The following is a 1,153,433-nucleotide window of genomic DNA, read 5'->3' on the forward strand; positions in this document are numbered from 1 at the left end:
TAGTAGGTGTACAGCAAGAAAAAGAAAACAAAGCCTTTGACTTGAATTTTGCTCCAAGAATCAGCAGAACTTTGAATTAGAGAAGGAAAAAGATTGCTGCAATGCTCCAACCTTTCATCTTGTTTGTACTCTCCCTTATGCTTTCTCGCACCAACCCTGAAGATAATAATTCTGCATGAGACTACTTCTGGCACATGTAGGTGGCAAAAATGGTTTTGAGAAGCTTTACCAAAGAACCATCTGGAGCATGTGCGAGGGCCAAGAACACTGAGAACTTCCTCCATGAAGAAACTGATGAGCTGGGTGGAGCAGCAAGCAGTAAACTGTGACTGTAATCCTTTTAACTGGCTAGCACATCAGACAGACGGGAAGGATGCCCAAATGCCATTTCCCTGGGAGTTTTAGGCAGCAGGATGTACTTCCCCTCTAGGTTTTGCTAAAGCGATAGGGGAACCATCTGCATTCAAGTTAGATGTGCAGAGTTGTCCAAAATATAAACATGAATCCTTTCCTGATTGCTTAGTAAGTGCATACATTGTATGCTGAAGGTGGAGCTGGTTGACAGAGCTCCTCAGGGATAAGGCTGCTGTAGACAGGTGAAGAAAGATGGATTGGGGAAGACTGGGAGGGGAGAGGCCAAGTTTTAGTGAAGAAAAGCCCCATTCTCTATTCCTCATACTGCAGCTTTTGTGGATGGGCAGGAGGAGAGGTTTCTGCAGTAGGACCTCAGTAGGGAGGACTTCACCAGCTGGGCTCAGGGACAGCATTATGGAAATCGACAGGTTGCAGGGATGAGCCTTGCAGAAATACCAAACCCTGCTGCCTTGCTGTGCAGGCAGGGAGGCATCGCAGGCTGCCACAATGAATGTTTGCTGCTCCATAGGCAGCGTTTGCTGCCCGATGCTGGCTGCTAACCTATACTTGTTCCTAACAAAGAAACAAATATTGATCCTATAAAGTAAGAGTAGATAAATACTTGAAATCTTACTGCCAGTGTCATCATCTCTAACTATAATTAGCAGTATATATGATCATGCATTTTATGTTGAGTTGAATGTACAGTTCATTAGGTTAGCTCCTGACTCTCTTCCAGTTGAACTGTTGGAATAGGAGGTCTTTTCTTGGAAGCAGAGGGTGGTGGAAATTCATTTATGATAGCTGCAAATCAGGTAGTGAGGCAATGCTGTACCACTTGGAGAAATAACAGTCATCAGTATGGGACTTTGCAGTATGCCCTAGTTCTGTAGGAATGCCTTAAAGTTTATGATTAAAAGGTGGAAAAAGAATAAGCTGGTTTGAGATAAGAAGAGCAGAAACTTCAGTTACCTGATGTCTCTTCTGCTGACTATCCAGCCGTGTCAGATACGAAAAGGGTTTTTTTTTGTTGCTTCTTCCTACTTTACCCTTCACTGAAAGGCAAAATTTCCCTTGGTACTACCTGTCTCTGCTTCCTGAATGTTGGGAAATCATTGCCTGCGTATTGGTGCTCGTTCTAAATAAAAGGAAACTATTTTGGAGGAAAGAAATGAAAAGTACTTGTCTTAAAATGTTTGGCAGTTCCCAGTCTCAGACCTCATACTAATTTTGAGCTGAGGGTAAATTTGCATAGATTTGGATTACAGAACCCAAAGTTACACAGACATTGTTTTGGTTTGGTTTTTAAGCTTACAATAATGATTATTCATTACTGTGACAGATCACACACACATAACAATGCTAAAAGCCATTTCTTATTGTATATTACAGATATTGAGTACTCATTTAAAGTATTTGTGCTGTTTCTAATACATTTATAGTCCTAACACCTTCTCCATAGAATCTACTGTTGTGTGGGATCTACTGTGCTCTCTAGAGAAGTTTAGAATCTGTGGAAAAATACTTTTCCAGCATCAAATGAAATAGGGTATTTGACAACATGCATTTGTCCCCGAAATGTGCGGCAGTATCTGATGAAATACTCTTTGTCAATAAAATAAATTGCCAAACAAAATGTAATCCTTCCTCAAAATACATTTAGCCTACACAGTGAAATAAGCTACTTCCACGAAGTACATTTTGTTGCTTGAATTATTTTGATTTGCTGTCTATCAGAATCTGTAGATAAAGTGGTTTTTGTCAGACACTGTATATCAACCTTATTTTATTATATATAGGTAAAATACATTTAATTTGAAGGTAAGTGTTTGATAAGACACCTTAAGCGGGTATTGGTTTAGCTGAAATGATTAACCGCAGACATGCAGTGTTTGTAGTGGGAGAGGCTCACTTCTCTTCCTAACTGCATTTAAAAGAATGCCTCTGCAGTTTGTAATTCAGCTGCTGTTGCTGTGAGTTGGGTGTATTTAGTTTTCCTGTGGCAGATGTTTTCTGTGGATTGCTTACTGTACTAAAGCAAAGTATGGAACTGATGCCAGTTATTGTTTGAATTTCCATGCTTTGACAGTCATATAGTTTTTGTTGCCTGTATCCATGTGAGAGGCACAGGTCTTCAGCCAAGGCTTTCCTGAGTTCCATGGAGCCATACCAGATTCCTATCTTGAGTAGATAAGGGAAAGATGGGAAGGGGGAATGTCTGAGATGGAGAATACCTCTACAATTTCTAAGCAATTAAACTTTTTTCATTATGGTAATGATGTTAAAAGGTACAACAAATGTTTATTCTTCAACAACAATTTCTTATTGATCTAAAATGTTTGAAAGTGTTTTCACTGTGTATATGCAGAGCTACTTTAGCCCTTCTGTATTTGTTAAGAAAGGTATCATTCTTCTTTGGAAAAGGTTGCCAAAAATTTAAATCTCTGTCAAGAAATACAAAGCTCCTGTTGAGTTTTTGGACATTAATATATGTTGAGGTTTGTACTTACAGGGTCTAGGATTCAGGATTACAGAGCTTCCTATTTCACAGTTCCTGTTCAAGTTTAAATTGTATATGAGGACTCTAAATTTTCATGTTAAGCAATAAAAAGTTAAATTACTTTGAGAGTATCTCTGTATTGATTTAAGAAGCACTAGTTGTGGCCATAAGTGAATGTGCAAATTTACTCGTAATTTGGAAATACAGTACTGAAGGTGAAAGGAAAGCACCTGGATTAGAGACTTTTGAAGTACCTCCTGAATTAGAGTGATTGAAGGTTGTCTTTACTCAGGAGAAGTTAATAAGATCTTTCGTGTTGTTGCTTGCTTTCCTGATTGCAAGAGCAGTAAGAGTCTAAAGAGTGTAAAAGCTTTAGTTCAGAAAACACTTAGGTCACTACTCTAAAGTTAATTTTAAGTGAGAATGAAATTACTTACATTCATTTTTAGCAGGCCTCAACTTCTCTTTAAATTTGAATTTGGCTAAATAGAAATTAATGCTAGAACTTTGCATTTTGTGTACATAAAAGTACACAGTGCTACAAGTGCCAAACACATTGCACATCTTGTTCCTTCCCTTGCTGTACAAGTAATTTCCCAGTTTTTGGAAGAATTGCATGCATATAAGTATATTTATTTTTACCCTATGTAACAAAGTAGAAATGACTGTTAAAATCTTACCTCATGTACAATAAATTAGAAGCTCTCTAACTATAAAATGCATGTGTATGTAGAAATGAGCAGGTAGGTAACATTACCTGAACCTTGTACAGTCTTACAGGAATTGCATGGCTCCTTCCTTTCTCCCTCAAACTGGTATGCTTCTGTTGTTAACATTACTTGAATTAAACCGAATGAAATTATTAATGTGATATTTGTTCAGGTATTTTTACCTTTATTTGGAGGATATATTTCTCTTGTGCCTTTAACTGCCATGTTTCCAAGCTAACACAACAATCATACATTATAAAATACACATAAGCTTGGGACATTAGAAAGGTTTGATAGAGAGCTCACTTGACAAGAAGCAGACTAATCTCTGTATGACATATAGGAGCTGTTTTTCTCTGAACAACTTAATCACCAAAATGAGAGATGAGCCCAAGTACCTGAGGATAACTTGGGTACTTGGGTAAATGTCAGAGCTGTTTCATTTCTCTCTATTTTAATGTAAATCAGGATTGCTCCCTCTTTCCTCATGTGATTTAATGCAGTAAATCTTCATAGGAGCTGTCTGAAGATTAATAGCTGTTGTAGAAGAAACTATGTAATAGATCCCTAAATGATGATTTTGAATTATGTATCATTTCATATTTTATTACACAATTATATGTAGCACAACTAATGAAAAATCAATTAAAAATAGTTGATTTTTTTTCTAATAGGTAGCTATTGAAAATCAATCCATTCCTTTTGCTTCAGTTTCTTATTGCATCAGGTGTGGCAGAGCTAAAGTGTAAAAATGGCCTATTTATTATGGTTTCTCTTCGTTGCTTAAATTCTTGGTTGATCCTGTCATTTTGCTACTTTCCTAGAAGGTACTTCCTTAGACATAGGTCAAATAAATATCTATCTCTATTATTGCATGTGTCTGTGTGGACTTTGAAGACAAACTTCTTACAATTGCCCTTATGCAACCTGATGCTGCATTTTCACATGTATGTCTTGCCATGGATCTAAACCCAGCTTATTTATGTAGGGCTTTATGCTTGGGAAAAGGAAGAAAGGATCTTTGGGGGAGTCGGACATAGATATTCTTTCTAGCTCATTTCTGTTTCTGTAGACAAAGGAAGGAAGATGCTTAAGGGCTGAAAATCACGAATGGGATGTTAAAGAATTAGAGCTACTTTAGTAGCAGAACTCAGAGCCTTTTGTGCATATGGGGAAATACTTCTAGAATAGCGAGGACCATCTGGAGGTGCAAATGTGAGGCATAAGAAGGTACTGTAAAAACAAAGAACTAGTGATTAACATGCAGAAAATACTTAGAATGCTAGTTTGGTTGCAGATAGGAATAAGTGAAATGCACAGATAACAGTTAAATCTTTTGAAGTTGCTGGAAAATGTTTTCTGTGCCATAAAAAAAGAATTAAACCTGGGTGAAGCAGTGTGCCCCATCTCTGGCAGTGTTCAAGGCCAGGTTAGATGGGGCTTGGGGCAACCTGTTCTAGTAGAAGGTGTTCCTGCCCATGGGGGCACCACACTATGACTGAATACTAGAAATAGTCCAAGCTTCTGCAGCCCATTGCTCAAGTTTAATGCTAAACCTTCATAATGGCACAAAACCTCAATTCTATGATTAGACTTTGCCTTTGGAATGTTCTCATTAAGGAAAAATTAGGCTCACTCCTGCTCATTAAGCCACTAGAAATATATATGTACAAGTCATAGTTATGCTTTTTATTCTATTGAGTGCACAATTTGCATTCAGTTCTGAAAAAAATGTTAATTTCAGAAAGCCACTTCTCGAGTGATTAGATTACAGTCATACTTCCCACTTAATATATGTTACAGTTTAAATAACCTGATTCACACTCTTCAATGAGAATTTGGAAGATGATGGTGCTAACAGTGATCTGTGAAGTTGCTCTTGAAGTATCTTTTTGCTACTCATAAGCAAGGCTTAGAGATAGTGTTTTCTGCATCTCTGTCAACTTCTTCAACCTAAATTTTGAACCTTTTCCCCATGTCCACTGACTTTGAAGGCCAAAGAATCTGAGAAATAACTAATTTCCTGCAAGGTGACAGACAACTTTGAAATGCTTTCATTATGGGAGCTCTTGGAAGAGAGAACAAGTTTCAGAATGCCTCAGCTGTGGGAAACTGTCCATCAGGGAATGCACCCTGTAAGGCACCATAGTCAATCAACCACACACACAGATATCTTATATGTCTTATCAGCAGCTGAATTTCATAACTTCCACTGCTCACAGAATTAACAGCTTTTGTTGAGAAATCAACAATGGAGGGTTTCATCAGAAGGGGTTTCAAAATGTGTATAGGGTTTGGGGTTTTTTTATAGTTTTACATATCTTATTGCTAGAAAAACTAATAGAAAATGTCTCAAAATGGTTTTGTTGAGTTTTCATGAAAAATGAATAAAAACCATGGAAAAATCAAGTGAAAATGTGTATGGACCTGATAAAATTTGGTGAGGTGGTAATCTAACTCTAGACCATCTCCAGTCTCTGAGGCGGTTTCTCGTAGGCTGTGCCATATATTTGCACTTAGGTGAAGAAAAAAATGTATAATATTCTTTCTTTCCCAATATTCTGAAATCGATTAGAGAAAAACAATATTTGAGGTTAATTAGATTTAAGGAAGCCTAATAATTGGAAGACAAAGATGACTGATATTTCAGTCCCAGTCTTCAGAGTATATAGAAAATGCTAGAATGCCCTGCATCAATTTTTAGAATAGGTTTTTAGATTCTTGAAATAGTGATTATTAAAACAGGTTTAGAAACATGGATGCAGTGATTTTTAGCAGCTGGTTTATGGTGATATAAACCCATTTTTGTGTGTGTGTATGTGTGCCCAATGTCATTCTGTGGCAGTGTGCTGATTCCCTGTTTATTACATTTAAGGTATATTCTTTGAAGGAAAGAAGCCAGCCTATTTCTCAGTGATAATTAGCCTATCCTCTGTTGATCACTAATACCAACTCCATGGATTGTAGTATTAACTGCTGCTCCTAAGCATCATTGCTGATGGCAAGCAGAAAGTGAGGACCAGTTGGTGTTGTTTAGTCTTGGCCTCCTGCATCATGCCATGTGCTCTACTAGTCCATTGCAGCCTGTCCAAAACGTTTTCATGCCATCTCTAGCAAAGAGAGGATAAATTGGCATAAATTCTGGTTGCCAGCTGAACTGGGATCCTGCATTTGTTTATTAGGTATCAAAACCCCTTTTGTTATTTAGGTTCAGTTCAGATGCTCTGTTGCCATTCTCTTTTGTTCTGGTTTTGGCTAGCAGAGTTCATTTTCTTCACAGTTGTTACTATGAGGCTGGTTTGGATTTGTGCTGGAAACAGTGTTGGTCACACAGGGATGTTTTAGTTATTGCTGAGCAGTACTTACATAGAGCTAAGGCCTTTTCTGCTTCTCACTCCACCAGTGAGGAGGCTGGGGGAGGCACAAAGGACTGGGAGAGGACCCAGCCAGGACAGCTGATCCCAACTGACCCAAGGGATATCCCATGCCATGGAACATCATGCTTAGTATATAAAGCTGAGGGAAGAAGGAGGAAGGGGGGAATGTTGGGAGCGATGCAGTTTTCCTTCCCTAGTTCCACATGCTGCAACCCTGCTGTCCTGGGGAAGGCTGAGCACCTGCCTGACCATGGGAAGTGGTGAGTGAATTCCTTGTGTTGTTTTGCTGTGCTTGTGTGTGTGGGTTTTGCTTTCCCTATGGAACTGACTTGATCTCAACCCATGAGTTTTCTCACCTTTACTCCTCCAGTTTTCCTCCCATCCCACTGGAGGGAAGTGAGCAAGTGGCTGGATGGCGCTGGCTGGGGTTAAACCATGACACTGACGGAGCTCAGGTTTTGCATGTCCTTTTGCATTAGTTGTTGGCCTGTCCTCTTAAAAGGCTCCAGGATGTGGTAAACGAATAATGCAGCTGAGATTCAGATGAGCACATTCAGATGAACACTAAAGGGATGGAATTAGATTGGCTTGCATTTCTCTTGTGCACAAACACTGGATTAACTTTGCACAAGTCAATTTAAAGGGTAAAAGTATCCCCTCAATTTCTTTACTCCACCTCGATCTATGAGAATTGTTGGAATTGCGAATTATGCATGTTCATAGATTTCTAATGTGAAATGTTTGCTTATATCTGTCTTTTGCCATTTATTGCACTTACAGAGATTAACTGATGGGAAAAGTGAGATATGAACTTTCCCAGTCACTAACAAAGCACGTAACGGTGCTTTGTGGATAAAACATGGATATCTCTGGTATTTTGTAGAAAAGCCAGGGTTATTGAGCAAACGGAGGTGTTCCTCAGAGCTGCTTCGTACAGTTTAGCAGAAGTTCCTTATTTTCAATTAGAAATTAGTCACTGTATTTATATTGGTAATAATATTTCTACATGACCTTGTATCAAATTTCACACTTAAAGAAGGACTGTCCTCACAGAGTCAGATTGGAACCGATAACTTAAGGTGCTTTCCAACCCTAACCATTCTATTATTCTATGATTGGATCCTGGGAGGATTTTGTCAGTGAAATATACTGTGTACATATTTCTATCAGGTTTTTAGTGCATATTTCATTACCTGAAGTACCAGAGTCACTTCTGTCAGTCAAACAATTGTCAGGTTCAGGATGGGGTAGTGCTTCTCTGTGCTTTAATATACTGCTTCCTCCAAAAGCCTCTAGTCAGCTCCTTCAATCTGAGCTTTTCACTGTGATGGTTTGCAGTGTCTTCAGATGTAAACTGTGCTGCCATGGACAAGCTGCTTTTGTGGCACAAGCCCATATTTGCTCTGCATAGTGAGCAAATAATGGCATAATATGGAAAATGCCTCATACTATAACTTTTTGTGTGAACTTAAAATTTAGTCTTCCCTGTGACTGTGACATTTTTGCTTACAGAAGTTGTCAGGGACCAGTGGTCCTCGAAGTGATGAAGCTTAGTGCTTTGGTTTGCTGCTCTGTCTGAATGGGCTTCCAGTATCCATTGTGGATACAGGAACTGTATGCCATCAAACTGGCATGGTGATAATGCATGCCCTTCCAAATTCTCTTTCTGTACTGTACATGTCATGCTTCAGTTAAAGCCCTGTGCTATGGTGTACTGCCATGGCTGCCTTTTTCAAACAGCCATCTCATCCTTTTCTGTTCTGTGTGACTGTGTGTATGTGCAGGGAAGGGCAGGGAGAACTGTGCCTTGTAACATCACATGTGTGAATTCCCCTGGCTTCTCTTATTCCTCAGCATTAATTGTCAGGGTTTATTTGCAATTAGAGACAGCACATTGGAGACAGATTGACAATAAAACTTCTTTTCTGTCACTCATGGGGCTCTGACTACAATGGGGTAAAATGATATGATAGCATTCTTAATACAAACCCTAGAACGTGTCGTGGTAGCCAGTATGTGAGTGCTGAGATGTAGCCAGTATGTGAGTGCTGATGCTCTGAGGCAATTAGATTTCTTTTTTCCTTTTATATAAATGCCCTTCATGTGAAATGGCTGGTTAAGAGTTGAGAAAATATTTGTGGCAATCAAATGATCCTTGCTGGAGCTGGGAGGGTTCAGTTCTTGGGAAGGGCACCTGCAGTCTTAATCCATATAATAAAAAGAAGAATAACTTGCAACAGAAAGTCATAATAAATGCTCATTTAATTAGTTTTGCAGAAGAACAAACTATAGGGAAAAATAATTGACATAAAAAGTATGATTGTTTAAATTAAGCTCTAAATGAGAATTGCAGTATTGATAAGTTGAACAAAAGCAACTGTCTAAAGAGGATTCAAAAAGCAACGTGTACAATTTATCAGAGTAAAATAGCTTTATGCAAACGTGTTTTGACAAATTATTTGAAGTGAGCATTATGAATGCTTTTTTCAATTGAGCCACATGTAAGCCTTCATTTGGAGTTAACATATAACCTGGAAAAAGGACCCAATTATCTCCATCCAGTTTTCGACAATATGAATATAATTGTAGAAAAGCTGAAACAGAACCTTAAAATTAAGTCTGGGAGATTAGGAGTAAAAATAAACAACCAGACAATAAATGGATTAGCAGAAGGGAAGAACTTAAATACATAGGAGTGTCAGGAATTAATTGAGCTTACATGAGGCTGCTCATTAGTTTTACATTAATATGAGATTTTTATGTACTGTTTAGTACTTTTTTTCTTTTCTTTTTTAAGAAATCTGATCTGAAGGAGCTTCATTGACCTTGTGTCCTGATTTCTTGCCTCTTGCTTTCCTTTAAATGTGAGGATGTATGAGCTGTTAAACTGAGCAAGGCATTTTAGGGGTTCATTTTTGCCCAGGTTGCCCAGAGAAGCTGTGGCTGCCCCATCCCTGGCAGTGCTCAAGGCCAGGTTGGACACAGGGGCTTGGAGCAGCTGCTCCAGTGGAAGGTGTCCCTGCCCGTGGCAGGGGTTGGAGCTGGAGGGGCTTTAAGGTCCCTTCCAACACAAACCAGTCTAGGATCTTTAAAATACAGGAACAAGTTAGCATGCGGTACCAGTTTATTCTTAAGCTGGTGAAACTTTTAATTTATCTGCCTAACCTGCATATTTCAGTGCAGAGTGTACAGCAGAATTCTGTTCTGTGTGCAAGAGTTACTGAAAGTATGCTTAGGATTTAGGATAAATTTAGAGCAAAGTCATGCCTAATTCATGCACATCAATAAGGTCAGATTTTATCCATGATATCAAAATCTCTGTTCTCTGGATCACAAAGGAGAAAATATTTCTTCATCTATATGATGGACTTTAAAGTTCTTGTATAATTGTTCTGTTTCTAAGGATGAGAGCAGGAAGGTAAAAGCTCGTGAGTGGCGCAGTAATTCAATGTGATTATTCAAGAGGCATTTTTCTTGTTGTTACAGAGATGTAATTTTTTATTAATTGTTATTTTTACAAAGCAAGTACAATTTGTATTTTTCAAATGTTGGATTATAATCAGCCTATCAAAACATACCGACATATAACAACACTTGCAGTTCTGGTCCATTTTTAAGATACAAACTTTGTCAATGTTAGGAAGAGTCCAGATGTGTCGCCTACATAGTCCAATGGATGACATGCTCAGGTGAAGCATCTCCATTTCCATCCCTAATATAAAAAGGAATTTTGCCAGCTCAAATAATATGAATAATTAAGCTTGTGGCTGCAGATGACAAATTAAACAACCAAAACAAGGCATTTGTGAACATAATATATCTGAAATACTGCTCTTGTAAAAGGAAGCACCGAAATAACAGCTGCCCTGTGTTAGAGAAGACAAGGTAGCTTGAACTCTTGAAAGCAGGAGATGTGTGAAATAGTTATTGATGTGAATGAGTAATTGATTGATCAGGTAATAACTACCCTAATTTAAACCTGACAAGGAAATTGATAGTTGATATTGTTAAATATCCTCTAATGAGGCTGAAAAGGGGACAAAAGAGATGCCAGAGTTGTGTGAGTATGGTATGAGAGTTGCTTTGATAAACAAATGCAATATGGAATGACTGGGAAACAATAAGAGATGATAAAAGGTACAATTTTCTAGTCGTTTTTCAGACTATAAGCATTATGTCTAGCATGTACAATGGAGGAAAATGAGGGAAATTACTAAAGCTAGGAAAACATGGCATTATCCTTTGTTTGCAGTGAGTTTGCATGTGCCCTAGGTTGTTATTACATCCTAATTATTTTAAATGAGCTCTATAAAAGCATTATGTCATTCCTAAATTTCTTGAGAAGTTTAAGCTTCTGGATTCGGTGGATTTTTTGTTGTGCCTTTGTTCTGTGTTTCTGCTGGTTTGGGGTTTTTTGGGTTTTTTTTAGTTTGTTTTTTTCACATCAGATATTTGGGATTTGCAAATCATGAATAGATTTAACACATTTAACTATGTCAGTATTTAATTCCCACTTGTAGGTAAGTTCTTGCATCGATCCCACTGTGCATGTGGAATATATCATAAAAAACCACCACAACAAATGAAACTCACAGGTTATTTTCTTTCATTTATATTGTTGTTGGTGTAGTTCTAAATTACCTGATTGAAGGCAGGAAAAAGATGGAAGTTACTGCTTTTTTTTGCAGTTGTCTAATATATATGCTTCTAATTTTGTAATCTGCTCTCCTGGGCAATTCAAATGTACTTTATTCCCACAATTCTAAGGGAAAACATCAGGAAAAACCCAGTGAAGGCTCAAACTATCTGGATTCCCTGAGTATGAGGAAATAAATTTATGACTTGTAATAATTGTGATAATCATTGTACTCAAGTAACTAAGGAACTGTTTATTGATCTTGTTAATTATTAACATGCATTCGAGATGCATTCAAAAAATGTTCACAAAATTACTCTATCATCCTAAGTTTCCTTTTTCTGGGCTTCTTAATGAAAGCGATTTAAAGGAATAATTTAAAGGAATAATTTAAAGGAATGTTCAAGTTAAACCCAAATGTAATTTGAGTTACTATAAGGATGAAGTGCTCTCTTGCATAACTTTAGGACTGAAGAGGCTGTGCTGTATCAGAATTGGTGCACAGTTGGCAAAATGCAAAAGAGCTGCAGTGCTCATTAGGATGATTCTTTCTCCTGAGTGGTTAGAATTGGCTGGTTGGTTGGGAGGTTTTTGACCCCCAGTGCAAATTCTGCTTGCTTGAAATGGAAGGTTTGTGTTTTTCCATAGGGAACCAAAGGTGGACTGTGTTTTTCTATGGTAGGATAGTTCCAATGTTATCACAGTGTGACTTCTTCCGAAGTATTGCTTTGGAAAAATGAGGATTCCAAGTGGTTCTTTTAGGAGCACTCCAGTGGGGATTGACATAATTAAGAAACATCACTGTGATACAGATAACAGTCTGTTACAATAGTGGCCATTATGGAGGCAGAATATGCTAAAAACAAAGTAGCTAAGCTCCAACCTTATATTCATAGGAGAAAGAAAATAGCATAGAGGTAGAATGTACACACACTATGTTGAAAAATGATTTGATAATCACAAAAATCTGCTCTGATGGCAAAGTTACTGAAGATTTCTATGTGTGTCACAGAACTGAATGATTTGGATTAAGAAAGTCTTACTATTTTTCTCCACAAGAAGTAGGAGAGGTTACTGATATATTTAGGAGGACTCATTTCAATTCTAACTCTGATCCATAAATCAGTGTTTTTGTTGTGCTGACTTGCATATGTTCTGTGATTAGTGAGAAGTAAATGGGAGTAATCACAGTGTGTCTCTAGAATTCTTTGTAGGATATGAACCCAAAGTGTTTCCTTAGGTCAGTAAAAACACCTGGCAAATAAAGTACCATGAAGATACTGTTGGAGGCTATAAAGAGTGGGCTCGTCATACTTCAGTCTAGATTACTAGGGCTTTTATCCCAGTAGTGATGCTGAGTACCCCTAGGGTCTGTCACTGCTGAGCATGAAGCCAGCTGGTGCCTCTTCAGTCAGCTGCCATTTTCAGAACTGCTGGGCAGAGGAATATCCTTCAACTCTTGTCCCATTTCAGAATAAACAAAGCTTATATAAAAGCTTCAAGATGCCTCTACCAGCTTACAAACAGAAGTGATTGTAAGTGTCCTCTCATACGGTTACACATCACTGTGAGAAATATACGTTTTTCTTAATATTTGATCTAAACCTTCACTGGCACAACTTGAAGCTATTTCCTTTTGTCATCATCAACCCCCACCTTGCAACAACCTCCTTTCAGGCAGCTGCAGAGAGTGATAAGGTCTCGTGCTCTAGACCCTTCACCAGGTAGGCTGCTCTTCCTTGCACTTGCTCCAGCACCTCAATGTCTGTCTTGTTAGGGAGGGGATTAAAACTGAGGGGCACATCACCCACGTCTTTTAAGATAGGATAGTTAGCATGTGATCGTTCACAAAGAACAGGTCCAGCAGATTCCTTCCATAGTTGGCTCTCTCACCAGCTGTGTCAGGAAGTTCTCTTCCACACACCCCAGGAACCCCCAGCCTATTTACTCTCTGCTGTATTGTACTCCCAGCAGATAACTGGGGATTGGAAGTCCCCATGAGAACAAGGGATAGCAATTGTGAGACTTCTGGCTGCTTAGAGAATATTTCATCTGCCTCTTCATTCTAATTGGGTAGTCTATAACAGACTCCCACCATGACATCTGTCTTGTTGTCCTTCCCCCTAATTCTTCCCCATGAACACTCAACCCTGTTGTCACTAGCTTGAGACAGTCCTAACACACAGGGCTCTCCCACTGCCTCTCCTTCCTTCCCTATCCCTCCTGAAGAGTTAATAGTCACCCATCACAGCAATCCAGTTGTGTGACTCATCCCACCACGCTTCTGTGGTGGCAACTGTGTCAGAGCGTTCTTGCTGCACAATGGCAGGAAAGAGTTAGTTTTAATAACTCCTGTGGTTAGAGCAGTGTGGGGCATGGGGTTTGGTATTGCGTCTTTAACTGAGCTACGTAAGTGCAAAAGTGCAAGGGAAGGTTACTATCATAAAATATATTGTGCTTACTTGAGTACTATATATATGTATATGAATTTTAATAGAAATACTCATGGAAGAATAAAAGGGGATGTTCTTTGAAAACTGAAGCAAATCAAGTGATGAAACACGTGCTTAAATATGCACATCATTGGGGATTGCATGAATGAGGAAAAAATTATGGTGATATATCAGTTAATTACGTCAGCTCTGGGTCTGAAACGATTTTCTTTTATCAGTGCATTTTTTCAGAGATAATGACATCTCTTGAACCAATCAGTTCCTATTGCCAGTAGCACTTAGCTCCTGTTAGCACTCTGTGGAACCATCAGATCTGATCAAATGAATTAATCTGTGACATGCACAGTAAAGAACAGCAGCATTTATCATCTCTAAGGTCATTCCTCACAGCAGCAGTCTCAAAGCAGCAGTCTCTTCTCGTAGCAGGACTTTTCACTAAATAAGTGACCTTGATGGTCCATATGTTCCTCCTTTATTTGTTTCAGGCATAGAGCTTTCAGAGCACATAATAATGAGGATTGTACAGAAGTGTTATCAGAAAATATGATGGTAGTGATGGCATAACAGAACAGAATGCTAAGAATAGCTGGGAGGGGGAGGGTTTGGTTAGGGTTTTGACATTGGAATGGAACGACCCATTGGAACATGAAATTTTGAAACTGGAGCTTGGAAAATTCAGGCCATTGATAAAGTGATGGCTTTTCCAGAGCTGCAACAGTAGAACAAATAAAGAACAAACAAAATGGTGTGAATATGGTAGAAAAGGCAGGTTAGCTGCCTTTGAAGGAAGCTGATAAACTAGAATTCCTGAAAGTAATGATAACTAATTACATAGGCAGAATTAGAACTGACTTGAAAAGACCATGAATTTACCATCTAGGAAAGCTGTAGTCCTTTTGCTCAGCCTTGGAGCTGGGGAGCTTTTGACAGCAGAGGGTGAGGGATGTTTGTTTAATTGAGCATGTTTATCCATATGTCTTAACATGATGATGCTGTCAGTCTAGCCCTGTTTTCCTTGCTACTGCCTGTCCCTTCCTGCTCTCACTCACTTTTAAACTTAGACTGACTTCTTCCTGATTTAACAAAAGTGAATGTCCTAATGATAGATAAATTCTGCCATATAGGTCAGGAGATCCTATAAGCTTGAGGCAGTATTTTGCCCATTGGTGGAAAATTGAAGGTTTATTAGAGCTTTACTAGACATTCTCCTTTTTTCTTGCCACAGATTTTATTTGGGTGGATCTTTCAAGGCATCCTTTCTATTGTGGAGGGTTTGAGCATGTGGCAGTGCTGTGTCTGAGGTCATGGTTGCCCAGGGTCTGTATCCTGTAGCCTGCAGGCGTGCACAGCCAATTTGGTGGCTGCACAAACAGACTTGAGGACCAAGAGCAAGTCTAAGGTGTTGGAAGTAAGTGTACCAACAGCTAAAAAAGAAAGAGAATTGAGACTGTGCTGTGCTCTGCACTATATACATGCAGTGTGTGTTTCTTCTGGATGATTTTGCAGCAGAAATGCTTCTTTATCCCTTATCCACAGGAGCCCTGGCATGAAGCCGATTTTCATGGATTACAAGGTCTTGTTGGGTTTTGTTTTATTAATTTATTTGTCCCTTGTTCTTTTTTTCTCCTGTGGTTGGAGCATTTGTAAAGTTTCCCTCTCAAAGGAAATGCCTAGATTGTCTTAACTGGAGTGGAATCGAGTCTAATGTGACTATCATCCAGGAAAATCTGTGATTATAGAAGTGTTCAGTACCATTTGTGCTTAACAGTCTCCTTCCCTGAACCCTTCCCTGTCAGAAAGGAATTATAGAAAGAACAAAAAAGTTGCCTCTATGAGTGTGCAGGAATTTTAAACACAGAAACCATTCTACACTGTAATTTATTTAGATCTCCTACACTGCAGAGGATTCAGTTGTAATACAGCCACAGTACTACAGGTCAGTACTACACATTTGGATAGAAACGTTACCATTTGAAATATAATGTCAGAAGATAAAAGATAAGAAAAACCCTGAGGTAAAGGTACTGTTGCTCTTGAGATCCTTTTTGTGCTTTTGGCTTGTTGCAGCAGGACTTCCGTACAGTGAGAGAGAGCAGTGTTCTCCATCTGTTGTGCCTGTGCTTTTTCCTTTGCAGATCTCATGTACGGTGTCAGTGTCTGTATTTGAATATATTCCTTAGCACACATGCTTTATTTCACTCTGGTGTCTGAAATACATGTTTAGTCTTTGTATTTATTTAGTTCTCCTTACATATTCAGCAGAAGTTTCATTTCTTGTGCAGTTGCTCTTTTTACGTGAAAGATGCAGTCTGCAGCTGTTACAGAGTGCTTGTGTATCTCATTGATTAGTGCACATCTATGAATATGGGCAAGACTCACAGAGCTGATCACTCCCTTGACCAGTAATGATATCTTATAGGATTGTTTTTCTCCGAATACCGACCTGTATAATGATTTAATTATACTTTTGGCCAGGGTCTGTCAGTGAAGTGATTTGCTACTATAATGTCTCAGCAGAACATGAGTGCAGTACCGTCTAAGTAGATAATGTCAAAGTAGCAGACTTGTAATCAAGCTGAATTGAACAAATTATCAAAATCAAAATGTCATTAAGTCACTTTGTCAAGGGACAGTTACAACACGTAAAATCAGTTAAAAACTGACAGAATTAGACTGCACCAGTTTTTATTCTGTGTCCTTTAAACAGTACATTGTATTTGTATATGGTAGGTTTGATTCCCGTGTTTGGGTGTGGTTTGGTATTTTTAAAGACAAACCATCTCTTTGAACATTTATAAGCTTTTTATCAGGGCTCTTGACAGATGATGGGAGTTCAACTATTGTCTTTTCCAGGCTTGTTTTCAATCCAAGTTGCCAAGCGCAGAGGGATGAGCAATAATATAAATAGCTCTTTCATTCGTAATTATCTTTGGCTCTCATAATTCAGTGGTGGATGAAACACTGGCCTATGTTATAGCTGTATCCTGAATTTAGTCAAGTACTGTAGTAGGTGCTTTAAACCTGATGGTGATGCCTGTATTCTGCAAAACCCTGAAACATGGTCCTGATTCTGTTTTAAGCAGGATGTTGCAACAAAGGAAATAATCCTAAAGAATTTATATCTTCTTTAAAGTTAAATATTTTGGAGGTTTGTTTAAGACATGTAATACTTTCTTATTTTTCCTAAGCCTTCTTGTGAGGGCTAAGCAGTCAGAGAATGAACGCTGTAAATATCAGTTCTGTATTCACAGCAGGGTTTGCTGGGTACTAGCATAGGCTTTTATGCCAAACGGCCAATAGCAACTTAAAAGAAGCTATATACATCAAAGGATTTACGTGTGTAGAGGCACTTTTTTTTATAATGTATTTTGGGGTAAAACTTATATTCTGGTTAGGAGTTTGACATTTTAACCATATGATCCATGTCTCGGGGAATGCCAAAATCACTCAGTCAAAGTTGAATAGAAGGAAGGAAGGAGGGAAATAGTGCCTGAAGATGTCTGTGCTCGTCTGTCCACCAAACTCCATGTTGATGGCTAGTTGTTCTTGTGGTTTGGTGTATTTTCCCCCGTATCAAGCTTGCCCAGTCTGCTTCACATTGCTCCTTGCTGAGCCCTGGGCATAGATGCAGTTCATTGTGCTCAGCCTTTTGCAATTAGATGCCACTAAGTATGACATGGCCAACAGCAGTATTCAGTCAGTACTTGCTATTGAATCCAGCCACATAATGAATCTTTCACTTCATTAGTGTAAACAGCTGTGAATTAATGTATTGTTCAATACTGTTGTTTAAATACCATACTGCTGGCATACAGAATAGTTCTTGAGACTTCATAATTCTGGTTGTGATTTTGCTGGCATATGACTATGTTCTGTGTATAGAATTCACCCTTACCCTTCTCAGTAGGCATTTGCACCATTTGCACATGCAAAATTACTGTTTTCATGAATCACGAAACAAAATGACATGAGGTCCTGGATTTAGAGCAGTATTTCTTTTCTTTTTGATGAAAACATCCTTCTACCTTACAGGAAGACATTAGCTTCCCAGTTTCCAAGGCTGGACACACATGGTCATGGGCTACCAGGAACCTGCATGCCAGATGTCTAACTCTGCTCTCTGAAAGCAGAACAGATAATCTGCTCTGCTGTTTTCCAGGAGAAGCATATGCACAGCACAAAACCCAGAACATTATATCACGGCCAGGGAAGTGCAAAGTCTTCATTGACCATATGGCCCTCTGGAGACTTGACTGTTCTTCTTCTGAGTATGTATATTACCGCACTGCTTGTCACTCCATAAATTAACCTACCTTTTCTGAAGCTTCCAACTATATGTGTTCCTAGATTGGAGAAGAATTCAGATAAGGGTACATGTTTTGTAATGCCTGCTTCCTTCCATGATTCTGAGCTTGTTGGCACTTCTTTAAAAGAAGGATCAAGTAGAAGCCCTCAGGCACATCCTGCCAAGCCTTTGATGCTACTGTCTGTCACAATCTGAAGAGCATACTGACATCTCTTTAAAGAGGGCCACGAAGATGATCCTACACCTCCTTTCTGCTGGTGCAAGTCATTCTCATATAGTGACATGCTTCCTCCCTGGCAAAAGTGTCTCTTGCTAGCATTAAAAATTTACCTGGGGCAGTTGTTCTGAATATCTGTGGTTGTTTGAACATGACTTTTGAAGCTTCTTTTACCTCATGACTCAAGAACCAAAGAACATCTCTGTTACCCTGAGAGAAAGCAAAAGGTACTTAGCCTGGTGTTTAGCTTGAGTCTGAAGTCACCCAGTATATAGATTCTTCTGCTGGGTGTTTTCGTTAATGAACCTTTTGTTGCATCTCTTCCCATCTCAAAAGACTGTTGAGAGACTGTCAGGTTGCCAGTTTGCTTGCCTACAAACAGAATATTGTTGGGTAATGAGCTACCTGCTGTAATCTCACTCTCCAGGTGCCACTGCCGTTATTTTTTGTAATAAAACATATACAGTAATAAAACATATACAGTATACCAAAACATATACAATAAACCATATACATATAGTAGGCTGTGACCCAGAGCTACAGCCTGGGAATGTCTGGATGGCAAGAGGGTCAAAGTCATTGAAGTTTACTCAACGATGTGTATCGGTGGCATCCTGTAGTCTGGGTCAGATGATAACTTGTGTCTCAGTTTCTGTACTGAGGTAGGTCTCTCACTTGGATGAAAAAATAAGTCTTTAACATATGATTGTAGATTTCAGAATGGCCTGAATTAATCTGTACTTTTCAATACAAAGGACTACCAAAAACCCAGAATGTTATTGGAAATCCAGTCTCTAAATTTCCAGTCTTCCTTTATGATTCTCTTTCTTTTTTGCTGTTGCCTGAGGCACCACCTGAAACCAGTTTGCCATTCTCACTTCTCACTCTGGGCCATAGGTGTCCCAAGCTTGGACACCCTGCAGTGTGGATGCTGCATCACTTCACCCACTTCCTGGGCTGTGATGGAACAGGATGAGGCTCGCAGTTTGGCTCAGCCCACTGTTCCTGCTCTCCCTGCCCTTCTCCCATGTGCCACGTTTGCTCTAGACAACTGTGTTTTGAAGTCTGCAGCTGTGCACCGCATAGGCTGCTGTGTTTGTCAGAGCTTAGGGAGCAATGTTGCACATCCAGAGAAAAATGAACATTACTGAGCGCTAATAGCTTGGAGATGCCCATTCTCCAAACCACCACTTGCTCAGGAGCATCCTTATCTTTTTTCCTTGAATCAAGCAGTTGTTTTGTTCAAGGTACAATTTCTCTTTCCAGCCTCCCATCCTATCTGTGTGAATTCAAAGACTGAAAGTAGTGTTGATTGCTCCTGCTCTGGAAAAACATGTTGGATTGTAAAGCTAAGGATAGTATTCTTCCCTAAGCTCCCATTTGGATAGACCAACTTACTTTCTCCAAGTACTTTTATGATATGCATTGTGTTTTTATTTTTAATGCACGAAACAGTGAAGGAATAACCTCTTTGGCATGATTAGAAATGCAGTTCTACTTGCTGTTGTGACACTGCAGGAAGTGTAAGTATTGCTTGCCTAATAAGAATTGGCAGCCCTTCTGTTGCTATGTTTTATTTCTATTTTACTTCAAGTCAAACTTAATTCCTAAAAATATCCACAAATATCCAAATTTCCTACAATATGAAGATGGAATTTCAGCTGAGTTTCAGTGGTCTAGACTTTAAATGTTTGGGGTTTTTTCTTTGAAAGGGAGAGTTTGGCCCATTCTTTTTTTCTTTAAGATGAAATAAAAGCCTGCTTTAAAGGATTAGGTTTCGAGGCAAACACCTGATATTCAAATAAACTGATTTTCTAAAGGCCATGAGCTTTTTCATTAAAAGTTAAATTTATTGCCTTTATTTCACCAGTCACCACTCTGTTGTGTCTAAGATTCTCTCTTTTTATTAATGCAATATCTGTGTGTATGGGAAGGTTTGTGTGCGTAGTTCCATTGTATGTGTAGTCACCTAATTTTGTTAGTAATAACTTTACATTGAAATGTTCAAGAGAATTTCCTTTGTTCTTTCTGGAGCGCTACAATCCAATGTGCTCAAGATAATATTTGGATATCACACATTTTCTGATACCTACAAAGATAATTTCTATTCCCTGCCTCCCCCCATCCCAAAACTAATTTCAGGGAACTGAGTTCCCTTGGTAGACAGAATTACCTTAATTTGGAGCCTCCTGAATATGTATATTTAAATATATATATTAGGTATAATTGTGGACACAACAAACTTATTTTCAGTCTTATAAAGAAGTTTCTGTATATGCCGAATGAAGACTGACTAGTAAGGTTGGTGTCTCTTTAAGGTTATTGTGAAGAGTAAGAATGTATGAAAATGATTCACCAGGGCTGCTGCTTGTCTCCAGGTTCCTATAACAGAGAGATGATCTCAATCTGCCTTCATGCTGTTAAAATGATGCATAAGCCTACCAACATTCTCAAATGATAGAGTATTATTGCAGCCCCTTAAAAGTTGGGCGCTGAGATAATTTGGCTGATGTTGGAGAAAGAATGTACCATAACCCCTGTGGCTCAACTTTCATTGAATAAATATGGCATGCTGCTGCTTTTGTTCTCCTGGTGCATGGAAGAACAATTAACATGTCAAAAAAGAAGAATCACAGAATGTTCTGGCTCCTTCCTGTAAAAGTGCAATTCCACACTGAGCTGTGTTTTTGAAGTTATTGAGCAAGATTCAAGGTTTTATCTCCAAAATATCAGAGGTAGTCAGTCTTATGCTTCCTATGGAAAGATATCTTACTGAAGTTGGAAGAACAGATGAATACCATATTATTTTAGCATGTATCATACATTTTAACAATAGGACATACTTTTATTGATGTAAACAAGATCTGCAATATGACTACAGAAGTAGAGTTGTAAAAACAATTGTTTTTGTGTAGAGGTAAAAGATGATCACAGTTTCCTTTTAGTTAAATCAAATAAACATAAGCTTCATCAGTTGTCCACAACAACTCTTCCTGTGAATTTGTCGATGAGCTGGAGATTTCCATTCTTCTCATAGGTACTGGGGGGGATATTAAAGCCTTTATGAGGCTTGATTATGGATTAAATCTTGAAGAAGTAGAAAGTTGTGCTGTCTTTCTGTGTTTTGTTAGCCCCTTATCTCTTGTTGGTGAGGAACTTTGCTTATGCATCCAGCAGTATATATGAGAAGAAAGCCATGATGAAATATAGCTCTTTACAGTATCTAGAGAAGTTTAATCTTTCTAGTTCATAGTTTGATACTTGCATCAGAGAAGCCATGAAGAGCAGATTTGTTAGGTGTTTCTATTGAAAAATGTTAATTTTTGAGTGAGTATTTCTGACTGTGGAAGCGTTCTGCATTTCTGACAATAGGAAAACTTAAATTCAGTGTAAGACAAAAGCAATAGAAACCAACTTTTATCATTTCTAACTCTAAGAATGAACTGTGATTAATTCTTAGGGTTGCTTGGATTTTATCCTGTCTAAACCACATACATCTTATCAATATCAAAATAGTGATTGGAGCTTAAGTGGTAATGGATGAAAAGCAAACATAGATTCATATTGGTGTGCAGTTTTCAGAAGGCGTGTGAATTAACCTGGCTTTTGTGATTAAAGCTTCCTTGAAGCAATTTGCAAATAAAATAGTTGTATAAAGCCCTATTTTGTAAAAAGTAGGAAATTAAAAAACTTAGAATTGGAAAAAAGGCAATAGAAGTTCACAGGCTGCAGTTACTAAGTATTGGTTGCATCTTTAAGTAATCTATGCAAAATGCTGACAACGTCTGATGTAACAGAACTTGTAAAGATGGTATTTCAAGTCGAGGTTCTGCAACAGTAGCATCCTCTTTTCTCTGATAGCCCCTCTCTGTCTTGAAGCATACTTTCTAACTCATTAGAGACAGTTTTCTTCTGGAATGCATTAGAAGATGGTTTTTACCTTTATTTCTACTTGTATTTTTAGCAAGAGAACCCTGAGAATGATAATTTCAATAATCAGGAAACAAGTTTTAATGCTAACATCATCACATCTATCTTGAGAAAGGTTTTACTTCTTAAGGGTTTTCTTGGTGCAAGTGCAGCACACAGGTGATTACAAATTGCCTTTGTTTGAGGCTGTACATTGTATCTTGCTGCTAGTGAAGCTGAAGTGCTTAGTGCAGTGAAAAGAGCAAGAGATAGGCATGCCCTTAGTTTATATTGTGCTGTCACTGGAAAAATACCAAGACAAATATGTGCTTTTGCACTGATAAGAAAGTGTCTATAACATGTAGTCAATCTTTAACTTGACTGCTGTGATGTACCCTACTTATTGGGTCTTACCCTCTCTCTGGCTTGAGTGCAATCTGAAATCCAGGAGTTTTGCTTAAGATGAAGTGGGCAATTCTGAATTCCTGTGGCAGTACCATAACTTCTGTTCCGTGAGGAAATGTTTCCCACTGTACCATGTTTCAGACTGAGGAAGAACAAAAGATGATGTAAACGTGCTGGATTAAATATTACTTGGTCTTATAGTAACATCGCTTTCTGATTCATGTGCATGGTAAAACTCAGGTTCAGGAGTCTTCAAAACACAAAGTGTTTGGAAGTACTGTGATAAAATACTGCAGATTCTCTGCTGCTTCAACTCCTTTGTATCCAGATGGGTATACTTCAAGACACTTTCAGAGTTTCTCAATGTCTTGCTGTACCAATTGTTTCTGCAGTTCTGGGATCAAGTACTTTATCTGCTTGGTGGGTTTTGATAGTCCTGGTAGGTTCATGCCACTTGTCCAAACTGTTGTTCTGAACTCTTACATGAGAACTCCCAACCTCAGAACAAACTCAGTGTTGGTTTGCGAGAGTCCAGGTTTTACCTCTTAATTTCTAGGTAAATGTAGGTTCCCAAGAGCTTCCTCTAAAATCTGAGCACAGATTTCTGCCTCACTGGATGTCTTGACTTGTATTTCCCACCCTTGCTTGGTTGGAGGGCAAATCTTGCAGCTGCTGGCACTGATTTGTTTCTAAATATAGGGAAATCTTCCTGCAGGAAATTCTGAGATGGATCTGATAAAGTAAAAGGTGAGAAACTGCTCTCTATTATCAGACAGTGGTAGCTGAAGGTCAATTTTATGTGGGCTTCTGTAATTTATCTCTCCACTACAACTTGGATGAAAGATTAAATTTACTCTTTTCTGTGTAGATCTCAAGCAATCAGTCTTTGGATGAGGAATTAGGCCAGACTTGTAGAGTTAGTATTTATCTTTTCACCTTTGATTAAGGTGGACTGCTAAGTAGCATTGTATTTCCTCTGTGATTCAGTAAGACTAGTGATGATGCTTTTCCATTTCCCCATAAGATCTTGCTGGGATGCATGTCACCAAACAGTCAGTTTTAGGGCGGAACTCTGTCATCTGTTCCCACTCTGTACAAAGCTTTTATTTATCAATAATATACAACATTTCCTCAGAGTGTTTTTCCCCTCAGTTGAAAGTCACTGTTGTTGCAGCAAATGCCTGTGGGGCAAATAGTGCAGGAACAGTTAGTTGTTACTTAAGTGGGAAACCATTACCCCAGTGTAGTAATTTGTCAATCTGTTGTGGCAGGAGACAGTATTCTGCACTAGCTCCAGTGGCTATATTACCTGATGCGGAACATGCCCTTCATATTGCTGCTGCTTCTCTGTGTGTTTGAGTCTTGCTTTGCAAGTGAGAGACACAGCATTTACTCGCAAAGAATAGATCCAAATTAAATTCAGATGGTTTATATATAGAAAACCATAACAATCAGGAGTTACTTCAGCCATGTCACAGCTTTCAAGCTTGATTACAATTATTCTGTACTTAACCATGAAATGTCATTCCATTGTTTTTCTTGTATGATGGAAACAGAAAAATAAGTACATCAGTAAGTATGCAAGGACAGAAAGATGTTCAAAAATAAGCCTATTGCATGAAGACTAGAACCTGCTCATTCCTGGGCACAGGAACTGTGAAAGCAGTATTTTCTGCTGTTCCCTGCTTTAAGGGCCTTTTGGAACACTTTGTGTTCAAACACAGTGACTTTTGAATTAAGAGCTTTGAAGCAGCTGGCTATTACGGATCAGGGTAAATTAATCACTTTCTAGGAAATATACCATAAAGCTTAGGTGTTAGAATACCTAAAGCTTAGGGTTTAGAATTTGATGTAGTCTAAATTAGTGCTCAGATCAGTTTTGATGTACATGGCCTTACGAAAGGTAGCCTTAATCAGAAGGAGATGTCAACTCTCTGGAAGATGATTAGGATGAGAACTGGGAGATGAGGATTATGGTAAGCACTGAGGAGCTGCTAATGTTACAGAAGCAGAAAACCCAAACACAGGGTTGGGTTTTGGCTTGAATGTTAAAGCCTGAAATTCACTTTAATTGTATTAGAAAGGAGCTATAAAAACTGATACCTATAATCTGTGTGTTGCTACTGAGGTAAAGCTAAGTTTAAAAAACACATTGGAACATTCTATGAGGCTTTTGGAGAATATTTAAATATAGTCCTTTACTAAATGATTTGTTTCCTGGTTTTAAATGTAGTTTTCTTTCTGAAGGATGGAGCAGGATATTTCATATTGTAACTTAAATGCTAAGTCTTGATTATGTTTTTTTTTATCATTACATGCTTTTTAAAAGTATGTGAATACACTTTCAGTCCCTAATGCAGTTTCATTTGTTGGGGGGTAAGGTATATTCTGTCTAAAAAGAAGTGTAGTTCCCTCATAATTGAAGTAATAGTGCAGACTAGAGGAGCAAGACTCATGGAAATTGTGTTATCCAGGATGTTCTCTACAACAAACTTTTTTGTATTTGTCAATTCATATTTTTATTTAGAGCAATAAAAGGCTTCTCATATTTGCAGGGAAAAGGAGGAAAATGATGTATCTATGTATCCATAAATACATATATATGAAAGACTCGGATAAACTAGAGATAAGCATTGTGAATAGACTTCTAAGTAAAGCTTAAAATCAGGCAGTCACAAGTGCTACCATTATTCCCTTCCCATTGCCTTTTATCTTCCTTTTTTCTTCATTCTCTACCAGGAATGTTTGGTACCTAATAGCAACCTTAATGATTTATTATTGGATAAAACTCTTTAATGCCAATAGTGTTTGACAGTTTGTGATGACTGCAAAGGAATGCAACCACCTTTGAGTTAGTCACCATTTTGATCTGCTTCCTTTTCTGTAAGTTTCCCCTAAACCACCAGGCAGTCCTCTCTGTGTATGTTTTCACCCCCAGGAGCAAATGTTTCAGTGTTCCTTTTTCTGTTGTAAAGATCAATGCCAGAAGCCTGATGCTCGTGAGCAATCCTATTATAGCAAGCCGGCATTCACACACACTGCAAGAAAACAGTTTAGTAAAGAAGCAGATTTAAGTTTCAAGCTTGCAAAGGATTACTACAAACAGCATAGAAAAATCAGTTTTGGGGGAAATAATGGCAAGTAACATAAAATTATCCCTTTAATGTGATTTAAACTTGTCTTTGTGTTTCTGTAATAACTATACATTTAATTTCGATGAGCTACTTGCACATAGATTTACGAATGCTAGAAATGAGGATGCTTTTTTCCATCACTGTGTCAATTGCAGGGTAATTGGCTGGTTCTTCAGAGGACTTGTGGGAAAAGCATTGGAGTACTGGCAGCGTTTGACTATGCTTTTTTATTTCCTTACTGTAAAGCACCCATAATTCAGCAGAAGTTGCAAGCTCTAACCACAAAGACTATATTATGCTAAAGAGCCTCTGAAAGCAAGGTCAAAATACTGCTGTGTGGACTAGGTGGAAATGTCAGCTACATCTTGTGTAAAAGCTGAAGAAGAAACTGGAATTAAATGTGTGCTGAATAGATCCTGTTATTTTGTGTAGCATGCTCATGTTGATAGAATGAATACATTAATCAATGAGACAATACATATATAGGAATTGAAATGTGTTTATTTTTACTAGCTGTTGTGCCGTTAGGTGAAAGTGATAGTTATACAGCTAAAAAGAGAAAATTATGCAGCTCATCTTTAAACCCAGATCTACTCCTGGAAGACAAACAGGCAACTACAGACAATAGTGAGGTGTGAGGTGTGGGCATCCATGCAGTACAGCAGGAGTGCTTTGGGTAGAGGTTGGACAGATAATCTTGCTTTAATCTAAGCTGTTGTGTCTGGGGGGGGGGGAGGGTTTATGTTGCATGGCAGTAGAAGACCATAATAAACTGTCAGCGTGAATTTTTGTCCCTGATTTTATCTCTTTAAGACAGACCATTAATGTTATTTTAATGCAGTGTTCTGTGGTTGAATGTCCTGTTACAAATGCAAGTTGAAATGTTCTGTAATACAGTGTACTCTGGAAGAATTTGAAGCGATGGAGAAGCTTGGGTACCCAGAAATCTTTTTTCCATTCTGAGTTTGAGCTGTTAGTTAATTTGGGACAAACTACTGCACTAAATATTTAGTGAATGGAAATGAAGGTGTCTCATGCTGATTGATTTTATTTCCCTCATACATTTTGCCCATCGCTCAAGCTGTGGCATTTTTGATACCGGCTAATTAGGTGCGTACTCTGTAGATGGACAGGCAGAGTGACTCAGCAGGGCAAAGTTAAATTGCTTCCGTCCGTCCTGCTATGCTTGTTAGCAAGTCAGGAATATCCTGGTACTGTTTTCTTATTATTTGGTCTGTTTCAGTATTTTCTTCAGAGAAATAGTGAATTGTTGGCTTAAGCATCAGCCTACAAGACTTGAGTTATGTAAAAGGTGATTATCTTTTTCCTTGGAAATACTCTGATACTTGGCATGGGAGGTTAGTAGGAAAGGAAAGAGAGTCAGCTGAAGTATGACAGCTTTGTGCAAAACCTCTTTGCAAATGTTCGTCGTGTGAAGACCAGTAGTACAACTAATTTGCTTTAGAGTAAGTGCTGTATTTCTGAACTATTTAAAAGGATGTACTGTTGTGGAGATAACACTGGGAAGTCTTTGAAAACTGGAATCTCTCAGAGCCAGGAAAAGGTGCGAAGGCAGAGGATTACACAGGCCGTTCTTGTCTGTGTTAGTGGCTCCAGGAGAAAAGTAAGGTTTATTTGGAACATGGCTTAAAAGATGCATCTCGGGGACAAAACCGGTACAGTGTTTTTGTATTATGCATTAACACAGTTTTCATAGACAAACCAGTCTTACAGACCAAACGGTAAAGCCCATGCTGTGAATTGCTTTTTCATGAGAGGCTTTTATGATTTCCCATTACATTTTTCTTTAGCATGTGCCTAAGTTATTCCCACCATCTTGGGTACTGTTTCATTAGCAGGAGCTGCTCCAAATGAATACCACTCCAAAAATATTAGTTTATAATTTCTTCCTGGATCTTGATAGCCAACTGGTTCTGCTGTTTGCAAAGCAGTCATCTTGATCATCCCCTGTATTACCTTAAGTATCAGCTAGGTAAAGGCATGATGCTGCCTCAGGTATTTTGCTGTCCTGAGATACAAGACTGTGGTCCATGGTAGCAGCAGCAGACTTCTGACTGAATCTCCTGTTCACTTTCAGTAGGCAGAGCTGTGAGTTTAGCTAGTGCTGTATGAGTAAGCACTGGTCCTCAGCACATGGCTCACTGTGGAAATCACATCTGCTAAGGGTTTTTTGTCTTTTAAGTTGAAATTGGTCTGGTTTTCCAAGTAGGACTCAGTAAATTCCCAGAACAGATGCGTGTCATACTCGCCCATATACCCATACAAGCCGATCTGTTAACCAGCATTTGCATTATGTTTATATGGCCAAGGCCTTCTTGATGACCTTTTAAGAAGACGAGGCATTTTATCTTAACTAAATATAAATCCACCTTAAAGTATGAGCATAAAGCATGTAATTAAACTGAACTGTCTGGTATGATAGATTCTGCAGGCATAAAACACATTTGTGCACATACAAGTTTATATTCATGGGTAGAACATTTATTTAAAACTTTAACTTTTAAAATTGTTTCCTTTTAAGTATTTTTTCAGTGAATTTTTTAAAAATGTCATTTTTAAGAATTTCTTTCAGTAAAATATTAACTGTTTCCAGAATCCTGACTTAAAGAAATCCTAACTTACAGAATCCTCACTGAAAGCACGCTCTTAAACATGTCTTCTAGCACATGGCTAGGTGCTGTGGGTTCACATCTGCTTTGGAAACCCAAACAGGCTGGTTTCCTACAAACTGCTCAACTAATGAGTCTAAATATTACTTATCCTGGGATGTTAAACACCTTGCTTACTCAGGAGTTGATCCTTGTCCAGTTTTTAAGAGGAGACTCAGAGGAGCCAGAGATGTGCACATAGATTTGCAATGCATGTAAGGCTTTGGGTAATGTAGTTGAACTGCAGATACAGGGATTGAAATGGCTGCTCTGCTCTGCACATTTCAGTGCTTTGAAAATAGTATCTTTAGTATGTATTGAACAATCTATTTAGGAAATACTAACAGAAAAATAAGGACAATAATTGCATGTTTTGTCAATTTAGTTATCTGAACTATATTGCGAACACCGGGTGTTTGAGTTGGTTTATGTTTGGGTTGGGGTTTCCCCCCTCCCCCAACTTTCTTTGTTCCAACAGGATTGATGAAATCTGAGGAAATATTACTCAGCCCAATTCCAATAGCCTCTGATAATTACTTTGGTTACTAACCACCTGACATGAACTTTCTGTTTCCCAAATGGATTAGATTATTTAAGCTTTAGGTTCCCTGTGGGAGTTGAATTTTTCAGCTGATTTCCATCTTGATTTGAATGCTTCTGTGACAGTGAATAAAGTTGGTTGAGCTGAACATGACTGATATGAACAGAAAGATGTTTGAGCCTTGGAAGGATTTTTTAGTTTTATTTTTTAAGCTGCTTTTTTAACAAAACAAAATAAAAACTTCTTCCTTGGTTATATCAGAAATGTCTGCTAGTTAATGAAGGAAAAATGAAGCTCTCCTGCTTATCATATTAATACAGTTTTGGGTTTCCCAAGAGAGAATTTCTCATTTGTCTCAAGGTGATTTTTTGTGTTTTACTTAAGTTGTCTGAATGATAAATAGTGCCTTACCTAAGTTGCAGGCTGTATATGTAATGAAAAGTAATGTTGCATTTGAAAGTTTTCTGATAAAGTGGAATCCAATTTCACATTGAAAAGCTAAGATGAATTTTAACCACTTTTTTGCTGAAATTTCATCCATCTGGACTTTGAAGGAAATGAGTAATTATTGGTTTAAATCTTTAGTGATTAGGGACTGACAAGATTATTTTACTAGAATCACTTTTTTCAAGTAAAAGTGGACTTGATCTAATTTATTTACATTGCTTTATAACCATCTATATTTATATAAACATGTACTGCATATAAACATACACAGAAGAGTAGATACAGCAATCTATAGTTTTATATATATTTTTGCATTGTTAAGCATAAGAGAACTTCAGTTTAATTCTGATGTCTATTGTTTGCGTGCTAACATCAGTGTGAAATAATTTTAGTCATCCACATGTTTTTAGCTAACTTTGTTATTTCAATTGGTTCCACTATGTAACAAGACACAGTGAATATAGCTTTACTGGTACTTCTGGCTTGGTTGTACCTACAATCACAGTCCATGTACCTACATCACAGTTCTTCACCAAGATCATGACCCTCAATTCCATATGTAAACTCTATCACACCCACTATTTTGCAATAGCACTGCAGAAAGCTGCTCATGCTACCTGCACTGATTTGGATGGGAAGTTTAATAATTGGCTTATAAGCCGAGAGTTCTGCATATCAGTAAATGACAAAATACATTCTCCAGTGACCTGACAGCACATACAAGAAACCAAAGGGCAGGTTATAAAGCACAAAATTGTTTCATGTGTGCAGTATCTAAATGTATTTTCCCCAGCTAAAGCCAGCAAGGGAAGGAATCCAGTAGCTAGTTTTCAACACTTATCAAAAGAGCTTATCTCAAAACTAACTTCTGCCTTCGTTTGCAGTAACTTCCACGTGCTGCTGTGACGTGGTTTCTAACTCTTCTGCTTGTGACTTCACGTCTTCCTCACTCCTACATTTCAATCTTTATTAGATTACACCATTTTAGAGCTTCTCAACTGAAGTTTCTTATCTCAAACTCGAAGTGGTCTGAGCAGGAATCTAAGACACATTATGTGCCACCCTGAAGGACACACTGTACAGGTGGCTCACAGTAAGCTGTTCTACAATGCATGAATTTTAAAGGGCACAAAGATTCCAATAGTTGATTTTGTTTATATGTGTGTATTTATATTTCTAGCACATTTGCTTAAGTACTGTTACACAACTGCCTCTTGGCTCTGGCGTTAGTCTTTGTACCAGTGTTTTTTAATGCTTTGTAATGTGATTCTGTAGCAATCTGTGTGTGTTAATACACAGGTTGCCTTTCTGCTATACAAGCTATATCATCTCCACCTTTGTATTCTCCCCGTCAGACCCTTCATGCCTAACTGAAGTTTAAAACACTTGTCCTAATTTCTGAAACTTCTCTTCTAAACTGTTTTAAAACTTTGTTTTTAACATTTTCCTCTTTTCTCTGCTGACTTTGTTCCAGTCTTCATCTTGCATCTGACCCACTTAAGAGCCTGTGACTTGTTCTATGCTACCACTTACAATTGAAGCTGTTTACTTTGCTTTGTGCCCAAAATACCCCTGTCTCTTCAGATCTTTTTTCAGACAGTAAGAACTCTCTTTAGTTATAAGTCAGAATCTTCCATAGCGAACTTGTCATCAATTCAGCCTGCTGGCCTCACTAAAATCACTCGCACGTGATTTCTAACAGCCCCATTTGGACTGAAACAGAAACCCTTTCACATTCTCTATGCTGTATGCTTCTGTAATACCGAAGGGATTTGCTGTCTGGTAAAATGCACAAAGTAATGTTTTGTTTTTTTATCATGCTGCTAATTATGACCTATTGCATCCCTGCTGTGTGATGAAGCCAGGACCTGTGTTCAGCAGTGCTTGTGAGTACGTTTTTGCCTTAATAAACCTTGTAATTTAACTGCATATATTTTATTGTATGGCTCTTACAGAAAGGGAGCAAGTGCAGGGCAGGAAGAAGAGGGGGATTTTTACACACCTCTTCTGGTCTTGTTCGTCCATTACTATGTTTTAGACCATTCTCCCACTGGGAAAGTGTGAAGCATAAGTGCAGGCAGGAGAGTTAAGCTGGAATGTCCTGCAGAGATTCACTATCACAAAGGGTAATACTGCTTTATCGATCCTTTCCACACCGTCTCCCACAGCTGTGTTAAGCCTGTAGCAAGTACAACCTTTACAAAACAAGATCAAGAGATATGCCTTACCATTTAAGTTGAATACTGGCTTTAAAATAGGATAAAAGAATTCTTCTTAGGCATGACATATTGTTGGCATTTTAGTATATACATGATAAAAAAATCCACAGAATGGAAGTTCACATTTATTGGAATTATTATTTATTTTCAGGTCCTGTGGATGCAAGTGGTAGGAACAACTTCACTTTATATAAAGCATAACGTAAAAAGCAAAGTTATTTTCAACTTTGACCAGACAGCTTTCTTAGAGAATTCAAATCTCCATCCCTTCCTAGATGCTGTGATATATTGCTTAGTCATTATTTCGTGATTCATACTGTAGGAGTGAACAAAGATTGTCTAAGATTTAACAAAGACTCTCAGACATCTTTTCATAAATACATTCTGTATTATTCCCACTTCTGTTACACACAATTCCTTTGCTGCAGCAATTGGAAATGGTGCTTATAAAATTTTTCACTAATGCTGACTTAGATCATTAGTGCCCCAGGCTTTCAGAAGAATGCTGAAGGGCTTTCAGCTTAGTAATGCAGATTCCTGTTTCAGATGTTGGTCTGTACTTACTGAGAAGTACATTAAGATGATAGATCTTAATTTCTACTTTGAAAACCACCAGAAAAGCGTAACATGCTGTAGATCTGACTGGATGCTGATACCTGTTATTCTGTCTTACTGGCCTTTGTGTTATCTTCAGAGGATTAGAGGCAGAGCTGGGTCAGGAAAAACCAAGTAAGGTTGGAAGGCTGTTCTGTTTTGAGTGCTAGCAGTAGTGTTTTGGTGCGTCCTCTCCTCCACAGTCTAAGTGCCTTATCTCTACAACCAAAGGTCATTTGTGCTTGAATGCCATGGATAGGCTTTGCTTTGCAGCTTCTTCCTGTCACTGCTTTGCAGGCCTTTATGTCTATGGAAGGAGCACCTCTACAGCTTTGTCTTAACTGTCAGCCAAGCCTAAGTCCCTTGTGCTAAACTTCATTTTAGCTCAGTTTCAGTGACTGATTTAAGAGAATGTTCTTAAAACAAAACCACCAAATCCAACAACTTAAACAGAAAACAAGACCAAGAAATAAAACCCCAATGCCTCCTTAAAACAACCAGAAAGACCCCCAAACCTCATATCCTAGATACCAACATTTCTCAACTTTCTTTATTACAATAATGTTGCCACTTGTGCCCTCAAACATTGTGTAACTTCTTTTTAAAGAAAGTTACAGATTTCCTGTGTTAATTATGTGGAAACAACAATAAAAAAGCTGCCAGGAAATGGCAGACTTAAAAATAGATTCATACACTCACAAAGTGGTTTGGGTTGAAGGGACCTTAAAGCTCATCCAGTCCCAACCCCTGCCACAGGCAGGGACCCCTTCCACTGGAGCAGCTGCTCCAAGCCCCTGTGTCCAACCTGGCCTTGAGCACTGCCAGGGATGGGGCAGCCACAGCTCCTCTGATTAAGGCTGCTTGCCCCACAGTTGATATGTCCAGATGAGAAATCCAGCAGTGAACTGGGAAGGAGCCAGTACCTGATTTTAGATGGGAGTTACGGGGAGTATCTCTCAGGATCTCAGTATCTCTCAGAATCTCAGTATCTCTCAGGAAACAGTATCTCAGATAATCCCCTCTTTTTCTGCTTTTCAGGGTGGTTCAGGCTTAGACTCTTCTGCCTGTAAGTTGTTATAATGAATAACGTGAATGAACTTTAAAATCCTTGTATTCAATTTTAGATGTAATAAAAATAGTGAAGTACATTGATTGTAGTGCAATGATCCACTGAATATGTTGTTTACATAGATTACTCTTCCCTAGCAAAAGTATGAGGACTGTAAACAGGTAATTGGCTGTCACTGAAGTCAAACTTCAGCCCATAGTCTGATGTTTTTGTTTCATATGGTATATCTGGGGGGGAGACAGAATTGCTGTAGAAATCAATTCTGAGGTCACAAACCAGGCAATTGTGAATTTTTCCATTATTTTGACAGTGAATAGATTAAAAAAAAGCTCTCTGGTATGCACATGCCACATGAATGGCATTCGCAGAGCTTAGCAAATACAATGTATGCCATGTAGTATCTGATAAATAAGAGCAGAATGCTTTATTTCCTCAAGTAATTTTTGCACAGTCTTGAAGCAACAGAGAGAAGTGTTTCATTGTTTTGAAGCTTCTGGTTCTAATGACATAACCATTAAACCCTCTTTCCTGTTAGGGTGTTGAGGCACTGGAATGGGTTGCCCAGGGAGGTTGTGAATGCTCCATCCCTGGCAGTGTTCAAGACCAGGTTGGACGAAGCCTTGGGTGATTTGGTTTAGTGTGAGGTGTCCCTGCCCATGGCAGGGGGTTGGAACTAGATGATCTTGAGGTCCTTTCCAGCCCTAACTATTCTATGATTCTATGATTCTATGAAATCAGTACAGAAGTACATAGCTAATTGTTATTATTGTTGAATAGCATGAAAATAATGTTAAAAATACTTTATTTCTGTGTTAAAGAAAACATGCACTTTCATGAAGCTCTTCTTTATTATGACCTAGACTGCAGGGCTGATCAATTCTGCCATAATTAATTCAGGTCTTGGGATGAACCCAGGCCTACCTATGAAACATAATCAAGAATACTTACAGAGGAGCAGAAAAAGGTGGTAGGATGTTTGGATTGGGAAATTGTGACTGGAACACTTTTCTACTCTTATTTCTAAAAGTTATGGGTAAGGCAGTCAATAGGACTGTGCCTGCAAAGAAAAAACAAACAAATGAAAACCCCACATGTGGTTACTAAACTACATTGAGACTTTGGATAAATACCCATGATATGGTAATTTTAACAAAAATCATTGAATTGGTGCCACTACATTAAAAACAGTCATTCAGTGCAGCAGTCATAGTACAGAACAGTTGCTCAAATATGGGATTTCAGATGTTAGAGAAAAACTTTTACTGTGTAATTACATATGCATTTAGTAATGCACAGTGATGTGCTCTACTTTCTTCTTCTCTTAGAAGCTTTGTACCAAGCCATTAGTTTTTTTATGGTGTTAAAGGACAGCCACACAGAAGAGTCATTTCACTAACCCATGGCTGTAAATTAGTCCAACTTAAAGTACTTGGTGTGTTTACAGGTGCATGTAAAAAATAGTACACATCTTGTGTCCTTCAGATGCAGATGCATTGTGAAAGACAGTAGGTTGGAGCGAGTGGTTGACACCAGGAACTTTATCCACTCTGTTCACTGGTACATTGTTTCCTAGCAGCTCATCGCATCCCCTCACAGATTAGTAAGGGAGATGCTGCAGTGGAAGGTGTCACTTGCAAACAGCAGGTACTGCTGCCAGTCCATTAATCTGTACTTCTGACCTTCTCTGTCCTAAAAAAAACGTTTTCCAAGTGAGAATCACAGGCCGAGATGAATAATTCCAACAGTCTGAAGACAGCACGTGTTCTACAAGTTAAGCACTTCTCTACAATGGTTGTTCCATAGCCACTGACAGTGCCTCAACTGTGTATGTAGGAAGTGGTGTAGTTTACAAGGAGTTATGTTTAGATTTGGGGCTTTATTTTTAATTAATGCTCATAACATTAAAAATTATTAGTGATTATCTGATAAATTGAGAGGTGGTAATCACTGGGTAAATGGTACACTTGTATTTCAGAGAAGTATTCGGAATAATTATTCAGTTCTGATATTCAGGTTAATTCCATTTTTATTTTCTATCTGAATTATTTATAGCTAGCACAAGGCACATGCTATTGAGACATTCCAGTCTGTTTTGTATGTATTGTTCTTTCAGGTATGAAAGGCATAGATATTGTAATAATCCTTTAAATTACTGTAAATAATTAGTCATGATATGTTGAAAGAATATATCACGATAGATATTATACATATATACGTATATATGGTTATATACATACATATTAATCATACATATATATATCAATATATCATACACCATTCTGGTGTGGTGGCTTTCAGAGGGGCATGTGTATGTCTTTGTATGTCAAGGACTGCAGAATACATGTAAGGTAAAAGAAGTGATGCATGCGTACACCTGAAGCTCATCCAAACCCTGAGTCAAGATGCTTTTGTGCTTTGGAGGGGAAGAAAAAGTTCTGTATTATCATTTTTTGCACATCTTTGCTTTTTGGTCCCATTAGGGATTGGAAATGTGGAAATATTATGGAATACTGGCTGTCAATCTGAGCAAAACCTAGTAGTAGTGGAAATCTCATTAGCCTGTCTGTCAGGCGAGATCTAAAACTGAGGTCCTGACCACTTGTGGTCATTAAAGAACTCACTCACTGTTCACAGGAGTAAAGGTGTTAAATGCAGTGTCTTGGATAAATTCCAACTTGCAAATTAGATATGGTCTCAATTTCCTACCAGTTTAATTCTTTGCTTCTTGTTCTTAACTACAATATAATAATGCTTTGAGTTATTAAACAGCTGCTCACTTGTATCCTAAGCATGTCTGATTTTCCTCGATAGGAAAAGTTTTACAACAGTGTATGTTACACATTAATAGTAATACAGAAAAATCTCATAAGCAGTCTGAAGTGGAAACTGCAGCGTTGAAGATTTAGCATACAATAATTTGCTCCTATGTTGCCAAAAATGTATATGCTGTGTTCATTACTGGCTCTTCATTTAAACCCCACAGTTCCTAACACTCTGGTAGGATTGATGCAGAACCTGTCTGTGGCACATAGTGCAATAATACTCTCAAAACACACTCTTCCTGCTCATAGACTGTACAATGATCAGTGCAAATAGATCAGTGTAACTAGATCAGTGTAACTAGAACATAGCCATTTTCTGACCAGGTTCACTTCATATTTTGCACTGCTTTCCAGGTCTGCCAGCAGAACTGAACTACTAGAGCCATGAGCAGCTTGTAACCATCATACCTGCTCAGGGGTGCCTATGTGAATCCTGTTACCTGCAGAGATTTGAGATGTGTTGGTTCATACACATTTTTGTCTCTACATACTAACAGCAGTTTGTTCTGTCAATTTTCTTTCTGTGCGTTCTCATTTAGCATACCATAGGGTTCAGAGACCCAGCAATACCTAACCAAGACACGAGGGTCATGTAGGCATTCTCCCTGTGAAAGGAGCATGATGGCATAGCAGCTGGCTTTGGTGTCTTCCAGCAACCTCATAGATTACAGTGGCACTGACGAATCTTTCCAGCCTTCAGAATAAGGTAGTCATATGTTATCTTTTTCCCTCCATTCAACTCCTTGCCCAACAGCATTTAGCTGTATATGGACGGTGCTAATTCTCAGAGTGCCATCTGCAGTCATTCATTCACCTTTCATCAGTATCTAAGGACTTCCCTGGCTGTTGTTTTGTAAGTCTTCTCATTCACGTATCGATAACACTGTCTTATGTAAGACATGGAGACTTACCCTCCTGTCTGCTAAGGCTCTAGGGGAATAAGAGTACCTTGATTTCAGCTTGTTCTTTTTGCCTGTATCTCGAATAATTTAGATGTATAGGAAATACCATGAGCAGATGATGGTTTACAAGTGGAAGAGCAGAATTATTGCATTCAGGACCGAGGGAGTGGTGTAACTGTGTCTCCTTGTATAAAAAAAACAAAGGAAAGTGCTATCTCATTTCAAGTATGTTCCAACACATGCATTTAAGCATCTCCTTGCATTTCATATCCACAGTTATCATTTCAGGCACAGGCACATTATCTGGTTACTGCAGAGTAAGTCAAGCTGTTTTCACAAGTCATCTGTTCTGCGGTGACTGACTAATCATGTTCTTAGACCACAGCAAATGGTTTTGTCACCTCCGGGAAAACCACCTTATATCTTCATGGAGTACAAGTAGTCGCACAGCCATATCAGACTGTTGATGCAGCATGTTTACAGCAGAATTTACTTGCCTTAGTTTGACGGTCTCTTTCCATTAGTTATATGAGATGTTTGTCTTTACCTTATTTCTTGATATTTCATTTTTAAAAAGCACCATATCCTCATTTTTTATACACTGGCTATTTCCTACATTCATCCAAGTACTCTTTAGTTTAGACTAGTCCTAGCCTCTGAATTATGCATACTCAGCTTGGCATTCAGGGCAGCACGTGCAGCATTTCAGTAGAAATTACATTTCTAAGTCCTTTCCTCAAAGATGTATTTCTGGAACATTGGAGTGTGCTTTGAAATCCAGTGAGAATACACCATAGAACCGGGAAGGAATCACATAGATAAGTAAAACATTATATATGAGCATTTGTTGTTAATAGTAGTCATTTTGCAATACTCATAGGGATCCAAACTGTTGTTTCATGTTTGCAAAATTTCGTGTATTTCCTTTTTAATCTTTCTCCTTCAATCTTAGAAGGTATGCTTTCAAACATACCTTGTAAAGAATATGTAATTTCTTCAATATGTTGTTATTCTCCCCATCTCTTTGTACTTTAATAGCATCGTAAAAATAAGTTCATATTAGGAGAACTCTAAAAGTCCGTTTTTTTCTCTATTTTATGAAGTTTTTAAGTTAATTTGCAGTTATACAAAAACTACAGTAATCAAGTGGAACAAATCTGCCTTGATGGTGTATAGTTTATAAAACTGCACATATTTCAAGTCTTCCATTGGTCAAGGTCGGTACAAGGGCTTTGTATTGTGAATGGTGAGAAGTGCCATTTAAGACGAGCTGTGTGCTGGTAGAGTTTTGACTGTGTTTAAGTGCTGGCAGGGTCAGCACTTATGTATGCTTCTCTCTTGGTCTCACCGGGGCAAGTAACAGAATGACAGCAACTTATTCAACTCTTAAAGGATTTTGAAGCCCTACCAGGAAATGCAAAAAAACCCATCTTTATTTCAGTACTTTTTCTCTTTTGTGGTTTCTCAGCTATTTGCCCAATTTGCGTATGTCTTTTAGCACGTGACTTAGTACTTTGTCTCATGAATGCATTGTTCAGTAATACCTACTTCATGTTGATATACCTCAGCAGAATGGTAACCAGTTTCTTTGAATAGAAAACCAATGGAATAAGAGCTTGTTTCCTTTTCCTGATTTTGAGGATGCTTCACCAGTTTAGGTCAAGCATTGTACAGGTGATGGGAATCAAACAGAAAGGAATCTAGCAAGTGGCTTTTTATTAATATTACAAATGGAGTGAATTCTGTAAAGCGTTTGCATGGGTTTATGTGGATGTCAGCTTTCCTGCCTCGTTCTGCACTGCAGTTTGAGTTATCTTTCAATTTTAATCTTAAATTAATGCTTTAAAAAAGCCAGGGGACAAGGAAGTGGTTGGAGAGATGGGGATGGGAAGAAAAAAGTTCAGTGGATCCTTTTTTCCTTGGCATGTTAAGAAAGGCCCTGAGCTGGCTCACTAGCGAAGGCGAGGAGTAATTACTGTATTTATTATACAACTGCGTGGCTCCTTGGTATCCTCAGAGAAAAGCTGAGGAAACGATCAGCCAGGTCCTCCTAAATGCAGTGTGAATTTTACTCTTCTGAGAGGTGAAATATATGCCTGTGAACATCTGGCCAATAAGGAATTAATCGTGATGGATCTCTGAGAACTGCAGTTGATCATAGGATCAACTCCAACATGATGTCTTTATTTGTTTGGATTTAAATGAAATATTTTCTTAGTCATTCCCTTTCCTATTCAGTAAGCAAAGTAGCAAATACAGTGTAAGGCTTAGGAAGCTGTAGGGTATTGAAATCAATGAGGAGCTGTCTTCCACAGGCACCTGCTCCTTCACAACAGCTACGACTCCTGTGCTGCCTTTCAGTCTGCAGCCCAAAAAGCTTAGAATTCACCAAAGGAGGTTTGGTTCTGTGCTTCCAGGAGCTGCTGTGTTCTTGCTGGTGTAAATTGTGCTGTCCTCAGCCCGGCAGCTATGAGTGCTCACACAGAATTCCTGGTGCTCTGTCAGAAACAAGACTTTTATTTGAAGATATGATTGATTGATAGTTAATAACTGTCTCCTGAGACATGCCTCTTTTTTTTCCCAATTATCTGTTGGAAGAAGGTTTTTTTTCCATTTAAAATTCCAGCCTCTATCCAGGGTTTCTTTGTTTAGCAAGTCAATCTTATTTAAGTTATAATGTGTCTAATCTACCAGCTATAAGTTGAAATCATATTGCCTTCCTTAAATTTATGAATAAAATACTGCTGTAGAGAGATTTTCACATATGAACAGGGAGGCAGGGAGAGATGTTGGATGTTTAATGAAAGCTGGATTTAAAGTGAAAATACCCTTCCTTCCCCTAAAGATCATAATAAAGCCTTCACTATTTTTCCATCATGTGAATGCATGAAGATGATAAATGGCAGTGTTACTATATGGGAATAATATTTCCAGTATTTCCAATACAAACTGATGGAAAGACATTTTAATAAATGTTAATAAATTTAATTTAATGTCCAGTTCAGGAAAGAACTGGCCACATACTTTAAGAATAGTGGATAGTCCTGCTAGCTTAACTGAAGCTGTTAATTGAGTTACACTTCAAGAAACATGTAGATGTTTATGTAATAGCATCCTCAGGAAGAAAGAAAATAGTTTGGCAGTAAACAGTCACTTTAAAATAATGTGAGTATTGAAGAGGGTCATGGTTTAAGCCCAGCTGTAATTCAGAACCACACAGTTTCTCTCTCACTCCCCACCCTCCTCCCCCTGCTCCCAGAGGGATGGGGAGGAGAATCGGAAGAATGTAACTCCCATGGGTTGGAATAAGAACAGACCAGTAACTAAGGTATAACACAAATCACTGCTGCTGCCACCAGTAATAATAGTGATAAGGGAAATAACAAGGGAAGAGAATACAACCGCTCACCACCCACGGACTGATACCCAGCCCGACCTAGCAGTGACCTAGCCTTTCCAGGTAGCTGCCCCCAGTTTATATAGCAGGCATGACGTGCTGTGGTATGGAATACCTCTTTGGTTAGTTTGGGTCAGGTGTTCTGTCTCTGCTTCCTCTCTGCTTCCCCTCCTCCCTGGCAGAGCATGAGACTCACAAAGTCCTTGGTCAGAGTAAACATTCTGACCAGCAACAGAAAACATCGGTGTTATCAGCGCTGTTCCCAGGCTGAAAGTCAAAACCACAGTACTACACCAGCTACTAGGAAGGAGAAAAATGACTGCTACTGCTGAACCCAGAAGAGCTACACAGGTTTGTGAAAACAGAGGAACTAACTCATTAAGAGAAGGAAGGTACAACCAGAGGTAAGCCTTCTGAACAGACTCACCTGAGTGCCTGGCTTGTCCCTTGGTGGGCAAGAAGACAAAATGGACAAGCCTTCCAGGCCTCAGGAAAAATGAGTCCTGTGAAAGGCAGCTGTGAAATTACATTCTCCTGCCTTTAATCCTGGTTTGACTGAGCAGGCGCCAGGTGTTGATGCTTCCTCATTTATCCTTTGGTTTTAAAGCACATCTTACTTATGTGAGATATTATGACACCTTCTCCTTAAGTACATCAAATATTAATGGAAAAATATTAGGAAGTAATTTTGGAGACTTTGTTCTTTAATGTTGTTTTGAGTGAGGAACATAATGGTTGTAAATGGCTTGGAAGAGCTCTTACAAAAGTCTTTAGGGAGGGAATTGACTACTCAGTAAGCTTGAATCTCTGGGCATTTAGCTTCTGTTTTACCTTCCTGTAATCATTCTCTTGTGTCAGTGTGCACATTCCAGCTTCGTATGTCAAATCCAGTTGGTGGTCTGCATTGTGTTCCTCCTTGTACTCTAAAACTGCTTGTGGTTCTGCTGTATAACAAACTCAACATAATTGATATTCAGTGCTTGGGCAGAGCTGTGGTTGAATGCCTAAGAAAAAGGAAGTGTCTGTTGTCTATAAACAGGTAATCTCATTAAAGATATTCTGTGCTAATGATGCTAGTGTTCCTGCAATGCCTGCATTACTTCCAAGTTGCATACTGTGCTGTGAATGTGTGTTCCATGTGAGCAATTTCTGCTTCTAATGTTCTCCTGGTAAAAAAAAGTATCAGACAAACAGTACAGGCAGAGTAATTCTAAACTCAGACCTTTGTTTCTGTTAGTAATTAAATTAGTTAACATTTGTTCTTGTTTGTCCTATATAGGAGGTTGTACAGACTATGCTGCTGAAGCATGGTGTTCAAGATGTTATTTGACTGTGGCACTGAGTCTCCAATCTACTAAATGATGGCATCGTGTATTTGTATCTCATTGAAATAATTCAATAAGAAAAATTCTCAGTGAGGCAGAGATCTCAGAGTTCAAGTAGATAAAGTAACCAGAAAGTTTGGCTAGATCTTCCCCATACCCACCAGTTCTTATGTATGCATACAGTGAATTTCAAGGTGTTACTTTATTTCCCTTTTTAGAAACATTGGAAGCTGAAGGGTAGAGGTTATGTATTGGTGTTGTGGTTTAAACCAAGCTGCACAGATCTTGTGCATTCCCCCCCTCCTTGCTCCCCCAACTCCTGGAGAGTTGGGAAGGAGAATCCAAAGAATGTAGCCCCCACAGGTTGAGATAAGAACAGTTTAATAACTAAGGTATAACACAAATCACTACTGCTACTACTACTACAAATAATAATGATAAAGCCAATAACAAGTGAAGAGAATACAACACCTCACCAGCCACCAATCCATAACTCACCCCACTCTGCCCAACCTGTTCTTCCTTGGTTAGTCACTGAGATTCTTGGACTGATTTTGGAAATATGCCTCAAAGATTGGATTATGTGAAATAGCTTGTCAGGCACATTGAATCCCAAGTCTTTTCATTTCTTGATTGCACGAATTAGACATGGATACAACAGGCCGACAGAATGATTTTAGAGCAGAAGTGGCAATAATGATAGGTTAATTTTAAACATATTAAATAATCATTAAAATCTGGGAATTCCATCATGCTCGTAATCAATGTTTTCTCATTAAAACCTGAAATGGAAATTACATGAGATAGAGTGTTGATGTCCTTGATTGCCAGGCAGTAGGACTGTAGTTAAGTTTGTGGACTGTGAATGGATGACTTTGAATACGATTTAGTTGTAAAACCCCACCTCAAGGACCATGGGTGGCATTAAAGGTTACTGCAGTGCATTAGCATGGAGCTGCAGACCATCCCCCTCTTTCTGCTTCTCCTTCTGGTTATCAAAGGTTTCCTCCTTCCCTGTCTCCTACCTCCTTGCTACCCTTTTCAGAATTCTGCCTGTTTTCTAATAGTATTGACTGGTGGCAGCTGGTGACTGTTCTCCACACCAAGAACTCCACTTTTTTCCCCAAGTCTGTGATGCTTTATTGACCTAAAACATTGGCACTATTGCATTTGATGAGTAATGACTATATGTTGTGTTTGCTTAAAAAGGTATGAGTGGACAGCAGAAGGTATGGCTGTATCTTGTGATTTTCCTGTGTGCTGAACACTAAGAGAGAGGAAAAGACCTTGGAGGAGGGTTTTCCTTTGGCAAAACTGAGCATGCTTGTGTAACAGGAGCTTATAGATCAGAGGGCACAGTTGGTATATATCTCTCTTCTGCATTCCAAAACCAAAGCAACCCTTACCCTGTTACTTGTCATAATATACAGTGTTTCCAGTGTGCTCACAGAAGCTGCACAAAGGTGTATTTCAGAATGCAAGCAGCTTCCATAAGGCTTTTGGGGACTCCGCAGGCAGCACATGTGTTCTAGGGGAAAACAACCACTCAGCACCTCTACTTTCTGCTCATCTGTTGACTTCAGAGCTGCCTGGTTTTAATTTTTTCCTGTTTCTTACGTGCTCAAAGAGTAGTTCACAACCCCTGGGCAATTGAAACAGACACATAAACTGCCTTCTTTGCTGGCACGATGATCAAATAACAGTTGTGATTGGCTTGCAATCACCCCAGGTCTCCATTGCATGCTACTAATGGGTCGTGTGTTCATCCAGGCTTGATGCAGGGGCCTCATTTACCTTCAACCTTACATAGTCACACTTGGAATTAAGAAGAGCTCAGATTTAATGATGACTGATATCCACCTAGAAAGGAGTGTCAGTAATTGTGCAGTCTGAAGGCAGCTGCAGTTCCTTGCCTGTCAGGTTGGTTGGATCTGTTGCTGTCAGGGGTCTTTCTCAAGATATGTAAACCTACCTTTAGATTTCTGTCTGAAATACTTCATGCTTATTATAAAGCTTGTGGAAGGAGACATGCAGACAGAAAGATTCACTTGGGGATTTTCTCTTTTTCTTAAGTTTTCTCTATATTATTCCTTGTGCTATTCTGCCTTATGATGATCTGGACCAAATTGTGGGGTTTCATGATGTGTAATGCAGTTTACACAGCTTTACCTATATCAGATGATGACGGCGATGACAATTTCAGTTAGGATGTAATTCACCCTTCCAGAAAAGCAAACAGAATGATTAATGCTGATTGAGCATTTTGCTCTTTTTTAAACAAACAAAAAAATTCCTTAGATATACAATGTGGATACGCAATATAAATTGTGAAGGTGAGAAATTTACTTTCCCTTCTCATGGGGAGTACATACAAGCAGATCCCGAATATTCGGCATTTAGCCTGATGTTGAAAAAGGCCCCAGATCGTGTCAGAAAGTATTTAACAAATGATTGCTGATGACCAACTGCCAGTCAAATGGATAAAACCCAAACCAAGCAGGCAGGAAAACAGGAGACTCAGTAGTTGGATCTACATCCTCTTGGATTGCATTAGGCCTAACACTAAACAGAAGGAGGAGTGAAACTGAAGACCTAACCATTATTTGTTTGAGGGAGTTCCAAATTTTCCTCTATGTATCTGGGTTGTGCAGCAAAACTAAAATCCTAGTTCAGATCATGTAGTCAGTGTTTGAAAGGTAATAGCTTTGAATTGTTCCAAGAGTGATTCTTGTTTTGATTTCTCCTTCTGCTCCCCAAAATGTAGCATAAGTTATGATGGATTTGTAAGGACTGTATTTGTCTTCAGAAATGTAATATGATAAGACAAAACCCAGGGTCAATAAGCGTAAACTGGACACTGGTCTGTGGACCAACTTGGCCTAATAAATTTGAGGAACCCTTAAATGCTAAATACTTCTGTTAATTTGTAGTCTTCACAACATGGGTAGCATCTGTCAGAATGAACAGAAAAAACAACTTGTTTTTGCCACAGTGGCAATTCAGAAGGAAAAAGGGTAATGTTCCAAACCTCCTGAAGGCTTTGTAAGTGGTACTGTAACTGTGAGTTCCATCAGATGCAGTGTTATGTTCAGCTTATATTTATGAGAGGTTTGGTTGGTTGGTTGGAGGTCTTTGTTTTTTTGGGGGTTTGGAGGGGGGTGTTGTGCATATATGAATGTTGGTCCATCATTTATATATGTCTGTAGTACCTGAGTGGTCTCTGGTTTATCCACCTTTCCTGCTGGTTTCTACTGCCTCCTGTGATTAAATGTTGAGTAAATTTCAAGTATTTGCTAGATCAAGGTTTTTGAGACACATCAGTTATTTTGTCATTAGAAAGTCAGTTATACCTGATGCTTTGCTGGCAGCCCCATGGGGTTTTGTGTCTTGTTTTGTGTCTTATCTCTTTTCATGCTTATGAAATAAAACTATAAGTTCAGAAACTTGTAATTAGGATTTCTCCTCTATATTAAAAGATTGTTGCTATTGCCTTTTAAGGGAGGATGGCAACTGCTCCTTGGAGCGATGTAAACAGTCAGTGGTCAGGAAAACAATGGTCGTCAATGCCAGATGTTGTAGGGAAGATACCTTTGAAACACTGACTGGTGAATTACTCCAAAGAGGCTTCAAAGTGCCAGAAACTGTAAGCTCTGGATATGCTTACAATGAGGTGCATAAAACATAAAGCAATATTACTTTGTATCGTCACTGTTTTGCAAACTACTTTGTCATATCTACCCCGCGCGCCAAGAGAAAGCTTGTGGTCCCAGCTGTCTCATTGATCATCTGCCACTAGTTGTTGCAGCACACACAATTGAATTGCTTTTTCCTAAGGGAAACAATGCCTCCAGGTGTGCTAATAATAAAATTAATAGCTTAGAGAAACTGCTTGCCACAGCAGCCATGGCTCTACAATGAGAGGATCGATTCCAGTGTTTAACTGTCCTAATTCCATAGTGGATACCTGACTCAGCCACTGCTGAGATACGTTCAGCCTCACAGTTAATCAATACATCCCTGATTTAAAACAAAGGACCAAGATTCAGGATTAGAAGTCTTTCTGAATAAAAGGATGTAGGTTAAAACTGTCGACACTCTTCAACGATTGCTTTAATATTAAAGTCAGGAGTGCTTTCACTAGTGCTTCCACAGGAAGTAGACATAATACTACTGAACATATCGTCTGCACATTGTGGAACATTAGCTTGTAAATATTACAATGTAAAATGACATTTAAATAATCTTGAGCTGGCATTTTGTAGAGCTTCATGGATTTTGATTGTAATTGATAATATTACTTTAGTGTGGGTAATGTATGTAGTCATACACAGTAGTTATTACCTTGTCACATGTTGTTGCTGTCAGTAGCCACAGGTTTGACTGCCAGCACTCTGTCTTGAGGGGCACGCATGCTTTTCATATTGGATTTTGAGGAGATCTCAATTCTGAGTGCTTATAAATGTCAAGGCCTGGCCTGTGTATGAAAGAAAATATGCATATGTATAAGTTGATAGTGGGAAGCAAAAGAGTATTGCACACTGCTGTGTGGGAAAGGGGCTGAAATTTCAGTGACAGCTTCTTAGTTGCAAGAAGAATAAGAAGTTTGTTCAAAATCACCACTTGTTTGCTAAAGCTTTTTTTTTAACCTATTATTTGGTCTAATGATAGCCATTATTGTTACTTGTCTTACTTATATCCTTAGATGATTGCAACTTCAGCACAGCTACCTACCACAGCTTAGTGCATCAGTGAGGGAGGCAGCCCAAGAGGTCTGAGACGTTTCTGTCAGCCATTAAGCATGGCAGTTCCCTGCAGAGGGAAAACAAGTTTTCCTTTCCTCTCCCCCAGAGCTCTGTGAAAGGAATCGAAATCAGCTCTCCCCATTGCGTTCAATACCACCAGAGGAGTGTGGCTGCATCTGATTCTGCAGAGTGTAAGAAACCTAAGGCTAAGCATTAGGAGAAGTTAGAAGTGCTGCCCTAATCTGGTTGAGGCTTTTTAGGTAATGGGCAATTGGAGATGGTACCAGACCTGGAAAAATAAAGGAATTAGGGAAGGAAAGGCTTCTGAATAAATGTGAATATTAAAATGCCATTTATAACATGGAGAAAGTTAACGTATGTGATAGAATCCTGTAGAGCTATTGCTGTTACTTTCTTTATGTCACTTGGCAGAGAGGGTAAGGAAAACCTTCTGTAACTCTGTTTATGTAGTATAGCAGAGCTCTGAGCCATATCATGGCATCACCTCCCAAAAGGTCTCAGCACCACTCTCGTGCCTCAGCTGCTGTACTTGGCACAAATGTGACTTCTCAGAGAAAGATGGGAGAAAATCCCTTACAACAGCATGTTTAAAGGAGGACTTCAGCCACCTCCTATTTACACAGGCAAGTAAAGCATTGCTTGCATGGATCAGGTGCATCAGCATTTCTGCAGCACTGATGGGATTTGCAGGCTTTGTCTCAGACCTGCTGTTTTCTGTCTCGAGTCTCAGGCCTGGTTTTGCATTGGTTGTTATGAGAGATGTCGGAGGGGCCTGTGCTTCTATTTTTATCAAGTGTGTTTGAACGACTGCTTCATAATAAATTGCTTTCATTTTTAGTCTCTTAATGAATGAACCAGCATCCAGCGATAACATGTCTCAGAATAAATAGTTTCAAGTGAGTAACTAGGGCCATGACTGGATCATTAATTAGTTGTTTCTTCATTCTCCTGTGTGTCCCAGTGTCACACACTTTGTACACAAAGGTTGAGGGCAAGAGATAAAGATAAATTTGTTAAGCAGCAACAAACTTTTTCCTAAATGGGGAGCATGGCCTAGTTATGAGGGCAAGCAGAGGCTGAGAATAAGGCTATATGGCATATATCAGAAGCAGCTAACTTTAAGTGGTTGCTGGGAGCTATTAGTGGGAGTGAAAACAATCCTTTGTGGTTTCATTGTTTGAATAAATAAATTTGTTAGGAAGAAATCTGCTTTGAGTTACTCAGATACGCTGCTGGACACAGGCTTCCAATGGGGAAGCTCTTAAAGGTGCAAATTGGAGTTTGGTCTGTTGCTTCGATGCATTTGCAAGTAGTGGGGCTGGGAGTCTGAGTAGTGTTAGGAGATCTGTAGGATTGTGTTCTGGAAGAAGTCCAAGAAATGGGTTTTATCTGAAGAACAGATTTCCGATGGGAGATTAAAGAAATCCTGCTTCTCCTACCATATGAGGGTGTTGGTCTAAAGGACAAGTCTGCAATAGAGGAGAAACTTGGAGGTCCCACTCACAGAGACAATTTGTTTGTTCAGTGGGAGTCATTACAGGTTGAGATTTTCCTTGATGTATGAAAAACTTTGGATTACATTTTCAGATCTATCTTAACAGCTGGGAGCAGTCAGCTCGTTATTTATTACAAGCTATAATTTTCAAGAAATGAGTGCATGCTGCAGTAGTATACCTGTATACTACTATTGTAGTAGTATACCTGTATCATCTATTGTTCTGTGTTCTGTCCTGCTGACCACACCGGTACATGATTGTATAGTTATAAGTGTGATGTAAGAAAAACACATCCCTCATGCAGTATCTCAACAGCTGTTCTGCCCTTGGTTATTTCCAGTTCCATCAGTTCTTTTCAGAACACATGTACTGAGTAAAGTGTTCTCTAAAACTGTGCCAGGTAAAGCGCATCCTTCCATAATGCAACTCCAAGTTGCTTGCTCCTTCCTTCAGAATACTGATTTTTATTAAACTATAATATACCTATTAAGCATCCTAGTTATATGAGTGTAGGTTGTCTGTGAAGGCACATAGCCTAGATCCTGTTTGATAGTATTGGCCTAACCATTTTTTGTTGTGCTAGGAAATGCGAGTAAGTTTTTTATTGTATTTTAAAGTATAGTCAGCTTTAAGAGAACTAGTTCCATAAACTGCAGAGGAGCATCAGTAACTGAATAATAGAGTCACCATTTAGTTTTCGTGAATATTACGCTTACTAGATTAAAACAATGAATTTTTATTAAATAGACTTGTATAAGAAGTCATTTCGATTAGGAGGCTGTCTTTTTATATAATGGATGTTGGTTCCATACAGAGTAACAGATGAAAATTAGGAGAGGGAGAAGGAAACAAAGGTTGTTCTTCATGGCTTGCTAGTAGTCACAAACATGATTTAACAATCCTTTGCTTGTAATTTTACAGGATGAACAGTTTTCTTAGGTATATTTAATTGTTAAAACATTCCTTTAGATGTTCTGCTTCATAGCTAGTCATTATTCTTAGGTATTTGAAAATAAACTTTAACTAACCAGAGAGTGTTAATCTTACAGTTTAGTCTTGAAAGATGTTAACAGTATGTTTAAAACCACCACAAAAACCCTAATGAGTTGTATTGGTACCTTAGGACTGAGTATGTCTACCTGTAGATGAAAATCAGAGTTTGGATGTGCTTATGAGGGGGTTTCAAAGAAATTCCAAAAGCATAATGCACTGTGTCATGCACATCTGTAATGAACTCTATCAAAATCCTTATCATAAATTGAAACCCACATTTTCTTTGCAGTTGAGGTGGGCTTGGGCTAGCTGGCATGGAAGAAAGGTGAGCAAGCTGAATGGCAAATGGAGTGCAGATGTCAAGGTCGGGGCTATCCAGATGGGTCTCTCTAGGTCTTGGGTCTCTCTAGGTCTTGGGTCTCTCTAGGTCTTGGCTCCCTCATTGCAGCTCAGAAAGCACTCTGCTCTGTTGTATGGGGTTGGCAGGGGAAGGGCAGTTAGTGCTATGGCTGGTGCAAAGCTCCGAGCTCAGTTCTTATATCTTACATTTAGAGAAGGTGGCAGCTCTGCTGGAAGCTTTTTCCTACTGCGTCTGTGTATCTCTTTGTACCCCCCATGCATTCACAGGGACTCAGTTAGGGTGGCAGAAAGGGGATTCGTCTCGAGAAAGTTCATCCTAAATTGTCATTATTCCTATTGTACTGACATCTTCTGTGTGCAGCCAAGAGAAAGGGGCGGAGAGGGGAAGGAAAATACTGTGTGAAAGCTCTGCTGAAACTAAATAAACTCTGGGAAGGGGAAAAGGCACCGTTGCCTTTAACCCTTAGGCTATCACCTTGATACATTCAAAGGTTCCTTGTGAGAAACAGGGGTGTTAGTACTTCCTAAGTACCTTGTAAAATGGGAAGCTAAGCCTTGAATGAAGATGTTAAGCTTTGTACAAGTCTTCTCATCAATCCCTCCTGTACCATCCCAGTATAACTTCCCAAAATGGAAAGTTTTTATTTGTGATGGCGTTAAGAAGATAGTGCCACACAAGTGCAGGTCCTTGTCTTTGGTTTTATTATTAATAATTAATTTAATGGGAATGCAAATGCCTTTTGTGATGTGCAAGAACAAATGTGCTGTATAAAAAAGGAGCATTTCTTTTCATTTACAGGCTTGGGCTCTAGTAAGAAGAAGGTGTTGTCAGGGATTAGCTGTAATCACATTCAAATTCTCATCTCTTAAAAATTAATTTGACAAATCCAGGACAGACAATATTTTCAGTCATTCCCATAAAAAGTGGCTTTGTGTTACCATTCAAGGTACAAATATAAGCTACAGTTCTAGAACTCAGGCATGCAAAAGAAATATAAATGCATAATAATTGAAAGGCTGTGGTCTTCATTATCCTTTTAATGAATAACAGAATTACACTGCAAGTTTATAAGCCTTCTGTGAATATTTTGCTTTCTTGCACAGTGACTGTTTAGTCTCACTTGACCTCAATGAAATTATATGAGAGGCGAATCTGATTATTAGCTACAATCTGAAACACTCTTTGATCAATTTTTTCAGCTTTATCTTTTCCTGTGGGACAAACAGGAATTTGGGGGTTTTTTTGTGCTACATTTTCCAGTTCTGACTCAGAGACAGAAAGAGAATCTTATTCTGTGATAGCCAAAAGCTACTGCTTGACAGCACATCAGAGCTCTTGTCCATCAGAATTAAAGGATGTGCAATATATAATGTGCTGGAATCCTTACAGGGAAAATGGCATTACAAACATGGATGCTCAACAGGTAGAGAGCCAAGCTGTTGAATGTGGCTGCACTAAGTTACCAGGAAGAGTCTTTTAGACAGTTACAGGAAGAGAAGACTTTAAAAGTAACTTTGAAAGAACAGTAATATTTATTAGATACTTAATGTACATAAGGTTGGCATTTCATTTCAGATACATTCCTAAGGCTGTAAGACATCAGCAACTTAGGAAGGGAAAATAATTTATGTAAGAGCTTTAGGTCATAAATGTGAAATAAACCCTTTCTCTATCATTAATACCAGGTGATGTCAATCACTTGTTTCATGCAAATAATCACTATAAATAGAGCAATTACCACATAAGCAGTCAATTATAAACTGTTGCATTGTGGAATAAAACCCACAGTACATTGGCTCGCTGTCATTTTCAGAAAGGGTTTAGCCTTTCACTAAAAAATAAATACGTGATTAAGATTCACTGGGAAAGATGTAGAAAAGCTGCTAAAAGAGAAGAAGAAAGTGCCATTGCTTTCCCTTGCATGGGAGTTGGAAAGTTCAGTGTTCCTTAGCTGGGTTCTGTTTCCTGTCTCAGATTATTTAGATTGAGATGCTGGATGGAAATGAAGGGCCACAGGGGCCACAATTACCGTTTGACTAGCAAGAGGAAAAGGGAGTTGGAGAAAAATGTTCACAGCTGCATTTCCATTCCTCAAGCACTGGTTCAGCAGGGAGGCAGAGCACGAGGCACTGCAGGCCTGACTCAGCTCTTCAGCAGATGCGGGTGGTTTACAGACTCCTTTATTCCTCAGTAGCTTTCCTCATGTGCCCTAGAAGGATTTCGGCAGGCGTTGAAGCTACTGAGACATGAAGCACGGTTGCAGAAATTGGTGTTCTTATCTGTAAATGTTACTGTGAGACACCAAAATAGAAGCACCTGCTCCATTATTTAACACTTGTGCAGATTATATGGTTGTCACAGATAGGTGGTGTCATCGTGAGTAGTGTCCCAGTGACACAATTAAGTGTCTTCACCTCGTGTTGCAGGATATAGAAACAGCAGATATTTGTATTTGAAACACACAGGCTTTGTGATTGTGGAAGGTTCATTAGATATATTTGGGCACCAGAGTGTCCATGTTCTATTCTAGAAAAACATGAAAATAAACAGAGTTTTCTTGGGTTAATGGTTGGACTTGATGATCTTAAAGTCTTTTCTAGCCTGGTTGACTCTGTAATTCTGATTTTTGAGTAAGCAAATCTGGAGTGATTATCAAAACTGGAAAGAGAAATGTGATGTGAGTACTAGAATATTAAATTAACCTCCTAGAAACAAATGTTATGGTCAGGCAGACAAGGAGACTGTTTATGTGGATGGGCAATGGAAGCAATGATACCAGAGGTGTTTATTAAGTAGACTCAAGAACTTTGGACAAGTTCACTTCTGATAGTGTGGGAGCAGCCACGTGTCCTCTACCTTCATCTCTAAGTCTCAGTGCTGTGATTTTGAAGCCTGTTAATTGACTCCTCTGCTTTTCTCTTGAGTCAGGCTCTGTGCATCTCAGTTCATACTCGAATGAATACAGTAACTGTATGTGCTTCATTAGTAAAATCTAGGAAGAGAGGTTTGATACCTCTTCAGACCTAACCAATGATTCTCAGCTCCTTAACAGTCTGTTTCACAGAAAAACAAGTATGTTGTTCTTGTATTAATATTATAGCAAGAGCTTCTCTGTATCCCCATTTGGATGTGTGTTTGAATGAAGAAATCCTCACTGTATTATTTACCTACGCTGCATATTGTATAAACAGTGCTCACTGTTGAAGATATAACTGACATTGTATGTTATTGTAAGTATTTCAGTCATAACAGTGCTGAAACTTTTCGTAGCAGCTTTTGCCATTGATGCTTTTCAAATAGGCTGCCTTACCTTGCTTGGGAAAGCTTTTTCAAACTGCAATTGACACAAGTATGTGAACTGAACCCGTTTTCCTTCCGGAAATATTGTACGGAGGGAGACACATTCCCAAAATTCTGTATAGGAAAATCATCCATTGTAGCTATGAATAATTGTTATAGTGAACATGTAGCTTGTTAAAAACAGTAGCATTTAAAGGGATCAAATTATTAGAAGTGAGCTTTTCAGTCAAATGTATCTTGAGACTAAAATAGGCTTTAAAAGTACATACCTCAAGCACTGGGTAATTCTGTCCCTGAGATGCAGAGAAAAGCAAGGTTAGAATCTATGCAGAAGTTAGAATTTGTATAGCACAGAAGAACAGGGATGTAACACTGCAGGATAGAAACAAAATCTGGCTCCTATTTCACGAGCTGTTTCATATAATGCTGCTCTGCTAGAACACAGGTTTATGGACAGAAAATGTAATTTTGGGACCTTTTCTGTATAAAGAACATAGTTCTCAGGAGGTAAAACAAAGGGGATAAAAGATCTGTTTGTTGTTTAAATTATCATTCAGAACGTTTGAGTTGGTTGTTTTGAGAAATGCCTGAAGTGAATGAGATGGAGGGAAGGAATCTGGGGTGTTTAATTACACAGTAGTGCCACCTAGCAGCGAGTCCAGCGTTGGTGTGTGTGTTTCTGGGTTTCCGACTGTCTCCCTTCGGGCTTTCACTTAAGAGTTCCTTTTCTGTTGAACCGTGTTATGAGCTTTAACAGTATAAATGTTGATGCTGAAAAAAGACATTTCTTACATGGGAAAGCTCAAATATGAATCTGAAAAGCTTTTTAATTCGGACAAGAGGAAACAGGAGTAGAAAAACCTTTATTTTTTATGTATCTATATTATAGTTAATATTAATGGTTTCCCCGTTTGGTAGATGCCACGTTCATAAATATTGCTACTTTAGCAGATCTAAAAAAAAACCAAATGTTGCATTTTGAATTCCTTCAATGTTCTTCCAACTTTAAGCAGCAAATGGAAAAAGACGGAATCTCCTTGTGTTTTCAGTGCACATACCCCAGTTTTACATGCTCTTAAAAGGAAGAATGGCTGTGGGGTGGTAATAAACAAGGTCACAGTCATAGTCCAGACATGGCTGATTCTGTATGTGCAGGTATTTTATATTTGGAATATTGTGACGTTTGTTGAGATATTTCATGCTGACATAAAAAAGAAATCCCAGCTTCCTTAGTCATATACCCTTGTAGTGTAGCACAGTGTGAAGTCTTCCGTTGTGATACCCTCGAGTGTAGTGTGAAGTTAACACATCCAATCAAAAAGCTACTTTACCTTAATAAGTTTTTAGTGCTTTGTTCTATTTTATTTTACTTTATAATAAATTAAAACACAAATCAAAGGAATACCAAAATATTATGTTTAGATTGATGCTGTATTTAATGAGTCCTTTATTGGATGTAATACCCGGTGTTAATCAATACACATGCCAGAATAACTTCCAATACAACCTTGCCAGGTTTTTGAAATTAATTCTTATTAAAATAATTGATGACTTGTGACTTACTGGGGTTGCAACTGGAGCAATTTTTCATCCTAATGAGGAGGTTAGGTTCCACTGCTCAGACTGCAGATAATAGTGTAATGATTGTCATCTTGAAGCATAGAAATCAATGCAAGATACTATCGGAATCTGCAGACTGTCACAAATTATGGAAATCATTCAGGGTTTTAAAAACACTGCTAAATAGTGTTTCCTTTTATTCTTTATAACATATTCAAGCACAGCTACTCAAGAGAATGTCTATTAACATAAAGCAAATATCAAGTGGTGCTCAGATAGTTAGGGCCACCTCTTAATTTGTGATATAATTTACAAATATTTTAGGAGAGATATGGAATAGTCTTCTTTATAGTATTGAAAATTAAATCTCTGATTGCAGATTATGTAGCTGGACTATATTGTAGTTAACACAGTGCTCTGTTTTCTGGTCAGTTGTATTTGTTGATGACAATGGAATATGACCACATACACCTGGACCTTGCCTTCACTGGTAACATCATGAGAACTGGGAAATTTTAAATCATTTTATAGATATATGTTCCATCTTTTCTTTCAGTGTTTTCACGCTGCTATGTCAAAGGGCAAAAATGAGAGGAAAAGAAAACAACGTTAGTTGTCACTGGGGCTATGCTTCAGTTAGAGGTTATTTATAGTGAGTTTGGTTTTAATATTTGATGTACACAGACCTTTCCATCTCAGTGAGGTGTAAATCTGAAAAACTCCTCTGCTATAATTCCCTTTGGAGGTCTATGGGAGGTTGTAAAGCCTCCCATAGATTCTGAAAATAATCTGGAGAGAGTGTTTTCTATCTACTCAGATTAAAATTCCATCATGTAATAACAAATTTCAAGTGGTTTTGGTTTTTTTAATTAAAACTATCTGGAATATTTGCTTGTAGAAATAAATAAATATCCACATGCATGAAATGTACAGATACAGAAGTGAAAAAGAGACATGCTATTTGATTAGTCCATTATAAATTACTACACAGATTCCGATTTCATCTGCCCTCTCAGCAGAATTTATTCTTCCATCTTCTTATTGACCATATGAAAATAGCATGTTCTGCATTTGCATGTTTGTGAATGTCATGTGTAAGGAGAAATGAGGAGAAGAACCTTTGGATTTGAAAGAAAACTAAGCTAAAGCTTGCATGGGAATATTCATCAAGTTACCTCCATGCTGGTCCTTGTCTCCTTGGAAGTACCTTAAAGCAATTGATTTCAAGTTTTGTAATGAAATACTGCAAGTTCTGGGTCCAAATCTTGCATCTTACTTTGCATTTCCTCTTCCTCATCTGTGTACACAGGGAATTGCTGATGATTCTTCATAATGGCCTTTTAAAAGAACATAGGATTTGAGAGATAAAAACTACAGGATCAATGAATGGTTGAGGTTGAAAGGGATCTCTGGATGTCACCTTGCCCAAACCCCCCTGAATATGTAAGACTTCTCAATTTTCTTCTTTTCTTTTTGAAGACTTTCTACTAAAAATAAGTAAAGTTCATCCCATTTTCAAGCATGTTTAGCACCCGCACGACCAAGTGTGGGTTCCAGCTGAGTCGAAATGAACAAATGGAAGTAGTTCTTTATGCTGGGTGGGATGAACCCGTTGTCAGAAACGCCTCTGTCCTCCTTAGGCATTTCCTGGGAGGAGGCTCCACATGTGAGAACTGCATGTTTTACATCTTGTTAGAATTACCAGCTGCTTTAATCTTAAATTGCCATTTTCTGTGCTCTTGTAGAGAGAGAATATGGCAAACTTGCCATTGCTGCTTGTGGTATTGCAGCATTATTTTGCTGTATATTTGAACTTTAAGAAAGGGAGGGGACTTTTACACATTTGTAGACAAGGATGTGACACGGATCTCTCCTGTCTTATGTAAGACAACATTCCAGAACTCTCCACTTCTTAGGGTTTAAAATTAGTTTGCAAATATGATGTGAATGTGGCATACATGTCCAATGAGAGTAAGATATGATTGTCCAGTGTTGCTCAGAAGTCTAGAATCAGCTGATACCTTCCTGTGATGAGTTGACTGAAATTCAAAATGGTATATTGAAATTTACATTTAAATATACCGTTTATATTTATATTCATATAAACAAACATATTTTTTACATACATATATTTGACATATAAGCAAAGATGCTTTCAACAAAACCAGAACTGTTACTGGTATGTAACTTTGCATTTCCCCTGAAAAAGAGCTTTCAAACAGATGGGGCAGAACCTGCTTGGGGGCAGAACCTTACATAGTTCTTAGGTGATGCAAATCAACATATCTCCATCAACTCAGTGGAGGTGAAGGGATTTATAGGAGCTGCAGTGCTCCTATCATTATCATTATATATCTCCATCATTATCTTTGTGTGAAGAAGATAAAACTGACTCTGAAGATGTACACAGTAGATTATGACATTAATAGCAAAGTGTTTCTTAACCTTGCACTGTTAAACAGAAAGTAACTTCTGGTGTCTGTTATTAGGAAAATGTAAGATTAATAAGACTTGAAAATGAAACAGTAACTTTAGCTTTCTCATTAGCATTACTTATAGCTTAAGCTAGCTGTAGGTATATATGCCCGTGGGTTTGTAGGCTTTTGAAAACATGTGGCAGTATCCCTGTTGGGATTCAAACCTGCACACTGTGAGCATTAACTCATCTGTCAGGAAGTTTTTTAATTGCTTGGATGATGAAACAGAATTTGCTGGGAGAAATGCTCTTCTACCAGCCTTATTCCAAAATTTAGGTCTTATTAAACTCTCTAATATAAAACAAGGAAAATTGTGACTACAATATTTAGAATCACATTTACTAGCACAGGCTGCTTTTCTCTGTTACAGTATTAAATACAATCCTCAGCATGAAAACAAAGCAAAACATAATTTTAGTTAAATGTTTGCTGAATAAAAAGTTAAATATTTTCCTTTGTAGACCCTTTAGAAACAATTGAGCATTAGCTCCGTCAAACATTGAATTATAAGTGAATTCAGTTTAAAGTATGTGAACCATACATTCTTTGACATTTGCCTGAAAAGACTCATTATAAAACTAATGCCATGAAAGAGCGCTCCTTTGCAGCTGGGTACAGCACCTGAATACTCTTTGTAAGTGGCTGCACTGTTTTGAAGGCATTCTAGCAATGCCTGAAAACCTAAAGCACCTTTCAACCAGTAAGTTTCATATTCAGCACATTTGTGTTCCTATAAGACCTACAGTAATCATCACATTGGCTAAATATACATTTTTTTTAAGACTGTTTTTAATGCTTTTATTTATTTGAGGCAGATAAAGTCAATTGGGACCAGAAGAAGTTGAGTCTTGGTAGAAGAGCTTACCTTCCAGGGAGGAAAAGTCTTTAGACTTCACTTTTTAAGGTGCATTCAGCATACTTAAAAGTTCATAATTTTGGTTAGCGTTACTTGTGGGATATAGAATTTGGTCTATTAGTGTACTTTGGATACAGGACAAGGGTTAAAAGTGTTACTGAATGGTACTGCAGATAGGGGATAATGTATTAGTTACTTTTCTTTTATCAATCCATTTCTCCAAGTGATTTTGCTGGCTAGTAATGATTACTTCAAAGAGTTGCATATAAATATACACAGTAGAAACTCATTAATTTTCACTAATTTTGGATATGCACATGAGGAATAGCTGAATTCTGCAGATCTGTGCTGTTTCCCCATGCTAGGTTAATTTATAAAGAGAATTGTAGATTGTTGCAAGTGTGTCTCCACCTGGAATTTGTGGAATCAGGAGAAATGAAGGAGCAGGATTTCCACAAATGCAGATGGATTTGGAGAGCAGACAGAATTATGAAGCTTGTAAACACTGGGAGGCAAAAATGGGTCAGGATCAAGTAGCTGAAACCCAAGGAATGTTAATAAAGCTCTGATTCGGAATGGGAAAAAGAAAACCTTACAGTACTGTCAGTACTCTGCTGTGAGATGTGTGCGCCGAGCTCTGACCTTTACTGGTAATCTTTTAGTTTTACCTGCTGCTCTACAGATTTGGTACCTTGTAAATCCAGTTTGGGTGCTTCCAGTACTCCTTAGTTTGCTTTTTGTCACAGGTTGATCTAGAGCAAAATTCCCTGCTACCTTGAATACTCTTCCCATTGTTGTTATTCTGTCTTCTATTACTGTACAGGGCTCTGACAGGAGCCAAAGAGGTTGGTTTAACAGTGGAGCTTGAACACAGCATTTGTAATCTTATGTGTGTGTGTTTTAGTAAAAAGTATGGGTGATTTTCATGACATGACACCTTGCTTTTCCATAGTCAAGTTCTTACTGGGAATGATAATGAAACAAGCTTTTCCTTCTTCTGATAAACTATGTTACTTAGCAGGGTGAAGATTAGCCTAGCTCTACATAGATGAGTACACTTATCCTTAGATTTATCTGATTTCTGGAATTCTTAGGAAGTATGGACGAGTCCCTCTATATAAAGAAATAACTTTTAAAAGCATTCTTACTCTTCATTTAAAAAAGAATCTAATTAACTGATCATAGAATCATAGAATAGTTAGGGCTGGAAGGGACCTCAAGATCATCCAGTTCCAACCCCCCTGCCATGGGCAGGGACACCTCACACTAAACCATATCACCCAAGGCTTCATCCAACCTGGCCTTGAACACTGCCAGGGATGGAGCATTCACAACCTCCCTGGGCAACCCATTCCAGTACCTCAGCACCCTAACAGTAAAGAATTTCTTCCTTATATCCAGTCTAAACCTCTGCTGTTTAAGTTTCAACCCATTACCCCTTGTCCTGTCACTACAGTCCCTAATTAATAGTCCCTCCCCAGCATCCCTGTAGGCCCCCTTCAGATACTGGAAGGCTGCTATGAGGTCTCCATGCAGCCTTCTCTTCTCCAGCCCCAACTTTCTCAGCCTGTCTTCATACAGGAGGTGCTCCAGTCCCTGATCATCCTCGTGGCCTCCTCTGGACTTGTTCCAACAGTTCCATGTCCTTTTTATGCTGAGGACCCCAGAACTGCACACAATGCTCCAAGTGAGGTGTCACGAGAGCAGAGTAGAGGGGCAGGATCACCTCCTTTGTCCTGCTGGTCACGCTCCTTTTGATGCAGCCCAGGATACGGTTGCTTTCTGGGCTGTAAGCACACACTGCAGCCAGCTCATGTTCATTTTCTCATTGACCAACACACCCAAGTCCTTCTCTGCAGGGCTGCTCTGAATCTCTTCTCTGCCCAACCTGTAGCTGTGCCTGGGATTGCTCTGACCCAGGTGTAGGACCTTGCACTTGGCATGGTTAAACTTCATGAGGTTGGCATCAGCTCACCTCACAAGTGTGTCAAGGACCCTCTGGATGGCATTCCTTCCCTCCAGTGTATCAACCAAACCACACAGGTTGGTGTCATCGGCAAACTTGCTGAGGGCACACTCAATCCCACTGTCCATGTCAGCGACAAAGATATTAAACAAGACCAGTCCCAACACCGATACCTGAGGGACACCACTTGTTACTGGTCTCCAGCCGGACATTGAACCGTTGACCACAACTCTTTGTGTGTGGCCATCCAGCCAGTTCTTTATCCACCGAGTGCTCCACCTATCAAATTGATGTCTCTCCAGTTTAGAGACAAGGATGTCATGTGGGACAGTGTCAAACGCTTTGCACAAGTCCAGGTAGATGACATCAACTGCTCCACCCCTGTCCATCACTTTTGTAGCCCTGTCATAGAAGGCCACCAAATTATTTTATGTTGAATTACAATTTTTAAATCATACCCATTTGAAGCACTGATCTGCCCATCTGTCTGGTGATGCACTTGCACTGTATCACAACTAATATTAGTGCAGCCTAAATGGAGTCATGGAACTACAGCCCAATTTGTATTTCATTCTTATCACTCAAAACTCAATTTCTAAATGGGACATTTCCTAATTCTGTAGTCTGGATTGTTGGAAAGTATTCCTGTAGCCTCATATAAGTTTCTTATACTGAATATAAAACATTTCAGATGGCTAAATGACTTAATGGCAGACATCTAACATGTTTCACCTCTGCAAAACAGAGAAACTTTGCTTGCTCAGGCTAGAACTTCTGAGAACTAATATCAGCTCTGACAATTTAAGCCAGTCCAACTGTAAATCTGAGGATTCCATCAAGATACTCAGTGAGTATATAGATTTTTAAAGGAGCAAATGTTCATGCAAACTGTTTTGTTGTTGACAATGTTTTTATGAGAATGAGGAACTACTCTTACAGTCAAAGTAAATAAACTGCTTGTTTATTTGCAGGAATACCCTAAGCAAAAATTAAAGAAAGGAAACCTCTAAGTTGTGTATGTACATGTATGTACATCACATCTTGACTAAAACCTACTCTTCAGTCAAACTCGTGGAGTTGGGCAGTCTTGTTCAGTTGATGAAGCTTGATTTCCACCAGTTGTGTTGTCAGTTGTTAATTCTTAGTGTGCTCATTCAGCCTGATGGATGTCATTCTTTCAGTTTGCCTCTTAGGAAATGAGAATGAGAAGGGGGTAACTGATTTAAATGGAAATCGTATGGTAGCTGAAATTTTAAAAGAAAAAGAAAACATTAAATTATTATGTTTTTAATATTGTTAGAATTAAAACCAGTTTAGTGGTTTATTCACAGATTCTTGGTTGTTTGGATTTTAGTCTAATTGCATGTGGTTTAACAAATACTTGTTTTCTTTTTCTGGTTTAAGTTCTAGTTACCTGAACTCTTCTAGCACAGAACTCTTGCCCATAGAAAGTTGGCTATATGGTTCAGGGAGCAGCTTTTGCTAGAAGGAAGTCAGTATGAATTACTGCTGAAGGAGGTATCCTTGCTGCCTAACGCACTATATTCAGATGCAGTTGCCTGTGCTGCCTGTTCTCTGTTGCTGGAAAGACAGAACTAGAGCTGTCCTGAGTCCTTCAGTAATTTCTGTCTTCCAAGGAATCTTTATGGCAGTGCTGCAAGTGATGTCAGTGGCTTTGGCTATTCCACTTAGAAAATATTCAAACATACATAGGAGACTGTTTTTGGAGAGGATGAGATGTCTAAGCTTTGTAAGAAGCTCCTTACTTCTTGAGGTGTTTGGAGTTCTTGTCAGTACCCAAGAACCATCTCCTTGCTGGCCACAGACCAAGCTCATGCATCCAGTGCCCCTGGGAGTTGATAGTCATTGTCTCTGCCACTGTTTTTGTGCAGAATTTGCTGTTCAAGAATGATATGTGCTTACCACAGAAAATGCCATCAAGAACGAGATTCCTTTTATCTCCTTTACTTTTTGCCTTTTAGTTTTAATTTTAATAATTCATAAAAGATTTTGTGCATGGTAGAAATTACCGAGGGAATTTGGATAACTGAGGAAATTGGTAATGGTATATGGATCATTTTACCTGTAGGTCATTGTGTGTCTCACTATTGACCTAAATTTACAGTCCGATGGCTCTTAATGTATATGAAAAGCTTTGTCAGATATCTTTCCAATTCTCTTTCCTAGTAAATTAGGCTAAAACTGGTCATAGTTTATTGATTTCAGTTCAGGATAATAAAGCATTTATAGTGTTTGCTTCCAGTTTCCTTCCTGCTCTGAGAGGTACAGAGAGAGGAGGCTGTTTCCCTCTACTTGTAAGGCAGAACGAATTACTGAAGCTAAGGGAGGCTTTAAATAGCAGGGTTGCTCTGTGGCTTTGCTCTTCTCTGCCTCAGTAACTTTATGCATTAAAATACGTGATTGCAGTGCTGTGAAGAGGAGAAATGCTTTAAAGGGTGGAGCAGTAGTAAAATTGTTTGTGAAAGACGTAGAAAGATGTTACTTACATTAGTCTTTGTCCAGGGCATAGAGGCGTATATGTGACTATTAAGCCAGAAGTGTGTGCCTGGGTGATCAGGTTTCATACACATAGAAATACAGAGCTTGAAATTCTGGACATATCAAGATTGATGGCAACTCATCTTAGACATAAGTACCAAAAAGGCATGTTACAAATGACATGGTTAATTGGGACATTTTTTGACTCTGCACATCTCAAGAAATACCAACGCTTGTTCATGGAATGTACCTAAGTGTTCCTATCTTCACAATTTCTGCTGGCAGGAATTGTGCCTAATATTCCACATACAGTTTGCATGTCCTTGAAGAACTTGAAAAATGAAGATGCTGGGAAAAGGTTGAGTTAGTTTGTTTGTTCTTTACACTAAGCAATCACAGCTCTAATGCAGTTGCCATAAGTGATTCCCTCTCCAGAGGTCAGGTCCAATTCTTCTAGGTTTCCTCAGGATTAAGACTATGTGCTATGTAAAACCTGGAAAATAAACCAAACACAGAAACTTTCAGTTGGTTTTCTGGCCTTAACAGAAGACAACAGTTCTTCCTCTGATAATAACTGCAACCTAACTGTGGTTGCAACAGATGAACACTTTCTTGGTGTACCTTCTTGGTACCAAACCTTTCCTATACTGATCCCAGGAACACAGTTGTATGACTGTTCCGTCTGTATATGCAGGCCTAGTAGATTGTGTTCTCCACATGCAGAGGCTGACCCCTGCTCTGAATTAAATACAGCAGAGAGGAGACATTACTCAGCCCTCCCAGTACACTGGCTCAAATTAACAAGCCTTTTGCAGTTTGACAGACGGGATTACACAGGAGGAGAAACCACAACTGTGAGGTCATAGATTCATACCTACTGCCTGTGCTATATTCTGCAGTGAAAATAAAAATGGAAGGATTTGGTAGATAAATCACTATAACTAGTTCAGCTTCTGATATTTTTTTCTGTTTTACACCTATCTATAGATTCTCATCCAGAATAATGTACCACATATCTGAGTATCACACACATAGCTAAAGTTGGCCATTGGCCACATATCTATAGGATAGGCACAGATGAATCCTATGATTGCTGGGCTGCCAACAAAAGAAAAAATCCTCAATGCAAAATGCAAAATAGCTTGATTTATATGACATGGGAACATGGCTGTGACTGATGGAGAGATGGCCTCTCAGGTATTAGAGGTTACAGTTCCTTCTCTCAAGTTGTTTTCTTTAGATTTATAGTAGTGTTATAATGTACAGTGGAGTTGACTTCTTTTAGGTTTATTCTCACATTCTTAAAGGACCATTTCAAAATCAGTACTGTCAAATGGTAAATTTGGAAGTGTATGATCTTACAGCTGTGTCTTGGGAATTATGGTAAGAGTTTGTAGTTGTTACTGTTAAACTGTGCTTTTAGTTCCTGTAAATTTTCTGCTCTCTAGAACTGCATTTGGGGCATTTTTAGTTCTCTCAGATGGTCTGTACTGTGAAAATGAAGCAACAAAGCCCATTCTGCTTTCTCTGGCTTACCATTGTTGTGTGGATTCCTTCTGTTATGCCACAGCATGATGGTGTAACAAGGACCCTGCTGCAGCGATGTTTGCTGCTCCTCTGCACTCTGCACCTGTGTGCAGATGTAATGTGATCTCTGCCTTGTTGTGCTATCGAAGCTTTGAGCTCAGCTTTAAATCTGCAAGATTAGATTAATGTTCTGCTTTAAAAAACTCTGACTTCTTAAGCCTGTGTGCTTAGCTTACAAAGCTTTCATCATGTGTTCACTTTACAGGCTTGTTTCCTAAATATATATATATGCATTATATGTATTTTAATGGCTGTGGAACTTTACCTGAATGAAGAATATCATATCCATTTTCCCCTTCTTGAAAACAGGGGCTATATTTCCTTTATTCCAGTCATTGGGAACTTCACCTGACTGCCATGATTTTTCAAATATGATGGCCAGTGGCTTTGCAACTTCATTTGCCAGCTCCTTCAGGACCTGTGGATGGATTTCATCAGGTCCCATGGACTTGTGTACATTCAGGTTCTTAAGATGACCTCAGACCAGGTCCTCTCCTACAGTGGGGTTAAGGTCTTCATTCTCACAGTCCCTGTGTCTGCCTTCCAAGACTTGGGTGGTGCTGTCAAAGCCTTTTCCAGTGAAGACTGAGGCAAAGAAGTCATTCCCATAGCCTATAGGAAGGCCCTTGTTAGGTCCCACTTAGCCATCTCTTCAGCAGGTTAAATCAGCCCAGTTCCTTCATTTCTCCATGTAAGTGATTTCCCCAGTCTCTTGAGACACTGACATCCTTTCCTGGAATTGTTCCAGTTCATGGACATCTTTCTTGTTTTGTGGGGGGAGAACTCCATGCAATATTGTTGTTGTCTGTAGAGTACTGCTAAAAATAATGGTATTAAGAAATCATTTACCTAGGTATATAATACAGCATTGGAGCAAAAAGAGAATTTAAGGCTTGTTGTGTTTAACTTCTAACAAGTTGGTTATAACTGTAAAGAGCTCTAGTTCTATGATGTCATTTTTATTAAGCTGCATTCCTTATTTTTGTTCTCTGAAGATAGCATCTAAACCTTAATAGAAGAATCAGCTGAGGTTTGGACCTCTACTTTCTTTTCTGTTCTGAAAAACAAAGCCACAAACTTTACCAACTCCAATGTCTTTGGAGCTTAAGCATTTTTAAGAGCATTTTTAGAGTATTTCAATTCCATATTCTGTGGATGTAGAACAGCATGTCCTTATAGCTGTGCAAATACAATAGGTTGAACCAAGTGTCTTCACTGAAGTTACAGATTTTACTTTGCAAGACTTGGTGGTTCAGCTGAATGTGGCAGGTGAAACAACATTTGTTTTACATTTGGTTTAGATCTTTCTGGCCAGATTCCCTTAGGTTTGATTTCTATCCTTGTTATAAAATGCTGATGCTTTTGCTGGAAAGTTTGACCATGGCAGTTGAAGAAAGTAGGCATCTATCCATTCTGGATACATGGCAATCTAGGCAGCAGATGGCAAAATCATGGGGGGTGGCTTTAATGCAGTGAGCTTAGTCCCGAGAAGAAGTTAGACATTGCAGTTTTGTTATTGTACTTTCTGTGAAATGACAATGGAACAAAAGGGCAGAATGGATTTTATAAAGATTCCTTGCAGTTTTGAGGTTTTTTAACTGGTTACTTCCTTGTGACTCTTCTTGCTTTCCAAAGATCAGCCACACATGCTGAATAGGAGATGGTTGTTTGCATTTCTCAGGCAGTAGCTTATCTGAGAATATGTGAGCTCCATGTTCTGTGCAGCTTCAGACTTTGCTGTCTCCAGGTGCCTTTAGGCACCTTCTGCTAGGTGTTGGAGGAAACAAAATCATGGTTCTATCACAAAGTCTGCAGAAGGAACTTGCAGTGCAAGAACGTATATATGTTGTATTCCATGTTGCTGCCCAAATGAGTAGGTAGCTACCATGTCTTGAAGTGTGTGGCCTTTTCTCTAGAATGATTTTCCTCCAGAGTGATGTGGCCTTTCTCTTCGTGGTTTGGTGATGCAACAGAGGCTGTACAATATTATATGAGGTATTTGCTGCTTCTTGTGGCATTGGACCAGTTGATTTCCTAGAAGTGTATTGTTCTTGTTAAAAATATTCCCATCAATCAAGAATATCCTTTCTGTCCTCTTCTGCTATGATAATATGCAAGCAAACATTGCACTGCAGGGTCGGGCGGACCAGCTTTTGGGGTGACAGACCTCAGTTCTGTCCCTGCCAATGCCTTGCTATGTGGAATCTGGAAATTCCGTGGAGGTTTTTGAATTACAGTTGGTCATTTCATGGATCAGTTGTTGTTCATTTTGTCTGTTACTGTGAGGGTTAATTGTTTTTTATAAAGCAATTTATTTGGCTTTATTGAAAGATGGAACAACACTTGAAGTGTAGTTGTTAGCTGGGAATCTTACAGTGCAGCCTTCTTGCTTCATTCTGCAAAGCATCTACTGTCTGAGATGATCTAGAATTTAAAAGGTTTCAGAAAATACTTTTATGGAAGCTGTTGACACATAATGGCATCTATTTTGTGTGCTGTAACAAGATGTTTCATTGTCTTCCATTCATATATCTTTTTTTCCCTTTAACTTTTTCTTAACCTTCCTTGAACCTTTAAAACAAAGAATTGCTTTAGGAAGTTGTTATTTCTGATAAAATCTGTGTGCTTGCAGAGGCAGAGAACTCCCAAGGAATAAAGCTGAGAGTTTACACAAATAAAAAGACTCCCTTTGTTCCTTTTGGTTTTTTCTCTCCGCCCACAGTAGAGGGGAGTATCAGAGCTCAGCTTACCACATTACTTGTGTTATCGGGAATAGCCGTATACATTGAATACTAATAATATACCTAAATACTAATAAATACCTAAATACTAATAGGCATTTTAAAAGATTGTCGCACTTTATTATCATGACAAGCTTATACAGCCTTAAAAATGGTCACTAGCAAAGCCTTCTCCAAAGAATAGGAGGCACTGCTAGCAGGGAGAAAGCATATTATAGCATCTTATTAATGAGCATATGAAAATTATTAGTGTCAAATTGAGGTAGGAGAGGTTCCCTGGAATCTTTAAGGAAAGAAGGGGACTGATGCAAATTTAGAGTCAAAAGCAGGTGGTGTTCTCAACTGAAATGAGAAGTAAAGTACCTGAACTGTTTGCATGATTACTTCATTTGATGAGTTCTGAGAACAGTCTTGTAGAGGTTTGAAAATCACTGAGAAACCTCTTCAGCAACATGATCTTCTTATAGGAGCATCTTCTGATGAGATGTACACAGGAGCTTCATTTGATCTCAGAGTTTAGAAAAGTTCCCCATTAACAGAGTACTCATCTCTTAAGAGTGAAGAAGAAATGAAAGGTGTGTTCCCAATGGTTTTCTTTTGGCTGATCATTTACCCAGCGGCGCAGCTTCTGCTAGTGCCAGCAAGAATGAAGGTGCCCAACAGATGTAGAATTACAGAATGCTTTAGCATAAGGAAGTGGAGAAGGAAGGAAGTAACTCTCTTAAATTTCTTTGCATGGACCTACTTGGTTGCAAGAAAAGTACATGTCCTTTCTCTGGCTTTATAGCACAGTCATATGTTTAAAATCAACCCCCTAGAGTTTGATATGGAAGGACACTGCCCAAGAGTTCTCAGAGATCAGCCTCAGCATAAAGGAAAAAGCATTCAAATCCATAACTGAAGCTATGGGGATAAATAAAGAGCCTGCCAAGAGGACAGAAAAATTGAACGAACTAGTGACTAAGTGTTGGTAAAGCAAAAGAGGGGAACGGATGGAGCACAACTTGTGCTCCAATGAGCCTGATGTCTTGGCTCCATTGCTAGTAATGGAGCTAAGGGTAAAAACTGCTAGGGTAAAAATCCTATTAACTTAATTAAAGACAGCATTCTACCCTAGGATTAGAAAGAAAAAAAAGATCACCAGCGGATGATGATATAAAACATTTTGTCATTCATTGCATGGGCATTTAGAGCTATCTCACTTCTATAAATGTTGATCATTTTGATCAAAGACTTAATCAAAAATTATTTAGACAATTATTTCCTGATTCAAAAGTATTCTCTAGTGATAGGAAACTATTATACAGAATTGTTAAAGCATGCTTAACTGCATGGTGTTAATTATGCAATGATAAATTAGTCTACCTTTCTTCATTAACAGCATTTTAGCAGCAGTTAATAGTATTGTTTGTTCTTTCTAGGCAGTCGAAGAGTAATAATGCTCTTTAGGCAATTATTTTTGTAAACTTAGTCTTTTGAAGTGGCCAGTTTGTATTTGATCTTTAAATCCATTCTGTGAACTTGTTCAGCTATAGTCATTTTAAGTAATTATATTAATTAAGAAGCTGGCTTGTTGTATTGTTCTGTGGTGACTTGATTCTTTTTTATCTGACTGCATAGAATGATGGAAATATGTAGATAATTATTGTGTGCTAGATAATGATTATATTGTGAGCAGGAAACTGAGAACTGTAACTTTGGGCTCCCAGTGTGCAGCAGACTCATTGTACGACCTCATGGGGGCTCTTCCCTTTTGGTGTTTTTTTCTGTAGAATAAAGATAATACAGATTTAGCTCTTATGGCTGTCTTAAAGCCTAATGAATATTTGTAAGCATCTATGAGTTAGGAGTGGAATTATCCCTAGGTCAACCCCCTTTTTCTCAGTATTTCTTACTTGAGCAGTGTTTGGAATGGGGGGGATATTGATGCCTCATTCAGGAAAGAAGGAAAAACACTCCCCAAGAGGCAGAACTTGAAAGCTTCACACAGCTGAGAAACTCCAGGATACACAAAAAAACCCCCACATATTCTGCCACTTTCTTTTCTTCTCCTTCAAACTCTATCATTTTACCTCCATGTATCTAGGAAGAAAAGGAGATGTCATTTCAGCCTTATTTATATGTCATGTTCTGCTTAGCACTAATTTGAGTGCCTTGGTAAGCTCTTCTCTGAAAAAAAAAGAGATAAACTCTTTGCTATTTGGACATTCTGTACTTTCATTGCTTGTGTCTCACGTTTCACAAAACATGACCCTCTTTCCAAGTCAGTGTGACACAGTCTACTCCTAATGACCAGTGCAACACCTAGAGTGGGAATCAGCATGATTGTTGCCACACTCTTGTGATGACCAGCGGTTGAAATATGTAGGATGAAAGTAACATTCTAGTGAGTTTAAAACAAATGTTCAAGGATAATCATGTAAATATACTGTGTGGGCTCACTGAGGCACTTCATTAGGTTTGTGTGATGGAGCATTAAAAGCCGGTAGTTTTCTCCCCACTCTGGAACCTATTACATGAGTTTGAAGCCTGCTATTTCTCATGTTGTTCTCAGGAAAAAGCACACAGTTCATAGCAGATGTTTGTCTAATAGTGAAAGTTTACTGGTGTGTTTCACAAATCCGTGGTGATCCCCAGCTCATGAGGTTCATAAACCAGAAGCCACATTTAATAACATTTAGATATTTGTATCTGAGTTTGTCCACCTGCTTTTTCAACTGACATAAAGTACCTGCTAGAAAGAAATTCCCCATTTATCCTCAGTGTCACTTTCTTTGTGAGACCTCTCAGTACAGAGAAGAGGATGTGCTTATATGTATCAACCCCTGTGCCCCACACTCAGTGGAAAATAAGGAGTTAAGCCTTAACAGCCTGTGCATGATGTGAGACTAAGGCTGCTAGAAAGCTGTCTGTCTAGTAGCTCCTGGGCTTTTCATCAGTTCTTAATGGCATGTTATTTTCTTAATGGGATGTTATTTTCAAAATAGATTTAAACAGTTCTGGGATTTGTAGGAAGTTCCCACAGTACAGAAACCTCAGAAGATAGCCTGGAAATAAAAATATGTATATTTACATAGATAAAAACACATACATGAGATAAAGCTTTGGCACAGTGCTTGATTTTGTTGTGTGTACGATTTTGACTTCCCTTAGTCTGAAAATGATTCCTATAGCTTTTATTTACTGAAAGAAAAAGATGGCAAGAAAAGCAGGTTTTCTTTGCAGTACAGCACAACACAGGATGCCTATAAGCACTGTATGTCTTCTATTACTTAAGCTTGAGTCATTCATCAAAACTGCTCTGAAATAGCTATTTCACATGTCACACTAAATATGCCTAATTTTCAACACAATACATAGAGTAGCTGCACTGAAAGGAAAATTCAGTATATGGAGTGACAAAAAAAAAGAGAATATGAAAAAATCAGAAGGAAGACTTCCCAATGGAAATTGAGGTTACATTATTACACCAAACAGACTGTCCAAATATGCTTTGATTTTTGGCTCAAAACCGGTGTACTTGTCATCAACATTACTTTATGTAACAAAGTGTACAGACTATAGTTGCATTTCATTAAAGAAACCCCACATTTTATTTATTGCCTTTTTTAAAAAGCAGAGGTGATCCATCAGAGATGTACTTTTACACTGATATTAAAATCTGAAAAAATACAGCAGTTAAAGAACCCTTTTACTTATTCCCTGAAAATTTGTACTGTGCCAAAGCTGAATTATTGAATTTTCTCATTTCAAAAATAGTCTTTGCATAAAATAATGAAAAGCATTTGAATCTCTAAATCACAAGCTTATTTCCAATTGTTGATGATGAAAAGGAGTACAGGCTTTTATGAGACCTGGTTTTTAATGAACAGATTGGTACATGGTGTACTACTTTTTTAACAAGAGAGGGGAAAAAAGCCTATTTCTCATACTGCATACACTATTGTAATGTCTTGATCTAGTTGTGCTAGGTTATTTAGGGGCACAAAGTAAATGTGAAGCGCTTTGTTTTCCCTTCAGCTTCCAAGTGATTACTGAATTCTGTCTATTGTGAATGGCAGTTCTAATGGCCATGTACCCTCTAATAGTATAAGGGAAATTAGAAAATACAAGAAACAAGCACATAACTTAAGTAAGATCAGTGTAAGTATCAACTTCAGATTTAAAGAGACTTTTAGCGTAGGCTTTTCTAAGCCATTAGAATTCATTTTGAGTCCTCTCTGCATGCCTCCTATTGATTTGACTTTGCTAACACAAGAAGTGGTCAATTTTATTTTTTAACCCCCTGAAACAAACCTGTTTTCCACTTCTAAGCTCCTCAGCTCTCTCCTCAACACACAGTGGTTTAGGATCCTTGGACTACCCCACAGTTACCACTTACGCTCCTGTGATCACTGCAATGCTCATGTCCAGGTAAATAGTTGCTTCACGTAAACACAAAAGTTGTATAGAGGGTGAATAGTGAGTTCAAAGTTTATTAGACATGTGTAACTTGCAGCACATGAGATAGATGTGAGCAGCAAATAGCACATGTCTCATTTATTGCTTTTGATTTTCTATCTGTGGAAGGTGTAGTTCTAGAGTGAGACTACACACCTTTGAAACTTGACCAATGATTTTGCAAGCCATAAATACCTTACTCGGAAGGTTAGATGGGGGTCCTACTAATGCTTCATAGGCAATTAAGACACTGATACATAAGAAAAACAGCTGAAGTCAGTTAGTGGTAGTATTACTCTGTAGTATAAGTGGGTCAATATGAGCAGACTTAGTGAAATCCTTTGAAACAAAAGAAATTATTAAATCAGTTACTATTTAGGTCAATTACTCAAAATAAACCATTCATAGAGTGCCCCTGAGACAGGCAAGTCAAAAAGTATCAAGGATTTTAAACCCAAATTGAATCTCACCATTATTCTCGCTTACCCAAAGCTATCAAATTTTACCTTTCAGGAATAGATTGCATTAAGGTTTCACATTCTAACAGGGAAGGTATTTAGCATAGAATTGAAACAGTATTTCATCTATTTAAGATAAGTATGTGAAAAATGTGAAACAAGTTTTCTTAAAGTGTGTTACAATTTCATTTAGTCACATTTTAAGCGGTGTATGGTGATACCGTTGTCGGAATTTGAAGAGCAGGTTGTTGCCAATGCTGTTGAACTGTTTTTGCCTGACTGCTTTGGGGATTTCTGTGAACAAAACAGAGAGGAGGATGAGAGGAGAATCTGTGAGAACATTTTGTTGCATTTAGCTATATGTATTTAGTCTCAGATGTTTGGGATCTGTCCTCAAGTAACAGAAAAAATAGGAAAAATTTAAGAAGTACTGTAATAAATATGAGCATGTCATTGAATAACCCCCCAAGAATATTTTCACTTTATCTGTAATATATTTAAGCATCTCTTAAAATTTACTAAAGTTCAAGAATTTTTAATAGTATTATAAAGATCAAGTCATTCACCAAAAATCAGTATCTGATTCTTGTAACGGGACTTTCCATAAGAAAGCTCAAAGTGAAGCTGTTGGAATAGATTTATCATATTTCTACATTTATTTTCTTGTGCTTCTTATGGTGCCAACCATGCAGATGTTGGTGCCTTATATTCAGCACATAAGGTGACTGAGGAATATTCTTGGCATTATCAACATTAGCGCATCGTCTTACCATTTCCTTTTATTTTGTAGTTGTAATTGCACAAAACAAAAGAATATTTATTGAATGAAAAAAATAAGAAGCATCTGTTTCTTTAAAGAAGATGCTTTAATAAGCTGATATCATGGAACGAATCAGGTTTGGCTCAGTCATTGTAAACTCTTTTTTTAAGCTGTAGTAACAAGGAATTAAATGTTCTTCCCAAAACAGCAGAAATCAGGCCAGACAGCTTGAAGTTTAGTAATCATAAAACCAAAAAGCTGTTTGTCCTTGTGATCTGAGACTACATGTGCAGTAATAGGCTTTTGCATAGACCAGTAGCATGAAGACATCCAGAGTGTAACTGGCAGGTTTTGCTCAACATGCTGCTGCATTCACCTGCTTCTGTGTTTTATACTTGTGATCTATTGATACTTGAGTTTGATGATACAGCACTGGACTGGGATCAGAGAGCGAGGCATTGTTAATCTAAATGATCATGTGTCTCCTCAAACTCCAAGGAAGTCTTTGTGCCACCAGTGTTAATATACTTTACAGCTTAATAAATTTTACAGGATTGAAGAATTGAACTTAGTTTGGATATGGAGAAGTCAGCTTAGCCACTGGACAGTCAGAGAGGTGAGAAATGGGAGTACATATTGAGTCTTCTGTTATCTTTAATCTAAGATTCTAAACTAACCCTCCCAGTTTTAAGGGCTGAATGTCTTCTGGTTTTGTTTTGGCTTTTCTGGATGTGTTCTGTGAATTTTGTGGTCTTGTTTTTTCCTTTTCTCCCCCCCTGAAATGTACCATCATGGTTAAAAACAAGAGAGGAAGGAGGAAAAAGTAAGCATGTTTACACTTTGTGTTGCTCCCAGATTGCAGAGTATCTGTGGGTGGCTTCAAGCAGCTGTTTCTCCTGGTTACCTAACATTCTTCTTTGAAATATAGAAAGGAAAAAACACCCCCCAAAAAAACAAAAAACAACCCACAACAAGTCTAAATGTCAGAGTCTAAATGAAGCCAATAAACCTTTTCTCAAGTTCACTAGTTCCTCTGGTCAAGTACATTTGTTCTCTCTTAGGGACAAAATCTATTCCATCCAAAAAGCCATTATTTAGGCAATACTTAAACCAATGTTATGACCTCCTTTCCTATCAGCTCAAACAACTACAACAGTGAGAGACGGGGCTGCCTTCTGGGCTTTTTACCACCTTTCACTGGAGTTTGTTATCTTGGTGGCAGAGGTGTCAGAAGCAGTAGTATTGCCGATTCCGGCCTGAGACTGGGTGCATCTGGTGTGCAGGACCTACTCCCATCTGTGGGGAGTGCTTTTGAGTATCTCCTGGACTGACAGTGGGAAAGAAAATGTCTTCAACTGTCCCAGCTAGATTTGCCAAAGCTGTTTCTTCACCTCCTTAGCCATGAATAGAAAAGCAGAGGTTTAGTTCTGCTTTTATTTGTTAGCAAATGTGGGTATTCTTGTGTGGGCAGATTTCCTTTCCAACAAAAAGCTTTGTCAGGACTAATACAGACCTGGGCATGGGATGCCATGAGAGAAAGACCCACATCCAAATACCAACTCAAAATAATGAGTACCCCAGTGGTTAGGGTGTATCAGTGTATTTCTTGCTTTCAACAGTATCTTTCATTTTGTGGTTTATGCATGCTAACTATGCATATATTAAAGTACATATGCCACAGTAAGGGTGTCCTAATTAAGCAGAATGTAAGAATCTCTGTTTCTGGTCCAGTGAGCAAGAAGATATTTTTTTACACAATTTTCAAGAGCTCCAGCTGCTGAAATGGATAAACTGGTCTTCTTGAGGGACTGTGAAGAAGAGCATCTAGTCATGTTCTGTGGTGCCCAAGAGCAGCCAATTCCCACAGTGTTTTCAGAGAATAATGAAAAGGCAGAAATATCAAGGCTGGAAAGGACCTCTGAGATACCTGGTCCACCTTTTGTTTGGAACAGGGCCTTGGATTACATTATCCAGGGGCAATAAAATCAGCTGCTGCTTCTGAACACATTGTTCAAGGATAGTGTACATCTTTGTGATGCATCAATGCTGGATAGGAATAATTTCCTCTATGCAACTCTCCTGCATGCTTCTTTCTTAATTGCAAGCCCTCCTGCAGGAAGAATGGAAATAATTAAAGCTGGTTTGAGTCTGTTTTACTTTGTACTGTTGCAGGGACAGGAACAAATACGATTCTGTGAGTTGTGTGCTGTTATCAGTGCTCATTCAGAAATCAAAAGATAACAGTGGTTTTGTTTTATCCTGATTTTTAAACTCTTCAACAAGATGATAATTTAGATACAATGCCACTCTCTTGTAGCATTTGATTTTCTTCCCCACCCGTTCAGGGCGTTTGTTTCAGTTTCTAAGGATGCGTCATGTGGGTCTTCTCTTTCTTCTCAATCTGTGTCACCTTGTTCTTCAAGGATAATTCAAGGGAATTAGGATAAAACAAATGCCAGTAACAACATTGCTCACTCTTTTGTTATCCTTTCCTGCCTTAGGTGACAGTGACTGGCCCCAAATATAAGAGTGGCTCTTCTGAAAACATCCTACCTGACTCAGAATAATGGATATCAAAGACAGAAGACACCGTTCTCTGACCAGGGGCCGGTGCGGAAAGGAGTGTCGCTATACAAGTTCTTCACTGGACAGTGAAGACTGCAGAGTACCAACTCAGAAGTCTTACAGCTCAAGTGAGACACTGAAGGCGTATGATCATGACACCAGGATGCACTATGGAAATCGAGTTTCTGACCTGGTTCACAGGGAGTCGGATGAATTTCCAAGACAAGGTTTGTTTAAACTTAGAACTGGTTTCTTTACAGTAATCCTCAGTATACAACCTCTGTTGCTTGTTAAAGTAGCCAGTGTTATAAGGAGGTTTCATGAAAGAACTGTAGGCAAATGGATACTATTTTACCATTTCAACTATTTTGTGTTAAATTACGAACTTCTTTCTCAGAATAAAACACAGCTATGGTAAAATCCCATATGGCCAACTTATATTCACTATTAATCAGGTGCCTTGAAGTCTTTGCCCGTTCCTAACTGCTATGTCATTTAAGTGTGGGAATGGGAGTGTTGTTTCCTCTGCTTTCATTTTGTCACTTCTTACTCTTCCTTCTCACCCTTCACCTCATAAAAACTGGAAGGAGAAAACCTGTTTAATTACCTTTAAGACTGGCTATAATATGTTATTGCAGCATTGAGATCCTAGAATATTTGAAATAACCTGCCTGTGTGAACTTGTAAGTATGGTGAAGCAATCTCTTCTTTTATAAATGCTTCTTACTTTAAATACCTGTTATGTCCAATAACAATCTAAATGTTTTACTCTCATTCAGGTATTCACTTATCTGAATCAATCAGAAGTCAAGTGTGTTGAAGCCATCAGTGGATATTGCTTCATAGGAACAGTATCCAATCATCTGGTTAACTTGACCAAATAGACCTATTAAATTGTCATTCAGCCAACAATTAGATATGGTTTTTAAAATAAATGGCCTGGTTTAGTTTTAGCTGAAGAATCAGATATGCTTTATATCAAGTAAGGTATAGGCAGTTTTGAGATACAAATGTACAGCACTTTGTGCCCCCTCTATGGAAGGTGAATTATCTAGGAAAATTTGAATTGCTGAAACTCTCCTACTTTATGTATGTGCTTGTTAAAGCCATGTGGTAGTTCCCGACTGTGTATTTCTGATATTGTGACTCAGGGAATTCTAAGTTCTTGCTCTTCTCTGTGGAGATCGTTCAATGAAAGCTCATTTTTGTATATATGATATAATGTCACTCAACCTGTTAAAGTGTTCTGCCAGCAGTCAGTGTCTGCTTTCACCTTTAAATCAAAATATCTATTAATTAGCATCTCTAATTAAACCCTTGTCTAATCCCTTGTTTCTCTCACATCTGTGTACAGACATTTGGAGCTGTTTACATTGTGCTTGATCTATCAAACATCCAGTTCTGTTTTCTGAGGTAATCTGTGTTCTTGTAGGGTCTGTCTTTACTTATTGGTATTTAACTAGAGAGAACCCATCAAACTGCAGCTACATCATATCAGCTACCAGAGCCATTTTCACTGTGGTTTGTTCAGCCTTTGTGTACAGGAGTCATCTAAATATTACTTTTTCCTATCTGGATGATTGATGCTTCAGCTCAAGTGCCTCATTTTAGTTTCCAGGTCATTATTTGGCATTTCATGAGGATGTTCTTTTTCTCTTGATTACTGATTTGACAACTGTTCATCCTCCTCCTGCTCTTAATATGTTCTTGTCTGCCCTCTTTATGAAGGGGAGTGCAAATTGTTGCTAACTGAATTGAAACACTCAGATTATATTTTTTCCCCTCTCCATTAGTCTGTAGTGTTGTGTCTGGATGAATAACATTTATTTTAGGAAGCCAAAGTCAGTTTTTGTTAAATAATGTAGAATCACAACATTGTTTAAGCTGGAAAAAATCTGGAAAAGATCATGAAGTCCAACCCTTACCCCAGCACTGTGAAGTCCATCACTAAACCATATCTCTCAGTGCCACATCTACATGTCTGTTGAATATGAGCAGTAAGTCCTTCTTCCTGCTTTTGTTAAGTTTAGAAAGCAAATTTCTTCAGTAAACAAGTCTATATAACAATTAGTTGTATTTGAAAGCTTGGTGTATTTCTGGTTGTACAGTTTTCCTACTGACATGAAATCTGCAATAACGTGGCAAAAACTGTTAAGGCTTAGTACATGTTCTCACTTTCTACTTTAATGTTGTAGGGATAAAACTACGATTCACATAGTAAAAAATCCTGTTCATTACATCTTACACATGCAGTTTCCAGCTGCACACATCTAGGAGTTTATACATGTAAATTTATTCTAAATTTGAGTGGGTGTTTTGATGGGATTAAATTCGGTAGGAAATAAACATGCTTAAAATAAATAGTCTTTAGAGAATTTTTTATTCTTCTATTATAAAAAAGCTTGACATTTTTAAGCAATTGTAGATATCTTCCTCAATATTTTGTCTCTTCTGTTAGTAAAGCTACATGCATTTGACTTGCTGAAAAAATATCTGTTTTAACTGTGGTACTGGAATTGCTCAAAGAAAGTAGTTTTAGCTGCTGCCTGATCATACATTACTCAGTTATGAAAATCTGTGAAGCATAAGACCAAGTTGTACTACTTCCATTTTTGTTTATGATGGCTCAACAGTGAAATGCTGAAATAAAAACTATATTCAGAGCTCAGAAGTCTGAAACAGATATTTTTCTTTGCTTTAGTATTTTATTGTCATTCTGTTCTGACTTGATTGTCTTCATGAAAAAGCAGATCTCCAAAATATAAATCCCTCTGGAAGCTAGTGTGAATAAAGCACTTGATAGGAAAATTAAATGTCTTTGGAAGTTTAGCTCTGAGAATGTAACTTTGAAGCTTGTCATCATTTGCATGTCTTGAAATAAGCTTATTTACTAATTGCTGACCAATGTGCCTACCAAAGTATGTTCCTCTTTGGCGTAGATGCTGCTTTGCTATAAAGGATTGATGGATGACATCCTTAGTCTGGCATAACTCTTACTGTGCTCTTTCTAAGATGTTTACCTGTAATTTTTCTAAGTAATAGAATTCCCCTTTAAAGTTGTTTTAATGTATTGGTAATAATATTTGTACAAAATGATACACGATAAGTTCAGTATTTTTGTGTCAAGCTTTTTTTCCAGTCATCTTCAAAACAGATTTCAGATTCTTGGCTAAAACGACAGGTCCATGCCATTAATTTGTCTTAGATTTTCCCTAATATAGTAAACTATAGATAGAAATGTATTCATAATTCAGCACCTGCACTGGATATTCATTAGTCAATCAATCTCAGAAACGCAGTCCTTCAGTGAATCTGAGAGAACGTTCAAACATCACAAGATTTATTTAAAGTGGAGGAGTCCTTTTCTGAATGCTGTATTTTAAGATGAATAGAATCTTTTATACTTTCTACTAGGATATGTCAAAAGCTTGACAATGTTTCTGCCACCTCTGAATATTTGAATATTTTACAATCTTCTGGTAATATGTGAATTTTCTCTATTCCATGTATTTTTCCAGCAAAGAGAACCAATTATCAAACTTTAACTTTTTTTTTTTACTTTTTTTTATTTCTTTTTAAAGAAGATACCTTCTTTCTTACTTCATCTGCTGACACAGCACAATGAAGACAGATTTCCTTTAAGGCAAAAAAAATGAGGATTTTACAAAACTTCTTTAAAGAGGTTGCTTTGAAAGGCAACTTTTCTACAAGTATTCTTTATAACCAAACTGTACTTAAAAGAACACTGTAATGAGTTGTTAAGAGTTTTAAACTGGGCTTCAAAGAGGTGATTGAAAACTTTGCTTTTCCAGAGTTCCCCACTTGGTATTCATAGCTCATGGATTTTGTTTCTGCCTGAACCAGGCTTCAGCTGATACAAAATTTATTAGCCAATAGTTATAGTGAATGGACTGCTTTCTCATTCTCAGGTCAGATCTAGTTTAGCAGTAAATCTCTGCTGTGAAACGTTAGAGCAAATACAGTATATGATTGAAGTTAGTAAAAAGAAGTCTAAAAAAGACAATCACATTAATCTGGACCTAACAGCCTTCTGACATATTTTGGCTTTTTTACCATGGTTGAATTGCTTTGTGTATGTCACTGCATCTCTTGTTGTATAGTGAGATAATTTCAGTAATGAACAGCAGCCAATTCCTTTCTGTATGTCAGCTCAAATTCCATTGTTATTCTTTTGTATGTACAAACATGCTTTCTAATCTTTTCTAACACTATAGGTATGTTAACGGAAGTTAGAAAGTAGTAGTGACAATGATTTTAATAAGTTTCTTATAACATCCCTTAAGATTGTCCAGTATTTTTATTAACATCAAATAGAAAATTAAGTTATATTGGTAGAATTCTCAGAGAGGGGCACTGGGGAAGTGTAATGCACTCAGTTTTCTTCCACATGCAGTTATGTTACCGTGCCATACAACTCATAATCTCTTGGGTATTTCATACTGTATCTCTTTTCCATATATATTCAATAGGTTTCTTCAAGGAAAAAAAATCAATTAAAAAAACCCAAAACCCCAAATCCAAAGCAACCCAAACCAGTTTGATGAATCTACATTCTATTCTTTACAGCCTACTTTAGGGCAGCTCTGATTGCTGAGAAAAATGAATGTTGTTTTTACTTCTCGTTCTTCTTCACATCATAAATCTTTCACCAGATAATTTACTGGGACACATTCAAAGAAGCACACTGCAGCAGGAACATTTCATGAGAGTGATTAAGCTTGTCCAGATTGAAAGTTATTGTGGTCTGGTATTCTGTGTTCGGCAGTGACTGATATGCTGCTGTATGGTGGGGCTAGCTGCTGTCACAGGTTCTCAGACTAACTAGGCTTTGGCTTGCTGCTTCTATTCCCAGTAACACCAACATTAGATTTTGATTATCTTGTCATCAGACACAAGTCATACTCAACTTTCAGGCTCAAGTCTGCATATCCCAAATCCAACTAAGTTTTACTCATTCTATTGTTAATATTTCTTTCCAGAACCTGTGACCTTTTGCAAATTAGATGCTCAATATGTACATTTGGAATAAAAACCATTACAGAAAACTTTTTATTGTATGCTGGTTAGAGAGGGAGCACATTCTTAGTTTTCCTTTGATTGGGTTTGGATGGCATTCTGCAACACATCCCTTTTCAGTGTATCCATACTCTTAAATAATCAAAGAAAATCGGAGGTAGAGGCAGGTGGCAGAAGCTTGGGTAGGAAGCCCTTAATGTGGAGTCAGATGTAGGGTTGTTTGTATGGTGAAGAAGTCCTCAAGGCAAATTTCCTGTTAGAACTGGTATACACATGTAACTTCCACTGCTGATGAATTGAGATTGATGTTGTTTTAATGGTTACCTAAGTCGTACGTGATCCCAGTGTGAAATATTTATTCAGGTGAGACAACTCTTGAAAGCACGACATTAGTAAGAAATATTTATGTTTTAATATGTATACCTTATTTAATAAAGCAAATACATTGCATGAAAACTCCCTCCCCACCTTCTCCCTTCCCAAATTGTAAAAACTTATATGGTTCTTATTGTTAAGTGATTTAGAAACATGAAAGTACTTTTCATCTGTGCTTTCCTCTGTGCTGATATTGTAAATAATGGAGCTATGCAGCAGCATTATTAAAACAGCAAATAAATCAAAGTACAAAACCTTATAGCATCCTTCTCAAAAATGCATTTAGGAAAGGAAAATGTAAGAAAATCTAATCCAAAATCTAACATGCCTCCTCTCATTTATACTCCAGTGTCAGGTGGTCTTTTGAGCTGCAGGTATTAAGATCTGCTGATAAGCAGGAATTAAACTAAAACTTTATGTATATTAGGTTTGAGTCACAATTAACACAAAATCAAAAGGAAATCTGCTTGGAAGAGGCTTTTCAGTGAAACATCATGGAATAGACTGTCCTCAAGGTTACCTCCAAGTACAGATGCAGGAATCATTTTCTCTTGTTCTTTTGTGGGTTTTGTTTGTTGTTAGAGTATTTTATATGACTGGTTTGGTTTTGGTTTGTGTTTTTTATTTCCTTCTGAGCAGCAAGCTCCCTCATTTGTGCATGGTGGTTTGACTCAGTTGTTGTGGTCATCTCTTACTTTCTGCCTCCATTCCTCTGCTATCCTGCATTCCTGGCTTTTCACCACTCGCTATCTCCATATACTGCAAGTCAATTTGCTGGGTGTGGTTGGTTGCTCAGACCCACCAGCACTAACTAGTGACTAGTTAGCTTGTCTAACACAGGTTTGTTGAAGGTTCAGCTCTTGCTCTCTTACTTATCTGACTAGCTGAGCAGCTTCTAGATCAGCATCTTTGGTACTGCGCCTGGGGAGGAAGAACCTCAAGTACCAGCACAGGCTGGGAGCTGACCTATTAGAGAGCAGTTCAGCTGAGAAGGACCTAGGAGTGTTGGTGGATGATAAGTTGACTGTGAGCTGGCCCTTATGGCCAGGAGGTACAAGAGGGTCCTGAGGTGCATGGGGAGGAGGGTAGCAGCAGGTTGAGGGAGGTGATTCCTCTTTGTCTACTCAGCCATGGTGGGGCCACTGTACACAGTGCTCCTCAGTACAAGAAAGACATGGAGCTGCTGGAGAGGGTCTGGCAGAGGCCACAAGGAGTTTGGAGCACCTCTCTTATGAGGCAATATTGCGGGAGCTGAGCCTGTTCAGTGTGGAGAAGAGCAGACTGAGAGGGGAGTCCATCAGTGCAGATCAGGATCTCAAAGGTGAGTGCCAGGAGGATGGTGCCAGGCTCTTTTCAGTGATGCCCAGTAACAGGATGAGGAGCAATAGCCGTGAACTGAAACACAAGAAATGTCACCTCAACATGAGGAGGTACTTTCTGTTGTGGGTGTCAGAGCTCTGGCACAGGCTGCCCTCTATGGAGACATCCCAAACCCACCTGGACACATTCCTATGTGCCCTGCTCTGGGTGACCTGCCCTGGCAGGGGTTGCACTGGGTGATCTCTATAGGGCCCTTCCAACCCTGATGATTCTGTAAGTCTGTGATGTTGGCCAGTGAGTCCTCCTCTGAGAGAGCAGATACTGAATGTCAGGGGATGTATTGCAGCCTGGCAATTCAGAGGTGGCCGTTGCAATACAGCATGTTGAAGTATTTAAAATGTCATTGCTATGGAAAGAATGTAATCAGCTAGCAAGCTAAATACACAGTGTAATCGATTAAAGTATTACTGGGAATCTTGTTCTAGGTGAAAGTAATAGAGATGGAGTTGAATAACATATTCTCTCCTGAAACTTTATATAGAGGAACTATGGTGCTGACAGAGGATGCCAGTAATAATTAATATGACCAGTGCCGAAAAGCACAGTACTGTTCTAATATTAATATGTATTTGTAGAATAAACAACAACCAGCTAGACATAATATGTGAATTCTGTGTACACACACGGTTCCTCTTGGGGAATGATTTTTTATTCCTGTCAGTTTCTCTCTAGTGATCATTATTAAGAATCAGCATTTGTTTACAGTTTACATTGCAGAATCAGCATGCAGGGATTTCCCAGGCATCTACAGAATCATAGAATCAGCTAGGTTGGAAAAGACCTTTAAGCTCATCCAGTCCAACAGCACTGCCAAAGCCACCACTGACCCATGGCACTGAGGCCTCATCTCCAAGCTGTGTGAACCCTTGCAGGGCCGGTGCCTGCAGCCCTGCCCTGGGCAGCCTGTTCCAATGCTGAGCACCCTCTGGGGCAGGAATTGTTCCTCAGCTCCATCTGAACCTGTCCTGGTGCAGCTTGAGGCTGTTTCCTTTTGTCCTACTGCTTGTTACTTGGGAGAAGAGGCTGACCTCCATCTCACTACAACCTCCTTTCAGGGGGTTGTAGGGAGCGACAAGGTGCCCCTGAGCCTTCTCCAGACTATACTCCATATGTAAGTATATATATATCCCTCATATGTAAGCATATATAGATGTATGCTCCTTTTTTTTCTAGAGAATTATTTAGCTTTTGAAAAGAGCTTCTGGGATTTTTACTGCTGCTGTACTGGACTCCTCATTAGTTCGTGATTAAGTTAAACTCAGTTTTATTTTTTTAACCATTTACAAAGTTACATGAACATTATGCAAACTAGATAGAAAAGGGCATCTTCTAAAACATAGGCATTATCCACTCATGCAGTTAGCACATGCTGTGAATAAAAGAATTTTTTTTGAAACCTTAGGTCTAATCTATAATAGGCTTAGTAGTTACCATTTTAATGCAAATATATTTTCAAAAGCACTTCAAAATTAATAGGAACTGCACTTCCTGTACTTTATAGTTCCAAAATTGTATCCAGGAAAAAGGTCTTGTGCTTCGAAACAACAAAGTGTTTGCTTGCCTTGTAATGCTAGGGCTGAACTGAATGTTGAAGGAAAACTTGCTGTATTTAATAGAAGTCTAAAACTTTGTAAACTGAAAATAGAAATGTTTGAGCCTATAAATCCTTCTTCATTTTCTCATATACACGTGCACACACTCTTCCAAGTTTGTAATATTTGGACACATCCATGTGGATGTTCATTCTCTTATTAAATCCATCATAAAGGGAAATAATGCATGCCAAGGAGAGGAGATAATATCTTTCTTTTTAAAATAAGATATTTTAAATTAAAATACTTATTTCTTGATTAATCCTACTCACACAAATAACTAACTTGTGCAAATTCTGCAGATATTCCATCTGCTCTGGGTTCTTGTCTATACAAAGATCTGCAGTTTAGTATAGGTATTTTTTAGGGTATATTTTCAGCAAGAAGAGTTTGGAAAAGAGGCTGATTACTTGTGAGTGTTCTCAAACTGATGAAGAGATTCAGGTGCTTTTCTAATACACCTATTACCGTGCAAATCTCAGATTTAAAAAGCTTTTATGCTTGATCTGGGTTTGAATTGGGCATTTTTGTCCCTGCATCCTACGCACGTACCAGAAAATTAGTCTTTAGAAGTCACATAGTCCAGAATTTACGTTAGTGAATATTGTTTCTCCTGTGAAGTTGGGACCCCACTAAAACTTGGTTTCTGGCAAGGAGGAGTTAAGCCATTTGCTTTTCCTTCTCATAATACAAGAAAGAGATATTTAAAGAAATGGAAATCTATAAGATTTAAACCAACAAAAGCATTTATTTTGGGTTATACATTGTTGAACCCACTGATATCAGATGTTTTTAAAGTTCACATCTTCAGGAAAAGAAGGAAAGGCTTAATCATTTTATTCTTTTGGACTGCATGGAAGATGGGCTGAGCACCAGACTGTATGCACGGCTCCAGTGCACAAGTGCATTTTCAGTTCAAATGCATTGGGAATAGGCTTTAGGTGTTTATTATGTTTATTCTGGAATCGTCTTTTGCACCTTATATTTTATGCCCATGTTCTTTTAAATATCTTACTATTGTGGAGGACTAAATTCTAGACTTGGTGATCAACCGGTTGGTCTGTGGTGATGATTACTATGTTTATTGTTTGTTTTCTTGTCCCTGTTTGTTCTCCTAATACCTCAAACAGATTAAGGGATTTTTAGGAGCTTTTCAAATATTGTGACTGGACCCAAATGCACTCAGTTTACTTAGAAAAACATAGGAAACTTTTAAGCAAACAAACAAGCAAACAAAAGCACTACCCAAACCTCCTGTTCTTCCTTAGATAACCAGGGATGTTTTGGAGTTGTGTCAAAGTGCTGATAACCAATTCACTTAAAGCCTATAAATGGGAATCAAAATTAATAACAAGAAAACAAGAAGCAAGTATAATTGGGTAAGCAGACCCAGCATTTTTGGTTTAGTCCTTTTTCTTTTATATTGTCTCTGAATTCAGCATTTAAGATCAGAAGACCTACCAGTTATCTTGTTTGGCTTCCTATCTGGTTGCTCATTAACTTTCATCTCTATTTCTACATTGATCCCAGTAATCTGTCCTTGAATGAAACACCTTCTGGAGTCCTGAAAACATCAATAGATGGAAAATCCACCATTTACACTGGTGAGCAGCATCTGTAAGAAGTCAGCCTTCATGTGCAGTGCAGACGCCAGTTTCTCTTTGGATTCTGGAAACTGGCTTCAGTTGTTAGCCATTAGGTCTGGTGATGCCCTTTTCTGTTTTATAGGAACACCCATAATACCCAGTGTTTTTTCTTGATGTATGCAGTTCGATTCTGCAGTTAAGCCAGTTGTCTTTTCTATAAGCTTTATCCATCCATTATCTGTCTGTCCAGGTAGAGCATCTTCTGTCATGAATTCAGATCTGTTGCTTGTTTCTAAACCCTTTCCTATCTTATAGTTTTTCTGTCAAGGAAGTAAAATATACCATAACAATGCTGTATCTGCCTCACTGTGGTGGTTGAAGACTTGTTGAAGAGGCTGAGACTTGTACACAGATAGCCCCTTTACACTACTTTCATGTTTATAAACCCAAACTTCAAATGAACATCTTCTGGGTAGCAGTAGGTTCCTGTTGAGCTGCTGGTCCATGATGCTTCCTAAATTCTTTCAGGATCTGGATAGCTGACTAGGCAGAACAGCATGCAGATATTTTTATATATAGCAATTTTTTATATGAGTGCTTAGCTGGAAGTGTCTTACAGTGAATGCTAAAGTACATATCTGTGAATGTAGACCATATTGGAAACAGAGATTTACTGTCCCAAAGTGTAATGCTTACTCAGCCATCTGATGAGATTTGAGCACTAAACAGTTTGAGAGGGATGCATAAAGCTGTTTTATTACAAGATGCTGTTATGAATTGTAGCAGCTTTCCTTATGTTATACTGCTGTTGCCAAACAAGTCACATGAATGTAAGCAGTTTTATTTGTAATTACTTGCTTACGTTTCCTTAGAATATTTGGGTTATTGCTGCTGGTGGTTCCTACTCCTCTGCTGGTGGCAATCCCTACATCCTGTTTAGCTTAGAATGAGAAGATACGTTTTAAACTCTGGAGAAAAGCCTCTCTGAAGAATGCTGTTTCTGATATGTGATGTGGAATGGGTCTCAGATGTTTGTGTGTGTGAAAGAACCTTGTTAAAATGGATGCAAGAAGTTTATACAGGAAAACTAAAAAACAACCAAACCCTGTTCTCTGTTTTTTCTTAATGCAGTGAGAAGTAAAGTAGACTTCATTTTAGCTGAGTTTTATCAAGTCCAGAAAATGGAGAGAGGAATTAACCCATCTGAAATGATGTTATAAGAAACAGAACTTAATTTTTTCTAAACCTTAGTCAAAAACTGGATGGTGCAAACTAAATTTGACACTTGAAAATGTTGTTGACATAACACTAAAAGCAGTGCCTGTTGTCTTACTTATGATTTGGTTCTCTGAGCTCTGTGTAACTACACTTGTTTTCGATGCTGCTAGTTAGCTCTGTTTTCCTTGTGACAGTCATTGCTTTCACAAAGATACTTGATTGAGCTAGATTACAAGGGAAGAGTTTGATCCCTGGCACTGGAACGCCCCTTCTGTGTAGTTTATCCAATGTAATTTTGAAAGTCAAACCTTGGTTTTCTGTTAATTCCCATGCATGATGGTTCTTCAGCTTAATAAACACTTTCCTTGGAAGATCTTATCAGTATTATAGAATTATAGATAGTTCAGGTTGGAAAGGACCTTAAGATCATCTAGTTCCAGCCCCCATGCCATGGGCAGGGACACCTCAAACTATTCTGTTCCATTCCTTGAATTGCTTCCGTTGCCCAGGTTATCAGCCCAGCTATGCTTACTACGCCTAGCACTGTAAACATCTCTCAGCTGTATGCCCATCACTGTCATGTTTCTTCTTTCCTTATCAGCTTGCTTATCCACTCTTAAGCTCTGAGTCTGAGCAGTTGCTCTCACTGTGTTTCTTCTCTTAGAGCAACTTTTCAGTGTGTTCACATGTGACCTAAAATTCTTGGAAACATTCATGTGTGGTGGGGTTACACAGAGAGCTACAGCTGAGGTTTGTTGGTTTGACAGCTCCACCAGCTCTCATATAATGTAAGGAAACATCTAATGTTAAGAGATTTTAAATAATGTCCAACCAGTAGGGTTTTTTCCACTATTCCATGTGAAAAAAGTAGAATAGCATTTGGTCAGGTTTTACCTAGAAATAGCAAGTTGTGTGCTGACTGCTGGCTAGAAACAGGTTTAACTTTTTCTTGCATGAAATAGTAAGTGTTGAGTTGCAGGATGACTCAGTTCGCTACAGCTTTGTCTTCTCAAATATATTAATTAATATTGTATAAGTATGGAAGTAAAAATTACCAGTGTTTTAGGTTTTGCTACTTAAACCAGAGGCAAAGTAAAGTTTGGTAACTTTCAAAACAAAACAACCCCCAAAAAGAAGAGACAATCGTGTAGAACAAACAGGATGAACTTCATTCCCTGAAGCAAATGCCCTATTCTGTGGGCACAGAATTCTAGCTTTTCTGAGTTATTTTCAATAGGATACTGTGTTTTAAAGATGGCAGTTTAAAATGGCATATTAAATTTATTTTTTAAATAATATTAATATTTCAGATGATGCACTTACAGGACCACAAGTCTTTCTAGGAGTAATATCCCATTTGATTTCATGTTGGTATCCTGTTGTCTCCTAGAGTTTTTCTATCCCTAAGACAGACATTCGAACAATATTAAAGCTAAGCTGAAATAGTGCTTAATCTCTGAGGAAAACTATTTCCTTCACTGCAAATCCTTCACACTATGCTAAAACTTTACAACACAAAAATGGTAGTCAGGGCATAATTTTTGCTTAAGTAATCTTACTGGAGAGCTGGGGATTAGTCACATAGTAGCTTGGTTTGGGGGTTTGCACTTTAGTTTCTAACAAGTCTATTAAATTTGGTGCAATTATATGTTGGCACTAATTTTAAAACAAGAGTGAATACAATTTTGTGTATGGATAGGCAACTAAGTGTGTGTGCTCCTAGTGTTTTCTGAACTCTTATAAACACAGAAATAAAACTCATAAGACATTATTACCAAAATCTGCTGCAAGCACTGAATTTGTAAAGTAGATTGTTAATAATGTAAGGAATGATGTATCACAGCTGTAATACTGTGTCTTCCAGAATTAATGAACAGCTATAATTTTCATAATGAAAAATTAAAGTAAGGTTAAAGTGGTTTGTAAGGCTGCCTACAGACCTAGCAGCACTCTAAATAGAGGAAAGAACATTAAATTTCAGGGACTTGCAAATATATATTATCTAGTATTGATAGAGGGCTAAAATCCTGTACGTTTATTTAGGATTGTTAAATGTGGACAATTCAGTCAGAACACAGCACAGAAAAATGAGATGTTATTTGCTCTCTGAAATTACTGTGTACACAACAGTTTGTGGGTTTAGATGTCTTCAGTACTTCAGTTTCCTGAGTCTCTCTTGTTGACTCAGTGCAACAATCTCTCATCTGTGTTTGCCTGTTTCTTTACCGTTTCTAAAGTAAAATGAACCTTTGTGCTTGCTTTTACTGTTAACAACCTGTAATGAAGTCCTTGTTACTGTGCATTGGCTATTCTGGGGTAGTTGTGCCAAAGCTACACAGATGAGGGCCTGACTTAATGTATTAGGGTAGTTCTGAAAAAGTCTACTACCCACAAAAGTTTGCCTTTGAGAGATGGTATTGCATAGGTAAGGCTTAGCTTGTGTTTTAGAACCTACCCTTGAAGAACATCTAACTCCATGATGACATTCAGCTTCAGATCACAAGAAGCTGCTGTGACATGTGTGCCATGTTCTTGCATTGCCCTGAGTGTCAGTGGCTTGGTGGGATGAGTGTTGCACAGTCAGAGGCTGTAAAATTGCCTTCTGTAACCACAAGTGTTTGCCCAGGCAGGAGGTCGGGCCTCCGGTTCAGGTAGAGAAGCTTTCAGAGGCTGCCATGTAGAGACTGAGATGAGCACTGTAATATTGCACTTCTCTGGACTTCTTTATTTTCACTTTGTGTAATCCAGAATGACTGTAATTGAGAGTATATTTGGAATAAGCAGGCTTTGTGGTTATCAAATGTGTCAGCTTTGCTTTTTATGTTTATATGTCGGCTTTGTAACTCTTATAAGCTGTTATTGCATGACAGACTCCTCCATCTTAAATTCAGACTCTTAAATTCATCTTCTCCCTTCATTTTTTTGACAGCATAACAATGTTATACCTTGATCCATGTATGTCTGTCTCACACAGGGGGTTTTCTGTGTGGCTTTTTGTCTGTAGCCGTCACTGTACTAGGCAGAGCAGTTCTTGTTAATAAAATTGCTGTGAGGTAGTTTTTTAGGGTCTATCTTCAGTATTTCTACAGCTTAAAACATAACGGATAGGATTTATTTGATTTTTACCCAATATCTCTTTTACTGCTCAGGATCTTGGTTTCCAGTTTAAGAAAGTGTGCACCAAATACATTCAGGACTATGGCAACCTATGTTCTTACCAGATGTGGTATTTATGAAGCAGAAACATTGGCATTTTGAAATGTGATGATTCTTTGTAGACCGAGATGAGTTATCTGTGCATAGAAACAGCTTAGAATGAATGACTTGGCAGGTTAAAGAAACCCAAAATTAAGGGGTGATTTTTATAGTTGTAATAAATTGTAAAATATACAAATATCATTTAATAGCACTGATTCAGTTGTTGAAGCCAAAGTATCATTTGCTCAGCTATGGAGTAACAAATTGAGAGAATAATATAATAATTAAACCTATAGTTCTATGGGTTATCCTTTATTCCCTTTTTGATCATGAGGGTAATATTTCCCCTTTTCCAGTCAGAAGGCTTTAGCTTTCCTAACCCTTCTTCACTTGCACTTACACCAGGACACAGTAAACAAATGGCTCATATTGATAGAGATTTACCTTAGATCCTTTTCATGTGACTTAAATAATGTTCTGCAGGACTGAGGATATGGTGTCATATCACAGATTGCTGTTACCAAAATGCACAGTAAATTTCCACAAAACGAATAAATTAAGCCCCCGGACATGTTTATGGTACTGGTTTTCAGAACAGGAATTAGAATCTGTGTCTCTGGAGGTCATGACTATTTAGCAAGGAAACAGACTAGTAGTTATTGGTAGCATCAGTGAATATCAAGTATGTTTTTTAAAGTAAGAATTGTACCCAATATGTTGAAAGCCTATATTAAGTCCAGCAGTATAGTGTACTTAGAGTTGTGTTTATACAATATGCCTGAAAAGATGCCAAATTGTTTGGTTTAAATTAATCTTGTTCATATGTAGTGAGATGTTAAAAATAAGTATTTAATGTATTGTTTGCTCATGTAAGAGAAATTTTCCCCTACAGTCATACCTAAAAGGCCTTTTTCATTTCAGCTTTCAAGACAGAGGGTGAAGTTGAGCTAAATCTCTGCACAAATTTACCTTCCTACAGCCTTTTATTAGAAGATATTTTTCTGTTGTCAGCAGCTCCAAGAAGGCAGCATTGTGGTTAAATTCTGCATATGATCTTTGGCAGTCACAAACCTCCTTCAAAAAACCCAAAGGAAATCTGTTAGCAGATTGAGCAGCCAAATAAGTAGACCCTGTTGCGTAAGAGGGCAAACTGTGTATCCTTATCATTTATCTTCCTCCTGTTCCACTTTAAAATGTCTTTGTACGGCCTATCTTAAATTTCTGATGACTTGAGGTTGTAAATTAACATACAGCGTAATCTGAAATGCAGATGAAGGGAGAGAGGGCACTTGTGGAAAGTGGCTTCTTGTCTTACTGTCAAGGAGACTGTTATGCTTGAAGTTTTATGTTTCTGCTGAAATGTGTAGATATTTTTGGATGCGCAGGTGGCAGAGTGTGTCTGTCAGATTTTCCAGCTCTTTTTGTCTCTCAAGGAATTCTTTGCAAGATTCTTTAGATTCTTGACAATATATTTTAAACACATTTGTTTTCTCCTTCTTTTTCTCTGCATTCAGTAATCAGTTGCATGATTTTCTCACATCGGACATCCTTTCTTGAGTACCCCTAACGTGTGCACGGTTCTAATGGTAAATTAAAGGCTTTTAAATGCCTTGAAAAGGTTTTTTCTAATGAAGCTAAATTAAGTGACAGCATCTTCAGTGTTGAAAAGGCAAGGTAAATTTTGAGATATGAAGATTGATAAGGAAGAGAGTTACCAAGGTAAAGAGAAGATTAATAAGGCCAGTCAGGAGCAATGCTTGAAAGAGGGAGAAAGAGCAAAAGGTATCGGTATGGGCTTTAGGGTGCTAACTCCAGCAAGAAGAGAAAGCATTAGCAGAATTTCTGGAGAGAAGTAGAGATATGGCTTTGCAAAATAACCTCGAAGGTGGTAAAAGGAAAAGCACATGTAAGGTGGTATCAGTTGACATTGCTCTACAGCTTAGGAGCATCATCTGGTGGTAAATGGTGCAGGAATAGGTTCTGCTTCTTGCCTACACAGTAGAATTGCTATGGAGCAACAATAAAATAGATCCGTGGGAAGCCAATAGCATGGCTGTAGATGCAGACGGTACCTTGTAGCTCATCAGTGACATACGTACTTTCGGCAGCACAGGCAAATGCTGCTGTAACCCCACTTACCTTCACACTCCTATTGGATCCTCCTTTTCTGTTATCTGCAGTATGTTTCCATTTTGGGAAGTGGAAGCCAGGAAAACAGGTCATGTATTCTGCAACCTGGGAAGCATTATCTGTCAGGAGAAGGACAGAAGGGGAGGGTGTGTTCCCAGATGTTCGCATGGACCGAGCCCAGAAGAGGTTGTGAGTGATGGTGGCAAGTATAATGGGTGTGCATACTTCTAATTCTTTCTCTGCTCTTGTTGCTCAGTGTGTACAGCACAACTGTTATGTTAAGGATGGCTGAAATGTATGTGGTTGGCTTTATTTACCTGATGGTGATGTGTCTGAGCTGCCATTAGCATTCCTTCCTTTCTTCATCAGCTCATGAGTTTCTAATTTAACAGGAGCTAATGAGCTTTTCCAAATTATCTTACTGTCAGCTCTCTTAAATTGTCATTTGTCTTTTTGTGTTAATTTGGGGAAAGAAAAAAAAATAGTGCAAAATGACTTTCCTAAAACCTTAAGAAATTTTATTCCTAGTAAAAAGCCTTTGTTTAATTCCTGAGTTCAGTAGTGTCCTTTAAGAAGTTTTTAGGCTATAAATATAAATACTACTTAAGCTTCTTAAATTCATATTGCCATATAGTTGTTTAACGTTTCAAAACCACAGACTGGCTGAAGGAAAAATCAGTGGTGTAACTGACTCTCTGTGAAGTGCAGCAATAGTCAAGTCCATATCCATGTAGGTACCTAATGTGCAAGTTATCAAAATAACCCTATGCTAAACATACAATTGTCACAATAAGACATGTTTTTTAACATAGCAGGCTCTGTCTGTAGGTGCAGGAGTGCTCTAACAGATGGTAGCTAGGGAAAGCATTATCTGAGAAAGGAGGATGAAGCACAAGTGAGCAGCTTGCCCAGATCCCCAACCCACGCAGTGGTGTGCAGAGATCAGCCTGCAGGTGCAAATGGCAGGGTACTTTAGCGTGGGCTGTGGACAGGTGAGTGGCTGCTGGCATCTTGGAAAGTAGTTCCTCCTCCTTGAGTTCAGAATTAAAGCTTTCCCTATTAACTGTGAATTAATCAGGTTGTTAAATAGGAGTTTTAGAAGGAATGTTCAACTCAACAGACTCAAATCTTATACTAGTATGAGGTGTTTTTCCAGTTTTTGTCAACGAACAATGCATTAATATTATGGAAAATTGGGGAATTGAAATAGCAAAATATTATAAAGTAGGTATGAGGAGTCCACTTTCCAGGTCGTTGTGTTTATTTTGTAGGACAGATAGAGCTAAGAGTGCTGGGCTCCTAAGTGGCACACTAAAATACCAATACATTAAAATAAGCTTGAATGTACAAGGTGATCTGCTAAAGTTGCCCAGTGAGGGAACATCAATTGGAAGTCAAGTTTCAACACAGCCTGCTGACAAGTGAGGACACTGTGATGTTTGTATTATTTGGAGCTATTTTTTGGGTGGTCTGTTTTCCAGAACAAATCATAATAAGACTTTCAAAAATAAATTAGATCAAAAAGTAAATTGAAGACTGGAAAAGGAAAAATGACATAAATAAAGTGAAAGATCAGAATGCAATAACTACTAAAAATGCTGTGTTTTTTCACATCAATATTTTGTCACTGTGTTTAATCAACCTCAAAGGTTCACTCTCATTCAATACCCTTTATGATCATTGTTCTTCCATAGCATAAGGATTTCTGTGATCACCTGACACCCTTTGCAGAGTTTAGGGGGGTTTATTTGTTGTTTAGATTTCTAAGTGCATTTAACAATGCGGCATGAATTCACATTCCCTCTGGGGGGGTTGAAATTGTTCTTGTGCTATCCTTTGTCCCCATGTAAGCTTCCCTTCCCAATGCATATTTGTCATGTCTGTGGCTGAGCTCAGTGAGACTGCTTCATGAAGTACCACCCTGCTGCAGAGCTCACAGCTAGAATGATGCCGTGTTTGTTTCTCTTTCTTGTTCTTTTCTAATCCTTAAGAATTAACACCCAGGTTACATCTGAGTTCCCTGTAACAAGCAGCTGGTTTAATTTTTACAGTTTTCATGGTGATGTTATTAATGTTCACAATGATTTTGTGACAGTTTGGCCACCACTATTTTCCATGCATTTGAATGTTCTGCTCACTTTTCAGTTCTGCTGTGCTGGGGCCCTGTATAAAGTAACTGTCACTTTACTAATGTGAAGTGAAATTTCATGTCAGCAGGACAATCATATGCTAAACTTGGTTTTATTTGTTCCTGAAGACTGCAATATATTATTCTCTAGGTAGTATACAAACATTTGAGATGTATTAATAATGGAACTTTTCTATACATCTGTAAGATGTAGATGACATTTTTCTCTGAGTTGGGATTGTTACATGCTAAGAATAATTTTTCAACTACAGTTTCCCAAAGTACTGCATTTAGAAACACCAGAATGCACTCATATTGTAGCTTTATATATAGAATTGTGGTTCTTATTTATTATATATAGACATCCTTCTTACCTTCATAAAACAAACATGATGGAACTTTCTGACAACAATCATTTATTTGCTTAGAATGTAAATTTTACTTTCAGAGGTTTTTTATTAGAAAGGAAGAAAAGCAAACTGATTATTCTGAACTATAAAGTTATTCAGTACTGATTTTATTAACCAGTAAACAATTCAGGGCACTTTAGGTGCAATGCTTTTTTCATCTTTGTAACAGTCCGCTAAAGGATAATGGACTTGTCTTGATGTACATGCTAATCTGTGGTGAAAGGTGGTAAATGAGAAGAGTTACCCAAGAGTTAAAGCCTAAGGATAACAAGTAGAAATACATCAGCTTCATCTTTCATGTAGCTGAAAATGATATAAAATGGAAGAAGACAGCAACTCAATCAAATGCTTAAGAGTGAAAAACATACACATTTTAAGTAATTCATAGGGTTTTTTCCTGAAGAGAACAACAGCTAAGATTATATATGTCATCCTGATGTGCTAAATCATATTTAAACAATTATGAGATGTTTAGATTTTGTTACTTTTTGTCTTACTCCACCTCACACATTATGCCATTGGGATGAATTATGTTGGTTTATTCCTATTTTACTGACAAAATGAGTGAAGAAAAAAGATTAAGTGAGTTGCTTGGGGGCAGGAATAAGGTTGTGAGCAGAGAAAGGAGAAAAAGTATCTTTGCACTTACATTAGTAATCCATTTTTATTTATATTAGCTAATATTTTCACTGTCGTTTTTTCCCCCTTTCTATTTATTGTCTATGTAGGATGTTTTTTAAACTAATCACAAATTATTTTGCTTCTAAGCAAACTCCTCTGATTAGTGAAACTTCAAGCCATCCATCACAAGGGAGAATTTCACTTCAGTTAATTCCATGTGTCTTGCCTTCATCTAATTTTCTGGTGTTTCTGGCAAATACATATTGCCTTTATCCATCACAGAAATGTAATAATCATTTAGAAAAGTAAAGCTAAATGTGCTCTATTTGTCGTTACAAAATAGGATTTAAAAATATGAAGGTGAAGTCAAAGACATGCTTTTACTGGGTTTTATTAACATAGGAATTACTCCTGCTCGAGCAGTTTGACGTCTTTATTAATATAATTTATTTAATAAAGAAGTCTGACACTGTTGGATTTGGGAGAACAAAAGGTAGTCAAAGAAATAGGAAAGGCAGGCTTCAAGAGACACAGTAGTGGAGGCTCAGTGAGGGCTCTCACACCTTAGAGATGAATGGCAAAACTAAAGGAAAAGCAAATTAAAGGAAGAAGAGAAGAAAAAAAAGAGCTGAATTTGCCAAAATGTTTAGGAGTCATCCAACTGCCTTACAAGCAGGAATAAGGTCTCAGAAGTCAGGGATAACCATGCCTCTCATTGTGGATCAAGGTTCATTTGCTCACTGTGGTGACTCATCAAAAAACGTTAATCCTGCTTGACTGAGCGTGTTTCAGGAAGTCTTTGCTTTTATGGCTAAACCAGTATTTGCTCTGCAGGATCTTTTCTAGAGATAGGATCTTGTGTTGGTTCTCTGAGTCGTACTCTAAATGAACATTTACTATTGTCTTCATTACATTAATGCTCTTACTTATTAGTGTCCTGTGGTGTCAGGAGAGCTAATTGTAAATCAGCTTTCCATTGGGTCTGTGCATCACAAGGGAATTAAAAAAGACAGCATTTATCATGGCCTGGGTATGTTTCCCTTTCATACTTGGAAGCCATAGCACAAATATTTCAGCCACCCTCTTGGTCAGGATCTAAGGGATTTTCATTATTCTCACAGATGAGTGCTTTTGTGGGTGAAGTGCAGAATAAAACCGTTTCAACTATGCAGTGGTGGTCATTGAATCCTTTGCAGTGCTGGTGTTGACAAATTATATTGTTTGTACCAGTATAGTTTGCAGTCCCATGTGCAACATTTATTGTTTAGCAAGAAAATGAAGTGGCTAAGACTTCCAGACTGGCTTGTTTAGACTATTCCAGCCTTCTAAGCAGTGTAACTCTTTCATTGCATTCATTGAAGACCTGAAACAGATGATTTTCTTTTTTTTTCTGAAATTCAGGGTACATATCACTGTCAAAAAAAAGGATACTCCTTTTAGAGTATAATCTAGGTTTAAAACATACGGTTAAATGCAGGGTTTGGGTTATTGCTGTTGTACCAATGACCCTTCTAAGTGTTCAGGCAAGCACTTGGTTAAAGAGCTCTGCTTTCCTATTTGTAACATTGAGGGCAATTGTATGAGTCTCTTCTCTGTGTGATACGTTAGTGTATTTATTTGCAAAGCATGGTGTAGCTTAAATATAGAAAGTACTAAATATGCGTGTACAGATTATACGTGTGCCTCAGCTGTGCATAGAGAATAGGAGTTTCATTATCCACCCATTTATATTGAGAAAGTAAGAAACTATGAGTTACCCTCAGGTACGTGTAAAATGCAGGATAAAGTCTTTAGAAATCATGGAACTTCAGGAAAAAATAATGCAAAGAGTATTTTAAATTCTATTTAAATGTGCATGATTAAACAAAAACAATCCCATACATACATAATCTGAGTAATTTAAAAATCCATTCATAAAAGTGAAAACATTTTCTATGGAGACAATGCTTGTAATTATCAGTGCCTCCAAGAAAATTAAACCATAGGTGTATCTAAATGAAGACACTGAGAAAAAATAATCATAGGAGTTTAAAATAGTAGCTAAACTGCACTTTGTGGATGCTCTTATTCAGAATTTTAGTGACCTTATTTCAGTTTCATTAGTTGATTTTTGGAAGCTATTACATCAAATTAAAGTTATTACATCAAAGTAAAGCTATTACATTTCTGAAAATCAGAGTTCTTATAGGTATATTTATTCATTTAATCTTCAGATTTTCTCCTTCAGATTTCTGGGTTTGTGTTGTTAAATTCTCGCCCAGACACATTTATATGGATAATTCCGTTTTTATGAAGACTTTGGCTATCCAATGCAGAAGTCCCAACAAAAGTCAAGCTCCTGTTCCCATGTCACAGTCATGGCTGCAAGCGATATTCAGCTGCTTATCAATATAACAGAGTGGGGATGCATGTGTGAATCTTTTGTTAAGGAGCTTCCAAATAATGAGATATGATTCAAGTAAAACTAAATGTTCTATATAAATAGGCACTGTAATGGCACTGTTCTATAATGAATATATGCTCTGACCTGTTTAGGAAACATTAGACAATGATTTTTATTTTCTTTTCAGAGCAGATGTAGCAAAACCAGAAAAAAAAACCCAAAATAAAAAAAGCAAACCAAAATCCTTTGTCCTGCCCTTTACATTGCAATTTTCCATTAGTTTCTATTCCAGCCTGGAAAAAAATAAAGCTTGTTACTATTCCAGTGTGGAGGTGCCATTAACAAATTTAGGTCCAAGGGTCACTGCCTCTTTTCAAATCACATACATGAAGCAGAAGGAATCAAGGCACATCTGATATCACCTCGATCCAGTTCTACATTAGTTTTGACTTGCATTTTAAATTCACAGCAGCCAGCAGCCTATTCATTCCTGGCTGTGAAATTGTGTGCTGGTGAAGATGAGGCTGTGGTAGTGGGTTATGAAAGTTAAGCTTCTGCTTTAATACTGACCTCCCTTCCTTTTCTGCTTCGAACCATCTCCTTCATGTTGTATGTAAGTGACATGCTGTGGATCATTATTCGTGCTTCCTGATGAACTCGACCAATAGACTGGAATTATGCAGCTGCAATTTCCAGTCTTTCTTCTGCTGGAATTTTTCTTCTGCTTACAGTTTTCTGATGGACAGGGCTAGGGCTATCTCAGTCCTAATGATGAATGTGATATAGCTGTTCACAAAACAACTCTTTTCTGCACCCCATTGCTTTTAAAATGCATGCATAGTGTATAGGAAGTTAGGCTAGATGTGACCTTTGGGTAAATGGTTAATCTGAGTAAAAACTAATCTAATAGATTCCTTATTTTTTAATGTCAGGGTTTCTTTTAATTCTAAAGCAGAAGTGAAGGTTTACACAATGCTTAGTAGCATTCCTCCCCCAGGTAAGTGGGAAGAGAGCCAGCTCCTGGCTTCATGTGTTTGCCATTATGACTGGACTGTTCCTGTCAGGACCTATTAACATAGCAGATGCTGTCATACAGAAATGGGATTCAAATTAAATAGAAATAACTTTTAGATTATTTATTTTAATTTTGCATTACTCTAATTCACAAAGCCAAGTCCCTGCATAGAGCATTACTAGCTTTCTTTTTTTTATGATAGGAAAATGATAGGAGATAAAACCATAAGCTGTAATGGCAATGAGGATTTTGTTTCCTAGTTGATTCATGTCCGTTTCCCTTTTTCAGGCTGAGATCTCAGTTAGAGGGAGCTTGAGAATAGGATATGGCTCACTGATAGGGAGGATTTTGTGGAATTTATGAAAGTGTGCTTCAACAAGTGAGGAAACACAAGGGGAGTAAGGCAAGCAGACTGAAGTGTAGTATATATGTCTTTAGTTCGGGCTACCCAACCATTAATAAGTGCAGATTTCAGTCCTTCTGGACTTTAATTAATAGCTCTGTGCTGTGAAAAGCAGACTGGCTACACAAGTGGTTCAAAACTCCAAAGGAAAAAGAGCTAATCTGACAAGTAATATTTCTGTAGGCATACAGAGAAATAAATACTTTGTTGTAAGAAATACACCATGACTAATTCTTGATCTTCCTTGCTAAAGCAACAGTCTAGGGAGGTCACTTTTGCCTCTCAAAATGAGTGCTGTGCCATCATCATTACCGCTTATTGTGCTGCAGTTCATAAGGCCTTCCTAATATAATTTTACTCGTGAAAGAAATGGAATAAGCTATTCTTGAAGTTAGCTATGGGAATAAAGCAGATGTCATGCTCTCGAGTAGTGTTATCAGGGTTTAACTATACTTATCCTAGAAAAAAACAATTAGAGTTCTTAATAATCTTATCCTGATGAAGGCTCTGCCACTGAAGCTTGACTAGTAAACACATGATGTTTTATTTTCTATACCTGAAGATGGAGTTCTGATTGCCTGGCTTTACAGTTGAAGTACAGCGAGACTCGAGGTAAGCTGTACAGACTAAAGCTGATTCATGCAAATAAGATGAGAGAAATTTACCCCCATATGCTCATTCTTTACAATGCCTTTACAATCCTTCTAAGAGGAGTAAAGATTGAATTTATTCTATTAAGAAACTGCATGGTGCATTTTCTCTTTGTGCTTTCTTTTTGCAGAATGTTTTCCCTGTGCTTTGTCATATTTAGAACATGTTTGAGTTCCAAATGGAAGCCTAAAGGTTTTTCTGATGAACTGCTGGGGTCTATTAATTTGTATGGTTCGTTTGTGCTCTCTATAGGAAAGCAGAATTTTCTTGTGCAGGCTTTGGTTGTGTTGGAAATGCAGCTGTATTTGAAAGCAATATCAAGTCCCTGTAATATATTTTTTCTATCAGTGTCAATATGTTTGGAAGACTGAGTCTCTGTGTGGTTGAAAATAGTCACTTTAGGAAATGAAAATGAATTGTATATAAGAAGTTTGAGAGGGGAAGCTTCAGTTGCTGGTGAAGGCTGTTAACAGGAGTACTGAGGGAAGGAGAGGAGCTGTTTAATACCGACTCTTCCTGCAGCCTAACAATTTATTCATGCAGTGGACATTGCAAGCCCAATCCACAGATGCTATTTTCTGCTCCATACTGAATAAAACTCAGTGCTGGGTCCAGAGTGTAAAGATTAATTAGTCAGTGAGTGTTAAAGGTCTGTTAAAGCCATTATGGTGTGTGTCCACTGAGACAAATAGGGGCCATAAAACATTGTGTTCAAAACCTAATTTTACATGTGTATTTTTCATTAATAATAATGATGGTAGTAATAACTATAGTCTTTTCATCCTGAAAGCTCTCAAAGGACTAAATGCATAGTGCAGTGCATACCGTGTAGGAAGGATCATGCTTTCCATCACTGAAATGCAGTCTTTCTGAGGGATCCTTCAAATTACGTCGAGCTCAGGTTATTGTTAGTCACTGCACAGACACTGTGCAGTGCAGGTTGTCCAAGTAAGCCCTCAGTTTATCAGCTTATCATTTATCTTTTATCCATGTGTTGTTGTTTCCTGAGTCGAGGGCACTAGAACCAGTTTTTACTGTTGAAAATGGCAATCAAATTGCATATAGCTACATGTATTTTACTTTTTGTAGTTTGACTTCTAATCCTTCCAGTTGATTGGTAGTTTTCAAACAAGCTCTGGTTACACATTGTTGAATGTTTGACTGTTTATCAGAAAATTTAACTAATTTAATAATTTTTAGTTAATGGCATAAAATGTGAAGAATTTTTGTAAATATATACATACTGCAGGAGTTGCAAATACTCTTGCTCATTTCTCTGGAATAAGCTGCAACTGCTCTGTGAATACTGAAAAGGGATGTCTGTGTTACCACTGCTTTAAACATGAAGTGTTTGTCTTTGCATGTTCTTGCAGGCTCCGGGGGGGTGGAGGGGTGGGGGGTGTGTGACATTCTTGTGTAGTGGTTTGGTTTGGGGTTTTGAAAGCTGGTGGAGCTTAAGGCAGATCAGGGGAGTCGAGGAGCAGGTACAGCCTCTCTCTTACAGTTATAACTGTTCCAGGAGGTAAAACTAGAATTGATCATAACACATGCAGAAATATTCCTTCTTCTCTCCACAGAGTGAGATTTAAGCATCCTGTTAAAGTGCTTCTAGAAGATACTGTGGGTTTGCTTACCCCATTATGTCCAGCTTTGTGGAATTTGTTTGATTATTATAAGCCTTAATTACAAAATTTAAAAGATGAAATCAAAACAGACTATATAGTCTCTATCTGATTACAAATGAAAAAGATTGTGAACATGTTTGGAAGGGAACTTCCTGTTCTGGATCAAATACTTGCATTGTCTAGTATTTTCATCACAGTGCCATATTTGCATTGGAAGGTGCCAAGATATATCTTAAATATGGCATTTTAAAAAAGGCATTTTTAATGTAAAAGCAATAGATTGTCAGGTCAGATTCCAGAGTCCCTGCTGCATGTTGGTATCTTAGGTAATTTTGTATGTTTGTTGGTTCTTTCCAGTAATGGAGGGAAAGGCTGGCATTCAACAGTGTGTTCACAAGAGTTCTATGGTTTCTTCTGCTGTTTTAAATTGTCTAACTTGTGCAGTTTTTAATGGAAGTCTTGTTTCGTTAGCTATTGATTGAGCTGTTGCATTGATGTTGAACCTGGAAAGCGTGGGCAAGAAATGGGACAATGGTGATTTGATGAACAGGCTTCCAGCGCAAAAGATAACTACATCAAAATAGATGGAGATGAAAGCTGATCTAGTGTCTCTGTTAACTGAAGCTGTGGGCAGTAAGGAAAGGCTATTTTTGGACAGAAGATGAAAAGAAAAATAATCTAAAAATGTAGTGGTTCTCACCAGATTTCTAGCTGCAATTCTGTAATTGATAACTAATTATATGAATGTTTTGGAGCCTTTGTGGATAGTTTCACTAAAGGCTTCCAGAATTTAGCACATTCTCTGAAGAAATTGAATTAATCACTCACTTCAGCAATGTATTTATATTAGCTGGTGAATGAATGAAGTCAAAGGGCTAATAGATGTAGTGAGCGAAGCACTTGCCTTTCAGCTGTAGGTCAAGCAGCAACTGCAGATCTCTGAGGAGCACTTATCCTGGAGAAGACTTCTTTTCAGTGTGCTGATGTGACTGACAGAGCCAAGGGTATGACTGACAGCTGTGCTTTTTGGACCTCATCAGAATACCTAATGCTGCTTGAAGCCCCATCAAAACATTTCACATCTTGTAATGAAAGCTCAGTAACAGAAGTATCATTTCTTAAAATAATATTAATTCATGGAAACACACTTTATTTCTAACACAGTTATCATCAAGAAGGATTGTTTGGTTTAGGGTCTAGTTCTTTTTCTGAAATACCTAATTTTACTTATATGTCTAAATTAAATGACATAGAAATTGTGAGTGCTGCAAAAGATCTTGTGAAGGCTGTCAGCAATTCAGAATATTTCAGATGCCTACTTTGCTTCTCAGTGTGGCAATCTATCAACAGGACACTGGAATAATACCTGTGTTGAAATTAATAATTGGGCACCAATGAATATGTGCCAAGATGCATGCCCATAATTCCTTACTTGTGCCTATGATGATGGTTACTTACAAATATTCGAAATAGTTATAAAATGTTGCAATTTGGGCCAAAGATGTTTAATTTACTTAGAAAGGGCAATCCACAATAAAAAATTGCAAAATTGGAGAATTCCTGGTTTTAGTCATAAGGTTTTATTTACTTTTTCGCTTTTTTAGCAGTTCCTCATTTTGCTCAGTATTTGTTTCAACTCATGTATTTTGATGTAAATATATATTGCTTACAAGTGATAAAAAAGCCAGTAAAGATGACTGACTTTCAAGATGTGAGTGATCATAAACAGTGGAGAAGGAAGAGTGCTCACACTATATAGGGCAGGGTCAAAATGTGTTTGCAATTTGCAGAGTAGCAGCAGTAAAAGTGTTTAACAGTAAATGTGTCATTGGGAGAAATAATACCTTGGTAATCTCAGTCACTGAGTACTGAGAAGAGGCAACAATGCTCTTTGTAGATGGATGGCGATACCACATTGTGTCTTTTTCATCATTTTAAGCTTCTAAATCTCCCTTTCAGCCTTTTGCTGCAAAGCTAGGCTTTAATGTTTCATTATTTAAATGTAAGATAATTCAGTTCTTTTGATATCTAGTCTTCTTGCCATTTCATTGTTTCACTGTATTCCATTTTACAGATGTTAGCCTTTTCATTTTTGTTGGCAAAGTACAAATATTTGAGTGCATTTTGAACACCACAAATTAAGATAATTTTTACTGTTGCTTTTTAAATCTTAATGATGTATTTATAACTTATGTGAATGCCTCACGTCTAACATTGAGAATAGCACTGCCATTAGCAAAAAGGAACAAGTTGTGAGTGGTGGATCTTGTATATATGGTTATTTCATAGGGAGCAGAGACTAACAAAAGCCGATAACGATGTAAAATTTAATGCATACAGTATGGCTAGCAAATAAATTGCAAGAAGTTGCATCTCAATTTCAGCAGATATTTGCTGGATTCACTCTAAAAACCTCCACAAATACTGCAAATGCAGGTTGTGAATAGAACATTGTAGGGTAGCAATTTATTACAGCATAATTTTGTCTATGGCGCTACTGATTAGCAGTTTCACTGTGGTGGCTTAAAGCTTTACTTTTTGTGGAATAGCAGTGGCCAACAATTACACATGCCATAGTTTTTGTCCTTTTTGTATGGCTATCATTTTTCAACATCAATATCTAAATTGGCATTTCAGAGCTTTTTCAGGCTAGATGATTTTAACTGCTTCTCCTCACAGGGAAATCTTAATTTTGTTCAAAGAACAGACCTGAGAAGTATAGGAAATATCTATAAGGGGTCTGTGCCTGATAAATATGCCTTCTAATGAGGGTTGTAGCAATGTGGACTTCCTTGAGGTGATAGCATCCCTTTGGCCTCACCTTCTCTCCCCACCTTTCCCCTTCCCTTTCCTCTTTCTTCTCCTTCTCTCCCCTGAGGTACACCCTGTTTATCAGCTAGAGCCTAGCAATGGAGAGGTCTGGGCTGCAAATGTGTGTGATGCAGTTTTGCAGTCCTCCCTGGCTCCAAGAGTCTTCCTTTGTTTGCAGATCCAAGGTCTGCATTGCCAATGTCAGCAATAATGAGATAAAATATACACCTTGGCTTTGGCCTCCTTTGGAAGGGCTAGATGCTGGGGCCTGTTTGTGGCTTTGGAATGAATCTTCGATGTACATCACAGTCGTTAAAGTAGGTATTAATACAAAATAATACATTTGTGTAGTGCTCAACTTTTCTGTAGCTGTCTATCAGAAAGTTCTGAAGTGGATTTCTTTAAAGACTCCCTGTCTCCTGAGGAAAAGGGGATAAGGCAGTGTGTCCCTGGACAGGATCTATGACTCATTATGCCAATCAAACTCCACTTCAGAGGGGAATAAAGAGATTTGTATCTCAAAGCTGTGCATAACGACTTCTTGGCTTTTCATTTCATATTTATGAGCGGTTTACTTTGAAGTGTTTATCAGGCTATACGCAGAAACATGAGAGAGCATTGCCTGAAACCATGTTCAAGTGTCTAATCTGTTAAATGCTTGCTGAGCAGGCTAGTTCATCAGTGCATGCAATGCAAAAAGAGAGGAAAAAATAAACTTTCTGGGGTTTTGAGGTTTTGAAGTAGAATCTTTATATTAACAATATAAAAAGGATTAATAATGCCAAGCATTTTGAAATAAATGTAATATAGAAAACTTACAAAAGTTCGTTATGTTCTGTGTTAAGTAGATAAATAGTTCTGTGCTTGAAAGGAAGCTTGGCAGTACTTAATACCAAAACTATACAGTGCCACATCTGCTCTTAAGACAGGAGTATACAGTGACCACGAAATTCTCACTGTTAATTTTGAAGGCTTGAGGTATTCATAAAAGCAGACTTCTGTAGGGTTCTTTCCCCCCTCCAAAAAGAGCAATTTGCTGATAACAGAAGTGTTAAAAGCTGATAAAAGAAGAGCAGTGATATTAGCCTGCAATGGAGACCAATTTGGGGCAGCATTCCCCATTTGCTGTGTGCTGTGCCTGCAGAGGAACGCTGCAGAGGCAGGTATTGTTAAATAGGTCAAAGATAAAAAGCCAGAATTTTCAGTGAAGTGGAAACAAAATGACAGTGGTTCTCATTTTCATCTAGCTCCAGTGGGTTGGATGGTCATATGCCTGACAATTGTTGTTTCGGTTCACAATGTTCTGCTACCAGCCCTCTAAAGTGAAGCTTTACTAATTCTGGCTGGATGTGACGGATCAAGCCAGTCCTGTGAGATCAAGGAGATAAGAGACTGCAGTGCTAACAGGAGCACTCCAGCTGCAGCCCACAAATCCACACTGGAAAACCCTATGTTCTAAAGTGAACATAGTTGACTTTGAGTGACTTGATTTGTGGGTCACCAGCTTTGGACTTCTTAAAGTTATCTCTAAAAGAACTTAGAGGACCACAGCTGATCAGTATTGGACACTTCTGGTTATCCAGGTAGAGATTTCACTTTTGACTTTCCAGACCAGAAATCTTGGGAAACTTTTGTCTGTTCACTCGTTTGGGTTGAGGGTTATTACTTTTGGCTTTCTCATTGAGGAGTGAAATAGCTTTCTCTGTGATTATGCACCCATACAGATTGTCTGCCGAATTCCCAGGGGTTTGGGGTTTTTTAAAGTATATATATATATAAAAAAAAAGCCATAAAATATATGCTGGGTTTGGTTTCTGTGACAAAACTAAGTTGTAGGACAACTGAAATCAGGGCTAGTTTTCCAATATGTGTGCTGTTCCCTGCTCTGAAGCCATTAAGGAAATGACAAGAAAATAGAGCAACCAGATGCCTTTGAGAACCACAAATCTGAAATTTAAATAGATGTGCTGGCAAGTTTTAATATGCTTAGCTGAATCAGAGGTTCATCAGTCTGAAAGTGATGGATAAATCTGTGAAGTGTCCAGAGCCTGTCATGGTAGCTTAAGCCATCTGAAGCTCCGGACCAGCTCAGCTCATGTGCTCTGTCACACCGGTAATTAGGAAAACCATTTGTTCAGATAAGAATGTGACTGAAAGGCCACAGGCAAGGAATGTACAACAGCACCACACAGCCACAGAACTTCTGCGACTGTTCACATAATGGAAAACAAGACCCGGAACACTCTCATCCAAGGTACCCTGTAAGTAGGAGAGAGGAGTTTCTTTTTCCATCTGTAGTCTTCAGAGCTCTCCTTTTCCTCCTCCATATGCCCTTTCAAAACAAACCTGATTTTAGGTTTCAATCTTCCTGTGACTTCCATATAGCCAAAAAGGAAATATGTGAACTAGCTCAAAATGCTTCCTTGCAAATGGTTGGTAGGTTAAAAAGTGTGAAATAGTGTGAGGATTAATGAATATTCCAATCTAATCTCCTTCTTATTAAACCCAATGAATTCTATAATTGGAGTCTGCAAAATAAATAATAATAATATAATAATACTACTAATAATAAATTAATGGCATCGTATGATACCTAGGTATACTTGACCTTTATCAGTGAGATGTGAATTTATCATTTTACCTGATCTGCAAGGCACTTATGAAGCAAGTAAAGGCACTTACGAATTGAGATGACATGTGTGTTAAAAATAGTCAGATAACACAGCCTACATGGTAACTCTCTTTCAAATGAACTGAGTTTCAGTCTGGCTTTCTTTGTAGTATTTACTGTGTTATCTCCTAATAATAACACCTCATGAAGGGTTTAGACTGAGGATTTTTTAATTCAGAACTAAGCAATGGGAAAGGGTTAGGCAGAAAAATGTGGGGTTTTTATTACAGCTCTTGTTGTGTAGAATATTTGACCTAGGGGGGGAAGCCAGTTTGTAAAATCAGCTTTTAAAAGTCAGGAACAGCATTTTTCCCACACATGAAACATTTGACAAAATCTTAAATTTAATTGAAATATCTTGATATTGCCTCTTCAAAGGATCATGCACTGCTACCTGTTAAACTCAATGCTGAAGTGATGGCTGGGGCTTAATTTACCGCTTGGCACATTGCATCTCTATTCAGTTATTAACCAAGTGAAAGGCAGTGCTAGCAGTCCTTCAAATCTTGGACAAAAATGGAAGGGAAAGGACAGCAGAAGGGCAACAAGTGTTGAAATGGAGTTTTATAAAGCCAGACATAGTTTCTAAAACACTGGAACAGACAAGTAGGGATAAGTTAGAGAAGCAGGTTGCATTGCCCAAGCAGAGCTGTGCTTCTGAAAGGTAGGAAGAGCTTGTTGGAACAGCATGCACCTGCCAGCAGCAGTCCAAGTGCAACAGACTGAACTGAAGATGTTGGACTTGGCTATACAGTGATTGGCAGAAAGAAAATCAGGATAGAGACATGTTTTGTGTATGTGGAAAATGGTACTGTAGGGAAGGGAGGGACGTGCATGGAAGGAGGCATTTCTTCTTTCACAGTTCTGTAGAAGCCTGGTAAGACTAGTTGGTTCCAGCAGTGGATTTGGTGGATCTGCTGTGGTGTTGCCTATAGTTATGGTACATGCCAAAATGGCCATGTTACATTAACTTTCTGCCTTCGTGATTGTATATGCAGTCTACAGATTATAGTCATTGGTAAATAAAAGAAATACTGTATTAAGGGTATGTATTTCATCAGTAGCAAAGTTCAGGACCAATAGTAATCTGAATTGGTGCCAACTATTCCATTTGTAGTACCACAACTTACTGGCCATGAAAATAACTAATTATTTTACTAGGATTAAAAATGAAAATCTGAAGGCAATTTATAATTCAATCAAATAAATAAAGACATCTCCTGATCTCTCTTCATATAATGAACATGAAAGATGGATAAAGAAAATATGGTTGTGTCTGTTTCTTAGTAGCTATACTGTCTCAAAGAGCTTAATCTATTTTCCTTAATACCTGATTATATTATATATCTTTTTCTTTAAAATTATAGTGCTAAAATGATTTTAATTTCATTATTCCTTAAGTTTGGCATAAAGCTTATATGGGTTTGCTCAACACACTCTTTTATTCACACTGTGCTCCATTTAAGTTTGGATTTTTGGGGAAGCTCTTCTTTCCATCTTAGAAGAATTCCTTTATCAGTCTGCAGAGTCATTCATGTTGATCTATTGACTGTCCTCCTAGAAATGCATAGTTAAAGGCTGCATCCCTAGTTTTAGTAAAACCTGGTAGAAACAATGTCATTTAGAATGGCAACATTCTGGACCGAATAATGGTTATAATACACAATAATCCTGTAGAGGATACCATTTCCATTACCATTATCTCTAGGTAACATGTTTACAGTGAAGGAGCACCTTGTGACTAAACAGCTGACAGCTGCTCCCGCTAAGAAATCTTTACGTGTGCCTGGGGACCTTCATAAAATATGGATTATCCATGTTCCTAACTTGTGAAGCAAGGTATGAAAGAAAACAATTAAGGTTTCTCCTGTGATGACAGCTGATTCAGGCCTTTCAAGAGTTCCCAATTAAACAGTTAGAAAAGTATGAAAGCTTATTACCTGTGACCTCTTCTGTTTCTTGAGAGCACAGTTTTAGTATCAAGTCATGAACAGTGACTTTTTACTGCTTTTTTAATCTGGATTTAGCATTATAAGAGTAAGAAAAGGCTTTTCATGAATTCAGCAAAATATCACCAGCTAATTTATCCCCTGGTAGTTTCTACAGGTTTGCATAGAAATCTTTCTTAATAATTGAACTCGGATTTGTGTATCAATGAAGATTAGCAGCTGTACAGTGTTTTAATCCCAAAGTACTCATATCTGTATATTTACCATCAGCTGAGGTGGTTATTTTTGTTTCTTTCTGGAGACCAAGGAGAACTCCCTGTCCTTTTCTGACATAACTAAACCGCACTTAACACAGAAAATCAACAGCTTTGGGAGCTGGACTAGAATGCAAAAACTCATCCCATTTTTTTTAGTGGTGGAAACTGATTCAGTGGGAGTCATGGTCTGATTTTTGCACTACTTCATGCCAAATGTGTCTAACTGTGCATGTGGACAGTCAATACAGTTGCTAAATGCTAACTCTCCTCTATTTGGACAGCACTTCATTCTCTCCTTATATTACCTTTAGAACTGACTACTTTTTGAAGGTTGCCTTTTGCAGAGAGCTGTTGTTGTTATTCCTTCATAGAAAAATACTTTGCTAGTGTGACAGAAGATATTACCAGGTGTTGTGCAGATTGTTTAACCTCAAAAAGTGATTTGAAAGTAATTCTTTATGGCAGCTATCACTTCATGTACATAAATGCAGTATAATCTTAGTATTTTCTGCATGTCTGTGGTTTTATTTAGCAGTTCATGATCTCTAAAAAGGAAACAGGCATATAACAAAATTAGTTCACTGTTTGAGCCATTTTGGACTTAGAGTAGTAGAAAATACAGACTCTAACTCGTTTTTGTAAGATTGCATCCAAAAAAACCCAGCCCCCCCTCCAAAACCCACGATTACATTGGTGGTGTTTGGACTGGAGCTGGGAAGTTTATAGCAAGAATATAATTACTTGCCATGAAGTTTCATGTTCTGTTCTGTCTCTGCTACTTGTAAAGAAGAAGTAATAGGAACTGAATTTTAGTCATTGAAAACCACATTCTTCTTGGAGTCAATCACAGGACATAGCTGTGAATTGGTACAGATTTTATCCCCCAAATGCACCATTTGTCACTGCAGATGTACGTTGGATCATTTGGACAGTTGTCATACCACAATGTGGTTGTCTATGGATGAAAAGAACAGAATTTGTGCTATTTTTTCCCCCTCAGGTTTTGTGTGTTGCTTTCAGTCTTTCTCATGTGTGGAGGTCAGTTCCTGCTAGTCCCCAGTGCTGTGCTGAAGCAGCAGCAGGCTTTGTACCTTTGTGAATGTCTGCAGAAGCATTTCCAGTCTTGTCCACATAGGAAAAAAAGTGTATTGTTGTAGTTTTAAATACAAAACGTTTCTCATGCTTTCTTGGCACTGTAACAGGAAGTGCAGAACATTGGATTAGAGTTGGTTTCGATTACCCATCATACTCATTGCCTCACTAGACACTAAGTAACCCCCAACAGGGCAGAGTTTTTTCCCTTCTGCTGGAGGTTGCCCATCACTGACAAGGGATGTGCTGGTGCAAATAGAGGTATGCACTGCACATGTGCAGCACACAAAACCCTGTTGATTTTTAGTTTTAGTTTGATTGCAAAACAGTCATTGCCTTTTAAATGATAGATGAGGCATTTCATTAGAGATAAGGAGATACATGGGGAGGCCTAAAGTTGCTTTGGGAAAGGAAGATCTTATTTGCATGTTCATGTGTCATGTATACTTGTGTTTAGATAAATTCCTTATAATATCCATTCAAAATGTCAATAGATCAAACTATTAGGTTGAAATTTGCCGTGAATTCTGTCTGCTTCAGGTTGATTTGTCTGGAGACTGGGCAGGGAGTATCTGAGTGACTGATGCTAGAGAAAATAACACTGTTTTGCCTGCAGTGAAAACATCACATGGCCATTGTGTTGATAAAACTCTGAAGTATCTCCATCATCTAAATAAGAGATTCCAAGTTGGGAGAATTACTCCCTGCTATCTGTATTTCAGCAGATATCTCAGATGAAATATGACAGTGTTACTGGTGATTGAGTATGGAACCAGTGAAGTTTGCGTGTGTGCAGAGGAGCTGCTACTGGCCTGCAGGGCTAGGGCTGAGCAGGACTCTCCCATAGCTGTTCCTCATGGACTGCTGCTGAGCACGAGTGCTGGGAATAACAGGAGAGTCTCAGCCCTGACTTCACTTTCTGCTGACACTTAATCAGTGAGGAAGAGGAGAAGTGCACCAGGCAGGATGCAGAAGTGGAAAGCAGTGGAAGAGAGCAGAGCAATTGCTTTCAGCATTGCACAGTTGGGTTTTTTTCATGTTTCCTGCAGGTTTCATGTTTTCCTTCAGGACAGATTTGCAAGAATAGCTCTTCTCTTTGTAATATATGAAGCTGTTCTCCTTTTAGAGTTCCTTAGAGCTCAAAAAAGTTGGACAGTTTTCAATAAAGACTGCCTAAGAAAGTAAAATGTTAGCCTGAAGAAGAACATTTTAACCTGGGTTGTGTTGGGTAGATAATAAATAATAATCATGCTTGCCATATAGCTCCATCCTCTCGTCCTCCCAGATCTAATTTAGTCCTTAATCAAAATGGGCAGTTGAGGAGAAAACAACACATTCATACTTCGTCCTAAACCAGCATAGCATTACAAAGAAGTTCATCACCATAAGGTGATGCCAGAAATACAGTTTTTAGATGGTACTTGTTCTGCCAAAGCCAGTGTGTATTCTGGAAGGAGGCTGTTCTATTCTCCTTTCCCTTATAAAAGCTATAAAATGGGGATGATAAAAGCTCACCTCACAAGGAGGTGAAGATAAATAGTGTTTGAGATATTCTCAGAGGCTACATTAAGTACAACTGTAGAAAATGCAAAGTAATTAAAAATATTGTATTTTCTATTGGTATAGAAAGACTGAATGAGGAACATCTATAAATCATTTCCTGATGCCTTTGTCACAGATATGCTCTATGAAAGTAAGATTTATCATCATTAAGTTGCTAAAGTTCACATTCACTTAGTTATAAAATGTTTAGCTTTCCTCACTACCTGGAATTTAATAATCTTAAATGAAAATATGTCATCTGTGAATCTTCTTACTAGGCAGTGACAGAAACATGTAGGTGGCTCTCGTCTTGTTAACCTCCAGGTCTAGAGTTTTAAACCTAAAACAAGGTATTGCTTGTTCATTATTGTTATTTCCTAATGTTTGAGGAATCCATCTTTGATATTTTTAGTGTTTGATCAGTGAAGAGCTTGTTCCTACAGGAGCTTACACTCCCTTTCCCTGTGTGCTACCAAAGGACTGTTAGGAAAAGCTGGATAGGTGGTGAATAAGAGTGTTGGAGAGTTTAAGTGAATAGTTCAGTTTATGTAATATCATGTGTGAATATTACAAAGGAAGGAAGAGCTAGCCCATAAACCTCTGCAGGGCAGTGGGTCTCATGGCTAGAGCAGCAGTATCACCTCCTCCTTCCCTGACCTCCTGAAGGCACAGATGTTCCTCTGCTTGGATGGATCACAGTGAAAGGAGAGCTCACTTTTTCCTTGTGCTTTTTGAATCTGTGCTTTCTTCAGAAATGGAACACTGCAGTCATTGTAATATCAATGATGTTAAGAGAGAATTTTCCAGGCATGTTTCATGCTAATATTAAATCTGCCACAGAGGCTATTCATTGTGATTACATGGTTAAAATTCCTGTCTGTTGCACAGGAAAGATACTTCTGATTTAAGTATACTTAAACCACCAGCAAGATCCAGTGTATTTTATAATGATGTACCAAGGGGGAGGGGGATGGGCATTGCTAAAAGAAAAGGCTTACATCATTTTTTATTTATTTTTAAGCATAAATGATAGAGTAGAAAAGCTTCAAAAACGCAGGAAGAAGTCATGTATCCCTCAGCTTAGGTTTGGAGCCTCAGATCAGAGTATCTTACAGTGCAGACCTAGAAACATAATTGAGTAAAACATTTTGTAGAACAGAATCATTAACCACGGGAAAAGTGTAGTATAGAATATAGAAACAGGTGAAATACAAAGAAGGATTAAAAAGATGGCAGAGTGCTAATGGATGAAGATGAGAAAAAAGGGTAAATGTTAAAAATTAGTATGGCAAGTAGATAAAAAATGAGATTTTAATCATCTGTTCTCCTTGTCATTAAATGAATGCACAAAGAATTGAGGAAAATGAAGTGTGCATTGGAGTTTGTTAAAAAGAACAACCTCTTCATATACCACAGATTGGAGCTAAACTGTGGTACTTGTGCCAGCAAAAATCATTATAGCTATGAGCATAGCAAAACTCTGAGCAAGAATAAAGTGTCTTCAATGTATTCTTGTTATCTTCTTGTAATTGATTATAGTAGCAAAGAATGTAAGTGATATTTATCCTTTTGATTTTAGACTTAGCCCAGTTTTGAACTGCTGATCTAGTGTTGAAGGCAGATTCCTCCTATCTGTGCACTACTGGTTCAGATATCTTCCTCTGAGGCAGCTTGTAGCGATCACAGCTGGATTAGATTAATCTTCAGAAGGGCAAGTCATGCAATTTGTAATTACCCAAATGAGACCTCTGCCTAGAGGTTAGGTGAAAATAACCTTTGCTTGTATGGTAATGCTTTCTAGTCTTAGCTAATGAGTACAATTGTATATCATTGAATTAAACACACTTTTAGGAAGTATTTATATACTCAATAATGCTCAAAAGAAGTAATGTGCAAATTAAAAGGAAAACATATTTTCTACTCTATTGAGAGACTATTCACAGCATGTAGGCTATGGGCAATGATGATCAAGTACATAACGTTATATTGCATTTGTAAACTAGTATAACTACTGGTTTATTCTTGTAGGAGAGATTACATACACCTTAATGGAGCAGCTGGTATTAACTGCTGCTCTTTAATGAAAACAGGCTAGTGATTTCTGCAGGTGTGGATGAAGGGACTGGGGATTCAGGCAAGTAAGCTTGGTTTGCATATGAAACAGCAAAAAAACTAGTGACTATTTTTGTGTATGTGGTGTGTTCTTTGAGAGAAGGAGGTTTCTGTTCCACCCGTAAGGATCTGATGTTGTCTATTTTCACTTCATGTCACCAGCAATGTCATAGATGCTATGAGAATCTGAAAGAAAACACCGTGAAGTCTGCATGTGAAAGGATGTATTCTGCCTGCACATTTCAGCCCTGCTTTGCAAGGGGAGTTTCAGGAGGATGCAATTATTCCCAACTCCGTGCAAGCCCTAGAGAGGGAGTGTGCTTTACAACAGCGTGAGAAGCCACCCATCTGCCTTGACTGCTACTGCTAGTAGTGCAGTTTAGCTCAGGGACCAGATTTCTGAATACACAGCAGTACAATTTGGATTCCCAGGATATGACAAACAACAGGTACTGCTGCTCTCCTTCCTTCGCTTTTCTTCTAGGAGAGCTTTATTTGCTTGATTTCCTAATCCCTTAAAAAGCTGTGAGGAAGATAGTTCTTGAAAGAGACACTCAGTCTGAACCCCAGCCAGGCTTTGTCTGTGTTTACTCACTCCAGCTCATAGGTGCTGTATAGGTATAGGTACTGGCAGTGACAGCAAGGAAAGGTGCTTTGTTCCTGTGACCTGGGATTCTATATGGAGTATGCTGTCAGTATGAGTGGATATGAAACAAGCTGGATATTTTCTCATTATTTGTGAGACTGTGCTTTATTTGCCAATTAATAGTAGGGTTCTTTATGCTGTGAATTGTTGGATAGGTGATTTCTGTGCATCCAGAACGATATTTATCTTCTGAGTTTACAAGAGTGGCCATTAATACTGTAATACGCAGTAATGGCTGAGCGAATAAGATAATATTATATTTGTGCAAGTTCATATGTTATTCGAGAAGTATGGGCAGTTTCATTTTAGGGAAACAATGCATGTAGGAGAACATGATACAGATCAAGAAATCTATACAATATAATTTTAGTGTTTCTATCTCATTTTCATAGGATAATTTAGGTTGGAAAATACCTGTAAGATTCTAGTTCATTTTCCCCAGATTTTACATCAAATTAAAGGCTATGAAGGTATCAGGAAGTGTAATATACATAGATGCATTTTTATATATTTAGATCTAACATATGAAAAATGCTTTGTGTATATATATATAAAATCTATGTATGTATACAGATGTGAAAAAGTCTCCAAAAGGCATTCTTATGTGGTTATCCATGGGTATTCGAGGACAATTTATTTCACCCTTGCATGCTGCCTTACAGAACACTCTCAAATAATATTTTGCAGAAGCAAATACTGAAAACTAATAAATAAAACTCATTTAGAGTCTACCAGAGAAGAACATGTTTTCAGTAGAGAGGGAAATGGCTGGAATATTTCATGTCTATCATCAGGATGCTTGAGATTTTCAGTGCTAAGACTGTAAGGAGATTTCTGAGAAGCAGCATAGAAAATCCTTTCCCAGAGGCTCGGAGCCTGATTCTAATTATGTTCTTGAGTTGATCTGATCCACCTCTCAATTTTGTTTATTTGGTCAGTTTTCAAATCTTTTTCTCCATGCTTCTGGAAGGTGCCAAGTTGCCAGATAATAAAACCCAATTGGGTGAATGGTTTCTGTGAATACTGTATTTTCCTACCATTTTCCTTTGCCATTTTCCTCAGACAAATAAAGTGAGGCATTCTCTGAAGATTATCTTTTGCACTGGATGTTACAGTCTGATTTTGATGTCAATACAGGATGCTAATCAGAGTTAAATCATTTGGGCTTGTAATGGCTGTTACAATCCACAGAATATCATTAAAATGTTTTACTGTGTATGTAAAACAGCTTAATTAAGCTAATAAAGAGTGCTGGAGCACCTTTCCTATGAAAACAGGGTGAGACAGCTGGGCTTGTTCAGTCTGGAGAAGAGAAGATTCCAGGAAGACCTTCTCTTTAGGCAGATTCCAGTGCCTGAAGGGGCCAACAGGAAACCTGGAGAGGGGCTTTAGGCAGGTGCCTATAGGGACAGGCAAGGGAGAATGGCTTTAGAGTGGTTGATTAAGTTCTTATGCAGAAGTTCTTCCCTGTGAGGGTGCTGAGGCGCTGGCACAGGGTGCCCAGAGAAGCTGTGGCTGCCCCATCCCTGGCAGTGCTCAAGGCCAGGTTGGACAGAGGGGCTTGGAGCAGCTGCTCCAGTGGAAGGGGTCCCTGCCAGTGGCAGGTGTTATAAGTGGGTGATACTTAAGGTCTCTCCAAAACAAACCATTCTAGTATTCTATGAGTAATGTATTTATAATTTGTGTGTATTTGTAGACATCTATGTCCCCATCAAAGAAGGAAACCTGAAAAACTTCACTTTCATGATAACTTTGGTAATTGTAACATGTGTCTAATGTCAGCATGGACTCTACCTGTGTAGGTCAGAAAGAGTGGGGCTATTAGGCTTCAGTTCATTTCATTCTTTAATATAATTTTTATATTGGGTTGATTTTGACCTTTTTTATGAGTCTAGGGTTAGTTTGCCAATATGGCTAAAACAAAACTATAATCATTTGAGCTGCTTTTATTAGAATGTCTTCTGAACTTGCACATTATTAGAGTTCACCTTTTCTGTAACAGTAACTTTGTTTCATCTGTTATGCTAGAGCTGCTGGAGCTTTTTACTCTTTTTTTGTTTGGTTGGGGGTGTAGATCTGTAGACTGAGGAGCACTTGAGAAGCTCATTTTTAGGACTGTTCAGTTCATTGCTTTTGACTAAACCACAAGGTTTCTGATTACTAGAATAAATATCAGTTTGCAGATTAAGATATTCCCCTAGCTAGGAGAGTTTGGGTTAATTAGATGTTGAAAGAGAGCTGACTTTTAATATCAGCCCTTGTATATTCTTTTAAACGTTACCACTACACACTTCATTTCTTTAGAAGCATCCTGTCTGTGATACTTACATACCTAATGTTGTTGGCCACTCTCTTGATACCATATGATCTTTCCTGGCTAATCTGTGAAAGAAGTTGTAATACTTAAAAATACACAAAACAACACGTTAGCATGGTTATTAATTGATGATACTTAGGTGTGTTATTCATTTAGTGCATGAATTTCTTCTGTATACCTTCATTCTGATAGATACATAGCCCAAGGAAGGGGAGAAAAGATAAACTGCTTTTGGACAAAATAAAACTACTGCTTAGGAAACATAGACCACAAATCTAGTTTCCCTGTGAATTAAGAAAATAAATAATTGGCAGTTATACTGAAGCAGCTTCAGCCTGGTTTTGTTCTCCATTTTTAGCCCAGTGTAATGAAGATAAATCCATTTTGCTTTTCGAAACCTTCAAAAGCCTTAGAGACCAGTAAATATTTCTGTGTATTTTTTTTACCATCCTGTTCATTACTGTAGGAAGCAAATACATAAGCCGAAATCAACCAGCAAGTCTGCACTTTCTTAGAGCCCAGGGGGCCTCCGTGTGCTTTAAAAATGCATGAGACTTTTTCCACTGAGTCGTTATTAACTGCTATGGGTCGCATGGTTTGACATTGTTCCTCAAAGTTTTGCCTTTAATCTAAATGACCTCCTGGTTTCGGTATCGATGCCCACTTTCTTGTGGAGTATGGGGAAAAAAGGTAAAAACAATGGCAGTGATGACAAAGTCTGTCTGATTTTGAGAGCAGATATTGAACTACCAATCTCACCAAACATGAAAGTGCAAAACTGGTAAATTCTGTTTGCCCAATAAGTGTTTATGGTTTATGAAATTGGAAACTATATGAAAATTAGAATTAAAAACCCTATCTCTAGACGAGACTTGTATAAGAGAAAATTAGCTTTGTTAGGAAAAATTCTCAGTATTCAAATGCTCTAAAGTTTGTGCTCTGGTCCTACAAATATAGGTACAGCATAAAACAGGTCAAGTCATTAGCACTTGTCACCAGCTTTATGGTAATCGCATACCTAAGTAATTAATTATTTGGGCCCAAAATAATCTGAAATTTAGATATCTTTCCTATTTTGTGTATTTCATCCATTTTAAGCATCTTTTGTATCCATCCACCAGAGATCTCTGTAACTCGTTCCAAAGGCTTGGCATACAGCATAGTTTAGAGAAATCAGAAAGGTCTGTTACTTTCAAACTTAAAATAAACCCCTTAGCTTTTAAATGATTTCATTTAAGTTGGCATTTTTTATTGCTCTTCTAGGAACAAACTTCACCCTTGCAGAGCTAGGAATCTGTGAACCCTCTCCCCATCGAAGCGGCTACTGCTCAGACATAGGAATACTCCATCAAGGCTATTCCTTGAGCACGGGCTCTGATGCTGACTCGGACACAGAGGGAGGAATGTCTCCAGAGCATGCCATCAGGCTGTGGGGAAGAGGGATCAAATCCAGGCGCAGTTCCGGTCTGTCAAGCCGTGAAAACTCAGCTCTCACACTTACCGACTCTGACAATGAAAATAAGTCGGATGAGGAAAACGGTAGGTCTTTTTTCTTCAGTATATATTGAATGCGCGTGTATGAGAATGTGATAATACTTAATAATATATGAGGATTCTTTTAAAGGTCAATTGTTCACTTTTTTCTGGGTTTGACAAAAGCTGCTTTTTAATGTTGGAGGTTTTTCAGCATTGATATCAGGGAACTCTATTACCTCTATCATACAGTATATATTGTGGTTTATCTTGCAGTTTACTTTATATGCAATAATCTTTCACAGATGTATGTGCTCAGAGTACACTAAGTCAAACTTAACAATGAGAAGCAGAAAGGAATTTAAGAGAAATCGTTTCATATGTGATTTTTATGCACAGCTTGAAGTAATTACAATGTTATTAATCTACAATATGCCAGTAGCTGTGACAGTGGTGCTAATTTTGTGTGGTTTTCCATCTGCTGAACTTTTGAGAAAGTAAAATTAACTTGCTGTTTGATTATAGGTAAGTACTGTGGGGCATTTAGAAAGCAAATCTCTGCATCAGACTGAGGCAAAGCACTTCTGTTTCATGTAGTTTAATAAGTTCATAGAAATGAAACCTTAGACAGTGCAGCTCTCACTTGTGTCAGAACACCTAGCATGGGGTTGCTCTCCAAGTGGACTGCATGAAGCCAGCTGTCCTTTCACATGTATGTAACCCACAGCCATGTTCAAATGTCTCAGCTAAATATTCTTACCAGGGAATTTTCTGTGCTCACATATCTTTGAATTAAACTAAACAGGAAAAATTGTACACATGGATTTGCAGGAATTGCACCTCCATCCTATAGGGTGATGAAGGGGCCAACTCGGCTTAGGTAAAATATGAAGTGAAGGGTTTGGTATGTGCCATTCTGAGAAGATGAAGAGGAATCTCCCTAGTGTTATAGCCTCAGAGGAACTATTCCAGCAGCTGATACAAGCTAATGAAAGCAGCTCTCTCTATCCGTATTACTTGTGATAACATTGAATTTGTTACATGCTGGGTGTCTCTCAGAAGAGGAATTTTTTAGATGTTTATTTTAGGCTCCTCCCTGTACTTCCTGATGGTTGTCTTGGTTTCAACAGAAGCAGTGAGCTGGGCACTAGAAACACAAGCAACAGCTTGTCAAAGCAAGCCAGCCAAACTGTAGTACAGGTTTTACATTGATAGAAACAAGTTAGAAAAATACAACTGATTTTGTTTGTAACAGCAGCCTTCTTTTTTGTTGATTTAGATTGAATCTATAAGTAGTATCTCCCCTCCACAGGCATAGCAGGATATGATTCTTCATCAAAACCAAAGTGGAAATATATATTTACTAATAATGATTTGTACAAGGAAGACTGTATTTTAGAAAGAATCAGTTATTGTTTTTTTTGGTTTTTTTAATAAGAATACAATTCACAGAAGATATGACAAGTTCCATTGACTTTCTAGTGTAGTTTTGATAAGGTTACTGTGCATAATTTCAAGTAAAACACCTGACTAAGGAAGTTCTGGCATTATGGAACAAGTGGGATTCATTCTATACCATAGACTTGCTTCTCTGAAGGTGATTGTCTCCATTTCAGTGGAAGCAATGTGCCACACTTTTTGTCTGAGAAAATTTCATCTCAGGACCTACTTTCATACATACTGTTGCAGAGATTGATAGAAGAATGAGTGTGCTTGCTTGCATTTCTTTTTCCTCCTTGTAATAAATGAATTGTTAAGTAATTGAAAATACAGTGCAATGAGTCCAGTTTGAATAGGTAATTTTTCTAACAGTGATGTTAATAAGAGAAAAAATGACATGATCAAACAGCATGCAAGAAACAAACCAGCATCTGGAATTCATTTTTACTTGGAAAAGGTTTCGTGGTAAGGGTTCCTGTATGATTGGTTGGTTAAAAAACACATCATGTAAGTAAGAAGCAACTATAATATACACAGAGTTTTAGTTTTACTCTCTCACAAATCCTGGTTAGCTCAAAAATCAATGTTCTTCACATCACTGATTTTATGAAGTTTGGGGATGCATTATCATATAGATTGACAGTTGCCCCACTGGTTCAGCACCACAGTGTGGACACTTACAAAACCATCATTAATTTCTCACGCTTGTGCCAGCAGTGGTTTCCTACATAATAAACACTGTGTCCTTCAGAAGCAGATCAATAACCTGCTAGGTATTCATCTTGAAGAAGAAGTAACAAGAATCTATACTTCAAGAGAAATTCACTCTCTGATATGGTTTCAGGTTTGCGGGATACTACATAAAACAAGACATTTCTTGGCATAAGATGTTATCTATTTCTGCCTATCAATATTAGAGGGAACTCATGATGCATAGACTACTGAATTTATCTAAAGTACTGTTAAAGTTTTTTTTTCCCTCATAAAGTTACAAAACAGTAGTTCAACTCCAAAAGGTGATTATTCTTTTTTAAATTGAGGTGCTATCACCATTTATATCACTGTAATAAAACCAAACCCAAACCTCTCACTTTTCTTGTAATAGTAAATGTATTCTGTCACTCTTAGTGCATCTCTAAGTAGCACAGAGGAGGCTTAATTCCTAAAAATTGTTCTAACAATGTGATTTGGTTCCCATTCAAATCCATTCTCAAAGCTGACGACCGTTTTCTCACTTCTAGATTTAGTGTGATTTTATTTTATCATAAATTAGAATTCTGTGAACCTTGGAATATTAGCAGGTCTGAAATACTTATAGATAAATTGAAACAATGGAAACTCATTTTAATTCAATGTTTTCCTTGGTATATGAAAATTCTTCCTAACAAGACACCTTCTTGGTGATCCAGTTTGAAAAGCAGCACTTTTATATTCATAATTCTGATTAAGCTCTAAATTCTTATCACATTTTACAGTTTCCACTACTGTCTCATTCTGGCCATCTCTTCTTTAGACACAGCTATGTGAATATGTTACAGCAAGTCTATCATCAAATTGTTATTCAACGTGATGTGTTGTGAGTTTTAAGTAAATACATCTTTTCAGGATACATACACATGTAAAAAGTAAATCAGAAATATAGCTCTTCTCTGATGTCATCTGCCAGCTTTGTAGAGGGAATTACTTACAGGTACCCACAAGTACACAGGATAGGGGATAGACAGGAGTTTATGAATGCTTTTTTCATTTCCTTCTGTTAAATCTTGCAACTGTTTGTCCCAAAACATCATGGAATCCTTTTCAAAAGTAGCATTTGTTGTCAGTTGACCTATGTTCCTTCCTAAGCCTCCAGTATTCCTATTTCCAGAGTAAAGCTTAGGCGCTGATTCTGTTTAGGTAGTGACATACTTACAGAAGCCCTTCCTTTTACCCTTGACATCCCTTTGCACACTCAATTCCAAGTGGGCCTTAGCTTTCCTGACCTGATCCCTAGTTTCCCAATGTCCCTGTATTCTTCCTAGGCCACCTGTCTTCACTTCCACCTTCTATAAGTTTTCTCAGTAGTTCCTTATCCATCCATGGAGGTCTCCTTGCCTTCTTGCTCCATTTCATTCTTGTTATGATGTAACACTCCTGAGCTTGTAGCAGGTGATTCCTGAATATCAACTGATGGTCTTGGGCCCCTGAGCCCTCTAGGGCTATGTCCCATGGAACTTTACTGAGTAAGTTCCTGAAGAGCCCAAATTCTGCTCTCTTGCAGTCCCCAGGGCAGTGATCTTGCTGCACGCTCTTCTCACTGTCCTGAAGATCTCAGACTCGACCATCTCATAATCACTACAGCCAAGGCCGCCTTGGAGCATCACATTTCTACCCAGCCCTTCCCTGTTGGTGAGCACAAGGTCAAGCACAGCACCTCTCCTTGTCGGCTCCTCTATTGCTTGCAGGAGGAAGTTGTCTTCCACACAATCAAGGAACCTCCTGGATTGCTTTTGCTGGGCCGTACCATCACTCCAACAGATATCAGGGTGGTTGAAGTCCATGAGGACAAGCGCCTGCGAGTGTGAAACTGTTCCTATCTACCTGTAGTGAGCTTCATTCACAGAGACCTTCTGACTGGGGGGGCTGTAGCACACCCCTACAGTAATGTCCCCCATTGCAGTTCTCCTTCCTTTGATCCTGACCCTCAAGCTCTCTGTTGGCTCATCACCCATCATCAGGCAGAGTTCCAGACTCTTCAGCCTATCCCTGACATAAATAGCTATGCCCCTTTCCTGTCTGCCCAGCCTGTCTTTCCAAAAGAGCCTATAACTTTCCATTCCATTCCATAGAAGCCATCCCACCATGTTTTCATTACCATCACAACCCTGTAGATGTGCACTCATCTCTAATTCCTAATTTATTGGGCCGAGCTCCAAATGAACCACTGGCACTCACATGGACCACAAGAAGTGGGTAATAGTAAGTAGGACTGACTAGACCAGGCAGCCTGTCAGCAGCATCCCTGATCCAAGCCTCCAGTAGGCAACACACCTCCCTCAAGATTGGGTCAGGTTGACATATTTTACCTTTTGCAAGTGATAGAGGAGCCAAGAAGTTTACATTTGTGTGTCAGAAAAGAGAAAAAGTGTGTTTGGTGTGAGGAGGAGAGATTCCATCATTGAAACCACGTTATTAAATAATGTCAGACCAAAAATAATGATCAAGGAATGCTTTTATCTTACTAGCAACGAATCTGAATTGAACAGCAAGACAAGAATGAATGGGAAGGAACAAGGCAATCTCAGACTTCAGCAAAACAAGGAAAATAGTTCAAGGTCATCCTGTGATAATCTGTGTGTATGTTTTACAGAAATCCACAATAAAATGCTGTGAGTTTGGTTGCTTTCTGTAGATAATACCTGTGAAAAGCGAACAATTTTGCAAGTATGGAAGCATTTTTGTGTTAATAGCACAGCTGTACCTTCTGAGGTGTGGGAAAGTGGTGTATTATTGGGACAAATGTGAGTCCTGACACTGAATCTGGTAGTGCCATGCACTTTTCTTACTTCATCTCCTTTTCTTCCTGGAGAATATATTCCATAGTCCCTTGGAGGCAGCTTGTCTCTAGCATCAGATGTGAGGATTCAGGTCACGTGGAAAGGTGTTGTAGGATGCTTCACAAGTCTTTCAGGTTCAATATACATCAATATTTGCTATCTAGACATATTGCTGATAATGGATTCTGTTATTTTTTCTGCATTACTTTAGTGGTGTTTCTTGTGCTAATAATTGAAAGTTTGAATACCAGGCAATGGCATTTGTGCATATCACTTCTTGGGGGGGGGGGGGGGGGGGAAGTACCACACATAAAGTAAAATGAAGTTGGTAAAACTGTAAGGTAAAGTATGAGAAACAACATTTATCTGTTGTGCTCCTTATTGAATCTTAAGAGAAAATTGGAAATTACATTTTTCTTTCTTTGTTCCCCCACTGAAATTTTCAGTCACAATTTCTCAAATGCATATGTAAAGTAAATCTTAAAAACCCCAAATGAACAGAAGTTACCCCATAATTCAAACTGACCTAATATTTTATAGTTGCTTCCATTTTATGAGCAGGATAACCTGGGCTTTTCCAGGGATGTTGTTGAATAACAGACTTAGGCAGACAATAGAGATGTTACTGCATCAGGAAGTTTACAGAGTCACCAGATGACAGTGAGTTTATTTTCCTATTTTTACTTTAATTTTGACATGTTGTTCTCAATATTTTATTATTCTAATTTTTATTCAGCTTTCTATTTCACACTTCATAATTTGCAGATAAGGTTATAGTGAAACTGTGATGCTACTCTTGAGAAGGATTTGGGTTTGTTGTATGCATGCTAATGTCTCTTAGTGGTAAAACCAGTTTGAAAGGAGAATATTTTAACATTCCCAGTGACAGAATTCTGTCTGGGTTTAAAAAGTGGGATTTTAAGCTTGCTTCCTAACTATTCCTGCTAATATTAACTTTTGCCTGTGGAAAACACTTTCCTTGTTAAAACAGGGTCTTTAAACAGTGGCGATACAGTTTGAGTAGATCTGTGTAGTCTTTAATTTGGGCAGGGAGGGAACTGATATGCCCTTACATTTTGAGATAGTATATCTATGTTTTTAGTACAAGAAGCAGCAGGGAAGTTGTAGACTTACTGTGCATTGCATAGTAGATCACTGATTTCAGTTGTTAGTACAGTCTGGGAAATGTGTACCCATTTCCCTTTCAGACTGAAACAGGTAGCTTGGAAACAGAAGGGGCAGATATAAAGGAGCAAAAATGGAGATCTGCCACAGTTGTGTGATCTGTTTGTAGACAAGAAAGTGCCCAGATTGTCCTAGAGAAATAGTGAGACTGAAATGGAATGTCATATACTCAGAAAATGGAATCGCATCCATCATACCTCCACTAGATTTCTGAAGGAGTGCTAGGGAGGTTAGCTCATGCATGGGCATACTTCATCTCTTCTTTAGGAAGGCTTGTAAAGTACTTTGTAAATGACAATTTTGGAAAGTCATTAAGCACAGTATCAAAGCTTGGTTGCTTAAGTGGATCCAATTTTGATGTGCTCTCAAACCTGAGGGCACTTCTGATCGAAAGTGGTTTCCTAATGAGGGAATTGACTAGCAGGAATGACTTTTAAAGACTTAACTACACATCTGCAATTTTGTCCAGGTAAATGGCTTATGTATTCAGTGCAGGGGGAGGCTAGAAGATGGGGTTAAGGACAAAAAATGCATATGTAGTCCTGGTAAATTGTAAAGCCTTGTGGAAGACAAGAATATGAAATAATAGTATATAAAACTTTAAACATTTGTTACCATTTTAATATAACCCAGTAACACTGCAGTTGGCAGGATGACATGATGGAAGCTGTGCCAAACATAGTTATATTGAAGGAGCTTAATAAATCATCTCTGGAACAGAGTGTTTGGTCATATTCTAGAGATGTAGGATGCAGGTGTGGCAAGAGTGACAGCTCTTATTTAGGTGCCCTACAAAGGTAAAAAAATCCCATGCCATCTTGATATTGAGTTGCTTGTAGCCAGCAGTCAGCAATTTAGCAGCCATTAGGGTTTCCATCCAGTTCAGTGTTGACCAGAGAGATGTGCACCAGTATGTCAGGTTTTATTTTTCCAGAGATATATGTATTTCTAACCCTTATGATTATAGAAGAACTGGATGGAGTATTAAAAACAAACAAAAATACCCCACAAAACCCCAAAACTCCACAAACGCATGGTGTGGTGAGGTCTGATAATCTTCTTGGCCATTCATTTGAGTCAGGGCTTCAGTGTCCATAAAATCTGTAACTAGTTATTTCTCTGAGGAGTCAGTGATCTTAGTACCTCTGCCCCAGTCCATGTCACACTCAGGCTGCTGATCCTTGACCATCTCGCTGCTTCTCCATGTACCCTATGGGAACCTGGCTGAAGCTATGCCCTGTTTTGCAGTGTTTATCTTCAGAGTGACTTTTGGGGATTATGTGAATGAACCAAGGCAAGCAGGAATTGGGACCTAGGAAATAAAATCTGCTATCTAGACAGGAAATGAAGGAAAACAGAAAGAAAAGACAGAGAATTAAGTCTACCTGAAAAATACTGCAGCAGCTGGTTTCATAACCTGCTGAGGCTAGCTGGGATCTTCCTTTCTCCTGAATTCATAGGGAAAGAGCTTCTGCATACAGCTGTCTGTGTCTGTGTGTCAAGGTCACAACATGGAGTGCTTTAAAAACACCTCTCAAAATAACCATGAGATTTTTCAATTAATATTTTAATTATGAGGCTTTCCATCTGCTAGAGAGGAATTATAAAACTGTGTTTAACAAGAACTCCATTACAGCATGTTTTTCAGTTGTCAATTATTAGCTTTAGGAAAGCAAACTTAGATGATATAGGTCACCTAGGTAAGCAAGTGCCAGTGCCTTTATTCAAAGTATAGCTGAGTTGGAATAATGCCTTTTTATACTTTTCTATAACAGAGATGCGTATCTGATAAAGTTAATCCAGCTTGGTAATAAATGCATTGTGAGTGGCTGATGAGTGATAAAACCTTCACAGGGAGGTTTGCCTGTATGTGGTGGATAACAAAACATAATGTGGTGAAACAAAACCCACATGTATTTTGCATTTCCCTTGTGAACTGCAGCACACATTACAGAAACCCATGCACTGAATTTATATTGTCTTCCCTTTCAAAAGACCATGAACTTTTACCAAAAGTCTCCTCTGTATTTGTCAAGTCAGGTACTGGCACCTTTGCTTATGTAGCATATCCCACTATTAATAATCTTCCTAATTGCAAGGACTTGCATATTTCACTGATTAGTGCATAATTAGGTCAAGGTACGTACTAATTTTTCTGGTCAACCCTTCATTCAAGAAGCTTGCTCTGACTCTTGCCAACCAGCCCTGTTTGACAGTACAGCGAATGCCTATTTGTCATACATGTAAGACTACAAACATAGATGGCTGTTTAAGTATTATTATAGTTTCTAAATATTTCATTCAATATGTTTTGTGTTTATACTTTGCATTCTGTGCTTTTCGAGTAGTCTGGAAGCTTAATGAAGACAATGTATTTGAACTGATTGTTAACATCATGTTGAAATGTAACATTCGAGTCAGAGAGAATAGAATTCATCTTCAGTTAGGAAATGGATAGAAAATGACACCTTAGCTCTTTTAGTGACAAAGTTTGAGTACATATACATTAGAATAACCAGAAATTGCTGAAAACTAGCTAGTCCTGTAATTACTGAGTTTCAAGAGAGATTATTATTACTTTTCTTCCTTTTAGTAAAAAACTTTTTTGTAGTCCTTAAACAGTAAATTGTAAAGATGTGCCATAAGTTCCATTCCTTAGGTCAGAGGAGAGTTCATCTAATTCATGAGCCCAAGTTTTATGGTTTTACCCATAAAGTTTTTTTATGATTCAGCTTTTTACAGAAGCTCCTGGCAGTATCGAGCTTCTGTCTGATACCACAGCAGCAATCTGGAAATCAACTGTTTTCTTTTCATTTCATTATATTTCACATGGATTAAAGACAACCTTCTGCTTCATTTAAGCGTTTGTGCATTCTATGACAGTCTTTCCTTGACATTGTTAAGGGAAATAAGTGTAAACTGGAGCATAGGAGGTTCCACGTTAACATCAGGAAGAGCTTCTTTACTGTGAGAGTGACAGAGCACTGGAACAGGTTGCCCAGGGGGGTTGTGGAGTCTCCTATGTTGGAGATATTCAAGGCCTGAATGGACAAGTTCCTGTGTGATGTACTCCAGGTTACCCTGCTCTTTCAGGGGGGTTGGACTAGATGATCTTTTGAGGTCCCTTCCAACCCTTGGGATTCTGGGATTCTTCAACATCTCAAAGCTGTTGGTAGCACTACAGAAACCATGCTGAAATCTGTAACTTCACCTGAACATGAAATATTAGCTACGATTAAAAGAGGAGCATTTATTCAATTTGTAGTTTGTCTACCTGATGGTTAAAGAACAACCAGGTCAGATTAGACTAGAACCCATGAAAGGAAGTTACAATGATACTGAGGAGATGAAAGCAGTTTGAAGAACTTGCCTTTTCAGTACAGTTGCCTGCTATTGAAGGCTAGTTATCATTGTTCTTAAAAACCAACCACATTTTGCAGCTTGCTGGAGGACTGTTTTACATGTGGTAGGTTTACTTGAAGCAGTAGCTTTAAGTGTTTTTTCCAGGCTGAATAATTTATCACATTATAATGCGTTACTATTTGTCACCAGAGGGTGCCATTGCTGTGATCTTCCACATTCCTGTGCTAAGAACCACTGAATTTTGGAAGAGGTACCGCTTCTCAACAGTGCTTCTTACAGTATTTCTTTATGTAGCTGTAAAGCAATGGTGAGGAAAAGTGCCCTTGTTGAGAGTAATTTGTACAACTGGAAGCAGAGCTGTGGTAGGTTCAAGTGCTGATGTCTTCAGGAATCAAGCAGTAGTTGGAACAACCAAGTCCTAGAAAAGGGCTGCTTCCTGGTTCTCCACTTGTTTGTTATGTAAATACATTCAACTACTCCTACTTACCTGTGGTTTTATATGGACTCTGTGTGGTTCATTCCTTACCCAGAAAATCACCTCAAGTGTCTGGATACTGAGTGCTACATAGTGGAATAATGCTGATGTCAGAAGAAGCAGGTTTGTTTGTGAATGAAGTCACAGGAAGAGGTATAGTTACCACACCATAAGCTGCTGACATACCCTTTGCTCTCTCCCCAAGGTCCCTTTCCTAAAGGACCTCTCTTTACCTTAGTCTGTGGTTGCATGGTGGTTATCTGTCTGTAGTCAGGTGGAGGGTCTGAGGCTGGACTATAAGAAACTTAGTTGATTCATGGAATATATCACAAGTACAGCTCATTCACAATATATCAGGCTGTATTTAGATGCAATATGAACTCATCTTTATCCCTTCCATCCTTCGGTATGTTCTCTGTGCACGAAAATACACAACACAGATATGCAGATAAATTAAATAAAAATATGAACTTACCAAGTTTCTTTTCCTATAGGCTGAGATGGAAGAGCAAGTTTTGGTGGGTTTTGTATTTTTCAGTTATTAAGAACCATTGTTGAAGGCCTACAGATAACAGCTCTCTGGGATGGGTTTTACAGCTGGGCAACAATTGGGTGGAAAGAATGCCTTTTGTGATTTTTGAAGTTGTTATAAATACCTTGGAAGTTTCTGACTGTTCAAGTCATTCTCAGGCTTTCCATAAGAAGAGTGTTGATAGAGAGGAGGACTCTTCAGCTGATGGAATTCTATTTGCCAGGAAGTTCAAGACACCTATGAAAACTGATACTTCCTTACCATGTTTGCCCTATTGAAACTGAGATACCATCTTGTAGGAAGGCATAATACCATTCAATTATAGCAACATGCCTGTAGGCAAGGCACAATATGTGAGCATCATTTGTTTGCTTAGAGCCATGACTGTCATTCAGAAATATTGAAAGGTAGCAGTTGGATTTTTTCACACAAATGGTTAAGGGACTTTTCTCAACATCAAATGAGTGAAAATATAGCTTCTGTTTCCTCAGATGCTGAGATGTTAGAATAAGTAATCGTGATTCCTGGGGGAAAAAATGTTTTTATTTTCCAAAAAATGAGTGGTATGAGATAAGAAAAGTGTTTATCGGTTTTTCCATAGAACACTTCTATTTAGTAAATCTGAAATAAGAAGTAACAGTGAAGTTATTCCTCTTTCCAGTTTTCTTTCAGACAAGAGGAGTTATTTTAGGAGTCTTGTGCTATTTATGTATCTCCTGCATAATAGTATAGCTTTAAGCTATATTACACGGTGTGAATAAGGACAAAACAAAGGAATGGATATAACTGCTTAACAGAGCCAAGTTTGTCTTTTGTAGCTCTCTGGTTTTGGTTTTTTTTTTCTTTTTAAACTTCTTTTTGCTATGTAAAACACTCCAACACTTGTGCTGAAAAGTTGTTTCTGAACAGTTTTGTACAATGCAGAGAGAAGGAGTGGGATGGGAAAGATGAGGGAAAGACCAAGACTGTGACCTGCAGTGCAAAGAGCAAGTGGGTGAGAGCAAGCTGTGGGACATGAGGTGTGAAGGAACAAAATGGCCAAGGAGGCTGCAGAGAACTCATCAGATGCTTTGGTTTATGACATTCAGTGAAACAACACACCTCTGCAGGGAAGTAATAAACTGCCATCAGAAATGGTTTTACTGACCATGTGTGTATGCTGCTCAAATACAGCAACAGGGTTTTGATGGTTTACATCTGTATGCAAATGCTGATGTTCACTTTAATAACCTTTTTTACTATATCGACCTTCAAAGCTGTTGGCCTGGAAGGGTTGATGTGTTAGTGAATGCCACAAGATTGGTAGAAGTTGAATACTCATATCTGAGTTATACGTTTATGAAGGAGATACAAGTATTGGATACAAATACAAATATTTATTTTATTTCTCATTTATGCTTTTCATAGTTATTTCTATAGTAAATTATATGTGTAAATAATTTAAGTTTTTACTTTGCAGAGTTCTCTATATTTTCAGTATTAAATAGCAAAATAATAAACCTTATCTGCCCAGTTTTATCAATACATCCCTGGGTAGCTGCTCAAAGGCTCCTTGAGTCTACATTAATTCTAGATCAATTTGCTAGCTTTGATTTCTGGATAATTACTGCATACTTCAAGATGACTTTTATTGTGATCCTTATCCAGTTTTTATTCTTTGAGATACTTTATTTCTTGAGCTACTATTTGACTTCCTTAACAGTATCTGAAGATAGAATCATAAAATCATAGAACAGTTTGGATTGGAAAGGACCTTAAAAGCTCATCCAGTTCCAGCCCCCTGCCATAGACAGGGACATCTTCCACTAGAGCAGGTTGCTGCATGCTTCTGTGTCCAGTCTGGCCTTGAACACTGCCAGTGATGGGGCAGCCACAACTTCTCTGGGCACCCTGTGCCAGCGCCTCAGCATCCTCACAGGGAAAAAATTCCTCCTTATATCCAACCTAAATCTCCTCTGTTTGAACCCATTGCCCTTGTCCTATCACCTGCAGGCCTTGATTTGGTACCCATATTGAGTCCCACAATATTGTTACCCATATTGAATTTCATTCTAAACTTTGGGACTGGATCACACTCCAAGCCTCTGTCTCAATCAGGACTTGTCCTCTTCCCTGTGGACTCTCTATTTGTGGACTTAATGGCCTTACTCAGAAGTAAGAGCATTCTGTACGTAATGGAGCATTCTGTCATCTCTTTTAGGTGACAGAATGCAGCTGATCTTTCCAAATTAACAATTAATTTAAAAGCATTATAATTACCAACATAGTAATTTAAAAGCAGAATTTCTCCTCCATTTTCAGATTTTTGGGTGGTTTGAGTTAATTCACTACATTTTGCTTCCATAGATATCAGGACAGATGAAGGCAGCTTGGTGTGATTACAACTAAGATATTTTATGTGGCACTTTTTTTTGTGTTTTAAGAGAAAAAGATAAATACGAGACCTGTGATAAATGTTAGAAGACAGACCTATAGGCACATCAGGCTGACATTAATAATCATTGTTTTCTATCTTATCCTCAGTCCAGCTGTTTTGCTAAAGATCCTGAGAAAACAGTCAGGGAGCAATCAGCACTGCAGCACTTTCACTTGAAGGCTGGGGTTGTGGGGGGAGGATCTGAACATGCCTCTGAGGACCTGACAGTCAGCATCATTAAGAGAAATACTTGTACACGGTGAAGTGTAAAGGGAGGAGACGTGTAAAGGGAGGTAAACCAGGTAGCTGTTAGCTTTCTATGGCTTGGGTCAATCCTCTGACAATTCATTTTAGTTCTTTTTTTTTAGGTATTTTATTTTTTTGCTGGTATTTTTCACCCTATTTTTTTTCCATCATTCCCATTTTGCTAAAAATATGGTGTTTGCTGTTCTTTGCCTGAAAAACCATTTATTCTCCCTTTCTGCTTTTTTTCTAATATAACATAGTGCATTGAGCTTAAGACTTTAATGTGATTCCAGATAATCTTCTAGTTCTGTTTGACACGTGATGGCTTAAAAGCACTCTTTATAAAGCAGAATATTACAGTATGACTGTGCAAAGTGAGGGTTTTGGTTTTTTTAATGTATGATAAATTCTTTGCGTGGCTTAAAAATGGAGGAGCAGATCATCTTGCAGAAATAATGATTGTCTTAGGAAAACAGTCTGAACAAATCAATACTTTTCCTTTTTCTACTTTTGTCCTTCCTTATTTGAATCTAGCTCACAAATAACTGCGTGTTAGAAAGTCTTCAAATCACTTCTGTGGTGATAATTTTTTACAGTCTTTCAAATATTGTTTTTATGTGTTTCATTTCTGATAGTCTTCTTGTGCCATAGGTACTGCAACAGTAGTTTCATTTTCCTTGACATGAAAGGAAACCCAAAAACTTTTCAAACAATTTTAAGTGTGATTTGAAGCTCCAAGTCTTACTTGAGCTCTGCTGTTATGTCTCAGAGGAGTAGAACATACGTGGCAACTTCTCCAGAAAGATTCTCTCAAAAGAACATATTAAAGATGAAATATAAGGATTTTTAGATCAAAAGGATAATGATTTTTTAAAATCTTTACTATGTGATAAATTAATCAGGAGGTATTATAAAGATGTACAAACTTGCACAAGGAGAAGCAGGCAGTGACTTTGAATTTGGTGTTGACACAGACCTGAAGACGTACTTTCAGAAGTTTATTATAACCAACAGGTAAGCACTGTAGCATTTGCAGTTGTTGGAACCTGCCCTCTGTCAGGGTGTGATGAGGAAAACTATTGATATTGAATCATGGAATGGTTTGGGTTGAAAAGGACCTCAAGATCATCTAGTCCCAACCCCCTGCCCATGTGCAGGGATGCCTTACACTAGACCATGTCACTCAAGGCTCTGTTCAACCTGGCCTTGAACACTGCCAGAGATGGAGCATTCACAACCTCCCTGGGCACCCTTTGCCAGGGCCTCAGCACCCTCACAGGGAAGAACTTCTTCCTTATCTCTAACCTGAACTTCCCCTGTTTAAGTCTGAACCTGTTACTCCTTGTCCTGGATTTATCATTTGATTAATAATTTTTGCATTATAATACAACAAATTTAATGAAACCTGTTCTAACAGAATAGTTGAAACCAAAGCTAGCAGCAGGAAAGGAGGGTTTGTGTTGGAACCAAAGCTAGCAGCAGGAAAGGAGGGTTTGTGTTGGAACCATGCAGATGAGGTTCATAGATAAGCCTTACCCACCCATACCCCCAAAAGAAGACACAATGTCATTAAATTATAGTCTTTATTGAACTTCATCTAATTTTCCAAGACCTATTTTAATTATTTGTGGAAGGCAAGGTCAATTTCATAACTCTGTGAGTTATTATGATATTTGTGTAAGCACAACATGTTGTAGTCAAGCTTAGTAAACCTCAACATTCAAAGGAATTTTGCAAGAATTAGAAACAAAGCTTGGGTCTGAAGTCCATTGGAGTTTAGTTAAATAACAGTTTAAGAAGGATTTTCAAAAACAATCAGAGGGTAACTTCATTATTATGATTTATCAATAATAATGAAGGAAAGTTCTGGGTTGCATTCATACAATTTGTGAATTTGCAGCAATGCAATAAAAATGTCATGATCACAGATAATGGAACCTAGAATAAACATGCCCAGTTCTAGCAGTGCTAAGTGTACTAACATGTAGTCCATGCTCCATTTATTTGTGCACAAAGAAGGATGAATCAGTCCAGGAAATGGTTGTAAACCTAATGAAACCAGTTCTGTATACCAGTGGTTTCAAAATATTCAGCTCATCTTCTAAAGAGTTTTAGACATCTGTGGAATTAAAATGACAGAGGTAACATTTTTTGCAGATTTTTTCTTATGCTGTTGAAACATAAAATTCAGTAAGTAAATTCTGATCATTTTGTACAGGAATTTTGATGAAAGCTCCATCCCATTGGGTAAATTAATTTCAGCTGTTATTACTATAGAGTTAATATAAAGCCTTGCCAAACAGCCTTTGTTTAGCAGTATCAGGATCACCTTGCAGGTTGAACACGTGTGTGAATACTGGTTCATGTTCTAAATCAAATACTTGGAAGAAAAAATGTCTCATGCTGATTGTGTTATGTAAGGATTGTTATCTATCACACAGGCATAGTCTCACATGGACCACAACAGGCAGCAAGTGATCTGCCTTCACACCATGTGCTTGATTCAAACCTAAAGCAATGACCAGTAAGCCTCCAAGCATTCTTGCTTTTCATGCCCCGATTAAGGATGCCCTTTGATGGGGCGATGGTATTGCACAGCCCCTTGGCTGATGCTCTCCCAGTGTTGTGCTGCACTTTGTCTCTTTTTATCTTGTTCTGCTTTAGAAGAGAGGACCTGCACAGTCTGTACTGGTTTGAGCTGAGCTGCCTCCTGTTAGCCTATGGTGACCGTCATCCCTTCCCACTTACAAAGGCAGAACTCACGGTGTGAGCAGCCATCTGTGTCCAAGCTGGATGTCAGCTGCAGTAGGTTTATGTACTGGTTAGGGGGGTGTTTGAAACACTGTCCCCTTGGAAAGCTCCAAACAGACTCTACTAGATTGGTATTCATTAACAGTAAACACTCAGTTCTTGATGATTCAGTGGCTACTTGCAGGGCTGGTGCTCACCCACCTCACACTGAGCCATCCAGAGCTGAGCTGGACGCTGACCTCCATGGCACTTAGTGATGCCCAGGGCTGGCTGCTGGCTGTAGAGGTCATAAAAGTGAGGGGCTGGGACCAAAATGAACAGCTTTATCTTCCCCATTGTACCTCATTCTTCCTCAAGACTTTTATGCTTCTTATCCTTCTCTCACAAAAGCAAGAAATCTCACTTGCTCCTAGCATAGTACATCCTATTTTCAGGACGATATTCCTCTGGACACCTTTCTTGCTTGTTTACAGCCCTTGTTTTCTTACCTTGCAGATTTTACTTCTCACACTTTTCCCAGTTCCCCATTTGTCCAGCTATATCCCAACTCTCCTTTTGCCCCTGTGTGGTTATATATTATTTATGTACTTAATTTAACAGTGTTATAAAATGCTTTTGTGCTGTTACTGATCGTGCTTCTTGCAGTGTTACAATATTAAAACCCATTCATATGCTGTTGCTGGTTGTACAGGTTTTATCCAGAGCCCTTCTGCTTTAGGGGTGCAGCACCCTCTGCTTCACCTGTGTTGTACCAGGACGAAAGAAAATTAAAAGAATAATAGCTTAAAATGCAACTTTTAAAACAGGGGGTATGGGGTGTTGGGGTTGGGTTATAGTGATGAAGTCTTCATATAACCAGTCTCTGTCCATAGGGCACAGAGAAAGGAGCTGTTGCTTCTGCCTGCAGCTGGCTTTCAGTGTCCTACCACATGATGTTACCCAGTGCCCCTTCACCCTTGGACTCCTTAAGTGCCATCAGTTAGGAGTCAAGTTCTGGCTCAGAACCTTCTTTGATTAGTACTTTGGTTAATACAGGTCTTAAACCAGCAGAAAAGTGTTGTAACAATAAATCAGTTCTATAGTATACATTGGACTTAGGTGATGAAACCTGTTTTTTAGGGGTTGCCATTTGTGGGGGTTGCCATTTGTGGTTTTCTGCTATGCCTTTGACTATGTATAGGGTTTATTTTTGTTCAGCTTTGTTGTAAAGTGCTGAACATGATATGCCCTGGAGTCCCAGCTGAAGCTTCATGTGATTTAAATGAACAGTGATATTCACCCTCCTGAGTCAAGACCAGACTGTACAGTGAATCTGTGGTAGCGATGCCTTGTTATCTTATTGGCCCTTTGACTGATAAGGGCCATTAGTCCATTGATCGCTGTTCTTGGCCTTCTCTCCCATTTCATACTGGATCTGAAAGAGATACTTAGTGATTTGAGACATAGACGCATAAACTATACATTTATCAGTGGGAATGGAAAGATCATTTTGGCTCAGACACAGGTGAAGTGCTGCCTTTGCTGGCTCAAAGGCTACTAGTGAAAAAGATTTCCCTAGAAAATAACTAGGCAGGAAAAATGAGTTGGAGTTCTCAGGATTTGAAGTATAAAATATGCAAATTGCAAGAATCTGGCACACAGTCAGGCTCACACTTTCTCCCTTGACATATAGAATTCCTGTGATCTGCACAGTCCAGCATCTTAGGTACGTTTTTACGATGAGATTTGTGAGTAGTTTTCTGTTTTATTTTCTTTTTTTAATGTGAGCATTTTATGACAAAAATTCCAAGTCCAGCTTGGAGTGTTACACTTTGGACATCTGTCTTCTTAAAACTTGAGTGAAAATACAAGATGCCTATTTGAATAACACGGTGTCACCAACAGTGCTTGAACGTGATGCAAGAGGTGATGGCGCTTCCTTATGGCTCTCTTGTCATAGTACATTTGTGCGTGTATGTGGGTAGTTCTTCTAGAAAGGATAATAAACAGGTCCAAGATGTGATGTCAGATCTAGTTAATCAGTGTACTAGAAATAGATTACCCTAAATCTTAGTTAGGAATATAGTAGTCAAAGTCTTGAGTTCTTTTCTTTTGGGGAGACAGATGGCGTATCTGTTTAACGGCAAATATCCAAAAGGGTTTTTTTTAAACCCTATCTTTCAAAACATGGCAATCAGATTCATCTTGGAAAGGAACTATTAAATTTAATAAGCCATATGCTCAGTGAATTTACTTATTTTGTTCTGAGATGTAGACATAAAATTCACCTCTGTGTCCTTTTTGTGTAAATTAACTGCCTTATTCTCCGCTACACAATTAAGGTATTTAACAAAGTTCCAAATGTGCAATGTGTTATTAGCCAAATACAGCAACTAGTTTTCATATTGCTAATATAAATGGATTTTGGTGAGCAGTCTGCAGTTTACCTGAGTTGCCGCAATGGAGTTTAGCGTGTTTGAAGATCAGATTGACTGGCAGCTTCCTTGGTATACATAAAACAGATCTAAAATTATTTCAAATAGAACGTCTCTGAGGATTGTATCATCTTTGCCGTTCTGTTGTACTGACGATGCAGATGTGCCAGACTGTTCTGCGGGATTATGAATGCATTAGTGCAACCCTAATACACTCTCTAACAAATATATGCAGTGCAAGAGGTTTTCTTAGCCATCTTGTACCCACTCATTTTATTTATTTCATGTAATTGGCATGTTGTTCTGCTTTTACAGCTTGTTAAAATGAGATGTAAAAATGGCTGTAGCTAATGGCTGCTGGAAAAGCTTTTCCCATGGCAGGCAAGAAGAACATTGAAAAAATACATTGCAGATTTTAAAGCATAGAGCTCGCCCAGTAAGAAGCAGAGATGAAAAAGATGGATGTAATGCACTGGTATGTATAGTAGGAGCGAGTTTTAATGACCTTGGATATATAAATGAATGTCATATACAAATGCCCAAGCACTGATGGCATTCTCTTCTGCTGGCAAGAACACTGGCATAAGACAGGGCTGCCTTGCACTCTAGTACTCACACTGAGGCACCGCTGTGGTGTGAAGAGCTGGTAGTAGTGGAGGGATTTTTCTCTTTCCTCCTTAAGGAAAATGGGAAGAAAATACCTGGAATGAGGTTTTCACCTGATGATTCCTTAAAAGCTGGGCCTTGCTGCCAGCCCATGGGCAGATGTGCTCCAGGCTGGGAGTGCACGAGTCGTTTCTCTTGACTTCTCTGTGCAGTCTGACCTATGTGTCCTTGCTCCATGAAGAGTCACTGTGGTGATCTGTTCTAGCCCTACCCTTCCCTAGAGAGTTTGCTAAGGGCTAGGTTGTTCAGTCTGTCATTTGGAAAGGGGTTTTTCTGTTGCTGCTGTTTGTTTTGGTTTGGGTTTTTTCCATGCTGCACGGATTTTCTTCTCCTTCAAGGGTTTGCTGCCTTTGTGTTTCCCCTTGGGTTGTTAAAACATAGGCTGTTGGCGCGTTAGTAAAACCTGCCTGGAAACTGTTTTGCTGAAGGAATCCAGGAGAAATGGATCCTCTAGGATAATGTTTTAGTAAAGTCACATTTCCATATTACGGTCTCTTTCTCCTTCCCCTCTGCCTTGCCCTGTCTCTCATTCTGTCTCTCTATGAAATTACTTTTAGCTGGACAGTGACATATCCGTTAAAATACAATGTAGTTTTTCCTCAAAGGAAAGTTACTCATTTCCCGTGATGCTGTTCTGTGGGCTTTAGTCAAACAAGAATCTCCTCAGTTCTCGGGAATCCTTTCCATAAATTACTGTGGCAGTGAACTGCTTCAGCTTACCAGATAGGATGATAAAAACATTTCTCATTTAGAGATAATTACTATGTAACATACTTTGTAGCTCTCTCTCCTTTTCCCTTCTCTTTAACTATAAATATTTCCCACTTCCCACTGTCAAAATATAAATCTATATGTAGTTTGTGCAGAGAAAATCAGGACTCGGGATTATAGCAAAAATTGGAAGATAAGAGGATCTAATTTTGCTTGCCAGCATGTCGTGTTTTAGGGAAAAACACTGTAAAAGAATACAAGTAGCACTGTGCAATGGCTAATTTGACTATGATTATATCTCTTATCAGTCATCTGGTCTTTCTCAACAATTGCTGGGTTTGTTTCTCTGTGTGTACAGTACACTTGTTAGTCTTTGATGTGTTCCAAAAGGAAAAAGGTCAGGCTGGATGGGCTATGAGCAAGCTGCTCTAGTGGAAGGTGTCCCTGCCCGTGGCAGGAGGCTGGAACTAGATGAGCTTTGAGGTCCCTTCTAACCCAGCCCAGTCCATGATTCTATGACCTTTGGCCCTCCAAAACTATAGAGTTGTCTGCACTGATGTATCTGCTAGAATAGGTAGATACTTCCTCCAGGAGAAATTGTTTTTAATTCCTAGCACCAGATGATAGAAGCATGAAAAAGCAAATGCTGTGACATATTCCAACAATGCAGAGCATAAACTGAATTTTAGCTTCAACATAAATTCTGAATAGCCTTGGTAATAAATCTCCTACCATAGGATGTTTGCAGGTCTAGTTGATAGAAGCTGGACTGAAAGAATTCATGGGACCAGGATTTGTGTGTAGTAGTTCTTTTGTTGTATAGGCAAAGACTACATGGGCCAAAGAGGAATAAATCTGCATTATCTTCCTCTAATGAGACCATGTAAAAGTGTCATTCTTAAGTCACCCAAATTAGACCTGTGCAGTCATTCTGTATTTATTAATAAAAGCAACTAATGAAAGTAAGTTAAAAAGTAAAACTAAGTCTGTAAACAGTGGGGCCTGAGAAACCAAGCTTCCTCTCCTATTCAAATCATGCAAAACCAAATGCAGTTGCTTGGCAGTTGCTTTAATACATTTCATGGTTCATTTATGTTTTGGTTTTAATACTGTAGGGGTGGGGATAATTCTGAACTGTAGAGTGAAGCATATCCTGGGATATAGATGTACCATGTAATTCAGAAAATGTAGGGCTTAACTCCAAGAAACTTTGACAGGTAAAGTGTGGGCATAGGGCACCTTCTGCCCAGAGTTGGGAAACACTCCAACCCATTGGGATGACATAAATTAGATCCTTTTTATTCTGCTATATCAATCAGATGTTGAGTTATTAGATAAGAATCCCTGCAAATGCCTAGTGTATACTTTACTCATTTTAAAGAGAAGTTTTCTTGTTTTTCTGCTGGATTACACTGTGGATATGGTCATATTATTTTCTGTTATTTAATTTCTATCAGGAGAAAGACAGAGTCTTCCCTGTGATTCTTATTCATTTACTTTTTAAGTTATAGTGACACTAAAAGAAATAAAAGATTACAGTGCTGCTCACCATGATTTTAAATGGCCTTTTCAGTCCTCAACAGCTTTTGGAAAAGAAAGAGGATTTTAGTTTCAGCATTTCACCTGAGATAGTGGAAGACGTAGAAAGAAATAGAGGAAGTCTGGTGTAACCATAGCATCCTCTGTCACTAACAGCATTACACTGTCTGGCTGCAGGCATGTCATCTCATCTGGAAATGAGTCAAACTGGGGAAGTCTGGTGGGGCTGGTCAGTTTGAGGTTGTACCTGTCTGGGGAATGAGCTGCTTGCTCACTGCCCTGAGGTGGGATGGGGAAACTCAAGGCTGGCAAAGTGAGGAATTCGTGGGTTGAGAAAGTTCAATAGGGAAAGCAAAACCCACAACCACAAGCAGAGCAAAACAAGGAATTCACTCACCACTTCCTATGGTCAGGCAGGTGTTCAACCATCCCTAGGACAGCAGGGCTTCATCTTTGGGAAGACAAACATGATAACATGCTCCCTTCCTCCTTCTTTCCTCAGCTTTATATACTGAGCATGATATCCTATGGCATGGAATATCCCTTGGGTCAGTTGAAGTCAGCTGTCCCAGCTGTGTAGCTTCCTTGTGCCCCATCAACCTCCTTGCTCATGGGGTGAGGAGCAGAAAAGATCTTGGCTCTGTGCAAGCACTGCTCAGCAGTAACTAAAACATCCCTGTGTGATCAACACTGCTTCCAGAATAAATCCAAACCACAGCCCCATAGTAGCAACTGTGAAGAAAAACAGGGATCAAGGGAAAAGCAATTCTCAATATAACTATAGTTGGCAATAGTTTTGAAATATGTTGAATAATCAGTGACATTACCATTGTATTCAAAATATGGTATAAAATGCTGATGAGGAGGCATATTTAATGAAGCTAGCAAAAAAACTTTATATTACCATGTGGTCTAGGAACCTGTGGTTTGTTTCATGGCAAGCAATTAAATTGCAAATTAGAAGAAAAATAACATTTCCTCTTACAAATAGAAGCTCACCTTGTAGAGCACTGCTTTTCTGGCTTCTGTATAAGAGAGAATTTAGTTAGATGCTTCAAAAACTAATGAAGAAAAGTTTTTCCATTATTAAAACATGTGGAGGTGATGGGAAAGGGCTCGGTGTGTGTTCTATATACCAATATCAATATTTTAGAAAGAATATTTGCAGTGTAGCATTTGATTTCTAGACAATAGCATAGCACCTGCTAAATGTGTTACAGAGAATGATCAAGTGGTGTGTGGCTGTTCCAGTGTAAAATATTGGTAAGATGAAGTATATCAAACACATTTATCTGCTGCAAATCAGTTTGTCTCAGAAAGGACTCAGTTAAATTTTATGGAGCCTAATTTTGTTACTGATACACCTCCTGAAATTTATCTGATATACTGTATTTTTCTTTCCTGATAGGTCAAATGAATCATCCTTGTCTTTCTCTTCCAGAATGGACAGTAAAAATAAAGCCACCATATTCCACTGGGGTATAACTGGAATGATTTACTGCATGTCTGAATATAAAATCATAAAACTTACAGGACATGGTTAATACATAACCATCAAAATAACGAGTGCAATTCTAAATTTATGAGGCTGAACGTAACACTGAATATCAAATAAGAACCACATTGATTTCTGTAGTGCATGGCTTAAAAACACATTAGGTGGCATAACTGCAAGACAGTACATTGATTTAAGCGTAAAATGCATAGCACTCAATACTTCACCACCTAACGTTTCCCAGTAATGAACAAAGCTGTTGTATATTGATGAAAGGAAAATTATTTGTTTTGTTAGATTATGGTACTCAAGCAGATGCTTTGCTTTTAGACTAGGTAGGCATAATTTGAGTCGCGCTTAGTAACAAGTGACGTCGGACAGCGTAAAGAGGGAGTACATGGTGATCTTGGCATAATGTGCTTTAAGAAATGTGTATTTAGTCTAGCCTTAATGTAAGTCTGAATTCAGGCACCTTCATTTCAGGGAGACTGCTTTGGCAGATACAGAAGATTAATTGCATTTTGGAGACCTCTAATTGCTTTTAAAATGTTAAACATTTGCCTTCCTGAATCATGGCCAGAGAGTAAGTCTATAAATCTCTATCACCCTGAGTTCTGCCAAAATTAACTCTGTTTACATCAGAAAACACACTTTTGTCTTGTTTTAGGCCCCAATACACAAAATGCCTCAGCAAGTGAGGAGATTCGTTGACTTTAGTCTAAGCTTCCCTAAAGATTAATTGGATTGACTTTGGCAATTCATCCAACTTTAATTCTAAGTAGGAAATTCTGTGTGGGGATTGAAATTGCATCTCTTGCACATGATTTCCTCACAGTAAATCATACCCACAGAGATATCCTTGTCCTTTTTAACACCCTGGTGGTGCAAATGGGACTTGGAGCAGCTCAGTCAGCAGCTCCAGGTGAGTGTGGTCCCTGGTTGCTGCCAGTTCAGTGAAGAGCCAGTAGTGCTGCCCTCCATGCACCATGTGCAAGAGCTCTGCTCCTCACCTTGTGAGAACAGGACAGCAAAAATCTGTTGGTGACAAAGGATGCAGCTGCTTTGAACATACACAGATGTATTAGATACATGGGTCCACACACACACACATGTTTATGCATTTCAGAATTGTTCTATGAAGTATGCTGTTTCCTGGAAAGCTTCATGAGGTGCTACTATGATTGTCAGTGGCTTAGAAGCAAAAGTTGGATGCAGTTGGCATTTCAGTGTTCTCTACGTTTTGGCTTATGGGTTTTTTATCAGACAAAGTTTAAGTGTTAGCCATAGTGCCATGCAAAATGGACTGAGATGTTAGAGAACAATGTTTTTAATCATCATTAACATTTTCAGAGAAGATTAAAATTTAATAAAATTAATTGTCCATTTGAATGGCTCACTTTGCAGTTAATCATACACCTTTAGCTTTATCACAGATATATATTTCTTTCCTACAGTGTTTTTTTACCTTGAAATTTACCTGCAGTAATTATGATAATTGATTAAATAGTTTGTTATAATTTTTTCTTCAAATTAATGCCACGTAATTGTAAATTATGCTTAGTGTGATGTAAATTGCTTTTTTAAGCTTGTTGTAAAAGACCTTTTCTAAACTTCTACAAATATATTTCCTATTCCTTTTAAAGGAAAATCTCCAACTTACTCAAAGAATAAAACTTACTGGGGTTACATTTAATGGCAAGTACAGAATACATTGCTTTCACTGCTGTGCATCTCTAGTAATATAATTTGAAGTGCTAGGGCCCTTTGCATCCATTTCTGAATCTATTATTAGTTGATTAAATTAACTGGCTGGATCAGTACAGTGAGAAGAGACACAGTAATGATATTACAGAATTAGTATGCTATGATGAATTGTCAGGAAAAGTAACTGTGACAGCCCTGTGGCCATATGCACTTAGCCATGCAATTTATAGTCATTTGAAAAGCCAAGGACTTTTCAGGTTTGGTTAGGAAATTCGTTCTTGCTTTTGACAAAAGTTGAAGGATATGTGTGCATCGAACAAGAGGGGGTTTACAGTGCCAACATGAAAAGAAATCAAAGGCTCTCTTCAGCTGCTAGCATTTGGGTGATTTGCAAAGAACAAGCTACAGAAAAGGATGACTTTTATTGTAGCTGTGCCAGTTCCTTTAAATGGATTATGATACGATAGTGCATAGTATATGCTAGTGCGCTTTCTTTACAGTTGTAGAAAATAGTGTTACTTAGGGTGAGATAAATGGGAATGCAATCTTGTATCACAATTTCAGTACTTAGAGAGCACCACAGATTTTGGTACAGCAGCAGGGCCTTTCAAGAGGACAGCAAATACAGCTGGTTTTACTCTTACAACTGATTTGAGGCTATTTTGAATGTCTTATTTTTCCTTTATGCAAATATTTGTAAGTAAAATAAAGACTGTAAGTAAAATAAAGATTGTCAAACACCATCAAAATTGCTGGTGGTTACAGCAGGTAATCAGCATGTAAAAGTTGACTCATGGCCAACACTGTAGTAATTCCCACTCTTTTCAGCTTGCCCTGCTTAGTTGCTGGACCCTTAGAATTTAAATTGAACATCTTTAACATTTACAGTATTGTGGGTTGGCTCTTGCTGTAATATTCTCAATCATTAAAGCCAATTCTACAAATACATTCTCAAAGTAGTAAGACACAGAGCCTGTATATAAAAGCAAGCAGACTACACCAAAACAGATTGTATAGTTCACTCATTCTTTGTGTGAACCTAATAAATGATATGTCAGTAGTACTATGGATATATGATCTCTGCCAGACATCAGACTAAAATTCTTGTTGAGCTTCCTAAAGTGGGGTTTTAAATCATTTTCATTAATGTTGCTTATGTCAGTTAAAACTCTTGTAAAGAAAAGAAAAAGCATGAAATGCACTTATATTTTTAGTAGTTATATGATGAGCTGTGAAATGAATTCTTACTGTTATAGGTAACCACTACATAATTTTTAATCCCCTGGTATAGAGGCACTGGAGATGAGTCTTCAGACTTTTGTTTTGCTACCTAGCACCCAGCAAGCAGAACTGGTTTTGTCTTTGTGTCTGCTTCAGCAGAGGTTTCTTTATGTGTGTTGTTAGGCAGCTGTAAGAACAAATAAAACCACGTTCTAATTTTAACATTAGAGAAACATTTTCATAGCTGTAGTCTGAAGTAGACCTCTGCAGATCACCTAGTGCATAGGCAAGGCGTATCAATTTATATGCATGTGGAAGACCTAAGCACTTGTGGTCTGTTTCTCTCATTTGCTATTGTTGTCATTTCAAAGTTTGTCTTAATGTTTAGTTTGATTCATTTTTACCACGTTGAAACACACTCTTGGTTGTTTGGTTTTAGTGAAGAATGGATTGTTTCTCCTGCTTTAGATTTTCTGTCTTCTGTTAATTATTAGGCTCATTTAAAATCTTGTGTTTGAGTCATATATATTAATTTTTAGAGGTAATACATTAAGCAAAAGATGTAGCATAATGTAATCATAAAAATAATTCCCCACCACAGTTTTCAGTAATATGAGTTGGCAACAGTCTTATTATTTTACTGGTAGAAGCCTTAATATTAGTAAAGTGCTAAATACTGGTGTTACTACTGGTGTTAATTAACAAATCTATTTATACAATTCTTTAGTGTAAGCAAATAGTCCCTTTACTTAAATGTAAAATAACTCAAATATTCATACATTTTAATGTTAGTAGCATACATACGTGTTTTTGTAGACTAAGAAATAGTATTTGTCAAGTAAGAAAATGAATTCTTGGGGCTTTTTGGTTTTTTTTGACTAACCTGTACAGAACCTGTCTTAAAGTTGTGACCTAATAGTAATGATGGTGGTTGCTGGTGGTTTGGTTTGGTTTTGTGTTTGTCATAGATCTATTAAAAAATATAATCTGGTAACCTAGTGTTTCCATAATGATTGCATCTGTTTAGCTCTTCAGATGTCAATCAGTCTGCTTCAGGAAGATTTGTCTTGGTCTCATGTTTTATTCCTGCAGCGTTGTGAACTCAGTATTGCTACCTGCGTGCAGTCTAGGTAATGAACACGGCACTCACACGGTAATTTCCTAATCTTCCTCATCTATGTACTGATAGCAATTAGTATTAAGTTACTCTCATGCTTATTTGCAACCGTAAACTGTGAATATGTTTAAAAAAAGCCTAACCAACCAAACAAGAAAAAAACATCTCACACATAAATTATAGGAGTCAACATACAAAACAAATGTTTTGAGCTGCTCTTATTGCCATATTTACAGCATCAGTATTTAAAAAGACTTTTTTGGGGTATTACAGTAGAAGTTCCTTCTTGAGAATAGGTATGAAAAGCTGCCCTTGTGAAATAAAGCAAACTGCTGGTGATTTCAGTGACTACACAATGAGTGTAGGACTAGATCCAACATTTAAGCTAAGTAAAATTGAAGAGATATATGAGATTAAAGTATCTTATTTTTTATTTGCCTTGCTGGTATGTGAGAGAGTTTTTATGACTTGGGTGTTTGGTTTGGGTCATGTTACACTTGGGTGAACTGGAGCATTTAAACTTTGTCTCTGATCTCTAAGTTACATGAGAAGATAAGCGTATAAGGTCTTGCTTATAAGTGTGTATACAAAAGTGCTTGGTCCGTTTTGTAGTGTGTAGTCAGACTTTGGAATATTTGTGTCTGCCAGTAACTTTTCATAGACAGAGATCACCAGCTAGAACAAGCAAAAGCTTAGTTTGCTTGAAAAGAAAACAAAACTTTGTTAGTAGAAGTTGTTAGGAAGAAGGACAGTGAAAGATGGGAAGCTCAGGTTCTGTAACATGCACCTTTTCCATATCGATGGGTATGATGTGCTTTGTCCGACAGAAGGGCCTCACCTCTAGTGCCTGGACCACTATGCTAAATATTCATCAGAAATAACAGCAAATAAGAACGATATGAAAAGTATTGCCCAGGATATTTTGTCACTGCATTCTGTATTTGGAATCTAAAGAGCACTTAAACCCGAGCAGGATAACGATAGCTGCACTGAAGAGACCACTCTTGCTACCCGTGGAAATGAATGTTTTTGATGTCCATTCACTGCAGAGAAACGCAGTAAGCAGCTAAATGCCTTAATGCATTCTGCCACTGAGCGATCTAAAAGCTTCCATGTGCATCGTGGAGCTTGTGCAGTAAGGTTTTCACTGTCAGCAAAGGAAAATGAATGCCTTTAGCTTTAAAGTTTAAATGCCTTGCTCAGCAGGGAGCCCAGAGAGATTTGTTCAACTGAAATGAGCTTATAATAAGGCTTTCATCCTAAGATAAGTAAGGAAAACATTCAGGAGCTCTGTACTCCCTCACCAGAAAATACAAATAGCTTTCTCTATGTGTTATGATGCTGTTATTGTCTTTCATGTGATATGTTGCAATTTACACTAATAGATATTTTCCATCGTAGATTGTGATAACACCATGTTGTAACTACATTATATTTAGAAATTCAGAAAAATATGAGTTGCAGTTTACATCTTTCTTTCTTTGTTTTTTACCCCCCCCCCAAAAAAAAAAAATGAACATCAGAACAATATCTACACAAAGACTGGCAATATTTTAAACCATTTAATTGTGCTCAAACTTGACAGAGGTTGAAAATACACTTAGAGAGATTCATAGCAGAAGAAAATCCATCAGTGGCTATTAAACATGAAACACCACTCCTGGCTAGGCAGTCCCAGAGCTGCAGATTGCTTGAGGCTGAGAGCGTGTGCAGGAGCTATCACTGTGCTTCCTGCTGTTGGAGACAAGAAACTAGGTTGGATGGGCCATTTGTCTCACCTGGTGTGGCTGTTCCTATATTTTCACTCCTGTACCGGCAGATTTTATATCCCTCCCCAATCATAGTAATTTCTTATGCAGTCAAGATGCAGTTTTTAACCTGCAGGTTTCACTTGGGATTGGTAAAACAGGATTTATGACTAGGGTTTCTGTCCACTCTATTGTTTTGTGTGTGGTGTTTGTAATGGGTTTTCAGAGTCCCTAATAAGCTGTTAACAAGCTGTCAATTATAATGCTCATGCAAATTAGTGAAGCAGACAGTGAGGGACTGATGTGTACAGTATGCTATCTCAGAGGATGCCAACTAAACCCTTCCAATTTTCATCACTGTCCTTGCCGACACCATCTTCTTAATGTCTATAAAGCATTCATCTTGTCTTTTCCTTTATATCATGTTTACAGATTGAATACGGTAGTTAAATATCAATTAGTACAGGTCATATTTTGTGTTAAATACCAAGCACCTAAATATAGAACAATGATATTTAGATAGCAAGGACTTCAATGAATCTATCTTCATGATGGTTTAAATGTGTTATTTACAATTTGCTGGTTTTCTGTAGCTCACTGGAATCATCTTGTTTTCATTTCACCTTCCCCCTTTGTATTTTCTATTCACCTGTTTTCAATATATCTTATTTCTGCTTGGAAATCCATTATTTCTTGGACTCTCTTTTTTATCTCATCCCCAAGGGTTGCCAGCCAGGTATAAGTCTCCATACACTAGTCATCAAAACTTCTGTGGCTGCTTATTTATTTATTTTCTAAGTAATTCTCAGAAATGAAGTCTCATAGCTCATACTTCTTATCTTACTCATGGTTCCCTCAGGAGCATGCTATGAACCTAATCTCTTTCAAATTCTCCATCAAAATACCAACAGACATTTATTTGTGTCCCCCTTGGTGTTCATTAACTCTCGGAATACTCACCCAATGTCATTTCATACCCCATGTTACTAGACTTGGCTGCATAAGCACAGATCATGTTGACCTGACCAGTTCCAGTTAAAATGCAAATGGTGCTTTATTTGTGCATACCACTGCAATATTTTTTCAGCTGTTTTGAGGAGTGGAACAAAAGTAGCACTTGGTTGACTTTGCTGTTTGACTGCTGAAAGTGAAGTTACTGATGGAGTACAAGTATCTAACATCTGACTGTGATGTTTAGCAAGATTGTGAGTTAGTAATGATGTCTGGAAGATTTTGAGCAGTCAGAAAAAAAAGCTACTTTTCTTTAAAGATAAAATGATCAGCAAAAGCCTTTTAACTTCTCAGTTTCTCTTACGTATGTGTGCAGTTTTAACTAAGGAAGGAAAGCAGTAGGTAACCTGTGATACAACTGTGAGCAAAATTAGGTCCATTCCTGATTGTCTGCATCTCTATTGGAAGTGTAAAAATATTGTGCACCGGGGACTTCACAGAGAATTGAGTTTCATGGGGCACTGCATAAGTAAAACAAATCATATTTCAAAATGCACAGTTCTGCTCTAGCTTTGTGAGGATCTCTGGGGCAACCAGGTCCCTTTTGTGGGCTCATACTGGGAGCTATCTAGATATTTTCATTTATTTATAATTGAAGGAGACAATCTGTGTCCTGGGCTTAAGCCTGTGTTAGGGAACCATACAGCATTTTAGGCTGGAAAGAATAGCTGGAGATCATTTAGAGGTCACTGTCTCACTCATTCATCCTGCTGTGTGTTCCCTGGCATTGTACCGACTGTCTGCTGTTGTCAGCATGGTCACTGCAGAGGCAGGTCCTAGACACCTCGGTAAGAAGAAGGATCTGATTTCCTTGACTCAAGCCTGTCAACAGCTGTATGACAGCTGGATCAGAAGGAAGTGATCTTTCACCATGTAATATTGGGCTCTTGAATTTCAAATATTTAAACCCAATTTTAGGAGCGCATGGGCATCTATTTAACTAGAGTTAAATACTCTTAACTGAGTATCCTGCAGAAATTGAGTGGGTTACGTGCCTACCGAATTGATTCGGCAGCGTTAATATCAAGGACTGTTTTTCTTCTGTGAGCTGAATGGAATCAGGATCAAGTGCTAAGTAAAGTTAAACAGGCATTAATATTCATTCAGGAGCAGTACAAAGTATGCATTCAACTTGGTGCCGTAATTTTCGTGTGATATCTGGTAAGCTTATTACTTAACAAGAGCTATTAGATGAAGTTAGGCTCACAATTACAAGGAGACCCAATCAGGCTTTTGCTTCACAGAGCATGTATGACTGTAGGAAGCTGATTAGGATATTTGTAGGATATTAGTGGGAGGCTGAGGAGTTGTCATTCCCTTTTCTGAAAGGATAGATTTATTCCAAAAGCCATCTAATTGGTTAGATAATTGATTATCTGAGAAATTACATTTTCAACAAAAAGCTCTCACCACTCTGGTAAAAAGCTTGTCCTTTACAGATTTTTGGAGTATAAGATATAAGGACAGATGTCTTCCAGTTATAATTTCCCAGCTGGAACTCTGTAAGAAAGAGAAGAGTTGTAAAAGAGCATCATACTGTCAGGATGTGCTCAAATTTTTTCTTTCTAAATAGTCAACAACAACTGGCTGCAGCATCTGGCATTACTGTACATTTTTGGAGCTGTTAACTCCACTGGCGTTGTGAATGTTCAATGACATCTACAGGCAAAGGTTTAGAGGATTTTGGTTTATTGAAAACAATCTCTTTAATCCAACCTGTAAAGACAATGCTTCTGGGTTTCTTTTTCTGTACAACAGAGTGAAGAACAGGCATATATGCTCCAAAGAAAGAAAGAAGTTAAGGTTAATCTTTTATTACCATGTAGGTTAACCACATAAAATTATAGAAATAGCATTACAGAGTAAAACCAATACAGCTTCTCATTGCTTTTCCTTTGTCTTGACAGCTTACTTTATTGGTTCAAATGTGCATTTTGTAGCTAAAGCTGGTTACTGGTTATATGTTTTGGGGCAACTGAATAGAACCAGATATGGTGATAGTGTTGCTCACGTGTAGAAAAAGCAGCAGGAATTGCACATCTGCCTCATGGATGTAGCCCTCCAAGAACTGATGCAGGAAATAAGTGGCAATGCTTTACCGTTATCTCATAGCACTGCAAAACTTGCTCACAATGGGAATGCATTTAATTTTAAGTGGCTTAATGTTCACTCAACATCTCAAAGGCTTTCTTCAATTATTATTAACATGGGGTTTTAGGGGTGGTGGTGTTTGTGTTTTAGGGTGCTGGTTGCAAATATATCTGAGCCTACTAATGATTTAGAACTGTACATAATGGATGACAAACTGGAATTAACTCTATGACAGAGGAGGTCTTGTAGTACTCTGCAAAAAAGAGATCACTTAATACTGGGGGGGGGCACAATAGGGCGTTTCACTTCCCCTTTAAGTAATCCAGTCTCCCAGTCCTGTTTATAATGAGTCTGCGGGATACACGGCTGCGTATTCTTATGTTCTGTATTAGTCTCGTACCTGGCTGCTTCTCATGCATATGCTAATACCTGTGTTCAGATCCAGCCATCAAATATGCATATAGTTGAAAGCGCAAACTGAACGGCTGAATTGGAAAGTTTGACTTATTTTCTTTCTTCCCCTCCCCTGTCCCTCCTACTCCATTAAGCCATTAGAGTTGATTTAAAATGTCACCTGTGGAGTCTAATTACCTTGCTGTAAATCAAAAGTAGCCACATTGAAATGAATGCAGTTGTGAATGGATGCTACACTAAGTAATAGCAAGCATTAAATGCACTAAAGCTAAGTGTTACAAAGCATGCCTCTAATTTTGAGCAGAAGAGGACTGCTCAAAATATAACCCATTTATAAAAAGTAATATGTGAAGTTAACTTGTCTACACTGGGGTTTTTGCATGTTTTAAACTTCATGGAGATGCACTAAATCAGCTGTGCTAAACATACTTATTAGCATTCAATTTCTCAGTCTCTTTGAAGGAACCATGCAAATGTTTGGGCTTCTTATTTTGTTTTCATTTCTTAGTGGAAAATTGCATCCACATAAGCAAGCATGCCCTGAATAATAGTAAATCATTATTTCTCAGATGACCAGCATCAGCAGGAATCTCATATATTTCACTGCTGGAGCCGATTTCTAAATTCATTGAATAATTATTGGTGCTGCTTTTTATATGTGACAAACATTCTTCTCTCTCTGATTCAGTTGACTTTTACAATGATGTTCATAGACACATGCAACCCAACATGCAAGAGTTTTAACTTTCAGGACATGGGAAAAGGAAGGGTAAGAAACCAACAAACATTTTAAAAGAACAATATAGAGTATATCAAGAACTTTGGGCTGTGTAGTTTAACACAAAAAAAATCATCTGATTCAGGTTATTTTAATAATTTTTACATTTTGTTTTTTATCTTGTCAAAGTGCAGATATTTTATTGCAATGTCAATAGTCATATGGTATCATGAACTGTTTCTGTCATGAAGAATAATGTTGTCAGTTTTAAATTATCATAACAACAACGCAGTGGTACAGGATAAAGTGCCTCTGCTGAATAAAAAATCTGGTGAAGCTCCTGAGGTTTTAGTAACAGTTATGCAGATGGTACTGCTCAATGGTTGCACGGCATTCGGTGTTTCGCTGTAGATCCAACAGCAGTTGGATTAGTGCATGTTGTAGAACAGCGCTTGTTTTTGTGATTCCTGGATAAGGAAAGCAATCTGAATCCTGCAGATGTGCTCGACCATCAAGTTGTGCTGTGTGTCACTGGGATTTCTTACGCAAAGCACGCTGATGGAGCAGTGTGGGTCTCTGCAGCTGGTCTTACAGGGTCTGTGGGATATTAATTCACTATAGGGGAAGGTACTGTCACCTCATCAGCACCATTGATTCAATGTCAGGCAGAATGGGGAAAAAATGATTAATTCTGAAAATTAAAAGGAAAGTTTATTTTAAAATACATGTATTATGTAATATATATTATAATATATATGTGTTAGGTGTATTAACTGACACTATGTGCATTAGTTAAGTCCGTAACACCTTTGCCTGTCAGAACAAAACAACAGATTACTGTTTCATTCATACAAGGGTTAATTGAGTTTTTAAATAAAGCACTGCAGACATTCTCTACAGCAGTGAGACATCAATTTGGTAGAAGAGAGTAATCCTTTAATAGCCTGTAACTTAAATAGTTTGCCACCAAAATGAATTTATTGGCTATTGATTGGGTCCCAACTCACTTTTAACACCGTTTGAGTATTACAGCTTCATTCCAACACCCTGCTAGCTTTTCTTTTTTCCTTCTCACCCCCACCCCCTCCCTTTGTTTTCTCACACAGAAAGCCAGGTAATAGAGTTCAATTCATTTTAGAAGTTAAGTTCAGGATAAGTGCTGTGAGAAAAGCTGGTATGTTTGCAATGACTTTCTTGCTTGTGAAATACTGTTCTCTTCCTAGCCCGTGGCTGGTGCCTTCCAACTGGAGATAGCAATTCTGCTAAGAGTTCCTCTTCTAGAAGCAGCTGCACTTAAAATAGCTTCATATTTTTCCATTTATTTACCATATTACCTTTCACTGGAATCAAAGCCAAATCTTTTGAAACCAAAGCAAAGTTTCTCAAGGCTCAAAAATATACATTTTAGGATTTTATTGACTTCCATAAATGGAAATATTCTGGAGTTGGTTTATTATCACTTAATCTACCACACTCCTGAGCGACAGAGTTGAAGCTTTTCAGAGATTCTGGTCCTTGGGTTTTATTGTCCCTCACTCAGCTCTATATCCTCAATTGCTAGCATCACTGGCCTGTATGCAACTAACTGATTAAGAAGTACAGATAGATCTTAGTTTATTTCTCAGATTACTTATTGAATTTCCAAATGCACATTTCTAGTCACTCTTTGGGAACAAAGAGAAAAAAGAGAAGGTATGTACATACATACATATGTAATACATCCACCCAGATGCATACCTGCCAACTTCAGGCAAGTTGTATCAGTTAACAAAATGAAAACTAAGTTTGCCATCATGCCTGCTGGAGCAGTGAAGCCTACAATGCCAGCTGATAAGTAATGAAAGAGTACAGCATCTCAGTATTGAGGGGGATTGATAGTAATAAGAAGTATGATAAACTGGAGTGAGCTGGAATTCTACCAGGTTTGGGGAGGCTGGTTAATGATCCTGGGTGCACAGAGTATGCGTCTTTTCTTCTTTGTGCAAATGCATCCTCATTTGAAATACTGTTTTGGTTATATCATATGGTATTAAAAAACAATGGTTTGTTAAGATGGAACAGAGCTGCTTTTTCTTTTTTTTGCCGTTTTCTTTATTTTTTAATGAACTGTAGAAGGCACGGATGTGTTTATTAAGAAAAGCTGTAATTGTTCAAATGTTAATGGAATCGTACTTCAGAGTATTTGCATTTGATGGTCTGTTAGGTTAATAATGACTCAAAATTAATATCGTCATTTGTTTCTTGAGAATTCAGCATAATGTGAACATATTTTTTTCTTCAGCTTCTCAGACTCCCAGATACACTTCCAGCATTAGAGAGCTGTAAAAGCTTCTGGGATAGGTAAAATAACTCATCAGGCTCCTTATTGTTCTTTCAGAAAAGGGAAAGAAGAGTGATGCGACTTAAAATTTGTTCTTTTTTCACATAAATGGTTGAACCTGCCTCAGTGTTGCTGTCGCTTCAGTAGCTGTCTGCATGGGTAGACGGGTCAGTGGTACAGCATCAGCTCGCTGAACCAGCTAAGAAGCTATATGAAGCAGCTAACGAAGCCAAGAGCTAAACTGTCATGATTGAAAGGGTCAGGTTTACTGCTGTGCTGTGATGAACAGCAGTGGTTTACATCTTTAAGTGCTGTCATTCTGGGTGACTCTCTATTTAACAAACTATTCTTGTATCTGAGTAACATGGGAAAAATTAGTCCTTGTGGTTGGGATCACAAAGAACTTTTTAAACTTGTATTTTGCAGGACAATTATGCAGGAAACTTTTAAATCTTCAGATACATGGCAGTGTGCATCTGCTTCTGCCCACAGTACAGCAGTGACCCCATGCTGTGAGAAACTTGTATCTGCTTAATTTGTGTTAGTTACAATTAAAATAGCCGTGATTCAAATAGCATTACCCTACACAATCTATACATATGCATTTTTTGTTGTTTTTTGCCTATGTTTATGTGACTTTGCATTTCCATTAGACATTTACATTTAGACATCACATCTAAATGCTGCATTGGAAGGAGCTCTGAAATAAAAGGTTCGCATAGCTCCCAGCACCCTGCATGATTCCCTAAAGAGAACCTCCCCAGGCAGGCTCTGTTGCTCCTTCTTCCTTTGGCCTCCCAGTAGCTGCTGAAAAGCTGTGGGATTTATGTTTGTTTAGTTTTTGTGAAAGAGAGAATGAATATTTACACTTTCCTTTATTTCATGCAGGCAGATAAACATATATAGTGGCATTTCTTCTCTCCTTTCCATACAGCCGTACTGCAGACACTCAGAGTTCCTGGGATGTTCAGGTTTGTGATGCTTTTGGAAATACATTTGGCAGCATTTCTCCATATATCTTTTCCAGTAACAGCTGCAGCTTCTTTGCCTGTTGTGTTTTCCTTCTGTGATGGGCTGCAGTCAAGTGTAGTTCAGGGAGATGGCTGCTTCCTCTTGTAAGCATCTAAGCCAAACAAGTTTGGCTAGGTTTTTGCTTCTCTCTCTTCTTTCTCTTCCCTTCTCTTTCTCTTCTCTCGTCTTTTTGGCAGTGTGCTGTGCAGGCAATAGCAATAACAAAGTTACTCTAGGAGGAAAAGGCAGAAGCTGCCATTAGTGAGTATTATATAGTTAATACTGATGTACTCTTTTTAGACAGTGAGTGGGCATTCTCGATGTTAGGTCTGACCTGCAGGTTTAGAAATCGTTGTGGGTTTGAATGGTCGCTCAGGATCTTTTTCCTATTGTCCATTTTCTGTGGGTAGAACTGGATGCCCCACAGTGGAGCTGTCAGCTCAGCATGTTTTGCAGGCTCCTTCCTTCACAAGGGTCCTCATTCCATGGAAGGAGAGGGAGCCTGGAGCGAGTGTGATGGTTCTGCAGGTATAGCCCAGCTCACTGCAGGATGCTGGTGGGGACTGGGGTTTGCTGCACCAGAGAGCTGTGCTGGGTGTCAGAGCTGGAACTGGACAGTGTGACAGCAGTGACCTTCAGATGGGTGCACGGGTTTGATGGCTGTGTGTTGGTGTCTGACATTTAGGGCAATGTCAAGGTTGAAGGAAAACATTGCTGCAGATGGTGATTTGCAGTCTCTGCTAGAAAGGATGCTTAGCTCAAAATTTAATATCTGATGCTTTTAGCTCTGGAGAAGTGTAATTCAGCCATGTGTGTAAACCAGGATGATGACCTTCACAAAACCCTGAGCCATTAGTTAATTCAAACAAACGTAAATGTTTGACCAGTCATAAATACCACAAAGGTTGAATGGGTAAAAAGAAAGGGAAGGAGATTAGAAGCTTTATGTATATATAGGAATAACCAAGTTTAGACTCGTAATGATATTTAAATGATTCATTAACATCCAGATGGACAGATACTTCTTTTTTAGGCATGATTTTGAAGTTATTGTAACATAGCAATTTCTACCTGCAGACACAGGTCTGACAGGCAGCACCATGTTCGTGGTGGTTTTCATTGCTAGAGGTCTGTTTGGTTTGGTTTTGCATTTTTTCATTTAGAATACAAAGAATATATACAGATAAACAACTAGCAGGGTGTTGTCGTGGTTTAAAACCAGCCACACAGCTCGTTCACTCACTCCCCCCCCTTGCTCCCCCAACTCCCAGAGAGTTAGGAAGGAGAATGTAGCCCCCACGGGTTGAGATAAGCACAGTTTAATAACTAAGGTATAACACAAATCACTACTGCCATTACTACTACAAATAATAATGATAAAGCCAATAACAAGTGAAGAGAATACAACACCTCACCAGCCACCGACCCATAACCACCCTGCCCGACCGAGCACCAACTGATACCTCCTCCATCCCCCCACAGCTCCAGCCCTTCTGGGTCTCTCCCAGTTACCTCCTGGGTATGACATGCTATGGTATGGAATACCTCTTTGGCTAGCCTGGGTCAGGTGTCCTGTCTCTCCTTCCTCCCGGCCTCCCCTCCTCCCTGGCAGAGCATGAGCTCAGAAAAGGCCTTGGACAAACCAAACCTTTGAGCAGTAACTCAGAACATACTTGCTATCAGCAACCGTTCCCAGCCTGAAAGTCAAAACACAGACTGCACCAGCTACCAAGGAGGAGAAAAATGACTGCTACTGCTGAACCTAGGACAGGTGTCTTAATAATGCTACCATTTTTAATCCTAGAAATAAGAGACCCAGCTGCATTTTCTTACTTGCATAGTAAGCTACATACGTATGTTTTTAAATGTACTGTACCAGAAGATGTTAAATCAAGATCACCTTCTGGATCAGATTCAGTGGTTTACATCAAAGTAACATTTTCACAAGACTGAAGTGAGCTTTTCACATACCATCAGATGCAGACAGGGACTTCAGACTCCCACTAAAATAGATCTGTTTCTAAAATGAAGATTGCCAAGTCATGTAGGTGCTTCAGAGAATTTTACCTTGTTTCTCCCCATACTTTAACTGCTCATGTGTAAGGGATGCCTGAATAGATCAATTTGTGTGAATTCCCTTTCTTTTTCCAGAAAGATCTCTCATCCAGTACCATTATTACAGAGCAGCTTCCTTCTTCCCTGCAAAGCATAAACAGGGAATATCTCCCTGAAGCCATGTCTCCAAAGCAGTTTGGATATGTGAGCAGCCCTTCTCTGCCCTTTTCCCCAGCTCTCCAACAAGGCAAAGCCAGTGGTCCCCCTTTTGTCCTCCCTGAGCTCATGCACTCAGGTCCCACTCATTCACCAGTGGAGGAGATTGAACTAGAATAGGTTCTGCAGCTGACCCTGTGAAAGGCTCGATGCCCTCACTCCCCAGGAGCCCCTAAAGCATCACAGCCCCTGACTTGCCTCACTGGTGGCATCACCCCTGAACTGGGGATCAGACAGGTTGGATTGCATTTGGTGGAAGAGAAAGAGCTGTTGCATGCAGGCTTTCCCAGCAAACCTGATAGGATAGGAACTCCTTAAGGTAGTTCTGGACTAACAAGTCTTTGCTCATTGCCATTTTAAGGTGGGCAGATATTACAGTGATTAGTGATTCAGAAAAGGCTGCACAGTTACAATGACTGTGATGAAGATCCCTGGAAATTTAAAACAACAGCTGTATTTTACCTGCATTGCTCTGAGAGGTTTTGGCAACGTGGATTATGGAAGATAATAGTTTGTAAAACACCAAAAATAATCATTTCTAGTTTTAGGTTCGTGTTAAAATCTTGTCCCCAATGTCCTCTAACTTCTGTCGTTTGGATGCTGGTAATTCAATTCATTAAATAGATTGTACTTCTTAAAATATAATTTCACATAGTAACAGTTCTCTGCAACTTGATTTTAATACATGTTAAATGTTTTATTACTTTGCAAAACTCAGAGCCTAATGATAAGGGAATACCTTGAAAAGCCTCACAGTCTTTAGGAGCCCTTGCATTTTTAGCAAGCTATTTTCTCTGTAATCGGTAAGCTCCATTCTGCCTTTGATTTACTTTCTCTAACTACATTGATTTCTATAGCCTAATATATATTTAATTTGTAGGGATGTGATTGCAACTAATATTATAGAGCTTTTAAAGGGCAATAAATTCCAGAGTGTGTTTTATAGATTTTTACTACTTTTTCTACTTCAAGTATTTTAAGCACTGAGGAAGGTATAATTTATCTTATTGTTAAGACTTCTGTGCAGGTTTTTGTTGTCGTTGTAATTCAGGTTGCATTGAGATTGAGTGGTATGTTCACATCTTCCAGAACGCATTCCAACACAGTTCTCTATGAACCATTTTCTAATTTATAAACTAATTGGTAAGGGAAAAGGTTGACTTCCTGTGGAATTCAAACTTATACAGTGTTCCTAAAGCTCTGTATAGCTCAGTTGACTTCTGAAAGTTTGGTATGTACAGCTAATGTGGCCCTTGCATGTGGGGAAGGAGAGGAAACCTGCAGACATACTAAAAAATACTTTGTTTATTAGGTAGGGCTTTTTGGATGTCACCTGCAAGGAGTTTATTCCCACATCTAAAGAATGGTGAAAGAAAAGTGGAGGGAAATGGTGAAACTACACCATCCAGGACACCTGTAAGCTGTGTGGATATCCAAAGCCATGCCATAAGGGCACTGGGGAAAGTTACTGCTTTATAGAACCCCACAAGCAGGCATGTGGCCTGTGCTTGTTTAGCACAGACTGCACTATTGCTTCAGAGATGGTGGTGGATAAGGGATTAACCTTTTCCTGCCCACTCCTGCTCTCAGTTGATGAAACACCAGGCATGTACACCCCGGGCAAGCATAGATACCCTTCCCATGCCTCCCTGCTATACAGCTGTCCACAGCTGTCAAGGGGAAGGATGTGGAGAAGGTGAGGCCAGCCTGTTCTTCAAGGTGAACAGCTATGGGACAAGGCACAACAGACACAGGCTGAAACACAAGACATTACAATTGACATAGGATAAATTCTGTTCAACATGGTCCAGTGGTGGAAGAAGGGCCCAGAGAGGAAGGATATGGAGTCTCCATCCTTGGGGATACTGAGAACTCGACTGGGCAGGGTTCTGAGCAGCCAGGTCTTACCGTATCTGCTGGGGGGTTGGACTAGATGACATGTAAAGGTCTCTTCCAATACAAACTATTCTGTAAATCTGGGATAGCTTTTGTACCAATCTACCTGTTTTGTTTAGTTTCAGAATCAGGTTTCTATTACCTTAGTTCTAGCTTGTAACATTAGTCTTCATTTTACTCATGTTGTGGTGGATTTAAAAACTACTGTGAGTATCGCAGGGTATAATTACAGTTTTATAGCATTGCACTGAAATTTACATTTTTTAATTCAGATGTCTTAGCAATAATATAATACATGCTTTGACTGTAAATTCCCATTGTATGTGAGTTTTTATAGTTGTGTTGATAGTGTTGACATAGTCTGAGTCTTCCCCTTTTAAGTCCCAGAGAAAGGATAACCAAAAGAAAGTTAAATACCCCTATGTGATAGCAAGAGAGAGCTCCCAATTGGAGGCGTGAGAAGCAGCTTTGAAAGGAAGAGGTTTGTGATTTAACATGACTAATGTTAATTTGGATTTATGGACGAGAAGAGGAAGTCTACACTGAGCAGAGTGGCTACACATGGCAGCAGTACTGGATCAGTTGTTGCCAAGTATGGTAGAGAAAATGAAGAAAAAGAAAATGTGGCTTAGAAATGTCTTTTCCAGTCTCTGCTTATCAACATGAAACATCTGCTTTAGCTGCACTGGCTCCCATTGACAGGCAACATTACTGAGACGGTGAAATTCCTACTTACATGCAACACAACAGTACGCCTCCCTGAGCTGCATTGTAATACTTTATTATTGTATGCATGTGATGGAGGGTATGTTGCAGGTGAAAATGTAAATGGTTCCAGTGCACTTGGATGAGCATCACATATGGAAATTAGCATTGGCACAATTAATTTTTGTTTGTTATAGTCTTAATGTTGCTAAGCTACAGAAGGGAATGGATCACGCCGAGGAAATCTACAAGTTGCTGACTGTTTGCACAGACTCATTTAAATGTTACACTAATCGCATGCTATAGCTTAGCTTTTATTTAGTGTAAATAAAATGGGTGCCTTTTTTAAAGCCACCATCTTAGTTAAACTATTCCTGTCTTTGCTTGTTAGAAGAATACTTGTGCCTGTAAATAGCAAACCAGCTGTGCTTATATCAGCTTCTTCATTAAAGAAGCTTCTTGGTCAGACATGTACAGACGTGAATATGATCAACTCCTGTATAGTGCAAAAGAACAATGCATTTTTATTTAAGAATTGCATTTACTTCCATGTGTATCTAAGTAAAGTGTTTTCCCAAATGACAGAGCCCAGGTTCACACCCACAAATAAACACAAGCGGACATACCTCATGTTAATAATCTTGCTTCCTAAATTGAAGTGCTCAACTTATTCCCCCCATAAATTCACAGAGCAGTTGTGGATTATCAGAGCTTGAAATATAGAAGAGATATGATTCCATAGTCTGATGAAATGGCTAACGCTGTTCAAAAGGTGAAAGGTGACATCTTAAGCTCAACCTATGGATTGTTCTTTCCCTATAGATCTTCCCACTGCCCCCTCAGAATATCTTGTGGTGCTTTTCTAAAACTAAAAGAGGGGGCTTGATTTTCTATAGATTTTTCTTCTTACCTTCACCATGGTTTCATTTATATTCATAGTAACACAAGCCCATTTCATGTTACAGAGTAAGAATATTTGAGGAAGGGAATAAGGACAGACCTTTGATGAGTTTTCTCTTAATCTTCTTGTTTATGAAAACATTACAAAGTTATACTATAGGTAGCAGGATTTATCCTATGAGAGTAAGGTAAGTTTAAATGCCTGATGTTTAAGAATAGCAGTAAATGCATCATGTGAAATATTTTTATTTACACTTCTGAAAAAGGCAGAATTTGAGTCTGAAAGTTTGCTGCTTGTTCTGAAAACCTGTCACTGTTCTCAGGTCAAAACTTACACCTTTTCTGCACTGCAGAGACCCATATCTTTGTGTTTTTCTGTTGCTTCAGCTTCCTTGGCAGTGCCTTACTGTAGAGGACAGGGAGTATTTTGAACACTAACAGATTTTTCACCTGTATTTCCTGAAGGAAAGTGTAATTCTATAATGGTTCTAAGATAATGAGTAAAGGTTAATGAAATAGGTATGATTGTGTTAAATTCTACAGAAGTAGCATTATCAGACTTTAATTTTATATGTTTTGTGAAGTATATGGGTTTCATTTCAGGGCATATTACTCCAAACATAATTAAAATTATACTTAATATTAAAATCATATATCAATTATTTCTAGGCAAGATGCTTAATTTTAAATGGTTGTATTCTTTTTAGCAGTGGAAAGCTGTTACTCAGCAAATAAGGATTTGCAGTAAACTGAGTATTTATCATATAGCAAAGTATTACAAATCAATTATTTAAACCATTGTTATATTTTAAGTCTATGAATAAATCTTTACAGCTGATTTATTTTACAGATGCTTAGACATGCCATTCAGTATCACAGGGGAGTTGACTCCGAAATCAATTTGTGGCTCTTAAATATTAGATAGTTTTAATTTCCTAGAAGGAATAAAACCCCATATGTGCTATCAAATACATAGGTGAAGAGTTCTTGATGCTAAGGATGCAAAAAATCAGTACATGGTTAGCACATGAGACGACTCAGTTGGAGCCAGTAATGAACCCACTACACACACCGCATGGTTTCAATTACAGCTTTATATGACTAGACGGCATGGTGCCAGAAACAAAAGATTGAAACAATTTAAATGATTCTCTTCTTCATGGTTCAGATACTTGAGCCTCTGGTTTCTGTTCCTTTATTAATGTTCACTTTTATCTGTGCAGAACTCAGACTTAGAAAATAGGAATTCGCTGCTTGAATATGTAGAATGCTGCCTTGTTAAAGGATGCTATAGTATGAGCTGTTAATATATCACTTAGTTAATTATTTGCTATGCAATAGTTGCCTTCAAGGTTTATGTGCTCAAGGTCAAGAACTGTTTCTGGAAATTGTCTAATTTGTCCCAGTCAAAATTAGAGAAGTTCTTCTAATAGACAGTTAGCAAAATAAAGGTCATAGTCTCTTCTTCATATAATTACTTAGCAGTTAAATCATTTACACCTCCAGGGGTGTCATCTCTTCACCACCTCTGCAACCTGGGGGAGGGAGGGAGGCAGACACCTGTGTCACTTTACAGGATGCTACAGTCTCTATTCCTCTTGTTGTAAATGTCTCACTGTCCAGTGCTTCTCTGAGAAACAGAAATACTCATTGTTTCCATTCCTGGACATCTCCTAATCAACCACTTGCTGCAGGATTCCTTGCTGCTCGCCTGTCAAGACTGCCAGCTGACCTAGTGGGTTTAGGTTCCCTCAGCAGGCACTGGCAGCAAGGTGCTGGAGTTGTCTGTTTCAGCTCCTGCAGGTTATTTTGATGATGACTTTCTCAAAAGCCTAGAATTATACCATCTTTGCAGGCTCTTTGCCCTAAACAAGTAGCTTTTTCAGGCTTATACATCACCTACTTTTGTTTGTGTGAAGGGATACTGAGGTTGCATAGCAACCGAGTTTTTGGCATTGCCATACATTTTATGAAAGAGACTGTGTGAAGAGCCATCTGTCCAAGATGCCCAACAAAGAGGGACATCATGACATTCAGGGTATGTAGACCCAGCCTATGGATCTCTTCTATAGGGGTTCATCTCTATTATGGAGCCAGTGGCTGAGGAATGGAGAGAGAATGAATCAGTTTATCAAGCACTATTAAATGTTTTCTAAAGCCTTGGAGCACACTTTTAAAGGAAGCAATTCTTTCCTATAACCTCAGATTTTTTTACTTTTTTTTATACAGGCTGTTTAGGCATAATAGATTTTCATTTGTAAAGCTTATTAAACTGCAAGAATAATACAGCCAGGTTTCCAATTGCAATGCAACTGATTTATTCTTGTAATTATTCAGCAAAGTAGGGATTGTACAGTATTTAGTACTTTTCTTAAAATGAGACCATCTAATGTAATTGAAGGTGTGCAGATGTGAGTGGAAGCCATGCCTGGATGTGTAGGTTGTTAGATTTTGCTTTACCTAAAGCTTATTTTCTTCATGCAATTGGAGCAAATGAAAAAAAAATACCAAAAAGGTAATTCCCTATTTGTCTACCTCTATTAGCATCTTATAGCATTTTGCTTTATAAAATAAGCTGTGCTGATGCTTATTAAAAATAACATGCAGTGATACATATTTGCTTTTAGAAAGTTGTATTAGATTGTATTTCATCAAACTCATTTTGTCGGTCACTTAAAGTTGCCTCTGTTTAATTGCTGCCTTTATACCTGCATAGTATAAGATATTAGACAGGATGGTAAGGATTTTATAGGAATCAGACATGGTTTTGCAGTAGTTCCAAAGCTATTCTCTGCATACATTCTGTTACCACTATTGCACTTATCTTCTTGTCCTGGAAGATTTGTTTGCCATACATAACCTGTCTAACAATAACCATTCAACATTTTTGAGCTAGCCTTTTTTGGCCATATGCTTCTTAACTCTATATAAAATGGTTTTCTTGTTCCCAGCAAGTCTTTGTTCCTGAAAATAATTCTTCCCTCCACCCAAACAGCAGTAAAATATCATAAATGCCTGGACAAATACAGGTTTGGGGATGCAGTCTACTGTACATGTTAATGCTGCCAAAAATAATCTAGCTTTTCAATATCTGATTGCCATTTTATTAACCTTGCAGCAGTATGTTTTCTCTTTAATACAAGACCAGACCATAACCTGATATCTAAATCTTGTAAGTCTTGATTTCTTTCGTTCTTCAGTTATTGTAATGAATTTTTAGTTGCTTGAATTCAATTCATAATAATCAGTTCCTTGAATTTATTCAGCCTGTTTCTTAAATTGACATCTATAATTTTTAGGTACTGTAACTTCAATGTTATATGACTTTCCGTATCTTGAAATGGGGGATCAGAATGAGAACTGTGTTTCATCTTTGCTAATTTAAAGTAGATCCAACTACCTTTTTCTTATTCTGCTATGTTAACATACGTCATTTAACTGTGTGGTTCTTTCCTTTGTGTAAAGTAGTTCTGACTTATGGTTGAGAGTGAAAATATTTGGGGTGAACTGGTTGGTCCTTGGGGAATACAAAGTGCTTTTGGACTGAAGACTTGAACCTTCATATCAAACTTATGTCTAAACTTTCTACAGTAACTTTCCCTTCACAGCATTTATCAGGCAAAAGAGTTCTACATAAAAAACATAATTCTCAGCTTATCTATAACTTTGGGGAAAAACATGACAGTTTAGAAAAACTTTATACAGTAAATCATCAGTTTAAGTTTTACTAGAAATATCAAATTGAGATAAAATGGATTCATCTGTACTTCCTAAAACAAAAGAGAAGAAAATAAAGAGAAACAAGTCTCTTTCTTTGTTCTGAGTGAAAGAGAATATTTAATCACACATCAGCACAGAATTAAATAACATAGCTCTACATGAAAGTATCCTTTTTTTCTTCACTGAGCAAATTAATTGCCAGCAACGGAAAAAACTACAAAGTGCTGTTTAAAAATAAAAAATACATATCTTAAATTTAATAAACAGGAGCTAACACAGCTAAAATAAAGCTCCAAAAATCAACTAGCAAGTGGCAATTGGTTTTGGGCCTCATCAGCTTGAAATACAGATCAAACAACTTTCTTGCAGAAGCAGATTTGAAGGAGTAATTCTACATGCGTGATTTTCTGAGACAGACTCATCACAAAGTTTCTCTATAATATCAAATGGCCACTCTCCAGTTTCATTCATTTCATAGCTGTAATCCAGCCAGATGTGAAGGTCTTAAACCACCTAATGATATTCCTTGTACATGGTCCTCATAATATTGTTCTTATGCTTTTGTAAAATAGGTTGGAATAAACACTGAGTACTCACTAGCATATACTATTTATCTATCACTAGATATGCTGACAAGTGTAGAAGAGGGATAAACGGAAGAAATTATTACCAAGCAGGTGAAAAGGATACAGGATAATTACATCCTTATCCCCTTATACTGACCTACAAGAGAGCAATATGTTGCAGACATATAAGAGATATAAGCTTATCTTCAACCGGAGGTCTCTGAGAAATTGCAGCGTTTATGCTGTGTAATCATACACTTCCTCCTGTTTGGGGGTAGGATGACCTTAAACATGATATTCAAGGAATAATCACTGAAATTCATTCAATGCTGCAGATTTGTTAATTCAAGTCCACTTAAAAATAATAAAATACATTGCTGGTTTTATGTCATAATACCCAAGTGAAAATGAAACAACAAAAATGCTTTCACAGAATGCAGGAGTATGGACAGGGCTGAAAGGTCCTCCAGGACAAAAAGATCTTTCAGAGTCTCTGGGTGAACATATTGCTGGTACCTACTGAATACCTCCCACTTCCAAGAGGAGACGACAGTGAAAGAGGAGGAATAGTGAAGGCATGTCTGGCATCAGAAGCATTGAGTGTGTAATAAACCCGAGGGAGAACCGTTACCAGCCCACACGAGCAGGGAGTTGGTCTGCAATTTATGGAGGGGAAAATTAGAGTTGAGTATTGAAAAACTCTGGTATTTGTCTTTATTTCTGTGTCTTACTGACTACATTGGGAGTAAGTTCTCAGTTACATTTGTCTGCTGGTTTTATTCAAATGTAGAGAACATCTTTAAATCGTAAGTTATCCTCTAATGCTTGAGGGGTACATAAAAAAGAATTTAGGCCACTGCAAATTTTCCCCAAAACACAAGAAATAGAGAAATGCACATTTTATTAACTTTCTCCCTTTTTTGTTGCTTTCTGTGGCTTAAATGCTTATCTCTAACATGGTTCTGGTATTTTTAGCAGCATAGTAAGGGGATTTTTACTCACTGTCATACTACACACAGTTCATGAGACTGTGATAGATTAGATGTAGCTGCATGAGTAAAATTTTGAGCCAAGTTAGCCTGTCTGAGATGGCAGTTTAATTGTCCCCAACCACCTTAATACTTGAAGGTAGTAGTTTATTAAAAGAAAAAAGTATGGCAAAATGGAGCTTTATGTGTTGCTCTCAGGCTGGATGACAGATGGGGATTCACCTTTCTGCCTATTTTAATCTGTTTCTCTTCACTAAGCAGGACCCATCAGCATTCCAAGGTGGGCTTTTGTGGTCTTTTGTCAATATTGTTTATAGCAAAACAAGATTTGATTGTACAGTTTAGTTTCAAGTATTTATTTTAAGCCAGCAGGTGGGATAGTTCTGACTTCCACAAGGCAGGGCTGGTAGCAATTGATGAAAACCAAGATTAAATTACTGCTTAATGATGACGTCTTCAAAAGCCCTGGAGTGACTGAGGAAGATAAGTTCCATGGAAAATCAATGGAACTTAGGCTCCAAAGACAGATAGGTGTGTAGAAAATGTTGCTCTAATGACCTAAATGGTTGTTCTCTCTCATGCTCTCTCAAATGTAATATACAGGAGAGAATGGGTCTGTGTAAAAATATCCAGCATCTCTGAACATTTCTAGGCTGTTACAAATCAAAGTGCTAGATCTTTATCTGATTACGGTCTCTTGTTCTTACCTAACTTAAGCAGCAGTGGGCTAAAGCAGTTTTTATGTAGCGACCGGAGTACGAAAACCACACACACCCCCCAAGCAAAACAAATACCCTTTAAAGGGAGTAGTGGATATTCAGACAGCAAAGAAAACATATCTATTTTAAACCATAAACATTATTAGTTAGTTGCATCCTTCAAGTTCGTAGCTGTATCATCCATAAAAGGTCTTTTTAGTATTGATGCTCATTTCATATATGTATTTGATGTTTGTTGACATCGTACAAAGAGGACATCGTTTTTTCTTACAACTTGCCAGGCATCACAGATTTCCAATTTCTAGGTGGTGGTTTTCAGTGCAATCCTCTTAATCATTTATGTTGTTACTTGCTTGCTATTCTGTGAACCCTTTGGGAAATCCCTTGTTCTCCTTTCTGGCTCCTTACATATAAGGAATATGTGTTTGCTGCTACCAGCCCAATGCACAGCATTCAGGTAACGAGGAGGAGAAGGATGGGAGTGGACCTAGATTTCAGTCCCAGTAATATTTTCAAGAGAGAAATTATCAATCACACATACAGTGCTGGACTGCTGGATATTTATCTGTCTCGTGACTTGTTCCTTGAGCCATACTCCTGTGTTACAGAAGTGAACAAATAATGCCTTAGAGCCTTATTTTCTGCCCTGTTATCAGGTGTTATAGCACAGAAACTGTTCCTAGTCTTCCATGTTCTGCCAATATCTGTCTTTTCCTGGGTTTACAAAGATCGTGTGTTTTTGTACCATGTTGAGTGACTATCATACCTTGTGGTTATTTGAGAATACATCAACCAAAGACTTAGCTGACACATGGCTCTGACAAAACTGACACATGGAGGAGAAAATTAGCATCAGAAATGTGAGAGCAGGAGCCATCTCTTTTGAAGATACATAATCCTTTTTGTTAGCAGGCCTTGTACCAGCTAATGTGCCTCAATGACAGTGACATGTTCAACTGATGTTCTAAGTTTAGTCAGACTGTTTAAGGCAAAAGATGAAGGACAAACTGGAGAAGTCTCACAGATCTGATCACTGTTCATCTAACTGAGATGTGATCTAAAACCAAGGTGGGTCTGCAGACAGTAGCTCCTTTTAGTTCGTGTCTGGAGTACATGATACTAGAAGAGACCACCTGTCTTTGAGCAGCAGATTTGACTACATGACCTCTGAAGTTCTTTTGCAATCTATAGGATTCTATGAATCTTTGTTGTATCCATGTATTTGGGGAAGGTTAAAGTCTAGATTTATTTGTACTAGGCAGTGTGATCTTTTGCTGCTTTGGGTTAGGTTTTTTAAGCTTATATTTGAACTCATACGGCATGATTTTCTTCCATTACAATGACACAGGAGAGCTCAGTGAGCAGATAAAATACACATTCAATGGTTTCTCAGTATGGTTGGAAAAAAAGGAGATGGAGCACTTGCTAAGTAGCTGTGCTTAGGTTTTGCATAAATAACAAATTCATGTATGTTGGGTGATAGTAGTGCCCATACTAGTTAGCCTGTATTTAACATACTAAATAGTAGTTAAATAGCATCAAAATTAATGAATAGTTTTTCTTCCTTTAGTATCTCTTGATGCCATTATTATGAATACTAGCATTACAGACTGGAGGGGTGACAGATACAGGAAGAGATCTGTCCAAGGCTGCATAAAGCTGTCATTGGTGTGGGAAATAAAGCTGTGAGTCTTGAGTTCTAGCTTAGTATACTTGCTGCTCAGCCCATCCTCTCTGTCCTTGGCTCAGAACAGCCCTGTGACAGAAGAAAACAACTGTACTTTCTGATAGTGTTTTATGTATTTTTGTGCTGCATATCCTGAAATGATGCTTCAAACAATAGGGGAAAGTGTGTGCAGCTACACAGATCAAACTAAAGGACTTGATGCATAAAAGTAAATCTTATCTTAATTGCAGCTTACTTGTCAAGGGTGGGTGCTTGAAATAGAATATTCAATGTCTGTTCAGGCAGCATCTCTTTTGTCTAGCTGGGTACATTGACCTTCTTATCCCTTTTGTTATGAATTCAGATTCAACTGGGATATGAATTGTAGTGGAGATTGTGATGGATTTCATGATCAGCAGAAATCATTCTGTGTCATTACCAAGGGATGAAAGTATTATAATTTGTCATTTTAATTTATGTATCGAGTCATCCTGCTACATGAGTATTAACTATGATAAACTTGCTCTTACTGCATTGTTACCCTTCTATAAAGTTTTATATGCAGTTGTGGTAAGGATACATGTGGCTACAAAAATGGGCACAAAATGGAAGAGAATTTGAAGGGGTTTTTTGGGGGGTTTTGTTGGGTTTTTTTTTTGAGAAGAAGTGCTTGAGACTTTTCTGGGTTAAAAAAGATCTTTCTCATTTCAGTTTGAGGGGACACATTTGTTTTGGGGTATCTGCACTCTATTGTTTTAGATAAAAAAGTGACTGGAGAAAGAGTTCTGGTAAAAGCAGGGATTCCTCTCAAGTGAAGAATACGAAAGTTAACATTTGTTGAAATGTAATAATTCATTTGAATGACCAATTTTCTTAATAGGTTTGTGGGCTGGTTTTTTTACTAAGTTCACGAAATGATTAATAGGTTGATCCAAACTGCATTCATATTACATTCTAATTCTCTGTTACATATTCTCCAATGTCACAGAGCTAAAAGTTCAAATTTGACTCATTTTCAAGTTAGGGGTGGGGAACTGTAAATTATTCACCTCCACTGAGGAGCCCAGAATAAGTCTGTTCTAAGGAAAGTGAAGAAAGGTTTCTAATATGTCTTGAAGATACCAATTCTTACCATGAGTTCAGTATGTGGACTTTATGGCCAATTGCTGTTTTCAGACTAAGGCTAGCTCCCCTTTCACCTTTCATGTTCCTTTCACTGAGACTCGTGTCTTCCAAAATAAATTCTCCTAACATGTTTGTAACTCTACTTTTGCTGAAAATGGGAGCAACTAATTGAATTTGCTAAGAGAGGTAGTATGGACAGTCTGTAGTATGTAGTATGTGGTATGGATAGTGTGTGTGAGCAGGTTCTGTGATCCATAACATAAGCCCCTGTTATGCTCTACAGTTCTCATATGTAAATGGTGGTCAGGTACCTTTCTGGAGTTTTATGTAGATATAAAGATATGTGCTGTGAAAGTAGTAAGAGGAGGAGCCTTATTTTGACAGTTTATAAGTCCTTTTAAGAATACCCTATATGAGTGTGGAAGAGGAGAAATTAATTAAACCCAGAGCTTGTATTTGTTGTCCTTCATTTCCCTTGAAGCATTTATTGCATTTTGTCATAATAAAAGCATGAAGTAAATGCTCTCTATTCCCGAAAATCAAGAAAGAGAAGCATGCAGATGTTTTTCACCATGTACTTTTTCTGACCAACTGTCATCAATAAGTTTAAACTGTGCTTCCTGTTGGTTTGGGTTTATATTCATACATAACAGTGAGGTCAGTTGGGCTGAATTCTGAGCTCAGCTTTTCTTAAGACTTTGAAAAATCCTGTTGATTTAATACAGAAAACTCAGAGAAAAATAGGTCAGTTTATCTTAGACCACATGTGGATATTGCAGAATTGTCCAAAGCCATATAGAGAAGATACTCAACAGAATGATAAGCGCTGAAATAAAAACAAACCAAAAGAAATCTCATTTTTTTCTAACAAGGTGAGCAATGAATTTATTCCTATATATTCTGGTAGTTTGAATACCTGCCTATTCAGCTTTATGTGACTCTCTTAACTGTTCTGTTCCAGCTTTGAATATCAATAATGACATGTTTCCTGACATCTGGGTTAAGGTGAAGCTATTGTATCTGTCAGTTAACCTCTTTCTTGTCAGCTTGCCATGCTGATAATTTTGTGTGTATGGTACAGTCATTAAGGTAATCTCTGTCCTCTGGCAGAGTGAAAATTTAGGCTTCACATTCAGTATGAAGACATTTATTATTGTCTGCACAAATATGTGTGCTAAATGCTTCTAATGTATAAACTGCACACCGAGATGTGTGATGGAAGCAATGACAGTATAGAAAGCACACTGCCTTTCTCACAAGTGATTCGGTTTTTGCAAACTTTATAACTAAGTACAGCAATAAGTACTTATTTAGCAGATATCATCATGCAGTATTCATCACAGTGACAATGCTCATGAGAAAAGGATGCCATAAGTACATTGTGATAACGACATAAGTACATAGTGAATTATTTCATGAATATATAAAATACTTGTGTCATTTCAGAGTTGTTTTCAACATATTTCACTTCTTTACAGTTTGAATATTAAATTAGTGACATTTAAAGTGTCTTCTGCTTTGCTTGTGGCATCTTGTAGGTTATTCGGTTTAAAGTAATTATGCTTCATCACACATTTGTGTTCCAATCAGAGACTCAAACACCATTGAGCTCTATGGCACATGAATGACTGCAGGATTTCAAAAGAGGAGAGTTTTTGAAGGTGTCTGTGTGCTAAGCTAAACTTTTTTCATTAAGAGGAACATCAAAGAGACAGCATCTGGGGCAGAGGAGGACCTCAGCACAACTGCTGTTTGAAGCCTTTCTTTCTTGACCTCCAGGACTGTAATAAACTTTCAAATCATTTTCAAGGGCACTTCAGATACTCTGTCAATTAAACTGCCGCACAAGCCCTTTTCCTGTTGGCCTGTAGCCATTACTTAATACAGTCATTAAAATTTAGGTTTAGGAGATATGGCACAGGAAGCTTGTTCATCAAATGGGTTTCCCTACAAAAAAGCAAACATAAAGGAAGGTAGAATATTGTTTTTTTAAGTAAAAATCTCTGATTATTTAGAGGAACATCATGGGAGAATACAGCTCTTGGTTACACCATGCTTTTATCCTCAGCTGCTTAACCTGACTACGCCAGTTGTAATGAAAGTATGTGACGAGCTTAAGAGGATGTGTAGTATGAAACTATGTAGTATGTAGGGAAAAAAAGGTTAAAAATTAACTAATAGTGAAATCTTTAGTCGTTCTGGGAATCCTCAAGTAGAGCACACAATGCTGTCAGGATAGGCTCAGACAAGCCTGCTGAAGACCCAGTTGCTTTGAGATACGTTTTTAATATTACAGACCAGAATGTTATGATGAAACCTGAATTCTCTCTTCTGAAAGCAGAGTTTTTGAAGTGATGTTGCAGTAGTGAGGGGTAGAAGGAAGCATTGTCTCACAGGGTGGTGTGCAAGGAATGATATGGACTGAAGGAGGACTTGAGTGTTCGTCCTTGTTTTGCAACTGTTGTGACAGTCTTTTTATTTCTTTCTTTCCCTTGTCTGAATTGTAGGAGGGCAATAATAGCAGTGATACCTGCTATTACAAGAAGGTTTTGAGCTGTAAGATGTTTGTGTGTAAATCTGTTCAGTGTCCTTCAATGGAGTGTTCTGTGTATCTACACAATGTTCTTGTGATAGCTAAAGGGCTTCAAGCACCATTTGCTTGAAGCTCCATTCATAACCCTGTAGTAGTTCTCTATGATATTGTAACTGAATCTTCAGTTCTTCTTTGTCAGGAGTTAAGATCACTTCATCTTCAGTTCAAACATTGGTGGCACTGTCCAAATAAGCAGGTGGGTCATCCGATCATGTACCAGTAATGTTACCTGTGTTCCTCTTTCAGCAGAAATTAAGTTTTAATATGGTTCCAAGTTGCTTGTCCAGAGAGCTCAATCTAAGCAGAAGCAGAGGTGATATGGCTGTGAAGAAAATGAGTAGTATCATGTGTTTAGTCTTAATTTCTGGCCACAATCCACAGCATGCATGAAAACAAGTGTTACAAGCTTGTTCTCTGCCTTAGGGTCTTGATCCAGGTTTTTACCTCAAGTTAATGTTTGTGATTATAAAGACAGCAGTTTCTAAACTTTAAAATGAAAATCAGCAAAGCTATTTCCATGGTTCTGAAATAGCAACTGTTGATATCCCTTTCATTTGGCAGTGACAACTTTACTTGCTTCACGGCTTTAGCAGAGGTTTGGGAAACTCTGGGACCCTGAACCCAACTGCACTGATATCCTTAGGTAGGCTTCAAAGTTTAGGCCCCCATGTTTCATTCCTTGTACCCTACACTTGAATTCATTGCAACCGATAGCAGAGGATATGCGGTCAGGATACCAAGATTTGTGTCACATCATGCATTGCCTCCCTCACTCTCTCTCCTGTACACAGATACTCAGATACCCAGATCCTACCTTATGGGCTGCATTTAAGCTTCTCTCATTGGCTACACAGCAGAAAATCTGTTTAACACTGGATACTCCAGAATTAATTTGTTTTGCTTTGTTCTCTGCTCAGTCTGTCAATGGGTTGATTTTCAAACAAGTGAGAATATGAAGAAGTGTCTCTTGATCCATATTTATATATTTATTACTGCAGGCATTAATATATTGCTTTGTTTAGTCTAGTTCACAGTAGTCTGTCTCTCCACGAAGTTATCTTCCCTTAAGTGATTAGCTTCTGCAAACTGCTGCTTATTGCATCTTGAAAAGCACGATATAAATTCAAGTCAGGAACATTGTACTCTAGTTAAGGGACTGAGAGGATCGTGAAAGAAAAAAAAGAGAGGTATAGCAAATGTATTTCCAATCTCTGTAGTATATATAATAGAAGGTTTTATTCTACAATTGTCAGAGAGGATCTCATTAGAGTTCAGACTTTCCTGTTCCTGAAAAAGTTCTCATGTTGGGTACTTTAAAGGGAAGAGTTCACAGAGTTAAGATTTAAGGCCATGGGCTCCCTTCTATTACAGGGAACTGTGATCACAATGGACTGAAAAGTTCATAAGGTATTTTGAAGACAGTAGTAATATGTACAATTTGCTTTATTCAGAAGCTCCTTCATGATGCAAGTGTACCTGCAGAGCTGGAAGGGAAAGGAATCTTTCATTCTGTTGTCATCCACTGGCCTCAAAAGGCAGCTGCCTAAAAATAATGGACTGGATCATCTTTAACTGATTTTGGGTTTTTTTAGTAAGAAACCTACCCAGGACAGGCTGAGGAATTCAGGAGCACAAAATGCCTTAGTTCTTAGGAGCAGAAACCCCTCAGTTTGAGGAACCTGTTATAGCCATTGATGAGTGAGGTGTCCAGAGCAGTCCTTCACAAGTGTCAGAACTCATGTCCTGTACGTTAGAGCCCCTCCACTGGGAAATCATCTTTATACTCCCTCCCAGCTTCCAGATAGGCTTGCTAACTTGCACGTATGTAATGTGCGAAAAGCACTAATAAAGAAATTGTTGCATGTTTTAGAAAACCAGGAAAAATCATCAAAAACCCTGAAAATCTGTGTTTGGAGCTCTTGCTCTAAGCTGACAACTGGAATAAGTCAATTGACCCTCAGAATCTGTCTCCCAGCTGTTTCAAAGAGAAACTAGGTGTCCCAAGACAGTACAGGGCTGAGTCCTTAACATAACACAGTTAAATGTAAGTTAATATCTTCATACATAAATCAAGAAAGGGAAATGATGGTGGGAGTTTCTGGATCGAGTTCAAGTAAGTTTCCAACTCTGGAAATTGTGTTCCTCAGTTTTTATCATCATAGTCCACTGTATTTTTACTTTATTTGTCTGTTCCTTGTCTCTCCTATTGACCTCCTGAAAAAGGTTTATTCATTGTATGTTTCCAATTGTTTTTGAAAAGCCCAAAGTTTCATTTCTAAAACCCTTGGATTTTTCACACTTTAGAGGGGGAATGTCCCACTAGTTGTTTTCTTCTTTTCTCCACATTGGTATCAGAGGTGCTGGGCCCAGGGCCTATGGAGAGAGTCACAAAAGGATTAAGACACCTCTTTTCTATTTCCTGCTGTGTTCTAAATTTATCATTTGGAATTGGTTCAGATCATAACGCAGCAAATATTACTGAGCAAGCTGAGGAACTGGGCTTTTTCCTTTAGTCTGGCTCTTCTTCAGAAAAACCTTTAAAGCATCCTCTTTTTCCTTATCATAAACCACCTTTTATCAGTATGGGGTTTATTTTTTGAAACTGAAAATAAAAATAAAACCGTACTTTCCTGAGCTTCACTTGAAATTAAAGTCTCCCATATGAAGACAGGCTGAGAAAGTTGGGGCTGTTCAGCCTGGAGAAGAGAAGGCTGCGTGGAGACCTCATAGCAGCCTTCCAGTATCTGAAGGGGGCCTACAGGGATGCTGGAGAGGGACTGTTCATTAGGGACTGTAGTGACAGGACAAGGGGTAATGGGTTAAAACTTAAACAGCAGAGGTTTAGATTGGATATAAGGAAGGAATTCTTTCCTGTTAGGGTGGTGAGGCACTGGAATGGGTTGCCCAGGGAGGTTGTGAATGCTCCATCCCTGGCAGTGTTCAAGGCCAGGTTGGACAGAGCCTTGGGTGATATGGTTTAGTGTGAGGTGTCCCTGCCCATGGCAGGGGGTTGGAACTGGATGATCTTGAGGTCCTTTCCAACCCTAACTATTCTATGATTCTAAATTCATACTTCAGATTTTACACATATTCCTGTTGAATTTGTTCAACCTTTGTGACAGATTAAAATTAGGGCAAAAAGGAACAAAAAAAACCCTTGAAATTGGTAGCTGTGGAGAGGCCTGGCCACTGGGGAAACTGGTTCAACTGACACAATGAACACTTACCATATGTTTGATAGTTACCTAAATATATTTGTTTTAATTCACAGATGGATATCATATATAGCCAGTGTGAGAACAATCTTTATAAAATCTGTTGCTTTTTAAAATCAAATTCCTGAATTTGAAACATGCTGATAACACATCAGACAGAATCCTGGAAGCTGGTGCTGGTGGATTAGGTCGTCTTATTTTGATATGAAAAATATGGTTTTAATGCATAATCCTGTGTAATTGGGGGTAATTCTTAAATGTTTCTTAGGCTCAAAGTGATATATCTAATTACTTACAATAAGATCTCTTAGGCAGTCCTCCTAACTGCAGGATGGTTACCTATAAAGCCATTATTTCACTGATTTATGAAATTCTATGAGACAATTTTCACTTTATTACCGGTTTGTTTTAATTGCATTTTCACACCATAATACCTTTAAAACCACAACAGAATACTGCCTATTGGAGGAATGAGCTAATCTTAGTGTTTTAGAGTCACAGTTGCTGAGGTTTTCCTGACTATGCAAATAACACGAAAGATGGCAAGCTTAATTTAGGCTACCAAACAAGTAATTGCTTCTACCTTCTAAGTGTCATGAAAACTGGAGATGTGAGCTGGAGCAGTTTTACTGTCCATTTCTAATAAACTTATAACAGACTACTAGGATATGTGGCTCGACTTCATCATGGATGAGACAGATGGTTGTGAAAACTGGGTAGCTCTGCTGAGAGTTTTCCCCATGTGAAATAGATCCATATAAGTCATCTGCATATAAAGACAGCTGATATAAAGATCTTCATTGTTCCACATTTCCCAATACTGTAAATTAGGCTTGAGTAAATGTCCTGGTTTGAGCAGTAGCAGTCATGTTTCTCCTCCTTGGTAGCTGGTGCAGTCTGTGTTCTGACTTTCAGGCTGGGAACGGTTGCTGATAGAAAGTATGTTTTGAGTTACTGCTCAAAAGTTTACTCTGGCCAAGGACTTTCTGAGCTCATGCTCTGCCAGGGAGGAGGGGAGGCCGGGAGGAAGCAGAGACAGGACACCTGACCCAGGCTAGCCAAAGAGGTATTCCATACCATAGCATGTCATACCCAGGATGTAACCGGGATAGACCTGGAAGGGCTGGAGCTCTGGGGGATGGAGGAGGTATCGGTCGGTGCTCGGTCGGGCAGGGTGGGGTGAGTTATGGGTCGGTGGCTGGTGAGGTGTTGTATTCTCTTCACTTGTTATTGGCTTTATCATTATTATTTGTAGTAGTAGTAGCAGTAGTGATTTGTGTTATACCTTAGCTATTAAGCTGTTCTTATCTCAACCCCTGGGGGCTACATTCTTTGGATTCTCCTTCCTAACTCTCCAGAAGTCAGGGGAGCAAAGGGGGGGAGTGAGTTGATGAGCTGTGCAGTTTGGTTTTAAACCACAACAGTAAACATCCCCTTTTAGTTAAGAAATGAAGTCTCAGAATGTTACTGTACACATTGTATTTGGTCAGCAAGTGTCAAACTCATTGCTGTTGGAAATTACTTCTGTTGGTAATTACTAAATGCTGAGAGAAGAGCCTGGACTGGAACCAAGATTGACATTTGGGCTTAATAATATAATGAGGCTTTAATAAGCCAGTAATAGGCAGCCTCACAAAATGAAATGAGCAAAGATTACAAACACATAGATCAGTTCCTTGGATCTTAAATACATAAATTGTATTAATCTGTATGGATAAAAATTAATTGCTTATTTTATATGGTCGAGATGTAATTATAGATCAAGATAACATTTCTTAATAAGGCAACATAGCCTTTCAGATTTCAAACCTTATGAACTACAGAGCCATGACTTCAGGAGACCTGGAGCACAGGTTCTATTTGCTACTGTACTCTGGTTTTTTTCTTTCCTGCCTTCACTCCAGTTATCCCAAACTGTTGCACTGGCTCTGGTGTCATTCAATTTAGGTCTGAGTTTGAAAGTCCCTCTGTACTGCAGGTTTCTGTGATGTAATGACCATATCAGGCCTCCAGAAACTTTTATTTCAAATATAAGTTTAGGAAAGTGAGCTTAGGAACACTCCAACTGACTTTGCTACAACACTTGTATAAATATGTGCAGGTTTATGGTTGGAAATTTGCTCTGTAGACTCAAGTTTACTGCAGACACACCAAAGACACACCAGAATCCTACCATTTAAGACGGGGTCTTAAATAACCAGAAATAAGGAAAATAAGAATGTGAAACATTTTTTATAATGTAGTGATTCTTACCTATTAATTTCTGAAGGTAATCTGCCAGGTTTTAGTGTGAAATACCTCGGAAGGCTCCAGTCTCAGCTTTTAATTGTTATGGTTTTAATAATACTTGATTTCTTTCTAGCTAAGATTCAAGTCTTCCCATTCAGGTCTTGTGTGCGCTGCAGGTTTTGGTTTGCCTGGATGAGCACTGATGGGATTGCAGGTAGGTTTAGTGTGTAAAGCTATGGGAAAACTGAAGAGGTCTTTAAAAAACAAAAAGGTCCAAAATTCAGGTATTCATTTATACCAAACTGGTCTAAGCAAAACAACAAACAGATGCCCTACATGGATTATTGAAGGTCCTTTTTCCTCTCTGCTGCTCCGCTTCAATTTTCTCTGAAGTCACTGTTACACTTCTTTTCTGATTGCCCTAGTATTTGAAGTTTTCTGCCAAAATAGGTGCTAAAGATCTTTTGTGGAACAGAATGTGAACAAAAACAACACTTAGATGTACATTAAAGAAGACAAAAGATCATAGCCAATACTGATGCTTTAGTGGTCTTAAAAATAACCCTTTTTGTGCACAATAGGCTCAATACACTCAGTGTGTGGGTGGTATAGGAGCTGTTATGGTGAAGTGGAGGGGTTTTATAAGGCTCTGTTTGGGATTTTTGACAATATGTATTTTACATATATCACTCAAGTCAGTGTGTTTCCTACGTGTATAAAAGCTATATCTGAAAATGAGGAACGTTGTATGCTGTATAAAATAGAAATTCCCAGATAACTTAATTTGGATTGTGTTATTACAGAAATTAATGTAAGAAGTGCATCTTTGTGGTCACACATTTGATTGGAAGTCCTATGAAGACATCATTCTGAATCAGTAAAGGTGTGTAACAAACTAAAAATAGGGATTTTGAACATGAGCACTATTTTTTTTAAATTTCGGGAATTAATGTACGTGTTTTTTCCTAAATTTTTGTCAGACCTTTGACTTCATCAAATAAATTGAGAGAAATGTGCTGGAGAAAGAAAAGCTTATGGAAAAAGAAGTGACACATGCACTTTACTAGCGAGAGAAGCGCAATTGTAAATCACTGTTTTCACAGAGGCTTTTTGCTGGTTTTTACTCGCCTATATACATAGGTAGTTTTTGTCAGTGTCATAAGCAGTAACCCCTACCATGCTAAAGCTGACCTGGTGGAGGTAAAAACGACAATCAACTAATGGTAAGATGGACATGTTTTAATGATGTTGGGAATATATAAAACCAAATATATTGTTGGCTGCGGTCATAAATGTGTCTCATGTCACTGTTTGCTTTGCTTTGTTTTGGTTTTGTTGAAAACTTTTCATTGTTTCTTCTCATTAACATAAGGTAACTGGAATAAGTTCCGTATCACCATTCCCCATTCCCACTTGACATTTTCGTAGCTCAGATGAGGCTCTAATAACCTTTCTGAGCTCTGCTCACTCTAATGATGTCCATTCAATAAATGAGATTTGAGCACTGCTGCCATGGTAAATAGCATACTTGTACCTAATTACAACCCCCCCCCCAAAAAAAAACCCAAACCCACTAAACCTGAGATAAGAATGAATAATTAGCAAAAAGACAATCAAAAGACAATCAACAGTTCAATTTTTGATAACAAGTGCAATTGCCTTGATAGCAGTTCTTTATTCCTTTGGAACTTGATTGTTGTGCTGTACATCCCTATTTACCCCTTTGTCTTAAAGTTATAGTGATCGAGCAGATTTGCTAATGTGATAACTCAGTTTCCTGTTGAAATTACCTTTGTCTTCCACAGCATAAGAAAATGGTGTCAGGACTTATTTTGAGGTTTAGTCTGGCATAGTTTGTGAACCTAACTGCAGAGCATTGCAGAAAGGATGATGAGACAGGCTTACACGCTGTAAGATTTACCTATGGGTGCTATGCTCATGGCATGTGTCAGCTCTGAAAGCTGGGCAGAGGAAAGGCATTTCCTCCCAGGAAAGTGCTCTCTCAACCGCTGCAGATGGTCCCTGTCCCATAACGTATGTCCTCCTCAGGACCTGCTCCGGCATCCTTGTGCTCATTCCTGCTTCAGATGCCTTTATTAGGGCATCTGAATATAAATAGTATAAATATAAATAATAACAAATAACCTTATTAGTTGCAGTGGGTGATGTGACCAGAGCGGTGTCACATCATGCTCTCTAGCTGCTTTCTGCAGGCATATTACTGGGTTGCTCCTCTCGCCTACTGAAATGACTATTATCTACCTCATTATTCAGTGAGTCTTGTTTTCCTCTAAAAAAAGGAGAAGCAACAAAACAAGGGGCAGGAAAAAGGGGAGGGAAGAAGTGATCTTCATGCCATGAGGAACACAACAACAGCATTGGGATTTGCAGCTGCAAAAGTGCAGAGAATAACAACATAGGACCTGCAGCATGGGAGCAGGAGGAGCCGCTGCCTCACTGCCATGAGTGAGGCACAGGGCAGCTACAGAACTGCACAGTGCTAATACCCTTAGCATTGTGAAGGGTAAAGCCTATTGAGATCAGTGGGAAAAGGGACTAGTGGTTAGAATAGCCATTACAGGCAATGGAGTTTTATTTTATTCGGTTTTAGTAATTTTTACACTTTTGTTTCAATCCTTTCCCCATTTTACTAAATGATGACTCAAGGAAAGACAGCAAAAGATATTTTTCACTGTACAACTAAATGTGGGACAAATCTAAACAGCGAAGTATAATCCTGGAGAGAAAATGAGAGAGTGTTTGCTCCATCTGTGAGGATTTCCTTGTTTGCCACAGCAGTCTCTCAGGCCTTTTTATTTCTGATGTTCTGTGATTGTAAATTGGTAACTTTCTGTAAACTGCTCAGTTGAAGCAAAGAACCCTTGAGCCAATATTTGTTTCCAAACACTGAGAGCTGATGAGACATGTTGGTAACCTTTAATGGAGCCTGGAAAAGCATAAACTGAGTATACTCAGGGTATGGAGAAACAGTGTGAAAGCATGCGCTCCAAGCATCTGAGCTGCAGGACACCTACAGTGATGGCATTTTCTTGTCCCTGTGTTAGTGCTGTAATGAGAGTTGAATGCAGGAAAACTTACTAAGGGGAAGAAGCTCAGTTCTCATACCAGAAATGCCCCCTTGCCCCTCTTGCCCTGTTTGCCAAAGTGATGAAAGAGAGTTCCACATGGCATGAGCACTGCTGTTGCAATACCGGGACATGTGCCTGATCCAGCAGACTGGTCACACTGTCCTCTGGCTTAAGTTTTTCCCTGGTGTAAAGCAGTACCCCCTGTGCCGGCAGTTATGGGAAGATAGGGACTGTAGTGATAGGACAAGGGGTAACGGGTTGAAACTTAAACAGCAGAGGTTTAGACTGGATATAAGGAAGAAATTCTTTACTGTTAGGGTTGTCCAGGGAGGTTGTCCAGGGAGGTTGTCCAGGGAGGTAGTGAATGCTCCATCCCTGGCAGTGTTCAAGACCAGGTTGGATGAAGCCTTGGGTGATATGGTTTAGTGTGAGGTGTCCCTGCCCATGGCAGGGGGGTTGGAACTGGATGATCTTAAGGTCCTTTCCAACCCTAACTATTCTATGATTCTATGTTCTTGTGGTGCTCTTTGAACAAGTGAAGGGTGCATTTACATGGTGGTTTTTATAGCTCTCTTTTCAGCCTCGCAGAACACTAAACTGAGTACACATTGAGGAGATAGAAGTCCTCCTGTCCCTGTAGTTATAAATAATTTCTGCAAACACTGATTTTCTTTAGATTGCAACGTAAAGAGAAGAGTTCTACTCAAAATTAGAAAGAAAAAAACCACCCCAAACACAAAGGATCACATTCCCTTTTCTGACATCCAGCCAGGTAACTGACAACAAATTGATGGTGAAAGCATCTATTTGGGCATAGGACTTCTCCATACATGTGGGTACATGTGGAGATTTTGTCTCAGAATGGTTCGGTTTGCACCCTAGAGGAAGAATTCAGTTGTAGGTATAATGTGTCATGGTTTAAGCCCAACCACGCAGCTCGCTGTCTCACTCCTCACCCTTATTCCCCCCCTGCTCCTGGAGGGATGGGGAGGAGAATTGAGATAAGAACAGTCCAGTAACTAAGGTATAACACAAACCACTGCTGCTACCACCAATAATAATAATGATAAGGTAAATAGCAAGGGAAGAGAACACAACTGCTCACCATCCACCTACCAATACCCAGCCCGACTGAGCAGTGATCTAGCCCTTCCTGGTAACTGCCCCCAGTTCTGCATCATGGGCATGACGTGCTATGGTATGGAATACCTCTTTGGTTAGTTTGGGTCAGGTGTCCTGTCTCTGCTTCCTCCTGGCTTCCCCTCCTCCCTGGCAGAGCATGAGACTCACAAAGTCCTTGGTCAGACTAAACATTAATGAGCAGCATCTAAAAACATTGGTGTTATCAGCGCTGTTCCCAGGCCAAAAGCCAAAAACACAGCAGTGCACCAGCTACTAAGGAGGAGAAAAATGACTGCTACTGCTGAACCCTGGACAAATGATATGAGACAAGGAGCTGGATCTTCTCTCAGCAGAATCAGTGTCAAAAATGGGCTGTTCTAATGGGAATTCTCAGCTTGAAGAAGAACACCAGTGCATGGAGAGCCTGGCATGGAAGCATGCTGGAAATGTTACATTCCGCTTGACACAGAAACTTGTCAGTTTTGGGGGTTGAGGGGTAGGGGGAGCACCTTCAAATCACAAAGTCCATACCTGGAAATAACTGGTGTATGCATCGTGTGGGGCAGATATGGTTCTTCTGCCTACATGATTTTTCTATCTACAATAGCACTCTGTAAGTTCTAGTGTAATTGATTTGGTATAGAATGGCTGTGTTTGGATAGAACTGGGATACAATTTGGCACCTTATTGTTTGAGCTTCACTACAGGTATGGCAATATTAAGACAGACGTAAGCTTGAAATGGTAAGTAGTATTGCTTTGCAAAGAGAAAGACAGGGGTAATTTATGTGTTTGTTTAATAGAAAGAGCAAGGCATTTTTAACAGTCAGTGAATTAGTATCTTGTTTAGAACACAAGTGTCTTGTTTAGAACACAACTGTTTTATACTTCCTCTGGCTGGGCATGGTGGCATCTTCTCCCACCAATATTTATATGTTAATAAAATAGTGAAATAATAAAACAAAGCTAAGAGTGTATTTTTAACTTTTATTGCTCATATTAGGTCCTGCTTACAGACAGTTAATGTTTTTTTCCCTCTCCAGCTATATACATTGAAAAATAGTTACAGCGATAAGAAGCAAGCTTCCTTAAATTTGTTTTCAGTAAGTTATGTTCACCTTTAAAAAAGCTACTGTAGAATTTGTTAATCTATTTTCCCTGCCAAGCCGGTTGTCTTATTCAACAATAAATTGAATACAAAGCTTCCCCCAGGCAGAGAGACAGAATCCCCACCCCTGCAAGTCTGGCAGCTTAATTGACATTTGATGGTAGCCTTAGGCAGAAGTTAATTTCCACCCTGTTTATACACACACATATACTTTTCATAAAGCATGCAAGCAATACCGAAGATAAATTCAGACTAATTCATATTGTAGTTCCCAGGTACACACTTGTTGAAATGACATGAAGCCATTTCATTTTATGAGTGAAGGAGTCCTTCCAATTAACCAAATCTGTCAGCCCTGTAGGAACAGTGTTTCCCAGCAGCTGTATGAGGTTTTCAGTGTTGTTTTTATCCAGTTCCCATTCGGTGAATACAGCAATCTCAAGAAGTAAAACTGAGCCTTTCAGACCTTAATCCCAGATGTCCCACCTACCTGAATGCTACTGTTCATGACCAATAGACACCTGGCAGGCTGGTAGGGCGAGTGTAAACTTTATTTATAACAGGAGGATGATTTATGCCAACCTTGCAGCTTCAAGTAGGCAGCCAAGCCTCCTTAACAACACATTATCCACAGTCACATGGGAATAGAAATACCAGGCCATTAAAAAGTAAACAGAGGATTTATTTAAGTTCTTTGATTTAAATTACAGTTTAAATTGTTATCTCTTTCCTTTGTCTGTGTAAATTGAAGGCAGTGAATGCAGTCCAAGCACCAGCAGTAATACTTCTGACTTTGATCAGTGGAGTTGGTCCATTTCTCTTGCTGTACCAGACCTTCACACATACCGTGATGAAAGTTCTGGCTTTGTAAGGCTAATCCATTAGAGCTACTTGATTATACCTATCATGGCTATAGGCAGAGAAAATATTTGTGAAACTAATGCTCTAAAGTACAGCATTTGCCATAGATGTATACAGTTACAAACCCAGCATCAGTCTCCCTGGTAGGGAAAAGTCTGTACATCAAAGTTCAGGGAGTTTTTTCTGCAGGCAGTGAGACTCTGTATGCTTTTGAGTATGGGAACAATGGGAGGAAAGGAACCAAATACATATTTTCAAGTACTTTAATGTGCATGCCATTGAATATCACTTTCCTAAGTGACAAGCAAGCAACTGCTTTGAATTGCCCTGGTTCTTAAAGTGAACTTAGTTTTCCTTTGATTTCACAATACATATTGTCTTGTTTTGAAAAAGTTCTAAGTGAAAGAACTGGTTTGATGATTCAAATCATTGGCTACAATAAAAACCTTTATTAAAGTCATCATGGGGTTTGGGTGTTTTTGAACCAGTGAGGAATTACAAAAGGCAGATATTACAGGCTCTCCATGGGAGTGTTACGTTTACCCAGATGCAAGTCATGGAGCTGCAGATCTGCTTGGTGATCAGAGACTCAAGCACAGCTGCTGATTTTTAGCAACCTGCTCCTAAGTAGTGTGCTTAAAGCATGTATGGCAACAGTTGGTGTTTGAGGGTCTCCCACTGAAGGCAGTGGGACCAGGTGTCATTCCATATGCCGCATCAGGATCTCAGGTATAGTGTTAACTGCATCTTTACAATAGGTCACTAAAAGTTCTCCTTTGTATAGCACACATACTCTGATCATCATAACATCTGTCAGCATAGCTTTGACCAGTCTTGCTCAAAGGTGCAAAAGAAAACTCTGAGGGTGGTATACAATAAAAAGAGAAGCTGTGCAGTTACCTACAACTGATGTATTAGTCAGCTGCATTACAAGGTCTCACTTTTCTACATAAGAGTATATAGAACAGGGTGGCACAAATGGGTTATTCTTCTGAGCTCATGTTGTCAGTGGATTTTAGTTGCTTGTCACTGATGCTGTTCATCAAGGAAATGAGCCAGCAGTGCGTGTGATAGCATGTTAGATATACAGAGAACTACCCATAGCAAACCACCTGCAGGTAATCTGCAAAACCTTTCCATGCTCTGTTGCTAAAATTAAGTTTATGGATAATTTATCACCTACTTGTCTCTTGAATAAATTACACATACAAATGAAGACAGAAAAACTATAACAAGTGTTGCTTTTGGCTCTGGCAAACAGGTATGTGAGAATCTCTTATCAAATATCTCACAGACTGTTCTATTTAGCAGTTCATGATTGTGAACAACTGATTCATTCTTGTAGCTATTGTTTATGCAGAACAAACATTAAATATTCTTTCAGTTCCATGACAACTTAGGAATTATTTATGATATTTGGCATGTCAAAACAAGCTCTGATTTATTGAAAAATACATCAGATTTTGATTTTGGGGAAACTGGAGCTGTGGTCAAAAACTTCACAGTTATTTTGCTTTCAGCTGTCATTTGCAACATTCCAGTGTATCTTTAATATAACGATCTTACATTATGTGATAAATATAATACTTGTTTCCTAAGGTGGTTTTGTTTTTTAGTTTCCCCAGTTTCTTCTCAAAGAGGCGTTTTCAGAAGGTTTTTGTGGTCTTTTTCTTGTTCACAAATACTACTGTAGGTTTCTTCATCGTAAATAAAAGCAAAGGAACCAAATGGAATGAACTTTGGAAACAGCCACAATAATAAATGTCCCATTGATTTTGTATTAAACTCCACATGTGCATCTTGTGTACTGCATTAATCAATAGGTTTCAAAAATAATCACTTTGATCAAATCTTACTTCTTGTATGTACCTATGTCCTCAGTCCTGCACTAGGTCTCTCATGTCTAAAAAGGCTGTTCAGGGAGCTGAGGCATGTTGAAATCTGAGTGTATTGTATTCTTCTGTAGTGTGAGGTTGAGAAGTACAAAGGGAATGCCCAAGGTTCTAGAGGCAGGTAGAAGATTGGATCCCTTTGCAGAAAACTCTTCTCAAAGTGAAGACTTTAAAGACTGGTTACATGTAAAGTCTATTTCCTTTAATGTGGATCACCTTTGCCCAGCTCAGGTGCTGCAGTTCATTTTCCAAGCCTGCTGTGTTAATGCTGTTACCTCCTGCAGCACAGATCTGCAGCCTTGCTCCTTGCCAGCTGCATGTGCCCTGAGAGGGACTGGTGTTTTAAAGCTCTCAGCAAGTTTGGTACAGCTGCTCACGTGCACGTTAACACTCCCACTCCCTCGTTTCATTGCAAACAGTCAAAAATCATGGGGAGCTTGGAAAAAAACCCTTAAAAATAATGGGCTCAGCTTCTGGCTGTGACAATCACACAAAGCTAATGATTAGTTTCCACTAATAATTATACTGTTAATGGAGCAGGGGAAAAATACACTTATACAAGTGGAGCAAATGACCTTAGTGTTATGAGTGCTGATGTTCCTGAAGAACCTCACACTGTCTTGTGTTTTTCAGTGGGAAAAACCCCACAACACAAACCTCACCAACTGTTAACCAAATTCAGCTATTTGTGATTAATACTTAGATATATAAGTGATCAGTTTTCTTCTTTTCTGCATGTGATTTCTGTTTGTATTTTGCATTTCATTCCCTTTCTGTTTTAAGAAAACATCAGTTTGGGGTTTAATCCTTATCTTTAATTTTCTTGAGCTACCAGCACAATAGTATGTTTGGGTCTGGAGCATAGCAAGGGAATCTGACCTAAGGTGACTCTGTGTAACAGGCAAGTCAATATCTTTCAGCAATCCCAAAGAATTCAAAGACAGAAGCTGTTAATTCTCTACATTAAAACAAGTTGCCTTAAACATAGATTCTGTCTTTTGTTTTACAGAAAAATCCTTTGCACAAGTTTTCTGCTTGACTGATTCTGTCTGTCCAGTGTCACACTGTAAAACTGTTCTGCTGATGGTTATGACCAGCATAGGAGACAGCTTCCCTCTCTATGATCATATTTAGATCATCCCTGCTTTTCACAATTAATCTTTTTATAGCCCTTTATGTAGACTGCAAAGCTAGGTAAAATTAGAACTATTTACATCAGGTTTGATGACTCAGTTTTCTGTTAAATAGACAGAAATAGAAATGTCAGGGTATGAATATTTGTGACAAGTTATTTCATGGAATTTGCTCAAAAGTAAAAGGTGCATTTTATTTTTGGCTTCTCATTTTGATACAGATTTTATGATGTAACTTAATTCACAAGTGCATGAGTTGATAGTACATGATGTATAACCAGGATTACTCAAATGTTCTCCTGAAAAAGGTGTTGCAATATCTTTGAGAGATTCTTTGTTACATTTTAATCTATGCAGAAAACATGAAGTTTTAGCTTTTTATCATGAATCATACTTACAAGGTATCTTTAGCTATTACATCCTTCCATGACTTAAAAGTTTCATGCACTAATTATCTATGGTAAAACACTTCCATCAGTACCAGCCGTATGTTCAAAGTGAAATAATGTCATTACATATTCAATACATCATTCACTTATAACACATTCTCAAATATAGTGAATATTGTAAGATAGACTGAACATAAATGTATACCATTTCTTTTCAGTATTAGTAGAAGTTTTGTACAGATTCGCTAATTTGCTACAGTAAATGTGCTATATAGGATCCTGTGTCCACTGGAATTTGGTAAGAGAAGTTAAAACTATGAAATACTGAAAGGCTTCAGTAATGAAAAGGTTTCTGTGTGCTCTGCTGGGGGTGGGAAGAACGGCAGGTAAAAAATCCAATTTTGTGTCATTTGTGTTATTGCCAATATAAGTGTTATGAGGAGGATTTGAAGCTGAGCCCATGCAGTATGCTACAGTAAAATACAGCTAATAAATTGATGTGAGAAAGGTATTCAGGCAGTTTAAACTGTGCTGATGTTGATAATCATAGTTTCTAATAAAACAGGGTTCAGTGTGATTAGGTTTCCTGAGCAGGAGTTACTATAATATTTAGAAGTAGGGATTTGTTGCTGAGGAGTTTGTGAAGCTTCCTCTACAGTGTAGCTGTACTTCTTAAAATCACAGTAATCCACAAGTGTAGAACCATCCAGGGTTTCAATAAGAAACATAATACCAGGATTAAGTTTGGCTTCATTCTTCAAGCAATGCGTTTTCAAACACACATCAAAAGTAACCACCTGGTACAAATACTGGTCACCGTAACAGCCCATGGCTGTGGGCCTTGAAACTGAATCTTGCTCTGCTGTTTCCTTGTTCTTGATGGTGATTTGAAGGTTATGTAAGCACTTCCATAGCCAGTGTTCTCCTTTCTTCATGGAAGGATGAAGGTTTCTATTTAATGTGGATGTGTTATAAGTCCTTGTCTTAAAATTTCCTTTCCCAGACCTGGATAGAGCTGCTCTGTATTTGTAAAGTGTAGTAAGCACTTTGACTTCCCTTTGAACTTTACAAAATCAGAATGTCTTATACTAAGTGCAAAAACTACCATAAGGCTCGTGCAGTTTTAGGGTCGAGAAATTAAACAGGCCAGGGTGGGATAATTCTAATGATATGTTTAGCCTTTAACAGAGGGACCACACGTATGGCTATCTCCTGTGTACATTATACAATGTGTTTCTCAAGTGTTACGTTTGAGATACATGAAATATGATGTTTCTTCTTTCTTGATGCTACAGTACGTATGAAAACTTTGTAATGTGTCTTAGCTGCAGAGTTTGGTCAAAGGAGGCACAAAGTCAGTAATTTGATTCAGTGTTGGTTTTTTGTTTGGGACTGTATGTTATTTATCATCACAGAGTGGTTTGTGTTGGAAGGGACCTTAAGGCTCCTCCAGCTCCAACCCCTGCCACAGGCAGGGACCCCTTCCACTGGAGCAGCTGCTCCAAGCCCCTGTGTCCAACCTGGCCTTGAGCACTGCCAGGGATGGGGCAGCCACAGCTTCTCTGGGCACCCTGTGCCAGCGCCTCAGCACCCTCCCAGGGAACAGCTTCTGCCTCAGAGCTCAGCTCAGTCTCCCCTCTGTCAGGTTAAAGCCATTCCTCTTGTCCTGTCCCTACAGGCCCTTGTCCCAAGCCCCTCTCCAGGTTTCCTGCAGCCCCTTTAGGCACTGGAGCTGCTCTCAGGTCTCCCCAGAGCACAGCAGAGGGGCAGGATCCTCTCCCTGAGCTGCTGCTCACGCTCTGGGGGTGCAGCCCTGCACATGGGGGGGTTCTGGGCTCAGTACTGGGTCATGATAATAGTTCTAGCGCTTGTTCATAACAGTCACCCTTTCCTTATGTGTTGTAATACATTTGCCTGTCTAACAATTAAAGCTAAAATATAGACAGGCAGGAGTGGTAATTGGAGTAAAGGGAAAGCGAAGAAGATGAGTTGAGAAAGGCAAAGGATTTAGAAGACTGGCAGAGAAAACAGTGGTGTGAACAGGCACAGAGCAGAGATAAGGCAGAAAAGGAATGTGGTTATGAGGCTGCTCAAGGAAGGATTTATCTCACCAAAAGCAATGCTGTTTGTCAGTCTCTGTATTTGCTAAAGCTCATTCAGTATTCATGATGATGTATGGAAATAATAGAGGGAAGAGGAATACTTAGAGTGTGATACTTTTCCTTTCAGCCATTTTTATTTAAATGAATGGGAAACCCTGCCATGTGCTAGACTTCTAAGATGAGCTTCTCATGCATTACTTAGTACTCCATAACTTTGTACTGCTGAAGTAATACTTTCTTTAAAAGCAATTATTTGTATGTATGAAAGTGCCCACAGCTCATGATGTATTATAGGCAAATCTAGTGTACTGCTAGTAACAGTTAGCAAACTATATTAGCTAGACAGAGTGGTATAGAGCTGGTATGACCTATTTCTGCAGCTCTTATGGGAATTAAAACAGAGGAAGAGTTGTAAGAGAAATCTTTGACCCCACCATTGCTTTCATAATCAACTCCCAAACAGTGGGATGCATAAAATACCAGCTCGCAAGCAAAGAGAACAACAAACAAGATTTGTGTGTGTCACCTGTAACTGTAGCTGTCAGGAATATTTGTTCTCAGTTTCATTTCTGCTTCCCATTTTCAAGAGATTAAGTTGTCGTTAATATGTTGACATCTACTGCTTTATTTGTTTTACTCCAGTACTTAAGCTACAAATTTCATTTCTCCTTCATTGTCTGTGTTGTCTGGAGTGAAAACAGTATTTTATGAGACCATTTTGTTATGCAATGTGTTTCTGTATGGATTTCAGGAGACATGACTGAAGAAGGATCAGCTTATCTACTGTAATACAATCTTTCATAGGTGAGAACCAAGGTAACAATGAGTTGCAAGGAAACCAGAATATTGCTGTTGTTTTAGTTCCTAGAGGGTGTTGATGTAAGTTGCAAAACCCTGATGAAGTATGGTACTGTCAGAGGATTACAGCTGTATGAAAACAAATGGGCTGCTGTAAGACCAAGGGGAATCCTGCAGCAGGATTGTGCCTTGGTGTGGCTTTTTCTGTCATTTTGTAAGGATTGTTATTTTCCCCTTTCCCTTTTGCAGGTGTCAGTAGTGAATACCAGAGGTGAGGTCTGTGGGCACAACGTTTGCGTGTGATGGTAGCAGGGAAATGAATTGGGATAGAGCAAATCCTCTGGCATTATTATAGGGTGAAAAGACATTCGAAAAACATTTTAAGCATCTCTTAAATTAATCAAGAACTCAGGAATAGCTGATGAAAATGCCTTCCAATCTCCACATGTGATTAAATAATCCTTAATGAGAAGTAGGTCCTTCGTTAGACACTATGTCTAGCTAATTGGAGAAATAATTTTTAATACACTCCAGAGCACATGAATGAGCAAGCATGGCCTACACATAAAGATGTTTATTACTTATTGGTATTTAAAAGATACTAAATTAATCTTATTTAACTGACTGTGCGCAGCCAAAACAGCGTTAGGGTAATTGTACTGTGTGACTTCAGGGGTTCCTTATACTTCAGTGTAGATCTTGAAACTTCAGTGTACTTCTTGATTTCTCCCCCCTGCAGTTCATTGTTGCTGCAGTTAATTCATCATGGCTACTTAGATATGCAGACTCTAAATACTACACAACATTGATTTTTCCTTTTCTTGTTTTCTGAATATGAAGCTTGTCTTAAAGCTATAGTAAAGCAGGAGAAAACCTTTCTTTAACCTGCCAGTGAGCAGCAGAGACTGAGGGCTCTGGCACAGCACAGGATTGTAGAAACACTGAAGTTAGACAGATCTGGGGAACACCCACACACGGTCTCTGTTTAGAATCAAGATTGCATTTTTCTTCCATTCTCATGCTTTCAATGAGAAAGGATTGCCATTGGGTTTCCTTCCCCCCTTGTTTTTGTTTAACTGAATTCCACTCCTTTATTTCTTCCCACAGCTGCGTATATTGGGAAACTCACGTGTATTGAAGTACAGGGTTGGATGTGGTATGGTCATTTCTATGTTCATATGGTTGTGGTTTCAGCAGTAAACAGAACCCTATGGCTGTGTGGGACAGCAAATCCTAAGCAAGTCCCACAATGGAGAGAAGTTTTTAGCCACAAGTGTGCGCTGTCTGTGCTGGAGTATTTGGCATTTGACTAATAGTTTCCACTGGGAAGAGTCCTTGAACCCCTGATATGAACATGTGAGGTTGAAGAGTGAACAGGAAAAGGCAATCAAGGTTTTCTCACCTCCTGCTTAGCCCAGAGTGGTGGAGAAGGCATGGAGGCAGGGACAGGCTCATACCCACCTGAGTTTGATGGCTGCTTCGAGTGCACTGAACTATCACTGAACTGACAAAGGAGGTACCAGCTGCTGGTTAAAATAACCTCTGCCTGGCCCCGTCTGCTAAGAGCAGCTGAAATTATGATTTAGACAAACCCGGCAACTTCTTAACCCTTCCTTTACCATTGCTTCATTTTCTGCATTTCTGTTGAAGAACATAGCTTGGTTTGGCAAAATGAACAGGGGTGAAGAACCCCTGGGCCAGGAGGCGCATCTGTGCCTCTGGGCTGAATGATGCCACCCATGTCCCACTCATCTCCAGAGGAGAATGTCTCTGGGGTGGGTGAGGAGATGATGGTATCTCAACATGCCTTACTGTCATCTCCCCATTACTTCAGTGAGCTTTGCACAGAGCACCCTTTTCTGACCAGCAGTTAAGCATAAGGAAAATTCCTCACACCAAACTTTTGAGAGCTGGGTTAATCACTAAGGCCACAATCACTAAGACTGTTGCAGATTTTGCATGCAGAATACTTGCACTAATAGTTAGCAATAAACTAAGAGGTATTGGAAAAACTGTAAGAAAGGTAAAGCAAAATTGATGACTACCACAGACAGTCTGGTATCCCATAGAATAGAACAGTTAGGGTTGGAAAGGACCTCAAGATCATCCAGTTCCACCTTCCCTGCCATGGGCAGCGACACCTCACACTAAACCATGGCACCCAAGGCCTTGTCCAACCTGGCCCTGAACACCACCAGGGACGGAGAACCCACAACCTCCCTGGGCAACCCATTCCAGTACCTTATACTAAATCCTTATAGTAAAGAATTTCTTCCTTATATCCAATCTAAACTTCCCCTGTTTCAGTTTAACCCATTACCCCTTGTCCTGTCACTACAGTCCCTAATGAATAGTCCCTCCCCAGCATCCATATATATATATATATATTTCCCTGCTGGGAAAAAAAAAACAAACAACTGTGTAGGTGAGGTTGGGAGTTTAATCTCATACAAGCAGAGGTTAAACTAAGATGCTTATTAAAATAGAATGTGATTAACCTGTTGAAACAATGCTGGTACCTTGCCTTATTGAAAAGCAAAACAGTATAGCACAAAACAATGCAAAAGTGAGAAAAACAAACCCTTGCTCAGCCAGGGAAATGCAGTGGCCATACATGTGCAGCGAAATTGGGTGGCAGAAGCGTTTTACTTTCCTTCATGAATGACTGGTATCAGAGGTCACATTCAAGAGCTGCACTTTTATAGGGGAGAGAAGAGCACTGAGCACCTCATCTGCAAGATACTGCTTTCCCTTGCCTGGAGGGGAATAAACAGGGGGTGTTAATTACCTATTAGTGTGCAAAGATCCTTCCTAGAAGGAAGAACTGCCAGGCCAATGTGACAGCTTCTTGCTCCCATTTCCCATGCAGCATGAGGAAACCCTGCTGTTTGGAGCAGCAGCAAAGACAGCAGCTTTACCATTGGAGATAGCCGAGAGCTGAGATTTTGCTGGGGCTTTTGCTGCCCTGCAACTAATTATCAGGTCCAGCTGGCTCCTTCCCTGCCCTCGTTATCTTGGCTTCCTTCTAGCCTTGCCTTGGCCTATTAATGATGCTACTTTTCAGGCTTTTCTCCTTTGACTTTTTATGGCTATTTACCTCTTAAATAAACTCCTGTCCTCTCTCAGAAAAGGAGGTCAGGGAGGAGCATAGAGACCAATGCTGAGTCCTGCTCCTCCTCCTCTCATGTGCTGGGGTTCTTCCCCGAGGAGCAGCATGACTCTAGAAGTGCAGTGCTGGTCAGTTAGGTGTCCTGGTACAGGAAGGTACCAGCAGTTGCTTGTAATGCTGCTTTCAAGTTTCATTTTCTCTACATACAAGCGTTGGGTGATCTTCTGAAGTGAGCGTCACGGAGCAAAGAAGGGGTAAGAGATGGTTATTTGCTTTTTACTTTAAAGACATCTCTATTCTGTACAGTGAGTGGGTTCTAATGTTACTTGGTTCTAAGAAAATACCCTGATGAACATGAATAGCAATTGAAGCAACTGATATGTGCCAATTATCTGGTATTTTTATCAACACGTAAAGCAGAATAGTGCCTGTGATTCCTCTCCTTCTCACACACTGCCTGCAGATCCCAGGTAGCAGTTTTCTAGCCCAGCTCTCATACACATGACAATATGAAATACATGCAAAACTCTGAGAGTGTGGGACAAGGTTTTCTGTCTGGGATCCCAGAGTAATATGGGCAGTCTTCATTTCCCAGTCCTTATGTGAATGCAGTTTTTTGCAAGTGTTGTATTTTGGAAAGCCATTCCTGATCCCAGGGAAATGAAGCTGGATTCTCTGTCCAGGTACTGCTACTTTTGCTGGTACTGTTTGCTGAAGTCATTTCTGAGTGTGTAAACCTGATAGTTTGCATAGAATCATAGAATAGTTAGGGTTGGAAAGGACCTTAAGATCATCTAGTTCCATGAACTGGGGACTGTAAGGTGTGTGAACCAGCTAGCTGTAGGTCCATAGAAAAGCTGTTTTCTAATCTGAAGTGTTTTGGCAAATACTCATTTAGTTTGTAAAATAAATAAATAAACAAAAATAATCAAGCAGCTGATTTCCTGATATCAGAATTGCTTCATATAACAAGAGTCAAGGATTCCATTGAATGCAAGGGACTTTAACAGCGCCTAGCTTGGTATTAAGATAAGTGTTTCCATCCAAATGCAAAAAGAAGAGTTGCTCTTAAAGCTGCCAGTTTAATGGTTTTGTCTAATTGAATTCTTGTTTAATTCTTAGGAGGAAGCAGCGATTGGCTTAGGTTAATTCAGAAATCGTGCAAAGTGTGACTTTTGAAACCATTTGAAGATTGTATTTTCACAATTCTAATTAGCATTTTGAAAGTTATTCATGCTCTTGATTCTAAATTAAGTAAAACAAGGAATGCCAAGTTAAATTTGTTGAAGTTTGGGCCTCTGCCTATTTAATCATTCAGTCAGAAGATGTATATGGTTTTTATTACATTTAAAATTATTACTTAATTATTAATACTACTAAAATGCTGTTAAAACATAAGCAGTTGTTAGAAGCCCTTTTAGAAGGTATTATTGGGTCTTTAAAAATGAGAGAAGTAGAACAAGTAGGGATGTGTTTATTTCATTTCAGTGTAGTGAAGCCTGATACTGTTTTCAAGTAGGAAAATTGCTACTCATCTCACAAAGTTTTAATACAATAAGAAGATCAGCAGTGATAATGTTCTACTATCTACCATTTCTAGTACAGTACTAAGAACAAGGAGAGGGCAGTAAGATGGTGATTTTCATTACCTGTATTATAAATTAACCTTTCCTAGTGTCTTCTGACTGAAGCTCATTAACTTTATTGTTTGGTTGTGAGTATAAAGTACAACCCAATTAAATTAGAAATGATGGCTTGATAGATGGTCACAATCTGGGACTGTTGGACGGGAAAAAACCCTGTCAAACAGTTCAAGATGATTTTGTTGGCTCTGCTTTTTTGTCTCCAGACCAAACATGTATTGGATTGCATGTTTTCAGCAGGAAAGAATAGTTCTGTGTTCTATAGGATGTGAAGCACTGGAACATTCAAGTCAGCTGTCAACTGTCTCATTTTTCTGTCTGCATGGAACTGTGCTGTGTGCTTTCGTATGAGTCTGGGTATGACCTTCTCGAATTGACACAAATAATGAGTCATTCGGGATGTCTCCAGACTTCATGGTGGTTAGCATCAGGTCTGTCTGTGGCACAGGAGCATGAAGCTCTGACATGTGCCCTAGAATCTGATGTCCAGCAGAACTGGCCAGGTCATTCTGTGTTCTTTTGAATCCAAGTGCTGCAGAGTGCTGCTGGCTTCGGCATCAGTGTGCTCCATACAGCACTACTGCACAGCCTCCCCTGGGTGGCTCCAGGGGAATATTGTACATCTATAAGGATGTACAAGTTTGTAAGTACTCAGGGCATGTGGCTATTAGAAAACCTACAGAGCTCCTTCTGCACAAAGCAATAAAGGAGACTCTCAGTCCTAACAACCCGTGGAAGTATTGTCTGCTGTGCACTTGGAAAGTTGTTCTCTGATTTCAGTCGGCTGAAGAAGTCATCTGTCTGTCACTGTTGCCCAGGCTTCTCTCTGGGTAGTTTTACTTTAAGGACAATGAGGTCAGTTTTTTGTAGTGTGTAGTTTGAGAACTATTATGAGATCCTCGTCTGTGTGTGACTATGGCATGGATGGTTGTTGCCTGCTGTGTATGGAAAATGTACTGGCTTCGTAGATATGATATGGGATTTCACATATTAGTAATTTCTTTGAAGAGTAAGATGTTGGCACAGCCTTGTACCACTGTGACTTGTGTGGGCAGAGAGTGCTCCTCCCATCCTTTCTCTCTTTCTCAAACCTGTGCCTTTGCTGGCATCAAATGTTAAGCTCTCCTTCGCTGGAGACTGGTACCATTCTTGTCATGGCTGTAGAAGCATTTGAACTCCAGATTTCCTTCTTGTTAGAGAAAAGTTGTGATAAGTGGCTATAATCAGTGATTGGTTCATATGGGGTTCCTCTGCAAGCAAGGTCCTCATTAAGATATGATGACCACATTTTAACCTTGATCTTTGTGTCAGCTCAGAATACTGATCAAAGGAAGTTGCTCAAGGCTTCTCTGCTTTTAGGATGCCAACAATAATGAAAAACTGTAATTTGTCACTCTCCTGAATAACTTTGCTATGCCAGGCGCACATTCTGCATATGATTTTTATTTATAGGGCCTTGAATGATGTATTAATTTACTTTTGAAATAAGTACTTCACAAATAATGAACTCCCAATACTTCTATAAATAAAAAGTACTGCTGCAGCACAGACTTACCCACAGCCACAGTCACTTTGAGGTGCAGCTGTCCAGCGTGGCCTTATCCATGGGCCACAATGCCTTCAGAGATGTACCTGCTGCTGCTCAGACATAACCATAGCCACAGAAGCTTTGAGATACACCTGCTCTGCCATGGGTTTCCCCATGGCTACACATGCTTTGGGGTGTCCTCATCCCCAGGTCACAGTCCCTTCAGCTTGAGTTCCTGCTGGAGTTTCATCCTGTTCAGTACAACAGCCCAGGACAGCAGCAGTACCCTGTTATCTGCTAGCCCAGGCACATCATCACTGCCTTTATCAGGATGTTCCCAGCACAGCAGTCAGACATCAGCAGTACAGTGGTACAGCAAGTACCAAAAGCAAAAAGCAGCCACTAACAAGCACTAGTCTCTAATTTACAGTAGGGCAAGCAAGTCCCGTGGCAAGCACAGGAGCCTGCCAATTAATAGCTGAACAGCAATGGCAGCTATAAATTTGATCTAGCACATACCAATCAAATCTGTTGTTATCTCAAACCCTTTGACCCCCATACTGGGTGTCAAAAAGGACTGTTGTGGTTTAACCCCAGCCAGCAACTAAGCACCACCCAGCTGCTCACTCCATCCTCCCACATCAGGATAGCAGCAAGAATCACAAAAGTAAAGGTGAGAAAACTGGATTCAGATATAGGGAAAGCAAAACCCACACACACAAGCAAAGCAAAACACTTCCCATGGTCAGTCAGGTGCTCAGCCATCCAGGACAGCAGGGCATCACTCCCAATGCTCCCCTTCCTCCTGCTTCCCCCAGCTTTACATACTGAGCTGTAGCCTATGTTAACTAAGGCATGGGACATCCCTTGGGTCAGTTGTGTCCTGCCTGTGTCCCCTCCTGCCCCACCTCCTCCCTGGTGGGGTGAGGAGCAGAACAGGCTTTGGCTCCTTGTAAGCACTGCTCAGCAATAGCTAAAACATCCTTTAACCATCAACAATGCTTCCAGCAGGAATCCAAAACACAGCCGCATAGTAGTGACTGTGAAGAAAATTAACTCTACCCCAGCCCAAACTGGCACAGTTGATTATGGAGTGTTTGGTTTAATGCTTTTTCATCTGCAAACTTTCAAACAACGTTTTCTTTTTCCCTAATCATAAACATCTCTGCTTTCCTCAATGGGTTCATTCCTCAATCCCATCATCTAAAGTACTTCAGTTTCAGTAGCTCTTTAAAATATGCATTTATCGCAAGCTTATGGGCAGGCTTACAGATGCAGTCTCCCTCATATTCTAAGCAATCTCAGCTACCCACTGCATATTTTGAAGAATTAAAATCTCCTATGTAGATCTGTTCATTTTATGGTAGAGCTGGATAGGTAATCAAAAGAAATGGTTCCTAGAAATGACAGGAATTCATAGCATCTAGTGGCCGTGAACAGCTCAATATTGCAATTGTCACCCAAGAAACCTGAGAAAGTAAAATTCTAAGTGCAAGGCCTATTTATGGCATTGCAGGAATGATTACAATAATTGCAGCAAAGAAAAATAATAGAGCCTATCATGGCTACAGGCCAGTCGCAGCATGAGGGATGGTAATAAGTGTACAAGGATGCTTTTGGAAACAAAGCACTGTGTTTCCATTTGATTTGTAAGATTTCCTGACTGATGCTGATCTAACCAAGTAACAAGGGAAAGACTGTGACAAACAAAGGGGCCCTTACCCTGGAAACATTCACATTCTTCAGCAGGCTTTCTTAGCTCCATTGAGTCACATACAAATCTTGTTTGCAGTGGGGTTGCCAGATGCTTTGATAATCAGGCCTCAAGTCTAGCAAAGCAGTTAAGCGTGTATTTTATCCAAGCATTTCTACAGTCTCTTTGTAGTCCAGTGTACACTCAGAAAGTTGAGCACATGCTCACACGCCTTGCTGGATCCAAGCACTTGGTATCTCTGTCTTTATCTATCTCAGTCCAGTTGTCCCAATGAGTTTTCTAGGTACATGTCTCTGTGCAGACTGCCCAGCATTTATCCTGGATGGTGGTGTCTAACCCACAGCCTTCAGCACACAGCAGTCTGGACTGCCTAATGCTGAAGCTGAAGGACAGCAGCTTTCATGGTACAGTTTATGGGTATTTGGACATAATCACCTTGGCTACCATTTCATTCCCTGTTTTGCCATGTCTCGTTGTATGATTTTTACTTGAATGTGGTGTATTGTTTCTAAACCCACTCCAGAAAAGCATATCTTGTCTTCAGTTTGCTTTGTGTATTAGCCATGCAGGGTTATTTGAGCAGCAGATTTAGGTTCTGCAGCATATTTAGATGTAAATACAAAGTAGGAAACATCTGACATTTAGGAGAAGAAAATGTGAACTTAAATGCTAGCATCCATCGAGAGAAGGTAGAGCTGATCTTTCTATATATAATTTGAAAATATTTTAGTATTTATTTCATATGTTCTCATGCTGCTTTTCTGAGTTTTCTAGGGCTGAGAAATTGTGCCTTCAATGGGGATGGATTAGAGCACATGTTGGTATGTTCTTTGCAGACCTTGTGAGGGTTTTGTAACCAGAGTGAGAACTTGTTGTTGCTAAATACACAGCATGCACTAATTAATGTACTGTAAAGTCAGTTACCTTCTCGATTGACAGTTTTCCAGGAGAGATGATAGAAGGTGAAGAGAGGCCTATCTTTGCTAGATATTGGTTGTACACAGCAGTCTGTGCTTCAGTATGCTCACATTCACAGCCAAGTTCTGTCTTTGCCCATTGCGGTCTCGATTCCCCTTCTTTTACATTCTTGCTGTGTAACTTCTATTAGTTTTACGTGTGTACTCCTTTTTAGAGTGCTGGAAAATAATGAAGTTGTTCCTAATTTCATTGCTGTGTGAGTGCTCTGTCTAATCATGAAGCTGGGCCATCTTAATCTCAATTCCAAAGGGGCTTTTCTTTTTAACAGCTATCCAAGGAAGAACTACATACAATATCTGTTGGAAGTTTTCATGTCACTTCATTGCTTCATGAAGGATTTATTAATTTTATAAAGTATGTCTAAGCAATGCATCAGTAATTTATGAAGCTTCCATCATCATTTCTGTAGACTCAGGGCATGTGGGAGATATCATTTGTGCCACTGGAATGCTGTTCAGAAAGTACCAATGAATACGTCTAACAGGCTGCGTTACAGCTGTTTCCTACTGTCCCATTTTTGGCTGTTCTTCATATATGAAAGTCTTCTGAACCTCTGAGTGTATGCTTTCCTTCATTTGAGGACTAAGTTTGGTGGATCCTGAGGTGCAGCTCTTTGGCTAAGTCACTGAAATCCAGATTGAATGCCCTGCGTGGATGGTGATGCTGGGCTGTAGCACCCTGTGGTCATATTTGTGGGGTTCCCATTTCCCACCTGGAGCTCTGGGAGCTGTACTGGCAGGAAACGATTTTGTGTGGATGAATGAAAGACAGACAGTTCTGATGACACTTGTAAGCTGATCTCTCTGGCTTGGGGTATATCGTTTGTTAGGAGACTGATAAATCTGACACTGGAAATTAGATGTGGATTTGTGAAATTTTCAGTTTTATCATAGTGAGGAAGGGAGAAAAGCCTAAAGATTCCTTTGGGATAATTAAACATTTCCCTTTAGTTACTTGCCTGGAATAAGTCTTTGAAGCAATTGATCTATAGGCTTGCTTAAGCACTGGTTATTGCCAAGGAATCAGCTTTAAAAGAAATTTAAATGTATATGGTCCTTTTGCTTTGATTATTCTCTTACATGCTAAGAAAGACATTATGGAATGAAACGGAAATCCTGTAACCAGGTTATTTCCTTGAGGATGTGAGCATTCTGAACTGAGCTGGCAGGGTGTAAACTATTACATCTCATGCATGTTAATGTTAAAGGGCCATTGCACTAGTATTGTCATTAAAATACTTGAAATGTTTTGCTCTCAAACCTAAAGGGTTAACTTTAAGCTACTGATTATTAGGTGTTTCCCACACAAAAGCCATAACTTATGTGCAATAGTTAGAAGTGCTCTCCAACCTTTCCGCACTTAGTTTTCACTTGCTGGCATTCCTTTGGCAACCCTGTCAAACTCCTACCTACTCTCTGTAGGCAAGTGATTAATTGGCAACATTTACAGCTATTTAAAAAGGCAACTTAAACACTATCTATAGCACACTAATACTAAAACTTTAGATCATTTATATGCCCTGAGCCTGGGTTTACTACTGGTAACTTGTGTTGCTGAAATGAGTAAGAGAGCACTATCAAATACGCATTTTCTATTAAGCTGGTGCTTGGGCTCCCTTTCCTTTGATTTACCTTGACTCTAAACCACACAAACATGGAAGAAGTTGTTGTTAGAGCAGGTTTGTATTTGACTTAAAACAAGTGTTCCTGAAAGCTATTTGCTCGTAACTGAAACAATCATATCTAGTCTTAATGGCAATGGCCACAGCTTTAGCTGGCTTATACTAACAGCTATCTTGAGAGATTTTGAGGGAGCAGGGAGTTGAGTGAAACAGGTTGAGTAGCTGGGACTTTTATTCTTAAAAAAGAGAAAAAAGCAAAAGAAAAAGCTTGTAAAATCTCAATTTCTAGAACCCATTTTACAAATTGCAATAAAAATTCCTAGTTACAGCAAAGCTTGTGATAAAAAGGTAGCAAGGAAGTTTCTTTTATTTTCATTAAAATGAGATCCAATTCTAATGCTCCTGTTTTCCGGCTGGGTATATGTAAATAGATGCATTGAAAATGTCCAGTATCCACAGGAGTATCCAGATAGAACAGTTGTTGAGATTACCAAAACACCCATTCGAGGCTATTCTTTTCAGAACATATGTTTTGTGCTATATTGTAAAGTGCTAACAAGTTTCCACTCAGTGCAGAAATCCCTAATTATACTTTAGAAAGCTTCTTAAGAGAAAAATTCTGCAAAGTGCTCAGAGGTGATCTTGCATTCATGGCTCAATGAGTATCCTTGGCACCACTGATACTCAGTTGACTGAAGGGGGAAATCAGGAGCACTAAAGAATTAGCTAATGGTGCTTGGCAGTTTATAGGCTTGTGATACAGATGTACCCACTCTATGTGTTGTATTGTTCAAGAGCTTTGTAAGTCAGTTATGTAAACTGTATTTTTAGTGCAGAAAGTGTGTTCAAGTCACAAGTTTTCTGCATCATGTTTTGAATGGGACTGGGAGAGGTGGGGGTGTGGAATTTTGACATATTTGTCCCAATGTACTCTTGCTTTTCCAGTTTCTTGTGGTGTTTTTTTTACTTTTAAAGAAAGACCAGAGTATATGGCCAAGGAAAATGAAATTCTCAGTCACCTTTCCTACCACCTACATGTGTGCTTTAAGCTATAATCAAATGTGTGGGCTGGCACTTCGGTGTGTACTAAGGCAGTGTAGTTTCATTATGTTTTTACTTACTAAGGCATTGGTGAATACATTTTAGTTGTAAGTCCTCTGCTTACTAGAATACAAACTGGAATTTCATGATACTTTCTCTTTCAATTACTCTCATTAATGGAACTGTTTCAACTTCAGGATTTTCTTAGTTAGGCCTTACCACGTTTATTTCCCTCTACGTTTTTCAAAGCTAGAATAGCAGGGAAAAGAATGAAAATGAACAGTAAATATCCTTAAAGGTTTTCTAAGATTATCTAAATACGGATAAATTTCATTTGACATAGTTCTAAATGTGTAAATCTATCCAGAAGAACAGCAGAACTAAACCAACTCTGACAGAACACAACACAGTGTGCAGTGTGAAGGTTAAAGGCTTAATGAAAGGATTAAATAACTGCTAGGAGTATTCTGTTTGCACCTACCCTATATTTTACAAGTTCTTCTGTTGAGAGATGCACTCCAGGTTTACCCCTGCTAAAGGATATTTACTATGGAAGCTGAAGCTGTTATTTATATATAGCCATGGGAGATACGTTCTCACACATGTACAAATGCACGCACACACTCAAGTCTGTGGATCCTCATTCTCTTTTGCAAATCACGTACCCAGTGTCATCAAGAGAGTGTCCACTGGTGTTATAATGAACTTTATAAAGGGAAACTCCTGCTCTTTTCCTTATTCTGACCTCTATACCTGCATTTGTAAGGTGGGGCTTGCAGTAATGACTAGCTCCCTCCCTCTGCTGTTAATGCCATGTCATTTCTTGTTAGCTTCCAACATCAGAAGCCCAAGGGGATGTTCAGCTTCTAAGGCTGAGCTAAAGAAATCCTCTCTGTGTAGAAGTAATGTTCTATGCTCACTTTTTGGAGTTTAAAAAGTAAACAGCATATGTCCAAGTGTGTGGGAGGCAAAAAATGCATACACTTAACAACTTGTGTGCTTCACAAAGCATGGACTAGATAGCTGCAGAAACACAGTATTGCTACTGATAGTATGTGTTTGACAGCAATTTGTAAGACGAGAGTAACCTTAATAAAGTGTGTGATTAATTAACAGTCTAATGGAGTTACACTAAAATAGTTAATTCATATAAAGCAAATGTCATATTTTTGCTCAAAATATTTTTCCCTCTATATTTTGCACATGGATTTATATCTGATGCAGTCCTCTTCACTAGAAGATCCAGTCCTGTATTTACATTCATGCTTCACTTCAAGCTCCCAGAGATCAAAACAAATGCTTCCACAAGTGAGTGTATGTGCAAGTGCTTATTTAAACTGCACACAGAGACACATCTTCTTATTGCCATCTTTTCCTTTGGGTTAATCACATGAATAAAACTATCTAAAGGGCAATTGGTGTCATGTCAGATTGGAGACCATTTTCAGCCCTCTTCATTCACACCCACCCAGATGCACTCCTTTCAGTAATGCCTGTGTTTGGTTTTCAGCCAGCAGCTTTGTGATCAGTCAGAACAAACTTTCCTGACATACTAGGCTGGCCAGAAGGATTTAATTTTATAGAAAATTACTTTATTCTTAAATGTCAATCACAGATTGTCTTTGTTTATCATCTCATTGGAGAGGCTCTGTGTGAATGCAATGATAAGAGTGATTTGAACGGTTATCTGGTGTGATAAGGATGCTTTTAGCTCCTGTTTTGGGAAGGTCTCAGAGCTAGCGTCAGCAAGCCCACACAGAGGGTCTGTGCCATCTGCTGCTGGTATAGGAGAAAATGGAGACTGAGGCTGGCTCAGGTGCTCGGTGAAGATTTCTCTGCTATTGTTGCTGTAACATCAGACTGGACCTTTACATCACCAAGCAGATCAGTAAGAAATCTGCATGTTTTAGCAGGAGGACAGACCAAAGGCAGAAATGATGAATCATTCCCCTTTGACCCAGCCAACCCCACCTCCGAGGGGCTTGTCCGGAGCATCTGACTCCTCTACCGCAGCCCTCGCAGTAATCAGCTCCACTGCCGCCTTACAAAACCTGACTTAATGACTTTCTGTACCACATTCACTTGGTGTACATTAATGAGGATTTTTTAGTTGTGTTCCTGCCATTTGTCTCTTTTAAGAGCACTTGCAGTGTTTTAGCATCGTGTTCAAAAGGCTAGTCAGCCTTCTGTGCTCGCAGCCTCATTAAAATTCCGTGCCGCACATCCTCTGACTCACACTTTATAATCTATCAGAACACCTGTTTTCTTTACAATGGCCACAAGGCAACTCAAAACACTCTGGTATTTAGCATTTAATAATGAGCACAAGATATGTATTTTTTGACACTTAAATTTTCCTTTAGAAAAAAAAAATGATGGAAAAACTCCAGGTTTGAATGAATTATCTGGATTCACTGTCCTCCCTCCCCTCCTCCTTGGGCTTCATTATTTGAGTTTTGACAAAACTCAGTAATTCTGTAGCTAATGGAGAATTCCTGCATGACATTAGGCAATGGTCGTGACTCAACAGTGGTGGAATCCACGTAGCAATCACTTTAACTCCTCAGTATTAGCAGTTTTGGAATCTGTTAGGGCAGGAAGTATCTACATTCAAATAACAGCCCTTCACAAGCAGTTCATTGTAACTACACCTATGAGGATGCTTAGAAGCTTAAGTATATTGTTAACATCTGTCTCTTTATCATTCCATTACTTAAGTCAATAGTGGGCATTGCGAATCATTTTTCTTTTAGTTGCAGGCTTTTAGAATTGTAGTATTTAGCTTGATATTAGCCATTTGATACCGAAGCAGTTTGAGGGCTCAGCATGGGGTGAAAAATGTTATCTCAAAGGGTGAAAGCCTGTCACTGTTATGCAAGTGAAGAATCATTCCCCAGTGGATATGAAATGCTGTATCTTTAGTGCCCTAATAGAGGACATACTGCAAGTTGATTATTGTAATCCTACAGTGTTATCTCATCAGTGAGTGGATTAAGGGAGTTCTTTCTGCTGAGGGGTCAGAATAAACATTTTCATTTACTCCCTGCTGTGTCACTGACAAATAGAAGTGTTATCTAAGAACGTTTTACCACACGTGGTAAACAAAACGGTAGTAATGTACCAATGATCCTTTTTCCAGCTTTCCACTGGCATATAAAAGAGAATTCGTGCTGAAACTAAAGAAATTGTCACTAAAGAGGAAAAAGGAATTATTATGCTTAATGAAGAAGCTTTCATTTCTTTCTAATTAAATTAGCTCACCTTGTTTCAGGTTAGTAAAGTTTCAAGTGCAGGATGTTGCATGGCATTTTTAATGGGGAAATGAGTTCACTGTATGAGTTGGTTCAAGAATCAGGGATGTTGTAAAGTACTTAAAAGGAGTTTGTTGAAAAGATAAGGAAATAAATGTGCAAGTGGGGAGATGCATACCCTAGACAGAGTTAACATTCTGTCTGTTTGGGAACAACATCTCCAAGGAATCCTATGCTTAAGAAGACAGTGTTGCTTTAGTTGCTTACCCCATATACTCTTTGAGGGAATTTCCATAAAACACCATAAGGGAATAGAGCTTTTTCTTTGCCTGTTAAACGCTGTTCTTTTTGAAACTGCTACTCCCAGGATGAAACCTCTGCCTGAATGAAATGATTGCAGGGCACATTTCATTTCAAGAACTGTTCCTGGCAAGCCAGCAGCCAAATTGTGTGTGGCATCAGGGCACTGGGAGGATCAAGGATAGCAGCAAATGCAAAAGGAGAACTGGCATCACATTAAAGTAAAAGACCTGGAGGTGCCTAATGCAGAGGGTTCCTGAGTAAAGCAGGTGTCAGCTGAGCTCTGTGGTCTAAGTAGATACTGCAGGGATTTTATAAATGGAAGAACCATTCTCTTAGATGACTGTGGAGTTCCAGTAATGCTTAGATAGGTGTCTTCCCTATCTGGCATATATGTCTAAAAAGTGTTTTTAAAAGAAATGTGTAATATTCATGGGCATTAGATAGAGAAAAAACATGATCAAAATGCAAAGTACCATGGAATACTTCAAACATTTCATAATCTGCAGTGTGTATACCTACATTTCTTCAAACACAATGTAAAATAATGGATGGTTGTTGTGATACAGACTGAACAAAGTGCACAAAGGAAACTGAGCTCAAAGTTGAAATTGTCTCCCTGTAGAGGAAGAAATCTTCAGCATAATTGTATTTTTGGTGGAACATAATAGATCATGACCTTTTGCTTCTAAGATGCATATTAGCCCCATCACCTTCTTGCCTCAAGGCAGAGATCTGCACTAATGACCTCTGCCACCAAGGCTGATTCAAGAGCCCTCGCCTGGTTTCTGCCCGGCTTCTCCCTCCTGCCTCCTGTGACAGTTCCTGCAGTGGTGCAGGTCAAACTGCACAGGTGAGATGTCCTGATCAGTTTATAAATGACACTTGTGTCATGTGAGGGGAGAGTGCAGGTGCCTTGGGGTGGTTTTTGATGGTTTTTGTGGAGGTTGGTTTGGTTTTGGTTGGGGTTTATTTTGAGCACAGAGCAGTTACTCTGTCTATGTCAGATCCTCAGCTAATGCATTTGCTGTTGTCTCCCCTTCTGCCACTTCCATCAGCATAAACAGCTGAGTGTGCTGAGTGGGGGAGAGCTGGCAGGATGGGCAGGTCTGAGTGGGTGCAGGAGGAGGAGGACAGGATCTATTTACACTGGGTTCACCACCAGCAAAAATTACAGCACAGAACTGCACTCTCAGCAGACAATCTGATTACTGAGGCAGTGCTCCAAGCACATGATTTATCCATGTAGCTCAAACCAGCTATGAATAGAGCCAGTGTGGTAATGCAAAGTAAGAGTTTCAAATAGAGGTTAATCAGATGTGACAAAATAGAATAAAATATCAACAGAATTAAAGAAAATCTGAGTGTTGCATAAAAGAGCAAACTTAAAACACTAAATAGAATAAAACATAACATACCAGTTACACGACATTCTGAAATCTGTTTGAATGTGGCTTGCCACATGACAGGTTTCATTATACCATTCATTTGACAAAAACAAAGACGTTTTCTCCAGAGCCTAAAAGCAAAAGTATTACCAAGGTCAACGTGTATTAGGTTTGCTGGTGCAGCAGAGCATAGCCGTGACCACTGTGGCTGCTGAAGCTCTCAGGACATCACATGCGTCACAAGGAAGGTGTTGAGGCTCCAGCAGCCACTGACACAACAGTTCACTGGGTAACTTCTGTATCTGATGTAGAAATCAAAACTTCACCTAAGCTGATCTAGCTGCCAGCTCTTGGTCTTCCCAGTTCCCATCAGAGCAATGCTTATGGAGTTCTTGTTCTGGCACAAAACAAACCTTGTCAAGATATCTCTGTGTGAGATTTATGCAGAGTGAAATAAAAGTGTGACATGGACACCTGATGCGTGAGTCTTCTGTATGAAGCATGACACTTGGCAGCAGCGGTAGTGCTGAGCTCCACAGACCTGCCAATTCGCACTCATTTGGAGTGACTCAGTCATTTTTTCCTGTTGGTTGTGCGCAAATATCAAGCTAAACAGCTCCTGAAGTTGGAGATCTTTTTATGCAATGAAACATCTTTCTACAGTATTTTTTAACAGTGCTTCCTTAGACATATGTTTCCCTTCTGTTCTTTAATCACAGTTAGCCTTTCAAAACAAAATCTATATGGATTTTGAACATGAATAATTAAAATAAATGCAGGCTGCTTTTGTCTCCTCTGATGGAGGCATAAGGTGATTTGGATCTTCTGGTTTGTACAAGCTCACAGTTCCACTGGGGAGCTAGGGACCTAGCCTTAACTGCAGGTTAGCTCCTTGTCTTTATCACCCAAGTCTTTGGACAGTAAGGACAAAAGCTATAGACAAAAAAGAAACACAAGTGTATGTAAAGTCAAGAATTTACTGTAAGTATAACTGAAATCGTAACAGGCTAGTGAAAAAAATACTGTTAGGCCAGATGTAGCTGTTACAGGGAAAAAACAACAGAAAAGAGAGGAGAAAGCTATTACAGGAAAGATCGCTATAGAAACAATTAATACGAGTCTCAATAATGCTGTTTAAAACTGTTGCACACAGTACCTCGCATCTGCCTCTTCCTCTCTCGTGTTGTGCTACCCTTCCAGCGCCCCTGGCTCCAAAGGCTGCAGTCTGGGAGGAGGTTGTGGTGAGTGACCCATGTTGCAGGTGGGGTTGGCACTGCTGGTGAGATCACCTTGCTCTTTGGCTGGGAAGAGCATAATGCTGCTGGTTGTGGTTCTTCATCCTCCTCACTCTGAGGAACGCTTGATAACTTTCTGACATGCTTTTGGCCCTTGCTCCTTCTTCACTGATCTGCAGGTCTGTGTGACTTCTGAATTTACTGCATGTGCAGTGTCTCACATGGGGTATACCCTTATTCATGGTTGTCTTTGTCACCTTAGGAACAGTTTTGCCCACCTCCTAGGTGTGTATTTCTTTAACTGGTCCCTGGGGCGTTTATAGTGTTGGGGTTTCCCATGTCATCCTGTGCCCCACTCTTTGCAGTCATGCCCACACTGCAGCATGCTGTGTTGTTACACTGGGATCAGAAATAGTAAATGTTGCCCAGACTAACCAGTTTCTTTTAAAATGATGGTTATTTCACATGACTGTAGACAGCGAAAGAAACGTAAAACAAATCAGGCAATAACCACTTGGTTATGAAAAAAATCATTGTTAGAGATGACAGCAAAGCTCCAGCGAGGCCAGGACAAGGCCTGTTTCCTTTTTACTGAGGAGGCACTGAGGGTGCCATTGCTTGGGCACAGTCAGCACATCTATGCAGTAGGTTGTACAAGACTGTTTCATACTACTGCCCCTCCTGCTCCTTCCCAGGAGTTCAGTTTCCCACAGTAGATTAATAGTATCTAGCAAACATTATTGTATATAAAAGGATAAGCAAAGTACAGGAAAAATGAAAATAAATATGAAAACCACAAATCTTATATGTATTTCAAGGATCTGTGTAAAAAACTTCTGAACTCCTTACAGCAATACCTGTGATGTATTGAACAACATGGAAATATTTAATCATTTCTGTTCTCTGTATACTCCTGCACTTAAATATGACATGAAGGTAAGTGACTTTTACTCAGTTTCTTCTTCTCTAGAAGTGTTCCTAGTCATTTACCCTTCATTAAACATCCACATGAGTACGATAGGATCGAACTGTCTCACAGATACGTAGAGAAAACTATGGGAGATCAGTCTTAGAGCCACTTGTGGCCCTAATGGGGATACAGAAATGTGTTTAATTTCCTGAGCACAGAACCTTTTACAACAAACTTTCTTAGGACCGGTGGAGGAAGATCCTGGCTCTGCAGGGCTTGGTGATGATGCTACTGTGCAGCTTGCCAGTTCTTACCTGTCATCTGGGAGTCTTTTGGGGTTTAAGTTTAACTGGGGATGCTAGGGGTGATTTTTTGTTTATTTGTTGAGGTTTTTTTGTTTCTTTTATTTTCTAACACAATCTCCATGTGATCCATTAGGAGAAACATTAAAGCAGAATGTTCAGCTCATTAAGTTTCAGCCATGCAAGACTTTCATTTTTTGATTAAAAGCTCGTGCACTCGGAAATATGTGGGGAAAAAAAAAAGAGAATGTAGAAATCTGAACTGTTCCAAAGTACAGAACAATTGTGTGAAAGACCCAAATTCATTTGATAAAAAAGAGCAGGCTCCATATGCCAGGAAACATTAGGAGAGCAACGGAAATACAATTGGGGTTTCAGGCTTTCACGCAGGTGTAGAAGGATGTGGAGCTCCATGAATCCAAAGCTACTAAATACTTTTAGTACCAACTAAGAACGTGTTGCTGTTACTCGTTGACAGCTGTAGAAACTCAGAATTCTGACAAATTCTTCACCATTTTTTCTTTAGATAAAAAGTTCAAAAATTAAGCTTTGCCAATGGAAGTCAAACTTCAGTTAGTGAAACAGAAAATGTGGACACAATCATGTATTACACAATATAGCACCATTTCCTTTCATTGAAAGTGAGGTTCATTATCATAAAACATAGGCTATTACTCTCTCTTCAGACACTTAAATGAATAAATGTTTGGTCATACCAGAAACAGTTTTAACAATTGTTTTTATTTTAACTGAAGGCTGCACTTCTGTTCTGCTGTGATTTCCTTAGGGTTCTGTAGGAGAAACTTCCCTGCTAGATAAGTGAACCATAAGAAATTGGCCTTTCTAGAGATTCAGTTAATTTTGTGTTCTGCAAGGAAATGGAAGAAATAGCATACAGAAAATGGTGAGCTGCTGGGAGTTACTAGACAAGCCTTTTCCTCAGCATAAATATGCTGGCTCACAAAACAAGTGTTAGCAAAGGTTCGTTTTAATTAGTGGATTTCTTTAAAGCCATACAGTGAGGTTGATTAGCCCTACACTGCACTGTGTATACATCTGCACTGTGTCAAGAAAGCAGCTGAAATTAAAAGAATAAGATACTGAATATTAAATATTTTTAATATATTAATGAAGTATCTTTAACAGGTTGTAAGAGTGACGAAAACCAGAAGAACACAAAGGTGTAGGTTATTAGTATTCTACACATCAATGATGTAGGTTTTCTTTGAAGTTACCTATTAAAAAAATAGAGCTTGCTGCCTGAGCTGCATGTTCTCTGAAAATAGATACATTCCTGCCCTTCCAAGACTTCTGCTATTTTTACATAAGTAAAAGTAGCTTGAAGGAAAATCTGGTTTGTCCCTTGTTCATCCCTGGTACAAATGTTTCTTACAGACTGCTTCATGGCAGCATTGCTGCTACTTTACTGATGATACAGTGGGAATTTCAGCAATGAGCATATGATCAATCTCTTTAGGACCATAATGATTCCTACAAGAAATAGCAACTTGTGCTTGCTTCAGATTGCATCCTTTCTCAGCTTCACTTCTGAGTGAGGCAGCTGCATAACCTAACTGAACTCTAAATCTATTGGCAAAACTTTCATCAAATATATGCTAGCACAGACTTCTTGTGATGCTTCAGAATGCCCAGTGATTCCTTTCAGGTTTGGAAGTGATGTGTTTGAACCAAATCAATTTCTGTATTTAGCTGAAAAGATATTCTCATTGTATCTAGAGCAGTGAAAAACTGGGTTTATATGTTCTTGGTATCAGTTTCTACTTCCCTGAACACGGCAACTTGTTAAAGCTGAGTGGCTGTTACACCCTTTTTACCTCAACAATTTAAACCTTTGTCCAAGTATCTAAATTTCCTTGCCTTTTTCTCAATAGATGCAGTGTATATACTGTATTTGCAAGACATTTGGCTCTAAACAGGCATTTATTTTGCAGATCAGAGAAGCAAACAAGAAGTGGTTTTTTCACTCCTTCACAACATCAGCAGAGCACAACTAGACTAACATATGCAGAACTCATAAATGTAACAATTATTTGCAAGCATTTTAGCTCATGTGAATTGGCAGCTAAGAGTGCAAACCCTGTCTTCCCCAGCCAAATACATCTTGAATCTAGAAGTAACCCATGGGCATTGTTTTAGCAAAGGAGAGAAAACAGTGCCCTTCACTGTAGTGAAGTTGTCTTTGGTGACTTGAAAGGAGAATGATTCCTAAGGCAAAGCCGAGGAAGGCTTGCTATGCATAAGGGACTATTAATAGGAACCCTGAAACTCTAGAGTTTGGTGTACCAAAATGTGAAGAAAACAAAGTATAGGGATGTACTGTACCATGTTACATACATCTGTCTCAATTGCTTCTTGCATCCCTGTGTAACCACAGAGAAAGCAGCCGTCTTCCTTCTGGGACTCCTCTCCGACTCAGTGGGAGACTTGTATATAGGTTTAGTCATTACTGGATTGATTTCCTTCACATTTCTATCACTCTGTTATAGAAGTGATCTTTGGGGGTGTAAATGGCAAACTGTTTCAGTATGTTCTAGAAGATAACTCATAATATTTGACAAGGAAAGAGCAGTAAGTAAAGGTAGGAGCCATAGCTATTGTAGTTGCCATGAATATGTTTGTACCAGTAAGCAAACAAATACAAGTGAAATCAGAATTTGTCCCCCAATATCAGTGTGAATAATATTGTGATGCCTTAATTATGAAAGTTAGATAAAGGTATCAGACTAATGTGAAGTATAAATCACTGTCTCAGGATAAATAGGTACTGAAGAACTTCTTCTTCTGTTGAATATGTGAAAAATGAAAAGCACATTGTATTGGTAGAAAAGGCGGTATCTATTTCAGAAACCCCTTTGGGACTAAGGAGCTGCCTAACTTCAAGCTGAAATGAAGAAATTTCATTGAAAAAGTGTAATGCAAAATTGTAGCTTCACTTGCCATATATTATCTTGCCTGTGTCTGTTTTATTCTGGTTCTTAGAACTTGCCTTTTATTATCGTTTTAATCATTTTGATCGGTATTATTATAATCACAAAATGTCAGCCTGAGGAAAGTGATAATCTAGTCATTATTATGTTTCAATGTCACCTTTGTCAATTCAGGCTTAGCTACCATTTAAAATGTTGGTATCAATCCTGTGATTAGGAATCATTTGTGATATGGGCAGTATTTACAGATGAGCAGTTACACTAAAACAGCACTTCAGTATCGCCATTTGGAATTAACTTCCTCACCTGAAGTCACTCACCTGTGTCACCTTAATGATTTATTTTTCTTTGAAACTCATGCTTGGATCTAACTGTTAATATTTGGATAGATAAATAGTTTTCTATCATTAAATGACACCAGTGACTCTCCCTGGCAGTTTGGAACAATTTTCTGTGCATGATCAAAGATAGATATAGTTCAAACATCTCTACTATAAACTTATAAGTTTCTTTCCAAGACATTATCACATTTTACCTATTGTAACATCCCCAAACTTTTCCTGGAAATGAGCAGCAGGGCCACTAATTTGGTGTTCTCAAATTCTGCTTCAGAAAAAATGCTATTTCATCATTTATATTTTATTCCAGATACATACGAAATGAGACAAATGTAGCAAGATTATTCAGAAATGTAAAGGATAATTCAATACTGTTTTGCATTCTTCCTTTCAGTGCAATAAAGATAAACTATTAAAAAGAGAGACCAGTTAATGCAGCATAAAAATGATGCATGGAATGTGACATCTCTTTAACACTGAGAGAAAACACTTCCCTCCATTGAGTGCTTTATACTAAATGCAAAATATTGACACAGCCCTATTATACCAAACAATAGGCTTCTTTCAGAAAGATAATTTTATAGAAGGGGTAGTATCATGTGATCTTATTAATATTTATGAAATATGATAACAGAAAGAAGGGAATTGGGATAGCGCTGCTATCTTTATAGACCCTATCCATTTCAGCTTCAAAATGTTTTTCATTTCACACATCAGACACTAATTAGCAAATATCTAATTAGTGTTAGAAGAGTAATCGCTCATGGGAGTTGTTGAGGCTTTGAGCTTTCATGCATGCAAAAATAGTGCCACTTTAGGTACATTTGTTAAGGTACAGTAACTTTAACTTTTCTTTTTCTCTGAACTGTGTGAATTAAAGTAAAAAGCAAAATTAAGCTCCAATAATTGGGGGTGGGAAAATGACTGTACTGATAAAAAGTGAGGCACAATCCAGCAAACTTAAAATGGAGGTGTTCTGAAACTTCTTAATTCATAAGACAGAACAGAGTATAATATTCATTTGGTTTTACTTCCCAGATGAAAAAGTTGCAATAATGCTACTTACAAAATAGGTAGCTATATACACCCTAAATCAGTTGAACACATAATACAGACAAAGGTGGGATAATCAAAATGCTGTAGGAATTCTACCATTCTGAAGTTGAATAGCTCATGTATGTTATGTTGATAAGTTTCTTGTTCTGATAGTTAATTATTAAGTTATGTGGGTTTTATTTTGCATTTTTCTTTTGTGAGACATGAATTCCATATAAAGAAAATCTACCTTACTAGTAATTTAGTCACTGAGCAGATAAATGCATTTTAGCTAGAAACATAGATAGTGCTCAGTATATAGTGTTGCACTTCTGTCAGCATCAGAATTACAAATGTGAAGGAGGAAATGAAACCAGCTATTTTTCATTCCTGTTTTTCATTCCTTGTTTTGGCAACACTTCTAAGTTAACTCTGAAATATGAGCAAGAACATGATTTTGAATATAACCATACTGTAGGAAATGTATGAAAATAATGTTACTGACATTATGCTTCTATAGTGTTTAAATATGCAACAAAATACTACAAAGTGCTGGAGGACTGAAGAATTAGTCTTTTTTTTGTTCCATTGAGTTTGATAATGCAACCCTTTGTGCTCAACTTTCTGAAAATGAAATATCTCTCTACTGAATCCAGTTGCCTTTCTAATTCATAGTCATAAACATGTTTCAATAACTGTTTACTATGAGTTTAATTTTAAAGCTAATGTGGGTTCAAAATGTAGCCTTTAGATTGATGGAGAAAAAAGCAACTCATCTGTGATCTCGGCTAAATTGATTTCATTTCAGTGGAAATGGCTTCTACTGAAGTTTCAGCTGTCCTCACCAGAGTGTTTCCTCCAAATGATGCACTATTTGGACAATATCAACTTTTCATAACTATCCAGAATCTGGTTCCTAAATATTAGAGAAATTGAGTAGTCACTATTGTTGAAGGAACTGAATGGAAAACAGATGTAAATAAATAGCATAAAGGCTGAATATACTTAGTTTTCTGTGGTTTACACATATACCCCAAGTTTATTAATAAAGCCATCAACAATACCTACCATACAACAGAAGTGCCAGTCGCCCCTTTGATCATGTGTCAGCTCTTTAAAAATCTTACCCATTACATTGCTGAGGAAAATATTTATTCCCTGTCTTCAGTCCCAGTGAACTCTTAATTTCAGCTTTTGTTTTAATGTTGTTTTTTGTATTAGCCTCTTAAAACCACTTCAGCTCAGTAGAATTTTGAAACATGTAAATGAAAATACAAGTTTATAAAGACTAAATGAGGGCTTAATAAAAATATTGGGAAAAGAAAGTTTAGAAGGAGACCTCTGGAAGACGCAGTGTGTTTAGGAAATGGTATTTCTCTGCACTGAATCCATGAAAATGGGAAAATGAGTGTGTTTTAGGGAGGCTTCCATGCATGGCTTAACAGCATTATTGGAAATGGACTGATTTACGCCGGTATGCCCTGCTGATGTTCCTCAGAACTTAAGGGGGGCATATCAGCACATCTTCTTCATAATCAAAATGCTGCACAAATAGTTTCCCTAATGGCAGTTTTCCACATATTTTGACTCTTCTAATTTCAACTACTGTTTAGAATAAAGATACTTAACTATTGCATGCAGTTTGTAATCAGTCAGTTGCAAAGCGTTTCTATAGAAAAGGTTAGTGTCATTATCTTCATTTACAGATGAGAACAGTGAGGAAGAGGGAGGCAAATGACTTGGAGCAAATTTGAGGATACAACCTCCTTTTCCAGACTCCAGTTTGTTTCTTTAGTCACTTGTCCTCCTACTACATTGTCTGTACCAGAAATAAGAGTTTCTGAACCTTACTAAAATATTACAGTGTATGCTGCTGGTTTTAGGTAAACAGTCTTGCTCTATGGGCTTTTCCTTGAATTGAAGGCTGTAGTTGGTCAGGAACATTGTAATCAGTCAGGCTGTAGTTGGTCAGAATAGCTAGAATACATAATGCATATTAGTATTTTGAACTTTTTTGTTTTAATATAAGCATGTTGAGTTTAAGTTTAGTAGATGTGTGGAAGAATTCAACACAGGAGATGTTTCTTATGTTGAACAGTAATTGCTTTGTTTGGCTGTGGTTTTCATTTCTGTGTTTGTTTCACCCTGGGGGGAGTCTTATTTCTCTGGAATTCCTTATGTTTGTCAGAGCAGGGCATGTGTGTCTGGACATGAATTCTGTGGTACTTGTGGATAATGTCTAACTTCCACTCAGGAGTGAAAGAAGAATCAGTTGATAGTGGGTATTCTATAGGACTCTGTCTTCCTTCTTTCCTCAAAGATTGAGCTAATCTCTCTGTCAACTTGAGTGTCCTAATTTATAACTCAACACCCTTAGGCTTTATTCCTGCTCCCCGTCCAAGTAATTGACATGTCAATGGAAATGCAAGAGAAACACCCCCATGGGTAATAGGGATAGTGAGACACTGCTGTTATCTTCTCTTCAAAGGATCTCTAGAACTGCTTGCAATAGATCCATTCCCATATGCCATCTTTCGGTTTGTGTCAATCCTGGAGTAAGGGGGGACTGTTTTAATTTAAACCCAATTTTATTTTTGTGATCAGCATGAGATGTGCTACATATATGAAGATTTATTGTTCTGTGTTGCTTTTACGTAGCAGAATAATAAGCAAAATGACAATAGTCAGAATTCTTGAATCATTATACTATTCAAACCAAAAATATTAAATAATACCTTCCTTAGTAATGTTTTGCAGTATTTGTAAGAAGATTTCTGTTAAGTTTGTAAATATCAACTCATGGTAGGCTTTGCAGGTGTCTGACATATATTTCAAACAGTTAATGGCATTTTTACACAGCCTTATTAGCAAGGGCAGGAATCAAAGACGTGTATATAAAGCAACAATGACCAGATCGTAAATATGAATTTAAGCAAATCCTTAATATCTCGTGGTGATTTACTACTTGTGGGAAAACTTCATCTCCACGTTTTATTTAATTTTTCTCCTTCCTATTCTATATTAAAAAAGCATATTTTATGTTTGATGTAGTGACATATTTAAGATATGTAGGCAAAACCCATTCTTTTGGGGTTTATAATTACTATATTTCCTATTTTTTAGCTCATAGTCTCCTGGTGTTTTTTAGCCTTTCTCTGTTGTTAAAACTGACTTTGTAAAAGCATTTCCATGCATTTCAAAACCTTTTTACAGTCACATTGGGGTGTGGCTTCACCAGGGAAAGAGATTTAATTCCTTTAACTTGACTATTTAGTTTTGATTCTTGAGAAAGCTGATTTTGAATAATATGAATACACTTAAACATTTTCCACCCTATTTCTGTTAAAAAAGAAAAATATCTTAGAAATAAACTGCAGGGGGCCTACAAGGATGCTGGAGAGGAGCTTTTCATTAGGGACTGTAGTAATAGGACAAGGGTTGTAGGTAATGGGTTCAAATTTAAACAGGGGAAGTTCAGGTTAGATACAAGGAAGAAGTTCTTTACTGTGAGGATGGTGAGGCACTGGAACAGGTCACCCAGAGAAGTGGTAAATGTTCCATCCCTGGCAGTGTTCAAGGCCAGGTTGGGCAGAGCCTTGGGTAATGTGCTCTAGTGTGAGGTGTCCCTGCCCATGGCAGGGGGGTTGGAACTGGATGATCTTCAGGTCCTTTCCAACCCTAACTATTCTATGATTCCGTGATTCTAAGATTCTATGATTTTAATATATCTCCTAGAATTCTTTGTGTTATCATTAATATTTTCAGCTTGTAAAGTTATGTGTTGCCGTATTATTTTTTAACCAAAACATGGGACATATTCCACATTAACAGAAAACTGAAAAGATCCAGCCCTCCTGCTTCTTTAAAAAAGAATTAAAACTGAGCCAGGGTCATGAATAACAGGTGTCTGCTTAGTAAAAGGTGGCAAAGCTGAATGCTGTTGCTGGGGAAGCATTTTGTTAATTTTCATATCTGCAGATTTTAAGTCTGGATTCAATTTCAGAGATGCATTGGCTTCCCACAATAGGTAGAGCACAACTAGAACAGGTAAACGTGATTTATATAAGCATATAAGTCAGTGACTGTAATTTTAAATACCCTTTCATGAATTAGATTTTTCTTATAATACTCCTAGTAAGTAGGTAAATATCCTTGATCCTCATTATTTAGACATCAGTTAGCATTAGTAAATACACATTACATTTCAGCAGCAGATTTTCAGAGTTGTCAGTTAGGATCTTTTCTAAATCAGTAGTAAGTAGTTCCTGATCTCCCATGTAATTTAATCTCTTGATTTTCTGTTTCCTCTTCTGTAAAATGGGAACAATAATACTCTATGCAAATTCCACATGAAAATGCACAGAACAGTTTTTGGCACTCATGAGATGCAAAATGGATATAGCCAACTGTGTTGTACTGGTTCTAGGAAGAAAACTTTACACTGCCTTCAGCTTTTTGTGCAGTATAACCCAACTGAAGTCCTGAAACCATAAAAATGGTTTTGATGGTGATGATTGGATCCCAAAGCTTCTAAAGGCTGGAGGTAACAGTGCTAGCAACAACAGCTTTAGTTAAACTGTAGTTATTTCAATTTCTTCTACAACCATTACAAAACCAGAATTAAACTTTTGCAGAAATATGTGTGGAGTGTAGCAATACACTCAACATACAAACACTATAAGTTAAGACAGGCAAAACAATTACAAAAAATTCCAGGTCCATACTTAGCTGTATGATAATGAAATGTGCAAGAATCTACATGGGATTTAGAGTATCTAGTTTATCTCCCATACAAATTAATGCCTTTAACATATAGTCTCAAATAATGTTCTCTTATTGCAGACTGTAATGTAAACAATAATGTATCAGTTTTATTTTCCCTGGATGTGTTTACGTGCTTGATCAGAAGTACGACCAGGTGGTACCATCTTCTCACAACAATTTTACTTCCGTTTGAATGAGAATAGCTCATTTGAAGTTTATGAAAGGCAGATCCGTATGGAATTCATAGGATTTCATGTTGTGATACAGCAAGGAGACTAGCTAGAAATTGCCTGTTTCAGGCTGATGATGCAAAACTAGACATCTGCTAAATTAACATCTATCTAACATTTTTGCCTTTCAGTCAAATGCATTCAAGAAATTTAAATCATTTTTAGCTGTCAAAACAATCTGTCACAAGATATTTATTTTTCTGTATAATGGGTTACTTAAGGAAAGCAGCATGCAGTTGAGTGAGCTGCACCTACACTCTGGCTTTCCCAGGTTCGTATGCCGATGAACTACTGGAAAATGTGCATCCTTAAATGATTACTTGTGAAAGTTTAAGTAAATAAAATAGAACCTATAATTTTTTACCTCCTGGATCTCTTTCTCATTTTTGTCTCAAACAGAAATTAAATTGTAATGTTAATCTTGGTAAAAAACTTAGAGAATGTCACTCTTTTTGTCTTCAAATAGTCCATAGGATGATATACAGTTCCCTGTGAAAAATCACAGTGTAAACAAGCATTCATTCACCTGCAAGTTTGTTTCTTTGCCTAATCTAGGACATTCATTAATTCTCACTTAAAGGTGAATATAATAACACATTATCAATTACAGTTATGTATAATTTTAGCAAAACCCTGTAACAGTAGATCCTAATGGTCATAAAATCATAGAATAGGTTAGAAAAGATCTCTAAGATCAAGTCCAACTTTTAAACTAGCAATGCCAAGGCCATCCCTAAGCCATGTCCCTCAGTGCCACACATACACATCTTTTAAATACCTACAGCGATGGTGACTCCACCATGTCCCTGGGCAGCTTGTTCTCATGCTTGACAACCTCTCCTGGCACAACTTGAAGCCATTTTCTCTTGCCCTATCACTTGTTACTTGGGGAACAAAGACAAAAAGCCTTTAATGCAATATATAGTGCTGCATTGTGTTAGATTTCTCAGGCTTGTATTATCTTGGTGACATATTCCATACACTTTTATGTGCCCCCTTCAGTCATGTAGCAATCTGCCCTGTACTATCCTGCTAAAACACTACTGTGATTTTCCCAAATTAAATTCCTACTGAAATCCTGGCCTCATTAAAGTCAATGGTCCTGCTACCTCTAAGTCAGTAAAACCTGACTCAGCCTGCCTCACTGTGTTTTCCAATAGACATACCAGAAGTCCAGTCTTAGACCTGTTTAAGTTTTTTCTTTTAGATTAATTTATTTGTATACATTTCTTCTACATTTAGGTTTTGATTTATGTAAGCTTGAAAAATGGGATTTTGTCTTGTTTAGCTTTCATTGGTCCCATAGCACATAAAAAGCATGTGTGAATATGTGATTTTTTGCCCTGGGAATAGGCATTAGCTTTGTAGATGGGTGAGACTGGAATTACTGAGGATAAGTAATACTGGGGAAGTGAGATTGTCACACGCACCACTACAGTCCTTCAGGGAGCATCTTACGTTGCTCACTCATGGTATAGTTTTGGATTTAGTTTCAAAGCAGGAAAAGTAAACTATAGAAACACTGCAGTAAGTCACTGTATTTCAGTAGGTTTGTTTCTTTTAAGCTAGTTATTTTATTTTTGCTTTGAGAAATATGTTGTAAGAGGCTGCAGAAACGGTTTAAGGTTTTGGAGAGAGTTTAGAAACAAGTTTAACACAGTAAAGACTTAATGACAGTGAGATAAATGGTGTTAGTATTAGAGAAAGGAGAACTTTGCAGATCATTACTAGTTGCAAGCTAGTGCACATTGCTAGAACCCTGTTGACCAATGTGCCAGGTCTGATATTTTGGATTGTGTCAAAACCCTTCTGTCAGTAGGGACAACAACTTTGGTTGTTGACTCCTTATTCATCTTCTGTGAAACCTGTAGGAACCTCAGACCTTTGAGATTCACACAGATCTGCATGTCCCTAGCTAAGGATTTGAAGGAAGAACTGACAGAGAAGCAGATTATCTCAGAGAGACAGAGTAAAAATGCACCAGTTAATGTTTGATTTCTAGAGCCATTGGTCTTCATTATAGAGACTAGAATTTCTTTTGTCCTCTTTATTACTGCTATTGTGCCTGTTCTTCAAGAGTCATGAATACTTTTGATGTATAATAATTTTAAAGTGTTGACATTTTTAGGTGCAATGGACTGTGACAAGCTGAAGCACCAGCCTTGCCTTTTCTGGACAGAGTTAGAATGGCTATAATCATTAGCAAAGGTGACAATAATCATCACAGCCTCAGGGCTATTCTGGAAGTCCACTAGAGGAACAAGAAGTGTAGATATTAGTGGGTTTTTCCCTACACTGCTTAATAAAATGAAACGTGCTTTTGTTTCATATGCTAATAGTGGTCCCTTTTTGTTTGTTAAAGAAATCTTTAGGATGTTGAAGCTTCATTCTGATCTGATCAGTGGAAAGCTGATCCTCCTATCCCACGATGCAGGCACTGCTAGTCAGTTCCCATAAGACTGAAATATCACTGAAAGTCTCCAGCCCACCAGTGCTGAGCCACACATGCTCCTGTCCCAGTCTGGTGCTGTCATCCCATACATCTCTTACCCTGCCCTCCAAAGCCTTAGCCTGTAGCTCCTTCTTCACATCCTTCCATCCTCAGCAGAAGGTACCACGAGCCACAGGCAGATATCTGGCTGTTCTGAGAACTCCTCTGGGAAATGGATCATGTTTTTCTTTGCCCTACTTGAAACTGAGCACCGATTATTCCTACCTGCAGCTGAACATTCACTGTTACCTACAGCTGTATTTACCTGTGTTCCGAGCAGCCAGCTACACCTAAGAGTTGTATATATTTTCACCAGTTGGCTGCCTATAAGCACCAGCACAGACTGTACAAGGTGTGTTGTCCATTAGCCACTGACAGGCCAATTGAATGGTTTTTGCTAACTACAAAATTGTGCTGGACCTGTTAGAAAATGCTGTTTAACTGTAGGGTAAAAAGCACGGACACAGGAAAGGCCAGAAACCTCCAGTGTTTAGGAGCGTGGGCACTGTACTTCCAGGCACAGATACATAAAATCTGAGGAGTAAGAAAACGATTTTAAAGTGCTTCTTCCATAAAGCCATAAAATGGGTTCTCAGCTCTCCCTTTTTTTCTTTCTTAAATGAATACTGTTCTGAAGAAGCAGATTTTGGGAGCATTGTGCTGGGAACAAAAGGATTCTTTCAAAGACTTGTTGCTCAGTCTTGTTTACAGGATTTTTCTTTTCCTGGAGCCTTCTAAAGTCTTCTCAATTATTCACTTCCCTAATGTATTCATATTTGCTAGAATAAAACCTTGCTCTATTTTGAGGAGGACTGTACCAAGTGCAATGATTCCCTGTCTCGTCGGGGTGAAACATTACCTGAGAAAACTGGCAATGACATTTCTTTCCCCCAGTCTCTCTCAGTGTCCTCCCATCCCACCACGACTCCTGCTACCTCCCCACTTCTTCCTCTGTCTAAGGATATTGCAGCTGCTTCCTGGTTGCCTTGCTAGCACTCCTGCTGCCTTTTCCTTGACCCCCCCGGCACCACTGCTGCTCAACACAGAGCTAGCAAATCACAATGCTAATTCTAACCAATTCAGGCTGACTCTAAATGGGGCTTTTTTAAGGCATTCCAAAAGTGTACCAGAGTATTTTCTTTCTAGGGTTTCCTTTTCTGGTGTAGTTTCATGCATTATAAGTTTTAAGGCGCTGTGCCATATCTTTGCTGTCGGTATGGATAATGTCATCTGAACATTACAGGTGAGGAACAACTGCACTTGGCCATGTGGTATCTTTGGGAATACATTAATACTGTTTTCTTACATATGTATTAGGCTAACACAGCTAAGTAATCATAATTATCAACTTGAGAATTTTGTGTAAATATCAGTTATTAAACCCCTAAATGGGTCCTATGAGGTATCATTACCACCATTATACACATAGAAAAAAATTGACCACATCAAAGGTAATTGTCTTTCCCAAGTTCCAGCAGTGAATCTCTCAAACTGAGATGCGATTTGATCTCCAAAGCTTTATCTGAGTCATGGTTTTTGTGTGCCTTAACCGACTCCCAGGAGCTCAATGTAACTTGTCTGAACAAAACCAATATTGTTTACTTTCCAGTCATTGCACAAGAAATAAGTTGTCAGTACCAGCCCTGTGGTTTTTTGGGGGTCCCTACTGCAAACAAAAAGCTATATTTGGGATGACTTCTATAGCTGTGTTAGTAGTTATGGCCTTAGGTGGTGTTTTCCGCTTTGAAATAAAATTACTGAAGCAAGGTATTACCTGAAAAATGAAAAGCTCTGTTAGAATGCTGTTGAAAGTTAACCCAAATGGCACAGACATGTCTTACATAGTTGATTATAATCATGCTTCTGTGTAGAATGTTATTTTTGTATCTTGCTCTGGCCTGTTTATAACCATTAAGAAGAGAATTATGCATAGTAATGTGTCTAGAATCCAAGGAAGCTGCTTGGCCTGCACATTATAATTTGTATTTGCTGTTTGGCTGCAGGACAGCACAGGAGTCATTATCCACTTAATAAACGAAATAGATGCCACCTGCCTTTTCACTCAGGGAATGTTGGTATGGGAGCAGGTAACATCAATCACCTGTGCAGGTAGGCAGAGGTAGAAGTGTACCCTCACTTCCAAGAAGGGCTGTTTGGTTTGTTAGGGTTTCTATTATTTATTTTACTGCCTAAAGTAACAGTACTTTCCGTAGGTGATGCAGTGGCATCTCTTTGCACTGGTACAGCAAACACAGCCACAGGTGTAAGGTTCATGAGCATACCTGGCACAAAGCATAATGATCTGGTATATGCATATGTGGAGATATGAAATATACAGCTTAGGAAAAGCAGCTCAGTCCACTCTGAGGCCATAGGGAGCTGGCTACGATTCCAAGTGTGTGCATTGCTTAAAGGCTGAAACAGACAAATGTTGAGCGAGGTCTCTGTAGCCAAAGCAAAAACATTTCCATGTTTGCATATTGCTCTTTGGAATGGGTACTGATTCTGCGTGTCCCTGTCTCCCTCTGTTGTTCGATTTCCTATTCTTTTTGGGTGTGCTTTTAATGATTCTTAGTTTTGCTGGATCTTAATTGAGTGGCCAATGGGGCAACTGGATGTTAATAAGGTGTTATTTAACTTCATTTGAAACTCTCAGTTCTGAAACTTCTCAATTCTCATAAAGTTGTTTTCATTCAGCACTGATGTAGTTAAAAATCCACTGGAATCCCGTGTTTAAATTGTCAATCTAAAGTGAAAACTATGCACCTGAATTGTCCCCATTACTAGCAGCCATCAGTTGTGCTAATTTTGGGGTTTATGCATGAGCAAAGCCCACAACCTATACCTGGCTCTCTAAGAAAACAAAAGATGTGTTTCTTCAGGCACCTACAACATCAGCCTTGTCACACTGATGACTGTGGCGAGACAGAACTGCCATTAGCGTTCGCCCTTTGGCATCTCCTTTTGATCTGCAAGCCCTGCCGAGCTGCTCAGGTATTCATGGCACACCGCAGAGCAACCGGTATCCGAGGGCACTGTCCGCTCTCTTTGTGAGGCTCCTTCTCCGCTCAGGCCTGGTCTGTGTCAAGCACCGCTCTTCCCCTGCGGTCCTCCCTCAGCAGGGCCGTGCTGGGGGCTGCGCACCACATCCAGCACCATGCGTTTGCTGGCGGCCAAGCGCTCCTGGACTGCACCTCATTGAGTTCCCGTGGGTCCCCACCCATCTCATGGCACCTGAAGTGCATTTCCCCTCGTTCCAAAGACAACCCCGGTGCTGCAAACCCGCTTCAGGTGTGTGTGAGCCTCGGGGCGAGGCACCGAGTGCTTAAAGGTTTCCCTGTGGTGAGGGACACCGGTCGGGACCCACCATAGCCGCGGGTGGTGCGTGGCAGGACCACGGCTTCTCCTCCCGCCGCCGCGGAGCGAGGCCAGCGCGACCCGCGGCGGACACCGGCAGTGCAGGGACGGTCTCCGCCCGTCCGCAGGTCAGTGTGGGGCCGCCTGGCCGGAGGAGGGCCGGGAGCGGCTCGGGGGCTGTGCCGCGGCAGCAGCAGCAGGGGCCGGGGGGGCTTTGCTGTTGTGCCGGTGCTGCGGTGCGGCCGCTGCCCTGGGGGGGTGAGTGAGAGAGCGGCCGGGATTGCCTCGGGAGGGAGGCTGTGCTTGAGGCTTCTGGGTCCGAGTGAAGCACAACCACCATCTGCACCCGTCTTCGGTCAAGTGCTGCGGGGGTCAGCGCAGCCGGTTGGGTGGGAGCAGCGGGAGGTCTGGTTCGAGGTGTTGGATCGAGCACCTTTATTCCTAGAGCCTCCTCCTTAAAGGAGCTCCGGCGCTCCCGTGAGCGCGCAGGTATCGAGAGTGACCTCGCAGCCCCTGCGGAGATGCCACCTCTGTAGCGATGTGAAACCTAAGTTCAAGTGGAAGGGTTTGGGGGCGAAGTGCTGTGGCTCCATAACCTGACTGCTGCCATGCTCCTCAGTGAGCCCCGGGTGTCACAACCGAGGTACGGACCTAGTGCCTGACCCCGCTGCCCCGTGGCCGTAGCGGTGTTCACCTCGGTGCGGGGCAGCTCCGGCCGGGCCCGCAGCCGCTGCGGCTCTCGGGTTCCTCACGGTTCTCCACAGGTGCCCCTCAGACCGCACAATGACGGGAGGCCGCTGCCCCTCCTGCCCTCCTGTGTCAGCAGGGCTGCTCCGTGCGGGTGGGACCCTGCATCGGCCGCGGTCAGGGCTGGCTCCCGGCTCCGGAGGGGCAGCGCTGCTTGGTGCGGGCGTTGTTTCAGTATACGTGTAAGAGAAACGCGTGTGTGTGTTCGTGGTCGGTGTCAGGGGGCACGAACAGTTTCTACCTGCTCCCTTAATGGTAAAGGTAGATAGTCTTGTGAGCTTTAAGCTTCAGTAGATGTTAGAGGTATTTAAATAACCCCCTTTTGTTACTGTTAAAGGGCTTCTTAGCAAGCATGAAGAAATGTTTCCATTCTGGTGAATACCGGAAACGTAACTACTTAGGTCTTGAATTAGACATTACTTATGATGGTAGAATGAGTTTGGTTAATTCTTACCAAACTGAGAAGCATGTTAAAAATGAGATTCACGGTACTATATATTTCTTCATAGTTGTTTTTTCTTCGTCGTGAACACGTACAGGTTAATGCCGATGCTCTGTGAATTTGGTGAGCAGAACACCTGTTGGAGTTGACACGAAAATTAGGTGATAATGATGGAGCATTATGGGGCATCAAGGCAGCAGAATGTTTAAAGCATCCTTTATGACTTACGTATTGCATGATTTTAAAAACAAAGCCACAGCAGTATGGTAGTGCTTTACGTCGTTATAGTTACTTTGAAACCTTAATTGGCAGAAAATCTGTACTAAGGTTGTATAAAATTCCATCAGGAATACAAACATTTTCCCACTGAGGTCAATAAGCACAATTTTAATAGAGAAAAATTAGTTTGGTTTTTTTGGGGGTGTTTTTTGTTTTGTTGTTGTTGTTGTTGTTTTTTCTGGGGGGAGGAGAAGCTGAAATGTTCTTGCTGGGTTGGTGGGGATCTTGAAAGTGTTACACCCCTCCCTGATCTCTTCAATAGACTTTCAAAGTACCCTCACAAACTGCTGTTTTTAATAGTCTTTAAAAAAGGAGGTTCAGAGACAACAATAGAAGTTATTCAACAATTTGAGCATTATAAGATGATCTGTCTGGGGTTTGTTTAAATGTCCTGCATTTGGTGTTGTGCACAGAGAGCTTTCCAGGAAATGTGTGTGGTGACTCCGTTATACTATAGAGTGTGGTTCATATCTATTCCTGGCAGCTTCTGGAGGGGCTTTTAAGTATTCAGCATCTGAAATTATACCGTTTTATTCCAGATTTCACAAGTGAGAATCAGGTTATTGTGAAAGAGAGTTGGCTGATAAGGAAAGTTTTGAATTGCTTCTGTGATTGTCACAGGAGAGAGAATGTCACAAAAATGACAATGGCTGTAATAAACCGGTTGGTTGAAAACTTAAGAGTAAAAATAGTTAACACTTCTTTCTTTAACTACTTCTGTCACTTGTTGGAAGCTGTTTACGGGCCAGCTTTTGCTCTAATATCTCTGACTTTATAAGATTGATGAATATTTCAAATAAGAGCCAGATAGTTCACGAGTTTTTGGTCTGTTGAGTGGAAGAAGTGACACGGCCTCAACTGAGTCTCTATGGAATCAAAATCTGTGTATTCTAAAAAAAAATGGATTGAGGAAAAAATACTGAATGTTGTTCTTAAATTTAGGTGTTTTGTTGCTTTTCTTTTTTAATACAGCAAGATGCTTATGACTATTTTTAAGAAAATGAACATACTAAAAAACCACATCTTGCTATTCATGATGTTGATGTGGTTGCATTTCAGAACTGTGAAACAGTTGTCTTAAAAGCCAAACTAAATATGCATTTGTATTTTTAAATTTTAGTCATTTCTAATGTGATGTCATCCTCACTCTTTATACAACTTTTAATATAAATACATTTTTTCGAATGTCTCATTTTTAACAATTTACTTCAAAGACTGTGTTCTGAAGTTCTCAAGAATCAATCATGTCAAGTTCTTGCTGTTCTCAACATTCCCATCAGTACTTTACATTTACCAAAGCTTTTTTCAGCCTTTTGCTTCACTGTGCGTTGCCTGTTAGTGGTGTGACAGGGATAAAGACAGGAGCAGCTGTTCTGGTTCATACCAAAGGTTCTTCAAAACCAATATCCTACGCCTGCTGAGAGCTGATGGCGTGCCAACAGAAGTGTTACGAGAGAGCTTCTAAATGCCATATCAAGCCTCCTTGGTGGCATTTTAGTCTCTTCTGAACCACACCAGCGTAAACCATACTTTGTTGAAGCTACCCACCCTTTCTCCTAGCTGTTCACTTGCTTGAGTTATAGCATAGATACAGTGTGAAACTCTTTAATAAAACCCCCTTTCGACTCATGTTGTAAATAGGATTCTGCACTTATGCAGGCAGCAAGTAGGGACTGAGCAGTTGTTTTTATATGCTGTTGTTATGGCACTGCTTGCATAGCAATCTTGCCAGTGGTGCTTGTATCATTACTATTGTGGTAACTTGGTGTGAAGTTAACTGTTTGTTATGGGTCTGTTATATATGTGCAGAAATAGAAGTCCTCAGGATTCTCTAGGGGGGCTTTCAGCTGACCTAGTGGACTTAGAGGCCTTTACAATTCTGTTTCATGAGATAAGTGGAATTTTAAGTGTCATATGTAGGTGCATGTATAGTATATGATTATGCGTTATGTGAAGCCGTTTGAAGCATTTAAGCATTTAATGAATTGCCAGGTGTTACTAGTAGGGTAAGACCTAATTCTGTAAGAAGTTTACACTATAAATAAGAAAACTGGAGGTTTGGTGCAAGAATTGTGATTGTGACATGAGTAAACAGGAGTGAGTGTTAGAAAGATCTTTATGCCCATTTTCCATTTCCTTTCCTGTGCCCTGCATTAGAGATGGAGAACTATTTTTCTGGTTTCGTTTTGGAGCTTTGTTCTTTAATAACTCTTTTATTTTCTCTCCCTTGCCCCGCACTTCATATTTTTTGCGACCTTTTATAGGCTTATTTTCCTTCTCAGGGAAGCCTTCCCCATTTGAAAGTGTTTTGGGCATCCTTTGCACATGGCACAGCTCAAGCTCAGCTCCAGGACAGTCAGAAGCTCTTTGGGCCCTGGCATAACAGCAGATAATTTAAGGATGTTTCTAGATTTGGTTACGTGCTTCCACACTATCAAGGAAATATGCCTGTGCCATGATCAGTTCACAACAAGCATGATATCTTGATGAGCCCTGGGTTTTAGGGAATGACAGCAGTGGCCTTTTAATTGGTTGATATCTTTCTGCCTTTTGGCATCTGTATCATAGGCATAGCAAAGCAATGTATATAGCATCTGGAACTGAACTCACAGCAGGAGGAATCTCAGAATAGAAGTCAGCCTTAATATAGGTCAAGTTAGTGCATAGGAAACCAACACATCTTCAAAGCTGTGGCTCACAGAAGTGCTGAATGCTCGAGGGTATACTTAAGGCATGAATGTTGCATATTAATTCAGAGGACTGGGCAGTAAAACTAGGCTTTGTTTGTAAGTGTGTTGCCCAGTACTCCAGGATAAATTGTGCACTCTGTGAAGCTATGTACTCTATTGACTCTAGGTTTGTACTTCATGTAGAGAACTTAAATTACCTACTAGTGGAGAAAATCCTTTATGAGCCATACAGCTCTTTCCTGGAAGCTGGCCTTTGTCTCTGCAAGCAGAATTTACCTATACAGTGTAAAGGAGCTCCCTGCCCATGTTAGGAAGAAATCATGGCAGGCAGACCTGTACCTTGAAGGTAAGTTATTCTTTCCATCCATAACGTTAAGTGAGGCACAGGAGACTTATGTAATTGGCTGCCATTTAGGCAGAGATGAAGGTAATCTGTTTACTGCTGTTGTAAAAATGTAACTCTTCTGTGGGAGATGCTTCAGGAGTTGTTTGATGTACAGATGACAGTCTTAAAGGGCCTCAGTTTGTGTGACTGTCTTCAGAGCTATAGTTGGAGCAGGATTTCTAAACAGAAACACACAAAGCAGACACTAGTACAAGCTGGTGCCACAGAAGTCTCAATTTTGAAATGCCATTTTAGTGCATATTCCTCTGTGATTTTACAAGTAAATAGAATGGGGGAAGGGGAAAGGGGAGCATTGCATGTGCTTTGAAACTGGTATTCCAAAATAACCAGGAGCTTACTGATTATCTCCTATTTAGTTCTTCTGTCAAGCAAAATTCACAAAAGTACTTATTTCCATTCATTCATGACATGACAGATTTCATAATATATTAACACTTATTCTGTGAGACAGAACTAAAAATTAACTATATAAACAAACCCCAGTTGATGTATTAGTTATTATCACTTACTGAGGTGACAGTGATAAAAATCAAAGATTATTTTCAGTAGCCGTTAAGAAATCCCTATGACTCAGAGCCAGATGACAAGCTGCTTCTGCTGGTGTTTTCTCTTTGTTTCCCTTGCATCACACTTGGCTATTTCTTCTATCGTGTAACACCAGCAGTCACAGATACATTTGTTCAACCATGCATATAGTGAGTAAGGTTGGTGTGTTTGGACCAAATGGAGGTCATAAACAATTTTAATTTATAATGAGCTATCACATGTATTCAGTTGTGCTCAAAAAGCAGTATTTAAGTGGTTTTATAATTCATACCAGCAGTAGCATCACATGTATTCCTTCACTCTGCCAGGATGTTACATGGAGCTTATGCCTGTGGCAAGGTCTTTACTTGTGCCTCTCACCAGTAAAATTATGTCTGATTGTGATACTTCTTTTACTGCACCAATTTCATTTCTTGTTGCAAATTGAGTGCTGCAAAGTTACGTATACACAATACAAGACACAGAGAATTTTCTTTCTGCCTCTGTTTTAGCTTTTGTGCTATTCTGTTGTATTTCCTCTGAGCAGTGAACAGATCGCAGTCCAGAGAATGGTGGTTGGGGAGGGATGAAAGGCCCCACAGTATCATTCCACTTTTATAGTTGTTGTGGTGTAAGAGAAAGATCCAGAGTTATTACTGAAGCAGGGTTTGTGGGGGGAAAAGGTGGTATGTTTTATTAAAGCAACCAATATAACTGAAGAACAACCTGCTTGCAGACAGCCTTTCTACAGGTCTGAAAAAGAAGAAACCAAAACAAAAGGGTGGAAAAATTAGTTCTTTGTTCATATTTTTAACTAGATAATTGGCAGAGAAAAAGTCTTTGCTAGATGTAGAACAGAACGATATTGGTAAGTGGTCATTAGCTTTTTTGCCTAGCCAGAGGCTTTCATTGAGCTCGAAAGGGTATGCGGGCAATGAGCGTTTCTGGCCAGTTTACTGTTAGTGGGCACGAGTACTTCTGCAGTCTTTTGCCATGTGATTTCCCCATTATTTGCTGCCCTAACGCTCCATGTTCTAGATAGCACTATCCCTGTGTTTTCCCAGCAGGGAGCTGTAGGAGGGGGATTCAGCATCAGTGAAACAATGCAGTGTGTTGAATATTAGTCACTGCTCTATTGCTAGGCAAGTTTTAAGTGCCAGACATAGGGTATGCATTTGCATGCAGGCTGATGCAAACCTAGACCTCAGACAGAGGAATGATCCACACTTCTAGTAGAGAAGGGATCAAGAAGTTCTCTGTGATTAAACTCAACTAGACTTTCTCAAGTAAGATTGAGGGAAACTTCTGATTAGTTGTTTTCTCTGTAATATTGATAGTATAAAAAATGAGCTGGAAACCAGTTATTTATACCTCTGCACAAACTGGCATTACTGGTACATTGCATTGTGTAGTTATAATGTTCTGTGGTGTGGTGCCTGTGTGCTACTGGAGCATTGCCTGGGCAAGCTGAAGTGGGAGCACATTTAATGGCAGTAAAATACAGTTTTGCAGTCCTGTTTGTCAGAGACCTAGCTTGTCTTAGAGAAATGTGGCTGATTTATAGAATAACTTAACTTCTGTAGGAAAATAACTTGCTTTGCTCACTGGAGCTGTCAGGGCTCAAGCAGTTCAGTGTCCAAACATTTTTTAGTTCAAACACAAGGTCAATTCTTGTAGAAAAGAATTTATTTAGTATAGTATTTGAGCTTATGCTTAGTTTTAGCCACACATTCTAGTATCCTTCATGAAAACAAACAGACTTAGTGCATGCTTTCAAGTGTTTTGTTGATCCTGGATGTAAATACAGAGGTTTGATTGCCTTGTGAATGTGTAGATATGCTTGTGAGACTGAATAAATACTTCTAGAAGGAGGCATATATGTGTTTGTGGTTTTAGGAATTGTTGTCATCAATATAATCTAGTGCATTGTGAGATAGGGAGGAAACTGCATATCAGGACTTCCACAAGAAAAGCAATTTACCAATAAGAGTGAGAAATACAAAATGAAGTGGGAAATAGCCAGGAAAGATCTCTTACTTCATTGTTCCTGTTACTTGTTTTTAAGTGTGTGTAGGCATGTGCCTATGGACACGCTGCATAGATGAAGTGAACTTCTTATAGCAACTTGTTCTATAAACTTGTATTCTTCTTTTAAAAAGGTAACTAGACACTTCCATTACACCAGTTACTAATCATACTCTGGAAGAAATTGCAGTATCTGAACACATGGATCTCTAGTTCTCCTTTCTTCTCTTGTCCCCCTGAATCTTCAGGTGATGTTTATTTCCTTCATGTCTGGAAGAGATAACAGGAGGCCTTTAAAGCAGCTACACTGTTTCGATTAGATTCCTTACACCAACAGAGCAAGGAGAAATACTTGATGTAAACCGTCACACAAAATGCTCCGTTGCTAGGTCAGGCTAATGCTGTATTGATGCACATACGGAGAGAGCTTTAAAAGCTCAGGGTTCTTTTGAATATTTTGGGGTTTTTTCTTTGTGGTAAATTTTACTCTTAGGTCCTCTACTGAAGGTTGCTCAAGACGATTGGTGAGAATCTGATCTTAATGGGTCCGTATTTATGTAAACGTATTGCTAACCCCCAGGGGACAAAAAATAAGAGATGAAATGCTGAAGCAATCCCATATTTAGCAGTAAGTGTGGGGTGAACAGTTTGCAAGCTTAGAGTTGTTTTGCAAGTTTTACTTTACAAATATGAGAACTGGATTCTGGCTGCTCAGAGCTTAATATGATGGTTTGTGAGGACATTCTGAGGGATAACATTCACAGAAAAACAGCAATTCTTGTACAATTTCTTGGACAATGGTATATAAGTACTCAGTATTGAAGTTGGCCACTGATTCCCTGATAATCATTTGTGAACTCATATTCATAACGTCCTCTCTGCAATGGGAAATCCTGACAGAAAAATACACCAAGTTATGTAGAGCTGTTGAAACTTCTGTTTTATATACTACTGGGTACCATAAAACATGGATGCCTAAATGTAGCCCTGTGTGATTTGCATTATCCAACATGCTCTACAGTTGAGATCTAGATCCAGATTTCCCGAATCTTATGCCACTGATGTAGTCCTCCTCTTTCCCTAATAGAGTTGAGCTGCTGGGATCCAAGGGGAGGCCCAAGTGGGATGCTGCAGCAAAGAAAATATATGTTCTTTTGCCAATTTATGTTGCTGCTGCTCTCTTAACCTTCTATCTCCATGTAATATCCAAGACTGAATGTGGACTTGTGCTGGTTCTGCAGACCAGTGTTATGGCTTTTGGCCAGCTGACCAATTGCCGGTTGGCTTGAAGTCTGCTTGCCTTTACTTTAAAAATGTAAAATATATAAACAAAGCAAATGACAGAAGCTGTCCTAATGTTGCAGATGCTGTATGTAGTTAGAAAACCCCATCAACAACACAAACAACCCTCGTTTGCCACCACCCCCCACGTGTTGTGTGAAAATGAGCCCTACTTGTCTGAGGAGTTACATGTGAACCTTTGCTAAATGAGTAGGAATTCATAATTGAATATAAAATTTTAAGTGTAGTTTTCAGCTCCTAATTGCCTTTTTCTTTAAACAATTTGAAATGTGATTGGATCTCTCATGGGTTCCTTTAAAATGTTACTTGTGGGTCACATTTTTTCTTCTGCTACTTAGTGCAGCTTCATATAGAAGTAAGAAGACAAACAGAAGAAAGTGTCCATAATACCTTTTTGTTTTAAGCATGCATTTATCAATGCTAATATGTTTTGTTGCTATGAAAACTCAGTTATCAACATTAAACATTTGTTCAGTCATTTGTTTATCAGCGGCAGTTTGTTAGTAGTTATAAGTAGAATTCCATCTGCCAGTGAAACTATATTGTAAATTGGTGAGGAAATTAGCAGCTCCTGAGGTTTGGGGGTGGGGGAAGGCGTCTTTCCTAATGAATATATGAACTTCATTGTACATCAATGCGTCTCTCGAAGGTGGTCGAGGGGAATCTCAGGTATACTGCACACAAGTATGCCAATCAGGCACAACCAGGCACACATTGTGATTATCTCAGTTTTCAAACCTGGAAGAGACAAGAGTGTGTTGCTAAATGAGAGAGGCAGTATGTCATGCTCACTGAGATAAAAACAGAAGCTGCCAGACACTTTGGCTTTATTCTGTGAATTCTTTGCTTCTAAACTCTCCTATCTTTTCTTCAGGCTTATTCTCCCTCACATTCTCCTTCTTTCTCTTTCTCTCATTGCTGTCTCGATCTCTCTCTCATTGTTCTCTCCCTCTTTTCCTGTCTTTGATGCACATACGTTGTCACATTTCATTGACTCTCCCCTCTTCTCTGTTCTTACACTTACGCCTAGTGGTGCTTTAGCCAGAGCTTGCAGCCTCTCAGGCGAGTTTTAGTCATGTGTGAAGCTCAGTTTGATCGAGCGCTCCTTTTCTGCCTTTTCACTCTTGCAAAAGATTAAAAGGTGGCGTCACATCGCTCCCCTGCTCTTTCCCGCAGGAGGGACTTTAAAGGGACAACAAAAACTAATCACTTCCAATAAGCGTTTTCTTGCAAAAAGGGGACTTAGCTGTGCAATTTGAGGCTGGTGGTGAAGATTGGGAAGGCTAGAGGATGCTTCATACTGCTAACAAGGGAAGGAAGCCTTCAACTGAGGCAGGTAAGAAGTGCCTGAATCCGAATGTTTTATGGAGTGGCTTGGTCGGAGCGGTAGATTTTCAGCGTTTTGTAACTGAGGCAAGCAACTGCAGCAAGAGGCAGCATCCGTGTTGTACCGGATTCCTTTTGTTTAAAATGTAAAGTATGGGCTATAATTTGAATTAGAAATGGGGTTGTGAGGATGCTGTATTCACACTGAATGATTGTGTGTCCTCCCCCCCCTTTTCTCTGTGTATCAAAATAAATCAGAGAACGGCTTTTGTGAAAGCCGGACTTTGCTTAAGGTTGCATTCAGTGCTGAAATCTCAATAAAAGAAAAGCTTTAGTCTTACAAGCCTTGGGGAGCCTGGCATTCTGCAATCTGACTGCAACAGCTGAACTAAAAATTAGTAGTACTTATTTACTATTTATTTACTAAGGTAAAAATCTGAACACTGAGTTTGGGTCTAGGTGAATATGGTTTGTTTGCCTGGCATTTCATCGGATGAATGGCTATACCCTTTTAGACATGCTGTAAAGCCTATTTTCTGTTTATGTTTTGTAAATTAAGTAGCATCCTGAATGAAATACGTGACTAAAACTCATAAAATGCATCTGTGTTTAGTAAAACAATCACCAAATTAGAATAATGGATTTATGTCAGTTGTCAAATGGAGTTAACTCTGAAAGTGCTGTCCACAAGTACACTTGGATCACAATAAAGGGCTTTCTGTTTAACAGTTATTGAGAGGAGCTAATTTATCAGGCAAAGCTTATGAACTTAAGTCTTGTGATAACATAAAATTGTATAGCTGAAAGTGTTTGTGATTTGGGGAAACATATCCTTTTATTTTCTATAAAAATACATTGAGGTTCTATAGGGATTACTAAAGCAAAAGAATTTTAATTACTTTTTACATGTTACATTTCATTAAGTGCTTTTAATTCACAACTGGAATATTTAGCTGCTGGGACTTGTGTTTGTGGTCTTCACTGGCTTTGGTGCCTCTTTTTCTCTTCCCACATTTCTGCTCTTACATTTTACAGTTGCCCTTCGTATGAACAAACTGAGACACCAAATAGTAGGAAAGGATTCTGAGCAGCAGTGATGTTCTGAATCTCATTCTCATACTGGAAAGTGAACAAGCAGTCAAGGACAGTTAGACCATTATTAGGGATTTAAGGGAAAGCAAGTAATATTGCAGTGATCAGTTATTTGTAAAAGTAGAGTACTAGTTAATCATCTCTGAAAGCAGGGCTATGGAAAGCGAACTTTATAAGCTGTCATAAACAGTGATGGGTAGGTGCTAGTGTTGCAGACCTACAGATGAGCATACTGCAGGTGGAAATTATGTTTGCTTGAGAACTTTTGTCTTTATGCCAGTTTACCCTAATGACTTGAGTCCTGCATGCAGGTGTATGGATTCATGGTGCTATGTACCTTGCAAAATCCAGTGGTAGTGCTTTGTGTACAGTTGCAGTAGCTGATTTTACAAGATAGGCAGTGAGAAGCCACTGCACACCTGAATGGTATCAAGCCCCTGGGAAGCCTTGTCTCCCATTGGTGCAGGGGGACTTTGCATGTTACTGCTTTACCTTCGGTGGTATTAAATAGTACATATTAAGCCTCATCTAAAGGGACAGTTTTTTTCTGAGGACTTAAAATCAGACAAAAGAACTTGTAACTGTTTCACTGATTCGTACTGGACATTTTCACTTTTTAATTATAGTTTTGCTGAACTTGTTTATTATTTGGCATTGGAGTTGCCATTGTGCCTCTTTCACCTTCAGAAAGGTTCCTATACATTTTTTAAGCTCTTTATATGCTTCAGATCTATTTAAAACCACATTGGATCAAAATGAAATTGAGTAACTTGCCTGACAAAAATGGAAGTCCTGGATGTAATATGGTACTTTAAATGGTATTTATGACTTAAAGTATGTGTAAGTGTGAATGGTAGATGGCTTTTGATATAAATTAGTCACAAAGAAATTGCTCCTTATGAAATGGCAGGAAACTAGAAGGTTGAAGACAAGCTAACTTGGTCTCTTTGAGCCCAGAATGCAGGATCTCAGTTGTGGATCGTTCATCTTTCCTTTTGCCATTTGCTAACTCTGCCCTACTAGATGTTAAATGGGTGATTAATAGAAATAGCAGCATTTTACTGATGTTCCAGTAGATGTTGCTGAAGAGCAAAGGAAGGATTACTTCACAGAGGAAAAGAAAAGCAGTGGGATTACAAAATCCAAAGAAAAATCTCAAAGCGAGTGGTTATACAGGCGGTTGGTAGTTTAATTATATGAGATCAATAATTTTTTACATCATGATCCTAGGTCTGTTCAATCTGAAGAAATACATGCACTGAAATGAGGCACATGGAGACACAACTGCCTGTCTTTTAAGGCTTTTAGTTTTCTCTTACCACTTGTAACGTTTTATCAGTAGTATTAAGATTGTTTCAAATAACATGTGTTCTCAGAGGAAGGGCAGAGTGTCCCTGAAAGTCTGTTGATTTATTTGGGTTTTTTTTAGTGCCTTCACAAAATATAAATGTTTAATTATAAATGAAGAAGTGAAATGCATGAAAACATCAAAATTAGAATTCCAATGCAGTGAAGTTGCTTTCCTCTGAGAATAGTAAGAGTTTACCAAATCAACACATAACAGAATAGCAAAAATCCATTCTCTTTCTTGATTTCTATGTTCATTTTTTCATTTGTACATTTTATTTTCTTATTTATATTGTATTTTTTAGCTATGAACAATTGTGAGTTACCATCTTTGTGCTTACATTCTGAGAGAAATCCTATGATGAGTCTCGAACTGATAAATTCTAGAGTAACTAATGGCAAATGCATGGGTAGGAAGCTGAGATGGCCTGTGCTAAAACTACTGGTTTATTAATTAATCTGGTCAAATGATAAAGCAGTCCCAAAGGATGGAGGATCCCAGTATACAGGCACTAACTGATGCAGTTTAGGGCAACCACTGACCTCTGTCTGTGGGAATATTTACCTTTGGAGGTGATCTATCAACCAGAAGTGATTTCAGATTCAAGCCAGTAATGAGTGTTGTGTTGGCTTTTTAATCCTGGGTTTTCATGTCAAGTAGGATTAACATGCAAAACTTGGGCTGGTCGTAATAAAAATGTGATCTCTTCACATTCACCTGGTTTGTACATATTTGTACCTTAAATAAAACAATGAAACCCAAGAATTAGTTGAAGACATCTTTGAGAAGAGATTTCAGGTTGTGGAATTAAAATTACTGTATTTAAGTGACTTTTATAACACATAGCATCATGGTTTTATTCAGTTTGCTAATTCCTGTGTAAGGAAAATTCAGCTTCAGCTTATAATTGGAGAAAATACAGAGAGGAAAAATGTGGCAGAACTCTGGGATCATCTCCCAGGTCCTTTGCATTGGAGATCATTTATTGCAGTTTGGGTTAAGTATTTTGATGGGGTTTGGAGGACGTGAACACCAAATTTACTTGATTCTGACAAGCTTTGGGTTGATGATTTTCTCACACAGATGTGCTATTGCCTGTAGGGGTTTTCCTTAATGTTCTGCTGCCTTAATTTATTGTTGAATTTGTGCATGCCTACAACTGTGCACATACTGAGGCAATTCTTTAACCTTCAAAAAACTGGCCACATGCTTTGGATGTGGAAGGAGTGAAATCTGCCTGTGTTTCATGAGTGTGGCTTAGGAAACACTAATGCTTATACATATTTACTGAACAGTTGTGCGTTTTCATGCTCAAACTTATAAGTTCCTAGGGCTTTAGAGACAGTTTTCAATCAATATTGAACACTGCATCTCAGCTGGGCATGGCCAGAAGTTCATGAACACTTTTATGTCTTTACAGTCCTGTGTCATTCAGAAAAATAAGCCTGTTACCAGTGAGAGAATATTACCAGAATTATGTTCTTGTACCTTCCCTACTTCAGTTTACTTTCAGACTTGTCAGTTCAATGAAATGGTACGTAATTTAGTTTAAAAGATCGTAATATGTCATCAGTTTCTAAAGAGAATTCCCTGTTGAAAACATTGGCAAATTCAGTTTAAAGGCTTATGACACAATATAGCCCTAAGGAATAAACTTTTATCTTTGTATTTCTCAGTTCTCAAAGTCATGAAGAGACAAGCAAGCATACTTGTGTAGTGGAATTCAGTTTATGAGTACACTGTGAAAAGCTCAGACTAGCTGAATAGGGTAAGTAATTCTGGCCACAGTTGAGCCTAATGCCACATTTCCCAGTAGCAGCAAGATTGTATTTCTGGGTTTGTCTATGGATGCTTATGTATTTATACAGAAACACGTAAATCTGAATATGTATTTTAACTTAAACTAATTTTTAAACACATACTTAGTCTCACATTATTGGAATACAAGAAGGATGGATGCCTAGAAGTTTGCAGTAATTTACTGAAATATAAAACTATGGGTCTGTACACAGGAAAGTGTGCTGCAGATAATAGTAATTTAATGATGGAAGCTTTTTACAAATGCCTTTGTATAATTTGTTCTGTCACTGATAGTTTCATTAAAATTTGCTATAAGGTGAATGTAAATAATGAAAAAAAATAGAAATATGATTTGACAATGAAGTTAACTTAAGGATGTTATTTCTGAAGAAAGAGACCTGGATATGCATTTTATCTTAATTTATGTTAAAGTAACTCCTGAGTAACTTAAAGTAGCGGATGCAAGTTCTGGTTTAGCTGTAGTGTGTGAGTATTTAGCCAGTGCAGTTCTTAATCTCTGCATGCAGTTTTTGGAAGACACAGAGTTCTGTTTCTATCTGGAGTTTATATTGATTTAATAGAATTCCACCTGTAGCTCAGCTGATTCTCAAACAAATAGAGTTTATATGTCTTACCATGTGCAATGTAGTTATAACAGTGTAAAATGTTGCATAAAAAGCTTTGTCATTCCTCCCTCACCCTCCACCCCCTAAATAATCAGATAATCTTCCTAAACTTCCCTTTGTCCATGAGATTCTAAAGGGCAAAGTCATATAGAATCATAGAAATATGAAAGAATATGAAATATGAAAGCATCTTAAGAGTGGTCCTTCTCTGTAGAACATTAGCAGTATTAGGAAGCCCCTTGCATGTTTTCTGGGCATTTTACTATGAAACTGGATACAAAGTATTTTCAGTTGGAAAATGTGCCTTGAAAATTTCACATTAATTTTGTATTTGTGGTAATGATTTTTGTTACATTTGACCACAAAGTATTACCAAGTAATGGTTCATAGCAATCATGCTGATATTGTTATAGAGTCACATAGTCTTTTCTGTTCCCCTCGTTTCTCTTCATTATTGGATTAATGTCTATTCTGAACAGGGTTTAGTTGACAAATTCAACACCTTCAGCCCTTTCTAGTCGATCTAAATGTCAGACCCAACCAGGCTTTTGTACAGCTATTTCCCTGGCAGCAAAATGGAGACGAGAAGGCTGCTGGAAGGTGTTCTCCTTTGGTGGGGAGAGGAATTGTTGATACTGAGTTGTGAGAGACTTATCTTCTCTCCCTACAGGCAATAATGCCTGTCTTTCATTAGCTAGGAGCTTCTGGGTTTGTGGCACTCCCTTCCTGGCAGGCATTCATGCTTAAATGAAATCTGGAATACCTCAATATTTACATTCATACTTGTAGCTTAATTCTATACATTAAAGATAAAGGAGGCTGTGGTGTGTTTGGGTTGGAAGGACACAGAATAGGAAAAAATGGCAAGAGGTTTTTCTCATCTAGAAAACACAGGAAAGACAATGTTTCTAAGAACAGCTTGTGGTTTGAGTAAAAGCTGTGGCATCAAATACTGCATACAGATTTTTCTGAAGTCAGTCTAGTATTACATTGTTCTAGTATGTGTACATGCACATAAATAATGTATATGTACTATACATATATACATACAGTCTCTAGAGGTCAGTAGAATGTAAGGAATGGGCAGATGTTCAGTTTTTCTAATATGAGACTTCAAGATGCAGTGTATCAATTGTTGCTACCTAGAAAAGATGAATATGTTTCTAATGAAATTTGGAAGTGAAGTAATTAATCAGAGTTAACAAAGAGCTGAATGAAAGAGAATCATGTCTGTCTTGTCTGTCTTGTTGCGGAAATGAGCATAAATTATTAGTTTTGGGCAAATTTGTGATAAATGCTCATTTACACTCCAAGAAACTTGACAGAAATCCAAACTATGATTATCATATTATAGTTCATTATATTGCATCTCCTTACTCCTTTTTTTTTGAGATGATGTTTTGGACTGACTGAAATAACACTCAAAATGGTCTTTTGAGACAGCATATGTGAAATGCCAAGCAAATCAGGACTACAGTGCAGGCAACACGTTTTCCTTCCATGTTTACCCAGTCAGCCTCGGCCAGCCTTAGCAAATTATTTGTGTTATCCTTGTTCACCACCTTCTAAAATGAGATCTTCTTCATGAACTGATCACTTGGGCTTGAAGGTTCTGCTTTTTTTTAAGTTGTTTTGGTAATTCCCTATTACAAGCAGCAAGTTTAGAGGTATTTTTAATATACCATGACTTGGTTTTGGTTTGTTTTCTGGGAAACTAAGCAAATGTAGAGTTTTTATCTCTGAAAGAGTTGGTTTGAGTTCTAATTTATGCTGCAAGTGAGAAGTTTTGTGTTTCTAGTGGTGTTTTGATAAATCTACCATAAAAGTCTAAACCAACTGTAATTCTGTGCTAAAGATTAGTTGAGGAAGGTAGGAAAGGCTGTTAGAGATGGCTGTTTCAAAGAGATCTGCAGTCGAGCAGGCAAGCAGGGTGTGCAGGTTTTCAATGTATTTATTATTTGTTTGATTCACAATTATGGTGTGAGTGCAGAATTTCAAATTATGTTGAAAAAATCTGCTTCTGAGCAATGAAAATGTGAGCCAGGTGACTGAGAAAGCAGATGTTTTAATAGGTGTACTGATTCTGGAGCATGTGCAAGTACATTGCTTTATGCTTCCATTCTATCTGGAGGAGAATAGTAATCTGGTTCATTACATCATGGAACTGATGTCTTTAGTTAGTGTGAAGAGAAAGATGGTGGTATCTGAGTTTACTGTAGTGGACACAGAAATAATAAGCTTTGTTAATCTGATGGCATTCTGCTAGCAACAGTTTAGTTAAGTGTTGATTCACAAAGGTGGTGAAGGCATCAGAGAGGATGGAACCTGGTGGGCTTGCTGTCTAGATTGTGCCATTGTATTTCTTTGTGTTTTTTAACATCATGTTTTTTTATCATCTTTGTAAGAAACATATGAAAAGAAAAAAAAAGACTTCTAAAACTTACTCATACTCACAAAACTTTAATTCACCAACCACTGATCGAGTGTTTTCCACCTCTAGTCCCATACTTCTCAGAAAGCAGAACTAGCAAGTATGTATCCATAGCATACAAATGATTGTTCAATTCAAGATATGATTGTGCTGCATCATGTCATGTCAATGCATACTTGCATGGGAAAATGTATTAATGTAACTTTAGCAGTCTCTGAACATAACTGCGGTTAATGTGGCTTTTAGTATCTTTGAAGCTGCCTGCAGCTGCTACCTAACCACACTGCCTATAGTGATAAAAAATAAATACATTCTGGTTTTCTTTTCCCACTGTTCTTTGAGTGTACTGAAAATTTTAAGCATTAGATGTGAGAAAGCAAAGATGATGTGAGAGTAAAGCTCAGACTTCAGTGTCTCTGCTTTTGGAGGAGCAGAAACACTATCAATTCTAAATGTCATTAAATGTATGCTTTAAACAGAAACTGTGGAGGTAATGAAAGATGTACTTATATTCATTATTATTACATTCTGATGATGATAAATAGTGACTATGTATGGTCTTCATTGAAGCCTAGTGGCTCTCCACATAAACAGCACAGAAGTTTGCAGATCAGCCTGGTCCTGGTATATGAAATTGCAATATCTGAATATATAAAAACATTATCTAAGAAGTTTAGATTATGTGTCTGCATGAAAGAGGTCTAGGTCCACAGCTAAACAACCTGCTTCTCATTCCCCATTGCTTGGGTTCCAAGCAACATGCTGCTGAGAAGGCAGGAGTCTTGTGGAAAAGCCTGTTTTCAATCCATTACAGAGACACATACAGTCCATTTGGCATTCCTTTTCATACCTCCTTATTGTTCAAAGAGTTGGCAAGGGGGCTGGTATTAAGCTAGTGGGTTCCACTCAAAGCAAATACCTCACTGAAGCATGGGATAAGATGACACTTTGGAAGGAAAGCTAGACTAAACTCAGTTTCCCTTGGACACTGCTAGATTCTGAGAGAGGGACTTACTCTGCAATTGACACCTGGACAACCACTGTTTTGCGGAATACCTGCTTGTTTTCTGTTTTAAGCACAAAGAAACTGGTATGAATGCTTGCGAGGGCAAAACTTAGTCTCAGAATTACCACTTCTTAAATGGGATTTTTTTTCTCCCCCCATCAAAAACGTGAACAAAAGAATAGCGGAAAGTGGGGGTTTAGATCCAGCAGTGCTTATGGTGGGTATTTAAGTGAGGTGTATTTTTGGTTTCAGGAACCTAAGGAGTGGATTGCATCTTGCTGTGGGAGAATAGGAAATAACTGGATACAGCAAAAATACAATTGTAAGAGTCTATCTTAAAAGGACCTAAGAAAATAGTCTGCACATTCAGCTTTCAAAAATACATAAACTGGTGTTTTAAGAAAGTAGGTGACATAATAGTGGGCAGAGTAAGCATGTGTTCTACACTCAAGGCATGCTATTGAGGAATGATGGGTTGTTTTGAATCTACAATCTGGTAGACAATCCATTTATGGGTAATCATAATACTAATAAAACATTTGTGTGAATATCTGTGATTGGGGAGAAATTAATTTCATGAATCAATTGGTCTGATAGCTTTGTGCTCACTGTTTTATCTCTTTGTGGCAAGAGGTGTATGCTTAGAGAACAGGATGAAATTGCTCACCTTCTAAAACAAATACTACAGAAACAAGAGAATTATGTGCAAACCTGAGTAACCATGACATTTGGATGTAAAGAAATCTGAAATGACAGTAATAACCAGTATCACTGTAAAATTACAAATTATTTCAATTTAAGTGATTTCATTTTTCTACACACATTTTAAAGTCTGTCACCATAAGCTGTTGACTTCATCTCGAATGCATTCTGCAGCTTTGACAGTTGTTGTGGATTTGTTAATACTAAATCAGTAATTGTTGCCTTTGAAGAGGGATCCAGCATCTTCAGCAAAAGCTTATTAAACTGTAAAATATGGATTGCCTTTACCCTAATGGCCTCTGAATCCTATTACCATCCCATTAGAGAGTGTGGGATTTTAGTAATTCTGTTGTTGTTTCCAGTGGGCAACCAGTACAATGGGAAGGGCAGGGGTTAATGCAATTCATCTCCTGTAATAGTGTAACAGTGAGTCCTTTATCATTCAATGGGAGGCTTTTCCTTAGAGCAGGGAGAGTGGCTTCAACCAGAACTACCCCTCCCCATAGAAAAACCCCACCAAAACTCACTTGAGATTTCCTTCATCACCTACACTTTGTAAACAGAATAGAAATGAATAAGTTGATAACTAAGTGCCAAGTGGGCTGCAGTCTGGAAGGATTTTCAGTTGCTGTCATTATGCCAAGAGGTATATTGAAATACCTCTTCAGTCAAGATCATTATATTTTTAATTATTTAATTGCATTGATACTGTAATATTGGGCTTGGTTTCCAAAACCATGAAATCACCTTATTCCTTTCCTCAGGAATATACAATGTGAAAAGTGTGAACCCACAATAACAAACCAAGTGGTGTACGTGGCAGGAGTGAAACTTTTGTATGTAGAGTGACAGTTGCTTCACTTGATATAGTACATCCTGCTATAGAAGTGATTTCTTCAAAGTTCACAATAGAAAGGAATATGGAGCATAAATAGTTACCAGGTGGAGTATTGTGTGGAGGTTGTGTCTGCCCTCAGTAGCGGATGAGGCCAACATGGAAAGTTCTCAGCACCTGGTATGTTTTGTTTCATGGAGGTTTACTTGACAGCTAAAGTCTGAATGATGGAGGCAGCTTCTGATTCAGATCAGGATAAAAATGGGGAAGATTTCAAACAGATATTGCAAGGGAAGCTGAGAGGGCCTGGTCAGTGTCATTTTTCAGATAAACAATATCTGATATACTGATGTGCATACCATATTGAGTTGGGATTAGTTTGAGTCATGAAAGGCTTCTAGCTAATACTTTTCATTTTAAATAAAGACACAAAGGATTGCTATTCAAGGTGCTTAGTTTGCCCTTATTTAAGAAATCAGAAAGTACTTGTAAGGATTGGAGTTTTCATAACTGTTTTTTTCTTTAAAGTTTGTGTCTGCCATAGGGTTACCTATAAATACAGTGGTTCACTTTGCTATGAATAGCTAGGAACTTGCATACAAGTAATAAGGACCAAAGAAGACAAATGGACTATTTTCTTTAAAGTGCAGTCAGTAACAGCCATGTGAGTAGCTTTTTGTGTCCTACCTGTGTTTATTTATGCCTTCCACATGTGTGATAACAGAATCTAAGAAAGCAAAAGAGACATATCTTTATAGAAGCACTTGAGATTGAGTATTCTATAAATATTAATTCCTCTTTGCAGTATTTAATTGGTTAAGTTTGTGGGACCTTGCAGTTGTTACACATGCTTGCTCATATGTGGACAGGCACTTAGATCTGTTTTCTGTCACTGGTAATACTGTGTCTTTGAGAAAAGGAATCGGGTACCTCTTTGTCTTTATGCATTCATTACTTCCAAGAATAGACTGTTACCATTGCTGATCCTTCCTATGAATGTTGGAAAGAGAAAGCCTGAATTCATATGCTTGTAAGAATTGCACCCAGATAATCTGCTCATTTAAAATATAAAATGAGGAACCAGTAACCCAATTTCCTCCTTGCAGAATAGATAGGTTGTCTTCTCTTTTACAAGAAGTAGTGAAATTTAAATGCCTTACATTATGTTATACAAGTAGGTCAGTGTTATATCAACTGATTTGTCAGGAAACATCTTTCCCCTGCTGAAGCCACCCTGTTCTTGATTTACAATGAGTACAGTCTGTATGTCTCAGTAGCTCAAAGTCTAATTGTGTTAAGTGCTGAACAAATATTTGGGAAGGTACAATCCATGCATTAGTGAGTTAATAATCTAATTATTACCTACTTAGATAATGATGTAGTATCTGAGTATTTTGAGGCTTTTCTTCTTGCTTATGAGAAATTTGAAATAAGAGGCTGCTAGCAGAAATGTGCTTGCTTTGGAAAATGACTTTGTTCTAATAAATCTAAGACTGAATTTTGCTTTAAGCATAGGACCTAGATGATAATGATAGAATGAGAGAATATATATTACACTGCTTCGTTTGATTTTTGTATTAATTTCAGACTTTGGCTACATCTTTTCAGCACATATACTTAGTTTAACACAAAATCTGTCAGTAGCAGTACTGGTATAATTCCTGATTAATTTATATACTATGAAGTATACAAACAATGGAGGTCAATAAACAAGGTTTAGCAATACATGTGTTGCAACAAATTCATTTTAATTGTCAGTTGTAACAAAGGGCAATGTTACATGACTTTTGCTCACACTTTTGCATGAACAGAGATGTGCATGATGACCATCACAAGGATAAGGAGCATTTGATTCTGCATTGTGCTGGTGCAAAGCATAGTGCATGCACAAGAGAATAAGTGTAGTGAAACGTGACCATTTGAAGACTAAATTGTTTTCAGGAAAGTAATGACCACTAAATACATGAATTATGTACCTGCTGTTTGTCTTTGGACCCTTTAGCCTTAATCCCTTTGTTTAATTCTATGTTGTGTATCTAGCAGTGTGGTTCTGGCGCTAAGCTCACGTGTACTGTACAGTTATACGTTTTTATTGCTTTCTATGATACACCCAGTTTTTAATTTGAAGCCCATGTTTCATACTGGACTCAGTTTTGTAGTGCTGCAGTTTGTTAGGGATATAGCTAGTAGATGGCCTGGTTTATAGGATGCATATCATTCCAACTGTTCTGTTTCAGACCTACTCTACTATATTTTTTGTTAACATGCTTTTAAGTTGCTGGTTTAGAATGTGCTATAAACTGGGAAGTGCTGCCATGGACTTATGGTTTTGAGGTTTTGTTGATTTGGTTTTTTGGTTGTTCTTTTGGGTTTTTTTCCAAATGTGAGTTTTATTTTCATTTAAATAGTTTGTGATTAAATTTAAACTAATTTCTTAAAAAAGCTTTGAAACAATTATATTTTCTCAGTTTGCTTTTTGCATTGAAAAGCTGACATTGTACATTTAGTACTAACATTAATCTGTCATTAATATTCTATTATTTAAACATTTGACATACGCCAGAGAGTTGGAGGGGGAAACAACAAGCAAATAAAACATTTACATTGACAAGCAACATTGGTCTCTTAGCCCAAATGTAATTATAAGAGATCTGAACCTAATAAAGCATGTAGTATTTTAATCTGTAAAATAAAAATGCACTGCTTAGGGGAAACTCAGGAAAAGGACAAGTAACTATACATAGAAGTAAAGAATTGCATAGTCATGGATGCAGTAATTTTCATGCAGGTTTAGTGGTTGGTAGTTGGACTAGTAAAACTGTTACCTGCAGCACCCATTTGTATTTAAAAGATAGATTATACCCTTTTGTAAGTACTTGGCTGAGTAATTTTGTCTGTACAGAATCATAGAATCACAGTCTGGTTTCGGTTGGAAAGGACCTTAAGATAAACCAGTTTTAACCTCCCTGTCATGGGCATGGACACCTCACCCTAGACCATGTTGCCCAAGGCTCTGTCCAGCTTGGCCTGGAGCACTGCCAGGGATGGAGCAGCCACAGCTTCTCTGGGCAACTTGTGCTAGTTCCTCACCACCCTCACAGTAAAGACCTTCTTTATATCTAACCTGAACTCCCCCTATTTGAGTTGAAACCTGTTATCCCTTGTCCTATAGCTGGGGTCCCTAAGCCGAGCATGATGATCTCTTCCTGTTGGATCACAGGTTTTGTCTTGTTCACCTTCCTTAGAAGAACTGATCTGGGAAGGATAGAGCCTTGTAATGAGAAGACAAGTGACCTCAAAGGTTGAGCTTAATATCTAAAAATAATTGGAAATTAATTAATTCTTTCTTGTAATTTTCGATACTGACATAGCATATGGGGGAGAGGCAAGAAGCTTGTGGGGTCAGGATTAGCTTTGTTCTAACTGCAGTCCAGCAGATACTTGTGTTATCTTTTCAGAAAACATCTACTTAAGCAAGTGTCAGGAGGCCTCATAGTGTGAGAGGTGTCCTCCTGACTGCTGGGTTTGAAACAGTAGGAACAGCAGTGTAGGATTGTTCAGTTGAAGAGTCCATCCTGAAAAGTTCAAGAGACATCTTCTGCCAGGGATGCTTATTTGATGCTTATTATACATTTTAAGGGTGGAAAATAACCCATTCATCTAGAATTCTGTTACTGAGTAGTGATTAGTTCTTGACTTTTTGTGTGCTTTTGGCCGGCTATGAATCCTTTCACAGGGATGTGCAGGTCATAGCCCTGACTCATGATGATCTGAATTAATTTCACATTGTGAAATGCAATATCCTTTTTGCAAAGTAGGACAGCTTTCTATGCAATCTTGTCATTGTATTTCAAGCCCGTTCTATACCACAGTATTTGTACAATGTCTTTGCAATACCTGTATATTAAACCAGAGCTATCCACATGCCAAGTCTGTGGGGTGGCACATGTAGAAGGTTTTTAATATTTATTCCTGTCCTGCCTTCGATGAAAAAAGAACTTTTCATCTACCTTAACAAAGAGCCTATCTGCATCAGAATGTCTGCTTTTTAATTAAAACCTTGTTTCATTTGTGGACGACTTTGTGCCCTGGTAGCTGTGGCATTTGTAAGTGTCACAGGTGGCAATGACTGAGGTAAGTATCTGACTCAAAATGAACATTTGAGTATTCAAGACACTTCTGACTTCATATAAGCCAAGCACTGCACATGGCTTTTATATGCTTAATGCCAATGTTCTGACCATCAGAATGCAGGAAGAGGCCTTGCTGGTTTCCTCACTCCTTTTCTTCTTGCTCTCCCAAATATTATCTTAAGCAGATGCACTGCTGCAACTCATACATCATTGTGAAACAATATTCTAGTATGTTCCACTTCCTTAATGAAAATGTCAGTACAAGTTTATATTAAACACTTACAAGATTATTCTGTGTGTATATGGAGTGGCACATATTAGAAAACATGAAAAAAGAAAAACCATGTTTATAAAATAGGAATTGAGGGAATTGGTATTTTCACATTGAAGTCTGCTAATTCAGAGCAATTATCCTACTCAACATTGTATGAAGTTAAATTCTTCTGGTGTTTGCAATACAGCATTTTCATTCTTCATTGAAATTTTGAATGCGTCTTTCAACTAGTACAGAATTAGTCTTTTTGTGTGTAAAGGCACTGGGATAATCTGTAGTTTATTTTCCCCCTCTGTACTGTTTGCTGACAATGAAGGACAATAATGTATCAGTGGCTGCTTTGGTACTCTGAAAAAGAAAACATGCAGTTGAACTGGCACTACAGTAAATGTGAAGGGAAGGTCCTCTTTGTTACTATCTTGTCTTGCATGGCTTAGTAGTAGTTTCTTCTGGTAGACATTGTTGCTGTTGTCTGAGTGGCACTCGGAGCTCAGGAAGCAGTCCTGTGCTGTGCTGGCTTTCTATAGAAGGGTAAGCTTAGAAGTTCAGGGCAGTACTGCAGTGACTGCAGTACATTTCAGTTGTATTGCTGCCAGGTTTTGTGTAATTATGTTGTGTGTTAGGTTATGGATACAATCCTAATAAAAGGTGTCCCTTGTCTCCCTAACACAGTCTAAGGAAGGGGGCAAAGCAAACATGGGCAACAGAACTACAGGTTTTTACATGTTGTGGTTGTGAGAAAAGTTTCATGGCATGTCTGAATCTGTTATCTGAAGCAATCTGATGAACTCCAGATTATTTTTGTTCTCAGACTTCATTGTCATGTCGGTTGTTTTTCTTGCCTCCCATGCTTTGGCAGTACTTTCACATGTATCCAGCTATTAACTGTAGGACCTTGCTTTCTTTCTGTGCAGGTAAACTGGATTTCACGTTGGAATAGTAAACTCATTAGCTGTTATGATTGTCTGTTCAGGAAGGTGTCTGCTTCTGAGGTGGTTTGGTTTTTATTCAACTTCTTTAACACTGAATTAGCAAAAATAAAAGGTATATTAAAACCATTAGAGAGAGCTCCTGCTTTTACGTGAGCTCAATTTTCTTCTGTGCTAAGTCTCCTGAGATCTGTAGACAGCCAGTGCCAAGATAACATTGGCACCATTTTCTTATTGCCATGGTGATCTTCAGCTCTGCTGAATACTCAAGGGAGACTATGGTATTTTAAAGCGAGTAGGATTTTGGTAATTAAAAAGGCTGGAAGGAAGAACCTTTCTGAATTCTGCCGGCTTGGGTAAATAAGGATAATGAATTATGTCTGAATAGCAAAGTTATTAGTCTGCTTCACTTGATTAGGACAGAATAATAGTCAGCTAAAAAGACACGAAGGGTCGGAGGGGGGGCCGGTGGTATCTCCATGTACCATCAGTGCTGAGTCTGAACTGGGATCTTCAGCAGCGCTCCCCACAAGAGCGCTGGGAGCAGCTGTGCCTGGCTGCATGGACACAGCACGCCCCTTTGTTAGAGGGTGCCAGGCAAGAGGGCTGCCGCCTGCTCCTCTTGGCTGTCGTCTGCACCAGGAATTAAGGACAGGAATACATTCCAGAAGATTTTCCAATTAAAGCTATTGCTTTAAAGCTGGACTCCTCCTTTGTACAGTGTTTTATCAAATACAGATTGTGTGTGTTACTGAAAGCAGTGAATATCTCTGAGTTTCTGTCGCTTTCTCTGCGGTAGCCTAGTTTTCAGCTTTGTATAGTTACAGCATGAGTCAGCACTTGGGGTTGGTTTATGATCGTTTCAGATATTCCCTCTGCTTTTTTCCCTTGGCTTTTCTTTGTGTCCTTTCTCTTTTCCGACCTTTTCAGGAGCAGCAATCAGTGTACAAAGGCAGTGTAAAGCATGCTGACAGGATGCATGGTGAGGCACCTGCTATGCTAATATGTTTGGGTTTACAAACAGAGAAATTGAGAAATCTTTGTACTCGCTTGATTTCAAGCCATTATTTCTGGTCAGATTTAGCCCTTCAGCCATAGTAGTTGTGTTTTGCAAAGCTGTGTATTGTTTTAACGTTTTTGTAAATTAGGCTTTGGCAAAGGAATAAACACTCTAAAATGAAACTTAAATTGTTTTGTGTTGAACTTTTGGGCTGTTTTGCCAAGAAATACAAATGATTTGTCAAGAAATACAAATGAATGTGTCAATTCTTTATAACAGCCTTGATTCTTCTCTGCTAACACTTCTTGTGATTTGTGGGAGAAGGGGCTATTTTTAAACCCTTTCATCATATACGAGATTTAAGTTTGTTACATTGCAAAGCAGAATAAGAAAGGATTCTCTTTCAGCGTACAGCTTAATCATGTCACATCTGAAAGATCCCCATTATGGTTATTAAGTAATGAAAGAGATTTCAGTCTGTTTTGTAGGTTAAAAACCAATTTCTTTCTCAGGCCAGATTTTAGGGCTTACTGAAGCAGAGCTCCCACTGCCCTGGTGACTTCAGCAATGTATAAATGTATTTACTTCTGTGTATGCCATTCTTTGTAGTAGTGAATTTAAAAACTTTAGGTGATCCTAATGAGTGATGTGTGTTGACTCTCTGGGAGGAAATGCCTTTTTGAGCGTGTGAAGTAGGAAACATAGAGATGTGTTGAGCAGCTTATTTCTGGAACCACTGTTAGAAATAACTCTAGTGTTTCTCCTCCCTTCAGTTCCATATTGGAGCTGTGAGGTAGATTGTGAAGAAAACAGAACAGAAAGGTATGTTATTAAACAGAAAAATAGCGTTTCAAATGGGTACATGGATATTTACTGGTTTCCTTTTTTGTATGCATCAACAAGAATAGCTGTATTCAGGGGACAGACTATTACTTCCTTCAGTGATCTTCATATTGGAGCTATGGAACCGCATCCCTACTGTGGAAGCAAACGTTTGGCAGCTTTGCATGCTCTCCACTACAGTCAGCTAATGAAGAAAAATACTGCCTTTCTGAGGGGAATACAGAGCAGGAGTTGTGCATGTGTACATACACCCACCCTTTATCCCCCAGTTCATCTGTAATCCTCCTGATTCGCGTTGGACGCTGTTGCCTGAGCCCATTCTGTGCCAGTATGTGTAACACCACAGTTTCACTCCTGGAGAGGTAGGTGGATTTGGACAGCTCTCTATCAACTCCTGAGGACACAGAGTAACTTTCCCCAAATGGTTCAGTCTCTAATTAGTGGGCACAGAGCTTTGCCAAGAAATGTATTCTGGCAGAGCTCCACTTGCACTGGGTGGGTCAGGATTCGCCTGTACTTCATATGTGATTGGTTCTGTTTGACTATAGTCCTCTAGTTTGTTTCTTATTCTCATATTAGTGTGAAATTAATATTTAGCATTGTAATCTTTTCAGATTTTTTGGTGTTGTTTTGTGGCTTTTGTTTTGTTCTTTTAATTTGGTTTAATTCTTCTTTCATATTGTTTGTTTTGGGTTTTTTTAATGTGTTTTTTAATGTTTTAATGAAAGCAGCTTTTAGGAAGATAGGAGCATGCCAGCTTGTCTAGTTATTTGCATTAGTTTTCTATTAGTTAAAGACCAGAGTCAAACTGTACTCTAAAATTACCTTCTATTAAGGAGGATAAATCTCTTACTTACCTGGCTGTGAGCAAGGATTACAGTAAATAAACAAGGAAAAGTCTCTGTCTGGTTATTTTTAGCTTAACTATACTTCTTCTTACTTCAGTTCAAGACGAGATGAGAACTACAAATAGCTTAAATTAGTCGGTAGCATTTATACCTTGTTAAGTTTCCTGCTTTGGAAAATATGCAGGAAAATGATTATATATGGTATTCATCTCTTGGCTGATGAGTTTGTTATAATTATGAAGGTAGATGTAATGAGATGAAAACATCTCTTTCGTTAGGCTCTCGGAGGAATTCCTTCTCTCCGTATTGCTGTTGGGTTAACTGTTTTCTAACCAAAGAGTTGTTCAGGCATTCACATCTGATTTTTGGGGGAGTTTCCTCAATTACTGTTTCCTCAATTACTGTGGAGGAGATTGATTGGCAGCTCTGGTATTAGCATTTGTAGGTGATAACTAATTAAATTCTACATGCACATGGGTGGATAATAAAGACCCCTTCACATCTCATTTATTAAGACAAATCTCCAGTGTAATTATCATTTTACCATTATTTAGCATGCTTAATAACTTTTTTCTTTAATCTGTTGAGTCATTTTCTGGTTCCTTCTAAAGTACAGCCTGAACTGAGGTATAAATATCTCTTCATTTTCTATGATGGTGCAACTTAATGTTTTTGTGTTTGGTTTTCTCTTTTAGAAAGTAAATTCTTGTTGTTTCAGTTTGAAGTTTTCCCACATATTTGATAATATCTGGTAAATCAGAAATTGTTGTTTTTTTTTTTGTTTTGATGATAATTTTTGGTATATGTATTTTTTTTAAGCTCCCACATTCTTTATTACTTCTGAATGTGATTAAGTAGTAATTTTGCTGGTTGTTGTATGCAACCATAAATCTTAAATTCTTTTAGTATTGTTCTCAAGTACAGTTTCAAACCGTTAACCTTTTAGACCTTGAATTGCTGTTATTCTGTGCTCTTCGAAGTCCTCCCTTCCCAGAGGATTCTGATTGGATGTTTTTTTCCATGTGTATTTATTTGTTAGTAATGTGTATGTTTGTATGCAGTTGTCTGAATGTAATCTCTGTGAGTCCTTGTGTTTGAGAACTGGTTATGATGGCCTTACTTTCATATGAGGAGAGATCCAAACAGATTAAACTGAGACTAGCAAAAGCTTTCTGTCATCGTGGTTGATCAACTGGGAACATTTTTATGATAGGTTTGCATATATATATTAGTTAGATTCTTGCAGTTTCCACCTGTCTGTGTTTCTGTTTTCCTGCAGTTTGGTTGGGTTTGTTTTGTGTCTCCTGTGTTGCTTCTCCAGTCTTTTCTTTGAAACTCAGCTGCTTTCTTATTCTTTATTTTCTGGGCATCCACAGCTTAAAGTACAGCAGAACAGATGTTCTTCCTTTCTGTCCCATGTCTATTGTTACTGTACCTTCACAAAGGTTTGTTTGACTTTGATGTGGTGTACTGATTTCTAAAGGAACACAGGCTTTGGGCATATCTTTCAAATGTAGAGGTGTTTAGCTTTCAAGGAAAGAAATGGCACAAGTTCTTCCTTCACAAGAAATCATATTTTCTCTTAACTGTATTCCTGGATGCTGCTATCACATTTTTCTGAGGCTTCCCAGCTATTTGGCCTGGAATAAATCGGTTTTGTCAGTCTTAACTAAGTAGATATTTAGTCATTATTTACCTTCTATGCTTATAGTAATGCCGTAGCACAGTTTGCAGCCAAAGTCCTTCTGGCATAGAAGGTATGTTAACATTATTCAGAGCAAGTTGAGATCATTACCTGATCCAAATTTTAATTAAAGATATGGTCAGCAGAAAAGCAGGAGACATTTAAAGAGCTGAGCTGAGTGTCCTGGTGGGCTTTTAGCTTTTCGTATGATACAGCCATTCTTGGGCTACATTAATTTCTAAATAAAATAGGAATGGTATCTACTGGGTTTGGTTTTTTGACTTTCCAACCTCCCTTTCCCTTAGTCCTTAAGTCTCTCTTCGTGTGAAGTGATGATATGCCATAGAAAAAGGGAGAGAGTAGTTTTTCTGTGGTCATTAAAAAGCTAAACATGTATTTTCTTTACAATCATAGAATGAATGTCCACTCAGAGATAATGCACTTAAATTATGTGAAGGTTTTATCAACCAGCTCAGTGGTGCTCACAGTTTGGGATCAGAGTGGGAGCCCTGAGAGTGCCTTTGCAGTAGCAGAGGTCTCCTCAGCTGTTGTCAGTTCAGCTGGGGCTCTGGAGGAGGGTACAGATTAAAAGGATGTAGCATCAATGTTTGTGAACTATCTCATCTCTGCAGTCCTTGAAAACAAAATAAATTGCCAATAGGACTGTGGTGGATGTAGTTGTGAGGGGAGCTTTATGCAGGGCTGCCCACATCACTCAGGGTTTTGTAGCAGGCGAAAGATAAGAGTGGTTGGGTATATTTCTTTTTACCTTATTGCAGCTCCTTTCTGCCTTTTACAGGCAATTTTCTTACAGACTTTGGGTTCTGTCAGTAAATAGTCAAGATTTAGGATGGAGGTGTAGGTGTGCTGATTTGTGTTCTGCCTCGTGGACAAAATCATGTTTCTTTAAGTGATAGAAATAATATGACCTACCTATTCATTTTGGGTTATTCTATAAAAGACTTTTTGTTTCAGTAGGTTGTTACTTCACAAATGCCTTTGGTATAACATTGCTCTCACATTTTGCATTAAGATACCAAACTAATGTCTTTAAATCCCTTAGTTGCTGAAGAGCAAATTTTTATGTAAGTGACTGAAGATATAGATAACTTATGTAAAATCCATAAGCGTCTAAATCTTACTGATGTGCTTATATTGAGTGTTGGCATTAAAAAATAATAAAATGAGAAAAAAAAGGCACAGTTAAGACTCTGAGGCTGCTATACTGCCAAAAAAGCTCATAATGTGCTCCTAGATGACAGGTTGAGCTAAAACAGTTACCTGTTCTTTGCACTTTATATCACAGAGAGTAAAGGTTCCCCTTTTCTCTGTATTTCTGAAGCTTTTGTTTTCAGAGACTCCCATTTACTCAAACCTACACGGTGATGCACAGACATATTTTGTAGATCTGTCAACTTAATCTTTCAGTCATTATTCCACAGTGTGTTTTCATTGCATTTTAAGGTGTTCTTGTGGCAAAAGTCCTTGGATTGTTAAATAATTCTTCATTTAAGTCTGTGAGGACCTGATGTGCTGGGGTTTACTGTAAGTCTGCATTTCTGAAAATCCAAATGTATATTGTTGGCTATCTGTGCAACTTTTGCTTCAATGTGTCTTTATTGTTTTAGTTTAATTTAGTATTTGGTAGCAAGGACATTTTGCAAGAACCTTTAAGGAGTCCTTTAAATAAGCTGAATGCTGTGAAAACCAAGCCATTCACAGCCAGTAAAGATGAAAATTTCATTGGAGAGCTCTCCTGTCCCTGCCAAAGTGACCTTGGTTGGTGGAGAGATGACAGAGTGCTTTCCTGGCTGTGCCTGACAGCAGTGCAATAGCAGCACATTTGACAAATCGCTCACATTAAAATGGGGGGCACTTTCGGCAGCACCAGCGTCCCTATCCATCAGTCCTGATTACTACACAAACGTCAGCCATGGCACAGAGCACATTTGTCAGAGGGAGTAAAAAGCAGTTGTTAGTAAGAGCACTACCTGTCATAGTAATGGACTAAAGCTTGCTTCGTTCTGACTTGCCCAAGCCAGCAGATTTGCAAAATGGCTAGCCCAGTACCTGGAGAAAACACTTTGCTTGTGGAGTGCAGTGGGATAATTAAACAGGAAGAATTAAGAACTTTAGATATGGATGTTTGAAAAGCATGTTTGAGAGAAAGTATTATACAGGTTGTTTAATGCAGTAGGTAATCAAAGTGCATACCACAAAAATTATTTGGCATGTTAATTCAGGTGGGTTTGGGGTTTTCATGGTATTTCATGGTACTTGAGAAACTTAGGAATTCATTCAAAAGTGTAAGTAACTGAAGGATTGGATAGGGATTGGTATTTTCAACCATACCTACTTAATTCTGTATCTTTCACCATCTTTCTTGAGGGTTCCCAACCATTTGGAAGTTAGAAACTTTATCATAAAAGGTAGATTTGGTTATCATAAAAGAGGAAGTAAATATGAAACTGATTTATTTCATTGGAAAATGTCTATGTTTAGTTATAGTGCTTGTCTAATTTTTCCCAGAAAGGCATTTTGAATACTTATCTATGTAATTCAGCTTTAGATATGAGCCTGTGCTGCTTTGGTTTTCACCTTTAGTCTTGTTCAAAAAGTGAGTTATCCTTCTTCAACAGAGGTGGGAATGAATCTTAGTAAAAATGAATGCGTGTAAGCGTGAACTCCAGTACATTCCGAGCACTGTAGATGCTCACAAAAAGCTACATTTGTTTTTTCAATTGCACATAGAATCCTGTGTGGGAGAATTTCTTAGCTAATAGTTGGCTTTTTGTGGATGGCTAAGCTTGCATTCTTTGAGGAAGAGAAAAGGAAGTTTGTCTGAAGTAGGAAAGACATTAGTATTTCCGTAGGTCTCCTTGAGATACTTCTGACTTTGTGTTGTGGATTAGAAGCTCAGTATACAGGAATCATTATATACAGTGGTCCAGCCAACTGAAATCTTTGAATATTCACATGTAGTTAATTGTTGTGTATGTATTCTGTTTTGAGCTTAAACTGCTCTTCTGATAAACAGAAACTATTGGTTTCTTACATTGCACAACAAACTGGGAAATCTCTCATCCTTCTTCCAGTACTTCAAGTTACATTTAGAGCATTCGATGCAGTGCAACATTTGCTACCAAGTTGAAACAATGGGGAGATAAGTTTGAAATGTGAGCATTCTTTTTGGAGATCTCTAAATAAACCCAAACCACCTCCTGGATTGTGAGTGAGTTACTTGGGCACGTCATTGCTTTATTTCTTTACAATCCTCCTATTTTGGGGAGTATAGCATGTTTATTTTCACTGTCATCATGAAATTAAGAAAGGTTTACTACAATCTTTAAAAGCTGTTGTGTTGTGTTTCAATATGTAACACTAGCTCTGTTTTTAGTTGCTGAGATTCCACTAAATTGCACTGTTGTAAGCCTTTCTTGCATCTGCAAGCATGTGGTAGCAATTCTGTACCAAAGCAATGTGTGTATTTTAGTGTGAAGATCCCATTAAAATTAGATCTTATCAGTGAAATATGATTACCAAAGTTTATTTTGAACCTGTGAAATTAAGTGAAATATTATGTAATTCTCACTTTATATCCTGCTATGATTGAAAGTGTCTTTTTCTGTGGTTTTGCATTGACAAACCAATGGCTTGAGGAGATGAGTATTGCTTGCATTATCATAGCTTTAATGCTCTCCCAGTCTCCTTAGCTTGCTTTTCTTCTGAGGAGATGTATCTAGTTGTATCTGTATTTGCATTAACAAATATAGGCCATGTTTAGTTCACCAAGCTTTATAAAGAATGTCTCTAAGTTATTTATTATTAGAATTTGTACACAGCAAAGAACATATGACTTATGTTCACTGAGCTCATTCAAATCTGCAGTTAGCTCTTTGATTTTAATCTTCTTCCAACACGGTGTGAAAAGTCAGGTTGGTTTTAAATTTTCTGGAAAATAGAAACTTCTGTAACATTTCTCTGCCCAAAACATACCAGTTGGGGTAAGAAATGACATTCCCAGTTGTTCCATCATTATTCAGCATGGACCTGGAGCGGTCTGTCAGGTTCTCTGATCAGCTGATGCCTTAGCAAGGTAAGGTGGAGTTTGCAACCTGTAGGCATTGTTGGGAATTCTTCTTTCTTAAGACAGCATGGAACCATTTATAAGGCAAATTCTGGCAGGCTGTCAGGAAATCTGTTGGAAATAATGAGCTCTGACAGCTGGGTTTTCCAGCTAACTCTGATCTTCACCAGTGAACTCCTTTAACAATATCTTTACTGCATTCCAGTGCGTATCAGAATACAATTACAGGGATGTATGAGGACCAACTAACTTGATTATTCTGTGAACTGTTAAAGAAGCACTGAGATTTATAGATTATAGCATCATTATGTCTCCAAGGTTCAGAAGGGAGGGGTGGTGTCAATAGGCCATTTCAGAGGCTTTTAACATTCACTAGTGCAGCAAGGAAGCAGGTTGACAGTCTACACTTGGAGTTTTCTTAATGTCAAGTGTTTGCATGGCAGAATATGAGTAAAGCTATATGAAACTGGTGGAGGAGAATGCTATGTAAAATAGTAGGATACTTAAACTGCTGCAGTAATAGGAGGAATGTTTTCAGGTACAAACCTTTGTGTTAAGTTGTACTTCATCTTACGTATAGTTTATGGGTATCGTTGCTTCCATACTTCTTCCCAGTTTTGCTTATGCTTCGTGTATTTGCATGCTCTGCATAGAATGCAAGTCAGATCATCTATTTGCACATGTTTTATGTGGATAAACATGTTGTTTCATTAAAAATCCTCTCTTTGGCACAACCAGCCATAGTGTACTAAAACTTGAGAGATTACATTCATTCAGATGTCAAAACTGGAGAATCAGGCCTTAGCTGATCTTCCTGACTCTTAATCCATACATATGTCTGCTTGTTCAGACTTTTCCATTTATATTAAAATTTCAGGGAGACAGGAAGATATTGGATGTGTCAGAGTTCATTGCCAAAAATCGATACTTTGTAGAGGACAAGTCCTTTTTTCAGTATGACATGTTTTGAGCAAACACTAGTAGAATCATAAAGGTTTGCACAGTTCTGTTTGTACATCACTTTGTTGCTTCCTTGAAAGGAAGGTTCCTTTCTTGGAGATGACATTATTTAGTTCAGAACATTCACTTGTCCTTTATCTTGCTAGTGTACTTCTCTTTTGGTAATGGGCTGCCTGAATATAGTGGAACAAGAGTATAGTCTCTGTAACTGAATGAGTTCAGCTCCTCATAAGGTTTTGATGAAAAATCCTGCTTATGTACAAAACTTCATTCTGTGTTTGCAGTACTCCATAAAGGGCTATTAAAACATATAAAGAACATTTGAGACATTCCAACCAACAAGTATATTCTCTAAACTATTCATATATTTGTCCTTAAGTCACATTAAATAGTATAAGTTTATGAACATGGTGAGTTAGGGAAGATGATAATGTTTTCTTTGTCTTGCACAGGTTGACATACCTCATTAGATAATAGATTTTACTTCAAGGGCGTAAATTGTTTTTTAAATCTGCGTTTTAAAATGTGTGTGTATGAAGGAATTTTGTCAAATGTAAGATTTAGTGACAAATTTGCTCTATTTTATACTGTTCTAGTTCAAGCTTGAAATTATATTTTGTTTAGAAAAGGGTAGGGAGAGGCAAAGAGATCTACAGATGTGACAATTGCTTGAAGTAATGTTTTTAGTGATGGAAAAGACAGCAATTCCCCAAGGAAGGAAAAACAGCCTTGCAGTTATTTTATTCTCTGTATGTACACATCTGAACAGCTGGAGAGAAGCTTGAGTTGGGAATCATCACTTTTGGTGATGAATGTTTTGTCTTTTATTTAGCTCTGTATTTTGAAACTGCTGCTCACTTGTCAGTATCTTTGCATTTGTTTTATTTTTCTCATGAGAAACTATGGATTCTACTTTTACCAAGACAAAGAGAATATTCCTGACTAAGTGAAATTAAATTTCAGTCGAATACTGACTTCTGAAATATTTAGAATTATTATTTTGCTCATCATTCCTCTGTTGTAACTTTGATGGATGTCTGGAAATGTGCTAAGATGTCCACTGCTGTGATGAGGTATTTGGCAGCTATTGTGTCCTTAACATTTGTCATTACTTAATTTTTACTGAAACAATAAAGAAGATTCTATGCAAAATATACTGAAACAAGTTTCACACAATTATTCAAAAAAAGAGACTTGTGACACTTCTATATTTATCCTGGAATGGGGTCTAAGATCACTAAATTTCAGTTATTTTTTCTGAAAACAGTAAGGAGATAAAATGTGATATTTAGCTCAATACAGTAATATTCCGTTAAGGATGCAGAATTACCTCTATGCTGGTTGCTTTTCTCATCTGTTCCTTACTCTTTGTTAGTTCTTTTCCTGACTGTGTTGTGAGTTTATGGCGAAGAAAAAGGGCACCTGTAATATTTCTCTCTGCTGCAGATACACAGTAGTAGTAGCTCTTAGTTACAGAGCTTGCTGAGTCTGTATTGTGTCAGTGGTGAAGTCATCTTTCCACTGAAGTAAATGACAAACTTCGGTAGATAAGAACTTTTCATTCAGTGAAGTTGGATATCATGGTGGAAGACTGCGCTTTTGCCTAAATAATTCCTTTTGGGCAAATACTCTTAGCTGCTGCTTAGATTTGGCCAAGTGTGGCTGTAGTGGAAGGGTGCTGGTGTGCAACTGGAGTAATGGAAAAGCCTGGAAATGCACTGTACAAACTGAGGTTACTGTTTATGAGCAATGCCAAACAGAAGGTAACACGATCAAGAGCTGATGCCTGAGCTTCTCTGCAGAACTGTAGTAAAGGGGCAGGTACCATAGGTGTACCAAAACCACTGCAGGGTGGCTTTGCTGTTAATGTGAAGTCATGACTGTGATTCTTTCGGTGTAAGGTATTGCCTTTAATAAAGGAAGATACTCTATTTTTGTGAAGTCTGCTGTAGCTCTTATGCTGCACATACCTCTTCTGGAGATTGCTCCGTGGATGGAAACGACCAACAAAAATACATTGCTCCTGCTTTACATGTAATTGCAAATGTCATTCTAACTGAGGTATGCCAGGTGAGTTAAAGGAGTTGTGTGAGCAAACTATGACCAAAACCAGCTTGGAATGAATGCTTTGGTTTTGTTTTAACATGTCATAAACTAGTGAGACATAAGAAATCATAAAAGATACAGCTCAGTGCAGGTGTGTCTCTAAATGAGCATTAAGGAAAGAGGGTGATAGATGTTTTTGCAGATGTATGTCATTGGCTAACAGATAACATCAGTTTTTCTGAACTCTTGTTGAAAACATAAGCATTCACAGTTTAACTGTGACAACAGCAGAGTATAAAGTGAATACCTCCCAGCTGGGAAGACTTGACTGAGGTAGCAGAGTGGGGCAAGAGGACTTCAGATTGACTTATCTGAGACTCTGGATTCTGAAATGACACACTTAATCCCTATGGGTAGGGTACTTGGCAGTGCGGTTTACATACTCCCCCCTAGTAATCTGAAAAGTAGCCATGACATTGACTCCAGAGGGAGTTGCTTGGCAGGTTTCCCTGTGTGTGAGAGGGAAGGTGCTGTAATTAGTGACAATGGAATGTGGAGCAGGAATACAGAGGAAAAGGATGAATTTTATTAAATTAAATGTTTTCATCAATAACTAAGCAACGAACCACATGTAACTCTATGTATTAATTATGGAAAATATTCATGCTTCTGCAATACACTTCCTGTGTAAATACTACTAACAGGAGTAGAGAGTGTTATGTTATCTATAGATTTATGTATTTCATAACATTGCTATGAGATAAATGCATATGAAAAACGGATTATATAATTTCTGTTCCTTTTATTTCTCTCAATACTTTTTATTTCTCTTTGAAAAGGAGAAAATAAGCTTGAGGCTTTTTGCCTTTCAGAAATGCACAGCCCAGGTAGTTGCTATGTGTATTAAGTGTATAAGTGTTAAAGGAGTGGTTTTGTTTGGTTGGCTGGGGGGCTGTTTTGGATTTGGGGTTTTTTGTTTTACTTTAGGGGTGCTCAGGAGTACCTGGGTGTTTGTAAATAATGTTTCTCGTGACCGAAGTCCTTATAATACACCGTAACTCATGACAAAAGCTGGCAATGATTTTCATGGTAGGAAAATAGAAATGGCTTATGAGCCAGTTTAGCATTAAAAATAGATTTGGAATTTGAGGGCTGCTAAAGCTGTGGTAGTGATGTCATTGCATGTGTAGTGCAATACTCATCAGCTTTTCTTTGTTTTCCCTGAGTTTTAAATACAGAGTTCATTTTGTTAAAGTAACATCTGCACGGCAGGCCATGTATTTTTATGATGATTATTTCACTTCCCAGGCTATATAATGCTACCCAAAGGCATGCTGTGATAACCCAGGAATTCACTTTTTACATCCTGTTGTTTCTGAATAACTAGATGAACTAATAATAGCTTGAATGTATATCAAAAGTGTGTTTAGGTTGAGCAAAGTAATGGTATTTTCATATTTTCTTTGAATATTTTAATTTGTGAATTAGGGAAATAAATAATAGCAAGGAGGTTATATAGCGGGAGTTATGTGAGCTCCTGATGTGCAGACTGGGTGTACAGCACAGTAGGAGAAAGGAGCTTTACATCTGCTATAGGACTTTTCAGTGCAGTAGAGTTGGGGTCCTCATCCTTCAGAGAAAGTGTCAGGTCTTTATTTTTGAAAATAGCTCTTGAAATTAGGCTTCTATAGGTGAAAAATAAGTGGAATCAAGTACCTATTTTTTTGTTGCGTGCTCTGAAATCATCATTATTTGCACAGTGTTACTCTGCAGATGGAGACTGACACATTTTTATATATCTAGAAGGTGTTAAGAAAGAATCAAGTTACATACAATATATGGTAAAAACCACAGTGTTTAAGCCTAGGCTAGCCTCTGGGGTAGCGTGGCTTGTAATAATTGCATAGTGTTGCTTATTTGTACGTTCAGAACCTGTGTACTCTTCAGGCAACCCCTTCATCCCCTCCTGAGAAAACAGAGCAGGTAGTGCACATGGAACATCCCTGTCTCAGTTCTGCACCTGACAGTTCAGAATCTGGGATTGCCCATCCAGGCCAAAGGTAGTGTTTTACCATCACAGCAAGTACTACCCAAATCTGTGACAAATAGGATAGTACAGAATAAATCCATAACACTGTTCTCTGAGTGTACTTACAGATGTGTAGGGAAGCTTTTCTTAGCATATTCCCAAAAAGGCTGTTGTCTGTGGCTTTTGGAAGGATGCATTCCTCTTCATTTGGTCTGTTAGGTAGCAATTTAAAACTGTGGCACATCATCTGTTTCCTTGTCCCTTCATGAGAAGCTTGACAGGTGAAGGGGAGTGGGGATTGCTTCCCTTCTATGGCTCTCTAGCAAGTCCCATTTTTCTTCATGTTTTTCTGAAACACTTCTTTTTCACCTGAAAATCTCTATGTAAGAACTGTCATAAATAATATTTATATCATAATACACCATTCATAGATTATTTTTGAACGTGGTGCATGTTTGTGGTATGCACAATCAAAATGTGTGCTTGGATTTTATTCCCTTAGAGTTTGATCAGATCTTTACATGTTGATTTCTTGGGTGATTTTTGAAAGACCTGTTGTTAATTTAAACTAAATCAATAAATAAATACAGTCTCCATACCACAGTGTCTTGTGATAACCAGTTTGTAGTCCTTACGGATAGAAATGCTCTGTGCTATCTTTCAGGAATGACTTTTTAGTCCTGCCTTGGGCTAGGCATCTTTTCATTGTCTTTTCATGGTGAAGATTAAATCACTGTAAAACGTATCATTTGGTACACGATGTCAAAATTCTTTCTGAGAAAACCACATCCCTTTTAGCTAAGGAAACAAATCTGAATTGGTTTTTAATTCGCTCATAACAAATCTATGTTGACTGTTCCTTATCTTCATTTCTTATCTTTAAGAAATTCATGCTTAACATTTGGTTCCCTGTCATTTGATATCAGAGTTAAGCCAACAGGTCTATTAATTTTCTTTTTCCTCCCCTACTCCTCCCTTTGTAAAGGCAGATATTGCTTTGTGCCCCTCTGGGACATCCTCTCTGAGTGTTCTGAGATGATCACTAATTGGGTAGAGATTTCCTCTGGTTTATTTTTCCTCTAGCATTGGAACTGAAAGCTGTGGGCTCGATTCCTATTACTCTCTGTGTGACTATGTCTGTGATGCCCAAATACTCTTTAACTCATTGATTTATTTTTTAAGATATTCTTGTATGCAATTTTAAATGGTAAGTTTTAACTGTAGTGAATTGCCTTTTTGAAGAAAATGCAGAATTGATGTTTAATTCATGCAGGTTTAGGACAACTTTGCTTCTTCCCCCACACCTCTTTATATTTAAGATTATTTCCCCCCCTCCCCCTTACAGTTTCTGGCTCATGTTGTGCTTTACATTTCTAATGATGAGGATTAAAAGTACAATGTATAACCTTACTCTTATTAACAGAAATAGCATAAAAGACACCACTGAAACCCAGAACAAATTAATGTGTAAGTTGTCAAGATTGAAAAGGGGCTCCGTATTAGAGTTCATAACGTAAGGGTGAATGTATCATTGTTCTCTTACGGCTGCTGACTTGATTTGATGAATATACAATTAAAACAATGGAAAATAAGTTTTTTGGACATTCTTCACACATGTGAAATTCTATATTATCCACAGAGCTTTTGTTTGTCCTCGTTGAAAACTATCTATATCATAAGGATAACTTTAATGAAAGAAAACTGTATTTTTAATTTTTTTAGACAAGTACAGAACATGCAAATTTAATCTGGTGATTAAAACACTTAAACATGCACCTATCTTCCTGTGTGAATATCCTCTGAAATGAGGCTTCTAAAACCTTTGGCAAGGCCATATGAACAAAGAGGTTTTTCCCATTAACTAAATAGTACTTATGACTCTGTTAAAGTGAACATGCATGCAATATCCTTGAATTTATGTCCTTATTGCTCCCATTTTTCAAACTTCAAGTATTAAAGGCAAAGTGATCTCCAGGCTTTAGAGTAAAGCAAAAGAAGCCTCTCACCGTAGATATGATTGCTTCCATTGTATTTGTCTATCCAAACAGACAATTCTGAAGATATGTAATACAATGCAAAGGAGCAGAAGTTAAAAATGAAATAATTAAGAATCACACTTGTGTGGTGCCAGCTGTACAGTAATAGTTTTATGCTCATATTTACAGATGTGTACTTACTGGTTTTTAAGGCTTACAGTTTGTAATAAGCTTTGCATGCAGCTTCAGTGAGGTGTTGCGTGATTCAGTTACCTGTCACACTGTACTTATTACAACTTGAAAGTTTTTACCTTTCTTTACCTTTTTTGTATGGATACTGGCACTGTAGCCTTTAAAAATGTTCTCAGCAATACTCAGGTACTTGATGAGTGCCAGTTAGGCTTTGAGGCAGCATTTTTATATGTACTGAATAAGCCTAAATTATCACCAGGTCTTATAAAAAGAATCTGTTGCTTTTATTCCATTAAAAAATCTTTCAGGATAATTACAAGGGAAATTTAAATCACCTTTACTGGGCTTGGCAGCATGGGGTTTTTGTTTGTTTGTTCATTAAAGCTGTTCCCTATGGAAGTGTTTACATTAAACTCTTACTCTGGGTTTTAAAGTCTGACAGTTGTTGGTAATTCTATCAATCCATGTGCAAGCTTGTAAATCCAGTCCCTGCACTAGCATTCTTCTGCAATACTTAAAACCATCTGAATGTGATAGTGATTTCTGTGTGATTTTCCTCTCAATTATTGTTTTTGAGTTAGTCATGTTCATAATAATTAATAAGGGCTCTGAAGTGTCAGTGGCAAGAACAGACTTCTGAGTAAACCAGTATTTTATCATATGCATTCATGCAGCTCCTTAAGCTATACTGTGGAATTTCCTTTTCTTGGCCTATTGTTTTTTCTTGCATGGTTTAAAGTTGTTCCCCATCCATGCCAACAGCACTGCATAAGGCCATGGATATTTTCCAGAGTGTTTTGATTAGAACATGAAAATAGACAATCTGTAAAGGTCCCTTACAACCCAAACCATTCTAAGACTAGTTATAATCATAGATTAGTTAGGGTTGCAAATGACCTCAAGATAATCTAGTTCTAACCCCCTGCTATGAACAGAGACACTTCACACTGGACCATGCTGCTGTCTGAAAAGTGCTTTCAGTTGTGAGTCCTCATCTCATTTCTGTTAGCAAAACATGAAAGACTTCAGGAAACCACAAGGCAAGGAAAAAGGCTTCACTCTCCTGAGACAGGCTTACTCCCTTATGTCTTAGTGTCAGCATTCAGGAATGCTTACACTCCTAGCAAGAATCACCTGCGTGAAAGAGCACTACTGTTTATTTTAATCCCAGATTATAACATCCTAAATGGGATACAATTCACAGAGGTACATGAATGACCACAGAGTTGTATAGACTTCTGCAAATCTTGTTACTTCTTCATGACTGACAGATGTTCGGTGGTGAAGGAACTTGTCATGCCGACTGAATTCTAGAATCACTGTGTCTTTTGGAAGAGCTCAAATGTCATTGTAAGGAAATAAACAGGAAGATGTACTACAGAGAAGCAATATCAAATGAAAATTGGCTAAGAGGATATAAATGTAATTAGTGAAACACATTTTCATGACTAGTAAAATTAGCACCCATTTATACGTGTTATACACTTGAACCCTTGTTGACACCTGAGGCTGGGAAAATATATCTGCTAATCAAAACATGTAATTATATCCTATGAAGCTGAAGTAACATACTGAATCCTTGCTCTTCATGGTGTTAATGATTTGGGAAACTCATTTACCTGATCACCTCAGTTTGTCCTCTCTTGCTGTATTTCTGTTCCCAAAATAGTAAGGTCAGGGACATGCAAAAGCAATTAAACATTAGATCTATGGAAGAGCGAACATTGCATAGATTGTTAGATAGTATTGATATCATTAAAGAAGGTTCTCTTAACAGTGTGGGGAAAAAGCCTCTGGTTGTAAAATAAACAAAGCAAGAAAAAATAACTGTTAACTTGCTGGAGAAGTAAAATTCCTACAAACCTTTAGTGTAGCTGGGGAGTTGGGAACTTGTAATTTCCTATTGTCATGACCTGAAGCAGCTGTCTTCACAGTGCATATCTACATTTAATTGAAGATGATGAGTGTCTGATGTGCAAATCATAAAGGAGAAAAAAGTACAAGTGGTTGGTTATGTGGGGGTTTGGGCCTGAGCAATATTACTGTGGAAAAATCGGATATAAAAGATGCTTACTAAGTTTAATGATACATTAACAGAGTAATTTCTTTCGTTTTACAGCTGAATTGTAAGGTAGCATTGTGGAGATGTGAGAAATGAATAATCCTCATGTAGAAAACCAATATTTTTAGTCTGCAAATAGTAAAGTATGTTACTGTCAATGAAAAGTACGCTTGCTGTAACTATCAATACAGTTCTCACATCTTTTGATTTGTGTTTGTAGTTAGCACAGATTAGAACTCGGGATGCGGGGACAACGGAGGGTTGTAGATATAACTGTTTGAAAATGAAAACCAGAAATTAACAGATTCACAATAACATTAAAATCTTTATCTTCAGTTCTTGCAATTCAACAGAACCTTCAGGCTTGTTAAATTATAAAGGTGATTTTAAAAGGAGAAATGCTTCTGCTATAGGACAGATGTTATCCATCTTGATTATGCAGCTCTGGAAGGTATGTCTGAATAACCAGTCCTGAGTATTCTTTTTAATCGCCCTGGGTTTATGTATCTAGCAGTCTTAGATGAACTGAACAAAAAGAAAACAAGCAACGCTACTTTGCCTTTCCTCATTTGCATCATTTTTAGACTAACATTCAATGAGTACATATTCTTTCATCTTCTGAAAGCCAAGGTAGTAAAAATTTGAAACTGAATGAATATAGTATACATACTGTTCTGGCCACAAGGTCATGTGAAGAACATTGTAGCATGAAAATGCATTAACTAGTACAGACGCATTAAAATATTTAGTTTTAAGGTGTTTCTTCACTGAAAATGAGCAGAAAATTTACTGTTTTTAATATTTGAAGGTAGATTAATTCAGTGTGTCACAGTTCATTTAATATAATCTTCCTTCTTACCCTACTTTCATGTAAGTGAGACTTCAGGAATATTTATGTGTTGTATTTGCTATATGCAATGTAGTTGCTGTCCTAGATTTTCCTCTTAGATCCATTAATCTCATTTTTAAGTGAAGACTTGGGAAGCATCATAGATTTTCTGGGGAAATCCACAAATAAAGTTCTCAAAATTATATTGAAAACTTCCTGTACATTCCTTCAAATAAAACTGGGACAGTCTAAATAAATAGAACTGACACAATAATATGTAATACACTGTTGAATCTGTATTTATACATAGTCTAGCGTGTGAATGTTCTGTTACTTATTACAGTTGCAATAGATAAACAATAGTAAGTGTTCTTTCAGTATATGCTAAGATGGGATGTATTTTAAATCCCATGTGTAGGTTGTCAAAATTACTCAGAAAGGCAAGGTGTTACTTCAATATCAAGAAGGTTCCACTTCTCCATTTAAAGAGTCATTAGATATGATTTTTTTGGATATGAATTTAAAACTTTGTGGCCATTTATATGTTTCTTACCTCAAAACACTGACGTGTTGTGGAGTTGTCCTGGTTTGAGCAGTAGGAGTCATTTTTCTCCTCCTTGGTAGCTGGTGCAGTGCTGTGTTCTGACTTTCGGGCTGAGAACGGTTGCTGATAGCAAGTATGTTTGAGTTACTGCTCAAAGGTTTGGTTTGTCCAAGGCCTTTTCTGAGCTCATGCTCTGCCAGGGAGGAGGGGAGGCCGGGAGGAAGCAGAGACAGGACACCTGACCCAGGCTAGCCAAAGAGGTATTCCATACCATAGCATGTCATGCCCAGGAGGTAACCGGGAGAGACCCAGAAGGGCTGGAGCTCTGGGGGGATGGAGGAGGTATCGGTCGGTGCTCGGTCGGGCAGGGTGGGGTGAGTTATGGGTCGGTGGCTGGTGAGGTGTTGTATTCTCTTCACTTGTTATTTCCTTTATCATCATCATTATTATTATTGGTGGTAGCAGTAGTGATTTGTGTTATACCTTAGTTATTAAACTGTGCATCTCAACCTGTGGGGGCTACATTCTTTGGATTCTCCTTCCTAACTCTCCAGGAGTCAGGGGAGCAAGGGGGGGGAGTGAATGAATGAGCTGTGCAGACTTGGTTTAAACCACAACAGGAGTCTAAACACCTGTGTAATGAGGGGACTTTCTTGGATGTTCAGAATGTAGGAGCAAAGCAACAGGGATTTGATGGAGTCAGTGGAAGTGGCTGTCTAGAACTTTCTAACACAGTGGATGGAGATGTAGGCTCAGTCGCAGGCCTCAAGTTCTCTTCATAGTGAATCATTGCTCAACACAGCCAAGGGTTGTTCATGCTTGGTGACATTTAAATGTAACATTTTTTTCCTTGCTGTATCAATTTACATTACCCAGTCAGGCAAGGACATTTTTTTTAGCAAGGATTTTTGTATGCTCTATTCTGCAGATTAAATGAACAGTGTCCAAAGCACAGGTTTAATGCACATAATTCTGCTCCTAGCTTGTGCTTAATGAAGCAGTTTTGCAACTAACACACTTGATTTCCTCACAGATTTAGGGAGTGGTAGATCTTTTGGATGCTGGCCATTCTGTCTTGAGTTCACTCCTTCAAGTTAGGTAGACAAGATCTCCCTGTGAACATAGCTCTTGAGCACTTATTTCTCTCTGCTGACTGTAGAGAATAGGGAGTTTGGCTTCACTGTGAAGAATTTAGGCATGGGCTAAGTGTCTAAGCCAGGTAAACAAAATCCTACCCATAATTATTTTTAGTGCTGGGGATGTTGGCCAGTAAGTAACAGCTTTAAAAGGGTTTTGTCAGTGTTAGCTTGAGAAAGGAAAAGTCATAAAGATAAGCTTTGATATATTTGTTTTTCGAAAGGCTGCTTTCAGCTGTGACATCGCTTACTTGCACCTTTCAGAAGTAGTATGTTCCACCTTGTAGCTGTACCTTTAGTTAAGTACTATTATTATAGGGTGTGATTTTCTCAATGGTCTTGGTGTAGGAGATTATCTAGGGTTTCTCATTACTGAAAAATAGAATTTGATATGTGTGAAATAGTTGCAAATGCTTGTGATGAAATAAGACTGAGTAATTCTAAAAAAGGCAAGACAACAAAGGCCTTTCAGTTGTTAAAGACTAGTTGAAATGTCTCTGTGCCATTGTTTGCTTCAACAAGGAGTGTCTGTATTGTGTCATGCTATGCTGCTTTGTACAATTCTCATGTACATAAGTGAATTAGAGCATTTGCAACTTGCTCTATAAAGCATAAGTTCTGCTTTGCAATAACTGTCAAACTCTCTTCTCTTCCTACTTCAGGGGGTGCTGGTTTTGCAACTGTAGGTTCCTCTGTGTTGAAACATGGTCAGCAGCTATATAGACTTTATGAATGAAAAACATAGCATAGACTAAAGGTTTAGTTTTAAATCCTATATTCTAATATATGACTTTGCTCCCACATGATTGACTACCTTTATTGCACCATAGAGTAGCCCAACTCATTGTACAGTTCATGGGCCATGAGTTCCTGATGAAATATTTGGCATCCCAGTTTAATGACTGCTCAGTCCCTAGGTAGCCACCTCAGAGGGATTGTGGTAAAAGGCATTTGGAGGATTGCTGCTGGGCTGAGGGACAGTCTGCTGCTGAGCACACAGGTTTCTAATGATCTGTTCACTCACTTGAGTTGTTTTTCTTGCCTGTGTTCTTCTGTCTCCATGTAGCATTCTAGGAAGGCTGGAATACACTTCCATTGCTTTTCTCTTGTTTTTCCTTGCAAAACTGCACAGAAATCAGTGGTTAAGTAACATCCCTCTTTGGAAGAGTCCTGTTACTGCCTCTTGCATTCTGCTTTCCTGACAATTATATAAAGATTTCTGTCATACTGTGCACATAAATCCCTTGTTCTTTTAATGCACCATATCTAGGCTGTATTTTAGTATGCCTGCCTCTGAGGGGAAATACTGTGTCATCTTCTCTTATTTAGGAGATATTACATACACTGATAGTGGAAAATTATTTTTAAAGCAACTGTATTTTCTTAAGCAACTTCCTTTTTAAGACAAGGAAATGTGTCAATGGCTGGTACTGAAAAGCAATTCTGAAGAAAAAATGGTCATATGGAAGTTCTTTTTTCATGTTGCTCAATTTATCTCTTGGCATATTTTTACACTAGCCAATGAACTAGAAGTTCCATGTAGTATTTTATACATAAAGCATGCTTTCCATCCTAATACACTCTTTGGATCCACTGAATGTTGGTGATGTGTTCAGTATTTGTGCCCAGCACAAGAAGGCAGAAGCTAGAGTGTTGTGCCAGGAGTGTCAAGGAGAGGAAAGATGGGCAACCCTCTCTCCTGCCACATTCTGAATGAGGCTTCGTGTTTGGATGGTATCTAATCCTTCATCTAGCAAGGATATGTGAGGTGTTAAGTTTATTTACCCTGGAGGAAAAACGGGCTCAGTTACACTTATTACAGCCTGAAAGTGTTTCTTCAGGACAGTCGTCTCTGATTCTTAGTCCTTGAAGCTTTTGAGTTGTTTTGGGCTTTTTTTCTTAAATCTAACAGAATTTTACCCAATTATGTTGTATACATTTTCTCACCTACTTAGTTGTCTTTTCAGGTATGCTGACTCTTACTTCACCTTCTCCTGTAGGTTTTTTAGTTTACTATTCCTTTATATGCCAGCACAGACTGTGCAATGAGCAGGTAGAAGCTCTTTTTCATGTACTTTCTTTTTCAGCATTTTTTCATCAGGACAACTATCTGTGAACATGAGGTACAGTTGTTTTGGATGAACACCTGAATTAATTTGGTGTATATAGAGAGTGAGAAAGCAGAAGGAACAGAATCTGACTTTGAAGGATTTTCTGAGCTTTGTGTCAGTCCTGTGATGCTAAAGAATTAAACTGTTGCACTTGGAAACAAACAAGCAGAAGCCTGTGTTTTACATTCAGTCCTTGTCCTGGTTTGAGCAGTAGCAGTCATTTTTCTCCTTCTTGGTAGCTGGTGCAGCTGTGGTTTGACTTTCAGGCTGGGAACGGTGCTGATAGCAAGTATGTTTTGAGTTACTACTCAAAAGTTTGGTTTGTCCAAGGACTTTATGAGCCTCATGCTCTGCCAGGGAGGAGGGGAGGCCGGGAGGAAGCAGAGACAGGACACCTGACCCAGGCTAGCCAAAGAGGTATTCCATACCATAGCACGTCATACCCAGGATGTACCCGGGAGAGACCCAGAAGGGCTGGAGCTCTGGGGGGATGGAGGAGGTATCGGTCGGTGTTCAGTCGGGCAGGGTGGGGTGAGTTATGGGTCAGTGGCTGGTGAGATGTTGTATTCTCTTCACTTGTTATTGGCTTTATCATTATTACTTATAGTACTAAAGGCAGTAGTGATTTGTGTTGTGCCTTAGCTATTAAACTGTGCTTATATCCACCCATGGGAGCTACATTCTTTGGATTCTCCTTCCTAACTCTCCATGAGTTGAGGGAGCAAGGGGGGGAGTGAGTGAACGAGCAGTGCAGACTTGGTTTTAAACCACGACAGTCCTAGAAACACAGTTGAAAGGGACTCATGGGCTCAAAGTAACTTGGATGCATGTGCTGAGCTGTGTGCTGTTTCTAATATTCCTTACTTTTCGAGTGGGATTTGCATCTTTGAGTGCTTAAATTCCTTGTGCAGTGGACAGACAAAAGTGAGGTGAATGAAAAGTTTTTGAGTGCCACTGTACTGAGCAAGAACTTGCTCAGGAACTAAACAAACATGGGTATTTCTGTGTGATCTGGTTTTTCACTCGTTCTCCATTTAAGGGTGCTATCCCTTAGATATTTCCCTGACCTATTCTTGGAAGCATTTAGTTAACACTGGCCTTACAAATTTCCTGGCAATGTGTTTCATTTGTTAATAACCTCCTGGTTAGAAGAGCATTCAATGTCAATGTCTTGCTCAAATTTGTCATTATTTCTCCTACTGTTAGTGGGAATGTAGAGTAATTGATCACTAATACAACTTTATTTGTAACCTACAGTTAGCTTCTTCAGACTAAGAAACTCTTTTGCAAGTCCCATTTTATAAACACTTTAATGTTCAAGTAATTTTCTTCTGTACCTTCTAAATTATCTTCATCATTAAACTTCAAATTTGATAACACATTCTTCACCCAAAGCCTTCTTACTTGTGATGTGTTATGTGCAAACTTCTGCTAATACATCGAGCAGCACTTTCCTTGCAGTGTTACTCTGTGATCAGTATGTAGTTTTACGTTTACACCTTCATCTATTCCTGCCCTAGGTGTCAGGCTAATCACTTCTCTTTGCATATTATTTATCTCAGATCATTTATTCCATTTGTAATATAATAAAGATGTAAATCCTGAAATCCTGATTTTATTCTGTGGAGTATTATACATGTTATAATGGAGTATTGTTGAGAGGGAGAAGGGCTATAGCTTGGAAGTATCACAAAATGCTTGTCTTGTTCTTTCATTCTTTTTAGGTATCCAGAATGGCAACTCTAGGACACACAATACTGAGTTAGATATAGACCATATCATGGTTGCTTTAATGAGTCTCACACTGATATCAAGGTCTCAGTGAGTCATGAGGGTAAAAGGGGAAATCTTTTGATTTTAATTGACTAGCCAAATTTACATGGAAGTAGCAGAGTTACTTGATCACTGGGATGACTTCCTGACAGTCACATTCTCTGTTCCCACTGGCAAAGCTTTGCTCTGCATTAGTTTCAAATACTTGGACTTCATCTGTCTGTTCAGTGCCTACTCAAGCTACCTGAGAGGCAAAAGTTCTTTTGCTGGTATACTGGACCTTACTGCTTTCTCCATCCTCTGCCTTGTGTAGCTAAGATCTAATTTGCCTTTCTTTTCCTTATCCTCCTGGGCAGACTAGCAGCCATTTACCACTAGTTTCAGCAGATTTGACTGTCCTTTGGTGTGGGGATAAGCAGGGATATCAAGCCAGAATAACATTGTGTGCCCTCAGTTTTCTCACTTATAAAAGTGTAACAGCACTTCATCTATGGGTATGGTTTGAGTCTTAAATAAATAGATTCATAAGAATGGTTAGTTAGATAGAAATAGGTTCTCTGGTTTCGATGAGCTATTCCTCATGCAAACTTTAGAGGCAAAAAAAAAGCAACACAAAACCCACACACACACCCCCACCAAGACCTCTTCTGGCTTATACAACTTAGCTTTTATTTACATCCTGCTACCCCTGAGCCCTCGGAGCTGTTGCAGCAGATTGCAGGATTGAAGCAGCGTTCTGATCACATTTTTTAGCTTATTTCCTCTGCCACCCAAGCGCCAGCTCATACAGGTATCCTAAAAATAGGAATTTGAGGCACACAGATGGATATTTTCTATGTTCTCAGAAAGTCATTTGACTGTAGTTGTATTTCTGTACTGCTTGAGCTACAGTATGAAATGCAGCAGCGCTGTTTGTCCAACATCACTGTTAACTTTTGAAGTATTCTTATCAGAAATATAACTGTATGTTTATTTAATCAGTTTTAGGTCTCTGTAATCTTTCCAACCGTGTCCCTTACCAGTAGATACCGGGGAATAGGTTTTCTTCTGGGTTAATGAAGTCTAATTGTGTTTCTCCTGATAACTTACCAACTTTGCCTCTTCCTATAAATTGTTCTGATATGGACACTGATAAGAGAATGAATTTGGAGCACATCCACAATCATATTTCCTAAATAAGTATGTCAGACAAAGGCTGTTAGAACAATGAAAAGAAGAAAGATAATTTTGGCTTAGTATTGAAAAAAAGACATGTTGGAAATAGACCTGTGAATCTGTAAAAACTAATATCAAAGAAATGGCCTAAGGATTTTTATCTGTAACATGTCAGAGATGATAAAGTCAATGCTGAGTTTCTGCAAAAAACTAATGAATGGGAACCATTTAGAGCAGACAGTACCCTGAGTGATAGCAAACCAGACAGTTCCATGGAATAATCAGTACATGAATTCATGTCCTTCTGTCTTTAGCAGACATTTAGCAGCTTATCAAGTGGAAAACCACTTTTGTATACACACATACACAAGAAAAGGCTACTGCTACCCTAATGAAGGAGAGAAAAACATTTAGAAACAGCTGGTTCTTATCCAAACAGCTGAAAAACATAAAACTTGTTATTTATGTGTTCTTGATGTTTTTAGTGGTGCTTTTATGTCAATGCTCTTAATGTTCTGCACATTGTGCAAGTCAGTGTAACTGAAATACTAGGTTTCTGTGGTACTGACAAGGGTTGGTCCTGTTTGATTACTATTTCGGTAAGGTCAGCCACCATCATTTTGCCCTCAGCCATTTACAGTTGTGGGAATGACCTGTTATGTTATGGACTCTGAATACTGTCTGCATTAAGTTCAGATACACACATTCTCGATGCAGTTATGTGATACAATGAAGTGCACCATTTACTGGGGGGAACAGATTCCTTTTGAAACAGCAAAAGGCTCCTGCTCACCTTTTACAATATTTCTATTCAAGCTACTTGGGGATGTAGGGTAGAAATAAAACTGGAATTCTCTCATTTGCTTTGTCTTCCTTTATCTGGGACCTTATGAATCATAATACAAAACCAGCTGCACTTAGAGGGCATTGGGGAGTGTTGCTGAATGAAACAGTCCTTTGGTATTGTGACACACCAAACTGAAATCAGAAGTACACAATCTACAGTGTTATGAAGCAACCTCAGGCCAGCTATCCCCAAGCTGCTTATTGGTGTGTTTGCATGCTGTGATCCATCTCCGACTTCCTCCTGCAAGCTTACTCTTGCCACTAGCTTTGTTTCTAACCTTCTCTTCTGTTAGGGTTGGCAATGAGACATTTTTTAAGGTACTTTGATGTCTCCTGTTCATATCTTAATGATTTTTCTCTTAGTTTTGAGACTAATCTGGCCCATTTATTGCTTTTATTCATGTTTGTGTGGCATGAACAATAATGGACACTTAAAAGATGGGTAACAATTGCAAATGTTTTCAAAAGTTCATATAAGGTCTGTTTTCAAATGCCAGCCTGTTTCAAATGCTATTTTCTGTTAACCTCAACTGGTCCAGGAAATATTCAGCCCTTCTATAAGTTCAAGTTGCTGCATCACTTTTCTCTTGCTTCCTTTTTAAGGAAGACTGAAACTTTCTTCATTCTGTTCTCTTTAAAGTTAGAAGGATTTGGTGTAGATTTAACACTGGATCTGCTTTTCAAACTCCCTTATTCATCCCACAACAAACCATATATAGGATCAAATGCACTCATTTAGAGCAACTGAAATATTTGGAGCTAAGCTGTCTGTGTACTATCTTATGCTAATGGCATTTCCATGATAACAAGTGTGGAGGGGGTGGACATCAGATTTATCATATTTTTCCCAGTCATGATTTATTATGATAAGTGAACATTCTTTTGGGTAAGACACTGAATATCACAACTAATGCTAAAAGGCAAGTTTGGCATAATCCCAGTTTTAGCTTTTGTGATATACCACATACAACATTTATACACAGTAAGGTGCCATGAAGTTATTGCCAGGATTTATAATAAAATACTTCCGTATGTGCTGATCTTTTGCTATATGCAGAACTAATGATGTAGGCTGACATGATTCTGAGTGTGTGTAGTAGAGGCCAAAATTTCCTCTGGAATGCTTTGGGGCGGATTTGGTGACTCTGTGTAATAGCGCTGTCTTCTGCTATGGTTTAGATGGCTTTTATCTAGCCACTAGAGGCTATTTCAGGATGAACTGACAACCTGCACTGTATCTTTTTACTCAATCATTTCTATGTGCAGAGTGGCAGTAGTATTTTCAGAATAGCACTTATGATAAGGAAGAAGTAGGCATCAATGGGCTGCTGAGAATTTATTGGTATTCCTAGTTCTGTTGATCAGGAGCCTTGCCAATACAGTGACTCAACTGCCTGTTTCGTGAACAGGTAGAGCCTTTTCTAGCCAGAGTATTTCTCCTCCTCAGAGATAAAAATAAGAATTGGTGACTTAAGGGTAGAATGAACAGGAGCTAAGACAGCTTGTCATTGCTGAATCTTGTCCTGACAGCTGCCTTAGCAGAATGCATTTGATAAACTGTGATTGACAAAATACTTGAAAACTGCAGCTTAAAGCTGAATTTGTGGAGCATGCAAAAGTAGACAGGATAAAGTAAGAAGAGTCTTCTGAGTACACAGAGCTGTCATCCTGCACATAACTCTCTTTAAATTTGAGAAGAAGAAAGCTGTAGGGAAACCTAGATTGTCCTAATGTAATTATCAAGATCATTACTGTAATTGAGCCTTCATTTGAAGCTAGGTCATTATGCAATATTTTGTGCTTATTTGTTATGCAAAATCTAATGCTGTAACTTCATCCAGTAGTAGAGAAGGGGGAAAACAAAAACTTCAGCTCCAGTTCTCACTGTTTGGAGTCCATACATAAAGTTTGAAGCTTCATGGTCCATTTTAATAATTAACAATTAAATTACAAAAGTGGACATCATTTCAGTGACTTTACAGGTCTGGTTTGAAAACAATTGGAAGTTTCCACTTATTGCAAATTAAGCTCTGAATTCTCTAAGAAGGAAACCCTTCTAATGCATCTTCTGTAGGATTAAAGGCACCCAGAGGGCTTTTTTCATAGGTGGGGTTTCTTTTTCTCTATTTCAAATCAGTCTCGTTGATTGCCTATATAAAATGTTATGTGCTGTTCCACAAAGCTATGGCAGTGAAGTACATCACTATAAATACTGGGATGATTTTAAAAGTATTTCAATATAAATTTAATTGCAAAACCGAGCTCTACAGAACACTGCTAGTATTGCCAAGTGCAGAATGCTGTGCAGTAAGCAGAGAGCACAGTAGTCTCTTTCCTGTGTTGTTTGTAGTCATTAGACTGCACTAGCAGTTGATGCATTTGTTGGTGCTCGTTCTATTTCACATTTGCATTTCAGTTCCTGTGAAGGAAAGATAAAACAGAGGTAAACAAATTCTGCTTATTTGCTCTTTAGTTAAGCTCCTGTTAAACTTAGGACTTAAAAAGAGAGAGAACATTGGGGGAAAACGCCTAGGTAGTCTTTACAGAGCATCATATGTCCATTCAGTCTCCAGCAGACTTCAAAAGGACATATCCCTGAGGTTTTAATGAGAATATAAATCAATGGGGAATAACTAAAAATACACTTAAAATGAAGAGGAAACTAGGTCGCTCACCACGTGACTCAGTATTTGTAGCTTAGATAGAATATATTGCAGTGTTTTTCACATCATAAATATCCTCCTGGTACATGTAGGATGTATTGTGTGTGTCTGTTTGCTCTAAAATGTTATCCCTTTTGAGTCATTGTGTCTAATGCTCTCTCTCTAACAGTGCACAGCATGAACTTGTAATATGTTTATGTGCGCCTGTATTGTCCAGGCAATTCTTCTGGCTCTTCTATAAGCTGTTTGGTTTGTGGAAACTGGGCAGAAGGTAGAATCTATCTATCAGGAAACAGATGAATAGAATTATTACCAGCCTATGTTGTATGCAAAGGGAAGCAGCTGCCATGATGCGTAAGGTAAATGTACAGTATATGAGACCTGAATGTGTTTTTGTGCCTCTTCCTGCACTTGTTCCATTCATAGGACAAACTTAATTTTAGTGTTTGGTGGGTTTTTGTTTGCAATGAGCTGGGAAAACAGATCCAGAATTGGTGCTAATTTTCTGTGTGCCAGCTGTTATCCAGGGTGGTGGAGACGAAGCAGTGAAAGGTTTCCTGAAGAGTCTTAAGATGCTGAATAGGTGGGAGAGAAAAGAGCTGGAGAAATTGGTAATAGTTGAGGAAATACCATGAACCCTGGATTGTCTGTTATTATTCACAAAGTTACATTAGTGCCAGAGTGGACAGTCCTGTGACTGCATATGGCAGTAATGCAACTGCCTTCATACAGGAAACAAAACCCTATCTGGAAGTTCCTATGAAGAACAAAACACAAAATGTTATTGCTGCCATTCTATAAAGGTGTGTGTTGTCCATACCTTGAACCATATGTTGAGTTCTCATTCTTCCTTTTACAGAATTCTGTAGTAGAACTGCAGAAGGTAAGAGCTAGTGAGATGGGTTACCCAGCATAACAAGACATAGCTTCCTTGTGAAGAGTGACTTAATATTAGTGTGAAAAAGAAACAACAAACCAAAACAAATCCAAAAACCCAAACAGCAACTAGTGATGTGACTTGAGTCTGCACAGTAGTGATAACAAAAAATGTGAATGATTGTTCATTGCTTTTTCCCCATATAGGAAATCTACAATGTCAAATCAGTAATAGCAGATCCAAAGTAAACAAAAATCTACTTCATAGAATCATACAACCTTGGACTGGTTTGGGTTGGAAAGGACCTTAAAGCTCACCTCATTCCAACTCCCTGTCATAGGCAGGGACCCCTTCTACTGGAGCAGCTGCTCCAAGCCCCTGTGTCCAACCTGGCCTTGAGCACTGCCAGGGATGGGGCAGCCACAGCTTCTCTGGGCACCCTGTGCCAGCACCTCAGCACCCTCACAGGGAACAGCTTCCTTATATCTAAATCTGCTCTCTTTCAGTTTCAAGCCATTGCCTCTTGTCATACCACTACTTCATACAACACTCAGGGAAGTTGTTGGGCTACTCGTCCCTGGACTTTGTAAATACTAACAATTTACACTGGTTCAAAACCAGGTGAGAAATTAATAGAAGAAAAATCCAACCAGGGCTGTTGAATAAAAATGTTAGGAAATCTGAGACAAACTCCTGGAGTTTGAGAGGCTATTCTGAAGGATTCTCTTCATGTGTTTATTCTGGTTTTATATTCTTCCTTAGGCTAGAGATGTGATAAAAGATCTGACTTGCTACAGGTTATAGTTACATTCTTTGTCAGAGCAGACTGAGAATGATTTTGTTTTGAAGCTATAGGTGATCTCATTACAGAGGCTGAAGAGAGAGTTGGTAAAATCTGAGATTGAAATCTTGTCCTTTGTAATTTTCCCCCAGCAAATAACCCGGTAAGACAGTAAGTTTGTCTGCTTGTCTGTTTGTGAATTGTGTGTCAGTTCTTAGCTCCTCAAAACTGTTTACAGGCATAGCTGCCAAATTAGATTTCACCAAATAAATGACTTGAAAACTGTAATTTTGTTTTGTTTTGTTTCCCCCACTAATGCAACTTGCCATAGACAGAGATGAGTAAATGAAAGGGAGTCTAAAGGTGGTTGAGGCTCATCAATGACTTGCCATACCAATTTAAAAGCAAAGAATAATTTTTAACACTGAAGAACTTAGCTGTATAATAGGAAGTCAGATGCTGAAGTTATTACTTTAAGAGCTTCTTTGGTTTGTTTTGTAAGGCATAATTATTGTTAGAACATTGGTTTTGGCCATTGATATCTCTAGGAACACAACTGCATGTATTTCTTTTAGTGTTTCTTTGTATTTTTAGGGACTTGCTTTATCTTAAGTGAACAATGAACTGCGCTGTTAGAAGCATGTTTTAGGGCCTATGAATATTCAGGTCATTGAAAGGATGCCCAGTATGTCAGTAGGACTAACATGGTAACCATTTGGTCTTTCATACCTTTTTTGTCCATATGTCTTGGCTTTACATTGTTCTTTTGACAGATTAAATCATGTTTTAGTTGTTTCCTACTTTTGTTTTGGAGAAGGGGCAGGGTGACAACACCCGACATGTGATTACAAGAATTTAGTGCTATTAGAATTGCATGGAAAACCTTCTTTCCATTGTTTTATGAATCTCTCAATGTTTATTTCACAGCTGTCACAGTGCTCCATTCTGCTGACATTTGATAAACTAAAACAAGTGCAGTCTTATCAAGAACAGCTAAGTCTGGTTTATTCCCTTGCTCACAAAAGAAGCAGCAAAATAGGACTGGGAGATAATTTTTAGCATGTGGCAGATAATGTAGTATTTTGGTGTCTTATTCTTTCTCTCCACTTTCAAACTGAAGAAGTACAGGATATCAGTATCTGCAATAAAGAGAAGAATTCTTTTTAGAATTCAAGTTATTTTGAGCCTTCTCTAAGCAGTTTCTATTTACAACATCCTGTGTGCTGCCATAAGTGACAAAGAACAGCAGTGGGTGCTTTAATCAAACTGTTGATTGGTTGTAGTACAACACATGTAGTCTCCTCTAAATTCCAGCTTTGAGCTTGACCACTTTTGTTGTATAACTTAGTTAATGTGAATTTTGTCACCATATTTCTGTAAGGATCTAGGATTTAGTGGTTTTTAAGTGTTTTTTTTTTTTTCCAAACAGGTAGGGTTGAAAAAGATACATTTTCAGCAGGAACTGTTTGATCAAAACCAGAAAGGTTGAACTAATCAAGTGTTATTTGAGAGAAAGACTTGAATGGAAGAGGTATTAAAGAGCAATAAACCCTAGAGTATCTGTAGTTGCCACTTGAGATTGAAGCTTTTCTTAGTTTATAATCAATTATTCCCATGAGAATTGTATCTTACGGTTTTATAAATTATCTAGCTATTGACCCATTGCTGAATCATTGACCTGTATCGGGATACTAACCCTTTCCTACAAGCATAAAGTAATAGTAGTTACATTGACCCTTACTTTAAAAGCAAAGCAGAACAAAACTGAAAGGAAATAGTGTGGAAAATGTTATGAAGTTTCACTTAGAGTTTTCCTTTTCATACAAGTCAGTGACTGTGTTGAATTAAGAGGCAATTAGGAACACTTAGATGTAAGAGCTTGACTGTTCAGGAGCATTTGAGAAGACTCATCCAAGTTACCAGTGATTTAGTAGCATGATCTTAAAGTGGTATTGTGAAATTGATTGAAATTCCTATATAGACATCTGTTAAACTTAAGAGGCCCTATTTTTAATTCTTTTTGGAAATAAGACACATAGAAACCATATAATTTGACTGAAATCCATTTGAAAATTAATTTCAGTTCACTGTAAGTTAAGTGTAGACAGAGTTCTGCACAAAGAAATAGACACATCTATGCGCTCTGCTGAGTGCTGATGTGATGCGTGTCCTTGTGATTGCTACAGTACTAGTACATCCTAATGCTTTAATTAGTTCAGAGGAAATGAAAATGCAAAATGAAGGCATTTGTCATTTGAAGTCCTGTACTGTTGTCTCTGTAGCTAATTGCTTAGTTGATTCTCTGTAAAAGACATGGACAATGTGCTGTAGATCTGGTGCAGTAGATCTATTGCTGGTCATGTTTGGTAATATTTAGAGTGTCATAAATAGTAATGTGATTAAAAAATTCCTCTGCCTCCTAATTTGTAGCATTACTTCTGGTCGACTGTGGAAAGAGAAAATGATGTATTTCCTGTTGAGTTCACTGAACTATAATACTCTGGGAAACCTACTTGAACTAAGAGTATTTTCCGTTGTGGTGTTTGTCATTCTTGCATGAGCATTTGGGGCACGCACACATTTAAATGTGTACTTTCAAACATAAAACATGTCTTGTGGATGCTTTTTATTGGAGAATGCTTCTGCTTGAGAGCTGCAGAATACAGTTCAGGTAAAGCTGTTTCAGTTTAATTGGCTTGGTGAATGTGCTTCAGAGAAAAGAAAAATGAATACGACTTTTGTGAAAGATCAAACAAAACAGTGGGTATAAAATGTACAATAGAGTGTAATGGAGTAAAACAGCAGAGTAATTCAGGACAATATAGGAAAAGAAAAACTGTATTCCTGTTATTACAGAATGGTTCATATTCCTATATTTTCTGGCATGATTTTATTACTGACTTCTTTGTAATTTCTTCATAAACCATTGTTTACAAATAGGTTAAGAGTACCCCATCTGTTATGTCTGTCCAGTATTCTTGGTCCAGAATCTTAGGGTAGAATGTGATGAAAATGCAAAACCAAGAAATGTTATTTGAGCAAAATGTAGAGCTTTGACCTGCCCAGTTCTGAGAGTGGTGTGTCAGTTCTTATGGGGTTTGTCTTCTTCCTAAATATAGGAATAGTTGCTATTCAAGGAACATAATCAGTGATGAATGATAGTAATAAGTGTTGAGCAAATAACAATGAAAATGTACCAAGGTACTAACTTGGTAGTAGGTACTAACTTATTGCTCCTCCTGAGGAGGAGCAGCATCTGCTCACTGAAAGTGTTCAATAGAGAGGAAATCAGACGTAGTTGGGACAAGCCTCAGCCATGTGGGTATGACAGAAATAGAGTGAGAGTTTATTACTGGGTGGTTTTGTGTGAGTATTGGGAGGGAGGGGAAACAGCTGGAGAAAATCAGGGCATTTATTTGTAAGACTCTTTTAATACTTCTGAAGTGCTATAAAAAATAAACCATCCTTTTATTGTTTATTACTGGTAAAAGTGGGGGTTTACCACTTTGATAAGAGGGAAAATGAGAACAGAGCTTAGGAGGATATTTATGCTACAATCATATTTAAAGTTCCATAGTTATTTTCTGGATGAATGTTGTTGGAGAGGCACAACTATTGGTAGAGGAACCAAGCCTTATAAGATGCAAAAAGTTTTCATACTGTAAAAAAAATAACCCAAAAAACCCCCATCGGAATATAAACAGTGTGCTCATCTTAAAGGGTTAAGCATATACTGTCTGTTAGCCAAGCTTTTATCTATGCCTGTTGGGAAATGCTGAACAGTGAAATTCTAGAGCACCTGACTAAATTAGGTTGAAAATTCATAGTGCATAGTTGGAAGCATCCATTCAAGCAGGACTGTGAAGGGAAAGAAAACAACTGGGGATTGAGGGGAGGGGGAGTGGGAAGTGGAGATGAAGAGATAGGAGTGATGCTTGCTCCTGGAAAGGTAACAGTTCTGAAGCATTCTCAGGCCAGCTTGAAAGAGGGACCATAAATTAAGAATGTCACAGTATTTGGTGAATAGCCTCTTTGCTGTAAGATAGACGTGTCCTGTGGGTCAACAATGCTTTGTGGTGGGATGCTGAGGAGTGGACTTCCGACTGCAGAGGTGCCTCCTCATTGCTGGTTACACAGCATAGTGATAGGGAATGAACATGGGAGTGCTTACAAACTTGCTTTGTTGGACAGCAAGAAGACATTTCGTAGGTCCCACACCAGGCCTTGTGGGAGGCTGCTGGGCTGTGAGGGAGCCTTAGATAAATGTTAAAACATAATGGAAGAGCAGAAGCAGTGTCAGTCTCTGAAGAGGCTGCTGTGAGAAAGGAAAATGAGTTTGCTGAACAATGGGCACAAGACAAGCAGCTAATCTGGATATCGTGTGCCTCACAGGATAGTGGCTTAAGAATTGCAGTGTTTGTTTTCTCCATGTTCAAAATCGGCTGCTAGTGTTTATGCTGTTATTTAAAATTAGCTGTATCAGCATTGATTCCTAAGTTAAACTGGGGCTTGACACAGCAAGCTGGAAGCTGCTACACGTTTATCTTTGAACGTAATAGACCGAAAGCAGATTTCTTTCTCTCTGTTGGTTACTGTAGGAGCAAATGGACCTGTGGACATTGTGGGGCTGTGTTTTAGAGGAATGTGTAAAAGGCAAGCATAGTGAATACACACAGGATTTACTTTTTCCAGATGTAAAGTGTGGTGTCTGATAAGGGCTAAAATTAGCTTAATGATCTAAAGATTTACTTGCAAAAAGCCTTTTTTCCCTAATTTTTGGCAAGGCCAAAGATTGTAGGTCATAGTCTATTCTTTACTGTAAGATAATTGCAAAATCCATTACTGTCCCTTGGAGATGGTTTTTTATAAAAGGCTGTACTAAATCTGAATAAAAGCCTAATAAGTAGATTAGTTAGAAAAATAGTCCTCATGAGGATGTTTGATTCTGAGTGTAGCTGCTAGAGATAACCCTAAATGCAATTAGGTTTAACTCCCTGTGAGTGTCAAAGGAAGGTAATACCCATGGAGACTTCCCTTTAGATGACACTATTCTGAAAGTGTCTCAACATTTAAATTATTCTTTCCTTTGGGCATTGGTAACAAACTTTAATTCTTGGAGAAACAGAGTTTGGAAACTTAGGTTTTAGCCATTAGGTTTATAGGTTTCACATCAAAAAGATGTCTCAGCTTCCTCATGGGAACGGTTTGTTGTCCTCATCCATACCCTTTGTAATTGCAAGGATCAAATAGCCCAAGGTGGACACAGGTAGAAAAGAGATGACAGCAGATTCAGTAACACATGCTTAAAGCTTAATGTGACAAAATGTCATATAGATGAGCTGTTGGTGGATTAGTTCTAGTTTTTCCTCTTGAAAGAGAAATGAAAGCAAAACTTCTACTAAAAGCAAAATATGAAAATAGAGACAGTAAAGACGTCAAATGTTTGCATGTTATAGGATGTGATATACCAAAAACTATAAAAATGCAAACTACTGAAATGGTTTCATTCAGTTGTGAGTAGCACAGAAGAGTAACACTGTATTAAAGAATTTGGTCCCGTTTTTACATAAAAAAGGGCAAGATTAAAACAAAAAGCCTTAATGAAATTTGTCTTCCTGAAGCTGGAGAGATTTTATAAGACAAAAAAGAAAAAAATGGCATCCTTGCAACAGTTCAGCTTCACTGGTTTGTGTTAGTTGAGATGCAGCAGACTGAGCCTGATTATGTTGATGGTCAATGTAAAACTCATCATGCTGCTGCGATAAACATATAAAATCTATATATTACAGCGAAAAGTGTCCATTTTCTAAACGTATTTTAAGAGTCTGGTTTAGATGATAAAAGTTATCCTTAAGAAGAGTGCAAGACTAATATATAATACACTCAAAGTAAGCTAATATGATCTTAAATACCTACTGTTCAGCATATGTAGAACTTCAAGTTAAATTCTAATGCATGTATTATAGCCAGTTTTTTATGTACTCTGTCCTTTTGTGGTTAATGATACTGACAGTGAGTATATGTACCTCCTGGAAAGCAAGATTTCATCAGTACTACTGCTGCTCAATACGCCTTTTTGTATGCCATTGATAACAACTTAAAAGTATTCTCGTTCTCCAGATCATAATGAGTAATATTTCTTTTATTCTTCAGGAATGTTTTGGGTGGGAGGAGGTGAAACACTCTATTGAGTGTGTGTCACCAAAGGTGAATAGAATGGAAGAGGGTGAGAAGAGCCATCTCTAAACTGTATTTGTTTTATTTCATTTAGATTTTCACACACACCTTTCTGAGAAATTGAAAGACAGACAGACAAGCTGGCAGCAGCTGGCTGAGACAAAGAACTCTCTAATACGTAAGGTTTTTATCTTGCTTAAACTGTGTTCCTTGTAAATGTAGAACCTAGTTTAGAATTTGTTTGCAACAATTAATCTGGTTCTGTTTATGTTCTGCTTATTATGTATTTGGGGATTTTGGTTGTGTGTTTCCTCCGGGGTGTTTATGTTCTGTTGAATAAACCTGATCTCTCTTTACTACTTACTTCTATTGCATTGTTGAGTTACCTTCCTGATTTGATTGAACTCAGGGTGGGGCTTTTGGTTTCGGTTGGGTGTGTTCACAATGTGGTGAACCAGCTGATGGTGCTTCACAGCATGGGGTTCATTACATGAAGAGAAAGAGAGCTAGGACTTGAGGAGTGGTCTGGGTACACACAGGCATAACTAAAACTGTGGCACATGTATCTAGCAGTATTTTAACCAAAGAAATCGCATGTTTTATCCCATGTGATGCTTGTGGTAGATATTTCTTACATCTGACTTTCCAATGAAGGATTTAGTGATAATTCTGTTCACCTGTAGGTTTTCTTGTTCTAAGTGTTTCAGATTCAGCCAGATTTGTGTGACACTGAAGGTTTGTTTCTTAGGGGCTGTGCAAAACCTGACTGGGAGGGGTGGGTGTATTTATTCTTTCTGTTTTGTAGAGAATCACCTAATTTATTGTTTTTACCCCCCTTTCCCTGCCTTCCCCCACTACACCTTTTGTTTCACGAAGAGCAAGATGCCTTTGAAAGTATGAGGATGCTTGGGAAAAAAAGCAGTATAGTTTTTAGCAAAAGAAAAAGCAAGCTGTAGTAATATAGATCCAGTGGCATCTTAAGGCATTTTAGTGACTTCTTCATGTATCTTGAGTTCAAAACGTGGTTTTCATTCGTCAGATGTGTATGTTCACACTAACTGTATCAGTATGTGCCCTCTCCAGTTTATCAGGGGCTATTATTGTAAAATCTTTTGTCCTCAACACTACAATATTTGCCTTATATTTGACAAGATGAGATGAAAGATATATTCTTGTATTTCATTATATTCTTCCATTGCAACAATGACCTGGTGCCTACATGAAAGATCCCTTTCCACTTGAGCATCTCACTTAAGCAAATGGTTTGCAAAATTATTCCTAACCAGGAATAATATTCTGCTTGTTTAATATTTAAATGAGACTTAAACCAGTGTTTTCTTGTCACCCCCAATTTGATTTTCTGTTATACTTCTTTCCATGATTGCTTGATTGTTGCTAAAAAATAGTGAATGGCATTATGCTTTGAAAATCAAACAGTGTCTGAGCAAATACTGGGGCAGTTTCTTACATCAAAAGTACTGAGATCTGTGACCATCATATAGCTATTGCAGCCAAAGAATACTTAGTGTGTTTTCAGACTGGAGATAAGGACTGGTTTATGTATTTCCATGCTTCATAAAAGAATGGGAGCCAGAGCATGTAGTGGGGAAATTAAACTTAAAAACTATTTGATTTATATATTGATTTTAACTTTTGGCATTGTATCATTCAGGGCTCTAGGAATTAAGACAAACATGAGAATGTATTAATAACTGCAGAACAACTCAAAAAATACTTGACAATAGTATTAATTTTCACCTCTGACTTGACAGTAACGTGTTTTAGAAGATTGAACTGTGACACCAATAGGAAAACTTTGTACTTTTTGTGACTTTAATGAGTCCAATCACTTGGACATATGAAATCTGATATTAACAGTACAGTAGTTCATTGCATGCTCTAAATGTGGTAAGAAAGGAGCAGTGAGCTTATAGATCCAGGTGTGCTGACTGGCATTGATGTCAGCCAAATCAGCTATGGTGGTTCAAGGGAATTGACCAAAACCAAGCTTTAACTGTGTTCCTTTTAAAAAGTGCCCTAGGGTTCTTTGCATCAGTCTGAATGCTGCCAGAACCAGACAGATGGCAGTAACCTTGGTTTAAAGCCTCAGCTGGCTGTGAGTGCATCCAAACGCTGTTGCAAAGCTTTTGGCTTGCATGTTGTGTCAACAAAAGAGGACTCTTTTTATCCCCCTAAGTGGAGGCCTCAGACTTTTCATTTTAAAGATAGCCAGTTATTGAGTGTGCTCATTTAGTGGGTGGATTGCTTTGTTGTGTTCTAATGAAATGTTAGGTTTCTTGATCTACTGAGCCTTTATTTTGCTAAAGAGAAAGAATCTGCTGGTGCAGCCTCACAGGTAATGGGTAAAAGGAGGTTAAGTGCTGAAGAGGGGTGTTATAATGGTCAGTGCTTCAGAAACACAGGCAGAAGGATTGTTGTCAGATCCTTGTTCAGACTCGAATGAAAACCAATAAAAGCATCCTGTAGGGAAAATATCTTCCCTTCCTTCTCTTTGGTGTAGATCTACCTAAATTTCACCTTTTCTGACTTTTCCCTTTCTGGGAGAATTCTTAATAGATTTAAAAAATCCCCAAACACACAAACAAAAAAATACTTCAAATCTATCTCATGCTAAACACTCAGAAATTACTTACACCAGAGAATGAAACCACCCTGGGTTTCTTTCTAAAGCTGTAAAATAATGTAACTAAAGCTCAGAGACTTAACAGAAACATAAAGCTTTTAAAGCATTCAGATAGTGTAATGTTGAACAGTATATAAAAGAAGAAATCTGATAGCATGCAGCTTAGAGTATGACTTAAATAGGACACTGAGAGGCCTGCATTTCTCATTTAATAATAAAGATTAAAGTATCAGCTCCTCTTATAGTGTGTGCAAACTACCTGACCGGTAAGTGCAATGGAAGGCTTAGCATAGAGGGAGAGAGGATTGAGTCACATAATTAAGAAACATATTGCAGTGCACTAACAGTGGTTGTCCAGGCAGCCTTTTTTGTACCATTTCCTGACTTTTGGTTCACTTTGTAACCATTGTCATGTGATTTAAGCATCTTTGCTGTTTGTTTCAACATGATGATCTTGAGTAAATGGTAAGCATACAAATCTGGACATAGTTGTGGAGTCCATAGTCTCTGAATTCATGTATAAGCCTGCCAATGCCAAAGGAGGTTTGAATGACTATAGTTGCTAAGCTATGTATTTGATATGTTGTTGCAGAAAGCATAGATCTCAAAGACCTATGGTAATCTGTGATGTGCAAGGAAATTCTTTAAGTAATTTGGGGACATTATCAATTGAACTGTAATTTAATGAAGATTGGGATTATGCCTGTTCCAGGGGAAGAAAATTGATTGAATTTTATCCTGTGCTTATGATGTTTAGATACAAAATGCAGCTGGTTGTGTGTATGGGAATTTGATTTAGGAGGATGATCTCTCCATGCTATTGTCACCAAAATCCAGGAAATAAACTCTCTAACCAGAATGAGAGGTTAGAAACCAGTATGACTTTATAATGGTACCGGGTGCATGGAGGATTGCTGTGTCTGTCATGCACACTGAGAAGAGACAGTTCACAACTTTTGTATCTTCATTATATACATATTCATTATAATTCCATGAAATCCCCACCCAATTATAATTTCTCATGCATATAGGTATTTGGGCAGATAAGGCCACTCTGCAGGTGCTCTGAATTTTAAGGAGTGGTGCCTGGGGGTCCTAGTGGTTGTCTGGGGAGAAATACCCCTACTCAGTTTACCCTGTTATGGAAATCCCTTAGTTAAGGACATTGGAATGCTTGCTTAGTCTTTCCAGTTCACTGCTTGTTCTTGTTCGGGCTAATTTATGATCCGAAAGGGCTCCTCAGGTTATTTTCTTTCTCCAGCCTATCAGAAAGAGGAAGGCCCACATTGGTTTGAGAGAAGACATCTGGTTCTCTTGTTGCTTGCCTTCCTTATCTTTATATCCTCTATACACAGTCTCTATAGCCTTTATGCACGGTAAAACTCTAGTTTAAGAATCCTTGTAGCCCTGTCTAAGTCTCTATATTCAGTGAAATGCTAATTTATTTTGGTACCACTATGACATTAAAATCATCAGTGAGAATGGGAGACTGATGTCCAGTAGCCTCCAGATATAATTTAGTTCTTTGAAAATCTTACTCAATATTGTGTAGGGAGACTGTGGATAGTGTTTGTAATAATTCCGTTTAAAGCACAGTAGCAAGGAATTTAGATCACTTTGCGGCTTTCAGCATGGTTTGCCTTACTGAGGATTATGTGGGTTTACATTCCTGGCAAGGCTTTGGGTTTCCGTTTTAATGGAAATCCTTTCAGAAACACATGAGCAAAACCTGGTTTTGTCATGGGTTTTTCACAGTGTTTTCCTTAAGTAACCAAGTCCATGTTGTACCATTGCTCTTCATGCAGGATACTGTTTTCATAAGAAACAATTAACCAGAGAATGTAAACTGCAAAGCCAAAAGTGTGCAATAAAATCAAATGAGAATGGAGGAGACTCTGAGGGAGAAAGAAAACTCTCTTGCATCTTGGGTTCTAGAAGAAAACAAGCTGACGGTTCTACCAGGTGCCTCTCCTAGGAGCAGACTTAACACTTGTTACAGAATTTGTCTTGAAAACACCGGTATTTGAACTAAAGGATGTGCAAATTTGCTTGAAAACCAAACCAGATTGTGTGTTGAAAGACGGAGCTGAGAGGAAAATACTCGATCATGTCAGATTGATACAAACCGATCTCCTGTGTAACGTGCCATGGCCTAGAAAACTGGAAGCCATGAAAACAAGAACTTATATTTTAAGGAGTTCTCTGACAGCTTATAAAAAATAGCTTTTTACATGAAGCTTCTACCTTAAAGAAGCTGATGAAATAGGTGGTAATTTTTAACACAAGCAGTGACAAAATAAACACCATCTGCTGGTGCTGACTTATTCCATAGTATTCTCATGCTGGGTGATTTTATTTCACTTTTTTTTTTCAGAAATAGTTAATGACACATCTGCTGTGTGGTTGAGGTGCATTTTTCACTGATTAAATGTGGACATAAGTTTAGGGAAAACAACACTGAGACTTGTTTGGGGAAGTGAAGGATGTATTAAACTAATAAAAGAAACTCACAAAATATACAGATATGTTCATACCTTTTTTATTTTGATCCAATTTATTATTGGATCAAAATGTTAAACATGTTTTTATCCTTTTAAAGTACCTGGTTATCATGGAGAACTTCTAATTTAGTCATTCTTTTACCAAAGCAAAGATCTATCCACAATGTCGTTCTTAGTCTCCTAAGCAAGCCCACTTCTTTAGCACATCTGGGGCTGGGAAGACAGCAGGTTCAGGTGTCTTGTGTGATCAGTATCAGACCTGGGGGAGCATAATGTACAGTGCCATCATAGCAAATGCACAACAAAATAGTGAGGTTTCATCTAAAGATCCACTGTACAATAAGGAATTCTCCATACATGCAGGGTTGTTTACTTATTATAGAGTATGTCTTTATCCTGCGAAGCTCTGTGAAGCTATCTTTCCTCCCAAGCAAGGTTGTTAGACAAGGTGTAATCATCTGGTGTCCCTGGGTTATTCAGACAAAGACATAATTTGTGGTGTTTTGTGCTGTGGCATGTTTTCTTCCCTTTGGTAGAACTTGGTAGTCCTATTGGCTTGAAGACTCCTCTCCTGTGTCCCTACAAAGCAGTCTCTTCCCAAATTACCCCAGTAAGTTCTACCTTTTCCTCCTCAGTCAGCAATGAGACATCTTTGTTGTGGGAATTCCTCTTTAGCACTTTATTGCAGAGGCATTAACATAATGATCTACTATACAAAATCCAAGCAATTAGGCTGTTAAACCTGTGTTTACCATGCCAAATAATAAGTCCCTATGCTGTTATCAGTATAAGTAGATTTTAATAAATCCAGAAAACTAAATGGCTGGATCTCCATATGGATGGGTAGATATTTAATTTTGAGGTTTTGATAGAAATTAAAGCCGTAGACCAGAAAGCTTAGGAAAAAACCTTTTGGCTACTTTATTCTCTAGTAGGTTTAAGAACAGGATGGACTTCAGAGATGTGAATTCAGACCTTGTCTAGAACTTTACAAATCTCAAGAAAAAACCTAAATTCAGTGTCTTATTTTACTACCACCAAGGTCTGTTTAATGGAATTAAATCCTTGTCCTCCTGCTATGGTCTCAAAAACCATTTTGACAATTTAGGCAGTAAAAAAAATAGAGTATTCACAATTTTAACATGAATTGTTGCTTCTTTTCTTGTTGCTGGGAGTCCTGAGCCACGTAGTGAGTATAAATGAAACATTGCATTACCTCCTTATGAACAGTGGCTAAGGAAATATTGATGGGAATATGTTTAAAGATAAACATCTGTATTTGCAATTATTTTAATGCTTTTATTCAAACTTCAATTTATGATTTCAGTGATGAATGCATAGAGAAGCACTGTCTGAAAGTAATGGCTACTAATGTTAATTATTCTGTTAGAAAGAGCAGTCTTGACTTAGTGGACTTTTGTCTTTACAGACTGCATAGTAATTACGAATTGGAATGAGAATTCATGTGAGTTGCATGAGATGTGTACTGTGTACAGTAGATAGTGAGCACTCGAAGGCATCCCGTGTTCCTTAGCAGTGATAAACAGATTTACATAAGTTAAATACTTCTATTACAAACCTTTTGACTTGACCTGATCTGTGTAAACATTACATTTACAAATTATCAGAGCTCTTTGAAAGACAGCCTTATGTATGTGTATTATCATCTATGTTAATCTGAAACGTTTCTCAAGCTGCTGTGCATGAAGTTAGGGTGAGGAATCCCTTACTTATTCATGCCCATATGTATGCTGTGAAACTTGGATAAGGAAAGAGACAAGAAAAAGTGATTTTAAAAAAAATAAGTTACATACATATTTTTTTATACTAGTGCTATAATTCCTTAGTTTAGGTTTACTTACATCCAATGCTTAGGTAAAACTGGAGGGAGTCTGATCAGTGCTTGCTTTGTGAATTTCTTTAGCCTGCTTTTATAAGCACTTCCTTTTGTGTGGATTCTGGACTGGAAATATAATGTGCTTTATTTCAAATTGGATCTGCATCTGGAGCAAAATGTTTGTAGTCTCTAATTGTTTGCATTATACATTACGTTATATGTCTTACTATGGAGAAGCTGTGAGAAAATGATGACAGTGAATTATTTAAAGCTGTTACTTGCGAACTCTTCCCCATATTAAGGTTTTTATAAGGTCGGTGCATAGCTACATTCAGAAGTTGTCAGCGGAGGGCCAAGCATTCTGTTAGAAGTGTAGATAGTGGACGGGCTTTTTGTCCCTGAAGAATTAAATCTGTTTGGGGTAATAAGCAGAGGTGAAAAGCTGAGACTTAAATAGCACATTTCTTGATATCCATTTCCTTACTGGGACAAATGAGTTCAGTATTTTCAACAAACTTCACAGTATTTCTCCTGACAGGAAGATTTACAGACACATCTGGTAATATATTTTCATGCTTCTTAAAATGTATTTCCTTAAACAAGATTGTTAGGAGTTAATGTTTGATCCTGAAGTAATTGTTTAGATTTTGAGTAATGGTTCAGTAAATTGAATGTGCTTCAGAGACAAGTTAGTTTCTGTAGTTTGAATGCACAGAGTCTGCCCATACTTGATTGTGCTTGGTTTGTTTCTTTTATTTTGAATGAAAACTTTCTTTTTTTAACTAAAAGATGGTTTTATTGGATTAAGTAGCATGTGGAAGTGGGAAAGTGAGTGCTTTTTGGAAAACTAAATGATCTGCAACTAGGGAACAAAAAAACATCAGCTTCTTTCTCTTCAGATAACAGGAGTTTCCATCTGTTACCTATCTAACTTGCAGAACCTTCAGCCTGCTTTGAGCACTGTAATGTATTCATTGCTAGGCCAGATTGTACTGTTGCCCTTCCTCCTCTTTACACTCAAAGGATACTTGGTGATTCTGAGGATTAGTTGTAGATGTTGCCCTGACTTTGTGTATCCATTTCAGAAAATTAAAAACAGTGACATTTACCTGATCTCTTTAAAGACAGATTTCTAAAATTAATCTGGAAATCCCCCAGTTTATTAAAATACCTAATTCACTTTCTTCAAGGTTTGCATATGAGTATTTCGTAAAAGCTGCTCTTGTGCTTGAGTTTAGTGAGCTATTAATGAAAACCCGAAATACACATTTTCTACAAGGTTCTCACTACTTAAAATTAATAACAAAATATGGGAGAGGTTGAGTCTGGATAACTTTTCCTACCCAACTTCAACTTCATATACTTCCACTGTAGTTTCCCATTTGCTTGGTTGTTTCTTCATAGATGAAACAAACCCTGTATGTGTAAGTTACAGGAGTATGTCAAGAACGGGTGTCAAGAGCATGACATGCAAACCTGTGGTTTTGTGTAATACTTATTACATATATATGCAGAAATATTTAGTTGTATTTATACTCAAATTTGGAGGCACAGTGGAATAATACATACACCTCTGTGTCCCTGAGCTCTGTGGCACAGCTCCTGTCAACTTCAGCAGGGCCAGTGCTTCAGCAGTATATGTAAAAGGTAGGAGATGATCACGGAGCTGTATTTCATAGCTGGCAGCAGGACTGTAGTTAGAGGTACTTGTCTGAGAAGATCCCAGACACTGTCAAAGAGGCTTCTGACAAATGATACAGTTTCTTACTGTGTAGCAGAAAAAATGATTTCTTTAAACCTGTCTGTTCTTAGGCTATTTACATTTATAGTCATTATTAAGCTAAAAGAGCATAGCCAATGAATGCTTTGTGCAGTTGAAAGATTATAGGTCATATAATGATAAGAGACAAAGCTTATTAATATGCAAAGTTTAGTAACAATAATTTGTACTTAATAAAATGCATAAAATATCTCAATCCCTTCAATTTCTGAAGTGTCATGTGTGGAAGATCATAGAATCATAGAATAGTTAGGAGTGGAAAGGACCTCAAGGTTATCCAGTTCCGACCCCTCTGTCATGGGCAGGGACACCTCACGCTAGACCATGTCACCCAAGACTCCATCCAACCTGGCCTTGAACACTGCCAGGGATGGAGCATTCACAACTTCCTTGGGCAACCCATTCCAGTGCCTCACCACCCTAACAGTAAAGAGCTTCCTTATATCTAAACTAAACTACTTTTGTTTAGGTTTAAACCCATGACCCCTTGTCCTGTTGCTACTGTTCCTAATGAAAAGTCCTTCTCTACCATCCTTGTATGTCCTCTTCAGATACTGGAAGACAGCTATGAGGTCTCCCTGCAGCTTTCTCTTCTCCAGGCTAAAGATCTTTTTGTCTTGCTTACTGTAATGTATAGGACCTGAATAGCCTTATGTCCTTTTGTTAAAATCCATCTATCATCTGTTGCACTGTGGTGTAACTCTTTCTGAGCCATCTTTCACAGGAAAGTCAGATTGTACGAAGAGCATAACACAGGTTGTGGTTCTGGTTTTACATACTAGTCTGATCAGTATTCAACCTGTGGCTAAGACAACTCTCCTGGCCTTACCTGTTTAGGGTAGAAAATTCAGGTTCTACTCTTGAAGTGGTATTACTTAATGTAAGAGTGACAGATGGCTGATTGCTTTGATTGGAGGGGAATGTGTAATACAATCCCTGTGTTATAGATACTTGTGCAATGATTTCCATTATTCTGTTTTTTTTTCTGATAGGAAAATGTACAGAATTTGACTTTCTGTATTCCCAGAGCAATGGTAACTTTTTATCTTAGTCACTGTCAGTTTTTACTCTTACATAACAGCATGTCACCTTTTTTTCTGTATCTCATGCGTGGCATCTATTACTGTCTGTGACATAAGGTCATTAAGTTGCATTTAATTTTGAGGGATATTGGCTAAAAAAAACCCAATTTGATTTCATAATCACATCTTGGTAAGCTACAGGTGTTAAAAGTCAGCCTTATTTTTCCCTATTTCACCTTGCATTTTTAGATTCCCCTATGTCATCTTACAGCTGGGGATTCTTTTGCAAAGGTGAGCTGTGCCCCCCTCTCCAGGCAATGCATCTCACAAGCAAACACCTACGAGTGTCAGCAAACACATGCCTGGGGTTCACTGAGCCTTTAATTCTTAATCATGAATTTGTAGAAGGAATGTTTGAACTTACCAGCTTAAAGGTAAATCACTTCTTAAGCATATTACATCAGTAGGTTTGATTAAAGTGGTAGTGAAATTATATTGGTTTTAAACTGTTACTTCCTTATAACTTAAGAGGTACAAAACCAAAGGTTTTTTTGTATTATGGAAAAATGTTGCATGCCTGGAAACTGGGGGGAAAATACACTGAAGAGTGTTAGAAGAGGATAGCTGTAGAATAGGATAGCTAGAGACATTTTACATGTACATCTACATCTTCTAAATACTAACATACCGATGGAGAGTTGGGCTGCTGAGACCTTAGAGAAGCAATGACACAAGCCAAATACACTTCCTTAAGATTAAGTAGTTGAGATAGATAGTTAGGATCCAACAGGTTGCAAGCACCCTGACATGAGAAATAAATTCCATTAAAGAAAAACTAAGTTGTGTTTCTAGTGAATTTACATTTTCAAATAATAGACATGCCTGTACTTTATGAATTGTTTATGTACATCTCACAAAATCCACTGCCTTCACAGGGTCTTGTCATTGTTGTTGCTAAGTATGGTTCATACTATGCACAAGTTCATGAGTGGTAGCATGCGCAGATGTTTATTGTTCCAAAGTGCACGTACAGGTAAAGACAAAGGACTATAAATCTGGACTGCAACACAAGTTGTGCTTTCCTGCATTACCATGATAAGAGGCATAGTGTATATTAATCTATGCTAAACATGCACAAGATGTAGATGAGTAAATGAATGCTAAACATTCTCTAGCAGCTGTTTCAACATAATTTTTGTTTCAGTAAGCTGAAGAACTTGTTGAAAAGGAGTCCAGATTGCATTCTCCAGTTAAGGGACTCACCAATTTGTACACTAGAGGTGAAAATTCATCAGAGGCTAACAGACCTATGTTGAAAGGAAACAGTTTATACATTGGTGGAAGCAGTACTTAGTTTTGTTTCGGTTGGTTGGTGGTTGGGTTTGTCTTTAAGCTGGGAATATAATATGCATGGTCCTTTTAGCCCAGTGCTAAAGCAAAGCACATAAATCAGCAGGATTCTCCTGGATGCATTTAAGGACAGCATCTGCCCTTTCTGAGTAATGCAGCTTAATATAGTTCTGTTTGTTTTTCCAGTGTTCTAGAAGCCTCTGAAGCGTGTGATGTTTGCTTCCCATGAGTCTTAACTATCTGCTGCATCTTAACTTATCCCAAGGTGTCTTGTTTCTGTAGCTGGGTCAGGATATGGTTTTCCTTTGCAATTTTGGTTTTATTATTATAGTCTGTTTCATAAGCCAGTTGAGCACTGACAGCTAGAGACATCTTTGAAATAATTTTAAGGTGTGGGAACTGTTTGATCCATAGTTAACAGCTAAAAGGTACTTAATTAAAATCAGAATATCTTATTCTGGTTTATATGGTAAAGTCAGAGGATGTCGTATTTACTTGCTCAAAAGCAAACCTGAATTGCAGTTCTGCATTTCCTGATGGTAACAATGATTTAGTCTATAGTTATGTTTTGTTTTGGGTTATTTTAGTTTTCTTTCTGTTGTTTTATTTTTCCCTTTTTCTTCAAGAAGGTGAAACCCAGTCAGCAGCATGGTAACCTCTTGTTAGTAACCCTGACTCTCCCAATGTACGTCTGATATATAGAGAGATCCCAGTCCTTAAAGCTGAAGGAGGCATTGGCCATTCAGATATTTGTGTCATATCAGGTACATATAGAATAAGAATTAGTGGTGATTTTGAACTTATTTGTGTAGGTGTAAAAGTTCTGTAACTTAGTCCTTGGATTACAGTATTATTTTACCTGCAGTGTGACCGTCAGGTTTTTTATGCATACGAAATCAATGCTACTGTACTTTCAATGAAGAGGATTTTGTATATATGCATAAGGTGATACTGATTATACTACTGATTATACTTGAGTTTAGAGTTTTAATCTCAGCTCTTTTCCCTTTGTTAAGCTCAGACATTAATTTATACTTCTTCAAATTGTTAGTTTGCCCCCAGGTAGGATTTCCTGTGTAGCACTGAGATATTCATACACACTCACTTATGTTGGTGACTGTGTACAATACTTTGAGCTTTTTACATATGCTAGGTAGTGTTATGAATAACTTTTTTCCTAGGATGCTGCTATTTACAATATTCCCATAAGGTTCCATCAGTTGGCTTTGGCAGATTAAGATGTTTTGTATAAATGCAGTTTTAATGATCTTTCTTCTAAACTTGTCTGTACTTAAACATCTGCAGCCCTGGAGTTCCATAGCTTGGTGAGGTTGTTCAATCCCACTTTTAATTTTCATCTGGATGTAGTATACATTTTACCTTGCAAGTGCTAGCAGGAGGGAGCACTTCACGCAGCACTGTGCCTGCTGAGCGGTGTTTGGTGTAAGTGGCACAGATTTCAGTCAAGTGATGTGACAGATGATTTCTTATTGTTGCATCATTTCTTTCTAAAGGAAGAAAAAAATCTGACCTCAAGGAAATGTGGGTATTTCTGCTGAATGTAACTTGCTATTCACAACTCGTATGGAAAAAAATGCAGGATTCTCATTTAGATGTGAGTAAAACATTGAAGTCGAAAATCAGCTAACATACAAGAGTTGCTAAAAGCATAAAGAGAAATGGGGATGGAAGGGTTTTTTTGGGGGTGTTTTTGTTTTTTTTAAATAACAGGTTTTGAAGTTGTGTATGAAAATGGCAATTTCTTTAATATTCATATTATGTCAATGTATGTTAATATTAATATATATTATTAATACATATGCACATATTCATGTATGTTCACATTTCTTCCCCCATATCTTCCCATTCATATCAGATGTAGATTGGGAGAGTCAGGGTTACTAGCAGATTTCCTGTTAATGAAAAGTGGTGACACTTGCTTCATTGTTTATTGAAGGCTTTCTTCTGACAGAGATAAATGACATGCTTGGGGTTACCAGGAAAATGAGATTTTATCACTGAATGGGGGAGCTTTGAAACAGTCTTTCCAATTTACAAATAAGGTATGAATATGCCAGATTTGACAAAGAGAAGCATTTATTCTAATGCCTGAAGCTCTGACGCGGGAGTCACTTGAAAATCGTGTTTTGCTGTCATCTATTTCATGTAGGTCTCAGTAAATAATAGATTTTTAAGTTCTAGAAATAATTTCAAGTATTGCTGCATGAACACACTGCATAATTTCTCTAAACATAGAATACAGCATACACAGAAGGAGTAGAAGAATGCTTATTGTTTAAGTCTGCGTGTGTGACAAGAACTGATATGCTTGTGCCAACAAAATTCAGACCCCTTATGCAGACAGCTGCAAAGGTAAAGGCTTTAAGCACATTTCTTCCTCTTTCAAAGTCTGTTTGAGGCACCAAAAATAGATACCTGAAGTTCCAAAATGTGTGTATTCCCATCAAGAATGATGAGTAAGAAGTTAAACTTATCTAACTTTGAGCCTGGCCCTGAGGTAGGTTTGTTGGACTGGGTGACCTCAGGAGGTCCCTTTTAACTTTAGTTGTTCTATAAGTCTGTGTTAATATCCACTTATAGATCCTTGTGGCATAGAAAGAAGATAATTGTTTTGTGAGCCCTGCAGTTTTTCTCCTGAAATCATGATAATTTTGACCTAAGTAAAGACATTTATGTTACTGAGCCTTCTGGTAGTGTTTTGGTAGCTTCCCATCTCTTCAGAACGCAGACCATTGCTGTATTGCCACAGGTTATGCCAGTAGCATGAATAGCAAAGGAACAGAGACCCACTGTTCTGAAATAAAATGATATCTGCATCCCAAATTTCCAGTTTTTCACAGAATTGATTCTATAAAATGTAATCTAAAAAGTCTTACCTGATCACAAAGTTCTGTGCTGCACATGACAGCAGTACTTCAACTTATGCACTATAGATATACATCAAAATGCACTGATGATAGTGATGGTAAACAATTGCTTTCTCCTAAACCCACAGACTGTAAAGTCAGGCCCTATTGCTAGTTGTAACAAAAGGTTTATTGCCTTATAACATGATGTTGGTTCCATACATAAATAAGAATTAAAATACCAGAAATTATCTGCTCTGTAAGTAATTAACAAGATCTAAATCCTCCCTTGTTGTATTTGGGAGAATTGGCTGAGCTTTTTCTGTGTGGCATGTATTTAGTACATCTACACAGTGCAAGGGAAGGTCAGCAGTTACAACTGACTTACAAACTGGCAGTCTGCCTGCGCTGGATCAGAATTCAGTCTCGGAATGTGTTGTGTAAATTTGCAGTGGAGAGCCTGGTGCTGTGCTGGGTTTCACAGGACTGTAACAAACATTTTCCTTCATTCTCTTCACATTAAGTTCCCTACTGGAGATATTATTTTACATACTGAATGTAATAGGATTATGATAAGAAGTGCACATTTCTCGATATTTATCAGATAAGGACACAGCTGATAAATTGTTTGTTTCCTGTCCAGAAGTGTTGAACTGAGTGCCTATGGAATGTGTTACCGAAGAGAGAAATATGTCCATCTGAGGTCAAACCAAAGAGTTGGCTGTTTTGCACATGTCCTTCACCTTTACATTAAAAAGGGTTTTTAGCTTTCAGGGCCTGGTGTGGCTCTTCATAATGTATTTTATGGTTTCATTGTTACTCATTGCAGTTTCTTTTCATTGAAACAAGTAGCTATGGTTACTGTAAGGCTGCTGCAGTCCCATGCAGTGAGGGTGTGAGAGGTTTTAATTGTTGTATGGTGTATGTTTTCAGACCCTAGTAGGAATTCTTGAGCTTTCAGCCCTAGTTCTTATTGCTTCAGAAAATAAACTTTGATCCCAGAAGTTCTAAGCCTGAAACAAAGGAACTTGGTAAAAGGTGATGTGTGAATAATGATGTGAAGCCTTTTGAGAAGAAGCATGTATTATTTTGTCAGGGGAATAGGATGGGGAGAGAAGAAAATGTTTTACTAAATCCTGTCATAGTTGCAGATGACTAGGAAAAATGGAACCCTTGTTGAAGATAACTGCTGTAGTGGGTAGACTGCAGCAGGACATCACGTTTGGAAGAACTCACCAGCTGTTGGGGAAGGGATGGAAGAGAAAACTGATCAATACCCATGAGACATCTCACAGTGCTGGATAATTTTACTAGGTATTCACCAAGAAAAAAATGGGTGTAAATTGATGGACTCATGGTCACTGCAATCTAAAGTAAAACAACTTTATGCATACTAGATGCAAAGCGGTTGGAATGTCTTGTGTGAGTCCCTGTGTCCTGTCTTAGATTCTGTTTACAGACCCATGAGATCTATTTAAAAAGAAAATTGGGAATATTGCTTAAAGCACTAGGGCTCCTCAGCATTGCTTTGTAAGCAAAGCAGCAGCAAACATCTAGCATCCATATGGTGTGCCTGGGTACGTTCCAGGATTAGTCATGTTCTCTCATGGTGTGTGTGAGACTACCATTGTGTGCCACACCGTTCTGTGCTGCTGTTGCATCTGTCGGAAGGTGGCATGGTGTGGGAACAGGGTTTATCTGAGGCTTGACACTATTATGGTAATGTCTGCCTGCCAGAGCAACTTGTTTGAGCCGCAGGAGTCTAAATTTAAATCAAGAAAGTCATTAAGCTGTTTCACATTAGAAGAGAAGCTAGTAATTTCAGTGAATTTCATAATATTTTCACACTGTGCATGTACACTCATACAAAACTGTCACTAATCTCGTTAGTTTTATATTATTTTATACGTATTCCTGATTTTCACTGAAAAAAAAGCATCCAAGTGAAATTACATACACGAACTATTCTTGTTTATTGAGTAGTAGCTAAAACCAAGCGAAAATAAACAAGATTGACTTGCTGCTTTCTGATCCTGGCTATTTGTTGGAATTATTGGTAATCAGCAAAGGAAATAATTGTAAAGTATAGTTGTTGGCAAATAACCTAAATTACAGTTGTGATGCATGGGTTCGTGTGCAGTACTTTACTGCAGGCTGCCTGATCAATGCCTTTGCTCTACATTCTGGTTTTTGTGTTCTTAAACACAATACAATGAGGAAGAGATTGAGGAAAGGTGGTATATATCTGCTGAAGGGACACAAATAAGCTTGAGTTCAGGTGAGGGATGACTATTCAGAAGTAGAACATGTTGGATGAGGGACATTTTGTCAAAGGTAACCATTACAACAGCTATTGAAAAGAACACAAAGCTGACTGGAATCAAATAATAGAATGTATTTGTCGTGTTAGAACATCTTCCCATTAACTGAATACAATATGCAGGAGCAAACATATGGATTGTGCTCACTAACAACAAAGACAGTTGTTTGAGATGAGCCTCAAAGGGAAGAAGAGAAGTGGCATTTAACTTTGGGAAAGACAAAAGAATAATGGGGTTAAATTAGAGCAACATCACATTATCACACTGGTGCAGTTCAGACAAAGACAGAGAGTACAATGGTTGGTCTTGCTCTGTGTGGAAAAAAGAAAGAAAAAGGAGTTTGTTACAGTCATAATAAAGTTTTGTTTGTTTGTTCTTTATTGCTTCAGTGGTAGGAAGTTTCAGTACTTGAGTACTTTCAGGAACTCTCCAGTTCGGTGCTCTGATTCTGTGCAGTTTTGGCAGTGTCTGTTGTTCTACAGGCGGTGCTGTCACACACAATGTCCAGGGTAAACCCTCAGCATTGGATCTGGTGCTTCTTTTACTCCTCTCACAAATTTGCTTTTCCTTTTTTAAACATGTTGGTTGCTAAAACGTTATTTATAATCTTTGCTCCTGTTTCAAGCTGAGCACCTAGGTTTTAATTGATGAACTGCAGGCATTCGCCTGCTTGCTCGGCTTTTCAGTTACTATAGCTTGGAGATGTCAGTAACCTGTACATCCTAACGTATCAGCTGCACTTGTTGAAACGGGTCTGTGAATGCTGTTAGGTATTTGCAGGGGCACAGCAAGATGGGTTTGCTGTGTCTGAGGTAAGACAGGATTTCTCAGACAGGTAGGCTTGTGTTTCTCACGTTGATCCCTAAATCAGACAGACAGGTACTCTTTATCATCCTCTGGTTAGGAGAAATTCATTAGTCACAGGTTTTTCTTCACTGTGCTTTTGAGCTCCTTTGTCAACAAGTCTGGTTATTTTATGCACTGTGTTTCTCTCTTTTGTTGAATGCACTAGTTCACTTCTTTCTCTCCTGCTCCCCCACAATTGTATTCCCCCGCATCTTAAATAGTTCATGTAAAGAAGTAACAGACTTCCAGAGGAATTTTGATGTGATCTCCCATTATGGAGATTTCAATCTGTTACACAGTCACGATTCAATCTGTTAGCTAGATAAGAGTTTAAGGAATTTTTTAGTCTCCAAGATCTTTGTAACAAAAGAAAGCAATTTAATATACAGTTCATAATACAGGATAATATTTACGGTAATGTTTAAATAATAAATGCCATTATATGCTGAGGAAAGGTATTACTCAAACTGAGATGGTAATTTAAAAGACCCAAAGATAAAACAAATTGCAGAAAACCAGAGTTACATCTAAGACTTGTAATAAATATGTTGTCTTAATGTTAAAAAGAAAAAGGGAATGGGGGAAGAGAAATGTGCTCTTTTAGCTCCTGAAAACCCTGTGATGTGCAAAATCACTTTACTGTAGCTGTGATAGTTGTTGTAATATACCACCAGGTGCTGTGGTATTATGCTGCATGAAGTACGACAGGACTGTACAAAATAAGGCAAAATTGACAGTTGTACTCAAATATTTATAGCACAGGTGATTATTCCAGGTTCTACTACCTGGCCTGAGATTATGAAGCACAGTAGGAAACTAATGAAGTAAAACTCTGTCAGAAAAAGTCTCTAACTTTACTTTTCTTTTTCTGCAAGTATGGATTATAGTTCACATAATGATAGTATCTGAATGTCTTAAGTATGTGTCAAGAATCATAGAAGAGGGTTGGAAAAGACCAAAGATCATCCAGTTCCAACCCCCTGCCATGGGCAGGGACACCTCACAATAGACCATGTCACACAAGGCTCTGTTCGACCTGGCCTTGAACACTGCCAGGGATGGAGCATTCAGCACTACCCTCACAGCAAAGATACCCATTTGTTTTGTCAGTTGGGTTGGAGCAGATTAAGAAGGTATGGCTTCAGTTGTACCTTATCCCACTGCTGCAGCAGGTGTGAGACACTAAGGAAATGAATGAATACTGCAGATTTATCTCTATACATGTTTGATGAGGTTAACTCGGATGAAACCAGAGTAAAATCATATAATCTGTAGCGCAGATGTTGTAGTACTCTATTGCTTTTAATGCATTTCAGCAAATTATATCACATGGCTATCTTGCATCTAAATACGTTAGAGTTCTTTTAGAGCATTTACTCTGTTCCTGCAGCCATTCTCATGCGCCAGAAGTAGAGTCTTTTCTGGATAAGGGCATTGAGCTTGATTATCCTCTGCTAAGTAGAATGAAAAAGTTCCTTCCCTTTGTTGATTCATGAGAAATATTTTGGACTGTTGTTATTTCAGTTCAAGTGAAGAATATTTGGATGACAATTGTCAGTGTATATTGTGAGTGAGAAGGGAGGATGAGTAGTGACTGGGTCAGACAGAATTCTATAGAGAACTCAGTGGTTTCCCTGTGTTGCATCCGATGAGGTCTGTCTTCCTTCACAACAGGAGTGATCTCTCTGACTGAATACCTAGGAAGTTCAAAAGCTTTTAATTTTCCTTGAAATCTATTTTTATCATGATCAGGGTGGGTAAAGTTAAAAAGTACAAGGCTGACAGTCCAGAAAGGAAAAAACGCCTCTACTGAATGATGCAGATACTCTATAGCAGAGTTTAAAATGCCTTGTTTGGGGGGCTTCATAGTGTGCAGCATGTTACTGAGGAATGCTTAATTGTTCAATTATATTTATAAAATAAATTATAGTCATTTATGAATTCCACCGTAAAATAATAAAATTTAATCAGTATCAGTGACTGTTACTCTCATTGACAATACTATTAGTAGTACTGAAGAAAAAGCATATGTGTAATGAGGAAAAAATATTTCCAGTGTTCAAAAGCATGTATGAAACATAGGTAAATGTAGATATGCATATATAGAATTATTTATATGAAGCCAGATGTACAAGCAGGGGTCTCTTTGAGTGCATTAGATCAAGTCACTTGCCATGATTCATATTTTAAAGCTGAAGGCTGACTCTTTTTGAAGTTCTGAGAAGAAATGAACATAACGTGTATTGTGTGTAATGCCACAAGGCTTCTCGGGAAGTGTGCACAGAATCTGTTCTGTGCATTTTAGTGCTGTGCTTCTGCAAATATCATATGCTGCTGACGAAGAAAAATCACTGTAATGACTCAACTACAACAATAGTTGATGCACCAATCCTGTGTCTATGTAAGATCCTTCTTTGGCTTGTAAAAGGTCCCAGCTGAGAATTTGTACTTGCATGGGAAAAAAATAGGAATAGGGAACAAATTGCTTCAACACTTGAAAATGTTGCAGATTCTCCCTAGGTCTCCCACTGCAAAGAATAATAATAGTAAATAAGGTAGGATGTTAAAACATTTTCAGTGCTGCCCCTGTTAGATCTGTCAATCATGTTGATTCTCTTCAGTTTTTAACGGTTCTGTTGTATATGAAGATAGTATTTGCATGTTTTACAGCGTCCATCAACTGAAATACACCCATTGATTCCAAAAAGTTGTTTGACCCTCAGAAAGCAATTACTTCTACTTCAGTCAGATGACAAATGTGGAGGTGGTTTCATGAGTAAAATAACATTTTAAAACATTATAAAGTGGAGATAAGAAGGCAGCAATAAAAACACGTTTTAAAAGACATATATTTTTAAGCACTTGTCAGAAACGTTAACCTGGTGAGATGTGGAAATGTCAGACGCATTACATGTGCAGGACGTGCATTTGGCATTTTGCTGTCAGCAGGGGAGTTCTTCTACAACTAATTCCTCAGGAACCACACGCTGAGTCTGTCTGCAGGGAGGAGGAAGGGCTAGAGGTAGAAGCATATATTGTTTATTTTGTGGAGGTGTATTACAGGCTTTTTTTCTCTTTAAGAGAAAACTATGAGTTGTGTCAGTCATGCTGTATGATATGTTTGAGTTGGAATAAAATCAGTGGTGTATGCCAAAGACCAAATTGAGCAGCTCACTAGCCTTAAGGGTATCAATGGGCAAAGACTAGTATGCTACATATAAAATTGGTTAAAATCTCTTCTCTTGTGAATCAGATGTGTTTAATAATTATTATCTGCTGCTGATTTATTGACTGTTGTGGGTGAACCTGTGTCACATTCTTTTATTGAGTTCTCTTTTCAGACATAAGGGGCAAGTGCTGTGGAGGGGAATTGATTCCATGGTTTAGCCATTGTAGTTACTTCCCCTCCTCTCCTCTGGGTTCTGCCAGACAATAAAACCAGCTGTTTACTGTCCTATTGAATTTAATGGAAAAGTTGGCTTTTGTAATGTGTGCTATCCCAGCAGTACTATCCATGATGCTACAGTTGTTTCAGCTGTAGATGTTTAATATGACACTATTGGTTTAGTAGGTTTAAGAACAAGATAGGGAAATGGAATTTAAGTATCACTATAAACTCAGAACTGAATCTCCTCCAATTAAATAAATATATTAATGAATACAAAGAATGTAGTGGATAGTTAAAATTTAAGTTTATACACCATTATTTCCCATAGTGAGCTTCTTAGATACACTGTGTATGTAAAGAGTTATGGTTTTGAACCTCTTTTAGACTATAAACATTAGAATCAGTATCACTGAAATTTAACAGTACTATTAAATAGAGGAAGAGCATTGGGTGGAAAAACAGATTCTAACGAATGATGAGCAGATTCTGAACGAATGTTTATTATGGTGATTTGATATAGTCTTGATAACCATTAACAGGTGCTTTTTTATAATATGGTCAAAATGCAGTGAAAACCAGACTTTAAGTATGCCTTTGGGTCAGGCAGGTATGATTTTAAATTTTACCCTTCATGAACAAAAATTCTATAGTCTTTAGAGCTGGAAAAGTGTCTTTTGCAAGTTGACGAGATGTGTTCTGTTACTAATTTTGCTGTCATTAAGACAATGTTTTCCTATGCCAGTAAACTGTTTTGTTATGTGAACAAACTGCAGTAACCAAGTACATCTTGTTAGGAAACTAGAGAAGACTGACATGGAAAGGAAAAAAATGAAAAACTGAAATTTTCAAAAAAATGGGAAGTGAAAAGACTTTGTTCAACCTCAATAAAAGTTTTATTTAGAGAAAAATAAAAATGGGAAAAAATATTTCTGGAACCTTAAATTTCTTTTAAAAGCCTATTAAAAAGCTTAAATTTGTATTTAACAATATGAAGTTTTCCCTCATGGACAGTTGTTCCATTTATTTTTTTCAGTGTTAGGCCAAAATTCTGCTTACCGTGCATTGCAGCTCCACTGACAGCAAATAGAGGCAAATGATGAACCAAACTTTATCTCTAGCAATAATCATTCTTTGACTTTAAATGTTATGCAGCAGCACTGTGTTTGTGTCCTTCACATTAACTGCATAGGGAAAACAAATAGGGGATAGTAAAGTTCTTTTAATCTTGTGAAATAGTTCATTAGTAGATAAGGAATAAAAGGCTTTTTTTCAGGTTTCCCAAGCATATACTCAAAGATACTTAACTTAGTGGACCATATATTATTGTCAAGAAGGATATGCTACACCAGCATATGTGGAAAATAACACAGACTGTGTTGGCTTATTGAGCTGCTGTATCAGCTTCTCCCTGTGAAACCCACTCTGTCATCCCAGTGTTTGAGACCAGTGCATGTCAGCTTCACCCCTCAAGTGCCTCCTTCCTAGGGTGTTGTATTTTGTACAGTCTGGGCAGCGAATCTGATCTCTGACCAACTAGGAATTCTGTACTGTTATGCACTGTGTGACACTGAGCAAAGAGAAGTTCAGGACAGTAAAATAGCTGATGATAAACCCCAACATTAGATGATAGTGAAGTGTTACTGTCTGTTTCCCATCAGAGAGACAGGGGATTTTTTGGTTTGTAAGGACTAAATGCTCTCACTCAACTTGGAGGAGAAAATAACCTTCTTTTTTAATAGGGAAATGACTTTTAACATCTGTGTTATTAACTGAAAACAAACCACAGTTTCTATAAAATGCAATAATTATTTGTAGCTTTTCAGAGGAATAGAATTAAATTAATTAGAAAAATAGCTTGAAAACATCACAAATATCCTTGGGCTTATTCTTAATTTTTCTTATATGGCAAACAGTGATAATTATGAATACCTCTCATTCCTTTGTTACATAAAGATGTTGTATGATTCAACCTCAATTGTTTAAACATTTAATTAAATGTAAAGATGAAGTTTCTGACTGCAGACTTTTTCCACTGCATCTGAGCAGAGAAGGAATGCAGTGGTGTATATAGGGAGGATTTGGAGGAGAGATGTATTATTGACATTTTATTTCTGAAATTGTAGCTTGATGGAATTTCATTTTTATTATTAAAACCCCCTGAAACTGCACAATTTTACTTCACTTACTAGTCTTGCTCAAATGAAACCTGAGAACAACTGTAACTGGTATGCTTGGCAAGGAAGAAAATTCAACAGCTGTAGTTGTTCAGTGTGCTTGGGGCTAGCCTAAGGACCTTCCTGTTCCTCTGAACCATACTTTGATTCCCACTCTGTCTGTTGGGTTGGGAAATGAAAGTCATTTTGACCATTTAAACTTCTGGATAAAGCAAAACACTGCCTGGTGTTTTACTGAGCTACTGTCAAGCCCTTATCATTCTCTTTAGAGAACCATTGGCATACATGGACAAAGTTATGGAATGTCACAACTTCTGGTCAAAACTCAGTATGACAAAAGCTCAAGTTGTTATATGTTCTATTTGTTTTCCTTTTACAAGAAATTAAGATCTCTTAAGTAAAATATACTTTCACTTTAGGTTTTTTCCTAGTTTATTAAAATGATAGTCCCAAAGCTGAGGTGTTTTCATTTTGTTTAACTCCCATACTAATGGATCTGAAATGCACCTGTGGCTACATTCTAGTAATGGAAACTGAGCCCCAGTGAAGGAACAAATAGAAAAGTATTTTGAATCCTTTAATGTTTAAAAGTAGTGTCATTTCCATGAAGCTTTCTGTAACTGTTTCTGAAGGATGGTCTGAGTCAGTGTTAATGGGATTTGAAGATGCGATTCCATGGTGCTCTAATTATTTTAATCCTGATTTTCAGACAATGTTTTATTAATGGCGTTGTGTTAAAAGCCTGATAACTTAAGTGAGGCAGGAAGAGAGGCCTAATTAAAACCAGAGAGAGAGAATTATTGTTTACACTGGGGATTTCATGGAGGGCTTCTTTTAGTAGGAAACATTGCCATTTAAGAGTAAAGAACTTCAGTGAGTGCAACTTATCCCTAGTGCTCCATCCTTCACTTTCTCGTGCTTAAGTGTAGAGTTGTCTTGAGTTACTCCATGGAACACTAGAGAGGCTTCTTTGTTCCCCCAGCCTCATGGTGCTGGTATTTGCTTTTCCTTCCTTAGCTTTGTCTTTCTGCAACTTAGAATTTGTAGCCTTCAGCTTACCAGATGATCAGTAAATGTCAAACAACTCAAAGTGTTGCTGCCAGCAGAGCTATTGAAGTGCTGCATTCTGAATGGGACTCTTTTTAATTGATTCCTGAGAGGTCGAAATAGAAAGTGCCAGTGCACAAGCATCAGGGATTCATAGAAATAGGGCCGCAGCATAGAATCATAGAATAGTTAGGATTGGAAAGGACCTCAAGATCATCTAGTTCCAACCCCCCTGCCATTTTGTTGTCTATGTACTTATTTGTGCCCTTCTTACCTTGGGCAGATGGGAGACCTTGCTAATGCTCATATAATCACCCTATTAACACTTAGCAAGGATATAATATTGTTTCTTCTAGGAACTATCTTACCTTATACCTGGGAAGACATTTCAGGAAACCATATCCTAAAAGTGGGAGGGCTGAGGTGCATACATCATTCAGGGGCATACTGCAGGCTCTACACTGCCCGCACAAGGTGCCACCCATGGTCCCCTGCTTTTCCCTCTTCTGCTTTTCTCTATTCCTTCATCTTAGTGATGGCTGCTTCCTCTTCACTTCTCTGCTGGGCTGAGAAGTATCACATGTGCTACTTGGGCCATATTTTCTCCCTCTTGCCAGTCTGTGTGTGGTAATTTGACAGGCCAACTGTCGAGCAGCATACTCTGGAATGTAGTGATACTTCTGTATTTCAGCCAGGAGATGGCAAGCACAATCCCATCAACTCTGTGCAAGAGATGTGTCCTCTGGGTCAGCCTACTCTCCAGTTCTGTGAAGTGTGACATAATTATGACTCCACAGAGAAAGAGGGACAGGAAAGGGGTAGCACTTACTGCTCTTGATGTATAATGTTATTTGAATTAGTGGCAAATGATTCTGGGGTTTTCTAGACTTGTTTCAAGATTTAGCTCCTTTTCCTGTCCTGTCTCTCTTGATTCTTTTTTCTCTTTTAAATTCTGTTCATAATCTTGCTTTCCCAAGGTCACAAACATACCAGTTCCAGGAAACTTTAGTATAGAGAAAAGATTTGACCTGTTCTGCAAAATATGGCTTGCATGTTTTACATCTCCACTTTGCAACCTGTCTACAAAGTGACAGAAACATACAATTAATCACAGCTTTCTTACTAAAAGTTGGTCAGATCAATTTAAGTTAAAATACAACTTTGGGTATTAAACTCTGCTTCTTCATACTCTGATTTATCAGAATAGTTACATTTACATGTCAGATGCAGAAAGAAGATGATCCCAAAAATCAGGCTTGCTCATCTGTATAATCATTTTTGAGCATTTTCTAATCAGAGATTCCTTCTGCATTAGCATTGATGATTTTCAGTTGCACTGATATGTTTGTTCTGTATTTCTGATTAATAAGCTGCTTGGAATATTTTTCCACTTCACAGTGTGAATATGTTTCCACCTATACAAAAAAAGCTCTGTGGTTCCAGAGAATGTCCTGCATTTGTCTGTTCTTAGTGATTTCATATTCCTGGAACATACTTGGAAACCGTGGGTTTCTCAGGGTGTGTTTCACTGCTCTTTGCTATTCTGGTCTCCACTTGCATACTGGGATGGGAGAATGTTGTCTGAATACATATTTATGATTGCTGGATAAACATTCATGCTCAGTGTGTCAATGGAGAGCTCTACCAATCCTATTGTCTTCTGTTTTTTTCTGCAACTAATATGCGCATGCAAATAGGTATGGAGATGAACTCTCCAGCTCTCACAGTAAACATCCACAGTGAGGTTTATCTAGTGCAGACATGGAATGATAAACCTTTGGGAGATACATTTTGCCCACAGCCTGAGATGAACATCTTAGTACTTGTTGTGTGTATGCCCAGACTCTAAAGGTGATGATGAGAGGAGCTGGGCACATCAGCCTTTGCATACCATAATTATGCCTCCAGTACTGTAGTAAAGTTAGGCAAGTGGATGGAACTGTGCCTATTAGAAGCTTCCCCACACAGGAAAGCAGTTGAATGAAAGAATGGCCTAAAAATATACAGAGAAGTCACTAGTATAATGTTTTACTAGCAGGGAGGTTACTGAGGGGAAGCAGCCCTCATTTTTCAGTGTATGAAACTGGTAAACATGTAATGTAGATGTTTTGTCTAGATGTTTCTGTGGCTGTCAGCTTTCTTTCCATCAACAAGGTTGAAAATATGTATAGTTAAATAATGGGTCTAAAAATAAGTAGAATTTTGAAGTGCAGTTTATAGGCTGTGTCTGATAATATCATGGGCTTGTTTTCTATAAATGGATTAGAGTCCTTTTGATTTTAAATCCTTATGCTACACCCGCATCCTTGTGTTTCCTGAAGCTAGGAGGATTGTAACACTGAGACTTTCAGACAATCAGCTCCTTCTAGGAGTGGCAGCTTGAAGTAAAATACCAAATAAGGAGGTTAGTCACATTAACAGAATAAAACATATGTGACTCAGTAGGCTTAAATAGCGCCAAATTCAACAGGATAATAGAGAGTAGTATATGCTAATATGTCAGAAATTAAAAGGAGGTGGCATGAGTGACATGCTCAGGCAAATTATATTGTTCTACCATTCTGTAGGCTCCAAATAACCTCTGGCCTGAGGGCTTAAGATTCTTGCTACTTGAAAATGAGACAATGAAGATAGAATTCATCTTGTCTAATTTGTGCTAATATAAAAGATATGCTATTAATCAAAGTTAATCATCGGTAAAATAAGACAAGCACTTATAGAGTGATGCCTCCTGCATGCTTCAACTTAGGATGGCACGGGAGGAATTTGCCTATTGTGATGTGTATATCTGTTCAGTAACTGCAGAGGTAAATACTTGACTAGTTATGTTTTGATAGCTAGTTTTATGTTGTTAGAATTAGTTGAAGCCCATCCAGAACTTTGAAAGTAGGAGAGTATATTTAATTTGATGTTTTCTCAGTAGTTAATTGCTCTGCTCTGTCCTTTGACATCCATTGTCCTGCTGCCACCTGCTTCCCCATGGAGGGCACTGGGAGACCAGAGCAGTTAATTTTGGCTACTGTCACTTACAGGCTCTTTGGACACATAGCCCAGATTTGGATATTCCCAAGACTTGTCTCAGCTTGCAAATATGCTCAAGAAACTGAGCAAGAAACTTTAACCCTATTGGTAATCTTCCCTTGACTTAGCTTTTATCTTAGCTAGGTTTAACAATGGCAAATAAACAGTTTCTAAAGCAACAGCATTGCTAACTTGGAAATGGAGTTATAAATTTGAGGAGTTAATATACATTATTAAAATACTTCTGGACAACAACATTTATTGCGGTTGTCATTTAAAGATTATTTGGAAGCCAATCTTGACCATAGATACGGTGTCCTTGAAGTACTTGAAGTAGTGCTGTGCTGGGATACATCTCCACAGTTACATTTCTGCAACCAGCATTGAAGCTAATGCATCTAAGTTCTTCTGGTGGAATTTCTTGCAGCTTGAAGACAGCACAGAAGCAAAGAAACAGTCTTGAGCTTTCCTGAAGGTGACTCTCCTGAAATTTAGCTGTGAATTCTTTGCAGAAGTGTTTTCAGTGGCTTGGTTTGGGTTTGGGTTTCAGGTGTTTACCTTTGGGTCTGGAAGACAAACTGTAGTTATGAACTTGTATTACATGTTGTTTGAACTTGTTGATTCTGTGTCCCTTAAGAAAGCCTCGTGGCAGAGTCTGTACCTGACATCTTGGTAAAACAGATGTCAGGTTGGGGAATACAGTACTTGAAGGAAATGCCTGTTGGTCCTAGGTGCATGCTGGAATAGGGTTTAGACATAATGTGTTCTAATGCCTAGAGCGCAGCACCCTTCATACTGTGTTGGGAAGCATATTGCTTGGTGTGTACCACCACTGCTTTCTGTATTAGTGGCACTTACACTACTTTAAATTTACTCCCATTTTATGATTAATTTAAAACTTCCTGTAGCAAAGTAGTCCCATGGATGATGAATTCGAATGGATGGCATCCATGGAATTTAGTTTTACATTGATGTTATGCACAGTTAATTTTAGATTCACCTACTCTTATGTTTTGATGAAAAAGTAAAGACTATTCTTTAGGATCAGGGTTACTTGTTTTGTATAAAATACATGTAGTTTTATATCTCATGGTTATTAGTACATTTTATTTACAATTACGTTTTAACTGCCTATTTGCACTTTTTATTTTCAAAAACATTCCATTTTTGTAGGTAGGGTTTTGGATTAAATATGCCAGGCTTATAAATTTAAACATTCAAAAGTCTGCCTCCGAGATGAACCAGGTTGCATCCTGTGACACTGACTTGTGTAGCTGGGCTTTCAGGCGAAGGAGAGCTAGGGTGGGATTTGGATGCTTCCATATGCTCTATGCCTCCTGTTGACCAACTCAAGGTTGCTGTGTCTACTTATGCTTCTCATTTTTCTAATTCTTGCCATATTATCTATGGAGAATCACAGCTTGCCTGACTGGAAACAAGTGTTGTGGTGCTTAACTGCAAGTCCTTGTGTCTTTTATTGCATCTAGTACTAAATAGCTGCCAAGGCAATTGTTGGGTCTTTGGTATTCTGACTGCTGGGTATTGCTGAAACTGGTATTCACTAATTGATTGTTATGAAGGGCAAGAATTAAATGGGGTTAATGTTGTTGTTTTTTTTTCCAAACCAACCTGCACACTATTGTATTCCTAATATGATAGTTGAAAACTGTAGTTCATGTATTTTTCACTTGCAACAAAGAGGATTCTCACTTGGCTGCGAAGGCTCAGGTTAGAGAGTAGAACTAAATAAAGGAGACTTTAGTAGCTCTGCCACTCAGTCACTTGCCAGTTTGGACTGGTGCTTGGGGTTATTCCACCACCTTTGGAGACCAATTTGTTTCCCTGCAAAACATCTTGTGGCCTCAGTGGGCTGTTCCTGGACTTTAAAGGTTCCTCTGGATTGAAATGCTGTGATTAGTTGTGTCAACCACTCCCGCAATTTAACACTGTCCAAGAAGATGACAGTGTAATCTGTCTCATTGTAGATATGTCTGATGAAGATACTGGGTAATAGAGACTGTAGTACTTCTGCAGTATTTTGCTTGCTGTTTGGTGTCAGCAGAACACTGAATCTTTAATTCCTGCCCTTTGAGCTCAGCAATTCAGCCAGTTTTTGGTTCTCCAAAAGGTACATTTGTCCAAACAATATTTCTGCAGCTTGAAGTTGAGAATACTGTGGAAGACAGTGTCAAAAGGTTCACTAAGAAGTAAGTGCAACATTGATTACTTTCCCCTCGTTTCCATAGCCAGTCATTTCATCATAGAATGTAATCATTTTGGTCAAGCATGATATGCCCTCTGGTAAATTCAGGTTAACTATTCCTGATTATCTTCTTGTCATTGATATTCTTGGAAAAGGCTTCCAAAGAGAAACAGTTGAAATTCTTTCTGGGTATCATTCTAGGTGAGACTGATCAGTCTGTCATTTCCTAGGTTCTCTTTCTGGCCTTTCTTAGATGAGCATAACATTAGCAAGGACTTGCCCCCATGGCAGTGATTTTTCACAGGTGAATGTCTCCTTATGGCAATATCCATATTTTTTTCAGTACTTTTGCAATCCAAGAGCACAGAATCACAGAATGGTTTGGGTTGGTAAGGACCTTAAGATCATCCAGTTCCAACCCCCCTGCCATGGGCAGGGACGCCTCACACTAAACTCTGTTGCTCAAGCCCTGTGCAACCTGGCCTCGAACACTGCCAGGGATGGAGCATTCACTACCTCTCTGGGCACCCTGTCCCAGTACCTCACCACCATTATAATAAAGAACTTCATCCTTACATCTAACCTGAACTTCCCCTGTTTCAGTTTGAACCCATCACCCCTTGTCCTATCACTGCAGTCTCTCATGAAGAGTCCCTCTCTGGAATCATATCACACATTTCTGAGTAACTTGAATTTCTTCTTGATTGGTTGCCCTAACTCAACACCAGTATTCAGACACTTGAATGTCCTTGTTTCTGAGCAGGAACATGGAAAGTACCTCTAGTGCCTTCCCCTCTTGCACCAGTCTTTCACTTATAGCTCCTTTCTTACTTCTGAGTGTCACTCCACATTGCATACTTGTACTCCTACAGCTATGTTAATATATTCACTGACAGCTTTCATACAAATCTAGTTTTATGGATGTGTATGAGCAAATATGCATGTATACCATTATACTGTATTACTTCTGGTTTTCATTGTCAGCCTTGTTTTATCTATAAACGTATAGATCCTATTATGTTTGCCTCACAAATTCAATTGCAATTTGAAAAGCAGAAATGTAATTGTCACGTAATCTTGGCTATGAATTTTGAAGGCAGATGTCAGCCACTGCTAGTTAGCCTGTCTTGCCTCCAGCCTCACCAGCCAGAGCCCGCGGTTTTGAGATGTGTACTAGGAACAGTGACAGCACTCCCCACTGCTCCTCTGGAGCCTTTTAGTACTTGCAGAAGTTGAATCACTGGGAATTGAGCTTTGGAAGTCCAAAGGAGAAATTGTATGTTATTTCGGAGACCTTCACTGCGATTTAAGGTCTGAAATAATTCCTCACAGTTCAATAGAAAAAGAAATATCTCTGCTTTATTAACTTATTTTATGGGGTTTTGTTTGTTTTTCCCCCCAACATTCCCTTTGAAGCTTCCCACTTGATAAATTAGCCCAGTGCTAAGTAAAATGCCCTTTTTTATGTGTGGAAGTTTGGTAATTGCTGCAAAAAGATTCTTAGTGGCTCATAATCTACATATAATCAGATTAGTTTTGAGTGCTGTCTTAGCTGAGAAGGTAGGAGTAATCCAATTGGTGCTTGTTTACCTCTGCTTCTCATGATGCCTCAAAGTGTGCAAGCAAGCAATGCCACATCAGCAGCTTGGTAAGGAGGGCAGCTAGGCTTCTGGTGCAGAGGAGCAGTAGATTTTAAGCCTCTAAGGAAAACATGTTTGAAACTATTGAGACTAACCACAGCTGTTTTGGTATATACTACTTAAAACTCCCAAGCCTGGTTGTGCAGTTCAACTGTCAAGTTTAATACAGTTCTATAATGAGAAATCTTTTCCAAATTTGAGTGTATGGCACTCTCATACTTCAACTGATTCCATCATCTAGGACTTCTAAATACTGCCCCTCAAGAACAGCTGCCATGCAGTTGAAGTGTGCACATTTCAAATATACATATATTTCTTAAATGTAATAGGTGAGAATGGTATGTGTCAGTACATATATACAAGGACATTTAATGCCTTCTGAAACTCACGTACTGGGAATCTGTTCCCACTGTCCCACAATTACATCCAAGAAATATTAAAAAATATGCAAATTATATTAAAATAAATGTCAGTGTTTTGTCTTTGTAACTTTTTATAAAACATTTACTAGCAGAATTGCTCCCTGGTTGATGCAGGTTACACCTCCACTGGCCACAGGGCTGCTACAGGTATATAGGCCTAACAAAGCTTGTGTTGGATGGTCTACTAAGATAAAAGCAAATATTTTCATATTGTTTATATTATGCCTAATTTTGGAGAGTGCCAAAGTTATTTCCTGTATAACCTTTATTTAAGTGTAAGCTAGGAAGGGTTTTCCTTTTTCTTCAATAGTAAATTTCAAAGCATTTAGAATTGTAGCTGCTACCAAGTATTTGGCAGTGTAGAACCTCAAATCACAAAATACAAACTGAAAATGTCATGGTAAAGATCTGCTTCATTATGTTTACTTTTCATTTAGGGATAAAAGAGGTTTTGTTCATAAGGATAAAGGGATTAGATGTTTCAGTTTATGGAAGAAGTCAGGAGATATGGAAGACATTATAATATGTGGGGAGGGTGTTTTCTGTAGCAGAGTTCTGGGTTTGAACTTGGTTAGATTGCTGGGATAGTTTAAAGTTATTTAAATTGGATTTTTAAAAATAGAGGAATTGGTATTCTGCCTACTTGGACTGTATTTTAAAGATGCCAACACTTCAAAGGAAATGACTGAAAGGAACCAACCTGCATCCAGCCTAGCAAGATTAGTTGAAGGTATCCTGGGGTAATGCGAACTGAAAGTGGTGTCCATGGTATCAGAGCACACAAAAATGGTATTGATGTGCTATTTTTGTCAGAATGGAAGGAAAGATGTAAAGGTGTTTTCTCATATGTAGGAAGATAACTGTAAACAGTATTACTTGGTAGATATTTGTTTAGGATACTTGATGTAAAATCCCTTCTCCTCCCTGACTAAAGACATTCAGGCTTTCAGTCTGCTGGAATTGCCATGTCTGACGAAGAGCGGGGCTCTTTTCATAGTCCAGTATCTCTTTTCTTACTGCAGGATGAATTAGGTCCTAGAGTGATATGTGCAGAAGTTCTACATGTGTGAAGCATTCTGGGGGTAGGGTGAGGAGTAAGATTTGGTCGGGGGGAGGTTTGATGAAGCCAGTGAGATGGAGTGATCTACTTGATAATAAAGCTTAACTTCAATGCCAGCTCCATGCTGTTAGAGCATATTACTACACAGCAAGAAATGTGGCACAGATGTTGTGGCAGCCATATTTTACATCCTCCAAAAGGTCATGTCGCTTGTTATTACATTCAGAATCAATATTAAGTGAGCGTTCCAAATTTCAGCTGTCAGTTGAATTTATTGCTGCAAACCAAGGCTGAAAGGTTTTCAACTGTGATTTGAGCAAGCTAACAAATTAATAATGGAGAAGTATGCATGGTGGAGCAGGTGATTCATGTTCCAGCAGAAAGGGGAGTTTAACTGGAAATAATAGAAATCAGAGCTGGGGTGTTTAGTCCATTTCCTCTACCGTAGTGGACTTGTGTCTGTTAGTGTGCATTGTAATGGTTACTGCTAGGGAAGATGTGCAAACAGACTGACTTGCATGCAGTACAGCAAGATAATGCATATGCATGTGTGGTACCTTTACATGTCTATCCTGTAAAATATTTGCACCTCTAACATATGTAAGTAATTTGCAAACTCTGTGCATGTATAACAGTTCTGCTTTCTTGACGTTGTCCCAGGTAAGAACAAAAGAGAATAGGTCTGAGCGGTGAACCTGGTCCAGGAGAGGTGCAGCCAAGGCTCTGAAGGCAGAGTTTGCACCTATGTAAAGATATATTGCAGCACTGAAACACTTCTGGAACAGAAAAGTTAATGTTGCTCAGTGGGGATGCTCTTGAGGGAAAGGGTCTTGGGCTTTTCAGTAGCCACAGTCTCACAGTTCAAATCTTGCTAGTTTTGGAAGATAATTCGAATTTCTTAAAGTTTCTAGCTATTCAGTATTTTTGATGCTGCTTACAGCACCAGATGCTCTGAGAACAGAATGAAGAGAAGTCCTTGCCGTTCAGCATCTCTTTTGTTCTCAGTAAGTATCAAAGTGACTTTAGCTAGATGAAAAGCATGGTTTTAAATCTGATCTGTGAATCTCATGTTTCGTTCTTTATTCCCTATATTCCTATAGTTTCATTCTGCCAGATTTGCGTTTGCTTAAAGGCTTTTCCACACTAACTATCTCTGTGGCATGCTTTGTTGCTTTTTCCCCTTCAGTTTCAGAAATGGTGGGTTTTGCTTCTTACAAATCTATGAAGGAATTTCTTCCATTTTACAATACATTTGATCAAAATTGCAGCTAATCTCTAGAATTTCTTTAATTCTCTTACATTTCACTTAAATTTGACGTTCTCCATCCAGCTTAATTCTTCAGGTAGACTTTTGTGGCTCTTGAAGCTAAACATAGGAAAACAAGGTAAAATTACTAAAGAGAAATCAAGCTGAAATGAGAACAACAGAGAATCATGTCTCCACAGCTGCCTTTTGTGTACTTTTTAACTCATGTTTTGTGGTGGGTTTGTCAATTTTAAACTTCTCCTCATTTGTGCTAGTGCCAAGTGGAAAGTAACAATGCAGAATCGTAAATGCTGTTTGTACAATTCTGGCTTTAGTAGGCATCTGATTAACCAAGAAAGAAATCTTTTTCCTTAAAAATCAGACAGATACAGGGAAAACATAACAGTTTATTCAATAGAGATTTTGGAGAAGTAAAGGTGTAACATGAAGGGGAGTAAAAATAGGGGAGCAATGGGACAAATATATTGATATGCCAAAGGTATTTTGCTGCACCACTGTGTACTGTTTCTGGGCAGAGCATAAATCATGGTAATTTCAAATAGACAATGAGGTTTATAGAGCTGATTGAAGTTATCCATAGTCTACCACATGACTTATTGCAAAACAGATGTAGGTTCAAGCTTTCCTGTTGCAAGGCAAATAATTTCTGTCACATATCTTGTTTCTTGCCCTCACTGACACTGCCATTCTTTTTCTCCTCATTGTTTCTGTTTCCTCAGTAACAACTATAGCTATTTGCATTTGCAATGGTCTTTGGAGACTACAAGCCCTGAAAGGATCAGACATTTGTATGTACCTTCAGTTTTAGGGAAATGGCATTTTCAAGGCCATTGTAAAAATCCACATATTTATTTTCTTCTAAAATGAGAAAAGGAAATCACGGAGACAGCAAGAGACAATTGGTGGGTTTTTTTGAATCAGAACATCTCTATATGGATGAGAAAATTACTTCAGTGCTTAAGTTTAAACTGTTAAACTGTGGCATAAACTGATTTTATCTCATGCTTTGGCTCAAATCTAGATAAAATCTTCTGTCCTTTCTTCTTTCTGTGGACCTCAGAGAAGTCAATACTTCAGGTTGCATGGCAGCCAAAATCTGGCACATTAACATTTACAGATGGTAAAAGGCATGTCTTTTCATCTGCCAATGTATGATTCAGATAGCACAAGCAGACTTCAATCCACTTGACCTCAATAGAGTTGGCACAGCTGCCTTTCCCAATCTATTTCCAGGCTTGTCTGATAAAGCAAAGTCAGTGATGCTTCTGTGTGAAGAGGGAGTTTTGCTTTTAGATCTAACATAATTAAAAATACTAAAGAAGTATTTATAGAAAAGTTTATTTTTCTTGTATACTTATATTATTGTATGCTTATATATATATATACTATATATTTGAATTCAGTGTATGCCAGGGAGTGTACTGAATGTTTGGTTTTGAAGATGAGACTAACTACCATTATTTACATGTCCAGCTCTGAGATCAGGTACATGTTTTAAATGGTTAGAGCATCTTAGTTCCACCAAATGAAGTTAAAATTGTAGAACTAAAATGCTAAAATCTCGTATGTAGCAATATCAGATTATTTCATTTGTGCTGGGAGGTTATTGAAGGAACAGTTGACCCTGCCAGAATAACCAGACTGATGTGACATCCTATTAGGAAGCTACAGAAAGAAAAGTTTGTGGGTTTGTTGTTGTTTAAGAAGTTATTTTGAGAGGAATTCTGAGGGAACCCTTTTCTCTGTTGGTGTGGAGGGTTTTTCTGTGTATGTTTAGCAAAAAAGTGGTTTTAAGCACGTGGATTATTGTAATTTCCAAAGACTGCACAACATGACACAGTCTTAGAGCCCTAAAATCCTTTTCACAAAGGTTCCTTTTTCATTTAGCTGTGCACATTGGCCTCTATAGTCTGGCATCTAGGTCTGTGTTAAGGAATTGAGCTTTCTAAGATACAGACTTTTATTTGCTGGAACCCACCAGGGTGCTTGTGTCACATAGAGCAGTAGTTCTCCACATTTAGGAATCAGCATGCCACATCAAAAATTCAGAAGTACTTATTATACTGCCTGTAAGATTTTGATTAGTTTAATTATAAATCTTTCTTGTTCTGATTTTTACTAACTTGCACACAGCCTGATTGCAGCTCACCAGTAGTGGATGTAATACAACAATATATTGTACTCTAAATTTTGATAACCACTCTTGCAGGAAGATCTGTCTGGCTGCTTTGGACAATTACATATGTTGGTAATCTACTCGTTCTGGTTTTCTTATTGTTACTTGAATATCTCTGTAATAACAATGCCATTTTACTAAGTCAGGATTGTACCTAAGTGGTAGTAGGATCATGAGCAGGAATTCTTGAGAAAGCAGCACTAAATTGAATTTTAAAAAGCAAGAGGACTGTCATGTCAACTGATCATGTGGAATCGTAGGGGCAGAAACCAGAGTTCAGGCTGCTTCTTCCATGTGTAGAGTTCCAGAGGGCAAAAGTATTCTCCATCCTTGTGCCAACCAGCATTTGCCTTCCTGCATCTCATAATGAAGAGCTGTGTTGATTATTCATTCCCCTGTACACTCTCTAAGCAAAGCACTCATTTCCACCTGTTTCTACATAGTCCTAGGCACTAGTAATTCTACTCTTCATGACACATTTGGTAGGGGTTACTCTGTGCTTTTTTGGTCAAGCCATTTTGGCACAAATTATCATTGGTAATATCGAAGTTTTGTCATTCCAATAAGTGCTGTACTCAAGTCAGGAATCGTGCATCAACCTTCCTCCTTTCCCCTCCCTTCTAAACATTCTCTGTAGAGAATCCATCTACCACTTTCAACTGGGCTCTCTATCTACATGCTGGAAGCAGTTTCTGATTTTATAGGTTTTTCCGAGAGCTAAGACTTTTAACAGCCAGAAGCCTGTTATTCACAATAGCATAGACTGCTTCTTGGTAGTTCTTCTTCCCTTCAAGAATCCTGTGATTAAAGATAATTGTTTGGGAAGACTTGATAAGTATGGCACTTAATATGCTCAGATTTACATAGGGCTTTCAGACAGGGGAATCTATACCTGAGTAACTTCATCACGCAAAGGTTTCAGAAACATTGTGTTACTTACACCCCATGTTACATCCCCCAGAGTGCAACAAAATGGAGAATAATATTTTTACTAATGGGGGCTTCTGTCTTGTGCTGATGTGTTTCAGTGATGATCTGATCTGAAGCTTCTGTTGCTTGTACCTCACTCTCCTGCTGTTGACTTGCATCAGTATTACAGTTGATGGTTAGGGAAGTTCATAAGTTTATGGGAACTTGTGAACTTTCTGGGTTCTGCTGTTGTCTATACATGTGAATGATTGAGAGAAACAGAAGGATTCCAGTTCAAAGTTTTTGTCTGGGGGATCAAAGTGGAGAGCATCACAAAAAGGTTAACATCATGTATATACATTTCCATGATTTACTTCTTTTCCCTAAGACATGTGATTTATTTCCTTGTGTAAGTTCTTTGTCTTGCTATGCTTTTTTCCCCTTCTGACTACAGAATTCCATGTGGTATTCTTTCAAGAAGCTTAAATTGGTGTAGACTATAGAAATTTTGGAGGAAAAGCTAAGTATGTACTTGCCCCATTTCCCAGACATGCTTGTTGCTGGTGAGGACAAGATATGGTGTTGATGGAATGTTCTGGAAGTTCTTGTGTTTCTATATTTTTTTAATTTTCTCATTTTTTGTGTTTTTTTTTGTTTGCTTTCTACTTTCTCAAATTCACTCAAAGTTTTCTCAACTAAATCATACAAACATTCGGCTTTTAACAGTCCAACAATAGAACATTTACCTCACTTCTTGAGGTGTTTATAGGCAGCATTCAGTGCCAAGCCTTTAGCAGTCTGTGTTTTAGCAGCAGTAGCTTTGTTGCCAGAAGATTCACCTCTGTCAGTCTATTGAGAGCAAGATGAGATGGCTCAGGGTTCCCCATTTATGGGAAAGACAAAGATCTTTGGGAGGGGAATCTATGGGAAGATTTGGAATGAGAAAGAGAGCAAAGGTCCTTTTTCAACTATAATTTCTCAAAAAAAAAGACATGAACAACAAAAGATGCTAAACAGAAGAGACAAAGTTTTTTCCTACAAACAAATAATTGATGTAAAATATTTGTCTCTTCATGGGGAGTGGTGAAAATCTAGTGGTCTATATATATAGACACACATAGATATACATACGTATATATACCTATATATACATACACATGGTGTACAGGGAGGAGGGAAGCCTCTAAGAAATGTCTAGGAGAAAAAGAGAAAGAAATTAAGCTTGCTGCTGGTAATGTTGTTCAGAGACAGTCCAAAGTTCTTTCTGTCCCCGAATCACATTAAAGGATTCATAAAAGCAATTAACATGTAGACTATTTTTTATGTCCCTGGAAGTTTCAGTATCTAATTACCCATTATGTAGTCACTGGAAGCCAGTAGATAAACTGCAAATTGTTGGTGTCCCAGGATCATTTAAAGCACTTTGGTACTAGTTGTGTTTAAAAAAGAAGTTTTAAAATATGTGGATGCCCCTTTAGCATGAATGTGTTAATCTGAGATTATCTAATCTCAGAGTGAACATCATATGATTCTGATTGCCTTGGTATTGCTGGTTTTTGATCTTGCTCCCATGAATTAGAACTGAAGCCATGTTGAAATGGACTGCTGCTACAAAAGAAACAGGAAAAAATGAGTTTGTTAAACTGAGAGCTGAAATTGATAACGTGTAGTTCAGTAATTTAGTAGTTGATCAGCTTGGTAAAAATTACTCTGTCCAGTGCAAAGCATATCCTGTGACATAGGACATCAGTTCACATCTGGCACTGGCAGGGCATCAGTCAGTGGGTGGTGAGTAATTGCACTGTGCATCACTCGTTTTATATATTCTCATTTTTTAATCATTATTATTTTCCCTTCCCTTTCTGTCCATTAAATTGTCTTTATCTCAACCCATGAATCTTTATTTCTTAATCCTCTCCCCTATCCCGCTAGGGAAGGACTGGGCAGTGTTTAGCTGCCTGCAAGGTTAAACCACAGTTTAGGTACAGATTGTAGAATTACATTTATTACTTGAGACTTTCTTCTTCTGAATCAGGGGAGAAAGATTGTGTTCACATTTTCAATAAAGCACTTCATTAAGAGAAATGCAGTAATCTTTCCTACATTACAGACAAACCAGTCAGCTCCCTCTGTCAGAACTGATGGAGAGTGTTAAGAATACTCTGAATTCTGTCACAAGGGCTTTCTGGTAGTTTTCTGGTCTGTGCACTTGCATCTGAAGCGTGTTCTGCTTGATCATCTTATTTATTGATTAATCCACATCAAATTATGATTTGTAAAATATTTTTCTTATTGATTACATTTAAACACATTGTAAGAACTGGTTGACTTCTCCGGTGCATTGCTGAATCTTTGTAATAGAGAGAATGTACTCAATAGATGAATCATAATTTCACAGCCTAGCTTTTGAGCATGTTTAAATCCTAACATACAGTTGGGGGATAGCAGTGCGTTACTTGCCAAGTACATGAACTGACACTCCAGCATGCCCAGTTCACTAGTGAGAACTGGTGCAAGTTCAGCCCCAAACAGGTTGGTTCACTGTGAGCTTTCCTAAAACCCTGTGTAAATGTCTCTGACCAGCAGAGCAGTGGTGTTACCTCCTTTTGGTGCTCTCAGGTCTTGCATTTTAAGCCCTATTTCAACTTCAGAATCGCTCCTTTCATTTTTCTCATGTTTTCTAGATTGCTTCTGTTTTTTATTCATGGTCTTTGTAAATGTTTAGCAAAAGAGAGCATCTCCACTATATGCTTTCAACTTTGTGTTACAGAAACCTTATAAATTTAGTCAAAAAACCATCTTGTCACAACAAAGGGATGTTTTCTTTTTGCTTTGGTCAGTTTAAACTTACCTCTGTGTTGAACCTTAACGGTACTAATACTGAAATATGACCTACTGATTTTGAGTAGGCAGCATTTGCTTTAATAAGATTCAGTAAAGCAGTGTCCATGCTCTGATCAGCCAGAGAATCTCCTCTGTATTGCCCATGAGCTTGGTAGTAGATTGGACCTCTCTGACTAAGTGTTTGTGTGTTCTAGCATCAGTAGCTGTTTGTGAGCAAGGTGCTTGCCTGTCACTCCATATGAAAAGAAAATAGTAGCTTTGAAATATACTATAAGTGTTTTTTATCAGCTCTACAAGAGAAGACTTGAAGTAATGCCTAATGACTAACATTTATAATGCTTAAAGTCACTCCATGACTTAAGATTTGGGCTTGGATTGTCTAAATTGTATACTGTAGATCAGTTCACAAAATCAGTTGATTTCTTTCTACTTCTCCTTATTTTTCTTGCATCTTCAAACAATTGAACTTCCAAATGGTAAAATGCTAATGGAAAATTCCCACTTAGCTCTCTGAACTATGTCGACAGTCTTACATGTGTGATAGCACATACAAAAGAGGTCCAGAAATCTTACTTCCCCTGGTTCTGAAGAGCATCTTCAACCTACCTAAACTGAGTATGTGTGAACAAGTGTGTTGCTTTCCTTGTTGATCCAGTTAAGTGCTGATGCCTGCTGTGGAGAACAGCAGACAATTATGCTGAGAAATATATTATGAGGATAGGCACTTAGTTGAAGGAAAAAGCAGTCAGGGAGTAAGGTGTATTAGTGAAGTAGCTCAGAAAGGCCAAAGGGAATCATGGAACCACTAAAATTCCTTATTCAGGAGATAAAGGATAAGAATTAGTGTGAATATTTTTTCTTTCTTTCCTTTTTTTTTAGCACATTACTCCTGGAAGGTGTCAGTGCTCACACAGCTCCTGTCTTGACATGTTGTCTTTTCATCATCTCTACTTCATAAAGGCAACTAAGGTGCCGGTTCATATCAATGTTCCAAGCTCTCTTGTTTTCACCTTATGACCTTGAGAGTTGTTGCATTATTTGTACAGTATTAAGTGCTTTTCAGTGGCTGATCCCTGCTCTGATGAGCTTGTGGGCTACTTTAGACAGAGGGACAGCAAAGAGGAGGATATGTTCCCAAGCTAGCGGGGAGCAGATATAATTGATTTTCAGTGTCATAGCAGAATGTTCAAAGCAGTTGTTTTATTTGTTTCTGTATTTCTTTGGCTTTGATGGGCAGTTCTGGGCACAGTTGTGTTAGTGTCTGGCAATAAGAGTAAGTCACGAAGGTTTAAGAGAAAATATTTTCCTCTGGAATAGTATGCAGGGTTTTACCTCCATGCTGTTCGGCAGTGTACAACATGAGCTCTGTATACTAAAGCCTATGCAAACTAGACAGTCTCACTTTGCATCTGCTGAACAGGTAAATGTCTGAACAGTGCAAACAAGACAACATTCCAAACACGAGGAATAACTTGTTTTCTGTGGGAGAAGAAGGGAAATGGAAGAACAGAGTAAAGGATTGTCAAAAAAGAACAAAAAGAGGCTGTTGCTGATTAAGACCCAGTGGAAGAAATGACTGTTCTGTTTTCTGCATCCCCAGGGATGGAGGTGAGGCTGACAGGCTGGTAGTCCCCCTATCCTTCTTCTTGCTGTGTCTGTAGATGGAGTGACATTGGTCATCGAGCACATCACACATTCTCTATAATTTTTCAAAGATGATGGACAGCAATATCTGCCAGTTCCCTCAGTACCCATGGGTGCACCCCAGCAGGGCCCATGGATTTATGGGTGTTAAGTCTATCTAGCCTGTCCCTAACACAACCATCTACGACCAGAGGGAAGTCTTACTTTTCTCTGGCCTTCTTTTCTTATCTCTGAAGTCTGGGACTCCTGAGAACCATTCTTAACAGTAAAGACTGAGGCAAAGAAGTTATTGAGTAATTCTGCTTTCTCTGTGTTGCTTTCTATGAGAGTAATTCCAGTTTCTGAAACTTGAACTACAGTTACAATATTGACAAGGAACATGGAGTTATATTCCTCATTTGAAACATTCTTATAACTATTAAAGTAGTTAGAATCATAGAATAGTTAGGGTTGGAAAGGACTTTAAGATCGTCAAGTTCCAACCCCCTGCCGTAGGCAGGGACACCTCACACTAAACCATGTTACCCAAGGCTCTGTCCAGCCTGACCTTGAACACTGCCAGGGATGGAGCATTCACAGCTTCCCTGGGCAGCCCATTCCAGTGCCTCACCACCCTTACAATAAATAGCTTTTTCCTTATCTTCATTCTCACAGTCCCTGTGTCTGCCTTCCGAGACTTGGGTGGCGTGTTCAGAGCCTTTGCCAGTGAAGACTGAGGCAAAGAAGTCATTACGAACCTCAGCCTTCTCCAAATCCAGGGTAGGCAGATAGCTTCCGGAGAGGGCTCACATTGTCCCTAGTCTGTCTTTTATTTGCAACGTACTTATAGAATCCCTTCCTGTTATCTTTTACATCCCTAGCCAAGTTTAATTCTAACTGGGCCTTAGAATATCCCTAGTCAAGTTTAATTCTAACTGGGAGCTAGTTCCAACACTTAATATTAGAACTTCTTGAGTCAGACTGATTCAAAGCTGTCATTATGGTTTATGCTTTCTGGGTTTAGAGAGAGGCAGATTAATTCAGTTTAGCAGTTGCTACTGGTAATAAGTCCCAAATAAGATTTCATTAGTACTAAAATAAAATAAAATTCTAATTGTTACATGTTAAGCCTAGAACAGCAAAGTGTATTTCATTAATGGTCAAAGTAGAAATGAAATTAATCTCCATATTTAAAATACAGGAGTACAGCCGACTGCAAACATAGCACGACAGATGTTCTGTAAGTTCCCAGGGCTGCAAGACACTGGTATAGATCAGTATGTCTTAGTCACACACTTTCGCATAGGCAATGGTATTATGCTCAAAGGTATACACACATAGAAGCAAGGTGTGAACTGTTCAGAGAAGGTGATATTAGTCTTATCAGAGAAACAAAATCTTAAGTAGATTAGGAACCCTCTACTTGAGCTAGAAATGTATAGTTCATATGAAACCAAATGTGCAAGAAGAATTTTGAGGCTAAATTTTGAGTTGGTAGAGTCATTGCAGTATGGAGGCAGTAAACAGTGTTGGGCATGAGCTGAGAGAGATGCAAAAGACGAAAATAGGTTCCTAGAAGCAAAATAAAATGCAGATTCAGGAAGGCTGGGATTTAGTCCATTAATGTATGGTGGCACATTTACAAGTTCCTCTTGTGTATTGTTAGCAGTGGATGTAGGCATTCAGGTCAGATCTGTCATAGACAGCAGCTCAGAGGAACCAGTAATCCTCTCTCTCATTCTTCTCTAAACACTATTGTTCATCTAAACCAAAATAGTACTAACTGCATGCTGTTGGCATTTAAAATATAAGGATTATCAGAAGATCTTAAGCTAAAGACTGGAGAAGATTGACAAGTGCAAAAGCACACATCATTCAGGATTCATTCCTCTAGGCATTCAGTCATAAGCTGTTTGCTATTAAAAGATCGAAACATAAGTTGAGAACAGGAAGACAGGAAATGGCATGGATAAGCAAAACAAATGAAGCTCAGATTACAAAGGTACATACACGTTAATGGTGAGATCATCTAGAAGGGTGTATTTCTGTGTAAATCTTAGAGGCCTACATTGAGAACACTTAGGACACTTTTTGAAATGGCAGTATCAGCCTCTTTGTAATCAGATACAGAAATGGGCTTGATGTTAAGGCAAGGAAAAGGATCGACTTGGAAAGGACCACCTGTGCACACTGTGATTGGAAGAAAGGACCTAAATGGCTCAAGAAGGAGGTGGTTGGTGTCTTCTGGATCCCAGCAAACAGTAAGCTTGCCTCTGAAAGGAAAGTTAGGGATGTTGACCCTGCTGACGGAGATGCTATTTTCTAACTTGCAGTTTCAGGTCGTGATGGGGCTTTGACAGCCAAGAAGTTATTTTGGTCTTTATCATGGTTTCATCTTAGTATATTTCTCTATACAAATCTTTCTGCAGCATCACCATACAACACAATCACATTCAAGATCTAGTTTTGAGAAGAAAATGAGAAACATGCTAGTAGACATAAAGCCTCAATATGATAAGGCATGGTAGTTAAGGTGTTAATGAACCTGAATCTCCTACCTAATCTAGCCCATGACTTGTCAAAAGAACTGGAATCCAGCCTCTGACTGATTTCAAGTATTTTGGTATGTCCAATACTGGAATCAGTTTATGCTTAAAAATTGTAATCCTAATCAAAAGCAGTGGTCCTACCATCATCTTTTTGCTTGTCATTGTCAATAGGTGCCTTGGAAACTTGGTGGGAGGAAAGTAATTGGCAATACACTGAAAGGTCAGGGAATAAACAGAATAATAAGAAGGTATCATACAAAAGGGAGGCTGCTCTGTAAAGCACTGTGAGGTAAGCAAATCATGTAACCAGGTAAAGAAGTCCAGTTTGTGTCATTGAATCTTTGTGGCTAGAAATTCTTTGAAATGAGAGTTGACTACTAAATGTCAAGAGAGAGACTTTTCTGTAGGTAGAAAGCACTATAATGATAGTTTACAACACATACTGTAGCTTAAGTCTCAAATGATACCAAGACTGCATTTTTAGATGCCACAGATTACTGCTTCAGCTTTAGCTTTGAATTGCATTTGAACTGCTTCAAGATGGAGAAGCTTTCTATAACGGTGACAGTAACTTGCTTAAGCTGTCTTTATCTCAGGATGGTTTTATACGTTTACAAAATAGTTTTACAGTCTCCCAAAGGTTTAAGTGCCTTAGTTTGCTGATTGATGGGGAAAGGGAAGACAAGGTGAGGCGTTACTAGCAGTAGTTAGATAGGGAGTAGATGGACTAAATGACTTTGTAAGAAGACCAGCTGTAATCCACCTTCCTATCACCAGCTACTCCATGAGCTAAAAGAATTGAAACTTAAGAAGTGAAGGTAGTACATTCTAAGTACAGCAAATCTTTTGTACTTCCTCATAGCTGTATTGACAGAACCACTAAATAAATTGGCTGTGATTGTGAACAATTTTTCTGAGGAGAGGAGGGTAAAATATGGGCATATTTCTGATTATCACATTTCAGTATAAAGCCTTTTAGAGAGACGTATACCCTGTGTTTTTATTTAGGACTTTATTTAGGTTCTTTGAGTAACTGCTTTCTGTTACCTTCCTGTCTTTCTATAGTATAGGCTTCAAGTGACTGCAGTGCTAAGTAGGGCTTGTCAAACAGCTCACTGCCAAAAGGTTAAACTTTGATGATTTAAACCATCTAATCCAAATCAAAACATGTTTCTCTGCTTCTCAAATAAATGAATTTTCATGTGCTTTTTTAGCTGTGACACTAATAGTATTTTATCATTAAAGCATCTCCGAATGCAAATATTAGATTTAGTATTTTAAAAGGGACCTTCTTCCTGAGGGGACACTTTCTAGTATCAATTTACTGATGTTGTTTTATGTTTTTCACAGATCCATGCCATATATACGAATTATGCAATACAGCTGATACTCAAATCAAGCAGTCTCACCCTTGTGCTACTCCTTAATATGGGAAAAATAAGAAGGAGTCACACTAAGGCTGTGACACTTCAGAGTATATCTAGTGCAATACCTGGTTCTTTCCAGTGTAAGCTTTATGTTGTTGTGACCATATCTTTCCCTGGTTTACAGCTTTGAACATGCTTGGGTGTAGCATACCTTTTACCAGCCAAGAGTCACTTTTGGGGTGTAAGACACTGCAAATGTAAGATTTTACTCAGCTGCATAAGGATATCAAATAACATGGCTGCAGAAATAGTGATGTTAAATGCATTTGTTGAAAATGTGAGGTATGGGGTAACAGTTATTTGCTGTCAATTGTTATTGCTGTAGGAACCCACATTTCTTCAAGGTTATTTTTCAGTTGTGTTTTTCTAGTGTGTGTAGATACATTTATGAAGCAAAAATTGTCATTATGAACTGCAATATGACATTAATAACAAATTAATTAGGAAGATTAAAGTGGTCAGGTCTTCTCTTCATTATGCCACAGGGTTTCTTTGCATCCATGACCTAGTCTTGTTCCTTTTTATGCAAAACTAAAGCAGCAAAATACACTTACCAAAGGGATACAGAAATAGCAGCACTTGATAGACTTTTAAAAGCAGAAAACAGCATCAGTGCCTTTAATATACCATTCTATCTTAATAGTTTGGCTGAATGAGAGGAAAAACATTCTTCTTTAAAGGGAGGTAGAAGAGCAGTTTTTCTCTGTAGAGTTGGTTTGGAAATGATGAAACCTCATCAGTTAGATGCACTTGATGCTTTTGAATAATACTGTACAATTTCTTTATTCCCATGTATTCCCAAGAGCTACTAAAGAACAAACTTGGTACTTCTATCTAGTATTAACTAACTGTTAGTAATTGTGCAGAAATACTGAGCAAATACAGTCTGAAGGGTTTGATTTTTATTCTACACAGACACACATATCCCTTAGTAATTTTTTCAAGACTTGTGATGTACACTGTGAGGAAGTACTGCTTATGTCTGCAGAGCAGTGACCCATCAGTGATGTGAACTGAATGGTTGTTGGGTTTGTTCATAAAACCTGTTTCTGTTTGCAGGGTTTTTGGCAGATACATATATCCCTTGTCACCTTTTGACCATAAAAATCCAGATAATTGGTAGGTAATAAGGTAAGGCACAAGTTATACAAAGGAAAAAGAAAACAAAGCCCAAAAAGCAACTATTGTAATATGGCTGTGTTAGTGCTGTTGTATTGCTGTGTCCTTGAACCATAGATCAGAACCACAGAAAACAGATCTTACGTGTTTGACTTTGAATTGCCACATAGCTTTCATCATCCAACAAATACCTTTCAAATATTCATATTTTAGTTTTGCATTTCTTTGTGCCTTCTGACTCATGGAAAAGAAGGTGGTATGTACAGATGTGATATGGAAAGGTTTCTATGTGACTGCTCTTTCAATAAAGATTGGGGGGGCAGACATAAAAAAGATGTATGAATAGAGCTGTTTTCGTGTTACAGTCACAGTGGAATACCTATGGAAGTAACTCTTCTTTCAACTCAAGCAACATGTTTATAGGATGATAGAACTACTCCAAGTGGAACTTGGGGTGAGGAGGGAATCATTTCAGGTAGAAAGCATCATCAGTTTGTTCCTCCTGTATGTACTTGTCGTTGAAAGATAAAATTTGATGTATGTACTTCTTCAAAAGGCATCTTGAGCTCAGTTGCTTTCAGGAGGAAAACCTACTGCTTTTGAACCTGGCAGATCTTCCCTTCCCATTCAAGGCAGTGTGGATATTGGAGAGAGGTTTTTTTGCCTGATATCTGTAATTGGAAAAATACTGCAGAGTTCTGAATATTGGTACTGTTGAGACTTGGAGCCAGTGGCTCCTGCATCTCCTGCTGAACATAAAATGGGTTGACATTTGGGGTGTATTTCCTACCTATCTGATGTGCTCCTTATCCCAACCCCTTCTATCCTTAGTGGTCTGGTATTGTCTAAATAAATTTGAAATCAAAATACATGTATTTTTCTGTCAACGGGTCATGAAGAAAGTGCTACCAAACTTAAGTCACAAGTTAGGTTGTATGTGTATGGCTCATAGATGTTTCATTGCAGTTCATCTTGGAAGAATTTTCCTACAGTTAGACTTTATAGGCATTCCTGCCCTATTTGCCTAGGCAGAATATATTTTATTGTGCAGGAAGCCACACATGATATCCTGTAATAGAAGCTTATTGTGAAGAATAATCTGAAATTACTAAGATGTGGGAAACAGGTACCAAAGTAAGGTAGCAAATGGATCTATTGCATACAGACTTTTCTCTCCCAGTCATGCCATGTCTCTTTAATTTTAACTGGCATTAGCAAGATTCTAGATGATGCAAGCAGTGTAACAATCATGAGAGAAGAAAAATAATGAAATCCCCAGGATTTTCCTTCCTGAAACCCAGGTTTGACATATTCTGTATGAACAGTGGTTGTTATGTTTGTGCTGCTCTGGTTTGCAGAGGCATCTGAAGGAACACTGTGTTCCTCCTTTCAAATTTCAGGAGGATTTTTGGGTGAGCAAAGTCCAGTCATTATGGTATAACTTTAATTTACTTCAGTCAGGCTTACAGATATAGAATGAGATACCTGAGTCTCAAGGGTTGTAAATAGCTGCAGAAATGTTGCAAAGATAATTTATTGTTGTATCTTAATTAAAACTATAATTAACAAATAAACATTTTGCTAATAACATGCTAACAAATTTTCTGAAAGCTAATATAATCAGAGACTTGATTCTTATTTTTCATACCCTTTACATTGGTATGTTTCCATTAATGTAGATGAAGACACTTAAAATCACAGAATCATTTAGGTTTGAAAAGACCTTGAAGATCATCTAGTCCAACCATTACCCCAGTACTGCCAAGTTCACCAGTAGACCTTGTCACTAAATGCCACATCTACGATACCTCCAGGGATGGTGACTCCAGCCCTTCCCTGCTCCAGTGCCTGAGCACCCTTTGGGGCAGGAATTGTTCCTAATCTCCACCTAAACCTCCCCTGGTGCAGCTTGAGGCCATTTCCTCATGTCCCATCCCTTGTTCCCTGGGAGCAGAGACCAACCCCACCTCACTACAACCTCTTTCCAGGTAGTCTGTAGGGAGTAAGGTCCCCCCTGAGCCTCCTTTTTTCCAGTCTGAACAAACCCAGCTCCCCCAGGAACTCACACAACTTCTGCACTAGATCCTTCACCAGCTTCGTTGTCCTTCTTTGGGCACAAAGGACTTGTATGTGTGTATGTGTGTTAGGGGTTTTGTTATTTTGGGGGGGAAGGGTGTGTGGTGTTGGGTTTTTGGTTTGTTGTTGTTTTATCTACTGTTGTAGTTACAGTCAGGAACAGAATTTCTAATTAGAGATTTGAAAGTTAGTTAACTATCTGTCCACTACAGTCATCATAAAGTATTTAAAGGTGGCTCAGTCAACTGATAGCTATAAATGAGCACTCCTTATGAGAAAGAAAGGTGTTGTCTTCCGAGATACATTTATTATCTTTTGAAATAGTAGAAGACTTTGATAATACAATGCATTTGTACATCTACTGCAAACACAAATTGGTAAAACAGATTCTTCATCACACAGTGTTACCCAATTTTCACAGATATTTTAGTTTTAAAAACACGATTGTTCAATTGAGCCACTTGCAAAAGATTTAAAACATACAGTTAGAATTATATATTGCTTTATGATTTGAAGCAAATTGGAGCTCTGAAGGTGTAACACATACTTACTCAATGTTTTGGCCTGTAGAACATGTTTGTCACAGGCTTTGTTCACCCACAACATTCTGACAGTACATGCCAGTAAATGAGCATCACCTCACTGCATGGAGCTAAGTTCTGTAACTAAAAAAGGGACCTGGAGGAATTGGAAGAGGTGACAGAAGGACATATTTTGGCTGGCAAAGTCAGCGCTTCATGTTTAATTTAAAAGAACATTAAACTTTTCATGTTTAATTTAAGGAAACAGTAGCATGTTGGGATTTATAATCCTAATGATGCTATGTCGGAACTACACGATGTTGGTGGCGTGCCTGCTCCACAGGCTGCAGATGTATGGCAACATTTTACTAAAGATGCCTTTCCTTTTGTTACCGAGGGGAAAAAAGGAGGAAAACAGCTAAGGCAGCATCAACAAAACCAGCACATTAGGCATGCACTACTAGTCTAGCTAATTCTAGGGCTGCTATTAGCAGACATTTAGGCAAATCTATTAACATTTAGCATCAGCACAAATGCAATTGCATTCCTACTTTTCATGTTTCTGGCAAAATATGCATGGCCCTTGAAGGGAGGAAAAGGACATTGAAGCCATTTGTTAGGTAGTACAGCAACGGGGAAAGAAGTTTTAAGGAAATAGTTAAATTGAAGAAGAAACTAAAAAAATGTTACTTAAAAAAAGAACTGGGTATCTTAAAGCATAATGCTGATGAAGTGTTTGGTTGGCATTTTCTATCCATCAGCACTGTTTAATTTTTAAACAAGTCTTAATCTTTTATCACACGTAAATACATAACTCATCTTTTATGCTTAGAAACTGGGAACACCTTCACAGAGGCACACAGAGTAGTCTTTGAGGTGCAGCCATTGTGCATTTTAAGTTAAAAACATTTGTAAAGGTATTTTTCATCTGCAGAGATGTAGCAGACAACAGCACAACAGGCTGAAGGCATAGCTACAGTAATTGTCTTAGTTTTGACAGTGACAAAGGGCAAGTGCTTTATTATAAGTCATAAAATATCGATAGTGTACACGTATTGTAATATGGTGCTGTAAATGGGAATGTTCTTCCTAACTCTAGCTTAGGTTTTTTGTAGGTTGACTGACATCATAAATTATATGATAGAAAATTCCTCTTCAGCTTTACAGTTAAAGTAAAATATTTGGGAAAAAAGCTGTCATGGTTTCTATTCTGGTTATTTTTTTAAGCACTGAAGTTTATTGTGTACCTTTTACTCAAGGGCTTAACAGTTCTTAAATGTCTGGCTCTATCCTCCTTAGAAATGTACCATCACTGATGTTTCAGGAGTTCCACGCTTACAAAACAAAGCAAACAAGTCAGTGTTATTCAACCGTTTCTGGTTTTTTACATTCCAGTTTGTATTTCATCAGTTATCCTGTTTTTGAGCTGTGCAATTTGTGACTTTATACCAGGAAGGAGAATTTGTGAACCAAAATAGGAGTCCCTGTGTGTACTTAATGATGACAGATATTTCCATTTCCTGCTCTGCCTGGTCCTCTGCTCGGTTCCTCTACATGGTCTTAGTTTACTGTGGCCTTTTGGTCCTTTGGAGACCCCAGAGCTCCCAGAGGCATTCATAATGCTTATCGCTTGTTCAGGGGTTTTTGGGTCTTTCTTTCTTTCTCTTTCTTTCTCTTTCTTTCTCTTTCTTTCTCTTTCTTTCTCTTTCTTTCTCTTTCTTTCTCTTTCTTTCTCTTTCTTTCTCTTTCTTTCTCTTTCTTTCTCTTTCTTTCTCTTTCTTTCTCTTTCTTTCTCTTTCTTTCTCTTTCTTTCTCTTTCTTTCTCTTTCTTTCTCTTTCTTTCTCTTTCTTTCTCTTTCTTTCTCTTTCTTTCTCTTTCTTTCTCTTTCTTTCTCTTTCTTTCTCTTTCTTTCTCTTTCTTTCTCTTTCTTTCTCTTTCTTTCTCTTTCTTTCTTTCTTCTTACAGTTTCTGTGTAAGTCATTGACGTGGAGGAAAGATTTCTGATGGAGTGTAGCGTTAATCCTTTTTCTGTAGTGACACTTGTCTCTGTTAACTTTCACTATTTTTCTGTCTCCTACTCCAGTACGTGGGTAGGCCTGTTTTTTATCTGCATCTCTGTACTATGTGTTGAGTTTAATTGCATTGAATCAGTGGAGTTATAGCAAATGAAATAGTCTTATCCAGGGGTTTTGTTGTGTAAGCTTAGAAACATGCGTTGTGGTTTTAGGGTTATGCTGTTAGTCTAAAATCGAGTACAGTAGAGTCATGGGGCTTCAGTGATTTTGCAACTCCATGCTTTGTTCTGTCATTTTCAACTTCACCATTGCATTTGCAAGTCCTTCACACACATCGCGCCCAGTGCTGCTCCCATTCTCCATCCCCAAGGATTTATAATGCACGGTAAACGAGGTCTCAAGAGCTGTGATTTGAAATGGTCTGTGACCGGGGAAGGTGAAACCTTGGCTCTCTGTCACTGTCTCAATGGCTGCTCAATCCTTTCTCACACCTACAGGGTGTCAGCACAGGGATGCAGCTGCAGGGAGGAGGAGATGGTGCCTAACACAGGGGAGACAAGGTCAGAAACAAAGGGGTGCTAGTGAGCCCTCGTTGGCCTCAGTTTTTCTCAACCACTTAATGCAGTGTTGCTGAGGAAGGGACAAGGAATTGGAGAGCTGAAATTGGGGGTCTTTCATCTTCTTTCACCTGAGGCTTCTCCAGAGGAGCCCGTTGTTTAGGTGTATTAAACCTTCTTCTGTGTGACTAATTCTGTAGGGCTTCCAGGTATACTGTAGCCATACTGCACTTGTTTGTTCAGTTATTTAAGTCCTCAAGTCATTCCTTTGTTTTATGCTACTATTTATATATACATATATATATATATATATACACACATGGAAGGCAAGAATCCCATTTGTATGAAGCAGATACTTTGTTATGCTAACACATATTCTGTACTTAACATGTACAGATTTAAGTGATTATTTATATAAAATGTGTGAGAATAAATTCTTCCTCAGCTTGTCTGTTGAGACTTAAATTCAAGATTCTGAATTTTTATACACACAGCAGTTAATGATTTAATTTGTATTGGTGGCAGTTTAAATCCTGTCACTGCTTAAATGGCATTGACTGCTGCTGCAGAAATACACAGCCATGAAATAAATCCCAAATTGTTATTAAGGGGAAAAAAAGGCAAACCAGCTTTAAATACTTAGTTTCTCAATTAGATTTTAATCTTGTAAAGTGAGCTGCTTAAATGTGAAAGAAGAATAAATAAACTGTTCTTACAGAATCCCTAAATCTATCTTTCAAAATTGAAATTTCATCTGAAATACTAATGTTACATTTGTGGATTTTGGAAGATTTGGGACCTTTTAAGCTGTCTTTTAAAACTTCTACAGTTTGACACATTTTGGAAAGGCATAATGAACTTCTGTTGAGGGCAGTGGAATTGGGAAGTGTTCAACACTATCAGGATTGATGCCAGAAAGAGTGCAAAGGCTTTTAAGTGATCGTAATAGAATTAAATCTAGAAGCCCCCGAGTTCTTTTCTTATTTCTTTCTGAGGCATATTTCATATAGGAGCTAATTTTCTTCTAGCACATCATTATGTATTTCAGGGATTGTGCTGACAGCATCATAGAGACCCCTGAAACTGAAACCCACCTTAGACCATGTCACTGCAGTGGTTGCTAGCTTTTAAATCTGCAAAGAAGTGAGAAGAGACTGTGTAGAAAAATAGTCATTATAACAGGGACACAATACATACAGTCCCTCTTCACACTGCTGAATCACAGCACCCAGTTAAACCTCTGCATGGAGGTTAATTGTTGATAGAGGGAGCAACAGTTTGAATTATCACCGTGTCATAATGGCTTCCAGCTGCTCGCCTGAGCCTGCTTCTTGTCTGCAGTCAAAAAATGTTAAACCAGTAATCTTCTTTTATGAGAACTCAATTTTAACCACATAGTTTGAAATGTCAACTTGATTGTGTTGTTTAGATCACCTGGGATGTGGGTGGATGCTAAGATGTTGTAAATGCATTCTTTCCCAAGAGGATGGTTGGACCCTGGAACAGGCTTCCTGGAGAGGTGGTCATTGCCCTAAGCCTGTCAGTGTTCAAGAGACATTAACAGCAAGCTTCAGCTGGGCCAGCCCTGGATTGCTCCGGCATTTGGACTAGATAGAAGGTGGTTGTTGTCGGTCCCTTCCACCTGAGATGGTCTATTCTATTCTCACTCTTAAACCAACGTGTTGTGATAAAACTCTCTACAAGCTTGTTCTCTGACCACGGTCTTCAAGAAGTTGGTACTTTAGGTCTGGGATGGTGGAACTATAATCTTTATATGCAATATTGTGGCAGAAACAATCCATTGTTAAGTGAAACTCTTTTGTTTGTGCAGCACAGCCATAGTATCTACTACAGCTGTTTCTTCCTTGGTTATTGAAGGAAGATTGAAGGTTTAATATAGTCAGTACCATGCACATAGACACAGCAATGAAACAGATAACCAGATGTCCCTGTGTGTCCAGAGGGCAAACTGTTACAAAGCTGAAAGCTTTTCTCAGCTTGTATTGGGTGACCTAGCAACATCTTTGAAACAGGCAGGAGGATCCCTTCATTGTGGGTCAGATAATGACAAACCATGTACCTTAAGTATATAGTGTTTTAAATAACTGTCATAAAGCAGCAACAATGAACAGGCTAATGCAGAAAAGGCATCCCTTAGTTACTTTTAGGCTGCAGAAAAGCTGTAAATGGCTTTGTTCCAGAAAAATATTGCAATTTTCACTTCTTCATATAGGTATTTAAATTTGAATGTTGCTGTTAGAGGTTGTTTGATGAAACAAACTGAGGTTTGACATAAATCATAAAGCAAACTCTTGCCTTATTTTATCAATCTAAATATTCTAATATCAGAATAGTTATGCAATCACCGATGTCAGTTTTTTTCTGTGTTGTACCTGTAATATTGAACATAATATCATTTTAATAATGCTGTCTCTATTCTGTCTACTGTCTTTGAGCTAGCTGCTGTACTAGGTCTGTAGTGCTACCAAAAGATAGATATGCACAGATAGCTTCTTTTAGTACTGGCCAAAGAATGGAATGGATACTATAACTATTTTCAGTCCTGAAAGTTTCTTTAGGAAGGATATAGCAGTTCATGTACTTGTTGATTAGTTTGGGGTTTTTAAACTGTTCTCAAAGGTATCATTACTCTAACGAAATTTTAATCAAGTCGTTCAGAGGCAGTGTTGAATATTAAAAGTTAGTAGTTACTGGTTACAGCATGACTTCGTTAGTATACAGGAAAATCATTCTGTAGTGATTAACATCTATTCGCATCTTGGAATGCATTATGGGCTCTAAATTATCATAGAAATTAATGCAATCTTCTTAAAAGGGCTTAAAATATGGTAATAGATACAGCATACTAGCACCTGCAGCTCAAGGTACCAAAGTTATTAAAGTTGGATATAATTATATTTATTTTGCAAGCATCTAAATGAGAGGGAGAATGAGAAACAAAGTTTAATAAAAATTTAAAAGATAGGCACTCAATTTGAGCTCAATTTAGGTTTTAAAAAAGTTCTTTAACACGTATATTACTGTTTCTGATGTGTATGACATACTTCGTCCATTTAAAGTTCAGAACCCGAGACAGAATTGTGACATTCCTTGTACTGACTTCGTATTAGTGAATTCAGTCAACTGGGTTGCTTGCCATTTGCACCATTAAATCAAGGAGAAGGGAAAATTTGTTACTGCTTTTTACCTGTGCACTGGGCTTGTATGTTTTTAAGGGTCACTTGCAGATTAATTTTCCAGTAGTCCTCACAGAACCAAATGGAAAATACGAAAATCAAAATACGGGAGCTGATTGCAGCGTAGTTTCTGGTTTGAATCTATGCGGGTGTCCTATAGGGATAGACTAGCAGCGAGCAAATCACTGGTACCTCCAAATGAGCAGATGTGATTAACTTGGGGATGATGGGCTGTAGTACTTTGCTCATATAGAGAGGCAGTACATGGATAGATAGGTGACTGGGACTTGGCTTCAGCTCCCATTCACAGAGCTAGCCACAAAATGAAAGTGCTTTTTTTGCAAAAAAAGTTTTTATTTTCCAAATGTAAAAGAAAAGAAATAAATGTATAATTCCAGTTAATATCTGTGACATAATAACTAAATATCTCCTTATTCCTTATCTTCTTAGTCTTTAGATGTTGTATTGAATGAATCCCTGCCTATCTTTAAGATAACAAGAAGACATACTGACATTTGATGCAAGTGTTCATTGTGCATACAGTGAAGCGTGTACAGCACATTAAATGCAGAGTTGGAATGCCAAGAGAGATTTACAGATAACACAAATTAGCAGAAAATGCTTCTTATTATCAGTAGAGAAAAGCTGTATTTTAAATGACAGCCAGATGCTTGTTTACTATGATTATAACGTTAATGGTAATATTCTGTTCGCAGTTCTGTGTGAAGAGCAGCTACCAAGGTCATTGGGAATTCTGGGAGACTTTAACCCCTACCTTTTCCTTTTCTGTTTTATTTTCTTAAGGAAAATGCTGTCTGCTGCTCACAGTGCCAAACAGTATGAAGTGACATTAAAATTCTACCTATTTAATGAGGGTTTTTTTGAGTTTGGGGGGAGAGGGGTGTTGGGATATGTGTGTTTTGCTAGACATGGTACAGGGAAGCAAAATCTTGATGGTACCGTTAGATTACCATTCATCAGTAATTCAGTACTTCTGTTTTGATTTTCTCAACAGTTCTTTCAGCACTACATGCTTTTAAGCATCTGTTGGTATTGTATGGTGATCTTAATGAGATAGAAGAACTAGATTTTACTGCATAGGAGTGAATTCAGAATCTTTTTGTCCTGTTTGGAATGAAGTTAGAATTACCATTTAGTCTTTATGGCAATATCCTTGCCCAGCTGTAACACTTGAGATTTACTTTAGGTTTAAGTTTTGGACTTAAAGCAGCAAAAGAGTAAATGGAATAAAAATGGAGGGATTAAAAACCAAACAAACCACAGTGCACACACACACACAAACCCTCCCCCCAGTAAACCCAGAGCCCCTCAGGACAGTCAATAAAGAGTGTAATTTCTAATCCATTCAGAAATGGGAGTAATGGTTTCCTAAAGTGAAATGATCAAATCCAATAACTAACAGTTTGTCAGGGCAATAATAATGGTATTTGTGTCTCTTTTAATTGGCTTTAACCTTTCATTTTGTTTGGAACTATTAAAAAATTAAAGGGGAAAGTATTTAGAGAGGCAGATTTATGTTAGCTCATGGCTTGCAGTGGTTTAATGAGGTCAAAGCAATAAAGACTCTCAATAGATCCTAAGGTCTGGATGATGAATCACTGTCTTCTGCTGCTTATTCACAGTGTTATGCTCAAGTCTTTGAATTGTTGTTTAAATATGAGAATATGAATTTCTACAGTTAGGAACTATTCTTGAACAATTTACTCTTTCTCAAGATAAATGTGCACAAATGGATTTGATAATAATTGAAGAAGTTTTGCTTCTTGGCAAGAGGAAGATGGAAGTGGTTGGGTTAGAGGCAATGTTTTTAAAGTGCTGTTTTGAAGTAAATAAATAAAATGCATGTGCACACATGTGTTTAAACCTACCCAGGGTATTCAGGCATGTCTCCAGTAAAATGATTATTAAAATGATATATGTAGTAAAGTTATAATGAGGATTTAGCAATTGCTAAATGTGCCATTTTCCTAATGCGAGGTTGCACATGTGGTGGATAAGTAAGTGCTAGTTTTAGTGGAAGTGAGGGTAGTAATTATTGCTTATTGATCTTTCCTTAATGGCTTAATTTATTGAAAGTGTTTTATTTGGTTTTGTGGAAATCTACAGTGCATTAAGCTTATGATTGAAAGATGATCTTTAGGGTTTCTCAGTCTTATTTTAGTCCTTATTTGTTCCATTTTTTTCTGTTGGTCAATTTTATTCCCTCAAAACATATCAGTAGAAATCAGCAAGTGGACAAGCAGCAAATCCCCTGGTTCACATCCACATATGCATTAGGGTTTATGTAGTGAGCTTCAGTATCTAAATATAGGGTTGGTGAAGATGTGCGTGATTGCTGACTGTATTCCTAAGGGAAACTGAAGTTACTTAAGAAAGAAATTTAGCTCTTCTTCCACTTAGGAGCACTATGAGAAATAAACTCCATGTAGTTCCCTTCTTTTCACTAACAATAGCTGCACATTCACAAGAGAAAGACCACTATAAATAAGATAGGTCTTACTTTCTGTGCCAAACAGCTACATTGTTCATCTGAAAGTTTTATTAACAGCTCACACTTATATATTTTTATGATACTTTTAAAATAGTGAATTATGAACAATTGAAAATACCCTCCAGCTTAATTGAGAACCATTATGTCTAGTAATTGCCAGTGATTCCAGAAACAGCTGTTGTTCTCTGGCCTATTAACATAATTTGAATTTTTTATTGCAGTTCATAATTATCTGTTGGAGTTAACAAACAGTCCCATTTACTGAAGTGGTTAAGAACAAAAGCCCCAAATGGACTGGATAGTGGTGTATTACTGCTATTAACTGACCTTGCTGGAACTGTTTTATACAGCAGTTTTTGATGGGGTCATGACTTCTGGTAGGAGTGTGGATTTTCTAGTTTTCATTTCATTAAGTGCAGGTAAAATGGCATCTTTTAAAACTATCTTTGACTCCTCCTTACTAATCTACTCCATTTAGGCCTCAGTACTGCTTTTAGCATGGTCTCCAGAATAGCTGGACAGAAGCACTATGATTTCAGTCTTACAGATTTAACAGTTTTCATCTGTTCACAGTAGCAAGTTAGCAAAGACAAAAGAAACTTGACCCCCTCTTAGATTATAATATTTTTAGATAAAAAGAAGTCTCTTTTTAGTTCTGTGATTTTAGTGAAAACATGCTCCTTGTCTTTCACTTATTTCCATGTACTGCAATAACAGACATCACTGAAACTCATTGTGTTATTGCTGGTTATCCCAGCGGATGATCACAAACAGCATTCCACCATTTGTAATATAAAAGCATCCAGTGACAAAAAGATCTCCGAGTTGTTCCTTTTTCTCTCATTCCTCTTTGTACAAACCATTTTCAGCAGGTTTTTCCTCCTCGGGTGTTTAGACCTCAAACCTTCAGGTAATCTTCTCAATTAGTCCCTGGGGCTGTAGAGAGACAAGAAAGTGCAATTCTCTTAGCAGCTAAAATTGCAGGTTCAGGTTAAAATTAAGGTTTTAAGCAATCAGGTATTGGTGGTGGGGGGGGGGGGGGGGGAAGAAAGAGGATAGGAACAGATAAAAATCCTGGACTTGTGGTTAATGGTAAGGAGAGTGAAAAATGTGATCGACTTTTCAGAGAGAATTGTAAGTTACTCTTCCTTTGTACGCCTCTGGCAGGTGATATGTCAGGCGGTGCATGCTGCTGCTCCATGTATCGATCCTCTCCACCCTACTGACTTCATCTACATTTCCATAGAATCCATCAAATGTTGTGTTCGGTCTGTGTAGGGCCCTAACAGAAAGTCTGAGGTTTGGAGGGCAGAGGGCCTGGGGGTGGGGGCAGGCAGAAAGGGGCAGTCTGCCAGGCAGTTTCACTTGAGCCAATTGCTTATTTAGGGCATTTAGCTATCAAATAACTTCAGTCCTCATTTATTGCTTCTTTCTATGGCAGGAACAGTTTACATTCCCTTTCACATTCATAACCAGAAACCATATATCAATAAATTGGTGTAACTGTTGGGAAAAATAATGTGATGGAAAGGCAATCATTACTATGAACACAGAGAAACAGTTCAGGATGGGGTGTAGAGGCTTTGGGGTTTGTTGTGGTTGCTTTTATCTTGGAAAAGATGTCTCCCCACTAAACTGAAGGAGCCCAACTGTAGACCTGTGGTCCAGACATGAGCTGTGCAAGCTCTGAGGAACTTCTTCCATAGAGCTGAGAGGACTGTCAAACTCCCATGCATGCCTTGCCAGTGGCAAGGTTTATATCTGAATAAGCTCACAATTTTCTGAGCATTAGAATGGCATTTTGTTTTCTTCCAGGATGTTTTAGGCATATGAGGTGGAATGAATGGAAAATTTCTTCATATGTAAGTGTTCTCCTGTTATTGAAAATGGTAAAGTAAATGTTATATAAGCCTGGATCTTCATGCTTTAGTGTAGGAGGCATTTTTTTGAAGACTAGGCAAGAAAATCATTATCTTTTGTCTTTAGTTAAGTTTTAAACTAGGAATCTGAAATTGTTACACTACTTTTATGATCATTTTACTGTGGGATACTGAAGCATATACTTGCATCATATTGGCACGAGTCAGGCTATCTGATTTTGCCTTGCAGGAAATACAGTTTTATCTACAGCTTGCTGGTTTGTTGTTTGCTTTGGATTTGTTGGGGGTTTTAGTTACATCAATATAAAGTAAAACATACATCACCCTTCTCATGAGTAATGAGTATCTGTTTCTGGAAATAATTTAAAGGTCAGCTCTTGGTAGGGTTAAGGTTAGGGCACCACATATCTAGTATGCCTAAACATATCCTTGTGTGTGGAGGTATATATCTGTGTGTGTTTATATAATATCCGCATCTGTGGTATACATCTAACTCTCATGTTATGTGGATTTGTTTTATTGCCCTATTACTTGAAGCAGTGTAAAGGAAGATGCATAAACTGGGTACTGCCTCAGAAGGATTACCTGCAGTAAACCCCCTGGTGAGGAGAAACAGCAAGAGATTTTTTCTTCTTAGGAGACTAATGTTCTAAAAATGTTTATCACTTCTTCCTTTATAATTAAACTAGTGCTTATCCAAAAGAGAAGTTCTAATTCCTTATCCAAAAGATAGTGAAATCCAGTGCATTATAGTTTTATCGTGCATTATGTTGGCATAATGTAAGGATTTTTAAATGCTGCAAATGGTAGGACTGGTGATTATATACACCTGTTCCATCAGACTGTGAGTCCGTTATAGGTGATTTATGTATTTTATCATAAGAGCTATAGATTGAGAAGATATTAGGTCTCATATTAAAGTACTAGCAAATGAGCATGGATGTTCTAGTCATGATGTGTTTTAAGTTGTTAACCACAGACAAATTTGAGGCTCTTACCTCAGGCATCCCTTTTAGTAATCTAAGCACTTTTCATACTTTTAAAATAGCTGTAAATTGTTGACCAGAGAAGGAACTGATTTTGTTTTCTGTTTCAAAATCCGTTCATTTTCTAGATATGTGTGTATAGCAGTTTATTGTCTATCATGTATATATATGTGCTAGAAAATAATATATAAAAATAAGTATAAAGTAATATGTATATGCCATTGTGATTGTGGGGGATTGAATGTCTGACACTTTTGCATCATTTATAATTAAAAAGGGGAGGAATGAATAATCTTATTAATAAGAACAGTAGTGTAGCCACCTTCTTTATCTCTTTGTTATTAAAGGAATATGTCCTCTGTTGTTCATCTGAGATTATTACTTGTGCCATCTTAGGGGTTGATCTGACTTGCATTTTCTTTTGTTGCTGTTGTACATCATTGGATTTAGTGTATATGGATCTAATAAATAACAGATTAAACTGACTAAACTGTCATCAGTCTGTATAGGTGTAGCATATAAATGTATGCTACAGGTATTTAATTGCTGTTCCAGCTCTGAAGACAATAATTTTATGCTCCATTATTGTGGGTGATCACGTAGCTGATTTTGCAGTCCATGGTGAATCTCAGAACTGGAATGACATGTACAGTAGCAAAGTCAGGGTTAGGGTGTTGTTTGTAAAGCCAGGTCTTACTGTGCGGAAACAAGTCAAAGTTTTCCATTATTTTTGTTTGCTAAGTGTTACACACTATAAATGTAGGTTGTTTCAGTTGTACATCAGGTATATATTGCAAAGGAAATTGGTCTCACCTTTTTTCTCTACCTCACTGCTTACAGATGGTGCAAAGGTAGTGCCAGAGCTAGGCATGATGTGACCTGGGGCTGCTGTGGGGTTGTTTTGTGTGGATGTGAGAGGGAAGCTGTCTGTATGGAGCATAGGTCAAAGTTTTTAGTTGGGAGAATTGGTTTTCCTAATACATTTATATGTGACCTGCAGTTATTCATACAGAAGTTGGTCTCCTTCTTACCTTAAAATCACAGTGTGAATGAATTAGTTGAAATAACCATCAGTTAAGTTGCTGTAATGGTGTGGACACCTGACTTCAAGCAAGGCTGAAGCAGTAATAATCTCAGATTACTTTTTGATGTTCTCTGTCTCCATTGATAGACAGCATTTTTGACAATGAAAGCATATACGGTTATGTTTCGTTCATCTTCCCTGTCTTCCTAATAAGCTTCCGGCTGAGTTTAGATACGACTTCTAGCTTGAGCATGGCATTTGGGAAAACCAGAGAAAGTAGTATAAATGTAAATGTGAAAAGCTACAGCTCATTCTGGTTTTGAAATTGTTGCTGTGAAAAGAACTCAACAGTGTTTTATTTAAACAAGGTCTGCTGCAACCTTGATTGACTTGCAGTAAATTGCCTGGTACGAGAGGCAAAAGGAAGTGGATAGAAAAATGGCAATCAGCACCAAATGTTTCACATACTGATTGACAAGCACCAGAGATGTGCTAGAGTAAGATAAATTGGCTAACAGAGCCCATCTTGACAGCTCCTGAGATGGGAAAATTGTTCCTGTTAATTTGCTGCTGGGACCTTGTCATTTATAGGGATATATATTTGAGTGCTTTCTAATGGTGTAAACAAACTTTGGATTCCCAAGTAGCATATTTCAGCTTCAGTTGCTTTAATTCTCCTCTGTCCATGTATTTCTGAGCTGTAGTTAGAAAGTGCTTTAAGACTGAAAAAAAATGAGGGAAACTGTCATTATTTTAAAGATACAGTTCATGCCAAAATCCAGCATTCCAGTCATTCTGTAGCCTGTTTGATTGTCGGTGGGGTTTTTGCTTTACCAAAAGTCATGAAACAGAGCCCGTTTGTTTTAGGGAAAGAACATGTATTTTTATTCCTTCAGTTTTCACAACTTTAACTATAATGAAAAGTTTTCTTACCTTTTCAAGTTATCTAATTTTGTGCTTGCAAATGCCTTTTAATCATGTTACAGGTTTCCTTAGTACTGCAGAGCAAAGCTCCCTTTCCCACATAGTAGTCTTTCATGTCTGCAATTTCTTTTCATTAAAAGGAAATTCTATCTTTTTAATTTCCTGTACTGTTCTCTCAGAGAGCCATTAATTACAGCAATACACAGCAATAGTAAAAGAGTTAATGGGCTGATAGCTCCTGGGTTGCAGTCTCTGCTCAGAAAGGTCTTATTTTGGCTAAATCTTTTCATATAAAGTGAAATTTGTCATAAACTTTCTCACTTAAGAAACCAACATTCTTCAGCTTTCATGGAAGCAGAAAGAACAGATTCCTGTATTCATTCAAGGTGTGGCCCACAAACAATAAATGGTATCTTCTTTTCTTCCATCATCTATATTCTCTTTCTTTGAGTCTGCTTCTCAGATTTTGAACTAGAAATCACCTCTACAAAGGCAGAAATCTCTCAATCCTTATTCAATACTAGGAGCAAACAAAGTTTTATCTGCCCTTAAGTTGCTCATTTTGAAGTGGTTTTGTAGGTTGTCCATAATTCTGTATTTGGATATTTTCTGTATTCCATGTCCTCTTCAGGGACTAGTCAGCTCTACCAGAAGACATCAGAGAGATTCTAAAGGGCTAAATAGGCCTGGCTCCTTATGAGTGATGGGATTTCACTTCCCCTTTTGATTTTGAACTTCAATTTAGCTCCGAGCTGCACTCCTAGGACCTGAGCACGGTGGACCATCCAGAATTAAATTAACAGGAACAGCCTGGTATTCCAGTACAGAAAAGACTGCTGTTGGGGGAGCATCTCTCTGTGCAAAGCTTTTTAGGGCTCTAGGGTGAAATCCTGGCTCTGCTGAAGGCAAAAAGATTTGTATTGACTTTTACAGAGCTGAGATTTGCTATTTAATGGTGGGATATTCATTCTTGAAGCAGGATCTGTTACAGGGCCTGGTAACTTCTTGTCAGGGAACACATATTCAGTGTAAAATATCATAAGAGTCTTAAACATTTGTAGCACCTGATAAATCTTTAAGAAAATAAAAAGATGTTTAGCTGCCTGAGGATGCAGTTAGACACAGGGAAGTTAAATGCTTATGTGCTTTTGTGCATTGGAAAATCACACCAATATCATATATTACTGAAAAGTCAAGCCTTTAGTTTCCTTATACGTCCACAACTTCTACAAGTTTCCATGTGTAAGAAATGTGAAGATCTTGAAAGAAGAAACTAGATGAAGAAAAATGTAAATATCAAGATAATATCATGTGAATGTAGGTATCAGTATCAAGAGTAATGGAAGATTAATTCCCATCATACTGATACTTTTCTTACTGCACCTTAGTATCTCCCAGCACTGATGGGATAAGCATGTTTAGTGTGTCACAGCAGTTGTTCAGCACTAATTCAGAAGCGCATTCTACACGCATTTGGAAAATGAAGAACACTGTATTCAAACTGTAGGTGTAACTAACGTAGACTTTAATAACCTGAAGCAGAATTAGCCAGAACATGGCACTGCACTGGTTTTAAGCTGGTTTTAAGTATAGTGTTTAAATTTGGCTGTATACCTAATACTGATCACATGAAACCTTGTCTTCATTTGATATTTGTCCACCAGAAATTAAAGCTGCTTTTTTAGTAGGTTGCAAAGAGTTAACACAAACTCTCTAATCATTATCCAGCTCCCACCAGTTAGTACTATCTAGATATGATTTTTCATGGAGTTTGTTAAATAATTACAGGTTGGAGTTTTCTCATGTTTGTTGCTAGAATAAAAATCAAAATGAATACTTGTAGACTGATCTAAGGAGGTAGAGTTCACAAGGTGCCTGGTAACTACCTACCTAGAGACTCACTACAACCCTTCCATTAGTGGAATTCCCTGGCATGAATGCTTAGCTATAAGATTGATAAATAGCAAATTCTATTTCTTCCCATTTTTTTAAGCTGCACTTACCACTATGTTTCTATAAAGGTAGAAATTTGGTCATGCATGATGATGGCTGTGAGCCTTCCAGTAAGTTTCTTCTAAATACATTCCTAATCTTAGAATGTTATTTTTGTCCCCCAAGGAACAGGCGGTTGATGAGTTGTTATAATTTAATGTTAGTTATAGTTAGTTCAGTAGAAGCTTTTTTAGGGAAGTTGAATTGATGCAAGCTCATGTGAGTTATGCTCATGTGGGTTTTTCTGTTCCTTCTTGCTCTGACTTTACTGGCTAACTCAGAGGTATGGTAATATTAGAGAAGACATTTTGACTCTATGAGTGATGAGGAAAAAAATCATTGAAACAAATTACTGTTTTCCAGCTATGAAGGTATCAAACATATGCCAAGTAATCAGCTTGCTAGTGTAATAGGTTCATGAAGGAGAAGAGTTTTCTAATCTTATTCACTGATGTTTTTCCCAAGACAGCAACAGCTTTTATAAAATGAGGCTTATAACTTCTCATTACAGAATCTAATCTGCCCAAAAGACATTGAACAGCTGCAAACCCCTCACATCTTCTAGCTGTAAATTGTTTTTGTTATTTATCTTTGTTTAACTAAAAAAGAAAGGGGCATCAGATGATTTAACAAGACAAGAATTAAGTGACATTAGCTTTTGACAGCAGCAAATTATTTACATCTTGAACTGGTTTAGATAATTTTTAAGTCATGTATAGTATGAATGCTGTAAAACTGATATATTTGGTAGGTGGAATGCTTAGGAAAATTAATTTAACACTGAAAGTCAGAAGAGAAGTGATTGATTTCCAGGTTAGCCTTATTCTAATGCATAGATTTTAGTAATAATAGTACCTTGCATTGGTACAGTGATTTTCATATTCAAGCATTACACATGGGCAGTACTTCAGGAAATATGAACCATATACAGAGGTGAAATGGTTTAAGGAAGATACAAAACTTGAACAGACCTGTCTAATAGATCCATAATAAAACACATGCTTGGAAATGAAAATATAAATTATAACATGTACCGAAGAAGTAACTTTGAATTTTAGAGGAGTTTTATTTAAGCAACATTTAAACTTGCTGAGTACAAAACTGTTATACCCACACAGGTAAGATTCCTAGGATCATGTTGTTTAAGCAAATGCTCTAATGGCTTTTGTACAATGTGAATTCAAGACTCTTTCAAAACTGTATTTGATGCTTTCTCAGATCACTATGTTACTGCCTTTCAAATTTCATAAAGGAGGTAGAGATTTTGGCAGACATGTGTTAATTTCTTGAGTGCCCTTTTCCTGAGGGATTTGGTCCCTTTAGAGATGATTTTGCATTTTGATGTTTCAGAGAAACCTGGATGTGTTTAAGAGAAGAGGTGGTTCCATTGCCTGCTTGAGAAGGGAGGGAATGGATGTTGCTTGCACCAAGTTTGTCTTCAGTATTATGTTTGGAGATCTTGCCAACAAAAATGCTTTCCCTCACCCTGAATGCTATGGGATTCATGTACCGCTGATGTGATGGAGCTGTGCCTCAGCAATGCTGCTGCTCTGGGGAGCTCTGACATGAGCCTTTCAATGTTTCAGTGACCTTGAAATGAAAAAACCCTCCAAAAATAAAGGAAGAAAGGCTTCAGGGGCTGTAGTGGAGTCTTCTGAAGGAACATAGCAGCAGGGAGCAGAGCAGGCAGTAGCCAACCTGTCATCCCTGCAGTCCTCAATAACACAGTTGCAGGCATAGGTATCGCCTGCCCAAACATCTCCGCTGTCTCTTATTAAGAGCAGGATGCACAGTGTGCCAGCAAAAACAGCACAACTCGGCTCTCTGTGTGCCATGCTGGGCTCTGGTTTCTGAGGAGCTACTGACCAAAGATACAGTCCTTGTACATTGATAGAAATTGACTTTTGGGGCATATTCTTGCCTATACCATAGTTACTTTCATTATTATTATTATTATTATTATTATTATTATTATCATTATTATTACCTGCACTGGGTTCATGCTCTCATTTGTGCTTTTTATGCATAACAAAGGTTTGAGAAAACTTAGCAGGCCATGTCAGATGTTGTTCATTTTGTTAAATGAGAAGGATACAAACCATAGTACTGACTCCTCTTCGCTGTTTCATTGTTACGTACATTACAGTGGATGACTTACTGTATCTAGATCTTTTTGTTGCATTCTCTTTTCATAATTTCAAAGCCACCTTCTGTCTTTCCCTGGTATGTTATGATGGCATCAACTTCATCCTTAGTTGCCCTTACTGTTTTGATTAAGAGAGATACCCCAAAGACATCAATAAACAGGTCTGTGTAGGAATAGCAGCTCCATGCTTTTAGGAAGACCTTATTTTCTCCTTTGACTCTTGTGAAACAGACTTTGTGAAACCCTTTCTCTTAGCTTGGCTGGTTTTGTGCATTTGTTGTTTTCAGAGAGACAGGAACTTCAGAAATCCTGGAAGTACCTTTCTTCTATGATAACTCTCATCCAAATCCTGATTCCTGTCTTTCCTTTTGCTGTTTTGAAGCTTTTTTGCCTTAGAGAAAAAACAGTTTAGGCAACAGAAAACAACTTGGTGCTGAAGAAAATGATCAGCAGTTGTTAGATTTCATTCCCTTTTCTTAACAAGCATCGTTTTGGACCTTTGGGTAGTAGTTTCAACTTGAAATACAGTCCGATAAATACAGGGTTAACAGAGTCCTCTTTACAGACAGGCTAGCACTGCTGCTTGCTAGATGGGGTGACTGTTGGTGTGTCTTGTCTCTCTCCTGAGAGCTGTCAGTATGGGCTGCTTAGCACTGGGAAAAGGACTTTCTCTCCTGGGAGAAGCTGTGCCTGTGCTCCAGCTGGCCCCCAGTGTGCTGATGTACAAATGCCATTTTAGCTACATAAATAATAGATGTTGCTGCTGTATGGGAAATGGGTGATTTTTCCTCTTGTCAGTTAACTGTAGTAATTTCATCAGGTACAAACTGTTTATATTCCTTATTCTGGTGATGACAATACCTATTTATTAAATATGGCTGCTTGGGAGTACCCAGCCCATTGGCAAGATGTGCTTTGCACACATATTTGATGGAAAGAAGAGGTTTTTTCTGGTAGAAAGCAATTATTCTGGGGAGGAACAGGAGAGTGCTGAATGTGCTATACCTCAGGAAAGTTTCACCTTATCAGCTGCCTGGTTAATTTGTAGTGCTTTGCACTGCAAAAACATGCATCTTACTTATTAGTTGTTTCCTGACACATTTAGCAACACTTCTCACTCCTCAAGTGAACTTCACATTGCTGACAGTGTAGGTGCTTCAGCTGGGCTGACTTGGAAATGTGGTGAGAATGTGTTGTGTGCTGTGGGAGGAGGGCAGTGTGCACTACCCTGAGAGCAGGGTCCTGCCTGTGTTCTTGTACTGATTCCATTTGGCTTTCCAGCTGTTCCTGAAGTCAGGGAGCAGAGGAGGAGGATATCTGATCCTTCTGTTTTATCATCTCTAGTTACTGTCCATCCAGTGCCATTACTTAGCTTTCCTTCTGTAATTTTAGTAATATGAGCAACACAGTAACTGCTGTTAATGGTGCTGCCCATTGTTTAAGTCACTAACATAATTTGGTGGGACTACTTTCTCCAGGGTTCTATACTTTGTATTGGTGTAACGTATCAGCTTCAATCAGTAAATGTCAAAATCTTAATTGCCAATTAAGTGCTTTACATTTTCTGTCCTGATGGCATCAGTTACATCTCATCTCCTTTCACTTCTTACATCCCAGCTTCCTGCACTAATCCTTGAATGCTGCTCCAGCTTCCAAACAGCTATTAAAAAACCCCACACCAACAAAAAGTTATCTTAAAGTTTCCCTTCTTTCTGCAGTCAGATGTGTTGGGGATTGCACAGTGAGGTTTTGGCTTGTGTATATCTTTGCTGTCTGAATTCTGGTCCTCTTGGCCAAAGCTGTAGAACAGGTGTAAGTGATCTTATTGATAGTGATACATGTGATTAACTGTAGGTGTTGCAGGTCATAGAATGGTTTGGGTTGGAAGGGACCTTAAGCTCATCCAGCTCCAACCCCTGCCGCAGGCAGGGACACCTTCCACTGGAGCAGGTTGCTCCAAGTCTTGTGTCCAACCTGGCCTTGAGCACTGCCAGGGATGGGGCAACCACCTTCCATTGCAGGTACAATAAGCTTTGAAATCTGTATTTACAACCTCTGGGTTTAAGGTGTTTCCTAATGATAGAAGTTTTTATGTTGAAATGGTTAACTTAGGAAGGTGGGCTGGCAACATACAGGTTGTAATCTTGCCCCTACCAAAGTTAATGGCAAAATGGCTGTTTGAGGAGTCTGGATTGGTCCTTCAGAATGCTTTAAATAATGTTCTTTTTTTGGATATTTTGTATATCTGTTTCAATGTGTGTGGGCAAATATATTTAAATATATGAATATTCATATAAATATATACACAATGATATTTCTTATATGTTGTTGCTAGGTAGCAATACTATACTATATTACAGTTAGCTGAAAGGTTACTTAGCAGCTCTTCGAGATGTAGTTTTGTAAAGCATATTTACACAGGGACTGTTCATGCTCCAATGTTCAAAACTCTGAAATTCTGGGTGTTTTTGTCATGTTTGTTCCCTGCTTCCTGTCATGCACCATAGTGGAGTATAGAGGCCAGGGTTTCACCCACACAGGGGCTTTATTCACCCACACATGGGCTCTATTCACCCACAGAACTGCTTAGGTCTTTTGCAGGAACAAGAAGGGAAAGGGTATGGAAGGTGTGTCTCAAGAATCCTTCAGGAACTGATAAGCAGCTTGCTTCTCTTCTTTGATTGTGTCTCTTATTTATGTATATTAATGCTAGCAGTGATTGCAGGCAGTCCTTATTCCTTTTTTTCTTCCTGTGATGACTTGGGGTCTTTCAGGCTAACAGCAACTGGAGCATCTCTTTCCAAATGTGTTATTGTGATTAAGGTGATTAAGCTCTTCTTAGCTGTCTCACTAGTGCCTGGGCTTGACACCGTCTTCTCTGTCACCCCATTGCCATGCTATTCCATGACCACACATGGCAGGCTCTGCTGGTATCTTGTTCCTTGTTGTCCCTCTGTCTGGCTATGAAGATGGAGATTATAGGAATTCCTCACACCAATGTCTGATCTGCATCCTCAGCTTTTGTGGGTGTCCTCCTGAAGATGGTGGCAGAGCTGTGGCATCATTACCAGCTACAAGGCTGGCTTGATTTTTAAATGTAGATTCTACAGCAGATTTTAAGCCTTAGGGGCTTGCAGTGTAGCAGTAATTGAGGAATGGCTTCATAAAGGCTCCTGGGCTGATGAAAAAAGATGTGGCTGGTGAAAACAAAAAAAATACAAGCTGAACTAGTGAGTCGATGCTGTCTGCTACATAATCTTAGGGGGGAAATGGAATATAAGTGATAAGATCATAAGAAAGGCCCTTGCAGAATGAGATGCTGTGTGGCATGGGAGCCCAAAGCTATCTTGGATCAGAATGCCCTCCTGAAGGAGAGTTATCAAGTTTCTTCCTTTGCTCTAAGTAGTAAGATAAGATATATGTCAGAGAAAGCCATAAAGGAGGGAGGAGGAAAAGGAAAAGCTTTTGTTGTTCTTGGCTGCCCTACAAATATTGTATTCAGTATCTGTACAAGTTGTTGCCATGCATGAGCATATGCAGTATGAACATGCATATGAACAAATACTGGAAGGAAGAACTAGTATTAACTTTTACTACTGAATTGTAATATATCGGCTTTAAGGCTTTGGTTTTCCTCTCTAGCATGTGCATGTGGTTTAAATTTCTGTGGGTATATTAGACATTTACATTGCTTCTGTCAATGGAAGTAAGTACCACTACACAGGGTTTCTGTCAATGCACAGCTAGACAAAAGTCTTGTTTGAAGAAAAGCAGACAAAAATTGTATGTACTCCTATTTACATTATGGATTTAACTTTCAAAACCACCAGTGTCGTAGAATTGACAGTATGTTCTATAATACTGCAGGCATTGCAAGTCCCACTGTGAAGTGATGGAGATTTAGAATCATTTCAAGAGATGGGAGGTGTCACAATATGACGACCGTTAAAGTATCTACACGCACATTAATGGGTCTGGCAGGAAGCTCAGGTTTCTGAAACCTGGAAAGCTTAGTCTGTTATTTTAAATGGTACCTTGAACTTGTGTGACCAAGATATTAGTATTCAACACTACGGATTGAACCCATTATTTCTAATTTAAGAGTATATAGTAACAAATAAATTGCATTTATCCTGCTCTTTATAGCCTAACTGCAATCCATTGAATTCTCTTCGGTACTTTTACAACCATTCACTCGACTGTTGTACTGCAGATAGTCACCCTTTGGATTCATTTCCTAAGGCAACAAAGCTAAAGTGTCTCTCTCTGTTCCTCTTTGGTAATTTTTCAACTCACTTCTGAACAGGTTTTACACAAGGTTGTTTGTCTTCAGCCATTCCATGTGTTTCAGGGGCTGGGGTAGAAAGCTATAGAGAGAAGCTCTGTCTGGAGTCCCACTACAGTACAGGAAAAGGCTGTAGTGGGAGTTTAATGTTTACAAGGTGTCAAAAGTCATCTAGACAGAAAGATCAGGAATTCCCCAACCATAAGAAAAGTTGTAATCAGATTGAGCAGGTTATTAGGAAATCCAAGCACAGGACAGATCAGCACTAGGGTCTGTGACTCACAGACATCTATGGTTTTCCATTAACATGTTCTTATGGACAAATCTTCCTCAAGAGCCAACTTCCCACTAAAATAATGCAATGTTTTAACAATTTGTTACCTTCAAAAGAATTCTTGGCTTTTTTCATGTCTCTCAAAGTATTCTGCAAAAATAATGTTTCTAAATTTCCCTGAAATACCACATACACATTACACAGAAGAAAAAAAATCTGTCTCCCTTCATCTCATAACCTCACATCCAACATTTTTATGGTACAGTAATATATTTCCATATGATACAGCAAATGCAGGTTGTGAATTATAAATCTTCTTCTTTTAGCCTCATAAGGTTGAAGCAGAACCAGAGGATCTGAAAATTAAATGCATGCAATAGACAGTGTCATATTCCTGTGTGAGCTGTCTCAAACCTCAGCCTCTTTATTTCTAACACATTGCAGAAAAATAATTAGGAATGGGTTTTGCTCAGTCACTTTTTTGTAATATTTAGGATATTTACTGTAGCATAATCATGAATAGTAACAGTAATTATTCCTATCATCAATATTAGAATTATTTCCTCATAAATGCAAGTCCACAGTGAAATATTCAATCTATATTGAATTTTCTCTAGCATAAAAGACAGTAGATGGGGATTACTGTAAAGTAGCTTAAGCCCATTTTTGTCATATGATAACTTGGTCATTTAGTCTTATCATCTGTGCTGGTGTTGGCTGGGGTTTTGGCTGAACATGGGAACTGGGGAGTGAATTCCTTGTTTTGCCTTGCTTGTGTGTGTGGGTTTTGCTTTCCCTATTGAACTGTCTTTATCTCAGCCCACAAGTTTTCTCACTTTGCCAGTTTTTCCCCTCATCCTGTTGGGGTGGGTAAGTGAGTGGCTGTGTGGTGCTTAGTTACCAGCTGAGGTTAAAGCACCACATGATCTATCTATGCAGTGCTAAAACATGATAATAAAATAAGCAGAATAGTTGCTTGTCTATCTGCAGGTGTTTATTTTGTTTCAAACTTTCTGAAGGTAAAAAAGTAGTTCATGCTATTTGCTGGTACCATGCAGAGCAAGGAGCTGGGGTTCTAGTATCTCTGGGCTCCTGGGTTGAATGCTGCTCCCAAGTATAATTTCTATGTGATGAATGGAATTTTGTATTTAATTTTCCTTTACTTTTTTCTGTCCTTTAGAACTCGATGTGTGCCTCATACTGATGGTATAAACCTTAGTGCAATTCATATAAAATTCCTATTAAAAAACATAATCATCTGCCTTTCCCAAAAAGATGTAGCTAGTGAGGAAGCCAGTGTGTATTTGTTCTGCTACTGTTTCTTTAAGACTGATGGAAATAAGGATGCACCATTTTATGTAGTTTTGCTGCGTTTTAATATCAGTAGCTAGCATGCAGCAGATCTCTCTGCCTCACAGACTTCAGCAGTATCACAGAGGTCATATTTTCCTATGTATAAATTATTCATGAACAATTTCTCCAATGCACTAGATAAACTTGCAGAGATCAGAATTCATGTTTCTCTTCTTCTTCTCATCTCTATAATCAGTCATATTCTAATAGGCAATGCAAAAAAACCCTCAAAACTTGTATTCATCTGTGTGCATTTGATGGAATAGATTGGTACAAAGTTATAATTAATATCAAGTCATTAGAGGGAAGTTCACAAAAGCAAAGAATAAATAAGTATGAACATTTTTGTTGCTGACTGGATGCCACTTGCTTATTTGACCAAAAATGTGTTGTTACAGTGGGCTGAGGTATGTTGTACACATTAAGGACTGGGTTTCAGAGCTGAAATTAAACTGTCTGATGAGTGAGGCAAGAAATTCTGCCCCTACAGCACCAGTGCAGAAAGAAATGACAGTGAAACACTTAAGAATTTCCAGCCCATATTCCAGCTTAGCCCATTTCTTCAAATGGGATAATTCCCTTTCAGTCCTGCTGTCCCCTGGGCTTCCTATTACATTCATCAGTGGGTTTTGGAAAGATCTGCAGTAATACAGAGAATCCTTATCTTGGAGATAGCCTTCATATGGTTCTTATTACATGCCTGTAATCGATTCCTGTACTGGAGCAATTCCCCTGGTAAAACAAAACCAAACCAAACCAAAACAAAAACCCAAAACCAGAAAACCACAGCACCACCATTGTTTTAAGAGATGATTACAGATGTGTGCTGTAAGAATCAGCTCATTATAGTTGCCTTTCCCATTGGTCTTATTTAGCAAAAAAAGCCCACCCTGTTTCTGATAAAATCTGTATTTGATGCCCTTGCATTTTGCATCACCTGAGGATGCAGCGTGTGGCCTTTGGGTGCTCTGTGCATTGGTACCCGTGCAGCACAGGCGCTCCCTATCCAATGGTCTGCAGTTGCTCTCAATTCACCAGCATCTGCTCACCTGGTGGGTTACAAGCTGATGCTGTAGAGAGATTTTTGGAATGAGTTCACAGCCGAGCTGCTCACAATGCCTTGAATATGATACAAAGGGACAAGTTTGTACCAGAGGAGAGATGATGTGGCTCTGCACAGCAGTAGTCATGTGTAATGATGGACAGTTACAGTGCAATTACTTGGCTGTTTGGGGTTTTTTTCATTACATTCATTGCTGATCTTTGATCCCTGTGTCCTCTTTCCCAGGTCGTCCCATTCCACCTACATCCTCGTCTAGCCTTCTCCCATCTGCTCAGCTGCCCAGTTCTCATAATCCTCCACCAGTTAGCTGCCAGATGCCATTGCTAGACAGCAATACGTCCCATCAAATCATGGACACCAATCCTGATGAGGAGTTCTCTCCTAACTCATATCTGCTAAGAGCGTGTTCAGGGCCACAGCAGGCCTCCAGCAGTGGTAAGAAAATTGCAACCATATGGAGTTTGTTTGTGACATGTTTGTGCCAGTTTTATGCCTTTTTTTTTCTTCTTTTTTTTCATTTATTGCAAATGTGTTCTTGCATCAGCACAAAATTGAGAGCATCTATGGGAAAGGGCAAACAAAAACTTAGGGTTTTATTGCACTGAACATTTCTTGGGAACACCATACATCATTTATGCTTTTCCTTATTTTACTGCAGATAGCTTTTTAGTTTTAGGAGTGTTACAAGCAGCATAAAAATATTACTGTATTCTTGTCTCATCAGAGGGATTTATTTTTCAAAGTAAGTTTCCATCTCCTTGATGCATCTTCTGAGAGTGAGGTTTACACACAGAATGGTTCTTTGTTCTGCATAGGCTCATGTAGGTGATGAGGTTCTATATCTAAAAATGTGTGTTGCTTCTGCCATTCTGTGTCTGTTCTTGTTTCAGAATCTGTCTGGTTTTGTACTCCCAATGTCACATTTAACTAAAATACTGCTATTTTTCTGCAAATTACTTCTTGTCTTTCAGGCCACTGTTTTAAAACATTTGCAGCTCTGCTTTGAGTCATCTGCAGTGTTTAGGGTTTTCTTTATTCCTTTTTTTGTTGTTGTTGTTGTTATTAACAGATGCTGGCTTTTCTTTTTGACAGCCAAAAATCAAGGAATGAAGATGCAATCCCTTTTTAGAAATACAGGCAAAACAAAGGAATGTCATTATAGCTCCTTATGTTTTGCCTTTTTTGTTGTTTTGGGGTGTTTTAACATAGATGTCTGTTGTGCAGCTGCTGTCTATTTAACTAAACACTCTAAAGTTTGTATTTTATATGCACTTCCTGATCTGCTCAAGGTCACTCTTTCCTCTAACAACACAGTTCTGGAGGTACTATGTGTTGTGGAACTTTTGACCTCTGGGGGTGCATACAGTACACTCATATGGTGCCCTTTAAATGAGTCCATGGTGGAAGGGTGAGCCAATGAGCAGAAGCTGAAACATAAGGTTGAGAGTGGATATAAGGTAAAACCTTTTCCCTAAGGATTGGGTTGGAATGGGTTGCCCAGAGAACCTCTGCAGGCTCTGTCCTCAGAGGCTTTCATGAAAGGATTGGTTAAAATCCTGAGCTACTTGGTCTGACCTCAGAGCTGCCCTTGCTTGGCAGGAGGCTGGAGTAGGGACCTCCTGGGGTTCCTTCCATCCAGAATTAGCCTTTAACCTGATCAGCTATTCAGGTGTGTTAAAATATAGTTACACAAAGAAATAATAATTCAGAGATTGAGCATGCTTCTTTACAGCTAAGAAGGTGGGAAATAGGATTCCAGTTTGGAGGGGGGTTTGTTTAAGAGGTTCAGGGGGATCTTGGGAGTGGCAGACCTCAAAATCCGTAACAGGCAACTCAGTAGAAACTATTTCATGGGGGGAGGGAAGTGAATATGATGTCTCTTTGATGAGACAGTATAGCTTCTGTAACAGGTAGCCATTTAAGAGTTCTTTGAAGGGGTCAGCCATTCCTGAACGTGGGTGATCTAGTTAATAACGGGTCTTTGTATTTCCAAATGGATCTCAGCAAAATCTGTTGCTAAACACTTTTAAGGGAAAAAAGGGAAAGAGAAAAGTCCCCTTCACAATAAGCAGTTGTTTGAAAGACAGTGGGTAGAAGCTGGAGCTCCCCAGTGACTTCTTATGGGGCATGAAGATACTTGGAGAAGATGGTGGGGTAAGAAAAGTGCCTGATGGCAGTAGGGTAAGGATGAGATCAGACTATAAAGAATCACAAGAGGACCTTTTGAGACCAAGTAACAGGGCAATAAAATGGCAGAGGGAATTCAGGGCAGAGAAATGTAAAGTGATGTTTGTGGAAAAAGCAACTCTGGTTCACTATTGGTAATGATGATGGGCTATTGCCAATCAGGAGTGAGTTGCTGGGGATGTGCATGCTTCATCACAGAGCTCAGAACAGGTGAATGTCGACAAGAAAGGAATAAAGAACAAAAGAAAGAACATTGTCTGAAAGATGTGGTGGATCAAACAGTGTATAAGGGTTTAAAGGGGAATGGGAGAAGTGAATGGGGGAGAGATGCAATAAGTGTTCTGAAGTAGAAGAAAATCAAGTTCAAGGAATATGGACTAAAAAAAGAGACTTGAAGGATACTTGAATACTTGGTACTTTGTGTTAAGAGCTGCCATTGGAGGCTGAGTGAACCAGCATTGCTTTTCTCATGAAGCCAACTAAAGCAAGTCACAGTAAAACAGTACTGCAAATCTGATGGAAGAGCTCTTTAGGTTTCATTTCAAAAACAACCATTGTTTCTTTATATCATTAAAAGCTTTGTGTTTCGGACCTGTTGCAGTGGACTTGACCCAATGAACCTTTTTGGTAGGCTCAGCTATGCTTTGATTTGTATATGAATGGCTGATTTGTTCATTCTATGTTTTAGCATTTTTCTCCCCCAAATGTCTCATTTTCTTCTTTAATGAACAGTCATAATAAATGAATTTTCAGGCTGTAAGCAACAGCCGTGGGATGTCAGGGGAGTTTTGTTGTTGTTTTTGGTTTGGGTTCTTATCTTTTGACTGTAGACACATGCTTAATTGTTTGATCACCACTGAGAGTGTTCTATAGCACAGACTTAATATATCCTCTGGAAAGCAGTAAGTGTTTTCTAATGATGTAATCTTTTTCTGTAGTCCTCACATGTTCTCATGTAGTTCTCCAGTGTTTCCTTTCGAGAGTTTATAAGAAAACACCACAGATAGTGCCATATACGTTGACTTGGGAAAGCTCACCTTTTTATGTGGCTCATTCTTATTACTGTAAGATGTTCAGGGTAGCTTTCACCATGTAGATGATATGGAAAGGTGGAACCATGCTTTGATTATTTTTTTCCTTATTTTTAAATTATTTTTTACAAATCTAATGTAGTTCCTGTGGACACTTAGCACCATGGATCCAGGCATCTGGGAGAAAGTAAATGCATTGAAATATTATACACTTGGTCTTGGGTTGAAAAGGAAGATCTGAAGATATTTAAATGTAAGATTCCAGATTCTTTAGAGTCTATCACAGTGTCCAAACTAGATGCTGAAGATTAAATATTTGCAGAAGTTTCATACTGATTACATTATATGAGTATCCTCTTATTTGTCTGATTGCACACTTATGTTTGCCTCAACCTCAACAATTACGGGATAGCTCCTCAACATCTTGAAGATGAGTCTCCTTGGATATGAGGTGATAGTCATCCACATGTATTGCCCTGTGCCCTTCACAAGAGCCATTCTTGGTATATCTGGAAAACTCATTTGCCTAAAAAAATTACCTAATCAAATCTTCCATCAAATGAGCAATCTATTGTTGATATTATGAAGGCCTTTAATCTACAATAAATCTTTGTTAGAACTCATCAGAGCTTCCAGTTTGAGAGAAATGTGATTATAGCACTCTTAAAATGACATTACATCATTGGGGTGATTGGTTTATCATTTGGAGAAGCGACATCAATCATAACTAGCATAACCACACAGTAAATGAATTCAACCTTTCTACTGCAGAACAATGACACAATAATTGCTCAAAAATCAGACTTAAAATGAAATCAGAAAATGCACTTTCTTTAAATATGATGTTAACCTAATGGAATATATTATCAAAAATCATGTTTGAGGAAAGTCTGTGTAATTAAAAATACGTGAAAATGTATTCCTTTTTTCTCTCATTAGAACCTGATTTCAGTTGCAGAATCATTTTCTATGCAACAGATATTATGCTGGTTTTAATTGAACTCACATCACTTACATTCCTCTGCTTGTATTTCTTAATATAATATGCAGCACAATTATATGTGATGAAGGACAAGAGGTTTTTGAAATGTGGTGCACCTGCTGATAGTGTTTTGAAAAACACAAATATTATAGAAGGAAATGAGACTTTCACCCATGAGAAGCTAGTGGGTTATATTTTTCTCTCCTAAAAGGTCAGTTCCTGTCACTATTTTCTAGGATGGTTTCTTACAGCTAGAAGGAGGAATAGGTTTGTTTCTTCTTCCTGTATTTTCTTCCTGGCAATATAAGGTGACTCATCTTGTTGGAATGCCATTTTAATAGCTTTGGTCATAATACAATATAATGGGCTTTTTTCAGTCTTACATAGGAAAAAAAGATAAGGAGTGTTGTTGCCAGTACCTTTGCCTTTACTTTTTTTATATAAGATTTATTCCTATTAAGCCAAATTTTGGACTCTTAACAGAAAAACTGTTTTCCAACCTGAGTAGAACACCTAGGATAAACCTACTTGCACAATAGTTTGTGATATAATAGAGCTGTAACTGGATACATTCCTCATCTTCAGCCATTCTAAAAACTTAAAAAATAGATGCAGAATGATTTTTGGGAGTATTTTAATTTGGGGAAAATTCTCAGCTGTGGATTAGATATTGTCATGATGCCCAAGGAGTTACTGGAGTTTAACTGGAAGGGGGATCATGCCTAGTTTTTCAGTGTTAACATGTCTTTTTGGCTCAGAGACAGTAATCCAAAGCTCTGGTTCAGTGTAACAGTGTTTGCCTGCAGGGTAGTTTGGACACTACTTAGAAGACAGGGCTTGCTTTGATTTTTTTCCCAAGCAGTTCTGGCAGTGCAGGGAACACGTTCCCATGGTGATTCCAAGTCCATGGGCATTCTTTCTCAATTCAGTCAGTATGGTGCCATCAGACTTGTCTTGCTGATACACTGTCATTGGAGGTAGTAGAGGTCTTGCCCACCCACTTGCACAGGAAATTAGCATAGAATGGTTGATCAATATGTATTTTTAATTTTGCAGAAATTTTGGGTTTTGGTTTGTTGATTTTTTTAATATATATTTTTTTTTGTTTTTCATTTGGAATTCCTGATTCTAAACTGTTTAATTGGAACTGAAATCTTCCTCTCCTTGTCCATATCAGTGAGGAGAAGGTCTGCTGTCTTACTTTGGTGTTTGCTTATTGCGGTCTCTGCCCATGACTTCTGAGGTCGTGTAGGGAGAAACAGTAACAGAAGGAGAAGTGTTGGCATTCTCTGCCTTCCCTTTCAGCCCTAACCGCTGTATGCATTTGGTAGGACTTCAGCAGCATCTCTTTCTGAAACCTCTTTCAAAATATTTCATTTCAGACTTTGCTAAGTTCTGCTTAGCTCAGCAACAGTTGAAGTCAGTGAAGGTTCTGGGCTTGGTTTATCTGAATTATTTCATGTACTTTCTAATATCTATTAATATTCTAATATCTGCCTCTGAAAGGAAGCCCTTTCTATACAATTACTTTGAGGAAGAGTGTTTTCTGTTCAGTATGTTCAGAAGGAAATAGCAGAAGCTACTTTTTCCCATGACATTTTACAACAATGCAGAAAAGAGTTGCAGATTGTTTATTTGGATTTCTGTTTCCATATTAAGAGTAAATTAGGTGTGTTTGTTTCTGGGACCATCGCGGTTGTTCTTATTGAGTATCTCAGAGCTGTAGGCTTTTTTTTCCCCTACCTTTCCTTCCTACCCATGGCTATTATGCACTGACCCAGAAGCAGAAGAAAGCAAAACTAATTTGAAGGCTTCTATCCTTAATGCTTAATGTAGCTGAAGAGCATAAACCCACCTATATTTCTTCAAGATTTCTCTTCAGCAGGTAACAATGGCTGATAAAGATTTCTCTGTTACAGTAGATAAGATTGGATAGAAACTGAAACCCACTGGGTTTTAGTGCTTATGGTATTAAGACTTTGAGGTCTTAAGCAATAGTCTCTCTCTAAACATATTGTTTTAAACAGTGCATGTATTTAGCAGCAAGGTCTTTAAATAGAATATTTTTTCCCTAATTTGTTTTAATACTCAAATTCTCTGAATCCTTAATGGCCAGTGACATTCTAATTCTGTTGTATCTCTTGAGCACTAGGTCTAATTTTAGAGTTTGGGACTGGAATTAGAAATGGAGGGAACAGCCCGAGCTATGTTTTCCCATTGAAACTGAAGGGTGTACTTTTTCAAAGTGTTAGCTCCATGTTGCTGCAACTATTACAGATCTTATTTGATGTATTGCTGTTAGTCTGTGTAGCTTATGTTGATGATGCCAACAGATGTCTGAATTTCAGCCACAAGACATGATTCTAGATATTAAGAAATTGCAGAAATGTTGTATTTATTAATTCATGAATTCATAATTGTAACAGACAAACCTCAAACAGAAGATTCCTTGGCAATAAGAATAATAATGCATTACAAAAAAGCTATAAAACAGATCAGATCCAAATTCTGTTCTTTCTGTATTTTTCTTAAGCTCACCACAGTTTTGAGAGCTGGAGAGTTTTTTCTTAGTTGCTTTTACATCATTTTAGTTTAAGGCTTGGAAATATACTGAACTGGAAGCTTCTGTAGCAGTAAGAGCAGCTCAGCAAAGCAGCTGCAGTATTAACTTTCCATAGGTCTCTATCTCCAGCTGTTACTCTGCTGCCTTCTGATATCTACCATAATGATTGGGAAACTGCTTAGTTACTATGGCCAGTCAGACCTTGCTTTTTCTTATTCCTAATCCTTACTTTGTCTCCTAGCAGCTAGTTGGAGATCACCAATAAATGCCATGCTTGGGAGACTTAAAGATTAGGTGTTATTGCTCTATTAGATGTTGTGCCAAGAAATGGATGTCTAGACTTGGTACCTCGCTGGAAAACTGGAAGGTGCTAGGGATGTAATGATTATAAGCAGAAAAGCTCTAAAACTGTTCTTGCTAATGCTCATAGCTTCAGGTCATGCTGAAAGTGTGGGAAGGATTTCTCAGGCTTTCTAATAGGTTTGTCTTTTGATACAGTTTTTAATCTCTATTTTCATTGGCGATGATGTAATCCTCACAGATTCTGTAGGAGATTCAGCTGCTGTTTATATGGAAAGGCAACAGTCAGGAAACATTTCCTGTTCTTAACTGGGATTTGGGATTTCAACAGGATTTGGTAGCTGATTCAAAGTGAGCCATAACAAATTGGGAACCTAAAATGTAGGATATATTTTTTCAGCATTATTTGCAATATTTAAACACAGGAAGTTCTGTGGATTGGTTGGGTTTGTAGTAACAAAAAGTGTAATAACTTCATTCTTTCTCCCTATAAATCCAAATAAGTGCTGTTACAAACACTTGAAGGCAAGCAGACAGTTTTCGTCTGAGTCGGTATATTTTGTCTTATGGATTTCCTGATTTTGACAAAACAAAGTCAAACATTTCTGCTGTATTTAAAGGATAAATTATGCATTTATCTAATGCTTAATTATTACTCCTAGTTACAGAATTACTTGAATAGAATTATAGTTATAGAATACCTGTTTCTAATATGCTTACAAATATTAGCATCTTATCAGGCAAATCTGTAAATATGTCATCTGTTAATCACATTAACATCTCTAGAAACTGAGTATATCTTCATTCAAAGCACGATTCAATAAATAGAATCAGGATTACCTTTTTCCTTTAGAAGTTGTTCAGTTGTATCCTAAAAGCTACAGGACATGGGGAGCTCACCGCATCACTGGAGAAACTATTGTGGTTATAACTCAGTGGTTATTAATTCTTCTCCTGTCTTGTGACTCTTTGCCTGTCAGTTCTCCCATGCATGTCTTTCATGTCCCTTCAGCCTAAACAGAAAGAAATCTGAGCTCTGTAATTTTACTCCGAATATTTTTCTCTTCTCTCTGTTTACCTGAAGCAGCCCTGTTGCCCTCTGGGAGTATGTGCACTAAAAGGGTTTTCACATACAGCATCCGCTGAAAGTACAGCTCATCCAAGCAAAATATGCTGTCCTGTTACTTCCTAATCCAACTCCTCAAGTGCATTAAACTGTACTGGATAATCAAAAGGACTCCTTTGCTTGCATCACTGCATCTTCTGCTGGGTTTTGCTGATGCATGCTTTTGTAGACCAGGATTTTGTTTTTCTTACAATTTAAACTTTATCAACCTTGCACAGCCACATTTGCAGTGGAAATGTAATGGAAGTATGTGGTTCCTCTATTGAACAGCTGCTTCCTCATTTTGATGGAGGTTTACAAGTATTTCCTATAGAGGGAGCATAATGGAGGTGCTCACCATGGAGTTTATGTTGGGAAACCAAGCAAATCTTCAGAGGCTTTGATGCTGTGGGATGCATTCAGAGCTGAGCATGGCAGCATCAAAAGGAGCATGACCAGTAGGTCAAAGGAGCTGATCCCAACCCCTCTACTCTGCTCTTGTGAGACCTCACCTGGAGCATTGTGTGCAGTTCTGGTGTCCTCAACATAAAAAGGACATGGAACTGTTGGAACAAGTCCAGAGGAGGCCACGAGGATGATCAGGGACTGGAGCACCTCCTGTATGGAGACAGGCTGAGAAAGTTGGGGCTGTTCAGCCTGGAGAAGGCTGATGTGGAGACCTCAGAGCAGCTTCCAGTATCTGAAGGGGACCTATAGGGATGCTGGGGAGGGACTATTCATTAGGGACTGTAGTGTCAGGACAAGGGGTAATGGGTTAAAACTGAAACAGGGGAAGTTTAGGTTGGATATAAGGAAGGAGTTCTTTACTGTCAGGGTGGTGAGGCACTGGAATGGGTTGCCCAGGGAGGCTGTGGTTGCTCCATCCCTGGCAGTGTTCAAGGCCAGGTTGGATAGAGCCTTGAGTGGCATACTTTAATGTGAAGTGTCCCTGCCCATGGCAGGGGGGTTGGAACTGGGTGGTCTTAAGGTCCTTTCCAACCCTAACTATTCTATGATTCTGTTTCAGCTTGGTTCTGTCTGGGGCAATGCATTTTACTTGCATCATGTCTGTCCTAATGTTGCCTGTGTATATAGCTGACGCTATGCCACTCTAAAGATTCAGGAACCAAAGGAGTTTGCAAGTCTTGAACTGATCAGTTCCAATTTGTTGGGTGTAATTCCTATGTTGTTTAAAACAGCTACATACTAAAGCTCCAAATGAGGTGTTATTTTTTCTCATATAAGCTAATCAAACAAACTATTGCCTTTTATTACATTACAAATGCATGTCATCTATTTTCCTGATAGATTCTTACACAGAAAAGCTGAGGTCTTTGACTGTAAGAATTCATTACTGGCCTGAGTAAATGCTTACTTCTTCTGATAACTTGATGTCAAGGCATAGAGGGAATCCTGTTCCCTTTTGTCAGCTCTCCAAATGTTTTCGCAGCTCAATATGTGGCATTCACACCTGAATGGAATTTCATCTCTCACTCTGTTCCATTTGTTTGGACTCTGTGTTTTCTTCCAGTCTGTAGCAGTGCTGCACTTGCTCCCAGTTCCCTAGGTTGCTTTTATTGCAGTGACCTTTTCTATCCGCGTAGAGTGCTATTTGTCATTCGGCTCCTCTTCAGTCCCTGCCTCACCCCACCAAGGTATTGCCTTACATGTCACTCCTTTACAATAGTTTCTTTCAATTTAATGCATTTGTGTTGGATATCATAGGGCTGTAACAGTGTGATTTTCAGTAATTGAGCTTCCTCTCCTTTTATTCAGGTCAGGTCTAATGATTTGTGAAATAAATAAATAAATGCTTACACAGAAGCAGAAACATAACAGTATCTTTATGATTGCAGTGATAGCTGGTACTTATCTGGATCTGAAAAAACCAACCCTAGTAAATGAAAAGGAAACAGTTATCATCAAAATGATAACTTAGTGGGGAAGTTGTATTATTTGGAGCAGACTCCTTGTCCTTGGTGCTCTGTTAATTTAGGAGCAATAACTAGAACCCTTTAGAAAATAAGAATGACCTTTTATAAATGATAGAAAGCAATGTGAATGTTTATAAGCCTGTAGATAGCAACACTCTAAAAGTCAGGGACTCTTACTGTCCTGCTAGATCTTTCAACATCTGCCAAAGGGGCACTGGCTTAAGTCAGCTTCAATGCCCTAGAAATACCATTTGTAATAACAGAAAAGTTCAGGAACGTCTCAGGACTTTATTTTGAACCATCCTTCTTGGTGTTGAATCTCCAAACCTGGGGGACAGTTGTTAGTATATATTAAAATGGGAAGTCCCAATGGCAAATTCACATGATTTGGGGAAATCTCAGAAATCCAGACTTTAATACTGCACACTGAATTAGTTGAATCTGTAGCATATAAGCCATGGTAATTATCTGGGGGTTTACAAATCACTTTTTCTACTGGAATCAGTGGGAATTTTGCACACCAGACACCAGGCTAGCTCCTTAGCTATGTGATGAAGCATGAAATGTTCTGCCTAACAAAACAACGTTTGAGCATCTCTGTTAATATTTGTTCTCACAAACAGGTGGATAAGTGTCTCACTTGACACAAATCTGTCAATTCTAGGGACTAGAGAACATGAAAAGGTGTAAAATCTTTGTAAGTTTGTGAGTTTCAAGTTTCTGAAACATAATGAAGTCAAGAGAAGGGAGTTTGGGCAGTTAGAGCTCAAGTGGTAAATGATAGCTTTGAATTATTCTATCAAGTACCGAGAATGGGGATTGGGACAGGGATAGTTTGAGAGTACATATAAATCCTTAGTGACCCTTCAGTACAGGTTCCATCAACCCCTGGCACCTTCATTTCCACTGTATCTGAAAAGTTGCCATGAAAGCAAAAGGGAGTAATGTGGAGTCAAACCCCCCAAGAAAAGGGAGTTGGTAAAGCTTGTGTGGAATGAAAGAAGAAGTCTGGACTTTTTCTATTTGCAAACTTGATTAGATTACTTTATTCTAAAGCAAAATGTGGCTTATTGGAGGTTATTCCTATTCAAAGTTTCAGCCTTTTTGCTTAACTACCTTTTCTCTTTCAATGTGGGGAAAAAAAAAAGACACAAATCCTTAAAATGAAACATGGAAATATTTGCTTAAAAATCTTCCAACTGAAATGATTCAGCATTTCAGAAATGAAATAATTATTGGTTCTGCATTTTTCAAATCTCTTCCCCTTTCTCCTCTATCTTTTTCAGATAAAGTGTAGCATAATTTAATTAGATATTCATGAATAGTTTATCTCTGCGTGGTTTGAAGCAGGCACTAGGCAGAAACCAGTTAAAGAATAGCTATTTATTCTAAAATCAATTAACTTAGTAGGCATGGTAAAGCTGGTCAATTGTACTTGTGAGAGCCCTGTGCAGCTGAAGAGGTCCCGGAGAAAGCCAGACTGCCTGAAGGGAAGGAGGGTTTTCCAAGGCTGAGCTTCTGATTTGAGACTGACTTCAAAGCATGATGAGGTTATGGATGCTGATGTGTGTGAAGAGGCTGAGAATTGGTGGTTCTGGTAGTGCAGAAAGGCTGGTGAGGGACTGTATTTATAAAACTAATCTAAGGAAATGTGTCAAGAGAGTGGCTAGAAACCAGTTTCCAGTGTTCTGTCAGCAGCTAAAGCCCAGTCCATTGCACAGGTAGCACAGGCAGCACAGCCACTTCTGCCAAATCATTTACAGACAAACAGATCACTAGAAGCTGTCATCAAAAGTGCATAGATGGCCACCAAATTTACTTGTTTTCCAACCACAGATCAGTACTGAAGTTTTCTTTTCTTATTGTTGACAGTTGGAAAGATTCCACATTCTTGATTCCAAACTCTGGATCCTTCAGTTCCTCTGAGACCATGCCAGAAACATGCATTAGAGTCTTCTTTCATTTCCTTTTATTTGGAGCAATATCCATTAATATCCTGTTGTCATAAAGCAGCTGGTACAGTTTGACAGCTCTTTATCATGGAAGCTTTATTGTGGGGAGCTACAGCCGTTGCTCATTGAGACCTAGAACCCCAACAGAGTCGTGGACTCTTCTGGGTAATACAGAAGTTACACTGTTCAATCAAGTTTGGTTCAAATGATAGCAGCTTCTTAATGTTTAAATTCCTCTGGTACTGGTGGATCCTGCTAGATAAGCAGCCTTTGCACTCAGTAATTTCTTCATAGGATAGTAGTGGTCAGTCTGTAGAATAGTATTTTCTTTATATGATAGTCAGATTCAATTTAAATGTCCAAATTCACAAGGGGTTTGCAGGCCCAAATTCAGTTTCCTGTTTCATTTCAGTCAGAATGGTCTGACATTCACTCCTTTAGGTGGTTGGGCTTTGTTAGGTTTTGAGGGTGAGGGGAGGGTGCATGTGGTTTGGGGTTATGTTGTGGGGTTTATTCATTTGCTTAAATATATGTACGTGAAATACTTTATTGTCTTTCTGGGAATCTTAATTTGGAGCTGCTTTTTAATAACCAATTCATTAGGTTCATTTGATTAACAAAAAAGTACATTGTTGTTGGTTCTTTTCAAGGATTAATGCTCTATCATGCAGAATTATATTAAAAGGATCTACAGAAGTATTACCATTAGGTTTCACTCTATGCAAAAACTCTGCAGTTTAATTATTCCTAATTCCCAGAAAGTGTTCTCAGGTGGTTTTAAGAGAAAGCATCTAAAAAGTTTGGGAAGACTGTAGAGAAAATGTATCATTTCAATTGGGTTTAGGGATAGTGTTATTAAAAACAGAAAAATAAAATGGAAATAAAAGAAAAAAAGAGCATTTTCCATTGTACAGTTTTTCTAAACCCCACGTTTCCCAACACCAGAACCTCTCTGTACCTCTCCTGTTAGTCTTCCATCCAAGCAGCTTAGACAAGCAAACAGAGGGCAAGTGCCATAGATGGGGAGCAGTTAGTACTTCCAAAGCAACACAACCACAAGAGCGGGATTCTCGCTTTGCCAGGCCACCCAAGTACTTACAGAAATTGCCAAGTTCTGAAAGTACAGATGTATTTTCATAAGAGTTGATGCTTTCTTCACCTCCAGGTTGCACTTTGAAACCTATTGGATATGAGACGTTGTTAATTTAATAGTATAATAACAATATGTGAACACTGCTAAGTATTCCCATGAGTAAAATCACAGCAATGGAGAATGTTTAGAGCAGACATACAGCAAACTGCTTAAACCTAGAGCAACCTGTGACACAAATCTGCCTGCTTTAACAGGCTTCATAAAACTAAACCCAACGTGTTTTCTTACTGCTCCCCTAGTTGCTTTGTATTGATCTGTATTATTAGATGATAGTTAAAGGCTCTCTAATGATTCCTTATTTGTAGCCTATTCATCAAAATTCAGATAATGAAACTGTTCTCCTGCTCTTATATATTCTTAAATGTTGTTTGAGCCACTAACTCAATGCCTAATGCTACCTTTAGCCCTTTTTCCTGTGGTGATCTCCATTTCACATGTACAGAATGTAAACCAGCAAAAGACAGTGCTCTACAGCAGAGTTTTCACTGCTAAGCAACTTGAAGCAAGGATATTAAACCCACTTCTACTTTACAAGTGATCCATATCAGAATATGGATAGTTTTTATGTTGTCTGGATGTGAACCTTAGGACTTTCTGCAGAAATACTTATGCCACAGTTTAGCTGAAAGTGTTAAAATCTTACTTACAGGATTTAAGAGAGTCGATAATCAAGCTTAAAATAGAAGTGATTTATTGGCTGGTCCACTGTGAACATTATATATTTAGTCAAGAGGTAGAGACTGTAGTGTGAAGAAGTTTCTTGAATGTAGAATCAAACTTCAGGTTCCTGCAATTCCCTTGGTCTCAGTTGAATCCTTTTCATGAGACATTCAAGATTCAATATTGATGACAATTAAATCACCAGGAAAAAAATGATTTCAGAAAGATGAGACAAGTAAAAGAAATATAATGTTGTTGTTTTTAATGGTAATAAAGTTAGTTTGCTTTTTCTGAGTACTGGAAGAGCTCCAAAAATACCATTGCTACTTGCTTTATGAGTATTCAAGTATCAGTGGCTCAGAGCAACATATAGCTCTGCTGTGTCACTGTAGAAAATCATTGTGCCTCACATAAGCATTAGTGGGCTAACCAATTCATCAGGAATTTGCATAGAATTAAAACTGCCTAGTAAAGATTTCAGGAAACAAATTTGCTTTTCCACTTAAGAACACAACACACATCTGATTAAAACAAACAAACAAAGAACATTGTGTAATGCAGCAAATGAAAGTAGCAGTGGATTTCTAATTGAACTTGGAATACCCGAGTTTCTTTTGTGAGAGTAATGGAATTTCCCATGTGAAAATTATTCCCATGTTTTGGAAGGGCAGCTCTGCGCTCCAACATTACATTACCCAGCCTGTCACACAATGAAGTGTACATTTTTTATCCCCTGGAGATCCTAATGGAATATTGTGGCAGCTGTCAGTAAAGTAAATATTACTGTCCGATGGAAAGAATGATCATTGTGAAGAAGAGGGTGATCAATACCTTATAGTTATATGTTTCCCTGCTTCAGGAAACTGATCCAATAGACGTGCTACATGTGGAGGGGATGAGCCAGCAATTAAACAGGTACACAGAAGTACTGTCTTTATTCCATAAATCTTCCAAAGCTTACAGCTCTTACTTTTTAAGGGGATCATTACCTTAAGACTTTGACCAGGAATGTCATAGAAAAGTTTGAAAAAGTTGGACAGAATCATTCCATAGAAACCAAAAGATGTAAAGCGCATCCTGTAGAATGGGTGTGTTAAAATGTTCTCACTGTTGAATTTGCCTTTTAAGAATATGTGTGAAGATGAGTTGATTCTCAAATATGATCTCACACGTGGCCATGAGCTTAGGAAAAAAAGCTATTTATTTTGAATATTTACTGCTTGTTTTTCATGAGGAAAATAATTCAATTTCTATTTTTAAACCAGTAGCCACTATTTATAACACCTTTGTTAAACTATTTCAGGGTTATTGTAATATTTTGCTATTATAAATATTTCAGCAGTTATTATTTTAATAGGTACTTATATTGCTAAACATGTTTGGTTATTACCCATATCCGCCCTGGAGATCTATGTGGTTTATAGTTGATTTTCATATGGAACATGCACATAACCCTTGTGAGACATGCTTTCCTTCCCATTTGCTATACCTGTAGCTCTACGATATTCACTGGTATTACCCAGAGTGGGAGTAAAATGCTCTGCTGCACGGTTTACTTGTCCTGTATTTTGTCAGTGCTCAGCAGATGGTGAAGACTGAATGTCTAAGTTAATGGAAACAAAAATTGGATGAAAAATACTATGTCCAAAAACATAAAGTCACATAAACTAAATATACACAGACACACACACATTTGTTAATACAAGCCAAGAAATGATGGAAACGTGGGTGCTGAGTGAGACATTAGCGATACCAGGACTTGGGGGCATTCTTCAGGATGATATTTGTGCCAGATTTCTCAGGACTTGCAGCTGTCATTTAATCACTGAAATCAGCTTTTGGAGTTTCAGAGGGTCAGAGGAGGTAGTTAGAGTTCATCTTTAAAGCATGCTCATTGTTCAGGTTACCAAATGAGGCTTTACTCTTAAAAAACATTACTCCAGACTATTAAATAAGCTGAGATTTGTAATTTTCAGATTTCTGCCTGAAATAATCTTTGGAGGAGTTCTGCTTTAATCTTATTTTGTTCCTTATTGAGGGGAGGAAGGAGACATGTATCAGATATTGTTGTGCCAGAAATCATGTGTCATCTTATGCATGTTTTGTTTCTGTGATCTGATGTTGGCTAGAAATGATATCTTACACTTGGTAATATAACCTTGAGATTCATTAGTGTGGTAGCTGGGAAGCGTACAGACGGTGGGGTTTGGCAAGCCACTGTTTTTGGTACAGGTCTTCTCTGTTTGAAGTCAGTGATTTGATAGTTGATTTATTTATCACTGGTTCACTGTAATTTAAATGAAAACTTAATTAGGTGAGCTTTGATTAAAATTCCATGTGAATAATGTAAACGTTGGTAAATGGTAATTACTCTCTGAATTGCTAAAGTATTGCAAATGCTTAGAATGTCTCCTACTACCTGTCTGGCTGCTTTGTTTTAGCAGCTCCTTTCAGGCTCCTCCACTGTGTTTCTCAGAGTGTACTTCTGTGTAATAGTGTTGTGGCTCACCACATCATAGAATGGCTTAATTGCAAACAGTCACTTCAAAACCCAGGAGTGAACCTCACATTTTAACAATTACATATATTAGTTCTTAGAAATTTTGGGGGGCAATATAGGGCTGAATTATAAAAGATGTAGAGAGTACATTTGTAAAGCATTTGTAGTTACCTCCAAAGATCAATCTGAGTAAAATCCTTACACAGAGTAAGTACAATCGCTAGCATTGACTGAACTTGTATGCACTATAGATTATCTCTGTATACATTGATGTCCCATACATGTATATGTTAAATAATGTGCATGTTGTATATATTACTATCTGTATGAAAGAAAATACATATAACTATCTGTAGAAAAGAAAATGAAAGTGGAGAAATCAGTTACTTGGGGTTTTTTTAATTAGAAGAGTCTGGGTGTTTGAGAAATTCTTCTGGACGAAAGCAAGGAAAAGGGCATTATCTGTAATTAGAAATAATAATGTATAATTGGTTCATTTGCCATATTTCTACAGTTCTGATTTAGCTGAACAATGTGATCATTATGCCACCAGTTTTCAATAGAGGTGTCACAATGAAAAATAATTGCAATATTCCACAATATTAACTGTACCCTAATTGCAAAAGTTTTGAAATATAATTACCATGAAAGCTAATGCGACAGGGAACATTAAGCATAATTAGTGTATTTTAAAAAAGGGAAAAACTGTTAGAAGCTTGTTATTGTCTCATAAGGTAGCTTCAAATGAGCTGGATGCAGAGCACTTTCAGCGAGGTTTGCTATAATTTCCGTTATTAGCACAGACTGCAATAAATTTATTTGACATAGCCCACACCTGCTAACCCTGCAGGAAGGGAGTTCTGATGTGCACAGGTCCCAGGCTTCGTGCAGAATCTGTCACCATTGCCTGGGAGACAGCACTGGGTAAGGTTTAGGTGTGGGTTGGTTGGGAGGGTTTGTAGCGGTTGGTTGGGGGGTTGTTTGAAAGGGTCACTTGTGCTGCACTGCTCACATTGCACCATGTTTCAAGGAATTCCTGCAGACACACAAAGGGGCTGTAATGCAGCACTTCAAACAAAGCATTCCTTGCACATCAGACCCGTGCTCTGAGAATGTACTATCTGTTTGCTTTAGAGAGCAAATCCCGGCTTTCACACAGAGTGGAAGCTCACCCATAGAATTAGAATTCATTCTTTTTAAGGAAAGGAAAGCAATACATCACACCACTTGCATACTGGAAATGCTTTTGTGCCTGCAGAGCTGGGGATAGGATCCAGGCTGCAAGAAGTAGTGCTGATGTTCTGGAAGATCAATTGTTCAGTAAGAAACAGCTGAGAGATCTTCCTGTGGATTTGGGGTAATGTTTTGCAGGTAGAAACTAATGTTTTTCTGGTTTTGCTGTACTTCAAAATTCCTGAGATGTGTTTTGGCATAGGCTGGGTCCAAACATAAATATACAGAGGAATAGCATCGTTCAAGTATCATTACAGGGCACAGTTTTAAAAAGCACTTACATTGCTTTTTCTTAAATTGCCATTAATCACTGAGGCTACTTTTTATCATCCCTGTTTGCTGTAATTGCAGATGTGTAACATTTACTTTGGAAGGAATTGCTGTTGTGCATTAGGTAAGATTTTGGATTAGTTAGTGCAACTCATTTTCCCCTGGAATCATCTCAGGAAAAGAAGGGCATCTTATGCTGACTTTTGGGAGTGTAATGTCTGAAAACATCATGTTTTCAGTTTAACTCCTGTGGTTTTTAATCTATCCAGTGTGCATCTGTCAGCAGCAAAAGCTCTAACATTGCTGCTAGGAGAATTTAAGATCTTACAGAAACTTGTAAGAAAGGTTCTTGATTTTCTCCCTCAAAAGTCATTCTAATTTAATTCAAGCCCAGGACAGAGCTTGTCTCTAAGGAGTTAATGTTTAAATCTGAGGAAGGATGTTAAGGTATTGAAATCCAAACTATATTTACAGTGTGCATTATGGAAGTCAACTGTTTGAAAGCAAGTAGGAAGAATAGGAACCTGTTCTTTCTTTCAAAAGGTAAACTGATCCATTTATTCAGCCTAACCCCACTTTCAGTGAGTTTCTATTCTGCAAAAGTGAGGTGGGTTTTTAAGTGCTGTTAAACTGTGGACATGGAAATCCCTTTAATCTTTCATGAGTTCTTCACTTACGTTTTGAAGTGTGACAGTCATTTGAAACCTGTGCAGATGTTGGTGAACAGCCGTTTGATAAATATATTACGTAGGTTATCAGATCTTACAAGAACACTTCCAGTTAGGAAACAGCACTTCAGAGCCATTGAAATTGTGGGGGGCAAGGGGACAGGATCCAAGCAAGTTGCGGGAGTGTGTGATGTAACATTCCAGCCCCATGACCAGCACACAGGAAATCAAGTTAGATGATATTAGGAATCATATTGTGTTCTCACATCCATTACACTTACATCAACAGAACAGATTACAGACTGTTTAGTATTTTGCTTAAAGAAACTCATCCACCCTAAGTTTTAACACTTAAGTTTTAATGCTTACATTATCTGAAATGAAGAATCTGAGCTGTAATGTGCAGGGCTGGAATACCTTTATTTCTTCATTTAGTTGAATCTATCCCTAGTTCATTTTATTAACATGACCCTTACGCTATTTCCCTCAGCATGCAGAAATACAAACCCGATTCAAAGGGCAGGTTTGCACAGTTCCTGCTCCGCCCCTGCTCCTACCTGACCAGGAGCTGTGAGAGCACAGCATGGAGATGTGTTCAGGTTAATCACTGGTGCTGACAAGCAGGAAGCCTCAGATCCAGGTTGTTCCAGAAGGGCTCTGCTTCCGCATGTTTCAGTAATGATGCCTACATTTGAGAGCCTTCTCTTTTGATTATTCACCAGTGCTGAGACTTACAGGCAAAATATTGCCTTCATTTGGCAGCACAAGTCAGCTCTATCTTGGCTCAAAGTGAGCTGCTATTAGCAGCCGCAGCTGAACATCCCCATCCCTCTAGGAAAGGAGCTGGCTGAGGTCACTCCTACAGAACACTGACACCTTTAGCTTGAAATGCATTAATGTTCCTCAAGTGCCTCGTTTTCATAAAAGTGATGTACAGCTTCCTGGTATTGTAAGTGCAACCTGTGTGTATCTCCTGCCAAAGTGCAGTACAATGTTAGCTGAATATCGTGTTTGGTAAATGGAGAGAGTTACAGTGACTTAAAGAGAGTGCTGTAGCCAACTGGGAATGACTTCAAGTACAAAGGCTATTTTGGTCTTAGTTTAGTGTCTAATAAAAAATATACATTATTATCCAACTCTTAATACTCAAATAGGTACTGTACAGATGCCATAAATCTTGTCAATATCCTATTATTAAATAGTGACTTATCTATACAGAGAAATACTCTCTAATATTAATTTATAATTAAAATATTGCCTATTTTAACAAACCAATTCAGGAATTAGTAGAATTATAGAACACTTTGAGTGTGTGTATACGTGCTTGTGTCTGAATATACCATTGTGTCAGTAATTTTTTGTCCACTTGCAAAAATGCCTTAAGTCAATGGACTTGAAAAATATGTGTGCTTTCAGTCATAAGGCCACTGACAAAAGTGTTTGTCCTTCAAAATGTGTTAAATTCATTTACTATGATTTTCATTAGAATATTTTTTCTTCTTTCTCTTCCTTAACTCTAGGCTTGAGATGCCTTCAAATGTTCTTTGGAGAGTTGCAGAAAACATTTGGTTTTGTTAATGATTTACTTAAAAGCCTAAGTGTTCTGTAAATGGTACCTAATAGAGCAAGACGAAATAACATTACATGTATTGAGTTATACGTAATCTCTCACACTATGTATATTTCCATGCACCTCCATGTAACCTAAGAACTCATATTCCATTGCCTCTGACTTTGACAGAGCATACAGATGTGGTCTGACCGTACGAGCTTGCCCATGGGCTGTGCATTCCTCTTGCCATCCCTACCATGTATCACCACTGGAGCTCCAAAGAAATGGCTGATCCATGTAGATGATAGCAAGATAATCTCACCCCAGGGGAAAAAATCTGTGCTTAGTACAGAAGCTGATAGCTCCTGGCACCCCATTGTTGCACAAGCATTCAGCATGATGCACAGAGGATGGATCTCGGTAAAGTTCATCAGCCATTAGCCAGGGAATCCCATTATTGGTCCATACCTTGGGGAACATTTTCATCACTGGTTACCACCACCCTGAGACTCTGCTGCTTTCAAAAGCCTCAGCCCTGTTTTACCTTCCACTGGCATCATGCTACTTGTGCTCTCCCGTCCTTTGTGCCAGCTGACTAGTTAGTTGGATCATCAAAGTGGTCTGACTGTGACTGCTAGTCCAGTCTAGATAGCAAGACTTGCTTTCAGTTGGATGCTCAGGCTGTTTTGACCCTACGCACACTGGCGGTATCACTGCCAACAGAAAGAGGCTGGGGTGACAGGGCTGAGAATAAACTGCTTCTTTCAGCAGCAGTTTGGACTGTGGAAAGCTGCACTTTTACAGATTTGTGCAAAGATGAGCTTGTAATTATGTGTGCTTTGGGTCCACTGTTCATGTCTCCTTTAGAGGATGTCGTACCATGCTTGAGAGGTGCTGCTCCTTATTTGTCTTTTCATCTGCTGATTCTTACTGCTGAGTTAGCTCTCTGGAGTGCATTTCAGAAACATGTCATGCCTCGTTAGTCCTTTCTCTGTTAAACTGTACTTTTTTCCATCGCTTCTATTTTTGCCTTTCTGCACTGTTTTCATCTTTAATTTCTTCCTGACTCCTCTTATTGTTCTTTCTTCAAGTTATCAGTTATCAGTAAACAGCTTTTCCTTATGCAGTCATGGCAGAACCACAGGGCCTTGTGCCAGCAGGTACCAAATGTGAGAGATCACCTTTCCCAAGCAACTTAGGTTTCTGATTAATTTTTTAAGATCAAATCTAATGTATCTGTTCTTCTGAAAACAACTGTAAGCTATGTGCTTTGCAAGACTTGCATTGATTCATTATTTAATGCTTACTGTTAACTCCTTGGCTTAATTCCCATGTTATTTATTATATAAAACATTATTTCATCAGCTAGATTGAAACAGATGAGAGTGGAGAACACAGCTCTGCAAATTTAAATATGTATTCAATATCCAAATCAAGCTTTAGATTTTCAGAAATTAATCTCCATTTAAGCTCCTATATGAAAAAGGATTTCTTTCTGGTTTTCTTGACTCTTAAGCATGGATGCAGCTACTCATGCATACAAAGAAGCATGTCAATACTGAAATGTGTAGATATTATTTTACATAGATTGTATCTAGCATAGAAATTGTGCCTTATTACCACCACAGCAAACATTTATTCTTATTCAGCATATCTAGGTATGAGACTTGCATGTTCTTTCCTTTGAAATCGTCTTTGAAAGTGAACTTTATCAATTGTGGTGCTAAAAGCTTGTATTTGCAAGAAGATTGCTGTGGTGGGTGCATAACGCTGATGGATGCAGTGCTGGCAGGAATGCTCACAGCATTGTCACCACCTTCCTTCGTTCTCTATTGGTAGCATTTCTGGACAAAGTGAACAAAATGCTCAGATGCATATTTTATTCCTGATATGTTGGGGCAGGTTGTGGGTTTTAACTCCCTATATTTCAGCTTGCTCAATGGTTCGGAACAAAAGAACAAGCTGGAAGGGAAAAAATCACATTAGATCTGAGTCAGTCACACACACCTGCTGTTCCCCACAAAACCTTTATATGGTCACTGAGGATATATGTCCTTGTCTTCAGTTCCCTGCGGAATTAAACATGTGTCTCTACTATCTGTAGTAAGCCAAAAATTAGACATTGGAATCTTCTTCGTTCTCCCCCTTCTTTTGTCCCTTTGCTGCCTAGTTTACATTGAGAGGGTAATAAGGTGCCAAGCCCAGCTTCCTTTTGCTCTCTTTGTTGAGCAGTGATGGTACCTTCATTAATTAACACGAGAATTAGTTTACTCATAGTAACACTTGTGATTCAGGGATTACGCTTAGCCTCTAAAACATATAAAGGGAATACCAGTAACTAATTGGTGTTCTGTGCTCTACCATGTGTAGGAATACATGTTCCTCTTCTCATTAAGACTTTCTACTTGCTCTTCACGTATGCTCAATGTCAGGCGTTTCCTGATGGGGTTTACTACCATAAATAGCTGTCCATTTTTTATCCCCACCAGCTGTGGTTTGAGTAGCACAAGCAAAGTTTATGAATCACTTCTCCTTGACAGTTCGTAACAGCCACAATATTCTGCCACATTGCCAGCAGCAGCAAGTGAATGATATTAGCTCTTAACTCTCCAGAAAACTCTGTTCAGTAATTAAACATTAAGCCTCTGATGCCTATCATCATTCAGTGCCAAGACCCTTTACAATACAGGTTTGTTATATTCAGGTAATGATATTAGAGATGATAATTTATTCTGGAAATGTAGCTATCTGAGAAGAATGAATTTACTAAAACCAGAATTTCATTTATAAGCTGGCTTTTCAGGACTTTGCTCCTAATTCTGACATTCACCATGCAGGAATATTTATTTCGTTAAAAATCCCTCTGAATGTAGGATAATTGACAAGGAGTGATGAAAAGAACAATATTTAAAACTGTGGCACCAGTAGCAATATGTAGTATAATGCAGAAATCTGCCTTCATTCAATAAGGGTAAATGATCCAGCAGTACTTCAAGCTTTGGGTATCGTCTCCAAGTTAATGTGTTCTGCTGTGGTGTTAATATAAAATTGAGATCAACTCACTAGCTAACAATAGAGGTCAGGAAACTTCAAATAAAAATTCAAACTTATAAGAAATACAGCACTGCTGACGGAAACTGTAAAGTCTGTTTTCTATCAGTCTATGTACATAGCTCATTTAATATTATTGTCATGAGAAATAATAAGAATCACCCTCAGGTAAATTAATAGCTGTGTGTATGGTGGCAGCCACAGCTCCTGCTCAGGAGCTGAAGCTGTAGTGCTGTTTTACAACACAAGTGGCCAAAAAAAATTAAACCACACTTAAAAAGATCTTAAAAAGGTCTTATATCACCGTGTGATACTGGTATGGTATTGTCATATTCTATGTTATAAACTTATGGTTTATAGTAGTCTGGAGCCCCAGTTGCAGGGGGAAGAGGAAAGCCCTTTTTTGATCCAGGCAAACGTCCAGCTGTAGACAGAGTCTTTGGAAATGTGGACTTTTCAAAGCAAAATAAAGCTGTTGTGTGCGTGGACACAGGGATGGCGAGAAGCAGTTCCCTGATACAGTCCCTGCATTCCACATGGCTTATCTCCGCTCTGGAGCACAGGGTGTTCTAGCTGTCCAAACAAAGTGTTCCTCTGTTTTCTTTGCCTGTGGATAAAGGCAAAATATTCCTGCTCTCTGTCTTCCAGAGAAAGTGTAAGTCTTTCACCTGGTGTTCTCCAAAACACGAGCAGGCTGGGATGGTTTTTGTAGGATGATGACCAGGCAGTTTGGGGTGTTCTAAGACAGAAAAGCAGAATATTTGAGTAGGCAATACAGGACAAGATTAATTATTGGTGGAGTTTATAGTGCATGGGATGTATGTACAGATGGAAAATTGTCAGAAATATTGTGGGCGTGTAATTTTATGTATTTATTTTTCTGTTCAAATTTTTTAATCAACTTTATTAATCTTTAGAAAAATGGTGTAGGAGCAGCTACATTAGGATTAGTCACAGAATCATAGAATCTAAGACTAGTTTGTGTTGGAAGGGACCTTAAAGCTCATGCAGTTCCACCTCCATGCCACTGGCAGGGACACCTTCTGCTAGAGCAGCTTGCTCCAAACCCCATTCAACCTGGACTTAAACACTGCCAGGGATGGGGCAGCCACAGCTTCTCTGGGCACCCTGTGCCAGCGCCTCAGCACCCTCACATTTCTTCCTTATATCCAACCTAAATCTCCTCTCTTTAAGCTTGAACCTGCTGCCTCTTGTCGTATCACTACAATCCCTGATGAAGAGATTAATATTTATTTATTAATATTTAAGAATAAGAAAAATATTAGAAAATTACAATGCAGAAAATAATAGCATGTTTGCAATATATACACGTTTTTGCAAGGAATAAGGATGAATGGATGCTGCTGTGTTGCATATTGAGATTTCCTTTTAATGTATCACTAGGATACAAGCAAAACCTAAAATACTGAAAATACAAAGTAGAGATGCTGTTTGTGAACAAAAAAAGGAGTTTAGAATAGGGAACAGTTGTGAATGGAAACCTTGTACTATAAGGCAGTTTGTGTATTCTTCCAAGTGAGTTTGGTTTGCAGTGTGTTAGATGGTAGGCAATATTACTGCCTAATAGCAGAATTTTGAAGCAGTAACTTCCACTAGTTTTAGAGAGCATTCAGAAGGGTTCATAAGCAACAGCACTAATGCTGAATAATACATTATTCTACATTTTTTTCACCTAATATTTAGAGACTCTTTCATAGAGAAGTTGCATTTCAGGCTTGGAGAAATAAAATGTCTGCCTGTTCTCATTCTTTCCCACCTTTTCTTGCCTTTACATATTTGAAGGTAAGAGTTTGAAATGTTAAACTAAGGGAAGAATTGAGTCAAGAAGGAGCTGTCAAGGTGGCCACTGCTATCCTTGTGGTCTGTAGTATTGCCCTAGCTACACATACCTGGGAGAGATGATTGTTTAAATGCAGAACAGCAGCAATTCTGTTCTGTATACCATGTGTAATTTCACTAAGTGAATGTGTGTCTGTAGCTATGTATGCCTATATATGCACATTGTTTGGTTAATTTGGCTTTGTGTTGTTTTTTGTTCACATCAAAAAGTTGATCTTGACAGGTTAGTGTGTGTCTGGACAGCCTCAGATACAAGTCAAAATCCTAAATGGGATGTCTCCCAGTTTTGTGGGACTGTGGAATTTTTTATTGCAGTGCTATAGGAATTGATTACTAATGTGTAGCTTTTGATCATTTCATTTGTATCTGTGAACTTTTTCTGTAGTAAGTTGAATTTAACCTGTTAAGGTGTCTTATGTTCTCATAACAAAATGAAGTTTTGGATCATTCCATGATATCAGGTAGAAAGTAGCAATGTTACTACCAAGGATGGCTGTGATAAGTGATTTTTCGGTAGGTCTTTTAACAGATCTGTGTGATAGTTATTAGCTCATAGTTTGGATGAAACTACCTGATTTCTTTGCCAAAGCTAGAATAGGCATAAGATTATTTAAATGAGCTTTGAAACCTTAATTCATCTGGCAAACTGCTGTAGTGTATTAGAAAGCATTAAGTGGAAGAGGCGAAGAAATTCTGAAAGCAATTAGAGAAACCTTTTGACAGCTCTTTTCAGCAGATAAAAAGCCAGCTTCTTGCAAGGAAGGATCTCCTGGCGTGGGCTGCAGTGTCTTGTGGACAGTTCTGGCATGAATATGCAAATGCAGGATTTAGGGAAAGGCATATGGAGATACGTGTGGATTATTCAAACTTAAAACAAAAGTGCCAAGAGTATAAATAAGATTTTCTGTCAAATCTGCATTCAAACTTTTTGAAATGGTTCCGTATTTTACTTGGAAATACAGTTTCTTGAGCAACCAACCCTGTGATCTGAATTTTTCCATATGCATATTCATGTGTGTGTTTACATATTTGTTTGTTTATTGCATCTGGTACTTCAGTAATGTGTAATTTCTATTTCTGCCTTTTGTCTGGAGGCCTCTCATATTACATTTAGATTGTATCCTTTATCATCCCAAATTGACATTTATGCTTTTACTGCTATTGTTTGCCTAGCTCCTCTCTGGTATGGATCAACAATTTATTTTAATCTATGTCACTTCTCTTATCTCCCTCTACACAGAGATGCAGTCATTTTGCACTAGCGTACGCCTACGGAGATTGTGTTAGCAACAGTGCGGTGGCTGCCCCCTCCCCTCTCCGAAATGCCAGGGAATCTTAATTGCTTTTGCAGTTGGTTTATAAGAACGCAGAGACAACAGTATGTGCGAGACCAGCTTTGACAAAAGTAATGGTATGCCAATGCCTATGAATAGATAAATCCTATTTACACAGAGGAATACTGTGGCAGTAGAGAGAAACTCACAGAATGGAAGCACATGGTGGTTTAAAGACTTTATTACTTAGAGAGCTGAGTGAAGTCCAGAGTGCTGTAGAGACATGCTGCTTTACAGGTGGGATTGGCTTTGTAAACAGTAGTTTTTGGTTTAACTTTCTCAAATGACTGGCTTGAAAACTCAGAGGTATGAACAAGAACTAAGCAGGAAATGTTTGAATACCCAGAGGCTTCAGGAAGCTCTTCTGCTTCCTGTGGACTTTTTTGCTTTCTAATAATCAGTTTAACAGTTTGCACTCAATTCCTTCCCTAAATCTGTTCAGTGAAAAGCTGTGATCTGAAATAGTTTAGTAGGTAAGAAATACTGGCATAATCTGTGTGTAGTGATGGATTTGGAGCTATAAGCAAAGGGTTGAAATGAGTCAGATTTACATACTGAGTAATGAATATCTCTCTGTTGGAAAGAAGGAATAATGAGAGCCAGCAGAATAGCCTAGCAGAGAGCAGGCGTGGAAAAGGGCTCTGCAATACTCCACAGGACAATTTAGGTATGAAGGCTGATAATGAGAACCTAATAAAATAGTCAGAGGTGAGCAGAGATAGCGAAGCAAAATAGCCAGGGCCACTGCCTGCTCCTTTTTTCCTGTTTATAGACCAATGCCTGTGACCTGTTCTACAGCCTTCAAGTGCCTCAGTGACCCTTCTGTTTCGCTTGGGGTAAATTTCATGCACCATGGGTTCACCATTTGTTGCAAACTATGATGGTGGTGTGCTGTACTGTAAGGAAAAACATCATTTGGAAGGGAAAGATTGTTTGCATTTGCATACATCCTGGGATAAATACCAACAGATCTGTCACCAACTCAGCTGACAGGCACCAACTTGGTAGGAAAGAGTGCTGATGGATATATTTAGGAGAGAAAATCTCTGTGTCAGAAATTGATAGAGAAATATGAGAAAAGTCATAAGGAAGTGCAATGTTCATTAAAACTGTTTATTGAGTTACATAGTAATAGTAGCAATATATATAAATATAAATAAATAAATATATATATATATATATATAAACCCAAACAAAGATAACATTTACCTGCCTTGTTCAAGTCTGGAAGCTCTACCTTTGTGACACGTCAAAGTGAATGGATTTTGTCCACTGTCTCCTTGCCAGTGACAGCATTTCACCCATCTATTTCCTATCCTCTTTTCTTTTCTCATGCAATTGTTATTGCTCCTTTTACCTCAGGAAAATAAATACAGTTTTGGAGAGTACATGATGTTTAGAAAGAAAAATAAAGACTAAATAGATTTTCCTGTTTCAGAGGTCTCCTGTTCTGTGGGATGGGAGTGAAAGCAGCCCAGCAGTATACCTGCGCAAGCCTGACAGTGATGATGCTAGATAGATAGCTCAGGGACCAGTAATAAATTATAAGCTATTTCTAGCTTTTATAAATGTCGTGGTTTAAAACCCCACCTCAGTCTCCCTCTCACCACACACACACACACCTCCACCTCCCTGCTCCCGGAGGGATGGGGAGGAGAACTGAAGGAATGCAACTACCATGGGTTGAGATAAGAGCAGTCTAGTAACTAAAGGTATAACACAAATCACTACTGCTACCACCAATAAAAGCAATGATAGAGGAAATAAACAAGGAGAGAGAATACGATACCACCCGCTGAAATGAGCCCGACCCGGAAGAGAGCTAGCTCCAGCCCTTCCAGCCGACTCCCAGTTACCTCCCCGAGCATGACGTGCTATGATATGGAATACCTCCTTGGCCAGCTTGGATCAGGTGTTCTATCTCTGCTTCCTCCCGGCCTCCCCTCTTTCCCTGGCAGAGCATGGGACTCACATGGGAGTCAGCCATAAGCCACCTTTTAGCTAGCTGAGCCTTTGTGTATGTTTCTTTCCTTTATTAGTCAAAGCAACATATCACTTCAACAAGCTAAATTCTCTGCTTGCCACCTGATGGTGACATTACCGTGTCTGTTCTCAACCACCATGGGCAGATATGCACCCATAACCCTCTAGAACAGTAGTATAAGAATTAACTGGAAGAGATTACTGATTGACTTTAAATACTGACTTCACTCAGTGGAACTTGAGCATCAAAAATGTCTGTCTGCACACCTTGTTTTTTCCAGTTCTTAGTTCTTTAACAGAATCAGTAACTTTTCTTACCTAAGTCCACATTATACACATAGAAAGAACAAACTTTCAATGAAGGAGTGGCGAGTTTGTTCAGTCATACAATGCAAATGCAGAGAGCTCTAGGAGATTTTTGGGAACGCATTTGATGCCTTGCCTCTATACCTTTAGCCTGTGTGCCAGCAAGTGGCTGTGTTAACATCCACAGTAGCTGTGAGTTTCCTCCACTCTGGGGGGCATAGACCAGCTCTGTCTGCAGCAAAAGGCACTGTGAGGCTCACACCCTAAATACTAATCTAAGTTTATGGAGAACAGTTGTGTTAAATAGATAGTTTAAATCTTTTTGCTTTTTTCACCCTACTATGCATGACTGAGGCAGGATAGATTTAGGATAACACAAAACATCTTCCACACAGTGCGAGTGTATGATGCTGTATTTCCTAACTCAGCACGCTGACACAGGTTAATGCAAGGTATGTCCTAAGTCAGCCAGTGATTGTCTTTCACTTCTGTAATAAGGGTGCAGCATTCAATCACTTGAGGTCAGAACTTAGTAGATATGCTGCATTGTTGTTTTCTGCTGTTGTTATGCATTGAGAATGTTGTCCTGGAATATCTACTATATTACAGTTATTTTCATTGGTTTGTTTAAAAAAGGTCATCCCTCCACTACTTTTTCTTCTTTGAATTCAGGTTGGTAGTTTATAATCAATAGTTAATAGAAGAATATCACATTGCTCCTTATTTTGTCAACACTGACTTGCATCTTCTATCCCACCACCTATTACATAGCTTTGTTTCCTTTTGAAGGACTGCCTAGTGTATTGTATTTTAATTCTTTATAACAAAATACAGTAAATTCTAGACCTAGCAACATTTGCTCCCTGTGTATCTTCTCAGTTTTCAAGATCTTTAAGTGCTCTCTACTAGACATGTTTCATGCTGTAAACATTTTCCTAATAATGAAAATATTTAATTCACTGTTTGATTATTATCTTTTTCTTTCACAACCATCTATTCCTATCATAAATTCCTGCTGTACATGTTTAAATCTGATTTTAGTTGGTATGGTATTGATACAGAAGAGCTCCTTGATCTCCAAAATTCCCAGATTTTCATTTTTTATAGGCTGATGCATGTCATATATCTCTGCCCTGTGATATTATTGCTGATTTTAATTATCCAGTCCTTAATTCTTGGAGCAGCTTGGCCATCTTGTTCTCAAAGTTGCTTACTAATCTCAGTGTTAAGAGTGGGTAGGCCCTTTGACATGCTTCTCGCATCATCAGTGGTATGCCAGCTATGTCGTGTGCTCTACCTTAGTACTTCATGTATCTTGAATTTCTGTCTTATATTGAGTGCTATTTAAATTTAGTATTTAGGAACAAAATTAATGTAATATCTAATATTTTCTGAAAACATTATCATTTAGAATGTATAAATAAGTGCATCTAGTGGCTTTTTTGTTTCCCTGTCTGTATGTTAAAGGAGAAGTAACATTTGAGCAAGTCATTGATGTCAGTGAATGTAGCTGTTGCATTACTTGATCATGGTGTTGATGATAACCATTGGATTGCAGATGTCTGTCAAGTCTATGAATTTATAAACCCTGTCTTTTTTGGCCTTCTAATACAGAACCTGATTTGGAGCCTGGAGTCCCTGCTAGATTTATTTTTTCATAATATTTAACCTGATTTGTTTGTGATGTGGAACAATCTCATGGTGTTCCTTGCATGTTTGACCTGTCATTTAGAACTGCTGTATCACCAGCACAAACGAAATGTGTGATTAACTCTTAGACCATGAAATATTTCTATTGTTCCAGTCTACAATTTCTTCTCATAATGAAACAATGGCAGTAACAAACAAGAGAAGAGATTGCATTCTCAGCTTGACGCCAGCAGCTGTATTGGGCTCTTTGCTTAAGTCTGCATTTCGTTTAACTGAAGAAGCCGTGCCTTGAAATACAGTTTGGTAAACTTAATTATTTTGGCTTGCTTCCTGTAATATTTCAAGATATGTGAAAATGAATCACGCTGGGGGTTATTGTATGCTTTCCTAAAAGCTATGAAGTTTATAATGGGTAGATATTGCTTTCTTGTGTTACACCAGTTGTTGTCCTCTGTTCATGCCACAAGTCTTTAATTTTGACTTTAGGAGCTCTGCCTAGCTTAATTTGTTTTATTTAAACCATACTTTGTTTCCTTCATCAGAATTATGTTTCAGCTTCTTTCTTCTCATTGAGAAGTTTGGGTTGTAAACAGCTTTATGGGACCCACTTTGGGTGCCGCAGGAACACAGAGCATGCTGAAACACGGTCCTAGTTGGGGAACACCCTTTGTTATTGACTATAGCTCAGAAACTCACATAGCAGTAAAGCTGTGTGCCAATGGCCACGCTTCCAGCAGTGCACAGTTTCTCAGTGAGTTTTGCTTTCAAACCAGTGCACTGTCCTCTGTGACCTGTCCGCCCCTTGCACCGTGCCCCTTTCACAGAGGTCTCAGGTCCCATTGTGACATGGGGCAGCCCCTTTCGGGCCATTGCTGCCTGCTGCCTACAGTTCCCTATGATGAGACCTGACCCTGTCCCCACTCAGCAGTGACAGAGCCAGAGAAAAGCTGAAGGCCCCAAGCAGAGAAGCAAGCACAGGGCAGGGAATGCGGGAAGGGGAAGAGTTAAGGCTAGGGGAGGTGAGCATGAAATGCTGGGTTTACAGAATACTGCAGTGAGCAGAAGTGCCAAATGGTTCTTATGGCTACCGTGAACTTAATGTGAAATAGTGTTCAAATGGTTTTTAAGGAAAAATAGAAGATTCATATATGTAACATACATAAGTACATAACTGCTGGAGAGAAGAGGAAAGGAGAATACATCTTTTCCTAGGAATTTTTTGTTGTTGTTTGCTTGATTAGGTATTCTTTTAAATTATATCATACAAAGAACTGGGAGGAATCTTCCAGCCCACAGAGTGTTCTCCCTGATGGCAACACATGCCTTTGAATGCGGAGTACAGATTACAACACACCAGTAAAGGAGGAAATCAAGTAAATGTCATTAATCCTCATCAGAACTCACAGTCATGATGAAGTAAAATACTGCAGGGCTTACATGGTATTCATAGTTTGCCCCATCGATGTAGATTTTGCATTCAGCCCTCAAGAAAATTTCTTTTACTATCCAATTAGTTTTTATGATATTTCTAGTGAAGATTTGTAATATTAATTGCCAACATAAAAACAAAGATGCAGTGCACTGAAACAAATGGATGCTTTTTTATGCTTAGATTAAAACATTACTTGTAACTGTTTACAGTGAAATCTCCTTCCTGTCACAGTAGTCTTAACAGGGTTATAAACTTTTAAGTTCTTAAATGGAAACAAAAAAGTATATTATCTCCTAGCTATGGTGTAATCTACCATTTGTTACCCAAATATTGCTGCATTTATACTGTATCGTGTACTTATCAAACATCTACATGACTCCTTAACTATTTCCAAAACAAAAGAGTCATTATTTACCCACTGTGAAAATAGTCTTGTGTTAGTGGTATTAGAAATCATTAGCTCTATTAAGTCCGTTATCAGCTATGCTAGCAGCTGGAAATATCCTGCAGCTCAGGAGGGCTCCAAAATGTTCCCCAGTCATTCTATTCTAGATCACTTTATTTTCTTGTACGGTGAAAACAGATTATAATCACATTCAGCCACAGGCAAGAATAGAAGCTGACAACAGTGGTAGAAAAAGATTTATGAAACTTTTCATTGCTGGGGGCAGTATTTTGTAACAAGATAATAGTGTTGTCCCTTAGGTAGGAGCATGAGTGAAACAGTTCGGCTATGTCTTTCTATCATGTTGGTGCACGGTGTCTCAGAATGACACAGTTATCACACCATAAATACAGCCCAAAGCATTACAGATGTCTATAAGCAGCATCCATATTAATTGTTAATGCATAAAGAGGAGGCAGATCTGTTTGTTTTAGCTTAGGAAATATTTCTTTTAAGGCTGTAGAAGAGCTGGAAGTATCAATTTTGTCTTGTCCTTGCTTGCTTTGAATAGGATTGACTCCAAAGATGCTATCTCGAAGCACTGGGGTTAAAACAATTCCTTTATCAGCCTTTGCTCTGAGTGAGGTTGACCCTTCAAACTGTACGTCTAAGTGGCAGATTTAAAATAAGTCCTTTAACATGGCTTAAGATCATTGGGGTTTTCTGGTCCTTAGCAGAAGGGATTTTGGCAAAAGCTGTTCCATCTTGAGAAATAAAAACAATTCAGGTTTGCAAAAACTCCAGGATTGAAAGAATCATGGTGAGTCCATGAAAGTATGTTTTCAATTTACTGCTCCATGGCTGTATAGCTATTGGCTCCCTGTTTTTAAATCCCTCTGAAATAGTGCTGAGGCTCAAGAAGCATATGTCATAGGACTTGCCAGTAATGCCTCTGAATTTGGAAACAAGGGAGTATATAACTAGGACTAGGGGAAAAGCTGTACATTACACAAACCATTGCACATTAGTAGTGCTAATCCAAAAAGGTGGGTGTGTATTTATAAGTAATTACAGGTAGCTATGTCTGCAGTAAGTGATCTGGCTGTACATGATCTTGCTCTGTAGATATGCCTGAAGTGTGTAGCAGAGTTTACCCTGTTCAGTCCTTCATTCCTCCTACCTCTGCAATTGCCTTGTCCCATCCTTGATAGCTCTCCAGCAGGATTTCTGTGCTTCACCTGCTCACTGTTTGTTCCTGAGCAGCTAGGGTTTAGTTTTCTATATTAAGGATCATTTTTGTAAACCAGGTTGTTGTCCTATGTATTCCTGAGCTGCCAGTGCCAGCATATGCTCATATGCTGTGTGTACTGTGTATATATATGCTGTATACTGTGTGTACCTAATGAATTGTTAGTGATAGGTATAAATTCCATCACTTGAGAAATTCTGCTCTATGCTTCTTTTTATGTTGACTATCTCAGGTAAATTAGTATAGGGCTGCTTCAAACTGAATCTGAAACTCTCCCTGCTGTTCATGTGAGGAGCTGTAATCTGCATCACTTGAGTTCCTGTCTAAAGCATCATCTGAAGTATTTATAACTAAGGCTCTGAAAATGTTACAAAGATAGTAGTATGCCATTTCTTCTTATGCAAAACCGGCTTCAGCATGACATATCTGGAGCAGAAACAAAGGCTGAAATGTTTATTTTGCCAGCTGACCTAAGTGAACAAATGGGGACGGAAAGATTGGAATGGGAATTCTTGTATTTTGTATGATGAATCAGGTTTTGAAACAGGCTGAGGCTAATTTAGTGCTTTGCAGAGCTGTCAGAATTCCTGCCAATGACACAAGATGTTTGAGGCTTATACAAGAATTGAAATAACAATTTTAAACACAATTATTTGATTAGGAAAAAAAAACTTTTGTGTCTTTCTACTTTGGGCTGTACAGATTCTCCACACACATGGTGAAATATGAGAAAGAAGAGGGTGGCATTTAGGAAGGCAAATTCTTAGCAGTCTTTTATCTAATTAGGAAGTAAGGTTGTACCAAGTGAAGATGAAGGATCTGATTCTGCATTTTGGTGTCACAAAAAAGGAAATAAGGACCTTTATGTTATTTGAAAAAGAAAATCATCTGTATATAACCAGGTGTGCCAGTGAGTGGGGATTTCGTATTTCAGCAGATGCTACAGAAGGGGTTTTGTTGCTTTGGACAGGATACTGTCTTTGAAGAACACAAATTGTACTTGTCATTAATTGCATATTTCAGCAATGGAGTTTTAATAAGTCCTTCATGTGATGCTGCGAATGAGAGATGGTTTGTTGTTTGGGGTTTTTTTACTTGGAGTCTAAGATGGATGACTCTGGAGGATAGGCTGTAAGAGATGATGAGCTAAGGGATAAATCCAAACTGCTGCAGAGGTGGCAGGACAGGAAAAGACAAAGGAAAGTATGAAAAAAACACAGCCTAAAGATAAGTAGGTAGCAGAAAGAGAGGGAAGAGAAAGAATGGAGCAATGGTAACTAATGTAGGTCTTTCAGACACACTCAGAGCTCTGGCACTATCAACCAGTCTGTTAGAGCAGGGTGGTGCTGTATTTGCATGTGCTGTTTTGCTGCATAAAAGACCTTGCACCAAAGTGTTGATTTCTCTTTTCCACCTCTGAAACACTTTCCATGTCACCAACACCATACAGTTCCTTTTTCTTTCCAGCAGCACCTGCACCATGTCAACCACCAAGGGGGAATCTCCCTTCCTGACCATGGGTGGTTGTCTGCTGTGCAGATGTACAGTGCTCTTGTTCAGCATATCCATGGTACCTGCTCCTGACCAGCCTTCAGGCTGTCCATGGAACTTTCCTGTATTACCAACCCAATGCCCTTCAGGGGCTGCAGTGTGCTTTTCTATTTGATGCACTAGGAATCTGAGGCAGGGATGCAGGCTGGTTCAGTGACCTGCATACACCATCCTTACCGCTAGATTCTGTGCTCAGCTAAGGGCTTGTTCGGTACACATACCATCTTCCCTTAAATTTTAAGCTAATTTCACTGTAGTTTGGCAGAGCAGCTTCCCAATGGCTGAGGTGGCTGCCATCTATTGAGGCTCCCAAGTACAATCAAGTCATGACACTCTTGCCAAAAGCAGGAGGTATGCAGCTTGCACCAGCCACACAGTGATACCTGGAGTGTACCCACCTTACTCTCCACATGAGTCTGTCACTTGCTCCTCAGATTGACTCTGAGGCTTCTTTAGCAGCAGGTTCTCTCTGTTTGGAAGGTATTTTGCTGCCAAAATGTACTCTAAATGAGAGGACCAGCTGTTCTCCCTCAGGACCAAGCTTCCACTTGCTCCTTAGTTTGCTTCTTAATTGTCTTATCACTGATGAATAATTTAATATTTTTGGGAGTATTTCATAAATTTAGAGTTTTGGGGAGTCTCAGTTAATGAAAAAACAACATACAGCAACAGAGAAGTCATTCTCTTATGGCACAGCTTGCTGTATTTCCCTGAGCTTGTATCAGACAATATGCAAGTAAATTGAAATCATGAAACCCTATCAAGATGTCTGTCAGCATCCTACACAGATGTGTGGTTTGGGGTTTATTCCAGACTACTCTTTTATGATGGAGAAAATATGCATGGAACAGTCTTGAAGCTTTACCAGTGATTGACTTGCATGCCCTGTACAGGGTAGCTTTCGCTTTTTAATTTCTGTTAAAATGTACTAATTACACATTGGCTTAAAAAAGCAATCCTCTGCAATGGGTGGGACTTGGTTTATGTAGCATTTAGAAAACCTATGATCAGCTGCGGGGTTTTCATTCAGGTTTTTGGGGTTTTTTTAACAGCTAGCTAAAAGGTCATGCAGAACAATATAGTGTTTCTAGACCTTTGTCCAATGTAGAAGTTGCCCCATTTGTTTCAGCTTCCTGAAACACATTATTCAGATATTCTGTATAGGTTACTTTCTGTATTGACACCCAATGGAGTCAGTTTTTATGTGGTTATATTTGTTGTGACTGGAGAAATGTATGTGCCAGATGAGCAAGGCCTGTTGTACGAATACAAGGACCAGGGTAAAACCAAGGGACTAGGTCACACGATTTAATACTGATAACTTCCTTACCTCATGAGGCCGTGTTTATGAAGCACCTTAAAAAGAACACAATGGGGATATTTTAGAGAACTCTGAGTATTGTAATTATTATTAGGTGGTGGTTGATGGTATTGATCAAGTGTATGTAATATTGAGTGCAAGCAGTTTTGACAGGTAAAACTTCATAGCTGACACTCCCAGAGTACTAGGTTACTGGATTTTATGATCTCTTTCTATACCATGTTTACTGTACAGTTTAACATCTCTTCCACCTTCCTGTGTTTGTGAATATTTCATTTAAACCAAAGTCTTTGCTGTTGGGGCATCCACATGTTTTTGTGACTGTGGTAAAGAGTGCTGTCATTTCTGAGTGCTCTGTTAGATAAAATGATCATACTTATTCCTGATCCAGGTGTCACATGTATGTACCCACCTGTGACATTCCTCTGGAGGTGCAGCCTGATTCTTTGTATCAGAATAAATCTCCCCATTAGCAGAGTTGTCTGAGGTGAAAACTGAGTGTAAATTAATATGTTTAACACTTACCAGTAGCAAGAAAATTACTAAAAATTAACACATTTATGTAATTTATTATTTTTAGTATTTTTTATCTTGTAAGATAACAGCTATTGGCATGGAAAGGCACAGCAGCAATTTAGCTAGATAAGGGTTCTTTTTTAAGGTAATATGATTTTTGTTCATTCCATGTTAAGCAGGGACACCTAAAAAGCATCCCACTACCTAAAACTATAGATAGCTGTAATTTACTGGGAGTAATATAATTAAAATAACTTAAACTGGAGATGTTTAGGGGGAAACAAAATCACCTCTTGATTTCAGAATTTAAGCTTGATGACCTCTTTGCTTCTGAATGTTCCTTGGAAAACACAATTGATAAAAGGTCTTCAGAAAAGTCTTGAGGGTGTTGAGCATTAGGGTTAGGGTTAGTGTGAAGACTTAGCACAGATATTTCCTGCATATTTATTTAGAAATAGGAAGATTGTGTGCTGTCATTCTGTGTCATAGTTGTGGTGTTGAACCAAACTGATCTGACTGGATTGGTTAAATACAAACTTGCAACTTAATATCTATTAAATTCTTAATATCCTTCCAAATTGATGCAAATGCACTCCCTCTCTTAGGGAGGACATGAGAGGTGGAAACAATGACCGATACATGAGACTGCTTCAAAGCACATGGATGGTGGGGACTCTTGGACCCAGTGTATCAAACTAAATCTAGTCCAAATTTACCACCCTACACTATCCAAACAGCATATAGTGTATAAGAGGGGGGTCTAGGACTTTCTGCTCTCATCTGTTGATCTGTTTGTGCCAAACTACTTGCTGATCTGCATATAACCTGTACATGTAGCACAGATAAACATCAAGAAGCTTCCTTTCTATGTAGAAGACTACTTTAAGTGTTCATAGGAGATATTTATTTAGAGGCTTTTTCCCTTCTGACTTTTTCCTTCCCCCCCGTCTCAAAGAAGCAGAACTCTGTGACTGACTTCAGAATCCTCCTTATCTCCTTCTCTTCTCTGTCATGATTTCATAAGTCAGCTTCAGTGTTAAAAGTTTTGCCCCTTGGTCTGTGGGGTTTCTGAAATTCATCTATCACTTTATGGCTTTAACTGCCGTGAACCCTTCCTGTCCAAGGGATTCCAGTAATCCATACACACTCTAAAGCAGAGATTTCAACCATAGGTTTCGATTACTTCTCATCATTAGAAGCTGTTAGCAGTTTTTGCAAGGTGGCAGATGTTTATCCAGAAGTTTTAGCCAAACTGCAATCTTGATATTTAACTACTTCCTACTATCCTATGACTTTAATGACTAGCACATTGAGGTCATCATCTTTTCCTGGTTTTAAATTCATCTTTAATGTTGCCACTATCATTATTCTGAGTACAGAATTGCACCTGAGAGCTGTTTTCTCTCTTTCTTTTCCTGGTACTAAACTCCACTTAGTACTGTGGTGGATTCTTCTATCATAGTTACTTTTATACCTTAAATAACAAATGGAATCTATGCCCTCATTGCTTAATTAATACCGTATTTCATATGGCTCTTTACTTGAATCTCTTTGCATTGATGGTCTTCTCAGAACAAATAAAAGTCGTGGCCTTGAGACAAAGAAGGACAGGTAAGGACAATGCTGATTTGATTACCTGGGGCGAAGTTGTGTTTTCAGGACTGTATGCCAGATAGATATTGGGCAGGACTGTGCTATTGACTCTACCCTTGACACCGAGAACAAGAAGCATTGACAAAAACCATTACAGTTCTCTGTTTTCTGTTTGCTCTGATAATGTGGGAGCACTTCAGTGCTTGGTGTCTGCCAGTAAGATTACACAGTCTCTTCGGGTTGTAAATTCGATTGTCTTCTCCATGCTGGAGAAGTAAGAACAGTGCATATTTAAAGTGGCAGCCCAAAGCTTATAGTTGCATTGTAATTATGGTGTCGGGGCAGGCTGGGTAAACTGGGCAGAGGATAAGTGAGCAGCACAGTCCCAGGGGATGAAGAGTGACTCTGTTTTCTTTCTCACTGATTGTAAGTGATTACACAGGTGTATTTTAATTAAAACAAGACCCATAGCCTTGTTCTGAGAGCCTCTTCAGACTCGTAATAGAGAATTGAACTGAGGTTTAACATCTTGATGAGGATTAAGTTTCTGCAGGAACTTGGTAATGCTATTTAAATAATACAACACTTGGTCTTCTCCATCCAGTCAAGGCTTTTGGAGGGCTGCTTCCTCTCCTCTTTGCCAGGGAGTATTTTTCCAGCTTGCAGTAAACCTGTTTTTGGTAAATGCAGCAGTAGTTAGGTATTCGATACAGTACTATCTGTGGACAGCATAAACTCAGTGGGTAGCTCATCACAGTGCTGTTAGGCAGTTGACTTTCCTGGTTTCCGAGCCTGAGAGCTAACTGCAGTTTGAAAGCTGTTATGATGCTGGCATGGAGCTGTGCCCAAAGCAGCCCCTCAGGCAGCAGCAGGGACACAGCATGGGGTCCATGTGGGGAGCTGGTTCCCAGACCAGCACTGACATTCCCCACGCTGGGCTGGCCTTGGCTCTGCTGCCTTGTGCTCAGAGTCCTCTGATCCCTGGGCAGTGCCTGCTGGCATCTCCTGGGGTTTGGTTCTCACTTAGTTCTGCCATGCTGAGGGCTAAGGACAGGAGTTTGCTGGGTACCTGTGCTGAGAGCGATGGGGACCTGGATCAGCCCCTGATCTGGGTCACATCACGCACCATATTTTGAGATGCTCAGACCCACTGCAGCACCCAGTGACAAAGACTGATAATTTCCATGGCTGGAATTGTCCCTTATTAGTTTTCTGGTTTATAGTCTGTGACTCCAGGGCTAAGGCTGGGTTTTAGTTTGGTTTCCGTTTCTTTGCACACACTAAAATAGCTAATTAAAAACTTTTAATAGAACTGCTGCCTTAATGTTGGCTCATTTACTGACAAGTGGTAGACTGTGTGAGGGCTTTCATACACCCCTTACGATACCCTGTATTTTTACTCATTAACCTATGGTTTCATCTTCTCTGAATAACAGAACCTGTAGTTTGTAGTAGCTGAAATTAACTTATGATAAACCTTGAAAAATCAGGCATCTTTGACAGGACTCTGCTTATTTGAATCACTTGTGACTTTCTATTTTGTCCAATAAAGAATTCAAACAAAATTCCTCTGCCTATGGAAGAAATGCTAGTGATGTAGTATTGCAGCTTGCAGTACCCTGGAGGTGGAAAACCGCTTATTTCTGTCTTATTTTTATCTTGGCTGCTAATAGAAAGAGAAATAACCTGTTGAAAAGTCTGATTTGATGCAACATATTCATTGTGTTGTATTTGCTTTTCTATACTATAGCATTGTGCAACGTTCGTCTTACTTTTTCCATTACACAAATGATATTTTCCTGTTCTACATGTTTGGAAATAGATGGTCCAGGTATTAAATAACTGGCTTCTCAGGAGCTGTGAAATTGAATTGTCCCAGGAAGCTCCTTCAGGAACCTTGTATTTACTGGTCTATGCCAGTAAGTCTTCATGTTAACAGTTCTTATATATATCAGTGTTTATTTCCACCATTTGAATATCAGATGGTTCAGCCTAAAGGAAAATCTGTATTTCATTATTATCTTCATGCTTTCTTTGGGCTGGAGGGGTAATATTAGAAATACTTATAAAACACCTCTAACCCTCAAAACCCATGGAAGAGCATTGTAATACATGTTGTGGCTTAACTACAGCCAAAACCAGGACAGCAAGATGGAACTTCTTCTTTAAACAAGCAAACTAGTGTGGTTTTGTTGATAGTGCTGTTGAACTGAAAACATTCTAGTTTGGTGTGAATTATGCATTATGGTGAATCAACCCAAGGCAGCACTGTAAGATGGAATAACAGAAAAAGTCAGCAGTTGGCAGAAGTTAATGTTGCTGGGAAGTGATGAAAATACTGCCTGAGAAAAACAAGAACGACTTGATTCTGAAAGTCATGTTCATTAATGGAACTTTTTCATTAATGAAAATGTAGTTTCATTAATAATTCAGCTGCCAAAGTTCTCATTGCAGACTCTTGGAACAACAGAAGATTCCAAACTGTGACTCTGCCAATAAACTTTTCCTTCTTAAAGCAGCTGCAGTACCTGAGGGCTGATTTATTAAAGAGCTCACCTAGCAAGTTTCCTCTTGGATCTTCTCTCTGACAGTTACTTTCATTACTGTATTTTGAGGCACTCTTTCTTGCATGAGATTTTCCCGAGGTCAGGCTTAACAAAAACATCATTTTGGACAAAGTGTAATCCATTGTGTGACATTTCTGAAATCATCAAGGCAATGCATTGCATTAAACCACCTGTGACTGGCGTTTCTTTGCCCCCTTGGAAAACAGCTCTGTGCTGGCGGATGGAGTTATGTAAAATCCAAAGTACTGCTCTAATAGCTTCAGGGATGACTTTCTATTGCACCTGACTCCACAATCACAATGAACTGGAAATTGCAGTACAATTAATTTTATGTCACTGTGTAAACTTTCAGGCTCCCTGTTGGACCATGCAGGGAACAGCAGTTTTCAGGCTCTGAAACACACACACTGCTGGCCTGAACGTTTCTGTTCACAAGTGTCTGTAGATGGTTCAGAAGAATGTGAGTCTTCCCTTTCCCTTGGATGGGATTCTCAGTGTATCAAACTGTGTAAGCTTTAGAGAGGATTTATGTAAGTGTCTAGACAGGTTCGAGTCTATAGGGTAACATTGAGCGTTTTGTACTAAACTATTCCATGGTAATGATGACAGCAATAATGAACTTCATTGCTTAGAAATATATCTGTATGTTTTTCTTTATAGTTCCTCTTACATCAGTGCCTTCTCAGACAATGTCATATATTTAGGCTAAAGAAGATAAATGCACCCTTATCTCTCTGGAATATGTTTTATATTTATTTCATTATTGGAAAACTAAATGAAAAGGTTGAAAAAGATGTGAAATATGTGGACTCTTTTTCAGCTGGAAAGAAGACTCTTTTCTTTAACCTCTCTGTGACTCATTTGTATATGTAAAACCAGAAGTCTGCCTACCACAAAATAGATGCACATGTATATACATCTATAAAGTACCGTAGGACACTGAGACCACAGAAAGCATTATTATTAAAGTGCTGCATTTTGCCATTGCCTAGCCATTATTTTCTGCAGCTAGTGCACCTCATGCAGTGTGATATTGAATATTTAAGTGATGTATTTCATCAAATATAATTAGTCCATTGTATCTCAGATACTACTGTTTTGTAGGACAGCGGGTTTTAACCTTTTTATAGGTGACCCTCACTTGAGAAAATCGGTTATATGACTGTAATCCCTCAGGTTAGACTCCTGATGAAGGCTCCTACCTCTTTCCCTTTGCTTGATGAGTATGCACACCACTTTGTCACAACCAATTCACCCATGTAGCACAAAGACCAAGTCTGCTACTTTTTAGATTCAGCAGAGTTTTCAGTTCTGGGCCCCTCACTACAAGAGACATTGAGGGGCTGGAGCAGGGCCTGGAGCACAAGAGAGATGGGAACGGCTGAGGGACCTGGGGGTTCAGATGGAGAAGGCTCAGGGGGACCTGATGGCTCCCTGCAAGTGCCTGCAGGAGGATGGAGCCAGGAGGGGCTGGGCTCTGCTCCCAAGGAACAAGGGATGGGACAAGAGGAACCGGCCTCAAGCTGCACCAGGGCAGGTTTAGATGGAGCTGAGGAACAATTCTGCTGGGGTAAGGGTTCGACTGGATGAGTTTGAGGCTCTTTTCCATGATTCTGTGCTGACAATAGCAGTTAATCTTGCTCCAAGCAGGGCAGTGCTGTTTGGATGCACTCAGATGCCTGCACAGAGCATCCCACCACCTCTGATTCTGGAGTGGCCGCCACACTCTGCATATGCACCCCCAGCTCAGGTCAGGGAGAGTTAATTCGGTGGCTGCTGGTTCTGCTTCCCCTGCAGTGAACTCATGCCCCGCAGCTGGGAGCCGCAGACAGAAAGCACTTTACTGGCTCCTACTGTGTTAGTATCTGATTGCTTTGTAAGTGGTAAGGTAATTTACCTTCAGCACTCCTTCCAAGGATATGGATAAAGACGCTTATAGATAACAAGTGATTCGTCCACAATCGCTCAGAGGCTGGCTCAGTGCGGGTAGGATACAGAAACTATGACAAAGTCCTGGACTATCCGTTAAACCACCTTTCCCCTTCTCTGTGATTATCTGGATACTGTAGGTACGTAATGGAGTATTCTTTGTTTGGTTTTGTTGCTTTTTTGCCACAGTAGCATTTCATTTTCTCCTCTATCACCACACTGAGGAGGTGGCTGCAGTGCACTGGCAGAGACTGATAAGTGACTTACAATCTTATACCACACGTTTCCTGAATTTTCAGTTTGAAATGTACAGTCTGGGATGACAGCCAGTCATTCACCCTGTTCCTGCCTCAAACAATGGAAAAACATGCAGACAAAAGAAGCAACACCTGGCAAACGTTTTGGGTTCACAACAACAACAAGAGAGAGTTAATGATATCCATGGTTAGGAGTGAGATAACTTGCTTATTTACAGCATACGTTGAAAAAGTTTTCAGAACATTTAGATTCCATTTAACTATGGCCATGCACAATATAGTGTAGAGAATTAAAGCAAACAAGCAGAAGAGCTAAAGCAGACATAGCATTAAACCAAGTCTGTACCGCTGGGAAGGAGCCCTGGTCCCACTGTGCCAAAGTCCAGTGAGGGCTGGCCATGGAGACCGGGGCTCCCGGTGATACTGTATTGTATTCCTGGTGTTTCAGTGGTTTCTTTCCTTCTGACTCTGAGTAATGTGATCTGCCTTTGAAGATGAATTTAGCTTGGAAGGTGGCCCTGTGGTTCAGTGAAAAACCTGTTACTCATTGCGATAGCAGATGATGTGGTTTCCTTGTGGTCGAGTTGTTTGAATAAGGAACTAGCAATACTGAAGACTGGGTTTTTGATGCTGGCTAACAAGGATTTTCTGTGGGTTTACTTATTCTTTTCTTTTAGTGCATCAGATTTGTTATCTTTTTGCATTCAGAATTTATATTGTTTAGAGGTGTAAGGAAATATCTGCATCATTCCTCATTTCAGAGAAATAATGTATGTTTGTTGTTTTGGTTCTTTGTGAAAAGGATCGATGAGGAGGTGTTTGTGTCTTTTAACAACCATGGCACAGAGGATAATTCAGCACAACTAAGATACAATCTACAGTTACTTTCTTGAGGTAGTATTCACAAAGAACTGCTTTGCTTAGATTAGGGATGCAGCTGATTCTGCTTTGAATTAAATCTCTGAGGTTGGAGATTCAGTTGCTCTCAGACCATTGTGTTGCTGGGATTTAGCAGTGTTAAGTGAAGGTACCAAGGCTTGGAAGAACTTTGCAAAGTAATTTGCCCAAGTTAAAGCGGATCTGGAGTTTCACATTGCGTTTTAGAGAATGTTTGGATGGCAAAAATAGGTGAGAAGTGATGTTTGGAAGTGTGTGCTCAGGAGCAAATAGCCATTGCCATTGTACATGTAACACTGGGACATCCCACGCTTTCCCTCATCCCCGAGGCTGAGGGCTCCAGTTGTGTTGCATCTTGTTTTAACTGACATTTTGCCTCTGTTCCACACTGATTTCTTTAATGGTTTCACTGGATAAAAGAATGAACAGGGGGGAAAAAACCCTTTATTTTCTTTTTTAGCATGTTGGTTTTAAACTCAGCCAAGGGCTGGATATTTTATGATTGCTTCAAAGATATGTAGATCAGACTTTGTATTCTCAGATCACTTAATTAGAACACAATTTATCCACACTCAGCTTCTAATTTGAAATGAGCATTGCTGATATTCTTGACTGCAGTAAGATCTCTTGAAGAATCGCATGTTGATTATCTGGTCATCAAGCCCTGATTTTTCAGGAGTGCTCAGCACAATCAATGTGTGTGAAGTTCATTAGAATTAGGTGTGTTTGTCTATTTGTGAATTAAATCAGAAATTATGAAAGAAGAAAAAAAGCCAGAACATGGAGAGGACCAGTGTGTCAGATTCCTAGTCCTGTGTTTTCCATTGCAGGTTCAAGAGACTTCTCTATAAATCCTAAATGTTTGAAACTGTTGAGTGTATTCTGGTGACATCCACACTTTGGGTAATAATTGAGAATAGGCAAAAGTTCCTCAGTCTTTTTCCCCAAACCAATACTGGCAACTGCTATCTCAAAACTTTCTTCCCTGATGTAAAAATCCAGATATATTCCATCTAGACACAGTATGTTTAAGCTTCCAAATAATAAAGCGCTTTGTGAGAGACCACAGAGCATGTCATGTCCTGAGATCCGTTGTGCCAGTCCTTAAGGCTGCTGATCTTTTATTACGGGGCAAGTGATTTACTTTCCTGAACTTCAGAGCTCAGCAGATTTGCAGGTACTGCTGTTGAAGTTTTAATTTAGGCAAAATGCTCATAAAGAAGTGCTCAGATGTTCAGATGTGAATCCAATTTGATATCCCTGGCAAGTTCAATAGTGTTCAGCTTCTGATTTTGATTCATTTAAACAGGTTTATGAAGAAGCAGTGTATTAAGCTTTTATCTCTCTCCTATATACATGAGTGTGTGTGCATGCTCCCTAGTTAGTACTTTTATATATATATATCTATAAGCTTTTATATGTTTTAATATAAACTAAATATATCTATGTAATGTTGATATTGGTGTTTGGTTTATTATTCTATATTAAATGCTACATTCATCTTAGGCCAGATCTCTGAGGTTTTGCAGCTGCAGCACTGTATATTCAGTTACTTCTGCACAGCTTAAGTTGCACAGTATCTTATTTACTGTGTGGGAACTGAGTCTTGAGGAAGATTAAATTAATTTGTGGTAACTTGAATGCAGTTCTTGCTTCGTTAATCTTACAGAGATTCTGTTCGTTCTTATTGATGTGCAGTTGGCTCACTTTTAAGAACAGCCTCTATGATTTGTGGTTGCAAGATTCAGTCTTTATTTAGCTGGCGCTGCTGTGTCTCTCGGAGGAAAACTTTGTTTATGTGGGTATGACTTTCCCATATTTATCCTCCAAAAGGAAAAGTTGCATCCAAAGGAAGCTGAGAAAATATGAAGCTCATAAATCTTCTGAAGTAATTTTTAATACAAGGGCACAAGTTTGTATTTTATCACTCATAAATATCCACTCATTGAAATCCAAACATGCTTTGTTTAAAGTCAGAACTTAGACTGGGAGAGTAATTCCACTTAAGCTTCTTTGCATGTGGATATTGTCCAAACACATCTTCTTCCTGCTGTGTCTTACTCCACATACTGGTGGGGAATGGCACAGGACCTAGTGTAGATTAGACATTTGGTTGTTCTAGGAGGTGCAAATGGGGGCTTCAAACATAAAGGTTTTGGGGCTAAACAGACTCTTTCAAACTTAAATAAGAAATAGTCAAGTGAAGGATAGTGAAGAGATTAGCACATGTGATAGTCCTAAAATTAGGATGTGTTCATGAAAGGTGACTTTGTCTCTTCTTCATCATTCTGTGCTTCCCCAGGCCCACAGAAATGTGTAGGAAAATGAATGATCTCTCTCCAAAAATCTCTGTTCCCTTTCTCTTCACTAGTTGTGCTGCTTTTAGGAGTGTGTATTCTCATTGCTTTTCCCAGGGTGGGCAGTCAGCAGAAGAGTGTTAGGTGAGGAGCTGGTCCCAGAGGTGTTGCATAGAATCATAGAGTTGTTTAGGTAGAAAAAGACCTTTAAGATCAAGTCCTGCCACTGCCAAGTGCACCACTAACCCATGTCCATGTGTTGGGAGAGCATGGCTGAGCTCCTGGACCAGGCAGGACATGGTCACTGTCATGGCTTTGGGTGCTGTGCCAGATTTGCCCCTCTGACTGCCAGTGTTTGAGCTTCAGTATTGTGCACTTTTCCCTATGCAAAAGAAAAGAAACTGGTTACTTCTGTCTTGTGGGAGTCTAAAACATACCCCTGATTATAAGAGGTGTTTTGATCAGAGCTTTAGCATTCAAAAGCCTGAAACGATGCACCAATTTTAGTTCCTGGCTGCGCAGCCTGATTCTGAGTTCCCCCTTGAATGATTTATGGGTTTGGGAGGGATTTGGGGGATTCTTTGGCTTTTTTCATGTTTATTTTTTTAATATTGGTCTCAATTTACAGTGAATTAATCTGTTCAGCAGTTTTTCTGTACTTTGTTGTTTCATATGAAAACAGATCAGCCTCACTGCAAATGGTTTCCCCTTGTGATGTGTTCTTTTACTGTTTGATTCATTAAGTACAGAATGTGCTTCAGCTTCTAAAAACAAACATACATCATTATAATTATCATTTTCCTAATACAACTTTTTCTGATTATTGTTCACTAGAAAACTATAACTTAATGTAATGACTAAAGCATGCGGTTCATAACACTGTTTTCTTTAATCTCTTTTGCTATATCTATTAGAAGTAGTTGTAACCTGGAATTGCACTTAAACTTATTTCCCATTCTGCATTTACGTATGGAAAAGTGACTGTGCTCAAATGACACCTGCTTATTCTGTTTTCTTCTCATGTGCTTTTTGTTTTAATCCACTTGCCTTATTGATTACACAAAATCATTTTCATTATCTCCAAATATGTCAGTACCCAAAGAACAAAAAAAGTGTCTATCCTTCTTTATCACTGAAAGTCATCTGCTGTTTTCAATCCAAGAGGCTGAAAGGGGAGCATAATTCTCAAATCTTGGTGTGTGTTTGTGGCATTGCTAAATAGAAAACTAAAGGCCAAATCCTGATCACACAGAAGAACATGAAAGATACTATCATTGCATTGTTGCTCCCTTTTCATGTTTGAAGCTTAATCTTCTTTCACTGGAACAAATAATGTTCGTTTGATGCTGATTGGTAAAATAGCAGCGAGTGAATGCAGATTGAGATCTCTGAGCAAGTCTTATAGGAACCTAAAGACTGTATTTTCAAAAGCTGGTTTTAATCCATCAGGGTTCATCTCCTTAAAGGCCCTGAGAGAAACAGGGAGGAAAACATTCCCCTGGGTGGATGTACAGAGTGGCCAGGCTGGACTGTTTGCTGCTCCTCAACAGAGGATCCTTTCTCCAGGAAGAATCTATAAAGAAGTATTTTTAAACCTAAATGCAGATTTACATCTCTGTACAAATACGGAGACTGCACATCCCAACTGTGCAGCCTCACAACACTTGAATCTCTGATCTCTAATAGTCACTGATGGGATTTTACCATATTTTAACGTCTACAGGTCCAAAAGGAATATAGGCTTAGTTATCTATTTGTGGAGCTTGGCTTGGTCCTTTCACAGTGTGGAGGAGAGCAGCATGATTGATGCACACTGGTGATGTGTTTTTCTCCTGTCTTCCAGGCCCTTCAAACCACCACAGCCAGTCTACGCTGAGACCACCGCTGCCTCCTCCTCACAACCATTCCCTGTCCCACCATCACTCCTCTGCCAACTCCCTCAACAGGAACTCCCTCACCAACCGCCGGAACCAGATCCACGCGCCCGCACCGGCACCCAACGACCTGGCCACCACCCCCGAGTCTGTGCAGCTGCAGGACAGCTGGGTGCTCAACAGCAACGTCCCGCTGGAGACCAGGTGGGACATGGGTGCACACACACAGAACCCCTATGGCTTGTCAGGAGATGGGGTTCACTCTGCTTGGGTCAGTAGTGGGTTTGGAGGGTGCAGTGCTGGGGGTTGGTGATGTGACAATACCCCCTCAGTGTTGGGTTTGTTTTGCCTTGGAATGTGGGCAGGTGAACATGTGCGTGTCCCATGTTAAAGGCTTTTGGTCATTTGCACCATCCCTGCTTACACAACTCATGGTGTTAGTGCAGCATATTTTACTCACAGGCTCAGGGACCACTTAAAATTCATCTTGGCTGTGTTGCTGAAAAATACACATTTTTGCCTTTCCTGAATTAACAGAGGCTCATTTGAAATGATGCATTTTGGGAGACCTTGGGAAACAATCCTGGATCCAAGACTGGCACTACTATGATTTTGATTTATATTTCATCCACCATGCAAACTCATTTTAATCTCTTCTGTATGTGTTAACAGCTTGATGCCCATGGGGCAAACAGTTGCATATAAATGAAAAGGTGCAGCACTTAAGCCTGCCAGAGAAATAAATAAATAAAGGCCTGACATGCTGCTGTTCTAATATTCTGGGTTGTTGTCAGCTGGGTATGGAATGTCAAACACATTTAACTTGTGCTTTAAATAGTGGAGCTGGTCTGCCAGCATTTAAAATTAGCCATTGTGGTGCTGAAGAAAGGGACTGGGAGAGGAGGGTGTTCCTGCTTGCCCAGATAGGGAGGTGCACAGCTACAGGTAGGGGAGCTGGACTGCCTGGAATGCTGGCTCGTACCAGGGGTTCAGCTGCTTGATTGGCACAGCTGCTGTTATATTTACTCAGAGTAGGTAGGTATGGTGTAGTTACACCACTGTGCTGGATCACACTCAGTAGCTAGGTGTGGTGTACTTACACTGCTACGCAGTAGTGTAACTACAGCGTCAGGCCAGTCCCTTCCCAAATGTGATTAACGATTGCCTTCTGGTTTGGAGCTCTGGGAGGAGTTGGTAGAGTTGGATTGAAGCTTACAACACCCAGACTGTTGTTACTCAGCGGGTAGTCAGTGGTTGTAGCACCATGGGGAGCAAATGAGACTGACTAGAACAGGGAGTCTGTGCCCAGTTTGTGCTCCTGTGCTGCTTTGGAAACCTCCTCAGGGGCTTCATTCACATTGCCCTGCTTTGCTAAAATGGTAACAAAGGTGCCATGAAGAAGTGGGGGGGCCTGAGAAGCAACTGAAAGTTATCCAAAGCCTGAGGTGTCCAAAAAGGACAGGAAGGGGATTCTCATGTATTGAAGTTTGGAGCTAACTTTGGCAGACATAAAATAAATTGGGAGTGAAGCTCTGCCCTGAGCTACTGCTTCTATGGGAGCATCTGCTCCTCTTTAGAGCTTAATTTGGGCATCCAGAATTTGGTATTTATTGCTAAGAATTACAAAACAAAACTGTTGGTGCTGTCCATGCTGGGCCAGTTGTTGCTGTGCAGTTCACTGCCCAGGATTACAACATATCTTTACTTTTAGTGTAGAGTAACTCCCTGCAGTCCATTTGTTTTCATATGAAGTTTTTCTTGGGTACAACAGTACCTGAAATACGTCATTTCTGATGGCTTAGGATTGTTCCAATTTATCAGACACTTTATAGGGAGATAATTCCTTGAGATATTCACAAAACAAATTCTTTGGCTTAATAATGGCACTCTGAAAGTGGGCATTTCCCTGGCTGGTTTTGTGTCTGTTCCCTGTCAGTGAAGACATTCAATTCTGTTACTAACTTTGGTTCTTTCCCTTTTCTTTTTGTTATCCTAAAACCTCTGGGAATATCTATATCTTGGTGTTGATGACAGAAGGTTACTTTGTGAATACTGGGTGTTTTGGAGATACCCAGTTGGAGTTTTCCCATAGCTAGGTTTGTCCTAGGCAAGCATTAAGATATTAGAAAACATCCTGACAGTATCTCTGTGTTCTAAGAGCATTCTAGCATTGCTTCAGGATGGATTTTTCTTGTCTGAAACCACACACCTGACAGCACCTGATGACAAATTTCATCACAGGAATATTAACTCAGAAGGTGATAGATTCTATTTTCTGGTTTGCAGTGAGTTGTGCTGAGGTTGGTACCTGCAGAATCATTGGACACTTTCACTTTAAAACTGGCCCTTCACCTACATTCATACCAGCAGCCAAAAATACAATAAAAAACATCTTTTTGGTAACTATTAACTTTTTTAGTTTATCCTTTGCTCTATATCTTTACCTTGTGGTGGAACACTGATCCCTTCTGTGCTGCCTTTTCACTCTGTCATTTGTTTCTCTTGTTGTCAGCTTATGAATGTGGGTAGTGGAGTGCTCAGGAGGCAGAGGCAGCACTGACAGCACCGGCTTTATCAGCACAGAGTTTCACAACTTTTGGTTTTCACCTTTCAGTTACCTCCAGTCAATTCTGCTTTTGACTGGAAACTATGTGCAAGTGGTCACATCACTGATGGTGAAATGAAAAGCGGAGCCTGAGCTGTGTGAATGCTTCACATGAGCTCTACAAAACCCGGATCACTATTCCAGACATCTCTTTATCGCACAGCACTGAAAACTGAAATTATTGAGTAATACAATGTGTGTTGTATTCTTTTTCTGGTACAAATATTTTCCCCTTCTTTTCTTTGCTACCTCAGGTACTTGGGGCTAAATTCAGGCTGTGTGGAGACAGCACATTCTTTCCAGATATGTCTTTTCTCCACCTCTTTTTTCCAGTGTTAATGGGAGGGTTAATCACCTTTTTTGTGATGTCAAATAAGCTTTTACTGCTTGTACGTGCTTTCATGTACCCTCTTCAGGCAACCCTCTTCTTTCATGTACCCAAGGATCCTTGTACATTCTGTGGTTCTGTATTTTTTACTTCATTATGCTTAGCTGTATTTTAGTAGCTTGTGGCTTTTAGTGGAGTTACAATATTCATACAGAGTCTCTAACTGTGCTGTTTTAGAATCAGAGAATACTTTGTGTTAGAAAGGGACTTTAAAGATCATCTCGTCTAACACCACTGCTGTGGGCAGGGACACCTTCCACTAGAGCAGCTTGCTCCGAGCCCCATCCAACCTGGCCTTGAACACTGCCAGGGATGTGTGTTGATTTTACTGTGCTTGTTTCTGGTTCAAGGCAAACAAATACGGACTGTATCTTCCCTAGTCTGCTGCTTCTTTCTGGCTGCAGGAGCCCCCCAGGCTGGCTCTGTGATCATTCTGTTTTCTTTGAAATAAGGGTCCATAATGGAAGAGCTGAAATATCTTTAACTAAGGATGCAGTAATGCATTGTCATAGCATTTTTATGGTGCTATTTTTATGGTTCATTTCTGAGGTACTTAGCAGCTTTACCTTTAAGCTCAGAGCTGCTCTTCAATGCTCTTTAACTTTTATTGTCCTCTTGCAGTCTCTTTCAAGCTATCTCCTCCTCCTTTCCAAAGTGCTGGTTTCTAGGTTTTCCAGTTAAGAGGTGTTCCTTTATTGCTTCTTTAATGATTCGTTTGGAAGAGGGTTGTATGATGAAAATACCACCTTTGAACATCCCAGTTTGGGTCTTATTACTTCCAGACAGCTAGAGAGGCAGTGGTCTACTTTAAAGCTTAAAATGCTTTGAGAGAACAGGGAGAAAAGTATGGCTTTGCAAGGAACCTTTCTGGTTCGGGAACCTCACACAGGCCATCTGCATGAATCATCACAGAATCACAGAATGGTTTGGGTTGAAGGGACCTTAAAGCTCATCCAGTTCCAGCCCCTGCCACAGGCAGGGACACCTTCCACTGGAGCAGCTGCTCCAAGCCCCTGTGTCCAACCTGGCCTTGAACACTGCCAGGGATGGGGCAGCCACAGCTTCTCTGGGCAACCTGCTACAGGGTCTTGCCAACCCCATAATAAAGAACTTCCTAATATCTAATCCAATGTAAGTCTGCCCTCTTTCATCTTAAATCAATTCCCCTCTTCCCCTGTCCCTACATCCCTTGTCCCAAATCCCCTCTCCAGCTTTCCTGCAGCCCCTTTAGGCACTGGAGCTGCTCTCAGGTCTCCCCTTCTCTCATCCAGGCTGCCCCAGCCCAGCTCTCTCAGCCTGGCTCCAGAGCAGAGCTGCTCCAGCCCTTGCAGCAGCTCCATGGCCTCCTGAACTCACTCCAACAGCTCCAGGTCCCTCTTGTGCTGGGGGCTCCAGAGGTGGATGCAGGACTCCAGGAGGGGTCTCACAGGAGCAGAATCACCTGCTGGTCACACTCCTTTTTATGCAGTTCAGCAAATGGTTGGCTTTCTGTCAAACAACACCCCGAGTCCTCCTCAGAGCTGCTCCATTCAGTCTCTCCCAGTCTGTGTCTGTGCTTGGGACTGCACTGACCCACATGCAGGACCGTTGTTGAACCCTTTGGATCCCATCCCTTCCCTGCAGTGTTTTGAGCGCACCTCACAGCTCGGTGTCATCAGCAGACTTGCTGAGGGTGCTTGATCCCACTGTACATGTCACCAGCAAAGATGGTGAACAGTACCAACCCCTGAGGAACACCACGTGAGTCATAAGTGAGGATAACAGAAGAGCTTTCATGGATGGATGTTTGACTGAGATTGCCTAATGCATTAATGCCTGTTCCAGTACTTTATATTGATATTAATTTAGCTGGTACTATTATAATTAATAATACTTAATCCAGGAGAAAAAGACAAAATTAAACAGAAATTAGTCTTATTTCCTTAGCATTGTAATTAGCCTCATACTTTCAAATATTTTCAGTTCAAATCTTTCAGTTGTAGTTGCACGTATGTCTGTATTTCTTTGAGCTTGCTCACAAGAATCTGTTGCTAAGCTTCAAGGAAGACTGTAGCTAGAAATGTTTTTCCTGTATTTCAGGAGAATGGATGATGGTCACTCTTCTGGTGATTACACAATCAGGGTCTTCAGATCTTGTGGGCTGTAGTGTAAGAGCAGTGGCCCAAATCTGGGATCATGCAAGCAAAGTTCAGTTTAATGATTGAATAATCTGAACATTAGCATTAAAAGACCCCTTATGTTGCTCCTCAAAATATTTGCCAGCACCTGGGTTCAAGCTATATTTCTTACTTTGCCAGTCTGATTCCAACACACTCACTTTGGGTGAGCCTGAGGAGAGGGAGCTATGGCAGGAAAGAGAGATTAATGGATGGAGCAGCAGCCTGAGCTATAGGCCAATCTGCACCAATGCAGTTCATGAACTCAAACCTATGGGGCATCATAGCAGGGCAGCATCTACACACAGCATCTTTGTGGCTGCAGCAGCTGTGGCAAAAAAAAGGCAAGAATAAAAAGTGGCAGTTAATGCTCTGTGTTTGTATTGTTATTTTATTTTAAGAAATAAATCAAATAGATGTTGTTAAAGCTGGATTCAGATACTCTTCTGTGCTTGGGTGTCCCTATTAACTGCAGACCTTTTGAACTGAATACCTCGACTTGAAGTTTCTGAATGTGTAGAAGTGCCAAGTTACAGCTCTTCTCTGCAACTGCCTGCCTGTTTTCAATGATGTCTCAATATTGTGATCTCTTTATATATGATGCAGAATGTTCTAATGTTCTGGAGCAGAACAGTGAAACAGAATTTCTTTTCCTTTTGTTAATGCAAATTTCTAGGATATATTTGGCCTAACAAACAAGTACTTGGGACAGCCAGATAACTCCTTACTAATTCTGCTTTGTCTTATCTGGCTTTCTCTTGCCATTTGGTTAAACTGTTCGGCTACAGACACATATGCTACAGCAGTTTAGCCCTCTGAGTCTGAGGGCTAGGATGAGAACTGACTCCTTCATTCTCTGTTCCCTCATGTGAAGGTTGCTGGAAGATTGTGTGTGGACTTTCCACATAAATGGGATCTGAACTGATAGATTTTGTACCTAAAAATCAAAGGCATTTTGAAGAGTCGAGTAGAGCACGGTCCAAAGCATCCTCAAGGACTTCAGGCACATTTGGGCCATGTACTTGGAGGAATTCCAACAATGTTGTAGAAAGGTCATTTTTAGCAGGCCACTGGAGCATTGTTTTCATAACAAATGTCACCTGTGATAGGAGAGAAAAAGGATGAAGGAAAACACGACAAAAGCAGAATACATAATGATGGTTCAGAACATCGATCTAGGTGTACTCCCACTCACATGCAGATAAGCGCAAAGAAGTTCTCACAGATTGCAGATAATTGCATGTTTCACAGTCGTGTTGGTTTGGGGTTTAAGTTTTGGGTTGTGCAGTGAACAGGCAGCACACAACAGTGAACATCAAGTACATGTAGGGTGCTACTTTATATTTTAAAAAGTCTCAAATGCTGTGATTTGGGTTTCTAGGCTTTAAGTTTACATGTAGACATAGCAAAGCTATAACAGTTATTTTAGATATTTGGGTTTATTATTCTATTTTATTATTCATAGCCTATTATTTATAGGCTTGAAATACCATTGTTGTTAGTGCTTTTTTCTTTTTTTGTTATTGAGTAGTTGAATTAAGATGCAGTGAAGAGCTTACCTGTATGAATGCCTTTTAAATTAGAAGGGGTTTGAAATTATGTTTATTAATTTACACCTGGGTCGGGGCAATACCAGGCATAGCTACAGGTTGGGCAGAGAAGAGATTCAGAGCAGCCCTGCAGAGAAGGATGCTGGGGATGGACTATTCATTAGGGACTGTAGTGACAGGACAAGGGGTGATGGGTTCAGACTTAAAGAGGACAGATCTAGCTTAGATGTAAGGAGGAAGTTCTTTACTGTGAGAGTGGTGAGGCACTGAAGCTGGGGCTGCCCAAGGAAGTTGTGAATGCTCCAGTCCTGGCATTGTTCAACAGCAGGTCAGACAAGGCTGCAGCAACCAGGTCTACTGGAAAATGTCCCTGTCCATGACAGGGGTTTGGAACTGGATGATCTTAAGGTCCTTTCCAACCCAAACCATTCCATAATTCTATGAACTGATGTAGAAACCTAAAAATGAACAGGCCTATTGAAATGCAAAATACTGTTGTCATTCTTATAATTACTGGAATAACAAATGTGGTGCATTATTGGATTTTATCCCTTTGACTGCACTGTGCAACTACTACTCAGAACTTTACAGTAGAAAAAACCCAAGTTTTTCCAGTTAAAAAAAGTCCTATAATTTGAGCTCTCTTGGGGCTGCCTAAGTCTTGAGATATCTGCATTCTTGATCCTCTCCCATTTAATGGAAGAACATATGCAATGTAACCGCTATTTTGTGTTTATGTATGTAGCTGTTGCTGTTACTCTTTACTAGGCATTAACTAGCTGTTTCATTGACCCATTCCTGGACAGCAAACAACTATGAAGAAAGATTAGCATATATTCAAAGAGCAAAGCAATTCTTTGCTGGCTAACTCACACAGATGCTCACTGGATTCCAGCTGGGTGAGTGTGCTCACCACCTTCTTGCAGGGCACCCAGAATCCTTTTTGGCCACACAGGCATCATCATTAAGTTAAGGGGTGGCGCCTGTAGCTCCTTAGGGTCAATGGGCTGCTGTGTGCTGTGAGCTCTGTCAACACCAGCCATTCAACCCAATGCCATCCTTGCTTGCCTTCCCTGACAGATTTTATGCCTTTCCATGCAGGAGTGCTCCCTTTCAGATTGTTAAACTACTAATGACCCCATCTCAGCAATACTTCCTCTCTCCGTGTTTTTCACCTCATCTTTCCACAGACTCTCTTGCAGCTCTTTGTCCCAGCTGAGCAGCTCTCTGAGCAGCTGCCCAAGGCTGTGCCATTGGGATGTACCAGAGCCAGGCTGGCAGCTCAGGCCAGAGCACTCCAGCATGGAGCTCACAGTAGGGCTGAGAGAGGTTATAAAAACTGTATCCAGCAGAATCTCAGTTAACAGATTCCAGATGAAAAGCAGGTTCTCCTATGAAAAGGTATCCAGAACTAACAGCTAACAGTGCAACTACAGGACAATACACGTTTTACCTGGGGTTTACCTATTCTCTCTTTTCAGTTGCAGCTTTGTGAACATTGCCTATTTGTTTTTGTTTGATAATATGACAGATCAGGGTGCCCAAAGGCAGGCACCTGCCAGTTGTAAAACATCCTACCACCCTGTCCGGCAGCTTTCAGTTACTGTGCTTTTGTGTGTCCAACTGTGTCTTTATTGAGAGTGTAGAGATGGTGGTGACAGGTAGGTCTGGTACTTACCCATGGCACTCTGCTTTACACCCAGCAATTGCCTGAAGACTTTGCCTGGGGGTTTGGAAACTCCAGCCTTTAAGGAATTCTGATCCTTTCAAGAGCTGAGGATCTGGTGTTAGAGCTTCACTGGAAGCTGGGTGACTGCTGCGAGGTTCAGAGTCACGTTACAGTCAATAGAAGTGTCCCACTGGTATTGATGGGTTCATTATGAATTACTGTTTCCGTGCCTAATAGAGTGTCCTTGGTTCCTGCACCATGTACAGTGAGTTACAAATTGATTGTCTGCAGGAGGCTGAAAAGCACTGAAATAGTGTCTTGCAAAGAGGGCTGTACTATGTTTGCAACAGGCATCTGTGTGTGAGGGTGCACACAGGCACCCTTGTGTACAATGACCGGTTCATTTATACAGTGTGGATTTCCACTGAAAAAAAAAACTATTTTACTGAGTTTAGTCTGGAGATTTGATGAGACAATTTCTTTTAACTGCACATTTTAAATCTTTATTGCTAAGTTTAGTGCAGTTGTAGGATACCCAGGTCCCTGTGTTGTAGATGCTAGAAAGGGTCAAACCTGTGCAATTTCATGACACCAATGAAGCCTCAGCTGTGTAAGCCTGGCTGATAACCCTGTGTTTTGCTGTGAGAACCTGAGAACAAGAGCATTCAATTAAATCTCATTTGGGGAAAGATTGAGAGGCCCTTACACAGGTAACCAAACCTTGCACCAGTCGAACACTCAGAGGTCATTTCAGCAAAACCGCATAGGAACAGCCTGCAGTTTTCTTCCATCTTGGGGGTTTCTGTATGTAAGTCAGAAAACTGCCTTCAAACCTCACTGTCTGAATTTGGCAGTCACTCTAATTCTACCACTGACATAAAATGACTCATGGCTACTTTTGAGAGGAGTTAGAAGACTACAGAAGATTGTTTTTTCTCCCAGTGAAAACCAGCTTCAATAGAAGTTCTGTAATTCATTGTTTGTTTCTGACAAGAGTAAATGTCCAGTGAAATTATACAGATGTGGTTTTACCGCAGCTTGAAGATATTCTCTAAGTCCTAGAACCATTAAATCGAGCTCTTACCATTTCATTTCTATTTATTAATTACTACTAAAAACCTATGGAAAGAAATATGAAAAAAAGAAAGACAATTTAAGCATTACAGCTTTCTGTATTTTTTTCTTGCAGAATAAGCTTAGTATAGCATGTGGAGGGGAAGAAGCAATTTCTGTTAGAAAGTATCTTGTTCTTCCTCTCTATTACATTTTTTCATTGCAAAACTCATTCTTGCAGTGTGCTGCCAAGGCAATCTGGCCAGAAAGGAGGGGGAAAAAACAGAGGTTGTTCTCTCAAAGAATATGGAAGCTAATACAGTCTCAGTCAGACCCAGTATTCCCTGAACACCAGAGCGCCTTTTGACCTGTGGGAAAATAAATGCTATCGAGAGCTCTGACTTAATGAAGAAAGCAAAATAAAGCTTTTCCCATTTATCGTTAGTCCCCAGCACTGGGGACAAATGTCCCCTTGCAAGCCCAGCTTTCAGAGATGTCACCTTTCTCCTGGTGTCGGTGGTCCCAGGCATCAGCACACTGCTCTAAAACCAGGGGATTCACTTTACTGCCCAGCAGGCTACAGAGCAGCAGAGGAGAGCACTGAGCAAGCTACAAGGTTCACTTCTTCCCTTTGAGCAGCGTGCAGGCTCCTTCCATAAGTTCCATGGATGCATACATTACTGAAGCACCATGTACTGACAGTCATCTCTTGTAATTTTCCAGCGTAGGAATGTCTTCATGATGCACAGGAATTAGGGAGACTGGGTTAAGAATTAGCAGATTTACTCCCATGTTTTTGAAATAGAAATCTAGTCCCAGTCTGCATCAAATTATTAATGCTAATTGTGAGGCAGGAAATGTGTTTTTTAAGGTTTTTTTTAAGCAGGTAAGACAGAGAATATACAGGGGTTTTAATTCTAATATGGAATGTATTTCAAATCAAGTGAATGAGTACAAATAAGACCATTTCTTTTCATAAGCAGTCCATTGTACTGTACCTCCCAGTGTTACTGCTGTGAGACTGTAATTAATGCTGATAAATGCTCATGTTCTCTCTGTGCAGCATGGGCCCACAGACAATTGGTTGTATCAGAGCATGTCAAATCCTACATAAAATATAGCTATAGATCATTGGTTTTAGGGATAGGCTTGAGACAAGTCAATTTATTTCTATTAGTAGCTGAATCTTTACTTAAAACTCTGGGGGTCCAAGTGTTTCGTCCATTACGTTCTCAGTCTTTCTGGTGTGCTTTGCTATAACTTAAGGTATTTCTGCTGCTCTGGTCTGCAGCTTCTGAATGCAGCAACAGTTTTCCACAATGGCTTGGGGGATATGGGACATATGTTTAGTGATTTTCAAGCTCCTGAAGGTAGATTTTCTGCCCTTTACGATGGTGCAGTACCTTCTTGTGGTTACTTTGCTAGAAATCTTCTTATAGAGACAATAAACTTCTAGCTTTCAAAATACATGGGTAGGAGTTGCAGGTATGAAAAAGTTCAGAGCTTATCCAGTGCTATTTTTTCTGGTTTTGCTTTATGAATGACACCATTCCCCATATCCATTTCATTTGGCCTTTCTTGCTTCTATCAAGTTTGGATCAGTTTTAACAATATAATAGAGATTATGTTTGCATGGATAAGTGTGTGGTTTTCTTTATATTCTTTATGTATCTCAATGTGGATCACTGTGGAACTAATTTTTTCTTCTACTTTTTTTCTTCTCACATGAAACAGTATATGATTGACATGTTCTATTAAACTATATCTAGATATTCATTAATTCAGTTTTAATGGGAGTAGAGTTTCATTATGTATCTGAGTTTACTTTAACAATGCTTTAAATTAAAGATTCTGTTGGTACTGTATCTGCCTTCTCAGCTAAAGAGGACAGAAAATTCCTGGGTTTAAAAACCTTGACATTGCAGACAAAGGCAGTGCCAAGGACTGCGATTTCCAATGTGAATCTGTGAGATCTGCTTTGGGGCTAGAACAAGGAAAGAACTCTAAGAACTTTGTTGTAGACCCAGGGGTCCAAACCCAAAGGGGACGCTCATGCCATGAGGGTTTAGGATGAGTAGGTGGTCCTGGGCTCAGGCAGATGCAGAACCTGAATGAGATGAGCCTTCCTACCTGACTTTGTCTCACTGGATCTCTCTTCCTTCTGTCCTTCCTTCTTTTCTCCCTCATGTTCTGTGGCACTTCAATCCCTAGTTCCAATGACAGAAGTGGAATTGTGTTGCCAGTGCTGCAGACAAAGTAAAGTAGAAAGGACTAAAACTGCTTCTGCTAACAAGAGTTGATCAGGTTTTAACCAGACAAAAAGAACATAAGTGTCACTAGATCTAGCATAACCCAACCAGCCGAATAGCAGCATTTTCCCAACAACTATTTTAATTCAGCTGCTGCGAAGTAAAACGTTAAGTGTTAATGAAATCAGACTGACAGTGTTTCTTCTTTCCTTGTAACTGGAAAGGGTCTTTTTTAGTTTAAAAGGATGGGTAATTTAGAGGGGGGAAAACTTTTAGCGTTTGCCTTTACTGTGTTTTCTCATAGATTGTATAGGGTGTGCAGAAAAGAAGCAATTCTAATGTCTATGAGCCTCACTGATAAGGAAAAAAGAGGGTGACTTTATTTGAGAAACAAAATGACAGAATATTTCTAGCTTGAATATTCCCTTTTAATTCTGCTTCTTTTCTTTCCAAATACTGCATTTATAAAACCAAAACAAAATATAGAGCTAATTTTGAACTAGTGAGGCTTTGAAAGCCATTTCTGATTGTGTACTTTTGGGTCTCAGTTTTTTATCTACAGTGTTTCCAAAGCACAAGTATACACTTATGGCAGTGAAGACCAGCAATATCTCAAGTGACTGAAATACTTTCTGAAACAAACTAGATCTTGATCACTGTTGTAAGAGATGTCCGAGGTCATTTGGGGTTAAAAAACACACACAATAACAAAGGTAGTGTCAAACTAAGGGATTTTTCATGGTTATTAATAGAGTTTATTAATGACTGTATTAAAAACAAGGCCATATTTTAGAGACTGCCTTCAAATGTGAATGGTCAATCATAGAATTGAGAAACCTAGCCAGCCTTCCTTTTACTGTCTTCTACCTGTATGCAAATTCTATGCAATTTATTATGCTCTGGGTTTCATTTCAAAACAAATGCTTTAGTGACCTTTAAAATCATCTCTGTTATTCTGTATCATCAGTATGCAGTAAATCCTGTACTTGGAAGTATGCACATGTATGATGATGGGTTGGAAAACATACTTAGGAAACACATTTCAGTTTCAAACATACAAATCATTGTTGTAATAAACTGTGACTGAAATTGGTTTTGGAGTCCTAACAGGTGATTTGAGAGGGACACACACGATTCTGATCTCAATAAAACTGTTAAACAGTTTCTGCATTTGAAGTAAGACTTGAGTTTGGTTTTGGAGAGTACTGAGTATCCTTATTCTCATTTGTTCCAAGAAGCATTTCTTTTTCAGAGCCAAGGAGGAATGGATCTTCAGAGCTCTTTTCTCCCCAAAAAAGTGGCCTTGAAGACCACTGCCTTTATTCTGTGCTTCTCCCTTTCTTATCATTTATTGGGAACATGCCTGTAGTCAGTTCTTTCTGACTGGGAGAAGTTAACCTAGAGAAGCCAGTCCTCTCTCTTGTGTTTCCCATTTCCTCTGTCCGGAATGTGTTGGCAGCATTTCCTTTCTGAGCTTTTGTTAGGCAGTATATTTTGTACTTTTATTTTCTTCTTAATAAATGTGTGGGCAGTTTAAGTCCTTTCTTTTCTGCTTTGTCCTAATCAAACAGCTGACCAAAAGGAATTGACGGTCACATCCCTTCTGAATATGAGCTTTGTTACTAGACTGCTCACATGTATTTACAGGTGCAGTCTCAACTGGTACTTAGTGGCACCTCATCAGTCATGCTGGTATTTTATCTGGTCAAGTTGCATCTGAGTACTGAAAGGATTAAGCAGATAACCTAACACTGTGGTTTAGTGACTATTCTTTAGCTCTGGTGGGAAAAAGACTGAGAATTTTCATCTTATTTCTTCATACAATATCCTTTTTAGTTGAATTTAACACATTATCATAGCTGGGATGGAATCAGAATAGAACATCTTCTTTCTTAACTACAACACTATGTTCCATTTTATGTTTTTCAGGCATTTCTTGTTCAAGACATCTTCTGGAACTACTCCACTGTTCAGTAGTTCTTCCCCTGGTTACCCATTGACCTCAGGAACAGTTTATACTCCACCTCCCAGACTGTTACCTAGAAATACATTCTCCAGGAACGCGTTCAAGCTGAAGAAACCCTCCAAGTATTGTAGCTGGAAATGTGCTGCTTTATCTGCAATCGCTGCTGCAGTCCTGCTTGCCATCCTTCTGGCGTATTTCATAGGTAAGGCTGTGTTTTCCCTATCAAATCACACAGTTATGTCAGCAAGTGAAATGGTCAGTCTGTTACACAGATTTGTGTTTGTAATGAGCAAAGAAAGTTATTATTCTTTATACTGATGATTGAGGTAAAATGAAACATTCACCTCCTGTTCACTGTCATAAGAGCAGAGAAAGCAAGAAATCGATTCAGGTTTCTCAGTGCAGTGTTAACTTTATGTGTTATATCCGCATCTCTCATGGATGGTCCAACCAGTGGGCGATACAATGATTTTTTGTTGTACTACAAAAAAGAAATTGAAAAATGGTGATTTTTGTGCTGGTGGGTGACTCCCTGTAACAGAAGCTCCTGGTGTTTAGTAAGTCTCAGTCTGTATCTTTGTGAATAAGCTCCTGGTGGTGTTAGATCTAAATAGATAGTTCAATTCTATGCGCTGTTATTTTTGGTATTCCACACTTTAGTCAGCAAAAATATAGCAAGGAAACTCTAAATGTTGTGCTTATTTCCCAGGATCAGTGTGTGAACACTGACTGCATCATGTCTTCATTCTTTCTGGGATCTTTAAATGTGCTTCTGTTATTTTGTGTTTCTTAATGCTTTATATTTTGGCCCCCACTCCCCCAGGCACCCCTCTCCTTGTCTGTTGTTCTGGAGGTTTATCTGAGTGTCTGCTTTAGCTAGCTGTGTATTTTATACCTTTCACAGTGCCTTTGACAGTATGTTGGTGACAATGAGATGCTGCACAAACTCTCTAGCTTCAGTGAGTATTTTGGAGCTACAGTAGCTTGATACCTTCTAGACCTATTCTGTGAGGGGTTTAGTTCGTCTCTGAATCTGATTTCATATTCAGTGCTCAACAGACCTATAAAGATGTACTGAATTTACTCCCTATTCTCACTCAACAGCATAGACACTGTTTTCTAAGGAAAATCTATTTTTCATACTAATAAGCTTCCATATGTAATTAATATATACAGCAGTAAGAGAGAGCTGACTGGCTATTTTATTGCTGTTGTCTCTTTAGGCCAGGCCTATATCCCAGTATACTCAATATTACAGAGCTAACAGACGAATAGCAGGCTTAGTTTGATATATAAATAAAAAGATTGGAAAGCACATGATTTATTGACCATGACACTTATCATACAACAGCTCTCTGTTTGAGTGATTATGCACATGGGGGATGATATACCGCAAGTTGAGTTTTTTAATCATGTGCATAACTTTGAAGTGATGGATTATGAAACGTATTTTTCCTTGGTATTTAGGTTACTGTAATCTAAAGCAAAGCTTTGCAAAATGTCTATTGCTTTATACTTTCATATACTAAGACAAGAGAGAATGTAAGATAATGCATTGACTCTTAATAATTGATGAATGATCTATCGTTTCAAGTAATGATATAAGTGATGCATTTTGACAGAAGTTTTTGAAGTTGCCTTCCCTGACTCAAGAATGATGAGTGCAATAGAGTTGGGTAGTAAACACAAGAAAGCAGGTTTTAGAACAAGAGTGTTGGCTCAAGGATTAAATAATGAGAAGTTACCTGACAAGCTTCATTCCATACACAGTAAAGAATGAGTATACATCAAAGCCAGAAAATAGCTGCAATTAATCCTGTGAATAATCCTGTTATGCTATGTAGGTTTGTCAATATACCTAGGCTGTGTGAAGGTGATCACATCAATGCTAATCAAGACTATTGCAGGACTAAATGCAAAAAGCAATGCTGGCAAATATGGGGTAAATTACATTGAAAGAATACTTAGAAGTTCTCTTAGACTTCAGGATTTGCAAATGTATTTTCCTGTAATAGAAGAGATGGGGGAATTGATATAGATAGGTCACTGAAAATAAAGTCCACATTTAAATGCAGCCCTTTCAGAGAACATGCCAAAGATATGGGTGGCATGAAAATATATCGAATTAGGGGTGATTTAAAGGGACAAGCAAAAAGGTATCATAACAGAGAAAAAAGAATAAATGTTTTTTGTATTGTTCAGTCATTCCTATTGCCTTTCTGATAACACGCAAATGAAAACACAGTGAAATGAAAAGACAGTATGGTTAAAGCATTAAAATAATTTCATACTAATAAGTGCATAATAACCTTTGGAATCTTTTGCCACAGTACATTAGTGATGTTAAATAAAGATACTACTGAGATCTTAAGAAGTGAAACATTTGTCAAAATAATGGCAATAAGTCTTGTTAAAACAAAACTTTGGGGTTTCTTTTTTAAGATATATATGGATTGGTGGTTCCTACCATTGAAGTTTGTGTTTTTAAATAAACTCTTCCTTTATGGGCCAGCCAGTATCTAAATTCTCCTGAATCTTCCTCTGAGGATCATTTCCACTAAAAAGAGCATTTTAAGATGTTTCTGTGTCTGACTGTTACACTGTTTTTAATAGCAGAGTACAGGAAAAAATCATCTGTTAACTTTTTCCTTACATGGTATACAAAATATTGTCTGATGAGTTAAAGCCAGATTTATCACTTCTCCCTGTTTCTTCAGCAGGGAGATGTAACTGAAATGCAGAGTATAAGTTGGTAGCATTGTACGTTTTGGTAAATTCCAACATGCAGTGTGTAAGTAAGATTGTCCTGCAATCCCATTTGAGGCATACGTCAGTTCCCAAAGGCCAGGAATAATTCCTATTATCCAGGGGTGACATATGAAGAATGTAGAACAAGCCATTCAGATTAGGACATCCTGAAGATATTGGGCTGGTGGTAAAACCCATTTACAAGAAAGTCATTTATAAAGTGTTGAAAGGAAAGCATATAGCACACATATTGTCTTTGTCAGAGTGTTCACTTCAGAGGTTAGGGGAGTGATGAAAGCATTTGTCATGTTAAATTAGTTTTTCATTCTTTAGATTCATGCCAAAGTTGGAGGGGAAAATATGAAAAATAAAGGAAGGAAGGAGAGGAAAAAGCAAAGTCACCTTGTGCTTTTCACAGAGTAATTGCTGCCAAGCATGAATATCACATTTCTGTAAGTCCTTGTGCTGCTCCCTCTGATTTCTGCCAATCTAACTTTGAGCATCAAAGAATATCAGACCAGCAACATGTCAGCCTATTAAAAATGTGGTAATTTAAAGTATTTAGACTTGCTTTGGGAAAAACAAACAAACCAACCCCACCAAACTGTTATGTCCTATGGAAACTAAAAGCTGTGAGGTTTAAAGATGCCTCATTTGAAGATAGTATCTGGAGACTCAGACTGATAACTTTTAGGGTATTGATGTATTTTATCTGCTCCTATTATGTGCAAGAAGATATAGGGAAAATAAAAGGAAAATGACAGAAATGATAACAATCGCATGCTTGCACTACATCTTCAGTGTGCATGTAGCATAAACTTAATATGTTCACTTCTGTGCTATAGAGAGGGCTGAATTGCCAATGGGTCTGGCAGTTAATTAAGCAAGTGAAAATATCATTTTCTTCTTATTATTCCCTATATATATTTAAAAGTAAAGCCTGAAAATAGCTGCACACAGAACACAGACATATAGGCAAATAGCAGTTAGTTTATTTGGCTGTCCCATTGTAGCCACAAAAGTTTTCATTCGTTTCTGTGACAGAAAATAAAACTGGTGGGGTGTCTGAAAAATAATACGCTTGGAAATAAGTCTTCATCCTGCATCAAAGATATGGAGGTGCCACAATTTGCATAAAATTGTGTCCTTCTGGTGTTGAGATCAACTTGAACTATTTTATTCCCAGAAATGAGTCAGATATTTGCTAATGTAGGTGCTTGTGTTAAGTTTCTTGTTCATTCATGTTTAATTTATTCCAGTCATAAGTCCAGTTGTCTTTTTGACCCTCATTCCACAGACCAGGATTAATCAAAGCAGTGTGCTCCAGTGGCTAGCTGATATACCAATTGATTTCTGTTTCTCTCTCTCCATTTTTTTCTGATGAATGGCAACTTAACATTTCATGTGGTTTCTTATCTTGCATTCATTGGTTTTTACTTGCAGAGACAGAAAACCGCTGACTTTGTTTTGTCCAGACTTCACTGAAATCAAAATGCTAGACAGTTTGGAAACCGAGATTGGGAAAAGGGAAAATCATGCAAAGATGGAACCTCTGAGAGACAGAGGTCATCTGGCTGCCAGTCACTGCTATCAGATTCACTTGAAATCAATGTAAACCGAGGGAGCTCTGCATCTTGCAGGATTAGCTGATGACAGAAGGGTCTGTTCTTAAATCTGCATTAAAAACAGGTGTCAGTGAAGAAGCAATAATTAAATTTTAGAATATGCCTGTCATATTCTAAATGTCACATGTACAGTGATTCTTATTGACTGATATCAGTCAATCTGAGACAGAAAAGAGTAGTAGTAGCTCAGTAAGCTTGTCTGATGCTACCATTGAGAAGAGAGCCTTTGAGCCTTTCAGGGAAAATCATCTGGCCCCATTCCATAAGAAAAGTAGGCACTAATGCTGGAATCATGGAGCTTGGCTCCAAGAACTTTGCATGTGGCTTTTTAGCCTATTAGTTGTCCTATTCCACAGTCCAAAGGTGCGAGAGATTCATTACATGAAGGAGGCAGTTTTCTAGAGTCAAAATGCACTATTTGCTGTGTATGCATAATACCACAAATCACAGGAGGACCTTCATGTATAATTACTTGGATATAGTTTGCTTGTGCTTTTTCTGAGTCAGTCGTAAGAGCTTGATTTACAAGTTTGTTCCCCAAAAAACCCCAACCCAGTGTACCTAGTGTTTTGCCTAGCAGAGATCTCACAGGTAATGGAAGTAAGTGCCTTTCAGTGTGAAGGAGCAGCCTTACCAGCCTGTGAAATTCTCTTTGTTGAGGATTTTCATCCAGTGAACCTCAGCACTTGAAACCAGAGTGAGACTAATGTGTCCATAACTCACAAACTGCTATCACGTGCATAGCACTTGAAATTGAAAACCCTTTCTGCTTAGCTACCAATTTGAATGAATGGACTCCAAAACCTTGGCAAAAACCAGCAGGCTGAGAGGTTTTTTCCTCTCTGTGCTATTGGGGTTCTGGTTTGGGGGGCATGTTTTTGCTTGGTTTCTGATATATATTGCACAACACAATCTAGGATGGGTCTGAGAAAACATTTTTGACAAATGCTGGTAGTGATCCCCAGAAGCTGTTAAAATATATGACTGTGCACATAAGTAATGAGACTGCCTAGCTGATGCTATACTGCTCAAAATACGTGCCGTGGGAGAGGTTAGTATCACAAAAATGAGCAATGTGATACGATAGGATAGCATTGGCTAAGCTGAAAATGTAGTTTTTCCTTTTTCTCCTTCTGAGTTGCAAAGCATATGCTGTGCTTCCTATGCACTGTCGTTGGCCTGCCATCCACAAACTAGAAAATGGCTCTGTAACAGAGGCTATTCTGACTTTTCTTAGTGCTAATACTGAATATTTTGAATTTGTTTAGAAGCCTAGGATTTAATCCCAGAATCACAGGTATCAAGTCTTGCCAAGGCAAAGAGACAGCAGAGATAACTGGATGCAAAACAGGGCTTGCAGAAAGTCAAGGGGGAACAATAATGGAGAAGTTTTGAGATGCTTTAGCAAGACATGCATTATAACCCATCCCACAGGCTGAGAGGAGAGCAGTTTTCAGGGGTAGGGTGAACATAAGGAATAGTGAAGATTATATTATGCCAAGTCAGAGATACCTGTCAAATAAACCTGTGGTCATTCTCTCTGAAAAGTCAGTGCTCAGTATTAAACTATCCCTAGGTAAACATTGCTCTTTTAGCAGCTATTTATATTGATACCCCCAGGTGATCATTTATTGGTTCATTCCTATTGATTATTTGTTGCTCTGCTTCTTTAATAACTCATTGTGTTGTTTTGCACATAGCACATTTGTGCATTTTAGTCATTTAAATGTAGAAGTGAATGTTTGCCTTTTGGAAAAGAACTATTACTCAATGGGGTAGTATCAGATTGAAAAGTGCGACATAGCTTTTATAAGGGTGGATAATGTAGTTTTGATAACACTTATGAAAGCCACGAAAAATGAAACACAAATAAAAAATACTTAAGTGTACTAAAGAGACAAGAGAATGTTCAAGGAACTGGCAGGAAGACAAAAGAGAACAATACAAATTACATTTCAGTTGTGAAAATAATAAGACAGGGTAACACATGACAGAAATTGTGGAGCAAAAGAAGGTGAACAGTGGGAAGAGAAATGACACATCACTGTGAAATGACAGAAAACTCTACACTCACCATATAGTATAATGTGGTGACATTACCTCTTTTAAGTAATTTAAGAAACAGCTTTCAGGTTCATTTCACCTTAAGCTTATTCAGGCTCTGATTCTCTGTATCTTGCTGCATCATATTTTTTGCTGCCTGCTTATGTCACAACTCAGATACAAAATCTTTGACTTGCTAAGGTCAGGGGGTTTGAAGCACTCCATATTCATGTTATGTTGTGCCTTGTTAATTCTTTTTATGATAGTCTTGTAGTTATAATTGGGAAGAATAGCATCTTCTGTGAAAGCCTATCTGATCCCTGGGACAAATTTTATGCTCCAGATTTACATTTACAAGGTTGTAGCATAATTCAGGTTGAAAGGGACCTTTGGAGTCCAGTCATCTGCTAAAACCTGGGTCATCTCTGAAGTCCAGTCTGGTCTTGAAGATCTCCAAGGACAGAGATTGCACCACCTTCCTGGGCAACCTGTTCCACTGCTTGACTGCCCTCATGGGGAAGAAGCCTCCGACTTGCTTTAATGTATACCCCTGTGTCTCATCCTCTTGCCATATTCCAGTGTGAAGAGCCTGGATTTGTCTTCTTGATGACCTGTAGAGACCAGCAGGCTACTTTTAAGTGCCCAGCCTAGAGTAGTTAATCTTCCCAAGGCTAGATTAACACAACTCCCTCAGCCTCTCCAGCCCTAACCATCCTGTTGATGTTCCCTGGACTTGCTCCAGATTATTGATGTCTTTCTTGTATTGAAAGGCCTGAAACTGGATGCATACATCCCTAGAAGCACACTACTGAGTGCAGAGCTGATCTCCCAGAAGTTCTGGCCCATGCTTCTGTTCCTGCAGCCTAGGATTTTGCTGTCCACCTTTGTTGCCAGGGCATGTTGCTGGCTCATGTTTAGTACTCTGTCGACTGGGATAACGGGAGTAGTTCTTTTCATGTGGAGCTGCTCCCCAGGCAGTCAGTCCCTGGTTTGTACCACTGCAAGGAATTATTCCCGTCTTTAATTATTTGGGGCATTTTTGCCTGAATAATGGTGAGTGCCATACTCCAAGACATGGAGTCCTTTCACTGAGCATGAATGTTTGTTTTCCACAACAGAATTTGACCATTGTAAGTGAGCCAAAGCCTATTTTATTTCATAGATTGAAGGGTGTAGGAAGGAGAGGCTCCTTTTTTGACTGATGCACATGTAATTTATGAACAGTCAGAAATCCTGTCCTACTTCTTTGCTCGTAATCTTTTCTGACACCAGAAGCCTGAATTACGATGCCAAAATGAAGAATGTATTTGGTTAGAAAAATCCTGTTTTGACTTGTATCTTGAGCAGATTTGATAACGAGAGAATCACTGTTGAGCCCCACCGTGTGATTATTAGACACTATTAATGTCTTTGTCTTGGCTATTACTAAATAATTACTAGAAAAGACAAGCATTTGTATTAATATAGTTCCTGAATGGGAAGGAGTTGTATTCTCTTATGTTGATCTTGCAGAACCTTACCTAAACCTTTCAGTATTTTCTGGATTCAGTTTGTTTTCTTCCCTGGATATCCAGATTTATCCCCCTCTGTCATGTTTAATTTTTAAAAGATAATATGCATAATACATAATATTGCTGCAGTTAATTTTAAACTGCTTTTTTTTAATTTGCTGGTTGGTTGATCAGCTGATTTCTTCCAACATTTTCCTTACTAAATACTTTCCGAGGAAAGCCATAGAACAGAAGCAGTCTTCACATACTAATGCCACTGTGGTGGACTGGGTTCCCTATTTGCTGGATGAGAAGGTTTTAAACTCTCTTTCTGCAGCACTTCATTCGTCTTGCAGGTATTGACCTGGATTAGACAAGACTCTTTGAAAGGTCAGTCAATCAATAACACACTGCTTGTACATGTATGTTAACATCGTTTTGTTTAAATCCAAGTGCACTGCCCTAGTCTTGCAGTGTATGTTCTGTATATTTGCATCTTCTTTCAATCTACTGATTTATCCTGCAAGAGAGACTTCCTGCTTTCTGTAAGGTGAAGAAGACCATATAGGTGATGTAGTAATCAGAGACTGAAGAATTACAAGAGGAAGACAGGAGATTATTGGAAGCCCCTCTCCATGTCTACTTCAGCATGAAGCAGGGCACGAATTGCTGGTTTTCAGTAACCTAACTGGCTGCATCAACCAGTTTTAGTGCAGTTGTACCAATAGCAATTGCAAAGCCAACCTGCTGCTGTTAAAAGATTTACCAATGTGAATTAAATAATTCTGTGTAGTCAGAAGAACAAGTTTACAACTTATAAATCAGGAACTTGGTGCTACAGCTGGGCTTCCTAAATATGGGAACCATGAAACCCCAGAGTGTAATTCTAGGGAAGCTAGTTGGATGCAAGGGACATAGTTTAGCAGCAAACTCAGGTTTTGCTCCTGACAGCTGGAATCTCTCTTAACTGAATTGGAGTTGTGAGGGTCATGTTTTCTTTTGCAGAAGAAAGTAGATACTTCTGTAAGAATGTACTGTTGCTAGAGGCTTTCTGTGCTCAGTTATTAGAAGTCTTTTAAAGAGGGGAAAATAGTGCTTGATATGCTAAGAAAATTAATAGATGTTGGAAAAATATCAGGAGTACGTACCAAGTATCCCAAGGTAATATAAGGAAGATAAGAACTTAACAACATCTTTGCTGGTCTGTGGTAAATGCATAATACTTTAAAGTGAAACAGAAATTAAACAGTTTCACAGCAGGCACACTAACGTTTTCCAGAGAAAGGCAACGCAGCATCATAGTCCCATTTAGCTTGCAGTAATGGGTTAGTATGCCTGTAACATCTAAGGTCTTTTCCAAGGAGAGAACTGTGCACGTTTATAAGAATGTGATGCAGAGCTGGGGCCTAAAAATAGAGAATCATGTTAAAAGTGGCCACAAGGCAGCAGAGAGCATAAAGAGAAAACAGATGCAATTTAGGCCCGTAAGATTTATCGAGGCAAAAGTTTATTTCACCTTCTTTCTTTCTTCATATATATCCCATTCTGCAGCTTGCAACTCCATTAATCACTGAAATGCAAAACTCCAACGGCATGAGAAAAGAGAAAGAGGAGCCCATAATGGAGCCTGCTCATTAAGGAAAGCTCAGGGATGTCAGCATGGCTCTTGCATGTTTTAACTTTTTCTTTCTCTGTTAATATTTTAATGTCATTTTAACTTTTAAAATGATGTTATTGTCTTTATAGACAGAGTTTATTTTGAACCTTAAAAACATAGAAGTTTTTTAACATGGGTCAGGGATTTGGGGCTTGGTTCATTATGAGCGCTAGGGTCTTTTTCAGCAAGAAGAATATTTCTGCACTTCTGGAGGCTTCCTGAAAATCCTAAAACAAATAATAGAAAAATAGTGATTTAAAACCTAATTTCTAATACAAACCAGTCCTGGCTGTCTAGATGAAGAATAAGCTTCAATAAATGGGAGACAGACGCAAGCCTCTTCAGTATGAAGAGTAGCGAGGATGCAGAAATAGAAATAGGTTTTTCATTACATGAGGGATTATGCTTGGGCCAGAAATGCCAAATATTCTGTGGACCGCAGCTGCACTTTCTGTCTGCTGTTGTATTAACTGGTAATAGTAAAACAATGATGTGATGGTAGAGATAGCTATTTGTTCTCAGAAATACAGAGAAGTTGTTTTCCTTTGCTTGGCTTGGATTGCCATATTGTACTCCATGGCAGATCTTAAACTTCTATCCTTTTGCAGCAAATGGGCTACAAATTAAAATGTAGGCTCTCCTTGAGCACCACCTGAGGATGCACATACAGCTGCTGATGGGCTCCCTTAGCCAATTTTTCCTGCTGTCGTTCTGACACTCCTTAGTCAATTCAGGGACTTGTTATCTGCTTGCACAACCCGGGTCATTGCAATTGCCTAAGCAGCCACGGGCAAGTGACGCCAATTAGGCCTGTAGCTAAGGAAGTGTGTGACTGGTACTGAAAGCAGTGAATTTATAGACATTCAAGAAAACAGCAAGATGTGTCTTGCTACTTGATTGGTTTTCTGTCATTTGATCAGCATTACCCACTCTCACATTAGCAGCGAGACTGGAAATAGTATTGGTTTTCAGGATGTAGTTTGGTGAAAGGTTTCACTCAATCTCAGGTTAGAATATTTGTAAAGGGAAATTACTGAGGTTGAAAAGCTGTGATTTTCATCTCTCTGTTTAGATTTTATATAGATCTCTGACGGAATGAGTTTTATCTTCTGCTTTAGGACAAATAAATGTTTAACAACATCTAATACATGTGCTTCTGTTCATCTTTAGATTTGCTTTTTCCTGTCAAAAATCTATGCATGTTCTTTCTATAAAAATCACTGTGGAAATGGTCCGCTTAACCCTATTTCACTATGCTATGAAGTATTGTTTTAATATGTAGTTTGACTTTTTAAAGTGAGTGCTCATAAATCACTCATCTTTTCTCCCGTATTTACCAGTAGAAAGCTGTAAACAGGTAGTATAGAAAAGGGCTTTTAAAGACCGTGCAACTTGCTTAACACTGATTTGAAACTCCTGGAATACTAGATACCCAACAGGTAAACTGAAGGAGTGGGAGTTTGCTTTGCTTCGACTGTGTGTGCATTTTAAAATGTACACTTTTGACTGTGGTTTCCATGATTGAGGGAACAGGTACTTAGTATGGAATTCAGGCTTTCAGAATTCCTAGATAACAGTTTCAAAGCTAGTCACATCCTGACCCACATTCCAACCCAAGTCTGGAGTAGGAGACCTTATAGTAGCCACTTGTAGCGCAATGGTAGTGTGCTGATGCATAGCCCTCAGTACAGCACAGCTGAGGGGTTCAGGCAGTGGGCAGGTGTAGCCTGCTAGAACAACCCAGACAGCTCCTGGGCTTCTGGCACTGCCCTTTTCAAGGGGTCCAGAGACACAGGAGAAGAATGAAGTGCGGGTTGGGGATTGTGCAATAAATCCTCCGCTGACAAGGACAGACAGCTCTATGCCTAAGACCTTGGACTTGGTCATTTCACATGGGCTGAATGCATAAAATCCATCCTATTTGTTACCTTTAGAGTATGGAGCCTTATCCTAAGCCCACATCTTTTCTGAATAGGAAGGTCCAAAGCAAAGCTTAGGGCCCAGAGTTTAAGAATTCTGGTTCTTTTAACACATAGATTAACATGGGGGGTGGGGGTGTTCACCTGTCAGCTATCCTTTACTTTCAGCAGATTTAATTTCAAATGCTTTCTATTAACAACTTCTGCTGCATGCTGTAACTCGTATACTCTGTGTCCTGATCTCGGCTGGGATAGAGTTAATTTTCTTCCTAGCAGCTGGCACAGTGCTTGCTTTGGCTTCAGCCTGAGAATAATGCTGATAACACAGGGATGTTTTCGTTGTTGCTGAACAATGCTTACCCTGATCAAGGACTTTCCAGTCTCTCATGCTGGGTTTAAACCACAGCACTCTGTCAATCCCAGAGCAGTTTGCGAAAGAGGTACCAGTTGTATATACTGCATACCTTGCTTTTTCTTTAGCGTAGTCGTGGCTGTGGAATCATTTCCCAGGTTCAGTATTCAGAGGGTTGACACACAGTTACGTGACTGAACACAGAAAATCAACCGTAAGTTTCTGTGGGGCTGCTTTTAGCCAAAATTTGCAAGTTTTCTCACACAGTTTTAATGTTTGAACCAAATCTTTGTGGTTTCAGAGACAAAAGACGTTTGTGTTTCTCACTAGGCAAAACAGGCCACAAATACCAAGGGTCAGATACAGGGGTTTGTAGGTGCAGTGATTCAGTCTTTTATTTTGCTCAGTAATGTTGCCCATTAAGATCTTCAGGTGAAAGATTTACTGATCTGGTCAGTGAGCAGGAGAAAGGCTTTGGAAGTAAGTTGATTCTTTTACACTATCACTGTTTAGCTAGTCCCAGTCCCAGTGGTTCAGCACACGGGTACTTATAGATAAAAATGAAGTCATACAATTTTATTGAAGGTAACTGAAGCTTTGCTTTCCTTGACTGTAAATGTAAACACAATCATGTCCTTTCTTGTTTGAAGGAAAACACAAAATCCTAGATGCCTTCTGCTCACTTGAAGTGAGGAGAATGGGCTAGGGCTGTGGGGCTTCTTCCTTCTTCTGTCCTCTTTTACTTGGATATCTTACATTAAATATATTGTCCATCAACATGCTTGTGCACTGTGCAACATGTGTTCAGTCGTTAGTAACTCATGGCACTTGTCAGTGCCAGCTGTGGTCTTGGAAACCCATGTGTGTCACCGTCATGAAAACATCCTGTTTGGCAACTCAGGAGGTGGGAATCCTGCAATCGTTATCCCTGGTTTGCAGTAATATAGATGCCCTGCATGCCATTTACAAATTGAGACATTATTGCTTGTAAAGAATGCCATTTCAGTTTGAACTCTCTGACTAGTCCAGTAAGATAAAGATAATATTATCCTATGATAGCTTTACCTTTTAAAGCCTTGCCTAAATATAAACAGAGTTTTTCCCTAAAGCCTTTTCTTGGAAGTCAAAGGTCTGGATTGAAATGGCAAGCTTAGAATAGAGTTTGAGCTGCAGAATATGAAAAGACCAAATTTGTAGTAGGCAGAATTATATTATACATGTCTCTACTTTGCTTATTGTTTGTGTTTATGTGCATGGATACCTACAAATTGAACTGATTTCTAGATATATATTTCTCTGATTTCTTTCACCTGTTTTTTTGTTTTGTGCTCCTAGATGAACTTAAGTCACATGTAGATAATATTTTGTGGTGAGCTAGAAATTACTAATATTACTATAAATTGACAGAAATGATGGAAATATTTTCCCTACTTTTAAGCTTAGTTATTTTATGTGTTTGTCAGAATTTTACCCTAGGCCCATTCTTGAAAATGCTGCATGTGTAGCTTCCTGAAGTCTGTTGGGAATTCCCACATAAGTAAGGTGAGGAATGTGAAAAGGAATCAAAGTTGGAGCAAGGTTTTCTGCAGCAGGGGAGAAGTTTACAAAAATAGCTAAATCAGTAACTGAAAACACCTTTATTTTCTTTCCTTGAAATGTTTAATATTTTGGAGTAATCTAGCACATATTTGCCACCAGTACTAACTGATAATGAAGTATAAAAGTGTACTCTTCTATAGTCAGAAATGTGACGTAGACCCATTGGTGCTACAGGGTTGGATGCAGTTTCAGTGCAATGTTTTGTATAAACTTTAATATGGCATACATAAGGTTCACTGCACACTAAATCTTCTGTCTCCCAGCAGACAGATCAGCTGGGTCTGCAAAACTCTGCCATTCCCTCTGTATGTTTTTGTGAAGGAGGGCACTAGAAGAGAGTCTTTAGGCAAAAGCTATTTAGGGCAAAGCACTTTGTCCCAGTTATGACACTGGGGAAAATCCCTCTAACTCTTATTTTGACGGTGTGGGTTTAAAACCAGCCCATGGCTGGGCAAAACTTGAACTGAAAATATTCTTAGGCACCTCTAAAGCTTTAAAGCAAAGTTGTTTCCATTTCAGTTTTGCTGACTGAGGGTTAGATGCAGTCCCCTGTGAGCATGGAGGGGTGGGGGACAGTGCAGGTTTTTCACTTCATCCTCTCTTAACATGAAATCATCTGGATTTGACCATGCGTTCTTCCTTGCCCTTGGCGGTGGAGCAGGCACCACTTCACAGTGTCTCTCTGGCACCATCAATCTGTTGTATGAGCTTGCAAGTGAGAAATGGACTAGGATGCTATGCTAAGAAAACAAATAGCACCAGTGTCCTAGCCAAGGACTAACAGATGGGGCTAAATTCTGCTATCCTCTTAGTAAATTTAGTTAGAAAATTGACAACCAGCTTTTTCAACTTGAGTAACTATGCCCCAGGTCTACAGAAGGAATTCCATGTACCACTGCATAGCACTTGCCTCTGTGGTTGAACTTAATAGATTGCATTGACCCATAACCTGTTTTCCCACTGACCCCCTTCCCCAGTTCTGTTTTCTCATGGGTGTTTTAGTTCTTGCCAGTCTGGACATGTTCCAGATAAGCCAGGTATTGCTGATGTCATTCAGGAAAATGCAGATTTAATTGTGCACTTAGATTTTATTAAGGCAAAACACATATCCTGAGGTGTTCTCATAATTAAACAAAAGTGTAGAAGCCAGTACTCTGCTTTTTATTTTCCTTAGGAAAAAGTGAGCGTCTTCTTTAGGAGTAATGAAAATCTTGTAAGTATTATTTATTTGTAAGGCAATAGCCGCTGTGATTGAAATTAAACATGGAATCATGCAGCTTCTGATTAATTCTAGCACAGAGGAGCCGAAAAAAGGACTTGATTTTTCTGTAAATAGGCTAAATTAAGCTTCTGGTAAACAATGATAGTTGGAGGAATTGAAAAACAAAAAAAAACCAAACAAAAACCACCAAGACAAAAGTTTTATTCCCTGCTCAATGAAATTGCTTATTCATTTTTAAAAGATAAGACTATGATTCACTGTTTTCTAGAATTGAGATGGATTATAGTAAATGCTAATTTAGCTTATAAGCGCTTCACTGTGGGGAAAGTAAATGTGTTATTCCTACATTCCAGATGACTAAACTGAGTTTCAGTAATGTATACATTTTGCATTACTGTAAAAAATGGACCTTAGGTCTGCTGGTTTTGAGAGCCTGTTCTGAGTAGTATCATGGTCTATATTTTGGTATTTAAAGATAATGTAACAACTATCTAATGAAGATCATTGAGTTTCACAAGGTGGTAAAGCATGATTGACAATTCACACCTATTTTCAGGTAGCTCTGGAGGAGAGATCTATGTGTGAATGTTGTGCCTGTTGCCAATGAAGGAACTTCATCCAGTGATATGATCTTCAACGATAACACCAGAGGCACTGCCCTCACTTACCAAAGTATTCTAGTCATTCACATCACATTCGGAGCAATGTTTTAACATCGTTTTCCCTTACAATAGGCACAATAGTTTGTTCTAGCTAACATCTCACCACCTTTCTTTGTGGATAACTGATGTTTTGTAAGTTTATTTTAGTGAGGAATGTCAGTATGCTATTTGAGTTCTGATATCCTGTTAAAACTTCGTATCAGGGTCAACCGAGTTTTGGGGGTCTGCGTGTCCGTGTTTTTCTCCCTGTCCTCAGAGAATTCACTGATTGCTGCTGGGATGTCAGGCAGGATACCTTCTGCCCACACACAGTCTTAAGTCACTTGTTACCATTATTTTAGCTGACGTCTATTCTTCTTCTGGAACAGACAATGATAAAGGAGCAGGAGTGAAGCTGATCACTTGGGGAATCTTTCAGTGCTAGTCATTCTGAGGATAAATGACAAACACTGGCTTCTGGGACTATCAGTCCCAGGGTCTTTTATTAGCAGGACATTCACCTTAAACAATAAAATTAGTTAAAGTACAATCTGATGTGGCAGAAGCTGTAACAATAATAATTAAATACTTTACAGTCATGCTCTGTTCTGAAGGGAAGAAGACAAGTTTCATTCTCTTTCCCACACGACTCAGAACTTTACAGAACAAGGAAAAAGAGCAGTTTGCTATTTATGCTTTCTGCTGATTTTCTTTTGGCTGGAGCGAGATCCCAGCCCCCTAGTGAAGCTTCCACAATTACTCTGCTCGCACAGTAATCTGTCTCTTCCCACCTCTGGTTTCCTCATCCATCTTCTACTGCTGATACTACACACGCCTCCTTTCAATGCTGTTACATGTAGGAGTAGTTCTGTTTTGTTTGTGTTACTGTTAGTGGTGGTAACAGGTTTTCTCATTTAAGAATCTGCAGGGATCTTGAGTCTGATTCCAAGGAAAGTCATTTGGATGCTATTTTTGAAAGCAAAAAAAAGCCTTGCAAAAGAAAGATAACTGTAAGATGTGAATGTCAACAGTACCTGTTTGTTTGTGACGTGGATATCTGCCTGCCAACATTCCCACATTGCTTTTAAAGATGTTAATTGTTGGTTTGTGGAGGAGACTGAATATTTTGATCTTGACAGTAAGATCGTGATTCCATCCAGACAACCTGATACAGATTAATTAGGAGAGATGTTGCAAATGTGCTTTAAATAGCTTGTGTTTCCATGATACCAGTAAATAAACCCAGATTTATTTTTCTTGGTTGTTAAAGTCTGACTCTGTAGATTTTTTTCAGCTTTTTGTTCTTTGATTTCTCTGTGAAATTAGTATAGAAAAGCACAAGTTTTCTTCTTGATGTATATGAATTGAAACACAGCTGGGTACATCTTATTTTACTGCTTTGAAGATTGCTGTTGCACCAGAATGCAAGCCCTTAAAGAGCAGTGCTATGCAGTGTATTGTGCTACTAAAAAATTCAATAGCTTCAATCTACAGCATTTGTATGCCACTGCCTGAGCATTTCTGCCAATAGGTCACGTGTGCAAAGGTAGCTGTATCCCTCCTCCTTCCTGTCTTTCCTCATCCTCTCCCCAGGTTCCATATATTTTGTCAGTTATCGCCACAGCAGGTGGCTTAGGGCAGATAGAGGCCCAAAAATATGTGAATGAAGTAGCACATAATTTAGCGATTGATTTACAAAGCAGACACTGAGGGGAAAATGCTTCTCTCTGTGATATCAGCAGGCAACCACTAAATCATCACCTACATGAATTCATAGTGCAGGCACCCACGAGGAAACATTAAGGTAAACTAAGGTAAGCAGCAGGCTGTGGCTGGCAGCTGGAGGGTGTCAATGGAGGGTGACAGCAGAGCCTGGTGCTGTGTTGGGGTTAGCCACAGGGACTGGGGCAGGATAGTGAGGCAGGTTTGTGTCCCTATCGCAGCCGGTTGTCCTTTGCAGTGCTTGTGTCAATAAAACCTTTTAGTAATGATAGATTTATATTTGTCTTTTGGGGAAAAAAGAGGAAACCCAGCAGTACTATGTGTTATCTTTATCTCACTTAAGCTTTATCTCACTTTGTGCCAACTCGGTCTCCAGGATGCCGGTGCCTTAGGTACACCAGAGTAATATTGCTGTGGTGCTGAAGAACTGTTCACTTTTTAGTCACAGCACTTGACAGTAATGCTGACAAAGCCCACATGAGGATATTTGAAGGGGATGTTGCTGAAGTAGTTTCTTACACGTCTAGCGTATCGATATTTACATTTACTGAGTCAATGGCACTCATTTATACATCAGCTCTAGCGTTGTCAGCAGGGCCATGGCAGTGATCATCCCCTGCACTGGGCACTGGTGAGACCGCACCTCGAATCCTTGTTCAGCTCTGGGCTTCTCACTGCAAGAGAGACATTGAGGTGCTGGATGGGGCCAGAGAAGGGCAATGGAGCTGGAGCAGGGCCTGGAGCACAAGAGAGATGGGGAACAGCTGAGGGACCTGGGGGGTTCAGATGGAGAAGAGAAGGCTCAGGGGGGACCTGATGGCTCCTACAAGTGCCTGCAGGAGGATGGAGCCAGGAGGGGCTGGGCTCTGCTCCCAAGGAACAAGGGATGGGACAAGAGGAAACGGCCTCAAGCTGCACCAGGGCAGGTTTAGATGGAGCTGAGGAACAATTCCTGCCCCACAGGGTGCTCAGGCATTGGAACAGGCTGCCCAGGGCAGGCCATGGTGCAGTGGTGGCCCTGGCAGTGCTGTTGGACTGGATGAGCTTGAGGCTCTTTCCCAACCAGGCTGATTCTGTGACTATGATTTCCTGTACATGGTTTGGTTGCAGCATTTCTGAAGGGGCAGGAGCTGCATCTCCCACTGCTCTCAAGGCACACGGAGCTTTGGCACTGCCCGTGCAGTGCTGGGGACAGGCCGGCGCATGGCCCGGCAGTGGAGGAGCAGCCGGCAGGGCACAAGCAGCCATGAGGGCCATGTCCTGTCCTGGCTGCAGGCAGGGGCAGCCAGAAGCCATGAGGTGTGTGAGAAGTGAGGGGTGGTCAGTGACATCCACAACGTCAACCTGGCGCTGGCAAAGACAGGAATGTGTTTCCCAGCTCTGTTGTCCCCACAGCAGATAAGGAGCCCCCGAAGTCCGAGCAGAGAGGATGCGGCCCGTTCAGTACCTGACTGAAGACCTAGGCTTTCCTGGAGTGTTTTTCTCTCTGCAGTACTGAGCTCAGGGTTAGAAGCTTTAATTTAAACTCTAAATCATGAACAAGCTGATGAAAAGGTACTGAGGAAGCAATCTTGAGGTAAGATTACAGGTTTTAACCCCAGATTTCTTACTTGGGTCTAATTATCACTTAAACATGGTCCTGTTGACACTGCATCCTCCCTCATTTCACAGAGCTGACAGTGGTTGTACCCTCTGTGTGCAGAGTTAAGCTGCTGCTTGGCTCTTGCAAGGGAAAACTGCAGGTTGCCTTAGTGTAAATGTGTTTTCCTTGCAAATAGTAGGGGTTTATTGCCATCTACTTAAAGATGTGACTGAAACTGGTACTCACCAGCTCCTGTAGTTTTCATACGGTCCCACTGAATTTTTCCATGTGAAATTAAGTTTCATTTCCCTGTTCTGCATACAGACATTGAACTTCAGTTAGCCCTGTTCTTGGCTTTCTAGCAGTGGGCTCATACTAAGGTATACACACCTGTGGTACTTCATTGGCCAGTGCTGGTCATGGAGCATCAGACTGGTGCTGTGAAGGATGCTCAAGCCCAAGATGCAGTACTGTAGGGCAGGTTCTTTCCTCCAGCCAATTTGGGTGCTCTGAGTGAAATCAGTTGAAACCATAAAACATGCAACAAGTGGCTGTGGAACACTTAAGCTATTTAGGGATACTTTAATTATGGTATCTCCTGTAATGAAGCCTTAATATCCCTGCCATTGAATTTACATGACAGATCTAGTGAATAGCCTAGAAAATGATACCATTAATTAAGAGGTACCTTAAGGACTTTGTGAAGATACAGGTAAAATGTGTGCATGACAGCCCCATTCTGCAAAATTTATTCTTGCAATTATGGCCATCAATGCTGGCACAGAGAATACTCAAAAGTAAAGTCTGCATTTGTAGGTAAGATTTAGGAAGCTTGTTCGGGTATTTTAAGGGTTGCTAAGTTACTAAGATACAGACAGAAAGGGAAGTTTGTTTAATACGTTTTGTTGAATATATTTTATAAAATATTACTGTGATCTGTGGTTCACTAGGTTATATCTAAGGCTTTGCTGAAGTGGAATTGTCATGAAAAATAGTATAGACCTGATTCATGATTGCATTTTTCCTTTTTCACAGTGATATAGCTACATTGAAAATAATTGGCTTAGACCAATGGGGCATGAAAAAGATGCAGGGATGAATTTGGCTCTGTATCTTGAAATGAAATATGTGCCATTTTCTGTTCAGCATTTGCTGTACCTTAAGAAAAATCATAAGGCAAATTACATCAAATCATACTATTAAAAGAAACATTTTCTTCTGTGCAGTAGAACTGATCTGAAACATTTATGTGTTCAGAATTTTCTCAAAAGCACACTTTTTCTTTGCCCTGTATTTAAAAATTGATAACCAAGGGGAAAAGATGGTTGAGTTATAAAAACAGGTTTTTTCTTGTGTCATCCACTGGTAAAACATAATTGAACTCAAGGTTTGCATTTGCAAATGACCTTGACTAAAGTTTTCCAATGTAAAGAATTCATTAATTTACTATCTAGGATGCCAGAATCACTTTACAGGGCAAAACCTGAGTAGCTCCCCCTAAGAAGCCTGTATCTGGCAAAGACAGAAAGTTATTCCTTCTGCCTCCTATGGGATGATTTCAGGCTCTGTTTACAGAGAAAGTTGGTATGAGGCAGCAGTTCAGACTGAGGCTCAATGAACTTAGGAGTGCTGTTCTTGCCTATGGCTCCAAAATCCAGCTTGTACACTCTCTGGGGGTACCTGGCTCACCAGTCTCCTGGAACCAGTGGCCGTTTCTTGGACCCAGCTTTGGGAATAATCTTCGCTCCATTGCTTTCTGCATATGGAGGCTGGTTTGTGTCACAAGGATGATATTGCTGGGTTGTGCATGCTGCATCTGCTGAGCACTGAAATGATTCCTCCAAGGGCAAAGATGGCTGTAGTGTGTGTGTTTGGTGGGTGTATTTCCCTGGCTCACACCACTATGCTATATTGCTTATGGAAAGAATAAATAATGTATTTCTGTCTGTCAGCCCACTTTTGCTCCCTCTTCTCTTCTTCCTCCCTGAAGTGAGGCTGCAGGCTCAGTTTTTTCCCATTATTCAAGTTTTTAAACTTTATTGAATATTTCTGAGTGTAAGAGGAGGAAAAAACCAAGAGAATGATTAAACACCTTTAAGCACCTGAAGATGAAAATCCTATCTTAATTTCTCACCTTTAAGCCACTATTAATTTTCTTCTTGAGTAAATACTTTCCCAGAATCATTAGGGACAAAAGCAGTTGTCTGCATGGATGTCCCCTTGTACACATGTCTTTAGGCTTTATCCCAGTGCTGCTTACCCAGATGTACATCATAGCAGAAAGCACTTTGAAAAGATAATGTTCATTGCAGATCTGAAGTATAATCATGAGTTGATTGGAATATGTGTTGTTCTTTCTAGCAAGTTCCTTATAGTTTATTCTTTAGGGATCTTTTAAAAGGCATAAGTTGTTGCCTTATGATTGCCATTCAAAGTAAGCTGCCTGATTGTATCTGACAGTACCCTTCCCCAGATTCCCTGTTTCTACCTCTAGCTCCCTCACCAAACAGTATCTTCCTGTGAGTATACTCAGGTAGAATTACAGAAGAGGAAGGGAAGAAGGTATAAATAATTTCTCTCCTTAGGAATACTGATCCCCAAATACGGTAGTTACTCATAGAATTAATATGGGTGCTGTTAAAACCCACAGACAACAGAAGGAGGTACTAGTTATCTGCTATATCATTGCTCTGGACAGTTTTGTACATACAGGCACAGTGAGGGCAGTGAAACAAGAGGAACCAATATTCAGCTCACTGAATCGCTGCTCAGTATGAAGTGAGGAAGGGCAAGGTGCCAGACTGGGACCACAACCACCTTGTTCTTGCAAAGGACTTTGGCTGACATGCTCTGCTACCTCTGGTCGAGGCTCTGGCTTCTGATACGATAGGAAGCCATAGCCAGGCAGGTATGTGTCTCAGTAGCTTTTAAACCTGTACCTGTCAGTCAGGCACATCTAGATGGACCATGGTCATGGACAGCTGCTAGATAGGGAATTTATCTTGCCTCTGGTTGCTGAAAGAAGAATTGGATGGCATTTTGAGTGGGGAAACAGTGGTTTCCTCATTTACAGATCTGGCCTATGTTACCAGCACAGAATCTGTAGGAGACTCAGCTCAGTGTAACTACACATGATCCTGGGCATCAAGGGGGTTTTGTTTGTTTGGTTTGTTTCATTATTATTCTGCCCTTTCTGGATATTCACACTTCTGCTGTTCTGTAAAAGTGAAGTTCTAAACAAAGGGCCTTGGTCAGAATGCATTACCTGTTTACTATAGTCTTGCCATTAGCCTCTATGTCCCTGCAGGACTTAAATGATGTTGTATATACTTATATTTCAACACCATCTGGGATGTTTAAGGGTATTGAATATGATTAAGCAATGGGAATTATTAATAATATTACTTGAAGGGGAGGGTGCTGTGATCATGGATGGCTTTTGGATTTCCTCCCTGAGGGCAATCCATGTTGTAATGATCTCATTGGAGTTTCATAAACTTGAAAGAGGCCACAGCCAGTTGGATGTTGGTTCCTGGATTTCTTAATACACCCTCCTGTTAAGAGTTCATGTTCATCATAGCCTGCTCTTTAACTCCACTCATACAAATGCTTTAAAATAAATAGAACACAGTGATCAAATAAATATCTCCTTTTTAAACTGGAAAAATATACATGATTTAAAACAGAATTTAAAATGGAATTTCCCATTATTACCAGTACTATTGTGATAATTGGGCTGAAAGCCATACAGTTCCTTCCTTGCCAAGAAGGGGCATGACCAAGTTTGTTTAGCAGGCTTTCCATGAGTGTTAGTCCTTACACTGAAAACTCTTATCCTGTCACCTGCTTTTAAATGCTTCAAATTTAGGAAGCCTGATGCAGGTGGTATCAGTAGTTTTACTGATCTGAGGCCTTGGGCAAATTCATTTGAATTGCTTTGAAACTGCAATTCAAAATTCAATAAAATAAGAGGGTCTGATGGTGCAGCTGCAGCATATCCCCTCCAGCTGGGTAAGCTGAGATATTTCAAGGCCCTGGACTAGCAAAGCCTGGGTATGATATACAGATTATACAGATAGCTGCCAGGGAAGAGGTTTTGGCAGGCTGGGTGCAGCAGTCCCCCCTGCCAGCAGACTTGGGAGTAACAGTGGCTTTCATGCTGTGTGGCATCTTTTGCTGGCTTTCCTAGGCAGAAATTTGTTGGTGCAATAGTGGCAGCAGGCCAGTGGGAGGGGATTGCCTCAAGGGTAGAGGGATGGAATGTAGGAAAAACAATAAAATCAAAATGCTCCAGTTGTTCTGAGAGTGATTGGCTATCCTGGATGCCTTGGAATGGATCCAAAATGATCTGCTCCATGGGTGGGTTTTGTTAAATTGCATTCAGGAATCAGACTCGCCCTTGGGCAAATACCCTTGCTTTTATGCATACCAGGCAAGTCATGTGCACCAAAATGGAATTCACATGGTGCTTTAGTCAAAAAGCTGATGTCAGTCACCTTTTATGCATATTCAGTCTCTTGGTTTTTTATGCCCATTTAAATAGGCAGAAGTGCTTTTTATTATTACCTTGCCTGTAAATCATTGAGATATAGGTATATATAGGCCATATAATTTATTGCAGTATAGACCCTTCTCTGCATATGTATTCAGCCCTTACAAATATATGGAGGTGTAAGATATTTCGGTCATTGGGTTCTGATATTCTGAGATTTTTACTGTTAAGCTTAGGAATAATTCCTCTGTGCACCATGCATCCATGCTTTCCAAATGACTACTTCAGTAGCAGTACACAGCTTATCTTTGTAGCATCGTAGTGCTGGTATCCTTATGGGCTTCACTGTGCTGGCACCACCAGCACAGTGCCTAAAGGTGAGATAATCAGATGATACATGCAGGGACGTTATTTGAGCACCGTATCGTTGGGCCTGCACAGTATGTCTCTAGTTACTGAAAGGGCTACCATGAAATTTAATTTAGAATTTTACAGACACATTTTGAATTGGAAATCTCTGTAATAACTTTCCCTTTGCTCAGCCTTTTAACTGTGAAATTCAGTTGGGGAGTTTGGAAGCAGCAGGTAGCGTCACAGCACTCTAGAGGGATTTTGCCAGAACTCAGCTAAAGTGCTTGCAAGTGTCATTTCCATATTTAACTAATTTCAGTTTTTAATTAGCTCCATGTGAAAAATGAGAGTTCACGCTGAGCTAAGCTGTCAGCATAGAGTCTTGTTTCCTTTCTAGCCTCTCAGGACAATTATTGCAGCATCCCCTGGTTTTTTCAATGAGAGTGCTTAGCCACTGCACGCTCAGTCCCTCCCATTATTCCCTGACAGGAGGCAGGGAGTATGTTGTGTCTGGCTTGCTAAAATGGAGAAGATAAATCCTGAAAGTGTTTCAAATACAGAATTGGTTCAGTAAAGGCTCAAAGAGCTTCACAGGTCCAAGTCAGAAATATACAGCAGAATATAATGCATTCCTTCCTCAGACCTCACTGGTAGTGTGCGGTCAGATATATTGTCCAGAACGATATGGGATCATTTCAGCTTCATTACTTATTGCATTGGGTGATATTTCAGAAAGCCCAGTTTGAAAGCAGGTTTTCTCACAGTGCTTTGGCAAGCTGGGTGCTAACAGTGCAATGCCCTGGAGCCTGGTTCATCCCAAAGGGCTGGGCTCTTTGAGAACTGCTTTTGCGTCAAATGCCATACTGTAATATAGGGATGGAAGTTTATTAATCCTGCATCTGAACTGGGATGGATGTTTATTAATCCTGCATCTGAACTGAACATTTACGTCTGAGGACTTCAATGCAAATGTTAAAATACTTTTGAACAACAAAGTGAGAGCTGCAGTTTATGTAAACTCTGCAAAAACATGGGATGTGAACAGATTTCCAGAATAATTTTATGAACTGATAGCAATCCTGAGTTACATTTACATGACAGTCGGATAATACCATTGTTATTTTTGAAAGAATGCAGTCATTATATTGTCAAAATCCCATTTAAATGGAAAAATTGGTGAAATAACTGTAGGTGTTATCACAGGGTTGGGGTTTTTTTTTAAACCTGTCCTAAAAGGTGAAATTTGTAAAGATTTATGAATAGGTTGGTAGTCTTCATTGAGATTTCTGTTCAAATCCTAGCAAAATAAAGGTTGTGTGCATTGTGTTCCTCACTAATTAGTATGGACAGCCACTTCCAGGAGACAGAAGCAGGTTTTCTCTATTAGACCATAAAATCAAATGCATCATTTTGAAATTGAAATGGATGGAAAAAAAAATCTCAGCTGTAGCACTTTCTGGATACTTAAATGTTAATAAGGTTCTGAAAGAAGGAGGTAAATACATTGCAGAAACTTGTCAGATACAGTGACACTGAGGAGTTTCTAGTCATTTTTCTTTTAAGTTATGGAGAAGCAGCTTTGATACCTGCTTCCAAGATGAAGCAAATTCTTGAAAGGAAAGAAAAAGGGAAATGAATTTCACAGGGAAGAGTGAAGCTAAAATGCTAGATGGGTTTTCAATCTAGTTTAGGGTTTGGGGTTCTTTTTAAATACAGGATTTACTGTTTCATCCATCAAAGAAAAAAAAAGGTGTATAATCCTGCTTTGGTTGCTGGCCAACTGGGTGTTACAGACATAAAGAAGCACAACTTGAGAGTTAGCTACAAAGTCCTAGTGTGTAGTTCTGTAGCTCCTACGTATTGCTTTTGCAGCTTGTAGTATAAGTTGTCTTCTCTTTCAAGGATAATTTCTGGTTATTTTACTGGTGTTATTAAGTAATATGATCACATACATTAAAATTTACTGTCTTACTCATTTAACATAATTCAGTTATGCTTTACAAAGTGTGTGTAATTGAAGCCAAAGGTATTTGAGGATATGTAATCTAGCTCCTATTTTATTCTATGATTCATTAATTAATTGTATACAGAGATGCATATGCTAATGCATTAGCACTCATGTCCAATTCACCCTGCAATTTATGTTGTTGACTTTAGAGGGTAAAGTTTTTATGGGTCTCATTGCTGTTGCTTGTAGAAAACACAATTTTTTCAAGCATTCTTATGATATTCCTGGCCTCAGATACTTAAAATAAATAGAGGAGTTCTGAAGTAAAGCTTTCTCCACTGAAGTTCATGACAATTTTGACCTTGATTACAATGGGCCTTGATTTTAAACAGCTCTAAACTGACTGACGATAAGCATTCTGCATTGCTGACCTCAGACAGTGGAACTGGCTTCTGCACCACTTTGTATGCAAGACGGAAGGCTTCATTAAAATGATCAGGTATCAGATGCTCTGTGCAATAAGCAGGCTTCACTTTTCTGTTGTGGACAGCAGCTCTGTCTGTAACAGTGATTTCTACTAGCTCTGCTCTGAATTCTGTTATATCAATAAGAAGATCAAATGGAGCTAGTCTAAAAAACCTGCATTATAAAAGGCAATTAAAGACATAATAGATAAAAAGTAATAATCATATTAATATTTAATTAAGTGTATGTTATGATAATGTTCCTTAAATAAAGTGGGATGTAGGTGTCCAAATGAAATATAATTGTCTTCCATCATGCATAATGCAGTGTTTGAAACCATAGAATCACAGAGTGGTCTGGTTTGGAAGGGACCTTAAAGTTCATCCACTTCCAACCCCCTGCCCAGGCTGCTCAGAGTGGTCTTATGTAAACTGGTGTGCTGTCACGGTGTTTCTTGGGACTTTAAAAGCATATGCAAGCTTTTCTTCATTCCTACAATCACTCATGACAGTGTATCACAGCATGTGTTGATGATGCAACCAATAACAACAAATGAATATACACAGGCAGAAATTCCTGTAAATGGAACTTGCTGTGGTTTGTCACTTCCAAAGAAAGCAGTGATCAGACACTAAAATCCTAGCACCATGTAAACCCTTCATTGATTTCTCTGTTTCCTATTGTATTTCTGCATTGGCATGATCACACTGATATCTTGTCCTCATTGCAGCCTGCACTTCCTTATCTGCTCTTGAGTTCTAGCTGGGAAGCTGGGAAGGCAAGGATGCAGAAGGGCAAGCTTTCAGTCTCTGCTTTGATGGAAAACAATTTTTTCCTGTGAAGGCAAAATCAGCAGACTTCAGACTTGGAAACCTGGCAAGAATGAGGCAGGTATAAGATTTAAAATAGGATATATCCCAGTTATGGTTAACCCATTATGGGAAATGCTGAATAGAAATCATATGAGGTGGAAAATGCTGAATTGAAATCATATAAGGACAGTGGAAAAACTTAAAACTGAACAAAACATGAAAGAATCTGAGGTACAAGGCTGTAACTGACTGTATAATATATTTATCAAATAAAAGCTGTATATTTGATTTTCATAGGTGTTTCTTTTCTGGATCAGTAGGACATATAGTTCACAACACATAAATAATGTGAGTTTTGCAAGGCATACATAAGGTCTGAATCTGCCTAGATGCTAAATAAAATCTGTGCCTGTATCTCAACATCAAGACAACTTAGGCTATGTTTCTAACTATCTACCTTCTGAAGCATATTGTGAGAGAAGTATAAATAGCTCATAGTGTTGAAAATGAATGAGGAGCTTTGTGAGAAGAAATCGTATTTACTTTTCATCTCCAGATTTACTTCCTCTTTGTTATGAACTTTTAACTTCAATAATTACTTTATGTAAAGAGTAAAAAATGTTGTCATTCATTGCAAGGTTTTTCAGTCAGGTGATTAAGCTATTCTGTAGAATTTCTACTAAGGAAAGAAAATATTCTGTGATCAGAAATTACATCGTCTAGTGTGAGGCATCCCTGCCCATGGCAGGGAGTTGGAACTAGACGATCATAAGGTCCTTTCTAACCCAAACCATTCTGTGATTCTGTGACTTCTTTTGCACTGTGGAGGTATATTTGTGCATTCATAATAATGCACTTCCATTACATTTGGTGTACATAAAGGAGTAATAAAGGTTAAAACTATTTTCTTATCACTATGGCTAGCAAACAGAGGTTGAGTCAAGGTCTGCATGCTTTGGAACAGTTAAATTAAGAAACTCTTGTTCAACATGTTTGTACAAGTTAGGGCAGTTACAGTTTCAGATGATGAACCTAGTCAAATAAATGTTTGACATGATGTCCTTTAGGGTTACAAAGTAAAGAAATTATTGTAATTCTTGTAAGCTCAGGCATCAGTGATTTTGGAGGGTATATTTGTGTCTATATTCCTTGAAACACCAGTTCCAAGTCTCAGCTAGGTCCTTTCTCCTCTTGGAAACAGAATAAAGATGAGCTGGGTACTTTGTTCATGATAATGGTGTCTTTTAGGTGTGAAATTAAAATTAGATTCAATTTGCTTTGCATTAACATTAAATGCTCACAATTGCTCCAGAAAAATGAGGTTTTACATTCTGTTTAGGCAAGAGCATCCTTTTCTGCTATTCTAAGCCTATTTCAAAAGTGGCAGTATTTTGGCAAGGCTGGTAAAGTGGATATTGTATAATGTGAATTGAGATCTTCCAGGCTGAAAGATGCTGGTTTAGGTAAATAAAAATATAAACACTTTTCTTATTAGCTGCAACCACCTAGTTGAGATGCAAAACCCAAAAAGATTGCAGCCTCGACTCCTAAAATTGCCATGAGTTCATTTTATATAGTCTCAGGAACTGATTAATCTTCTGCCAGTTTTCTATGCTCTGTACAATCTAAGGCCTGTCACAAGAATAAATGAATAGTGCACTGTACTCTCCTTCTCTTTTAAGGTCTTTGTTGGGAGATTCCAGGTTCTGAAGGTAGCATGCAACACTGTTACCCTTCTTGTGACAAAAAGATTTCTCAAAGTGGCATAAAATCAAAGCATTTCAGTAAAGAGGACTGAAATGAGAAAAGCTGAATAGTGTAAACCAGGGATTGTGTCTCAGAATGGTGACTGGGGAGCTAACAACCACCCAAGGTACAACTCTTGCTCTGCAGGCTGAAGTTTTGCTTGCTTGTTGTTATCCTTGGAACTGGGAGGCAGGTTTCCACATCCTCCAGTTTGCCAGACTCCCAAAGTAACTGCAAGTGTGGGTAAGCTTTTCAAGTGTTTTTGGAAGTAGAAAGACTGAAGTTGAACATAGAGGAATGAACTTTCAAAGCATTGCATGGCAGATAAGCACACAAATCACATTACTACTAACAGGATTTGTGGGTATATCTTTCATGCTGTGCTTTGAAAATTCATTCCATTCAGTTTACTGACGCACATGGGGAAGAAAATCAGTCAGCTTGGAGGGGGGGTGACCAATTTAGGAAAAAAATGCTGCTTTTTTCTGGTCCCCTATTTCTTCCATATGAATGCAGTGACAATGAACCATCTTATAGCACTCCTTCCATCTCCTTTTTCATCTTTAATAACATTTATTGAAAAGAAAGCAATTAATAATTCCCAGCAGAAGTTTTGCTGCTGATGATAACAATACACTTATTCAGAGATCCTTTGTGGGATTTCTATAAAATGCTTCTTGGGCTGGATACTTTAAAGCAAAAGCTCTGTTCTAAACAGTTTATTGTCTAAAAGAGTTTACATGCTGAGGGTGAAATTATGCCTAAGGATTGCTTTCTTATGTTTCAGATTGTGCAAAGCCAACTTCCCTTTCCATTGTGTTCTCAAAAAGGCACAATATCTCCCATGTCTCCCTGGTGAGCGGAAGGAGCACGCCTGACATTTCTGCTGTACAGGGGAGGCACCAAGTGCTCCCCTTACACAGAGCACAGGAACAAAGGGTCTGCCTCTGCCTTCCTCAGCTTATGTCCAAGAATGCAAGGTGCTGAAATTCAAGTTTTACTGTGACTGTTCATAGGATCACTCTTGGATTAGAGAAGCTCAGAGCTGTATTCTCTCTGCAGCTGTAAAAAGGCAGAAATGGTAGCCTAGCATTTATTACATTCATTGCTTCTTAAGCTTACTGGGAAATCAGTCCTCATGGCTTTCCTCATGTAGTCATTCTCTTTGGAAAGTTTCAAGGAGTTGTTATTTTAAGTAAAACTATTGCAAAGCTCAGACACAGTTAACAAGCATAAACTCATAGATGGGTTACATATAGAACCTTGTATATGGGTAACAATATCAGCTTAGCTCGATGGAGAATTGGGAAAAAAACGTTACAAGCTATACAAATATGCAGCAGTGCCATTGTGGTTAGTGGAATTCTGGATTTTCAGTGCTGTCCATGAAAAAAGTGACTCTGAGAAGTCCAATGTTATGCGTAGGATAAACAAGACCAAAAAAAATATGGTTCTTATTGTGCTCTCTAGCCGTAACACAGGCAAAACTATTGCTTTAATGAAAGTAGTGTGACCTGTTAAGTCTTCAAGTTGTGTAGTTGATAATGCTTTAAATGGAGCTCCCAAGTGAAGTTTTCATATAAATTTATTAAGAAAACATAGTGCATACCAAATAGCATACTGATTATTAAGATGATTTACTGAGAGTGAATGACCTTGAAAGTAAGGCATCTATCTGTTGTTGAGCTTCAGTGATCCCAGTCAATAAGCAGTACTTTTTGCATGTGTTCTGCAACAGTAGTATTAAACATAGATCAAATTATCTGGGTTTGAAATAGTACTTTAACCTTTCCTGCAAACATTTGGATGCTCACAAGTAGAGGAGACAGTATGATCAGGAGTTCATCCAAATGCTGTACATGGCGTCTGTAGGACTCGTAGTCATTAATATTACAACACAAGTTCATAAATTCCCAAGGTACTTGTAGTCCAGAGATTTATTTTTTTACCTGATCTGTGGTATCAAATGTAAAATTCCTGCCCCCTGTGTCCCTGAGATCTCCAACAAGATATTTTGTCTCTTCTAATTACAATTGACTCTCTTTTGCTATTAATTAAATAGAGTATTTACCATTGTGCTGGTGAATAATTACACTTGGTTGAGAAACCTGCACAAACTTTGTGGCATGTCAGCAATTGCTATTTTATATACTGCGTTCTCAGCTCATTTGGATGTACTAAAGCTTATGCCCTAAGGTACCTAAAAGGAAATGCTTCTAGGAAATGCTTTATGGCATAAAAATTCAAGGGTTTGCCCATGATATGTTGATCTAAACGTTCCTTGGGTTGTCTGGGCTGGTACAGTACATAAAAAAGCATCAAATACTCCAACACTGAGCTTGAAGTAGCTACACCAAGGGGTGTATATGTGTGTAAGAGCAGCTGTGTTGCATCAGAAAGGGACCTGGGGGTCCTGGTGGACAGGAGTATGACCACGAGCCAGCAATGTGCCCTTGTGGCCAAGAAGGCAAATGGCATCCTAGGGTGCATTAGAAAGGGGGTGGTGAGTAGGGCAAGAGAGGTTCTCCTCCCCCTCTACTCTGCCTTGGTGAGGCTGCATCTGGAATATTGCATCCAGTTCTGGGCCCCTCAGTTCAAGGACAGGGAATTGCTTGAAAGAGTCCAGCGCAGAGCCACAAAGATGATGAAGGGAGTGGAACAGCTTCCTTATGAGGAGAGGCTGAGGGAGCTGGGGCTCTTTAGCTTGGAGGAGACTGAGGGGTGACCTCATCAGTGTGTACAGATATGTAAAGGGTGGGTGTCAGGATGATGGAGCTAGGCTTTTTTCAGTGATATCCAGTGGTAGGACAAGGGGCAATGGGTGTAAACTGGAGCATAGGAGGTTCCATGTTAACATCAGGAAGAACTTCTTTGCTGTGAGAGTGACAGAGCACTGGAAGAGGTTGCCCAGGGGGGTTGTGGAGTCTCCTACGTTGGAGATATTCAAGGCCTGCATGGACAAGTTCCTGTGTGATGTACTCTAGGTTACCCTGCTCTTGCAGGGGGGTTGGACTAGATGATCTTTCGAGGTCCCTTCCAACCCTTGGGATTCTGTGATTCTGTGATCAGATAAAAATCAAATAATCCATTAATGTACCTCCAGCATCCAAAAGTGGTTGTCTTGTAAGAACGGGCAAATCCTACAGGCACTCTTCTCTACTGATCTTCCAACCTTTGTTTCTTCTAGGTCTTTTCTGAGATGAGGGGAGGTGCCATAATATTCCTTGCTTTTTTCTCTTCCCATAATGATTCAATGTCTCACTGACTTAAAACTTTTAGGGCACTTCATCATTTAGCCCCAGATTTCCCTTTAGTTTGATAACAGTCAGCTCAGAGCTCACTATTTTATATGTGGAATTAAGATGACTCCCCTACAGTGCATGTTATTTTATCTTAATGGGTTGGAATTTTGTCTATTTTATGGCCCAGTTGCTCAGCGGTGTTATGTCCTTGCCTAGTTCTCAGTCAGCCCTTTTCTTAAATAGCAGTAACAGCAGCAGGCTGTGCCACCACCCTGTGCATCCTGTTTTCCATACGGAATTCTATCATACATATATGGTATGTTTGGAATTTGTTTTAAATAGTACTTTAAACTTCCCTGTAGATAGTATATCAAAACTGGCAGCTGTTCACTAAGCAAGCGTGGGGCTTTTGTTTTGCTTTTAGGAAAAGGCCTGGGAATGGGATGACTTTTTGTGAGATCTCCTGGATACCCTCAGGGGAACTCTGGCATCTTTGTCACAGTCACATTAGGTATTCAAGGAAAACCAGAAAGTTCTGGCAGTTAGTCCTGAATTTTAGGAGAGATGTCATTGTTTCTCTAGCAAGGAAAGCTGCTATGTGATCAGTGCTTAAGACTGCTTCTCTTAAGTAACAAAGACTCATATTTTTGGTAATGATTTTCCAAGTACTTAATTATGTGTCAAACTGGGGGAATCACAAATTAGAACTTCCTTGAGACACTGTCCCTTTCTGCTGGTATCAGAGTATACAAGTGTACTTGTATGAGTCCTCAGCCATTGTCAAGGAGTCATCATAAATTCCATTCTAGCTGCATACTGACAGTGCTTGTATTCCTCCTGCTGCAAACACAGCTGAAGGCTGGCCAGCTAAATTATAGAGCAGAGGATGGTGTCAGCCACTGTAAAACATTTGCAATTTACTGAGATCTGACTTTGTCAGGCAGATTTGTTGCCAGTTCTGTGGGAGAGGACTTTTCCTGGTTGTCCACAACGCTGAGATACCTGATACATAAATAACACTTGCAGAACTGCCCTTTCAACAATGCCTAGCTTTCTGTGTTCAGCTTCTGGTAATCCTAAAACATGTTAGCAAAATATGGATCTCAGCTGAGACCTGCTTCAGCAAATGCTGATGCAGGGTGTGTGTGTTTGTGAACTGTCTTGTTAGCTCTTCAGATGTAAGAGGAGCTAGGGAATGCTTCTTTTCATTTTATAGCTACCCAGTAATCTGTGCTCCTCAGACAGAGACCTAAAGCACTGGTTAGAATCAAGTGTAGTGTTTTCAGGTACAATGCAGGCTTTTCCCCTGCAGTTCTTCCATTGCTCTTTTCTGACTTTCAGACCTCTACTATTCCTGTCTCAGGCATCTCTTGAGGAGAGGTTGTCAGTTGTGATGAATTGTGCATTCATTTTGTAATGGGGGCAAGTAATCACTAGGGAATAAGCCTAACGCACTCATTTTACTTGTGACTTGGGTTGAACTTGAACTTATTTCTCTAGAGAAATAGTAGTAGAACATTAAACTACTACGTTTCTAGTCTTTTAAGTAACGGTTATTTTATGAATTATAATTATGATTAGCATTTCTGGTATTGCTGGAGTTCTGTTGCATGATCAAGAAGTAGTAGTGGGTAAAAAAACATGAATCTCAGCTGAATAACATTTAATGCAATGTAAGCATGCAATAATGTTTTAGGATTTTTTTTAATTTTGGGGGATACATTTATTCTTTTCAAGTTATCTAGATTACCTATCTATATGCACCTAGACGTATAAAACACTAAACTACTTTTGCTTCATACAAATAATTGTGATGCATTGAAATAATATACAGTTCATATGAAATAAGAAACAGATGTGCAGATAGTTCTTTGAATATATATACTCTGAAATTATATGCTGCTAAGGTTTAGTAGGTACCTTCTGTTTCATCATGTCTATGATTCATTAGGCCTGATTTAGAACTCATACCGATGTTGTTCAAGATTAAGTATATGGAATAATAAGAGTTACATCATTGTTCACCTCATGAGTGGATGGAAAGGAAACTTCTAGTGTTTCCACTACACTATAATAGGCTACAAAAAGCAAATGTGCTTTTACTGTTTATTTGCTGATGCTGTTCATGATATAATGGACCAATTTCTTTTACACATGAAAAGAGGCTGACCTTTTTTCATGTGTAAAAAGAGGCTACAGTTAAACATAATATGACTTGTTATATCCTAATAAAGTGATATCATAATTTGATCGGTTCATTTTGGATGACAATCACTTAGGGTTTACTGAGCATGACAACTTGGAAAATTAATATATGGAAACATTTTGAATTCTGATAACTTTTACAATCTTCCCATCTTTTAGCTTTGCTAAGGGAATACCAAACTTTCTAATATGCAAGTAGTGTGTACCTTCCAGACCTCAACTGGGAAGATGCAATAGGGATGGGGAGAACGTTAGCTTGTTAATCTGCGTATTTCTCCCTTTCAGAAGGAATACCACAGATTAAAGGGCAAAGTGCAAAACTTGATTCTGCCCTGCCTACTGAAAGCTACTGAGTTGTACTGCAGGGAGATCTCTAGCATATGAAGACACTAGAGGTCTCTCATTTTAAAAACACATGGTCGAGTGACAGGAGAGCACAAAGGGAAGACAGCTTTCTGAGCTTGCAAGCCAGTGTCCATTAGACTGAACTCTGAATGGAGTGAGCACTGGGTTTATGGCTAGAATGAGAGAAGACTGAGAAAGTAATGTGGGGACACTCCTGAGTCTTAGAGAACATTCAAGAAAGTTTTGCATGTAATGTTAGTAATTTTTGTGTGGATTTGTATGCCTTTTGGGATTTCTTAAAATAATTTGTGATTCACTCTAGCAACCTCTATCTTATGTAAGTCTTAGATTGATCCTTGACAGTTCTACCACCTGGAGTGATGAACTAGTTCTCTGCTTTTGTTCTTCATAGGTAGCAGGTTCAAGTGTTTTTGCTCTCTGTGTGCGGTGCTGGGGAGGGAGGGAGAGGTTGATTATTACTTTTTACCTAACCTCAAAGGTTTTACTTGAAAATTTAGTGTTTCTCTAGTCTTATTTTTAGAGAATATAAATACACAATTCACTATCACGAGTTACTAGATGTTAGTGTTAAATGAAGCAGGTAAATTCTGACAAGCCCAGTATCACAGACAGTAGAAAACAGGCTTAAATGTTGAAGGGGAAAAAGCAAACATACCCAAATAATACCTACAAAACATATGTGAGCCCTCTGTAAAGTGTAATTATGAATACCCTGTACATGGAACAGATAAAATGATGCTTTTTTGTGTTTTAACTCTTCAGGAGTTTGTTTGTCTCTGAAGGTTAATCTCTAACCAAATGTGAAGCACAGGAGCACAGAAAATGTGTTCAAGTAAATGGGTTGTTTTGGAAAATCAGTGCTCATCTTGATGATCAGCTTTGGATCAAGCTGAGTATCCCAACCCAGATGTCTGGTGAACATCCTTTGCACAAAATGTGCCAGTACTGTAATAGCTGGTGAAAGTGTGTCTCTGGGGAAGAAGGCAAAGCCAGAGCAACACAGATAATTTAGCTGTAGTTTAAAATAATAACAACAACAACAATAGTAATAATAATACCACCAATAGAAAACACAGCAAACAGGCACAAATTCACTAGCCCAGAATTTCTCTTCTGACACATAGGCACTCGACTTGTGAGCAGCTCCCTGTATTTGTAATTAAGCAGGCTCCTACTTATTCCTTTGCTGGAGGCATTTTTGTTTGATTAACAGAACAAAAGGTTAATCATATAAATTTGCCATCTCATAGCGCTCTGAAGCAGGAGAGAATAGGTAGCTCCTTGTTCTCCCTCTGGGCTGCCAGTCAGGCTTGCTCTGTGCAATGCAAACACTGAGCTTTCCCCTCAGGCCCCTGTGACATACTTTTCGTGATGTATTCTCACTAGAAGGTGAACATTCCTCCTGTTTGTGACTTCAGCTGTCTTAGTGGAAGTTTGTAGATCACGTAATGGATACGTGAGCTGGGCAGGAGATTGACATCTTTGTCTCTGCAAGGGAATAGAGCAGACGTGCCCCGTTAGGAAGGAGCTCTAATTGCTCTTACCTAATGTGCATCTATGATTAAAAAACAGAGCAGTGGAGTTATTAATGAAATCATGGCGTGCTTCGAAGCAGATGGATCGCAGTTTCCTTAATACCATGTTAATAAGATCTTTTATAATTCCTTGTCTGAATTTACCTGGTAATTATCAGTTAGCAACTATAATTCTCTCGGACAGACTATTAGTTCTGAGTTCCTTGCCTCTTTGTTTTAAGGAATGTTTCACACTCGAAGCAGCAGACTTTCATCTCTGCAAGTGACATACATTTATGGTTAAGCTTGCAGTAAAATATGCAAGAATTGCAACTTGGAATAGATACACTGAGAATACAAAACACAGAAGTCTAATTCCTCTCGGTGACTTACTATCGCTTTGGGGCTCTAAACCCCATGTCATCTTTATGCACTCTGCTTAGGGGAGTGGTGCAGCCAAACTAGAGCCCCAGGTTGTGCACATGGCATGGGAATTGTGGGCAGCACAAACAGGCCAGGAGCTGCTCCGCTGCCTGCTGTCCCCAGCCCTTCCCCACTAGATGCTTGCTCATACAGTGGGGAGGGTCTGTATGAGCTAGACTTGTTTGCTGTTTGAGCTTTATTTTTCAGTTTTGTTGCCATCCTGAAAAGCAGTTGGTTGAGATGAGACTGAAAACCCTTTTAAAATGTTTGATATAGCAAACCAAAAAGATGGTAATTGAAAAAAATATTGATCCCACATAAAATTTTGTCTATTTTCCAGTAATTCTTAAACATAGAAATAAATTTGGATTAGCTTCTCAGCAAAACATCCTTTTCAGGTTCATCCTTGGTATTTTTTAAAATACCACATGATTTATTGTATTTTCAGGCTTTTTTTCCTGATGAAAATATGATTTTGTATAATTGAGCATGAATGCAAAGTCTGGAGACTACCCTCTCCCCACAGGATGCCTCTGATTTTAGTTATTCTTAGACCTCTGCTTAGTCCATAGGTATATCTGGGAGAAGGTGACGTTCTGAAAGTTCTCTTGCTTCTCAGCTGCCTTTGCCAAAAACAGGAAGGTTGAGAGATTCCCAGGAGTTGGGAGAGATGGATTTTGGGGGTGGGAGGTGCTTTGTTTGGTTTTAGGAATATGTATAGGAATTGGTCACATCTAAATGCATTCCCTGTACTCAGAGATTATCTGTTTCAAGCACTGTACTTGGTAGTTCCTGTGAGAAGGCTTTTGCCTCACCTATCCCAACCCTTTAATCTCTGAACACTTGGGCTATGTGGCTCAGCTGGTCCTTTGTGACCACGCCAGCTCTTCTACAATTACGTGTAATTAGATGTAAAGTATCTGCTAATCTTACATGGATCTCACACTGCAGAACTGAACAATTATAATGCTGCCCATAATCACGTATATTTTCTGCCCCTAATTTGATAGTGAATCCCCTCAAACACCAGTTTAGTGTAAAAGTGAGCATGCTCTTCCCTGTGGTGTGTGGTTTTACATACATGCTGTGTAAACAGGGGGACATAAAAAGAAAGTGAATAAAAGCAGCTTGGTGGGCTTTTCTATCCCTCTAGATTGAGAGGATGCCATAGGAATAACATGATGAAAGTATGGAGATGTATTCTGGTAGCTTCTGTTTATACAGAGTGAAGATGCGCATAAATCCTCTAGCTGAATGATTCAGACCTGTCGAGTCTCATGCATTATGCACAGGATTTATTCAATTAGCCCCTACCACAGCGCCTATCACTCACGCGCTGGTGGCAGTGGTGCCATGGCCTTTCTCCTGCTCCATCTCTTAGGTGTGCCTGGGGCCCATGGCACAGTGCTGCACCAGCCAGCTCTGGGAGCTGGGAAACCTGGCTGGGCTACACGGGGTTAGAACAACCTGTGAGGTCAAAGGATTGGCAAAGGCCTTAGCTTGTTGGGAAAGCTTAATCTGTAGAATGAAGACAGGCTGTTAAGTCTGTTGATTTAAATAAGTTGTAATAAACACAAAGTAATTGCATTACAATGTCATTAGCATACATAGGGCTAAAGCTAATTTTATAATCAACGTATAAATTATCGCCTATAATTTCAACTCGAGCTGGTACTCGCAGTGGTGCTTTGTTTCCAGGAACGCATGTCTCTGGAGTGTGTGAGCCGGGCCGGTTGTGCGGGATGCTGTGGTCCGAGCAGAACGCGATGCTCGGTTTGATACACGGGACCGTGCGCACCGTCCCTTTGTGTGTCAGCAGTTGTAACGATGAACAACAGGCAGATGTGTGCGAGCCAGCGGGGCTGGCTTGGGGCGGGGGGTGTTCGCACTCCTGACGGTGTGGTCCGGGGCGCTGCTCTCGCACTGACTGTCGGTTTGTCCCCGCAGCCATGCACCTCCTGGGGCTCAACTGGCGGCTGCGCCCGGCGGACGGACCCACCCTCAGCAACGGGCGGCGGCCCGGCCGTGCGGGCGCCGAGGACGGGGCGGCGGCGCCACCTGGAGGCAGAGGTGAGGCTGCGGCTCCCGAGGGTGCGGGCTGAGCGCCGGCTTCGGGTACGGCTGGTGCTGCCTGCGCTCGGTACCCGTGAGCTGCCTGTGCACGGGTGAGCTGCCTGCGCTCGGTACCCGTGAGCTGCCTGCGCTGGGGTGAGCTGCCTGCGCTCGGGTGAGCTGCCTGCGCTCGGGTGCCGGTGAGCTGCCTGCGCACGGGTGAGCTGCCTGCGCTCGGGTGAGCTGCCTGTGCACGGGTGAGCTGCCTGCGCTCGGGTGAGCTGCCTGTGCACGGGTGAGCTGCCTGCGCTCGGGTGCGGGTGAGCTGCCTGCGCACGGCTGTTCCTGCTCCCGCCCGCTGCGCTAGTGCACAAAATCATCTCGCCTGTGGAAGAGAAGGCTCTAGGGAGGCCTTAGAGCAGCTCCAGTGCCTAAAGGGGCTACAGGAAACCTGGTGAGGGGCTTCGGACAAGGGCCTGTAGGGACAGAACAAGGCTTTAACCTGCCAGAAAGGAGATTGAGCTGAGCTCTTAGGCAGAAGCTCTTTTCTGTGAGGATGCTGAGGCACTGGCACAGGGTGCCCAGAGAAGCTGTGGCTGCCCCATCCCTGGCAGTGTTCAAGGCCAGGTTGGACACAGGGACTTGGAGCAGCTGCTCCAGTGGAAGGGGTCCCTGCCCATGGCAAGGGAGGTGGATGAGCTTTAAGCTCCCTTCCAAAGCAAACCATTCTGGGACTCTATGAAAATCACTCAGTTCCTAGATCCTCATCTACTAAAGCAGATGAGCTCCCTCAGACGCTTCAATGAAGTGATCAGTCCTAACCCATATGTTTTACTGGCTGTATGTGCCCTTTCTAGGGATAGCTTAGAGACCTCAGAGGAAAAGCTTGACTCAGTAGGAGGGGCACATTGTACTGCTTGAGAGAAGTCAAAAACTTTGGCTTCCAGACAGGACCAAATTCCTGGTTTTTCTTCGTTCTCAGATGTGATTCTAGCAGAAAACAACAAGGACAGAAGAATTTCACCCATAGTCAATAATCTGGTTTAGCATAAGCAGTGTTGGCAACAAATTGTTTCTGTTTCTCCTAAAGAAAAACTGTGCTCCTCTGGAGGATGGAGAAGACAGAGCAATGAGAAGAATGAGGGGGAACCCTAGAAACATCAATACTAAAACTGAGAGAGCATGTATTAAACACAGAGAGAAAATGTATGCCATGAAAAGGATTTTAATAATTTAAATTGGATGCTTGTGAGTGGTGAGGTTCAGGGGTTTATTTCCTGCATCACCATAAGGCTGTCCCTGGTTATTACACAAATTATGAGAAGAAGACAGACCAGAACTGTTCAGATAATCAAAGCCCCTCACAGATCCTAGTGCACTGTGAAGGTGGGACAGGGTAACTGGAACAGGAGAAACAAGAGCACTTGCTACTGGTCAACAGAAGAGTTTTGTGCACAGCTGAGCAATGTCTGGCTCTCAGGAACTGTGGCTCATGTTCAGCTGCTGATTGCTGAAGCAAACGTTAGAAACACATTCTAACACAGGATACTTGCGTTGGATGTATTGGGGAAAAAAACAGTTAAAGCAGAGCTAGGGAAGGAAGCTGGCTTGTTCTTTGTTGTGCCCAGTCATTTTATGGATTCGCTTGTGTTTTTAATAAATGCTGCTGCTGTACCTCAGATTCTTCACATATTCCATGGGGGGGCTAATTTTGGCTTCCTCCTTTTCATGCAGTCCTGCATCCTAGTGGTGGCATAACCCTGTAGCTTTTCAGACAGATGCGCCTTGGCTTGGCTTTCCTCGCTGTCTGACTGTAGGTCAGACTGGCCGAGCAGCACAGTCCCAGGTACAAGGCAGAATGATTCTATCACTGCCGAACTTCTTCCGGATCATGCACAGGTGAGAGACCCTATGGTTTAGGCAGGAACCTGAAGAGCTCAGGTCTGTAATTATGGTCACTTAGCAGACAACTGCAGTGCTTAACACGTTTCCAAATTCCCTCCCCTGCAGCTTGTTGTTGCCATCTCTGTGCAAATGTAGGGCAGCAGGATTGTTGAATTGGAATGTGCTCATCTGCCTGGGGCACTTCAGTGCAAATCCTGGCAGCTCTTCCCGGGCCCACTCTAATGAGCTTTGCACATTGGAAGAGGCCAAGATGAGGGCTGTTTGGGGAGTGGTAACCTCCTATAAGAGGGGACAAGGAGACTGAAGTGGTAGTTGTGTCTGCGGTTGCTGCAGCCAGCTTTCCTCAGAGCCTGCTGGAAAAGTGTGCTTGTTCTTCTGACATGTTGTAGAAGGATGCTGAAATGTTGATAATGGGGGGGAAGGAGGGAGAATAATATTTAGGCAAAGACTCTTCCACAGTGGAATGATATGACTGACAGGTTTGGATGAACTCAAGGAATATCTGAAAGACAAATTCTCATAGCAGGGAAAGGTGAAAAGTTTTTCTACCTCACCTTTCCTTTTATTATGTCCGAGTTAATACTGCTATCCCAGCAGTTTTGAGGAAAGCCTCTGACAGCTTTTAACACAACAAGCATTTCAGGGCTCGGGGCTCTGGCTGTGGAGAATGACCTTTCTATAATTGACACAACTCAGGATGAAGCCATTCTTTTCAAAACATGGGTCTCCCAAAGAAACCTTTAACCCCTAGACTGAGAATGGCCACTTAAACACAAGCTGTGCCTACTCAGCAAGCAAGCAAGGCATTTTAAAGCAGAGCAATTTGAAAGGGGGGGTAGGGGGAAAGCAGATATTTCAATTTGATCTGTTTGTTCCTTATTAGGAGACTACAGTCTAGTATGAAATAAGAAAACTGCAGTTTAAGAGGAATGTAAATTACTTTATTACTGCATTTTCCTATCTGAATGAAAACAAAATTCACTGTTGAGATAACACAGTCGCAGGGCTTTTGTAATTACACACTCCATCTCGCTAATACTGGGGATGTCTGAAAGGAGCAGGCAAGTGCAGTGGGTAAAAACATCCTTAGTGCTGCTGTAAACCTGCAAGTGAAGTCCCCCATGCTCTGGAAGTTGTGCTGAACTAGGGATTTACATTAAGAGACAGAAGAAAAACTCCTTTCTTAGTACAAATGATAAGGCAGCTTCCTTCCTAGTACATAAAAGCAAAAAACTGGCACTGCCATGGAATTATGGAATTGCTACAGGGATGAGATAGATAGAGATAGATAGACAGATAGATAGATAGATAGATAGATGATAGATAGTGATGACATTTAAAAAACTTAGAGAATGAAGCCTGTTTGTCTGCTGCAGACATAAAGTTAGAATTTTTGTGTAATAAATCTAAATTAGGAGAAAGTGTGAGAAGAATTTAAAAAAAAAGCATGTTTGGGAATAACTGCTTCTTCACAAGGAAGTGAATTAGATGACCTTATGGGAATTTTCTATACCTAGATTATTTTAATCTATGCCAAAAACATATTCTACATTCAAAGTTATGTAGTAGGTAAACCACATTTCCATAAAATATGTAACTATCTATTTGGTGTTTCCTTTCTAATTGACAGCATATACTACAAAAGTCAGCTTTAATCATCTCAGAGGACACTCAAGATAAACTACCATTTATGTAGAAATATTCAAACTAACTCCAGCTGCATTTGCAAGTAAAAAATGCTTTGGTGTAGAGTTTTTTCTTTATGACATATTGTCCTTGGTGTGCTCACAAATCTAAGACATTTCCTCATAATTCACAATTTACTTACTATTTTTTCTCTTGATTATTTGCTATAATAAGATTCTGTAGAGCATTAAGAGATTGTGGTCTCTGACCCTAGAAATCCACATTTTAAAAGGTACCAAAAATGATTGTGGGCCTGAAAGATCACTTCAGTTACCATGAATGTAATGACTAATTGGAAAAGGTAGATTTGAACTGTGTTCTGATACTCACATAAGCCAGGGTCTGTGTCTCTTTGGACTAACCAGCTTGAGCCAAGTTCACGCTCTACTTAGGAGACATTTCCCTGCATCGCAAAATAAGAGAGTTAATTAAATGGGAAAGTATTGAAGTGTCATGAAAAACACTTGTTTCCAGTTAACAAAATAAGCTTGTTTCCAGTTATCAAATTCAGCATTGTAAATACAATAGCAATAAGGAAATTAAGAAAGTTAAATTTGCTGTTAAATTTATCTAACTTAGTTATCTTACTTGCTTTGAGAGGGGGAAAATTTGCCTTGAATAGATGTGGAAAGCTAAACTGGGCTGGCATTGTGAAGCTGGCTAGTTTGTCTTCAGCTCTCTCCAAATGATTCAGTGACCTCTGAGCTGCAAGTATCTGGCAGAGTCACCTTTAGGTTTGCAGACAAAAGTGATGATTTTCTAATAGTTATTACATTAGCAATGCAGCTGACAGGCAATGCTAAAGAAGTAACAAAATGATTAAATGGGAAGGTTTGCCACCCTTATGTATTGATGAGCTGGGGTTCAGGTGCAAATAGAATAGGCCCTGACTTGACTGCCTGAGACACTAGTGCCATCCCCAGCTGTGTTCTTGCTGAAACCTAATCCTGGTTATCAGACAAGTGTAAGGATTTGGGAGCAACTGGAGAGAACTCTTTGTCACCTTACAAAGGATAAAAAGATTAAAGACTCCATCAACAATGTGAGCAACATGAGTCTTTTGGTTTCTGCTTTTTCCTTTCAGACACTTTGAGACAGATGATCAAAATGTAATAACAATCAATGTATTTTAAATGTCACTTCTGTTACTTTCATTCAAGTTAATCAAGACATGCCATCATTTTCCAGGTGGATTAATCTAATTAAGTAGTTATGTGGCTAATGTAATGTAGATCTTAATTAACACATTAGCAAGCAGAAGTATTTATATGGACACTGTGAAGGCTTGCAGATGTGGTCTTCTGAAAATAGACCAGGCTCTAGGGATGTCTTGGCAAAAGCAAAGTATTTGACTAAGCTCAACAGAACAGAAGAGGAATCTTATTTCTGTGGTTGTGTTGATGGTGATAGTATGGGTTGCTGTGGTTAAAGTTAGGTGATGAAGTGTATTATATGCCATCGGAGGTGATTGTTGTGTTTATGTAGAAATTCATGTGAGTATATGTTGGTTCTTTTGAAACACAGTGAATTACCAGATCTTTATTTTATTTCAGCTATCATTTGCTTTATTCTGAAAACAATGAATCTTGTGAAGCCATGCCCACATGAATGTGAGACCGTACCTAAACTTGTAGGTGTTTCAGGGTATTAAAGCATGTTTAAATTCCACCTGCAAGGCCAGATTGTCTGAGTGCAGCTGAGCCCCAGCAGTGGTCTTAAGCAGACACTCTCTTTACAGACTTTCTTTCCTTTTGCCACAACAGAAATAAGGGTCACTGACCAGAAAACCTGAGGGTTTGATTTTGTTTCAGAAGCTGTTGTACTGGACTCCTGGAAGCTCATACAAATTCAGAAGCTTCCTTCCTCCTCACTTCGCAAATAGAGCTCATTAGTACCTCTGCATCTTCAGCATAACTGAAGTTCAAGATGTGTCATAGCAGCTTCTCCAGACAAACTCTCATTTCCTGGCTCTTTACTTTATTGTAGATGTGGGAATTTATTTGGCATCAACAGTCAATCTATTGTACACATTTCAAGAAGAATCTGTTTTCATTTGGATCCTAGGGCACTTAGGTATTAGCAGTAGATATTCTGAAGCATAAGTTCATATAGGAGTGATCAGTGTGGTAATAGTGCATAGCACCGATTTTTGTACTGACGAAATTTATACAGAAGAGACATTTTCTACTTCTTTTTGTTTGCTTTTCTGAAACAATAAGAAATGTCTGGTCACATAAGTAGCAAAGTTGTCTCAGGAAAAAAATCAAGCTGTCATTGAAAACCATGGTAATTCCCATGCATTCTTTTTGGCAAAAGGTCATCTGGGTGTATTTTTATATTGAATGGTTTCCCTTACACCACTGTACCATAAATTCCTTTAGAATTCAGAGTTACCTGTGAAAATCCCTAACTGTATAACAAAGGACAACATGAAATAAGTTAGATAGAAAGATAAGGAAAGCTATACCTACTGCAGTGATTTGTAAGAAATGCAGATATACAGGAAGAGAAGTGAAAACCATTTCTCTTTAACCAACATTGGTGATATTTATACTTGTATATAATCTGAAATTGTCTGGATAATCTTGGTAGTCCATTATGGATCCCATGGAATAGTTATTCTGCTAGACATCTTTGAAGAGTGCTATCAAGGCGCTGTTTACAGTCATCACTTTCCTAAAGGCACGCAGCAAAGCTCTGGAGTTAATTGCTATTTCAATGTGATGTCTGGATCTTGACACGGCTGGTAGCCAGATTTCATTTCTGTGTTTTAATTTTAACTCCAGGATGGCAGAGGAGCCTGTAATAAAGACTCAGGCATATCTGAGTGTAGATACAGTTCTGCCCCCATAGCTGACACTGCTTGACATCAGTTAAATTAAAGGTTGACCGGGCATGTCCTATCAGCTGCCACCTTGAAACTGACCTCCAGCTCCAAGATGAGGTCTGCTGACAGCTAAGCAGGGGGAGTTTGCATCCCTGTTGTCATGTGTTGCCTATTTGAGAGCTTCAGAGGCAAATATACTCGAGTGCTAAAACTGTCTTTTCAAATGTATATGCCAAAACAGTAATTCATCTGGGTAAATAACACAGCAGTTTAAATGAATAAGTGTTATTTAGGTGATAAATACATGTTTGACTGAATGATTGAAATGGCTCCCCTGGGTAAAAAGAAGAAGTATGCTTTTAAAACTCTGTTTTGTAGATGTTTATAGAGAAGAAATGACAGAAAAAAAAAATCAAATATCCATGGGGTTATGAGATAAACAGACGAAACCCTAAAACGGTCACCCACAGCTGAGATAGTGATGTTGGGATTTATTTGTTCACAGTAGTATGAGTTGTTGGGTTAGTCTTTCTTCTTGATTTGTCAGTTTGTCACATCTGTACCTTCACTTACATGCAGTTGATGTTGTTTAAGTGTGATCTGCAGTGGTCCATCAAAATGGAAAAGCTTTTAAGAATAGCTGGTGGGGAGTGAGTGAGGTGGGGAGATGTGTTCTCTGCAGCAGGAGGTGAAAACTGAAGGGAGCTACAGCAAAAGTTTACTCACAAACTCTGCCCCTAGGGACTCTGAAAGTGAAGCTGTTAGGGCAGAAAAAGGCACTGCAAATATAAAGCGAGGCTCATATTCTGCTCTTCAAGTTTAAACAAATAAACTTAAGCCTGTTAATTAAGAAAAGGGATTTAGTGGTCATATGTACTTTGCATTTCATTTCTGGGTTTCTGACTTGGGACGGAAGGAACATGAAGTGGCCGGTGCTGAGATGCCTCCTGTAGTATTTTTACGTGACTGCTCTGCATTACTCATCTTCAGATCATTGTTAATACTTCTGTTTTTACAAGTAGTCATCTGAGAACACCAAGATAATGATCAACATAGGTGCTGTGTCAAAGCAAGGAGCAGAACCAAGATGCTGTCACTAGTTTTTTGGCTTTTACCAATAAGAGTAACTCTGCAAGAATTTATGAGAGTATGATTCAATAATGCATCATCTTTAGAGCTCTGGTAGCTTGCTGGATGTAAAACTTGATCAGTTTTTGGTCAAACTTGCTAATATGATATAGAACTTATATAAAACTTCAAGCATTTCTCAATTGTGTTATTTCAGCTTTGTAATGTAGAGCCATAAAACCAGAATATCATGCATTAAATTCTTAGTAGCAAACAGAAGGATCCTTTTCAGTATGTCAGAGGTGAGACAGCACCTGTTTCTCACAGACGTGGCACATGCTGCCTATAGCTGCATGCCATACCACAGGAATACAGACTGGAACATGGGGGCATCCATCTGTTCCATTCTTTGTTGTAAGTTAAGTAGATCTTGATCACTCGTGATAGCTGCTCATCTAACTTCCTCTTAAAATCCTCTGCTGTGTTGAATGCCCACAGCTCTTCTCTTCCTAGGTAGTTTTTCCTGGGACACTGAAATGTCCCAGTTGGACAGCTAGAAAACCAGGTCATTTATGTTGCAGAGCAGAAAAAGAGCATCTATGGGGAGATGCTTCCAAAGATGTACAAATTCAATGATGACCTGCAGTTTTTACCAATTTTGAAGCTAACAACTTCAACATTTTCATGAGACACTGTCTGTTAATCTTCCCACCTGTATTACTTTTATCACAATAATAATGCCTACTCTGATACTTCCTGGAAATAGCTTTTTCTTTGACTCTTTCAGTGTGACAATGGATATAGCGATCCTGAAGATCAGGGCTCTTTAGAATGTGTAAAGGTTGGATATTGCTGTTTAAGTATGTACAATCTGCTTTCACAGAAATCATTAATGGGACACTTTTTAAATACGTTGAAAAAAATCATTTATTGCCATAACTTGGAATGTGAAGTGAAGGGAGTGTAACGCTGCACACAAAGGAGAGGAAGGAGTCTTCAGTCTTACTTCAGTCTGACTTCCCAGCTCTGCCAGTGATTCCAGTATGACATTCAACGGGTGATGCTGTGTGCTCTGTACCTGGTTTTCCTATACAGGTACATAAGGACTAGTTTAGATTCTGGTAAGATAGTGCCTCACTTCACTATGATAGGAACTTAGAGATAGCTGCTGTTGCAGTAATGCATTACAAATTAAATACAGTTTTATGCAACATTACATGCTTGAGTGTGGTTGACACCCGTGATCTTGGGTGGCTCTGAAAGCACATTGCTTGACATTTGCAGCCAGTTTTCCTTTCTTTGCAGCCTGTCCTTGCAGCAGCTTCTGCTTTCTTTTTGTCTTTGGTTTGTGCTAGTGCTGGGATGTTATCATAGACCCATTAACACAGAAAATGAAAAGACATAAAAGTTGCCAAAACCTGTATAGCAGCTGGTATTCAGAGCATTCTTTTACCATTGCAAAACAGTGCCAACATAATATCTGTTTCATTATGTGCAAGTGTAAGTGCTGCTAACATAGATAATTTGGAATCTATAATTGAAACCATGCTATTGCAGCTCTCTCAATTAAAGATAGTCAAGACAGAAAAGCTGTTTATGTACTTACCTGCTAGAATTATATGTCATTCTGTGCCATCCTGTTACATTCAGGCAGTGCTGGAATATATTTCAGAAGTAACTTGCCATTTGTTGAAAACAGCATTACACCATGAAAAAAACATGGAGTGAACATTGAGATTGCACTAATACTGTCAGGTTGTATTAGAGGTGTCACTACTATCTTGTGATAGTGATATTGATGGTACTGCTACATTTCTGTGATTGTTAACATATTTTCTGTGGGTTTTTATTTTTATAGTTTCTGTTGTAAATAGTTCTAAAACTGATTTCTCACCATGTTGTTTGGGAATATGGAACACAAATCAAATGTAGCAACATCCTGCAGCTTGAAAGCACTGCTAACTCTTCACGTACTCCATGTTTAAAATATGCAGCCTCAGCACCATCCTGCTCAGCTGAGAACAGAAGAGGTTTGCACCATGTTTTAAAGGCTGACTATTTAATGGGCTGGAAGCCAGAGCACTCGACCAGAAAGATCTTGTGTCTTGTCTTCGATAATACATGTTGAAGAGCCATCACATGATGGATTTTAACTAACCACAGCACAAGGGAGAAAGGCTTGTAGATTGTCCCTGCTTCAAGCAGAGAGAACTTAAAAAGCTATGCATTTGAGTTGTACCAACTAAAGAAGGAGAGATGCACATTAGAGTACAGAAACTGTCTTCTAAATCCTTCTCTGTGCATTTCTTCTGTCAGCTCTGTTGTCTATGGCCTGCAGTTTATTGGACTACTTTACTGTATAAAACAGTGGTAATAAAAACATGCAATCAGTTAATTTAGACTGAAGTTACCCCTAAAATTCACCTTTCTGATAATTTTTTATACCCTGGTTGTATACATGGTGCCACTGAAAGAGCTCAGGGAGACTCGCATGTGCTTCATTGATTCCCTGATGCTACTGTGTTTGATCAGTAAAGAGCAATCATAGAATTAAAGGGTTGGAGGGAGTAGAAGACTGCAGATGCTCCACAGAAAAAGGTCTTCAAATACAGGGGCCAAATTCTTACATAGGGATCAAAACAGTGGGCAGATTGCTTCAGAGTAAGAAAGGGAAGTTACAGTTTGATTTAAAAGGTAACATTGCCACAGATGTTCATCTCAAGTAAAAATACCTGTATTACAAGCAGTTATCTCATTTGATTTTTGTTTGCTTTTGTTTTATAGGCCCGTGGGTCTCTAGGAACAGCAGCATAGATAGCGGAGAAACAGAAGTTGGCCGCAGGATCACCCAGGAAGTGCCCCCTGGGGTTTTCTGGAGGTCTCAGATCCATATCACCCAGCCACAGTTCCTGAAGTTCAACATATCCTTAGGGAAGGATGCTCTTTTTGGTGTTTATATAAGAAGAGGACTCCCACCATCACATGCCCAGGTACTTTGTCAATGTGTTTGTTGACTTGAAATGTCAAAATGCAAAAGTTTCGAGCATCTTTGCCAGGTTTGTGTTGTAGCTTATGGAACTCAAGTTTAGGGATTCCTGGGAATTACTTAATTTGTGATATTTGACTGAACACCCTGATATTATTTCTAGGTTATTAGATACCTCAACAGTATGTTGATAAAAGAAGTAAATGATGTTCTAGCCATCCAGGTTTTTAAGATAACTTACAGTTTGGCACTCAAGGTTTTAAGTCTGTGAGAAAGTCTTGGCACTAAACCTGTCCAGTTATACACCAGTCAAAAATGATAAGCAGTGTTGGTGAGACTCACAGTATCAAAGCACTACATATAGTTGGAGTGCATGCACAGCTAGATGTGTTAATTTTCTGTCTTCCTAGAAGCTTTAATGTCCACAGGCTGTTGGAATGTCATTGCTGGGATATGTAACAGACTGGCATCATGCTGCCCAGCCATAGTGGACAACATAATACAGTGGCCATGTGTTTGTGTGTTTGAGAGCTCCCATTTCCCTGCTTTCCCCTCAAGGATGGTATTTAGGTCTAACATCTGACTCAGACAATGGCAAATCTTGCCATTGGGAAACTTGATTTCTAACCAGCCTCAAAATGAAAAATGAAAATGAAAACCACATCTTTATGGTGACCCTGTAGCGCATACCTAAGAGCCATAGGTAAAGATAAGTGTAAAGTTAGTGAGACCAAACTGAACTATCTCTTCCTTTTTGGTTGTGCAGTGAGTGTTTTAATTGCTGGGAGAAGATATAGCTATATTTTCTGTTACATAGAGAAATTTTGTTATTATATTGAAGACTCCTTAATATGAATGTAAGGCTTCCCATTTACTTAGATTAGAACTGTAATGAGAAATACTTGCTGTTACATAGACTAAAAAGAAAGAGCCTCAATTCTTTAGAGTGCAAGGGAAGCAGAAATAGCAACCAGCTTTTGCAAAGGATCCCTTCATGCGTATCCTTGCTGATAAAAATCAGTTCTTCATTCTGAAATTATCACCTAAACTTAAAATGCTTTGTTGAGTATGGGATTTCCAAAAAGCAAATGTAGAACTGCATGATTCCTTTTGGGAAAGCCTCATTTAACACTTCTAGATGCCTTGCCCTGATTTACAAAGAGCTGCTACTGTAGCAAACTGCAGCTACCTAAATGGTTAAAATGTATGATTGAAGCTAAAAGCCCAGAGGCTTTAACATAATTGCATTGCTGCATATTGCCATATAGGGGAAGGATGTTCATATTGCCCTAAGTGACCTGTGTCCATGTGTATGCACAAACTCGTGGTACAAACAGTGAACCAATTAATTTTCTGGGGAAAACACACATTAACTGATGTTTGGAGCTGCTTCCCAATGTGAGGTAAATTTAAGGAACTATGCTGCATTGCTGCATTGTTCCTTGGTATTTATTCTTGCCTATAATCTGAATTGTAAACCAGAATCTTTAGAGTTGGGAGAAAAGGAGAGCTTTACATAGCTTCATGACCTCTCTTTCTAAGAATCTGTGATCAAGGAGCTTCATCTATCCAAATTCCATCAGACCCCTGTAATGTGCTATTTGAAAATGTGAGTTACTGAATTGATTTATCTGCCTGTTTAGAAATAAGGATCAGCAGTCCACAGCCCCAGGAGGGGAGGGTAAGTGGATAGTTTTCTGTATAGCTAGAGGTTGTCATACAGCATCCTGAGGTTCCATACAAAGACTAGATACATTGTGGAAATTGTAGTGGGCTATTGACTAACATGCAGCCATTTCCAGACATCCATGCAACACAGAAGGTATCCTCTGAGAATATATTCCAGGGTAAGAACCCTAAAAATGTTTTAATTTTGGCTCTAATGCTTTCAATATGTTGTTTTGAGATAAAAATTATGTCTTTTAACTGTTTGAGTGAAGGAATGACATAATATATTGACCATGTCTCATTTAATTCTGAATTTTGGTTCTCACTTGCCCTATCAATCCACCTTTGGAAAAAACAGCAATTTAGTTGAGGAAGCAAATAAATGTATAAATCATGATGTGAAAATGACTTAGGGTAACCAAAGCTCCTAAGCAGTCATCAAGTTTAGCTATAAATACAAGTTAATTATAATTGTCTAAGACATGATGAAGGGTTGCCTGTATCTTTCACAAGAAATCCACTTGGATTTAACTGGTAGTATAACTTATTTTTTTAATTCAAGATGAACTTTAATTTCTATTGCACTGTGATCAGATATGTTCGTTCTAGTTTTCATTATGATGTTCTCATCTCAGAAGACTATGAACAGGTGAAGTTTCCTTTCTTTCTTTCTCTCCACCTTATGTGGATTGGATATAAATTTTGTGACCTTTCTGTTCTATGAAATAATGAGAAATATCAACTGTGCTTCCTACTGGGCTGGATAACTCCTTAGAGAACCTGTTTTCTAGGCTTTAGAGGAAGCAATTCCAACCCTTTTCCATAAAAAGAGTTAATGAAATCCACCAGTATAATCTACACAATTACTTTCCCATGTTCATGCTGGCTCTTACTGCTTGTCAACAAGGTGGTACAGCAGAAGATTGCTTAGCATTTGTGCCCAGCAATCAAAATTCAGCCAAGCTGCTACCAAGAGAAACAATTTTAGAGAAAGAAAGGCAACCTGTTACAGACCTGAGTTAGTGAAAAGGAGCCTTGTCTGACAGAAAGGAGGAGAATGGCTTTCTATTAATGAAAATAGTCTGAAGCTGACACCAGACGATGTTTTAACATTGAAATTTAAAATCCTTGTTTCTGCAGGTTAGGAACATGAGCTGTAATGCAGTGAACAACTACACTTGACAGTTCATCACTGATCAGTGTTGATATGTCAAGCCAAGTAAAATCCTTTGTGGGAGCAAGTCAATAATCAGCAAATTAGGTACATGATTAACCTGAGACAACAAGATGCAGTTCCTGTCTGAGAGCCCTGCTGAGATTTAACCTTCTCAGTATTACTGTTTAGCAAATATTCCAAATGCCTGGTTTAGTCAGTCAAACTGATGTAGCTGTAAACTTGTCTAGAAGCAGTCTTGTGTGCCATGTGCATAGGGAATGGAGCTCTGGGGGGAAAAGTGAAAATGCAGTTTTGAGTGGCAAGCAGACTACAAACAGTCATGCATTGCTTTCAAGCAAAATTCTTCCAACTTGTTTAGTAATAAATAGAAATAACAAAATGCACATTGCAGGCTTGAATAATCAATAGGAAAGTAGGAGAAGGTAGTGATATTAATAAACTTGATAATGTATAGAAAGTGAACTGTAGATGTCAAATAATGCATGAAGTGGCTTTGCAGAGATTACAGCAATTATGATGATGCTACACATTGGTAGAACATTTAAAATGACTCATGGAATAAGGTAAGCTAGATAGAAACATCATTATAATGTCTGGAGAAGGTAGTGCATGAAGTGGTAAGGTTTTAATTTCCAGCAGTGTTGTATGCTTACAAATTTTCCATGTCAAAATGAAACCTGTTTTCATTTATAGCAGGAAATGGCTTTATTTGAAAATACCTTAAATAGCCAGAGAGCCTTAGTGTTACCTTGTTTTTAGGCAGTGCCCAAACACACTTAGGTGCTCTAGCCACCTTAAAGTTACCTTATGGCAGCTGAGCTGTTAGTAATAATGCTGTGAATGCTGTGCAGCACTGGGCTGGTTTTGTGGTGTCATATTCAAATGTTGAAACAAATTGGTTGGCTGTCACTGTGGGTATCAGATGTTTCATGGGTGTATTTTAATGAATAATTACCAACTGGATTTTATGAAGAACTAATTTTAATGCACTTTGCAAACAAGTTTCCCTGACATATGTTTTCTTGGCTGCTTAGGTCTTCCAGGGCTTTGGCATAAAGACAAATGCTAGCCACAACTCCAAACATGTTTTTCCTTCCTCCCTCCTCCCCCACTGTTTGAATATGCATCCATTAAGAGCACTAAAAAATTCTTTCTTTTCAATTCCTAATTTCAAACACTGTTGGGGATTTTGTGGAGGCATGCAAATAGTTTCAAGTCTAGGAAGAACAATAAAGATATCTGAAGGGGGGCTACAAGAATGCTGAAGAGTGACCTTCATCAGGGACTGTAGTGATAGCACAAGGGGTAATGGGTCCAAACTGAAACCAGAGGAAGTTCAGGTTAGATATAAGGGCTCTTCCCTGGAGGGTGGTGAGGCACTGGCATAGATTGCCCAGAGCTGTGGCTTCCCCATCCCTGGCACTGTTCAGAGCTAGGCTGGATGGGGTTTGGGTGCCATATGGATAGCATTGGGCAGTGTAGTCACTATGGTATATGTAAAAGTCCAAAGCTGTTTTGCTGACTCCCCATGATTACTGGAAAAGGAAAGTCCTTATTAGCCTGTGAATAAAAAGCTTAGGAGGATAGAAAGCACTGAATGGAGAAATTATAAAAGCAAATTGCCCAGAAAGAACTTAGTATGAGATTTAGGTTTGTAAATAACAGTATGCAGTAGGGTTTTGGTATGCTGTGTAGTAAACATAAACCAACTTACTGAGAATGTGAGTTGAAATGTTATTAGAAATACAGGTTGGCAAGTCACTGCTTCTATGGAGCTTTAATCATAGCAAGTACTCCCCACTGCAAAACTGATCTCTGAGGATGTAGTAATTTGGAATTTCTGGTGCAGTTTGTTTCTGAGCAGCTTTTGCCATTTTTGTGTGATTTTCAGCACGAAGCCCTGAAATATAAAGGATCATTAAAAGAAAGAAAGAAAAAGAAGTCAGTGAAAGTTCAGAATTACTTCAGAGGTTCAGCTGGGTTTGACAGATCCATTCCCCAATTCATGTGACTTAGTAGTCTCTTCCTTAGCAGTTGTGTTAGATTAAAAACTCTACAGTTGCTTCCTAATGATCATGAAAGTGCTTTCATTCTTTTCCTAGATGGTTCTTCTATGCATAATTGTCAACAAGTAGCTTTACATCAAGAGTGATATCTTCAGCACAACATTATAGTCTGTAGTTAATCATGCATCATAGTTAACAGGGCCTCAAGAAGCAGACTAACGATCTAGAGAACCATGTGAAGAACTCTTACCCGGTTATGAATTCACAGTGCCATCTTGGGGACCCTTTATTCAGGGCATTCAGATTTTGGGGTACCTGGTACTTGCTGACACATTAAGATTTGTACACCCAGGAAACCACCAGCAGAGACATTCTCTTCCTTCTTTTTCCTCAGCACTGAGGAATCCAAAGAGGGACAAAAATGTATTGTTATGTCCTGTATCAGTTTGCACCAGTACTTTACTGTTCATAAAGTTATTCAGGTTTAGTCATTTTGCTTTTGCCTGAGCTTGAAATAGTTCTTCCTAGTAGTACTGAAGACAGGCAATACCAGTCATAACTTTACCAAAGTTAAAATTGTAGCCTTATGGGAGGTCATGCCAAGGGACCTGCTCTCACTAGGTCACACCCCATCATTGTGAAAAGAGATTCTGTAGCTAAAACTACTTCAAACTGTTTCAGCCTGAATACTCTTCCCCTTCGATCTTGCCAACTGCTGAGCTTTCTCTACTATATGAGGTAGAATCAGCATCAAACAGAGGGGAGGCAGAGGAACCTGCCAGCACAAGCAGAGACGAACAGCATGTTGCCAGTGAGAAATGTCAGCTTTTATTGCTACTTCCTTAGTTGACCCTTTGTGAACAATTGTTCTGAAGAGCAAGATTTCTTTTTCCCAAGATGTTGCCCGAGTAATAACATTTCCCAAGGAGGTGATGAGTCTGTCCTTAACCTCTGACTGTTAGACGATGGGTTTTAGCAATATTTCCAGATGTCATTGCCTTAAGAGATAGATGTGTGTGTGTTTGGCACCTCTGATACTCTGAAAGTTACTGACATGCCAGAATTCTCTACATCTCTGGCCTGCATTGGCTTAAATGTACTAACTTAGCTGATTTGCCTTCTCCTGAAATAATCCTTTGGGGGGAAAAAAGAAAAGGCTCAAGTGGATGGCAATCTGATATTAACAGTTCAGTGACAGTTTTGTTCCACCTCTCCTACTCTCTCCCACAATTAAAGGCATAGGAAAGAGTGGATAATGCTCTTACTGTGACAATAGCTTTCAACATTAGTAGACCTGGGCTCAAATTCCTACCCTGCCATGGATTTCCTTTGTGGTTGCATATTGGTGTCAGTTCCACATGTTTAACTGGAAGGTAATGGTACTTCCATACTTTTCCCTTTGTTGTAAGGCTGAGAGTATCAAGGACTCTACACTGCTCGTATATAACTGCTACAGATTTTCAAACAGAAAGGTCAGCTTTCATACCCCACTTTTAGAGAGATGTGTGGCATGGCACTTGGTGTTAAATCAATTCATTTGCTTGTCTCTTCTACTAGAAGGGAGAGTCTTCAATATTTTATTGCATATTGTGTCTTATTTACTAGAACTCACTGTTAATGAGTAGAACACAGCGCACAGAACAGCCCTCTGTGGATGTTTAGTCTGTTTAGGATGCAAGATTATAGTTCTCTATTTTAACTGAAAGCAAGTGAAGGTGTATGTTTTCCCATAGCTGTCGCAAGCACAGACTGTATGTGCTAGAGGGAAATGCAATGAAACTACTGGCAAGCAAGCAAGCACATGCTATTACTGTATTTTATTGAACACATACATCTTTCTTTAGACATGTCTATCTCTCTCTATCTACTCCTACATAGATAAATGTGTCTAAAACAAGATGTGTTTTCATGGGGGACTTGTTATGCAACTATCAAAAGATTAGATATATCGTTTTTGTTGTTTCCTTAAGGGCTTCCCTTAGATAGGGACTATGAGAGCTAGTAAGTTGAGCATTAGCATCAGCTTGAGGGCTCCAGGATCACAGACATTAGAAACAGACAAAAAGCCTATTAGGACAGCTAGTCCAGCTGCTTTGTTATGCAGTTATTCCCTGTTGTAGATTAACCAATATTTCTTCCAGTCCTGTTTAATTGTGTGGTGCAGTGGCATCTCCACTGGGAGGCTATTTACTGAGCTTAATAGATGGGAAGCTTATCTGACATTCATCTTGAATTCCTTTCCTTTCTTTTTTTAGTTTCATGCCATTAATGGTGCAATTCCTGTTATGCTCTAAATAATCACTTACTCTCTTTGATCCCTTTTCCAAAGATTAATGTAATGTTCTACCTTACTTGGAAACCATCCAACCAGGAATTCTCAATTTTCCTTAATATAAGTTCAATTCTTTCAGCCACTTGATTTGTGTTATTCCTTTCCATGCTCCCTCTGGTTTTTGTATCCTACTTGTTCCACATACCAACTCAGGTAAGCAGCTCTTACTCTGTGATGTAAGCTTGTACAGTGTCTTTTAATCTGGTGCTAACATTAGACAAACACATTTCTTGTTTGGGCTGTTCCTCTTTGTTTTGACGTTCTGGGGGCTTCCATTCAATTATATGTCTGGAGCTGCATCCAAGACTTCTGTTCCTCTTGCAGCAAGAATTTATTGTAGCAATTGCTTAGGAAAATGTTTGTATCTCATAGGGTGAAGGTTTTCAGCTTTGAAAGCTGTGCAGGAACCTAAAATTTGATGGATCATATCATTGATTTCCATTTCTTTTTCAAAACCCAACCTATCAAGAAATACCATTTGTACATATTTTGATCTCGTATGCAGAGCAAAGATGCATGACCCTATGGCACTGCTTAAGAAAGACAAAGCCACAGAATCTCTGTGTGTGCCAATGTTGACTAGTAAATATTAGTTTTATGTTGATGTATCTTCCAGAAATACCACTTTCTGACCAGGTAGAAGAGAAAATAGGGTGTGAGATTTTGAGCTGACAGGTCTGTTTGTTGGGGGGGTTGGCTGTTTGTGTTCTTTTTCTTTCCCCCACCCCCTTGTTTTTTCCTGCTGCAGTATGATTTCATGGAACGCTTGGATGGGAAAGAGAAATGGAGTGTGGTGGAGTCCCCACGGGAACGTCGAAGTATTCAGACCCTTGTTCAGAATGAGGCTGTGTTTGTTCAGTATTTGGATGTGGGTTTGTGGCACCTGGCATTTTACAATGATGGCAAGGACAAAGAAGTGGTCTCTTTCAGTACAGTTATTTTGGGTAGGTATCTCCACAGCCTGAGCATTGTTCCTGTCTGTTTATACTTTGCCTTACTTAAAGCCATAATACTTTGTTGTGATCTTCAGTATTAGTCCTGTTTATCCTTATGGGGTTGTTGGGTTTTTTTTTCTCAATACTATGTCAAAAGGTCTGCAGTGGTGTGCTGATCTGAATTTGCTTATTTCTCTTTTAAGATTTTTAGCATTGCCATAGATCTTGAGTTTAGTTCTGGAAAGCAAGACTCACATCTAAGTTCAGTCTGGGTTGAAGCATTCCCCAGTTAATATTCCTCTCCTTTATCTGTTTTATACTTCCTGTTTGCTTCTCTGGAGAAACTTCTTTATCTGGAATAAAGAGTATTCTTTATTATGGAAGAGGATCTAACAGGAGAGCTGTTTAATCATAGTAGAAAGAAAGCACAACAAACTGGCACCTGCGAATGAGGTTATTGTTTGCAGAGATTAATTGTGAATGTTAGTTAGCTGTATGCTGGCTTACAGCTTACTACTCACTCCCTGCCAGATAGTGGGTCATATCCTCAACACAGAATCATAGAATAGTTAGGATTGGAAAGAATCAAGAGCAGAAGAACATCTAGTCTATGAACTGAGAAGCCTGCAGTTTGTTAAAAAAATAGGGTTACATTTAGTTGAAAATCAAACCAAGTCTAAGTTCTTCCAGGGTTCTTGAACTTTCCAGGCTTGTTGAACTTAATGAACTTTGCTGAATATCTTGTCACAGTGGCATAAAAATTCTGTGATAGTTTCTGTGTTATTCTGTCCTGGCTGGTGAAGTGTTAAATTGCACTGGATTGTCTAAAATTGTAATACCTGTTAGTTTAGGGGAAGAGAAACTGCAAAAAGTCCAAGTGAATTTTTAAGCTTGGTGAAAAAGGTTGGAGGTCTGTTGCAGTATTACCTGAGTAATGATATGAAGCTTATATTTTTTCCTTTTATATTAGTATAAAATTCAGTTTGTTGGCTTAAGACCAAAGGGTACAGGAGGACAGCCAATACTCTGTCACTAAGTATGAACCTAATTGTTTCTGTTAACCTCAGCTGAGGTGAAAAAATTTGTCCATAGCTTACATCTGGTTTTGTAACAGCTAGTAGATGCTATACATGTATATATATATATGTATATCTGCAAATTTGCTCATAGGAGACTTTGTTTGCTTCTTCAAAACCAACAAGAACGTTTGTGCTTATATCCCGTTACACCTATATTGTGCTTAGAAAACCTTCAAATGTGATAAGCTGTCCTTCGAAGGGTTGTCTGTGGTCTATGCCACAGCTTTCAAGAGCATCAAAGGTCTAATAGTCAGGTAGACTACTTGATAGTGCAATAACAGTAATTGGGCTGAAACGTAGAGAAAAGTATAGTGGTTTATTCAGTTCAGAGGTTTCCCTGCACACACCTAGTATCAGACATTTCATTATCAAAGGATCTGAGACACCTGCAAGTTTCTCTGACATGGAAGAGGAGTAAGTATAACAGAAATGATGTTAACACTCAGAGAATACTAAATTTACCATTATTTTGAATACATGGAAAATGCTTTTCTGTGCCATGAAGCAAAATAATGAAAATAATCTATAGACAAGTTTCTTCATGAGAGAAATTGATATCTTTGAGCATTGCATTTCAGGGTTTTTCTCCATTGGTTACATGCATCTTTTCAAGTGGCCAAGTTAATGACATCTCTGAACATTTACTTTGTGGTGTTTTTACTTAGTGTCCTGCAACTGTGAAGCTAGGATTAGAATTGTGCTTGAATCTTTCTCCTCTTTCCAGTTTAATTTGACAGAAAAATACTTTGCTTGGTTCTGCTAGTTCCAAACCCAACATTCATTTTCTGTCTTGTGCAGCTACCATTTGCTTGGTTGTCTGCAACATTTAGTTTGGGACCACAGGTGCCACAACATCAGGGAGTAAGAGTGAGGAGTAACACCATTCCAGTTAGAGTTTTGTTCCAATAATTCAGTGTTGGAAATAAGCTGCACTGAAATCCAACAGCTTTCAAATGAAAGTGATTTTAAAATTTTATTTGAAAATTGGAATTTTATTTGTAGGTTCCTGTGATGTGAACTCGTGTGTGTATTATCCAAATAAAAACAGAAATTGGGGAGAGGTATTGTGGTACAGCTGGTGTGCTGATTTCTCAGGTTATTGAAGTCATCAACACTTCAGTCACTCATTTCAACTGTGGTGTTAAACCTTGTCTGATGTTTTTACAGACCTTTTCTCCATCCTGTTGGGTGGCAACTTGCACCTTTTCTATGCATTTTTTAAGGATAAAGAATATTTTCTGGAGCAAAAGAGCTCCTGTTTGTCGTGTTTAGTAGATATTTGTGTCAGCTTAATTAATGAGGCTTTAAATGTCTGTAGAAGAAAGGGAAGATATACTCCTTCGGATTATCAGTTTCACATGGAAGAGTGGTTGTGCAAGTTAAATTCAAGGTCTAATTGCAAAAGGGAGATTGTCGATTTTCCTGATGAAGCATTATGTTTGCTACACAATATGAATTCAGACATAGCTGTAGAGTTCTTAAGAGCCAATCTTGTCTGCCTGTTGGAACAGAGAACTTGAGCATTATTAGACTACTTCAAGTTCTAATAGTGCCCAGAGACTTCATGTATGACTTCAGTGTATCATTAGACCTCTACACATACTCATGCTGCCATAAAACTTGATATCTTTCTGCCCCACCTGAACTTTGCAGTGTTAATATGATTAGCAGTTGTTCTCCTAAGTATTGAAGACAAAATAAACCAAAGAAAAACTAAGTGAAGAATCTGTAGCCTAAATGGGAACCCGCTAATGTGCCTGTGATGCTTGTATTTCAGATTCAGTGCAAGACTGCCCACGTCACTGTCATGGGAATGGCGAGTGTGTATCAGGTGTCTGTCACTGCTTTCCAGGATTTCATGGAGCAGATTGTGCTAAAGGTATCATTGTCCCCGTGTTTACAAATAACCACAGTGTGTGTTTGTGATGTATGGATCTTCAGTGGCTGCTAGTTAGCATGGGTCCAAGCTAGATTCAAATAGGTCAATACGCATTTTTTTCCTTAGATCTCTGTTAAATACAATTGAGTGGAAGTATTGCTATGTTGCCACTGAGGTTCCACAACTACAGATCTTTTTGTGTCAAAGGTAGTAGGCAGAAATGGCAGAAAAGGTTTATTTTCTGCAAAACTGGATAAATTATCAATGCTTTCAGATAATCCTTAACTGGTCTGCAACAGAAGACTGATTATCTTCATTGATAGCATGTAATGTATTTTCTGGCTTGGCTGAGCCTTACTTCCAATACATAGCATCTTTCTTGCATATACAATTACTCTTTGACCAAAGAAAGGTCACCATTTTTGGGAAAAGAAGTAGGACCTGACAAAGTCTTAAAATAGACTTTTTCTTAAATGTTGATTGTAAATTTTAGCAACTAAACCTAGGAGACGCATAATTCTAAAGGATTAAACAGAAATCTAAAAGCCATCTGTGGATTGGCTGTATGTATTTACTAAGTTTTTCTGATAGTTTGGGATAGCAGTCACAGGGAAAAGATTCCAAAAGGAGGACCTCTTTAGTTTATACAGCTAGTAGCACGTATGTTGTCTAAATTCAATGACTGGCTTGTATCCCCTGCTGTTTCTGAACAGTCAGAACATTTGACAATTTACTTCCTTCTTAGTGTGAGATTTAGGCATACTATCAGTAGCATAAGCTTATCATTATTTTCCACAGGGATAGGGTTGTTAGTGTTCAAAGGGGGAAAGCCTACTGTTTGAAAGCTTTTTGACATGCCTTGAAAGGTCTTAACAATGTGCTCATTTCTTAGATTCCTGACCCAGTCCTGAGCACAGTTTGTTGTGCCCCACTTCTTTCACTGGTGTAGCAGGGTGGCATCCAGCATACCCATGTGTGTCTATAAGATACTCCTTCAATAGCTGTTACAGTAGTACTGGAGGGAGTAATTTCCATTTTGTGTCTCCATGTTTGGCTCTTGAAGGTGCCCCAGTATAAATATATATATATTTATATACATATGCATATATATATATATAAATAGAAGAAAAGACCCCAAGGGCCTTGAAAAGCTAATGATGTTATTTCAGTACTAGTCCTACTCATTTTAAAGAAGGCTTCAACTAGCTTGCATGTTGTTTGATTACCTGAGAAATTAAAGCACTTTGGCAAATCTATAGAGGAAATATCTGTATATTACAAAGTAAATGGTATGATAATGTGTGCTATAAATACACAGTGACAGCTATATGCATTTCTGTGGTGTTAACCTGTGAAAGTATGCATGCAGTGACTGTGTGCTTCACTGCCACCCTTCACACTTCCATGGCCATTAAATCAAGCCATTTGCATTTTGAGTCGTGGATCAGCCCTGCATTGTGTACTGAACCTCTGTTTAACACTGTATTCAATGTTAATGCTAGAAAGTACTTGTTCAGGCTGTGTCAGATAAGTAGTCTTTTTGGTAGGGTACTTGTCAGACTGTATCTGCCAGGCTTCTCCTGCCCCTCAGTACCTTCCCTCTGCTTCCTGCTTTGTCCTTTCTGTGTTGTCTCTTTCTCTTCAAAAGCAGAAATGGTTTCTTGGAAGCTTCTTTCAACTCTTTTACTGTTTTCTTGTCAGACATCATGGTATTTCTAAAGAACAAAGAAGCTTGAAAAGCTACATAACCTGAAAAAAGCTGTGTTGACAGAATTCTTGTGCAGCTATGTGCTTGCACAGAAACACATCCTTACACTATGAGACATGCCCAGAAGTGTACTGCTGAGCTGGGTGTAAGGGCTGTATGCCTCACCCATTTCACAGCGCTGTCAGCCCTCTTCTAATGTCCACAGATTTTTCTGCCTATTTGAATGCAGATTGTATCTGAGAGCAGTTTCAGAAGACAGAAGTCAGAATTGGAATTGGCTGCATGGTAAAACACAGGAAAATGAGAGAATTAAATACTTTCCAGAATGCTGTATGTATGGACACATGTTTAATATACATTTACCATAATGTTACAGTTATATTTAAGCTGTCACAAGTATAGAAGGATAATGATTTTCTTTCCATCTCATTTTTTTAATTATTATTTCCCTAGCAACACATCTTTCACTGTCTCAGTTCTCCACTGTAAAATAATTTGAGGCAAGACTTACATAGAATAATGTGGAGAAAATGTGCACAAGTTCCTCGGACAGCATTTAGAACTTGATTCGTGCAGTAACACAGCAGTACAAGAGCTTCATATAGGGTGAAACCCAGGTTTGATAGATATGAAGCATGATCTTTTATAGCAGTGAGTCTCCTGTTACAGGGCTGCTCTTGAGGGCATCAGGAGCAATGAATCTTGCAAGAAGTTGTCTGCAAACTTATTGCAGACAGTGTGCAGGTATTCCCCCTGCTATTCTATGTATGTAGTTCTAAAAGATAAAAATGAAGGAAATCTATAAAAGACAGCTCAGATTTGACTTCTGATCCATTAGTTCCAGGAAAATACCATGAAAATTACTAGAGATGAACTTTTGGACCAATCCACAGGCTGAAATAAGTTTTCATACCCTGATTGAAGTGAAAGAAATTTCACCCTCTCACACACTCTTGCAGAATACTGTGAAGGTTTATTTCTCACCCTTATCTGTGGAAATAGCTTATTCTCAGGTAGCCAATATCAACAGATTTATTTCATCCTTGCGCAGGCAAGATTGCCTGTGAAATCATTTGGAGTTTAACCTAATTAAGAATTCCATCATGCACACACAAAGGTAATCATACAGTTTAATCTCATGTGGATAAAGCACAGCATATAAAGAAAAAGAAAGCCTGATAGTCAAAAGATAATGCAGTGGGTGGAGATGTATCCTGATAAAGAAAATGTGTACAGTTAAAGCCAGTGGAAGATTTGCTGTAAATTGAAATAACCTTCTGTCCACGATTATCTGTAGGAGTTACTGATAAGATGAGATGCTATGGCCAAGGATCGATTAAAGAATCAGACTTGCAGCTATGATTATGTTATTTTGGTGTGTTGTCCCTTTTTTATATTCATCTCTATTTTCCTGCAACCTCTATGGCATAACCACCCAAGATGTCCTTCTTAGTGTTCCCACTGTTAATGTCTAATAATAGTTTGGTCTTTCAGCTGCCAAGTTGTGTAGTAAATCTGCAAGCAGACATCTTTGTCATGTCCTGCTTTTCCCCATCTATAGGGTTCAGTGTTACAATGAGTTGGGTACCTAGAAGTGACTCAGAGTTGGCTACAATTTCGTCCCATCTCACAATATATTTGAAAGGCATGCAACTCTTCCACTCCTTTAACAAAGATAATGTCTGGTACTGATTTGCAGATGTGCTCAGAGCCTCCTTCAGTTTCACATTTTAAAATACTAGGATTTGCATCATGAGCATATTTAGCTAATCGGAACAGGTGAACCAATGCACCATCACATGGGATTTCTGCATTGACATGATGAGCAGAGCCTGTTAAGGGATGGTATCTCATTTGTAACAGAAGGAAAAAATTGAGTCAAGTCAGATGCCACGAACTTGCCATTTAACAGATACTTTCCATTGATTATGCAATATAATAAGAAACCTGTTTAATATTTGAATCTAAATGGATTGAAGGTTTGGGGTTTTTTTTAACCAGAAACTTGTGCCATGTTTGATCAGTTGACTTTTTAATCTGATTTTGAAAGCTCTTAATTATTCAGATTTCTGTTATTCGCAGTTTCTTTTCCTGTTCTCCTTGTGTGGGGTTTTCATTCTTTTATTTCCATTCTGTTTGTTTTTGGCTGACTGGCAAAGGACGGCGCCACTTTAATAAGTATAAAAAGAAGGGTAGGTTTTTTTACATTCCTTTTTCGTTCTTTTGCAACATCAATTTAGTTTGACATAGTTACTAAGCTGTAGTCTATATATTTTTGCATTTATTCTAATGGCTTTGCTGTTTCTGATAATTGCCCTGCAGCACAATGAGAGTTCCTACCACTGCCATTTCCTTTGTTATGTGTGTGCTGTTAATCTCTGCATAAAACTGTAAAAAGCTGACAATTATTAGGTAAGTAAGGTATAATTGCTCGAAGTAGCAACTCTTGCTTTTCCTCAGTTGTTATTCAAATTTCAGTTGTTTGGGACTCTTCTTGCTCTGAGGTTATTCAGAGCCTTATTGCTTGGGCAGTGGTGCATAAAATAATGGTTTTGAGTCCATTGAATACTCTGTTTGAAACTATTCTCTTAGTGCCATGTCCAGAATGTTCCCAGTGGCATAAGAAGTTCTGGGAGTGATTCCAATGGGGAAAACATGAATTTTGGAGTGCATCTTGCTGAATGATTCAGTACTCAGTTCATTGCTGTAGAGTGTGTGGTCCATGTGAATGAACGGTGTCCAGCATATGCTGGTAATATATGAGATAATATTTCCTCTCTCTGTGAATAAGGAAAACAATATTTGCCTTTATAACTTGGCTGGAAATGTTAAGAACTGAAAATAGTGCAAGTAGACTGAAGCTTACTGGAGTTTGAAGGGAAAGGTGAAAGCTGATACTGAATAGCCTTTCTCCTTTGCCTGTCCTGCACATGTCTGTAGCCTGACAGGGGCGATGGGACCCATGGTGAGGCAGCACTTGGGGGTCTTCTGTGACACAGTCAAATGGGTGAATGTGTCTTGTACTATTCAGGTGACTCACTACAAATTCGTGCAATAACTGATTATAGATGAGACAAGTGAAGTGTGCTGGATTAAAGTACCCAAAGCAGATTGGTTTGGCAGACAAAAAGAACAATAGTATAGGAAAAATGCCACCTTTATGGTATTATAGAGATTGTTATAAGTAATAATACTTGTTAAAGATAGTCTATCTTGCTTAGTGCTTCATAAGCAAAACAAATAAGCAAAACCAGTGCCTAGCTTCAGGAATTTACCATGTCAATACAAGCTGAAAGGGAATGAATGGGAGCCAGTTAACAGATGTAGAGATAAAAGGAATAAAATGTGATACTCAGTCATAAGCACACTGGCAGTGTGACTGTTCTCAGTCTGGGAGAACACTGGTTAAAGGCAGTTTTGAAGAGGGATAATGGGGCAAATAGATAACATCATGCGAATGATGGAGGGCAAATGGGGCCTCCAGAGGAGACACAGCATAGAAAAGTGCTCTTCTAAACAAGCACTTTCAATTTGACTTTCAAAAGCATTATAAATCACAGAGAGGCTGAAATCATAAATCTAGCAGTGAGCAGTCTGGGGTTAAGCTGTTCTGTAAATGAAGTTAAAGCATAAAGTTCATGTTCCATGTGACAAGAGGAAAAGACCTGAAACAGGACTGGGAAAGAAGAGCCCCATTTGATGGATGGATTAGCAGATTAACAACATGATTTTTGCAGCACTTTTGCACACAAACACAATTGAAGAAGGCTGAATTTATCAATGCTGGAGAAAAAGGTGCTGATTTAATGTAGATTTGATTTGCTGAAAGCTAGAGTAATAATTGTGACATGCAATGAAGAAGAAATCTGTAAGACTTTGTCAGAGCCTGAATGTGAGGTGAGGAAACAGATGAGTCAAAAATAACACCCTGATTTTGAACCTTAATGATGGGTACAATAATGGTATTGACCACTGTGATAGAGCAAGAATGCAGGGGAGGGCTGAGAAGCAGTGGGGTAGGGAGAAAAGAGAAATAAGGTAAATAACAACTTCATTGGCAAGCACTTCATGTGTTCATAATCATAGCATGTCTCATCACACTGTACTCAGAAACAAAAAGGGGTTTGAAAAGTGTGCTTTTCTTTGGAAATGCTGCATTCGTGACTTGTCACCCACACACAGCTACATCGTTCCTTGCAGCTGACAAAATCCAGCATGTTCAGCTTCTCTCTTAGTGTGTCTTTCTGGGTGGGTTTGTTTTGGGGTTGGGGTGTTTATGTGTGTATGTGTGCCAACTTAGGAATGTGCTGCAGCAGCACCACAGCCCTGGCTTGTCACTCAAATCTTCTCTCACAGTGGGTGGAAGTGTCATCTCGCTACTTGAACAGACAGGGCTGTCTTTGGCAATGTTCCTCTCCATGAGTCCCCACCTCTCAGACTCAGTACCTCAATGTGCCTTTGTTATAAATTTCCTTCTTCTTTTCCCAGCCTCATAATGTATTAGGAGACATTTCTCATTTCTGGCAAACCAATCATGTCCTCACTTGCCTTCCACTGAGCTCTGTGTACAGGGCAGTGCTTGCCTGTCTGCCCTCAGTTTGCCTAGTTTTATGGAGCTGCAGTACACTCTGAATAAGGTTTTGTGCTATCAAGTGTGCCTAAAATAATTGCAGGATAAATAAACGGACATGTAACCTGTTTTGACAATGATTGACAGTCGCTGTTGTCCATCAGCCGCTAGCTTGCCTGCATGAAATGAGATAATAGCTTTGATCCAGTGTCAGGTAGACAAGTAAAGCCAACACAAAATCCACCACTCTAATTGGCAATTTAGACAGGAGCCAAGAACTGAGAGGGTCACAGGCTGAATTCTCTCTGATTGTTAGTGGTGATGGCTCCAAAAGGGTCTCCAAGCGCCCAGCCAGGAGTGCGACAGGATACAGGAACCATCGTTTCTAGTCTGCAGCTTTCCTCATCAATCCCATGAACTGGGGGAGATCAGAGGTAAAAACAGGGGACTGAAGAGTCTGGACACCAGAATTCTACAGCAGACACCTTGTTAAATTTCTGTTACAATCAGTCGTTCAGCACCCAACATTTCATTGCTCTTTAAAAACACGTACCTGTCCCAGTAGTACATTGTAGATGAAGTGTAAGGTTTAGCAGATGTTAGCAAGGCGTGTGCTATTAGTAACAGGCTGGTAACATAAAAGTACTCAGCACACTCTCTAGCCTGGCTGCACAGGTGCTTCATGTCCTCTGCATTCTTTGTAAGGGAATATTTAGAAAGTTAAAATAAAGACTAAGGAGCTACTATTAATATTGTGAATACATGAAAAAAGCAGACTTTAAAAATACGGATTTCAGCAAGCTAAATATGATCTTCTCATTGTTGTTAAAGCTTTTATAGCTTCTGTTGATTCCAGAATTCAATTCAGGGTTATAAAGAATTTATCTACAGAAAGGTTGTCCTGAATCATTGCAAGTAGGGATGCTCCTGTTGTTTAGAAGCATTTCCCTCTTTCCCTTTGTTACAGTTGTGCCCTTACAAGGCAGCAAAAATGTTCTAGAAGTTTTAAAGATATTTATTTGATGTTGTTAAATATACTGGATGTGTATTTATATCTATTTACAGCTCTTTTCTCAAAGAGCTTTCGGAATGTTGTTTCAGCTAAGAAGGTAGACTTATTTCTGTGGGAGAAAGATAAAAGCTAGAAGTATTAATAAAAAAAAATGGGGAGTGCCAGGGAATCCTGCTTGACCAATTTGGTGGCCTTCTATGATGGGGCTATGGAACTGATGGACAGGGGTAGAGCAGTTGATGTCATCTACCTGGACTTGTGCAAAGCATTCGACACTGTCCCACATGACATCCTTGTCTCTAAACTGGAGAGACATCAATTTGATAGGTGGAGCACTCGGTGGATAAAGAACTGACTGGATGGTCGCATGCAAAGAGTTGTGGTCAACAGCTCAATGTCCGGCTGGAGACCACTAATGAGTGGTGTCCCTCAGGTATCGGTTGGGACCGGTCTTATTCAACATCTTTGTCGCTGACATGGACAGTGGGATTGAGTGTGCCCTCAGCAACTTTGCCGATGACACCAACTGTGTGGTTCTGTTGATACACTGGAGGGAAGGAATGGCATCCAGAGGGACCTTGACACACTTGTGAGGTGGGCTGATGCCAACCTCATGAAGTTTAAGCATGACAAGTGCAAGGTCCTGCACCTGGGTTGGAGCAATCCCAGGCACAGCTACAGGTTGGGCAGAGAAGAGATTCAGAGCAGCCCTGCAGAGAAGCACTTGGGGTTGTTGGTTGATGAGAAAATGAACATGAGCTTCAGTGTGCACTCACAGCCCAGAAAGCATGAAGGATGTGATCCTGCCCCTCTACTCTGCTGTTGTGAGACCTCACCTGGAGCATTGTGTGCAGTTCTGGTGTCCTCAATATAAAAAAGACATAGAACTATTGGAACAAGTCCAGAGGAGGCCACGAGGATGATCAGGGACTGGAGCATCTTCCCTATGAAGACAGGCTGAGAAAGTTGGGGCTGTTCAGCCTGGAGTGCATTCATTTGATCCCTAAACTTACTTTCAAGGCCCGCTCTATTATCAGTTACTTCACTTTATATTTCTTCCCTTCTTATACATGTGCAGCAACAGCACATCTATTTGCACAAATGTTTTCTGTTTCAATAGGTTTTCAATAAATAGCATACTTCAAAAGGTTCCCAGTGCAGAAAGGTGGTGGACATGCATACAAATACATGCAGGACACAAACCATTGAGCTGCTTAGTTTCTGGCAAGCCAAAAATCTTTCTTTCAATCTTATAATACTTCCATTGGTGGCTAAGAATCTCCCTGCTCTAACTGTAGTCTGCTGATCTGAATTGTGCTCACTGTGATGTGTGCTTTGTAATTTGTTTTTGTGTTTAATTGGTTAGCTCATTTAATTGTGTTGCAATCTACATTATGTTTTTAGTTTGCACTGTCTCCATGGATTTGTACTGGGATTTCTTTATTTCATTAAGTTCTAAAAGATTGTCTTTGCAGTTGTGTCGGGATCATCTTGGATCCTTGTGATGACGGTAAATGTCATTGAAACAACAATGATTAAGTAGTACTGTAAATCATGTTACGAAATACAGCTGTTAGAGATCCTTAGACATTTGCCATCCCTGAATAATAGAAACAGCCTCGAATCACTGCTTCAGATCTCTGCATGCACAACTTTTTTCATACCTACATTATACCTAGATTCAAACCTGTAATTTAGATCTTTTCCTATACTTAGACCCTATTTGGGTGAGATTAAATTCACTTGGCTGCCTTCTCATGCAAACAAAAATATTTCTAATTCAAATGTAGAAAAATGTTTAAACATCTGCAGCCAATGTGGAACTGTGCAATTCAGCATGATATGATTTAAAGCTTTTCTGGTAAATGTAATAGTAGTAGCTGGGACCAAAGCAGTCTGAGTTTTAAATACCTTGAGTACTATAGCTTGTGTGTGCAGTCCTTCATCTACTTCATCGATATTTAGGCAGAGCTAAACCATTACCAGAGAAGTAGTAGTTTTTTACACCATTCACTGGGAATAGTATAAAATCTTACAAAAAACGTATTTAATTCTTTCATTTCTTTTTCTGGATGCATAAATAACTTCATGCTCTTAATGCTTCTCTATTGTGAATCACAACACATGTTTGGAAGGTTAATTCTGATATTTGGTGTTTGTCATTAGTGCTGCTTTTTGTGAGCTTGAAGCATCAGCTCTTTGATTCCTCACTGGCTTTTTCCACCAAGATAGCTATTGAAACCTCTGAAATAGCCTAGTTTTCCCTTCCTCCTCAGTTTTTCTAGTGATGAAGTTATCAAGGTATACAAATGAAGATCTACAGCCTTGTCTATGACAGTAGTGGATTTCAACATCTGTTTATTTCCATCTGTTGGTAGAAAGTAAAATTTATCTCTCTGCATGTTCTTGTAATTGTATCAGCCTTACTGCTTATATCTAAACCAGGGATTTCCCCATTTCCCTCTAGTCCCATGTATCATGCAGGGTTTAAGAGAATTTCCTTCCCCCCTTTTCTGTTTTTTTTTGTCTTCATTTTCAAAGGCACAACTTAGATGGCAAAATGATCAGTCACATTCTCCTGCAGTGAACCAGAACTGGTGCAGGGTAGCTTCCATTTGCTTGAATGCACTGATGCCTATGAAAAAGAAATTGAAGTGTGCTGCTCTTTCACGATGTAGTCAATAGGGAGGACCCTAACCAGACTGGCTGCAAATCAAGCTACCGTATTTCAAATTATCTTAGTGTACTGCATGGAGAACTACAATCTTTCCTTTAATGTAGGTAGTGAAAGTTGCAGACCTTCTATAATAGTGGAGGTGCAGCAAACAGGCTGAGGAAGGGTCAAGTCCTGAACGTACCAGTAAGAAAAAGTCCTCAGGACATTTGAAGTCTGGCACTGCTAGTTCATTTTTCAAGTGTCTAGCTGAACTCAGATGTCCTCTTTCCTCTCTATCTCCAATGTGTAGTTTGGTTTATACCACTTTATGTTCAACTGTGGCTCTTCTGGCAAGACAGTACAGTAGCTTCTTCCTCTTCTCCTCAGAACTCCAGTGGGTTTAGAGAACCAAGATTTAGGTTGTTGTTGGTGGTTAGCTAGATTGTCTGAACTCATCTTCACACTGGCAGTAATAGAGCTTCAGCCCTTTCAGTCCACCACTAAATCAGTTTTAATGTGTCTTGACATTTGCTTAATTTTTATTTTCACTATTCTTGCAGACTGCATTAGTATTGTCATTGAAAATAAGTCTATTCATGAAGCACAATTTTCTTGTACAAGTGACCAACCCCAAGGAGATCACTTTAAGAATTTGCTGTGGTTCCGTAAATTGCTGCTAGATAGATTGTGTGGGAAGACATATTCATATTTCTTACATAGATTTTTTGGTAACAGCCGTAAGCAAAGCAGTTATCTAATAGAAATAGATCCTTTGCAGAATGGGAGAGGAGGGAATAGTGAGTGTTGTCTTTTTGACAGATAAGGTCACACTGGAGGCAATGAGAAAAACTATGATCCTTTTGATAAATTTTGGCCAAAGCAAAAGTTTGCTGACTCTTCAGAAGAATGTAAATATTCAGTGTGCAATTAATGCTGTACACTCACTTCTATGAGGAATCTTGCCCTTATTTTTGGAGAAGTGCTTAAGTACTTATCGATTGAGAACTTCAGTAACTCCCCAAATGGAGACATCCCCATATCTCTACAGGTATTGTAAATGAATTGAATTAATCATAGGCTTAAAAGTCTCTAGTGATCTTCGTTAACTTTCCTGGGTTTAATTAAAACATCTGTGCGCTTTTAATTTATCGATTCATCCAACTCATATGTCATGTTTTTAACACACCCCAGCATGCTCTGCATCATTTTTAACCCGATTTCCACTTAACTAAAGCAATTAAATTCACCCTGGATTAATTAAAGCATCCATAGTTTAGTGCTTAAGTCAGCGTGTGCTGCTTTCCCCAAATGGTTTCTGAATGTCAGAGATTTGACACACCTGATGGGTTTTTTGTCCTTCTGGAAATTCTGTGAATCTCTTTCTTGCTTACTAATGTGCAGCTTGACAGAGCTAGACAAGGGAGTCTGATAAGGAGCATGTGTGGGCTACTGAAGGAAGGATTGCAGGGCATGACTGCTGTGAAAGGCTGTACGTGTCTAAATACTGGCCTGATGCCTGCTAGAGTAAAGTAACACTATTGGTAAATGATTCAAATTATTTGCCTGTAGTCAAAGTAAACAGTTTCATGGAGTAACAAATAAAGCATGTCAGGGACAGTTATTCATAGCTGTTCATTCTTCTTCTCCTGGGTGAATTTCTACAGGGTGACTTGGAAGAGCACAAGAGCAACCTAACAGATGTTCTAGATCCTTCTGTTTGTAAGGAGATTTCAGCCTGGCCAAAGTTAGTGATCTCTGAAGAGCAGGCAGTTTAGTCAGCCAGGGCTTTGGTATACAACTATAGTAGGATTCAGCACTAGCATCAGTAAAATATGTCTTCACTTACTTACATCTTCATCTAATTTGTAGGCTAAACGTTACATATGCATCACCAAGATAAAGACCAAACAGAAGAATGCCAGAACAGTGTGAACCTACTCATATATTTTAGGTATTTGGAAGAAAGCAATTGTAGGTGACACTGGGTTTGGATCATTCCTGTGTTTCTATTCCAGTTTGGAGGTGACCTGGAATGCATTTATTGGTTTCAGAATAGACTGTCATAAACAATATTCCATCATCTTTATATACTGGCAAAATCATGAATGATCTCTCAGCAGTAGCAACTTCATCTCTACTAAAAGGAAGTCCAAGTGTGAGCTACTACAGAGCCTGAATTAATGATCCCCTAGAGAAACTGCACCCAGAAGGTTCAATGGTCACTACTAAGGTTCATTGGTAAGAAGTCTGGCCTACATCTGTCTTCAGTACAATTCGTGGTGTCAGTGAAACAGAGAACAACTTGATGATAGTGTTGTTTTCATTGTTGGTTTTTAGGTAACTAGGAATTTGTGCAACTCTCTCCAAAGAGTTTGTCAAAACTGCCCAATCTGTAGGTTCAGAGGATTTGTGAGACACAACTAGAAGTGTTAATATGGTTGTATTAAGGACTTGAAAAACATGTACCCTGTTTCATGACATCCCCCACACTAGGGCTGACTTACACTAATGAGGGTAGGGAAGGATTGTTTGGGCAAAACCAGACTCAAAAAATCTGGAAATCCTGCTTGATGAAAAGACTCAAAATGTGTCCATGTTTTTGGAAGCAGAACTAAGTTTTTGTATGACTCCAAGGATACTTTATATAAACCTCAACAAGTGCTATGCATGTTATTATCAGTGCATATTCTCTGCTATTGGATCATAGGAGTTACAGTAGACCAACTAGACATACAAGCATGTGACCACACACACAGAACAGTGATCCTTATGCAGTTGTGTAGGTGTATGTGCTGCCAGGCACATTCCTTTTAATCTGTGTTCTTAAGCAAAAGCTTCAAGACCAAAACTCACTTCTTCCTCCTAAACAGGAATAAAAATTGTCCTTGTTTTTCTTAGATCTGACCAAGTTCTGTACAGATCCACAAGCACTGAACAGATCTTACATGGGAGTATAAGTGGTGTCTTTTCAGAATGTTTTAATGGTTTTATTTTTTCTGAACATGTGTGTTTGTACAGAGGTGATATTGCAGAAATAAAGCTGTAATGGCTCAGACCCAGATTCCATTCTAGCCAGGATTTCAGCCCTGGCTGTGGCATGCAGCAGATAGTGAGGAAAAGTAAAAACTGTACCCATCTTTGATACTTCTGCAGTAAATTCTTTGGTTCCAGAGATAAGTTGTGTTAGGACTCCCTGCTGTAGATGATGTCTCTTGTGTATAGTAGACTTCGTAGATTCCACAAATTTGTCTAATTACATGTTTAGTCAGGGAATGTTCTTCCATGGGGTTTAACTTTTCAGATGAACCTGTTAAAATTGATTGATGGAACAGTTAACATTACTTACAGGGCAACCAGGGTTACCTGCTTGACCGCTTTAGATGGTGTCTAAATGCTGTTAGTGGAGCTTTAAACCTGCTCTTCAACACTTAGTCCTAATTTTCTTTACTGTTTACATTGTGAATAGGCAAAGTCATCTGTTATGCACACCAAGAAGAATCTGGTTTATAAGAAAGATGAGGGTTTACAAGCATTATGAACACAGCCATTCTGATCCTTACTCAAATTGTACCCCAGCAGGCTGGAAGCAGTTTTGTCCATCCAGTTCAGTGACTCCCCTCGCCAACCTGCCATGAGCATTTCACCACAATATTCTGTGGTACAGATGTTGTAAAGTTTTGACTTGATATGGGGTGACTCCTGACAGCCTGTGTGGGCTCTGAATAAGCCTATAGATAGCACGAAGGAAGCTAATCTTCTTATGCCCCATTTGAAAATTTACATTTGGAGGTAAAGTTGAGCTGCTTGCAAAATAAGAGCAATGTAAGCGCATTGCTTGTGACCTGGTCCAGGACAGGCAGGCATTGCAGATACAAGTTCAAAACCCTTTCAAATCTGCATATTTTTGTGCCCAGAAACTCAAATAACTATCAATAGAAGTATACCTATATGTCTATTTTATGATGAGGAACTGTAAAAAGTCTGCAGTAGAGAACCAACAGCCTAGATCCTAGTAGTACAGGACTCTCTCTGCACCAGAGTAATGTTTGCTCTACAGCAAGAGGAACCAAGCCTGAAGTCTGCCTTCAAATCCTGTTTGGAACTTCAAGTAGCAGGGGAAGGTCTCTCAACCAAGCAGCTGTGTAACTAAACCAAGTTCTGCAACCGCCTCCAAGAGGTTTCTTGCCATGCTCTAGAAGAACACCTCTGGTGAGTATGTACGTGTGAATACCATAAGGGTGGGTGAGAGGAGTGTGTACACAGTCTGCAGCTGGGATACTATGTGTTGAGCATCACTAGGCAAAATGGTGGCTTTTGATGCCAGACTGTTTGGGCATTATCCCTTACCATTTCCCCTCCTAGTCCATGTGTAACAGGCTGTTATCAAATCACCTTTCCTCATGCATCAGGGAATATTAACATTACTCCAAAATAACTATCCAAAGACAGACAGACAACTTTTAGAGGGATGTTTGGCTGATCTTTCCCACTTAATTCATGTCCCTACATGTATGCAGCCTATAGGACTTAAAAGTCTCTAGTATTCATTGGTCAGCTGAGACCTGTGTTAAGAACATTGTCTGTTTTGCTCAAGTATCAGTAAGGGCAGAATCACATCACCAAAGCCACATTTAGGGTTTTTGCTTATTCAGACTTCACCCAGGAGATATACACTTGTTCTTAACTTGCTTTAGTGTTGCCATAACTACTCCTGAAGACATCTATCCACTTTTTGGCAGTGCTGGTGTGTGATACATGGTTGTCTTCGTGCAACCTCTCTGCCCACAGAAATGAGATGGAGTTTGTGCCATTACTTCAACCAATCTTTCTTCATTCCTTCTGCAGACTTTTAAAAGTCAGTTGTGTCCTGGAGTAGGGGCCATCTGCTTCACATAGGGAAAATAAGCAGTCAGGAACCCCAGATGACTGTTTGAGTTGTTTGCACATTAACTGAAACCACCTGGATATAAAATTAGAGTGGGCTGGTTTGTATCTCACCCTGCAGCAATAAGGTCTGATGAATAAGCACAGTGTACCTCTTTTAGATGAGCTGCTCTGTTTTCTATGGAAGAGCAGCTTGATTCTCTTTCTGTTACTCACTGAAGACAGCCTATAAACTCATAGCAGAAAGATTAATGAAGAACAATTTATTACAGCAGTAGTTTGCCAGCTTCTTTTAACTTACACTTGCTTGCATTCTTGCTTGTATGTTTCTTCTGCAGTCCTAGTGACAGTCTTGGAAATGCCAAAATCTGACCAAGAACCTCTGTCATTTTTCTTATTCTAAAAGTGATATTCCTGTTATGTAGCTTGTAGAATAACCCCAGCAGAGGATTGTAGATTAAACTTTGTGGCTTTAGGTTGCAAGTGTGTTAACATTTATTGCTTTCATTTCATCCCAGAGGTTAAATGACAGGTTCTTTCATTTGTCCAAAGTCAGTTCTGGTGTCATATCTTGGCAATGCATACTGCAGTGGCAGACCACTGAAGGCAGCAGATTACTGTTCAACCTCCATGCAAGCTTCACAAGGACTGAACAGATTTATGAACCATAGCAAGACCTCTGACCTGGGAGAAGCATGAAGAGAGGAATGAACACAGCTTTCAGCTTTACTTAAATTCCTAAAGCACTATAGCAGAGTAAAGGAACACGAAAAAACCTACTGTGGGAGCTGTTTAGCCTGAGACCCAGCACCATCTAGTAAATCCTTCTGCTGTGCCAGTCTCTGGTTCCAGAGCTCCAGAAATTGAACCCAGCAAATGCAGATCAAAAGTGGGAGCTAAGAATGGCTTTCCTATATACAAGTTTCAGATAACAGACATACGTCTCTGTTAACATCAGGAAGAACTTCTTTACTGTGAGAGTGACAGAGCACTGGAACAGGTTGCCCAGGGGGGGTTGTGGAGTCTCCTACATTGGAGATATTCAAGGCCTGCATGGACAAGTTCCTGTGTGATGTACTCTAGGTTACCCTGCTCTTGCAGGGGGTTGGACTAGATGATCTTTCGAGGTCCCTTCCAGCCCTTGGGATTCTGGGATTCTGTTAGCTGGACTGCAATTGCTAACTGCTTAATGAGACTTAGGGGCAAGGCAAGCAGGCGGTTGGCACTGTATTATCTAGCTAGGGCTAGGCTGGTTATGTCAAAGTTGCTTGGGCTTTTTTGCTTTTGTTTTTATATTTATTTTAATAATGGATTTATTTCTGCTCAGTCCCTCTTTCAGGGGGCTGTGATGTTCAAATAGTTACTGCTTTTGTCTGAGTTTTGACTCCAGACGAGAGATTTGCAGAACAGGGGCTCTTTGAGGAGTTGAGTGCCATATTTACTTGTAAAGCAACAAAGCAAAACAAGTTATTTCTCATTTGTATCCAGCTTGTGAGTGAACTCCAGCTTTTTGTCTTTATAACTACTTGAAAACTTTTGTTTGAAGAAACAGTCTACAGCCTACTGATTCAGTTAGCTTTCTTGGGACCTTCTCTTTCTATGCAGCTTTATGACAGTATGGTGAGGAAGTTTATAGGCAAAAGCAAGTTGTATGCTGGCATGTCCCGATGCAGTCAGAGAAACCACACTGAGCAACCATTAAAAAGGATGACATTGACTCTCTGCACTGGTTTGGAAGCATGTAGAGAATTTGCATCTAACAACATGGGACACTTGAACAAAGGGACTGCAAGCTTGACTACCCCATACGGGAGCTGAGAGGTGCCTTATTCTAGAGAGAGATAATTTTGTATTGAGATGAGCCCCAGATAAAGGGACAGTGTCTCTACAGTGTGTCAGGGTGTGGAAGGTGGCACCAAGAAACTTGCCACTCATGACTGCTGCAGGTCTCCAGGAGAAGCTGCCTTCTGATCACTCACCTCCAGGTCCTCTACACCATGAAGTGATTACCTTTCTTGCAGTGATTTGGGAAAATGTATCAATTTCAGCCCAAATAAGACTTTCAATTGCAGTGAAATAGAAAGTAGGGACAAAGGAATTGTTTGTGCCACCAGGTCTTCATACTTGAAGGTTTGATCCCTTTCTTTATGGCTCAACTATATGACTAACAGTAGCAGCAGTCAACATATCTAGGCAGTGAAAAGCAGTGCATGATAGTTTCCATGATATAATGTGTGTAGACAGAAGGAGCAGTTAGTCACATGGCATTTGAGTTGCTACTAGTTCCTCATGTTGTATGTCATGAAAGGGTGTTTGATGATGACGTGAACCAGCTGCAAGAAGCAAAACTGGTAGAACTTTAGCATAAATTTTTCTCTGAATTCAATAAGCACTTGTGAACATATGTCACAGCTGAAGTCACAACACTGCTGTTGGAATTACATTTTATTCAGGTTTGTATTCATTTTTTGAGTGAGGAATAAAAGGACTGAACAAGGCTTACAGTAAGAGAGGACGACAGGAATGAAGAATGAAGTGCTGTTGGGGACTATATATTATATTCATCCTACAGAAGGGTGGAAAATATGGCCCTAAGAGAGATGAGGGGAGCAACTAAACCCCAGACATTAGCACACTGATTTTATTATTATTCTACTGTAAAAAATAGGCCAAAAAAGGTTATGCATGTGATATCTATCCCATCAACCTGTAGTCTTAACTGAAATAATTCTCAGCACTCTACATTTTAACTCAGGTTACAAGTCTGAACTTACTGTTTTCTGATCATTTTTTCCCATTTCAAATAAGAAAAATCTTGGAAAACTCTATTCTGAAATGTGGTTTTGCAGCAGATCAATGGGACAGCGAAGATTAATGAGTGTTACAGAACTGAAAAGTGGAGAAGTTGTATAACTGGACAATTATACATTTCCTTGTAGGAAATCCATTACTCAGGTTCTTCTTGATCATTCAGGTTAAAGGGATAATAGAAGCAAGGAGACATTAGGACCTTTTAATGATTGATAGTAGCTTTTGAGTGTATTTTGGCGTTGTAGAACTTGGTGTTAGTTTGTGATTACTATGAAGGGTGAAAGGACAGGGAAATACTATCTTTATCAGAGAGAAGAGCACAAAAGTGTACCTTTTCTCAAAGACTCACTTCATTGCTCCCATTTTCTGTTATTCCTCTGTTGGTTCTGTTTCTTTTTTCATTTCTCTGAGTTGTAACCTCACATTCAGTCTTTGGCAGGCATATAAATTCACAGGTTGCCTTGTTCACGTGGGGGACGTGGGCATTTGGGAGTGTGAATGTGCCTTAGTGTAACATTTACGTGCAACTGACTTTTAATAAACCACTTGTTTCTTTCCATTGCTCTGCATATGTACAACATATGATTCCTGGCACCAAGACCTGTGACTACCTTTAGTATTCATAGGCTTTACTTCATTTGCATAAATGAATATTTGCTCAGGATGTGTCTTGCCCCCTTAATAATACAAGAGGGAGGGATAAGGGTTAATGGTGCTTTCTTGCCAATACACACAGGGTAAAAGCAGTCACTCTGGGACTTGGAAAAACAAGATTCAGCAGGGATATTAGTGGCAAGGTGCATTTGTTGTAGATGAAAGCTTGTGTTATTCCTGTGCTCGAGACCCTTACACTGAAAAATAACATGTCAAAGGGTCTAAAAACTTTTGGGAACATTATATTAAAGAAGTGTTATGGAAGGAGAAAGATGGTACATTATCCAATGTTTTGGGGGCTGAATGATTTGTGTTCTGCTTTCTGTGAAAATTGGATGTTATCTAGTGGAACAAAGCAGATCAATGTCAGACTTAAGTCTGTTCACATTCTCTCATTATTTATCCCAGTCATCAACAGTCTATGAAGAATAGTAGTTTTATTCTCAGGATACCCAATGTGTGTTTTATTAAATACTAATCAATAATTCCTTTGGGAAATGGAGAACTGAGCTACCACAATTTAGCCTAGATTTTTTCCCCCTAGTAAATGAATATATTTTAATATACGTATAAGTATTTGGTGGTGGATTTTTAGTGTATATTTACATGAGTACATGTATGACCCTATATGCTGTTTTTCTTTCCTTTCTTTCCAGCTGCTTGCCCGGTTCTGTGCAGTGGCAATGGTCAGTACTCTAAAGGCACCTGCCTATGCTACAGTGGCTGGAAAGGTCCAGAATGTGATGTACCCATCAGCCAGTGTATTGATCCCTCATGTGGAGGTCATGGTTCCTGCATCGACGGGAACTGTGTCTGTTCAGTTGGCTATAAAGGAGAAAACTGTGAAGAAGGTAGGGCATTTTCTTCCCTTGCTCTGAGTTTGTTTTCTGGGTTTTGGAGTTGTTTAATGGGTATAAAAAAATCAAAGAACAGAATAAAAAATTTAATGTAAAAGTAGTGTAGGAGATTACTGTATAAGAGGGTAAAATTGAAGTCCATCACAATTTTACTGATCAAAGCTCAGACAACACTTCTGGCCCTCTGTATACATTGTTGTGCAGTATTAAGAATGTCTGCCATAAGTAAACCTGAATAATCCCCTTGCTGAAGAGTAAAGATAAATCTTTTCTTATGGATTATATTTATTGAACAATATAGATGTGAAATGCATAGGAATAAAGAGCAGCGATAGACAGAATTGTATAGCTGCAGCTCCACACAAAGCAAACATATCAGTCACTATTAATACAGAAGTTGATGAAACAAATTTCAAAGACTTAAGTATTCATGCTACTTAAACTTAATGTAGGGCAAATTACTCCTGTCAGCTGTAGTCATATGGGATTAAAGACAGGTAGATTGTGCACAAAACCAATGTGTCCTTTACATGCAGAAAAGGCTCTTCATGCTGAAAGTGTCCAGTTCCTTGTGTATGTAGAATGAGCAAATTTAACAAAATAACCCATGCAAATGTGGTTGCAAATTAAGCTCAATATTGGTTTTATTCACAGTGGTTTATGTTAAAATGCACAATGTAAATTGGATTGATTTCTTTTTAAAATATATTAATATGGTTTTAAAGGGGAATTTAACTCCCCAGCCAATTGTTAAATAGACAGTTCAGCATACCTTGGAACATCCCCAGCACAGTAATAGTTCAGGATGCTTTATGATGACATTCCAGAGCTTATTAATTCTCCAAAAGGCAGAGCAGCTTGAGGACTAAAGTGATAGGACTTGATAGCATGAAGTGATAGCTTGAGGTCTGCACAGTTTTAGGACTAAAGAGTCTCTCTGGAGTATTCTGAGTGGGATGCAGAGCTGTGCACCATGTGTATCAATTTTCATCCTATCCTATTGTAAACTGCTGTTTCTCCCATCAGAAAACAAAGGGAAGAAAACCAGAGGGACTTAAACCACTAAGGGTTTTATTCTCTGGGCATGGGCTGCAGTCATCAACTGCAGGACAAGATCTTGTGTTAGTCTCAATGAACTTGCTTTTCTAAAAGGAAAAACAAAAAAGCAGGGATCCTCACTAGTGAATGTAGTTGCCAACACTGCAGCTGGTTTTTCAGTTCATTCTTGTCGTCTCCTTCCAGGAAGGCTTCACAACACTGGTTATTAAAGCCCTAATCCAAAATTCTATTGAAGTCAGTAGCGTTTTCCCATTGTTTTTAATAGGTTACATTTATAGCTATATCCAGAAAATGCTGTAATGTCCTTTTGCCTGCTAGAATTGAGAGTTCTCAGTTCATGCTGAGTGTGTAATTATAGGAAATATCTAAAAATGATCTGAAATGCCTTGCTATAGCTTTCTTATTGAAATCTAAGTTGGAAAAGACTGACTGTGCCCAAGGAATGCAGAAGCTCTTTCTGTTATTAAAGCAATTGTTTGCTTAGTCTAATTAAATTATATAAACTTTATCATGTTTTGTGTTGTCATATCAATGCTTGTATTATTAGAAAGACTATGGCAGATAGCCTAAAATGGTCTTTCTTTCATTTGATTCTGTCCATTTTACCTCGTAAGCAATTCCTCCCTCATCTTGATTGTAATTCCCAGCTCCTTACATGGAACTTTTAGTCCTCTCTGCTTTCAGTTGTTTAGAATAGCCGTGGTATATCTGGGCTAGACATCTTGAATCCCCTAGCACTCCTGTAAGAGAAATAGGTTTTTGCAGTGAAAGAGGTGAATTGCTATCTGAGGTGAAAAGGTATACATTATTTAATCAACACCATACTGGAAAGTATGAGGTGTTTTAGAAAGAGATAAGTGGATGACAAAGGCAGGAGTGATTGACTGCAAACTCAGAAGGGGCCAATAGCATGAAAGGAGAGGTTAAAATAACCTTTTGCATTGAGCAATACATAAATCAAACAATTAATTTACAAATAAATCAAAAAACATCTATTGTGTATCTACTCTAAACTTCCATTTCTTCTGTACATCTTTCTCACATTAATTCCAGAGCTACATGAAAAACAGTATAGCTTTAAGTGGTGTCTCTCCAGTTCCAGGGAATCATCTGACTTTATGAGAAGATTTTGCATAAATTAAAATTCTATCATTCTGATGATAGAATGATACAAATATAACCGTATTTATATATATGATATATGAAATCTCCTCTACTGTTTTGGACTTCCGAATGGAATTGAGGAAGTTGATTTATTCGCCATTTTCCTACTAGGATATTGAATTAGAACAAACAGGTCAGCATGTTTTTGCTTCCCGTTAGCTTTCCATTTCTGATATTCATCATGGTCCTATCGTTCAAACAATTTACCTGAGATGAAAATGGCACCACAGTCAATATTTGTGATGCACAGTTTTTGCAGCATAAACACTGTTGTTCTATTAACAAATTTGCACACAAGATGAAGTGGCATATTTGTCAGGTTTCATTCAATCTGGTTGGGGGGGAGACAAGTGAAATTGCCAAATGAGGTGAAGTTAAGGGTGGTTGTCTTCTGCGTTTCATGGTCAAGTCATTTTTCAATGACATTTCACTTTGTAGGTGTAATTCATGGCTCTTTGGGGGCTTTATGCTACATATTGTTCAGCAAACTCCTTGACCTCCTTTTTTGTCCTTAGGGGTATAAATTGCTTTCAGTACCATTTTTGTCAAACCTACAGAGAGCCCAATGCTAAATGAGCTCTAATGATCTGAGCTGCCAAGGGGCTATGAGCTCTAAGTCTAATGTACTTACTTGCTAAGGCGTGTTCTTCTTTGTTTAAACACCAAAGAAGCTCCATTTATAAATCCTTATTACATACCATTATAAACCCTTCTAAAGACTCAGGGCCAGACTTCTGCAGCATAAGGCAGTGTAGTTCTATTGCAGGTAATCATGCCATGCTAATTTTAATAGCTGAGGATCTGGCCCAAGATGATAGCTCTAAGAGCATGTATTAAAATAGAATAAGATTTGAGTTAAAAGTAAAAACTCTCTTCAATTTAAGCTTTGAAAGCTATTACTTACCCATATGATAGAATAAAACAGCTATAAAGTGTATTTGTCTAGAACAAAGAACAAAGTTAGGTAGTATGTTATTCTGTAAAACAGGGGAGATTGGGGTCTTAGGAGTATTTATAGGCTTTGGAAATAAATCTTATCTGCAGGAGCAATTAATTCAGGATAGGGGCAAGGCAGTTAATTTACATAGGAGAAGGTGGTGTTTGTCATATGCTCCACATAGCTTTTATTACTACTTTCATTTGGGAAGATGATACATTTCTGAAAGGAGAGTACAATAGGACTCATCAGCATCTCCTAAAGTTATCTGTCCTGCCTCATGCAATGCTACATGTATCTTGCCTTTTACATTTTCCATTAAAATATCATAAGCCAAAAATCCAAAACAGTTTATGAATTTGTCAGATGTTATCTGAGCTGAACAAGAAAACAATCTTGGTTTACCTATAAATATGAAATTACATTATCGTGTTTTCATTTCCAATTAACTAAGCATTAAATCTTAAAAAGAACCCAATCAAACAAAAACCTATAGGCAGTGTGGCCATTAAAATGATAATCTTATTAAAAATTTTATAGTCATTTATTCCTGTGCCAGTGTAGTCTGAATTAAAGTCAAAACTATTTTGATAACTCTTGTTATCTTGTTGATATCTGTAAATGTGCTTGCCTCAATCCTCTGTGTGTATCTAATCCATATACTCACTTTAAATGTTTTGCAACGACATAAAATAATTTGACAAGACTATAGAAAAGTGAAGATTTGAAAGATCAAGTATTGTTCACATAAGGTAGAGTGAAAATGTCTCTGCCTTAATTTAGAAGGATCAATTTGGAAAAGATGAGAGATAAATCATTTTCATTATAAACTCAGATCTTCCTGGAGCTGCAAGAGAGCATGCCAATCATTCCTGGTCCTTCTGTTGTGAGCTAATATGTACCAGTCATGAGATGAATTCATTTTATTCAGGACATGAATTTGACCTTGGCCCTCAATTCCACAGCAAAAGGTAGTTCGTTAAAGCCTCTCTGTTGGTATTTGCAGTAGATCATAGTGTGCTTATACAAATTTATTATATAAGATAAAGATTTAGGAAACCATGTTGTTATTGATAAAGTTTATGTGGAACTCCTAATGTTCCCTTATTTATCAGGGCTTAAAGAGCAACTGAAATTTCATTTGAGGATTTTCCATCATAACTATATTTATTCCCTTTCTTAGTCTGTTGTTTCTAGACTGAGAAAAGATGAAATCCATATCTATATGTATTCTTCTTTTTTTCTTCAAGAGGAATATCTGCTGAAATATAGGTTGAAGTAACTAGGACTCTGAGTTTCACAGCTGAGCTACTAATGGACCACGAATCAAAGGTTCAGAAGTGCCTGAATAATTCAGGAGTCTGAATGAAAGTGAAAGCCAGTGATATTTTGACTTCTAGTAACTGAAAGTGGACATCATGATGTTATTCTCACAGTGCTCCAGCATTGCAGTAGTAGTGCTAGCAGTATCGATGGAGGTACTCCAAAAAAACTCCTTTAAGAAGTGTAGTTTCTTCACTTAGGGTTTCTTATTTTGTTATTCAACTACAGTCCATGAGTCATTGGAACATCAATGCATTTCAGAAGAAATGTCCCCAGGTGAAGGCTGATGTATGGAGCTCTTATTATATATATTAGTGTTATTTTTAAGCCTTTGTGCTTCCTCCCTGCAGCAATCCTGAAGTACGGTCTCATTGTTCAGTCAGACCCTGTTTTATCTGGAGCCAATGTAAAACACAAATTACTTTGTGCTTTCCCATTCTCAGACCAGGTGTTAATATGTCTTGAAGAGCTACCTCAATTTGCTTGATTTATGACAGGGATATAAACTTTTCAGAGCATTCATCTACGTGTTTTCCAAACCTCATATTGTGTGAACTGACCTTTGCCTACATTGGTTTTGTTTCTGTAGTTGATTGCTTAGATCCAACATGCTCCAGCCACGGAGTCTGCGTGAATGGAGAATGTCTCTGCAGCCCAGGCTGGGGTGGAATAAACTGCGAGCTTCCCAGAGCCCAGTGTCCAGACCAGTGCAGTGGGCATGGTTCCTACCTGTCTGACACAGGTCTGTGTAGCTGTGATCCCAACTGGATGGGTCCCGACTGCTCCGTTGGTAAGAACAATACTTTTTCCTGATTTCATAGAATCCCAGGCTGATTTGGGTTGGAAGAGACCTTAAAGCTCACACAGCTCCAACCCCTTCCACTGGAGCAGCTGCTCCATGCCCCTGTGTCCAACCTGGCCTTGAGCACAGCTTCTCTGGGCACCCTGTGCCAGCATCTGAATGCTCACAGGTAACAACTTCTGCCTAAGAGCTCATCCCAATCTCCTCTCTGGCAGGTTAAAGCCATTTCCCCTTTTCCTGTCCCTACAGGCCCTTGTAAAATACTCCTCTCCAGTTTTCTTGTAGTGCCCATTAGGTATTGTAAGACTGTTATATAGTCTCCCCAGCCTTGCAATAATATTCCTATTTTGTTAAAATGTTAATATCTGTGGTGAGTTTGCAATGCACATAATTTAGATGATTGTGTTTGGAACGTGTTTGGTCATGTTTAGTGTGTTGGGAAGAAGTGTGTACATATCTTAGATACTATTTTTTGTGACACTCTTAATTTGGTGCTGCCAGCTGGGGGGCAAGCAGGATGCAGGTTAGGAGTTTGTATTTCATTCTAATGCTGACTCTCATTAGGTCTGAAAAAGCTACTTAAGTGCTTCACATCTCTTACCCAACTGTAGAAAAAACTTCCATAAAGAAAACTTCCATAATTTATAAACGTGTTTATAACATTATAACACTAAAACTGAGTATGTTTTTGGTATGCTTTACCATGCATCAAAATGCTGTTCATTGATGAAAAACATCCCAAAGCAGAAAAATCTCTTTTCAGCTACGGGATACTTTTCCCTTCCCAGTTGTACATGTATGGTTTAAGAAAATGATATGAGTGCAAGAGATTCTAAAAGGCACAACAGTGCAGGCTAAAAAATGTCATCCTCTCCAGACCTACAGTTGTAAAACTTGGTTATTCTGACAGAAGGAGCTAAAGAGAGAGAAAAAAACCCAATACCCAACAGTTTTGACAAGACAGCAAACGTTCTGTTTGTGGGGGAAGAATTCCCTTGAGCCAGAGCTGTAGGGCATAAGCAAGTCTCTCAACATAATATTTACAGTTTTCACACTTTTTCAGTTATTTCTTGAGTTTAATGATTTAGAACACCCCACCAGTGAAGGGAATATCAACATGTGGGGTTTTCAGCTTCCTGCATCAGCAGCCAGAAAAAGTCATGAATGAGAGTTTCACTGTCAGTGTCTTTGGTGATGCATGAGGCAAAGGACCCCACTACATTTCTACAACTTCAGCTGGCAGAGAGCAGTAGAAGAGTTTTTGGAGTGAGACACTGAGTAGCTGACTATGTTAGCAATGGGATTCCAAAAATCTCTTCCTTGAAAGTGTCTTACGAGTCACCCCCAGAGCCCAAGTGACCCTGAATTGTCACTGTTCTCTGCTGAGTGAGTTTTAGGGGAGTTTCAGTCTCATTCTTTGCAAATCCATGTCTGTGTCAAAATCACCAGAGGTCCAGGTTTGGGTAAAATAGAGCTGCGTTCTCCCCTTTTTCACTGCTGCAGGTGTTGAGGAAGCTACCTCTGGAATGGATTTGCATTTGAATGGAGAACGTAGCTCATAGCAGTCTGTCCAGCAACAGCTTTTTAGTATCATTCAGTTTGGTTTTAAGCAGAAGTTAAATGCCAGGTTTAATCAGAATGTGAACAGGCCAGCTTTTGACAGCATATGGTTTTCAGCAACAGCATACCTGTCCTGCTCCCTTTTCCCTTCTTGGCTAGGTTGCTGCTTCCATCCCATTGCCATGATATAAACTAGCTGTAACCTTTATTCTTTTCTCCCCCCAGAAGTGTGCTCTGTGGACTGTGGCACCCACGGGGTATGCATTGGTGGAGCATGTCGATGTGAAGAAGGGTGGACAGGAGAGGCATGTGACCAGCGTGTGTGTCATCCCCGTTGTACGGAGCATGGAACTTGTAAAGATGGGAAATGTGAATGCAGAGAGGGCTGGAATGGGGAGCACTGCACCATTGGTAGGCAAACGACAGGCACCGAAACAGGCACATATTGCTTTCTTTTCATAAATCGTAGAGACATAGTTACTGTTGTGTATTGTAATAGGCTGTTCCTTTAAGGACCCTAGTGCTTTCAAATGGTATCTCTGACTCAGAGTGTGTCGGGTGAAATGCAGAAAGCTCTTGGTATCATTTAAAATCAGTAACAAATTGATTTGCAGAGGAAAAAAAACCCAATAAGAAATTCCACAGCAAATGAATGTTAGTGAGTAAAGATGTAACAAATGGTCCATCACAGTATCATCTGAGCCAAGATTTTCAAACTTAACTAAATATTCCTTTGTGTGAACAGCATCTTTTTAATTTCCTGGGCTGATGCATCAGTGCTCTCCTGCTATTATACATCACATCTGAAACACATCTCCACCATCAGCACACAGAGCAGGGGTCAGCTTGGGGAGGAATAAGTGTTCCTGGTATAACAAAAATAACTCCCTCGCCTTCTCCTGTGCTGTGCTGTGGCAGTGGGCATGGTGTTTGCATATAGACAGTCGCAGCATGAGAGGGCCCGTCAGTAGGGCAGCATGCTGCTGTAGCCTTTCCTAATGGTGTGCTGCTCAGTACAGCACTGGCCTCATGCAGAGTGCCGTGACTAACACGGCTGCAGCTCAGCTGTGATGTGTCAGCCTGGGAAGTTCAAAAAGGTTATACTTACACAAAGCAACAGTGTTCTATCCTCTCAATAACTGTGCTTGAAGATCCATTCTGAAGAGGAATTAACTGTTCCTAAATGGAGTTCTTCATTTTGTCTCCACAAGCAGTCAGGTAGTGTATTTGGATCATTTAGTAAAGTGACTGACAACAAAGGAGAGCATTGTTATTTTCCCTACACTGTAATAAAAAATGGGAAATTCTGAGTGATCACTTCTCTTCTTAGAAGTCTGAGCAAAATAACTTGGAACAAGAGTATCCAGCTCCTGAGACAATGTGAGATTCACACAATTGTATTTTTCTCCAAGGAATATTTGGAGGACTGAGATATACCTTAAAAAAACCCTAGTGACTCCAAAGACAAGGTCATATTGTTTTAACTATCTTAAAGTGGCATGTTTAACAAAAGAATACATCAATTGAGATTTTCGTGGCAATCAGGGACCTTAATGGGACAGTCCTATTACAAGTGAATTGTTATTTCTTTACTTAAAAGTATGGTGAGATTCCTGCATCCCTCAAGCTGTTTTTGTTTGTCATTCCCCTCTGATTTCCTGGCTATACAAACCATTTCTAATACACACGAGTTGGAACTAAAAGTATGCTCATATTGGAAAGAATTAAAAGAGCAAAATGTACATGATTTGGGGGCATATCCTTTGATGTTGTGGTGCTGCATGCTTCCACCACACTATGCTAATACACTTTAAATCAAAGCTTCTTTGACTGAACACTTTGTGACCAGCAGAGATGCAGAGTGGTTTACAATTGGTTTCTGACTTCCATCATATCAACATATCTCTGCTGGATTAATCCAGGCATTTTGTTTTCGTGTTAAATGCTTCCCTGATCCTCACAAAATGCCTAGAACATAAATTTTCTTTGCATTAAGTTGTGTAATAATTGCTTATTTTAAAAGTTGCTGCTTTGCACAAAATTTGTTTTGATTTATCATCTCCTAGTAATATGCCTGTGTTTAGAAGTAATTAGTACATTTAAGGTCTTCATTACTGTGCACATAAAAAGTGTTCTTGTACTGATACCTTGAAAGAATGCTGAAAATTACAAATTGAACTAGTGAACTCTCAAGTGAGATTTTTAGTCTAATTTTAGAGCTGTGAAAGCAGTATTTTCCCTGGTACTGTTACATATTATCTATTCTTTTCAGAGGAAGGGCAATACTGCTAACATGGTTAAAATATGCATAGTCTTTTTTTGTTTGGTATGTATTAGATAGATTTCCTTGAAATTGAAAGTGGGTCTTCCTATGGCAAAGATGGGACTATGGCAAAAAAAATCAGGTTTGCCCTTGTAGTTATTGTATATAAAGTTTGTACAGTCAGAAGTTGCCTGCAGACAGATACCCTGTGACAGGCCTGTATGGGTAGGAAGTTCCATACTCTCATCTCATGAGGCCTGATTGTGAGGCCATTCACAGGAGCACAGAGCATGATGCCAGAAATGGAGTGCAGTTCAGAGAGACAGCTCAGTTTAATCCCGCTGGTTCATGTTATGTGGGGCTGAAACAGAGAGAGTTTGGAGGATAAGGCTGGTAAAAGTAATTTTGGTCAGTATTTGTACAAAAAATGCTAGGAAATAGCACTGGATAATTTGTGCTTAGAGTGAATCAAAAGCAAGGATCAGTTGCTCAAGATGTTTTAAATGTTAGTGTGAAAGGGGCTTAAAGTTTACGGAAACTCATTTTAATGTAGAGATTTCCCTCAATGGTTTTACTTTCAGCTGACAGGTTGACAGACTATTTAATATCAGAATTACTCACTGAGGAGTGTCCACCTAAAAAGATAACATTGAGAAATGCAAATCTGCAGCCTCTTGAAGTCAGTAGAAAAACTTGCTTTGATTTCAGTGGCTTCAGGCAAAGTCCACTGAAAACAAGTTGATTTAATTTGTGAGGAAAAAATACAGGTTTCTATATACAAACCAAAATGCTTTTTTTTTCTTTGTCTTTCTTTACTAGTTTCACATATTAAGAAGTCAGTGGAAAAGAAATCATTATAGTGACCTGCAGGTATCCAACCACTCAGGATATTTTACTCTGTTTAGTATCAAATTAGGCCTTTGTATAGAAACATGACAGGTTGTATACTCTTTGGAGTGTCAGTGTTGAGTATCTAAGCTCAAAACACGTAACAAAACCACAGTTTCTCTCTGCAGTACTTAAAACACTGTGAACAGTCTCCCTGAATGCCACTATTAGCTGAGTGTTCACAAGCTGTTTGAGCAAAGCAGCTTTTACCCACGTGCACCAACAGAATGACATATAAGAATCAGAGAATGCAAATTCCACATTGCACAGATCTTGATAAATCTCTATCTAAATAATTGAAAAATGCAAGGGGTGGTGTGTGCTCTTGCTCAGATACTGTATGCAGCAGAGCAGAACTCTACACCAGGCGCTACATTTCACTTTGCTACTTCAGGTAAGAAGAAAGATTGCTTACTGGAGTGATGATAAAGAAAATGAATCTTTTCCCAGTGCAAAAATAGACCTGTCAGGATATGTTTATTAAGTGATTACTATTCATTGATTGCAATTATGGAGGAAGTTACAACTATATAATAGAGCGTAATGTAGAGAAGGAAAAAAATATTGGAAAACTAATAACAAAGCAAATGACTAAGGTATAGCAGTTGCTAAATCTTGAACCAATTTCATGCTGGAATTTTATGATGGAGGATTTAGCTCTTGAATTATCTGGATGTTGTTAAAGCTGTTACAGAACAGATCTGTTACTGTCACTGAAAATAATATTTAGATGTTTCAAATTGTTTTTAAAGTGTGGTTGAGAATCTTTTCCATACATACGGTCAGGATAGTACACTGAGGAAAGTGTGATATATGCAGAGGTCTTTTAAAACAGTCAAAAATACCATTTTAAAAGTTTAACTCCCTCTGTTATTCATATTGCTGCAGCATGAAATACAACTCTTCTTAAGTCATTGGTAAAAATCTTGCTGTGAGACCAGTGAAATAAGGGTTTAATTCTAAATATTTAAGAGTAAAATGTGGAAGTCTGCAAACATATAAGGTGAGCTTTCACGGGAAGGAGATATATGAGGTTTTCTTGGTGGAATCTGTCATATTCCCAAAGCTTTACTCTTATCTGCTCACATACTACATTAGATGTCGGTTAAGCATTCCTGCTTCCAGATAGTAAGTGGCAAAAGGTTGTAGTCAAGGCTATTTAATAGTAAATGAGCTATCCCTGCCTTGACAGCAGTAGAAGCTGAACCTCCAGCTATGTAGCTCCTAGGAAAGCACAGACAGGGTGAGGTGTGCACCTCTGCAGACTCTGTTTAGAACTGATTAGGTCAGAAAAGGCCCTTGAGATCATTGAGTCCAACCATAAACCCAACACAGTTTTGGCCTTGCTGCAGCTCTTTGGAATCTAACTCCAGAGGTGGGGATCTGCCCTGAGCCCTTGGGCTCTCTACTGAAAATGTCAAATGGTAGGACACGTTCCTTAGTAAAAAAGGGATCTGGAAATCTGTGTTAGCCCTATGCCTTACTTTCTATGTTCCCCTGTTCCCAGGGCCTTGAATAAAGAGGCAAGAATGTGAAGAACCAGGATCCTTTGGGAAATAACCTAAAATTTTCAGATACATAAAAACATGGGATAACAGAGAGGACTCCCTGTCCAGGGTGACTGAGATAAGAAGTTCAAGTTATGGTATGGGAGGTGTGAGTTGTGTGTTAGGAAAAACCTTGTAAGGTAACTGGAAAACAGCAAGTTGTGGAATCCTCATCAACGGAGCTTTTAAATACAAATTAGACAAAGCTCTGTCAGGAACAGCAGAGGTAATTTATCCTCTTATGCTGACTAGAAAGTCATTGAACTATATGAGTTTTCTTCCAGTCTGTTTTGAAGTGAGGAGTAAGCATTCGTTCCAAGTACTGTATTTTATAATGGCCTATGGTAAGATTTGTACTGTCATCCCCTTTAAGAATCTAAGGCTGCTCTTTCTTAGGAGTAAATCGATCATTTATCCAACCAAGGAGACTGATCTGTGTGTTCTGTATTGCAGAACAATGGGTTGTTAATGTATATATTGAGCCATTCTGAAACTTCCAAACAAAGAGCAAACATTACACCCAGTAGGTAAATACTTCAGATCCTCACCCTTCAAAGCACCAAGACTCACCTAACTGCACTCTGGGGGGATGCTATTCCACCTCTGATTGTACTAAAACAAATGCTTACTAAACTCCACACACACCCCTCCCTGAGTGTTTTGGGATGACTTTGCCCTTTTCAGCTTTCACTCATGTTTTTGTCAGCTGGAAGGAATAGCACATATAAAGTGCAAAGGTGTAGATTTTCATCTTCCCATGAAGTCAATAATCAATAGAAACATTAATAATGCACCAATGTGTTATCTTTGGATACAGCAGGATATTTTTGTCCAGGATAATGTTCTCTATGTAAAACATTTTTTCCTCTACTACTGATTTTTCTTGTTGTAATTACAACAGTAATGACTCAAAGATGAGGCAATTTTCAGGAGAGATGGAAAGTGTGTGGGAGGAGACAGAGGAAAGCCATCGGATCTGACAAAGAGCAATTTAGAAGGAGCTGGATGTATTAGACTTCTCTGATGCACTTCTAGCTTAAAATTAATCTGTAACAGTTTATAACCTATCAAGGCATAAAAACCCCTCTAATGACACTGGCAGAAATGTAGATTGCATGCTCTGGAGAAGGAGGGATACATCTTTTCATTTCATTTGGAAGATGCATAGAATATTTGAGTCATGACCACTTTCGATTGCTGATGATATAGAAATATGTTGGTAATATATATGTTCAAAAATGTTAGAGACATTGGCTGTACCTGCAGATTCAAGTTCATCACCTGTACAGTACAGTTATACTCTTGTCTTTTGCACCTGGTAGCAGGTTTCATGATAAGCACATCTGTGATGCTGTCATTTAGGTATGTGGTGTCCAGCTTTCATGTGATGGTTTCCCCCATGCGTGTCTCCAGCAAAGCAGGAGAACAGCAGATGCCTCATAAAGTAATCTAAGAGATCCTCAATAATTTCTATCATTCTCTGCACGCAATTTACATTTCCTTCATGCAAGCAGAGAGAGGCTCATCAGGTAGTTTTCCTTACCTGAAGTTTTCCTTACATGACCAAAGTGACACTTTGGTCATGTATGTTGTATCATATTACATATTACATCATATTACATCATATTACAACATATTACATCATATTACACCATATTACACTGTATAACCAAACCCAAGGAAATGCACTGGTCAGTTAGACAAGTAGTCGTCTAGTCCAAAGTCACCGTGCTTCAGTAGAGATGTGGGTTCTGGTAAAGAGGCAATTGGGCGTTTCTTCCTGGAAACATGATGCTTTTGGTCCTTTCCAGATACATTTCTATTGGGGTTCTTTGTTGTTTTGTGAACATGTCATCTTTTATTTCACCTGCAGAATTCTGCATTTGGAGATGAAATCTCTCGAGCTGCCAGATTACACACAGTGTAAATAGCTCTTGGTTTGGATTTTTGGTTTGGATTTGTAACTTTGTAAATTACTATTCCAATAACTAAAATATACATTGCTAATTTTGTTTATAAAGGATGAGTACACTTCCTGAACAATTTCTGTAGCACTAAGGAATCCAAAACTACCATATGCATCCTCTTAACTTTATCATAGCTGAGCAAGATAGCCGACAATATATATTTGGAAGGAAATATTCTAGGTAGAGACTTGTATAGAGTGAGAGTGGTTTGACTTTCAGGGAATTTAGAAACAGAATTCCTTTGCAGAATTTACACAGGGCAGCTGGGGATCTTTTTTGGCTAAAAGGCAAGCTTATTCATGAGGAAGAACTTTCCTGTTTGCATTCATTGCTGAAGGCTTCCTGTAAATGATTGAAATATGTCACAGTGCAGTGTTGAAACCCTTGAGTGGCTTTTCTTCTTTCTCTTTGTATAGGATATTTGCAGAACATGACCTTACTTCTTCCCTTTCTAGCCCAAAAATTTAATGAGCATTTTTTCAGCAAGGCTTCCTGCATTTTGTCTGGCACTTAAAAGATGCACCCAGCAGATACTGGTGAATAGTTTCCTAAAGTAAAATCTGATTTCTTTTTTTCCTCCTTTTGGAGGGGCTTCACCATGAGTTATATTGATTTTCCAGCCAATTCTTGAACTCTTAAAAGACCACAAAAAGAGGGGGAAGGCAATCAATCAGGCAGCTGATCTAACTTTTGAAAGGGCAAAGCTGATTTTGCTGTTCATAGGAGTATTCCCAGCATCAGGCAATCTTCTCTTCTTCCACAGATAATGTTTTCTGTGTTATTTTGTACCCTGTGGTGTCAAGCACAGCTTCAGTAAGTGAGTGAATTACATGGTGTTGCTGGATACGAAACAACAGACGTGGGAATGCTTGTGAGAGGTCAGCGACATAGATTGTATAGAGATAGAAGGTAGTATCAGATCTTGAGAAATATATATGTATATACATATAAATAATATTTAGACTTCCTCAGAAACAAACACAAAAGAGAACAATATCTTCCCATCCTTTTGAGTCCTGCTGATAGTGATCTTGTTAAAGATACCTTTCCTTTAATAGCTTTCATTCTTGCTTATACATTCTCAAGGTATAATTCTTATAACTTCAATTTTAGTTTCACGTAATATTTCATGCTTGAAGATGCAAATACAGCCAAATGTGTTTCGTCTGACTGCTGCAAACTCTATGGAATAACAATTCAGACACAAGGCTTTACCTTTTCAGCTTCCTGTCAATTTAGTATCAAATTAACAGTAGGATGCATTAGAAGTTAGAAGCTTGTCTTCCTAAGATACTTGATGCTTTTGAAATTCTCTACTTAATATTTTCTCAGTTTAATGTTGTATTAAAAATATTAATGCCAGAAAGAAAAAGGAAATAATAGTGTCAGTAGCATCTCTGAAGTGTCAGTGCAGGATTTTGCTGTGTGATCTACTTGGGGCTTTGGGGAAAAAATGAAACTGTTGAAAGCTTTCTCTTTAAACTGTCAGTTATCTGCTATGCAGCAGCTACTCACTGAGGATGAAATACACTGATGTTGAATATTGATACATCCTTCTTTCACTAAAAGCTCTACTCAGGCAATTTTGAAAAGATCTTAAGGATGGAATACAGGGCCATGTTCAGGTACCGGCTATGAGGTATCCTGAGCCATTCTCATTGAACAAAGGTTTTACAAAATAGATGTTATTCGGCTCTTTTCTCTTGTTCTTTCTTTCCACCCCTATTCTGACCTGCTTAGGAAATGCTTATTAAGTTAATCTTGCTTCTGGAGATTATTCTTGTAGGTGGCCTCAGTCTATTTCATTTTAGATATAGTCTATTTATATATACAAAAAGAAGCAAAGTTTTCTGTGCAACATATATAATCATGTAATAAGGATTATGTATCTCATATGCATCTCATTTGCCCAAAGAAATTACAACCACTAGATAACGGCAATGTAAGAGCTAAATACAAATGTACGTATTCTTGAAAACATTCAGGTCTGAGAACATGGTCCATGTTCATCTCTGGATGCTGAAAGTGCAGGTAGTTGGAGTAATACCTGAGTCATTATTACCTGATCTATAGCTGCCATGAAAATTGTAACTAGGTGTGTAGATCTCTGCAGTCTCCAGCACGTACTACTGTAGTGTTTTCAGTGATACAGTATTGATTGACATGTAATTGCTCATCTCATTCTGTCACACCCATGCTGGGATAGAGACAAAGCAGTACTGGTGTCTTATTAATCTACCAGCAGTTCACAGTCATAGAACTAAAAGCCAAAGGAAAAGTGGGACATGAGAAATTAAGGTTACTGTATTTATCCTCATTTTCTCTTCAGTCAGTTCTACAGGAGTAGAACAGGAAGGATATTCATGGTCCAGCTATTCCTTGAAGACTGTAAAATCTGAGAGATGACCCTTAGCACTGAGTGTTACACACTTAAGTATTTCACAACAAGCACGTACCTCTTGTAAACCCTTAAGCAGTTTTCCTGGAAAAGTAGCAACTTCTGCTTTCACAAAGACTTCAGTGTGACATGAATCATAACGTTATCCCTAATGAAAATGTAGGCAGAGGTGACATGTCCGTCTGCTTATGTAAAGCTCTGCTCCCTCCCATTCTACTACAAAGATACTTTTACTCCTGCCTTACTGTAATGAGGCTGTTCTATGGCCCATGACTGATATCTAACATCTGGCAGTCGTTGCCTTTTCCTGTGATGTCTCATTGGTTATTGGGAGCCATGCAGTGAGTCCCAGATGTTCAAGTGTAAAAGAGTTTCTGCATTCTCTCAAACATGGTTTATATAATGGCACCTGAGTCCTACCCAACTCATTTGTATTTTCTCTGCTGTACAATGCTTTTTAAAAGGCTGTGGGTTTTCTGCACTCTGTGAGTAGGGAACCATAATTTTGTCAAACTTCCAGTCAATGGCTTACTGCTTTTCCTAATCCCATTGTGGTTTTAGTTTCTATTCACAGTTTTTAACAGCATGGGACAGGTTGATTCACTCGGCATCAAGAGACTATGGCCTGCTTTTAAAATGCTGTAAAATAAGATACCATACACAACAGCAACAAGGAAAGGTTTAAGTGTTCCTTCCTAAATGTTCTGGAATTATTAGGGTAGACTGAACTACGTGAGCTGATAGTGAAATTTCATATAATTAGACTTTTAACATCTTAATATATCTTTTACAGAAACCCAGAACAAGGAAAGATGGTTCTCTTCTGTATTCATGCCAGTTAATTACACAATTGCAGGTGAGAATTTTTTAGGTAGATGTTCAAAGAGTAAAGTTACTGATGAGTGTGACAGATGAGTAAGATTCATAATGCATCTAGGCCAAATATGTTTTAATTTGCCTTCAAACAGGCAGTTTTTCAGAGCATTGAACAACTGAGCTTAGGAGCCACAGTGCATCAAGATGCAGTCCCTGTTGTGAAGGAAATAGTAGTGATAATAGGTTTGTTATCTAAGAAAAAACCTAATGGTGTAGTCATAATTAAAACCCATTCTTTTTAATTAAAAACTAAATCAGGTTGTAATGAAAAATATTACTAGGTTGTGATTTTGGGCTAGAAACAACACTTAGAGGGCAATTACCAAAAGAACAAATTAAAAACAAAAAAAAAAGGCAAACAAGCAGTTTAGGAATAGCAAGTTTACCTGGTAGAACATTGTGATTTATTGATCTTAAAAGCATTACTGCTTCAAACACTGTAATCTTCCAATAGTTGGACTCAAAAGGGATTGCTGAGCTGCTCTTAGAATGAGTTACAAACAGCTCTGAAGATACTTTTGTAAATTCAGTGTGCACAAACACAAACCCCTCAATGTCCCAGAAGATGCTGATTCTCTTAAAACCAGAGACACATTAGTACAGATGAGAGAACTGACTTTTTGTTTTAGCCACTGGGAATACCAGACAGTAGAACTCGGTTCCTAATGTAGCATGTTGCCATCCACTTTGCAGCACATTTTAAACATAAACTGTTCTGACTTCTTTGCTTTCCAGTTAATAAAGCAAGGCAAAATGTGTACATGCTGGGTTACGGATCACCTCTCTCTGAAATTAATAGAGGAACTAGCATTATAACTTACAGGTTTACAATGGAAGATAGTGTGTCTAGAATGAAGCACTTATAGAAATAGAAGCTGGGTGTATCTTCCCTGTATTCTCTAAGTTTTAAATTGCAGAATCCCCTGCATTTGAACAACAAAAATGTTACTGAAAGCAGGGAGCCGTGGATTATTATTTACTGCTGAAAAGTGGAAGCACAACATGAATTTGTTAAGTGATAACAGATTCTGATTTATTTTACTCCTTACATTACTTTTTCCAGGCTAATTTGTCACAGTACAGGAAAGGCAATAGCAATGTGCCTTTTCTGTTTTCAAACAGGCAAAACAAGAAAAAAGATGTTTTAGGCTTAAGACAGAAAATCACTGCATAGAACTTTGTTACGAATATGAAATGAGGGTTGACATTGCTCACCATGCAGCATTGTTAATAGATAGCTGACTGGGGGGGAGGGAGGGAAGTATAGTGGCACACATTTGTAGATCCAATCCATCTTTTTGTTGTCTTCTTTGGAAACTAGGAGTAAAATTGCTTTTTGTTGCAGCCTCCCTTGGATCGTTATTAATTGATTCTTTATCATGAAACCAATCCATACATATCTTCATTGTGTCCTGTGAATATTTGAACCTTCTTTTCCCTCCAAATAAGTCAGAAATATTGATTTAGAATGGAGGAAGCTTTCCATATTTGAGAACAGGTTATTAGAGTCAAGGTCACTCTGTGTGTGAATGCTGAGAGGGCAATAGTTTCTTGAAGGAGATACTAGGTCAGTGTTACAATACAGAAAATGTTAAGCTTGTGTAAATTGCTTCTGCAGTATTCTGCTTCAGAGCCAGTTATGAACCAGAAGTCTAAGCAACATATATGCTGTGTTACTCCTGAGTGTGTAACTAGAGAGCTTAAGGGGAAATGTAAAAATCTATCTAGAAGCCTAAGCATTGGCTTGCAGTTGCAGCTTTCCTTAATTCAGATCCAGAGGGACCTGTAAATGTTGTAAGTTTGATACTTTCCCGTTGGAATCTATTGTTATATATTTGTCGTGGTTTAAACTAAGTCTGCACAGTTCGCTCACTCACTCCTCCCCTTGCTCTCCCAGCTCCTGGAGAGTTAGGAAGGAGAATCCAAAGAATGTAGCTCCCACGGGTTGAGATAAGAACAGTTTAATAACTAAGGTATAACACAAATCACTACTGCTACTACTACTACAAATAATAATGATAAAGCCAATAACAAGTGAAGAGAATACAACATCTCACCAGCCACTGACCCATAACCACCCTGCCCAACCGAGCACCAACTGATACCTCCTCCATCCCCCCAGAGCTCCAGCCCTTCCGGGTCTCTCCCCGTTACATCCTGGACATAATGTGCTATGGTATGGAATACCTCTTTGGCCAGCCTGGGTCAGGTGTCCTGTCTCTCCTTCCTAGCAGAGCATGAGCTCAGAAAAGGCCTTGGACAAACCAAACCTTTGAGCAGTAACTCAAAACATACTTGCTATCAGCAACCGTTCTCAGCCCGAAAGTCAAAACACAGACTGCACCAGCTACCAAGGAGGAGAAAAATGACTGCTACTGCTCAAACCAGGGCAGTATTCTATAACAATTTTGTTTGCTTATAGGCTGAAGAAAAAAGTGAACAAAAGTTGGTCAGGCTCTCCCTGCCCTGTAATTTCAAGCAGTAGTCCATATACTTTAAATAAATACTTAATTATATAAAAAAATCACTCAGCAACCTCTATGGATACACTGAAGTCTCTTCTGAAGTTGTTAATATTTTAATTCCACATAAAATGTTGTTAAAACAAACACAGTGTTTATTAAAACCAGATTATTTCCTTTAAGTTTCCAATCTTCCATACACAAGGAATTCAGTGAGTCTGTCTTCTTTGACCAGTATGTGTATTTCTAGTTAGCATGAAATTCCTAATACCCTTATTACCTAATTTAAAAGTGTTACTGCATGGAAAGTTTTAAGTATGAGATACTTTGAAAAGGGAAATATTTATTCAGCAGAACTGGGGTAATTTAACATATTTGCCTCCCATTTAAGACTGTGCCTCTTTATTCAGCCTTTATAGTCACAGTTTCCCCTACCATGCTAAGGATTTTTGTCAGCATTTCTGAGATAAACACTGTATTTGAAAACTATTTCCAGCAGGATGTATCTAATGAACCTGATTTCTTAAGGTGGATGTTCCTATCGATATTAAATGGGAGCTTTCTCAAAAGTTATTTGCAGAATATGTCCCTGGATCTTAATTATTTCTTTTATCTTATGTATTTTATTGCTTTAGATAAAGATGTTACAAAATGTGAGGAGAGATGTCATTCAAATGTGAAGAAACAGGAGCAAAGTGAAAAACATGTCTATTCTTTTCAGTCTTGCTTCTGGGTTTTGTCCTGTGACTAAAATTACAGGTTTATTAAATACAAACTTTCACAGGGCTGCAGCTACTGACTTAAATCAGGTAACTTCATTCCAGCTGGAGAAACAATTAAGATGAGTAAGTTGTTTCATTCAGAATGAGGAGCAGGTGTGCAAGCTGGAAAATGCATTTGAAGGGTCTGAAGTTTCCTGGGTTGTACCGTGAGGGCAAGGGCTATGGCATTAAACTGCAGATAGTGTGGGGGGCAGAGTGGGGGGCTATGGATTTCCTCTTGCAGTGTGAGTCAGGACAGTCCTTCCCATGTTCTGCTCTGAAGTGGTGAAACACTGCTATGCAGTGGGAAAAGGTTGCTATATACTGCTTGGTTTCCCAGCTTTGTTCAAATCATTACTGTCTAAAGGAAAGACTAATTAATGTGTGTTTCTAGCATGTTCTTTGGAATGTTGTAACAGTTCAACTATGTCTATGAAGAATTATACTATACCCCATTGAAATGATGGGCAATGGGCAGAGTATGGTAACCGAAGCTCTCATTTAATTTGAACATTGATGCAAGTGCTGGTCTGCAGAGTGCTCTCACCTCCTGCAAATTTACCCTTGAACTTTTCTAAGATAATGAATAACCTTGATAGAAAACAGAAAAGTTAAAGGCAGGAAGTGTTGTTTGATTGTTTTCATTCTGGAGGGTGGGGAAGGGCTAGTGTGTGGTTTTGGGTTGGTTTTGGTTTGTTACTAATAGTGTTAAGTCTGCTTTTGCCTGTTTTGTTTTAAACTAAACCAAGTATCATGACAATCCATAGTTGTGCACTTTCAACCTACGTGAAGCAGGCAATGAAGCATCATAGAATCCTGTCACTCAAGGTGGAGCGATCTCCAGATTGCTTGGCTACATCTCCAACTCACTTAGGAATTGCTTTTCTCTTCCTGAGGGAAGTGCTCCCAGTAAACAGTCTCACTCTAAGTAATAACATCCTGCCTGTCTCAGCATGGTTTAAACTGCCAAATGCAGATGAGAGGCAACCAAGTCAAAACCTAGTTAGTCCTTCTGATGGCTTCAGTGGAATGGAAAAGAAATACTCTATCTATAAGCAGAACAACTAAAGTCTTTCTTTCAGAGAAGAAAGGCCATGTGTAGTGAGGCGAGGGTAGGAGCAGAGCTGTCAGTTGCATGATAGTAAATATTTTTAATGTAAAGCAAGCAGAGCTTAAGGAGTCCTTTCTCTTTCAAATGTCTTCCAAGTGCACATTAATCCTCTTGCCCTTCTCGGGGGTGAAACAGTGAAGGTTATCTCCCTAGTACATCAAAATCAGTTCCCCATTTAAATATCAAGGCAACTGGCTGTGTTTGGAGGATTATGAGTTTTGTTCCTTCACCACTTAGGCAGAGAAAGAAGGAACAAAAAGAGAGCTGTCTGTGCTCTGTCTGAGCATGCAGGATTGAAAACAGTTCATTTGTGAAAACAACTTTATTCTTTCTGTAGCTTTTATTAGTTATTTGTGCAGCTGGTAGATATAAAGTTGGAAAATCGCATGATATACATGAGGCATATGTATATTGAAAATAGATGCAGAATGGATGCACTTTAGAATTAAAGGCTTGTTTATAAAATGTATTTTACGTAGTGAATTTCCATCTTCTATCCTACAACCACCAAACACCCCAGCATATGCAAATGCAGAACTCAGAATGCATTGTTTATGGATTTTAATTTCCTTTACATGCGTTGCCTCTGTGGCAGAATACCCCTGCTATGTCGTGGGCATTATTTCATCCTTTACATTGGTACATATTTAAAGCCCATAAACTCTAGCTTTAATATATATGAGATATATTTATGCTAGTGTTCAAAGAGCCATTATTTTTTGTCACTTCTAACCATGTTTTAGCGTCACAAATGTTAATATTCCTACAAACCAGAAGGGGTTCAAGCAGCATTTAGTGTATGTTCTCAAGGCTTTTTGATTCCAAACTATGCTATGGTGCTTCTTAAAAACTTCTTCATTTCGTTCAGTGCTTTCTTTTGATTTGCCTTTGGAACCGCTGAAATGTTTGGACTCTGTAGTCTGAAACCATACAGTGTGCAGACATGTATTGAAATACATGTAATTAATACCTTAAAAAGAACAGCTGCAAAATACGTCTGTCTATATAGTACTTTTCATCCTGAAGGGATTCTAAAGTTCTGTACCATATTAAGGGATAGATGCCGACAGAACATATTAATCTGTTACAGTAATGGAGGAAATTGAGAACTTATAAGTTAAGGCTCATATTTATTCTTCTGCTAGGGATAACCTGCACATTTATACAGGTTCTGCATTTGCATACCTGAGATGTAATTGCTGAATTCTGAATTCTGTGCAGGCATTAATATCTGATGAGCAGCAAGTAATTATACTTTGATGGTACAAAAGAAACCTGGGATTCCCTGCCCTGAGAAGTATGAGTTATACAGCTCTAAAACTGAAGGGATTGCAGATAATTCTGTTAGAAAGGGCTGTCAGGGGGTCATCTAGTCCAACCTCTTCCTCAAAACAGGGGTAGTTATGAGGTCAGATATTACACTTTTGGGGCAGATTTCCTACAGCCCTCTGTATTGCACCCTGGGTAGGCTGTTACTCACCACTCAGTGCCCTAACTAGGTATCTTCTATAGTTTATTGAGCAACATGAGTAGTGTGTAACATCTGCTTTTGTTCGCTACACTGCCCTGTTCGTGCATGTATGTGTGTGGGCACACATCCCATTCCTTCCCAGCCCTGAATGTGAACAGGATTATAAATGCTGGTATAAACAACTGTTAAGTAGTACTGGTGTAAGGGAAGCAGTTTGATCACTGTTAATGCTGGCTTAGTTTAGTAGGGCATTTTGGTTGACTTAACTCTGCTTTGTAAAGGTATTTATGTATTAAAGGAGTTATGGTCAATGAAATGCAGTTTGTATTTAGAGCAAAAGTGGGTAATAGGTGATTTTTATTTATATATATATGTAAGTTCTTCTTGTCTGCCCTGTGTGGAGGATTTGAGAATAGAATCATAGAATCATAGAATAGTTAGGGTTGGAAAGGAGCTTAAGATCATCCTGCTCCAACCCCCCTGCCATGGGCAGGGACACCTCACACTAAACCATATCACCCAAGGCTTCATCCAACCTGGTCTTGAACACTGCCAGGGATGGAGCATTCACAACCTCCCTGGGCAACCCATTCCAGTTCCTCACCACTCTTACAGTAAAGAATTTCTTCCTTATATCCAATCTCAACCTCTGCTGTTTAAGTTTCAACCCATTACCCCTTGTCCTATCACTACAGTCCCTAATGAAGAGTCCATCCCCAGCATCCCTATAACCCCCCTTCAGATACTGGAAGCTGCTCTGAGGTCTCCATGCAGCTTCTCTTCTCCAGGCTGAACAGCCCCAACTTTCTCAGCCTGTCTTCATACAGGAGCTGCTCCAGTCCCTGATCATCCTCGTGGCCTCCTCTGGACTTGTTCCAACAGTTCCATGTCCTTTTTATGTTGAGGACACCAGAACTGCACACAATACTCCAAGTGAGGTCTCACAAGAGCAGAGTAGAGGGGCAGGATCACCTCCTTTGCCCTGCTGGTCACACTCCTCTTGATGCAGCCCAGGATACAGTTGCTTTCTGGGCTGTAAGCGCACACTGAAGCTGACTCATGTTCATTTTCTCATCGACCAACACCCCCAAGTGCTTCTCTGCAGGGCTGCTCTGAATCTCTTCTCTGCCCAACCTGTAGCTGTGCCTGGGATTGCTCTGACCCAGGTGTAGGACCCTGCACTTGGCATGCTTAAGCTTACTAAGGCTGGCATGACTGAAGTGAGGAGTGTGTCTGCCCAAAAATCCCAAACTGGGATATTAGTTTAGTTTTAGTAGGACTTTATAAAAACATCTGGAAATAAAAAACTTGTTGTTAGTGATATTTGGCTAGAATGGGTACATCCAAGGGTTGCTTCTCTGTGGAATGGTCAGGCACCTGCCTGAAGGGAGCATGCTGTTTCCAACTTATTCACTGCCTTTCAATCAGAAGTGCTAGTCAGCCATGACCCTTATAAGAGGCAGGAAGTACCAGCAGCAGTTTAAAATCCAGGGGTTTTCACCATGCATGGTAGTCAATGCATAGAAACCAGTGAAAACCCATGCTTTTCTGAAGAACAACCACAATGTTAATTTAACTATTATATGAAAGACTCAGGTACAGCAAAGTGCCATGAACCTTGAAGCTGATTGAAACCCGTGTAGTTCTGTTGAGTTTGGCTGAATTTTGCCGGTGTGGACCAGCTTGTGTCCTGGCCCTCAGGTGAGAAGCATGAAGAACCAGTCTGGGCAGTGAAGGGAGTTAATGTTACATTACAGTGTGTCAGTTTTTCTCAGACAGATGAGTTTTCAGTATTTTTAGTACACCTTGTATTTGACAGGGCTAATGCCAAGGCCTTGTCTGTAGTGTCAGCTTTTGTGTTCTGCACAGCATACCTTTGGTGGTTGGGTTGTTATCCCTATGACACAAAGAGGGTAGAGTGGAGTATGGAAATATGACACAATTCTGTGCATCAGCATCAGCATATATGGGATTCTTGAATGTTTTTAGCAATTAACTGTGTGAAGCCTCATTTTTATGAATGAATGACTAAAACTTCCTGCCATAATGCTGTGATTAATGTAGGGATTTGAGTTGTTACTTTGTATCTATGTTGTGTATTATTTTAAATATGAAGTCAATGTTTTGCTTGTTACTCTTCGATTGCCTGAATTCACACATCCTGTCTGATAGGTCACTTCACTATTACCCTGCCACTAAACTATTTATAGAGATGTTATTTTAGAGATAAATCCAACTTGAGAAGGCCTCTTTCTCAGAAATGATATTACATATTACAAAGGATGGTGCCAGTCCCTGTATCCAATATCAGAAACATTAATACAGTAAAAGATTATGATTGTGCTACTGGTTTTATGAATGCAGTTTCACCCAGAATGATATTCTAAATGGATTTTGTTACAGTAAGATTAATTTGAAAGAACCAGCTATCTTAAATACAAATTTTACTGCATCGTTTATGTACCTTTTTATTGGGCATATGAATAGGAGTTGAATGAGAGTCTTGTTTGAAAATACACTGCGTGACTTGAATGTGCTGCTTGGGTCAGATTTTAGCTTGTGTTCAGAATCTCAGCAAATAATCTGCTCAGCTTGTAGAAGAAACTGCATAGCTATGCTGGGCTGCAGCAATGTCTTCTGTCCATGTAACTACTTTGCTAATGCTGGTACACATCTGAAACTCACTGCCTGATAGCTGACTAAGCTACTGTGCAAAGAGTAGGTTTCTGTGCAGGATATGATGTGTTTCCATGTTAACGTTAACAGTATTAGGGCATACGGTCAGCATGCTGCCTGCACACCATGCTCAGATCATCCCTTACCCCTGGCCACCCATTACAGTTGGTGGGTGATGTGGGGCTGTGTAGTGGCAAGATATCATGGGCATCCCACATTTGCAGGAATAGATCTGGCCTCCTGGCTGCAGCAGAACACTTGGTCCTTCAGCATTGCAGAAGCTTCCCAGTCTTATGACTAAATGCCAAAGAATCATAGAATGGTTTGGGTTAGAAGGGACTTTAAAGGTCTTAGTCCTAGTTCTAGTTCCAACCCCCATCAAAAAAACTTCCCATAAATGCAGTCTTCCTTCCTTCGTAGAATCATAGAATCCCAGACTGACTTGGGTTGGAAAGCACCTTGAGATCATCCAGCTCCAGCCCCTGCCATGGGCAGGGACCCCTTCCACTGGAGCAGCTGCTCCAAGCCCCTGTGTCCAACCTGGCCTTGAGCACTGCCAGGGATGGGGCAGCCACAGCTTCTCTGGGCACCCTGTGCCAGCGCCTCAGCACCCTCACAGGGAACAGCTTCTGCCTTAGATTTAACCTGAACTTCCCATTTCAGTTTGAACCCATCACCTCTTGTCCTATCGCTACAGTCTCTGATGAAGTGTCCCTCTTCAGCATCCCCCTTCAGACACTGGAAGCTGCTCTGAGGTCTCTACACAGCTTCTCTTCTCCAGGCTGAACAGCCTTCTTGAATCTGTTTTTCTTATATACATAAATGGTCCAACTGGGCTCAGCTTAATCTTTCTGTATATGCTCAGCCTTCCAACATGGATTTTTTGGCTGTTGATCTGTTTGGTTTCCTCAAGTCTCATGATAGGGTAACACACACTTACCCTCTCCTCCCTGCTCAGCTGTTGGCAGCTTGAAGGTGGGGGGGGGGGCAGTGGTGGTGGTGGTAACACCAAAAGCTGCTGGTAGTTAGAGAATCCTGTTGGTTGTGTACAAGAGGGAAACCTCAAGGGTATCTCCCCTTAAGGAAGTAATGGGAGCCCATCTGCTCAAGTTGCTTAAAATGAAGTTGGATAGAGTGGATTGCACTGCTGGGAACAATCCCTTGTCAACAAGGCGAGTTGCTCTGACACCCGTGGGGGCTTTATTCAGTCTCAGACTTTTATGTCCTGTATTGCAATGTGAGCTTTCCTCCGTGTTTTGGGGGGTTTTGAGGGTCTTTTTCTGGGTTTTTTTCCCCTATAGTTCATGTTCTTCAGAAAGATGCAAGTGATGATTTCTCTTGAGACTCCCTAATTAATACCAGCAGATCCCCTTCGTGTGAGGTTTACTTTCCTTCTAAACAGTCACACGTGGTGTTCTCACATTTCTCTGTTTCATTGGGAAAGCTGATGTTCTCCGAGTTCTTTACATGTGAAAGACAGAAATTGCATAGATACGTAGTAGACAGAGTTCAGAAGTTCTGTTATGACATGCATATCCCAGGCAATTTAAGAAGCCTTACTTAGCATTCGTAGTTGTCTGCCTCCACAGAAAGTGTTACAGTTGAAGGATTCAGGAGGTTTCAGTTCTCAGCCTCCCCATCTTTTCAGCCTCTTCAATAAATAAAGGTCTAGCTGGCCCATTCTTTCAACGCAGCATGAATTTCATCCTCCCAACCCATCTGTGAATGGTTATTCCATATATTCCTTTGGTTGATATCTATCTTAAAGAAATATTGGGGGTGTTGGGTAATGTTGAAACATGTTTTCTCTAGAAGGTAAAAATAAACAGCAGCAAGGAAGCCAGTCACAGCATCTTGGTGGGAAGTGCTTCAGTGGCACAGAGAAGCTTCCCCTCTGAAACACCAGCTGCACTGCTGTGGTACTTGAGCAGTGACCCCAGGTTTGTGCTGCACTGAAAGGTCTGGTTCACTCTTGACCATTTGTCAATCTGTGTGACTCTCCTGCTTCGAAGACCTGAGCTAGTGCTTCTGTGTGGCTCTCTGGCCATGCAGAACTGTCCAAACACACTCCAAGGGGCCTCACCTCTCACTCAACCCATAGTATTTTGCATTGACATAGGTTTAGTTACATGGTTTTGGTTAGAGTTTATATTTGTCCAAATGTTACTCTGTAGAAAATAGCTCATGTGTGCCTAGCATAACACTATGTGTCATTTTATTTGTATACCCTTTCTTTGGCTTTAACTAAGCCCTGCAGGCTTTGGAATTGAAGGATTAAAAAATAACAATAGCAAATAAAGAGCATAATTGTATTTTCAGTGTTGCTAGGTACCTCATTCCATGTACCTCATTTATTATTTGCGAGATAGCCATAAGCATACCAGCAACTCACTGAAGGAATGAATGGAAAATATGAAAACAGTGATTATCCTCTAAAATCCAAATTAAACAGGCTATTGTCACTGCTGCTTTTCTGTAATTTCTCTGTATTCTGTAGGTACCATCATCAGACTACTTTTATTTGTTACAGTTCTGTAGTTAACAGCTGTAATGAGAAGAAGAGGATTTGAATGTTATTTAAATGTAATTTAAATGTTGCCCTTGAATCTCACATGTACCTTGTGAGCAAGAAAACACTGTGCTGTACAACATACTCTCTACTGCTGGGCATCTTTATCCATAGGACCACTTGGTCCAGCATCAATTCAGGTCAATGGAAAGACTTCACTGACGGCCAATGGGCTTTGGGTATGGACATGTGAAATGAGGTTAGGTGGAGAGGCAAACAAGAGGTAGTGTGTTCCAGACTACAGCTGCACTACACATATGCTACAGCTTTGGATCAGAAGGATGCAGCAGGTATAACCTCTTGATTTATGTTTGGCTCTCCACATACAAACTGAGTAAAGGCTAAAACCACTGTCTGTTTCTCTAAGTGGTTATAACGTATCACCTAGAGTGATTCTACTTTTTCTTTCCTCCGTATTTCCTATTACCCTTTTTACTTTAATTGTACAGAGAGGCTACCTATTCCTTCAGAGACTGAAAGCATTATAAACAAGAGGATTTCTCTGATTTCTCCTTCCCTATCTGCCCTTTCCCTTCCTTCATTTTCCAGAATGATTTGCCCCACAATAAGTGGAAGTTCTGATAATTATTGAGGTTTAGATTGAAACTACAAAAATATTCAGTCTTTATATTTTGATTTACTTAAAATGTTTGTTTTAAAGTAATTTATGCAAAGGAAAATCTATATATGCCTCAGTAGCTGGGTACACATGTATTTATATATCCGGAGGTTCTGAGTACCAGTGGAAAAGGTACTGGAAAGGAAACAAAAGGTACAATGAAATTGAATGAAAGGTAAAAATGAAATTGAAGGTACATTTTTCAGTGCAAGGTACTAAAAAGGTACAGTGAAAAGGAACTCCCTGCAGAATTTACCCCAAAGTGGACAGAGTCCCTGAGGTACTGTCTACATTCTGGAAATTAATTTGCTGAGTCAAAAAATGAATTACTCGCCTCATATTTAGCCTCAGAATAATTTTGCTGTAGATGAAACTTATGAGTATTCTCTCAAACTCGTTGTGGTTTAGTTCATGGCCACGGCTCTTTGTGCTGGCACTGGGCACCACTTGAAAGGGGCTGGCACCATACTGCTGGCACCTGCCTCTGAGATCCTGATCTTGCATTGATGGGATCCCCTCTCAGTCTGCTCTTCTCTAGACTGAACAGGCCCAGCTCCCACAATCTCTCCTCATAAGAGAGATGCTCCAGACCCCTGAGCATCCCTGTGGCCCTGACTATGGCAGTGGTGGCTGTTTTCTAGACTCACTATTTGTTTTTCTGTTGTGGCTATGAAAAACACTTTAATTTGTATTGTTATAGCATCTTCTCATGGACTGTGGCATTTTGGAGCTCTACGAGCAAGTAACAAAATCTAAGTGCTTTCATACAGGAGCTTTCTTTTCCTAATTTGTCTAAGCAGAGGTCTCCATCCTTTTTGATCCTCTTTCTCTCTACTGAGAATGTGAAATAGAATCCATGTAGTAACTGTATACATAGAGTTGTATTTGACTAAATATTCCTCATCCTATTGACATGTTCTCATTTTTCATAGTGCTTTGTTAAATAGTGTCCTATTTTTCTGATAATATATTATTTACTTAGCAACCTTGGTAGATCCTGTTCCCCTTGGTAATAGGCACAGGCAAGAGACAGAAATCTAATTAATTCCTAGACAAAGGAATTCAACTATTTTATGGCAAAGTTACCACACTTTTCCTTAAGCCATAGTCTTCACATGTTGTTATCCGGTATTTATTTGTGCTATGTATCACCAGAGTTCCTCTCTGTGTCACCATATGTGCATAGGAATGGATAAGCTGAAGAAATTTAAGTGCTGTTTTACTTGTAAATGGATATGTCCCTATACTAAAGCCCCAGTTAGTAGTCACACAAGCAAGTCACAGGCTGCAGTAGTGTCGATCTAGCACTTTAAACAAGCACTTTCTCTTTTTCACCTAGCTTTTTGACATTTTCCCATTAAGTATACAATAATAGAAAAGACAAGTAGAATTTCTCTACACACCAGGAATAGCAACCTGTCTGCTTAGCATGAAGGGCTCTTTTCTGTGCCATGACTGAGAGCTTCATACTATGGCAGATTACTTCTTAAGGTTAGATGTTGATAGCCCTTCCCTCTAACTACCTCATTCTGTGAGTGAATTCATAAGACAGCCAGGAGGCAGTGCAGTGTTCAGTGTCAGCTGGGAGTGCAGCATAACAGCAAGCTTGAACAGAGCACTTGGTGTTAGGACATGCTTCATACAGTGTACATGTCCAGCAAAGACCATATTTTATCTAGCTGGGAGAACCAAGCACTTTCTGAGGCTCTCGAGGCTCCTCAGTTTGTGACCTTACCCAGTGTCAAAACCTGTTGGAGGGTATCAAGACCTATTAGACACTGCAGATGTTGTGTGTGAGCAGGATGTTCATCAGTACTAATCACTGCACATATGCACATATAGGAGGTTTTAAATTGAGTGCGTTATTCATTGCACTGCCAAAATATAAACTCTCTTTAGAGGAAAACTTGTTATTAAAAGATCATAGTGGAGCTCCGTTGTCAGCAGAGCTGCCAATATGTCAGCAGGCTGTCAGAACAAGTTTTGGTCTGACAGACTATAATACTATGTAAATATTTGCTTGAAGAAACAAAGTCATAAACAGAAATGCATACATGCACATATGCATGTATGGAAACGTATGTAACCATGCCAAATATCTAAAGAGTTGTCCGTTACTTAAAGCTGGTTTGAAAATTAATACAGCATTCAGTTAATAGATCTCTTAAGAAAGACATTATTGTCAAAGTACTTGGATCTTACTGTAGTCAGCTGCTGTTTTTTAACCTTTCCTGGTGATATTTATGTTATTGAAGCACAAAGTCTGTCTTTGGAAGGCCAGAGTTAAATAGACTCCATAAAAGTAGCATAGTGTTACCTAGCAACACCATGTCTAAGCCAGTGATGCTTGCTTCTCTCTTTAGGCTAAACGCAAAGTCATGTCCCAGCTGCACGTAAAACTTTCAGAGCTTTTGCTGGCTCCCCACTGTTCATGTTTTCATCTTGCTCATATGATGCAAAGCAAACTGCTTCAGTGATCTAATTCTCCTCAGTGCCTCATCCTGTGTGTATATTCACGATTACTATTTGGTTTTCATTTAAAACTAATAACTTGTCCTACAGTATGATGCCTCCCCTCAAACATTATCATTTTGGTCATTCAAACAACCTGACAAATGAAAGAGAGGAAAAATGCCTTGAAAATACATTACCAGTGCTGCAAAATAAGTGCAATTTGTTTATAGCTAAGCTATGTAATGCCAAAGTAACCTTACAGTTAAGTGAAAGGGGGCTGTATTTTTTATATGCAAAAACATTGAAATAGGACTTGTTTTTAGCTGCTGATAGCTTTCTGCATAAAATATACTGAATGGTCTGGCAGAGGCCTGGTGGTTTACTCCACAGAGCTTTGGTGGAGATGAAGCTGCTCTGCCAGGGCTAGAAATGATGCAGTATCTGGCACCTGGGTAGGAACATGCACAGGAACTTTGGTTGCTGTTATCCATAAAGAGCCTTCTCTGTGGGACAGCTGGGGTCTCAGAGGTCTCAGCCCAGCACCTCCATCAGGCCCAATGTTCATTTATTTTGGGGTTTTTTAAAGTAGTATAAGAAACTTTCCTAATCATATAAAAATTAATGTGGCTGTGGAATCCTTAATCACTATAAACGTCTCAGGTAACAATGCAGTGAGGAAAAGTAAAAGTGGATGCTTACATAGTGTGATAGAGTTGTGTGAGTACCAGGAATACAAGGCAGCTTGCTGTTCCCACACATGTTCTTGCAGCAGTGTGAAAACCAGCACGGGATAGGAGGAACCTCCCTCCATCACCAGGATACAGCAAAGGCAGCTGTGAGGAGCAGAAAGACATAAACTCAGAGCTGTGGCTTTCTGAACAGGCTTGAGGAAACACAATCTGGTGATGTCTAGAAGGCTATTCAACCTTTAGCACTGGTAGGAAAGCTTTGCTGGTTTGACAGTTGCTCCTGTTCCCAGTCACCTGCGGAGGCAAAGGGGCACAAAGGCATTATTGTCTTAGTCTTTCTCCAGTGATGCACATCTGAAGTGGTGCTGCTCAAACAAAACAGATGTATTTGCTTTCAGGGTATTTCCTCCTTCACAGCTGCTGCAAGGAGTAGCCACACTCTGGTGAGGTGCCCATTAGCTCTTTGGTACTCTTAAAATGCCTGGGGAAGTGGAGTGCTTAATAGTCACACCTTGGGATTATGGTGGCAAAGGACTAACCCAGCCGGTCAGTGAGACTTGAGAGGGCTGCAGCAGGTCCCTGCAGACCTTGATGCCAACAGTGACTCCCCACTGCTGGTGGAGGGGGAGATGAGAGCATGAAACTCTCTGAACTGTTTGGAAATCAATGTTCTGCCCAAACCCATCAGCAGTGAGATCCATTATTCCATGTCCTCTGGTGCTGGTAGAGATGGCAGGATTATCTACTGCCAACCCAAACAAGAGAATGACTGGGACTCAGCATCTATTGTCAGTAAGGCAACGTGAAAAGGTGTGATGAGGTCTGCTGCAGGACTCTTAAACCTCCTATCGCCTCCACAGACATACATGCTTGTGTGGATTGGGTGTTGATGCATTTGATTGTATATACCGAGGCTGGAAACTGGTTTTCTTAACCCTTTTTTGTAATGAATATTCAGTAAGAGACTTAGTTTCAGGAAAAAGCAGTCAAAGTATTCTGTTACCTATGGACACTCTGGTAGAACATAGAAGCACCTTAGTTAATGAATATTTTTGATTCTAATCCAGCTCATGCTATACAATATCATGTGATATCCATAGTCCATTCAAAACAGGCACCTTTTGTGGGATCTCTCTTCTAACGTGACTTTTGGAAAGCATGGAATGTTGTCGTGAGTACACTTAGTGTAAAATAAGTAGGTCTTTTTAAATGGCTGCTAAAAATACTGTTATAGCTGTTTATTTAAACTGTGTTTAGAGACGCTCTGGGGAGTTATGCAATGCACAATATAAAAGGCACTCTGAACACTGACAGGCTTGTTGAAGAAGATATCCTCCCTCATGTATGTGCATCCACACACGTACATTGGGAAAAATAAGAGGCTGTGACCTTCTGTCAGCAGACTGTAATTTCTACCAACTCAAGGTCTTAACCTTTACTGGGTCCCCAAGGTACACATTATGTCTGATGGTAGGAGTGCTCCTGCCTTCCGGCTTGAGTCAAACCACCATTGCTCTGAGGTACTCTATGGCTGTGAACCAGGAGAGCCCTTGTCCCACCAACAGAACTACTTTTGTGTGCACAGTGATGTTGTGACCGGTCTGAGCGGCAGCATGCACCAGGTCCTTGTCCTCACCTTCTCCATTTCTTCAATCAGATGGGTGCCCCGACCTGTGCAACGGCAACGGGAGGTGCACACTGGGCCAGAACAGCTGGCAGTGTGTCTGCCAGCCCGGATGGAGGGGGCCCGGCTGCAACGTGGCGATGGAGACAGCCTGCACGGACAGCAAGGACAATGAGGGAGGTGAGCACAGCCCTGCGACCCGGTCCCCACACTGCAGCACCTTCCACTGCTTCCCTCGCGAGCCGTTCCTTTCAGGACATGGGCTGTGGTTGCTGTCAAGTGCTGTACACACCATCACCAGGGCTGAAGGGCCCTCTGGAGATCACCCAGTGCAGCCCCTGCCAGGGCAGGTCAACCAGAGCAGGGCACATAGGAATGTGCCCAGGTGGGTTTGGGATGTCTCCATAGAGGGAGACTCCACAACCCCCCTGGGCAGCCTGTGCCAGAGCTCTGACACCCTCAATGCAAAGAAGGTGTCCCTCATGTTGAGGTGAAACTTGTTGTGGTTAAATTTCTGTTGACACAAATGAGACCAAGTGAGCTGTGGCCTCATACAGGGACATGGTGACCTGCAAGGGACATGGTGACCTGCAGGGATGTGGTGATCCGCAGGGATGTGGTGACCCACAGCACGGGTCAGGAGCGCATAGGCAGGCACAGTCCCACCCCATCCCACAGTCCCACCCTGTCCCACTGAGCCTGGCCACAGAGCATGGCCCAGGACAGAGCTGTTCCTTTGGGCTGTGGGCACAGGTGAATGGCAAGGCAGCTGCGGTGTGCACAGGCATCGTGGCTGGCTGGCCAGGACATTTAGCAGTGCTTTTCCTGCTCTGTGCTGGAGGCCAGGGTCATGCTCTCACATACACAACCTGTGTATGTGGCTGTACTTGCTGTCATGTTCGTGTGCCAGACTTTGAAGGGCTGAGTGAGGTGCACTGAGCAGTTGCATGAGGTAAGGCTCTGTTTACGGTCAAAAGCAGCATTAGTGTGTCTTAGTTTGCAAAGCTTTCCATGGGGTATGTTCTATGGTATTTCCTAAAACTGCAAGGAAATATTTGGCTTATTTGAATGGCTGCTTCAAGAATAAAATTGTCAGTAAGATTAGTGCTTCAATTCCATAGAGGATTTTAGGGTTGTGGAAGTTGTTCATAAGTCCCAAACTGAGGAACAGGTATCTTTGGGTTTGATCGCATGATATTAACCACATCTGAATATCATCTGCTAGCTGTAACTCCTGTTAGTTCCTTGGTTTCACATGTGGTCACTGCTACAGAAATACTTGAAAAGTTCTAGAGCTGATTCAGTTTCAGAAAACTGGAACTTGCTTTATCTCTGTGACTGAATTAAGACCAGAATCTAACTGCCAGATTACATGAGTTGGCTTTTAACTGTACAACAGAACCCACTAAACTTGTGTTAATACGCAGTGTAAGAAACTAGAAGGTGAGCTGCTCAGGTTTGACAGGCTTTGAAGATTATGGAGGCAAATTTGAAAATGGATATGTCATCAGATTTTCGTTAAAGAATGAGTATGGAAAACATTATTAGAAGTACTTGAATAAGACTTTTATTTACCTATCCAAGATCATATTCTGCGCTTGTGAAACAGGCAAACGGGAAAAAATGACCAGTGGGAGCATTCAGCTGTTCATCCCAATGTAAAATTGCAGAATTCTAAAAGTCTGTCAAAATCAAAGAATACATAGAATAAATATGCCTACAGCAGATGTATAATGTTAATCAGCATTAATGTGGAAGGCGAATGGTTTCTGGTTTGCCCTAGTTGCACCTCAAAGAAGACTGGTCTAGCTGAAGGCTAGAAGGATGGAAGGGGAGAACACTTGGGTCGTTCTCAATGCTTGCAGGTTGAAGTCATGTTTTTCCAGAGGCTGGAGTAGTTGCTGCTCATTGCTCCATGTCGGAGCATTGATGGTTTGAAAGTCTGTGCCTGTTCCAAGGTCCAAACAACCTCAAAAATCCATTTGACCCACACGTTTCACATGGGGATTTTATGATAAAGGCAGAAATGAATCCTTTTTTCTGACCCTTAGCTCAGGAGTTCAACCTGATGATCATTACCACTCTCCAACAGTCTCATCCTCATTAGGTTTCTGTAGTTCTTCTGCAGGGGAGAGCAGGAGATGTGTATGCTGTTTTACATACACTTGTATGTACCTGAAAACATGAACAAATGCTTTACCTCAGTCATGCCGTGTTGAATGCACAGCTGAGGTGGTGCAGGCTGTGTGGCACTGCAGAACTCTGCTGTCTCTCTCATGCCTTGGTGATTTTTGCTGTCTCAGTTTGCTTTACTGTATTTTGAATCTCTGAGTTCTTTGAAATGGCATGAGGGTTCTTTCCAATATGTGCCATAAGGACAGAGTCTTTGTCATTCCCATCTGGTTGGCAAACCATCAGTCATAAGAGTGACATTAAAACTCAAAACTGGGTATAACATTAATCACTTAATACTTGGTATCTTAGAGTGCAGTTCTGCCTTTGCCTTACTAGTCTTTATGCATCTGGTTCACTACGTGTCTGACCAGGGGCACATCCTGGTGCCTAAGTGAAGTCCTTATCTGGACAGTTGAACTTCCTTTCTTTCTGTCCCCTATTCATGTTGTTAAAGTAAGTTGCCTCAGCAAGTCACTGGGATCATTTACTGCCTTCCGTTCTTCCCCATGCAGCAACAGATTTAACATATTTTTGAGCATTTTCACTGTTGAGCCATTCTTACTGCAATTGTATCTCACAATCAGATTCAAAGGCCTTGGGCCAAGTCTTCATTTCATGGATGTCAAGAAGAGCATTGCCACTGACTCCAAAGGGATTCCCATTTGTCCTGTTTTGTCTCATTATCTGCCACAATGCGAGCTCCATACCATAGTTCAGAAAGAGAAAAATGAAAAACAATACTTAATATTTTTCTTCCATTTTAGATTAATGCCCTTTAGTTGGCTTATTCCTAGCAGAGGCAGATGTGTCCCTGTCTTGCTGAGACATACAAATCTTCATTTGAAATGGGATGTCAATGTGTATTACTCAGATAAATAAAATGGGTTTCCAGAGAAGAGTGTCCAAAGCTGTTCTCTCCTCTTAGGGCTGTTCAAGTAGAGCTGTGCATGATCCAAAGTAGCACTTGGAAATTCACTTGTTATTTGTCCTTGCCATCCCATGTCAAATGTAGAGATGGGCTTAACTGGGCCTTCATTATGAACCTATTCAGGTAACTATCATGTGTAGGCTACTTTGCTGAAAAAGCTTTAAAGTCCCTTATTTATCCATCTGGTTATCTATTTATGTATCTTTAAGGAGGAAGCTGAACTGAAAAGTAAGGGAGTTGTGGCACTGACTCACTTTAAAATCTTTTGAAATTGGAAAATTCTTCTGTTTTCCAAACCACGTTTGATTTACACAATTTACTCACTGTGGCCACTTCTAAATCTAATCCTTCCCTTAACCAGTCCCTCAGTAATCTAATAGTTATTAAGCATCTTTTGGAGGGATTAGAAATAGCTTTATTTTAAGACCTGTAATTGTGATTACAATGTATAATCCCCCCAGTAGACATGTATAACCCATGTAAATCATTGTGGATTTATTTTAGGAAATTAAGGGATTAGAAATGATATTTTGAGGAATGGGAGAAGGGACATTGCTTTTTTAGTCATATTTCTTTTGATATATTCATAAGGAAACCAATATTTATATACATTCCAAACTTAGTGGAATGATTTGGGACAGCTACTTAACAACTCTGTCTTCCCAGGCAGCCCTGGCAGGAGCCCATATTGCCCTCTGGGGTTGCTCCTTCTAGGCTTTTCTTTTCCTTCTTTCCCCTTTCTCCCACCTTTTGTATCCATTCAGAATTACTCATGTTTATAATCTTTATTAGCAAGACAGTCAAAATTAGGTAATCTCAGAGAAAGATGATCAGAAACTAACCCAGGTTTTGTTAAATGGGTTTGTTTCAGAGTTGATCAGGGTGGAGAGGACAGGTACAGGCAGGGTAAAAAGAAAAATGCTTATATCATGCCACAGATCCCATTTCTCCTCCAAATGTAATTATCTGGACTAAAATTGGGTGGTGAAGAAAAAGAAGCAACCCATGGCAGTATAGAATGCTAAACTAAATGGAATGGGAAATTCCTTGTTTGTTATGCAAAGTGGGACATGCTTTTCAAAACACATTTTATTTCCACTTGGCTTTCCAAAGTGAGCTGTGCCTATCTCTGAAGGAAATTCTGCCCTGCAGTTTGTTACTATATAGGTGTAACCCCACCAAGGAGTACAGTTGGCAGTAATTCCGTTTGGCACAATACATTAAAGATAATGAATGAGGGAAAGCAGCTCTCTGCTCCAGTCTGAATTTCCTTCATTCAGAAGGAAAACACATTTGTAGAGAAGCTCACCGTCAGGACAGTGCACTTGGCTGATTGAAAGGCTGTTTATTTGAGTTGTCTTGGAAAACTCATCTCTGAGATTCGACAGAAAGAAAATAGGAAGAACAGAGAAGTGTCCTTCTGCAATAAACAGTTAGGGAAAAATTGCTCTTAGGAAATTACAAATCCTGTGGCTTGATACTGCATCAGGCTTGTGACATTTAAGATAATACAAGTATTTCACAGCACAAAGGCAAATCATGTAATTTAGCTTGCCTCAACAAGCATTGCCTCAGCAGGGGTCTCTAATTCAGCACAGACAAAAGAGTTTATGAAGTTCTCAATATAAATACCCAGAATGCCCTTGGCACAGAAAACACCTTCCCAGAGCCTGTATAATAGTCAGTTTTAGAACATTAAATGTAATGAGTACTTGGAATGTATTGTGGATGGAGGCCAGAGTGAGTTGTGTAGGCTTGAGTAGAAAATCTGTATCAAAACTAGACATTATGTAAGTTTGACAAGAGCTAATGAGTGTGCTTGTCTGTGATTTTGCTAAAACTCATGTCAGCCTCTAATCGCCTTTACACACATTAGCCAGCTTATCCTTACACTGTCTCTCCCGGGATATGTTACTACAATAACATACTCTTATAACCCCATGGAGAGCTGAAAGCAGGAAATTCAGTGACTGCAAATCCATGGTTTAAAAAGCCCCCACATCACTGAGTAAGTGTCTGTGGGTGCACTAGGACTGAACAAAGAGTTTGTCATGATTGTTTTCATCGTGGAGCACTCTAGGTCAGCTCTGCTCTAAGCCATATGTGCTTTGAGGTTGGAGCATAGAATTGTGGAATGGTTTGGGTTGGAAAGGACCTTAAGATCATCCGTTTCCAACCCCACTGCCGTGAGCAGGGATGCCTCACCCTGGACCATGTCGCTAAGGCTCTGTCCAACATCAGCTGTATTGGTATTCACAAGCTGTGGACCACCACTCTCAGTGTGTAGCTGGAGCTGCACCAGCAGTAGTCATTTCCAGCTGCTGCTCTTAGGGATAAGGCATTTCCCAACTGCCAGAGCTCAGGGCAGCACAGTGATCCTGAGTGGGCAAGGGAAATGAGGCTGTTGCTTACCAATGTCATATGCCAGGGTACTTTAAAACTGGAATGGGTTGCCCAGGGAGGTTGTGAATGCTCCATCCCTGGCAGTGCTCAAGGCCAGGTTGGACGAAGCCTTGCATGGCATGGTTTAGTGTGAGGTGTGCCCATGGCAGGGGGGTTGGAACTGGATCATCCTAAGGTCCTTTCCAACCCTAACTATGCTATGATTCTAAAACCTCACTGGGGGATTTTGGGGGCATTCAGAGGCACACCCAGGTTCCACATAAGCCAGGTTTATCTTATTTAACCACAGTTTTGGATTTACAATCCGACTTTTCCTGAAAGGCAGTTTTGATTTAGGTTTAATGGTTCCAGAAATACTCTGCTGTGCTAAGAGACAGTGATACAATTTGGATATCCTGACAGTTCACAGAGAGGCTTCCCAGTCTGGCTAATTGAGGAACAATTAGATCAGACCACAAAAGTGAAGATTCAGGTTAAATATTAGATCTAACTTCCTGGTAATAAGATACCTTGGGCTGTGGAATAGCCTGTCTGTGGGAGCAGTTCTGCGTGCAGCTCTAGAGCTCTAGGAAAACCTTTCTGTGTTGGCACAGAGAAACCTACTGTTTGGATAATCTGATAGAGCATCTCAATTCTTTCACCTTGGGTATATTAATACTACACATAATTAAAACTGGATCGTGATAAATTAACTAATTTGCCCTTCGAGTGATCAAAGGCCCTTTTGCCCTCAGGGTTTGTAATAGCTGCTCTTCCCCCCCCCCCCCCCCCCCCCCCCCCCCCCCCCATTTTAATCATCACTCTGAAATGTTTACTGGAAAAAGACACATTTCCAGGAATTACAGTGTGAAGTCCCCAGCTCCTGAGGCTGGGGAAGTGTAAGGATGCCCTCTGCTGAGCAGGGGCTCAGAAGCTTTGCCCTGGAAACAAGGGGGGCTGGAACTGGATGTTCTGTAAGGTCCCTTTCAACCCAGACTATTCCATGACTCTGTGAATCCTGGAATCCAGTCCCCTGAATGTGACAAGAGATCTGTTCAGTGGTGAAAGACAACTGATGATGAGAGTTTCTAAATACATTAGCAAAAAAATACATCTCTGTTTCTGCTCAGAGTTTTAGGCATTGTAATGATGTTCAGGAGGGACACAGTTTAAGGCCCTTGTGAAACATGGCATAGACGAGTGCATTATTCTACATACATGTAATAGTTGAAAATCTCCTTCTTGCTGTAAAGTAAGTCTGCCAAAATGCTTGTTCAGTTCTCAGACAGACATGCAATGTGTGCACCCACCAGAAGTGATGTCTTCAAGAGGAATACCATGGCACTTGCTTTGTGCTTGAAAGGGTTTGGGAATTCAGGAAACCACGAGCAGCAGTGGAGAGCTAATCCTGTGCTGCCAGTTCAAATCAGATCAAAAGTGCCTTCTCAGTTAAAGCCAAGTCAGGACTTCTCCTGGCTTCAGATTGTTGAAGGAGGTTGAGCATCACCTTAATTCCTTCTACAGTCTCTTTCCTTTAGTATAGAGAATTCTAGAAAGCTGCTAACTGGCCACTTAGAACTTGGATGAGTATGCTATGAAAAGGACCAATATCTCAGTGAGGCTAATGGTGAGGGTTTTGTCATTGAATTAGCCAGATAAATAATTCAGTGTACCTAAGGAGATCTGGAAGATGACGAGCTCTGAAGTATGTATTAAAAAACAAAGTACTGAATTCTAATTAAAACTCATGCTTATGGCAGTTTTCTCTTACAGAAGGTAGGGTTGTATTTTTTTTTTTCTAGTCCTGGTTTTAATCAACTGAGTCTAATGCAACTAAATGATTCTGTAAGAATTTGCTTCATATGTAATGGTACAATACAGCTGGAGAAATGAGTTGTTAGGGATCTCATGAAATGCAAAACCCTGTACCTGGGGAGGAACAATGCCAGGCACGAATATATGCTGAGAAACAGTTCTTTATCCTTAGGAGTACTGAGCACTGGAGCAGGGTGCCCAGAGGGGTGTGGAGTCTCCATCCTTGGGATACTCAAAAGCTGTCCAGGCATAGTTTTCATCAGTCAGCTTCTGGTAGCCTGGCTTGAGCAGGATGGTTGGACCACAGCAGCCCCAGAGGTTCCTGTCAACCTCAGCCATTCTGGGATAATGCCTCTGGATAGCAAATTAGGCAAAGATGACCTAGAAACAAATACATTCTGACAGCAATCAATACTCTTTCATACATAGAGTCAGAGCTTTTGGAGCCACAAAGTAAGTAATAGCAGCAGTGCAACTCTGAATGCAAATAGAGTAGCGGTGTGTAAGCCTGTGACACTTAACAGCAGTGCCCAGGTTCTGGCTGCCTATGCTGAACAGATCCATAGATCGGGTCTGTTGTTGCAACAAGCTGGATCAGTTAGTTGGCATAAGGTAAAAATATCCTAACGCTGAATCCTGCCATCTGAGAATAAATTAGTACAGGAGAAAATAGCCACATGTAATAACGTTTCCAACAAGTGAATGGTGTGTACTTATGTTAAGGTATATGCCTGTCTTTTCTAACTATTCTTGTGAGCATCTGAAAGTGTGCAAGTCTGAATGCACATACTGCATAAAAACCTTCCTACATGAAAGGAATCATACACAGGTTTCTCCCTGGTATTGAATGGAGATGTTTCTAGCCTCCCAGGTCCTGAACTGGCAATTCAGAGCGGTTTGATTGCCTGCTTGATTGTTTGTGAGATAACGGTGAGATTGGCAGTGACAGGGTAATTTACTGAAGATTGCAATGTCAGACTATATCCAAAGGGGCTTGTGAGCATCAAGATGTGATTCGCATGACTGACAGGACGCTGAGAGATTGATATGCCAATTGAAAGTTCATGGTGCCATGAGAAGTGCTCGGTTGCAGCATCCCATAATCTGCTGCCTGATGAGGTCATTACAGACATAACATATGCTCACCTCTAATAACAGGTATAGCAAAAATATGGTGCATCTTGAACAGGTAAATGTAAATTTATCAAAGGCAGTAATTTATATGCTGTGTTTTGCTTCTGTTATTTCTAATGTGTTGGTAGGATTCTCTTGACTGGTGGTCAATGAATGACAACTGAGCAGACTGAACGGTGCTCAGCTTAAAGTTCATGGCTGTAGAGGTGTCACAAACAGAAAGCAGGATGCAGAGCAAGTTCTCAGAGCTTAACAGGAAAACTGCCTGGAGTTATAATCTGAAGCTAATGATGCCCTTAGAATAATTATATAAAGTGGGTGGGAAAGGGACTGTAGCAAGAGTGAAAATTCTTACCACCACATTGGGAAGGATTTCAAGATGAATGCAGCTCTTAATGTGAACAGGCACTGACCTTCCAGCAAGGTATAGCTCTTGCAACAAGGTAGTTTGTCTAACTTAAATGTCCTTAGAGGGCTGAATGAAACATTGTCAGGAAACCTTGGCAATTTTGTTTTTAACTCAGAAACAGTCATTTCAGGCACACACAGGCCATTGGAAATACCAGGCTGATTCTAAAATAAGAAACCTTTTTATAGGTCTGGGTTTTTCTTTTGCTGTTGTTTTCCCAGTTACCACTGTGTAGGGTAATGCTGGTCTGTTGTGCATTTGAAAAGCTTTAGAATACATGAATCATGATTGTACTCTGGAGTAATATTGTCAGCTAACCTAATGGAATGTTCTCCCTTGTGCATGGTATTCAGTAGGTGCCCAGGCCGTATTTGTACTCAAAAATCAGATTAATATGTCTTGGGGAGTCTGGAAGTTTACAGACCTAAGCAGATTGCAGATTGGATGCTTGATTTTTGCCAGAGTAGATGAATAAATGTTTCTGAATTATTAGAGGGTAATATTTTAAAGTAAATGGATATTAATCTCTAAATTACAGTAGAACTCCATTGAGAGAACGTATTTCAGTTAAACAATAATACCAGTGGAAAGTATGATGCTAGAAGTGGTTACGGTATGCACTAAAACTAGTCAGTTGTGAGTTATCTCAGTGTACAGATCAGTCTCCCCATTGAGGATTCCATTTTCATTTCTGGTATTTAAATTCTAATTTTTCTTAAAAATACTTCCTAAGACATGTTCTTGATGGACAACCTAACAAGTAATGTGATGACTGAACTCACCAGCTCTGTGAGTGATCCTTTCTTACTAAAGCATGCAAACAGGTTCTGAATCAGGTATCTGTGGGAGGTGGGAGTTCCAGCAGCACTTCTCTATTGCCAAAATGGGTACAATACAGTTTGTATCGTACTTAGGTAATGATAACTTACACTCTCGCTCCTGTCTCCTTCCCTCATCTCCCCAGACTGAACAAATGAAGTTAAACAACATAATTCTCAAGCATCTTAAAGCCCAGCACAGAAATCTAAAACCTTTGTAAAACAGTTGGAAAGGTTTAAAAAACCCCAACAAACACAACCAAACAAATACAAAAATAACCCCAAAAACCCTGAACTCCTGCCACTATTCTTTTTTGCCCAAATTCAACCCTTAAGAGATTTCTTTGGGATTAATTCTCACCTAACACTGGTTTGAGTTAGTTGCAGCAGTAATGGTGTTTAACCACTGTCCTTGGGACAGGTCCAGCCTTGTTGGTTCAGTCACCAGTTTTATGGCATAGGGATGTTACGGAGAGTAAGCATTAAGGTTTTTCCAGTTCCTTAAGATGTCCATTAGATGTTACTGCTTGACAGCACTGTGCAGCTGGCTGACTCCAGATGACTCTTACCTTTCAGATGGCTTGGTGGACTGCCTGGACCCAGACTGCTGCCTCCAGTCCACTTGTCAGAATAGCCTGCTGTGCCGTGGTTCACGTGATCCCCTTGACATCATACAACAGAGCCATTCTGGTTCCCCAGCTGTGAAGTCATTCTACGATCGAATCAAGCTTTTAGTGGGGAAGGACAGCACTCACATCATCCCAGGAGAAAACCCCTTCAACAGCAGGTAGCAGCTATAAAATATGATGCTATGTCTGTGCAGTTGCATTGTTTGGGAAAATTTCTCCTAGAGGCTTTATTCATGTTTAAACATGAGATGCTGCTTTCAGATGCTTCATGTGTTTTCATCTGACACATTATTCCCACTGAGGGCACGGTCTTGCAATTTGTGATGTGACCTTTATTTTATAGCACTGAGTTTTATTAGCATTTTAACGTATTGGCATTTTAACATATTGGAAACCCCTAGAAGAAGATTCCTTCCACTAGGTAGGAGCTTCTGAGGTTTATATTTTATGAAGACTGCAATCTAGAACAAGGGAAAATGCAAACTAGTTTCTAGTTAGAAGGAGATTGCATTTTATTTACTGCCCTTAACACGAGTTTCAATAATGGAATAACATTTCAAATTATTTTAAAGATACATTGACTTAGGATTTGATTATGTATTCCATATATAAATCTGTTTTACTTGCATCATCAATGCATCTCACTAGGTTTTCATTTTATTCTTTGTTTTCTTTTCCTGTTTGTTCTTATTATTAATTGTATATTTATAATGACTGTAAAAGCCAGCACATCATTAATTGATATTCGATGCCATTTGTATGCTTCAAGAAAAGGGACGTTCCTATTTATCAATATTATTTAAATATATCTCCATGGAAAGATGCTAAGAAGTTGATGAATATGTTAATTATGTTCATATTGCCAAGGTTAAAACTGGAGAAATAACTTCATTTGAGATAGTGCCCAAAAGATTGGACTTCATTACAGGAAACTCTTTTTATAGTCAGGATTTCATTATAGGCTCACTGGGTGAGGCAGAGCAAGCCACTAAATATTTGTCTGTAAAATGAGGATCATAACATTTCTGGCAGGTCCCCATTGTATGTTCAAATGATTTCCATATTCTATCAGAAAATCCCTGTTGGATCCTACTTTATGTAATACAGAGTTTATTCTATGAAATACTCTATGCATGCACACATGGAGTTCGGCAAAATAATAGAAAATTGTTAAATTCTTCTGGTTTCATCTAATTTTTTGTGATTTATTTTTCTTATCAGCTCTGTAAAAATAAGATGGGGGAATTGTTGCAGTTTTTTGCAGTGTTGCATAAGAAACAAAAGGCAAGAGTGAAGCTTACTCATTCATGAGCTGAGCAATGCTTCAAAAAGGAATCCAGGCTACAGCATACAAGGCATCTAGTCCATAGGCTGCTTGGTGCCTACCACTCTCTATGTGTTATGATCAGCAAAGTTTCCTGGAGTGAAGAGGAGCAGGCAGTTTCCTGTGCCATACTGTATGTAATGAGTGCTTGAGCCACTGCCTCATTAAGCCACCCAGAATGAAAATGAGAGTGTTCCCTGTATCTGTATTGCATTATCATCTGCAATGTTTACTTGTGTTACTAACATGATCCAATACTTCATTCCTATGTCTTGAAGTATTGTACAAAAGCAGGTGATTACCATTCCAGATTTCTAGAGCAGTATCGTGACATGTGGACATCCTTGTGCCACCCAAGAATTACTAGAAACTGTATTAGAAATAATCAAGCTGCATAGGTATAGATAGAGGTTGGAGTCTTCTAAACAGTAAGAATTAGAGCCCTAGACTAAGTGGGAGCTTGGGACTTCAATCCTGAGGCTCTTTGAAAAAGTCTCATTCTAAATTTTAGCTTTATGTTAAGTATCTTTTCTAGGGCTCCTGGTGGCAGGAGTTTTAGTTCTGTTTTATTCATCTGAAGTGTGTCGAGTGTTTTAACACATCTTTGCAAATGGCATATTAATGACATTTTTAAATTGGCCTTAACCTCTAAGTCGTGAAGGTGCTTTTGAGAAATCTACAGCTCAGCTGTTATTTTTGGTACCAATTTTAGGCAAATCTAATACAAAGTGTCAAACGGAAGGTTTTAAAACTAAGGTTTTTGACTTTGTAAAAGTGCCGCAGGGTTAGACTCCAAGTTTCATGTTTGTTGAAGCTGCCACAGGCTCAGGAATCGCTAACAGGACAGATAATGCCTTCTCTCTTTTCTTAGCTCATTCAAACCGGGACAAAATAGTGGTTATGGTTTTTTCCCAGTACTTGCACACTAGCATAACAAAAAGAAAGTTATTTCCTACTCTGCAATAACAAAATGCACTGATTGTAAAAATCCCCTATTTTGTCAATTTTAAAGATTTTTGAAAGATTGCAAAATGAAAGTTGCCCTCTCTGTGACTATCAGTCAACATAGGACTTCTTATAAATCCAGATTTTAGGTACACATTTTCATATCTATTGTGTCCCATATGTTGGTGTTTTAGAATGAAATGTATTAAGCCACAATGTTCTTATTCAAGTTATTTCCTGAAGTATTAGAACTGAAGGGAGAAGAAATTAAGTCATGAACATTATTAGTTTTCTTCTACCATATGATGATTTCTTCCTTAATCTGCTTTCTGTACTGTTCCCCTATAGGAGCTCAAGTGACTATCTTCCTACAACTGTTTCTGTATGTTTGTAACACAAAATAACTCAAGCAAGATCAATAATGCCATCTTGGGCAGCTTCTATTGAATTCCATATTCTGTTATTAAATGTTGATTTCACAAACTAGAATTTGATGTGCAGGGTCAGGTAATGGTTGAATGTTCTGAAACCAAAGTAACAGAAATGGTTAATTTTCATTAACTAGTTTCTTTTATGTAATATTGAAGAACATATTATACCTTGTTTGGAATAAAAATGGAAGGAAGTAGTGGGTTAAATAGGCAGTTAATACCGTTAGAAATTTACATCAAGTACCTTGAACATCTCAGAGGTAATAGAAAAGACCTGAAAACGATCCCTGATATTACTAGTGCAAATAGATGTGCTCTGATGCCATCTGCTTACAGCCAGCCCAGAATTCAACTGCATTTTGCCAGGTTTCAGGCAAGCAGTTCAGTTTGATCCCCGTGTCCTGAAGCTCAGGTTGGGTATCAGGATGCTGGGTATCGGGATGCTGGGTGTCAGGGTGCTATGCCTGTTGGTGTGCATGGAGCCTGCAAAGCTTTAGGTGTCCCTACAGCACAGTCAGTTCAGAAATAGGGCTTTTCTGCCTCATTTTTGATCCCATAGATTATGGGTTACAGCAGGATTTAACTCTCTCCCTGTTTCCCCAGACTGTTTTCTCCCTTTTTAATGTTTCCCATATAGAAAAGGAAGACATCTACAAGGGTGTATTTTCCATCTCCCTTTGACCATGCAGCTTTCCCCACTTACCAATCTGCTTCTCTCAGGGTACAGGGAATGTGGAAGGGAAAGGGGCTGGGACATGGAGAGGGACAGGAACAGACTGTCCATGCCAGAGAGCAGTGCAGCAGGGAGCAGTGGGACTTGCTGTTTCCAGTGCTCAGAGGCTGAGGAGGCAAGCAGGTGGGCAGCAGTGATTTCTGCCCACTGTGCTCTCAGCTGCAGCAGAGTAATCACAGACTGAGTGTGGCTCATATGTGAATGACCCCTCTTCTTCTCCCTTAGGTTAAGCAAAGCTGCTTAACCTATTGGCTAAGAAAACTCTGGCCTTAAAGTCCTTTCACCTGCTGACAAAGTGAAAGCAGAGGTTGCAGCTCAGGACCAAATGCAGTGTACAAATATCAGGCACACCCTAAGGTGAAGGAATATAAACCTCAATTTGGAAAACTGGTTGTATAAAAGAGGTATAACATTACACTGTATTTGCCTAGTGTATGAGCATCCACAGACACCCTGTTGTACCCAGTGAGGTTTTTGAGAAGTGCCCAAGTATTGTTTCAGTGGGACTTGAAGGTCACAGTTCTGACATTGCTGAATATGAGATAGCTTTCTACTCTGCAAAGCCTGCTCAGATGGTGAAACAAAGCCTTGTTAGACAAGGAAGGCACCAACTCCCATTCTGTATACACAGACCTCACTGCATAGGCCAGCAGTATAAATCACTAAGTATATAGATGATGCTGGACCAACATCTTCAGTATCTTCTAAAAATCTTTGGATTTAGAGTAAATGAGGCACAAATGTTCCACTACTCAGTTTATAAACAACCTAACTTTTGTAACTAACTTTAATACCTTTAATTATCTTTCTTCTTCAGTCTTGTGTCTCTCATAAGAGGCCAAGTGGTAACTACAGATGGAACGCCTCTAGTTGGGGTCAACGTGTCATTTGTCAAGTATCCAAAATATGGCTATACCATCACTCGTCAGGATGGCACGTGAGTTTGCTTGCTTCATTGTGTTCCTGTTTCAGATGTAGTGTCTTTGCTGATTAACAGATGGTGTGATCTAATGGAACCATGTGGTACCATGCATCACAGTCCTCCCAGGGCAAAGAGCTATTAAGTAAACACAAAAGTAATTTTTCTCATGGCACTTTGAATGCTAACTGTGAGTAGATATACAAGGGCTGACTTCTGATAATGACGTCTTAGCAGGCACACTCCTTTCCAATACATTCCTCTGTATCTATGCAAACATTTGTGGACTGCAGTAATATCCAGCTGAGACCAGAAATACTGCATTTTAAAATGCAAGGCAGGCGAACACTGCGAGGGAAAAAAAAAAGTATCATTATAGAAGAGTATATTTTGTTAAGAGTTCCCTTCTGACTCTCTTCCCTTTTGAAGATCCACTATCTTTTGAGCTTCTTCAGGGTAGAATGTAATCAAAAGATTCTAATTGAATATATTTAGACAATTTCCTGCTGTGCAAAAAAGTGCTTTTTCCCCCTTGTATCAGCTGATTTGAAATGCACACAAACCCAGATAAACACAAATCAGTGTCGTGGTTTATCTGGTTTCCTGGCTATGGTAACTAGACCAGTGTCTCTGTGACACGTGCATTGTAAACATTTGCCATTTTATCTTCATCTTGCATGCAAACAATTGGATTGAAATAATTACTAGGAGTCAAATGAACTATAGGGAGTGTTTAATTTCCATATTTCCCAGAATATTATTCTGTTATAATAAAAGCATACTGTGCTTGACTTCAGTGGCTTCATACTACAGTAAATGCTGAGCTGAACTGCATTTAAATCCAAATAGGTTATTTAAATCATGGAGTAATTTGTCATGTTGCCATCATTTACATGAAACAATTGGTATCTACTTCTGTTGTCAGAACAACCTGGAAGTATTTTACTCAGGCCAAGTTTCAAAATGCCTGTGCAGCTACATACTACTGCTCTGGTTATGTAGGGGAGTGGGAGTAAATGCCTCATCTCTCTGAAAACTGATAGATCAGTTGTCCTGGGCACAGGAATCGTTATCTGATTTGTAGAACACAAACAGCAAAGCTTTTCATTACTATTCTCTTACTGTGACATGTCCCATTCAGTGCTTAATGGACAGCATCTCTTAGAAAAGGGATAATTCAGTGCCCTTTGCCATATGAACTTGGCTTCTCTGCTGATTCTATATATAAAAGTGACTTGTAGTAATAAATGGGGTGATTTGTTTGTTGGGTATTTTTTATTTATTTAATGCAGAGTTTATAATATATAGGAACAAGGTTTGTCCAGGTAACTTCAAATCATTGCTTGTTTTGGATGGATTTCAGTTGTTCAGTGGCCAGAGGTTCAGATGCCATTACAGATCATTTGAAGCATAATACTGAAAAAATACTGTTGTGGTTTAAGCCCAGCCAGCAGCTCAGACCTGTGCAGCCACCCTGGTGGGATGGGGGAGAGAATCAGAAGGGTAACAGTGAGAAAATTCATGGGTTAAGATAAGAACAGTTTAATAATTGAAATAAAATCTAATAATAACAGTAATATAATAGTGCTAATTATTGTAATGAAAGGAAAATAACAAACAGAGATAACTAAAACCCAAGAAACAGAAGTGATACAAGTGCAGAACAGCTGCCCACTCCACACCAACCAATCTCCAGCCAGTCCCCAGGCAGCAACCTGGCCAAGCCTTCCCTGCAGTTTATCTGCTGATCAGGATGTTCTATGGCACAGGATATCCCTTGGGTCAGCTGTCTCGGCTGTGTCCTCTCCATGTGCCCTCGGCTTCCTTGCTGGCAGGTCACTATGAGAAGCTGAAGAGTCCTTGACTTAGTGTAAGCAGTGCTCAGCAACAACTAAAACATCCCTCTGTGATCAATGTTATTCATGTCCTAAAGCAAAACTACAGCACTGTACCAGCCACCAGGGATAAAACTAATTCTATCCCAGCCAAAGCCAGGAGATACTATTGCTGTAGGCATACTGACATACCTATTGCATTAGCCAGGAATTCTGTTACTGGAATTATTCTGTCTTGTCACTTCTAAAGCCCACATTTTTCTAGGTTTGACTTGGTGGCAAATGGTGGAGCATCCCTAACCTTGCACTTTGAACGGGCTCCATTTATGAGTCAGGAAAGGACAGTATGGTTGCCATGGAATAGCTTCTATGCCATGGATACGCTTGCCATGAAGACAGAGGAGAACTCCATTCCCAGCTGTGATCTAAGTGGTTTTGTCCGTCCTGACCCACTCATCATTTCATCACCACTTTCAACTTTCTTCAGTGATGCTCCAGGCCGGAATCCCATTGTACCAGAAACCCAGGTAAGAACAGTGTGAGTGAAAAGGATGTGGAAATCAGTGGCAAGGTGCTGAACTGAGCACTTACTGCAGGGGCACCATTTGCCCCCTGGAATTGCTGTAGCAAATGTCTCTAAAGAGACATTTTGACGGATACCAGGTTTTCCAATTAGGTCTGCAGATTTCCTTAGTTTATGTCACATTTATCTTTGACTATCATGCACCTTCTCATTGACAAACAATATATCAGGTACATCTCTGTATTTCAGTTGACAGCTTTGGTGTTTCAAGAGAATTATGCAAAGTATGTGATGCTAACTATAGGCTATTTAGGACAAAGGAAAACTACCAATGCTATTGTTCCACTACTTTAGTTAATCTTTATACTGTTAGTGAAAGCTGCCGGTTCCTATGACTGTATTTCTTATTTCCCCCTTAAATATAACTTGCAGTAAAAGTACTTATTTGTGCTTGTGCCAACAGTGGGCTCTTAGAAGGTGTACACAGATACCAAAGAGTTACTCCTCCAGAAATGTCAGCTGAGGACAGCCAATCCCAGTAGCAGAAAGTCATAAGTTCCTAAGAATATGCAAGGGGACATTAGGGTCCCCAAAAGCATTAATCTGAAATGTTTGATCTTTTTCCTATTCAGGTTCTTCATGAAGAAATTGAGATCCCTGGCTCTAGCATAAAGCTCAGCTACCTGAGTTCCCGTACTGCTGGATACAAATCCTTACTTAAGATCACCATGACTCAGTCACTTGTGCCACTGAATCTAATCAAAGTTCATTTGATGGTAGCAGTAGAAGGGCATTTGTTTCAAAAATCATTTCAGGCATCTCCAAACTTGGCATATACATTTATCTGGGACAAAACAGATGCGTATGGTCAGAAGGTTTATGGGTTGTCAGATGCTGTAGGTAAGTCAGTATATACAAGCTCCAAAACTTTTTAAGTAACACCTGTAATTCTCAGTAAGAAAACTACAGAGATTTCTTATGGAGAAGCAAATAGAGACTAAACATTTCTTGTCCTCCTGACACAATTTATCTTTGTATTATGTTTCTTTTACACATTAAAGATCACATTCAGAGGCTCTAAACTCCATCAACATGCCTGTGTTTCCTGATCGGTAGCTGACTTAGAAGGTTTAGACCAGACATGGGAAAAAGTGGCCACAGGAACTTAGGTGAAACCTAGTCCATCACTATGTGTTTATTTTGTTTCAGTTAACAAATGAACATCCTGCTGGGCTGGCTAGTGTTCTTCAGTGCATTTGGGTTTTCATGCATGCTGTTATTATAGCCTCTTGTGGTGTAATACATTGGAAATGAAAACGGTCCTTTTCTAATGCTGCTCAGTCTTGTAGTTCTATAGCTGCTTTAGTTCATTTGGTTGTAGTGGGGGGGAGGGAAAGTGATCATCATAATATTTTAAGTTCTCATTTTCATATCAGAACCCTTTTGATACAGCCATGCTACAAACTGGGCATCAGAGCTGTGCCAGTGTGAAAACTGATTTAAAACTGATTTCTTTCTATGTTTTCTGAAATCTTCTTTGCTGTAGCTTTTCTTACATTGCTGCATAGGATATTGCTCTCCTGAGTAATGCTTGCAGTGCCTGTGTGCTTAAAAGCACCCAAACTTCTCACTGCTCCTTGGTATATGGTCTGTAAGGTGAAGGCACTAAATAAATCCTATGAACATCTGGCGAATGAAGACTTTGATCTCATCCTGTGATCTGATAGTATAATTTTATGATATCTTAAACCCCGTATTTCTCACTCTCACCAAACTCTCACTTCTCAGTGCCAGCTCTTCAAAGAGAAGTGATCAGATCCCTGCAGAGTACATGTGAATGAAGCCTCAAATTTGTGTCTAGTCAAAGATCTGAATTTAATATTGTAGAATAAAAGAGAGGAATATAATCACTCCATCTTGAGGGGCTGGGGAGCTGGGATGCTGAATGATCTGAATGTGCTCTGGACATTTAATTCAGTGTTTGTTCCGCAAGTATATTAGGTTTTATTTTATTTCAGTGTCTGTGGGGTTTGAATATGAGACTTGCCCCAGTCTCATTTTATGGGAGAAGAGGACAGCACTGCTGCAAGGATTTGAACTAGATCCTTCAAATTTAGGAGGATGGTCTTTGGATAAACATCATGTACTTAATGTCAAGAGTGGTGAGTTAGTTAATTCCGTGTTTTCTGTGCTGTATAAAGTTTTGTGAACCCTTTTTATTTGTTACACTTAAAAAAGCAATTTCTCCAGTGTTTTTGCTCCACCTTTGGCTCAGGAAGGCATGGCACATGTTTCAGTTGTCAGAAGGTTTTTGTAGACTTTCAACAATGTTTTTACTGTTCTGCACAGCAAGTCCTTCATTCTCTGTTCTGTTTCTTCATTTATTTGCTTGTAATGTCCTTCTGTCTTCCTTCCTTATTTTTCTGATAAAAACCACATCCATTCCTGGTTCTGTTTGACCTTTTTCCCTCTACTCTGAGGTGGGGCTTGGAGGGAGTATGAGTCTGTGATGAGATACTGAGTCTCATTTGTCCTTCTCCTTTGTCACCTGTTTGCTTTTTCCTCCCTTTTCTTTGTCTTTACGTATCCTAAGCTGAATATTCCTGGTCTTCATATTTTACTTGAAATAACTAAGGGAGCTGAATGCTGAGCATTGTCGTGGTTTAAACCAATCCGCACAGCTTGCGTGGTTTAAAACCCCACCTCAGTCTCCCTCTCACCACACACACACACCTCCACCCCCAATCCCAGAGGGATGGGGAGGAGAACCGAAGGAATGCAACTACCACAGGTTGAGATAAAACCAATCCAGTAACTAAGGTATAACACAAATCACTACTGCTACCAGTAATAAAAACAATGATAGAGGAAATAAACAAGGAGAGAGAATACGATACCACCCACTGAAACGAGCCCAACCCGGAAGAGAGCTAGCTTGATCCCTTCCAGCCACCTTCCAGTTACCTCCCCAGGCATGACGTGCTCTGGTATGGAATACCTCCTTGGCCAGCTTGGATCAGGTGTCCTGTCTCTCCTTCCTCCCTGGCAGAGCATGAGGCTCCGAAAAGGCCTTGGACAAACCAAACATTTGAGCAGTAACTCAAAACATACTTGCTATCAGCACCGTTCCCAGCCCGAAAGTCATAACACAGCACTGCACCAGCTACCAAGGAGGAGAAACACGACTGCTACTGCTGAACCCAGGACAAGCATATATTTAATTTGATCCTGTGAACTGTTTTCTACAGCCTTCCTGCTGATCCCAGCATTAACTAATTGCAAAGGATATCATTACTAAAGAAACCTAAAGTAGTATTCAGAATAGGCAAAATTTTGCACACACTTCAAGTGTTGTGCAGCAGTCAGTCGCTGTAGAGATTGTCATTTGGATAGTGCATGATATTCACTGTTGTCACCAGCAGGGACCTGGTTACATTAGCATCATACAACTGCATTTCCAAGAGAACCGGAGGCTACAGTTTTTTGGTTAGGTTTCTACAGTCTCTGATGGCATTGAAAATGGTCACTGGCAGAGGATCCACTCCCTGCTGGGAGCAGGGTTCTGCTTTTTGAACTAGTATTTTGAGAAGAAAACCCGTCTTTAAGGCATTTCTTAAAGCCTACTAAAGATCCTTACCACTAGCTTCACTTGTTGATCCTAGCAGCCCGTCCAGGAGTTTCATCTTCCTCCTCTCTTTCTGTTTGCTGTGCTTTCATTTTCTTTCGTGCCTCCATTTCTCACTGTGTGAAAGACTGAAAGGTGGAAAGGGAACAGTAAGGTTGGCATGAAATTCCAGACAGAATGTAACATAGGAAACTGGAGTGAGAGGATCCAGGGACACAAATAAGGAACACATCCACTGTTTGCCTTCTCACTTCCCAGTTAATAAGACAATCTAAACCATTGTGACAGGCCAGAGAATTGTATGGCAGTGTTTTCTTTCATAATGAATACCATGGGTTTACATCTGGGGCTGTGGTTGTGTGTATGTGTGGGTTTTAACAGAGCATCTTCATTAAACCTTTATTTTCACTATCGGAAAGCCCTTCCACTCTTTTTGCACCATTGAAGAAGCAAATGCTGCAGTCATTTCAGTGTACAGTCCTTAACAGCAGCTATTGAAAAGAGAACTACCTGAAGTCCCCTGCAGTGAATGACAGTAATAACCACTTCTTCTCCTCTTTGTTATTAGGTATATTGCACAAAGGCAATGGAGAAAATCAGTTTCTAACTCAGCAGCCAGCTGTGATAACCAGCATTATGGGGAACGGGCGCCGAAGAAGCATATCCTGTCCCAGCTGCAATGGTCTGGCAGAAGGAAATAAGCTTTTGGCCCCAGTAGCACTGGCAGTGGGTATTGATGGAAGTCTCTTTGTTGGAGATTTCAACTATATTCGGCGTATCTTCCCATCCAGGAATGTCACTAGTATATTGGAGCTGAGGTAAGGCGTTAACCTTATCGCTTCATTTCTGTAGCCTGTGCTCAAACCAGCCTTTGCCATTACTTTTTATAATTTTGTAAAACATTGTCACTTTCAACCTATTTAAATTCCAGTGGAGAAATGGGGCACAGAAATGCATAGCTCAAAGTCTGTAGTTTATCAGAGCAATAACTATAGAGAAGTTAGAGGAAAGGACAAACTAAGTTCTTCTTTCTTGTTGGTGATCATTTGATACAATCTCCCCTCAGTACTATGCATCATTTAGTTTTGTTTGAAAACTGCAGAACTGACTGCCCTTAGGTATTGAGCCACAGAGATAAGCAAATTCAAACAGATTTACAAGGTTAGCAGGAAGGTTTTCCTGTCAATGGTTTTGACAGCCACTTTCCCACTGCTTTCCCATGCTTGTGAGTCTGTTTCTGTACATTGACTAGTTGCAGTTAAGATTGACATACAGAGTCACTTTCATCATCAGAACTCCTTTTAAGATCGTCCCTCTGTCCCCCCATCCCGCGCCCCCAGCATTAAGATTTGGTCACTTAATAGGGAAGGCATGAGCATGGAGTGTACAACTTCACCCATTTCTGTTCCATCCTCTTTCTTCATTCTTATAGAGAGGCAAGAGCTACTGCTTCAAACTGTAACTCATGTAACTGGACCTTATAGTTACAGCACTATTGAGTGTTTGCAGAAAAATGAGAAAAAAATAGCTTATATTGTCTGTTTCCTGATACTTCTGCAGCCCACTCAGGCACTAGAATTAATTCTCTTGTAAATTGGATATAGCTGCAAAGTCCATAGAGTAAATTTAGGTCATTAGCCTTTTTTTAATGATATGGCCATAACCAGGTCCTCTCTTCCACTGTACTTTTAGTTTTTAATTAGTGGAAGAAAGTACAAAATGATTGGACAATGAGAGAATAGGAGGCCTAGCTCTATTCTACACCTCTCTTCCATTCATGTCATTCTGTTGATGTCACTATTGTGAATTCTGATTTTATACAACAAAGGAGTTCCAGTTCAGGCCAATTCTACCCTGAAATCACTCTCTGACACCTACCTCATACACCATCAGGCTGCCTCATTAGATCTGATGCTCCAAAAAGTCATAGATCATGGCATGCTTTCTGCTGGCAGCTCAGTATAAGCCACAGGAGGGAGCTGGTATGGATGTGTGACCAGTTATACTTATTTCAATGTACACTGTAGCTCTGCATTATAAGGTATATAATGCTGGGGTTTTTTGTTTCTAATTTGTTCAGTTTGGTTTAGCTTTCCAGTAAATAGGATCACAGCTTTATAGGTGAAGAGAAACCGTTTCAGATTTGGATACTTAATGTAATGCTTTTACATGCACCTCACTTGCTAATATCAGCCAGAGAGCTTCCCAGCCCACCTAATACTTGGAAATGTTGTCTCCAAGTTTACAACAAACACTATTAGTCTGAGTGCTTTGCCCAAGAGAACTTGGGCTTTTCAGCATGTGTGAGGGAAAATGAGAACATCCTTAAAGAAACAGCAGATGGACATCTTAACCTGCTTTTGTCCACTTTCTACTTTTAGGAAGGTCTGCTTTCCATAACATAACTTCTTTAGCTTCTGTTGCAGCTATTAGCAATAAACGATAAAGCTGTTGCATTTTGAGTGCTATTGGACAGCTGCAAATAGCCTGACACACAGATTTTTAGGACTTGCAGTGATATCTTTTATCCCCTGATCCTCTAAAGGCAATTAAGGTCCCTTCCAGCAAACATCGTCTATAGCAGCAGTTGTGATTCAGTGGTAAACTTAACATCTGCATAAGTTACATGCATAAGAGGTTGACAATTTGAGCTAAATAAGTAAGAATGAGACCAGTCTTCAGCTAGTATCAAGTAGCTTGTATAACATTGCAAATAATATGTTCATAAGTATTAAAAACCAAATACATCACTATTTAGATTTCCCAACGGGTGTGATTTTGGTTTTACATAAACCAGTATAAATCTTGAGTAACTTTGTAAGTCAGAACATCCCAGTGTGCATATTTGCTTCTCACTGTCATTTATGAAGATGCCTGCTCTGAGTGGCAAATAGGGATTCTGACTCGGTAGTGTTGCATGTCATGCTTCATGCTGGTATTGCAAGTTTGGGGCTGTGCATTGAGTGCTGCAGCTGGGGAGTTTTCATGCACCTCTTTGTTTCATTCCTTGAATGTTCCTAAATGAAATGACTTAAGCACAGTGAAACACTGTGGTGTGGGGAATGTATTAATGTACTTCCAGAAAGTAAGGGACACTTTTCCTTTGACTTCATGGTAAAGTCAAATGGTAAACTAGGGATCCTTTAATGCTATTTATCACCCATTGTACAGTATCTTACTACTCACTCAGAAGGGTTGGGGTTTTTTACCCTCAGGTTTGCTTTGATAGGCTTGAATAGATACCAAGTACTATCCGAACTTGCTTTAAGCAATTATTCTAGGGACTGGGAGGAGAGGAAAGTATATTCCGTGGTAGAAATTCGTTTAGAAATAGCCTATTGGAAAACTATTTTGATTGAAGAGGTTGCCTCCAACTGGCAGATGATATCCTGAGCTCAGTGCTTCTCCCTACCCTGTTCTGTATGCAGAAAACTGCCAGTTCTTCTAGCTCCTAGCCCACAAGATACACATATTTCCATGTGAGAAACTCCTTCAGTGGTCTAGAAAGTGTTCTGTAAAACATACGGGGGGTGGAGGTTGGGGACAGTGAACCAGCTTGCAACTCTATCGCTCCCAGTCGCTTTTCATCCGTAACCCAAGCAAAGGCTAGTGCTGAAAAGAGATATCTTCTCCTGTGTCCTTTTGTAAAATAAAACAAATACTATGTTTGCTTTACCATCTATTCTTCAGCTAACTGTTTGTTCTTTTTTCTTCTGTTCCCTTTCTATAAAGAAATAAAGAGTTTAAACATAGGTAAGACACGAGCTCTTTCCCATATAATTTGATATGGTTTGTTTGCTTCATTGTGTTTGCTTTTTGTGTTGTGCTTCTTGTGTAATGTTATGTTCTTCATGTACCATATATAGCAACATTTTTATGTGCTAATTGTGTGTTATGAATATGATAAGCGTTAGCAATTATGAAATGCAGTCAAAAAGCAACCAAATAAGTTCTGACAGTAATTAGAAATTTCTAGTAGAATGCCAGTATAATGAACCCCAAGCTAACTTCTCTCTAAGCACTTCCTCCTGCTGTCTATAATTGGTCTAAATGGTTGAGGTAAACTACCCCAGCAGTTTTACACATGCCAGGCAGGTTCACAAAAGCACTAATGACTGCAGATAGGTCAAAAACTCATTTTCTGGTCATTAATGATTTTCTGAACCCTCTGTCCTTTTTTATAATTTAGTTTCTATTTTCTTTCATCAAATACATTTAACAGTCAGTCAACCTGGGGGGCTGGTTGTATGCAACCACTAGATGCAGTAGCTGTAAGGTGCAGGAGGGAGGCCAGGACGTTAGGAGATTTTCATTGTCTCACCTGAGCACTAGGGCTTCTGATGGCAGCAGCATAGGAAACGCTTGTTCATCTTCCACGACAGGGAGGATGTTCATCCTGGAGATTATCAAGGGCAAGAACAAGAAAGTATGCCATAGTGTCCTGTGCATCACCCTTTTAGAACCATACTTCCCATTTCTGTGACACAATTAGATATAAAAGATGGTGCGGATTAAACAGTATAACTTCCCCTTTACAATATATTTTGGTATAGCAAGTATAAATTTTCACTAAATTTTCCTCTCTGGATGAATGAATTCATAATTTGCTGATGATTTTTGGTGATGCTGACGCTCCTCGTTTGCGCTAACTGAGCTTAGTTATTTGTTTAGATGCTTAGAGATCTGCTCTGGGCACTTTTTGCTTGGATTGAAACAAAAGCTGTCGTTGGGTTGTGAGTTTGATGCACATTTGAGAAGGAAAGGGAGGACAAGCTGATCCTGTCTGTGCCATGTGCTGTCAAGCACTGGGCTCCCCCCCAGAACAGAGCAAGGCTGCCCAGTGGTATCTGCTGCAGTCACTGTGGAGGGCAAGAAGCAGAGCCATTATTGGCAGAAAGCTCTGAGCAATACTTGAGGTTATGGGAAATCTTTTAAAACCAGGTACATTCATTGGCTTCCTGTAATTTGGATCAAAGGTTCCAGTGGCACGGAGAGAGGCAGAGGTCTGTGCTGCTCAGATGCTGCTTTGATAAATGCTTACTTCTCATTTAAAACACATCGCTCTTTGAGGTAATGATCTCCCAGTTTCTTTGGGGACGTGGTGAATGTCACCTTCCACCACTTGTTTTCTGCTAAAGTCCCTCAAGTATTTTATGTGGAGAGTCATAGAATCCCAGACTGGTTTGTGTTGGAAGGGACCTTAAGATCATTCAGTTCCAACCCCCTGCCACAGGCAGGGACACCTTCCACTTGACCAGGTTGCTCCAAGCCAGGGATGGAGCATTCTGCCACTGTCTGCTCTCTTATCGAGCCCAGGAAAGAGCAAAGGGGTATGCAGCAGATCTGCAGCTCCAGTGAGTTGCTCCCTGGTCTGGAACAAGAGCTCATGACTGACTCCCTGAAGGAGATTCCAGGGGAGAAAGGCAGGGTGAGCTCCATGGACACAGCAATGACTGAAAGGGGAGAGGGATGTAACCCAGTGTTCTGCCATTGCTCTTTACCCTGTCTTGCACCTTACCCCATCCTGTAGCAGTGGGCCATGCCTGAGGCTAGCAGTGGGCACAGGGAAGCAGGGTGTGCTGGCTCAGAAAGGCAGCACAGGCTGGCAAATCCTGTCTGAAGAGAAGAGACTTCCAGTGTGGCTCATGTCAGAAGCAGCACGGCTCCCGCAGGCACTGCTGCCACAGCTCCCACCTATGGCACTGGCACCTGTGTCTGCCCCTGGCTCATACCTGGTCCGGGACTCCCCATCCCCAGCAGGGCCAGGCAAAGGGCACTCAGGGCTGGAGCCCTGAGCCTGCAGGTACAGCTGTCCCTTGTTGGCTCATCTGTCGCTGTTGCAAAGCCTCAAGCTGAGCTTGGGTGTCTTTGTGAAGTGCCGCACACCAGTGTCCTGGCAGGGTTTGTTCAGGGTAAGGAGAGAGCATGAGGAAGAAGAGATCAGACTTTCTGTTCAAGGACAAACGTGCAGGTGTTTGAATGGCACAAGTACTTGATCGACTGCAGAAACCTTGTGAACGGAAAGAAATACCTTGTTAGGTAACAAGACTGAGCTTTGGGAGGGAGAAAAGGATGTAGTAAGGGCCTAGTGAAGAGGTGCAGTCTGCTGCTGAAGAGAAGCAGAGGAACTTGGGGAATGAAGAGATTGTGCTCTAGTCGCAAGCATGTCACTAGTCTCCCTGCATAACTTTGTCTACACCACTTAACCTCTCTGTGCCTCAGTTTCCTCCTCTGTAAAATGGGTGTAATACCCATCTTTTTCAAGTACTTTGAGATCCATGCATGAAATGAACCTGCCAAGTATTTTTTGTTTGCTGTATTTTTTCATCTCTAATGTCTACACTCCTAGACTTCAGCAGATGGTACTGCTCTGCCAACTAAATGCTGATCAAACCAAGCTCCTTCATCCTTTCTACAGTTTTATTGACCTAAAATCGTGTCATGCCAAAGACTGGCATAGAGGAAAATAACTGTAGAAAGTGATATCTTTGGACCTCCTCATTCCTCCTAATCTGGTCATGACCACATGAAAGCAGTTGTCTGTGATGCTGATAAATCCATCTACCGAAAGTGGCCTTATGATATTTTCGGCCAGTCTGATCTTGAAATGGCTTATGTCCATCGTAACTTACCTCTGTGTATCCTCACTCTTGGAAATGGGCACTTTTGCCACATGAAGCTAGGAGTGTGGATATTTGGAGGCAAATATCTGTGGTTACTGGTAAATAACCTTCATTTTTTTTTATTCTTGTCTTCATTTGTCTTCTATGCTTTGAAACCGCCATTGATCTTATTTACACTCATCCATAGGCTCCAAAGGCTGCGAAATTCACATCATGCTTAAAATCCAACTAAATTGAGTTAAACTAGCCAGGCAAGACTTGAAAATATTTCTGCACTGCAGTTGTGTGTGTATGAATGTATATATATGGCAAAGATTGACACTTCTCAATTTGCAGAAGATTTGCTAAAGTAGTTCCAAAACGTGACGAGCTGTCAAACCCCCATATATTTCAGAAGAGAAGTAGCTTTCCATATGAGCGCCCATTCTAATCACAAACTGAGGAGCAGTTTTTCAATAACAGAAGGTTTGGAGTTAAAGTCAGACACTTGGGGTCTCTGGTTTGAGCTATATAATCAACTTCATCTGCTGTAAATGAGATTCTTGATAAGAATGAATGAGAACAAATTTGCTTTAGGAATAAATTTGTTATGCCTTTGCCTCCTATTTATACAAGACCTCACAAATCTTGTGGCATAATATAAGTGACTCAGAAGCTGATTTTATGATCTTGCTCCCATGACTTCTGCCTTCAAGAGAAGTTAAACAAGGTGGCTGGGAGGAGGGCAGCAGGTAGGGGTAAGCTAAAGAGAATTCACCCAGAGCAGACCTAAAGGACAGAAGAGATCAAGAGGCAAGTCTGCTGTGCAGCTTTGGCTTATTGGGCTCTGCTGTACAAGGTTTGGTGTAGGAGGATAAATGAGATTTGAAACGGCAATCCTTTAGCAACACTGACCGGGCCCTAATTGCATTAGAGCCGCAGATGGCAGTCCCCCAGACCCCCCCTGGGTATGAAGGTGTCTGACTTTCTTTCCAGATCTCTCTGTGCCTGATGAGTATCCAAGTTCTGAAGCTTGGGAAGTTTCTCGACTGCTCAGCTCTTTCTGTTCTATGCTTTCTTTTTCTCTAAAGCAACAATCCTGCTCATAAATACTATCTGGCCGTGGACCCTGTTTCAGGCTCACTCTATGTATCAGACACCAATAGTCGACGGATATACAGAGTCAAGTCCCTTTCTGGCACAAAAGACCTAGCTGGTAACTCTGAAGTGGTGGCAGGGACTGGAGAGCAATGCCTGCCCTTTGACGAAGCCAGATGTGGGGATGGAGGGAAGGCAGTGGACGCAACCCTCATGAGCCCTCGAGGTAAAGTAGGAACAGAAGCTGGAGAGAATGACTGTGTGAGGCTGGGCTGGGTGTGGAAATAATTATGTGGCAATTAAATCACTCCTTGCTCGGTAGTTTTTATTCTGGGCTTTAATTACAGTGGATTGGCAAGTGTTCGTGCTTTGTTTAGTTAAAGCAAACTTTATTACCCCAACAGTGAGCGCTGCAAAAGGAGAACAGAACACAAATTAGCAGGATATCACTCACTCCAAGAAGCAAGCATGTAAACTGGGGAACAAATCACTGCTTGAGATAGTCTTTGGGGAGAGAAACTGCCTGCTGCGGCTTTTCATCTGACTTCCTAGGCTGTGCATTCCCTTTTTCTTCAGAGGCAGAGGGAAAATAAAAGGATTTTTGCCCTTTTCAGTTTCCAGTTTTTAACGGGAAGTTTTCAAGATGACAGATTTGGGGATTTGTTGCTAAGGTTTTTCTTTTTCCCATTGTTTCATGTTAATTGTAAGGAGGAATGGATCAGGTGTATTGCCAGGTGCTGCAGACTCCTTTGGGTTTTATTGCAATGGTTGAAAATAACTAGATGATCGTAAAAATAAGAATGAAAGGTCCTATTTCTTTGTAGAGGTAATAGTTTCAGTTAATATATACAGAGTGTATTAACAGGACAGAGCTGCTTCCATGCTTGAAGGTAAGCCTCTATGTAGAAGCTGAGAAGATAAAGCTGTACCTGCTCTCAGTGCCCACCAGGATGAGCACTGCAACCATTTGAAGACAGGTTTTTTTAGATCAATATTTTATTTTCAGCCCACAAAACGGACAAGGCAGCGCACCAAATCAAAGCAGGGAAGGCAAGAGAGAACAAGCTTGCTCTCCTTCACCACAGGCAGCAGCATCCTTCTGTTCCTCCAAGGGAGCACCTTTCATTCTGTGCCTTTCGTTTCTAAGGACTCCCAGTGTGACAGGCGTTGAAGCTTTCCTTTTTTCCTAGGCTGGAAACCCCTGTGTCTTCATCTGGAAACACCAGATATTCTTCCCCTATTCCTTGCTGCAACAGGTCAAAGAATTAACAAATAAGACTGTAGTGTCCTCTTAATTTTGCCAAATCTTAAAGAAATATAAAAAGATATCTAAAAATCCTCAGATCCTTCAGATGAAGAAGCAACACCTCAAATTTCTGAGACTAAAACTGAGGGGTTTTTGGTTTTCATAGGGTTCCCACAATGCATCATACCGAGTTTGAATTTAGAAGTAAGAGGATACATTCCACTGGCTCTTTGACATGTTGTGGGGATTTCTGTGGTTTGGTTTTCTTTAGAGCCCCAAGGGATCAGCCTGCTTGATGCCATTTATTCAGCAGAACTACAGGTACTTGGAGGGATGCAGGACCTGTGCTCAGGTTGGAAAGAACAGGGGAAGCCAACAACTGTCACCATTTTGTAAAGCTGTCAACAGATGAAGCCTGCCTTGAAGCCGGGAGCCTCACTGATGCCTGGTTTTTATATTTCAGGGATTGCAGTGGATAAATATGGTCTCATGTATTTTGTTGATGCCACTATGATTAGAAAAGTGGATCAGAACGGAATCATATCAACCCTGCTGGGCTCCAATGACCTCACTGCTGTTCGACCACTCAGCTGTGATTCCAGCATGGATGTCACCCAGGTATCTTAGTGCATTTATTTTCTTCTCTGCCTTAGAAGAGATGGGCATCTCTTTTGGATGACTGCCTGGCCACTTAAGAAATACATTATGCAGCACAAGATGGTAGTATTTTTGATTCATTACTGAAATGAGTGAACCATCCTTTTACTGTGGCTAACACAGGTTATTTATGCAACTGTAGTGAGATAAGGCTGAGATAATGGGAGTTATTGTCTTAATTGCCTGTTTTTCTGTAATTATTGTAGAGCTTCCACAATGTAGCATTCATTCTTTGCACAGAAACACAATTAGCCAAAGTTACCACTGCACGTAGCTTTAATATTGCCAAAAAACAAAAGCATTGTTTGAGATAGTTGCCGTTCATGACTTGGTTTCGTGCTTTACGCTGATAAACCCCTCACTAATTTGCTGTTGTTACACATGGAATTTTAAACACTAGAAGTGTACTTTTCAGTGACGAGTTTTACAGTAATAATTTGTGCAACTCATAGGTACGGCTGGAGTGGCCTACTGATCTCGCTGTCAATCCCATGGACAACTCACTTTATGTCTTAGAGAACAATGTTATTTTACGGATCACAGAAAACCATCAAGTTAGCATTATTGCTGGACGCCCCATGCACTGCCAGGTTCCTGGTATAGACTACTCTCTTAGCAAACTGGCTATTCACTCTGCACTTGAATCAGCCAGTGCCATTGCCATCTCACACACAGGAGTTCTTTACATCAGTGAGACAGATGAGAAAAAAATTAATCGGCTACGCCAGGTAACTACCAATGGAGAAATATGCCTTCTTGCAGGGGCAGCCTCAGACTGTGATTGCAAAAATGATGTCAACTGTAATTGCTATGCTGGGGATGATGGGTATGCCACTGATGCCATCTTAAATTCACCATCTTCCTTAGCTGTGGCCCCAGATGGTACCATCTACATAGCTGATCTCGGAAACATCCGCATTAGGGCTGTCAGTAAAAACAGGCCCATTCTTAATTCCTTTAACCAATATGAAGCTGCATCTCCAGGAGAGCAGGAGCTGTATGTCTTCAATGCTGATGGGATTCACCAGTACACTCTCAGCCTTGTTACCGGGGAGTACTTGTACAATTTCACCTATAGCAGCGATAACGATGTCACGGAGGTGATGGACAACAATGGCAACTCCTTGAAGGTCCGTCGGGATGCCAGTGGGATGCCCCGCCATTTACTGATGCCGGATAATCAGATTGTCACGCTGGCTGTTGGCACTAATGGTGGACTCAAGCTAGTCTCAACACAGACCCTGGAGCTCGGATTAATGACATATAACGGAAACAGTGGTCTCTTAGCAACGAAGAGTGATGAAACAGGATGGACAACATTTTATGAGTAAGAATGTTTTTGGCTCTATTAAGCGTACATTTATTTCTCAAACGGTAGTGAGTAGGCCCTGAACTGACCCTACAGGAATCTGTTGTAGGCTTTTCACTGATGCTGAGTAAGGCCATCACATCTCAGTCTAGTCTGATGCTGAAAGTGATTTAAGTGGCTTCTTGATTTCACCAGTTTGTGCCAGGGCCCATGGGTGGGAACCAGACCGCTTTAATTTCTGCCCACAGTATGAGGCCTGTGGGGACTCTCACCCACCTCCAGCACGAAGGACTGTGTGTCACCTTCAGAAACCCGTGTTTGGTTTACGAGGCTGGGCCCCTCCTCTTAGTCTGTTCAAGGCTGTAGATAACTGGCACCCAGACCAGCCCCCAGCAACCCACAGCTCCTATCGAGCTGCCTCTGCCTAGGAACCCTAATGCTGCAGGCTCTTTTGGAACTCAAGCTAGGTATCTGCTGTTCAGACTCATATATTACTCATGGTTGTTAAAGTGTTAACATCACTGATTGTTCCTTCTTGAGACAAGTGAGGAGGTTAGATCCCCAGCTACCTGCCAGCCCCCCAGTGTAACTCTGTAGATAGCCTGGAAGCACACTGGTGTTGATGACCCTGTGGATTAGAAAAACAGAACTCCCTCTTTAAATGCAATTCATCAGAGATGAAGTTCAAGGGTACTGGAAAAACCAGCCACATATTTATTAATAGTTACCCTGTTCTTACTAGTCCTATTGCCATGTATTGATGAAAACAACTTTAAAAATAGAAACAAAACGATATATTGAAAATATATCTATAATCTTTAAGTACGTTGAGTCTGATGCCATAGTTAATTAACCATTACTAAACACCATTGCTCAAATTACCGGGTAGAAAATATGAATAGAGCTTTATATTTAATTTTGAATTGAAAGCTCATTTTTAAGGCTACAGACCAGCACTAATGCACACGTCGTTTAGTTTACTAATGGGTTCATCTCGGCCACCGCTCGCTTTCTTTTTAGAGGAAACAGAAGTAATGCGGGAATAACAAGAACCTCAGGATGTATCTAAATCAGCCTGGTACATCAGTGTTGTGTCCAGGGCGTTTTGTTCCCGTAGAAAGGAAAGCAGTGCCCTCTCGTGGTCGCCTCCTGATGCAGCCCTGGAAATTGAACCGCTGTGATTCTAGTAGATACATGGAGGTTTTGTCTCCTTAATATTGTGTAAAGAGCATTTCTTTGTTACACCTCAATTAGAAAAATAACCCAGTAATGTGAATACAGGAAGGATTTAGCTGCTGATTGCAAGATCAGGCAAAACCTCACTGTACTGCACCATGGAAAAACCTCACATTATTACTGATGAGATGTCGATGCCTTTCTAGGTGGGGTTTTTGTTGTTGCTTTATACTCAGCAGCTAGACCAAGTTTCAGATCAGAAGTCATATAGACTAGCTGTTTCTCAAAACACCAGTAATTAATTGTAGCAAATGGCAATGTAACTTCAAACTCTGTCTGAAAATAATGAAATATTAAAAAACACCATCAGAAGGTTACAAGTTACCCAACTGGTATAACTGGTGGCTGAGAATTACACGAAGTGCTAAGCTAGCATGATTTATTAGAGGAATTGTGCTCTGATAGCTATGTAATTGTAGGAGGTGGGTGCTTCGATGTCTTACTGAAGTATAGCTAAAAATACCATTTAATGTGTTTATAGTGCTGGCATGTTGACTAGGTTCTTTTCCAAGATCAAGTAAGAAAGGATGTTTGACCTTTGCCTAGGTCAGGGGAAATTAAGCACCATACTTAGGTCTAAAGAGTACTAAAGGTACTGCCTTAGATGATGACTGGCACTGATGATGCAGTGGAAATAACTTCCTTTCTGCCAGATTTGTACATATATTCTCATAAGCACAGAGACCATAGATGAGAGGACAGTAGAAACATTTTTGCATTAAAAGAAGAAAAAACATAATATACCATTCATGAAGATGCTAGAAGTAGATATGTCTCTATATGTGAATGGAAAACCTTATGCAAGGACAAGAAGTTAGCTATATGCACTGGAGATACTCATTACAGAAAAACAGAGACATGTCCTTCAGGCTGATCCTAAGCAACTGACTTCAAGTAACTCTGTCATATGCTCTGTCATCTCACGTACCCCCAAAGGTGAGGGGTTTATTAATAAAAGTATGAGAATTATTTAAATCAAATTAAAAAACCTAAATAGTCACAGTCCATGGCCACTTAATGCTGGTTTCTGGTTTTTCATCAAAGTAGCTCCAAGGGGAAAATTCTATATTCATCACTATGCAATTTATTTTGGTAGGTATAAGTTAGTATCAATAGCAGATGAAAGAAATACATGGCCAGCTGAGAGTTTACAAGGACAACAAAATAGTTTTCTGTGCCATTACATTCATGCATTCATACGGAGATAATCAATACCTCAGGAACAGCCAAAGAACTGGGAAAGAATAAATGTTTTTTAAATCCTAAAATACTACATAAATGAAAGTCCTTATGAAAAATGTACTTCAGTGCATTTATATCAACCAGACACTGAAGTGCTGTGCTATCCTATTGGGCTGGTTTTCTTTTAACCTGAAGCTGTACCCTGAAAATGCTCACAGAATTGAATTCACAGAGTATACCCAGCTATGCATTGAATATGTGGAGAAATGCATACACTAACTGCTTTTATGTATGTGCATACACACTCATGCATGTATTATACATATAGTGCATGTGTATATGCACGCAGTTCATTTGCAGTAGGAACAGGCAAGGCTCTTCAATAATGTAACAGCTATCAGCAGGCTCACATGGGGTAATTTAAGCTTGATTTTTGGGCATGAAGCACATATATTTGAAGTGATTCTCGGTGGTATTCCACTTAGTTTTGGGAACAACCTAAGAGAGTGCTGCAGTTTTCTTCTTGAGTCAGCTTGGGGTTTATAAGGGAGAGAAAATAGGGATGTAAGTAAATGCATGTGATCTGCACATTGGCCTGCTCTAAGTCAAAACAGCCATTACTCCTTTCTGCAGTACTGTATAAGGCACCATCCTGGCTAATCCCACCTATAAGCTGTCCAGCTGTACCTGTCCCAGACCTCAAAGGTTGCCAACAGTAAAAACTGCCTAAGATACAGAGATGCCATAATAGTGGTCTGGAGTGCACTATCACAAACCTGCTGAGGGATGTGCGGGTCGGGTACCTGTAGCTCTGTGAGGAGGTGATGCATCAGTGCTCAGCATGTCTCGTGGTTGAGCTGTAGCCGTTCCTGGTGGCCCAGCACACAGCAGCTGCTGAGACTGTCTTCGAGCTCCCAGGCTGCAGGCACCATCAGCCAACAGCTCCTGTGCCTGTCTGGGTGCCGGTGGCTGGTGTCACCCAGAGCTGCCCTGGCAACCACGGTCCTGGAAACCTTGGACTGCTTGGGCGGACTTGGTCGTGGTTAGCAAAGTGTTGGCAGGTTAGTGGTGGGCATGGGGAGATCTTTGAAGGCTTAAGAAAGGACCTGTCCCCTTGTGATTTTATTAGTAGAAAACTCAGGATGAAACCCTCCTCTAACTGAAGCTCAGGAGTTTCAGTGTATCCAGAACCCACCTGATCTGAAGACATAAAGGTCACCTTACCAGATCTGATTCAGCTAGCCCGATGCTGTGTCACACACTGTGACATGTAGTGGCTGCTTCTGAAGAAGATACCAGAAGCCCCAGGCCCATTAGTATATTTTCCATTGCAATTATTTTCATTTACTTCATTAGATCCGGGTTCATGTCATAAAGAAGTGCATACATATCATATATGGTTTATAACCATTGAATTCCCATATAGCTTTATTCTCATTATTCAGTTAAACGTCTGGGTGTTGTGTTCTACTAAGCACTTACTCTCACAAAATACAGAAATTAAAAAGAAAGCCTCAATAATATGTCACTTTAAATTTTGTGGTACAGAAAAGGTTTTGGTTTCATTCATTTTGAAGTTTTTACTTTTAATGTATGTTTTTTAAGCAGGATTTTATTGATGCCATGGATAAAGTAAAAAAGCCTTCATTATACATTGGTATTGCAATGTGTATATAGTGTTTAAGTAGTGGATTACGTCTAAATCACTTAATATATAGTTTAAGTAGTGAATATGTCTGCTATTAAGCCAAGTGGTCTGCAGACCTTCCTAGAGAGCACTTGTTTAAGCAGGTCCAGCACTTGCTTATAAATCTTTTAATCTCTGCCATTGTGGAATTCAAATATTGTGACCAGCCCTGGGGAACATGGCCCATGGTGGGGGCAAACCACTGACTGAATATTGCACTGAATATTGCAATGCTCCTGTTTCAGGCTCTGCACATCCTCATCCCTATTTACTTTCTAGACTGCCCTTGCACTTTGAACAGAGATTTCAAGTGAGTAGCCTGCAGCAATCCCCAGGAATTTTTCCTGGGTTAATTAAAAACCCAGCAATGTGAATGAGGAGTTTAAATGAAGGTCTCATTTGCATTGCCTAAAATATACTTGCTGATGGGGAATTTGAGCCTCCATTTTGGTGGATGTTCACAAGGATCTGCATACTCACACTGAAGCCACTCACAGCCCTTTCCTAGTTTTTCCTAAACAACATTGTCTCTCTGCAGTATTTGACATATAAGTATTCTCTTCACCACTCTGCTAAGCACGAAGCATATCCAAATATCCATATACAGACTATTATGGTATATCCCATTTTTGAAACTGTCCAATTTTTGTCCTTTTTGTTTTTCCTTGCTAGACGGATGCTTGACTGGATCAAATCCTTCCCTAGTCCTTATTTTACAAGTGCTTTTTTTGGTAAAGACTCTTATACAAACTTAACCAAACCCTTTTCATAGATTTTCTCAACATTTTATCTCTTATCTAGTATGTTGTCTATATGGTAAATAATACCAACTATATAAATACATATATGTGGATATAAACTTGTGATTTTTATTAAGAAAAGTCATGCTGCTTAATCTTTTATTTGATCCTGAACTGCTTAATTAAACACAGTATATTATTGTTCCCTTTTAGGTTGCATGATGCTTTGTTTTATTGATTTACTTCTTTGCCTAACACTTCCAGTGGTTCTGGTAAGGCTTGTTGCTCCACAGGTGATTTTTTCCTTCCTCCTCAATATTCAGTTGCATGGGTGCAACCATTTGCAATGGATTTGAAAGGCATACTTGATATGTGTATTAACTGAGAAGCCAATTTGGGTATTCATTTTGAAGATACTTTGAGGTTTCTGAATGATGTCATTGTAAAGTCATGTTGAAAGCACTGATTCTTTTTCATCTTTACAGCTAACCACGACATACAAAGAACTCAGCTAGCTCCGTGGTACTAAATGTGCTCCTCTTCTCTTCCGTTACTCTCAGGCAGTGCAATGGATTTACCAGTTCTCTTCCAGGCTCCTCGCACCCTGGATTCCTACGTTCCAAGGATAACCAGTTGGTTTCAATCTCTACCTAAACTTTTCCCTTTAACTACACAGGACATTTCTTTCTTGCCTTTCTGCTGTTCAGAAGTATGTGCACTTTTGGCTGGGTGAGAGACTCTTGCACAAGTAGAGATTGCATCAAGCAGAGTGTCAGACTGGAATACTGATTTTGTTTCAGGTCCCCATTTCTTGCTCTTAAGATCCAAGGGATTGCTTCTTAAGCACACAAATACAGCATTCTAAAGGAAAGGGAGAAACATACCATTCCATTTCAGGCAGCATTCTTTCTTTCCCCCTCCTCAGGTTTTATACCTCTAAACAAATTTAACTCAATGATCTCATGGAAAGCCCTTTTTCTTGTATTTTTTGTTTTTATCTCTATGCCTCTGGAGCATTTAACTCATCTCAGGTATATTCTGGGTGCTGACTGCTGCCTTTTGTGCAACTTCACCTTATTCTGTGTTTTAACTTCTCATCATCCATCGTTACGAACCAAAATACTGACCCCAAAATGCTGTTCAATACCACAGATAAGACCTAACTTAAACCCTTACATTCTCAAGCTGATGTCCTTTTTAATCTCTTTTAGCAAGTTTATTCCTTGGTATGTCACTTAAGACCACACTTAGTAGTTTCCACTAAATATTCAATTGCAAACATGCAGTCAATGCAATTGTATATTGTAGTATCCATCGTAAGTCCACTTCCTTAGAGTGAAATGCTACCATTAAAATTCAAATGAACTTACTAATTAGAATTGTTTGAGCTGAATATCGCTCTGTATATCATAATAATTTAATGATGACATTTGTGTAGTTGAGATCAGTAAGCTAAAACTTATTATTTAATCATTTTAGACTCTTTCAAGAACAGAGCAATAGGTATGGCCAGGATGTTCTTGAAAATCTGTTTCATTCTGGGGTTTTTTGCACTAATGTGGTGCATTATTAATACATTGGGTATTGAAATGAACATATATCCTCACGCTTTTTGCTCTCACTAACTTTTCTATTAGCTATGATCATGAAGGGCGTCTGACCAATGTAACACGTCCCACTGGAGTGGTAACTAGCCTTCATCGAGAGATGGAAAAGTCTATTACCATCGACATTGAGAATTCTAATCGGGATGACGATGTCACGGTCATCACAAATCTCTCCTCTGTGGAGGCTTCCTATACAGTTGTTCAAGGTACCAAAGCACACTTCTCAGCACCTCTCCTAACCACACACACCACTTGAGAAAGCAATGTGCAAAAGATTTGTGTCATTAGGACAGTTATGAGCAGGGGGAAAATGTAGTAGGTTTGCAAGACAAACTCCCCTAAAGCTCATTCCCAAAATAGCAGACTGCAGGACAGGTAAGAGACATTTCACAGTCATGCTTTGTGTCAACTGTGTCTGCTTGTTCTCTGCTGGTGTCAGGCCTCCTATTGCCTCTTGGGTCAGGATCACTTTACCCACTCAGATGTTTCTCCCTATGTCACTGCAAAATTGGTTCCGACTTTGGTGCCACAGAGTTGCATGGTGACTACCGAGTGTCAGCGGCCTGGGGAGAGATCCTTGTGGAGAGACAGGCTCCAGTGGCCTCCTACTGTTAGACATGGAATCTGCCAAATCTATGAACTACCATTAAAGAAAATTCAGAACAATGAGGGCGGTGGATGCTCTTGACCCATGGTTAGCACTTCTGAGAACAGTGTTGCAGGCTGAGTGTGGCAGGAGAGAGCAGGAACAAAGTGGTGAATGTCTGCTTAACACTTTCCAGTGCTGCCCCAGCATTAGTTCCCATGAAGTGAAAACAGTTATCAAAGACTGAGAGGAGTTTGGTGCGTGATAGGTGTTTCTAATTAAGATATAATGTCACTGGAATGAGAATACCAGCATCGAGCAGTAGTCCCCCTGACATGAATGTCAGCAGCTATAGACTATTATACCATCACATGTCTGGTTATAAAGACTATTTCTCCTATACAAAATGATTAATTATGTAGATACTGTCCTTCTATCAGACTAACCTTGGTGCTGTGGTGACAGTTGCACACCGTAGCACTCCGTCCTGGCACAGAATGGACTTGGCTGTGTCAAAGAGCTGGAGAACAATCATGGCCAGAGCAGTATGGGGCCAAAAGGCTGGTGTGCTGCTGGTCGGGTGGCAGGGAAAGGACTGTCAGCTTGCATTGCTGCAGCCTCACACCTGGAGGATTTAAAGTCACTGTGAAAGTCCTTCCTTGGAGACAGTTTTTAAACAGAGGGAAAGGAAAAGAAGAGTCACTTCTTCTCACTCCTAGAGTCAGCAGTCTTCTTCTTTTACCCCTTTCTTTCTGTCCTGGAGTTTGATGGTTTGTTATTCATCCACTAGTTCAGTTTTTGGGAGTTTTTGTTCATATTAGAAATAAATAACGTTGTTGAAAGCATATCACTGTGCATTTTGATTCACAATTAAAACTAAAGGGAAAACCTAATGAAATAAACACAGTATCTCTCTGCAGGCTCACTGTTGCACTACTGTTCTTTACATGAATCAGTAACATCTGTAATTTCCACCATAGTACCACGTAAATGGTAATTGCAGGCTGACTTCATTTAACATCAACAGGAGTGCAATAAAAACCCAATCAAATTAAGCTATATGTTTTCTTTATGACTGGAGTAGCTAAATTATTTTCTTTTCATTATTGCTGTAGATCAAGTGAGGAACAGCTACCAGCTCTGTAATAATGGTACTTTGAGAGTGATGTATGCCAATGGCATGAGCATTAGCTTTCACAGCGAACCTCATGTCCTGGCTGGGACTGTGACTCCCACCATAGGACGATGTAATATTTCTCTACCAATGGAAAATGGTTTAAACTCAATTGAATGGCGTCTGAGGAAGGAACAGATTAAAGGCAAAGTGACTGTGTTTGGAAGAAAGCTCAGGGTAAGTAGAATCTGTCATTAGAATAATGATCTTTTCCTCTGTGGGCAGAACATTAATTCTCTTTTTGAAGGACATCTTTCCTATTTTGACTTGTTTAAAATGCACAACTCTAGGATTTCTTTTAATATGACAATATTTTATGTATTGGAGTGTCAGTTAACTGCATGGGACTGTGTGCTACAATCAGCTCTAGAAGCTTCATTACTAAAAGTATTCTAAAAGAGGCTGGTAAAAATACCCAGAATATTGGCACAAGTCACTCTGCTTCTGAAGATGGGGGAAAAACCAGTCCAACCACTGAGCACACTCACCACAGCTAGTCCTGGGGAGGGAGCACGATTACAGCATGAGCAGTTACATTCTGCTTGTGTAGAATCTGCCTGCAGATTCATTGAGACAGGCATATTGTGTTTATTCCCCTTCCCAAATGGCATGATTGGAAAATAATTGCCATAATTACCAAGTCATAAGCATAGGATAAGAAAGACACTCAGGTCATGTAATCCATCCCCTGCCAAATTAAAACTGTGCTGCAGCTGGGTTAATCCCATTCTGTGCTTAGCTGGCCTGGTTTTCACCCCCTGAGTACCTAAACTTTCCCTGGCTGCTTCAGTATAGACAGCTTTGGTAGGGCTTTGGGCAGAGAACAAGTGCAGTGCTAATCAAGCCCTGGTTCTTTTCAGAGATACAGTTCTGTGTGTTCAATATGATGTACTAAATGCAATTTCTGTAAACAATTATGTAGCAATTCACAAATTATGAATCAGATGTTACATTTTGGTGTTTTTCTATTGCTTAACATCTAATTCCCAGTGTTGAATTAACAAGACTTTCCTTTTCTCATAGATGCTCAGAATGCACCTACTGGGGAGAGGGGGAAGGTTAGACAAAAAAGGAATGAGATTAGCAGCTAATCCTTAATGACTAAATTTCATGGCTATGTAATTGATTGTGACGTGTTGACCTGCAGAAGTTGATTAGAAGTAGAAACCAGATGAGCACTGTATTTTGACTAGGTGTTCGAAACAAAACTGTGGTAATCCTAACTCTCAATGCTAGAAATGTAATAGAAGTACTTGTGGTAATCAGCTGAAGTTAAACACATCTTAGAGCTGAAACCTTGCCTGAGATGGGGTTTCTTGCATCATGTTTATGCAAATCAAAACACTGCTTTATCTAGCAACACCTCAACATTTAATTGTCTGGGTTTAGTTCCTGCAACAATAATCACATACCTATTTAGCTCTTTTAAATGAAAATCACGATGAGATTATAACAGGTTGAGTGGACAGAAAATGAAATTTGAAAATGAGGGGGAAAGCACAGAATTTATTTGCATCTCATTTACTCTAATTCATCTTTATAAATTGTTCATTGAATGAAATGGAGCACATGTGTGTGATCGCTGGGGGAGCAGGTGGCAGCAGGGTCGGCTGTGGCAGCTGGGACAGATGTGGCATATAGTGGTACAGGATGGGCTACTGCAGGACTAACACGGGAATGACCAGGCAGGGAGTGTGTGGACCCAAATCTTGAATCCCCAGTGCAGAATCAACTATTGCTGAAAGGGATTGTTCTGACATAGGAGTCACCTCTCAGTAGAGCCAATAACCCTTTCTTTCAATACTTAAAGGGGATCTATAAGAAAGAGGATGGCAGGCTTTTTAGCAGGGCAATAGGACAAGGGGTAATGGTTTTAAACTGAAAGAGATTTAAACTACAAGAGATACAGACTAGATATAATGAAGATTTTTTTTACGATGAGGTTGGTGAAACATTGGCACAGGGTGCCCAGAGAAGCTGTGGCTGCCCCATCCCTGGCAGTGTTCAAGGCCAGGTTGGACACAGGGGCTTGGAGCAACTTGGTCTAGGGGAAGGTATCTCTGTTCATTGCAGGGGAGTGGGTTGGACTGGATGACCTTTAAAGGTCCCTTCCAGCCCAAACTAGTCAATGATTCTGTGAGTCTCCAGGTAGAGCTGCCTCCTATGCCCCCAGCTGTGCTCATTGTGCTGTAGGCACATCCCAGCTGTACCTGTTGGCCTCTGAGACACGCTAGGCCAACTTCATTAAGCCAGGAAAGGAAGACCTGCCCTTCACCTCTGAGTTCTCTCTCTTACTGTCCACTACTCTGCTATGCACCACACATCCAGTGTGTTGCAGTAGTTTCAGATACAATATTGAAGATTCCCTTCTGAAGAGTGTTTCTTACAGCACAGCTTCACATCAGTGTTTTTTGTTGCCAGACCTTTACCCAAGGCACAAAGGGCTCGTCCCAACGGCCACTTGTTGAGCAGCAGTCAAGGGAGAAACCAGATGTGCACGTAGGTAGTGGAACAAAAGAAACAGAGCTTGTTAGGTGATCTTCAGTCATAGGAGTTATTCATTCAATTTGGGTTACTATGTAATTAATATGACATTACAATTACACTTCCTGGTTTTACCTATTTTACAAATGAAAATGAAGTTGCTGAATTATCCAAGCAGGTGCTGCTTTATTCTCCAAGTGATGTTTGTGTGCACAGCTCTTGTCTGGGTAACCATTAAAAAACCCTAATACTTCAGTTTTCTATGGCAAAAAAACCTAATAACTTTTAGAATGTTATTAAGAAAAGGGAGAATACCTGGAGTCAGATTTTCCCCCATACAGATTACAGTTGCTGTTACTGTAATGGGGGGAAGAAACCCCAGAAATCACAAAACAAAACCAAATAAAGACATAAAAGCTAAAATTCAGTTCTTAATGTTTCTGGAAGGCCTTGAGCTCTGTGAAGGAAAGGGTTTTCATATGGCTCTGTCATCAGGATTAATCCTACACTTTACAGAGCTACTGTAACCAGTTGAGAAAGTTCTGCTATTGAGTTTGGCTTCCCTGGGTTTGTTTCCGTTACAATGGGAGAGCAGAATAAGGTTTTTTTGGCCAAGATATGTTATAAAAAGTGCCCTATCTTTTGTTTGAATCACAGAGAAATTTGTACTGGGATAACCTTTGGGAAAACCTACAGGAAAGAGCTTTTTTTCGTAATTGCCCATGGAGTAGATGTAAACTGTTAGAGCTAAGTCTTATTAATGGGAAAAATTAGGATAATGAGCAATAATTTGAAATAATTACTTCTTTACAAACACAAAATTGTATTCCTTTTGAATTCGCTTTCTGTGTAAGTGAATTCCTGCAGAGTGGGGTGGGATGGGAATTGGGATCACCCTTGGCAGGGAAAAGCTCTCAGAATAACTTTTGTGCCCTCGAGAAAGGCCCAGGGTTAATTTACATATTGTTTGATGTTGCAGTTTAATTCTGGCTAAGAGAAAACGTGGCCTAATCAAAGCAAAGAACAAATACCCACAAACTGATGAATCCTTCTAAAATAGTCATTGCTCTCAAATTATATCTAATTTAAAGACTTCTACTTTATTAATGATGCATCTACAATTAAATTATTCAAGAGGCTTCATCAGATTACAGCATTAGCCTGTATTCTGTGGTATAGTCTGCAGTGAATATGTTTGTGTACCTCTTAGAGCACTCTCACTAGCAGCCTCTCCATTTGACATTCTTGTGCTCCTTTGTTTCAGTGTTGCTCTGTTATTAAAAACCAAACCCAACAAAATCTGGGCCCAAAACACTTCATATTATACTTTGATTTGAAAAGTGTAACTGAAAAAAAATGAAGAAGAAAAAATAAAAGCATTTAACCTAATTCTTTCGTTTGTTTCTCAAAACTAAGTCCGTCTTTCCCAGCCTGTATGAGCTGAATCTTTAATCAGAAGAAATGAAACCCATCCCAAGTGACTGGGTTGATGAGTGATCTATGGACTATTTGGAAAGCAAATAAGGAAATCAGTAAATGAATGAGTTCATAAGCAGGGTGCTGCATCTACAGAGCCTATGTGGCTAACCCTCAGTGAAGACATGAAATCATAATTTCTTCTGCTCTTGGAGTCATAGTAGGGGAAGAGGTTAAGATCTGCTGATGGCAGAAGCAGAAAAGCTGCTTCTATGTAAAAGCAGTTGTTTCTCTGCCGAGTGCTAGCACTGCACTTTAGGCCCCGGGTGTGCAGTATGTCTTTCTGTTGTGACAAGAGAAGCCCCTTGCTGTAAGATGACAGCTCCCATGTTGCAGGGAGATGGGGAATATCCCAGTGAAACACCTGAACTTATATCCAAGAACTAGAAAGCAGAGGCCAGTTAATAGGAAGAGATGCTGCACTTCTCTAAACTGTGGGGACATTGAGGTCTCCAATGTGCATGCCATTTTCAACCATAGGCACTGCTGACTGAATGCAGCCTCCATTCCCTTCATAGGTGCACGGAAGGAATTTGCTGTCCATTGACTATGACCGGAACATACGCACAGAGAAGATCTATGATGATCACCGTAAGTTCACCCTGCGGATCATCTACGACCAGCTCGGGCGCCCGTTCCTCTGGCTGCCCAGCAGTGGCCTGGCTGCTGTCAATGTCTCCTACTTCTTCAATGGGCGCCTGGCTGGGCTGCAGCGTGGAGCCATGAGCGAGAGAACAGACCTGGATAAGCAAGGCAGGATCGTATCACGCATGTTTGCCGATGGGAAGGTTTGGAGCTACACCTATCTAGAACAAGTAAGTGATGTTGTTTTACCTGCTGACAGCAGCCACAGAGAGACAAAGTGCTACTCGGCTTCATTTTAAGCCCTGCATGTAACACACACACACACAGAGTCTATAATTTGACACATTCCAGCTGTAAAGAATCCCTCTGTACCTGGTCTCAAAATTCCTTATTTTTCAATTAGTCAACTAATTTGACTAATGTTTAATGGGAAATACATTGTTCATGGATTGTGTCTTTTGATATGTTCCTGGAAGCAGTTGGCTGCCATATAATAGCATAAACTGAACACAATGGATTGCTCTTAATGAAGACCAAAAACTAAACCTGACAAAAGGTTCAGGTAGAAACAGGTAATTGATCTGTACTTATTATTTTTTAAATGAAAATATGGTAAAGCATTTTTACTTAGCCCAGCTAAGACACTTCAGTCATAAGTGCCTTAAATACTTCAAAATTGCATATTCTTTCCCTTCTTTGAACGTGTTGTTTTAAGCAAACCAGAGCCAATGTTCTCTGCTTTTTGTCACACATATTTCACAGTAATAGTTGTGAATTACACCTGCAAGTGGCAAAGTAAATCAAGTCATTTATCTAACACCTCTGCATCCCTCAGAAAAAATTAAACCAAAAAGGTCCTGCTACAGGGAGGGCAGCTAATAGATTTCTAACCTGCACTTTCCTGGAGTGTCAGCATGTTGATTTCCAAGTAGCACATCCTGCCATCTAGCAAGCTGACAACATTCTTGCACAGCTTTGTGCCCCTGACGGGTGCATCTCATTCTCCTTTGATTCATTTGACACTAGTGCCTTCTCAGTAAACTTTTCTTTACTGCCCTGAGAGGTCCCATGCTGAAAGCTGGTAACTGTGTATTAATTTTCTCCCTACAGTCAATGGTACTACTGCTTCAGAGTCAACGCCAGTACATCTTTGAGTATGATTCTTCAGACCGCCTTCATGCTGTCACCATGCCCAGCGTTGCTCGGCACAGCATGTCAACTCACACCTCCATTGGCTACATTAGAAATATTTACAACCCTCCTGAAAGCAATGCATCAGTGATTTTTGATTACAGTGATGATGGGAGGATTCTGAAAACATTGTTTCTAGGCACTGGGCGACAAGTCTTCTACAAGTATGGAAAGCTATCCAAGTTATCTGAGATTGTTTATGACAGCACTGCAGTTACTTTTGGGTATGATGAAACTACAGGTGTCCTAAAAATGGTGAATCTGCAAAGTGGAGGATTTTCTTGTACAATCCGCTATCGTAAAATTGGTCCTCTCGTTGACAAACAGATCTACAGGTTCTCTGAAGAGGGTATGGTCAATGCAAGGTTCGATTATACATATCACGATAATAGCTTTCGAATCGCTAGCATCAAGCCTATAATAAGCGAGACGCCTCTTCCAGTTGATCTTTACCGTTACGATGAGATTTCTGGCAAAGTAGAGCATTTTGGCAAGTTTGGAGTTATTTATTATGATATAAATCAAATTATTACTACAGCAGTTATGACACTGAGTAAACACTTTGATACCCATGGGCGCATTAAAGAAGTTCAGTATGAAATGTTCCGATCTCTAATGTACTGGATGACTGTCCAATATGACAGCATGGGAAGGGTAACTAAGAGAGAGCTGAAACTTGGTCCATATGCCAACACCACCAAGTATACCTATGACTATGATGGAGATGGGCAACTGCAAAGTGTGGCAGTAAATGACAGGCCAACCTGGCGTTACAGTTATGATCTGAATGGAAACCTTCATCTACTGAATCCTGGAAATAGTGTCAGACTGATGCCTCTGCGCTATGACCTGAGAGACAGGATTACACGCTTAGGTGACATACCCTACAAAATTGATGAGGATGGATTCCTGTGTCAGCGAGGCTCAGATGTATTTGAATACAACTCCAAAGGCCTCTTGACGAGAGCTTACAACAAAGCCAATGGGTGGAGTGTTCAGTACCGTTACGATGGTCTCGGCCGAAGGGCTTCCTGTAAGACTAACCTGGGGCACCACCTACAGTACTTTTATGCTGATCTTCACAATCCAACAAGGGTCACGCATGTCTACAATCATTCCAATTCAGAAATTACCTCTTTATACTACGATCTGCAAGGCCATCTCTTTGCAATGGAGAGCAGCAGCGGGGAAGAATATTACGTCGCCTCTGATAACACAGGCACTCCATTAGCCGTGTTCAGCATCAACGGCCTCATGATCAAACAGCTTCAGTACACAGCATACGGGGAGATATACTACGACTCTAATCCTGATTTCCAGCTGGTTATTGGGTTCCATGGGGGGCTGTATGATCCTTTAACCAAACTCGTCCATTTTACCCAAAGGGACTATGATGTCCTGGCTGGACGCTGGACATCTCCTGATTACACCATGTGGAAAAACATTGGTAAAGAACCCGCTCCTTTCAATCTGTACATGTTCAAGAGTAACAACCCTCTAAGCAATGAACTGGATCTAAAGAACTATGTAACAGGTGAGACTTTGTCATATTCCTTATAAACATCACTACAGTTTGGAAGTTGATTTGGGAAGGAAATCAGACTTCTCCTAACTAGCCATTTTCTGAATCTTTCTGTCCAGGTTGGGTCATTTTCCTTTTTGTGCCAGGGAAAGGGCTGGCTAATCCTGATTCTTTGATGCTGCCCCTGCCCAAATGAAGGGCACTAAATAAGAAGCCACAAGGAATTTATGAAGGGGAAAAAAAATAAATTAACTCTCAAAATTAACTGCAGACTGAGCCCATGGGCACATTATGAATTAGTTCCAAGAACTGATTTAATTAAACCTCTTTTCCCATTTAACTTTTAATGCGCAAACAGTTTTCAATCTTTAACACCAAAATACTGATTTTTAGCAATATTCTTACCTACTGCAAGTGTAAGAAATGTGATGGAATGTGTAGAGCTGAGGAAGAGAAACAATAAAGTAGTTTTGATTGCAGATGTTAGAACTGGGTAAAACTTGTAACCTCTTCTTAATTAGTAGTAATTTTTCACTTAGTGAGATCACACAGTACTCAAGCCTGCTGCTGGCAACTTCTGAAGAGAAAGGTAATTAGTGTGTCTTCAGGAGAACCTTTTCTCAGCACTGAATATGCAATATCCAGTAATTAGAGCAGTGGTATCAGTTATAAAAAGGAGCTATCTTAATTTTAGTAGTAATTTGAATTTCAAGAAAAGTGCATTTCCTTTAGAGCAAATCACAGCAAGTTTCATTGTTACATTGGGAAGTAATCATGTGTGTAACATCCCAGAGGTTCTGTTGGAGCTACTTTTCAATTTAAAGATAGTGTAACTTGTATCTGGTAGTGTGAAAATACTGGTGACTAAAACGACCTTGGGATCAAATTCTGTTGTCCTAAATTCAAGTCCTACTTTCATCCACCAGTGGATGAAATTATTAGATCTAAATCACTGGTTTAGATTTTCAGTGGCATCTTACTATAGTTTTCTATGTTCTGAAATTTCATTCATTTAATTTATTCACCCACTGGATAAAATCTGGGAAGATCTATTGCATTTGGTCCACACACACCTTGCAGGCTGTAAAAATACTTCATTGGTGAGGAAAATATTTGTTGCTGTATAGACTAAAGAGATTCTCTTGCACAAGAAAGATTATGGTGGCACCTGGGTTGTCATAGCTTAAAAACCAATGCAAACAGAAAATAGAAGAGCTACTTCCCCACCCCAGTCCACTGTTACTGTTGACCACTGACACTGCTTTATTCACAGGTTTTGACGGAAAGGAATTCCTGTACCAAGTGCAATGCTGCAAAGCAGAACAATAACTACTTTGCATATAGGTCCTTCTCTGGTTTTGTGGAAATAGGGCAGCTGAAGTGAATTGTTCGGGATATACTATTACACCATAAAACAAACTGCAGCCTTAAAAAGGAGCAGTGACCCTGTGCTGTCCAAAGTTGTAGGAAAAATGTGGTAGTCAGTGTGTGATGGAGATACACACAAAGGTCTTTACAGAAGCAGAAGATCTTACTACTAATTTTAGTGTCAGAATGGCTAACGAAAGGAAGAATTCTGTTGTCGAATGTCCCCAGCCAGGGAGTACTGCACTTTGTATGGTGTAACATGTTGGGAAAATAGGCTTTGCAACAGCAAGCAGGCTCCGTGCTGTGTCTGAGAGTGTCCCCAAGGTCTGTGTGCAGGGTGGCTGCTCTGCAGAGGCAGAGACCCTTGCAGCAAGAGTACCCTGCACAATCACATCTTTTCAGACAGGGGTTTGGCTCACACAGGGAAGCAGCAATAGCACCATCAGGAGCTGTTGTAGGCCAGTGAGGAGAGAAGGCCACTGGAAAGGATGGGATTTTTAAACAGAAATGGTCATCAATATAGGTCCAAATCAAATGAGAAGTGCCTGTGCTCCCAGCTCCTGCTTTTCCATACTGGGCCTGAAGGGAAGGTGAGGATATTCAAGGTGTCTAAATTTAGCCCTCTGAATTACAAGTCTAGCTCCTCACTGCATTTAATGGAGCCTCCAGAGACCTGGTGACAGCTAATAGAAGTAGGACACAGAAGGCAAGACATATATTTTCCCCAAGGACTTTGCAGATGTTTCTAGGAGTACTAACCTAATAAAACATCATTTAACAATAGAGTTTATAGGTTAGAGGAGCCACATCAGAAGGTGTCAGAGATGGAACAAATACTGCATACAGTGAAATGTTTGGATAATCCATATGCTCTAATGGAATAAGAATGAGCAAGGTCGTATATCCCTGTTAAACTATTTAGGGTACACGTAAAGCAATATTTCCTGTGCCTGCTCATGGTGGATTACTACAAATCTGCCAAGTGCCATGCTGTAATGTAAATGATGAGTTCTACAGCTGCTTGAAATCAAGGGGGTCAAGGATGGATTTCTTCAATCTTTTGATTTCTTGCCTTTATTACACACATTCATTTCTCACTTGCCTGCTTCCTTTTGATTTCTAGATGTCAAAAGCTGGTTGGTGATGTTCGGATTTCAACTTAGCAACATTATTCCGGGTTTCCCTAGAGCAAAAATGTACTTTGTGTCACCGCCATACGAGTTGTCTGAGAGTCAAGCATGTGAAAATGGACAGGTAGGCAGAAACATGAAGTTATTTCTATGAACAGAAGTGCTGGCTCTCATGTAGTTACAGTAGAAGGCCAAGTATTTATTTCTGTGTAAAACTAAGAGAGTATAGCTAGATTTTATCCTAATGAACATATGCCTTTCTTGCCAGCCTTCATTGTTATCATAATTGCAGTGTCATTAGTTTGTCTTTTATTGAGTTCTTCCTTGATTAGCAAGTTGTAACTCGATTAACTTGATTAGCAATGACAAAGGGAGACTTTGTCAGGGCAATTCATCATCTGTTGTACCTTTGGAAAAGCCATCCTAATAACATGTGTTGCAATAAACTTAGGTTGGTACTTGCTGTACTGCTAAGAAGTGGTGGTTCTTCTCCCCTGGAACAGGATTTCTCCCCATTTTTTGTCTGATGCTTTTGCTAGTTAGAGGCTTTGTTTTGCTACTCTAGTTAAGTTCAGTTATAGCCTTCACACTTGTCAGGTTAAGAATGGAAAATGGTATATAGTAAATAAGTATAGCTTTATAATAAATCCTAACCCATTTAAAAAGCTTAGAAAGAGTACTAGACCAACTCCAAACTTAGTCTTTGCTTTTACTTCACATCTGTGGTAATACAACAGAAAGGATCGTATAAACCTAAACATACCACTTTACAGGCTTCTAAGTCATTTGAGAGTCTAAATCCCTTCTTCAGGAACTGCTTTGTTATTCTGGAGCCCAACTTTTACCTAGTTTCAGAGGCTTACATTCCTAAGCATTTTAGTCGTCTATGCTGGTTGAAATCCCAGAAGTGCTGTGCTGTCTTTTAATAGATTGAGTCTGTTTGGTTTTAGCTCAGATTAAAGTTGTTCTAGTCTCGGGTTTTACTGCTTCCTGTAAGGGACATTCTGTAACTTGCCAAAATTGAGATTTGTGGTACATGTGTGCTACAGAGAGTGATCAATGAGAAATATTGAATCTGGTATTGCTAATAGCAAAATAATTTGCCAAATGAGTGTTTCCCTGATGCTGAAGGAGATATGGGTATGGACAGGCGGCGGAGGGTGGTCTTCCATAGCACAGGATTTTTCACTGCATAGATTTCCTTTAAAAAGGCAAAGCAAAGATTAGTGTTGGACTCTGAAACGAGTATTGTCAGATCTATATCTTCTTTGGTGGTTTTGTGTCTCCTTTTGCTTTCCCCAGCTAATTACAGGAGTTCAGCAGACAACAGAAAGACACAACCAGGCTTTCATGGCTCTTGAGGGCCAGGTCATATCTAAAAGATTACATGCCAATATTAGAGAAAAAGCTGGTCGCTGGTTTGCCACAAGCACTCCTATCATTGGGAAAGGAATCATGTTTGCTGTGAAGGAAGGCCGTGTAACCACTGGCGTTTCCAGCATAGCCACGGATGACAGCAGGAAGATTGCCTCTGTACTGAACAGCGCTCACTACCTGGAGAAGATGCACTACAGCATCGAGGGGAAGGACACCCACTACTTTGTGAAGATAGGCTCGGCTGACAGCGACCTCGTCACCCTCGCCATGACCAGCGGGAGGAAGGTGCTGGACAGTGGGGTCAACGTCACAGTGTCCCAGCCCAGCCTGCTCGTCAGCGGGAGGACTCGAAGGTTTACCAACATTGAGTTCCAGTACTGCACCCTGCTCATCAACATCCGCTACGGCCTGACCCCCGACACGCTGGACGACGAGAAGGCTCGAGTGCTAGACCAGGCTCGGCAGCGAGCGCTGGGAGCAGCATGGGCCAAGGAGCAGCAGAAGGCACGGGACGGCCGCGAGGGCAGCCGCGTATGGACAGATGGAGAGAAGCAGCAGCTTCTGAACACGGGAAGGGTGCAAGGTTACGAGGGATACTATGTCCTGCCCGTGGAGCAGTACCCAGAGCTAGCAGACAGTAGCAGCAACATCCAGTTTTTAAGACAGAATGAAATGGGAAAGAGGTAACAAATTAATCTGCTGTCATCCTTTGCTGGATGAATCAGTAGTCATAACTGTTATCTCCTCTCCTAAGGAGATGAAGACCTAAATGGGGGCACTAGGCTGAGCTACTCTGGGATAGTAAGTGGCAAAAAGCTCATATTTTTTGAGTTAAATGCCACTGTTCAAGTGATTAAAACCCACATCCTGAAGTGGACTAAAGCCAGACTGAAAACTCTAACCATCCAAATTAAAAAGTACCCCTGAAATATTACCCACTTGTTCTGGGTCTAAAGGAAAACAAAAAGAAGGCCTCGTATTGTATTACCTCACTCCATTCACACGTGAGCAAACTAAGAATCCAAGTGGGCCACTTTCACTAACCAGCTGATGAAACACAGATGATTCAGACTGCTTGTTTGATAAATATCCGAGAGGTTTTCATTTAAAGCAAATACAGGTGCATTTAAAACATGACTTTGGGGTGATTTGTGTGTAGCAACTGGAGGACAATGAGAATGCAAGTGAGAGCACACTGGAAATAGGAAAGCAAAATAGATTTAAAAGTAACAAAACCACACTTGCACTCTGACCCTCCTGGTCTGGCCTGAAGCTTAACTTACTCAAAGAGGGCAGAGTGTAAAGTTACATTCAAAATGGTGGCTATAAATCACTACAAATAAATTTCATACTCTGTTTGTCTTTGAAGATTTCCATTGTGGACAGTATAACACAGTTACAGGGTGTAGTCTGTTTAGATTCAGTAGTTTGTTGGTATCAGTTCCAGTAGAGCTGTGGGCATTGTGTTACACTATTGCAAATGGGCACCACGTCAGATCACCCTGTACATACATCAGCCAGAAGGCACAATCACTGTTTCAGATTTAAAACTTATTAGTGTGTTTGTTTGGTCGAGAAACTGAGACAATCACATTACAGTCACCAGAGAAAAGAGAAAAAACAGAAAAAAAAAGTCTAATAAGAACTTTGGTACAAGAACTTTTTTGTAATATACATGTATGAATTGTTCATTGAGTTTTTATATTAATTTTAATTTGCTGCTAAGCAAAGACTAGAGACAGGCAAAGATAATTTATGGCAAAGTGTTTAAATTGTTTATACATAAATAAAGTCTCTAAAACTCCTGTGAATTACTTGTCTTCCATTGTGAGATCTGTTCAAAATGAAGAAGTCAGTGTCTCGCTGCCACCTCATGCACACAGCATCTCATGGGGCACAAGGAAGTGCTGTTGGACCATGGATTCTGCAGAGGGCTGGTCCTTTGACCTCCGGGTGAGGAACCCATCACCCAAACCTCCATTTAGGACACAGCAGAAAACTGGTAAATGCTGAAGCTCCCCCTGTGCACCTCACAACCAGCAACCCTCAAACTGCCATGTTGCAATCCTGGAATCAGTTTAATTGCACTGAAGTATCATCCAAACAGTCTGAAAATGCAGCAACATGCTCCTAAATGGAATGTGGAAGGTCCTGCTGTGAGCCAGGAAGTCTCCATGAAATTTGTCTTCTCTGGGAGATTGCTTATTTCTGCCATTCATTAAAACCTGGAGGTAAGCTCAAAGACCCTCTCCTAAGCAAACAGTCACTCCTGGTGATGTTGAAAGGGAACCATCCATCAGCCAGAGCCCCGCTGCTTTTATCTCATTTCAGTATGTAGCTAGGGAGCTCTACTTAATTTTGAGAACAATTTTGCTTTTGGGGTTGCAAATGAGGTTTTTAATTATTCATGATATCGACAGAGATGCTCGAGTTGATTGTGGGGATTAATTCACTCCAGGTCCCTTTTAAAGCAGAGCAGTTCAGTGGCTGTGTTTTGGAACACCTACAGCACTCACAAAGTGCATCTATGCTGCACAAACAAGAGCCACCCCACTGTGATGTAGCCTTGCACCGGAACCCTGAGCTCAGTTACTTACCCTCTGAAGCCTGATTCCAGGTACACTTTCAGATGAAGCCCTTTGTGCCCATCACTGCATAAACCATGACATCCCCAGGTGCAGACATCTCATTGCCACAGCTGTTCTGGATTACCCTTGGCCTGTACTGGTAAGCTTCTTGGGTCAGTTTTTGGAATGGAGTGTTTCTCGCAGTTGGGAGGGTTGAAATCAGAACCTGTTGCACAGTCCCTGGTATCCTTTATTCTGTTGCCATTCTCTGAACACTGAAACTCTTCAGAATTAGAGATCCTTCTGCTTCAAAGGGAAATGCACTGGAACTAAAAGAAGTGCCTTTTTAATATTAATGACTATGGGAGGAGATGTGACAGGTTTGCAGGAGATGCATTCCCTGTGTGGCTCCTTTGCATCATCAGGATGTTCTTAAGCACATCTGGGGGTGATTCAGTCGTGTTTGCATGAGCAGTATATCTGCATGGGCAAAGCTCCCTGCCTGTCCTTTGGGGAAGTAACCGGAGTATGTCCAGTGATGTAGAAAGCCTTGTGTGGTGCATCAAAGAGATGGGAAGAGTTACTGTGTTTTGTCAGTATGACAAAGAGCTAGATGCTCTCATGTCTGCAAATAACAGCTGACTGTTAGAGGCCTTACTCAAGAGCTTTTCACTTCATGAATGGGGGAGATAGCTGTATTGATGTGGCCATGGTCAGCCCCTGCCTACCTCCTCTCCTGTGGGCCCATCCAAGTCTCCTCTGTTTCTTGAAGTTTCTTTTTCTCCTTTTCTACAACACTCCCTAATTCCCCCCAAATCGATATCTCCAGCTCATCTCAAAGCTCTTCCTCTCTCCTCCCTGCTATCCATGTGGAATAGGAAGGAGGCATGAACTGGGATCCTGCTTATGGGAGAGTGGTGGCTTTACCAGTGACACTGTGGCTGTGACCCCACCAGTGCTGTGACCAGGACAGACCAAGAGCAGACATGCAAGGAGCTGGCCTAAGAAACATTCATCACCGTGGGAAGGCACAGTGCCTGAGCCGCAGGTGTGGGTTTGTCCTTCTAACCCCCTTGAGCATCAGCTGAGTGACCACATACCTGGGAACAGGCTTCTGTTTGAAGCTAAAACCAGGATCAGCATTAGAGGGTGTTTCCTTTTTTCCTATTAGATTGCTGTAACTGAAGGGATTTGGTATTTATAACCTTGCGTTTCCTGACTCAGCCCAAGGCCTGGGATGTGCTTGTCAGCATAGGCTGTGTCTCTGCACACCCTGCCCCTCACCATCACTGTGTTCCCTCTCAGGGTTGCACTCCACAGCACTTTGGCCACATGATGGCAGTTCTGCCCAGCAGACACTCGGGGGTACATCAGCCTTGGCCTCCTTGCCCTGCCTTGCCCACACCAGTCCCCAGCAGTGCTGTCAGCCTTCCTGAATGGCCTTGGGGTGTCCCAGATAAAGGCACCAGCAGAAGCTCCCGTTAAAGCTGGGCTGGGTCAATGGATCCATGATACTCTCATGGGAACATGTGTGGGAAAGGAAGCATTTGGACCTTATTTGTCTTTCTTTTGCTACCTGGAGTGCAAACTCACACACACGCTCTGGGAATGCAGTCTGAAACCTGCACAGGCACTGGCTTTGGCATTGTTAGCTTTCCCCTCTCACCTCTTTGGTAATGTAGCCCCTAAGACTTCTTGACAGAAATGACTGTGCCAACAGCATTCTGCCTCTGTAACATCACCCTGTAAGCCCCATGTAACATCACCCTGTAAACTACATGAAGATCACTTCATGTAGCCCAGGCTCATCATTGCTGTAAGAACAAACAGCTAGATACCCCTCCTCTGCTCTGCACACCCTCCTAAGGCTCTCCCATGTTGGTTGGTCCTGTGCAAACAAGTATCAGCCTTCCCCAGGACTTCAAGAAAGCTGCATCAGAACTGAGTGCTGTTGAGTAACTTGGATTAACTGCTTCATGCTGACTCTTCTGTCAGGCTGAAGCTTTGGCTGACAAGTCTTGAAAGTACTCGGTGATGACCACACATGGGAACATGTTCGACATTGAGCTCTGAGGCCACAGCCCTAGGAAACCCAAAAGGTAAAGGTTTTGTCACCCTGTGATACTCTGTTCATCTTGCATGAGAGCCACTTGATGAGATCTGACTTGTACCCAGGTGGCCTTTATTTTAACTGTGCATGTGTTCAAAGGTGAGATCTTACCTTACAACCAAGGTGGGATGGCTTCACAAGTCCCACACCAGCCAAATGTGAAGCACAATGCCCTTAATCTCATGAAATGCTGGTTTAATCCAGATAGCAACTTTCTACAGCAATATTTTCTCCCAACAGGAGATAAAAGTAGATGTCCGTGGGCAATTCTGAATGTGGGAATGGGGCTCCACTGCTCAGATGTAGAGTGTAACAGGCTCACTGGCGCTAGCTGAGTGGGGTAATAAAGAGGTACCAGGATATCTGCCTCTGAGCTTTTCTGCCAACAAGGAAAGTTCCTCCCCAACCTCTTTAGGTGCATTCTGCAGCAAAAAGGTTTCTGATTTACAAGGATTACTCAGTTTCAATCATATTCATTGCAAAAATCTGCCATTCTGGAATCAAACTCACTTCTCCACCTCAGTGCTCACACGAGTTTAAGACAGGGCCATCACTTGCCACAGTGCACACAGGTTTGGGTTGAGAGCAGCTTAGTAAATGAAATAAAATATAATAAGGACTGATATAAAAGGGAGGCAACTAAAAGAGAGAGAGGAATAAAACCCAATAAATGCAAGTGATGCCAATTGCTCACCACCTGCTGACCGATACCCAGCCCGACCCAAGCAGCGATCTGGGCCTTGTGGGTGACTTCCCCCAGTTTATACAGTGGGCATGATGTGCTGTGGTACAGGATACCTCTTTGGTTAGATGGGGTCAGGTGTCCTGGCTCTGCTTCTTCCTGTCTTCCCATGCCCCTCCTCACTGGTAGAGCATGAGACTGGAAAGTCCTTGATCAGAGCAACAACTAAAACATTGGTGTTATCAGCTGTGTTCCCAGGCTAAACCCAAGAAGCACAGGACTGCACCAGCTGCTAGGAAGAAAGTTAATTCTATTCCAGCTGAAACCAGGACACCATGGAAAACAGTGAAGGATTGCTGGTGGTTCCAGTGAGCAGAAGCTGTCACAGGAGGCTCCTGGTGTTGGTAGGTACCAGTATTCATACACTGTACACTGTAAGTGCTTGTTTAGGTCCATCATGGCCAAACAGTTCTCCCCCTGTTGCCATGTATGTCTGTCATCTCCCTAATAAACAGTTTTATGCAATGCTTAAACATGACCAAGAGCTCCAGAAAGACAAATACTATTGCCAGTGTTGAAGCACACACTGCCCTGTGCTGGTAATGCCTCTTCTGCTCCTATCCAACCCGAGGCAGCAGTGCTGGGTAGATCTAGAACCACAGTCATGAGCTGTGTGTCTACAGCAGCATCTGACAGGTGATGTAGTAGCATGGGTGACTGGGAAGAGCAAGTGGTGTTTGACAGGCAGCTCACACAGCAGTCATCACAGTGTGCTGCAGCACCATCGTAGCTGACCAAGAACTCCATGTAGCACAGACACCACCAAAACCAAGTGAACCCAAGGTGGGAGCACCGGTGGGGTGTGCTCAGGTCCCACATCAGGCACCCAGCCTGGTGACCCAGCCTGGAGAGCAGCCTGGCACCTCTCCCATGCTTTGTTTGAGCAGCTGCAAGCACCCTGCACGCTGCAGACCAGGCAGCCCCTGCAGCCACAGCCCCAGAGCCACTGTGGAACTGGGAACGTGGGGTTTGCACCTAGGCAAGAGTCAGTGCCCAGCAGGTGCCTTGCACCCACCAATGCAGATGCCACCAGTGGGGCCCAGGCTTCCCACTCCTGCAGCAGGACAGGGGTGTTCCTCTTCCAGAGGTCCTACAGGAACTCTTTGGAATACACATCTCATGTAACAGGTCAGGCTTCCCCCTATTTCCTTATTCATTACAGTATTTCTGTAACGTCTTGGCCTCCACGGAGGATTTTAGGGTCTGGGATTAGAGTCAGGCTCCTTCTGTGGTGATTCTGAGCCAAGGAGTTAAAAAAAAGCCAAGTAGTAAAGTAAAATGTGGTATAAGCACCATGGGAGAGAGCCATGTGCCAGCTTCCAGAGAGGAGAAGTGAATGCAGCCAATTTATAAAGCCTTAACAAATAGGATTTACAATGGAAGTGGCATTTAAGCCATCGTGAGTGCAGAGGGTGGCAGGCAGTGCACTGTAACACTGTCCGTGCTGTGTTACAGCACCTCAGCAGCACTGCTACTAGAGACATGATATTTACAGGAGTTTTACATCTGTAGATAACAGCTCCTGGCAGCTTGAGTCTGGTTTTGTGCTTGCATATAAAAGGCAAACCTGCCAGCAGGATTGTGTTGGCTCTGCCTGTGCTGCTACAGCCCACGCCTGTGCCTGTTTCACATAGATCTCCCCCCCCAGACTTCATGAATGAAGCCATCATGTAGATGAGAGTAAAACCTTAGAAACACTACTCAGTGCTGTAAGTGAGTAATCCATCACCAGTGATCAGCAATAGTCAAGCACTTAACAGGCTCTTCTCCCCGGCAGTGTCCAAGGCCAGGTTGGACAGAGCCTTGAGTGACACGATCTGATGTAACCCATGGCAGGGGGTTAGAACTGAATGACATTAAGGTCCTTTCCAACCCAAACCAGTCTGGGATCCTGTGGTTCCTGTTAAACCAGAGCTTCTCATCCATCAGAATCTCGTCCTAGAGCTACAAACCAGATTCCTGTTTGCCTTTGTGTAGAGCAGTGACACTTTTGAATACACATCTTAATGCCTGATCTCTGCCCACAAGGGGAGGGAGGAGGCCATCCAAAGGCCATAACAAAGCCCCTGAGAGGAGAGCTCCCACACCTGATGCAGCAGAGGGCCCTTAGAAGGAAGGGGATGGTGGAGGCTGAGGCTGGTGGGGGAGCCCAGCTCCTTTCTCTAGGTTTCACATCACAGGAGCAGTGAGGCTGACCACCATGAAGAGCAGGGGCTCAGAACCAGCTCCACAACCAGGTTGTGACTATCTCCAAGGATGAGACCACAGTTTCTCTTGGTAACCTGTTCCAAAATCCCTGTCACCTTCTGCCTAACGCAACACAAGCTGTTGCTGGCCTGCTTTGCCATAATGGCTGACTCATGGTCACCCTGTTATCCCCAGGTCCTTCCCTGGACAGCTGCTTTCCAGCTGGGTGATCACCAGCTTGTCCTGGTGCTTGGGGTTGCTCCTCCCCAGGTGCAGGTCTGTGTGTCTCCCTTTGCTGTGTTCCATGGGGTTCCTTGGTCCCTTTCTCCAACCTGTCCCACTGAATGGCACAAGATGCTCTGGTTCACCAGCTGCTCTGCTCACAACCTGCCCCAGTTGCCATGATCCTCCCATGCTCCTGGGTGCATTCCAGCGAGTCCCAGGGACTTGCCCATGTTCCTTTTATTGCTCCCTTACCTCATCCTTGCTCCAGAGCTTCTCCCTGGGCAAGCTGAGCACAGCTCATAGCAGGAAAGCCCAGAGGCCATGGAGGCATCGAGTGTCTCAGCCTCCTCTGTGTCACCAAGTGCCCCACCACAGCTGGCAGAGCTCGCACTGATGTGCTGATCCTTACAGAGACACAGGGTCTGCCCTGCGTGCCCTGCACCCAGCCCCACTGCTGAGCAGCACCACTGGGCATTGCTGGGCACTGCTGGGCACCACCAGACACCGCCAGACACTGCTGGGCACCACTGGGCACCGCTGGACATTGCTGGGCACCACAGGGTACTGCTGGGCACTGCTGGGCTGCGCAGCCGCTCTCTCCCAGCTCTGCACGGGGGCACTGCCTGGCAGCAGGTCACAGTTAATGGAACTGCAACACCCGCCCCAGTTTAACCCGTGTGCTGGAGGAGGTGTCAGGTTTGTAGTGTGTGATTCCACCAGCCCCACTGACTGCGTCCACCTCCCCTCCTGCCCCAGCACAGCAGCTCCCAACAGCAGCAGCCAGGTAGATCTGTGGCTGTTGCATCCACCTCGGCTCAGCTCCTGGTCTGAGGTGTGACAGGTACCTGTCACACTGCTGTCCCCGGTACCTGTCATACTGCTGTCCCCAGTACCTGTCACACTGCTGACCCCGGTACCTGTCACACTGCTGTCCCCAGTACCTGTCACACTGCTGACCCCGGTATCTGTCACACTGCTGTCCCCAGTACCTGTCACACTGCTGTCCCCAGTACCTGTCATACTGCTGTCCCCGGTACCTGTCACACTGCTGTCCCCAGTACCTGTCACACTGCTGTCCCGGTACCTGTCATACTGCTGTCTCCGGTACCTGTCACACTGCTGTCCCCGGTACCTGTCACACTGTTGTCTCTGGTACCTGTCACCCTGCTGTCCCTGGTACCTGTCACCCTGCTGTCCCCGGTACCTGTCATACAGCTGTCTCCGGTACCTGTCACACTGCTGTCCCTGTGCTCACAGGCTCACCCGGCTGCACAAGGGGTTCAGTGATGTGGGGGCCTTGAGAGGTGAGGTGGATCGATAGCCACACCACCAGTAAAGCTCAGTGCTGCGTTACTAGTCAAATGGGGATGAGCAGCAGCTATAAAGCAGCATTTGGATTACTGAAGCATAGAATAAGTGGTCCTTAGAGACTAAGCCATATGTAAGTGAACTTAAGCTGCTTAAATGGACAGTTCTTTCTTTACTGTCACTGATTTATGTAGTAAAGTAACTTGGTGGGGTTCAGTGGGGTTTTCTCTCTCTCTCTTTGGGGTGCAGCTGTGAGGTGCTGTGTGCTGGGCAGGAGTGGGGCTCTGACCCTTCGGGGCTGTCAGCAGCACCATCACTGCTGTGCTGCCCCATGGCCCTTCCACTACTCACCCTGTGTAGCACAGTGAACAAATCACTGCTGCACAGTGGTATCAGTGTCATTTTACAAAGGAAAACCCACATCCGAAGGGTCAGTAACGTAATGCATGTCAGTAAAACTGAATGGCACTCCTCCTGCCCTGGGCCAGGCACACACTGCCTCGCTGCTGGTGCCTGTGCAGCTCTGGTCGTGGTGCTTGGCCCCCTCGTTTGATGTGGTGTGCTGATGGCACTGCGGTGTTTGTACAGCACCAGAGGACTGCTGCTATCAGTGCACATGGACATATATCCTTTTACAAGCCTGCACACGTGCAGGCTGTTCCCGCAGTGAAAAGCCCTTGTCACAGTTGATAAGGACGAGCTCTGGCTGTGTTGTGCAGTGCAGGCTGGAGGTGACTCTGGCTTTGGGAGGCACCAGCCACGCTGGCAGGAATGCAGAAGTGCTTACTTTCAGGTCAGGAAGGTGCAGTGCTGGGGCAGCTCTGGAGCTGGGGAGCTGGCAAGTGACCAGGAGGAACCTGCTTATGGGACAAGGTCTTCCTAACATCTGAACAAATAACGAGACAAAGAAAAGCAGTTGATACCAAACCAATAGGTATTGGTGTCTTATGTATTCTCCATGACAGGTTGATGGAATGGTTTGGGTTGGAAAGGACTTAAGATCCAGTTCCAACCCCTGCCATGGGCAGGGACACCTCACACTAAACCATATCACCCAAGGCTCTGCCCAACCTGGCCTTGAACACTGACAGGGATGGAGCATTTACCACTTCTCTGGGCACCCTGTGCCAGTTCCTCACCACCCGCACAGGGAAGAACTTCTTCCTTATCTACAACCTGAACTTCCCCTGTTTCACTTTGAACCCATCATCCCTTGTCCTAGCACTGCAGTCCCTGATGAAGCTCTCCAGCATCCTTGTAGCCCCTTCAGACACTGGAAGCTGCTCTGAGGTCTCCACACAGCTTCTCTTCTCCAGGCTGAACAGCCCCAACTTTCTCAGCCTGTAAAGTGTTAAACTTGTGTTTTTCATAACTGAGCCTGTTTGTCCCATCCTGCATTCACAGCGGTAGGGCCAGGCTGGTGCTGAGGGCAGGCCTGTCCCTGCCACTGCTGAGTGCTCAGCACTGGTGCCGGGGCCTTGGGGACCACTGGCAAGAGCTGCCAATGCCCCATGGGGAGAGCCAAGCACCAGGGCACTGTCAGAGGGGCTCACCCCATGAGAGCAGCTCCAGCTGTGCTCAAGTGTTCCTCCATTTGGGTTAAGCAGCTCCTAATTATTGCAGGGTAGAAAACACACATCTGGCTCCTGGTGTACATAGCAAGAGATGTCCACACAGCTGGGGACAGCAGAGGCCAATCCTCCAGCGATGTCAAGGGAAGATTGCAGTGCAGTGCTTGCAGCAGGCACACAAGGGTCTCATAAAACAAGAGACAATGGTTGTTTGGGGGAAAAGAAACCACATGACAGGAAAAAAAGCCCACAACAAACCCCTGGTTTTGTGCAGGTGAAACAAATGTCAAAGCACCCAAAGGTCAGAGTTAGGAATTTATTCCCTCACTGCAGCTTGTTTGCTGAAAGATAAAGATCTTCAGTGCAGGTGTACAAAGTGCCAAGGATCGTGAAGGCAGCACAGAGTAAACCTGTGTCTAAGTGATACGCTCGTGGCAGCCCTGACAGCCCTCGAAGTCACAGACTGTCCCTACCACCGAAGTCCTGTGACACATCCTGTTCCTCGAGGCCGAGCTCAGCTAGGGAGGGCTTCCCTGCCTGTCGGGTTACTGCTGCTGCTGTGTTAGTGTCAGCCTCCCCTGTGGCAGTGCCTGAACATTAGTCCTGGTGCAAATATTGATCTGTGCTTGGCAAACCCTGGCTCAGCAGTGGCTGGGGGCTGTCCCACAGACAGCCCTGCTCAATAGCCCTGCCACATACTCACTGCTGGCTCCTGCTTACAGCACACTGTTCCTGAACAGAACAGCCCAAAACTGTACAGCAAAGGACGGGGGGGGGGGGAGGGGAGGGGGGAATCTCTCAGGCCTGGCAGGTTGTTGTTCAAGTGCTCCCTGATGCAGTTGTAGTTCAAAGAGCATCTGGTCAGGGCAAGCCTCAGACCTCCTGCATCCTCCTGTGTCCCACAAGGTGTCTATGCCTGCTGGCTGGGGAGGGTGGATGTGGACAGTCCTACAGGCTTGCTGCTGCACTTGCTCTTCTATGTCCATGAGGCTCACAGTGGGTGAGGCTTCCCAAGGCTGTAGCTTCTTCCAGCCTCGCCTCCAAGTCTCTTGCATTGACTTTTCAATCATGTTTTAGCTGCCATGTGGCATATTCTTGACTTTTCCCTCTCACACATAATTTTATCCTATGTACTTACAAAAGCAAGTCATATATTTAGTACTTAACAAACACAATGTGGGGGATTCTGCTCAATGTTTTCAGTGCTTAGGGTAGCATAAAGAGCTGCCTTGTGTTTACTAATGCTGCTCATAAGCAGCATGGCGAAGACAGCCTGAAATTTAGCATCAGAAATCCAGCATCCGCTGCCTGAGGCTTTCATAAAAGGATGAATTAAAGTTTCCCTTTTGTCAGAAACCATGATTTAGTTTGATTGCCTTATGAACAGCAGGCTCCAACCTCCCCACACTGATACCCCAGCTGCCCTCTTCATTGTATTTAGTTTTAACGTTTCTTTCTCGATGGCTTTCTTTTCTACTCTCTGCTGCCTTTGACACAGCCCATGCAGAAGCCTGGGTGGTTTCAGTCAGTTTGTTGTTTGCTTTACTGTGCAAGTTCAGGTGGTGGGTCATTAGGGACTGCAGTGACAGGACAAGGGGTAACGGGTTGAAACTTAAACAGCAGAGGTTTAGATTGGATCTAAGGAAGAAATTCTTTACTGTGAGGGTGCTGAGGCACTGGAATGGGTTGCCCAGGGAGGTTGTGAATGCTCCATCCCTGGCAGTGTTCAAGGCCAGGTTGGACAGAGACTTGGGTGATATGGTTTAGTGTGAGGTGTCCCTGCCCATGGCAGGGGGGTTGGAACTGGATGATCTTGAGGTCCTTTCCAACCCTTACTATTCTATGATTCTATGATTCTATGCTGCAACCCAGGATGATGGGATAAAAGCAAAAATAAGCACATCCTAATGGAGAGATCAGAGACTGAGTGCAGGCCTATGCATGCCTGTGTTTAAGTGGCCAGAACTGCCAGTAAGGGTGAGAACTGTAGAGACAGGAGCTTCCCAATGCTATGTTAAGGTGCTGCCACCAAAGCCAGCCACCAACAGGACTGTGACTTCCTCACTCAGGACCCAGGAAACTTTCTGATCTGCTTTCCTGGCTCCTGGTGCTACAGTTTATGTTTCTGCTTCTACAGTGAGGTTGGAAGTCAGACACAAGAGGTTTTTTACACTACAGGAGCTCAGGTATGATCAAGAATATCTGCTAACAACTACTTCAATATCTTATTTCCTGCTTAGACACCTAAGAATGTATGAAGCTACAAGCAGAAAACATTATAGAAACTAAAATGTGGGTTTGTCTGCAGCCCAGCAGGACAGTTGTCGCTCTCCCAGTACACTGTGGGGGACTGCTGACGTCCCCTGGGCTTTGACTGGTGCTACAGCTCTGCTCCTCAGTAATGTGTGGTGGGAAACAGGAGGAAAAGTAAAGCTCCCAGAATGCACAACCTTAACTGTAGCCTAAGGGGACAAAATACCCCAGAGCTTTGTTTTCTGTACAACAAAGTGAGAGTTAAGCAGTGACGTTGGATCCCTAAGGATGTGCTCATGTTGGATCCCTAAGGATGTGCCCATGTAGCAAACCTGACCCAGTAGAATCTCCTTGTGTGGATGCACTTTGTGAGAGTGATCAGCACATTTCCTAAGGTGCAAGTTCCATTGTGAAATTGCTCCAAACAGTGCCCAGCTGGGGCATAGTTAACTAGGAACATGGTAGTGTCTTGTCAGGGCTGGCTTAATGGTTGGACTTGATGATCTTAACGGGCTTTTCCAACCTAAACAATTCTATAGCCTCTTCTTTCACAGACTAAGCAGGGACCTCTCACAACCCTCTTGTGAGAGGCCAAGACACAGCAGATCTCCTGGGGTAGTAGGGGTGAAACCCAGGCTATTTAGCAGAGACCTTGCTAGGCGAACCTGAAGCTCTTAGCACTCCTCACATCTGCCCTTGCCTACACGACAATGTGTGTGAACATGCACTGTACCAAACACTGGTGCCTGCAGGACAAAAACACAGATGCTTTGGCTGGAACAAGGGGTGCCAGGAGCTGTGGGACACTAGGTAAGATGCAGGCAATACCTGCCAATACCTCAATACCTGCCAGAGAAGGCTCCAGCCTCCAGAAATGGGGCTTTTAAGGAGCAGCTTGAAAGAAAACAATGAAATGGCTTTGCTAAGGTCTACAGAAAAAACCTTTCATGTTGGGACTAGAAAGTCCAGCACATTGTGTGTACTCCCTGCCTCCTGAGCGCTTCTGCTCTCCCCACCAGGCTGGAAACAGCTTTGGGAAGTAAGAAGGCTTTGGGTTATGGCCAAACCACAATGTTCCATCTTTCCACACGTGGTTTGACTCTCTCTTAAATAACTAAAATGCCATTTGGAAAGTGAACAAAACATGTATATACTGTTTGGGGATGGGCAGGGTGGGAAGAGGCTTTCTGGAGACAAAGGTAAGGTAACCCACCACAGAAACAATATGATTGCTTCAAGCTGAACAGTGCTGGAAGTTCTAGCCAAAATGTGGTATTTCAGGTAAATGTAATTGTTCCCTGGCAATTGAATTTAAACCCATTTGTCCTCCTATTTCAGTTTAAACACCTGAAGATATTGGGTAGGAGACCAATATTGTGCTTTAGAAGCTTTTGACATTTGTGGTTTTGTTGTTCACAGTCTATTAAGAATAGATCTATTAAGAATAGACTATTCTACTAAGAATAGTCTGTTAGGAACAGTTTAGCTATAAAAATAAAGACTTTTGAAGGCATTAGGAAAGAAACCCAAGAAGCAAGGAAGCAGCTTCTCTGAAACCATCAGCAGAAGATGCTCTTGCTCCTGGATAATGTGTCACCCAGCCTGCTATGGGCTCCACAAAGCTGGGTGGGCCATGGGCTGAGATGTGAAGCACATGAGGTCACACTGGAGATGTTAACCCCAGGGCAAAGAGAAAAAGGAGGTTTCTACAGACTTTGCTCTCTGATGTGTTCTTCCTTTCTGCAGCAGTTAGAGCTCACCTCGGAACCAAACCTTCCCTTTCTTTGCTCATGAGAAAACAATCACCTGTTTGTTTATTGCTTTACAGTGCAAACAGATGCTGATAACACTGAATTCTTTTGTTGTGAGTCTAAGGGGTAAAAGGGAGTAAGTTACCACATGCACATTCCTGATTACATTCATAAATTCATATGGTTCAATGAGGTGGCTTTTTATACTGAGTTAAAAATATAAAGGACTTTAAAACCAAGGTCTTTTGACCTGAGTCAGACCTACCTGTAGGTACTTTCTAAGGTATTTATTTCATAGGCAATTCTCTTTAAACATATTACACAATGACTTTTGTTCATAAACACAGTGGATGACACCTGGAAAAGGGAAGTATTTGGTCAGCTGCTTCACAACCTTTCTCTGTACAATCTACACACACCCTGAAAACCCAAAAAACACCTTACCATTAGACATGCCTTTTGGAAGAATCTCTGTGCTTGGACATAGGACCACAAGTACAGCAACACTAAAAACCCCACATTCATTTGTTACCACTTCATAATTCACTTGGTCTCCTGTAATATTTTAAACTATCTGCTGTTGCTGATTCTTTTCTCTTCTTACAGATCCCCCTTTTAAGTATCTTCAGTACTTTTCTCAGTGTTTTACAAGGAGAGAACCCCCATTATTCACGAGGTTAGAAGCAGTAAGGACAAAATGATGGCTGCAGGGAGTAGCCCAGTGCCCCACAGAAGTCCATTGCACACTGCTGGCACCAGCCCAGGCTGCCGGTGGTGCTGGTGTCTGCTTGCTAGAGTGGCACTGCTCCCAGTGCTCCCGGCCTCTGCTTCCAGAAGGAACCCAAGCTTTATTTAGCAGATAAACTAGTTATTCCCTTATTCCTGCTTTCTTATTAATTCAAACCCCTTCTATATGGTCCTGTTATAAATCAACACATTTAGTAGCTCCCTCCAAGCCTGGCTTCAGACAAAATGGGGTTAAATTGGGCTATTTTCCAAATGCCTCACTTTCAGTTTTACTTGTCTTCATTTTCTTCCCCGCTCAACCACTTCATCAGCCAACTGCTACTGCATTCTGCTCCAGCCTCTGGAGATTCAGCAGCTCTGACTCCCAGCAGGTTGTCAGAAAGCATGAAAGAAGTTATCTTACCCTCCAAATCCGGCACCAAAAATGAGATGTTATTTCTAATTGTCTTTCTCGCCTTTATTTTTCCTCCCTCTTCCCATCCTCCAGTTTCCTTTCCACCCCTGTGCTTGGCAGGGATTCCTGCTCCATTCTGTTGTCTCAATAGCTGGAGCTTTACCACACTTCTTGCTGTTCCCCATCCTGCTCAGCTGGTGCTGGATGGTGCTCTGCAGGGAAACACCACCTCACATGAAGCTCCTCTCATTGCCTGCGTTAGAGCGTGGCCCAGCCATGAGGTGAACTTGTGTGGTGCTATCTCATCACGGGCAGTCTGTTCAAGCCTACATGGCAGAAATAAACCAAGGTTAAATTACTGGGCAACAAAGCTGGCAAAGGGCAATGGAGCCAGAGCAGGGCCTGGAGCACAAGAGAGATGGGAATGGCTGAGGGACCTGGGGGGTTCAGATGGAGAAGAGAAGGCTCAGGGGGGACCTGATGGCTCCTCCAAGTGCCTGCAGGAGGATGGAGCCAGGAGGGGCTGGGCTCTGCTCCCAAGGAACAAGGGATGGGACAAGAGGAACCGGCCTCAAGCTGCACCAGGGCAGGTTTAGATGGAGCTGAGGAACAATTCCTGCCCCACAGGGTGCTCAGGCATTGGAACAGGCTGCCCAGGGCAGGGCTGCAGGCACCGGCCCTGCAAGGGTTCACACACCATGGAGATGATGCCTCAGTGCCATGGGTCAGTGGTGGCCTTGGCAGTGCTGTTGGACTGGATGAGCTTGAGGCTCTTTCCCAACCAGGCTGATTCTGTGACTATAGGAGCTGGGGACAGAAGCCCGGGGGGAGCACATCCTCAGCTCCTTCCATGCACTCAACTGCACCACAGCCGAGCTGCGGTACCAGGGGCAGCCCCGCTCTGTGCAGTGTGCATCGCAGGTACCACCACACACCCGCTGGGTTATGTCCTGCACCGGCACTGATGCACCGGCCACCGCTGTTCGGTGTCCCCTCCGTCCTCCCGCACCCGTTACCGGCAGCAGCTGCACCACCCTCCCCGCCGCCAGGGGGCGCGCTGGGGCTCGGCCCGGCGGGCGGAGCCGGCGGTGCGGGGCGGGGCCGGCGGGGGCAGCAGGAAATGGAGGCGTGAGGGGCCGGGTTCAGCCGCGGCCGCGCTCACCGGGCCCGCACCGGCCCCGCCTCAGCCCCGCCCCGGGCCCGGCATGTGAGGCTGCTCAGGCGGCTCCTTGCGGGCCCCGAACGGTTCCTCGCCGCCCGCAGGAGGGGAGGCCTGGCCCGGCCCTGCCGTGCCCTGGGGCCGGCCCCCGCCCCGCAGCCGGACGGTGCATGGGGCAGTGCGGCCGGCGGGGGGGACGATGCCGCGGAAGGAGCTGCCCCTGCCCGAGGGCTGGGAGGAGGCTCGGGACTACGACGGCAAAGTGTACTACATCGACCACGGCAGCCGCACCACCAGCTGGGTGGACCCCCGCGACAGGTGGGATGTTCGGGGCCCTCCTCGGCCGCTGCCGGGGCCGGGACCGGGGCCGGTTAGAAGGGAGCACGGGGCCGCTCAGCGCGGATCTCCGTGGCTCGCAGGTTGCCCGGCCGGTAACTGCCGCCGTGCCTCGGCCGCAGCCGGTTCGGAGGGCAGGGCTGCAGTGTGTGGGTACCAGCGGGCTGGGCACCTGCTGGAGCGGGGAGGGCTGGAGGAGTTTTCCGGTTGTTGTTCCGTGCTCTCACCTGCTCCCCGCCTCCTCTCCGGTCTCCGCTCCGCTCCCACGGTGCGGCTCTGCCCCGTTCGGTGCCCGCAGCGAGCAGCGGCAGCGCTGCCTCCGGAGCCCTCCCGGGGCACCCCACGACAGCAGCGCTGTCTCTGGAGCCCTCCCGGGGCACCCCACGACAGCAGCGCTGCATGGAGGGCCTGGTGAGGTGCGCTCAGGGGTGTCGGGGGTGTCTCCTGCAGCGTGGCCCACCTCTGCAGGCAGCTGTCGGTGAGCGGGATGAATACGGAGGTTCGGGGCTGCAGGGTGTGTTTGGGATGGCCCCGGCTGCCTCCTGCTTCTCAGCAGTTACTCTTTGCTCCGAGGAGCTCTTTCACTATGGTACCATCTTTAAACAGTAAGAGGAACAGAAAACTGTCTACTGTTCAAGACCCAAGTCACTTTCCCAGCCTCACTCTGTGCTAGCATGCTCTGGTTCTATGCTGCAGGCAGTTAGAACAGGACAGCGTACCGTAGCTCAAGCATGCTGGAAGCTCAGCTACCGGATCACTGTTGAAATCACAGGTTTCTAAATTTCGCATTTAGTCCTCTGTTAGATGAATTTCCCAACTGCAGCAACTCAAAAATCTGTCTTGATGAGCTGGAAATTCCAGCTACCCAAATATGCAGTTGATGGGTGATAGTGACAGTGAGTGTTCCCCTTGGAAAGGGCAGCTACTGTGATCCCTGAGTTTGGTTTCCTTCCAGCAGTCCCTCAAAGGGGCTTCCATGCTTGCTGGGGTGTCAGTACTTTGCTTCTCTGCAGTTCTACTTGGATGTGTTCTCATTAAGCAGGGAAGTGAATGATTGTCCAGTTTTACAAATGTCAACGAGTGTTCTGCATTCCAGGAATAACCCTTGTGTGTACTGTACACAAATGTAACCTGCTGCTGGCCAGGGGCTTGAACTTGTTTTGGGGTGTTTGTTTCAGGAATGTGATTGAGAAGGGCTGGTAAAATAGTTGTTTCAGGGTGTGTTTTGTGACCTTCCTGAAAGTCAATACAGGCTGAAATCAGGAATGCTTTCCCTGGCACCTTGGTTTTGTTACAGAGAATGAAGTGACAAATCTAATAGGCCTAATACTGGCTTATAAAAGTTCTTGTGTGACCCTGGTTCGTGATTCAGAAATGACAGAAATTACTAAATGGTGCCTTACTTACACATATGCTGAGCTGTTGCAGAACTATTACCACTCATCACTGGTAAGGGAGAGCATTCAAACCCATACTATTTGTTGTACACACTGAGCACACATGGCCCTGAGAGCTTTGCTTCTGAGTCACCTTCCAGTGGAGATACCAAGAAAACAACCTGGGTTGGACATTCCCCTGAAACTCCTCAAGCTTTGAAGTGTGTGTTGGTCCCACACTAACACCTGCGATGTGACATAGCACTTGCCCATCACCTGGGGGACTGTGTGCTTGTGTGAGTTGAAACCCGGTTCTGACATACAGGAAAGAAGTTTCTCTTGCACCTAATGCCTGCTGTCTATGAAAACCAGCTAATGGGGATCTTCTGATCAACTCAAGTCATGAAATGACTGCTGCCTGCAGTAGTGAGCTTGGGTTTACACAGTGATTGTTGAACTTCTAGTGTGTTTTAAATACTTGTAAGCCTTGTGTTTTACAGCTCGGTGTTAAAACTGCTGCAGCAGAGAGGTTAGTCTGTGTGTTTGCTGCAGTGCTTTCTGTGTGCTGTGCTTACACATCCTGTCTTTTACCCTGTGAAAAGTAATAAATATTAGGAAACGCGGCTGTTAATCTGCAAGAGGGATGTGGAGGAAGATATATGGGCTAGGGCTTGCTCTGAACCCAGCTGCTTGGCAGTGGGACTGTACCTTTGTAATACCCGATCAGTTTATTCAGGGAACAACAGCTGGTATCTAAAGATAGGACACACAGGTTTAAAACCTTCCCTAAATCTTTCATTCCAGATTAATTTAGTGTAACTAAACACGAGCTGGGATACGATCTAGCTTCAGGGCATGGGCTTGTCTGTTGTTCTTGCGACAGCAGTTGGCGTTAGGTTTATGGTCCTGCTGAGGCTGCGGACATACAGGGGAGACCGCAGCAGGGAAAGGGATGTAGGGGGTGAGGTGGTCTTGGACTGTGGGATCAAAAGCTGGGCTGGTGGGTTTCCAGCCTTGATGTAGCACACAATACCAATCCTGCAGGTGGGCTGTTGGTAAGAGGGGCCATTAGCCTTTGCCAGTAGGAAGTCACTGGCACATGGTGGCATCTCACTTTCCTGTAAAGCTGACTTGAGTGATGTTCAGATGCCTGAAGCCTTGACTGGAGCTGCTGCATGTCAGAGCACTTTTACTTTGTAACGCTTAAGGGTATAGTAGCCTTTAGGGCAGTGCTGGAAACCTGTGGAACTAAAGAATTTGGGGCAATCATCTAAAATGAAATCATTTGAAGAATTTTTGACTTCACTGTTACTGTTCCTGTGAGATGGTGTAAGTAAAAAGAATCACATTACCTTGCAAAGGAGTTCAGATTAAAAAGCTGTAAGGCAGTTCTAGTGATGAGATGGGAAAACAAAACAGCCCTGCTGTGGTTTGCCCTGTGTAAAAGGAAGCTGGTGTAGCTGACTTCTTTGTAGATTCGTTAGTGTAATCAGAGATCAAACCTTACTGAGCTAAAGGAAGAAGTTTGTCATTCCTAGTGTTAAAAGCAAGCATGATCTTTGAGGTATGCACCAGTACATACCTTCTGGTAAAACATGCCACAGGGATGTCCCAGTGGCTTTCTTAGCACGGAGGGTGTGACTGCACCATAGCTGCTGTGCTGATGGCCAAGGAAGGTGTTTCTAAGGTTAGCACCAGCTGTTGCTGCTGCTTAAACATCAGCATGAACAACACTGAAACAACAGAGTGCACCATAGGAGGTTCCTCCTTTCAGCAGACATGAGGGTTAGAGGTGGGTTCTGGTGGGTGCACTGTCCTTGGGTTCTTTATGTTACTCTCCTTCAAACCATCTTGGAAGACTATAGATGTTTTTTCACTGCTCCTTGACTCTCATCCCAGAAGCTTCCTGATTGCACTGAAGATCTGGAGATGCCTGGTAACCTGTCCCACTCTCCACTGTTTGTGTTCTTGTTCTCTTCCTACTGCCATGGTGGTGTAAGGAGTTGTTTCTAGGTTATTTTAAGTGGAGCTGACCAAACATCTCATTTTACCCCATTCACTGGCCTCCCATTGGGGGTGAAAGCTAGTGAAATAGGAGTACTCCGTGTTCAAGTTTGGTAAAGCTACTGAACAGCAACAGATGTTTTCAGGTTTGGGAGGCAGAAGTGCCTCAGTCGATGCCCTTCATTTCTTGAAGGCTGTTTGTGGTGTAAAGGAGTGAAGATGTGTCTTAAATGAAGTCCCATATTCTGCAGTTGCTCCCTGAAATTCCTTCCTGCTGCGTGTGGAGGTTTTTCCAGTGTGAACCTCCAAAGTAGAACTTTGGTAAAGAGAATTAGGGAAGACATTTGCCAATGTTCAGGGCCATTATATGCCAGTTTATGTACTGTCACATGTAGAAGACATGTCCATTTCAAACAGAGCCACCTATTTACTCAGGAAGGTTCAGGTTTGCTAAGCCTGAGGATCTTGATGGAGAAGAGCTTGGCATGTTGTATAGTGAGTGTAAGAATGTAGCCATGCTCCTCTGGGTCTGCTTTCTGGACTGGACGTGAAATACTGCTGAGTATTTAGTCTCCTCTGCAGTGTTCTGATCCTGAAGGTTTATCTGCACTCTGCTCCATACACTTCACCTCCAAGCTTCCTGTGTTCAGGATTTAGAAATGTGAGCATCAGGCTAATATTCCCTGTGTAACTGTCCACTACGTGGATTATTTGCCTACAGCACAGCTCTCATCACTGGAATAAAGCTAAACATAGCTAACTTCAGTGTGGGAGTTCTCCAGAATAGAAGGGCTAGAAGAAGGGAGGGTGATGAAAAGCTGCAGGAATATAAGGAGCTGTGCTTTTCTGAAGATGAAGATCGGTAAGCAGGATAAGAGAGGGGAGTCCTCAGAGATGGAAGATTTCTCTTCCCTAAAATTTCTTTCATCACCAGCAGCAGTGTAGGTCATGCAGCTGAAGGCTGTGAGTTTGATGTCTGCTGTTGCCTTTCCTCACTGATAGCTAGCCAAACATGCTGTTATATGTGTGTGAACTGCTGCTTTCTCATCTTTACATTCCCCAAAATAGCTGTTTCCTAAAGCACAGGCAGTTCAGTGTGTGCCCACAGAAGCTGGTGAGAACCGTCTTCAGTGAGTACAGAAGTGTGACAGAAACTCAGTCCTTACAGTCACCTCAGTGCCATCTCTGGACAGGATGTCTTAGTGGGTAGGACTTGAGCTGCTGTTTTATTTCACAGTGAATGAAAATGAACTGGTTTATCTAAGTGCTCATGTGCAGTGAGACAAGGACAGCGAGTAAGATTATGGTGACATTTGCATTTTATATAATTTAGTAATATCAAGAGTGTTCCAAGATGCATTAACACAGGTTGTCCCAGAGCTGGAAAAAGTGGATTGGAGCTGAAATCAGCCAGACCTCTTCAGTTATGAGAAATCAGTGGGTTTTCATAGAATCACAGGTCAGCCAGGTTGGAAAACAGCTTTAAGCTCATCCAGTCCACCCATTCCCCAGCATGGCCAAGACCACCACTAACCCATGGCACTGAGGCCTCATCTCCACAGTGTATGAACCCTTGCAGGGCCGGTGCCTGCAGCCCTGCCCTGGGCAGCCTGTTCCAATGCCTGAGCACCCTGTGGGGCAGGAATTGTTCCTCAGCTCCATCTGAACCTGCCCTGGTGCAGCTTGAGGCCGGTTCCTCTTGTCCAACTCTGTTGCCCTTATCTCCCCACACTCCCTGGGACTGGACTTTTGTCCCTGAGGCTGGTGGTAGAGTGTATTGATGGCTGTGGAGCCTGCAGGGGCTGCTTCAGAGCCACTGTGCTTCCTTCCTAGGGTAACTGGCTTCCAGCTGGGGAGGGTGGCTGGAAACAACAGATAGAATGCTTTGTAACAAGGGCACGGATGCTAAAGGTGTGGTACACACACGTGTGTAGTGACAAAGGACGTTGGCAGTGCTTTCAGAACTCCTCAAAGCACTGTTTTATCTTGCTTCCTTGTGGAGCATGAGAAAAAAGCCTGTGAAGGTTTTTAAAGCTCAGCAGCTTTTTAATGTGTCTTGGGGAATTCCGAGTCTTAAAAGATCGGAATTGCTTTTGAAGAAATCTCTGTAAGTCATGTTGTTTAGAAATATGTAGGTTTAGCTCCATCTTCTGCTCTGGCAAGGTCATCTTGCCCAGAAGAGCAGATCTTTCGTTTTGCCTTAAAAACTGATGGCTTGTGAAGTCAGCGGCACTGCTATGGAGTGAAATCCATTTGGCAAGGGCATCAGCAATTTCATCCCTATATAGGCCATGTATTTTCATATAGAAGCAGTTGTCTTCATCTCCATCCAGTGGAATGGCAGGAAATTGGCTGGTAAACCCTAGAAGATGTGGGTATAGCCAGTGAGGGGTGGGTGCTGTGTTGGTGACCTGGTGGTGTTGCTGATGGGGCACCTTGAGCTGCTGCTGCTGCCCCAGTAAAACCCTGTCTCAGTGGAGGAAGCATGGTCCAGGAGCTGCTCTGGATGACAACTGCTGTTTTGCTGCCTTGTTCCAGGCTGTGTCTGTTGTGCAGAAGCCTGTGCAGGCACAGCCAGGCTGAGCTTGAGGCTGTGGGAATGGAACTGGCTCCGGTGGCTATCTGGGAATGCTGCTGAGGGTGCACTTGGGAAGCTGTCCCCAGGCACTGGACCTGGTCAGGCTGTGCCAGCCCGGCTGAGGTGTTCCAGTGCTGGAGGTGTGTAGCTTTGAACTGGATGTTCACCCCCTTGGAGCCCAGGTGCAGCCAGCAGCAGGGTAGGGTGTTTCCTAAATGTACAATATGCACTGGTGTCCTCATAGCTAGCACAGCTATGGGAAGATGAGTTTGCAACAAGCTTTTTCACGTCTGACTCTGATTTTTAAGTCCTCTAGTTTGTGCCAGCAAACTTACTGAAAGACATCGGAAGACTTGTCTAAAAACTGGCAAAAACACTGTCCAAAGCACTAGGCTCTTACCTCGGTTACTGGAGAAATCTGTTAGTAACTGAATCATCCACATTCTGTGCTCCTGAAAGTGACTGCTAGGGCCAGGCTTCCATTCTTGGAGTGCTGAGGAGTGTCACCACCCCACATCATGTTCCTGCTCACCTTGCAGAGGCCCTGCTGGCCTGCCAGCACTGGAATATGTCAAACTGGAGAGACCTTCAAGTATCTCTTTAAGGGGGAGAGGTGGCTTGGGACAGCCTGGCTGATGGTCCTGTGCAGGGGCTGCTGCCTGAACCTGCTGGCCCTTGTGACCCAGCAGCAGGACCAGTGCTAGCTGAATGAATGAAGAAGGGTGGCAGCAGCTAAGGCAGAGGTGTGTACACCACTGCTGATGCATGCACATGTATGAGAGCTATGTAGACTGACCACTTCCTTGGAGAAATACTTCCTATGCTGGCTGGTTGCCATTCCAAAGACTTGTTCGGTAAGGTGATGTGCTTGCCTTATGGTAATGAGGACTTAGCTTCAACTGCTCAAATAAAATCCAGAGCTCTTGTTCCCAGAGCCTAAGGTTACGGTTCCCCCCTCCTTTTTAAGCTACATGCATTTATAATTGGCTGAACAAACAGCAGACAAAACTGCTCCCAGTAGAATAATAACTGCTTTTCACTGCCACTCATCCAGTCAAGTGACATCTGGAAGACTCTCTGGGTAGTCACAGGAGGTTTGGTGTGTAACAGGAAGATACAGAGAAGCCAAATCCTACAGCTGTCAGTGTTCTCTGCCTCTTCATGCTTTTGGATGGGTTCTGCTGCCTTGGCTTGTGCTCTGTTTGTGCTGGTACTCATGGCTTCCACCCCAGCCACAATGTTCTGCAACAGAAGTACCCACCACATTTAAAAAGCAGATGAATTGCTTTCTCAGTCTTAGCGAGGTGCTGTGGGGATTAATTAGTTCTGACAAAGTGCTTTCTGGCTGGGATGTCAAGCTGATGTTTCAGGACTAATGTTATTGTTCAGTGGAACTCTTTAGTTCTCCACAAATGCCTAATCACTCTTGTAGAAGAATTTACTCAGTGGAGGAAAGCTTTATTGATTTAAAGCACGCAATAAACAGCATTGATTTTCAAGAGGCAGCCATTCATATTTGATCCATGCAGAGCTGAGATGGAAGGTGGGAGTGAAAGTTATTGTCCCCACATAACTGTTTTGAACTGTGACCCTGAAACAGCTAGCAAATTTCTCCTATGTGGCTTGTAACTGCCTTAATAGCCTTGTACTCAGAGCAAAGGTAGGCCCCTGCCAAGGAGAGGTCTCTGCTGTTTCATTCCTCACAGCCCTGCTACAGGATGGCCTGCAGGGGTGCAGCAGTGGCAGAACAATCTTCTGGACCCTTACAGCTGGCCATGAAGACATAGGAGTCTCAGAACTGCTCTGTGATGCTGTGCTGGTGGGTGACTTGCAGGGGATTCTGATACTGCCAGGCAGAAGTTGTGATCCTGTGTGACAGCTGAGCTCTGCAGCTGGCAGCAAACAGGCTGGTGCCCCACTGTACGGGCACCCTTCAGCCCCCAGGCCATGAGCCCTGGGGCATATCCTGGGCAGCTTGGTGCTAGCAATCTGTTAGACCATGGCAACCATGGCACTGGCCTGGGAGTGTATGGGATGAGTCTTCTTGCTGACAGATTCATCCTGGATGTCTGAAGTTCTCATAGTTGGACTGTTTGAAGGATTGAGTATGTTTTGGAGCTGCTTATTCACATTATCTCAAAGGGAATTTGGGTGGGGATGATAATGGAAAGTATTTGACTGTCACATGTGATACAGCTCTGCAAATTATCTAGTCTGTTTCCTGTGAAGTATCTGGGCTTGGTGACCTGTCTTGGGTGGTGCTGAGGCAGTCAGCCTGATACAGGCTGCAGAGAAGTTCATAGTAACCCCTTTGGGAGGTGCAGTTTATCATACTCTTGTGGTAGTCTTGCTGTGAGCTGCTGAAATGCCAGAGAGGAGATGTGGTATGGCATTGCGAGTGGGGCAGCATCCCAGGAATGGGGTGGGAATGGGGCAGTGACTGTCCTATGCTGGCAGGACATTGCAGCCATGCTCCTGGATAATGCTCACCCCAGTGCTGCTGGCCCTGAGATGCTCAGCCTGTGTGCTGCCTGGTGCACGAGGGCTGATGAGGATTGCTGAGGCACTCTGTGCCCTGCATCTCACATCACTGATGGGAATGTGACAGTTGTGCACACAGGGGAAGGTCCATGCTCAGATAGTGATGCTGCTCTGGTTTCTAACTGTCAGACTGTGGCAGTGCTCTTCAGACAGGCTTCTGCTGAGCAGCCCCTAGCTCCTCAGCCATCTGATGTGACTTTGATTCAGCCCTCTGGTTCCTGCTGTTTGGATGGGAAGAGAGCGGCTCAGGTACCCTTCTTCAGAAGGTCTCTCCTGCAGCCTCTGTGTTCTTCCTAGGGTTTCTCTAGATGTTCCCTGTGACTAGTGGAGTGATGCTAATGATGCAGCTTCATGGGCTGCTGCAGCTCTCAATTAATTCCTGTCTAGCAGGGATGGAAGCTTTTCTCAAGGGGGAGCTTCCTATGAAAAGGAAGTATTTTAAGGCAGAATGGTAAGGCTTATCTGAATGAGGATAACCTGTTCTCTGTATAGCATTCCAGGTGAGCTTTTCAGATTGAATTTGTTTTAACAAAATAATAATTAAAAAAAATCCTTCATGTGAAAACCATTTTTGCAGTTCTTGGCATGGGGAAATCGAATCAGCACTTTGAACAGACTGTTTTGTTGGAGCCTGTATGTGGTGATGCTCGTTTCTTGGATTAGTGTGTGTGTTAATCCTGCAGAGAACAAGGAAGCTTAACTCTCCTGTTGAGTATTTCAGTGAACATTTCTCACCATCTGATCTCTCTCCAGTTGTCAGTTCACCCACTTGTTGGGGTTTGGGGTTCTTCTGGAATTCCTTGAGGTTATCTCCACATCCAGCTAACCTAAAGAGCCTGTCAGCCAGCCAGGAGCAAGCCAGGCTTGTAGGTTGTCTTATGTCACTAGTAAGTATTTCACACCGCAAGATGTAAGCATCAGAGTTCAACAGTCTTCTGCCTTGATGGGTCACTGACTACTCAGTTCCTACCTGGACACACACATGAGGATCTGGGCTATTTAACAGCTAACTCTTCAAAAGTAAGCTTTCCAATAGAGATAGGCACATTTGGCCAGTGAAGAGGTTTCTTTACAGGCCTCAATGAGTGTTATTCTGTTTTATTATAATCTGTATGTGCAGGAGGGTGAAATGTGAGGGCTGCTGCCATGGCCCCTGGCTTTATGTGCCACTTCCTAACCTTCCGCTTTGTTTGCTTCTTCAATTTGAATGTAGAAGCTTTCAGATTTAACTTCAGTCTAGGCTGTCAAATAGTGAGGTGGTATCTTTTCAGTCGACATGGCCTGTAGTTCTGAATAAAGGTAGTTCCATTGTCATATGTCATCTGTTCATTTGTACTATTGTATGGCATTGCTAGTTTCTTATGCAGCTGGCTCACTACTAGGTCAGTTTAGAAGGTATCTGCCATCATATAGAATAGTTTGGGCTGGAAGGGACCTTAAAGCTCATCCAGTTCCAACTCTGCCACAGGCAGGGACACCTTCCACTAGCCCAGCTTGCTCCAAGTGCCATCTAACTTGGCTTTGAACACTGCTGTGGTCTGTGCTTGATGCTAAGGGAGGCATAACCTGAATGTAAATACTTAGAGCACATGTTATTTGCTTGCCTGAGGTTTTCTGCCTCTTGGGTACTACTCTTCCTTCTGAGGATTTCTTCTTAAGAAAAAGAATATCTGGGGGCAAGCGAGGGGTGTGGGGCAGAGGAACCTGGCTTGGCCACCTGCAAAAGGGTTGCATGCATAAAAATCTCAGTTTGAGGAGACAATTTGCAAGTGAACTGTCAAAAGTCCTCCACTCAGGCTTGTTTTCACCCAGCCTTTGTAACTGCCGCTCTTGTCCGTATAGCAAATGTCCTCTGTTGAGTTGTATCATCTTTGTTCTCCATTTGTGCAGCAGTCTGTAGCCAGTATCCATAGTGCTTCCTGGTTTATTTTGTCTGCTTCCTGGATACAGTTCTGAAAGTTGTGTTGCATCTTCAGTAGCTCCGATAGGCTGGTGGTCCCTTTGCGTGTGGTCAGTAAGGGTTTTGAGCCTGGTGCTGTGGTGGTTGTTCCTTCCCATCAGGAACAGACCCCTTGATTACTGGAGGATGACATGACTGCAGCTGAACATGCTGAGTTCAGCCTGGTTTAGACCTGTGACATAGAGACTACTTGGGGGTGGGAGGGGAGGGATTGGTCTGGTGTCAGCCCATGTCCCATTGTGTCTTATGGCTGCTGCCAGAGCCCTTGTGCTCTCAACCACAAGGCAGCAAGATGGGTCTGGGGTGTGATGGCTGCTCCCATGCTCTGAACAGAGACAAGTGACACCAGGCCCTTGGGAAAGGGAGGCAGCTGGTGCAGGCAGCTCCCTGGGGTTGAGTGCTTTGCTGTGGAGTAACAAACCAAGTGGTAATGTATACCTGTAATCCTTCTGATGGAGTGCTGCATGGTGGTGTTTCTTTGTAATCACATTGGTTACAGAATAGGTTTGCAAACTAAATCATTTTAACAATGACCTTTAAGGGCATCATTGTTTGAATTACTTCCTGGGAACAGCTGGGCAGATGTGTGCAACACCTTGGAATGACAGTAGTGTCTCCTACTGAAAGTATTGAAGACAGGCTGAAATGCTGCCGCGTGCTTGGCCTGGATACCTGAGGAAAGCTGTAGGGAGTAATGGAGCTATTAAGGAATTTATAGGAAGTCTTGCTGTTTCTGTTGCTTCCTAGGTGCTTATGGAGGGTTTACTTCCGCTTAGCTGGTGTTTTCTGCAGTTGAAGGCAGGCTGTTGACCTGTCATTCCCTGCCTTTGTGTTCCCAGCTCTGATGCTCGGAGCATTCTTCTTTTCCAGTGATTGTTGCTTCTCCTTTCTCCCTCTCAAGCTGTGTAACACTGCTGCTTAGTTCCCTGATGGCCATGCTTGCAGGCTCTGCAAAGCCTTTCATAAAGTAAGCTTCTTGCCTGATGGGAGAAGGAGGTTTAGAGGTTTTTAGGGTTTAGAAATACACTGGGGATAATGGATTCCAAAAATTCAAATTTGTTTAAGCAACTCTTTAAAAAGGAGGGAGGGAGGAAGGAATTGCAGATTAAAACCTGTGTTTATATACACGGAGAAGCTGGAGGCAAAGCAATCCATTCATAAATACACAATAGGATTTATGTCATGGGGAGAAGTGCTACATGCATATTCATGTGTCATTTGCAAATCCTTTAGCGATTAAATACTTTACTCCAAACTCTACAACTAAGTAACCTTCTTGTTGAAATGGGATGTCCAAAGGCTCTAATGTTCCTCCAGTGGAAAGGAAGGGCTGGCTGGTGTAATAGATCTGATAACTCTCATTTTCAGTCTATTAAAAGATTTTTTGTGTGCTTTGGGCATTATTTTATTAGAATGATCAGTAAGTCTTGAACAAAACATGTGAAGTGGAGACTTGCAAGAAATACTGTAACTCTTACCATGCTAAAAGAAGCAAATAGGCTTGGAAGCTTGTTTTTTTCAACTGATTTGAATGTCAAACACCTTTGTCCAAGCTTTCATATCCTGTAGGTAAAGAAGGAGGCAGATGGATAAGAAAGCTTGGAGTGCTGATGCCTGAAAGTAGCCTTTGTATAAGTGAAGTGAATTGCCTTCAAAGGATGCAGGCTCAGCTCTTCATGTAACAGTAAAAAGTGAATGTGAATGTGCTGTTGCTGATGCTTTTGGTTTTCAAAAGCTTTCAAGTGTTATAGACAAAGTATACACCTTCCAATGATAGCACTGGGGAGAGCACTGCTATAAGAACAGCTGTTCCTGCCACTTGGGTGGCTGTGTGTTGAGTGCTCCGTAGCAGTGCAGTGTTGCTGGGCACGATGGAGTGATGCCCTTAGATCAGTGACTGAATGAGCCCCTGCAATGGGATGACAGCTGAGTTCACTGTATGCCTCCAATGCCACTGTGTTAAGATGAGGTTGGAACTTACCATGCTCTGTGCCTGCCCTCACCTTCCTTGGGTCCTTTCACAGCTGGAACTAGTGGGTTCACAGGCCTCTGCCTGTGCAGTGGGCTGGGGCCAGGTAGGACTGCAGTCTGTGAGCTGGGTGTTGCTGTATTGCTATGCCAGTTACTGAAGAATCATTTTGGGGGGGGTTGAAGTCCTGGTCGGTTTTTAAAACTAGGCCTAAGCATGTTCAGTTGCATCAGTGTAAATTCCCTATCTGGGAATTTCCCCTTGAGGAAGCTGTAATTTATTCTTCCATTTGGACCATCACAAAGTGTTACTGCATTCTCTTCTGTTGTTCCTGACGGGTCATTTTGGAATTGCTCCTTTTTGAGCAATTGAGCTTTACCAGCTATTCCTGCTTTGCACAGCAGTTCTGTGTTGGGAAGAATATAAACTACATCCGTGCTGGATGGGGAAAGCCAGCAAAGTTCTCGTATCCTTTCTTCCCCACTGAGGTTAGTCGTTCTTTGAAAGCTGTGTGGTCTGATTTAGTTTTCCTGCTCCTGTTTTGTAACAGCCCACTGCTGGGATGCTTGATTGAACTGAACAAGAGAACAGGGCAGTACACTCAATTCACTAAGGACTGGGTATGCATTTCTGTGGCTGTAACAAATTGCCCTTTCAGTCCTGTTTCGTTGTTGTTCTCATTTGGTCACAGGTAGGTTGTGCTCCTTGGTGATCAGAGCCCTTGCATTGCCTGTTGCTGTCTCATGTGGTGATCGGGGGGCACGTCGCAGAGGTGATGTCCCTTTGGTGCCTGGGGGCTCTGCTGTACAAAGCTGAGCTCAGTCAATCTGAAATCATGTTTCCAGGTAACTGTGAAAGTTGCTTTCACAATGAGCACTGAGAGTTGGTTGTTGTCTGCCATGTCAGAGCACAGTGTGCCTGAGCTGTGGCTAGTCACAGAACGGGATGAGCAGTACTGGGTACCTGAAGAATATGAACTGGTTTAGAAAAAACAAAATAGGGGTAAACAAGCCCAGTGTGTCTTAAACTGGACCCCGAGTGGGTGACTTCTTGGCTTTATATGGTGGGTACTACCACCCTCATAGCAGCCTTCCAGTATCTGAAGGGGGCTACAAGGATGTTGGAGAGAGACTCTTCATCAGGGACTGCAGTGCTAGGACAAGGGGTGATGGGTTCAAAGTGAAACAGGGGAAGTTCAGGTTGGAGATAAAGAAGAAGTTCTTCCCTGTGCGGGTGGTGAGGCACTAGAACAGGGTGCCCAGAGAAGTGGTAAATGCTCCATCCCTGGCAGTTCAAGGCCAGGTTGGACAGAGCCTTGGATGATATGGTTTAGTGTGAGGTGTCCCTGCCCATGGCAGGGGTTGGAACTGGATGATCTTCCAACCCTAACTCTTCTGTGGTTTTGTAACACTTTTCCCATGAAGCAGTTGAGATGCAGACAGGGCAATGGCTGGTGTGTGAGACCTGCTGTTTTTGATTGCTGCAAGGCTGTATGAGCTGGTTTTCTGCCAACATCCTGTATTATATATTAATGAGGGAAAATATAAGAGATCAATTTCTTAACAAAGTTGTCTTATTAAATGAGCCCTGCTCAGGGGGAGGCTGGATGGGATGTGCATTTCATTCTTGTCAGCCTGCATTTTACTAACCAGAAGTATTTGCCTCTGGATCCCTCTCAAAAGAGTGCAGTGAAACACTGCTTGCGGTGTTGTCACCGCTGGTACATTTGCTGGTGAAAAAGGCTTTGCTCTAGAGCTTGGTTGTGGCTGAAGTGCACCATTTAACCCTGCCCTCTTGTACCACCGGAGCTCTGGCTGTGGGCTGCAGGAGGCTGAGGAGCAGCCGACCCTCCTGCCATGGAGGTGGGTGTTCTCAGCCCTGGTGCACATCTCTCTCCTCACTGAACTGGCTGGCACACAGAAAACTTCTCCTGCTTCCTTGGCATGCTATCTGCTGCTGCAGTGAAGTTGAAGTGGCTCAAGGACTGCAGCAGGGACCTGTTGCATGGCAGTGACCATCCTGCTAACCAGGCTGCTCTGGAAGCCCTGGCTTGCTCCTGAGTGGCAGTGGATGCAGTGGTGCTGTGCCTGGCACTGCGGGTTTGGAGGCAGCCCTGTCCTTTGGAGTGTGTCTTTCAAAGCGAACAGCTTAAATATCACACAGATGCTTTCTCAGTGCTGTGGGCTGTAATTTCATCTGCTACAATGCTGTGAAGGTGACACCTAAAAAGGTATGTGCTTCTTTCTGTGTGTCCTCTCTGTACCTTCTGCATGCACAGCTGGAGGCATGGTTTTCCCTGCATGATGTGGCTGCTCAGAGCACAGCAAAGCACTCAGCATCTTTCTCTGAAATGCTGTTAGAGAGAATTTCAATGTCATGTTCCATTCATCCCAAGCAGTGCAGTTTCTGCAATATTGCTCTTCTCTGGTTTGGAACAGTAGAAGCATCTGTTTATGCCATTGATTTGGCAGTTATTAGAAGGACATTGATAAAGGTTATTATGAATGGAAAGCATTTGAAGGCTTCTGGCAGTTAGGTCTGGTGGTTTTAATAGTTCTGCAGATTCGTCACTGACTTTGGAACCTGATAGCAGGTTGGTTCTCTGGGTCAGCCTGGAAGTTAGCTTAGACAAGGGCAACAGGAGGATGTTTGCCAGAGAATTCAGGTTGGGCTTTGCAGGTAAGCTGAACGGTGAATAATGATTTATTTGGCTGAGCTGATGGAGTAAGTTAATGTGCATGCTGAGAAGCCCACCTGGACAAGTTCCTGTGTGATGTACTCTAGGTTACCCTGCTCTTGCAGGGGGGTTGGACTGGATGATCTTTTGAGGTCCCTTCCAACCAGTGGGATTCTGTGATTCTGTGATTGATGCTATAGATCAGGGTTTGGATAGAAATGAAGAAAATGGATAATACAGTGAAACTGACTGGTGTGGGAGCTGGGTTCAGTCAGGTGCTGCTGGTGAAGTGGTCTTCAGTTAAGCAGCAAACTTCAAACCTGTAGTCTCATGTGATGGCTTGCTTAAGACCCGATGCATGGTGCTGTAAGGCACAATGCCAGCTGCATTAAACACAGCTTTGAAAAAGAGGGGTGGAAAAGAATAGCTGAGATACTTTAGGTAATGCTTTGGCCAACAGTGATGGTTGTATCCTGAGAGCTTCGGTGGGTTACACACAAGTTGCAGTGAAACTAGAGGAGGCAGCTGGTAACTTGCAGAGTGCCTGGCACAATTTGTTTGGAGAGAAGCCCACATGGTGTGTGCACCCATAGCGTTCTGGTTTCCACTGCACTTCCCACCTCCTGCCTGCTTTAGCATCACCTCAAGGGTGTTGCTACAAACACTCCTTTTCCTGGGTAAGACTTAAAATGGGATTTTACTGATTCAGCTGCTGCTTATCCTTTGGCAGATCTAAAGGCTGTAACCCCTTTCTAACTGTTAGCCAGCTATATAGGGTTTGGGTTGTGTGTAGAGAATACTAGTTTTGTGTTTCAGAGCCTTGCTCTCTGAGTTTCAAGACAAGGTCCTGTAAGCTAACTGGAGATGGGCACAATGCACATGTACAGGAAGTCATCCTGCTCTGGAGTTCGACATCTCCTTGTGGAGGTGTTACCTTGGAAATCCCGTGGTGCTGATTTCAGTACTCAAACTTGCAAGCACTTCCTTGTGTGAGCAAGGTGAGTGTATGGAAGAGCTGAATGCAACTGAGTTGCTTGGCTTTTAAGCATGGCTTTTGGGGCAGTAGTGCCACCTCTTGTCCTATCCCTCTGGGAAAGGCAGGGTGTGCTCTGGCCGGTGGCCCTGGTGACACAGGGGGATTTAATACCCCACAAGATCATCTCGAGAGTTAAATGTCTTGTGCATTAAAGCCCCCGCAGATGCTGTGACTTGTCTGTGAGGTTACTGTACCAGGAAAGCATCAGTATATCTGCACCATCTGCTTCTCCTAGTTGCACATCCTGCACTGAAAACAGGGAGCAGGGATACCCTGCTTCAGAGGAGCAGGTGCTGGGCTTGAGATGGGATAAAGATATGATTTGCTGCTGTACCTTGTTAGGTCTGTTGTGGTCTCTGTGAGGTTTTAAGAGCTTATTTTGACCAGCTCGTTTTCCAAACCAATCCTGATCTTAGAGTTGGTGCCTTCTGCTGCTCCCCCTGACGTGCAGGGAAGAGAAATGTGTGAAAATGGAGGTGGTTTGGCTTGATTCATTATGAAGCCCCTAAATAATACTTGTGCTTATCCACAAATGCTTAAAATCCTTCTCTGTTTTAGAACTGAAGTTAAATTATTGGGCTAAATAGCAGTCCATTGAAGGTAAAGAATAGGAAATCAAGTGCATCCCTTTGAAAGCATAGCATAACATATAGGTATATGATTCCTTAGGATAGGGCTTTCCATAGGGTGAGGCATGCTATGGCTATGAAGCCAACCGAATTAGGGGGGTAGAGCTCACCTGTGGGTAAGGCTGTGTATTTGGGAGGCTGAAGGGAAATCCTCAGCAGAAGAAATTAACAATTACCAGAAACATCCATGAAGAACACAGCTAGTGCTCTCTGGTTGTACATCAGCAGCACCCAGGTGCCTTGTTGATGAGTACAGCGATGAGAACAGCCAGAGGAGGTGCTGAGCACAGGTAGGTGCAGGCAGCCCTGTGCTTTGTGCTGTGCCGCTGCAGCATGGAGCTGTGCTGCAGTCCTGTGCTGCAGTCCTATGCTGCTTGGCATGCCCTGGTGCTCTGCACAAAGCCCTGTGGCAATGGATCTGCTGCTGCACAAAGCTCCCGTGGCACGGTCTGGCATCAGTGGGAGCAAGTCGGGCAATAGTAAATGAAGACAAAGTGGCTGAAGGGGAGAGACAGCATCTGTGATGTGGCATTATGTGCCTGGCCAGCACAAGGACAGGGATGTCCATCTGGCAGGGGCTTGGTGGTGAGGAGCGGCTGCTGCCATAGAGCTGAGGTCCTGCCAGAGTGCCAGGGCCCTGCTGCTGGCATTGGACCTGGGACAGTCGCACTGAGGCAGAGCTGCCAAGCTCTTTGTCCTCACAGCCCTTCACCTGCACTGCTGTTCTTTCCTTGCTAACATCACTCTTACAGAACATGGCTTAAATATTATGCTGTGCTCTGCTTTTGGATGCTTGGAGTGGTAGAAGAGGGAATAGGGAATTTAGATGTAGGGGGAGTGATGTGTGCAGTGGGGGCTCACATGCAGCCAGTCAGGCTCTCCAGGGCTCAGCTTTGTATTCAGATGCGCTGGCCTGCGAGCTGCAGACATTCCAGATACTTGTGTTCATTTTGGCTGTATCCAGGCACGCACTCACAAAGAGCAAGATGCGTGCAATGAAGTATAAATCCCGTCCTCTAATGACTCAAAGCACTGTTGTGTGCACATACATGCTTAACAGATTGTATAATTAGCTGGCTTTGTAAGCAGGCTGCATGTATGATTCTTGGGTAGTTATCTAGGAATCTTGTGTGGTGTGGGGAGTGTCTGCAGGTCCAGAATGCTTCTTGTATCCATGTGGATATGAGTGCTGGGTGCAGGAGAGGGGCTGCCGTCCTGAGCCCTGGCCTGGAATCAGCTATTCCCCGTCGGCTGCTGCTGCTGGGCTGGTTTGGTGGCTGCTGCTGTGGAGTCTGGGGACAGGGGCTGTTCCCAAAGGCAGCCTCCGTGCTGTGCCTTGGGTTCCCCAGCCATGTGAAGCTGTGGGCGTGCTTTAGCATGCACAGTGTGAGTTACGGCTGCGGCTCTTAGCCCCTGAGTGCGCTGGGTCTTTGTCCCAGGCTGCAGCCTTCTTCCTTTGAAGTGTTTAATTCAGAATCGTTAACCCTGGAGCTCTGCAGCCTCACTGCAGGGTTGCCCTGCGCCTGCAGCACCGGGTTAGTGCCTGCTCTCTGCTGGCAGAGGTGGTGCTGAGCCCCGGAGCTGCCTGCGAGCAGCAGGGATTGCTGCTGCTGCAGAGGAACGCGACAGGTTGTGCCGGTGGGGTGGGAACAGCAGCAGGGCTGCGTGCTTGGGATTGCACTGGAGCCGGGAGGAGCCGGCAGGGAAGAGAACATGACCTTGAAAATCCTTATCGAGATGAAAAGGTGCAGTCAGCGAGCACATTCCTGCGCAGCACAAACAGCTCCTTGTGCCGGCGGCCGGGATGGCTGCAGCCGTCAGTGCAAGGGTGTCTGCTGTGGGCTAAGGGGATGGGTAAAGCTAAGGAACCAGCTCCTAACGTTGTTCAGTTATAAGCAGTGATGAGCCTGAAGGCAGCAGCAGGGCAGTCTGCAGCTGAAGAGCACGCGCTACTGGAGAGCACCAGTTTGAATTATGATTCCATGGCACACAAAGCTCATCGACCAGTTTGGTACCCAGAAACGTGGTGAGCAGCCAGACAGCTCATCGCAACCAGCCAGGGGTTGTGGTTCCCCCAGTGCTGCTCCTGTTCCTGACACTCCTCTGTTGCTGGCACTGTCGCTGCCTGCCGCATCTTGTCAACCCAACTGAATTCATGCACAGGAGAGCCTGCTTGCTCCTCTGCTGTGTTCCTGAATGGAAGCAGCTTGTGGGAGGGCCTGGAGGGTGCATCTGGGAGAGCAGAGCTGCTGGACTGGAGCAAGGAAAGGGTGCGTGGGGTGGAAGGTGGAATGATGGGTTTAATGGGAGTGACAAGCCATTAGCCTGGCTCAGTTGCTGTCTGTGCTGTGGATCTGGCACAATTCTCCCTCCCTCCCCAGCACTAGCATGTGTCCTTTTGCAGTTGTGCTGATTCAGGCTAAGAAACTGCATTGCCTAGAAACTGATCCTCTTTTAAAATGCTTTTTGGGTGCATTTAATCCTGAAGCACATCGCATGGTACAGATGAAGCAACCCTTGTAGTGTAAAAAAGAAACCAACACTTCGACTGTGAATGTGCTTTGTGATGATAGATGCGGTGTTCCTGAAGAAATCAAAGTATCACTGCAGCTTGACTGTGACTGGGGCACTTCTGTTGCTGACACTGTCCTGCAACTCTGGGAGCAGACACTTAAATATATAGTTTTATATATTGACAAGGATAGAATAAACCCTGTCTCTTTCCCCATGGCTCTGTGAACTGTTCGTGCTGCTTTTGTTAGAGTAATTTGGATGTTTCCAGTCTCTCTCAGGTAATTCCTTTCTCAATTCCTAGTGTAGAGCATTTGGGCAAAAGCCTTTTCTCGCTGATCAACTTCTGATCCTTCTCTGTTCTGGGGGACTTGGGGGTGTGCTGGGAATGTGGCTGTGTGCTGATGGTCTTGGAAGCCTGGGTTTAGGTGCTGTGGAATGGTGCAGCTCTGCTCACTCCTGTGGTTGGGGCAGGCCATTAGCTGCAGTGTGAATACTTGTCACCCAGTTGAATGAGCTGAACTGACTTCCCTGGGACATGCAGTGAGTGGTCCTGCATCACCTTGTGCTCTATGGAAGCAGTATTTGGTCCTGTGGGTGGTGGAGTTGTCAGAATTCATAGGCTGACATGTGCTGGATCCAGCTGGGTTACAGGGGTGGTGCTGTGTGTCCAGAGTGTGCTCTTGGCACAGCAGGGGATGCTGTGAGCCACACCACTGCTCCCAGAGCTGGTGCTCTTGCTGTAGCAGCTGCTTTGTGAGGCCGAGCTCAGTGCTGTAGCCCCAGCTGCTTGGTTTTGATCAAGATGAATGCGACATCTTTGGGGTTTTATCTTTGAAGTTTTTCAGCTTGTAAGGCCAGGTTGAAATGCAGGCTGTTCATTATGATTCACTTCCTGTGCTGCTGCAAGTGGAGCAATTGCTCTGGTGGTACTGAAGCTGAAGTCTCTTCAGAGACATGAAGGTAACTTTTTAGGCATGCTGTTACTACAAACCTTGATACCACTGGTAATGAAGCAATAACCATCAGGCATTCAGTTACAATGAAAACTGAGGGGAATGGACTGTTAAATGCCCATGTGCCTGCATCTTTGTAGTGCAGAGCCTGTGACGTGGGGTTCTGAGCAGGGAGCTGCCTTCAGCACCACCAGCTTGCTCCCAGCTTGGCTTGGCCAGTGCTGGTTGTCTTCTCACAAGGACCAGTATCTCAGGCACTTAACATTGGTGTAGGTGGTCTTGTATGTTCCATCAACTCTGTAACCAGTGGCAAGTGGCCAGTACTTTGAGCTGGAACTCTTTCCTGTACATGGGTGCCAGTAAGGTTATGATGCCATCACCAAACCCAGCATTCATCTTAAGGGGCTACTCACATTTTCAGTTTGTTCTATAAACATTGCAGTCGTGATTTCTTTTGTCTGGAATAGTTCTTTTATGTGAAAGATCTCAAAGTATGTTTTATTGCTTTTAAAGGGATGTAGAGTAGCTAACTTAACTGTCAGCAGCTGGTAATCTTTCAAGGCTCAAATGAGCTTTGTACATCTGTTGTATGAGGGAGAAGCTGGGGTGGGAGAAGTAGGAACACAGCCATATCTAAAGTATTCTGAGTGACCTTTAGCAGAGCATATTGGAAAAAGGAAGATTGTTGCTTTGGAAGGAGGTTACTGTGCTCTCTTCTCATACACTGAAGTTAAATAGTAGCTAAATACTAATAGTAAGACTATGTAAGGTGTGTCTGTGACACATACCTAGACCATGAAGTGTGAGCAGCGATGATGAAGTGGTACATGTGCTGAGTCTTTGCTTCCATATGTGCATTTTGAACTGAGGAATCACTACAGTGATGACTTTTTGGTACCTCTGTAGAGGTCTGTTGGACACTAAAAGCATGATACACTGAGTTAGATAGAAACCTAGTTAACTGCCTCAGGCCAAAGCAGACAGCAATGTCTCTGCAAGGCCCTTACAGCAAAGTACCTGTCAGTCACCTCATGGTAAGAGATGGCTTTCACACATGCTCACATTTGGAAATGCCACCTTGTTTTTTGCCATTTACAGTTTGGGACCAGAGTGTTGTTCATTGCTTGTACTTAATGGCTGAGCATCCTTGCATCCTCTTTGAACAAGTGCTGCCGATTGCACCAATGAGCGTGTGTTCACAGACATCCTCTGATAATACTCCCTGCAGGAGTGTTTGAGTTGTAAACAGACATGGGGAATGAATTGTTCCTAAGGAGTTTTCCCTTGAATTCTAAAAACTGACATGTTGCTTTGGGATTTGCCTCAAGTTCTTTAAACCCTGAGTAAGACTAAACTGCTGCTCCTGGCAGGAGACAAGGCAACTTGTGCTGCATTCAGAGCCCTGTCCCCTTTCTCAGTCTCATTCACCCATCTGGAATGCTTCAGGAAAACTCCATTATTTTCCCTGTGGTTGTGTAAAGAAGAGGGAAAGGGTCCCCCAGGAGCACAGTGTCCCTGGAGGAGCTGGTGTTCTGGGAGGGAATGGGAAGCTGTTTTGGTCTGTCACACACGCTGTACATAGGGAGCATCCCTGTGCACTATCCACAGGCCTGTCAGCTGGGAATTGCAAGGGGCTGCTACAAGCAGTATCCCAGTTTCAGGATACCATGTGTGGCTTTGCCTGTGATGAAATCCTTGTTTGTCCTGAAGCTGAAGGCAGCTGTCCACCTTAGTGGCACTGTTCCAGTCTGGAAAGTAGAGAGAAAGCAGACATTACCAACACTATAGTCCTTCCCCTGTGTGATCTGAGCCGTGGTCCCTGAGCCTCTGGGCTCTGCAGATGGGCACGCAGATCTTCAGCTGCTTGTGGCACTGGGGAGCTGGCAGAAGGCCTGCAGGTGGGCTTCAAGCTGTAGGAGATAGATGGGGAAGGGGGATGCAAAGAGCAAGTGGCATTAGAACTGTGTTAACACAAATTGAATCTGTTGGCAAAATATACTGATAGTGGATCACTCAAAATAAATGCTGTTTGTAAGAGTAAATCCATTAAACTCACTTGGTGATGCAGATCTCATTGTTGCTGCCCACAAATGAGTGAGCAGACTTCAATAGTTGTTGATTTGTATTGACTCCCTTGCAGTGTGTGAGGTTCTGAGCTGTGTCTTGTGCTTTATATGGGTCCATCTATAAATGCAGTTTGGAGTAATTTGTGACTTAACTCCTTAATCATAGAATCTCAGGCTGGTTTGGGTTGGAGAGGACCTTAAGATCATCCAGTTCTAACCCCCTGCCATGGGCAGGAACACCTCACCCTAGATCATGTCACTCAAAGCTCTGTCCAACCTGGCCTTGAACACTGCCAGGGATGGAGCATTCCCAGCTTCTTCGGGCAGCCTGTGCCAGCACCTCAGCACCCTCTCAGTAATGAAGTAAACAAGGCTTTGTTACACTGGACGATAAAGGTACTAAACCTATTAGCTTTATACTCTTCTGCTTCCAACACTTTAAATCTCCTTAAGCTTTACTCTCCCATGGTTGTTCTGGATCTCTGTTCCTGTTCTGACATTTGTTAGGTTTGATACGGGATGACTTTTCAGGAGCTGAGAAAGCAATAAATCTGTATCATATCAGTTTATCTGATATTGTGAATTCCACCTGCTTATGTGCTTCTGCAGTTGCTGCATCCATGAGCTGAGTGCTGTATACACTGGGCTTCCTCCTCTTTGTCTGTTTTCAATGCCAGCTTGCAAGGCTGAGTCTGTTGAAATGATTTTGGTTTGCCCCTTTGGAAGGATATAGCAGGAATTACAGTGTGCAGGGCAATGCTTATGCTTAAGGAAGTGTTCTGTATCTTGAATTCAGGATTGCTTTGCAACTAGAAAGATTTTTGTTCTGTGTTCTCCACTGTTCCAAGATCAGCTTGACCAAGCATCTCCTCTGATTGTTACAGGCAGCCAGAAATGGTCGTGTTCATACCTGGTACCACTGAGTTTACAACGGCATTGAAGGCACACATGTCCGCCTGTGGCTGTGCTTAGACATTTTTGGGCTTTACTTAACTTAGTGCCTTCCTATGTGTGGCTGGGTTCTGCTCTACCTGACAGGACTTCCCAGCTTCCAGGCTGCTGAAGGTCAGAGCAGTGAAGTAAAGCTTCAAGAAGCAACTTTCCAGTATCTGAAGGAGGCTACAGGGATGCTGGAATGGAACTCTTCATCAGGGACTGTAGTGATAGGACAAGGGGTGATGGGTTCACACTGAAACAGGGGAAGTTCAGGTTGGAAATAAGAAGTTCTTTACTGTGAGGGTGGTGAGGAACTGGCACGGGTTGTGCAAAGAAGTGGTAAATGCTCCATCCCTGGCAGTGTTCAAGGCCAGGTTGGACAGAGCCTTGGGTGACATGGTTTAGTGTGAGGTGTCCCTGCCAATGACAGAGGGGTGGAACTGGATGATCTTAAGGTCCTTTCCAACCCAAACCAGTCTGATACTGAGAAGTGATGTAGGCATTGCACAAGAGCTAAGTGGCTGAAGCTGATCTGTCTTAGGGCAAAGAGCAGAAGAGGCTGTTGTGATGCCCCAGTGCTTGCCTGGTCTGTTCTGTAAGTGATGCAGAATGAGAAGCCTGCTGATGGTGCTCTTTGAGATCGGGAACATCAAACAGCAATATAACTCAGTAAGAAGGTTTATAATGCAGAAAAAGCAGGCAGGCAGTGCTACTAAAGATGTGCATGGAGTTAGCAATTAGCCCAGCACTAGTTGGAGGTGAACCAGGGAGCAGCATGCAAACTCTGTGGATTTAAACCCAGCCTCCTGTGGTTTCCTTGCCTCTTTCTAAATGTGCTTCTATGCTAGCAATGCTTGGGTTCTGCACTGGGTAGTGGACCCTAGTCCAGTGATGCCATCCTAGAGTTGTCTGTTTTCCCACTTCAAATGCCACATGAATAAGGGGTACAAGGAGCTGGGTAGGTATTTGCTGTCATACTGCTCTTTTTCACAGTAGAGATGGCACCTGCTGGTAAGAAATATAGCAACATGCATTGCTTCTGAAAGAGTCAAAGGTTTTAATAACCACAGATGAAGTGAGTGACAACTCATTGCTGTCTGAAGACAGGTTGTGAGGTCAAGCACCCGAAGTCAGCCCAGTGCTTGCTCTGCTGCCATCCATGGGATAACGTGTTCCTGAGCACTGAAGTACAGCAATTGTCCAATACTCACCTCATGGCTGAGATCTCAAATATTTATCTTTTCCTGACAGTAGCTCCAGGTTCCCTGCGACAGGAGCTGTGTTGGGGGAGCCTGTCCTACCCACCTCTTTATCTTGAGGCATCTTGCCAATGTAAACTGCTGCCACCCACACTGCAGGCAGCCTTTCAGAGGGATAGCAGAGCAGACTGTGAGCACAGAGGCAAACCTTCCAGTTCATAATCTCCCAAATATGTCAAGAAACGAGTCTGACTACTCTGGGTGTTTGGTAGACAGTTTACCCCTCACTGTGATCAGTCTCTCTTCAAGAGCAATTGAACCTCTGAGTGGAGAGAGCTGCCTTGGCCCTGGTTAGTGTACTGAGGCCGTGGAGGTGGCCAGGCTGCTTCTCATGCTACAGCTGAAGGCAAGCTTAAAACCCAACCTCCACTACTGAAAACTAATTCACATTACTTGTGTGGTTAAATTCCAACCCTCGCATGCCTTTAGTTTAGTTGTGTTGCACCATTCCCATCAAGTTGTACCTTACTCTTCCATATCTTTTCTGCTTAATTGGTTCAGGAAAACATGCAGGATATACAGGCTGGCAGGCAAGTTAATGTTGTGAGAAGCCTCAGCTCCCATTTCCTGACTCTTTAACCTTGAACTATCCCAGGAATTTTGCATTTGAGTGATTCAGGAGGTATGAGTGACCTTCTGCCTCTCTCCTGCTAGCAGAACCAGTTTGTTAATCTCTGGGAATGAGCTCAAGTCTCTAAGTGGTTTTTGATAGTCTGCTCACAAATAACTTGGTAGTTCTTTGCTTCCAGGGGTAAATGGTCTGTACTGAAAAGAAATGCATGGGCAAAGCATCACTGTGCGAAGCTGAGCTTGTAAACATGCAAGCCTTTGCAGAGGTGGATACAGCAAGCGAGCTGTTAGACTGATTCATACTCAATGTGCTTGTTGTAGCTGGTGGAGTGGTAAATTGGGTATTATATAGCTCAATGCTTGCATGAATCTGAGTAATAGAAATGTATTACTATTAAAAGTATACAGATTTGTATATGGAATGCTGGAAATGCAGGCTGCTGTCTGACTTCAGGCGTCTCTCATGTGTCCTCACCTGCTTTGTGGAGAATCTGCTTGGGCAGCATGTGACTGATTTCTGCTCATGCAAAGGGTCTACAGTATCATACTACACACAACTCACAGCTACACTGGTGAGGAGTAGGGCTCATTCTCATGTCCTGGGCAAAGAGCAGTAGAGGACATCACTGAGTCCATGAGAGTCAATTAAACTGTTTAAAATGACAGTAGGTTGGAAGAAAAGCTCTGAGGATGGATGTTGGGCTTACTTAACCAAGAGGTGGCCCAGTGCATGGAGGGGCTATGAGGAGATGAAAGATGCTCAATACCCATGGCAACGAAGGAGACCACTACTGAGAAGAAAGAGCACTGCAGCCTGAGTTGCTTGAGATAAAGTGTTGGTTTTTAAGGGCATTACTATTGGTGATGTTTATGTTGTAGTTCAAGCAGATTGGTTTACAGTAACAATTTCAAACAAGCTGTTTTTCTCAGACTTGACCCAATTTTTGCTATCATGGATGTAATTCTGTTCCTACTTATCCTTTACCACAGCAAGACCAGGACCAGACTGTTATGCTGCACATACTGACAGTCATTGAATGGTATCTGCTTGAGGTAATAGAAGTTTAGGGTGACTGTGCCTTTGTGTGTGTCTTGGGGTAATGTCTGGCTTCCAAAACTTTGTCCCATTCAGTCTCTCATCAGACTCCCTGGAGCATAGTTAAGAAGCTTCTCAAATTTATGGTCACTTCTTAAAGGCTTCTCCTTGTTAGATGAGAAGCACTTTTCCATTCATAGATCTCATGGTTGCCTCCTTTCTGCTCCCCGGCGTGAGGTCTCCTCCATAACAGTTGCTGAGGTTTTGGAGCAGTCGTGTCGCTGCTGAGGATACTGATTATTGCAGATGAGCTGTTCACACTGGCATTTGGAGTGAGAATGCAAGGGAGCAATGCCTTGTGCCTGGGCATGTGGGGATGGGTGAGGAAGGCTCTGCCAGCCAGCTCATAGCCAGGGCTGTGTGCTGCCACACCTCCAGCCTGCAGAGGCAATCCTCCCCATAGAGAGAGATGCTCCAGGGAAAACAGTTACTATAGTGATGCACAGCCCTGGTGTGTTTGAGGCTGGAGCACCAAGTTGAGTAATAAACGTGTGGGAGTCTATTTGTAAAGCTTTTGTGAAGAGGAGATTGCTGTAGTGCTGGAAAATTGGTCTGCAAAGCTACAGGGGTTTCTATGCTGAAGTGTAAAAATAATCACTGTCTGTATTGTGGATGGGATGACCTCATTGGAAACAAAGGAGCTGGGATGTCATAATGAGGAGCTCCTGCAGCAGCCAGCAGCTCTGTCCATGGGCACGTTCCTCAGCTCAGACCCACGAGGATGCTGTGTACAGCAAGAACTGAGGTGCTTTCAGCCTGGCCTCTGTTATGGCACGTCATAAGCAGGGATGAGCCCTATTCACATGCAGAAATGCTGTGTAAAAATAAATATATAATTGGAGTAGAAACCATTGAAAATAAAACCTGACTCCAACAGTCTGCCACAAAATGCTGGCCTTAAAACCTGTTTGGTTTTGTAAGAGATGAGTGGAAGGATCTACCAGAGCTTATACTTTTATCTTGCTTGACCTTGCTCATGAAACCCATGTGCCCGTGAAACACTCACTGTGTACCTGCATGTGCAGAAGGGAAGGGGAGAGCTGTTAAGCTGTTAGGGGTTGGTGGCTGAAGCTGTAGCTGTAGGGAGAGCTGATGTGAAGGTGCTGGTGATGCAGGTGCTCCCTTTGTCCCTCCCGCAGTGAGCCGTTGCTATCAGTGCAGTGAGCTGCAGGAAACCGCCTGGGCTGCTGCTTCATCTGCACTGAGGCTGTGTGATCTGCACTGAACTCACTAACATAAGGCTCTCTTGTTTAACTGGCTTTATGTGTTCTGGGTCTGGGAGCCCTGCAAACACAGGGATTAAGTGGGTTTGTGTATGGTGGAGCACACTTGGTGATCCACTGTTGGTTAGCTAATGCTTTACGTCTTGGTGACCCAAGCACACATGTATGTACATGCACGTATGTACTCACAACCATGAGCCCAGCTGAAAAGCTGTGTGTGCTGGGTTTGCTGGGATGCTGCAGGTCACCATGTGCACTGAAATCCAGTCATTACAAACACAACATTTCCTGGTATAAGAATTGAGGATTTATTTCTGTTACCTTTGTAGTACTAACTGCAGGTTTGTAAGTGGCACAGATCCCCAGTCTGCTGCTCCCGTCAGGAACCTCCCTGCAGCCGTCTTTAACAAACCTGCTGTCAATCAGAAGCTTGTTACACAAGGATTATTTGCCTTTGGTTTCCTGTGTAATGAGGGTTTTGATTGACAACAGTGGAGTTAAAGACTACAGAAGGGTTTTCTGAATCTGAGATGAGCAAGTTTCTGCATTATAACATTGGGTTCCAGTTTTATCTGTGGAAAAAGCTGAAGGTGATAATCAAAATAAGAAATACATTAACCTTTATTTAAAGCTGTTCTGACTTGTAAACCAGAGCTAGTTTACTAGGAAGCCTACCCTGGGAGCAGGATTTGTCATTTGCTCTACAAATACTTGAGCTATTGGGGACAACATTCCACAAAGCTGGAAGTTCTCATACATTCACTGGTTGGTGAGTAGGCAGTGGTTTTCCTGTGCCTGAAGACCATAAGCTACTCCTCGGGGTGATGCTGTTATCTCTTACCTCTGTTGCCAGGATGGGTTTCTGTGGTGGGGTTCTTGGCTCACTGTGTGTAGTGGCTGCTGAGGAACCTGGTTTCCAGGGGTCCTCATGAGCCATTGCACTTGCTCACATAGATTTGAATTTCTTGAATGAAATAAAATGCAAAAAGAGCATGTTGAAAACTAGGGAAATGTAATGGAAATGGGTAAATCTGGGTTGAGGTGTCTTCTTCAAAATACTAAATGTTCCTATAAATGATCCTGAGTAAAACGTGGCTAATGGGGGAAAGGTAGTCCAAGGCAGGGTAAGCATGAGATCCAGGTGAGTTGATATGAATACGTGCATGACTTTTTGGTGAGCTGGAAGGCTAGAGTTAAGCTGTGATTTACAGACATCTTTAGCTCAGGCTGTGTTCTCTTGTAGGAGCTCCACACCAAGCTTAGCCTCCAGCTTAGAAGCAGATGAAACGTCTCAGGAGTAGTTCTGGTTTAACTGATGCTCTCAAGGGCATTAGAACAAAGCAAGCATGGGTAGAAGATGCAGACTCGTGTCTGCAGGTTTTGTGTCAACTCAGCCAGTGGGGGTTTAATAGAAACCGCTGCACCTGCAGGCTTGGTTGCCACACTTGCTTTCCCCTCCATGAATGGACATCAAGAGTCAGCATCAGGATTATCTGAACTTTGGGATGATTGCATCTTTTGAAAGCTGGATGGATGTATCCAGAAGTTGCCCTAGCAGAGGAGAGTAAGGGATGTGTAAACCAGTTGTAGGTTTCCTTCCTTAGTTATGAAAGGGTCCATGTTCTAGATTGCTGGTTTGAGCCTGGCTGGAGAGAGAACCTGTTGTATGGTAAGGGATTTGACCAAGTTGTGAGTTGCAGAGTAGGGGTTTCAAAAGCAGCAGTTCTGCAGATGGGCCCTAGGTTCTAACTTCCCAAATGCAGGCACAGTCCTGGCTTTGCAGAAATAATACACTAACTGCATCATGTCATGCTGTAAGAAAGAAACTTCACCTTTTGTTCATTTAATGTGTCAGGCTACCCTGCGAGTGTGGTTAGGGAGATGCTTGATTTTGGACCCCTTTTGGACAAGTGGTTTATTTCAGTCTTCACAACAATGCCCAAAATAGTATCTTAAAACAAGGAAATAATCTCCTTTTTTTCTTTATGCTTTATTCATAGTCTGGCTACAAAACATATCATATCTTTTGTCTCCAGTTGTAGCATTGCTGCTTCAGTGTGTGCCCCTTTTCCCCATAACAGCAAGGGAAAGGAGTTGAGATGAGTTAGTAATTTGGTTATGAAACTGCAGCTATTTGGGGAAATAGCTGTGTAACATATGTTGTCTGTAACAAATGGAATTACCCTCTTAATTCTAAACCTAATGATTCTTCTGCTTGCTGGTTGAATGACACATTCTCCTTTATGAACACTTCCTGCTCTGTACAAATGGCTTGTGGTCAGCCAGGGAGGACAGCACTGGTATATGCTTGGTGGTGGGTGCTTCTTGGGATATAGGCTGAAAACATGAATCTCAAAGGTGAAATTGTCTGTTTCTGAGCCCTAGTACCTGTCAGGTCTCCAGCTGCCTCTTGTTGCTCTAGTACACTGATCCTGCCTGGCTTTTTCTTCCCCCTTCTCTGCCTGTCCTGCTTCCATGTGAACCACTAAACCAGCATCACATAAAAGCAGGTGCCACTTTCAGAGGTGGAAGCACTAACTCTAGCACTGGAGTTAAAACACGTTGGCAACAACACTTCCATCTGTTGCCTCCAGGTTGTTGCTTGTACCTGATCTTGCTCTGCATTTTTACCCTTGTGCATCTTTGACTCAGTGGACTCAGAGCAGCACATAGTGGGTGCTGACACTGAGGAAACAGCTTGATCCACAAGGAAGAACATAGGATAAGGGACAGCAATCAGAAGGACTGATATTCTAGGTTATTTTCAGGTAATCTCTGTTTTCTATACAGACATGCTTGTGGTCCACAGTGTAGATTAAGAGCAGTAAAAATAAACCTGTCAGTGAAACTCTCAGCAAACTGTCACGGTTACATTGTGAAGCTCTTGGGTTCTTTTTGCACTGTGGAGCTCTAAATTGAAGGCTTCTGAGGAAACTGATCCCAGCACTGCTCCAGGTGGCAAAGGCAATGTGCTGATAGTGAAATGCAGTAACGTTTCAGGTGGGGGGACTGTAGTGCCTTATGTAGCTTGTACCAAAGCATTCCCACCATGTACCAGACTTGGTCATGTTTTGGGGGGGATTATGTTACTCATTAAATGTTGATTTTTACATTGAACATCTTGTAGATGGAGGCTCTTCCCTGAAAGTCTCCTTTACACTGAATGTAAGGTGTTACTGTGGGGCTCCCAGCTGGTTTCTCAGTGCAGCCAGATGAAACCACACAAGCCTTCAGACTGCTGCTGGATGTGGTCTCCAAAAGCAAACCTCATCTTAGCAGTATTGGGGAAATACTTCCTCATTTGGATGGAGCAGGTTACACATTTTGGGATAGTGGGAAACTAATCTGGTTTGTCATTAATGAAACAGAGCATATTGCAATGCAAATGAGTGGAGTTGCATGACAAGTGGTCCCACAGTCCTCAGCAGTTGCTATTGATTGTGCAGTCTTAATTATTCATGCTATGCAAATTACATTTCTCATCTTGCTCCTTCTTGTCTACATATTTTTGATACAGGACTTGCCTGCAAACAGGCTGGTTCTTTCATTTGAGAGACTGGGGTTGTTTCTGGCCAAGTTCTTATGTTCCTTTGTGGAGCTGGGCATTGCTCAGGAGCTCGGTCAGAATGAATTCATGTGCCTGCAACTTAGCTGAAGAAAGGGAAGAGTTTGGGGGTATTTGAGAAGAACAAAAGCTTTCAGTTAGTTTTCAACTTTGTTTTCTATCCTGAAGCTCTCAAGGTACTTGTTTTCTGGACAGTTGTTTGGAATAGACATGTGGGAGTGTTCTTTTATTCATCCTGACTATTACTTTGCATTTCAGGTACACTAAACCACTCACCTTTGCAGACTGCATTAGTGATGAGTTGCCATTAGGATGGGAAGAAGCTTATGATCCTCAGGTTGGAGTTTATTACATAGACCACAACACCAGTAAGTGACGTGTTCCTGTGTTTTTGCAGAGTGATTGTTGTGTGCCTGTGTTAAAATGTACTGAACACAAAGCCACAGAATTGCCAACAGCACATTTTAGGGTACATGATACCTTCACTTGTGAAATCAAATCCTGTCCTTCCCCATCATACAAGTTACTTCCCTCTCACAGGAATTTGAGACTTTCTGGTTTGCAGTCTTCAAATCAGGAGCCACATTCAAGCTAATACCCTGGACACATGTCTAAGATTTGGCTCTGCTGGGGAGTCCAACTCCGGAGCAATGAGTTGGAGTTTGCTCTTAGCCTGGAATTTGTCCTTGTGGCCAGGCCATTGGAAACAGTGCAAAGGTCTGGTGTTGCCTCTGCTGGCAGGGAAGGCACTGAATGCCAGCATGACCTCCCTTTGCTGCAGTTGACACTGCCTTTACTGGAGAGGAAGCTCGGGAAAGCCTGGGGTACTTGAGAGCTGTGCCTTTTATTCTGTGTCAGATTGCTTGATAGACCAGAAGTGTGAAGCTTTATAAACTCATTTGAGTTATAAGAAGATGCAAAATTGGATCTGTCATTCCAGATGTGGTTAGGAGTTCCTTACTGGGTTGTGCTAGAACGCACAGACAACAGACTGAGTCAGTGGCTTTGGTTCTCCTTACAGAACAGCTCCAATTGCAGCCAGAAGTTCACAGCAGAACCAGGCCCAGGCGCATTGGGGTGCCTGTAACTTGGGCAAAGAGAAAAACTCTTTAAAAAGCAAAAGTGCCCCCAAATTGTTTTTCTGGTTGGGGTTGTGTTTAATCTGCTTCTTGCGCTTCAGCTGAGAACTCCAGCAATTGCTTTCAGGAGGTAGAGGTCTTTCCTTAAGTACAAATGTGTCAGTCTGCTTTCCCTTGGCTAACTTCACACCTTCCCTTTCCCATTTTTACTTGTAAGACTGCACCTCCTAGGGTTTAGCAACTTCCCTTGGGTGTTACAAATGCAGAATGAAAGCAGCCTGCTCTCAGAAAGCACCAGCTGCTCCCTGCAGGGCAGAGATCAGGTGCCTCCAGATGTGAAGGTGACACAAACACTTTTACTGAGAGTTTTTCACCCCAGTGTCACACATTTACATAGGTTTGAGTGGCTATATCCTCATTATTCTTTTTGAGGCAGGGGAAATTGGTTTTACCTCTTATTGGAAGTGGGTGGACAAGCCTACAGGATCCCACGGAGGAGGTCTGCAGAGGGAAGACTGGACAGACTCTGCTTGAGAAGGTGCTAAATTGTAAGATGTGAACTGGGGTCTCCTCTAGGTCTATAAAAGCATGAGTCCATTTCACTTCTACGTCCTGAGCACTCCGGAGAGTTAAACATGAGGTTGCTTTTTAAAGACAGACTGAATCTTTCGAAGAATAGTTAGGGCTGGAAAGGGCCTTAAGATCATCCAGTTCCATGGCAGGGACACCTCACACTAAAGCATGCCATGCAAGGCTTTGTCCAACCTGGCCTTGCACACTGCCAGGGATGGAGCATTCACAACCTCCCTGGGCAACCCATTCCAGTGCCTCATCTTCCTGCCTTTTCAGTCTCACTTGGGTCTGGGTTATCCCTGTGCTGGCCACACTTACAAAAGGAGTAAGAGCTGAGTTTAGAAGTCATGTTAAGAGTTCTTTTTTCCTCCTTCTCTGTGATTTAATGTTTTTATAGCTGTGTGCAGGCAGGAATTGAGCCTGATCACGCTCTCCAAAGGAGGCTGAAGTATGGTTGGACTTCTCTTCCTGTCTCTGCTGGTTGGAGGTTTGCTGTATCAAGTGTGGGATGTAGGAGGTGCTGATCAGGGTGCTCAGGGTAAGCACAGCCCTCAGACAGGGCCATGCCACCTTCAGTGACTCTGAAGGGTTTTGCTGTATTAAGCAGGAGTGTTGGATTAAGAGGTTCCTGCCAGTTCAGTTTTACCTGTACAGTGCTTTGGGGAAGCTGTTTGTTCCCTGCCCCTTCTCAGTGAAACTTCTTTGGGGCTTGGTGGTTTTTCCCTCGAATTAGTTCCCTTTTCAAGTTTATCAAGCAGTGACATAGGCTGTTGCTGTAGATATAAGCCTCTGCAGGAGCTCTGGGAGCTGCCATTGTCCCACAGAGAAGTAATTTTCAGCCACCTTCTGAAGTGAACATCAGGGTCACCTCTGAGCACAGGAAGAACTTGGCTCAAGTAAAATGAGGGATGTTTCCAAGAGTCTCTTTCTTGTCTCCTCTGAGCTTTCTCTTCAATTTGAGATGATTTTTTATCTTCTCATTTGTCTTCCTCTCCTATCCATACTGGATGATGCCAAGTGCTTGTTGTCACTGTGGCCTGTCCTAGCTGAAGCTGGGGCACAATGTACTCCTGTGGCATTTGCCTAAGTGAGGATGGCTAGCTGTGCTCCTGGGGGATGACAGGTTCAGGTACAGGAAGCCTGTTGTGGGACATGAATGCTTGTCAACCTCTTGAGTGTTAGCAGAAACTGCAGCATGTAGGTGGGACAAAGCAGACAGGATCTTAGTTGTCCACTTGGGTTGGCTGCAAGGGTGATTGTGCAGAGCTCTGGTGGCAGGTCTGAGCCCACAGCACTCAAAAGCATCACAGGTTTCAGGGGTGTGCAGAGAGGGTTCCAAACCATGCTGGTACCTGCTTCATAGTAGTTGCTCTTAAAATGCTTCACTTCTATGGGATGCCAGAGGCTGCAAGGCTTGACCTGGAATTTCAATCAGATGTTAAAAAGAAGAGAAACAAAATCATGACACTCTTTCTTCTGCCAGCTCTATCCAAGAACTCACAATAAAGCAAACCACAGCCACTTACTTTCAGTTAATCAAGAGGCTCATCCTTGTGCTTTATGTTGAAGTATCCTCTGGAGAGCACCCAAAACCTTCTTCCTCTCCAAGGTCTCTTGCAGATGGCCTGTGCAGGAAGGAGCATCATCAGAGGGTATGAAGGGTATGGAGGCAGGTTGGTTCTTGCTGCACACTTGAAGTATTTGACAGTCATTATCAGAAACAAGCCCAAGGACAGACCCAAATTAAATCTAAAGCCAGGAGCTATTAAAAACAATGAGCTGAAGAACACTTCTCCTCCTCTCTGAGGCAAAATAAATACAATTAAATTGAAGAGAGTACCCAGAATACTTCTAATGCAGTATTAATACATAGCCCTGAGTATGTCTGTCTGGGAAAGCTTCTTTGGAATTCGATTTGCACAGAGAATGATGCTGATGCAGGCAAGGTAAGACTGCATTCCTCAGCCATGGAGCAACCAGGTTTCTTTATGACAAGCTTAACATTAAATGAAGAATTCACAAGGCACCAACTGATGTAAGAGCTGCATTTCACCTGACTACTCAATGTCCTTTGTGCTTCGCAGGAGCTGGGGCATATGGAGAGCCCTCGGCCAACAGTTTCATAGGTTGTTATCACACATTTGAAACTCAAAGCTGCAATCAAGGGGTACAGTCAGTGCTGTGCTTACTGAAGAGGGTGAGATGAATGCTTAGAAAGGGACCAAAGCAGTTTCAGTGCATTAGTGCCATGGGTTAGTGGTGGCCTTGGCAGTGCTGGGGTAAAGGTTGGGCTTGGTGACCTGAAAGGTCTTTTCCAACCTTGTTGATTCTGTGGTTCTAGAAGTGCACTGTCCATGCTCTCCATGACCTGGCAAGTGTTCGGTCCCTGAGGTGGTGTGTGTGCCAGGGGAAAGCATCAGTGCTTCACCACCAAATGGAGCTGTTCAGGATTGTAGATTGTAGTCTTTCTCCTTATTGTTGTAATGGAGGGATTTCCCTGCAGCAGTTTCCACCATCCTTCACATGATTATAGGAAGAATGGGGGTAGCTGAAGGGGAAATTGGAGCTGTCTGTGCTTGAAGAAGCCATAGGTACAGGTAGACTTATGACCCAGTGTCTTGAATTAGACTTCAAGAGTCCTGGGTACTGCCCCAGTTCCTGCAGTCTGGCCTGGGGAAGCTGCATGCCTGGGAATAGGGGTGCAGCTCTCTGGGAAGCTTGCAGCTGACTTTCCCCTTTTGGCTCCATTGTGGAGTAAAGGGATCTACTTACTGGGCAGTGGTTATCTGGGAATGGGGTTTGGGAGCAAGAACAGAGACAGGAGCATGGGTTTCAAGCTGTTACAGTTAATATGCTGCTTTGTCTTCTGACTTTTTGCTCCACCTAAGAGAGACAGTGGTGCTGCCTGGGCAGACACCAGCACCTGGCACATGTAGCTGCTTGTTACTCAGGTTATTTTGGGGCAGCTTTTCAGTTCTAGGCTTAGCTTTAGTACTACATCAGCTGAAATGCTGCTTCTGCAGGACCTGTACAGGACTTCCTGTTGAAATGCTTCTACAAATTACACCGTTGGTGTCTTAAAGAGGTTTTGCAGCTTGTCTAAGATTTCCTATGTAACTTGTAATGCCATATGCTCCTCCGGATCTGGAGGTACTGTTAAGACAAGTTATTGTTGGAGTATCCTGTGAATGTTCTCATCAGCATGATCATGAGCAGCTTGTGAAAGTGGTTGAGTGTCCATCCCTTGGGTAAAATCCTTTATTTCTAGTTCTGCTCCTAGGGTTGCTGTCAGACTCTTCTCTCCCCTGCCCTCCTGTGTGTTGTGGTGTTAGTCTTATGCCTGACTTGCTTAAGAGCTGCTTCCATTGTGGCAGCTTTCACTAAATATTTCAAGAGGCTCTGAAGAGATGCAGATTAGGTTCCTGGGGATTGTTTCAAGCAGCTCCTCTTTATTAATGATTCAGGATGTGGTAACCAGACATCCTTATTCAACATGGGAGTTTGGCCACTGCAAAGCACTCAGTCACTGCCTATTGGAACCTCTTCCAAGCAAGAGCACAGCCTTGAAAGAGAAATGGAAATATTTTGAACACTTCTTCACAAACCCAAGTCAAATACTGACACTGAATTTGTCTCCCTAGGATCAGGACTGGCTACATGGCTGTGACCTTATGCCTCTTGCATGATTATGAACCTGAAAAGCAGTGTACTGGGTGTGTTGGGCTGATAGAGATGAAGTGGTGTGGTCATTCATGACTGCATTGCCTGGGTCACCAAAACCTACTCTTCTTCAACTCCACCTCTTGCATTTTATGGTGATTTCATGCTGTACTTGCTTTCAGGGAGGGAAATGTTTCCTCCTCTCCTGGGCTGCTGTGTATGAAATGGCATTTAAGAGGTTTTCATGAATATATTCTTTGATTTAATGAGGTTTGAAATAATTTTTGCTTGTGTACAGAATCTGAGTGAGAAGGGTTTATTTCCCCTTGTAATACAAGTCACTTGGCAGCCAAAGAGGCTGGGCAGAATGGAAACTGCTTTCATGCTGTCAGGTGCAGCATAAGGCAGCCATGTGGCAGTGATATTTTCTGAAGTGTTTTTATCAGTGAACAGCAGAGGTATTTTATTAGCCATGTTCTAATGCAGTTGCAATATAAACGAGTATAACAGTCACTGTCAGTATGTCAGAACTGAGTGTGCGTGTGCCTGTGTGGGTGGTGTAAGAGGCAGAACCAGGGTAGCTTCAGCAGCTGAGCTGGAGACTTGTGTGGTGATTTCATCAGGAACTGTTCTGTACAGTGACTCAGTTGGTGGTGTTTATTGTGGAGGAGTGGTCACCTCCTAGGAGAACAGGGAAAATGTCTTTATTGCACTGATTTTGCTATGGGATGAGGATGTGGGCTATGTAAAATGTTGCCATAGCATCGTTTTAATGGTGGAGCATCTCCAGGCAGCATTCCAGTGATCCTGCCTCTTTCTGTTTTCTCTCTAAGAAACTACACAGATAGAAGACCCTCGTGTGCAGTGGCGACGGGAGCAGGAGCATATGCTGAAGGACTACCTTGTGCTGGCCCAGGAGGCAATTGCTGCACAGAAGGAGATCTACCAAGTGAAACAGCAGAGGCTGGAATTGGCCCAGCAGGAGTATCGGCAGCTGCATGATGTTTGGGAGCACAAACTTGGCTCTCAGACCAGCCGTGAGTCGTTTTGACCTCTTATCCAGTGACTTTCTCAGTCGTGAACCCACTAGGGCAAGGAGAACGTTTGAAGCTGGTCCTCTGATGGAGCATGGGGATGTGTTAGGCTGTGTCACTCTCCACGTTTGCTCAGGTTGTCTCAAAAGCAATAGCCGCTTGGCACCTGTGTGGTAAAGGAGAACTGCTACAGAGCACTAGTGCAGTTGGCTCAGTCACTGCAGGCAGTGTGCAGGTTTTCACTATGGGCTTCCCCAGATGTGAAAGAATGTGGGACTGGTTCAGTGCAGAAAAATGAGCTTCCATGGTATTCCCTGATCTCTTGTCTGGAGCATAGAAACAAAGCAAAGAGGCTCATCCTCAGGTGTTGTTCCCAGGCCCCTTTGGATTTTAACATTGCAGGTGGCTGAGTGACAGTCTCGGGGAGCTAAGGGTCTGTGTGTTAGGCCATGTAGAAAAGAACATGGGTGGATTACCTCTCTGCGTATGAAGAACATCATTTCATGCTCCCTATTCTCTGTCACACGGGAAACACAATACCTGGTGCTTCGAGAGTTGGTGCAGGAAGGTTTATAGTAGGACAGATTTCCTCCTTTTTGTTCCTAGTTAGGAGCTGCAAAATGCCCACAGGAGGATTTATTGCCTGCAAGAATTGTGTTTATAATCCTTAGTATTGATGAATTCTTATGTTCTTGCCAGCCACATCAGTGGGCTGATCTCCCCCCACTCCACGAGTTCTGTTGGCTAATCCTATGCCTTGAGTTAGACAGTGCTTAAGTAGTTTTCTTTCAGCTGAAGGAGTCTTATTTGAGCAGGGTCCCATCCATCACCTCTGAAGTATGGTTTTGATCTTTTCCTGTGAGCACTCTACCCAAGTGCTGGTGTTCCAGACCAACCCATTCAGAACACTATGAACATGAGTTACATTGGTGTGATATGATCTGTCTTGAAAATACAACCAGAAAGAACTAGGGATGTTTTTCCATGTTTACAGGGCATGAATTGATGATGGCAAGCATCAAAATAGCTCTCTTGCCTACAGCTGCCTCTAAGTACACTGCACAGCAGAGAGCTTGTAACTTCTGAAGCAGAAGAGTTTTAACTGCTGCTGAGAATTCTGCTTTAAGTAGGACCTAGATTAAATCCAGTGTGACATGCTGTATGATGCTGTGTCCTCGAGGTTGTGAAAGGCTTGCATTGCATTTTTCAGTTTCTTCTCATTCTGTGTTTTTCTTTGTTTCTAAATATTCAGTGGGTTGTTTACTCAGTGAGAAAGTCTACAAGTAAAAATAGAATAAATCTTTATGCCAGTCCCTTCAGTTCTGTTCAGTGCCTGTGGAAATACAGGAAGCCACACTACTGAATGGTGTGAACAAGTTTGGGAGTCTGAGTTCAGTGTCCTAACCTGGAACAAATCCAGTCCTTGGAGATGTAGGACATGCTCTGGCATCCTTAGTATATGCTTTTTGTGGAGCACTTCACTGCACTATTGCCTTTCCAAGAGACCTGGAAAATGCCTAAAGGCCTGCATCAGCAACGTATGGAGATCTGGGTGTGCAGCAGTGAGGGGAGGTCTTGTTGTGTGGAAGGCAGAGCTGCTAAACTGGATGTTGTATTTATTCTAGTGATCTCCAGCTCGTCGTCAAGTTCCAAGTATGACCCAGAGATCCTCAAAGCGGAGATTGCTACTACGAAATCCAGGGTAAGTGGTATGAATGGACCTCAGGTTGCCGCAAGTAGCTTCAGCTATTTCCAAACCTCCTGGCAAATACTAAAAGGAGATGCCAAAGCAGTTGAAAGAGCTAATACAGTAGTTCTGAACCGAGGAGATAACCTATCAGAATCCTTAAACATAGCTGTTTTAGGAAATGGAAGCACTTTTTTCCTGTTGGACTCCCTTAGAAACTGTAGTGCACACTGTGTAGGACACTCTGTGGGGTGCTGAGCTGTGCTGGTGCCTTGGTGCTGCAGTCTGGAGCTTTCTCCAGATCCTGGCAGCTGGTGTGTCCTGTCTCCATGTGGGCTGTTAGCAGTGGCAGTGCATGCTCCCATGCAGAGCTCACTGTGGGAAGAAGAAGCAACCAAAGTAAAGTAGGTCAGTGTGGCCTCTGTGCAGGAATATGAACCAGCAGGCTGTAGGGTCAGTGGGTTTACAATATGTATTATCATCCTGCTGTGTCACTCATGCAGTGGGGCTTTTAGTTATGTATCTTGGAGGATGGCTTCTGTCGCTGCAGTGTAACTCCTATCCTGATGCTGAATGGTTTGTAATGCCTGAGACAGGTTTAAATGTTTCCATGTAAAATCAACATGTGTTTCATCCCTCTGTCTTGAATTTTTCTCAACTGTTCTGCTTATAAGGTTGAAAATTCCCTTGAGCCCCTTATTAAGTGATGTGATATCTGGGTGCTGGATACAGCCCTAGCCAGTATAATGTCCTGATGAGGTTGCAGTCAGGGCTGTTAGCTGCTGTTGAGATGAACTGGCTTTCTGTTAACTTTGTTTAGAGTGCTGTCTATAGTGAATAAGGTTTGAATTGAATGCATAGTGCTGCACCTAAATGCTCATATAAAATATCATTCTAAAACTGTCACACATTGCTGCAGGTTAATAAACTCAAGAGAGAAGTAGCTCACATGAAGCAAGAGCTCCAGTACAAAGAGCATGGATTTCAAACACTGAAGAAGTAAGTTTGTTCTCAAGATCTTATTTTCAGTGTAGAACATATATGGCTTGTAATGCATCCTCCTCTACATTTATAAATAGCTGTCTAAATAAAGTCAGCTGAAACATGTTGCTGCTGATATCTTTAGGCATATGCAACTGAAAGCAGTACACAGCCCTGGGGCATCAAATAAATGCTTTTATGTGATTGACTGCATCAGAACTGACTTTATGGCAAAAAGAATTTGAACCAGGATCTCATCAGTTAAATGGTATTCCATTTTACTCTGCATTGCTCAATACAGATGACACAGTACAGCCATTATGTTCATTATAAGAGCCATTGGGTTAGGGCACTGAGGAGGAATTTGGGGTGGAGTGGAAGAGGAGGAAAAGTTTCAGGTATTTACTTACATTTTTATGATGAGACATATGGTGTGTTCTAAATTATATTACTGGTTAATACCTTATTTATTATACATGTCAGCTGGGGCAGGACTCCCTTGAGAAAAAGGAAAGATGAGGCAGCTTGTACTTAGGCTATTAAAGCAAATACAGCTGTGCATGGGAGTCCTGGGCCTGGGTTTGAAATCCCGACTGAAAACAAGGTAATTCTCATTGATGGCCCAGTTGAACCTCTCTAGGTTAGAAACAAGGTACCCAGCAGCAACCTGCTAAAACATACTGTTGGGGTGTGTGTGTGTGTGTGTGTACATTTTTGTCCTCCCTAAGAACTCGAAGAGATTATATGGCTAAAATCAGTTCTGAAGCTTGATGTACTTGCAAGTGGAGTAACTTAGGTGGTGATGATGCAATTCCTTGTTCTTTCTGTTGTCTTTGTTTTGCTTAGGAGTGTGTTTTCCTTCAAAACAAATTCCAAGATGCATGTATCTGGGATAATTACATTAACTGGACTTTAGAAAGTATCAGCTTACTGTGTATTTTTTCAACATTTCCATGCAGAATTGACATGAAAATGTCTGATACTCAAGGTGGCTACAAACTTGATGAGGCACAAGCCATTTTAAGTGAAATGAAAGCTCTCAAGAAGGCCATCACATCAGGGGAGAAGGAAAAACAAGACCTCATTCAGGTATTGAAACAGGCTGACTTTATAGTATTTTGTGTCACCATTGTCATCAGCTTGAGTTTCTGAGAAGTAATTGAAGTGTTCTGTATTTTGGATATGTAATGAAGGTTTTATTAACATAAATCAGTTCTGTATTGCGGTTGAATTGCAGCCTTTCTGCTCTCCAGATCCTGAAGAGAATAAGTATAAAATATAGCAACTAACAGTAGTAAGCACTTGCTTAGAGATGAGTGTTTGTCTTGGGGTCTAGAATAAACCAGAGTAACTGTATTGCTGTCAAAGTGCAGACCTGAAGAAGCCTTGAAAACACTGTGGCCCACTTGGTCTGCCATCTCCAGCAGAGCCTTTTTGCCCAGCAGGATGGTGTGCTGCTGCCTGTGGGCTACTTGCTGCTGTGGGAGATGGAGTCCAGCTGACCTCACACTTGCAAAGTCTGAGTGCACACAGTAAGTGTGGTCAGACCTTAATTGTGTAGGTTAGGCTAAAGCTATGTGGCTGCTGAGGTACTTGAAGCAGAAGTGAGCTCACCTCATGACTTTCTATGGTTTTAGAGCTTAGCCAGGCTAAAAGACAGCTTTGTGAATGACAGAGGATCCCAACCAGACCTGTGGGGCAGCAGCATGTCCATGGAGAACTCCAGCCCTTTGTCACCCCGCCAGTACCTGGATGTCAGCTCCCAGACAGACGTTTCAGGAAGCGTGAGTAACTCATGGGAAGCCAAGTGCATGTGGAGGCATTCCTCTGAACCACCTGTAGTACTGTCTTAGTATGAGTGTCTGTGAAATTCTAGTTTGAACTTCAGTGTCACCTTCATTTTTGTGTGCAATGTTAGTGTATCTCCAAAGGGAACCTACTGTTTGCCCACACTGTCTCTGGTAGAATAACACAGGTGGGAATAAAGGGGAAGTAGGTTTTATTTTGCATGTAGGTGTAGATTCTTGCGATACAAATATTCCCTTCACCCTTTATAGCAGTGACAAACTACCACACTAGAAACATCCAGCAGCTATATATGGGCTAAGCTCTAATGTGGACTCTTCCCATAAGAGTATTTGGCTTTTAGCGTGTTACAAGTGGGAATGATGGCATATGTGCAGATATTTTAATGCCATCAAACATGTTTAATATTAATAAACCTTCAGTCCCACTTGTGCAACAATATTGTAAGTGTTAGGTTGGTGGCAGCCTCAGCAAGGACTCAGTCAGCACTGTGGGTACATGGTATGTCTCACAGCTCATCACAGAGGCCATTCGTGAACCTTCACTTAGATGCTTGCAGCTGCTTTCAGTGAGGGCCACACATGTCACTACAGGTCTGCAGATAGGGGCATGATGGGATGGATGACCCATGTCTATAAGACTTTGCAACCAAAGCAAGATGCTGACCAAAACAAAATACAACACAGCACTTAAAGATTGCAAACAGCATTTAAGAAGAAAGATTACAAAGCTTTGTGTGTGCATGAGAATAAAAGCCCAAGATGTGCCCAAGGCAAGGTTGGACAGGGCTTTGGGCAAGCTGCTCCAGTGGAAGATGTCCCTGCCCATGGCATGGGATTGGAATTGAATGAGCTTTTTAAGGTTACTTCCAAACCAACTTGTGATTCTATGTGGTGGATTTTGGTTTTCTGATAAACAAGTCTAAAAAGAGCCTCTGAATCTTGTGGGGTTTTAATTAGTTGAAGGAATCATGAAAATTTTAATCAAAGGCAATATTTTCCTATTCTGTGCTTGGTTTAACTGTAAATGAGTGTGACAAGAACAAGTGTAACTTGTAACATGAACAATTTCAAAAGGGAATATCCAAAGAGGAGTGGTTATGTTGCTGATTTTGTATTTTGTGTCTCAGTTTACTACAAGCAGCAATAACCAGTTGGCTGAGAAAGTGAGATTACGCCTTCAGTACGAAGAAGCAAAGAGAAGGTAATTCTTTGGACTGTTGTAATTTTTGGCTGTCACACAGTTTATTCTGAAGATGTTTCACTAGAGAGGATGTCACTCAGCTTGAAACCTAGTGTTGCTGCTAAACACACATAGTGTGTGTAGTTGTGGAGCCAATGGTGCAGTAGGCTTTCTAGGCCAATATTCAAGAAATAGATAACCATCCTAGAAATTACTTAGGAATGACTAATATGTGAAGAATTCATTCTGCCCACACCTGTGGGGACATAAGTGGTTTTGCTACCAGTTGCTAATGCTTCCCCATTCCTAATAAGGAGACTGTACTGCAAGGCATCTCCCTGCCTTATTCAAAATGAAATGAATGTTTGCATGGCTTTAAGTCTGATAAGGAGAAATGTATATTGTGTTAACACCTAACGTATCAGACTATGATCAGTGGCTACAATTGCAGAGCTTATCTGCAAGAAGGTAAGTTTTTACCCTTGCCCTCTTATCTGAGATGAATAGAGAGCAAATGTAAAATGTCATCTCTACTGAACAAGCCAATTTAAGCAAATGTTTTCTGGAATTTACCTTTTTAATAGCTAATAGCTAACACAACTATTCAGTTAAACAGAAAACTTACCAGGCATTATGATTTAGACTTTGACTGGCCTGGTCCTTGTCCAGCTACGTAACCAGCAGTGGTGGTGTCTTCAATTGTAACTCCCCTAAAGGGACTTTGCAATTCCAGAGTAAAAAACTTCTCCTGCATGGTATAATGAATACTTGGGATATGTGCAAAAAGAAGGATTTTTCTGTGGTCTCTGCTTAGGGATCAGAGCTTTAAGGCTGGGGTTACAGTGTTCTCATTTTAGTACATTGTTATGGTCAGTAGGCTGTGTTTCTCTGATCTGTATCTGTGGCAGTTGTCAAAGGCTGACTGTGCCCAGCAGCTTTGGACATGAACTTATTCCTTCTTAGGTGGAGCAATTTCATCAGAACTTCTATTTTGGCATTCCAAGGTCTGCCAACCTTGACATGAATGCCTTGACATTCAAATTGTTCTGTGACTTCTTAAAACAACATTACAATTATGAATCCTCCAGATGCAGTGGCTAATTTTTCAGTGTTAGAATTGCTTTTTACTTCTAAGCTTTGGTGAAGACTGCCATTTAATTCATACTGACTTTCCATCTCCACATTGCAGTGGAGCACTCTTACTTTGCTTGTATGTTTTCCAAGGAGAGATGAGTGAATAATGGCAAACCTGAGAAGGTAATTAATACGCTCATTAGGAAGAGAAAGAACTTTGCAAAGGCAGCAATAGTTCATTGGAAGTAATTATGAAGGGCACAGAACACAGTCTTGCACTTAAAGGAGGTTCGATGAAGACAGGCTGAAAAAGTTGGGGCTGTTCAGCCTGGAGAAGAGAAGCTGCATGGAGACTTCATAGCAGCCTTCCAGTGTCTGAAGGGGGCTACAAGGATGCTGGAGAGGGACTCTTCATCAGGGACTGCAGTGATAGGACAAGGGGTGATGGGTTCAAACTGAAACAGAGGAAGTTCAGGTTGGAGATAAGGAAGAAGTTATTCTCTGTGCGGGTGGTGAGGCACTGGCACAGGCTACACAGAGAAGTGATAAATGCTCTATCCCTGCCAGTGTTCAGGGCTAGGTTGGGCAGAGCCTTGGGTGACATGGTTTAGTGTGAAGTGTCCCTGCCCATGGCAGGGGTTGGAACTGGATGATCTTAAAGTCCTTTCCAACTCAAAACAGTCTGAGTTTCTATGATACCTTGTGTCTCTCTGAGATTATCTATTTCTCTCAGAGTTAAAAAGAAAAACATTAGCATGAGGAAACATGGGTCTGAATGGGATGAATATTGGATGCTAAAATGAAAAGCTGTCGGGGAACTGTGGTTTTGGCATGATCCTTAATAGGAGCTGCAGAAACAGATATCTTGACTGGTTTTAAGCAGGGTACGTACTATGGATACAATGACTTATGAGGAGCCTTCCGCTCCTGTGATGTTATAATGATCCCATGTTAATTAGATTAGAACTAGGAGATCTGAAAGGGGCTGATGATTTTAAAGGTGGACTGTAGCAGACACTGTTTGCACCACTGTTGTGAACCAGACTAAAGGATAGATGCAGGCGAATATCTTGCTGAATTTCACAACACCAGAGATACCAAGGTACAATTCTTCATGTTCCCTTACCCACCACTGAGTCCTCTCCCTTCGCAGCTCAGTGAGACAACGAGAGCCCTTAATGTTAAACCTGCAAAACAGAACAAAGGGCAACAGCAGTGGCAAACCTTTAGCTTAATTGCACTGGAAGCTGATAATGGGTATCACGTCAAAAGAGATGTCAGTGCTCCACTGCAACAAGGAGATAGCTACTGCAGCATAAATGTAATCAGAGATACAACTAAACTATGTTGTACAATTTCAGACATACAGTAGTAACTCAGTGGTGTAGCACCTGCGTTCTGAGCACTGTTTTAGTTCCTTCAACAGCTAAACTTCCAGCTTGGGTTTTGTGTGACTGGTGGTAACTCAGGGGTTTAAAACTAGGCTTTATAGTCTCCTGACTATTTTAATGTCACATTCGTCAGCATTGCAAGTGGTGGGTATTTGGTCAGTTTTAGACCACACCTCCCACTTGGGTTCTATGTTTTTCTGAAGGCTGATCTAATATAGGATTGCTGATTACTGCTTGTGGATACACATCTCAGTGTACACTTCTGTGGAGATGCATGTGCTCTGAACAGGCTCTAGAGACTATAAATGTTATATGTTATGCTGTAAGTACCAGCTTTCCCCAGTAAAAACAAGGTACGACAATAAATAAACCATCTAGCTACCTGTTCTAAGTAAAACAGGTAAATAAAACTTGGACTTCCTATTCTGTATCTTGTTCAGTCCTGCAAGTGGCCATTCAGAAAGATAGGATGAGCTTAGCCCAGAGGTGCTGGTTACTTCGCAGTGCAGATGTAGGGTAGCTGGGCAGGAATGGAGTTCAGACTTGGTTGCTGATGCTGCAGTGCTGGAATTCTCAGCCAAATGCCAGGCAGTCTGCAGAGCACTTCTTCTGTAATGATGAGAATAAACCTCCTTGTAACTGAGAAGGGGGAAAAGAATGATCATTTACAAACATAAAACTTGAGGTTAGTTTAACAAAGCTGTTAGCCTCGTAAATGCATAGAGAACAAATTCCAGTGGAAAAGCCATGTCCATGCAAATGTATGCCAAAAGTGATCAGATTAATGCCAACCAATCCTCTTAAACTCATATCCCTTCAAAATGCACAGAGGAATTCTTGGATTATGACTTAATGCCACTGTTAGTTCTTTGTTGGAGCACAGCATTGCACTTTATCAGGCACTCAAAAACAAAACTGCTCCTCAGAAGACCAAAAACAGTTGAGCTGAATATCAGGTATGGAGCTTTAATTAGAGTTAGCAACTTGCTGTGGGAAATGGGTTTACAGAAAGTGAGGCTTCTCTTCAGGAAGGTGATCTCTAGTCTGCTGTGCTGGAGCAGACAGGTCACTGTGTGAGCCTGATCCTTCACAGGCCCTCTCAGGGCTCGAGTTCCTCTTGGCCTCCAGAGCTTGGAGAACAAAGCTTTATTCTTCAAGGCCATTCAGCAGTTGTGTAGCTGTTGCTGCCTAGATCTGCATCATGTTACTTACTCCACACTTGGATTTAGCTAGTTGGCATTGAATTTGCTCTGTGTCTGTGTGTGTGCTGGTTGGCACAGGAAGCATGCACCATCCTGTGTACTTCTATAGCATAAACTAGGTTCTAGGAAAGGATGAATCCAGAGTAGCAGCTGCAGCTATTTGTTGTGCCCAATTTAAGTCCAGTAATTCTGTCATCAGATCCCAAAGCCCTTATCCACGGGAGATGACTATTGGAATTTCATTGTACACACACAGTATTTCACTTCCATTTCTTATGTATTTACTAAACCTGGGTGAGAGATTACCCTGAGTTAATGGTGGGAGAGGGCATGTATGCCTTGACAGTCTTAATCTTTAGTCAGTCAGGTGAATTACTTTGCAGATATCTTGTGTTATGCTGCAGGATAGTTCTCCTCCTTGTGTGCCTTCTCAGCTTTTGTAATTTCTCCACCCAGCCCATTCTGTCCTCCCCATTCCTTGAACATGAGCCAGCTTCAGTGTGCACTTGCAGCCCAGAAAGCAACCATATCCTGGGCTGCATCAAAAGGAGCATGACCAGCAGGTTGAAGGATGTGATCCTGCCCCTCTACTCTGCTCTTGTGAGACCTCACTTGGAGTATTGTGTGCAGTTCTGGTGTCCTCAGCATAAAAAGGACATGGAACTGTTGGAACAAGTCCAGAGGAGGCCACGAGGATGATCAGGGACTGGAGCACCTCCCATATGAAGACAGGCTGAGAAAGTTGGGGCTGTTCAGCCTGGAGAAGAGAAGGCTGCATGGAGACCTCATAGCAGCCTTCCAGTATCTGAAGGGGGCCTACAGGGATGCTGGGGAGGGACTATTCATTAGGGACTGTAGTGATAGGACAAGGGGTAACGGGTTGAAACTTAAACAGTGGAGGTTTAGACTGGATATAAGGAAGAAATTCTTTCCTGTTAGGGTGTTGAGGCACTGGAATGGGTTGCACAGAGAGGTTGTGAATGCTCCATCCCTGGCAGTGTTCAAGGCCAGGTTGGATGAAGCCTTGGGTGATATAGTTTAGTGTGAGGTGTCCCTGCCCATGGCAGGGGGGTTGGAACTAGATGAACTTGAGGTCCTTTCCAGCCCTAACTATTCGATGATTTTGGATTGTGGAAGTTCCAGGAATACAAGTCCTTGGTAGCTCTTATTCAACTTTATCTGTAGTGGTTTTTTCTCATCAAACTACCACAATTGCCCTGTCAGGTCATGAAGAGTTGTAGGTCAGTGAGTCCAAAGGAGACAGCTTCATTTGAGAAGACTGACGTTACTGCCCTTGGTTCTGTATCCTGACCTGCTGCTGGGTTTTTGCTTCCCTCTGTATGTTGCATTTCAAAGCTGACCATTTGTGGAGCTAACTGAGCAGTTCAGATACTTGGGACATTGGGATAGTTGGAGCGAGCAGCCTCCTCACCTGCCAAAAGCTGTGCTCTCCTCTGCTGTCAGTCAAAGCTTTTGCTAAAGTCTTGGTCTGTATTGCAGTTGCTTTTAGTAGTCATATTCCTGCCCGAGATAATGCAGTGTGGTGCTGAGGGATTAGTGATACAGCCTTGAAACTGAAATCTGGAATGATACCTCTAATGCAAATGGACTTTAATACAGGTAAGCTCTGGAATTAGGTAGGATCACTCTTCATGTCCTCAAGGTGATGCTGCACCAGAAGTAGCATAGGTCTTTTAATGTGCAGAGGATGCTTCCTGTTGTGCTAATAGTTAGATTCTTCCAATAGCAGCATGCATATGATTAACTTCCTCATTGTAAAGACAAAAATAGCCTCTAAACTTTTGAGTAACTACTGATCTTTCTCAGCCTGTCCAAGGCATACACAGAGAGGATCCAGTTCTTTTCCATAAGCCTGATCAAAGATCAGATCATTTTAGTTGTCTGTGAGCTAAGAGTCTTCTTCGGGGGCACTGGAAGATGTTGTTGGCTGTGGTGCACCTTTGTGTCTGGAGCAGTAGCTCAGGCACTTCTCATACATACGCATACACACACAGAGTCATATGTATAAATAACTGATTGGTTTTTGTGCTGCAGAATAGCAAACCTGAAAATCCAGTTGGCAAAGCTGGACAGCGAGGCCTGGCCCGGCGTGCTGGACTCGGAGCGGGACCGCCTCATACTCATCAATGAGAAGGAGGAGCTCTTAAAGGAAATGCGGATTATCAGCCCCAGAAAATGGACTCGAGGAGAGGTGGAGAGGCTGGAAACGGAGAGAAGGCGCCTGGAGGAAGACCTTCAGGCTGCTAGAGACACGCAGAGCAAAGCTCTAACTGAGAGGTAGGCTACAGGGCATAGGACAGTGTTTGCCTTGTTGGCCAAGGGGTAATGGAGAGCAAGCAGCAGCAAATACCCTCTGGCTGCATGCTGATAGCAATATGAGGTTGCACATGCTGACAGCAGTGTGTCCTCAGCTTTCCAGGAGGCAGTTTCTACTTAGAAGGACCTGAAATCATCTCCCAGAAAGAACTGCTCACAAGTCTTTACTCCCCAAGTGGGGAAGGGTGGTGGTTCCTGCAAATGGATCCTCTGATCATATAGGAGTGCTCAAGATAGTGCAGTGTAATGTCAGTATACTCTAATGTTTCTGTGTGCAGGCAGCACCTCGCAGCAGCTCCAGCAGTCTGGAGACTGGCAAATGTCAACAGATGGAATTGTACATTTCTCAAATGTGTTGTTTGTTCTGAGCATCCCTGTATGTGATTCCTGTAGGAACTGGTATTTGACAGGGCTGTGGGAGTTGCCTAGAATATCCTGTTAATCTAAACTAGCTGGAAAAAATGCCAACTATCTTCTCTCATTTTACTTGTGTTGCAAGTGGAGATTGCATGGGAATGTACAGGGAGGATGAATACTGCATTAGGCATTGCACAGTACAGGTTTACAACCTGGGTGTATTAATGTGGGTGGCTATGGCAATAGTTCTAGCTGCATTCTTTTGACTATATATGGAGTAGCACATTGCATTCACTCTTTCTGTGGCCTTGTATTTTCATTTCTTTTATATGTTCAGTGTCCAGACTACCAATTTTCTTCATAGTCTTTACATGGTTTTATTGTGGTAGAAAATTGTAGGCATCTCAGAACATTCAGCTGCAGGACTTTTACCAGCCTGAAGTACCTGTGGTTCAACCAATGCTAATGTCCTTTCCATAAGATGAATTTTAGGAGTATGGTTCTCTTTTAGTGTGCCAAAGAAATAGCACCTTTCTGGAGAAGGATTTCTTGACCAGAGTCCTGTTAAATTAGGATATGAGCACCCAACTGCATTTGTGTGTCTCAAACCAGTTCAGGTGTGAAATAAAACTGAGATGTTGCTGAAGTCCATAGTTATTAACTGACTCATTATGGCTTTACAGAAATTAAGTCATGTAAACCTTAGTCATCCTTAGTCATTACTGAAAGCAAATGAAAGCATTTACACCTTTATTAGCACAGGAAGTATAAACATGCAGTAGTGTAGAGCAGACAAAATCTGCCCGATCCTAGAAATACTAACTTACATAGTACTAGCTGTAATTATTTTCCCTGTTAAGAATGTTTGCAGGATAGAGTTCCACATTTTGAGGGTATTGGAAGTTGGTAAATGCCTATGCATCCTGACCAAGTTCTGTCCCACATTACACTGTGTATTCTTACTAACTTTTGTAGGATTTCTTAGCAAAAATAGAATCTTGCTTTACTCCTCATTTTAAGTAGTAAATGCTGCTTTAGCCTGTCTCTTTCTTCTGCCCTCTCTTAGGTTGAAGTTGAGCAGCAAAAGAAATCAGCTTGTCCGAGAACTGGAAGACACAACACGATTAGTTGCCATGTTGCACACCCAGCTGAAAAGGTATGTAACCTTTTACAGCAGTTGTAGGTGCTTTATCTGCACATGCTGTAGCTGCCTTTCTGTGCTTTCATCTCCCAGCTTAAAGGTCTGCAAGGCCTTTCAGTAACAGTAGTGTCTCAAGACCCCTGTGTAGTCAGTTTAAAGAGAAGTGGGTTATACTTCCCACTCAGTTTAGATGAATGCTTTAGAATGGAGTAAATAACTTTGCCTCTGACAACAGGAGGAGTTTGCTTCTGTTTTGGACATGTAACAGGTGACTTAGCTGAGATTTTTATTACTAATGTTTGAATTACTCAAGTATTACATTAATAAAGTATGTTATCTTGACACACAGTAAGTGAAGCAGATCTCAGTAATACAACTACATGTCATGTAAGAATGTCATGATCATATTTCCCTACATTAATTCCAAGTGTACTGTTGCTTGCAATGTAGGCAGTGTATTGAGAGAAATGTTTCTGCAGTCATAATGTGGTCTGGTTGTTCAGGCTGTGGTTTTGGAAGAGCATAGGATTACATGCATTACAGACAAATGCATGACTGCGGTCAGTAAGGCCAAATCAGCTTTAACTAAAACTGGTTTTATCTTTTTGATTAGGAAGAGAGTTTGGTGGGGTTTTTGTTTGGTTGAGGTTTTTCCTGTCAGCATGTACTGAATTTACTCTGTTTGTAGCTTCTGCTCCACTTGGATTCTGTTTCATTTTGTGAAGATGACACCGAAAAGACTGGAAAGAAATCATAGTGCAAGACTGACATGTAAATAAGCCACCATGGATAGCTATCTGTGATGCTCTTATGCAGTGGAAATGCATCATGTTTTCATTTCATCTAGCTGATTAGGGATCTTTTGAGGTGACCAAGAAGCATGTGAAACTAATTTCTTCCTGACTATGCGCACAGTGTTCTTGGCATGCTCTGTACAAGAATAAGCATTTGTTATTAACCCCATAACGCAGAATGTCTGGCATTCAAAGGTATGCACAAAATGAAGTTGAGCCCAGTTTGTTGATAGGGAAAGGTTTAATTAAAAATCCCTCCTTTTTCATACTGAAACGCACTGAAAAGCTGTAAATTCATTAGTCCTTCCAGATCTCTGTACACTGCCAAAATGCAGACACATCCATCACGTTTCAGTTATGTTTCAACCAGAACTTCTGAACAAACATGATGCAATGCACATCTGTTGTACAAAAGCAGAAGACATTTTGTGTCAAAATCATACTAAATTCTGCATACTTGCCTTTTTCTCATAAGGCCAATGGCATATGTATACAAGTGCAGCTTCCAGTTTTGACCCCAGAAATAATGAGTAAGGGATTATTAGGTTGAGCATACCCACTGGCTTTCAGCGGGGCAGCTGAAGCCACTAGCTGTATGCAGAGATTTTTTCCAATAGCTAATGGCTGTCTGAAGTGAGGTTTAAGGGTCTTTAAGCAGTTAGTAATGGGCCAGGTGTTTAAAGTCCGGAGCAGGAGTGTTAGTTTACATGGGATCTCTAGGGAAGATGTATGTTGTAGTTGGTACCAGAGGATTTGTTGAGCAGCAAACTGTGCTGTGGTGTCCAGGCTTTCCCATGTGAGCACACTTCTCTTCAGCACCTGCTGAAAATGACCTTTGCTGTCAGTTCTTTTCTGAACCGAGATCTCCAGAGATAAATCACTTGTGTGGACTAATTTTACAGCCCAGCCCCAACTGTTTCTTTTGCTCTCCTGGCCCGGATTCCATGTAACAGCCTTTCCCATAGGTAAATCCTGCCAATTCTGTGCTAACCACTGGCTGCTATGATTTCTGAGGGCCAGTTCCAGGCAGCTGTGATACTGCCTCTTGGCTGTGGCTCCAGGATTGAGGCAAATGGAAGAACATTTCCCTATGTTCAGACAGCTCGTTGCAATAACTTCATCTTCTTGCATGGGCCTTGCTGGGTTTTGTGGTCTGCTTTGGAGATTAACAGGAATCAGAGTTTGTTGGGTTTTTTTCTCCAGGCAGATGTGGGAGGAGAATGTTGTCACTAATTTTAATTGATTTGAAACTCTTCATCAGAGTAGTTTTGGCTAAACAAGGCCTCTCATGAGGTCAATGTGGTGAGTAAAAAATGTGCATGAAAAGTGACCCAGCTTTTCTGCTGGGGAGATTGTGGTTTGGGGTTGTTGTGGGGACTAATGTGTGTGGCCTGAGCTAACAAAGCGAAATGTACCACATGGGCTTAGAGATTTGGTGACATTGTAGTGTTTTCCTGAGGAATCAGAGCTACAGCATGATGCTTTTCTGACCTCTTCCCCTCAGTCTCTCCGCCAGCATGCTTTCCCTCTCCTCGAGCAGCAGCCCTGGCTCCCTCACATCCAGCAGAGGATCTCTTGCCACCTCTAGCCAGGATTCATCCACCTCAGCCAGCTTCACTGATCTCTACTATGAGCACCTGGAGCAGCTGGAACAGTTGGACTCAGAATATCAAAGCAAGCTTGACTTGCTCTTAGAAGGAGCCACTGGATTCAGACCATCAGGCTGCATCACCACTATTCATGAGAATGAAGTAGCAAAACCTCATGCAGCAGATACCACCAGCCGTGTACAAGCCCTGAGGTCACTGTCTGGTACTCCAAAATCCATGTCTTCATTATCTCCAAGGTCATCTCTCTCTTCTCCATCTCCACCTTGCTCTCCACTGGTGATAGACCCATTCCTAGCTGGTGATGCTTTTTCAAGCCATATGGATTTTGATGACACAGAGATAAGTACAGATCTCTCAGAACTCGCCCTAAACACTGGGAGTGGCAACTGTAGACTGGAAGAGCCTAGAGCAGGAGATAAACATCTGGGTCAAGGTATGGTAACAGACTGTTTGCATGCACATGCATGCATTCATTTTTAATGTAGTTTATAAAGCACTGAGAAGTGAGTATTTCAAAAGCTGTCTGTCATCTTGATATCTTTGTGTTGAAAAGTGTATTCAACTGAGTGTTCTATCCTTCCTGGGAGCAAGGGTTGGTGGTTTAATTTGTACATGAAAAATGCTGATGATCTGATGAGTCTTGCAGAACACTATTCAGGTATGTTTTTAGTGCACCTATATGCATGTGTACAGAAATCACAGGGGTTTCATGTGTAAATATGAATGGTTGTGATTTGATTTCTGGTTTAGTTTGACACTAAGCTTTTCAGAAGGTGTTTTGGGTCTTGGAAGCACAGAATGCCATACTGACACAGACTTTCTGGCCAAGTTCTGAGGAAGGCTGGAAAGCCACTTAGCTTAATAGTTAACAAATGATAATAGAAATCCTCCCCCACCACCACAGCATGCACAACTCCTGCTCTGGTTCCCAGTACATCGGTGGCAATGGGTTTATTAACTTCAGCTGAGCAGACTTGCCAAGGCTGCCTGAATTTCTGCTGTTTGAGGGGGATGGTCTCTTAGCAACAAAAACATGTTTGGATCGTGAGCGTGATAAGACATTCAGAGATAGTGGCTGTTCTCATGCATGCATATGGCTTGCTGGGGGTGGGAAGGGCTCATCCCTTTTTAGAAGGCTGACTGGGCTGGAGTGAATGGAAAGCAGGAGACAGCAGTCAGGGTAGTTGTGCTGGGGCCTGCGTGGAGCTGTTGACTATGTAGGTGGGTTAAATCCCATGGAGATGAGGAAATGGTTGGATTTGGAACTTCAGTGAAGAAAAGCTTGAAGGGCAATATAAACTTGCAAGCTGTAGTCGTAGGAACCAGTGGTGAGGTTTGTTCCTGGTTCTTGTAAGATTATAAACGAGCCCATGTGAATCAAGGGAACTAGCACCCTGTCGTCACTGCCTTCTGCATGAAGAAGGCTGACACTATTTAACATACAATAAATGACACCAGTGCAGATCTTCCTCTTTGTGCTCCAGTTTCCCTACAAGGAAGAGGTGTTATGCATTTGAGTAGGAAACGCTGATTATTCTTATTAGAACTGGGCACTGATTAGTTTTAACCTTTTTAGCTCTGAGCTTTGTCAAGGCTGTCAAAGCGAAAGCTCAGGTGTTAAGCAGATTAAGTGATTATTGCTGTTAGCCAGTCAGCAGACAAAATAATCACCATAAGTAGTTTATTTCAGGGCAATAAGGAGATGAGATTTTATTCCTCAGGCTTTTTGGGAGGGTCAGTGTAGCACCTGAAACACACTGACTGGATCTGGGGTGCTCAGTGCTTGGCCTCATGGGCAAAGCATGCTCACATGTTCCTGTAAGTAGAGCTCAGTAGCATGTATCTGAGGGATTTGCTTTATTGATTATGAGTTTTGCAGAACCTCTGAGGCTGAAATGAGGTTTGTGTTACTTGGCCACGTGAAAACACACACTTCCAGTGTGTGGGGAAGGTTTGCAGGGCTTCCAAGTCCTCTGCAAAACCAGTGAGGAACAGGATGGCTCCATGAGGAGTCCTTTGCAGGGAACCATTCGTCTTCATTCAGGTTTACACTTCAGCATTCTGCTGCACAAGCAGATACAGGTCACTTCGTTGCAGGGGGTTTGCACCTGAAGGGGCTTGAGTGGTCAGAAATTAAGGCTCTCTGGTGGGAATGGCTGAACACCATTGGTAACTGAAGCAGAAAAAGAGATTAATCATGGTGAGATAAACCTTAAGTGTCCTTCTCAGTGAGCAAACCTCATGCCAAGGAGATTCCTGGAGCAGCATGTGTAGAACTGAAAAACCTTCATCTAGAAAGCCAGCCAGTGGGGAAGGAATGATTTTCCTATAAAAACCATGGAATAGGAGGTACAAAGCAGTGTTGAGGAAAGAGAAGCAGAGTCTTGATCCTACCCACATACCTCCAGCACAGCCTCTGAGCAAGAGTGCAGCAGGGGCCAGGCACACAACAGGAGGGAGCATGGATTAAACTGGGAATACCAGGGTTAAATGGATCCATTTGTTTCAGTTAATGACTGATATATTGTGGCACAGATACTTTTATTCATGGAGAAAAGGGCTGGAAATTCCTTTCTGTCCATGGCAATACCAAGATGAAAACAAACGTTCAGTGGTGTTGTCAAAAACTACACAGATAAATGGGCCCAAATGGCACATGTACACTCCATGTACTGGGTTACGTGTAGCACCCTCTACTGTTGACTGCAGAACAAGTCCTTGGATCACTCCATAACCTCATGTTGTGCTTGTACACGTTCTGCACCAGTGTTTTTCAAAAGCTGTTCCTAAGTGGCTTTGCTGCACTCCTATGGAGCTACAGCCGCTCCCAGTGGGACAACATTCACAGCTCCCTCACCCTGGGAGCAGGTCTCCTAGAGCTCTTACAGACAGAGCTAAGAGATGTGTCCTGGGCTGAAGCATCTCTGCAGGTATGGGATGGTTCGTGTGGAAGGTACAGAATGTGCACAAGTTTCCAGGGTTTTGTAGCACAAGGAAACTCTGAGATAACACTTTAGTGCAAAACCTTTGCTTCAGCTTGTTCAGTTTCTCTGTCTCCTTTTCCCTGCATTCCTGCATGTGGCTACTTTAGGTCCTAGAATCTCTCTCCACATAAAATATAGTTACTGGCCTATCTGGACCTAACTTCTGTCTCGTATACGCTAACCTTTGGAGTCTGGGGATAGGTGAGAGGTGGCTTTCTGCTGTTCCCCCTCCTGGAAACTAGTGTTGGTATAACCTCCAGACACGGTACAGCCCTCCCTGTCAACAGTACTTGGCCAGAGCTTGGTCAGTAGCGTTTGCCCAATGCTGCTCTCTTGGTAGCTGGGACCAGAGGACCTACCACCTGCTTAAGAGTGACTTGCAGTGGGTCCATATACGTAACTTCATTGGAATTTAGAAGCACATTTACCTGTCTTGTATGCTTACATAGAACCACAGACTGGTTTGTGTTGGGAGGGACCTTAAATCTCCTCCGGTTCCACCCCCCTGCCACAGGCAGGGACACCTTCCACTAGAGCAGCTGCTCCAAGCCCTGTCCAGCCTGGCCTTGAACACTTCCAACAGCCATCTCTTTCCAGTGCTTTGGAAGTCCTCCTGGCATTGCCTGCAAGGACCTGCACCCATGGGGGTGCCCACGGTAGCCAACTGTAATGCACTCAGCACACCAATGTGTAACCTCAGCCTGTGGGTGCAGTCTTGCAGGACCCAAGTATTAAATGGGCATTGACTGTGCAATGAAGCCTGCTGTCACCTCCACCACATAGGCTGTTCCTCTACTCCTCCAGGAGCTGCTGGTGCTCCAGGACAGTTGGGTACATTCCTGAAGCACTAACTTAATGTGACGTTGAGCAGAGTCTGCCCTCCCTGTACCCTCTCTGTCTTCAGAAACATGATGTTGCTGAACAAAACTTGGGTGGAGAAAAGATGCAGTTCAAGGGGAGGCTGAGGAAGAAAGCTGCTCCTGATGCAGACTGTTCATTTGCATTAACACATGTTTTTAACTTTCCTCTGTGCTTTTCTGATAGGTATAAATACATCAGGAGGGACGGCACTGAAGGTGGCGTGTGTGTCAGCTGCAGTGTCTGATGAATCTGTTGCTGGAGATAGCGGGGTGTATGAAGCGTCTGTACAAAGGTAGTCACCAGACCTCTCTCTAGGAAGAAGCCAAACCCTCAGCTTTGCACACAGGAGTCAGCTGAAGTACTGCTGGTTATGGTCCTTTTTGGTGACTAAACATCTCAGTCTCACATTTCTTCATAATTCTGAACAAAAAGATGAGCAGGTTGAATTTGATTATCAAAATGAGCCATGCTTCCAGTAGCAGAAGCAGCCGGAAGCACACTGACAGAGAGCTGTTGAACAGCTGGTTTGTGTGTGAAGGTGCTGCTAAGCTGCCCTGCCTGCCTTGGTGGGGTAGCAGAGCCATCAGGCAGTGTCAAGTTCCCCACCTGTCATTAAGCCCTTGTGGTGTCAATGACAGCCCTCAGCGGGAGAGCACTTGAGGATGTTTAAGGAAGAGAGCAGAAGCACCTTGAGCTGCCTCATGTGTGTGCATGCTGGGATGCAGTTCCCAAGTACTTGGATACAGGATGTGATTCCTGCAGGACTTTTCCCCTAAGGGCATAGCTCATAACCAGAGCTGGACATCCCTGCTCTTGCTGGGTTTCTGCACTTCCCTTGCTGCTTGCTGAGATGGTTTGATGAAACATTCACTGGAAGGTACTGATCTTACTGATACCTGGTTTGGCTGCATCTAACACGGGTTTTACTGGCACTTATATAAATCACTGGATCATTTGTTGCACAATACAGCTGTAGAGGTGAAAATTACTCATTTCCCCCCCATTCATTCATTACCTTCATTAATTCTCTAGATAATTGAGCCATTTTTTATGTGTACAGCACAATTCACTTTGGCAAGAAGTGCAACACTTGTGCAAATCAGACCTCATGGGCTCAAGCCAGGCACAGTCAGGCAGTTGGGTGTCTGTGTCCCCTCAACAAGACAGGGAATTCTGTGGAGAGGGGAGGAGGGATCACGTGTGACAGTTACAGAAGACCACACAGACACTTGTGTGCCTGATGTTACTTAGTGGTGTTCGGGTTGTTGACTTACCAACCTTTATAATGACAACAGCATCATTTTGATGGCTATAATAAATGGTGAGGGTAAGATGAGCAATAGGTTTGTCCGCTAGCTGAAATGGAATGTAAGAGAGTGCTAAGGAATATGGAAAGCACTTGGCAGAATGCTAATACTGTTTCCATGTGCTCAGTGTGGCCTCTGATCCAAGTAGACAATGAATGTAGTTTTGGGGACTTTCAACTTTGAAAGAGAGCTACACTGGGAAGGCAATGATGCAAGTGGTTGTTTCAAGGCAGACCAGTCAGTGTACTCTGTCACTTGTAATGTGCTTAGGGAAGTTTGATTACTTAAAGAAACAAATGAATGATTTAAATCTAATCAAACTTGAGGATTCTTGCTGTCATGGTGCAGGCAGGATTGCAGTTGCTAAATCTTATTTCTGTTGTTGGCCAGTCAGCTGTCTTTAATAAAATCCAGTCAAGGGAACCCTTTAAAATCCCTCAGAGCCTTATTTTTGCAGTCTTTTATGTGGCTTGTTTTTGGCAGTGAAGAGGGAAGGCATATGACTTTCTGGTGATAAGCACCACAACACATACCTGTAAGGATGACTGCACTTACTTCTCAAATGGGCTTTCTTTTAGCTGCTGATTTTGCAAAGTCCATATACCCAAGCCCTGAATGGAAGAAATCTTATATCACCTGAATGCCATCACTTCAATAGGAGGGAAATCAAGTCCTTAATTGTCTTTGCTTTCTTTCAGACCATGTGTATCAGAAGTGATGGTGTTTGACAGTGATGATGCAGAAGCAGTTGGGACAGCTAAAGTGCAGATTGCAATGAGGTATTGTTTACACACAGAAAGAATGATGTATGGGATTTAAAAGACAGTGCTTTCTGTTTTGTTTGTTTCTCCTGTTTATCCTGTCATATTAGTATTAACTAACAGATGTCCTCTGTGAAGTGTAATTGAGAGTTACACTTGACTCCAGGAGGCCCAGTTACCCTCTTTCACGTCAGTGCAAATGAGCTGGTGATGGTGTGGTTGGAGGATGCAAACCAGCAATAAATGGCAGTTGTAATCATTGACCCCTTGGAGTCCCTCAGGGGTGGGTCACGCATAGGAGGCATCTTCCTTAAATGGTTTACTGGAGGCTATTTAGGACTGGTGGAAAAATAAGTAGCACGAAACCCTCTTGTCATGGCCATACACAGGAAGCCAGTGGTTACCGGTAACATCCCCACTGCTGTACTTCACATATTGCTACTTGTAACTCTTTTATACTACAGTCATTTTGTAAGGCCTTTCAAAAGGTTTTACTTAACAGCAATTGAGCTAGACCCTAAGAAAAGCAATGTGTGTTAGGTCAGATCCATTGCACCTGGATTGTGAAGTTCTGGATGTTGTGGTAGCAAAACGTCATGGAATGTGAAACTGGTTTTGTTTGAAACTATAGGCAAGCCATGGTCCCATTATAGCTGTGTCTTGTTTGTAAATGTTAATGTTGTTTGTGTTAATGAAACAAGTGGAATTCCCACTCATGGAGTCCAAGGCTGACTTCTCTAAAAATAATGCTTTCTTGTTTCTTTCTAATTCAGATATGATGACAAGAATAAACAGTTTGCCATAGTGGTCATCCAGCTGAGTAATGTCACAGCACTGCTGTCCCAGCAGCATCAGAAAGTGTAAGTGGGTGAAATAAGCACACTTTTGAAGTGTTTGCATTAGATCTCAGTGGAAATTAAACAGATGTTGGGTTTTGGGGTTGGTTTTTTCACACTCTTCAAAATAACCTTTCTGAAATACTTGTACACTGTTCTGTGGTGCAACATTTACTAACTGACAAACTTGCAAACAGAAACAAGGTACATTTTTGTTCCTCAAAGGCCAGTAATTGTTGAGGAAAGACTTGCCTGGAATTAGCAGTGCCCAGAGCACTGCATTGAGTGGGGTTCTGCCATAGGACATCCTTGCAAGGTGCAATGGACAGCTGCTACCAGCCTCCTTCCAGGCAAAAGGGTTCTTTAAATTCAGCTGTGTGCTGAGTAAGCTGACAGAGATTTGCTTCGCTTTGGTGTGGCTGTTCCTACCTACAAAAGGGCATGTTGGCAATGTGACAGGTTGCACCAACATAAATGACCATGTTAAACATAATCCCATAATCATAGAATCAACTAGGTTGGAAAAGATCTATGATGTTTGATTACAAGATTCAGGAGGATGAAGTCTATGGCAGCTCTTGCCACTTCATGCCTCTGATGTTGTGCTGAGATGTTCTTTTTTTGCTCAATTGACTGATATCCAGAAAAAATAGGGCAGTGTGATAATATCCCCTGTGCTTAGGATGGATTTCACGTGCAGGGCAGGGAGCTGCAGACCTGTTCCTGGGTGGTAGTGCTGACTGTGATGCTTTCTTCGACAGGAACATCCGCGTGGCTGTCCTGCCCTGCTCGGAGAGCACGAGCTGCTTGTTCCGCACAAGAGTGGTGGAAGCTTCAGACAATCTTGTGTACAATGAAGTATTCTGGGTTTCTATCTCTTACCCAGCTTTACGCCAGAAGACTTTACGAGTTGATGTTTGCACTGTAGATAAGTCTCACCTTGAAGAATGTTTGGTTAGTATTAGTCTGTGTTTTAATACCTTTGTGTGTTTCCTCTTTAAATTAGGCAGCATTTTCAACCCTGAAGTGTGCAAGTGTTCTTGATAACCCTCAGCTGCCTGATCTCTCCCAGATCATGTCTTTGCTATAACAATTCTGATCAGGAAAACAAAATCAATCTATTAAAGAAATATGTTAATGCAGAACTGCTGATGACTTTATCAAACTGCTCTGTTTCCTTTCTTTTGTGGTTTAATGTGAAACTCTACCTTTCTCTTCCTTTTGGTGGAAACATTGGTTATAATGTGGTTGAGAATGGACTGCCAGGAGCTTGGAAGCCACTGCAGAATATTAAAGACCCCTAAAGGATTTAGTTTTTCAAATCTGCTATTAATCTGCGCTATTAAAATCTACATTAATACAGGTTTTCATGTACTAGTATTGCCATAGGCAGCTGTCCACTATAGTTAGAAGAGCTTTTTTTTGTTGCTCAGTATTAACTGAACTATTCCTGGAGTATTGTTTGAGCAGCGTGTGTTACACTGGGACATAGCAGCCTTTAAGTTACAGTAAAGTTGATGCTCTGTCCTGCATGTGTTCCATAGCCCCCCCTTGGCTGGAGGGGTACATGTTTTGTGGTGCTTCTGCATTTCTTCCTTCGCTCGCTTTGCAAAGTACCTTTGGTAGAGGAAAGCAACTGTTTTCCACATGGGTTTTTTGTCTTTTGGCAGCATGGCTGTAGCTGTGCTCCGGGTGGGAGCACAGCAGCTTGCAGAAGGCATGCTCAGCATGTCTGTTGGACTGGGCTGCAGCAGTGGAGTCCACTCAGGCATGGATTAAATAAACTATGAATCAATTTTACTGTGGTTCTGAATTGATCAGAATGTGCACTAAATGTAATGCACTGGAAAATGACAGGGCAGATGAAGAGGAATGGAATATACAAAGCTGAAGCATCTCTGTCTGAGGCAGTGATTTTTGACAGCCCTGCAAATTCCTTGAAGGGAAGCCTTCATCTCCTGTTCCTCTCTGGTTTAATTTGGAGCTCTGGCTCCTGACTGCAGCAGCACTGTTCATACCTCTGTTTTTGTACACAGGAGTGGTAGTGAAACACTTGCTACTTGAATTGGAAGAATAAAGCAGTATTAAACACAATGAAACAGAAAGCATCAGCAGAGCTGCTGAAACAAGGATAAATGAGGCAATGTTTCTTTGTGTCAAACTTGCCAAAGTCAAGTACTTCTGGAGTTTCACTTTCATTTCTTCTTACTGGTGTGGTAGTCGTTCACTTGAGTGCTACACTAATGGTGTTTCGCTGTCCCTAGGGTGGAGCACAGATTAGCCTTGCTGAAATATGTAGATCTGGAGAGAAATCGACCCGTTGGTACAACCTCCTCAGTTACAAGTATGGGCAGAAGCAAGCCAGGAGGAGTAAACAAGGAAACATCCACTCTGAAGTACCCTGCACTGAGAAAACCGTAAGAACAACTGCTTAAATCAAACAGATCTCTTCCAAGCAGTACTAATGAGAGTGATTGTGTGTCTGAAGAACTGTTACAATAGTCAAGAAGTGAAAGCTGGTGTGTTTATATTTAGAACTTGAAAGTGTCATTATGTGCAGCAACATAATGAACATAGTGATTACAGGTATGCCCTTGTCCTAGGCTAGGTGCTAAAATCTACTCCTCATGAAGCTGACGGCTGAGGGATGTGGTCTGGTGTAAGTGATGTGAGCTCTTGCCTTTCATCACACTAGACAGCTCACCTTGCTGCAGTGAACTTGCTGAACAGGCCAAGCTCCAGCCCTCCTTTTGCACATGCATGGCACGCACTATGCTCAGCCTGCAGCTGCACGTGTGCATATGCTGGGGCTGTCTTGACCTAGAAGGATGGGCCCTTTGCAGTTTGTGAGAGTTACATCTTCACAAGAAGCCTCTTGTTCTCCTCAGGACTCTGTCTCAGCACTCCTGGAGCAGACAGCTGTTGAACTGGAAGCTGTGGAAAAGAAACTGGAGGAAAGCAGAAGCACTTTAACTAGTGGAGAGAGCTGGTAGGTAGCATCCCACTACCTTAGTGCTGTGGGATGGTCAGAACATTTAGGCATTCATGTGCAGAGAGAAAAGCAGATGATAAAGAGTTGTGGGAGGCTGCTTCCATCTCTTTCTGTCTTCATGAAAAATCCTGCTGCTTCTGTTCTGGAGGTTGTGCTTGGGAAATGGGAACAAAGCTGATAAATGTTGAAAATAGTCAATAGCACTATGCTAATTTTGTTATTTGTACAACGTTCTATGGAGGTCCATGAAAGCTCCACTGTATGGTGCAAGGCTTTGCTTGAATATTAATTGTAGCTGCTGTTTACATGGTTCACATTCAAATTTTATTAATGAAACCCAACATTTGAACTAAAAAGCAAGCCTGCCCCCAGTGGGTTTGATAGAAAAGCCAGCTCTTCATTCAGAGGAGCTGAAAAGGATGTCAAAACAATGCTTCAGTTTTGTCCAGCATCACTTCTTAAACTAAGATTAATGTTATCCTGAGAGCTCCTCTTACGATGTGCTCATGTTAAGCTCAGACGACATGGCTTGCTTCTTTTGAAACCAGATCAGTATGGTGTTTTGAGCTGTAGTGGTTGCCATCTGGTACATCTTCACTCCAGTTTAATTATTCCCTTATAAGCCTGTCTTTGTGTAACCTTAGGTACAGCTGGCTGCCTTGGGGACATGCTTCTGCCCAGCATTCTGCTGCTGCAGCATCAGAGCATTGTCCACAATAGGCCAGTTCAGTAACAAAGCTTTTCTCAACAGGCAAGACGAAGAGGTTCCCGATCAGGAAGAACAAGACGAGAGCAGTGAAGATGAAGCAGAGGAGGAGGAAGAATTCTGTGTTGGAAAATCGCTGTGGGAAACAGAGGAAGGTCTGAATTCCCAGCTGCACATGGAGATAGCAGAGAAGGTAGAGTCAAGGGCCTTTTGAACTGAAAGATGAGTTAAGCTTCCCATTTCTCAGCTGATGGGGTTATGTTGAGCTGCACAAAGCTACAGCAGTTGTTTGGAGGTTCATCACTGGTGTTTACATGTTTATCTACCTGAACTATTTTTAAACTCTACATGACCCACAATTAATGTACCACCATGTCATGCCTTCCTTGAGGCTGCTCATGAAATTAATGTGTAGCGGTAGTCTAATAAGTGTGTGCTGTACACGTGCTCTCTGCATGTACATACAGCACTTGTGCATCTGCAGCAAAGATCCAAAGGGAGTGGTCCTTAAAACCATACCTCTGTTGTGTGTGAGTCTGCCAGGTCACACTGATAAGCTGGATCAATAGGCAAAGCTCACTGCAGTCAGTTGTGTTGTACAAGGGTTGATGGATGCAGAGTCCTTAGAGAGTTAATGTAGCAGCCTCTGAGTTCAAAGAGTGGCGTGGCAGGACACCTGCTTGAAAGGGCTAAAGAACATTTGGTTCTGAACATGGTGCCTCTGGGACCAGCAGCAGAGATGCATCAGAGGTGGCTGTCAGCTGTGTGTGTGTGTGCTCCATAAGCTGCCATTCACACTGTTTTATCTATCTTTCAGGTAGATAAAGAGACAAACACAGAGAGCCTTGCACAGGCTTCTACTGTGGTTCGTCCCAAAGACAAGAGAGCAGCGAACCCACCACAGGCTCCGTTTGTCAGAGGTAGCACTATCATCCGCTCCAAAACGTTTTCACCAGGACCACAAAGTCAGTATGTGTGTCGGGTAAGGAAAGTGGGGTTATGAATGCTGCTTTTCACTAATGAAAGCATGTCAGCAGTGGTCACTTAGGCTGGATTTTTCACAGAGACTTGACGCTGCTTTCTTCTTTCCTCCTTTGACTTCACAAGTTGCTCTGTCCTCACCTCCTAGATGATGCCTTTCCTTGGAACTAATAGCATGAAGCACAAATGTATTGTGTATGCGTACATATGTGTCTGGTACATGCAGCATGCTGAAATGCCCAAACTAACCTGATAGGGCTGCTGTAAGACAGTGATGATCAGTACATACTGAGGTATTTGACCAAGCATTGGAAAAGGCTGCCCAGGAGTCACTGTCCCTGGAAGTGTTCCCAAACCATTGTAGACAAGTCCCTCAGTGCCATAGGTTAGTTGTGGCCTTGGCAGTGCTGGGGTAAGGGTTGGACTTGATGATCCTAAGGGTCTTTCCCAACCTGGTTGATTCTGTGATTCTATGAATAAGCTGCATATCAAACCCTTTCCTGCTGCTTTAAGACTGTTTTGTGCTAACTTGAACTGCGTTCGCTGTGTCCACCTGGCTTTAGATGAGGTGAACATGAAGGCTTCATGGAAATGGAAAGGTAAGGACTTGGTAATGTCAACAAAAACACTGTGGAAGCTTTCTCGAGCATGGCTTGTCTGAAGGTGACTGGGTCAGGATGTCACTGCCACTGCTTTGAAGTGTTTGTTCACAATTGTTTCCTGGATTGAGGGTCAGCCTAAACTATAAATAACTCATCTTGTAAACTGAACTGGCAAACAAGCAAGCACTGTGTTTATCATGCATGACCTGTGCACAGTGGGCATGCTCCTAATGCAGCTGAGCTGGGTTTGATGTGCAGGTTTTCTCCCATGCAGAAGCAGGTGCTTGCATAGAAACAAAACGGATTTAATCTGCAGGAGTGACCAGAGCTTGGGTGGTTCTGTGTCCCAGCACATGCAGATCCCATGTGCCTGTTCCCCCAGCTCTGAGGAGGAAGATGAGAAGGGAATTAAACACTGCTTGAGCTGAGCTCTTTTTAAGGGTCTAGAGACAATTACAAAAGGCTGCAGCTATATGAGTGTGATGTGACAACCAAGTTGGAAAACCCAGAGGGATAGCTTACAGGTAAACCTACCTCTTGCACCACTAGCTTAAAATACAGGTGGTTGGAGAAAAAAGAAATCTCTAATAAAATAGCCTCATGTTTTACAGGTGCTAGAAAAGAGTACTTTGAATTACTTAGAGCTTATTTTTCTGGGCTGTTTAGCCCAGCCTAGTTCCTTGCACAGGAGAAGGGCAGTGGGGTAGAGTCCCATATTACACCCTGAACTAGTGTCTCTCTTTCCATGCAGCCTATTCCCAGAAAGTGATGGAGTTCAAGGCTTGGGGCAGGATCTGGTTGTGCCAGATGGATTACATGTTGTGAGTGCAGATTAGGGTGGCAGCTCTTCACAAAACTCCCTAGTTCTGCTTGCATCCCTGCTTAGAATCCCTCAGAGAAGCCCCTGTTTTTGCTGATGATGTATGTATGCACTGCTTGTACTCCTTTCATGGGCTCTTGCTTTCCCTTTGCAGCTGAACCGCAGTGATAGTGATAGTTCAACACTGTCCAAGAAGCCTCCCTTCGTTCGGAATGCGCTGGAGAGACGAAGCGTCCGAGTGAAGCGGGTAACAACAACAGCACTTGTCCTTGCTCCAGCACACACACTTGCAACCAATGGAACACTGCTTGAAAGGAAACATGAATCAGTTGCCACCTGCTTTCATTCACAACCTTAGGGTGTGACAAGTCTCTCAAGGCTACATTTATATATCAGAATATGACAGGAATGTTTGAGTTGGAACTCGTTTAAACCAATACATTTAAGAAGATGGTTCCTAGTATTTCCCACCCTGTCAGAACAGAAGCAGCACAAGCAGTTTGGCTGTGATTATTGCTGTTAGATTCTTAAGTACTTCCAAGAAATGTGAGGAGCTGGTGAGGAGAGCGATGTCAGGGATGCTCAGGTGACCCTGTTGCAGTGACTCTGGCACCCAGTGAGCCCCTGTGCCCATTGGAATGCAGTCACTGAAATTCCCCTGGGATGTTGATGCTGAGCTCATGAGGAGATGGTTTTCTTGGGGCAGCTTGTGTTTAAAGCTAGCAGAAAGAAGGTAACATAATATGTTACTGGAAAAAAACAAGGTTCTTCTGTTGCATTGTGGATTCATGTGGCAATGAGACATTAAATTCAGGAGCAAGGTGTGCAAGCAGGGTTTGTTTGATTGGAAAAGCTGCCAAGGAAGAGATTTAGTAGAAGCACCAAAATCAAAATGCTTATCTATGAAACTTGCTTGAGTTTATTCTTTCTGTCTTGAGATGAATTGGAAAGCAGCATCCATAGGGATGTTTTGTGCCAAGAGAAGTGTTGGAAAGTAAGGTCTCATGATGCATTTGGCCTGTCACGTGGGGGTGGTCAGGATAGTTCTTATCCCTGTGTTCATACTGCCCTTCTTTTCCAGCCTTCAGTGAAGTCCTCGGGGTCAGAGCGCCTGATCCGCACCTCGCTGGACCTGGAGCTGGACCTGCAGGCTTCAAAAACCTGGCACGATCGGCTGGTGCAGGAGATCTCAGTGCTGAGGGAGCTGAAGGAGCAGCTGGAACAAGCTCAAAGTCAGGGGGAAAAGGAGTTGCCTCAGTGGGTGAAGGATGATGAGAGGTTTCGACTGCTGCTAAGGCTGGTGGAGAAGCGAGTGAGTAGTAACCTCCTCTGGGTTGTAGTCACTGCATCTTAGAAACAAGGGGCTTGGGATGGTCCGGAAATGAAGTGTCCTCCACTTAGAGCTCCGTCAAGCAAGGATTTGATGGTGAAGGTCTTTGGGTCCGGGCTGCGCTTGAAAACAAACAACTCTTCCACTGTTTGTTTAGGTGGAGAAAGCAGAACACCAGTGTGAGCTGAAGGCTGATAAAATGATGAGAGCTGCTGCCAAGGATGTGCACAGGCTGCGAGGACAGAGTCGGAAAGAGCCTCTGGAGGTGCAGTCATTCAGGTAATCCCAGGTCGTGGGGAAAGGACAGGAAAAGGGGACTGCTAGCATGGGTTCCTGTGGGTGACTAAGGTGCTGATGAGGAAGGCTGGTCCTTGCAGAAGTGCTTAAATGTCCTGTTTGAACAAAAACTTGTCTGTCTTTATATGAAAGTATAAGCTCTAAGAGTCAGGGAAACAAGCTGCAGCACTGCACATGATCACAAAGCAACCACCAGTGCTCCAATTCACTCCCCATCTGGCTCCAAATTGACAAATCCTTTGTTTAATCCAGAAGCAACCCGTTGCTTCCTTAAGAACATACCTTGCAAGCAGAAAACCCAATGAAAGCCTTTCTGAAATTGCTTTTTGGTGGCGTGGTGAGTCTGGCTGTAAAGATGCCTCTTGTCTGATATATAAGTAAGAGGTGTAGGTCATGAGAGGATGTGCTACTACTCCTTGTGGTGACAGTTGGAGGGATGAATCTGAATGTGCATGATGGATATTTCTAGCAAGACTTGTGTGGAATTAACAACCCATCATTCTCTTTAGAGAGAAAATGGCCTTTTTCACCCGGCCAAGGATGAACATCCCAATGCTCTCTGCCGATGACGTGTGATCACCATGAAGTATTTGCTGTGTGGACAGCTGGACACATGCCGTTTGGGGTTTGAAGTTATTTATGTGGTATTATGAAGGTACTGAGGCGTTTGTATATTTAGAGCTTTTGTCAGTGTGTGGATGTTTTGAAGAGTTTTAGGTTAAAGTCCTATCATCACAGAAACCAGCATTAAAGTGACAAGATTGTATAGTTTGTATATTTAGGAATGTATTTTTGGGAAATAGAGTTTTAAATAAGAACAAATGCAGCGTGAGGTGCTGTTATTCTTAAATAGTGCTGTTTAGACTTTTTGTACAGCTCTACCTTTTAGAGGTTTTACTGCAATAAATACCTTTGAAGGAACCTCACCCCTGCCTTCTATCGTGTCCTGCATCGGACTCTCCGCTGAGTGATGTGTGTTGTACCCCGTGGGGAATGCAGGGAGCCGGTGTGGCCTCCCCAGTGCTGTGAACGAGTTCTCTGTGAGCTGTGAAGCGTTTCTGTTTCCTGCCAGGTCCTAAAGTAGGTGTGAAGTTGAGGATACTTGCACTTTTACCACTTGTACTGCAGCTCGGGTCTGTAACGGGTCTGGGGTCGGACGTGGGGAGCCCATTGAAACCACACTGTGGGAGGAGGGCTGCGGGTTTTCTGTCCGTTCTGGGGTTTGCCAATAAAGTGACCTTTCTGGACACCTTGGTTCTGTCTGGTGTGCGTCTTCTCAGCAGCTGGCACCTGCCTTGGGGGGTTCTCTGGCACTGGATGGAAGTGAACAGCTTTTAATGTGTCTTGTTCTGTATGTCCTTTAGAGCAGGCATCCTGGGGGGTAGTGGTGGATGTGCTTCCGAGTGACTTGGGTGCCCCTGGGTTATGGAAGGGGCTGGAGCTGCAGCTCCCAAGCTGCCTTTCCAACCCAAACCGTTCCGTGATTCATTGGTTGAAGTGCTCCTTGGTCACCCCTAAACCTGGGTTCGGTTTGAAGGGGTGGGGGGAGTGTGTGGGACTGTGTCTGCCTTCCGAAGAGCTGTACTGAAGTGCAGATCTATGTCATGGGATCAGCCTGGTTTTGGTTGGAAGGTACCTTAAAGCTCATCCCATTCCAACCCCTGCCACAAGCAGGGACCCCTTCCACTGGAGCAGCTGCTCCAAGCCCCTGTGTCCAGCAATGGGTCCCGTCGCTCCCCCCCATTCCCGAGCCAGCACAGGGACATTCCCGCCGGGGTCCTCCCCGCCGCCAGGGGGCGCTGCCGTCCCATCGCAACCTCTCCTCCTCCACGGACGTTCCGTACTTTCCGCTTCGCAACGTCACTTCCGGTTCCGGCGCGGGAGCATGGAGGCGCGGGTGTCGCAGTGCGCAGCTCGGCTGGCGCGGCAGGTGCGGGCAGGGGGCAGGGAGGGAGGGAGGGAGCAGGCAGGCAGGGAGGGAGGCAGGCAGGCAGCAGTCTGCCCTCAGCCGGGGAGCGCTCGGTGCATGGGGCTGGGGGGAGCCCGGGCAGGGCTCATGGTGCCATCAGCAAGCGTCGGACACGGCCTGCGCTCCGGCCCTGCTGCCGGCCGAGGCGGGGCCTGTGGAGCAGCCTGGGAGCTGCATCCAGGGGCTGTGCTAAGGGCGGTCCTGGCTCCCTCAGACGGGCTGCTGTAGCCGTGGGGTACTCGGTGTTGGGAGGAAGGGTGGTGACAGCCCTGTGTCTTCAGTGGCTGTAGGGATGTAAGAACAGATCAGACTGATCTGTCCCAGTCAGTGACTGGTACCGAGAGAAGGATACAGGACAGCATGGAGTCCTGCAGCTGAGCTTTTGTATTGCCCCAGGAGCAGGTAACTCGGAGGTCCTGGATATTTGGCTTGTGGTTTTTTGTCTGCCGTACACATGGGTTCTAAAGTCTCTTTCCAGTAAGTTTTCTACTGACAGTTCAATCATAGGATAAGCGCTGCCATGAAATACTCAGGTAATAGATCTGGCTGTTGAATCTTTGCAGCTCTTTTCTTTCCTTTGTTTTCACATTTTCCCTTTGTAGCTGCTGGGAGAGAAGAGCATCCCCAGTGTTCTCCCCTTGCTGTCACTGTGGTCTGATCTTTAGTCCGTAAGCAGATTTCCAAACTAGAGGAGAGTGTTCAGCTCTGTAACTCCGGATGCTGAAAGAGGACATATGGAATTACTGAGCCTGAATCTACCTTTCACCTCGCTCCCAGCCACATCCTCCCTATGCCAGCTCCAGCACGAGCCCATGGTGAACCAGCTGGCAGGAATCATGAGTTCCTTGGGAGAACAGCCCAACAAGGAGCAGTGTATGTGCTGAGTTACTGCATTGAGATGGCTCAGCAAAGGCATGGCAGAGGAGGAGCAGAGATGCAGCTGGTCAGGAGGCAAGCTGGAAGGGAAGAGAGGTGCTTTATTTCCTTTGCTGTGCTTTCTCAGGCCAGTGCCTCTCTGGTTTTTCTTTTAATGTGATGGAGAAAAGCTCTGTCACGTTAAAGCCCAGAGGCAGAAGCCTAAGCAATGTTTGTGTTAATTCAGTGGGGTCTTTGGAAGATGCTTTGATCTTAAGTTAAAATGTAGGGATGCTTTTGGTCCTATTGAAAAAGCTGTAGTTTTTTTGTGTTCACAGGTGAGGGGAAGATTTCTAGTTCTCAGCTGACCAAAGAGCCCTTGGAGATGTCAGCATGGCCTCATGTAGTTCCTGCAGCTTCTCATGAGGTGGTCATCAGGTATGACCCTTTACTGGCAAGTTGTGCTATGCCCAAGTTGTGCAGGTAGAATAATCCCAGGTTAACACTTTGTCCTGAGCAGCAGCTTTACTGTTAAACGTTTTATGGCTTTGAGGTGTGTTGGTTTTGTCTCCTGTCCTCGCTTGGTGATGCTGTGAGAGAGGAGATACAAGGGGTATCTGTAGTTTAATGTAGTGGTTTTTCAGGAAGAATGTAGAATCTAGAGCATCCCTTTCATAACACCCACTGTTCACAGATGGTTTGCTAGAGGGTTCTGAGCTGTGCCACAGCTGCTGTCAGAAGAGGTATTTGTAGCACGCAGCCATTTAAGAGCTTTTTTGAAGTAAGCTCAGCACGTGGATGTGGGGTCATGGAATCATTCCTCAGTCATAGCATCGTATCTCAAGTTGGAAGGGACCCATAAGGAGCATGGAGTCCAACTCCCTCTCCTCACAGGAATACCCAACACTAAACCATATGACTGAGAGCATTGTCCACATCCTCCTTGACTCCTGACAGGCTCCTCCCTGGGGAGCCTCTTCCAGGGACCCAGCACCTTCCTAGGGAAGAGCCTTTCTAGATACCCAGCCTGCACTTCCCCTGGAGCAGCTTCATTCAATTTCCTCGTGTCCTGTCACTGGTCACCAGAGCCAGGGGAGCATGAGCAGCATTTCCTCCTCACTGGCCCATGAACCACAGCCCTTGCTGCCCATTTTGGAGCTGTGCTGATCTTAACCCTATCCATTCTGCAGCTCACTGTAGCCAGCGCTGAGTCCAGGCATTTCTGCTGTGATTTGGAATTAAGAGTTTATTTCATCACCTATATTAGCAGTTGATGAGCTCAAGAAGGGAGACTGAAATGGCAGCAGTAGTGGGAAGTGTTTTGCTTTTGGTTAATCCTCAAGAAATGGAAGGACTGGTACTGAAAGTCCCTGAAGAGGAGCACAGAACGTGGTAGAACAAAGTGCTGGTCTGAGCTGACACCTTGGGCTGGTCACATTTGAAATGGAGCTGGTCTGAATGCCTCCTGTCTGCAAGTGTGGATTTGCTGCTTTGAGGCAGTCATGGGAGAGAAGTAGATGAGACTTACTGACCTGTGGCATCGGTTTAGAGCTTTGTACCTCCTGGCCAAATCTAAGTGACTAGGATACCAGTTGTCACCCTGTATTTGTGTGGAAAAGCTGTCTGGGGTAGATGTCTGCCCCAGTAGATGCTGATTCCTGAGAACCCTTGTTCTGGGTTCTGGCTGTGCACGTGGATAAACCTCTTTCTTCATCCTCTCTTGTAGTCTTAACAATGTGGGAAGAAGCTCCAGTAAGATGCAGGTCATCTCAGCTCTTGCAAGTCTGAACTTGGGTGGCCAGAGGCATTTGTGATTGTTGAGGAACATTAAATAACGTTGCTGTTGTGAAAAGTTTGCCAATGGTACTGAAATACCTTCCTAGTTATAGTTCTGGGGGAGGAGGAATAAATGTGAGCTGGTTGGGTCACATTTACTGGGTATGTCCCTGCCCGTGGCAGGGGATTAAAACTGATCTGAAGGTCCTTTCCAACCCAAACGATTCTGTGATTCTATGGTTTTAATTTCAAAGGCAGATTACAGGTGTTTGTCTTCAGTGCAGATCTCTCCTCCAGGTCTTGCTAACCTGTCCTGAAGCTGGTGGCTTTGCTCAAGAGAAGGTAATACTGGGTGAACACAGATCCTACAGATGAATGCAACATGAAGAGGAGGAGATAGCTTTGTGCTTTCCTTAAAGCACATTCTAGGGCTGGAGGGATGAGTTACTCATGGTTCTGAGCTGATGTTACTTTAGGTCAGTCTGTAGCAATAATGATGACTTGAAACCTACAGGGAACCTGTAAAACGTTGCAGTGAAATCTCTCTGTGCTGTTTGAAACTTCAGTCTGAAAATGTTTCAAATTAGTCTGTAAGTCACCTGAAATGCTGCATGGTCAGGCCTGTGAGTAAAGTAAAACATAAAAACATACATGTTTTCTGCTTGTTATATGGGAGAAAGTGTTTGTGTGCATATGAGAGAACAACAGTATGATCTGGGGGAGGGCTGCTTTGGATTACAAAAGGAATTAATAGGCTGCAAGAGGAAAGGCTGCAATAAGCTGTTTGAAGTGAGGTGTTCTGAGCTACAGCTGTGCTGTTCAATGCTTTCAGTTGCTGAAATGTCAAACCAGAGATTTTGATAATGGGTTTTGTTCCCCAAAGTCCTGTTTGTTCACATCTGAACCTGCAGGACATCCTGTAGTACAGGAGAGAGGCTGGCAGAGAAGTGTGCTGGAAGCTGCAGCACAAATGCAGAATGACCTCAAAAGTGCTGATTTTCAGTTTGCTTCACAAATAGCCAATCTTAACATGGTTTTGGCTCAGTTCAGGGTTTTTGAGCATCTGCAGTTACTTACAATGGTGTCTGTGGGAGCTGTTGCTCAGGGGGATGTGTAAGACAGATTTCATGGCCCAGTTTGTTTCTTAATTAAATATTCTGATTGTTTTCAAGCACCAAAGCAAATGAGCCCTTTTTGGTGAGATTTGATGACCTGTTTCCCTGCAGGAGTAGCCTGAAGTGCCTCCTGCTGTGGGGTTCTGGTGGAGGAGTGCCTGAGGGGCTGGCTCACAGCCCCTGCTGCATGCACTGAGTCACCTGCACCTTCAGCAGCCTCCAGAGTTGTGTTGCTGAGCCAGGTTTGTGGCTGATGTACACAAAGGCTGTGATGGGGAGGACAAGAGGTAGCCACCAACAATGAAGTTTCAGGTACTTGGTGTCTCTGGGGTTGGGAACACGACTGCTCCTTACAGCAGTCCCAACCAGTGGGCTGGGGCTGCTGGCTGAAGTGTTTGCTTGTGACCCAGCTGTGAGGTCTAAGGAGCACAGGGCAGTTTGTTCATGGGATGCCATCCAGAGAGACTGAGACAGGTTCAAGAGGGGCCAAGTGCAGGGTCCTGCATGTGGGTTGGGACAACCCCTCGTATCACCACAAGCTGGGGGATGGAAAGGTTGAGAACAGCCCTGAGGAGAAGGACTTGGGGGTATTGGTGGGTGAAAGATTGGACATGAGCAGGCAATGTGTGCTTGCAGAACAGAGGCCAATCGTGGTGTCTCGGGCTGCATCCAGAGCAGTGTGGCCAGGAGGTCAAGGGAGCTGATTCTACCCCTCTTCTCTGGTGAGACTGCACTTGCAGTCATGCATTCTGTGATGTGGTTCTGGGCAACCTGATCTAGTTGAAGATGTCACTGTCCACTGCAGGCAGTTGGACTAGATGAGCTTTGAAGGTCCCTGCCAATCCAGACTACTCTATGATTTGGAGTATAGAGGTCCACCTGAAATTCCTGATTGCTGCTGAATGCCAGATGTCAGTTTTAAGGGAGAAGTCATAGCGGAAAGGTTGTGCAGCAAGGTGGATGTGAGTGCAGGCTGCAGAAATGGCCCCATGGATTCCCCTGTGAATCCCCCTGTGAAGTGGCACACTGCACTTCTTGGTTCCTGGGGTTGTATGAGTGGTTGTGGGTTCACCCTCTGGAGGAGGAACTGTGGCCTGTGAGATGATGAAACTGCCTGAAGAGGCTTTAGGGAGTTTTTGAAGCATCTTTATTAAGTTCAAAAAGCTGGAGAAAGGGCTTGTTTCGGGAATAGGTTCTGTTAGCATGACCTGTTGTCTGTCTTGCACATCTGTCTTGATATCTGTGATTGTTCTCATTGAGGTTTTAGGGAATGTCTCCGAATCCCTGGGTTTGACAGAAATAGAAACAACCTTCAAACATGAATCATTTGGGGGGACACAGAATGATGTGATGTTAAGAGGAGAAGATACCTTTGTGCTTTCACATTTGAGGGTTGGGGGGATGAGTTCCCTGTGTCACTGCTCTGCTCTTCCTTTGCTGTTAACCTTTGTGAGGCAGAACTAGAGCTGCCTGAGGTCTTGCAGCTCCTCATCTTGGTGTCTCCTCACCTCCAGGAATGCCTGTGTGACAATTCCATTTGCTTTTCAGGAGAACGAGATCAGGTTGTTAACTGCAGAGATTGAGCATCTGAAGAACGCCGAGTGCTTGGGAGTGTCCCCGAGTTTGGAAGGGCTGCGGGACGAGAACACGAAGCTCAAGTATCGCCTGAACTTCCTTCGGAAGGTAAGGGAGGAAGAATGAATGCTGCAGCACATGGGGCTGGTTCTCATTAAGGCAAGCTAAATAAGTGCTGTCAGTTGTCATAGCTAGTGCTGTGTGACAGTGCTCTCACTGCATCCCAGCACCTTCATTGTTGGTCACACATCAGATATTTCCTTGTTCCTTAAACACGAACCTACTTTATGACAGATGTCAGTAGATTTATAAGGCCACAGTATCACGTCTTGGCTGGTCACAGTATGGGCAGCCCAGCCAACATCTCTGCCAGATCACTGACAAGATGCAGCCCTGCACTCAGGGGAGGTGTTGGTGCTGGGAGGCTCGACGGGAGCAGCAGTCCCTGAATCATGGCATTTTTCTGTTGTATTCATTGCTCCCATGCCTGGAGGTGTCAGCCACATCTGTCAGCCACGCTTTGCCAGGGAGAAAAGAGGCGTGTAACAGCTCCCAGATGGTGTGAATTTAGCCTTTGGGGTTTGCTTTTTCAGAGCCTTCAGGAGGAAAGAAGTAAAGTGGCGAAAAGCATGATTAATATCAACAGCTGCCTTCAGGAGATCTTCGGAGCTGCTATTCAGGCTGCCTACCCAGAGCTAGAGAACCCTCCGCTAGTGGTAACACCAAGTCAGCAGCCCAAGTTTGGAGATTACCAGTGCAACAGTGCCATGGGCATCACACAGGTAAATCTGACCAGTCTTCCAAAGGTAACTAAACCTGGGGATGCTTCTGTTGGAAGCTATGTGGCAACACAGGGAGAGTTGCAGTTGTGGACCTGTTTCAAGCTTGCTGCAGGCCTCTGGGCTGAGAATTCAGTGAGCATCTAATGGCATTTCAGGGGAAGTATTGGCCTTACAGAGTAGATCTTTAAGCCTCTGGTTAGATGGTAAGAGAGTTATATGTGTGTCGCACAGAAAAACTGCTCAGTTTGCGAGATCTAAATCGAACTGGGACTGAAGCGCTGCATTGATTTACTAACTGTGCAATTAACTACCAGATAGTGAGCTGTATGCTTGGAATTGGTATCAGCAAAACAATAAATCCCAGTTCTGGACAGTTACAAATGTTGCAAACACCTACAAATCTCAGAATGCTCTTGTGTAGTGTGGGGGAAGTGTAGTGTCCTCGTATCCACAGAGTTGTGTGTACACATCCCCTTCTCACAGGAAAGGTGAGCTACAAACACCACCCCATTTCAGGGCATACATCTCTTGGTGTGGGTGCTGCAGGTTTCTACTGCCCACTGACACATGGCAGTGAGAGGGGCCTGGGTGCTCACTGTGTGCTCCTATAGGGTTCAGCTCCCTCCATGCTGCATCCTGAACTACTCTGCTCTTGGATCTGGTGACATGGGTCATTGGCCTGTGCAGGGGCTGTGGTGTGCGCAGCATCTCCTCACAGTGCCTAACCAGTTGTAGGCTGCTGCTCAGGCACTGTCCTGCCTACTCCTCTGACTCCTTTGTTTCAAACACCTCTTATTAATTCCCTGGTTACAGCTGAATTTGGCTGATTTTGGTGTATTCCTGGAAGTGTTTTCAGTTCTGTGACAGATGCTCCTTGAGGTGAATCTGAGTGCACTGTTCCATGCACACTTTGTGCTCTTGTTCGTGTCTTAGTGGCTGTTGTTATCCAGGCATTTGCTGAGGGGAGGCTGTGTGGGCTTCCCCACATCTATGGTTGGTTGCACCTATATTTTCTTTTAAATGAGCAAAAGGCAGGAAATGTAGGGGGTGTTTGTTATGATTTTACTGTGAGGGTGCTGAGGCGCTGGCACAGGGTGCCCAGAGAAGCTGTGGCTGCCCCATCCCTGGCAGTGCTCAAGGCCAGGTTGGACACAGGGGCTTGGAGCAGCTGCTCCAGTGGAAGGGGTCCCTGCCCTTGGCAGGGGTTAGAACTGAATAAGCTTTAAGGTCCTTTCCAACCCAAACCATTCTATAATTCGATATTGTTCTGATCTTGGAGGTTTTCAGGCAGCTGTAAGAGTGGTTCCAATTTACAGAACATCTCGTGCAAGGGAAGGAGTGGGTTTTCTTAACCTGGTTGGTATCAGTGGTTACTTTGAATATTATGACATTGCTGCTTTCTGGAAGGTATTTGACCAAAGAGGACCCAAGCAGAATAAAAAACACTTCAGGAGTTGCCTCAGTAGGCTGGGACTGTGCTGACGTAAAACCAGGAGGTGGTAGAGAAAATAGGTGCTAAAACACCCAACTCTGAATGCCTTGATGCCTTTGATAGACTAGTTAGACTCTTGTAATTGCAGGTCTTTCATTTTGCAATTAGAAACAACTTTTTAAAGTGTTCTGTTGCCAGTTCACCATTATCAATCTATTAGGCTGGTAACTTTGACATGGAACTGGCACACATGGAATTCTACCCAGGTTGTCACCTAAAGCTGCTGTGTCAGTTCTGCCACAGTGAGGCTGACACCTGGCAGCATCCATACGTGCTAGCCAGCAGGCTTCTGGAACCAGCCCACCAAACAAGTGCCATCTTCCCTTGGTCTCATGAGCATCATGCTGGGCCTGGGCTGCAGCCAGGGCAGCACTGGGTGACTGCACTGACGGGGCCTTGCAGAGCTTTGCCAGCTTTCTGACCGCTGCTTTACCCCAATTAAATGGCTGTTGGGATGCTCGAGCAGTTCTGGCTTCCTGTGTCCACGTTGTTCACATAACTCAGTGTCTGAATGGTCCTCTTCAGGCCAGGGTGTCAAGTCCTGTATTGTCAGCTGTTCCTAGTGCTGGGCTTGCCTGTGGAGTTTGTTCCCTGGAACACTGTGTATGAGCTGGGTGATACATGTGCAGCACAGTTAGAGTGTGTCAGCACAGCAGAGCCAGGGATGCAGTGCATTCATTTCCCTCTGAGAGCAGCAGGTTCTGTACTCTCCATCAGCCTAAGTTTTAGGGTTTGACTGTGGGGCAGGTCTTCCATAGCCTCTCTCCCAGTGTCCCCTGCACAGAGCTGGAACACCTCTCACCATGACTGCCAGAGGAGAAGGACCTGCCCTGCTTGGTACGTGCCCTGCAGCATCCCCTCCCTGTGATGCACCCATGTGGAAACAGCCCTCACAAGTGTACATTGTTCTGCTGGGAGCTCGTTAGAGTGTGAGTGCTGGGGGTTGAGCCAGGAGCAGGGTTTGCTCCTTACAGTAACAGGAGTAGGGTGACTGCTTCTGGAGTGATTCAGGTAACACGCCTGTCATCTGGTGTAACATGCCCATAATCTGGGTTTACATTTATTTTTCCTGTAGTTTGCACTTCGAGTAGCATTACAGGCAGCAGAGGTTTTCTTTTCTTGCCCACGCTAAGCTTTTGTCAGCTTGCAAGGATCTTGTTATTATCAGCTGTATGACAGGTTAAATAGGAAACTGAAACTGGAGTAGAAGTCACATTTTGCACAGACTGCAAGTTAGCAAATACAGGCAGCAGTGAGTGTCAATTCTGATGCTATTATTGTATGTGAACTTGCATCATGTTCTTTGAGTTCCTCCAAGTGGGCCATTGATAGCTGGAGACAAAAGGAGAGCTCCTTTACCAGCAGATTCTCTGATGCCTTTTGAAGAGAATTTGGCATTGTTAGAATTAGGTTTGGTTGCTTGGTTTGTGGGATTCTATTTATTTAGTCACTTCATTATTAAGCCTCAGGTAGGGCTGAAGGTAGTTTGCTTTGCTTGCTTTGAATCAAAAATCAGCAGCTTGCTCCAAAACCACACTCAGCATCTACTGCAGGCACAGCTCAGAACTTTGAATGTGAATGCTGGCAGAGCTGAGGGTACCTGTGAGACTGAGGAACAGGGTTTTGAAGCAGTATGGAGGACTGTGCCAGCGTTTTTTGTCCCTTTTCCTTGTTTGGAGAGATAGGAATTTGCCAAACCTCTTAACAGTGTTTGAAAAATACCCTGGAAGCTTTTCTTCTGACATAGAAACTACTCTTTAATTGTCCTTAGCCAAAGGGAGTGGACATGGTGGGTCTGGTTGCACTTCTGCTTTAGAGAGGGACTGATCTAACCTGACTAATTTGCTGGAGATGTTTGTGTCTATACATTATGAAGCTAAACAATCCTGAGGATCTTTCAGTGCTGCTGTACCTGTGCATTCTGTTTCACTCTGTACAGTGTTAGGGAGGAGTGAATCTTACTGCTCTTGTTGTGTTTCAGATACTGCTCAAAACCAAGGAACAGAAGGTCAGCCCGAGAGAAATTGCTGAGAAAATAACAAAACATATTCCTGCTAATGAATGCATTGAGAAGGTTGAAATTGCTGGGCCTGGTAAGAGAGTTCCATGTTACACTTTTGGTGTTTTAATGCTGACAGGGCAATTTTATATTGGATGGTGATCAGGGAAGCTTTGTTTAACTGCTCCACAATTGAAAACTGCAGTTGCAGGGTGAATTAGCTGCTTCTGTGTTGAGGAGCTTTGTAGCCCTCAGACTTGTGTAGAGCAGCAAATCTGCATCTGCATTAGAATTGGCAATTGCCATCCTAAGCTCTTCAATTAGCAAGTTTTCCACTGATCCTTAAGGGACCAGCTTTTCTCCTTTGTGGGTGGTGATGGGTATTGGCCGCATCATGAAATCACAGCAAAAATCCACGTGCCCTTCTCACTGCTGCTGGCATAGGGAGGAGACCTTGGCCTCTCAGCACTGAGATGCTGCAGTAGCATGGAGGTTATGAATTCCTGCATCTGCTTTGTCCCTGTGACCCAGGAAGAAATACAAGGACTTGCACTCCTCAGGGCTTCAGCATAAACACAAAACTCACATGACACAGCCCTTCGTGTGTTTGGGCAGGAGCTCATTCCTTAGCTTTTTAAAGCTGAAGTTAGCGATGTCCCACAGGCATGGATTATCCCAGGTGAAACAGTGTGGTTTAGGATATGAATTTAAAGAAAGGAGACAAAGCAAGATCTGGTTTTGCATTCTGCAAACCTTGGCGAGATTATTTATTTTCTCATTTAAAATGTTCTTAAATTCACATTTGAGTGACCATGTGCAGAAAGGAGTGATGTCAGTGGGTTAACTTGCAGCATCTATCTCCTGCACGACAGGTTGCAATGCTGTGAAATAGACTCTTGAAACTGGGAGCAAAATTTGTCCTCTAGTGACAGCTTTGTTGCCCTGTTGCTGAAAATTGGTTTTGCTTTGTCAAGCCAGCTTCCTGTGCTCTTGCTGTGAGGACACACAAAGTGGTTTGAGGCACTTTTGTAGCCGCAGCACTCATTGATGGTTTTCTGCTCTCCAGGTTTTATCAATGTCCACTTGAGAAAGGATTTTGTGTCAAAGCAGCTGAGCAGTTTATTGGTGAATGGAGTTCAGCCACCGGCTATTGGCAAAAGGAAAAAGGTACAGCAGTAAGTGCACAGACATCCTGCTCCCATAGGGATGAGCCATACTGGGCTGTGGGTAGCTCCACAGTTCTCCCTGAGGTGGTTTGTTGAGCAGATGGCCATGTCAGCTGCTTGTTACAGCAGCAAATGGGATGTGACTTAGGGACTGGGGCTGTAGGGTGGGCTATGCGTACCTGGTGTGGTCTCTGGTGGGTGAGGGACAGGGCTCCCGGGGTGGGGGGTATTGTGCCAAGCTCAGTCTGGTGGGTGCAGCAGAGCCTCAGGCTGGAAGCCTGCTTGTGTTCTTGAGGGCCTCCTCTGCTGCTGTGTGCTGTTGGCAGCAAAGGGTGAGAGGGTCAGCCTCATTCCTCCAACAAAGCCCATGTCAAACACACAGTGTGGTAATGACTGCTGCTCTTTGTTTGTCCTCTGGTGCTGTGTGTAAGGTGGTCGTGGATTTCTCATCCCCTAACATTGCAAAGGAGATGCACGTTGGCCACCTGCGGTCCACTATCATTGGAGAAAGTATGTGCCGACTGTTCGAGTTTGCTGGCTATGATGTTTTGAGGTGAGAGTCCATTTGGGGTGTGCTGGGCTTGCTTGGCTGAGTGTGTGCAGTATTGTGCTTTGGTCTGTGCTATCTGTTTATAAGCACACCACAAAAAATCCTTATCATGGGGTAAGTTACTAAGCTGATGGAAAGTAGGAGGTTGGGAATCAAGATGGGCAGAAGCTTCATGCAGTGAAACTGTGGGTGTTGGCCTGGTTTTGGTGGTGTTCTGTGTATTTCTTCTTTTAGCATATATGTTTTTGAAATGCATGTGTTTTAAAGCCTATGTTTGCAAACTCATTATTGTGCTTTTCAATTGCTTTAAGGTTAAACCATTTAGGAGACTGGGGCACCCAATTTGGAATGCTCATTGCTCATCTCCAAGACAAATTTCCAGATTACTTAACAGTTTCTCCTCCCATTGGGGATCTCCAAGCTTTTTACAAGGTACTTGTAGCACATAAGTGTGATATTTACATCAACATCAGAAAAGCATATTGAGGAGCTTTACAAATTGCAGCATAACCTTTTGAGAAACAAAAGAAGTGATCACTGTTAATGGGATATTGCAATAACCTGTCACTGGGTGATGAATTGTGGTATCTGGTATTGAGTTGTCTGTATGGGGCACTATCAGAGGACTTTGTAAGTATGCTGCCTCTGTCTTATGAGTGTGCTTGGAGAGCCTGTTAACCCCTGTTAGCTTGTATCAAGGGAGAGATCAGTGCTTTTCATGTGGTGTGTTTCCCTGTAGGAGTCCAAGAGGCGGTTTGACACAGAGGAGGAGTTCAAGAAACGTGCCTACCAATGTGTGGTGCTGCTGCAGAGTAAAACCCCTGACTTCATCAAAGCCTGGGAGCTCATCTGCGACGTGTCACGGAAAGGTGACGTTCAGGAGCATGTCCCAGCAGCAGGACTGTGCCTTACCTCTGTGTCTGAGCCCATGTTCTGGTTTTCCTTTGCAAATCACTGCCATGCTGCTGGGAGAAGCTTAAAGATAAAAGGCAGCACAACCAAAGAACTGGGCTGTCTGTGGAGCATTGTCTCTTCAGTCTTGGTCTGATGGCTTGACCGGAGGATGGAAAATGCCTTTGGGGGCTTGCTGTGCCCCCTGGTAAACATATACCACTAATTCCTACTGTGTGCATTTAATGGAAGCATTTTGTTCTGTTTCCCTCCTCAAGAGTTCCAGAAAATCTACAGCTGCTTGGACATCACACTCACAGAGAGAGGAGAATCATTCTACCATGAGATGATGAAAGACATCGTGAAAGAATTTGAAGATAAAGGTGAGGCTTTTGGTGTCAAAGTAACCTTGAGGTAACCTCACCCTGTGCAGTAAGGCTTAGAACTGGTGTTTGTGAAGTTCCATGTTCCCCAGCCTTGCTTCTTTCACAGCCACATTTCCTCAGTGGATCTTCTGTGGCTTTTCCTTCCAGAGAAGCACTGGCAGAAGTGATTCCTCCATGCTTCATTCCAGGAATCTTGATCATTCTTGCTGATGCCAGAAGCAGTTTGTGATATCTGTAGGTGATGGTGTGAGGTACTACTGGAATTCACTGTATCCTTAGTAAATAGTCAAGGAGCAATATATGGCAGACTGCCCACAGTTCGTGTTGTGACTGAATGGGAACTTGAAGAGATCTCTGAGAAGACAGTGGTATTTTTTGATTATGCTAACTTTGGGACTGGCCAGAAGCCAAATGGAGCATAAAAAGCCTGGGTTTATGTGTTCCTGTCTGGATTTGGCAGTTCTTGAGTCTTGCCATCTGAAGTGTTTGTGCTAAGTCCTTACTGCACCTCTGTGAAGTTTCTGTTGCCTTCAGTGCCACACTTTGTGATGCTGGTTTTGTTAAAGGTAGATCTGGATGCCAGGGACAGGAGTTCTCAAATCCATTTAGGTCTCTTCTGGTAAGGGCAGATCTGTACAGATCCACTTCCACGTGCATAGCTTTAAGTTCTGTCTGTGACATGGTTGGCGAGGGAGTTCATGAAGGTGTATTCATATTTTGAGCCATTAATGATTTCATAGTATGGGTGCATGGTCTTTTCTTTCTGGTAGCATCCGGGAATGGGTGTTTGTGCACATGCTGACCCACAAAGCTCCCTCTGCAGTACAACAAAGGATGTTTTCCATTGCTTTTCTAGGGTTTGTCCAGGTTGATGATGGCCGGAAGATCGTGTTTGTCCCAGGCTTCTCTGTCCCGTTGACGATCATGAAATCAGATGGAGGTTACACCTATGACACATCTGACTTAGCTGCTCTTAAGCACAGGCTGTGTGAAGAGAAGGCTGATATCATTATCTATGTTGTTGATAGTGGCCAGGTGAGTGTGTCACCCTCTGTCACTGCTGGTACAGAGCATCAGAAAGGGTGTTACATGTAGGTATAATACTCATGTAGGCAGAAGTCTTCAGAGTTTTAGTGTGTATTATTTACTCTTGTCCTCACTGATACAATGGTGAATCCATGTATGGACTCTAGGAGCAGTTGATTAGGGAGAGACCCAGTTTACCACTGGATGTAGGTGAAGCCTAAATCTCAATAGATGAGTCTGGAATGAGATTTGTGTTGCTTATACTTCAGTTGCTCCTTACCTGAAGAGTTGCAGGGTTGTCAGCTCCATGTATGAGCAGTGATGGGAATTTGCCAGTTACTGCTTCTCTAAGCTAGGAAAAGTCCTGGAAACATTGAGCATTCTGAAGTGGCATTTGTCTGTGGAGCTTCAGGTCTCATTGTGAGAGCAGCATTGGGAAGGAGAGAAAGCTGAGAAGAAAACTGTCCCCGGTGGAGTCGGTTGAGAACCAACCAGTTGTTGGCATTTGTTCCTTGCAGTCGGGGCATTTGCAGACAGTGTTTGCAGCTGGGCAGATGATCGGCTGGTATGATCCTAAAGTAACCAGAGTGGCACACGCCGCGTTCGGAGTGGTGCTGGGAGAGGACAAGTAAGTCTGTGGATGTATTTCTTCCTCTGTATGTGCTCTGAAGAGGCTGTGTGAGTGAATGCAGAAGACTTGCTCTTGTTTGAAGACAAGTATGTATGTGGCATGCTAAAAAAAAACCATGCAGTGCATCCCAGATGCATGTTGTGATCTGCCTGGGCACACGCTGACCCTGGGCAGAGGGTGCAAGTGGTTTGACCTCTTATGCAGGTGGTCATTTTGGCTCTGTGTTCTCAGGAAGAAGTTCAAAACTCGTTCAGGGGATACAGTGCGTCTTATAGACCTGCTGGAGGAAGGGCTGAAACGAGCTATGGACAAGCTGAAGGACAAGGAGCGAGACAAGGTACTTGTGACAAATTGCTTATCTTTCCTGAGAACTTCCCAGATTTGTTCACTAGCTTATGGTTTCCACATTGTGGATGTGAGCTGAGTGTGATTACTCGGTAAGTAGGTCAGGCAAGGAGCTGTCATGGGGAAAGAGCATCCCTGAACCCATGGCAGTGGTGAGATGTGAGCTGCAGGCAGCACACTGGTACTGCAGAGCTCCCTCAGGAGAGGAGGGCCTGGCAGGACAACTGGCCTTGCTGGTGCTGTGAGGCCTCCGCAGTGTGATGGCCACAGCTGTGACTGCCCCAGGGTGCAGGAGGTGGGGCAGGATGTAACTTGCGACCTTGGCCTGCTTGTCTGCAGTGATTTTTGGTAATGGGTGGCCAGGGATCTGCAGGGGACTTTGCCTTCACCTTTTTCCTTGGGTGCTGTGGCTAAGTTTTCTGAAAGCCCTTTGCTTTACAATGTTCTTAATGACATTTCTGTCCTGCACCTCAATAGCCTGGAGAGAACTGACCAGTGTGGGACATGGAATGGAACAGAGGGACCACACTGTCTACTCGCTGTGTGAGTCTGGAATTGGGAAGCACAGCTCCTTAGCGCTGTGCTGTGCAGTGTGAAAGTGAAAGATTCATTTTTAAACATGAGAACAATAAGCACATTAAAAACCACACTGAAAATCTCACAAGGGTTCACTTGAGCCCAACACAGAAGTGCTTTGCCATGCTGACAGGGCAAGATTCCACCAGAGAGGGGTTTTGTGTCCAAAATCCTCTATAAAAGTAGGAGGGACACGTGTTTATGTGCATGTGCAGTTTGTAAGAAGCAGAAGCACATTATCAAGCACCAAACCTTTGTGGCAGATAGTTCATCATGGGGCCAGAGGTCTGATTCTCTGCTTCACAAGCAAAGGGAATCAGCCTTAACCTGGCAAGGTTGCAGGGCCATTGGATTGCAGGGGAACTGAGGGCTGAAGCTATGCCAAGTGGCCAGGGCTGCATGTTATGGCTTGTGATAGCAACATAACCTCCTTCCTGATGACTTATCTGTTCTGGAATTACAACAGGTCCTCACAGAGGAAGAGCTGAAAGCTGCCCAGACGTCAGTCGCTTTTGGATGTATTAAATACGCAGATCTCTCCCACAACAGACTAAATGATTACGTGTTCTCCTTTGACAAGATGCTGGATGACCGGGGGAACACAGCTGCTTACTTGCTGTACGCCTTCACCCGCATCAGGTAGGTTGAGACTTGGTTGGATTTGGTCTCTGATGCTCTTGCAAAGGGAGATGTGGGGAAAGGGGTGAATTATTGCATCAGTGCTGCTAAGGGTGGTAAGTAAGAGAAGCCAGCCACACCAGTATGCACCATAGGAAGGGTTTTATTTGTCTTTGGGAATGGTGTCACCTGCTGTCTGCAGTAGGACTCCTCTGTGCACCACGCGTCCCAGGCCTTTAGCTTGCTGGGAGGAACTGGGGGAGTTTCAGTAATCCCATCAGAGGCACTGGGTGTTTGGGAAGGGGTGGGCCTTTGTTTCAGCACCTCCTCACCTCATCGCCATGCCCCATGCAGGCTTTCTGGCCCCCTGAGCTCTGGTTTGTGTGGCAGTACCAGCTGTCCTTCCTGACGCTTGTGCCCAGAGCATGTCCCTCCCTTCTCCTCTGCAGTGCATTCCAGGGCTGACTGCTCTCTTCTAGCCTGGTAACTGGACTGGGCAAGTGAGGAGGCCAGCGGGTGGCCAGTGCTGGCCCTGGGCAGTGGAGACGTGGGAGCCTCACAAGCAGACTGTGGTTTGGGTCATTGCAGGGCCATTGCCCGCCTGGCCAACATTGACGAGCAGATGCTGCGGAAGGCAGCCAGAGAGGAGGTGCTTACCCTGGACCATGAGAAGGAGTGGAAACTGGGCAAGTGCATCCTGAGGTTCCCTGAGATCCTGCAGAAGATCCTGGAGGACTTGTTACTGCACACGCTCTGTGACTACCTTTATGAGCTGGCCACCACCTTCACTGAGTTCTATGACAACTGCTATTGTGTTGAGAAGGACAGGCAGAGTGGTGAGTGCTGGCCATGGGGCTTGCTGCTGCAGAACCAGTGGTGGTCGTGTGGGAGGACTGAAGGTGGCTGGCACAGCTTGTGTGGTCACTGGCCTGGGAGCGGGTTGAGTAGAGAGCTGCGAGCAGCCAGGCACATGGAAACACAGGGTTGGGAGGGTGGAATGAGGCTCAGCCGGGCCAGGCTGTGGGCAGAGGGGGTTCCCCTGGGGAAGGCAGCATTAGTTGTCCTGCTCCAGCTCCTGTGGTGATGTTTTGCAGGCCAGATCGTGAAGGTGAACATGTGGAGGCTGCTGCTGTGCGAAGCCACTGCCACCGTCATGGCGAAAGGGTTCGACATCCTGGGGATTAAGCCTGTGCAGAGGATGTAGCTGTTTCCTGTGGGGTGACAATAAAGGGACTCAACAACTGGAGGTGTCTATGTCTTTTGGGGTGGGGTTGTGCTAAGGAAGGATGCTGTAGGGGAGCATCACTCCCTTAGGAGAGAAAGGAAGGAATAAGTCAAGGAGGAAGTAAGGGAAGAAGGGAGCGGGAGGGAGGAAGGACAGGAGAGCACAGGAGCATGGCTTCAGAACCTGTAGTACAGAGGAAGATGAGTGGCCAGGGACAAGCTCAGAGCAGTTCTCTGCAGGAACCAAACCCCCAGGCCCCATACACAGCACTCCTCTGCCTCAGGCTACAGAGGTTAAGAGTGAGAACTCAGAATGCCCAAGAGCAGGAAATCATCCAGCCATGGTACAGTCGCCCATGCTGCCAGGGGAGCCTTGCTCTGGTGGTTGTCACTGTCTTTACCTTACTGCCAGGTGGGAGCAGGTTCCCAGTTTCTGTTGTCATCTCTGGCATCCTTCAGCTGAGCACAGAGCACTTGGAGCCAGGCAGCCCCAGCCCAGCAGTGCCAGCCCCGAATGCTTGTCTCATGGAAGGTGCTGGTGAGCTGACCAAGGTGAGTACCTGTGACAGAGACAGGACATCATACTTGAGAACTGAACTGGGAACACATGTGGAGAGGTGAAACAACACACGCTTCCCACAACACCAGAGCACAGGCAGTGCGCTGCACCACCTGCAGCCACAGCTTTGCTCCCTTTCGAGTAGGTGTTGCGCTGGGTTGAGGTGCTTGGTGACATGCATCAGTGTGTATATGCATATGTGCATATAGATATGTGTATAGATCACAGAGATACAAAAGGGGTATTTTTTATCTCACATATTCTTTACCTGTTGTCCCATAGGCAGTGGTTGGTGCTCAGCTCTGGCAGCCCCAGCACACTCAGTGCACATGCTGTACACACACCACGTCCTCATGGCTGCCCAACGCAGCCACCACCACCCCAGCACCCACAGCTTGAGCTATGGGTGTGTGCCCCAGCCCCTGCCCCACCACCCGGCACCCCTGCTCCCAGCCCCACCGGACCCCATCCTGAGTACCTGAGCATGTGGGCCTGGAGCGGCATCGGGACCGTCCGGCTGTCCCTGTGGTACCGGCATGGGGACCATCCGGCTGTCCCTGTGGTACCGGCATGGGGACCATCCGGCTGTCCCTGTGGTACTGGCATCGGGATCGTCCAGTGATGGCCGCAGGATCAGGCAGGTACAGCTCCAGGGCCCGGGGTGCTCCTCATGGTCACCAGCAGAAGGGAGCAGCACCCCCGAGTGTCAGCACCGAACCCAGGGCAGGGGGACACCCGTCAGAGAGGGCAGCCCCATAGCTCTCCAGCAGCACTTGTGGGGAGCAGCCTGGTGGTAGCAGGAGGTGCAGGATCTGCAGGTCCAGGGGTGGCTCAGTGGGGCTGTTCTGGGCAGGATGCAGCCGCAGGCTGGGCTGGGGGGGGGTCAGTGTCACACAGAGGCCAAGGACGGGTTGAGGGGTCAGTGCTGGGGGCTCTGGGGCAGGGCAGTGTCAGCCCATGGGACCCGTGCCGAGCCGCGGTGCTGGAGGGTAGTGGAAGGTCCGAGCTGACTGTGGGGTGCACCGAGGGCTGGGGGCACCCTGAGGGAAGGGAGTCAGTGGAGAACATGGCTGCCCAGGGCAGGACCTGAGCCGGCAGAGGCAGCAGGGCCAGCGCAGGGCCTGGATCATCACACACATCATGGCGGTGAGGTCCGAGGTGGAGCCGGTGAGGGGGGTGCAGGACAGCAGCCAGGGTCAGGCAGTCTGATCACCGGTGAGCCCATGGGGAGCAGGACAGGCCGAGGTCACACCGGGGAGTCAGTCTGTGGGTCAAGACCCACACGTTACCGGTGACCACACTCGGGCACGGCAGCAAAACCTCCCCTCCAACCCACCCCACAGGGGCCGCTCAGGGCAGCCCTGGCTGAGGCGTCCCTCCTGGCACCCACCACTGCCCCATGAGTGCCCCACAGGTGCCCATCTGGTGCACACCCCATGAGTGCCCCACAGGTGCCCTCCCTGGCCCCACACCACAGGAATGCTCCCAGACTGGAACAGTTGTGACCGGTTGATAAACCCCATCCTGACACAGGTTCCCTCTGCTGGGAGCAGCTGGGACCCCAGCAGGGCTCTGCCCCACAGCGCTGCTCAGAGCAGGGCTCCTGCCTCACTGCACAGAGGGTACCTGGAAGAGTCTGTTGCACTCCATGATCATGTGTGCCAAGCCCTGCGTCGCTGCCAGGTTCTCACTCAGCTCCCTCTGGTCCGGCTTCCCCAGGCTGCATTTCCTCTGGCTGCATCTGTCAGAGGCACGGTAAGAGCAGGAGCTGTGCCCCACACTGTGCCCCACACTGCAGGTGCCCTCTGCCTGAGGGGGGGCACCAGCACCGGGTGACAGCCCTGCACTGATGGACCTGCTCTGCCATGCAGGGGTGCGTGCTCTGTTGCCACAGCAAGGTCCACAGCCAGTGCTGCTCCAGCACACCAGGAGGGCCTGGGGCAGCACTGACCACTGTGCCCAACTCAAGGTTTGTTATTCCCCAAGCACATCATCACAAGTGGCCACAGGCAGCAGTGACCCCATTGATGTGTGTAGGACCAAACTCCTTTGATAACCCTGTGAAGCCCACACAGAACCTTCTGAATCTTTTAGCTCAAACCGCACCAACCATGTTTCAAAAACAGCCTCCTCTTGTAATTCATAATCACTACATGGCATCATTAATCCTGCCTTCTGATGCTTTCATCTACATGCATCTTGCCAAATAGCTTGGAAATTGGGTTTAAGATAAGAGTCCTCAGCTCTGCTCCTCAGAGTCAGACCTGTCAGCTCCTGCCCTTTGAAGTCAGAGCCCTGCACTGCAGCATTAATGCCCAGTTACAAAGAAGCTGAAGCTTCAAAGCATCCTGGCTTCTGAACAGTGACAACAAAGAGAAAACTCTATGTTTTGGTCCCAGTATTTCATAGCTATGGTCATGTAAGCCAAGGAGGTACAGCCTCAAAGTGTGACTCCCAGGGCTCAAACAGCACCAGCCTGGCAGGACGGGCTTCAGGCCATGCACTGGCTCAGCCCTGGGCTCTGGGGGTGCTTGGGCAGCTTCACATCTTCTGTGCCACTCACAATGGTGCACAGGTTCCATCCACCATCCTCTACCATGTCTGTCCGTACACAGCAGCACGGAGCAGACAGCCCTGCCTCAGGAGGCCAGATAAGGCATGAATGCTCCCAGAGATTGTCTGTCTGCTTTGGCCCAAGGGCACCTTCCTCCCTGCACGTACAAACTGGGTCTGATGCAACCCAGAGGCTTTTACTTATTAAGATAAACTGACAGCATCTGGTGGCTGGGTTTGGCAGGAATGGTGATAACCCAGCAGAGCCGGTGCCAGCAGCTGCTGCAGCCTGCCAGGTACCTGCAGGGCCTTAAGGCTCCACCTGGGTTTAGGCTGCCAGCATAGCAGTACATTCCCAACAGCCAGCACCAGCCCAGTGCAGACAGTGGGAAACAGAATCACAGACTGGTTTGAGTTGGAAGGGACCTTAAAGCTCATCCAGTTCCCTCTGCCACTCATAGGGACAGCTTCCATTGGAGCAGCTGCTCCAAGCCCCTGTGTCCAACCTGGCCTTGAGCACTGCCAGGGATGGGGCAGCTACAGCTTCTCTGGGCACCCTGTGCCAGCGCCTCAGCACCCTCCCAGGGAACAGCTTCTGCCTAAGAGCTCAGCTCAGTCTCCCCTCTTTAAGCTGGAGACTGGTGCATTCCTGGGCAGCTGGACCTGGGGCAGCCACAGAGAGCACAGCAGTGGGAAGGGAGGCAGGCTGGACTGCACACAGGCTAGGCAGGAGTGTGGCACTGTGACTTTACCACTCTGCCCTACATGGGACAAGCAGCTGCTGGATCACCCCATGCACTGTGGTCAGCTCCTGCTGCACCTGAGCATAGCTGAAACAAACCCAAGACATGCACTATTTCCCTCTCCACGGAAGACAGTGACCTTAGGCCAGTATTGTTCCAGCTAAGAACACTATGGAAAGCAGCATGAAGATGCTAATACCTAGTGGAGGAGGAGGAACTGTCCCTTCTCAGGGTGTTGAGGTGAAACAAAGACGGTGCAAGGCAGACAGCAATGTTGGTTGGGGTCATCTGGTTTTCCTCCACAAAAGCCACCACATCTCGCAGGAAGAACAGGAGGATCCTCAAAGCTTCTCGGTTTTCCTTTGGCAGAAGGATGATTGCAGCCTGGACAGCCTGGAACTGCTGATCCTTTGGCACATCTGAAGACAGAGAAGAATGATGAACTTCACATGTGACTTGCAGAGGACGCATCCATCAACACAGCCCCAAGCAGGGCATGGGAATGGTAGGTCCATCCATTTCACTGTCACTCCAGTGCACCACAGACAAGGCAAAGGCCATTATCACTGTCACATCACACAAATAGTTTTCTTCTGCTGCCTATCAAGATGCACATTCACACCCAGTGATGTAGTTTATCTATCTTGAACACCACGATAATGGATTTATCCTGAACTGGCTCTGGTTACTATCAAAATAAGGGCCTGTCTCCCTATAAAGGATGACTGTGGAAGGTTACTTTGGAGGGGATAGCTGCTCCACTGTCTTTTCTTTCAGCTTCAGGCATGAAAAGAACAGATGCTCTCGGATAACTCAATTCACAGAACTATGTTTGCCAACAGATTTCAATTCACACTGAACCCCAGTGGGACTGTGTGCCCAAACAGCTCCTGCAGAAGGTCAGGAGTGTTTTATCCTGTCATGCATCCCCCTATCATGAGGGTTTCTCCAACTTACACCACTACAAAGGGAACAAGATGACTTCTCTTTCCCTTCAAGTAGAAGCATGTGCATAGAACACACAGAATACACTTCTTGGTGAAAGCAGCACAGTTTTTATCTCCAAAAGCCAGATGTGGCAGAAGATGGGTGAGCAGAAGTCAGACATTTGCTGTTTCGAGCCCAGAGCAAGAGACAGGAGGTGGACAGTGGCCAGGTTATAATAAATGGAATTAAACAGTTCCACATCCATTGGACAGAGGAATTGAGAACTCCTTTGCAAAAAGGATTTGTGAATGCAAGAAGAAAACTTGTTTCAAAAAACGACATTTTTAGACAAAACTTTAAAAACCTGACAGGTTTTTAAACCCAAACCCAGCCTGCCTGGACCCACATCATAGCCAGGACAGCAGCAACAGATTTACTCACATTGATCACAGAAAGCTCACACTTGGGCTTTCAAAAGCTTTCCTCAAAACTTGTTGTAACAACATCATCATGAGCCCCCAGAGCAATTCCCTTCCCCAACCCAGCTGCTGCTGGGAAGTGAATTCCTGGAGGACAATGTACTGGAGGCTGAGCCTGTTTATGCTCAAAGCCAGATTTCAGCTTCATTTCTCCTTCTTTGACAGGCTGAAGCTCAAGGACAGTAACAGTGGGAGCACGAGCAGAAGGGTGCTGGCATGGCCAGGGAAAAGTGCTGTTTTACAGCAATCTTAATAAAGGGATGTTGTCAATATAACATGACTCCTTGCAGAAGGAGACACTTCATACCATGAATAAGGGGACTAGATTCTTTCTTGATTTTGCATGAGGAAACAACCATTTAAAGCACAGTTTAGGAGGCTGCTGTGACATAGGGTATCACACTCATCCTTCAAAGCACAGAAAACAGCTGGCACACAGGATGCTGATGTGCAGCTCTTCAGCCCAGAGCCACAATGAGCTCCCCTCAGAAACATCCTGCCTGACTTCTCTCCAATGCCACAGGGGAAATGGCACTAATCCTGCTCTGCCTTGTACAGCTGAATATTAAGGTATTAAAAGCATTGGAAACCCCCAGCTTTTGTTACCTACATTGGTAGATGTGGAGGAAGGATTCACAGAGTCTGCTAGTGAAGATGGGCTCAGGGAGGTCTCGGAAGTACTGCTTCACCATATCTGCCACATCAAATGCTGACTGCCCCTCATAGCACACGTTGTTGGGGCTGGTTTCATTCATTTCTCTTAAAGACAGAATCCTGGATTTAACACCGGATTTTCGGAACAGGCCAACCTGCAGGTGAAAGGAACTGTTTCAGATGGGGAGAGGAGGCATCAGGAACCAAACCTCTGACAGACAACTGATCCTTCACTTTCCTTTTGATACCTAAGACCCTGTGGTAGTGGGATCTATCACCAAATAGTTTTGTCCCATTAGAAGCAGCACATGGCAAACCATGACTGATGCCCACAGAACCAGCTGTAAAGGACACACCAGTTGTCATGTCTGCTGCCTGTTTGTTTAAATCAAAATTGCTCTTCTTGACTTCTCTTAAAATCATCACTATTGGCACCTATTAGTATGGCTGATCAGGCTACTGTCACATGAGACCTGCGGGTTTCTGATGCACCAGTGTGTGTTCATCCAACAGAAAATGTACATGATGCCGATGCTGGAGCGAAGAGACTCCCATTCCTGCAGCTCTGCTATGGGAACAGCATCTGCATCACACACTTCCATTCCCATGCACACGAAACAGTACAGGACAGAAGGCATTCCCAGCAGGAAACAGCACTGGCATTTCCTCACAGGCTGCCTGCTCAGGCCTACACCTTTCTGCCTGTTCAGAGCCTTGGGAGGCAAGAAAGTCCCTCACAAAAGAGAATGGCCTCTGGAGCAGGATCTGTTGATGGAACAGAGCTGCTCTGGGCTGCCTCAGGTTCATACCTGGTCAAGGAAGTGGCTCCTTAGGTAGTCCAGTGCTTGGAGTATGCCATTAGGCAGTGGGTGGCTCGTTCTCTGGACGTTCAGGAGTAAAGGAACCCCAAACACATTCTTGTCCTTGTAGTCAGAGGCTTTTATCTTTTTGATGAACCTTGGTATAGTCCTGAAAATAACAACCAGAGCAAGCAACTCAACAACGTCCCAGCACAGCTCTACCTGCTGCTCCAGTTGTGTGCATGGGAAAGGATTTCAGCCTCAGCTTCTGCTCTGTACTTACCTGTACACATGGCATCAGAAGAGAAAAGCATTGAGGGCAATTACAGGAATAACTGACTTCAAAATTGAAATCAGCTTTAATAAAGCAACCTCACGTGAAATACGTTCCACCCCTCTTGGACACTGCAGGCTTCTTCACTTCTTTCTATATTCAAGTACCACATCCCTATCACAAGATGCTGTTATTTCTAAGTCCTCCGAATGACTTTGTCATTGTTTTAGTTCAAACAAGGGCTTGATGCTGAGGAAATAGATACTCAGCCCAGGCCACTCTCACCTCAGGTCCTGCAATCTCTGTGAGGGATCTCTGCAAATACAGCTCAAGGTTTAGAGAGAAACTGTAAAGTGCTTTAAAGTCAGTAACAGTATGACCACCAGAGAGAAGCACAAGTGCAGTCCATAGCAGAGGAAACCCTGGAGCCATTGAAGCAACCCTGGAACTGCCAGTGAGTTAACAGGATTAAACTCCTCCCGTTGAACACATGTAACCTAAGCAGACATGGAAATCCACTTGCTTGCATCAAATCCTCTCCCACACAGGTATTGGACAACTTACCAGTTCCAGCCTTGCTTACTGGAAGGGGAGTATCTGTCCATCAGAGCAGTGAGTTTCAGCAAAGCCAGTTTTTGGGTCCGGGCTAGCTGGGCTGCTGACTGGTCCTCAGTCTGCAGTGAAAGGATTCCCAGGTTCACATGCTCTTCCACAGACCACTGTGGCTTTCCGTGCCTGCAGGATAAATGATGTTTAACCTTAGGACTATCCCACTGTCCCTGTTAGTTTTCTGCCTGCATCTGTGAAGCACCTAACTCTAAATGACCTGCAGTTCCCAAAGACCTTATAGTGAGCGGATTTAACCAAGTTCTCCTCATCTGGGAGGTACCAAGTGCTTCAACAAGAAATGCAGCAAGACAGCTACAAAGTCTGAACTGAAATAGGTAAAAGTGCTCACACAGATCATGAGCACCCTCCTTTCAGCAGAGCTCAGAGCAGATGTAGACACCAGGGTGCCTACAGACCTGGTACCTGCAGTGCAGGTGGTCCCTGGTACCAGCAGTGCAGACCCTGGTACCCAGAACAGACTTCCTTGGGAATACTTTGTTCTGGAAACACAATCCCATTTTGAGTGGAGTGAATCAAAGGGGCAGTCTGGTAGGGAAACCCAAGGAGGGCTGACCTGCTGGTCCTTCTAGCCTCTGCCACGTATGCCAGGCCTGCAGAGCTGCCCTCTTTGTCCGGTTCGCAGCAGCTCTCTCCCACAGTGGCTGGGAGCTCTGCTCTCTTATCTTCTGAGCTGTGTGTTTCACGGCAGGTTCCTTTAGGTGAGGATGGCAACAAAGAGGTCGAGTCACTGGCAAAGTCTGAATCTCCATCATCTGAGAACTTCTCTGTCCACTGAGCAACCAATTGTTTGAGACCATTGACATCTTCTATAACACTGTTCAGTTCTGAAAACACATCATCATCACCAGCTCGTGCTGCTTCCGCATTACCAAGGTCTGTGTTAGGCATGTTGTCATATATGCTCAGCCTGTTATCGGCACATGAAAGGTGACTCCTGGGGACTTTGGAGTCCTTGGAACTGCTTCTGCTCTGTCTCCTTCTGCACCCATGAAGACTCCCAGTTCTCCAGTTGACGGAAGAGTTGTCTACTGGAGCCAGAGAGCTACTTGTAAGTGCTATGGGGAAGGTCCCAGGTTTATGGCCTTGTGGTATTTGAAACATCTGATTCATTTGCAGCTTCATGTCATTTCTGAGGTTTTGCTGAGATAGATCATTCCACAGAAAGAGTTTGCTGGAATCCAAGTCCTCTGCATATACCCCCCTTCCTTCACAGTCGCTTTGTGGGTTTATAACAGCACTTGGAGCACTCACAGTGCTGCTGTTTTCAGACTGATTGCTGCTATTGAAACTGTGGGGAGAAAAAGTAATATTCTTTACTTGGAAGCCAGAGAGGTCAGAAATATTTACACAGTTCAGCATCTTCATCTTCTCTTCATTAAGTCCTTCCAGAAGAACAGGTTCACTTATTATGGGTTTGGCCTTTGACTGACCACTCCTTAAGTTGCAGCTCCTTAAATGCAACTTCTCCATTTTCTTTAGAAGGCTCTTCCTTTTTTTATGGGGTGACTTATCCAAAAGCTTCCCCTCGCTGGTGGTACTTAAAAACTCACTGGGGGGAAGGGAGCAACTAAAATTAGAGTCCAGTGAAGCCACCTTCACTGAGGAGCATCTCAAAGAACCTGTGCTGGGTTCCACATCTTCAGAAGGTTTGGGGCAGCTAACAGTGTCACTGTCACCACTGCTAGCACTGTGGACTGAGGACACATCATGTTTGTCGCCAGCATCCAGAATGGTAGCATCCTCATTGCTGGTGCTCTTCAGTATTGAACTGCCTGGGACTGGTGCACCAGCGCCTTCCTCTCCTGGGAAACCTTCTGTGCTCTCAATACGAGACCATCTTTGACTGCACCTTTCATAAGCCCATCTGTTACTTATTGCGCAAGGTTCATCATCATCAGAGTCATCACTCTTAAAAGGAAAAGGAAAAAAAGCAGAGTTCAAGGGCAAACTTTAAATTACCAAAAACATAGCAAAAAAGGGGTTTACATTTTCTGCCTGCGTCCAAAACCCCAAGAGCAGCATATGGAAATGTCACCATTCAGTTACTGAGGATCTGCCTTGAGCTCTGTGCTGTTAGTTGAAAAACATGCTGATAAATCACTCTCAAGCCTGCTGACCAATCTGATGAATTCACCCCAGGAAAAGATGACAGGATTGATCTGAGGATGACAAATCCTGTTTTGTGCCAAACCCAAAGGTTTTGAAAGATAATTGTATTGGGTTGACATTGCCTTTCCTAAAGCCAAACAAACTGAACACTCTTTCATGCTTCTGTGACCAAAACTCATCCAGTTCTTGAGTAAAGAAGCCTTTGGCTGTGGGACTGTAGCAGCACTGATAGCTGGTGTGCCCTCCTGGAGTGGTGCACTGATAGCTGACGCACCCTCAGCCTCACTGACCACTTACCCCAAGTGCTCTATGTGCTGTCCCCATTCCAAGTGACTTTAGAGAGATGGGAATGACCTGTGTCTGCTCTGTGAACCCTCTCCTATCCCATTCTTCCCTGATGGCAGAGTGAAGTTTTCCAAAAAGCTGGACATTTTTCCCAAAGAAGACATTATTTTCTTGCTGGTCCTGCAGTTAATCCGTGGGATCTAAGAGGCTTTCCAGTCCTGGCATTAACCAGCCAAGACACGGCTCTAACTCTGTTTTGGCTGTAGTACTTGCAGGAGAGGACAAAGCCAGCACAGCTAAAACCTTTCTCACACCTTTTGGCTGAACATTTGACATTGGCTGACACTATTTGGATTCTCCATTTTCATTTCTTGTCCTTTGTTTAGTCAGTAAGAGTGAAATTTCACTTTCAGGCCTTAAATACAATGTGAAACTGCTCAGGAAAGCAATAAGAGACACACTGAGGTGGGGCCTTGGTGAAACTACTGGGCACTAATATGTGTCAAATTGTTTTTAAGGACTGCTTCAAACCCCACACCTAACCTCCCTTACAAAGTTACCGATGACCACTGCATCATTTCAATCTCCATCACCATGTCTTTCAGCAGAAAATGCAAATGCTTTGTAGGATGGACAAGAACAGAAAGAAAAGTTCAAATCTTTCATACACCTTCTGAACCAGGTTTCTGACATAATGTTAACCACATTTTGAATGAGAAAATGAACTGGATGGTATAAACATACCTGTTTCCTCTGACGGCTTATCTCCACTTTCAGTGATGCACACTTGTTCAGTGTGTTCAGCCGCCTGGGGTATAGAGAGACATTTTGAATTGAAACAATTTGATTTCTTGAAAACAAACCTGCACCAAACATACTGTGAACTTCTATCCCCCGTCTCCATTCCTACTGTCAAAGACTGACATTCAGATGGAGGTTGTCCATACATTTTGCCAAACCAGGACCAACTAATAGCCCCATGTTGTTCACAGTTCCAGTTCTGCCATCTTAAGATTGGAGAAGAGGACCATAATTAAGTAGTTAACTAAAAACCACATGATGAGCTTTAATTATTTAATGCTTTGTATAATGTTACTAAGACCTTGGCTGAAGCAGACATGCAGACATGTGCTTCCTTTACCTTTCAATTCTGAAAACAGCCAACTTCAGTGGCACTAACATATGTGCTTAAGCATTGCTGACCTTGTTAGTCTGACAAAACCTAAGGCATGAAAAGATGAATGACAAATAACTATGGAGCCTGGAGGTGTTAAAGGTGGTTTATAATGACTGTTTACCTGAATAGTGAGTCAATGGCATCTCCATCTAAAAATTCATGGTCTTTCCTCACAGTTCTCACATCAATAGGAAACTGCATATCTGTAACCAAAGGAGGTGAAGATGAAATCTGAGTTGTAATTGCACAGACTTTGGACTGTGTGACATATCTATCACAGGTGAAATACACATAAATCCATTTCTATAACTATATATACAGACAAATGTAATTCAAGTAAGGGAGGATCAGTTCCTTACAAGTGGCAGAGTAACCACAGGTATCTGTTTGCTGTTCTTAATTACAGCTAGACAAGCATTTGCTGCAGTCCCAGGAGCTTGCAGTGACTACTTACTATAGTCAAGAAATACAGAAGTATTTCTTTGCTTTGGCAAAGGTTCTCTGCACCTTCTGCCTTCCAGGACAGTATAAAACTAGGAGCATTTTACATGAGCTTTTGCTGATGGCAAGGTACAATGCAGCACATAACACATGCCCTTTGAGCTGTAGTGAGCCTGACAAATCATGCTGTGCGTGAAGCTAATCAATACACCAGCTGAAGAGATTTAGCCTTGCAGATGAGGGAGCCAGGGACATCCATCAATATTTTCTTGGGTTCCTTTTTAAGCTTAATTCACCTGGTCAGGTCAGGACACTACATAAGCAGCAGGATAACACAGAGGAGCTGTTTTTCAGAAGCAGGACAATGTACATTTCCAAACTGTAAGATTAACAGCTTCTGTAAATGAAACCTGCTGTAGTCAGACAACAATGATTTCTATGATGCACCAGGTTTCATAGGATGCAGCTTTATTACTTGACTTCCAGGTTTTAATTTTGCAGTGCATGGGGGAGGAGGGAAGGATGGAAGGAAGAGTTGGTCCTCTAACTGTGGCTGTCTGATAAAATTGCTCTTAAAATAGATTAGCTTTTGTTACACTCAATGCTTATAACAATAAATGTATTTTAAAGAACAGTTTCAGGGTATAAGCACAAGTGCTGCCTGAATATTACACAAGCTCTCACCAAACCCATATCTCCCCCACAAGTAATAAACACTCCTTGTAGCTTTAACAACATGAAAACTTGCTGAAATGGCATTGTTTGAATGGTTGGCTGCTTCCGAGTGTCTGCTTTACAAACTTGGGACTGCAAGGCAATTTTGCCAACATTCTCTTTCAAAACAGCAGTAAAACAAACTTGCTCAAGACCAAAGGCTGGAGAGTCTTAGATGAGGTTTGGCTGCAATCAAGGCGATGGTAAAAACACCCAGAACTCCAAGGAAAAGAGCCTGAGAAAATTAGAAGTTTCTGACAATCACAATAGCAGAAATTTGATGCAGTTATAGCCTAACAATAACCAGGAAAGGTTTGTTCTTCTCCAGAATCCTACTGACTCCGTGCTAACCTGTCACTGTGAGAGACCACACACCAGCTAGCTGCTTTCCTGTAGGTGTGCATGAAGACACCATAGCATTTGGCAGTCCTTCTATCAAAAGTGTCAGGTTCTGAGCTATTATTTATGCAAACAATTCCACTTGAGCTCAGTGCCAGCTGCTCAACACATCTTTGGGTTCATACCTACCTTCAAACAGCTGTGCATACTGGGGGAACCCGGCAGCTCTCAGCCAGTCGCAGGCTTCTCTGGCTTCAGTTTCTGCCATGAGAACACAAAGTTGTTCATTTGCAGAGCTCACAGGGGTTGTACTTGTGCAATATAAACAAGTTAGGTTTATCTGGTGGATTCCTGGAGGAATATCAAAGTTTTCTTGGTGTATTACTAAAAGGAAATAAATGATTGTGCCTGACACTCTCATATGTGTCCATTGCTCTGGAGTGTCATTCCAACACAGGATAGAGAGCAAACATACAAGAGTGTAGATATCAGCACATACTTGAGATGTCACACATGGATCTACATCAACTACCCCTGAGATTTGGACAGGCTGTTATATGTCAAAATGTGTCACGAGAGCAGGGTGTATGATACATGTCTATGCTCCCGCAGAGCAGAGCCCATTCGTGCATTCCAGTTTGGAGAGATGGTGATAAGACACAAACAAATCCTATAAATAAACTCTAAATGCTACCACATTAATAGCACTGGACACAGGGTAAGTATTCCGGGAATAAGAGTTCTCAGGAGTACCTGTTGCTAGGGTCTATCAATGTCTATTACCTTGCCAGCTACCAACGCAGCTTGGCAGCCACTTCAGCATAAGCAGATGTCAAGAATGAGCAGCTCGTTTTGTGACGATTCACAAAGCCCTGTGGCCAATCCCATAACATTCCCGCAGGAGCAGATATCACTTCACAGGATCAGAACACTCACCAGATTCCTCAGAACACAAACATCCTCAGCATGAGTACATGCCACAGGCTCTAACCTTTGCAAGCACTAGAAACTGCTGGCTCTACTGAAGACAAGAGGTTTCCCATGCTACACTTCTTGTGCTGCACACACCTTACAACAGACACCACCCAAAGGCAAAGTCTCCTTTGAAAGAAACATGTTAAAACTACCTTAAAATCAAGCATGATCAGTAGAGAAATGTTCTTAAAACACATTACAATGCAGCATGCTAGGCTGGAGGAACATACCTGCTTCTTAAAACCTTTTTCTTTACATATACACCCAAAGATTTGGATTCCAAGTCACTTCGCAGACATACCTATTCAAAATCACTGCTTGCTTTGCTCCAGCTTCTCAGTTGTAAGCTATCAGTGCAACAGACTGAAGAAACTCATCAAAACACTTACAGATCTTCCATGGGTTTATTATTCTACTTCTAAACTTTATTTCCATTATCATTTGATTCACTTGGACAATGCCATCAGTAACAAAGGGTTTTCTGCACAAAACCATGGCTTTTCATCTGAGAATAAAGTGATACCACAGGGTGATAAGGATGTTTCTACATAAAACAGATGCATGACTCTTCTTTTTTTCTTTCCCAAACAGCAGAACAGAAACTAATTTCTTCCACAATAGCCTATATACACTGTGCCTACATTTATTAGTATACTTAGTGCCAGAGTTTATCGTGATCTTTATCATAACACAGCATTTACTGACTGCCAAGACAGGGGACTGATAAAACACCAGCATGGTACTTGCAGAGCAAAAGAGGAAAGGAAAAGAACCTGCAGAGCCAGGAGGATGGATGACCAGTCTCACACTGAAAAGCTTCACAGAGACTAAGTGATTTTCACTTAGAAATACCCAGTAGACTCAACCAGTTCAGCTGTGGAGGAGCTAAACCTGTCCTCATTCCACATCTCACTCTGAACTTGAGCCTGTGCACAGCTTTTCTGAGCACAGACAGGAGAGTGACTGAGCAGGGGTTGAAGCTTCCCCATTCCCAACACATTAGAAGTACAGCTCCAGTTTTAGAGCAAATCAAGCCATGAGCAGTGATGTAAATAAAAACAGGCTAGAAAGTATTTTGCAGCCAGGAATGACACTTCCATGAATACATAATGACATTCAACACTTTGAGGTGGCCTCTTCCACAGGACAAGGACACAGGACCTGGGGGAACTTTCTTTGCCTTTCATCAGACCTTCGCACAGTCCCATGTTGCAGTGTCCCTGCTGCGTTAGGAGACAATACATGAAGCATGAATAAGTTCTTTGCATGTCTACTTGCATTTGCCATTTGATTTGCTGTGATTATTTCCCTGCTAAAATAACAACTGAAAGGATCTCTGCTGCCTCTCCCCAGTGCTACTGGAAATTGAAATCCTGAAGACAATAATGGCTGCCTAGGAATTTCACTGTGATGAAAGGGAATTCCCAGACCAGCCTGTATTACTGTGATAATGATCAATATGAGAGGAGGAAATGAAATAGAAATAGGACGTAATTGCTGGAAAGGAAATAAGCAGTCTCCATAGGGCTGCACTCAGTGCTGTTGCGCAAGACTGCTCTGCTTTTATGGCATGAGATGAGTCAAACTCACTAGATAGCACTGGCAGGATGCAGATGAAGCACCCAGCACTGCTCTCCAGCAGGGACCCCACAGGTGGCTAAAGCTCTGCAAATAGAAGTAAAAAAAGAGCAATAATCATAAGTAGCATTAATGGCTAACACTAACATACCTGCCTAGGGGGACTCAGGCTCGTATTAGAATAACTGCTCAGATGCTTGTTGCAGAGAAGTTAGGTCTTCCTGAATAGCAACTTGAAACAAGGGAGCATTCAGGAAGACAGTATAGAACAGCACCCCAGAATACTATTGCAATTGCAGCGTATCTGCCTGAGAGCTACATGGCATGAGAGAGGACAGCTTTTGAACAGATGTCTTGGTTGCTCTCTGCACCACTGAAAGAGCAGAGGAACCTCAACAGGTCACCTCCTCCTCCACTGATTTCACAATTAAACAAATGCAAAAGAAATCATTTTTCTGCAGAGCTTAACACCCTGTCTCAGATTAGAGGCTGCAGCAGTATTTCTTAGCCAAGCCAGCTGTGCTATGGGCAATGGGTGGCTACTGGATGCTCATGAGAAACAGTACACGTGGTCTGTGCCATCCTCTGGCTGTGCTGTTACACAGGTTCTGTGCTGGAGATGGCTCAGTCCAGCCCCACTGAAAACAGCCTCGACGATGCTTCCAACGACCCTGGGAGCCTTCAGTGCCACTGCCCCATTCCCTTCACAGTGGTGCCATTCCATGCCCCACTGCCTCCTTCCCTCCAGAGTCCCAGCATCCACATCAGCTTGGCTGACACCTCCTCTCCTTCATCCACTTGGACTTAAGACCTGAGAAACAGCATTTCCCCATGTGTGCATTATCCTGTTTGCAGACTGGAGAACAAACCCAGATTCACCGGGTACTTAGGAACCAGATGCTACAGTGTGTATTAAATCCCTATCAGAATGAACATCAGTGTTACCAGCAATGCTTGCAATAATGAAAAGACATCTGTGCTGAGATTTAGGCATCCTCCCTGAGATGTTCTCACAAGAACAGCACTTTGCTAACACCAAGGGAAGAGAGGCAGCAACTGAAACCAGCAAAAAGCTGAAGAGGAAACAGGCCAGTCAGTCTTACAAGATAATAATGAGTTTCACCTGAAGAAGAGCATCAGACTGTACTTGCAATGTTTAAAGCAGGCCTGGCCAGCCGATGGATCAGGAAATGGCTCATGTTTCTTGGCAAGGTCAGGTCTGTGATGCATTGGCTTTCTGAACCAGCTGCCACACGTCCCAGTGGGCATCCATGGCAAGAGAAGGGCTGTGGGTGAACGTATGCAAGGGGACATGCAGTTGCTGGCAGCCCTTAGGCTGTAGGAAACCTGAGCCTCATTGTCTTGTCTTGGAGCTCTCCTCCAACACTGTCTTTTAGAATACCTTTTAAATACGTGGTAGGTGCATTACTTTTCTTTCTAGCCTCACCTAAAGCAGTTTTCCAGTTTGGACAGGTCAGAATCACATGGTGATCAGGTCTTCATTAACTAAAAGGATTTGTGTTTAAGTCTGAGCAACCTTCAATACTATGCCAGTGAGCTGTTTGAGAGGTTTTCTTGCTGTTTGCAGCACCTCCACATTAGTTACTCCAGGACGCTACTTGCTGCTATGCAGAAAGGAGCAGAAATGTGCCCAGCTGGGAGGTACTCATCCAGCCTCTCCTCCCCATGCCATGCGAGTACAGGCAGGAGAACAGGCAACGCAGGACTGCCTCGTGATTTACTGCATACTACACCGATCTGTAAGGAAACACAATAGCCAAAGAGTTTTGTTCTCTCCCAATCTCTGCTGTTACACCAGAAGGGTTGTTTTCCCCTCCACATGGCACTAACCCTCCCACCACAGGGACAGACAAGCGGACACGAAAGCCCCACCTTGGAACCTGCTGAATTTGACACAGCACAACCAAGTGCCCAGCACAGATGCTGCTGTGTCCTCCCATCACCACCAGTCCCCAGCCATTTTCCCACTCCCCTCCTCGGCACTGGACCAACAGCACTGGGTGTGCTTTGTAGCCACACATCAGATCCTGCCGTGCATTCCCCTGCTGGGGATCTGGCAGGTCCTGCAGCAGTGATGCATCCTGGTTGTGCTGGCAGCAGGGGAAGCAACAAGGCTTTTTCAGGGTCCATTTGAAGATAAAGTGATGAGTTTCCCATTGCATCTCTCTGGTCTGTGTATCTTCCTGGGTCTGAAAACATGTGTATTACTGCCCTATGACTTACAGCTGCTAATAAGTTATTTCATTCTATACACGCTCAGTAAAAGGTGCATTCACGGCGCTATGATTTCCTAAGGATGCTCAGAACTGCATTATTTCTGTGATGGGCTTTGCAAGAGCTGTTTTTTCTTGTTACCTTCTTTTACTTCAAGAGAGAGTCTGAACATGCTGTCTACTCACTGCTGAAGGTTCACATGCAATGCTTCCAAAGCAGGGTGTTTACACTGACCAGGATAAGCAGACGGGGCTTGTAAAACCGAAACTCTCTAAATGCCGAGATGGACCATAAATAATGTTTATTCTGCTGTCCCTTTTGCAATGCAAAATAGCAAAGTCTGCTTGTACTTGAAACCCACTTAAGAAGGGGATTATTGCTTGGAATTTTGCCAGGATAATTCAGGCTCCATACTGATAGTGCATACAAATATCTGGAAAAGGAAAAGGCCGACATGTTTGTTCCTTCATTCCTCCTTTACTATCATACTGGTGTTTTGGAACTGCAGCCAACTCCTCAGTTATCACAGCTGGGAACTGCCATGTATTCCAGTACTTTGTGGCAGCCCTTATTGCATCTTTATCCAGCTCTTTGGCATGAGCTTCCCAAGATGATTACCAGGAGTGCCAAGCTGACACTAGGAACTTTAGCCAGGCCCTTGCCATTAGACTCCCATGTTGGTTATTGGGACCTAGGCAATTTTAAAGGCATTTTCTTTGCAGACCACACTAACAAGCTTGTCAGTGTTGGCTGATCTTTTAATTGCTTCTATGTAAGAGAGAGAAGGGAGGGTTTGCTCTGCAGGAATTTCAGAGGGCTCAATGGAATTAGGTATATAACTCAGACTGACTTCAGGAGAAATGAGCGTGAACCTTTCTAACTTCCAAATCCATACTTGTAAATTCCAAGTAAAAGTGGGGGCAATAGAGAGGGGATTTATGCCCCTGCAGTCTAATCCCAGCTACACTGTTCCTCTGTGCTTTGGTCCTTCTGGCTTTGAAGCAGGAGCGGATGCACCGTTCCTCTGGTGCAGAAGCTCCTTATGGATGGGTTTTTATGGGACCCTTGTAGAGAAATACTGAGAAATAGTTGATGTAAAATTCCCAGGAGGAGCTGTAAGAGAAGGGTAACTGCTACAACAGAGCCAGCGTCAGCAAAACTACAGCACAGAAGTAACAAAAAGCAAACCAAGTGTCCTGTCCATGCTCTTCCATCGTGCGGCACTAAGGTCCCCTTAATTCTGCAGCATTCCAATAACGACCCTATGATCTACAAAGCATTCCCGAAACGCACCCAGCTATGAGCAGAAGCAACAGGTACCAGAGGAGCCTGACCTGGAGGGTGAGCGGCTCGGAAGGGCAGAGCAGCGGCACGGAGCTGGATGGAGGACGGTCCCTGCAGCACCACCTGCATCCGCACCCGGCAGCATCCACCGGACACAGCGCACCGAGCCCGGCACCGCCCGGCCCCGCTCCGGCCCCCGGCTCCGCCCCGCAGCGGCAGCGCTGCCCGTGCGGAGCAGGACCGGGACCTTAAAGCTCCTCCAGCTCCAACCCCTGCCACAGCAGGGACACCTTCCACTGGAGCAGCTGCTCCAAGCCCCTGTGTCCAACCTGGCCTTGAGCACTGCCAGGGATGGGGCAGCCACAGCTTCTCTGGGCACCCTGTGCCAGCGCCTCAGCACCCTCACAGGGAACAGCTTCTGCCTAAGAGCTCAGCTCAGTCTCCCCTCTCTTGGGCAGGTTCAAGCCATTCCCCTTGGCCTGTCCCTACATCCCTTGTCCCAAGCCCCTCTCCAGCTTTCCTGCAGCCCCTTCAGGCACTGGAGCTGCTCTCAGGTCTCCCCTTCAGGAGCCTTCTCTTGTCCAGGCTGCCCCAGCCCAGCTCTCTCAGCCTGGCTCCAGAGCAGAGCTGCTCCAGCCCTCGCAGCATCTCCATGGCCTCCTCTGGCCTCGCTCCATCAGCTCCAGGTCCCTCTTGTGCTGCTGCCCCAGAGCTGGATCAGGGCTGTAGGGGGGGTCTTGCCAGAGCTCTGCAGAGGGTCAGACCAGCACACAGGAGGGTTCTGGGCTCAAACTCACACTGAAGCCAGCCCATGGGGAGCTTCTCCTCACCCAATACTTCTATCAGCAATAAACCTGGGGGATGCTCACATCAGCGTCTGTCTGGAGGAGGTTCTGCCCACACACAGTAAGTTACACCCTACAGAAGCTGATCCTCAGCATCTGTATCTGAAGCAGGAATTGCTGTTTTCCCAAGGATGTCTGGGATAACGATGGCTCAGTTTCAGAAGAGGTATTTGGGTATCTCCTCAGCATGTCAAGCCCTCCACACCAGCTGTGGGGCCACAGGCTCTGAGGCTGCTGAAGAGGCTCCTGTGCCAGAGGTAGAGAAGACAAGAAAATCCATTTCATGCTCATGTGGCCTTTCCCATTCCCAGCTCTTCAGCCCATCAAGGACCACCCACTTACATTAGTAAAGCTCTAAAGCTTACCCCATTATTCGGGAATGAAGTCTGGAAAATGGGATGTTTTCCCCAAATGGTCATTAGAGCTTGATTTTCTCTTTCCTGAAACTGCTTGCCTTTGCTGAGGGCTCTCCAGACCCAGGCTGGATTCCAAGCTGCCTTAACTTGAGTGAAGAACACAACCGTTAGCCTACTGTAGGTCAGCACACATGGGGACTCTGTACACGGCATCTCCAAACCACTCACATTCAACCTTGCTCTAATATGGTGAAAGACAATCCCAGAGTGGGTCATTCTGAAACAGCTTCAAGAAATACTGCATGAACACAATGAATCATGTTTCTAAATGAGCCTGGTGCTCCCAAATTCCTTACTCACACTTAACCAAAACTGCTCAAAAACCCCAAGTTCTTGCAGTGACTTCAGACAGGCGCCGTGCCGAGAAGCAGGGTCATTAAAGCCAAGCTTATTGCATGCTTGAATTCTGATGTCACTGCAATATTTCCAGTGTAAATACATTTATCAGGAATCACCTCACTCCTTTCTTCCTATGGTTCCCTTTCTGTGCCTTCCACAGCCAACACTTCTTAGGAACTGAAGCTGAATGGAATTCCATTTATGACTTTCTCTTAGTAAGATCCCAAAGTAACTGTTTCCCATTCTCATGGCTGATGATCTTGAGTTCTATATCAAGAAGTCTAACGTCAGCTGTGACTATACTGGTAGGCATCAAGAAAGACATTTCTATGGAAACAAGTTTTCAGAGAAAAGCTGCATGATTAATGAAGGAGTTAGACCAATTGGGGAGAAAAATGCAGAACAACACATAGTCAGTGCATTAAGACAGAGTTAAAACAGATGAATACTGAAGGTACTGGGGAAAAATCACCATTTACAAAGAAAATTCATAAACTCAATAGAAAAGGATTTAAATAAGAAATAATGAGATAAAATTAAGGGAAAAGAAACAACCCAACCCAGGCTAACAAAACCAAAAACATCCTGACAGTAAATCCATTGATTGAAAGGTATTTTGCCAAGGACAAAGACTGGAACTTTATCATCTATGACTTAAGACGGAGGAGGAGAACTGCCAGGATGTGTATTTCAGGGAGCAAGATGTATGAGTGAAAACCTGGGCTATGTGACTATCTTTCTTCTCTCGTGACAAGAGTAAGCTGAATAAAGCCTTTAACCTTGCTTAAAAAGAGGAAAACTATATTGTTACAAATAGATTCTCGGATACACTTAAGTAATGTTGAGGAGAAGACAAAAACCATTAACCCATCGTGTTGCAGAAGCAGCATCTAGTCATCATTCTGGTCTTGTCAGAAAGCAGGTGTGTGAGAGCAGAGGTATGAGACAATAAGTGCATTCATAGCCCCCTATAACAGCAGATCTTTCCCCTGAAAATCAAGATAAAATGGTGTTGTCTCACATCAGTCAAAAAGCTTCTGGATTACAGGAAATGTGTCCTCATGGTTCACCTGGGCTGTAGTCATTCAGAACCACTCACACCTGGCTTAGATTCATCATCAGAATCTTAAAACATCATAAAAGCTTTTAAATAGCTTTCATAGTATTTTCTCCATCTCCCAGTGAGCTTGGCTGCTTTCACTGGGACCTTCCAATGGAACCTCCTGCAGACAAAGCTCTCATGTTGCCAAGCTCACCTAAGAAACACAGACCTGAAATCCAGAGATTACAAAGTTGGGTAACCAGGAATTCTCATTTATATGGCTTCCTTTCCAAACTCAGCCCCATAATGTTAGGGAATTACCTCCTTCCCTCTTCTAGAGGGAAATAAGGACCTGGGAGAATTCCCCATCTAATACCAGATACCACAAGTAAGGCAGAATAAAACACAATCACCTTTTTTAAGGGAAAGCTAAAGCATCCTCGTGGTTCTTGTATCCCTTAGAAGAAGTTGGCTTTTTCATATGGCTGTTTACTTACTTACAATAACCACAACTACTCTGTGTTGTTATGAATTGCTGCTCCTGGAAAACAGCCATTGACCAACACATGACAATGGCTTGGTTTAATCTTCACGCCTTTAAATCCCCATGCACCCATTTCCATTAAAGTTGTGCAATCTGCTTCTCATTAGAGCAGGTCAAATTTCAAGCTGAAACGTAGCTTTTGTCTTCTGTTGTTAGGAGTCAAGCATTTTTAATGAGGAAAACACGGCTATCCCAATGAATTCCAGGGATTTTCTCAAGGAATTTTTATGCTTAGACTAAACAAATTGAATTATTACCCCAGAATCACATTATCACAGACTCACAGAATCATCAGGGCTGAAGGGCCCTCTGGAGATCACCCAGTGCAACCCCTGCCAGGGCAGGGCACATAGGAATGTGTCCAGATAGGTTTGGGATGTCTCCATAGAGGAAGACTCCACAACACCCCCAGGCAGCCTGTGCCAGAGCTCTGACACCCTCAATGCAAAGAAGTTCTCCCTCATGTTGAGGTGAAACTTGCTGTGGTTTAGTTAATGGTCATTGCTCCTTGTCCTGTCACTGGTCACCATTGAAAAGAGTCTGGCACCATCCTCCTAAAGTGAAGTTCCTACAACACGCGTGAGAGGATGTAGCAGCAAAGAAGATAACCTCCTGTTTTATAAACTCACCAGGAGCATTTAACTTGGAAAAGCCTGGGAGAAATGTGCTTGTAGTGGGTGTATGGAGCTCCATGAGGAGTCTCCCCTTCAGGGGATGTAATATCCTTGTCAAACCTTCCTGCATGGGAACAGTGTGCAGAAGACTTTAACTGCCAAGTGCAGAGAACAGGGTACCCAGAGCAAAGTCACAGCACCACACACCAGCCTTTACACATTCATGGTCATTATTGCAGGGTTTTTATTCAAGGTAACATTATCTCATGAATGACCAAATGCTTTTCCCAGCACAACAATCCAGATGGGATCTGCTGCTCTCCAGAGTAAATGTTTGCAGCCATGACATGTTCGCTAGAGGGGAACCAGAAAGGGTTTCAGAAACAAATCCAAAGGAGTAAGGCATGGCATGGCCTTGGGAATGTGTGCCTGGTCCTGTTCAAGCACCAGTGAACACTGTGTCCTGCTTTGGGCAGTAGTGACCGTTGCCAAAGACATGATGTAAAATGGGAGAGCCAGACAGAATGTCAAGAAATACTCTACTTAATATGGTTGGAATTGTATGGAAGAGTATCTCCTTTCAGCTCTTCCCACATAAGAAGCCAACAGATTGTAATTAGCTTTGATTCACAAAGCCTTGTTTCACAACCCCTCTGCCCACAGCTACCTCCCTCCTTGGATACAGCATCTGCTTCTGGCAGCTCAGCCTAAAAGAGCTCTGAAGTGGAAGTGGTGGTGAGTGGTTTGCCAGGTACCTGGCATGCCAGTTCTGAACAGAGATGGGTGTTGCTGTGCTTCCCTGGCATCACTGCTCAGCATTCCAGTATCATGAAAACGATGGTACTTGTGAATAGGTTTGTGCTGGCTATGAATTGGAGTCCAGCAGACAGCACTTCAGCAGCACATAAAGAGAACAAAGTCACCAGGACATTTCCAGCCATTTAAATACATAAAAACAGACTGCCCACTCTGTCTTACCAATATGACTCCAAAATGGCTGAGACTTGAGCATAAATGGATGATCCATTCTAGAAATGACCCTTGCACACTTGGGAAATAAAAGGTGGTGTGTAGAATAACAATAATCACTTCCATAATCCTGTGTCCCTCTGACACACAGACCAGGCCTGAAAGTGTGAAGTTGTTCAGACATCCATTCTGACCTGTTCTTTCCCCAAGCCACAGGCCACAGGAGCTGCAGTCTTCCTCTCTGAAGTTCAGACATTGCTGTGATGCTGCTGTGAACCAAGACCGAGTTAAACACGATCTATCCAAACTGGACCCTCTTTCAGTCATCATTCCCAAAAAACAGCTGCTTCTTCCTTAACCAGGAAAGCACAAGAGGACCTTGTGCTTATCTTTCTTCCTACTTTTATTGTATCTCAGCTGTTGAATAAAGTGGATGGACAGGTGATTCCTCAAAGACCCAGTGGATGCCTGTTCCAGCAACCCATCAATGCAGCTGGACAGGTTAATTCTCTGCCAGTCACCCAAAGCCAACACCTCCTGTTTTTAGCAGACCAGTTTTATACATGAAAAGACAGTTGCTATTTCTAACAATAAATCTTAACAGCTCAGGAAGCAGCAACAGGCAAGTGTCATATTAGATCAAAGACTATCCCAAGCTTATCTATGCACACAGTCAGATCTGCTTGGGTGGAAATCTCCTGAGAACAGGTTTGCTTGTGAGTTGAAGGCATCTGAATTTCGGTGTTTAGGAACTGGTGGTCTGGTGTTATTACCATCAATGTGGTATTGCTATCAATGGCAATGATGTGAGCAATGTGATGCAGAGGAACATGTGGTATTTTATTACAAGAGAGGCAGGTACAACAGTTCACATGAATAAGAAGCACTAGAATGTATAAAATTGGGAAATCTTGATAATTTATTGGTGAGACTGCTTATTAGAAGAGTAAAACCTGAAAGGTGATGAGGTTTTGGTAGAACACTGATTAAACAGGCTTAACAATGACTTGCCTGAGTTCTTGACAACAGCCTGGCCATGTTCATATCCTCACTTCGTTATTTGCATGCATTTGTGACCATCTTCTTGTCTAGATGAACACCTGGGGACTAAAATATCTCACCTACAGCTACGAACTGCTGTTTGCTATGACCAACTCACATCACGGTGGTTCTGATTGCTTTGCATCCCCCCATAGGCTGAAACCAGTTCCAAAGATGTTTGATGAGTGTTTACCAACATCTTTCCAGGAATGTGTCAACAAGAGAGAAGGAAAACTGTGGTGTTGGAGCCAAATCTATCATTAGAGATTATGGACCAATACAATTGATGTCATTTCTATTTTCCCAGCTCACTGAAATCTTTGAGACCTTTCCAGAAAAGAAGATTCTTTTTCTGTGTTTCTGGTTTTCTTCTATGACATATGGTTAAACTTTTTGTTTCAATTATTAATGTTAGGCCTAGAGAGAACTCCTGCAAATGCAATTGCCATTTCAGAGAAACAATATCCAAAAGACTTAAAAAAACAGCCTCAATGAATTCCGTCAGTAGCTGTAGCATCTTCATCTGAAAAGCAGAACAGCTTGTGTCTGAATCTCAGAGAAGCTGAGACTCATTTTGGCTTCTCACGTTGGCACTTTAAAAGGGAAGAAAATATCAAAGAGAACCAAAATAAAGCAACCAACAAGTTAAAAAGCAGGAAAAAAAGGAAGAAAGGAAGATTTCAGGTCAGAATCTGTGAGGCAAAGTGTGAAATTGCAGTAGTCACTTGTAAAGCCATTTTCCAAATGTGCAAAATGTGCCAGCTAGAGGAGTAACTACAGAGGATCTCCCATTGCAGTCATTATATGGATTGTGACAAGAGCCAAGAAACAGGTCAATATTGTGACTGCTTTAAAATCATTTCCTTTGCAGCAATTCCAGAAAGTGAAAAAAGCCTTGGGAAGAATGACAGTGGTGCTTTAATCATGGACCTTATTCTTACAACAGGTCTGGAATTTGGTGTCAAATTGATTTAAAGGCAACATTAAACCGGATTCAAACGTTACAGCAGGCTCAGCCTCCTTAACAGACTGTGACAGGACTCAGCAATGCCTGGTGGCTTGTTTTAATCTCTACAAGATACCTGTTTAGTGAAATAAGACAATGCACTGCACAGATGAAAACAACCTTTAAACACTTGATGAATATCTTAAAGCTCATCAAATAAGCATTTCATATCATTAATAATGCCCAGTTTTTACCCTATCACATGAATGCCATTTCCCCTCTGGCCAGTGCCCTGGCCTGGCAAAAAATGCTCTAATACTGAGGAGAAGCTGCTGCAAGGCTTGAATCATGGATTGCTGACTCATTCCCTTGAGCTTCCTGGTATTTAGTTGTCTAAAACTGCAGTTGGGCACCAAGCAGGGGGATATTCAGAGAGCCTGAACATCTCAGAAGGGGCAGGGGCACCTGCAGCTCCAGCACAGCTTGTCTGTCTCTGCTTGTCTGCCTGAGCTCCCCAGCTACCATGCACTGGTGTACACTGAGCCCCGGGCAGCCTCCTCCTGCCCCATCTCACAAGGGTGTCCAGGTCCCTCTGGATCCCATCCCTTCCCTCCAGCACATTAACAGAACCACACAGCTCAGTGTCATCAGCAAACCTGCTGAGGGCAAACTCAATCCCACTGCCCATTTTGCCATGGGACCTGCTGTGGGTTGAGCATTCCTCCAGCCCTGGCTGCTCAGCACCACCAAAAACCCTCACCTCGGCCCCCTGTGTATGGAGGGGACACCAGTTTTATGTGGTTTATGGATCCAGCTCTGTATTTGATGGGTCCAGCATGTCTCTCATCAGAGCTGAAGTTGTGTACATGACTCGTGCTGACCTCTTCCTTCTCCACCAAAGTACTGGCTGAGGCACATATCTGTCGGGCGTCACAAGGCTGCTTATTTGACGCACTATTTTTAAATCACTCACAAATATTTAAACAACGTTTCTATCAGCATTACATGCTTACAAGACATCCAGAAACGTCAAGAGTACCCGAGCTGGTTGGCCCACAGCACTCTTAGCAGGATGCGAGTGGCCTGAGGCTCACACCAGCTCATGCAAGCACCTCAGAACCCAACAGAAGTCCTTTGTGAGACAACCCAGGTACCCAGACACCAAGCCTCAGCCATGGTTTAGTTGTGATTTGCAGTTTAGGGGCGAACAAAAACCCCAAAGTCACATCAACACCCAGTTTTGGTTCTGTGATCTCTGCCCTTCAGCCTCTCTTAGCACCCATTCTGGCTAACAAGCCCTTGTTCCAAGAGAGACTGTAAGCCTGGGTCTGCAGACTAACTGAGCCAATGGTCCAGTCACACAGCTGAGTGAAGACAAAGATTTTAATAGACATGTAAGATACATGACTGCCTCTTCCATAACCCCTCTAGCTGACCACAAGGTCTCCACGGCCAGGTGATGGGCATAAAAGTGCCATACAGGCACTCCTGCAAAACAATGTTATAATCAGTTTCTGAGTTGGGAACACAGCAAGGCCAGTAAAGCTTGACTTTAAGCCTTTGGGCTGGTTCTTGAGCTACTTTGCTATAACAGACCTAAACCTAAAACCTAAGAGTATTTTACACTTGTTGAATTTGAAGATTGCTGTTAAGATGTTAAAAAAAGCAATACTGACACTAAACAACCCGAACCACTAAATCCCATTAATAAACGCACTTCAGATCAAAAGACGTTGATTTGCTTTAGCTCACTGCAGATGTCAGCAGGACCCAGTCCTTGCCTAAGACTGAAGTAAAGCTTGGTGCCAGCATGCACATGATGGGAGGGTGCGTATATTCTTGTTTCTATGGAGGCATCACATAATTTCTACCTTATTAAGCCAAACAGTTTTCCTTTAGATGGCTTGGCTATTACAGGGTATGGAGTTGGCAGATGACATCAGTTTGTGCTGTCCTGAGAGAGGCCTGCCAAGAAGTATGAAGCAGACTTCAACTCTTCAGATAAACGTGGCTAAGCCAAAACAGTGGAAAATGCACACACCATTAACTCTGCTTGCCAAATGCCCACAGGATTCCTGAGCCAAATGTCATAGGCTGATGTAGAGTTAGATTTGAAAGGTATAAGGTACATATTACCTGCCTAGGCAAGATAACAAGTCAAATGTGCATTCTGTATGTAAAAGGCTTAGAACGGTCAGGAAAAAAGTATATTAGCCTGTCAATACTGGGATGTCAGCACATGCAATCACCTTGTAATCTGTGCCCGCAAAACATCTTGACCTATTATTTCAGATAATAGAAGCCTTTTACATATTTCACAGTATGATCTAAATCTGTTTGGCAGAGAAAATATCATTTCTGGCTGTGCCACTGGTGGTGCAATAAAAGGCTTCAGGCTGCCTGACTACAGATGCACTTTCCAGCACATTGCCCCTACATACAACACAGGAACCCATATTTCAATCAATGTTAGATGTGCCATTGTCTGTAGGTGTAACCCTGCCAAGAATGACTGGGTAGGCAAGTGTGTACTACAGCTCATGTGTTGCTAAAAGTTGAGGGACATTTACCTTTGCTTGAAAAGCATTGCCACATATTTCAGTAACAGGAGGATTGCTCTTGTCTTCCCACATTTAACTACTGCTGTCAGGTTCCAGCTGGACCCAGGGAATGCTGTGCAGTGTCTAACTGCGGCAGTCAGACAGCTCTTACCTCTGATAACACAGAGTGGGAGCATGTCTGGGCTGATAGGACATGAGGAGTTGGTTTACATCAGTATCACTTACTCAACTTCGCTATAAGTTTTAGCAGTTATTGTAAAGGAGACAGTATAGAAATACAAAGTGCTCATATACTCCTCTTATTCTCCTCTCCAGAAATGCCCACTTCGTCTTTAAGAAGTAAAAACAGCAAAAGAAAAAGATAAGGAAATAAAAGAAAAGAGCACTGATCCTTTGCAACATCAAGCAGTGACAGCATCCACATGAGACATTTTACCCTTAATGGCTCCAGAAGAAACCTTCCTGGATGATCTATGGGAGCCCTGCAATCAGAAACATTATGAGCTTTGCTCAGCCCCATTTCAAATTGATGGTTCTCTGATGAGAGGGGAGTTGCCCTCACTTGAGCCGTCAAATTTAGAAACCCATTTGAGTCCTTTTGATGTTATTTGAAGGATCACTTCAGAGAGGTTATAAAAACATGCAACTGAGCCATATTTGTTTTTTCTGGGCTGTTTGGAAAGTGTAAACACTTAAATCACCAACCAAGTGCATATCATTCATATTCACCATACCTTTTAAAAGCATACTTAGCATACCACTGAGAGAGATTACTCTGCTGACAGAAATCAAGTGTCTGGATTCATTTAAAGGAGTGCATTTTGCAATCCATCATTCCAGCACAGGAGAACAAGGAATGGCTCCCTTAAATTAAATGGTGAGTTACTCTGGAGCAAATTAAAGGGAATTCATCTCTGCACTGTGTCTTGTCCAGCCCTGTAACTCAGAGGCCGTCTGAAGAAGAGCTGTGGGAAACCAGCCTGCAAGTGACGGGGCAGAGCAAAAGGCAGAGCAGCCAAGTGGAGCGCACATAGAGAGCCAGAGCAGAGCCTTCTACAGCAGGTGCCTTTCCTGGGGAGCTTTGGTGGCCATCACTGGCTGGATTTGGTCCATGTCCCTCAGCTAAAGGGCTCTCCATTAGCGCAGCCCATGTCCAGCTGGTGCACTGGGATGTTCTGGACTGAATGGCTGTTTCATTATGAGAAAAGGATTTACTTGATAGCCCAAGGGCCCACATACAGAAACAGGCTAAACAGAACATAGGATCTACTGAGAGGACTTTACAAACAGTAGAAGGAATGAAAAAAAGCTTAACAGAAGAGAGTATTGTAAGGAATATACATCTGTATAAAACTCCTTGGGGTACTGGTTGTCTCTAGCTTTGCAGATCTTACCCAAAGCCTGCATTGCTTGCTCTCTTTCTAAATCTTTAAATAACCATCTTCTATCAACTCTCTCCTTAATGGTAACCTTAAATTTTCAGTATTTTCTCCCTGAGTCTATTATATATCTATATATCTATATCTATATCATCTATATCTATATCACCTATATCTATTTCACCTATATCTCTCCATATATATAATCTATATCATCTATATTTTCATCTATATCATCATCTGTATCTATATTACCACCTGTATCTATATAGATATATTTAACACAACCTTTTCACAGCAGAAAAAAGAGCAGTTTGAAAATGAATGCTCTAATGAGATGCAAACTAACTCCTTTATAACCATTCACTCCTCAAAAGTAAATCAGAATATTCTTCTTCTAGTGCTATACCTGACAACATTCCAGGCAAAACATTAGCATCCCTCATTTACATTCATTTCCCTAACTAGCTCTCATTTAGGCACTGAACAACAGAGGCATAACAGTGCAACTGATCATGCAAAAAGGCAAACTGTCTCTCCACACTTGAAACCTTGAATTGCTTCAAACTAGAGCTGGGCAGTGCCATATTATTGCCTCAGCTCCCAAGTGTGCGACCTCCCCTTGGTGCCCAAGCTCCATCCCGGGCTGTGGCTGTGTCCCTGGGCAGTAATCCTCCCATTTTCCCATCTGCTTTGCTCTCTCACTTCCTTTTCCTCGCCATGTGAGGCCAAGAAGCAGTAGGGAGAGTGTGCAAGCACAAGGACTGCTCACACACATTCTGAGCGGAGGAAACACCGTGCACCCCATACCTCCCATGCCAACCTGCAGGCAAGCAGGGGCCGATGGAAGAGCCTGCTGCGGAGCGAGAACATGCTACCCATTAGTGACCCTAGCGCTGGGAGGCTGCATCGGAAGCCAGGCTGTGAGTCAGTCCTCCATGCAAGCATGAAGTAACAACCACAAGCTACTACCTAAAGCTTGTCCAGGTGCTGCAATGATCAAAGGGGCCAAGCAGACTTCATATTTGCTCACAATAGCAAATTCCTGTCTTCTTCCAACCTGAAGCATTTAGGCCTATCTAATAAATCTCATGCCCTGACCATCTTGAGATATAATATTGCCATAAATTCTGATTTTCCACAGCAAAAGTGGCACCTCAGTTCCCAGGCCCTATCTACACACTCTAGCAAGGACCAAAGCACAGGTGGAAAGTGTTGTTCTGAGGAGCTGTGCTGAATCAGGGCAGGCAGAGCCAGAGAGGAGATATGCTGGTGTTGCACAGGGTCACCCAGCAGGTGAATGGGCAGTGTGAGTACAAACACATATCCCTCCAGGGCCAGCTTGCTGCTGCACACTGGCTTGTCTGCTACCAGAATGGGATGCCATTCCCATCATCTTGCCGTGATTAATCCTCCTCTATGGTGAATGGGAGCTTCTGCTGAAACACCATCCATTTGTTTTTATACATTTGGCAAAATACCTTTTCCTTTTATTGTCTTGGCTAAAATCAGCCCAATTTTTCAGGCTGATTGGGCATTTGGCAGTAATGCACCTAAATGACACTCTACTGCTGTATGATAACAGAGCTTTGGCACAGCAAGATTGATAGCTGGTTGCCCCAGGTAAGGATGCTCCATTTTCCTGCAGACTGATTAGTACTGTCTACTCTGGTGATTTAGGTGTTTCTTCAAAGAACACATCTGAAGAGCTGCAATGGATACACACTGTCAGCTCCTGGCAGTCTGAGTGCAAACAGCTGCCCCTAAAGCTCTGTGCAGCACCACAAAGAGATGAGCGTCTCTGAAAGCGAGTCAATCAAAGAAGATAAATCTTTGTGTCACTTCCAATTATTGGGATACTCCAGTTAACTGAGGGAATCACAGGCATTAGACTGGCTTTAAATGCCCACGTGGTTGGGACTACACCATTGCTCTTGGGAAGCAATTTCACTGACAGATCAAGAGGCTTTTCTCAGCTAGTTAATTCCAATTAAGTTTTTCCTCTCAATTTCATCCTACTATCCATTATCCTCAGTCAGCTACCCTTAGCAATTCCGCCTGCCATGCTACTCATGCTAAGAGTCCTGGAAATGGTGACATTATTACAAGTACCTGGTGATGACACCCATGGGACCTGCCTGTGCTACAGCCTCAGAGCAAAGATGGTTTCTGCCTTAAAGAGTTTCTTCCAGCTGCTAAGGCCTTTAAAGAAAGCTGTACACTTTAAGTATAGTAACCTCACCCCCCATGTGTTCTGCCTCTTTCATCCTCTGATAAGCTTTGTTTCTTCTGGCTACCCAGACTTGAGATAGGGATCAAAGTGTAAGGATGTGTAACAGTGGTAATGCTGCTGCAGAATGATATCCTGGTATTCTTCTAGAAGTCCACAAGCACTGGAAGATGTTGCAAAAATAGACGAAACACAATAAAACAGAAGATTATTTTCTGGCATACGGCTGAGTTATGACCTTTACATTGGCTCCATTACATAATTCCTTTCCTTGCCCCTCCAAAAATTAATGGGAATGGCTGAACACTGCAAAGTGGATGGGATTCATTGGTGTCTTACCTCTGATACTGAAATGGGCTGGTCACAAGCTCTTTGGCTCCCTTTCCCTTCATCCCAGTGCCAACCTTCATCCCAGTGCCATCCATCCAGCTCAGGAAGGTCGAGGGGTTTGCAGGTTTATTTCAAGAAATAAGAGGAATTCAGCCCATTTCTCAGCCCAGCAGTGAGCATCAAAGGTGCCATGCTCCTCTGCAGGAGCACAGCCCCCTAACAGGGGACAGGTGGGGAAAATCCATGGAATGGAGGTTGCAGAGCAAGAAAGGTAAAGAAGCCTCCATGTGCAGACCAGTGTTAGGAGTGCCACAGCTCATGTGTGTGTGTTCACATGAGTACAGCCTCCCCCAGTGCTCTGCACATTGAGCAGCCACTATTTGTAAGCTGGGTTTTGTAAGTGCAGGTGATGCCAGCAGACAGGAGTCAGTGGGGCTGAACTACAGGCCTGCCTCACTTCATTATTTTGCTTATACATTTTGGTATCAGAACAAGCTGAAGAGATGACTTTACAAGCAGTCAGGATTGCCCAGACTAGAAAATGGTCAAATGAGAGTGTGTTGGATCAGAAATACCTCTGAAAACTGATGTTTTCACTGACTGCACCTGGGGAAAGCCTGGAGGGCTCCCAAAACACCAGAATCCCCCAAGACCACCTTATGTTGTACATGCCATGCAGCTCACAAACTGGCAGCTGTGCTTTGACCCAGCACATGGAGCTCAAGCAGCCCCTGACTGCCCACAAGCCCTTCCCTGCTGCCAGTCCTCTTTCAAGTGCATTTTAGCATCTTCACTTAAGCACCAGTAGAAGTTGAAATTGGCCACCATACAAATGCCTCATCTCCAGTATGCTCCCACCACATCTTAAATATGCACCAGTCTTCCTTGAATCAGGAGGGCATGGGCTTGGAGAGAGGAGTTAATACAAGGAGGAGATAAGTATTCCACTCATTATCTATAGAAAAGAAGCCCTACTTTAGCCATTCTAAATGCATAATCAGTTCAGCAGCAGAAGCCGGTAATGAAACCTGCAGGTATTTTCTCTGGCAGGACAGAAAGAAATCTTATCACTAAGAAAAAGAAAACTGGAAGGATTTCAAACCCATCAGTTCATTACCAGCTCTTGGCTGCAGCCTCCGTGGAGGGTACAACAGTGTGTACTGAGCCAGGTTCAGCCTGCATTGCACCAGTTAGAGTCCAGAGGAGCTGCTCTGAGGGCATCTGAAATCAAACTGACAGAACTGGGCAGAAGTCCTGCATAGATTTACACATGTGATGAATCTGATAGCACAGGCTGCCCTGCTGAGCACCCAGGGACTAAGTGTGGGTATGGGCAAGGCCTGAGCTACATTTACACCAGTGAGAAGGAGAAGATGTGGTGGTAGCTGCAGAGTTTAAACCCCAAACCCTGATGGGAGGCTCTTTACACAGAGATTTGGTTGTTGTTTCAGCTGACTCTCTGCAACTCCTTTATCTTTCCTCTTTTCAGAGATGTTTGACCTTAAATGCAGAAGGATAACATGGGGCAGGAGGAGTGTTTATTATGCATGAGCTATTTTTCTTTCATGTTAGCAAAATCCTTTTGTACAAGCTGGCAGAAGTCCCTGTTGCAGCTACATTTCAGACCCAAGGGGGATCTGGAATTTCACATTATTTATGTCTCAGGATAAAAAAAGCAATGAAAAGGAAGCAGATTCAAAGCAAATAATCAGAAGACAGCTGAGGTTTGGTAGCTTTACTTATTTAAACCACTCAAGTCTTTCACTGCCCTTGTCTTCACTGATGTTGGATAACTCAGGGGTTTGAGGGCTTGCTGTGTAGAAGCTGGAGTAGTTGTAGGAATTACACATCACACCTATCCCAGTGTTGTTCCACAAGCAAGGAGCAGGAAGCACTTTCAACTTGCATGGCACAGCTCCTACATACAAGTGTCCTCACTCACTCTATGTGCTATGTGGCTTCCCAGCAATTCACACCCTGGCCCCAGGAGCTATTTGTACCCTAAGAGTAACTGCTGAGTACAAATGAGAGAAGTTCAGCCCTACACTGCCAGTGCTGTCCAGACTGACATCGTTACAGAGATGTCTCATAAGGGTGGGCTTGCAAAGAACATGTTTAGGAAAGGGTTGTTTGCATTTGCCTATTCGCAGAACAGTTCCCAGGTCAATCCAGACTGCATGCTTTCAAACTGAAACAGAGGAAGCTCAGGTTAGATATAAGGTGGAAGCTGTTCCCTGTGAGGGTGCTGAGGCTCTGGCACAGGGGGCCCAGAGAAGCTGTGGCTGCCCCATCCCTGGCAGTGCTCAAGGCCAGGTTGGACACAGGGGCTTGGAGCAGCTGCTCCAGTGGAAGGGGTCCCTGCCTGTGGCAGGGGTTGGAGCTGGAGGAGCTTTATGGTCCCTTCCAATCCAAACCATTCTGTGATCTTAAAAGCCACAAATCATCACAGTCAGGGGCTAACCCTAGTGACAGGGCAAGCTCGAGTCCCAGTTCTCCCTTGGCCACTCATTCTTCCAGAGGACCTCTCTTCAGACAGACACCACCCCTTGATTCAGGAGCTCCTCTCTGCAGTGTATGGAACATGCAGGTGACTACAAGGAAGAGAGCACCCTCCAGAATGTCTCCCCAGGAGCTGGGGAAGCTGTTGTTGCTCAGCCTTGGGCTGAGCTGAGCCATCTAAGTTTGGAAGAACACTTTTAAATGCACAAAGGTGTTAACTTTGAGGCTTCCTCCCCCTCCAGCACTAGCAGACATTAAGTATGTGCATGCTTAATGCTTTGTAAGCTCTGCAGCAATCAGGCTGGATCACAAAGGGAACTTGTCTCAGTAATCCAGGTGTCTCTAATGCCAGGCCCTGGAGGTGCAGCTAGGGTGACATTTTCACTGGTATCTCTTAGGCTCTTCAAGCTCCTTTGAAAATCACTTGAGGTGACTTTGAATGGAATTAGGCTCTCAGGTCTCTTTTGTGTTCTAGAAGAGGTTACCTTCTGTCTTTACATTCTGTAGTAAATAACAAGCAGACTCTGCTTGGGAAGTTGGGGAGAGCATAGGCATAAATGAGCATCATTGCTTTGAATATTAAAAGTATATTTGATGTTGTGCTCAAGGTCACACAGCAAATCAATGGGCAAAACTGAATGGCAGCCCTAAAGGCACATTACTTGCAATCAGATGCAGAAGTAATTGAGTAATTGCGCAGACTTAAAGGCAGCATTACATCAACTTAACATATGGCTAGAAAGCAGCTTGGGGAGCATCCGTGATTTGCTAAAGGGGAGAAGGAGTCCAGAGCAGGGCTGACATTAGACATGAATAGCTAATTTCACTGCAGAGGTAACTCAGCACTGGGCAGTCTGCTACTAATTAATACTCAAAAACCTCCTGATTATAGTGTTATAGTTATCAGCATCCACTGCTGGAAATGCTGCGTTCCTGCTTGAAGAACACAGCTGATTGCCTATTGGCACTATGCTGAGAGAGCCCAGGATCAAAGACACTCAGTGACTTGTCTCTGACATCTTTGCTGGCACAACACTGGCAACAGCTTTGGAGTAGGCACGTCCCTGTGTGTGGCACTGAGAATGTGTCTGTTGGCTGCTGAGCTTCAGCACGAGCAGCAGGCTCAGCAGCCCTACCTGCCCACACAGCTTTCAGCTGTCAGAGCCGTGTTCCCTGTGTCCTCAATCAGAGGGGAGCCTCAGTCAGTTCTCCATTAAAATGCTCAAGCATGTACCTCTCCTGTACATCATCTGCCCTCTCCTAGCAGCACATCCACATGTGGCAGCTGCTGCTGTGACTGCAGGGATGCCATGACTTGGGGCTGCACATGGGCTCTGCTGGAGAGGCTGGAGATGGGCAGCAGCCTTGGGATTTAAGTCCAAGTCCTTCCCATTCACCCCAGCAGGCTCCCCTCATTCTAGGTCATTGCTGTGGCTGACCGCACAGGCAGACCCTGGGCTCTGGGCAGTGGGTCATGGAGGAACAATCCCACAGCTCTGAAGCCAAAGGGGAAATGCCCATTGAGTCAAACGGGCTGATGCTGGGCCGAAGACTTGATTCAGGCAGATACTGGGCACAGGATGGGTTTGGGGGTTTCCACATGGAGACTTTACTGTCTGTGAGGCATCATCACTGCCTCCTCATGTGAAAGGCATGGCCCCTACAGCAGAACCATCCACCCATCTCTGCCATCCATCTGCTTCCTGTAAAGGCCCCAGGGATGAATTTGTCTTTCCCAGAGATGGACAAGCTCTGTCCCTCAGGAGCAGAAAGCAGCTCTGAACGTGGAGCCCGGAAGCAAACTGGAGAGGCAGCTTCCTTATAAACTAGTAAGTGCAGAGTTTCCTGGCACCAGCAGATCACAGCTCCAGGGACACTGCTCAGCCACAGGGAAATCAGCCTGAGCCTGCATTAACCCAGCAGGATAAGTGGGAAAAAGCCAGGTTCTGAGTTCAGGAGGGGTAGAAGCTGATGCACTTTGCTGCAAGCAGAGCTCACACAGCCTTAGGAAAGGAGCTCCTCAGAGCCCTGCTGACCATGTGCTCCTCAGGGTACCCAGGGCTTTCCTCAGGGAGTTTCAATTGCCTGGCTCCAGGCTCCTTCACTGGTGCAAATCAAGCACTGACACATCCCAGGGTGACAGAACACAGAAAGTGGAAATGATCCTGAGGCCCTGAACGTTTGTGTGCCCACAGGTTCCTCCCTCAGAGCCCTGGGACAGCTGTCTGCCAGCCTGCACATTACCTGCATCCTCCTTGAGAAGCCCTAATGAATCCAGGAATACATTTAGTACATGCACTGGTATATATGAAGCCCAGCAGTGTGAGAGCCTTGCAGCAGTATGGTCATACTGCAGAATTAATCTGAGATTGGTGATGCCTGCAGAAAATGAGATTTATGTTAATGTTTTAAGTGTTGGGATTTTCTTTCCCCAGGAGCTGCTGTTCTAAGCCCCAGGCTCATCCTACAGAAGGAAGCCTGGGAGACAACTCTGCCCTCCCATGCCACCTCTATCTCCAGGCAGGAGAAGGCTTCCTGCCCACAAGCTGGCACTAGCTGAGGCTCAGGCTTATGGTCTCTGCCTGTATCCTGAGCATCCCACCCCACCAAAACAGGGGAGTGATGCAGTGACAATACACCATTCCCTCGAGTTGGACTCCAACCTCCCAGCTCCAGAGGGTGACCCCTCAACAATAAGCTCTCCTTCATCTCCAGAGAAGCAACCTGCTCTGCTCAAAGCACCTTTGATGTGATAGCTCCTGCAGGTTCCTAGGGTGGCTCAGGGCTCATTCTCTAGGGAGAAAGCAGCACAGTAAGTATTGTGGGAGACTCCTAGTATTAAGGCACAGTCACTGTGACTAAAGGAGATTTATATGTACTCTAGACTGATGCTATGGATGGGGGGACAATCCCAGATGAAGCAAAACGATAATGTGGTGACAATGCACAGTAGTGAGTGGTCGGCAGCTGTTTACCATCCATCCATGTGGTGACTGACAGAGTGGATCTGCCACAGGCTGAAGGGCGTTAGGGCTCAAAAGGAGTTTTCTTCCTAGGTAACTTCTGAAAACCACATGTTTTTAGCGGTGTTTTCATTAAGTCCTAGACACTTTCATAAACCCCTTACACCCTATGAGAGCATCTTCACATGTTGACATAGCAGGTAGAGCCAGCATGGGAACAGCTTTGGTTTCTGGATATGTGCAGGAAAGAGTTGGATTGAACTACATGATCTTTACAGTCCCTTCCAACCCAAACCATCCCATGACTTTACTATTTATTCAGCAAATGCAGCACACTCAAATCTACCTCTAGTCTTTTAACAATATTCCAATCTCTTTATAAAGCCATAACAAGCACAGAAAATGACTTGCCTGTCTCATCACCAGCCTGCCCAAACCTGACTGTGTACAAATCCCATCCCTTCTCAGCACAAAGTTCACTGATAAAGCACACAAACCCAATGCTCCCTGCACTGCTGAGCTGATTACAGATGCAGCTGGGATGAGAAAGGAAGCGCAGGGTCCAGCATGGTTTCCTGTGCCTATAAATAGCTGTTGGATATGGTTTAGGCAGAGGTCAGCACCAGGCAGCTGCATGAGCTCTGCCTCCCATTTGCTTCATGCTGCAGGGAACGGGACCGATGGCAAAACACGTTCCCCTTATGAGAGCTTTTCAGACACACACAGTGTGCTCCTGCGGGATGAGCTGATGCTATGGAGAGGCTGTGTCCCTGCAGTGGGAGACGGGCACTGGGTACCTGCAGGGAGGGTCCCACCAGCATCACCCTGCAGGCTGGGTGAGTAACAGAGTAAATCTGCTTCCAAACCGCTCTCAAAGAACCGGCATCAAGATGCAATTCATGTGCTTCAGAAGAGGGACTTTGGGGTGGCTTGGGTGAGGCTCCCCAGTGCCAGCGGCACTCCTGGACCCCCACAAACACAAGCAGGCTGTGACATCTAGTGGCGAGTTACCTGGAAAAGCTGTTTGCCGAGTGCCTGGACCCGCAGCCCCAGCCGAGCCTGCTGTATTGCACGCTCCTCGGATGCAGAATCGCTCATCCGTGCGCAGCACCGAGCACAATGGCTATTTCTGCTTTGGCCGAGATGCGCTGGGGCAAAGTAGAGTGTGCACAGAAAGGGACAGTGTATCCACCTCAACAGAAAGCTCTTATCTTCCCTGCTCTAGGTGGAAAAGGTCCTGTCCTTCTCCCCGCCCAGGTAGCCAGCATTGCTGGCATCAGCTCCAGAGCCACGGCTGCAGCAGTGCCAAGGCACAGGAATTAGGTGGGGGTGGATATGAGCTTGATCACTCACTGTTTGTCATCCACATCCTGCAGCAGCTGCTAGTGCTGGTGTTTGACCAGCTCAGTGCCCCTGACAACACCTCCCAGAAGCCACAGGCACTGGGAACAGCCTGCATGTAGCCAGACAGGTGGAGCAGCAGACCCGGCACTGTGTAGCCTTACTACACATTCACCTCCTTACTATCCTTTAGCAAGGTTTATTTAATACTTCACCCTTTTCTTCAGACACTGTTTGATTTCATGCACTGTCATCAATGACATATTCCATCTTAGCCTGAACACAGAAATCAAACCAATAGGCTTTGCTTAGGCCCATCATGCAAGGCTGGGGTAGCATGAGTCAGGGCCATCATCTGCTTCCTGTGCTGTTTTGGGAAAGAAGGGAGGAACAATTACCAAATCTGAGGAGTAAAATGAGAAAAGTGGTCAAATTTCAAGAGAATCCTCATTGTTGTGTGAGAATTGGGAGCTGGAAGGGATGGGAGAAGCTGCTGCTCAGCACAAGAGGGCTGAGCTCTTCCCAGAACCACCATCTGCACCCATCACAAACACACTAATCCTGCCCTGCTTCTGGAAGGTGATGGGAGCAGCAGCGAGGTCTGCAGTGCTCAGCCCTGCAGAGCTGAAAGCATGGTGCCCAGCACCAATCCTGCTTCAGGTGTAATGTACTTCCATGAACACAGCTGGAACCCACATGTAGTCCCAGCAGCCAGAAGACATCAGGCATCACAACAAGAGCCTGCCAAGCTGTCAGCAGAGCCTTTCCTTTGTGCCTTGCCTTTCAGAAAGCTTTGTTTTAATGCATAAACCAGCTACTTATTGTATATAACTCATTCGCCAGAGAAGTCCCTTTCCTACACAAGCACGCTTGAAAAGGCAGTGGAGGAACCAGTAGAGCAGGCAGTGTGTGCGCTCAGCCCTGTCTTGCCTGACCATGAGGGCCAGGCTTTTGGTGGGTGTTGGGTAATGCTGACCCTGCAAGCATTATATATTTCTATATAATAGTATAGTATTATATATAGTAATATATATATAACATTATATACTTCTATATATAATGCTGACCCTGGAATGCTCCTGAATAGTGGACTCAAACGTTTGAATGGCACGTTACATCAAGAACAGCAATGCACATAAAGGTGCTTCCAGAACTGCCTCCTCGTCTCTTCACAACTGTCTGACACAGGGTGAGTGCTGAGGACAGGGGGTATCCTGCTCACAGCCGGTAAGGGCCATCACAGGGCCTTCTCAGCACCCCAGCAGGTTTCCCCACTGCCATGCACCCCAAATGAGTGAATATCTGGCAAAAAACCCATTCCCATCTCCTGACATTGACAGTTAATTCATTTCTAAAACACAAGTCTTATTCTGCCTTAAAAAAGAGACCTTCTTGCCTGCCTGGAAGACCTGTGTCTAACACTGGATGGATGCTCAGCCCTGGCCTCAAATGCAGCAAGCTAATTGTGTTTCTTCTCAGCTCTTGTGCTCGGCACATAGCCAGGGTGACGCAAAGCAATGAGAAATAAATTGACTCAGAACTTGGCCAGAGAGCATCAGCAAACACAGGGCTCAAACCTCGGCGTGATTTATCCTATAGAGAGGCAAAGGACAAGCAATGCAGCGTTGTTCCCAGTTGTGGTCCTGGCAAACAGACCTCAAAGCCCACATGAGAGCAGTGCTGCAGGCGAGGCTGGGCAGCCCTGTGGCTGGCTGTCAGTGGAGCATCACTGCGAAGGGACATGACACTAATTCACTGTAACACTTCCACCTCCTGCCCTGAGAATACAAAGTGTTTTACATGAGCAATGCAATGAAAGGCACTGTCTGATGTGTAGACACTCAATACCCTCCTGCGGATCTGTCAGGGTTCCTATGGGATCCTTCCAGCTTTACAAAACAAGCCTGTGGCAATGGCAGGAGCTCAACCTGGCCCAGCTGGTGGCCAGGATTGCACCAGCACGGGGGCTCTAGCCCTGCTGAAGGTACCTGAGCACAAGGCAGGGACGAGGCTGCAGTGGTGAGCACTAAGGATGCTCCTGGTGACCCTGTGAGGAACCCTCGGTGCCCTCTCCTGCTCCCTGCCTGCCCTGCGCTGGCACTTGTGGTGAGACACAGGTTTCCTTATGGAGCAAACCGAGCCCTGTTTCATGGCTGATAACGTGTGAGAGGCACACAGCACACCACACACATGGACGTGGCTCCATGCACCCCCAAAGGACTCCTTCCCCTCCCAGGGAACCCAGTGGCTGTGGAGAGCGGGGTGAGGCTGGAGCCTGCCATAGGTACCTGCTACCATCTAGAGGAGAAACCTGTGCCGAGCACGAAACCCTCACGTTCCTTCACAGATCAGGCTTTGCTGACTCAATGCCCTGTGTGTGACAGATGCTAAAGCATCAGATCTCAACATTTCCAATAGCTACATTTTTGTTCTCTAAATCCCAAACAAAATCACTGTAAACCTTCCTATTTTCTGCCAAACCAAGTCCAAACAGAAGCTGCCCATCTCAGGAGGGAACTGCTGCACCTTTTGCTGTTCCCTCTCCCAAAACAGCTCACACCCCATTTGCTGGTAATAACATTAAAGAAATAGAATATTCGAGGAAAACAATGAACCTCCTCTTACCTTCCATGGGGAGGGTGAACCTCAGCGTGTCACTGTCCTGGGCAGAAGCTGTTCTCGTGTCCCCTGCAAGCCACAAGTCCTGCCCAGGGCAACTGAACTCAAGCCCATCTGCTCGGCTTTAAGCGGGGCCTCTGAGATCCCACCCAGGACGGGGTGGAGAATCCTCCCTGGGAAAGAGCAGCTCGGTCCCAGCTCCCTCCGGCCGCTCTGCACATCTTGGCAGGGCTCTGACATGTCGTTTCCTTTCTCTTTCCCTTGGTATTCAGCTGCAGCCCCTTCGGCTGCCGTCTCACATCAGCATCTACAACCGAGTTCACAACAGGGACTGAGTGTGACAGTGCCAAAGGTGTGGGTGGCATGGGCACCAGCAACAGATCTGTCAGGACACAAATGCAGGGTACACGTAGTTAGAATGAGATGGAGCTGAGTGAAACACACAGAGGTGCCAAAAACACTGGTTCTGACAGTGAGAAATGCTCGATAACTGGAGCACGGCCCAGCTGCTTCAGTGCAGAGCACGCTGCCCAGCACTATAATGCAGACACCACCCCAGCACAGTTCTAGTTTTGCCAGAGGCAATGGGAAAAGCCTGCTAAAACTTGTGCTTTTGCATTGGAACTCATACCCAGCAAAGGTCATCTTCCTTAAACCCACCTCTCAGATTCATTCTGGCTGGACCGGAGGCAGCTGAGCATGGTTTTATCTTGCTCCACAGTGAATGGTCCTTACAGGCAGCATGGCTGCTCATGGGCAGCAGGCTCCCAACAAGATGGGCTGCAAGAAGCACCCACCACCACACAACCTGGTCTGGGCTTCCCTTGGGCTTCCAGGAGACCTGAGGGTGACAGTATCATGTTTGTACTTCAATGTGTTTATTGCTCACCACACACGTTTGTTCAGTTCTGGACCTGTTCCCTTTGTTTGAGGCTGACCTGCCCAGCCCCAGGCAGCCTGCACGGGCCCTGCTCCTGGTGCCACAGCTCACCCTGGGGCATTCCAACCTACCAGTGCAGGGAGAGATGGGGAAGCCAGACAGTGTGCACAGTGTGCTCACTACATCATTGCCAGGAGACCAGAGCTGCTTCTGGCCTCCGTTTCCAGCTGCTCGCTGCACACAGCAGATGCTTGACAGGGCACTGGCACTCAGTACTGGTTACCTCTGTGCCACAGTCTCGCACCAGGTAACAAGGTTAAGCACTAATGAAGGAACATCCCCAAACGGGGTCCTCGTGGCTGCCAGACATATACAGCAAACTGAAACAGCTCCTCATGAGGCTCCTGCTTGGAACACGCTCCTGTATCATTTGTGGAGGGAGACATCCACACTCAGGTCCCGGTTACTCTGACCAGGAGTGGTCAGGACAGCCACAGACAAGCCACATGGTGTGATGAAAACAGAAATTAGCTTTCACTTGCTTCTGAAATAGGATGTCTGAAAGAATAATGTTTTCTGGCTTCAGAAATCAGAGGCCCCACACAGAGCACCCTTCAGAAGGGCCCAGAAGACAGTTAACCCCTGGGTGCCAGGGTGGCCCTGCCTGGGGCAGGCAGCACTCTGCAGCACATTGGTACCTGCACCCTGAATCCAACGCATGCAGCAATGCAGAGAGCTCAATGAATGCAGTGATGCAGAGAACCCAATGCATGCAGTGATGCAGAAAACCCAATGCAGGCAGTGGTGCAGAGAACCCAATGCATGCAGTGATGCAGAGAACCCAATGCAGGCAGTGATGCAGTCATTGCTCTTCACAATGAGCACACAGCCCCAGGGCTCCCCTGGCCACCTCTCCTGCAGGACCCACACTCCCTAAGCAGAGGCATCCCCAGGACCCCACCGGGGCTCAGTCAGCACCACTGCTGCAGGGCTGGAGGGACGGCCCCATGCCCCTTGTGACACTGCTGCCCCTGCTGCCTCTGGCCCCACTGAGCTCCCCGAGGAGCAGCCCATGGTATTTTTAGCCTGTTTACAAAGCCGGAGCAGAGCTCAGCCAGCACAAGCGGTTCAGTGGTCAGCTGGAAGCCAATGGGCAGCAATGTGGAGCTGGCTTTCCAGAGTTAAAGAAGGAAAGCAAACAGAACCAGCACCAGGAGAACATCACTGTCTTACCCTTCCTGGAATGAGCTTCTGTCCTTCTGAGCCTCACCTTGCTGGGGACCCAGGTCTGCAGGACCAGCAGCGTGGGGGTACCACAGGCTCCTGCTGCTCCCCTCCAACAGTGCTGGAGACCATGAGGCCAGAAGAAACTGCAGGGATCTGGTGTCTGGATCTTTTGCATGGGCTCCAGTGAGAGCCTTATCCACCTCACTAGTGTCTGTCTCGAACTGAGATGCTTGGGGTAAGCATGGCAGCCCAGGAGCAGTGGCAACGGTTGTCAGAAAAGCAACCAGCCTTCTTCACCTCCAAGCTGAAGTCACCTGGAATGCATGTGCACAGTCATGTTAGTGTTTTAGCCATCCTGTCATAAGCAGTGCAGGGCATCATCTTCCCCTTTCTGCATGGATCATTCCAGAGGATACCAGGTAGATGGCTCTGGTTCAGTATGAATGCCCTACAGATTATGCAGTAACACCAGTCAATGCCATTTGCCCTTTTCCCAACACTTACAAGCTGGTGAGATTTGTTCCAGTTAGCAGGTTTTGGGATCAATATTATGGATCCTTCCCTAAATGTCACTTCAGTCCCATGTCACAAGGGATGGGCCTGATGGCCATCATGCTTCCCTGCTCCCCTAGTTCAGAGCCCAAACCTCTCCTTAAGGTGAATGAAGGGTGCTCCAGGCTTCCAGGCAGGTACGCACAAGACCTGGTGTGCTCTGCAACAGGGGGAGGCTCATCTCAGTCAGCATCATTGTTCTTCTTTACAGAGCCAAGGGCAAGCAGGAAGCAGCCGTGTTAGAGCTCTGGCATCTGGTGCAGGGTAAGAAAACACTAACCATGTCTCTGTCCCTTGTATTTGGGGAAAACATGTCCATGCTGTTTTCTCACAGCCCAGCATAACTCGCATGCATCTGTCTGTTCTGGAAGGTCACCCAAGTCACAGTGAGTCAACACAAGATGTTTCATCTCAAAGCACAGCTTGGCCAAGCTGTGTGCTCTGACACAAGCCCAGCAGAGCCTATGGGTGGCCAATATGTATAGGCAGGGAAAGGATGGCTTTCCTCTGCTGCTGGCATGGCAAACCCCACTGCTGCCACCCGGGTCTGCACACCCATCGTGTGCGGGCACGGCAGTGACAGCATCAGTACAAGGTGAATGTAGAGCCTGCAGTGACCTCCCTTGAAGATGAAGCAACCCCATGGGGGATCTCCCCACATGTGGAGCTGTCCCAGCACAGGAAGGAGCTGGTGCGGTCAGAGGAGCTGTGCGGGGCAGCAGAGGGCCGGGGACAACCATCTCTGGCTGTGCTGGCCAGAGACCTGGTGCAGGTACCCTGGAGCTGTCGGGAGCCCTCGCTCCATCCTGCAGTGTCCCCAGGCACCGAGGGATGCAGCACAGGCCATGCTTTGTTCTGTGAGGATCAGTACAGCTCCGCCGGTCTCCGGGCCCCTGGATGCCTGTGACAACACTGCGAAACAGCCGTCGAGGCAAACAATGTCCTTCATAAGAATATGGGAGAGAGCAGTGAGGAGAGCCCCTGGACCCCTCTCCTAGCACTGCAGACGGTGTCTTGGTCCCTCTGCTGCCGTGATCCCTAGGTAACCTCTCTGCCATCCCAGGTAAAGGTGAGCAGCCAGCACCAGCCTCGCTGCCTTCCTGCTCTGCAGCACTTGGACTGGCAAGCAGGGAGCGATTCCCAAAGCCCCTTTGCTGCCTCCCTTCCAAAGCTCTTGGTGCAGGTTATGTTGTATCCCAAAACAGACACAAGCGGCTGAAGTGCAGTCACTGCAGGGGTTTCTTCCCTATCCAAACACAGCCCAGACCTCAAGGTGCACAGGAACAGACCCGGCTCCGGATGAGCTGTCACTCAGTGCTTGGCATCCTGCTGAAGCATCCCCATGGCCACGCTGCTGTAACACCCTGGTGCTGCGGGATGCAGTGCTGGGAAGGGCTGGCACAGCTCCCAGCGCAGAGAACAGCCAGGAGCATGTCTGATACCATTTGTGGGGCTCTATTTTCTTCTTCTCCTCGGCATTGACTCAGAAACACACAAGCACTGAGGAGCTGCCTAATTGCTTCTTTGGAAAGCCTTATCACAACATTGATTGTAGAACAGAGCAGATGCAATATTAGACAGAAGAAAATGCATCTTTTGCTCTACTGAATACTGTTGCTTGCTTGACGTTAGCTTTGGTTTTAACACCATTAAGTAGAAGAACTAATATCTCAGGCATGATTAACTCAGTCACAATAACTTATAGTGCCTTTTGTTGTTTTGCAGAAAACAATACAATTAGGCACTAAATTACTTTGACACAGCAAGGAGTTTGTCATGTCTAATTCTCCCCCATCTTTCTGTAATGTAAGTCTAGCAAACACACTAGATTAAAAACCCTTTTTCCTCCTCTGACAAATAACAACCAGACCATATCTAGTATCTACAGAAACCTCAACTCTAACCCCTATCACCAACAGCAGCACATGTACCAGCACAGCCCTCAAGGCAAAGCCCATGATTATGGGGCACATGAAAGGGCAGGAGGGAACAGCTTTGTAACAGGTTCAATATAACTAAAATACCCTAAAAATCAGAGGTCCGGACTGCAGGCAGTCCAAAGGTGGGAGTGAGACATGATCTCTGTGGTGTTTCAAGATAACCATAATCTGGGTTTCTAAATACCACCTCACTTGTGTCACGCTGGGAAGGGGTCAGTTGAGCTCAATCAGGATGCACTTTTTCATAGGAAACTGCTGGAAGAGTTTCTATTTGGAAGTGTTCCTTTCTAAAGCACAAACACTGAAATGCCTTTTGTGCTGGAATACATTTTCCAGTTAATAACAGGGCTACTAATTTTAAACTCTTTTTTTCCTAGGAAACCCAAAACTGCAATAACCTGTGGTCCTGAAGCTGACCTGTGTGATATGCTCCTGCACCAGAAGTGGGAGCTTGTGCTTTTCCAACACTGAGGACAGAGGGATAACACAAACCTCACTGAGAGACAGCAAATGCCTGGACAATGAGTACTCCGAAAGGATTGCTGAGCATGCTGAGCTTTATTCATCTCATCTGGGAGACTTGTCATGTAAGTTCTGGCTGTTGTTTTACCCAAGAAACAGACCATCCACCCGACAGAATTCCTTCTGCTCCTCAGTAACACTCATGCTCAGCATTCCTGCTGAACAACATACCTTGTATCTACACATGATAAACCACTTCCAATGGACCGAGGTTCCAGTCTGGGGTGGTGACTCCACAACTGTGTGTTTGGAGTCCAGCTCAAACACCTTGGTGTTCCTATGGCCATGAACAGCCCCTACAAATTAAAGTGAGGGTTTTCAAGACAGTTTGAGGACCTTGGAGACCTCCAACTCATAGACCTCACACACAGATACAATTCCCAATGTCCTATTCCTCCACTGAAAGTCCCCAGTTAATCTGACAGCCTCTTTGCTCCATTACAGGAGGGGTGTATCGTGCCTTGTAGCATCAATAAACTTGCAAACTGAAACACAACCTCAGGACAAAGTATAACTTGCTTCATTTTGAAAGGGGAACGGGGATGTTTGCAATAACAGTCAAGCCCCTTGGCACCTCTGAAAGGTCTGCTTAGAAAGAGTGAGGTGCCTGTAGGCTTGGGGGGGGAAGAAATCCCTCAGTTTGGTGGTTGCAGCTTTGACTTACTTTGATCACTGTCTCAGGGCTGAAAGGGGGAAGTCTGCTGGCAAGAGATGGGTGGGTTGGTGCAGGGTCCCATTGTAGCCCCAATGCTGGCATCCCCCAGCTGGCACCAGTCTGCTCTGTTGACATCTGCACTGCCTAACGCAGAGCCTGAGAGGTGGGAGAACCCCTGTGACGGGTGGGACAGGGCACCTCTGACAGCCTAGAAAGGCTTCCTGGAAAACCATGTGGGTTCAAGGCCACATAAAACACCTACAAATGAAGAGAGGCCCAGATCTGACCCTTGTAGCTTGGGCCAGTTCCCTGAGCAGCAGCCACCCAAAACCCCACATGGTACCCAGCACACCAGCTCCAGACTTCCCAGCATCAGGAAGAAGAAAAGAAACCTTTAGGAAATGGCCTTTGAGGCAGTCATTCTTAAGAGCTTTGCATTATGCTTTCACTTACAGATACCCATCAAGAAACACCAAGGAAACACTGGAGATGCTGTAGCATGAAATGGGAAAACTGGAGTACCCTAAGGTGGGGTCAGGTTCTCAGATTGCAGACACCATCCTGGACTGATCTAGTTTTGTTAAGGCCAAACAGAGCGTTCTGGTGAGGTTATTTATTTGGTTGGCTTTAAAACCAAGAAAACTTGAGGGTAAAAATGTGTATTTAGCCAGAGAAGAAACTAGTTCTAGGGGTTTCTGCCATGCATTTGCATTTGTCAAGATCAAGAAGTTCTCAGTTGCAGCCAATGAAAACATCATGTGTATATTTTTGTCCTGCAGTTGTAAGTAGCTGTTTCCATAAGATTTCGCTATGCAGAGTACCAGAAACCTTGCTCCAAAGCACAGGCACCAGCCAAGCCTCTCAGGGCCAGAGCAAAACCAGCACCAAACCCAGTAGCACTGGTCAAGCAGGGCTGGGCACCGCTTTCTTAAGCTCCCTGCTAAGGGTTGGCTTGACCCGGGCTTTGGTTTAGCCTCATGGCTGTTACAGAGCCAGTAGTATTTGTTGTGGGCATCAGCAGAATGAGTCTGGCTTGAGCTTTGTTCTGCTTTCACACCAGCCCCAGGCTCAGAATCACCTACTCCTCTATACCCCCTTTAGGTATCAGTCCGTAACCCGCATTGCTCTGACAGGCAGGTGTTTCTACACTGAAAGGATCAGATTGGAGATTCCATGTTTCACGTGTTTTAGTCAAGCTACAACAGACTATCTGCTCTCTTACTTTTGCCCACATTGTTCTCTACAGTCCTTGTGAACATCAGCAACACCCAAGAAGAGCATAACAGCAACAAACAACAGCAGGAAGAAAGTATGAACCAGAGTAGGAGTTCCCTACTTGGCCTTACACCAAATTAGCTCCTCCTGCTGTCAGTGCAGGCAAAAGCTGAGCAATGATTTGGGCCTTTTTCACCCCCTGTCCACTAAAACTTGGAGTTCAACTTAAACACAACCTCAGCACTGCCTTCCAGAGCCAGGCTGCCTGCAAGGGCTGTCAGCAGGACACAGCAGCACTTGGCACACTCAGAGATGCTCAGGTTTGGCTCCACCATCCCTGGGTTTACCCTAAGCTTTGTATCAACTGCAACCTGAGAATCTGCCAGGTCTGAAATCAGTCAAGGAACTCCTTGTATTCACACACCTGGGATTCCTCACTGTGTGTGTATTTACCACCTCACTGCTCTGGAAGGATGTTTTACTTAGCATGCGTTTCATAAGCATGAAAAAGAGAATCTATGGATTATGGAAAGAGGGGTTGGCCACTTGGGAGGAATATAGGACAGTTGTTAGAGGATGTAGGGAGGCAATTAGGAGAGCAAAGGCCTCCTTGGAACTTAATCTTGCAGGTCAGGTTAAGGACAATAGAAAGGGCTTCTTCAAATACATAGCGAATAAAACTAACACAAGAGGCAATATAGCCCCACTGCTGAACGAGGTGGGTGCCCTGGAGACAGAGGATATAAGGAAGGCAGAAGTGCTGAATGCTTCTTTGCCTCTGTCTTTACTCCTGCAGACTCTCCCCAGATTCCTATAGCCCCAGAAGGAGTCAGGACAAAGGAGGAGTTTGCTTTGGTAGATGAGGATTGGGTTAGGGATCAGCTATGCAATCTGGACATCTATAAATCAATGGGTCCGGATGGAATACACCCACGGGTGCTGAGGGAGCTGGTGGAGGTCATTGCTAGGCTGCTCTCCATCATCTTTGGTAAGTCGTGGGAAACAGGAGAGGTGCCTGAGGATTGAAGGATGGCAAATATCATGCCAGTCTATAAGAAGGGCAAGAAGGAGGACCCAGGTAATTATAGACCGGTCAGCCTTACCTCCGTCCCTGGAAAGGTGATGGAACAACTTATTCTTGATGCCATCTCTAGACATATCAAGGATATGCCCAGGGGGGTTGTGGAGTCTCCTACATTGGAGATATTCAAGGCCTGCATGGACAAGTTCCTGTGTGATGTACTCTAGGTTACCCTGGTCTTGCAGGGGGCTTGGACTGGATGATCTTTGGAGGTCCCTTCCAGCCCTTGGGATTCTGGGATCCTGTGAATGCAGCTCCTTGGCAAAATCAGTCCTGGAAAAGAAAAGGAATTAATGGGGCTATAACTTGAATGGAAAGTGGCTGTGAATGCTGCTGATGTCACATACAGGCTTCCCACATCCACCACCCCCAATTCTGGCAGCAGGTTTGGGTCTGACATCTCACAGCAATGACTTGCAGTGGTGTTTGTTGAAGTGAGCTCAGCACACGACAGCACTTACCAGGCTGCTCCAGCACACTCCTCACTGACACCTCAGCTGATAAATCACTCAGCCCCACAGCTGGATGCTCCTCACTGAGCACAGAACTGCAGCCAAGGGAGGGCTGAGAGCACCCAGGAGTCTTTAAATCCCCCTTGTGTTGGGGATTGATGCTGTGAGCCTGCATCCTGACTAAGACAACTTAATTAATGTCCCCCAGCTGAAGTAAATATGAGGGCTGGAGACACAGCTGATGAGAAGCATAGTGGCTGCTCTGAGCTGTGAAACATTGCATGAAGCATCCCCTCCTCAGAGCTGCAGAGCAGACAGGGGAGTTCTGAGCCACAGGTAAAGCATTAGGTACAATTTACATTCACAGCTGATTGTTTGGCTGTATTTCTCAGAGCAGGAATCATGGTGCAGAGAAAGCACTGTGTGTATGCTCCCATTTCAACAAATCCTTTGGGTTTGGGCACATGAATCCCAGCTGTAATTGAAGGGGTATCAGGACCACACAAGCTGCCATTCCCCACTCCTCCCTGCCAGGGAAAGGCTCAGAGCAGCAGCTCACTCTGCACAGGATGGTTTGCAGACACCTCCCTGGCTGCCTTCAGTATATCCTTTCACAAAGGTCACATTTAACATGGTGAAGGTGTTCAGGGTTAAAATCAGCATCAGCAGCCACCTGAAGAGTGATGGCACGCTCACTGCAACTGCTGCTAGAGGCTGGCTTCAGTCCTGGTGCCTGTGAGCTGTGAAGGACATAGAGACCCTCTGAGCCTTGTGAGGGCAAAGCAGAGCTCCTGCAGACAAGCCACACAGCTTAACACGGCTGCTGCTCAGAGGGAAAAGCATTGCAGGCAGTGGGACAGAGACGGGAGTTAACAGAGTGATGCCCATTTCGGTTTGCTCAGTATGTGTCACATCACTTCCCACTGCAGTTATACCAGCAATGCCTCTGACCAAACTTAGAGCTTTTTAATAGTAAAAAGCTGTTAAATGAAGAGCTCTGCTTCAAGCCTCATCCCAGGGAAGTGGAGTTTGCTTTCTGCTGCTGAGAACAGTGATGCGCGTTTTAAAGGGGCCGGAGCAGAGCATGGGAGGAGCACTGAGCATCACCGACGTGCCCCGAGCAGCGGCTCTGCAGCCCCTCCGCTGCCCGCACTCAGGGCTGTGCTCTGCTCCCGTGCTGGTCTGGCACCCTCCTGCCGAGAGAGCAGAGCCACCTTCAGGCTTGGTGCTTGTAAGCAAGCCCAGCTCCTGGCATCATGCACAGGCTCCTTGTGCTTTGCTTCATTACTAACCTGGTGCCTAAAGGGCCTGGGGCTGTCACCTACAGCCTCATGGAGATACCGCAGATGGAGAGAAGAAAACCTCTTACAAACCCAACGAAGTCCCGAACGAAAAGTCAGGATACTCTAAAGAACCTCCTGTTGGTTCCCAGACGTGACCCCGGAGCATGAGGCAGGCTAAAAATAAAGCTGTGCTAGGAAAAAGCAATTTCACATTCCTAGAAGCTTCTCACATTCACATCTCCGCCTTGGGACTCCTGCAAGGGCCAAAGCACTTCCCTAAATACCAAACCATTTCAGGATGAAGCAAACATCCTCACTCAGCAGATGTGTTCGGGAAATGTTAGCGTTTTTACATGATCCATAATGGTAAAACAACAGATAGGAAAAAACCCAGTCATTGGAGTGGCTGCAAAAATAACATGAACCTGTCCACAGTAGGAAAGGCCAAGATACAACTGGTTTTATCCACCATTCAGCACCTCCTTTGTAGAGAACACAAGTATTTGTGCATCTGGATTTCATCTGCACCCGAATGAGGCCATGGGGTGATGTTTTAGCCTGAGCTGGCTGCAGCTGGTGATGATGTGTTTGGATGCTGCCACTCTCAGGAGTACTTGAGGGGTGTGTGAGCATGTGCATGCTGTTAAAAAAGACAATTAATGACTTAACAGCAAAACTTACCTCGTTCTGGTGCCCAAGGAGACAGTATTATCACCAGCACAGGGGGTACTCACAGTTATATAGAAACACACAGTCTGAAGACAAGTGGCTTCTCCTATAGCCAAAGGGCTCTTGCAACACTTGATGAGCCAAGAAGTATCCTGTGAGGGCTGGTACCTGGAAGGGCTGGAGCTCTGGGGGATGGAGGAGGTATCGGTCGGTGCTCGGTCGGGCAGGGTGGGGTGAGTTATGGGTCGGTGGCTGGTGAGGTGTTGTATTCTCTTCACTTGTTATTGGCTTTATCATTATTATTATTATTGGTGGTAGCAGCAGTGATTTGTGTTGTGCCTTAGTTATTAAACTGTTCTTATCTCAACCTGTGGGGGCTACATTCTTTGGATTCTCCTCCCCAGCTCTCCGGGAGTTGGGGGAGCGAGGGGGGGAGTGAGTGAATGAGCTGTGTGGCTGGGTTTAAACCACGACACCTGGTGATAAAAGCAGCCTGCATCCCTCACCCACAGCCATATTCCTCTGCTACAAACAGCGCCATGGAGGTGGCTCCTTTCCTCCTCAAGAGGAGTGTTCAACCAAGGTTTTAGGGTTAATTATGCAAGGCAGGAACAAAGAGCACATTGGGGTGGCCCTGTTCAGCCCAGCACCAGCTGTGTCACAGTCACTGGTGAGACTGGATTTTGCTGACCCTGGTACTTACAACCCTCCAGCAGTGGCAGGAGACTGGGGTGCTGCACGCGTCCGATTGCTCAGGTCAGTGTCTCCTGTTTTGGATTCATTGCTTCCAAAATCACAACCAGCATGTGCTGTCAACCACATGCCATAGCAGAGGACATGGCAGGCAGCAGCAGAGAGCCTGTGGAGAGCTGTAGGACCTAGTGTCAGAGTTACAGGCAGGACAGAAACAGGCAAATGGTCACACATAGTCTAACATCCACTTTTCTCCTAAAGAAAACACACACATTCCCTGTTGGCAAGAGACCTTCAGGGAGCAACGAGCAAGAACCAAGGCACCAACCACAGCAGCCACAACCCTCCCAGGCCTGGTACCTCAGCATGAGCAAGATGTTTCCCAGTAAGAGAATGGCAGGTCTGCATTAGCTTAACCCCAGGGAGCACATAGCCTGGAGCTTCCATGGCTGGAAATGCAGAGTCCTGGAAAGGGCCAGAGCTGCTGAAATGAGTCATGAGCTCAGCCCATCTGTGTGCAAAGACCTGCAAAGGCCTTTAAACAGTCAGAGGTTTGGCAAAGACAAAGGCTCATCTCCCTGCACCTGGATGAGCCGCTGCTCCCACAGCTGAGCTGCCAACAGAGCACTCATCTGCTTCCCATAAACCTTCTCTCTGCTCCCTCCTTCTTTCACCCACAACAGTTTGTTACACAATACATTCCCAACACACAGGGCTTGGAAATGGTGTAGTTATCTGTAATTTATACAACCAAAATTGTATGTAACACCTTCTGGACAACTGTGGAAATCAATGGAACTCCTGTAAGAGTCCATTGAAGCCAGGGTAGCCTCAGGATGGTGCTCATCAACCCTTACTTTTCAATCACCTTGTTATTCTGCCACCGTTAAGTTGTGGATTTCATTTCAAATGAGAACCTGTCATACAGGCTTGGGTAGTTAAAATTCTGCTTTAACATAGCTGCTCTATGGACCATATGAAACTGCTTCACCAGGAGCGAAGCAGCCTCCCAGCATGGCCAGGAGCCTATGCCAGGGCAGGGATTTTCACTCTATTTTAAGCATTTCTAAGTTGTTTCAAGCCTTAAACGATGAAAACATGGAGCAGTGAGAGCGCATGGAGCTCAGGACCCTGCTGCTCAGCTGGTGGGAACAGGGTCATGCAAACACCCAATGTAAGCACCAGCTGGAGGCATTTCCTTCACTGCTGCCACCCTAAGTAATTCCTTTCCATGTGATAGAAACAGCACATGGGCATCAAAGGCAGTTTATTCAGCCCTGGCTGGACCGGCTCAGCCTGGCTCTGCTGTCACTGTTGATGCTGTCACAAGCTCTGAGCTGATGCTGATGGGCCTGAGGAGCACCGGGCTGTGTGGAGTACAGCCTGAGGAGCACCTACACCCATCACCGGGAGACGTGGTGCTCCAGGACACACACCCGCAGCGCTGCAGGTGGAGGGGGGGCACCGACAACCACCACCCGATACCCTGCTTAAACACAGGCATTGGAAAACAAGGATTGAAAGCAGAAGGCACGTTTTGCAGCAGTGTACTCCAGGGCTGTCCATAGCCAGGAACAGGGAAAGCAGGCTCCAGAACTGGAGAAACAATTTAGTTGGTGCATTCTTTAAATAAGATGCTCTCAGTTTCCCAGGGAATGCTGAAAGGACAGGATTGTGCTTTAGTTTTCATAGTCTCAGAATGGTACATTTATAAGCCTGTACCAGGTTAAAAACTGACAGCTCCAGAGGATCACTGTGTCTCTGGAGACAGAGCATGAAGAGCTGACAAGCACGTTTTGAGCCTGGAAAGGATACTCTTTGGAGTAAAACACTGTTGTTGTACATCTGGGAGCAGGAGCTGGCAGGACAGCAGGCTGGTGTTTCTGCAGAGAACACTTGGATAACATAATGAATGATGCTATAAACTAGAGCTGCATTTCAAATAAGTATGTAAGTGACAAGTGCTGTTTCAACACATCTTGCTTGGGGGCTGTTGAAAGAGCTGTTCAGCGTCTCTCAAAGTGCTGGAATTCCTTTGCTCCAGCAACACTTCCTGCCGGCAGGAGCTGCAGCGCTGGGCAGGAGGCTCCCAAGTGTGACATTGCTTTTAGGAGCTTGTTGACACCCTCTGATTTGGAAAAAGCTGTTCCAAATCCTACAAACCACTTACTAAAGTGATGAGAAACCAGCAATGTGTTAAGCAAATGCTGCCCGTAGCGGCCAGAAGCCTTGTTATGCCATCAAATCACATTGTAACACGTTTCTTCTGTTAAATTGCATGTCCCAGACATGAGTCAACAAAGAACAAACCCCAGCTTCGCCTTAGATCACTTAGAGCAGTGATCTCTGTGCCAGTGTTTCACCCTCCAAGGAGCAAAGGCTCATGCTGTCCTCCAGAGCTGCCCCTCTGGTTCATACTCACATGCTGACAGCAGGACCATGAGTACCTCTGCACACCACACTTGCTTGCATGTCCTGCAGCAGCAGCAGCCGCCTGCTCAAGATGTGTTAAACACACTTCTTCAAGTCACTTCAGGTTCCAGGATCATTAGTGCCCATGTGCTGCATGTGGCTGTTGCTGCTCTCCTTGCCTGCAGTGGTGGTGAATAGCCCCTTCAGCTGGGGTCACCAGTGGGGTCAGTATGGGGCCCAACACTGGTCAATGTCTTCATAAGTGACCTGGGTGATGGGATCAAATGTACCCTGACGAAGTTCGCCAATGGAACCAACCTGAATGGAGGAGTGAGCACTTTGGAATGGAGAGCCACCCTGCAGGATGACCTGCACAGGCTGGAAGAATGGGCTGACAAGAACCGCATGCAGTTCAACAAGGACAAGAGTCAGGTCTTGCACCTGGGAAAAGAAAATCCAGGGCCCAGTTTTGGTCCCTGCTGTACAGAAAAGATGTCCAAGTCTCTGCTGGTATCAAAGCAAGTCAGGAGATAGCATTCATGTATGTAAGAACATGCTGCTGCATTGCATCCACTGCCATAGCAGCAGCACGTCATGGTCTGAGTTAACATCCATTTCTAACAGCAAAAAGTTAGAAAAAAATCTTTTTTGGGGGAGTGAAGATTCAGAAACATTTTTCCTGCATGCAAACTGCTGACAATTCCAGAACACTGGGAAATACACACTGAAAACACAGGGAAAACTCAATGGAAGAGACTCCACTTCCAGATCTCACAAGAGCTGAACAAGTTAAACACAGAATCATAGGATCACTTGGGTTGGAAAAGACCTTTAAGATCACCCAGTCCAACCGTTCTCCCAGCACTGCCAAGGCCACCATTAACCCATGTCCCTAAGGGTCACATTGTGTGATACACATGGAGCAAGCACCTAGTGTCACTGTCATGGGCTACAGCAAGGGGGGGGACTCCCACCCCTCCTGATCGTCTGAATCCAGCTGCAGGAGGGGAAGTCACCACACTGAGGCAGCACCTCTCGAGCCATGGGTGGGAAACACAACCAGCAAACTGTCACCAAACAGCTCCAAATGAATACTACAGTAACTGCCCAGGCTGCAACGTGCTCTGCAGTGTTTTGTAGCCATATCTGTGTGCTAAGGAAGCCTTCATATAGTGCAGTGCTTGCCTACAGCTCCTCTCTGAGTCTGGCAGAGGAGCTGTTTGCATTGGCAACGCTCTGGCCCCTTCCCTGAGCACGGGCCCAGTACGAGGGAGAAGAGCAGCTGAAAGCAGAGAACTTGGAATCACACCTTCTATGAGACCCCAGAGGTCCCGTTCTCGCTCCAACAGAGCAGGTTGCAGCATTTGGTGAGGAAGGTGCTTGTAAAACCTATAGCAATTCCTGGAGGAAGCAGGAATTGACATTTTAAAACAGGCCCATAGCAGGATTTAATGTCTATTTGACTGAGGGCTCTTTCACTCGGTCCTTCGTGTTGACAGTTTTCCTGTGGTAGCAGAATCAAACTCCAATCCTCAAAGGACACAAGAACTGCAGGACTGAAGTGTTTTCATTCAGTGTCTTGTGTAGGTCTCAGTTTGAGCTGGCAAATAAATACCCATGAAATGCCAGAGAGAGCTGGGGTGTTAACTCGGAGCTAGTAATGGATTAACTGACAAGAGCTGAGAGAGCTACAGCCTCCACTGCCAGCTCCACATCTTGTGCAAATGAGGGCTAGAGGCTGGAAGGCTTCTGAACTGAGCCAGGTATAAATTCATATGCAAGAGGTCTCATGCTACTGAAATTCATCACCTTCCCAAGCAGAGCAGAAACTGATGCTAGGCCTTAGCCCAGTGCAGGACCTCTGGCCATTCATGAGAGAATGGATCTGGCAGGGCAGGCAGGTAATGTCAAGCAGATCGGTTTCCAGAGGATGGTGAACCATTAGTTCATTAATGGCCAGAAAAGAGACCAAGTTATTGGATGTTGAACACTTGCAATTCACCTGGTGCCAGCTTACAAAGTACAGAGCCTTAGTGATCATCTACTATTGGTGGATAAGTCGACCATGAGCTGGCAGTGTGCCCCTGAGCCAGGATAGACGAGTGTCCTGGGCTGCATGGGGAGCAGTGTGGCAGCAGGTCAAGAGGGGTGATTCTTCCCCCTCTACTCGACCCTGGTGAGGTCACATCTGTGTCCAGTGCTGGGCTCCTCAGCACAAGAGAGACAGGAGTTACTGGAGAGGGGCAGTGGAGGCCATGAGGATGATCAAGGGTCTGGAGCATCTTAGGAGGAATTGTGGGAGCTGGGCCTGTTCAGTCTGGAGAAGGGCAGACTGAGAGGGGATCCCATCAGTGCAAGATCAGGATCTCAGAGGCAGGTGTCAGGAGGATGGGGCCAGACTCTTTTCATCAGTGCCCAGCACCAACACAAAGAGCAATGGCCATGAACTAAACCACAACAAGTTTCACCTCAACATGAGGGAGAAGTTCTTTCCATTGAGGGTGGCAGAGCCCTGGCACAGGCTGCCTGGGGTGTTGTGGAGTCTCCCTCTCTGGAGACATCTCAAACCCACCTGGACATGTTCCTGTGTGACTGCTCTGGGTGACCTGCCCTGGCACAGGTTGCACTGGGTGATCTCCAGAGGGCCCTTCCGTCTCCAGCCACTCTGTAATTCTTGTGACTTATGAGTAACAGCAATGTCCTTGGTAGACTGTAGCAACAGAGCATCCATGAGGTCAGTGTTGTCAGCCCCAGCCTAGAGCTGGCTCCAGAACAGCAGTTCACATTCCCCATGCCCTGCATGCAGCTCTCCAGTGGTGACTTGAAAGTCTTCCTTCAGTAGTAATGCCTTTCCTCCCAGTTCTAAATGACTGACGCAAACCCTTGTACATCCTACACACTTCCTGGGAAGCTGCATTGTTGACCACCCAATGATGTCAGTAACTTTCCAGACAGGAAACAGCACCAAAGCCTGGGATATAAAAAGCACATGAACAGATGACATCAGGGACAACTCAATAATTTGCATTTCTGGACACATCTGAGCTGTGAAAGACTCACACCCTTCCACACCCTCAGTACAGCCCCTCAGAACACTGTGTACTGCTCACAGCCTGCAGCCTCATCTGGCTAATAACCAACCATAAGCCTGTAGGTCTTGGTTCAGATTTTAAATCAGATTCATCCCTTGCAGAGTGTTCCTTACGTGAAATGTAGCTCCACGGAAATGGAACAGAACTGAGCAAAGCCTCTCAGCTTCCTCTAGAAGATGTTACACTTTCCAGTGTATCAGCACTGAGAAACAAAATGTTCCTTCTAATAAGACAAAGTTACAGACAGGCAGGTGACAGGACTGCTGGGGATTGTGCTGGGAAGAGGCCTATTTACCCACCATGAGAATACAGAATGGCTCCTGGTGTCCTGAGCTGGCTGCTAGGGACATGTGGCCTTTGGCAGGACCTTGCTGGAGAATTCAAGTGAAGTGATAAGCTATAATAATCACAACACCCTAGGAACGTAGGCAAAGAATGAACAATCTCAAATTATTTATTAGGAAAAGACAAAAGTACTTTTCAACATTCACACAGAACAAATGGCAGTAAACCCAGAAAAAGAAACTGTAAAATGTAGGCCCATCACAGAGGAGTTGGATTATCACAAAGTAAATGAAATCCAAACTTCATCCATGCAAACAAGCAGTAAAGAATTATTTACAGTTTTGATGGGATGAATTACAGCATTGGCCGTATTTGGGCCCCAATCAGATTCCTCAGTGACATTATTAAAGGGATCTAATCTGTACATTCAGTAATGAGAATCTAGAAAAGAAAAATAATTTAAACCATTTACAAGAGCTGTATTAGAGATGGCAGAAAGAGATCATTTACAAGAGCTGTATTAACAGGTGACACAATGGTGTTGAACAGTAATTTACGAATACAGATTTGTAGCACAGTATTGGTACATTGTATCTTCAGTGTCTGAACAGTAAACAAGAAAGTGGAGACATGAGTGCAATGTAATAGAATAAGGCAACTTAAGCAAATGGCTCTTCAGAGAACTTTATCCTAACAGGGTTTCCAATTTCTAAACTTACCTGTTTCATTTTGCTAACTCACTAAAGTATTTGAAGGTACCAACTGGTAATGACAAGGCCTGAATATAAGACAGCAGATGGAAAATTAAATACTCCTTTAATGCCAAAACTCAGGAATGTATAAAAGTGCGGATTATCAAAGCCCTATAAATCCTATCACACCAACACACTAATTTTCATGTTCTAGACGTGGCAATTTCATGTCTCAATCTCTAATTCACTAGGCTTTTAGTTAAATTCTTTTGCAATGCACAATCTGAATCTAAAATAACTGCTCCCAAAGTTTGTATTTACAATGTTCTTAAACTGATGCTAGAATGGTGAAATGCAATTCATAGCAAAGATCAGCAACTGACACACCATATTCCAGTTTTACAGGCAAGACTAACGAACACATCTAGCTTCAAACACCATTTTCAATGTGTATTTTTGCATTTTTAACAACCTCCCCCAGTAGTGACTGATTTTCTTGGAAGTTTTAGCAGGGAACAAATGCCAATCATGTTCTACTTGATCCTACTTGTTCAACCAGCTACTAAACCAAAACAAGATGAAGGGTAACACTGAAATCTGTCAATGAGAAGTCATCTGTATCCTAGTGCACAAGGGGAATGTTACAGAAAGCAGCACAGGAAGCCGACCTTCCCAATGACCTGCCACACTAACAAACACAGTCCATAGTCTAAATAAAAAAGGGAAACTTGAAACAATGCCCAGAAAGTATTTGCAAATGATAAAATTTCAGTCTGTCAAAACGACCAGGCCATAAATATTTTATTTACAATTTCTATTTAGAATCTTTATTTTCAGCAGAGGATTTAGCACCAGCAGGAATATGCAAAGTAGCACACCTGTGTTCCCCAGGCATAAGACCTCGAGGCCAAATCCTGCTCATAAAGTCCCCACTGAAAAGAATCATCTACCCAAGTAACTAAAGTGAGCAGGATTTGGCACTCAGTTATGCAAACCTATACTGCTCAAACACATTCCATTAGCACATTAATAATTACAAATACATTACAGCATCTTTTGAGATGTTTTCAGAAAGTGGGGTTTAAAGAATACCTAATATGCTTTACATGTGTGGTAAAAACTAATCAAATTAATTGCAGACTTCCAGAATTAGTAATCTTATCACAGATGACAGAATACTGGTGATATATTTTGGACTATATTAGTAAAACTTAAATGCAAGCAGGGAATTCTCCCTCTATACTGCGTAAAGTGTATTTTCAATCTCCCATGGTCATGTCTGAGGACTTAATCACCCATTTCATCCACAACAAGTGTTAAGTCTGCCCCCCTCACTGTGTTAATGGGAAATGGTAAAGTTAATACAACCAAATCAGGAACTGGATGTGGCAAGTGTGTTCCCAGCTCTGCAATGTGACCTACAGGTCTTGGTCAAAGACTTCTCATCTGACCCACAGATTTTGGTTCACTTTTACATATTACATGGGTTTTAAGCCTACACAATCCAAATAAAGGATGTTTCTAGGAAAACACCAAGAGCTAGTCTTGTGTGTGTAAATGGACTGAGGATAAAAAGCCAGCCTCAACTAGCTCAACAGAACTGCACTCACCTTCACCTCTGCTAACCTGTTTCCTCAGGACTATAACTATCTAGCTTCCAGCACGTGAATAGCAAAAGTGACATTTCAAAATAGATTGACTGCAAATGCAGGCATTAACCTAAGTTAGTAACTGAATGCCAAAGACACCATCTAGTCTTTAAGAAGCACAGATTTGCTCTAGATAAAAGACACTTCAGTTAGTTCCAAATGTTAAAATTTGACTGTTTTTCTGAAACATTTAGAAATGAAAAAGTTATTGCAACTTCTCTGGAAGTAGACATTTCCCAAAAACCTATACTGGATAGAAAAAGAGTCAGCATTACAACCTTTAAAGGCAATATAATCACCTTGCATATATACTATAAACAATGCAAATACAAGTAGGAATCTCACAGTACTACTGAAGAAATATTTAATCCATTATGAGAAGCCAGAAGAGAACTTTCGTTCTTAATATACAGGCTGCAACTAAGTGGGACAGCATGGCCTCATACACTTTCCATGCTCTGACTCTCAAACCATGAATGGAGGTGTTGGCAGAAGCCCATAGGGGCTTGCTTGCAGAACATAGAAAGAGGGGAAGTCTTCAAAAGGCAGGTCACATCTGAATATCCCTTGAAAATCTTGACCAAACTCTGAGATGAAGAAAGTTTATCAAGTGCTGCTTCTCTCTGAACTGTAAAATCTATTGAGGCTTTACTAAAAAGAATGAAGTGTTTAGACTTAAACCTCTGCTAGCTTCAATAAGGAATGCTGAGGATATACTGAATTCCAGCTTGCTAAGTATTCAAAATGTACTGCAGAAGTTCTCTTCTTGTTCAAATTGCAGTTACCGCAAGTAGATCTAGAAAGGTGCAAATGGTTAACAGCCATACCAACTGGGAACAGCTTCATCTAAAATGGAACTTCATTGGCTGGAAATAATCTGTATTTACCTAACTAAAAGCCTGTATGAGTTTTAGGGAGAAACTGATACAATAAACCTGCGTGTAATACTTACACAGACCAAGCTGGAATGGGGAGACCAAGAAACGCAAAAGCATTACCCCAAGATAAGGGCTCCAGGGACAGGAAGCAGCTGATGCTGCTTTCCTGGCATCTCTAGCTACAGTAGATTGAAGGGATCACATCCAGGGCCAACAACTATCTGCCATTTCTCTGGTAAGCAACACTGGTTAGGAAACCTCATGGATAAAGTACCAGTACCAGCAAAATTGGCACTGCATGAGAAAAAGAAAAGGCACTCACATGGCTGATGGAGCTGAAAAGGATTACACATTCACAGTGAACCTTACACCATACTTGAGAAGAAATACCACACAACTTTCCTCTAGAGAAGTGGTTCCACTTGAAAAGACAGCAGTAGCCCTGAGAAAACCTCAACCTGTCACTACTATAGCACATTGCATTCAATCAAGTCACTCTAAAGCTGCTCCAGCCAGTTAGCTTTATGGAAAAGAAATGGCAAGGGTGAAAGTAAAAACAGAGATCAGAAAAAAGCCTGTTCCTTGAGTGATTTGTATAAAAGAAACAAACCTTTTCAATCTACTTAGAAGAGAATTTAGACAAAAAGACTTTAAGGCTTGTCTTGCAACTCTGTGATGCCTAGCATTTCTACTGGTGGTAGAGTCAATCTTTAGAAACACTAGTAACAAGTTCTACATTAGGAGAAAATGAAATCCAAAGATGTGGCTTAAACACAGGACCTTGGGCTTCACAGTAGGATTTGACAACTTCTCTGGTTGCTCTTGTGATGCAGTAACCATTGTGCTGATGAAACTAGTAAAAGAAAGCCAATCTTTTTAGAAGCTCAAGGGAAGTAACAGAGGTAGGGCACACTTTCTGATTCTCACAGTAGTTTAGAATAATAGAATAGTTAGGGTTGGAAAGTACCTTAGGATCATCTAGTTCCAACCCCCTGCCATGGGCAGGGACACCTCACACTAAATCATGCCACGCAAGGCTTCGTCCAACCTGGCCTTGAACACTGCCAGGGATGGAGGATTCACAACCTCCCTGGGCAACCCATTCCAGTGCCTCAGCACCCTCACAGTAAAGAATTTCTTCCTTATAGCCAATCTAAACCTCCCCTGTTTCAGTTTGAACCCTAGCCCTAACCCTGTCACTACAGTCCCTAATGAAGAGCCCCTCTCCAGCATCCCTGTAGGCCCCCTTCAGATACTGGAAGGCTGCCATGAGGTCTCCACTGTTTCTGTACAGTACAGCTATTTAAGGCTTATTCTGTTGATTTGTTAACTCTACAATTCACTTTAAAAATTTATTTTAGGCCACATCAACTTCAAATGGTTTAAATTAACCATGGTCACTATGTTACCATCTTCTGCATGTGCTTCGGGTTGAATATACAAGTATGCTCAACCACTGCTTCAAGAGCAGCTCTTTCAGCATCACAAAATGAGAAGTGAAGTAGTGATAAGTATGGGCTGAAGGAACTGTTTCTAATCAAGCTGTCGCGTCTGAAAGTATCTTACTGAGCAAAAAAAATATGCAGGCAGTTTGCAAAGTGTTCAGGCAGCTGTCAAACACCCAGGAAATGAAGTTTTACTGCAGTTTCTAACCAAATACAGGTTACTTTCCATAGTCAATAGGAACTAAAAGGATCAGTATATGACAGTTATAGAGACCTTCTATAAAAACCGTATTAGCTTCTTGTCTGAAGTTCTCTGATTCAGCTTTAGACCAGTTTAACTGTGAGTGTGATTTGGTTTTTAGAAGTCTAAAATGAAACATAAAAACAAGCACAATGGAAAGGTAGAATGAGTACAAGGAAAAGCGATGCTGAATGGAACTGCATCTGCAACTGGCACTAGATTTCATGAGCTGGCTACTCTAAGTTACTGTATTCTTTAAGCACCACAGAGGAGAACTAAAAATAATAAACTTATGTTAGTACGGGGCTTTGGGTTTTAAGCAAAGGAAGACTGAAAACAGCACACAGAGGTTTCTAGCACACTAAGTAGATGTGTCTGTGAATACAACACAGCCATACTGTGGAATACTGGAGCAATCTGCTTTAAAAATACCTTAAACCTCAAGGTAAGAATGTGTTCTAGTATGACTGCTCCTCATGCACGTAGAGGAAACATTCAACATTAAAATGATACCATAAAATTGGGGAGCTCTTTAGTCCACAAAGTCATGTAGTTAATGACTATAGAATATCCTTAGAAGTGTCAGATCTCACGCCCTGGCTTCAGGACTAAACTTATAATAATCACAACTGTAAAAGTATAGAGAAACCCCCAAAGATCAGTTCCAGAGAACAGATTTTATCCCAAGGCCACGATTTGATGAATGGTTCCATACTGCAAGTGCACTAAATATTGGTCCGTTTGGTGCTGCAATACAAACTCTGACACTGTCCTCCACCGTCAAAACCAAGCTTCCAGCTCCAAAAGCAAACTAAAACCCTTTCATTTTTAGTATCAAGTTAGATTAAGGAGAAACAATATTTTCAAATTAGTAAAATGGGGCAGAAATCTCCCAAACCTCCACAGAAATGAGCCAAAGCATCAGGATGAGAAGGTCCCATATGAAGTCTATTATATATGGGTTCCTCCAGTTCTCTCAGGCTTTGTGGTACCTTTACAAATAATGAGGCATGATGTCAGAATTGATGAGACACCCAAAAACGCCACCAGAAGGCATTTTAGAAGTCACGTCCTCATAAAAACCCCACCAAAACCACAAAACCAAACTCAAAACCCAACCCCAAAACCTGCCTTTTCTAATCATTAAACTCTTGACTAAATTACACCACAGATAGAGGGCATCTTCCCAAAACACCAGCTGTATCTTCAAAGAAATGAAGAGGGCAAGTGAGTACCTTCACAAAACCTTCACAACATCAACTGCCTAATCTGCTGCTTTGGCTGATTTTTTGTGTTTCCATTCTTCCCACTGAAAACGGGAATTTTCATTATTTCCATTACACACAAAAATAGTTACTATTCTTACTGGGGGAAGCAGTTGTCTATGTTTTCCTCATCCTGTGGATGGTACCTTTTTGTTTTTAAAGGCTTTTGTCTGCAAGTACATATGTGGAAAATTGTGCTCATAATATAGGATAACTAATGAAAATATATACACAACTGTTGGGCCTAAAGCCTCAGGAGTAAACTTGCCACATTTCCATGCTGAGCACTTTAAGGTTTGGCATTCCTTCTTCTGGAAGCTTGTTTTCAGAGGATGTATTGCATATTAAAAGTTCAATACTGGCTACATGTACCAAAGAACATAAACGATATCCTCAAACAATTCACTTTTCAATGCCCAACAGAGTGAAACCCCCTTCCTCATAACAGCAATATTCAGTAGCTAATCACTTTGTAAAAGCAGTTACAGAAAATCTGCTACTTAATTCCCCCCTCCCCAGATTTAGTTCCCATTGCCATAAACACGTGTCAGTTAGGTGGAAAATAGTTCAGTGTAGTGACATCTGGTATCTCAACTGAAATTTGGCAGCCCAAGAAGAGCACCCACAGCTCCGAAGTATCCCTGTTCAAAACAAACAGAAGAAGGTTTCAGGTTAGAGCAAATTCTGCACTAATCACACTTCAGTGACAATACAGCAGCCAATGGATCAATGCTACAGGAAGCCCACTACACACTTTTAACAGCTAATCTTTCGTAACAATTTTGTAGACCTCTGTGGAACATTTTATCCTTCCTTTCTAGCTTAACTTCAGAAGATTGTTTCCACCCAAAACCAAAGAAACACTGTTGAACCTTGACACAGACTTCAGCATTTTCTTGTCTTCTCTGAAGACATATAGTGTGAACCAAGATACCACAAAGCACCTTAAGTACTTCTCTGGCAGAGCACGCTGTCCCCACAGAACCAGCACAGCGTGACCAACCTCCTCTGACTTTCAGTGTTTACTGAGAACTTGGCGTGTCAGGACATCACAGTCATGAGACCTACTCAATACATGTGTTTTGGGTGACCCAAAACATAGAGATACATAAACCAAAACTTACCTCATGTTCTAGGAACAAGGCCTTCAGCTGGCCTTTTGACCAGTAATCCAGTGCATATGCAAGAAGCTTCATTGACAAAGTATTCACACGTAAGAAATTGCCAACAAATACAACTCTGTTGATTTTCTAAAAAGAAGAGAGTAACAGCAAAGGATTAAGTCTTTTCACTGTTTAATACAGCTTTGAAAAACTAAGCTACAAAAGAACAGGCTGTCTCCAGCAAGGGAAAAAACCAAAACCAAACCCAAACAACCCACAATTAAAGTTCCAAACTTTATAACACACCATTACTTGGGCAAAAGCCATGGAACCCTCAAGAATGGAAGGGCCTAGTTTACAGAGATGTAACATTTGCGTTTCAAATTAAATGTGCATTTGAAGTGATCAAGCCAAAGAAACAGCCCAGCTAAAAGTAAAATTAAATGAAAAGCACTTGTATTTAGTAGAGGAGACTCAATGCCTTCATAGCCCTGTACAATGCTGCTTGATCCTTATGCAACAAGGCAGCACTGTAAAGAAGCCGAAGACAGTAAGACATAACAGATGTTTCTTTCATCTTCAGAACTCAATCTACCTCAGCATAACATCAGACCAAGACTTAAACACTAGAAGTGAGCTGCAAATTGTAATCAAGTGAAATGTACAAACATGAAAATCTTGTAATTTTCCCCATTGACTGAAAGAAATCCAACATTAAGTGGAAGCAACATTAAACAGTGGTTGAATGCTATGAGAGCAAGAACCAAAACATTTAATTGTGTTAGTGCTTAAATAAGCACTTAGGAATGTTAGATGAATGCTCATATCCAAGCTACAAAACCTAGCAGGACAACTCAACCTGCAGTCAAATGACTAACACTGCACTTGTATTTCCCCATCTTCAATAGTCCCCAGTGAAGACAAAGCAAACACACTGTTAAGGCACCCAAACATAATTCTGCTCTACAGGAGGAACCTGAAATAATTCATTGCTTTTTATCTTTATACATCAGTTCAAGCTACAAAAGTTTATGTATCCCTGCAGTTATGTGACATCGTTGGAATTAAGACCAAAAACCTTGAAATAAGCTGCTTGTGCAGTTTTTGAGTTCTGACTTGTACTCCTTTACCCCCACCCTTAAATATACATTGCTTACATTTGCCTCAGACTCAGATTATTAGTATGTACTTTCAACTTCATCCTCATTTTAACTATTGTTATCAAGTTTGCCATAAATCAAAAAGCCAAAATTAACTTAATAACCACAAAATTAACTTTCTGCTCTAAGACCAACATGAGAGAAAGACAGAGAAGGGAATTGAGGGAGAACTTGCAATGGTAAATCCTGAAAAAGATATTAGTTTGCAACAGGAGGGTCACTGCAGGTGACAAACTGGTATTTCTGAGACTATCATGTCCATAGGTTTTAAGCAAAGCTCTAGGTACAGCTACCCTCAGTCCCCTCTAAGAAAGCTGTTACTAAACCTCACTTTACCCAGTTTCTTGATAACAAGTGAGGAAACCCCTGGTGCTCAGAGACCCATATTTTCTATTCCTAAAGAAAGAGGAGTAATCCTAAATAAAGAGGTCATGCCCAAAGTATCACCTCCTCTGACCTGCTGGCTATGTCCCTGCACCTCAGTACAAGGTCAGCCTTCACCATGCTGATTCATGTCCAGTTCAACTGCCAGCACCCTCCTCTCTTCTGCAGTGCTACTCCCTAGCCAGTCTGTATACTGCTTCTTGCCATGAGAATGCTATCCTGGAAGATCAGTGAGCTATTCTGGGCTCTCTGACATTAGGAAAACCTCCCACAACATCCTGCTTCCAAAATCCCCCCAGAACTAGCATCCCGTTCTACTCAAGTCCATCTAGAGTCTCCATTCTGCTACTTGTCTTTTTTACTTTTCCCAAGACTTTAAACTCTTACTACTTTAAGGCCGTAACTGAAACCCCTGACCAGTTCTTCACTCACAAACAGCAGGTCCAGCACCATGCTTGCCTGGTCAGTGTGGCTAGCACTCTCAGAAAAACATCCCCAGCACATCTAGAAGTATGGCTTGCTTGTGATCTGCCATATTACCTTCCAGTAGAAGTTCTGACAGTCCTTCATAAGAACCAGGACTTAAGAGGTCCTCTTGTATCCCATGCCGCATGTGTCAGTGTACAAAGATGTAACCTGGGCCCATAACCAAGGAGACTTCAAGGCCTTTCATCACAACACCCTGTACTCCCCTGCTCCCTCATTTATCTGCAGGCTGCAGGCTCCATTCCCCAACAAAGCTCATCTGAAGGCCTCATTATCAGCTTATCCTAGATATCCTTGCTCCATTTCTCCACAGGCAGTCAAAATATTCTGAACCAATTCCTTGTTCTTTGATACCACATTATTTTAGGAGGAACTTAATCTGAAACCAAATAATAGACCTATAGACGGATCATTTCTTTGTCAGGGTTTACCTCATTTACTGCACACATCCGGGCAATAGACCCAATGTTATTGGTGATGGTGACCAGTATGGCTCTTGCAAGATCTTCTTTGCTAACAGACTCTCTCTTCTCTTTGTAGATCATATTCCCAAAACTAGAAGAGGAAAAAAATTCTATTAAGCACAAAGTGATTCATGTGCCTTTGTTCAGAGCATAATTTTTATATTATAACAGAACTTAAACCTCGTGTTTGTTAAGTAGCTCCTTTTTTAAGCCTGTATTAAATATAGCAATCTGACAAATGATGCTACAACATGGGTGTTTATTCCTTCACAGGAAACAGTTAATCTTATTACAATAATGACCCCTGACAAAATATGTCTGTTTAGATTGTTTGGCTTTCACGAAGAACCATCTACAGCAAAGGTGGTCTTATTAAGCAAGACTACTCTGCAAATCTAGTTTTGTAAATTAAGTCAATGTCTAAGTCTGACTGGTGAAACCTCCAACTCCTCATGCTTGCTTCCTCACTCACCATATCTATCCAGTATCTACTGACAGAAAAACAAGCCTCAAACAGAAAATAAAACAGCTGACAGACTGCAATTTCAGTTGTATAAATGAAGAGTTCTGGATGAGAAGGGCATTTTCATTACTATACTTGGTAGATCATTTCTTACAAATAGTAATAATGACAAGACAAGAATCCATAGCTATGCCTGGCATTTCACCACTAAGGACTCTGTGCCATACCTAAGTCAGTTCAAAGAACTGGAATTCAGACTATTCTAAAACTCAAAGTAATTAAAGATCTTAAGTCTTTAAAAGTAAACAAGAATAACAAGTACTTATATACAGAGCAAGTTAAGATGTACTGACTAAAAGTGTGAAGTCTGCACATATTAAGACCTCTTATCATATACTCTCTCAATAGGCCAGGATTCAGCCAGCTGGAGAGGGAGAATTAAGTTACTGTGAATTAAGACCTCTTATTACTGAATAAAAGCAAAGAATTAATGAATTCTCTTATGCATATATTAGTTTCACTCCCAAAGTTTATTCTTCTTACATTTCTTAAGGGTAGAGAAGCTGTAACATCACCAATAACCTTCCTGCATGGAAATAAATCTTGAGTAGTCAGCAAGCGCATTGTGCATCACTTGTTTTGTATGTTCTAATTCTTCCATCATTACCATTACTATTATTTTCCCTTCTGTTTCTGTCCTATAAACCTCAGTCCATGTCCCTCCCAATTCTCTCCCCATCCTGCTGTTGATGGTGGGGTGAGCAAGGGGCTATGTATTGTTTAGCTCCCTGCTGGGTTAAACCACGCCACCTCTGCACTTTGTTCTTGCCACTCCTGTGATCACGTCATGCTCTCCCTCACATGAAGCTGTATATGTGATCACCGCACATTCTCACTCATGGGAAGCTGTATATGACATACCACTATTTGTACACGTTCTTCAGTATCTAGCTAGCAGGCTGCATGTGGCTTTAAATCTTCTGGAAAACTGAGGATCCACACATTTAGGATAACTACATTTAGCTTAACTACAGGAGAGGTTTTCTAAAAGCAATTTTCTTTGTAGTAACAGTTAAAGTCTTGGTTTTGAAGTCTTCCATAGACCAGCAAAAGGTCTCTTGCTTACCTGGATGCTACAGCCCATCCTGGCAGGCCAAATCTTTCATAGTCTCCTCCATAAATATCTCGAACAAGTTTGTCAGCATGTGTGCTGTCTCCTTTGGAGGCCATTTCCAGAGCTTCTTCAAAGCTTTCACAGCCTGTCAACAAACTGCATAGACCAAGAAAGGTCCCTCCACCTAGACTGCGAAGAAAAAACAACAGATGCTTCTTCATATCAAAGAGGAAATACTATTTCCATCCAGCTAACAAAACAGATAAAGTCCTCCAACTTACATACCAAGCTTTCTGCTTTCTTGCCTAGGGTTCATCACACTACCAGCTCTCAATCAATTTAACATTTATGTAAGTTAGTTACAAGAAGCTAACTATACAATAAGAGCTAACAAATAGTCATAAACAATCTGTATGCTGGAAGACTTAATCAGAGATAAACTCCCTAAATACCAACATCTTGACACTGACTGATCCTTGATCATTAACTGGAAAACATGTGTAGACATATTTATTCTTATGGAGCAAGAGAAAAGCAGGTTCACTGGGTACATTCTCAAAACCTGGGACAAAACCTGTAAAGCTCTCACTACAGAGCATGTCCAACACTCATCATCTGATAAGACACTTGCCAAATCTCTTCAATAACAGAACTATGGGAATGGGCTTCTGACTTCAGTGAATGCAGCTGTAAACTGAAGATAAAACACTTTTCCACACTACAGAGTCAGAAAAGGGATATGTGCAGGGAGCCAGGGATAGAAACCACTTTGAAAACAGAAGGCTGATTGTTCTGTAGAGTAACAACTCCAACTTAGGTCATTAAGTTACCTTGTTCCAGTTACTCTTTTATAGTTGTCTTTGGAATGGACTGATAAAATACTGACTCCTGAACCAATGTTAACAACCAGCAATGGGTATGGATCATCCAGGTTAAAAGGCATCTTTTGGCATCTCTCAGGATCTGAGGCATTTTCAAAATAATAGCACTCTGCCTGCCCATTGAAGCTGACAGAATCTATATACAATAAGCCTTTCACAAGGCAGTCAAGCTCATCCAGTTTGTGCAGCTGGAGGTTTCCAATCTGTGGTAAAAAGATAAAAGAGACAGTGTCAACATGTTCTAACATTGCTTAAACATGCTACAGATTTGTGAGTGTACTTGTACTGCCTCACTTTAAGAAGCTGCTCAGGAACTTCAATCCCACTATAAAGCCAACACAAAATTCAGAGCTGAATTCTGAATATGTAAGTTAGCAAATGACTCCAACTATAAATCTAGGTCTGAGACTCCAATCAAGGACAGGCAGAATAAATGTCTGCTTTGGTAAGTCCAGAGATAACTTCTGAGATACTCTGACATTAATCCATTGAAAAATTCACATTTTTCATCAATCTAAATAAAAATAAGTCACCAAACACGGGAGAAGCCCCATCAAGTGTCATCTTAGTGAAACTCACAGATCTGCACATCTTTTCAAGGTTTCCTTAGATGTCAGTCATTTCTAAGATGTCAGTGGATAAAACTCTCAATGGCATCATACTAAACATTACTGCAACTTCACTAATACTCCAAGGATAGTAAGAAAACCACAGGGTAGAAACTGTATGGGACTTAAGGCTCACTGTGGTTCCTCCTCAGTTTTGCATGCGATATTTAAGCTGCTGATCTCTCCTAAAGCACAAAGACAATTTAACAGGTGCTGTGGACTCCAGGGAGGCTGTAATTTCACATAATACTTAAACCAGCTGAACTCTGAGCTTTCACATAGTGCTCACACTTTCTCCCTTACTGCAGCATGGAGTTCCAACAGTTAACAGTGCAATTAGGCAGCTAATCTAAGGGGAAACACCCAGTCTCTCTGTGAATCAGGTGAGCTCATATTTAGAGAGCAGCCCACAGCTAGCTTAGAAGTTGCACAATCAAACTGGACTGCACACTGCTGACTGACATCAGTACCAGGCCACAGCACTGTCAGTCCCCGCCTCATCCCACAGGGCCCTTCAGCCTTTCTTGCCATAACACAACTGAGAAGCCTCACTGCTGAGCAGATCATCAAATATTTCTGTGGGGATTTGAAATGAATTAGTTCTGTACAAATTGTGACCCTGTCCACAAACAGCTGTACCAGCTCAATGCAAGACTGGCACAGGAACAGAAATAGCAGCAGATTTTTTTGAAACCAAACATTTTGTGCTACTGATTTGTCTTGTCTCTGAAAGCACAAGAGTCCTGCAGCCACTTTAAAACCAGGGCATGGACTCAATGGACACTGTAGTAAGAGTCTTAGTAACAACTACCTTTGCCTAGAAACTGCATCTAACCAAATGATCAGTTATGATCATCAAGATAAGTCAAATCACCTCAGGAAAATCCCAAACCACTCTGCAGCTGAAAAAAGACTGTCTTTGAGACAGGCATTTTGTCACGGACCTCTAAACACTGCACTGGACTAAATTAGTGAGGATACTCCACCCACAAACACTGAAAACCTATCAGCAAAGACTGCTTAGGAAAGAAAACCCACAGTGAGCCAAGCACCTCACCAGTCTAAGCTCATTTCCCATCAAAAAACTCAGTTAACTTCCAGAGTGTCCTGCTTTTCACTGCATTCATGGAAGTTTCTAATAGGCTGTTAGCATTAGATCTTCGTGTTTATTATGGTCAGAAAGCATATTTCTAGATTATTATACTTCAGACTGAAAAACAAATGAGTAATTAATCATATTTGCTCATTCCAGTTTTTCAGCATACTGCTTATTTTAACCATGCCCAGCAGTACTTTCAGCAGCAGCTTCAGGAAAAGGAAAGACAGGCTACCTACTGTGCGAAAGTCTTCCTCAAACTTGTAAGCGCCACCACCGGTGGCACACAGCACCGTGTGTAGTGTGGAAAAGTTCTTATTTCTTCCCATTTGGATAAAAGTAGGCAAATCTTGAGTTGGGAATCGAATAAAGTGCAAATTTCCTCTTCGAGCAAAAATTGTTAAGTCTTTCAGCTCAAGGTGAACATCTCGAATGCCGGTAGATCCATAGGCTACATTGGAAGTCAGGTATTTGCGGATGCTCTTCAAGCTTTCAACTTCCTCCTGCTCCTCCTCTGCAGTGATATCAATAGGTTCAAAATATGCCAGTTTCACCAAAGTTCCCCCAATGTCCATGCCAAACCATGGGAAAGCTGTGAAGATACAAGAATGGGTCAATTAGCTCTGTTAAGGGGCAAAAGCACCTAACTTAAGACTAAACTAATGCTGCACTTTTCAACAAAGAAAACATTACCAACAAACCTCCACAGGAATAGAGAATTAGTTCTATTTCCACTACATGACTGAAATTCCTCGTGGCTGCAGGTAAAAATGGAAAAATGAGCAACACTGAAATGCTATCACATGTGCTCAGAAAGCCCAACTAAAAGCTCCCCCCAAGTACCTCATATGTTTCATACAGAGAATAAAGGATTATAATAACCTTCACTCCTCAAGTAAGTTTTGACACAGTTTTGCACTAAGACTTGCAGTGCATACTGGAGAGAAAGCAGGTTATACACAGCTGGTAGCAGAAGAAAATCAGGATTACTGAACCTAGGGTCCACTGTTTTTGCAGCTTGGATAGGAAGGTGGAATTTCTGTACTACAAACCAACACAAAGCCACAAGTACTTTGTCACTTTTGTGGGATGAATGCAATTCCTAACAGGGATTATATGGTTTATGTCATCTAGGACCATGATTTGAATATGCCTGTATCAATAAATCTTCTTACCGCATATGGTGAGACTCAGACATCACTTTCATCTGAGAGTTTCCCCACTGTCAGCTTCCAGAAACAGTGTTTAAAACTGGATTTGTGAGTTTAAATAAGATCCTGAACATCCACCTGGTGAGCTTGTGGCTTTATTTCCTGATTGTTACTATAACTTGCTGGGTGGTTTGGTTGGTTGGGTTTTATATCGTGCAGAGTTCCAATTTATTTTTTCATATGCAATTCATATACTATAGAAGCATGAAGCTCAGGAATAAAATCAAAAAGATATTAACACAGTCATCATGAAAAAGATGTAACTATGTTGGATTTACATTACCAGTGGGACCTATCCTTGAGAAGAATGGCCCACTAAAATGCTTTATCATGTTGAGTCAAGGCTGGCTGTGTTCATTTACAACAGGAGTGCAAAAGTTAAAACAAACAGAAACTTAGAAGTTGCCTCAACTTTAAGGAATGGATGTCCAGGGAATGTTGTCAGCTGTTAACAAGAAAGACTGAGTCAGTAACCTTACTAATCTTGAGAAACTAAATTGAAATACAAGGATAAATTCAGTGAGTGAAAATCTAGCACCAGGTGGGGAACAAGAAAGTTCTATAAACATGATTATCTAAGCATTAGACTAAGCATAAAGTCACACATGAATTAATAGTGGCAAACTGACTCTTCTGCACCGAGAAACTGCCCATCAGAACATCTGTCATCTCACTGTCTGGCCACAACTAACTGACGATTTATGAAGCCATCTCACTAAGTTTCAGCCCCTTGTCATAAGCAATGTCACAAGACCAAAACGGAAGAAGAGAAGCTGATTCATTCAGCAGAACAGAAAGTGTCTGTAGGAGTCAATCAGAATCTAACTAGGACACAGCAAGGCAAGAATTACCTAAAATACTTGGGATTCTCCCTGCTCAGTGGGCACACTGAGTAACTAGGATCTAGTTTTACGCAACAAGGAGGAAGGAAAAAGCAGCTCAAAGTTGAAGCGATGAGCTTAAGGAAGACATGGTGCAATCATGCCTGCATGTCAGACGATCCACTGCATTCCATGTTAAATGATCCAAAAGGTTTGCAAATGTAGCATTAGTCACATCTCTGAAAACCTTCAGGTTTATGAATCTTGTATTGAAAGCAAAAAGAACAGTCGAACTGTAATGGAGTTTATTCTGTAACTCAAATGAGAACACATTTTATGCTGAAAATTGATGCTGTACAATACCAGTTTGCTGTGAAAACTGAATGATCTTAACACCAGTTTAAGGATTTTGAAACTGAAGATACTGGTCAGCTTTCACCTTTGTGCCAAACCCCAAGAAGTTTCCCATTTTTCTACTGAAAATCTGTCAAGACTTGGCTGGTAAGTACATTGCTCAACACTCCTTTGCAAAGTGGAGGAGTTCTGACAAGCAACTGGGCACACAGACTATCGACTTACTCCTTATACAGGCAACCCAGAGGAAGATATTCTGTAAGGATTCCTGTGTACATAAGCAACCCCTGACTGATTTGTATACAGGTACAGCCAGAAAAAATAAAGCCACTGTGTTTTCCAGACAGAGAAGGGGATACACATACATTGAGATGGCAAGTACATAATCACTTGAACAGTGACCGCAATTCTGGCACTACAGGGATACAAGATGCATGCATGCTCCACCTGCCTTTAAATACTAGAAATACACTGATTCTAGAGAGCTAGAATGTAATTGTATGTGGACACAACATAGAAACCTTGTGAACTCTCTTACTGCTGCAGCCTTTTGGTGGATCTTGGCTCAGGACCCACCCCATCTGGATGCAAGGGGTAATGGAGAAAACAGGAACCCATGTGAAAACATCAGTTTCTCTTCCAGTAACTGAAAGTGATTTCATTTGCAGGGTTAAAATAAGGCCACTGACAGACTGAAGGCAGAAGACTACTCAGAAAATATACTGAGAGCATGCCTGTGTCTCCTACAAGTCCTCCCCTCCAGCCACCTGGCTGAAGACGACACACCTACTTTAAGTCATGCCATACACCCAAGGAACTGGTGCATCACTTTACGACACATACACGAGCACACTGCTTATAGAATCATGGAAGGGTCAGGGTTGGAAAGGACCTTAAGATCATCCAGTTCTGCTCTGCTCTGGTGAGACCCTACTTGGAATACTCTGTGCATTTCTGGTGTCCTCAACATAAGACAGACATGGAGCTGCTGGAGCAAGCCAAGAGGAGGCCACGAGAATGATCAGGGGTTGGAGCACTCCCAAACAAAGACAGGCTGAGAAAGTTGGGGCTGTTCAGCCTGGAAAAGGGAAGCTGTGTGGAAACCTCAGAGCAGCTTCCAGTGTCTGAAGGGGGGCTATAAAGATGCTGGAGAGAGACTCTTCATTAGGGACTGTAGCACTAGGACAAGGGGTGATGGGTTCAAATTAAAACAGGGGAAGTTCAGGTGAGAGATAAGGAAGAAGTTCTTTACTGTGAGGGTGGTGAGGCACTGGCATAGGTTGCCCAGAGAAGTAGTAAACGCTCCATCCCTGGCAATGTTCAAGGCTAGGCTGGACAGAGCCTTGGGTGACATGGTTTACTGTGAGGTGCTCTGACAGGGGGTGTGTGTTTAAGGTGATGTTGCTACTCTTTATGGCACATTCAAAGCACAAGACTTTTCACTCTTACACGTGGTATCTGCAGCACCTGTAGCTGGTACAGTCTCTTGTATTCATGAGAAAATTAATTCTGAGGCAATCTTGTATTTGAAAGCTGCCTTGGAAGACGACAAGAATAGCATGGTGTGTACCTTGGGCTGAGAATACCTAAATGATTCTACTAAAAGTATTTTACACTTATATCTGTGGGTCATGCTTCTCTGAGTGAGAGATTTAGGAGCAGAATGACAGCAGCACAACCTTTTGGAAAAAACATCCCCAGACTTCACCTTGATGCTTATGGCAGTCCCAGTTAAAGAAACATGCCTGTATGAAACCAAAACCAATTGCACAACCTTTGTCTCAAGCTTATAGCTCTGCAGATACCAGGTCTGAGGACTTGCGCAACAGTAACCATCATTCCACAGCTTCAGTTCATAAGGAGAGTCAATGCACTGCATTAAACTGGCCCTTTCCCAGAGCTCCACAGGAATTTGGTCATTAAAACTTTTCTCAGCTCTTCCTCTTTGTAACTGCTATTATTCCTAGGAATAACACACTACAAGAGGTGATGCACAACTCAGAAGTATTCCTTGCTGAGTATTTAACTGCTCTTCACATAACAAATGCAGTGCTCTGTCTTTCCAAAGCTCAGCTCCTCTCTGCAGAGGTCAGCTGTAATTTGAAAGAAGATAAGCAGAAATTGAGTTTTTTACTCAACAAACCCAACTGCCTTGGACAGACTACATAAAAGTGCTGCAAAAACATGCTTTCTGCTTTTAGGAAGTCACAGTGGGCTCTCTTTAAGGATACATAACTGAGAAGAGACAAATATGTAAAGTAGAACATAAACTGGGGATTCAAAATCCATATGGTTTAATGTGATACTTCACAGCACATCAATCTGTCTCCAACAGGAAAGCAAAACAAGTATCACAATACCCAACCTCCTTAATTCCAAATCCAGCTTTTCCATCACTCCCTAGCTCTGCCACCAGCCACTGTGGTCCCTAAGTAGACACAGTCTAACCAGGAATCTTTGCTATAAAGCAATGGATTGCTCTGTACACACCTTGAAGATGGCTTTGAGAGGCAATCTGCTCAGAGGTAAAACAATAAGGATGTTTAAGTGGATTCTCTAGAACTGCTTTCTGCACATAGAAGAGTGCTTTCTGCAGGGAAGAGTACTGTCACATTGTGCTGTGGTCATGTAGCAGTTCTGTCTAGGAAGAAACCCCATGCTGATGGCTCTTGGTTGTTGTTGAAATTACTTGTTGGAGCTACACAGGGAGGCCTTCTTCTCTTGTGTTTGCACTTCTCAAGTTCTTAGCATACATAGTTTCTGGCAGCAACCTTAAGGCCACTTTTATCTTATCATACAAGGTCTTTCTATGCCAAAAGGAAATAATTACAGTAAGAAGTCTTTCTGTGACAATACAAGCACAAAGGTTGAAGTGGTTTTCTTTTCTATGGGTTCTGCTTCAGCAGAGCAGAGGACCTTTGAAGTTCTCCATCCAGACCAAATACGAGTATTTCGACTTTGTACACCCGTTTGGATCCAAGGCTGCCTGAAGTATACACTCAGACTTAACTACTTCCCTTTTTCAGTCAAGCATTAGATTCTTCCATTTTAACACAATTTGTATTTAGCTTTTAAAGACTGAGGCAGTTTCTAGTGAACTCTTTCCTATGAATGTAACCACACATTTGAAACACAAACACCTTTAAAATACCTCCTTTTCACTGTAAAATAACAAACCAGTCTGGGTCAACTCTGCATCAGATTATCAAGAGCTAACCTCTGAAGAAGAGTAACTGATTCCTAATTCAAACAGGGAGCTTTGCAATATAAAAGAAGTATTATCTCAGAACTGTCTGTAACAGCAGAGAATCGGCTACCGGGCTCTGTGTCATCTTTGTAAGAAAACTTACATATTGTTAGGACTCAAGACTGTTGCACCTGAAGTACAAACACAGCCTGGGAACAACTGTCAAAGCATGCTGCAGTTCCTGATTCTATATTGGCTTAAAATACAAGAAAGGAAAATAATAATAAAATGACAATAAAAGTTCACTTCTGCCAGCACGGCATCACTGTATGAAAGTATGTATTATTATCAGTTCTGATGTACAAAACATCTTCTAATTTAGCTCGGTATGTAGCCTTTGACAGCAAAACTAACCTTGATCCCATTCTTATCCGATTACTGACAAACCAAACAAGTTAACTATAAAAAAGTTATACTGATCACAGTGTAACTTACACAGTGTTTATAACACGAACTATGTGTACCTTGCAGTTTCTCTATGTACACACACATATCCTTATGCTTCCACTAATTCCCCGAAACATCTGCAGACAGCAGGGTAAAACTTAAATGATAAACTCTAGCACCTATATCAGTGAGCCTAAGGCAGCTACCATGCACAACGGTCCACATTAAAACACATCAAAGGGTGTTGAACTGCTTCATCAAGTGGGGTTCACCCTACAGCCAGGCAGCAAGCTGCCTTTGCTTTGCCCATATTACACGGATGTGCGCCTGTGAGCCTCAACACAGCAAAGCTGCACATCAAGTGTCCTCAGCCCTCAGCTCACTGGAGAAGGTCTCTGCTTAACTAGTCTTGTAATAGGCTTTTGGTTCAAATATCCCAAGTCCTGCTCAAAATAGATTTGGGCTGGATACATTTAATTTGGGTGTTAATTCTAATTGACATGCACTATTACATCCTCCCACGGGAGGACTTCTCCATCAAGCTCTGTAAACTCCCCACTTTCCCACTCAGCCACCTCTCATCAGCCACAAAAGGGCCACATCTGCCAGTGGGAGGTCAGGTGTTAACTGGCAATTACTGTAACTGCTCTTTATTAGGTTTACCACATCAACAAGTGGATGCTATGGAAAGCTAACACAAGACAAACCAGATTCTCCCTCCTTGCTCATTCTGGTAATTTTGTTGACATTCAGCAGGAGGCTGTCTGGGGAGAGTGTTTTGATTCTAGTGAGATACAGCATGCAGAGGCATACTCTAACACACATTCAAACACTGTGCCTGCCAGGATTAACTCGTTATTAGAAATACATTTTTCAATTGCAGTGAAATGAGAGCCTGGGACATCTGCTGTGGGCTAATACTCAGCTTTCAAGAGCTAAGAAAATGTTAGGATACCACAAGACTAAGCAGCAAGTCCTGTGAACAGAAATATCAATTTAAAAGCTATTCCCCAGCAACCTGAATATATTTTTCACCAATTTTACTGCATGAAATCAGTGTGTCCACAAAAACTACATATGTCTGTACAACCACATTAGAGAAAATAGGTTTTCATCTTTTCTTTATACTGCTACAGCATTTTGCAAACCTCTACTTACACAGTTTCATACATAAAGATATCTCAATTTGCCTCAGGGGAAAGGCCCACATTAGTTTTTAAATTGTTTTTAATAAACAAGTAGAAGAAGCAGACTAAGAGTAACATACACGGCATAGTAAACATGAGAAGTACCTGCCTGTCCCTCAGCAGTCCATTCCAGAGGCAAGCTGCAGGGCTCACCTGAGGAGCACAGTACACTGGCACTCGCCTAGCAGTGCCTTGCCCCACCAGCACCAAGAGCTCTCTGAATAAGTGGCTCTGTTCTTCCCTTTAGACAGATCCCACGCAGCAGCAGCTCTGCAAGGCACTCTGCTCTCACATTTATCATCTCCACCCCCAAGTAACCTTTGGAAGTTTCTCTTCAAATTACCAGCCATTCTTTCCCATTTCCTCTGAAGAGCTATCACACAACTGCTGGTTGGAAGGGTCCTCTGCAGGTCCTTTTGTCCAACCTCTGTCACACCAGCAGGAAAACTGCCAACACGAGATGAGGTCAACTACAGCTTTGTCCTGTCTATACTTGAAGACCTCTCAAATTTTTCAAGGATCCTCTAAAGATGGACACTCCACAACCTCTACAGCTTCCATTGCTACACCAACTACTAAGTATAGAGTTTGTTATCCTCCTTTAAAATGTCCACCCTCTCCCATCACCTGCAAAGGGAATTTAAACAGCCTCTTTCAGACAGGCAACCTCAGCAGCCCTGTGCAGTAAATTCAGCCAGTGGCTTTTATTTTATCTTCACCTGGCTTCAAAATATGTTGAAGACTCAAGATGGAAAAAATACCACAGTTTGACACCATATCCTTCCCCTCACTGCTTACGCAGTTCAAGTTGTTTCTGATTCCCACCATTAAGCCAATAGCAAAGCCCAAGTTCAAGAACTGGAAGAGTACAACTACAGATTTAGCATATTTAAGCAGATGAAACTTCTTGATAGCATTTGGCACTGCTTTTTAAATCCACCACTCCAGAAAACAGCCTCTAAGGCACAGCAAAGACACTCCTGAACTTGAGCAGGCTGTGCAGTAGAAACAGCCATACTCTTACCACTCTGAATTACTAAACACTATAATGTCTTATAGCCACTTGACTACTTCAGAGTCTGATATAATTAGTTAAATGTTATACCAGGGAAACAAACACTGTCTGAACTGTCCTCTTCATAAACATGATTACAGTCAACTTGGGAATTTCCACACATCTCCACAATAAGAGGTGATGGCTAACTGCGTGCTAGAAGCTGCACATTTAGGGTTTCTTTAACACACCACAAGAAACAAATGTTTATAGCTAGTTCTAGAGCTACATTAATACTTCCTGTGTTAGACACTCTTGGTGATGTTTTTCTTGTACTGCTCAAACAATATATTTAAAACCTACACTTTCACTGTGCTCTTAATGAGTCAGGCATGTCAGATGACTAACAGCAGGCCCAGCTCTTCAGGACTAGCCATCTTTTCCATATGGTAACTCACCCTGAAAATAAGTCTTTAAGTGTGATGACAAAATAAAGCCGGACTAACTCAGTGGAGCATCCCTTCTGCTAGTTACACTTGAGTAAGCTTGACAGCTGTGTTGACTTGCGCTGCTGTGTATCTGTTACACTGGGAAAACAGTTTGTACGTAGGCTAACTTTACTCAATCCCATTCTCCCTCCCCACAGAACCGTACCAGTAGTATTACACATTCTGTTTGCATTCACCTGAGTCTGAACCACGTGTGTGCCCGCCAAAACAAATATGGTACTCCAAAATCATAAACAGTAAGAAATAGGGTTACAGCTGTGCTTGTTAAACGGGCACATTCGGGGTATTTTAATGAAAAACTCGTACCCGACCATCCACAGTTATTCATATTATTTGGTTTTCATTAGCCCTTAGAACAACCTGCGGCAGCTCCGGCCGTCAGTGCAGGTGCTCAGCACGCTGACCAAGTGCCCCCTCCATCAAAAGCAGCACCCATCCCCAGCACAGGTTGTGTGACTTTCTGTTCCCCCAACGCCGGCTCCGCAGAGCGCCGAACAACCGCGAGGACTCATTGGAAACGAACGCACCGGGGCGAGAAGCGCCTCGGCGACAGCTTCCGAGCCCTCGGCTCAGCCGGCCCTGCTCCCCGTTACACACACCGCCCCCCGCCCCACCACAGCCCCCGGCCTTACACGGCTTCTTGGCGTCCTTGATCTTCATGGCGGTGCGGCAGCGGCACAGCTCACCGGCCGGCTGGGGCGGGACGGGCTCGGGGCTGTGTGTCCTGCCCCTCGCCTGATGGGGCGGGCAGCGGCGGCCGCTCCTCGGGGCCGGGCCTCGCTCTCCTGATCCGCGGCCGAGGGGCGGCGGGCGCCCGCCTCCTCCGGAGCGGCCTGGGCACCCCCCACCGCTACACCCGCGGCCTGGGCGGGCGCTCGTCCAGCGGCGGCATCGGCTACCGGGCCGGGGAGAAGGGGCGGCGCGGAGCGGCCCTCACGCCTGGCCTGGCCGCGGGGTGCCGGGCATCAGCCCCGGGGCCTGGAGGGCAGCTCGGGCCCCCGGTGCAGACCCGGCCGCGGCGCTCACCGTACGGCACAAGATGGCGCCAGGCTCCGGGCAGCCGCGGCCGTACCACACAATGGGGCCGCGGCGCCTCCCGCTCCCCCCCCGCACCCCCGTCACGGGGCGGCGCAAAGCACACCGGGAGCTGCAGTCCGGGCCCGCCTACAGCTCCCGGCGTGCAACGCGGCGGCCCCGCCCACGCGTCACCCCACGGCCCCGCCCACGCGTCACCCCACGGCCCCAACAGCCAATCAGGCTCGGTCAGCGGGCGAGGGGGCGTGGCTTCGTCAGGGCCTGGGAGCCCCGGGCGGGGGGAGCCCGCAGAGGGGGCCCGGGGAGGGGCCGGGCCGGTGGTGGCGTCGGAGTTCACTCGGTTGGGTTTGCTCGGGTACGGGCAGCACAGGGTACGGGCAGTGAGCAGGCAGCGGCTGTTTGCCTTCCGTGTCCCCTGGTCTGCTGTCAGCACTGCGCACCAGACGTTTAGGGCTCCAATAACTCCACAACGAACGTCAGTCAGCGTTCCCTCATCAGGCAATCACAGGCTGACACGTAATGATGCTATAGGGGTTTTGGAGCCTGCTCTGTGGGCAGCCGGGAGCCCGGCTGTGGTGGAGCAGCCTTCCATCCACCCTTCCTTCTGGCTGGTAAAGTGCCGTGTAAGTGTAGGTCAGCCACAGCCATGTGCGGTGTTAGATCCAGCCCAAGCTGTGGTCCGGAAGCAGGTTTTAGGCATCAGCTCTGTCTGAAGTGTGTCTGGAGCTCTGCTTCAGCAGCAGTCTCTGTTGCAGCCACTGTTCACAGCTCAGCAGAAGTCTAAACCCTCAACCAGTGGTTTATTCACCAGCCCATTGCACAGAAACAGGAACTGCTGTCTCTTCATCTCCGGTTCCCCCCTGCCCCTAAACACATACCACAAACACCTTCACCCCATACAAGAGATCCTTACTTTGCCCTGTCCTCAGTACCTGCTCAGGAGGTCCAGCAGAGCTTTGCTGACCATGCAACCTCCTTGTGCATGACGAGGGAGCCCAGCGGCCCCATTGTGGGTTGTGCATCTGCTTGGAGCACTGGTGGTGTGTTGGGTGTCATTCTGAAACCAGCCATAAAAGGATTTATTTTCCCTTTTCGTCCAGAACCTCACATGAAAAAAGCTGGAATTCTCATGTGGATGCCATCTGGTTTATCACATTTCCTTCCTGAAACATCTGTATTTGGAAAGCTTACCCTGAAGTCTTCTCAAGGGTTACTTGTTGTCCTTTAAAGGAAGAGTGTATTAGCAAAGCTGCAGAACCTCTCTCTTCCTGTGAGCTGCATGTAACTGTGGAAAAACCCGTGTGTTATTCTTAAAGAGAGGAAATTTTGCCATAGCTTTGTGGTATTTCACTGCAATGGAGTTCACTATTGAAACAATCATTTACATGCATGTTAGAGGATACCAGAATTCAGCTGCTACCTGGAAGTTAACTTGTGCCTGTTCATACACTGTGATTGTAAAATAAGGTCTTTCATTTCCTGCCCGTCAGCCGGCTCTGCAGTGTGGAATGTGCGGTGTAAAATGAGCTATCCAGTGCTGCCAGACGTGGGGTTGGGATGAAGGAACCTGCAGGGAGGCTTTTCAGGACCTCAGTCCTCAGGCTTTATTCCAGTGCCTGCACTCTGGCTGTTTCCTGCACACCTCCTAACTCCAGAGGAAATGAAATACATCCCTGGGCAGTGCTGGTCATAAACACACAGCCGACCCTGACACCCAAGACTAACTCAGTGTGGTTGTTCTCCTTCAGTCAGGGGCAAAAATAGGTGTTTTGTGCGTGGGTTTCTTGGGAGCAGGTTCTGAATTCGAATCCACTTTGAGCTCTTTTATCTAGTAAACCCTCTTCATTCATGTCCCCATGTAAATGATAGTTAATGAACTGAGGGCTGTTTAGTTAAAAGCAAGATCAGCAAATCTGAATGCTTGGTTGAAGTACTGCATCACAAGGAGGTGAAATGCTTTAGCTGAACATCACCAGTATATAAGAAAACAACCCTAGTTATCTTTTGTCCATCTCTGAGTAGAGGTTTAGCTCAAACTAGAAGCTTAACTTGGCTTAACTAGTAGCTGGCCTGCAAGAGGCTCAGGACATTCCTTGGTTTGCAGATCAATCCAGGTGATTTATAGGGGTTTTTTTAGGTTGGATTTACCTGTTTGTCAGTCAGCACACTGCTTTGAATGTCCCAAAGGTAAGAGTAAATAACTCTGAAGGTGAGTGTATGATTTGCTGTATAATGTATAATCAATACCAAGCAATAGTCATTAATGACTACCCTAAAGTACTATACGGTGTCTGTGTGGGATGAAACCATGTGAGAAGATTCTGCATAAGAATCTCCTTTCTTTATTGGTATGATGAACTTGATCTATCTGGATCTTAGTGCTTTAATGTATTTAGCTCAACATAGTGAAGAAAAAAGCCGAAAAAGTAGTAAAAACCACAGCAGTTCAATAGTGCTTTACCCAGAAGGAACTAAGACAGCCGAAGAGATGTGAAGTATGCTGGTGTGTAATTAAGGAAGTTTAAGCTCCTCTGTAGTAACCGCAGGTTGTGTATGCTCTTATCACATGCTGGGTGAAGATTTCCTGTGCTGCAAAGCCCCAGTGTAAATCACCTTGTGGTGTTTGGTTCCCGTAACTTAGCTCTGCAAGCAGTGTCTAAGGCAGGGCTGAGTCATTTGCCTGACACCAACAACCCTCCTCAGTGCAGGATGGTGGCTTCAGTTCCTCGTCACTTCACAAAACCTTGGTTTCCTCAAGTGAAAATGCCTTGGTTATTGTCTGCCTTGTGCTGTGTCTTCAGCTGTGTCTTTAAGGTTCTGATGAAATAGTTTCCAAGGATGAGGCTGGGGAATACCCCTGCACTGGACCAAAGCCTCTTGCTGTTTTTGAGGTGAAATCTGTACATAACTTCTGGCTTTTTCAGTTCTTGTAGGAATTCATGCACTACCCTAGAGCAGGATCTGGGGCTCAGCAAGGTGGTGGGGCAGGATGCAGGAGCAGGTTCACTGTGCAGGTGAGGCATGGCACAGGGGCTGCCCGGTTGAATGCTGTTGGCAGAGGATGACCTGGAAGGCTGGACCACCAAAAATGTAGTGGACTGGTTACCTGTGAGGCACAAATGCCATTGATCCCACAGGACTAATTTAACCCTCTTTCCTCACTGCCACACACCTGTGAGGTGGGATGTGTACTTTGCCTCCCCAGGTAAGACACAACGTTTGTAAAGGACTATTTTTAAGTTAAAGGAGCCATCCTTGTGCCATGGGGATGTGGTCAGGACAGAAGGGGAAGGTGGTTTCTTTCCCAGACTACCTTGAGCATCACTTTCCTTTGAAAGCACAGACTGGAAAGGAGAAGGTCAAGAGATCACATGGGAACAAGATGCAAAGCTAAGCAGTGACTTCTGTTCCTCCTGCTTGTGAGAATGCCCCTGTGCATGGTGGTGTAAGTCTGAGCTTCCTCATGCTACTAAGCGCTGCTTGCACTCTGTTTGTGCTCCATTACATGCCCCAGGAGTTCCTTGCTGCCTGCAGGGCTCTCTGGGCACTGGAGGTGCTCAGAGGAACAGCTGTGCTTTCTTCATAGACAAGAGGTATCATGGGCTTCAGGCATGTGCACCCAGCAGCTTGGAGCAGAGTCCCAACAGTGTGCATGTGAGCAAACAGCAGCAAGAGTAGGCTAAACATCAGACTCAGTTGTTATTCCATAACATCAGACTCAGTTATTATTCCATAACATCAGACTCAGTTGTTATTCCACAACATCAGACTCAGTTGTTATTCCATCTGGTGCTAGCATCAAAGTGATGGTGGTACCACCACCACCAGCCTGGTGATGATGCTGTGAGGGCAGTGTCCTGAGGCCACTGCAGAGCACAGGTACCAGCTGCCCCATGTCCCAGCACACAGAGCCATCGTGCTGCTGCAAAGGGACGGGACCAAGGGAATGCTGCACACTCTCAGTTCTCACACACACCCTCCTGGAACTCAGCAGCATCATCCTCCTGCTGCAGAGCTGCTGCCCCATTGACCTGATGCCATGTGGCAGCCTGGGGGCAACAGAGACCTCACAGGACCAACAGGGACAGTGCCAGGAAGTTGATGGCACAGGATCAATAAAATCTGAGAAAGTATCATTTAAAGCTGGTTAGAAGGTGGTTGTTGTCGGTGCCTTCCAACTGGATTCTGTTAAGTCCGTTCCATTCCGGTCCATTCCGTTCCATTCCGCCCCTCTCGCCGCCGAGCTGCGCGGGCCGGGCACTGCGGCGCCACCTGCTGGCAGGCCCGGCGCATCGCCGCGCCCTGCCGGAGCGCTTCGGGTGTGTGCGGGGGGCGTTGGTGGCGTTTGTCCGCCTGTAGTTGGTGTTCCAAACGCCCGTCACTGCGGGCGGGGACACAAACGACCACAACCACTGGGGTGGGGTGGGAGAGGAGCAGAGCAGCCTCTGCCTCAGCAGGGACCTGCCTGGGGACCCTGACCATCCCGGGCTGGCCACGCATCAATCCTGCCTGGCATCCGCAGGGATTACTGCAGAACAGCCTGGGTTTGACAGAGCTAAACTACAGCTGGCCCGCTGACTTGTGGGGCTGTGTTCTGTGAGCTGAACTGGAACTGGGAGCGAGCTCCTAAAAGAGGCCACAGAGGTCAGAAGCAACAGGGAATAACATAAACCCCACACCCAAACACCCGGCAAACAGCAACACCATCCAGGATACAAACAAATGAAGGGATACAGTTTTTCCATGTTGTTCACCTCAGACCAATGGCTAAACAGCAATACCTAGAGTCTTGCATGCAGGAGCACGAGCATTTCATCCTTAGGCTGTGGTTGCTTGCTTCCTTCCTGAGGAACCCATGCGCTGCAACACAAATAAATGTGCAAACCAGTTACTTCAGCCAGTACCGAGGCATTTCTGATCAATTCCCAGTAGCCTTTTCAGTGGGCTCAGCTGGGTGTACTTTAGGTGAAATGCTACCATCTGCTACAATTACATAGTCACCCTTCATAGGCTCAATGATGCTGATTGAGGTTGAGTGGTTTTGTTGGCTGAGTCCCATCACCAGCTTGGCACGGAATGGCAAAGGCAACTCTAAGGGTTGTAGTTTGAGGCATAGTTAGCAATATGTGAGTATGTCACAGGGGCATGGGTGAGGGAAGGATGTGGTGGGAGATCTGCTTTATTCTGTGCTGAGGCTGCAATGCAGGAAACAGAAGAGGTCTGTTCCATGGGGGTCACCAATAACAACCAGGCACAGAGGTATGGCAAGTTTGAACATCTGTGTGTCAGATCCCTCTCACCCACTGTGTGGCTGTGTCACTTCTGCTTCCTCAGCCATGGAGGAAAATGACCAGGTTCAAAAACTGTGTGGCTTAATTCATCTGTGCATGTAAGGCCCCTAAAAGACTGGGTTGTAATGCCCTGAAGTGTGTAACCACTGTTGATGCTGTTTAACCCCAGCCGTTCTCTGGTGGGTTTGTGCAAGAGGGGTGTGTGTAATGCCTGCACCGTCTCCCATGAGCTACCTCCTGTAGTCCGAAAGAGAGACTCAGCACCTTACATACACATAGAAATGACCTGCATCACAAGGGGTGTTACAATCTTCCATAACCCAACAATTTATTTAAACTTACATCACAAGGAGGATCTATTAATAGAATACATCAGTTCACACCAGTCTGCATTGCCATGTTTTAAGGGTAAGCATCTTTCTTCACTTTATATTAAAACTTTATAGAGGTAAAAACTACTGCATTGTACCCGCAGTTCTGGAAATCTAGTGTAACATCAGGCAGGTTACAGAGGAACTCTCAGAGCTGATTACACTTCAATTAACCTCACATTTTTGGCACATCTGAATGCTTTTTATTTTCTTCTTAACATAAAATAACTCTATAGCAAGTCAGAGAATCATTGACATAAAAGCATCACTATCCAATGGCAAGTGCTGCCTAAAAGCATACAAAAATTGCATCATTTGGTTACAAAATAGATACTCTTAGTTCTTTACCCCAAGGCTTAACATCCAAGTGCTGTGACAGAAAAGGGCCAGGACCAGGGCCAGCCTTGCTGAGCTGCTGCTGGTCCCTTTGCTGCAAGGCTTTGCTTCCCTAAATCCCAGAGTGATACATATACCCAAAGTGTTGTGAGCAGGAACAGGTCACTGATGGTAGTGCTGTGCCAGGCGTGTATTTGCACAAGTATCTGTGGTTGCCTTCAGTTTTTAACACCTGCATGTTGTGGGTTTGGGTGCTTTTTGTTGCACACCACAACCTCCAGCTGCTGTGAGCTTCTGATGGTCTATCCAAAGTAAAAAGCAGCCCTTGGTGCTTGCAGCCAGGGTTGTTTTCCCCTGGCTGTTGAGCTGTACTGTTCCGATGAGTTTGGCACATGAACTAGTGACTGGTTTATGTTTCACTGGTGGCAGGCTCCACATGCTGCTGTTTATTTAGTGAGGTGGCTATTCTGTTGGTTCTGTCCCTTCTGCTCATGTTGCTCTGGTAGAAACAAAGGAATAGGAGTGAATTGTTGCAGTTCAGGAGAGGCTGATGTAGCAGAAGCAGCACTTTGAGCTTTCTGGCTGCACGAGAGCTGGATGGTCACCTTTCTTTAAGGGAAATGAATGTTGATGGCTGTATTCTGTGCATCTTCCCAAAGCTCTGGTCAAACAAAGTCTCCTTTTTCTTGATTCAGCTTTCCTGCTCCTCCTCTGCTGAAGCCCCTTGTCTGAAATCCTGTCTGCTGAGGCCAGTGAGCATTCCCCAAAGGAGCTCAGGGCTGCTGGAATCCTCCTTGCCTACCTCTCCTACAGACACTGAAGAAAGGACCCAAATCCTTGCTGTGTTACGGAAAGAAAGTACACTGATAGTGGACCAATTGTTAATGTGATGTTTGAAACGTACAGTAGAGAAACACCAGGTATCCATGGTACTCTTCACACGTAACTTACTGACCCTGAAAGGTGGCCCTGACAAAACCCTCCAAAACCCAAACTCACTCACAAAGTCAGGTTTTGCCTCTCATCCATGGTGAGAATTCAGCCCTGCACTGATTTCATTTCCTGTTCAGCAGTGGCTCTGAGCACAGCCAAAGCTGGTGGGAGTCCTTTGGAAGATACCAGTGCAGGGCACGGAGCAGTGCAGATGGAGGAGCTTCGGCTGAACCAGAGGCAAGAACAGGGTTGGATGGAGCTGTGACACCTCTCCTTGTGCAGAGAAGAGAGTGATGCTGCGGTGGACAAAGCCAGCTCAATACCTTCACCCGGGTATAGTGCAACTTCTGCTCATGTAAAGCGCAGTGGGAAGTAGCCAACTGCTTGGTATGGAGCGTGGATGAAGAGGCAGCTACAGCCCAGCTTCCAGAGCAGGAAGGGCTGTTCTGCTGCGGGTGTTAACCTTCTGGCACCAGCAGAATGTTCATGCTCTTTACAACCTCTGCAAGTTAAAGTGTCGAGGCGCAACAAACTATGTAGCAGTGCATTCCTTATAGTTCATATACAAAAAAGGGCTCAAGGCTGGGAGCAAGAAGGCACAAACTTGGGAAATAACATAGCTGAGGAGTTTACACAACAGTACTATGTCATTTATTAGGCATTACTTAGCACTTAGTTCACATTTTGCCCCCAAATTTCCCAAAGCAACACATATTCCCCACTTCCTTTCCCTTCGTCCCCTTCTTTTGGATAAAGCTGCCTGTGCTCTATAGATACAGTTGCTGCAGAATATAATGTGAACACAGATAAATACAACATACACAGCAAAAAATGTAGGAGAGTATTACAATAGTCAAATAATGTTGTTAGCCTCAAGCTGCGGTAGTGCCTATAGGGAACCAGTTCAAGACGAGCAAGTGGAGCCACTGTACAGGAGCGAATGGCGTCAGCAGTGTCAGGCAGAGCGAGGGACTGAGGGGAGGCTTCCTCAGGGAGCCTGGGCAGGATGGATGGATGTCGGGAATGACGGGATCTCCTGGGACACCCACCCAGTGCCTCGGAGGCTCCTCCAGCCCGGATCAGTCCTGTGGCCGGTCCTTGGGACACCTTTCCATCGGGTCACTGTGCGCACACCTGCAGTCACCCCACATGTCTCCTTTAGGCCAGGTTTGCTTTAGAATCTTTTTTTTTTAACTTTTAACTTTTGATTTTTTTTTCTTACAACTGTTAAAAAAGTTTCATGGTAAAAATAGCTCACTATATGATACATATACCCAAAGTGGTGCGATACTTTATATAATAAAAGATGAAAATAGTCACTTTCCATAATAAAAATAAGTTCTATTTTTTGCTTATTTTACAATATACTTAATAATTCTTTTCTTCTTCTTCACTCTGAAAGTAAATAGGTCCCATTTTGATAGCGCTTCTGAGTCGATTAAAGTGGCAAGAGACCGGAGAACGGCTTACAAGCACTTGGAGCAGCCGCATTCCACATGTCTCTCCAGTTCCTCCGTGAAGGTGGAGCCATCCATGCACTGGAAGAAGTATTTCCTCCGCTTGCTGCGGAGGGGCACACAGCACTGCCCATTGCCGCAGGAGCCGCGGCACTCCAGGCGCGGCACTTTGGAGGCAGTGGCACACGACGTGTAGCCCTGCTGCTTACGGACGACTTCCCGGATGATGTCTCCTTGGCAGAGGTTCTCTATAAGGCAATGGAGATGGGAAGGGAACAACATGTGGTAAGTATTGCATCAGGTATTCCCCAACCACCAGCCAGCAGCCCTGCACTTGTAATGGTGTTCAAGGCATGAGAAGGACCTTCATCATTTACTGCTTCGGACCTGCCATTGAACCCAAGCTGGTGTTACACAAATGTGCAATATCCGGCACAAGGCAGAGGCCTGCTTGCCTGGATCAGCACTTGTGGAAGTGCTTTGATGAATGCTGAGTGTTGAATCCTGCAACACTCCTGCAAAAGATAGATTAGTTTGACTATGCCTCTTCTCGGGCTCACGGGTCAGCCTGCTCCACATGGCATTAGCAATGTGAGATACCCAACAATGTCTGTGCAGCTGCCAGATACATTCTGGTGGGGCTGTGTCTGTGTGTAATTTGGGAAGTTTGTGGTTCATTCACAGGAAGGGCACAGCTGGAATCAAACTAATAGAAGCCAGCTCCTTCCTTCTGTACATGAACACAGAAAGGCAGAAGGGATGAAGCCAGCACTCCCTGAGCTCCCAGTGAGCTTTCCCAGGTCAGGGCAGCAGAGCTGGGCCCTCAGCCCAGCTGGAAAGCCCAGCATGATCTGTGGGATTCCCCAGGAAACAAGGGGGAGCAAGCTGGGAACCTTTCCTGCCACCTCTGATGAGTAGTACCTCCCTGGTGTTCAGGCTGAGACCTTTCCCAGCACTGCAATTAACCAGTCCCTGCTGGCTGAGAGTAAACCTTGCAACAACCTCTCCTTCAAATATCCCACCAGGATCTAGGAGCAGCAAGCTGTGAGGATTTGGGACACAGAGAATGAGACTCTTCCCTACCCATGTCACCCTTTCCATACATTTGGATAGCAGCTTGCTAGCTATTGTGTGGGTCTTTCCTCCTCCCTCTATTGCCCTGCAGAGGCTGACTTAGCTTCATCTTCCACTATTTGCCATTTACCCTCAATACAAGTCACATGGATGAGAGGCAAAGCCAAAGGTGTGACCCAGAGCCATACATACCTCTGTCGCAGTGCTCCCCGCTGTAGTTGGGATCACACTCGCAGTAGGGCTCCCCATGCTCTGACACTTTACACTGTCCATGGTTGCATTTCAGAGTCCTGCAGGGATTTGAGGAATTGTTCTTCTTGTCACAGTACATGCCTGTGTAGCCCTCCATGCACTTACACGTGTAAGCAACATTGGCCACCATGCACTTACCGTGCAGACACCTGGAGAAAGAGAAGCATTTAGAGCTGGACTGTGTTAGATGTGGCAGCTCCTGTTCTCTTTGGAAACCATCCGGCTGCTCCGTGAGCATGGACCAACGCTTGGCACCCCTGTGAGACAGCTCACATCTACAGCACCACACAAGGAGCTAAGTGCTGACAATCAAGCTGTATGCCCAGGCTTCCTTAGCGGAATTGCTCTACAAATACTATCAGGTGATGAAAAACAGTGTGATAAATGAAGGTGACTGTGGAAAAGCCATGTGCAGGCTTCCTGATGGGCAGCTGTAGCTGGAGGGTTCCCTGGCTCAGTGGTTTGCAGGGAGCTCTGGTGTTCCTAAGGAATGCCACAGGGAGGGTGTTGGTCCTCAGCAGGTTCTGACACCAACCCTGCTTCAGGGACAGGGACAGACCTGAAATGGACTGAGGACAGGGAAAAAGGCAACACTGCCCAGCCAGGGAGAAACTGCTCAGGGCTTGTAAACCTTTGCTGTATCAGGCCCTACTTGACGTGAACCTATGTCTTCCTCTCATTTCGTGTTGTTTTCTTTCTGGTACTTTAGAATTGTTCCCTGCTTATGTTGAATCCCTGTACATTTCACTTTTAAGCTTTGAACTAAAAAGCACGAATAACAAAAGCGGTTTCAGACAGGTCAAGACATGCAAAGTAATAAAGGCAGTCACTATTTATATAAAGCAGGATTTTCTGCCTCTCTAAACAAAGGTGTCCTTGTGTAGTAACTTGTGTTACCATCAGCTAGTCAGTCACCTTTCTGAGTGCTGGAGCAGACAGTGCGGATGGGCACCACATTGGCCTCCACACAAAGGGCTTAGCTTTAAGGAGGCAACTCCAAAAGTGATGTAATGAAAGGTGGAACAGTATGTGCGCATTAACAATATGCACAGCTACTTTTCCTTGAGAGAACCAATCTCTCATCACATAAACATCTGGAACTCCTTTATTTTTCTCTGTCCAACCAAAACAGCTTCGTGTTGATGTTGGAAATTCAAGGAGACATTTGGGTCTCTGAGTGTTTCTTCACTTGTGTCTTCATATTTGGTCTGTAAACTGTCAGGTGCTTCTCAACACCTTCCAGGGTTCTGTACTTTGCACAACTACACCCAGAAGCAATTTAACGCTGCCAAGTTAAATTTCTGCCATGAAGAGGGTGATTATTCATGGTGTCAATTTACCTGTCAAAAGTAGGTGCTTGTGAAAAGCTCCTTCCACCAATAGTGCAACCAAAGAAGCTTCTAAAACAAAAGTACTTCCATCTGCTTCTGGAGCTGCCCACTGCTCTGTGTCAGAGTATTTCCTCCCGTGCTTGCCATAAGTAAGCTATTTACCTAGTGTTTCTGATGGATGTGGTTACTGAGCCTTTGAACTGTGAATGCTTTACACTCCTGCTCCCTTTGCATACAACCCCACACTATCCTTTAAACGTGCATTTTAAAGGGGTGTTTCAGAATGCAGTATTTAGAATTGTTCACATTGGAGCCAATGACAGTGTTTAGGCCCAGTGAGCATACCCCTAAAGCATGACACTCCACCTCACAGCAGCTGAGCACCTCAGAGCTGAGCCATGCCAACCAACAGGAGACTGTGTATTTGCCTGTGGGGTTCCAGCTGAGGGCATGCCTGCAGTATTAGCACCTGAGCTCCTCTAGGACATCTGCTCATCTGCAGAACAGGCAGCATCAGAACAAGAAGTGGAAGCTGAGAGTTGCCACAGGGGCTGACTCACAACTTCATGTGTGAACCCAGCACCTCCAAGAATAACCAGATGTGGGTTTGTCAGATGAAATGTAAAATACACATTAATTGTACAGCATCTGCCCTCCCAGCAGCGTTAGTTTGAGCTTACTTGTGGTTAAGACAGGGGTCTCCAGTCTCCTGGTCACACAGGGGACCCGTCCAGCCTGGGTGACACTCACAGACCACACTGGCTTTCTCCAGAGACCGGCAGATGCCGTGCTTGCAGATGTTGCAGGACTTGCATCCAGGAAGGACTCCTAGGGACTGCTGGGGTAAGTCCTTGAAATCCTGCAGCTCGTTGTTGATGCGGACATCATGGATACAGCCATGGAAACCGTTGGGTGTCTTATCTGCACCCTGGCGCAGCGATGACAAGCCAGAGGAGGTGGGGATGCCTTCAGAGAGAGACACAAAGTGAAGGTTTACTCACAGTTACAAGGGTAGTACAGAGATTGTAATTGCTAACTTTTGTCACGGGATCTTTAAAGAACTAATTTGCACAGGACCTCTGTAAGGTAACAAAGACTCAATGTCCTAATTTTGCTTAACAGAAAGAAACAAAGGATACAGCATCACACATCATGGCATTGAGACAGGGAGTGGAAAGAGTCCACCCCATCGAAACCAGCGCAGGAGAACTCTGGAGACAGGAAACAGCTTTAAGAGGACAGGCCAAGCCTTTGTCACAAGTGCCCTCCATCCTGCTTCAGCGCTTGAAAGAGTTCCCATGCTGAGGCGGCCATCAGGTTCTTTAGGATGTTGTCCCCTCCCCACTGACATCCCCTTAGGCTGCACTAGCATAAAATCCCAGACTGGTTTGGGTTGGAAAGGGCCTTAAGATCACCCATTCCCAGCCCCTGCCATGGGCAGGGATGCCTCACAACACAGTCCCTGATGAAGAGTTCCTCTTCACATCCTTGTAGCCCCCTTCAGACACTGGAAGCTGCTCTGAGGTCTCCACGCAGCCTTCTCTTCTCCAGGCTGAACAGCCCCAACTTTCTCAGCCTGTCTCCATACAGGTGATGTTCCAGCTCCTCATCACCCTTGTGGCATCCTCCAGGTTTTCTCCAACAGTTCCATGTCCTTCTTATGCTGAGGACACCAAGAATTTGCTATCCATAAGTGACTCCACTGTTAAAGGTGGTCTTAAAACAAGCCAGAATCTTTGTTTAACTGTGTGATACGAGGAAAGTTGCTAAACTAGGTGATACAGTTGGAGATGGACCAAGCTGGGGGCACATGAAGGCTCAGGTGTCTTGAAGGTGAGTGCATGCTGGGAATAACTGCTCTGGGGCAGTGCAGTTACTTTAATGGACCAGTCTGCAGTGGGAGGGCAGCTGCTGTCTCTGGGTATGCTGCACACAGACCAGTGGCGCATGCAGCACAGCGAGGGTTTAGAAAGAAGCAAGAAGGATTTCAATGGGCAACCAAAGAAGTCTCCACCGAGCCCTTCTGACACCCAACAACCCTTCACTTCAGGCCTCAGGTTCGTTCTATGAATGCATTCTTGTAAGGACCTTTTGAGTATCAGTATTGATCCACAGAGCTCATCCATTAACAAAACTCTTCCACATGGTTACTTCCCAAGGTCCCTGTGGCTCAATTGCTGTTGGTCTCTTTTATGCTATGCTAAAAAGAGAAATTGTGATGGCCCCATCAGCAAATCACCTTTGATGCATAATGCTCTTTAGCAGCCTACAACATTCTCAGTATGAGCCCATTGTCAAGGTTCAGCTCTGTACGAAGCAAGATAAGCCACAGTTCTGATTTACAAGGGCAATATTCAGGGTTCTGTTATGAAAGGGGAATTATTTACAAAAGGCTTGACCAGCACCAAGTGAGGTTTATAAGAGTTTCTACTGTTGGCTTCAATGAACTTGTTGGAAAAAGCCCAAAGACTTTCTGAGTCTATAATTGTTCTGCTGACTGTTGCATTTAGAATTGGCTGACTGAAAGTTCAAGAACTCCATGTCACTGAAAGGGACAGATATCAACATTCAGTCCAGAACAGAGCTGCAGAAGGGGGTGGCTGATGCAGACAAGCCAACTGGGCAGAGCACAGCCTTCACTCTGTCTCTCATATTCACACACCTCATCAGTGGGATACTCATTATTCTGGGCATCTGTTCCCCATCCCACTTAGCCTCTCTTTCCCCCCACATTCAGTACTGAACGTGAACAAACTTCTTAACTGAAGTTGGGTCAGTCCTATGATCTTTCTAATACTGGAGCTCTGGCTTCAGTTTCCAATGAGATAACTACAAGCCAAGTTCTTAGTTAGCTTGCACTTGTGTGTATTAATTATATGGTCTGGAGTTTTTAATCCCATCCCTCCCCCCTTTTTTATCCTGTATAAAATGCCCAGCAGCAATACCACTCATTTATGGTATATATAAACCTACTGACTATTAAACTGCTTTTTGTGCTGTATCTGTTTGTGATACTTTCATTGTATTCTTCAACTACCACAGTTGAAAAACTTTAGAGATGTTCTAAAAACACCTGAAAACTTCAGAGATGACAAACTGTTGTCACCATGGCCCAGGAACCACCTGTGTGGAAGTCAACTTCCCTGCCCTGCAGTGAGAGCTTGTGTTGCTGTGTGCTGGGGCACCCATGGACTGTGGAGCTCGAAGCAGAGCATGTGGATTCCAGGCTCCTGTTCAGAGCAGCAGCCTCTGGCAGAGAGAACAGCAACATGCTGGTTTCTCCCCACCTGGAGAGTCCCCTCCATAGGCTGAAAGATGATTTGCTTCTGTTACAACCTCAAGGTCCAGAGCAAGTCACTGTACCTCCAATGTAGAGTGGTGTGTTGAGGCTGACTGCAGACTGCTTCTGGAGTTTTCCCAGACTCTTGGGAGTCCCCTTGTCCACCACCAGGTTCAGAGTCTGGTTCAGCATCATCAGCTCCACACTATGAAACTGTCCATCGTTTACTGTTTCCACGCTGAAAGTAAGAAGAAAAAGAGAATTAGATGATGTTAATAATGAACAGCCTCTGCCCCTGTGCTGTCCTGTGTCCTGCTACTACACCTTGCAAGGCACAACTCCCATTCCATGCTCCTTCACAGTCACTGTGTTGTCAAGGTTTCCTCCAGTGTGAGCCTCCAAATCTAAACACCACTGATGCAGGCATAAACACCACCGTGCAGGCAGTACCTCCATATACACAACACTCGACAGCAACCAGGAGAGCAGCTACTGCAGTTGTGCTTCCCAGGGCAGGAACACCAGTACATAGCTACAGGATACCTTGGCTTTGGTGACAAAATGACTGACGATGGCCTGTTGTGTGCTCTCAGGCACAGTCTGCCACCCTCTGCCACACTGCCCGTGTTGGCTGTATCACTGAAATGAGTTCCCCCTGCATGTTTTACATTTCCCAGGGCAGGGGAGCTGCAGCTTGGGCAGGAGACTGTGGGAGCCACCAAAGCCAGCATCTCCTGGAGTATCTTGTAAGCACATGCTGAGGTGTAAGGAGGGGCTGAGCTTCCTAGGGCCAGAGAACGAATTCAGGAGGTTTTGGCTTACAAATGGCTGGGGTACTTTGATCAACAACAGACTGCTGGAGAGGGACTGTAGTAACAGGACAAGGGGTGATGGGTTCAGACGGAAACAGGAGAAATTCAGGTTAAATATAAGGTAGAAGTTCTTTATTGTGAGGGTGCTGAGGTACCCTGCATTTACTCCTCAGGTGTTTGTAACACTGGTTTTCCAATGCATGGAGCCAGCGGTGAGTCAGATAACTCAGCAGCTCTTTGTCAGTCTGCACCACATACAGTGTTCACCTTCACCCTCAGCTCAGTCTTCCAGAAACCAAAAGGTGCAGTGCTACAGTTCAGTTTGCATCACACCATCATGTTTTTATTCTCAGGGCAGCTACAGCTCTCCAGCCTTTATGCTGCCTGTGGAAATGCTCTAAACCAACCTGATACCTTCCTGCACTGCTAAAAGCAGGGAGGGACAAGGGTGGGATTACCTGCTCTTGAGCAAGGAGGGGTTCATATTAGGCTGGCAGTTATAATGTGATGGGACTTGTCCACTGCTGTAATTGAATAGTGCAGCCTCTGCTCCAGGCACATGCAAACACCAGTGCATAATGAGGATCTAATAGCAGTAGCAGTTACAGCTGGAATTAGCCTGTGGGCTATGTAAACTGCCCACACACACAGTGCTGCCAACACACCTTCAGCCTGGCCTGTGAGCACCCTCTGCCAAATGCCTCCCAGCAGCTGGGTGGTGGTTCTGTAACACATGAGTAGAGACAGAAAGCACCAAATGTGGGATTTAGGCATCCCGAGATCCTGCTTAACCAACAATATGGATTTGGGATCACTACACAAGTGGTAAATACCATATTAAAATGCAAAAGGTTTGTATTAAGAATGGGTTTCTGTTTATTCCAATGGCCCGTAAGCTCAGCATCCTCTCAGTAAGCTGCAAAGTCACAGGTCAGGTTCTGTTGGGGTGTTCTGTAAAGCTCCAGCATAGATGCTTCAGCTCTTAAGGAGTCACTCATCTCTAGGGATGAAACCACCTTTAAGATGTGCCCACCTCTTAACCTAGATAATACGCTGCCCCTTCTGTAGTGCCCAGCATGTGAATAGGCCCTCACCTTCAGAAACAAATGACATGACATGGAATTTACTGGAGTTCAGTTGTTTCTGGAAGAAGTCTCATTTTCCCAGTGTTTTTCAGTAGACCTGACACAACCAATTATACATGAGCAATGTCAGGCAGTGAGGCAGCTCCGCACTCAGTTCTCAGGGTGTGCTTGTCTAAGAGTGCTCTGCTGTTCTGGATCTGAGCTAACAGTGTTGCTGTCCCTACAGGTTTTGGGACAGATCATGAGCACAACTGCCTTTAAAGGTTGACATTAAGACAGCACAAGCTATAAACTGACAGCAATGTGTGAGCACCTTCACTGTGCGGCTTCACATAACCCCAGGCTAGCTCTGTCACAGAGGGGGAAAGGACTGACCCATTGCCCAGGGTGACACAGCGCCTGTCACCACCGCATGCTGTGGAGTCCACACCTCCTGCAGAATGCTTGACAACTCAAATGAGTTTGGGAACAGCCAGTCCAGACATTCTGTTTGGATATTCCTGAACCCTGGTGAAGTATCTGCTGTGTTACATGGAACAGCTGTGTGAGAGCAGCACGCTGACGGCTGATTCCTGTGTGCTCCCTGCATATCCAGCGCTATGTTGCAATGCTGAATTCATAGGAGTGAAGTACTTCCAGCTGAAAGGTGTGAGATAAGTGGAAAAGTCTATTGGTGACTGCTGGTCTGTGCAGAAACACCAGTGGAAGGATGGAGCACAGCCAAACCCCAGCAGTGTGTGAGCTGAGCACTGCAGAGGGGGATGGATGTGTGCAACACGGAGCCCTTCCTGCTGGGATGGAGAGCTGAAGCTCACACACAAACCTCCATCACTATCTGCAGAGGGCCAAGCTGTGACCATGTGTCAAAAGACAACACTATCACATCTGGCAGCGCTGGCTCTTCCCAAGGCCAGGATTTCACTGGTGTTAATCTCCCACTCCTCCACAGCATGTGTGTTTCCCAGATTACGCCTTGACCAACAGGCAAACACAAGTGTGTCCCGATGGCAGCAGCCACCCCACATGAGGCCCCAGCCTGTCACCATCCCCACGGCACAGACTGTGCTGGGAAGGAGCAGGTACACATGCAGGAGTGTTAGTTCTGACTGTTGTAACTCGGAGTTGTAACAGTCTGTGCCTGGTCTCAGAAACAAAGCCATTTACAGCTATCACCCACACTGCAGGTTTGTAAAGCAGATAAATCCAAGCAGGCAAAGCACTCATTTGCTTTCCAAGACAATAGAAAAGCTGAATGTGGACAGCCAGGATGGCAGAGACTCCCCAGTCAGGAGACGCTTGTGTCACAGCACTTCCAGCTGTTGCTGACAGAAAGACACTCAGATACCGTCGGATCTTGACAGAGAAGGAGACAACACTGGGGGAGGAACCAGTGCTGAGAGAGATGCTCCATGAACTCTCCTTGGAGCCTCCTCTGCAGCCAGGCCTTTAGGAGCCTCGGCAATCGTCTGAGACAGTTGGAGACAGTGGCTTGGCTGGAGATGAAGGGAGGAAAGCCACAGACGCTGAGCAGTGCATCACCAGGCAGCTCGCAGCACAAACTGCTGTGCTAGGCTGGATTTCCAGGGGCCTCTTCCTGACCCAGCTCTCTGCAAGGGGTTTGCTGAAGTCCTGATTGAACTGTTGTCGGGGATCTGGTGGTGTCACGGAGCCCTTCCTCCTGCTACACCCTGTGGTGTGTGAATACCTGCCTTCGAGGAGAGGATTTCACGTGTCCATCAGCAACCTGTGCATGGTGCCAGAGGCTGTGGGGTGACCTGATGGGCTGTGACTCAATAGGTTGTGACTGATGAGCTGTGACCTGATGGGTTGTGACCCCATGCTCTGTGACCCGATGGGTTGTAACCCGATGAGCTGTGACCCTATGCGCTGTGGCCCGATGCCCTGTGACCCGATGGGTTGTAACCCGATGAGTTGTGATCTGAAGCTTTGTGACCCGATGAGCTGTGACCCGGTGGGCTGTGACCCGACGAGTTGTGACCCGATGGGCTGTTACCCGATGGGTTGTAACCCGATGAGTTGTGACCCGATGCTCTGTGACCCAATGGGCTGTTACCCGATGGGTTGTAACCCGATGAGTTGTGATCCGATGCTCTGTGACCCGATGGGCTGTGACCCGATGAGCTGTGACTTGATGCACTGTGACCCGATGGGCTGTGACCCGATGAGTTGTGATCCGAAGCTTTGTGACCCGATGGGCTGTTACCCGTTGGGCTGTGACCCGATGTGCTGTAACCCGATGAGTTGTGACCCGATGGTCTGTGACCCGGTGGGCTGTGATCCGAAGCTTTGTGACCCCCTGAGCTGTGACCGGTCGCCCCGCGGAGCTCCGCCGAGGGCCGCAGCGCAGCGGGCGGGCAGCAGGGGGCGGTGCAGCACCGCGGACGGGGCGGACCGGGCTCGCTGCTCACCGGTTACCGCAGCACCGCGGACGGGGCGGACCCGGGCTCGCTGCTCACCGGTTACCGCAGCACCCACGTCCCCTCCTGCCTCACGGGGCAGTCTGAAGGCAAAGCCAGGGAGAGGGCAAGGGGCTGGGGGGAGAAGAGGCTCTGCTCAGGGCACTGACAACCACGTCCTGGCCCTGGAGAGAGCTCCAAGCTGTTAAAAAGGGAGAAACAGAGGCACTTCAGGCAGCTCTCAACTGCAGTGTTTTGTGCCACCACCTCTGGATAGTGTAGAGTTGACAGTACAGACTTGTGGAGGAAAAGGGAGGAATGATGGTTGAAGTGTAAGCAAGGACTTCCAGGAATTTCATCATTAAACTTGCTAACAAACCCTGTGCTGAAAGGAATCAAAAGACCAGTTTTGTATTTATATAGTTCATGAAGGGCACATATATAGGCCCCAAAGCTGCCCAGGAGCAGGCTGGTGGGGACCCAGTGTGCCAGGCACGGTCCCGACAGCACCTCCAGTGGCCAGCCTGGTGCTGGGGAAGCGCTGCCGCTCCGCTCCCTGCCAGGTCTGGTCCCCGACGGCCTGTGTCTGATGGGAAGGGATGAGCACGGCAGCTCCGGTCCCAAACGGCCCCTGGCAGCAGCACCCTCCCCCTGCTGAAATGAATGGGGAGGGATGTGTGTTCAACACAAAACCCCCGACAGTGTAAGAAAGAGCTGAATCCCGCTCTCATTTTTGATCTATTTCACTTCTGTTTTCTCCCCCCTGTACTCCAGCCCCAAGCACACACAGACGTTATCAACGCTGACTCCCTGGGCCCCAATACCCATGAGGGATTTCGAGCTGAGCCACTATAAATACACTAGTGAACAGAAATGCATTAAAGGCTTAAAGCTTCCAATTTGAACTTGTAAAAAGCAGGTTTTGGGGTTATTTTGTTTCACTGACAGACACTTCCAGTGCAGACAGCAGAGAACAGCAAGGCAGGAAGTGAAAAACAGAGATAGCTTTAAGTACCACAGCAAACCATGTCACTGGGGAAACATAACTATTAGTTATGCAAATGAGGACATCAGTTCATTAGCTACAGTCTCCAGATTTTCCTGACCTCCCTCTTAATGGGGACATGCCTTATCTGAAGCACAAAACAAAGCAAAGCAAGTGACTGGGCAGTGAAGGCCAAGGGGAACACTGAACTTAGCTGACCTGTGCAAGCATCTGCAGTAGAAGGGAAGGAGCAAAAACACATGTCCAAAGGAGCTCAAGGAGCTTGAAACATGTGGGAAGAGCAGGCACTGGAGAAGTACCTGAATCCAGGAACACAGGGTGAGAGCTGCAGGGAACCACATGAAGATGCCAGCAATGTGAGACACTCACACTGTGCCAGGCTGGCTTCGGGTATCAGCACTGATGGGTCTTCACCTTTCCAAGCTACAGTTAACTCCTGCCCTTAGTTCCAGTTATAATCAGTCCTTGGCCTAAAACAGATTTAATTTCTCCATGGCAACAAAGGCAAGATCGTAACTGGAGTAGTGTTTGTGCTACCTCTCCAGTAACACATCACTTAAAGCACTGTCATCTTCAGAACCCAAAGGAAAAACACATTGAGAACAAAAGCATGAAAATGCTAATGAAGCACAAGGAGCAGGAACTAGGAGGTGAAGGAGACACTGAAGCACTTGAGTTCACTTTCAGCTTAAAATACATTCTCTTTTGTTGTGTTCAGTCCTGCTTTATGTGACTTGAGCACTAGGTCTCCTAGGCTGAGATGTTTTTCCTTGATACCTCCATTTTCATTTGCTGGGTTTTAAACCTCTTCTCCTCCTTACAACTCTAGACCACCCAAATAAACCACCTTTCTCTTCCTGGTGTTTACAGCCTTTAACCACTGGCAGCTGATTACCATATCTCCCTTAATGATCGTTTGGCCAGGCCAATGCATATCTAATTTCCAGCCATAATTCAGTTCCTGCAGCACCCCTGCCAACAGTCAAAGTGATTGTATTACAGACCTTCTAAGGGAAAAGCAGGACCACTTTTATACCCCTGCACCATGCAGTTAACACACTCCTGAGCCCTTTCAATGGGTTATTCAGGAAAGGGTCAGATTCATGGCCAGGGCAAACACTCCTTGTTCACAGGGAACTCTCACATGGGAAGATGTCTGACATCTCTCTCCAACCCCACTGCTGGGAGCTGATGCTGTGCTGCTCTCCTGCAGCATCACTGTGCCTCTGCAGAGCTGAATGCTTCATTCTAATGAGAATATGTTAAATGCAAGTGTAATAGTAGTAAGAATAGCTCCAGAGAGCTCCTCAAGCTCAAGGCCTCTCCTGAATGACGGATCACAACATTCCTGCCTTTCCATCTTACTCCACCAGAACAAGTTCACACATCACAGCACACAGCACACTGCGGTGCAATGAGCACGTCTGTGCCTGCACCGTAACATGCACCATATAAAATAACAACCCCACTGAGTACAGAGTGTAACAGCCGTCACCCAAAGATCCTGCAGTGCCATTGAGACTCATTAAGTCAGTCTTCCTTAACCAAAATGACACTTCAAACAGCACAGGGAAAGGCAGGGCCCTGCACACACTGCACAGCCTGTCAGGGACAGGACTGAGCAAAGAGGTGACACTGTATGTGTGTGTCTGTGTGGCACACACGGGACTTGGCACAGAACACAGTGCCTGGATTTACTTTTTAGCACCATTATCAAACACTATTGAAACCATCTCTGCCACTCAAGTGGGTATCAAATCTCAGGTTCTGATGAAGAAATCCATTACGTCCTATCTACAGCTGTATGCCACTTCTTCCACAACAATAAAAGATTCATAGAATCATAGAATGGTTTGTATTGGAAAGGATGTCAAGACCATCCAGTTCCAACCTCCTGCCACAGGCAGGGACATCTTCCACTGGAGCAGCTGCTCCAAGCCCCTGTGTCCAACCTGGCCTTGAGCACTGCCAGGGATGGGGCAGCCACAGCTTCTCTGGGCACCCTGTGCCAGCGCCTCAGCACCCTCACAGGGAACAGCTTCTGCCTTATATCAAGTCTAAACCTCTGCTGTTTAAGTTTCAACCCGTTATCCCTCGTCCTGTCACTACAGTCCCTAATGAAGTGTCCATCCCCAGCATCCTTATAGGCCCCCTTCAGATACTGGAAGCTGCTATGAGGTCTCCACGCAGCCTTCTCTTCTCCAGCCCCAACTTTCTCAGCCTGTCTCCATACAGGAGGTGCTCCAGTCCCTGATCATCCTCGTGGCCTCCTCTGGACTTGTTCCAACAGTTCCATGTCCTTTTTATGTTGAGGACACCAGAACTGCACACAATGCTCCAAGTGAGGTCTCACAAGAGCAGAGCAGAGGGGCAGGATCACCTCCTTTGACCTGCTGGTCACGCTCCTTTTGATGCAGCCCAGGGTAAAATAAACAAAATCCACTGCTATTTGCCAAGCAGAACAGCCGCTGCCAACCCCACCTCCTCCAGCAGCACTGGGGTGTGCTGGCAAACACAGAGCTGTGGGGCACGTTCTGTGCTGGAGGAAGCACTGGAGTGATTGTGCACAGAACCCTCGGTGCTGGTTCTGCACACACGGCCTCTGCCAGACATCTATTGAATCCAGAGCCTGGTGCTTGGTATAGACAGGATACAGATCCATCACACATGGTATACATCTACACTCTGTGTCAGTTGTCATGTTTACAAGAAACTACAGGCAGATAAAAACCAAACGTGTTGTATTAGCTTGCTACGTGTTGTTGGAAGGGAAACCCCTCACAGCTCAAGGCATGAGCCAGTAATTAGTGCATAGGAAGTTTATAAAGTAATTCTGACTATGATTAGGTTTATTCCATCATTGTCTACTGCAAGAATACTTTAACCTTTCTCCGATTCAACCATTAGTAACTAACTTTGGCAATATACTACTGGCCTAATGACCTGTATCAAGGTATCTTCTCACAAGAGCATGCTTCCAATACATAGAAACCAAACTGACTGCAAGCAGGTGGACTCACAGCAGCACCAGCTTGTGAGGGCTCAAGGTGCCAGGACAACTCTCTGGTCTCACTGATGCTGTCACTAGAAGAAACAGTGGGGCCATGTCACAGACAGATGAATGAGTAGCTTGGCTTATCTCCTGGGGTGGAAGAAATAGTGCTTATTTCCCAATCACTGCTGGTTTGGCTGGGCAGTTTTCACCCCAGCTACTGACTTTGAGTGAACAGGAAAAACCATTTATAATGCAAGTTTCTGCATCCTCAGCAGCAACTTTCTTTTGATAATAGAGCTATGTTATTTTTAGTCATAAGTCATCACTGTCTAGAACAACTTTTGCCTTCAGCATTCATTTTGACACAAACCCAAGGAAGACTACTTTAAACATTACAACTAGCAGGTACCTGTGAGGTGCTGAGCTACTTCTAGAGTTCAGCAACCTTTCAAGAGCAAAGACTTCTTCCTTGATGCTCCTGGAAACACTTAATGACATTAAGGGAACAGTAACAGTCTCCACTGCAAAGTGAAATGTCATCATCACTGGGAAGGATTTGCTTTCCACCTTTGCATGTCATCCCCTGAGGTGTCCAATACTGTCAGGAGAGAGGAGCTGTGTGGGCCCAGTATGCTGTGATGTGAGACTCAAACTAGAGGCCAAACTCAAGGTATGTTAACACATTGATTCAGTTTGGGTCTCCCCCTGCCTTTGTTAGTTATGAACTATCCCAAACTCATCACCTCTCATTTCTTCTTGGGATTACTATTGGCATCTTGCTGACTTCATTATGTTTGTATTATTATTCTGTGCTGAAGGAAATCAGCATTGTAAGGTTATTGTACTAAAGTTATATGTACATGTGTGTACTGCACTCCTCTGTGTAACTCTTACTCCAAGGCTGCTGATCAACAAAGCCACCAGTGGGGATAGACACAGCATATCTGCCCCAGCTTCCCTCCTGTTACAGAAGGAACAGCAGGAGCCATGCAGAGGGCAGGATCAGTGACTGAAGTACCAGGGTACACAGCAGCGCTGGGGACTGCTTTAGGAAACAGCAGATCAAGTCAAATAACGAAACACAGACTACTGACACTTTGCTGGTGTGTTGTCTGTGCATTAAAGCCAGCACAGGCAGCTTCAGAATGGATGTGGGAGGAGGGCTGCCTTCTGCCACCTGCCTCTGGTTGGATCTGCAGCACTATTCTGTTTCCTTCTCTAAACACTTATAAAGGTGTAGATGGCCACGTTCCTAATCAAAAGGATACAAAGAACATCTCTACTTTACCTTCATGCGGTCACGATACAAGTTAATTCAAAGACTGTGTGAGAATGGGATGAAACCCTTTGTGGCAGAGGAGCACCTACTCAGTTGATTACTTTAACTGAGTGCAGCATGAGTTCTCCAGAGTTCAGTGATGAATGCTGAGGGGAAGCCGAAGCCAAGCACCCTACACATGTGTAAGGTCAGAAAGGAAGCTGTGGGGCTGCAGCACAGGGTTTGTGGGTTCTCATTCAGAGAATGAGCTGGGAGGAGGTGAAGGGAGATGAGAAACAATCATCCTTGCAAGAGATTCCGAGCAGAAAAACCATTAATTCAGCTTAACAAGACTTTGCCTGCGGAGTCCTCAAGGACTGTGCTGAAGGACAGAGCTTCTCCCTTCTTAAACCTCACCTCAGCAGAAGAAAGTTTCTGAATTTCATGAAAGCAAATATTTGATTCTAAACCTAATGCTAAAAGTTAGATGATGTTTTAAGGTCCTGGCCTTACATTGTCACTCTCCTGCAATCGAGGGAAATGCAGTGTTTGTAGTTTGACAAGAACTCACGCACTTGTCTTTTTTGTCCCATTTATATACACCAGAGCCCTTTATCAAGGCAAAAAATTGCACTGTCCTTTGCCTGGGCTCATGCAAGATGTATAACTACATTCAAGTTTTACAACTTGTACTGTGCAGGTCAGGGTTTAACACTGCTTTCTTTAATTATCTTTGATGCAAAGTCCCAAGGAATACCTGAAAAAATGAGTGTGTGACAGAGTGAATAAAATGAATCACAAAAATGCAGAATTGTTCAGAGCTCAGTGCTGCCTCATAGACATCTATGTCAAACAGTCCATTTAGAGACCATCCTGCAGTATCAAACACGAACAGGCACAGCACAACTGCAGACCAGGAAGGGATTAGGAAGAAAAGGACCAGTGATGCAGTGAGCTCTGCAAAGAGACTTCTGGTAAAAACTGGGTTTGACAAGGTCTAATAATGTGCATCTAATAATGTACATTACATCTAAGAATAACGAATGTCTTCACTCCTCCAGCACGTTCCTCCCTACAAGGCAGTGAATTAATGGGGAAGCCTCACAGGCTTTTCTTGCAGATAAGAGCCTGGAGCACAAGAGAGATGGGAACGGCTGAGGGAGCTGGGGGGTTCAGATGGAGAAGAGAAGGCTCAGGGGGGACCTGATGGCTCCCTCCAAGTGCCTGCAGGAGGATGGAGCCAGGAGGGGCTGGGCTCTGCTCCCAAGGAACAAGGGATGGGACAAGAGGAACCGGCCTCAAGCTGCACCAGGGCAGGTTTAGATGGAGCTGAGGAACAATTCCTGCCCCACAGGGTGCTCAGGCATTGGAATAGGCTGCCCAGGGCATCCCTGCAAGTGTTGACAGCACCAGAAAAGCAGAGGAGGAGTCCATGGGATCCAAGTAGAAAGCCCTTGAGTACTATCAGAGTCGACTGAGGAGCAGCATGGGCAGGGACAAAGGGACATGGGGACATGGGGCTGCACAGTGAGTGCTGCTGGGTGACTGGGAATGGCACAGGCAGCTGCAGATGCTGCTGGATAAGTGTCTTGTGCTGCTCCACAGCCTGGAGGCAGGAGGCAGAAGGAACCTCACCCCCAGGACCCACAGCACATGGCTGAAACACTTTATCTGCTTTCTGTGCATTCCTGTACTTCGTGTGCACAGATTTAGTTTGTCATCCTGCAGTCATCACATATGGGACAGATACAGGAAGAATTCACGCTTACTTACTCCAGGGCTTTTGCTTTAACCACAAGAACATCCATCTACGGTGTGTAAGAATTAGCAGGACCATGAGAACTGCATGACACAATCTATAAGAGATATTTGTTGCGATGTAGAATACTTGAAAATAGATTAAGGGTACTTTTAAAAGGGATTGTAATTTGGTGGAGGCTCTACAGAAAGACAAATACAATTAGTGCTTATGTTTTCATGACTGCCTTCTTTCGCACTGCTGTCAGGAAGCCTGCATGAAAACATGCTATTTTATACCAATGACATCTGCATCTTGCTCTTTAGCAGATATGACAGTCTGTACACAATGTGGCAATCTGGGAACTCTGGAGGGAATTACATCAGTACTTTGTGTCAAATTTCTATGTTCCATTTCTATTAGGAAGGATTAATATAGCAGTCAAATAAATATGTATGGTAGCATAAAACCTATTAAAACATAATTTACAAGCAAGATGTTATCTCTGGTTCAGGGAACAGATGCAGGAAAAAAGATTGAAAGTAGGAAGTTGAATACAGTTCAACAGATACCAGTATCAATGGCTGAATGCTGAATTACCCACTCTGTTAACTTAAACAATTGGTGTGTGGTGGTAACTAAGGCCAGCACATTCCTCATCAGTTGGTATCGTTGTGATAAGGTGTCATTGTGAAAGATTTGCTTTAAGAACTCACTGTTGGCTCAGTATTAAGTGCCCTCATGGCATGGAAGAGTGACTCTCACCAGTGCAGAAACCAGGAGGTCAGTAAAGTACTCAAGCAACAGCTTTTGGTTCTCATTTGTGCTTCTATAGAGTAATTAACTTGAATGAAAGAAACAGCAAATAGGAATCCTATTTCACAAATAGATCTTCTGTAAGATGCCTACTGTGACATCCAGGAACCTGTTATCCTGCAGGTGACCAGTGAGGAGTCCCAACAGCAGAGCAGTCAGTGAGTTCAATCATTGCATGTTCATGCACTAACTTGTATTTCTTTCTACCTTGATGAGAAATGACAATATATTTTAGGTTGTCTTTTCCATTGGATGTTTGCTGACCTTTATCTGACAAGAATGAAAGAAAAGCCCAAGGTCAACTTTAACCTTTCTATGCAAACATAACACAGGAATGCATACATGTAAAGCAAATCTCAATGTAGAGCAAGTCAATCTTGGTCTTTTCTAGACTATGTACTCCAGTTCTACCTAAATCTGCTCGAAGGAGCAACAGCAACAGTTCCACTCCAATAGCCCCAGGAAACCTGGCTTCACAGAGTACATGAAATCATTGCTCTTTCCCAGCACACCTGCAACCTGCTGTTATGCCACATCCCTGCCCTCAGCCTCCTTATCCAACATGAGGCCATTCATGGAATACACTGCAGAATACATTCAGAGCACATACCTCACATCTCTGGTCCAAACCTTCCCCTGGCTCTATGCTGAGGAGCTGTGGATAGCTCTGCAGTATCACAGTGTACTTGATGTGTCCAGCACCCTTCTGCTGTACACTGAGAACTACCACCAGGTTCGCCCTACACTCTGCTGGCTTCCCACCCTGTCTCACAATAGGTTTTACCTTATCTCTACAGGATATTACCTGCATTAGCCAAGTACTTTGCTGATTTTACTGTTCCTAAGTACTGTTAATAAATCTAATCATGGGGACTCTGATGAAGCTAATGTGACTTGCCAATGGGAGTACCTGAATCCCAGCAAAACATCTCAGTTACAGCACAAGCCCAGGTCAGTCACAGACTCCTGCAGCTGGAGCTGGCACAGATCCCTCCAGGCAGTGTTTTAAGGCCTCCTCCTCTTCTGGCAGACTTCTCTGAGGAAACACAAGAGCCAAAGCACTGCTCATCTCTTCCGAGAGGAGAGCAGCACCTGATCCACCCCTCAGAATCAACCTACAGTCATTCAACAGAGCGTCTCAAACAGTCCCCTTTTGCTGATGCTGAGGTTTAAGTCAGGCATCTAAACAGGACAGCAAGGAGTAGGCAACAGAGCAGGGGACTTAGGGTGATGAGGCTACAATCTGAATGATACAGGCTCTCCTGGCAACCTTATTATTGATGAAAATGAAAAATGGCAGACGTTGAAAAGAGTTCCCCAAAGTCTTAAGGTTTAGGTAAAACACATAGCACTGACTCAGCTGTTTGCTTCAGCTAAATGCAAGTTAGGAGGCAATGCAATTAAAAGTACAGCTTAACTCATGGGAGCCAGTACTAGATATAAAAGCACTTTTATTTCCCTGGAGAAAGGCTCTAAACCATCCAGAAGGTATTAGCAACAGACCTTAGAAATGATGGCCAATGCCTGAATAATGAAATGACTGACCACTGGCCAAGCTACTAAAGGAAATGGGGGATTTTCCATTATTTGGTGTTTTCCTGTTGAAACTCAGGGCCAAGATGGAAGTTGTGTCTTAGCCAAACAGACTTTATGCCTTAACTAAAAGTCAAACAGGCTCTACAGGGAGGTCAAACTGGATCCACTCACATCTTCTGCCCCTAAATCCCATGACTGTAAGCAGAGAAGCAGGTTCCCTCCCCCTTCCTCAGCCCTTAAGGAAAACAAGTCTTTTAATCTATTTAGAAGCCCTTTCTGACATTCTTGGCTGCAGTTTTTCTCAATCAGCCTAATCTTTTCCCATCAAGCTCCATGCTAATCCCATTTTGCACCACTCCTTAAACTAATAAAAGATTAGAGTGACATTTCAGAAAGGGCATTGTATTAAGCAGCTTCTTTCCCATCTCAACAGATCATACAGTACAAAATGTAGTGAACAGGCCATTAATCTTATGGTAATGAGGTGTCAGTCTGAATGGAGACCTCCTCCCTGATCAATATGAAGGGCGAAGGAACAATGAGGACACAGCTGCTGACCAGCTCTGGCAACTTTGCCAGAAGGCAGCAGATCCATGAGGTGTTGTGATGATGGCAACAGCTCTTGTCACCATAGTGCTTTGCCCTTGACAATGGATAGCAAGCATTCGCACTGCTCTGCCACCCCCTGCGCTGCCCACACATAATGAGCTTTTCCCTATGTTCTAATTAGTGGCATAAAGCTGTTTAACAACTTCAGCCTTGCTCTAACATGAAATCAATCAGGATTATAACCACACACAGAGAAATTCTTCACACCTATCCAGCTGGTGAAAATCACTGTCAAACTCCTTCCTTCATTCCTACAGTGGACAAGCCTTTGCTCTTCCTGGTGACATGTCCACATCGATATGATCCTATTTTAGACAGAAAGGAATTTGTCATTTTCTTAAACAAGTCACTATTCCCCTTCAAGAAGGCTATGGAAGACTCAAGGACAAGGGGTGATGGGTTCAAACTGAAACAGGGGAAGCTCAGGTTAGATATAAGGTGGAAGCTCTTCCTTGTGAGGGTGCTGAGGCACAGGGTGCCCAGAGAAGCTGTGGCTGCCCCATCCCTGGCAGTGCTCAAGGCCAGGTTGGATGGGGCATGGAGCAGCTGCTCCAGTGGAAGGGGTTAGAACTGAATGAGCTTTAAGGTCCTTTCCAACCCAAACTGTTCTGCGATTCTCTAAGTTTTACCAAGTGCTGAGAAAACATCCTAGAATAAGCACCAGGCCATACCTGGAGACATCCTTTCACTTGCTCTAATTGGATGCTTTTCCTTCAAGAGCCAGTTGGGCTGGGAAATCCGCTTTTCTGTATACACAATGCAATGAAGCTGCACCGAGCATGGAACTGGTCACAGCTACATATTTACACTGCACAGATTTGATCCACAGGGCTTAAATGATCAGAGTGGGATTAAACCAGGGAAAGGGCTGCTAAAGGAGCAGTGGAGAATGAGTAACACCTCTCCCCTCCTAGCAAAATACCTCTGTGCATGGATTTCCCTCTCACATCTGCTATTCTTTCTTGTGACTAATGAATAAAACCTCTGGGTTTGGCATCTCCAAAAGTCAAGTGTCTGAAGGTGAAACTGGACCATGATTTACCTTTGTAATTTGTGCTTTTTGTGGTTTGTGTAGTTACTACTGAGAGAGGTAAGAGAGATTCAGCCCTTCTTCTACTTAACATCATATCCTGCACTTGCACAGTCACTGTTCTGTCTTGGTATGGTAAATAAATACTAAATATCAGCACAAAGAAACTGATAATCTGGAGCTATTTAAAAGACAAGATTCACCCAAAACTAAATCTTTACAGTAGGTGAGAAAACACAACAGCTTCCTGCATTCACAGCAGGAGACAGTATGACTGTATTGACAATAAATGGCAAATTTTCGCCATGCAGCCTCTAGCTAAATCTTTATTCTGTTTTTCTTATCTAATAATGTACAATAAAATAGAGACCTTGAGTTAAAATAAAAGGTTCCTCTAAAAATCCTACCTCTTCATCTTTGTTGGAAATCCACTGTCTTGGTAAAGCTCAGCTATTTACCTGTACACTGTGGTAGGTGGAGAGTTCAGTGTGTCGTAGATGAGCCTCACGTGTCCTTGGTACAACTCCAGAGCCAAAGGATCGTTGTCTCCTTTGTATAATAAGATGCCATTGTCCTTGTCCGTTGCTACCTGTGAAACATTAATAGCCAGGTAAGGTTGCTTAGTAAGGTAAATATGATTAATAAATCATATATTTATATGCAAGAATGAGAGCAAGCTCCATGAGACACAGGAAGGTGTTGGTGACATTGAGTATGCTTGGACACAACCAGGTCGGACTCCCACTATGGGATGGTGCCCTTGTTTCCAATAAGAACTAGCTGTCACTCTTGAGCCCTTTTAAATAAGATTTCCTCTATCTCTTCTTAATAATCAATGTTATGTTCTAATTTTAATCCACTTGTGATTAATGACTGGATGCAAGAATATTACGATGGGGAAAAAAGAAGTGAGAACATCATCTGCATGTGTAAAAATCACTTTTCTTCTTCAAGCTCTGGCTGATGTAACATGTTTTGGACACTTAAGAAAACAATGCCCATATTTTCAGCTGTAAAGTTGACCTATAGTGTGTGGAGGCTTCTGGGAGCTATATTTTAGAGTGCCCATATTTATAGAATCTCTTTTATGGTATTATGTTAAAGGGATTTAAAAGGAAGAAAACCTGGAGTTTCAATTACACATGAACCAGCTTCATTTTCATTTGAACTGTATACTCAAGCTGTTAAAGATAAATATTAATTATGGATATTTTTTTCCTTAGAATAAACTTTACAGGAAAAACCCTTTAAAAATCTATTCCTAAGTAGGAAATTCCTAAGAAAAAAATCTATTCCCATGTCTTGATGTTGGTATTTTAATTACAACCAAACTCCACCAAATAAGTCCAGAATATGATTTCCAACTGTGGAACACAATCTTTTCAAACTGAGAAAATAAATACAATGACATAAATATGCAGGTGAGTTTTCTTCTCTTGTCTTTTGAAATGTTAGGCTTCATTTGCAGGGGGAATCTAACATAGATACAGATTAACTATCAGTGGCCTCAGGGAGATGATCATGTCATACAGGTACTCTAATGTCTCTTTAGGGGAAAACAGATAAAGCCAGAAATTATTCCCTCATGTACTTTGGGATATTAGGAGGGGAAAAGATTAGTTCCATGCTTACTAGACTGTGAGTACAAATAACTTCAAAATCACTTAAATATCTTATTTGAGTAAGTGTCCAAAACACCTTTGATCCACAGCCACAAAGAAGCCAAAGCACGGCACTTTGATAGCGATTTACCATTGCCTTCTGACTCTTAGACCTCAAATGCAATTTAGGTATAACTACAGGACTGTAACAACATCCTCCACCTTTCATCTACTGAACGTGCAGTGTGAGAGAGGAAGCAAAATATTGTCTGGAAAGGCCATTTAAAAAAAGAGCAAAGAGCAGCTCTTAGTAAGTGCCCTAATATTAAGCATTAATTCCTATGGGATGAGCCACAATGCTGTCAATCAGTAAGAAGCCAGGGAGGTTTCCTGAACCATCTCTATTAGATTGCCAGTCTGGGAAGAAGGGAGTGGTGAGACTGTAGGGGCAGGTCCACAGAAGTACAGTTGTGCCTTACTGTTTCTTCAGCTTTCAATGACTTCAGAGCAGGCCACCGGCTGACAAACTGACTGTAACTTTGTCAGCCATTTGGGTGATGGATCCCATTCCTTCAGTACAGAAACCCCTATAAGAGCACACATACTATTACTTAGGGAGCACTGAGCTGGTGACCACTGCTCACCTGGAGGGAGATGTTTGCCTGCGGGCGGATCTTGGCCGAGGGCAGCTCCACGTAGGAATCCTTCCCCACGAAGTTGACGGTGATGAGCTTCTCACACCTCTGTCCCGCGAAGCCGGCCAGGCAGCGGCACACAGGCTCATGGTGCACCACGATGCACTGAGCCCCGTTCTGGCACTCGTAGTTGTCACAGGGGCTGGTCTGCAGCAGGACCATTGGTGGAGGTGTCTCACAGAACAGTCCACTGCGGGAGGACAAAGTGGGGTCAGTCACAGCGTGTTTTAAGGAAGGAGACATTGTCAGATGCTGACAGCATCCCCACACTGTGGACAGTGACATGAGTCAGCTGCCATGTGCCTGCTTTGCTGTGTGAAAGCCTTACAGCACAATGCTGTACAGGGATCTCCATGCTGGGTCTGAACAAGCCAGTTCAAACACTGAAAGCAGCTTATGCTGCACTTTGCACTGGCTATTTAGCCCTGCAAGGGACAGCAGTCTGTCTACTATTGATGCATTCCATACAAGTCCCCAGTAAAAACTCATTATCCTACCCTGATTTCATTGGCAATAAATGAAAGCTGGGTCTGTTTTGCCTGTGCTGGTAACTGGTGAGTGATCTCTCTCTGTCCTTATTGTGACCCATGGGTCTTTAATTCTATTGTCTTTCCCCTGCCTAGCTGAGGAGGAGAGTGATTGGAGCAGCTTTGGTGGGACCACCACAGTGGGAAATGGTTGTTTTTGTTCTTGGGAACATTTCCTTGTGAGCACACCTAAACTATGAACTAGTTATAGACTAAGAGACTTCCCCTGCCTGAGCCAGCCCCTTTGCTGCAGCTTCTTGGCAACCCCTCCATCCCCCCGGGCCACTCTTGCTGGAGGGTGAGCACAGCACCTCAGTGCACATAGCACCACTCAGCAACAGATCCTTTGGATCCCCCTTGCCAAGAAAACAAGGGAATGCTGAGAAAATAGCAACAGCCTCATGGGAAGATGAATGCACACAAAGCAATTCTTGCCAATTTAAGGTAGTTACTGTAGTAGCTGCCTCTCGGCACAGCAGCCAGACCCCATGAACTGAAGACACATCAGAGCCATGTCCCCACTGGTAGCCAGGCACTGAAGTGCACTGTCCATTTGGAACACTTCCCTGTTCAAAGCCTGCTTTCATTAAGTGTGTGATCTCTCTCCAGCACACGATTTTGGCTGGCAAACACATCAGGAGCACCAGCAGTGGGATCCAATGAGGGCTGACCTCTCAGTCCTGGCTGCTGTCAGGTGTGACCAGCAGAAGGGAGCAGAGCTGATCCAGCTCATGAGCTCTGTTGTACCTAATGCCAACCCCTTTGTTTTGTCTGTGAGCAACAAGAACACAGGAGGAAAGTCACTGTGTGTAATTCTAATTTCATGGAAGTTAAAAATAAGAATAATAAAATCCCATGCAACCCGCAACAGCCTCCGCTAACAGAAAGCAAATGTTGCACGAAGCCAGTGTGTCTGTGCTTGGAGCTGCTCTGAATGACTCCCTGAGCTCCCACTATGCTCCTGCACAACCCTTCCTTGCTGTGGGATCCTCCAGTGGGTGGCTTTACAAGTGCAGCTGTCCTGCTGCTGGCATCCAGGAGATACATTAGCAACAGCATCTGCCAAGGCCTTTTCTTCTTTCATTTTAAAGTATTTTTACAGTATATTTTTAGACAGCATTAATACTATTGATTCCTCCAGCAGTGGAATGTGCCTTGCAGCAAGCTTGGCCAAGTCCATTCTGCCTGGTACAATCTCATTAATATCAGTAATCACTGCAGTTTCTTGCAGCAAACTATCCCAGTGGAGAACCCTGAAGCATGTACCCAACGGAGGAACAATGCTTTCCATCAGGCTCAGGAGTCCTAATGTGTGCTTCCCACCAAAGCAACCAGACAACATTGCTGTGAGGCTGGTTGCTAGAGGGAAGGGTTGACAAGTCAGGTCTCATTCAATGGGGCTCACTTTTCAGGAAGAAAGGGTGTTGCTGAGTGGTAAGGAAAGGTGCTGCGTGGAGCACACTATGCAAGAACAGGAGATGCTGAGATGGGAAAACAGGAGTGTGTGTGTTGGTACTATTGCTTTTAGAGGCTGTCACCAGGTGTGTCATTGTGCACAAGGCCCAACATGGTTGAGGAATACCTGCATGCCATTTGTTCAACTGTGCGAGGATGCAAGTTCTAACATCCTTGTAATGTGTGACTCCAAGTGGCTTTGACACAGAGCACAGTGACAACCACAACACTGCTTTAGCTCTATGCATATATTAAAACAGGGTAAGTACAGATAGCTAGGAGCTCAGTGCAAACTCATTGCTGGGAAATGATGCTTAGCCAAGAAACTTTATAAACCCTCATCTCAGGTCTCCCTGTTACCTTTGTCAGACCACCTCTTGTGCTCACTCCCTCTCATCAACACTCGCAGCCTTCAAATACTTGCCAAGTTATCGCCTTGCCACACAGTCTGAGGCTCACTTCCTGACCTCTTGAGTCTATAACCCTGAACAACACAAGGCTGAACTCTGTCAATCACCATCTTTGCAATTGCAATCTTAAGAGGGGGAAAAAGTAATCAGAACCCCCTTCAGAGCAGCAGGGTTTAAACTACAAAAGGCTGGAGTCATGGAAAGGATAATGAACAGAACGTATTTTGTTAGTAGGGTTTTAATCCTGAAATCAAACAAGATCAAGGGCTATTCTGCATGGAGAACACAAGGGCCTTCAGCTTGCTCTCTGCCTTGGCAGGGGAAGCCTGACAGTGCTCACTGCGATGTTTTCCTTCTAAATCACTCTTTCTCCCTTGCAACTTGCACAGGAAACTTAGGGAGGTAAAATGGACTAATGCAAACTAAGAAATCAAGCAGACCACAAGTTAATCCTAGATCTGTTGTTGACAGGCAGCAGGATTAGTTTGCTTGACCAAGCCTACCTTGTGCTATGAAGTGCTGTCTTAGTCTTGTGGTTGATTTTGGAGCCTCGTGTAGGAAGATGTTTCCTCTTAGAGGGCTTTTAGTGGGATGAAGGCCCCTCACCTGAGTGAGGGAGCAGACTGGGCTGCTACTGAAGTCCCTGCTGTGAGATAAGCCAACCAAGGGCACTGACTGCCAGCCGAGCTGCTTTGTACAGAGGAAGGGAACCAGATCAGTCTCCCACCTCCCCCTGCTGCTCTGCTCAACTGTCCCACAACTCAGAACACCTCTGACAACCACTGACCCTCACACTCATCACTGCTTGGTACTGACAGGCCTCAGAAATCAGTCTCCCAGTCACTACCATCTGTGGGCTCCTGAAGCTTTGAAAACTAGTTCTTCAACTCTAACAGATAACAATGAGCGTTTACAGTTCCGCTGTGGGACAGCCACTTGTTATCCTCCACAGTCACCAATCTGCAAGAACCCTGAGGCCACCGAAGGGATTGAATCAGAGAATGAAACATGGAGAAAAGTGCATGAATTTGCAGAACAGAGGTATCTGGTAGCCTGTAAATAACAAGTGTGATTCTGGGAAACCACGGGCTGACATCATGTTGCACATCAATGCCTGTTCAGGGAAGGCTGTCTGCTTTGCAGTAAAAATGTGTGTTGAGAGAGGAAAAAACCCAAAACCAGCAAGGATGAAAGCAGGAGGAATGAAAACAGTTGTAGATACAAAGCAGAGAAAATGATTTTTAAGGGTTCCTGTGATTTCTGCTTTGTCGAAACTGATCTTTTCAGGTACTCCCTTCTCTGTCTCACGTGTGTACTTCAAACATAGGAAAGGTTTAGCTGGAAGGAAGCCAGTATCAAGCCTCAGGCAATGATCAGTGAATCCATTTGGAGCAGCACACTTATCTTTGACAGACAGAGACATTTCCAGGAGTCAGATATATTGGCAGCTGCCAGAAGCAGAGGCTGGAAATTTACTGCCAAACTCGTGCTGAGCCCATCCAGCACCAGGTACAGAGATAGTGGCACAGAACCTCCAGCCTTCTGTTTTCTTGCAGCTAGGTTCATATATCTCATTTTATTATCCTTTGCTCACTCTCATGCATGCAGAGTTTATCTCTGTATCATTTCCATGAAGGTACTACCTAGTGTTTTACCAGGACTGCTGGGGTAGGCATGCAGACTAACACAGCACTGCATGAAAGGCTCTTTGCAAAGCAAGAACCATCCACCCCCTGCACTACACGAACTCCCTAAGACCTACTTCAAGATCTGAAGCACTGAGCCATCCATGTAGGACTGATGCTATATCTAAAGGCTGATCAGCACTGGTGATGACAACAGTTCAGGTGCCCCGTCAGTATAGAGGACAGTCTGGGAAGAGCTGACTCTCACGTACCTGAAGCCCTGAGGACAGATGCAGGTGTAGCCATTGACTGCATCTACGCAGACAGCTCCATGGTGACACTTATGGCCCACACAGTCATCATCATCTATTTCACAGTGTTTTCCACTGTAGCCTGGCAAACACTCACATCTGCAAGACCAGAACACGGCTGTTAATAGCTTGTTCCACCATTCACATTATCAGCACACACAAGTCCAGCACCGTCTGATCTGAAATGGAAAGGTGTTCGCAATTATTCCTGGAAACATTGAGCACAGTTCCTGCCATTAGCAATGCTCGAATCACTCCTGCCTGTCTGCAGCTGAGGTTCTGCAATCTGCTTACATCCAAGTTGAGCAAGGAAATATCATCCTACTGCTTATCTTCAGCCAGCTCTGCTGTGAAGGGTGATCATACAGTGCTCCCCTATTATACTAAAGATGACAACATCTTCCCTAACCTTACAGCCCCAATATTCTGCCACTGATGTCTCAGACTGTGATTTCACCATGTTTGCACAGTGGCGAGTGTCTGAGGTTGACCCTGTGCAGCTACACAGAGCATACTGAGGTTTCACCTTCCAAATAGAAACAATTTGTAAGCGCCATCAACCTCAGTAGATTTTAGGAAAAACCATCAGTTTTGAGATCACCACTGGTCTGCCATTCATTTGCATGGCACAGAACCATGGAATCAACTGGGTTGGAAAAGACCTTTAGGATCATCAAGTCCCACTTTTAAATAAACAGCAAATGGTGCTGCAACTATGGCAAGTTGCCTTTGAAGCCTGTCCTTTACCTGCTACTATGGGTTAATGCCATTCACAGGAATCACACAGTGGGATGTGCCCAAACCTGCAGACATTGTATTTTATCTAATTCTCCAGTTTGTTGTACGAAGGCTGCATCAGCATTTCTATTATAAGCCTTGCAGAAGTTTATACCCTGACAATAGAAAATACATCCCCAAGTCTGACTTGGAACAGATCTTGTGGGATTGCTGAACAGCCTCTTTCTGAATGTATAGTGAAGACAACGTTTAGTCATGAACACACTTCAGTCTATGAAACACGTTGTACTCCTCCCAGCTGGATGTTACTGCACATCTGGAAAACAAAAGGCACATCGCTCAGACCAAAACAAGGGAAGGGCTACAGTTAACTCCAGCAATAAAAAGAGGCCTGTGATGGAAGGGAAACGACATTATACAGTTGAGGAAGGTGGCATCAGGAGGGAAACTACTGCTCCACCAACCCATTCTGCTGGCCTCCTCCTCCTCCCTGCCAGAAACCTGGTGGGGTGAGTGCAGGAGGAGGTTTCTTATGGACCTTTCCTTGTGAACATGCTTTTCAGAGGAACAGGACACATGGGAGGTGATGAGGAAAGACTTGTACATTGCAGGCAGCGGTCACTGTGCTGATCTGGTTCTGACAGTGTGCTTTGGGTCCTGGCAGTTCCCCAGCTCATCGAGGCAAGGTCCTCAGTGTGCCAATGACCAGTGCAGGGCTGCCACAGCAGCAGGGCTTCAGCAACACCAAGCACTGGGAGGAATGTGACCTTCAGCCTCCATATCAAAACATGGCTTGTGACTGGCCAAAGAGGGAGAAACAGGGCAAAACCTGCAAAACCTGCATAATGTTATGTAGATGCACATGCTTGCTTTCTCCATTCTGCCCACAGGAGAGGCCCCCATCATGACCCTCTGCAGGCACAGGGTGCTGGATGGTCCAGCCCTGCACGTTTGAGTTGCTCTTTTACCCCTTGGTGGCTCAGGGAATACTGTGATTAACATAATGGAGATGACAAAAGAGAGCAAAAGAAAGCAAAACGTGTTCTTCCCCCAAGCCATAAGACACTGGTGATATTTTTTGGCAACGTTTTAGTCACACCTGCAAGCAAATAATGTCAATCAAAAGACTTTGCAGGGGGAATTGGCAGCATTAATCCTGTTGCTTTTTATTGATCCCTGCAGTCCTAATATAAAGTGATGTAATAATGAACGATGTGCAGATCGTTATTCAGAGCTGCCATGTATCAGTTTTATGATGTGTATTGGCTATCTCAGTAATGACAGAACCACCACTTTTCTCTGCAGGGCTGCAGTAAATCAGCATTTTAAGCTGTCAGGTAATAATTCCAAGCTTTAGAATAATAAAGTATATTTATACCATGCTCCAGCATCACTACAGTGAATGGAAAAACATGCTCCTTTCCTGAAGGGTTGTTTTTTTAAGTCATTTCATTGTGTTAAATGCAATTTTTTTTGTTGATTTTTGCTTTGTTTTCTTGTCTGGCATACAGAAAGCTGCTCTTCTTCTATAGTAACAGCACGATAAAGATGTGGAGGCTGGAAGTGAGGAAAGCCACCTGCAATTTTAGCTTCAAAAGCACAGTGTTCTGTGCAGCCAAACACACACTGAAATAGTCCAGTTTGCTTCCAAGCTTGGCTTTCTCTTTAGAAACATGGAATTCCTGTTGGGACAGTTATCTTTAGTGTGTCACATCTATGTGTGTGCCTGGAGGAAAGCAGATGAGAAGCTCAGCCCCAGGAGTGCATCACACAGCCTACTCCTCATGGAAACCCATGGACCTCCCCATTATGGCCTGGGAAGGTATGTTAGCTCCATCCCTATCCCACACAGTGCAGCAAGCAATGAAGTGAGGATCAGTAAAGTATGATGCAGTACAGAGGTGGCAAAGACTTTCATAGTCAAATCCTGGTAAGACAGAGATTGACGCCAGTAGATCAGTTATTTCCCAGTGACAACCTGACAGCAGTACACTGGACATCCTGTTTTCTGCTACAGCCTTGTAGTGATGACAACATTCCAAGGGAGTGCCTGAAACCATGTCTCATGGTATTTAAAATGCTGGCCTACCTGAAGGGGTTTCCATCTGCATGCATTCAATGTCTGTTGCATTAAAGCTGTGAATCATGGCTCCTATTGCAGGGCCAGAATGGAGTTTTCCTCCCCATACCGATAAATATGTGAGCCTGACTCACTGCATGTTGCACTGCACCACACTGTTACGTGCTGGATGTGTGGTCAGGAGATCAAACTGCTCTAGCCATCAGCAGCAACACAGCACTAGAGGTGGTTGTTTCCAGTGAGACCCAGCAGGCACCACACATCACTGCAGAAGCTGCTGCAATATCTCAGCCCATTTCTGAATGGTTTGGGGCAAATAAAGTATGAGAGGAAAAGCAACACATGGACAAATCCATGCTCAAAGCTGGCAGGCTCCCTCACCTCCAAGTCTGGCATGCAGGGAAGCAAAATGGGTCAGAAGGAATGAAATTCCAGATTTTTGGGTAGCATCCTATGAATAGCAGGAAGAGTAATGTGACAAACAGTAGCAGAAGATACTTACAAGCTGTTATTTAGGCTCTCCTCAGGGGTTAATGGCACCACTGTAAACACTTTTCTAGCAAGCAAGCAATAAAATAATGTCTTATCTATTCAAATTGTTTGGGTGACAGGTATGTAAATGTTTCCAGAAAGGGTAAAACCATTCAGGACCATGGCTGTCTCCATCCCTTCATACATCCAGCAACACAAGGTAATGTGAGTTACAAGCCTTTTCCTGGTAACATGATGTAGCTACCGGATTAGCTGAATGATGGATTAACTAGGAATGAAAGCTGGAAAGAACATCAGGGACTATTTATGTCCTGGTAACACATCTCCTTATGAAGCCCCTGTGCATCCTTTCAGAAACTATCCTAATGATTCCATAGTTCCATCTTCTTCAAAAGATGGAAATGTTTCTGTCTGGAGCGTTTTCCCCCCACAGAAAGGCCTGAGTTGTGCAGAGTGTCCAGCACAGACCCAGATGCTTTCCTGAGAGTCAGCAGCTCTGAGGTTTTGCTTCACTTCCTTTTCACTCTATGAAATGTTCTTCGGGTTGCATCAAAAGGAGCGTGACCAGCAGGTCAAAGGAGGTGATCCTGCCCCTCTGCTCTGCTCTCGTGAGACCTCACCTGGAGCATTGTGTGCAGTTCTGGTGTCCTCAACATAAAAAGGACATGGAACTGTTGGAACAAGTCCAGAGGAGGCCACGAGGATGCTCAGGGGCTGGAGCAGCTCCTGTATGGAGACAGGCTGAGAAAGTTGGGGCTGTTCAGCCTGGAGAAGAGAAGCTGCGTGGAGACCTCAGAGCAGCTTCCAGTGTCTGAAGGGGGCCTACAGGGATGCTGGAGAGGGACTATTCATTAGGGACTGTAGTGACAGGACAAGGGGTAACGGGTTCAAACTGAAACAGGGGAAGTTTAGATTGGATATAAGGAAGAAATTCTTCCCTGGGAGGGTGCTGAGGTACTGGAATGGGTTGCCCAGGGAAGCTGTGGCTGCCCCATCCCTGGCAGTGTTCAAGGCCAGGTTGGACACAGGGGCTTGGAGCAGCTGCTCCAGTGGAAGGTGCCCCTGCCCATGGCAGGGGCTGGAACTGGATGAGATTTAAGGTCTCTTCAACCCAAACCAGTTTCAGACTCTGGGTCACTTTACACTATTCTGAAGTGCCACTGGCTTCACAGGACATCCTCTGACCCCAACTGCAGGTCACGAGGAAGACCAAAGAGCATCACTCCCCTGGACAGCCAGTGTGCTGGGTTAGGTGCCCCATGCCAAAGCCATAGCCCTCTCTTCCAGGAGGAAACATGAGCACCATGAGTGCACTGGAATCATGCAAACAAGCACAGAATGTAGCTCACACTGCACTGAACTCTCTTGAATTGTCTTCCTTCCTTACTTCTGTGATTCAAAGGTCTTTTCCTGACAAGCTTTCCCCAAAGTTTGGCTTTTCATCAGCTATTTGCTAAATTGTTCTGTAATTCTGTCACCACACAAGTGATGAACACTGCTTTATGCATCCCTCAAAACACCGCAACCCCCACACCTCCAGGTGCTCTACTACCATTCAAACCACGAGGCTTTATTCTGCCCTGTGAAATGCAAATGCAAACCAGACTTCACAACATCAAGCATGAGCTGAGCAAGGCTTCTATGGCCAAGGAAGAACGTGGTTCCTGAGGGGGAGCCATTCAGTTCAGCTGCTTGCTGCTGCTGTCCAGGGCAGGATGTGTGGGGAAAGGAGCCCCACTGAGGCCAAGTGCACCTGAACACCTCCAGCCATCCTGAAGGCTACAGCTGAAGTGGGGACACAAGAGAGGACTCCTGACCTGCAGCTTTCTGCTCTGGCCACAAGTTTCTCTTTCACTTTTCAGTGGTTAGAATGGGGATTGGGATTTAACACTGAGCCAGTATGGGCTGAGCTGGTTTACATCAGTTAAAGCTCCTGTTACCCTGCCTGAACTGATGGACACCCAAAGGAACAGAAGGAAACTGTCTAATTTCTGATGCAGGACAAGACACTTTACAGTGACTGTTGCAGAAGTCCTTTTCCATGCTCACTTCCAGAGGACTTTCTCTGTGCTGGTGGTACTCCCATTATTCTCAAGTAAGACACAGAAAGCTATAAAAGTCTGTATGGTTGCACTGGAATTAAAATGTGTCATGGTCTGAAGTATAAACAGTCTTGAACTGTTTGTGTTAATTTGGATGATTTGTATCTTAAATTCGCTGCCAGTTCAGCCCTAGACAGGCCAATGGATGGATTTGCCCAGTGTATGGAGACCAGCATACACACATGCTTACCTGGTTCCTTTGTCCAGGGGAAGGCATTTGGACTCATGCTGGCATGGATTCAGATCAGGAACACAGTGGTTAATCACCTCATCACACAGCTCACCTGAGGAAGGAGAAAGCAACACAGCTTGAACAATCCTGAAGCAGCTCCAGCCATGATGGCAAAGGGATGGCAAAGCTCCCTAAATGTAAGCAGCTCAGTGGTTCAGCAGTAAGCAATGCTATTGCTTATGAAGGCACATGAGAATTCATTAAATTGAGCTCCTTTGACCTATAGCTGTTTCTATCACATGAATTTGAAAGGCTGGTACAAAATGCACTGACATACAAATTCCTCTTGCTGACAGAGGAAGGATCAAACGGGCAGTTCCTGACCCAGAACCTCTTCTATCTAACCAAGAGAGTGACACAGCAGTGAAGCTGCTTGTTAGATGCTGTGGTTTAAGCCCAGCTGGTTAAGTCAGAACCATGCAGCCACTCACTCACTCCCCCAGTTCTTCCTCCCCCCACTCCCAGGAGAACCCAAAACATTTAAACCCCACGGGTTGTGGTAAGAACAGTTTGGTAACTAAGGTACAACACAAACCCACTGCTGCTACCACCAATGATAATAATGATAAAGGACATAGCAAGGGAAGAGAATACAGCTACTCACCACCCGCTGACCAATACCCAACCAGTACTGGTCTGGGGCTTTCGGTAACTGCCCCCAGTTTATATAGTGGGCATGATGGGTATGGAATACCTCTTTGGTTAGTTTGGGTCAGGTGTCCTGGCTCTGCTTTCTCCTGACTTCCTGTGCACCTCCTCCCTGGCAGAGTATGAGACCCAAAAAGCCCTTGGCCAGAGTAAACATTACTGAGCACCAGCTAAAAACACTGGTGTGTTATCAGGATTGTTCTCAGGCTGAATCCAAAGAGTGCAGCCCTGCACCAGCTACTAAGGAGAGAAATGACTGCTACTGCTGAACCCAGCACATTACACCATAATATTTTCACACTGAAACATGTTTTAGCCGTAGTTACTGCTCTGCCAAAGAAGCTGGTTGGACATCAATCTGGAAAAGCACAACAACCCACAAGCCTTCCCCCAAAACCTCTGCGACTCTCAGTAATAGGAACCAGCTTTAGGACTGCTTGCAATTAGGGAGCATTCAGTATTTGTAAGACAAGTACTAGCCCTATTGTGCTCACAGGGGATGATGTCTGCTCAGAAAAGAATCCATCATATGTGAGCTCAGCTCAGCTGTTTCGAGGTATGGTGTGCTACATGCTATGCACCTCCCTGGATTTGTATACATGTAATAATTAATAGTTGTAGAAGGTTCAAACCCAGATAGTTTATTTAAATACCATCCTTCTTGCAGTCCTAAATTATTAGGTCACACTTCAGTACCCCAGGATTTGAGATCCAGCCAAAGACCACAGGAATCTTTGCCTTCCCAAGAAACCTTCCCCGCACCTCCCAAAGCCTTGCAGGAAAAGCAAAACCAGGTACTCTGAACACGGAAACAGCCATAAGCTACAGTCTGAAGTCCCCTGTGCAGCTATCACAAAACCCCATCTGCAGGGTTTCAAGGTTAGGTGTATTTTGTGCCTGTACATGACACATACCATCACATGAGCAACACACCATGCGGCTAATGCGGGGAAAAGGGTAATGTGGGAGGTGCTGGAGGCCTGGCAGCATTTAACAGGGTTTTCATGAAGCTGCAGCTCCACCTGCCTTGGGAAAAACTCCACTTTCAAAAGTCCTTGTCTTTGTGAATGTACTGGATACACAGGAACAGTCGGACACACACAAGCCAAACAACCCCCAAAGATCGCAATTCAGATGGAAACTGCAAATCAGAACCATTTGTCTTCTAACAGTGATCTGGCAGGGATAATGGAGAGCACAGTTTGGAGGCTGGCTCTGGTGGTGACAGGTATGGTTTAAGTTTTTAACACCCCCAGCTCACTCCTTCTGGTTATTTCCTCCACATCTCTGGCCTCCCTTCAGTATGAGCCACACATCTCTTTATTAGACTCTTCATATTAGAATGGAAGTACAATGTGCATTTGCAGAAATGACTCTTATGTTTTAGTTGCTGTCTCTAACATACCTGCTTTTGAGAGTTGTGAAGCATTAGTGAGAAAGTGGAGCAAGAATACAAGTCCATGAAGCATGAGAGAGGGTACTACCAACATAAACCCTGTATTCATGTACCATACATACCCTCATTACTCTTTCTGGGCTGGGTTTGGCAATACCATGGCAGGGCAATCTGCAGTGGACAGTTTATCGCTCACAGTATCAGTTATAGGACAACTAACTCCATCTGGAGCCACAGAATCCCTGGAAGCCACCACTATTACATACATACTACATATTACATACTACCAAGTATTTTTACAGCCCCGAACAAGTCTTGGGCAAATGTAATGAATGTATCCAGCTCAGGAAGGGGGACATGCCAACATGCCAAGGAAACTGAATGCTGCAGATTCATGGGAACCAAGGCAACCTCATTCACTGAGTTTGACATTTGCCACTGTGTTTTGTTCCTCCACAAAAGCAACTAAAGATGTTCAGGTCTCACAGACATGAACACAGCTGTCACTGGGGACAGCTATTAGCACCTTGAGGTGGCAGAACAGGGTACAGGTCTATCTAGTAAGCAATTCCCAAACCCACGCTCCACCAACCCTCCTGAATGCTAACAAAGCGACTTCCTCGGCCTTTGGGCATGAACACGAGCAGGTCAGAACCTGGTATTCCTCATGTCCCCTGTGTGCTATGAACCTCATGTGAAAATAAGCATGGAAAAAAGCAACTGATTAGTGACATTAAAAGGCCTCAGTGATCTAAAGCTGGAAGTATTTTTGGAAGACCATTTAATGAGTGTGGACAGATGCCTTAAACCATCACTAAAAATGGTCAATACATACTTTTGAAGTTCTTTTTTTGCTTTTTTTATTTGGTTGTTTCAAAAAAAGGAACAGGCTTAAAAGAAACCAGTTTCATAAACTCTCAAAGGAAACCGTAATTCTTCTTAAAGTATTCCCCTCAAAAGCCTTGACAAGTGCTTCGAGATCCAGTAAAAATCTCCCCAAATGTCAAATATTATGACTCACTGTGTCATGCTGAAGGCACCACTATCAGAATGTAGGAATTCTAGGCTAGGTACCAAACACAGCATCCAAAAAACTTATCATTTTTCATGCAAAACTTGGAACATGTAAGGATCCTTCCTGTTATTTTCCCCATCTATCACTCATTAGGGAAGCTCACTTGGGAATGCCTTGCAACCAGAGCAGCCTCATCTCAGGGAGAAAATTCTTCTTGATAGATGGTTTCAGGCTCCCCCAACATGCACTAAATGCTGCAGAAAGCAAGCCAGGGAAATAAAACACTTTGTCTGCAAAGCAAAACCCAAGGCACCAGCTATGCACAGACCTTCTCCTATTTTATTCACTCGGAGAATATCTGGGCCAAATAAATCTACCCTCAGACCTGAAAGTGCAATAATCATTGGTCACTTTAATGTCAGTATCTGAGGGAAAATCTGATCCTCTTTTCTTTGGAGTGACACAGGGCTGCTTCTCTGTGCAGCAATGAAAGGCCCAGTCCAAATTCCTCATTGGATAGCTATGTGAACCTAAACCCAAACTGGACATTAATCTTAGGCCAACTCTAGCAGCACTGACTCTCTCTGTGGAAAATATCTGCCCACTCTAAAACACCCAGAAAACTTCAGTGTAATGCCTTCCCAAAGGCAGAAAACAGCCCAGCTGCCTTATTTTCCTCTCTCCTACATATTCTCATATCAGACCTCCAACTTGGGTACACGAGGGTTTCTGAAGGGGCTATATCAAAGTCAGCAAAATGACAACTCTATCTCTTTTCTAATCAGTTAAGCATTTTTTCATCCCAAGTAATGTATTTTCTTTCATCAAGGCACTCTTACTCTGGTTCAAGGCCAGGTTGGACAGAGCCTTGGGTGACATAGTCTATTGTGAGGTGTCCCTGCTCATGGCAGAGGGTTGGAAGTGGATGATCTTAAGGTCCTTTCCAACCCTAACTATTCTATGATTCTGTGATTCATCAAAGCCCAAGAAAATAGATTATAACATGCAATGCACCCCACCAAAGAACAGGTCAAGACTAGGTCAGATTCACAAGAGAAAAGCAGTTTATGCTGTCAGATTTTACTCTTCTTAATAGCTGGACATATTGGGTCACTAATGTTGTGTGGTATGTAGAACATGCAGAGGTACCTTTATGAGGATAGGCACATCCTCAGCTCTGCGAGCACTGCATTTCAAGCTTCTTAAGGCTGGTGGCAGTGTGCTGGTCATTAGTGCTTCTTTAGGAGAAGGAAGCATTAGACACACGAAGAAAGCAGTGTGATCTACCACAAAACATGCAGCTCTCAGGTGAGAACCAGATTGTGCTGGCAGGTAGAATACTATGAGTGATGTCCCAGGAAAAGAAACAGGAGAGAGAAAACCCCCAGACATTATTAAAGCTCTTTGGCCTCTCTGAGCCTGCCTCCCTCATCCCCTTCACCAGCACTGGTAAAAGAACACAGCAAAACATTATGATTTTGTTTCTTTGTGTCATGCAGCATTTTCCTGGTCTTATTTTGTCAGCAAAATCATGAATTTCATGGGGTTTCACATTCACCTCTCACAGGGCTCACTGCTTGTGAAGAGCTGCCAAGAAACAGGCTTGGGCTTTTCTGTAGCCTTCCGCATGCCTCAGAAGGAAGCCAAAACAACAATAGAGCAATAAAGATGACTTTTACACACAGTTTAATAATCATCTTTCTTTTTTCCATTCTGTGCTGTCATGAGAGCTATTTATTTCATGACACATTAGACTTTTAAAACTAGGGTCCAACTTACACTATTTCTCCTTAATCAGTAAAGGAGAGATTGGATGCAGTGATCCTATTTTACTTAGTTATCCGTAAGTAAAGCTGCAGCTCTGAAAAGACAACCTAGACCACCACCACTTTGCAACCAATGAGTTCAATAGTTCTTCTCTTGTTTCACATGTCAGTTGGGGGATACTTTGGTCTCTCAGTTCAGAATATACATGAAATAACAGATAAAGGAACACAGGAAATAGTCTCATCCTTAGCGTGAGCAGCTTTTGCAGGGCCTGGAAGGCTTAAAGCAAAAATGCTGTCAAGAGTTTCACAATAGTACTTGAGAAAAGGAAAGTGTTTCCAGTGAAGAAAGGATAAAGGAAGCCTGGCCTTTATCCACAGAGGAAACTTCTACAGCCTGCACTGGGAGAAGATACATATTGGAATGGTCAAATGCTATGTTGCAATTTGCTGAATTTTGCCAGGTAAGTCAGAATGGAATCTTCTTTTTTAACACTCATAAAAAACAATGCACTGTTTTTATCGCAAGAGATTACTCATTTTATATCTAACAACTTGCATCAGAAGAAAATGGAGTTTGCAGTTTGTTTTCCTCTTCTCTCTTTCCAGCTATGAAAAAGAAGTCAGTGCCAACTGGAAATCTCAGAACACCGAACCTAAAACTGGCTGAGTGGAACAGACATAGGATGTTCACCAAGAACACACTTCAGTGAGGAACGCTGTTGATGTTTGATGCAGAATATTTGAGGTTCGTCTTGGAAAATAATAAAACATATTTTCCTTCCAAACTGTTTCAATTTGCAATGAAGAAAATTCAGTGATTTTCAGTAGCAAATGTACTCAGAGGCCATGTTAGACCCCAAAATGTACATCACCTGCATTGCACTGTAGCATGATCCTTCTGCATCATTGATGACGCTTGCTCTTGCTCGCTGAAGACTGCCCACAACGCTTGGTAGGCAAAGAACCAAAAGTTATTTTAGGCTTTTTATTTTGTCCTAATGCTTTAAAAATTCAGACCTGAGTTTTCATGTATCAGGTTTTGGCCTCTTTAAGTAGGAACCTTGAGTTGGACTCTCCACGGGGATTCCCAATGTGGCTTGGTTTTTAGAATTAAGGATACCTCTAATCTTGAGGTTAAGCAAAGGGATAATGGATTAAACAACAAAATCTAGGAGAGAAATAAGGAGATAATTCACTCTTTCTGAATCTCAAAGAAGGAATTAAGTTCAGTTCTACACAATACAAAAGGATGAAAACACATTCAACATCACAAACACACATCACCACAGTGTGTAAAACATGCAGTGAACCAGACCATTTCCAATGCTCTTACAAGGTGCTAACCTGCATGTAGCATTATCCCTCAGGATGACTGGAAGAGATCTTCATTTTGCTGGACCCCCTACATTTCTGAGCCATATTATTTCATATAGATGTTTTCCATTATGTGATTTGTCTGGAATATGTCTGGAATTTGTCTGGAATCTTCTGGGACCAATTCAGTTATTCATGCAATCTAGTACATCCAGCCACATCTGAGATACCAGATATTTTTGGAGCCATCCTTTCCAGGCTGGCAGACAGGACACTGGACACACTGTAGACTCATGCTGGTCTGACTGGGGGAGTGGGGAATGGCAGCTGTGGCCTGTTCAATAGAGGTCTCTGGAGAATGTTTTATATGCAATAAGACGTACTCATTTCCTCCTGGCAGTTCTAACACCATAGAATCACAGAATCAACCAGGTTGGAAAAGACTTTTAAGACCACCAAGTCCATCCATTCCTCCAGGACTGCCAAGTTCACCACTAAACCATGTCACTAAGGGCCTTGTCTACACATTTTATCATGGTGTTAGAGTGCTGAATACACTGTCTATAGGTGAACTCTGTTCCTTCCAGCTTTATTAACTATGCGTTAGGCACCACCTGCCAGTAAGCAGGTAGTACTGGGCTTGTGGTTAACTTCTAATCCTCTGATGTGTTTCTTCACAGATTGGATCTAATGAATCGTGAATCCCATTTGAGGATGACATTCGTGCCACCCATCCTATAAGACAGCAGTAGCTGACATTCCATTTTCCTAAGGAAAATGTGGTGAACAGAGAACTTCTCCAATATATCTGGTTCCCCAAACACGACACATTCAATTTTACAAGTGGGAATATGACCAGAGAGGAAATCCTGGAGCAGAGACCCCAACATGACAGGACACCCACACTGAGACTAAAGACTGGCTGCAGCACTGCCAGTTACTGTGCTATTTCCTTCTTCCGCCCCAGCACAGAGTCCAATCTGATAGCAATGGTATGTAGTTCTCTCTTATATAAAACAGGGCTGGAAATGGGTTTAGGCTCTCAAACAAAGCTCAAAACTTCCAGCTCTTCCAGCACTTCTCATTCATAGATATACAAGTGGGAAATGTGGGAGCCTTTTTCTGCACAGAAAGCAAACACACTTCACGTTTGCCAAGTAACGAGAACTGAGAAACTTCCATGTAAGGCAGAACTCCTCCGAATAAAAGGAAGAAAATCCACTCAACTTTGACCACAATTTTCTCCATTTGTCTCAAGGAAATTACAGCTAAAGTTTCAACATTTTAAAGGAGGTTGATAGTTAAATGCTTGTTTAAGCCTTCAGTGCTTATTAGGCAGTCCATACCCTTGCGGAACCACAGGGCTGAACCACACTACCTAAAAGCTTCCTGTTCCTATAGCACGCATGTAGCTAAAAACTCCCAAGGGGGAAAACCCAACCTACAGTGCTGCTTCAGCCTCACTCAGCTGGCACTGGTGCCCACTGGTGACCGCTGCACATCCAGCAATGGTTAGTGATGGGAAAGCTCCAGCAAAGGGTGTCAGCCACAACTTCTTTCTTCCAGAGCTGTTTGGCTTTACTGAGTGCTTGGCTTTGACCATGCAACATTACCACAATCAGATACAGCACAAAAAGGGACCATAATCACTACCAGTGAATAGTGTTGTGCCTAAAAGGAGCATAACTGCAGAAATCTCAGATACCATCTACCACAGGACACCACAAGGTCCCCTAAGGTAAAACAGATCTTAGCCTTCTCTTCCAAACACATAAACCCAGAAATAGTTTCTAGCTTTTCTTCCTGAGAGATACATTTTTCCTTCAAAATGTGATACAAACTGCTTACAGCTTTTTCCCAGGGACACTAACTATTTTCAACCACTTGCTTCCAGCTCTCCCTGCCATGGAATGCCATGTATTTTAGAAAAGGCCTATTTTCAGTAGTAGAAGCCACTGTCTATTTCTTTTTAGGTTCCAGAACAAAGAAGTGTGGCTGCTTGCTGAGGCTTTATAGGATCCTTAGCAAACCCTGAATATTTCCTGATTTGTTTTGTGTGTAAGCACTACATATGTCTGCATCTGGCTAAAATCAAACACATAGGAGGAAGGAAAAGCCACAGCAAACAAACAAGACAAAACAGACTATTAAGTAAAGCATAAAGCCATTCAAAGTACATGTTTGGTACAGCCCATTTGGCCCCCTCTTCAAGTGAAAGCACAGAGGATAGTGAGGCTGAAGAGGGGATCTCTTTTTGGAGGTGTGAAACTGTACATGAACTGGAAGCAAAACAGTGGCTCTCAAGACAGTAATGAATAGAAAACAGGAATGCAAAGGAAAAATTGTATGGATTTTGTCCTATGTTTCTAATGACAAAGTAGGGAGACAGCAGAGTGTTTATATCATCATCTGGAGATGGGCCATGTTAAAGCCCAAAAGATAGAAATGGGAAAAAACCAACAAGAATGAGGGTGACTGATCTAAGCTCATAGTTTTTACTTTCGATGTCCTGTAGATGCTTGGGTTTTAAGAGAAGGAAAGCCTATAAAACTGTAAGGAGAAGCTGTAATCCATCAAAGGGTACAACCAGGTTGTAAACCAGCCCCCGGGCTGCTCAGGCTTTAGAGCTGGCAGGACTTTGGGTACACAGTTATCCTGCAGGAAATATGTATGTCTAATTTAGCCTCAGGATTAAAATAACCAGTTGGAAAGAGGGGAAAAAAAGACATTGGCTTACAATAAAAGCCATCAGGACTCTGCTACACAGCATGAGTATCAGTCTGATTACATAAAACCAGGCAACAAGCATTGAAAATACTGACTTCAGGAACTGTGAGGAAACCTGGTGGTGCAGGTCAGGGCTTGAATCTTCCTTTATGGCCATCAGCTCTCTGCCTGTCCTCCCTCTCAGCTTCATGGAATCCGTTTGTGTTCCCACATTGTTTTAAGGGAGTAGCTGGAAAGCCGCTAGGAAGGAGGTTATTGTGAGTGCGGGCTGGGTTTGGTGTGTGGGTGGGTGGTTTGGGGTTCTGTTTAAATGAAAGTGAAATGGAGCTGGAGTGTGGGAAATTCCTTCCCTCAGCAGTCACTTCACAAATGGGCCATTTTTCATCTCCTTGAGTGGGGGAAAAGACTGTCACAGAATGTTAAAGGAAAACACTGCAAAAAGTTATCAATTGAAGAAAGATCTTTGGCTTTCGTTGTTCCAAGCAGTGAAAGCAAAACTTCATTATTTGAGATATCGTTTCCTAAAAAGGCTATAACAAGTAAAACTCGTCAGACAGAGATAAAGCAGGAAAATACTAAGGTATGGAAAAAACCAAACCCTGGATGCTGCAACTGTTAACAGTCAACAGTTTCAACACATGCATTTTTAATTTGCATTTCATTTAGGAGCATAAGATTTTCTATCATCATTTAACCATTTGCCAACTAAACCGAAGGGAATCGCAAGTATTTCTTAAACACCACCACACATACATGCTCTTGGATCTTCTTCCTCCTTGTATTCAGAGTATTCTTTGTATGAAAACATACATTAATTCCATACATGCAGTGTTTACAGTAATATCATTGCAGTCTTACCAGCATCATGGCATCCACAACTGTAAGAGTGATGAGGGATTCACACTACCTACGTCAAAGTGCTCCTAGAGCCTGCCTGCCTCTACAGTCAAGAAAAGAAGGAATCTGCAATAGCTGAGCTGGACATTTCTAACCAACAGCCTGGATGTTACTCAAAACATCACAGATCATCAGCACAGAATCATCGAGTCTGATCTCCAATGTAATGTAGGCCGTTCTTGAACTAACTTGTGCTTTAACTACAGCATCTGCTGAGAAATACAGTTTGCATTGAGAACCAACAACTCTTGTACAACTACACCGGTAAACATGGATTCTCTGGATCTGTTCAGCCATAAAGCCCATGTTCACCAAAGAACCTTCTAAAGAAACTTCTATTCTCCATACATGTGTTTGCTCTGACTGCCTATACTTTGTTAAGCCAAGTAAGAATTTTTCCAAGACCTACTTTTAATCCCCCAATGTTTTTCTATCTTTCACCTCTAATCTTCTTTCTCATCTCTCAACCCACTCCTTGAATTCTCAACACCAGAACAGAGTATAGTATTTGGGCACAACATAAAGAGATACGACCTATATTTTCTTACTAGATACACCCTGCCTATGGATATCACTGCACTTTTAGGTGAAGTGTCACACTGGGAGCTCATTGTCCCCCTTCCCTGTAGTTCTCTCCATCACCCATCCTTTGTCCATCTAAATACAGCTAAAATCCGTGCACTTGGCAGCTCTGAAGCTAACACAATATTTAGCACAGTCAGCTCCTGAGAGGGAGGCATGTACCTCCTGCACCTTTCTGAGCACAGGAATAAGTATTCCTGACCCCTACAGTGACCCACTTTCTCTCTGAAACGTTAGCATTCAATGTTCTTCACATATTCAACACAATATTAAAGTCATCTGCACCTACCCTGTTTTTTTAAGATACTGCCATAGTAGCTTCATGAATTCCTTCCGTATAAAGAGGTTTAAAGAGAGTATATAAAGAGATGCCCTGAATGTCACAGGAGACTACAGTCAAACTCTGTGGTCAACAGATCCTTCTCTTTTCAGGTCAGGCACATAAATCCTTTGTGTTTTTTCACGACTTGCTTATGTACTGCCAAGGAATTTGCTTAGCTGCTGTTCATTCAATCAAGTCACTTCAGATAATGTCCAGTTTCTTGTCTTCGGATTCAACTCTTAGAGGACCCTCAAAACCACAGCTCAGACTGACTTGGCTGGTATGCAATTTATGTTTGGCTGATGGCTTATATTCTTCCAACCATTTCATGCTGTTCCCTGCCTTTCTGTCCAGAGAGGTTCAGGTGTACCTCTGATGGGTATTTCATCACAGCCAGCTGAGTCCTTCCCAGTGACTGATCAGGTGTGATGAAATATCCCCCTCCAGAATGGAGGTAAAACAGGTTAAGGCAATCCTTTCATCACCAAACTCTTCCAATTTTTAAGCAACATAATCTATTGTAATCCTTCAGGATTTCACTTATGATTTACATTATGTTTTCCAGAAGTAATTCCTGCTCTTCTTCAACAATTCAGTTTGCCTCAACTGTAGTCAGAACCATTGCCTGCACTGTGATAAACAAATGCTTATTGCATGCTATATCCAGTTGTGTGTATCTCACATCGCAAGACTGAGATTTAGTATTTGCCAAACTCCTGCTAATAGGCATAAGCAGAGGATGGGTAATATTCAGGGGAAAATAAAAAGAGCTAAAAGTTGATTAAAAAGGATTTCAAACCTGATCATGAATTATCATATGAGTCCTCTGGTCCCTGCCCACACCTCCACTGCAACATGTTAAAAGGAAAGTGCATTTGCATATGTACTGCATTCAGTCCCTTACTAGATATGTGTTTTCTTGGCAAATTCAGGGCAAACATATTTCCTCTTGTAAATGTAAAGACTCCTCCTCCTTGTGTAGAGTTTTATTGGAAACCACCCAGGAGCAGCTCGTATAAACAGTGCACAAGTAAGCACAATGGGCTCAACATCCTATAAGCAAAATGCTCTACTCTGCTAAGCTGAAGTTTTTCAGGTTTTTTGGCAGAAATATCATTTGAGAACTCCAATAAATGTACATTCAAGTCATAAGGCTTTTCTCAGCTCAAGATTTACATGGGCCCCCTTTGTATCAGCCACAGAAGTATTTTAAGAGTTTGGAAATTCTAGAAGCTTTCCTCCTGCCTTACTCAGCCACTCAAGCTTGATTCTCATTAAATCCCCTGACATGTAATATATTCCAGGGTACAAGAAGCCCTTCATTACTTCTCCATGCTTAGAAGGTAATAAACTCATTTCAAAGGGTGGAAGTAGGAACTATTGCAGGTGTTTCCTTACCGCTCCATGCTGAGCCAGGAAGGCCATGCTAACACGGTTTGAATAAGTCAATGGTGTGCTCCAGTGATGACTTGAGAAAAAGCATTTTTAGGTTTCAGTTAAGAGGGTTTCTGCTCTAGCAGAAGGTTTAGGAAGGAATTTATCTGAAATGCAGAATGGGCTCTGGAGTTACAGATTCCATTTCAGTTACCAACTTCTGTCACTGTGGACTGAACACACCTGCTGAGCTACAACTGAGCCCACAGTTTCTTACACAGCCTTTGCTCTTCCACTGGTGAAATGGAGATAATGAACTCAAACAGCACACTGTCAGCTCATTTTCTTTAATAACTAAATAAAGAGGAAGAAAAAAGGGTAGGGAATGTGTCTTGAGGTCTCAGGTGAAAGCCATGCCCCAAAAGCTTTTCTCCTACCATAATTTAAACAGGAACTATCTCTGCTTTCCAAGATTCAGAACAGATGCACATATATCAATCTCTGCTCAGTACTGGGAGTATTTCTGAAACACATTTAGAGACTGTGTGTGCAGAAGTACAGGTACCTCTGACACCTTCAACTTCATTACTTCTTACTGCCTTTTACAGTGAGGCATTGGTATTTTGACTCACAACTAAGTGGCCATGTTTGCGAGCATGTGTATCACAATACTGGTAAACTAAAACCCTTCCAGTAAGGCATCCAGGTTGCTTTAAAATGGGACTAGATTCTTGGTTATTTATGCACTCTTGGACAATGTAAATGTGTGTTTGGTCCCTTCTCCTCACGGATTCCTGTTCTTTTTTGGTTGTGGCTCCCTCTTACCTGTGTAGTTAGGAGGGCAGATACAGACATAGTTGTTGATCCCATCCACACATGTAGAGTTATTCTCACAGTCATTATCCTCGCAGTCATCTGGGTTTATTTCACACCTCTCCCCCTCATACCCAAGCAGACAAGAACAGCTTTGGAGAAAGAAAGAAGATAATCTAAGTTAGCATGGCTCAGAAGGGGCAGCAGGTTTGAGGTATACAACCAAAATTAAAACATATAGTAGTGAGTTGCTGGAGCCAAATTCACTGCTGCTGTGCAGTACAGAGCACTTTAACCCACTGTGTTTTGTGAAGGATGCAGCCTGATGGTTCATGGGGTCATGTAATCATTTACATGAGACATAAAAGCAGCAGCAGGAGACAGCCTCTGTGATGCTTCCCTTTGCCAACTCTGTTGATAACACTAGCTCTGAGTTGAAATGAGCAACTCCAGGGTAAGAGAGTAAACACCACAATGTTCAAATCCTTGCCTTCTCTGTTAGTGTTTTGGGAGTGTGTGGATTCTTGCCTACCAAGGACTCCACAATCACAGGGTAACTTAGCAGCTTTTAGATAGCTCACTCTTTGAAGAACAGTGGCTCGAATTGAGTTTACAGTCATAACATTCTCTTCTCTTTACACTTTGTCACTTGTCCAAGCAAGAAAAGGTTGGGACTGACTGCTTTTACAAGTGCAAGAAGGTTTCAGTACTGCTGCAGCTCCTCCAACATCAGTTTGCAGAAGAGCTGATGATGTCTAGGTAATTCAGCTAAAACACAAACAAACAATGGTTCTGTGAGGATGTGGACACGACTGAAGAGTAATGACACCAAGTATTTTCTCTCACAAGCCTGAGATATATGGTCCCTAGAGGGAGGGTAAGAAACTAAGTGGCTGAGGAATGACTTCTTTTCTATCTCCGTTTCATCTCTAGATCTAAGAGTTCTGGTTGCTAAGAGAACCTTTATATTTTGAACTAGCTGTAAGTGATGAAGAGGTGGAGGCCACCGTTTCCTAAAAGGGAGTCTAAAAACACATGTTAAGTGCTCCAGTCATTTCAGTGGCTTCTAGGAAGCCAGTAATGACATTTGAAGTGTGGGATTGCCAGTACTGGTGCTCACTAGTCACAGAAAAGGGGGGGATGTGTGGAAGAAAAGGGTCGTTTTGAGTCTCAGTCCAAACTACACATTCACTCAGCTTTTCCTTTCCTTTCCCATGCAAGTTCTGGTGGCAGAAAATGAACTGAACAAATGTAAAGCACTATTGACTGATGAGGATGAAAACCAGAAAGCACCAATGCCGTCACAGTAACTGCCATCCACTGCTTTCTGAAACCAGGGGCATTTCCCATGCAGAGATAGCTGCAGGGCACTTCTTGTTCAACTCAGATGGACACGGTGGACATAAGGTGGTTAGCCCTCTTTCTGTAGGTGTCATGGAGTTGGGAATGCCCTGAATAAATAGGAGCTTTTCAGAATGTGTGAATGATTGCTCTCAGCATGACATTTGCTTCTCTGCCTCCTGTGTGCCACAGACTGAGCAGAGTGCAGGGACTCCCAAAGGAAGGATGGAGAGGGCTCTCCATCTACATTCAGTACATCCTAGGGTGGACCCTGAGGATAAGTTTGATTCCTTACGGTATGTGCAACCTCAGAAACTAAGGGAATAACAAAGAGGAGTTAAAAAGGGCAGGGAATGTGTCTTCAGCCAGCACAACAGTAAGATCTTGTACATGGGTACAAAACAGGCATAGAGGTCACATGCTAACAGTCATCTTCATTCAGTTCTTCAGGGACACTCCCAGGTCATGAGAGTTAGAAAACCTTCACTATGAATAACCAAAACCAAACTGCTCAAATAAATCCAATTTAGGACACAATAAATCAATAAGGAATATTTTCTTTTCCTGTCTGAAGCTCATTATTGCTAACAAAATATGCCCTCTTGCTGACCCTGCAATGATCCAGAGGATCACAGGAGGCAGATAAGGAAGAAGAGCTGGTACACCATCTTCTGTGTCAATACAGCTGTGAGGGAGGGGGTTAAAGACATCTAATTAAATACAGTGACACATTCATCATGTCTCCCTTTTCGATTACAAAACCCCATTTTCAGGGGTTTATAACTCAGCCATAAAAATATGCTCCAGGCTGTAACTTGGCATCCAAGGGCCCAGTTTGGGAGCACAAATTCTTCTCTCCATTTTAAGAGAAGCAACAAGAGTGGCTTTGTGCTGGTTATTTTTATGTGAACATAACACCATTTTCCTTCCACAAAAGGACTGGGACAGCTTGGATGTATGCAATTAAAAATGACATTATTAAATACTCTCACAGTAATTGTTCAACTCAGTAGAGTTACCATTAGTAACAATACATATGGGATTGTTAACATACAATTGCTCAGTATTAGGACACATTCCACACTGAAGGAAATGTCAGCATAATTGATGACATTTGGCTACTGGTCCCTATGTATTACAGGGAGTCTTTACATGCTTACGTATGATTCTTTATTTTGATTTGCATTCAAATGTGCCAAATCTAAGGACTAGAATTAAAGATAAACCATACAACTTGGGACCCGCATTGAAGCAGATGTTGAAAGAGTTGCAGTTTGGGTTTTCCCAGAAAAAAACTAAGAAGAAAAATGAAGTTTGCAGAGTGAGTGGAAGGTCATCAACCCAAGCTCCAGCTGACCCAGGGAGAAAATGAATTCCAGAGGCAACGATGAAAGCTTTATCCTGACTAACCAGTGAAGCAGTGTGAGACAGCATTTCATCTGGAGCTCAGGAACAATGGAGCCATGCGGGGAAGAGTTATTTTCTAAGACACTGTGACTGCATTAAAGTCCAAATTCCCTATTCCTCTAGTTTAGGGAATTTCTGTTAGCGTTGTGTTTTCCTACAGATAAATACACTAAACTGAATAAACCCCCATTATCCTAATGAAAACAAAAAGGAACACAGAACATCAGAGCAATATTTTTGGGGTAAACTTTTAGAGCTGAAGCATACTGACAATGTTGTTAGTTTACTATATTAACTTTTTTTTCCCCATAAAACCTAATGAAACAGTTTAGCATCTGCTTATTAAAATAGGCATTGTACTAAAATAGCCAAGTCTCACCTTTCAAAAAAGATTAGCTTTAAAAAGAGATAGTAAATTCTTTTAGGAGTATTACAGTTACTTGCAAAGGAGATTTTGACATCTACATCCCAATGGAGTAGCCTCTAAGACTGGAAGTGCAGTGTATTTATTTCCTTGAACAAGGCTGAATTAATACCAGGGAGTTAATCAGTTCCAGGATTTTACATTTATGAGGGAACCTAGAGTTTGTTGCAAATGCTAAAGAAAATGCTCTGGAAAAGGGAGATTTTATATGGAGAGAAGTTAAAATAACCCAGAGACTTGGCTTCCCAACACCGCAGGTTATCAAAGATAAGCTGGTTGCCTGTGGCTAACTGAAGCAGAGGTGGCAGCTCTGTCTCCCTTGTCAAAGACTTAGTTACAGGCATACTAAATGACTGTCTGATTGTCCATCTTTTTTAATCAGTCCAAATAAGCATCATTTTGGCAACCTCTTCTCAAAGAAAACATAGATCAGATTAGATTAGAAAGAGGAGGAAGAACCAAGCCACACAGTGGCACTTGACCGTTCTTTAATGCAGAAGTCATCCCTACCCAAGAAAAGAGAATGTGAGAATTAGTCAGAATTAAGAAAGTGCAAGAACAAAAGACAATGAGAAGGACTCAGAAATTAAAGCTGAACCTCTGCCCTTCAGCCATCCCACAAGGACCTGCTATTACACCAGATCTGAGCGTCCCAGTCCCCTGCTGCTGCCAGCCCTGGTGGGTACCAGCACAGTATGTGAATCAGGCTGGAATTCCGGTCACCCCTATGAATCTCCTGTCTTTGCCTGGGGAACATCAGCACCTTACCATTATTGAAAAGGTAATTTTCTTGTCTAAGGCTACAGAAACTTGAGAGTTAAACTGCTTGGCATTTCATAGGAGAGAGTTTTGGCTTAAGTTTCCTTTTTACAAGAGTAAAGATTTGACAAGTTTGGCAGCAGAGCTTGTATATGAATATATTTCCCTAGGGAAGAGAATATACAGAAGATATAATTTCTTTTACAGGCCACACAACAGAAAAATCCAAGGAGGCCTCTCATGAAAATGCTTTTGACATCCGCTTCCTCACAGCATATAATCGAAGGCAACGTTTTCCCATCGTGATGAACACAACCTATATGCACGTAGCTCTGACTGCTGCCATCCACTGGAGAGGACATTTCCCACCAAAAACCACAACCCAACCAATCAACCAAACTCAGTCACAAAGTATTTCTTTATCTTCCCTGTCACTGACTGCTCCATCCCACACCACATAACTCTATGACATGCTAAAGCTCCACGTTCCTCTTCTCCAGAGCAGCTGGGCTACGGACTGACTGAATTAAAAACATGGAGAGAAAACAGAGCAACACATAAGCTGAACATTCAATTTTATGAAGCAAGATTTTGATGAGATATGGTTTTATGTGTCTTTTATTAGACCAACCGAAACTATATAAATAACCATAAAAGCAGAAACCTCCCCTAAAAAGCCTCAAATGTTGTTAAGCAACAAAACCACCCCTGCAGTTTTATAAAGGCTCTCAAAAACTACACGCATTTGGAACTGAAGCAAAGCCTCTGAAACTGTAAAAATCTTCATGAGAAGATTTCAGAAGTAGCTTTTATTTCAGGTCATGCCAAACTTCTTATTTTCTACCGCAGAACAGAACAAAAATGCAGCAGAAAAGCCTGATCCAAACTCCACCCTGAAGTCTTTATTCTAGTAGTATGGATGTTATAAAATGTTTTACTAGCATATTTTTAGTATCAGCTAGATTTTGGAGAAATGAGCACTGAGTGACAGAAAACAGATATTCTATTATGGTATCATTCTGCTTTGGCATAAGCTGGGAAAAGCTATCTAAACACTATTACTATCTAAACACTATTACGTGAAGGCAACCAGAAGGGAACCCGAACTGAAGACCACCAGACCTTTATTCTTCTCAAGCAGAAACCAAACCATAACTTTTACTCCCCAAACTGCTTGGCCTGCTAAAATCTGAATCAAGAAGAGGTAGATCAGATCAGAGTAGTGGTTTCACCAAAACCTAGAGGGTCTGGGAAGTAGTGTGACCATTTGCATGCACTATGATCTACCGAGTCTCCTTATCCTCTCCCACCACCATGCACTGGTATGACCCTACAGACCTCTACCCAGGGGATGTGCTCTTCTGCTCTGCTCAGCACCTTGTCATGAGTGCTCAAGCTGAGCTCTAAACTGCCCCTCATGGGCCTTTTCTATTTTGAACCAATCCTGCTTTCTGACAGATGATATGGGTTTGCCAACTTGGTTAACAAACAGTTAACTTCAGCTGGAACAGTCCTAATCATAGCTGAAACCAAACTGGAATCAAAATGCACTGGTTTGACTCCCTGCTCACACCATTTATAAACCTCGCATTTCCATGTCTCCCTCCAGCTGCCATAAATAGGCAGCTACACATAGGAGAAGACAAAACAGCAGACTTAGTAATGTGTAAGTTTGTAGAAGTGAAGCTTTTGCATATGCCATTGAAAGAAGAGTGTGGTGTAGTTTCACACATATTTTGTGAAAAGAAAGCATAAATAGTGAGGACTAAATCTATGAAAATCTCAGCAACTCTCTTCTAAAAACAAAACTTCTATCAACTTTAATAACAAAGAGTGGCCGAAGCCTCAAACTTGTATTTTCTCAGCTGTAAAGCAGTGCCTGGAGCATCACAAATCTTTCAGTTCCTTCATGAACATTCTTAGACTTTTCTTGGAGTATCCCCACCTATTCTATATCATCCTTACATGAGAAAACTGAAATCTGTCCTGTCCAGCTGCAAGGGTTATTCTGTGGCAGGCACAGATGGGGTGATCTCTCCATGTTTTCTAATTGCTTCTCTCAAGCCTGTTTGTCTATAAGATTCTTCAGCATGAAAACATTGTTGCATCTGGTTGTTGAGCAACAGATGCTTACTTTACAAATACAGAAAAAGGGGATGTGAGTTTGAAATGTCCCAAGGAAAATTAGCACAGAGATAACACAGTGCAGAGCAGGGAGACTGCTCAAAACAGCTCTTAAGAGTATAGTCTGTGAGAAAATAAGGAAGCCCATTTAAGAGGTAATGATATGTCACACCAATTAAACCATATTAATTACTTTGTATGGCAAATAGAAGTGTCACATGCAGTAGCTTTTATAAAGTGGCCATTATAGTTCATTAATACAAAGTAAACCCACATTGAATAGCCCATTTAAAATGAATTTTGTGTTGCTACCTGAATCCATCTTTATTTGCCTCGGTGAGGTGGCAGGTCCCTCCATTCTGACATGGATTTTGGATGCAAGAATTAATGGGCACGCTGCAGTCACGACCCTATTTGGGAAAATTCAGAAGAAACAACGTTAGTAAGACACACCATCTCAATCAATGCCTTTTGCTCCTTCACCTTATGTGTGGCACTATTTACAACCTAACATTCTCTACTGATGGTTCACAAAGTGAGAAATTGGGCAACGGGTCTTGGTACCTTGGTATCAGTTCAGCTTCAAGATTTTAGTTAACTCTTTCATTTGCCTGGTTTAAGGAAACAGCTGGTTTTGTCACAACTTTAACACACTATCATCTCTAATGCTAGTTACAATGAAAAGAATGAATCATGACCACAGTTAAGCAGAAGGCCACACAGTCAGCACAGGACCACATAGTCAGCACTCTTTCCACCCCATTTACCCAGTGCTCACTTAAAACACTGCAATAGTACACCGTGCTCATTGCTACGTGTTGTCAAAACCTAAAGGGGAAAATTCATAGAATCATAGAATAGTTAGGGTTGGAAAGGACCTTAAGATCATCCAGTTCCAACACCTCACACTGAACCACACCACTCAAGGCTTCATCCAACCTGGCCTTGAACACTGCCAGGGATGGAGCATTCACAACCTCCCTGGGCAACCCATTCCAGTGCCTCAGCACCCTAACAGTAAAGAATTTCTTCCTTATATCCAACCTAAACTTCCCCTGTTTAAGTTTTAATTCATGTTTATCATGGGAGCTGAGTTTAGATTTCTGAACAGAACACACCAAATCCTGTTTCAGATATCACTGCATCAGTTCCCTTCTTAAGGATTGCCCTGAAAAAACATCCGCTCCAAATGAACTCCACTGTAACCAACTGACTGTTTATTGGCTCTTCAAGGCACTGGCAGGTTTCTCTGGTCATTATATTCTGCTGATTACAACAGGCTATTTGTAAAGTTGGCAAATCCATTAGAGTTTGCTCTTGCTTTTCAGTTACTCACCCAGTTAGGTGGAATAAAGACACCTGAAAGCCTCAATACTCAAGGGATCTGTGCAATCATAAGAAGTTCCAGAGATTGCTCTACTCCTCCTACTGAAGGTCCCATTAACAGTGGCCCTCTGCCAGCACATCTACTGGGAAGCTGATACGTGACTGCAATCAAGTTGAGGAAAATATCTCAGGAGATACATTACTTCAGTCACAGTTGCCAGGGCTTGTGCCTTGTTATTGCTGTTATTTACATTGTACTTTAGAGGAATTACAATGGTAAATTTAGTTCTAAGTTTCTAAACAAAGAGAGCAGATGTCAGTCTGTGACACTGGTTCCTAGCAACTGAAGCTTCTGTGTATGAGTACTGATCACTACCCTACCACTGCCAGCTTATCCGGCTGACAACACTCATCAGAAGTCATGACTTCCTCCACCAAGTTTGCAACAGCCTCCAACCCTTTTCTGACTCCACATACCTGGCGTGATGTACTGGAATGGAAGACACTCAGATGACGGTGTTGACAAAATGAAGCATCTTAATGCTTCAGCCATATACTGTGCATGGGAGCATCAGCTGTTGTTTTTCCACCTAGCTTCGACTTTGTTGTTCTCCCAAGATACACTATTACATTAGAGTTAAGAACAGACTTTGAGAAGCCTAACACTGTACTTGCAGATACCCGACCATGATTGGTACCTGACTTGCCTCAGGATGAACAGTCGTGTTAGAAAAGGCATACAAAAGGACTATCAGAATGTTCAAGGAGAGGGAGCAACTGCTTTGGAAGAATACACTATAATTACAAGAATTCTTCTGCCTAGAGAAAAGAAAACTGATGGGGGTGATATGACTGAGGTTTACAAAATCATGGAGGTGGTGAATGCAGAATTACACACACTGACCCCCCATCAGCAGAGGAACACTTACTGATGTTAGGACATCAGCGTAATGCAGATAAAAGAAAATGCTTCTTCCGAAGCATGAGCTCCTTGGGATGCTTTTGCCATGAAAATTTGTGAAGTCAGATAATATAAAAGCCATTAGACAAATCCACATACAATGGATCTAAATCAGAATTATGAAAGGCAAGAGGCAGACATGAGCTTCTCCAGTTGGATGACTGTGGGTGCTAGGAGAAATGGAGAGGAGTGGTGGCCAGGCTTGTGTACTCTCCCCAAACAGTAAAGATTTGCTGCTGCCCTATGAAAGAGAACGCTGCAGTAAATGCATCAGAGACCTATTATGGCATTTCTCATGTTCTTATGTTAAAGTTATTGAAAGATTTACTTGGTTCTCAACAAGGAAAATGTTCACTACTTTTTCTTTTCAAAAGAACCAAGGTGCTCCCTGAACCAAGACTACATGTCTTTGTGCATTATAAGGGAATGATCTCTAAGGAAAACCACATGCTCAGCTCTTGACCAGTGTGCCCATTTCCAACAATGTGCCCATCCTGGAGGTGACGAGGATTGTGCTGATTCTCTGGCAGTTCACGTTCCAATCATGCTTGAAGTACAGTATAAATAATAGCAACAACCTGAATTTGCCTCTTGAGTGCTTATCTTGACATTGGTGCCACCTCCATTAAGCCTAATCAAGGTATTAAGAAACCCAAACCAGCCTGTAAATGTGAACGTTATTACAGAGCTCATTAGATCTGTTTTGTCCACTCATGGTGCTGGGCTCTCCCTTTCATGTAGTGCAGTTCAGTCCTCCAAACAGCCCGAGATCTTCGGTATTTTGTCAGGTAGGACATACTGCCATCTGACTGCAGGAAGAATTACGGCACATAGGAATTATGACCACAGAGAAGTTTGTTACACAGACATAAAACAAAGCTGTATGTAATGAGGCTCTGTCCCCAGCATTCCCAACAGAGGACAAGCAGCTTTGCGTTGTAAATCTGTGCAAATAGAAGGAAACACGGATATCCTTTTGCTTTGTTGAATGAGAAGAGAAACACTTCCAAGGAACAACAGAAAGTCCTGGCTAGCCCCCTGCCTCACTGTGTGTTCATCCCCCAACACAGCAGTGCAGGCAGCATGTGAAGCCCTCACCCAAGACCTGGCAGAGAGGGCTTCTGCTTCCTCTATGCTGTGCTTGCCAAGCAGCCTGTCCTTTTCCATTTGAAATCCCGAGCCCCCAAATGGCTCAGGGAAGTATTGGGAAAGTGCCGAGGGAAGCTCCTGCAGGTTTTATTTTGGCACCATGTGGTCCGCAGTGCTTCGCGGATGTGAGCCATGCAGCACGAGCACTAATCCACTGCCACCCTTCTGCAGCACTGCCTGGGTTCTGTCCATCTGTGTTGCGAAACCTGTGTTAACCATGTTATCCCAGAGGAGCTGGAAGATGCCATTTTGATATATGTAAGGTCATAGATACTTTTCCTGTGTCCCTGATGAACTGGTTATTTTATAGATAAGTCACTAGCATCAGTTACTTCTGTTACATACGAACTCTTCATCCCTCTATCACTATATTAAGTCCTTTGCAGCTAAGCATAGCAAGAAACCAAACAGCATCTGTTTTCCTGGAGTGTTTTGCCAGTTGAACATGGTGTAAAACAGTCCCATCACTTCTACTGTAATTATTGAGATTATTTGGAATGCTCTTGTAAAAAATTAATAAAGATAAATGTGAAAATCAGAGCAAGGCATTTTCAGTCTCTCTCACTGGCACATGAAATATCTCATGACTTAGACTTAGCTCATTTCTGTACTGATCATGGCTGAATTATTGGCTTCTTGGGCCTCAGGCACCATGGAAACCGATTAGGATGTGCTGCCAAATCCAACTTAATTACAACACTAAGTTGCCGTGTGGCTTTAGGAAAATTAAGAGTCTCTCTGACTCAGTTTACTCATTGTAATAAATGGGCAAACAACACTTAATACTTCACTGAGGATTATCTTCTTCAAGCTGACTTTATCAATAGCACATTGAGAGCCCACAAAACAAGTACCATTTCTCTAACACAGACTACGACAAAACAAAGAATTCTGGAAGGAGAGAAGTTGCAGCAAATATTGGTACTAATAAATCTACAGCAAAACAAGGGCATTTTATTTCTCCATGAGACTGTCACTACTCAGGAGAGCCTAAAGACATTCTAGAAACATCTTTCAAATGAATAATGGACTTCTTCAGTCGCAATTTGCAGTAAGACTGTTTCTCCTGGAAAAATGGCATTGCTGTCAAGCATCACTAACATTAATTTCTCTGTGATTTGGGAAAAACTCTTTGAATTACATTCCCTGGAAATAACTACTGTTACAAAGGAGAATATTGTCTATTTGCTTCAAGATTAAAGAGCCTTTTAATGAGGTCTGAATCAGAAAAAGAGGTGCAGTCTTTGTTTCAAGAATAGGCAAGAATATATGACTGTCTCAGCAATGCACAGGAAGAGAATGAAGGTCCCTCTGTGTGCAATATTGTATTTGTAGAGCTTTTTAAAGCTGCAGTAGTTTTTCTGTCTAGTCTGAGAGCAAAGCATCTGATCCAAACACTTTGATGCAATTTCTCTCATTTTCTGTAGGACAGGAAAGGATTAGGTGTGGAAACATACCATTTCTGTAGATAATCAGAAGGCTTTGGTTCAGAGTCCAGCTGCCTTTTAAAATCAGAAGTATCTCAGCTGGTCCAGACTTTATCTGGGCTACTCCAGTTCCATGTTTTGGTGAATGAGAACAGAAACTATCCCTCCTACTTAGAAAGTGTCAGCTCTTCATGTCATACTCAGCAGCAATTAACCCTACTGGGTATCAGTGCATATACAAGCTGTTCCTCAGCACTGCTTTGCCAAATCCTGGCCTTTTTAAGTAGCCAGGACTGGAAAACATTACAGTGTGATTAGTGAAACACCTGAGAACAAGTAGCAAAACCTAATAAGGACCTCAGCAGGAAGAACAGAGGATAATGTGATAAAAAACACTCATTTGCTTTGACGCTGTTCCCATCACTGCAATGATACTTTAAAATGAATTGTCACAAATTGGTATTGTCTATGGAAACTGAAAGCTTCATTCTAGATCGTGTGGCAGAGATATGACCTCTGTCCATTTTAATGTGATCCTTTGCCCATTTCTAACAGCAGTGGGCCCAGATAAGAGGTGGCAGCATAGAGCTGGCCACAGCCATGAGGTAGAAATCTCCTGGTGTATAAAACTATCAGTGCTGACCACAGGAGAAACGTTATCCAGCCAGCGATGAAGACATTGGCAGACAGGCAGCAGTCCATCCAACTGCATCAGTCTGTGAATAGGGAGCCCTCTTTCCAGCTAATGACAGCCTTGTTCAATGACTATAATGTTCTAAAGCATGCTGGAAAAATGAATTAGACAAAAGAAATAGCAAAGTTTATTTGAGTTGTTAACAATATACGACGTGTTCATAATAAACTCTATTTGGATGGTGTATGTAGAGAACAGATGGCAGTGTTCATATGTTTAGTAAAGATACTAGACAAAGACAAATATAGTTAATATAGACTTTAAATCAAGAACGGGGAAATTTTCATAAACAACTTAATTACTGAGCTCCAAATACAACTAAAGCTTTCAGGGAAATCAGACAAAACTGCCAGGCACAAAGATACCGTACTGCAAACCTAGTCCTTTATGTTTCTAATAGTGGAAGTGATGCATCCCTATGTGTCCCTCTCACAAATGTTCACCCACTTGTCTTGTGGGTGTCCAGGTCAGAAGTTAATAATCAATTATAATCAATATAATAAATAATCAACATACAAAGGACATGGAACTGTTGGAACAAGTCCAGAGGAGGCCACGAGGATGATCAGGGACTGGAGCATCTCCCATATGAAGACAGGCTGAGAAAGTTGGGGCTGTTCAGCCTGGAGAAGAGAAGGCTGCGTGGAGACCTCAGAGCAGCCTTCCAGTATCTGAAGGGGCCTACAGGGATGCTGGGGAGGGACTATTCATTAGGGACTGTAGTGATAGGACAAGGGATAACGGGTTGAAACTTAAACAGCAGAGGTTTAGATTGGATGTAAGGAAGAAATTCTTTACTGTGAGGGTGGTGAGACACTGGAATGGGTTGCCCAGGGAGGTTGTGAATGCTCCATCCCTGGCAGTGTTCAAGGCCAGGTTGGATGAAGCCTTGGGTGATATGGTTTAGTGTGAGGTGTCCCTGCCCATGGCAGGGGGGTTGGAACTGGATGATCTTGAGGTCCTTTCCAATCCTAACTATTCTATGATTCTATGATATTATGTTAGAAACATAATTCAAGTAAAAGTCACAGAAAGACAAACTGAGGCATGCACTGTGCTCTGTGAGGCTGCATTCTGGAATGTTCTCCAGACTTACAAGTATCTGCCAGTTGTAAAATCTTCATCTCTGACTGTTGTGAAATGAAGAAATATTTGACACTTCCAGCCACTATGTGTAGCTTTGCTCTGCTTCTGCAGAGCTTGGGAAGTACATTATTAAACACAGCTTTTGAACAATTCTGATGTATGCTGAGAGCTCAAAACGCATCTGCACATGCCTGTGGGACTCGCTCATGTATTCATATATAAACATGCACACATTCATGTATTCAACCTGCAAATGTCTAACAGCAGAGTGAAGGGCTAAATGCAGTGTGTAAACAAGTTGTGGTTCCTGGTGCTCTGTCTGGAAGAATCAGATGAGATGAGGTGGATTGAGAGGAGAAGGGGGAAAACCACCCAGAAATGATAGAAGACTGAAACACAGCACAGAAAGAGAGCTCAGTTTAAACTCTTGCATGGGTTTTTGTTTTTCCTTGACTTTAGCTTCCTTTTATGCTTAGTAAAGTGAGAACTATGCTCAAAGCTTTTCCTGAAGTTATGGCATGCAGCTATCCAATAAGGCAAAACTGATGCTACAGTCTTTTACCTAGCGGCATCTTTACCAATGTTTTCTTCCACCATTTGAAACCTTTAACACTGTGTCGTAATTAGTCAAAACTGGAGAGTAAATTGAAATATTCCCAGGGCAGGAAGAGAAAGAGTTGTATGAACAAAGCTCTATCACATAAACCTGAATTCCACTAGGAAACTGAACTGGGAAACATGAATGAGGTACTCAGCACTTTCCCTGTAATAAATACATTTAGCAGCCATAAATACAAAGGAGAAACAAGAACAATTTGCGTAAGTGGCCAAGGAAAGTCAATGCCATTAATTCAGCTACACACCCAATACACTTAATTACGAGTTTGGTAGGAAAAATTCTCTCAGGTTCTATTCATGATTGTGCATTTCAGAGGCTTTCAATGCAAAGAAACCCAGCATCTGCTGTAATGAGATTGTGAAAAGGGAAAGTGTTGCATGAACTTCAAATCTTAAAGCTAGTTATGAAAGCATGCCATCATATGCTAATCACAGCATGAAGGAGTTGATGGACACCTCTGCTACACACCTTTGTGAAGGGAATACTCACTTATCAAATAGAGACGTTGTAAACTCAGTGCAAACAAAACGAACCTTAAAATATAAAAGGAATCTAAATTCTTGCGCAGGAAGAGCTAAAAAATACGACATTGGGAATTACTCTACCTTTATTTTACAAACTGAACCATTTGAAACTGATTTTCTAATGGACTGCATGGATATTAGGATATGTGTAGGCAGCTTACACAGTGATATCTATATACAGTCCGAAGCGTTTCAGTAGATCCACGTGATACTGTTCCCTTGTTTATGCTCTTTTTGGCCATGGACATAATGGAACCTGGAAAAGATGTAGATGACGCTCACTGGCAAGGTCAAAGAACTACAAGAGCTGGCAGGGTGTATGCTAGATCCATCTGCTTAGGCATATATACAAATTATTTGGCAAGGCCTGGATAGTATCACAGTAATTTTGGATCAGATTGCTTCGACACTGCCAGGTGGAAGTTGAAGGATTTTGATCATCTGTTATTCACAAAGATGCTGTGACTCTTCCTTCTGAACACAGACCTTGCTATAGACACACAATGCCTCTGATGCCTCTAGGTTAAGATATGCACAGTGGTGATGAAGTAACTATTTCTCTTTAGTCATCTGCCCCAATGGGGTAATAAAAATGCAACTTCTGAGGATTGCTGCTTACAAGGCTATTAATTTAACATGAAAAAGCAATTAATTTAATCCAATTCTAGTTTTAAAAAGGTTTAAAGCAAATTTGAACATACCAAGACAATTCTGCTTTCTTCTTTTAGTTCACTATTTGTGATATACAGCTGTACTTAGACTGACACAACAGCACAACAAAGAATTTGCCCACTGTCAACTAGCATAATGAGAAATACTATTTGCTAAATGGCATACAAGGTAGACTGTGAATAGAAGATACACTGATCCTGGTTTTGGTGCTGCCCCCTGCCATTTGGCTGATTTAACTCCCTCTGAAAACTCATGTTTCTGTCTGAAGTGAAAATACAGGTACTAGTTATTTACACCCCACCATCCTCAGCACTCAATAGTTATGTTCTATGCCAGCTAGCTTCATCCTGCACCTGATTAAACAGGGATTGGGTATGGCAGCAGCACTTAGTGACTTCCTTGTCCTTGTTAATAAATCACAATTGTCAGTTTATGGCAAATTAGGTGAACACTGCTCTCTTAAGCCTCATTTTATTCAAATCAGAAGGATTTATCATCCTCCAGGGTATAATACACCTTCCATTACCTCTGTAACTAGTAATCAAGGATATGCCTGTCAAAGTCAAAGTGCAAGGATTCATCATATTATTCTTAAAAACTCTGGTTCTTCTCCTGTGAGTCTGAAATTTAATTCTCAGTGGACACCTGAGGTTTATTTTGCAATTACATTCATTACAAAGTAAATCCTCATTGTCCTTCTAAACCTCTCCTTACATCAGTACTGTGGGTTTCAATGCTCTTTTGGGCATTTAATTGATGACAGAAGATATCCCATTAATCTATCACTGAGTCAATTCACATAGCACAGGTCTGAATTGAATTCAGAGGTACCAGACTGGATGGGGCAAGTGCTCTAGAGCTCCCAAGGTTAAACTGGGTGATGCAGACTGTGTGTTTTCAGAGATGTAGAAGAAAATTAGGGTCACTGAAACCAGCTGATTTTGCCCAGGGTTTCCTCTGTACGTAATATCCAACCCAAAATAGTTGATGCAAAGAGGACATTGAATATTTTCTATGTAGTCTCTAGTTCAACCAATATTCATGAATGACAACAATATTTTTGGTACCTTTAAGGGCCTATTAATTTTAAAATACATGTTGCAGTGGCCACAAAATGTTCCCTCTCAGGCTAACATAAGCCAGTGCCTCCTCTTTTAACATGAACACTGCAGAGAAAGTTATAAAGACTGGACATTTGTATAGAAACCATAATTCCTATTAGTAAAAAAAAGAAATAAAACCAAATACAGATATACTTTAAACTTACTGTTCAAGGCAATTAACTTATGCCTAACACTTAAGCTACTGAAAGCAGCCTGCATGACAGAAGGGGGACATATGACCTGCAGGAACCCAGTGAAGCCTAATTCCCAAGCTAGACTGGCATAATACCATTTCTGTTAACAGGAGAAGGTTTACTCTCACATGAGAAAGCAAGTTTTCTTTCAGCTTAGTCTCTTTACAACAACTTCTCCAATTCCATCATCCCCAAAGGAAAGGGGAAAATGAGGCAATTAACCTTCTAGGACAATCTTTGCTCGTGTTTTGGACATGAATCGTCAAGTCCAGTCAATGCCAAGAAAGCCTCAAGGATAATAGATAGACAATCACAAAAGAATCTAACAACAAGGATTTTCAGCTGTGACCACCTACTTCAACTGACTCAATGATGCAGAAATGGTGGGATGCAGAAAATTAAGAGCTGGTTAAACAGAACTTGATTAAGCAGAGTTATAGCAACCAGCAATCACTTGAAAGGCAGACAAACCACACGGGAAGAAACATTAGGATTTAGAGTAACAGCACCAGGCAAATGTAAGAACAAAAGCCTGAAATTCAGACTAAATGCCAATAAAAACTTCTCCTTTAGCCTGGGAAAAGAAAGATTGGAAGTCTGGTCTCTTAAAGCATTTAGAACTAGACCAGAAAAAAAGCAATAAAAACAAAGTGAGGGGAACTAGTCCACATTGAGAAAGAAGTGACTGTGATGGTGCCCACCTGTGGGTATAGCTTGCTATTATTCTGATGCAGCACTGATCAAACACAGCAAATGCCTGAAGCTGCTCAACATCTGCTTTCTTGTTGGTCTAAGAAAAATGGTAATGCCTCTTCAGAGCTGGCTCTATTGTTAAGAGCCCTCATTAGGACATGCCACAGCATATTACTGTGTTTTACAGGGCTTGTGGTGGGTGCACATATGCCTCACCACCTCCAGCCAGCAACTGTGGCTGTAATCCCTCTTTAAGCCTTTCAGTTTTATACTCTTCTAGATGCAAATCTCATTTTTCTTTAGAGCTGCTATAGCAGAAAGGGTAAAAAGAAAGAAACATAAGTCTGATGCATACTAAGCTTTGTGGAGCAAGCGTATGCAAGAAAACACTGATTTCTGCAGGGTTTCTTTCTGCCCTAGGAGCATTATATGAAATTATAATCACCTACTGCTGACACTGGTGTTTGCCCTAAAAATCCATACATAAATAGAGGTCTCCTCATTTTACATGGCCACCCATTATCTCTCACCCCTAAAGGCTTTTTGCTTTATTTTACTAAGAGTGGAAAATGCTTCTTCAACATTCATTAATAAGTATTTTACGTATCGTTAAAACGAACAAACAAAACATAAACCACCCCAGAGCACATAAACACACGCTCCAGGAGGATTTATTAGAATGAAAGTTCAAGGCAGAATCACCTTACACAAATAGTATTCTGCTGCCCTGATTTCTTCCTATGAAAACTTGGCATTGAGCTCACATTCCAGTGCCTGTCCCCCAGCCCTGACACTTGTTGAGGAAAGAGGCCAAGACAGAATAACTTGTGAAGGCAGAGATGTTTGCTTTCCTGTCTCATGTGCATGAGGGGATGCTGGCTTAAGAGCTCCTTCTCATTTCTCCTCCTTTGCAATATCAACTCGGGGATAGATTTGTGCTCTGAATAATGTATATGGGGACTTACATGCTTATAATAATAGATCCAAAGAAACAAAGGCATGGAGTTACACTAACAGCATTAGCCTAACAAACCAGTCAGGAATTCTCACACGGCTGTCATGTGTCAGCAGCCAAGCTCCATACATTCATATAATCCCACCCAAATCAGAGTAACCCAGAGACTGGCCCATGGCAATAAGCTTGCACTGTCTCAGCCTTGAGCTGTAAGAGCTGCCCAGAATCGCCACAGATGAACAACCAATGCCATATCTATGTTTTAAGATCAGGTCTGTGTGGAATACTGCTCAACCAGCCAGTATTCCAGGACTGTGAGGGATGATTCACGCAATGCTACAGATGTACATGGCAAAGTGAAAACATAGCAAACTGCATCTGCCCATGCTGCAGGGAAATGCCAAGCCACAGGCATCCTCCTGAACAAATGATGCAGCCAATGCAGCACTGAGTTCATGCTAACGCTATGGGGTCTGTACTGATGTAACCTGCACATTAGCCCTGTGTGAGCAGTCATAGCTACATCGATTCGCTCAAGGGCTGGCACACTAGTTCTATCTGTGTATGACATGTGATAGACACAAATCCCATGTATCCCAGTGACATTCTGCTCTGAGAGTCTCAATTTCTAACCTTGTTTCCAGGGATGAAAACCTGTCATAGGGGGTGGGGAGGAGGAAGAGCCAAATTCCTATCAGAACTGTGGAGCCAGCTTCCTCACTAAATCACATTCTGGCTTCACTAGAATGCCTCCCACCACAAGAGTCTGGCTGCAAAGAATACCATCTCCCCAAAGCCCAAGAGCTTTACCCGGGGTTTTCCAATTGTATCTGTCATTGTGGATGACTGGTGTAATTGTCTGAGCCCTTGAGATACTGCAGTGCTGCTGGAAGAGTCAGGACACAAAAGGGAGGTGAAGAGAGTAGGACAAAGCTTACAGAGAAACACTACCAGACACGATCAGGACCTGTTGTATCAAGTGTGGGCTATGCTAATATTACCTATCTTCACTTTCCACTTCAGACAGGTTTTGCTAACAGCAATGCCCACAGTTGACAAACATCCTGTAACCCAAAACTCAGGCTCCCATTTATCTGAGCAGTTGAGGAGGCTGTGGCGATGCCTGGGCAGGTAGTGTGTGTCATGTTCCAGGCTGGCAATGTTCTTCTATTTCAGATAAAACACAGATAAAAAGCTTTCTTAAAAAAGAGATAAAAAACTCTCTTTCCCTAGTTCTACAAATAACCTTATTTGGAAGAAATAAAATTATTCATCTTTTGCTGTTACCACATTTTGAAGTTAAAATAAAAAGGATGAAAGACACAAAAATCAGCCCCCCAGAAACCCAAGAAGGTATTTTCAGAATATAAATATAGCAAATAGTTGGTTTTACTCACCTTAGTTTTTACTACACTTATTCAAGTAAATCCTCTATCAATGGCTTATTGATTGCAAGTCTGATTATACTCTTGAATTCTAATACCCCTAGGCTCAATTGTACAGTATCAATGGGAGTCCATCAAAGCTACACACTGAAGGATAAATGAATTAGCACAGTAGTGTTATCTACGTACCAGTCCCTAGCTGCACTCACAAACACTTGTGCTGCAGGTGGCCAGCAGCATTTCATGCAGAAGAAAGCTTAGTTTCTCTTCTTGTAATCATACCTCATTATCTAACCCACACCTATTATTTCAATTATCTTTCAAAGAATGCTCTGGAGAAGAGGAAAAATGTGGTAGTAAAAACTAAGACTATAGGCTTTTGAGACTGCAGTTCACTGAAACCCAGACTGGTTTGGGTTGGAAGGGACCTTAAAGCTCATCCAGTTCCCTCTGCCACTCACAGAGACCCCTTCCACTGGAGCAGCTGCTCCAAGCCCCTGTGTCCAACCTGGCCTTGAGCACTGCCAGGGATGGGGCAGTCACAGCTGCTCTGGGCACCCTGTGCCAGCGCCTCAGCACCCTCACACTGAAAACCTTCCTTATCTCTGACCTGAACTTGCCCTGTTTCAGTCTGAACCCATCACCCCTTGTCCTATCACTGCAGTCCCTGATGAAGAGCAGAAGTACAGGTAGAAGCTCCTGATTCCATCAGGCACCAATCTGGCAACTGGTAACTCAGGTGCCTTTCTGCTAGTTGGCCTACTAGTTTTTCCTGAAGGCTAGCATGAGCATGGGGAGCCCACAAAGTAGTCTGTAACCACCTTCCCTTTCCAGGGAGCTTTAGCAAGCCGTCAGCTCATTTGAATGAGCTTACATTTGGAAACTGGGTGGGTTTTCCACTTTATTGATGCTCTCTTCCACACAGGATTCTTTCAAAATCTACATCAAACAAGGAAAAACAAATGCTGAGAGGGCAGATTTAGGGCAATTTATCAAGGTCTGGGAAATAGCTTCCAGATGGATGGAGCTGTTTGGTGCTGGCTGGTGAGAAGGAAGCAAGGTATTGTTATTGAATTAGCATGAATCTCTGGTGGAGAACTGCATGGTAGATAGAGTGCTCCTTTCATATGGTTTGCATTTGGGCTTGTCATAGTTCATTTTTATTCAAAAAACCTGTGGTAAAGACACACACTTCTTTCTTGTTTATTAAATTCCCCCAATTCTCCCTGTACTCTTACCCAGTCAGTGTTTTTCAACCCTGCTCTAAGTGCCATGTCTGGCTCTGTTTGCTCTTTGCCATGCTTAGATGACAGCTTGGTGCTTACAAGCTCACAAGTGGTTTTAGGCTTTACAGTCACACACTGAATGTTACCTGAGAAAGTGAGAGGAGAAAAGCTGGATGCTCAATGAGATGTTTAAACTGAGGCACTTCAAGAGTTTCACTGCAAAACCGAAGCAAAAGGATGTATGCAGAGGTCTAATGCACACAAGAAAGTGATTGCTAATATAACCAGAGGATTCTTCTTGTTAATAAATCCTCCCTTTGTAAACAAGTCTTCTAGCAGTATAAATGCATCTATATGAGCACGTTTGCTAATACAGAACTACTGTAAAAACACAAAACAAAGAAACAAACTAAGGGAAAAAAATGCTTATAATCAACAAAATTCTGCTTTGAATAACCTGGATACCTCAATATGTGCCTCACAGAGTAAGGCTCACACAAAAATGTATGTGTTTCCTGCTAGCTTTGAAAGTGTTTACTTTTCCAGTTACCCTCACAGCCACCTAGTCCCACCTGGAGCATTCAACCTAGTTTATGTTACCATCAAATTAAAATGATGGTTCTTCTATTAACCTGAGGAGATAAACAGCCATAGTCCATCACTGCAAAGGCAAATCCACTATTACCAAGCAGTTAGTTTCAGTTAAATGAATTTCTGACAACGCAGGAATCTTTTAAGATCCTAGGAAAGCTGCTGCTGATAGGCCAATGAGTAGAAAGGTTTTCAATGGCAGGGCATTTCCAATGGCGTTTTCAGTTATTTAGGACAACTTGTTTTTCCAAGTACCGGCTGTGGTGGCACTGGGGTGAAAGACAGGAAACACGCTTTACATCTTTCCATTTCCAGTGTTCTAAGGGATCCACCACAATTACTCTGTTACCATCGGGGATGTATCCTGGGCAAACAGAGGCGATTTCATCAGAACCAACTAATTCCTAAATCCTACCTGAAAGGTAAGACGGATACTTTTGCTTACTTCCCACACGTATGTCTGGTTTTACCCTTCTTTTTTCCCTCTATAATTCTTATTAGTCAGTGTATTATGAGCACCTGCTTCAACTGACCAAGACCCTGTAAGAAAGATGCAATGCGGCAAACAGAATCACAGTCTCCAGGATGCAACCTACTTCTTTGGCCATAACATCCAATCTCCCCCAGGCTGTGCCTCATTTACTACTTATACTTAATCCTTCAGCTACTGACTACTGAGCTAGGTTTCCAGTTATATCAGCTCTGAAACAAAGTCTTGGTAGCCTCAAGCTATCATGATGCAGCATTCGCTATGGCAGTTACACATCACTACTGAAGAACCTGTATTACTCAATGACATGATTTTCAAATGTGCTCTAAAGAAGTTGACCCTACATGGTCACAGTGCTCATCTACCAGGTTTTTCTTTGTGATTTGCACATCGCTCTATGGACATTAGTGCTCAGAAGCCAAAGGACAGCTGAGCTACTTGTTGTGTCTGATCATCTTTCTGCTGATCAGGCTGTGCAACATGTAAAGCAGGGATGAGCTTTCTGTCACCATGGACCAAACTGGCCCTTAATTCTCCTCTGAACTGCCTCCTCTTTGACCTGGCAGCACATGAAATGGTTCACTTGTTGCTGACAAAAGAATATAAATTAAAATGATGATAAAATCAGAGAATGCCCAAGGTTAGAAGTGATCTCTGGAGATCGACTGGTCCAACCACCTGGCCCAAAGCAGAGGCAGCTAGAGCAAGTTGCTCTAGATGATCTGTGTAGTCACAGCACAGAGAAATGCCTTCCTAATTGTACAGGATACAATGATACAGGATACAGTGAATGACCACACGTAATCTACACAGTTAAGGGATCTTTTGAGCTCAGTTGCCTGTAAAATTGACTTCTCATGGTACAACAACTAAGAACACAGAAGGGGTGGGGAACACCTGATTGCTTTTCATGTAGTTCATTTGTAGTCATACCTTGAAGCCAAAAGGGCAAGTGCATTGATAAATCTCCAGTGGATCATTGCTGCACGTCCCATTGTTCTTACATGGGTTGGAGAGGCAGGGGTTACACTTGGACACAACACTGATATCCACCGGCTCTGGAAAGGCAAAACACAGGAGTATTAATAGACAACTGGATTACAAAATGAATCGTTCCCATCTCACACATACATTCTTTCCTAATGCAGTATTCATCCTGCGCTGGCACAAATGCACGTGCTGCTGGTGCAACTTTACACAACAGCATGGGATTCCCAGGGATCAGAGAGCTTCTAAGTACTAAATCAAGTGCTAGGCAAGCCTCAATGATGCTGATATTCTCCTGAACCTGCAAACATCAGCTCTGAAAAAGCATGCTGGGAATCTCCAGAGAGTGGGCTTATATATATACAAATATATATATAAATGGTATATATACAAAATTGCTTTCTGCAATTTTTCCTTCTCTCAGTGCTGCAAATTCTGCAATAGCAACCCCTAGGGAACTATAACGTGACATTTCTATGGCTGATAACAAGAATGAAAGTGCAGATGCAACAACAGGAAAAGAAAACATGCATAAGAAAGATTTAGTTAGAGGCTTACGGAAATATTTAAGTGCAAAATGTTCTGCCATCCTTAATTTTAACAGAGCCCAACACTTATTTTCTTCCTTTTCTGCCCAGAAGTTTGATTAACAGCATTCTGCCACCTCAGGCAGAGTGCAACAAAGGCAAATATGTAAAGATGTAAATGGCTGCAGGTAAATACACATGGCTATATTTAAACCATTTAATAAACCACATTGTTTAACAGAGCTCTTCCAGAGAAGTAGTGATGTTTGTGGCTGAGCAGGGAAACGAACAGACCAACACAAAGCTAAGTACATTTGGGTACCAAGTCAATCCATATGTTATTGTTGAGATTTTACAGAAAGCTAATTTAGACAGCTATATTTAAAGACATAGTGATTCTGAAATGGCTACATTTCAAATAATATTGAGTTAAAGGCTTTTACATACAAAAATTGAAACCTACCACTTTTAAAAGGCTTAAATTGCATCAGGCAGTAAAGACTCTAAATTAATTTTATTTTATTTTTAAGGAAATGCACTTAAAATAACTTAAAAATGGTCCTGTCCCAATCAGAAGTGGGCATAAAGTTTCTGTTATTGCATGATAGATGATAAGGACTAAATTGTGGAACATCCTGAAAGTGAAGAACAGAAGTTTATCCTAGACATTAGAGAGAAGGTGGAGTTCTAGAAGGTTACTAAAAATCCCTTCCAGTTAAGGGTTTGTTTTGGACCATCCTGCATGAGATAGAAACCTTCATTATCAGCTTTGAATAATTGCACGCATCAAAGTTGGGTAAAACTGTGACAGCAATGGGTACCAAGGAGCCTCAACTGAGAAGCACCTGCAATGTATATATCCTTATCTTTACAGACAGTGGTGTTATCAGGGCCACTGCCTGCAGAGTGCACCATGCAATAATGAGGACAAAATATACAAGTAACAAATTCAAGCATTGAAATAAAACATTGATGTTGTCCTCTTCTATCTTTTTGTTTCCGTATAACTTAATGCCATACATGTTTTTAACTTGAAGTTAGGACAGCAAGAGGAACTAACATCTGAATTTCTGGCACTGACAAGGGGTGGAATGTGACATATCTGAGCTACTTTTGTCTTGAAAATGGAATATATGAGGAATATGCAAAGGTAGCTCCTCAAAGAGCTCATGAGAAGGCAGTAGTGCTGCTCTTCTGTATTTAGAGGTCACTAAGCCAGAATTTGTTCTAGTATGTATCTATTTCATAATACACACACATATATTTCCCATTTATTCCTATGGCATAGATCAAAGCTAATCAATGCAGGCACTAATAAGAACAGTGTTAGATCCTAGCAGTTAAGTAGTTCCTTAGTTTGCCCTTGTGGATTTGATTTATAAATCCATATAGCAAAATGCCCTCAGCCCAGCACATTCCTTTCCTCTACTGCAGAACTACGAGGGCAATTTAATATAAAGCAGAGCTGAGTGTGCATGACTTGCACATCACATACTTCTATTTTCTTGGCTCTGATGAGACACATAACCTTGTGCTCAGTCTCAGGCTAAACCCAAAATTGCAACTAGAGTCAGTTATACTCTACTTGGTTCTAATGTCAAAGTTACTGGAGGCAACAGAGGACCTAAACACTACATTTATACAAGCACCTCAAGGTACCCAGCACAGAGTGGCCTGATCTCTGCAGTAATGACTCAGGCTTTAGGGCCTGGGGGCTCAGCCCACCCTGAGCTCTGTGCTAACACCGCTTGAGCGAGGACTGAATCTATAGACAAAACCTTAGACACTCTCTGTCACCCCACACACAGTCATAATCTTCTGTTGTCACAGGTCATGCTCATGGCTCCGGCCCGAAGGCAAACCTGGTCTGGACACTGTAATAAATCCTCTTGCTTTACCATAAGAGAGCATCATTGCTGCCTGACAGGATATCACAACACATTGGATCTTAACCATGCACATGGGAATTGGGTTTCGTTAGGCTACCAAATTGTAAGCTGCTCTTCAAAATACATGTATTGTGAGAGAAAAAGTGATATTTTTCTATGGCCTGGAGTTCCTTGGAGTATACTGCAACTTGTCCAGGTCATCAAGTCTCTTCTTGTCCAAAGACCACCTCCAAATCAACACTTCTTTTGTCCTTTTCTATTCAGATAAAGCAAGCCTGATGGACAGCATGGGAGACAGCTCTCCAGCTTTCTACTGGACAAAACTAGTATTTACACAAAAAACATAGAGATGTTTTTAATAGTCTGGATCACAGATTTACTTATCTTTTGCCTAAGAGTTGCTTGCTTAGTCTTGAGAGAAAGTGAGTGTGACTATTGATCTAGCACAGTTTCAGAATGAAGAAGTCTTCTAGCTTCTCTTCCTGGATTAATCTTCAGACCCATTTTAGCATGTAAATATGATCATTTTCTTTGTTTCACTTCGTGTGAACGAGTACATTGGTACTTTTAATATCTTATAGTTGTACTTCACATTTGAGAGTCTGTAGTTGTGATAATTATAGTCAGAGTTCTGATAGTTTTGAAACTAACATTTCAAAGGAATTAAATAATAAGGTTACAGTTATTAAGGATATATTTGAAAGTACACAAAATTCAGCTCAGGCTTGGGAACCTGCATTCTAAACTTACCTCAACACAATCATTTGTTCAGCAGTTTAATCCTAGCCTCTGTAAAATCACACTGCCAAGCAGTACTGCAAATGCGCATGGCACTCCAAGAGACATAAAACCAGCCTTTATGCCCTCATTAACATTTCTAAGGCCCTTTCTGCTATCTGTTTTCCACTGTAAATACAGTTTCATCCTCATGTACTTGCTGGTAACCTGAGCGAACCTCCAAAACTTACTTTACAAGAAGAACATTAGTACTATTCTTACAGTAACATTGGGATATACAGGTATGTCCAAACCTACCTAATGCAGTAATAAGCTACTTACTTTATCCACAAAGTGTGCTCCTTGTCCTTGCTCTACCTGCTCTCTACTGCAGCATACTCTTACCAACTAGGACCCCTAATCACCCATAGCTGCCCCTCACCCTCCTCCTGAAGGAACGTACACTCTATTCAGACGTGAAACATCCTCCATAACCCCCAGCTTCTGATGCAGAGCTGATGAGGACTTTGCAGATCTTCAAATGCAAACGTGCTTTTGGTAAATACTTGTCCCAGAAGAAGTCTCAGTTGCCCAGTCCTCAAGTAAAGGTACATAATAACCAGAGTGCTCTCTATCTTTAAAATAACTCTACCAAAGTTTTCTGGTGTAGGTACAAAGCCAAGACCAATTTATTTGCTCAAATAAGTTCTAACACCATCCTAAATGCTAACTTGCCATTATATAAACTGGTGCAGCAACAGGAACACTAACTCTTTGAGGTTTGCTGGGTTTCCTTCCAGCGATGATGTTAACTGCGCTTTGTGGAACCCAATACAACTTGAATGTAACGTGATGGCTCAGAAGATAAAAGCCAAACCCGACGCTCACCCGAACTCACTTTAAAACCAAAGAGTTCCCCAAAGCACAGAAATAAAGCACTACATCTGAGGAAGAGCCTCCAGCTCGCTCCTACCTTTGCACTGGAAGTGGTGCGTCGGTGTTGTGAGCAGCAGCCTGTCCACCATGGCATCGGGTCCACTGCAGCGGGCTATCCCTGGCTCCTTGTACCCAGCCTTCACCCACTCGGAGAGCCAGCGGAGGTTGCAGTCACAGTGCAAAGGGTTGGTGCCCAGAGCCCTGGGGATGGAAAGCAATGAGCAACAGTTATTTTGGCTTGCAAGCAAAGACAACATCCCTGATCTCACCAAGGCTCATTCTATTCTATGCTTTTCCAGGAATGCTGTACTTCAAAATGTGGGGAAGATCTTCAGTGTGTATAGGAATCATTGTAGATTTATCTCTTCCAGTATTCCCAACTCTTCTCTTTTTTTCCCATCATTACCTAGGAGGTTGTATAAATACCTAACGAGAAATCACTTTTCCAAACTATAAATTGCTTTTTCAAACAGTTGTGCTTGAGCAATGCCTCCAGATATATTGCTTTCATCACATTTATCACATTGGCTTATTCTGCTTCAGTCTTTGGCCTTCACGAGCATATCCTGACAGTGAATTGTGTAATTTAGATTGGATCTGAGGACTCGTGTTACTGTCTCCTCACCAGATGAAACATATCTACAGAGGATACCCCTGTTTTACAAACTGCAACCTGGTGTCTGCTAAGTTTGTTTATGGCTTGAAAACACATTTCCTGGTTAACCCATCACTTGAGTTAGGTCAGATGGCTGAAGCAGATGTACTCACACAGTGTCATTACAACGCACAGAACTTTTTCATTATTCATGGAGATCTATCCAAAGGAAAACAAACCTTTTAACCTTAAATTTAGGTGCTGCCTTGCTTCATTTATACTATTTTTTCTCTTAAATGAAGTGTCTTTTCAGGCAATCAGTCAATTCCCAACAAAGTTCAGACTTCAGAAAGTATAAAAAACAATGAATTTTTGAATGTCTGAAGAAATGCATGTTGGAAGCCTGAACTTGTTTTCCTGGAAGTAAATGTAAGGCTTTAGCTGTACAACACCTGAATTGCCACGGGAAGAAACTTAACTACATAAAAACTAGCATGGGGAAAAGATACTAAAGAAACCAGTAATTTAAACTGGATTTGAGACTTTACTTCTCTCTGCATATGTTATAAACTATTTTTAAGATGGCATTTTAAACTCAAGCTTCTTTCAAATAAAAACATATCAGACAGGATATTAAGATAGAAACCTCAGTAAATTTGTTGATACATTTCTATTAGAGTGACTAATGAACCCACTGTGCCCTAGACAGATTCATAATGGGAGTTCATAGGTTCAAACCCTGTCTAGGGCTCATTCATCAAAATTAAACATGTACTACAGCACACTATTAAAAACTATCCAGCCATTCCTTCTGTAAATCCATTGCTTACAGTGGAAGAAAACCTACCGAGTTGACTTTCTGACCCTGTAACTGTGATCAACCTGCTCACTTGGCCAAGGTCAAACAAAATGCAGCAGTGAAGGTTGGACCAAGAAATTCACTTTAGTGTTGAGCAGCTGCCATATATAAACTGGAGAGGGAGGACAACAGAAAGCTAGTAACTGTGCTAATTAATCTTTATAAACTACATTGGAAATACATCACAGAATCTCAGACTCATTTGGGTTGGAAAGGACCTTAAAGCTCATCCAATTCCAAGCCCCTGCCATGGGCAGGGACACCTTCCACTAAATCAGCTGCTCCAAGCCCCTGTGTCCAACCTGGCCTTGAGCACTGCCAGGGATGGGGCAGCCACAGCTTCTCTGGGCACCCTGTGCCAGCGCCTCAGCACCCTCACAGGGAACAGCTTCTGCCTTAAATCTAACCTGAACTTCCCCTGTTTCAGTTTGAACCCCTCACCCCTTGTCCTATCACTACATGATGAAGAGTCCCTCTCTCTATCCCTGAGAGTCAATCTCTATCCTTGTAGCCCCCTTCAGATACTGGAAGCTGCTCTGAGGTCTCCACACAGCTTCTCTTCTCCAGGCTGAACAGCCCCAACTTTCTCAGCCTGTCTTCATACAGGAGGTGCTCCAGTCCCTGATCATCCTCGTGGCCTCTTCTGGACTTGCTCCAACAGCTCCATGTCCTTATGTTGAGGACATCAGAGCTGCGCACAATGCTGCAAGTATGTACAGAGTACTCCAAAGCTTCTCCATGGGCACTAGAAATTATTATCATAATGTTGTACAACAGCAGAATTTATGACATGTATCTTTCTGTTCTTTTGTTTGTGATTTTGGTTTGGGTTGTTTTGATTTTGTTTTGTATGTTTTTTAATTTCTAGGCATTATTTCTAGTGAATTCTTGTATTTTCATGCATGAGTTCTAACATATTCTATTTATTTGCCCATTATAGCAAAACACTTCCAGAAGACAAAAATATCTTGTGCTGTAAGGAAATACCACCACTAGCATTGTCAAAATGTTATGCAGATAGTTCTGTTCAGACACTGGATTTTCTGAGGCAGCCTAGAATAAAGTCCATTAAAATAACTGTAGCCATGGTCATGTGGAGAAACAGAGGAGGGGGCAGTTTATTTTTATAGGTAACTAACATAAATTTGAGTAAAGTTGAGCTGATTCGACAGGATTATTAAGCTGAGATGTTCATAAAACCCACATCTGACAGGAACACCTACTGACAGCCTCTATTTCCAAAGGTCTCCTTGGGCAGTCCCTGGAGCACCAAGGGGTCAGGTTATGTGTGGGCAGCACTTGGGAAACTGAGTCGGTTCCAGAGTTGTGTGCACCAGTGGGGATGGACCCTTCATTAGGGACTGCAGTGACAGGACAAGGGGTAACGGGTTCAAACTTAAACAGCAGAGGTTTAGATTGGATATAAGGAAGAAATTCTTTACTGTGAGGGTGGTGAGGCACTGGAATGGGTTGCCCAGGGAGGTTGTGAATGCTCCATCCCTGGTGGTGTTGAAGGCCAGGTTGGACAGAGCCTTGGGTGGCATGGTTTAGTGTGAGGTGTCCCTTCCCATGGCAGGGGGGTTGCAACTGGGTAATCTTAAGGTCCTTTCCAACCAGAACTATTCTATGATTCTAATGTATATGAAATTTGGTGAACATTCCTTACAGCGTTTAAACAGCTATGGAAAAGCAATTGAAGTATCTGCATCTCGGTGTTGTTCTCCCAATTACAGACCAATGTAAAGCTATTACAAAAAACTGATGACAATAGAGTTTTGCCTATGCTACACAGATATTTCTTTGCAATTCTAAAGGCTGATTTGATACTTTCTCCTCCCTGCCCCAAGTGTACTGCTGCAGAAGGCCTAGGGTGGTGATCCTGCTTACCACCTTGGCAGTCAGCCTTCTCCAACCACCACACCTGCCTTACTCCTAGCCACACAGCTTGTGTATGTACATAAAAACTTTGCTCTTCCTTGCATCGTGAGTTTGATGAGTAGCAATTCCTTGTATAAGTCTCAACATTATCCCAAGTGCACGCTTCCTCCTTGAAGATCTATATATCAGGAGGAGCTCAACATGAATTTATTCTCAATTATGTATGACTTTGCTTGGATAAGCACAGATTATTCTGGCATGTGGAAAGCAAAACCATGGTGGTTGCTGAAAGTTTCAGGATCCTTGTTAAGAAACTGGAGAGCACAATTGCACTGTAAAATTCAATTGTTCAACTGTGCAAATTACACCCCAGACAGGTCTTATTTATTTTATGGATCCTATTTATTACTGTTCATTTGAGCTTTGTGTATTTTACATTGCTGGCAGCACATATATCTAAACAGTGAGACTGCAGTGATTGTATTGGGCCAAAGGGGTTTTTATCCCTCCCTAAGGTGAACAGTTTACCCAGGAAAATTGTATCTGCACTTCATTTAAAGTAAACTCTGAGGAAAATCCAAACAAATGGGGCATGATATGTTTATCTCTTGATTTCTAAAAATACCCTCAGAAGCCACATTCCCGGGATGGAAGGTGTCACTGTGCTTCCAAGAGGAGGTACAGGGCTTTGGCTCAGCCGTGCAGTCCAAAACAACACACAGAATTACTTGACTACACTGGGAAATGGGAATTAGAAATACATTTTCTGCAGGACAAGTATTTTCTCTGACTTGGATACAAGGGCATAAGCTTGAAACAGAGAAGGTGATTTCTCAGTTGAAGCTGAAATTGCCTGAGTTGCTCACATATGATTTCTGTCCCTACCAACCTGAGATGCATTTATGTTTTGCTGTCCAGAGGGAAAGGAGGCAGAAAGCTGTTACATAAAACAACCAGCTTGAGGACATCCAGAAAACACATAACTATGAACTGAACCTTGTGTTCAGGTGAGTGCTCTGGAGGGCACTTGCAAAGAGAGAAACAGAGATAGAAATAAAAACCTATGTTAAATGCACACATATCTGTATGTCTTGACGTGTATACATCAGCCTCATGTCACATGTGAGGGCAGCATCACAATCAACTTGTGCACTAGCCACTTCACAAAATCACCTGGACATACCCAGGTCTCTGGTTCCTTCAGCACAGTAATCAGGAAACATGCTACCCCAAATCACTGTTCCTTTACATCTACCATCTAATGATGTGAAGTATTATCACACATTATCTCACTGCACAGACATTTTCTGTTCGACTCTTTTGGCACCAAACGTTACACTTCAGGTTTAGTTTGTAAGAATTGCAGCTCTTTGTCTTTACAGTTCTTTCATCAACTGAATTGTGTCAAAAAATATCCTGGACCTCCCCGAATACAATAGTGATTTCCTGAAATAGCTTGAAATGTCTAGTAATTCCTGCTAATTATGGAATGAAGTATTAATGCTGTAAAATGACCAATTTCCATGTGATTAAATATATGTCTGAAGAAGTGATTCATCAAGGAGTTCATATGCTGACAGCATTTCAGTATGCAAAACATATGACACTTATTAAGCAAAGAATTCACATTTGCTTAATATTTGCTCTTTGTGGGAGGTTTCCTGTCTCACTCAGACCATAACACACTCTGCATTTCACACAGACAATGCTGAAAGAAAGCTTTAAACCCCAAGGCCATAGAGGAGAAAACTGTCACATTTGCTCATTTAGTTTTCCTGAAGAAAAATATTTTGGTAACTAATAACACCAGATCCCAGCATCTTTCTGATCTCCTTTGAACAGATGCACCATGAACAGCCACAGCAGAATATGGGAAGTGAGCAGGAAAAGCAGACAAGCTGTACAACCTTTAATTCGCAATAACACGTACTGTTGTATAAATATAAACCCCTCAGTAAAACAGATAAACCCAGGTAGAAGTACTTACAGATGGGACAGGGATACCAGGTCGTTGAAAGAGCCTTCCGGAACACTGGAAATGTCGTTTCCATGGAGTGTTCTAGAAGAGGGGAGAAGCAGGATGGATCAAACCACCATATTTTATCTGCTCCCTACAAGTGAAGGAATTAGGGCTTACAAAGGGTATTTAAGTCTGTTTCTTTGAGAGTTTCTATGAGCTTCACAATTCCTGAGCTTCCAGGAATTATTACTTCTAGATTTTGGCATTTAAAATAACGATACTGTTGAAACTGTTGGTGACTAATGTTTTCAATTACAAAGGTGACACACTATTTATGCTATTAAAAGTGTATTGATGACAAGCAGAGCCCCACATGCAGACCTGTATTCTCTTATAGAAACCCATTAGCCAGAAACACAGAACAGGGAAAATAGGAACTGTGGAAGTTAAATGAAATATTGACTTCAGAATGATCCTAGGAGAGAACAAGTGTCCATGATGGCAAATATCAGTGCACCTTCACATCCTGCTTTCCTATTCTTACAGTAGGAAATACCTCTTTGTGTGGTATTTTTACAATCGGTTTGACAAATACATTTATGCTACCAGGGAAAAGACTTGAAATCAGTTGTTTTAGGCCATTATTCATCCTGTGCAAAGAAACAAACATCATTCCAGAAGAGTTTTCAGCATCGTTGTGAAAGGGTTTTCCACTGTTTCCAGGACAATTGAAGCAGCCACTTTAACTCTTTCCTAAGAAATACATTTATGTGTGTGTTACATTGGTAAGGATAAATGCAAAGATTTTTCTTGCAGCTTGTAGAGCATAATCCTTGTATTCAGAGTGCAGGCACAAGAGTAAAACTCATTATTTGTGATTACTTGTAGTTTTCATTGCAATTGTAACTGAAGGCTCTTCTACAGAGTAAGGCACCATCACAGATGCTTTGGGAGACAAAGAGAGCTATGGTCAGATGGGAAAACACGCAGCAACAAATGAATGTGAGGGAGGGCACAGGATGCTGAGGGTTACAACTACACAAAATGCATTGAGAAGATACACAGTCATGTAAGGTTTGATTTGATTTATAAATAAAACCAGCTACTCAGCTGCTGCATCCTCTGCATCACTAGAGAACTACCTGGTAAAACAATAGCATAGATAAAAATTGTTATAGTCTATTCTATTTTTTCTAGTTTGCATGTCACTGAATAGGAGTTTACTACTACTCATAGTAACAGACGTAAGCCATAAGGAGCCAACAAGAGTCGATGCTGCTGGATCTCACTAGCTGATGTTTTGGGTTTTTCAAACAAAGATTAGTAGAAAACTTGCAAAGGAAAAGGACATCAATATTTTGAAGTTGTATTTTCCTTTGCTCTTCTCCCCTGAGCTGGCTCAGTTCTAGCAAACTGCTATATTCTTTATGGCCACTTTCCCAGGACCAGGAATTACTGTCAGTGCTCCAGATGTGGTAGAGGAGGGTGGAAAACAGAAACCTGCTGTCAGTTTTGTAGCAGTTCTTTCCCTGGAGTAATTCATTTTCTAACTCACCTGCTGATGTGTGGAACAGAACAGCACATCTTCCCTTTCATTTCTGACTGTACAGACCCTTGAAAGGGTGCACACTGAGCTTATTTAAAGCAAATGACACCTGTGGGGCCATGGAAATACACAGTAGCCCCAGATGAATGTAAAACCGTCTGGGTTTGCATCCTTTCTTCCCCAACACCACTGTAAGCTTCACCGGGATGTACATGATGCTTTATAACTCTTATGAATTCTTCCTTTACATGCTACCTTACACCAGCATATATGCAGCAAGGGAAGCCAAACTTGCCAAGGATACACCTTGCCAAACACACCTTGTTCTGCCCCCCCATGAGGATACACCCTGCCAAGGGGCTGTGAGCTATGTGAGCATAAGCAATGTTACCATGAGCACATTTCACAGCTGCTCATTGCAGCTGCAGTTTCTATCTTACTGTACCACAAAGCTTTTCTATAGAGCATGAAACCACAAAAGCTACAGCAGAGTTATCCTGCTGGCATCTTTCTCCAGTTCTTAATGCCAGTACATCAGAAACTTCCCCTTCCAACATCCTGGTCCTGAAATTTTCTGTTAAGCATACCTAGGTTTTGGCTATTAATAATACTGGCATGTAAGGATAGATCTTCCTGCACAGGAAGGATACGAGTTCCCACACAGGAACTCCAGATAAAGCACACTCACTAATTCTATACAGAATGACCAACTGCCTGAGACATACCCCCCAGCTATTAAATAAGGGTTATTTTTTGTTGGTATGAGGACGCAAGATCAGGCCTGGTCAAAAACTCATCATCCAAGTGTTTTCTCCTTCTCATTTGAATAAGCAGCCACACATAATGAGCCTATATTCTGATCTTTTGACCTACTTAAAGATGTGCAAGACAATCCTCTCTGAACAGACAGCAGAACTTACATTTATCTTCCTGTCAGATCAGTTGCATATATTCTGTGGAAGGTGCATTTTCTTTCCTAGATGCCTTGGAAACTTCTTCCAAGTGAAGCTGAACGATGACAAAGCCTCTACAACAAGGTAAACCCATCACAAATCCAAACCCATTTGCTGTGAATGACTTCACTACATGTCTCAAACACTGAGCTATGTTTCCTGCATTTTAATAAGAGAAACCACATCAGCTACATCATCACCATGCAGCTAAAATGAAATGATAAATGCTAAACCCCCTTAAACTCACAATAATAAATAGTGGTGAGGGAACTCAACAGTGTATTAAAATCTTCTTCCTCTTGGATCAACAACAGGAATCTTACACATTTGAACAGTTAAAGCACATACAATTATGTGTGTATTCTCCCTCAAAAGCACAACTTGCAGGTATCCTCTTGCCTAAACAGTGGTAAGCAGCAGCGGTATGGATTTAAGGTAATGTGGATCTCCTCTCAGAGCACATAGTAGCAAAACACTTGAATTCTTGAAAGAGAAACTTTCTTCTACATGTAATCTCACTAACTTACTACTTTGTCTTCAGGTAAGGAACAGCAGGTTAGTGCAGACACAAAGGGAATGGTTTTTCAGCAAGCTATGATCTACCCTGTAAAGCCAGAAATGTGGCTAGAGCTTGACTGAGCTTGCAGAGCCACTTCCCATCAAAGGCAAACACCTACAATGAACCCCAAAGGATGCCAAACCCTGCAGGAAACAACACAACTTGGATGTCAAACTGAAGTGTCATTGCTCAATGCTCAGAACAGTGATGCTTCTACAGATTTGTTGCATAGGTTCAAGTAGTCATTATGTGCTGCAAGAAAGCGCCTCATATCAAGCCAAATGTGTGCAGGATCCAACAAGGAAAGTGTATTGCAAAAATCAGTTCCAAAGTTATTACTGATAGCTTTATCATCACACACGTTACTGTTTGTGTAAGCTTTGAACTGCAGTAAATATCCACTGGTTTTCATTAAAACTAGAACATCTTATCTTAGCAGAGTATTCTGCAGCTCGTTTTATCCATACAATAAATATAACATGGAAAATTATTTAGTGATCTGAGCAAGTACTTTTATTTCTGGACTTTGTCTCTTCCTTGAATCATGACAATACATCAGCAGTTACAACATTGCATAGAATAAAAATAATCTCAAAAATAATCAGTTGAGGCCTATCAGAGAGTTCTAATATTAATAATTAATTTGTCTCAATCTTAGTATTTTTAATCCATTCACATTTAGCTTCTAAAAAGACTAACTGTGGACAAAAAATCACTGAACAAAACCAAACTGCCAGTGTTTCACTGCAATAGCTTTGGTGCAAAAACTGATACCAACTGTTGCTTATTACAAAAACTCTTCAGGTTCTGCATTGAAATACCTCCCCAGCACACTATGGCTGCCATTAGGGATAAGCCAGGTGAAGCCTGAAGAGAAAAGGCCTGATTGTGTAAAAGCATTGATACGTATTCAGGCTGACTCTGCAGTTTTCTCAGTTGTGCTGAAAACTGTAAGAGAGGGAGAACAAACACAGGTATCTGTCAAAGACCAACTTCATCATAGAGCTATGGTTATTCTGATTTTCAAATAGATATTTACTATATAGGCAAAAGGAAAGAAAACATAAATAATTGGGAAGACACAGGCACCTACATAAGAAGTGTCTGCCACCTCCAAAGGCATGTACAGCCAAAGGCAATGAGAGCTCTATTTTCATTAAAAAATAAAGTGGAAATTGTTTTACTTTTGTTTTCTCTTTTAAATTCCCCTGAGAATAGGGATAATAAGTGACAATACCAGATTTCACACTGTCATTCAGAAACCATTTTCTCTCTGGAGAACCGATTTTCACTAACAACATAGATGACATGTGGCAAAAGTTGTAGCTGATACCATAGTTTTGTGGGCCATAATAAATCAAATCAATCTGGAGGCTTCCAAATGCATGCAGCAGAGACAGAGATTTTCATTTAGGCTTCATTTTACTCACGCTGCTCTGTGCAAGACAGGGAGGGCTTCTCCCTTGAAGGAGGAAGATATCCTTTCAATTTGATTAGCAGATAACTTAAAAAAGCCAAAAGATAACAAACATTATTAAAATACTGTCCTTTGTTTCTGTCCATATGTGGCCTTCAAGAACAGAAGTAAAAAGACAAATTTTAGGTACTGGAAAGAATGAGACATGGTGTATCTACACTGTAATTCAGGGCAGAGAGTCCCACACTAGCTTTAATCAAGCTTGCGTATCAGACACAGGCCAGAAGACAGCTCCATATGGAATAATTTATTTGGCCATGAATAGAACATACTCATCTGTGGCTGAATTTCAAGATTCACGTAACAGCTCGAATGTGACAATCCTAGTGCACTAGAAATCAGAGTCCCAAGCCAAACTTAAAACAGCAAATCCAAATCACGTATCTTTCTTGTTTTTACTAATGAAAACTGAATATCAAAAGCTGTCTTGTAAGTTAGGATGCTGAAACCTAGATATCTATTTTACTACTCAAACCACAGTGAAAGAGCTTGGCCAAACAGCATTGCCTTATTGCTTCCACAGTTGCAGTACTGCATATATCAACACCTTAATTCCACACTTACGGAGTCAGTGGACATCAACACTCTTCAAACCATGGGAACTTCTGCTTATGAAATAATAGCATGAAGTTTCAAAGGATTCAGAACATACTCTTTAACTCCTCTGTCCTGACCTTTCAGTGTTCAAAGACTTCTCTCCTTCAGCAAACTGAATAATCCCAACACACATAAGCTATTGAATTCATTTGCTTTCAGTTGACTGTGCAAGTAACGGTAACTCGCTTGTGTTGCTGGGCAAGAAAGGGAAGAAGGTGAGGAAGAAGGTGGCTTCTCCACCCTGATACAGCAGTAGCACATGGGGTAATGTGTCCACACAAACAACTAAGCACATGCAGCCTGTCTGTTTCTGATGGGGCAGATGGGGTGTGGGAGACAGTAAATAGGAGACTGAAGCAGGAGTCAGTCTATCAGATGCGGGGGGCTGCAAGGAACAGGCCAACAATATAAAGACAATATATTTGTCTTTAATAAACATCAGCAATATATTTGTTTAATAAACAACAACAATATTGAGACAATATAAAGATAACTTTCAGAAGAAACTGTAAAATTATTAAATTCAGAAAAGTGCTGAAAGCAGCTACACTGGAAAGAAAGAGTACAGAAAAGGATCTCCAAAGAAAGAAACCACACATGGACACCTCCAAGTATGCCACCAGTCAACATGAGGTGAAAATTCAAACACAACATTGGAGACAGACATCTCAGCATTACTGGTGCCTAGCCACTGGCTTCACTTATTGTTTTAGTGGGCATTCTCCTATCTGACCTTCAGGAGATGGCATTTTTACGTAAACCTTGCCTGCAGGAATCTGAATTAATAGATAATATTCTAAACATTCAGCAGGTTTCAGTAGAGACACTCTTGCTAAAGCATCCAACGGAACCTTACACTGTAAAACATGATCAGTTCTTTACAATAAGTCTTTTCCTGTGGGGCACCCAAACATTGTTTAAGTAGGAGACAGACCCTATACAGTCTCTTGGAGGGCTGTTTTCATCATAGTTCTTGTCCCTGAACTATCAGAGGAAAGACATTTGTCCTGCAAATGTGTAAGTGCTTCTTTTCAAGGTTTAGCATTCACCTGCGTTAGTCATTACCGGCCATATTGCACCCAAGTACACGTACATTGAAGCTAATTGTGTGAAAATATTTATGACTACTGCATCAAGTGAAAGCCATCTGCTCATTAAACACCTCCTGCCACCAACAGCATTCTAATAAGCTGCAACTCAGCTGCATTGATGAAGTGGTACTTACAGCACTCGAAGAGACCTGAGCCCATTGAAGGCATGGACTGGAATGCACCGGAGTCTATTGTAACTCAAGATGCTGGAAAAATGAGAAAACAGAGTTACAACATTCTATTTTTGATTATTTCACTACCAACTCAAACACAAAGCAGCACAGAAAGCCACATATGCTTAAGTAACAAAATATATACTAATTGTTCAACACCTAAGATGGTATCTGAAAAGCAGTTACAACTATTACCAAAACTCTGGACTACTTACAGTGTTGATAACTGAGTCATGTTGGTGAAGGTATAGTTGGTCAGTACACTTATGCTGTTGTTGCTCAAATCACTGAAGAAACACATAGAGAAATATCACTTATACAAATGAATTGAGAAATAAGTCTTTTGAAAAGTTTACTTAACATCTGCACAGCAAAATGCTTGAAGCAATTAAAAAGTCACATATTATCTACTGATGTATTTTGTAACCCTGAATAAGCTCTAAAAGCAAAGCTCATCAGACTCCCCTCAAAAGCCTCAGTCAGAAATATTAAGGCCTATTTCCATCATACAGCATTCAAAAAAGAAAGCAGCAGTGAATACATGCAATATTTTTGGGAAAGGATAAACAATAAATGATACAAGCATGGGTGAATATGTACCGTACCCACTTGCTTTGCAACCTATCACAGGCATACCGTTCCCATATGTTCTTCACACTGACAGCTACTAGAGCAAAATGCCATTTTTCATTTGGAAAAAGTCTTTTAGGCTCAAATAGAACATTCTGGTTTGTTGCTGCTCTCCCTTGAAAAACAACATTAGAAATATTTCCAAAACCCCCACTCTTTTCAAACAGGATTCCAGCTTTCCTTCCATATTTTGGTCTGAGGTTGTTGGGCCCATTTGACTGGAGTATCTAACCCTATACTATCTAACCCTATACTAACCCTATCTAACCCTATACTCCTGATTCCGACAGCATCTGAAAACTTCTCATAAATGGCTCAGCCAAGAAACTTCACTCCCGTGTATCTCATGGAGCAATTTACTGAACAAGGTCTGGTTGTGTCTCTACCTGCATGAATTTTCAGGGCAGAAACACCTATGCAAATGTTCATTGCCTTAGCATTATAAATACTGCCTCACCTAGAACAGATTAATGCCATCTCCTCTGCTAATGACCTTTACAGCCTTGAACAGATAAATATACACCATGAAACTTGCAGCCTGTGTGTGAGCTTAGTCCTCTTGCAGAGACTGAAAGCTCCTGCAGAGGAAAGGGCTCCGGTGCTCTCACTCACCTCACTCTTTCTACACTCTTTATGAACATTTATTGGCAACAGTGGCCACTGTGAAACACTTCCCAAATTTAAATTACAGAAGGGGCTTGGGGTTTGTATGGGTTTGCTTTTTCTTTTCCTCAAATATGCATCATTTCTGTTCCACCTACAAGCTAGTGCAGAAAGGTGGGTAATTTTCTTGACATTGAAACCAGGTGTTTCTTACATCAGCGTGAGGTGTCTGAAGGTGGAGAGTCCCTTTGGCACAGCAGTCAGATGGTTGCCCTCCAGGTACCTGAAAAATGGCAGATTTCACAATTACACAGACATGTTAACAAGATTTCCTGTTCTTCAATCTACAACATGAATTGTCACTAGAGTCATCAAGGAAATGATCTTTGATTCACTGCTGTGAAACTGTAACAGTTTCTTCTTATAAAGTGAATTATCCCACATACAAAGCATATAGAATCATAGAATAGTTAGGGTTGGAAAGGACCTTAAGATCATCCAGTTGCAACCCCCCTGCCATGGGCAGGGACACCTCACACTAAACCATATCACCCAAGGCTTCATCCAACCTGGCCTTGAACACCAGCAGGGATGGAGCATTCACAACCTCCCTGGGCAACCCATTCCAGTGCCTCAGCACCCTTACAGTAAAGAATTTCTTCCTTATATCCAATCTAAACTTCCCCTGTTTCACTTTGAACCCATCACCCCTTGTCCTATCACTGCAGTCCCTGATGAAGAAACATAATTCTGAATTTACTATAGCAAATAATAATAATAATAGGTTATTACATTGCTATATGTTCCCTCTCCACATTAACTGTAACAACAGAGATGTTTATGTAAACTAAAGCCAAGAAAGCTTTATGTTTACATCATTTAAAAATAAAATCTATAAACACTAATAATTTCTTACATAATACACTTGATAACTGCTTCATCTCCCCCTTCCATGTCAGCACAATGCCCTCTCACCATTTTCTGTTGCTTCAACTCTCTTCTGAACTAAAGTACCCAGGCTCATGGTTACCTGCTCTGCCTGTGTACAGGATCCCACTGAGGCAGAGCATACAGTGGAGGTGACCTTGCTCCTGCTAGCATTAGGCCAGACTAGCAGGACCACAAGCTTTTGCATTACCAAAAGTAACATCCTTCCTTAAGGGAAATCCCCCAGTTGAACAAATTCTTCTCTCCATTCACAATGATCACAAGCATCAAGTGACAACATTACCCAGCAAACAGACCTTGCAAAGTAGTGGCAGCTGCTCTGCTGACACAGACCACCACAAACCAAAGCATGGGTTAGTTAACGCCACATTTACACCTCCCATGGACATTCATATCCAGCAAGTGTAAAGTCACTTGCTTCATTTTGACTAGATTCATTATAAATTATATTGAAAATTGAGTTCCTTGGTGAATTCACTCCATAAATTGTTACACAGAACTCGGGCACATATGTTACTATTTAAACAGGGCAGATCAAGTCTCATTTCCCCAGTCATGCTCTGTGATGGACGCAGCAAGCTGCTGGGAGTCTGCGCCTCCTCTTTCATCCCAGAAAGTTGCAAATCTTAAACGCATGCACCAGGGTAGGTTAAGGTTCCAGTCTCTATTCCAAACGCAAAATCCAAGGGATTTCCAAGGGAAATCAAAAGCAGGTCATGCATTATGTATTTGGAAGCTATATATGAATTTCCTTTAGGAAAGGAGATTCAACTCTTGCAATGTGTTGAAATCTTCAGGAATATATTTTCAGTATATTCTCTTGTTGATCCCAATATGAAATAGTCTGCAATTGGAACAAACCGATGATGGCTAGCCAAGGCTTTCCCCCATTTTCCTCTCTGGTGCAATCAAAAGTTGAAGGTACATATTTTATTCCAGCGCTTCATTATTCAGGCTAACAGACATGCAGACCCCTGGAGTTAAACCCCTGCAGAAGATCTGCTTTGAATAGCTTTGGAGTTGTACTGCAAGCAATTGCATGGTTATAGAAACGGAGTAGCAGAAAGCTGCAATGCTTCTACCAGTGGTATAATTCCTGAATAAACACACTGAAAAATTACTGCTAATATACTTCTCATGCAGGCATAAGAATAATTCCCCACTGTTAAACCTCTCACCACATTATCCTAAGAATGGCAGTGTTTTCTAAGCAAAAGGCATTCATTTTGAAAGCACATTTAAGAGCAATGAATTTGAAATAACCAGAGCTTTTATGGCATAAGAGTGTGCCAAGAATCAGGAGGATCCAAGATGCAACACTGGAAGACACTGGTTGCTGCAGGGGAGCTGCTGACTGCTGCAGGCCAGACCTGTTAAAGCCGGACCATGGGGACAGGGTTTCTGCACCTTGCCATTCCTGAGGGTGAAGGGGTGCAGCTCAGTTACAAGACTGCTTATTTATGGTTACATACATATCAATGAGAGAACATGGACTAAGCTACAGCCCCTGCCTGAACAAAACAACACGAGCCAGAACAGAATGATGCAGAGGGAAGATTGTCTCTGTAATCCTTTTCAATCCTTAGCCAAAAGGAGATGATATGCATGGCATCTGGTGTGCAAAGAAATTCTGGAATGAATGAAAAACTTCATGCTCAGAGTCAGGTTATTAATACATAGCCAGAGTCAAGAGTGGGTGTCAGCTGCCTTAATTTAGACACACTGACTAGTATCCAAACCAAACCCATTTGCTTCCTAAAGTCTTTAGATTCTGCAGTTGGGGTATCAGATTGGAAATGGATGCTGGTGGGAGTCCTGAAGTCTCAATAATGATTTGTAACCAAGTAGCAATTCCCAGAGCCAACACTGAAAAACCCCAAACCAAGCCACCAAATACCAACCAGGGAAGGCTTCTTCTAAACCATGACCAAGTGCTGGGACAGGTAACTGGCCAGGATGGTGGCACTGTGGGGCCTGGCCATGCCTTGCTCCATGCCTGCACTGCAGATCCCAGTGCTCACAGCAGCCCCAGAGCTCATCCAGCAACCTCCACACACACTAACATCACATATAAAATATTTAAAACTATGCATAAAAGTTGACAGCTGTTCTTTTTTTCAACTTGTCTATTTTTACACTGAAACCACTTGGATTGGAGGTGATATAACCACCAGCACAAGGTGCCAAAGCGTCATGTAACGATTGGAATCACTTGGAACCTTTTTTTGCACTGAAATGTCTATTCAGCCATAAAGTCAAGCTCACAGCTAAAAGAAGAAACCAGAGAGAGAAATCAGTTCTCAGGCAGTAATTGAAAAGGCACAAAGCTTCTCCTTTAATTTCTTTAAATATTTCATGTAAAATGTTACCTTACAGAAAATATGGTACTTGACAATTTTATGCAGCTCTAAAATTAAGTTATAGTCTGAACGTTTTGATGCAGATACCCAAGATCCTAAGATTTTGAGACAAGTTTCATTTCCTAAAACTGGTGGTCTGGAAGAGAATTGGGCTGTGAAGATGGAGCATCCACAAAGCATGAATTCTAAGAACTTCAATTACAGTCTCTTGAGAAGAAACAAAACTCTAGTACAGATCTAGGGACAAATCTGGACCTTGAATGTGCTTTACTTTTGGCAGCTCTGGATTTTGCTGTATTTGTACATCAGATCCCAGCCTACAGGGTTGATGCACAGAAACATGGCTGTGCTTGGGAGAAAAGCGAAGGCCTAAAGTTAAACTCACCTTCGGTCTCTATTGGTGCTAAAGTCACCTTTCTGATATGTACTCAAACTTCATCACTCACTGAACACATTATTAGGTATTACTGATACAATTTACTTTTCCTAAACTATCAGATTTGAAATGCAGGTTTAAGTCCTCTATTTCTGCTGTACCTAAAATATCCTTGCACAGAAATATCCATTCTGTCAATGAGAGGATTTTCCTCTGCAGTGAATTAAACAGGCTGTAAAACCTTTTATGACACAGGACTATTTAAGCCCAAGCTTCGATCTAAATTGTTTTTCTCCTTCATTATCAAAGGAAAAGTCACTGAATTCTGTGTTATAGGCCAGTGTATAAAAGAATCTGCATCCTCAAGAAGATGATTTTCATCAGATATCTCACTTCAGAGTTACCCCTTTGATCAAGAGCAGTATAAGCATACTGAAAAATGCACCTAAATGGCTACAATACTCTACATGTACCATAATTAACTACTTAGAGCACATTTATTGCAGCAATTTGCATGGCCCAAATATGAGCCACTGTTTTTAGTCACAAGTCAAGAGAAAGCACAAATACCTTGTTGAAAGATGGAAAGGAAGGTTGAGATGGGTGGTGAGTACCTCCAAGTAGATGTGGCAGCAAATGATGGGAAGCATTATCCTCTGGCAAGTGAAGATACAGCTGAATAAAGGTGCTGTGCTAAGACTGAGGTAGCAACAGGCAGCAAACTAGAGGTGGGAAACAAAGAGCTAAAAGACAGTTGAGGGGATCACTACTAGGAGCCACTTGTGCCATGTACTGAATAAGCTTGGAGGCTAAATGAATCTACCAAAAACACACATGGGAAAGAGAAGGTTTGTGAGGAGAGAAAGAGAAATGGCAAAAGTAATGCAAATATTAATACGTATTAACATAAATTAAAAGAAAAACGATCACTAACAATGATGTATGGGTGCAGGTTTTTCCTAACAACCCCATCAGTGCTATCATATAGCTCAGTGTCAAAACAACATTTGGAGTGTAGAGATGACATGATTAGTACATATTTATTCTAAAGCACACCAGGCTCATTAAGTTACAGCTTATGCACACGCCGTCCACATTAACTGCCTCCAGTGTTTTTCCCCAGTGCAAAATATTATTTGCTGTAGGTCCATAAAAGCAGCTGGATGCTGTCAGATAAGACTTTATTAGAAATAGACTCTACTTTTGTGGAAAAAAAAGAAAAACCTAGTGTTAGCATGCTGAGGTAATATGGAAAGGGAATAAGAGCATGAGAAAGTTAGTTCAAACAGATGGGGGGGGGGATAAAGAAAAGGAAGGCCTGAAACACTAAGCAGCAGCGAGGCTAAGCTCCAAACTAGCTCATTGCATCAACATTGTACTTCTGAACATCTGGACTAGGAAAATGAGTATGTTCAAAAACCCCAAGGCTTCTTTTCACAGCAAGCACAGTGGGGAAGCAAGCAGGCAGTACGTAAATATACAGCAAAGGAATCTGTAAGAAACAACGTAGGACTTCCCTATTCCCAAGGAGCCTAAAGAAGGCTTGCCCATGATGACGGGGTTTGGTGAAGGAATAGCTGGAAAACAGAAACTTCCTGCATCATCATCCCTCTAAACAGCCAGGAGACCTACTGATCTTTTCCACCCTATTCTAGATGGAAGGTTTCGCTGCCAAGGTAATCCCTCCTCCCAGGGGTGGTACAAACCAAACACAGGGATGTCTCCTGTCATTCCAAGTTCTAAATGTGAAGGAGATAATGGTTTTCACATGTTTTGTCTATACACACATCCAAAACAGAAACTCAGGAAGAAAGCTGGGAGGAGTGAGCCTGCATCTCTAGTCTACCATGTAAAACATTGCTGTGGATCCTTTTTGCTGAGCTTAGGAACATGGAAATTTGACCCAGCAAAGGGTAATGTTTTCCCTGTGTGCCTGTGCAAAAGATACGTTCATTTTTGCATGTTGCTATTTAATACCTGTTACAATGGGGAAAAAAATCCTGTTTAAGGCTATTTTAAGACCTTTAAGAGAATTTAGGAGAACTGAGAAGGCTCCATTCAGACATAACAGACTGGTTTATCTAGATACATGGCTGTTCTTTAACCATGTTGTGCAAGAACACACTGCAGTTTAATCAAAAGCACTGCAGCTAACCTGCCTTGTAGATAAATATCAATAATGGAAGTTTAAGTTTATTCAAACTGAACCAGGGGAAGTTCAGGTTAGGTATAAGGAAGAAGTCCTTTACTGTGAGGGTGCTGAGGTGTTGGCACAGGGTGCCCAAGGAAGCTGTGAGTGGCAGTTTTGAAGGCTGGGTTGGACAAAGCCTTGGGTGACACTTGGTCTAACATGAGGTATCCCTGCCCATGGTAGGGCGATTGGAACTGGATGATCTTAAGGTCCTTTCCAACCCAAACCAGTCTGTGATTCTATGATTCTATAGATGTCAGACTGGCACATTCATAAAGATTCCACTAAAATGCTCCCCTGCATTACAGAACCATAGAATCGGCTAGGTTGGAAAAGACCTCTAAGATCATCAAGTCCCTGTTGAGGCCTCCGCAGGCCTACCAGGACAAGAGGCTCTTTTACACCCTTGTCCTCCTCTTGGCATCACTTGTGTTCTTCATGATCCTGGTTTTCTGTGAGTGCCTGGTGGCAGCAGGGAGATCCCAGCACACTGCCCAGAGGTCTGATGTGAGAGTGTGGAAAGGGAGACAGGGAGCACAGGCTGCAGTAACACAGGGCAAGGCTTTTTAATCTATCTGAGCACCTGACTGCTGTACTGGTGAGAAAGGAGAAGACATCCCTGCCCTGGAGGCTGCTGTGGCTCTCTCAAGCCATGGTATCTTCTGCAGCTGAATAACTTATGTATTTCCTGGTTTCATGGGCTAAACAGATCATAGAATCATAGAATAGTTAGGGCTGGAAAAGACCTCAATATTATTCAGTTTCAGCCCCCCTGCCATGGGCAGGGACACCTCACACTAAACCATATCACCCAAGGCTCTGTCCAACCTGGCCTTGAACACTGCCAGGGATGGAGCATTCACAACCTCCCTGGGCAACCCATTCCAGTGCCTCACCACCCTAACAGTAAAGAATTTCTTCCTTATGTCCAATCTAAACTTCCCATTGCTACCACAGAAACAAAACAACTTCAAGATTATAGCCTTAGGACACAGTTCAAGGGACCCAGGCCTGCCCTAGGGAAATGGGGGTATTTTAGTCTGAGGAGTGTAAACAGATTGAACAAGATCAGTGTCTTTTATCCTGTGTCCAGATATCTATTGGGTTCTCTCTGCCAACTTATAGCTGTCCTGAAAGCAAAGCAAGGCGTTCCACAAGAGATGCTGTTTACGACAGCAGCAATGACAAATCTCAAACACAGAACAATAAAAACACTTAAGTTCATGCTAGCAACTTGGGACCTAGGTGACATAGTCCCTTCTAGATTATGGGCAGCACCTTATCTCAGTCTGGAAGCAGAAGGCAGACAAGGAGGATTGATCTTTTTTCTTTAATATGTATAATTGATTTAATTCTTGTCACAGTTTCGACAGAGACATGACATTTTTAGTACCTGCAGCTCATCTTTTAGTATAGGCACAAATAAGGAGCTCAGTTTATGTTGGTTGAGAGTGAGATCAGGATTGAATTTTGAGACAGCTGGGCCAGATTCAAGGTTATATTTGCAGAACATGAAATATTCAGAGCCAGCCAGGCCATGGCTGACTGTGTTCTGCTGACACATTTCTGGATTGAAAGCAGAAAGCTGAACTAGAGGCTTGCAGCGCCAAGAGGCTCCTACTGAAGAAGACAGTCACGTAAACTCTGATGAACTCAAACTGCTCAGTTCCAGCCTATTGCCTCATTTGCCAAGAAATAGCTGAAGAAATATAGCAGTTTTCAAGAATGTGAGATTAATTTCACGCTTTCTGTGAGAGCTATGTCACCAGAGCATCAGATAGTATCAGTAAAGCTCAATATGCAAAATTGAAAGAGAAAATCTTCTCAGTGTGGCAGTGGAAATCAAAGGAACATCTGTGAGATCTTATTGTTGGCAAGTCGTATTTGAATGCAATGAAACCTGAACGAGAACAGAGCAGAAACCACCTTGCAGGCTTTTTATCACAGATGGCAGTGTATAAGGGAATGTGGGCTAGGACTTATCTTTTAATTCAAACCACTATTAACCATGAGCTGGACAACAGTGTCTCAAGGACATATGCTCCTCAGTCAGCAATAAAGTCTTGTATTTGACTACAACACCAGTAAAAATAGAGCAAACCCCATTCTCCCATCATTAAAATGATGTGTACTTTACTCACCAGCTGCCCTGTTACAAAAGAGTAAAAATAATACTAGACACTAAAAAATGGCAGAATCAGATTATAATTCATTACAAAAGTCACTGAACATACCAACCAACTCAACCAAGCATTTTCACATAGAAATGTTGATGAGATTGTAACAAGTTTCAGTAACAACTCACCTGGGATAGATTTGAATAAGGACCTGAGGGGGAAAAGCTCAGTGTTTCTATTGCCAACTGTTAAAGCCAAGCAGTTCCACCAGTGTGTTTTCTTTCCATGGAGAAAACCAAAATCAGTATAAAGTCATAGTGAGGGGTAGATGAAAAGACTAGAAAGATGGTTCTCAACTAGGATGAATTTACTTTACAATTTAATGTAATTATCTGTTATTTTAGCCATTTCATGAGGTTTGGAGGAAAGAATTCATTGTTTGTTTCCACCACTGGCTTTCTTTTCCCCTTGTTTTAATCTCCTCAGAGGATAATTAGCTCACAGCTGGGTAAATCAGGAACATACTTTCATCCTTTCAACCTTCTTGTTGCGAGCATAGGCTTCTCATAAGCACTACAACATTATTTGATACTAATACATGCATTTCTTCCCTACACACAGAATTAATAGGTACAAAGATAGATAAACTCTGTTCCTGTTACACAGCAATGTAGTCAGTCAAGGGACAAGTATAAAAATAACTGTGAAAACATATGGAAAGCACCAAAGCACAAAACACCAGTCACTAAAGTCAAAGGCAAAACCCCTGAGGACCTACAAAGCCTCACTATGATGTAATTTCATTAACTTCTCATGAACGAAGCTATGTAAAAGGTAACTTACAGCTCAGTCACGTCTTTGGGAATCCCTTTGGGTAATATCCGCAGCCCTTTGTTGCTGCAGCGTACCACCGAGTCCACACAGGTACACTGGGAAGGGCAGGGAGGTGAAAGCAAGCAGCTGCTTTCTTCATTACCTGCAGTGGGAGAGAAACAGAGCATTAGGGAGGCAGACTTACAGTCCAAAGTCATGCACCTTGAAGAGAACTGCTTACAAGGACCAAGGAGGAACATCCCTGAATCCAGGGTCACCATCACAATAAAGCAGACCCAGTGCTTTGGATCAAGCTGCCTTCATACAGGCTCTTCAGGCAACATGAACAATGGCTCAAAACCCAAATAAATAGATTTTCCAATAAATGTTTTTTTTCTAAGGAATATTTACTTCTCTCTAGTTTTGCAAATGACAGCAAAATTAATTATGTGAATCCCAAATCCTCCCCCAGCCCAGCTGAAATGAAGAACGAGACCAGAACATTGCACTTAAATTCATCTAGACAGAAGATATCTGCTATCTACTCCGCTTTAGGAGGATCTTTTTTAAACTCAGCTTTTTAGCTGTTTATTTTTCCCTTCTGAAAGTCAGCCTGGCACTTCATTTATCATCTGAATTGTAAAACCGCATTGTTTTTGACAAGGATAACCAGGCAAAGAACAAACTGAGCAGCATACTTCAACTGCTGGTGATCCATCTGTGCACACATAAAAATATCTACTTTCTCCAAAAGTGGTTTCAAAGGTCCATAAACAGCAGATTAAATCTTGTAACAGAAGAACAATGGGCTTTCTGCAGAAGAAACCAACTCTTTGAAGTTAAGAACATTAAAGGATTCATTTTCCCTAAAAGCAACAGGCTTAGCAAAGCATAAGGCAAATGCATGCTACAGTGTCATGATGTATATGAAAGGAAACACTTAGTGGCACATTCTCTAGATGACAGTGAGAGGAACCACACAACTGTTGGTGAGTACAGGCAGCCTGAGCCGACCCACATGGAGACACAATGCTGCAACCCACGAGCACACAACCAGCTTGCTTTAACTTTGTTTAACTGCTCCAAAGACTAACTGAGACGGATCTGTTTCCTACTTTGCTCTGCTGGAAGTGCCCGTGAGCACTAAGATGATAGAATAAGACTGGAAGTCCTGATGCAAGATAACAAAATTACCCACCAATGTATGGGTAGAGGGACAGAGGAGCACAACCAACCTACAGAACAGGATAGAATTTTTCCTCTTTTTCTCTCCAGCAGAGCTTAATGACTGGAAACTAAATTCAAAGCCTTTCATAAACCTGCAGGAAGAGTACATTTCTTCAGCATATTCAGTTTTCCCCTAAGCTCTGTGTGTTACACCCTGCCACCATCTACCTTCCATTCACCACAGCTGTCTGAGTGGCTTTCTGTGATACAGAAAGCTCTCAAGTGTGGAATGTCGTTCTGTGCACTAGGATTGGTTTATTTCTCCCAAACTAAGAGAAAATAGTTCTTTACTGACTAAACTGGAGTCCTTCGAGCTCTGAGCCCAGGCTCCATGGCCTGCTGCCAGACTGTACAACTGGGACAGGAATTCATTTCCACTCTAAGTAGGAAACTTCTATCACCCTCATGGTCTCTGTAGAGTTACAACAAACTGCAGCTCTACCGTATCTGATCTTAAGAGGCACTCACAATCTACAAGTCAAGTTAGTCATGCAGTTATCAGTCAGTTTTTCTCCTTACTATTCTCTTTCAAAATCTGCTTGATCAGAAGACAAAGAACTACCTGGAGAAGGAAAGAAATAGCAATTGTTTGCTTTTCTTTAGTAAAACCTATATGGGTTCAGCAAAGCATCACTGACTCCTTTCAAATACTGTTGTGGTTCAAGTCCAGTCGGTAACTCAGAACCACACAGCCGCTTGCTCGCTCCCTGCTTTCTTCACCCCCGAGCTCCTGGAGGGATGGGGAGGAGAATCCAAAGAATGTAAACCCCACAGGCTGAGATAAGAATTATTCGGTAACTAAGGTAAACACAAAACCACTACTGCTATCGCCAGTAATAGTAATGATAAGGGAAATAACAAGGGGAGAGTATACAACCGCTCACCACCTGCCGACTGATGCCCAGCCCAACCCGCGCAGTGATGTGGGCTTTCTGGGTGACCGGCCCAGTTTATACAATGGCATGATGTGCTGTGGTATGGAATACCCCTTGGGCTAGTTTGGGTCAGGTGTCCTGGCTCTGCTTCCTCCCTGCTTCCTGTGCCCTTCATCACTGACAGATCATGAGACTGAAAAGTGCTTGACAGGAGTAAACATTGTTTAGCAACAACTAAAAACATCAGTGTAACCAGCGCTGTTCCCAGGCTAAAGCTGAAAACACAGCAGTGCACCAGCTACTTAGAAGGAGGAAAATGACTGCTACAGCTGAACCCAGGACTGCATTCATACCTGTTATCGGTGAAATTGAACAGTATCCAAGACTTCCCAAGCAAGCACAGTTTCCACAGGCTTCAGTGTTAACTAGGTGTATGAAAAAGGAAGTGGACGGAAGGGCCAGGATCACACCAGGATTACATAAAGGAGAGCATTTGTCTAGAATAATGTATTCTTCTATTTAGGTGTAGATATTAGAAATTCAGAAACAGGAAATCAAGAAGAAAAATTAACTCCTGATAGGAAACAATGATCTCTTCAGCTCTAGATGGCTCTCCTCCTCATCAGTGCTCACAGAGGTGCCAACATTATCATAATTGCCAAGAACTGGCTTTTCTTACCATCACAGGTGAAGTCCTGGACATCTACGTCTTGGATTGGAATATCCTTTAGGAAAAAGGGTTTCAAGCAGCGTGGATTTCCACTGACAATTCTCTTCTTCCTCAACCATTTTCCCAGCCAGGCCAAGTGGCAGTTACAATTAAAGGAGTTAGCCAGCAAATTACTGAAATGGAACAAAACATAATTGCATCAAACAGGAACATACAGAAGTACAGAAATAACTACAGAAAGATGATGGTTCCAGATCCAAGCTCTTTCCTGCCATCTGTTTCTCTGAGATCCTCCTCTTTTCTACAGATCAGGGAAGTTCTATGCAGGCTTCAGACTAGGACTAGGGTTGTAATTAAGATATATGCATATATATGTTTATAAGACAAAGTACATACTGCTACAACTATTATTTAGAGGTACTGACACCATTATCAGGGCTGTATTTCAACCCAAGCTACCATCACATCCAAGTCTAAACCCACAAATGCATGATTTTTAACAGGATTACTTGGGGTAATGCCACGGAAAAGCCTGGCACTGAGCTACACATACCACTCCCCATGTGGCTTAGCACACCCATCCTTGCCCCAGTGTACTCATGCTTCCCACTCACCTGTATTACAGCCCATACAAACCACTGTCAGCGGGAGCCACTGGCAACCTGAATTTGGGTTTCCTATTGAAATAGTAAGGATAGCACTCTGTATGCACAAATGTACATCTAAAAAGCAGCATTGTCATCTTAGACCACTTCTTATGAAGCTTTCTAAGGTCAGTGTAGTGAAAAGAATCTGCTCTACTGGCTGATTCACTACAATCTACTGTAGTTGTAGGCTCACTGCAACTGTGCTGTGCTGTGCAGTACCCAAAGCAACCACTTGACATCCTCTGTGAGAGGGATGGATCCTTAACTCACCTTGGGTTAGTGGCATTTGAAAAAGGAAAGCCCTATGCACCCTGTTTTAAGCCATGAAAAAGTAGATGTGCAGCAAGTTTCTCAGTGTAGCAACTGTATCATAGATAGTGTAGAAAATATATTATTCATTCTATTTCTTAATAGGCTGTGATCCTTTCAGTGAGTGTGAGAATTGTTTTAAGCATCCATCTTTACAAGCTAACTAGAAGTAGTGCTGAGTTTCTTGGAGTCCTGTACTGAAATGCCTATCCATAACCTGTACATAAGGAGTTTTGTGACTAAACTTCAGATTAAGGAAAGAGGCTGATATTCCTTCTAAAAACCCCAGAAGGCTGACTATCTAATGTATACAGACAGGGAGAATCAATGGCCTCAGTCTGAGGTTGCCTCACCGAAAAGAAATGAGCTGTCAACCCCATGTATGGTAAATGAAGTATCTAAACTAACACCGATGGAATTCTCACATCATATCTGAGTATGTCCAAGAGTTGTTATTTTGGTAATACAGACAAAAGATGATAATGGAATTTCTCTAAAGCACAAAAAAATAATCAAGGCCTTAAAGAAACAGGCACTTTAAATGCAGGTGGAGTAGCCAAAGACCTTTGAGTCTTCACTTGTAACATACTTTTACAAACCTAAACATGTAGGTTTTCAGCTAACCAACTCCTTCAGAAAACAACAGTGCTGAAGACAAAAACATATTGTACAGATGAGGTGGGGCAGCAAGAAAACAAACCCAAAGCAGGTCTTAAATTGTATAGGTTCTAGGCCAGCAGCACATACCCACAATAAGATATACAGCCGCTTTCTGCATTGTAAAGGAGCGTACTTCAATCACTGCACTAGCCTGGAGCTCTGGGTGTGTAATTACATGTGGATCAAGCACAGGCTCTTGTACGTTGTATGTAGGGGGAGAACTGGGGGCAGGAGAAAACTCAGCATAATTGTTCCATAATGAAAATACTCAACCAACTCAAACTCAACAGGGTTTGAAAGTAAGGCTAACTTGCAGTATAAAGGTGAGAAATGAACAGGTTTCATCAGAGCTTTCAGGCAGAATATGCAGAAATGTCCTGAAAGGATTACTCTAATTCTAGTTACTTTCCTTCTGAATTGCTTTCCATTTTCTTTAATCCATAATGGGAACACATGCAGGATGCCTTGTATATTTTCCATACTGACACACTTTGGCATGAGAAGAGTGTTTAAACCAAATGTTTAAACCTCCAATGCTAAGTGAACCAATGCTTCAAAGGCCACTTGTTCTACTGATGGAAGTGAGTGAGATCATATTCACACAACATCTTCCGTGACACAAATCCGTTAGAATGAACTAATCCACAATTGGAAACAAGCAGCAGGTGTTTGTGGAAAACAGCAGCTCTGAATGTAAAGAACATTGTGCACATCTAGAAAGCAACTTGCTGGGACACAGCAGAAACTCTCAGAAGCATTCAAATGGTAAATCAGAAAATGCTCCCATCTGAACAGTAATGAACCCTTTACAGGGGAGAGGCTGTCAGTAACAACCCACAAACCCTCACTTTCCCCTTGGCAAAAGGGTTAACACATGAACTAAAATGTATTAAATCCTTGGATCAGAATTTGGATTATGTTTTTCTTAGGAACTAAGAAATCAGGTTTTACAAATAAAATTAATAAACAGAGAAACAAATCTGCTTTGAAATCCAAGAAACTGGGTAAAAAAAGGACAAACTTCTCTTGTCACACATTACACACATCCTTCTGGTGTAGCTCTACACACTTTAGCAACACCTGGATTTTGTTCTTTGTCCAAGTGCAGAGTGATTTGTTGCTTTAATGTCGTATGAAGTTCAAACGTGTCCCTGTGTACTTCCCATGGCAAGACAGTGATGCAACTGTAAAAATGTAAGATCGAGGCTCTCTATAAAGGATCACGTGGGATAAGAGATTCCCTACTTGAAAAGCAACTGAAAGGCCAGTTCCTTGCAAAAGCTTCATGTTGGAACCTGGCTGTTCAAGAGGAGTTCTCAGGTCATACAGGACAATGTTGGGCAGACAAACTGTTATAAACATTCATCATTATTAATCAGTGCCTACATGTAAGGCAGTGATTTCACCATTCAAACACAAGCAAAACAGTCAAGCTTTTAGCAAAGATGTTGTACTAACATTAAATCCACAAGTGTTTACTCGAGGACATAGACATATTCCTAAAATCATGGAGGAATACAAGTCATGAGGAATGAAATATGCATATCCAACTGCAAGTTAAAAACTGAAAAGAAACCATGGAATAGTAATGATTTAAATAGATTCTAGTGACCTGTTAGACAAACATACTGAAACCTATCTGCATACTGTTGAAATTAGGTTGAAAATGTATCCTGGAATTCGGGTTACATTTATTATAGAATTGTTTCATGTCATTCTGATGAACCAGTTCTCATTCTGGCTCCGCACAGCTATCAGAATAATAATTCATGGGAAACCAGTTCTGCTCACAAATAGGCCCATTTGAGTGTGTAAAGAGTGAAAGACAGGACTGAACTCTGTATGCAGGAGTGCAGGCTGACTTCAAATTAGAACACTATAGCAGCTAGTTTGACCAGTAACAAATAAAAACCTCCTATTCTTTTTACCAATAACTTACAAAATACATGTTCTTCCTCTATTAATAACCATTCATCAGGGCATTATTTCCATAGCCGTTTGTGTATTGATAATATGAATGAGGCTGACTCACAAAGAGCAACAACAAAAGGAGCAACAGTTTTTAGTGCTGTAAATATGCCAAGATAAAAATGGAAATGTTAAACTTTGTATGTATTTCTGGCTCACATTAATAGATGCAAAAATAAGTCATTACAATACCCGATTAACTCCCAAAGTGTGGGTTGAACAGGAAAAGCAGTCATACTATCTATCTTCAGTGGTGTTGTCATCTAATACATCCACCTACAGTGGAGAACTGCTAGGAAATGAACACATCTGAATTTTGAATTTATATGTGAAATAGCACTATAGCCTTAAACCAATGCTTATAGAAGTGAAAAGCATCCCTTCTCCTACCTGTAGATCAAGCATAGGTTAACAATGTGTCAAAGAACAAACTTTTTCATCAAGACCTGGCTAGGAAGCTGCCATGACAGGTGTAATTAGAATTCATTTCCAATGCAAGGCATTCTAATTAACAGCAGTTTTAATTGCTGTTAGAAATGGTAATAATCTTTACCCACAGTTGAAAACAGAAGAAAGTGGCCTATCTTCTAACAAAATATGACAAACATGTTTCTATGCAAACAAAGTAGGGACTTTATAGACTGATTCAATCATAGCTATTAAAGATGCAAGTACAGGAGTTGCAGGCGGGCACTGCCTGCAGCACAGGGAGAACAAGCTTTCAGCAAGTACCACTCGCTTTGAACACTGACTTGAAAACAGTCAATAAAATGAATCTGGTTGTGTCTCTCTCTTTGACCATCAATTTCAAGGAGGCTTTTGGGACTACAGAAAGTAAATGGAAGAGAAGTTCTTTATGCTGCATGAAGCTAATGCCAAAATCAGAGCCGATTTGCTGGTGAAAAGTTATAACAACAACAGAATGAAAGTATGAGCAACAAAATAGCTGAGATTTAACACTACTTTTTCCTGCAAAACATGATGGGAATGCTTTCAAAAGCATTGAAATACAGTAGCACCAACAGTTTATTTTGACTAGACAATTAGGATGTAGTTTCAGGGCAGACAACTTCCATTAACAGCAACACCAGGGGCCCCATTCACAGCTGGAGACAAAGGGCAGACTTTCGTTCATATTTATCAGTCTGTACTTTATTAAAATGGACACACTACCGAAAGCATGTAAACATATTTAAGAAGCAAGGGGAGTACTTCAAAGAAAGACAGAAGCTTATCAGAACAGCTTAGGATGGGATTTTCAAGTTCCCATTCAGCAGGACTTGAGTATTTTGCCTTCTTCTAAAGGCTCTTCTAAAAATCTAAGCATTAGCTGGTAGATTTCTTCTGATATTTAACTAATCTAATTGAAATCCAAGAAAGCTGTTCTTAGAAAATTAGACTCTACTGAAAGTAAAGCAGCTTCAGGGAGCTAAAGTGTATGATAAGCTATGCACTTCTGAAGCTGCAGAGCATCTTTCACATGAAATTCTGCTGTGCATTGAATAGATTATGACACAGCACAAGAGTTGTCCTGCCCCAGCCTGGCAGCCTCCAAGTGTTTTCAGCCACTCCAGCTGAAACAATTCCTATGTTTTTCAACTGTTTTCCTAAATCCCACCTTGAATCCTCCAAACATGCAATGCAGTAGGGTGGGGTTTTCTTTCCCTAAATGAGGTTTTCTGTATATGAACAATAAGTAGCTTGATTTTGTAGAAGCACAGAATAACATCATCATGACATGTTCATACCATAAAAAGATAACTTACATTGTAGACAAAGAGACTAATGTGCTGAAGGCTCCGGGGGTGATAGTGCTGATGTGATTGTCATACAGTGAAAGAAGCCTCACTGAGCTCAGTCCAGCAAAGGTGTCATTGTTTATACAGCTGATAGAGTTGCTCCTCAGCATCCTGCAAGGATTAAAACAAGGAATTAGGAACTATGGGGGGTGATGGGATGGAGAGGATGGTGGTGTATGATTTCAGGATAGGAGATCCATTATCTGTGGCATCAATGAATGCTTTGGCAAGCACTGTGCTCTATTTTTGTTGATTGCTGAAGTACAACACAGCTATAGGAGGGCTACATTCATGTAAACATTGTCTCATGAATTTAAAATGCCTTTCTTCCACACAACATTAGAAGCTGATGATCCACACTTTGAAGTAGGATGCAATCAACATTATGACTGGTGACAACCTTGGAATAAAAGCTAAAGTCTTCATTTAGTAACTATCTGAGAGTAAGTGAAGAGGTGTTTCAGAGATCAGTTGAGAAAGAAAGCCAGAAATGTGTGACAATAACAATAGTGGCTGTATCCCCTCTACTCCTGTCATGGATGTTTTTTGTATCTCACACTGCATAAGTATGGATGGAAACAGCATCCTCAGCAGAAATCAAGGAATAGCTTAAGAACTCCAGACCTAGCACAAGCTTTGAAATGTCATTATACTCATTAACTGACATGACAAAAAGCAGTAACCATCCTATAAAATGGTCTTTGCTCAGTGTTTGTACCAGATGTATCAGTGCTGTGTTTTGGATGATACATGTCTCTGAGTCATTATGGTAACAATGAACTCAGTGATAAAGCCCAATTAATCTGAAAGGCTGTAGTATCTTGTTGCACTCCATAACAAAAAAGGCTCACGTATATTTGTTACACTGCATGCCAATCAACATCTGGGGCTGTAAACATCATTACACTGCTGTGATATTCCTACTTAGGTGAAAAATTACCCAGTAATTAATGCATACTACTAAAAATCCACAAAATATATGCAGCTCATGCTGCTGTTCCAGTGAATTGATCCTGGTTAATTCCTTGGTATCAAATCCATGCAGCAAACAACAAAAATTCAGGCTCCTTTAGGAGGCTGGATTTAAGTCTCAGATTGGTATCCACCAGATGGGTACTCAGGTGCTACATCAATAGATACTTGAAAAATACCAAGGAGAGATTAGATATGGCTGGCAAGAAATTCAGTGTAATCACAAATACTCAGTGTTTAAGTCCTGAACATAACATTGCTTTTGATTTACTGTTCTCTAGGTACATTTAACATCATAGGCTCATGCTATCAACAGTTCTGGTCTAGCAACTGCAGTGAAACTGTGCCAGAAAGCATCTCAGGGCTCAGATCCACACACCTTACATGTGGAGTACTAAGCTGCCTGAAAGCCAGGTCAAGATCACAAGCTCTAAAATGAAGGGGGCAGTAAATAGGAGAAGTAAGACAACAACAGTAGGAAACATCTGAATTCTGTGTGTACAGTACCAGACAGTAGTACTGCAAGATGGGATGACTGAATTTGGATGCCAGTCTTGAACAGTGCTTTATTACATGTCAGGAAACAGTCTTTTAAAAACTGGACCATGACCCTGTCCAGTGGGGCCTCTTTATAAAGGATCACAATCTTAATGTTCAGAGAAAGTCAATTAATGGACAGAAATATATGTTCCTCAAGCCAAAACCTTTGGTTTCAAATCATAGTTCACGGTGCACTGTGTGCCCTTCCTGGAGGAAAACTTATACTTACAGATCCTCATATCATGCTGTGTATATTTAGACTGCTTTATGGGCTGGGGGTAAATGTAGGTCAGGTCAGCAGGATAGCTTGAATGTTAAGCATCTTTTGATTAAAAAACGCTGAATTTTGTTTAGGAGCACAGCCACAGGCTGCTTTACACTAGAAAAGTTAATTTAGTATCTATGGGCGTTATTTTCAAATCCCTCACTAAAATGCATACGTTAAATTAAAGAACAGATGGCTGTAACTACAGAAAAGATGTTAAAGGAACAGCAAAAGCAAAGTTCCCTATTCATCATTACAGGCCAAAGTCTGTGAAGGAAAACTTTCTTCTTACACTTGAGTAGGGACTGAAGTAAACACGCCACTATATTCTGTAACATAAGTATTTGTTGCAAATGAATAAATCACAGATTCTAAATTGCATTTGATTCCTAGAATCTGTTTACTGACAGCATCCACCTAGTCAAGTGCTGTCTTCCCACAGCAGGGAAGACCATGCACAAAGTGTATTTCTTATGCACACAGCATAGATACTGTCTGGCACGAATTTCTGTTGTCACCAGAAGCCTGGTCCCTGACTGCTTCCCAGGATGGTGGATGGGGTGGATTAAACATGATCTTGAAATCTTGTTTATGATTCCTCTTCCAATATAACTTTTAACATAAAAATAGATTAGTGTTAGGAACTATGAATTTACATGTGTTAGTTCTCAGAAATAAATCAGAGCAGTTGTCTAAGCACAAAAGTGATACCAAACTGATTCCTTATTCATCTGGACTCTGTCTCCTTCACACTCTCCCCAATGACAACCACATGAAGAGTATACCCACACCATTTTTATGGTACTTAATGTGGGCAAGAAAGAGCATGCTGTGGCTATACACCCATACCTGTGCTTGTGGGCTACACACCTGGTGCAGAGCGAGTGGCCAGCTACCTTCTGTCAGCAGAACCTGTAACAGTTTGGTCATGCCTGCTCTGAAGTTGTTTAGCTCTACCTGTTTTGGTGGCAGTAATAACTTGAGTCTTTCATTTACCTACTGATTCCTTAAGAGTTTGTAGGATATTTAATAACTTTTAGGCTCCTGGCATACTCTGGGGTTTGGTTTAAGCAGACCAACAGTTCCAGTTTGGGTGGAGGCTGAGCAGAAGGATGGATTAAGAGATAGCAAATGTGTTCCTACATGCCTTGTTTCCATAGGAAATAACAAAATAATGAAGTTTTAAATGATTAAAGGTGCCCCATTTGATCATGAATTTCACTATCATGTTACACAAATAGCAGATAAATCTCAAAGCTACCCAGGGCTAGAAATATATTGAAGACTACATGACAGTGATGCAAGAGCATTGGAGCTTGTTGTCTAGAGATATATTTTAGCAGACACTGCTGAACTTGAGCAGTCCCACTCAACTTAGAGGGATAGAGAAAGCCAGGTCTTTGCACTTACAATGTCTTTAGCCCTGAGAGGCCTCGAAACATCCGTCCATGCACTGACTCCAGTTGATTCTCTGTCAGAATCAGCTCCTGCACTCCTGAAGCTCCATCAAATGTGCCTTCTCGGATCTCCTTGATCTTGTTGTTGCTTAGATTTCTGGAAGGACACAGCCAGTCACAATAAGAAAGTTATTACTGTTCTATTCCAAACATATATCATCACAAGGCAAGGAGGGAGCCTTTCAGTAGTTATCTAGAGACATTCTTTCAGCAAGAGGAACATACAGAAGTTCAAAAGTGTACCTACTGTACTTACACATAGTTTGCCTTCACTCTTCAAGACCACAGTAATATCAGATATATCAAGAGTCTTTAAATTAATAGTATTACCAGCTTTTAGACCTCATGTCATTCTTGCTTATAAATGTCTCAGGGATACAATAAGTGGGGTTTTCCAACAGCTGATTTATGTCCATGAAGTTACGGATCACGCTTGGGACTGGGGGCTCACCCAGCAAGAATCATATAATGTTAATACCATGGAAATAGTGTCACACATTGAAATAAGGCCCACTTTTATTTTGCGTACTAAGACCTTTGCTCTTCTTAAACTTGGCACAGGAGTAACATACAAACCTGTGTGACTGCATGTACCTGATGTAAATCCTAATAGTTGCACTCATGAACTCTCAGGCACCTCTCAAAACGAAATGAGTAGGACTGAATTTACAGCTTCTGCAGTATACAGCATTATCTTCTAAATATTTACTCTGCCTATAGAGTCCCAGGATGTTTGCTCACAGATCAGCCTGGGAAAACTTCAGTCTACAAAGTCAAATGAACTCCTGATGAAATGCAAAATTACTCTTTTGAATATTTCATCTCTGTGCAAAACCCAGTGAACAGACAACTTCTGAATGACAAAACACCATCGGAGATGCATTAAAATAAATGGCTTTTAATTATTTAAAACACTCCTATAAAAGTCCTTAAGCACATTAAAACCTTGGGCTTCAGTCCTTTAAGCATCTCCTATGATGCCCTGTATAGATTATGATGAATGAACCTATATGTTTAGGTTCATGATAGGAAACACTATTCTTCATTTTACTGCCTCTAACAAAAAAAAGAGAAAGTAAAAGACAGGATTTTGCTCCCAAGAAGATGCCAAATTCCAACATTATTACTCATAGTGAATAGCACATTATTCCATACATGACCCCAGTAGACATGCAGCGTGAGTAGTAGTTTGATACTCCAAGTCCAGGTGATATAAACAAATGACAAGGTATCAGATTAACACCTGGGCCACTCTTCTCAGAAGAACAGGGCAATCTTGTTGGGATAAAAGCTGACAGAAGACATGGGAACAGCACAGCTTGGCCTCAGATAGAGATATGTGGGGTTTGCTCTTTGCAGAAGTCATCACTTAATAAAAGAAAGCCAAGTCTTGGAGCCGTGTTTCATGTGGGAAATTTGAGAACGCTGGTTCATGTCTGCAGAACAACTGTCAGATAGTGGGCCCTATAGCATGTGGCCCATCACCTCTTGTGCATTCTGTGATCAGAAAGAATAGGAGTATGCCAGCTATAAGCCAAAAATAACATTAAAAATCTAGAAATACTTACATGCAGATTCTGCTTTCCAGAAGTTCAGTACTTTGTGCTAACACTCACTTGAAGAGTTTATGTTCAATGTCAAAGCTAGTCAAGGAAGGATATTCTGACATATGCATTTAATTTTGGGCCTCAGCTATTCCTCTAGTGGAAAAGCTTATAGCTCAGCATCTCCTTTGAATACTGGCATAAAGAAATGCTCCCAGTGATCCCTTCCCTGGTAATGATCATGTCATGATGCATATTTGCACAGAAATACATGAACAAATAAATAAATGCTTGGGGGGGGAGGGTGAGTTACTACAATGCACAAAGACTTTGACTTTCAGTTCACAGTCTGCAAACTGACATATTTGCACTTACCAAGTCCTATTAATATTTTTAATGTCTAAAAGATATTTAGTCACTTGGGTGCAATTTTAATGGATTATTCAAAGCAAAAGAAAGAGCAAATACTGGAGAAAAAAGGCTGGCCATAATTTGTAAAGAAATTGGCACATTCATACAATCCAAACCATCTGAATTTTAATTGCTGCCAAAGAACTCCTGTAGATAGGCAAGTTCACTCAGTTGAGTTAATACTGTCGGATCATTTCAACAACACAAAGCTATCCAAATATATGCTAGCGGTGTTAGGAGAAGTCAGTTTTATGCACCTTTCCCATGGAAAAGATTTGACAATCCAAGATCAAATGCTATGGTGAAACTTGCAAGTTGCAAGGCAGAGAAGAGACAAGCTTTACAGTAATAAATAGGCAAAGGAGGCCACGTTGGATGGGGCTTGGAGCAACCTGCTTTAGTGGAAGGTGTCCCTACCTGGGGCAGAGGGTGAAACTGGATGAGCTTTAAGGTTCCTTCCAACTCAAATCAATCTGGGATTCTATGATTGACCTCACCTGGAGCATTGTGTGCAGTTTTGGTGTCCTCAACATGAAAAGGACATGGAACTGTTGGAACAAGTCCAGAGGAGGCCACGAGGATGATCAGGGACTGGAGCACCTCCTGTATGGAGACAGGCTGAGAAAGTTGGGGCTGTTCAGCCTGGAGAAGAGAAGCTGTGTGGAGACCTCATAGCAGCTTCCAGTATCTGAAGGGGGCCTATAAGGATGCTGGGGATGGACTATTCATTAGGGAGTGTAGTGATAGGACCAAGGATAATGGGTTGAAACTTAAACAGCAGAGGTTTATACTGGATATAAGGAAGAAATTCTTTACTGTTAGGGTGCTGAGGCACTGGAATGGGTTGCCCAGAGAGGTTGTGAATGCTCCATCCCTGGCAGTGTTCAAGGCCAGGTTGGATGAAGCCTTGGGTGATATGGTTTAGTGTGAGGTGTCCCTGCCCATGGCAAGGGGGTTGGAACTGGATGATCTTAAGATCCTTTCCAACCCAAACTATTCCATGATTATATGATTGTCAAAACAGATGCTCTGCCAACCTGGATTTCTTTATTTGTCTTCCTGAATTAAAGCTTCCCATAATGGAATGCAATAACAACAAAGAAAAGGTGGAGGACAGCTCTCATTTACTACAGAAAATTCTATATGTGTCCTCCTGGAATCCTGCCCTACTTGAGTAACAAACATGAGGAATTACATACTCTTCAGTCTACAGCTGCCAGCAAAAATAAGATGATACAATCCTTGAAAGACGAAGGCACTGAAACTGAGGCCTGCTTTGCAGCTCAGGAGAGCTCTACATCGTCCTTCCCAGCACTAAACAACTTTGGCACTTGATAAGGTATTTACCTAATTGTTTCTAATCAGAAAAACACTTCAGAGCCTTTACAGCAAAGCCCCATTATAAAAAGCCCATCCTCTTGCCATGCTCAGCTTCTGTAAGGGATTCTTGACATACTGGAAGACAATGAAAAAGAAAATGGATCTTGAGGATTTCCCACGATACCTATGCCCAATGGCAGGGCCCAGATGGGAACCTATAGCAACCTGGTCACTCGAGAAAGGTTATTGTTTCCATAAAAACTCTCTGATTTACCCTGGTGATAATGTTTAATCCTATTTCCAGACTTTTCTTTTGGGTAAGAGGTCAAAAGAAGCTTGGGTTTACTTTATGTGGGGCTGTGAATAAGAAATGAACAGATCCAAGGAGGTATCAAAGTGACATTGCTCACACAGCTCACTTTCCAGTCAGATTTTACTTACTATATGGCCACAGTTTATAAGAGCATTATTTCTGTGGACCTTATAACTTCAACACAGAACAAGCTGGATTCTAGTCAGACTTAACAGAATCATTCATGCTACTGGACATGCTGGCTCAGTTTTTACATTCCAGCATGTTATCTATTGCTACCCTCCTCCAAGAGCCACCACCAGAGCAAGCTGTTCTTAGACACAGAATGGCACTGAAAGTCTTAAGTACTACAGGCAGACAGTGAAGTACATCCAGTGACACTCCTACATTCATCCCACAGAGCAGACAGATGGCCTCACTGGGGAAAAAGATGCGGCACATGATCAGCCCAAATCATGGAATCCCAGACTGGTTTGTGTTGGAAGGGACCATAAAGTTCATCCAGTTCATCCCCCTTCAGGCAATGGAAGCTGCTCTGAGGTCTCCATGCAGCCTTCTCTTCTCCAGGCTGAACAGCCCCAACTTTCTCAGCCTGTCTCCATACAGGAGCTGCTCCAGCCCCTGAGCATCCTTGTGGCCTCTGGACTTGCTCCAACAGCTCCATGCCCTTATGCTGAGGACACCAGCACTGCACACCAGTGTTCCAAGTAGGGTCTAATGAGAGCAAAGGGGCAGGATCACCTCCTTCAACCTGCTGGTCATGCTCTCTACAATATAGTTTCCAGAAAATAAACTCTGTTCTGTAGAACAAGTGACAGATGAGTGCAACCTCCATTGCCATGGCAAAATTCATGCTTAGGGGAAGGAACAGCAAGTAACAGCTGTTTCCAAGGACACAAACTACTTTTACCTCCCCAGGAAACTTGAGATGCTGTATTTGGAACTGACTGCTAGACTGCAAACTCTGTCATGATTCAATTTTATTTTGCATGTGAAATGTGTTAAATCCTGGGCTGACACTCCATGAAGTTCAATGTAGGAGAAGTATTGACAGACAAATTAAGCCTCCAAAAGCAATGATACACTAGAGGTGAGTTTGGCAATACCAGCTATTGCCAAGACAGCCTGACACTTCCTAATGTAAGACCACACTTTATGTTCACTTTGCGACTTTGGCAAGAGGTAACAGAATGAACTGTTAAACGTCCCTTTCATGTTTGAAGGTATCACCTTCTTGTTTGAATGTGAGCTCATTGCCATTTTTAAGTCCAGAAACAGCTGCTGGGACCTCAATGCGAATGGCCAGTCCCACTGATCTGGTACAGGCAACAGGGAGTGGGCACGCTCTGGAGCTGACATCTGGAGCTGCAGCCTGTCCCGATGGGTCAGTATTCCATGTCACCAAGCAACTGTATCTGTGCTCCCACTGAGTTAGGTACCCAGGAGGGTTTGGAGCCTAAACCTGTTTGCCATGGCCAGAAGACCATGGGTCTCACTGCCAATGGAAGCCAAGGTCTCACTGCCAAGGTCAGACACTGGAAGCTGCTATGAGGTCTCCACGCAGCCTTCTCTTCTCCAGGCTGAACAGCCCCAACTTTCTCAGCCTGTCTTCATACAGGAGGTGCTCCAGTCCCTGATCATCCTCGTGGCCTCCTCTGGACTTGTTCCAACAGTTCCATGTCCTTTTGATGTTGAGGACACCAGAACTGCACACAATGCTCCAAGTGAGGTCTCACGAGAGCAGAGTAGAGGGGCAGGATCACCTCCTTCGACCTGCTGGTCACGCTCCTTTTGATGCAGCCCAGGATACGGTTGCTTTCTGGGCTGTGAGCACACACTGAAGCTGGATCATGTTCATTTTCTCATTGACCAACACCCCCAAGTCCTTCTCCTTGGGCTGCTCTGAATCTCTTCTCTGCCCAACCTGTAGCTGTGCCTGGGATTGCTCTGACCCAGGTGCAGGACCTTGCGCTTGGCATGGTTGAACTTTCCTGCACTTCAAGCAGACTCAAACTGCTCCTTTAAACTGCTCTGCAAAATGTTGGCAATACAGCTCTTGGAGCCTGGAAGTCACTGCAATGTGAGTTAAGCTGTAGAGACAAGTCATCCCTTTGCACTTGTGAGATCAGGTTAGGCAATATGGTAAGAAAGCAGTGAAAACGACACTGTTCAAGGCAGTCTGGAAGATCCACTGGAGAACCCAGTAAATTACTTCTGGTCTGGGTTAGATCTGTCTACAGGAATGCACATCACCTTTGTATTCTACTGTAAAAAGCATCAAATATAAGGATGGATTAAAACGTAGGTTATAAACCAGCAGCATGTAAATGGGATTTTGCAGCTAATTATTGAAGTCGAGGTGTTGGGGTTTGTGTTTTAAAAGGCATCTGCAGACATATTAACCTTTTAAAAATCAGCCAAGGAATCTTAGCAATTTAAATCCTAAATAACATGTGGCATAACTCTGCATTATGGGTCTGTGACCTTTACATTTCTATATCAAGAATCCCATTTTGATTTACATTAAAATGTATTAAAACCTGGGCAGACACATCATACAATAAGGTTCAGTTTAGGAGGAATATTTTCAGACAAATTACACCCCAAAACCTCATTATACACTAGAGGCAGTGTTGTCAGCACCATCTCTTGCAAAGGTGGTCTGCCCCTTCCTTTTTGTTTGTACATATTTACTTTACAACATCTGCAGTATTCAAGAGAATGAGCTGCCAGTTGAGGTCCTTCTTGTGTTTAGAGGTGGACACTTCTTAGTTTTACTTTTCTTTTCTTATTTTCTTTTTAAATGAAGGAAGTTCACCAGCAAATGAAACTGACCAAAATACCATTGTTCCCATATCGCAAAACCCTTTTTGTGGAAAGACCAAAGCACTCACATTCTGATTTCAAACGTGTTACTTCATAACTACCATGTAGGTGTTTAACTCAAAGGATGTGTCTTCATTGTGAAGATGTGTTAGGATTTGGCTGAATTCTTAGTCTTTAAGATTCCTGCCACATCCAGAAGACTATAGGACACACTTCTTTGGAAAATTTGTATTTCAGGAGCTAATTTTCCAGAGATTTTTTTTCACTCCAGATTCTTCTTCAGATGACACCTCCTGAGGTCTCTCAGGACAGAGATACTGTAGCAGTAGGACAAGGGGTGATGTGTTTAGGCTAGATATAAGGAAGGAACTCTTCCCTGTGAGGGCAGTGCTCAAGGCCAGGTTGGACACAGGGGCTTGGAGCAAGCTGCTCTAATGGAAAGTGTCCCTGCCTGTGGCAGGGGTTGGAACTGGATGATCTCAAGGTCCTTCCCGACATAAGCCATTCTATGATTTTATATTCTATGATAATGAGGGTTTGATCACTATTCTTCCTCATTAACAGCAGCTCAATGAAGAGCGCATGCATTGCATTCCTGCCACATGCAGGGAGTTGCTGCATTGGGACCATCAGCAGTGGCAATCTCATTCACTGGTATCTCCCTTACACCTCTCCAATTTTCCAAACCTAAATCCTGAAGGTTTCATGAGGACAGATGCTTTCCAATTTGTGTGTACTTCTGTATATCACACATTTTTCATGCCCACTGACTATCTACTTACATAGACAAAACAGCACTTCAACAATGTCAACAGCTTTTTCTAAGTGCACCATAGCTACAACTTATAGATCATTCATAAGCTCTGAAGCTGGTGTATATGATTAATTCCCCAAGCCTGGCAGCCTGCACTTGCACAAATACAACCCCCACTTCCAAACCTGCAGTGCTGCATATGAAGCTCCTGCAGAAAACTGACATCAGCATCCCACTACAGTAGTCTCCAAAGCCCCATAGATCTTACACGGATTCCAGTGGCAAGGGAGCGCCAGATGGTAGTAACCACGTGAAATGAATGCAGCAGAAAAAGCCTGGGTGGTTGGTTTCCCTAAATTACCTTGACTTGAGCAATAAAATCTTACTAAACCAAACAGTTAGATGAGAAATTAGCAATGGGGCCATAGGGTTAAAACTTTAAATAACTTCGAAAAGAACCATTTGGAAGACTATCAGGAGGCATCTAACATATTATCCTCTTTCCAAAACACAGCTCTTATTAAATATAGACATTGCCAAGACTCAGGCTGTTAACAGAATCATATTTGAATGACTGATTTCTAAATTAGCTAAATGAGTCTCCTTTCTAAAACAACAATGATCAAAAGAAGCTGCCATTATCTGCAGCTTGTAATATTACTTTCCTTTGACTATATGAAGCAATCAGACTAGTTGGAGTCACACAATAGTCAGAAGACAAAACCAAAATGCTAAATTCTGTAGCCATCTCTAACAATAAGCACAAATCTGAATGTATTCTGGGACAGAATTCCCTCCAGTCTCCAGCAGTCAAAGACTAACAAATGTAGTCTAAAGAATAGTGAGATGACAGCCTAGGGATCTTCGTGTGTCACTGTGGTTTACCTGGGCCTGTCCACCTAACAGGCAACTCACTCAGTTCCCTTCAATTCACATTTAAGAAGTGATTGATGCTACTGCAGTACTAAATTCTAACAAACATCATCCCTCCCCCCTTCCTTACCATCCAAGGCAATGTGTGTTGTAACAAGTGACTCAAACTTACATTTTTCTGAGGTTGGGCAGTTTCTTGAAGAGCCCGATGGCTTCCAAAACAGAAATATCATTGTCATTCAGACGCCTGATAGGAACAAACAAAGAGACATTTAGTACTTCACAGATGCCTATAGATACATCTCTGTGACATACAGGGCTGACACACAGAGAACTATGACCTTTGTTAAGTAAGATACTATCTGCCATCTCTCTCAGACTGCCAGAGTGAAAAGAGTTTGGCTTTGAAGGAAAGGGAACATAGAAGAGTTTCTATAGTAAAAGCCTCAGATGCCTTTAAGAGTGTAATGCCAAAGGACAGTGTCAGAATGCCTCCTTCTTCCAAGGCACACGATAAGGGATTATTAACCTTAACCATTACACAGCCTTGTTTGCGTGACTAGATCTCCCTCATTCATTCTGCTACAGAAGACATGCAATTGGAGATGTGGCCTGTGTAAACAGAAGGGATCTGATTTCAGGTTCTTTCCCATCAAAGTCTGCTGTCTTCAAAACCAGTGCAAAGGCCACTGGCTTGCACTTCACATGCAAAATTCTTCTCTGATTACATGTAGCTCCATTTTTCTATGCAGAGACTTCCCTGTGTTTCTGGTAGTCTCTCACATTTTTCTCTTCAGATCAACAATTTCTATGAGGGTTTAAACAGAAGTATAATAAGAATACAAACACAAAAAGAGAACAGAGTTTGAAAGGGACACTAACATAGCAAGGAGACAGATTCTTCAGCTACTAAGTAATAAATACGTATTCTTATATGTCTTTAGCATTATAAATCTGAAGTATCTCTAAAAGTGAATACATTTCATAAAATCACTTATAGCTTAATAGCACATTGGTTTCAGTGAGAGCCACTTCACCCAAGCAGTATGCACTGTTGAGATGGAGAGTTCCTGATCACAGATTTAACTCAAAAGGGTTAATCCATTTCTTAAGTAAAAATGACCACATGCAAAGCCAAAGGGCTCAAAGGCAGAATGGAGTCAGACAGCTTGGGCCACATAACAGGGCAGCACTTCCAGAAGACTCACACAGGCAGCTGATGAACAGGCCATGGCTCTTTTCTCATCCCCACAGTTGGCATGAACTAAGGAAATAAGGGAGTTGTGGCGCTCCTTTGAAATAAACTAACTTCCCCTTTTTCACACAGGGTTTAAAGTAGAAGGTGCCTTCTTGAACTGCTCCGACTCCCTTTTATAGCCTTTAAAAAGCAGGAAACCCAGCATGCCCTGCTGAGCACAGCATGGAGAGCAAGCACTTACAGATCAGTAGTATATTCAGGAAGGTGACTGGGTAATCGGGTGAGTTTTTGGTTAGAGCAGTCTACAATGGTTCCCTCGCAGCGACACTTCTCGGGACAGACAAGGTCCATGAAACACTTCCCAGTGAATTTACTTCTGTAATCCTCTGACCCTGCAATGAAAGAAAAACACATTCCAGCAAACAGCTCTGACAAGTGCAGCAAGCAAAGGTTTCATGGAACCCATTCTCAGCACCACCTCTTGTCAGCTCACAGCTCCTGCATGCTATTTTAATACTTGCCAAAGAGCTTTGTTCAGCAATCTTTCAAGTTAACTCCAAGACTGGCCTCTGGTTTTTCACTCTTCCCTTGACACATCCATTCCTTGTCTAACAAACCTACCTGTTAAGGTACATTCCAGCAAAGTCACTTTTCCCCCGTTTAGTCCAGCAACAAGGAAAAGGGATGTTATGAAAGCAGGAGCTACCTTGGCACACTCAAATGACAAAGGATTTTTATGGGTGTCATTAAAAAGCCCCAAATTCTCAGAGCTCAGCTCTTGGAGTTATGTTTGAAAGCAATCTTTTATGAGAGAACCTTGTCAATTTTCCAACAATTAGATACCTTTATTAACTATGTTAAACAAACAGCAAAGGAAAGTAATAGCAGTTTAAATCATTTTCATTTTAATTAAGGAAAGGGTAGACCATACTTAGTGAGAAGCACTCCCTAATGTACCATTATACCATGATTGCCAGACCTCTCTGAATAGGTTTTTGACCCGTTCTAATGAAATGCTTTTCCAATTAAGCCCAGTGAACTAATCCGTCCCTTCCAGGTTTGGTTTTTCTCTTTTAATAACAGCAGGTTGGAAATCCGATCTCTGTGCTTCAAGGAACCAGGAGCATTAATAAATGTGTATGTAAGCAAAGCGTTGCCAAGCCCCTACCATGCAACACTTGCCCACTCACTTCATATTTCATAATGGAAGTACCAGAATTGTCTCAGGAACCAGTGACATTCCCAACAATTGTAACTACCAAGAAGTAGTCTTTAACTTTTCCACAGTATTAAAAGTCAATTGCAAGGCCTTCTCAGGAATGACGTGAGCAGGTTCCGTTTCCAAGAACCTGAAAACATCAATAAAGACTTAAACCTGAGATGAAATTTGCTTTTAGAGACTTGATGACATTCAGCACCTGCTTCCCCTTCCGAGACTGATAGATATACCCCTGCTCATTTGGTGACCACATTCTGTTTTCTGTAAGAAAGAATAAGTCACCTAAACCCACTATTATTTTAATTCATGTTGCACATTACCTCCACAGGCTGATGAACTGAAAGCGAGCAGTTCTGCAGGCACTCTAACACTGTGATTCCACAGATATACTCCAGTTTAGCTTTGTAACTCTGAACTAGATTAACAGAAACATCACATACAGCTTTGGACATTACCTTCTGTGGTGCCAAGTACGTTGCAAGTAATCGTGCTGATCGTAAATTCTAACTTTGTAAAGTCTAAAGTCAGACTTCACTATTGTTTTACAGGTTGACAGCACAGCACTTAAATATTAGGATTACTGGGCATTTGAAAGTGTTAAAAAATACAGTCTAAGCCTTTCCCCACAGCACCATCGTTTAAACTTTCAAAATCCCCATCTGATTTCCAGTCCTCAGAAACCCAGGCTTGGTTAAAATATCAGGTATATTACGGCTTGGCTACAAGAGTACACAGCTCTTCTTTTCCAGGTCTATGAGACAGTACCTTTGGTTGTTTATGATTCCTTGGAAATAATGCTGAAGCTGACCAGGTGCCAGGACCAGAGCTGATTAAACTGCCACAGATACAGTATACCTTGAACAACCCACCACAACTTTTCAGTGATCAGACAGTGTCTTGGAAATCCACAAATCAACCCTTGAAGAAACACTTCTAACCTTTACTGTCAACGTTTTCCTGGAAGGAATAACCACAAACACCATGAAGTTGCACAAGGTAAGTATTTATTCAGTATCATTTTTTGCCTACTGGGTGGATACAGGATTCATCTTCCTATGGCAGCAAAAGAAGGTTGGGTAAGTGGAACACTTCATGAAAGACAAAAAAAGGGGTATATAATATTAGAAGGTGAGAATCAGGTCTTGGTTTTCTCTCAAGCTTTTGGGTAAAGAACATTTATCACATTTTGACTTAGCAGCTTCACTCTCCTGAAGCCATACGACTTTCCACACTACATCAGCTGTAAGAAGTCGATCTAAGTAACAGTTACCCAGGTAGGCACTGAGTCTGAAGTAATCAATAGCATATATATGCTCAGCAAGTAGTCATCTGTTAGCCTGTGAGACAGCAGGAATCACCTGCCAAAGACTAGATAAAATTTACTATTTGACCTGAGCCTTGAGATTACTTGGGCAGGTGGCTGCTTTATTAAGATATTCCCATCTGGGGTAGTAATGTGAAATTCAGCCATCTGTTTGCAGAGCTATTTAAGTGTGTATATTCATTTCTACACATAGGGCTTTACCGGTGTACTGCTGCAGGGCTCTGAACATGACTGGATTGAGGAAGTGCAGTTAACCATCCCAGGTATGTAGTACTTCTTACACACTACAGAATCACCTGTGGAAACCCATGGAAAAGAGATGCAGGATGGAATATGGTCTGGAAGTTTCTGGTCATTTCCAAAATTAGAAAGAATTGTTTGCTGTAAAACAAGTGGCCAAGGCAACAGCAAGGCCTGTGTTTAATAGAGGACAACTGCATTTACTTGAATTGCTAGCTACTCTTGATAACATTTTCATTTCACAACCTATGTGACATCATGTCGTGGTTTAAGCCCAGCTGGTAAGAAGGAGTAAAATAACTGTTAGAGCTGAACCCATGACAAACCACTGTCGGGTACCAGGGCATTGCAGATCCTCAGCATCGTAAACCAAGCACACATCATTCTACAAAACAGCACATTTCCAATTTTAGGTGCTTTTCTAATACCCACATGGAGAAATTAAACAGCAGAAACAAACACCTTTTGGTCCTATTCTTCTTTCTAGGCACTGTTCAGCAAAATAAGTTTAGTGTGAGGTGTCCCTGCCCATGTCAGGGGGGTTGGAACTGGATGATCTTAAGGTCCTTTCCAACCCTAACTATTCTATGATTCTATGATAAGTTGTTTTTATAACTTAGGTTTGCCCAAAGGACATAAAAGGAGTGCTGGATAATCTGTTCTGGAAGAAATCAAGCTGTCTCAACAGGGGCTTGAATATATTCATCCTAGAAAAGATGGATCCATCTGCCTCAAATTTGGCACCAAAAATATAATCACTGAGATCACTTGGGCCAAAACCTGGACAAAAATCCAGGAATCCTTACACTCATTTCTTCATGTAACCAGGAGATCACAATTCTCATGGGTTCTCAGGGAAAAAAGGAGGTAAGTTGTCATAGTTTCACATCACTATTATTAACTCTTATCAGTAATCACAGATTAAATCTAAGAATCTCAGATGTCTTCCTTCTGATGGCTCCACAACAGATTTGTAACAAACCTGTCAGATGAGGCACCATTTCTGTATAAGAAAATTCCTGTATGAGGCTCTCAAAGTCCTTTATGAACAGGTGTCATTATCTCTACTTTACAAAGGGGAAAGTTAGGCACAAGTATGTTAAAGACCTAATCTAAGCTGTCAAAGCTAAAATGGCCCATTTGCACATGCTGGCTCACCTGTGTGCTATGTAACTGCTGGATAAGACTGTTTTCAGACAGGCCATGGTATCCACATAATTTTAAGAGAGAAAAGCCAATGCTCTGTAGACTCTTCTGAAGTTCTGCTCCCATATACTTCTTCAGAATGAAATTCCAGCACATTAGGATTGCTCAGCTGAGATCCACAGTTACATTAAGTAGCTTGTTACAGAAATGGCATCCAAAGCATACCTCAACTAGAAGGATTCACTGGACAGCTCAAATAGAGACATGTAGCATATGTTATTTATAAGGTAAGAAGACAAGAATCATTTGTCAGCTCTGCAGGTATGTCTGGAATCACCCTTGATTCATATTAACCAACAGGCTGCCTAACGTCTTCATTCTAAGAGCAATTAAACAGATTAAGTATTTAGAAATGGTTATTCTGCATGCAAGCCCTCCGGAAAGTCTGTCCCAAACATCACTAGAGCTCCCCCCTGCAGTGCCAGGGAGCCTGGTCAAGCAACTCTTCACCTGTTGCAGTTTTCCTGTGAGGAAAGGGGAATCTCTCACCTTTTGATGCTTCTGAAAACAGCAGAAGTATCCGAGCATGCCATGCGGCAGGGAGTATGCAGCCTTCCATGGTGCTTGACAGAACCATGTTCCATTTTGATTGTTCTACCACATGGTTAGATCAAGCACAAAGGAAAACCCCATGAACAGCCAGAGTCAGAGTTAGGCAGCGCCAAAGAGAGAAGAGCGTTGAGAGGAAGCAGCATGGAGAAGCACAAGCTGAAGGTTCACGGAGAGCTGCTCTCCACTCCACCCATGCAAAAAGGTGCTGGATACAAGAGGTCATCCTTTATGCTCTAACTGCAGGAACACCCTGGAGCACAATTGGGGTTAGTGTACAGGAACAGAGCCCAGGCGAATTCAGAGACAGAACTAATACAACAGAAAATGCTACCAAAGGACTGCAAACAGCTCCTTCCAGGAAGGATGTGCGACTTTCACCACATATTGAGTGCCCAATCTATTCTGCTCTTTATTAGCTACTTATTCTCTCCTGGTGTCTCCTTTCAATGTAAGTGCTGGTTTGGTTTGCTCCATTTATTTGAGTGCAATCTCAGACATACCGCAGCACATATTAAAGGAGATTCTGAGCTGATGGCCAAGCTCTGGCATTAAATGCTCCCCAAGCTCCTTTTGAGGCTGATTTCAGCTCCCGGTGGCCTCTCAGACTGGTAGCACTTACACTGACAATCTGTAATTACCACTGCTTTGCTTTTTTTTGACTCCACTTCACAGTAAGGTAGCACACATATGGTACTACAGAGTTATGAAGGCAACCAGGAGCATTTTGGTATTGTGTTCATTGGGATAATAAGTTATGCTTTGTACATCATTTGCTGATGATGTATCATTCTTTTTCTGAATCCTGGATTGTTTCAAACAGCTTTACTTCTTGCAACTCATTCCTGCAACTTTGACCTGGAAAGTAGAGCATTAGGTTTTGGCTTGACTGCTCCCACTGAAATGAAACGCCCATTGACTTTAATGTCTGCAGAGCTATGCCAGTGGAGGGTGCTTTTGAAAGTCACATCTCCAATGTTCTTGCAGCCTTCACGAATGAGGGAGGAAGTGCTTGTCCTCTGCAACTGCTCAGAACATTCTGCTGGACTTCACTGAAGGTCAGTGCTTGTGCTCTTTAAACAAATACCACTTTCCTTAGTAAGAGGTTTGCATTGCCCAAAGAACGGAGTCAGCATTAAGCATATTATTCATTCCTACATGGAGAACAATGTGAGTACTTGAGTAGAGATGACAGATAATACAGCAAGGGGCTCTGCTTCACCATTCTTCTATGAACCAGTGTTATTATGCAGAAAGGCAACATACAGTTACTTGGGAACTCCAGAAAATAAGTACAGTGTTAACTTGGTCACCTCATACTGTGGGTTTGCATACAGCAATAGAAGTAAGACAGTTGGATTTACTGTTGACCTTTACAATCTAAGGAAGCAGATAAAGCAGCTTTTTAGGTGAACCTAGCACAACAGACCTTCATCCCCCACAAGCTGCCAAACTAGCCAGAGTCCTGAGACAAAAATGAGATTATACATTTTCTCTTGTGACTCATGCAACATGGAACAAAGAACCATTAATTTCCCTCTATGATTCATCCAAAGGATGCACAACCCTGGAATCCACTCCTCATTTATTTACAAATTAAACCTATAACTAGTATTCCTGCCAGTAATTCTGTATGACTCGAGCAAAGGACGGTGCAGAATCTCGTGTTTCTACACTGGTTTGATAATGCAGCAATTCTGGCATGGGCTCTTCAGAGAAATTCATTCACATTACTCTGTTAAGCAGCGACAAGTAGTATTTTGTATCTTCTAAAGACTTTGATATTATATATCTATTTACAGTATTAAGTGGAATATCTGTAACAAACTCACTCATTTCAGTGCCAATGAACCCTTTCAGTCCTACTAGAAACAAATGTAGTCAGAGCCCTGCAAGTGTCTTCCTGAGAAACCCCCAGAGAACATTTGGAACAAGTCTCTGTTCCTCTGCTGCACTAATTAAACACCACTTACAACAACTGCCTCAGCTAATCAGCAGCTCCAACGAACAAGAGGTACCAGCACACAAAGAAAAGGCTGCCAAGGTCCTAATTTATGTCCCCAGAATACAAGAGAGGTAAAATAATCCACATGCACATTCTGGCCTTTCTGCTTGTTGCAGACTATAGCAAAACATGTGCAGGAACAGAGCCTCCTTTTTTGGTTTTGTGCTTTGTTTTGGGTTTTTTTTTGTTTGGTTTTTGTTATTTTTATTTAAAAAAAAAACCAAATAGGGGAGAACATGATTTTTAATATGTATATATATAATCCTTTGGATGTACATAAGATCATTCTGCATAAATGTTTCCAAAGCAATAAAAACATTGAAAAAGGAATGAGCAGACCTCCAAATATCTGCCAGTTTGCATGAAAACCTCCACCCTTTTAGGCACACTGTACCCGAGCAGCATAGTACAGTTTGGCCTTGGCGCGAGTTCACCTTTGGGAAGCCAACAGCTGCTGGTTTATCAGTCACTAAACCTGCAGTTTGCTAAGGATTTCTATCTAGGAGCCTGTTTTTAACTGTCCCATCAATTGTAACACCTCAGGAGACTGCAGCAGTCTTGGAATAGTCACATGAAAATTTACTGTCCAACTGCAGGCACCAACACTCCTGCCCTGGTTTTAGCTGATTAGCTCTCTTTATACCAATGCCCTCTCCAATTACTTTCTTTATCCTATTCAAGTGACCACTATAACACACAAAAAAGTGCTAATTCTGCATCTCTGTGAGTGCTCCTCAGCTTCATCTCAACACACCCCATGGCAAGTGAGAGAACAAACTTTGCCCTACTTTAGTTTTTGAGGTGTCTGAGTTACAAGAGCAACCACTCAGCTTTCTGCCATAGCTAATGAGGACACCTCCAGAGGACAACTCAGCTCTCAAGTGGGGAATCTGTATAGCTCTGTACTCTGCCTACACGGGGAATCTAGGACAACTATGTTATTTAGAGGTCTAAGTGATCTGAATGCAGCTGTGACTCAGTGTTCATTCTCCTTTTCATTGCCTCTTTACTACAAGTGTAAGTGAGGATGTTGGCTGGTAACAAAGCAGGTCAGATGTTTAGCTTTTCTGAAGACTACACCTACTTAAAAACAAAATGAGACACAGCCTTAAAATAAACTTTCTAACTGTGACATGTCAGTTTGCTTTCTTATTAAGAACCATACTCTCTGCCAAACAGACTCACCTGCTCTATGTTAAGCTTATACTTCCCTGACTAAAACAGTTTCCATCCTGCCTACTTTCCCCCTACTATAGTGCAGCAAACCTTCACTATCCTACTCATCATCAGCTAGGGAAGAGTTAGAGGAACTGATGCAAATATTAACAGAAAGATCTAAATTGCTATCAAAGATTTAAAGGGAAGGCTATAATCAGAACACAGTACAGCCAAATTACTTCTGCAACAGGAACATTTTGACAGGACAAGGGAATTCAGCTCCATTATTATTAGTCATAGCAGTCATGTTGTGCTCTCTAATGACTTCAACTTCAGGAACATGTCATGCAAACCACATCTCAAATATATTCAGTTACAGTGTATGGTGAAGACTTCAGGTTCATAATTATGAATTCAGTCCAGGATTTAATCTGCAGGTGATATGTTGCTATTAAACAGCCTTCCATTCAGACAGAATTATTCTTATGCACAACAAATGCATATTCTCAGTTTTGCTATATTCAGAGTTTCTGAAGGTACTTTTGCTGAGTCTTTTACTGCATAAACCAAAACCAAAACACGCAGAAAAACCCCACGGAAAGAACTCTGAATCCAGTTAACTTCCCAGTTTTCCAGATCATAGGCAATTTTTCATGGCCCTTTCCTTCATTTTGCTCCAGCAAAAACCCTGTGGAGCAGAAGTGCTGGAGTTTGGCCCCAGACAAGATTAGGCTGGATATTAGGAACAATTCCTGCCCCACAGGGTGCTCAGGCATTGGAACAGGCTGCCCAGGGCAGGGCTGGAGTCACCATCCCTGCAAATGCTCACACACCATGTAGATGAGGCCCTCAGTGCCATGGGTTAGTGGTGGCCTTGGCAGTGCTGGGGAATGGTGGGACTGGATGAGCTTAAAAGGTCTTTCCCAACCTGGTTGATTCTATGAGATTTCCCATTAACGTGTCCATGCATCATCTCCTGCATGGACAAACCTCCAAGCTGCCAGGGCTTGGTGCCTGCTCAGGCAGGGGCTGCTGCAGACCAACATGCTAAGGGCAGGCAGAATCATGATTGCCTGAGCACGTGTCATTGCAGCACTGGAACCAGGCAGACAAGAGCAGCTGGAGATCAGGCAAAACCAAAGACTATTTATTTACTAAAACTGGAAAGAATTTGTAAAGTTGTCACCAGAATGACTGGCAAATTACAGGGACAACTGGAGGGTGTTTCAGCCAAAAGATCTGGATTAAATTCACTTGTCATTCATGACTTCTAGACACTGATGAGGAGTAACAATTTATTTCACCCTTCATTTTGAGAGATCAAAGAGCTTGAACAGTGTTTATATGTCAATAAGAGCAGAGAAGGGGATAACCCAGGGAGTGCAGGGGCCAGGAAACACATAGAATACTGTTGGGACCAGAGAAAAAGCCCTGATATGCAGCCTATGTTTTCCTGACTGGGAACACTCTGTCCACTGCAGTTCTATACTGCTGAGGTTGAAACAATGCAGCAATAGAAGAGAGAAGGAAATTTTAGGTGATCACAAGTAATAGGAACTCTGTTCCAAAGTAGGCAGGTAACACAAGAAAGGTGAAGATGGATGAAGGCAGAGACCGGAAAAGATACATAAAGAATTAGTACAAAACCTGCAATTAGTTGGAAGAGGTTTTATCAAATGCCTTCAAGAATTATGGGTGAACAAGCAGCAACATTACTATGTAGTAATAGGGGATGATAACACAAGAGATACAACATTAGCCCTAAATATGCAAGCCCTGGGTCCATATGTACCACAGAGGCTGATTTTGATTTGGCTTGGGCTAACAAGATGCAGTGTCCAAAAAGGAGAGAATCGTGATGACAGATGGTTCACTGTCCTCCTCCTCTTATTCCCTGTTCGATTTGTACAGCACTATCTGGAACTGAAGTCACTAATTACAGTCAGTTAGATATCATACATGTGCCAATGCAAGAGGAAGCAGATAGGCTTACTACACAGTATTTTAAATAATAACCATATTTCTAAGATTCTTATTTCTGTGAATTAGAAGGTAAAAAGCTTTTGTGATATGATGCTTGTAGATATGCATATTCTTTGATCCCTACCAAGAATGGTTTGTGTCGGAAGGGCAGGTGGAACTTTCATCACTTTTGAAATACACAATATATTGAAAAGCACAAACATACCACAGGGAAAACAAAAGATACACAGCTGAACACAAGGGCAAGCTCTCTGCAAAAGCTATTTCATACACAGTGTCACACAGCAATCAAGGATTCTGCCAACTCTTGAAGTGACAATAAGCTACCACAGAGACAACACAATCTGCTCATAGATTCAACTCCCTTTCTCCTAAAGCCCAGTGCTGCTTTAGAAAACAAAGCTGCTGTGTAGAGAACTTAATCAAATGCTACTGGGCAGAAGATATTTGTTGTTCTTTTCCTCCTATTCCTACCAGGAAGGGAGCCTCCAGTGACCTAAGGCTGGCAAGTACCATTGGATCCTTAAGTTGTCACAGTGGGCAGATGCAGCCAAAAAGAAAATGATCATCAGAATGTTACTCTTGCTACTGAAAATGACAGTATTTCCCTTGTCTAAACAGAACAGGGAGAATTAGTCACAGCCTGTTCCATTTCTCTTTCAAGAAAACACGTTTTTAGTCTCTGATTCCATAGCTGTGGGGAGAGTTAAGCAAGGGGGAGGTTTATTATTATTTTGATGCATCGTATGAAATGGCAGGCAGAAAACCACAGGAAATGTATCTATTGCAGTCTGAGGCTTAAACATATTTGATAGTATATTCAACAGTTTTGCTTGTCTCACAGCCCCGGGCAAAACCATGCCCCTTTCTTTCCCTGCTGTTCCTTCATTTCATGCTATAATGATTCCAATTCTCCTTTTAAAAAGAATTCTATACCTTATCTACCTGTTGCACAGAATATCCTTCCTATGGCCACCCATAACCTTTGCAGATGTTGCTGCATCATTCTCAGTAAAGGTTGAGTTGTTTGGTTCAGGGAGGAAAGAGCATATGGGAGAAGTGCCTCAATGATGAAGTAAAACAAGAAGGCAAGTTATTCTTGCTGAATGCTATCTAAAAGGACACCATGGGGCTGGAATAAAACCTGAGGGAAACAACAATATGCAGAATTAAGTTTTCTAGATTTGGTCTCTTTTTTTACTGTGTTGCTTAGTTTTGCTTAATTTTCATTCAATTGATCAAATACAGTTCTATTTAACCCATGTGCATCTCAGAATGTGTCCTCTTAGAATCATAGAATAGTTAGGGTTGGAAAGGACCTTAAGATCATCCAGTTCCAAACCACCTGCATGGGCAGGGACACCTCACACTAAACCATATCACCCAAGGCTTCATCCAACCTGGTCTTGAACACTGCCAGGGATGGAGCATTCACAACCTCCCTGGGCAACCCATTCCAGTGCCTCAGCACCCTAACAGTAAAGAATTTCTTCCTTATATCCAATCTAAACCTCCCCTGTTTAAGTTTCAACCCATTACCCCTTGTCCTGTCACTACAGTCCCTAATGAATAGTCCCTCTCCAGCACCCCTGTAGCCCCCTTCAGATACTGGAAGGCTGCTATGAGGTCTCCATGCAGCCTTCTCTTCCCCAGGCTGAACAGCCCCAACTTTCTCAGCCTGTCTCCATACAGGAGGTGCTTCAGTCCCCTGATCATCCTCGTGGCCTCCTCTGGAATTGTTCCAACAGTTCCATGTCCTTTTTATGTTGAGGACACCAGAACTGCACACAATGCTCCAAGTGAGGTCTCACAAGAGCAGAGCAGAGGGGCAGGATCACCTCCTTTGACCTGCTGGTCAAGCTCCTTTTGATGCAGCCCAGGATACGGTTGCTTTCTGGGCTGTAAGCACACACTGAAGCCGGCTCATGTTCATTGTCTCATCGAATGTGAATTCTCATTCACATTATCTTCTTGATGTTCCTCTACCATTTCCAACTGATGATGCTTCCAGCATCATCTTTTCTTCCCCATTCCTGCTAACCAGTCCTCTTTCCCATCCTTGTATAAAAAAACACTTTCCTTGTTGTGAATGCTCCATCCCTGGTGGTGTTCAAAGCCAGGTTGGACAGAGCCTTGGGTGACATGGTTTAGTGTGAGGTGTCCCTGCCCATGGCAGGGGGGTTGGAACTGGATGATCTTAAGGTCCTTTCCAACCCTATCTGTTCTATGATTGCTTCCTTCTGCTAATGTACTGAACAAGCAGATTTTTTCTCCTGCTTGGTCTTTACTGACAGTCCCCTTTATGATCCATTCTAGAATCCTATTGAATGTGGAAAACACGCAGTATTGCTTCAGGACAACCTCAGAACTTTACAACTTCAGAACTGATCCTATTCCTGATTCCAAAGTATTAAGTTTAACTAAGCTGAACTACTCCTGTGCTGGCTGAGCAACCCTATTCCCATAGAGCTGACAGTTTCTGTTCATCCTCATCACTTTCCTAAGGTCAAAGACCAGATCAGGATAGAATCCCTCACATTACTTCCTTAACCAACCCCTCATATTCACTGAGTTCCATCCCCACACTTCTCTCTGACCACTGTTTGAAATGTATTAAACAAACTACATGAAAATAACAGGATCCTGAAACAAGAGCCCTTTGAGAAAAGGGATTCATATTTACAGAAGGACTTAAAATAAAAACTCTTTTCTCATACAATGAGCAAATGATGTAAAAACTCAATCCAACAACCAGCAAGGACACTGACAAGTTACTAAGCATTGCCATCCCAGTGGGATTGTGCAGGCTCATCGCTGGGTAACATAAAGCACTGCTCGAAAGTCTGACTTTGAATGATGAAGATTCATACCTCATGGCCTTTTCTGCACAGAGACGTGCTGTGTTAAATCCTGGGATGAAACATATTCCTCAAAATGAAACATGGAAAATTCCTGCTAAATGCCAAGTCTGAATCAGCCGTGATTCAAAGGGACAACTTGAGCAGAGCAGGTGCCAAGGATGTCTGTTCTCTGGATTGATTTACAAACTAAGATTCTTCTACACTATTAGATGCTCCTTGTCTCATGTGAGCAGACAGTGAGTCAAGTTCAACGTATCTCATTGCCATCTGGAAACTCTAGAGGCAAGGATATCTTCTCTATTGAGCTTTTGAATAGAATTAGTTTTCATCCAGCTGAAATCTTTGTTCTGAAGCGGTACAATCCCTGCTCTCCTCCTTCATAAGTCAAGTTTATGCCTTTTCCATGTGGTTTTGATATACTCGTAGAACTGGAGACCAAGGAAAAAACAGCCTAATGCCTCAAGGAAAGGACCCCCAAGATAAGAACTCACACACAATATTATTCTCAGCATCACCAGGTACTGTGTTCTGCATTCTTATTCCTCTTAGCTATGACCTTTCATAAATGATATCAGGTGGTGTTTGCCTTATCCAATAGCCTGTACCATTGTTCAAGGCATGCCTGCACATACATAACATTAATTTCTCTAGCCTATTAATAAAAGCAGGAGAAAATAACAATTGCAAATTGGGTGCAGATTTATACCGCTCTGTTTCTGCAGTCTATTTTCCTTTTTAAATGATATTTATGCATTTGAATTTCCAGTTTCTTTAAATATGAATATTACTAATTATCTTGTTCCTATAATGGACACAATCAAAAAACACTGATAAAAGTATGTCCTAATTTCAGTTCTGGTTATAAATTTTGTGGCTTGAGTCACAAGTGACTGAAGACTTTAACGTTCATACCCTGGTAAACTTGACTGCAAATGAAGTTATCTTTATTGTATTTTCTCCATAAAGAGAAGGTTTAGCTCAGCATATTGCTCGCAGAGATACACAAAGCACAACGGCTTGTTTTGGGCTGCTGCCATTCAGCTTCATACTGCAACCCCATCTAGAGTCATTAATCTTTTACCACCAGAACACAATTAATCATGGTTGGTTGTTTTGTGGGTCTCTTTTTCTTTTCTTTTCAGGGAAAAAAAGGCAGAAATCATAGTAATTTTCATATAAAACATTGCCAGCAGTCTATCAATAACACTCATTTTTCTTCTCAGTACACACTAATAGGTTTGCTCACTGAAACCTGCTTGTCCTTCCGGTATACGAAATGCAGTAAACTAAAATACATATGACCAAGAGACAAAAAACAAGAAGATGCAGTCTGCCTCCTTGTACTGTGTAAGGCAATAAATGTCATTCTAATGATAGCTGGGCCATAAATAAAATACAGATAGGCTTGAGTAAAAGGTGTTTATGTTACCTCAGAGCTTATTTTTGGGTGGAAACATTTTTTTCCATCTAGCTCACACAAGACAATATTTTTGCCTAAATTATGATGCAAGTTTTAATTCAAAACTTATTAAACCCCCAAATCTTACCAACTTTGATGGCAGTTTCACTGGAATTAGTGCATGCTACTTGTGCCCCAAGTAAAAACCCCCAAACTTTAGCCCCAGCTTCCCTCACATTCTAGATCAGAAATGCCCTTTGCCAGTGGTATAAAAATCTTACTCGTACTGTTTTCAGCCTTTTAGGTCTAAGAACTTGAGCTCAGCTCTAATTAAGGTCAATAAGAGTTCTGCCTGAAAACAAGTGACAATCCATCCACCTTCCACCCCTTCAAAATACATTTGCTACATAGATTCATATACATTTTCGTTGTTTTCCTTAGACATTTTACAGCCCAGTAATTCTTTAAAATTAAATGTCACAAGCATTTCTCTTTCTTTTGTTTGTAAGAGACACAAGAAGTCAGATACAGAATGCTCTCTTTTTTCTTCTTTTTAATCCATAAGGTAATTGGCTTTCTGGAGAACTAACTGAATTTTCCAAATGTAATTTTCAAAGATGCTCCCTAATATCCATTATAGCAAACACTGTCCTGCAGATTCAATTAGTAAGCTCTCTGGACCTGCTTATTTCTGAATTGAAAGTGCACTACAGCCTGGATAAATGAATTACCTGAGCAGCGGAACTTCTTGCTCTTGATCTGGCTGATTCGCTTGTTGGCAAGGCGACGCGGATTGCTGCACCGAGCGCCGCTGGTCTCTATCGGATTATCCTGCAGGTAATCAGCCAGCCACTTCAAATGGCAGTCGCACACAAATGGATTCTGAGCTAAATGTCTGCAAGAAGGATGGGATGTTTAATCAGAAGTGACCTGTGACACTGTGCTCCATCATTGTTTTTCACACACGCCAACCTGAAGAGTAGGGTAATTGAATAAGCTTCCCCCAAAACCCCAGGCCTGGCGGAAACCATGCGGAGCTGCACATGAATGGGAGAATCCTGTCAGCTCTCCCATTTCGGAGCTCATTAAGCCTGCTGCAAGTCCTTTCGCAGGGGAAATAGAAATTAAGGAAGCAAAACCTTCTTTAAAGGACATCAGGTCCTGTGTTTCCTCCTGACAGCCTGAAATGCCTTTTGAGGGAAACCTTTTCTGATGCACCTGACCTGACGATCGTTTTGTATCCTGGCTTAAAAGAAATCTTATTGGCAAGCTCAGTTTCCTAGGGATCCAAATGTAATTAGTGAATCTTGGCTCTGGGCAAAGGCAGAAGAGATCCAGAAGTCTTTCCTCAAGAGTTAAATAGATATTTGCATATACTCATCCTGTGGAATAATATTCCCTTTATATGCATTTTTTCCTGGAGCAAAAAATATTTTACTTTTGAGACTGAACTGTTTATGCAAGATAGAACTTAACTGTATCCTCTGCACAGTGTATTCCCCACACAATTGGAAATAGATATTGCCACATTGATTCTAAATGGATATTTAGACTTTGTCAATAGAAATCTCAGAGAGAAACAGCATTTCTCTGCTGCTGTTATGATTTGCTCTGCTTGACAAAGTTGAGCACTGTATCAGGGGAGTTTGCCAGGTCTGTCTCAGAACCTGATTCTGATCTCAGTTAAGCTGACTTGCAGCAGTCCCTCTAACTTCCAAGGAAGCAGGGCACGACTCTCTGCAAGGACAGCTTTAAATAAGACAGATGTTTCAATTTGGTTTGGACAGAGGTGTAAAGCTGTAGTCTCTCAAGAGCTCTGCTCTGTTACTGCCAGTGTTTTTTCCACCTGAAGCAACTTCTTTCCTGTTTGCAGTTATATTTATGAACTGTCACTTAACAGAGTTAAGTACAGAATATAATGGGATTTCAAGGAGTGGGAAGTGAAAGCATAACAAAAAGTGCCTGAAGATACTAAAGATTGCTGTTGTAATAGAGCCTTTCATGGTGTGAAAGGTCCAAAGAACAAACTAGCACATAGAGACAGGATACGGGATTTGTCTGTAGCTCTAGAAAAAAGGCAGAAGATGGCAATCACTTGGAGTACTAGAAATGGAAGAATGAATCAGGATAAAAAAGTGGCTTGCTGTGAAGCAACAAGTCCATTCAATGTATTGGCCACAGGAATGCCAATAAAACCACATGGAAACCAAGGAGGAACTTTTAAACCTTAAGGGTGTTGCCTCATAAGATTGACAAATCTTATATACCTGTAAATGAACCTTCTTTGTCGCCCCTGTTAACGGATATATCTCTTTACATACACAGCATGTTGCAGCAGCAGAAAGTATGGTAGAGGTGGGGAGCATAACTGGGGGGGAGTTGTACATGGTTTCAGAAATCAGGAACTATACAGCAGGATGCAGACCCAGTAAGGAGAGATGCCAACTCACTTAGCCCATTAAAAACTGTTAGGCCATGGTTTTAATAGAATCTGCTGTTCATATATTGTACAGACTCAAATTTACATATTATCTTCCCTACAAACAGGATGAATGAATTACTCTGTGAGCTTAAAACACTTATGACATTCATGTCGCTATTGGCAGGCTGCATTGATAGCTGGCTGGGCTGAATTTATGCAATACTTTGTTTTCTTGTGCCTTTTATTGCTGTCAGAAAAGGAGGGGCTGCTGTCATTGGGGTCTCTTCCAATTGCCTTCACAGGTTTTTGTTAAAAAGCCTTTGCAAAGACAGGCAACAGCTTTGGGAGTGAAAGAGAGGGCTGTCGTTTATGCTACGCCTTCATACTCACAGAGTCTGGATCGATCGCAGAGGTGCAAAGAGTCCCTTGCTGATGGTCTGCAGTTTGTTGTCATAAAGAGATAGCAGCTTGAGATTATGCAGACCTTGAAACGTGTTTACCCTCAGGCAGTTGATCTTATTGGCATTGAGAAGCCTGGAAACAGAGGAAGGGTTTATAATTCATTAATCTTGAAATAATCAAATAAAGATAAGACTGAACTGTGGAGTTAAATCTAAAAGAAATATCAACCCAGTCACCAAAGCCAACCCACATTTAAAGGTCTTCACTTGCCTCTTACATTTAAAATGTGAAAGCCCCACAGTCAACATTAGTATTCTCATAGTGGGGGAATATACATACATGTCACAGTGCTGGCTAACTTAAAATACTTAAAATGTGCCTTTTTATTAATGCCCAGCAGCACACACCCTCCCCCCCTTCAAAATACTACATAAATATTTGAAAGTGCCTTCAGCTGTGTGACTTCAGCTTGGATATACACAGAAACTGCAAATACTCCCCACCCTGCAATTCCATGTGCACACTCATACATCAAGTCCACAGTGAGAAGAACCCTTTTTTATTCCAGTTTTCTCTACCAGCATCTGCCTTAAGTCTAAGTGAAACCCTGGAATTTTGTCCTCTTTTGATAATCAGTGTGAGGTTAATTTAATCATGGGAAGAAAGAAAACCTGATTCTCCTTAGAGACAAGAGAAGTGTAGGGTCTGGACTGAAACTTATCATAAGTAAGAGTAGCCAAGCCATGCACCAAGTTGCTCAAAGGAGTTGTGCAGTCTTCATCATTGGAGGGTTTCAAGATGATGCTGAATAAAGCCATGAGCAATCTTCTCTGACCTAGTAAGGAGGCTCTGGTTCTCCAGTCTCATTGCTAGTGATCACCTGAGGTCCCTTTCAACCTCCACTGTCCTACTAATCTATGAATCTACCCCATGGCAGTTACTCCAGATTCCTATGGAGGTATGGAGAAGCAGCACAAAGGCAATTTACATCCTTATTTTATTTTGCACCTCTAAACAGCAGCCAGTTCATCCAGAAAACCTTGGATGGGACTTGTGCAAGTTCTCTTAGATTGTTCACCTAGAGTTCTGTCACATATAACAAGTAGATAGTCTCAAGAAGCTGGAGCTCCCTCCAGGACACTCAGTCATAAAGGCACTTAAGACTGTCACTGTCATCTACATATGTAGTATTTTACACTCACAAGATAGTAATGAAATGACTTGTTCTTCTCACAAAAGCCAAAGCCCACATCTTTAACTACTATCAACCTGACAAAAATGGTACATTGCAAACAATATATGATGTTAACTCAGTTTTATTGGTCACAAAATTCTTGCTACTTAGTCAATGAGTTTGAAGAGCTTAATATTACAACACTGTGGCACTCTATGAGGCACCACACTAATACTTAATCAGAAGACTAGTGTCTTTCTGGGCAAAAAGTAAAAGATGTCCTCTGTTCTTCAGCAAACAAATATACCATCTTAAACACACCTCTAACAGCACAGGGAGCTTCCAACAAACTGCACATATACCACTCAGTGAAGAAATGCATGCTAGTTAGCTGCTTTCACTTTGCTCCAGATGGTGCTTCCTCTGCACAGCATCCTGCCTTCGCACTGCTGAAACCCTTGGACCATTGTACCCTCATTGCAGCTCCCTGCTCCTACTGCTGTTTTGGCAGAGCCCCATTACTGCGGTAAATGGCTATGGCAATTGTGATACATAAAAGATGGAGTACTTGTGTAAAGCCCTTTTCCCAAGGAGAAAAGGAATGCAGTGCTTTGGAATAAGAGGGCATGAGAGCCCAACTCACCTTCTAGCCTACAGAAAAGTCAATACCAATTTACCCAAATTTTCTTCTTTTTATGGTGTCAAAACCGAAGTTTGACCTTAGATAAGAGAAAGTCTAAAAGAAGGCAATGATGGATAAATGAAATTACCTTTTTTGCATGAACTAATAGCTAAAATAATTTTATGAAATCATAAGCAGAGCTAGGATTGACCCCTCTGGAATCTGTATTTCAGTGACTGATAATTGCATGACACTTAATCTACCAAAAGTAAAAGGGTAATTTTCATATTAGGCTACAGGAGCAGTTCCTCCCATGCGTTCGACTCCTGAGATTCTGCCCCAAAGTAGTCTTCATTCTCTCCCAGTTCTTGTGCATTATACTTTTCTCTTTCAAGCTTGGACATTATTTATTCCATAGAAATCAGGTTAACATGTTATTAGAAACAGCTACTGAGATTTATTTCCTGGCATGCACTCTGGCATTACAAACCCTTTGGTTTCTATCCCCTGCCCTCGTGCACTAGTCCAACATGGTCTTCTGGCATTGTAAACCAGCAGAGATTGGTTCCATGATGGATGCCTGGCACTTAGGTTATACAGGAAGAAAACTGAAAGCAAGTATGTACTTCCATTTATTTTGCTAGATGCTAGTTTTTCCCTAATATTATAGTAATATTTTATGCTGCAAGCAGTACTTGTGATAAAGCATAAAGCCAACATGAAAATAATCTCAGTAATAGAGAATTTATAACCGAACTACAGTTGGATTTGTATATGTGGACAACCAGTATGTCTTTCTGTGATGCTTCAGAAGTGCTCACACAGCAGAGCTGCACTGTTCAGCTACTATTCACTTGCAGAGCTTGAAGTCTAACCACCATTGATCCCACTCAATAAACCCTCAAAGCAAAGCTGACCTAGAGCTGCATGGAAGACACAGGACTCGAAGCCATCCTCTGATTAGTTTCAATAAAACATGAATGAACCCAATGCTGCAAATTAGAATTTAGAGTGTAGCAAGTTTTCCTGGCATGAATTTTCAGTGACTGAGTTCATGGTGTTATTATCTGTGGCAGTTCTATAGGAGCCAAATACCAAATATGAAAGAAGCTGATCCTGTACTAGCCATAAGTACAGAGGCACACTCTCCAAGCATCAGAGAAAGCAACCTGGAACAGGGAAGTGATTGTACAGGCTGTTTGCAAGTGGGAATCAGATCCTACACAGTTTTCTGAGGTGACAACATCCATTCTGTGTATCATCTATACACTATACATGCAGTCCTTAAATCTAGAGGACAGACAGTGTGCTCAGTAGTAATACAGATGCGGCCACACTCGCTGGATCATGACATAGATCAATGTCCCATTTCTGATCAGAATCAGCAAGAAAGGGAGGCAGGGTGGGGAGAGAGAAAGCAAGCAAAAAACTGTGAGAAAGCTGAATAAATAATCCCTAAAACATTTTTCCTCCTACTTCCTAAGAGTTAGAGTATGACTTTTGGCCAGAAGCATTAAGGTTTATGTTCCTTCCAAAAACTCTGTTATTTTAATGTATCCCCTCTATCACTATTCCCCTACATAAATCCCAATTCTTTGCTTAATCTTTCTTCACTATCACAGCCTCCCCAGTGGCATCTAATTATTAATGAGATACACAAGGCTGGCCTCACAGGGAGCTAAAAGTGGCTCTAAGAAAATGTTTCTAAATTAACACAAAGGCATATGAGAAAAACCTCTTTTAGGAAACAGAGACACTGACCTTCCTTAAACACTGAGCCATGCTGTAAAACAGACTGAAGGTTCCTTTTGATTGGACTCTCACCAAAAGAAGAGACAGGATTAAAAGCTGAGTCTTATTTTAGCAAGCATTAGAGGGTATTTATTTTGCACCAATTCATGGTGAAAGTAAATTCCACTGCTTTCCATAGTTTGTTATCAGCTTGATTGGCTGAGATTTACACACGGCCTCCAGATGTGGGGCAGCATTCAAAAAGAGGTTAAACATTCAAGTCGAAATAAAACTGCCTGCTGCCCAGAGGGATGATGGATTATGAACTCCAGTCTCCATTTCCATTCCTCTGGCCATGTTAAGAACATAAAGACATTTCTTGCAAGCCTAGGACCACCACAGAACACAGGCAAATGGTTAAAGACCTTGTGGTTTACACGCCACTGAGAGCAATGAACAGAGCAGTATTGAAATTCCATGAAGCCGTTTCCTGAAACTGTGCATTTGTCCACACACACTGAAATAATAATGTGTTTCAGCTAAGCCCTTTGAACAAATGTATGCTGAATTGGCACTGTAATTGTATCAGCTGCTCATAAGCACCATCTGCATAATTAAGATGGTCCCGTAATTGAATTATATGCCCAAGCACAGTTTCAAGTGATTAACATTTAAATAACATTTTGAACTCCAAACCCAAAAATAAATGAAAAAAATTGTTTTTTTAAGAGAAAATGGGGATGTTTATAATGGCTTTTACCCTTAGCAATATATGTACTTTCAGCTCAGTGAAGTCCAGTAATCAAACTATCAGCAAATAACTATATAACTGGGGGAATGAAACAGCAGCCTAGCAACCTTAACACATGCTGGAGACTGCAGGTTAACTGCTGGTGCTACAGGATGGACCAGAAGTCACCCAAGGTACATCAACAAGCCTAAAAGGAAAGTATGAGGGAGAAAAGCTGCACAGAGCCACTGGAAAACTTCTCTTTCCTTTTCAGGAGCTTTGTGCTTTGACAGCAATGACAGCATGAGGAGAATGAGAATGTTTGGCACCCCATGAACTGGCTGGCACATCCCACATGCCAGACTCCACTGCTGAAAATGAGAACTCACCAGAGACAGGCAGATGTAAAATGCATAGGAGACTTGTATGGGAGAGGAGAACTGGGTAACAGTTTTACATGGGTAACAGCAGGGTACAAACTGACTTTTATATCGTATCTCTAGTCAGAGGCTTCACCTATATTCAAAGGCACTACAGGGCAGCAAAGACAGCACCCTTGGCAGAGAACATTCCTTAGGATATACAATACCTGGTATAAAGAAAATAATAATAATTTGTTTTTCATGCTTTTTCAGCATTTTTTCTTGAAATTTCCAGGGAAACAAGTGTCACCTTTGATTTAACACAACTTGGGAGAACAGCTGAAACGCCAATATGGAAGTACCTGATCAGGTTCTGCCATCAAAGCAGTCAATGACAAGGAATGGCTAAGGACAGAGTTGTTTGTACCCCTGCTTATTTACTGGCAAAATACTTGTATTAGGATCCAGGACCATTTAAAAATGGCCTGGAGTGTAGGGGAGCAATGTGATTCCCAAGTCAGGGAATTTAGACACTCACTAAAATTTACTCTAAATTTACTAAATTTAATTTAATTTACTAAATTTACTCATTTACTAAATTTACTAATTTTCTAAAATTTACTCTAAAATTCACTATGTGATCGCCCACTGAAGAGTCTGTCAGTGCTTCAACAACCAGTGACCTGATAACCAGTGTGAAATCATCATCTTGTCTGCTTGAACCAGCTTCAAGTGTTTCTCCATGCTCAGGAAACTGGATGATGGTGATGAGAAATGTATTCAATGTGAATTAAAACAGGCAAGTCACAAGCTGATAAGGAGTTAAGAAGGAAGCACAGAGATTTTTAAAGGCCTCCTTTCATTTCTGATCCATAAGACTGCAACTCCAGTTGAACACCATCCATAAAACAGTCCTGCAGTACTCGTGTTACTACTTGGAGAATTATAAGCACATGCTGTTATAGCATCTGGACTTCTGTTCCTCAAAATTCAATGGTGTCTAACTTAGGCATGCAGATAAGGTCATGGCTGATTTTAGATAACTACATGATAATTCAGATGCACAACAGAGTAAACACATTTTCTCTTCCTGCACTACCGGGAAGTTAGTTTCTTGTGCAATAATAACTAGGAGAGCTTCTGTCAGGTGAGTCCAGCTTGGAGCAGCGGCGTCGGAAGAGCTAATGAATTACATGTTGATGTACAAACTAGCGGTTGCTCTGGGAAGCTGCATACAGACAGGCTACAGAAGTGACACAGGAAAGGCAGATGCTGTTGCAGTCTTCCATTAGTGCTCAACTGTAATTGTATTTCTGTGTCTGGCAGATGCTGCTCTCTCACTTTAACAGCAGTTATCGAGTTTAGTAATATTATCACTATAGCAGCCTAAATGCAAGAATCTGAAGGAGAAAAAGCATGAGGCAAACAGCTTGAAAACAGCTCTAAAGCTATTAAGTAGGACTGTGCAGAGAGCATTCTGTCCCGGACTAGAAGGACGAGGGCTGCATAGTATCTGTGCTATAGCCAGGAATATCTTGAGTAATCAAGGGGAAAGTTCACATGTCATTTTGCTAAGGATTTAGAATCACAGAACTCAGGAATGTCATAGCTTGCAAAGGGCCCTCCAGAGGTCATCTGCTTTGAACACTGCTCAAAGCATGGCCAATTTATAGATGTTCGATGCAGATATTTACTCGAACCGAGAAATAATTATTTCATCAGGTCACAGGTTAATTTGGACTGGCAGGAAGCTGGAGCAGAGTCTTGTGCTGTCAGACTGCCCAAACCAGGCTGAGCCATAAGGTCAGACCAGGTTGCTTCGAGTTTAACTCAGTCTGGTCTTTAAAATCTTCAAGGACAGAGAATGCACAACAGCCTGCTCCACTGCTGGGCTGCTTGTGAGAATGTTGCCTCTTACATCTAGACACAAGGTCTCTCTTTTAATGCTTGTTTACTCCAAGAGAAAAATGAAGAACTCCATGGAACATGAAGCTTTTATACATCACTTAAAGCTCAGAAGATTGCCATGGGAAGGAGCAGAGGCTACTGTGCTATAAAGGACTTGGAAATGGAAAACTGTAATTTCTTTATTTTGACATTTATATACTGTTTAATGTTTAATGATGCATCACTCTTTAATTATGTTTATGTATTATGTATTGTATACAGTGTAATGTATACAATACAAAATAGTTGAATTTATGTACATTCCTCATGGTAATTTTGTATGTCTTTCTCTCTAAATATACTTTGTATGAGCCTGTGCTTCACCGGATTTCCTTTGAGTTTGCAACAAGCTCCAAAAGTATACAATTAATAACTGATAGATTCTATTTTAAGCTCTTAAGTACTGGGATTCAACTCACAATTACAACTCAACACAAGCACTTCAAACTTGACAAATTTGCCATGGAGACGTTTTCCAAGCAACATCTCCAGTAGAGCTACGGGAGCACCAAGAATCTTGCTGTTCACCCAGGGAGAAACAGCCTAACATGCAGGTTAGAAAGAACTGCTCAAAGCAAGATCTCACTGCTTTGATTTTGGGAAGATTGGTAATAGCAGTTCCTGACAGTACATCCATGACTTGCTACTTCATAGTCTATTTTAAACAAAGGTCAGGTAGAGTTGTAAATAGGAAATCTAGCTCCAATTTTAACCCAGGTTAGATGCTTGGATCTGGAGGTCTAATTTTTCACCACTGTTAAAGTTACTTTGCCTGTCAACATGTCTGACTTCAGGCACTGATATGATTATCAGTCTTTTCCAACCACACTGTTGAGTTTTCCCTAATGATCAGACATTAGGAAAAGGAGGAGAAGGCTGTAAGCCTTGGCTTTGTTTTATGAGAGAGGAATACAGCAAACCTCTCATTTTAATATATATGTAACCCAAGAGTGTATCTACTAGCAACATCAAAACAGAGTCCACTATGGGGATTCTCTTGCCCAGCAAGCCATGGGGATCTCAACCGTAAGACTCTGAATCAACACACCTGGGCATTTGTATGATTAGTAACTACGCAAAGTAAATTTCCTCAAGGAAAAGTATTTATTGAAAACTGGTACTTGCCACATATTAGAAAAATGAGGTTTCATCCCTCTATATTATTTTGCTATCCAATCTCTTTAAACAGTACAGATGTTATGATACTTCCTTGTTCCAGGAAATAGAGCACTGTGAAGCATACAGCGTATAACCATAATAAAAAGATTCCCAGAATGTTTGTTTTAATATGGTTGCAGAGAGGAAGGTGTATTACTTAGATATGAAAAACACTGGTTAACCAACTTTGTGCCCATCATCCGCAGCTCGCTGTCCTGAGCCACTTAAGTCCTGTTTCACAGCAGGCTGGGTCTGCATATTTGCTCCTCTGGGAGCAAGCAGAGCACCCGTCAGCTTTATCTGTCACAGGGCTGCTGAGAAAGGAGTTACACAGTGTGATGTGGTGTCCCCTGTGCAGTGACTGGCAGAGGTCTGGCAAACTCAAGGGCTCCTGAAAGAGCTTGTCCACATGCCAGGAGAAATGAAAGACAGGAGAGAATGACTTTTAAATATAGTCCAGTTTTTAGGTAGATCAAGGTCAGTCATAGGCCTCCTGGGCAGGAGTTCAAACCGGCCACATCTAATGGTTACTTGAAAACTTCCACCTTACACTGGAGCCCTTTTCATTCTTTTGATATTTAAATGCACGTTATACACAGGATGATAATTAATCAAACACTATTTCACACCTTGGATGGATTGTTGCCCCAGTGAAATGAGTTTCACTTTACTGTAAAAAAGAAACAAACCCCAAAATCAGACTCTAGTTATCCCTTTCTCAAAACAGTGTAGTTCCCTAAACCCTAAACAGACCTGAAATCCTCAGAAGGCACTTGATCCAACCTGCTGACCAGAAGAATGTATGAATCTAGTGTAGAGCAGTTACAGTAGCATCCTAGTACCCTCTCTCCTGACAACTTCAAACAGGATAAGGAGAATGACATAAGATCACAGAATCACAAAATGGTTTGGGTTGGAAAGGACCTTAAGATCACCCAGTTCCAACTCCCCTGCCATGACCAGGGATGCCTCACACTAAACCTTAAACACTGCCAGGGATGGAGCATTCACAACATCCTTGTGCAACCCATTCCAGTGCCTCACCACCCTCACAATAAAGAGCTTCCTTATATCTGTCTATGCTGCTGATCCCCAGAACAGACATATAGTTGGACTTCTATATCAATACTTGCTGCTGTGATGGTTACAATTGCATACATAGAAGACATAAGATTTGGGAAATCAGCAAATCAATAGAAACCCAATTGTAACTATTTATTTGAGGGCTATTAACTACTTAAGATAGCTAATCACAATGAACATTTCAGAAGCAACATTTTAAATCAAACCCATGGGGATTAAAAAACCCCAACAAACCAACATAAACACCCCCACCTTCCACCAAAAAACTTCATTATCTAACTATGCCTGGCTAGTTTCTTGCCAAATGTGATACAGTATTAGCTTACCCACCTCTGTCTTAAATGTCAGAAATACAGAATTCTAATGCTAGCCAGGTAGTCTAAAGCTTGTTCTGATTTCTTCATTTCCCAGACACCAAAGCCAAATGGGGCAGCTGAAGATGCTGCCATGCCTGAGCTGAGCATTACTTTGTCCAGCTGCACTATTTCTACCATCAGTGGTACTGTCTGCAGATGTAAGGCACTTACACAAACCAATTCTGTCAGAATAAAAGTGGAATGATCTGGACCTATACAGTGACAGGATGTTTAAACAGAAGGAAAATGACATTTCTGAGAAACTCTGATGAGTCTTATCCAAGACAGTAAATAACAATATTACCTGTTCTGCAATTTCTTAGTAATTACTTTTTCCTTCTAAATACAATCTGAATGATTTTATAGAGGACCCACAATAATCCCTTTGCTGATTGTGTCCTGCTTTACCATAACACCAGTGTACTTTCAGAAATGCTTCAGCTTAGGAAATTAGACTGGCTACCAGGGTACCTTAATCAGAGCATTCTTATCAGTGTGTCTCCAGACTAATAAGAAGAAATCCAATCTAGAGCCCACTGAACACTAAATTAGATCTAATCATAGGGCACTCTTCCAACTGTTCAACAGCAGGTCTAAAACCAACGAATGCCATTTATTTTTTCTGGTATCCATTAAAATGCTACAAGCAATCCATAATAGCTGCTTCAATGCCACAGCTGGAAACGTGTGCAGAGATTTGTTTGCATTTAAAGCATGATCATTCATTGCTCTCCTTACCAAAAGCTACTTTAAACACTTCCAAGAAGATCCGGAAAGGTTCTAGAGCCACAATACTTTTGGAATCCCATAATACACAACCTACTCACATCTTCATATTCTCAGTTTGAGAATGTTTAAAAGATTGAAGTACAACACCTTTTAATGGCTCTCTGGCATACAGATTTTGCTCATTCAGATTGGAAAATGAGTGCATCTTAGCTTAAACATGTAATGCACTGAAAGCCAGCACTATGTGCATGCAAATACTATGGTATAAAGAAGTTGGAACTGGCTTAATGCTTTATGCAAAAGTTCTAGACCCACATTTTTATAGGACACCATGAGCCACATGTTGCGTATGCTTTTTTTCCTACTGGGAAAGGTCCTATCTGTTCAGTGTCCTGGGTTAGACAGACCAACTGTGTATCGCTTTGACCTTGCAACCATTAAATATTTGGGGTCAAAGACTATAATAAAGCTCAGATTTCTCTAATATAGTTTCTTTCTCAGAAGTCAAAGTGACAAGTTAAATTTTAGCTCTCCTTTCGGCTCCATCATCTTCACAGTACTGAGTACAACCTGAGTCTGACAATGACTAACATGCCACTTATATCAGTATGTACCAAGTTGCAGCTTTGTAGGACTTTCAAGCTTATTGTTCTCTCATAGGGCAAAGTACTTCCCCACTAAATACACAGTGTTCATTTACTGCACAGGCTGGCCACAAAGACACTGAAGTACAATGAATGGGTGAGGGGTGGGACAGGGAGAGGAAAGAAGCTGCTGGAAAAAGGTATGTGCAAAAGGTGAAGACAAGTGAACTAGCTGTGTGCAGGAGGAGATAAACAGCTTCCAAGCTCAAGGGTTGTCATAATCAAACCAGACTCTTGCTTGTCTGTCTCTAGAACAGAGTATATTTGCAATTAAGCTCTTACGGATAAATTACACTTCTGAGCAGTCCTTAACATATAGAGCAACTGTTCCAGACTTCAGTTCTTCGGTGTTGCTTATGGATTTCTGATATAAACCTATGCGTTTTTTAGATAGCATGTAAGTGCAGCAAAGACTGCAAGCATAGAGTGATACATTCAATGGGAACCATGAACTTTTGGATATTCATTTCTGGTTATGTCAACACGGTAAGAAAGGCTTAAAATGGCATGTCTAGAAGTTACTTTATAAACTTTATTGTTCGAGGGTAGAGGGTAGTGTGCAATCTGAACCAGAATTGATGAATTTATCATATATCACTTTTACTTTCTGAGTGCATCATCCATGATGGTAATCAGAATGTTAGCAATACACATATTAACCACACATCACTTCTGCTCCCTATATTGACTGGCTGAAACAATAGCTGATTTCTCTCTTTTTGAAGGAGTTACTGGTTCCCAACGTGAGTATGGAGACAAGAGTAAGTGAAATTTGCCATTTCACATTTGGGCTAGGAAATTTGTTATGCTACTTTAATAAGTACTTAAGAGTGTATGTATACATCTTCCCCTGCTCATGACTGTGTGTTAAATCACACATGGTATAAAATACACAAACAATATATTGTGAAATTATTTCTCCTGCAACTAAGCCCCATTGCCATGTTGCTTACATATGCTTGTGACACAGTAGCCCTCAAGGATCTATTCAAGCGCAAATGCTAAAGGTGTAAAAACAATCAGGCAACATCCCCATCCGCACATCATCTGGTGACCCAATTTCCTTTCTTGGACTTCACCAAGCCTTCATTTCCTCCCCACACTTAAATCCTCTGTGTCTATTATCCATTATACAAACTGTGCTATAAAACTGTTGGCACCTTCCTTTTTTTCTTGAGCCTCCCTCTTGCCTGACAGAGAAACCACAGCCTAGCACATCCCAGTGAGGTTTCAGTGGAAAAGGTGATTATAATAATGTCAGAAGCTGAAGAAACAGTAAATCAAGCTAGGCTGTAAAATAAAGAGGAAGGGATCATACTCACAGCAGCTGCAGAGACACAAGATCATCAAAAAGGCCCTGGGGAATCTCTGTGATCTTGTTTCCATAGAGCACTCTGAAAGATTCAGGAAGACAAAATAAACAACAGACCAGTTTAGTGTCCTCCCACCTCTCTGCATTATCATCTTTATTGATCTTGTGCACCATGCCCAGGATCTATGGGCATTTCATTTCACTATTTATCTCGTTTGCTTTTCTAAGAGCACATGGTACTCAATGAGTTGTTATGATTCAGGCTTCATCTGGTGTTGGAAAGCATTTTTAATGTAGAAACTGGACATTGTCCAACCCCCCTATCTGAAATAGTTTTCATTCTGTTGAGGGATTTTTTTCCACTCTTTTTAGAAATATTTTAACCATTGAAAGACACTCTCTGATGTAAAAACCTAGAATTCTGCTCAGTGATACTGAATTCAAAAGCCAGGGGAGTGTAAGCTGGTTGTAGATAAAATTACGTGTAAGTGAATCTCTTAAGATACAAAAATTGGCATTAAATGTGACACAGGCACCACTGGATAAAATATTATGGCTTCACCAGCTGCTGTTACCATTTCAACTAGCTAATGAAAAGAAATTCAACCTGAACTGGAAATAGGCATATATTTCAGAAACTCAAAAATGATTTAGGTGGAGTTTGGTTATAAAAATCAGTAAAGGCCATAAATACACATAACCTGATACCCATTATTCACTTTTAATATTACAAATATTTCCCTTTTAATGGAAAAATGCACATTTCTTCAGAAATTGAACTAAAGGGAAAACCAGACAAACCCACCATTATGCTAAGATGTGTTACCTAGAGATGAGAGCAGAATCATATGTGACAGGCACACCTGAATTTCAGTCACAGCTGGAGTATTTACTTATGTCATTTCTGCAGTTGGCAAAATTCATCAGACCCAGGAAGTGAGTAGGAGCTTATGTGTGTCCTGGTAAATGGGAAGATTCCACTCCCTCTGGAAATCTTACTCCTTACCTAAACATCTTAATAGATTCCGAATAGGTAAAGCCAGTACTGATGTAATTTCAATGCTTTCTATAGGACACAGTAAATGGTTATAAAGCACCTCATGCCAAAACTTTGTTGCTTATGTGCCACTAAACTTGTTAATTCCCTAACGTTTTAATGTGGAATAACATGTTAGCAATTAATCAACTAGCCATGTGAGGCTTGGCTGCTGCCTGAAACTCTGGCTTACACTGTCTTTCAACATTTACAACATTAGGGTGGCCTGAACATAGTGAAAACCAAACACTCAGTGTGATGGACCATTTACAATACCCTCTGGCCTTCCCAGAGTATCACCACTTCAGTTTACTCTTCATCAGTCACTGGAACTATATCACCTCTGTGGGAATATTCCCAGAACAACTCTTTTCTCAGCCTAAATAAAATGAATCTAAATAAAATAATACCACTTAGATAGGAAAATTTAAACTTGAAACTTCATTTTTCATTACTTTTGTAGTTTAAGAGGAACTGAACTCCTAACTCAAGAAAATAATGATCATCCAGCATTCTATTTTCTCTCAACACAAGTAACATAATTTCTCTCCACCTATTGCAGAGTCAGGAGGTTGGCTTTTAAATGTGCTGTTCCACTTAGTGGCTTTTTGTGAGTAACATATGCTAATACCACTAGATTTTTCTCTTTCATAATTTCAGCTTCAGAAAACACACACAATTTCCTACTTTAACAACATTTCATGCAATGTACATGGATTTTTATACTCTATCCACACTAGACAGGAATGATGGCTGAGCTTTGAAAGGTCTAGCAGGTCCATTTAGGTAGCAAAATATGACACTGAATTTCACTGGGCTCTAAACCAACATCCAAATGCTGACTGTCAGCTTTCTTTCTGAACAAAGTAACTGATGTGAACCCCTGTATCAGGAAGCAAAACCTCTGCAAATAAAATATTTAAGAGGTCAAAATGTTAATGCCCACAGAATCCAGTATATTTCCACTTCAGTTTCCCCACTTTCTGAACATTTCTTTAGCAAGTGCATCGTCTGTACACAAAGTTTAGATTCTAAGCTCTGTGATGCTGGTTGAACATCTTCCTTAGTTTTGTGGAGTAACAGGGTCATCAATGCTCATCAATAGTGCATAATAATATAGCATCTGAAAAGGAGTTCAGAAGCTAAGCTCTACAAAATACCCATGGAAAATAGAAATAATCATCCCTATTTCAGACTAAGAGTTATTCTGGCTTAAACCTGAAAGAAACGCCAACACTCACACCCAATGCAGTTGTTAATCATGGTACTACCAAATGCAAATATCAAAATAATACTCCTTACTGGAGTAATCTTTCACTTTTACTGTAAGAGTCAGAAGGTCATAGTGCAGTGTTCCATTGAACTGAAAACCCTGGATGTCTTTATACCTCCTCTTTATTGTTTTGGGCAGAAGAAACCAGAATAAAATAGCTTACAAAATAAAACAAAGCTTCAATTTTCAGAAGCCAGGAAAAGAAAAGCAGCATTTCCCAACCTAATTGGGCTTATGTGCATGTGGCACATTAACACTGGAACAAATTAACAGCTAAACAAAAGTCAGTATGAGAGCTCAGGCACTTGTCTCTAATTCATATTCATGTTCAGCACTACACGGAGCCAAATTAGCTAATGCCATTGTCTGCCTGCCATGGCAGAGCTGGAGTCAAACGGTCCTACAGAAAGGAGCAAAGAGGAGGGGAGGGGAGATACATAATGCATTGCATTTCATTTCTTCAGCTCCTTATTTCCATTTCCTCTCATAACAAGCACAGAAACTTTTGCTTTCCCCAGAGTTCTTATTTTGTCTAAGACAGGCAAGCACACTCCTATCAACAAATAAGAATCTTGGTCACGTTCTTGATCCAAGATGATTGTCCTAAATGTACCAAGTGCTGTACTGCTAAGGAATGAGCCAGCCTGCAGAAAGGACAGGTCAGGTTAGGGACACCCCATTACTGCAGCTACATTCCTGTATGCCCTGCCATTGGATCCATCTCACCGCCATGCACCAGTGTTTCCAGAAGAGCAGCCTTAGGGAAAAGAGAAACCAAACAAACCCCCAAACAGAAAAATAACTTCAAAAAGCCATAACAGGAACCTCAGCCAAGTCAATTAAATAACTTCATTTAAATTTCCAATGCTATTACCAACAGGGATACATTTTAGGAGATCTGCCTATGGCATTACAAGTTGTAAAACTCTGTGTTCACTTCTACCCTTCAGATCTGTTGCAGGACATGCAGGTGTTCTGGATCTTGTGCAAGCTTGGCACAGCAGCACAACCCTCCTCCTATCCCCTAGCACCTGACAGCTTAGACCCCAAATGTTAAAATACACTAACAAAGTTAATATCTAATAAAACCAGCTCAGTAATTGCTGCCAACAGACAGCACATCAGTGAATCAGAATGACATTTATTAGAACACAAAAATATGATGACACTTTTTATTGTGTGCTCTTGACTGTTCATTTGCTTCTTAACTTTGCTGGGAGACCCAAAGTTTGCCACAGGTCTGACCAGCACCATTCACTATTGGTTGGAGAAGGTATTGCCCTAAACATGATGCACATTTTTGGAAGCAAGAGGAAAGGGAGCTGTAGCTTAGGTCTCTATTCACAGAGCTAAACTTAGAAGTAGTAACTAAAGACTAAGCCAGAACTGACTGAGAGACTAATAGGTATCCTTTTCCTTATTGTTCCTTTCTTTCCTCACCACATAAGAGCCTCTTTTACAAAGATGGAAACCAGTCCGAATGGAGAACACAGTCATAAGGATGTGCAAACACATCAGACTTGCCAGTGCACATATTTTATCCTTGTCTTTTCCATGAGTCGGGTATATCCCATACCAGAATGACCAGTTTGAAGAGTCAGTCACTGTACCTTCCAAACAATGGGACAACACAGCTAAAGCACAGCCCCCCTGCTGCACTGCAAGCACTGGAGAAGATCTCTGGAAGAAGCACCCTATTTATTTGAAGAGTTATTATGGATCTTTAATGAGAAATCATACAAATACATAAAAGTCATAATGAAGCACTATGTTTCTGAAGCCTGGTTCTGGCACAGTATTTTCATATTCCCCAAAAATGTATCTATTCCAAACCACAATATTAGATTTCCAATTAAACAATTAATTGTCACTATTAAACTTCAAGTTTTGCAGATTAATCCAACTGATGTTCTAAGTAGTTTAAAGTGAAAATGGTCACTGCATAGATTCATCTAAAAGCCTGGGACATACCAGACAAAGAAAGGACTAGAAGCACACATAGCAATGAGTATGTTACCTTGAGTGAGAAGGTAATTAAGCATGTAACAAACCTTATCTTGAAACATAAAAGTCTCCCTGATTCTTCAGTGTAGACATTCTGACCTCTTGAACAATGTGAGAATTTGCAAAGACTTTCCCAACACATGGCCCTTCACATGCACTGAAGTTAACACACCACCTTCCGAGGCTGTGAAGCAGTAATTGCTGTGGTGTCTCTATTCCAGTCCCTTGGTCTACCTTGCAAATGTAGCTGCAATTCAGCTGCTTCGTTAAGTCAAATCCCAGAATACAGACATCTTCCCTGGAAGGTGCCACAGAGTTTTTTGGGGTATGAAAGCCTACCACAGAATTCCTTACCCTGGACCATATGGTTTCCAGCTAAGTGTTGCTTTATTTTGGCTTGGCTGAAACATTCTTACTGAAGTGTCAAATTCTGACTTTACGCAACGTCTTTTTCAGTCCTCAGAATGCTTTTAACTTTCCTTCAGACTATGAAAACAATTCTTGCTAGGAAGAATTACATTTCCCAAACTACGCACCATGGCACAGGCTCAATAAGAATTCAGGTTTTTAAGAGGAGGAATTGACAGGGATAAAAACAGCAATAGATTTCTCATCTCTGAAAGAAACGTAGACATATCATTTTTTGTCCCTGCACTATTTCATATCTCTTCAGAACAAGTTAGGCTAAATAAATCTCCGTAAAACTATCCCAAGCAATTTGTTACCTTAAAATAAGTTTGGCAGTTATTGCAATAGACAGTGTTTTACTGCAGATTTCAAATCACCATGAATGACACGACATACATCATCACCCAGGAGATGGTGTCTAAATGGGACTGCTATGTCAAAATCTAAGCTGTCTCTTGTCATTGTGCCCAGGCTGATCTAAGCTTTTAAATTGTTCACTAGCTTAATTCAGTATATGAACAAAACCAGAGGAATTCTCCCTCTGCAGTGGTCTTAACTTTAATTCATTTAGTTTAACACACTGAAGGCTTAGACTATTTTGTCATATCTCATAAAATGCCCCCAGACAGTCTGGATATGGCCTTCCAAACCTCCATTTGTGGGAAGTCTACTGACCCCAAGAATAACATTTATCTTCAATACTATTAACAATAACCAAATGCTGATACAATTCTCTTGCTGATATTAGACAGATTTTGAGCTGATTAAATGCAAAATTAATTTACTTCAGAAAGTGCATGCAGCAATCTTGAAACATGAAACTCTTCATAACTTGGCCCCTATGTTCTGTGCTGAGTTATTAACCACTCAAATTCCAGCAAAGCTCTATTCTAACCATGTACAACATGTACCACAGCACATCATGCCCACTGTATAAACTGGGAGCAGTTACCCGTAAGGGCTCAGTCGGGCTGGGTATCTGTTGGTGGGTGGTGAGTGGTTGTATTCTCTTCCCTTGTTATTTCCCTTATCATTATTATTACTGGTGGTAGCAGCAGTGTTACACCTTAGTTACTGGACTGCTCTTATCTCAACTCGTGGGAGTTACATTCTTTCCATTCTCGTCCCCATTCCTCCAGGAGCAGAGGGAGGAAAGGTGAGGAGTGAGTGAACAGTTATATGGTTTTATGAATTACTGACTGGACTTAAACCACAACAACCAGCAGCAGAGCATTTCTCAAAGTTAGAATGAAGATAACACATTCTTTTGCAACCAGCCAATTCTGCCACACTTCTCAAAGCAAGGGAATTATTTGCTCTCATGTTTATGCTGAAAGAAGCATTGGACGGCAAGATTAATCTCTCCAACACAAAAGCCATGGCTACGCTACCATGGCTCGCTCACATCTGTGCTGCCCATTGTCATTTTTAGATTCAAATAATTCTGTTTTTCAGTTTGAATATTTCATATGGTCCCCAGCACTGCACTATCACTACCTCTCACAGCCTTTAATATATATACCCTTGTATCATCTCTTTGAGACAGAGAAATCCTTATCTTTTTCATGTGGGGAGGCTTTGCTTTAGCCAGGCAGTTTATTTGTCACACAGAGTCACTAGAACTATGCAACATAACTTCTTCCTCACAGATCCCACAGTGGCATCTTTAACACTAAAGACCCTTTCCCAACAACACCTTCCACTCTCCACCAAGCTCTCTAAAACTCAAAACCAGCCTGGATCTTATGGCACCTTCAGTGTGGTCCATAAACAGGTTTGAAGTGTCCTTCATGCCAAAAATAAGCTAAGGATCTAAGCCCTAGTACCTAAATACTGAAGAGAACTTTGGACCCTGTAGCAGAACTAAATCCACAGCCCCAGAGCTGACTGTGGCTCACAGTGCCACTTCAAGTGATGGAGAAGACAACTTCTTTTCCCCTGAGTGTGAGGAATGGAGATGTCTTAGGTCCTTACAAGAACAAGGTTGCCTTTCTCTTGCTAAATGCAGAGAAAATTTAAGGCAGAAATAGCTTATTTAAAGTGTTAAGATCCTGTGACCTGTTTTGACTCCCATAGGTGGATTTCTTGTTACGGAAAATATATAGATTTCAAATAAAAACTTATGACCTGCTAGCATATGGATCACTTTGCACTTTTAAAAGATTTAAGTTTTATACATTTTGGGGGGAACTGCTTCTGTAATAAACATTCCTGTGCTTTTAAAACTATAACACACCATTTTTTCTTCCATCTTTCCATAGGTACAATAGGCAGAGCACTCTGAGAAACAGTTCTGCCTGGAAACACTACTAAGTTAGCTTCAGAAGAAAGTGGAGTAGCAATCCACTATATATAGGGCTACATTAGCCAGCCAGGCTAACAATGTTGGCTGTCTTCCAGAGAAGCACTTTCACTCTCCTAGACCCATAGGGAGCACTGCAATTGCATGTGAGCAGGGAGTAAAGGGAGGAGCAGAAAATGGGAATAATGCGGGAGGGAAAGGCACAGATTTAAGCACTACAGCAGTACTTAATTTTTAATGAAAACCAAGTTGCTTACTTCCATTTGTACATTAGCATTTTCCCCTCCTTTCTTTGTATTTTAACTCAGCTGGCTGAGAAGTCCAGCTGCTCTGGCAGAGATGAAACCTCAATGGTGTCTCATTAAAATGTATGCCACCAGTCACATTCGACTTACATACATGAAAAATAACAATTTCTCTCCACTGAGCTGAAGCATTGTATGCAGAGCAGCCTTCCTTCAGGGCATGCAGCTGTCTAAAGGTACTGGGGCCTCAGGCACCAAAAAGACTGAGCCGCTTAAAAGAGAAAACACAGGTAAGCAAATGCTCTTACTTGATTTCTGCCCCCTTGTTCTTTACCCTTGGGCAGTTTCATTGTGAGGGCTAGCACTTCAAAGGAGCCATCTTCTCTGGGACTTGTCTTTCTAAGGTTGACAGATAATCTTGCTCCATGACGATATCTAGGGCTCAGAAACTGGACCACCTACACAAGTGACCAGCAGGGAAGAACCTGCCAGAGGGCTGGGTGACAGGTCATGAACCTAATTCTTGTCTATCAGTCACAGGGAAAATACTTGTAAGACCTACCTGCAATGAACAGCAAGAGTAAAACCTGTCAAAAGGAAGGAAAAGCCAACAGCAAGAACAGTGGACAACTGAACCTAGAGGAGGAGACTGACAGTTTCAAGGCTGGGGTTAATACTGTCCTAGAAACCAGACTGCCAGATACAGGAGAAACAGACTGTGTTACACCAGCTTTGTGTGCCTGCAGAGGGAAGAAACAGGCAAACACTGAACAAAGGAAAGACTGCTCAGAGGCAATACCCTTCCTGTGCTGTGTCTCATCTCTCTCCCCTGTCTTTTCCCCCTTGGAACCTCCTACCATTAACTTCAGCACTATATTACCACTTGGATACAAACGTATTCAAACATCATTTACTTAAGATACAATTTTGGATGACTGGGCAGTGAATACACAGTCATTTCACTTGCTTCTGTATGCAAGTCAAAACACTATAAATTCCCACCCAGTTTATGTTCTCATTTCCTCTCTGTTCACTCTGATGTGTTCTGTCCCTCTCCTGAGGCCACCTGGGAGTATCTGAATTAGTTACAGCTAAAGCTGAATAACTTCTGCATTGGCAAGTCAAGCAGTAGAAACGTCTTGCCTGTCCAGCTTGCTCCTAGCCAGAAGGTTTGCCAATACCAGAAAGCTGTAGCATTGCAACATCAGCAGTAGCTTCATACTAAGCCAGAACTGTAGTGCTCAGTAAATGTCATTCTCTTACTGAATCGTTTCCAGACAGCATTGGGGGATTTGACCATTTTCACAGCATGTTGAATAACACCACCCTGACTACTCAACAAAGGCTAGCAACACTTAATATATATTTCTGGCATTCTCCCAGCTGGATTCAGGGCACAAAAAAAGGCCCATCCTTCTGCAATCTGGCTCAGAGTGTACTGCAACATGTAAGTGTAGTACTGAATGAACTTCTAATATTAGCACTAGTCAACAAGTTATACAGGGGGGTTGAATTTTCCAGTATTCAGAGAATAAAATTATGGCAGATTTTAGAAATAAACTACATCCTTAAAAATAAAACTGTGTTACATGAATATTAATGAGCCAAAGTTTTTTAAACTGTCTTTACTATTAATGCAGGCAAATATTATTCCAGTTGAGCTTACCCTCTTCGCTTAACCTGGGGCTCTTTCTAATACTCTGTTCTACTTCATTCTCCATATGCAGCTTCTGACCTTGCATTGCTCCTTTTACCCATTAAAAGCTCCACTGTTTTAACAGTGCTGTGGGTAGCTAGGTTGAAATATAGCTGTATTTAAATTCAACTTGGTGCTAAAACAGCTTCTGTGTTCTATAAAGAGAAAGGAATGGTTGTCAAGAGATCCTGCCTTCCTTTTATCTTTTGTATGGAGTCATATTTTAGTCTTCTTCCAGCTTAATAAAGTAGTAATTACAGCTAAGAAACAGAAACATTTTCTTAAGGGCTTATGTTCTTCCATTACTAGTTTGAAAAAAGACACAAACCCAAAACCCAATAAAACCAAATAAACAAAAACCTCACAAAAAAAGTGCACTTTCGGGTCTTTAATACAGGAGACAAATTCAGCAAGGAAGAATTGTCCCTAACTCCTCCCTGATGACCACTGCCAAACAGTGTCTGAGCTCTGATGAGGGTTTTGTGTGCCATGATGAATTCGGGGCCATGGATTAGTCTGCAGGTGCACATTGTACAGCGTTATCAACCGATGCACTGATTTGAAGAAGTGAAAGAATCAGTAACCTTGGGGTGTTCATCCACAAAAGAGCTTACTAGAGATGTGTAAACAGCTCTTCCTAACCTTTGTGACCCGTGTTTCATTTGTAAAAGATCAGATGCTTCACACAAGCTGGCAACTGTACACAGAAACGTAAGGTCTCACAGACAGCGCATTATCATCTTTATTTCTCTCACATGCAAGCTCTCCCCAAATGCCCATTCACTTCTATTTTCTACTTACAATGAAATGAGAGACTTCAAGCCTTTGAATGCATCAGGTGCAATGTCAGAGATTTGATTCTTGCTGATGTCTCTGCAAAGAGAAGGGAGAATGAAACAAAACACATTATAAACAGGATTTTGATGAAAACATTTCAGCTGTAGTTTATTGGAAGAATACTGATACAAACCCAGAATTAAACTATCATATTATGATGGAGGAATTATGAACTATGTAAGAACACAGACAGGTGAATTGCAGGAGCTATCAGAAAACCAGTCAGTACAACAGTCTCAATAAATAAGCAGCTCCCCTGTTAGTCAGGTCTTTCATTATATAGACATCGAGACAAAGAGCTTTATGAAGAGCTTTGAAGAACAATGGTAAGTTGATAAAACCATTTTAAGAGCTATTAATAATGGAGATCTCATTATGGCTCTGCGGGGTGGCCCTCAAGTGTGAGGAGCAGCCTGTGACACAGCATAAAGGTTGTCTGATGTTTAAAGGTAGGAATGGAAGGCTAACTTTATAACAGTACAGAAGATCATATTTTGATTGTAAGTGAAATGATAAATAAAGTGAGGAAAGGTGCTAAAATAGCTGAAATGTACTGGCAAGACATGCATTAAGGAAGATGATGGGATTAATGGCATCAGCATAGTGTAAGCACCAGGGTAATGGTTTTTGTGGCAGCAAGACCGTCTACAAGAAGAAGCTTTGCCATAAATGAGATGTAAAGATGAAAATATTCAGCATAAATACCAGAAATGTGGTATTATCAAACAAAATTCCCATCAAAACTCTAGAAAATTCCACTAAGAGCTAGTCCCAATCTATATAAAACAGTATCAACAATTCTTAGGATGAGAAAATACTTCTGAGGTAAGACTTCCTTTTCCCACACCATCTCTGTTTAACAGCAATTGGAAAGAGGATGGAAGGGCCCCAGATCCAAAGCAGGTGCTAGTGACACTGAGGGCTTTGGCACTGCAGCAGTTTCGTTCTTAATGGGCTAGAGGAAACAAGCAGCACAAAAGTCTACCATGACCTAGATCTGGTGAAGCAGGGGGAAGAGGGTTGACACAGCACTGCCAGAGCTCACTAGAATCCTTCAGATTGCCATTTTCAAGGGAAAGTGTGTTCCTGGTTTGGAAAATACCCTTCAATTTTAATTATAACCAACCACCTATACAAAGACAAATAAAGATTATTCCATAATTTCTTTATACATGGAGCCAAATTTACTACACTTGGGACCAGATGCTCAGAACTGAATGTCTCTACAACTACCTGGAAAGAGGATGGAGCCAGGAAGTAACTGGTCTTCTCCCTCAGTTAACAACTGATGGGAAAGAGGAAACAGCTGGGGGAGGTTTAGATGGAGCTGAGGAACAATTCCTGCCCCAGAGGGTGCTCAGCATTGGAACAGGCTGCCCAGGGCAGGGCTGCAGTCACCGTCCCTACAAGGCTCACGCACCATGGAGACGAGGCGCTCAATGCCATGGGTTAGTGGTGGCCTTGGCAGTGCTAGGGAACAGTTGGACTTGATGATCTTGAAGGTCTTTTCCAACCTTGTTGATTCTATGGTTCCTATTTCGACTGTCACTGCAATCCAATCTTTCTGTCAATCAGTTCAACCAGGTGCTTAGCTACAGACATAACTTCCAGCCACCTTGTTACATTCACTGACAGTCGGTATCAGATTGTACCAGTGCTATCAAACCTTTACCCTGAGAGCTGAAGCTGGAGTCATACAGTATTTCATGTACATGTTCACTGTTATTTCCACTGGGGCTCATGTTCAGGATCCCAGTCAGACTCTAAATAAACATCACTTGAGCAAGGACTTAGAAATCACAAGTAGGAAGGTTTTCCATTCTATATGTATTTTGAGCTACAAATACTGTTGGTTAAAACTTTTATGAAGTCCTCTGTTTTCAAATCTAGCCACATAAGGTGGGATTTTCTTCAGCCCTTTTATTAGGCTTGCTTCTTTCATAAAGCCTGTGAAACAACTATATGCAGTCTACTGATGTTTTCTATTACAACATAATGCCTACAAGGACAGCATTCAATGAAGCTTTCTGGTTCTTCAGCTCAATTCACAGCAGCCAAATTTGTGACAGTTAAAGTAGGAATATTATTTTTTATACAGGGTTTTGTGAAACTTGGTTAGTGCCTGGTAGCATTTGCTGCTTTTTATCTGGTAAGTCTTAGGTAAGCAGAAGTCTGATCTGAATCTGCACTATCTACTGAGGAACATATTAAAACACAATCACATGAAATCATGAGATGCTGAACAATGACAAGCATCTGAAAAAGGGCATCTCAGTTTTGAAACAAGTATTTCAGCACTGTTTTTGATTTGCTGCATTTCAACATTCCCATCCTTTGTCTCTCCCCATGTCCGGATGCTAATGAGTGTATAACTAATGGTGCCTGAATGTGCATAAATGCCATGCTGGGTGATGACACTCACTCACTTCATGCAGATGTACTACAATCAGCATTAGAAGATAATTAGACACATTATTTCCTTTCCATTAGAGCCCAAGCTCCACTGCTGTTGGATAAGGAGGCTCCATATCCTTCTGACTTGACTGAAGCAAAGGGAGTCAATTAAGTTGTTGTACTTTTATTTCCTTCTTTGTGTCTGCTTTGGTAAGATCAACCTATTCTGTGCTTGATTTACATCAGGAGAAAGAGATACAGGTTTTTCTAACCTGCACAACTAAGGCAATTTAGATCACATACGGCTCATCTTCATGCTTTAGGGTATCTCTGAATCATTCAGCAGAAATGTGGCTCTTGAGCTGGAAACGTAATAAACTTATCAGGATTCCACCCAGGCAGGGAAAACATTAGTCACCTCATTCTAGTCTCCCTGCACCTCTGGTGCACAATAGAGATCTTCCAAAAGGCAGTTGAACTCGCCTTGGAGGGTGTCTGTGCTCAGTTCCCACTTAGGGACATGAACTGGTTTTGACTTTGCACCAGGGGAGAAGGGGTGAGTCTGAGTCACTGTATAACATATGACTGTATGGCTTAAATGTCTTTACTGTAAAAGGTAAACAGAACATATCTGTTCTGCTTGTGAAACAAAACAGATTCATTTTTAGATGCAGCCAAATGGAAGACTATTGGATAAATACTCATTTTGTTGATTAACGTATTAGAAACAGATTACTTGATTATCTCTAACATGTAAAATGGGCTGTTCTCATTTGATAAGAGTACTCAGCAAAAATCTGTGTCAATTGTGGTTTAGGTTTTAGGAGCTGCTTAACAAAAGTAGCAATGCCACAGAGCTACTGAGAAGATTGTGAAATCTCAATGCATTTGCTGCTAATATATGGTTAAATTAATCTGACAAAATGAAATGCCACTACAAGCATCAGGGCTGAAGAGATACAACCACTTCTTTCAAATTGGCTCTATGTACTTGGCTCTTAGTCTCGTGTTACAAACACGCTAGTTAAAAGCCTCAAAAAACCAAAGACAAAACGGGAGGTGATGACATAAACTTTGGAACTCTTAGGTTAGAAGTTACAGATCTATATGGTACAAGCACAGCTGCTATGTAAATGTCGTGGTTTAAGCTCAGCCTGTCACCCAGAAACCACGCAGCTGTTTGCTCACTCCCCCCAGTTCCTCTCCCCAATCCCAGAGGGATGGGGAGGAGAAGTGAAAGAATTCGAAATCAAAAGAAAATCACAGGGAGATAAGACCAGTCCAGTAACTAAGGTATAACACAAACCACTGCTGCTACCACCAGTAATAATAATGATAAGGGAAATAACAAAGGAAGAGAATACAACTGTTCACCAGCCACCAACCGATACCCAGCCTGACCCGAGCAGTGACCTAACCCTTCCAGGTAACTGCCCCCAGTTTATACAGTGGGCATGATGTGCTATGGTATGGAATACCTCTTTGGTTAGTTTGGGTCAGGTGTTCTGTCTCTGCTTCCTCTCAGTTTCCCCTTCTCCCTGGCAGAGCATGAGACTCAGAAAGTCCTCGGTCAGAGTAAACATGACTGAGCACCAAACTAAAAACATTGGTGTTATCAGCGCTGTTCCCAGGCCAAAAACACAGCACTGCATCAGCTACTGAGAAGATGAAATAACGGCTGCTGCTGCTGAACCCAGGACAGTGAATTAATTCAAAATGGCATGTCTGGGCTTGGATACTCCACGCCATAATGACTGGGATGTATCTCCCTCAAGCCCCTCAACCTTCTGAAGCCCTTGAACAACTGAGCACAGAACTAGGACCTGCTACATTCACCCCAAAATCAGGGGAACCATCATCCCAGATGATATAATTCAACTCCATATTTAAATCCTATAGGTGTCAAATGTTCCTGCTGAGACAGATTCATTGAACTTCATGTAATTAATTGTGTGAGATGATGTGGGCAATCATGATGAAATCCAATACACAAAAGATTTCAGCTCCTTTGCTAAAAACCAATCCCCTGTAAGTGAGCAGTCCATTATCCCTAGCATTCTTACATATTTATTCACTGGAAGGAGAAAAATACAATACAATTCCCAGTACTATCCGCTAAATTCTATTAAAATATTATTACACGTAATAGTTAATAACAACAACAAAAATAATGGTCCTCACTTGTACCCTGGGTAGGGCATCAGTGAATTCAATCAATACTCATGATATTGCACTGCTCATTAAAATCAAAGTGACAGAAATGAAAAAAGGCTGACGACTTCAGTGATTCCAAACATGTCCAAGGACAAGGAAGGATAATTCTCTTGCTTGAAGAGGTGTTTTTTTGCCTGAAGTATATTTCTGTGTTAAAACCACAAGGAATCTTGCACACTGTAAAGAGGATGTCAAAAGTCTCTTCAAATAATGAAATAAATGACCTTAATTAAACTTTATAGAACAAAAGCGATGTCCATTTAGAGCTTCACTGTCCAGCAGGAATGAAACTTTAACAAGGAGACAGGTCTATAGTCAAATGGCAAAGCATCATATCTGTTATGGGACATTCTGCAGCCCAGGTATCTACACCAGGTTCTTTCCCAAAATGCTGTCATATTAACTAAGCTTTGATACAGATCATCTGGCACAATAACTTATTACTTAATTTCAAGTTCAGACCTCAATGAGTAGCCAATTGTACTCCAGAAAGCTGTTAACACAACTTGCTAATGGAATTCTGCTGTGAAATCTTAACATTAATCATTCCACACAGCAAGTGCTGCATTGGGCTGAGCAGCCAGTCAAGTTAAAGAACATCCTTTTTTGTCAATCCCCATAAAACCAGAGTTCACCAATCATGAAAAATGAAAAGATGGTAAAACATTGCCAAAATCTAAAATTAGTCATCCCTCAGGAAGAACTAAGTAGTGACTTCAATAATGAAAAAGTTACAAGTTAGGTCACTGAAAAGGGATCCATCATTTTTCACTGAAATTACTGTCTTGCTATCTAATACAGTACTTCTTTAAAAATACATACAGCTATATTGAAAGTGAGACAGAAGAATAGAGACTCTGTAAGATTGATGATTTTGCCTGTTAAATATTAAGATCTATATTTACAGCTCTCCAGCTCTAGGAACTTGGTAAGTTTGGAGTGGCAAACACAGTAATTTTACCCTTAAATCCAAAAGTACAGTGCAAGATCATTTCAGTTTCCAAAAGCATTAGCTAAATGATAATCATAGTATCACAGAATCAGAATAGATAGGGTCTTCTGTGAGCTAAGCTTAAATCCAGTAAGTATTGTTCACATCAGAAAACAAGAACTGCAATGGCACCTTTTTAGCAGTCTTAGCACTGAGCTAACAAAGCCTGAATGACTTCTGGAAACTACTGGTCCAGTGGTACCCATCATTAACTTGATACTCTGGTGAAGTGGGAGTAACTTGTTTTACCACTGTCTGCATCACTGTACTACTGTCACAACATCTCTCAGATATCACATAATGAAAAGAAAGGCCCATGGGGGAATGCTCAGGTTATCTGCATGAGAGCACTGCTACAAATCAGGATTGTTTTATTTCAATCCAAAGAGAAAACACAAGAGCTAATGACAAAAGAATTGTCTGTGTCTCTACTGCTGATTCAGAAACAGAGAAAACAGGCTCCAGCAAGTGTCTGTTGTCTTCTACCCATTTCAACATCAAGATATCAAATGCACTACAAATAACCATAACTACTCTGAAAGAACAGGAGCTCCTGCTGTAACTGGGGTCAGCTAAATGGAAGTGGTACAGATACCAGAATAAATGAGGAAATAAATAGAACTTAAAGTCTTTTCTGAGGAAGCAGATTTGAAGTTTGAACAGACTAACAGCTAATTAGCTCACATCATTTATAATGGGAAATGAAATTAAGCATTATTAAGGCTTTCATGCACTGTTAGGCATCCTGAACCAAATTCCATTGTTGCTTACACTTGGAAGAGATTATTTGTGCAATCCCCAGTGATTTCAACATAGAAATTGCCAATATGTTTCTAAAATAAAGATACTGAACTCGAAGCAAGAAGATTCATGATTGCTCTTGCATGTTGGTCTTATTAAAACTTACATTCTCTTTAGCTTCTTGTACTGGGTAAAAGCTCCAGGGGGAATGATTTTGATGAGGTTTTGTTCCAAACGTCTGAAAACAAACAGAGTAATATACATGTTAACTACACAATTACAGGACAGGAATGACATTAAACATTATAGCAAGTTTTATATAAATATAAACCAATTTTATAGAGTTTTAATAAGAAACAGCCTTTTCTTTTGAAAGTCACTAAATGGAGAAAATACTGAGAAAATAACTTTGAAAATAAAATAATCTCATTGACTATACTAAATCAGTCCAGAAAACAGACACAGGCTATAGACTTTGCACCTTTAAACTCATGGAATGAATAAATAATAGTAGGTATATTTTATTACTACTTAATCAAAGTTAAGGTAGCAAATGCAGATGTTTTCCTTGACTAGCTATTGTAAATAGAACTCAGTTATCTCAATTAAAAGCTATGCTATATTGTGACAGCTTAGTAAGTAGATTAATAATACCATCAGAGCAACTCGGGAGCAACAATCTATGGGAACACGCTGAAAAATAAAGCAGAAATCCCTGGTATAAGAATCCAGATTTTTAAGGAGGGGGGAAAAGTCTATGTTAAAGCAGAGCAAAAAGGACTGTATCTTCCTATTTTAACTACCAAATACTGAGGGTGTTCTAAAATATGGTCCAGACTACATTAAAATGCTGCTGTTTTCATTTCTGAGCTTTGTTTTGAAAGTCTTCTTTATGAAGTATCATAAATGCATGCATCATTAACATAAAACATAGCAGCTTTAAGATAGCACTTACAGCAGCCACTAAGATTAATTTCTGCTCCTTCCCAAAAGTATTTTCAGGTCTTTGTCAGCAAGTTCCCCAAATTCCTGCTAAAAGGACTATCTTTACCTCAGATGAACCCAAAGCAACCATCTCAATTAGAAATGTAAAACTGGATCCCCATACAATGAAGTCAAATGACCTTGGCAGCTAGGATTCCACAATTTGAATTGGAATTGAGAGCAACACTGGATTTTACCTGGCTCTTAGTTACTATTCAAACATTGTGTATTCTTCCCAAAGATGTCATAAAAAGAAAGAGTTTAAATAGCAAAAAATCTGCGTTTGGAAATGATTTAGAATTGAAACACAACAACATACGAGAATGATAGAATGAATCACTCCAGCCACTTAGAGCTGCAGCAGCAATGCAGAGAGGAGAAGAACTTTTAAATCCAAGAACAGGGATAAAATGAGATGCAGGGAGAAGTAAATCGTGGGTTTTAAAGGACTTGGGAATAACGTATAGGAAATGTGTAAGGCCCATAGACCCCCTATTGCACAGCCTCTTCTGTTGATCTGTGCTTTCAATAGACTAAGGAAATACCCTTGGAAATAAGATATTTTGCCAGCTCAGTTATACTCCAGGAAGACATTTAAGTCCTGAACATTGTGACACTTGCACAGTCAACTTGTGCAGTCAGTGTGCACACACTCTTTTATTTGTGTAGCATTCTATTTTAAAGGTTGTGACCAGAGTTAATTCTATTCCTTGCTTTGTGATTTGAATTAGTGCTTGAGATTCCCCTTCCAGTCGGTCTAAATATAACATGCTTCGTTTCTGGCAAGTCCACAGTGACATGCAAATTGCTGTAAGCTTCAGCACACTACTATTGGGTGTTTGTCACCAGAATTAGCAGTACACATCTTCTTCCCACAAAGGCTTTTTGTCAGCTTGCCAGTTTGGAGTTTAACTCTTCCTAAGTATTTCTATGCAGAGACTTCTAGGAACAAAGGAGGACCATACCTGTCCAATTCCCTTTACTTGGGGAAGCTAGGGGTTCACACAAACTGCACATGGACACAGCATAGCAGTTGTTACAGGGACAGTCAGTTCTAGTGGCAGGCAAGAAACACGGCCCCTTTTCTGTAATCAATGAAAATTCCAAGGATATTTTAGTGCCTCGGAACCAAAAGTAACCAAAATTGGAATTCCACAGATCCTGAGTAATGAGAAAAAATGAACTTTCTAGAGCAGGTGGAGAGGGATACAGGAAGAGTTGTTTCAGAAAGCCACCTTTGAGGAAGAACTGGGTTCTTCACCCCTTCCTACACAATTTGCAGCAGATGGCCTGTACAGAAATAGATGGACATGGCTGTTGTCATCTGCTACTGTATTTTCACCTTAGCACCTCATATTTCTTTATGGAAGCTGTCTGTAAATGAAGGACTAAACACTACACATAACACATTATGCTCAGCACACTGCATCTTGCAGATGCTGCCAGAGATGCAACAAGCAGTATTGTGAGCCCTCATCAGGGTGTGTTTACAGCTTGGGCACAAAATGCAGTTGGTCTTGGAGCATTGGATAAAGTGTAACATTAAATTATCGGGTATTTTAAAAGTATGAAGTACTTATCTGACCCATAAATGTGTGTTATAGATTGGCAGGCATTAGCTGAAAACCACAATGCAGTTACACAACTGAGACAGTAGAAACCAAAGTATTTGTATTAATACCTTGAGCTTTCACTTCATCTGGGCTCATAAATGACATCTGAAAGACAGGCTTAAATATCCCTAGGAAACACTAGCTTTTGCCAGAAGGGGTGCTGGCAATTTCAAGGTGATGAAGGCTTAATTATTAACCAGTGTTATTCACAATATAATGGGAAACTGCTGCTAGAGGTGCCATCTTTCAAATCAAGTGAAAAACAGTTCTTACCTAGTAATGTGATTTCTTTAGTGAAAAGCTAATCTAACTTTTACAGCCACCTTTTATTTCAGAGAAAATTACCTCATTTACCTAGAATATGACCCCTGGAAAACTGTATTTCATGGTCTAGCCCTGCATACTCTGAAGTGTTGTCATACGCTATAAACCCACCTGTGCTTGTGCAAAGCAGCATCAGCGAGTTTGTTTTTTTGTGTATCACCAGAATACACTATAAAGAATTGTAAAACACACCTGAGTACAGGAGACACAGCTCTAAAAGGCTACATTTAGATCGGTTGAAACATCACATTCAAGATTTACTACAACTCGATAAAATCCTCCTCTGGTATTTCATAATAAGATCTATTTAAAATATAGAATTCACAAAATGGATGAAATCCACTGGCCATGTCCAAGGGGTTTTGGTTCCTCTTTCAGTTACCCATTTCACTGTGCCTGCTGTATCACTCAGATGAACTGAAGCCTATCTCCCCCCTTGTGACACACAGCAATGCTGCCTGCCCCTTGAAGCTTTATCTTAGTCTTTGACAACATCAAAGACAAGAACAATTTCCTTTCTCTTCTCTCATATATTACTAGAGATTGGAACATATGAGGGCCCAATGGATCCAGATGCATTTTTCTTGTAATAATGTGATGCTAGACAGGATAAAGTCATCCTCCTTCCCACTCTCTTGAAATGACTTTACAGCAATGAGAGCAAAAAGTAAACTTCTTGGGAAAACAAAATAGTAAAACATATAGGGGGAAACTATACAGTTAAATCTGAAAGGCTACCCCAGAGTAAAAAATAAGCACTCCAATTCCCATGCTAATACATCCTGAAGTTCACTGAGGTACAAACCTTTTCATCACCTCCTCATCTAGTGACTGTACTGCTCACACCCAGGATGCCAAAACACAAAGAACTAAACTCTGCTTAATGCAGCCTTAATAGAGGCAGCTCCCTCTCAGGAGTGAAGAAGCCATTTGTCTTGAAAAGTGATTCCCCCTGCAGAGTGGGGAGACAGACAAATTAATTTGGACCTTAACTATCTCTCTTTCATTGAGGGAAGGAAAGAATTTGTTATTTGGGTCTCTAATGGTGCAGTTTGCTAGCAATTTTCTCATTTCAAACACTGTCTCAGCTGCTAATGTGTAATGTTTTGTCAAGCTTACCTACCCATAACATAGACAAATCACTCGCTTGCAGAGAAAGAGACTGAAGCATCAGTACTGGTAATTCTCAGCTGTCAGGTGAATAGAGCCTACAAATGAGACAGCCATGCTCTATTACCAGTGCCAGCAAGCTCTCGGCTGAGACATGCCAGAAACGTCCCTGTGCATTGGGCAGTCATGAACTTCCCTGCTAGGAGTGAGTGAATGAGCTGGATGGCTCCTTGGATCATGTCGTTCTGCTCCCTGGGCCAGGGCTCTCTAGGGCTCCCATCACTCAGGCAGCCAATAACCAAAAGCAATCTCTGACACAAGATAAGCTCAGGGTGCAGCAGTAACTGCAGCACACTCTGCTCTGGCAGGATGCACACAACCTGTGTTAAGGTTGCTAGGAAGAGCAAACCCCTCCTTCTCTCCTGCCCCATTAGCAGGGATTTGCAGAGAGCTGGCTAAGTACTGTCTGGGGGAAATCAGCGCTGGCATCGCTCGCAGTGACAAAGACCAGGGCTGGGGACAGCTGTTTGTATTAGGAAGGAAGAAATGTCTAGAGCACATTACAATCAAGAAAGAGACTCTTCCTCCTTGACAAGGAATGAGAACAACTGGATTATAAAAGCTGCTTGGATCATTAACTTACATTCATCTCATCTATATATCTTATTTTACATTTTGGAGTCTGACAAAGACAAGCCACAGGTGTATTTTCAGCATTTAAGAGGACAACAGCACACTTAAAATCTGGTTGTCTTTCTACCAATATGGACTGGATTTGATTCCTGTTCTGACCCCTTTCCTGCCACTTTATTTGAAATACAAGTTTTATTCTTAACACTCACAACAGGTTCAGGTAGCTGGACTGAAGTGTTTACCCAAAGACAGCCCTGGGTAGGATGCACCCGTGCCAGGAAGGAAGGAATCCTGCCCTGCATTTACAAAGCCTGAACCCACAGCCTATGCTGTAATGAAAGACACAGAAGCCGCAGTCATCACCCTTTACACCACAGCACTGCAGCACTGCATGGGGCACTGCTCTGCAAAGTACAAGGCAAAAACCTGCAGTCCTGTTGCTTCAGAATGTGTTTAGGGACCCACATTGCCAAAGAACAGCCTTTTTGTGGCTCTGTCTCTCATGCTTCAGTTCTCTGACAGGTAGACACCAAAGTACACTGGGGTGGCAGGATATTCACCTTGTTTTAACAGACAGCTAAAGCCTTCAACCTACCTGAGCCAAAGACTCTACCACTGCTATAACCCCCCTAAACACATATGGCTCTCCAAGAGTTTTATACCGCTGCCTTTCATCACAGCACCTGAATGACTTCCAAATAAAATTCATAATATGCATTATAAATCCCTCTCAGTGAGTCTGCCTTAGGAACTGGAGAGCTGAGAGCCAGTAAACTGTCTGCTTATATTAAGACAAGGTGACAGCTAGAGTTTCATATCCTGACATTTGGTGGTGATTTCCAGGGTCTAGCTGTCGAGCTGCTGCTATAGGTTTAAAAAGGACTGCTTCTTAAGTATTCACCTAAGGGCAGATCTTTGATAGACAAAATGCTATCAAGAATGAAGTGACTTTTCAAAATGAATATATATCTATAGAATGCTACAGAGGTAATTCTGCTCACCCAGAGACATCTTTCAGAATGAAACAAGAGGTTTTGATACATTCCCTGATAGCAGTGTTCACCTAGAAGGAGTGACAGTGATACTGGATTTCCTGAAATACCACAGTGTGTTTCGTTTAAGCTGACATAACTCTGTAGTTAAGCACTTGGTCAGGTTACCTGTTGGTAAATGCTGAATGTGCAATGGCAGTCACATTATGAACCCAGCAGCTTCACTGTGGTAGGTGAATCAGCATCAAATGCTGTACAAACAAACAGGAAGACACCAGAGAGAAACCTGTATGCTGGTACTTCACAAAACATCTGACAAACACCAATGTCTCTATCACCATAAGCAGCCAGAGTGCAATAATACACTGCCAGACACCAAGTTTTCCATCTACCACTGTGTTACTCCACGTTCCCAACTGGAACGTTTAGCCCTTCTCACCACCTTTCATTGTTACTTCTCCTGCCAGTCTCATTCATTCACCTTTCTTGCTTCATCCCAGAGAGGGGATGCAGGCACGCACCAGCGAGGTGCCTCTCGCTGCCATGCCACAGCTGTTTGTGGGGGAAAACAGGGACTTTGAGTGATACTTGCATTAGATAAAAAATGATCTCTGCCTTTTTGTTCATTCCATTCATTTGTATTAATAAGGCTAAATCTATGTTCCTGCTGGACTGAAGTGATCTCTCAGGAATAAAAGAACACACGCATGCTCAAAACCCTCAGTCCAAAAAGCCCAACATCCCCAAACCTGGTAAGGTTACTAACTCCTGCACAGCTTGCCTGAGTCAAACTCACCTGCACATCACTTGTGGCTTGTTTTAAAGAAATCTCACAGCAGATGAGAAAAGAAGTAAAAAATGATAGTGCCAAAATGAAAATGTGCATGAAAATTATCAAAACAAAACCATCTTATGCCTATCAATGACATTAGTGACAACACTACAAGTAAAGATACAAGCCTGCAAGGCCCTACAGCAGAACCCCCTCTGTGGTTACTGCTGGTTTCTAAAGCTGGCTCCCATTTCCCTGAATCTGTCTCAGCACAGAAAACACTTTTATTCTTAACATTTCCCATATATTTATATTTTCTCTACTGACTCTCAATGTAAACTATTTCCTTTACTGTTTTTGTGTCTTGCCCTCATAGAATAGAATATTTTCTACATATTTTTGGCCTAACAATCGAAACCTCTTTTCTTTTAATTGAAGGCCAGGAGTGACTGACACAGTTTGCCTGGTGAGATCCAGAAAGCAGTAGTCAAGTCTGACATGTGAAGCTGTCCAGAGCCAATTTACAACAGTGAATGAAAATCATATTATAGGATTCAACTACAGAAGCCAACCTGATTCCACAGGAAGAGAGCTTGCCACCAGAGGCAGTTAAGGAGCATTTATTACTGTGCTGGCTTCAGCTACAGTATTTACTGGAAGCCTGAGAAAATTATTATCATCTTCTTTTAAGAGAAAGAACAACACTCAATGCACAACTGTTATTCCTCTATCCCCAAAGTTTACAGCTTCTACACACCTATAGTCTTGAAATAAATAATAAGCCTTTTCCTTTAAGAAGTTGAGTATTTCACACCCAGTTGTAAATATATATGAAATTGTTATGGTACAGTTAATTTATAATTCATGTAAGAAAGGATTAATTTGATTATAATAAATAGAGTTACCACTGCTCAATTGTTTTATAACAGCCTTTCTGCCTTTGTTTTAATCTGTGGAAAATTGATTTTGAATATAGCAGTGATTTAAATATACTAGGTACAAAGAAGATAATTTCTTTCCAAGAGAATCATTAAAGCACCAGAAGCAACAAACTCGTCTATCTCCAGGTCTGTTCACAACACTGCACAACACAGTGGTACTCTCACAATAGCAATTCTCTAAGTAGTAAATGTGTCAGGAAAGCAATAATTAAAGGTGGAATGAGCAGAACATTACGCTGCAAAATTACTCTCTTGAAGGATAGTTGGTTTGTTTTCATTTTGACAAAACCATGAGAAAACCAACACTTAAGTGCATTAGATTCTCTCCTCAGTGGATAAACTCCATCATTTATCCTAAGAGTAGAAACCACGCACCAAAATCCAGCACTCCTCACAAAACTATCAGTCACCAATTCAGCTATCAATAGTGAGAATGATAAACCAAACCAATGTAGAACAAGTGACTCAAAATTGACCTTAAGCCAAACCTAGATGCTGGTGGATGGGCTGCATCCTATTTCACTCTGCTTGGAAGACAGGTGGGAAACTGTAGTTATTATCACCCCAGATAGAGGTGCCTAACCAGCATGTTTCTCTGAGGGACTGTCAGCCTCTTTGTCTGGAGTAATTAAATCAGCATTTAAATAAAAGGTCCCATTTCTGATCTAGATACACCCTATCCATCATTACTCTTGCTTTATACAAGCACATTTCTCCCAATCTCACCAGAGTATTGTAACAGTGAAAAAACAAGCTTCATATGAAAAAACACTGGCTGGAAATCTAAGATCAGCTTTAAGATCTAAGGATATACTTTAGATTTTGGAGTTTGATTTGTAAGTCTGCAGATGACTGGGACTTGGCACTCCAAACTAATTAGTGCTGCACAGCACAACGTGTTCAAAGCACAGCTCCTATTGACTTCTGCTGCAGCTGGGAGTCCTCAGCACTTCTGAATGTCTCAGCTGGTCAGCCAGAACCTGGGATTACATCACTAGTGACCACCCACGAAAGTTTGGGCAAGTCACTTGCCCAGAGTCAACTCATAAAACCACTGGCAAGAACAAACATCCCAACCCTCTGAATGGGATTTCTGGGATCAGCTTCCCTCAGCCCTCACTGGGGAATGTTCCTGTTTCTGCATCAAACAAACAGATCCCATACACACAGGCTGGTCTGCCACACAACCCTGATGCATCCCCAGACAACAAGAAATGAGTCCAGGCTTTTAACAGCAACATGAGACTATGCTGTAATTACAGTGCTTAGTACAACAAATATATACAAAAGCACTGAATGAAGACTGCAGCTACAAACTTTCACACTGGAATATTCTTTCTTCTTTTATATACTTCTTCTTTCTAATAATATATTTAATTTAGTGAATCCATAACCAAAAGTTGAAATCATTAATTCCATCACAAGGAAACTCGTGTAACAAAAGTACAACTTGGCCTTGATGTCTAAGTGGAATAGCACTGGTTAAAACAGTAAATTGTGTGTAGTCTAATACTTAATCTCTGCACATGGTCACTAGTGCGCAGAGATACACAAATTGCTGTTGGGTTTTGTCAGTAGACTGTGACAAGGCAGGAAGGCTCTGGAAGATCCCTGTTTCCTAGTGGGAAGAGATGGCTCAGCTCCATCTTCGCTTGTGCACCTCTGTCATGGTCCCACAGCCTGGCCAGCCTCATTCATGCCACCCAGTGTCTCAGCCTCTCACCACATCCCCATAGCGCAACCTACCAAGCTGGTGTCCCAGGTTCACTAGCAGCAACCTCAGGCCTCAGCACTAAGTATTCCTCACTTTCTCAGACATGTAACACTTACCAACCTGTCTTGATTTCCTTTGTTCCCAGTCTCTCTCATCATATGATTTGGTTTTTCCTCATTTGAGGTCAGCTGCCTTTTCCAAAGACTTTCTGTATCGAGCCAGACCAGTCTTTATTCTCTCAAGTGTATGTCCCAGCCCACAATCCAGCCCTTAGTACTGGCAATTCATCAAATCTTCTTCTTCCACAACCTGAATGTCCTTCAGGAAAGCAACATCCAGTGCCAGTGCTAGTGCCAGCAGTCACTGCTCCACAGCCCAGGAGCCTGCTCACCACAGCGTATGTCATGGTTTAAGCCCAGCCAGTAACTCAGAACCATGCAGCTGCTTGCTCACATCCTTCCCTTTCTCCCCTCACACTCCCGGAGTGAACATCACCATTCCCAGACTAAAGTCAAAACCACAGCACTGCACCAGCTACTAAGAAGGAGAAAAATGACTGCTAGTGCTGAACCCAGGACACTGCTGCACCACTCACTCCAGAGCAGACAGCAGCAGGAGGTGCAGCACTTGGGGGGCTGTTCCCCACTTCCACTCAGGAAGATCTTACACAAAGCTCTACAAAACACAAAGGCAAAAGTCCCTGCACTGCTGCTTTAAGGTGTGCAAAATGCTCAGACAAAAGCTGTCTGCAATTCATATCCTAAAACACAGCCGTGTTTGCAGCAATAAATACAAATAAAATAAGCAGATCAGTCTGAAATGGATGAACAGCATGAAAACTTCATTCTGAAGAAGGAACAGGGGAAAAGCAGAGTGAGTTCGGCAAGAGATTAATAGGGAGTTACTGATCACTCACCAGTACTGGGATGCATCAAATGGACCTGGCCCACATGATGTTGAAACACCACAGGCAGGGCTAGCAATGCCATCATCCCAGTGCTCCACATCTGCAAGTGCAGGAAAGCTGCACTTTCCCCAGTGAGCCAAACCCTGAGAATGGGCACACAGAGCCAGAGCTCAGATCCATCAAGCCTAGTGTCCTGAGCCAACAACAGCCCAAACCACATGCTGAGTGAAATCTGCTGCTGTGGCAAGTGTTTCTCACAACACCCTTCCCAGCTCCCACTAGCTGCAGTGCAGGGACTCTCCCAAGCACAGTTGGAAGCTTCGGATTTCACAGGTCTTTACTTTGCAGTCGTGATGGGCTGAGCTGTCAGTCAGCCTGACAGGCACTGCCTGCAAGGCTGCGATCAAGTCTGATCAGAACAACAGATTCTATGGAGACTCTGTCTCCTACTAGTTTGGAGGTGATCCCTCCCTGCACCCATCCAAGGTCAAGTCCATTCTGTATTCACACTCTATTCCCTATTTGTCTTGCATGTGTTTTCTCTGACCCTTCCTAAATAAATGCATCCTTCTCCTTTCATTGCGGATGCTGTTCCAATGCAGTGAAATGACATACTCTTCATTTGCCAGTAAACCATCAAGCCATGTTTGTTTGGGTATTTTGCAGTAAATGCCTCCAGGTGCTTAATGACTTCTTCAAGTATTCATGCAAAACTTTGCTGTGCTTATTTTCATGTGTTTCTCTATAGCATATACTGTTCTCTTCTGAACAACACAAGAGAACCACTTTGTAAGCAGAGAATCTTTTACGACATTCAACACACAGTCTGTATTCCTCAGCTTCAATTTCTTGTAACTCATTTCACCTCTGTCAGTTTGGCTGCTGATGTCAGCTCCGCATTGAACAAGAGGCTTTAGAGAAAAATGAATTGCATTCTGAACACTCTAGCTACCTAGTTTATGAAGTTATGGAAAACCAAGGCTGGGATACAGATTTCAAGCTTTTCTAAATTCCTTTATTTAATAAAAGACATTCTTGCAATGAGGGCCTTCGGGATAATACACCTTGGGGAGAGGTGTAACGAAGTAACACAACACACTTCCAAGTCATACATAGCAGAAGTCAGCAGCAAGGGAAAATTAGTGTCATAGGATGCTTATTTTATGGTTTGTGATAGGTTTTTATCAACAAAAACAAACCTAGGACTTGTTGGCACCTGTGTCAGAGGAAGTTCTGCCTACCCATGTTAATGAAGACTGAGTAAAAGATCTTTAATTAATACAAACCACAGTGAAATGTAGGTCACCTTTAATAACCACATTAGAGTAACAGCTGTGTGTTAGCTGTAGAACAGTTTGTCAGTCAAAGCGTTCCTGGCGAGTCCAATTTAGCTTATAAAGAAACCCTGAGTCAAGGGGAAATACAAAAACGAGAAAGCTGTAACTGAATGCAACTAATAACCAGCAAAGGAACCTGGAAAACCCCCAAGTGGAACTGAGGAAGGCAAAGACAGCATTTTAATACCATCATACAAATATTATGAAAGTACTACAATCTATGGGGGGAAATGTATTCTAGTGGAATGAGTGTTTAAAACGTTAGCTACAAACTGCTGAATGAAAAATACACCATCTCAAGCAGGAGTCTACGTAGCAGCAAACCAGTCATGTAGTTTGTTAGTAACCCATTACCACAGGAGGTGAGAGTCTCTAGTAAGAGTTACACCTCTCAAAGGTGACACGGATCAGATCACAGGACTGCAGAGTCCGGAAAGAAGCGTTTAGCCAGCACCACTATAGCCACCTGTTATTAGAAGCGTCTGACTACATGCATGCCAACCATGGGGGATAAATCCCAAGGGGAAAAAACAACAGTACTGCTGTCTGAGATGTGGGCTGCAGCATGCAGACAGAATTTACTTGGCCCCATTGCTATAACATTACAGCAAAAGAGTATTATTCTCCCTATCTTATCAAATCTAAAGACTATTCTGTGTGTAGGTGGACCCAGACCTCTGGATGGATTTTATATTGAATAAGGCCAAAGCGGCCTCAGACAAACTGACTTTCTGAGCAGTGTGACACACTTCTGCATAAACCTTGGTCACAAGAATCTATGCCATGACTTTTCCAGGAAAACTGTCGCTGCTCCTTCCATCTTTCCAGAAATGTTTTTCTGTGTGGCTTTACTCTATGGGACATTGTTTAATACATTGCCTTTGGATTTAAGGTTAATTGCTCTTTTTCATTAGTACTTTTACAAAATGGAAATACCATTTTGCCAGTAGGAAAACCCATATGTGAGTGATGTCAATTGCTAAGACTTATTCTGATAGAATCATAGCACCACAGAATGTTTTGGGTTGAAAGGGAGCTTTGAAGGTCATCTAGTCCACCCCTCTTCCCTTCTGCCATGAACAGGGACATCTTCAACTAGATCAGGTTCCTCAGACCTGTCCAACCTGTCCTTGAATGTTTCCTGGGATGAGGAATCTACCACATCTCTAGGCAACATTTTCCAGCATCTCACCACCCTCACTGTAAATAGACAGAACTACTTCAATTCCTTTATGTATTTCTTAAATATCTATTCCTTAAGAAGGAAATCTTCCCAGGATTGACTCCACCAGAAAGTAGCAATAAATGTTTTCATGAGGGTTATGCTCTGAACTATGTGCTAGTGAACTGCAAAGGATATTTGCAGGATCAGAACAATATAAGAGGTTTATCTACAGACAAAGAATCAAATAAGTACTGACTAAAGTGCAAAGCATCTGACGGATCTGAATCATTAAACCATGTGCTCAGAACTTTACATGGTGTTGTAGGGATCTAGCAGGTTTATAACCTTTAGGTTATGAAAGTTTCTTAAAATGTTACATGCATCTTGACTCCCTACATTATCATCTCATCTAAAAGCTCTCCAAGTCTTCCTTCACTTTCTGCTCTCCTAAGGAGATCTAAGTTGCTTTTACTATAAGTTACAGGGGTTACGTTTGTGGGCTGGAGCAACGAAAACGGAGTCAAGACTTTGATACTCAATGCTATTACAAGCACACTGAAGGTGATTGTTTTCACTTGCTTTCTTACACTGAGGTGTGCTGCTGTATGGAGAGGGCTGGAGCATCCCAGTCTCCATCTTCCCAATTCTCCTAGCCCAACCCTCATCTGTGAGCAGGTCTGGACCAGTTTAATCCTCTCACTGTTGAACCATTCATTCCAGCCACTTGTGAAAATTTGGATACCATCTGACAGAACTGAAACAGGACTAAACACTGAATATTCTCAGTGTGCCAAACACATTTATATTTTCAGCATAATTCTAACTGCCTTTCAAGCACAGAAAACCAAGAATGACATGCATATTCTGTGTGCTGCAACACACTGGAAGCAAACACAATCAACACATTCTGGACTCCCTCATGAGGAAGGATAACAGGCATTCAGAACAGCTTGCACAAGAGTTTATATTTCCTGTAAACATCTTTACATGCTCTAGATACATTCTCAATAATGTTAATTTTAAGATGTTTTTATTCTTTGCAGTTACTGTGCTAGTTTTTTCATTTCTAACATATTTGTTCTGTGGAGATGCACAACTGAGCATAAGCTGCCTCTGAACTGTTGTGCTGAGGTAGCAATCCAAACAAATTTGAGGTGATTCTTACATTATAAAAGCAACTGATCAAGTGACTTAGAGGAGTGGTTGTGTAGAGTGGATCCCCTGCAAACAACGAAGCACATCATCTTTCTTGGCCACAAATGTCACATTCCTGGCATATCATAGTGAGCCAGGCTACATACAAGCATTTCAACTTTATCCTACTGAGTTTTGCTCTGCAGCAGTATTTCTACAGCAAGGAGAAGCTGAATAATCCAGTGACTATACAAATACTGAATTCACTCTGTGTAGACTGTAAACGCTGGCTGAATGCCAGTAACCTCTGTATGACAAGCACCTAAGTAGGAAAAGGATTGATTTGCATTCCCTATGGACTAAGCAAAAGCAACTCGGTTTAATGTACCAGTATTTCAGGATCACAGAAATACGCAGTCATGGACACAAAGATAGACTATTACAGTTCCTAAAGGCAGTGAACACAAACAAGTCTCTAAATCCACCATCTGATTTCACAACACAAAAGAAGCCACAAAAAATGTGAAAGAAGTGGGAATAACAAAATGTGGAAGACAAGAAATAGGGGTGAAATCAGCAGGGACAATGTGTTCCGATGTCATACTTCATTACAAATGCATCCTGCCAAGCTAACAAAAAACCTACAGACTCTCAGGGACTTCACCAACTAAAGATAAACCAATTTGATTTCAGAAAAGGGACTGTGTATTTCCTTTTCCTGACTACAGAACTGTAATGACAGATCTGTGAGATGGAAACACAGTCCAAACATAACACACCAAGAATTTCATCTTGTTACATCAAGAATTTCATCTTGCTTAGGGCAGCTCCAAACAAGTTCAAACAATCAAAAGAACAAAAGTAAAGAGGATAACTACAATGTACCTGATATCAGAACATGTTCCTTTCTTCCACACAGGAGGCTATGACAGGGACTGAAAATGGAGAGACATGGAAAAGAATGGTGCATTGCACTGGCACTTACATTTCCCAAATGTCTTCTGGGAGGTTAGCTGGAATTTCTGTTAAGCCCCTTCCTCGACAATCCACCACATTGTTGCTGCAGGTGCAGGCAGATGGGCAAGTGATGGAACTGGCACTGCACGATGGAGGTTCAGACTGGGAACCTGAGACAATGAAAACATCAAAGGTTGTGTTTGTAAAACGATTGTCTGAAATGTTAACGTCAGAATACATCAGCCTCTGTGTTTCCACATCCTTTTACTATATTAACTGGTAATTCACTGGGATTCAGAGAATATCATGTGCTACACATCAGCTGCAGAGAAAACATGTCAGAGATTGCTGTGTTCTTATTCTTCCTCCATCTCCACTCTACCCATTTCTTCCCCTCACGAACACTTCTTTGGTCGTCTCCATGATCAGCCATATCAATTTCTTCAATAACCCTTAAGATCAAGCAGTATTTCCAAAGTTATCCTTGCATAGAAGTTTCCATTACACAAACGCTCCTGGAGGATTTTTTCACACTGAGAGAAAACCATCACCAACAATGACCTATGTTCTGAAATGAGGTAACATGTTATGGCAAAAGGACTGCAAATATAAAGCTACTTTTTTCAAGATCAGACAATGTAGTTAATGGAAACACAAAAAGAATTTAGAAAAATGTGAGTTCAAACCTTCAGATCCTTGCTTAATCTAATAATGCCACTGAAAGACAAGAAGCTACTTACAGAGCAGAGACTTAGCATGAGGATTTGTTCTATTACATACTAGTCAATCCATTGGGTTCAGGTTTAATTAAGTTTCCTGAAACTGCAGCAACTATGTCAGTTTTACTCAGTGATTATGATTCTTACAGTTAAGATTTTGCTATATGCATACACATAGATAAAACAGTTTTGCTACACTAACTGAGATTATCAAGATGCAGCAATTATTGACTTATTTATGGTGAGTCATGTATTCAAAGAACATGTAACAAAGGAATCCCCAAGTAGCTTTTCGACCAGACACTGACTGAAGGCTCATGTTGGTAAGAAGTGAGAAATTCACAACAGAAACAGTAGAAATCTGGTATTTCTTTTTAGGCTACAGGAGATCGTAATCACACAACTTATTTGGTCTTTTGGGTGGAAAAAAGCCCACATGATAATTGCAAAATCACAAATTCATGTGAAAACATGGAAAACAATACACAGAGTTGTATATTTGTCTTGGAAAAGACATGTGAATGATACTTTCACGCATTATAACCACAGATGACAAAGCCCCAAACCAGTTATTTGTATCAGTTTGCAATCAACTATCATTATAGCAATCAACATCTTACACCAATGCAACGTTCTATAAAGTTTCTTTCTTGCTCTATGCCTCTGGTTTAGCCTTAACTCTGCATAACAATGTCAACTCCTTCAGCAAACTTACATGTGTTCTTATTGTCAAAGACCTGAAATCAGCTGTGAAAAGTCAACATCAACATGTTCAGTGGCACCTCTAAGTATCCTTATTCTGAGAGGCAGACACAGGTTGAAAAGATGTGAGCTGAAAACTTCTGTTAGAAAGGCATCAAATTCTGATGTGAATTCACTTCTCTTTGTCCAAATTTCCTTCAGTTCAAGCAAGCAGTCATCCGCTTTAAAGATCATTTTGTAGCTGGGGTGACAGAACTGCCTTATATTAAAGCATACAGCTGAGTTTCAGGATCACATCAGCTGTGTACAAAGTGTTGCCAAGTTAAAAGTATTAGGTTTGATTTAATTTCTTTATTGGGTCATCACCTGACTTTCTGTCAGGACAGCAGGAAACAACCATGGGTTTCATAGCCCTGTGTTTTAAATATAGCCTTCACTGATGCCCATCAGAGCTATGAGAGATTGCATTTTGACAGATCAGATCCCAGAACTCCAATTCAGGCATCCAGAAACTAGATTTTCAGAGGCAGTGACCATCTTGGAAAGGATCTCAGAGGACATCTGTGGCATGTTGTAGGAGTCAAATTCATTCTTTATGAGAGTAGGCAGCTGCTTTGAGATGATATTAATGATCCTCTTTACTAAAATACCCTGTCTCATCTGTAGTCCACTTTCTAGCTTCTGTGACAGTTGCAGATAAGGAGTTTAGCTGCAACAGTCTTTTATCTCAAAACAGAGCTGGCTTCAGTACTAAAGCAGCTTCACCCTACAGAATCAACAGGGCAAAAATCTACTGTAAAAAAAGAATTCAATAACGTTATTAGAATGTAAACCCTAACGCATATGGCCCAAAGGAATCAAGTCCATATTGATCAGGCAACCTGAACTTTGACTTGTTCCAGGTTCAAAATCTTAGAATCAGTGAATCAACCAGGTTGGAAAAGACCTTTAAGGTCATCAAGCCCACCACTAACCCATGTCACTGAGGGCAAACCCTCATGGCTGCCCCTTATGATCTCCAGTCACAACCACACATCTGCCCCCTCATAGTGGCCCACACCATGTAGCTGCTCCCATACCACTCCTGGCCACCCTTCACCTCCCCGCAAGATGTCCCCTCATGGCTGCCCCTGCCATAAACTCCAAAAGTAGTTTATATTGCCTCAAAATGCACACATACCTCTGTTATGCTTGCATAAGGACAAGAGGTTTGTTCTTGCAACCTGATCGCTTACATTTTACCCCTTGTCTGCCCACCTTGTGGTACGATGCCCAACTCAAAATGAAGAAATTCGATTGAAGCAAACTTTTAGGGATAGGGAATATTTATCAGACTGGGAAGAAACACTTCAGAACAATCCTTGCTCACTGGGAGGCGGAAAAGAAAGTTGGCAGCAAGGTCAAATCTTGCACGCAGCCTTTATCCTCACACGTCTGATGTGCTTTCTGAAGAGACTTTGTAGCCAGAGGAAAATGCATTTTTCACAGTTGTGGCATTACAACATACCTCTGTGGGTTACAGAAGCAATAAGACACTTCCTTTTCATTAGGGCACCGCATCAGACAACCCCATGGACTGCCATTTGGAGTTTTAAGAATCTGTTCCTGACTCTACTGCATCCAAATCAACAGGAGGAGATGCGATGGAACTCAGATCATCACCAACACTTTTGTGTGATGCAGTATTGCAGAGGTTATTACCTGAAAGGAGGTTATTACATAGAGTGCTCTGAAAAGAGAAAGACAGAAACCCCAGCCTCCCTTGCACCAACAGCAGGTAGTGATGACAACAACGTGACAGTATCATACTACAGTTAAATAACATGCAACTTTCCATCAAAAAGGAAAGGCTAAAGGTAAATCAGAACAGGATTTGTGCTGCCAACTGAGCCTTTCAGATCCTCTCCAAACAAACACTATAACATTGGTGTACTATCAGCATTGTTCTCATACTAAATCCAAAAAGCACAGCACTGCAACAGCTACTAAGGAGAAAAAAATAACTGTTAAGAGCTGAACCCAGGACAATCCAACATACAGAATGACTGAGTGGTTTGGGTTGGAAAGGACCTTAAAGCTCATCCAGTTCCCTCTGCCACTCACAGGGACACCTTCCACTAGAGCAGCTGCTCCAAGCCCCTGTGGCGAACCTGACCTCTTATTTACCCTCAATTTAGACCAAAACCTATATCCCTGAGATTTTCCACTATGAAAGAGGAATTTCAGTGTGGACAGAGTTTTGACTTATGGCTAGTGAGTAAAACAGATAATCAATTTAGTTAACCAGGGAGGTCCATGATGCCAAAAGACAGAGAGAAAGCAACATAATCATAGAATAGTTAGGGTTGGAAAGGAACTTAAGATCACCTAGTTCCAACCCCCCTGCCATCTTTACTCTTCGAGCAGATGTAACCAAAGTGGCATGAAAAAATAACAGCTTATGATGAAATTAAGTAAAGTAAAAAGGAAAGAGGCTGTCTTTGTGCGAACTTTTTATTTTCCACATATCATAAGTGACTAGTTTTCTCATTTCACTTAAAATAGGATGGAAAAAAGAGACTATTTTTATAAACTTATTTCATCATTATAAGCTTGAAATCTCTGAGTGCCCCAAAATACCTGGTTCTCCTGCCACTTCCAAGTGACATTTTGTGCTTAGAGTAAAAATACTCTTGTTTCCATGCTGAATACAGCCCTTTATATTTGGTGATTTCTTCTTCATGAGCAAAAGTAGATCTAGTCTGTAGATGTATGAAAAATTTAATGAATAAATGACTCTCTGCATAAATTGCCACATTACTATCAAATGCTTTTGCTTATGTTTTTCATTTGCAAAGAATAAGATACCGTATTGCACATGCATAGTCAACAGGCACGTAGCACATATTCCACCAGCTCTTACACAAATCTGTTCAGGTAAAGTTTTCTTGAATAGTGCTATAAACAGAATCTCAAATCTGATTTAGGTTTAACTGCTTAGATTAAATGAGGATCTATTGGTAGATTAAAGCACAATTAAAGCACAAAAATATCCAAGGGGGTTTAAACAGTTTAATATTTGTGTAGTTGTAGAGAGGAAGTAAAGAAAGGCCTGCTCAATAAAACAAGTCTAAGTAGGCTATGGAATATAAAGTTCTTAAAATTTGGGTATAATTCTCATAGGTAGGAAGAGTGTTAGCATACAGAGGCAACACAGCCTCTAAATAAGGATATTTGGAATCTAAAAATGAATTCTCCTTTTGCTGCCAATTCTACAAATGAAAAGACACAGGAAAAGTGAGAATATTTCAAGCTCCCTGTGTGTGTCCTTCACAAGTGCAGTGAACTCCTTACAGCACTGATGCCACAAAGAGAAATGGCCACAGATAAGCCAGCTGCATTTAGATGATTTCCCTTATGAAGTTCTTCTATCAGTCATCTTGGCATCTCAGCTCTTTTCTGTTACACAGCACCACTAGTTCAATACGTTCATTATATTTTTCTCTAAGAAATAAAAATCATCAACGTAATTATACATTTTGCTATTAAAAATGACACTAACAATACTTGGAAGGAAGCTCAGAACACGATTAACAAAAATTACCAAACTTTTTGTGCCTGATGTAATGCAATGACAGCCTCAGGTTATGGCAGTTAATATCTGGCACACCATTAGCCTGTTACAGTCTCAGATTATGGGCTAGGGGGAGAGAGGAGGCAGGGGAGAGACTTAGGACCCAGCAGTTTACAGAGAAATAAAGTGCTTGTTTTCAAGTAAGCATCTCATTGGCCTTTAGCCTTTCAAGAGCAGCAAATAGAGTGATCTCACAATTAGAATGGGATGGTTATGGTGTATAAGTGAACAGCTTAAATGTCACAGGCATTTAAAGTAAATTTCACAATTACTAAATGAACTAAGCTCATTTGCACTGACACCCAGTGACGGCACATTAAGTAGTGTGCTTTATTACATCCTCACCTATCCAATTGCCTCTGCAGCAGTTCTTTTTTTTTCCAGCAGAATAGTAATTATTTGTAAAAAATATTCATGGATTTTAAATAAATCTTACAAGATTTATGGTTAAAATCTGCGTTGATTTTAAATCATTCTAAGTATAGCAGACATGAAATTATTGATCAATAAACAAAATACTACAAGCATTACAGATCTGTGGGTATATTGTGACCTTTTGTGGTTTAATTACATAACCCATTGGATCTTCTTATAACACTGGGACAACCGAAATTAGCTACTGCTTTATGAGCTACAGTTTTCACAAGATTTCCAGTAATACAATGTCAAAAAGATACTTAAGGAGGATGTATTGTAGTTCTGCTGAGATGCATGTGCAAGCCAATCATAGCTATCTGCAAATTAACATCCCTTACGATGGCAAATATCCCACTAATGGAGAAAACTTTGTACAAATATGTTTATTTTACAGCAATGTGCAGCAAATGGTTTATGCAAATATTTCTATCTCTGGTTGTTCAACAGCTTTTCACTGAGCACAGCATTAAGTATTGATGATGAAGTAACTTGAGCCCCTGATTGATGATGTTAATACTATCAAGTTCGTGGTATGCAAAAATTTGCTAGCTGTGAATATTCATTATTTGATTCAAGTTCACTGTTTCACTGAACATTCCCAAACAGCAAAATATCCGCTAAAAATTCATGGCACATGAGCACAACCACTTTGTAGCAAAGCCAACACCAATCACTCTACGAACTGTGAGCAACAGAAAAGGAGTTACCCCATTGCAGTGAATGGAGTCTGGTGCAGGAAGGAAGCCTACTGTATTCTACAAACACCTACTCTGCGTGTTTCAAAATGTATCTGTAAGTAACACCATTAAAATTCAGACCTTCACATTGTCTTATCCTAAAAGCAGTTACTTAATTAACAATCATAGTGCCAACATTGTATGGAATACTTCTAAACAAAACGGAAGAAGGTAGAACACAGCAGACTCACCTGCAACTGAGGTTTAGTAGGTAGATCTGTCTCTGAAGGATTAGTAAAACAGAATCTGTGAGACAACCTAAGTCCTTTCACACCTATGACAAAATGGGTGGGGAGAAACTTGATGACATTCAACAAGGGCAAGAGTAGAGTCTTGCATCTGGGGAAGAACAACCCCATGTACCAGTACAGGCTGGGGGTTGACCAGCTGGAAAGGAGTGAAGGGGAAAGGGTACCTGGGGGTCCTGGTGGATGGGAGGATGACCATGAGCCAGCAATGTGCCCTTGTGGCCAAGAAGGCAAAAGGCATCCTAGGGTGCATTAGAAAGGGTGTGGTGAGTAGGGCAAGAGAGGTTCTCCTCCCCCTCTACTCTGCCTTGGTGAGGCTGCATCTGGAATATTGCATCCAGTTCTGGGCCCCTCAGTTCAAGAAGGACAGGGAATTGCTTGAAAGAGTCCAGCGCAGAGCCACAAAGATGATGAAGGGAGTGGAACACCTCCCTTATGAGGAGAGGCTGAGGGAGCTGGGGCTCTTTAGCTTGGAGGAGACTGAGGGGTGACCTCATCAGTGTGTACAGATATGTAAAGGGTGGGTGTCAGGATGATGGAGCTAGGCTTTTTTCAGTGATATCCAGTGATAGGACAAGGGGCAATGGGTGTAAACTGGAGCATAGGAGGTTCCACGTTAACATCAGGAAGAACTTCTTTACTGTGAGAGTGACAGAGCAGTGGAACAGGTTGCCCAGGGGGGTTGTGGAGTCTCCTATGTTGGAGATTCAAGGCCCACCTGGACAAGTTCCTGTGTGATGTACTCTAGGTTACCCTGCTCTTGCAGGGGGTTGGACTAGATGATCTTTCGAAGTCCCTTCCAACCCTTGGGATCCTGTTATTCTCTCAGAGAAATTTATTCCATCTAACTCTACCACAGAAGCAATTGAAAAGTCAGAGTTTGAATGTACCCTGTGCCCTGTGCCCACTCTGAGCCTTTCTTTGAAGGTCCTTCTCCAGCCTTGTCAACACAGGCACTTTCTCTCTAAAGCAGCCAGAACTTAACCACTGCACCACTGTTAGCGTGTATTTGGTTCTCTGGGTTTGTATAATACTTGCTCTTCCAAAACAGGCTAAAGATTAAAAAATAATGCTACTAGGAAGTCTTAAAGATGTAGTACTTCACCAGTTCAAATGACACCTAGGCACAGCGATGCCCTTAATGCCAATTCCACAACTCCCATCAGCAGTCCTGAAGGTGCCTATGGAGTGACATGTAAAAATAGGTCCAGAAATACTACAGCGAACTTACAAATATATTCAAACATAAAAAGGAACAGGAAGATAAAATATTAAGTTACCTGCACAAGGTAAAATGGTAGATAATGGTCTTGATCAACTGTAAGCCTAAGAAGGAAGTCTAGTTCTGGGATGGCCTTCTAAACAGGTTATCCATTAAAGAACCTGAACTGTTTCACATCTGATGAAGGCTGACAAAGTTATGGAAGGGACAGAAAAAGTTTAGGGCTATGCTTTGGATCACTTGGGTTAGATTTGCTGCTATTGGAAAAGGAGTTTTGAACATGACTCAATTCTGTTTCACTGCACATTTGTCTTTGCTTCTTTCCCGCACACCCTCACATCCTGCTGCAGCCAGCATAGGTCTTTCCCTGCCTCAGCACGTTCTCTTCAGTAAAAGGAGGAAGAAGGGATTGACTTCAGTCAGACACATTGCAGACTGACACAGCTTTGCAGAGGGTGTCAGGCAGGATATGACACTTCTGACAATGGCACCTGAGGGGCCCAGCCTTGTCGTGAACTCACCCAACAGCCACATCTGAAACACTTGAAGAAACACTTTTTACCATAGGAGTGGGCAGGGACTGAAGACTGAGGCACTGCCCCCTTCCCAGGGCCACTTTGGAATTCTTTGGCCTGAATTCTTCGGCATTCAGAACATGCTAAGGAATGCAGGGCACTAGAGACCCTTCCTGCCTTCCTCCTGGGACGGGCTGAGGTTGCTGCCTTTGGTCCCGTGTAAGAGATTTCTGGTACATTCAAGATCTATACGGTAAGTGGATCCTATAGAATGAAATGCTGGCAGGTTTGTGAAGGAGTTAAGGAGCCAGGAGATCTCCTCCGTTTCAGTGCAGGTGTCTGTGCGCTGGCAGCAGGGTGCAAGGCTCTGTGAGGTTCCACACAGCCCTGCTGAGGACACAGGAGGAAGGGCCTGACAGCTCAGGGTAATGAGGAGTAAGGAAAGAAGCATCAGGAACAGCCCCACGAGCAGCAACATCAGACACTGAGAAGGGGAGGAGGAGCTGGAGCCCTGTTGGGGAGAGCAGTGAGAGCAGCTGGGTCTGGCCATGGTCAGCCCACCACAGCTTCAGCACACCTATAGAACATCACTAAAGGTCATCGTCAATGAAACAGAAACACAAGAACCTGACCTTGACTGCATGCAGCTTTGTATTTGCCATCTAGTCACATATGGAATTGTGCAGCCATATTATAAGCAGCTCTATGTTATTTTTGGTAGTTACTCTTAAGTATGAGTAAATGTGCTGCCAAACACATACGTTTGTCAAACAGAAAAATTCTACATGTTTCATACTAAGGCTTGGCTGCTTCATCAGAGTCCTTTCCTTGGAATGTAACACCACTGCTCTCTGTGAACCAGCCCAGAGCAAAGCTGTGGCACCAGGACAGACCACCATGGTGTGTTCCCACTGCACACTAAAACACTACCAACACACCAGTAACAAAACAAGCCTCTGACATGGGATATTAGCAGAAGAACTAATCCCATTACTATTCTTAGAGCAACAGTTCAAAAACTCAGTGGCTGAATAATTATAACCCAACCTGCTGTCATTAAATAAGCATTAAAGAACCACACATATTGCTTTGGAGAAAAAAGGATTCCATAAAAAAAAGCAATTATACTGAAAAGGTAAGACAACATTTTTGGACAGTAAATAAGTGTAATTTAAAGCCATTTTCCAGCTTTGGTCTTCAAAGAAATATTAAGTGCCTTAATAAATACATATTTATCCCTCAGATTTGCAAGACAGCCTTCCAAATAAAAACCACCATAGGCAGCATCTTATATATGAGGCAATTCAAGAAGTAAATTCTGACAGTATGAAACTATATGACTGGTAGTGCAACAGTACATTTAAATCTGTAATCAGAAACTTAATGGAAAGGGAAAACAAACAAGCTCTGATAAATCAGATTAGCATCTCTCCCAACCTCCCACAGGATTTCATCTGAGGAGAAGCTAACAAACACACAGCATTGAAATGTTTCTTCAGACCAAACGTGGCAACAATTTATAACAGGAGGTAAAAATTCACTAAAATTCCTAAAATGAAATTTAAAGCATGATGTTTACCAAAGCATTTTGAAAGTCAGACAATGCCCACAGTCCTGCATGGACCCCAGTGTAAGGCACTCACTGGGTCTATTGATGGTCACAAAAAGCATGAACCCACTTGACAGTGAGAAAACCAGTTATTTGTCTAATATGACACACCAGTCACTCTTCTGGGAAGAGGTCATGGTTAGATGAAATGGTTAAGCTCACTTCTAACAGCTTGCTGATAAAACATCTGCACAATGAGGATGTCCTGCACAGCAGAAAGTGACGTTCACACACATGCACACACACAGAAAAGACCTCTTCTGCCTCCTACTTTGTCTATTCAGCTCCCTGTGACCACTGGGACCAGGGGCCCTTTGCAGCTCTTCTCTGCATAAACAGTGATGGACTGCATGGAGAGAAACTGCTCTGCTCCCACAGGAGCAACTGCTACTGCCCAGCATGACCACAGTCTGCATCAGTAGCACATAGCTGGTTTCCAGGGAGCACCTGTGTGGCAGTACCTGCATGTCCTGTGTTGAAAGCAGCAGGTCTGCTGCTAGCTCTGCAGATGCACTATTGCACAGTGTCTTTAAAACAGGAGCAGCTGGGAGGGAGCTCCTCTCCTCACGTGCTTTTCCTCTTACAGCTCCTGAATGTTCTTATTAAGGTACAAAGCCTGAGGAGTGCTATTTTATTAGTTACTCATTGTTGGTTGACTACTCAACACTATGCTACAAAGGTATTAGGAGAAAAATGGAGCAAGACAACCCACTATGTTATGTGGTTAGAGCCAGAGAGTAACAGCTATGTTCGAAGACCATTTGACCTCACCTAAAATGTGATAAATAAATGTTTCCTCATTAGGTTTCCAGGCTGCACTAAGCTGCAGGAAGCTAACATGTTTTCTACTGCGTTATACATCAGCTGCAGCCTCTCTGTAGGAACCAGAAACTCTGGATCTTCAAATGAGTTTTGGATCAATCTACTGTTTTGTTAAAATCAGTATCAGTTTATTCAACCAACAATCACTGAATGCTTGACTCTGGTAATGATTTCTCTGCTGCTTCAATTTCAGAGTGAATTTTGCATCGATTTCAAACTGAATTTTAACTTATTTAATCCAAATGATGTATCCTGATTTTCTTCAGGTTCTTGTAGATCCTTCAAATGGGAACTAAGGATCAAGAATCAGACAAAATGGTTCTTAATGACAAAGAGAATAGATCCAGCTTCCCTCTCGACAATGCATGTTTCATTATTAAAGAAAACTGCCTTAGAAAAGTTCTTAAAAATCACATATTTTAAGCTTTGCAAAATCTCATACTGCAAGACACAGAGGACAAATCAGCTCCAAATTAACATCAGGACTTTATAATCTGGTGCTTCTTACCTGCGAAAAGCATGAATGCAGTAAGTGTTAGAAGTATCAGTCCCTGGTCTACTCTATGAAATCTCATCCAGTCTTCATACTCTATGGTAAATACTGTCCACTCTAAAACACCTCAAGCTACTGGACAGAACTCTAACAGATCTGTATCAACCTTCACCTTCAGAGCCGACACCAAGTCCTGTACCACCTCAGAACTGGCAGCAGCAGAGGTGGTTCCTCCCACTGCCCATTGAAACCAGCCCACCGTCCCTGCCTGCTTGGTGAGCAGATCATCTCCTGTGCAGCAGCAAGAGGAGCACTGATGGCATTCCAGCTGTTCTGACAGCCGAGGACTGCGGTGGCTGAAATACACTACACATCAGTTTGAGGTACAATGCTCCTGGATGTATCTGCTTTATCCTTAGGTATGCAGTTCAGATGCGTGTTTATTTCTTCATGTATATACTTAGGAAAACCAGAATGATTTGTCATTTTAATAACACCCAAATGGGGTCACTCACTGAGTCCTGCACAGAGCACTGAAAAGACCAAGGTGCTGCTTCATGAACCCACTGCATCGGTTTGCAAAGCTTTACAGCCACACTAGTGCACGTGAGAAAACAGATCATGATTTAACTGATTAATATGTAGACTAATTTCAACTTCCATAAGTAAGGAGCAGGGAGAAGAAAAATCAAAGAGCCATAATAAAACTTATATGAGAGGAAGATGAAATAAAATTACCATCTTAAGGAGGTCAGAGGAGGACAAGAGACAGACAAATAGGCACAGAGAGAGAGCACGTGCATTTGAGAGAGACAGAGAGACAAGGTTAGAGAAAGAGGAGCCAGTTCAACAGTGAAACATCTGAACATGGGAAGGAAGCTGGGTCTGATCCAAGCAAAGGCTGGAAGGCTCTAAGAGGTACTGAGCATAAGCCAGCATCCCCAGATGCTTCTCTGCTAGCTCAGGGAATATAAAAAGAAACCATTCCCAGGAAACAGAGTGCAGGTAGTGTTTCAACTGATATAAAGTCTTTGCTTAGTGCACTGTTTTCTCTTGTCACAGCGATCTGGCAGTGAATTGCAGGGTTATGGCAGAGAGAGAGGTGAAATACATCATGCTGTCTATGTGTAGGACACCAACAGGGGCACTCCAGTGCCATACAATTCTACAATGCACCGTCTTGCAGGAAACTGGCTCACCAAATGCATCCCAGAGCTCAGCAAATGGCTGTACAGGACAAAGAGTGTTTGGGGGCTCTGTTGGGAACAGATGGCTTTAAAGCTCAGACCCAGGAAGGCTGCTCCGTCAGGGGTGCCTCTGGAACACAGACTCTCCTACGAGGAGGGGACAGCTTGCTGAAAAGCTAGCCAAAGGCTCTGGTGAGTGACACCAGCAGCACTCAGTGCTCTCTCCCAACAGTGAGGGTCCATCTAGCCCCAGTCCTACTCATTTCTGTTCCTCACCTTTCCTTTGCCTTCTAAGCAACTCAAATCCAATTAGACATATCTGCAAACCTACCTCCAGGCAACTGTGCACCATTTAATCCTACACCTTCACCTACAGTTTTGACCCAGATGCTCACAGGCATGAACAAGTGAAACCTGGAATAGCTTTTCAGCTGCTCGCAACTTGCCTACATGTGCCATTTGAATTGATCTCAGTTTACACAGATATATCTGCATGGAACTCTGACATCAGCAACATTATCTTGAGAGACTTTGCACCTAATGCTTGTAAGCGTCACAGCACAGGACTGGTAACATACCATGCAGAAGGGATGAAACCATTTGAGTTTCAGGTATGGCACTTCTTCATCAGTGTGTCACTTATGCTTTTCCACATTTCACAAAGGAACGTCTGTATGCATTATTTAAAACACCCCAACACACCTATTTTTGCAGAGGGTTCAAGGAATAACCAGAAGTCAGTTTTCCAAAGACAATTTTCTTCTTTCCCAAAATCCTTTGATTCTACTCATTCTGCTCTAAAGAATGCAACAGGACAAGTTTTGAACTGGAATGCCCTGATGAAGCCCATTTTACAGCTGAGTTTTCTCTTGCTGTGGTGAAATTCCCACTGCCATAAAAACACAAGTGCTTGAAGGGCTGAGCCTATGCTGAAACAGAGAAGTTCACTACCTTGTATTTCAGCTCTTCGTAACTAGGATGCAAAAGCAGCTTTCACTGCCGGCTTGGGGCTAGTTACAATGATTCATATGAACTTAAATGGTATAAACTTCCTTTGCAGAGGGACAAGATCAGTTCACTATTCACCTCCAGCCCAGCTTGCCTTCATAGTCAAACATGAACAAATTATGCTGTAAAATCAGCAATAAGAACTGTAATAAGGAGCAGAGATTTATCTCCTCTTTAAACTAGCTGTCCATGTAGGTTTCTGTCACACTAGCACACACTGAGTTCTACGCTAAATCCTCCTCTAAAATGATCTCTTCAAATGCATTTCTTTTCCAGTGTATTTCATTTCCCAGGTGAGGGTTAGGGATGCACGTGATGGACTGCCCCACCAGAGGCTTCTGGCCTTGGATTCCTATTGATTTATGTTTTTAAAACACTGAGGCCAATTGAGAGCTTTCTTGTACATTTTGGGTCCAACAGGCAAACCTTAAAGACCTTTCTGCTCTGGAAGCCGCAGTCTGCACAGAAAACTCTGTCCAGATGAGTTCTGTGTATGATACATTTCTTATTCGGCAATTATTACCTCTTCTCTTGCTTTAAACAACTCTTTTTTCTTTCACTTCACTGTGTCACAAACCCCAATATCTGAAACTCAGACCCCATCTGAAGCTTCATTTCATAAGAAAAAGAAGTGCTGTGGTAAAATCCGATTCTGTCAACAGCTTAATGAATTTTCCCCATTTCTTTTATCCTTCTTCTCCCCAGACTGTTAGATTTCTAAGCTTTTAGTCAAAATTTGGATGTCATTTGTCAGGTATTCTGGGCAGCATCGAATCTGTACAACTGCATAGAAGCTGCTCCCCACTCTTGAAAATCATGTCACAGAAATCACTGGTGCACAACTTCATTTGCCATGTGTCCAGCACTTGGTATTAATCTACATTCATGATATAGTTATGGCAATCAAACCCTTCTTCTCTAACAACCATTTCTCTGTCATATGCAAATGAAACCATAGAAAAAAAGCATCCCTAAAAACATTTCTAGTACGAGCGCTTGTACTGCATTTCCCTCAGTTACTCCATGTACCCAGAGGATAAAGCTTCAGAGCTGAGAGAGACGAAGAACCTGATACCACACGACTCACAGTCTATCAAGATAAGGACTCACACTGACTTAGTAACAAGCTCCCTGTGCTACTTACCATTTGCCTGCAAAACTGTCTCCAGACTTGTGCCTGGTATCTTCCTTCCTTCCCACAGCACACACACTGCCATGCCTCTTCCCTGCCAGATCAGTTCCTGTCAGTCAAATTCACAGATCTCTTTTTCCAATCTTTTTATTTTTCCCTTTCTCTTTATTATTTTTGTTTTTATTTTTTCTCCTTCTTTTAAGAAAGAGTTTTCTTTCTTTCTATAACAAATGCAGTTCCAGAGACTTCATGAATAGGCTCAACATATAGACACATGGTTTGTGAGTTGGCTGTGGATTATCAACCCCATTTATCAGTGTAGAAACTCGTAGAACAGCAAAGTGCATTGTCTCCCTAAGCATCCTGTCCCTGGGATAAAATCTGCTCCTCATGTTCTATAGTCCAGTGATTTATCAACAGAAATTAGCATTTTCTATTTCCTTTCTTTCGTATTCCAGTCAGCTCTAGAGCTCTTCCCTTGAGAAATACCAGATTATCCCCACTTAATTGATTTCTGATGTTGATATCATTGGCAGTGCTAAAGCAGAAAACATAATTTCAAACCCGAAACATTAACTGGAATCCAATAATCCTTCTAAAGCTGAAAAAACTTAACAATTTGATCTATTCCATTACAGTTTAGCTGTGATAAAACCAACCAGGACTGCTACTGAATGGCATTCAAACACAACATAGTAATTTTCCACTCCCTGTTTTTATGTGAACATCAATATAACCCCATCAGCTGATAGATAAATGAAGGGCTGGCAGCATTACCAGAGCAGACAAAGTCCTTCTTCTGCACATCTGCCACCAGGAAGCCGCGCAGGTTGACGGGGGCCAGGCAGAAGGTGAACTGCCCGATGGTGCGGCGCTGCCGCAGCCAGTCCGACAGCCAGGCCAGGTGACAGTCGCAGTGCAGGAAGTTGGAGTGAAGCCGCCTATAAAACACATAAGAAGCCTCAGATTATCAATAGTAGTTTAGATATAAGACACAAATCAGAGCGAGCAAGTACAAGTCTGTCTCTTCAGCACAATTGTAATAGAATCGTTGCAGTTTATTGGTTAGAGTTGAGTATCTACATTGACAAATACTTTACAAACATCCACACATAAATTAGTGCTGTTATTTAAAATGTCTTGGAAGAATGAAGTAATGGCCTGCCTACAGGTATGTATGAGCTGGCCATTCCAGTGAAAAGGACATGAAGAATTTAAGGTTCCTCCAAGTAATCACTTTGTCTGTGATTTCATATCAGAAATAACCGCATGAATGTGGTATCTCTGAGCGGATTCAAAGGATGGCTTCATAAAAATGAGGACCAGGATGAAAAACAGGGTAATAGGTGATTCTCTCTCCTTGGGGAGGGGAAAGAGAGAACCCTCCACACACCAGCAGCCATTGATCCCTTTTATGCTGTATTTTGGAAGGCCACTATGGATGAGTTCTGGGCAGAGCAACCTAGTCTAGTGGAAGGTATCCCTGCCCAAGGCAGGGAGCTAGAATGAGACATCCTTAAGGTCCCTTCCAATCCAAACCATACTCTGATTCTGTGTCCCTTGTTGCCTGGACAAACTCATAAATGCTCTTTTACTGTGGTGCTTTAATGCAAGTATGCAGGTTCTAGACAGGAATCTTCATTTCATGATGAAAAAGGGAACCACGATAGGGTGATGCCACAGAGCAACAGAGGCTGTTCTTTGTAATGGAAGGTCTGTCCACCGGCTCCCTTCTCAGCCTGCTTCATGCCTGGGACTAGAGACTGACAGAAGCATTATCTCATTGTGGGGGGAAGTCTGCAAACTGATGATGCATTCAGGGAGCAAATCTGATCATTTTAATAGCTACCAGACTTTAGGTCAAAACAAAAGCCCAGCACATTCATTATTTAATTCCTTGTAAAGAGTCAGACATTCACAGTGTTATACCAGAGCTGAAATGATAAACCAGACTGAAAATCTTGTCAGAAATGGTTGGACAAGGCTTTATTCACTTATATTACAGGCATTACATTTATAACAACCCACACAACCGGTGTGCACAGGATTTTTAGCCTTGTCCATCCACCAAAGAAATCAACTGTCTCCGTGAGATCTTAATATTGCTGAGCAGCACCAGCACCCAGGATGAAAGTCCCCAGCTTTGTATGTCTAGGGTGGGCAGTCATAGTACAAGACCACAGATGTGGAACTGAGAGCTTATCCTATAGGGATGGAGGACTCTAGTCTCCTGGGAGCACTGTGTAACATAACTGTTGTAGAAGGATGGCTAGAAAACCTTGTGCCTGACTCTAATTGACACTGCAGTCAGATTTCTAGCACAATGTTTTGTTCTTATGAACCATTAATCTGCCTGGAACATTTTTTGTTGGTTGGAAGAATGAATAAATGCATTCACAAAGAAAAGAGAATAAATGTAATCTAGCCAGAAATTATCCTAAGTAAGACTTTGCTCTAACTCCAACTTAGAGAGCAAGCATTTCATTTAAATCCTTAGAGTATTTTCCCTTCCTACCAGGGCAGTCAGGAACGATACTGAGAATCATCTTCCCCCAGCAGAGCTCATCTCATGCCATTCCCTGCATGCCCTGTGTGGATGCAGGCAGGCAGGAGTAGTACCCCACAGTTGTACAAAAAGGGGCAGCTTTCCAGTCTTAAGAGTTGGGTTTGTTTTTACTCACTAAATTGGTATTGCTGGTGTCAGGGGTTCCCCATGTCAGCAGGGCAAAGTGCCACCTCTGCCAGCTTGCCTGACTCAGCAGAGCCTGACCTCATCGCCTGGTCAAGTGTTTTGTGTGGATATTGGACAGTTTGCTTTGGAGAGGAGGCCGTTTGAGAGCCTATCAAGCTAACAAATAGCCTACTAGAATATATTTTTGATAATGATATTAATGAAAACAGCCACAAAAAGACTTTTCACAGTACTTCAAAACCATAATGCACCAATTCCCTGTGAACATGAGAAGCATCAAAGTGGTTTGGTACATTTTCAGTTTATCCTTAAATAAAAAACCTAAAAGAGATTATGCAGTTACCTATCTCAGCAGTCTCTCCCACATGCAGAGGCAACAGGCCACTTACCATTAAGCAAATAGGTATGGGAAACATGTTTTAACATAAATAAAGCTGGTTCAAGCAAAGGAAAGCAGATCAATAAAAACTGATTCCTGTCACTTCCAATCAAGGCTAAGAGATCAATGAAACTTAGCAACAGTTAAATAAAACAGGTTAGCACAGAAAAGATGATTTCTTCAGGTGCCTCAAATCTTACTGGGCTTTTTATTTGTCTTTCCCTTGAGAGGTCATGTTCAAGTTGAATATGCTCTTTACTTTAACTTTTCCCTCTCCTTAAATGAGCAGATTGTTTTGAGAGCCACGCAGACAAAGCTATTTATCCACAGAAGCAGAAGCAGTTGTGGCACAAGCAGCCCCAGAAGTCCTGCTAATGGATCTCACTAGTGTGTAAGAGGGACACACAGAGGTCAAACATTAGCCATGCGGCAGCTAGGTGGGAAAAAGAGCTTGATCCTCCTTAAGTAACATTCAGACCAAGGATTCCCTACAAGAGCTTCTATAAGAAAGCCCAGCTAAGTGGGAAGCTACTTGAGAAGCTGAGCAAACTGATGATCCTTTATTAAGGAAACAGTAGTCACCAAACTGTAATGAACATCATTCCTGATCTGTTTGGACTGGATTTGCATCAACAACCAAGAGATTAAATGGTAGATCTTAGTCAGCTATTACACCTCAGACTGCTTTCCCCTTTCATGCTAACTGTTCATTAAGGTTGTATATTAATGCAGAAGGTAAAGGTTATCAAGTGAAATAATCAAAGAAACTAGGAAGAACATTAACATTCCCCCACAAATAATATTCTTATATAAATATTTTACATAAGTGAACAAAACCTGATGAATTTTAGATGTGTTTAAGGGCATGGTAGCTGTTAACCCACGTATGTTTACGTGGTATGTTTAAACCACGACAGTTATTACTAGCCATTTACCTAAAACTTGGTTAAACCAAAACAATCTGAATAGAAGAAATTCAGAAAATATTGAGTAAGATGCAGCTATGCAATCTTATTCTGCCAATAATTATGGTTAATAAAGTATTAATTGTGAAAAGTGCCAAGATGGACAGAAGAAAAGAAATTACTATGAAGGAGCAAAGAAATGACAAAATGCTATTTCATTCCTGTATTTCTCTTATATTTATTGCTATTTTGATGACTTCTCTGTGTCTGTTGAAAAAGATGCAAGAAAACACAGAAAACAAACCTATTTTTCTGCATTTCCACCTGACTATGTAGAGGTTTTTAACTCCTATATTGAACCGCTCGGAAGGGCGCTGCATGCTATTTGGCACTGTGGAGACTGAAACATGCCATTTGATACTGATGAAACTACCTTTGCAGAACAGGAGGTGAATGAATATGAATGCAAGTTTGCAAAAGTTGCCCTTTTTGCCACAGACCTTAAATTAAATTTCCAGCCAATCCTTTTAGAGTGGGTCAGAATTCGTGTTCTATAAAATGTGGCTCTCAGAATTCAATATAAAAAGGTTCCCTTTATAAATCCTATTTATGACTTCCCCCTTTTTTCCCTTTTCTTTTTTTTCTTGTCCTTAATTACAGCAGAGGGGGATTAGTCAGAGTAAGTCCCCAGGGAGCTATATACAAAGCCATCTCTGAAATTAAACTAAAGGGAAAATGACAGAAGGCATTGAGCTCTGGGAACAGACAGGACTGCCTAATCTGAAGACAGGCAAATTTTCTGGACCACTGTGACTGAATGAGAAAAGGCAAAACTCCAGGAAGCTTCACCCTGCACCTTTATCCTCTTTATCCATTCTTTCCTAAAGACAAACATCTAATTTCCATTTCATTACTTACATTAAGATCTGTGAATGTCACCATTCAATGAAGAAGGTAGATTTAAATCAGAGGTTATCTTACTCTGGTTGACATGAGTAAAGCCATTTTTCTACAGTTCTGTTAATCTACTTAATCCGGGTTTACACATGTGTATGTAGCATCCTTGAGGCATTTTAGTTTTTTGGTGCTGTAGAAAACTTCCAAGCTGGCTACTATTGCCTTTGCTTTTAGGACTACATAAATCTCGGTTGCATTTGAGATTTCAGAGTCAAAAAACAGAGATACTTTGTTTAAACGTGACTTTTCCTGAAGTTGTGCATCCCTTAAAGAAATTTAAAGGAATTATTTAAAGAAAATGGTTTTGGTAGACTGTGACTAAATTATACAAATGCATGGAGTCTAATTTCAGTCTTTGTATTTTGGTCTACTAAGGCTGAACAGAGCTCTTCCAGTGGAATGGTGCCCAGCTATAGAAACATGGGTTTGACGTAAAAGAAGCCTTTATAAAAAATACATCAGATTCAGTGACATTTTGCTTCAGAAAATATCTGGAGAAGGAACTTTTTTTTCAAGTTCTTTAAAAAATCTCTTGTTTCAGAAACCAGTATTCTGGATTCAAAAGAAGAAATAGGATTTAAGCACAGGACGTTAAAAAATGAAGTAACTTGACCCATCTGAGCAATTTTTACAATGTTGATGGTGTTCCAGCATGGAACACATTTCACTTTATGGATTTTCCTAGGTGGGGGGAAATGCCAATTTCATTTCCAGGAAAATCCTAACTCTTGATAAAACCACATCTAAGTTCATTGTTTAAACCCAAAGAACCACTGCAGGGCTCTGAAGGCACTGTGCACATTCACAGCCTGGCCCAGCCTCACTGGGGCTCTGGACCTGCCCCAGCTCAGCACTGCAGCACAGCACAGGGTGACCACTAGCCCCCGCCCATTACTGGCCTCCTATCCCATTCCCCATCCCTGCCATGGGTCCCTGTGGGACGGGCCGAGCACCACCTCCCTCAGGAGAGGGCAGTGAACTTTTCACAGTGGGAGAGGCTGGCATAAGATTATCACACCACAATAGATACCCAAACATCGGTTTACACCATCATCATCATCATCATCATCATCATCATCATCATCATCATCATTGTATTTGAAGGTAATACTTACAGAGTTCTGATCTTTGGCATATGATTGAAACTGGTAACAGGGATGCGGGTAATGTTGTTATTGTTGAGAGTACTGTTAGGAGAGAAAAAAAAGAGAGAGAAAAGAACAGATTGATCAATTATTTACCTTTCTTCACCACACACCATTTACAGAAACAAGCAGCTAAAGCTCTTGGTAATAAATCTGGCAGGCTGCAAGCAGCAAGCACATGCTGACCAATACCTCAGACAATCTGTAGCCCATCATGAAGGATTTTGTTAAGGCAACGCAATCAACAGCTGTATAAGAATGGCTGAAGGTTGCTATTTACCATGTCTGAGTACCAAGGAGGGCAGGAGATGAGGTTTTATCGACCACTGGAACAGATCCAGACTTTCTGGATAAGCTGCCACTTGCTTGAAAAGCTGGTGCAACTGGAGCAGAGGAACATCAAACTGGCACACCACAGTGTGAAAGCTTTACATTTATAGTGCTCTCTCTCACATAAAAAGAGAGCTGTTGACTTGCCCAGGCTTATTAACACAGCCAGCTTACATGGCCAGACAGCTCCAATTGCCCTTTGAAAATACATGCACCCTTTCTTTAGTTGCCTTATGAAAAAACATATGGGTAGTGGAATGGATCAGAATAAAACATATCATGACCCAGGCATATAAGGATTTCTGCTCCTCTATCAAAGCACAGCTTAAAGAGAAAATGATCCCAGCTGCTGTAGGGACCCCCTGAGTGCGTCTTATGAAAAATGAACTGACTTGATTATCATCTTCTGAGTGTGCTGCTCCCATCTATGGAGCTCCTAATTATATCAATGACTCTCCAGCAAATTAGAAGATATAAAGTTTATCAAGATGGCACAGGGAATGGAAAGCACTCCAACAGGGCATAATTGTGATGCTCAAAGTGCACCAACTCTGTAGCTCAGTTTGGCATGGGAATCAATGGGACCATGTCCCAGCATGACTGGTGCTGCTCTGGCTGCAGTTGGGTGTCCTCTGCTATATATGAGGCTCAGCACTCCATAGGATCACACTGAGAGAAGACTTTTGTGTGTCTGCGTTGAAGAAAACACTAAAACAGCCTGAAAAGGTATGTGATCCTTCCCTGAACTATTAGTTGTGCGAAGTTATGTATTTACAAAGGACACTTAACCAAAAGCTCTTGAAGACCTTTACAGAAGTTCTGTGGCCCTCTCGGTCATTTGCTCATTTAAAACCATTTTTACAGCTCTGCCCAGAAATCCCTTGGTGACACCATCATCAGCAGATTAAAGCTAAATTGCATTATACCCTATTAAGACTGCTTTTCTGGTACCCAGGAAGACACACAGGAGGTTGGAGGTAACACAGCTATGCACAGGTACATTCGGGAGGGGTGTGTGAGCATGCCCTGGCACTGGCAGCAGTGGGTTGGTGCTCCTGCACTGCATCCCAGCAGGGCAGAACATGACCATGCTGTTAGCAGGGTGGTAGCTGGTACTTCAGCACAGTGCTGCACCAGATGGATGCAGTACTGATCTTGAGCCAGCCTGGGGACTGACATACCCATGACAGCAAACTGCACCAAAAGAGCAAGATCACCCTTCCTTTCCAACTCTGTGAGCAGAGGGAGTTATGGCAGTAACAGCAGAGTTTGGAAAGCTGGAATCTGCATGTCAGATCTGCTGCCAGAGATCTGTGTCAGTCAAGTCACACACGTTCACACACCAGCCTGGTAAGAGCTGTAGGCCTTAGTGCACTGCCACTTATAGTAGAATATATAGTATTAATTCCAGACCATCAGGAAAACTTGCTGCTGCCAAAACCTGGACAAGAAACACCCAGCTAAGCCCTGGGATCAATGGGTATCAATATCAGGGGTTTGTGTATTCATTTTTTCAACACGCAAAGACTCAAACACAGTCTATTACAAAGTTACTGGGTAAGATGAAGAGAGAAATAGTGCCAGGTTCAGAAGAAAACCTAAGAGCGAGCTCTTACAGCTGTCAGCCCTGTCATTTCCTCAGCTGTGCATCACAAGCTGCACATGTCACCACCTTATGATGGCTTCAGTGCTGGGAGTGAACACAGTGACTATCAGGGTATATGTGATACACTGTTGGCCTGTGCAGCTCTACCTTGGAACTCTTGCTAATGTCATGATCACACACATCTCCCACTGTGACAGCTTATATGGTGCAAAATTAAACCCTCTGTCATACAATTGCTACTGCTCAATTATCTTATGGAGCTAGTGATGGGGGTTGGAATGACATGAGCTTTATGGTCCATTCGATGGGACAAGGGGTGATGAGTTGAAAATAAACAGGGGAACTTCAGGCTGGATATAAGGAAGAAGTTCATTACTGCAAGGGTGATGAGGCAGTGGAACAGGTTGCCCAGAGAAGTGGTAAATGGTCCACCCCTGGCAGTGCTCAAGGCCAGACTGAACAGAGCCTTGGGTGACATGGTCTAGGGTGAGGTGTTCCTGCCCATGGCAGGGGGTTGGAACTGGATGATCTTAAGGTCCTTTCCAACCCAAACCATTTTAGGATCCTATGATTCCAACCTGAACCATTCAATTATATGATAAAAGCAAGCCATACGCAATTTCAGCAAATGAACACAACCTCTCATAAGGTGCATACATCTATACATCAGCACACCCACCCCTCAGTATCTATATTTGATATTTGCATCTACACATGCATGTGGGGAAGCTCAAACAGGGCTCACAAATGGAATTTCTAATTGCACCACCATTTTTTTTCTATAAACATAAAGCTATAATTCACCCTCTGCCTCAGTTGCCCATGACATACAAATGAGCTATGCACTTGGCAGTTTTTAGGTATACACCAACAAATAAAAGCCACATGTAAAGTCAGCTCATAACAATTAAATCACATACAGAGCTGATGTCTGCATAGGTCATGGCATGACACTACAGGAGTCAATGGAAGCCACAGGAATTCAAGGGAAACTTTCTATTGATCTCAGAAGGATGTGGAGTGGATTCAGGCAGAACAGGACGTGACAGCAAGCTTCCTTCTGCAAGGAGGGTAGAGAACACCCTGTCTCCCAGTGCAATTCTTCATCCACATGCGGAAAGGTCATTCTCTGCTGTCTGACTCCGTGATTCCAAAGGATTTTAAAATCTCTTCATATATTTCTGTTCTACAGACAAACCATTACCCCAACCACAGACTATGTCTACTCTCAAAATATCTGACGAGAGTGGCTCAGGTTTTGCCCCTAATAAGCACACGTTTCCCCTAATTCATCAACAAATACATAACCCTCCTTCCAAGAATCCTAAGTCAGCGCTGAATTAATGTACTCCTTAGCCACAAATTTCAGGGATAACTCTAGCAGACAGCTAATGCGCACACGACTTAGTGGCATACTATTTCATTGATATTTAAATGTTAACCATAATGAAGGCAATAAAGCATCTATGATAACAGCAATTATTTCAGAACAAAGAAGGCCAAACACTGCAAAGGGCACTAATTGACAGTGAACTGTGCCTTGCAGGAGCTGCAGGAATTTAACCCCGCTGAGTAGGATGTGCCAGACACACACCTCCCACTGCAGGCACTCCATGGATTCTGCATGCGGAAGGTTTCAGGTAGAGGTGGGCTCTAGAGGCACTCTGCAAAGCATTCCTAGGTACATGAAGCCTTCCCAGCAGTGAGGGTTTGTGTCCTGACAGGGGTAAGGGCACAACACAGGGGCATTTTTAACACATGAAGGGAAACAAATCAATCCTGCTTCACTGGTACTCCACTGCTAGCGGCTCTGAGGCCCCAGTTTCAGTTTGATCCAACTATGTTTCAAATCCATAGAAACAGCCATGCAAACACCAGGAAGCTGCTAGAAAGAGAGAACTTCAAGAACCTTCCAACTCCTCCAGCATCATGTGGGAGAACTCATAGTCAGCAGAGTTCTCCCCAGCTTCGTACCTCCAATCTCTTCCAGAACCCAGTCTACCCTTGTCAAAGCACTGTCCTCTCAGTTAGAAGTCCTCTCCCTGTAAACTATTCACATCCAGAATGCTGAATCAGGAAACTGAGGTTATAGACAATATTATTTATGCCAGCAAACTTCCCACCTTGGGCCGTGATCCTTGTCAGATCTTGCAAGCTAAGCAGAAGCAGCCTGCAGCAGCCCTAAGGATCCTCCAAGGACTACTTGGAAGACACATAATGTGGGATCAGCAGTCTTTTGAGGTGGTACATCCTCCACCAGTCTGAACTGTCACAGTCCCGTTGACTCCAATTTACAACCCCAGAGGAACTGCTCCACTAACTCATTCCTCTGCCAGTTGCCCTAACTGGTTAGAGGCACGCGTGGAGCTGCTTTCTTCCTTCTGAAGAATAAATCTGATTTATAGCCCCTACTAATCAGGTGTCTTGGAAGGAAAGACTGCTCACTCTGCAATCCTGCCATCATTTGAAAACAATTACCTATCTCCTTCCTCTAACTTTCTGTGCAAATTTAACTACATGCAGTTGCATTTCTATTCTCTTCTGACTTGCTCCAGATTCATGTCCATCACTGCAACGTATTACATTAAAATCGTTAACCTCCAGAAATGATTGTCATGTGTGCATTTTTAACATCATATTTATGCATTCTTCTTCCCTCTTTTCTCTACCCTCCTGAATAGGAATACAGGTGCTCAGGACTAGATGAGAGCCAGAAAGAGTTGGTACTCCTAATGCTAGGAGAAATGACACAACTTCTATGGGAGGTACTTTGGGGGGGGGGGGGGGAAAAAGAAGGAAAGGGTTTAAATTTTGAACCCTACTAATAATACAAGTATTTTAGTATAAAAACTCAGGAACTCCAAGCATCCTCTCATGTTCCTTGGACTGAGAGAGCACAAATCCCTGCCTGTCCGATCAACAGTTAAACATTCTCAACTCTGTAGATCACAGAGTACACAGAGATTTTGTTTCTCCTACTTGGAATTCAATTAATGACATAATTAAGAGTGCATAATGAATATCAGAATGCCTGGTGATTTACTCATCTGAAACAATACTACTTTCATCCCCACATTCCTACTTACTCTGTTCCAGTTACGTACTAGACATGAACCAAAAGGATCTTCTGGCAATGATGTCAGAAGTTACACAACATAACAGAATTATCTGAAGCATTAACTATTTAATTACTTCTATTAGTATTCCCATAAGTACACTGTAAAGTAGTAACAGTCTTCACGCTTTCCAGTCACATTTAAAGTGGAAAAATACGTCAGAGGTTGGGGTTTTTGTTAAACACATAACACTGATGACAATACCACCTGCTACATCCCAGCTTAACAAAAGCTGTCATATCCTATTTCAGCTTGGCCAAAAGAAAAGACACCGTGCAAATGTCTTTTCCTAAACACGAGGCATGTGGCATAATGTACAGAGGTTACCAGCCGTGAACCATTACAACATCCATGGCCACGCTTCTTGTTTGCAATCTGAAGGGATTACAATGAAAGGGGAAGGGGAGAACATGTTGTGTGCTGAAGGCGTCCTTTGTTTTTTGACGGTAACAGAGACAGATTTCCCTCTTCCCATTCCACTTGTGCAGCCGATCAGCACAAACAGCTAATCAAATTGAGAAATTATATGGTAGATTAAATTTTTGATTAACACTTTTCCCCAAGCCTTAATAAGCATCTACCATAGCTACTGGAAGTCTGCTGTGCTGGCCATTCAGCTTTCTGATACATGCCAGGCTGCTTTTGTGTCACATCCAGCTGATCACGGGACATGGCAGCATTTGCAGAAGTCTCAGTTAGACAGAAATATTCAGACCTGTTTACTGATAGGTAAACAGAGAAAGAGGGTTAAAAAGGCACCAGCTCATTTATTGTTTCATATTATTTCTGGGTTTGAATGTCTTTTACAATTGGGCACCAGAGATTCTTTACATGCTTCTAATATATATGATTTGATGGCAGGAAGCCTGCAAACAACAGTCCTCAGTTCTATGTACCTACAGGCTTGACTCTAAAGTTACACAATGATGTCCATTTCCTGCTCAAAACTCTCTCAACACATTGTGAAAGAACAAGGTGCTGAGTTGCTTCACGCTGTGATAAACCTGTATTCTTAAAGTGGGGCTTGGAAAGCAGCAGAGAAGCGGGTGGGCAAGGCTGGTGGGAGCAGGCATCGCAGGCACTGTGTCGCTGGTGCACTAACAAGCCTAACATTTCCTTCTGTCTCCTTCAATTACAGCACTGCTTTATCACTGTATGCTCCTTGGCTGCGTATGGAATCTGTGTGTTGTGTGTCCATAACACCATGTAATTGGCCCTAATGTAAGATTATTATCTATGTGCATGCAATGGATACTGCAAATGGGGCGTCTGCAGGCTGGTAACATTCCCAAGAGTGAATTACCGTCATACTCCCCGATTACTGCTTCTCCCACAACTGCCATAGTTTCCAGGCTTCCTATCCCCAGTGCAACCATACATCAGTAAATGAGACTGGAAAATTTATTAAGCCTTAACCAAGGCATCTTCAAGCATAATTAAGCCTCTCATGTAAATAGTTTTCTCGATAATGTTATTTCTGTTCAGAAGTGGGTGAACGGATGCAGAAAAGACTGAACATCAGAGCCCCAACTGCCAGTGTGGCTGAGGAGGGAACACCACAGCCTGGCCCAGCAGAAACAGAGACAACTTCTGCAAGACCCCAAGGCTCTGGGAGCAGTGGAGTGCTGCTGAATGAAAATACATGAAGAAACCTTTCCACAGGGTACATGTGGACTGAATGTGTTGACTCTGTGCCACATTAGACACCTCCATCAGTACGCACATAAAGAAGAGATCTTGGGGTCTGTCTGAAATACTAGACATGAAACATGGATTTGGGTGACTGCATTAGCAGCAAACTTTAACACTAACAGTGACAGAACCTTAGACCTCTGCATTAGCAGACTCACGGCACTTGCTCTTCAACCTCTCTCCAACTGCATAAAAAGCCATTGCAAAGGGAAAACAAATTCTCTGTTCCTTGTATTCAAAAAGGGTTAAGCAAAGCACTAACAGGTTTAAATTTCAGAAGAGGGAAGTCTGATTACGTTACTTACAGGAAAAATACAGAAACCCCCTGTTACAGGGTGTACAGGCATTAGCAGTGACAAGAGACTGATCGAATCCCTGGTAGGACTGACACAGAACCCAGCGGTCCTGGCCCTGGGCTGGGAGAAAACAGGACCACTTCAACCCCCTTCCAGCCCTTGTGTCCCACCTCATGTAACTAACAGCAGGGGCATTTTATCAACTGTGAATCTAGATACATTTTTAGCAATAAAACCAAGAGCTGGATTTGATACACTGCTGTAATTAATGGTTGTAATTACCATTGAGATGGTAGGGTAGAAGGAGCTGTAATTTCAATAGCTGTAAAGAGATGCTTTTGACACAGGTCAGAAGGAATTTGCATGAAATTAAATATTTACTGTTTCTTCTGGCCTCTGATGAAGAAGCAAAATGGCTTTGGCACTCCATCCCTCAGCACTGAGCACAGGCCTCACCCTTGACTTTCAAGGCATCCACGATTTGCTCCTTATGCAAGGTTCAAACCTCAACTGGATCTCTACAGGGTTCTGGTGAGTCCTGAGTGGTTCTTGTACTCAATCCTTTGATCTTCCCATAGACTCTTAAAGTTAAAGCCCATGGCTGCCATGCGGGTATATAATAAAAGCAACTGATCCTGCACTGATCAATCCATTACTCTCCACTGTTAGAAAACATAATGATCTCACAATGGATCTTATTCACTGACATAGCTTAGAAGAGCTCTGATCTGACACCTTGAATTAGCAGCAAGAACAGCAACAGCTGGGGTTTTGTCTCAATATTTGTACCCAACTCTGAAATGAGCTGGCACTGTGCAAGGGCTATTTTTAAACACAATGTTAGCCCAGGCAAATAATCTTCTAAATAGTCTCCAGGTGACATGTAAAATCCTCTGAAATAAATAACAATAACTAGTTGCTGGTTTGTGGTTTCTGTTCCAGTACTAGTCTTGCTCATGGGTTCCTGTACGTTCTTGTCACAGCAGAGAGGCTCTAGCACTGTTAACGTGGGAAGCTGACATTAGAAACATCACTAGTCTCAAGGATACAGAGGAAAGAATATGTTTTTTCTAGAAATGTATGAGAAATAAAATAAAGAATCTTACCATGGAATGATGCTCAAACCTGCCAGCAGTGTTCACTGTACAGCTGCCTGATTCTTCCCATTCTGTGGCTGAGTTTAATTTGCAAATAACTTAGATTTCAACTATTTCAGCTTATAAAGGCCAGATGTTTACGGCAGATTTTCTTTTTCCTCCTTGAAGGAATTAGATTAGTTTCAAAACCATCAAGCTCTGGGGAAACTGGGTTATTCTAATAACTAATTCTTTGCTTAAAATGCCTGTTTTGTCACCCGGCAAGAAGCAGGGTGATCACATTTGCCCACAGTGATCACTTCAGGGCATATTAACTGAAGTCCTGTAATTGCTGCATTAACTCTCTCTAGAGATGGGCTGTGCCTTGGCTGGAGTCTCCGGGACTGGCAAGGTCAGGAGCTGAGGCTAAGGGCAGAGGAGGGGGAGCGACAGGCCCCGCAGCTAAGAAAATGGTTGGGCAAAGAGACTGGGACAAGGAATATGTGCAAATAGCTAGAAGAGACCATAAAAAAAAACCCTACAGGCCTGTACAATCAAAGATTGCATTGTCATATGTACATAAGCAGTGGTAAAATTAAGGATGCTGGTGACTGATGCTCAAACCTTCCTGATGTTATCTTTAGACCTGTATTTACATTGAAAGTGCACGTACATATCATTATGCCTGAATTTACTTACTTACACTGACACGCAAATAAATAACATATGCTAAACCAAGATAAAGTAGAAAATAGAATTATAGAATAGAATAAAATAAAACGAGCTAAGCCAAGGTAATATGAAATAAAAATAATAAAGGTTATACAGAGAATGAGGCTACACGATTCATTTAGGTTGTGAACTTTGTCAGATATTAAGTCAAGAATGTCATTCACATGGTCTTCCATGAAATGCCTTACTGCTTGCCCTCAAGGAAGGCTGCTCTTTTTACATAGAGAAAGACATATCTATTTTCCCACACAATCAAATTGCCTCTATCAGCTGTATAAAATACAGGTACCCGCTGTAGCCCCCAATTCTTTCTAACGCCTATGCCCAGAGAGAGTTGAAAAAGCTTTTTGGAGAAATTTCAATCAGCTTTTCAATCTTTTACATGACACTTTAATTCTAGGCAGAAAATATAAATTCAATTCAGCCTGAATGGAAATTTCAGCTATAAAAGCATTGGTGCAAAGAGAAAAGAACACAGGCTGGAATTATTCTCCCACTGCTTTATTTTTAAATGAAGGAATCTCCAATGAGTAATTTTTCTAAACTCACATATGGCCCCAGAAACACTGCCTTTAGGTTTTTATGAATCATGGGATTTACTCAAGTCTTTGCCCAAAGGCTGCACATTTTTAGTACAATGTCCTGGGAATGGCTGCTGTGGCTCTATGTCCCAATTACATCTATACATTTCTGTAAGTACTTGGACTATGAGAAAGAGAAGTATTTGTGCAAACACTGAATAAATGCTCTACATCATCAGGGTGGTTTTGATGTTTCTCTATGGCAGCTGATTTCCAGGGCTGATACTATTGCCTAGAATCACTGGGAACAAGTCCAATTATCATCATCCCGGTGACCAGTGTCCACTGAACTCAGAACAATCCCTGCTGCTGATTCCAGCAGGGTCCGAATCTAGTCCCTGCAATCTATTTATTTAGGTGCAGATTTTCACAGGATCCACAATGATCAAAAATATAATTGAATAAATCTCAACTCACCCAGACTGTGCTTTGTAGATTCATTTGAAACCCTCTTGTTCAATGAAAAATATAATTAAATTAATAATAGGAATTTCCTTTATTTCTTTCCCAGATTATACAGTGATCTCTCTTTTGGTGTTACCCAACTGCATGTACATCAGGTACTGTAGTTTATGCATTCTGTGCTACTCCTGCCAAAATCAATGGAAACTGGATTGAGTTTTTGATGCATACAGAGGGCTGAAAGCCTCCAGAGTGTATTCATGGAAAGGATGAAAAGGAATCAACAAGAGTCAGATCATACAAACCTTAAGTTTGACGCAACAGTACTTGAGCAAAATACAACAGCTTTCTCAGGTTCCTGCCTGAGCAGTTGTTTCTGCTTAGTCCTTTCTGAAGCTAAAGCAGTCTTATAAACACAATCCAATTCAAACTAACACAGTCCAATTCCATAATTTGAAAGGAACAAGTAACTTGTGCCATTTGTTCAGGCTGAAGTTACTGAATGATGATTTCCAAGTAAAAGGTTTCAGCATTAAGTCAGCTGAGTGCTGCAGTTTTCTTACAGGACTACACTAAAAGAAATTCTAAAGAAAGTGATTAAATCTGGATCAGAGGGGAACAATATAACTCTTCAATACTTTGTTTTAATTTGAGTACAGTGCAACCTTAATGCTATAACCCTACAGCAAAAGCCTCCGTTCTGATAGACTTCCCTACCATAATGAACATATTCTTTTCATACTTGACAGTGTAACACACCCCAGGACAGAAAAGCCATTCCAAGTGGATAGTTATTAGTTGTCCTTTCAGAGCTGGAGGAAGTGACATTGTAAGGGGCTGTGTGACAATATTCACTCCCTTTGGGGAGGTCACTGTGCCAGCCTGTTGCGACTTCATCAAATGCCGCAATGCGGCACTGCGGATTCCTGCAGGTCCCATGGTGGCCACTAGGACCAAGGGAGAGACAAGCTGGCCAAACCCAGTAATGCAGCAGGCAGTGGCTTGAGATGATGTCTATTACTGTTGTATAAATATTACAAGGAATAGAAATGGCACTGCAGCAGTTCAGCCTGAGTAGCTGCTATAAGTGCCAAGGGTTTTGCTGAAGTCTTTAAGAAGCGTGGCAACAGGCAACCATGGAGAGTGGGCTGCCCGAGCCCCTTGTTCCTATTCCTCTCCCATGGCAGACCTACCAGGTCCTGCAGGCAAAATAACACCACTTGTTCCTCTTGCCAGAGCAGCCCCTTAATTTCAGGAGCCCAGTGTCTCAGTGCTGCTGGCTCCCAGGGCCATTGGGAGAGAGGAACGGGAAGATGCCCTGAAAGGTGTGATCAGCATGGTGTGGCATGGAACCACATAGGCAATTCTTAGCTTTCAGCAGCAGAAGAAAGGAACGACAAAGCTTTTAAAGAGGGAACCTCACCTTTAACTGCCAAAGATGCCTCCCCAGAATGCAAGAGATACAGACCACATTTGTGAAGTAATTTTATACTGTAGCAGTATGTGCTGCATCTACCTGCAATGAATACATGCTGGACATGAAGGCTAATATATAGACTAATAAATCCACATGAATAAAAAAGGGAATGTGCGATATACACATTCTGTGAACTTAGACTTGCACGTATGAACAGTTGCTAAGGAAAAGTTACATTCATAGAGGAAAGAAATGTTTTGAAAGAACAAAGACAACACTTAGCTCCTAGACAAGGGCAATTACATGTTTCTTGGTGAAACTGGAAGGGGATCTGCTTTCCATCAGGATTCTCTTTCAATATATTAGCGCTTGCGTGCATCGCGCAAGAGGAAGGTCAATATGTTTAAAAGCACCTCTCCAATTGTTAAATTTCTCCCAAACACCACCAATATCTGCTTATATTCATGCATGCGTATGCAATATAGCTAAGAAACCATAACAATTCGAATAGCAAATACTCACAGTGCTTCATTTGCGTTCAGTCCACAGAGTAAAAAGAAAGTGCAAAATAAAATATACACAGAAAAAGAATCGAAGCCCTCACGCTCTGTTCAGGAATGTTCTACAAGCGCAAGAAGTAGCTAAATAAAAGGAGTCATACAGTTGTTCTCCGTCCTATCTGCCTGCATACAGAACAAAACCTAACTGCCATTGTGGATGGTCTGTCCTGACTGCTTCAGCCTAAGTCTTGGCTGAAGTGCCTCACCTGATCGCTACCGCCCTGGCGTGTATGGGAAGACGGGATGCCTTGCAGATAAACCGGACCCAACCCTTTTAAGACATGACTGAAATTGCCCAAGGAGCCAGTCAGAAGCTCGGGTGCTCGCGGAGGGGACTACCCCCTCCCCAGAGCCCGCCCAGCCCAAGCCTCCTCTTGCACCAACAGGGGCTTCTCAGCGGCCTTCAAGCATCGTCGCAGAGATGCTGCATTGCGGCAATTTATTTATCACAGGAGCCAAGTCCAAAGCTGAAAGCCATGGACAAGAGCCTCTTTCCCCACCCTCCCTTCTCCTCACAAAGCACCTGTAGTGACAGACACAGTCTAAGAATCTAATGGCAAAAGATGCGAAAGCAAATCTAAATCCCCAGCTTGGTGAACAAAGACCTCGCTCAGTAGATGCTCCTACATCACTTTATCACAGCCACCAACCCAACTTCCACAGTTTTCTCTTCTATTTGACCCTTAGATAAACCCCAGTCTCAGCCACAGTCTGGCCCTTGCAAACCACAGACACCTCACACCATCCAGCACTGTGAACACAAGAGGGATGAGTGCAATTTACTGTCTGTTGTTTCCTTCAATACCTTTATGTAGCCACCACATTTGATACTCTTTCACCTGGCTAAGCTATTGCCTGAGATATCCCTAAAGTACTCAAGAGGAACATGGTACAGCACAACAAAGGTTTCTGGATGATCCTGCAGTGTTTGTTTCTAAGGACCTGCAGATGTCATCCACTACTTGTACACACTAAAACAATGTGTTTGAATTATTCACCCCAAAACAGAAACTTAAGAAATGTAATTCTGCTTCAGAAGTATCAAACCGGTTAACATGAAATTGCTTCATTTATGATAACTAAATTAACATAGAAATTACAATTATTTGGCTTCAAATTACTGTGAAATTGTTTTATACTTCCACCCTTAATGCAGCTCTTCAATTTTCTATTCTCTGAAACACACAACTGGATATCTAAGTAAAGAAATTGATGCTAATCATATTCCTTTTAGAAGTTTTTACTATTACTTTGCTGATTTAATCATAATATGCATGCTTTTCTCATCATACATACTTACACTCATGTATACATGCTTTTCTCATCATACATACTTACACTCATGTATACTTACATTGCATGTATAACCTTGCGCACTGCAGGAATAAAAAACACTATTTGGTTTAGATTTTGATCAGTTTTGATCAGAAGCCTCCACCTATGCATTTTTCAGGTGCAGATGCAACTATCTACTTCACTTATTAAGCTAACTACTCATTATTGTTTTGATTTCCAGTTTACTACAGACACAACATTAGTGTTGCAGCTACAATATTGAATACTGCTAATAAGTGGTACCCTGTGCCCAGCAGCTGCAGCTGAAGGTTGAATATCTCACACAGTGCTTGAAGTGGTAGACCAACAATTCTGCTACACAGAGTTCCCATCATAATTGTACCCTCTCTTTCAGGAGAAACCAGATTTTGGAGTCCTCTGTCATACACAGACTGGCTGCAGCACAAAGCCTTTGTCTGTGTTGTTCTACCAGCACAGCAGAGAGACAAAAGCAACTGCTGAAAAAGACAAACCATTCACACGCTATAGGTCACATACAATACCCTTAATTGCACACACGGAGAAAAGTCAGTGACTATTATGTGCATTGAAACATTTTCTGTTTCAATTTGTCATGTTTGGTGACTGACCCCGGAGCAGGCAGGAGTTCCCAGAGTCACCAAGAGTTCTGGACCCCAAAGGGTGTCACAGACAGGCTGAGGACATGCTGGTATATTTGATACTGGTGCCACGGAAACCTGTGCCATGCAGGCATGCAGCCTCCTTCCCCAGCCAAAGAGGCCTTATTGATGCTGACGGGATTCCATCCAGCTACCCAAGGATCGTCATCCAGCTGCTCTGGGGAGTCAAACCAACTGCGACTTCCAAATCATGGCATAAACTCATCTACCTTGAACTTGTTAGTTCCACTCAGATCTCTGTCCCCACCTCAACTTCATCTGCTAGGAGCTTTATTCCCATCATATTCTTCAGCTCAGCTTTTGGTTAAGGTGCCAAGCTGCGTGTCTGCATTAAATAATACAGTTGAGCGTCCTCTGGATTGAGTCGTTCACATTCATTTGACTTTCAACAGTCAAAATGCTTGTTCTACATCTTTTATACTGCTGGTGAAGAAACTGTATTAGTCAAAGGTGAGGGAGGGCAGGTCACAAGATGAGTAGAGCATGCAGATGAAAGAGTATCATGGGAGAGAAGGTTTGCCAGCAATCTCTGTCTCTGGAGTTTTGACTTTGGAGCCTGTCGGAGCAGTGACTGCAGCACCAGTGAAGGGCTTGCACTACACAAGCCATAAACCCAGGCTTCTTCAGAAAGCATACTGGGCAGTGATTCATGAAACTAATAATTCTAACCTGGCATTGCTCTTATCTTGGTACATTCTGCAGCCTGCATGGCTCCAGGCTATTCTGAAAGGGAAAAAGCCTCCAACCTAATGAGAGCAGGAAAGGTGAATGAGCACAGCACTCAACCACTACATATGCTCCAGGAAGGGAAAAATCCATCTTTTCTAAACACATAATGTAATTAGGCACCCACACTGAGGATTGATAGAAGTGTTCATCCATTTGCTGGGACATGCCTGGAATACTGCAGGATTAGCAAAATCATTGATCAATGCATTTATGCAAATATATTCTCCCCATACAGACATAGGTACATTACATCTGTAGCAGGCACCAGTGGTTTTCAGAGGCCCTCTCTTGCCCGCTCTTATTTTGTCTCAGCTAGTCTTTGATATAAAGCCTGTCACCACAATGCCATCTGGATAGTGTTCCTTTCACTGTATTGTACTTCTAACCTCACATCTTGCAATATGTTATAGAACGGAGGTTATCTCAGATTTCAGATCCATATCTTGTGCAATGACACTACATCTCCCACCAATGCGTATCAGCAAATAAAGACACTCCTTATCAAACAACAATGCAAGTACCCCCTCTTTCCTCCATCAATCCTTTACAGAAATGGTGCATCTCATGTCACTGGGGTCCACTGGGTGTGCAGTGCCTTTCTAAGAGTTCTCCAGAAAAAGCCCTTGCTGCAGTTAATCTTATCTCCAACTGATTTATAGAACAGAACCCTTGTAATAACAGCAGCCAGGTTCCGCAGGAGCATTTCTCCTTTTAAGACCTACAGTGATACGGGAGGCAGAAAGAATGGGCAGGGTATAAAATACAGGACATTCTAATAAGTAATGGAGTAAAGAAAACTGGAATTTACTATCTGTCCACTGATACCTCTATACTGTGGATGCACCCTTTCCCAACTGCCAAACTGACCTGTTTTCTTCTTCTGGCACAAGTTGATTGTCTGGGGTACAGGCTCAACACAGAAAACGGAGGATATCCTTAGAAAAGCCAAACTCCTTGGTTTTCATCTAATTTCACCTAACTGGTAGCTACTCCAATTACTCATATCCTACCAATGGTTACTCCGTTCAGTTCTGTGGCACATATTATGTACATGCTGGCAAAACAAAGATTTTAAATCCATTTTCTTGATTTACATACATTTGAGCTAACATACATCCTTGGGTAAAAAATAACCCAAAACACAATAATTTTAACTTTACTGTACTCAAGTATGAACAAGTAAACCATCTATGCACAACATTTTAAATAGAATTCTCATTTTCATTATTCTATTTAGATATTTTGGTATCGGTTATAGGAACCCAATTTACAGAGCTCAAATTGGACCCTGATTGCCTTAACCGACCGTAATTTCCAGCAAAATAGAGGAGGAAATCACATCTGTGTGGCATTTTCAGGCTTTCATTAAGCAATGGCATCTCATATATTTAGAATTATGTCATGACATTCGCTCCCTGATGCTCCAGGTTGGGAAAGCAAATACAAATCTTCTATCTAGTTAAGACATGCCCAGAATAGCATTCAGCAAATAAGTAATACTGACTATATAGCCGAGTGTTCAGCATACACAAGGCAACCCTGGGAACAATTAAACAGCGGCTGTAGCACAAAATAAAGATTCTATGACTAAAGGTAGTGTGTATTACAAGCACGCTCACCCCGACATCTCTATCACAAATTGCACAGGTTTCTAAATGTTTTATGAAACAGAATCCGTTGTAAGAGGAACATATTGGATTGAATAAAGTAAGGATGAATGACCCTATTCTGCTTGTAAAATGCTCGGATGGCTGATGTGTCAGACAATGACCAGGGGATGCAGCCCACAACTGGTCTGACAGCGTGCTGGGTCCCCTGTGCCAAGGCACAGACCAAAGGAAAGCATCACATGAGGTTGGAGCTGGGTGATCTTTGATGAGCAGGAAGAGGAGTGAGGCACAAATGTTTGCAGAGAAAAGGTTAAGTATGCAAACACTAACTTGTTTCTTTTAGATCAAATATTTGGGTCTCATTCAGTACTGAAGCCCCAACTTAAAATTGCAGGGAACATTTCAGTGGCTGCACTTGCACCGATATTACTGATGAGTGAATTGCCACAATTCAGAGCCAAAGGGTTGGTTCCTCCATGTGTAGTTCATTGCTAAAGACTCAAGGACAGAATCGATGCTCATTCATTTAAAAGAGGGTGAAACTCAGGAAAAGAGATTTTTCAAGCTGAGACATATGAAAGACACACAACAATTAACATGACTAACAACAACCAAGCCCCCAGATCATCCCGTACTTGGTCTATACAGCAAGAAATCATTTTCTGCCTTAACAGAAAACTCTCCACAGACCTCCTAGCATTAGCTAGTGGTATGGGAACATCTTTTGGGTGCAGAAATTGTTTTTTACAGAAAATCTGCAATGAACAGTGTGTTCATGCTCCAGACCCTCAAAGTAGGATGGAAACCACCTTTACAATATAAACCCAGGAGAACGCTCCATCTAAGTTGCCAACAGCAGCTCCTGATTCTCTCTCTTCTATCCACATGGCGCAACCACCATGTGACCACACAGCTTTCGAGCTACCCCAGTGAGGCAAGCCAATAATAAATCAAGGCTTTTTTCTGCTAAATTGAGTTCTGTGTCTTACTGTCCAATGGGTCCTAAAAACACGAGTGTTGTCCAGCCCTTCCAATAACACATCCATTCACTTCAGTTTATTCAGTTCCAACAAACCTGCTGAACCACCTTCAAATTAATCCCTTTTATTCATGTATCCTAAGAGACTGAAGGTGAAATTCTGAGAGAGTTTTATCACCTATGCTTCATAATTTTAGACTTTGGAAATAGAGTTCTGGGCTTATCTCTAGCCTACAAAGGGTATGAACACTGTATTGCACATGCGTTAAGGAATACAGCACAATTATTTTGAGGAGTTCGGGTTTATTTGTATGGTTTTGTGAGGTTTTTTAATAACCTGTCAAAGTTCTACACTAATACATATTTCTCAATAATACTGTTATTGCCAGCTAATGCCACAGGACATAACTAAAAATGAAGCAGAGCACAAAACTCCCACTAAAAATGACACTACAGTTAGGTAAAGTTCCACATTCATTTTCTTCTACTTTTCTGCACATCTCCAGCAGGCCATAACTTGTGTCACCCCTTCAAAAAAGCATGCCCCTTTTCTATATTGTTACTGGTTCAGTGGTCGCACACACCTTTCTCTGCCTCAGAATGCAAGAAGAAACCCACTGAAATCTGCTTTATCATCTTATATAAAGGGGGAGAGGAAGTATGCAAGAAAAATCCTTATTTTAGGAACATATTAAAGGCAAAACCTTTATGGGAAATAATACAGGAAATCTGACAAATGAACAAACCAAGTCCCACTGCAAATACCAGGAGCTGTTTAAGAAGGATGTCAGTGCTGCATGTGATTTCTCAGATACCATTTCACCTTGCTACAGGGGCAAAGACAATCAATAGAAGGCACCAAAGCACTTCATAGTCAACATTATTGCAGCTTTTTAACCAAAAACTCAGTCACCAGTAGCACTTCATTATGGTCTACATAGGTTAGATCATAGGATCAGGGATTAGGACAATTGGAATATGGAAGCTCATAAACAAAGCAGTGACCAAAAGACTGTGTGTGCTCTGAGAGCTGCAGTCAGCACCTTGGGCTGGTCCAAGCTCCAGCTGAGGTTAGCACCTCATTGCACCAGGTCAGGTACTGCAATTAGCCCCAAATTTCAGCCCTGTTTCCATCTCTGCTCTCTGCTATTTGTTGGTACAGGGATGTATTCATAATGTGGATAAAGAAAATAACAGTAGTGAGTGGAAACAGCTTGTTGACAGAAGAAATAACTAACGTGGACCATGGAGTGCTCTTCATTTTGAAGGACAACTGCGCAGCTTTCTCCCCTTCCTGCACCTACCAAATCACCAAGCTCCTTGCACTCATGGGTTTTGAGGAATTCAAGGTGAATGAACAGTGCAATCCAGAAACCGAAATGCTTTGAAAGAAAGCATTTGGGGTTTTGTTCAAGTAATGCTCAGCATTTGGTGCCCTGAGTTATCTGCACAATTTAGAGCTCTGTAGACAGGTGAGTGTGCAGAGAAAAGATGCAGAAGTGGAAACATTTGGTACCAGAAAGGGCACAAGTTTTCAGGAAGCTAAAGAAGAAATACATCATTTGGTACCTTTGCAAACTCTCCAAGCAGACAATTAGAGTCATTTTTGCCAGAATCATTAAATATTTCCACACATTGCATTACAGGTTAAAACATATCTGCATAAAATACATTGTGGGTCAGAAATGATGAAATTTAGTTTCACTTAATATGCTTTGATGGTTCAAATTGCTTTAATTTTTTAACATTTCTGACTTTTACAACTAAAGAGATGATGTTCTCTGGGGCATTAAGCTAATTCATTTGGATAGAGAGATTAAATACTCAAACTTTCTTTGAAGAAAAACTTGGGGAAAAAAAACCAGATTAGGTTGGAAATAGAAAACTCCCATTTTGTGACTGCAAGAAAAATACCTCTAGAAATAGATACTATCAATCTATTTTCTCATCTTTTAGAAATAAGATTGATTTTTCCTGTAGCAGTATGTCTGTGCTGAAAATTAAAAATGCATTAAAGGGCTGATTAGGATGTATTTTATATATCCCCCTTTTCTCCCACCCACAAATAACTGTCATAGAATTAACCGATTAAAAGCAGAGAGGTAAATAAACTAATTCAACATTTACTACATTCTGGGGTGAAGAAATGCACTCCCAGCAACTTTTTCATAGCCTGCAGACTCTGTATATTACAAAAAAAGGCTCATTTATTATCCAGCCTATTTCAGTGAAAGCCATAGCACAGTCTGTCTGATTCACTCATTGCAGAGAGGGAAAATCAGCATAGCAAAAAGAGAGAAAAGCCTCAATTTTAGAGATGTACATGATTTCTTTCTCCTTGTCTGCCTGTCTTTCCCCACACAGCAGACTTCTCAATCTGACAGACAAGTGAAACTTCATAGTGGTAACACATTACTTATCCTGAAAAGTGCTATTCATAAAGAAATCAAACAATACTCTTGATAACATAAGTTGCCAGATAAGGAACTCTGCAGGTACCTACTGTTAGCTCAGTATGAGCAACACACACTCTCTGATCCATAGCAATATCCCAGCCTGGGAAACAGAGGGGCCAAAAGTGTCCCAGCTGACTGTGATGGATAAACACACACAGCCACCACTCCCTGGTCCCTCAGAAAACTGAACACGCTTCCACAGAAACTGACAGCAAAACTCCTTTGAGCATCAGTGTGAAGTAGGTAGAGCCCTTGGGGATGTTTCCTTGGGGAACATCAGCTGTGTTTTCAAACCACTGTGGTGTGTGGCACAGCATTGCCTACATAGCCTGTTATTCTGCCTGGTTTTAGAAGCCAAAGGCAATGTCTAGAGTCTGCAGGTGCCAGGTCTGTGTGAGGCAGGTGCTTCCTTTAACCATGTAACATTCGCTATCTCACCCTCTGTGACTTAAAGGCAAGGTTTTCAGCAACCTGAGCAGGCCCTCCTTGCTGTATTGAAGTATACACTGCTTCAGCGCTGGACCAGCCCCAGTTCAGATGCTGAGAGTGTCTGCTCCCTACCAGCCCGGCTCCCTCTCCATTTTGGCTGAGGACTGTGTGCTTGCACAGGTATTAACACTTCCAGCTTTGCAGTATTAACTTTCAGGTAACAGGGAAAGATTTGTATCAGTTCATATAGTCAAAACCTATTCCAGAAAAGGTCTCTGAGTGAACAAGTAACTATTAGTAGTAAGCAAATAATCTACTCAGATACTGAGCTCTGGGTAATACTGGATTTTACATTACAGTGACAGTGCTCTAAGTCTATGTGCTTTTTCTCTGTTAGAGTCAGCATTCACTGTCAAATCCTTTTTTCTGGTCTGTGCCGCAGCCTTAACAGCCAATGTGTAAAGTTTGCCGTACATGAAGAGCACAACGTGGTGTTATTTCAGCCCTCAGAGAAGGATCCTCCCCAGAAGCCAATGACTGCACTGAACAAGCCTGCCAAACGCCTGTCTCTCCTCCCTCTTACATACCAAACACCTTTTAAACAGCTTTTTGTCTAGGGCAATTGTCAGATATCTCATGATATTGTTCCCCACGAACCTGTTACCCATCCGCTCCCCAACATTACACAGAGCTGCCCAGGTTGCTGGCTGCAGAGCATAGATCGGATGCACTTTGAATACTGCTGAACCCCATCTGTTCCACGCAGCAGCAAGCACGGCAATATCCCCATTCCTCAGGAACAGCAGCACAGAAGTCATCTATTGTGGTTTAATTAGCAGTAACCCCAGGCTGGGGGGAGCGTCAGATCCCACTCTGCTACTGGTGTGAGGTGGGAAGGAAGGATAAAGCCCCCCAGGCTCACCCAGCACTGCAGCACAGGCAGAGCTGCCCCCCCACCGCCCCAGCACAGCACCAAGTCCACTCACAGGATCTCCAGGTCGCGCAGGGCTCGGAAGGCTCCATCTTCGATGCAGCTGATCTGGTTGTTGTCCAGTTGCCTGCAGAAAGGAAGGCAGAGGATGAGGGCTGACGGGGATGGGCAGAGCTGATGGGAGCACCAGGCTGGGGCTTCCCCGTGCCCGAGGTGTCCCTGCACCCCCTCGCAGCGCCTGCTCGCACCCGGCGCAGGGCTGCCACGCTGCGCTGGTGCGGCTGCTGCCGGAGAGCGCCGCACGCTCCGCACACTGGAGCCTGGCAGGTCTCAGTAAATATTAATTGTGCTGCTTTTTTTTCCCTTTAAAGGCAGAAGGCAGTAATTGCATTAGATGGGGGCCTCCAATCCATTATGAGCTTTTACCGTCATGTCACCGAAACAATTTCATTAAGCTAAAGGCCTCTAAATCATTGGAGGTCACTGTGCTGCCCTCCCTGACCTCCCAGGATGCCTTTTCTTTCTTTTACTGGAAGTTGGAGTCCTCTGTCCTGACAGTACTAAATCTCCAGGCTTTATCTGCCCGAGAGCTGTGAGAGCGCACAGGGAATACACCAATTCCAAATTAGACTCAACTAATCTAATTTTATAGTCTTTTTATTATTCTAAGCACCAAATGTCTGTGGTGGTTCGATGCCTCTCTGCATTGTTACTGGTCCCATCTGGTAGCCCATTCTATTGAGAGATTTCTGACTAAATACAGATTCTGTCTAACTGCATCAGGGAGAGCAACCCAGTGACAGAAAGCATTATACACACATACACTTAAGATGCTATTTTGCTTCAAAATGTGTAATTTAATATTTGGATGGAGTTCTCTCATTTGTCTTCCTGCATGTGCATGATTTCAATGCATTTTACAATGTACGTGATACAGCAGCACAGCTACATCTGTCTCTTTTGCTGCGAAAATTAAAGATGTAAGTTGCAGTTTAAAATTCAGGGATTAAGAGAAATTAAATTATTTACCTAACTATGTGGAGGTGAAATATCTGCATTTCATAAAATCAGATGCAGGCTCCTGACTCTATATTATACTGTCCTTTGCACAACATGAACCGTAGATGTAGTGAGAAATGTACGGTTTGTCCTATGTGTGTAAAGTATCATACACAAAGATACCAAGATTGCATTGCAGTTTCTGGCTGCTATTAAATAATACTAAATATATACACAGAGATAGCAGATACATTACAGCCAAGTATAACATATTTGTATAGTTATACCAACTTCTACCCAATTATTCCCTGTGCCTAAGTTTTGGTCTAAATAGACATTTGTCACAACTCTTTTATTATACTGCAATAAAGCACAGACAGCAAATATCATTTTTATGCACCTCTTTTAAGGATTGAGTTTGATTGACTAACATTGAGCATCTTGAATATGTATGTATTTGACAACTACAGGAAACTTATCCTTTGCAGTTTGTATCCTAATGTAGTCTGATCTCGATGTGCATAAAAACCCACACACCCTGTAAGGTCTACTTCAACCTGACAGATACCAGGATGCACAATAATCCAAAATGGACTTTTCTGTAGTATAAGACCTCATGCATAGTATACATACATATGTATATAGGTATAGACATACATATTTATGCTCTCTCTGTTTCTCCCACCACCTAGCATAGATGCTAAAAACTATATATTTTTGACTGCTGGGAGGACCAGTGGCTGCTGAGAGGCTGTTTCTGAAATCCCTGGTTAATTGTGTGGGTTGTTAAAAATTGATTGCTCAACCAGAAACAATGCTACATTTCAGGAGGGATAAACTTAAAATGAGTTAAATATAACGCTGGTTGCACGACTGAGTACTTTACACTTTGCTTTATTAAGCATAAAGTTGTCATATGCTAGCATGACAAAGAGAACGCAGCAATTTGAGAAACACCTCTTTTTCTATGGGAAGTAAAGCACTATATATGGCTTATTTTTATTTGAGTTAGACTATAATACTGGGGTTTTGCCAAATACACTAAAATACGCAAACAAACCCAGTATTCAGTCACAAAGTCTTCTGATTAAAGGGTTTCACATGAGGTGAATTGGATTTAAAACAAAATGCTACTCAAAGATTGATTTTTGTTGAAAAAGCATAATGACAATCATATTTCTATAGGTCCAGTCAGCTGGTGCTAACAACCAGGTGTAGTCTGTGAATAACTCATCTCTGGATGCCCAGAAGACATGCACCAAGCATGACAGTAAATAGGGAAAATATTAATCAGATACACACCTTGATTCTGTGTGCCACATAGAGAAAATGTCCACATTATTTGGGGACATCCACACATTTAATGCTTCTTTGTAACAGAGCTCACGTCTCCTGGTATCTATCAGGCTAAAGTATTCAGTCCTGCATTAAGCTCTAAGCATGAGAATTGCTTCTCAAAATGAACAGAACTAAAATTAGGTGTGACTGTTTTTAAGACCCTTCACCTCCCATTTATTTCTTTACGTGTCAAGATGGGAATTCTCTTTCTTTGCCTCTGAAGAGCCCCCTGCTGAGAGGTTAAGCAGAGACTAGAGATTTAAGAGTTTCAAGTCTAAACAACATCTTCCTTCCAAGACAAGACTTAAGGTTTTGAGAAAACCTCACATGAAGCTTGAAGGCAAAGGCAGGTGCTCAACTCATACTTTTATACCTCTGAAAACTCCTGTGATGAAGGCAATGCACAGAAGGGACATACCTAACATTTGTGGAGAAGAACATAAAATCATAGACTAGTTATGGCTGGGAAGGACCTGAAGATCATCTAGTTCCAACCTGCTATGGGCTCTCCTTGCCTGAAGAAAGCTAATCATGTGCAGAGAAAATGATAATTCCACATTGAAAAAAGAAAGAAAGAACAAAAGGAAAAGTCAGTAATTCGGAACAGGCTTCACTTCCTGAAGGAACATGGGATGCTGCTCTCCTTTCTTCCCCGCTGCCGTCTGGATGGAGCAGTCGTACACACAGAGCGCTGCTACCCAAGCACAGATCAGCATCTCCAGGCTTACAGGTGAACTTAGAAACTGGTCTCAGCCAGCAGAAGCATTTATTCAGATTTAAATGCCATCTCTATTTGTCAGTGTTCATACCCCTTCTAGAAGATCTTTTCCTCCTTAGTATTACAAACAAGGTGTTAGGCATGTAACCGTGTAATAGAATGGCGAACAAAGGTCAGACAACGCAAGCTCAGATTTAAGAGACAATTTTAACCTGGACAAAGTGACTTTTTATACTTCCATTTGCTCCTGCCTTTTGAAGGAACACAGCACTTACTGCAGACTGTCTGAAACTACCAAGTGATTCAACTGCCTCTGAAGAAAATGAGGGTTATCATATGGAAAATGTGAGCCTCTATATTTAAAAGATACAAAAGGGTGAATGGAAACCACAGTTACTGAGCTCTGTGAAACAGCCACACAATTCATGGCACATTATAAAAGCTACAAGCCAAAGCATGGACAAATAAGCACTGCCCGAATTTGAACTACTAAGTTTTTGCTAATGTACATAGCTAACTTTTATTTGGGTTAAAGTGTGTTAAAGCCGAAGCTCTCATGCACAAGAGACAGCACACTGGACCTGGGCTGGGGATATTGTCAGAAGGGTTCCTGCTCCAACAGCAGTGAGAAGAGATTGCAGCCTGGGAAACCCAGCAGCTCATGTGTGATTGAATTACCCACTGTGACCCTCAGAGGCTCCAGGGATCCGAGATTTCCATGACAGGCAATTAGCGACGAGCACTACCAACAGATACAAAGAGCAATTCCAGAAGATCTCGGAGAATGGACAGAATCACTCGAGCAAGGAAAACAGTAAATGGGGATATGGGATTGAGGTGAAGTGTGACACAGATTAATACTCTGAAAGAATACAAGGATTTATAAAACCACTTGGAGAATTAGGCATCTTTCACATGGCAGAGCTGTAATACACAATGCTGTGTGTAGTATCATAATCTGACTAACCTTGACTAGTCCCAGTTTTCATTAAAAAGCAGGAAAATTGTGTGACTAAATTATATGCAACTGATTGATCTCTATCTTTAAAATCAATATTTTAAAGAAAAAAAATTATATCAATCACCTTTCTATGAAATGAGAAATAATGATGATTCTTAATAGACTGATATCACTGGATAGTCTACGGACTGGCCAAGACACCACTTTAACTGTTTAAAACACAGTTCCCCTGACAGCGTATAACTCCAGCATATCCATTTAAATTTGTACATTATCTATCATACATGAGAAAACATTTCAAGTAACATTTAGAAGAAATAGGATTTTACAATGTTGATATCCTTTTGCCATTTGAAATCATCCTTTAAATACTGAGGTTTGGAAGTTTTGCTAACAACAATAAGGAATATTTACTTTACAAATGCATTTGAAAGATAAAAATCCCAAGCAATAAAGCTGATATCATTCTAATCATGCTATTAGTATTAAGATTTTATTTTCTTCTTAAACTAGAACTATTCTAAAAGATTAAAGAAGTGAATTCATCCAGGGCAAAATTTTCCAAATCAGAAATAACCTAATCTTTTACTAACATTAGTAACTACCAGCAAAAGTTCATGTTTAAAATACTACATCTGTACTAATAGCATGCTTCTCCATAGCACACCAACTAATCTGACGCCGTACATGCTTTCAGTATAGCCATCCTCACATTCATGAGGAAGAGGCCCTTCAAGCATCATCATTTCACAGTAATGAACTGTATCATCAGTGTTTTGCACTTTGTTTCAGTAGTGGGGTTCTTTTTCCATCTACAAACACTACCAAGGCCACCGCATAGCTCAAATATTAATCTGGTTTTAATTATACTGTGACACTAGTTTAATTACTGTAACATCTTTCTACATTTTGTCCAGAATCTACTTCATTAATTAAATAAAACCTGTATTAACAAGTACTGTAATAAATACTTTTCAGCTTTATTTCTTTCTCATACTGCTCAGCATAAAAAGAAGTGTTAGAATAGTAGTGTATGGAATTACTCTGCTAATATTACAGATATTTACTGCTGCAGATCCCAGATTAAGCAAGAGCCATTTCCCCATTAATAAAAGATTTGCCTATTTAGGCAGAATTAAAGGTGAAGTATTTAAAGGAATTTTCAATAGCCATTTCACAGGAAGGTAAATTCATTGTAACTTACTACAGAACTTACAGAACTGTTGTTAGAAAGAAAAGGAATTTGGTTCATGAAATCTCCAAATACAACATTTTCCTCAAACTTATTCACTTTTTTCCTAATCCAGTCTGCTGGGTCTATGCCACCAATGTGCTGCAAAGTGTAGACCATAATCCTGCAGCTCTTCATTAACCTATAAGAATTAGATAGAGCCTCTATAACATCTATTGTCCATCCTCCAAAACAGCCCTTGTATAACTTTGGGAATGTTAACGTTTCAAAGGAAAGTGACACCAAGACATCTGTGTGAAATTTCTCACATAGCAAACTAAGGCCCTTATGATTAAATTGATAAGGAAACACCGTAAGTGGTAATAGATGCTCCTTTAAAATCATATGAATTCAATTAAATTGAAAAAATATAGATTTTTCAAAGTGCTTTTCATGCATTTTTCATGTTTCATTTTTACTTTCTATTGATGCTTTACTAAATCGTTATAGAAGAGCTTGCTTGTATTAGAAAGCTTAGAGAATGGGTACGTTAAATTCAACATGAAATTAACTCTCAAGTGGAGTAAATCGGTGGTTCAGAACAGCAGTGACAAAGCTGCTGTGAACAAGCTGCAATCTCCCTCTGGGAATTGTACAAGTGTTCCAAAATGCCTTTTTTGTTGTTGTTTCCTAAAGATGTGGTTTTGCCAAAGGCTACGGTTGTAGCATTGTGCAGAAACAGCTCATCTGCATGAAATAATTGGGCACAGTCCGACTCTCTGCTTCAGTTATCATAACCAGCCTCTGTTGCCAGGTTGTTAAACAAGGAATATCTGATGTGGAGGGGAAGACTTGCTTTTAAATACATACTCTGCAGACTATTCAAAAGTATCAAGTATTTACTGTAAGTTATATTATTACGTTAACTCACAATTCCAACCGTTGCTGTCCAAAACAGACATTCCAGCTTAATGCAAACCTCAAGTGGCAAATGAGCATGCTGACTACTCGTGCCTCTTCCCACAAGGATAAACACAGCAAAGCCAAGATTTCCTTTCAATATCGGGGGGGTTACAACAATATTTTTTCCTTCTTTCTTTAACTCTCGTGGTTGCTGATGTAACAAACAGTGCATACCAAGCACAGAATGGCTGTCTCCATAGCAATTGGGGCAGGTTTTGCGTTTCCCTAGTTACTCTTGACTGATAACCATCTGTTGTTCTCCTCTGCCATAGCCCCAAAGGGGAAAAGGGGAAGAAATAAGGAAGAACAAAATGGGTGTTAGAGATTAGGAAAGTTACTCACTATGGTGGGTTTTACATTTTTCAGGTGATTTGCACTTACTTAAACCTTTATTTACTGTTATTTTCAGTTGACAAGTATCAAACACCACACGTAAAGGAAAGTTTATTCCTAAATGCTACTAATGATTCACTTTACTAACAGCAGGTCATACTGTGGAATCATATTAGGAATATTAACAGGAAATTATACCATTAGGGATGTTACTATGAAACTGTGGAAAATCTGAAACTAAGACATTTATATAGGAAAATTATGCAGATATTTAAGCTAAATAATTAGTAGCCATTTGCAGCGTACACAGAGCATGGGATAGAGCAGTGCAGCATCCGCCCAGCTGCTGCAGGTAGGACAGGATCACTCAGGCACTGCTGCTTTCCACCTGAACTGCAATAACTGTTGGAAGTTATCACTGTGGCTATCACTTCCCTCAAACCTCGAGGCCCTTACTCCCCTCCAGCAAGCTTGTGTGGTGCTACAGGGGAGACACAGTGGGACTGCAGGGGCAGGCTCCCCATGCCTGCATCCTTCTTCAAGAACAGCAGCACTGCTGCACTTGCAACATGGGCAACCCCTACAGTCCTGCTGCCCAAGGTCTGCACCAAGATACACACCATAACAGGGTCACACAGACTCACAGACCATCATGATATTAGTTACATGGAACTAACAGCATGTAAGTCATGGTCACTTCGAAGGCAAACCAAATAAGCCTCCATAGGCAAATGGCTACGGCAGATCAATACAGTGCAGGCAACTGGGGTTTGGGCTTTTTCCTTGAAAATGAGGCTGTGCCTATGTTCTGGGTAGTAACAAAACCATTACAGAACCAAAACGTACAAAAGAAAAGAATGCTTCATGTTGGAATGTTGACGTTTATATCAGATATCAAAGGAAATTTGTTTGGAGCTCTCCTGCTACTGAAGAACTCCCCACATTGTATTTCTGCAGTGTGACTTCAGTACGCCAGGGGACTGCAAAACACCGCAGAGCGATACAAGGGGTAATGGTTGGACTTGATGATCTTAAAGGTCTTTCCCAACCTAACTGATTCTGTGATTTTCTATGTTCCTAAGGAGGCAGAGCCACTGTTCTGCTGGTTCTTATCGGCAGTGGGACAGGATATGTGCTGGACACAGATGGCATAGTTGCTGCCCTGAGGACACCACCAAAGGGCTTCCCAGCCCCTGCTAGTGGAAGCTCTAGCAGCACGGGGACCATGGCTAAAGATGCTTCTGACACTGCCAGGATAATGTGTGGGATGCAGTGAAGCAGTGTAGTTATTTAACACTAAGCAAGGGTGCTGCTTAGCAAAAATAATGATTCTGTTGTTTTATTGTCTACACTTCTTTTTTTTACTAAGAATGTATGAAATTCAGCTTTAAGAGGAAAAAACAGAGCTCTTGTGCCTTTAAGAGGCTTTGGTTTTTTCAGCAAACATGAAGATTACATGCTGAGATGGAGGCCGTGGCAGAGAGCAAGTGCAACCAACCTTGCGGTTAAGTGAAGGTAAACAGGCTCAAGGCCAGCCACCAGAAGTACCTTTTACACAGTTAGGAAGATGACAGAGCAAAAAGGAATCTTGACTTTGATTTCCAGACATCCGTCCCCTTCAAAATCACATATTACATTAGATTAATGCCATCACCCGCAGTCATACCACAAACTGAGGTATGTTTTCAAGCTCTTAAGAGAAAAGTTAGGAGGAAATGATACCAAAACAGTAAATGCTGTGAGTAAAGACACAGCAGTGTCAAACTTGTTACATGACTGGTAAATGTGGGCAAACCAGTAAAGATTCTTGTGCTTTGGTGACTTTTTTTTAATTAGAAAATGAATATTAATACTTAATAGATGAATACCCAAATAATTCTCATTTTACAGTTACAAACTGTGGTATTTTTGTATAACACACCAATAAATTTCTCAAGGAGATGCTGGTTTATCAGATTGCTCTGAAAAACCAAAATTGGACAGTTAAAGCTGTAAAGGGAAGAACAGGTTTGAACATCTCAGTGCCCCTGATACGGGTTTCCAGTGCTGATCCTGCTCCTTGGCTTCTCTACAGGGTTCCAAAAAGCAGACCACTGCATCTTTAAATACAGCTCAGCTTTTAGGATGAATACATGGCTCTCCAGGTGATGAAAGGTGTGGTGGGGGCTGCTTCCAGGGTTTTTGGTTGGTTTTACCCTTTTCTACTCATCAGGCAACAGCAACTTGCCTTTGAGAAATGAAATTTAAATTATTCTACTAATTTCCACTGTAAAATTGGCCATTGACAAATAAGCAATGAAAAATGAGTGTTTTCAATTGTTGTAAGATAAGAAGCCATTTGACTTCACTACAGCTTTGCCTTATTCACTGCCTACCTGTCTGAACACTGTCAAAGGCAGGGATTCTGGTTTTAACATGCAAATGATCCTAAATGGCTGAGGTCCACATGCAGCTCCAGATTCCAGCTCCTCATACTGATTACACATATCTCTGCTTTGCAGGTATGTGACTTCTTGGGCCTACTGAAAAAGAGCAGCAGATCCAAGTACATCATGTAACAATGCTCCTAAGGCGGTAGCTCTCTTACTGACATAAACCAAGGCCAGCGGTGGATACTATAAAGACATCTGAAATTTGTTTCCCTGTGGTTGCTTCAATGCACATGCAATGTTCTGATCCTCAGTTTTTAAGTCTTTGTCACTTCTTAGCATCATATCTCATTTTGCAAGTCAGATCTGTGGTTGACTTTAATCAATACTAGATAAGCACATGGGCAGGTTTAGGTGAGTTGGAGCTAAGGATGAGAGAGAGACATCAGAAATGAGCCTGAAGCTTCTGAGCTTTTAAGGCATTTACCTCAAACTTCATGGTCACTACTCAAGGCAATGAATTCAAATTCAACGTTCAAATTCCCACTAGAATTCCTTCTGATGTTGTGACTCTGTACTTCATTGCCTCAAATTTGCTTGTTCTCCTATGTGATTTCAAACAAATAAGTTAACATAAGGTGTGCTTTGGATTTTTGCATTACCAGCTTATGCTATAACTTTAATGAACAGGTGAGTTCTCGCTGTGCACTTTGATGTATTTATTTACATTTGTACTGTGTTCATAAAAATAGTACTCTGTCCTTCTCCTGGCAATCTGTGCTTACATATGTAACTTATGGAGATACATAAGTGCATTTGCTTTCTCATACATGAGTAAGCAAGTAACATTCTTGTTACTCTGAGAAGACTGGTAAAGGGTTCAAATAAATGCTCAAGTCTATTGGTTTATTACTGTCACAAAGTGGGGTATCCTCATGAAACAGACTGGAATAAAGAAACCAGTGTTCCTGAATCAGGGAAGATCCCTCAGTGACAAAGCAGTGACTGTCTATGCATGGCTTCAGGCCTGAGGGTTGTTGGGTCACCATCTCACTGGGGACTAGGAGACCAGTGATTTGAAAGCACCTTTGTCACAGACACCCCAAAATATCAGGAGATCATTTCACGCTGGAAGGTGGTAAGCTGTGAGCATCTGCAGAATGGAGAGCATTGCCTGGAGGCTGCTCTGGGCCATACACTGCACACACTTAGCTTTAACTTCTGCACTTCCACCAAACAGCCTTCTCCAAACTTACAACCTTGCATTTCAGTCTGTAAGTATTGTTTTGTCCTCTTTGCTACATGGTGAGGCCCATAGGGGAGGAAAACTCATTTCTGTGTGTATCTAGAGCCTTGTGCAAGAGTCCTGAGCAGGTCTGTCTAAAGGTGGCTTCTCATTATCAGCATTGCTGAGTCCACTCATAGACATGGAATAGTTTTCTGGCAGTTATACATGGATTTGAAGACCTATTCTTCTTCCTCCAGAAGCTGTCCATACTCAGTCATCCTATGACATCTTTCACAAAGGTGTCATCACACAAACTATGTGACTTGCATTCACCTTTGCCATCCACTCTTTTGCCCAAGTCTCCACCACATCTGGAACACTTGCAAAACACACCTACACTGTCAATGGAGTGCCTGCACATAACAAATGAAAGCCCAAAACACTTAACAGGTCATCTGCAGAACAAGGAGGGTTAGGATAGAATAACCCAGACAGAACTGTAGGAAAGGAAAGCAAACAAAGGACTGATATACCAAATGGGAACCAAAATTAGTGTTGCTTTTGGTTCTCTGGGGACCAATTTTTAAACACTTTGAGAAGTGCTATGGTAATACACAGCAAATCAGATCACAGACGATGACAAAAAAGCCATTCTGTTTGATTGTTTTCAAGCCAGCCAAATTCATGTCATGTGTGAAATATTTATCACCTAGGGTAAGGACAGCAATCTATTGTGCAGATTTATGTTTACAAGCACTCCTCACAAATGCTCCTATTTGAACACCCCTATGAACCATAAGCATCCAATATGTTTGGACCACCACATTCAGTTTTTGTTAGCAGATCTTTAACTTGGTGAACAATGTGTTAGCAAAGCAGTGTGGCACTGCCATGCATCCTGCAGGAACAGGGCACAGGGCATATATGACAACTCTTCTGCATATTTACCAGGGGGGATGTGTTCCCACCTACATGAAAGCATAGGTCTATTTCTTTTAATTCATAAAAGAGAATGTCATCCATCTATTTTAGGCATTTACGTGACTGCTGTAGTACTGCAGTCACCCTTAATGTATATATTCCTCCTCCCGTGGGTGCCTGTCTGCCAGCAGCACAGTGAGCTTTTACAGCACTGCAGGAACTGAATCCAGCACTTGCACTTCCACTAACCTGCATCATTTCTAAATTCAAATAAACTTTCCTGGCCTCAGGACATGCAAAGTACCAACACAGAACATAGAACAGGGAGAGTTTATATCCAAAGCGCTGAACACTACTCACTGTGATAGGCAGTCACTGATAATGTTACCACTGTCATGTTTATAAACATACAGGTGAAATGTGTGTAGCAGCACTCATGTTTTACTGAACTGCAGTACTTTAAAGTAAAAACATCATCAACCCCCCTATTATTGGTTACTGAGACCCTCACATAAGTAGAACATTGGGTAGAACGTAAAAGCAGCCCAACAGGTGCTGAAGTCTTGAAGAGATTAACTGCTGGACAAGGAATAACCTGACCCTGGATATGGAACTTTACAGGTTAGAAAGCTTCACACCAAGGTATAACCATAATCTCTAAGACAACACACATTACAGAAAACAGGATGATAGATCACCCTGAAAGGGCTTCAATCCATCTCACAGGGGACTTGAACAAGGTAACTCAAAAGCCTGTGTTTATCTATAAATGCAGGACTTCTAAAGAACAGAACTGTGAAATACTCCATTTAAAACTGGTAAAAACAGCATCATGAAATAACTCCATCCCAATTTAAAAAGAAAATAAAATAGGTAGAAGATGGCTCACCATTAGAAATACTGTTGGTATTTTTAACTAATGTTACACCTTCATCTAACATCAACAGGAAACATTGCACAGGCATTTTATATACATCATCTCCTAGAATTTATCATTTCAAGGTTTTTCTCCACAAATTGCTAAGGTTTGTTTTAAGAAGACTTTCATTCTGAAATTAACAGGTGATTTCAATGATTACACATCTGAACTGTTCCTTCCCATTTACTTAGCAGCCACTGAATAATGATTCTACAAGCCTGACAAAATTGAAACCATTAACAAAGAATCTTACAAGTTAACTGAATCCGTATGATTTGAAATTTCCTTGCTCTGTGGTATTGTTTATTAGTATTTTTTCCTGACATTAGCTCATAAATGTATTCCTGGCAGAGGCAGCTGCTTCCTCTGCCAGGATTGCTTTAACAAAGGTAGTCATGTGCAAGAGAACTTCTGCTCCCCAGCAGGATTAGGCAGCAAGTTGGGATCAAAAGAGCATAGCAGTTACCTTGCCTGACCCTTTAACCAAAATCTCAACCACCTAATTCATACTGAAATGTGACAGCACTGACATTGAATGGCCACAGAAAAGCCTTGCCCCAAAGTTTAGTTTCTTGCAATCAAAGCAACAGATCTTTTGTAAGTAGGTAAAGAGGATACCTGCACAACTGGCTTCCCAGACACTCCTCTCATCCTTCTCAGTCATCCTCCTGAATGTGCTGCTTGCCTAACTTATTGGCAAGAGATTGCTGCTATCTCCCAGCCTGCACATTAACCCTTCATGATGCTTTCCAGCTGCTCCACAAGCAGTGAGAGCTCAACAGCTTTGAAAATCAAAGTGAACTGAAGGCCGAAAGCTAAAAACCAACCCACCACCAACAACAACCCCCATCAAACCAGTCCACATAACTGCAAGCCCCCTTCTCCAGTGATTCATTCCAAGTAAGCCACTTGACCTTCTTGCAGCAGTTATCTACCTTCTAAGACTGGGTTTAAAAGCAGGACCTAATCAATACCTGATGCTGTATACGACCTGATCTTAAGTGTATAAATTAAACACAAAATAAGGCAGGTTCAAGGGTGAAACTCATGACAAGGCTACTGAGGGGTCACAAAAGAAAGCAGAAAGAAGAAGAAAAAAAGAAAACAATCTCATTTCTAAAGCTGATTTTCACACCAGAAAGATGCATTTCCCACCACACATCGTAACAAGCAGTTTTTAATGTGTATGAAAAAGAATCATGCACTGAAAGGCAGTGACTTGGGTGCAGTGATTTGTATGTTGTGCTCCTGGATATGCAGCAAGAACTGCTTATAGGGATCGTAATGAAAACAGCCTGAAGAAACCCTGTGCACCACGACACAGTTTTATAGAGCTTGTTAGCTCATCTGTTTAGCTCATCTGTTCAAATGAGTGCAATTCTAGGGTTTGGTGGTTGTTGGGGAAGCATCATCCTACATCCTAGTATTGACTGCCTTTTAAGCAACATCTGATTGTCAGCATATCGAGGCAGAATTATATAGGCAAATACATTGATCCTTCTAGAAAGTCTCATGTTCCTTCAAAAGAGCAAGTAAATCTTCACTTGCCATAGTAAAACAAGAGAAAGAAAGAAGGATTGTAAGTGTGAAGATGGCACATTGGACAAGCTGTGCATGCATATTCTCACAGTGTTAATGCACTACTGTTCAATGATTTGGAAAAACAAGTCCAAAACAAGCATTAAAAAACCCACAACAGACTGGAGCAGAGGTTATTTCCACATGAAGGCAGAATTCTCTCATTTGTTTCTTTGACATTTATGGGACCACCAAAGGGTAAAGAAAAGCAAAATTAGATCTCACAGGGTTTTCATAGGAAAAAAAGTGGAGGAAAATTATATTCTGTAGCAGAAATCAGTTGTACAAATGAGACCATCATCTAAGAGCCCTTTCCAATGCTGCTCTCTTGCATTTGCCCTGTGTCATCTGGTCTTAAACACGAGGGGTTTTATTCTTGCGTACCTCAAAGCTACTTTATTAAAGCCATTCTCAGATTTATACCTAGACAATCAACTTTGCACTGATTCTACTCATCTCCTAACAGACATTTGCATGTCTGAGGATTCCCTCTGTGCTCCACTTAGAGTTAGATCCGTATTTTACATTGGAAGAAAACATTGCAGATTGAAGCACAAACATGATTTTTTAATCTTCTTCTTAATATCTACATAGGATTTACATGATCTGAGCTGCTTGTGAGGACATTGTCAAATGAAGCAGCAATTTAGCTGTTTAAAAAGACTGCGTAATATCCCTTGCTGTATAAATACAGTGAACATGTGTTCATATAAAACCAATTTAGGATGAAAAGACTGTAAAATACAACCATACCATTAGAGTTGAATTCTTTTTTTCCCTTAAAAATGTCTGCCTTTCAAGGCATAACAATTTTGGATTGAACTGTAATACAGGTGGCTTCATTTTCCTACAGCCACTTTATCTCCTGGAGCCACCCAACTGCAAGATAGTGAAGCCCTATAACAGACAGCATCACTGAATGAGAACCATAATCACTCTTTTCCATGCTCTAAACGTGGCAAGAAACTACACAGGCTTTGTAGTCATAGTCCTTGTTCTGCTCTGGCACAGAAAGCTGCAGATGAGATGAGGACTGACAATGGCCATGCAGCAGCCTTGCTGAGGTGGGGTCAGGAAGGGGGACATTCATCTTATTCTGTGGTCAAGGAAAAGCGGTGCAGGAAATCTATTCCCCCAGTCAATTACTGGAATGAATTTCTGAGCCTAAGTAATTGGAGAAAACAAGAATCCATTTACTTACTTGGTTTGCACTAGTGTTTTCATCGCTTTTTTTAATGGGGTTAGATTAAAAATAGTAATTGTGTTACCCAGAAAAAGTGATGCAGTCTTAAGTAAGAACCGAGGAGGTTTTATTCACCTTAAAAGGTAAAACAAATCCAGGAACACTCTTGCCCATTTACAAAATGCAGTATCAAACCTGCATCCCAGTGAGATGGCAAAACAACTGGAGACTCCAGAGACACACAGCTTAGAAAGCCAAAAGCACTCCCTGCAGACTCCTTTCCATTCGGCACAGAACTGGTCCTGCTGGACACATCCCATAGCAAAGTGTGGCATTGCCACTGAATGAGCAGGCACTGCTCTTGTGCCAAAAGACCCTTTTTCTCCCTATCTAAGACATGTGCTGCACTGACTGCAGAGCCAATCTGAAACATGGGGAGAGGGGGAAGAACAACAAAACAGACAGCTCAAGCTATGGTTTTAACTTTGTCCAGCTGGAAAGGTCAAGAGGAGAAGGCAAACTTTATTCTGCTGGTGGATGGTATTTACAACCTCCATTTATTCATGGAGTCTGCACTAAAATGATATTGCTATGCTGTTTTGGCTAGAGACTGCCTAGGCTGACCTCTCCATGGCCAGCACAGCACCGGAATAATTCCATACAAAAGGTTTGCATTAAATGTAATGAAGCAAATGACAAAATCAATAAACCTGGAATGGTGTGGCTATCATAAAAATGACGTAAATTCAGAGTTCACAGTGGTTATGAAGCTATTGAGAATTATAATTAAAACCAGCACTATCCTTTTTTTTAGAATGAAAGTTCCTTTTGACAATCACAGATGAATGCTACAGGAAATCTTCAACAAATGTATTCGAAATTAAGCTATGGCACAAAGACAGCATAAATTATACAATGATAAACTGTAAGCATAGGTTAGCCTAAAAAAGTACATAATGAAGAAAATTTGATTTTCATACTTTTTCAACTGCTGTCATATCCCATTTTAATCAAGTTTCATATCAAAAGGACTGTAAGAATACCACAGGGCCTGTTTTTAAATCATGGTATTTGCTGGAGTTTGTTTCTGTCAAGGAGACTTTTGTAAGACTATTAAACCAGAAAAGGGCCAAATCTGTTATTCATTACTCTCCATCCAACAGCAGTGCTGCACCACGGATGCTGCATCAGAATTTATCTCAGCTCTATTAGGATAAAAGAATAATGAGCCCAGAAAGCACCGAGCAGAGCTCAGCGGAATGAGCGAGCAGATAAGTAATCTCTGGGAATATCAATTGTCACCATGACTTGTAGCAGGTTTCAAACCCCAGATAACAGATCCCATTCAGACTTGGGGGTGAGGTTCTTCTTTGGCAAGCTCTGCACATGGAGCTTATGGCCTCATGGTAAAATTTACACCAGTGTCACACGTGGACAAGTGAACTACACACAACTTAACTCCCTAGATGCCCCAAAATGAGTTTTCAAATGTTTTTCACCTCATCAAACAGAAAATTCACTACAACTTTCAAAAGTGACCCTCAAGCCTGGGGTTCTCACACCCCAATGCTGAACTCCAGTGCAAATGGTTCACATGGCTCTGTCGGATGGGCTGATCTTCCTGATGGAAGGCAGCAGATCATGTCACTCTTCAAACCCCCACTGCTGACCAAGCTGCATTACTAGCAGCTATAGAAGCAGCCCTTTAGGCAAGATCAGGCAATACATTATGCAAAATACAAAGCATAGAGCAGATCAGAACAGAATTTGAAGTAGATGGAAAGGACAACTTAGGCCTATATGGTGCATTTCATCTGTCTTGTCATCAGCGTTGGGATTTTACCAGATGAACACAGCAAGTGCAGACTTTAAATGATCCTTGAATACATTTCCAGAAAAGGAAAAAACAACTGATATTTATGCTTGTCTTACACCTATAAGTAGTACTTTAAAATCAATGGTTTGCCCCCAAATTGATATTGAAAACAATATATATTATGGTGGACATACTGAATACAGAAATATGGTCAATCAAAATTATGAACAAGCTTATTATGGAGGTCATCAGCTTTGCATTGCATCAGAAAACTGAAAACTTAAAAAATATGCAATTCCACCATACTAAAGGCCACCAAACATACATCCTCCCATGCTAAATACTTCTGTCCTTATGTAGTTGTATTTCATAGGTAGAACACACCAGGGAGTTATTTCAGCTTTTATTTATCTGACATTTTACTCAGGGGAAAGCAACCTTTACAGTGAGGAAATCTGTTTCTCAGGAGTGATGGTTCAGCTTTTAATGAGTTGTCAGTGACAGATCCCTTGTGGCTAGCTGAGCCCACAACCACGGGCATCCATGAAACAAATCCTTCCTCAGATGCAAGTGGACAGGAGAGCAGAGCACACATCCCCTCTGCTTAATGCAGCTGCTTTCATTTAAAATGAACAATAAAATAAATCAGCAGTGCATTTTCAATCTGTGAAATCCATCTCAAGTGAAGCACTAGGGGTAGTGTAGCACATCCAACAGATTTAAGATCATTCTGTGCTGGTTAGTCCACCTGGTGTTTTATTTATGTGCAAGGGACATGGGAAAGGGGATTACATAAAACAAAACCTGTTTTAAAAATGCAAGTATAGTCTGATCACACTCCCAACTATGACATATGTTTAAAGGCCTTGTGAAATGGCTCTGGAGTTTTCCAGTATTTATCATGTGTGCTGCAGAATTTACAGGTTATCAGTCTGCACATGTTTCTGCCATTGCTCCCTGATGCATTTGGGACCATCCCGGGTTGCTCAGGAATAAAGCCAGGAATTATCATTCCTTTTAGCAACTCCTATAAAATACAAGGATATGGTGCAGGTTGGGACCAAACCATGCAGTTCACCACGTGAAGAGCTGACATAACACTACTGCTGAGCATTTGCAAGAATGAGCTATCAAGACTGAAATGAGCTCACTAGCTGGCAAGGTTAGTGCTGAACCAGCATCTTTTACATCAGTGGACAATGCAAAAACCCCACAAAACTATCTTCCCAAGAAGGTCATTTTGAATAATGACTATTCTTATGATGTTAAAAGAGATACATGCAAAGGTTTCAGGGTTGTCACTGAAAACCACACTATTTCCTGACAGTCATGACAAACTGGTGGAGAGCACAGCTATATACACACAGCCTGCGTGTACCATATTCTAGAGAAACGCAGAATTAACTCCTTATTCAAGATGCTTTGCTTGCCCTCAGCCATCCTGTATGAGGCTGTTGTGTGAGGGAAGGGATGTAGGAACAGCATTCCACACTGCAGGACATGCACCCCTGTGCACAAGACACTGCTACAGACCAGCAGGCAGTACAGATGGATGCATTGCCACTGCTGCACAAGCAGACAAGAAGGCTGGGCCAAGTCACTGTAGGCAGGGAGGAGACTGCTGAAAAGGATGTGGTAGCAGCATTGATGTCCCTGACATGGCTACACAGCACTTAGGTTTCCCTGCTTTTTTATCTCTATCACTATACGATAGACAAAAGCAGATATTTCTAAAGATCAGGACATGTAAATTATAAAGGTTAGTGATTCAGAACTGGATGACAGAAAAGTGAAGAATAATACATGCCAACCTGTCCTCAGGTAGGACAGCCAGCAGCAGTTCTCAAGCCAAGCTGTGATCCACAGCCAGTCAAAGGTGGGCCATGACTCTTAGGAAGCAAGTGAAGGAATCAGGTTCTGCATCACCTGCCACTGTGATCTGAGGCCAGCTAGAGGTGTGAAGAAACACACATTGCTGTTTCACAAACTGCCCACTCCCAGCACTCAGACTCTGCTCGGTTAGTTATGCACATCTCACCCAACATTCTGCATTGAGCAGGGAACATGCATGTGCATTTCAATCAATCATATCTTCTTAATGAGTTAATTGTGAAATCTGTGCCTTCTGCATTTATTCCAAAGGGGAGAACAGATGGCAACAGCTCAAACTAATATATTCATAAAATTAACTTACGCTGCAGGTGATGTTTCTCCATGGAAGGTGGCAAGTTGGTAACGTGTTATTTTAATGTTATAATAATGCTGCATTACAATGGAATTTCTAGGAAATCAAATGTGATGGCCACAGAGATCTCTCTTGAATTCATTATGGTCACTACCACAATGAATACCAATTATAGGGCACAGAAAGGAAAACACTGTTGGGATACATTGAGAGCAGTGTGAATTTACAAATAAGGAGAAGGAAACTGATTTGCAAAACCTTAAGGCTGAAATAACACAATCTTTTCACACCCTAAAGAATGCAAAAGACTTGTCTGACAAGGATTTTCAAATAGCTGTTTCACTACCTCTGACCTGTTTGCCAGCTCTCAAAACACTCCCAAATACCAGCTGAGATCAAAGCAATCTGAAATCTGTTCTGTAATAGAAATATATCCTTTCTTTAAATGTTCATGCATTTGGAGTTAAAACATACTGTGCCTTTCATGCACATCATCAAATACAGGCACATGTTGTTCAGCCTATTGAAAGGCACATAAGCAAATACACAAGCCAGGATGTGATAATCAATTCTCCTCTGCTTTTATTTGAGGCCAACCACTGATTTCAGTAGACTTATTCCAGATTTTACACCAAACAAGTGGAAAATCTGGCCAAGTGTTTACTTTCCTCCTTTTGTTTTACTTTACCACTGACTACAACACTAACACTGAATACTGTACACAAAAGTCAAGAAACGAAGGCCAGGGATTTCAGAGGGCTTAGGATAAGAGTTTCCCTGGAGGATCCAGCATCAAGGAGTTAAGTTTTCTAGGCAACATTTCATTAAGATATACTGCATATTCCTGCACGGCAAATAAGTCACCATCACTTTCTGCCAGGGAAATGGCTCCACACAAATCAATCATTATTTCCTTGGGTTTGTTCATTATTTCAACTTGGCAGGTCTGTTTAATTATTTCTATTCTATGGCTGAATGGCAAAAATTACAAATATGCTCTGCAGTGCTGGTGATGATGGATAAAACATGGACAATTTGGTGTTCTGTGTAGGTGAATGTAAAAGACTTCTCAATGTAAAGAGCAAGTTCAGCTTTTTCCACAACCTGAATGTGCAATCTAGATGTTTAATTTTTGGGGAAGTCACCTGGATTGATGCTAATAGTAGCTGCATGCAGGAAAAGTGAAGAGTATCTTCCAAGAAAAGCCATTTCACAAATAACAAACTCAAACTAATAGTCACAAAACCATTTTACAGTACTTGCAGAGCTCTGGTTTTTTACATTGCATTGGTAATGCAGCCACTAGGAAAATAAATGTGCACTGACTTCCAGAAGTGTTAAATGTTACATATGTGCTGCATTTTTTAAAGCCATCTAAATGCTTACTTTCTTCCTCCAAAGAAATCTTTAGGGCTATAAAGAAGGATATTACCCACAATTTCCTAAGTGGCCCCAAGACGCCAGAAAAGCAGCTTGCAGGTCTAGTAATATGAGCTATTATCTTACATGCCACAGAGAAATATTTAGACAGAAATGCAATGAGCCTGTATTATCATGACAGATGAACCTGTTAGCTCGTGGGTTTTTTCTGAATCCCAGCACTACAGAATTCTCTCTTATAGTCAAAGCCTCCAAAAGGAAAAAGGCAGAAGCCGAATATGCACAGAAGTGAGTTCCAGTGAATCAAGAGCAAGGAATGGCAGCAACTTCCCATAGAAACAGCAGTAACTGTGATTTCACGTGGCTCTAGCTCAATGTGGGGCTCAAACAGGGTGTACACACTGTCTGGTTAGCTGCCCCTCTGTTCTCCTGTGCACTGCACATGTATTCATGGTTTCCCCTCAGTTTCCTTGCCTGGGAGATGCTGATGTCAAAGAGCTCATACACAGCAGCACGTGAACCCTACAGTATGGACACAGGCCAGTTCTTAACACCCAGCCCTGCCACCAGCACACGCTCCTGGATGTGGATCACGGATGCTGCACTGACACAGATACCAGCACCAATCTGTGCACTCTGATATATGCAAGATGTACATTTACACCTCACTGCTTACAGAAGTAGCTTTCCTTCAGTCTGAAAGGTGCAAGATGGGAATGGGTGACAAAGGGGTAAAGGCTTAGAGAAACAACAACCAAAATCTGACCATTTTAGTTTCTGCTTGGTGGTAAGTCTCGGGCTATTGATTTCCTTACTGCAATGCTGCAAGGCAAAGGAATAAACTGTCAAGAAATGGTAAAAGGACACTTGCCAGAAGGGTAATACTTTGAAATCTGCCCTTTGCATTTCTTATGGAGAAACAATGTCTGCAAGCACAACAGGCTCTGATATCATCATACCTCAAAGAATCACATACCTACAATGCTTTGTGACCCCCATGAAGTTGGGCTGGTTATGATCAGGCTTCATAGTCCTGAAGAGAGCACAGAGAGAGGAAGAGCTAGGAGCATACAGCCAATAACCACAAGCAACACCTTGAAAGAACGGTTGCTGCTGTTATAGGATCTTGATCTGAGTCAGCTTTTGCATGTTCCTATCTGGGAATCTGGCTAATTCAACATGAACTACAGGAATGCCTCATCAGGGAAACACTCATTTGAATGCCAAGATGTGATATAAGCAGGGCAAACGTGCAGAAATCCAAGAAGCAGCCCTATATATTTTGATGATGGAAGGCCAGGGCTGACAGTGCTGAGTTAGCCCAAAGCTCAACAAGACCCAAATCCATAGACTTTAATTCTTTAAATGAATGTGCTTACTTGGGGCTAGATTCCTGCAAAAAACATTTCCTGGTGTCTGAGTAATAAGTAACAGAAATTGAATACAGGTGTGTACTGCAAGCTGGCCCTCGCCTGCCCTTTCTTGTTCAACTCTTTTAGGCCTCCTGAACAGTATTTCTGCATCTATTCTACAATACATTCAAAGTGTCAGTTTACATCAAATTCCCATAGAAGTTCATTATTGCTAATGGACATTATCTGCTAATGATACTTCCTAAAAGCTGTATAATCATTCCTATATTTTAGTTATAAACAGACTTCCTAACTCCTTCTTTTGCAGGTTCTTCCTTTGGTTTTATAGTCAAACAGCAGAAAACACTCCATAGAAAAATAATTCATATAACAAAATTTCCCTCACTTGGGAGTTTTGAAACCTCATCTTGCTAGCCTCTGCTCTGGGTTTGCACTGGCCTCCCTGACATTTACAACCTCTTCTTTATAGCACAGCCCTTATGCGAGCCCGTTTTCCTGAGCTGACTGCGCTGCTAAAGAGGGACAAAAGATAGAAAGGTTTTACCATTGAAAACAATTTTACCATTTAAAACCATTTAAAACATGCTTTTTGCATGGTGGGAAATAACCTGAAACATTGCTTTTTATAACACTTCTTTCCTATCAATATTCCTTTTTTTCAGTGACCAAGACCTTCTCCGTACCAAGGCACTGCTGCAGCCCTGGTGCTTGAGGGCCATCACCAAAGACTCCCTGGCTTGGCACATGCAGCAGCACCTCAGCACCTCTCTTTTCCACCAGTACATCCCACCTGGACAGAGCTGCCACATTGTGCTCTTACCGTGAGAGGGCAGCGCTCCCAGGGTTTCCAAATGGCACCCACAGGAATTTACATTGAACCCTTAGGCTGCGTATTTCATAGGCTACATCCAAAAGATGTTTATGCCCTAGCTTGGTCTACTGTATCAACTGCTTGTTTTTTCCCCGAGGGAAACTTTCCAAGCTGCTGCTAAACACAGCATCATTCTGGAGACTTTTGCATGTTCTAGAACTTGCTGTGTCCCTATTATAATATCTACAGCTATTTTTCTCTGAACATTTGGACACTTTATGTAGAAACTAGAAGAACATTTAGCCATGTTAAATGCCAAGGTAGGAAAACAGACAATTCCATTCCACCCTGTCCCCATATGAATTTTAAAGATATCTGGAAAGGTTTGGGGTGTGTGGGAGAATATGTGACTTCATATCTTCTGCCTAAAAGACTCCAGAATCCCTCAAAAACATGCTTTAGAAGGTGAAAGAACTCTGAGACACCACAATAAATCTGCAAAGTGATAACCATAGAAACGGCCAACCCTGCTGCTCTCATGTTAGCACATGTGTCAGAGTCATCAGGCGACTGGCACTGCAGGTGCTGGAGCAGCTGAATGTACTGACAGGCACAAACTCATCCTCCTCCTCTAGGTGCTTCAACACTCGTGCCTGTTGGCATGGTCATTTCTGTGACTCAGAAGGGAGCAATTTGGCTGCCAAGTCTAGACTGAGAATGGGAATTGGCAGGTTTAAGCTTACTGCTTAAAGCTTTAAGAGCTTTAAACATGAACTTGGTTCAACTTGTATCACACCCCTATAGCTACTGCTGCAGACATTTTAATGTGCTTCCAGCAGCAAGTTGGCTCACATTCTTCTCAGCAACTCATAGGCCACTAGTCTGTGTCTGGAAGCAAGTCACCTGAGCCAATGACTCACCCTGGGCACACAGTTCACCCACTGCGCATAAAGAACACCTATAGATCTGAGCGAAACATCTCCTTCTCCTGATGTTTATCTAAACAATCAGTACTTGAGGCTCCCATCAGCAAATCTACTCATTAGACACTAAGCTCTGTGCTGCTGCTGAGCCGGAGGCTGGACTAGGTGACCTCCAGAGGTCATTTCCAACCAGAACTATTCTATGATTCTGTGATGATTTCAGTATTCCTAAAAGACAGAAACAGTCACTACAGGGAAGTACTTTTGATACTGTGACTTCTACAGCAAAACAATGGATACTGCCTAACTTGACAGTTACTGCTTTTTGTAAAGAAAACCCCACATTTATCGAGCTTCTGTAAGTACTCCATCCATCCCTTGATATTAGCTTATGTAAAGGGGAGACCCTGGTTCCTTCTGCACTGAGATTGGGTGCATAAATTAAAGAACACTGATTTATCTGACAGCTCACCAGAGGTGAAATGGACTCTGAATGCAAACTTTGCTATTTTAAATGAAGGTAGGCAATTGAGTTATACTGGGAAGTTGGATTTTCCGAACAAAACACCATCTATCACTGCTCTAGATTACATAATGTAAGTAAAGCTCCTGCTAGCATGATAAAAAGCAACAGCTTTGTCTGAAATACAGAAACTTCTTCCCACTATAAACTATATTCTACAGTATTTTCCTATGTGTTAAATAGCAGACCTGCTCACACAGGTCCTCTGATGCTCCTCCACCAAAGAGGAACATTAGAGTACAGGCTCAACAGTAATTGGCTTCTTAAGATGTGCTTTCTTAGGATGACATTTTCAGGTAAAAAAAGCCCTTATACCTGAACAGGTAAAGTCTTTTGTTGACTATTCATGAAGTAAGTAGCAAACCACTGAAGAAATACAGGTTTAGCTTGCTGAATGCCTGCAGAATAGCTGTAAGTGTTACAGGACATTATACATGTTCTGTCTCAGAGAGCACAGGGTGGCACAGCACAGTATTGCTCCTATGTCTGTGTTTTCCAGCCTAGGAGAAGTCCTGCTTTGGTCTTTTGCAGTACAAACCCCAGTGATGTGATATTCCCTGCAACACAGCATCACCAGAGAAAGTACAAGATAGGGCTTTGCCCTTGGGTGCAGATGTGGTCATGCTCTGACTCCTCTTGACTGCCCCTAACAGTTTCCATGCTGTCTGTAGGGAAAACAAATCTAGTCTGGATGCAAAAGAGGTTGTTCACTGGGGCAAGAAGTGAAAACAGAGCACAGGTATGTTGCAAGAGGGTTTGTAGAAAAGTGCTTCTTTTTACATCTCCTTTAAGCTGATTCTTCTATTCAATAAACAATAAAAAATCCACACTGTTTTTGCTATGCTTACAACATGGAACATGTTGGGGATAGCAGATTCCAGGTGTGTGGCGTGGTCATGCAGTGCCAATACTAATGGCTCTGAAGTGGTTCTGAAACCCTGACTCTTTGCCAACTTGTGGGCTGTTATTTCCTTTTCCAGTTCACCTTGTGTTGACTCTAATGATGCCAGTGATGTGTTGGTGCATGGGTATGCGCAGAAGTACATTTCTGGTATGTAACACGTCAGAACCTCTTGCAGTTCTGAAATGCAGAGCTGGAAGGCGTTACCTACACATATATCAGACTGTAGGTTACAGGAAACTGCTAGTTCAGATTCATTCATTAGCACAAACTGCAAAAGCTGGTTTTATCTTTTTAATGACTCTTTAAAGTTACTTTACTTTGAGCTACAGACTGTCAGAGCATGCACACAGCTACTGTGACTGCGTGCCACATTTTGCCAGGCTCACTTCCCACCCAAGTGCTGGGACATAAAATTCCATCTAAGTGATTTGATTTCTGACTCTACCAGTTCTCTCCTTATGCAGATTTTGCATCAAGACTTGGACCATGATTTCAATGCATTTTGCAGAACAACACTGCAGGGAGTGGAAAAGCCTTTAATGGTACTTTTTCCTTTGCAAAAGCTTCCCCAAGTGTGTTGCACAATGCACATGCATCCCAAATAGGCATGTGAGGCCCTTGATGACAACCTGCTGCACACAGCAGGGTCCACAGCTCCCTTTTGTGTTGCAAAGAGCTAATAAACATGTGGTACTCAAACAAATAGTAACAGCCAGATGTAACCTAGGGAGAATGGTTTTCACTACAACTAGTAATGAAGTTGTCACTTACAGATTCTTCACATCAACGATTCCTCGAAAGGCCTTTCTAGGGATTCCTTTTATCTGGTTTTCACTCAGGTCTCTGAATAAGGGAAGAGAAAAAAAAGCATTGTATTAACAAAGAGAACCAATGTCTCAACTCTAAATAAAGGCACATACACAAGCTTGGCAAGGAGATGTTTCTGGATTTGTTACACCACACGTTCTCAATTATCTCCTCCAGAGCTCTGTGGCATGAGCTGAAATCATTGTCCAAAAGAAACCACCAGAATTCGTGATACAAATGACAGAACTTCCAGAACACATCACTTGTGGTCATGACACTGGCACCATGCCATGAGCTGCTGCCAGAGTACCTGCAGCCAAACCTTAAGCCTTGGAATTGCAACCCTGTAGTGGAAATGTAATCTTCTCACCATGCTCCTGTTTGTACATTGATTGCAAAACCCCGGCTGCCCCTGCTCAGATTACAGCCCTTATGTGAAATTAAGAGTCAGGAAAAACATGACAATTGTTCTCTTAGGAGTTTGTGTGTCCACAGTGAAAAGATCTCGATCCACTGCATGAAAAACCCACTGCATTGTGTGTCATTGGGAAGGACAATTCTTAACCTTGGCTAAACAAAACCAACCAAAAAAGCCCTCCAAGCCCCACAACAGCAGCAATTCAAATACCCTTCTAGTATTCAAAACATTTTAAGGTATTTCAATTGAAATCACTACATCTGCATTATGAGCGCAGGTAGAGCATGAGGTACAGCACTGCAAGCTACAGTTTTCTGTTACACAACCTGCATTCAGTTGCTTTTTCTTTTGATGCACTATAAATATTTCCCCTGGAATATCCCAAGCTCACAACCCTCTCGCAGTGCCCATGGAGGCAGGAAGGAGGGCATCAGGAATGGGAGGGAAACAGGCACAAAATCAGAAAGCTGGAATGATTTCAGGCTAAGGAAAAGCAGTATTCACAATGATTTCTTTGCTGGTGCCCTGTCAGCATGGAAAAGAGGGAACGATTTCACTCCAGTCTGAGGTACAAAGTGGGGGAAGAGAGAAGTGCAAGAACATGAAAGGAAGGGAGGAAACTGGGAGAGATAAACAAGAAACAAGCAAATGCAGCAAATGGAAGGCACAGAGATTGCTGGACAAAAGGACAAATAAAGGCAGTACCACAGTGCAGGACATTACAGTGCATCACTTGGTGTGACTGTCTTCCTATGTTATACCAGCCCAAGACTTTGCCCCATTCTCAAAAAGAAACTCTGTCTTCCTAATGACTATTAAACTGAATGACAGTCACCTGTACTCACCCCAGATACTCTTTTCTGTAAGTACATTTGGTGTTGCAGCAAGGCTCCTTTCTAGTCCCCACCAAATTAGCTTTATCAAATGAGAGGCCAGAAATCAGAGCCTGTCACAAAAGCCCACACTGACACTGCAGGTCAAGACGTGTCACACAGGGCTTTCTTCTGCTTTCCATCAGGCAGATAGAGAAAAAAAGGGGACTATGTCCTTGTCATGAGACTAATTCAATTTAGACCAGTCAGGCAGTCTACATACACCAAATTCTCAAAGAGGCCACAATTGTCCATTCAGACTATTGCAAACACAAAAGTGCTGCTGGATACAAGTCCCTTTCTCAAGGCACATTAACATTCTTTGCAACCTTCACAATTTGTTTAACACTGATCCACACTGTGACCCTTGCTTCACCTCCCCTTTCTTCTGCCAGCAACAAAATGTTAGTTCTTTGAAAGCAGACCTTCAACCCAGACAAATGATCAGGCAACCCGGACAGAGAAGAGTCACAAGTAAAGTGTATTTTAGACCTATAAAAAGGAAGTCTTATGTTGAAGAGCAGTTTCATGACAGGGAGTCTCTCTGGTGTGACAGTGAGGCACAGCAGAGCCACAGCCAGTGGTAAAACCCTGACTAAACGGCTCAACAAAGCAAAAACTAGTAAGGTCGGAAAGCAAGAAATACGCAAAGCAGAACAAAACTGGCTTCAAAAGGTACAATTGTGTGATCAAAGCAGAATTGTGTGATTAAATAAAACAGTTGTATTTGTCTGGCATTTTATTGTGCATTATTTCAGATCAGGTTTAAAAATTAATTAGGTTTTCAAGTATGTTTTTTCCTAATATTATTGTGGTCTAAAAAGGCTAATTCCCATTTTGCTTTGTGCTTTGTCTTTCAGCTCTAGCAGTCAGGCAAAAAAAAGGTGACAGGAAGAAATTAATCTATTTTCTATTACAATCTTCTTGTAAACTGCATGAATGTTATTTCCCATTTAGGCACTCTCCTCTGGCTGACAGAACTGCCTCTCTGAACGTTCAGGATCATGGCTTGATTCCATAAACATCCCCAGTGGTTTGAGGAACTGACACCTCAGTGACGTAGTGTGGAAGACTGCTGACAAACATCACTGCATTTCCCGTAACTGCCTCCTCACAGTTCTGATCATCCCTTTCTGAGGTCGTCAGCAAGAGTGCTCAGCTCTGCTTGCTACCACCGTGCCAGGCTTTTGTCAAGCATCTTTCATAGGCAAGCAAACAGCAACCAGACTCAACCTGTGCATTCACAACTGGAGCAGACGGCTCTAACATCAACCTGTCTACACAGTTTGTCTTCAGGTTCTAGCTTTTCATTCCCTACTTCTCGTAACATAATGGAAGGCTCTCACTGAAAGTATGTAAAATAAATATTAGCTGTTAACTGCAGAAAACCAGATAAAATTAAGGTGAGGCTAAAATAAAACCCTAAAAAATATACAGGGAAGAAAATCAATTGTGGCAGTCAAGAAAAAACACACCACTGATCTCAAGAAAAATACATTATGATTAGTAGGACATTTCCTATCTCGTAGTCAGAGGTTTCAAGCCATCTGTTTCTGTAATGGAAGATCTGTTCAGTGCCTGGGTTCATGGTGGATCCTAAAGAGGAAATGTGAAATTCCAGCTTTCGGGAAACACACACTTCCCAAACCCCTCACTCTAGGAGGTGATGTTGGAGACCTGACCAAAAGCACGCGACCTAAGTACAAACATGCCACTTTGCCAGCTGCACCCTCCTTCACAAAGGTCCTTCTGTACAGAAAGCAGCAAGCCCAACAATGACAACATATGCATTTGCATCCTGATAAACCAGACACTTGGAGCTACACAAATGTTTCTAGATTAAATTATTCTTCCTGGGGTTTTTTGATGAAAACAGGCAAGTTTCATCCCATTCAATCTGCCACACGGCTCCAAAGCATTGCAAATGGTACAGAGATTCTGCAACGAGGCACAGCCTCCAGAAAATGCAGTCTTCTTTTGCAGTGTCCTCCTGCTTTCTTCACACAAGGGTCCCACCTGATGGAAAGGAGCTCCAAAAGCCTTGGCAGCAGATCACAGAGGAACTAACTGGGGGGAAAGCACAGCAAGTGATGATACTGGATATGTTTGACCAACAGCTTCCACAGCCAGCAGTGTGTGGTGAACACCCCTAAGGAAACAGCACTCTTATTTCAGAGATGGGGAAACGAAGCCACAGAGTCATTGAAGAACTTGGACTTCAGGTTTGCATAGATCAGAGATGCAGGAGCTAGCAGAAGCCAGCAGCTGTGGCCCACATGCCCTTGCAGCACAGCAGACCCCACGTTAGTCTAACCCAGCCTCAAACAAGAGCTGGCACAGGTCAATAGATTGTTCTAGGTTTTATTTTAACTTAGCTAAAATGCTTTGGACACAGATTAACTCCCTCTGCAAGTCTAATACTGTTTGTCTGATCTTCAAATGTGAATTGCAAGAGCATTACTGATAAAAGGGTTGGAAAGGAAAAGAAACCCACCCAAAACTGCTGACGCTTTCAAAGTGCCTCTGCAGCCTTCGCTATAGTGCTGGGTTTAGCTTCCTGCTTTAACGCTGCTTACTGCATCCTAAGGGAAATTTCATCTAACACAGCAGCCAAATACACAAAGACTTGGGTTTGTATTTTGCCAGTGGCAGAACCTAAATCCATTAATTGGAACACAGACCCTGTGAGCATTCCTAAAATATGAGTCTTCATTTGAACCATAGACCTAAAACATTACAAACAGCTACTTTAATACAACTTACAAAGTTACAGTGCTACTGAAAATAAGATGTATTACATGAAAACAACTGAGAGCATACTGCTGAGGGTTGTCTCCTTTTTCAAACCCAAAAAGACCCTCTGAGCATTTACCAGTTCTTTTCCCGATCTCTTTTGGTAGATTCTGAAACTCAAAAAGACTCTTTTTAAGCAAAGAACGGCTCAGAAAGCATCTTGGTTAAGAAGTATTTCTTATAGTTGAACTCTCCTGGCTTTATCACTTCTCCTGCTCAAATGGGCTAAAAGAGAGATCACCTTTCAGTGGTAGCCAGTAAAGAACCAGACGTGCCTTTAATGTCTAAAAAGGGTAATGCAAAACCTTACAGAACTAGTCATCAAGAGCCAATGCTTCACAGCCTAACATGTATCTTTCCCAGTATATTTTATGTGGATCCCATAATAAAACTGCAAACCCACAGAGTTAAGCATTAGCACATGGAACCTGTGTTCAGCTAAAATTAAGGAACAATCCAGAATAATTAACCTGATTCCTTCAAGCACATTTTACCTTATCCACAATCCAACTGCTTCATGGAATAAGGAGAAGCCCCACTCTCTCTGTAGCAGCTGATACAAACCCCTAAGACAAATACTAGTTGATTCAATTGCATCTGGGGCTTGAGAGTGCAAAATAACTATGGTTTCCCATCACCTCTTCCCAACACAGTAATACTGAAGAGTTCATGTTGTTTTCTTGCTTTGTACAATAAACCTAATGGAAAGGTATGAATGAGGATGTTAAGTGCCCGTTGTCACTAATGCTACGAAGTACTTTGCCTGCCAACCTCACTCCTGCTACAGAATGTGCACCTGAGACAAATGAGCATTAGCTAATCCATGTTGGTAGCTTGTTCACATTCTTCTAGCAAACAGCATTTCTGGGTTAAAAACATTACAGGCTTATGCATTTACCAAAATAAAGTAAAAAGTTCTTGAGGTTTTGTGCACTACTAAAGGTTAGAGACTATTCTTCAACCCAACATTTCTTTACAAGTGCACTAAACCCAGACTGAACTACTCTGCCAAAGGTCACATACTTGACCTAATTTGGTCACTGCAATTTGTCTCATTAGAATTAGCTTTAATTTGTACAGCATGTTACACATAAACTCTCTCCCACAATGTTTTACTGAATTAAATAACACAATTAAGGAGTTAAAGAGTAACAGATGAGAGAAAATTAGAGAGTGTAATCTGAACAGAATAGGTATCTCTAAGTAACACATAATAAAAGATAAGCCAGTCAGTGATGTCAGGAATGATACAAGGCAGGTTTTCGTAGAGAAAGAGCTGCAGGGAAGGTAACATCTGCAGCCAGAGGGCAGGCACAGGGAGCAACAGCTACTAAAGGAGGAATTTGCAAGACAAAATGGGGTAACGTGAAAAGAGGTAGAAGGACTAAGGAAATCCATAGGGGGGGAAAAGTTTACTCAAATATATCTGTAACAATTCCAGCACAGAATATTAATATCCACAGTGTCTTTTTCTTATAACATTCGCAAGGAAGCTTTGTTGTGCCTTGGACTTTCTATTCCAGTCCACAACAACCTGCAATGCCTCAAACCCTGCTTAACCTCAAGAGTGGCATAACCAGGATGGTAAAACCAGCAGCAGAACAGCTGCAGCACATATGCCCTTCCAACTGCTACAGTATCTTCCTGCCCATCGATAGAATGCCCCATCAAAGAAGTGAGCAATATTACAGTTAACCTGGTCACATCCTCCCAGGTAGTTCCAGCCACTCACTCCCCAGAACCAGTGCAGAGGGATGGAAATCCCTCTCTGCCATAAGCATGCACTTGCAAAGGCTGCTGTGCCTTAAACCTGTGTTAAGAGAGAGCCAAGAGAGCAATCACCATGCTTGAGGTATGCAAGAAATGGAACTAAATTACTTGTGTGGTAAATATATCCAAGGCATAACTGCCAGTACACACAAGCTCAAGGATACAGACATTGAAATCAGATCAAAACAGACTTTCTAAATATATTCAACCACATCTTTTAAAATGGCCTCATACCACATTGAGCTAGCATCCCACTTACAGCAAACAACAGAAGAATTTTCCCTGCCTTGCCAAAATTAGGTGGCCTTTTTTAATAGTCAAAATCTATATTTAACATTTTCAACAGCTAAACACTATTCTTATCTGTAAGCTATTTTCCTAGTCCAAAACTGGTCAATATTAGTGTTTTTCCCATTCTACAGATGGATTAGCAAATAACTGCTGAGGACAATTTGGTAACTTTGAGCCTTACAAACACAGAAGATAAATTGAAGATATTTATTATCTTCCAGTGGGAAAAGCACTGACCAAATGGGCTCACTAGGACAGCAATAAGAACAAGCTGTGGCATGTGTGAGACTCGTGTCAGCAACTCCATACTCAGGAAGGACCTCACGCTCAGGGAAGCTGACTTATCCCTTTCTTAGGTTCAGTGTAAAAGATGGCATTTACCACACAGCAGCAGTTCTAGCTCTCTGAAAGGAAAAATGGGTAAGTCTTGTTGCTGATGCGCGACAAGGCAAGAACTGAAGAACGATCCCTGGCAGTGTTCAAGACCAGGTTGGATGAAGCCTTGGGTGCTATGGTTTAGTGTGAGGTGTCCCTGCCCATGGTAGGGGGGTTGGAACTAGATGATCTTGAGTTCCTTTCCAATCCTAACTATTCTATGATTCTATGATATATTGCACTATTCTGTGGAATTTTGGCATCACTGCTGATATCCTAAAAGGAAAAGATCTCTTCCTGCTCCTCCTGTAATAGGACAGATGTTGACAGCATCTGAGTTCTGCAAAACAAAAGCAGACCCCGCAGATGTTTTGTACCCACAACCACGCAAGGTGATTGTGTTTGTGCAAATACAACACAGGTGGGTTTCTGAGAACCTTCTCCTCGTTTTGGTTTGGTTTGTTTGTTTTAAGGGAGGGAATTTAGCTCAAAAATGCCAATTAAAGCAGTCCTCGCTGCTTTCACACAGTCACACACCACTGCACAAGTACTGCTGCTAAGCTTGCAGAAGATAAACACCACATTTCCTTTGTTGATCTGGGTTTACTGTGAGGTGATAGATGCTAACCCTGTACTTGCAGACTTCAACATTTAGTCAAAGCTTCACACATTCTGATTAACCCGAGACAGACACATTCCTTCACTCTGAAGGATACTGAACAGAGCTGAGTTTAGGGTGTTCACTAAACAATCAAAGAGGAAAAGGATCTCAGCAATAGGTAATTATTTTAGCATCATCTTTCACGTTGTCCAAGGCCAAATTAATATCCGTCTGTTAATGAAGACCCTCTAAGGGATCTGACCTGAACTGACTTTATGGACTGATGACTTCTGTCCTGACACAACCACAGGGATCACTCAGTACATGGTGAAGTCTTTCTAATCATTTGAAAGAACAGAGGATACACACTTAGGTGCAATTCATAAGAAGTTTCTAACAGTTTCTTATCACTACAAATGAACAAAAATCCACTTAGCTTCACTACATCAGGCACAGTGCTACAGACCTGGCCCCCCTGCACCCACCAGAGCCAGAACACAAGTCAAACTACCAGAGTATCTCTTACAACATAAGAAAATATTCTCATATTATTTGAAATGAACAGTAAAAATCATCCATGTGTCAATGACCAATGAAAAGCAACATTTGTCTTTATGGCTTTTACAGTTCTTCCTTGCTCCTCCTGCCATTTCCAAAATGTCGAGGCAAGAGGGACTGGACAGGACTTAGGAGACTCTTCTGTTAAAACCACCCATCTTGAGACAGATCTGAGTTATTTTAGAAAGCAGCATCTGGTTTGTCTTTTGAAACATATACACAGAAATCACATTTTACCCCAGTTCCTTTACATTCAGCTGTGGATCTATCCAGGAGCAGGAACTGGAAACTAACTGACAGCAGACACAGAGAAAACCCTTGCAGAGAAGCACCTGTCTAGAAATAAGATAAAGCTTCTGACTAATAAACTACAATAAAGCTTCTTTGTTAGGAGGATTTAATGTAGATTTTAGTGCTTTAGAGAATGATATCAATGTGCCGTTTTGTGGGAAGAGCCAAAAAACCCACCACCCTGAAAGTCACGTAATTAGGTATTCCACTAATATTCAGGGTACCCTTCAAAACAGAAAAGATCTGAGATTACATGCCTGAACAGATGCCATCCATGTCTGGGACAGGAAAGGGTTGCAGGCACCTCAGCATCATGTGAGTTAGAGCCAGCACATGTAAAAACCTGTTTGAACTATTGAGATACGCCAGTGATATGGGCTGTGCAAAAGCAGACAGAAATAGTCAGATAGTCATTCTCTTGGGTTCTTACTGCATGGGGTAAGATTGGCATGCCAGCAGAGAAACAGAATGCACAGTTCTGACAATATAGTTAAGAGTTTCATTTTGATAGGAAAATCTTCTCCTGTGGAATTATCCTGTACTGCTATACATCTGCAATAAGATTACTGATAAACGAAGTGCCCCCAGTGTGATGCTCTTACTCAATGCCAAATTCTACCCATGCATTTCTATTCCACTTTTCTCTGAGCAAGTGAGATTACAATACAGAGGTGCTGATATGATTTAGTAGGAATAACATACATCTCAAAGAGGTAGAATTACTGACACAAGTGGCAAGAAATGATTCTTCCCATCATTTTCCATTTTGGTGGGTATTTGGTTTGAATTCCAAAAGCTCTCCTGCTGCTATTAATGTTAATACTTTCTAAGCTAGAAATTCAGCTAGGTGGAGGCTCCTGTATTTTAAGTTAATGTAAAAAAAACCCCAAAACCAACAAGTTTCATACTGTTAACATGTCTGCTTTCTAATTCTCTGTGTTGAGCTGTACTGGAAAGAAAGCTTATGCATCTTCAGATTCTAAAAGCCAGCAGGCACTATTACTTTCCTCTGAAATCCACAGAGCCAAACCGAGCCCCTATTTAAGCCCAGCCTCATCACTGAGGAAAAAGATATTTGCACTTTATTGAGTTTATTTGCTATATCTTTTTAAAACAATATGAGGAGTCTTTACGTTAGGAGATACATACGTGAAATCGTAAAGTATAAAACAAGAGCTAATAATCTGCACCATCACTGGACAACTGATGAGGAGCTGGAGGAAGAATTGCTCTATAGTGATGTATCCTGACCTCATTCTGCCTTTGTTAAGTATTTTTAGAGTAAAGAAGTTTTTGCACTTTATTGATATATTCAGAAAAACACATCCCTGATCAGTGATATTGTTGTGTACCCAACCATGACATCACAGAATGAGAACGATGGTTGTAATAGTATTTATTCCATTCAGGCTGTGACCCTGTACTTTGCTATGAAAACAGACTATTTTCATAGGAGTAAGTACAAATTGCATGGTAAGGATCTGGGCTTTATTTGTTACACAGTTCTCCTGAAAGAGGCCAATGATTTAATTTGCTTGCACAATTACTGCGGGCATTTTTGTGGCTATATAAAAGTCATAAAAATTATACAGGATCCACGGATAGTAAAAACAACTACATTGACATCCCATTTATCCTAGTGAGGTAGAAGTGAATTGCAAATTGCCTGAATGCACTGCAGTGAGAAAAACAACATTCTGTTTCTAGCTAATCCTGGGTTATCAAGAGACTATTATTCTGAGGTAAACCATGTACCAAGGTAAGAGGGGAATGCTATTGCTTTAGCTGCAATAGTAGTTTTACAAAATTACAATATTGGACCTATTGCAGTAATATTGAGCAGTTTATACTGGGTACCGAAGCCCCAGACAAAGCACAAAAGAGTTTCATGCATCTTGTCCCTTCTTTCCTTTATAATATCCTACCTTCTATTTTTCTTACTCAACTTCACCTTTGTGTACTTCTCCAGCTACAAATGGTTTCATCCCTGAAAGCCCCTGTGAAACACTTCAGCCTGCTTTGTAACCTTAATTCACTTTTCTATGTGGGTATGACATCTAGATTTATTAGACCACGATGTAATACCACAAAGTAGTTAATGCTATTGGGGATATTCATGCCAGATGCAAGTGTTTCAGTAATGCTGGCTGCTCATTTTTAGGGTAGGTTCCACAAACCCACAAGCGATTCAATTACTTCAGAGCAGGTCCACCCTGACTATTACAGCTGACTGATACCTACAAGCTTCATTCTGCTACTTATCCACACGTACAGGAAAAGATTTACTGAAGCATAACCAAATAGTTTCTTCTTTTCAATGACTATCCGTGTAGGCAAAGCACTTTCATGCATCCCACTCCATGGACAGACAGTTTATCATTCTATAGTACTGCACCTTAGAAAAAGGCATTGAAAGAGAATATAGGTGTTTTAAATACAGAAAATAAAAATGAAGTATACTGATAGAACAAAAGCAACATACATAAATGTAAAAAGGAACTCAGCCTATTGGGTGTTTTGTTATTTGAATGCTTTGGCAGATCAGTTCCCAAGGAGCTAAAACTTCATTGAAGACTAAGCTAAAATTAAGACAATTCACAAGAAGTAACATTCTCCCCAGGACTTCATTGCCCTAACCCCTACAAACAAGCCTGGCCTGAATAAGATCCAAGCTGAGTTATACACCCTAAAGCCAACCAAATACCATATTATGAAACCCTCCAGATTCCAACTTGAAAACAAATTCATGTTTTATCCCCAAACAAACAAAATCCTCATAGGGAGATGTGGGCATGTGTGAACTGTTTACAGTAACTCTCAGGGATTCTTGTGGTGCATTGTGAGCTTTATTCCTGAAGCCGACAAGGAAACAAGGGCACTGCTCTGATTCATCAGTGAATGCCTTGCTTCAGTGAGCTGCACGAGGCTTTCTTTGCATAAAGCCACTTCCAAAAATGAGCCCGGCTTTCCCCTGACTCACTATCAAGCATGTTGCTGCAGTTCAGATTGACAATGTCAGCTTGGAAAATCAAATTAAGCTGAGTGGGGAGAGGGAGGAGGGCCTCCTGCACAACAGGCTCCAAAGGGAACCAACAGGAAGCCTACACATTGCTGTTTCATTGTCGAAGCACTCCCAAATCAAAGAACATGAAATTCCAGAGTGATTTGGTTTCATCACTCCTGGGAATGATGATGACTTTCTCTAAAGCCACTATAGATACATCAGTCTCCAGGAGAAACTACACCTGACAGTAACACTTCAAATCGTCCCTAAAGTTTCTTTCATTAGGACACGTCTGTTCAAACAATTAGCCAAGGGGGTGGCATATGTACATGGCACAGATAGTTCTATCTTATCAAAGCCCCCCCAGATTTAACTTCATTATAAAGCTTGGAAAGTTTACATGCTGATATTATTTATTCACATCATTGCTTCCAGATGGAAGTACAGAAAACCAACAATCAAGAAGCAGGAACTAAGAGTCAGTCAAAAGAAGAAACCCCAAAACACAACAATTTCTGCCTCGCAATTCCACACACAGAGGTTTTTGTTTGGTCCCAGAAAGTAATTCCTGGTGGAATCTTGTTTTATCCCAGCTCAGATACAATCACCCTCCCTTGCTTTGAACAGTAAATTTCTGGAAAGGCAACTCTAAATACTGGGAGACTGTGTCTAACCCAGAAAGTGGTTTCCTAATTAAACCTATCCCACCCTGTTAAATGTGTATGATTCTGACATAGACTATATACAACTGTAACACAGATGGTTCCAATGCTGTTTCTAGCTTGCACTCTTTGTTCAGTCTTTCTAAATCATAGAACGTAAGAATGATATGAAAGAAGAAAGGCAAAACAAATCCTAAATGGTAGGGTTGGGATGCATTAGCAACACTTTACCAAGGACTGTAATACTGCAGATGTATAGTTTTACATCCATTAAATAGTTTGAATTTTCACATGTAACATACATGCTTTGGTTACTAATACTACACAAGAGCCAAAGTATATTTCTCTCTGTATGAAGCACATTTGGAAGTATTAAACACACTAATTAGAAGAGTCTATATTAATACAGAAATGGAAACAAAATCAAGGACTTTCAATAAATACTGAAAGGCTGATACTGGCTACTGGAAGACAAAATTCACTCTGAGACAGGAGACTTCAGCTTTTCCACTGGGTCAAAATCATATATCACAAGAAAACAGTGCCATTTTCCTGAAATAGCCCAGGACTACTGCTACTGATTGTTTCAGTAAGTTCTATACATCAATCCATATGCTACCTCCCTGGGGGTTTACAGGGTGATTGTGAAGTTCGTATGGCAGACAGCATCTCTCACAGAGAAGTCAGCAGTGAATGGTCTCATTGACATCTGCCATTCAGATCCTGACCCCAGGTTATCTCATGAGACATTCAACAATCACTGCACTCTCAGCGGTGACTGCTGCTCAGCCTAGCACATCTGAGCGGGTAAAAATGAGAAGACACAAATGAATATGCTCTAATTCCCTCAGTTTTAACTCATCACCTTTAAAACAACCCCGAGAAGCATGAGAGGGGAGCAGGAAGGAGCCCAGTGGCAGTCCGCAAAGCCTGTGAGCAGGAGTGCTTCACACTCCACCTTTGTTGAGGGCTTTGGCACACAACTGCTGCCTTTGGACCAGAGGTATCAGTAGTTTTAGCAATGCCATGGAGTGCTTCTTACTAAAGACATAGCAACATGTACGATTTTCTTTACCTTGCAAACATCCCTTAGTTATCAACATCAGACATTCTTCTCTAGCAGCAGTGTAGCTTATGGAAACATTTTTCACTTTATTGTACTGAAGCCTTAAAATGTAGATAAAAGGTAGGATGAAGCAGTATCAGTGCATTGCAATGGTCCCTGAGGGAACTTGCTTCCTTCAAAGGCCACCTGCATGTTATAGAAATAACATCAATGCCACCAGGATAACAGAGTTTGCTTATCAAAGCAAAATAGCAATGTGAACCTGTGACCAAGACTTAGGATTACATGGATAGGTTTCCACAGTGGTCAAAAGCCACCTACTGATGTGGAAATGTCCCTCCCAGCTCTCTCTGAGAGGTTTTCAGCAGGGGCATGGGGTATGGCATCGTGGCCCCTGTGTGCTTCCCCACTTGTCCCTGTGCTCAGGGAGCGGCTGCAGGAAAAGGCAGAAGAACAATGTCCTTTTGGCTGACACAGTACACTACAACTGGACATGTTAGAAGGGGCCAATTGGATCTAAAGGGAATCTTTAACATTTCCTTAGGGCATTTTCTTCAAAACCCAAGCAAGTCACCTATGACCCTTCATTAACATGGATAAACCCTTACTTGGCATGTTTCTCAAATACGTTCCTCTGGCAAGGCTGAAATAGTCCAGTCCACTGAGAAAATACCTACGTGACTGTGTCCAGCCCCATTCCAAAAGAAAGGATTTACAGTGTTTTTGTAGAAGGGAAGTCACAGGAGCCAAACAGATCCAAGTTCATTTGTTTCTTGGGTTTTCTCTAACCCTAAGCAAGGACCTTCCTTGCTTAGGAGCTTCCTGTGCATCTGAGGCTTCCACACTGCAAGCATCTTTGCTAAGACACCATAAAATTTCAGAGCACATAGTTAATGTTCAAATGGCAGAATATATTGATCCTCTGTCCATCCCCTAGTATCTTAAGTTTACCCAGAAGACTATTTTATTTAATTAACTTGGGGCTTTATTAATATAAATATTCCACTATTGATCATAAGAGAAGCTGACGCATGTTTGAGTCAGGCATACATCAGATCCATTTAATGGAGCTCCACTTAGAAGAGTAGTTGGCTCTAAATCAAGGTAAATGGTAGCAAGTGCTCCTTTGGGATGACAGGGCTTAGCTGGATCTATAACATTTTTACGGAGCTAGGTTTTTTAAAAGCAAAGGAGTATGGAAATGAGGTATGAAAATGGTCTCTCCTTGCACGTATCAATTAAGCATGTCAATACCTTAATTAAATTGCTCAACTTAATGAGATTTATACCAATGAATATGGTTTATAGTTATAATAGCTTTTTTGGCTACTGTTCAAGATGTCAAATAAATTGCGAAAAGAGGATTAAAAAAGTAGTAATTGACATTCTGAACCGGAGCCAGTATTTTTTTCTCTCCTTTTTTCCCTTCATTCATGTGATTTTGGAGAACATATAAATAAAGTAATGAAGCCTGTAATAGCTTTGCTTTAAAAAATGACTTTCTTTTCCAATTCTAATCCTTCTTATCAAATTCTCTAAGTAGCACACCATTTGAATTAAAGAGCACTTCAACCTAAATGATTACAGGCCTTTTTCCCCTTTGAGGCTCACTATTATGCCTTTCTTCCATGTAAAAAGGAAGCAAAAACTTTTTGATCCAGACATGCAGTTACTATAAAGACTATCAGAGTATGGTAGCATAATGCCTCAAAGTAAATGGATGTAACTCAACCAGCAATGGGGACTTCTGTTGCCATCCTGGACTTCAGTTTTATATCCATCATCTCCAGTCAAATCCAGACCACAAGTGAAGAAGTTGTGCAGAACTGTCTCCAAAATGTATACTTTGAAGAAGAAGCACCTCCTGCCCTTCAGTGCACAGTGCTCTAACTTGACATTGCAAGCATCAGCAGAACAAAGTAAAAAACTACTAATTCTCTACTACTGAAATATAACTCCAAAAAGAAAATGGTATTTAGTCTGCAAGCTGCCACCCTGGGTCTTGCTGGCCTCACTAGCTTCCAAGTGAGAGGCAAGTCTAAGTTGCGTTGACCAGAAACACCTACTGGATTGGAAACTCTAGAATAAGGAATCCAATTTTGTATGTAAAAACTATCAAACACAACTATAGAAAATGGCAGAAAACCCAAAAGTGCCTCTTGCAGTCAGAAAGATGGACAAATCTCATCTAGGGGTTAAAAATCAGCATTGAACACTGCATTTCCTGGAATAATCTATTGGCTCCACCCTAAATATACTTTTGCAACCTTGACAAAGTCATCACCTGTCTCAGCAAGTGGGTTCTCCAGCACATGACAAGGAACACATACCTATATAGGTGAGAAATACCCCATTCCTATGTAAATCTGTGAATGTATTCTCAAGTGAGAAGTGTTACACAAGTGCCTTCCTGTGCACCAGCAGACTGAGGTGACCAACAAACATGAAGCATCATTTCCTCTGCCAAAAACAGACCAAGGAAAGAGTTCCTTTCACATGTGATTCTCTCTATCACTCTTTAGTAACCAATACAGGAAAAACTAAATATCATCCCAGGGGAGCTTCATGTACAAAACCACCATGTAAAATAAGAGCATCTATTATATTATTCCTTCATCTTTCCTTTCAGCTGAATCAGGTACTGAATTTTATTGGAAAAATAACATCTAGCTCAAGCCTCAGCATAATTTAAATTTCAGGTTTCTCTACATTTATGTTCAAGCTGGGAGACTTTGCCTGTAAATACATCAAGAAAGTATTTATTTTACAGTCATTTTATGATCTGTACTGGGCTTTGTAAAACCCCTTACTAAAGTGTACTTAAAAGCCAAAAGTGCCTTGACAGTGGTCATTCAGAAGGAAGAACAGCTGTGTGCTGTTCCATGTCAGCCAAGGCCTTACTGCTGGTCAGCTTCCCCAGACCTTCCCCACTTCGAAGTTACCAGAGGTATTTCAAACTGTACACTTCAATGACAGTAAGAGACATGCATTGTGCTTTGACTTCATTTCTTATCCATACTCAATGTTTCTCTGTAATGCCAATCTCATCTTTCTGCTTTGTCAAAACATTACACTGATTTCTTCAGCTGAATTCCATGGTGTGACAATGAAGGATAAACTCCTTGATAGAAATCAGTTTGTTAATTAAGAATGATGGCTGAAATGTCAGGAAAGAAGAGAAGGGATATTTTATATAAGCCTCATCCTTCCTCTCTCCACCGTTCTTACACATATTCAAGATCTGAACTGATTTTCAGTTGGTTAACACAAGAAACTGCTGCCTTTATAGCAGTGCATCTCAAATACTGAAGCACCATTATTTAAATAAATAGAAACCCAAATCATATTTGATGAGGGTACCCACTGTTTTGTCCAGAAAGCTGAACTAGAACCAGCTGTTTTCTGCTGAAATGGCATTATTCACTTTGGTTGTTCAATTACACTCTGAACATCACCCATTTTAGTGTAGCTTTTTATCCCTCTATTGTGGTAGCTGACAGGTAAGGCTAAATAAATACCAACTGCTAATTCCTCACACATTTCCACCTTTATATCTGATAAACTACATTTCAGGGAAAAGATAATGTATTCCAGGCAGCTGATGGCCTAAACAGGATGTTATCATACAAAAAGTCAAAGCTTTTTGACTTATCTCCTGTGACCTCTTGATAAGCAGTTTCTTCATTACAATATGTGTGTGGATGCAGCTATAGCTGCAACCATTTTACAGCTACCCAGGAATCAGAGACCAGTGTGTTTCACTGGTGTCTTACACCATTGTGTACTTTCAAGGTGAGTTTGCTTTCTTTGCAAATGAAGAGCAGCTTTGTGCCATTCTTCTTGCCTACTGAAATGCAGAGTTTGGCAGCCAAGCAAAGCATCATTAGGTTTGTCACAGCAGCCACAGCTGAACTGCTGAGCTGCTGCTGGAGGCTTTGGGCTGGGGAATGCAAAGAATGACAACACTTTCACATATGACTTGTGTATACTGCAATTCAGGCTTTAGAACAGAACAAGTTCATTCTTACTTTTCATGGTTGACTTTAAGCCCTAGTACACTTCCAAAGCCCTACTGCTGCTTCCAAAACTCAGGGATGAATGTGGGTTTTATTCAATATTCAGAGTAGTATTTTTTCCTTTGTCTGCACTGATGACATTAAACTGGTTTGTTATTGCATGGTACAGCCATGAAGTAGCTCCCCTCTTTCATTTATGCCTAGAATTCATTCCCATGGTCATTTGTGAAACTGCAGATACAAGGGGAATATTTGTAACATAAACTAGAGTTTTCCTTTTGAGTTTATTTAAGGCTAAACTTCATTTCCTGCAAAAATAGCTGACAGATGTGACATCTCAATATCTCACCACTGGGAAACAGCAGTAGCTACACCATTGTCAGAAATGACTTCAATTTTTGCTGTCTTAGGGAATATCAGAACCCAAGAAACAAAGAAACAGAGTATAACAAATTGACAGGTTATATGTAACTTTTAAATAGGCCTAGTTTTTCATCCACTAAAAACAAAAAGCAGCACTAGTTTCAGCTTAGGCAACACTACAAAGCGGAGATGAAACCCCCTGGTGATTACTGAAGTGTTCTGCATTTATGAATAATGGGATGGATTTCATTGGTTATGGGAGAGTAAATTTAGTTTTTCTTCACGGTGTTTGCTCTAAGCCAACTACACAAGTTTGTTATAAAATATGCTCTGTTCTTCTTGGAAAGGATGCACAGAGAGGTGCTTGTATTCAAGGAAAAGAAAAACATTTCATCGAAGACTTTATGCAGAACCAAACCATCAGCCACCCTTAACGAGAAAGTCCTGTTAGACTATTCACATGTTTGACTGATTATTCCTTATTATTCGAGAGGAAAATTGGGTTTTCTTCAGTGTTAATGAGACTGAAGATTTGGGGAAATTAAATCTCAGGAACTACAGAATCAAAGCTGGAATGCCCTAATGAGCAGATTTTCTCATTACTAAAGAAGTTATTCAGAATTACAGATAGATATGTGTGTATATATATATATATATAACTAAAAAAAGAGGTTACCATTTTTTTGACCACTCAAATGGCAGACATGACTGCAACATGAAAGTCAGCTGATGCTCTAGTATTTTATGGCAGCAATTTCTGTTAATGACAAGTTTTGCTGTAGCACCAAAAAAAACACTGTCCTTGCTGTACAATTGTCAGAAAACATTTTCTGGAGGCATCTTTCCTGTCCTTTGATGCTCCACAGTACTCTAACTGGCAATTGCAAACATCAGCAACATTAACAAGATACTATTCTACCTCTGTTAAAACACTGCTCCATTTGCGATACCCATATGTGCCATTTGTAAGCTGCCTCCCCCGTGCACCACTGCCTGTAGCCCTCCACACCTTTGCTGTAACAAAGACTTAAAACTTGACATTAAGACCTCAGTATTGAACCCTTCAGTTTATAGACAGAGAATACAGTTCATATACCTGAAAACTAGACTTTCAATACATTCCAAAGGAAATAAGTGCTCTTCAAACAAAACAGAATACTGCTTTAATGAGTTATTACTTTAAGTGCTACAAGATGAAGAGGTAAATTTTACTTAAATGCCAAATTATTATTAAAAACATTGTGGCCAAGGGAGAATAGTTAGAGAATGTTTCTTGTGAAGAGATTCAGATTTAAAATAGTAAAGATGTTCCTTCAAATTTAAGTGTGCTCTTGTACAGAAAAGGAAGTCGCTATAATATGCAGGTTCGTGGCATATAATGCTCTATTATTTTTCACTTAGTGTTCTATAGGCTGAAATATATAAGATAATACAAATATTGTCTAAAACTAAGAAAATACTTTCAATGTGTAAACAGTAATACTACAGATTTAATTTTCAAGCAAATCAGCTAAGATTAAATGAGCCAAGGATACATATAGTCAATAGCTATGGGATAAGGGACTGACAATGCTTACTAATGTGAAAAGTGTGTCCTTTTCTAGTGGGGCTGGTCACAAAGAGATTCTCCAAATATAACATGGATGTAACTCATGCCTACTTGTGCCAAAGTGAAGTCCATTCTGTCTTACCATCAAACAGTGCCACATCACATCTAAAACTTGGATCATACTTCTGGTTTTCCACTTCAAATGGGAACTTCCATCCCTCCAGCATATCAACAAACCACACAGCTTGGTGTCATCGGCAAACTTGCTGAGGGCGCGCTCAATCCCATTGTCCATGTCAGTGACAAAGATGTTGAACAAGACCGGTCCCAACACCAATCCCTGAGGGACACCACTTGTTACTGATCTCCAGCCGGACATTGAACTGTTGACCACAACTCTTTGTGTGTGACCATCCAGCCAGTTCTTTATCCACCGAGTGCTCCACCTATCAAATTGATGTCTCCAATTTAGAGACAAGGATGTCATGTGGGACAGTGTCGAACGCTTTGCACAAGTCCAGGTAGATGACGTCAACTGCTCCATCCCTGTCCATCAGTTCTGTAGCCCCATCATAGAAGGCCACCAAATTGGTCAGGCAGGATTTCCCCCTAGTAAAGCCCTGCTGGCTGTCACCAAGCACCTTGTTGTTTTCATGTGCCCTAGCATGCCTGCCAGGAGAATCTGCTCCCAGATGTTGCCAGGCACAGAGGTGAGACTGACTGGTCTGTAATTCCCTGGGTCATCCATATTCCCCTTCTTGAACATGGGGGTTATATTTCCCTTTTTCCAGTCGTCAGGAACTTCACCTGACTGCCATGATTTCTCAAATATGATGGCTCAAAGAAAGCTTATACTGAAGCATTACCTAGTCAGTGTCCTTTGAGGTACATGCAGCTATATATATATGCATTTTTAATAAACTGAAATGAAGTGAAATTTCATGTTCTGAGACACATTAATTAGAAATACTTAATTATATGAGAAACCATCAAGAACACCACCACTACACCTATGCACTACACACATACAAACCCCATACACCTGTGCACTACACACATACAAACCCCACAGTTTTGTACATAATTCATGGCAATAGGCAAGAAAATCAAGTGTTACAAATTGTTTCAGGTCGAATCCCACTATGATGACAGATAAGGAGTGCAGTATTTTATCCTCAATGACCACTACCATAGATTGAATGTCTGCAGACAGAATATGCTTTTGCTTTTTTTCCTTTCCTGGGCTTTTGTCACGGATGAGCCACCTCAATCATTGCCAGTGTAATTTTTAACTGAAGACATTGGGGCTTCTCTTTATGAGAAACAAAACAACATGGCTGAGGAAGTCATGGAATGAAGAAGCTGATTTGATTTGCTTTTAAAGTTCTCTGGGTTCTAACCAGCCTCTCAACCCACCACAGAGGAACAATAACTAAGAGCCACAGGGATGTCTCTCTCAGTCCCATCCCCTATACTTGGACATAGTACCTATGTATTCCTCTCTGGTTACCTCTCCCTGCTTCCACCTCTCACATACTGCTTTTGGATATCTGAGTTTTGCCAGGAGCTCCTTGTTCCTCCTTGCCACCTTTTCTTGAGCTGATGCTCTTTGGGGTGGACTAGGTGAGCTTGGAGAAGATGGTCCTTGAAGATGGACCCATTGTGCATGTGGTGCACTAAATGTCACACAGAGCCAGTCTGAAACTCTCTAATTAACTGGAGGTTAAAACAGTTCTATGTAAGGCTGCTCTAGAAACATTGAACTGTATTTTATTTCCTGGTAATATCTCTTCATGACAGCAGCCAACTAAGCTCCTTATGTGATTAGGAACACAGAGTTTGTCCTCTTTTCTGTAGAGAATTAGAAATTTTGGCTTAGTTTTACATGTGAGGGAGCGAAGAAGGAAAATGGGAAAAGTGGAACTCCAATGTACTGTAAATTAAACACATTTCCAAAGCAGTCTCACTGCTGTTAGTATCACAGCTTCCTTTTATCTTACTGGAACTATGAATGCAGTGACAGTGCCATGGTGTATCCCAACACAGCATGGAGCAGGGGACAAGTTCTCATCTGTGTATATGCATCATTTACTGTACTTTGCACAAAGCATTACTGACTGCCCTTCATTACTGCTAATGGAATCTCAAGGTCAACAACCAGTCATAAATGTCCATTCTAAATAAAATGTATTGAAGACACTCTGCTCAATGTCTTTTACATAGGTTTCTGGTGAGACTTGGAGTGTCAGAAACCCAGGTGACCTTTCAAGATAGAAAACATTATCAGCTGCATAGATTTAGATTTTAATCTGTTTCAATTAAGTGTACCCATGGAGATTATATATTTCCTGTGGGCTACTCATGGTCTGTGACATGTTTTATCAATATTCATGTTTGCTCCCCCATGCTCAGAGTATTCTCCCGCATAGTGGTCTCATATCATGCATATGTATGAAGCCTCTGGTGGGAGTACTGGTATTATAACAGTGCTGGAACACTCTGGCATGCTGTTATTAAAAACTATCTCTTTTGGACGTTTAGTTTGCATGTCTCTCACTTCTCACACAGAGTAGCTGGATGGCATTAACAATAACCCAAACTCCTCACTGGGCAGGATGAATGACATGTTTGTATTCACAGACAGAGAAGGAAAAATACAGAAATTCAACAATCTGAGAGAAAAAGTAAAAAACAAACAAACAAACCAACTAAACAAAGAAACAATCAAAACCCCAACCAATAAAAACCACCCCAAAGCAAATAAAAAGCTTCATCCCTCCCACTTCTGCTCAGAAGCTGCAGCAGTGGACAGGCTCAGAGCATCAGGATGATACAGTGATGTGTCCCCTGTGCTAAATATGGAAGCTCATCCCAATGTCCCAGCTGATTTTGATGACATTCAAACTACTGTCTCAAATACTTCATCACTTTTTGTTATCCTAGAGAGAAGCTGATTTTCTGGAAGAAGGAGAAAAAGGAAGAGCTGAACAAAGTTGCAGGTTGCCAGAACAGAAATACATGTTGGTTTTCTCCACTTTACTGAAAATAGATAAAATGAAAAGAAGTTTTTGTACCGAATAGAAAGTGATATTTAGCAGCTATCAGATCATCTGTTGAAAAGGAAGGGCCTTTTAATGACAAGTTGGTTTTAAACTGAAGAAGGGAAGTAGAAGGGTAGGAAAGCACCAGATAATGGACCCTCTGATGGAGCATATGAGGCTGTTACACAACCAGGTCAAGAGCAACAGAAGATGGCATGTTCTGTGCTACTCAGCCTTCGGACATATAAACACTTCATTTTGTATGACCCTAGTCACATCTGCATGAACATACTAGATTGTTCTACATTACATTCAGAAGTCTGACTGGTTTGGGTGATACTTAGAACATTAGCAGTTACTTAAGGATTTATAACTTCCCCTAGAATGCAAGTTATAGCACAGGAATTTATAACTTTTCCAAGCAAGACACTGCTTTATTTATATTGCAGTTTTGGGTTTTTGTGTTTGGGTTTGTTTAAGAGAAACATCTTTTGACAGTAGAATATACTGGAAGATGCAGAAGTACTGAGTTTAAAAATGTTCTATTAAAGAGAACACAGGAATGTTTTCAATGGGAAACATCACTCTTACAAAGTGAGTGCAGCAGTCACACTGTTTATGTACCAGTCTGCTTAGACCATGAGGGTTAATTTTATAAGGGTTTGTTCAAGCATATTGTTTTGTTCCAATGAGCTCCATTAGCCAGATGCCAAGAGGCTACATTAAACAGCCATGGCAAATCTAATGAATTAAGAAAAAGAGAAGCACATGAACAAATGAACAAATTTTCACATGAAATCGGGTAATGACAGGAAAGAAAAATTAAGATATATTAAAATAAGGTTAAAAAGTCCATCATTCAAGTTGTGGAGAGATTCTAAACATGAGGCCTAAGATGGTGCTGCCTTTATACCTATGGATTTTATTGTAAGTACAACAATATTTATTTTAACATGGAAGCGCTGGGACTGGAAGTAAATCCAGGTACCAGTAAATATTCCTGACAAAGGATTCCTTTTCTGTTGAGGGAACAGTATAATTACAAGGTTAATTAAAATTTCATCAGACTGTTTCTTAGAACAAAATGTTGTGTTTCCCTACATTGCTGTGTCATTACTGCTCACAGACAGGCCTACAGAGGCTTGCTGAACACAGCAAGCAAAGAGCAGAGAAGGGATGCCAGGGCTCATTTCAGATACTAACAGAGTTTAATGACTAATCTTCTTTTTCTTTCTTTTTTAAACAAGGTAAAAGTGATGTAGGAGCCCAACCCTGTTGCTATCAGAAGCCAAATGAACCACAAACCCATCAAAGTGGTATGATGTGCATTATTAACCCAGGGCATGATAAGCCTCTATCAAGAAAAGTATTAATGGTTCTACTCTTTCAGCTTGAGATATCTAGAATTATTTGCAGTTTCAATCCCTTGTTATACAGATTAGTTAGAAGTGGCTAAATACCTGAAGAAAACAGCCAGTGAAACAACACATAATGTGTGTGTATATATACACACACATATATATATATATATATATACACTGCAAGGAGCAGTATACATTCTTTCAAACACTGACTGCTTCTCTTCACACAAAGAAGTGGTTCTGCTCAATGTTACACTGACACATTCTGCTACCTTGGCTTGATCCAGTATAGGCTTTCTTGAATAAACAACTGCACTGCAAGTTGGGGTTTGCCAGTGCAGCAAAACTAAAAGGGACCATCACTACCACCACAATAACCAACATCTTGAATGAAACAGCAGTGGGATAGATAACACCATTAGCAGGTCACTTCTTCCTGCTTACAAGATGCAAGCAGAAATTAAACTGCCCCAAAATCACCAAAATTCAGTGATATGAGTCCTCCATTGTACGTTACAACATTATTAGTGACAAGATGATTCAAATTCAGCTCAGTAACACCAGCTCCCACATCTTCCCTCTCTGCCTGGAACATATGTGCATGTATGAGCACACATAAACATAGTATTAACTGTTAGATAGCATATATAAAGACATGTATTTCAAATGCTATGACTCAAACACAGACCACATTTGATTAATCAGTTGAAGAATCTCTAAAATACACCTATAATATATTCAAAATAAACATGGAACAGCTACATTTCATGAAGGAGCAACCATTATTTAGAAACTAATAGCCCATTACTAACTTGGCAGTTAGTAATGCCTGAATCTAAGCCTAAAGATGCCATGAAAGTACAAACTGTTACAAACCAGAGAAGATTTGTTTGTTTGTTTGTTTTTTAAATCACAGAATAATAGAATGGTTTGGGTTGGAAAGAACCTTAAGATTATCCAGTTCCAAACCTCTGCCATGGGCAGGGACACTTCACCCTGGACCATGTCACCTAAGGCTCTGTCCAGGGATGGAGCATTTACCACTGCTCTGGGCAACCCATTCAAGTGCCTCAGCACCCTCACAGTAAAGAGCTTCCTCCTTATATCCAGCCTGAACGTCCCCTGCTTTAGTCTGAACCCATCCCCCTTGTGCTGTTGCTACATGCCCTGATGAAGAGTCCCCTCTCCAGCATCCTGGTATAACCATACCACATTAATGTAAGCCTTCAGAGGAAATATAACCATGTCTATGTGAAAAATCAGCTCTGCTATACTGGAACTACTGTGCTATTGAAAGTTTTGATTTGACCCAGCTCCTTTGTAGCCAGATTCCTTGTGTAAGAATCATTTGGGTGTTTTCTGATTTCTTTCAGTATCGTAATAATACGCAAATAACATGGGTTGCAAGGATATCTGTGGTTGTAATGGGACAAAAACATATATCAGTTTGACTCATGTACTGTACAACTACACTCAAACACCTTTAAAATGTACATGCATTTTGCTACTTGCAAACTTAGAAATCTATTCAAATATATTTGCCAAAGAGGCTGATGTCTCAGCCTTCTGCGTTACTATAGAAGCCCTGTGAAGTTGAGCAGTGGTTGCAAAGTACTGTAGCTTGAAGAAACAATCTCTTCTCTGTATTTACATGCACTTAGTAACATGTGAACGTTCACATGTTCACCTTAGGAACGTGAAAAACATACAGCTCACACCTCACCATGAACCACTTGGTGTTTTTCAGACGTTTTAAAGCTAATAAACCAACAGAAATGGCCTTGTCTTACATGACGGAGCAGTATATATGGTTTAGGAGATTCATCTGGAAATTCGGATGGAATCACTCTTTTCTGTCCTTGCAAATCCATCCCACAAATGTCAGCCAACAGTCCTGCTGTAAAACCCCACCTGGCTTTCTCCAACTGTGCAGAAGTCACTGCACAGAAATGCCTTCTTCATCTGCAGTACTACAACACCAACAATAAAGTGTATCAGTCATGGGTTTGATATTAGTTGGAAGATAATAATAACTAAATTGCAGCACACAAAATGAAAAAAGATATCTTCCCAAGGAGCAGTCAATGTTGAAATTCAATACAGTAATAAAGGTACTCGTGTAGCAAGCGGGTCAATCCTTACTAAATATACCAAATGAATCCTGACACAAGCCCATTTAATACACTCTCCCACTCTCTATGCACGCTCTTTCCATTAAAACTCCATTGTGCTGATCTACTCTAATATTACCTTGTACTGAAACTACTGCCCTCAGCTTTATCTTCCAGGTAATTCTTAACAACTGGGCACTTTGCTCATCTGCCTTTCTGCTACTAAGGAATAAACCAAAAAACACGTTTAAGAGGCGATTCTATCAATATTAAGATTTAAGCATAATCCAAACTGTGCCCTTTAGTGTCTGAGAAGTCTGCCTGGGGATGTCATAAGTGAAAATACAGACACACCTTGTAGCCCAAAGGTTCCATGTGGGAGAAAATACATCCACCTGCTTTGGAAAACGAAGGGGTAAAGACCCTAAAATTAATGGCCACTCATCCCCAGTAAAAGACACTGTGTTACAGAGAAGCTGCTTTACAAAGAAGTTTACTGAAGATACTGTTACCTCCCCAAACACATCATCTTTACCCACATTAACATCCTTTGCCCTGAAACTATTTGCTCACAAAGAACATGGAGAAGCTCATGAATGCAAATGATATGGATAGAACAAAATGCCCTCAGGTTCAAACCCTATAAAACACCTCTAGCTAGGTTTTTACAAGCTCTTCTTAAGATATGTTTAATTAAAATAAAAGCATGATATATGCCATGTACAAAGCTATTCTGATAACCAGAGCAGCTAAGAAATAACGACATAAAAGTCCCCCTGAAGACAGTTATTCTAGAAAGGCACACAGATTACTACAGCTGCAGCTTGTGGCCAATTTATCACATGCCTATTAATTCTTCCAATATTTCAAGCGTGTTTCGGGAAGATTTTATGTATAAAGAAATATAAGGTTTTTGTCTAATCTCTGCCTCACTGGGAGGCAGAAAAAGGTTTTATTCATGATAGCTTTTTTTGCTCTTTTCCTGAGGAAAACTTAAAAATGAGCATCTTCTACTTGAGCCTGCTGGGCTTTAGTTGATGTTCTATATGGTTTTAGTTAGAAAGTACGCATTGCTCATTTGCTTGTTGTGAGTTTGCCAGGCCAGGCTTGACATGACAAATTATTCCTTCTCTAGAGAAAGTGTTTGCAGAGGGGTAGTTTGTGCCACATCAGACATAACAGTATCTGCTCCTTGTCCAAAGGCTGGGACAAATACAAAGCACATGGGGAAGTGGAAGTACCCTCAGCCTCCTTGTGGTCATCGCAAAGCACTTCACTGCCTGAATCCTAAACCCTGCAAGATCCTTTCTTTAATCTTTATGAGGGAAAATGGAAGAAAATGGATTATATTATCTATGCCCTCACAAATATGCTATTTTTGGGGACAGAAAGTTAGTTAAAAGCTCTAATAATTCTCATGTAACCCCTTCAGCTTAGTACCATGCTGCTCTGGGATGGTAAGCAAGCTCTTCTCTTGGCTGGTAAGATGAAAAAGGTCAGGCATGTAAAACCAGCTGGTTTGGAGGCCACAGGGCTCCACTCCGACTCCTCTCCCTGCAGTGTACGACTCGTTCTGTCCTTTGCATATATTTCCTTCACTGGAGAGGAGAGTTTATTCTTCGTTGTCCCCTATGCCATCTGATTATTCAATCCTCATCTCCAGCATGCCTTCAGGAAATCAAACAGCAAATAACAGTCCCTTCACAAACACCACAAGAAGGATCACTTAAGCCAGTGACTATTATGGATTACCAACTATTAGACGTAGCTTTCCAAGCAGGGGTGGCCCCTGACCCTCACAGCCCTGGCCACACAACAACCTTGCAGGGCTGTCACCGCCTCCTGGCAGTAACTAATGTGCTCAAGTCACAGCTGGAGCTCACAGGTTTAAGCAGCCTCCTTTGCAGCGCATAATGGTGACCCACAGTAACTCTGCATGTAGTTTTTAGAGCAATGCCTTTTAATACTATGAAAGATCACTGCAAAGTCATAGGTCTGAATAACTCCCTCTGAAACTTCACAAGGTACTGATGAACAGCATACACAGCGCATGTTACCAGCCTCAGCGTTGAGAATCTTGCCTTTGTCTGTCAGAATTTCCAGCTTGCTTTATAAGTCTGATCTCCAGAACCCTGCCCCTAACTATGAGACAGGTAAGCACAGATTTGTCTGTGAAGTTTGTTCTTTTCCATAGCACCACTGATGCTCACCATTGCTGCCCACCAGAGACTGCTGCCCTCACTGGAATACCACCAGCATGGATCAGGGGAGCAGACCCATGCCCACTGAAAGGAACCAAGTCAGCACTGCCACTGTGTACCAGGTTAAGCTAATGGAGCTGGATCAGGCAACAGACAAATTCCATGAACGTCTTAACCAGTGGCCCCAAATGCACTCAAAATGGGCGTCTGGAACCAGGCTTTGAGGTGAACTCTTAGGCAATCAGCACTAGCTGTACAGCTGGTGGCTGATCTGAACACAGAAGAACCATTCTTGAGCTGGCAGGCCAAGCTTCCCACACTTCATCAAGGCCACAAAGCAGTGAAAATATTTAGAGGACTCCTCCTTAAAAAAACAAGCCTTTGGGGCAGGAGATAGGGGTGAATTCTGGTTAGCAGCATGTTACTGCAGTTTCCAGCCAAATCATGACCTCAACACATTTCTCTGTCTGAAAGGTGAAGAAAGGTGTAAAGGGAGCACGGAAAAAATAATTACCAAGTAACCTGGCATTCATTACAAAGAGCTGGATACACAACCACAGAGCAGAGAATCACCTCAGTCACAGCTGAGTTGGGAATACACCTCTGGAGATCATCTAGGTCAGACTCCCTTCTCAAGGCAGAGCTGACTGCAACAGCTTGCTCAGTTTCCAAATGGCTACATTTTCTGTATTTCAATCTGTGCCCATTGCACTAAGTACCGCTGAGAAGAGCCTGGACCCCCTGTCATTACTTCCTCCTCTCAGGTATTTATACCTTATTATTATAGCACGTATTTATTAATCCCCCTCTGAAGCTTCTGTTCTCCAGGCTGAACAGTCTCAGCCTCTTAAGTCAGATGCTCCAGTCCATAATATTTGTGACTGTTTCACGAACTCACTCCAGTAAGCCCATGTCTCTCCTGTATAGGGTCACCCAGAGCCAGATCCAGCACTCCTGATGTACCACACCAGTGCTTGCACCACCTGCAAGCTTGCTGAGGGTGCGCTCTGTCACACCATGTCATTCATGGAGATGTTAAACCATACTGGGTTCAGCACAGGCTGACCACTGCCAGATGCTGCTGCTGGTTACAACCCTTTGCAAGCCTGGCAGCTCAGACAGCTTTAAGTACCTTAACTGTTCAGTTCTCTAGCTTTACTGCATCAGATTGTCTGTGAGAACATCATGGGAGATAGCATTATGTTACTGATAGGAAAGTCACTTAATTTTGCTGCACTAGGATCTCTGAGCTTGGGGCAAAGTTTCAAAAGCCACAGTAACAGCAAGGATCTCCAAGCCAACACTGAACACAGAGACGTGTTTTACATGGAACCAGAAGCTCCAGTTTCTCCCAATAGCTAAAGGGCAAGATACCTTTGCCGTCCACTAACTGTATTTGTTTCCTGCATGTATGGATGTTGATATAGGGATCCAACTCCACAGATCAAGAAAGCAAGAGTGTTGATGCTCAAAACTTATATTATATCAATAGCCCTGTTATACTTTGGGAATCCAGAAAATCTAAAGTCACATAAATTTCAGACAGAATTTTCTTATTTGTATGTCCTTAGGAAACTCCCTTGAACTTCAAGCACAATGCACCACAGTACACAAGCACAGCATGTATATGACACTCATGTTACTAACCTTGCTCAGCTCTGTCCTTATAAGCATGAGCTGTAATTCAGAGATACTGATGCATATTCCAGGTCAAATTTTTTATTTTAGTTGAACCGATCATGAGTATAAATTTCATGGAATTAGCCTTATTTAAACCTATATAATATCCAGTACAATAGAGCTGTATACGATATGAAGGAACATGGTATATTAACTGTATTTATCACTTTTAAGTCATAAACTATACTTTTGCAGATTTCCTGTTCTGACACAACCAAATGCCTATGTACAGTCCTTGTCTCACAGGAAGCCTGTCCAAAGACACACCCTGCCATCAGTTTTGTATCAGCTCCTTTCTGCTACAAGGCAAACCACAAGTATTGCAGAGGACACAGAGACTACTCCAGCATAATAAAGTTAGTTTTTAGCACTCTCCATCCTCAATGATAGATGAAAGGAGCCAAGAACATATAGAATAAGATGTTGAAAGTTAATGTGCACTGAACAATGTGTGTATACATTATTAGAAATTAAGATACCCAAAGCTTTTTCACGAGGAAAGGAATGCTGTCTCTCCCTGCCACACGTTGATAAATGAGCATCATTAGCTAGCAAGAAATCAAGAGAAACCTCTGTTGTTAAACTGTTTTCTTTGCTCCCACAGGTATGACAGCTTCACACAGAACACCTCAAATCTAGCAGTCAGTTGTCCACTCCCCAATAACATTATTTCAAAGATCACCTGTAAGCTTATTTATAACATGGCTTCTTACTGTTATTGATACCATCTGAATAAAATAGGTGAATAACAAAGCCTGGTTACAAATTCCAGTTCCCACCACCTTTCTTGCCTTATGCTGTTAACGTTTACCCTCCATGCCTTCCTTCCCTTTCAGACAGCAGCAAGCACTCTTTCAGCCAAAGGAGAAGGAAAAGGAAGCTTTCCACTCTTTCCTTCTGTAAGACAGCTTGGAAAACAGGCAACAAGCATCAGACATTCTCTTCTGTTTGAGTGAGTTCAAAACCATGAAAGTGATCTCTTGTAGAAGCTGGTGGTTTCATAGGCACTGGATTTTGCCCTCATCTCCTCACTACCAGTATCATGAGTTCATACAACCGACTTTCAAGATGAATGGCTGCATGAAGTCAGAGTAAACCACTTAATCAGATTAACTGATCTAGTAAGTAGGGAGCTGCACAAAGATCTTAAAGCTCCAGTTTGCGTCCCCCAGTGCCATCCTTCACACTCATACCCAGAGGGACTCCTTATCACGGTTACAAATTCTCCCAAAGATGCACCCAAATCATCTCAGCAATGACCTCGTTAGAGTCTTAAAACCCTTCAGCATCAATATTCAGGGTTAAAAAATAAAACCCTAGCCAGTTACATGTGTTAAAATATCAGATGTGTTTTATTGTAGGTGTAGTATATAGTACATTCCTTTAAATTAAAAGACATTTCCTTCCCCTCCTTTGCCCATTCCCTCTCCCCTTAAAGAGTAGGACAGGGCATGCTGCTTTCTCCTTAAGAAGCACACCAGATTTCCTGTCTTAAACACACTCTATAATTAACAACCAGCAAATAATGAGTACCCAGGATATATAAGTCTATTAGAGTGCTGGCAGTGCTAAAGACTCATGCTGTTTCACTGTGGGCTCCACTTGAAGAGGTGATTTATGGAGGACATTTTTTCATTAAGTAATAGCAAATGGTTTCCACCCTCACAGTACCCAGCAATCTTCTGGGAACAGAACAGCAATATTGAGTCCTTTTCTGGAGAGGAACATTTCAAGGACTTTGGCTAGAGCATAAAATGACAATCATTTACTCAAGGTCAGGAAAAAATAAGGGCAAATACAAGCAGAGGTTAAGCATAAGGTGCTTGATTGCATAAAATCTGTTAGAGAAATAATACAGTTGCTTTCAAAACTACCAAAGGCTCTAACTATACCTTTGCAAAATAAAATGAAGGCCAAATTGTCACCAGGTGTCTCAACTGATCATTACTATTGTTACTTCTCCAGTCATTATTGCCCCTAAACAGCTAAGCTCTTATTTCCCTTAATTACTATAAATACTTTTACCTTGAGTAAATCATATAGAAAGCTTTACTATAAAGTGACAAAGCTTTGAGGACTGCCTGTGTGTCAGCTAATACCACCTAATCATTTGAGTTACCCACTTCCTTCTCCCCTAGGAGTAACCATACAGAAGAAAATACAATTACAGTAGCACTCCTGCTATTGCACATGTACTTTCTCTGCAGTCCTCCAGTGCTATTTACCATGAGACTGTGGCTGCCCATAAGGATTTCTCCAGTGTACAGATACGCAACATTCAAATCACCTCACCTTCTTAGGCAATTCATTTGAGGCATTCAGATAGTGCAGCAATATTTCAATTAACGTTATGAAATGTATGGTGTCGTGGTTTAAGCCCAGCCAGTAACTCAGTTGTTCTTCACATGTCATGGATACAAATGCTGGCTTATCAGGAAAAGTACACTGGAGTCTCAGCTCATTGATTTCCTCAGATGTATTCTCCCCCCTGCAGTAATTAAAAATTCCTGCCTGCATTGAAGAATCTCAGTACAGGAGTTCAAGTAAGTACCTATAGCTGCTAACACAGCTTAATTCTCTGAGTTTCCCGGAGCAGATTTGGCTGTGACCTGGTCCCACAAGACAGGAATACCTGCTAAAAAATCACCTCCATATATTAAATTCATTTAATACCCCTTTTGTGTTACAATACAGGTTTTTTCTATGAATCAGTACAGTCTTACAATAAAGTATGACAACAGGATAGAAAATCTGAAGTCCCTATGTAATTCAAGGAGTGAGGTGAACACTGCAAAATCAGTTTATTTTGAATACATACCAGTTCTCTGAAAGAACCTCTGTCCCTATAACACCAATGTACCATGGCAGAGGGGAGAACGAAAACAGTATGCAGGCAACACCAACACAGAGAAATACATTTACATGGCTGTTCTCTGACCGAGGACATGCCCTTCTACAGTACTCACTGGAAACACAGGCAAAGATACAACTTCATCTCACTCCCGAAAGCACCACAAATGAGAAAGCACTGTTGCAGTGATCTACACTATAAGCACACAATTTTCTCTCAACGCACATAACAGTTGGCTACGTGTTTACTTCTCCATTTAAATTGAATTGTAATAGCCTGAAGATGAGAGGAAAACAAGAGCAGGGCTCAGCAACTTTTTCAGTCATCATCACTTTACTACTTTTCTTTCCCTCAGTACCTCACATAACAGAGGGAATCTTGCAAAACCCCAGCTCCACTCCGGAACAAAGCAGTTTTCCTGGAGTTCAAAAGAGCAGGAATGCTAGGTTATAATAAAAGAGGGCTCTGCTTCCTAAGCCTGGTGAAGAGGGTGAAATCTGAGGCGTTCCATATCCACACACTCCCGCTGAGAGATGAGAAGCAGCTCCCCAGGGGCTCTGTGAAACACATGGCAGGCAGGGCTCCTCACATGGGGCATGCCTGGGGGATACAATGAATATATGCATTTTGGGAATGCTCTCATCCCAAGAGCTCCTAAGGCCAGTTCTAAACACTGAGCATCACCACCTGCCTTCTGGATATGTAACATAACCCTTAGAGCAGAGAAGCATTCTGCCTGTCACTGCTGAAGCTGGGATTTGCTGCTGAAATCCAGCAGGCCCAAATCATACAAAACACTTAAATGGTAACAAATCTTACACTGCAAAACATGCTTTCCATAATGTCTCTGTGAAAACACTCCCAGACTCTTCAGTGACAATCTTAATCTGCCTCTCTTAAAACACAAAACCTGCTTTATGTGTTCCCTAAGAACAATTGGTCGTACCTGTTACTGCCTTCTGCTCAGTTTTCCATTTGAATTAAGCCATGTTTTCAAGAGTCCAATGCATTTTTGGATCCTACAGGAGCTGGCTATTTCTACCCAGATGGAAGCCCTGGCCCTCTAACATCACATATTAACATGGTACAATGTGGCATACACACAAGTCACTTACCAAGAGCAGCCACTGACAATGAAATAAAATCACACTACAACTTTATCATTAACATGCAGTTTACATATAACTGTTTCAAAAATAACAATGTTTCATCAATAACTGCTCCATGATTAACTAAAACTTCTGTTTAATGCCATCATGCTTTTCTGTCATCTCTCCACTCATGACATTTCCTAGAAATCTCATTTTTTCACATGCATGGCAAGGGACCCTATTTCAACAAATAAACCTTCCACATGCCCAATTTTCTCCTCAATATGACCAAATACTCATGTTTAAGAGTAAAAAACTCATATTTTAAAAGATTTAATAACTTCTGTAAAATAACCAGTTTGCAAAAGCAATTCCAGTTCCAACCCCCAGCCACAGGCAGGGACACCTTCCACATGGAAGGAGCAGTTTGCTCCAAGCCCCTGTGTCCAACCTGGCCTTGAGCACTGCCAGGGATGGGGCAACCACAGCTTCTCTGGGCACCCTGTGCCTCAGCACCCTCACAGGGAGTCTCTCAGAAAAAGAAGCCAAAGAGTATTCAGCACAACTACACACATTTATTTCATGGGAATCCATGAAGTACTCTTAATATTCCTTAAACTGGACAACTGGAGGTACAAGCAAGGGTTCAGAGTCTGCACAGCTTGTCTTACTCAGAGCTGAATCCTTCTAATCTTAACTACTTTAACTGACGATGCTTAAAGCTAAAGTGTAGATTAGAGTGAAAGCTCAGATGCTTCAGCAGTCCTATACTGGGGTTTTAAAAAGGAGGAAGGATTTGCAGGATTCACTTTTAGTCTAAGCTCTCACATACCCAAGGAGCCTGGATTTCATCCTACCAGCAGAGTCTGCAATAACCTTTTGACTTGGATAAACAGGGAGATCCTTGCTTACAAAAGACAATGCCTTTCGAGAGGAAGACTTAGATCTTATATTTACTCTAGTATAAATACTATTTTTTATTATTGAATATAAATACTATAATTAGCAGCCGAGTTAATAGGCAATATTTGTTAGTTGATTAAAAAACGCAGCTTAACTAAAGCCTGGTGGAAAGTGTATTTCCACAGTGTTCCAATAAACAGTCTGTCTTCCCAGCACCCACAGCTGAAGAACTTTCCCTACTATTTAGCAATATTGCAAAGGGTAAAAGAGAACACCAAACATCATTCTGCAACTGCCACATAATTCTTCAGCAACACCACTCCCTTCTACTCAACTTGATTCTGCCTAATGTTAAAGATGAAAATAGCAAACCCATTCATTATCACAGGCCTGTTTCAGCATCTCTATAATTTTAAGTACTTTTATGTGACACAAGTGCATGTAGGATAAAAGATGGATGTGTGTCCACTTCTGCTGATACATAAACATTTAAGGTCTTCATCTCACTCTTGCTCCAGGGACAAAGAAAAGTAGGAGTTTGATGAGGATGTATCTTTAGCAAGTATTAAGTGATGAGAAATTGCTAAAGTGTACCCAAATATTCAGCTAGGATGGAGAAGACCCTCCAAGCAGAATGACTGGCAGTCATTTCATAGCGAGGCACTTCCCTTGGTGGTGGTAGATGTGTTTTAAAACTCACTCAACTCAAAGGGAGCTCTGATGTGCATGTCCCACTACTCACATTACTGCCCTAGCCACTTGACTTGTGCTTTAAACTAGCCTGAAAAGTTTGCTAAAATGAAGTCTAATTCTCAAGTAATTTCAAATGCTTGAACACAGCTGGTGACTAACAGTCACTATAGTGCCAAACTGATGTTTGCTGACAACCGTACACAGGAATGCATGGCCAACCCAAGGAAGTCGGTATCAGCTCTGTCAAGTGAACATCACTCAGCTCACAAAGCTGTTTTTCCATAGAGCTGCTGAGTGTAACATTACTCTATATGACCGACATGTTTAACAGAAACTTGAGTTTCACATAAAAAAGTATAAAAGAATATAATTGTATTATTTTGCAGCTACATGAATGACATGTTCTCCTGCAAGATAACGGAATCTATTTCCTTTTCATGTACAGCATCTGAATAAATAATTTACAGAATGCTGCCAAATAAAAGATTCTGGCCAAGGAGAAGACACATTAAGTTTAGCCCTTGCCAGTATCTCAGACATTTTTGAGCTCACTGGATACTAGGATTCTGTCAGGTAAACAGTAGTGTTCAGAATGGACAGGATTTGTCAGTAAGGGAATCCAGCTCACCTTGGAGCAATGCTGGGCTTAGGTACTCTCGTTTCAGGGAAGTGAAAAGACAGAGCTTGATACTTGATACAGTACCAGGAGGAGCACAGAAAAGTATAAGCTCTATCAGGAGCCAAGTGAACAACACTGGAAATCATCACCACTGGTCTCTTCTTTTGGTATTCATCTGAGTATTATTGACTGAGAAGGATTAGTATGAGCAAGGAGTTTAGACATTGCTTCGAAAAGGAGTTGTCGATACAGCACTGACTATCCTTGCTGACTAAGGCAAACGCTGTATATGAGCTACAAGAAACACTCACAGGGAAAGGCTGAAGACACAAGTCAGACTTTCACTGTATCAGCACAACTGGCTTACAAAAGTCACCAGAAAGGGTTTATTACTGTATTGGAACTAACTTGATATTCACCAGGGGCTGCACCACTCAATCACCTGCACCGTATTTCCAGCATGCTTAACAAGAGAACAGAAATAGCTAATGGCAGTGTTAGACATTTAGCTGGAGGTACAAGAATGGGCTGAGAAACTTGCAAACATTTCAATTGACCCTGAACCAAAGACAGCAAAACAAATGGCATTATTGAACACATTACACATTAAAACATGATCTGCAGCCTAGGAACTCCTGGATTAAAACCTCAAAAGCGTTACAGTGGGAAAAGCAAATAAATATCAATGAAATCGTTTGCTTTATCATATTAAAAACCACTGCAGCTTGTTCATTAAGTACCAGTGCTCTAGTTATTTAATAGTGTTGCCTCAACTATTTATCATGCATAATAGCATTGCTATTGTTTTCTTTACTCTTTAATGCCTTTAGGGAGGGGGGTAAAAAATTACTTGTTTACATCATTCTCCAAAAATAATCTAAGGCTTAAGAACTAAAATCATGGTATTACATCTATGCCGGATGATTGAGCGTTATTCACAATAGGCACAAAGTTTAAAACCATACTGAATGGTGTTGGTATAAAAAATACAAACTAATGTCTCAAAGAAGGCTTAGTCTTGATCAAATCTATTGGGTTTTCCTTGTTATTTTAAGTCAAATAAAGATGGGTCTCCTAAATACTGAGATGCTTCTGGGATCCTTCAAAATAGGTGATTTTGAAGGAAGATCTCTACAAAGCAGGTAACTGAGTGCAAATCCCATTGACACCTCACAGTCAGCATACTTCCTCTGCCAAAAACAGCCCAGAAGCCCCCCATATAGAAAAAACATGGAATGCCTTAATTCAGTGCATAGCAATAAAGGAAAAGTTTTCTGAAAATGAAATTTCTGAGATAGCAAAAAGGATAAAATTCTTGGTAATAAAAAATTACTTGATTCATTTCTTTGACTTCAGCATTTTGAGTTGAAAGTCCAAAAAAGTTTTGATTTCATATAAACAGCAGATTCTTAAATTGCACTTTAACTTCACTTCTATCACTCCACTAACTGCCAGTGAAACCCCATTAGATGGATTTTCCAGCAGTACAATATGGTTCAAACATTCAGTCACGCAGTGTATTTAATACAAGAGCCACCATATTAAGCCAGATGATCAAAACACGTACATATTCACTAGGTTTTATGGCAAAGCTGCTTTAAGACCTGCAGCAAAACCAGCAATGGAGTGAGACAGAACATTTTAGAACACACTTTAATGACTCCCCAGAAAGTAACCTCCATAGGGCCAGCTGAGGCTGAGCAGCCTGAGAAGATACCTGCTGGCTGGGACTGGGTGACACTGAAATTAGAGACAGCAATGCCTGTTCTGGAAACAGGTATATTCCCCACACATTCATTACTTGGAAATGTAGGGAAGAGATTAACAGAAAAATGCTTCATTAATTATGAAGAGGAAAAAAACCCAAAAAACAAACAAAAAAAAAAGAAGGATTTCAAATATACAAAATTATAGTTGCTTCAGATATGGATAAATTGAGGGAAAAGTTACAGAAAACCAGCTCATAATATCGCAATGCAAAATACTGCAGTGATATAATGCTGGGAATCTCTGAAGTCAAGTGCCACATTAGGTAGGACCATCTGCTCGCTAAAGCCTTTCTTCATAGAATCAGATCTTAGAATGGTTTGCTTTGGAAGGGATTCTAAAGCTCATTCAAGTCTACCTGCCCTGCCCTGAGCAGGGACACCTTCCACTAGACCAGGTTGCTCCAAGCCTGAGTCTTTTTTCCCCTATAAAAGTCCTTTATTTTTCTCATTCAAAGTAAAAGCATCAAAAAAAGGGCTGGACTCACAGATGGAAAGAATATTCAGAGCTGTATTGAAGAGGTTTGCCATAGGGCCAGTAGCTTTTAGACAAAGAGTTTCAATTTCTCTAGGGCAAATTGAGAAATCAGCCAGGGAATACTGAGATAGGAACAACCTCAAGTTACTCCACAGCTGTCTACACACAGTTCTTTGGAACAGCTACTGAGTCCTAGTTAATTCAACAGAAGACAAGCTCTGTGTGTCAGTTCATGCATATATTAACCTACTGCACTTTCATCTGTGGAAGAAGTCTTTTCCACACATATTTATAGATCACACATCATCCCAATGGCTGCAAAATTCTGCCTTCCAGCTTGTCCACCTCATAGGTTTTTAATAGTTCTCATGGAACTGGAAAGTATTGGTGGAGATGGAAAGTTTACCCCAAAGCTGACAGGAAACTGATCACAGGAGCTGAATTTCTGCACCAGTATCTCCTAAGGATGACCACCTCTTCCTTGCAGTCTTGCTGGCCTGGGAAGGGCCAGTGAGAAGCAAAGCAAGTTTCCCACCAGGCTTAAATCTGTACCCATGTGCACCTCACCCAACAGCAGGGCTGCTACATTCCCCTTCATCCTATAACACAGACATTGGACTACAGCAGTTAAGACTGCATGGCGCAAACCTGCCTTGGGGTGGGGATGGAGGAGGCTGGCTTAGAAGCAGAAGTAACCAACAAGCTGTAGCTGTCTCCTAACAACAGCCTGGCTTTTAAACAAGCACAAACCCATGTGCTGCTATTGAGGAAAAAAGATTCCGCTCTGAGCGATTTGTAATCCACAGTCTCGAAGACTTTTAAATACTGTTATCCAAGAGTGCATTTTATAATTTATGTGATGAATAATAAAAGTTATCTGGTTTCAGAAGAGAGTATTATAAAAGAAATATTAAAATGCACATTTTCTATTCAGGACATGACAAACAGAAGTGGGACTCTCAGCTGGCTGCGTAAGCAGTGAGCTGTAATGACTCCATTACATAAAATCTATTAAGCACATCCTTGAACAAAAACTCTCCTGGAAACACTGCCCATGTGAACGAGCATAAGGAAATCCTTCGTGTTTGCCCACAGAAGTGATATTTGCCTATTGGCAACAATAATACTGTAGAATCTTAAATTGCTTGTTTAAAAAGCATTTTCAAATGGGGTGTTTTTTGAAGAAGTTCCTTTCTAAAAGCTGAAGATGGTGTCTGTTCATATTCCAAATACAACCAAGCCAAAACAAATGCAGAAAAATATGAAGACTAAAGGATGGTTAGGAGCTCCTAGTGACTTTTTGTGATACAGCTAAAATGTATTTAATGGATTTAATTTAATTAACGTGCAGATGATCCAATTCACACTTCAGAAGCAAGGAGCTCCTTTAACACCAGGATAACTTTTACCTTCTGCAAAAGATCAAAAGAAACTGAGTTTTCTGTATCAGCTACAAAGACTGACAAATATGTGCATTAATTGATAAACTCAGTGCTCACAAGCAATAAAAAACCCTATAAAAAGGTATATATATAATGTATATTTTTTATTTAGCAGCTAACAAGAAATATGATTAATAACTAACTGCAACATAATATCTCTGATATCCTGTGGCCAGATATCTCTGAACATGATGAAATTTAAGTGATCCCAGTGGAAAACTTCTACCTTTCTCTCTTTCTTTAAAAGAAAGAATTAAATGGCATTTATCATGATATTGTACATGCCGAAACTGTATTGTATATACCAAAAACCAGAGTGGCACACAAATGGGAAAAAAAAAGACTCATTTTCATGTTGCTAGAGTAAAACTGGTACTGATTGTTTTGAACCTTGCCTTGTCATGCTTTTGCAAACTTCAACATCACTGCTTTGAGGAAGTAACCTCTACACATGGGAGAAATTCAATGTGCATGTGGGCTTCAAATGTACAGTGCAGCTCTTCAGGGTTGAAAGACACTGAAAGTAACTAGAAGAAGAACTGCTGTATAAGAAATTATTATAAACTTCAGATCAAACATTGTGGTGAATAAAAATGCCAGAGGACAAGAAAGAAGGTAGACCAGTGCTCCTTTAAAACAGACTGCAACAGGAGACATGTAATTTCAACATGAATATTAATGTATGTTTTGAGAAGAAAAAAATACAAGGAATCCTAAATAGCTCCATAATGACAGATTGTTATCACTACATTCTAAAATAGGAAGCTTCTTAATATATAAAAAGCATTCATGCAAGCCTTAGATAATGAGGTTTCACATAGTGTCTGGGGAACACAGTGCAAATCAATCACATTTTAAGACTATACTCTCAAGTCTTACTACTCCAGCGGCCTAGAAAGTGCTGCAAGCACCCTGCCTTATGTTCTGCAGTGGTGTTGTGAACTGGAAGTTACACATGAAAGGAAAAAGGTCACATACATGAATGTACTACAGTATCAGTCCCATTGCAGATTTAATCAGCAACACCCAGTCACCCTACAGAGCCATAGTATCATTTTTAATTCATAATATAATTTGTAGAAAGTGAGCAAAGTGCTTTAATTTCTTTATGACTATTCAGGATTACTTTAAGACTGGAGATTAAAGGTGTGAAATCAGAAGGTACACCACACATACTGTAAATTCAACCAGCCCTAGAAGGTTGTTTCTGAGTTTTAGCAGAAACTAACTTTTAGAGCAAATTTTGTGAGTAATTCTAATTAACTTCAAAACATTAATATCATATATGGCTCAGTATAAGCATCCAGCCCAGGAGCAACTAAAAATATTGCACAAATCAATTGGAGCATGCTCATATCCTCATAAAAATATTTTAATATCAGGTCAATACTGCTGAAAAGTTGAAGTAAAGAAGACTGAGCAAAGCAATCAAGAAGGTGTGACCTTATTCTTGAAGATTTAACTTCTTTTAATGCTGCCTTGGACAAACAGTGTACCTCCTATGCCTTAGTTTAAATCTCCTCTAATAATGATCACATACATCAGTCACAAATACTGTTATATTAATATGCGATAAATAGAGTAACAATTGTCAAGATACTTCAAGAAACACAAAAGTATCATCAACTTATGTAAAAAAAATAATGCTACAGTAACAGGGCAATAAAGCACATTATTATTTTAAATTAAAACAGAAAATACTAAGTTTGGAGATGAAACGTGTTCATTGAAAAGATGAGTAAGTTGAGGATGGGTGCAACAGTACCTGGAATTCTGAGACCTCCCGAATACTGTTTTTCTTTGATTCCGTCTTAAATTTACATATACCTATGCTAGCCCTTCCCAGTTTCACTGACGAGAGAATTATACGTCAAGTTTTCCTCCCTTGAAATAAAAGACTTGCAGAACTGAATTACACCCCCCTGAAAACAGAGATTTAATAGAAGCATCAAAGGACCACAGCTGCACTATTGGATACCACTCTAATTAATATTACATAATCCATACAACACATGTGATCAATTTAAAGGTCCCAGGCGGTTCTTAAGTGAATGAATGTAATTTGTAAGCTCTGATCTGTCACTTTCACTTAGACCACAAGTGTCTACATTTAGTATTATGTTGTAATGCACGCTGGAAGCCTGTATCAGAACTCCAATTACTCATATAATGATCAAGTTCCGTGGGCATAATTAGGAAATGGGGAAGACAGGACCTGTAAAATTATGAGATGATGGCAAAAGAAAGGTAGGGAGAAAGGCAGAAAAAAGTTACAAAAGGGTCAAGTGTAACCTGCTCGGAATAGGCTGCAGTTATTAGCCATCGGTTGGCACTGCAAAGAGGAATTTGTCAAAATCTGCCTTAATTTAGGGTAATTTTCCACAAAGTGGAGAAAAAAAAGAACAACTTAAGCTCTATACTTTAAAGGAAAATTAGGTGCTGAATCTGGTAAAGCTTCAACAAAAAGCATGTCTTATTTCCTATGCCTATTCTACTATAGCAGTTAAAAGGAAGTACAGTTTCAGTCCTTTAGCAATGCACCTAGTAAAGAGAAGACATTTGTATAAATTCAGTGCTGACTGGCTTTGATCAGGAAATTAATTTGCCTTACTTGCCATTAAGAGCTGCAGTTTTCACAGTAAATTCTGTAAGTTCCAAAATCTGAACTACTGAACTATAGTCCCATTTAGAAACTCTAAAAGGTTACGCTTAGTTAAGCTTGAAACCCATCTTCATAACAGGAACTGGAAAACTGAAATGCAATAGATCTGAGATTTTCATAATGGGATAAGCTTGCTTTAAAACAACCACCAAACAAAAAAACAACCTCACAGCAGGGACAACAGGAATGGCATCATTTGGCACACAAGTGTTGCAGCACTTTTAAAACCTATTCAGAAATTTCCCCCAGAATTATGTAAAATAAACGACTTGGAAAAGTCTGAATTTCACAGAAAACAAAGCTTACAAGCCAGGTTTGCTAGTGAATCAAATCCAAACACTACCATCAAGGAAGTCTCCAAGACAATCCAGTTTTCTCCCCAGGCAGACTTCACATCCAAGTAACACTGTTTTGCACTGAAGCCAGGTACAGAACAGGTCTGGAAGGGAGGTTGCTGGCTGGCAACCCTAGGTCTGATACATGCACAAAACCTCATGGGCAGCTATTCACCTTTTTTGTTTGTTTAAACAAAGTAGATTACTTATTTTATAAGATGCTGAAACAGCAATTTAAAAAGCATTGAGTATTGCCTACAAAATAGTAAGTCTGATACAGAACTACAATAAAACACTTTCATGTTTCAGTGTATTTTTTCCCCTCATATGTTACATATGAGAAAAAAACACTATATTTACACTCACTTAATATGCTCCAGATAATTATTATGCTGGCTTTCATTGAAAGAAAAAAAAAAGGAGGAAAACAATTTTAGGAACGGCAGGGGAAAAGCCAAGGCAGTGACTTTAGCAATGCCCCACTACACCCTACTCTGTGGCAAAAACCTCATTGACTTCAACAGGGTCACAGAAGCAAAGACACAAGCAGAATAGTTTCAAAGCAATTTTATTAACTGTTTCCCTTTCTCAACTCCAACAAGTCACTTTTTTTATTGCTGTTGTTGTAGTTCCTGTACTTCAGTAGAGAAAGTGGTTCTTTGGTAGCCTCCGAAATGTTGGATTTTGTGCAGAGAAAACACACCAAGACCCATCACGCATGGAAGAGCATAATAATCAAAGTGAAATGTATTTAGTGACAGCGTGGTTAATGCAAGTGAAGTGTAAGGCTGGAAATGGAAATCTGCACAGTCTGACTGGTTAATAACAACCATCACTCATGATGTTTATGCTGATCCAAACTGGAAAGCAAGAAGAATGAAATAAATGAAGGGAAAAAAATTACAAGTGATAAACTGTGTGTTATGGAAGAATCACACCCACTGTGAAGTAAATAATTGAAACGATTTCTAATGAATCTAGTATGTTTTAAAACAGATCTTTCAGAGAGAAGACACAGCATCTCACCACTGGGATAGGCAAATGGATTCCAGCATTTAAAATACATACAAATTTGGGATGTTTTGTTACCCTCGAAAACGGACATTAACTATCATAGATGGCAACAGGCAGCAAGTCTAATGAGAAAACAGTCACAGAAACACTTCTCCACTGACCTAAAGTATTTATTAGAACATCCATCTCCAGGATGCACAAGGTTTCCACCACAGGCTCAGGCATCCTCAATACTCTACGTTACCCTATGGAGCCGGGTGTCCCCTCCCCGGCCCGAGCTCCGCTACGCTCAGCTTTTCCATGGCTAATCTTTGTACAATGAACTTAATCCGGTTAACGGCAAAGAACAGTGAAATGTCAGAGTAATTGGATAACAGCCCGAGGTTCTGCAGTTGTTTCACTGCGGCAGCGGGCGCTGTCCGAGGCCGGGGACACCCACCAGCGCTGAGGGCGACGGGCACAACTCGAGCAGCCCCACAGAAATACAAACCTTATTTAGAACAAGTTTAATGTATATTAAGGTTTTGTTAACTATGCATTGAGCAGCTTCCTTTACCAGCTTTGGCGCACTATAAAATACCCCAATGGACGTGCATTTCCCGCACGTCTTCCAGTGTCTCTCCCCAGGAGCCAGAGAGTGGACTTCCCCATTCACCTCCCCTGCGCCCTAACCCTTTGCTCTCAGCAGCAGGGTGAGGAACGCCACAGCCGCGGTGCCAATGGGGTCGGGACCCCAGCACCCTGCCGGGTCTGGCCCTGGGGGGGGAGCCGGTGTCAGCTCCTCAGGGAGAAGCAGCTCTGTGATGGGACCCTGTACACCCGATGCCACTGACTGATGTGGGGCTGCCCAGCGGCCTCTCGGCCTCCTGAGGAGGGCAAACATGGCCGGGGGGCAGCCGGGTGCAGGCGGCCCCACTGCAGGCTCGTCTTGCACATCTCCCTACCAGTCCTGTCAGACGTTCTGGGGCAGAGTGTGTACGAATGGAGCACAGCACTTCGGCTGAGCAGAAGAGCATCGGTGCATATGTATAATAACAAAACCCACTCCACGGCTGTCACCTAACACTGACCAACGCACACAGAAGAGCCCTGTCTCACACCCCTCTCGCCCCTGTCCACACCACAGACACCGGTCCCGCAGAGCAGGGGAAGCAGAGGGGCTGCTGCTCCTCACTCGCGCACCAACAGTGACACCTGGGGGAGGCAGCGGTGGGGTGAGCACAAGTCCTCCCTTCCTTCCACAGGTGTCCGAGCACCGAGAGCATCACCCGGAGCGCATCACCCGGAGCGCATCACCCGGAGCGCATCACCCGGAGCGCATCACCCGGAGCGCATCACCCGGAGCCCATCACCCGGAGCCCATCACCCGGAGCGCACCGCTCACCCTCACCGCTTGTGCTGGTCAGGAACCAGCTCCTGAAGGTCTGACCTCTGGTGATCCACTTACTGCCACTGGGTCTGACTGTGGCCAGCTGTAACGTGGCCTTGGCTCGCAGTGAGGAGCCATGAGGTCACCCAGCACCACTGCACACCCGAAAGTATGAACACACACACACACACACAGAGATACTTTTATTTTTCTAATGGGCAATGCAATTTGTAAACTTTACCTACTACAGGTGTAAGATTCTTTTCACTAAAGCATGTATATTTCCTTAAAAGGAACTATCATTTTGACTAAAACTATTTTACAAGGAAAAAATGTGATTTTTGGGGGGGGGTTAAAACTCCTTTTGAAACACTGTAGTTTTTGTTAACTACAGAGTGAAAATGCAACCTTAATGGTGTACTCACAGGAAGGAATGACCTCCCACACTTTCTTCCCTCCCACCAGTCTGCACCAGCCTCTCAACTCCCACACTTGACTTCTTTCCTCTCCCCTGAAGAACCTGACTCCCTGACCACGGGGTCACTATTTATTTATCATTCCTATCTCCAGGACAAAGGACTGAAGAGGGCTCATGCCTGCACTGAATTATCACCCACCTTCCCCTCACTGCGATGGAGGAAGCCATAGGAGTCTTGGCCGTGTCCTTCCTCTCCAGTGCTGAGGGGACTGGTGCAGACTGGGCACCCTGGTGGGGCAGTGGGAGCTGCTGCAGCCTAGCACACATCAGTAGTGTAAGACTGAGCAGTTCCAGTTAAGTCACTGGAGCTGCTTCACTCTGTGGGTGGCCCTAGCAATAAGGTCCAGTTCTCTGAAAATAAACTGTACATCTTGAGCAACTATTTCATCATGCAATGAACTGCACAGATACATGTGATAACACAACATAATCTCAAATGTTTCAGTTACTATAAATATGATTAACAAAAATCATTGCAAATTGTTCAGTAGTAATTAACTTGACAACAGCAGTTTCCTTCTCTCTGACTTCATTTGCTGTCCATAGCTCAAGAGCTATGTTGTTTCAGGGGCTTTGCATGAAGAATTTAGTGTTTTTCTCTATTTTCAAGTCAACACCAAATGGCTCTTGGGAGACTTTGCTTATTTTCAACTCAAACTCTTCCAGAGAACATTTTTTTAGTACAAGAACTTGAGAGAAGTGGCTCATTACAATCCTCTAACAACTTTTTTTTCCTCCAAAACCTATTTCCTCTCCCTTACATGACTATTCTCTATTCCCTTCCATCAGAAGTACACTACTCTGCAGCACCAGACCATTGACTCTTTCTAGACAAACTCAAAGATCAACGCCTGAGGGAAGTTTTATGATGCTGCTCAGATTGCATTACATGACATCAGCAGGGATTTGAGCAGAGCACCCCTCCAAGAGCAACAAACACAGCTACCAGCAGTGCTGTAGCCTTCCCTTCACAGCCGTGTGAGCTGGACACTGGGGGGTGAGCCTGACCAGAGGTGCTTATGACTTATGGACAGGCCCAGCCATGGCACAGGATCAAATACAAGCAAGAGAAGTGTGAGAAGGAAGCTACTGAAGTATCTACGCTTACATTCAACAGGGAGTACCTGACAGGTTGTGCTTTATTGCTCTAGCAGCAATGTCCAAAAAGCCTTTGCTCCTCCTGAAGATCATTTTCCTGTTTTAAGACTGCCTTTTCTATATACTTCAGGTTAGGAAGCAGAAACCAGCACAGGTAGATGAAAAGTTTCCCAGACACAATTAGTCATTTTATTTTGCATGAAGCAGCAAAAACAAGGAATCTCAAATCACTAATAAGAAAATTTACTGTTTCTGTAGCACGATTCAAAGTGTGAATTACTGAACATGTTTCATGTAACCAGTGTAGAGGGAAGAGAGCAAGGAAGTTTACTAGACCTAGTGACTTGATAGACATATAGAAATCACAATTTTCAGGTCTTATTTCATCTTAGGAGATTACATCTCAGAAACGGTGACCATGTAATTACTCAGGGCAGCAAATCAAACTGTCACAGGCAAAACCAACACCTAACACACACTCAGACAAGCAAGCAGACATAATCTTGCTGCACTGTCTCCTCTTGACAGCAACACTTCTCACGTACTGCAGCAAGAATGAAAACTTGCTGCAGTCATTCTAGCAGTACACAGTCATCTCAGCTAATACAGCCAACACCAAAGCTAATTCTTCCTGATGGAAACAATCATCATCTTTTGCCTGTATATTAGGATATTTCCCACTTGAATGCAAATAAGGGATGCAGTCAACAAATCAGAACAAAAGAGGATAGGAAGTATTTATGCCGTGATAAGGACTAGAAGAATACATGAATGAAATACTGATGCTGAGTGGAACATCATCTGTCAAGATAACAATCTTACAAGCTTCCTTGCTAAATAAGGACTGAAAACCAGTGTATAATAACCAGGACTGGAAATTCCAAGCACTATTCCACTCCCTGTCATTTCAGAGTATAGTTTTACAGAACAGCTTATTAAAAACTATTTCTCTGTAATTGTATATATAAGAGTCCACAGAGTGACAGAAGTGTGGTGCAAACACAGTGAATCAACACTACAAACCATAAAAAGGCGTAATGTTTTTGCACAGTTATATGCTAAATTTACAGCTCTTACAACAGCCAGATGACTTTTTAGTCATTCACACTCAGGATGTATTAGGACTGCACTAACTCATTAGGCTGATGTGTTGTAATTAGTAGGGAGTCCCCAAAAGCCATTGGTTAGGGAACAATTGAATGTTCTGAACATTTTCATCATTAATAATAAATTATCCAAGCACTATCACATTATTAAAGCCAGGAAGAGTCACGGGATCAATAGAAAACAAACCCAACTGTCAAATACTGAATCGCTAAATTAGTAACTAGTGAAAACCAAAGCTTTTTGAAGGCATGGATCACTCCATACACTGTACGAACACACAAATTTAATGGCCTCTGAAATACTACATTTGTAAAGTAAAGCCACAGATAAAAAAATAAACAAAAAAGAAGCTTAAGAACTCTCTACTCCTACTTTATGAGAAAATAGAGCTTGCCCTTAAACAGTCACCCTGTTGTCAACAGGTTTTACAGTGTTGTCAGGGCAGAGTGCTCAGGATCTTGAACAGGTTTAGAGTCTTGGGCAGCGACCATGGGAGCCACAAATCCACCATAGCAAGACTGACTGCTGGACTTGTGGCCTCCCGTGTGGCCCCATCTACTGTACCAGCACCCATGGACACTCCAGACCAAGAACTGTTACATGGTAGAGAGGGAGAGAGCACACACACACACACACACACACACACACACACACATTTCTAGGGGTGCACAGGTCTAGCCTTAAGCCCTACATTGTCTTTAATTGAATTGGGTGAAATATCAAATGCTGCCACGCACTTAGAAATATAATTGGTTGTGAAATATACTGAGAAGTTCAAAAGTCTTCTTTGATGTAAATAAAATCATTTCTTGCAAAAGATGTTGGCAGTATTGCGTTTTATTTTCATACAAAAGGTTGGAAATGGTTGCTAACAAATTTCAGTGAAGATGGATCACTATTCTAAAAGGATGAAACGGACAAGGGGAAAAATAAATATCAGTAGAGGCCAGAGCCTGATAGAGCTGAAGTTAAAAAGAGAGCCTCATTTTTCTTTCCATCCCAAACATTACAGCTGTAACAGCTTTATTACTACAGCTTTATATATGTTTACATTTTTTGCTGATTGTTGGCATTACAGCCACATCTGGTATCATTTTTCTTAACTTGCCTTATTACCATTTGTAATGTGTTTCCCCCCACTCCCTGAGCCTCTCAAGGATCAATCTTGCCTTGCCATTCCACCCCACCTTGCCCTCCTACCTTCTCCTCTAAGTGTCATACTTTCCAAGACCTTCTTTCAAGAGGTAATGACAACATGAACAAATCTTTTTAACTCTTGATGTTTTTTAAGTGAGGAAGAATGCAAATAGTAGGGGCTGATTTGACAGCCTGACTGTTGGGCTGTGCCAGCTCCACTCTCGTAACCCTAATTCCAACTCCCACTCTAATCTGCTAGCCAAACAACATATTTAATTATATCCTGCTGGTAGTACCAGGCCCAGATAACTGTTTGCTGGCAGTGTTTTCCTAAACTGACCTCTGGCCAATATCTCAGCTTCTACAGCTTAAAATACATTTCAGGCTACAGAGTATGATTTATCACCTGAGAGACACCCCCTTGTTTCATTCAGCACTGAGTTATGGGGATGCTGCCATCCTCTGAAGCAGTCCACATCAAAGAAAAAACACAGGGTCTCCTTTCCTTCTTTTTCTAGCTTCAAGTAATTAACTATCGGCAACATTTGCCCATTTTCATACTAATTGAGAGCATACAAAATAATTGTTTATCTTAAGTACAGTTTTAAGACATGAGGGAATCTTCCACTCCTGCTAGTAAGGAAAAAACAAAAGGTCTGGATTGTTTTGTTATGGTTGGAGGACTCGAATTTGTCATTATAATAGAACGCAGTTCACATTGGCTAAAAAAAAAATTAAGAATTAAGAATTAATGGTTCAAACTATTTCAGTTGATCAGAAAATACTTATTTCACACCAGCATTTATACAAGGAAATCAAATGCAGTCTTACAGATCAAAATGAGCATTACACAAGTGCCAAAGGAATTGTCAGGAACAGAGCACTGGGAATAGTCCTATCAAAGAGGCAACAAATCTAAATTTGGGAAAAGTTATTCTTCTACTGCCCTTGGAAGCAATCTAATAGATATTTATTCTGTTAAGGAAAAAGATATCTAGGTAAAACCACTGTGTAGGGGAAAAATAACCCCAAAACTGTAAAAGCTTTCTAGCAAGACTATAGAAAATGGGACACTTCTGGAATGATTGTGCTACTGCCTAAAGAGACTTGTCACCTGGGGGTGGACTTCTAAGTGTTGGAGAAGGTTGGATTTGGTGGTTAATGGATGAAATCATAGCATCAGCACATGAAACCAGTAACCCCATTGCAAAACTAAGTATTTATATCACAGTAGAGGTTTGGAGCCCATGTAAAGAGAAAGGACTCCGCTGTCTCATAATTACCAAGCAGAACAACCCTGCTCCAAAGACATTCTCAAATCAAGATGTACCCTGTCAAGGTGACAGTTACTTAGCCCACAGATCTTTCCAAGGACTTGACTTCATTGCCAACCTTACCCATGAGCTGCCCATTACTGAAAACTTACACAGGTGTGTTCCTTACACAGATGTGCTAAACAGGAGTATATCTGAGGAAGTTTGAAAAGTGAAGACAACTCCAGCTGGGGAAGATGCAGCATCACCTTGTGTTCATATCACTGACAGTGCCTGCATTTGGTGGGTTTTGTTTCCTCCAAAGTGTGGTAATTCCAACTGAAGAAATTACAGCTGAAGACAGCTCTTCAGCACAGATTTGCTGGTGTTTAATCGTATTTAGAGTGCACTACATAAAGTTTTAACTCTGACACTTTATTTACTCCTGCCACTTAGAGGCACTCATGGTCTTTGAAAAGATGTGTCAGAACAGGCAGGTGTGTTTTATTTCATTTTGACATGCAGGTTTTAAGACATGATATGAATGACACTGTCTCTGGGGGTATGTATGGTTTCTAAAGTTGGACATATGCTGCTGAAACATAACACATTTCAAAGACTGATGCTTATTGTTCTTAACGTACAACAGAAGTTGTACGGCGAGGACTCGGCTCCAATCATTTTATTTTCTCTCCACAAACTATTATGGCTCTACCATACCTATGAAGAAACATTCTTTTTCACACCTGGAAAAGAAGGTGTAAAAAGCAGAGTGGTCTCTTCGCTTTCTAGTGTCAAGGGTTAAAAAAAAAACAGGTATATTAAGAAAATGTGAACCTATGGAAAAGTTTTGCACTGGAACAGGCAAAGTTGATCCAATTTTTCTTTCTGGATCAACAAATGTTTGTAGACTCCTACTTGTACCTGCATACCTCTCACCCCTAGCAGTGCTGAAATGGGTGCAAGCTCAGGCCTTCAGTGTTTCACTGCATTAAAGTAACTACAGCTATGGCTGTGCTCATATTGAAGTGCAGCATCTCACCAGGAAACTGGACATTCAAAGGTTTGTTGCACAGATTTGGGGTTTAAGATCTGTGTTTACAGACAGACATACACAAGCTATATTTAATGCATGTTGTATGGTGCCCTTGCTAAAATGATTGAAACCAAACTGCACAGCTCGTGCACTCACTCCCCCCCCTTGCTCCCCCAGCTCCTGGAGAGTTAGGAAGGTGAATCCAAAGAATGTAGCCCCCACAGGTTGAGATAAGCACAGTTTAATAACTAAGGTATAACACAAATCACTACTGCTACTACTACTGCAAATGATAAAGCCAATAACAAGTGAAGAGAATGCAACACCTCACCAGCAACGGACCAAAACTCACCCCACCCTGCCCGACCAAGCACTGACCGATACCTCCTCCATCCCCCCAGAGCTCCAGCCCTTCCCAGTCTCTCCCGGTTACATCCTGGGTATGACGTGCTATGGTATGGAATACCTCTTTGGCTAGCCTGGGTCAGGTGTCCTGTCCCTCCTTCCTCCTGGCCTCCCCTCCTCCCTGGCAGAGCATGAGCTCAGAAAGGCCTTGGACAAACCAAACATTTGAGCAGTAACTCAGAACATACTTTGCTATCAGCAACCGTTCCCAGCCCGAAAGTCAAAACACAGACTGCACCAGCTACCAAGGAGAAAAATGACTGCTACTGCTGAACCCAGGACATTGAGGAAGACCCCCAAGTGAGTAGAATCACAGAATCATAACCATAGAACAGTTTGGGTTGGAAAGGACCGTAACATCATCCAGTTCCAAACCCCTGTCATGTGCAGGGACACCTTCCACTAGACTGTCACTTGTGGCTCTGTCCAGCCTGGCCTTGAACACTGTCAGAGATAGGGCTTTTACCATTTCCCTGGGCACCCTCTGCCAGCGCCTCACCACCCTCACAGTAAAGGACTTCTTCCTTGTCTCCAACCTGAACTTCCCCTGTTTCAGTTTGAACTCATCACCCTTTGTTCTGTCACTATCGTCCCTGATGAAGAGCCCCTCTCCAGCATCCTTGGGGTCCCCCTGATACTGGAAGCCCTGCATGATGAGCTATTTCACACAGCCTCCAAAAACCTTCAGTGCAGAAAAGGTGGTTCTATGTAGAACTATCAAAAATCAGTTATTTCATATTAAGATTTTTCTTGACTGCCTTTTTTTTAACTATGTTTTGTTTACACAGGGAAATCATTGGGAGCTCTGCAAGAAAGTAACTATTTCAAATGAAGATGAAAATATGGATATAGCTGATCAAGAGGATATAATTCAATTTCTCCTTTCTATCCTATACTTAATTACCTATAAACCTAGAAACCAATCAGATAAATTATTCTTCAAATAGCACAAAATCACCAATACTTGGAACTCAAGTACATCATTTTCCATCTTTCTTGACAGAGGCAGCAGAGTCAGTCACGCCATACAGGGAGCACTGTGCAGTCCAGATGTTGGAACTGAATGCTGAGACCAAGATATGTACATTTGCATGAAACGTGTTCCATTTTTCAGGGTTCAAGTTTATGGCATTCCCATGACAGAAGAAACACAGTATTATTTAAAATGGTTATTATAATGAGCTTTAGAAGGGGCATTGGAATGCATGACCTCAGGAGTCCCCTCCACCCTGAATTATACTAGAGTTCTAATCCAGATTGTCAGACATTTTGTCCTCTTTCTAGCTTTTTAAAGTTTAACATACAAAACTAATATATATTCTAACCTAAAAAAACCCCAAAACCACCAAAAACCCAAGTTTTAATTTTTGTGACAGTTTAAGGACAAAAGTAAGAAGAGGCTTCTAGATAGATAAAATCTTCTTCAATAAACCAATGAGCGTAGTCAGGAAAACAAGACAATTTGTCTGACCTAAGGAAGGCTGCATTCTCCAAAGCCTACCTACTTCTTCCAGCTCTACCAGTAAATCTAAAACCAATGAACTTAGGTGTGCCTTAAAAAACTCACAGAAGGGATTTATTTCCAAGATCACACCTAAAGCAGCACAGCTGTATGTGGCTGTGTTGAGCAGCTCTGGGTCAGTACAATCTCAAAACACCAAAGACCAGATGTCTCAAAACACCAGTGACTGAGCCACTACCCCATTACTGAGAGAGAGCCCAGACTCTCCTGCTCTTGCATCCAAACCCTCACTGTGCAAGCTCTGCTTAGTTTGAAACACTGAAAAATCTCAGCTTAAATTGACAGGACTTCATAAGGCAGAAATTAAGCAACAAATCAAGTGAAACTTTTCAGACATCTGAGGAAATCTAAAGAGCTCCTTCCCCTCTGTGCCCTTAAAACACTACATTGAGAACATTCAGAAAACACAGGGGTACAGAGAATTGCAGCAAGTGTGTGAATCAGTTAAAGAGGAACAAAAATAAAGAGGAGGAGAACGTTTTTCTCTACAGGTATTTAATGTCCGTTGCCTTGGCAGAGACGAGAGATGGGGGAACTACAGTACTACAGCTGAAAGCAGTCATGCAACTTTCAATGGAAAGATGTACCCAGATCTGACCTCTCCAAACCTTTTTCCTGTTGCTTTATAGTAGGTTAGCAGTGATGGTTTTTGTTTTACTTTTCACAAAAAGAAAAACAGTTACCAAAAAACCTGCAAAGATACTTGGACTGCAAAATCCAGTTCTCAAGAAAGCCATTGTGGATTAGGCAAATGGTGCCAGCCTTATAAAAGACAACAAGTGCTGTAAATGGAAAAGGCTTGGCCTCAGCTCCACATGCCTTGATTATTTATTCTGATTTCTGGATTCGTGTCTGGAGTTGGACAGATAAAGGACTGGGGCAGCAGACAATACAACCAGCTAGTGGGAATGTCAGCTGTTATCCATATCCTGACAGAAGGAAGACTTTGCTTCTCACAACTGGGACTAAAATATGGTTTTCTGTGAGTATCTAAGGATGGATAGGTAAGAATTGGTGGTCCACTGAATAGGAAGTTTCTTACAGGCAAAATGGGGTCAAGATGTTAAATGAGATCCTGTATACATTTTCATCAGGAATATAAAGGGTCTTTTTCTTTTGGGGGTGGGTGAAATCTTTCCTCTTATGGATTAAATATTTTAAACATCTTAGTATTTGTGCACCCAGGGGAACATGAATATCTTACCAACACAGGCCCAGCCAATCATGCAATCTAAAGAGAACGCCAAGTCTGGAAGGCATATTGAGCATGGCCTCCGACAATGATATCATCAAGGTTCCCACAATGGGAAACACATGGTACCAATTCCTTGCATTCCCTAACCTGTATGCATGAAGCTTCATTCAGCTCTGATCACTTCAGTGACAAAAATCAAAAGACATCAGGACCTAAAATTATGAAAATAACAAGCTTGGGGTGCCTGAATTTCACAGAAATGTCTCATGTTGGGATATACTTTTTTCCCCCAAACCCAGGTGTACTCTCAACTGCTAAATAGCATTAGTCTGAAAGTCAGCAGAACAGTTTGAGTTCACTCCTGATGCAGAAATGTAAGGCGTGATCTGGAGCTGTTTATTACTAAGCGCGTCTCAGAAGGGCTGACATTAAAGCAAACTCCTTCTTCCAATATAAACATACATATGTTCACTGAAATACAGAAAAACCTGGCAAAAGAATTCCATAAAAGCTAGGTTACCAGATGTAAGTGCTATTGTCGCTGTTACAGCTCCGTGGAAGCACTTAATCATGCTGAGAAATGATGCCTCCTCCCTGTGAGCTGAAGTGCTATCTCCTTTGTCTTCCTGTGTGTTGTACACCCTCAGGAGCTATTCATCCTGCCTTCTGCTACTCATACTTGATGCAGTTTGTATGCTTTCACATTCGGCTTTGACAGAGCTCATGGGAATTGCATTGTCAGGAGGGAGCCAGACTAGATGGAGATGGAGACGTATTTGAAATGGCAGAGGGTGAATCTCTAACAGCAAACTTTCTGTACCTGGGATTTGCTACACTTGTATTTTGCAAAAGCTTATCCAAAGCAAGCCATACATGTCCAGGAGATGTAGAATTCGGGAATATATGGGAGAGAAATGTTTGCTGGCAAAAATTAGGTATGAAAACAGCTTCTATGAATGTGGTCAGAGAATAAAATTCTCCCTACTGAGAGAAATGACACAGCTCAGAAAACACTTAAAGTCATTTTTTGGGCTGTGAAGTTTAGAAAATGCCTTCAGTTCAGACAGCATCTCTTACTATTTTGACAAGAAGATATCTGATACTTCCAGAGGCATCTTCTTCAACTTGAGAAGGAAATTCTCAAGATAACTTACTTAGAGAAAGAAACAGGGAACGCACCTTGTTAGTTCACTAACACATAGATTTTACCCATTGATTTTCCAGGAGAAATTTCTACTTTATTTCAGTGGAAACCACAGTATTCTCATTCCCACTTTATATACGACATGAACAGAAGCTCAGAAAGATAAAGGGACTTACTCAGGAGAACACCAGAAAACAATAGACTAGGGATAAAACCCAACTTGTCAGAGCTTTGGTTCAATGTGGTTTCCCCAGGGAACATATCAACAGCTTATGGGTAAGAAAAAAAGAATAAACACTACTGAAATAGCAAGAAACAAGCCTGAACTCTCCACACGGATATTGCAAACCTTTCTTTAACAAGGAAATAAAATACCTGACAATGTTACTTGAACTGTAACTGGCTGGAGCATGTAAACTGCTCCCACATGAAGCATCACACTGTGTCATTCTACATAAAAGCTCATTTGATTATTGAAAACTTGTAAACAAAATGAAGCTCAAACCCAGAAATCACAGTCAGGGTATTTCAGAATAGGCACTGCGATTTAAGAAACCGTGTCACACAATTCCAGCTCTCTATATGTCACACTCTATAGATGGTCCAGATGTGCTGAGAACACAGCCACTGTTTCCCAACTGCTCAACGTGCTTCGGAGATACACAAATGTTATTATGTCCCAAAATAACAGTCTCTTCTTAACTATGATGATCCAGAAGAGCATTTATTTTATCAAGGCCAGAAGGACAGTGCAGAGCAGAGGATTAATGCAGAAGTACCCAGCACAGTGAGTTCACCTGCAGAGTCAGCAGACTGCAGTGAAAGAGCTGAGATCTGCAACAAATTAAACTCAAACAGGTGAGCTCATGAAAACCTTTAAAATATTCTGGGATTGCTCAGGAACCTTTTAGACGTGTATCAACTCTGTAGTTTTTATATGTTGAGATATCTGTATGTATGGAGTCACGTTGCTCCATCTGGCAGCCTCTTCTCAAAGGACCAAGAGGACCAGGTAAGCATATGTGGGTCTAGACACAGGTATAGTGGGAAAGCTCACTTATATCTGCCTTCAATTGTTTGGCTCTAGCCAGAGCTATGAAGATATTTAGATCCAAATGCATATGTATATTCAACATTATATATATGGTTTTATATAAATGCATATGAAATGATGCCTTTAGAAAAGGAATTTAAAACCTTTTTTCAAAAAGTGCTTTTTAAAAAATAAATATCTTTTTTCTTTGCTATAAAGGAATAACACAAGTAAAAAATATATGCATCTTTCCTTGAGGCACTTCAACACTTCCTCTTTCCTCTCCCTTTCCTCTATTTTCCTTTATTTTTTCTCCAATGGTTTATGTATAGTTTCCCATAAGAAAGGAGTTACTGTGAGACAAATGCTCACCTTCTTATCTGGCAACATGATATCAGGGTGCCTTCTGCTGGATGCTACACCCTGAAGTACATTATCACTGTAATTACAGTATTTATTCTAATAGGGAGCTTCCTTACTGACAGTGGTGCATAAATAGTAAATATTCACTTTATAATAACCAATAATAAATATGGAGACTTCATCTTGAAGTGAGACAGTGTTTTATGACCTTTTTCTCACATGCCTTTCACTTCAGAAACACTTGGCCTGTGGTTGTATGTAACATGGCATTTTCCAAGGATTCAGTTTAACCCTTGCTTTGGATGGTCATATCTTATCAATAAGACATACGTCAGGGTGTTCTACTTTGAGCAGTCATAGAAAATTGACTGAAATACGTATTTCAGACATCAAATAAATTCTAACTGCAAAGTAAAAATGCCACCTCAGAGAAATTCCCTGTTGTTCAGCTCAGCTTCATAACGTGAGGTGGCTTTGACATTTTGGGGTTTCTTTTAAATGAGAAAGAGTAAGATCACCTTTTAGTTCCTAAATGCACAAGATAAAGAGCCCACATAAAGTTTCTCTTTGTAACAGTCATTTTCACAGAAGAAAAGAGGAAGTCCAATTTCTGAGGATACTCTGCAACAGAGACTTAAAGGCACCATTAACTCTAACACAGAGACACACATTAGTGCTTCAGTGTAACAGCAGCTAATGACCCTGGACAATCTTCCTGAACTGATACTGGTTCCTAATGGACAGAGGCATAAGATCTGCTCAATTTCACTGTATGATTTCTTTATGACAGATGGCATAGCCTTGGTTAACCACTAATCAATAAAGCATTTGTGGAGTTTCTTGTTAATATAATAGCTATTTATCAAAACTGTCAAGTCATTTTAACATATTAATAACAGAGTGGAAGCTCGTGTCTACCTGGCCTGAGTTTTCCTTTCTGTTGTTTAAAGTAAAAGCCCCAAGAGCCCCAAGGCAAAGACGAGTTCTGACTTTGCTCATGATTTTAAGTGTTCTAGAAAATGGCAAAAAAAAGAGAAAATTAAAAAAACCCACCTGAAAAATATTTAGAACAAAAGTAACTCATCAGGAATGAAAGATTTTTTCCTTTCGTAGGTGTGATTCTTAAGCCAGACCCACATAGGCTAGGATCTAACACTTAAGTATAAGCTTCTCCCATAGCAAGCCTGCAGTTTGCTCTTGTTACTGAACAAGCTGAGAAGAAATATGTATGAAAATGAAGCCTCTACTTCTCCACAAACTCTTCTCATGCTCACCAGACATAAATTGGGAAGCATCAGGAAACTGTGTCATGCACCAGACAGCACAGTATTTAAAAGACACAAATGACATCTCCAAGCTGGTTTCCTCCCATCGTTTTCAATGTGAGTAAAGATTTCTGAACAATCTCAACCTGATGTTTTAAAAATAATCCCATTTCTCTGATCCAGCACAATTAAAATGAGGAAGTCATGCATGAAATAAGGCAATACAATCAAAGCTTATAGAAATTTATGTAAGATACCCTCATGTTGAACAAAACCTCATTCAAGTTGTGAATGTACATTCACCAAATGAACTTACAAGAACAAGACTGCTGACGTGAGCCCTTGTGTAGTCTGACCTACTCTACATGAAACAAGGACTTCAGGCACTAGTAGAGATCTATAACAAATTGGACCAAATGTATTTCCGCAGGGATCTTGATGGGATCACACCTCAGGATATACTGTCATGGTTAAAAATGATTCCAACACAGACAAGGCTTCACCAAAGGACAATTCAGGATCAGGACCTAGGAAAGGCTGGTTCATATGAAAAAATCCCTCACAGGATCTTGCTGGGAGCTCAGTGTAAGTTGATGTGTCTGAGCACCTACAGATTTCACTGTCAACATACTCTGTCTAAAATGGTTCAAGTAATTCCAGCTCCAAGCTGTGTCTTTCCATAATGCTGGAATACGATGGAATTAAACCAATGTTTTATTTCCTTCAAGACTTGTCTAGATTTCAATTTCTGTTTATTTAGAAAGCCACATAATTTATAGTCAGCATAATAATTTCCATGGCAAATTAAATCATTGTTTCAAGACACATTCACACCTTGACATTCATATTACCTATTCAGAGCATGACTAATGAAAATGCCTATCTATATCAAAAGATATAGCAGGAGAGTATTTCTTTAAGGATTCAATTTACGTGTTTTCTATGAAAGACTGCATCTTATATTAAATTCAGTCCTTGAAATACTGTAAGTACTGTATATTTTCCATTCTGTAACTCCTAATGTTATTATTTGTTTAGCAAAATGCCTTAAAAGGTGTAAGAATTCTCAAGTCTATAGTTCAAGCCAATAGTCTAAAGAAAGAGACGCAGTATAGTACTTAGTAAATTACTTAACTAACACAATTTTAATCCCATGTCTAGCCTATTGCTCTCATGATAGTCATCAGGGGGTAATATAAGGAAAATAAAATTTCACTTTTCAGCATTAACTTTACAATTAAACCAAGATTTAAGACTATTTTTTTTGTTTCCCCCTTAAATTTGCTGATGACTTTAACTGTGACTCACACTTTTCAAAGCACACTTATGCTTTTTGAAATACAGTGATGCAGTAATACAGCTTTATGCTTCAGTTATAGCTACCTGATTTACCCAAAGTGTCTATACTTGTACTATAGAACATCCATAAACAATTATCTGGATTGGCATAGTTTAAAACTTGATGGGGACAATTTGTGTGGAGTTGTGAGGCCAAATCAGACAATTGATTATAACCAATGCTAACAGAAGACAAACAAGACAAACTCCTTTAAAATGGATCATGGTATTGGTAAGTGAATGATCATTTACTGATGACAAAAAATAAACTAATTCGTGATCAGAACTCTGTTAGGAAAACCAACATATTCATGGAATGTTTTCAGATACTTTGTCTATAAGAAGAGAGTAAAAAAAACCCTTAGTAATACAGACACATTAACACTGCATTAATTATAGAGTTCATAACTATTCCAGGCTGCTAGACCAAAATATCTAAGATTAAAAGTGAACCTGAGGGAGCTGTAAGCCTGGATAAGTCACAAAATCACTTGTATCAGCCATATACTGAATAGACCTAGAAAGATGCATGATAAAGGGGATGCAAAAATCCATGTAATCACTGCCCAGTTTCTGGCTCCAGTAAAGGATATCGGAGCAAATGTGACCAAATATGACCAAAGCACGGCCTTCCTCCTACTGGAAACACCATCTAGACATTCATGGGATAACATTCCTACTTAGACCTTCAGAGGAACTTTCTCCTTAGAGATTGCTAAAAGCAGCTGCATCAAACTAAGGGTAGCATTAAAGAATATGCAGGAAAGACTAACCTTAGCCATCTGACTGAAAGACCCTAGAATCACCCGCTGGAAGCATTTTGACTTGGATTTCCCCAAAGTAGACAGATATTAAATCCATGAGATTCCTAAGGAAAGAGCTGCTTTCAAAAACTGTAAAGGAATTTGAACTGGTGACAAAAACCTAGAGCAGAAGCCACAGAAGCAGAAATGTGAAAACATTCTGGCATGTCCACAGTCAGAGTTTTAGTGAGCTCAAACACCTGCCTCTTGCAGTGGCCCACAGCAGAGAACAAGAGAGGCACACACACAGTGGTACTTACCTAACTAACTCACATCGGCCAGTAAAACACACCCACATAAATAGTCCATTGACATCATGGCTTCATTTAATTCAACGCAAGAATAAAAAGGAAACAAAGTAGATTATTTGGAAAGAATTCTGAAAAGAAAGCTCTCATAAAGACACCTGAACATTCCTTGTTTGACTCTTTTCCTTGCTCAGAGCATTCCCTACAATCCTAAAAAATTGAAAATCAATGTGGGCAATGCACAGCTAAAATTTGCTTTAAAATACTCTGAAAAACTGGGAGTTATTGTTAATTTTAAAGTGGAGTTTGAGTTTCTTTACTGCATCAGCTTCGGTTTACACAGAACTAACTTATGTCGTCAATGAAGTAACACCAGTGCCAAACGGAAATGGCTGGAACTTAGGCTTTGAGATTTCTATGGCAATATGCAGCAGCTGAAGCCAAGCCAAAAGGTTATCTTGTGCTTGGATAATTAATGCTGTTTACCAGCCAGCCACAATGAATTACCAGTGTGGAATATTTTCCTCTTCCTTTTTTGCACTGGTACAAACCATAAATTTATTTCCAAAGGGATCCAGATGCAAACCCTCAACATTTCTGTAGGCAAAATAAAGTATGCTCTATGTTCCTCTTGGCAAATACAACATGCAAAAGGTGCCTGGAGATATGCTATACTGATGATGAGATATTATTGTGAGGTTTTATTATCCTCTGAAACAATAAAACAAGAAAAGAAACCAACATAAAAGCAAGCAGTTCTGCACCAGATGTAAGAATTTAATGCTATCCAACCCTGACTAGCATTTGGAACATGTGCTTCAAATACAAAAGTTTTCTAAGTCTCCCCAGGTGAGCAGTTGATCATATCTTGCAATTCCTGCTTCTTTTCAAGCAGTGCACAGCACAATCTAGCAGCTGAGTGATGCTAAGAACATTAAAGCTAAAACAAAGCAGGGGATTTGGTTCAACACCCTCTTCCTCAAGTAAACATTACACTCAAGAAGAAACATTTCATTGCACTAACAGCTCAGAACCTTAGGAGGGACCAAAAAGAGGATGGAACAGTTTGGGGCTTGTCCTACCACTTTCATTTTTAAGTGACCTTTCCTATGATGCTTCATGCAGTCTGTGTAAAAACTTCACTCAGTCTTAAAATCTCAGCTTTAAAAATACTTCTCAGTCACATAGGGTGAAAAAGGCTTTCAAAGACATGGTCAAAAGCTTAACCCAAAAGACTGGGGCCAAGCTCCTCTTCTTCAATAGATCTGAAAACATCTCTTTCAAGCATCTCGTTCTAAAATTGGGGACCTTCAGTCTATGAAGGAGACACATATACAAACATGACTTCTTCCCATATTTATGGTGACTTTAATAAAATATCTGCAAAAAAACCCAAATTATATGCAAATTCACGGGAAATGAGCATTTCCTATAAATGTTTTTCAGATGGACAATGTCTTTCCTTTATTAGACACTCTTGCATAAGGTCTACCTTGAGGGAAGAAGAGCATCTGTCAAAAAAGCTACTTTGAATTTCAGCTACTCTCTTTAAGTGGACCTGATGGAGAGAGTTAAATGAAAGCAACATATACATGAACAAGTAGCAAATCAGCTTTCTCTCAAGATAAATAAATTATGAAGATGTTTGCTCTCCTCAGCTGACATCTGTAAAGGCTTAACTGCTAAAAGGAGCATTTAGCTCACTTCAGAGAAATCTGAAGTACCCTGCTACTGAATTCTGTTTTCCAACTGGCTCTTATTGACAGTAGAGGTATTAAATATTTATTATAGCAGAAAGCAAACATTTTCAGTTGTTCTGACTCGATGTCTCTCAGTGAAGGAATAGCTTGCTTAGGTTTTCCACTGGAACCTACCATGTCATTGCCAAGACACCAACGGGCCTCCACCGTTTGACAAGGGCCTGGACACAGGAACATGTTCACCTGATTTCCTGACAACTTACAGGTTGACAGCTTGCTAAAAGAGGAAGAGCAACACTACAATAATAGCTGACAGATGCTGTTTCTAACTTTCAGATTCCTTAAACCGTTCCAAAAGCACATGCACAAACTGATATGCTTGCCTGTTGACTTTTGACTCCAAGCAGTGATGTTCAGATGCCACTGGCTGATCAGTTTACATGGGATATTTTTACATGCTTCAAATGCACGTGAACCACAAATGACAGAAAATCCAAAACCTACTCGTATTTCTCCTTACAAAATGTACTACTTTGAAGCAACACCTGTAGAAAGTTTCTAGAATCTAAATTTCAACTATGAGCACAATGTTAAATAATCAATTCTATTCCATTTTCAGGCACCTGGTGATGAGAAAGATCAACCACCGTGTTTGTCATTCTGTGCTGATCTCTATCTTCTTCATTTTACATGGGCCAGCCCTATTAGAATGAAGGGCAAAAGCACCACTCTTGAAGAATACCTAACCTAGCCAACAGGGCTAAACCATTGGTGTGGATTCCTCATTTGATCAAGTGCCTTCTCTATTAGTATCCAGTTTTATAAATGCTGATGACACAGAAGTCATGCTATTAATAATTAATGCCATCTGCACAAACTTGGCAAAATCTAAAATGTTTGCCTTTAGCAAAGATCTTTTCCCTACTCATGTGCTTTACCCTTTAAACTAGAATGATGGCAGATTTCTTGCTATTGATTGGGAGCTGGTAAGCAAGAATGGATCCTAAAGCTTACACTCAGCTTATGAGCTGTTGGTGCCATTTCTTTCTGATGAGTACTGGAATTCAGTATACACAGATATGATTAATCTCATCTCAACTACCTAAATAAACTTAATAAATGACATTTCTGGGGGGAATCCTAAACCAAACAAAAAACCTTCCATTTTGAATCACATCTTTAAAGTAATATTGAGGTATTTGCTGGTTTTGAGAGACCAGATCTGTTAATGTCTCAGTATTCCAACAGAGAAGGAGAAGATGCCAGACTCACTACACCAGATGATCAGTGAAGCTGAAGTGTCATGGGGAGGCTGTGCCCTTAAATGCAGCATATTACTGGGAGAGGAAGAATGCACTGCAGCTGAACACATGGAGAAGGGGATCTTCATTAAAGCTTCTCCACACTGTCAGTAATGATGTGAATTACTGCAGCATGCATAGAGTTTGCAGTTTAGTTGCCTTCTCCTCAAGTCTAGCACATATATATTGTACATGATGCTCTCTTTGAAAAAGATGGTTTTTTTCACCTCATTCACTTGAATTTTAACTTCCACATTAACACCATGTATGAAATCCTGGTGGTACCATACATGGAACTCACAGTCCAGGATAGGCAATTGTATCCTGAGTGGTGGGGTGGAATATCTTGTAGGAAATATATAGTATGGATGTTCAGATATTCAAATACAACTGACTTTTATATAGATGCTCTCTGCTGGCACATGAATGAGGACACGGGTTAACAAAACAAGTAAAAGTAGACTGGAAATATGTACAAACCTAACTGTTACTGTTATTCTCCACTGAGATTTACAGTATATTTTCTTATCCTATCCATTACTAGGTAACTGGTGAACAAATAAGAAAGAAAGCAAACAAACAAAAAACAACTCCAAGAAATCATTGAATTAAAACATTTTTTCTTTGTTCTCCTCTTCTCATACTGATCCTATAAGCACACACACCACTGTGCTGCACTCTCTTTCTTCTGGGGAAATGCTAATCATGGCCTAAAGGTAAACAAGGTTTATAAGTAACATAGTTCCTTTGGGAAGGCAGGAAATAGTGTTTAATTTGCTCTCTGGTATTCAGAGGTGGTGTGAAGACTACATCAGAACATACCTCAGTGCTTACCTAAACAAGTAGTTCATAAAAGAGGTCTGCAAGACTTAACACTCTATAGCTGCTCACAGAACTCCTTTGAACAGTAACATTTAGCACCTGATCTGCTCCATGTGGCCCTACTGATGTTTCATGAGAAGCCCCGAAGGATATTGTGGTCCCCCAGTTACTTTAATCATTGTTTAATTTCACTGGGCAAGACTTCAATGGCCTTACTGCTGTAGGCAGGCAAATATTAACTTCTAAACATTATTTATATAATGGGGGAGATGATGTACAGCTCTCTTGGGCAGTTCCCATACTTCTGTCACTGACTTGTTTCTGTTCAAAGCAGCCAGGGAAGAACAAATAAAGCTGATCTAGGATAAAGCTGGGAGCTCTGCAGGTACAGCATACTTGATTGCTTAATGGCCAGTGTTACACAGTGCAAGATTCTGTAGTCTTCAACTTGCCATAAGCCTCCAGCCCCAAGGTCATACACATTAGGAATGTGCTCCTATGCCAGGACTCAGCTTGATGATCAACAAATCCCATAACAAACCTTGCCACTTTGCTGAAAGCTATTTCCTCACATGACAGCGGGAAAGGAATGGAAGTTGTCAGTGTGTACTTCCCACAACTGAACACAGAAGTCAGTTAAACCACCTAGTTTACATGGGAGTTTCTCAATTCCTGCAGCTCTAACCTTCTGAAACCTCTTCTGAGAGGAATAAAGGCAGAGCAGAAGCTAACCTCCAAGCAAAGAAGGCTGATACAAGGCAGAAAACAGATTTCCATTTCACTGTAAGCGACAGCTGGATGAATTACACAAATCATCTGTGTTTTTCCAGTTCCTACTGTCCACCAGCTGTACTTATCCATCCCTTCTTCTGCCTATCTTCAGCTTTAGAAGGTATGTACAGTACAACTTATTTTCTGCCCAGTTCTAACACCAGTTTCAGTTCATTGACCTGTATAACTCACTGATTTAGCTAATGCATTATCTGCAACATTATGTATTATTAACCAAATCCGGTCCCTTAAAACATTGCCATGACAACATATCAAAATAACATACTCGCATTTGTCTGGCCTATAAAATGATTTCTTCCTTTTCACAGCATCCTGAGAAAAGGTAAACTAAGCATACATTGCTTTATTCCTGCAGCAGTAGCCAGATTAGCACCTTATACCTTAATCCTGCTTTCCCTGAATGAGCTACAAATCTCTCATCTTGGCCCCTTCCCCCTGTCACAGGTATTAGTAATCACAGTTTTCTGCCACATTGACACACACTGTAAAAAAACCCTAAATTTCTGAGGATATAAAATGCTCTCAAATTCACCAATTCCAGAAAAAAAGGCAAGAAAAGCTCCATGCAAAGACTAAATAAAAGGCTTTTTCAGAGTCACAACAAATACAGAAATGCACTGAACCAGCGCCAGGAAAATCTGCAAACTCTTTGCCCTCTCTCACCTAACTCAAATGTCTCGTACCTCCAAGGAAGAGAATTCCAGCCAACATCATATTCTATGTTTTCTGCAAAGTCATCACTGAATCTAATGTGTAGGACTGCAACCAATTATAGAAGAAATGAGAACATCATTAGTAAAGCTATAAAAAGCTTGAGAAATTATGTGGGGTGATGCACTCTGGTAAAAACATTAAAGCTAACTTTTACAGTCTGAAAAACACAGCTAATATCCATAGCTCCCCTGCCTGCTCCTCCTTTCCCTTCTTTTATTAGGAAAGCTCCAACATTTTGTTCCACCAAACCAGCAATTTCCGCCAGTTAAACACTTACATGGTCTTTATGAACAGTGAGAAGGTGCTGAGGACAGTTTAATGTATTGGAAGAGGGAAGGAAGGACTGTGCCACTGCAGCACAATAAAACCTGGGAGGGTTCACTAATTAAATGCTTAGTTTCCTAATTAAATCATTTGCTTGCATCAATCTTTCTTCTTAGTTCTTCAGGGGCAATGTCACAAACTTGCATTTCTGTGCAATGGATGTAAGCCAGAAGCTGGTGTGATTTTTAGCAAAGCCTTGTTCATTCATTTTCTGATACCTTTGCTCATGCAGCAACTCTGGTGATACAAGGGGTAATGGGTTGAAACTTAAACAGCAGAGGTTTAGACTGGATATAAGGAAGAAATTCTTTCCTGTTAGGGTGGTGAGGCACTGGAATGGGTTGTCCAGGGAGGTTGTGAATGCTCCATCCCTGGCAGTGTTCAAGACCAGGTTGGATGAAGCCTTGGGTGATATGGTTTAGTGTGAGGTGTCCCTGCCCATGGCAGGGGGGTTGGAACTGGATGATCTTGAGGTCCTTTCCAACCCTAACTATTCTATGATTCTATGATGATACGAATTCATCCTCACTCTCCAGTTATCTTCCTGTTGGTCCGGTTTGACTTTTTTGTGCCTTTTTTATTGGGTTTAGGAATTTAAATTGTAACTGAATAATCTGATTCCTTCTGAAATCACAGAGCAGAGCAGCTGAGCTTCCACATGCTGCGAGTTCATGGGTAGAAGACCCATAGCCTTTGGAAAGGAGATACTGGAGCAGGTTACTCACCTGAAATGTTCTTTTTAACCATATACTGTAAGATCAAAGTAATGTTCATGTTCCAAAAGCCCTAAAGCAAAGCCTGGACACTGAACTTCAATCTCTGCTGAAGATCAAAATCAAATGCAATTCTTAACAACAGTACGGGGAACCTGGTCTCATCCTCCCGCACACAGGTAGCGAGCGGTGTTGATATGGTGCCCTCTGCTGATCGCCGAGCAGCTCAGCCTAATAACAGCCATAACTGTGCCCACCCCGCTTCCTGTTGCTTTAAGTATACAGGACATAGAATCACAGAATCATAGAATAGTTAGGATTGGAAAGGACCTCAAGATCATCATGAATTGGTGTCCTTTTAAAACAAGTTGCAATGATCCAGATGGATGCTTCCAACATTACTCGGCTGCTATGGAGCCTTGTGCACCTTGCTCCTTCCATGGTGAGAAAGGGAGGAAAACAGGAGGCACTTCTTTTCTGCTGAGCTTCCTCCCTGGTAATGAATGAAGTCTCATTAAAGTACAGCACTGCTGAGGACAACCGGTCAAATCCAGGGCTCACGGTGTTCATCCACTACCGAAATCTGGACAGCCTCATTACTCACAGTACTACAGACACCCAGGGTGCAAACTGAACATAACAAACCCAAAAGCCATAAACCAACGTATTTTGAAGCTCTTACTCTACAGATGTATCTGCTTCCTGAGGCTAAGCAACCAAAATGCAACCCACCATATTCACAGTGTTAGATTGGCAGCTCCTTTAGGTGTCATGAACTGCAATGACTTCACTCCACTCTTTCAATAGCAAACGATTCCATTGCAGTAGGTTATAAAGATTCCTATCTATCAGCCCTGACATATAAATAAATTCTGTATTTCATTCCTACATGCCCAAATGATCAAACGGAAAAGAAATGCCAAATACATTCCATACCTAATAATTTAGACGCTGACATTGTTCAGTGTTAAAAGCACATCTTCAAGTGCTTCAAATATTACAAATGTAATCCATACATCATCCTGACTGGAATCTGTGCATAGCTCCATGGTCAAAAAATGGAACATCTCCTTTAAAATTAGGCTCCCAGGACAAATAATCACATTTGTAAATTCTTTACTATGTATCTTAAGGCACTTTAGTCTAAGAATTTTAGTCTAAGAATATTTGTGTAAAGAGAAAACCCCTTTTCCTAACTCTCAATTTAAGGCTTCTACAACATCTTGGTTGTGGTTAAGAAAGGTATTCCACACGTATCCTTTGTCACTGTAATTGAGACAAAAGACTGTCTTGACCATTGCTAGAAGTAAAAATAGGATTCTAATATATTTGGGGTTTGCTTCTGTAACAAGGACACTTCAATATGTAAGATTATTGTATAACAATGCTCACAGTTTTAACAGATCTAGCTACAGAATTCCCTTTATCAAGCCATCACTATACAGTGTCTGTCAGTGGTTCCTTTGGGTGTTGGTAAGCAGAATGTCATCCCTTCCTCCCCAGCAGTGACCTCAGCTCACCTGTCAGGACATTACCACATTGAGAAGGAACTAAGCTGAGCTCACACCAGCCACGTCTGTGCTTAATTCCGAGCCGCACTTCCATCCTGCACATCACAGGTTTTGGAGCAAGCTGGGCCCAATGTACCATCATTCAAATGTAAGATGATATTTTCACCACCCTGTTTGTCAAAGAAAGGCTCTGGGATAAATGAAAGGTAAAATCCTTAGAAAAATAAACTCAAGTCTGTAAAATATTAGCTGATGTTTTCATAACTTTTTCAGCAACTATAGTTTCTAATAGATCGGCTGTGACTATGCTAAACTTCATGAAGTCTGAGTGACAGGCACAGACATATTGCACCTTTTCCTATAATGCACAGGTATTGCATCCTCTAGACTTGCTGAAAAGGACTGCTTGGGCTGTCATTTGTATTTTATATGCCTGAAGGTGAACTGCCATTGAAAACTTTACAGCACGTTTTTGAACTGTTATTACAGGGAAATTTATTGACTCCTGAGGTTGTGAAGGTCTGAAACAAAGGTATATTTTTCCTATGTTAAGCAACTAAAAGCATCTTTTCCATACTCGTGACTGAAATTCACAGGTAAATATTTTTCATGCAGTTCTCCCAGAAAACACAGGTACACTGTTCAGTGTATTCACTGCAGACATAATAATCCAACATCTACAGCACCTACATTAAGCTACATGATATATGGTTTTACTTCTCACTTTTTCCTAAATCACGTATTATTTTGCACTAAGAAAAAGTTTATTCTCTGCCTGCCCTGCACTGTTGGTCATAGCTTTGTCTTTCTCCTTCCCTAAGTTATTATTTACTGTCTGCTCTATATTTCCCACTGGTACTATAAACCTATAATACTGTTTTAACAAAAATCATCTAAGTCAGGTCCATGCAGACATCCCATAAAAGAGTTGAAAGTCAGCGCAGAAAGCTGGGACTGACTGGACGGCCAAAAGCATCAGCTAAAATAAGGTTGTTCTGGCTGTACTTCCCAAGCTTGCAGCTCCCTCCTCCCATCCCAGCTCAAGACAGCTCTTTAAGCATGCAACAAGAAGGTCAAGGAAGGTGGCAGGAGGATTAAAGAGCCTGTTGCATGCAAGTCACTGCTCACAAAACTCACAGTCCCTGTTTACTTACTGAACAAAACCACAAACCATTAATTCTGCAATTCACACTCTGAATATGGTGCTTTGATTTCAATCATGTTTGCAGTGCTCAGGATGTGCCAGGCACTGTAAATACTGTCACAAGCACACATGAGCTGACACAAAGCAAACCAGCCAGGCATTTAATATGGCTTCGGATCACACCCTGTGCATTGCCCTGATGAAGCTGTAAGACCCTTGAATGGAGATCAGCTTCTCTGTAAAAGCTGGGGATTACCTTTCCATTTGGAACCTTGGTGAAGACAGTTCTGTACAAAGACTATCATTTTCTAAATGTATTTATTCCTAGGAAGTGGATATTCAGCAGCCATCTGTTCAATGTGGTGGTTTCACACTGCAGAGGAACAACTCCCTTTTTGGTGGGCCTAACACATGTTCACACCTGGATCCCTCCACAATGCAAGAGACTTATGAAAGGAGCGTTGTGAGAAAATTCCTCCTTACGGGTAACTTTGTCAGGGACAAAACAGGACAAAAGGCAAAGGTAAGGAGGAGCTCTTGGGTCATCTCAGGTATTGTGTGCAGTTCTGGTGTCCTCAACATAAAAAGGACATGGAACTGTTGGAACAAGCCCAGAGGAGGCCACGAGGATGATCAGGGACTGGAGCACCTCCTGTATGGAGACAGGCTGAGAAAGTTGGGGCTGTTCAGCCTGGAGAAGAGAAGGCTGCGTGGAGACCTCAGAGCAGCTTCCAGTATCTGAAGGGGGCCTACAGGGATGCTGGGGAGGGACTATTCATTAGGGACTGTAGTGATAGGACAAGGGGTAACGGGTTCAAACTTAAACAGGGGAAGTTTAGATTGGATATAAGGATGAAATTCTTTACTGTGAGGGTGCTGAGGCACTGGAATGGGTTGCCCAGGGAGGTTGTGAATGCTCCATCCCTGGCAGTGTTCAAGGCCAGGTTGGATAGAGTGTTGGGTGATATGATTTAATGTGAGATGCCCCTGCCCATGGCAGGGGGATTGGAACTGGATGACCTTAAGATCCTTTCCAACCCGAACTATTCTATGATTCTGTGATTGCTTTACCGTGGCCTGTAACTACCACAAAAAGCATCTGTTCCAAGTGGCACTAGTGACATGAGTAACCATCTTTCTTAGACTTTTAGGTTTATTTAAAACTTTAGACTTAAGGATCAAAACTTTCAAACCTCTTCAGCTGTAACACACCCAGAATACAACAGATACAAACTTCAGGAGAAAATGTTTGTAAGGATATTCCAAACAGTTTACCATTCCAGTACTTGCAGTTTAGCCCATGACCTCTTCTAATTCTGGCCAGTCTGAAGAATGATTTAGTGCTATTTAAAGAGCTTCACTAACTTTAAAGTTTAGAATAGAATAGCCCAAAACTATGTCTTACAGAGAAAATCTTTGTAAAGTGATATCTAGCATCAGGAAAACATTGGCCTCCCTGTTTCTTCTGCTTCCTAGTAAGGGGAAACCATAAAGCACAAACCACTTTGCTCTCCCCTCCTGCTGTAGAATCAGTCAAATAAACCTTCTCAATGTTAAAATGACATCCTAACTTGTGAAAATACACTGAAAGCTACACTGCTTAAGCCCTTCACAGTGTTTGTAGGGTACATGGGGAGTGCAGAGCCACTCACATTTGTTTTCCTCTTCAAAGCCCCCACGTGCTTCAGTGCGTTACCCAAGTAATTACAGAAGACCAAGCAGGGGAGCAGAACAAAATCTGCATGAAGAAGGTTTTACTATTTTTAGGTAATTTTGCATGGCTTCTTTTGCCTTAAAAAAATTAAGAATAAAAAGAAAGGAAACAAAAGACCTGCTTTTTCTATTATGGGGTTTAATTTTGTCTGGGTAATAAGAATTTATAGTACTGTTGAAAGGCCATGGAGACAGGCCTGGACCCTGAAGTGAGTTTTTGACTCATAGAACAAGCACAAACTCTACGAGCATCTGCCCCAGGTGACCGGTTAAAAGCCCCTTGGACCTGACTTGGAGAGACAACAGGCAGAGGTGAAGCAGGACACATTGCTCCCCATCCCACCTGCACCATTCTTATTTCCTACTTATTTAAAGACAGGGTGTGTGAAAACCATGTTTACCACCTAGGAACAGTTCAGGGAGTTCTTCAGAAATGTGATTTGAAAGCCTGCTTACTTTGAGGGAAACATCAGAGCTTCTAAAGGTCACTGATGGGGCGATAGGTCTTTGTTCCTAGGCAAACAGCTAATTCCAGAACCTTCAAAATATGGGGGAATAGAATATGAATTCACGGACAGACAGCAAACCCAGAAATAATAGCTACATTCATGAGAATAGCTGTTACTATTTAGATTTATGGAGTGTGATGTACTAATGTGTATAATGAAGCAGACAATCTAATGACTCAGAGTGCTAAAAAGGGGGGAAAAATAAATCCACAGAAGTCACAGGATTGACTTTCAAGATTAATGGGAAGAAGCCAAACATTCCAGATGTTCTAATCCAGTCTTCTTGTCTCTATGCTACAGAAAAGCACCTTTTCCAAATGAAAGCACACCATCTTTCAACCTGCACTTTTGTTCCCATTACCTCTCATGAATAGTCAATTTTCATCAATCTGCTTTTTCTTCCACTTACACAATCAAACATAGGTGGTGTATTAAACATATTAAGTCTCTCTAAAGACAAAATACTATATAGTAGAGGCATCCATAGGGTGTAATTTATGAAGATGAAGCAGAACAGTGTTATTTTTTTCATAATTGCTGTTTAAATTACACCAAATACTGGTATCAATTCTAAACCTGCCACTGTCACCATATTTCTTCTGCTGGAAAACCAGCAGTATCACAGCTAAGTACATGCTCTATTTACTGGACAAAATTTACTGTTCTAATTACTGGACCTGTTACAGCTAATGGAAAACAAGAGTTATTGGGGTTTGCTCTGAAGAGGAAAGCTGTTCAACAGCAAGGTAACAGTAGGATATAAAAGAGACTGGGGAATCTGATGAGTCTATGTCTTGCTGTTACTATGGAAACCAGTGATTGTAACAAAATATTCACATTTTAATCATGTTCCCTAGAGAACTGACATCCTTAAATTAACTCTATTTTTAAATCCAAGATTTAGTTAATTTATAATCCAATACCAGCCATGGAAAAGTCACCTAGTAAGTCACAGAAGAGCCAGGCTCATTCATGCAGGCCCCATGCCCAAAGCTCCGACCAACAGGCTGGTATCAAGTAGCACCATTCCATTTCAGCTATTGCGAACCCACCGATAGCTTCACTGAGCATCTGGACTCCAGCACACAAGTATGCTGAATGTTGAGTTCCATTTGTTCAAAGTGAAAGAACTGACCTCTATGTGAATACCAGTGACTTTAATTCTCAAAACAGCATGCTGTATTGGCAATGCCCAGGTTTTCTGAAGCACCTTTTGGAAAAGGACTGAGTAACACACGGCATAAACTGTGCCATCACACTACAAGGTACTCAAACTCCCACACCTCAGCATTATCTACAAGGCAAACATAAGTGTCCAGAACATGGACTGAACATAGGATACAGCAAACTGGCAGATTAAAAAGAAAGGAACCCCTTCAACTCCTAATAGTTTCAAGGGATGCCTGCTTAGATTTGAACTTCTGGGAGGTGTGAAAGTAAGTTCTCAATCACTGTCAAGACTACACTTCTATTCTTGACAGACAGCTAAGAATTTGATTGCCTGGCTACTTGCAAGGCCTGCATTCTACTTGCAAGGTCTGCATTGCTCTCTCTAATTGGGTCTTTAACAGCCACAGTGACAAATCTGAAAGTCAGCCCCTGTCATGTTAGGACTTCTTGTAATACAAAAACCAAAAAAACCCAAAAACAACCAAAAAAAAGAAAAAACAAACCACCTCTGAAGCTAAAAATAAGTTACATGAAAAGGCTTTTAATAGAAAGAGTATAATAAACAGGCTTATGTAGGAAGAAGAATCTCAGAAGTGCTTTGAATATCACAGATGCATATCTGTGATGAGCAGAGCCTGGTCGGTTTGCATGGGTGGAGCTTGACTGCTGCTGGAGGCATCCTTTGGGCAGAGGTCCCTCAGAGATGCCAGTCCTTAACACTGCCTTAATAGAGACCTAACTCTCAGACAGACCTTTAAGTAAAGATCTTTGGGTTTTTCCCTTTGTATTTTGTTTCTAAGCATGCAGCCATACAGCCAACCTCGTACTTTGCCATATTTTACTGACACTTCCTTAATCAGGTATAGCAAGAGAAATGTCAGCATGACCTGCCACTATGTTCCTTGGGAGCAACAACTTTTCATAGGCCCACAGTGTGATTTACAACCAAAGTACACTTGGGGCTCCCAAAGAGTTGAGGAGGGCATTATCCAACAACTTGCAGAGGGCTGAGTGGCTTGGGGAGGTCAATGCGGTGCAGCCCTTACACGACAGCTGTAACCACTGCTGCATGAGAAGCAGAGGGAGGAGGAGAACTGTGATTTTATAACTAATCATGCATGTGGTTGCCACATTTGAAGCTCCACTCAGCTTCCCACATAACGATCATTCCCTGTTGCAGAAAGTCACACGCCAGCTTTCGGTCTCCTGCCTCTGTCTACCCCAGTCAGATGGAATCTGGTGACGATGCGGAGCCAAGAATGTGCAAACAGCATGCCTGACTCTGCTTCTCATCTCTGCATTTCAACAGAGATGTTAAGAGATAAACAACTTGCCCTGAAACACAACTGTGCTCTGAGGACTATATACAAATACTTTGCAAGTATGTTATTGTTCCCGATTAAACAAAACCCCAATTCAATCTTGAAAACCCTTAAAACGCAAAATCCTGAATTGTGTTTTTTAGACGAGCAGTAAGAACAAGTTCAGAAAGTTAGCTTCCAAATCAAATAAAGAAACCAGCCTTTATTAAGTTATATGTAAGGGGGTCAGAGATTAAAAATCCTCTGCCTCTCATTATTAGACCTGAGATGACAGATTCATTCCAGAGCACAGAAGGAAATATATTATCCTAAAACAGGATATGAAGTTCAGTCCCAATAGATTAGTCTCTGTTAAGTAAATTTATTGTCTAATCTTTTAACTCTCCCCCCAAACTGCTGCCCAAGATCCTCTTCCCTATCAGTATTAAATCCCCTTTCCTCTACAACCCTGCCCCCAAAGCTCCCCAACAGCACTGCCTTCTGGTCTCATTCCTGGTAGGGCTTTGATGGTGCATGAACCTCCTAGAAAAACATGACACGATGGAAGTAGAAGGGCAAGGACTTACAACTGCAATCAACCAGCTAATAAAACCATGCTGTGCTCTGAATTGTTGGGCAGAAGAGGAAAGCAGGATAAATGTTTTGCTTGCTTTAAACAGCAGCAAGAAAGGCTGGTGGTGAGCTCTGTGTGTTTGTGTGTGCCTAGAAACCACTTTGTAATGTGGATACAGGCATTGACAAAAACCCTTCAAAAGAGCTGTATTAGTACGAGTACTTTCTGGGAAGAATTAAATGTACTATGTGGAGCTAGAAGGCACATCAAACAAAGAGCAACTCTATCCCCTTTTTGTTTACCAAGGCAGAAGCAATCTTCCATACAATGATACATTTCTAATACAGTGTTTAGTCTAACTTTAGACTCCATGAAATTATTTGCAAAGACAGGGATTCCCAAAGAATTCCAGTAGAAAAAGGCAGCCTCGCCCTCATCTTCCCTTCCCCTCCCTTTAATTACATGAAATTTAATTGTATAATCTAATTGCATGAAGGAGACCCACTATGACAAAACCAGAATGGCAAAAGAATGCACGTTCAGAGTGGCGCAGCTAGAAGGGTTTTGTATATGGGCTCTAAGATGGTTTTACCACCAAGGAGGACAAAGATTTCACAAGGACCACAAGTACAATATTCAATACCCCTGGAATCACTGACAGATTCAATTTGCTAAATTGCTTGTGATTTCTTCCTTCAACAGCAGATTATAGAAGTACTTCCTCTCAGCCCTTTGCCTGTTTTCCTGAGCTGGGATGTACCATCCATATGCAAAAAAATTGGTTTCACCAACAGAGTGTGCTGTCAGTTCGTTATTAAATCGAGGGCATCATTAAGAGAGACTTTCCTTGTGGTTTTAGCTGGAGAGCTGTTGGAAAAACTCAGTTCTATGAGATGTTTCAATAGCTAACTCCACTGAAAACAGTTGATTTTCACAGCATCTGCTACGAAATGCCATTCCTGGCTGCATCTTACATTGCTGATGATGCACAGTCCTAAGCTGCCCAACTGTTTCTCTGCAAACCCTTCTCTTATTTACTTTGGGGTTTTTCTGTTTCTCTTTAGCCTGTGGGTGGATACAGCATGGGAATCACAAACAGCACAGCTCGCATTACCAATGGTTAAGATAACAATTCCTAGCCATAAAAGCATCCTTGCTTAGACTATTTTTGAACTCAAAGTGACTAATTCTGGATGGTTACTCCCTTGACTTGCACCCTCCCATTTCAGTTCACTGCATTTTCACACCACGCAGCATGCCAACTTTCATTACTGACATTTATATCTAAAACAATCACTGTGGAACAAGCTCAGGTTAAAAACCCAAGCTAATTCAAGGAAAGAAACTCTCTTTTCTGTCTAGCTTTGTTTTAATCCATAACTTTTTCATGTTTATACTGATCTTTAATTGATTTTATGATAACAGCCAAATAAAGTGTTACTCATAGATTCATTTTCAATGAACACTTAACACCACTCTCCAGAAACTCATTATTCTTTTCATTGCACCTGAATGAAAATAAGGTACATAACAGCAAAACCTAAAGGTCTTCAGCCAGTCTGCATACCCCATTATACACATATTCAGCTTCTCTTTCCTTGAAAACTCATTCTTCAAACATTTACACGTTTGTAAGTAACCAAAAAAGACATTTGTTTCTTTCTACTGATACAAGTCACACAGCAAGCAGTGTCCCTCTGGTCTGTGTACTCAAGCACCACTCGGAAGACTGGCTTCAGGTCATATGGTGAAAGATTATATGGGGCTACACAGTAAACTGATCTACCAGACATCTGTAAATGACTCCCAATGCAATGTGAAGGAGACGCTTACATCTGCATAGAAGTATTTATGGGGACATACAAAAAGGGCGCTCACACACCCGCTGAGCAGGCTCCATCTCTTCTGGGTGATCAGCTGGGCAACCCTGTCAACATGCTTGAAGCACAGGTATAATTTCCTCTGATAAGCCTTACTGGAGCTCAGTGGAATGAGCCGCATAGGCTCTACTCGGAGAAATCATGGGTATTCAGAGCACTGGAAGAGCTGAACATATCTACTGTTAATGTAAATATGATGCCATTAAGACAAATCTAAAGCAGGTACCCAGCTGGGACTTTGGGGGAAGCATACTAAGGACAGTGTCTATCTCTACCCAGATGTATGCAGCAACACCGCACAGTTCTGACTACATGACAAATTCTTTATCCACTCTATTTTGTTTTTTGTCAGTTACAAGAGAAACATTAAGAATCATCAACAAAATGATAACAAAGAAAAAGAGGAATCAGGACAGCAGTTCTATGCATGCCTGACTCTCTCTCCACCTCCCAGCACCAAGTCCCCTAGTCCTATTTCATGGCAGAATCTGGGAAATGAATCATCATTTCCATTACACACAAGCAAATGAAACTAGTTTTCCTTTGTATTATGAATATTTGGCTAAACTGATCATTTAATGTGAGAATTCTCAGGTTACAACAGCAGCAGAAAGAAGAACAAACACTAACACTACTAAGTCAAAATTCAGATGCGTGACATGAACTGAAAGCCCAGACACCAAATGGGACTCTATCCATAGATTTTAGGCCAGAATAGGCTACTGTGTTTGTGAAGTCTAATCTCTTGTATAACACAGACTACACTTACCTACTGTTAATTTATAGGAGCTATTAATACCACACCCTATCTATTCAGAGTCTTTAAAAGTGATATACATTCTGTACTAACCACTAAATGATCATTCACACATCCAGGATAAACAGTACATGATCACTGATATTTTTCTGCTATATTAATCTCTACCTTCAAATAAGCATCGAACCATGGTTCAGATGTGGCCAGAAACATTAACAGCTAAATTACAGAAAGCCTTAGTCTAACCAGGTAGAAAGATCTCGCTCATGGGACTGGCTGCTTTCAAAAGTGACACTGATATCAGTAATATTACGCTATCATTCAACCAAGCTACTTGGAATGAAGCCGAGCTCTCAATGCCATGTGAACATTACTAAATGGAACTCTCCACATCACACCGAGCAACACCAAACAAGAGGAAAACAACCCAAGACAACACCACTAGACGGTCCCCACTCCCACCCCCAAGTTGCCACTCCACTGACTGCATCTTTAAGTCACTTTCTGCACTTTTCACTGTACAGAATTTGACTTTCCTGCCTCCTCTTGGTCTCCACCTATTGTACCAGACAGCAACATACTGAACAACAACCATATCTTAAAAGTGAGCACAACTACAGCAAAAGGATTCCAGGTGACTCATGAACACACAAGAATGTGACCCAAATATGACAAATTCACACATCCCTCCTTCTAATCCCACTTGGAAATTCCAAGTGTACAAACAAGTGAAGAATTTAGAAGTGTAATGCCTGGAGTTATTTATTCTTTACTCTTAGGTACAATCAACCACTGAGTTAGAGTCTCGTTAGGATTCCAATTCACTGATATACTCGAAATTACACATACTGCAATGATCACGGTATAAGAACAATATTTGTGTGTTATGTGTGAGCGTCCAAACATGCCGTTCCCATGTTGTAACCTCCAGCCCAAGTATTCCTTCTCATTGTGTGCCTGTGCAGTTGATACACTGACTCAATCAGAACAGATAATCATCGTGAATTCGGGTAATTCTTTAAACAGAATCTCACAAAACAGATGTCGACAACTCACGGAAAAAGTGAATTTATTTTGGAAGTATACTCAAAAAAAATAAGTTATCATCCTACGAAGTTTGGATTAAAAAATTAGAGTTCCAGTTTCATAATGAAAGCCAAACAGACCAAGAAGGCAAGACAGAAATCCTTACTTAAAAGGAGTGCTTTAGGAATCAGTTTCTGAGTTCAGAAACTAACTTAAAACCCAGTGCATTATAAACCCAGATTCACTGCCCATTGCTCTGCTGCTCTCTGGATGCCAGCCTGTCATTTTGGAAGGATCACAATGAACCAAGCAAAGGAAAATGTAAGGATATCTCTTGATACAATAAAAATAGAGTGACTAATGTGCATGACTCAGTTAGTTGCATGACTTTCTACCAAGTGTATTCACAGGGACAGAAATAACACTAAATCACAAGGAATATATGGGAAAATTATTTTGGACCAGTAAAAACCAGTTATGCCAGAAAAAAATGTCTGGGTCTGCTGAACAGTATCTTGTGCATGCTGCAGCTAGCAGTGGTAGAAACAGGATCTTTGTTTCCTCCTACTCTTCACCCAAATACCTAGAGATACAGGATAACTCTAGCTGGAAGGGAAGCCTAGATTAGGGATTGTCCCTAATCTAAAACAGAGCCATCTCTGAGGTCAAACAAGTTTGCCCACTGCTTTATCCTTTCTGGTATTCCAAATGTCTCAGGACAGAGATGGCACAGTCTGAGCAGCCTGAGGTCCACTGCTCAACTGTCCTCATGGAAAACCACCTGCTCCTTACCTCTAGATTTCAAGACACAGGGTGTAGCACACAGAACAACAGAACATCCTGAGGATGATTTTTAAACACAAGGCTTCACTTAACATCTAACAGCATTCATGTTATATTGCTTACAGAAAGTTACTCTTGTCTGTCTTGTAGGTAATATGAAGAAAAGCTGCTCTTGTGACTCTTCAGATACCAGACCTGAGTGGAAGCAATTTGGGATTGAGAACAGTTGGTGTAGTAATAAGAGCTGAATGAGCACTAAATTGGGTCTACTTAACCTCTTCACATGGCTTAATGTGGAGTACAAACCCCAGATCTGTTACATCTGTCCAGCCCTAAGCATGTGAACAATACCCACCATGCACCTGAGAGATTTTAATGCCATTAGGAATGGCAGAGTTCCCTGATGGATGTCATACCAGAAGCACACAGCTTCGCACTTGCACTAAGGAGACGAAAGATGAAGGAAATTCAGGAGGTCATTGCCATAATATTATCCATGACTTTATGAATTTATTTAATATATATTAAGTATATTTGTAATACATAACAAATATGATTAAATAACATTCCAGATTCATTTCAAACTCTTTTGAGATGCTAAAACAGCTGATGTCCAAACAAATTATGAAGCAGCTTTTTTTGTTTCCCTTAGTGCCCACCAAAACCTGGAAACATTCACAATATGAGAATAAATAAATAATTAAAACACAGCAAGATACTAGAAAGCCATGACCATAAATTCACAGTGTTCATAGCTGCTGCATTTGGCTGTGTGCACTGCAATGTGAAATAATGAAATTGTGAAAGTTATAATGAATTTGGTAACAAATGCAACTGTTGGTCTAAGAGAAAACAAAGTAGTAACTTGATTTTCTTGGCATCCCCATTCTGTATTAAGCAGATGAAAGAAGAAATGCAATTTATGTAATGATTTTTGCAACAAGTATCTAATTGATTTTTCTGCCTCCACTACAATTTACAAATAGTCTCATAGCTACTGTTTGGTTTAACTGAAAATATCAGACAAATGCTCCTGTAGTGATACTAATGATGTCAAATTTTAACCATAAGGACATTTTTCAAAGCTAGACAATGTATTCTGTAAACAAAACACATCTTATATTGGAAAAACTAAAATGCATGAATAATACAGCAAGAAAGTAGGGCCAAGTAATCTATTCTAATTGTGGATGTCACTCTTGCCTCACTAGAATGTAACAGTGCATCAGTAGGTAGTACAGCTCAAGTAGTGGATGGGCTCAGCACACTTCCAGGATACATACTTTCTTTTAGGTTAAAAGAGATGATTTTCCTTGTTAATGCAGGCATGCATAATATGACTCTCCATCATTTTACTGCTCTTCAAGAAAAACCGACTAACTGTACCATCATTCATTTCTTACTGTGATTTTTGCATAGGAAGTTGGCATAGCTTTCACGTTTAGCCAACTCTAGGAGACTAAATGTCCATCACAAGTTAATAAAACACTAATGTAGTGAGTTCCTGTGTTCAGTCCTTTCAAGCCAGCACTGTCCACCCATCTGGAGCTGTGCTGCCCTGCTCCGTGGTCTTGCAAAGGCAGTGCCCTGCTCTCCTGAGGGTAACACTCAGTCCTCCCCACCACTACTGCTTGTCATGTGCTGAAGAAGGTATTTAATTTCCTGAGCCTAACAATGAATAATGCTCATGAAGAATGGAAATTTCTGGTCAGTGACTGGAATAGAGACCTTCATAGAAACTTCCATCACAACCGCAAGAAGGAATCATCCTTCCTAACTGACCAAGAATTATTTATTAACTGAATTTAACCAAGAGAACATTAGGTTTTGGTCTCCATTTAGGCAAGCATTGGTGTGTGGTTTCTCTCAGTATTTATTTAGTGAGGCTATTGCAATCACTGAAAGAAGAAATGATATGTTTCTGTTGGGTTTACCTCCTTGCTCCAGCACATGGTGGTTGTGACACAAAATGGGCAATACAGCATCTGATCTGCAATGACTTCAGATGTTGGAGGCCACTGTTAATGAGTAACATCCATCACCTGACAGCTGCATATCTCTGTCTACTGGAGCCCCTCTGGATGGAGCAAGCTTGTTCTGTTAAATGCAGTTGTGCATGGAAACGACAGATGGTCACTCTTCTGTCAGAATCAGAAGCGGGTGACTATTTAGTTCTGTTTATTCTGCATGTCAAACACTGGATACCTTAACTCACTGGACCTGAAGACATCTAATTCAGGTGCTTGCTGTACCAAATAGACACATCTCAAAGAGCTAAGCAGGTAATTTTCCTCCAAAACCTCTTGAAACAGTAGTAGTGAGGCATTTATCTCACATACAAGTAAGAAACTACATAACACAACACAATGTCTGACACTGACATGTACAACAACTGAGCAATTGCATGCAAGCGCAACAGAAAGCTATTGGGTATTGCATGAGCAGACTTGCAATCTAAGCTTTGCTTGGCCTTTGAGTTATATCATTTAGTATGTCAATAACATCAGCATCTTTCCAGTTTCACATTTCTCAGCTTCTCAATTGAGCCAATAACATGAAAGAACATCAAATTTACCAAACAACTGGGGCAATCCCAAGGAAAAGCTCCAAGCCATGGGCTAACCTCAAAGGTTCAGTTCTGTTTGTTTACCTTAAGTGCATCTAAGATCCTTCACATGATACTTTGCTATCAACAAATAAGTTTTCCAGTTGCATTATGTTTATAACAAAATCTCGACCCCTTATAGCCTGTAATAATTACAGTACTCTGGAATAATTAAAGAACTATAATAATTACAGTACTCCATGTTATCTTCTCAAAAGGGGAACAATATATTATCCAAGTGCAGAACACATTTCTGGAAAGCACCTGATGCAAGACAAGTTCAACTCTGGTTCCACGGGTCTTTTTAAGAGAACCCTGGGGTTTCTGGATGGCAGCCTTGATCTCCACTCTCATCTGGTGGCACAGCCAAGCCGATGCAACACTGAACAAAGTGCTTCACAAGCAGCAACACCACAGGACAAGAAATCACAGTGTCAGAATGGCTTTCATGGTTCATATCATCCATTTCTATAGTCAGAACCATATTTTAGTTTTCCTTTAAGAAAAAAACATGTAATTTAAAAAACACATTCCTGAAAGAAACCATTCTGGCAAACCACAGCTTTCCTGACTCAGTTTGCTTCAGACCAAAGCACCAATGTTACACCTTTTTCAGGCAATGAGACAGATATAAAAATGCTAATCCTTAGTGAAAAAACCAGCTCAGTTTCTCTCAAGGAAAACCCTTCTAACACATCTACCAATCTACTTACACAAGGAGGAGATCAAAGTCTTCAGCAGGTGCAGAGAAAAATATTAATTAGATTATTCTGCACATTTCAGGGGGGGTTTAGAGATTCTTAACCACAGGAAGGTAAAGAACCATCCCTGAACCCACTCTGCAATCCCACTTCTAGTTGCTTCAGCAACCAGGTAACTGATAGTGACTGAGCCTGAAAGTTCTAAACTTGAAAGCAAGGTCTGGCAGTGATTTTCCAGCCAGTACTCACTTTAATTGCTATTGAAAAATCCCTGGAAAAACTACATGGATTCTGGAATGAAGTATGAGGACATTAAAACAACTTTACTCCATGTTTCTTCCCAACAAAAACATACCATTTCCCTCTTGTTCAGAAAGATGTCTCATCAACACAGAACATTAATTTTGCCAAACACGAACTTTAATCAAAAGTCTGTCCTTTTGTAGAGGTGGAAGTAACTTTGTTATTTAATTAGCTCACTGGAAAGCAAGCAATTCTGACACCTTGCAGTGCCTCACAAGGGAAATACAGCAAATGGGCACATCAATAGAGGACAATCAATATAAATTAAGCTTTTCCAATATTTTCTTGAAAGTGTAACACAGGAGAGAAAGAGATTTTGTTGTTAGGGAGAAGGAGGCTTGCTGAAGTACTTATTGAACAAACTGTTTTCATTTACACAGCTAAATGACTACTTCGCATCTGTTTTAACAAAGTCTAGTTGCATGCTAATTATACCTGTCTGGTTTGGATTACACGATTAACATTTTCTTCGTGCACATCAGGCCACAGATAATTATTACTTCATCCACAAATAGTAAAGATTATATTCAAAAGCCTGTACTGATATTATGCAACAACTATCATGTCACTCCTCGCTGCATGTCAAGGTTAGTGTCTTCATCTCCTCCACCCAATTAACAGCTACATCAGCAAAGTCTAGACACACGCTCCCAGCAGCTGCAGTGCTGAGAAGCTGCCCTACAGCTATGCTCTCAGTTGCTTGTTTCCTTTGATAGCACCATGGCACTACGAGTTATCCCACCAAAGATCAACTGAGCCTATTTATATAGTCCTTCCCTTTCCAAGCCAAAGTTAAATGAAGTTGAAGGCATCATCTACAGGACAAACCCTAGTCACAGCCTTAAAGGATTAGAAGAAGCCATTGTTTTCATGTCAGACATGTTTTTATAATACAGACCATGTCTATTCTCGTTATTTCATTTTCATCATCACACCAGCTTTTCAGCAGTCAGCCGACCCTTTCCCACACCACAGTTTTAAAGGCTCATAAACATTATCTTTATTATATTAAGAAAGATTCAAACATTTTAAAACAGATGTGAAGTCACTCCTGCCAAGAGCCTACACACAGTGTGATTCAATAGGATGTGGGTGCTGTAATGCACTCAAAACCACTCATTCTAAACCTCTGAGTTCAACTTGCTGAACAATTATTTTTGTCTAGGAAAACAAAAGCTTAAAATAAATGAAGAGCTCCCATTTGCCTGGGACTAAAAGTGATCCGATGACCTGATTATGGGTGCTCCTCAAAGATGCTTCCATTGACAGCATCTGTGGACACAGGAGTGATGGGAAAATAAGGATGATTTCTTTTCTTTAGTGCTGTATAAGGCAAACAACATCCATCACATCTCTCATGGTGAAGGGAGACAATAGAAATTCTATCACTCACTGTGCATAGCTACAGGTTGGCCAAGCTTTTCCTTCACACCACTGGCTCACAGGGGCTTAAATTCCTGTCACACACCTAACAGCCACGAGCCCAGCTCCATCAGATCAGCCTTTCCTGGGCTGTGTAGTGCTCAGACATCCCTGCCTCCTCCCTGGGATTTGCTGTAAGCTCTTCCCTTCGGCGCCGCAGCTCCTGGAGCTCTCATGGCTTTTCCTCCGCACCATTTGGAGCTAAATCAATGTTTTTCCCACAATGCAGAGTTGATCCATGTGGCATCAGGATTCCTTTCTTCCATTTCCTCTTGGCAGCCGGTAGCTTTGGTTTCCTCACTTTAAAATCTCTCTGTGGTGATACCCACAGGAGTTTTTCTGCATGTGTCTCTTGGAATTTACCACCTTCATCTGTAGGTGGTCAGCTTCATTTCTGAAGCAGCTGAGAACTTGATGTAAAACAAACAGAAGGTAGTCTCAAGAAATAGCCTTTCCTCAGATAAGGACGCAGTTGGTCTTGGTTATTGGGTTGGCTTTTTGTTGTTTGTTTGGTGGTTTATTTTCCCCTTTACTCCAACAGGATCCTGTGCCTCTTGTGAGTAGACAGAGAACATCTTTCATTGTATGTCCAGGAGGGGGGACCTGCTATGGCTGATACACTGGGAGATAAAGGTGCCACAGTTCTGCCCTGACACACCTCACATGCAACTTGCAAGGGCAGTGGCATGAAGGGAAACTGAAGAACAAGTTAATGAGTGTCTTCTATAGCTGGTAAAGATTCACATTTTCCAAGCAACAGCATAAAAATGGATATTAGACTAATATTAAACAATGGGATAACAATGAGGTTATTTACAGGTTATCATAACCAGTATTTTGTATTTCAGAACCAAAGGTACAGTACTAGGAAGCTGATACAAACTCTCTCCAAAACCACCCAAAGTAGCTTGCCCTTGGACTGGTCAATACAACACAAACCACTTCAAGCAGGAAAACCACATGCCTACAACCCCATGGTCTCCTCTGTGGCACATCCTCCAGGTATCATGCTTTTTGTTTCTTACTTAAAACCAAAGCAAACAGCAATATAAAATCTCAACATAACAAACTCAATGTGCAAGTAGGGATGTGCCTGGAGCAAAATATTCTAATTTTCCTGAAAACATGCAGTTTGTTCTTTGGCCTAAAGCCATCGCTTTTTCTGTTGGCTCTGCCCCCTCAGGGCCATGCACTATTCAGCTGAGTAACTGCAAGGTTCTCACTTGCAGGGAAATAGGAAGGAGTTTAACAAATCACAACATTTTGTTCATATTTTACTTGGAGGAAGCATTTTCTACATTCTCTTCCTCTTAGTGAAGTCCTAAGAAATTCCACCCAACCCTTGTATAACTGCTTTACTGAGAGTAAAGGTTCACTGTCAGATCCTAGGGTTCCTTACCAACCAAAAAGAAGGAGAAAATGAGGCAGGGAAGAGAAATGTTTCTATGGAGAGAATTAACTAATGAGCTTGCTGAGGCTCACTTATACTGCTCCAGAGAGTTATGAGAACCAAGGCTGTGAAGGGTGCTTGCGCATATATACAATCACAGCTCACATGCTGTGGAATGCTCTTTCAACTAAAAAAAATTCCTTTGGAATTCCTTCCCAGTGATCCAGGATTCATTGGAATTTGAATTCCCACTGCTGTTCAATGTCAAATAAAGAGAGATATGAAGGAGAAAACAGAAAAGATTTGTGTGATAGAAAACCTGACTTTCAGCCAGCCTGCCAGTGGAGTAATTGATACATCCCTTGGCAATTGCTTTTATCACCTCAAGGTAAGGTTGGCAAAGTGGAAATCAATGCACCACTACTCACTGTTGTTGCTCTGATTCCTGTTGTGCTTTCTCGTGGTTCAAGGAAGCGAAAGGGGCTGGCATTTCTGGTCCCCCAGAAGGCCATTTGAGATAAGCATGGCCAGTGAGGACAGCGTGGGAAAAACTACAATTTGACTTCTCAATTGGGAATTGCAGTTATAGAAATAACTTTACCAAACAAGAGAATCATTTCAAGAGCAAAATGTCCCTTTGGCTCTAGGGAGTTGTTAGAAAAGCTCCATGAAGCAGAGACTCACTGAAGAACAGCTATCCCAACACTACCACAATGGGATAGTAAGGATGCAGAGATAGGTACAGCTAAATATTTAAACACATTTTTTCATAGAGAAATTAATTGACTTAATTTACTTTAAAGTTTAGAAATTAAGGATTTTAAACCGAGAAAATTAGCTTGAAGACACATTCTTTTGTAATATAAAAGGGTCTTTCATTAATCCCTATTTAATTATTTCTCCATGCTTAAATCATCTCAACATTCAAAGAAGAAAGAATGACACAAATAATTTCCAAGGAAATGCTATATGCAGCTCAAGAAAAAAATAGAGTTCAGTTCTACTTGTCCCTCTTTTTTTCTCCTCTAATACCTTCCCTTCCAGGCAACTGCTCCTGAATGCCCCAATGAACAATTTAATCTCATTTCCAAAAGACATTAAAACCTAAAACAAGGAGATATTGGCTACTTCAGGAATAGCTCTTCCAGCCAAACTTACTAATGTACCTTCAGAAAGAGATCTTAGACTGAAGGAGAAGAAAGGGCTATTAAACATGTACGTAAAAAACCAGAACAACAAAGCTCTTAGCTGGGTGGAACAAAAGGAGCTGATGTTTACAGGCAATTCATATATTAAGTTTCTAAAAGGCAGTGAGGATGAAGAAGCTCCATAGGTTGAGGAGCTTCCAGGAAATCTGCATTACTGGGATATTTTTTTCAAGCTTAGCTTTTCTTGATAAAAGCACAGGAAGGGCAAATTACATTCAGTACCAAAGAAGATTAAAATACCAACCCTTCTTTCCCAGTTTTCCATCTTGCTTTTACCTCCACACATCAAACAAATGACATTAACAGCCCTACAAAGCTACCAACAAACAAAAAGCATGAAAAACCATGTAACAAAGAAATGCATTTCATATTTAGGGAACAGATTAGCATAATAGTGGGGTAAAGGAAAACCCTTTTCACAACAGATTTGATGCAAAGAAAATTCACAAGTATATGCCAAAGTTCCAGAAAGCAAAAACTAACGAGAGGTGCAGACATCTTCAGCACGAGTCTCATTCTCAGCTTCTTTTCTCACTTCTGGTTGTTTTTTATTTGCCTTACAAAACATTGAACTTGTATTTGATTCATGATATGGGTTTTATTAATCAGCAAAGTAATCTATACCTGCTGCTCCCTCCACTTTGTATTGCTAGAGAAGACAAAGTGCAATGGCAGTTCCCAAGCAGCGCGGCCCAGGCTGCACCATGGGGCTGTGATGGGGCTGCCTCTAAAACCAGTTAAAATTAGGCTTTGTTGGGGGGGGAATAGATTTGTCTTTTTGGGAGGAATAGATTTGTCTTTTTTTTTAAGGAAAAAGTTAAAATTTAAATACAAAGCTGAGCTCATCAGGAACTGAAATTGCAAATTTGTTCTGGTTTTAATTGCAAATTACATTCTGTGGTTCCTTCATCTGTCAATGGAAGAAAACCTTTGTTCAGATCCTGTGTTTCCTACTCTGTCCCTCTTGAAGTTTGTCCAACACCAGAAGACTTGCAAACAGCAGAGAAAAACAAGCCAAGTTAATGACTGCTCCTATCTTCTACACAGGAACACAAGCTGAAGCAAAGGCAGCATACCTCTGTGAGTAACAGAGGGGAAACACCTCTGCTCTTGGCCACAGTGGTGTCCCCCCTGACTGACTGTTTTTGGTGTGTTAGCAGCCAGATGCAAACAAACCTTATCAGCAGATGTAGCATTTAAAAAGTAGATCCCCTGTTGCTTAAGAAAACCACGCTCTTGATATAGCCCTGTCCTCCTCCTGGTCAGGTCTGAAGCCCATCTTCCAGCTATCTACAAGTACTCAGGCTATTTTCTATTAGAGGTGTCAATCCCTCTGGGAGATGATCAGAACAAAACATTGTCCTCTGACACATGTGAGAATGTGGCAGAGTAAACTTGGGCTCCACAGAAAACCACACTGCAAAGATAAATCAAAATCCCTAAGCAGTATTACACATAGAATCATAGAATAGTTAGGATTGGAAAGGACCTCAAGATCATCCGGTTCCAACCCTGGACACCTCACACTAAACCATATCACCCAAGGCTTCATCCAACCTGGTCTTGAACACTGCCAGGGATGGAGCATTCACAACCTCCCTGGGCAACCCATTCCAGTGCCTCAGCACCCTCATAGTAAAGAATTTCTTCCTTATATCCAGTCTAAACCCCTGCTGTTTAACAATATTTTCACAGATAGGTGAAGGAAACATCAGCTTTATTAAACCTGTGCCAAGTAAACACTCCCCTGTGCAGTACAAACTGCTCTGCCCAGCACATCCTGCACATGCACACCCATGGGTGCTGGCACAGAAAGGAGGTGGCTCTACACCACACTACCCAGGGTTCAGGGAAATTCTCCTCCTCCTCCATTCATCTGCCTCCCCATCCTCATTTTCCCTGCATCACACTCCTATTAACTCCTCTGCAGATTCCTAATGTGTCTTGTTTGGTGGCTCATAGCCAGCCTGCTGTCACATCACCCACAGCTCACAACACAAGACCGAAAGGAAGGAGGCGAAACTCCCCCGGAGCCGCCCGTGCTCCGCGGCACCACTGCAGGCTACTATTACAGGAAACACTTACTGGCAGTCCCAGTGTTGGATAATGCTGATTGATGAGCAATGACAGCACTTTTCAAAGTGTGGCATACATGGACATGCAACTAAAGTAGGAGATTAGGGAAGCACAGCAGCAACCACTATTTAGACATGAGTTATCAGATAATTCTGCTATTTCCTCTGTTAGGGAGAACATACAAAAGTTCCCCTAATTTAGCTTTAGTTAATATGCACTGCCTCTTTCTTATATTTAAGTCTTTTGAAAGCTCCTTGAAACGCAAGCAAAGGTTACACCAGAGGTTCAAGTCATATATGGCTTTTTCTGGGTGTTTCTTAAAAATACCTGACATTGCTGTGCCAGTGGTAGCAACGACAAGCACAGAAATAGAAGCATCTAAGCAGATACAGGAAGAAAAGAGAAATGTTGCAAAGGATGAAAACACAACAGGAATGGGAGCCTTCCATTACCTCCATGGAAACTAGATAACGTCACATCAGGAGGCATTGCAGAGCCTACATCCAGGGATATGATTAGCAGCAGCTTCGTTGAACAGCCAGGCAGGAAAGCCACACGCTGAGCAGCAGTTCACTTAACCCTGAGCAGTGTGTGGTACCTGACTAAATGTCAGCAGTGAAGAACTGCTCTGTAGTAGTGACCACAGCATCCTCCAGTGCAATATCCCTGCTGGAACACAAAGAGGTAGCTGGAGGGTTTTTTTGTTTAGCTTCAAAAGCAGAAACTGCAGAAAAGTAAGAAAAAGGAGTTTCTTAAATGATTTCAAAGGAGTTCAAAGGGGCAGATGACACATTAAGCCTGTGGTGAGCAGCACAGAAACTATATAAAGACACAACACTGAAGATTAAGAGATAATACCACTTATCAAAAAGGACTTTAGGAGGACCAAGAGAAAGCCATCACAGCTGGAAAATACAGTAAAGGACACCACAAGTAAGGAGGAAAATATCTTTCCAAAAGCATCACTAAGTCCAAATGACAGGATTATGGACTCACACAGATTCAGTGCAAAAATACCACTAACAAAAACCAAAACAACAAAACCAACACTCACAAAAGAACTCACACGAGTTCTTAAAACCAGTAACACTTATCAAAAGCAAGAACCCTGCCAGAAAGCCTAAAGGACCACAAGATAATCAAAGCACACCAGTATCATCCAGAGATAACGCCAGAACAAACCAGGAAAAGCTTTCATCATACACATGCTCCTGCTGAAGGGAAGTTCTTATTCCAGGACACTTCTGTTTGGGGAACGCCTCAGAAGTATCATTAGTTTATGGAAGATATTGATGAAGAGAACAGCAAGATAATTCGGGGATGAGAGCTCATCTGACTGAATTTCTAAAGCATTTCTAGGATTAAATAGTCAAGCCATTGAACCATCAGCTCAATAGCACTTAAAAAAAAGGTAAAAAAAACAGAAAGAGGTATTATCAGGAGTAAAACAAACACAAGTCATTATATCATAATTTAAACCCCAGGTGTGATTTCCACTTTAGTATTGTTATATTTGGTACGGAAGGCGCTGAAAATCATCTGGGGAAGATCCTACTGGTAAAACTGGGAAGGGCTCAGAGAAGGGCAATGGGGAAGGAATAGCTTCCTCATCAGAATGACAAAGTGAGCCAGGACTATTGGAGACAGAAAGGAAACAACTGAGAGGGGATACGACAGAGGCCTATGAATTCATTTGTGACACAGACTGATGGGGTACAAACATTCACTACTGCTTATGTAAAGAACCAGCTGCCATCTAAAGAACCAAAGGCAGCCAGGGCAAAAATAAACTGCGGAAGCAGTTCTTCAGACATGGTGAAGCTGTTACACCTTCCTGCTGAAGTTATCTAGATGCAGAAGTGAACATACATTGAAACAGACATGATCAAACTAACTGAAGACAATTCTGCTGGAATTAACTATAAAGACATCCACTGTCTCCAGGAGCCTGGAACACAAAAGAGCTGGAGGCTGCCAGCATATGGCAGGGACTGTAGACACTACCTTCCTGCTCGCCTCTTACATGCATCTCCTGCCACCTACACCATGACCACAGGCAGAAACACAATGATGAGCTCGACAAACCTCTGTTTTGATCTGATCCATTTCTTACAGAACAGTTATAAAGAGTGGAGTGGCAACCTTTGAAACAGATAAAGTATACCTTAAAGCATCTGAGCTCTCTTCTATCTGCTCTGAAACATGTCACACCAGAGGCTTAGTTAGTAAAGAAATATTAACAAAGGCTGCCCTGTATTACCTACTCCACCAAAGCTGGACAGAGCTATCACTTCAGTGTTCCTGTGACCTGTTGCATTACAATGAAATAACAGCAAAAAATGTGTAGAGAAATCAATCTTTATCCCAAACCAAGTCATTTAGCACAAATTTTAAATCACCACCCACTTCCCCATCCTTAATTCTCAAAAAGACCCCAACAGAGCTAACCAAATATTGGGAGGAGATTCAGATAAAAGCATGACCCAGAAATCAATTCTCACTTGCTAAGGATTCAAGGTATTACCACAATGTATCCTTGCTGTGATGAGAGGTTTACAGTGGTACAAGTCTGAGCTCATACAAGTTATACTGTCTCAAACTGCAGGTCAGCTAAGATCTTCAAGTACAAAAGGGGCTTGCATTTGCAATGCCTCTGATATTCCTAGCACTGTCTTGAAGCCACATTTTAAGGCAAGTGGGAGAAGGGAGCTCCACTCAAGGTGAAAGAAGACCGATTCATCAAATCAGAGAGAAGGGCAATATTTCACAGAGGAGAATACATCCAATGCAGTGAACAGAAGATGGTGGAACTGGCAAGGAACTTTGTATGATTTGGTAGCCAAGTTCCAGTATTCTTTAATGCCATCCATGTTCATCAGTTGTGTGTGAAAACCCCATCCAGAGAGGACAGAAACAAAGATAAAGTTGGAAGACGCTGGGAAGAAGAAAACAAAAACTGTGGTGACAACAGGTTCAGCCAACTAAAGAAGATTTTAAGTGCAAGTGAAGAACATGCAGCTTGACTCTACTGGAGCTACTTGAAAACCTGGCACTTTAGATGAGAATTAACCACAAAGTATTTGTTGATCTTTACATTTGACTTCAGAAAGAAAGAAGTCCTCAAAAAAGAAGCAAAGGTAAAAGCTCCCTCATGTTTCACCAGGCTTAAAGAAAACACTTTCTTTTCACACAGAGGAGCTTTGAGCTTGGTCAATCCAATCCAGCTGGCTGGATTTTGATGGATAATATTATTTGAATGACATCTTCCAGCAGGTTTTGTAACCCAGGATTGCCAAATCGACACTCCTGATACTGGAGGTTCACTGCCCAAAATCAGTGGAAAAGTAAAATGACAACACAGACATATTTTCCTACCATGAATGAGTTTTGGGAACTTTGGAAGCATTTCTTCTCATGTATAAATTAACTTGGTGCCTTCTCTCTTCCCTGCAACACGTTTTGTCTCATGGAGTGGAGGTGACACCACTGCTCTGTAAACATCCCTGCATGCAGTGATTCAGGTGCAAACCAACCAGCAACTCATTGTACAAACCAGGATTACAGAACACTCAGCACTGGGACCACACAGGAAAACACAGAACCTCCAAAACAACTGGGCCACAATGTGCATGAGAACCATCTGTGTCATTGCGTTTTCATTCCTCCTTTCTTTTGCAATTTCATTTCCTAAATTGTATGAGATGCATGAAAGGAAGTGCCAGAAACCCTACCCCTCTTTTAGGCAAAGGAGATGGAAAAATAATGATAACACAGATGTGTTTTTTTCTACAGAAATTATTAAATACACAAACCATAATCCGGCATTTTCTACAGATCATCTTGAAACCATTTCATCATTCCAAAGCAAAGGTGTAATTTTTGTTCCATTTACAAAGATTTAGGACGTCTTGAGAAAGAGCAGTTGTTTGATTTACGTTCAGTGGGGACTTACACCACCCTTGTGCACAGTGCACACTAATTTGCACATTAACATACAGTGACTAGAAGAAAAGCAAGCAACTGGAAAGCTAACTGTGACATTTTTCCAAATTCCATGTTTTGTTGCTGAGAAAATAGCTTGGTCTGGCTTCAGGCCTGTGAATGCTCTGTCAAAGCAATCAAAAGAACGATAAAGATACTGGAATCAAGCCACGCCAACTGGGGACTTCTTAAGGCCTTTTGCCAGATATAACAAGAGTAAATATGAAAGGATAATATTCCAGGAAAGAACTAGGATCAAGTCTGTAACCAGTAAATACCTAGTATCTTGCCAGCCTCGGACCTACTGCACGGACCAAGGAGCCCACCGCCCTCTCTCTGGAAGGCTGCTTCCATTGGAGTTATCACATCCCACTCTCTGGGAGAGACTTCTCAGGCAAAAGTCTGCATCAGCCTGTAACTACCCCTTGCTTTAACAGAAGGGCTAGATCTCAAACATCAGGGCTGACTCCTTCTGTCACTCATAATTCCATTTCTTTAATTTTGCTATCACACTGCTGCTATTATTCTACTTTGATCCCAGTCTTGGTATTGAGACTGCTATCAATATAAGGTAGAAAGGAGAAATGGAGTTGGACCCAGTAGCATCCCCACCATCCCTACCAAACTGAACTCTAATCTCTCTATTTTTGGTAGCAGCATCTAGATTTTGTGATCTTATCCATGTAACAAATGACCTTTCAGCTCTCCTAGAGTCTGGGCTGACCCTCATTTTAACACCTACATTTCCCTTAGTTCCACACCAGTCCAGACTCGTCTTGCTGTTATTACTGCAAATCACTGACACAGAACACGAACAGGTTAGACCTATAACAAGGCAACAGGTTTAGCAGGATTCATATTAAATTTTCTTGCTTTTTAAGCTATTGACTGAATTGATGTTCTAAGTTTGATAAATTCAAAAACAAAAGAAAAATATGATAAAGAAACAAGTCAAAGCATTAAAAGAAAAGCAAAGCCTGGAAAAAAGTACCACTGATTCAATTAATGTTGTTCTGGAAAAAAGGACCCCAGCCAGGAAGATATTAATGTGAAAGCATCAAAGAATTAGTAAGGTTTTCCTAACAGTGAAGACATTTACCCTCCAACCACAACTGACACACTATCAGTTCACAACCTACTCCCTGCACCTCTGCCACAGGTTTCGGTTAAAAAACAGAGGGTAATACTAGACTATGGGTAATACACTAGACTATGGCAAAGGAGATGTAAGTCTGAATGCGTACAAGAGGCATAAATAACAGCAATTAATGATATATGCATTTTATAGAGACCAAATGCATTCTTAATACATTCTTTAATCTCAGTCTTTGAAAGTCTGATAGAGGAGGATCCCAGAGAACAGGGACTGGAATTAGATGGTGCTGACAGTGCTTATCATATTCGTTACTACCAAAATACACAAAACCTGCAATTCTACCTGTTTTAAGCAAACAAACTATTTCATAGTTACATCTTTGTAAGTACATCTCTGTTCAACCACATATAAAAGCACTGAATCTTCTCAATAAAAAAATAAACCCAATCAGATACTACACAGATTTCTTTTGATTGCTCTGTCATATCTGCAGTTAAGAAAGCATACATCTCATACCCTGCTTCCAAACAGACCTTCACTTCCTGGGAACAAGTCAGCCAAGCTCCTGCCTGATGTCTCTCTCAAGGCTTCCTATATATCACAAGTTACAGTGACAAAGGAGTGACAACCCTGAATGCTCCTGCTCATTACATCTTAGCTCTTATTATGGCCTAACCCAACATTTCAAAGTGTCTCAAGCTCAAAACTTCCCAGCAGTATTATATTCCTAATATTGCTTTTTTAGACAATTTTGTTATTATGGCTCCAGCATAGTAATACTTAACTGGGATAACATTAATCACTTGTTATCATACATTTAAAAAACTGTATTTTCATTGCTTTTCTAGTAGGAATACAAACATCATGTACAACTATGGGAGAAGAAGATTTAATACAGTACATGGTCAATGGTGCAGAAACCTGAGCAATGATGCAAGAACAGCAGGGATCCATCTCTTTCTTTACAACCTTTAAGCATTGCAGTTTCAGGAAGCTCCCTAATCATAATCCGTATTAATACTGTAGGAGTACAAAAGTGAGATTAGAAAGGATATATACAGAATACATTAAATTTTGGTCTAAAATATGCTGCAATACCTACCATAAAAACAGTAACCATCAATTAGATTTACCGCAAATGTCAAACATATGTTTAAACCAAACCAAGTCCTATCATAACTCTATAAAAACTTGGGAGCAAATCAGTCCAATTTTATATAAAACTTAATTCACACAACTTTTGATGTTGTCTGAAGGAGCTTTGCTAAGGAACATCGACATTTTATAGAAAGTTAACTGAAAGCAGAGAAAATTGCCCCAATCCCAACTTTAAAGTCCCTCTATGGAGAGGGGCTACATAGAAGGACCTGAAAAATCCACGTTTTCTGAGACAGAACCTGTATGTTCTAGTGTTTGGAGATGGTCTGCACTGATGCAGGTATGTGCATTTTACTTTGAGGCACTACGCTATATGAAGAGCAGCAGTTGTCAATGCAGAACGTAAAGCAGCATCCTAGATTTAAAAACAAACACATCAGTGTCACTACACCCACTTACACACTAGAGATTGGGAGGCCACGTATTGCCAAATTTCAGTTGTGCTTTTATTCTCTGCCAAATTATGTTTTCATTGTGTAAAAGTTAACTAATCTGGTGATGTGTTATTCCAACAAGTACTGCAAAAATGGCTGACAAACTACACGAGCACTTTCATTTAGCTGTGATAAAAGCCTGAAAATTCCCAGTCATCACCATCAGCTGCTAATTTTTCTTCTTTTAGGAAGCATTAGAAGTATTTGGTTTCCATACCATTCCCACTGCAAACCACTTATTTTCTTCCTCAGTACCAGATCCAACATTCCTCGCAGCCTTTGAGGATTAAGGCACTTTTACTCTTTATCCCACACATGAAAAATAAAATCAAAATTAGTATAGCAAGCCAAGTAATCAATATTGTAGATACAGCTTTATGAATGATGCAGAGAAGAAACGAAGTGCAAAATACATTCCAGTAATGCATTAAAATTACATTCAGAAGTTCTGGTAATTGCACATTCATGTTTATCAAGAATTTCTCCAAGATACTGTCCCAATCTGTATTGCAACTGATGTGAAATCCTGGTCTAGGAAGCTCCAAAGAGCCACGAACTGGGACACAGCTTTACTGAAGATAACAGTAGTCACCTAAGAGTTCAACAGTACTAAACCCAGGACTGAAAAATTAGACCTCTCAGAAAAAGTCTTGTTATTGATTTTATCTTACCAAATGACTTTCAACCTTAACACATACAAGCATTCAGGTTTTCAAGCTTCTTAGATCCATGGGAGCTTTAAAGCTTCATTTTTTATTCCAAATGAAATCTTTATTCTTAAGTAATGATATGATTCTAGTAACAAGAATCTTATAAAAACTACTGTTAAATTAGAGTTAAGATTACCAAAAGGCTTTGAGCAATAGCTATCCTTTACTACTCTAATGCAGAGACTTTTGTCTCACTCTCATAGAGTTAATCTATTTCATGCAGCCAGCATTGGCAGCAAGATGGACTTGGGACTGAAGGAGATACTGCCCCAACTCATGTGAGCACCTGGTTGGCTTTTGCTCTTCCTTCCTTCTGTAGCAGGACTGAAAAATTACTGTTTTCTAGCTGCACTCCTGATAAGATACCAGGGATTAGTTCTGAAATCAAGGGTATGGGACTGTGATACCACGGTCACATCTGCCTTTGCTGTGGGAGGCATCACATCAGGAACTCTGACTCTGACTTCATTACTAAGTATCACAGATGCTTTTCTCTATTTCTACTTGGAAAAAATTACATAATAACACATAATAAGTAATTACAACTCGGTAACTTTAACTACAAGACTGTTTCATCCACAAACAAACATATGATGTTAACACAAGATTCTGCAATTCTAAAGGCTCATTAATGTGATTATCAGAGTACAAGCCATGCCTCGCAGATTAGTATTTATGGCTTACCATTAAAAGACTGCAATAAGTATCTATAAAAGAAAAAAATTACCCCAGACCTCAAAGCACATCAATTCTGAGGGACCACGTATTGCTAATAATACTTCAATCCAAATACTTTATACAGTGTTTTCTGTTATTATTCTAAAGACCATATTCCAGAAACAAACCTACATTACATTCGATAAGAACAGCATTTGCCAGCTGAAGACCTCAAGTGCAGGCTGCACAGGAGATGCTGAGGCTGATACACTGCTATGAAATGGCAGCAAAGTGGTAGCTTGGCAGCTGAAGACACCTCTGCTCCAGCTGAGAGAGCATAACGAAGCTACTGAGCAGTGCGTATCTACTGCTGACGATGTGGTCATCAAGCATCTGTACCTCAGTCACTGCTCACCCATGTTTATCCAAGTTACTAAACAATTTGGGTGGGCTGACTTCAAAGGAAATCATAAACAGGTTCTCGTTTTACTTTAACTGAGAGGAAAGGCCACTTGCCTTTCCCACCACCAAATGGAGCAACCTGCTCAGAAATCATAAGGAAAAAAGCCTGGGATTGAGGGAAAAGCAAGTGCAAGAGCAGCTCAAACCAGCTCCTGACCTGTGCCTGTTGTGGGTGAGTGATTACAGGTTTTCACTGCAACAACTGTCTGCACTATGAGCACATTACTGAGCTCCAAGCAAAGCATGTGTTGGTTGCCAGAGTGGGTTCTTGTTAAATGCATTGCTCCAGCACTGTGAGAAGAAGGCTCAAAACGTTCAGGATGAAATGAAGCTCTCTCATACAAATACAGTTTGATGTACTTAGCCAGAAAAGGAGGAAAGCAACACTTTATTTTCTTATAAATCACCTTTGAAATTGCCACTGCTTTAACATGGACTACCATCTCAACAGATTCATTGCCATATGCTCAGTGAATCACTGATCTCTTTAATAAGGAAAAGGACCTACTGGAAGTAAGAAAGGAAGGGAAGAGGGAATGTACTTGTAAGTAATTATTCTCTCTCTACACTCATATTCAAACCTTTGATTTTTGTTCACGAAATGTGCTATCACGTTTAATAATGGCAATCCTTCACGAGGACAACTGAACAGAAGTAAGTCTTCATCATGACAACTCTATGATCAATGAAATCACAGAGGTAAAAAAATTCTCTTCATCCAAATGTGTTTGCATCCAATTTCTGAACAGACTTAACACTGTGCAAGCAACAAGATTCACAGAGACCACCACGCAACATCTGTAGGACAGTCCAAATCTAACCTACTGTCCTTTATAAGCTTTCAGTCTTCAAGCCTCATATAAAGGGAAAAATGGTGTGTAAAGCTGCCTTCTCTGGAAGTGCATAAAGAGGCTACCAGAGGTCTGCAAACCTCTCACTATTACCGAGGCAGATATTTGATCATGGGCTACTGCAGTGGCCATCACTGAAACCTTTCACAGAGGCTGCTGGAAGCAGGACCATCACAGTGGAGCTGGAGAAGATGCACTGCAGAAGGTCACGGGAGGTAGAAAACAAGTATTTAGAACATTAAAAAGCACAATCCATGGAATGATATCTAGATGCTTAGAAATTCAGAAAGAAGAGCAAACCAGGTGATGAAATCTGCCTGAGGCACTGCTGTAGACAACTCAGCTGCACCAAAAGGGCTGGGAAGCATCCCACAGCCCCCCCAGCCCAGCAGTGATTCAGGTGCTGCCTTTCCTCAGGCACAGCCAGGGGAAAACCAAAACACGCTGCTGGGCCCAAGTGTGCTCAACTGCACTGAGCACTAAGGCGGTTCCATAAATCACAACTTGCCCATTAGCTCAGGGGGAATATTCTGGCATTGAAATGTTTTAATGGTATAAGAGCAAAGATGTTGCTTGCCATTACTGCAATTTCAGACACCCCATTCAGAATCCATCCAAGGCAGTGTACATACTCAGAGGAATCTGAGCCACTTTATGGTTCACATCCTCATTTTGGTCTGAAAGGGGAATTTATTTGCCAGAATTTCTGCATAAATTTCTGACAAATTATTGTCTTTTTCCCCCAGCAAAAAGGCTTTGAGATGACTTTAAAAACCATGAAAGTAAAAACCTGCATTGCTCACTGAGCAACAACCGTTCCCTGTATCTGTCCTATACACGGATCCACTAAAGCATCCAGATTCATCTGGCTGAGGCAATAACATCTAAGAGGATATTTAGAAGAATATTTCCCTTGAAGGCACAGGTGCAAATGGCCAAAACAAAGTCTAAATATTTAATAAATATAAAGCCACAAAACCCAACCCTTCAAAACATTCACTGTAGGTCTTTTTCTGTCTATCTGACTAAGGAGAAGAGATGAACACATTCTTTCAGATTTAGTATCAAATGTCAAATCATCCAGAAAATGAACAGCAAATTACAGGAAAAGTTTAAGACTCAAATCATAGATTTTATACTTATTTTCTATCAAATAAAGGACTGATTTAGGCAAGAATGTACATGGATTTCTCTCACGATTCCCATTCCCACTTAGCATTCACTTCTTCCAATCTCCCTCAATGTACTTGCACCTACTGAAAAATCCTAAATTGATTTTCAATCCAAAAGAGTGCTCATCTTTCAAGTTGGTGTGAGATCAATAGAGCTCACCCACTCCCATAAGTGGAAGAAGGGGAAGACAAACATGTACCACTTAGAGAATAACACTCTTCTACTATTAAATATTTACTACTGGTATTGAGAGGCCTGCAAGCTGAATTGCAAAAGAAGGTATCTTTTATTTCTGACTAGACAATGAAATATTTCATTAACAGATCCAATACTTACCAGTAGTTATTTGTGTTGCAATAAAACCACCACCTCTGCTTTTCTTTACAGGAGATTTATCTGGTTTTTATTCTGTTTTCCTCTGTTCTGCCTTTTTTTATTGTTTGGATTCTTTGTTTTCGGGTTTGTTTGTGTTTTTACTGTGCAGTGTCCCTCTTCCCTCATTTATACCAACCCTGAATGCTTTATAGACTATAATACTGCAACTTAAACCTCACACAACACCAGAAGTGTATCACAGTGTATCAGAGCATCACTGTGGATGGACATAAAAGCTCAGGAGGTCTCTAGTCCAAGCTCATGCTCAGAGCAGGGTCAGCTTCTAAGTCCAGTCCGGACTGGCAAACCTCCAAGCAGGGGGATTCTCCTGCCCCTCTGCACAGGCTGTTCCAGCTTCATTATCCTCACAGGGACAGTTTCTGTTCCTGTATTTAGTTCAGATCTCCCCCACTTCAATTCATGACTACTGTAGCTCATTATTCTCCCACATCCCCTAACAAAGCCCTGGCTCTCTCAGGCTGTTTGACCTCTGAAAGCATCTCTTCTCCAGGTTAGATGAACCCAGCTGCTTCAGCCTCTCTTCTCAGAGCAAGTCTTCCATCCTCAGCCATCCTGGGAGCCTCCCCTGCCCACTCCCCAGTTCAGCAACACCTTTCTTGTAGTGGGAGGATAAAACTGGACCCAGTATTACAGTTGGTCTAACAAGTGTACAGGCCAAGAATCACCTCATTTTAGTGATTATGCTCCTCTTAATGCTGTTTAATATGCTGGCAACCTCCATCACAGACAGTGCTCAAGGAGAAATTACCTCTCCCCGAATCCAGACCCATGCACACTCTGAGTGAGCCTCTCACCCAGGCCACAGAGGAGCTCCAGACATTGAAGCTTTTCCTTTACAAGAAGGGCAAACTTTCATCTTCCCTGCGTGTCTTTACATGTGTTTGGTAGTGAGTGGATAGAGGGTTCTCAGTATCTCAATGGCATCATAGTTCTGCCTCCGCTCACAGACTTCATTTTGAAGCAGTACCAATCCCAAACTTCATGTAGGGCAAGAGAAACTGAGCTGTTTCATACTTTCTTGCTAACATAGGCTGCACATATAAGCTTGAAATGAGTACATTCATAATTCAGAAAACCTCAGATACGGCGATGCTACACAAAGCTTTGTGTTCTACTAGCGTTCTACTGTGCAAGTCTGGTGAGTGAATCAGAAACACAAATAAACCTTAAAGCCATCAGACTCCCAGAATAGCTTCATTCCTTGTTGTTTCTGGAAAAAAGCATACCTTGTTGAACTGCTTCTGCTGTTTCATCATTTCTCTTGGTACCACAGACACCCGCTAAGAGACAATAAGCTCACTTGGTTGATGAGCCCCTAAGTGAAGATGCTGACACTGATTTATGAAGCAGCAAAATGTGCAAAGAGTGAGACTGTCCCCTTGTGAATTTCTCTTAAGCCATGGAAAAATGTAATTAGAAAGGATATATGTTAGTAGGAAACTGTGGTCTGATGGTTCAGTTACTGCTTTTACTATGGCATGCTACCATAGCATACCGTTATATGTTAAAATTTCAGCAAGAGAATCCAGGTTATGTGACAAATGTTATTTATACATTTCTAATTGTGCAATTAATAATTGTCATAGAACTGTACAAACAATCAAGGCAGATATTTGCCATGTGCAAACCAGGGGGTCACACAGAGAACCAGGTAATGCTGTAGGAAGCAGAAAACACCTTTCCCTCAATAATGAAACTATAGAAATCTGGTTAAGGCCATTCATGAGGTCTGTGCAGGAGATGACTACTGTAAAACTAACACAACAGCTTCATGTCTCATTACAGCCAGTTGCCCACCTGAGATTACAGGGAAATAACCATTGCTTTTTGACATCTCCAGTGGCCAGTACTTCAGTTACTAGTCAAAATAAACATGGACATACAGGAAAGCACAACCTTCTAGTTTTAAATGTTGCTTGGAGCTGGTTTGAGCATCAAATGGAAGAATACACTGAGCTCAGTAAGTAAAAAGGAGAATTAACTGCAGTGCTTATGAAACTCAGCTGCTGACCTCATTTTTTGATAGGCAAATAACTGCTTTTGCACAGCTGAAAATCAATGTTGACACAACAATGAAATCTTACCTGTGTATTACACAAACATAACCTCCAGCATAGAAGATATGAAGACCAAACTAACCTGACCTTAGCAAAGTGCAGCAGGTAATAATATATAGCACTAGCATGAAAAAAGCTGTAGGTAGAAGCCAAGACAGCAACAAGTAACTTTTAAATACAGAGCCATTACTAAAGGAATACTTGGGTTTTGTTCAGTGTCATTAAAATTGACATTAGCTTCACCAAAAGAAAGGTAAAACAGTTGAAAATCCTTTTCTGCACTTTATCTTTAAACCAAAACTATCTACAGGGTGCACTGAGCCAAGCAGTACCATTTGATTGCACTTGGCTGCAAAATCCTTTATCTTGGTACCAGAAGTCAGCAGAATACCATGTAGCTGATCCTTACAGACATATTCCAGCAGCTTTGCAGCTCACAGGTAGCATGATCTAGACACTTTTGCGCATACAAACCTCAGCTCTGCATGTGCTATATTGATAGAGCCCATACAAGCATTATTTTCTATACACTGCTGGATTGCACAGAGATACTTATAAGGTAATTCTGTTTAGTGAAATAAAGATACAATCATGAAATTATCTAACCAGATAATTATATACTCTTCAATTGACTCTAAATGTTAAATGTCCTAAATTAACAGGTCCTGAAATTTCCAACCACTGAAACAATTTCTTTGACCACTGGCAAGTAATTTGGCAACATCCTAATTTAATGTATAGCCAAAAGTAAAGTGCAACAGACAAGACTGGAGGCAAGTACCAGTTAATCTCCCATTTAAGATGAGCAAAATTACTACAATCAAGGAGACCAAAGTCAAAAGCATGTTCATATGTATACAGGCATTAGAAACCATCCTAATACAGAACAGTTACATCTTGTGATGAGAAGTAATTTCTATACACATTTTTAGATACCATAAATGCAGAAATACAGATATTACAAGTAGTGTAAGGATTGATTAAAGAGATATAGGGATCTCAGAGAAATACCACCTTTCCAATAAGAAATAAAAATGATGAGACAAGCCAAGACAGACTCTGAGGAACAACTTGCTAAAGGTATAAAAAGTGCTACTATATTTATTTACATAGATTTCAAAAGCAAGAAAACTGCCATAGAGAATTAAAGGCAAGAAGTGATAAACAGCGGAACTGTCAGAAATTAAATAGGCTTTAGCACAATTGATAAAATTCATAGAAAAATCACCTGGATCACGTATCACTCAAAGAGCAGTTCCAAGATAATCTGACAAACACATTCTCTCTTTCTGTGCTACCTCAGGATGAGCTTCACATGTTACCCTACTCAGTTACGCTCAGTTCTTTATAACCAGCACAGCATTTCTGTAATAACAACTAAAGGGCAAGACTGACTTCAGCAGAAAACAACAGGTGACAAAAGTAAAGACAATATTCAAAAGACAATATTCAAAAGGAGAAAACAAGATGGACTCCTGAAATCTTCATATTTAAATGGGGTTAAAACAATTCAGGATTAGTAGACATATATTGACCAAATACAGTGCAGATCTGCTAACATGGCTTCTATCAAGCTCAGTCTTAGCTCAGAAGTAGCCAACAAGTACATTATTCAGGGTGACCTTGTTGTTACAGGTATTTTAATTTCGGAAAAGCTTTTTGCAAAGCCTCTCACCAAAGACACTTACAAAGACTAAGCAATTGCAGCATAAAAGGAAAGGGTCTCTGAGTGTATCAATGATGTTAAAAAAGAAAGGCACTGAGATAGCAATGAATGGGTAGCTTTCAGTGACAGAGAGTCTGCAGTATGCTTCCAAAGGCACTGGCACTGGTCAGTGTGTTCCTGAAATGAAGAGTCCATGGGGCAACAAAGTTTGCAGATGATGTAGATTCTTTCAATGCTGTAAAAACAAGTTAATTGTAAGAGGCAGCAGAAAGCCTCCATGTACAAAGTGACTAAGGATGCATTTATCAAAGTTGAGCAGTGCCATGTAACACACACCCAAACCCAAGATTATGATGAGCAAGCTCGGAAATGTGGAACTATCTCTGACCAAGGACAGAGACAGCTGTGGACTTCCAGCTTGGAAAAGAGTTCAAGAGTGGATATACTGAAATTGCATGGACTAAGGGGCAGAAAACAAGAACACTTTTCTTTTACCAGAAAGTGAATCCAAAAGCAAAACCTGTACTTTTTGATATAGCCATGTAGTAACACAGAACTTCTTCCTGGAACACCTTGTGCAGATAAAATTAAATAATAATACTGTTTCTCAAAACCAATAATGCAAATATTCGTGGGAGCAATGTACACCAATGGAAATTAAAAACCAAACCAGAACAACGAAACTTGCAGCTACTCTTTATGAATGTGGAGTATCTTCAGTATCGTGTTTGTGGATGCCCATAGAGGTACCAGCCAGGTAAACCAGTGCTCCCGTGCCAGTGTGGCACTTGGCTCACTAGACCAGAACAATCTCTTGTCTGGACAGTTGGACTAAGCTCACAGCTCTGTTTGCTCAATAAAGTGTTAAGACAAATCAGCCCTGATAGCACATTGTAACACCATCAATTCAGCAAAACAAAGTTTAAATCACACCCTGATTTCTGCATACTCTGAAATATAATTAGGGTTAATACTTCAGAGTCAGCACTTGAAAAAGGTTTTGTACATTTAAGGCAAGTGTCTTTTGAATGCTTTGTCTTTGAAAGAGCTATTCATAGGATGCCATAATAGTTCTATTAACAAACCAAAACACATGAAGCTTTAACCAAGCTAATATCTTTTCTGCTTTTATTTTGTAAGTAACACAAAGTAAGGGCAAACCTCTAAGATTTTTCGTGCTTGCAAATCACCCACACAGTGGATTTACAAGCAGAAGAAATGCACAGCAGAGGGAACCTCACATTCAAAACCTGTTTCTTCATGACGGGATGAGTTATCCTAAATATTCTAGAACTGAATAAAACATAGATTCAAGGTTGAAATGTGAACCAAAGAAGGCTCCTTTTGCAGCTGAAGGTCACATGGGGCAGATGTTGTCACACCCTAGAAGTGCACATAAATCTTATGATGTGGGGAGGAATGAGAATAAATTACTTCGCTATCAGTTTTTGGTATGGCACCATTCTGATGTCTCAGATGTGAGGTGAGAAGCTATTCATCATCACTATAGCTTAAAACTGAAAATGATACACAAAGACTCCAAGCAGCTGAAGATGAAAAGATGATATTCATATGGCAAAAGATTCACCACACTACAAGTGAAAAAAGACAGATTAAATGCATAGAAGGGAGACAGCTGAGGGACTTGTAAGGGAGCAACAGACTTGCACAGGTCAGTGTGACAGGAAGTGTTTTTAGCACGTTAGCAGACTGCTGCAGACATTGTCATCAGGAAACACAAGCAAGAATTTAAAGGGCAGATGTGGAGGAGCGAAAATGAAGGGTTCAGTAGGTGTTTGCAGGGAATTCAATTCCTTCCTCGTATAAGGGTGGGAGTAGGGGAGGAACAAGTTCAATTCTGCAGGAAACAAACTCTCAGGTCACAAGTTAACTGGATGGTGGATTGCACCTCTGTTTTGAGGGTGAGTTCTGAAGCTTCAAGACAAGCAGCTTCAGCATCACACACATCCAGGGATTCTTGTCACATACAAAGCAACAGATTTTGAGAATGACCTTTGCAGCAGCACCCTGGATCAACACCAGAAAGCAAAACCATATTCTTCTTCAAGCCTACAAAACTTAATGATGCAACAACAAACATGGAAATCTCAGTCCAAATCAGTACTTCTGAAAGTGAACCTGAATAAAATGCTGAATTGAGGAATAATGCTCACACACACACACAATTAAGCTTCAGGATATCTAGGGCAAAGCACCCAAGTCTTGTTTGCTCTTTTCTTTTGACTCGGTGAAAGGGAGTCTGTAAATCCTGAACACCTACTCCTTGCACTGCAGGCAAAGAAGTAGGTCAGAAGCCTCCAAAAAATGAACATATTTTTAGATATTTGCCTTTTTAATCTGAACCTGAAGGATATTCTCACATACAGAATCAAAGCTGAGCACAGCTCATTATACCTTCCTACAGCCTGAAAATACAAGGATAGAGGTCTCTTTGGTTTCATAATTAAAACTGAAAGATGAACCCTTTCTTTCTGGAGTCTCAACTCCCAGCTCCAATTTCAAACCATTCACCTTGATGTTTATTAAAATCTCAACATGTCCAAAGTATTGAATTACTCAACACTCAGCAGCTGCTTGACCTCTCTCATTTCATCTCCTCCCTAGGTGAATACCCAAATTGAATTAAATGTTTACTAAATACATGACTCAGCTTGGAAATCTATGCCAGCTCAGAGCCTTCTGCTAAAAAGGATGATGTTGATGACCAGTGAATAAGGAATTTGGTTTTCTTTATCCAACAGGCGGTTTTGTTGCAAGACAGTGCTCCAAATTCATTGCAAAACAAGCAGAAGGGAAAATACTTCTGAGAAGCCTAATGGATTCTTTTAGAACATATTTAACCACCATATTTCTGTCCTTTGCTATTTTAACTTTATATTAGCACTCTTTAGTATAGAAATACCTAGAACTTCAATGCAAAACCACCCAGAAGGTTACAGCCTTCTCCTATTGGAGTGCTTCTGTCCAAGTCCTAGTCTTCCATATATTTATTCATTTAATAAAAGTCTCAAGACCTCTGCTATGGCTTGTCTGCTTTTCTTTTAACCTTTAAAATGAAGAAATACCAGCTCTGTGAGCTTGTGCTTCTTGAGTTCACCAGCTAATTTACTCCATTTCATCTAAATCTCCACCTTTCAATAGAAAACTTCAGATATGTCAACCATCCTTCCTTCCTTCTCATATGCTGAATCAACTGATGCAGATGCAAGTAACCCAAAGAGTTACTTTAATGGACAATGTTCACATAATGTGTTCAGTACGTAGCAAAACTCAAGTCAGCAGAGCTTCCCTTTGCTTTGATTATTTTGCTATTTCCCAGATCTCCTGCCAGTTGCTGCACTTGGGAATGGTTGAGCCATAGCTTGAGCTACCCCATGCTGTTCACCATTACACATCATGGAACATGAAATCTGCAAAGCTACAGGCTACTGGCAAACCTTGTCCCATAAGGTCAGACAGTTCTTTATCCAGCCCATCACCATCAGATCCCTAAAGCCACATAAGGAGAGCTATTTTTTGGCATCCTTCCTGATTTATTGTATGCACATTATCATTTATTATCTCTTTATCAATTAAAGTATGTTACTCCATTCACACTTTTTTTTCCCCCAGACTGGCACTTTTCTTGGGTGCAAATACAGTCATCCTAACATAGAATCATGGAATCAATGAGGTTGCAAAAGAGCTTTAAGATCATGAAGTCCAACCTTTGCTCCAGAACTGCCAATGATCATCCTTCCTAAGGAGGAACCAGTAGCTACTTCAAAAATAGGCAAAAAGGAATTTGATACTAAAGAAGCAGAAGAAAATCTCAGACCACATGCATCTCTGGCAGCTAACAATGCTGCCATGTATTAGGTACTTTATCCTCTGTATAGGCCAACAGCTACTCTCAAATAAAAGCTATGGTACTACCCAATTTTATACCCTCAGACCAAATTAAATACCTATTCTGTCCTTTGGCTTGTGATCATTTCATACTCATGAGTATGAAAGCCATACTTACAGTTGTTAGCTAAGAGAATATGCGTAGTTCCTTTCTCCCATCAAATTACAAGCTAGCTCACCAGTAGTTTTATCTACAACACTGACATCTAAGGCATTGCAAAAGCACAGAATAGAGAATATTACAAGAAAATAATAAAGCAAAGTACAGACACACTAAGTTAAACTAAAAATGGATACCATCTTCAGAGAAATCAGATGAGTGCACCTCCCAGTCAAATATTAAGTATCCATTTAGTACGCATCATCCCAAAGTTCCACAGGAAAACTCACAGCTCCAGTCTGAGACCTGCTGAGCTCTCCCCTCTTCCTTCTGCAGAACATTTCCTATTGATTAAATTTAAATGGCCAAAGCAATGCCATTTATCCGAAATTTAACTCTCCAAAGAAGTCATATGCCATTAATCCTGAAATAAGATTAGGAATACAATAAATCAAGCTAAAAAGATGCCCAGAAAAATGTGGGTAAGAGGAAAAAATGTGGAATTAATATACAAAAGTGCAGACGCTAAAATCCTGTACTAGAAGAGGAAAAATGAATACATTGCCAATTCTAATATAAAGAAATTAGAACCAGTTCCTTGAATTAGGGTACCTCTGGAAGCATCCCCTGTATCAGAGCATCTCTATAATCAAGATCTCAGGTGAATCCTAACTCTTTTATCAAATTCATCCAAACTGAATAAAAGGATTTCTCCACCACAAAGTAGGAAGAAGGAGAAAGGGGAACATTTATCCACCGTTTTCCGAGCTCCACTGTTTATTTAACTTCTATTTCTACTTCCCTGCCCATGGCAGGGAGTTGGAACTACATGATCTTAAGGTCCTTTCAACCCAAACCATTCTACGATTCTACCATTCGCTCACTGTCAAGCTGCTGTGTAGATGAGCATATCCCACTGCCTTCCAGAATGCCTGAAGCCCTGGGGAATGTGGCACAGGGTGCTGCTCTGCAGACCCTACCAAGGCTTCTGCTCCTGCCAGCTCACCCTGTGCTGTCACCTCTCTAAGTGCAGAAACCCTTATCCTTTCCTTCACTCTCCCTGGGTCTGGAAAACAAAACATTCAAATCCGAGGCTACGCTGGTCACGAACTTGGAAGGAGCCAGGACTATTAAACATAAGGTTGAACAAACACATCTGTATTGTTTAAATAAAACCTTCACTCTTTGAACTACATTGATAAGACTGTCAAAATGGTGCAAGAAATAATAAAGCACTGAATTTCAGATACCTTCATTCAGAGGAAGCAGTAATTTAATGCACAGGGAATAAGCAGATTCATAAACTCAGAGACTAGATGCCTGTGTATCATACTAGCAATATATCTTACCATAAATCACCACAACAGCAACTCTGTGTTTAATATAGTCTAACAATATTTAAAGGAAAGCAATAACCCATGGAATGAGATTTCAATATTGTAAACTGGGCTAATACAGAGGTCAACAGTTCTCTGCATCAGTGATCACTAAAGAGATGCAAACAAATTCCCTTTCTCTCAGGTTGTATCAGAAGAACGACTGCTGCAAAACCAGTTCCCTGTCCACAGGCAGCAACATCCTGAGAGGCTGACACTGTCCACTTCTGCAAAGATGCTGGCAAAGCAAAACCCAGTGTTACTGGGGAGAGACATGGAGCACACTTAAGGATAGATGAGAAATACAAGGACACACAAGGCAGGAGACAAAGCTGCAGCCACACATGGCGCTGCCAGCACCTGATCTTTCAGCTATACACTCTTCCTAGTGCAGGGATGAAACACAGCAGGACAGCCAGCAGCCAGGTCCCCAGGGGAGCCAGCCAGCATCCAGCTGCACATCAAACCTACCCCAGACACTGCTTCACCAAGACGGAGAGAGTGGGGCTCAGTGTGCTGTAATAAGTGATGCCAGGATGTCACATCCACCCTATCATCCCACAGTGACCAGAAAGCTGGACTGGAGACTTCACTTAATCTGATTCCCATATGCTTCCAGGCTAAACCAGCCAAACCATAACCTACGTTCCACAGCAAAAAAATATAAAACAACAGAAATACCATCAGGGCTCTGCCTCCTGTCCTGCAGCCATGGCAAATGTAAGAACACACCACACCTCTCACACAGCAACATTATCTGTCTGCAAAAGACATTAGGTATCAAAGTTAAAATACTTTTACATTTGAAGCAGTAACTAACCAAGCATATGCTAGATTATCCTGCAATGCTTATAACAGAGCAACAGAAAGGGAGACTTTAGACTTGCTAAATCCTCTGCTTTTGTCATCATAAATTATGCTCCAGGATACAGGCTGTTATAAATTGTCATTACCAGCAGTGGGTTTTCAAGTTATAACATTTAAATCTAGCGGAGAATGGGTAAGAAGAAATCTCACATACTTAATGAAAGGATACATCCCACAAACCGTTTCAGAGCTGTAGAACTCTTCTAGCAGTTTTCTGAAGTATGTTTAACAATAACAAGGCTAAGAATAAAGTGGGAGCAAAAGGAAAACCGAGCAACAGTCCTTCAAGTTTTCTTTTAAGACAAACAGCAGGCACAGTAGCAAAAAGCACCCTGTGAGTGAACAGATAAACACAATCCAGGCCAAGCTTGGAGCATGAATGCTATCTGAGGTAAGCAGCTCTGAAAAGTCCCAGGGTTGCCCAAATGACACTCTTCATTTGTCTAACGCAGGAGGACACATCTACATCAAGAGCATGTACAAACATTTCACTGCCTGGGACCAGAACACAACCCCATGGGCCACTCCAGGCTCTCACTGCAAACACGCAATCAGTTACCTTTGACTGCACTAAATAACACTGTGGGATACAGTTCTCGGGCTGAAGAAATAGCAGGAAAGCTCTGCGAAGAAAACGGAGCTTTTAAGACTTGTGCTTGTAGGGAGATTTAACAGCACTTGCATCTGGCCTTCACTTCTCATCAAGGCTCTATTTCACCCTAAGAATACACATATAAGCCTTTCCACCACTGCTCCCTCTTCAGGCACAAAAAAAGAGCCTAATCCAGTATCAACTGTGGTTTAAATCAGAAACTGCTGCTATGCCCAGAATTGAAGCTAAAAATCCACGTGGAATTAAGATGAGGGGACTTTAGGCCTGAAGAAGAGCATTTGTCACAGGAAGAAGGTGACATAATATAGACATAATGCCTACCTTAAACCACTCAAGTGACTTGCTATGTGGACATCCTTTCTACTTCTGTTAATCCTATAGACTAGGAACACTCTAGGGACAAAAGCCTGCTCTTTATATGTGGTTGGACAGTACCTATGGCACAGCAAAGACAATTTTTATGTCAAAAACACAGAAATAATGTCCATCTTGGTGGACAAGGCAGCACCTTAAGCATCTTTTTTAACGCTGGCCACACACAGATCAGGAAGAGCAAAGGAAGTTAGAACAAAGTCAAAGATTAGAGGACTGCTATGAAAAACTATCGCACGCAAAGTGGTACAAAGACTGCAAAGATCAGAGAGCCACAAAACCAACAACAGAATTTTCACTTCACAGAAAGTGGCATGACACCAAAGCGTTAGTAATCATGGAATAATTACAAAGTAAATTACTTCAACAAATTGCCAAGTAAATATGCAAAGCTATCAATGCATGAAATCTGTACACTTACTGTAAATAAGATGTTAGAAATTACTGGCTTTTAATTAAATTTATTCTGTAAATTTAATAAAATTCTGTTGTAACAAGGAACCCACCTCTGCAAACACAGCAGTTGGCTGGAATGCTTTAACACTGCTTAGCAGTTTAATCATAACAAATTCAATACCTTCGCCAAACCAAAGCACAATTGCTTTAAAGCAAACAGCACCATTTCCAATGTCAGTAAACCCAGGAAGAGCTGAAGATCACACAGCTCAGTGTTAGACCACCCAGTGCTAAACAACATCCTATTTCAGGGAAACGCTTCTATAAAATCCATCAATATTAATATGAAGAAAGCAGCAAACAAGCCCTTCTACTTCAGTTTTACGGCAACAGGAACTGATGTTCCCAGGCTTGCATCAGGGTGAGGATACTCTAGCAGCTCATGGCTTGTGAGGGTCATGGGGGATCCACTCAGGTTAATGCTCTCCCCATTGCATGGACTGGATTTGGGATTATCATTTTGCTCTAGAGCTCTTCAACAACCACAGAATAACCTGGCTGCTCCCTAAGAAGTGTAACGGCACTCTGAAACAGGATCTAGGAAAGCTCTCTGTAATGGGATGTATTTCATTAAGGATTTTTCCACATGTGCATACTCCAACACTGAACACAGAGCTTGCTTTGCTTGAAGGATGAGGTCAGAAATCTAAGTGCTGGACCAAGATGTGAATTCAGGTGCAGATGGCCCCGATATGACGCAGTCCAGCCTCCTGTCCTGCACATGGCCAGCTGCAAGCATCCTGGTGATGTTGCTGGTGTGCTGACCAGATAACCTGAGGAGGCAATGGGGGAGGAATAGCTTGTTCTTAAACAAGATGCTTTTCATTTCCGTCCCAGTGCTTGAGTTCTAAGTTCATACAATGCAGCCAGAAGGAGTTCAACGGTATTTGATATCTGCATCTGGACACATCATTATTCCTATGCCAGACTATAAATTCATTTTCCAATCAACACGGCAAGAACATGACTACACTTTGTGTTCAAATACTTTATAGGGAAACGTATATTCCAAACCCAGTGAAAACAGGGTGGTTAAAATACAACACCCAAATATTTAAGCTATTGAGTAAGTTCAAACACAGACAGTACATTAAGCACAGAATTCGGAGGCAGTTGGAGATTCCTAGAGGCATATCTAGGTACATCAAAGCTGAATTGCTTGCTATTTACTCATTTCAGTTCCCGTGCTATGTAGCATTGGCTTCATAACTTATCTTGAAGCTGTTTGCTCTTTAACAGTTCAAATGAATTAGGATTGATTCATCAAGAGTAGGAAGAGCCCATAGCTAGACTGCATGCATCAAGAGCTGCTGGCTCCATATGGCACTTCTATCCCAAGTCTCACAGTGTTTGGTGGCTTCAAAGTTTCAGGAGTTATGGATTCACATGAGATTGTTGGCTTTGAGTTTAAGAAAGACTCTAGGAGGGTTTTTTGGAGGTTTTCATTACATGGAAAAAGCTGAAAATTGAACTAAATCATGAAAAAATAAAAGGAATGAGAAATAAAGGAAAAACACATTTTATTTTCAGTGCCTGACAGGCCAATTTTATGTCAGTTCAATGAAATGGCAATGTTTCACTTTTAAAGAGTGCTTATACACAAAGTGCTAGGAAATTCTGCAGCTGTTTTTCCTATCATCCTCCTTGAGATTCAGAATTCAGCTCCCTGCTAAGTTTGCCTCTGAAGAGCTTTGAAATCCGACAGCACTTCCATCACGAGCTCTCTCCTCTTAAGCTTTCTGTGTATTGTAACTGTAGGTGTTACAGAGACAGGGGCTCTGCTGATCAGCAGTGAAGCTGCAAGCACTGAGCCCCAGAGGCCAGGTTTTCATTTCAAGAGAAACCCAATGATAGCCTAGTTACTGAGCAACTATTGATAGCCAGTAATTCAAAGAGGGGTTTTGGATGTTTTGCATATATACCAAATAGAAGTTTTGTTCTAAATACTTGGAGATATGTTGAAACCATTTCCAGGCACACTGGAAACAGCTGAATTCCAGGCTTCCAATGCCATGCTAACAGCAACGTGCCGGAACTGCTCCCAGAATTGGTTTGTGTTTAAGGCAGGAGTTGTAAACTGCTTGAAAGCTGCTGGGGACTGAAGTGTCAGGAGATCCATGTGACATGAACCCTGGACCTCTCTTGGCTGTCATGTTTTGTGACACCCGTGTGAAGTGCATTTCTCTCACCTCTGCTGCAGGCTGTCCATGTCCATCACACAGACATCACCATACCATGGGTACAATGGGCATCTCCCGGCACTATACAGACACATACATAGGTACAAACCCCAGCTCCCTCCTACCTAAGTGATGGACACACACAGGGATGCAACAGGCATTGCTTTCTCACAAGTATTCAGAGCACAATGGCATCACCGCAAGAAAACCCTGCTAATTAGAACACTTGTTCAAACTGGATTCTAATATCAATATTACTATAAAAACACCAGTAAAAAAGTAAATATTCAGCATTTAACATTAAATGGCTATCCACAAAAGAAGAACATTTTCCATTATTGTCAGTAGCTAACTTCATTAAAGGAATTAAATCCTTAGAAGAGAATTTCTAATGATTTTCAATAATTAAAAGTGTGTTTTGAAGTCCAGAAGTCAGCTGTGTGTTTTCATAGAAGAGACTTTAAAAACTATAATTTATGATCTTAAATGGAAGTTACTACATGAAAAAAATAACGTCTCACAACACAGACAGTAATACTGATGCTGAAAATATTCCATAGCTCTAAAGCTAAAACCAGTTCTTTAAAGGCTATGTGGCACAAGAGCCATTGTCAAAAATGGAGAACAGACTGCAGAAATGCCCAGCTCCAAATTGTTGGGTTTGGGGTTTGACTTCCTTTTCAATACCACTCATTTTAATCTCCATTTAGAGATTCGATAGGCAAGCATGGAAAGAAAACAAACCATCCTTGCACAAATGCCAGCAGTTCCTGACACAGACGGGGGAGGTACACTCAACCAACAGGATGTACTTGACCATCACCGAGCGTTTCTGATACAGACACAGACAAGTGAAACACAGACATTTTTTACTGTGCATTTAAGCCCTCTTGATCTTTCCAAGCTAAGGAGTATTTAATACTTTCTCTGGACTGCCAAGTAACTGGTGTCAGAAAACCACATGCACTTCGACATAATAAGCAGCCTCTGCTCAAGATCTCTGCTCCGAGAAAGAATTATGCACCTCACCCACGGGCAGGGTGGTCTGTCACATTAGTGCTGAAGTCTTTTTGGCAGGGCAGGGAGCATGGATGAGTGCCTGGTACACAGATAAAATTAAAGTAAGAGAAAGAAAGAATCCTGCAGCACTTCCAGCACTTCACAGCCCAAAGCAAAACACATTAACATGCCCCTCCCCGAAAAAATCCCTCTCATCTTTTGTGTCTGCAAACCTTCGCTCACCCCGCTGAGTATCACGGAAAAGAAACATCTTTACCAAGCTACATCAACCTGAGTGCGTGCTGAACTCGAGATACACTTTGTGCTTGTAAAGAGAATATATAAAGCTTTATAAAAATAATCCAGCTGTGGAATATATCACAAACTGCTGCATTGTGAAATCCTGGCTCTGTTGTCTCACCCTGGGACAGACCATCTTGTTGGGAAGCTGCCACATCCCTTAGGTCTGTCCTTGTGTTGGCTTGGCCATACAGATGGCCCAAGCAGGGTCTTCAGGTGCGCTCCCTGCTGCATCCACACAACAGGGCTCTGATGGGCAAATGCAGGAGCAGCTTCCCTCAGGTCAGGGCTCTCAGCCGCACACTGACACACCACATCACCCTGCATGCCTCAGGAGCACTGCAAGAGTCAAACATGCCCCCCTCTGAATGTGTGCTACCATAGAACGCTGTCACGTTCTACTCCAACAAAGGCTCCACATGAGCAATGTATCTTTACTTAGAGGCAGTATGAAATAGGGCTAGGCTTCCTGTGCTTGCTGAGCATGAAGGTGTTCAGATTAGATTCAGTTTCAGGAATTTACTTTTTCTCTGAAATAGATGGTTACTAGATGCTACTTTAAAAACATCTTGCTTTCTTAAGGATAAAATTAATAAATAATATACTAATCATAAGCAATAATATGATTCAGGATAGAATCATGGAATCAAGTGAGTAAGAAGAGACCTTTAATATCACTCAGCCCAATCATGCCCCAACAATGCCAAGGCCACCACTGACCCATGGCACTGAGGCCTCATCTCCACAGTGTGTGAACCCTTGCAGGGCCGGTGCCTGCAGCCCTGCCCTGGGCAGCCTGTTCCAATGCCTGAGCACCCTGTGGGGCAGGAATTGTTCCTCAGCTCCATCTAAACCTGCCCTGGGGCAGCTTGAGGCTGGTTCCTCTTGTCCCATCCCTTGTTCCTTGGGAGCAGAGCCCAGCCCCTCCCTGGCTCCATCCTCCTGGCAGGCACTTGGAGGGAGCCATAACCCTAACCCTAACCCTTCTCCAGACTGAACCCCCCAAGTCCCTCAGCCTTTCCCCATCACATTTGTGCTCCAGGCCCTGCACAAGCTTTGTAGGGGAGTAGGCTACAGCTGGGACTGCTTCTGAAATTGCTGTTTACAGACGCTCACTAATAAGCTGTGTAACTTGGATTTCAGATTGTTTCAACACTTAAACAGAGGTTTCAACTGAACTGTGGTTGTGCATGCATCTGTATCCCACCACAGAAACTGGGTACGCTTGTCCACTTCTCTGCAGCAAGTAACTACAGTATCTATGCTTATGCCCCACACAGGCACATGAGAGCAGATATAGTCCACAAGAGAAAGCTGGGTAAGAGAAAACTGAGAGATCAGGGCTTGGCTGGGTAACCAGGGCAGCCCAAATTAAACAGCCATTGCACACACAGCACCAAAGCAGTAGAGGGTTTGTGTGAAGAGATCACAACACATAGCCTAAATTCTGTGGATTGAGCAAAGGAAAATAGCATGGGGAAAGAAAAGGAGAGATTAATCTCAACACCCACAGAGGGAGGGAGCACTCCCAAACACTACTGCTTTGCAAATTGCAGCTACACCAGTTCTGACAAATACACCCTCTCCATCATCTTGTGGTGCCTGACCTCTTGCCATTTTACCTTGCTCTGAACACCTCTGTTTCTAGTTTCCTGCCATGGGCTTTAGATTAATGCAATAATCCATAGTGTTAGCTAAATGAGGAGGAAATTTCTCACAGAAACTAGATCTTTTTACCCTGTTATGCTTCCAGGCAACCAAATGAGAAACTTCCACTCATTTACATCTCTTAACTCAGACTCATCACTTCTTTCTTGTGTTTTTCAGTCAAAAGCATATAAAATTACACATTCTAATGCATCATTCACAAGAGATATTTGGAGGAAGGAGAAGCAGGCAATTGCTTTATGGGACACATAGCTCTCCATGCCATTTGGCTAACAGCAAAGAACCCCAAAGAAAGCCTCAAAGAGAATCAGGCAGGATAGAACTTAAACCCAATGTGGAAGAACAACTCATTGCTCAGCCAGCTGTCCAACACACACACCATTTGACTGGAGCTCATCATAAAGTTCCATATAAAGCAAGCTTTTCTTAAAGAAAAATGTAGTGGGTTGATTTACAACATCTTGGTTTAAACCACCAAGCTCAGAATATGTTTCTGGAGCCCCAGGCAGAGTCCCAAAAGCATTGGAAGCCTGCTCAGGTGATGCTGGGGATGCTGCAGCTCTTTCAGTTGCTCCTGAAAGTGATGCTCACTGACCTGTCACGACCTGGGAGCTCTCAGTTTATCAAGCATTTTAAGGTATTCTTTTACCAATCTTGGAACATACCTTTTAAAGTACATTTTGGGCATGAACTCCAAAACTGTTATAAACAGAAACTTTGCACTGTATACTGTGATTTCTGATAATGGTTATGGATAGCATGGAGCTGGAGTAAGGGCTCCCCCCAGGAGAGAATTTTAGCTGATGTAGGAATAGGAGAGGAGAGCACTTACCACCTCTGAACAAGAGGAGCACAATTAGAATGTATCAGCCTGAAAAGGGCTGTGATGCACATGTAACAGAAAATACTGAAACCTTACTTTCCAAAGAGATTGGCACTGAAACCATTTGCTGTAAAATCACGATCTGGGACTCATAGTGAAGGAGGAAGAAGAGTTAAGCTGGTTCCTTTCTATGAGAAAACAAGTTTAGGCATTTGCATGCATAACATTTTTATGGCTGCTAACACATGGGAAATTCACTTGAATGTAGAGACACACTGGAAAACCTGCAGTCATCACTCAAGCATTTGTCTATATGCAGCTGAAACTTCTTCGTACTGATAACAACACACATTTTTATCCATCACACACTACCAAAGGAGAAGGCAAACAGGAAAAACATGCAATTACCCTTTAGTTCTCATTATTTCTGTCATGTACCCCAACACGGGCACCTTTCTATTTTGTTGTCTTTATTCCTCTATATTCCAAAGTAGAAAATACACTTCAGCAAGCATCGCTGGTGGCTCACTGGCACTTTTACAAGTAGTAGAAATACATGTAACATTTTAGTTAATCACATTCTTAAGAAATTAAAGCTAGGAGCACATTCTACTCTATTTTTCTATCATATTTCCAAGAAACATACAGCATTTCCTAAAATATCTTCCAATATTACAGCAGTTATTTTTTTGCAGCCTTCTGGCCAAATAAACTGATCAAATAATGAAGTTCTGCTTTCCATTCTAAAATATTATCCAACACAATTAGTCCATTCTTACATAAATCCATGCTTTATATACATATATGCAATGAAGCTAGTTAGATATATATTATTAGTATTATATACAAATATGCTTATACAACTATAATAAGACTAGGAGAAAGTAAATAACCTGTCTCATGGCTCTGTTAAACAAGTAAGAATAAGCATCACCTGGAGATACCCATGATTTGTAAAATCCCAATGAGCACTCAAATTTCCTCAAATACTCCAGGAAATAAGCAGTCCAAGACCGTAATCAACACTACTTCAACCAAAAAAGAAACAATTTCTCAGTAAAAGATATATTTCCTACTCATTCCTACTCAAACCACAATACCAAGGAGTCAGAAGAGAAATACATAAAAGCATTGTTATACGTTTATCAGCATTTCTACCAGGAGCAGTTCTGTGCCATGCCAATATTGTTCATGCAAGGACAGAGCTGCTATTCAGTTACATTCTTGGGTATTCCACATTTAACCTTTCTATTTGACAGGGAGCCTCTGATCTGGCCAAATGCTGTTCCAATAAGCAGCAAGCTCCAAATCCAACAACCAGGTGCTTTTTCCAGCTGCTGTTTGACTGTTGTAAACACAAGCAGCTTACAGCTGGTGCCGTGTTGATTGTCCTTCGGGCATCTCTTCCCAGTGTTCCTAGAGTCTCTAGTAGACTCCAAGGAGCACTATAGCTGTTCTCACTCCGGCTGCAATACACTTTTGCCACTCTGCTGTATTAAGGACACTGTTTAAAGACTAGTACTAATATTTCATTTTCCTATTCTTGGATTTCTGCATGAGAGCTCTATGAAAACGTGTGTCTACATGAACCTTCCCCATCCACAGAATCCCTTCTAGCATCTATTTTTACAAACACTGATGCATTGAAGCATGATAGTTCACTGTTTTCTACAACAGTATCAATGCATTTTATCTTTCTCCAAGTGTACGAACACAAAGGGTTAGATTATTACAGTCTAACCAGAGCACATGAATAAAGCACAAGAGATTTTTGAGTCATTTCTCAACATCTTTTGCAGCATCTAATTTTAGAAAAGGAAAAAGATCCAACCCTTCTCCTAGCATGTGAATATTGGTCTTCAAATCTATTCCATCTATTTTTTATACTTTTATGAAAACCTCCTCAGATTTCTTTTATGTGATTTCCAAAAATAGGGCAATTGTAACTTTCTGCAATAGAAACCATAATAAAATGATTCTGCAGAGAGATGAATTATTTACTGTGCATAAAGTTCCTCCACAGAGGCTGTGAATATTGTATTCCTGGCTCACCAGAGGAAATGACAATAAAACATCTGAAATAATCTGAACTCAGTTGGAGAACCGTTTGCTGAAGCCCCTGTGAAGAACATGAAGTTTAAATAAATCAGAAGCAAGGAAGCCTCTTTCTTAAAATATGGTTTCTGAAATAACAACAATAGCTTTTATCCAAATTCCAGGCTCAGGACATAAGTAAGAATAAAATAAGGTTGTCTGAAGTTGGCCTCTGGCTTTGGCAGTGTTGGTTCAGGACTGCTGAGAACCCTCAATACTCATTTATGTCAACAGGCATTAGCAGTTCTTAAAGCAGGATTAAGTGCTTTCACTTCTGGCCTCTTTACCATTCAAACATCAAATGCAGGGTGTTCAGACTGGATGTTTGATACACCTTCAGAAATAACATGCTCACTATGTGAAGAAACAGGAGAGCTCTGATATTCAACACTACAGTGCTTGTGTCTTGAAGTCCCTCTGATGTAGAAATTCTGGGCTGTGCACTGTTGTGCCTGCCCCAGTTCTGACAGATCTGATCTGAAACAGTAGGTGAACAATCTCAACAACATAAGGAACAACTGAAAATGCTTCCCTGGGAGAAAAGAGAGTGAAAGTATGATGGGAGGGGGGCTCTCATCCTTAATGGCAGCTGCCTCCCAGATTCTGATGCTGTAAATGCTGGTGTGAACTCCTGAACTATGCATCTCAGGCATCACAGAGACTCTGCTTACATCACCCCTACCACGCTTCTTGGCATAATGGAGATCAAAGTGCTTTATGATATCTGCTTATGCTCTCTGTGCTCCAGTGATTTAAAGGCGGCAGTCTCAAACACTCTCTATAACACACTGTTTGACACAAGTTTAGAGTCTATGTAGGTAACAAAAACCCTTAAAAACATCCCCAAAATCTTGGCTGGAGAGTCTCTAACAGCAAAAAAACAAACTAGAAATTAAGAAGAAAAAACCAAACAAAAATCCATCCCCCAAAAAACAGTCAACCCTTGGCTGAAGATCCAAGGGAAGCAATGGATTTAAAACATGCAGGGGAAAACAAATCTCTTTTTATTATGGAAAATACAACTCCAGAGTTGACTAAAGAGTGTGAAATCAAATGCCACTCAAGCAAAAGAGAATGCAGTGGAATGACTTCATTCTTTCCCAGTTCATAAAGAAAATGTAAATATAAAGCATTTAATTCCTCAATAGAGAAATGTTCTTTTCATTCACATGTTAAGCAGGGATTAAAGATACAACAGGCTATAACTTAATCCTTACTATGTTTGCTTTTCCTGAAGCATCACGGGATATTTTGGCATGAGTGGTTTTTTTCTTGGTTACCACCTCAAAATCAGGTTCCCTTCATTCTACGCAGTTTTTTGTTATTTAAAATAAATTCATTTTAGTATTGTTTTCTTAATGCTACTTGAAGTACAGTTGAACCCTAATACTCAGAACTAGCAAAAATTTCAGCTCTGAATTACTAACTGACACGTTTCCACAAAAGATCTGAGGGTGCCAGAGGCCACATAACCCAAGTCCCAATATTAGGCATCTTGGTCATATGAGTCTTTACATGACTGACTTCTCTTTGTCTGAGTAAATACACCCAGAAGCAAAGTTATACCCTATGCAGCATCAAATATAATGCGACACTGTTCTGGAAATAACTGTGCATCCAAGCAAGATTTAACACCTGCATTGAGCATGTATTGCTCTTCTAGCTGATCCCGACAAATGGCACTGCAAACCACTTGTGTGCCTCTAACCCAAGTACACACGTAACAAACGGAGTAGGAAATAGTTCCAGTGAGTTTGCTGTTCCACAGAATAGCAAACAAACCTCCTGCTAACTGCAAACATGAAGCTGTCAAAGCAAATGGGTTTTTTTCCCACTGTTAAAATGGTCATGCAAAACACACTTGGCAATATTTCATGAGCACATTCAGGCCAGACAAAAGATGGGAACAGGAATTTAAGCAGGACACTTTAATTAAGTTGTCACAGTAAGAGCAGAAGGGCTGTGAGACACAGTGGGTGCAGTCTGAGTCTCAGGCTCCCAGCGCCGTGAGTCAACATGCTACCATGGCACTGCATTTACACAAGTCACCTTCCAGGTTTGGTTTGGCTTTTGTTTTCCCTTCGGCTGTGACAGGTATGTACACACCACAGATTGTCAGACAACTGCATCCAGGCTCCATCTAAGGAGATGGCGGCATTCCTGTGCCTCCCCCCATCCCACTGGGATACAGGCTATGTGCTCACCTGCCCTGGCCTAATACCTGGGGCGGGGGACACGGCTTTGCAAGACAAACTGCTTTTGGCCCCAGGGTCAAACAGTGGCTCCTTTAGGTCTCTGTCAGACTGGCACAATGGTGAGCAAGCATGTGTGCCCACCTCTGTGTAAATGCTTTTATTACACAGCCTCTTCAACAATCCTTTAAACTGGCTTCTAGAACAACTCTTCCCATCAGGGAACTGTCCAACTCTGAAAACTACGACTTAAACTCTTACCTTGTTTCAATGGGAAGTGTAGGTTAGAGAAAGGTTCTAGATTAAAGATAGCAACCCAGAGTAAATGAACGCAAACCCAAGTAATTTGTTCCTCAGACAAACCTCCATCAGCTCACTGGCAAAACATCCTACAGGTTCATGCCCAAACAGCACTTGTGTTAGGAACAGCACCTTTGCAAAACACCATCAGACAGGTAAGCAAGGGAAGTTCAAACTCTATAATGCCGTTAATTGAACAAATGCCAGGATCTTTCTCTCTGAAAACAGACTCTCAGAAGCATGACAAGGGATTGCTTCAGAGGGGTGCATTTATCAGGTGGTTGAAGAGACTGCCAGGACCCTTCACACTGATCACTGTGGTTCCCCTCTGCCTCCCATGTCCCCACACCTGAGGAGATGCAGCAGCACCACTGGTCATGGCTGACCATAGGTTGACTGCACCTACACAGGTCTGCTCTGTGTAGGACACAGCAACTTCCTAGCAGCTTTAAGAGTTACTGTTAAAACCTCTTGATCATCACTAAGCAGCCGTGTTCAACGAGGTCAAACTGCAATGTTCCAACCTCAGCATCACCTGCTCCCAAACCTGACACACTTGTGAACAACTTCCAAATTCAATGTTTTCTCAAAGTCAAGGCTCACAGCTACTGCTTTTTGGCTTAAAAGTCCTATTAGTGAACCAAAAACATTCTCAGACAAAAATACCTTCTGTGGCTACCGTTTTCTAGTACTCCAGTTATTGTGGAGCCCAGAATGGAACAAAACTCCTGCAATATCCCAGTAAAGGATTGGAACTGGTTAGTAGAAGCCAGGTGGCTTCGTAATTCAACTGCATTCCTTGCAGATGCTTTGCTCTGAAAATAAATCTTTAACCACACCAACAGTGAGAATGTTCAACAGCAAATTGCTGTCATGGTTGCATCATTATGAACACACAACTTCGTGATCAGAAGTCAAATGGTTCTCAACAACTCTATTATCCCACTCTATAAAGTGAAAGACAGGAGATGTCAAAAGGACACTGAAGTAGTTAATCTGAGTAAAGCCTCAACAAGGAACCGGAAAACCCATAAATCCCAAATTTGTAAATGTCTGTGCAAAGCAAACAACAAATAGTTCTCTGAAAGCATTTCTGTCGGACACAGGAGCTAAAACAAAGCTCCATCTGTTCCATAATGTGTCTCCCCTAGGGGCCAGGAGCATTGCCTCAGGTATTTACCTGCAAATAAAAATATATGGAACATGCTTGTCTCTATGCTAAAGGTTAGATCTAAACAACAGTGATTAATAGCGCCTGACAACGAGAACTGAACCATCAAGCTAGCATTTAGAAGGTAATAAATAGACATAAAGTCCTAGAAATTGTTGAACAGCATATGACCTATTACATCACCTATCAAAGACGTGCAACTAAATACCCAAAGAGAAAAGGAAGGTCAACTTGGACACATTTCAGGTGTGGAGAAAACAGATTAACCTTTTGTTGCAAGCACAGTCCTAATACGCTGCCCTAAGGACAAGATTAAAAATCATCTTCAACTGAAATACTGGAAATTATACACAAAGTTGGCAATAAATCAGAGAAGGGACAATACCCAATACTTTGAATAAGACAATCCTATTTTCAGTTGCATTTTTGGGTTGTTTTGTTTGCTTTTTTAATTTCTTTTTGCAAAACAAGCTAAAAACTTCAGTAAAAGTGATTCTACAGCTCCCCAACAGATTAAGAGAAGTAGTTTGCCCATACAATGCACATTCTTCTACGATTCTCTTGATATGAACCAGTTAGACTCCTACAGTCAAAAGCCTGTGCACCTCCAGCAGTAACATGAAGTTCCACATGAAGGAAGAGCACGGACTCCATCAGTCATATTAACAATGCACATTGATGTCCCATTCACCTCACCCCATCCAAATTTATCCTCACATTGGAATCTAGAGCGTAAAGCTTAAGCAAATCCCTGCCTCAGCACCATCTTTTCTGTTTGCTTTTAACTTAGCAAGTACATGAAATAGCTGAGCCTCAAGAGGATCTCAGCATACGCGTGTTCACACATCTGTTTGGAGTTTGTCTGAGGAATGCTCTGAAGGCTGTTTGCACTGGGCAGATAAAATCATTTCTCCAGTGACTAGTGTTCTGCTACCAGGACCTGGCCCTTCTGCTCTCCTTACCAGCGCCCGTGAGAACTGTGGCAGCATCAGCTGGGCAGCAACACTTGCAAACAAGGGACACACTCAGGTTGCTCTTGTTTCAGGGATCACCACTATGCCAGATGGCCTCGCACTGTAGTCTTCAACCATGCTGAATCCAAGACATGAGAAGAATGCCTCTATCAAGACAGCCTCTGTATCTTTGGCAGAAATCTTCAAACCTGCCTTTTTGAGTATGTGACAGTTTCCTAACTAGGCCACTCATTTTAATATGTTTTCACATAACTAACACTAACCAGGAATTATGTAAAGCTCAGCTCTTCCCAACGCATGTAACATCAAAAAATGTGTCAGGTATCACAACAACAATCTGTTAGGAACAGCAGAATCTATATATAGCTTAATATCTCCTGAGCTCAAATGCATATTAACAGCGTGTTATAGCCATAACTACCACAGGATTTATCGTACTGTCATCAGAAAGTTAGCCTACTCTATATCTGTTTGGAATTTTAGCTGTTATCTGGTATGATGCTCAGGGAGCACTGGATTTTATACACAACATACACTCCATCACATCCAACAATTAATGCAAGCTACTGTAGTATGCCCTATTTCAAAGTTTAAAGCTTAAAGAGCAAAACACCACACTTTGAGGAAAGAATACTGACTTGGGCTATTTCACAGGACATCGGTGAATTAATCTTGGAGATGATTTAGGAGACACGTGTTGCACACAGCTCCTATCAAACACAAGCACAACATGAGCCCAGTCTGGCCCACATTGTTTATATTCATTTCCAGTTTGCATCACAAAAATAGATGATCTGTAATCATGGCCTGTCAGGTTGGTTTAACAAAATGAGCGTTTCTTTCAGGCTGTGTATACCTCCACCATCTCTGTATATTGGTTTAATAAAACAGTAGTTAATCTGAGCAAGAATGTTGGCTTTCTGTCTCAAAATAATACACTCAAGTTTCAGCAATGCTTCATTTTAGAAGCTACATGGATGACGAATGACAAATATTTACAGGTTTCAGAATTAATTAAACTGCTCTTTGATCCTCCTCACACAGCTACAGTCTGTGGTTTTGTAGGTACACACATTCTCTCCATGCAAAACCTCCTTCCCCTCAACACTGTCACTGAGACAGAAGATGAATGTTTAGTGCAGAGCATGACTGTGATTAAGCTCCTAGTGCATTCTTCATCTGTAGTCCACCTGGTAGAGCTTCTCCACTGCTCCTCTCTCTGCTATGGGAGAAGTCTGTAGTTGATGTATAGATCTTTGCACAAAGGTGTCAGCTTAAAAATCTCAAAGACCCTCCAAAATTTAAGATCTCCATATGCTATCCCTTATTAAGGGATAAAAGGTGAAACATTTTATGGCTCTGCCCAATCTCCTTTATTTGTTTGCATGTTTTGATATTTAATTCATAGTTGACAGAATTGTCTGAATTTTATGACAGTTTATCAAGATGAAAACAAATGCATGCATTTTTACAGCCTATCGCTAACATTCTCTGAAACATCCCCTCATACAAAAAGCAGCAACACCACAAAGCACGAGGAAGCTGTTTCTTGTCATGCCAGTATTTACCCTACCACACCACGAACAGAGCAACTTGTACAATCAACTGGCAGCACCCACCTCCCCCACGCACCCACTGTAGGGTGGCAGCAAGAAGTACTGAAGGCAGGGTGGACCTATTTAATTATGTCAAGAAGCACAGAAGAAACAAGCCCCAGTTAAAGTTCTCAACCAGAAGTTAGCTCATCCTGTCCCCCAGAACTAAAAGCTTTTTGCAGTCTCACATAAGTGGTTTATATATCACATTAGAACATCAGTTTTCCAAAGATGGATGCTAAAACCTGTGCTACCCAAGTAGCACATTCCACAGGTATCAGTCACCTACACAGCAGTCTACACTGAGGACAATGGGCACCCCAGTGTAAACTATCTCTGCTATCTCTGTATGTCCAGGAAAACCTGAATCTCCTTCTCAAAAATCTCCCAAACTTCTGCACATCCTTAACTTTGAACGAATAATTTCCTTCCAGCAGTTGTGGGTCTCACATGCTTCTCTCTTCTCTTGCTAGCTGCATACCCTTGCAATTTCCAGTCATGGGATGGGTGACATTGGAAGGGACCCCTGAGAATGCAGTCCAACACCTTACTCCAGCAAGGGCAGTTGCAGCATGTTACTCAGAACTGTGTACAGTCAGGGTTTAAATATTGCCAAGGTGATCTCCATCAGCTCTCTGGGCAGCCTGTTCCAGTGTTCTACAGCCCTGACAGGGAAAAATACTGTCTTCCTTTTATATTTAAATAGATTTTCTTGTTTGTCAATTTGTGCACATTGTTTCCTGTCCTGGCACTGAGCACCACTGACAAGCCCCTAGCTCTGCCTTTTTCAGTCCCCTTCATCAGATATGTATATACACTGATAAGATCCTTTGAGCCTTCTCTGCTCTGGACTGAACAATCCCAGATCTCTCAGCTTCTCCCCATGTGTTGAATGCTCCTTAATCAACATCATGGCCCTTTGCTGGACTCATCCTGGGAAGTTCATGTCTCTCTTGCACTGCTCAACCGAAGGCAAGGCTCACCTCCCCCAAAAAGCTGGCAATTCCCTACCCAAAGCAGCCCAGGATGCTGTTGGATGCCTTTACTGCTAGAGCATGCTGCTGACTTAGGGTCCTGTGGTCCTCAAGTCCTTGTCTGCAAAGCTGCTCTCCAGCTGGCCAGCCTCAGCAGGTACTGTTGCAGAGCATTATTATTGCCCAGATGCAGGATGTAGCTGAGCTCCATGAACATGCTGACCTACTTCTATAAACTGGTGAGGTACCTCTCAACAGCAGCAAAACTATGTGGTATATCAAACACTTAGTTCTAAATCTTGAAGTTTTCATCTTCTGAATTTGGAGGCTAAAGCAAAGTTGGATGCATAAACTACAGAGACATTTTGTTAAAGAAAAGTAAATGTGTAACATGCAGATCACATATTTCCCTTCCACACCACCAGAATGTCTTTCACAGAAATGGAAGACTTCCTTAAACTTGAACTCACTCATGTAACAACTCAACTTCAGTGTAATCGCTAGAATAAGATGATACTGACAAGTCTTCCTTCAGGCCTAGCTTCCATCTGGGATTTCTGGTTTACATTTTCCAGTTGTCTGCAGAAGGAATATCTGTTATAGACACAGAAAGACTACATCTAGCAACATGCAGTTATTCAACTAACAGACTTCTGCTCTACAGGGAAAGAGGGTAGTGGTAATCTAGATAACATTTGTTTTACGACTGGCTACAGTTTATTCTATGCGGAACATAAGGACTATCAGACACAGATTCCTGTTCCCCAATTAACCTCTATGAACCACCTACTCCTTCAAGAAAATTAAGCAACTTAAAATTTCACCCATCCAGCCTTGATTTTCCCTCCCCCTTGCTCTTTGTGTACCGCCTGTATCTGCTAAAGCTGTCAAATATTCCCCTTCCCAATGCTTCTTAGCTGCACAAACTCCTGCTGTCTCTGATCTCCAACCATTCCCCCTTACAACTGCAGCCATGCATTGCTGTACATGAGCAGAACTTTTTAAGCTATCAATTATGCATAGATGCGTTGCAAAAAGAGTGTCCACATTTGCACCTAAAGGGTCTACAAATCACAAACTGGAAGTTTTCCTCCTTGTGCAAGCGTGTAACCAAAGATGCGGTACAGCAACATCACAGCCAAACCTACATTGAGTAACAGAGCGCGGAGCAGCCCAAATCCCACTGCACAGCAGAGAACGTCCTATTTAATAAGCCACAGGAAAAATTCTCCTTTAGGCAATCCATAACAGACAGCAGGATCACCAAATCACAGGTGTTTCCAGCAGTACTGTATAACATGCAGCAGGAGGAAACTACTGCGCTAGAATGCAGTTGACTTCAAAAATACTATTGCCTACAAAATTCCTTCTTTTCACACTGTCTTGTGTGGTTGTATAAAATCCTTCTGTGAAACTGAATCTAACACCCCTTCCATCCGCCCGTTAATTAAGGAAAAAACAGAAAATGTGGAAAGATTGCATTATGGTAAAGCAGAATGTACCAGTTGTGTAAGAGCCTTTGGAGAATTTCCAGCTCTATTGAAACTTCCCTCTTCAGAGGAAGGGGGAAAAAAACGGGTCAGAAAAGGCCTAAATTACCTTTCTGATTATGGAAAGGCTTTACACAATTCACATCACACATTAAATAAAACTCCTCAGAAGCTAAGCGAGGTTTCACAGGAGCCTGGAGCACTGTGAATTCCTGAAAAATGAATTTAATCAGCAAAGCTGGGACGAGGCAGAACTGTTCTACATAACAAAAAACTTCTCAGCCGCATTATTAAAATCATTGCTTAAAAGGATCAATTTATTTCAAAGGGTTGACTCCCTTCATTAGAAGTTATAAAAGACACATGATCTAAAAGGAGTCTTTATCAAGCATGGTGCCTGTCTGCTGTGCCTGCAACTGTGTTAGGACTGCAATGCCTATCATCATTTGATGTATTTGTGGGTCTATTTGCATCTAAACATAGACACAAGATGGTTGTAAAGCCTGGTAAAGACAGAAAATGACAGGACTGGTAATACCCACAAACGATTTAGTACCTGTATTAGTGTTCGTATTTCTTTAAATATTTTATATAAACCATTAGATTCCATTTAATCCCCATTCTAAGCCAAAACTTGTAACCTGAAACACCCAAAATAACCTGTACATACCCAACAGCTTTAACCAAAACACACATAAAGGAACTACAAAAGGAATTACTTCCATCACCACCTCTCCTCAGCTTTACTAGAATAAAACAAGATTAATGTAGACATTTGGCCTATGGATTTTGCTTAAGTGTAATTTAGATGACCAAGAAATGCAACTGGATTTTCTAGTATCTATATTTTATAGTATCTAATATATAGTATCTAGTATCTATATTTTTCACAGTATCTAGCACGTTTTCTGACTCGGCTTAAAAAAGATTAATCACTTCACAGGATTTACATCTCTGCAGTTTTCTCCTTTTAAAAACACAGCTAGCTACTGAGGCACTCCACAAAGAACTGCCCAGCTCCTTTAATATCTCACCATCTGTATTTGACTCCACTTGAAAGATGTAATTCTGAGTCTACTGTTTGTGAAATACTGAGATATAAATCTTTATGATGTGTCTTTAACGTATAAATAACAGAAGACCTCGCTTCCTTGCTGCTTTGCGAACCGCACTATTGCTTCCCAGTAACTATGGGAAACCAAATGAAATCTGAATCCATTCATCAAAACAGAAAATACTCCTTCTTTCACTGAGGGAGACTGTGGTTGTAGTATCTAAGTCAGTAAACAGCATGCCCTTTCCCACTACTACAATGTTAGGTCATTCTTTATATCTGCTGATAACAAGCAAAACAAAAAAAAACAGAATAGAAAGACAACCAGACACCAAAATAACAATAATCATAAAGAATAAGTCTTTTGTTTCTTCCATTTAGGAAACACTGGCATGTCTGAAACAGAATAGTAAGTGTTTGCCATGACATGTCTTGCTATATATGTTGTTTACAGGGAGCAACTATTAAGCTTTACATTTATAATACAATCCAATGTACAATAATCTGATTTTAGAATAGACCAGGTATATACTCAAAATGGCAATTCTAGCTGGATACATTTAAGGTTTATTAATTTGGACGTGTGTGCACAAACCCTTTTACATTGGTAATTCAATTTCCTAATTATCAGCTGCAAGTGAAATGCTAGGAATGCAACTATAGAATGCTATGGGTTGGAAAGGACCTTAAGATCATCTAGTTCCAACCCCCTTGCATTGGGCAAGGATACCATGCAGTCTCTGCAGTTCCCCTGTCTCACCATGACAGGAGACTGCAAGGTTTTTACAGAATATGGTATTTAATTTAAATAAGTATGCAGAGATCACGGAATGGTTTGGGTTGGAAAGGACCTTAAGATCATCCAACACCCCTGCCACGGGCAGGGACACCTCCACTAGAGCAGCTGCTCCAAGCCCCTGTGTCTAACCTGGCCTTGAGCACTGCCAGGGATGGGGCAGCCACAGCTTCTCTGGGCACCCTGTGCCAGTGTCCCACCACCCTCATGATAAAGAATTTTTTCCTAACATTTACCCTAAATCTACGTTTATTCATTTTAAAGCAATTCCCCCTTGTCCCATCACTATATGCCAAATGATTCATCTGAGGAAGATACTTATACTACACATAAGAAAATGCATTGTAAGTGGTCTGTTGCACATGTACCATTCCAGACTCCCGCTTAACCAAAACTTTCACATCAAACAAGCACTATTTTAACTTTTAAGTAGTTGGGCATGGTTGAGCTCGACTGAATGAAAGACACAGCTGAGCTGGCTCTGGGGTTTCAAACGGGCAAGCTAGCAGGTGCCTTAAAAAAAAGGAAAGAATAAAAACATGAAGCCTGGAACAGCAGGTAACAGCCTGTTGCAGACTGGCATTAGGAAGTAACACCCCATGTCTGGCTGGGTCCGACTCGGGACTAGTGAACAGGAGCGCTGCACCCCAGTGCCATCATCACGCTCTCAGAAGCCGAAATACACTGGCTGGGCACAGCACAGCTCCCAGCACCCCGTGCGGTAACGGGGACAGACCTGGGCCGGGTCTGTCATTTATAAGGAATTCTGTCATTTATAAGGAATTCTGTCATTTATAAGGAGTTCTTCTCCTAAACTCATACCAAACAACAGCTCCTTCCCCACATTCTACTGGCTTCTTTCTTCTGATAGCTACTCTGAATTGGAAAGCTCCAATCAAGAGTGCCTTTATTTGAACATCAGTTATCAAACATTGCTAGCCATAATAATTGCAGCCATGCCCCAAAAAACAACAAGGGAAGGAAAAACGACAGGCTAACTCCCCATCCTCAGTTTGCTACTACTAAGGAACACCTTGCTTGGATAAGCTACTATAGACAGTGCAGCACCTTCTGTCCTGAAATACCATGGCACAGGCTAGAAACTAAAATAAATAGCTGAACTAGAATGATTTCCAGTTACACTAAAGTTTCTTTGGCAAATCAGGTCCTACAGTAGTGAGCATCATTCCTACATGAGTACACCAGAGCTATGCAGTTAGAAAAACAAACAGCACAGATTTGCAGTTTACACAAGGAGCTGAGCTTCCTAAGTGATTAACTGGGATATTATTAAAACCAAGCAATTTTTACCTCCAGAGGGGGGTATCAGCCTTGTCTGTGGGCTCAGCAGTGTTTTCTCTTTATTTGCTGCTTGTCACAATTACAAACTTTCAGTGAGGAACTGGAGCAGTCATGGTAATTTAGTATGAGATTAAGATCTATGAAGCCAGATGGTAGTTCACATTCTAACAGCTACAAATAGCTAAATTGGCATAGGAAATCTAGATAGCTATCAATTCGCTATTATTATTTCAGGGTTCTCATTCCTTCTCTATTTCTATCTTAACAATTCAAGCCAAACTAGACAGACATTTTAGCTCATAGTTTGCTAATTTTCATAGCTAAAACTAGGGCCTAATCATAGAACCGTAGAATGGTTTGGGTTGGAAAGGACCTCATGATCATACGGTTCCAAACGCCTGGCCATGGGCAGGGACACCTTACACTAAACCATGATACACAAGGCTCTGTCCAGCCTGGCCTTGAACACTGCCAGGGATGGAGCAACCTGTGCCAGCACCCCACCACTCTCACAGTAAAGAACTTCTTCCTGATATCTAACATGAACTTCCTCTGTTTCAGTTTGAACCCATCACCCCTTGCCCTATCACTACAGTCCCTAATGAAGAGTCCCTCCCCAGCATCCCTGTAGGCCCCTTCAGATACTGGAAGGCTGCTATGAGGTCTCCACGCAGCCTTCTCTTCTCCAGGCTGAACAGCCCCAACTTTCTCAGCCTGTCTTCATACGGGAGGTGCTCCAGCCCCTGATCATCACTGTTCTCTACCAAACCTGTAGCTGTGCCTGCTATTGTAGCAATCTAAGTAGGGACGGCTGCTTCTGACAACCTGAACATGTGCTGAAGATCCAATCCTGCCACGCATAACTATGTTGTAACTTAGTAGGATATTCAGTCATTTCCACAACAGACATCAACTTCAGTCTATGAATGCAAACATTTTGTTCATCCTGCATACTAACAACTTAGTCTATGAATGCAAACATTTTGTTCATCATGCATGCTAACAACTTAGGGAAGTCTCTACTTCAGTAACCTTGATGTTGCTACTACCCCAAAAATAATTTCCCAAGACATTCGTGTTTCACTTCCAAAGCACAAATATAAAACCTGCTGCCACCATCGCTGACAAAACCTCCTGTTGTTTCACACGAGTTACTACTTAGCTGAAAAACATATTTCCTGGAATTTGACCAAGTCTGATGACCTCTTCCAGCAATCAATAATCAAGGCAGAAGGAAAAGGTGGTTTGTTTGACCTTTCAAAAGTGTATCAACTTTACTTGGCCAAGACAGCTTTTAAAAGGCTATTTTCGTTTCCAAGGCTCAGTCCTGAGGCACAGACTGGACGTGTCTGCGCAGTGTCTGCATTAGTCTCTTTAAATGCCCAGCTGAACAGGACAAGCTCAGAGGAGGAAATGAATTCACAACAGGAGATCCTCTAGCTGATTAACTTCCCCCTCAGTGGTGCATGTCAGTCATGTTAATTGGAATCAATACACAGCAGTTAAGGGGGCACAGGGATAATCAGGGAGGGCAGGGACAGGCCCATCAGTTCTTAAAATAAGCTATCTGTTAACAGCTTACAGTGGTATGTGACAAACCTTCCCTGCACAGGAATGTGAAGCATCTCTAAAATTCCAATTTAACACACAAATAAAGATAATTTGGCAACACTTAGCTTACAATCTAGCAATAAAGGAAACAGTCATTATAAATTAAATCAATGTTAAACTGATCAAACTGGTAAAATGAGAAATTAGGCTCCCAGAAAAGCTTACAGAAAATCTTTGATCCAACTTTTACACAGAATATAAAGAGAAGCCAAGGTCTTAAAATCCTGCCATAGATAATATTAATTATGCCCAGCTGTAATTTTATTGTACACCTAAGGCTGAAATTCCATATGCACAGTTTCAAAAGTAGTAAAATGCCACAAGATGAACAGGCATAAACCCCAAAGTTCTTCTATTCTTTAGATAAGAAATCGCTCAGGATGCCTATTATTGTAGTTACATACTAAGCATCTCTTTCTCTGCAGTCTAGCAGCATGCCTTCCTCCTGCTCTGCAACCCAGCACGCTACCTTGATCTGCAAGGGCAAGATTTGCAATGCCTGATACACAGGGTGTTAGAACAAGATGTGTCCAAGTATTATGCCATCCACAGAAAAGCCTCTTGGATGGATCTCGTCAGAAATTCCTGCAGACAAATACAGCCCAGTCCACAGCACCACTAGTTACCCTTCCTCAAATCACAGCGTGATATTGGCACATGGGAATGATACACCAGATGTCATCCTGCATAACCTTACATATGAGGGTGAGAAATCTGTTTCACTACAATGGTAAGCCATATAATGTACTTGTAAGAAAATGTATCTTCGTTTCTTCTACAATACAAAATGCCACTGAATTTGAGCTTCACAAGATAACTTTTCTTAGCCATTTAAACACAAGACAACACAAAAAAGAGCAAATTCACCTTTGGCCAAGGGCTTTTGTATATCTCCTCTACTCCTTTAAGGAGTGAAATGAATGCCAGATGTTTCATTGCAATGTCTTCATATTCTGAACTACAACAAATATCTCCAAGACAGGTTCAGGGTATTGTATTTGTTATTACAAAGACATCAAATAATATTTAACAGATTTATATAAAATCTGTAGCCATCTATATCTTATCAGCTTTCCCATTAAACTTAACCTAGCCTAACCAATTAAGTGCACAGATAAGTATCACTGTTGTTCCTCTGACCTACAGAAAGACTTTGTGAAATCTTGTTAAGCCCTTCAAGGTGGGAAGGTTTTTGTTAGGCTCTTAAAGTCATTAGAAAGTGTAACAGAAGGGAAGGAAATAAAGGCACTCTGTTCTTTAATGTCAAGATCAACTGGTCACCCCCTCTGCAAATAAACACATTTTAGAGAGCCCAAAGGTGTCAAAAGAGCTCTTAAGTAATGAAAATCAATTATTTTCCCTTCAAAATCACATCTCTGCCATCTGCCAGTGCTGAAATACGTATCCCATCACTGAGCAGGTCAGTCCTGCTGTAGGAGATGATGGTGTTGGACGACACCAAGGGAAAGAGATACATGCAGTTTCCTAATGCAGAGAGTGGCCTTTTCAAGCTACCAGGCTTAAAGCCAAAGACACGTTGCAATGAAACCTTGTTTTAAATTACTTACAAAGAAAAATTACTGATATCACTCTTCACTTTAAGAGCCTAAAAGCATCACTTCCCAGTTCACCAGGGTTATACATCAGTGTGTCCTAAAACTATGTATCAGAATAGCAGCCTTAGGAGATAAACCCAGTGCTATCATACTGTTGGCTGAACTGAAGGTGCCAGAGTGTTCTTGTGAAAATGGTTCTCTCTCCAGTAAGAACATGAACACAAAGCACAGCAGAGCCCACACAGGCCCAACACCCATGAGGAGTTAGGCGATGTCTTCCATAGAACAGAGTTTCCAGGCCTGTATTACCTGGTGTCTGGCCTGATGTCAGGTTTCTGGGTTCTCTGGCCGGTATACCCCACCACATGATGTAGTGAAAGTCCATACTATCTCTTGACTTTCAGTTTCTTTGTACACAAAACCACAGAAATTACCACACCCAACAGGGTACTTTAGAAAGTTTAGGATCTTCAAAGGCAATGCTGTACTTACTACATATCTGACACAAAAGCTCTGTCCACACAACAGCAATACCTGAATGTAAACCAGACATTACAGCGCTGTGTTTCTTTGGGTATCTAGCTTAATTTTATTCACATTCCCACATCAACTACCTCAACAACAGACAGAATCATCTGCCAAGGGAAGACTCAGATGTCAAACCAAGAAACTTGCCCACACAAGCTATATAATAGCACTGAATGCACAGGGTATAATGTAACAATGCTGACTGGATTGCATCACCTCACTATACTCTAAAACTTCCAGCAAACAAAGCAGATATAGTTGGACACTTCTCAAGATTACTGTTAAGTATTGACATAGATGTTCTTTTTTCCCTGGTTAAATGAAGTATAAATTAAGATTCATTGGCTTCAGCAAATAATCCACTTTCAGACAAAATTCATATGGGAGAGCCTCAATATTCACACTACTCATTCTTTCCTTTAATAACTGTTTTCATCAACTCATATGAGTGATAAGTTAAAGCAGCTGGGCTGTTATTTCCCCTAGAAAGCTAATTTATTTTCTTGAATTTGCCTAACTTAAAATCTACAGGCCTTTCACTCTAATAGGAGCACACATAAAGCACTACACTACATCCTGTATCTCTTCTTTATCCCAGGGACAGGCAAAGCAAAGCATCAAGTGCTGTATGAACATTCAAGTAGCATGGTCTATGGTAAGCATGTTGAAATCCCTACAGCAGATGTGGGATCCTGGATGCAAAGAGCACTCTATGTGCTGGTAAGAGAATAAATGCCTTCATTTGCAAACATCTGTCAGTCCCTGTGCTCACTGGTGGCCATGCTTGGATCTTCACGCTGCACAACTCACTTCATTGCTATGTACAGTGATGTAGACACAGGCCTCCTGTCTATAACATGTTACTTCCTGATGAACACAGGCACACTGACTGATGCTTACTCACTTCCAAAGGGCAGCCACTGCAAACACAAGTCAAACCAACTTAATATTAACTGAGAAAGTCAAGAATATAGGCATAATTCTGAATTAAATCTCCAGTGAAGTTTTTTTTTAGACCTGTAGCAATTCAAGCACCAAGTTAACAGAAAAATATAAAATGTCCTTTTCTCAATGGTTTTACATTAATAGTTCCAAACAACAGAAACAATAGAAACAGAGAAGAGACCAAGGAAGTAGTCTTGACACAGCACAGCATTACAGACTAGCTGAATGTGATACACTGTAAAATTTAATAACCTCAGAAATAGTAAATTGGAGACAATTTGAATTTCAGCTTGATTCTGAAGCAACAAACTTCTCTTTTAAATCACGGCTAAATGGAATGTTCTGCATTTGTTGGAATTTAAGGGGTATTTGTCAACTTTGAGAAAATAGTAAGGATTTTTGTTCCACCATCATAAGTAGCTTCAATCAAAACTTGTGTCTTGTTTTGACAGCATATACATTTTTACATTATCTGTATCATACCTAGACTTTTATAACTAAATCTCAGAACTATTTCTATAGCTGGTTTCCATTAGTGGGAAAGGATTAATACCAAACCTTTTATTATAACAGCAAGTTCAGGTATGGGTGTTTTATACACAATGAAGACAAGCTAGTTCAGCAAAGCATTAACTAATAGTACAGATCTTGGCATAGCGCTGAGATTGCCTAGGTTAGCATTACAAATCTTGACCACCTGCAGAGATGTGAAGGGACTTACAGGGTAAGCAGTACCACAGGTCCTTCAGACTGGAAGAGTGAGAATTAGCTGTCATTACTGGCTGCAAACATTTAAATTACCTTGGGAACTGTTAAATGCCTCTAATTGATGGATGAAGCCCATTTCTCCCAAGGCCAGGGGCACTTGCCCCTCTGGCCTATAATTTCATCGCTGTTTCATTCTGGAGGAACTGAGCCTGTTACTGACATAAGGAATCACACAAAAGCAGTTAACCGAGGAATTCCTACACTCAAAAAATAGCCTGCAAAGCTTTAGATGAGCCATGTTTCTTATTAAGTGAATCCACACAGCATGAGCAGGCACTAACGTAAAGTATGTTAAACATTTAATTTCAAATTGGCAAAGTTATTCTAAGTCATTGCACATACACAATAGGCTGTAAACATGACTGAGGGCAGAGGCTCCCAGCAAGAGCACACCTGAATGTGATATTTCCTGGAATAACATCAAGAGGACTGGTCCCAGCATCATGTGAGCGAACTGCCAAACAT

The 1,153,433-nt window shown here is 41.1% G+C and overlaps 6 protein-coding genes across 11 annotated transcripts in view; 3 read left to right on the top strand and 3 right to left on the bottom strand.

Moving 5' to 3' along the window:
• Positions 1 to 74,809: 74,809 nt before the first annotated feature.
• TENM2 (teneurin transmembrane protein 2) lies at positions 74,810 to 583,811 on the top strand. 3 transcript variants are annotated; one of them, XM_034066670.1, is made up of 30 exons: positions 74,810 to 75,035; positions 117,221 to 117,496; positions 284,456 to 284,539; positions 357,430 to 357,639; positions 405,316 to 405,550; positions 418,946 to 419,184; positions 457,094 to 457,216; positions 467,469 to 467,674; positions 475,602 to 475,797; positions 478,645 to 478,746; positions 497,698 to 497,892; positions 502,971 to 503,171; positions 504,969 to 505,181; positions 531,152 to 531,298; positions 541,356 to 541,566; positions 545,659 to 545,778; positions 547,861 to 548,122; positions 548,751 to 549,018; positions 550,137 to 550,280; positions 552,312 to 552,561; positions 555,476 to 555,496; positions 559,437 to 559,669; positions 561,153 to 561,307; positions 561,799 to 562,673; positions 569,138 to 569,313; positions 570,809 to 571,044; positions 575,346 to 575,642; positions 576,523 to 578,137; positions 580,617 to 580,747; positions 581,926 to 583,811. In XM_034066670.1, the coding sequence occupies exons 1-30, from the start codon at positions 74,810 to 74,812 to the stop codon at positions 582,685 to 582,687; spliced, it is 8,409 nt and encodes a 2,802-aa protein (XP_033922561.1). In that variant the 3' UTR covers positions 582,688 to 583,811. The 3 variants fall into 3 exon arrangements, with proteins under 3 accessions (XP_033922561.1, XP_033922562.1, XP_033922563.1); XM_034066671.1 differs by lacking the exon at positions 284,456 to 284,539 and having other exon boundaries at positions 581,926 to 582,687; XM_034066672.1 differs by lacking the exon at positions 284,456 to 284,539 and having other exon boundaries at positions 504,969 to 505,154; positions 581,926 to 582,687.
• A 15,243-nt stretch (positions 583,812 to 599,054) lies between these two features.
• Positions 599,055 to 667,934, top strand: WWC1 (WW and C2 domain containing 1). 2 transcript variants are annotated; one of them, XM_034066790.1, is made up of 23 exons: positions 599,080 to 599,332; positions 630,561 to 630,670; positions 636,448 to 636,651; positions 638,274 to 638,350; positions 639,255 to 639,334; positions 640,276 to 640,405; positions 640,954 to 641,100; positions 642,252 to 642,325; positions 648,027 to 648,269; positions 649,732 to 649,821; positions 652,105 to 652,643; positions 656,239 to 656,347; positions 658,061 to 658,141; positions 658,897 to 658,983; positions 659,721 to 659,913; positions 661,224 to 661,376; positions 661,848 to 661,948; positions 662,703 to 662,850; positions 663,475 to 663,639; positions 665,215 to 665,307; positions 666,142 to 666,372; positions 666,548 to 666,669; positions 667,197 to 667,934. In XM_034066790.1, the coding sequence occupies exons 1-23, from the start codon at positions 599,214 to 599,216 to the stop codon at positions 667,261 to 667,263; spliced, it is 3,363 nt and encodes a 1,120-aa protein (XP_033922681.1). In that variant the 5' UTR covers positions 599,080 to 599,213; the 3' UTR covers positions 667,264 to 667,934. The 2 variants fall into 2 exon arrangements, with proteins under 2 accessions (XP_033922683.1, XP_033922681.1); XM_034066792.1 differs by lacking the exon at positions 630,561 to 630,670 and having other exon boundaries at positions 599,055 to 599,332.
• Positions 667,935 to 668,555: 621 nt separating this feature from the next.
• RARS1 (arginyl-tRNA synthetase 1) lies at positions 668,556 to 685,683 on the top strand. 2 transcript variants are annotated; one of them, XM_034066719.1, is made up of 16 exons: positions 668,556 to 668,617; positions 669,850 to 669,949; positions 673,951 to 674,085; positions 674,571 to 674,759; positions 678,233 to 678,344; positions 679,317 to 679,417; positions 679,848 to 679,969; positions 680,278 to 680,398; positions 680,706 to 680,835; positions 681,136 to 681,240; positions 682,100 to 682,278; positions 682,788 to 682,897; positions 683,132 to 683,237; positions 684,288 to 684,460; positions 685,028 to 685,275; positions 685,534 to 685,683. In XM_034066719.1, exons 4-16 carry the CDS (start codon positions 674,607 to 674,609, stop codon positions 685,641 to 685,643), a joined length of 1,770 nt encoding a protein of 589 aa, XP_033922610.1. In that variant the 5' UTR covers positions 668,556 to 668,617; positions 669,850 to 669,949; positions 673,951 to 674,085; positions 674,571 to 674,606; the 3' UTR covers positions 685,644 to 685,683. The 2 variants fall into 2 exon arrangements, with proteins under 2 accessions (XP_033922610.1, XP_033922609.1); XM_034066718.1 differs by lacking the exon at positions 669,850 to 669,949 and having other exon boundaries at positions 668,567 to 668,617.
• A 1,648-nt stretch (positions 685,684 to 687,331) lies between these two features.
• On the bottom strand, positions 687,332 to 698,615 carry LOC101873094 (rho GTPase-activating protein 7-like). The gene is made up of 10 exons (XM_034066720.1): positions 698,537 to 698,615; positions 696,975 to 697,056; positions 696,421 to 696,484; positions 693,836 to 695,190; positions 693,217 to 693,387; positions 692,388 to 692,547; positions 691,535 to 691,733; positions 689,718 to 689,937; positions 687,849 to 687,963; positions 687,332 to 687,486 (listed from the first exon to the last, which is right to left on the bottom strand). The coding sequence occupies exons 1-10, from the start codon at positions 698,613 to 698,615 to the stop codon at positions 687,469 to 687,471; spliced, it is 2,463 nt and encodes an 820-aa protein (XP_033922611.1). The 3' UTR covers positions 687,332 to 687,468.
• A 49,875-nt stretch (positions 698,616 to 748,490) lies between these two features.
• Positions 748,491 to 767,452, bottom strand: PANK3 (pantothenate kinase 3). The gene is made up of 7 exons (XM_005140586.3): positions 767,327 to 767,452; positions 758,224 to 758,576; positions 756,230 to 756,483; positions 755,412 to 755,588; positions 753,790 to 753,913; positions 751,350 to 751,475; positions 748,491 to 750,866 (listed from the first exon to the last, which is right to left on the bottom strand). Exons 1-7 carry the CDS (start codon positions 767,352 to 767,354, stop codon positions 750,816 to 750,818), a joined length of 1,113 nt encoding a protein of 370 aa, XP_005140643.1. The 5' UTR covers positions 767,355 to 767,452; the 3' UTR covers positions 748,491 to 750,815.
• A 5,871-nt stretch (positions 767,453 to 773,323) lies between these two features.
• SLIT3 (slit guidance ligand 3) overlaps positions 773,324 to 1,153,433 on the bottom strand; it is a 499,607-nt gene continuing 119,497 nt past the window's right edge. For both annotated transcript variants that reach the window (XM_034066703.1, XM_034066702.1), the window contains exons 6-37: positions 1,017,169 to 1,017,240; positions 991,857 to 991,928; positions 970,854 to 970,925; positions 965,583 to 965,746; positions 950,410 to 950,551; positions 935,965 to 936,036; positions 929,423 to 929,494; positions 919,668 to 919,739; positions 907,798 to 907,941; positions 905,717 to 905,880; positions 891,283 to 891,433; positions 890,016 to 890,090; positions 881,756 to 881,899; positions 878,536 to 878,679; positions 873,195 to 873,358; positions 870,444 to 870,576; positions 861,823 to 861,891; positions 860,591 to 860,662; positions 860,337 to 860,408; positions 854,007 to 854,078; positions 848,725 to 848,888; positions 844,565 to 844,689; positions 828,849 to 828,946; positions 822,494 to 822,633; positions 809,583 to 809,676; positions 803,942 to 804,079; positions 799,602 to 799,842; positions 797,815 to 797,945; positions 782,138 to 782,292; positions 779,455 to 779,740; positions 777,384 to 777,592; positions 773,324 to 776,365 (exon numbers count right to left, since the gene is read on the bottom strand). In XM_034066703.1, the coding sequence (XP_033922594.1) occupies positions 776,127 to 776,365; positions 777,384 to 777,592; positions 779,455 to 779,740; positions 782,138 to 782,292; positions 797,815 to 797,945; positions 799,602 to 799,842; positions 803,942 to 804,079; positions 809,583 to 809,676; positions 822,494 to 822,633; positions 828,849 to 828,946; positions 844,565 to 844,689; positions 848,725 to 848,888; positions 854,007 to 854,078; positions 860,337 to 860,408; positions 860,591 to 860,662; positions 861,823 to 861,891; positions 870,444 to 870,576; positions 873,195 to 873,358; positions 878,536 to 878,679; positions 881,756 to 881,899; positions 890,016 to 890,090; positions 891,283 to 891,433; positions 905,717 to 905,880; positions 907,798 to 907,941; positions 919,668 to 919,739; positions 929,423 to 929,494; positions 935,965 to 936,036; positions 950,410 to 950,551; positions 965,583 to 965,746; positions 970,854 to 970,925; positions 991,857 to 991,928; positions 1,017,169 to 1,017,240 (4,162 nt within the window). In that variant the 3' untranslated portion in view covers positions 773,324 to 776,126. The remainder of the gene's footprint in view (positions 776,366 to 777,383; positions 777,593 to 779,454; positions 779,741 to 782,137; positions 782,293 to 797,814; positions 797,946 to 799,601; positions 799,843 to 803,941; positions 804,080 to 809,582; positions 809,677 to 822,493; positions 822,634 to 828,848; positions 828,947 to 844,564; positions 844,690 to 848,724; positions 848,889 to 854,006; positions 854,079 to 860,336; positions 860,409 to 860,590; positions 860,663 to 861,822; positions 861,892 to 870,443; positions 870,577 to 873,194; positions 873,359 to 878,535; positions 878,680 to 881,755; positions 881,900 to 890,015; positions 890,091 to 891,282; positions 891,434 to 905,716; positions 905,881 to 907,797; positions 907,942 to 919,667; positions 919,740 to 929,422; positions 929,495 to 935,964; positions 936,037 to 950,409; positions 950,552 to 965,582; positions 965,747 to 970,853; positions 970,926 to 991,856; positions 991,929 to 1,017,168; positions 1,017,241 to 1,153,433) is intronic.

Source organism: Melopsittacus undulatus, chromosome 10 (genome assembly GCF_012275295.1).
Source record: "Melopsittacus undulatus isolate bMelUnd1 chromosome 10, bMelUnd1.mat.Z, whole genome shotgun sequence".
In the NCBI taxonomy this organism is placed as follows: Eukaryota; Metazoa; Chordata; class Aves; order Psittaciformes; family Psittaculidae; genus Melopsittacus; species Melopsittacus undulatus.

Bases quoted from the DNA above. Each gene is read 5' to 3' on its own strand.
- WWC1 (XM_034066790.1), top strand. From the start codon at position 599,214: ATGCCGCGGAAGGAGCTGCCCCTGCCCGAGGGCTGGGAGGAGGCTCGG. The intron at 656,348-658,060 runs GTAGTCACCAGA...GCTTTCTTTCAG, and splicing joins TATGAAGCGTCTGTACAAAG to ACCATGTGTATCAGAAGTGA. The intron at 666,373-666,547 runs GTGAGTAGTAAC...CTGTTTGTTTAG, and splicing joins TAAGGCTGGTGGAGAAGCGA to GTGGAGAAAGCAGAACACCA.
- LOC101873094 (XM_034066720.1), bottom strand. From the start codon at position 698,615: ATGGCAGAAACTGAAGCCAGAGAAGCCTGCGACTGGCTGAGAGCTGCC. The intron at 697,057-698,536 runs GTAGGTATGAAC...CTTTGGTTACAG, and splicing joins GTATGCACAGCTGTTTGAAG to ATATGCAGTTTCCTATTGAT. The intron at 692,548-693,216 runs GTAAGTTGTCCA...TGTTATTTTCAG, and splicing joins AGTAAGCAAGGCTGGAACTG to GACTATACCAAGGTTCATCA.
- RARS1 (XM_034066718.1), top strand. From the start codon at position 668,573: ATGGAGGCGCGGGTGTCGCAGTGCGCAGCTCGGCTGGCGCGGCAG. The intron at 680,836-681,135 runs GTGACGTTCAGG...TCCCTCCTCAAG, and splicing joins CTGCGACGTGTCACGGAAAG to AGTTCCAGAAAATCTACAGC. The intron at 685,276-685,533 runs GTGAGTGCTGGC...GATGTTTTGCAG, and splicing joins TGAGAAGGACAGGCAGAGTG to GCCAGATCGTGAAGGTGAAC.
- TENM2 (XM_034066670.1), top strand. From the start codon at position 74,810: ATGGATATCAAAGACAGAAGACACCGTTCTCTGACCAGGGGCCGGTGC. The intron at 419,185-457,093 runs GTAAGGCTGTGT...TTGTCCCCGCAG, and splicing joins CCTTCTGGCGTATTTCATAG to CCATGCACCTCCTGGGGCTC. The intron at 555,497-559,436 runs GTAAGACACGAG...TTTTCTCTAAAG, and splicing joins AATAAAGAGTTTAAACATAG to CAACAATCCTGCTCATAAAT.
- PANK3 (XM_005140586.3), bottom strand. From the start codon at position 767,354: ATGAAGATCAAGGACGCCAAGAAGCCGT. The intron at 756,484-758,223 runs GTAGGTAGCCTG...TTTTTACCACAG, and splicing joins TTGAGGAAGACTTTCGCACA to ATTGGAAACCTCCAGCTGCA. The intron at 755,589-756,229 runs GTAACTTAATGA...TTTTCTTCGCAG, and splicing joins AAAAGAGTAACTGGAACAAG to TCTAGGTGGAGGGACCTTTC.